At 37.9% G+C, this 1153433-nt stretch overlaps 9 protein-coding genes and 2 long non-coding RNA genes across 35 annotated transcripts; 4 read left to right on the forward strand and 7 right to left on the reverse strand.

Annotated features, from left to right (window-relative positions):
* Positions 1-1926: 1926 nt before the first annotated feature.
* Positions 1927-12650, reverse strand: LOC116421689. Of its 2 annotated transcripts, XR_004232182.1 has the most exons (5): positions 12563-12650; positions 10447-10636; positions 9066-9251; positions 7293-7335; positions 1927-5128 (listed from the first exon to the last, which is right to left on the reverse strand). It is a non-coding gene; the product is annotated as an uncharacterized LOC116421689 (long non-coding RNA). The 2 variants fall into 2 exon arrangements; XR_004232183.1 differs by lacking the exon at positions 12563-12650 and having other exon boundaries at positions 1927-5008; positions 10447-10555.
* N4BP3 (NEDD4 binding protein 3) lies at positions 9946-14385 on the forward strand. The gene is made up of 4 exons (XM_031953778.1): positions 9946-10311; positions 10544-11086; positions 11334-11576; positions 12592-14385. The coding sequence occupies exons 1-4, from the start codon at positions 9946-9948 to the stop codon at positions 13123-13125; spliced, it is 1686 nt and encodes a 561-aa protein (XP_031809638.1). The 3' UTR covers positions 13126-14385.
* Positions 14386-21789: 7404 nt separating this feature from the next.
* Positions 21790-32508, forward strand: RMND5B (required for meiotic nuclear division 5 homolog B). Of its 4 annotated transcripts, none has more exons than XM_031953780.1 (10): positions 21790-21809; positions 25620-25773; positions 28117-28262; positions 28485-28625; positions 28893-28993; positions 29581-29747; positions 30210-30375; positions 30888-30990; positions 31072-31226; positions 31786-32508. In XM_031953780.1, the coding sequence occupies exons 2-10, from the start codon at positions 25635-25637 to the stop codon at positions 31847-31849; spliced, it is 1182 nt and encodes a 393-aa protein (XP_031809640.1). In that variant the 5' UTR covers positions 21790-21809; positions 25620-25634; the 3' UTR covers positions 31850-32508. The 4 variants fall into 4 exon arrangements, with proteins under 4 accessions (XP_031809640.1, XP_031809639.1, XP_031809641.1 ...); XM_031953779.1 differs by lacking the exon at positions 21790-21809 and adding an exon at positions 23166-23402; XM_031953781.1 differs by lacking the exon at positions 21790-21809 and adding an exon at positions 23455-23473.
* A 688-nt stretch (positions 32509-33196) lies between these two features.
* Positions 33197-36115, reverse strand: NHP2 (NHP2 ribonucleoprotein). Its single transcript, XM_003756882.4, has 4 exons — positions 35637-36115; positions 35394-35463; positions 33814-33919; positions 33197-33569 (listed from the first exon to the last, which is right to left on the reverse strand). The coding sequence occupies exons 1-4, from the start codon at positions 35797-35799 to the stop codon at positions 33444-33446; spliced, it is 465 nt and encodes a 154-aa protein (XP_003756930.1). The 5' UTR covers positions 35800-36115; the 3' UTR covers positions 33197-33443.
* Positions 36116-36650: 535 nt separating this feature from the next.
* LOC116421690 lies at positions 36651-48658 on the forward strand. The gene is made up of 2 exons (XR_004232184.1): positions 36651-37308; positions 48490-48658. It is a non-coding gene; the product is annotated as an uncharacterized LOC116421690 (long non-coding RNA).
* Positions 48659-112571: 63913 nt separating this feature from the next.
* On the forward strand, positions 112572-124012 carry HNRNPAB (heterogeneous nuclear ribonucleoprotein A/B). Of its 2 annotated transcripts, XM_031953784.1 has the most exons (8): positions 112572-112756; positions 112890-113174; positions 114809-114977; positions 116794-116952; positions 118027-118158; positions 120375-120528; positions 122668-122820; positions 122904-123542. In XM_031953784.1, the coding sequence occupies exons 2-8, from the start codon at positions 112921-112923 to the stop codon at positions 122975-122977; spliced, it is 1095 nt and encodes a 364-aa protein (XP_031809644.1). In that variant the 5' UTR covers positions 112572-112756; positions 112890-112920; the 3' UTR covers positions 122978-123542. The 2 variants fall into 2 exon arrangements, with proteins under 2 accessions (XP_031809644.1, XP_031809645.1); XM_031953785.1 differs by lacking the exons at positions 112572-112756; positions 122668-122820 and having other exon boundaries at positions 122904-124012.
* On the reverse strand, positions 123442-148372 carry PHYKPL (5-phosphohydroxy-L-lysine phospho-lyase). The gene is made up of 13 exons (XM_003756883.4): positions 148175-148372; positions 142289-142407; positions 141443-141602; positions 138121-138195; positions 137422-137509; positions 137006-137122; positions 136723-136805; positions 135494-135719; positions 129019-129173; positions 128341-128430; positions 126128-126258; positions 125093-125173; positions 123442-124235 (listed from the first exon to the last, which is right to left on the reverse strand). The coding sequence occupies exons 1-12, from the start codon at positions 148345-148347 to the stop codon at positions 125124-125126; spliced, it is 1467 nt and encodes a 488-aa protein (XP_003756931.2). The 5' UTR covers positions 148348-148372; the 3' UTR covers positions 123442-124235; positions 125093-125123.
* Positions 148373-155989: 7617 nt separating this feature from the next.
* Positions 155990-623466, reverse strand: COL23A1 (collagen type XXIII alpha 1 chain). 2 transcript variants are annotated; one of them, XM_031953787.1, is made up of 29 exons: positions 622560-623464; positions 598828-598894; positions 269333-269377; positions 257604-257611; positions 255281-255307; positions 200099-200125; positions 196909-196935; positions 195581-195607; positions 185604-185720; positions 184995-185030; positions 184193-184219; positions 181439-181465; positions 180367-180420; positions 178938-179000; positions 178199-178243; positions 177240-177317; positions 174290-174343; positions 171883-171927; positions 171452-171541; positions 170946-171008; positions 169653-169709; positions 168348-168374; positions 167749-167811; positions 167590-167643; positions 166213-166239; positions 165417-165470; positions 165189-165275; positions 158754-158792; positions 155990-158155 (listed from the first exon to the last, which is right to left on the reverse strand). In XM_031953787.1, the coding sequence occupies exons 1-29, from the start codon at positions 622851-622853 to the stop codon at positions 158153-158155; spliced, it is 1632 nt and encodes a 543-aa protein (XP_031809647.1). In that variant the 5' UTR covers positions 622854-623464; the 3' UTR covers positions 155990-158152. The 2 variants fall into 2 exon arrangements, with proteins under 2 accessions (XP_031809647.1, XP_031809646.1); XM_031953786.1 differs by lacking the exons at positions 155990-158155; positions 158754-158792; positions 165189-165275; positions 165417-165470; positions 255281-255307 and having other exon boundaries at positions 165872-166239; positions 622560-623466.
* Positions 623467-632461: 8995 nt separating this feature from the next.
* CLK4 (CDC like kinase 4) lies at positions 632462-669599 on the reverse strand. Of its 10 annotated transcripts, none has more exons than XM_031953791.1 (13): positions 669515-669599; positions 645221-645381; positions 642728-642950; positions 641453-641543; positions 640987-641053; positions 639666-639782; positions 639407-639573; positions 639226-639320; positions 639010-639139; positions 637804-637886; positions 636133-636212; positions 632707-632797; positions 632462-632628 (listed from the first exon to the last, which is right to left on the reverse strand). In XM_031953791.1, the coding sequence occupies exons 2-13, from the start codon at positions 645379-645381 to the stop codon at positions 632488-632490; spliced, it is 1446 nt and encodes a 481-aa protein (XP_031809651.1). In that variant the 5' UTR covers positions 669515-669599; the 3' UTR covers positions 632462-632487. The 10 variants fall into 10 exon arrangements, with proteins under 10 accessions (XP_031809651.1, XP_031809649.1, XP_031809652.1 ...); XM_031953789.1 differs by lacking the exon at positions 669515-669599 and adding an exon at positions 658091-658335; XM_031953792.1 differs by lacking the exon at positions 669515-669599 and adding an exon at positions 651510-651534.
* Positions 669600-690800: 21201 nt separating this feature from the next.
* RASGEF1C (RasGEF domain family member 1C) lies at positions 690801-877753 on the reverse strand. Of its 8 annotated transcripts, XM_031953801.1 has the most exons (16): positions 877696-877753; positions 824975-825120; positions 823160-823307; positions 767389-767565; positions 765459-765581; positions 763123-763260; positions 728062-728277; positions 722416-722490; positions 716907-717002; positions 716470-716572; positions 716288-716367; positions 716053-716148; positions 705764-705859; positions 702088-702211; positions 694699-694771; positions 690801-693898 (listed from the first exon to the last, which is right to left on the reverse strand). In XM_031953801.1, the coding sequence occupies exons 4-16, from the start codon at positions 767557-767559 to the stop codon at positions 693784-693786; spliced, it is 1506 nt and encodes a 501-aa protein (XP_031809661.1). In that variant the 5' UTR covers positions 767560-767565; positions 823160-823307; positions 824975-825120; positions 877696-877753; the 3' UTR covers positions 690801-693783. The 8 variants fall into 8 exon arrangements, with proteins under 8 accessions (XP_031809661.1, XP_031809665.1, XP_031809660.1 ...); XM_031953805.1 differs by lacking the exon at positions 823160-823307 and having other exon boundaries at positions 690801-692452; XM_031953800.1 differs by lacking the exon at positions 823160-823307.
* Positions 877754-926932: 49179 nt separating this feature from the next.
* On the reverse strand, positions 926933-975562 carry CNOT6 (CCR4-NOT transcription complex subunit 6). 3 transcript variants are annotated; one of them, XM_031953810.1, is made up of 12 exons: positions 975429-975562; positions 952142-952255; positions 949620-949806; positions 947696-947781; positions 942403-942492; positions 942235-942303; positions 941118-941275; positions 939158-939312; positions 938203-938357; positions 937449-937679; positions 935495-935697; positions 926933-931001 (listed from the first exon to the last, which is right to left on the reverse strand). In XM_031953810.1, the coding sequence occupies exons 2-12, from the start codon at positions 952251-952253 to the stop codon at positions 930789-930791; spliced, it is 1659 nt and encodes a 552-aa protein (XP_031809670.1). In that variant the 5' UTR covers positions 952254-952255; positions 975429-975562; the 3' UTR covers positions 926933-930788. The 3 variants fall into 3 exon arrangements, with proteins under 3 accessions (XP_031809670.1, XP_031809668.1, XP_031809669.1); XM_031953808.1 differs by having other exon boundaries at positions 942388-942492; XM_031953809.1 differs by lacking the exon at positions 975429-975562 and adding an exon at positions 967204-967228 and having other exon boundaries at positions 942388-942492.
* Positions 975563-1153433: the final 177871 nt, after the last annotated feature.

A 1153433-nucleotide genomic window follows, 5' to 3' on the forward strand; every position in this document is an offset into this window, starting at 1 on the left:
AAGCTGGAATTTGTTAACTATGGTGCTTGGGGCCTGCACAGGACAGAAAACCTCAGTTTACTGCAAGGTTCTAATTAGAATAATTTCCTCCAGCCCCTCACTCTGAGCTGGAGCTTCCTTCTCCACTGACATTATATAGTGCAAGAAGAGGAAGATTATTTGTTTGACAAGAAACTAATCAACTCTTATAAATCATTGACAAATATTTCCTCAGTTTTTACTTTATACGGACCACTGTGTTTAGTGCTAGCTTTCCTTTACTTTAGTAAAGTTTACTTTAGAGAAGAGGAAGGCTTTTTTCCATGCTACCTATATGGCATAGCTCCCTGGACCAGGTAGCATCAATCCACTGCAGTTGAAAGTCAGTCCTGAGAGAAGACAGTAACCAATATGGGACCTTGGGAGCAGCCACCTGGAACTATCAACCATTCGGGTAATATTCTCCATAAAGAGAGTGGAAATCATGCTACCCTTAGATGTCAGGGCAAGGACAAAGCCTGAACAGGCTTCTCCCTTGCTTATATTGTTCATTCTACTTGGAATGTTTTCCAATTCCAATTTTCAAAGCCAAGCTCAGGTACTACCTCTGACATGTAGCTGTCTCTGATCCTCCACACTATATTGGACTGCTTTTATTTTATTTTTTTTTTTATTATTCTGTGTTTTCCTCTGCCTTATAATCTCTAACTCTATTCTTCATTCTCATTGTGATTCCCAATCCTTCCATCCCTTAGGTATTTCCCAGGCTATTACTCCAGCACTTGCTATATTCTTAGTCCTTTTCTATTTTCATGATGGTGAACTGGTTCAACTCTATGCCATTCTCTGCCCTTGTCCCTTTATTTATCCTTTCATTAATAAAGCCTTGCCAAATCCCAACCTAGGGTTACTCTAACCACCCACTTCCTTTTCAGGTATTGCTGGAGAACAAAACTGGAAAAAAGTATGAAATCATGTTAACTAAAAAAACTACAAATATTACATAATCTTACCTGGCCTCCCATTTGATAATGCAATCCTCCCTAATCAGATCATTCTCCCATTTACCACAGTGGCCAATTTCTTTTATCCTTTCCTAAGACTCCCTCCCACAATCATCTCAGCTGAGGACTGTGCCATGTATTTTCTTCCCTCCTCCTCATCTTACATCACTCAAATATCTTTCTCTACTATCTCCTCTTTCACCTGTTTCACATAAAGAGGTGGCCTTTGTCCTTGTCAAGATAAATACTTTTATAAATATTCTTAATCCTATTTCACCTAGTCTTCTTCAGGAGATATTCCCTCAGCCTCTCACTAATCTTCAATCTCTCCCTGCCTACTGATTGTGTCTCTGCTGCTTACAAATGTGCCCATGTGTCTGCCAGCTTTAAAAAACAGAATAAAACACACAAAAAAAATCTCTGCCACACTGGAGACAGGTGATGAATTGGATAGAGTGCTGGGCATTGAGTCAAGAAGACCTGAGTTAAAATCTGGTTTTAATTACTTATTATTTCTGTGACTTTGGGCAAGTGACTTAACCTCTGTTTGCCTCAGTTTCCTTGACCTTTTGAGCTATGTACTATTATTATCCCCATTTCATGTGGAAAAAGATCCAGAGGCCTATCTTGCTGGGTTATAAAAATCAAAGGAGATAGTATTTTTAAAGCACTTAGCACACTGCCTAGCCTCTATGGAGACTTGGGTTCTCAAATCTACTAAGCCCCTACTCAGATCTTTGGTTCTAGAACTCAGACACTAGAAGGTGGGAATACTCTCTGGTTCACAGCTTTCCCACAAGAAGTGTGATGGTGCTGCTGGACTTCAATTATCCAGGACCTCTTATCCAGCCTTAACCTTTTTCTTGACTTCTATCATCTGTTGATCATCTCAAATTGGATGTCCCATAGACATCTCAAAGTCAACACATCCAAAATTGAATTTTCTTCTTTTTTTTCTTCCCTGATCATCCCCTACTTTCATTTTTATCTTCACAGCATCTCTGGTTTCCTCCTCTCCTATCACCACCCTTGAACAGATCCTCATCACCAGGAATACTGAAATAGTCATCTGGTAGGTCTCATCATCTCAAGCCTCTCTCAGATCCATCCCATTCTCCACCCAGTTGTCAAAGGGACAACTGAGGTTGTGCAGGTCTGAGGACTCTATAAAATTCCCAATAGCAATCTATTACCTTCAAGATCAAATATAAAATCCCTTTTGGCGTTTATAACCCGGCCCCTTCCCAACATTGCATTCTTACACCTTGTTTACTTCCAAGTATTTTATAGAGAAGCTATCCTGTCCCACTTGGAAGTGCTTATACGTAAAACACTCCATCTCCAGTAAGTACAATCTGAAGTGACTTTTGAACTCAGGTCTTTCTGAGATTTGAGGTCCAGAGCTCTATCCATTGTCTCTTCTAGCTTCCTGACTGTGCATAAATTTGGAAAGATATGCACTGGCTTTAGACTTAGAATTCGCCGTCTCAGAGAACCCGGGTCTGGAGTTACCATTCTGACATCTATTTGTCGAGTGACTATAGCTTAGGTAAAATACAACACCAGCTGTTGTTGTTGGGTTTTGTTTTTTTTTTCCCATTTCTAGAACGGGGAGAAGATTATTGGCACTAGCTACCTCACAATGTTAGAAAGCAATTGTGATCCTTAAAACGCTATTAAAATGTAACGTAGTATTAGATGAACTGCCCATCCCCGAGTCAGAAAGACTTGGGTTCAGGTTCCTTCTCTGACCGGCGCTGACCAGGAGAGGGCTTAGACGAGACAGCCTTAGGCTCTGCAAGAAGGGGGCCCCGAATCTGCCTCGGGGGGCATTGGCGCTGTGAGCCACCAGTGCGGGATGCTCCAAGGGCCGGCTCAGAGACCGCTCCAGCAAAGCGGACGCCAGATGCACCCATACGTGTAAGCATACGTGCACACACACCTATCATGCATGGGTGTGAGACGGCTCTTTTTTGAGCGTGTTCGCCTGCGGGGCTCTTTTCATAATCTCAGAGAAAATGATCTTTGTTTTGTGCGCGGTGCTCCTGGGTGGAAGAGACGAGAAGAAGGCATAAAGAGGTAGGCGGAGAAGCGCCGGGAGATTCACACTCCCCAGCGCGGGCCCTGTGGCCGCCACCTCCCGCAGCCGGCTCAGAAGGAGGGGTGTGCCCAGGGCGCGCCGAGGGGGCAGCAGGACGGGGCAGGAGCACTCGGGGAGGAGGGGTGAGGGAGATGCTTCTAGGAATCTGCCTCAGCCCGGAGCGTGGGGGGCGGGGGCACCGTGGCCCACACTTTCCCGACCAGAAGGGCGGCGTGCTGCGGGACTTCCATTTCTCCATTCTCGCTTTTCTGGGCTGGCCGGCTGGCCGCCTCTCCTGGGGCCGGGCCGGGGCTCGAATTCTGGGACTGAGTCAGGCCGGGTTTTCCCTCCGCCTCTGGGTGCAGGGCGAACTGCTTGAATCGCCGACTCTGGCTCCGGTTCCTGGATCTGACCGCGTTTTCTCTGCGTCCCTGCGGCAGAGCCGGTGGCCGGGCTTTCAGTGCCTTCCCGAGCCGGGAGCCCGAGCAAAGCGGGTTCGAATCTCGGAGAGGGCGGAGGCTGCCGAGCGATCGGGGCGCTGGGACGCCGGCGGGCTGCGAGGAGCGAGAGCCGGCGCCAACATGGTGAGCGTACCTGGGCGCGCTCCCGGACCGTGGGGCAGGGGTCAAGGGGAGGGAGGGTGACCCGGGCGCAGCAGCGCATCTCGCCGGGACCCCTCAGGAGGAGCCCCCTGTGTGACCTTGGGCCCGTAGCCCCTTCTCTGCGGGGCTCAGTTTCCCCCTCTGTAAGATGGGGTTAGCGGGGAAGGGGAAGGCTAGACTTAAGAAGTCTCCGAGTGCCCTTTCAGAATTCTTGCTTATTGAGGGTTCTCCGGGGCCCGGTTCGGAGACGCCGGTTTGGGATTCTGGGCTTCAGGGCTCTGTTGGGGTTCTCCTTTGCTGCCGGGTCCCAGCCCCCAGCCCCCGGCCGTGCTTGGCTTCTCAGAGCTCGGACCGGGAGCCGACTCAGTCTGGCCGGCCAGCCTCGGGACTCAGAGGCCGGCGCCCCTGCCTCCCCTCCCCAGCTCCGGCCCTAGCTCGGTCCTTGGGACCGCGAAAGGTGGGAGGGGCGGGGAAGAGCTCCGTTCTGCCCCGGGCCCGTTCAGAGAGAGCAGCTGCTCCAGGAAGGCGGGCTGGTGATCGGGGTGGCCCCGCTCATCTGCCTGGCACTCGGTCAAGTCTGTTTGCACCCCGTGAGGCAGCTTTGAGGGGAGCCCCACGTCCGACCTCGCCTGTGCTTCTCCGTCCCTGCTCCCTCCTCCCTCCCCAGTCCCCAGCCCTGAGGGGGAGGGAAGACACCCCCTACCCAGGCATAGTTGCTAAGAACCCCGCAGAGAACTAGGCGACCCAGCCCTAGTTCCAGGGGGGTCACCTTCACCGACACCTGGGTGGAAGCAGGAACGTAAGACTGGGTGGGCCGGGACAGGTGGCCTGGCACGGGGACGGAAATCTGCCTGGAGCCGTGGCTTCCAGTGTGGGAAGGTCTGTGAGGTTGTCCCGGGCTAGGCGCCTCCTAGACAGGCGCAGACATGGGTGGGGACGTTTCCTCCCCTGCCTCTTGGGCTGGCCGCTTGGCTAGGTTACCTGCTGGGGACTGGACTTGCCTGCTGAGCCACCCCGTCCTTCTGGCTGGCCGAGAAGGGGAGTGGAGGCCGGAAGGAGCAGAGATTTCCTGGTGCGTGCATGTATAGGAGTATGTAATGTTCACGTATATAGGGGCAGGTACATATACACATACATGCACACACGTGTGTATGTGTACACACACCCATGCATTCCTGGCTGGTGTTACACATGCCCATATATATGCACACGTATCATATTGAACATGTATGTATGTATGTATGCATAAACATTTATTCCTTCCAGAAGCTGTTTTCCCCTTCCTTCAAGGTAGTCCAGGATTTCACAGCTGAGGCTCTCTGCTTTTGTCTGGTGACTCTGGCCTGTGAGGGAGGTATTTGGACTTTCAGGGTCAGAGTCTGTCCACTACAGGAACCCAGCTAGAGCTCTCAGAGCCAGGAAATTGTATTGATCCCGTTGCTCAAATGGGGAAAGTTAAAATCCTGAGTTATGGGACAGGTAGAAGGCAGAATTAGAATTCTGGGAGTTTCCTTCCTCCTCCCCTCTCCCTATTCTGCAGCTAATGATCCCAAGGACTAGAATTCTCCCAGGACATTTTTCCATTTCTCTCCTGGGACTCAGCCTTCCCTGGCTGAGAAATGGATAAAATGCATCATCTTTTCTTGAGTTCAGAAGGCTTTGGCTGGGTGCCTAAAGAATACAAAAAGCCCATAGCCAGCCCAGGTCCTGGAATCTTTGTCTAGCTTGTCTGTGATCCATAGAAGCATCTTGGAAGGGATCTTGATATTTAATCGGTCGTCCTTTCACCCTTCTCCAGGGACACCAAGATTCACACTCTCTTTATCAAAAGGGCATCTCAAGCCCCCAGAATACTAGGGTTTCTTCTCTTTGCCTTCATCCCCATCTTGACTAAAGATGGGGAGGGCTCCTATTTCCTCCAGTACTGGCCTCAGCTTCAAAGTCTGATGTGGGGCTGTATATAGTATAAGGGAGATCAGGCAGCTGGCTTTTGGGATCAGTGTTTCTTTGAAGGGGCCCTGCCCCCTCCAAAGCCCCAGCCTCATATCTGGAGCCACAGTGACTTTCTGGGCCCCTGCCCAACCCCATTCCTCTGGAGAGTTACATTCCCAGTTTCTCCTCTCAGCTTCACCCTCGGGCTCTGAGGCCCAAACTGTTGTTGCAAAAACAATCTCTCCAGCAGGTGGTGGGGCCCTTCCCTGGCTGAGACCCCCCAGTTGTTAAGGAGCTTGCCCCCTTCTAACCCATCCCCCTAGCCCAACTTAGTCTCCCTGCTAAGCCAAACCTAGCCAGGAATTGCAGAGGGGTGAGAAGACTAACTACTGACTGGTCTGTGATGGTCAAGAGCTGGGTATGACTAGTCTTCTAGTTTGGAAGCCCCTGGAGTAGACATCCATGCCCCGCCCCCCCCCCCCCCCCCCCAGTGAGTGTGTTCTGTCCGTCAACTTTTATCTCTCAGCCCATAGAAAGATGTTGGCAGTGGGCACGAAGGGGGGCTTTGATATTGTGTCTACCTCTCTGAGGGACCTGTCCTGTACAGAATCCATATAATGGTAGCATGTCAGAGCTGGAAGAAATCCTGGGGACCATTAAGTCCTTTCCTTTTGCAGAAGAGGAAACTAAGGACTAAGATGGACTCAGCCTCAATAATAAAGGCAATGAATGGTAGAATCTAGTCTGGGTTGGATAGAGGAGAGAGATTAGATTTGCCTTACTCCAAAGAAGCCCTCTCTGGCTGCCTGTGGGAACCATGAGCAGGCCTTGATTCACCTCCAAGGCTCCAGTTTACTCATCCTAATCCCAGGAGCTGGTCAGGAAGCTCCGTTCTTCCCTTCTTTCCTCCCTGCCCCCCTGGGTGGTTAGTCCCAGGTTATTTCCCTTCCTGCCCTACCCTGAGTTCTTAGCTGTAATGTGTCTAGGCAACGGCCTGGAATGTGGAGGGGAGGGGGGAGCTTTAGGGGGTGGAAGGTGGACCTCAAAAAGCAGCTGAAGCCTTGGGGGAGGGGCTGAGGATATGAAATCCTTTTAAATGGAGGGATTAAATCGGCCCCCAGAGCTAGGCATTCCTTGGAGTTCCCTCTGTCCCAGGGCCAGTCCCAAAACCTTGACCACTTCCTGAGCAGGCCCAGAGGGGGCGCTAGGAAAGACTGAGACTAGAGAATGGGCCTAAGGCTGGTTCTCCCCATCTCCAGCCCAGCTCAGTTCAAATCTCCAAATCTTTACAGAATTCCTGGTGCAGTGAAATGGGGGTGGGAGCTGCAGTTAGAGGACCTAAGACCTTAATCCAGCTCTGCCACTTGGGCTACCTGTATGACCTTGTCACTCAGCATCTCTAGTTCTTAATGATCTTATCTCTAAAATGAAGGGATAGGATAGATGGTCTCTGAGTTTCCTTTCAGCTCTGTTCACTGTGACTATAGCAGACCCAAGTCCTATGTGTTAAGAAAGCCTGTTTTCTTCCGGCTCTAGCCCCTGGGGGTGTGTGTGTGTGTGTGTGGTGTTTGTCTGTCTTTCTGTGTATGAATGTGCACTCATGTTACTCTAGGTATGTATATGGTGTCAGTCAAAGGACCCTTCCCACCCTCCCCTACCCCCCTACCCATCCCACTCCTTGGACCCGTGTTCTACCTCTTGCTTCCAAGCTCTGAGACTCCTGAATTGAGACCTCGACCTAGAAAAAACAGTCTGGGTTGTCAGAATTAGAATCAAGATTATGTGTTTTCCCTTTTTATCTTCCCCCCCCTACAATAATCTCTCCCTAGAAATTCAAGGTGAGGAGGAATACCAGCACATAGTGCTTCTCTTTTAGTTGGATGCCAGAACAGAGAAAATGGCCTTTAGTAGAGGGAGTCTAGCCCTCGTGGCCAGAGTCCCAAAGGATGACAAACTGTCCCCTTTCCTTTTGGATGTTGTCCAGCTCTGAATGGGAAACAAAGGTGGATAGGATCTTGGACTTGGGAGTCAGGAAAATCTGAATTCAGATCCTGTCTCAGACCCCTGCTAGCTGAGTGAGCAAGCCCCTTGATTTTTCTGTGCCTCAGTTTACCCATAAAAGGAGTGACTTAATTACCTTAATTAGGCTTAATGACCACTAAGATCCTTTCCAGCCCTACTTCTGTGAACCCATGATCTATGCTCCTGTGGTTGTGGGAAGAGAAACAAAGGCACAGAAAAGGTCGAGGCTTCTCAGAAGACAATAGAGAACGGAAATGAAGAATTCTTTGATTCCTGCTTCTGGCATGCCTTTGAACAGAGTCACCTGGGGCTTCCCCAGGCCCTGCCTCACCCTCTCTCTGTTCCTCCCTTCAGCCCCACTCTCCAGTTGAAACTTCTCCCCACCCCCACCCTGGGCACCCTAGGTGGCTGGGGGTTGTACTGGCAGGGGCAGGAATGTGCCTGAGGGTGAGCGGGTGAATGATGCCCCGGTCATCGCTGCCCAGGAGGTGGGGCTGGCCCGTGTGGGTGCCTGTGTGTGCATGTGTGCACTTCCGAGAGAGAGTCGACTCCAAGGAGAGCACAGTGGCTAACACAGCCGGCTTCTAATTAAGAAACGCTCGCTGGAGTGAATGAAGAGGGAGTTGGAGGAAAGCACTGATTTGGAGTCAGAACTTGGACTCAAATCACTTGGCTCTTTGCTGTGTGAACTTGGTCAAGTTACCTTCTCTCTCTGTTTCCTTTTCTTTAGAATTAGAGGTTCAGAGAAGGTGATTTCCAAGATCCCCTCTAGCTTTAGTCTCTATGACCCAAACCAGGAGAGAGGACTCCTAGGTTGTTGTTCTGTTCACAGGAGATACTTTGTTTCATACACCAGGACCTCCAACCCTTGGCATGGCAGGGTCTCCAAAAATTCCGCCCACACTGAGAAGCCGGAGAATCAGATGGGAAGGCCCAGAAAACAGAGGGGGAGATTGAAGGGGAAACTTCTTTCCCACCCCCTCAATCCCCACCCGACCAAGATTTCTCGTTGTTTTTGTTTTTGTTTTTATGGAACACTGGAAAAAGAGGTGTGGGGGAAGTCCCTTGGGTGGGAGGAAAACCAAACAGGAATCTTTCCCCAAAGTTTGTACCTTTACCCCCCCTCAGTCTTCAAGTCCTTGACTTGCGGGTGGGAGCTCATTGACTCCTAGCTCTCCACATACATACAAAAAAACACAAAAGCTGGAAATGGTTCTGGAGAATGGAGCCTGGGTGGGGTAGGGAGTAGGGGAGCTGGCTTTGCCTAGGGGGAATAGGGAGGAGGGGGGGCGATCCGGAAGTCCATCAAGGGACTAACCTCCCAGGTGCATCCCCTCTGCCCCAGAATAAGTGGGTCTGAAGGTCTGAGTTGCTTAGGGCTCTCTGTTTTCTGTGAAGGTAGCATGAGTAAGCAAGCAGCCTCCTCCACCCCCAACACATACACACCTGCTCCGGATGTCACTGCCCATTGTCCGGCTCCATCCTTCCTCTCTCCAGGCCCTTCCTGTTTGTGTCTCTCCAGCTGTGGAACCCAGGGTCCTAGCCCTTTCCCTATGCTTCCCTTGGGGCATGGATTGGACTGTTTCTGTTTCTCTACTTCCTTCTCCTGCAGACCCTTTTGCCCAGGTTCAACTGGGTCCCAGAAGGAGAAAAAAAGAGAGGGAAGGTCTGCAAGGAGTTTGTCTGAGCTCAGAGAGAGCTCACTGCCACACTCATACCTGCCCCACTGTGTGTGTTTGGACCTCTCCTGTGTATGGGGTGAAAAGCCTTAACCTAGGCTTAGTCATAGTTCTTAAGGGCAGCACCTTTTCCCCATCCCTCTGTGAGTCTGGCAGAGCAGATTCAATCTAGAATATGTCAGGGGAGAAGGAGCACAGGGACGGAGGACCACAGGCCCTGGGAGTCTTGGTTGTGCTGGCTCAGGACACGCTTGCTATAGGGAGTGGGCAGCCCTGGCCAGAGGCCTCCCCCTCCTTTCCCACTGGTGAAGATCTGGATTTGGGAGAGCAAGGAATTTGCGTCCCCAAACCTTGAGACCCTGCTCTGCCTGGTACTGGGCAGAGGATGAGAAGGGGAGAGTGGGTACAGACACCCACTAGCATTGGCTGCTGGATGGAGCTATTCTCTGAAATGTGGGATTGTAGGCCAGGTAGGCCAGACCTTCTTGGGAACAGGGCCAAGAATGGTAATGGGGTTCTTTGGTTCTTACACTAAAGGGGTCTGTACCTATGGGAGATGTCTGCCTTGGGAGGGATGGGGGGAAACACCCTTCTGAGCCTGCCATTGATCTTCCCAGAGCCGGCCCTTTCAGCCCTGCTGAGGCTTCATGGCAACAGTCCAGAGACCTCCGAGATCCAGTGACACTGCCCTCCACGCCATGGGCAGCGTGGGTAGCCTGCTGGAGAGACAGGACTTTTCCCCCGAGGAGCTGCGGGCTGCCCTGGGGGGTGCCCGAGGCTCACGCCAGCCCGATGGACTCCTTCGGAAGGGTTTGAGTCAGCGAGAGCTCCTCAGCTACCTTCACCTGGCCAAGAAGGACTCCAAGACCAACAAACGCTGGCCATCAGGGGGGTCTCACCGGCAGGGGGATGATGACCATCATAGCAACTATTCTGGTCTCTACTACCGGGAGCACCCCCGGGGGGCTGACTTCACCAAGACCTCCCTGCCTGAGCGGGGCCGCTTTGACAAGGTGAGAGTTATGACAACTGGACCCTGTGATGAGAGCAGGGGAAGGGGGCTTCTTCTCTGCTGTGGTTTGGGAAATTTCACCAATAGGGAGGGGAGCTCAGGGCATGATGTTGAGGCAGGGAAACAGGAGGCTTACCTTCTGGGGGGGTCCCCTCCAAGCAGCTGGGTGGGGAACCTCTGAGATTGGGCAGGGGAAGCCTCACATCCTCTTTCCCCTTTCTTTCTCCATCTAGTGCCGCATCCGCCCCTCAGTCTTCAAACCAACGGTAGGTACAGGGAAGAGCTTCCTGTCCATGCAGAGCCTGGCAGCCCACAAGGGCCAGAAGCTGTGGAAGAGCAATGGAAGCCTCCATACACTTGTGTGCAACCCCCCCCTGAGCCCTGGTCCCCAGGCCAGCCGTGCTCGGGCCCAGCTGCTGCAGGCCCTCAGTCTGGATGAAGGCGGCCCCGACCCTGGCCTGTCTGACTCCTCCAGCGGTGGCAGTGGTGGCCCTGGCCCCTTCAGTGCCTCTGTGGGACATGTCAACCACCTTGGGGGCTCCCTGGATCGAGCTGCCCGTAACCCTAAAGAGCAGGCCTTGGTGACTGCAGGTGAAATGGGGCCTTTGGCGGCTCTGGGCTGCCTGCCTGAGCCCCCACCGCCCTATGACTTCACCTACACTGCTCAGATGGCCCAGGACTCGATGGCCCTGCGGCAGGGCCAGCCTGGGGTTGGGGGTCTACCAGAACTGAAGGGAGGCCTCGGTGACGAGGATGGTCCCAGTCCATTTGCACAGGTGAGGGCTGGTCTCCCCAGTATCACCCCCACAACCTGTCCTCCTCCATCTCTCCTGCCATCCGGGCTCTGTCCTTATGTTCTTTCTTCTCTCCATCTGTTCCTCTCCCAATCCTCCCCCATCTTGTTCCCTGGGATATTTGGGGACTTCTGGAAGAGCCTGCCCTCAGCAGGGTTTGTGTTCATGTCCAGGGAGGGAGGTTTGTGTCTCTGGGTCAGTCTCCCCTGAGGTCCTGCTCTCTCCCTAGGAACTGGAGGATAGGCAGCAGCTGTGGCTGGCTGAGCTGAAGCATCTCTATGACGAGAAGCTGCAGGAGATAGCCCAGAAGGCCGAACGGAACGAACGGAGCCTCCAGCTGCAGCTCTTCATGGCTCAGCAGGAGCAGCGGAGGCTGCGGAAGGAACTCAATGCTCTCCAGGGCCTGGCCAAGGAGCCCCTGCACTCCCCGGACCGCACCAGTCCTAGTCTGGAGGAGGAGGCCAAGTGGGAGGTAAGGGGGAGCTGGCATCCAGCCCAGAGCAACCCCTGACCCGGAGCTGGAAGACTGTGACGAAGATTCAGTGAAACCTTCTGCTAGAAGATGTGGCTTTGCTCTGAGAATAGCAATTCTAAGTCTGATGACGAGTTCAAACCAACTTTTCCCTATTACCTGTGTGTCTTTGGACAAATTACGTAGGCTTCTGAGCCTCAGTTTCCTCATCTGGAAAGCAAGGGGGCTGGACTGGATGGCCTAAGAGATCTTTTACAACCCTAAATCTGTGGTCTTTAATTTGGTGACCTCTAAGTTTCCTTTTAGCTCTAATTTGCTTAGTCAATGAGCTGTCACTTTTTGCTTGGTCCCCATTTCTTCTCTGAAAAGGAAGGGGGTGGATTAGAGCAATAATTCCCATCTTAATCTGTATGTCTATATGTACCTCAGGATGTTACAAGAAGCTTGTCAAGGGGACATGGGGAATATTGGGTAGTTATATTATCCCATTGAAATCAACATATTTTATTTCTTATGTACATATGCATGAGGAACTCCTGAATCTGCTTCTTTGTATATTATCTTGGGAATACAAGAAGATTAACTGAAAGCCAATGGGTATGGTGCCTAAAAAATTGGGGAAATCCATGTTCTATATGATCTTTATGGTTCCTTTCAACTTTTAATTACCGCTGATTTGATTCTTCACCCTATGGGGAGGAAGGAGCTGGGCTGAGGGAACCATGGACCTGGGGTTAAGGGAAAAGGGCAGGAGTAGCTCCCCGAAGATAAAAACACTACTACAAAAGGTGCAGGCTAGAGAAAGAACAGTTCCCACTTCTGGGGCAGTTTATAAATCGTTATCTATAACAATTCTGAGAGAGCTGTATCATCTTCTCCCACAAAGAACCTGAGGCCCAGAGAAAGGAAGGCCCCTCCAGTCCCAAATCAGAGGGAGCGCTAGAGACCTTTCCTCGCCTCCCCCCGCTCCTACCACCCTGACCCACCTTCCCTAATGCTTCTCCCTTTCTCCTAGGTGGGCCAGAAAACTTCAGAAATCTCTCTCTTGAAGCAGCAGCTGCGGGAGGCCCAAGCAGAGCTGGCCCAAAAGCTCGCAGAGATCTTTAGCCTGAAGACCAAACTCCGAAGCAGCCGGGCCCAGGCCGAGGCCAAGGACAGTGAGCTGGCCCGGCTCCGGGACACCCTCTGCCACCAGAGCCCCCCGGAGGGGCCAGGCCCGGGGGAACTGCCTGACGGGGGTTGTGAAACGGATGATTCCAAGAGCCAGGGCCTTCGAGGGGAGGCGGGCAGCAGTGGGGCAGAGAGACTGTGGAGCGAGCTGCAACGGGAGCGCCAGCAGGGGAGGGAGCAGGCCCTGCTCTTTGAGCAGGAGCGGAGGACGTGGCAGGAGGAGAAGAACAGGGTCCTGCGGTACCAGCGGGAGATCCAGGTGAGCTACATGGAGATGTACCACCGCAATCAGACCCTGGAGCAGGAGCTGAGGGAGCTGAGGGAGCTTCGAGCCCCCCAGGCGCCGTGGAGCCCGAGGCTTGAGTCCTCCAAAATCTGAGTGCTGCTGGAGCCGAGTAGGTGGCTGTCACAGGACCCCACAGGGAGAGTCCTTGGGAAAAGTTGGGAGGGAAAAGCCCCCTTCTCTCTCTCCCCATTCCTCTGTAGGGTTGTAGGCCCTGAGAAGAGAGAGATGGGAGATCTCCATGGGGGGCTAGGCCAGGCCGGGGAGGAGGGCTCCCATTGTGGGCACTGCCCTCGTTTGGTGCTTGGAAGCAGAAGCTCAGGGGGTGTTTTCCCCCCTTTATCATTTGTCCAAGTGTGTCCCGATGCCTAACCACTCCCTGGATTGATTATGTGATCTGCATCCCAGATCCAGTGAAAAGGCTGGGAGGGTTAGAGTAGGATCCCCCATGACAGAGTGGTGGGGGAAAGGGCTGGAACAGGAGCGGGAGCCTGGAGACCGTGAGCCCCTATGTCATGTCCCCGACTCCTTGCGGGCCAGTGTGGGGAGACACAGGTGCCCCGCTCCTCAAAGAATAAAGCCATGCTGTTGTGGTGTTGTTTTTTAAACTGGAGACTCTGCTCGCTTTGTTGAAGCCTGCTTCTGTCAGATGTTGTCCCAGAGGAGTGTGTTTGGGAAAGGCGAAGGAGAGCCTTGCAAAGACTTGACCCAGGTGAGGGGGTTGCAGCCCGGCTTTTAGATCCCTTTCCTGTCAGGGTCTGGACTCTCTGAATCCAATTCCATCGGGTTACAGGAAGGAAGGCATTTCCCCTGGGCTTTGCAGGGGTAGGAGAGGGTCTTCTGAGCTTCACTGAGTGATTCTCCCACCTTTCAGATTTAGGGGAGGAACAAAGCCTACTTCCAAAATCCTACTGAGAGGACTTTACAAGGGACCTAAAGGAGGGGCTCTAGGGGAAGCACGAAGCAAAAGGAGATAGGAGTCTGTGATCAAGTTTGCAAAGGCTCAAAGTCATCCTATTCTTTGGTGGTAGCCGATATTTCCCCATTTTCCCCTCCCTACACTGGCAGGATTCAGATGCATCCTGGGGCACCTGGACGATCCCAGCTTGAATCAATGTCCATTGGGACTTGATTTACACCTTCCCAATGATGGTGGGCTGCTTTTCTACAGCATCATGAGAATTCCTAAGCTTTGACATTGGTCATTATCTTTGGGACCTTTGGGCCCTCTCAGCTCTGTAGCTGAGCTTTCCTACAGTGGCTTCTTGTCCACTCAGGGTGACCTTCTGGAGGGCAAAGGGGTGGGGCTGCTGCTTTTTATCTTTGTAGCCCACATAATAAAAACTTTTTCTTTCATTAAGATTTGTAAAGCTTTTAGAAAACCCATTATTTCCCTTGCTCTTTGAAGGAGTATTGTCCCTATTGTATCTATAAAGAAACTCAGCTTCAGGAGGTTCAATACTTCCATGACCATCTATCTTTTCATAATATAATAGCTTCTCTGACCTTGTCTTAGTGGAAGAAGGAATTTAGACCCTTATCTGGACCAGAAAGGCATTTCCTATCAAACAGACAACTCAATTCAGTTCAATCATCATTTATCACCCACCTATTGTGTGCAAGGCAGCCTGTCTTAGATAGAATGCTGAGTTTGGAAACGAGGAAACCTAGTTTCAAATTCAGCCTCTTACACTGAGACTGGGCCAGTTCCTTAATAATAATAACTGCTAGTATTTAGGGTTTGCTTACTCTGATAGGCCTGTATCCAACACCATCGAGTTACAGGAAGGAAGACACTTTCTCTGGGCTTTGTGGGGATGAGATGGTCTTCTGAGCTTCACTGATTGATTTTCCCACCTTTCCGGTTTAGGTGAGGAACAAAATCTCTCTTTCCAAAATCCTATTGAGAAATCCTCCAAACCCCAACACTTTACTGGGGACCTAAGAGAGGAGCTTTGGGAGAACTAAGCAAAAGGAGATAGAAAAGAGTCAAAAGGCTTGTGAAATTGCCTTACAAATATTGCCCCAACCTTGGAGGTAGATATTATTATTATCCCCGGTTTACAAATGAGGAAATTGAGGTTAAAATTTGCCTAGGTTTCCTGTCACTTGCCTAGGCTCACATGGCTAAGTGTCTGCGGCTGGATTCAAACTCATTCTTTCTGATTCCAGATCCCAAAGACTCTGTCCACTTCACTGCCATCTGTGTCTAGGGGAATTAGGGAACTCCCCAGGAACTCTCCATTGGGATATAGACTATGAAGTTCTTCCAAAGGAAGCTCCCTAAACTGAGGAAATCACAGCTCTCTTACCTTATGCCAGGCTTTGAAACAGAAGGACAAAAGCAGAAAAACAAAAACAGCTGCCTTCGAGAAGCTTCTATTCAATGAAAGGCATCATGATGTCCTGGACAGTATGAGCCAGCTGGGAGTTGTATGACTCTAAGCACATCATTTAACCCCTCTGGTTCTTGCTTTTCTCATCTGTAAAATGGGGGTAGCAGTTTGTGATGGGGCTCAAATAAGCTCATGAATGAGGCATTTTGGAAACCTCAAAGTGCTCTGTAAATATCTGCTAGTATTTTTGTGCCTGGGGCAGGATAAAAAAGACTGACATCAGCCCTTGCCCCGTAGAACTGGGTTTGGGTCTATTTGTAAGAAAATTCAGTTAAGAAAACATGTATTCTGCAGAGGCCTGGAGGTCCTTTGGGCTTGTTCTTTCCCTTCCAACTAGCCGAGGTTTTTACCAATGGTAACAGCGGCAGGATTTGGTTTGGCCAATCCTGGCGAGATACCCAGGGCCAGATGGTGGAGAGGGTTGAGATGGCTTTGTTAAAAGGAAAAGGATAAGAGTGTCTAGGGGGTGGAGGGGAGGGAAGGGTGGGGAAGAGGGAGGCCTCTGTAATGGGAGCTATATACATAGGGGGAGGTGGGAGTGGGCTATATAAAAGGGAAAGTCAGTGGGTGTAAATGCAATAAGGAAGTGTGTGGGGGCCCGGCATCCGTGTACAAAGCTGGGTGTGAGTACACACGCAGGGCGGAGTCCAGCCTTTTGGACATATGCTTTCCTCTGGGGGAAAGGACAGCTTGACCTTGCTTTGGGGGATAGAGAGTAGAGCAGGGGGACGGGGGTCTCTCTGGAAGAGGGAAGCCAGGCTTGATGGGGCTGTTTGTGAGCACTGAGCTTCTCGGGGATTTCAGCGAGTCTCTGGAAACTATCAGGAAGGCTCCAAGATTGGCAGGGCCCAGGGCCTTTTGTTGGTCAGTCCTGGGTTTCCACCTTGAGTCTTCTCGATGCCAGGAATATGAGGGGTTTTAGCCGGCCCAGCCGGAGCGGAAGCACAGGGCCGTGGGGGGCTCAGGGTCAGAGGGAACGGCGGGGCAGGAGGGGCTCTGCGGGGCCGCCCGTCCTTGGCCAGCGCAGCACCGGCTCCCTTTTCAGGGTGGTGGCTGGCTCAAGCTCCCGGGCTCAGCACCTCGGCGGGGGCCCAGGCCTCTTCCCAGCTTCGGAGTATCCACAGCGGCTCCCCACCCAGCAATTAGTGTGCCGGGGAGTCGGGAGAGGGCCCACGGAGGGAGGCGGCACCAAAACTTGGCAGCGGCGCCAGAAACCAGGCTCCCGCCCGGCCCAGATGTTCGGGGGTGGGGCCCCGGAGGTGGGGCCGAGAGGAACCGCGGGTCTGTGGGGAACTCGGCGGCTGCTCCACACTAGCTCCCTCCCTGCCCGAAGCCGAATCAGCCGGAGAGGTGGTGATGGCCTGGGACAGTGGCGGTCCCGGACCGGACCCTCAGACCAGCGGGGGTAGCCGCCCCCCTCTCCCAAGCGCCTGGGCTTCCCCAGGTGACCCTCCCCTGCTTCCATCTCACACAGACGTCCCCAAACACCGGCTGTTTTCCGGAGGCAGGGCTGCTTTGGCCAAGGACTGTGTCTTATCTTTGAATCTCTCCCAGCACTGAGCACTATGCTTAGAAGTTAGTTGGTAAATGTTTGTTGAATGAATAAAGGCTTGGCCTTGGGCCTGGTTAGAATAATAAGAGTTCATTTGTTTATAGTGCTTCAAGGTTTGTAAAGCACTGTACATATATTATCTCATTTTATTTTCACAATAAACTTATGAGGTAGGTGCTGTTAGTATGTTCATAGTGACCCTGGGCTAGTCATTTAACCTGCCTATCTGCCTCAGTTTCCTTAGCTGTAAAATGGAGCTAATAAAGGTACCCACCTCTTCTTGTTTTTGTGAAATTCAAATGACATTATATTTGTAAAGTACTTGGCAAACTTTAAAGTGCTATATAAATGCCAGCTTTTACTACTTTACAGATAAAGAAGATGAATCTTAGGGAAGTTAAGTGACTTGCCCATGATTAGGCTATATGACCTAGGAATTAAAGTCCAGGTCTTCCTACCTCCAAATCTAGAGCACTCTCTACCGTGCAATACGGCCTCTCTTGTCTTATCTCCTTTCTTTTCCTTAAATTAAATTGTATTAAATTAAATTTTAATGCATCAATTTAATTTGAAAAAAATACATTTTATTATTAGCTTTTATTTGTGTACTACCAAGATTTCTCCCAATAAGGGTGCAAAAGAAAACACAAAAAGCTAATGAGAAGAATGCCTTAAAAAGCAAAATTGGTCAAATGGGAAAGGAGGTACAAATGCTCACTGAGGAAAATAACTCCTTAAAGATTAGAATTGAGCAAATGGAAGCTAATGACTTTATGAGAAATCAAGATACAATTAAGCAAAACTAAAAAAAATAAAATAAAATAAAATATCTCATTGGAAAAAAATTGACCTGGAAAATTAGATCCAGGAGAGATAACTTAAAAATTGTTGATCTATCTAAAAATCACAATCAAAAATAAGAGCCTGGACATCATCTTTCAAGAGATTCCCAATATGACTGTAGAGTCATCCCATATAACAAGTAATATTTTTAAAGGAAAGGAAGCAGTTAGTGTCATAGTGGATAGAATACTGAGTCTAGAATTAAGAAGACATGAGTTTAAATTTGAGTTCAGATACTTACTAGCTGTGTGATCTCAGGCAGGTCATTTAACCTCTGGTATCCTCAGTTTCCTAAAATGTATATGGGGAAAAAATAATTCCTATCTCACAAGACTCTTATGAGGATCGAATAAGATAATAATTGGAAAGTGCTTGGCACAGTGCCAGTCAGAATATGATACATATGTTCTAGTTATTATTAGTCTGAGGCATGCCTGGCAACATATGGGAGCCCTGGTAGTCCCAAACTAGCCCAATTAAGAGTAGTGCTTCGAGAGGAATGATTTACAGGTATGGGTGAAAAAGAGGAAGAGAAAAAACAAGAATAACCAATACATTGAAAAAGTTTGAAAATATATGTAATTTAACATATTCACATAAATATCACAAAGATTTGGGGTAGGATGTGTGTTCTCCTGTCTCTGAAGCCATGCTTATTCTTTGTACGTTGCATCATCCTCTTGTTTTGTGGCTGTTGTTCTTTGTGTTTACATTGTAGTCATTATGTATAAAGTCTTCTGGGCTCTGTTTGCTTTTCTCTGCTATTAATTCATGTCAATGTTCCCATGCTTCTCCATACTCATTCATCATTTCTCATAGCAATTACATTCATGTACCACAGTTTGTTTAGTCATTCTTGGGTGATTAGGCATCAATTCAATTGTAGCTAACATTTTAAAATTTTTAATATTTTAGCTTTTCCCCGATTACATGTAAAAATGATTTTGACATGAAAATAATTTTCAAATTTTGAGTTCCAAATTCCCTCCCTTTCTATACTCCTTTCTTTCCCACCCCCGCTGAAAAGACAAGCAATTTGACATGGATTATATTTGCATAGTTATGCAAAATATATTTCCATGTAAATTATGCTGTGAAAGAAAACACAGATCCCCTCTGTCCCTAAAAGCCCTCCCCCCCAAAACCCCAAGAAAAATAAAGAAAAAGTATCCTTGATCTGCATTCAGGCTTCACCAGTTCTTTCTCTGGAGACGAACAACACCCTTCATTATAAATAAGTTTTTCAGAATTGTCTTGGATCACTGTATTGCTTAAAATTGCTAAGTTATTCACAAATGATCATTGTACAACGCTGCTATTATTATGTAGAATGTTCTAGGGTTCTGTTCATTTCACTTTGCATCAGATCTTGTCTTTCCAGATTTATTTGAAAGTATCTTTCAGCAAGCATTTATTAAGTACCTACTGCATATAATTGATTGTCTTTGATGCTGGCAATACAAAGATAAAAGATAAAACTGAGGTCCCTGACCTCAGGGAATTCACATTCTGTTCCAGAAATAAGGCCCCAATTAAATTAGCCTGGCTTATAATGTGCTTCCCAGAAAGTTGACAGTTTGGTGACATGTGAGACAGTCCCACATTAAAGCTGTTCCTTGAGAGACTCCCTTACTCTATTTTCTAGTTAACTTTGCTACAGCCTTCACTCACTCTAGAAGCAATGCCATAAGAGCCCTGAGAACTGAAAGGATTTCAGAAGTCCTTTACAGATGAGGACACTGGGGCCCAGAGAATCGCTGTCAATGGCAGAGCTGGGATTTTCAATCTAGTCCTCTTTTGTACTTTATTTACCTCTCTAGGTCTCAGTTTATTCACTTGTGAAAATGAAGGGTTTGAACCAGCTGAAACTCCAGGTTTTCTTCCTGCCTTAAATTTCTTAATCACATACTACAAGTAAGGCTCTGTCCTGGGTATTAGCAGAAATACAAAGATTAAAAAAAGCCCTCTTTCTGCCCTGAGGGATTCACAGTTTTGCTGCTGGATCCAGATCTTTCTTGGGTGTCTATTGTCAGGCAGGACCAGTTTACCATTCCCCCCTCCACAGAAAGAAACCGGAGCAAGGGATGTTTTGAAAAAGCTGATGAGGTCATCGTTGCTCCCCTGGCTTTTCCGGTCTGCCTCCTGCATCTTTGTTCATCAGTCTAGCCCGTGTTCAGGGCCTGGGCCCCTGGGGTAGTGATTCCTTCAGCTTTGGGACCTTCTGGGTTCACACACCCCCACTAATGAGTCATGGTCTCAAAGCACTGCTCCTGCTTGGCTGGCCTGGGACCACCCAGGCTTCCATACAGCTCTCCAGATGTTGACAGATATGCCTCAGGTATTTATTGCATTGTTTCAGAATAAATCTTTGATTCTTGGGATGAAAGGAAGACCTGGATTCCTGTGCCCTCAGCTTTAGGTATCTTAAGATACTGATTGGACTGGGAGGCCTAAGACTTTACCTCCGTAGTCCTTGCTCCACAGCACCCACTCAGCCCTGAGCCAGCCAGTGAGTGAACGACTCCACGGGAGAGACAGACTCTGAGTGGGAGAAAATTATCATTCACTTTCTCAGTCTTCCACTGCTTGCATCCTGGTGAAGAAAGAACACTGCCCCCGGATTTGCTCTGTTAGGCGCACATGTACTGCCCACACCATGAGGAAGTGTGGGGGAGTCAGGGAGGGAAGGAGGCATCCAGGCATCTCTGGAGTGCCTACAAAGTCTGAGGTACACTTTCAAGCCTTCCTTGGAATCCCATCCTGGTCCTTTTCATCCTGGCATTCAACGCCCTGCTGGATAGATACATTACTCTCTAGTTGCCGAACCTTATCTCACACTATTCCTTTTCATGTATTCTATGTGCTCCCTAAACTGGATAACTCTATAGCTCCTATGTTCCTTTAAAAATATTTTTAAAGATTTTATGGTTTGGGGTTTTTATTTTGCACCAGTCACACAACCTACAAATGTACCCTTTCTTATGACAACATAAACCCTCGCTAATTAAAACTCACAGCCCCTTCTCAAAAAAGGCTTATTTATGACAGCATATGCAAAATCCCATATTCTACCTTTTTAGAGACAGGAGAGAAAAGTGTTTATATAATACTTTCCAGGAATGGAGGGAGAGATGAAATGTCAAATTTATAGGAACAAATAGGCCAGTTTTACAGGAATAAAGAGTGTATAAATCAGGCGGTAATGTACAGTTTCTGGAAGATAGAATAGAGTCAGATTGTGGAGGGCTGATATAAAGATAACAACATTACAAGTCTAGAGTTGAAAAGGATGTCAGAGACTTCCCATTGCCATCTCCTCATTTTACAGATGAGAATTACAAGGTCTAGAGAAGTGAATTCTTTGTTTCAAAATCATAACAAACTGAGGAGTTTGCATTTTATTCTCAAGAAGCAATAGGAAGTTAGTGAAGATTTTAAAAATAGATTTTTAAAAACTTGGAGCAGATAGCTATGAGATCCCAAAGAGAAGAAAGTGAGGAAAGAAGAAAAAAGGGTCTAGGACACAGCCTTGGGAAAACTTACAGGATACAGAAGATACTCTAGCTTGCTTTTACATAATAATTGGTAGCATTTATATAGCTAGAGCACTTAAGTTTTGCAAAGAACTTTTCATGTGTTATCTCATATGATCTTACAAGGACACTGTAAATGTAGATGCTATTTTTTTTTTTTTTTTAGATAAACTGAGATGATAGAAGTTAAATGTCACGGAGTTAATAAATATCTAAGTTCAGGATTGGAATTGAGAGCGTCTCTGAATTGAAGGCAGATGCTCTCTATCCACTATACTACCTAGGTGCATCATATTATCCTTCAACTCCTATCCTTATCTCCTGCCTAAAATGGATTTCACTCTCCTTTTTTCAGATCTTGTTGAAATTTCTTCCTTCCTCCAAAACCCAATTAAGAAATCACCTCTAACGCTACCAGCCCCTCGCCCTCTGTTCTCTGGAATATCTGCTCCACAGGTAACAAACTCATTTTCACCTTAAAATCTTTTCCCTCATTTATTTCATTATTTGCTGGCTCTCACTGAGACCTGGCTCAATGCTTCAAGTCTCTCCCTACACCAGTCCATCCTTCACTCAGTGGTCAAGTTGATCTTTCTAAAACGCAGGTCTGAGCATTGTGGTTGGTGTTTAATCATTTTTTTTTTATATAACTTTTTATTGACAGAGCCCATGCCTGGGTAATTTTTTACAACATTATCCCTTGCACTCACTTCTGTTCCGACTTTTCCCCTCCTTCCCTCCACCCCCTCCTCCAGATGGCAAGCAGTCCTGTACATGTTAAATATGTCACAGTACATCCTAGATACAATATATGTGTGCATAACTGAACAGTTCTCTTGTTGCACAGGAAGAATTGGATTTAGAAGGTAAAAATAACCCAGGAAGAAGAACAAAAATGCAAACAGTTTACATTCATTTCCCAGTGTTCTTTCTTTGGGTGTAGCTGCTTCTGTCCATCATTGATCAACTGAAACTGAGTTAGAGCTTCTCTTTGTCGAAGAAATCCACTTCCATCAGAATACATCCTCATACAGAATCGTTGTTGAAGTATATAATGATCTCCTGGTCCTGCTCATTTCACTCAGCATCAGTTTATGCAAGTCTCTCCAGGCCTTTCTGAAATCATCCTGCTGGTCATTTCTTACACAACAATAATATTCCATAACATTCATATACCACAATTTATTCAGCCATTCTCCAACTGATGGGCATCCACTCACTTTCCAGTTTCTGGCCACTACAAACAGGGCTGCCACAAACATTCGTGCACATAAGGGTCCCTTTCCCTTCTTTAGTATCTCCTTGGGGCACAAACCTACGGGGCTGTTTTCAAAGAGGGGAGCACAGAGAAAGAAAATTCGGGATTAGGAACAGTGAGAGAGAGGGTGAATTCAGAGGGAACGCGATTACGAATAGGAAACCACTGGCACGGGATGTCAGTGGAGGGAGTGGCCTTTGGGAAAAAGGCTTGGGGACAGAGCACCGGTTGTGGAACAGAAGACTTGGGTTGGGGCAGAGGAGCCAGAGGAGCAGAGGAAAACAGGTGAGGATGGGCAGCGTGCCTGGAGGAAGACCGGTGACTGCTTATGGAAATGCAAAATGTGGACTGGGATGGAGGAGAGCGCACGCGCGAAGCTTCCCCCCGCCCCGCCCCGCCCCGCCCCGCCCCGCCCAATCCTGCCTTTTCTCCGCCCCAAGGGCGAAGCCGGCAGCTCCTCCCCGGTTACCATGGCTACACGAGGGCGAGACCCGTCCTTCCTCTGGAGTGGCTCATTTTCCCGGTTTCCTGTCCCCCCCGCGGCGGATTAGAGTGGTTTAGTCTTGCTTTCCGGAGCGGTCTCCACTTCTCAGACCCGCGAAGGGGCCGGCTAGCTGGCGTTGGGAAGGATCCCCGCCCAGCTTGCGGTGGAAGCTTCCTATGTAGCACCGCCTGCCCCCCTGCGGAAGCCGGCGCAGTGGACGAGTCCGAGGCCCTCCTGCAACCGCCTCTGCTTCCGGTTCTGAGCTGACGGCGGCGCCGGAATCGGGCCGGGGCCGAGGTGGGCCCAGGTGAGCGCCCGCCCCCACCCCCGAGGCCGACGGGCCGGCCCGGGAGGCGAGGCGGACCGCCGGGGGCCGGGGTAGGGGGAGCCGCCTTGTCCCAGAAGGCCGGAGCCTTCCTGACCCGGGAGCGGGACCGGGGCCTGGGGGTGGGGTGGGGGCAGGGAGCCCGCGCCCGGGGCGAGGGAGGGGCCGGGCGAGGCGTCGGATAATCCTCGGCCCTGGCGGCGGCCGCCCGGACCCCTGGGTGCGGTGTCGGAGGACTCCTGGTCGGGGTGGGGGAGGGCTCCTGCCTTCGCACCCCCTTCCGCCAGTTCTGTGGAAAAAGAGCTTCGGCTCAACCCCTACATTCTATAGTTGAGGAAACGGGTCTGGAGAAGGACTGAAATCACACGTTAAAGTGCCCGGCCTCCTTTAGATAGCTTTTAGGAAGGCTCCGCCTCTTTCCTCCGGCTTGGAACCTCTCCCTCTCCAGGTCACTCTCACCCCTGCTCAGCCGTGGCATTTTAGATGAGTCCAGTTATTAGCCGAACGGATTCACAGCCGTTTGAAAGAACCAGAAACCAAGCTCCCCATAATGTCCTCAGTGTGAAGTGTGGGAGTTGGTTAGGCCCAAATAGGGTAGGATGGAGACCTGGCCCGTCAGGAACACAGTGTGAGCAAGGCCAGGGTCTGGGTGTTTTAGAGACAGAAAGCCCCCAAACGGAATTCTCCAAGTCCTAGGGTAAAACATGAATGGAAGAAAAAGCATTTAGGTTCTTACTCAGTGCTAAGTAACGCTGAGAAGAAATGAATGGAAAGGCGTTTCAAGTATTTACCATGTGCTAAATGACAGAAAAAAGGTGTGAAAAAGCATTTAAGTACTTACTATGTGCTAAGTGACACAGAGAAGAAATGAATGAAAAGGCGTTTCAAGTATTTACCATGTGCTAAATGACAGAAAAAAGGTGTGAAACAGCATTTAAGTACTAAGTGCTAAGTAACACAGAGAAGAAATGAATGAAAAGGCGTTTCAAGTATTTACTATGTGCTAAATGACAGAAAAAAGGTGTGAAAAAGCATTTAAGTACTAAGTGCTAAGTAACACAGAGAAGAAATGAATGAAAAGGCTTTTTAAGTATTTACTATGTGCTAAATAACAGAAAAAAGGTATGAAAAAATTTAAGTACTTACTATGTGTTAAGTAACACTGAGAAGAAATGAATGAAAAGGCTTTTTAAGTATTTACTATGTGCTAAATAACAGAAAAGTATGAAAAAGCATTTAAGTACTAAGTGCTAAATAACACTGAGAGAAGAAATGTATGAGTGAAAAAAACATTTAAATAATATACACTGAGACAAGTAATGAATGAGTGAAAAAACATTTTAACACTATGCTAAAAATATATTGAGTGAGAATTGTGAAGGGAGTAACAGTATTAACAAAATCATAGGATTTTAGCGTTAAAGAAGACTGGAAATTTGGCCAAATTCCTCTATTTTAAATATCCAAAATTGAGGGGAAGAAATTACCCAAAGTCACAGGTGGAATGAGAGGCTGACCTAGGACTAAAACTTGGATCTTCTGGATGTCAGTCCAGGACTTTTATGTAATTGGGGTTAGGAAGTGAAGGATCAAATTCTGGGAGTTAATTTATAAAGGGCCCGAAATTGAAGTGGTCTAGGGATTATGTAAAGACATGGAAATGTTTATTCTATGACTAGAGGGAAGAATGTTGGAGATCTGGGCTTGAAACCTAAATCCAGCAATTAATAGATTTGTGATCAGATACTTGACCTGTTTGAGTTGCCCTTTCCTCAGTTGTAAAATAGTACTAATTGCACTTGTAACATGTTATTTATGGGGTAGTTGTGAATAAATTGTTAGGCAAACTTTAAAGGGCTAAAGTTATTTATTCAGAAACATTTGTTATATGCCCATTATAGTGCCTTAGACAGTGTTTAATAAATGGTTGTATTGTATTGAAGGGGTTCCTCATAATGGAAGCTGAGGAGTTCATGTTTGGGTAAAAGGTTTTTGAGGGTCATGTTACAAGTGACTGGAGAGTTTAGAGCCTAGTACTGAAATTTTCAAAGACCAAATGGGAATGATGGACACTGTTGAAAAAAAATGAGAAGAAAAGGCAAAGAGAATGTCAAAGATCCTTGAGGCTGGGAACTGGATTCTTTTTTATTCTCAGCTCCCAGTATAGTGTATATCCTTTATAAATGTTGAATTCTTTAGGTTGTGGGCACAGAAATGGAGCAGTGTGCATGTGTGGAGCGAGAACTTGACAAAGTTCTACAGAAATTCCTAAGTTATGGACAACATTGTGAGAAGAGCTTAGAAGAGCTGCTGCACTATGTGAGCCAACTGCGGGAGGAGCTTACCAGTGCAGGTAATCACTTTCATTGCCTTTAACCTCTAAAATGTAAGCTTTCAGTAAGTACTTATTAGTTGATTGAGATTGTCAATATTGTGGGCCAGGGCCAGTGAAGACTTTGTTTTCCTGAGATCTAGTAGTTATGTGTCAAAAGGTATTTGCCAAGTCTAAATGATCTATTTCTATATTGTCAGAGCCTTCAAAGAAAGTAATATGTCAGTATGTCTAATTTGGGAATCATGTAGGAGTCAAAAGGGAATGTAGTAGTTGTGAAGGATTGGCCACATGGATCAATGTAATTTCACATTTATGTTTCTCCTCCTTCAGTAATGAGTTCATCTGTTTATAACCCTGATTTCAGTCCTCATCTTTCTTCTTATTATAATGACTCATTTATATAATATTTAAAGGTTTATAAAAACTATATTCTTTCCAACTTTTTACAAAAATTTGCCACTTAAGATGTCTAGAACTGGTTTTATCTTCTTAATTCCTACTTTTCTTTTGACTTTACTGCTTTTGTCAGCGGCATCTCTTCACTATTTCTCTATATTTTCAAAATTAATTAATTTTTAATGCATATTGCTTTATGAATCATGTTGGGAGAAAAAAATCAGAACAAAAGGGAAGAACCATGGGAGAGGAAAAAAAACACAGAAAAAAGAAGTGAACATAGCATGTGTTGATTTACATTCAATTTCTATAGTTCTTTTTCTGGATGCAGATGACATTTTCTATACAAAATCTGTTGAGATTGCCTTGGATTCTCTAATGCTTTTCATCATAAGAGGGTATTTTTGGCTCTTTCCTTTTGCTTATTTCTCATGACCAATTAGTTACTGGCTTTGTTGATTCTGTCTTCACAACATCACTTGTATTTCCTCTCGTATAGGCCTATTACCTCTATTTACTTGGATTATTGTGATCTCCTAACAGATCTTCCCCCTTCCAATCTCCTTCATTAAGACGCCAGAATAATCTTTCTTATACATAGATATGATTGTACTGGGCCTCTACTCAGAGCTCTTTAAGGGTTCCCATGGCTTACCAAGTAAAGTTTATATTTTTCTTCCTTCCTCAAGACCTTTCACATTTTAGGAACACCTTTTCCAGCCTTAGATCATACTCCTTTCACAAACGCTAAGCCTTATTTGAATTTTTCTCTGTCCACCCAACTATATCCTAACACTTTTCTACTTCTTCACCTTTGCTCACACTGTTCCCTGTGTCTTCAGTGGTCTACCTCTTGTTTGCTTGTTGAATTTCTGTTCATCTCTTAAAGCCTAACTCAAATGCAGCCTTCTCTAGGAAGTCTTCCCTGTTTTTCCTGCCTTCCACCCAATGTAACACTTTGTTTTATACCTCTCTAATGCACTGACTGTATATTATTATGAATTGTAGTTAGATCAGGAAGCCATCTCTCTGCTTCATAAAGATCTAGAATCTAGGGTGAATCACAGTTCACTTTGTGATTTTTTTCTCCTACATCTGTTTTATGATACTTTCCCAGTATTGTGTAGAAAGACCTGCCTTGTCTTTCTGGCTATGTTGGAAGTCCTTCACAGCTACTGTATGAAAATAACATCAGTAACTCATTGTGAAGCTCTTAAGGTTTATATAGGGATCATAAAATCCACAGATATAGAGCTGGAGAGAACTTTTTTGTGTTATTCAGTCCAACTTCCTCATTTTACAGGTGAAAAACTGAGACCAAGAAATTTTTGCCCCCAAGAGAGGTTAAGTGAATTGTCCAAGTTGATATAGGTAATGAGAAGCAGAGGAATGATGCTTTCCACTATCCTGTACTCTGACGATTTTTGTTACCGTATAGGCGGTGCAGGTCTTATATCTGTTTTACAGGTAAGATAATGGATATAGAGAAATTAAATGACTTGCTTATAGTAGCTGTCAGCCACAGGCTTTGAATCAGATCTTCCAGTTCCAAATCCATTGTTTTTTTACTACACTGTTAACACTTTCCTCTGTTTTCTGTTCTGGGTCTTATGAGATTCATTGCTTGGCATCAGGCCCTACGTATAGCAAATGCTCAGTGAATGGTGGTTGGTAGGAATGAAACGGCAGCTTTGTCCAGTATATTCCATTCCTTTGAAAATTTTTCAAAATTTCAAAAGGTTACTAGCATTAGACCATTCGTTGTATGCATTACTTCCCCCTCCCCCCCCCTTGTATCACGAAGGGATCTCAGCTTACTCACAGGCAGACAGATAGGGCAACTTCTTTAGGTAGGGAAGGAGAAAAATAACCTGTCTCAGAGCAGGTTTCTGATTGGGCCTCTTGGTGACTCTGAGCATTCTTTCTGGAGCGAAAGCCTGACTAAATCCTTGCTTTGCCTTGTAGCTCTTCAGGGGACACCTCTCTCAGCTACACTTTCTGTAGTGATGTCCCAGTGTTGCCGGAAAATCAAGGATACAGTGCAGAAGCTTGCATCAGACCATAAGGACATTCACAGCAGTGTTTCCCGAGTGGGAAAAGCAATTGACAGGGTAAGAAGTACTTTTGCATTGAAGCCTAATGTCTAGACCATCCTTTTCTTTAGTGGACTCTAATTACTTTTCCTGCATATACTTTGGATTGAGGGTTTTGGAAGTCATAGACAAAATTGTGAGAGCGTGAGAGGAAATGAAAGAGTTATTGGAACTGTTAGTGAAAGGGAAATGCACATGACTGAGAAGATTCAGTAGGTTCTCTCCTCTCTTTGATATCAGAACTTTGATGCTGAGATTTGTGGTGTGGTCTCTGATACTGTATGGGACTCTAGAGAGAAGCAGCAGCAGATTTTGCAGATGGCAATTGTGGAGCACCTATACCAGCAAGGCATGCTGAATGTTGCTGAGGAATTGTGTCAGGTACTGAAGGCTTCTTAAATTACCTTCCAGCTAATTTGGATTGGAGCAGATCTGAGGGTATAGATAAAAGGGGAACAACACACACACACACACAGATTCAGTCCTTAGGCAATTGGTAGAGTCTCACTGGAACTCTACAGTGAGACTCACTGGAACCAAAGCTTTAAGTGTCCTCCCCTCCAGACTTAGTCCCATCTCTAATAGCATCTAAAATACAAAATGCATGGAAGATTATATATGTCCCTGATATGTTCTATTTCTCTCCAGGAATCAACTTTAAATGTGGACCTGGATTTTAAGCAACCTTTTCTAGAGCTAAATCGAATCCTGGAGGCTTTGCATGAACAAGACCTTCGACCAGCATTAGAGTATGGAGGCGGGGAAGGTTGCTATGTGGGACTTGTGGGCTCCTGGTTGGCGTTTGTAGCTCTAAGACACTTTAGAAAAAGCCCTGGCTTTGCAGTTGGAGGACCATAAAGTAGGTTTGAGTCCCAACTCTTAGAAAGCCAACTCTCTAGCTCTATAATTCTGGGCTTGTCACCTAATCTTTCTAAGCCTGTATTACCTGAAGAAAGTATGTAAATCTCTTCCTGCCTTTGCTGTTCAGTTTCCAGACCCCTGGTATTGAAAGCAGATGATATGCCAGTTACTTTTATTTTAGCATTTCACCATGACATTTTTAATCACAAGTTCCTTTCTTCTTTGGGTGATATGCTAATTTGTCAAAGGCCTCATCTTGTTACTTATTTTTTCCTGAATTACAGCTACCATCTCGGTGGTGTTATGGAGTTCAGGGTATTTCCTTTAGGATACAGCTTCTTTAATAGGCTGATTCTACACCTAGCCAGTATGGCTTCAGAATGGGCTGAGGAACAGTTGATAAGGTTTTTATTGCCTGACAACTTAAGGAGAAGTTGTTAGTGGAGTATTGAGGTAACCTATCTCTCCTTCCCAGCTGGGCCATTTCAAACCGCCAGCGTCTGCTAGAGCTAAATAGTTCCCTGGAGTTTAAGTTGCACCGACTGCACTTCATCCGTCTCCTGGCAGGGGGCCCTGAGAAACAGCTGGAAGCCCTGAACTATGCCCGGCATTTCCAGCCCTTTGCACGGCTGCATCAACGGGGTGAGAATGCTAGGGATCTAGGGTACTGAGAACCCTACATGGAGTTAACTGATGGTCAGAATTCCTCTGGAAATTAGCTCCTATTTTTCTCAATAGAATTTAGAGTTATAGGAATGCCAATTACCACCAAAGACTCATTCCATTTCATTGTCTACTCGATTAAAATAATTAGGACCCACCTCTATCCAGGGATCTGTTGCTGTATGGTGGTGTGGAAATAATGCTGCATTTGGAATCAGAGGACCTGGGTTCGATTACTACCTTTGCCACTTACTACCTGTATGACCTTGGGAAAGTCACATCTTGGGGTTGAAAAATAAGGGAGAAGGATTCCCTTCCAGCTCTAAATTCTGTGGTTCCAGGACTTGGTGTAAAGAAAAAGCTATTGTATATAGGTTTGGTGGTGTTCAAGTTCCCACCATACCTAGCCACTTCCTGAGCTGCCTGTGTATTGCTTTGCAGAGATCCAGGTGATGATGGGAAGCCTTGTATATCTCCGCTTGGGCATTGAGAAGTCTCCCTACTGTCACCTCTTGGACAATAGTCACTGGGCAGAGATCTGTGAGACCTTTACTCGAGATGCCTGTGCTCTTCTTGGACTATCCGTGGAGTCCCCCCTCAGTGTCAGGTATAGCTCAGTCCCTTGGGCACAAGTGAGAGAAGAGTCCCAGCTTTTTGGGTAGTAATAGGACCTGGGCTTCCCTGTCTGAAGATAACAGAGGACCATAGGTTTACATAGAATTTAGAGCTGGAATGGATCTCATTTAAATTTTTATTGATGTTTTTTGTTTTTATTTTCCAAATTAAATTCTACCATGTGGCAAAAACATCTCATGCAATAATTGCATTGGACATTGTAAATATTTTGTTCTGATAGTCCTTGATCTTGATGCTGTGGAAGGTAGTATATTTTTAAAATTCCAGTGATTTTTCAGGTATTGTTTGGCTTCCTTGTAGAAATCTTTTTGTTATACTGTTGTCATTGTGTGTATTGTTCTTTTGTCAATTCCCTCATTTTAGAGGAAAGTGAGGTTCAGAGGGAAAGTGACTTGCCCAAGATCACCCAGCCAGTAGGTGGCAAAGCTTGAATTCAAACCTAGGTTTTGTGTCTCAGGGCACTAAGCTTTTTCCTTTCTGCAGTTTTGCTTCTGGGTGTGTGGCATTGCCCGTGTTAATGAACATCAAAGCGGTGATTGAGCAGAGACAGTGCACGGGAGTCTGGAGCCATAAGGATGAATTGCCTGTAAGTCCTGGCTGGACATGATAGGGTGGCATCTAGAGGGAGCAGAGGGGGATGGAGCTCAGTACAGCTTTTTCTCAACAGATTGAGATTGAACTGGGCATGAAGTGTTGGTACCATTCTGTGTTTGCCTGCCCCATCCTTCGCCAGCAGACTTCAGATTCCAATCCACCTATCAAACTCATCTGTGGTCATGTCATCTCTAGGGATGCCCTCAACAAGCTCATTAATGGAGGAAAGTAAGTTTTACTTTGCCTCCTCTGAGAACATGAACTTATGGTCATCTATGTGTTAGAAAGCAAGTATGGTATAAATTCACTTCAAAAATTGATTAACTATCTACTGTAGTATGCAAGTTCTATGCCAGACAGTGAGGATTGAATGTGACTTAGGCTCTGCCCTGAAAATGTTTTATGATATGAAATGAAAAGTACCCCAACCACTCTTCTATAAAAGAGGATGAGATATCCACACAGAATGTTATGAGAAATTCAAGGAGGTTCCTTTCATTTGGGTTTCAGAAGGAATATTTATCCCACAGAATGTGTAAAATAGTATGAGGCAAAGCTAAAAGAGAAGCTTATAATCAGATCATGGAAGGACTTAAGTGACATGATTATATTTTTATTTTGTAAGCTTTGTAGGTTTTTGAGTAAAGGCATAACATCAGAACAATATGTTAGGAAGACTAACTGTTGAGACTGGATCGGAGATGGGATACCCTAGGGGCAGAAAGCTCTAATATAGTATTGACAAATATACTGTTTCTGATCCTTTGCCGTTTTCTTCTCTCCTCAGACTGAAATGCCCTTACTGCCCCATGGAGCAAAACCCAGCTGATGGCAAACGTATCATATTCTGATAACAAGAAAGTCAGCTTATTTGGTGGAGGAGACTTTCCCATATGCCTTGGCTGGTCTTTTGTGGGGTAGACAAGACCCTGGGATGAACATGTGATAATCCCTTCTGTGTTGTTTGAAAAGCTGGCTATTAACAGCACTACGTAGGAATTTTTTTGGGGGGGTGGGGTGGGCAAGGTCTTTTTGTTAGCCCCAAAACATCTGTGTCACAAAGGAAGATCTGTGGTTTGGAAGTTTCTTCATTCTTTGACTGTTATCTGATAAACAGAACTGAAATCTGGTGGATGGCTGCAGGTTGGGCACAGACACTATCCCTGCTCCAGCACCTGATGTCTTTCCTCTTTCTGTTCTGCCTTCCCAAGGCTATATGTCTTATATGCACTCCTGTGCCAGTTGTTTTGCTTAGTGTCTGTTTAAAGTAGCAACATATGACATCAATATATTTCTACCTTCTTTCTCCTTCTTCTTCTGTCATCTTGCACTGCAGTTTGTGTATCTAGATCTAGCTCTACAACCTTAGGCCAGCCAATGTGTGGTGCCAGCCACTTATTATTGTACAGTGTTTCAATTGTATTTACCAGTTTTACAATGTAAATAGCCTAGAGTTGGATGCAACTGTTTTATAACTTTGAACAAATAAAATCACTTGCCTTCTCTGTAACTGTTCTATCTTTGTTTTTCACTTAATACAAAAAGATCGGGGGGTTGCATGGGTAAGAAGACTAGCTGCTGGTCCACTGACTGCCTTATATCTGACTTAAGAAAACCCAAATCTATCAGTAAGGCTAAAAGAAAGCAAAAGCTGTTTTAGCAAGAATCTATCAGTAGCAAGACTTCTGTTTTATGGGACAGAAAGCTACCTCTTATAAACCTTTTGTTCCTTGGAAGGCACTTTACATTAGCTGTGTGACGCTATCAAGTGATCTGATTTTTAGAAGGTGCTATGATGCTTCCAACAATGGTTATATTTTGGCATGGGTCTGAAAACTTATTTCAAGCTGTGTGGGTAAGTGTCCTGATCTCAATGCTGGGTAGAATTATTTTGGATCCCTGTGGCAAGGAGAAAAATGGAATGGGGGTGGAGATGTGTGTTAGGTTCCAGTAAGACTTTGGAAGTCAAAGCTCTCACTGTTATGAGTGGGAGTTGAATGGAGGCAGAGGCCTTGCTCTGTGGCTTGTTCATTTTAGAAGTAGGTGGTGAGGAAGTCAAGGATTCCATCAGCCTTTCATAATGGCATGTTAGCAATTTTTCCTCTTGGAAACCAGTGTTCCATTTGTTATAATACTTAAAAAAGAAAGAAAGAAAGAAACCAGAGCCCTCTTACCAACCCCCCAAAACTACTAGAAGCTATTTTTCAAAATTTTATTTTACTGCTTAGTAAGAAATAGCCTTGACAATTATTATATTGGCTGAAGTTACTGTTTAAGCTATCATTAAAAAAAACAAAAACAAAAACAAAAAAAACACCTCTGGGAATGCTGGTGGGGAGATGATGGACATCTGTCCTTTGGAGACACAATAAAACAGTTTGTACCATTGTCTTTTGCAATCAAGAAAGATCTCTTAAATAATCATGAATATCACACTACTTTTCTTTACAAGGGGACTGGAAGAGATTCTACTTCTTCTAGGCAGTCATCATATGTTGCCTGGTAGTCCTCATGTGGCTTAATCATAATTACACAAGTTGGGCGCTTAGAGCCAGCAGCTGCTCCCAGATCCTGTAAAGTAGGAATAAAAGAAAGGGCTAGTTTTTCTTCAAATCTTTTAAAAAATTTTAAGATTATCATATGCCAAATAACTTCAAATATGTCTTTTCAGGAATTCAGAAATAAACCTACCAGAATTGAGCCAGAAGATATAGTATCAACTTTACTCTATTTCTGCCTCTAAAACCTTATTTTCAAATGCATTTATACTATTGGAATAGGCAACACTGTAGACAGCAGCTACAAGAGTTCTTACCGTTTTCGAGGGAACGTAGGCATATGGCATACTCAGTTCCTCACACATAATAGGGAGATGGCAATATACCTCGATAGGCAATGTGTCCCCAGCCAAAACCATAATCCTGTAATGAATTAAGTCATTTGTTTTCATCTGTTAGAATAAAAATCTTAATCTGGAGTGTCTCTAGTTAGGTGGTTTTTCTTAAGGGTAGGGATAGAAGGTGGTTAAGGCATAAATGATTCTTGGGTATTATGCGTGTGAAAAGCAGTGCAGTGGAAAGAGCACTGGAGTCAGCAGAAGATCCAAAAATGGTTCTAGCTTTGGCTTTGACTTCTGGGTCTTTGAAAGAATTAATTTTCCTTTTTAGTTCTCAGTTTTTTCTGTTCTGAAACATAGGGGTTGGGCTAAATGCTAAAAGGATTCTCCAGCTACAATGATACAGACTATCTTGGATGTTGAAACCTGAATGTGTGGGGTTTGTTTCTCTCACCATTCCCCTCCCATTGAAGAACACCACCCTTGTCATGAGCATGCAGAGTCTGGCAAACCAAATTCCCACATTAGCTATGCCCCAAAACGTATCACCCCTCTGCATTTTTAGCTCTTTTGTAGGAAGTGAATGATATATTTTGTCAAGTTTCTAGAGTTACAATTTATCATTACATTGACCAGAGTTCTAAAGTTTTTCAAAGTTGTTTTTCTCGGCAATCTTATTCTCAACTAAATTTTTTTAGTTTTGCTCAATTAGATAAAATATTTGCTTGATAATTATCAGGGATTAAGGTTTTATAAAATAAGATGATATATTCTTATAGTGACTGATTTCTGTGTTGACCCATTTTTCCTATTAGACTGGGGAGGGAAGAATAATACATTTAGATATCTGAGGCCAACCCTTCCTTCCCTCCTCATTTTATGATAAATGTTTTTGGTTTTTTTTTTCTTTTGCTGAGGCATTTGGGGTTAAGTACCAGGGGTCACACAGCTGGGAAGTGTTAAGTGTCTGAGGCCATATTTGAACTCAGGTCCTCTTGACTTAAGGGCTGGTGCTCTTATCCACTGTACCACCGAGCTGCCCCGCCCCCTCCCCATTTTAAAGATGAGGAAAGTGATACTTTTTCAGTGACAAGCTATTAAGTGTTAAGATAGGATATGAAAGCAAATCTTCGCGATGGATACAGTTCTGACAACTTTAAAGCATCTCAATGGCTTACTCATCTATATATTTCACGTAGTAGAAACTGACAAAATAAGGGCAAAACGGCTACAAGACCTAAAGGCTGAGGGTTTTAATTTGCACTCTTACTTATATAGCCTTATTTTTGGAGGAAAGGCCTTAGAGAAAGGCTGGGCAATGACGACGATAGGCAGGGTAGAGGATGGAAGGCTAGACTCGCAGTCAAAATGACTTGCATGCAAATCCTGCCCCAGCTGCTAGCTGTGAGACCCTAAGCAAGTGATTTAATTTTGGAGACAATAACTACCTCATAGAACTGTACCAAAGTTCAAACGAAATGACCTCAAAATGCAATACTAAAGTTAGCTTTTATCTCTATTACGAAGTGGGTCGCGAATCCCACGATCTCAGCTCTTACCCCTTTTCTCCTTTGTTAAGGAACTTCTGAACTTCCTTCACGCCTCGCCGGATCTGCTTCTGCTTCACGGCTGGAAGAATAGGAGGAGTCGGTTCTAGGCCCGAGGCTCCAGGCCGGCCTCCCCTTCTCGCTCTCCCTACCACCACCCCATTCTTGACCGCCCCTCCCCCGCTTTCTCCCATTTCTCCTCAGTCCCCCTCGGCCTCCCTTCCTCTCCCGCACCCGCAAGCTTCCCCGGGCCACCTTTCTTGATGCACTTGTACAGCTTCCGAGTCAGGCGTCGGGACGCCAGGGGCTGCGCAATGGGGTTCAGATTCAACAGCATCTCCTCGTACGTGCGCTCTGGACCCCCGGAACTCTCCGGCGCCGCCTCCGATTCCTCCACCTCCTTCTTTACTTTGGTCATCTTTGCAGCACTTCAGGCTCTCAAGACCTTAAGCTTCAGAGTCTCCAGAAGCGTGAGGCAGCCAACACGCGAACGACTTCCGGGTTAAGTGGCCGCGCCCCGAGCGAATTCGGCGAGGTCACGGTCTCTAGGCAATCAGAAGCGAGGCACCGGGAAGTTCCCGCCTCCTTCCCCTTCTCATCCAATTGTGGTGGCGTCTGGATCTCGCGGCTGTGGCAGTGGGGCGGAGCTCGAAGGCAAGATGGGAAGGAGGGCAAGCTCAGAAGTTCCGGGAGCTCGGAGGCGGGGTCTGGGGATGGAGGAGGGGCCAGAGGTTTGAATTAGAGGAGGAGCCCATTGTAGAGGGAGAGGGGAGGAAGGAATGAGATGAAGTGAGGAATGAATCTCGGGAAGAGGTTCGAATTGTGTAGAGGAGAAAGTGCTGGAGAATAGTGCGGGGCAGTGCTTGAGACGTAGGCAGCAAGGAAACTCCTGTCATGGAGAGGAAAGGCGTTCCGGGACCCGGAAAGGAGAGGGGCGGAGCTCTCGGTCTTGAAGGGGCGTGGGTTCTGTGACTATTTAGGAATGTAGCCGTGAGGCGGTGCGGATCTTTTTTCCAGTTACCAGCGGAGAGCAGAAGGTGCCGGGAGGATTTGGGGCCCTAGAAGCATGGAGGGGGCGTTATCACGGTGTCCGAGGGGGGGAGTTCAGAACGAGGGGAGCCTTCAGGAGGCGCCTCGGGAAGGGATAAAGCCTGAGGCAGTAGGGGGCGGGGTCACTGGAGGGGTGGGGCCTGCAAGAGATCTGGGGAAAGGGATAGGACCCTGAGGCAACAGGGGCGGGGTCACAATGGGGGCGTGTCCTTTAGAGATATTTAGAGAGTGATTGGGTCTTGAGGCAATGGGGCGGGTCCTGAAGTCAATGACAGGGGAGGGATTGGGCCCGGTGGCAGTAGGGGGTGGAGCTACGAGAGGGCAGGGATCAGTTTGAGTGTTAGGCTCATCACCAGCTGAGCTCAGGCTGTCTGATGTCCCTGGGTCCTGTGGCTAACTTCTACCTGCCTCGGCCTTGCGGGGCCGGGTCTCTGGGAGATGGCAACTCTTCCCTCCCGTGCGTGCTTCTTGGCCTCTTTCTACCCGCACCGTCTGCTCTTGGAGCAGGATGAGGTGTTCTGTCTAGAAGTGCCTCCGGCGCCTCTGCGACCTGCTGGGCTGGACTTGCCTGGCGTGTCTGGAGCCCTGAGAGCATCTTCCCTTCCCGGCCAAAGCCCGGAGGCTACTGGACTGCCTGGGATTGGCTGAGAATCTGGCCCCATCCCAGTTCTCCTCCATCTATGTCCCGCGGCTTCAGTATGGGTTTGTGCCCCCAAAACCCGAAAGGAAATTTTCCCCGATTCATTTGGCTTTTCGTGGTTTCCCGATCCCCAAGGAAGACGCATCAGTTGTTTGTTTCTTCCCTCCCTGGAAGGAGCTGTGTCTCCGGATCAAGACTGATTAAAAATGATCACCATATGTCTTTTCACCTCATTGGGTAAGTCATGTTGCTTCAATCTCCGCTTTGCCGTTTCTTGTTTCAGATTTAACAGTTTTGTGCCTCAGTTTACTCATCTGTAAAATCAGAGTTTGATACGATGGCCTCTGAAGGACCCGTCTATAACTAGGCCGTAATGCTCACTAATGATGAATATAAAATGAACTGCTTCTGGAAGTACTGAGTTGTCAGTTACTTATTAGACTTAAAAGGTTATGAGGTTGGATGATATCCCTCCCCCTCGATGGGGATATGTGGAGAGATAATGCCTCTGGATTGGAGACAGTCTGATCATCTAGAGCCTTTCCAGCTCTGTATAATGCTATAAAATCATTGTACTTGGGATGCCTCTTCATTTTTCTTCCCTAAACTAGGGTAACAACTAACTAGTTCAGAGATACGTATTAAAAAGGATTGTAAAACATTTAAGTAAATTTTAATGATCAGAAACATAAAGGTGGGATAAACTTGCTGTATATGGGAAAGCTGAGCTGTATTCACATATTCAGCAAGGCATCTTCAAGGATGAGGTAGTGGTACCACATAATAGCTACTGCAATAATAATGAGACCTGAACTGAGTATATAGAAGTTGAAAGGGTCAGTCCACTTTGACTTGGTTTTAGTAAAGACAATTATGAACTGATTGTTAAATATGCATAAAAACTTGAGGTCTTAAAAGTTGTGAAGTTTCATAAGAGAAAAAAAGAGGGAAAGCAAATAAATGAAGGTTGAGGAGAAAAGACTGACATTTTAAAATTTTCCTGCTGTTAACTTCATTGTGGTACTTTAAAAAAAATTTTTACTTATCTCTTTAATTTATCCACATATAGCTACATGAATCAATATTCAGACAAAGGAATTCCTTAATTTGTAAAAACAAGTTTTAGGATGCTTTTATAGGAGTTTGCTATGGAAATTTGCCATTCTTTGGTATCAGAATATCTTTGGGAAGCAGGGAGAAAAAGAGGGGAAGAACCTAATACCGTTATACTGCCTAGAAAGTACCTTTCCTGGGAATTAATGAAAAGCAAAGCAAATGAAGGTCACCTAGTTGTACCAGATCTAAAACTATATTATAAAGCATCAGTTATCAAAATCATTTGGTATTGGCTAAGAAATAGAGCAGTTGATCAGTGGAATAGATTAGGTAAACAGAAAAAAAATAGTCAACAACTATAGTAATCTGGTGTTTGACAAACCCAAAGACTTTTGGGATAAGAATTCACTATTTGACAAAAACTGCTAGAAAAATTGGAAATTAGTATGGCAGAAACTAGGCATTGACCCACAGGTAACACCTTATAACAAGAAAAGGGTGAAATGGGTTCATGATCTAGACATAAAGAATAATATAAACAAATTAGAAGAATATATAGGATAGTTTCTCTTTCAGACCTGTGGAGGAGGAAGGAATTTGCATCCACAGAAGAACTAGAGATCATTATTGATCACAAAATAGATAATTTTGGTTATATTAAGTTAAAAAGTTTTTGTACAAACAAAACTAATGCAGACAAAAATTAGAAGGGAAGCAATAAACTGGGAAAACATTTTTACATTCAAAGGTTCTGATAAATGTCTTATCTCTAAAAATATAGAGAACTGACTCAAATTTATAATATTTCAAGCCTTTCTCCAATTGATAAATGGCCAAAGGATATGAACAGACAATTTTCAGATGAAGAAAATGAAACTATTTGTAATCTTATGAAAAGGTGCTCCAAATCACTATTGATCAGAGAAATGCAAATTAAGACAACTCTGAGATATCACTACACACCTCTCAGATTGGCTAAGATGACAGGAAATGAAAATGACCAATGTTGGAGGGAATGTGGGAAAACTGGGACACTGATACCTTGTTGGTGGAACTGTGAATGGATCCAAGCATTCTGGAGAGCAATTTGGAACTATTCTCAAAAAGTTATCAAACTGTGCATACCCTTTGATCCAGTAGTCTTTCTACTGGGTTTATATCCCAAAGAGATCTTAAAGGAAGGAAAGGAACTCACAAAATTTGTGTAAAATTTTGTGGCAGGCTTTGTTGTAGTGGCAAGAACGTGGAAACTGAGTGAATGCCCATCAATTGGAGAATGAATAAATTATGGTATATGAATATTATGGAATGTTATTGTTCTGTATTAAACGACCATCAGGATGATTTAGAGAGGCCTGGAGAGATTTACATGAATTGATGCTAAGTGAAATAAGCAGAAACAGGAGATCATTGTACATAGCAACAACAAGACTATATGATAATCAATTCTGATGGATGTGGATGAGATGATTCAAACCAGTGCCACTTGTTCAGTGACGAAGAGAGCCATCTACACCCAGAGGACTTGGGAATTGAGTTGTGGACCACAACATAGCATTCTCACTTTCTCTGTTTGCTTACATTTTGTTTTCCTTCTCACTTTTTTTTTCTTCCTTCTTGATCTTATTTTTCTTGTGTAGCAATATAACTGTATAAATATGTATACATATATTGGATTTAACATATATTTTAACATATTTAACATGTATTGGACTACCTGCCAGCTAGGTGAGGAGGAGGGGTAGGAGGAGGAAGGAGGGGAAAATTTGGAACAAAAGAGTCAATGTTGAAAAATTACCCATCAATATGTCTTGTAAATAAAAAGCTTTAATAAAAAAAAAGTACTTTGCTGGAGAATTTTGAGAACGGTGATAAAATGTTTGTACTTCAATAATTCAAATATCTGGGACCTTATGGATATATAAGTCACGTCAAACTCTTTGTGAGATTCTATTTGTGGCTTTCTTGGCAGAGATACTGAAGTGGTTTGTCATTTCTCCAACTCATTTTATAGATGAAGAAACTGAGGCAAACTGGGTTAAGTGACTTGCCCAGGGTTGCAAGCCAGTTAATGTCTGAAGCCAGATTTGAAACTCAGGTCGTCTTGAATCCAGGCTTGGGGCCTGCATAGATTTGACTATTTCTACTAGTAGAGATCAAGATCCCCAGGAACCTTGGAAAATCTGAGTGTACTGATATTGCTAAAAAAATTCATTCATATAGTAGTCATTCACTAATAGTGGGTTGGTCAACACACTGGCTTTGAGTTTCTCTATAATTAGCTTTGAGGATTGACAGAATCATTTTTTCCTTCATTTTTGAAGAGGGCCATGCTCTCAGGGAGGTGATGCCATGATATTCAAGTTTACTGGATTTAAGGCTGTGCAATGTCACCTGCCTCACTTTCCCCTTCAGAGCCATCTGGGTCCAGTGGCAGATATAGATTAGGGCAACTGGAAATAGTCCTGGATGCCATGGAAGACTTGGGCCTTTTTAAGCTAAGGTCTTCAACAGTTTGACTGAGGCCACACCTAGTCAGTGATGAAGGCTAGCTAGCAATCCAAGGCAAAGAATCTCCTCTTTCAGTTAGTTAAAAAAAAAAATCTATAAATGAGTGAAATCGGGAAGGGAAGATTGCTATTTATAATTAATCTGAGTCAATCAGGACCCAAACAAATATTCAAATAGGGCTTGGCTTGGGACTTAATGATGGCCAATCAATGAGAATCAGAGTGGTTTGGGTTTAAGGAATGATCCTTATAAAAGAAATCTAACCAGTAAACTCCTTCCTTCCTTCCTTCCTTCCTTCCTTCCTTCCTTCCTTCCTTCCTTCCTTCCTTCCTTCCTTCCTTCCTTCCTTCCTTCCTTCCTTCCCCTTTTCCTTCCTTCCCCTTTTCCTCCCTTCCCCTTTTCCTCCCTTCCCCTTTTCCTCCCTTCCCCTTTTCCTCCCTTCCCCTTTTCCTCCCTTCCCCTTTTCCTTCCTTCCCCTTTTCCTTCCTTCCCCTTTTCCTTCCTTCCCCTTTTCCTTCCTACATATCTACAGATCCTCTTAAAAGCTGCTTTTTTTTTCTTTTGGCAGACAGATATACTTTGATATGACATACCAGAGACTTGAGCTCTATTGGAATATAGTTTAGAAGAACCTAGGATTATCTTCTCTGATCCCTTATTATGACACAATGGACTTTGGTGAGAGTGAGAGGAAAGTGTTGATAAGGTGATGACAAGATTAAGATTGATTTGTATCATTTATTTATTGCTCCTATTTGCAATTAGCCATAACTATTTTTTGTCCATAATTGTTTGTCATTGTTTTTTTTAAATCTCTGAACACATTCAGAATTCAGCTGGCCTTAAATTGATTAAATTTAGAAATCCAGCTCTCTAGTTAATCACTAATCTATTCTTGCCTCAAGGAATTTAGCTAACTTTGGGGATGCTTGCAAACATGAGGGAGTTCCTCCTAATATTTTTACACCACCAAACTATCCTTTAAAGCATGTCTGGTTTGTTATTTTGTACTTGGACTTGGGAGGGAAGGAATAGGGTTGTTGCTTGCCCTCATTACTAAACTACTAATTGTGTTGTCCCCTGTGTCTCAGCTCTGTAACCAATCATTTGTCGTCAACCATATGATGTTACCTACTCTGTTCTGTTCTTTGTTCTATATTCCCCAAAACCTATAAAAAGTGAAATGTCCTTTTGCTCCAGGTCTTTGGCATAAATGAAGGCAATCTATTAACTACTTTAAATTTTAATAGCTTTTTATTTTCAAAATACATGCAAAGATAGTTTTCAACGTTTACTCTTGCATAACCTTTGTTCCAAATTTTTCTCCCTCCCTTCCTCTCACTTTCTTCCCCTAGACAGCAAATAACCCAATATAGATTAAATACGTTCAATTCTTCAAAATGTATTTCCACATTTATCATGCTGTACAAGAAAAATCTGATCAAAAAGGGGGAAAATGATTAAAAAAAAAAAAGCAAGCAAATGACAAAAAAAGGTGATCCACCTTCAATCCCCATAATCTTTTTTCTGGATGCAGATGGCTCTCTGCATTACAGGTCTATTGGAATTGGCTTGAACCACCTCATTGTTGAAAAGAACCAAGTCTACTGCTGACCTATTTGCCCTATTAATAAATTTTATCTTACTTAGAGAAATTATCTTACTTAGAGAATTGCCTCACTTTGGTTAAATTTTAATCAAGACAATGGTAATTGCTGGAGTGTACAGTTTTTGTTTACAAAATATTTCACATATGTTCTTATTTAATCTTCACAACAAAATTGTGAGGCAAGATAGTAGCTTCAAATAAGGAAGATGAAAGACTCACCTACTAAGTGGCAAAACTGTCACTCAAACTGAGGTCTGAGGTCTTTTGGCTCATACCATATTCTTGAGAATTAGATAACTAATTTCATCAGGTTATTGAATTCTTGTCTGTCTTGGGGTCAAGAGATGGACTTGATAGTTGTACCAAGGAACTTTCCATATCATTTTATTGCAGAAATCAAAACAGACATGAGAGGGAATTAGAGAACTGGAAAGTATCTGATTTATCTGATTTTATATATATATATATATATATATATATATATATATATATATATATATTGTGTGTGTGTGTGTGTGTGTGTGTGTATAATTTGATAAGGAAGCCATGTTAATTTTCCCTCCCCCCTCTTTTCTGGTTTTCCTCCTCAATAATGTATCTTTTATTTATTTGAATATGATTGCATTTAAATTAATTTAGATTCAATAATTAAAAAAAAAAAAACTTTGCAGAGTCCACCAGCTTATTGTGGATAAAAATACCCCAAAGTGTTTGTTGCCAAATGAAAACATTGAAATCAGAGAACCCACAAAAGACTTGGCACATGTCTAGTGTTCAGGGAGGAGTGGAGAGGCAATCTGCTTTCTTGAATCCCTTCCCCTCTACCCAGCCCAATATTTAGGAGGGAGCTTTGTTTCCTGAGGAGAAGTAATCATTCTCTTTCCCATCCCAATGCCAACATTACACACACACACACACACACGATAAATTGAAATTAAACACAATGGGATTGGAAAAAGTTTCATCTATAGTTTCTAAAAATAAGAGATAAGTTCATATATTCCAGGCATGCATGGAGGATGATGTGGAAAGTCATATTTTTGTGAGGGTAAGAAGATGGAGAGAGTATAGAATGATTTGGAGTTTATTAAAAGTGAGCTAGGGATGCTAAAGAAGGGTAAGGAATAGGGAACTGGGAGAGATGGGGTGTGTGTGTATGGGCGAGAAGATAAGGCAGAGTTTAAGGATTTTTTTGTTCAAACCTGTGATTTCATTGGAAACTCCTGATACAGATTGGCCACTCATTTATAATTTAGGGATCATATTTTTAAAGTCAGAACTTAAAAGTTTGAGAGTTGCCAAGGGCATTGAGATAATTTGCCTGTGGTTTTACAATGAAGACTATCAGATACTGGACATAAATGCAAATAATTTCATAAATTTTAGGACATAAATGCCAATTTTTAATCTTAATTTTTCATGGGATAGGGAGGAAGGTAGCACAGGAGTTTCCACTTTTGCAGACTGATGCTGAATGATTAGGATAAGAGTATATGGAAAAGATTTTGCCATTCAGAGGAAGGTAATAGGTATTGAGGGGAGATACAGCTTCTAGGAGAAATGTGGCAGTAACTCTGAGGTCCCTTGGACCTTGGAAGTGCTGTAGTTCCACAGATAATGCTGGCTGTGAGACACCAATCTTTTGGGCTGTGATAACAGGGTTTCTCAAGACAAATGGTGAAGTACTCTTTCGTTTCTATCTCTAAACCATAAAATTTGAGAGACATAATAAAATTAGCAAATCAGTGACATGAAGCACCAGATCTTTCTGTCCTTTTCCTATAAATTTATCTTCTTGCTTCTGGTTCTTTGCTAATCCATTTTAGAATTTAAGTGGCTGTTGCCAGCATAATAAATCTTTGTCCCTTAACTTGGAGACAAACTGAATTTGCGAATTCTTTCTTCATACTTGTGACACCGACTTGGGGTACCCTAATCTTGTTGAGATGTCTTTCACCCTCAACAGTATGGAGAAGCATTTTATAGACCAAATCAACCAAAGTTTCTAATTTGAATTCTGTTTTGAAAATGCTTTTGTTAATGATGTCTCCTAGATAGAATACCCTTCATTGTACTAAACAAGTACCAAAAGGGCTGATGGTAATGGAAACTGGAAGGGTTGTGTGATGAAAGGGGTTTATAATGTGAGGCTGTAGGAGCTAGGAGCAGACATTTCACTCTCATACCTACTATCATTTCTCACACACCACTACCCTCACCCATTGATCCCAAATATTTACTTTTTGAAAAGCTACTAGGAATAGCTAGAAAACACAGTGGCCTTGAAGTCAGGAGGACCTGAATTCAAATGGGACCTCATACCCTTGACAGTGAGATCAGGGACAAGTCATTTAACCTTGGTTGGAAAGAAAAAAGCAAAGAAAAAAAGTTATTCACTATTTTTTGAGGTGTGAGGTATGGGTAAGGAAAGATATTCATTAATACAGTAGTTTCTAAACTTTAAATTTTGCATATTCCTATCCATTTAAAAAATTGAGCATGCACTTCAAAAGATACATGCGTTTTCCTCTTATTGATGATTATATAATTATAAAACTTACATAAAAATAGGGAGACATTGAATTTCAATAGAGAAGTGATATGATTCAATCTATGCTTTAGGAAAATTACTTTGTGTGGAACATGGAGAAGGAGACCAGAGAGACATGAGGCGCAGGGGTGCCCATTAGGCAGCTATTGTAGGAGTCTAGGGCACTGGTGCTCAAAGTATAATAGTGGGGCAGTTAGGTGGCTCAGTGGAGAGAGCACCAGCCCTGAAGTTAGGAGACCTGAGTTCAAATCTGGTCTCAGACACTTAACACTTGCTTAGCTGTGTGACCCTGGGCAAGTCACTTAACCCCAATTGCCTTAGTAAAAAGAAAAAAAAAAAAAAAAGGAAGCAAAGTATAATAATTTGTGGACTCTTGAGGGTCCCTGAGACTCTTTCAGGAGGGTTCTTGGATCAAAATTATTTTCATAATTAAAATACTCCTTCCATTCACACATCTTTATGTAATTACATATGTGATGTTACAAAATTAATATCATAGCCAGATTTTCTTTGTATAGTACAACCAAAACAACACATTGTAATAGTCTGAATACAGAAGCAAATATGAGAATACCACTTTTTTTTTGTCAGATATTGAAGAAACTTATTTTTAAAATGTGAAATAATGCCACTCGTCTTACTAAATTGTTTTGGGAAAAAATCCAGTTATTTTTTCAAAAAAAAATATGTTTTTTATGTTAACATCTGCTGGGTTTATTATTTTTAAATGCATTAACAAATGTTTTTAAAATTTGTCAATTTTAATTTCTAATGTGGCATAATTATCAAGATATAAGCAAAAATTATTTGGGGTCTTAAATAATTTTTAAGAGTGTAAAAGATCCTGAGACCAAAAGTAGGAGAACTTCTGGTCTAGGAAAGAGATAAATAAAGGCCTATATCAGGAAAGGTATCTATGTGAAGAAGGGTACAGTTGCAGTTGTTAGTAATTAATAAGATTTAGCAACTGTGGTTGGATGTGAGAAGGGGGAAATAGTGAGGTTCTCAGTGTGATAGATATATTTTCACTCTGGGTAAGCAGAAAAAATAGTAGTGCTTTGAATAGAAATACAGCAGTTTGGAAGAAGAGTAGATTTTGGGGGAAAGATTATGGAATGATATATGGGATGAATGCAATCTATTCGTGCCAGCCCATCCCTACCAAAACAAAAGGGGAAACTTGACTTTTATAGACCATGCCCCAGAATTCAGAGTCTGACATACCTTCTTCCCAGAGAAGCCTGCCACTGTTGCAAGATAATCTGGGGGCCTCATATTTATGTAGAGGGTACTAGAATTTTACTTGCATGGTCGCTGGTCCCTGTGCCTAGGGTTCAAGTTCTAAGGGGCCAATGCTCAGTGTTGAAAGAAGTTGGAGTTTGCACAACCACTGGTAGCCAGTTGTGCACTTTTAAGGCGTGATGTAACTGCTGAAAACAAGCCCAAGGACTAATGATTTTGGAGAGGGTGAAATGTTGCTCATCTGTCTTCTGGTTGGTTGATCATGTACTCCTTTGGGGGCTATACCATGTCACCTAACTTTGGAGACCACTGGACCAGAAGACTGTTGTCAGTTTACACATTTTCTGATTATGAATTGACAGGGCAATCCTGTTGTAGGCATTTTTTTCCCTCCTAAAAAGCTGATTTTTCCACCTTTTCTTTTTTTTTTTTTTTAATTTTATTCTATTTGAAAAAACAGTAAGAAAAAAAGAAAAACAGAAAAATACAAAACAAAAGAGAACATTGTTGTGTGCCCAGCTAAACATCAGGGAGGATTCAAAATACATAACAAGTTACCAGATCAAAAAAGTATATATATATATATATATATATTTTTTTTTTTATGTATATATATATATGTATTAGTAGAAGAAATTATATTCATGAATGTCCATTTTTTCTTTACTTTCTTATAAATTGATTTTTGGTTCTCCACTGCACCTGCCTTATTTACTTTATTCTTTTTTTCCCTCTTTCATTCCCCACACTCCTAAGCAAACTTCAGTTAAGACAAGATATATTTATATATACATATATATGTATACATACATACATATACTCACATGCCCACACATCACACACATCTTTCCTATCCCTGCTGCCTCTTTAATTAAATTATGCTCCATAATTTTTCTTGCTATTACTAGTCTTCCCTGACATAAGGATCCCTCCCTTGTCTTCTTCCCTCACCCTTCACTTCCTCCCTTCCCCCTTATTTCTTTATAGATTTTCGAGGGTGCTATACTTTTCATGGCATATATGTAGTGTTGCCTATATAATCCCATTCCCAATATGAATAGGTTTTCAGAGTTTTAATGCCTCTGTGTCTATTCTTTCTCTTCACTTTTATTTGTGTATAACCTGATTACTATTTTTCCTCGACTCTGCTAATCTTTCTTTTGAGCTGCCCTATTGTTGAAGTGAATCTTAAACATACAGTATATATTTTCTCATGTTAAGAAAGCATTAACAAAAGTTTCTCTGTTAAGTTCCTTAAAATTGATTTTTTGTATCAGCTCTTATATGTTAAATTTTATGTTACATTTGGGTTTGGTTGATAGAAAGTCCTGAAAATTTGCAGGTTCGTTAAATGTTCATTTATTTTTCTCATTCAAAATTATAGATAATTTTGCTGGTGATATTTTTGGCCACAGATCTAATTCTTTTGCTTGGCAGTAGATGTGATTGCAGGACTTGTGTTTTTTTTTTTTTTTTTTTTTTTGTTATTTTATTTTATTGTGGCTGCTAAGTCCTTTACAATTCTAATTGCAGCATATTTGAATTATTTTTTCTTGTTTCTTACAAAATTTTCTCTTTGATCTGGGTGTTTCAAAATTTGGCAATTATATTCCTATGTGTTTTCCACAAAGGATCTTTTTGAGATGGTGATTGGTGAATTTTTTCTATTCCTACTTTCCCCTCATATTCCATCACTCCAGGACAATTTTCTTGGATTATTTTTTGCATTATTGTGTCAAGATTCTTTTTTCGGTCACAACTTTCAGGCAGTCCAATATTCTTATATTTACTCTTCTTAATCTGTTCTCCAGATCTATCATTTTTCTTATAAAATGTTCCACATTCTATCTTTTCATTCTTTACAATCTGTTTTATTATTTCTTGGTCTCTCATAGCTTTACTGGCTTTCCCTTGCCCAATTCTAATTTTCAAAGATTTATTTTCGTCTTTGAGACTACTCTGTACCTCCTTTTCTAGTTAGTTAACTTTTTTTTTTAATACGCTCCTTATTTTTCTTGAATGACTTTATTTAGTTTTTCCTCAATGTTTCTCATTTGATTTTTAAATTTTTTTAAGTTCATCTATAAAATCTCTCTGGACAGGGAGCCATTTCATGTTGCCCTTTGGGTTAGAAGCTTTTTTTTTTTTTTTTTTACTTCAGTGTCCTCTTTTGAAGACGAACCCTGGTCTTCCCTGTTTCCATAACATGCTTCTATTGTGTGGTTCTTTGTTCTTTGCTGGTTCATTATTTTTTTTAATAAGCAGTATTAGTGTAAGCACCTCTAATCATGGGGTGGGGAGATGGTACCTCAAGCTTTCCTTCAGCTCTCCACTCTGACCAGCAATGCCAAACCAAGAACTTCACCCTCTTGTAAGTGCCCACAGCCAGCAGAATCTCTGCCCCAAAGTTACCTTTGTACTCACAGGATGCTGACTTCTTCTTGTCCAGGGTCCTGTCTCAGCAGCACTTCTGGAGTTCCTAATCAGCGGAGGTTTACAGTCTTTGGGACAAACTCCAACTGGACAAACTATCCAGGAGGTGAAAGTCTTTGTGGTTTCTGCTGAGGCTTCAGACACATCCAGCTAGCCTGAGGGATCTCCACTTGACTTTGCAGAGGTATCCTGGAGATGTCTGCACTTTTGATAGATTAATCCCAAGCCCGGAATCTTTCTGCTGATCTTCTAGGATTGTATCTGGGGGACCCCTGTCCTGCTTGATTTTCACCAGTTTATGTTCGCCCTGAGGGGCAAATTTGTTCTATTTGTGAGGGAAATATGGAAAGTTTGAAATTTACCAACCTATGCCACCATTTTCCCAGAATCTTCCCTACCTTTTCTTTCTTTTAAGAAATAAAAAAAAAAATTCTGTACTTACAAAATCCCCAAAACGCAAAACATATCCATATACAAAATAGGAAGGAAAAAGAGGTTTAAATGTGAAATCATGTATATCTATTTTACATGTGATTTATTTTTAATTTATGGAATAAAAAGCATAATAAAAAGATGATTGTACTTAAAACTGCAAAGCTGTTATGCACAACTTTCTATTCTTTTAAAAAAATTATTAATAGTATTTTATTTTTCCAAATACATGCAAAATGACTTTTCTTCCTTTTTGTTCCTTTGTTCCTTCCCACAAAACAGCAAGCAATCTGATATAGGCTATATGTGTGCAATTCTTCTAAACATATTTCTGTATTTGTCATGCTGCACAAGAAAAATTAGCTCAAAAAGGGGAAAAAAGAGAGAGAAAAAACTAGCAAACAAAAAAAGCACAATGATAACAAAGAGATGAAAATCCTATGTTTTGATCCACATTCAGTCTCCACAGTTCTCTTTCTAGATGTGGATGGCACTTTCCATCACAAGTCTTTTGAATTGTCTTGAATCATCTAATTGTTGAAAAAAGCCAAGTCCATTACAGTCGATCATCATATAATCGTATTGTTGCTATGTTCTCTTGGTTCTACCCACTTTGTTGGTTTACATCAGTTCATGTAAATATTTCCAGACTTTTCTGCAATCAGCCTGCTTATCATTTCTTTTAGGACAATAATATTCCATCACATTTCATATATATGGTCAGTTTTCTTTAAAAGTATATAATGCATTTCACATGTTACTTCAGAGTTGTACTGCTTCCATGGCTCCTTTTGAACTCTTTAGTGCTTTTAAAAAATGCCAGTACTGAATCCTTTATGTTTTAAGTCCCTGTAAAAATGACAAAGCAATATGTTAGACTCATGAAGATTTGAACCTAATGTACTTATATGTTATGCATAAACCCCTGGGTCCTTAATAAATGTAGAGAATCAGCAATGCTAAATAATTAATATCCTATTAGCCTTAGTGTGAAAATTGAATCCTCTCTTCTAATTTAATTTAAAGTGTTTCATATGTACAATTATGTATTATTTTATTGATTCTGTAGGTATATCTATTCAGTGCCCTATTAAATGTGACAAGCTGTGTGAGAATTGGGAAACATGGCCTTGTGGTGAAGGTAAAATGAAATATTTGTCTGGCCAGGTAATCTCTGGGATATTAAAGTTCAGAATAACCTGAGACTTGTGATAAAAACTAAGGATAATAGAAATGATTTGCCAAGAGTATTTCAGAGCAGAATAATCCTTAACTGCTCCTTGCCATGAAAGAAATCTATCACTTTAACACCACATAAAATAAACTGTTCTCCTGTGAAACAGTTAGAGAGTACAGTGGATAGAGAACTGGGTTGAGAACCAGAAAGACTTGTTGTCCTGAATTTAAATCTGGCTTTACTAGCTGTGTGACCCTGGACAAGTCACTTAGCTCTACTTGCCTAAGTTCTTCATCTATAAAATGAGCTGGAGAAGGAAATAGTAAACTATTCCAGTATTTTTGCTGAGAAAACCCTAAATGTGGTTATGGAAAGTCAGATGTGACTGAAATGACTAAACAACAAAATACTTTACTGATGATGATCCTGTAGATATGCAAATTTAGTATCCCCATGAGCACTGAAAAATTAAAACTGAAGGGTAGTGGAAAGATCTGGAGTTGATATCCTCATATTGCAGGATACATGATTTACATCAGATTATGATAAATGCAGTAATCAAGTACATTTGACTAGAAAAGACAAAGGGCTAGTCATGTTAAGATTGTGGGCTAACAAATTCATAAACCATATGCTGTACTGATTGTATTATATGCAATCTTTTTCAAATAGACATATTATAGCTTTTGATAGGAATCAAAACTCTTAGTTAATCTGGCTGCTGAAATACAATTATGGGAATCTTGAGGAGAAACTAACTAAGAGGATACTTAATTTTAGAGTTTGGGGTAGAGAGGAGGAAGCTGGGCAGAGTCAGATACAGTGGATCTCGGAGGAACAGACTTAAAGAGTTTTAGAGGTAGGATCCCCATGGGGAACCTAGGAATCCAGAGGTTCTTCAAAGTAAATTTATCCAAGAAAGATAAGAACCTGCATGAAATCTGTTGGCACAAAAATAGTGAAGAAGTGAAGGAAATGAAGAAGAAAAGGAAAATTGTCTAAAGAGACTAAGGATATGCAGGAGAAATATTGATCATCTTAGATCTCAAAAAGATGCATATAGAAATTGGAAAACAAGGGTAAGGAACTTAAGGTGAATAAAAATGCATTGTCTTATGAGAAATGCCAGGAGTTCTAAAACTTAGAATGAACTAAGAATCGTGATTTTTGGTAAAGGTAACAACGAAGGATTAAAAAAAAAAACAAACTTTTAAAGGATTTATTAAAGAAGTATGTAATTCCTAAAATAGTTGTCTTTCTGTTTAATTCTGGGCACAACTTGCTGGAGGCAAGAGGAATATCAAAGAAAGAACTGTTGCTTGAGGTTGATAGGATGATAATGACAAGATTGAATTACCCAATTTATATATTGTTTTTGTTTCTTTTGTAAGGAAAATAATCTTTGGCCTGAGAAGAATAGAATAAAAAATTATTTGCAGGGAATAGAAAACCAAGATAAGTGAGGCTTACTGTCAGTACTGCTTTCAAGTTGGCCATCAAGTCTGAATGCATGATATTCTAAGTTAATGAAAGAACTGGTGAGTATGATTTTGTTGGGTCACTATCATTGATCTTTGCAAGTCATGAAGCACAGGATAGGTACTTGCAGGACTGGAAGCATGTAAATTTTCACATTTATGGGAAAATAGGTATATGGGGCTATAGTTGTTAATATTCTCTCAGGTGTACTTTTTTGATAATAATATGCACATTTTTTTGCATGCCTATGATAATCTTCTCTTCCTTCAGTCTTATGAATCATGCCTTTTCAACTGTGTCACTTCTAGCATAGAACTCCTCTATTAGGTATACTTAATCTAATCCAGCCGCTTTTCCTGATTTTGTTCTTTTTATTATTTATTAATTTTTCCCTCTCCTTTAGGCATATCCAGGATTGTGATATTAGACATCAAGTGCAGTGATTCCTATTACTGATCTTGGTAGTGGCAAAAAGTTTTATCATAAAAATATTTACAAATATTTTCCATTTTTCTTTGTCTTGTTGCTCTCCTTCCATTTTTATCTTTAAAGTAATCTTAGAATAGCTTTGCTTAGTTGGGTTTCTTGGTGAACTTGCACAGTTTCCTAGAAAAGATCAGTAGGTACACAAAGTTTAGCCTAAGCTTCCACAGAGGGAAAAAAATGGGAAGATGAAAAGTGCCTTTTTAGAGGAACAACTTATAGAGATCTATAAATAGCTTTATTTATCATGAACAAATGGACAGTGAATTAGGCCTTAGACTTAAATAAGATGAAGAGAATTGGAGTGCTTTGGGAAAATTGCACAAAAACAAATGCTTATCTTTTTAATACAAGTTTTCTACCAGTGTTATATGACTGAAAATCATATGCTACAATGTGAAGAATTAAAAATGAGCATTCCAATGGGCATCTACTAGATGGAGTAGATATGAGAAGTCTGCAACATAAAAAATATAAAGAAATTAAAAGAACTGGAATAAAAAAAAGTCAATACAGAAAAGTATGAACATCAAGGAAGATGGTATAATCGAGTGGTCAGAGCAAGGTCTAACACCTGGACAGTTCAGATGTATCATCTGGGGAAATCCAGCAAGGTCCCCAACACACTGGTTGAACCATCACCTCCACTCTCCTTGAACTGGGGGAAATGGACAAGCCACATACAGAATAAAGGAGACAGGGAAAGATTGTACATTAATATAGGGAAGGGTACCCACACTAATGAAAATATGCCTATTCAACTGGGAACAATTTAGGAAAAAAAAAAAAAAGATCACTAAGACCTAGAATGGCTTCACTAAGAACAAGTTAAACCAGATTAATCTAGCTTCTCCTCCCCCTTCCCCTTTTTTTACATAAGTATTATATTGGTAGGTAAAGGAAATGACATAGACATTCAAGTTTCTCAAAGACAGGGACCATTTCTAATTTGTCTATTTAACCTCTTATATTCGATTTATTAACTATCAAAGAGATCTGGTTCTCCTTATATAGTGTATCCCCAGCAATCCTTTCTAGTACAAGCTGTGCCTTTTCTTATACACTTGGTCACACTGATCCTCTAGTGATGGGTCAGAATATTCCTTGCTTCCTCTTAGTATGTCCAGATTTTTCTTATACCTTCTTCACTCAGTAGTCCTTCCTTTTTTGAAATCCATACAATCAAATAGCTCCTATCTAATCAGAATGTGGATCCTTTGATACACCCATCTCTGGTCATACTCTTCTTCAAGGAGTTTAACTCCTGGCTCATCCATCTTCCTCTCTTCCTCAGCTCCTGCCCTTAAGGGGATTTTACTGTTCATGTACATGTTCCCTTAAATTCCCTAACCTCCCATATGTCCCATGACCACCTTTTTTACTCTACTTCAGTCATATATAGGGGGATGGTCACACACTAGATCTTACCATTACCCACAAGTGTTCCCATTCTTCCAACTGCCATAATAATGAGAATGTTCAAGTATCATTCTCCCATGTAGGAATGTAAACAGCTACACTTTATTTAGTGCCTTATGATATCACTTTCCTGATTATCTCCTTATGCTTTTCCAGAGTTCTGTATTTGAAAATCAAATTTTCCATTCAGCTCTGATCTTTTCATCATGACTGCTTGAAAATCCTCTCTTTCTTTGAATGACATCTTTTCCTTTGAAGAATTATGCTCAGTTTTGCTCGGTAGGTAATTCTTGATTACAATCCTAGCTCCATTGCTCTCTAGAATATTATAGTTCCAGCCCTTTTGTCCTTTAATGTAGAAACTGTTAAATCTTATGTTATCCTGACTGTGGCTCCACTATACTTAAATTGTTTCTTTCTGAATGCTTGCAATTTTTTACCTTGTTCTGGGAGTTCTGGAATGTGGCTATGATATTCCTGGGAGTTTTTGTTTTAGGATCTCTTTCAGGAGGTGACTGGTGGATTCTTTCAATTTCCATTTTACCCTCTGGTTTTAGATAGGAGAGTTTTCCTTGATAATTTGAATGAAAGATAATGTACAGGCTCTTTTTTTTTTGGTCATGACTTTCAGGTAGACCCACTACCTGGATCTCTTTTCTAGGTCAGTTGTTTTTCCAATGAGATATTTCACATTTTTTCTTTTTTTTCATTTTTTTGGTTTTGCTTTATTGTATCTTGATTTCTCATTAAGAAGTTATAAGCTTCCATTGCTCAATTCTATTTTTTAAGGAATTATTTTCCTCAGTGAGCTTTTGTACCTTCTTTCCAATTGGCCAATTCTGCCTTTTAAGGCATTCTCCTCATTAGCTTTTTGTATTTTATTTTACACCTTTCTCAATTCTTTTCCTAATTTTTCCTCTGTCCCTCTTACTTGATTTTCAAAGTCCCTTTTGAGCTATTCCAAGACCTGAGCCCAATTCTTATTTTTCTTGGAGGCTTTGGATGTAGGAGCTTTGACTTTGCAATCTTCTGAGTGTGTGTTTTGATCCTTCTGTCACCATAATAACTTTCAATGGTCAGAAATTTTTTGTTTTCTGCTCATTTTCCTAGCCTATTACTCTGCTTTTAACTCTTTGTTAAAATAGGGTTCTGTTTCCAGGGTGGAGAGTACATTGTCTCAAGCTTCAGGGGTTTTGTATTTTCTTTTTAGAATCTGACCACAAACACTCTTTTCTGCTCTGGAGCTGTTAGGAGGGTCTCCGCTCCTCTGTAGGTATAAGATCTAGTGTTCAGGCTGGGACTGGGGCTCTGCTGACCCCGGCTGTGCTGGGACTGCACACCAGATTCCCACTCCATTGCCACAGATCTTCACTGATCTTCCAAGTCCCCTCTGGTGTCCCTGGACTGAGAGCTCCAGAAGCTTCCAGCATTGCTACCTCATTGAAGCTGGGGTTCTGGGCTGGAGCTGGGGCTGAGGCCAGGCTTGAGATAGGATTGTCTGCAAAGATTGAATTTTATATCCTCACTAACTCTTTTGATTTCTTTAATTTATTTTTCTTTTCTTATTGCTAAAGCCAACATTTTTAGCACAATATTGAATAATAATGATGATAATGGGCATCCTTATTTCACTCCTGATCTTAATGGGAATGCTTCTAGCTTCTCCCCATTACAAATAATGCTTGCTGATGGTTTTAGACAGATGTTGTTTATCATTTTAAGGAAAACTTCATTCATCCCTAGGTTTTTAATAGGAACGGATGCTGAATTTTGTCAAGAGCTTTTTCTGCATCTATTGAAATTATCATATGATTTCTGTTAGTTTTGTTATTGATATTGGTATTGTTATTGACCAATAATTTTCCTTATATTGAACAAGCCCTGCATTCCTGGTATTAATCCCACTTAGTCATAATGTATTATCCTGCTGACAAATTGTTGTAATCCCTTTGCCAAATATTTTATTTAAAAGTTTTGAATCAATATTCATTAGGGAGTTGGGTCTATAATTTTCTTTCTTTGTTTTGGCTCTTCCTGATTTAGATATCAGTACTATATTTGTGTCATAGAAGGAATTTGGCAAGCTTCTTTACCTATTTTTCCAAATAGTTTATATAGTATTGGAATTAATTCTTCTTTAAATGTTTGGTAGAATTCATTTGTAAATTCATCTGGCCCTGGAGACTTTTTTCTTAGGGTGTTCATTGATGACTTCTTCAATTTCTTCTTCTAAAATGGGACCATTTAAGTAATTTATTTGCTCTTTTCTTCATCTGGGAAATTTATATTTTTGTAAATATTCAAACATCCAATTCAATCCATTCAAATCATTGTCAAATTTGTTGGCATACAATTGGGAAAAATTGTTCCTAATTTTTGCTTTCATTTCTTTTTCTTTGGTGGCAAGTTCACCATTTTCATTTTTTGTGCTGGTAATTTGATTTTTTTCTTTTCTTTTTCTAATCAAATTAATCAAAAGCTTATCTTATTTTGTTGGTTTGTTCTATAAAACCAACGTTTAGTTTTATTAATTAATTCATTAGGTTTTTTTTTTTAGTTTCAGTTTTGTTAATCTCTCCTTTGATTTTCAGAATTTCTAATTTGGTAATTTAATTGGTTTTAATTTTTCTTCCTCTAGCTTTTTTAGTTGCATGCCTAATTCACTGATCTTCTCTTTTATTCATGTAACTATTAAGAGATATAAAATTTCTTTTAAGAATTGCTTTGGCTACGCATCATAGGTTTTGGTACCTTGTCTTATTATTGTCATGCTTTTGGATGAAATTGATTGCTTCTATGATTTGTTGTTTGACTCATTCATGCTTTAAAGTTAAATTATTTAATATCCAAGTGGTTTTTAGTCTATCTTTCCCTGGCCCTCTAGTGAATGTAATTTTTATTACAAATTTTCCTAATTTGAAAAGGATGCATTTACTCTATTTGCCTTTCTGCATTTGATTATGAAGTTTTTGTGACCAAATGCATGGTCAATTTTTATGTAGATGTCATGTATTGCTGAAGAAAGGATATATTCCTTTCTATTCTTATTCAGTTTTCTCCAGAAGTCTATCATATCTCAGTTTTCTAAGATTCTATTAACTTCCCTAGTTTTTTTCTATTATAGTTTGTGATTTTGTTGATACTTGAATTTTTTTTCTGGCAGCTTGCAGTATTGCAGTATTTCCTTTGAGAATTATAGTTCTAAGAGGTTTGGCAATTGTTAATGCTGTAAAGTTACCCATGTATAAATCCTGTAAATAAAAGGCTATTAAATTAAAAAAAAAAAAAGAGAATTATAGTTCTGAAATTTTGCAACAATGTTTCTTAGGGTTTTTCTTGTGGGATCTCTTTCTGGAGGTGACCAATGGATTGTTTTAATGACTTATTTCACCCTCTGATTCTAGTATATTAAAGCAGTTTTCCTTGAAATGATCTCTTGAAGAATGATATTTAGGCTCTTTTTTGATCATGGCCTTTAGGTGACCTATAATTTTGAAATTGTCTCTTTGGATCCAGGTCAGCTGTTTTTTCCAATGAGGTATATCACCTTTTCTTACATTGTTCACTCTTTTTAGTTGGACTGATTCTTGATATATTTCATAGTCTTTAGCTTCCATTTACCCAGTTCCAGTTTTTAATGTGTGATTTTCTTCAGTTAGCTTTTTTAACCTCTTTTTCCATTTGATTAATTCTACTTTTCAAGGTATTTTTTCAATGGATTCTTTTTGTAGTGGCTCAGTTGTGTTTTTCAAGGAACTGTTTTAATTCAGTGGATTTTTGTTTATTTTTTTTTTTTTTTTGCATTTACTCAATTGTATTTCTTAGGGAATTATTTTCCATTTTCAAGCTGTTAAACTCTCTTGTTTCTTTTTCCAATTTTTCTTCTACCCCTCTTAATTGCCTTTTGAAATCTTTATGAGCACTTCCAGGAAGTCTTTTTGGGCTTGAGACCAATTCATATCACTCTTTGAGATTTCCTATGTGGACATTTTGTCCTCATCTGAATTGGTGTTTTGGTCTTCTCTGTCACTATTATAGCTTTTCTGTTCTGTTATAGTTCTTTTCTGTTTCTTGCTCATTTTCTTTCTTTTTCTCCCTCTTCCCCTTCCATTTTGTGATTTTTTTTATGGTTGAGCTCTGCTCTTGTGATGCAGGAGTCAATGTCCCAAACTTCTTGTACAGTTGTGGACCTTGATTTTGAGAACAGGGGCCCCTTGTTTTTGATGTCTTGTTCACAGCAGTTAGAGCTGTCCAAAAATGGAATGAGTTCCCTCAGGATGGTAGTAAGGCTCTCTCTTATTAGTGGTAAATCTAGTAGAGATTGGATCCCATTTGTTGGGAATACTGAGTGTAGGCCTTATTGTTCAGGATTGTCCTAGAGAGTTATAGTAGTTAGTTTTGAAGGGCCTTTCTATTCAGAAATCTTATGATTCTGTAGATATTAAGGTTGATAGGGGACCTTATATAGGGGGATAGGGGAATATATAGGATAGATAGGGGAAATTATATAAAAGATCATTTAAAAGAATTTGGTATTTTTAATTTGGAGAAGAAAAGGCCTAGGGTGAGTTTCTATTTATTTAAGGCATTTAAGTTGAGGCTGAATGACTAATAATCAGGAATGTTGTAGAGGGATTGCTGTTCAGTACAGTTTTGACTAGAACCTTCTGAAGTTCTTTTCAGTTCTTAAGATTCTGTGATTTTTAAGACCTGGCATTCAAGTGGAAGGAAATTTTTTCTTTGTATTAGAAATAAACATTTATTCTTTTGGATTCTTGTTGTTTTAGGGATTAGTTGTGAAGACTGACAGAAAGTTAAATTAGAGTCTAATTTGCTTGATTATATTAGGAGAGGGACAGCTTAAAACCTTTTTAAAGCTCTAGTGAGAAAATTGCCAACATTCTGAGGGCATGCCTAAGGAAAATGAACAAACACATAATTATGTCAGATTGGGAATTATGACCAGATTTAAAACTCCAAAAGAATGAATGATGATGTACGAGTAGCTAGATGTTGTGATGGATCATCAGCCTTGCAGTCAGAAGGATACCTGAGTTTTAAATACAATTTCAGACTATTACTAGCTGTATGATCACTTAACCCCAGTTGCTTCCAATCCCCAAACCCCCCAACCCTTCTGACCCCCAAAATCCTCCAGAACAAATGGTAGTGATTTCAGCTTTACTGTTCTGTGTTCATCTAACAATGTTGTAACTTATATTTGCAATATTTTTATGCTTCTTGTGATCCCTCTTTTAATTCTAGTGCCTTTCCTCTGTGGATTGCTTCCAATTTTTCCTGTAAATATCTTTATTATCTATAGTTATTTTCAAATTCTTTGCTCCATGATATTGTATGATTCTCAAGAACTATGTTTAATCTTTTTTTTTTTTTATGTATCCCTAGCTCTTAGTATAGTGCCTGACATACAATAGGAGCTTAATAAACTTTTATCAACTGATTGACTTAGCATATCCAACAGCCCCCCATCTGGTACTACAAAAATATGGCTTTTTATTTCCAACCCCTTTTTTGGCCCTGGAATTTGATTTAGCCTCATGGGAGAGAAAATATCTTTGAAATCTTCTAGTCCAACTTCATTTTACAGGTGAAGATACCAGGGATTGAAAAATGATTTGCCCAAAATAAAGCAAGTTGTGGAGGTAACGAGATTTTCTAATTTTTTGAAAGCTTTATGGGTAGAACTGAGTATGATGTGATTCTAAAAAGCAAAATCATATAGGGAAAGGTAAAAAGAGTGATTATATTATATGAATGAGGTGTGAGAACCTCATTTTTATGAGGAAGAACTGATAACAGAGAAATTAGATGAAGGGAGAAGATCCAGTAAGAACCCTACTCTTATTAGGAGTATGTTATAGAGGGAACAATACATATTATGCTAGAAGGATATAAAAATCTTTTTTTAATTATAGCTATAAAAACAAAACATATGCATGGGTAATTTTTCAACACTGACCCTTGTAAAAACTTATGTTTCAACTTTTCCCCTCCTTCCCTCTACCCCCTCCCCCTAGATGGCAGGTAGTCCCATACAAGTTAAATATATGTTAAATACAATATTTTTATATATATTTATACAGTTATCTTGTTACACAAGAAAGATCGGATTTAGAAAGAAGGTAAAAATAACCTGAGAAGAAAAAAACAAAAATGTAAGTAAACAAAAACAGAAAAGAAAAGAAAGAAAGATAAACACAGTGGAAATGTTATGTTGTGGTCCATACTCATTTCCCAGTGTTCTTTCTCTGGGTGTAGTTGGTTCTGTTCATTACAGATCAATAAGAACTGATGTGGATCCTCTCATTATTGAAGAGAGCCACCTCCATCAGAATTGATCATCATGTAGTATTGTTGTTGTATAATGATCTCATGGTTCTACTCATTGCCTCTCTGTATTCATTCTACTGGTCATTTCTTATAGAAAAACAATATTCCATAACATTCGTATACCACAATTTATTCAGCCATTCTCCAATTGATGGGCATCTCTTCAGTTTCCAGTTTCTAGCCACTACAAAAAGGGCTGTCACAAACATTGTTGCACATATGGGTCCCTTTTTCCCTTCTTTAAGCCCAGTAGTAACACTGCTGGATCAAAAGGCATGCACAGTTTGAAAACTTTTTAAGTATAGTTTCAAATTGCTCTCTAGAATGGTTGTATCCATTCACAACTCCACCAACAATGCATCAGTGTCCCAGTTTTCCCACATCCCCTCCAACATTCTTCATTATCTTTTCCTGTCATCTTAGCCAATCTGACAGGTGTGTAGCGGTATCTCTTAATTTACATTTCTCTGATCAACATGATTTGGAACACCTTTTCATATGATTAAAAATAGTTTCAATTTCTTCATCTGAAAATTATCTGTTCATATCCTTTGACCATTTATCAATTGGAAAATTGCTTAATTTCTTATAAATTAAAGTCAATTATATATTTTGGAGATGAGGCCTTTATCAGAACTTTCAGCTGTAAAAAAGCTTTCCCAGTTTATTGCTTCCCCTTCTAATAAAGGATATAAAAATCTTCTAAATTTAATAGAAAATAAATGAGGGAGGAAACAAGATAAAGAGAAGTGAAAAGGTTGTATAAATGAATGGGAGTAGGATATAGAAGGGAAAGGTTGAAGGGAAAAGACAAGAGGGATCCTTGGAAAGGAAAATAGATTATGTTGTAGCAAGGCAAGGTAGAGCTGGTAGAAGTAAAGCAGAGGAGTTAGCAGGTTTAGAAAATAAAAGATATAGACAAACATATTCAGGATTAAAATTTATCAGAAAAAAGCCGGAATAGTAATCATTCATCTCAGTCAAAATTAAAGCTAAAATATTTAACCAAAGAGGAAAAATAGGGAAATTATATTATATATCAGCTATATTAATATTGTTTTAGACTATTTAAAATAAGTAGGCAGTGTACAATTGGAATATTGCTGTAGTGTAGGGAATGATGGGTTGATTTTTAAAAATATGAAAAGACTTAGATTTATGTTATCCACCTTCAGAAAAACAGAGGAGAAACAAGTATAGTACAGCCTTACATAGATGCATATGAATGTATACATATGTATGTATGATATATCATCTATATATATTTATATATGTATATATACATTTCTACATATATATATATACATACAAACACAAATACATGTACATAAATATATCTGTGTTTAATTGTAGCCTTCTTGGGAGGGAGGGGCAAAGGAGGAAAGGGAGAAAAAAGAATAAAGTAAAAAAGTGAATAGCAGAGAACAAAAGAAAACCTATGGGTAAGCAGAGAAAAGATACACAGCTTTAAATACCATGTGTTATATTATATTTCTTAATCTTTTTTTTCCTTAAGGCAATTGGGGTTAAGTGACTGGCCCATGGTCACACAGTTAGGAAATGTCGTGTCTGAGGTCAGATTTGAACTCAGGTCCTTTTGATTAAAGGGCTAGTGTTCTATCCAATGTGCCACCTAACTGCCCAATATTATATTTCTTGAAATGAAAATCTATTATTACATATTTTGAAACTTCTCATGTTTTTCTGTGCACATGGCTGTTATGGACCAGAACTCTGAACTTCGAAACAGAGGATTCTTACAAGGTAAGAATTTTAGTATTCAGTAGTAAGAAACTTAGTAAGTCAGTGGAATTGATAGAGACAATAGTTATCTAATTTAGCATGGTTCAGTATGATTGATTTAATCCTACAAGGAGACTTTATGGGCCAGAACTTGAAACAAGGTACTGACTGGAATTGACGAGACAGTGGTTAAATCTAGTTTAGCAATGATTTAACCCTACAACAAATAATGGTTTCCTAGTGATAAAATAATTGGTTTGTACTCAGTGTGGAGCATATAAGCTAAAAGCCTCAGCCAGGGAGATTCAGAGACATTTGGAGAGAAGGCAAAGGATTGGCCGCAGGAGCTTAAGTTCTCTGAACTAAGGAGAGAGATAGGCCTCTAAGAAAGGTAACCAGGCCCCAGGAAAGGAGAGAAGACTTTGAAAGAGACAATAAAGGATTTGACTTTAACACCTGGCTGCATTTGTGGTGATTACTGAACTGAAAGGAAGGCTGCCTCCAGAGACCCCAAGAAAACCTCAACAGAGAACATTACATTTTAAAGAGAATATTACACATAGTAATGTTTTTTTTTTCTTTTTCTATTTTCTATTTAAATTTTAAATAAATAAATTTACAACAAAGAGAACTTTTGTGGTACCTTTCAATCTGTTGCTTGCTTGTGTCCAGTTGTTGTTGCTGTTTATAATTGGTTTTGATTTTAAATGTTATAGAATTGTATTTGCAAAAAATGTTGTCTCTACCAGATTGTTAGCTAGACTCCACAGAAAATGCCTATAAAAGATTTTTTCCTGTTCTAGTACTTAGGAATCAGTTTAGTATACTATCTTCTATTACACCCATGCCTCCCAACTTTATATTAAGTTAAGGCACTTCTCTTTGGCTTCATGACAGGACTGGCTTCCCCTAGAAAGCAAAGGAATTCTTAAGTTAGAGCCATAGTTTGTGGTTGAAGACACTTCTCTTTGGCTTCATGACAGGACTGGCTTCCCCTAGAAAGTAAAGGAATTCTTAAGTTAGAGCCATAGTTTGTGGTTGAAGACCAACAAAGAATGTTCCAAAATGCTGACAGCCTGTCCATTGGAGAGGCTGGTAGATTTGCTGGCAACTGATCCTTTTCATAGTTGGCAAATAGTTGAATCTGTTGAACACTGTGTCCTCATCATAGTGTGTTTTCTTCCTGCTTTCCTGAAAACGAATGGTGATGGCTCTCATTCATCAATTTAACTGCTATAGTGACTGTTTAATATTACATTTGGCATTAATAACATGTAGTTGGAATTAGCAATTATGCATAGTACTTTATGGTTTATTAAAAGTGAATAGGACATGCTAGATAGACTAACCACATCTCCTTTTTAAATAGGCTTACTAAACTTATCAGATCAGGGGAATGCTGGAAACATTGTTTACAAGATATCAGCAAAGCTTTACAATGTCATTCCATGGAGATGTTGATATGAATTACATGATAATGTAGTGAGAACAATCCTGAGTTTGAATATTGTCTTGGATATATACTTGCTGTTCCACCCTGAACAAGCCACTTAACCTTCTCAGTGATTGTAGGCCTACTGTAGAAGACTAAATTGTAGTGAAGATGTTAACCAGTCTTGCTAGAGAGTATTTCCTCACTAGGATTTCCCTACATCATTGAATCATGGGTTTATATGTATAATTCTTTAATCCCTTTCCTCAGATGAAGGCGGTGGATAATATGCTTATTAAAGTGATTTGAATCTGAGAGGGATAACTAGAATTTGGGATGATTGAGTCAGGATTCAAAAAGATCTTGACAAGTTAAAACGTTAGGATGAATCTACTAGGATGAAAGTTAATAGACATAAATGCAAGTCCTACAGATACGACTTGGTAGCATGGAAGGGAGGGAGGAGGAAGGGTTGACATCTGGGCAGTAATTTCTATGAAAAAAAACAAACAAAAAACCAGGGTTCTAGTGAACTATATAAGATCAGCATGAATCAGGAATGTAATATGGTAGTGAAAGATGCTAAAGTGAGTGATTTTAGATGTTTGTGCCTACAATGCTTTGTTGGTACTGAATTCTGCATTTTAGCAAAAATACTGGTGATCTGAATTGTGTCTAAAGGAGGTAACCAGAATAGTGAGGGGATTAGAGTATGGCATATGAGGTTCAAAGAACTAATGATATTTAGCCTTCAGATATTTGAAAGATTACTCTATGAGAGAGGGATTAGATTTATTCAGTTTGGCCTTGGGAGGAATGGATTACAGTTGGAGAGAGGCCATTTTTTTTCTGAATACAAAGAAAATTTCCTTGAAATGGACTGTCTTTGAGGGAGTGTGTTCTGAACCATTGGGAATCTTCTAGCAAAGACTAGATGATTTATCAGGGATTTTGGCAAAGGAGACTCCTATTCAGGTACAGATTGAACAGGTACTGATATCCTCTGTAATCTTTCTGAGATTCTGTGATTTTCTAACAACAACTGTAGGATTTGATTAGGTTATACATTGTTATCACTGTTTTCTGAGAAAGCAGGATCATCCCAAAAGATAAAATAATTGTCCATAATTCAATGATAAGCAAATGGCAGAGTGTGGGCTCATAGGCAAGTCTTCTAATGCTGACTCTAATGCTTCCCTTCTCCCCATTCCCCTTACAACTACACTGTTCTTTCATTTTATTTTTTCAGTTGCCAAAAAAAAAAAAAAAGTCTTCAACCACGATTTGGGGATATATTAGTGAGGGTCTATTGCAAGAAGTCAGAGTATTTCCTTAATATTTGGAGGGATCTCATTGGGCTACACTCCCACCATGTGGTTCTGTTTGGGATTACTGGAATGCTATAGTACTTTACTCATATTGATTTTTTTACTTTGTCTCAGAAAGGTAACCAAGGGTGGTAAGATTTCTTCCTCACTCCTCATTCCAACTATTGGCCTTTGACTTATATCTGACTAGGAACTTGTGTATTAGAGGAAAAACGGTGTATATATAATCTTATTACTATCAAATGGCCAAAGCCTTTGAGAGAGTGAAAGTTATTGATTTCAGAGATGTAATAATACTTGAATCTCAATACTGGGGATTCTTTTTTGAACTGTGCTATTGAAGCATACAAAGGTGAGGAACAGCTTTTCATTCAGGGATCTTTAATTAAAAACTAGATTCTGGAAAATCAATAAGATAAATCTATAATTTTGTCATACGTAATTTTTTTGTCAACATAAATATTCCCTTTACTGAAAGAGTCTCACTACTCTGAAAAAGTAGTCCATAAGTAAATATAAAATAGATATAATCTTATCTTCTAAGCTTCATTCTCTTGTCTTCCAATTTATCATTACTCATTAATCCTCCTTCAACTTAGAGCCTTAGAGAGTTGCCTAGAATCTTGAGAGGCTAATTTATTTAGAATAACAAAACCAGCATGTGTGTCAGAAGCAAGCTTTGAACTTTGTTATTTTGGTTTTTGGTATTCACTCTTTCTTTCTCTCATGCTCCATTGCTGTTCACTAAAAGCTTACATTCTAAAACTATGCTTCTTTCAGCACATCTTTTGAATGTTCTATGTAAGTGTTCTGCACACTGTGGGAGAACCAAAGAAGAGTAAAATCTGGTACCTAGCCTAGAAAGAAAAATATAGACAAATAATTATCAATTACAGTAGAAAATGAAAAAAGATACAAAATCAAAAATTCTTCGTGTACTCAAGGTAGGGAGACAACTTCTGGGTAATGGATCAGGGAAGGTTTTATTAAAGAGGTATTTGAAAAAAGGTAGGAATGAGACAGGGACTATTAGGTGACACCATAGTGCACAGAGCTTTAAATCAGGAAGGCTCATCTCCCAAAATTCAGATCTGGTCTCAGACACTTAACTAGCTACTAGCAGAGTGACTGTGGGCAAGTCATTTTTTAAAAATAACTTTTTATTGACAGTACATATGTGTGGGTAATTTTTTACATTATTCCTTGTCCCTTGAACTCACTTCTGTTCCGACTTTTCCTTTCCCTCCTTCCACCCCCTCCCCTAGATGGCAGGCAATCTTATACATGTTAAATATGTTATAGTATATCCTAGATACAATAAATGTGTGCAGAACCTAACAGTTCTCTTGTTGCACAGGAAGAATTGGATTCAGAAGGTAAAAATAAGCTGATAAGAAAAACAAAAATGCAAACAGTTCACATTCATTTCCCAGTATTCCTTCTCTGGCTGTAGCTGATTCTGTCCATCATTGATCATTTGGAACTGAATTAGATTTTCACTTTGTCGAAGAAATCTACTTCCATCAGAATACATCCTCATACAGTATTGTTGTTGAAGTGTATAATGATCTCCTGGTTCTGCTCATTTCACTCAGCATCAGTTCATATAAGTCTCTCTGAGTTTCTCTGTATTCATCCTGTTGGTCATTTCTTACAGAACAATAATATTCCATAACATTGATATACCACAATTTACCCAACCATTCTCCAATTGATGCACATCCATTCATTTTCCAGTTTCTAGCCATGTGGGCAAGTCATTTAACCCTGTTTGTGTTAGTTTATAAATTATAAAATGAGTTAGAATAATGGTAAACCACTCTAGTCTCTTTGCTAAGAAAACTCCAAATGGGGTCACAAAGAGCTTGACATGACTGAAATGATGAACAATAAGGAATGAAACAACTGGAGCCTGGGGAGACATTACAAGCAAAGGTGCTAAAGTGCATTGTGTTCTGGGAGAGGGTAGTTTTCAGTTTAGTTAGGCTGTAAAATATATATAGGGAAACTAAGAACAATATATCTGCAGGGGCTAGCCGGAAGCTGTCTACAAGGGTCCTTGAATGTCAGGGTAAGGAATTTGGACTTTATTCTATAAACCATAAGGAACTATTGAAGATTTTTAAGTTTAGGAAAGACAAGAAAGCCTTAGGGAAGAGGAGATAGCCAAGCAGGGGAAGAGGTAGCCAAATCAGCCAATGATCAAATGTTAGAATCCTGTGATTGGGATACAAAGAGAAATGAGATGTAATCCCTGTTCTCAAGGAGTTTTATATTTTAGTTGGGGAGATAAGACATTTAGATACAAAAGGTCAGGTAAAAATGATATATATACATTTAGGTGTCAAAGGAAAGGAATAATCATTAAGTGCTTTAACAATTTAGAGGAAGGAGTTACTATCTCAGTATGGACTAAAATAGATTAAGAAGGCTTTAAGAGACTAATATCAGAACTGAAAAGATGAATTTGGATAAGTGGAGAGAGCAGAGTATTGGAAATAACAAAGGCACAGTGGGGAGAATGAGTAGAGCATTGGGGAAGGAGCAGTGAGTAGACTAAGACAATGAAACAGAAGAGAAAGAAGTAATAAGAAATATATTTGAAAAAGTAAGCATGGGCCATTTTGTTGAAGGCCTTAAATGCTTGCCCATGGAGGCCCAGAGTGTCATTATAGATTTTTAAGTAGGGGGAGATAGTTGATAAAAGTTGTGTTTTAAGAGGATTGATGCAATACTGACAGATTTTAAGGATTAGGATGAAAATAGAAGTGGAGAGATGGAATATACAAGGTAAGAGGAAATCTGGGAAGAACCCAAATCCAAAATACTTCTCAAGGTAGGCATGAAGTTGGAAGGGACTCTAGAGGGCTGGATCCAGCCTGATTAGTGTGATGCACTCAAGTTTAGACAGGTATTGACAGACCTGGGATTTGTTTTGTGTTTTTGTTTTTTTTTTTAGAGTAAAGAAAAATTGTAAAGGAATACAAAAAAGCTTTTACTAAATAAAGCAAAGCTTTGTTGTGTGCTCCGCAGAACATCAAGGAGGATTCAAAATATATAACAAAAAATTAGCAGCATATAGACACATACCACTCCCCCCCCCCCATCTTTCCTATCCCTGCTGAGTCTTTGTTTTAATTCTGCTCCTTAGCTTGTCTTGCTCTTATTTAAACACCCCCCATCCAAGGATCCTTCCTTTGTCTTTTTTCCTCATCCTAGCTTCCGTATCTACCCATTCCTTCCTCCCTTTTTTTAAAAATAGATTTTGGAGGGTGCTATACCCTTCATAGTATATATGTAATATTATCTATTTAACCTATTCCCGAAGTAGGTTTTCAGTACTATAAGCCCTCCTCCCTGTTCTAATGCCGCTGTCTGTTATTCCTCTGTACTTTATTTGTATAACATAATTACAATTTTTACTCTAATTCTGCCCCAATCTTTCAACCTATTATTGATGTCAGTCTTAAATATATGGTATACATTTCTCATGTAAAAAAAAACCACATAAACAATTTGTCCATATTGAATTCCTTGAAATTGATCTTTGATATTGGATTGGCTCTTCTATATTAAATTTTTTATTAAGTTTGGATTTGATTGATAGAAAGTTCTGAAAAAATCTGCAAGTTCATTGAATGTCCATTTTTTCTTATAATATTATAGATAATTTTGTTGTATATGATATTTTTGGCCACAGGTCTAGTTCTTTTGATTGTCAATAGATAAGATTCCAGGACCTGTGATTTTTTTTTTATTGTGGCTGCTGCTAAATCCTTTACAATTCTAATTGTAGTTCCAGCATAGTTGAATGGTTTTTTCCCTTGTTTTTTGCAATTTTTTTCTTTGATCTGGGTTTTTGTAAATTTGGCGATAATATTCCTGTGTGTTTTCCACAAAGGATCTTTTTGAGATGTTGACTGATGGATTTTTTTTCTATTTCTTCTTTCCCCTCATGTTCCATCACCCCAGGACAATTTTCTTGCATTATTTCTTACATTATTGTGTCAAGGTTCTGTTTTTGGTCACAACCTTCAGGCAGTCCAATTATTCTTATATTTTCTCTTCTTAATTTGTTTTCCAGATCTCATTTTTCTTATAAGATGTTTCACATTCTGTTCTATTTTTACCATCTTGTTTTGTAATTTCTTGGTGTCTCATAGCTTCATTGGCTTCCCCTTGCCCTATTTTAATTTTCAAAGCATTATTCTATTTTTTTTTTAATTTAATAGCCTTTTATTTACAGGATATATACATGGGTAACTTTACAGCATTAACAATTGCCAAACCTCTTGTTCCAATTTTTCACCTCTTATCCCCCCACCCCCTCCCCTAAATGGCAGGATGACCAGTAGATGTTAAATATATTAAAATATAACTTAGATACATAATAAGTATACATGACCAAAACATTATTTTGCTGTACAAAAAGAATCAGTCTCTGAATTATTGTACAATTAGCTTGTGAAGGAAATCAAAAATGCAGGTGTGCATAAATATAGGGATTGGGAATTCAATGTAATGGGTTTTAGTCATCTCCCAGAGTTCTTTTTCTGGGTATAGCTGGTTCAGTTCATTACTGCTCCATTAGAAATGATTTGGTTGATCTTGTTGCTGAGGATGGCCTGATCCATCAGAACTGGTCATCATCTAGTATTGTTGTTGAAGTATATAATGATCTCCTGGTCCTGCTCATTTCACTCAGCATCAGTTCGTGTAAGTCTCTCCAGGCCTTTCTGAAATCATCCTGTTGGTCATTTCTTACAGAACAGTAATATTCCATAATTTTCATATACCACAATTTATTCAGCCATTCTCCAACTGATGGACATCCATTCAGTTCCAGTTTCTAGCCACTACAAAAAGGGCTGCCACAAACATTCGTGCACATACAGGTCCCTTTCCCTTCTTTATAATCTCTTTGGGATATAAGCCCAGTAGTAACACTGCTGGATCAAAGGGTATGCACAGTTTGATAACTTTTTGAGCATAGTTCCAAACTACTCTCCAAAATGGTTGGATTCGTTCACAACTCCACCAACAATGAATCAATGTCCCAGTTTTTCCACATCCCCTCCAACAATCATCATTATTTTTTCCTGTCATCTTAGCCAATCTGACAGGTGTGTAGTGGTATCTTAGAGTTGTCTTAATTTGCATTTCTCTGATTAATAATGACTTGGAGCATCTTTTCATATGACTAGAAATAGTTTCAATTTCTTCATCTGAGAATTGTCTGTTCATATCCTTTGACCATTTTTCAATTGGAGAATGGCTTGATTTTTTATAAATTAGAGTTAATTCTCTATATATTTTGGAAATGAGGCCTTTATCAGAACCTTTGACTGTAAAAATATTTTCCCAGTTTATTGCTTCCCTTCTAATCTTGTCTGCATTAGTTTTGTTTGTACAAAAACTTTTCAGTTTGGTATAATCAAAATTTTCTATTTTGTGATCAGTAATGATCTCTAGTTCCAAAGCATTATTCTAATCTTTGAGACTCTGTACTTCCTTTTCTAGTTGGTTAGCATTTTTTTTTTCATAATCTTGTTTTTCTTGGGTGGTTTTTATTTTTTTAAAGTTTTTTCTCAATGTCTCTCATATGATTTAAAAAATTTTTTTTTGAGTTCTTTTATACATTCTTTGGGCAGGTAGCCATTTCATGTTATTCTTTGGGATAGAAGCTTTTTTTACTTCAGTGTCCTCCTCTGAAGATGAACCTTGATCTTCCCTTAGCCCATGTTGCTTTTTGTTTGTTTTTTTTTTTTTGAGGGGGCAATTAGGTTTAGGTGATTTGCCCAGGGTCACACAATTAGTAAGTGTTAAGTGTCGGAGAGAGCATTTGAATTCAGCTCCTCCTGACTGATTTGTCTGATATAGCTGAGGGGATGAAACAGTTTCAGTTTCTTTCCTTTATTTCAGTCTGTCACGTTATGTTGATGTATTCAAGAAATAGATTTCTTACCCATTGTTCTACGCTGTTGTTTAGGCTGAGTGTCTCTAAGCAAATCAACCTTTTTAGGAATTTTATTTTGTATATTTTTGTATACTTTTCATCTGCCACAAGCATTCTCCTTTTCTATTCCAGAACCCCTGTATTTTCTTTTGGTCCTCCATGTGTGAAGTAAGCCTCCTGTAGCCCTGAGCTGGTTAGTAAAACAATAAATGGCTGCTGTTATACCTGAGTTCAGTATGTCAATCAACCCTCTGTCTATATCATAAGCTCCAACTACCTCCCAGGATACTTTCTGATTGTACATCATCACAGGTTGATGGAACCCCTGGAAACTGGGGCTGATATGTCTCCTGAAGGAAGACCTGAAGGAAGAAAGAAACCTGAAGGGTTTTCCAAAATCTTGTCTCTAGGCTTTAATCACACAAAAATAATTCCAACATGTGTCTTAGGTAAAGCAAACAAAATCCCTGGGGGGAAAAAAGAGGATCATCTTCAGGTGCATTTAGATGTTACATGTGTTCTAAGACTGGAGGTTTTGGTTTACACAAGACCAGGTTCAATCTTGAAAACCTTTCCCACATTTTATTTTAACTCATTCTTCCACCTAGTGTTTCCTTTGAGAATATCTGGATGTTTTTTGCTTTTATTTTTTTTAAATTTTATTACTTTTTATTTTCAAAATACATGCAAAGATAGTTTTCAACATTTACCATTCACTATTATAAATTTCACTCATTTTTCTATATATTTGAAAGATGAGATCTTTATTGGAGAAACTTATTTCAAAAGATTTTTCACAGTTGCTCACACACAATATAGTGTGTGATAGCACACTATAGCACAATTGCTCACTATATTTCCCTCTCTTATTTCTTCCATTTAGTCTATTCTCTCTCACCCTCCTTAAAAGATTTTTGCTTCTGATAAATGCATCCCCCAATCTACCCTTTAATCTAAATTCACTTCTATAAGCATACCCCTCCCTTTTCTTTTATCCTCCTTCCCCAGTTTCTATTTTTCTGTAGATTTCTATACCTAACCGAGTATGGATGTTATTCCCCTTTTTGAACCAACTGTGATAGGAGTAAGGTTCAAGTGTTGCCTGCCATTATCTCCCCCCCATTTTCCCCTCTACTATAAAAGCTCTTCCTCTTTCACGTTTTTTTAATGAGCTAATTTACTCCATTCTACCTAGCCTTTCCCCTTTCTCCTAATGCATTCCTCTTTTTCACCCATTAATTTTCTTTAAATATTATGCTATCATACTTATGCCTGTGCCCTCTGTCTATATATATTCTTCCTAACTGACTTTGACAAAATTCTTAGGAGCTACAAGTATCATCTTTCCATGTAGGAAATATAAATAGTTTGACCTCATTATGTCCTCAATTCTCAGGTAATTACTGTAAATAGAGGATCCTATAAGTGGCTGAGAAGGTGGGCCTCACTAGAAGAAGGGAATGCTCTTGTACCGCTTGAGTGTTATCTCTGCCAAGGCACTCACCCTCAGGGTAGGACTATATAAGTCGCTAAGGGAAATAGAGCTCTCCAAGAGAGGGAAGGAGAGGGATGACAGCATAACTCTTTGTTCTGTGATTTCTTTTGTCATGAAGATCTTGATATTTTTATGCTTCTCTTGAGAATTTGAAAGTCAAAATTTCCTATTCAACTCTGGCCTTTTCATCAAAAAGTCTTTAAAGTTTAATATTTCATTAAATATCCATTTTTTCCCTGAAGGATTATACTCAGTTATACTAGGTAGGTGTTTCTTGGTTGCAATCCTACCTCCTTTGCCCTCTGGAATATCACATTCCAAGCATCAGATCCTTTAATGTAGAAGCTGTTAAATCTTGTGTTATCCTGACTGCAGTACCACAATACTTGCATTATTCTTTCCTGGCTGCTTGCAATATTTTTTCCTGGATCTGGAAGCTCTAGAATTTAGCTATGATATTCCTGGAAGTTTTCATTCTGAGATTTTTTTTTCAGGAGGTAATCAGTGGATTCCTTCTTTGCCTGTTTTATCCTCCAGTTCTAAGCAATTAGGACAATTTTCCTTAATTTCTTGGAAGATAATGTCTAGTCTTTTTTTTTTTTTTTTTTTGTAATCATGGCTTTCAGGAAGAGTTTTTCCCTCTTTGAATCAAATCTGATGAGAGTAAGGTTCAACCAATACTCACTCCTCTCCCTTCTTTCCTGCAACTGTAGTAGGTCTTTTATGCCTCTTCATGTGATATAATTAAGTCTATTCTGCTTCTCCCATTCCTCTTCCTGGTACAATCCTTTTTTTACCCCCTTAGTTTTTTTATGTTATCACTTCACACTCTTATAGCCACACACCCTCTGTCTATATCTAACTGCCCTAATAAGAGACAGAGTTCTTGAGAGTTACAGGTATCATTTTCCCATGTGGGAATGTAAACAGTGTAATCTTTTTAAATAATGTGTTTTTTCCTTTTTCCTGCTTATCTTTTTATACTTCTCTTGAGTCTTTTATTTGAAGATTGAATTTTCTGTCCAACTCTGGTCTTTTCATTAATAAAAGTCTACTTTTTTCCCTGAAAGATTATGCTCAATTTTGCTGGGTGGGTATTTCTTGGTTGTACCCTAAGGTCCTTTGCCTTCCACAGAATATCATATTCCAAGTCCTCCGATTCTTTAATGTATACGCTTCTAAATCCTGTGTAATCCTAACTTATGACTCCTTGATATTTGAATGTTTTCTTTCTAGTTGCTTGCAGTATTTTCTCCTTGACATGATAATTCTGGGATCTGGTTAAATATTCCCTGGAGCTTTTATTTAGGAATATCTTTCAGGAAGTGATCAGTGGATTCTTTCAATGACTATTTTACCTTTCATTTTTCCAATGAGTTATTTTACATTTTCTTCTATTTTTTCCATCATTTTGATTTTGTTTGACTAGTTCTTGATGTCTCATAAAGTCATTAGTTTGCACTTACCCAATTCTAATTTTTGAGGAATTATTTTCTTTTCTTTTTTTTTAATAACTTTTTATTGACAAAACCCATGCCAGGGTAATTTTTTACAACATTATCCTTTGCACTCACTTCTGTTCCGATTTTTCCCTTCCCTCCCTCCACCCCCTTCCCCAGATGGCAAGTAGTCCTATATATGTTAAATAAGTTACAGTAGATCTTGGATACAATATATGTGTACAGAACCAAACAGTTCTCTTGTTGCTCAAGGAGAATTGGATTTAGAAGGTATAAATAACCCAGGAAGAAGAACAAAAATGCAAGCAGTTTACATTCATTTCCTAGTGTTCTTTCTTTGGGTGTAGCTGCTTCTGTCCATCCTTGATCAGTTGAAACTAAGTTAGATCTTCTCTTTGTCGAAGACATCCACTTCCATCAGAATACATCCTCATACAGTATTGTTGTTGAGGTAGAACGATCTCCTGGTTCTGCTCATTTCACTCAGCATCAGTTCATGTAAGTCTTGCCAAGCCTCTCTGTATTCATCCTGCTGGTCGTTTCTTATAGAATAATAATAGGAATTATTTTCTTCACTTAGTTTTTGGATCTCCTTCTCCATTGGCCAATTCTACTTTTTAAGGAGTTGTTTTTTTTCAGTCAATTTTTGTGTTTCCCTTTTCAAGCTGTTGACAGGTAAACTACCTTGCTTTCCTAATTTGCTTATGATCTAAATCATGTACCTTTTTCAACCATATCTTGATATGAGATACTGGTTTATGCCTAATTTCTGCTATACTATTTTCCAGTTTTCCCAGCAGTTTTCATCAGATAATGAGTTTTTATCCTAGAAGCTGGTGTTTTGGGGTTTAGCAAACAATAGGTTACTATAGTCATTTACTACTGTGTCTAATCTATTCCACTGATCCACCCCTCCAAATAGTTTTGATGTTTTCTGCTTTATAATATAGTTTTAGATCTGACTAGGCTATCTTCCAAGAAATAATTTAACTTACAGATAAATGAAGAAGGGAAGAATTTATGACCAAACAAGAACAGTATGAAATGGATCATTTTGATTATATTAAATTAAAAAATTTTGCACCAGCAAAACCAATGCAATCAAAATTATAAGGAAAACAGAGAAAGTATTTCTGATAAAGGCCTCATTTCTGAAAATATATAGAATAGAAAAGTGAGTCAAATTTACAGGAATATAAGGCATTCCCCAATTGATAAATGGGCAAAAAATATGAACACTTTTCAAATGAAGAAATCTATCTATAGTCATATTTTTTAAATGCCCTAAAAATCACTATTGATTACAAAAATGCAAATTAAAACAATTTGAGATTCCACCTCACATCATGTCAGATTGGTTAATATGACAAAAAGGGAAAATAATGTTGGAGAAAATATGGGAAAACTGGAACACTAATGCATTGTTGGTAGAGTGGTGAACTGATCCAGTCATTGTGGAAAGCAATGTGGAACAGTGCCTAAATGGCTATAAACTGTGCATATCCTTTGATCCAGCAATACCACTACTAGGTCTGTTTCCCAAAGAAATCATAAAAAAAGGGAAAATGTTTGTAGCAGCTCTTTTTGTAGTGGCAAGGAATTGAAAATTGAGTGGGTGCCCATCAGTTGGGGAATGGCAGAATAAGTCATAGTATCTGAATGTAATGGAATACTAATCTAGAAGAAATAACGAACAGAATGATTTCAGAAAAGTCTGGAAAGACTTATAGGAACTGATGCTGAGTGAAGTGAGCACAACCAGGAAAACATTATACACAGTAATAGCAAGATTATGTGATGATCATCTATGACAGACCTAGCTCTTCTCAGCAATACACTGATCTCCAAGACAGTTTCAATGGACTTGTGATAGAAAATGCCATTTATATCCAGAGAAAGAACTGTAGAGATTGAATGCAGATTGAAGCATATTATTTTTACCTTTGTTGTTGTTGTTTTGGTTTTTCTTTCTCAGCATTTTTCCCTTTTGTTCTGACTTTTCTTTCCCAAAATGAGTGTTATGGAAATGTTAAAAATTGATTGTATGTGTAAAACCTTAAAAAAAAAAAAAAAAGAAAGAAAGAAAGAAAAGGAAAGGAAAGGAAATGAGCAGATTCATTTCAAAAAAGTCTTGAAAGATTTATATGAACTGATGCTGAGTGAAGTAGACAGAACCAAGAAAACTGTACACAGTATCAAGAAGATTATTAAGCTCTTCTCAACAATACAATGATCCAAGAAAATTCCTAAGGACTCAAAATGGAAGATGTGATACCCATCCAGAGAAGGAATTATGGAGTCTGAATGCATATAAAACATACTATTTTCACTTTTTGGGTGTTGTTTTGGTTTTTCTTTCTCATGATTTTCCCTTTTGTTCTAATTCTTCTTTTACAATATGACTAATGTGAAAATATATTTAACATGGCTGTACATGTATAACCTGTATCAGATTGTCTTGATCACTGTCTTGAAAGGGGGAAGGAAGGAGAAAAATTTTCAAAATCACAAAAAATGTTGAAAATTATCTTTATACAAAATTGAAAAAAAATAAATGTTGAAAACTATCTTTACATGTAATTGATCGTTGGTTCCACCCATCTGCAAATTCAAGGAAAAAAGACGTATTAATAAGCCTAATAATCTTTGCCAGACCATATACCCTGATCTGGAGTATGTAAACTATATTTAGTGAAACTATGGTTCCCAGATTCTTCAAGAAATTACTAGAAGCTTTCTCTACAAACAGGTCTGTCTTCTATACCCTACATTACCATCTAGATTCTTAGACCTATCTTCTCCACCTAAGCACAAGACAAACATATCCAACTTTATGTCTTGCCTTGTCTTGTTCTCCTCTCTGTTTTGGGGCCGTCAGGTGCTTATCTTATTTTCTGATATTTTTGACATTATTTGAATTAATAGGGTTTTAGTACCACACATATGGAAACTGAGGCCCAGAAAAGGTGACAGAAAGTAAGCAGTAGAGCCAAAATTAAAATTTAGATACTCAAGATGCTAAAACAAGGGCTCTTTCCATAAGCCACCATATGTGTATGACTGTATCACTTGACAATTTAGAAAGCATTTTGCATGTCACCTCATGTGATATCCTCACAAGTATAAGATAAAGTGAAGCTGAGAGAGATTATATTAATGGCAGAGTCAGAACTGACTTCAGATCTTATGACTTCATAGTGAGTGTTTTTTCAACAATTTAACATTTTCTGACTCCTTATTAACAAGATAAGGAACAAACTGCTACTTTTGCCAAAGGAATATCAGAGGATAGTTTTAGCATTAAGATGTTAGAAAACTCTGGACTGAAGGCAGGAAATATTCACTGGCAGTAACTTAATCAGTCTTTAATGTGGTATCAGTGTTGTGATCTAGCACCCACCACATGCCTCAGATGTACCTGCCTTACTATGCATACTAATTAGTCAAGTGATGATCACATAAAGAGTAAACCTGAATCACTGCTAGAATCTAGACACACACACACACATTCTCTCTCTGTATGCATATAGATATTGTGTACATGTGTGTATGTGTCTATATGTGTGTGTATACATGTGTATATATATATATATATGCATATACATACATACACACACACATATGTAGGTGTGTTTCCCTGGATCAAGACTTTAAAAGTGAGACCTGATACAAAAAGAAACTGGTGGAACACAAAGCATCTAGTTCCTTGCAGGCAATGTATCCCCTCTTAGTTAACTACATGCAAAGGGAATATCATGGAGGTAGAAGAAAGCAAATAATTCTCAGGCCAGGTCACAAGTTGGCAGTAGGGCAGGACAATAATAGCAAGGTGATGGAGGCTGTTTATATTTCCTACATGGAAAGATGATACTTGTAGCTCCTAAGAATTTTGTCAAAGTCAGTTAGGAAGAATATATATAGACAGAGGGCACAGGCATAAGTATGATAGCATAATATTTAAAGAAAATTAATGGGTGAAAAAGAGGAATGCATTAGGAGAAAGGGGAAAGGCTAGGTAGAATGGAGTAAATTAGCTCATTAAAAAAACGTGAAAGAGGAAGAGCTTTTATAGTAGAGGGGAAAATGGGGGGGGAGATAATGGCAGGCAACACTTGAACCTTACTCCTATCACAGTTGGTTCAAAAAGGGGAATAACATCCATACTCGGTTAGGTATAGAAATCTACAGAAAAATAGAAACTGGGGAAGGAGGATAAAAGAAAAGGGAGGGGTATGCTTATAGAAGTGAATTTAGATTAAAGGGTAGATTGGGGAATGCATTTATCAGAAGCAAAAATCTTTTAAGGAGGGTGAGAGAGAATAGACTAAATGGAAGAAATAAGAGAGGGAAATATAGTGAGCAATAATAACTGTGAAAAATCTTTTGAAATAAGTTTCTCCAATAAAGATCTCATCTTCCAAATATATAGAAAAATGAGTGAAATTTATAAAAATAAGAACTATTCTTCAGTTGATAAATGATCAAAAAATATGAATAACCATTTTTCAAGCAAATTAATCAAGGCTATCTATAGCCACATGGAAAAAATTTCTCTTAAATTACTATTAGAAAATAAAATTAAAACTTCTGAAGTGTACTACTTCACATTTATTAGATTGACTAAAATGATAGAAAGGAAAAATGACAAATGATGGAGGGGGAAAATTAAAATACTAATGCATTGTTGATGAAGTTGTGAACTTATTCAACCATTATATGGAACAATTTGGAACTATGCTCAAAGGCCTCTCAAATTCTTTGATTTAGCAATCTAGTAAATCTGAGATTTATTTATTTAGATTTTTTTTGACTAGGTAAAAGAGGACACTCTTTGCCTCAATTGTTACCTAGAGTTAATCACTGAATGGATGTGGACTCGGTTAAATTAAGACCTGTTGAAGACCTTAACTTGGTCTCCTTTTGCATCCAGGACCATCTTCTATCTTCCTAATCTGTATCTGACCACTGGATCCAGATGGCTCTTTGTGGGAGAGAGAAGTAGGACAGACAACAGTCCTCTTACTTAAATCTAAAATTCACTTGTCTATCATGCTATTACCTCTTCGAGAATGAAGGACAAACAGCAGCAGCAGCAGCAGCAATACCACTACTAGATCTGTATCCCAAAAGAGATAAAAATGAAAAGGACCTATATGTACAAAAATATTTGTAACAGCTCTGGTATGGTGACAAAGAATTAGAAATGATGATGTTACTCATCAATTGGGGAATTGCTGAACAAATAGTGATATATTAATGCTCTCAGAAAAATCTGTAAAGACTTAACATTAACTGATGCAAAGTGAAATGAGTATAGCCAGGAAAACTATTGTATACAGTAGCAACAGTATTGTAAGATCACTTGTGAATAACTTGGCTATTCTCAGCAGCAATACAGTGATCCAAGAAGGTTCTGAAGAATTTATGATGAAAAAAAAAATGCTATCTATCCCCAGAGAAAGAATTGATGGAGTCTGAATACAGATGGAAGCATATTTTTTAAACTTTCTTTTTTTTTGCATTTTTATTTTGGTCTGTATTTTCTTTTACAATATGATTAATAGGGAAATGTTTTTTCATGAATACATATGTATAAACACATAAAATTGCTTGTTTTTTTCAATGAGTGGGGTGGGGAAGGAGAGAGAAAATTTGGAATTTAATTTTAAAAATGAATATTGAAGATTTTTTTACTTGTTATTGAAAAAAATAAAATACTAAAAAAATTTATTATAAAAAAAAAGTAAAGTTGAAACTGCCAGCGAAAATCTGGCATCAGATATATGATTGCAGGAAAAAAATATCTCCCCTCAGAAACATTAACATCTTTTTGGAGCTATTCTTTTTTGATTTCTTCTTTCTTTTTCTCTTCTCCCATTTAACAACCTAATCATCCTTTAGGGTGGGCCTTACAGTAGGTTCTCCCTTGTCTTGTCATCTGATTAATGATGCATGAAATTCTTTTAATAGAGATGAAACCATTCTGTTCAGAGAAGCAGAGAGAGTGATCGACTACTCTGGACAGATGTTTCTTGTCTGTTTTTTAATTGGCTCTAATGACTGTTGGGGCAAACTAGGTCATCAGTCACCAAAGCTGAACAAAGTAGCCAATCAATGCCTGTTGACTGATCATATCTGAGATTAGTTGGGCTTAAAGCCCACAGTTTTTATAGAACCCAATCTCCTATGTCTAGCTTAACTGGAAACCTAGATGAAACATTAAGTTAAAGTTTCATATTCCATATGAACTTATTCCTCTATAAGAATCCAAGTGTTTACTTCATTGATAATAAGCTTTACTTTAAAATGACATGATTTTTGTGAAGTAGATGTTTCCTCTAGCAATGCAAATAGCATCACCTCCATACCTCAATAGAATTGTTTTGAGAGTTGTGGTCAAAAAGTACATTATTTGGGCAACCTATTTTTGATCAGTATCTTTGTACCCAGTTAAAGCACTTGATCACTTAGCTATCTATCATGGGCTTCATTCTACAATTTTTTTCTAATTTGGTATGGTCATTTTCCTGCAGGCATGAGGTATTTGAAGAATATTTTATTGATGGGTCAGAATCTTAGTTCCTGGCAGTGACTGCTCAGCTTCATAGCTGTCATGACCTCTACTATTTTAACTATGATATGTCTTAGAAGGAAACAGGAGCACTTAGACCATTCAAATAAATCTTACTACTGTAACCATGTTGACACCAAAGGTAGTACAGCTGAGCTAATAACAAAACTTGTGTTAAAAGCAGCAAGATTGGTTCATAGCACCATTCAATTAACATTTATTAAGCACCTTTGTTTTGAGTTGAATAGGGAAAGCTTAAAGAGAGTAAAGGAAGAAGAAAAAACAATAATAGTGGTTCACTATTGCATTGTTAACCAATAGTCAACAATGGTTTAAAAAAAAAAAAAAAAACTCTCGCATTTATTTGCTGCCTCTTCCCATCCACCTGACCATTACCCTAATTCAAGTCTTAATCACCTCTTGATAGCCTTCTAATTGGTCTCTTTTACTCTTAGGTTCTCTCCTTCCCAATCCATTTCCTATATAAGTACTAAAATATCTCTTTGGGATAGTTCTGATCTTGTAATTCCTGGGTTTTGAAACTTTAACAACTAGGACAGAGATTCTTAACTGCTTGTGTGTGTGTGTGAGATCATCTTTTTTGACAGTTTGATGAAGTTTTAAAATGTATTAGAATAAAATACATAGAATTAGATAGGAAAAAATATCAAAATGCAGTTATTAAAATTCTTTTTTTTTTTAAAGTCCAGACTCAATTTCCTCATTTGCATTTTCTTTTATGTTCAGAAATTTTCTCACCTGGTTATTTCTTAACCTAATAATAATTCTATGAGTAATGTGGAACTTTGCTATATGATTGGCTGTCAAATATAACTTTTTAAACAGAACTAAGAAAGTTTCTTTCTTTTTATATGGTTTATGTTCTGAAGGGGACAGCCTTGATATTATCCTCATAACTCTGTCCCTACCTTTTCTTTTCATAGCCAACTTCTATAATCAGAGCAGGTAAACAATGCAAGTTTCTGTCATTACAATACTAAGTATTAAATATTAATGTAAAAACATCTGAGTTGCTATAATATGATGCAAATATGAAAGATCTTACTGTTGTTATTCTCTATTTGTGGTCAATTCCACATCTTATGTTACTTGATAAATTAATTATTAGCTTTGCCATCCACTTTCTCTTAGTTATATATTCATGTATGAAGTCAGAAAACTGAGTTAAGAGAATTTATATTAGCTTACACCAAAGTCAAACCCCTTTCCTGGGTATATACATCCACCTATAGCAGTTCATAGACAATACTCTCTTTTGGGATCATATGATATTTCCCCTTGAAAGGTAGATTATTGACTTTATGACAATTCAGATGATCATATGTCAATTATAATCCCATGAGATTTTACCTCAAATAACAAAATGTCATGAATTACAGCTTAGGGCTAGATTCTTCTTCTCAAGTGACAACACCAATTAATGAGCAATGGAATGATATTTCATTTATTCTTCATTTATGAATCAAGAATAACCACAAAATAGTTTTTATACACAGTGAATATACCTCATAGTTGACTAAAACTACCACCAAAATTCTGAATATAGTAAAACCTCCAAATTATGTTTCTATTAACATGGTAAGATTGAAATCTTTGAATCTAAGGTCTATTGTTACAAAATTGGCTCATATATAATTTTAATACATAATACAATTTCATAATTCTATAAGCGACAACCAAATAGTCTTTCAGATACAACTCACTCTTTACTATAAACAAACCTTTCCATTTCCCCCACTTTGGCTGATAGAGGTCTTAGTTTCTCAAACTTTAGGACTTCAGAATATAACAACATGTCATCAGCCGAACTGATGAGATCTTATGACCCTGCCTAAGTAACCTCACAAAGAAGGATAACTTTAGGAGAATTTTGCTACTTTTCTTCCAACAATAAGTCAGCATTATTATTATTATCTACTTTTTTTCTTTCCTTTCTTTTTTTGAGAGGCAATTGGGGTCAAGTGACATGACCAGGGCCATACAGTATTATCCACTTTTTAAAACAAAATATGCTCCATCAAATATTTAAATTTTCAAACATTTTACCCCCTTTTTTCAAATGTAGTTTTTATTTAATTTTTAACATTTTTTTAATTTTTAAATTTTGAGTTCCAAATTTTTTTCTTCCCTCTCCCTCCCTGTGTCATCCACTGAGAAGGCAAATGATACATCAGTTTTACATGTGAAATCATGTGAAACATATTTCCATATTTTAAAAACAAACAAACAAAACTGAGGAAATTATATTTTATTTTGAACTCAGAATTATTCATTAGAAGTAGATAGCATTTTTTTCCTCCATGGGGTAGATAGCTTTTTTTTTCAACATGAGTATTTTGGAATTGTTTTGGATTATTGTATTAATCAGAGTAGCCAAGTCTTTCACAATTGGTCATCATATTACAATATTGCTGTTAACTGTGTACAATAGTATCAGTTTTTCTTACTTTGCATCAGTTCATATAGGTCTTGCTATGTTTTTCTGAAACTATTATTCTCATCATTTTCCATAGCCATCTTCCAATTGATTATCATCTCCTGAATTTTTGATTCTTAGCCACTACAAAGAGAGTCAATAGTGATAAATATTTTTTATCCCCTTTTTCTCTGATCTTTCTGGGATACAGATCTTCTAATAATATTGTTGTGCCAAAGGGTATAATATTCTGTTTTACAGCCCTTTGGGCTAAATTCCAAATTGTTCTCCAATGTGGTTGGACCAGTTTACTACCCTGCTACCAATTAATTAATGTACTTATATTTCTTCACCCTCTACCATTTGTTGTTTCTGGTATGAGGTTTGAGTACCTTAGAGTTTTAATTTTATTTTGCCTTTCTCTAATCAGTAATGATCTAGAGCATTTTTTCTTGTGACTATGAATAACTTCGTGGTCTCTTCTGAAAATTGCCTGTTCATATCCTTTGATCATTTATCAATTGGAGAATGGCTCTTATTTTTGTGAATTTGACTCAGTTCTATTCTATTTGAATATATACTATATATTTGAAAAATGAACTTCTATAAATTTTGATATTATCTCATAGTCTTTTAACTAAATGTAGTTTCCCTGATTATTCCCTCTTGATTAGGCCTGTTTTTGTTTCTGTCTGACATCATAGGCCTGTTTTTGCTTCTTTGTCTGACATCATGATTGTTAACTCTGCCTTTTTTTTTTTCAGGTGCATCATAGTAGATTCTTATCCAGCCCTTTATTTTAACTGTTTCCATTCAAGTGTGCCTCTTGTAAAAAATATATTATTGGATTCTGGATTCTAATCCATTCTTTTATCTGCTTTCATCTTATGGATGAACTCATCCCATTCACACTCATAGTTATGATTACTAACTATGTATTTCCCTCTTATCATATTTTCTTTTGTTTGTTCTCTTTATCTTTTTATCTTATATTCTCCTCAAAAGTCTTTTACTTCTAACCACACTTTTCTTAATGTGTCTTCCCTTTTATTACCATACTCCAACCCCCTTTTCTCTTATTCCTTTACCTTCCTATTTCTCTATTATGTAAGTTAAACACTTCATACACAACTCTGTGTGTGTGTGTGTGTGTGTGTGTTTATGTGTGTGTGTGTATGCATGTATTCTTCCCCCTTTGAAGCAATTCTGATGTGAGGTTCAAGCATCGCCTACCACCGGCTCATTTCTTCTTTCACTCTAAAAACTCTTGTAGATCATTCCAACATAATTAACCTCACATCCATGTCCTCTGTCTATGTAGACTCCTTTTAACTGCCCTAATAATAATAAAGTTCTCATGAATTACATGTATCATTCTACCTTATAGGAATGTAAGCAGTTTAACTGTACTGGGATCCTTATGATTACTCTTTCAAACTTAACTTTTTCTGTTTTCTTGAGTCTTGTGTTTGAATATCAGATTTTCTGTTTAGCTCTAGTCTTTTCATCAGAAATGCTTGAAAGTCCTCTATTTAATTAAATACCCATTTAATCCCCAAAGGATTATGCACAGTCTTGCCAAGTATTATTTTCTTCAGTATTTTTTTATGCCCCTTTCCCCAAACTGTTAATTCTCTCTTCGTAATTTTCTCATATTGCTCTCATTTCCTCCAATTTTTCTTCTACAACTCTTGTTTCTTTCTTTAATACTTCTAGGAATTTTTTGTCAAGCTTAGGTTCAATAAACATTTTTCTTTGAGACTTTTTTGGTAGCTGTTTTCACATTATTGTAATCTTCTGAGTTTATGTCTTGGTGTTCCTAGCTACTGTAGTAGCTTTTTATGATAAGATTCTTTTTCTGCTGTTTTCTATTTTTCCAGCTTATTTCTTTTCTTTCTTTTTTATTAAAGCTTTTTATTTTCAAAACATATGCATGGATAACTTTTCAACATTAACCCTTGCAAAATCTTGTGTTCCAATTTCCCCCCATTCTCCCACCTTCTCCCCTACATGGCAAGTAATCCAATATATGTTAAACATGGTAAAATATGTGTTAAATCCAATATATGTATACATATTTATATAATTATCTTGTCCTGCCTATTTCTTGACATTGAACCTTATGTTAAAATTGGCTTTGCTCATCTAGGTGTGGGAAGCACCTACCTAAGATTTTTCGTGCTGTTGTTTTTAGAGGTAATTTTGTGAGTCTGCAAGTTTTTTGTGCTTTTAGTGTGGTGTGATCCTGGGAGAAGTATGGTCATTGCTCTGATAATCTGCACTCTGGTCCTTTGCAGCTATAAGCCCTAGCATTCTTTTTGTCTTGGAACTGCAATCAGACCCCCTCTTCTCTTGTGAGAGATCCCTAGCACTCCTCTTTCTCCTGGAACTATGACCTAGAACTGCATTTTGGGCAATAGTTGTTTTTTTTTAATAATTATAATTTTTTATTGATAGAACCCATGCCAGGGTAATTTTTTACAACATTACCCCTTGCACTCACTTCTGTTCCAATTTTTCCCCTCTCTTCCTCCACCCCCTCCCCCAGATGGCAAGTAGTCCTATACATGTTAAATATGTCACAATGTATCCTAGATACAATATATGTGTGCAGAACTGAACAGTTCTCTTGTTGCACAGGGAGAAATGAATTCAGAAGGTAAAAATAACCTGGGAAGAAAAAATGCAAACAGTTTATATTCATTTCCCAGTGTTCTTTCTTTGGGTGTAGCTGCTTCTGTCCATCATTGATCAATTGAAAATGAGTTAGATCTTCTCTTTGTCAAAGAAATCCACTTCCATCAGAATACATCCTCATACCGTATCGTTGCTGAAGTATATAATGATCTCTTGGTTCAGGCAATAGAATTTTCAGTCAGTTCCATCTCCATTCAGTGCCAGCAAAGAGCCCCCTGTAATCTTTTTCTAACCCTTTACCTTTTTTGGGTTGAGAGTTCCTCAAAGTGCTGCTGTGGCTTTTGTTGCAGAAAACTTTCTCACTCTAACTTTTTGTTGGTTCTTCTACTCCAAAATTTTATTCAAGGCATTATTTTAAAATTATTTGGAGAGGAAGGTTCATCTTCTAATGATGATTCTAATCTGCCACCTTGATAAGGTTTTTACCACATTCTTTTAATAGTTTAATTCACAGTCTAACAGCATCTGGATTAAAAGAGAAGTTACTTTTCTTATAACATTTTGATACCATTTCCCAAAATAAGAAAATTTAGAAACATAATAGTAAACATATATGATAATCATGTATTTAAAACATGAAACAAAACATACTACCAGTCAGGTGACATCAATTCAGTTGAATGCATTTCCAAATAAACTTACATAGAAAATCATTTGTTTATTCACTTTTGATATTTTATGTTGATTGCATTCAAGACTAATATAGAATACTTAAATTTATTAGCATTTATATAGTGCTTGTCATGTGCTAAGCACTGTTCAATCAGGTGTCTCATACTAACCCTGACAGGTAGATGCCATCATTATCCCATTTTTCACACAAGAAAATTGAGACAAACAGGTGAAGTTACTTGCTAAAGATTACACAGCTAATAAATTTCTGAGGGTCAGATTTTACCTCAGGTTTCCTTATCCATGTAGTTTTCTGAGTATGTCTCCTTACTGTCAATATCAAATGTATATTGCATTGAATTCTAATTTGCCACAGCTATCTTGGTAGGAGAACAGATGTTATTGTAAAATGAGACCACATTATGATTGATTTACTAACAGAGCAAATTTTGACCAAATCAAATCTTGATTGATAATATCTAATAGTCACACTTAAATTCTCGATTTTTTCAAGGCCCACTGTTTTCAGCTAACTCATTAAAAAAATTCATGGTAGCACTCCTATCTTCTCCTAACTTTTTAAACTTTAAAATTTCTTTCTAAGTTGTCCCAAAAGCCAAGTCAATTCCTTTTGTTTTATCAGCCTAACCTAAGTCTACCTTTCCCCAAGAAATCTTCTATTTTCAGCACTTTTAACTCCAGGAAACCCTCACCCTCCAATTCTCTCTCTCTGCTTTAGAACCCAGTAGATCCCAAATATTGGGATATGGCCTTTGAATGGTCATTCTAGGGCAGAGTATCAGTCTGACACTTAAATAATTTCATGCTTCAAATTTATGTCTAAAACCTTCCAATTGGTAAATGCTATAATGTGATAGAATATTGTCTATCTGAAAATACTAACAGGTATTTCTTTAAAAATGTTAATCAAATTTTTATTTCAAAGAGGTAAAAAATTCTTTCCAAAATTTTATGTTACTAAATAATTAGAAATTGGGGAGGAGGATGCCCCTTAGTTGGGGAATGACTGAATAAGTTGTGGTATATGAATGGAATGGAATTCCATTGTTCTTTAAGAAATGATGAGCAGATGGATTTCAGAAAAACCTGGAAAGAGTTACATGAACTGATTCTGAGTGAATTGAGCAGAACCAGGAGAACATTGTACACAATAACAGCAAGAGTGCAACATTTTTTCCAAATCAAAAAGAGTGTATCTTCTCATTTTTTGACCTGAAGAGTCAAGCTCTTCAATCACAGGGTATGCATTTATAAAATCAGATACATCCTGTACTTCATTTTTTGCCTTGACCACTGCTTTTTGTAATCTTGTCATAGGCTGATTAATAAGTGATTTTGTTTGTGTCACTGCTTCTTCCCCTCCTCCTTCTCCCTGCACCCATGAAGGGTTAATTGAGGGAGTAGGTCAGGAGATTGGGAATGATCTAATTTCTCCTGCTGTGAATTCTTACCTGATTCTTCATCCTTTTCACCTAGTTTAGTTGGCACCTCCCCCTCCTGCTCTTTCTTATTTTTCCTTATTCTAACACTTATATAATTTCTTAAAGCTAGTTGTATTAAATTGTATGTATAAAGTGTATTTTTGAAAATTGAGTTTGGATTGGAATTGTAGTATTCACCTAGTTGCTTTCCTACTAATTTCCACTTGTCTAGATCTAAATCTTTTCCCTTAGAGAACCAAGGAGATGTGTACTGTACAGTTTCTAAAAGTTCAGTGATCTGTTCCTAAATTATAAACAAAGCTTGGTTTTTCATAAGTCTGACAATGCTTTCTAAACATTTTCCTTGAAGAGGAAAAGCAGGCTGTTTTCTAAATATCTGTCCCATTTCAGCTGAAATACTATTTTAGCCCTTTAACAAAGTTTCCTTGTTGTACGCACCCTAATTTCTTGGTCAAGAAGACTTTGCTACTGGATCAGGATTTTGTCTACCACACATTGGGCGCCAAAATGTAATATTCTTTTCTCTAAAATATAATCTCTGTGAGCAGGTTTCTTGCGGGGCTTCTGGAGGCAACCTTATTTTCAGTTCAGTGTAATAATCACCTCAAATGTAACCAGCTGTTAAAATCTATATCCTTTATTGTCTCCTTCAAAATAGCCAAGTTAACTTTCTTAGAGGCCTATCTCTGTCCTTGGTTCCAAGAGCCCTTGCTGCTAGTCCTTTGTCTCTTCCAGCTTCAGCCTCTAGCTCCCTCCGAATCCAAAGCCTCTGGTCAGCAAAAAGGTGGAAATTGGAATGAATTTAGAAGGTGGGATTGTGAGCTTCTGACTTGTGAATCTCCTGGACTCCTCCTTATATATGTTCTCTTAAAGGTGTGAACTCTGTGTGAACCAATGTGTGAACTCTCTCAAAGGTGTGAACTCCAAAAGGTGTGAACCTAGTACATAAACATTGTCTCTCAATTCCAGTGACTTAGCACCTTGTTTCAAGTTCTGGCCCATAACATACATGAACTGTTACAGCTAAGTGAAGTGAATAGAACAAGAGAACTTTACACACAGCAACAAATCAACTGTGATGGACTTGACTCTTTTCAACAGTGAAGTAATTCAGGCCAATTCTGATAGACTTCTGATGGAGAAAGAACTATCTGTATCCAGAAAGAGTACTATGAAGACTGAATATGAATCAAAGCATAGTTTTTTTCATTTTGTTGTTGTTGTTGTTAACATTTGCTTGCTTGTTTTTTTCTTTTTCGCTTTTTTCCCTTTTTGATCTATTTGTGTGTGTGTATGTGCAGCATGAGAAATGTGGAAATGTTTAGAAGAATCGCACACATTTAACTTATACTGGTTTGTTTGCAATCTGGAGGAAGAGGAAGGGAGGAAAAAATTTGGAACACAAATTTTTGCAAGGGTGAATGTTGAAAACTATTTTTGCATATATTTTTAAAAATATTTATTTTATTTATTATTATTAATAAAAATATTTAAAAAGAAAGAAAAAAAGAATGCTATAGTCTTCTCTGTCTTTCTGTCTCTACCTTTTACATTATGCTTCTCTCTGAGGCCTTCTTAAAGGCTCTATCCATAGTCATCCTCTTTTGAATGGAAAACTTTCTCTGTCCTCAGTCCTATAAGAACTTCCTTAAAGGGGTCTCTATCCCTTGTCAGTGAATAATTACTTTTAAGGAGGTACTGTCTAATTAAGCTTCTGAAGAACATGGAAGTTCAGGAATTGTCAGTCTTTGAGGAAGTCCATTAGGAGAAATTTTGCAAGAGCAAAATCAGATGTTCTTTTGACAAAGGTTCAGCTGTCATTATTTGAAATCACAATCTCTTCATGGTTACCATAACTGCTATCATGGTTACATCCAGCCATTGATTTGCAGAGCATACAGTTACAGAAACAAATTAGGTCCAAGACTCTTGTTTTCTGTATAGGGAATATGCAATTCTTCTGTTCTCTTATATAAAATGTTTATTGATACTCTTCTCTCTTTTCCTTTTTTTTTTTTTTTTTGAATATCACTATCTCTAGCTCTCTTTTGACAAAAAACAAAACAAAACAAAAAAACAGTGATCTTGTAACAAGTAAGCATAATCATTCAAAAGAAACCCACTGATTTGCTGGTCTAATTCTGTACCTCTAAGCCATGCTTTTTGTCTCAAATCATGGGGAAATCTTGGTTTCTGGATGGATAGTTTTTTGAGGTGGCTCATTTATAGTGACTCATTTATATTGTTTTTCCAAAAACAAATGCATTGTTTGCAAATGTTTTGCTAATTACAACAAAGCTGCTTAACCCCTTTTGTGCCATCTTTTTGATAGTTCAGTGAAACCTATGTTTTCCTCAATAATATTTTTAAATTATTGGAGAAAATGCTAAATATCAGTTATAGTTCAGTGAAAATAAAGATGTAATTTTTTCCTTCATCCATCTTCATGGACCTTCTGATATTTAAAGGGTTCATAGATCCTAGATTAAGAATTCCTGGCTTATACCCTTTGATCCAGAAGTGTTACTACTGGGCTTATATCCCAAAGAGATCTTAAAAAAGGGAGAGGGACCCCTACAAAAATGTTTGTGGCAGCCCTTTTGTAGTGACTAGAATTTTTGTAGTGTCTAGAAACTGGAAATTGAATGGATGCCCATCAATTGGAGAATGGCTGAATAAATTGTGATATATGAATATTATGGAATATTATTGTTCTGTAAGAAATGACCAGCAGGATGATTTCAGAGAGGCCTGGAGAGACTTACATGAACTGATGCTAAGTAAAATGAACAGAACCAGGAGATCATTATATACTTCAACAACAATACTATACGATGACCAATTCTGATGGATGTGACTCTCTTCAACAGTGAGATGATTCAAACCAGTTCCATTTGTTCGGTAATGAAGAGAATCAGCTACACCCAGAAAGAGAACTATGGGAAATGAGTATGGATCACGACATAGAATTTCTACTCTTTTTTTTATTGTTTGCTTGCATTTTTATTTTCCTTCTCAGGTTTTTTTTTTTTTTACCTTCTTTCTAGATCTGATTTCTCTTGTGCAGCATAAATATGTATACATATATTGTATTTAACATATTTAACATGTATCAGACTACCTGCCATCTAGGGGAGGGGGAGGGGAGGAGGCAGGAGAGGAAAAGTGGGAACAGATGGTTTTGCAAGGGTCAGTGTTGAAAAATTACCTATGCATATGTCTTGTAAATAAAAAGCTATAATAATAATAATAATAATAAAAGAATCCCTGCCTTATGAAGGAATACCCATCAACTGAGAAATGGCTGAACAAGCTTGGCATGTGATTGTGAATGGAATACAATTGGGCTGTATGAAATGATGAGTAGGATAGTTCAGAAAAACCTAGGAAGACTCATATGAAGATGCAAATTGAAATTGAACCAGGATAAAATGGACAGCAATATTGTTTGATGATCAACTCTGAATAACTTGTGTTCTCACCAATACAATGACCCAGGACAATTCCAAAGAATTTAAGATGAAATATGCTCTCTACTTTCAGAGAAAGAACTGATGAAATATGAATACAGATTAAAGCATGTTTATTTTACTTTAATTTTTACATCATGGCTAATATAGAAATATGTTTTACATGATTTCACATGTATAATTGATATCACATTTTTTGCCTTCTCAATGGGAAAGGGTGGAGAAGGGAGAAATTCAAAATTTTTTAAAATGCTAAAAATAGATCTTTTTAAAAAATAATTAAAAAAAAAAGAAATCATAAAGGGGATGGCTGAGAAAAATCTAGCAACTTAAATGAATTGGTGCAAAGTGAAGTAAACAGAACCAGAACATTATACACAATAAAAGAAATATTATTATGAAAATCAACTTGGAATGTTAGCTACTCTGATCAATACATGACAATTCCTAGAACTCGTGATTAAAAAACACTATTCACCTAGAGAGAGAACTGATGAACTCTTGAGGGTAGATTGAAGCATATTTTTTCATTTTATTTTTCTTGCTTTCCCTCCACCCCTTGCAATATAAGTAATGTGGAAAAATGTTTTAGATGACTTCATATGACATCCAGCCATTCTGGATAACAATTTGGAGCTATGCTCCAAAAGTTATCAAACTGTGCATACCCTTTGATCCAGCAATGTTACTACTAGGTTTATATCCCAAAGAGATTTTAAAGAAGGGAAAGGGTCCTGTATGTGCAAGAATGTTTGTGGTAGCCCTTTTTGTAGTGGCCAGAAATTGGAAACTGAGTGGATGCCCATCAATTGGAGAATGACTGAATAAATTGTGGTGTATGAATATTATGGAATATTATTGTTCAGTAAGAAATGACCAACAGGATGATTTCAGAAAGGCCTGGAAAGACTTACATGAATTGATGCTGAGGGAAATGAGCAGGACCAGGAGATCATTATATACTTCAACAACAATACTATGTGATGATCAATTCTGATGGACCTGGCCATCTTCAGCAATGAGATGAACTAAATCAGTTCCAATGGAGCAGGAATGAATTGAACCAGCTACACTCAGCGAAAGAACTCTGGGAGATGACTAAGAACCATTACATAGAATTTCTAATCCCTCTATTTTTGTCCACCTACATTTTTTATTTCCTTCACAGGCTAATTGTACACTTTCAAAGTTCAATTCTTTTTGTATAGCAAAATAACTGTTTGGACATGTATACTTATTTTCTATTTAATTTATACTTTAACATATTTAACATGTATTGGTCAACCTGCTATCTTGGGGAGGAGGTGGGGGGGGGAAGGAGGGGAAAAATTGGAACAAAAGGTTTGGCAATTGTCAATGCTATAAAATTACCCATGAATATAACTTCTAAATAAAAAGCTATTTAAAAAAAAAGATGACTTCATATGTATAATAGGTATCATACTTTTTGCCACCTTTTTGAAAAGGTGGAAGGGTAGAGGGAAGAAGATAATTTGGACTGAAAATAAAAATTAAAAGAAAAAATAGGGAGGCAAGGGGGGAAGATTATCTGCCTTACGGCATGTTTCATTATTAATATTGGATATAAATCCATATTATAAATTTAAATTTTTGGATTGTTCTCTCAGATCTGATTAGATCAGAATTTTTTCCTTACCTTGTTAAATGTGGTTAATGAACAATTCATACTGAGTTAGGCAAGCCTCAGCTTTGCCATTTTCTTGTATATTTATACTTAGTTATTTTATGAAGGTTAATTTAACTAAAAGCTAGGTAACATTCATAAACCATCTTAATTGGGCCTATAAGAACTGCATATATCAAAATATACAGAAAGTGCTTGAATAAGTGACAACATCACTGTTAACTTAACCCCTGTTCTGTTTTGTGGTACTCTCAGTCTTTCATAAACATCATGGCATTTGATTGTTTGACATAAGAGCACAAGTGTCAATTCACAATAAAAGTGAGAGCTGTTTTAATTTTTTCTTTCAACACCTTGATGGATTTTTTGTTTGCCCTCAGGGGGTACACATTCCTTTTTAAGAGAGTACTAATTGAATTTTCTCATTTCAGTTTTTTCTACATGATTACTTCAATTTACTTAAAGGTTCAGCTCAGGTTCTCTTTCTTGTAAAACTTTTTATCTCATCAGTTTCTAATATTCTCTACCTTATGTCATCTTTATTTTAAAAAGTTTTTATTGATATCTTTTGTTTTTAATAGAAACTACATTTACCTCAGTATCCACTCATATTTCCGTTCCTTATGAGATTTTTTTTTAAAGTAGAAGAGACAAAAATTCAGCAAAAGCAATCAGCTCATTGAAATAAGTGAAAGAGGTGGAGCCAAGATAGTGAAGGAAAGGCAGGAACTCCCCCTGAACTCTCCAAAATATCTTTAAATAATGATTCCACACAAATTCTAGAGCAGCAGAATTTACAAAAAGAGAAACAATTTTCCAGCCCAAGACAATTTAGATGGTCAGAAGGAAAGGTCTGTTGTACCAAGTTTGAGAGAAGAGCACAGACCTAGTCCCAGCAAACCCAGGGTAGGCCTTAGGTGACTAAATCTGTAGCAGCAATGATGGTTTCCTTATCTCTCAGTTTACATACAGTAAGGGAAATAGGCAGTGGGTTAGAAGGAGATTTACAAGGGTCCATTTGCTGGCACCAGGCATAGGACTCTGTTGCATTGCCTAATCTTGGATATCATTGTCCTAGGTCTAGTCCCAGTGCAAGGAGAAGCCACTAGCACAGCAAAGCTTGCTGCATGCTGGGAAGCAAGGATATCCTGGTCACAGTTCCAGAGTTGAAAAAGTTTGTAGGTACTTACAAATCAGTAAATAACAGGAGGTAGTCACCTCTCCTTAGATCATACCTAATTGGAAGAGCCAAAAACTTAAATGTCCCCCAAAATACCTCTCAAAACAGCTATGCAAAAAACCTGAAGCGTGGGGACAGTGTTTTCTCCATTTGGGAAGCAGAACCTCACTTTAGTATAAAGTTAAAAGTCAAGAAATAGACTGGAAAATAAGCAAACAAAAAAATTTTGACCATAGAAAGTTATAGAAAGTGACAAGAAGATCAAAATTCACACTCAGAAGAAAAAAATGTCAAAATTCATGCATCCAAAACCTCAAAGAAAAATATGAATTGGTCTCAGGTTATAGAAAATTTCCAAAAATATTTTTAAAATCCAGTAAAAAGAGAGGAAAAATTGGGAAGAGAAATGAGACTGGTGCAAGAAAATCATGAAAAAAAGAATCAATATCTTGATAAAGGAAGCACAAGAAAATATTGAAGAATATAGACTAAATGATATGAAAAAGGCATAAAAATCTAATGAGAATACCTTGAAAAATAGACTTTGGTCAAATGGAAAAGATATACAAAAAATCACTGTAGAAAATTTTTAAAAAGTAGAATTGTCCATATAAGTAAAGAGAGGTATAAAAGCTCACTGAAGAAAATAATTCCTTAAAAGTTAGATTTGAGCAAGTGAAAGCTAATGACTTTATGAGACATCAAGAAACAAAAGCAAAAGAATGAAAAAATAGAAGAAAATGTGAAATATCTCAGTAGAAAAACAACTTGGTATTCCAAATCACTATTGATCAGAGAAATGCAAATTAAGACAACTCTGCGATACCACTACACACCTGTCAGATTGGCTAAGATGACAGGAAAAGATAATGACGAATGTTGGAGGGGATGCAGGAAAACTGGGACACTGATGCATTGTTGGTGGAGTTGTGAACGGATCCAACCATTCTGGAAAACAATTTGGAACTATGCTCAAAACGTTATCAAATTGTGCATAGCATTTGATCCAGCAGTATTGCTATTGGGCTTATATCCCAAAGAGATATTAAAGAAAGGAAAGGGACCCAAATGTGCCAAAATGTTTGTGGCAGCCCTTTTTGTAGTGGCTAGAAACTAGAAATTGAATGGATGTCCATCTATTGGAGAATGGTTGGGTAAAATGTGGCATATGAATGTTATGGAATATTATTGTTCTGTAAGAAATGACCAGCAGGATGAATACAGATGAATTGGGAGACTTACATGAACTGATGCTAAGTGAAATATGCAGAACCAGGAGGTTATTATACACTTCAGCAATGATACTATATGAGGATATATTCTCATGGAAGAGGAAATTTTCAACAATGAGAAGATCCAATTCAGTTCCAATTGATCAATGATGGACAGAATCAGCTACACCCAGAGAAAGAACACTGGGAAATGAATGTGAACTACTTGCATTTTTGCTTTTATTCCCAGGTTATTTTTACCTTTCTGAATCTGATTTTTCTTGTGCAACAAGAAAACTGTACAAATCTGTACACATATATTGTATTTAAGATATATTTTAACATGTTTAATGTGTATGAGACTGCCTGCCATCAAGGGGAGAGGGGATGGAGGGAGGGAAGGGAAAAGTTGGAACAGAAGTGACTGCAAGGACTAATGTTGAAAAATTACCCATGCATATGTTCTGTCAATAGAAAGCTATAGTAATAATAATAAAAGAAATTATCAGTAGGATGATTTCAAAGAGGCCTGGAGCAACTTGTATGAACTAATGCTAAGTGAAATGAGCAGAACCAGGAGAACATTGTACATAGCAACAACAAGATTATACAATTATCAATTCTGATGGATGTGGCTCTCTTTAACAATGAGATGCTTTAGACTAGTTCCAATGGTCTTGTGATGAAGCAAACCATCTACACCCAGAGAAAGGACGTGGGATATGAGTGTGGTTCACAACATAGCATTTTCACTCTTTTTGGTATTTATTTGCATTTTATTTTCTTTCTCATTTTTTTCTGGTTTGATTTGACTTTTCTTGTGCAACAAGATAGTTGTTATAGTTATGCATATATTGGATTTAACATATTTCTACCATATTTAACATATATTGGACTACTTGCCATCTGGGGGAGGAGGTTGGGTAAGGGGGGAAATTGAAACACAAGGTTCTGCAAGAGTTAATGTTGAAGAATTATCTGTGCATATGTTTTGAAAAAATAAAAAGCTTTAATAAAGAAAAAAAAAAGAAAAACAACCTGGAAAATAGTTTCATGAGACAGAATTTAAGAATTATTGAACTACCTGAAAATCAAGATCAAAATAAAAGCATAGAAATCATGTTTCAAGAAAGTATCAAGGAAACCTGTCCTGATATTCTAGGTTAGAATAGAATAGAATAGAAATGGAAAGAATCTACTGATCACCGCCTGAAAGAGATCCCAAAATAAAAACTCCAAGGAATTGGAGCATTCCAGAGCACTCAGATCAAGGAAAAATATTGCAAGCAGCCAAGCAGCCAGAAAGAAAACAAATCAAATATAATGAAATTACAGTCAGGATTACACAAGATTTAGCAGCAACATTAAAGAATGAAAGAAAAAAAATTTAAAAAAAATTAAAAAAAAAAAAAAGAATGAAAGAGCTTGGAATATGAGTAGAACAAAAGATATAGGATTACAATCAAGAATCATCATCTCAAGGAGGAGGGAGACAGGAGTGATGAAGAGAATTTAGAACTTGAAATTTTGGGGGGAAATGTTAAAATTGTTTTTATATGTAATTGGGAAAAAATGAAATATTAAATAAGAGGAAAAAAAGAAAAAAGTCTGATTATTTATACAGTATGGCCCACCTGTAGACCTTTATTTTTGCAAAGGGTAGAGGAAGAAAGAGGTGTTTTCTTGTATATTTTCTTAGGGGACTTGATATTTTCCCCAAATTCAATTTTTTTTGTTTTGTGGTGATTTTTTTCAATTTACATTATTATATTCATTGTATTGTTTTTCTGGCTCTGCTTCACTTTATAATCAGTTCATATAAATCTGTAGTCATCATATTTGTTATTTCTTATAGCACAGTAATATTGCGTAACATTCATGTACCATAATTTGTTTAGTCATTTCCCAATCAAATGACATCTACTTTGTACCTGCAGGTTTTCTGAGTAAGTTTTTAAGTGCATCTTGCTTTCCAAAAAATATTTGTTCTTGAAAGCCTTCTGTGCACTTTGAATTGCATGAGAGAGTTCTTATTTATAGAATATCTAGGAGTAAAGAAAGCTTTGAGACTCCTGTTCCTACTTGAAAAGGTTTCATCGTGAATTTTTTTTTTTTGATAAAAGTTGCTATATACATGAGTGGCAGTTTTGCATAATAGTATGAGCAGTGGATTTGAGTCAAGTTGTTCAGATCCAATTCACTAAAAATATAGAGTTCTTAGCAAGTCATTTCACATTTCTGGCTCTCAATTTCCTCATCTGTAAAATGGGTAATAATGATATCTGTACCTTACAGGTCTTTGTTTTGTTGTTTGTTTTTGACGATCATTTTGATGATCTTTAAAGCGATATAAAAGCATGTTTTCTAAGTGTGCATTTTGCAAATATGTATTTTGTATAAATGAAAAATTTCCTTGAATTCTTAAAGGGACTTTGTAGCCTAAATATAATGTTTACAGTGATTTAAAATTTGAAACTCTAGTAGGATCCAGTTTTAATAGCCTTAATTTTTTTCAATTTAATTTTTGTTTCTGACTTTAACAAATATCATGAATATTTTCATATTATAGAAGAAATGAGGATTATGTCTGAAGCTTTAAATATTGATTATAAGCAGTGCTTGATTTTCTTTTGAAATATGTAATAATTTAAACATAACTTTCAAAACTATCCTGCTTATTTGATTCTTTCTGATCTTTCTTCTATTCATTCTTTTTTGGAAAGGGAGTTGGGGAACTCTTATTTTTACCTCTTCTCCATCTCGTCCCTCCCCAAATTGAAAAAAAAAAAAAAGAAAAACAAAATCTTGTATTCCTTTTTTCTTTTCTTTTCTTTTTTTTTTTTTTTTTAAGATTATCAAAATATAACAAAATCATTCCCAGGTCCTCTGTCTAAATTTAACTCTATTAGATGCTCAAGTGTGTTTACAATTTTATTTTTCTGACTCCTTTGTTTGCATTTTAAAGTTTCTACACTGCTTTATTCTTTGTTTTACTAATGCTTAGAATTCCTCTATTTCATTAAAGATTCATTTTTCTCCTTTAGCATTATACTGTTTTGCCAAGGAAGTTATTTTTGGTTGTAAGCCATATATCTTGCCTTTTGGAATATCATATTCTAAGTTCCCCTCTCCTTTATGATTAAAGCTGCCAAATTTTGTATAATCATGATTCAGTGCTTAACTCTTTGTTTCTGGAGGCTTACACTAGTCTTTTTTTTTTTTTTTTTTGACCTTGAAACTCTGGATTTTGACTAAGATGTTTCTGGGCATTTTTATTTGGGGATTGCATTAAAAAGTGTTTGGTGGATTCTTTCTGCTTTTACTTTGGTCTCTAGTCTGGAAATTCATTCATGATTTCTTGAAACATCATATGCTGGATCTTTTTTTGACCTTACCTTTCATAGTTCTGTGATTCTTATTTATTTTTTCCCCTTAACATTTTTCCTAGGTCAGTGACTTTTTATTTTTATATATTTTTTAATATTTTATTTTATATTTTCTTCTTTTCCCCCCTTCAGTCTTGATTCTGTTATCATATTTCTTGTTGTCTCATAGAGTCATTGATTTCTGTCTAGTCTGTTCTGATTTTTAGGGAGTCTGTTACTTAGGTAAGATTTTGTGTATCTCTTGAATGAGCCAAGCTATTAATTCTCCTCCCAACTCTTTCTATGGCTCTCATTTAATTTGTAGTATCATTTTTTAAACTCTTGATCCATTCCTATCAGGAATTCTAGATAAATTTGTGGTCAAACCATGGTTTGGTTGAGGCTTTCTTTATAGATGTTGTAGAGTTAATATTCATTTTCCTGGTCTTGTGTTTGGATGTCCCTGGCTCTTTCAAAATTATTTATTATCTCTTGTCTTTTTTTTTTTTTTTTTTTTTTTTTTTTACTTATTTTTCAGCTTTACTTCCTGATTTGTATGTGGTTTTTGAACTACACTTTGCACATTTCTGGAGAGAATATTGGAGATTTGTTTGATCTGGATTTGTATTAGCTTAGGTGTGGTCTTTTCTTGAGTATTGAATGCTCTATTCTTTAGTGTGTAACTCAGGATAGGGAGATGCAAACTTGTGCATGTTCTAAGTAGTGTGCTCCAGGGCATGAGCTGATCATTGCTTTTTCTCTTTGAGCTTTGCAAGCTATGGAAACTAGTGTAAGTTAGTGAGACACAATTGTAGGCTTACTTTTTGTTGTAACTTCAGGAGACAGTTGTTGGCCCTGACACCTGTCAGCTAATTGGAAGGCTCTGTATGTTAGGAGCAACAGAATTGCAGGCTCATACTTGGTCTCAGTTCCCTGTCCTGGTTACTTAACTGCAGGCATCAGAATGGTCTGTGGGCTTAATCTGTGATAGTGCTCCAAAATGAGAGTGACAGAACTACAGACTGTGTTCTCCTAGCCCTGGCAAATAGTTGTAAGACCCAGCCTTTGTCTTTTCTCAACCCTACTTCAGAGTTAGAGCAACACAGACATGCCCATGCCCACTCGTCATTGTACTCTTTTTCTTCTTATACAACTACAGATACCAGATCCTATTCCTAGCCCATCTGTATACATAAGTTTTCCTTGCTGAACTCTCTCCCCAGGGCCTTCTAGCTATCGATCCACTGTTTAGATCATTGTTAAGAGTAGTTTTATGAAATACTTGGTTAACATTACTACTACTTATTCTATCATCTTTGCTGGTCTCCCTTCTTTTAATATTAAAACTGGGGCAGCTAGCTGGTGTAGTGGATAGAGCACCAGCCCTGAAGTCAGGACGACCTGAGTTCAAATCCACCTCAGACACTTACCACTTCTTAGCTGTGTGACTCTGGGCAAAAATCACTTAACCCCATTGCCTCAACCCCCCCCCCAAAAATTACAAACGATAGGAACTGGGACTGTTGTACAAAAGTGTCATTTCTGTTGGTTCCAAATTAGTAATGCCTGAGACAGTAAATACTGATATACTCTTCTACTTAACTGTATTCAATGCACTAATTGTTTACTATATTGTTCCCTATTATTGTTCACTATGTTGTTCACTATGTGTTAGGCACTATGCCTAGTGAGGCATTCACTAGGGGATTCAAAGATTAAGAAATCCTTGAGGACTGGGACTTTGTCATTTTATATGGAAAGATTTTGTTTTAGTTAGAACATTGATTTTCAAAGACCCCAAGTTTTCCCTGAAATAATAACCCTAAATTTTTAATACTAGTAATTTCCCAGTAATTCTACATGACAGTTATGGAGTATCACAGTCTCCAGAAAATCAAATTTGCAGGTCATCTAGAATATGGTAAGTGTAAAATAGGCTTCAACATATCAACAAAAAATAAATGCATATAAAAGTATGTAAAAGGTGTCTTTATAAAAACTATGTGCTTGGAAATATAGGTAGGGCCATCCACGATGTAGTAAAAGTGAGGAATGATGAATGGTCAGCTTGTGTACTCAATTATAATTTACATAATGTAAAGAAGCCTGGAGTACATTGAGTAGATTGCCTGTGAAGGATTTATGGGAAGATAGAGAAAATAATTGTGAGGGATGAAGAAGCCTCTATGGGTTTCAGACTGCATTGTTCTAAAGTAAAGTATACCCACATCAGTAGAATCAGATCTATGAAAGTGGAGCAATTCTTGGTCATATATAGATTGGGTTTTTTTTTTTTATACTAACTTTTAATTGATAAAACCCATGCCAGGGTAACTTTTTTTTTTACAACATTATCCCTTGCACTCACTTCTGTTCCGATTTTTCCCTCCTACCCTCCACCCCCTCTCCTAGATGGCAAGCAGTCCTATATAGGTCATATATAGATTGTACTGGATGGCCCCACAAGCCCTTTCCAATTAACATTTTGTGATTCAGATTATATAACATAAGCACAATAAATATATTACAAGTTTGAATGTCATAAGATAAAAAAGAGAGAGAACGTGTTATAAGAAAAATCTGAGGGAGATACCACTTTTTGCTAGGAAATTCAGGAGGCAGAGTCACTGGAGCTGGGCTGTAAGGGAGAGAAGGTTTTTTAGCAGGTCTACATGGGGTGTTTTACAGGCATGAATGAAAGCCTACAGGAAGGCACAGAGGTGTGAGGAGATCTAGGAAGTGCTGGCAGGCTAATTTGACTGGAATGTAACACACAGGAAAAGAAATAATGTAAAATGTGCTGGAAAAATAGATTGAAGCAAGACGGTAGAGAGTCTCAAGTCCTTGTAGGGGACAATTAAAAGTTTACATTAAAAAAATTAATGCCTTTGTTCTTATATCACATTTACTTTCAAATATCTCTTCCCCAATAATATCCAGAATCTTCTCTTGTAAAAAGATTAAAAAAGGAAAACAGAAACAATTCAGCAAAATCAAACCAACATGTCAACTGTTTATAACAATATTTGCTATATTTGTTACTTGTATTCTTATACTTCATCAATAAAAGGAAAGAATTATGTTTTTTCATCTCTTTTCTTGTTGCTATAATTATGCAGCATTCAGCCAATGAAGGTTTTTGAATGGGCTAGTGACATGATTTAGACCTATGCATTAAGAAGATTAATTTGACTGTTGAATGATGGAGGAAAGAAAATGGAGACTGGAATCAGGGAGATTAGTTAAGAATGAATGAGAGTATAGTCCAGAAAGGATGGGATGAGGCCCTGAATTAGGGTGGTTTGCTTCTGTGAGTGAAAAGAAGGAACAGAATACTTAAAAAGATATTATGGAAGTTGAATTTATATCATTTAACTTCTGTTTGTACGGAGAGATGAGGGAAAAAGTAAGATGCCAGTCTTGAGATTTTTAGCCTGGGTGATTGAGATGTTAGTTGTCATCAGTAGAAATGGAGAGGTTTGGGGGAGGGGCAGACTTACACACATGTGTGGGGGAAGGGTAGAGATTAGTTCTGCTTTGAACACATTTAATCTGGGAGAACAATGATGCAGAGAAAGAGAAGGACAAGGAAAACCAGAGATCAGTAAATATTGTAGAAAATAAGACTAGAGACAATATCAAAGAGTCAGTGATTAATAGGGGTAGGTGCTATCTAGTAGATCAAGGAGCATGAAGTTTGAGAAAAATTCCATTGAATTTAGCAGTTTAGAGAATATGAGTTGTTCATATGGAGAGCACTTTCAGTGGAGTTTAGGATAAATAGGATCTTTACCAAAAGTTCTATGGAGGAAGTAGTCAGTTCAAGCGAGAAAGAAAGTTTTCAAGATGAAATTGTGAAGACACAAGAAGGTCTGATTCCAATAAGGAAAAAGAGGAGTCACCTAAAGAAATAAATGTTATATATATGTATGTATGTATATATATATATATATATATATTTTTTTTTTTTTGCCGAGGCAATGAAATAAATGTTATATATTTGTGTGTGTGTGTGTGTGTATATAAATATAAATATATATATATTTTTTTGCTGAGGCAATTGGGATTGGCTTGCCCAGGGTCACATAACTAGGAAGTGTTAAGTGTCTGAGACCAGATTTAAACTCAGGTCCTCCTGACTTTAGAGCAAGTGCTCTATCCACTGTGCCATCTAGCTGTCCCATATTAATTCATTTTTAAAAGACATGTATAGTAGAAAAAGGAGAGGACAGGTGTTGGAATCTTTACAAATTGTTAAGTCATTAGAGTTGATAGAGACAATAATTATCTAATTTAGCATGGTTCAGTGTGATTGATCTGATCCTTGAGGAGATGTTATAGGTCAGAACTTGAAACAAGGTACTAAGTACAACTGATAGAAACAATGCTTGTGTGCACACCTTTAGAGAGCTTTCTGAGAGAATGGGATTATGGGTTTCTCCCAGAATGCTCTCTGGCCTTAAGAGCTTCAAGGGAGATGTGAATTCAGATATTTCATACTAAACCCTGAAATCTCCCAAACGTGTGAACTCCAATGAGTATTTAAATACTCTTGCTTATAAGAGCTCTCTTAAGGTGTGAATAAGCATTGTATCAATTCCATTGAGTTAACACCAGGATTCTGACATCTCCTTTGAGTTTTCACCTTGTTTCAAGTTTAGTTGACGCTAGGATTCCAACAGGCAGGTTATCAAGATGAATTCAAAAGTATGATAGAGTGTTAAGAAAGTGTCAGAGTGTTAAGAATAGTGTCAGAATGAGCTTACAAGGTGAGGAAAGCTATAGAAACAAAAGTGGTGTTAATTTAAAGCTGTTTTGGGGGAGATAATAAAAAGGGGGGCAGAATTACTACTTAGCACAGGATAATTGTAATGGAAAGAAGATGGAGCTATTGAACTCTTGTTTTTGTTCCAAGGAGAGGTTGAAACCCAATGCAAATAGGGAGATGATGAGAGCACCTCTAGTTAAACTTGAATTTGTTAGTTGTGATTGTTGGATCATAGTATCAAAAAGATTGAGAAGAATGAAAAAAGTGTCAAAGGATTGGAGAGAGACAGATTTCTTATTTTCAAAAAGGTAACAATAGAATTAGGAAATAACAGTGTGATACAGGAGTCAAAAAAAGCTAGTGTGAAATCAGCCTGGTTTAAGAGAGGAATAGAATCCAGTACTAAGGAGGTGATAATCCTATTGTAACCTTGCTCTGGTCAGACCACATCTATGGTCCTGGGGACCATGAGTTAGGACATTGAAGATGTTCAGAGAAGGCTGTACAGAATGAGAAAGGAGTTTGAAGTCATGTCTCATAATATTTGATTGAAAACATTGGGAATATTTAATTTGGAGAACAAATGATTCAGATGGGAACATGTATCATGTGCCTAACTATTAGGTTTGATATTTCTGAGAGGGAGGGAGTAGGTCTATTTTGCTTGACTCAAAAAGGCAAAATTAGTAAAAATAGAAGTTTCAGGAAGGCAATTTAAGTTTGATTTAAGGACAATTTCTTTTTTTATTTTATTTTATTTTAATTAATTTATTTTTTAAAATAACCTTTTATTTACAGGTTATATGCATGGGTAACTTTACAGCATTAACAATTGCCAAACCTCTTGTTCCAATTTTTCACTTCTTACCCCCACCCCCTCCCCCAGATGGCAGGATGACCACTAGATATTAAATATATTAAAATATAAATTAGATACACAATAAGTATACATGACCAAACCGTTATTTTGCTGTACAAAAAGAATCAGACTCTGAAATATTGTACAATTAGCTTGTGAAGGAAATCAAAAATGCAGGTGGGCATAAATATAGGGATTGGGAATTCATTGTAATGGTTTTTAGTCATCTCCCAGAGTTCTTTCTCTGGGCGTAGCTGGGTTCAGTTCATTATTGCTCCATTGGAAATGATTTGGTTGATCTCATTGCTGAGGATGGCCAGGTCCATCAGAACTGGTCATCATATAGTATTGTTGTTGAAGTATATAATGATCTCCTGGTCCTGCTCATTTCACTCAGCATCAGTTCGTGTAAGTCTCTCCAGGCCTTTCTGAAATCATCCTGTTGGTCATTTCTTACAGAACAATAATATTCCATAATATTCATATACCACAATTTATTCAGCCATTCTCCAACTGATGGGCATCCATTCAGTTTCCAGTTTCTACACTACACTACAAAAAGGGCTGCCACAAACATTCGTGTACATACAGGTCCCTTTCCCTTCTTTATAATCTCTTTGGGATATAAGTCCAGTAGTAACACTGCTGGATCAAAGGGTATGCACAGTTTGATAACTTTTTGAGCATAGTTCCAAACTACTCTCCAGAATGGTTGGATTCGTTCACAACTCCACCAACAATGGATCAATGTCCCAGTTTTCCCGCATCCCCTCCAACAATCATCATTATTTTTTCCTGTCATCTTAGCCAATCTGACAGGTATGTAGTGGTATCTTAGAGTTGTCTTAATTTGCATTTCTCTGATTAATAATGACTTGGAGCATCTTTTCATATGACTAGAAATAGTTTCAATTTCTTCATCTGAGAATTGTCTGTTCATATCCTTTGACCATTTTTCAATTGGAGAATGGCTTGATTTTTTATAAATTAGAGTTAATTCTCTATATATTTTGGAAATAAGGCCTTTATCAGAACCTTTGACTGTAAAAATATTTTCCCAGTTTATTGCTTCCCTTCTAATCTTAGGACAATTTCTTTATATTTTTATATCTAGAGCTGTCCAAAAGTGGAACAAATTAAATTGTCTTTGGTAGTTACTGACTTAGATCTTCAAGAAAATGCTAGCTGACCATTTATATCTTTTAGAGAAGGTTTTGGTTCAGATACAGGTTGGACTATCAACTTATTACTGAGGTCCCTTTTAATGCCTAGATCATATTGAATCAAAAGTCTTACTCCATGTTCAATCCCTTTAATATTATACTGTGCTTATTAATTTAGGCAACATTTTCTCATCTGCGACTTTTGAGTAAAGGCATATTTGTTAAAATTTTGTCTTATTTCATAGCTGAGGGGAATAGTATAAATAAATACTGAGTTCTGAAAAGCTCTCACTAGATTAAAACAATATGTTGAACCTAATAAAATGAAATTTTATAGAGATAAGAACAAAGTTTTGTTTGCTTACGTTTGAAAAAATGAAATGAATAAATCTAAAAATAGGAAATGTGTGCAGAGTTGGTGTTTTTTAAAACAAAATCTAGGGATGTTAGTGGACTGCAAGCTTATTACTAATTTGATAGTTGGCAGACAAAACAACCTATAGGCTATATTAACAGAATTAACAGAACAGAATTAATTAAGAAAATGATGGAGATTATATTCCTATTGCAACTTACCCTGTCATACTGCTGCTGGAATATTGTTTTTCAGTGCTAGAGACCCAAAGGGACGTGTAGCTGGATTGTACCCTAAGAAGGGTGATTCGGATAGAGAGGAGTCCTAAAGTCAGGTCATATGAGATGGTTTAAAAAACCTAGTGATGTAGGGCAGCTAGATGGTGCAGTGGATAGAGTGCCCTGAAGTCAGGAGGATCTGAGTTCAAATGTGGCTTCAGACGCTTAATACTACTTAGCTGTGTGACCCTGGACAAGTCACTTAATCCCAGTTGCCCCAGGGGGAAAACAAAACAACCTCATGATGCCTTTATTTTCTAGAAAGGAAAATACTTGAAGATATAGTGTTTTAAGCTATTCTTTAGAGCTGTCATATGGAAAAGAACCACAGATTCACAGAGATGGAATGTCTTCTCAGTGGTCTCTACTTACTTCTCTGAAAGAGAATTCTCTCTATCACATACCTGATCAATGTTCATACACAGCCTTAACTTGAAGACCTCCAACTATGCCTCTCCAATGTTAGGTTGTAGTCTATTATACTATTGAATAGTTCTAATTATTAGGAAGTTTTTCCTTATATCAAGCCCAAATTTGCCTCTGCAATATGACCCATTGCTCCCATATCTATTCTCTGTGACCAAATGAAATAAGCCTATGCTTTCTTCCATGTATCAGCCTTTCAAGAACTTGAACGTGGTTATCATGCCCCACTGAGTTTTCTCCAGACTGAATAGCCTTAATTTCTTCAGCTACTCTTCATGTGCCATTGATTTAAGACCCTACCATCCTGTTCTCTCTCTCTTGGACACTCTTCAGGGGATATTACTGAAATGTGGGCTCTGCTTGCTTCAGGGGCACATACAGGTACTGAAATATAATGTCCAGAACTAAACACAATATCATGGATGTGGTATTATAAGAGTAAAGCAGTTTCCTACGGTCTTACAACTACAGATTAAAAGCTAGAAGAGACCTTAGAGACTAAGGAGAAAAAAGAGTGTGGTGTTTTTGATTGTTTATTTTTTAAAGAAAAAACTATTATGGAAATTTAAATTTGTGTATTTCTCAAAGTTGACCATCTTAAAAATCCAATATCGCCCAAATGAAGCTAAGTAATAGATCAAAAAAAAAAAAAGTAAAGCAGAACTATTACCTCCTCATTCTTGGATGTTGGCCTTCTTTTAACTTAGATCACATTAAGCTCTTTGTCCCATCATATTGTTAACTTAGGATGAACTTTGACATGTATTAAAAGCCCAAGATTTTTTCAGAAGAATTGATATGTAGTCACTCCTTCCCCATCTTGTGTTTAAGAAATCAAACTTTTTGTGCTCTAGACTGACAAGATCTTTTTGAATTGAGATTCTGTCATCTACTATTATGGTTTTGAGCCATCTCCAAGTTTTATAATAAACATGCCATCTATGCTTTTATTCAAGCTATTGATAAAAATGTTCAGTGGCACAAAGCTAAGAACAGGTCCCTGGGGCATTTCACTGGAGACCTTCCAAGTTGACATTGAATAATTAATGGTAATTTTTTGGTTCCAATCATTCAGTCAGTTCCAAATCCAGCTATACATAGTCTCATCTAGTTCACATTTCTCCAAGTTTTTTTTTTTTTTAAATAAAAATAGCATGTCCTATGCTAAACTACAAGTGGATATCATCTACAGTATTCCTTGATCTGCCATTCTAGTAACGATCAGAAAGGAAAAAAAATAGTGAAAATAATATGCTTTGATCTGTATTACTATCCCATAGTTCTTTCTCTGGATGTAGACAGCACTGTCCATCATGAGTCATTTGGATTTGTCTTGAATCATTGTATTGCTGAGAAGAGCTAAGTCTATCATAGTTGATCAAATGCAATGTTACTGTTACTCTGTACAATGTTCTCCTAGTTCTGTTCACTTCACTCAAGTAGTTTTCCCAAGCTTTTCTGAAGTCAGCCTACTCCTCATTTCTTAATAGGACAATAGTAATTTCCATTATATTCATATACCATAACTTATCAGCCATTCAATGTCCAATTATTTGGAAAAGAGATGCTATAAATATAAGCAGTTGTTTTTTTTAAGCGCAAAACCCAGGTGTTTTAGTGGACTTCAAGCTTACCAATTGATAGTAGACAGAATAATCCATAGGCTGTATTAACAGAATGATGTAATTAATAAAGTGATAGAGATTATATATTCCTATTGCAACCACAAAAAGAGAATCTATAAATATTTTTGTATATGTAGGTCCTTTTCTCTTTTTTATGGTGTCTTTGGGATACAGACTTAGTAGTGATATAGCTGATCAAAGAGTAGGCACAGTTTCATAGACTGGCTTTTGGATTCTTATAAATTTGACTTAGTTCTCTCTATATATGAGAAATGAGACTTTTATTAGAGACATTTGCTGTAAAGATTTTCTATCTTTCTGCTTTCCTTCTAATCTTCGTTGTATTGGTTTTGTTTGTACAAAGTTTTTTTTAAATATAATTATCTATTTTATATTTTGTAATGCCTATAACTCACTTAACTTCTTTAAGAATTTGGATGCTATGTTATTTGATGCATAAATGTTTAATATTGACATTGCTTCATTTTCTATGGTACCTTTTAGCAAAAAATAGATTCATTCTTTATCTTGTTGTAGATCTATTTTTGCTTTTAATTTGTCTTAGATCAGGATTACTGTTCCTGCTTTTTTATTACACCTAAAGCATAATAGATTCTGCTCCAGCCCCTTAACATTATTCTGTGTATATCTCTCTACTTTCAAGTGTGTTTTTTGTAAATGATATATTATAGAATTCTGGTATTTGATCCACTTTGCTATCTGCTTGTGTTTTATGGGAGAGTTCTTCCCATTCACATGCATAATAGTGATTATTAACTCTGTATTTCCCTCCATCCTATGGTTATTTATTTCGGCTCCCAGAATTCTAGTAGTCATGTCTTTTAGTACCCAAGGATGTGGTGGCACACTTTGGGCAAAGAACTTGCATTGATCAAGAGAGCCCTGCTCACTGCTTACGTCTTATTCCACTTCTTTTGTATATTCACTTCCTTATAGCTACCATTGTTCTGGCCTTTCTTCTCTAAAGATCTTTTTTCTTGGCAAAGAAATAAAGGCAAAATGAGAACTGAAGAAATCAACTTTCTGTCATCAGTTATCATTGTCTCATCTATCCAGTGGTGAAGTTGGATAGAATACTGGGCCTGGAGTTCAGAAGATCTGAGTTCAAATTTGGTCTCTGACACTTACTAACAGTGTGACTCTAAGCATTCAACTTAACCTCTGCCTCAGTTTCCTCATCTGTAAAATAAGTATATTAATATCCCCTAACTCCCAGGGCTATTGTGGTGATCAAATGAGATATTTGTAAAGTACTTAGCTAGCAGCATATCATAAGTGCTACATAAATGTTAGCTATTATTACCCTAAGTAGCATTTTTCTTCCTTATTTTAGTTTCCTCTTTTCTCCAATGTAGCTTAAGAACCTCACATTTGTTGTCCTTGGCTTATCTCTCTAGCTTCATTTTATTCTGAATTGTATAATTCCTAGGTCTATTCTTTAAAAATGATGCAAAAAGTTTGTTTCACCCTCTGGCCCTTGTTTTCCTTTCATACATCTCTTTTAAAAAAAACTGAGTTCCATGCGCATTCACATTGATTTCTTTAGACAACTTCCCCATTTTCCCCTTATTGACATTTTCTTGATATTTTAAGTATTTAATTTTATAAAATTTTGTATTTATATCATTGCTAGTTTCCCTCCCCAAAACTCTTCTTCCCAAATAAAAAATAGTCTTTTTTTTTAAACGAGTTTAGTTAAGCAAAATAAATCTTTACATTTTCTGTGTCCAAAAATGTATGTCTCATTCTACATTTGAGTCCACTACTCCTGTCAGAAAGTGAGTAGCATGCTTCATCATATTCATCTTCTAGAGCAGGAGTCAAACCCACAGCCTCTAACACTCAGTGATGCTTGAATCAGATTAACATATAATATGTTAACAAAATTTAACAAAAACCATAAAAATGCAGTAGAACATAGAAAATATTACTCTGTGGTTTTCTAAACCAATATGTGATCCATAGAGATCTGTGTGGATGGTTTAGTGACTGTTTCTATTTGATTTTAAATCACTGCTCTAGAGTCAATGTTGGTCACTGCTTCTATAAGACTTTTGTTTTTCTTTAAAATGTTTATATAAAATGTTAATGTTTAAATTGTTCTGGTGTTGCTCAAGGTATCTATTCACTTAAGTCTTCCCAGGTTTCTCTTAAGTCAATCCCTTTCTTCATTTTTATAGTACAATATTTCGGTACATTCATCATAATTTGTCCAACTATTGACAATTTATAGGCACATCCCATCTGTTTAAAGATCTAATAGTAGTATTCCTAGGTCATGATTTAATGACTTTGGGGCATAGTTCCAAATTATTTTCCACAATGGTTAGATCATTTCACAGTTCTATCAAATGGAGCTAATAATAGGTCTGTTTTCTCAAAAGTCCCTTTATTTGTCATTTTCCCTTTTTTGTCATCTTCTGCCAGTCTCATAGGTATGAGGATGAACCTCAGAGTTGTTTGTATTAGAGAAATGTACATTTCTTTAGATATTAGTGATTTGGAACATTTGTTTTAAGAACATTAAGAACATCTTTTGATCTATTGGTGGATTGTATCATTTTTGCTCACTTAAGAGTTAGTTTCCTATATATCTTGGCTGTCAAATCAGGATTTAATGACTTGAGAGCTTCTTAACCTTCTTGGACTTACTTCTCTGTACAATTTCAGTCTATTACATACTGGTTGGTCTTCCTTTGAACTCCCTGAAAACTCTTCTCCAACAATCCAGATTACATATCACATAGTTTCTAATTTTCCTCTCCTCGCTAACTAATTCCAAGGAATGGTGACTATACCCAAGCTTCCTTCTTGTTGATAAAAATCAGATATGGAATAGCATTTTTGCACATTGGCTTCTCCCATCTTTTGAGGGATGAAAACTGTGTTCAGGCAAATCCAGAAATGATTAGTTGTTGTTCTTTTTTTGGCCAAGAGAGAATTCCAGGACTTATCTGCTTAAGTGAAGTCCACCACTACTTTGCTAGATCTGTGTTCCAGGCTTACAATATGCCTTCCAAAATTTTCTTTATCTGATACCTTATCTTCAGGTATCATTCTCCAATATCAAAATCACTTGTGTTTCTGTCTCAATGATCTTTATTCAAATCTGTCCATTATGCTTCTATTCTCTGCATTTTAGATTTTGTTACATGAATATAACTTCTTTACATATAGTACAAATTCTCCTTGCCTTTCATCTTTTCTATATTCTGTAACATTTTAAGAGTCATATTCCAGTCATGAATCTCATCCCACCAAGTCTCCAAAAAAATACCTCCTAAGTAAAATTTGTGCCTTGCATTAGGGTCTCCAATTTATCTTGCTTATTAAACATTGCACATGTATGCATACACAACTAAGAGTGAATTTTACTTTCTTTACTACCATTTGAACTTTTGGGTGTCACAATTGCTATTTTTCTTACATTGTAGCTATTATCATAGCTAGATTGATGGATGTACATAGTTTTTTTTCTTCTCCCTTTTCAGTTTAAAGGTTTATTTGTTTTTAAGGTTGGAGGAGATGGGGCTTGTTTGTAGGTAGAGAAAAAGTCAATTGAATAAAGAGAGACTTAAAATTAGGGAGTCTTCTTTACAAGGGTTACTGTGGGATAATGTAATATTTCATATTATTTGTTTGTCTCACTTGATATATTGGTGAGTTTTGCTGAACTGCTTTTTATTTCTTTTTTTATAGTTCCAACGAATGACTCCCTGGGTAAGGGAGAAAGGAGGCATATATTCACAAATGAAGGTGACATAAAAACAAACTATATCAATAAAATACAAAAAGAAAAAAGGAAGGTGATTGAAAGGAAAAGCTCTTGGAGGAGACAGGAGGGATGAGGTAAAAGGAACATAGGTCTTGGGTGTTGAAAAGGAGAGGGGCATTTTATGCATTATTAAATGACTAGAGAGAATAGCAGCATAGGTTGAGATAACCGGGAGTGTGGAATTGGGGAAAGGGAACTCAGTTGGATGGCCTCAGTTTTTTCATTGAGAATATGAATCCTCTCTGAGAGGGAACGAGGAAATAAGTGAACACAAGTTTTTGGAAGATTGTTTATTGTTTGCTTGACAAAATTGATTCTATCTATCCACACTTCTAGTCTCTTTTTGCATTGACCCCTTAATGTACAGTCCTGATAGACACCACCATTGGATCCGCATTTATTTCTAACTAGAAAAAAAACAGCTGCTTCTCCCTTAGATTATCTAGTCACTTTCTCTTCATGGACATAATCACTGTATGCCTTGTCCTGAGGAGGAGGGATTAGATTTGTTCTCCTCATTAGATTGCAAATTTGGTAAGCACAAAGATGAGACCTGTGAGGGGGACACTCCATTTCTCTGAATCCAGTGCTCTCTGCATAAAGGGACTGCATCTGTGAGTTAATTGCTTTGGGGAATCTCTTGGTAAGGCAACTCCTTCAACCCAGACAGGTAAGCAGCACCTCTGTCATGTAAGTCTCCTGAGTGTCCTGGCTTATGGAAAAGGACCCGGAGTCACCCGGAAAGGACTTGATCCTAACTTCTTGGCTTTGTGGCTAGCTCATTGTCTACTGCCTCTCACTCAGCATAAAAGAGATGCTGACTAGAGGTTTGTTACAGTAACATTTGTTGCTTGACCCCAATAGTAGAGCCAGAAACTCCAGCTATGAGTTGCAGTCTTAAGACTTTAAGACTCTTAAACAGCAAAGTCTAAATTCCTTGTCATTGTAAACTTTCAAGCAGAGTCTGGATTATTTCTTCTTGGGAATACTTTTTTTCCAGGTAGGTGTTGCACCATCCTCTCAGGAAGATTTTGCTATTATGAGTTATAGGTACTGAAATGCATTCCAACAGTTACGGCATTAGAGCGGCTCTGGGTGACCTATCTTAAGCAGAAGCACTTGGGTCTGCACCCGTAGCTTTACTGCAGCCCCTGGGCTAAAAGACCGGCCCGTCGCTGACCCCCACTCCCGAGCTGCAGGATAGGGAAAGCAGACAAGAGCAGAGGAGGAGGCCGCGAACGCGCGGCCTAAGCCACGGGCGTGCGTCTAAGGTGAGGGACAAAGCCCAGCCCTGGGCCGAGACCGCGCTGCGCAAGCTTGGCCAATGAGAGGCCGGGAAGTGGGTGAATGGCAGGGGCTTAGAACCAGTGAACGGGCGTCTTGTTGCGAGGTGGCCCGGGGCTCCGGTATTATAAAGGGCGCCACGAGTTGGCATTGTCAGGCGGCCGAACAGCACAGGGGCCGGGTGGAGGAGGGTGGGAGGAGTGGGACTTCTGCGCCGCCGCCTGCCGGGGATCGGATCGAAGGGCCGGCGTCTGCGCCGCGGCGGAGCCCGAGGCCGCATTCCCCGGATCGGCCCGAGGCCCGTAACGTCACTGGGCGGCGAGGTGAGTCGCGGGCGGGGATCCGGCCGGGCCGCGCTGGGGGGAGGGGGTGCGGGGCGCCATCACCGCCGCGCCCCGGCCCGCGTCTCTCAAAACCGGGCCTGACTGAGCTCATTGTCATCCTTGCACTTTGCAGGCCTTTCCCCGCCGCCGCTGCCGGGGCCACCATGTCTGAAGCGGCGGAGGAGCAGCAGCTGATGGAAACGGCCGCTACTGAGAACGGCCATGAAGCCGCCCCTGATGGGGAACCTCCAAGCGAGGCCTCGAGCGGGACCGGGACTGGAACCGGAACCGGGAGCGGGAGCGGGAGCGGGTCCGGAGCGGCGGCTCCGGTAGCGGCGCCTCCTGCGGCCCCAGCCGGGAGCCAGAATGGGGCCGAGGGAGACCAGATCAACGCCAGCAAGAACGAGGAGGATGCAGGGTAAGGACAGTCGCGGCTGCTCCTTTTTCTCTCCCCCCCCCCCATCTTCTCTACTCGCCTGACCCCTCCCCCACTTTGTCCGCTCCCCCTCCCCCCACCCGCTCTGGGGGGGGGGGGTCCTTGCGGCCCCGACCCGGCTTGGGGTGGGGGGGGGAGGCGTGGGCGCGCGGGCGGGGCGGACAATGCGCGGGCCGGGCCGGCCCCTCGGTGGCTGCGGCTCCTCCTTTGTTCTGGGGCTGCCTTTTGTTGGCGCCATGTGGTTGGGGGGAGGGGCGGGAGATCTAATTTGTGCCAAAGGAAAAGGCCCCTCTCTCTTCCTGCCCGGTCTTGCCGCCCGATTGCTTCTGACGTTCCTCCGTACCTGGAGGCCGAAGCCCCCCATCGTGGTGGGGCTGCTGTGGTGGCCAGAGCTGGATCCTTAGGAGCTGGTCCTTGGCACTTAAGGGCTTGGCGGGAGCCTGCAGTCACTGCCTTCAGTTAGAAAAACTTTAACTTTGCTAGCCTCCCAAATTTGCTCGGCCGAGATTGCTTTGGTTACTTGGAGGCCTCATTAACACTTAAAATGAATATTGGAGATAGTCCGACGTCTCTTTGTGAGAATTTCCTCTTTTGGTTGGCAGAGAATGGGAAGGAAGACTTAGTTGTCTCGTTTGTCTGGCCTACATATTGTGTTGGACCAGACTGGACCAGACTTTCCAAGGTTTATAATGGAAGGATCGGGGCTGAACATGTAGTATGAATGGTGTAATTCGGAGTGATTGAATGGAAAAGTAATTACTATGTGCCAGGCACTGTTAAAAGCAATGCCTTGAAGTAGTTTTGGGATTTTTTAAGAGTTAATTTGTCCCCTATGATACCTCTCTTTGTTATAACTGTTTTTGTACCATATTAGGACTACAAATTTGCATGGATGAAAACAGGCCTTGTAGTTTGTTTTAAAATGTTTGTTAAACTGAATAAAACAGTAGAGAGTGACATCGCTCCTTCTGATTGACCTTGAGTATACTTTAAACAATTTCAGGGTCTAGTACTGCTTTTCACTGTGAAAACATGCTGGAACAAGCACTATGAGTTTTTCAGTGATCTAAAGGGGGGGGGGAGTGTTTTGTGGGCTTTGCCTTTTTAAAAAGTTGATCATTTTAAATAGATTATCTGGGGCCAGGGATCTAATATCAAGATGACAGAAAAGTGATGACTTTAGTGATTATTTTTATAGTTTTTCTAGTTACGATTACATTCAGCTCTGAATTCTTCCTGTTAATTAATTTAGAGGAAGCTTATAAAATCTTTTTCCTTCCTACTCTGATTTTTTTTTTTTTTTTTTTTGCTTATTTCTCTATTCAAACCCCTGGAAATATTAAATTAAAAGAGAAGGGAAAAGAGGTATTGGTTTATATTCTGAAAGTTTGAGAGGTTTAATAGTACAATTTCAAGAAGAGAGTATTGACTTGGTTTCTTTTCCATGAAATGGGTAGTTATTTTTAGTCAATGAAGGTTTCTATAGTCTACTAACAGCCATTTCTGGTTTGGAGTATCATTTAGACTCCAAACTGAATTTGGAGCTTATCTCATTTTCATTTCTCTAGGTCAGATGGGTCTATTCTAATACTTTTTCCTCCCTCATACAATTTCAGGAAAATGTTTGTAGGTGGCCTCAGTTGGGACACAAGCAAAAAGGACTTGAAAGACTATTTCACCAAGTTTGGTGAAGTGGTTGATTGCACGATAAAGATGGATCCTAACACAGGAAGATCAAGAGGTTTTGGTTTTATCCTCTTCAAAGAATCTGCAAGTGTTGATAAGGTAAGAAATATATGTAAAAAGATAATACAGAATATATGTAATTAGAAACCTCTCATTCAAACATTAAACACTGGTTTGTTAGTCATTGTTAACTGTTGCTTTGGGAGTTACAAAGAGGCTTCAGACATTGTCCTCTGCCCTTGAGGTCACTATTCAGCTGGCAGCAAACATGTACGTATATAAAGAGGTGTGAGAGTAAGAGCCCAAAAGACACGAAATGCCATAGGAATTTAAGGGAAGAGTCTGGTACAACATAGTACAGCGCTTGAAAAAGCATTGATAAACAGCTAAACATTAGAAAAGATGCTCAGAGTAACTTTTTAAGCGGTAGGTCTCTTTGCTATGTAAACACTTTAGTTCTGATTTCTATTATCGTTATTGGGTACTTGGTTCATCTTTCCTGTTTAGATTATGGCCTTATTTGGGCAAGAATACAGGTTTGTATTTTTTGCAAATTTGTAGTTGAACAAATAAGACTGAAAAGAGAAAGTACTGAAAAATATTTATTTTGAGGTAGTGGCTGAAATGAAAAGCTTTTACTGAAGCAAATGCTGCTGAATATGGCTAGAAAGGAACTATGGTAGGGGTCAGATTATGGAAAACTTTGAATGTTAGAATGTAGGAAGTTAATGCTTTTCCGTTGCTTAGAGAATAAAGCCTAGTTATAGAAGCAAAAATGACAGAAGAGGATTCAAAAAGATCATCTTTTGACTTCATTTCCCTTTCTCCTCATTCCATATGAGGAAAGTTGGCTGGAGGTGAGGACAGACACTTGCTTGAGATAACCACAGGTATCTGGGACCAGAACTGATTGCCAAGCCATTTCCATACACACACACTCAATTGAACTCGGCACATAGTTGGACACCTACCTACTCTATGCAAACCACTTGGAGGGGGAGGGCAGATGGGAGTTGAGAGCAGAGTGCAAAGACAAAAAAGTGCCTGTTCTGAATTAGCTACCATACTTGGAAATACAGCATGTACAAAGATATATGTTCTTTGTTTTAAATCTTCATATATGGCCACCTGTTCTCATTCATAAGGAAAGGAAATTCAGTCCTTGCCCTCAAGGAGTTTATAATCTAATGGAAGTCAAGTACTTAGGAAAAGTACTTCTGGGCACCTGATGATTTGGTTCCATTAAATAAGAATTATTAAGCACTACATATGCCAGGCAGTAGGCTAGGAGCATTGAATTTTTTTAAGTCCTTCCCTACAATGAGTTTATATCCTATGTAGAGGTAATAATTAAAACCATGGGAGTAGGTGAGAATGGCTCTGAAGAGAGAAGGGGAGGGGGATTTCAAATGTTACGATCTTGAAGAAGCTAGAGAAATAGGAAGACTGAGAAGAGAATTTAATCTCAGACAGTAAGCAGTTTCAGTAAAGTTCTTAGGGACAAGTTAGATGACAGGATTGGGGGGGTGGAAGTGGAAGCAAAAACTGACAGTGTTCTTACTTGGGAAATACTCAGAACATTGGAATTTAAGGGTCTTCAATAGAAGGAAAAGGATCAAGGGCACAGATAGAGAGCTAGTTTGGACTAGAAGAACTGGTCATCTTATCTTCTGAGATGTTTTTAGATGTGAAGGTGCTTAATATAGTTCTTAATCTTAGTAAAATGGGTATCAAGGTTTCCTGTTGATAAATTGGGATCTTGAAGTGATAGGTTTTTGTCTGGATTTCCTCATTCATCTCTAGTCTGCTTATCATCTTATACTTGATTATGTAAGGTGGGTGACTGTGGGTTTGGGCTTCTGAGGGAAGTAGATGTGGACCTTCCAGGAACTTAAATGTTCTTAACTGTTTTCAGGTTTTGGATCAGAAAGAACACAGATTAGATGGACGGGTAATTGATCCCAAAAAGGCTATGGCCATGAAGAAAGATCCTGTGAAGAAGATCTTTGTTGGAGGACTTAATCCAGAAGCTACAGAAGATAAAATTCGGGAATACTTTGGAGACTTTGGAGAGGTATGCATCTATGTAACAACATAAATACACTTAAATATCCAGGTAGGAGGAAAGGGACCTTCATTCTCAGTCTGAAGTCTAGTTCAACTGGTTATCTGTTAGGAAACATTTCAGAAATGGCCTCATACAATAGCTTTTGCTTGAACTTTAGTGATGGAAAATTGATTACATAACAGGCAGCCCATTCATTATACTTTTGGATAATTTTTTTTAATTGCTAGAAGCATTAAAATGTAATGGAAAGATTTCTATACTTGAAGCTATGTGACCAAGTGGTGTACCTTCTGAGACCAGTTTTTTCTCATCTACAAAATAGGGCTATGCAATCAAGTTAAAAGGGCTTTGCCAACTATAAAATTGTGTGCTGAAATTTGCTTCTGCAGTTCCACCAATTGTTATGGAAGCAAAGAAGACCAAATATAAAGTCCTTTTTGAAATGACAGCCTTTTTGTCCTCCTTGGAAGACAACTTTATTCTCTTTCCACCTTTGCAGTCCTTATCCTATCCCCTTTCTCAGAGTTCATATAAAAAGATCCTCAGTTCTTTCGTTGTTGTTCAGCATATTGCTCATTCTTCCCTGGATGTGATAAGCACTTAAACTTAATGAAAATATCGTTCCTAAAATATGTTCTGAGCAATATAATCTTAAGTGTGGGCTGAGTCAGAGAAGAGGACAATAGTCTAAAACATTAAATATGTTTTTATTCACAAAATAGGCACTCTTTCACATGCACTATTGCCTAGCCAAATCTTTCCCATTGTTTACTTTAAAATCAATTGCATATTACTATTTCTGTCATTATAGTATATTTTCTCTCTCTCTGGATCATAGCTATATTTGGTGTACTTTCCAATTCTTTAACATCCAAGTCACTTACAAACATGTTGAACAAAACAAAGCCAATTAAACACATTGTTCTTTGTAAAACCAAATGTATTATAGAAATTTTTTTTTAATATTATGGGTATTTTTGGTACATACGACCTCAAATTTAAGTAATTTGCTAAGTGTTGGGATCAAATGTTATTACATGTAAGGAATTCATTTTGAATTCTTATGTCCCATATTTCCAGATTGAATCTATTGAACTTCCAATGGATCCAAAGACAAACAAAAGAAGAGGATTTGTATTCATCACCTTTAAAGAAGAAGACCCTGTTAAGAAGATTTTAGAAAAGAAATTTCATAATGTTGGCGGAAGTAAAGTAAGAAATCAGATTTATAATTAGAGGATTATTTCTTTTTCTCCTAGGGAGCTACCACAATTCTACACTTGGCTCAATCTAGTCATTAATATTTGCCTTTATACTTAAAAAAAGATTCTGACATTCTGTCCAATTACTGGGGATAGATTCTCCACTTTTCACGAGGCTTTCAAAATCTAAGGAATAGCAATAGGTGAAGATACATGAGCATTTTCTGAGCTCCTTCTATGTGCCAAGGTTTGTGTTAGGTGGTATGTCAAAGATGAAAATTTAGTCCATAAAGCATTTGTCTTCTCATGACTTTTCAAGCAGCTTTTAAAGTCATTTTGGGGAGAGAAGATAGAAAATATGTTACAAAATGTCCCATTTTCCTTCCATTCCCAAACCTCTTTTCCCCTTGCACACCCACCCCCTACCCACCCACTCCCCTCCAAAAAAGGGAGGGAAAAGCACAGTTTAAGCTAAAGAGGTTTATAATGGTGGGCTTTGAATTGATATTAGGAAAGAGGGTATTCTGTATATTGGTAATCATCTGAATCAGTGGCTAGAGAGGCAAGAATTAAATGTTGACACCTTGGGGGGAGGGGAGGGGTTGGTAATAAGAGAGCTAGGACATAAGACGGGAGTGAATGGTGAATCTTGAAGCACTGGCAGGCTAGGATGAATCCAGGAATCCTTAAATGGGTATTTTTAATGTTAGATGTTAGGTATGCAGTAAAGAGAATGATAGGGGCAATCATGAAGATATTTAGTTGAGGGTCTGGATTAGATGTGGTCAATGACTTTTTCTTGTTATTAAATGATTGTCACTAAGTAGTCTGACCATTATAGAATTTTAGAGCAGAAAGAAACCTGGGAAGTCATTCTGACTGGGGTCCCAGAATAGTATATTGAGATGTTTCATTCTGCCCCATTACCCAGGACACTTGTTAGGAACCTCAAGAAGAGGAGCCTCTTGGTGTTATTAAACTCCAGATTCAACTGTATCGAGTAACTTTGAATGAAGGAAAAGGAAAATAGCTCCCCTGACAGTTTTGGGGGGAGCAGAAAGATCTTTTGAGCTAATCTGAGCCCTTCATTTTACAGTTGAGAAATTTGAATCTCAGAGGAAGAGATTACTCATTTAGGTCCCAGAATGAGTTAGTGGCAGAGTTCAGCTTTGAGTTCTTTAACCTGAATTAGGTGAGTCTTTTGGATCTGGAGTTCTACTATGTCCAGTAGAAACTTGAGGCTTAATGGTTCATATCTTATTTTGGAAGACATTGGATTTCAAGACCTGGATGCCTAAATAGATTGTTACAGCTAGAGAACCATCAGTTGATGGCTTCTGACTGTATAACTTCTATGCACCTTTTCCCCTAATAAAGGGAGAAAGAGGTTTCTTGCCATTAGTCATCTAAAGTTATTTAATCTGAAGTCTTGAGTATGTGTTATTTCTTTCCATTTATGTTATTGTAATTGTATGTATTCCTATTTGCTCTGTATCATTTCACACTACACCATGTTACTTTTTGAATTTCTCATTAATTTCTTAAGGAATAGTAATTACATTAACATACCAAAAAAGTTGCTATGAGTAATTGGTATGTGTAGCCCAGTGTGCTTTTTGTCATATATCAAAGGTGATGTCAACTCTGAACTCTGCAGAAGGCACTTGACTGCCTTTGCCAGGTGTGTTAATACATGAGTCTTAACTAGGCTCTGTAGATAAGGAATCCCTCAGGTTCCTTAGCTTCCTGATTCAATTGGTGCAAATCTCTGGAGTCTGCTTCTTAGCACTAAAATCGAAAACCCTCCTTCTGGGGAAGCCTACCCTAATAACTGCAGCCCTCTGACAAGGAGCTGTTCCTTCTCTTGGATACCTATGTTTTTTTGTACAGATAAGAAACATCCATTACATAGTTGCAACCCTTCGGAAAAACAATAGCTTTTTTTTTCTATGTAGGTGGTGGTAGTAGGGTTCTTTCTAGTTCTCTAAGGTTCTGCTACACTGAGGTAGTTTGACCTTGCATATATGACCTGGCCCTTATTGCAGAGATTCTGAAAGGTCTTCAGATTGCTCTGGCTGCAGGTAAATCACATTTTGATAGGCTTCTGACCATATCCATGGGACTATCAATAGACCTTCACCATCAGGAATAATTCATTTGGTGGTAGAAAAAGTGCAGGTGCATACTATTTTGGACCTTGATGGGTGTTTTCCATTTTCCTTTCAGTGTGAGATCAAGGTGGCCCAGCCTAAAGAAGTGTACCAGCAGCAGCAATACAGCTCTGGGGGCAGCCGAGGAGGCCGGAGCCGAGGGAATCGAGGATCAGGAGGTGGCGGAGGAGGCAGTGGGAGTGGTGGCAGCGGAGGCAGTGGAGGGGGAGGTGAGTGAGACATGGATGCCACTCAGACTTCCTACCAAGGCAGCTTTCTCTGGAGTTTCCGTTAGAGCTGTAGCTGAGGCCGTAGCAGTATCCTGGAATAAGATGATGGTCCTCCCTGCCTCTGGTTTTCAGTTTTGGGCATGAGGCTTTTGTAGTTCATGGTGATGACCTCAACTTCTGAATTTTTGCCCTATTTTATGAAAGATAAGAGCCATGAAACTTTTGGAGGGAGGGGGGGTTGCTGCCAGGTCAGCTATATGTCCAGTCTGATTATGGGGCCATTGTACTGGACCCACAATAAGGATTCAGTCGTTGAGGTTTAGGGAAAGGGGGAAGAAAAGGGAAAAGAACAGAACGTACTCAAAAAAATTAGAAAGGGGGCCCTTAAATGCTGCAATTCCTGTAAGATAATATGCCACTTATGGGAAGCATCTACCATGGACTACCAAGCATCTACCACTGCAGGGATACCTGGAAAAAGGATCTTCAAGATGATTCGGTCTGGCCCCTTATGATGACAGTTTGAGTTTGATAGGTCCAGAGCAGAAAGTGATTTTCCCAGGATCATGCAGGCATAGCCAGGCTAGGGGATCTGTTTCCTGTTGGTGTCTCAGGGCTTCTCTTACATTCTCACTGGTGCACAGGCACTGACTAAAATGGCCTTTCCATTGGCCTGACTCCTATCCATCTTTCACAAAGGAGATGGGACTTCAAGCCATAGTTGCTGTTTGTTTTACAGCTCCACTGGGGACAGTTGGTCAGCATCCTTTTTTATTTGAAGATTAAGTGGACATACAGCTTTTTTGTTTCTCTTAAATTGGTTTCCTGTGATACAATTTTATGAAACGTGGGCCTATGCTAAATTGCAGGGGCAGTAGCCAGTGTCAGCTACTTTCCTTGATTTTGGCTTTGACGTCATTAATGCCGCTTTGTTAACCTATGGCTTCCTGACTCTGGGTTAAGTTTGTCCTCTCCTGATTAACCTCATAAATACACTATGGTACAGGTGAAAACTGGATCCTTTCAAAAATGTAAGGAATAAAGAAAACTGTCAGTTGTAGGTAATTGCCCCTTCTCAAAAGCAAGGAAATTCGTATAGTATGGGGACTGGAATTCCCCATATGGTTCAAGAGCCATATTAAAGTAGATTTCAAATCAAGATAGGGATTTTAGACCATGGGTAAGTCCCTTTCCCTCTTTTGAAACCTGCTTCCTTTTTTAATGAGGGAACTCTATTAGATCAACTCTTAAGTTTCTGGTGTTTCTAGCTCTGTTCCCAACCCCATTTACACTTCCATTTAAAAAAAAATCCCTTCATGCCTCATCATGGTGTTCGGGGTGAATCTCTGGATTCTTTGGGGTGATGCCAGAAAAGTTTGGTCTGGCATCTTTGACTAAGCTATTAAATGGCTTTAGTTTTAGAGCCAGCCATGTGTACTATGTTTGTCTGAGGACCAGTACAGCTACGAATGGAGTCTATTCATTGGTTAGGTTGGCCTTTGGGGGAATGAGTGAAATTCTTGGTTATAGTAATTCTTGAAGACCAGTTAGAGAGGTTTGTGGTCTGTTTTGATGGTGAGATTGCACTGGCAGGTCAGATTCTTGAGGTAGACATTGTAGCTTTCTTCATCCCTATTAGGCTTTAATCTGGATATGGCAATCTAATCCGACCCTCCTTGTTTCATAGATGATGGGAAGGGACTTATGCAAGATGGCATAGCACATTATTGCAGGCCTGGGACTCAAACTTATGCCACTATTCTTTCAAACATACCATGATTCCTTCATTCTTTAGGATCTGATGTGTTAAGACTTCCTAAATTGATAATTAATTCTACTGTGCTGGGGACAATGTCCACATTATTACATTACTGATGTTTAGGGTTAATTACCCGTTTGGACAGTCTTATGCACACACATCTTCATTGTTACTGATTCTTAAGCAGCATTGGTGTGAACTCTTAATGCAAGTGCAGTTTTGGGTTGAAAAAACCTGTATGAAGAGGTTGCAGGAACCTTTCTCTTGGGCAAACTTGGTCAGAGGCATGGTGCTGCAGGCAGGTTGGTATGCCTTGGTCCCTTTTTAGCTTCCCTCTTTACATGGGCTAAACAGAACCCTGGGCCTTGCTTCCTCTGCAGCTCAAAGTCAAAATTGGAATCAAGGTTATGGCAACTATTGGAATCAGGGATATGGCAACCAGGGCTATGGCTATCAGCAAGGCTATGGCGGTTACGGCGGCTACGACTACTCCCCTTATGGCTATTACGGCTATGGACCAGGCTACGACTATAGTAAGTAAAGACCAGTGTGGGGTAGAGCAAGCAAGTGTCCTGTGCCGGGCTTCTTTAATCAATCTGTAATGTTTTCTTTGTAGGTCAGGGCAGTACAAATTATGGAAAGACTCCAAGGCGTGGTGGTGGTCATCAGAATAACTATAAGCCATATTGAGGCAGTCCTGTGCGGTATGCAGCGGCATGCTCAGTGTTCAGAGGGACTGCACACGTTTTATACGGAAATGCTCTAGGTGGACATTAAAATTATGTACCAAATTTAACTTTGCAAACTTTCTATGGCCTGTTCAATGTGCATCTTATTTAAAATTCCCCCTTGGAAAATGTCTTTCATGTTGAATATTTACAGATCTCTAGTTGTCTTAGACAGTGTGTGGTGTGTAAATGCCAGTCTTAAGCAAGATATTAATGAATGAATTTATTAATAGGTTAAACAGCAATGATTTTGAGGGTCTGCTTAAAGCCCAGCTCAGCCTCTTGGCTTGAGCATGGCCTGCAATGCTCTGGTTGTACAGATGAAAAATGCCTCCTTTTTTTCACCTTTTTATTTTATATTGTTTGTGTCATACATTTCCGGCAATGGAAGTGTTAATTTTACTGTACTTTTTGGTACCTTTTGGGAATCTAATGTATTGTAAGGTATTTTACATGTGTCCTGATTACCATGACATGGATATTGAAGCTATCCTAGCTTTTGAAATAAAAAATTAACAAAAAACACACCCCAAACCAGCTAGTGTGCCATTTCTTAATCTTCCAGTTATTGAAAGAATATAGATAGATCTCCCTGACATCTGACCACACCCCTGCCTGCTCATCCTGGGGGCATTTGGGAAGCTATTTCAGGGACTAGGATAGCCACTATAGCCAACTGTCCTTAAGGCTTAAGGCTTAAAAGAGTTAGTGGTAGAATAAAAGGTTAAAAGGCATTTTATAGTAGTTATTGAAGCAAATTTGGACAGGCATTTTCAAGACATTCCATTGAATTCCATAGGCTTATAGTAAGATCCAGACCAGAGCACAGTTGAGTCATTTACCTTAAGGCAGGCAAATGCATTGTTATATTTAGGAATTAATCTTCCCTCTCTCATTTTTACTGACCTTAATATGGAACATTTGCTAACCACTTTGATGATCCAGAGTCTGCCTTTAATAACAGCAGTGGTTAAGTTAAAAAAAAAAAAAAACTGTATATACACATACACCAACCTAAAAATGTTTAGGGGGTGTCGGGTGGGATTCATAAGTCTCACTAGCTTTCTAGTGTGTGGCAACAAACACTTTTGTTGGTTTTAACAGGTCCAGTCCATGTTACAAGGTAAATTGTGAGTGGGTTGAGTTGAAATTTCTTGTTATCTTGGAATGGATTGGCAGGGCCTCCCCCTCCTTCGCCTTCCAGAATATTCTTTTTGAACCTAAAAACAAAAAAAGGGACAGGCAGAGCAAAGAGTAGCTTTCAAATAATTGACCAGTAATTAGGACTTCACTTGTTTCCTTTACTTGGACTAGTGAATTTTTTATCGCTCTACTGGGCAAGTTCATTCTACACCTACAGTTTTCATCGTAAATTTTAATGAAAACAGTACATCTCAGCTCCTTAAGTCCCTTGAATAGCTTTTTAGGTTGGAGGATAAATGTAACTTGGCTATACACAATGATATATGTGATCTAGAGCTGAAAGCAAAACTTTGCCAATAATATTTTAGGGAGAGTTCTAGAGAATTCAGTGTTGTCACCTATAAAATTAGGGGGTTGGACTAGATGATGTTAGTCCTTTTCTATGTTTGTGAAAAAACAATAGAAATAATACTGCTTGGTTGGAACAAAGTCTCAGGTTCACTGACTGACCACAGGGGCACAGGGTCTTTACTTAGTCAATAACACACTGATATAACACACCCTGCTCAGTGTTAGCCTAAGCTTTAGATGAAGCTCATTGGAATCCTAACCTTCTAGTGTTCCATTCTTATATGAAAAAACACCCAGCTCAAGTAATCAGTTTGTGGGAAAACAGTGAGGTCTAAATTCATAGCAAGTAGTAGGATGATGTTCAGACTTAGTCCTTCAAGAAAGTTTAAAAACTTTGAATGACAGAGCTTGTTAGCTAAGAAACTTCCCAGTGGGTGTGGAACACATAGATCCCTCCAAACTCCAAAGGGGTTACACAAAATAGCCTTTGGTGTGGGCTAGACTCTTTAGAAATATGAAAGAAAAGTGAGATATGCCAGTATGAAAACCACAGAATTGAGTCTAGGAAAATAGCTACACTTACCTGCTGTTCCCAGGGAAGCTCTAATCTGGGGTCACAGGGTATGTTGAAGGGTTTCGCAGCTTCTCATTGTCTTTTCCATTTCTAGGGGTGCAGAACAAGGTCAGTCAACATGCAAAACTTTGAAGTTCTAAGTGGTAGTGGCTGGTGGGGAGGTAAAATGAAAGGGGGTGTGGTCATTGAGTAAGTGAACCCATATTAGCAGTAGGTTAGGTCCCTCACATCAGTGTGAGATGACCCAGGAAATGGGTCCACCTGACCACGTAATTATACTTGGCCAATAGTAGACTCTGTCTTGGGATGTTTTCCACTTGATCCTAGTGGCTTCTAGCCCACTAATCCACTTGCCAGTGGCATAATCATAACCACTAGCATTTAAACAGGGTTTTAAAGTTTGCAAAATACTTAGAAATACCTCATTTGATCATAGGATGGTAGGTGCTATTAACCCCATTTTACAGACGAAGTAATTGAGGTAAAGTGACTTGTCCCTTGGTCACACAGCTAATGTCAGGCTGTAGCTGATGTGGGCTTTCCAACTATGATGTGAGCTCACTCCATTGAACTCCATTGCAATTTGATATCTCATGATAGGGGCATAAAAGATAAACTAAATTTTGGATGGAATTAAATCACTTGGGGAAAGAACAAGATGTTCTTCAGAGATGCAAAGCTGTCTTGATAAATCTAGGTCTTCCACTAGAGATTTCAGAGCCAGACACAATGGTTTGTTTTTTTTAACCCTCTTAGTAATTCAGAAGTGATATTAGACCCAAAGTTCAGAGACTCGTATATATAGTCCTCCCCACCTTACACACTTTTCAGGGGTCTAGCCTGTCCCCTGAGATCTCCACCATCATGTCATATAATAGGTTATATGGTGAGTTTCAGGGATGAGGATACTACTGCCAGAATAGTTTGTCTAGAAATCAAGTCATCTGCAAGATAAAAGGTATGTTTCCAGTTCCACAATTTCATCAATACTGAGTAATCACAAAATGTGGCGACTTAGAAATAACTATCAGTAACCAATCTCACCTGTTAAAATTGTGTCAAGTTTGTTCACAACTAGTTTGGCATTGTCCTTGTTGAAGCACATTGGAGGCTTAAATTTTAGGACATTTCTTCCAGGTCCGTCAGTGCTCAACAAAATACAGGCGTCTTTTAACCTGTTAGAACAACAAATATCTGAGAAGGCAATCTGTTGAAGTTCAGTCACTTCACAACAACCTGAAATTAGGGCAAAGGCTACAAGAGAACTAAGATTTCGTACATCAGCTTCCATATGGTCTATTCTGAACCCATGCCAGAGCTAGGCAAAGTAGTATTGTCTTCTGTTTTTCTATTCCCTTGCCTAGTAGGGAGGATGGAAAAGGGAGAAATGACTTTGCACAGCTCAGATCCCAACAATGGGTATTCCTCTGGAGAGGAAGCTCCAGAGATCATGTCCAAATCTGAGGACACCTCACTGACAGCTTGGCTACGGGCTTATTTGCAAGAGTAGATCACAGTGGCACAACTTAGGTTTTAAATGGCCAGACTTCATTCCCTGGGATGAGGTTTTGAGATATGGCTCACATGGCCCACATGGCCATGTGGGAGCTCTACCTAGTTTAGTCAAGGGCAAATGTGTGCAGGACAAGAAAGATCTTGATTAACTCGGGTAGAGTTGTATTTCTAGCTCCTACATATAGGAGTCTATTTATAGGATTATAGCTAAAGCTGGAAGGGACCTCTAGTCTAACCTTTTCATTTTCAGTTGAAGAGACTCCAGCCCAGGGAGCTAAAGTGAACAACACAGGTAATAAGTTAGGATTTGAATCCAGATCATCTTATTCCAAGATTACTCCTCTGTATCGTGCTATTTCCTAAAACTGAGAAAGGCCCCCAATGGAAATTGAACTAAAGCAGGATGGTGCAGTTGATACAACCAGCCTTGGAGTCAGCAAAACCTGGGTTTGAGGCCCATTTCCAAAACATCCTGGCTTCATAACCCTAAATAAGTCATTTAAACCTCTGTTCCCCAGGTATCTCTTGTGAAGTTAAAGAGAAAGTGGGTGATCTTCAGTGGGAGCTATCAGCATCAATAAAATCGCAAATCTGACAATATCCTGCACTCCCCACCCCCCAACCTTTTTTTGTCTTCAAGGCTGAAAATGTTTACCAGATGCTTTGGGGTCTGAGTGAAGTAGGTTTCTGAGAATAGAGCAGCCCTTTCATAGCATGGGGTTCTAAATCAATAGTGCTACAAGTTATTACCAGTGAATCTGTCCATTCCACGCTCCTGGGGCCAGAGTATTTTTGGAGAATGGGAGTTAGTTTTAGGAACACTGAGAGAGGGTTGCTTACCTAGTTTTAGGAGCACTGAGAGTTGCTTCCCTTTTGTTTATATTCTGTATATTCTTATTTATGTATATGTAATCTCTCCCATTAGAATGTAAGCTCCTTGAGGGCAGGGTCTGTTTCTTCTTTGTCTTTGTATGCCCAGAATCTAGCTATAGTAGGTACCTAATAAATGCTTGCCGATTGATCAGTTAATTTCGAACATTCAGTTGGATCCCAGTTCAGGTGTGTAATGAAAAACTACTTCCCATTGAAAACCCATCAGCTCCAGTCCCAGCCTCTAAGCTCTCTGGAACAGTAGTTCCTAGTGCCTCTTAGGTTCCGGCCCGATTTGCTTTTCTTCATGGGTCCGGCCCGATTTGCTTTTCTTCATGGGGCCTACTTTAATGTTCTAGACCATAGTCATAGATACACTGAATTTTTCTCTGGTCTTCAGAAAACTTTTATTTATGCCTTTTTCTTTTTAAACATCAGATTCTTAATACATGCTTCCTTCCCTTCAGACTCTTTCCTTTATGTCTTGCAGAGACAAACAGGCAACAGGTTAGAAGCCAAGGAGAGAGAAGGGCCCATCCCAATCATGGCCCTTCTTAGCATTGACAAGGGCCCCCATGAGTGCTGGGTTGGGTAGGTATAGGAAAATAGGTATTTTTAAAATTTTTACTTAAGCTTTTATACCATCTCATTTCCAAGTCATTCCCTACCCAGAGAATACAAAAGAGGAAAAATTTTAGGAAACCTAGCTGGCTGATCAAATGAATGCGTGCATAATGTCGTCTAATCCTTCTTTGCAGAAGTGAAGGGAGTCCATCTTTTCCCTTTTGAGGGACAAGCTGGCTTGTAATTACACAGATTGCAGATGCACGAAGACATTTTAGAGGAGGAGGGGGAAAAAACCACCCATGTACCTGGAAACCAAATAGTCAGCTTCTTCTGTTGCTGGCATCCTTGTTGTCAAATCTTTGATTAGGTCCACACCAATGAACAATCCAACACCCCTGGAAAAAAACAGCATTTTTTTCTGATAGAATGCCTGCCCTCTTCCCAATTGGAAGATGGGAGTATGGAATTGAGTTCTGAAAAGTATTGAATGAATTCTTTTAAGCCTTGCGATACATGGGATCATAGACCTAGAGTTGGGGAAGATCTAGACCAACTCCCTTCATTTTACAGGTGAGGAAATTGAAGTTCAAGAAGGTTGTGACCTGCCCAAAGTAACATGTCAGAGGCAGAATTTGAACCCACATCCTTTAAATTCCAGAACACTGCAATAATGACTCCCATCTGAAGGAGCAAGAAGGCTCCACTGGCTTGCCCAGGTCTGCCCCCTTACCCCAAGAAATAAGGGAAGCTCATAATGATAATGGTTATAATGTCTAACTTCAGGCTCAGTGGCATTGAACCAAGAACCTTTCATCATCCACATCTCTTAGGTTGTAGAAAGGGACAGGATGGCACTTCCTTGATAGGAAGATTAGGTAACTAGGTGACTCAGCCTTTTTGTGTTCTGCTTGGGGGTCAGAGCTGGGAAGAAGGACCTGCCTGTTTCCCAAAGGAGTGGCCAAGACCCAAACCATCGAACTGACCTGACATCTCCAATGATGGGATGCTTGGCCTTCTGCTGGTTCAGCAACCCCACAAAGAACTCTCCCACATGGGCAGCATGGGCCTGGAGCTGCTCCTTTTCTAGGACGTCCAAGACAGCCAAACCCACTGCACAGGAAACAGGACTTCCCCCAAACTGAGTCCAAGAAATGAGGGACAGCAATCAGGATAAACAATCAAGGAGTTAAAGAAGTGGTGAGAGGAAGACGGGGGACAGAGAACAACTTGAAGAGGAGGGGTTTAGTGTCAAGGAGTGTGTAAGGTATTTAGAAAAAATTTGATTAAATAAATAAAATCTGATTAAATAGGGTTTAGTAAGGGAAGGTAATGGCAGAAATCACTTACCCAGTAGGTATTTCAAACTAGATGTCCCAGAGATAACTCCAGTTCAGCATATCCAAAACAAAACTCAGTATGGGTTTCCCCCTCCTCCCAACTCTTACTTCCAGACTTCCCTTTCTAAGGCACCATCATCCTTCCAATGTCTGGGATTTGTAACCTTGGCATGAGCCTTGATGTCCTGCCCTTCCCTCATCTTTATAAAAGCAGGTTTTCCAGTCTTTGACATTGTTGTGACTTCTCTGAATCTGATTCTTCTTCACTTAAGTAGCTATCACTTTAGTGCAGATCTTCATCCCCTCTTACTTAGATAACCTCTTACACATGACTGCTTAAGTGAGAACAGTGATTCAGTGTAACTCAAATTACCTCCAGTGGCTTCCTCTTGCTTTTGGAATTTTATATATATATATATGTTTTTCTCTTTAGCCTTTAAGTCCTCTTTGTAGCCTGGTCCCCTCCTATCTGTCCAGCTTCATTGAACATCAAATACCTTCCTGCTCTTCCTCAAACATGATCCTCCATTCCTATCTCCATGCCTTTGCCCTGGCCAACCCATATGCCTGTAATTAACTTCTCATCTCTACTTTTCATGTCAACTCAAAACACCACCACCTGCAAGAAGCCTTTATTCATTCCCCAACCCTCCCTCCTAAGCTCTCTTATAACAATTTTGTATTTATTTGTATTCACTTTGTGTTTATGCTGCATATATTTATATATGTATTTGTCTCCCCTTTAGAGTGGAAGCTCCTTGTGGAGTAGAGACTTAATATTCTTTATACTTGTATTCCCCAGAGCTCAGCATAGCACCTGGCATATAGTAGGCGCTTAATAAATATTTGTTGGTTGATTGATTGAGTGAAAGGTAGGTTGGTCTGTTCAGTCTGTCAAGAAGACCTGCTATTTTGTTGTCTGGAATCCATCCTAACGCCTCCATTCTTATTTCTGATCCAAGCCCTCCCCCTCACAGCTACATGACCCATGGCCTCCCAACTGGTTGAGTGGGCCAGACTCATCATCCCCAAACACCACCTTGGAATAGAATGGATGCAGTTGGTTAGAGTGCTGGACCCAGAATAATTAACAAGATGAGTCCAACTACCACCCCAGACATTATTGGCTATTTAACCCTGGGTAGCCTCAGTTTTCTCAGCTATAAACCAGGGATAACCTATCTCTCAGTGATGGTTGTGAAGATATAAACTTGAAAAAAATAAACAAGTTGCTTTATATACCTTATATAAACTTTGGCACTATGTAAGTGAGTTGTTTTGATGCTTATCAAATGTCACAGTTCCCATTCGACTACCAGAGCTGCTCTACTGTACGTCCTGGAGAACTTGGTCTCTCCTGACCCTCTTACAGCCACTCCTTACAGGGAACTTGGTCTGTGCCTTGAACTCCGATTTAAACCCATGTGACCTTTTGCAAACTGCTGAAATTTCTGTGACTGTTTTCTCATTTGTAGAATGAGAAATGGATCATCTCAACATTCCTTTGGGTGGAATCCAAATTCCATGATTCTCTGTACCTTTCCATGTGCTACTTGCTATTGGTCCTCTCCCCTCTCCTTCCCATCCACCTAAGCTCACTAGGCCCTAAATATTCACCTGTACCCTGACTCGGCTGCTAGATTCTAGTCCATTTGATCCTTGATGAGATTTCTTGACATTTTTTTAGATTAGGGTCAATACTACGTCAGTTGGGGGGGGGGGGGGCACACTTAATCATTCTCTGGTTGCAGATTATGAGGCAGTCTGATCTAACCCCAGTCTCCACGAAGTCTCCATAAAGGCAGGGGGGGACTCTTTTTTAAGTTCTCTACAAAGCTTGATTCAATGCTGGGCACAGAATAGGGGCTCAATTACATAATCTCTGTCACTTGTCCTAGGAAAGGCAGGGGACACAACATGGATTATTTTCTTTTAAACTAAAAATAAAAGATAGCTGTCACCAAATAGCTCCTTCTTCCTCTCCCCACACAGAACACCTTCACCCAACAAAAAAGTATGACTGAACCAAACTAAGGCACTGGCCATGTCTATTGTATGCCTCATTCTGCATTGTGGTCCATGCCCCCTCTGCTAGGAAGAAGGAGGCGCAGTACGAGAAATCCCAGTTAGTCCTGTCATCCATCAGAACCTTGATGCCTTTGGAGGCTGGTTTCCTTTGCATTGTTGTGGCTAAAAGGTAAATCTTACCTAGTTTTGCTCACTTTTTGCTTTGCATCAGTTCATACAAGGTTTCCCACAATTCTCCCTCTTCCTTATGGTCATAGTTTCTTAATACCCAATAATATTCTGGCTATTTATCACAATTCAGTTATTTAAATGGGTCATTTTCCAAACTTGAGCTACACCAAGCTTTCACTTATATGAGGCTGTTCATGGTAAATGCCATACATAAAGGCAGCTGAGGTGTACTCTGAAGTGGATTAAATCTGAATGGAAGAAGGGTGGACTTTGACTTTGCTGCCTTAGGCAAAAAAAACCCACCCCCATTCTTTGGCATCAGTTTTTTTCACCTGCTACCCTTAAGTAGGTTACTTAGCTCCTCAGGCCTTTGTTTCCTTAACTGTTAAATGAGGAGATTGGCTTATATGGTATTTGAAGACCACCTGCTTATGATCTTTGCCTCAGGAATCCTACCTATTGTTCCATCCTTGGAGAGCTCATCCAATCTATCCATAGCCTCTGAGTCCACATGGGAGGGATAATTTATGTATATATCTGACCCTGATCTCTAAACTAGAAAACATTAAGACTGAGCTAATCTTGCCTAGAAAACCAACTCTTCTAACCCTCCCCATTCTTGCTTTCTGTTATCCTTTGTAAACAAGCTCAGAACTTCAGGATTTCCATATCCAGTTACCCACCACTGATTGGTTTTTCACACTATATCAATAATCTATTTTTCATGTCTGAGAAAGCACTGAAAAGCATTTCAGCAGAAACTAAACCGACATCTTAAATTGTTTTTCATAAGTTCAAAATGTATATATGAGCCAAATTGTAAACATCATTGAAAGAAGAGCAGTTCACATTCCTTTCATAGCAGTGACCCAGATTTGATTTCTTAAAGAATAAAAATAGTATTTACGTTAACTCATTTCATTTTATGTGAATTTGAAAAAAAATTTTGCATGAATAAAATTGTTTTTAGGATGAGAGGCAAACAACTGAGGGGAAATCTATATTGTCTGTTTAGTAAGTGTTTGATATTCAAGATAGCAGCAACTAACATGTCATTGTCAAAGGATAAAAACTGGTCTTTTAAAAAAATGCTATTTGGAACATAAGGACTTGCAAAGGTGAATGTTGAAAACGATCTTGCATGTATTTGGAAAAATAAAATACTATTTTAAAAATGCTATTAGTAGTCATAGGAAAGAATGTTTTCCACTCACCAGTAATAAAGGAAATACAAATCCAAAAAAAATCTATTCTTTCCTCTCCATCACTATGATCACCAACTATCCAAGTAGCCTCCTGATTCCAATCTTCCTCCTTCCAGTTGCAAACACCGCCTAATTAATCTTCCTTAAAAAACTGCTGTGAGATCTCATGGGACAGATAGTGGGCAGAGAGGGATTCTGGAGGTCTGAGTTGTAATTTGTGGGCTCTGCTACGAATTAAAAATATGGTTTTAGGTAAGTCATGTAACACAGATGGGGCCCAACATGGGAGGGTGAAGCCCATCTACTTCTTCAGTTTGAGGAGAGGCAGCATGGATAGCATTGTGGAGAAAACACTGCACTTGGCAGTCAAAAAAAATTCAGGTTCAGAGGCTACCTCTGACATTTACAGGCTGTGTGAGCACAGGTAAGTCACCCATCTCCAAACCTCAATTTTCCTCAGCTGCAAAATGAAGGGTTTGTAGTTCCACAGATTCTTCTCACTTTGATTCTGTGATCCTCAGCAGTGCAGTGTTCAAGGGCTGGTGAACTATAGCCCTATCTACCAGCCCCATATGAGCTAAGAGTGGTTCTTATCTTTTAAAATATTTATTGTATTTTAAACTATAAAAACCACTCAGCTTCAGGTCATACAAAAGCAGGCTGCTGTCAGGCAGGCCAGATTCTGGTGAGCCAATCCCTAGACTAGCTCATTCAGCTCTAAAGTGTTATTGCTCTTTTTCCTGGCCCTCTATAGAGTCTACACCCCTTAGCCAAAGATTCAAAGTCCTCTTAGAATAAGATGGCCCTTAATTTCTTTTTCAACTTGACTTTTAACACCTCATGGAGACACAGTCTCTACATATCTGGTTCCTTTTTGTCATCCTGTTGTCTGGGGTTATGTCTGACTTGTAGTGAGCCCGAGAACTGTGGCATGCCAGTACTGTGCATGGGGTTTTCTTGGCAAGGATGAACTTGGAGTGGGTTTCCCTTTCTTTCTCCAGTGGATTAAGGCAAATGGGTTAAGTGACTTGCCCAGGGTCACACAGCAGCTAAGAAGTGTCTGAGGCTCCTTAGTACACCTGAAATATTACAAGTTTTCTAACCTCCAGCTTTCTGCTGGGACATGCCCTTAACTCTAAATTCTAAATTGGGAGAACTTTAAGGCACAGGTCACTGCCTTCCCTTTGGAAAACTTTCCCAAATTGCACACTCTCCTGTGCCAAGGACGTCCTAGTGGTCTGGGAGAGATGCAGAGACAGAAAGGACGCGGGTGCTACCCTCAGCTTTGAGGACATGAGAGAAGATAAGATAAATGCAGGAATAACTACAGTATAAGCCAGAACATGATATGCACAGGACAAAGTATTCCCACAGTGACTACTGCTCCTTCCCCTGAACTGTAGCTTTTATTGTCTGGCCCAGGCATTTGGACTGTTAATCCCATATGGCCTGGTGAAACCTACTTCTTTCAGTTGTTCCTTATCTCACTCTTTGTTAACTCTTCATGGACTAGTGACTGATGTCTTGTTTCCTCAGGTGAACTTAAAAGCAAGAGCCCTGCCTCATAGAACTACTCACCTTTCCCAAAGTGCTGTATACAGGCCTGAACAGCTCCCACTAAACTTGGGTACTGGGCGTTTGCTGGCTGGATCCCAGGCTCACAGTGCTAAGGCTGGACTGGGACCTCAGGGACCATTTAGACCAAACCCCTCATTTTACAGAAGAATAAACCAGTGCCCAGGGAGGTGTGGAACCTCACATAGGTAGTAATCATCAGAGGTGGGGTTTCGGAAGCTGGGTAGTTCTTTCCCTAGACCAGACAGAGCTCTGTCCCAGCCAAGTTCAGGTATCCTACATGCAGGCCACCCACGGGGCCCACCCGACGCCAGGATGTGACTGGCATTTATTGTAGCAGAGATTGCTTTTATCTGACGAGCTAGCACACATTAACTGTCAAAGGTAACCAGGGACCAGTCTTCTGCTACTCCTAGTGAAGTGACTGCCTCCAGACTTCCTGCTAGCAGATTTGCAAAGGCGTGATACAATAGAAGAGTGCAGACTTTGAGGTCAGCAAATGCCTACATTCAAATTCCACCTCAATCTTACTATATGAGCAAAGCCAGCCCCTCTTGGGGCCTTGATTCCTTCATCTATTTTTTTTTAACCAGAGCTGCAATTTCAAAATTGGAGGGAACTTCTAGTGAAGAAACCTCTTTTACTTGTAGGTCAGCATTTACTTAGCTTGATAAATTAGTTCTAATTGAGAGGTTAAGGGATTTGCCTGGGGTCACAGAACTGCTCAGGACATGTCAAAATTTAGGATCTGAACACTTCCTGACTGCAAGGCCAGCTCTCTCTAGTCTACCCTCTTTCTCATCTGTAAAATGTAAATAGTCAGACCTGCATTGCCTATCACTAAGATTTAAGAGAAAAGCATTTTGTAAACATTAAAGTGCTCTAGAGATGGAGGTTATTATCAGGCATGGTAAAAATTATCAAGAATTGCTGAAGCCCACCCATAGATGACCTGCTGGTCATATGTCCTATTACTGGGGGGGAGGGAGGGAGAATTTCTGGTTCCTATACACTAGGAAATGGTCTTGGAGCTGAGCCACACGTGTCCTCCCAGGTGAACCTGGGCTTGGTGTGAATAGAGCACTCAGAAGAGTGGAACTGGAGCCTAGAGGAGGAGCATGGACCCCCTATTCTTTCCTTACCGTATTGAAATACTCAACACCAGTGCCTGCAAATGCTCCAGCGATGTCCCGAGTCGTGGCCACACAGGCGATGGGGTGGCCATTGCCAATGGGCTTGCCCATGGTGACAATGTCGGGGACAAAGTCCTCCCCCTGTAGCTGGAAGGCCCAGAAGTGCTTGCCTACTCGGCCAAAACCAACTTGGATCTCGTCAGCCACAAAAACACCACCAGCCCTTCGGATGTGTCTGCAGAAAAGCAAGATTGGGGGTGATTTTTACTTCCCCTCTGCCCAGACAGGGAATGTGGTAGTGTGAGAACCTTGGGAAAAGACTATTTTAGTCCTCTGGGCCATGGAAATGCTATGGGACTCAAATCATCACTCCTCCCAGGGAGTCACTGTCACATTAGAAAGGTGTTCAGATTTGGAGTGTCCAGAGGACCATGGGTTTAGCAGATTTATGAAGGCCCCAGATCATCTTGTCTAAATATCTTACTTTACAGATGAGGAAACTGAGATCTAGGAAGCAAAGTGAATTGTTCTAAGCACCAGAGGTCAAATTCAAAATAAGATTATATCTGGAAAGGTTTCTACTCCACCATATTGCCTCGTAAAGCATCAAAGGATGCTGGTTCAAATTTTGGCTCTGCTATTTTGCTACCCATGTGCCCTTGGAGAAGCTGCTTCTTCCAGAGCCTCACTTTGTTCAACTGTTAAATGGCAGAAATTAGGCTAGATAAGGCCCTTTCTTCCACCCAATCCTGTGATCTCTCATGTCCTTAGTTTTTTCATCTGCAAATGGAAGAGGGCCAGAGCTGGTAAATTTCTAAGATTTCTTCCATTTCTGGAGATAAAAATTTTTTAAATAGTTTTTATCTAAATGTTTTATGAGTAACTTTGTTATCCATAAAGCACGGCTATGCTCCTACTTCCCTTCCCCCCACCTCTCTCCACCTCTAGAATTGCCTCTTCCAAAACAGATCAGTGGTCAAGTCAAAAAAGTACAGCCACTGGCCGTGTCTGACAAACTAGATGACCTTTTGCTCCCATAATATGCTACTTCTTCCTGAGAGGTGGGAGCTGTGTTTTTGGAACTAAAGATCTACTTGGGAGTTTTTGACAGAGTCCTATCTTAGGCTGGTTTTCAAGACTAGGGACTGAGGGACTAAGACCTCTCACATTTGATACCCTCAGTAAGGCACAGATGCTCTCACCCGCCTTCCACTGTAAATCTGCAGTGACCTACTTACTGCGCTGCCTTCTGGAAATAGCCAACTGGGGGAATGATCTGGCCTCCCACGCTGGGCAAAGACTCGATAAAAAAGGCCGCTATCTGTGGACAGAGAGAGCAATGCTAGTCTGTGGCTGTGTTAACAGCCAAGATACACAGTCAGAACTTTCCCTCGAAGGAGCTTGGAGGGCATAGGCTCGTGGGAGGACAAGTCCCACTGGGCTGGGATCTCCTCTTGGGGCTGTGTCCTGGCAATCTCCCCACCGCCCCTTTCTACACAGCCCCGGTCCCAAGGCCATTACCTTCCTACCCTTCTCCTGGGCACTGTCAGTCACCCGCTTCACCTCTGCTGCGTATGCGCTGGCTGGGTCTGGGTGGTCTTCCCGGTAGGGGCCTCGGAAGGTGTCTGGGAGAGGGACCTACGTATGGACATAATGTAAAGTACTTTGTAAGCCTTAAAGGTAAGAACTTTGGAGTGGAGGGAAAGACAGGTCTAGCTTCCTTAGTGTAGGGAATTCCAGTGGGGAAATTCCTTCTCCTGGTGCAAGCTGGCACCAAATCTATGTCTTAGCGGCTCTGAGGCACTGGGGAGTTACAGGAACACACACCCAGGATGTGCTAGAGCACAACCCTGGACCCTGAGCTTTCCAAGAGTCTCCCTCTGGCACAGCTCCGATTGGTCACCAATATCATGAGGACCAGGCTCAGGAATACGTACCACGTGCACCCATTCTGGCTGTCCTTCCAGGCTCCGGAACTTATAAGGGCTGATGGCAATCAGGGAGCTCAGATGCCCATGGTAAGCGCTGCAGAGAAGAGGAGTAATCGGTCCTTCCCCATAGGCCCAACTCGGCCCCAGGGGGCCTCCCTCTACCTGAGCCCTGCAGACCACTCAAGCCCCGATACAGCTACCCCTTCTCACTCCCAAGGTTGGTTGCTCCCTCCTACACTTGACTCAGGAAGAAGCCCAAATTTTAGGAGAACTGGAGAGAGTCTGGAGGGGAGTCCAGACTCTGAGACCTGCTGAGCTGGAGGACTCCTAACCCTCCTCTCTTCTCTCATTTAGACTTTCCTGGTCTAAAGCATTTGAAACGAAAGCAAACCTGTCACTACCTTTAGCCCCATCCCACTCCGTGCCTTTCTTCCACAATAGTAATGATTTATTTCCATTGCACTTAAGGTCATATCTATAGTCCAGAGTTGGAAAGGGTTTTTTTTTTTTTTTTAAGTAGTCCCCTAAATTTAAGTTCTACCTCATTTTGTAAATGAGGAAATAGGCCCTGAGAGTGACTAAGGATACACAGGTAAATGGCCCTGGGAGGCAGGATTTGTTTGTAATTATCCCCATTTTACTGATGGGGAAACCAAGGCTCACAGAACTTCCTAGGAGACATTTTTAGAAGCATCCAGCACTTACTGGTCTACCACCACCACATCTTGATGTCCAGTATACTGGCGAGCCAGCCTCAGGGCCAGGTCATTAGCTTCAGACCTGCAACAGATGGTGAGGATCACTCAGATTGCTGACTGGCAGCTAGGTTTCAACTCATGGCTGGGCTTCCGATCCACGGTATGCATTTATTATGTGCCAGGCACTGTACTAAATGCTGGAGATGCACAAAAATGATCCTAACCTCAAGGAGCTTACACTGTAACGGAGACGTGAAACAAGCCATATGCAGGAAATAATTGAGAGGGAGGCACTGGAAATAAGAGGGGCTAGCTTCACATAGAAGCTGTCCCCCGCTGGGGTTTCATTTGTTAGTCTAGGTTCTCTTCTGCAGCCCCCAGGGTTAGGGTGGGAGAAGGGAGACCCCAAACACAAAGGTACACGGGCAGCTTGCCCTTCCTCCAGCCCTTGAGAAGTACTCTTAACCAGTTGCTGCCTCCAAGCTGGCTTCAATTTAACTCAACAAAAATTTAGTAAGCATTTGCAGTGAGACTAGTATTACACTAGTCCCATAGCCGTATATATAAGACTCAAGTCCTTGCCTTCAGGGAACTTTCATGGAGGTAAGAGATAAACAAAGATGATTAGAGTGATAATAATTGATAAGTATGTCAGAGAACTTTTAAAAAGTTGTATCAGATCATTTCATCTGCTGGGCACAATGTGTCCCTTGTTAAAAGGCTGTGTAGGGGCCAAGATGGGACTTCCGGAACACGGGGAATCTATCACTTTCTGCTATCATCTTGTAGCCAGTCTCCTTAGAAGATCTCAGGCTGGTGTCCTAAGGAAAAGCTGCTAGGAACTGCGTTGGGCATCTCCCACCTGTCCCAAGCAACCATGCTAGGCCAAGGCAACTTCTGTCTCCTTGCTGCCAGCCCGATTTCCCAAATGGGATGTGGAGACCCTCAATTACAAAGAGCCCTTCTCCCTCTGACTTTGGTGTCCCATCTTCCGTTGTGCTTGTCCTTTGAGGGTAGAGGACCTGTATCCTCCCTTTCACATCCCAGTGACTCTGAACTCTAGGTTATCATCCACATCCACTCTCCACCTCTTACCACCAGATTCCCATCTACCACAGATCCTCCCACCTTAACGTTTCAGTCTAATGCCAGGCCTTCCTCTTTGCCTTCTGGAATGCTGGTTCTATAGGCAACAAACTTCCCTTCATTTTGAATCTTTTCCTTTTCCATTCTTTCTATCCACTAGCTTTTATTGAAATCTGACTCTTCTTCATGACATCCCTTTTCATTACTGACTGCGTCTCCACTTGTTCTCCCTGACTCTCTTGTTGAGACCTTTCTATTGACATTTCCAGTTTCCCCCCTTCCTCCATCACTCAGTAATTTCTCTTTCTTTAAGGTTCATAGTACTCACATCTACCTCCCAATCAAAATCCTGGTAACTTGTCTATAGACCCTCCCCAACTCCTTCCTTAGTGAGTTCAGTAACTGGCTCACAACTTTTCTCTACTCTCCAACTTTGGTCCTCATACTAAGGGATTTCCACATACGTATATTTATTTTCCTTCAAATACCCTAAGCCACAGTTCCTCAACTTACTCATCTCTCATGAGCTACTAACTTCTCTACCCTACCTGAGCCACACACATAGTCACCCTTCCACCACACACACACACACACACACACACACTCTCACATACCACCTCCATGTTCAAGAATTCTAAAATCCTCACCTGGCCATAATTGGCTTTTCACCTATTCTTCTTCCATTGCAAAATCTTACCTTTTATCTGCACCATGAATCTCTTGACCCCTCAGTCCTCTCCCAAACCATCTCCCCAATACCAGACCATCTGCTCTGTTCCTCATCTTTATTCCTCACTTTGTTTCCTCACTTTAATCTATCCTCCATTTAGTCACTAAAAGAATTTTCCTAAAATGCAAGCTTGACTTCTCTCCCCTCCATATCTCTCTCTCTCTCACACACATACACACACACACACACACACACACACACACACACCTCTCAATAAACTCCAGGAGTAAATACAAAATGCTCCATTTGGCCAGCGCCCTCCTCTTCAGTCCAGATTCATTGGCCTCCAAGCTGTTCTACAAATAAGAATCTCCTTGGCTGTCCCCTGTTGTTGGAATGCTCTGTCTCCACCCTGACCTTCCATTAAAATCCCACCTTCTACAGGAATCCTTCCCCAGCCCCACTTAATTCCAGTGCCTTCCCTCCTTAAATACCTTCTATATATCCCTAATGTAGCTTACTATGTATATATTTATCTACTTGTTAACTCCACCACAAGAAAGTATGCTCCTTGAGGGCAGGAGATGTCCTTAGTCGCTGTATCCCCAAACACATAATAAATGTATGTTGATTGGTAACAAACAAGGGAAAGTTCAATCCAACAATTTAGTTCATCAGTTCTATATTAAGCATGACCCTCCTAGCTAGGAAGACAAGCTTGGCAGAGGCCCAAGAGACCAGAGCTCACTTCTGACACACCCTGGGGGTGTGATTCTGGATGGCTCAGGGCTGCTCTTGCAAATCAAGTTGTAGAGCTGTTGCAATTTGCCTGTGAGTTCCTCCACTGACAAAACTCCCAGGTCCAGATTTTTTAAAAAAGTGTGTCCAGCATCATGTTATGTGCTGCAGAAGCAAAGACAAAACTGAAGCTGTCTGCCTTCCTAAAGGCTCTGGGGACTGTGGTAAAAGTGATGCTGAATGTGGGAATTCAAAAGTCGGGGGCTGGTGGGGGTGGGAAGGAGATTATTTTAAGGACAGGTGGGCCAAGGCAGGGACCAGAAAGCACAGGGATTGTTCAGGGATCAGACAGAGTGCACAGAGGGCAGTAGTGTCAAGTAAGGCCAGAAAGACAAGGTGGAATCACATTGGAGGGAGTCTCATATTGTTCAGTTGTATGGGACTCTCCGTGACCCATTTGGGGGTTTTCTTGGCAAAGATACTGGAGTGGTTTGCTATTCCTTTCTCCAGCTCATTTTATAGATGAGAACCTGAGGCAGACAGTTAAGAGACTTGTCCAGGATCACACAGCCAATAAGTGTCTGAGGCTACATTTGAACTTGGGTTTTTGTGAATTTAGCCTTAGCTTGATTACAGAATGTGTGCCCTAGCTGCTTGCTTCCCACAGTGCAGAGCCTCAAATCAATCAACGAGCATTTATTAAGTGCCTCCTGTTTCCAAGATCTGTGCTAGACACTGGGGATACCAATTCCAAAAAAAAAACCACAACAGTCTTAGACTCACACTCCACTAGGGGCAGGAGGGGGAGGACACTTCTGGAGGCTCAGAAACTCACCCCGAATTCAGGAAGTAAAACACACAGAGCTCCTTGGGCAGCGTTCGGGACAGCCTCTGAGCATAATCCACTATGTTGTCATGCAGGAAGCGGCTGTTGGTGTTTAGCACTTGGTTTTGTTCGTGCGCAGCTTGGACTACATGAGGGTGGCAATGTCCAACTGAAAGGGAGCAGAGGATAGAACACCCGGCCCCCCTCTGTCAGATAGGAAGGGTTATCTGTCCCATCCCTTCCCATCCATGTGGAGAAAGAAGCAAAGCTAGGGAGAAGAAGCCTGGCTGCCCTTTATCCCAGAAGGGAAGGTTGAGTCTCCAAGGGGAAAAGGTGCAGAGGGCTAGGGAGAAAAAGCCTGGCTGCCCTTGATCCCAGAAGGGAAGAATGAGTCTCCAAGGGGAAAAGGTGCAGGGGGCTAGGGAGAAGAAGCCTGGCTGCCCTTGATCCCAGAAGGGAAGGATGATTCTCCAAGGGGAAAAGGTGCAGGGGGCTAGGGAGAAGAAGCCTGGCTGTCCTTGATCCCAGAAGGGAAGGTTATGAGTCTCCAAAGGGAAAAGACACTTAACAAAAGAGGGGAGTCAGTGGCAAAATGCACAGAGCACTGCCCTCAAAAATCCTAACAAATCCTGACTCTCACTTTAGAGAAGTCAGCTAAACCTCTCAGGACATCAACTTTCTCATCTGGAAAGGGAAAAGGATTGAACTAGAAGGCTGTAGGTCTATAATGACAAGTCAAATGAGGGGCTACAAAGGGTCCTCAGCAGGAGAGGAGACAAACAGGTACCACCACTTCCCCTGCAGCACCTCCGTGGTCCTGGAAGCCTCGGTGTGAGCTGCTCTCCTGGTACCTACCATGAGCCACATTGTTGATGCAGTCAATATATTCCACTCCCTTCTCATCATACATGTACTGGCCTTGGGCCCGGACCATCTTCACAGGGTCCTCCGGGAAAAAAAGCCTGCAGGAAGAGCTGCAAAGAGATAGCCCAGAGGGAACAGCCCCTTAGCCACTGCCAAAATGCCCCTCACCCGAGGATTTCCAGTTTGCCTTACTTATCCCTTTGAGTATTTGTATGTAGGCTAGTCCTCTTGGCCACTATCTCCTGGGAATAACCAGTCTTCCCTTCTGCTCCTCCTCCCCTGTGCTGCATGTGCTGCCGTTTGGCGTACCTCACTTCTGGTCAAAGAGGGTAGTTTTCTCTCTCCTCTTCCCTTTTCTGTCTAGAGTTCTCAATTAGAGGTATAAGTACTCCAGGCAAATAAAGATTTTTATCAGCCCTGGTTAAAGCACACTTCACTTCTTGTCAAGAACCCATCATTCTTGTGTTTTCAGCTGTAATCCATAAACTGCCTCTATGGTAGTGGATAGAGCACTGGGTCTGGAGTCAGGAAGAACCATCTTCCCGAGTTCAAATCTGGCCTAAGACACTTCCTAGCTGTGGAAACCTGGGCAAGTCCGCCACAGTTATTCATCGATAAAATTGGCTGGAGAAGGAAATAGCAAAGCATTTCTTGGTATCTTGGCCAAGAAAACCCCAAATGGGGTCATGAAGAGTTGAACATGACTGAAATGAATAACAATCACACAGGGATTATCATTTACAAGTTTAGTTTGATAAAAATCAAGCCTTCCAGGATGGAAGGGGTCAGACTCTTGAACTAAATGGAGCTGCTGATATGAGGATTGAGTCTGAGGAGTCAGCCAGCCTCTATGCAAACTCTTTCTCAAGTCTGAAGTGTCCTTGGGGGAATGGGGAAAAAGCTGGGCTATATCTCAAAGAATGAGGCCCCTTCTTCTCTCTATACCTGTTTCTTCATCTGAAATAGTCACTGTCCGGTAGGCGAGGGGCACCCTCCCCAAGGATACAGTGTAGAGTAGAAGAAGGCTGGCTCTGGAGTCATATTGCAATGACACAAGTTATAGGATACCAGAGATAAAATGGGTATAATCACATCTGTGCTACCCACCTCATAGGGCCAGTTGTGAAGAAAGCATTGGGTAAATCTTAGGGAGCTACAGAAAGGTGGGGGTTTTGGTCCCTGGAGGAAGGGGATCATCCAGAGTCAGAGGATATGGGTTCAAGACCTAACTGAAAGGAGAGGGGGGGGGGGGGCTCTGAGGTTCCTTCCAGCTCTAGATCTATGTAGATCTGACCATAGTGTCCAGTGATTGACTGTTCAGCCTCCCAACTCTCTGAGGATCAACTAATCAGAGCACATTTATTAAGCACCTACTGAAAGTCAGGCACTCAAAATACAAATATAAAAGACAATTCTGGCCAGTTTCAAGGAGCTTACATTCTCCAGGACAAATACAACACATTGATAGGTAAGTAAATACAGGATATGTTTAAAAACAAAAAAAAAAAAGCCGAAGCATTTATTCAGCATCAATGAATGCCAGGTACTCATAAAACAGAACAGTTCCTGGCTTCAAGGAGCTTGTATTCTCCAAGGACTATACAACATGTTGATAGGTAAGTAAATACAGTATATATTTAAAAACAAAAAACAAGCATTTACTCAGCACTAAGTGAATGCCAGGCATTTATAATAGAAAACAGTTCCTAACTTCAAGGAGCTTATATTCTCTAGGGACAATACAATACTTTGACAGGTAAGTAAATATAGGAGATGTTTAAAAAAAAAAAAAACACCCAACATTTATTAAGTACCAAGTGAATGCCAGGCATTCATAATACAAGACATCCCTGGCTTCAAGGAGTTTATATTCTGCAGGGGGGTTACAGCATATTCACAGATAAGTAAATGTAGGAGATTTTTTTTTTAAAAAGAAAGTGTTGGGGAGAGAGGAGGTGGTGGGAGGATAGGAGCTAGCACTTAGAGAAAAGGCTTTATGAGAGGTGTGGCAATTAAGATATTCATAGACTGGAGCTGTCCAGGAAAGCCCTAGCTGAGTTCTCCCCAGGGGACTAGATGGGGACAATTTTCTTCCTGGTGGTATTTTTGTGAGTGTGTAGGGAGGAGTTTTTCAAGAGAAGCTTTTCCCAGTCAGATCTCTGGCGTCTAGATTGTCCCCAAACCCTATCAATGTGTCCTCATCCAATAGTTCTTCCCCTCTCACAGGTGGTGTGATCACCATCCTTCCCAGTTATCGAGGAGCCTCCTAAAAATTCCTCTTTCCTGTACCTTTGGCCCTGTGTTTCCTTCGTTCTTACAGACAGAATAAAAGTGCTGATAGCAGGGCAAAGTAGCTGCTTCAGGATGGAAGGGAGGAGAGAAAAAGGAAGGGCAGACGGTGCCCCAGTTCAAAAGCCCCAGCAATCCTGCTTCTTTTGGGAAGGAAGAAGGCTTTATAAATTAAGACAAAGGATTCCAACCTGCTGCTCCTCCAAGCAGCCACCTAGGGAAAGGTAGTAAGTAGGGGAGCTTCACTCTGGCAAGGTCAGGATGGGGTATGGAAGTCAGGGGAAGAGCTGAAAGGAAGAGGACCGAGGGTAGGCAGTCAGCTTGGTTCTGGGCCAGAGCGGGTGATGCTGAGGGCCAAGTATACGGGACTAGGAGGGTCTGGGCATGAGGGCCAGCAGTGAGTTTAGGGAAGGGGGAGAAGTCCTGGCAGGGCAGCAGAAAAGAGATATGAGTCTAAGGGGCAAATTTAAGCAGTGGGGAAGCATGGAATGGGCTGGGGGTGGTTAGTGCCTCCACAAATTATTAGGATTTGGAAAGGATGGTATGGGGAGGTTCTCACAGATTCGAGTTGGGGCAGTGCAGGAAATGGGAGCTGGGAAGACTGTGAAGGAAACTGGAGGAAGGGGTTGGATGGGGGAGAGTGTTCGAGGGTGATTTGGATAGAGAAGTAATTGGTGGGTGACTGGGTGTGAATTCTGGTACACAGAATAGAGTAGTTTGCTTGGGAGTGGGATACCGTGCCTATAAATGGTAGAGTAGGGTTGTGTGAGAGTATTTGGGATAGAGGGCAAATGAGGGGCTACCATGTCTGGAGTTTGAAGGAAAGGTTACAATGGTTTTGGAGAAAGGGCTATGTGTGTGTGTGGGGAGTGAGAGATGTGGGGAGGTGAAGAAGATGGGACTAGGGAGGAGAAAGCTGAGGTTTGGGCATGGGGGGAAGCTGGGAGACATACAGGGTAGGACATATGGGGTAAAGGTTTGGGCATGGGGGGAAGCTGGAAGACATACAGGGTAGGACATATGGGGTAAAGTAGGAGAAGCTAAAGGGAAAGTGAGTATGAGAGTTTGTGACAAACTGAAAGGTCCAAGAAGCAGATAGTACATGGGGAATATGTGATAAATATTTGGGGGACTGGAAGGGACATATAAATGTCTAGGGGAATGAGAGGAGATAGGGTAAATAAAAAGAATCAAGGCAAAGTTGTGAGAGGTCTAGGTTCAGAGGGAGTGGATGAATGGATTGTGGACAGAGGGATACCACCTTTAGGAAGGGCATTGATAAAGCTCTTGTTAATTGTTCTTCATTCTGGAAGAAGACTATAGTCTTTCTTTGGAAGTAATGCCATGACATACAAGTGAGTTGAATTTAGGTGAGGGAGAGTCACCAGTCTCACTTTCTCCTCTGGAGGGTCCAGTGGAAAGACATAGCTCAGGATGATTGAAAATGGTCCTGAATTCAGTGGGAGACCTTGACCTTTTTAAGCTAAGGTCTTTCCCATATGACTGAAGCAAAGCCCAATCAGTAGTTAAGGATAGGTAAAAACTGAAGCAAAGAATGTCCTCTTTTACCTAGTCAAAAAATGGGAGGAAAAGACTCTAGTTTCTGGTCTAAACAGAAATAATTGCTATTTACATTCACTCTGAGTCAATCAGAGCCCAAACTATGACCCAGTGAGGCTTGTCACAGGACCTATTGTTGGCCAATCAATGAGATTGAGTGATTTGATTTTAAGGCATGGTCCTTAAGAAAGAAACCTAGCTGGTAAAGCCCAAGATTTCTTGAGGAGTTTGAGTGATCAAAAAAACCAAAAAAGCAGATAGCTAAAGAAAGGGAAAACTAGATAGTGAAGTGTCTTGAGTTTATAGCATAGATAGTAGAATATTCAGCCAGACAATAACAATCTTTCCAAAAGCTGCCTTTTGTCCTCCCCACCCACTTTAACAGTAAACATTTATTTATGTAGTGACTTAAAAATCTGCCAAGTACTTTATACATATTATCTCATTAAATGGGGGTGAGAAGTGGATCTTAGATATGCTCTGCCAGGTTCAGTGAACTAGGAGCCATGGGTAGAAATGGCAAAGAAACAAGTTTACACTCGATGTGAGGAAAAACTAACATTTCCTGTAAACAGCTCAAATTCATCATGTTCAAAACTGACCTCATTGTCTTTCTCCCCTAACCTTCCCCCTTTCCAAGCTTCTATTTCTGTTGAGGGTGCCATCTTCTCGATCTCCCAACTCAAATATTATTTTTAATTCCTCACTATCTCTCAACTTCCATATCTTACCTCTTGCCAAAGCCTGTGAATTTCACCTTTGTAATGTATGCCCGCCTTCTCTTCCATGACTGTCGCCACCCTAGTTCAGCCCCTCATTACCTCAAGGGGGGGGTATTTTGATTGCCCACTGGTGGATCTTCTTCCCATGCCAGTCCATCCTTCTCAGCCACCAAAGTGAGTTTACTAAAGCACAAGCCTGATTTCCTCCTCTCCCTGCCTCCCCTCCATTGCTCCTGGAATGTTCTCCTCATCAGCACCAGTGCCAGTGAAAATTTCACCACCTTTAGGAAGCCTTCCCTGATCTCTCTCAGTTCTCTGTTGATTATTTCCAATTTATTCTACATGTGGCTGGTTTGTACATAGCTGTGTATGCGTCTCCCCCATTAGATTGTGGACTTCTTGACAGCGGGTCTTTTGCCTATTTGTCTATATCACTAGTCCTTAGCACAGTGTCTCCTGGGTGGGCGATTAATGTTTGACTGACTGACAAGCGGAGCTACCCTAAGCAGTCAGCTTCCCCTCACCGAGTTCTGCCCGGTCAGCTCCATGACCCGATCATGTTAGGGACTAGACCAGAAACTCTGAAGGCTGCCCCAGTTCTGAGGTTCCTGGATCCCGAGTCAGGAGCCGACTTGCTTAAGGCGGAGATTCTTAACCCTCTTGCTGTCAAGGATTCCCTGGTATTTCTAGCGATGCCTATGGCCTTTCTCAGAATAAAACAGGATACATGGGATTACAAAGGAAAGTAGTTATATTAATACATCTATTAGATATATTTTTAAAAGTTCAGCGATTCCAGGATAAGCGCCCCTGAACTGCAGTTTTCTCGGTGCCAGCTGGTTCCCCTTCCCTGATGCCTTCAAATATATGAAGAGCTGCCCCTCAGACTGGAGAAACTGGGCTTGTTCCGCCCGGATCCCAGAGAGAACCAGGAGGAAAGTGTAGGAGTTGGAAAGAGGCAAAACTGACTACGATGTCAAGGAGAGCCTTCCTCACAATTACAGCTGTCCAAGAATAGGAATGAGTTGTCACGGGGAGTAGTAGGGAGCTCCCCATCCCTGGAAGCGTCCAAATACCGCCAGACGCCCCCGGACGGACATCCCGGCTCACGCTCCGGGGGAGGCTTGGGGGGGCGGTGGGCTGGGGCCGGAGTCTGGGAGCCGAGGGCGCCCTTCGGGCTAGGGGCTAGAGTCCGCCGTCCCTGACCACGTGGCACCTTGGCCCGGCGCGACCGGACCCCCCCGGCCCAGCTCGAGCCCCCACGAGGCCAAGTCCCGGGGCCCCGGTTCCCTCCGTGCCTTCCTACCCGATGAGCTGCCTGCGCAGCGACAGGGTCTCCTCCTTGCTGTGTCCCTCCGAGGCCATGGCGTCCGGGAAGGTCCCCGCAGGGCACCGGGAGCTCGGCCGAGGCGGACTCCTTTGGCCCCGCTCCCAGTCCTGGCCCCACCCCCGGGGAGGGCCCGCCCACCATGACTTCATCTCCTCCCATCCCAGGCTTAGCTTGCCTCTTGCGCCACCTCTCCTCCGGTCCGCAGCCTGGGCCCTTCCTACAGCCGGCCCCATCTATCTCAGTCCTGCCCCGGCCCCGGCCTGGCCCCGCCCGGCCCCGGCCCGGCCCCGCCCGCCCCCGGCCCGGCCCCGCCCGCCCCCGGCCCGGCCCCGCTTCTAGTTCCACCTCCGGCCCACGCTGGGCTTGGCCCCTCCCTACATCAGTTCCCGCCCGCCTCGGTGCAACCTTGGCCCCACCCATTTTAGTTCCAGGGCAGTTTTTGCCCCGTCAGCCCCCCCTCCGCGTCCCTCCTCTGCGCTCTGGCCGCATTGCTAGTTCTTTCTCTGCTCGCGACCTTTCCCCGGCCCCCTCCCTGAGGATGGGTCCGTGCGCGCGCCGCCTCAGCAGAATTCCGCCTCCTCCCCGGCGCTTTCCATCCTTTCGTTCCGTGGCCTGGGTAGCGGGGGGATGCGGAACCGCGCTGCCTCCCCCCTCCCAGGCCGCTGGGAAGGGACGCGGCTTTATTTCTGTTACGGACAAAACGCGCCCCCAAAGAACACTCCGCGCCCACTGCCCAGCCCAGGACCGTCTCCCTGCTCATCCCTAGCTCTAGAGCAGCACTAAGGCAGCGGGGACACCTTCCCGGAGAGCTTGCCTGGGTCCCCGTCCTTTGGAGTCTCTCTCCTCCAATCTGGAAAAAACCGAGCTCGCTGTCTCCCTCCCTCCCTCCCCCAAACCCTCTCCTGTTCCTAACTCTGCTGGGCGCTGGAGCATCTGCGAGCGCATTATTCCTGTCCCGTGCAAGGCAAGAACTCCCTGGCAATTATAACTGGCCCAAAGCGGGAAAAGCAGCCTAGGGAGATACAAGTCCCAAGAAATCTTCAACAGAATTACTTGTTCACGTAGGTCAGGGATCCTGAGAAGGGTCTACCTGTTCAGGCAGAAACTCGCAGTAAGCACTCGAGGTTCCGTCTGACTCAGTTGATGGGAAGAAATTTGTGGAATGACCTCTGGACTTGAGTCAAGAAATTTGGTTTTTGTTTCGATACTTACTGTGTGGACAAGGGCAAGATAATTTCCTCTTTTTCAGTCTAATTTCACCTTTTTAAAAGTGAAAATATTAATACCTGTCCTGTCTTCCTCAAAAGCAGTTGTGAGGAAAGCACTTTAAAAACCTTAAAATTTCTACAGAAATGGAATCGTTATTATTTTAATTAAGAGTTATGTGTCCCAGCTCCAATAGAGCAGTCATGAGTTGAACCAGCTACAGCTACACCCAGCAAAAGAACTCTGGGAGATGACTATAAATCACTACATAGAATTCCCAATCTCTCTATTTTTGTCCGCCTGTATTTTTGATTTCCTTCACAGGCTAATTGTACAATTAGTACGGTTCTTCTTGTGCAGCAAAATAACTATATGGACATGGATACTTATATTGTATTTGACTTATACTTTAACATATTTAATATGTATTGGTCTACCTGCCATCTTGGGGAGAGGGTGGGGGGAAGGAGGGGAAAAATTGGAACAAAAGATTTTGCAGCTGTCAATGCTGAAAAATTACCCATGCATATGTTTTGTAAGTAAAAAGCTATAATAATAATAAAAAAGAACTGTGTATTTAGAAAGATGGAGCACAGCTCCAGAACTTTTGAGCAAATGCACCTAGATTTCTTTTTTGAAGAGATGGGGGATTAGAAAATTTAATTTACTGTCTGAAGCAGTTTTGTTCAATTTGTTTTTTCCTCTTCCTTTTGAAATGCTAATTACGAGGAATACCTTGAAGTAGGCAAAGAAAGAGGGATCTATTCAGAATTGGGAATGATGTATAAGCTGGAAAAAAAGAGCTAAGTATTATTTCTCTAAAACATATTTGGAAAAAAGCAAGCAAATCTGGAATCTCGACCTTAGCTCTGCATTCTAACTGCACAGCCAGATCCTTGTCTGCCTACTTAGGAGACTAAACACAAACTCCCTTGTGGTTATTTCTCTGGAGTCTGACTCATAGCAACATTCCTGGCAGGTGACAAATTTGTGGGCTTGGGCACTCTGAACTGTGGGTTTGGGACCGCTGGCCGATGAAATTCAGGGATCTGAATAAGACTCAAAGTCACCCAGGTTCCAATCTTGGTGACATCCTCGACTTCTCACCTTCATTCATTCATTATATTAAACTAGTTGCCAAATCTTGTTGTTCCTACCTCCATAACATCTCTCAAATCAATCTGCTTCTCTACACACATAGGAAGCTGGTGATTCCCTCAACAATAGAGAAGTTAAGAAAAGGAGAGGGTTGGGGGAGAAGATAGTAAGTTCTTTTGGGGGCATGTTTAAGATGACTTTAGGTCATCCAGTTTAAAACTGCAATAGTTTGTTGGAGCTCTGAGAGGGATTAGGCTGGGTATCTGGATCTGAGCCAGTAACATTCCATTTTTGTTCTACATGTTTTTGCACTGGCAGTTATCCATACTTGGCTCACTTTCTTTCCTTACCTTCACTTCTTAAAATCCCTTGCTATGGATTTATGGATTCAGTGCAAAGGCCCCTTTTGGCAAGAGTCCTTTCCAAGGCTTCTCAGCTTTTTAGTACCTTTGCCTCTCAGGTGACTGTTCCCTGTATGTATCTTTTATGTACCCATATTATCTTTCCTTTTAGAACAGGGATTCTCAACCTGGTGCCTGAACTATAGTTCATCATAATTAATTTCCTGTGTATTCTTATGTATTTAAAAATACTATTCCTAGAAGAAGTCCATAGACTTTACCAGTGGATCTCTGCCGTCAAAAAGATTAAGAAATGCTGTATTAGAGTATAACTTCCTTGAGAATATATAATGATCTTGATCGATTTTCTTATTATTTTTGAAGGTCGAAAGGCCCAGAGAGATTATCTTTGGTTGTACAATCCAGGAAGGCGACAAGTTTTATTCAAAGTCACAACAGCAAGTAAATGGTAGAAACCTGAAGCCAAGTTCTATTGAAAATCAAGCCAGAAGAAACTTCTTGAGCATGGTGGATCTAGAGAAAAGATGCACTGGAGCCCCAAATGCTGGGGACGGCAATATAACAACTAATGTTTATATGGCACTTATGTTCCAGGCACTGTGCTAAGTTCTGGGGATGCAAAGAAGAAAGAGATGGTCTCTGTCTTCAGGGAGCACCTCATCTAACAGCATCTGATACCTTGGGAGACCATGTGCTACACAGATGTTAGGAGAATTCTGACAAACGTTAGCCTTTAAACAGTCCCCAAATTCCGACCGTAACTAACCATTGGCCCCAGGGAAATAAGGCAATAAGCGATTGAGGGCTGAAGCACTAGATGGCGGCAGCTGTCCAATAATTATGGTGCCCATTATAGCTATAAGGAATTGTAAGGGAGTTAGCCATTGCCTATTTCAACCCTTTCAATCCCAGGGAGGCAAAGAATACTGCAGAACCCAGATTAGGATCATAGACTTAGATCTGGGAGAATACTGTAAAGAATACTTCTTTACAGATGAGGAAACTGAGGCACAGGGAAGGGAAGTAGTAATTACCAGAGCCAGGATTTGAACCTCCTATCTCCCTCCCCCTCTATCTTCCACTACACCATACCAGCCTTTGTAAATTGGAGATGGTAACCTTGGAAGTTCAATCAACCTTACTAGGCTGTTAGGAGGACTCCAGGAGAAAACTATAATCAAGTGCTTTGCAAACCACATTGTACAATGCACATTTTTGGAAGCTGGAATCAAGGTCTCCTGCCTTCAATTCAGGGTTCTTTCCAGCTCCATTGGCTGCTAGTTCATGTACTCCCCAAAGCTTCTATCATGAATTTAAAATGCTTTTTACTAACAAGAGAGCACACAAATGAACTGAAACCCTGAAGGGCAGCAGATGTAGAAGCAGCTATTTTGGAAGCTGCAGATGTGATTTGAGCTGTCTTCTGAAAACTGCAGCAGTCAGCAGTTTTATGGCTCACCCCCTGGGTTGGAATGAAGACTCTTCGCTGGGGTCCCTAACTGACCGAGGAAAACATTCTCTGGCTTTAATCAGAGAATCCTGGTCTAATCCTAGGAGGGACTGCAAAGGCCATTTAGGCCAATCTCCTCCTCCTTCTCTCCCTGCTTCCCCTCAACCCCCAACATTTTACAACATTTTGGGCTCAGATGGAAAATACTTTATTTCTGGAATAAACTATCCACCCAGTGTCATTACTTTATTATTCAGACTGGAAAAGTCAGACTCAAAAGACTGCTGAGAATTTTTTTTTTTTTTTTTGGCCAGCGTCATACAGCTAGTGTCAAATGTCCAAGGTCGCATTTGAACCCGGGGCCGGCACTCTTTTCACAGCACTCTCTAAATCAGTGGTTCTCAAAGTCTGGTCCAGAGCATCCTGGGAATCTCTGAAATCCTTTCAGAGAGTCTACAAATTCACAATTAGTTTTTATTTTTAATGTGATCAATATCTATAACTATAAACCACATAAATAAAAACTCTTTGGACAGATCCTCAATCATTTTTAATAGGATAAAAATATTGAGAACAAAAGTTTGAGGACCATTGCTCTAGATGCTCCATGCTGAGCAACTTTGGAAAGAGTATATTCTGAGGCTGAGAAGCCCTCTACTTTGAGGGCTACCTCTACTTTGAACTCAGTATGTAATGATGGACATTTTTCTCCTGTCGAATTCGGCATCCCCATTGGCAAAGTGAAAAGATTAGACTTTATCTCCTTTTTACCCTTTAACATTTTAAAAAATTGAGATTGTAGAAGCAGATCACCCCTTTATTTCCCCCTTTAGGGGATCAATCTGAAGGGAGGAATACTTATCATTTTAGCAGCCTTTTTTTTTCTAATTTGGAAACCACTCTAGCTCTTAACTCTCCAGATTAACTACAAAGATTTCTCCCTTGAAGTAATCAGGACAACTAACTAGACCTGGGCCAGAGTTAGGAACTCTTGATTGATCCATCTGAAGGTATTAGAGTAATGACTCAACTAAGAGCAATACCGTTTATCCATTTCCTGAAGGGATTGGGTTATTGATTTAGGACTTCAGGTCATTAGCGACTAGATGGGGGAAAGGCCCTTGAACAGAATGATCTAAGAGAGATTGAGTGGTTTTATTAGGATGATTCTCCAGGGACATCCTGAAAGATTAAGGGACTATTGTATTATTCTGGGGAAATAGAACATTAATCTAAAACTGTGTAGGTATGTTTTATCTTATTAGAACATTTTGCCTTGCTCATGAAGACTATCAATCTTACTTCAAATATTTTGTTAGAAGGATGTCTTAGGACATGAGGACATTATGTTAGTTTATACATTTATCCCTCAAGCAGAATAGTTCTTGAATTTACAATATTAACAAAAATTGGTTTGGATACATTGGTGCCTAAAACACGTAGTACAGCATCATTATTTTTTCTTCAATGACTTTTTTTTTTTAACTTTTATATCACCTTCATTTCCCAAAATTTCCTTCCTCTATCCAGTGATCTATCCTTGTTACAAGGAATAAAAAAGGGGAAAAAGGAATTTAGCAAAATCAAGTATCTGAGGGTATATGCAATAATTCATATCTACAAAGAATGGCAAGGAATACTTTGAAAAACTATTCTCTGGGGACAAATAGTTACATATTGGTTAGTTTTGTTTTATTCTCTCTGGAGGGTTGTGAACTAAATGATTTCTAGTTTTCCCCAAATCTAAAACTTTGATTTTATAAATGTAATACTTACAGCCTACATTTCCATCTCTTTAAGATTGAACAAGTATTCTCTTTAGGGTATTATTGCTCCATTTCATAAATGAGAAAACTGAGGTTCAGAGAGGGGAAATCACAGCTACTGAGTTTGAACTCAGATCTTCTGATTTTGAGTCCAGGATTTTTCCCGGAAGAATCTTTGGTTTAGTCAGTATTCCTTCTGTGGTTTTGGAATTGCTTGAGGTGCATTATTTTTAGCCTTACTTGCTTTGCTTCTCAATTTATTCACCTAAAGTTAGAAGATAAATCCTGTCTCCCTGCTTTCCTTATAAGGAGATTAATGAGAGAAATTAATTATAGTAAGTTTTGAAATTGCATTCTACTCTATGCCTTAGAAGCACAGAAAATTAGGGAGGGACCTTAAGAGAATTTTCTTGAGATTCTTTGTATAAACATTTATAAATCTCCCATTTACTTACTAAACTGGTTTTATTGGGGTGAGTGTGGGGATGAGGAGAGATGTTGGTCACATCCTCTAGATTTAAAAAAATTGATTTAAAACATGTGTTCTATGGAATACCAAAATGCTACCTTGGGCTCTGAAGAGAGGCAGCTCATACAGTTGAGAAAAATTTAGTTTTTTATTCCGGAAAGGGGAAAGTTTGGGAATTATAGCTTGCTATGTTGCATCCCTGTAATGGGGCAGCTCGATGGCACAGTGGATGGAATACAGGCCCTGAGTTCAAATCGTTCAAATCTAGCTTCAGACATTTGACACTTACTAGCGTGTGACTCTGAGCAAATCAATTAACCCTAATTGCCTCACAAAAAAAAAAAAAAAAAAAAAAAAAAAAAAAGCCAGCTGATGGTGGAATAGAGCTCTGAATGTCCAGGGAAATTTGAGTTCAAATGTGACCTTAGACATTTACTATCTGTGCAATCGTGGGTAAGTCACTTAACTTTGATGCCTTAGTTTCCTTGCCTGCAAAATGAATTGGAGAAGTAAATAACAAACCATTCCAGTATCTTTGCCAAGAAAACCTCCAGTGGGATTTGACTGAAAAGAGTTAGATACAACTGAATAACAAAAATTTTCACAATGACAGATGTGTTCATTTCTAGGTGATGGGAAAATTAAATTAGTTAGAACATGCAATTGACTCCACTGGGATGTAATTATTTTAGGAGACTAAAAAATTGTTTTTATCTGTCTTTCCCTTGCCCTTCAACATAATGTTGCACTTAAGTAAAAAGGATTTTTTTGACCTTTTTTTTTTTTTTTTTTAAAAAAAAAACAAAAACTATGTCTTGATGGGGCTGACTGTGGTTTTCTAGGGACAATTCTGATTTTCCAACCCTCCCAGTCCTTTGCAATACTTTGTAGCACTAAACTAAACTAAAAAAGACAAAAAGTTAGTGTCCATTTTCTCTGAGTATAAGTGCAAGTGGTGTGTGTGTGTGTGTGTGTGTGTGTGTGTGTGTGTGTGTGTGTGTGTGTGTGTGTGTGTGTTGAAGGTCTTGGGAGAAAAAAGTAGATCTAGGTTCTAGTCTCGACTATAATTTTCTATTTTATCTTGAGCAAGTTATTTTATCTGTCTGTGTATCCATTTCCTTCTCTGTAAAATAGGTAATTTGGTAGTAACATCTCATAAGGACTCTTCCAGTTCTGAGTAGTATAGAATGATAAAATTCTAAATTTGAAAATTCATCTAATCCACGGCATTCCCCTCAAGGATTATCCTATCTCTGCTTGAGCCCCACTTGATCTGTTATCACAGACTTAATCCCTGATTCCTATGTTTGCATGGCAAGGGAAACCTTCTGGAGAACAAGCTAGGATGCAGCTATTTGGGCTAAGGGTCATATGACAGGGAAATGAAAGGACTTATGGGTGATGTGGACACGCAGCTTATAAATATTTCACATCCAGAAATACCATTATAGTTTATTACATCCTTAGACTTTAATTTACAAAAGAAAAGGAAAACAATTAGTAGTAAATGAAGCCAGTAGCTGTGTACTTTTGTTAGATGAGGGACGCCTTATTTTCCTCGTCTAAATAAAAATCCTCCATGACTCAAGTCCCTTCTAATTTTGGTTGAAGAATCTATTCTTTTAGTTCTGAAAAACCGTAAGTGTCATCAGGAGAAACGCTTCACCAGTACAGATTCATGGTCCTGAGGGACGGACATAAAGGCCAGGACTTCAGGCTGGAAGAACATGGTAGTATAATCGGGGAGCCAAGGCAACTGACCTTTCAGGGAAGGGAAGCAGTTGCTAATGGCAAGAGCCTTTAGAAAGGTATCAACTTCATTCCTGTTGTGAGACCCACTCCAGCCAACTTGTGAAAGCAGGGAAGCCTAGGCCCCTGTAATGATGGGTTGGGTTTTTGGTGTCTGTTTTCTTTTGGTTTGTTTTTTAATCCTCACCCTTAGCTGAGATTGTTGCCAAGAGGAGGAGCAATAGAGGCTGGGAAAGTATCACTGCGATAGAATTGGAAGCTCCGAGGAGCTTGACTACCTGTGCCACCTTATGCTTGTGTTTATGTGCTTCTGCGTTGTGTGTATATTCTTTTGGATGTCCCCTGTGCACTGGGCTTTGCAGCGAGTGATTTGAGCTCAGAGTACCCCAAAAGGCTGGGCCAGAATGACTCGGTCACAGGGGGTCAGCAATAGTCGCATCCATGAAAACCTTTCAAGTTCTCCTTAGTCTTCTGAGAATGCTTAGATCAGCAACTAGGGGACTATGGTGGTTCATAGAACCCTGATGTACATCAAATTGCACCCCAAACTCAAACAACGTCTGCAAAGGAGCATGGGATTCTCACCTGCAGCCATGAGCCACTGGATTTTCAGTGGTCCTAAGTAAAGAAACCTCTGTATAGTACACACAATAGAGCATGCATTTGCGTTTTCCTTACAAGAGTTAGTTCCCGCCTCATTCCCTGCTTGCACTCCTGATGTCTAGCGTGCCCCGAAAATGGAAATGCACTCTGACCCCAATTCAAGCTGGAATTGTGAGAGGATGGGGAAGGTTCCAGGCATCTGCCAGGCTCTTCACATGGGTGGATGAAATAAATCTTGGGGGCAGACCCCAGCACCCAACACAGTGGATGGCACTGAAAAGGAAGTTAATAAAAGTTTGGTGATTGATGGATGGCTTTGCGCCAGAACTCCCTGCAGAGAAGGGAGAATGGACAAGGTCTGGGGCCCAAGCTTGGCCACTGAAGGAAGGCAGGGGGAACAATGGTCAGCAAACTTCAGTCTTAAGCCAGCATGTCAAGCTTTCCCAGGCAGGCTGGGATGGAGGGTTCTGGGGAAGCCATAACAACACAGGGGAGCTGGGGAGGATGCGACTCGGAGGAGTGGGGAGTGGAAGAAGAAGGCAACAAGGGCACCCAGAGAATGGAGGGGCTTGTTGTCTCCCAGCACTTCAGGAAAGGTAGGATCAGAAAGAGCAGCCCCAAGGTTGAGTGCTTGCCGATTATTCCCCTCTGACACAATCCCAGCATCTCCAGGAGCCATCTTAAAAGATGTGGATGTCTCTGGTGCCATATTCTCTGCATTCGGCTTTGGGGCGAAGGCACACAAAGGATGAAGCCATGGGTTGGATTTGGGGAGGAATAGTTAGAAGTCTTATTTTCTTCTTCTTTTTTTCCAATGGAAGGTGAACAAATGTGCCCAAACCCAGCCGTTTCTGTGGTCTCCCAGCTCGAGTACTTCTGACCCCCATATTTGAATTGCTTTCCTTTGCTTTATGGAGAAGCGGGTTATAGTTCCCAAGAGTCTTTCCTTCCACAAAGATAGCCCAAAGGTCCATTGCTTCTCCTTAGCTGGAGTCCTTTAACTGAGGAAGAGGCTGAGATTCCATGCCAGTCCAAGCTCAGGCCACTCTGAGCCAAGAGTATGAAAGTCACTTCTCAGCCATTCTGGAAACTTAAAAAAATTCTTTTAATCCATAAATGGCAACATCCAGCAAAAAAATAAAAATCAATATATTACTGTTTGTTTGTTTTGTTTTTTGTTTTTTACAAAAAATAAGGAGAGCAAAGTATATCACATGAATATGTACAAGCTTCAGGTGGGAAGAGCAGGGATCACTGGAAAAGAACAGAAAGATATGGAGTTGGTTAAGAGGTTGTTCTGAGAAACCTAGAAATCTTTCCTAACTCTTCGTAAGTTTTAAATTAGAGAAGGTTTTCTAGATACCTCAGCCAGTATCATCCAGACCAAATCCCACTCTTCTCTGTCTCTTAAGTCAAACCAGTTTGGGGTGTGTGTGTGTATGTATGTGTGTGTGTGTGTGTGTGTGTGTGTGTGTGTGTGTGTGTTGGTGGGGGTGGGCAGTCTCCAAAAATATATCTAAAAGTTTTCCTTTAAGAAAACAAGTGGTTTCCAAACTTTTTCCTCCCTTTTCCTCCCCCATCTCTCCCAGATATAGCGATTTGTTGGGTTTCTTGGCTAGCTTCCCCATAGAAGGGAAATTGAGATTTTGGGAGTGTCTGAAAGAGAAGAAAGAAGGGAGTAGGTGGGCTTCCTCCTTGGAGTACAGTAGGGAGGATCCTGGTTTATGTGTGGCTGATTTATTCACTTCTGGACAACCCATCACTTACAAAGTAATCTAGCCCTGGTTGGAGTGGAAGTCATGAGGACTGGACTGTCGTCCAATCAGAAAGCCTTAGATGTTTATTACCTTACCTTGTGCCAGCAGCCTGGCACAGGTAGTCCATCAGCTCCCTGGAAAAGAGAGAAGAAAACTTCAGTCTCTTAAAATGCCAGAAGCCTCCTTGGGGGACATCTGGCACCGAGGGTAGATGAGATGGGGAAAAGGCAGGGGAATTCAAACAAAGACCACACACTCAAATTGGGAAGTACTAATCTGCTTTCCAGAAACCTTGCCATTTTCCCAGGGAGGGAGGCCTCTAGTGAGACTTTCCTTGCCCTCCCTCAAAAGTTCCCCACTTCCATCATTCAATATTTATTAATTTCATATTATTTGTCAGGCACTGTACTAAAAGAGACATGAGGCAGTCCCTGCCCTCAAGGAGCTTACAATCTAATGGGGAAGACAACATGTAAAACAAATACATACAAAGCCAGTATATGCAGGATAATAATTAGGAAATCATTCAAAGAGTGAAATCACTTAAGATGGATTAGGGAAGATTTTCTGTGGGAGGTAGAATTTTAGTGGGTACTTTAAGAAAGCCAGAGAAGGTCATTATTCCCAGAGTGAAGAATAGCTAGAGAAAATGTCCGGGGCTGAGTAAGGGAGCAACTTGTTTGTTGGAACAGCTAAAAGATTAGTGTATTAGACCAACGAGTAAGGTATAGGAAGACAGGAAAGCTAGGAGGAGGCTAGGCTGTCAATAACTTTGAAAGCCACGCAGCATTTTGTGTTTGCTCTTGGTAGCAATAGGGAGCCATGAGAGTTTATTGAGTAGGTGGTGACACGATTGGACCTTCGTTTTAGGAAAATCAGTTTAGTGACTGAATGAAGGATGAATTAGAATAGGGAGAGACTTACTTCAAGGCTGAGCTATTTCCACTTCCTCAATGAAGCCTTCCTTGAAACATCCCCTAGACAAAAGTAATCTATTCCTCCTCACATCTTCAATTAAATCCAATTTGATATGAATTTATTAAGCACTAATAATGTGCTAAACACCATCGTTACAATAAGGGAGAATGTGCCTGTGGTGGGATAGAAGAGGGTATATTGCTTGTACCAATCCTCACTGGGAAACCACAAAGAACAGGAGGGGGTGTAGGTGACAGGGATAGAGGGATATGGTTTGTCTCTCTAAGAGGGGCTTTGGCCCTCCTTGCGGGGACCCCAATTAGAGGTGCTTGTTTGTAGCTAAGGGCCTTCCCAGGCATAGTATGTGCAAAGGCTCCTGGGATGGGATGGCAGGATCAGATATGAGGGGAAGTTATGTTCAAGTCTTTGGGGAAGGGGGTCGGGCTTTGTGTGAAATTTGATCTTTGTATCCGGTTCCAATAAATCACTGGTCTTCCTTTGCTTGGCTGTGATACCAGAGGGGAAGAATTTGGCCTGAGGGGATTTGTGGGGGGAATAGTTTTTGTGGGTTAAATAAGGGGGGGCAGAGGAAGTAAGCCCCATCTGACCTAAATCCTGACGTCGCTTCACATAGCCCCGGGTTTTTCCCAGCAAGAGATCTTGTTTACGTGTCTTAGTCAAACTCTGTGACTTTGCGTAGGATCCATAGACATCAGACTAGGAAGCCAAATTCAGGAAGGGGAAATGTGGGGCAGGGGTGAGGGGGTAGGAGGGAGGGAACATCGCCTGTCCTGATCCTTCTGCCAGGTTTCCCTCACACCTACTGACCCTGAATCCATCTCTTAGTGAGGGATTATGCTATTGCCAGGCAGTACTTTATATGAAGAGGGGAAGGATGGTAAATTGATTTACTAGGTAGAATTCTTGCTGGGGATAGAAATCTTTCCTTCTTTACTCAAAGTACCTCTAAGAACATAACCCCCACAAATTTCAAATAAATGGAACAAAAGCTTGTTGATGTAGGATTAACATCTCATTCCTTCACAACTAAGTACATTAATAGTACTTAATTGCTAAGGGGAAATAGATTCCCCTATATCTGCTCAACACCTACAGTATTGTCTTGACCTCAGGGCCCAGGAAAAGTGGGCAGACTATCAATGGCATCTTTTCCTGAGAGTGGCTACTGTACCACTCCCTGTCTGGCAGGAGTCCTTTGATGGCTTAATTCCTTCATTTTTATTTTGAATATTGGACTGTGTTCCATAGACTTTCTAGGACTAGCTGAAATTTTTTTCCAAGAATATTTCTAGGACTATTTGATGTGGCCTTACCCACAAGCTGCTAGAAATCCTTTGTAATGGGATCTGCCCTGCAGAAGTCAAAAGCTTGGATTCAATTAGGATAAATATTGGGTTGTTTGAGCTCCCCCACCCCCGTACTGCTGTCCCTAGCTAGTATTTTCAAAAACTTGGGACCTGGACCCTAGCCCAGAAAGAGGACATGCATTCTCCAGTTTGAATAGCATGTTTGCCACGCTAGGAGTGCAAGGATGGCTGACAGGGAACACAGGTGCATGTATATATATGGGTCTATGTGTCTTGGGAACAGATTTCTGTGTAAGAGAAAGGAAAAGTCTCAGGGTTGGTAACATTTCATTCAGATCTGGGAATAAGGAAGAAGGGCATTGCAAACCCAAGCAAGTCAGCAACAAGTCTCATGCAAGGAAGGGAAGGGAGGAGAAATGCAATGGACAGAAAGATATAGGGAAGGGAAAGCAAGGGAGGAAAGGACAGAAAAGAATAGGAAAGCAGATACTATACCACAGGACAGGGAGTCTTGGCCTTGTCCAGGCCCAGGGAGCCTGATGCTCCTTTCATTCCTTTGTAATTTGTATTTGCCTGTTTTGAAGATAACAGTTTGTTCATATAGATAGAACCCAGGAACCTGAGCTGGGGGAACTAAACAGGGCTGGGAGGCCATATTACTCAGTGACACAGAAAGAAGGTAAATTATATATTACATTTCTTAATACACACACACAAATGTGTGTGCATGCACACATGCATAATACAGAGGTGGAACAGCCAGTGGACAAAGAGCTGGCCTTGGAATTGGGAAGAACTGGAAAAGGTTGTGGGACGGTCCACTTTATTTGACATCTCAGTGGTCTGGAAAAGGGCCTCCTAAAGTATTTCAACTTGAGACTCTCTCCTGAGAAATTTTTACATGGACCTAGGTATATATAAAATAATCCAAATCAAACATTTACTGATAACAAATCATAATTTTGCCCCCTCAGCATTCAGTTAAGACCCTCTATGATGTTGTAAACCACAGTTTAAGAAAATGGGGTCTAGGGGTCTCTCTAAGACTAGATGCTGAAGAGAAGGTGGTGATCTGTTTGGGTAGACAGAGTTCCCCTACTTGGGAGTTCTCTACATCACTGAAATAACATAACAGATCCAGTCCTTATCCCCATCCCTTAAAACAACAAATTGCAGTTACCGAAGCTCATAGTTTCTTATATAATAAGCCTCTTATTTTTTATTTTTCTGTGTACTAAAACATGTGTATGCATGTGGAGTGGGATATCTGGAATGGGCCCTAGGAAGCACTTATGCTGACAAAATTATACTGCGTCTGTTTTACTTTCCCTTTTGTTGCTGTTGTTAAGTTGTTTTAGCTGTGTCCAATTCTTCATGATATCATTTGGGATTTTCTTGGCAGAGATACTGGACTGGTTTGCCATTTCCTTCTCCAGCTCATTTTACAGATGGAGAAACCAAGGCAAACAGGGTAAAGTGACTTGCCTAGGGTCACACAGCTAGCAAATGTCTGAGGTCAGAATCTTCCTGATTCCAGACCTAGCACTCATACCATGTAGCTGCCTCCAATATTGCTTTTAAGAAGTCTTTTTATCTTTCATATATCTTGCCAAATCTAGCCTGTTCTGGAATTCAGACGTTTTCACAGCGTTTCTTCCAGAATCAGGCTCTTTGGAAATCCTTCATGCTTAGGAGCTTTTGTTTCTATCTTCTGAATGTCTTTTAAAAATCTGCTTCTGTTGATGAATTAGTTCATTTTTCTTTCTCATTGGGATCTTTTGTGTTTGGGTCATAAAAATTTAATTTCCCCCCTGTTTTTTTCCTTTTTTTGGAATCTGGCTTTCTTTATTCCCCTCAGTCTGGTAGCTGATCCCACTATTTTTTTTTTTTTTTTTTTTTTGGCTGAAGCAATTGGGATTAAGTGACTTCCTCAGGGTCATACAGCCAGGAAGTGTTCCGTGTCTGAGATCAGATTTGAACTCAGGTCCTCCTGACTTCAGGGCTGGTGCTCTACCACTGCACCACCTAGCTGCCCCTGATCCCACTATTGATTGGTTGGCATACAAGCTTTGACTTGCTCTGTCTGCATCTTGACTGGTTTACCCTCCTTAGACATCCTGGATGTCCTCTTGTTTAGTAGGGACTCACCATGCTGATGCTGAGTCTGGTGTGGACAAATGATCTGCAAACAACTGCTGCTCAGAACTTCTGAGCTTAAGGGATCTATTAGCCCCTGAGAGCAGGGATTCCAGGCATGTGACAGAGCCAGAGTATCATCCTTGACTGCCTTCCCTATGAGACGACTTCTAGCTTATTCTGTCTGTATGTTGATTGTATACAATTGTTTGCATGTTGTCTCCTTGTTAGACTGTGAGTTTCTTGAGGGGAGGGACTGCTTATTGCTTTTTTTTTTTTATATCCTCACTGCTTAACACAGTTCCTGGAACACAGTAGGTGCTTAATAAATGCTTGTTGACTGACTGATTCCTGGGTCAACTTCCCTTCTGGAAATTCCATCTAAAAATAAAAGGCTATGGGATTCTATTCATTCTCTTTCTTGATTCTTTGAAAACCCATTCTCTTATCTGTCAAAATATGTTTGTCTTTTCTCTTCTTATCTGAAATGACTTTCAGGTCATTAACTCTAAGAGAGTATGGTCTCATCCTCCAGTGGTTCCTGTTCTTTCTACTAGATTTGAGTCTAACATCTCCCCTCATTGCCTCACCCATCTGTTGAAGAACGAATTGACATTCAAGGATGCATCCATTCTGATTTTAGCAAAGGAGGAGTTCAGCAGGTGGTCAGTAGTTGGGGCTCCCCATTTCTACCACACAGCACCTCCGTCCCAACTATGTGGTCTCTTTCTCAAGTTCAGCATCTTCCTGCATCTGGCTGAAGAATTGGTAGCACACTCCCACTGCAACACTACTCTGACATGCTTCTTACACCTCTCCCTTATTCTAAGATTTTCTCACAAAGATTTTTCTTTCTTCCCCCCCCCCAAGATTTCTTGACAAATAATGCTGCTTTGCTATTTTTTAAAAATCAAATCCGTTGCCTCAGAATATGACATAAATTCTTAAAGTCAAGGGAGATTCAAATCCTGTTTCTGGTGTTTACTGACTGTAAGATTACTATATATATTTGAGTTCAACTTTCTGATCTATAAAATTGGGATGACGATACCTCACCTGCCTCACAGGGTTTTGGGAAGAGTGAAATGAGATAATGTATATGAAGTATTTTGTAATCCTTAAAGAAATATTTATGAAGTAAAACATTGTACACAATAACAAAAAGATTGTGTGATGATCAACTATGATAGACTTGATTCTTCTCAGTGATCATAAACTTTGAATGGAAAACATCATCTATATCTAGAGAGATATCCTATGGACACTGAGTGTGGGTCAACATATACTATTTTCATTTTTTTCTTTTTTTTTTTCTCATGTTTTTTCCATTTTGTTCTGATTTTTCTCTCCCAACCTGACTCACAGAAATATCTGGCAAATAAATGTACATGTATAACCTAAAAAAGTTAAAATTAAGTGAAAAAAAAAAGAAATATTTGTGCTACTATTATTGTTATTGCATGGATGCTCGAAGGAATTGTAGGGAACTGTGTGGCAACTCCCTCTACCAATAGGATAAAAACCAGTTTATGACTTGGATAGATAAATCCTGGAAAGTTGCCTGAGGTGCCTTTCCATGTTAAGTTACTCCTCCAAGGCCATACTACTAGTAAGAGTCAGAATTTGAACTCAGGTCTTCCAGCACTATACCCCAAGAATAATGATTATGATTATCTTATTTCAGTTTTGAGTCATATTACATGAAGCCTCAGTGATACCTGTGAGGTCTAATAGACTTCTTTGCCTTAATTCCCTTTGGCCTGGGTCACAAGGGGCACATCTTCAGTAACACTTGAGGAACTTGCTAAGAACCTAAGTAAGACTCATGGTAACCATGGTGCGACCTGGAGGAACATAATTTGCTTTCTAAGTGACTGCCGAATGCCAGGAATGAATAATGATCAGTGCACCATGTCTAGGGAAAGTCTTTCAGCCCTGGCTCCTTTCTAACAATCAGGCACATCTTAGCTGACCAGTAGGAAGGACCATATAGGGTTCCTATGGCCTAGACCCAAATCTTCTACGATAAAGATGGGAAACCCACCAGAGAGAATCTGTTTTTACTGTCACAGTTCAGGGCCGGACAGGACGAGCACAGAGCCTCAGCTCCCCCCATCTCCTTGCTCCCTATAGGCAGGAAACACATACCACTGGACACGGCTGATCCAATCCAGGGGGCCCAGGCTCTCCCTTCTGCCCCTTCGCTCCTTTTCTGCCAGGAACCCCTCGATCCCCCTGTGGGTAGAAAATAATCTGGTTTAGGAATGACTCTTCTGAGAGGCCCTGCTCTGGGCCTGCTTGGTCCCAGCTCAGGAGGTCCCTGCTATTCCGAGGGGAATCCCATTTTCCAGAGGGGAATTGGGGCCCAGCTCTGACCTTCTCTCCTTGCTTGCTCCTCTCTCCCTTCTCTCCTCGGGGTCCTGGGAAGCCCTAAGAAAAAAACAGAAGAGCAAATGGGATGTGAGAAAGGTGACCCTGCCTCCCTTTCAAGCAGAATTAGGACATGATACCCTGAGTACTGGAAAACATGCACAAATGTCACATAGATGGAGACACGTGGGTTTTAGTGGAGTCAGGAAATGATCATCCTTTTTTCAAACAGAAACATCATACATGTCTTTGGGGAAAGCCCTGAGGCGGAGATGTGAACAATGTGCTTTCTGTTAAATCATGGCTCTTCCCAGACAACTCTGGGCTCCAGGAGGAAGGGTGGGGCTGAAGGAGCTGTTTAGTTTAGAGGCTGGGTAATTCTTGGAAGTTCATTTGAACTTCCACTTTTGGCTCAAGTCTTTCCTCTTGCTCCAGGTCAGACTTTTTGCCTCTGCCCAATCTCATCTCCCAGGGAGGAAGAAAAGGCCCTGGATGTCCCCATTCACTCTGCTGATGGTCAGTTATGAACTGATTTCTCCGGAGGACTAAGCCAGTCTTAGAGGCTCAGTAGCTCCATCATTCATGAACACTCTGACTAGAGACAATGCTGATTTGATTCAGCAGGGCTATCTACCATCCATCAGGAAGCAGATTACTTATATATACCAAGGTGAAAACTTCTGGTACCCTCCCCTTCTCCCCTCTCCCAAAAGGGACCATGTGACAGGGGCATGTTTTGGAACGTTCCAGGGGATGTTATTGATAACTCCCAGTTTGGGTGAGGAAGCAGTAGGAAACTTACATCCAATCCTGGCTCACCAGGTCTGCCCTGAAATAAAAAGGAAAGGATGAGAACAAATCACTTTAGAAGGCTTTGCTCAGCTTTTATAGGATCATCTATCTAGAGCTAGAAGAGACCTCTTTTAACCCTCTCGTTTTACAGGGAAGGAAACTGAGGACCACAGAGGTAGTGACTTGTCCAGACTCACACAGGTATTAAGGACAGCAATGCTATATGATGCAGACATGTAATATTTGCATGTTAGACGGCATCCATTTAAGGTACCTTTTCAGTGAGGGTTTCTATCTTTTTAGGAGGCTGCTTTTATTTTCCTAAAAATAAATTCTTATTCCTATATTGTACCTTTATATCACCTACAATCCCCTCTCCCTTTTTTCTTTCAGAAAGACATTCTTACAATAACAAGAGGAAAAATAACAGTTCAACAAAACCAACACAACAAAAAATGACAGTCTTTCTATGATTCAGTTTTCTCATTTGTTAAAAGAGGGAGATTGAATTAAATGATTTCTAAGGTCCTTTTCTATCCTGATAATCTATGCTTCTATGTTCCTAAAGGAGATTGAGAATATCCAGTTTTGCCAGGTATTGGCTGTCTGACTTTGAGCAGGATGCTTCACTCCTCTAATTCTTGGTCTTACCACCTGTAAATGGGATAAAGATAATGATACTTGTACTAATTTTTTCATAAGCTGTTGTGATGATCAGATGAATTACAGAATTTGAGAATTGGAAGAGAAATTGGTGCCCAACTAATCCAACCCATACATGAAAGGAGTATGTATCTTACTAAAATACCCTTCAAGTGGTTGCCTGCTTTCTGCCTGAAGGCCCCCAAGGAGGGGGAACCTTTTCCACTTTGGGTCTGATTGTAAGAAGTTTTCCCTAAGATCCGGTTTAAACTGGTCTCTGCAAACTTTCTCATTGCCCCTGTTTCTCTTAGGGACCAAATAGAACATGGCCAAAACCTCAGCCACATGAAAATAATAGTCATAATAGTTATAACTGATTTGCATGGAACTTTGCAAATCAGGTTTGCAAAGGTTTGCAAAATGCTTTACAAGTATCATCTCATTTGATGCTTGAAACTCCCCTGGGACGTTGGTGCTATTATTATCCCCATTTTACAGATGAAGAAACTGAGATAGATAGGGCTAAGAAGTTTTTGAGACTGGATTTGAATTCAGGTCTTCCTGACTTTGGGTCCAGTGCTCTGTGCACTATGTTGCCAGTAGTAATTCCGCCCCACAGTGGAATTACTACGTTCCTAATAGAGCCTCGCCTAGGACCCTGTACCAGCAGGTTCCAGTAAATGTCTTTAAATGAATGAATGAATGAATGAAAGCCTGTAGGGCTGATAGACACAGGAATTTTTACCTTTTCTCCTTTTGTTCCAGGTAATCCGATTAGGCCAGGTGGGCCAGCTGGTCCCTAGACAGAAAAGGACAGGCAGAATTAGGAGACCTTTGGGAACATGGGATTGGAACACACAAGAAAAAAAGTGAATGTCTGAATTTGCATTGATAGTCAACTCACGAGCAGCCCATTGGAGCCTTTCTCTCCGGTAGCACCCTTCTCCCCCTTTGCACCATCCAATCCCTGGAAAAAGAGAAGGTACTGTGCTTGGTGCTAGAAGCCCCATGAGAAGCCTTTAAAACCATCAGGGCACAAGAAGTTTGGAAACAAATCATTCTTGGTGCTCTGAGAAACCATTTATGTGCTATTATTTTTAACCTTTTATTACAATTTTTTTATATCTATAAGTGAGACACTTATCAGCTGAGAACTGCTCTCATAGCCTCGGAGAGTTGGTGGGCCACTGACCCGTTAAGTGACTTGTCCAGCATCTCATAGACAGCATGGAGTACTTGAATTCTAATCTGAGGCCAGTTCGCGATGTTATTCTGCCTGTTATCTGCTAGCATCATCAAATGTAAAAGCTTACATTTGAAATAAAGTTGTTTTTTCCCCTGATGCCAGTCTGGGGATTTTGCCCTAAGCAATGGGTCAGCTCAGGCTATTAACCACTCAACCCCGTTCTAAGGGAAAGCTCTGGGCTGATGGTCAATCCATTCATTCCTTTATAAAACTCTCCCTCTTCCTTTAAAAAGATTTAACCAAATTTACTTACTGACCTTGGGACCTTGGATCCCCTGAAGACCCTTTGAGGGAGAAAAGGAAAAGCCATTAAATTCATCTGAGAAGGCAGAATTTCAAGGCAAAAGAAATGAATAAGAGTCTCCTGCCTTCTCCTTGCCTGCCACATTGTTACCTGTCTCGGGGACTTCTTTCCTGGATCATCATTTTAGGAAGAGCTTCAGCCAGATTTCATCTCACTCTTCTCTTGCTACACTCCCCTGCTCCCAGGCACCCTTCCTATCTCCCCTCCCCCATTCACTTTCTTTTCACAAATTCTAGTTTTCCATTAGAATGTAAGCTCTTTGAGGATAGAGACTGTCTCGGTTACTTCCATATTTGTATCTTGAGCACTGGATCCAGCACACTGGAAATGCTCTTGCTCTTCCCCTATGTCTTCCTTTTTCTCTCTCTCTCTTCTCCTTCTCTGACAACCTGGGGAGCCCCTAGACAAATACTTAGAGAATATATTGATTAATCCAGCTAGGCTTTCCATTTCGCTTCCTTAGTTCCTCCTTCAGAGCTCGGTCAGCTCGGCTAATTCTTCCTTCTCTTCTTCCCCTCTCCCTCCATGGAACCAAATGAGTTTTTCCCCTTTTTTGCAGAACCACAGGATTCAGGGTTGGAATCTAGCTGATTGTAGGATCAAATATCCAGAGCTAGGCAGGACATGAGAGACCTTCTAGTCTAATCCCCTCATTATAAAGATGAGGAAATGGGGAGGGGGCAGGCAGAGAGGCAATCATTGTCAGAGACAGGATTATAATTATTTCTTCTGACTCCAGCTTCAGTGTTCTTCCATAGGATCACCTTGCCAAACCCTACCATTTTACAGAAGGGAAGGCTGAGGCCCAGAAAGGTGAAATGTTTAAATCAAAGTCACACAGAAAGTAAATGTCAGGACTGGAGTTGAACTTAAGGCTTCGGCCTCCAAATCCCGCTCTCTTTAAGCTGTACCAAGCAGCCTTCCCTTGGACCTTTTCCTCCTTCCCTCCTTCCAGTAAAGGGAGGATTCCCTCCCTCAGGAGGAGTGTGTGTATAGGTACACAGAACAGATGTCATCCCCTTGCCCATCCTAGTACTTCCCCGTTAGGACTTAGAGCTGGAAATGGTGTTAAAGACCATCTCTCCTAACCTTTTGTCTTACAGATGAGCCAACTGAGGCCCAGAGTGAAAAGCCTGTTGCCCCACTCATACATGTAGTGAGTGACTGAGGTGGCATTCAAACCTGGGCCATCCAGAGCCTCACACCATGCTGTTCTCAAGTTACCCCACATCAAAAGTTTGTAGCCAAGAGCTCTTACCATCGGACCTGGAGGGCCAGGTAAGCCAGGTGGCCCCGGTTCTGCCAGAATCTGGGCCTGGGAGATGGAGACCAAAGGCAAACCAGTCAGAATTCAAAAGCAAAATTGTATGTGTGTGTGTGTGTGTGTGTGTATGTGCACATGCCTACAGAACCCCAGGTAGAAAAAATACACTCACTTCCTGAGGTTGGCAAGGTAGTTTTGAATCTTTAACCACATTCTCTCCTTTCACAGAATGCTCTGATGAATTAACAAGTAAGGACTCGGGAATTTCTCTCCTCTCTGGCTCTTTTCACCATTCCTACATTGGAGGTCCATGGGAAGAGGTGGGACTGGGACTCTCTTCTGGAAAATGGTGTTTAGGGACCATCTGGAGGTCACTGGAGATCCGTAGTCCCAGATTCAGTGCTCTGGGGATAGGATTCAGGCCTGACACACACACCAGAAGGGAAGGGCCTAGCCTGAATAGAAATCTCGCTGGCCTACAGTGTAACCCAGCTTCAGTCAGTGCTAAGGGCCACAAAGACCCAAAAGAGGGAAAGGGACCCACATGTGCACAACTGTTTGTGGCAGCCCTTTTTGTATCCAGAAACTGGAAACTGAGTAGATGCCCATCAGTTGGAGAATGGCTGAATAAATTGTGGTATATGAATATTATGGAATATTACTGTTCTGTAAGAAATGACCAACAGGATGATTTCAGAAAGGCCTGGAGAGACTTGCATGAACTAAGGCTGAGTGAAGTGAGCAGAATCAAAAGAATATTGTACATAGTAACAATAAGACAATCAACTGTGATGAACGTGGCCCTTTTCAACAATGAGGTGATTCAAGGCAATAGACTTGTGATGGAGAGAGACACCCACATCTAGAGAGAAGACTATGGGGGTTGAATATGGATCAAAGCATAGTATTTTCACCTTTTGTTGTTGTTGTATGTTTGCTTTTTTCTTTCTCTTGTTCTTTTTTCCCCTTTTGATCTGATTTTTCTTGCATAGCATGACAAATAGGGAAATATGTTTAGAAGAATTGCATATATTTAACCTATGTCAGATTGCTTGCCATCTTGAGGTGGAAAGAAGGGAGGAGAGGGAGAAAAATTTGGAATGCAAGGTTTTGCAAAGATGAATGTTAAAAGCTATCTTTGCATGTAATTGGAAAAGTAAAATATTGTTAAGAAAACAAGGTTACAATCTGGGGCATAAATTCTAGGGATAGTTAATGGGTAATTGTGTATGAACCCGGATGGAGGGGAAGCACAGTGGGGAAATGTCTGCTTCTCAGGCTTCTTACCAGGCTCTCCTGAAGACTTGCAGATCCTGATTCTCCCTTCTCACCTTTGGGGCCATCAACACCCTGTATGAGAATTATATTTAGGTCTTTTTCAGTTGAGTAATAAGAATAACCATAATCAAAAATCACAAATCATATTTGTTAAGTACTTCAAGGTTGCTTACAAGGTGCTTCATATGCATTATTTTATTGGAACCTCATGATACGTCTGGAAAGGAGGCGGGGCAGGGATTATTATCCCCATTTTACAGATAATGAAACTAAGGCCCAGAGAAATTAAGTGATTTGCCCAGGATTACATAGGCAGGCAGAAGAGTTAGGATTTGAATTTGAATCCTCGGACTCCACATTCAGCCTCTTTGCACAGGACCATGTTATCCTGAGGACCTAGGAGTTGGGCTTCTAAACTGACTCAAGAAATTTTTACAGAGCTCAGCCCCACTCAAATGAGAGTACAGTCACCTGGTGTCCAATGCCCAAAGTCCAACCATAATCTGTCTACATACCGGGGGGCCAGACAAGCCCATTTCTCCAATTTCTCCTTTCGGTCCCATCAGTCCCGGCTGTCCCTGGTCTCCTTTAGAGCCCTTTGGCCCCTGAAATACACAAAAGTGAAGAGCTCAGGCTTGGAACACAAACCCTGAAAAAGGCATCGGCTGTAGCTTTGACAACTGCACCCCAACAGTCCTAGAATCCAACCCCTGACAGTCCACAGATGTATGTGTCTTATAATTTAGAGGCACCTCTCCTGGGAAAGAGATTTCTGGGACAGGGAACCATTTGATGAGTGAATTTAGATATAAAATTCACAGTAGAAAGTGGCTTTAAATTATAATCAGGTCCCAGCTCTCACACTGCTCCACCTCTATTCCATTCCCCAGTCCAGCAAAGACCATTTCTTCAAATGTTACATCATCCAGAAAAAAAGAGACAAGACCTTTTCTCCATCAACGCCAGGAGGACCGGGCAATCCGAGCTCTCCCTAAAGTCACAAAAAATAGAGATGAGAAGAATAGGAATTCCTCATATGTATCTAGTGCTTTTTTCATTCTTTCACCTTCATAAACTTATCCAGTCATTTCTCAATGTGCTTTTTTTTTTTTTTAAATCCATTTTATCCTATGAACCTTATATAATTCCTGGTGGGGAGTGAGGGAAAAGAGAGCGAGAGGGCAGGAATTCTTGTTTGATTGATAGACAGGAAACTGATGATTAGGAAGGGGAATGTGCCCTGTCTATGATCTCACAGTGATTAGTGTGCAACCAGAACCAGACAACCAGCTCAGGCTCTCTTTATTGCTCCATAGACAATTCTATTAAAAATGTCTTATGATTCCTTTTTTAAAATCATCTCTGTTTCTTTCCAATGATTCCCTCCCCTTATCAGATATGGCTAACATGATGGATTTATTTAACTATATTTTTTCTATATAGGGGAGGATCCTGATGCATGTGAGCATAAGCATCATTCCACTCCCATAGTTCTCCTTTTCTCTGATGAGAGGTAGGAAGGATGTATGATTTACCTCTGACCCTCACAATGCCAATTCCTGAAGACAGATGTGAATGAGTCTTCCAGTGAGGAATCAATGCACTGGGGGATAGGGGTTGAGTCCCTCCTCCCTGCCATTCTCCCTGGTTATCTGTTAGGGTCGTTTGGAAGCCACATGATTCCAGAAGACCATGTGAGAGAGAGTTCTTTTCTGGCCACTAAAGGGGTGACTCAGTGATGATCAGAGAAACTATAAGGTCTCAAGAGAGGAAAAACTCTTAGAGGTGTCAAACTGCCCACAAAATTCCTATGTGAGTCTGAATCAGAGTAAAATGTAATTGGGAGATATTTAACAAAATAAAAAATAATATATTTTTGATAATGTAGCTTTCTAAGTTCTAATGATTTTGTAAGTTAATATGCAATTTTTAGGGATCAGTTTCTATTTAAGATTAAAACCACTGATCTAGAATAATTTCTGCTCAGTATTCAATTCTGAGATCAGAATTATATGATTTAAAGTTAGTCTCATTCATTCATTTTAAAACATAAGGAAGATAGTAGTTTAGTAGATTCTCTCACACAGGTCCCAACCCTCTGCCAATAAACTGTGGCCACCTTGAGGGCAGGAATGGTTTCTTTTTTGTCTTTGTATGCCCAGTGTCTAGTATATGGTAGGTATTTAATCAACAGTTGTTTAGTCAGAAAACAGAAACCAGTCTATAGAAGATACTTATATCAGAAGGTTGATCATGCAGTGTCTAGCATATAGCAGGTGCTTAATCGGTAGTTGTTTATTAATCAGAAAACAGAAACCAGTCCATAGAAGACATCTATATCAGGAGGCTGACATAATTTTCTTTTCTTTTCCTCTTCTTCCCAACAGAAGTTGGGGGATGGGGAGGCATGGAGAAGAAGCATTTTGGGAAATATTTATTAAAATTAAACTTCTAGAAAATCACTATGATATTAAGGCATTAAACAATTTCCAGGGGTTTGGGAATGCTACAACAGCCCTAAGACAATTTTTGCTTGAATATATCCAATGACAAGGAGCTCACTACTTCTAGAAGCAACCTCTAATTATTAGGAAATTTTTCATTATATTGAACTCAACACTGTTTCTGTACAACTTCTGTCCCAGTTCTGATCTTTGGTGCCAATGAAAATAAAGCTAATTACACTCCCAAATGACTATCCTTCAAATGTCTTAAACTGATTATATTTCCTGTCTTCTTGCCTCTTCTTCAAACTAATAATTTGCAGGTCTTTTGATTGATTTTTGTACATTATGATTTCCAGCTCCTTCCCAATTCTGTAATTCCCAATTACTTTCTTCTGGGTGATCAACTTGTCAATATCTTTCCTAAAACATGATACCTCAACCTGGATCCTATACTGCAATTGTGGTCTGACTAGAACAAAGGGCAGTGAGACCGCTACCTCCTTTTTTCTGGACACTAGACTTCTATTAATGCAAATCTAAGACTATGTTAATTATTCTTCTCCCCATAGAGCAGCTGGTTTAATTGAACTTGCAGACTACTAAGACCCCAAGGTCTTTTTCACACAACTTCTATGAAAGTTTCATGGTATTTTACTGACCTCAAGGAGTCACCATGGCTTTATCATGTGTCTAATCTCTAACTAGGAAGTATCTGAGGCATATACTGCCTCTCCTGCCTTCCTCCCTTTAGTTTTTCTTTTTTGGAAAGCTAAAGAGTTCATCTGGCTCTTAAACCTAAGGGTTGGATCCTTTCTCCAAAGGCCTATCTGTCTAGTTTTGAATTAGGACATATATGACTGAGATAGTCAAAAGGTATTAATAATCAATAATAATAGTTAAACCAACCTTTGCTCCAGGGTTTCCTGGAGGACCAGGTGGGCCTTGAGGTCCTGGAGGACCCTGTGTGGAAAAAAGTCAAAGCAGTGTTAATGTTGACAAGAATCTCAGTTGCCACCCACAATGTGCCCCCACCCATCCACCCCTCCCCCCACACACACTCCATGCATCCTTGCTACCACTTCTGCTGAGAGTTGCTTTGAGAGTTAGATGGTGGAAGGATTATCATCACTGCCTCCATTTTATAAAAGGACCAGCTGAGGCAATGGGCAGTTAGTAACTATCTGTGTGACCAGCATGTAAGAACCAGGATTAGAAGAACTTTCTCAGAGTTCCCCAGCCCACTAGGAAAGTCCCTCTAGATCTCTTTCACCAGTGACTTGGGGGAGTGAAGAAAATATATAAGACACAGTGACTCACCAGGGCTCATAAGTTTTGGGGTTTCAAAAATTAAAATAAAAATAGCTAGCATTTACATAGCATCTATTATGTGATAGGTACCAGGCTAAGTACTTTACAAATACTGTCTCATTTGATCCTCACAACAGCCCTGCGAAGTTGGTGCCATTATTAGCTCCATTTTACAGTTGAAGAAACTGAGGTAGACAGCACTTAAGTGACTTTCCCAGGGTCATACAACCAGTTAAGGGCAATGAGACCGCTATCTCTTTTGTTCTGGACACCAGACTTCTATAACTAATGTTATTCTAGTCCCCACATAACAGCTGGTTCATATTGAGCTTGCAGATCACTAAGACCCCGAGGTCTTTTTCAAATGAACCACATCTCATGAGAAAGTTTTATGATAGTTTACTGGCCTCAAGGAGTCTGAGGTTACATTTAAACTCAGGTCTTCTTGATTGCGCTATCCATCCATTTAGCTATTGACTAAAAAGAAAATCCCAGCGCCCAAGAAATGGACTCAGGATGAGCCATCTTTTCTCATGACATCCCCATTCTACCTCCTTAAAAATGTATTTTTCCCCGTAGAGAGGCAAGTATGATATAGTAGAGACCACAATGGCCTTGGATTTAGAAAGTGCCATCATTTCTATTCATCATTTTATAAGGGAAAGAAGATATGGATTCCTGCCATTCCTGATGGCCCAATTGAGACACTGGGAAGCCTGCTCAGTTACTAGCATGGAAGAGCCAGAATTAGAACTCATGGCCCCTTGAGTTCCCTGGGAATAATCCTATCAGAACCTTTGACTGTAAAAATATTTTCCCAGTTTATTGCTTCCCTTCTAATCTTGTCTGCATTAGTTTTGTTTGTACAAAAACTTTTCAGTTTGGTATAATCGAAATTTTCTATTTGGAATAATCCTATCAGAAGTAGGATTATACCTCTGAAACTTACTAGCTGGGTGATCATAGACAATTCATTCACCTTTTCTGAGTCTGTTTCCCCATTTGCAAAGTGAATATCATGATCCCCATCTTACAAGGTTGTTGTAAAGCTCGAAGGAGATCATGTGTGTGAAGCACTATATAAATATCAATTGTTTTTATCTGTAGACCCACAGAGTACCAGAGCTAGCCTGGGAGACCACCTAATTCGAGGTCCTCTCTGTTTGCAGAAGGAGAAATTGAGGTACAGAGAATGAAAGAAAAATGAGCAGGGTCCCAGGGAGGGAATGATCAGGCCCGCACCCCTCCCAATACACAACAAGCCCCCCACCTCACAGCACACTGCACACATGCAGACAAGCGCATTTACCATCAGTTTGTACTTCTCGGAGGCCTATGTAAAATAATTGGAGAGTAAACCATGGATGTGAGCGAATGTTTGCTTTCGTTCTGGCTAATTGAGTTTTTTGGCTCCCTGACTGTTTCCAGTGACTTAGAGCTACCGTCCTTCTTGCAACCTGGGACACCTGGGCACTGCAGTTTGGGCCCATGGGATGGGGATGTACACTGAGGGCATCTAGGTCCAGAGCTACGAGGCCTTCCAAGGCTACCTAGTCCAGCTTCATTCTACAGAGACACCTCAGGCAGGATGGAGTCTGCAGACTCCAGGATGGACCACTATTTCTCCATAATGATCCTGACTCCCTCCCAAAGAGCCTGCTCTATGAGCAGAGGCAGAGCTGAGCCAGGGATAGCCAAATATATAATAATGGGTTATAGGTAATTAATATAACATAATATATAACATAACATAATATAGTATAATATAATGATATATATTACATGATTATGTAACATTATCATCATCATCATCCTAGGGAGATGTTACTGGAAGGACTAGTGGCCCTCCCTCTCTCCCTTTCTCTTCCTCTCTCTTTTCTCTTTTTGGGGGGGTAACTGAGGCTAAGTGACTTGTCCAGGGTCACCCAGCTAAAATGTGTCAAATTTGAACTCAGGGGTTCTAGAGATTGTGCTCTATCCACTAGAAAATCTCAATATGCAAGAAATGGACTCAGAATGAGCCATTCTTTCTCATGCAATCTCCATTCTACCTTTTTTAAAATGTAATTTTTTTTCCTTCAGAGAGGCAGTATGATATAGTAGAGACCATAATGGCCTTGGAATTAGAAAGTACATCATTTCTATTCATCACTGCTTTTAGTTTATAAAGGAAAGAAGATTTGGATTCCTGCTTCCATTTTACTGGTGGCCCAACCAAGGCACTGGGCAGCCAGCTCAGTTACTAGCACTACACTTAGTTGCCCCATTTAATAGAATCAGAGGGCCATAGATTTAGAGTGGGAAGGTGCCTTAGGAATCAAGACTAGACCTGAAAGAGACCCCAGAGTCTGTCTAATTTAACCTATGTATTTTACAGTTGAGGAAATGGAGGCCCAAGGAAGTCACACAGATAAGTGGCAAAGTTAGGATTTGAATTCAGTTCTTCTGACACCTAATCCAGTTCTTTTTCTAATGTACCACACTGTCTAACCAGGGACCTAGCCATGAGGGTCTGATAAAAATAAAGAAACAAAAATACCCAATTTACCTTGAGAGCATCCAGAATTCTGCCATCATAGTCAATCACCACTGTGTCTCCTTGCTCACCTTTCAGGCCAGGTGGACCCTGAGAAAAGAGAAAAAGCCAACATTTTAGAGGCCCTTGGACCACACCCTGGGGCTCCTTTCCAGACCTTACTCAACACTTCTGGGTTTTTCTAATGCATGTACATAATGAGAACCTGGCCCTCCACTTTCCATTGATTGCAATGCTGAGCTTAATTTTTTTCCAAATCTAAGAAGGCTGCTTGTTTGTTTCTTAAGGCAAATCCAACAGTAGACTATGCAATCCCAAAGTGGCTTTGTGTAGACCAGTAGATCTCAAAGCAGGACTTAAAATATGATTGGGGATCCTTGAGATCCTTTTGGGGGATATCCATGAAGTTTAAAGCTATTTTCATATTTCTAATGTTAATAGTTAGATAGAAAAGCTCTTTGGGGTATCCTCAATAATTTTAAGAGTGTGAAGGGATCCTGAGACCAAAAAGTTGGCTTAGGCCAATATCTGCTTTCCTGGTTCCCAGTGAGTAATAGAATCGCTTTGGCCATCAGCCATTCTTAGGATCTCAGGCCTGAGAATCCTAAGGGATTTCAATAGATACTGAAGGCCTGAGAACCAAGCTACCTCTTACCAGGGATCAGGCTTGAATTAACTTGTTAGACACTGTAACCTCATCCCCAGCCCTCCCTTCCCAGCACCCAAACTCAGGGAGAAGACCATGTTGCCCTTGTTCTGGTTCTCCCGTGCAAAGGAATCTCATTCTCCCTTCCATCATCCCCAAAAGATTGCTCAGCAAGGTTGGCTGCATGGTGGTTCAACTCCCACAAGCTCCTTCACTTGTAAAGACCCATCTCAATAGCCAGGTATGTCCAACTCAAGAGCCTTAGCCCCGCTGCCTCGTGGCCTGAAGCAAAAGCGGAAGAGGTCACCATATTATGTCTGCATACCCTGGGTCCAAGGAAGCCGTCAGATCCTCTCTCACCAGGCTCCCCCTGGGAAAACAAATTCTGATGATTAGTTCTTCATGGCTCCCAAGCATCCTCTTCCATCCTCCCCACCTCCTCTCCAGAGGAATCCTGGAGTGCTTTCATCTCATCTTGATCCAGCCAGGCATTTACCTCATTTCCTAGACACAAATTTCAAACCAAACTGCCTTCTCTGTGCTGTCCTCCAACCATATTCATGGGTCTTTTTTATATGTTGTCTTCCCCCATTAGAAGGTAAATTCTTTGGAGTCAAAGACTGTCTTGCTTGCTTGTATTTGTAATTCCATTGTTTAGCATACAATAAACACTTAATAAATATTCCATCTTCTCTTTTCTTTCTTTCCTTCCTTCTCTCCCTCCTTCCTTCTTCCCCACCCTCCTTCCCTCTGTCCGTTCCTATCATCTGTCTCATTATACCATCTGACTTCCATTCCTTCCCTTTCATCTCTCTTTCTTTTTCTTCTCTTCCTTTTCTCCCCTTCTGCCCTTTCCCTTCTCCATCTCTTTCATCTTTTCCTCTTCCTTTCTCTTCATCTCTCTCCCTCAAGTTCATTCCCCCTTTCCCCAATCACCTTCAAGTTCCCAGCTAAGAGTCCTCTTTTAAGAAGAGCAGAGGTTATATTGATTCTTCTATTAACTCATAAATAGGCATTGGCCCATCTGGAAAGGTCACACATGGAGACAGTAGATCATAAATTACCTTGGTTCCTGGTGATCCATCAGTTCCATTCTTTCCCTGAGGCCCTGGGCTTCCTTCTTCTCCCTGGAAAGCAAAGGATACAGAATGACCCTGGTTTTCAGGCTAAGCACTATTCCAGGATCTGGCAGGGGCAAAAAAACTTGAAGGATCTGTCAAAGATCACAATACAGTATGGGGCAAAGAGTTTGGCTCAGTCCCTCTGTCCCCCCAGCAGCAGGTTGCGCAAAACCAGAGCTCCAAAGACCATTGTTACCAAGGCTCAGTGTATCATCAGCACTTACTTGTTAAACGGCTGGAATGAATGATGCAGTTGTAAGCCAACCACCATGTTAGCTCACTGCTACTATCTAGGATAGGAGAGAAGGTGCTTTCCATTCTCTGAACTTCCCCTAGGGATGTAATGGTAAGTAGCCTTTCTAGATCAGGAATCTGAGCAGTATCTATTGAAATCCCACATTAGTGTCAGTGTGGATAGAGGTGAGCCAGGATTCACCCAGACAATGATGGGGGAAGGAGGGCATGGGTTGTTCTAGATGCTATCGCTATCAAAGAGGAATCATGTAGGAGCCTAGTGATGGGCTAGAGTAAGTTATTACTCTAGGAATAGCTTGGCAAAAGTTCCACAAGCTCATCATTCGGGGTTTTCTTGGCAAAAGTCAACTGGAGTGGTTTGCCATTTCCTTCTCCAGCTCATTTTACAGATGAAGAAATGGAGGCAAACAGGATTAAGTGACTTACTCAGGATCACACAATTATTAAGTGTCCAAGACTGGATTTGAACTCAGGAACATGAGTATTCCTGATTCCAAGCCAGTGCTTTATTCCCTACATAATCTTCCCAAGTAACTTGTCCAATGTTATGTAGACAAATGTCTGAGATAGGATTTGAACTTGGGTCTTCCTGGCTTCAAGTCCAACACTCTTACTACTACATCACAGCTTGCCTTTTCTGATAGGCTTTAAGGTATAAAAATAATGAAAAACAGCTAGAAGGAACCCAAGATGCCATCTAGCCTAATTCATTTAACAGATGAGGAAATTGAAACTCAGAATGGAAAAGGGATTTGGCCACAGTCTTTGTTTTTCATTTCCCCCCCCTTCCTTTCCTTTCCTTTTCTCTCCTTCCTTCCTTCCTTCCTTCCTTCAGATGATAGAGGGATATGTACATGGCTAATGAAAGGAGTGCTGTCAACCCCTAGGTTCTGAGTAATACAATAGAGAGAGAGATACCTGGAGGTGGGGCAGAGATCTGCTTAGTTTTGAAGAATGACACTACAACCAGTATAGGTCTAAGCCAAGTGCCTCTTAGCCTGGGGGGAAAGGATTGTGAAAAAGGGGAATCGCTTTATAGTTTTCCTCAGATGCCTAGGAGCTTGGAAAGAAGATGGACAGGGGGAAGTAGATATTTCAGGGAAAAGAGGAGGTGTACCTTTGGCCCAACAGATCCCTGGAGTCCCGGTTGTCCTGGTAAGCCATCATCTCCCTGAAGAAACAAGAGCTTCAGTGGACAGTCTGGCCTGAGGCAGCCTCCCTGCTTCCTCTCCCCACCCCAGCTTCCACCATGGTCCAATCTGAGATATTTCTATTTCTCAGAAGACACCTTGAGAATAGCTTTGTTGATTCACCTTGAGACAAGGCTATGTACCAAGATGATCTCTCTGAGATCTTCTTTTGAGTCCTGAGTTTGCTCATTTCAAGTAGAGGGAGAAGCCATTCTGGACCATGGGGTGAGCATGTAACAATTTTCTATGAATAATCCTCAAATTTTGAATGACTTTTAAAAAAATGTTACTAAGTTATTCCAGACTCATCCATAGGGTTTTCTTGGTAAAGATTTAGGAGAGTTGGCCATTTCCTTCTCCATTGTGCCCCCATTTTACAGATGAGGAACTGACTTGTCCAGAGTTACGCAGGTAGTATCTGAGGTCATATTTGAACTCCAGGTATGGTGCTCTATCCACTCTGTCATCTAGGTACCCTTAGTAGTATACTAATAATATCTCACTTGAGCCTCACAAATATCTGATGTAGCTAGCACCTACTTCATTATTATTCCTATCATTATTATGGGTATTATTAACAGTACAGAAGTTTTTATTTCTATTTTATAAATCAGGAAATTGAGGCCCAGAACAATGTAGCAGTCATAAGGTTAAGCATCTAATAAGTAGGAGAACCAAGATTAGGACCCAGTTCCCAGCCTCTAAATCAATCCTTTTTTCTACTCCATTACCCTGCTAGTCCTATTCAATCTGGACTCTGAGGCCCAAGACTTTAGCTCTTGTCACAAGCAAGAAAGGCCAGTTTGATGAAGAACCAAGAAGTCCTTGGATCCTTCTCTCTCTGTTTCCCCCTTACTCCCACCCCCAATTCACGACAGTGGATTCATTCTTAAAATTTAGTTGAAAGAGAAGGGGCCCAGAGGGGCCCTCTTGGCTGATTAGATTTTCATAGAGGGACTCCACGTGACATTCATGCTCTGAGATTAACCCTTTGCTTACCTTTCTTCCTGGCATACCAGGTTCGCCCTTAGACAGAGAAAAGAGGAAAAGGGAACATTAGGGATCAAAGCGGAATCAGAATATTTTTATCCAATTAAAACATCTCAAACTTTGATCCCATCTTCATCTCTTCTATCTTTATTTCCTCTTCAAGTCCCCAGTACTTCAGCCCAACTGAATAACTTGCTGACATTCAAACATGACAAGAACTTTTTGCCTCCCCTTTTTTTAGTCCCCACACTCATGATGATAAGTGCCCAAAGTCCAATATACAGACTTCTAAAGCCATAGAAATGAGCACCTTTCCCTTTGAGACCAAATAATTAATGAGTTCATTTATTCATTCAAAGTTTCTTAAACTTTTTCCAATCACAATCCCTTTTTTTTTCTGAGTAATTTTTACACGACCCCGGCATGAAGGTATATAAAATAGATATACAAGTCAAACATTTACTGATAATAAATCATAATTTGAGACCCCCCCTCACATGATTCAGTCACATGATTTCACATGGAGTTGTGATCCATAGTGTAAGAAGTTGGGCATTAGATTGTGAGCTTCTCAAAGTCAGAGACTGTTCTTGTTTGTTTGGTTTTTGGTCTTTCTTTGCAATCTAACACATATCAATGCTTATTGACTTGGCTCGAGCCAACAGTGTGAGAAGTCAACCAATCTCCCAAATTAGTGCCATTTTAGGTGAAATTGAGAGGTATGATATTCAAAGCACTGGAAGTGATTGTGCTGTGCAAATTGGTTGGATTGTGAAGTATAATATTGCATCTTATTCTGAGAGCCCTGTTTTAGGAAGGGCTTCAACCAATTGGGGGCTCCCAGAGGAGTGTCACCAGATGAATGGAGATCTTATCATTTGAATCAGATAAAAGCCCAGGGGAGGTTTAGTGAAGAGGAGCGAAACTTAGGATGGTACAGAATCATTGCTTTCATTTATCTAAAGGGTGTTCAGGTGGAAGAAGGATTTAGTTTGTTCTATAGAAGTAACTGGAAACCATGGCTAGAAATTGTTCAAAGGCAGATTTTGGTTTGTTTTAAGGAAAAACTTCCTAACAATATGAACTATCCAAAAGTAGAATGAGCTACCTTGATATTTCCTGGAATCCTGGAAAACCTGGGTTTATCTCATAGACTTAAAACTAGATAGGATCTTAGATGCCATCCAATCCCTTCCCCACATTTTACATATGAAGAAAATGAGGGCTAAGAAATAAGTGATTTGTTTAAAGGCACCTAGGGGATGGCTGACAGAGACAGGAATTATATTTAAGTCCTTTGACCAGATGCCTTTCTTTTGTACTTGATCCTTAAGTGAAAGTTGGCTTTCCTTTTGTAAGAGATGCAGCAAATGAGGGTATTCAGAATCATAGGCAGAGACTGCATTGCCAGTCTTTTTCAAAGTCTGAGATATTGTGATTCTGGGAAATCTTATGTGTGTGTCTTTCTTTCTTTCTTTCTTTCTTTCTTTCTTTCTTTCTTTCTTTCTTTCTTTCTTTCTTTCTTTCTTTCTTTCTTTTTGCAATTGGGGTTAAGTGACTTGCCCAAGGTCACACAGCTAGGAAGTGTTAAGTGTCTAAGGCTAGATTTGAACTCAGGTCCTCCTGACTTCAGGGCTGGTGCTCTATCCACTGCATCACCTAGCTGCTCCTCTATGTGTCTTTCAAAGCCTAACTCAAATGTTACCTCCATCAACCATCCCTAGGAAGCTAAAAATAGCTCTCCTCTTTGGATGCCCACAGTACTGCTCATATCTCCCCCTGTATTTAATACACTCAAGTTTGCATCATTGCTATTTATGGCCATGTCATAGTAATCAAATTACTATCATTTATTTAACTCCTATTTTGTGCTAGGGAAAGTATGATGCTGGGATATTTGGAGGGCAGGAGTTGTAGTTCCTTCATTCTTTGTCTCCCTCTCAGTTGTTGAGCTTTGGACTTTATATAATTATTAATAATAGCATTTATATAGAGCTTTAAGGTTCATAAAACACTTTGCAAATATCTCTTTTTATCCTTAAAACAACGTTGGGAAGTGGGTGCTATTATTATTTCCATTTTAAGATGAGGAGACTGAGTTAAAGAGCAGTTAAGTTAGGTATCCAGCATCATACAACCAGTAAGTGTTTGAGGCCAAATTTGAATTCGAGTGTTTATGACTCCTGGTCCATCACTCTATCTATTGTATCATCTGGCTGCCACTATGTAGTACATACAAGTGCATCCATGTTTGCTAAATTAATGAATGATGTCCCTTTGTACTCATTTCCACAGTGAACCATGGCTTATACAACTAAATTAAAATGAATACAAATAGGAAGCAAATTGATTTAGGAAAGAAATAGATATTTTTACCAGATAGTAGTATTTCAAACTGAAAACCCTACAACCAAGGAGGTTTAGAATAGGGCTTCTTAAACATTTTTTCTGTCAAAAAGTCTTTTGACAATCTAGGAAAGCCTATGTACTCCTCAGAATTTGTGTGTGTATATAAACACACAAATACTTACATATATATCGCATATGTATTTATAATTCTATACATACATGTACATAGATTCAGAATTAAGTATATAATTCATAATGGAAGGAAATGCTAACTTTCAGTTAGAGGTTAGTTATAAATAAAGATTTTTTCACATCCAAGTCCATAGGGATACAGTTTAAGAATGCTTTGTTCAGATGGAAACATGACTTTGATTTGTAACAGCAAGACTGACTAGTGAGTAATTTAACTCTTACCTTGAGCCCTGGTGGTCCTTTTGGGCCCTGTAATAGGAAAAAAGTGACAGTAGTTTAGGTCAGTCCTGCTAGGAAGGCATTTTGGGGGACAGAAGCAGGGGGGCATCTCCCAGTAGGTCTGTCAGTGCTGGTGGGCAGAAGGTGCACAAGGGCACTGGCAGAGTCTTATTTAACAGGAGGGTAAGTGGAAGTCAGGAGGGCTAAGATGTGCACTGCCAACATTTCTGAGATACTAGCTAGCACTGGGGTGGGATTTTCTGAATATGGGAAAATAAATAAAGATGAAAGGATGGGCATCTGCAGGCAGTGGGGAAGTCAGAGATATACACTGTGGGGTCCCAGGGAGCCATAGCACATCCGGTGCTGGTCCCAGTGGCAGGTACATGTGTAGAGCTGGGGAAGCTGGGGAGCAATGCCCATTTGAGAGGAGAGTCCTTGTGGTGGCAAGGTGGAAATAGGGGTGTCCAGAACAGGTGTCCAGCCCCAAGAAGGGGGTTGGGGGAAGTATTCCTCTTAGACATTTGGGATGGTTTAGAAAATTATCTGGGTACTGATACCCAAGGTCAGTTGGGCATGTATCAGGCAGGATGCTCAGGGGGGCCCTGGAAACCTTTGCTATCAGTCACTCTCATGTGTCTCCACACCACACACACACACACACACACACACACACACACACTCCAGGATGCTGCTCTCTGACCATTGAAGTCTCTCTTAGCCAGCGTGCACAATCTTTTGCTTTCAGTTTTGAGTCACAAAACATGGGCAAAGCCCCCTGAAGTGCCAGATCCTCGGTACTGACCATCACACCTCCTGGTCCTGGCTCTCCTTTTAGACCCTGAGGAGACACAAGGTTTACAAAATACGTTAACCTGCCAATGTTCCTGGCCCACTGACAGCGTTAGAACAGAGCAACTCTCCCCCTGCTCAGGACAGAAGACATCAAGCTAATCCCTCAAGCTCTTCCCCCCAACTCCTTGTATTTAATCAGGGGGAGCCCTACCGAGCTCGCTGCAGAGGTGGGGGGTGCCAGAAGGAGTCTCTAAGGCAAATGTTAGAATCAGAACTTTGCTAGCAATAACTGATTCTAGGCTGATTCACACGATGGGGGAGGAGCTCATTGGGGAGGCAGCCACAAAGGGCAGCAATTTTCTGGCCCCTTCGTACCAGAGTCTTGCTCATCAGCTGCTGGGTTCAGTTGTTTCTACACTATTGAAGGGTTGCAGGTGCAGGATTGGGACTGGGGCAAAATTAAGTTTGGGAATAGGTATTGGATTTAATATTAGGGTTAAAGTTCGGAATAGTTCAGATTAGGGAGAAGGTTAGATTTAGGGATTGAATATAGGTTAGATTTCAGGTTAGGGGTGAGATTGTGAATTGAATTCCAGTTATGTTTCAGGTTTTCTCTTACATCCAGCCCTTGGGGACCTCGAGGACCATCCTTTCCTGTGTCTCCAGGGGGCCCTCTGGCTCCCGGGGGACCTGGGGGCCCAGGGGGACCAGCAGCTCCATCTTGACCTCGATCTCCCTGCAAGACATTCATATTTCTCATTACAAGTGTGTAGAGGTGCATTGAGAGGACAGCATCGAGCACATATGTCAGGTCCAGTTGGGAATGTGGGCACTCATCCATCATCCATCTGGAGCATCCACCTACATTGGAGGGGGCTCAGGAGTGCCTTGGAGATTGATTGGGGGGAGGAGAGGAGGCTTCCTTCCAAAGGAAGGAGGTTTTTGGACATGGAGGCACAAGAGCAAATGATGCAGGGGATTTTCTGAATCCTTTCCATCTGGATGAAGGAACCTTAGGGAAGAAGAGGCAATGGCCCCCTTTCTCCCAGACTTTTCTGTTGAAATAAAACCACTCACAAGACAGCACAGTTTGCCAGGACAGGAGTCCCTGACTAGGAGATTCTGAGAGGATCCTTAGAATCTCCAATGACATTAAGGTATTGGGACAAAAGTATCAGGGACATGCAAAGGAAGGCACAGGAAGCAAAAATCAGGTCAAGAGGAAAATGTTCTGAGAGAACTGCCAGGCTCAATGGAGGAATAAAAGGGCTTTGGGGAAACAAGAGATAATTGCTGTATAACATTAGCTAGAACTTAATCACATGAATAGATCATAGAATCATAAAGCTAGAAAAGATCTCAGAGGCTGTATGATCTAACTATATCATTTTATAGACGAGGAAACTGAAGTCCAGAGAGGTCCAGGGAAAATCATGATTTTCTAAGGTCACAAAAGTAGGCAGAGATGCAGGATTTGAACTTAGGACCATTAATTCAAAGTCAGTGCTTTTCTTTCACTTTTTGTGTTGCCCCTAATATCTTGTTTCCAGGTCTTCTAAAAGAAGCCTTATAAAAGAGCTTTTCAGTCCCTAGCCTCCTGATGGTCTCCTGGGAGTCAACAGCACTGTTAGATATTCCATCCGCTTTGTCTGAGGAAGGGAACACTCTGCTGGCTCCCTCTGCCTTCCAGAAGGAAGGCCCATTGCTGGGCAATAAGGCATTTCCTAGGTGGAGACTGCAATTCAGATCTTCCTAACGGAGAGTCCTGGCAGGTATCTGGCTGATAATGCTACAATTTGCAGAATGAGTCTGACATCCAGGGCAATAAAAATAGATAAGGCCCATCAGATCTTGGAGAGGGCTTGACCAGCACAGAGTCACACCCTTGGGCCTTTCAGACAGATAGGTGACAGTGTAGGTATCATTTTCCTTCATGGCTTAGCACTGGATAGCCTGGGATGATGGCTATGGGCAGAGCCCTCTGGAGGCTTGTGTGAAATGGGGGCTTCTGCTATTACCATCTGATCATCAAGTGATCTGCCCCTGAATGATGCTGCAGTAAAATTAAATGTGTTTAAAACTGGACAGTTCTCAGTCTGTGCCCTGCTGTTTGGTCCTCACCATGGGGACTCATTGACAAATCTTGCCATTTTTTCCAGGTGGTGCGAGGATGGGAAGGGTTCCTTTCTCATGCAACAGGCAGAGTGCAAGACCCAGTGTGGCAGCCAAACTTCAATTAACCAGAACCTGACTGAGCACAACTCTTGGTTCTCTGAGCGGCTCCATCTTTTCCTTGTCCCTCTCTGATCTCACCCCAAGGACTGTGCTGTTAGGAGGAAGGGGGAACTATAAGAAAGGGTACTGAAGTCAGTGACTTTCTCAGTCCTTAGAGAACCACAGGACTAGAAGTGTCAAGGGAGCTTTAAGAGTGTCATCTTAACTGCACATGATTACTTGCTGTCTTGGGGACATGGAGGGAGCAGAGATGGAGAGGAGAAGAGGGAGAAAAATCTGGAACATAAGATTTTGCAAAGGTGAATGTTGAAAACTATCTTTGTATTTGGAAAAACAAAATATTATTGATAAAAAAGAGTCTCCTCTTACCTCTTTATTTAATAAATAGGAAAACTAAGTTGGGGGGGAATCCCTTGCCTGGAATCACAGAAGGAATAAATGGTAAAGCCAGGACTCAAACCCACATTTCCCGAGTGCCAGTCATGTGGTCTTTCCTTTACACTGGGATTTCTAGGTTTACAAATGTAGAGCTATGTGAAAGTATGGGTCCATTGATATTAGAACTGGAAGACAGCATAGCTTCTCTCTCTGTTGCAGCTCTTCGTTTTGCAAGAGAGAACACTGAAGCTGAGAGAGGAGACAGGACTAAGGGCTATCCTTGCATCCAACGTGTTCCTTCCAATGTTCCATCCCCACAGAGTATGGGATTTGTAGTCCAAGGGCCTTGTTAGAATTATGGATGTTTATTATTTATTTTTTGAACTTGCCTAAAGTTCCTTCTCTCTGTGTCTTGTTTCCTTTCTCTAAAATAAGCAAAGGGGATTGAACTCACTTTTATATTCCATTCCAGTTCCAGGGTCAGTGACATTACATATAATCTGGTTCTATAGGGCCAGACAAGGATAACAAAAAGTGCCTGACTTGGGAGACAAGAGCATGCTTGGCTTTTCCAGTTACGAGAGATAAATGACCCCAGGCAAGACTCATCCTTTCTCTGTGCCTCAATTCCCTCCTCTGTAAAATGTGATTATGCTGTCTACCTTACAACTGCAGGGTTGTAAGAAAAATGCTTTAGTTCTATAGTTATATGAATAATTTTTTTCCCCAGATCCTTGAACATAAGAACCAAAATGCTTGTGGAATTGATTTAAATGGAATGGGGTGATAAATTCAAGATGATAAAAGAACTTGGTTATCTGAGACTGATTCCATTATACTACCCAAGCTTTATTCCTTTTGAGACACAGAGTTATAGTGGACAAAGAGCTATTCTCAAGCCAGGAAGACCTGGGTTCAAGTCACATCTCTTACTCATATGTGACTCTGGACAAGTCTTCTCAGACAAATTTCTCAGACCCTAAGTTGTAGAAAAAGTTCTTCCCTGCATAGAGGAGAATTCTTCACGAAGGAAGTTGCTAAACTGATGAAATCACAGATCCAATGTTATAATCTTCTTAGTAAATGGCTTTCTAAGACATTTCTAGAATTAGATTGAGGAAAGAAGGCTTAAGCGAAAAGGGGTTTTCATTTTTCCCTGTAACCCCCAGAACACCCCATTCCTTAAGCTCTCTGGTTAATGGAGGTTTGGCTGAGTTAGGGGAGGCAATTAGAAAGACAGGAACAGCAAACGAGAGGCAGCAGTTTCCCCACACTCACTCCACAGCTACCTTGAGGACACGGCGATTAAACACGTTCTGCTCTCTAGAGAGAAATCCGTGACCGAGGTGGGGAAAGACCATCTGGTCAGAAGAACAGGGTGGACAGTCAGAAAGGTCAGGGAGTCCGGAGTACAGGAGAGTAATTTATAAAACCAAAGAGTTATTTCATGGGTCACAGAGCAGGAAGTGAAGAGAAATAGGGAGGAATCCAAGAACAGCAGTTACATACATTTAGCTCCCAGGATTTAGATTTAAGGCTAAGTGGTGGGTGAAGCTGGAACAGGCTTCTCCAGGAGATATCTTTTGTTTAGTGTAACACAGGAAGGGGTCCTAGAAGGTCCCCCACTTGGAAGATCAATTCTTTGGATCCACTAGAAAGCAAATAAATGAATTTTTCCTTCACTGTAGAAGTGAAAACAAACAAAGTCTCTCCTCTGGCCTCTGAGAAATCCCACCAGCTTGGTTGTGGAATGAACCTTGGCTCAGATGACTGACATTCAGTATGCCCAGAAAAAACCTTGTTTACTCAGAAACCAAGGTGGGGCCCTTTCCTCTCCTATGTTTGTTGGGGGAAAACCTCATTGCATTTGTCCTGGCACAGCTGTGTCCCCCTAGGGGGACACTGGGATAGATGGGGCCTTCAGAAGGGAAGCAGGACTGTTTGGGTCTTTGCTTTGCCAAGAAGGACCCAGAGGGGGTTTCATAAAACATTTATGTCCACATAGAAAGAAGACCTTTATTTCTTAACTAAAAATGCCACTCACTGCCCAGGGCCCTCAGCAAGTACTCTGGGGAGAGACTGGTATTCTGTACCAGAGGATCTGCCCAGATTATCAAGTAATCAGTCAATCAACAATCATTTATTAAGTGCTTACTCTGTGTAAGACAATTTGCTAGGTGTTGGAGATAGGAAGAAATGAAAATGTTCCTGACCTCAAGAAAATTTCAATCTACTTGGAATAGTGAAGTTCAGCAGGTCCAAAGTTGAGAAAGACTCAGGGTGAGGTATGAGGGAGGAGCTGGTGGGGAATTCAGGCAAGGTTCTTACAGATGCTTTTTTATAGGTATATATTAGAGGATAGGGGTACAAAGAATCTCCAGAAATTCTTGGTGTAACTAAATTGTGACCTGAATATTGCCTCCTGTTAGGGGCCTATGATCTTAGTTCTGACCTTCAGGCAAGTACCTGCTGGCATTAGCATGTGTGGGGAAGGGATCTTTAGGTACTGTTCTGTGAAATATGAAGAAGGATGAAAGCAGAAGACAAAGATGCTTCAGAGGCAGCATAAAATAAGAAAAAAAAGAGATGCAGTTGTAATTAGGCCTAGCTTTGACACTTCTTAGCTATAGTGTCTCCAGAAAAATCTGACACTTCTTAGCTATAATGTCTCTGGAAAAATCATAATTTCTTTGAGTCTCATTTTTCTCATCTGTAAAATGGAGATAATGCTCCTCTGCTTCTCTGTCTCTTTTGATGGGTAATCATCTCTATCATGTCTTCTAATCAGAGGTGTACCCCCAAGATTCTGTCCTGGGTCGCATTCTCTTCTGTCTCTATACTCTTTCACTTGATGACTTTGTCAGTCCCCTTGGTTTTGAAGATCAGCTCTGTGCAGATTGTCCCCAAATTTGCTTATCCAGCCTTAATGTCTCTCTTGAGCTCTAGGCCTTCATAACCAGATACTTATTGGACAATTCAAACCGGATGTTCTATAGCAAAACTCTGTCCAAAATAGAACTTATTACCTTTCTCTACAAACTCACCCTTCTTTAGAATTTTCCTACTTCTATTGAGGGAATTACCACCCTTTCAGGCACTCAGATTTATACCCTTGATGTGATCCTCACTATCACAAAATACCCCATATTCAATCAGTTAAAAGATCTTTTCAATTCTACCTCTCCAACATCTCTCATATACATCCCTTTTGGCATTCCTAAGTCACCACTCTGGTTCAGGTCCTTATCACCTCTTTTCTAGACTAGAGAAATTGCTTCCTAATTGGTCTCTACTCCAACTTATCTTCTCCACATCAGCTAACGTCATTTTTCCTTATTTTGTTATATGGTATAAGGTGTTGATCTATATCTAGTTTCTGTTATATTGTTTTCCAGTTTTCCTAGCAGTAAAGTGATTTTTCTTATCTTGTTATATGCTGTAGGATGTTGGTCTACACCTAATTTCCGCCATACTCTTTTCCCTGCAGTAAACTGATTTGCCTAAAGCACAGATCTGATCACTGTTATTTCTTATTCAATGAACTCCAATGATTCCCTGTTGTCTTTAATATCAAATGTAAACTTATCTATTTGACTTTTAAAGTTCTTTTCATCCCCAATTGGTCTGCTCACTATTTTTATACATTACTCCCTTTCCATACTTTAATCTAGCCTTCTTTCTCACACATTTCTTCATTTTTTATTTCTGTGTCTTTTCATTGACTGTATTATTTTCCACCTCCTTATCCTGCCTGGAATGATCCCTCACCTCACGTCTGCTTATACTCCATCATTTGTTTCTTTAAAAATTCAGTTCAAAATTCAAATTCACACATATGTGTGTGTATATATGTATATGTGTAATTTTTCTTGATTTCAGGACCAGTGTTCTAGCCATTGAATCTCTTAACTGTCCCAAGGCAAGAATATATTGTTTGCAAGTCCTGTCATTTCTACTTTTACATTATCCTTTGTTTCTCTTCCTTTAAATTTCCACTGCCAGTTAATTCTCTTTACATTTCCTTTCCCTTTTATCAATCTGTCCATTATGTAACTACTGTAGTAATTCTCCTAATATCCTAACACTTTTCAAAAATCTTTGGTGCCTCCCTAATGCTTTTGAATCAAGTATAAAGTCTCATCCTGACATTCAGTATTCTGCAGAGTATGGTTCCCATCTGCCTTTTGGACTTTATCTTACAATTTTGTTATTGTTCAGTGGTATTTGACTTTTCATGACCCCATTTGAGGTTCTCTTGGCAGAGATACTGGAGCAAATGATTTGCCTTTTCTTTCTCCAGTTTACTTTACAGATGAGGTAACTGAGGCAAACTGAGTTAAATGACTTGCTCAGGGTCACACAGCTAGGAAGTGTCTGAGGGCAGATTTGAGCTCAAGAAAAGAGTGAGTCTTTCTAATGCCAGCCCTTTAGACTATATTAATAGAAAGTTTGGTTAGTATTCAGATCTATAAATAAGAGATAGAATAGAATAGTGGATAGGAGGCTGGCTATGGACCCAGGTTGATCCAAATTCAAATCCTGCCTCTGATATATCCTGACTGTGTGACCTTGGCAAAGTGTCTTCTCAGTGTCCTGGGCAACTTCCTAAGTTGAAGAGAAGGTTCCAACCTGCATTAGTAGAGAAAGTTCCCACACCTGAAGGTCTCTATCTGAATGAAAATAAAGTTCTATCCCTAGCCAATGTTCAGACCAGAATGAGGAAGGAGGCTATCTCATTAATCTATGTTCTGACCATAATCCACCTCTGTCCACTTTGGGTCACCACATTTTTAGAAGGACAAACTGAGACCTGCTGGAAGAGGGTGACTGGAATGGACACTTGAAAGCATGTCATGTAACAAGCATTTATGAAACATAGCGGAAGCTGCTCCTGCCCTCAAGGTTTACTTTTTAATTGGGGGAGAATATGAGAGATACAGAGTAAATGGAATAGAGCCAAGAAGGGGAAGGTCTGGCAGCTAGGAATACTTAGCCTGGACAAAAGAAGTGGAGAAAAGAATATTTTTGATCACTGCTTTTAACTCTCTGAAGGACTGTCCTGGAGGTGAATGATTAGGCTAGTTCTGCTCAGTCTCGTTGGGCAATAATAGGAGTCAGGCAGATATTAGCTCACAATATAAGGAAAGTTTCCTAACTCTCAAAGCTGTCCGGAAGGGTGAGACCCTTTGTTCTCTATCTCTAGAAGTCTTTAAGCAGAAGCTGGGGACTGACCACTTATTGGGATAGCTGAGCTTGGGGCTGGCCTAAATAACCTTAACTTTTTCTTCCAGCTCTGATATCCTTTGACTCTAGATCTGACTGTAGCTATGAAAACCGCAAGAATGAGAAGCCCCTGGCAGGACCCTCCCGGCACTGCACACATCCTGTGCAATTGTGGCCCAGCTGACCCCATGGGCACAGGGTCATGAGGCCAGAGGGCACAGGCACTGGCCCCCAGAGTTTGGAAGACAGCAGGGGGCTGAGCATTGAAAGAAGCTTTTATATGCTGTTGTTTTGGAAAAGAGAAAGGAAACTAAGCAGTTTAATTCAAATGCAGACTCTCTTTGTTCTTTCCATATGTTTTTGCTCATGTGCTGTCTATTTGCAGGGGTCACTTTAAGACCTATCAACAAAGGCTAATCTAGCTCTACCATTGGCTGGGAAGACTCAAATCTGGAACTCAGTATCTCTATCTTTCCAGTTTCAGTGGGAACTGAAGCTTGGTGTTATTATTTACCATTATGATATATGAATTCCAGAAATGCTTGCCACTCACAAATCTTTGGCTTCAAGGATACAGTGGGATCTGATGATTGCTAGTGTTTAAGAACAAACAACAGGGAAGAACCCTTCTGATGAAAGTGGGTGTGTCAAAGTCAGGATGACAGGCTGGTTATGTAAGATCTAGTTATAATTCATTCCTCTACAAATTTCCAAAATTTATGGGTTAATCTAGTCTTGGATGCATTAGGAGATTCAATCAGAAGGCAGAATAATAAACAGAAAGTAGCACATTCACTATACTCACTGTATTTCTATTTTGAGGAGTCAGAGATTGAACATATATTCCTGCCAGTAATTAAGGACAAAAAAATGGGACCTAAAGACAAAACTCTCTTAGGGGAAAAAGGATATGGTCAAAATCACAAGGACACTGAAAATATAAATAAAAAAGCAAGTGAGGCAAATCAGAGTTTCACTGAAATCGAAGATAGGAAATGGAGTTGGTAGGAGCAGTTCTAAGGCTGCATATCAGTATGGAGTATGTTGGGGAGATTGAGGACAAACTATAAAGGAGATCCTGGATATCCTATATAGTATTTTTTAAAATGTTGTTGCTAACAATTAGAGTTATCAATTTTCTAGCTTAGGACTTATTTGAAGAAAATGCACAGCAGTAAAGTGGTTAAACAAATGATTAAAGCAATTAAACAAGTGGTTAAAAAAGTGGTGAACAAATATAACACCATTATGTCCCAATCTGCCTTTTCTGGGTGGAAACCACATAGACAGCCACCCAGAACTGGGCATCCTCATCTGAGCAAATGTGGAAAGCCTGGTTTCCTGTTACCCATTCTAACATAGCTGCTGTCCAATTATAAACATGTGTCTTATGAAAATCATTGAACTCTCTTTCCTGGAGAAAACTTCATGCACAGATTAGAAAACAGATCAGGAGAAGCATTTATTCATTGCTTGGAAATGAATCTGCATTTTTTCTATTTAAATAGACTTAAAAAAAACCTATGTGATTACCAACTACTCTCTGTAAAAGGAAAGGAGATAAATCTCAAAAGAGATAGTTGGATACAAAGCACCTTGAAACTCTTAGAGCAGAATAGAAATGTGAAGTGTTGTAGTAGTAGTCAGGCTATGGAACATATTCAAAGTGGCCATTTCTGGTTCAAGTCATTTTCATGGGAGCTTTGGGGACTACTTCTGATCATAAGATAACTTAGTGTTGAAAGGACTTTGTCTTGGTATGTTAAGATAAACTTTGACCCTTTCTCTGGAGTGTGACAGTGGAGGGTTGGGGTGGTAGTGCTGAATCAGTTAAAAGAAACAGCTTCTGGCTCTCTTGCCTTAGATCTTGGAGTGACATTATTTTACTTGGAGACTTTTCAGTAAATGTGGAATTCCATTAGATTATAGGCTCCTTGAGGGCAGGGACTATCTTTTGTTTCTTTTTTATATTCCTAGAGCTTAGTACCGTGCCTGGTGTATAGTAGGTATTTAATAAATACTTATTGATTGATTGAATATATGGCTTTATCCATTTCAGAATCTTGGAAACTTCATTGGGGTGGCTATTAGTGCAGGGACTTTTTGAGCTTGTGCCTGTCTGGTTCCTGATACCTTTGTTTTTTTGTATGATTTTTCCTCCTGATCTTAAGAGAATGGTTATTGACTCCTCAATAGATGTATCTGGACTTGGAGGTAGCCTTGTAAGGACCCTGGGTCTCACTGAGTCAAATCTAAATGATGGAAGGGGAGAAGACCATTCCTCCTCCCTCCCTACCCCTGCCAGCAATTATTTTAGCTCTTTTGAACATGATGACTCTTTACAGTAGCTAATGTCCCCACAATTTTTTGCTTACTCATATGTGTATATGTTTTCCCTGAGAAAATGTAAATTCCTTAAGTATAGGGAATATTTTTTGTCTTTGAAGCCCTAAAATTGAGCATAATACTTGGCACAGTATAGGCCCTTACTAAGTGTCCATTGACTGATTAATTGATCACATCAAAATCCACAAGGTGGGTGGGTTCTACTTATTAGCTGCCTGTCTCTCTCAGTAAAAGAGAATTCTGAGATAATGAGTACAAAGTGCTTTGGAAAACTTTAAAGTATTTTTGGAAATGTCTACAACTGTTATCACTGGTTGTGATGATGGTATCATCTGGCCACTTAAGCTTAGCCTATAAAGGAGGCATCTGTTCCAGAGTTCCAGACATGCAAGAGATCATTTAAAAGAGGCTTACCCGTGGGCCGAAGTCACCTGGTTCTCCCTGTGGATCACAAAACAATGAAAAGTCAGTATTCAGCCATGGTAGGAGAGTTTCCATTAGCCACATTTCCTAGCAGGATCACAGGATCTGGAGCAGGAAGAGACCTTAGACAGCCCATAGTCTAGAAGTATCAAATTTGTAGCCTGTAAAACATCTGAGTGTTGCTTGAAGTAGACAGAAATGTAATTGGCAAATGTTTAACAAAATAAAGAAAAATACAGTACAATATTATGTTTATTTGTGATTTTCTATGTCAATATGTAGCCACAAGAGTTGTTTCTATTTGAGCCTGACACTACTGCTTCTGTCAAACCCCTTTATTTTACTGATGGTGAAACTGAGGTTCAGATGGGGAAACTGATTTGCTTAAGATCATACAATTAATGATAGGAGAACAAGAAAGGTAATCTAGACTTCTGGCTTTAAATCTGGTCCTCTTTCTTCAACATCATGTCAAGTCTAACCCAGAGATTCTTCCCCCAGGAGTTGGGAAAATTCTTCAAATTCAATTCAGTAAACATGAGTTGGGTCCCTACTTTGTGGAGCTGGGCATTGGAGGAGATATACAATTTATATCATTTTCTGCCTTCATGAAGTTTTGTTATTTCAGTTATGTCTGACTCTTTGTGACTCCATTTAGAGTTTTCTTGGTAAAGACATTAAACTAGTTTGCCATTTCCTTCTCCAGCTCATTTTACAGATGAGAAAAATGAGGCAAATAAAGTTAAATGAGTTGCCAAGGGTCACACTGCAAGTAAGTATCTAAGGCTTGATTTGAACTCAGGTTCTTCTGACTCCAGACTTGGCTCTCAAACTATCCCTTCATGAATTTAGAGACTAAATAATTTCTAAGACCTCTCATTCCTCAAACCCTATGACTTTTATCAAACTATACAAGATGTTGTGTCATCTGATGCTACAATGTATCATGTCCTATATCAGGATTGTTTCATCTGAACAGATCTTTTAAAATATCTGCTTCTGAGAACTACACAGTAGGAAGCAGTTTAATATAAGCTATGTTTTATGCCAGAAGGAGCCTTGGACTAAATTATGAGAAGATCTATATCGTGGTGACAAAGCAGCTGTGTGACCCTGGGCAAGATTTTTCCCTTTACCATACCATGGCTGGAAAAATGAAGGTGCTTAACTGCATAGTCTGAGGGTCCTTCTAGCTCCAATGGCTTAGGTCCTAGGAAGTTCTAAGAGGGTATCTAGGGGATCTTTCCTCTCTCTCTACTTTTCTTTCCCCCCTATATTTGCTTATTTCAACAGATTCTTCTGTTCCTGTGACAACTTACCTTTTCACCTTTGGGACCCGGCAATCCCTAAAGAAACAGAGAGAACAAGTCAGTGGCTTGTTAGTTGTGAGGATGGCAGAACACACATTTGTCCCTTCAGCTTTCTGTCTGCATTTTTAATTTTTTTTGGCTGTCTGGTTTGGGGATTCATGAGTTTAGAGGGTAGGTTCCTTGGAGGCCAAACAGAGCCGGTACAAGGCTTAGCAACTAATTAACAAGCAGTCCACATGCTCAGAACAAGAGCAGCCTCGATCCCAGGCACAGAAGCAAATCTCCTCCTCCTCTGCTTGCTCGTACATGATGGACAGCCAGGGATCTAAGCATCTGGTCACCCCTGGAAGCCCCAGAAATGGAGCATGGTGGTGGATCCCTGGCAAGAACACACCTGTTTCCTTTCTCTATCCAACAGAGTGCCCCCAAACTGAAGATGGAGAGGAAAAAGAGCATTTTTCCAATTACAGCATCATGTGCTGTGAACTTCATTTAGGCTCTTTGCAAAGGGAAAGAGTAAACTATCTCTAAGTGCACATGCTCAGCAGGGACTTGGTTTGAGCATGTTTTACTCAATTAGCCATCTGTTTGAAATAATTCAGATGGATGGGCAGTTTTTTTTTCCAAGTCTGGTGCTTTGAGTTCATGTCTACTGAAGGGGATCACTAAGGGCAGATGCAGAGAGACTAAAGGGAGTCCCAAAGTGAGTCCTGACTTTGATGTGCTCCAGATTCCATCTTCAGGCCCCAAGGAACCTCTTTCTTTCCATTCAGTGTGAAGGCCAGGATTTCCTCAGCAGACTTCAGGAGGAAGTGAGGTGAGAAGGTGGCTACATGTGGGACCACACAAGGGCACATAGTCCTCATGGTCATCCTGTTTCTATGGACATGGACTCTAGCATGTTCTTTGTTCTCCTGGCTAATGATCAGATTTGGAATGGCTCAAATGAGGCAATGTACTCAGAGGGCTTTGTAACCCTCTGAAGTGCTATAGAAATGTAGGCTATTATTATTATTAACAGTAATATCATCAAAACCACAAAAGAAAATTAGTGGAAGAGCCACTTGTCCCAGGATTATTTTTAGCTGAGATCAATCAAATAGAAAGAAGAGAAGATTAGAATAATAATGGATTGGCAGGGAGCTTCCTATCACTGGAAGTCATAGTATCTTAAAAGTCAGGGTTGGAGACCATTCTGGAGAGCAATCTGGAATTATGCCCAAAAAGTTATCAAACTGTGCATACCCTTTGATCCAGCAGTGTTTCTACTGGGCTTATACTCCAAGGAGATACTAAAGAAGGGAAAGGGACCAGTATGTGCCAAAATGTTTGTGGCAGCCCTGTTTGTAGTGGCTAGAAGCTGGAAACTGAGTGGATGCCCATTAATTGGAGAATGGTTGGGTAAATTGTGGTATATGAATATTATGGAATATTATTGTTCTGTAAGAAATGACCAGCAAGATGAATACAGAGAAGCTTGGAGAGAATTACATGAACTGATGCTAAGTGAAATAAGCAGAACCAAGAGATGATTATATACGTCAACAACGATACTGTTGAAGATGTAATCTGATGGAAGTGGATTTCTTTGACAAAGAGACCTAATTCAGTTTCAATTGATCAATGGTGGACAGAAGCAGCTACACCCAAAGAAAAAACACTGGGAAATGAATGTAAACTGTTTGCATTTTTGTTTTTCTTCCCGGGTTATTTTTACCTTCTGAATCCAATTCTCCCTGTGCAACAAGAAAACTGTTTGGATCTGCACACATACATTGTATCTAGGACATATTCAACATATATAGGACTGCTTGCCATCTAGGGGAGGGGGTGGAGGGTGGGAGGGAAAAATCGGAACAGAAGTGAGTGCAAGGGATAATGTTGTAAAAAAATTACCCTGGCATGGATTCTGTCAATAAAAAGTTACTATAATAAAAAAAAAATTAAAAAAAAAAGTCAGGGTTGGAGGAGATTAAAAAACTATTCCCCCCAACTCTCTTACTAAAGAGATGGAAATAAAGGTCTAGAAACTGGTCCTGTCCAAAGTCACTCAAATGGTAAAGAGAAGTATGATCAGGTCCTCTAAACACTATATCCAGGTCAGGGATATAATATAGGGAACTCATATATTGGGCAGGTTGTATTAGACCCCCAAACATTCCTTCCACTTTGGATATAATTTAATTTTTTTCCCCATATCATTTTGTTTATTAGGTAGAGTGAGTCTCATATGCTTTTTTTTCAGGGGGGGAGGTATGATAATTTGAATCTCTATTATATATTTTTTTCCCAAGAAAACATTATGTTTAACATGATAATAGCAAGATTGTCCTGAATTTCCTTCTAATTTCTTCTGTGTATATATTTTTTAATATTCAAGAGTTTCTTCTTTATTTCTCTCTGTGTAGCAAGTCAAATGTGAAAAACAAAAACATCATTTTGGATAATTTTTGGTGTGTGTTTCCAGGTTTAAAATTTTTCTTCTTCCTTCTTAAAAAATTATTTTCCCTTAGTTACATGTAAATTTTTAACATTAAAGATTGAGTTCTAAATTTTCCCTCTCCCTCCCTCAGTCTCATATTTTTACAAGAGTCTTTAAAATACAAATTACTAATTAATCCCAACTCAGGAAAGTAGGTTCTGATAATAGGCTGATCTTAGGGGAAGCAGGGTCAGCTGGCTTCACTTAGACAGCACTTTGACCAGTTTAGAGGGGGTGTTAATGCTCAATATGGAAGAAGGAAGAGCAGAAGAAGGACATCAACCAAAAATTGGCAGCGGTTTCTGGACAAAGTCTTCATTGCAAGGCTCCTTTAGTTATATGGGATTTCCTAGAAAATCAGACACCTCCCACATTCTAAAGTGACCATAAAAAACAAATCCTATTGCTAAACACAACAGATTTGTAGTGTTAACTCCAGTTTTGGAATATCTGGAGCTTGCCTTTCTTATCTGCATAATGGAAAATTAATTATTAGTCAAATAATTAATAAAACAATGATGACTTTGTTCATTCTGACTTTGCACTGGTGGCAGAAACTCTTTTAACCCATCATCATCTCTGAGGCGGGACACAGCCTAGCAGAGAATGTCCAGTTCACTGTTTCAAGTTCATCTTAGTGAGGTCAGTGACAGATCTGTGGAAGCTTCCATCATGAATCTGTCTCTGTCTTTTAGAATCTGTCTCTGCCATACTTACCGGCTTGCCATCCAAACCCAGTGGCCCCTGGAAAACAACAGAAAATTCAGAGGTTACTAAGAGTGGAAAAAGTTTGGATTCACTTGATTTTGGATGATTTCTTTAAATAAAGAAACAAAAGCTTGACCCTATTGCTTTATGCTTTGGGAGTGTGTTTCATAGGATTTTTTTTTTGTTATCTTCCTTGCCATGGACTGTGCCAGGGAACGATAGAGCAGGGAAGATACCAAATAACACAAGATATAGATCCCTAAGAAAGGGAGAAGGCTCCCTTGGGAGATCTTGGCAGTTCCCCAAGAAGGCATGGAGATTGAGTCTCTCTGACCCCAAGACTGCCTTTGGGGTGTTCCCTGGCACTTAAGCTCTGGTTTAAGGGATTTTGGAAGCTATCCAAATACAGTCCCTCCACAGTGTGACTATGCTAACCATGAGATCTGACTGGATGACATTTCTATCATCATTCCCTTTTATTCAAATGAATTATGGATTTTAATACCCTCTCCCTAAGTCTTCCCAGCAACATGTCCACACACAGCCTGACCTTTGAATCAGGGGTCATCACTTCACTGGAAGCAGGAGATTTAAGTTCAAGTTCTGGTTCGGTCACTTATTAACTGTGACCTTGGGGGAGAGCTTAGAGCCATCTCACAGGTGGCTACGAAGAAATTGCTTTGTAAAAATTGAAATGATATAAAAGTGCCAGCTCTCATGAGTGTGAAAAGTCACTTTTCCCTTTGAGCCTCAATTTCCTTATTTATAAAAATAAGCCCTATTTTACCTCCCTTTAAAGATTTTTGCAAGATTGAAATGAGATAATGGGTGAAAAAGAAATTTTATTTGGAAATAATTGTAAAGCAGCATGTACATAAACAGTCAGGAATAGCTTTTATTTCTTGGGGTCCTCCTCTGCTGTGTTTTGCTCAGCTCAGCAAGTACAGCATGGGATAGGTGGCTGGCTCCCCATCCCCAAAGTCTGGTGGCTCCTGTGATAATCCTCACCAGGCCGACTGGGAGTGGCCTTCCTGTAGGGTCAAGTGGTAAATAGCTGGTTTCCTTGGCTCAGTCTTTTAGGCTCTCTCAAGCGATGGAGCGGAGACGGCCAATTTGCCCAATTACATCAAATGATGTGTGACCATTCCGGAGGTGGCTCCATGCCCCCAGGAACTTAATGCAGGAAATCTATGCAATTTTGAAAATTGGTCATTTAGGGAGCCTATTAAGTACTTTCGGCTGGTCTGAAGAGGGACACAGCTGCAATTTCACCGTCTGCGGGATATTTAGAGGAGACAACCATCCCTTGGGAGAGCCCAAGAACTCTTCTGCCTGGGTCACTTCATGATAGCTACATACCATTTCAGAGACAGGAGTGGACTTGAGAGGTCACCAGGTTCACTGACACTGTCATTCTCGGCTTCCTTTTCTCTTGATCAATTCACAATAGATTTGGCAAAACCCTTTGTCTTGTCTATCATATTGCCTCCACTTCCCCTTCCCATAATTGTTCGGCAACCTTTTGCTTCCTGATGTCTGTCCCTATCACAGGATTAGGGTTGCTCTCTCCCAGGTCATAATATTCTCCTAATGACCAAATCCAATGCCCTTTCCCAAGTCCTCCTCCACCTTGACCTCTGTGCCATATTGGATACTATTTACAACCCTTTCCTCCTGGGTGCCTTCTCCTTCCTTGGCTGCTGCTAGTGACATTATTCCCTCCTAGTTCTTCAGACTTTTCATTGCTCATTCTCAGTCACCTTCTTTGGATTATCTTCCCAGCTTCCTGCTCCATAAATTTACTGATTCAAGGCTTAGTCCTCGGGCTTTTCTTCTTTCTTTGCCTGGCAAGCTCATCCACAGCCCTAGATTTTTACTATTATCTCTGGGTAGAAAAGTCACTCTCAAATCTGTTTCAAACTCTGACCTCTTTCATTAGTTCAAACCTCATATTTCCAGATTTCTATGGGACATCTACACCTGTTTATGGGGATGTACTACTGGCATCTCCAGCCTATCTCAAACTGAATATATCTTCACCTGCAAACCAGTGGTCCATTTGGATTTCCCTATGGAGCAGGATAGGACAGAGGACACCCTTCAAGAAGGGTGTTGCACCTACACAAACCAGCTCTTATATAAATTCACTTTTGCTAACATATCCCCTGTATAAGTAGGATGTGAGTTCCAAGACTGCTAACTTCTATTCATTGTTCTTATTTTTATGGAAGGACCTGGTTTTTCATATCATTCTTTAAGCTGGATGGCTAGAACTGGAGTCAAGAAGATCTGAGTTTAAATTTGGCCTTAGGCATTTACTGGCTAGCTGGGTCACTGCGGACAAATCACTTAGCCACTGTCCCTTGTTTTCCTCAATTGTTAAAAAAAAAAAATAAACCCAGTGTGTGTGTGTGTGTGTGTGTGTGTGTGTGTGTGTGTGGTAATATTAGCACCTATCTCCCAGAGGTGTCGTGAGGATCAAATTAGATAATATTTGTAAAGTGTTTAACACATTGCCTGGTACGCAGTAGGAGCTGAATAAACCCTCATTTCCTTCCTTTCCCTTTTAGTTACTATGGTTTGAAATTTTGGGAATAATCTTGATTCTTTTCTCCCTCTCCCACATTCAGTTTATGACCAAGCAAACTGGATACTCCCTTTCCCAGGTCTCCCATATCTGTCCTTTCCTCTAGAATAGGACTTTATATTTCATGTCTAGACTATTGCAATAATGCTATTAATTTGTAAGCTTTATGATCATAGACATCCTTAAAAATTATCTTTATGTTTTCCCAAAACTTAGCACATACTAGACATGCAGAAAATAGTTGTTGAATGAATGAATCACACATAAATAGTATCAAAGAATATAATAGTATAAAAGTATAAAAAAGACCATACATTGGTCTCTTTCCCTCTACCCCTCCCACAGTCTACAGGTAACTTCCTAAAACACCTATTTGTATCTATCATTCTCCTGATCAAATCCTTCAGTGGCTCCCCATTGCCTAGAGGATAAAGCCCCAAATCCTTAACTTATCGTTCAAAGCTCTGCAATCTGGCCCCAACATCCTCAACCTATCTTACCTCCCAGTGCTCTCTTAATTTTAGGTTCCAAGTAGGATATTAAAGTACAGATCAGAGTTGAATAAAAAACATTTGCTGTCTGTTCCATTCATTGGCACTCAGCTATTTGGTCTACATTGTCAGGCATTTTTTAAAGTCTGAATTCTGACTCTCCATCTCTCCTGAGGGAAGGGGTCTGGATCATCAATCTGTCCATCAACAAACATTCTCCCACTGTTAGTCCCTAATAATCACATGGTTGGGATCAGCCATGTGACCCTGGACAGTTTCTTTCTCTGTAAAATGAGGATTATAATCCTTTTCTAATTTCCCTCTCTGGCTGTTGTGAGAGGCAAGGAAGAAATTGATGGGGAAGTTTTTCATAAATCAAACTGTGAAGTAACAATGCATGATATTAAGTGTCAGAGGAAGAAAAGCAGTCTTGGCAATAAATGGCTGCTTAGATAGACCCACTGAAGGCAGAAATCTCTAATTGTAAGAGATGGTGTAGGAAGAGGAAAAATTCTGTCTAGCTCCTCAGGCATCCCAGGGGCCTGCACCAATCTTCCCTTTAAGTGTCCCTTTGACTTTCCTTCTTTTTCTCCCCCTCCTTCCCCCTCCAGCCCACTCTATGCTCAGGCCTTTGAGAAAGAACACCTTTAATTAATTAAGTCACTCAGTCCCAGCTGAGAGCAGTCATTTCCATCTGGGGCAAAGTGATTTATCTGTGGGGCCTGCTCAGCCCATTCAGACTATTCAGACTGCTCAGCCCAGGCCGTCATGTCACAGAGGAAAGAAAGGTCCTCATTCAGCTTTAACTCTACTTTAATCTCTTTTTAATCTTTGTTTGAATCATGGGTTTTAAAAAAACCCACCCAGATTTATAGATTGAAGTTTTTCCTCTATGATTTCCCAGCACTGTGAGCACATGCATGTGTCACAGGCCCAGCCAAGGACAGTTTGCACTCTAAAGGGAGCATCCTGCCTAGGGCACATGGGAGAGCAATGTGACCAGGACACATGAGGGGCACTGGTCTCGGGATGCATACAGAGAGCGCATGATGCTTGGGACTTGCTGGAGTGCAGCGTACTGTAATGGGAGATATGGTGGGCATCATGTCTGTTGGAGAGGGTGTAGGATTTCAAAATGCTTAGGATGCATGGAGGGCACTCTGTCCAGAACATACAGAAGGCATGATGTCCAGGACAAATGAAAAAGGGTGTTTCTGGGCCACGTGAGCCCATCTGAGGAGCATGATGCTCTCATGACATAGAAGTCTGCCCAGCACTATGCCCAGAATACACTGGAAGGTAATATACCTGGCATAGGGAGGAATGTCTGCAATACACGAAAGGCCATCATACCTGGAACAGGCAGCTTCTTGGGAGGCATTTTTCACAGAGCCTGTGGAAAGTCAGTGTGCCCATGACCCATGGAAGACATTGTACTTGGAGGGTACCATGCTCGGGGAACCCCGAGGGCAGGAATAATACCCTGAGGCGGCATCTTGGATTCTGGATAATATGAAACGATGACCTCAGAGGAATAAAGTTTGACGCCTGATACATAAAGGTAGGAGAGGCAGAAGGGAGCTCATGGGGCTGATAGAGCCTGTTACAAGGAGGCCCAGAGCTGGAATCCATTCTTTCTAGTAGTTGGGGGGGAAAAATCAAACAGGAATTTAAAGACAGTGCTTTCATTTTTGTTCGGCTACATCTGGCTTTGATCACTGATTGGTACCAAGACACCAAGTAGCATCTCAGGAAGAACAGGAGGGGGGTGCTGCCTGGGGCCTGAGAAAGGCAGGGCCATCAGACCTTTGACCCTTGCCCTCAGTAGTACATTGGATTCCTATTCTGTTGTTCAGTTTGTTAGCGATCTCTTCAGCTTCTGTCACATAAAGATGTCACATATGCCATCGTCCAACTTACTGATGAAAGTACATAACAGAAAAGGGCCAAGGATGGAGACCTAAGGTCATCACCAGAAAGAGACCTCCCTCTGGGCTGGCATAAGATTCTTTGAGAAGAAAAAAAAATCTCCATTTCATTTTAAAGCCAAAGTTAAAACTCCACAGTAAATTTAAAATTCCTTTTCAATGAAATTTTGCCTTCTTAAACCTTAGCAGTGAATCCATTTTATACCTTCCCTCAAACCCACATGCCAAGGGTTTTAAGCAAAAACAGGCCTGGATTAGGTGCCCAACAAAAAGCTGGCATGAAAACCTAGGTCCTTCCATAAAAATAAGAACAATGAATAGAAGTCTTGGAACTCACATCCTATTTATACAGGGGATATTTTAGCAAGAGTGAATTTATATAAGAGCTGGTTCTTGAAGGCTGTCCTCTGTCCTATCCTGCTCCATTCAGAGAAATAAGCTGCAAACTAGAAATCTGACCTAACAGTACTTCTTAGGAATAATCTTAAAGTCATCTCTCCCAGAAGTGTCTGCCTCATTGAGCCTGGTCTCTTGTGACATTTATTCAGCATTTGTTAAGTGTCCATTATGTGCAAAGCCCTATATTTGATGCTGGGGATAAAGAGATGAAGAAAAATAAATGATACAGATCCTGCCTTCAAGAAAATGACAATCTAGTAGAAGAAATGTGGTGTGAACTTCTGTAAGTACAATCTAAGGAGGGGATACAAAATGAAGACCCAAAAATCCATACAAAAGGCCCCAGGAAAATATGAAAACCTACTTTTAATTGGGTACTAAGGGAAGGATTTTGGAGGTGGTGATGGGAGAAGATAGCACCTGAGTTGTGCCTCACTATATACAGACCTGTTTTGATTAAAATGATACTTTTTACACATCCAAATGTCAGCATAAATATCAGAAACCTGCTCTTCTCTTGGGGCGACCCAGCCTATTTGTGGAGGCCCCAGCCCTTGGCTTACAGACCTTGGGGTTTAGAAAAACTGAATGACTATTATAGCCTCCCAACAATGACAGAGTGTGCAGTTATGAATAGAGCCCTTGGAAATTCCAGCCTGAGATTCATAGGAAAAACCATTTTCAATTCCCTGAGAAGCCCGAACTTGGATCTGTGTGTGGTTTAATCTGATGCAGAACAGACGTCCTGAGCCCAGCACGAGAAATGCCAAATATAAATATTTACACAGTAGAAGATGCCGCCTGGGACAGGCCTTTGGAATACATTAAACCAAAGCCTCAGCTCTTGGTTCAAAAAGGATGCTGTCCGCTCATCCCAGATGGTGTTGCTCTGACAACAAGCACCTTCCTAGTGGGCAAGCAGGATGAGCCTACAAATGTGAGATACAGCTTCACTGTGCAACTCATTTTCCCTGATGCATGGGAGATGAACTGAAATGATTCTGGTTCTTGTGAGTGTAGTGGAAAAAGCCCTAAACTGGGGTAAAAGCCTGGAGTCTAGACACTCTGGCACTAAAACACCATGTAACCTCCTTTCTCTGAGCCTCACTCTACTCTTCTATAAGATGAGGATGGTGGACAAGGTGCTTCCTAGGGTTTCTCCTAGCTCCCATGTTCTAAGATGTCAGTTTCTGGTTAGATACTAAGTTCCCATGAACAAGCCAGAAAAGGGTTTAGACTTTCTTTTGGAATTAACATATGATCAGTTAAAGGACCTAGGAATAGTCAGACTAGAGAAGAGCTATCATGTAGATTTCTATACTCAGAGCTGGAAGGGAACCTCAGAAGATATCTAGTTAGATAATTATTCTGTTATCTGTGGCTTAGTACTGCTGCTTTGGACTCACTAAGAATGTTCCTTGAAGACGTCCTACTTTTAATTCCATTCTCCAGGTTTAGGTCTGAGAAAAATCCGAATTTGTTTCTAGCTCTCTATTGGAAGAAATCTTCAATTCCCTTTGCAAGCATTAGGCTAGCAATCATTTAAACACAGAACAGGTTTATTAAAAGGCACATTAAAGGACTCACATCTGAACCTGGTTAGCAAATTACAGTCCACCTTCTATGGATGTTGTTTCTTTTTCTCTCACTCCATAAACTAATATATAAATCCCAATAGCATGAATGTGGTTGGGGACGCCAGTCAAAAGCAAGAATGTAGATTCCTCCACCTGCTTACTTCTCTCTGGGATCTGTTCATGCCTTTGCTCCAGTGTTCCCTGCCATGTCTCTGTCGTCATTGCCACCATCATCTCTTAGGTCACTTCCAAGTTGTCCCAGTCACTGTGGCCCCAAGTTATTTCAGCAACTTTCTAATGCTTATCCACAAGCCTCAGTCTCCACCACTGCTGATTTCTGTTCCCTCATAGTTGTCTCCTGCTCATGTGCCATTCCTCCAAACATTATAAAAAATAACTGTGAAGCCTTCTGTGGCTATTTGGTTTATTTCAGCCTTATATTCCATTCTAGGAAAGGTCTGCCCAAATCCTTTTATAGCAGGTCTGCTAGAATTTCAAGATGCTATAAAGACATGGAATCAATCTATGATCTGAAAAGGAGTTAGGCTACTCTTGAAGTGAGGATGCAGAAGAACTGTAAGTCCAAGGAAATATGAAGTAAACCAGAGGACATCCTCTAGCAGAGATGTCAAATTCATGGCTCACAAAATTGCAGATGAAGAATAAAAATATTAAAATGTAATTGGGAAATACTTAAGAGAATGAGTAAAAATATTAAGTAAAAATACAATACAACATATATAGGTGATGTTAAATTGTGGTTTTCTAAGTCAGTATGTGGCCCACAGGGATCCGTTTCTATTCTATTCTATTTTTTTTTTTGCCCAGAACATTAGGCAGATCTGCAATGAAAGATTTACCAAAATATAGAGGCAAGAATTAGACAAGATCAGAAAGTGCAGATGGATCTTAATCTATACCAGCAGATGGCAGGTCCACATTAATTAAATCATTGATGTAGAGCCTTAGATTCATAGTTAGGAAGAACCTTGGAGCTCATTTAATCTATTCCATCCTTGATCACAAATGCCCTCTACAACATCTCTGGCAAATAGCTACCCAAGTTATTTTTAGATACATCCAGTCACAGGGAACTTATTACCTACTGAGGTGGTCCATTTAATTTTTGGACAGTTCTGAGTTCTTACATTGAACCAAAATATGCCTAACGACTCTCTGCTTCTATTCCTGTTTTTGTGAACCAAGCACAAGACTGGTCAGGGTGGTCTAATAGAGAGAACACTGACTCTTGAATCAGAGCACTTGGGTTTGAGACCTGCAAGTTTGCATTTGGACAAATCACTGAATTTCAGGCCTCAGTTTTTTATATGTGAAATGAACAGATTGGGTTAGATGGCCTCCAAGTTTTCTTCCAGTCCCAAATCTACAAAGCTATGTTTATTCTAATAGGTTTAATTCTAATTCTAATAGGATGATATTTTGGAGAATTTTGCTTGGAGCTTACTTTTCCTGCAAAACAGAAATAAATGTCATAAAAACCATGAAGTTGCATATGTATCTGGAGGAGAAAATGTCCATGGGTTAAGATCAGGTTTCCCAAGACTAGGTTTCTATCTGTCAATTGTTCTGAATTTACTAAACCTCCTCTGTCCTGATCTTTCCCAGACTCCTTTCTCACATACAAATAGCAAGAAAACACAAATCCAAGGTTGACTCTTAAGCAAGAATTTCTCTGGAGCATCTTGTAGGTCCCAGCCCAGCTATCCCTTTAGAGCACTGGGATTGGTAGTGGTGGAATGGACTCCACTTTGTCCACATGCTCCAAGCATCCTCGGGGTGTTGTCCTGACAGCTGACCCTTCAGGGAGAATGTCTGATGGCCCCCAGCTGTTGCTTGGGGTGGGGAAATAGTTCTATGTACCCTTGCCTATTGGAAGCTCTGGGAATGGTCCAAGGTTGTCAGCACTTGCTGTCTGTCTGCCGGCTTTCTTTTAGCTTTAAATAACTTCTTTCAACCATGATGAGCCACAAATCTCAGCAATATTCTGGGACATGAGGGGATATGGGCAAGTCCTCTATGGCATCTGAATTACAGATGGGGAGTACAGATGCCATCTTGAATTTCTTCTTGGAAAGCAGGGACTCGCCATGGTTCCTTCTCCCCACCCCCTTATGTAGAACTTATATTTCTCATGGGAGAAATTCAAGATGATTCTGGGCATCGATCCATGCCAGTCACATGATGATCGAGTTATGTCAAGTCTCAAGGCTCTTTGAAATCCAAACTTACCCACCCACCCAACTTTTTTTTAGGATTGTGCCCTCTTCCTCCCAAATCACCTTCAATGCATCTGGGCAGTCTCTGCCCAATACTCTGTGCTTGGTCCTAATTCTGAGGTTCTCCTTCAAAATCACAGGAAGGGGTCAGGGCTTTAGAAATCACAGAGTAACAAGAAGAACTTCTTTTCCCCCTTCCTTGGATTTCTTCAGAAGACTTAAGTGCAAAGTTCTCTCCTCTATTATTGACTGTATGGGTTTAGGTGAATCATTGACTCTCTAGGCTTTGGGGTTCCCTTGCATTGCATGTGTCAGAGGAGAATTAGCCTTTCATTTTATAAATGGCACAAGCCTTTCATTTTACAAATGAAGAAATGGAGACTCGGAGAAGTGACTTGGCCAAGAGCAAGGGGCTGAGTAGGGACTCAAAACCAAGTGCTTTATCTCCCAATATTGGACTCTTTTATGTTCATTTACAGTCAGCCAGTCAATAAGCACTTATTAAGCACATATTATGTGGTACATAAGCAATTAGTGCTACAGTGAATAGAGAAGCTAGGTCTGAAGTCAGGAAAACTCATCTTTTTAGCTGTGTGATCCTGGGCAAGACATTTAACCTTGTTTGCCTCAGTTTCCTCATCTGTAAAAGTGAACTGGAGAAGGAAAGGGCCAACCACTGCAATACCTCTGCCAAGAAAAGCCCAAATGGGGTCAAGAAGAGTTTGACATGGCTGAACAACAATTGAAAAACGTCTCAGGCACTATGCTAAATGCTGGGATACAAAGAAAAGTAAAAGACAGTTATTTTTCTTGAGGACCTCCCATTCTAATAGTTTACAAGGAGCTTCTCTTTTAACAATCTTGTGAGACAGCTAGCACAAGCTTTTTTCTCCATCTTCTAGCTAAGGAAATGAATTTTATAGAGGTGACTTATCTAAGCATTTTATATTTATTTTACATTTACACACACACACACATATATATATATATATATATATATATATATATATATAAATGTTTCTTCAATAGACACTTAAGATTTTTGAGAGGAGTAAATGATTCATTTATTTGTCTCTGTATTCACAGCACTTAGCTCAATACATGGTACATAGTGGTCACTTAGTATATCACTTAATATATGTTTGTTGATTGAGCCATTGATTCATTAAACATTGGGTTCATGCATCTAGAAAACAGAAGGCCTTAGGATCACACCGTAGTACCAAAGATTTCCATGAAGGGACTAGGAGGATCTTTTCTTCACTCTGCATTTCCAGACATGTTACAATAATGCAAGGGGTGGAAGAGGAGGAGATTTCTACATGGAATTAAAATTTGGAACTCTTGCCACTACACATTCCTCCCCTACCCAGTTCCACAGGAAGATGGCTTCCAATCCTCTTTGCTTGTGCAGGTGAGGGATGGAACTGAGTACTAAGGGAGAATACAAAGAGTTTGAAAAGCCTTGGAATGAAATGGAGCTAAGAGACCAGTTAGTCTAGCCTCCTCATTTTACAGATGAGAGAACTGAGAACAAGGTCACCCAGCTAGTAAATGGCAGAGCAGAGTTTAGAATTCATGTGCCATCTACTTCATTTCCCTCCTTCCTGTCCATTTAGATTTTTATCATATCTATCCTTTGAAGACCTACTTTTTAAAATGAGGCAATTGGATTAAATGGGGTTAAATGACTTGCCCAAGGTCTCACAGCTAGAGTATATTAAGTGTTTGAAGCCAAATTTGAACTTGGGTCCTTCTGACTCCAGGGCTAATACTTTATCCACTGTGTCATCTAGCTACTTTAAATCCATGCTGATTCCTTCAGTAGAACTGGAGATTTCATCTTCTGAATTGGCCTTGAAATCCCATACCTCCTCACTTCTGTTCATGTTAGTGCCTCTGACAAGAATGCCCTTCTTCACCTGTTAAATTTCTACCCATTTGTTAAAGCTCAACTCAAAAGTTATTTCCTCCAGAAAGCTTTTCCTGATCCTCTTCTCAGTAATGATCTCTATCTCCCTCCCCAAACCTCATATAGCATTTGTTAAAAACAAAACAAAACAAAACAAAAAAACCCCAAACAACAAATCTCTTTAATGCTTTTGTTATATAATACTACATATTATTATTTTCTGTGTACATGAGATTTTTTTTATCTCCATAGATTCAATTTAATGAACATTTTTTTTTTTTAAAAAAAGATCTACTTGTATACAAAGTCCTGTGTGAAATGCTAGGGGATACTGAGACAAAAAAATGACAAGTAGTTCCTGCTCTCACATTGCTTATATTCTAATGGAGTGGGAGTTATAACATAGAAAAGTAAGTAGAAGGCAATTTAAGGGAGGGGTAGACGGAAGAAGGAAAGGGGTGGGTAGAAAAAGAGGGAGAGAGAGAGAGAAAGAGAAAAAGAGAGAGACAGGCAGAGACAGAGACAGAGCCACAGACAGAGAGAACTAACAATTGAGATTATCAGAAAAAACTTTGATTGGGAAGGGTTATTTGAGCTGAGATTTGATAGAAGCCGAGGGAGATATGAAGACAGAAAACATCCCAGATATAGGAGACAGATCTTGCAAAAACAAGAAGCATAATTATGATTCCAAAGAACAGTAAAGAGAACAGGTAGAATGTTGAAGGTATGAAGTGAAATCAAATGGGAAAAATAGGCTGGAATCTGATTGCTTTAAATGTTAAGTTTGGAGGTTTATATTTTATTCCAGAGGCAACAGGAAGTCATTGAATATTCTTGGGTAGGGAAATAACATAATTGGACATGTGCTTAAGAAGATAATTTTGACAATTGTATGGAGAATGGATTATAGAGAAGAAAGACTAGAAGTATGGAGACCAATGAGGAGAGTATACCAATAATCTTGTTGTGACATAAAATAATATAAAAGATAAATAGAGAGGGCCCAAGATAAAGCCTTGAAGATTAGGGATTGAAACCTGATGATGATCTAGCCAAAGAGACTGAGAAGGAAGGCGTTTAAGAAAAGAATCAGGACAAAGTAATATCAGGAAAACTCAGGCTCAATTTGATGAAGCCTGGGGAAAAGATCTAGGATTTCATAATGAAGATACCACTAATTTACATAACTATGGAGACTCTGAGCTTCTGCAAGGTCAGGGAATGTGTCTTATTAAACTTCTCATCTTTTCTTAGAACATAGCATGACATTTTGTAAAAACGCAGGTGCTGAATGTTTGTTGCATCCAATCTCAGCCTTCTAAATCCTTCTTTTCTAGTCTCTACCATGGGATGGAGTCTGAATATGTATTTCATTCTCTTGCTGACTGGTCGATCCCATTTAGAACTTTATTATATAATTTATGGTCCTTAGAGTTTGTATTTGCTTCATCTGTGTTAGATATTTCAAGGAAGAAAACTTATTAATTAAGTTTAGGCTGGCCTTTCAATTCCTGGGAGAGCTGGGATATAGCCTATGGGGAGGAAAGCACTCCACCTTCTTCAATGAAAGGCTGATAGGATATCTTCGCTGAGTTGAGGTAGGGTCACCCAAGTCATCCAATCTATGGGACCAACAGTCTTGCATCCCCTAGTCAACTTCAGAAAGAATAACATTTTCAAGGAGAAACCAAGGTCTAGTTCTCAACTAGTTCTGTAGATAGAGAATCCTAGCTGGGAAGGTGTTGAATAACAGATTTTTAAAGATGGTGGTGGAATGAGTCAGGGAAATTTCTGGGAGTTTTGAGTTGGACTTTAAAGGGTAGGCAGCAATTCAATAATCAAAGAAAGAGAAGAGCATTCCTGTCATAGGTAACGGTATGAGCAAAGGCATAAAGGTACAACATAGAAGACAAAATGTTCCAACTTAGCTGGAGGAATCAGTGGGAGTTTAAGTGAGATCTTAAAGATTGGATATATTTAAATAAGTAAGAAGAAAGGAAAAGGAATACAGATGGTAATGAGCAGAACAATGGATTAGAATCAGAGGATACAGATATCTGAGTGACATTAGCATCACTTCTCTCATTTCTAAAATGGAAAGACAGGATTTGCTGGTCAGCTCGGTCCCTTTCATTCCACATTTTTTTTGTATTCTGCCTTAGAACTCGGTCCATTTTGTGGAATGAGGAACAGAAGGAGAATCCTAAATTGTAATTTAAAATAGAAATTGCACCCCTCCATTCCCATCCCATGACCCCTCTAACAAAGAAGCATCTTTAGATTCCTGAGAGCGGCTCCCGACAGTAGAACACTCATGGACATTCCAAGAGAGATAAAGAACAGAGGCCCTTGTCTGGTTCACACCAGCAGAGGGCAGTGCAGGCTGCAGGAGTCCCTGATTAGCATTGGAAATGACTTGGGGTACCCTGAAATAAGAGGGTGCTGGGAATACTGTGATCACACGGTATTACCCATTTAGTGATTTTAAAAGGCTGCTCTGTAAGTGGGAGGGCACAGGACTCTCTCAGAACCGTGTGCAGACCCCCGACTATGATTATCCATAATGGCCAACTTCTGTGGGGTGCTTTCTGGGTCACAAAGTGCTTCCATGGACATTATTTCACCGTTCATGATTTCCTGTCCTTTCCCCAGTAAGCGAGGTCCTTCTCGCTACATAGCACAATACTGGGCACAAATAGGCTTCAGAGCTGGAAGAGACCTGAGAGATATTCTTCCCTAACTCCCTCATTTTGTAGATGAGAAATCGAGGCCCTGAGACTTGCCCATATTTGAACCCGAAGATTCTGTTCCGAATCCTGAGCACTTTTCCTTCTGTGTACAGTCTGTGTGAGTCCCAGGACATTGCCTGAGGAACACTGAAGTTAAATGACTTCTGGCTCACACAGCTGGAAATCATCTATGGGCTGGCTGGAGTAAGCATCTAACACAAAATTTGAACCCAGGTCTCCCCTGTTCTGTCCACTCTGTTACAACCCCAAACTTAAATTATGTCCAAAGTAAGGAATGGTCGCTTTTATTTTTCTTAAGGTCGAGAAATCTGACGATGCATGAAGGGCCACTGACCCCTAGATGGCAATAAACATCAAGGAAATAGGAGTGGGCCAGGAGCTCAAACCCTCCCCACTTCCACCAGGGAGGCAAACCTGGTCAGCCTTGGGCAGCATCTGCTGGTTTGGAGCTTGGTAGTTTATGATGCTTACCGAGTGTTGATGGACGTCTTATTTCACCTTAGGAAGGCTGATCCCTTCCTAAGACACAAGAGAGCTAGACTGAAGGAGGAGGGGAGGGGAGGAGCGGTAGAGGAGGACTCATTGACTGAAACCTAGAGAGGTTATGAATGATCATTCCCTTAAGACAGGAATGTTTCTTGGCACTACCCACGTGGAGTTTATTTATAAAAGAAACCTTAGCAGCTTTTCTCCCAGGGCCAAGCCCTGAACGGGGACCAATGATTGCAATGATTTCAGTCAGCTTATCCACAAGCATTTATTAAGTGCTTGCTCTGTGCCAGGAATTATGCTAAGGGCTGGGGCTACAAAGAGCTGCCCTTATGCGGGAGACAACATGAATATATATAAATATGTACAAATAATATATGTAAAATGGATACCTAGGAGGTAGCTTTAGGAGGATTAGGTAGCTGGGAGAATTAGGTAAGACTTTATGTAATAGGTAGCACTTGAGTTGAGTCTTATCCCGGGATGCCAAGAAGTGTAGAAGGAAGGTGTTCCAGGAGTGGGAACCAACCAGGGCAAAGACATGGAGATGGGAGATAGACTATCTGATTGAAGAATACAAAGTAAGTTAGCATGAGTGGATCTCAGAATGTGAGGAGGTGAATAATATATAAGAAGACCAGAGAAGTAGGGAGTGGCCAGAGTATGAAGAGATTTATTGTTAATGGCCTCTTTAGGATTCCTGGGTTCAAATCCACTATTTGTGTGATTTTGGGAACATCATCTCACCCTCTGTGCAAGCTGAATTAGATGATCATTAAGGTTCCTTCATTTCTAAGGTTTTTATAAACTTCCCAGTCTCACCTCTATAGGCTAAGAGGATTTGAAGCTATAATCCTATGGAAGTGGTTGTAAGAAAGGGGTAGATTTCAGGATTGTAAAATCTAAAATCCTGCGCCTATAGCAGAAATCTTACAGTCAAGTCTCAGGCCCCAGAAATGTCATCAAAAGGATGGGAGAGGAAGAACCTCACTGTCCTTTGATGGAGATTTTCTCTCTGTTGCTACGTCTTAAAGGACTTTTGTTAACCACACTGGCAGATCACTGTCATTACTTTGCTGCTCATTTCCTCAGCTGGAAGATGGGGTTAACAATGCCTGCTCTATTTCACAGGGGATTTTGTGAGGGAAGTGCTTTGTAAACCTTCTAGTGAGTGCTCTAGAAACCTGAGAATTCTTATGATTAGTGGCTTAAAGTACAATGTAATGGGAATTTGGAGTATAGCCGCCTGGGTGTGAATGCTTAGCAATCTAATAGAAATCATCACGTCTCTGGGCCCTAGACACAGAAGTCCTTTCTTGGATTGAACTGCCAAGCATTCAAATTCTACTGCAGAGAGTACAACTGGATGGACTGGTCACGTGGTTTGAATGCCCAAAGTATGTTTGCACTAAAGATTATTTTACTAAGAAATCATGCAAGGTAAGTGCTCACAGGGAAGTCAGAAGAAGCAGTACAAGGACACTTTTAAAGTTTCTCTGAAGAACTTTGGAATTTATTGTGAGCCATGGAAGACACTGGCAAAGGACTGCCCAGCATGGAATACCCACTTTAAAGATGGCACTATACTCAATGAACAAAGCAGAATTGCAGTAGTTCAAAAGAAACATGAGATGCACAACTTTAGAGACATCTCTACTCCAAATGTTCCTGTGCTACAATCTGTGATACAGCCTTCTGAACTCATACTGGTTTGAACAGCCACAGTTGGACACACTGTACAATGACCCAGACACAGGTGACATAGTGACATGAAGGACATAGAGGACATTTTGATTCTCTTTGAGCACAAAGGACAACAACCAACCAATTCCTCTGTGACTTCAGGAAGTTGGTCTGGATTATAGTATCTAGTCTCATCCAGCTTTCTCATTTTACAAAGGAAGAAGTTGAGAGACACACAAAAACCTTGTGCAAAGACATAAAAGTATCAAGTAGCAGAACTAGGTTTCTCCTTGTCTTCTTTTTTAAAAGTTCAAGTACTTTAGATCATTAAGCATAAGAATTTCTGACTTCTATAGAATATTCACCATAAGGTTTACAAAGAACTTTTCTCACAAAAGCCCCTATGAAATAGGTAGATCAGGCATTATTCTCACCATCTTCAAGATGAGGAAATGAGCAGCAAAGCAGTGATAGTGAATGGCCCATACAGTTACCAAGAAATAGTGAGAGAAAATCTCTATTAAAGAACAGTGAGATTTTCGCCTCCCCCTCCCCACTTAGTAACATTTCTGAATCCAGAGACTTGGCTCTGGTAGGATTTCTGCTATGGGTGCATATTATGGGATCCTGAAACCCATCCCTCTCTTATACCAAGAACCATTAAAGGTTCTTTTGGTTCTAAATCTACGACCCTTTGACTTTATAAAACTATAGGGATAAGATTCTGGAAACCCATTTCCTTTGTTTCCAGGCATCTGAACCAGTTATCTGAGAACATCTGGGGAAGTAGGTAGGGAACCAGAAGGGCTAAGCGGACCACCCACATGTCAGGGAAGGGTGTCCTAAAGCCTAGGGGAATGAATCCTTGGGGACAGGTCAGAAACACTACCTTCCTTTTCAAGAATGGGACAGTCTCTGACAGGACCAGGATAACGATATAGCAATATATCAATAGATTAATGCATAGTAAGGTAGATGATAAAATATTTAGTTAACACTATGTGCCAGATACTGTGCTAATTGAGACTACAATTATAACCAAGCAAGAATAAGCATTCTAAGGAATTTATATTCTAAGGAAAATAGAGAACATTTAAGTGAAACCAATCAGGAAAGATGATAGTATCAATAGTATGGAATGATCTGGGAATATGATGCAGCTGTGAAGTTGGGCAAGAAGAGGTCATGGCTGGCTTAGGGTGATTTAAAGTGGGACATCCAAGTTCTGTTGGGGAGGAGGTAGAAATGATGGCTAAGTGTAGAGGTGTCTGGGAAGTAGAAGTAAGCCTGGTCTGGTCTCAGAGGGACCACCAGAGTTGCCTGTATTCAGATCATCCTGAGAAGTAGACCCTGGCAGGACTGCAGATCACACAGACTTGGGAGCAGACGCAGAGCCCTGTAAACTGTCCCATTCAAGTTAATCTTTGGCTATGTGTGACAAAAACCTGGTCATTGTCAGCTTATTCCTGTTTACTTTTTTTTTTTTTTTGTATTTGTGTGTTTCCCTTGGTTTCTTAACAGAAAAATTCCAACCTTGTCTGGGCAAAGCTAAGAGACCATTCACACTCGTGTCAGGCCAGGTGAGGAGATGGAAATCAGTACATCTGGAGTACAGGGGGAGGGAATAGTTCTGGAACAGAAAAGAACCTGGTGGAGCTGGGCCAGAGAGAGAAGGCGGAGCTGGGAAGGAGAGAGAAAGCCAAGGTCAGCTGGCATTTTTGATTCCTAGATGGAAATCCTGGCTTTGCTACTTTTTTCCTGGGTCATCTTGGGCTAATTGCTTCTCTGTGGGTCTCCATTTCCTCTTAGGGAAGAAGAGAGAATTGTGACTGAGGAAGAGCTCAATAAATTCTGTAAGACTATAGATCTAGGCCACTGCAGTGGAACAGTAGGAAAAGTGCAGCCTAGAGTCAAAGGGCCTTGATTTCCATCCCACTTCAAGACTTCTTCACTTCTGTAAAATGAGGGTTTGGGCCCCTTTCAGCCCCAGATCTATGATTCTATGAAAAATTTCCAGAAGAGGTGATGGCTTTCATTGGCAGAGAGTTTCCTCACTGAGATTTCTCAATGCCCAGGAATCCACAGATCCAGAATGGGTGGTAGAGTGTGGAAGGTCGAAGAAAAAACACTCAAAAGAAATTAACATAAAGATAATAAAACATATGGGAAGATGGATGTGAAGAAAGCAGAAGTAGGAGTATATACATGGACTATAATTATGTTTTTAAAAATGAGTTATCTTTTCTGCAAAACAGAGGGAGTTGATAGTTCCTTGACTTCTGGGTACCACATTTTAGGAAGCAGATTGATAAAATTGAGACAGGTCATGATCTAGAAAAATAACAACAAAATTCATATGGAAGAACAAAAGGTCGAGAATCTCAAGGGAATTAATGAAAAAAAAATCAAATGAAGGTGGCCTAGCTGTACCTGATCTAAAACTATATTATAAAGCAGTGGGTTTTTTTATTTGGTATTGGCTAAGAAATAGATTAGTGGATCAATGGAATAGGTTAGGTTCACAAGACAAAATAGTCAACTATAGCAATCTAGTGTTTGACAAACCCAAAGATCCTAACTTTTTGGATAAGAATTCATTATTTGACAAAAACTGCTGGGAAAATTGGAAATTAGTATAGCAGAAATTAGGCATGGACCCACATTTAACACTGTATACCAAGATAAGATCAAAATGGATCCATGATTTAGGCATAAAGAATGAGATTATAAATACATTAGAGGAACATAGGATAGTTTACCTCTCAGACTTGTGGAGGAGGCAGAAATTTCCGATCAAAGATGAACTAGAGATCATTATTGATCACAAAATAGAAAATTTTGATTATATCAAATTAAAAAGCCTTTGTACAAACAAAACTAATGCAAACAAGATTAGAAGGGAAGCAACAAACTGGGAAAACATTTTCACAGTTAAAGGTTCTGATAAAGGCCTCATTTCTAAAATATATGGAGAATTGACTCTTAAAAGAAATCAAGCCATTCTCCAATTGATAAATGGTCAAAGGATATGAAGACAATTTTCAGATGATGAAATTGAAACTATTTCCACTCATATTAAAGAGTGTTCCAAATCACTATTGATCAGAGAAATGCAAATTAAGACAGCTCTGAAGTACCACTACACACCTGTTAGATTGGTTAAGATGACAGGAAAAAATAATGATAAATGTTGTAGGGGATGCAGGAAAACTGGGACACTGATGCATTGTTGGTGGAGTTGTGAACGAATCCAACCATTCTGGAGAGCAATCTGGAATTATGCCCAAAAAGTTATCAAACTGTGCATACCCTTTGATCCAGCAGTGCTACTACTGGGCTTATACCCCAAAAGAGATACTAAAGAAGGAAAAGGGACCTGTATGTGCCAAAATGTTTGTGGCAGACCTGTTTGTAGTGGCTAGAAACTGAAAAATGAATGGATGCCCATCAATTGGAGAATGGCTGAATAAATTGTGGTATATGAAGGTTATGGAATATTATTGTTCTGTAAGAAATGACCAGCAGGATGAATACAGAGAGGCTTGGAGAAACTTACATGAACTGATGCTGAGTGAAATGAGCAGAACCAGGAGATCATTATATACTTCAACAACGATACTGTATGAGGATGTATTCTGATGGAAGTGGATTTCTTCAACAAAGAGATCTAACTCAGTTTCAGTTGATCAGTGATGGACAGAAACAGCTACACCCAGAGAAAGAACACTGGGAAATGAATGTAAACTGTTTGCATTTTGGTTTTTCTTCCCGGGTTATTTTTACCTTCGGAATCCAATTCTTCCTGTGCAACAAGAGAACTGTTCGGTTCTGCACACATATATTGTATCTAGGATATACTGTGACATATTTAACATGTATAGGACTGCTTGCCATCTGGGGCAGGGGGTGGAGGGAGGAAGGGGAAAAGTCGGAACAGAAGTGAGTACAAGGGATAATGTAAAAAATTACCCAGGCATGGGTTCTGTCAATAAAAAGTTATAATTATTAAAAAAAAAACCTAAAAAAAAATTGAGACAGGTCCAGGAAAAGAATAATGAGGCTAGTGATAGGCTTAGAGAGTATGTGATATTAGGATTATTTGAAGGAACTGAAACTATTTATCAGGTGGGTAGTCTAACCTACTAATTTTACAGATGAGGGATCTAAGGCTCAGAGAATGGAAGTGACATGTCCAAGGGCACACAGCTAGTGGATTGGAATCCAGACCCTGTGAGTACAAAGTCATTGTTTTTTCCACTGAATCACAGTGGTTCTTGGGGTGGCCTTGGAAGAGTGGCTGCTAAGTTTTCTTATCCAAGTAATATCTACTTGAGTAGAACCATAGAAGATAAGGGTAGTCCATGATCACTGTCCTGAAGTATTTGAAGATCTGGCAGATGGAAGAAGGATAAAATTTGTTCTGATTGAACCCAGAGAAGCAGATTGGATGGGAGAAGGGGAGGGACATTACAGAGTAGTTTTTGACTCTTTGTAAGGAAAGTCTCTCTAACAATTAGAGCTATCCAAAGGTGGAATGGACTGTGTTGGGAGATTGTAGGTTTCTTTTCACTGGAGGTTTTTTTGTGGACTAGACCAGTGGTTCTCAAGCTTTTGTTCTCAGTATCTTTATACTATTAAAATTATTATGGATCTGTTTAAAGAATTTTTATGCGGATTATATTTATAGATATTTACCATTAGGAACAAAAAATAATTTTGAATTAGTAGATCCTCTTAAAGAGTTTGAGAGAACCCAGAATTCTCTTGACCATCCTCATTGGACTAGACTGACCATTGTTAAAGGTATTATAAAAAGTCATATCTAGTCAGGTGTGATTTAGACTAGATGGACTGAAACCCCTCTTAACTTTGGGATTCTATAATTTTGGGGTCATTAGGAAGTTTTTCAGTATAATGAAAAATTATAAAGTTGTTTAGGGTTAGAAAAATTCCTTTCAAATCTGTTAAGAATGGGTGGCCATCTGATCTTGGCAGACCAGACATTCCCATAGAATCCCTCATAGACTAGTCAGCTACCGCAGGGTCTTACTTCACCAGCAAAGGAGTTTCCAGTGGGTTTGGTCAGTGGCTTAAGGTCTTCATTTCTGGACTTCAGATGCACAGTAAAGAAATGAGTTATTGCTGTGCTGAACAATCCTTTTGTGCTCAGATTTCTCGTCCTATGAAGTAGGGATGAGGAAGTGGGAAGGTGTGTTTGGGGATTCCAGTGAGTTGTGAAGTCCAAGGTCGGCTCCAATTCATGACCTCACCAAGGCACAGGATTTCTGCATTAGTGTGATTAGGTTAGGAAGCGGCTGGGTTTGGATAGGATGGTGCGGTAAGCATGTCTCTAGAAACATAAGCCACATTCCAACTTTAGAAAAATAAATAAGCCAGTCAATCCATAAGCCAGACAGTCTTTTGGGGGATAGAGAATGGGGAATACTTTGAGTGAAGGTAATGTTTGCATTAAAGGCAATTATACTTATGCCTGGATTATGTATTATTATATTTTCTGGTTATAAAAAGTTATATTTCTAGTATTGTGTTTTGGAACATTCCCTTTCCCCAATTATACTGATTCAAGTAAATCATTTAACGGTAATTTATGGAGAATAACTAGTTGTGTGGCCTTGGGCAAGTCACTTGATTCTGCTTGCCTTAGTTTCCTCATCTGTAAAATGAGCTGGAGAAAAAAATTGCAAACTACTCCACTATCTTTGCCAAGATAACCACAAAGGTGGTCATGAAGAATTGGACATGACTGAAAATGAATGATCTGAACTCCAAAAATTTAAGACACAATGTTAAGATTAATCTGCATTATTAATACTTTCTGAAATCTAGAAATCATCAAAATGACAGCTCAGGCCCTGATATATAGCATTTGCTGATCTCTAGGTATAAATGCTCACACTGATAATTTAACTGGTTCCAGCACACCCATGCACACACTATTTATATCTCCCATCTCCTCCTACTCTCCTGATTTTTAAAAAAGTTATCCTATGATTTCAATCATACAGGAAACTTTCATTACCAATGCATCTTGGAACCTTCTCTGAAATCTATATAGTTTACTCCACTAAGCTGATCCAGAGCCAAAAGGCCCGTCTGGCTTAAGGAAAGTTGGTGATGTTAAGGTCATTCTCTTGCAGAACAAAGACAAAGAGAGTTGTTTGGGTAAGCACTGAGTATTAAATGACTTAGTTATTTGAACCTCCCTAAATCCAAGGCCAACTGTGCATCCAATATACTATATTGTCTCTTATTTACATTTATTGACCAAACTAAACTTAATACTTTATAACATCCTTCCACTGTTTCTACTCCTGTTTTCTGGGGTCAGGCAGAATATTACCAGTTCCTTTTCTTGAATGACAGTCTTTAAATATGGAAAGACAGCTATCATGTCTCCTTGAGGCTTCTCTTCTCCAGGTTTGGCATGTAAAGTTCTTTCTACCAACCCTTATGTTACAGGTAAGCTGGCAGTATAGAACAAGAAAAAAGGGAGAGATTCCAATTAGCTGGAGCCATTATGAAAGACTTCTTAATGTGAGACTTACTTGAGCTGGATAACTAGGACTTGGGCAGGCAGAAAGGAATAAGGAGAGAAGAAAAAAACCAAACTCCATCATTTCTCTCTCATTCACCAAGGGCAGGAGACTATTAAGCACTGAAATGTTAATAATCTCCATACCACATGATGGGAGCAATTTCTTTCACAAACAGGGATAACAGGTTAACAGTCCATTGTCTCCAGCAGAGGACAGGCTATAACCTTCCCATCTGGGGTGAAGAAGAAGATGGGATCCAGCCTGATGACTTAAAAGGGCCTTTTTTTCTTGGCAGAGTTTTCTAGGGTAGGAAGGATAGGGAACAAAACCAATTCTCTGGGATTGGATGAACCAGTTTGACCGAGAGCCAAGAGGCCAGGCTGGCTTAAAGAATCTTGGTTATATTAAGATTATTCTGTTTTAGAATGAAGACAAACATGAAACTCATCTTTTATGGAATTTCCTTCTTCTATTTCCCCATCAAATGTATTTTAAAACTTCTCATCCTCTGGGTATGGGCCAAAGTGAATGGTTTCCACTCACTGGTGTCGGAGGAGGTGGTGAGGAAATCCTCTCCGGCTTGAGGTGCAGGAGGAAATGGAAGCAATCTGTCCATCACCAAGCTCTTATATTAAGTGCTTATTATTGTGCCAGATCCTATGCCAAGTATGGAGATACAGAGACAAAAGTTAAACAATCCTTTCCTTCAGGATGGGGAGCAAGTGCTAGTGAATAATCTTTCAAGAATTCTCCTGTGATTTCTAAGGTAATTTGTAAGATAATCCTAGAAATCCCGAGGGGATAGTGAACTGACCATCACTGGAAATATATTTAAAGAGAGGCTGGGCAATCTTAAGGCAATAGAGGTTAGGTGCCATATATAACATTTTATCTCCTATTATCTGAGAATAAATGAAAACAAAGAAGCCTCAGTCATCTAATAACACATAATCCAGACCATATCATGGGCCATTTTTCAGGATGAAGGGTGCCTGGTCAAGGAGAGGAAATGACATAATTTTGTAGGGTTGACCCCTGTCACAGACAAGCTGGCTAACTTTCTCCTGTGATTGATTCTTCTACCTGAAAGTAGCTTACAAAATTCCAGACTTTCTTGTTAGAAGGGGTCTCAATAAGTCACCTGGTATAACCCTTTTATGAGCAGATATGCTCTGCAATTTCTTTGATAAATAGTCATTCAGCCTTCATTTGAATCTCTCCAGGGAGAGGAACTCCTGGCCTCTGCAGAGAGCCCATTGCACATTTGGATAGTTCCACTGGTTTTGATGTCTTTCCTTACAGTGAGCCTGACTTTTGACTTTCTGCTTTCTCTTTTGTTCCTAGAGCTGCTCCATAGGACTAAACATGGCTCTTGCACACAAAAGCCCTCCAAGTACTTGAAGGCAACTCTTATGTTTCCTTTAAGTCTTCTTTTCTTCAGGCTGGACAATCTCCAATGCCTTCAATCACAGGAGAACCTGGTCAGCTTATCAACATCCTTCCTAATAATTTGGTGCCTAGAGCTGAACACTGGAGAAGGGAATGGCAAACCACGCGAGGATCTTTGACAAGAAAACCCCAAATGGGGATATAAAGAGTCAGACATGACTGAAATGATGGAACAACAACAGCAATAGAACTGGACACAATGTTCTAGTTGTGGTATGAGTAGGGATCTTTCACCTCCTCTGTGTGGGTACTGCATTGTACTTGATCCCTCCTGTCTCCAAAGTGGGCTTGGGGCTGTGATCAGTAAGTCAAGTCATGACAAAGACCATGACATTGGCTGAAGCCTTCTTGGTGATGAGACTGGGGAGAAATACTGTAATCAGGAAATTCTTGCACATATAGGGGCCAAACTGTTTGTTTAAAAAAGCTAATGTTTGTAAAAGGATGCAGATTACATGATTAAGATAGAAATGCATTTTGCATGACTTCATATGTATATAGCAAAGTACTTGTCTTCTCAAGGTGGGGAAAGGGAGGAAGGAAGAGAATTTGGAACTTAAAAATTAAAAAAAAAACAAATGTCAGAAATTATTTTTATGTTTAATTGAGGAAAATAAAAATTCTTTAAAAAAGAATGCAGGTTATAGAGTTGAAGAGGCAAGGGGGCAGAAAACAGTCTGTAGAGTGAAAGAGAAATCACTAGGTCAATAGATCTATAGAGTAAGTGAGTTTGAATGAGAAGCAAGACAATAATGCAGCAACAGTGGCTCTCTTCAGAAGCCCTGGGTTCAATTTCTACCTCTGACATTGACTATACATGTGATTTGAGTAAATCACTTAACTTCCATGAATCTTACTTTCCTCATCTGTTAAATGAAGGTGTTGGAATAAATTCTCAGTTTCCACATCTGTTAAATGAAGGGGTTGGAGTGAATGGTCTCTGAGGTCCCTTCTAGATCTAGAATCCTAAACCTTTATCAGAACATCTAAAGCAAAACAGCCAGGGTTCAATACTGAGGTACTTTCTCTCATCTTGAGGCATTTAACCTGGCAACAGTTATCTCTAAGAGGAGGCAGATACAACCTAGTTAACTTCTTTGGTACAACACACAATGTAATGACTCATGATGAACTTTCAGTCCACTAAGACTATTCACTTCTTCCACAGGTCTTTTTAATATGAATGACTTCTAGCCCTAGCTTTCCTGTCTTGAGCCTGTATAGCTAATCTTGGGAACCTAAATGTAACTGCAGTCTGGCTGTGCTCCTAGGTGGATAATTTATCAGTCAGAATGCATTTCTCCCATAGGAAACTTTGCATGCATTAAAGGTCAGGGCCCAGGCTGATTAGCCTCCCTCAGAGGGCTAGCCAAAGTGCAGACTAGCCTGGTGTGTTGGCATCTGGTCTTTATTTTCCTTCATGCAGATCCAGCTGTCTACAAGGTTAATAGAGTAACAGACAATACCACCTTATGGCCTCTTAGAACCACTTTGTATACTTGTTTCACTTTTATGAGAATGGTTACGCAGTGGCAAACCGACACAGTCAGTGGTGTTGCTATTTGGCGCTCCTGGGGTTTGTCTGCAGTATAGTGCTTCTGGAGAAACTCTGAACTGTGGAGATCTGAGTATGTTCAAACATGATCCCAGCCATCCAGCATAAGTCATTCACCCCTAGTACCACTAGTAATGTCCTTCTCCTGTATCTCCTGGTAGTAGGAAGGTGATCCTAGGCGCTAGAAGAATATGCTGGCTAAGCACAAATTCTGACTTGTAAGTATGGAGATACAGAGACCAAGATGGAAAGGCTTCAGGTGAAAGTAGTGGCTTCTAAATCTAGAAGTGGAAGTAACCTGAAAGACTATTTAGTGCAACTCCATTTTACAAATGAATAAACTGAGGCATATAAGGGAGTTTAATCCAATATCACCTGGTGATGGATTTTGGCTGTATCTTTTATTTAAGGATCAGATTAATCTATGTGTGGAGAGGCAAATCACTAGAATGACAATTGATATTTGTAAAACGCTTTAAAAAATATATATATATTTGAGAAGGACTTTATAATGACTAGAGCCCCAGTAAAACCCTTTGATGTAGTTGTTACATGCATTATTCCCACTTTACAGATGATGAAATTGAGGCTCAGATAAAGTTAACTGACTTGCTAAGGGTCATATAGTAAGTAGCAAAAGTGAGATTCAAATCCATGAATCTATCTTGAGTCCAGGTTTAATTAAGCTAGTATATATGCAAAGCTGCATGTAATGTTAAACTATTAATCTGATAAGGGACATCAATGTAATATAGATGTGGGGCATAGGGGCATAGGGATAACTGCATAGAAAATAACTGCACTGATCTTTGGGCAAGTGAATGCACGTTTAGCTACCAGAATTGTTCTTTCAAAGGTTGCTAAGTGATTTCTGAATGAACAAATTCAATCTTCTCAAGTCTCATCATCTTTGCTCTTATTGTAACATTTGCTTTTGTTTATAACTTCTAGGATCCTCCTTTGACTTTTATGATATTGTTTATTCCAAATTTCTTCCTATCTGTCTAATTGCTCCTTCTTGGTTCCCTCCCTCCCTCCCTTCCTTCCTTCCATTTTTCTACTTGGTATTCATAGAGCCTAGCCCAGAATTGTGTATACTTAATAAATGTGGAACTGAACTGAATTGAGAAAGATGAATGGTTAATATTGTCAATTGCTATAAGGCAGGCCAGAATCCTGTTGCCTATGATGAGAGTTGGCTCATCAGCAGAGAGATGATCTAACTCAAATAAGTCTCTGAGGCTCAGGGATGGCCACAACTGTTGTTATATGGGGATCCTAGGGAATGCAGGGAGGAAAATGACATTTTCTGTGTGCTCCATTGGGTTCAATGATTCTCAAGCAAAAGCATTATATGTATCTCTCTTCCCAGGTGTCTTATGATCCATAACTGGGCTTGATAGCTTCTTGGATCAAGCAAGGGAACAATTTATCAGGTATGACTATGATGATCTGTTAATTTTGATTCAGTCCAGGCTAATTCTCTGATAGGGTAATTGTTTAGGGTCTCCACCTCATCATTTTACTAGTATGTTTGAGAATAACTTGGGAATAATGAAGAAACCTGGATACTCAATGATTGTTTTCAGCCATAGAAAATCCTATTTATTTCATGCAGGGTCTGGGATCTCTGTGTGTGGGAGGGAATAGTCACAACGAGGACATCAGGAATCCTTGAGTACCAGTAGCCAATTGATTCCATGTTATTGTGCTTCAGGGAAGCCAAAAAACATTGTGGAGAACAAGACCACTGAACGGAACAAACCCCAGGTGCAGAATTAATTTGTGTTATTTAGGCTTTGAATGAAAGGCTATGAGAGAGGTAGCAGGAGCCGAGTGAGTTCACACAATTGGAATCATAGCTGAAGGAGCTCTGACTGGAGGCATAGTCACCTAAGGAATTCAGTTATTACTGTATATATCTATGTTGCTTCTGGGTAAATGATGGATCAAGGCAGACCCAGAGGACTTTCAGGAGAGCTTTCCACAGAGCTTACCAGCTACTTCAGGAAACTTATAATGATAATATCAGAAGAAGAAAATCATTAACAACATTAAGAATTATAAAAGACTCAGGAAAAGCATCAGAGCTGGAAAAGGGCCAGAATGGTAGATTTGGAATCAAAGGGTCTGGGTTCAAGTCAGGCTCTGCTATTGAGTTGTTGGGTGACTGATCAGGGACATTTCTCTTCATTTGTCTGATCCTTAGTTCCCACATTATTTTACAGTTGAAAGGCTTAGGCTAAATTATTTCTAAGGTCTAAGAATAATCTAAAGAAGATCTCTTACTGCTCTGAATCTAGTCCAACAACTTCATTTTAAAAATGCGAGAATTAAGACTCTGACAGGAGACAGGACTTTGCCAGAAATTATATATTGATACAATGAGTGAGCTGGGACTGGAACCCAGGTCTCCTAGGTTAGTACTATTTCTACAACACAACACTGACTCTCAGAAACACCCAATTTCTCTAGGGGTCTCTGAGCCTCAGTACCCTCATCTGTCAAATACAAAGACTAGACTCCATGACCTCTGAGTGCTCTATTCTAGCTCCTTAGCTCTTTTAAATTAATCTCAGTCAGTTAATTTATCATATTAACATATAGTATTTGTTATATTAAATTGCCATCTTTTGGCAAATGGGAGCAGCAGTCTTGGCTCTGTTGCTCACACCCTTTTCATCCACGTCAGTCTAACAGGCACTGTGAATGATATATTGGGAACATTCTGCAAGGCCAGAGCCAGGGAGATAGGGCCAGCCAGGAGAAATGACTTTTGTTGCATTTCAGTGAATTTGTTTTTTCTAGGGGTGATAGAACTGGAAGCCAATGTAGCCAGAGCTGGAGCTTCAGGTTCTGTCTAAAATAACATACTGCTGAGTAAAGTAAAACTGTTTCTAGTACCTTATTCTAGGAAGAGGATGGCAGATTTGTTGAGTCTAGGAATCCTGAGCTATAGTGGTTAAATCAATTGGGTGCCTATCTTAAGTCTGACATTAATATGAGGAACTCCTGCATGGGTGAATGGGACAATGAGGTTACTTAAGGAGGGGAGAACCAGATCAGGTTGGAATGGAGCAGACGGCTTGCTGATCAAAGTAGAATTGAGTCTGTGAGTAGCTCCTATACTTCTAGCTTGGTGGAGATGGGATATTCAGTCTTAAAAAACAAAATGAAAAAACAAACAGTTGAATCAGGTTCCATTCTCTCAAATAATCTGTATTCTCAAGTTTATATCTGTAGTTAGAGTTTGAATCTAGAAGAAGGGCTCAAATTCCTCATGTGATATATTGGAGGCCCATGCTGACTGAATTGTGTTCAATAATGTTTTTGTTGTTGTTAAATCATTTTTCTAGTCATATCTGACTCTCATTTGGGGTTTTCTTGGCTGAGACACTGGAACATTTTGCCATTTTCTTCTCCAGCTTATTTTACAGTTAAGGAAACTAAGCCAAACAGAATTGCCCAGGGTCAGACAGCTAGTAAGTGTCTGAGGCTGGATTTGAACTCAAGCAGATTAGTTTAGTTCTATAATGGCAGTGGTCTTTCACCTTTAGTGCCTGTTTTAAAGCTATTATGAAAATCAAATGGAACAATGAATTATTGTAATCTGTGGCTCAAGGTTCCTCCAGCACTAAAGGTGAAACCACTGTCATTTATAGATAGAGAAACTCAGTCTTATAGCGCTTAAGTCACTTGTTTGTAGCAGGTCATAGTAGCAGATAAGATTTGAATCTGGTTCTCTTCTGACTTTGTCTAGACTCTTTATTGTACCGTATTGTCTTCCTATCATACTATCTTTGTGAGCAAGTTGCTTAATTTCTCAGTGGCCCAGAGTCTTTAAGATTCTGGGATCAGCAATTTATTCCCTCCATATTTTAGGGTCCAATCACTGCTCTAAGTTGACAACAGAAATGCTTATTTGAATCGATAGCTCCTTATCAGGATCTCAGAACACCAGTGAAATCAAATCAGTGAATCACCAGATATGAATCAAAAAAAATTTTAAATATCATTTCTCTATTAGTTAACAATTTATGAAATAATTTCCCACCCTCCATTTTACAGATGGATGAAACTAAGGCTCTGAAGAGAAGCTTCTCACCCATGGTTACGCTGCTACTAAATGGTAGTATTTGAACCAAGGTCTTCTGACTTTTAAATCCAGGATTATCTTCGATTGAACAAACATGGAGTTTGAATAAAAAGAAGGGATACAACTTGAATAAAAAGAAAAACAAATATTTTAAAATAGGAGAACTAGAAATGACAATGTAGCTTTTCATAGTCCTACCCAGAGCAATAGTCTAAGGCAGTGGTGACTTTAGCAGAAGGCTAAGGAGAAATGGGGGCCATTAATCCATATATCAAGAATCCTGTGACTGCTCTTTGACTACCTTTTAAAATGTGATAATGTTTATGTTTTATCATATTTTTTATCTATTTGTTAATTAAGTCCCAATTATATTTTAGTCAGCTTCAGCCACACTTGAAATGTAGCTTCCATGGTGAGCCTCATGTTTCACACCTCTGCTCAAGAGCACTATAGTATAATGATGATGATGACAATTAATAACAATATCAATATGTTATTTTACATTTACATATATTACCTCTTTTTATCTTCACAAATCCCTGTTAAGTAAGAATGGTTATTATCCCCATTTTTTAGATGAGAAAACTAAGGCAGACACAGAGATTTGTTGCCAAGCATCATACAACAAATCTAAGCCTCAGTTTGAATGTAGGCTTTCCTTCTAAATCTTGCCTGTGCTATTTAATGCCATCTTCAGCAGTCATTTCCTTTCCCTGAATCTTGGTTTCTCTACCTGTAAGAAGTGGTTGGACTGCATGAGCTCTTTACGATTCTAAAGAGAACTTGGTTGTAGCATAATTGGAGAGCCTAGGGAGCAGACTAAGAAACTCCCTTGAAAAGTTTTACAGGGCCTGTAGACACACTGGCATTTCCCCTGCCCTAATGTGTGGCCCCTATAATTTGACTACATAAACATTAGCATCTCACCTCACTTCTCAACAAACACTTCACAGCAAGGTCTTGAGAACAGTCTCGTGTTACCAACACTTCATCACAGCTTATAAATGCTACCCTACCAGCTGCCTTACATACATGCCTGCCCACCTGCCTGCCCTGGAAAGCAAGAATCAAGGATGGGACAGCAGGCATCAAAGACACCCCACTACTGTGAAGATTTAGGGATAGCTCTGTTTGGATCCCTTTCTTTTTCTCTCATCTGTGAAAGCAACCTCTTCTCAGGAGAGCTCTCCATTAAGAGAGAGAAAGAAGGAAGTGAGAAGGAGGGCATCAGGAAAAATGTAAACCAGCTTAGCACTGTAGCAGCAGATATAAAGTATGGGTTGAAAAAACAAAAACAACCTAACAAACAGATACTTAGACAGACAGTTAAATAAAAGCTCAGGGTGATACTTTGGACATTCATAGATTGATAATCACTAGAGGGAGCTTTGGAATTGCCAGAGATTGTTTTCCATAGAGAAAATGCCTAATTTCTGCCATGGGGGGAAGGTGGATGTCAAAAACTGAGGTAAAGTATCTACACTTACCATTATGATCTCAGTGATGTGGACTCACAAAAAAAAATCCCTTTACTATCCCATGATTCTTTGTAAGTTCCCTTGACTTGCTGAACCACAGATTGTGCTAGGAGCATTTTTTGGTGAATCAAATCAAATCAAGTATTTGTTAAACATCTGCTATATACCAGGCAGTGTGTAAAGTGATAGAGATACCAAAAAGGATATCCTTCCTCTTCCTTTCCCTGCATAAAATACTGAAAAAACTAGCCCCTGTTTTCAAAGAGATCACAAATTAATGCGAGAAACCTCAAACAAATAACTATATACAACTAAGAGGTGTATGTGTGTGTATGTATATACACATATCTATCTCTGTATTATATGCTAATATATAATACATAATCTACATCAATATCTATATTATACACATCTATTTATCTATGGGTGTGCATATATACACACATGTATGAATATAATATATATCATTATACATATATATGTATACACACACAATTTATATGCATACATACCTACAAATTCACACACACACACACACACACACACACACACACACCTTAACTAAGACTTGAAAGAAACTAGGAAAGCCATGAGGCAGAAATGAGAAGAAAGAAAATTCCTGGCATGGAGTACAATCAATGAAAATATGGAGTCCAGTGGTGGAGTGTCTTGTTCCAAGTGCGGTTCTTTAGAAAACCAGTACAACTGAATCTAAGAGTATATGCATGGGAGTAGGTGTTATGAAGACTAAGGAGGTAGAAAGGGACCAATTATGAAGGCCTTTAGAAGCCAAATAAAGGATTTACTATTTGATCTTGGAGGCAATAGGGAGCCACTGGAGTTTATTGAGTAGAGAGGGTAACGTCATCAGACTTTCAATTTAAGAAGATCCCTTTGACAGAAAAGAGATTGAGGAGATGCTTAAGTTAGGGAGACCAAGCAGCTGCCCATGGCAATAGTCCTGGCATGAGATACCAAGGTGGTGGCCATGTCAGAAAAGAGAAGGAGCAGTATTTGAGAGATGTTACGAAGGTATAACTGGGAAGCCTTGACAACAGATTAAACATGAGGGTGAGAGACAGTGGAAAGTTGATGATAACACTTCTTTTACAAGCCTGGGGACTCGGTTGATGGTATCCTCAACAGTAGTAAGGAAATTAGGAAGAGGGTAGGATCTAGAAGAAAGACAATAAGCTTAGTTTTGGACATGTTGAGTTTTAAGTTCTCTTTGAGACATCCATTTCAAGATGTCTAAATATGAGACTACAGATCAAATGAGAGGTTGGGGCTAGAAAAAAGAGGCCTCCATAGAGATGACAATTGAATCCATGGGAGTTGATGAAGCCACCAATTTAAATAGCATAGTAGGAAAAGAAAAGAGAGTCCAGGACAGAGAGTTGGGTGATGCTAGGCAATGAGATAACAGACAGGAAAGAACCTAAAGAGAGCAATGTCACAAAAATCTAGAGAGAAAAGAATATCAAGAAGAAGAGTGTGAATGACAGTGTCAAAGGTTGCAGAGAGGTCAAGAAAGGTGAAGATCAAGGAAAAGTAATAATTTGACTATTTTGAGATGATTGGTAATTTTGGAAAGTGCCATTTCATCTGAACAATGAGGTTGGAAGCTGGATTGCAGAGAGAAAAGGAAGTCATCATTTCCTTTGATTGATCACGTTAATCACTTCTCAAGGAAATTTGATTGTTGTCAAGGACCAAAGAGAACCAAAATGACTATGTTAGAATCAAGTTATAATGTGTCTAACTATGGCTGATTAGACCAATATGAGCTCAAAATGCTCTACCACAGATGGAGCACAAATCGTCCATATTCATAAGATGGAGAAATGATTTGGAGACAATAGCTAGTGGAATGCATAAATCAAGTAAGAGGGCTTTTTTGTTGTTGTTTTTAGAATAGGGCAGATATGAACATGTTTTAGTCAGTAGGGAAGGAAGTCATTAGAGAGGGGGAGATTGAAGACTAGTGAGAAAGGCAGAGGGAGAAGTGAGATGACTACAGATTATGATCAGACCAAAGAATTTTAGAGTTCATGAACAAGGAAGCTGAACATTGGTAAGTAGTTGTAAAATCAAAAGTATGACTTCCTCTGTGAACAGCCAAGATAGAGTGAAGAATTGGATCATGGGAAATGAGTAAGTTAAGGAACTGGGAGACTAGATTATTTGAGGAAGTATCAATATGTATATTGAAGTACGCTAGAATGATGGGAAGAGGAGAAAAAAAAAACCAGTGAGCTAGATATTAAACTCATCAAAGAAGGACACTGTCCTGGAGGTCTGTAGATGATGGCTATCTGAATCTTGATTGGATGCTATCTATATCTATATATAGAGATTTAACAAATTTTCAAAGGAGGAAAGGTTATTGAGTAATTGTGGAAGTGGCAATGGGAGACAAAAAATATTCCAACTCCCTCCACTGGGACCAATAAACTTACAACCAGTAACTGGGGAAGCTACATCATTAGGAGGGAATCAGGTCTCAGTGAATAAAAGAAGATGGAAAGAAAGGATGAAAGATGAAAGTAAATTTGTTATTTATGGAACAGGCATTTCAGAAAGAAGAGTGAAAGGAGAGGAGAGTTTCTGAGTGGGACTTTGGAGGGATAAATTGAAAGAGATAAGAATAAGGGAGAGAGGAACACAGGGTGTCAGCAATGGGGCAAGACACCTGCTGAGGACATAGAGGTAGCTGGAGAAGATACCTGGAATTCTATGGAATGGCTGCTCAGGAAGGACAGGAAAACTTCCCAGGATGCCACAGAAAAGGCAGCTGCTGAGGGAGATATAGGTGACCAAAGAGGGTGCTCCAAGCATGATAGAATGGCTCCTCTGGGAGAACAGAAAGCCCTTGTAGGAGGGGTGTGGTGGGACAAACAAAACAACTGCATGATGAGGTCATCTGTGACAAGATTTAGCGTCTATCTTCCAGAGTTCATCAGGACTAATGGGAGGAGTTCAGGTCATTGCTTACAGAAGTTTTCAAAGATCATAGAATTTAGAGCTATTAGGGATCTCAACAACCTCTAATCCAATTTTTTTGTTGTTTTATAGATGAGGAAACTGAGGATTAGACTTTAAATGACTTGCCCAAGCATTTTGTTTCTCTTTCTGAGAATTTTAAAACACTTCAGAGCCAATACTTATATTGAAATGTATCCCATAAATGCTGTACAGATACAATAACAATGTACTTTTGCTACTTTCTAGATAATTCATTTTGTAACACGTTACTGTACAATTGTAAATAACTTATGTATTGTAATATCACTTTCAATTATGGGTAAAGAAATAAATTAATTAACTAAAACAAACAAACAAATAAATGTCTTGCCCAGGATCTCACAGGCAGTATGCTACAGAGCTAGGCTTTGAATTTGGGTTCTCTGATTCCAAATCCAACCTTTCTTTTGTACTATGTTGGAAGGGTGGCCATTGCAGATCCAATGGGGTTTTAAAAGCAGTAACTGGTTCCTCTAGACTTTGAAAACAGACTTTTCAAAAAGCCTGTGGGGTTAGTGAAACAGAGAGACTAAAAAATATTGGATCTGAGAAGTTTCCAGGGGATGCTCCAGTCTTGAAGCCAAACCTGGTAGTGGGGGGTGGGCAATGGCAGGAGATCAGAAGGGGAGGAAACTGCAGCAATGGGACCTGTCCCTAGACAGGACCATGCTTGAACTTCCCAAAGATTCCAATCTGGGGGCCATTAACAGGAAGACTCCAAAGTTTGCTTTTATCTCCATTCCCAATTCCACTAGGAATTTGGAAGTTGGGAAGTTGCACTGCAGGGGTCGGATGAAAATGAGATGTCAGATTTTTAAATCTCAAAACAGATGAATTTGGGATATTATAATGAATCATTTGACTAATTATGTTTCTATAATCAAAGATGTTTTTGAACTATTAAGAGCCCAAGAAAACCCATGAATGTGTGGTGAGCAGTTCTCCCTTTTTTTCTATTTGGCTAATTCCAAACAGTTGAACCAAATTGGTCCCAGGCTGAAACCCTGTCTCATGGACCACATTTTAATCTGAAGTCAATTTCAATGGCTCAGAGAGTGCCCCTTAGCAAATGCTGGCAAATCTTGCCTATGTCCAGTTGGCTGGGTGTATCTAACATATGATAGGATGAATTGGGAACTCTTTGGTGTAGAGGCTCAACTCAGTAACTCAGTATTGGTTGTCTGTTCTATGCAAGACCCTAAGATTTTCAGGAAGAACTGCTTAGTTTGGGGTGGGAAGTAAAATAACTGCAGGACCCTGATTGTATTATTTTTGCCCAGACCTCCTTACATGTAGTACATTCTAACTCACTAGCTTGATGGGAGCCAATAACTTTTCAGGTCTGTCTTGTTGTTAGCTAGGGAAGAAAGATACTTCTCCCAACTTTTCAGTTGTGAGGAGGAGATTCTGGGAAATGAGTAAGATTCTGAAAGTACAGTACTTTAAGCAGTACTTAGAAATTCAGGAATAGAACTGGTAGACCCTGTGTCTAACTATAGAGTCTGAAATTGCTATGATAGCTCCTGTTTTCTAGGACTTTACATTCTACAGGGTGACAGAGTAGAAACATATGACCTGGACACAAATAAGGCAAACAAGTGATAAGACTTTTATGTGTATGTCTGAATCTGCTCTCATGTACCTCTTAGCTGTGAGACTTCTCTGTTCAGACTAAGCAGAGGAAAAAAGACACCGAAAATTACCTGGGATCTGATACTACAAATCTCTTACATGTGCAGAAGTTCTATAGTTTGAAAAGCATTTTTTGAACACAGGACTTCTTCTCCTGAGAGCAGCCCTATAAGGCAAGCTGGATTATTATTATCTCTACTACAGGAGAAGAAACTGAAGTCCAGGGAAATATAGCAATTTCCTGGTTATGGCCAAACATCTAGAAATGTTTGGGTGCATCTGGGACTCAAAGCCAGTCAAGTTCAGTAATTTTTTGAATGTCAGATACTAACAGGATTGACCTACAAAGGCCCTCAGGGCTGAGCTGAAGAGACTGCGCAGCTAATGACTATTTCATGGATTCACACTGAAGAGGGCTTCTAGTCCAACCTACACCCACACAGAACTCCTCCCCACAACATCCCCAGTCATATCTAGCTTCCACTCTAAGACATCCAGTGACAAGGGACCACTCTCCCCTGAGGTAGGTCATTTCATTATTGGACAGCTCTGACTAGTGATGTTTTTCCTTACTTTCAGATTAAATCTGTGTCTTCATGTTCATCTATGGTTTCTAGTTCTGTCCCCTGTGGGGTAATGTGGGGCTGGTAGAGGGGGTAGACAAGAAAGACAGTTAATGGTTTCCATCCTTCCACTAAAGGAGAGGGTAGAATGGCCAACAATTTTCATGGGCTTTAAATTTTCTGCATTTGTTTGCAAAGTAATTCCAGAGAATGGAAACCTCAGCTTGAGAATTGAGGCAACCAGTCTATACATTTACCTCAAGACTGTGATCATTACAACTACTAAAGGCACCCTAGATGATATGGGTAGAATATCCAGCACTAAGGACTCAGCAGTACTGGCTGTCCTTACAAGGTGGCAGGGGAACTTTTGTTGAGATGCCATTTCCAAGTGAAATCCAAGATAAAAATTCTTCAAGTCATATACCAGTGGGAAGACAACTTTAAAGACCATTTAATTCAACTCCATCATTTTGAAGATGGAGGAAACTGAGGCCAGAGAAGGGAAATGACTTAACATTATGAAATTTTAGGATGAGAAGAGAGCTGAAAAGCCAAACTAAAGCTAAGAATGAGATTCATCCATAGCACCCCTGTCAAGCAGCCTTCAAACTTCTATTCAAAGTATTCTACTATGATAGACTAGATAGACTGCTGGGCCTAGACTTAGGAAACCCAAGGTTTAAATTCTGTCCTGGATACTTACCAGCTGTGTGACCTAACAAGTCAATTCAACTGTCTACCTCAGTTTCCCATTTGTAAAATGAGATAATGTATAATGGCACCTATCTCCCAGAGTTGTGAGACTAAATTGAGATAATATTTCTGAAGTGCTTTGCAAACCTTAAAGTAGTATACACGTGCTAGCTGCTATTATTATTACCTCCTGAATCATTCCTTTTGAACAGTTCTAGTGAACAGGACATTTTCCCTTATACTGAGCTAAAATCATCTCTGACACTTCCAAGCACTGCTAATAGTTTTTCTCCTTTCCGAGGCCAAGCGGAACAAATCTAATTCTTGCCTTAAGCCTCCCCCTATCACTTTTCATCCCTCTACACCACTACAAAGTGATTTTCCTAAAGCCAGGGATGATTGTGACATCCCTTTGTACAGCAAACTCCTGGGCTTCCCCTGTTGCTTCCAAGGTTAAATATAAATGCCCCTATTTGATATTTGAACCTCTTGGTTCTCTTCAAGATTCATCTTAAGTGCTACCTTTCCTGCCTTTCCTGCTCCTCCAGGCTGCTAGTATTCTTTCTCCTAAAACATCTTGAGTACATTTTGTATACATAAACAAATAATGTATACATTAGTGCATATATGTTGTTGTTTTGCTGAAAATGTGTCTGACTTTTTGCAATCCCATTTGGGGTTTTGTTGACAAAGATATTAGAGTGCTTTGCCCTTTTGTACTTCTAGCTCATTTTGTGATGAGGAAACTGAAGCCAACAGAATTATGTAACTTGACAGGGTCACACAGCTAGACTGGATTTGAACTCTGAGGATGAGTCTTCCTAATTCCAAGCTCAGCACTCTATCTACCGCATGACCTATCCTGCCCATTGTATATACATTATAAACCACTTTCCATTATATATTTATAATACTTGCAACACATATAAATATATATGTATGTATAAAATATATTCTCTCTATATTTGAGTATATATGTATCTCTCTCCCTCATTAGAATATAAACTTCTTGAGGGCAGGGGCTTCTACTTTTATCTTTATATCTCCAGTACCTCGGACAGTGCCTGCCATATAGTAAACCTTAATAAATGCTTGTTGATTGATTAGTTGATTCTGAATCAATTAATTGGTTAGTTAATTCTCTCCAGTCTTTTTAGTACTAGAAGATTGTGGTGAATCCATGGTAGAAATGTTTTCTTTATTTTCTCCAGGCTAAACATTCACAGTTCCTTTGGCTAAAAATGCACAATGAGTTGGTGATAGAAGTAGAAGCAGAATTTCGGTTTTTTATTTCTCCTCCAGGCCAGGGATCTTTTTATGGCATCCCACTTCGCCTCCTTCCTTGCAGTTGCCTCTGAGCTAATCCATCCATAGTTACTAATTGTTGATCTGGGATTTTTATTTAGGTCCAATCTATATTGGACTATATGGCTGTTGAAGTCAATCAACAAGCATTTATAAACCTCCTATCATGGGCCAGGCACTATGCTAGGAGTAGGCACATGCTCCTCAAAAAGTTTTCCTTCTCAAGATCCCATCTAACTCTGAGCTTCTGTGACTCAGAGTGAAGAAGAGTGAAAGAGAGGCAGTGTGACACAGTACACAGGATGGTGGTAAGGAAGTCAGGTTCAAATTCTACCTTTGATACTTACTAGCTGTGTGACCCTGAACAAGTTACTACTTTTGTATGTGACTCAAGTTTATTCATCTACAGAATGAGGGGTACTGAATTTCATGGCTCCCAAAGTTCCTTTCAGCTTGATCTTATTTTATAAGCACATGAACAGCCTCAAGTTAGTGGTCTTTTTAAAATTTTATTTTTAAAAGCAGGTCACCATCCATTCATCCAGCATTCATTTAGGTCCAGCTCCATGATCAGAATGGAGGGGCAAAACCAAAAAAAGCAACAGACCCATGCCCCAGTCCTTAAGGGACCAAGAGTTCATCTGGGAAGATGATAGACATATATCAGACAGCCTGGTGCTGGCTGCCAGGAGAAGTGAGGTCTAGTCCCAGCTCAGCTACTAACTCCCTTTAAAAAGAGTTCATATTTTATATGGAACTTTAATGTTTGCAAACAAGTATATCAAATTGCTTACTGTCTCAGGGAGGTGGGAAGGAATGTAGAGAAGGAGAGAATTTAGAACTCAAAATTTAAAAAAAGAATGTTGAAATTGTTTTTATATGTAATTTGGAATAAAATAAAATATTATTCAAAAAAAGTTTGGAACAGCACAATGGATAGAGCTGGGTGAGTCACTTAACCCTGATTGTCTCAAAAAAAGTTTTCAAAACACTTTACATATACTCATTTAAGCCATAAGCAATACTGTGAGGTAAGTGCTATTATTATCTTTATTTTGCATAGAGTCACATAGCTATTAAGTATCTGAGGCCAGATTCAAATTCAGCCCTCTTCATTGGAATTGATATAGTGAGTTAACTTTTGCAAAGCACAGTTTATTCACCTCATTTCATCTCTACAATAATCTTAAGGAAGATGCTATTATATTCTTTGATTCTGATGTATGATTAAATTGAGGCTTAAAGACTTAAGTGATGTTCATGATCCCACAGGCAGTATTCAAACTCAAGTTTTCCTGCTTCTAAGGCCAGCAGCTTGGGGCAGCTTTTTGGGGCACCAATTGGTATGGTAGGTAGAGCACTGGTCCTGGACTTAGGAAGACCTAAGTTCAAATCTGGCCTCAACCATTTATTAGCTGTGTCATCCTGGGCAAATCACTTAATCCTGATTGCCTCCAAAAATTAAAAAAAAATCACTCCTCCCTTCAGTTTCAGTTTTGTCCTCTGTCAGATGGAGATAATAAACTCTTCCCTGTTTTTCTTCCAGAGCTGTTATGAGGATCAAATGAGATAATAGATGCAAAGAAAGTGTTTTGCAAACTGTACAATCCTGCACATATGTGAAAAATTGGTCAATTATATGGTTTCTATTAGCAAGCGAATGGAGTTCTGAGGAGCAGAACATAATCTTCCATCCCCTCAGCATGGGGAATAGCATTTTCTCCTTGAGCAGCTTCCAATATCCGTGGGCAGAAAGCTGGCAGCCAATTATGCCATTTCCTAGATAGAGATGTGAAGGAAAGCATTGCTACAGGGGTTGGGGAAAAGATCTGTCTCCATGGGAATTTTCAAGGGATTACCATCATCCTGGCCAAGTCTGGAGGCAGGGGACAACGGGAAGGGTTATGTTCAGGTAAGACTTTGAGGATGTCTCTTTTTGGGGTTTCTGCCCACCACATCCCTGAAGCTAGAAATGAAACAGACCATGGAGGAAACCAGAAACTAGTAGATACTGAAATATTATTCAAAGAAAACTAGCCAACCTAGGAATTTCATGGTGTTTGCAATTTTTCTTCCTCATTCCTAAGAGGAAAAGTGATCTTAATCAATTTGTTCCTATGAACTCAGAAAAATGAAACTTAGGGGGGAGTTTCCTTTTCTTACACTTAAGAGAAGAGAAAGTGGTAAAATATTTTATGGATTTGATAAGAACATTTTAGGTCAAAGTATCTGAGCTGGCACTGGATTTTAACCTGGGAGAAATTGATACAGGGTCAAGGCCAGATTGTGGTAAGGAGGAAGAACAGAACATGGAGAACTTGGGTAGAGGAGAGAAACCCTAAGACCTCCTGACCCAATTAACTCCACCTCACCTGCCCCAATTTTTGACCCTGGTCACTGTAATTAAAACAGTTCTCCTCTGGGCCAAGCCCATCTGAAGCCAGTGCTTCATGGACCTGACAGAAGATCTCTGGGTGTCTCAGATGAATACTAACATGAGAAGAAGTCAAGGAGAATCTTGTTTTTTACTCAGCAGGACCTAGAGTAGATATTCGGAGATAGGCTCTGGAGGCACTTGGTGAAGCAGCCCCTGTCTATCAGGGGCAGGTAGCTATTTCCATAAATTCAGAGCCCACAGTGAACACTTTCTGCCTTTCTCTTTTCCAACCATCCTGAAAAGTTCAATAGTTTCCTATTTTAAATCCAAAGATGTAAACTTCACACCCAGTGATTTGTTGCCAATATCCTGTCTTGACAGCCAAAGGCGTTGTTAATGAGTCCACCCTCATTAGCTGACAGCAAATGGCACTAACGGCACAATGGGGATTATTTTAAAAATACTTTAACTAAATATAGAAACTCTTTAATCAATTTTAAATTGGATGAGGGAGAAAAGAAAAAATAATCACATACCCCTCACCCTCACCAGTCTTCCTTCTGTTATAATTTAATGCTCTGTTTTGGCCCAGGTTTAAGTAATTGCTTCTTCTTAGGGCCATTTCGTGCCTCAGAGCTCTTTAAAGCATAACAGCTCACAGAATTCTACAAAGCCAGAACTAGAAAGGATCTTCTAGTCCAGCTCTCTGGTTTTAAAGATGGGGAAATTGAGGCTAGAAAGGAGAAAGAGCTTGATCAGGTTACCTAGCAAATCGGTGGCAGAAATGGGGCCAGAATCTAAGACTGACCAGTTTGTCAGGAAGTGAGAAAGTTTTTTGTTTTTTTTGACAACCCAGTGCCATACTTAGAACAGAGAAGACCCGCTTTTAACACTGATTAACTGTGCATCTGTGGGTAAATTTCTTGAGTTTCAGATTTGACAACTATAAAATGGCCATGATATGTATTCCACAAGGTTCTTGTGAGGCTCAAATTATGCGTGTATGTGTGTGAAGCATAAAGTGTTATACTTTAAAAACTTTGAGGTACTAACTAAAAGTCAGTTATTATTATTAATAAAACCGTCCACTTTTGGAGAATCAGTGTTACTTACTTGCTTATTGCTATTGTTTGTCCTTCATTCTCAAAGAGGAACATGACCTCAAGGAGGTGATCCCATGACACAAAGAAGTGAATTGGATTTGAGGGAGGGAGGGCTGGGTAAGGTCACCCTCTCACTTTCTTTTCCAAAGCCATCTGGGTCCAGTGGCAAGATATAAATCAAGACAACTAGAAAGGAAGACATTGGCCTTTTGAATTGATATTGTCTTAATATAAACTGAAACATACTATTTTCCCCTTTCTTCTTTCCTTTTTTTCCTATTTCTATATTCTTCTGGCCTAAATAATGGCCAAGAATTGCCCTCATCATTTCTGAAGTACTAATAACTTTTAGTTTGTTATTTGATGAATTCAGTTACAAATTTACTTACACAAGATACATATTTGAAGGTAGCAAGTAGCATGGTGTAGATCAGGGGTCCTCAAACTTTTTAAATAGGGGGCCAGTTCACTGTCCCTCAGACTGTTGGAGGGCCGGACTATAGTAAAAACAAAAACTTTGTTTTGTGGGCCTTTAAATAAAGAAACTTCATAGCCCTGCGTGAGGGGATAATCGTCCTCAGCTGCTGCATCTGGCCCGTGGGCCGTAGTTTGAGGACCCCTGTAAGATGATAGGGTATAAGACTTAAACTCTGCCACTTAATGACTATAGGACCCTGGAAAATTAACTTAAGACAAATCTCTGTTGTCTCACCTGCAAAATTTAGATAGTACTGGATAATATTGCAGAATCTACCTTTTAGACATGTTGTGAGACTCAGACAAGGTAATATACTTTGCAAATTTTAAAGTAAGTGTCTATTAGTACCACCAACAGCACCACATCATCACTACTACTATTACTACTTCGTTTGGAATGGAAAGGCTTAGTTTTTAAAACTAACTCATTGTCTTACAATCACAAAATATGATTTGTTCATTTTTGATCTTAAAAGGACATAACACAAACAGGGAAAGTAAGAATGTCATGGCTATGAATGGGATCAGGGAAACGAAAGTTTTCAATGTGCCCTTGCACAAAATATTTGAGATACATATGATCAATTTCAGTTCAAGATCAAAGTAATCAGTGTATTATTGATATGAATCATCATTTGGGTGGATAAAATGAGATGAAACAAATATGCTTTAGTTACGAATCTCTTACTGCTCAGATGACTTTATTAACATAATATATAGTGAGAGGCAGTGTCAAGATGGCAGAAGAGCAGGAAGAGGTATAGCTTAAGTCCCCTGGCAAACCTTCTTCACAAAGGCCGAAAAAACATAGCAAATTGAATTTTTATTGGGAAATCCAAGAAAAAGTCTCAGTGTAGTAGTGCAAGTTTAGAGAGACAGAGAGGTCTGCAGATACGTGGGAAAGGATTTGGCAAGGAGTACACCATGACACATGAGGACCGAAAGAAACCATTCCCTGTTGCCTTATTTCTAACCTCATTTTAATCATTAAGTGGATATGGGCTCAGTCAAACTGAGATCTGTTAAAGGCACTTGCTTAAAAAGTCTAAGGTCTCCCACTGCATCCAGAGCTATCTCCTGGTATCTTGATCTATATCTGGCCACCAGACCCAGATGGCCCTGGAGGGGAAAGTGAGGCTGGTCAGCACAACTGTCCCTCTCTTAAATCCAATTCACCCTGTCATGGAACTCTTCGATAATGAAAGACAAACAACAGGGTGCAGATATAGATATAGACAGGAAAATTCTTATTACAGGCAACAAAATAGTCCAAATCATCAAGGCACACTTCTCAGAGAAGTTGAATATCTCTCTCTAATAATAAAGTTGCTACCAAATGACGATTAGGCAGTGTAGCTTTTTAAATAGGCAATAGTAAAGGCAGTTAGATGGTGCAGTGAGTAGAGCACCAGTCCAGTAGTCAGGAGGACCTGAGTTCAAATCCAGCCCCAGAGATCCTGAGCAAGTCACTTAACTTCAATTGCCTCATCCAAAAAGCCAAACCAAAACAAAAGGCATGGTTTAATGAGATTCAACTAAATTAGTAAGTATTCCTATTTGAATCTGTTTTTTCTTATAAAGCAGATTAGAAAAATTAAAACAATAAAGAATTATTTCTAATATGAAGAATAAATGCAGAAATAAGCAGAAAATTTAAAAGAAACAGAAATTCCAGGCACAATGGAGTACCTTTCTTTACTCTTAAATGCTATTAATCTAGTTCAATGTTAATTTTGTTTGATTTAGTTCAATCTAAACCTTTTATAATTAGAAATTGCTTTGAACATTCTTTTGAGATAAGAAGGTATATGCTTTGTTCAGGACTTTGAAAAAGCAGCTACTTAAAACTGTGCCAGTTAGAATTTATCCTAACCACCATCATTAGATTTCTAGATGTATTCATTTCTCTACTCTTCTCACTCATGTGAAGCAGCCAACAGTATCCAAGCCTTTTCATTCTCTCTCTTTTTGGCTCTAATTGCAGAAAAATTTAGTTCCAAAGAAAATATGTCTAACAGGGTACGTGAAAATCTACATTTTCTAGCCTCGCAACGATTTCCTCTCTATCTCTTGATTTTATCTCCCTTTTCGAGTCAATGCATTTTTTTTTTTTTTAAGCACAGGGAAGCTCTCTCTCTGCAGTAGGCAGTGGGGTATCTTAAGCTGCTGTTGTCAGAGCATTGCTCTTACATGGAGTGCCCTTAAAGAAAGTCAAGCTATTTGCTTTTGTGAATATGGTAAACAAGTTTAAACACAACAGAATCATTTTTAACCAGCATTTTCTCATATTGATCTTCATATTGGGAACAGTACATCATATTTACAAAGTGACACTCAATGAGAAGGCAGCCAACACCAAACCTCACTTTCTTCTCAAGAATAAATATTTGCTATCTTTCTATGAAATATCAGGTAAGCAGGAATTTCTCCTCAGATCCAGATCTACATATGGTATCTTGTGGAAAATTTGGGGCAAGCTGTCCTGCTTATGATATTGCTCCCTAACACAGGAAATCTGCCCAGAAAAGGCAGCTGAATGCCTACCACTCGAACCCAAAGTACTTGAAAGCAAACAGCTGAGAAGGTCTCAATGACAATGTTTCCCACTTATGGGATAAATTCAGCAAAGGGCATCTTAGCCCAAGGAAGATTGCTTAAATCTGTGTGTAGGGAAGCTGGAGTTTGCATGCAAGCCACCACAAAGCTTGCCTGTTGGTTTCTGAATATAACAAGGCAGCTAGCTCCTTTGGTTTTGTTGTAAGCCATGAATGGGCAACTAGTGTTCCTACAGCTCAGTGAGTGGCTAGAAGTCTTTAATCTCAGGAATGCTTAGATTCAGCAAGCTCGGATCCCAGTGGCTTGGATCAAGTGGAATGAAGTGACTCTTTCTATGGGAGCACGCTAGTGGAACAAGAGTTTGAGTATAGCCTAGGGTTGCTATTAAATCATAAGCCACTTTCCTCTCCTCAATATGTTCTAACAGGCAAAATCTGCACCTTCATTTCTAGCAAACATATCTCTGTTTGTCCCGAGTCCTAACCTCGTTAGGTTAGCTAAGAGCAGACCCTGAAAGGGGCTATGACTGGACACCAATAGAGCCTCTCCTAGGCTGGGATCAAGGCTAAGCTGAAAGGGTTCTGTGTTCTCACTCCCCAGCCAGCAACTTGGCTTGTCTTGAGCTCACAGTTAGGATTTCAAGCTGCTTTTGATTTCAAATGGAGTGAGTTCATTTATTAAATGTGCTTGGGTGGCAGAAAGGACGATTTTGTGAAATTTATCAAAGAGATCTGGTTCTCCTTCCTGCCGTATCTAGCTCAGCTTGGCCACTGGCCAGGCCCCTCCAGGAAGTAGTGTGCTTTATGCCCATGGCTCCTGCTTGTAAGCTGCCTGAAAAATGAGCATACTCAGCAGATCCAAGCTGGGGACTTCATAGAGATTTTTTTTATTCTGTATGGGGCAGTGATGGACAGAGGCAATGGGAAGTTCTTGGTCTATTTCTCTGTTGTGTGTTGGGGTAAGGAAGGACTTCACCTGATCCTCATCCTAGGCCCATCAAATTGTATTTGTCCCTCTTTTCTTTGAGTATTACATCCCAGTTCTCATCAATAAGCAGGAAACAGCCAGGACTTTGAGGATAAGGATCTCTTTAGCTGAGCCCTGTGTTTAGATTTATGTCACTCTTCTGCTCCAAAATCTTGAGTGGGGAGTATTAGTTTTCTGAAAGAAACTTCAGAATTCTTTGCCTGGTTTTCAAAGATCTCCACAACTTAGAACTACCCTCCTTCTCCTGTCTATTATTACTTTTCTCTATGTCCCTGACAACCTGAATCACTGTCTGCTACTGAATGCACTTCCCCTGTACTTTCTTTAGTGCTTTTGCACCTGACCATGAGCATTTGTAAGACAGTTAGAAGGTAAATTCCTTGAGAACATCCAATACCTGGAGGAATAGGAATGCCTTATATTTGAAAAAAAAAGTCGAACAAACCACAGATGAGTATTCTAAGGAAAAAAGTCTCACAACCAGATGTTGATTGACAAACCAATTACACCAAACATTTAAAGAACAATTAATTTCAATACTACCTAAACAGATAAGGAATCCTACTGGATGCCTTCTACAACACAAATGTGGTCTTTTTTACTTAAACCAGGGAGAGTCAAAACAGAAAAAAATATTCTAGACTAATTTTTCTAATAAATATTGATACAAAAATTTAAATAAAGTAGAGATTACAGCAATATATCACTAGCAAAGAGATTATAACAATATATCACAAAGATTATACACTATAATTAAATTGGATCTATACCTAGAATACAGAATTGGTTCAATATTAGGAAAACTAAGCATTAATGACCACATCAATAACAAAAACAACAGAAATCTTGTGATTATTTCAATAAATGCAGAAATTTTTTTGGACAAAATACAACACTAATTCCTGTTAAAAAATTAGAAAGCATAGAAATAAGTAAAATGAAGAGCAGCATTATCTGTAATAGCTAGAAATAGCTAGAAATCTCTCCCTTAAGATGAGGGGTAAAGAAGTCTATTATTATCATTACTATTCAATATTGTACTAGAAATGCTAGGTAATATAAAGGATAGAGCAATGGACCTGGAGTTGGGAAGATGAATTGAAATACAGCTTCAGATATTAACTATATCACCCTGGGGTATCACTTCACCTCTGCTTGACTCAGTTTCTCAACTGTAAAATGTGGATAACAACAGAACCTATTTCACAGAGTTGCTGTGAGGATCAAATGAAATAATATTTAAAAATACTTGGCACAGTGCCTGGCACACAGTAGGTTCTATACAAATGCTTTCCTTTTTGCCTTTCCTCTTCTCAATAAAAACAAGAAAAAATGGAAAGAATAAAATTCAGTAATGAGAAAACAAAACTATTACTCTTTGCAAATGATATAATGACTTACATAGAGAATTCTAAAAACCAACTAAAAAACTAATCAAAACAATTAACAACTTCAGTATACTTGTAAGATAAGTATGTAAACCCATACAAATCATCAGCATCTATGTCTATTACCAACAAAATTCAGCAGGAAGAGATAGAGAAATTCCATTAAAAATAACTACAAACAGTTTTAAAAACTACATGGGAACTATATGCAAACAATTACAAAACACTCTTTATAAAATAAAGACATTCAAATAATTGAAGAAATATTAATTACTCCTGGGGAGAGTAAATATATATTATTCTCCTGGTTCTGCTCATTTTGTTTTGCATCCCTTCATTCAGTTCTTCCCAGGTTTTTCTGAAGCTACCTTCATCATTTCTATAATGAATACAATAGTATTTCATTACATTCATGTAACTTAACTTGGTCAACCATTCCCTAATTGATGGGTCTCTATTCAGTTTCCAATTCTTTGCCACCACAAAAAGAATTGCTATATAACCTTTATGTAAAAAAACCTGACAACATGACCTAAATCAATTTGCTTATTGTCATGCCAATCAAACTACCAAAGAATTACTTTATAGTGTGAGAAAAAATAACATTCATCTGGAGGAATGAAAGGTCAAGAGTATCAAGTGAGTCAATCAATGGAAAAAAATTGAGAAGGAAGGAACTAACAGAATCAGATCTTAAACTATCTTCACAAATTTATAATCATCAAAACAATTTGGTGTTGAGTAGAAAGATTGAAACACTAGTGTAAGAGATTAGGTACATGCTATATGAGAAACAAATGAGTTTCTGTATCAAATCAAAAGATCCCAAGTACTGAGGGCAAGAACTCATTATTTGATAAAAATTCTTCAGAAAACTAGAAAGTCTGGTAAAAACTAGGCATAGACCAGCATCTCATACTGTACATGAAGATAAGCTCAAAATGGGTACTTAAACATAAAGGATGATATAAGCAAATTAATAGAACAGGAAGAAATTACTGTCAGAGCTCTGAATAGGTGAAATGTTCATTACCAAACAAGAGATAAGAGAGATTCATAGGAGGTAAAATGAATAATTTTGATCATATAAAATTAAAAAGTTTTTGTGTAGGAGAAACCAATACATGGAAAATCAGAGGAAAAAAGCAGAGGAAGAAATCTTTCTGAAAGTTTCTCATTTCTCAGTTATATGGGGAACTGAGCCAAATGTATAAGGATGAAAGACATTATCCAATTCATAAATGTTCAAAGGATATAACAAACAATTTTTAGAGGAAGAAATCAAAATGATCAATAGTCATATGAAAACAGTCTAAATCACTAGTAGTCAGAGAAATGCAAATTAAAACAGCTCTCAGGTATCACTTCATATCCATCAGGTTAGTTAAGATGACAAAAAAGTAAAATAAATGTTAGAGGGGATGTAGGAAAACAGCTACACAAATATAGCAGAATGTGGTGGAACTGAACTGTGAACTAGATCAAGCATTCTGGAAAGCAATTTGGAACTATATTCCCAAAGCTATTAAATTTTATGTACTCTTTGGCCCAGCAATATCACTACTAAATTTGTACCCCAAAGAGATCAAAAGAAAAGGAAAAGGACCCATATGTACAAAAATATTTATAGCAATTCTTTTTGTGGTGGCAAAGAATTGGAAACTGAATAGAGACCCATCAATTAGGGAATGGTTGACCAAGTTAAGTTATATGAATATAATGAAATACTATTGTATTCATTATAGAAATGATGAAGGTAGCTTCAGAAAAACCTGGGAAGAACTGAATGAAGGGATGCAAAACAAAATGAGCAGAACCAGGAGAATAATTTCTCCTGGTAAAAGCAATTTTGTAAAGAGAATCTGTTCTGAAAGATGTAGTTCAGTAAACACAATGACCAACCACAGTTCCAAAGGACTTGTGGTAAAAAAATCTTACCCACGTCCAGATAAAAAACTGATGGACTCAGAGTAGAGATGAAAGCTTAGTTTTTGTCTTTTTTTGGACATGGCTAATATGGAAATTTGTTTTTCATGAGTATATATATTTGCAATGGCTTTTGTTTTTCTTGAGGCAACAAGGTGGCACAGGGGATAGAGTGTTGGGTCTGGAGTGAGGAAGACTTATCTTTATTTTAAATCTGGCTTCAGGCATTTACTATGTGTGATCCTGGGCAAGTCACTTCACCCCATTTGTCATGGTTCTTCAACTGGAAAATGAACTGGAAAAAGGAAATGGCCAGTATCTCTGCCAAAAAAAATTCCAAATGGGGTCACAGAGAGTTGAATATGATTAAAAAATGACAATCCAAAAAATGTTTTTCTTTCCTTTGGAATTAAATGTTTTTTTTTAAATTTGTGCTTAACCAGATAAAATGATAAAATTTAAATTTAAAAAACTTTTTAAAAAAGCATTTAAGGGAAGACATAATCATAATTGCCCAGGATTAGAAGGTGTAATGGGTTGCATTTTGCATTGTAAATAATGTTACCAATACTAATATCATCACAAATCCATTAAAGCATGTTTATGTGTTTATCCTTCCACTAGACTATAAACTCTATGAAGGAGGCACAGAGCTTTAGATAAATTTTCTATTTCCTTTAGTCGTTACTTCAGGACTTTTCATATAATGGGTACCACGTGAATGCTCCTCCTTGTTGGGTTCTGGAATATGAATGGCAATACTAAGGGCTGCTCAGCCTCAAAGATTCTAGAGGCTAAAAGCTCAGAAGTCTGAGGAGCTACTATCACCTGCTCAAGAGCCCCTACCAGAGAATGGAGTTGAAAGAGGACTAGAAGGTCTGGTAGACCAATCTTCTCGTTCTACAGATGAAGAAACTGAGAACCAGGTGGGAGACATGGTTTGCAGGAGGCCCAACAGTTTTTAAGGATTAGAGCCTAGATTTAACCCAGGCCTTTTGACTCAAAACAGAAATTGCCTTTTCCAAGAGGAATCCAGATGTTGGAGGAATGAGAAGGCATGAAAGTTTGAGAGCTCATGCCATAGTCAAGGGTTAAAAGGTTTTGGTTCTCATTTGGTCATTCCGAGAAATTTTCTTATAAACTATAGTAATGTCAATCAAATTAAATTGTGTCATAGAATCTTGGACTATTGGAGCTGTAGGGGGCCTTTGATCCATCTAACCCCAATCTCCTCAATCAACAAATGAGGAAAGAAAGACCTAGAAAGGACATATTCTTTATTCAAGGTTACAAACTAGCATTAGAGCCTGGATTGGAATCCAAGCATTCTCCTTCCAAATACAGTGTTTTTCTAATATTCCTCTTACCCGTTTTATAGATGTTTTTGTTATTCAATCATGTCTGACTCTTTGTGACCCTATTTGGGGTTTTGCTGGCAAAAATACTGGAGTATCAAGTGTTATGGATGCCAAGTCCAACACTCTGTATTACCATTAGAAGTTCTTCTGTTATTTATTTTTTAATATAACAATTATAATAACTTAATATATCAATTATAATAATTTAATATAATAATTATAATTTAATATAAATATTATAATAAATAATAATTTTATTGATATCTTCTGTTTCTTACATCATGGTTATCCTTGGTATTTTTTCCTCTCTCCTGCCATTGTTATTTATATGTATACCACAAACCATCTAGGAGATTATAAGTCCCTAAAGGTCACAGGCCATGCTGATTGTTTTTTCATCTTTTATCTCCAGGACTGACTCCAGACCTCTGTACACAGTAGAAGCATAATAAATCTTTATTGAATTGCATTAGTTTTTTTTAAGACCTTCTATAGAAGGTCAATTCTAATGGACTTGGGATGGAAAATGCCAATCACAATCAGAGAAAGAATCATGGAGACTGTATGTGGATTGAAGCATAATTTTTTCATCTTTTTTTTCTTTGTATTCTTTCTTGTGTTTTTTTTCCTTTTGGTCTAATTTTTCTTGCAAAACATGTTTAAAAATATATTTATTTAACCCATTTCAGCTTGCTTGCTGTCTTTGGAGAGGGAGGAGATGGGGAAGAGAAGGAGAAAAATTAGGAAAACAAAGTTTTACAAAAATGAATGTTGAAAATTATCTTTACATGTATTGGAAAAATAAAATACTATTTTAGAAAAATATTATTTAGAAAAATAAAATAAAATACTATTTTAGAGCTTCTGAGTAAGTGATACCTTGGGGAGAAAAAACAAAAAGACTTCCCCTTTTTCTTTTTTCCTTCTAGTCTTTTTGGTGTGGGGACCCTCTAAGATCATACTCAGGAATCATGGGACTCTTGGGAGAGCAAAACTCTAGTAGGAATGATACCCAATTTCCATGCTACCTTGGAGTCATAAGAATGAATATTTAAGGATAATTTTACTTGTTGCAAAATATCGCATATCTCTCGGTTCACATAGCTATCACTCCAATTATGGCTCTTATCATTTCTCATTTGGACTATTACAACAGCTTCCTCATTGGTCTCTGTTTCCAGTTTCTCTCTTCTCCAATTCAACCTTTATAGAGTTGCCAAAATAACCTTCATAAAGCACAGGTATTGACTCTTTTGGTCAATTCTCTTGCAACTCTGGAATAAAATATAAACTCTTCAGTTTGATATCCTAAAGCTTGTGACATTTCACATTCTGTCCTTTCACATACTCTTAGGTTCCATACTACTGACCTCCCTGCTGTTTCAGGCTTTTTTACTTTATTTTTCACAGAGCAACCTTCAGGCCTGGAGTACTCTTCCTCTTAGTTTTCTTTAAGACTCAGGCAGGTCTTCTCTCATACAAAGTCTTCCCCATCAGACTCTGAGCTCCCTCAGGATAAGGACCTCTGCCTCCTTAGTTTTCTTTAAGACTCAGGCAGGTCTTCTCTCATACAAAGTCTTCCCCATCAGACTCTGAGCTCCCTCAGGATAAGGACTGTGTTTTAGCTTTTCCTTGTATCCTCAGTACTTTACACAGTGATGGTAGATAGTAAGCATTCAATAAATGATTGTTGTTGTTGATGATGATGTTTAGTCTTTTTTTTGTCCTTGAATTTTCTTGTATTTGTGCATTTATGTATCTCCCTTAAGACTACAAACTCCTCTGTGGGTAGGGACTAGTTCATTTTTGTCCTGTATCCCCAGACCTTAGATCAACGCCTGGCACATAGTAGGAGATTAATCAAATCTTGTTGGATTGGTTAGAAGGCCAAAGCCAACACCTTCTCAGAACTCCTGAATGTCTAGCACCAGATTTTAGGAACCTGAGAATAACAGAGCACTAAGACATGGTTACTGAAAATATGCCCACAGCACCTTGAGAAATCCCTGACTGGCTTGAGAAATCCCTGACTGGCTACTGGTCATCTATCTACCTATTCCCTTAATCTGGTCTATGAAGGCCAAAAATAATCTGTGAACATAAAGTCTTATATAGCCTATATATAGTCTATAGAAACTATATATGACTTTAGACTATGTTCACAGATTATTTTTGAATTTGAATTTTTGTAAATTAACCTCATTACAGCTGATCAGGAAAAAAGCCCAAATCTCAAACCCAGAGTAAAGACCTTTTTACATGGCCTTTGCTAACTCTCAGAAGCATCAACAAGGGCTAGCACAAGAATGCCAACAAGGGAGGGACTCCCATCTGTGCTGTAAGTGGTTTGTCCTTTTCCTCTCCTCAGGAGGCAGGAGTCTGCAGGCTGTGTTAAGTCTTATGTCTCCAGCAGCAGCTTTGCTGGCCTGCCAGGACAATGAGCCAGGCTGTGCTGTGTGCACTGAGCCCAAAGCTACACTGAATGAGATGCCATATTATTATTAGAAGTCAATGGTTCCAAGGAAAAAAGCAGTAGTTCCATTGTCATTGACCCTTGGCAGGCCATTTAATATCTAATAAAAATAGATTTTTAAAGTTTGCAAAGCACTTTAAAAATAATGTCATTTGATTTCCAAGACAACCCTGCGAGGTAGGGACTATTGTTTCTATTTTACAGATGAAGACACTGAGGTTAAAAGAAAAACAGTGATTTGACTAGGATCAAACAGCTACTAAGAATCAAAGGCAGACTCTGAACCCAGGTTTTCCTGACAAGACCTCTATTTTAGTTTGGGACATCATGTTTCAAGTTTGTCATCACACTGACAAACTGGAGCTTTTTTAGAGGAGGGCAAACAGAATGGGAAGGGGACTGGAAATCGTATCACAAATCATTTGAAGAAACTGAGAATGATCCTGGAGAAAAAAAAGCTATTATCTGTAAGCATATTATAGACCTGTCCCTATCCCCATTAGCAGAATGCAAACATTCTATCTTTGCATCACAGTGGCTAGTGCTGTGTCTTGTACCTAGTAGGTGCTTACAGGATAGTTTGCATTGAGTTTAGGGGCTTCATAACTGTTGACTTCAAGTGAAGACCTCTCACTGGGGAAAGAGATTATACTATTTAAGATGGTTTCAAAGGGCAGAACTAACAGCAATGAATGAAACTTAAGAGTACAGCAGATTTTGGCTCAACAGAGAGAAGAACTTTCTAACAATTAGAGCTAGCTAACCACCGATAGGGGAGGGGTGAGCTTCTTATCATGGGAGTCTTTGGATGGATACTCGTCAGGGTAATGCAGAGAGATTTCCTGATCATATATGACTTGGATGAGATGTTCTCTGAGATCTGAGATTCTATAAATAAAGCCCCCACTCCCTCCCTCCAATCATCTAGTTTCCTGGTACCCAAAAGAGGAAGCTTCTGATCACTAGTCTCCATGGAAAACTAAGGTACACAATTAATTAGCAGCCTCACAATTGCCCCTAAGACATGAACAGCCGAATATTAGGTTTTCTAACTGGCCTTTCTTACTATTGCTCAAATCCCAGAAGCATATGGTGACCAGAACTGAACAGAGAACATCATATGTGGTCTGACCAGAGCAGAAGACAGTGAAATCATCACTGCCCCCTTTTCTAGACTCTGACTTCCATGGATGTAACATGATTCTAATGTAGTTTTTATTTTTAACTTCCATGTTAGGTTGCTAACTCGTACTGAGCTTGTGGTCCACTTAATCCCCAGGTCCTTTTTGTATGAACTATCATAATCACATGGTCTCCCCTATTCTGTATTTGAACTGCTGATTTTTTTGAAGTTAATAGTTGGACTTTATATATTTCCCTTAAACAGTGGATTTTTGAAACCCAAATTCAGGACTTAGCATTATATCTTATTATTTTTATTTTATTTCTACTGAGTTGCTAAGGAGGTATTGCTCAACAAATTGGACTCCCATTCTCTAGCTCTTGGCTATGGAAGTTAACTTTATATACTAGCTTTGGAGAAGGGAGTAAGTGAAGAAAATAATAGAAAAGTCCTTTTTTTTTTTTTTTTGCTAGTGACCCTTTTAGATTCATTTTATATTTAGTTATATTTAGACTAGAAAAGTAACCAGGCTGTATGTGGACAGAATTTGTGCCCAATGAATCTGTTTTTCCCCCAAGGGGTGAAAGATGGTATTGTGATTGAAAATGAATATCTATATAGACAAGTGAAGATCCAGAGAGTGGAATGGATAGCTTCAAACTGTGGGTTTGTTCAAGGAAGAGAAGTTTTAAAAATTAAAAGGGCAAATGTGTTCACATTTCCTTTGGTTCTTTCCCTTTTTTTGCTCTAGAAAATATAGTCATGGGCAGCCCCTTCAGCTGGCATGAGTCTACAGGGTCAGTGCCTCAGAAGAAGTACAATATCTCCATTCTTTACTGATTATGAAAAGTTCATTCCATTCCCTTGCCCTTCCCCCTCCCTTCAAACCGAGAATAGGGCTATTTCAGAGTAGAAAAAAAGCCAGAGAAAGATGACAAGAAAGGATATAAGGAAGGCCATAGGTTGAAAGTATAAAGGCTAAGAAGTTTTAAAAAAATATATGTTAAATTACCGGATAACCGTCTCGTCCTGCTTGCCCCTGTGGTAATTAATAAGTATTTAATAATCAGACTTTCAGCACAACATATGGCCATATTTATAATTTAATTAGGAGCTTAGCCAATCCAGCAGAAACTTGTAAATGATAATGCTTTACACAGGGGGAAAAAGCACTTTGAAACAGCTGGGCTGAAATATGCTTTTTGGGAAGAAGCTCCCCTTTGGGGAGAAGGAAACTAGCTGAAAAGCTCTGGGAATGGTAGGTGGGTGACTAGTAACGGGTGCTCCTGTTAAGAAGAACTTTAATTAAGCCTCCAGTTTTTACTTTTGATTCATTGAGCCTCTATGAGGCTTAGGAGCCATCTATAGGCCCAAACTATAGAATCTGATTTACTTTAACTTAACCAAGCCCCAAGTCTGAAGGCACCTGCATGGGCAGATGGCTTCTCCTGGGCATGTTTTTACCCTGGTCTCAGTTAGCTGAAATTGTGTTTAGAAGGAAAAAGTCAGAATTCTGAAGTATTTCTATTATTACCAGATGTTTCCTGACTGTGAGTGGTTAGTCAATCCCTCAGCTAGTGTAAAGGCCAGGAGAAGATAGCAGAAAAAATCTCCCACTCAGCCTTATCATGACTCGCAAAGGATTTTGTGTAAGGGTCATGCAGTTACTTTTTGAAACAGAAAATGACAAATCTCCTCTTGAGTCTCATGGGATACACCTTGATGAATTAACACAAGCAGCTTGTCTGTGGAAGTTAAAAACCAAGGATGGGTATATAATTGCTGATCCCCAGTTGGGCTACAAATGTCTTTGGGGCTTAACATGGTATTTCATGTTCATTTAGGAGCTTGGCAATTCCTAATGGTAGATATTGAGAGATGAATCATCTCCAGTGGAAGTTTAAAAAAATAACAAAACTCAAGCTCATCTGGAAAGAATTCCAATTGAGGTTAATTTTGGCTAAAGCCAGAATTTGGTGTGCTCTTTGGATTGATTCATCAGGCTTTATCAGGCTTTAAATATTGACAGGTGGAATCAATGCCAGACATCTCATATTTTGGGAGAGGAGGGGAATGAATGAGATTCCAGGGAAGCTGAGAATATTCCCTTAAATATTGCCCCTGGAGCCAGGGAAAATATATTCAGGAGTCCCCCCTCTTTTCTCTCTCTCTCTTCTCCCTTCTCCATAAGAAAGCAGGAGAAGATTCCTTAAAATCCAGGATTAGGGACACATTAAATGTATATCCTGATCAAAATTCAATCATTTGCAATGTTCAGCAGGAAAAACTTCATATACCTTTTGCCCGCCTTTAACAGAGAGGTGGTAGGCTGTAGTCATTGAATGAAACATATATTTTCAGACATAGCCAGTCTCTTGATTTGTTTGAATGAGTTATAGGTTTTTTTGTGGATTTTTCTTACTTTTTGTGTGGCCAAAAAACAATGTGTTGATTGTGAGATGTGAATGTGAATGTGAAATTATTAATTCTCTCTATAGAGGGCATAGGAGTCATTATGAAGTGACAATTGTATTTTAAAATAGATTATCAAAAAATTATTTTTTAAAATCCCAAACAGTTTGAAGGATTTTACTTTCCAATTTGGAGAGTAACATTTTTACTAGAGTTAAAATTAAATTTTCAAATGGGAGGCCTGACAGGGAGATCCTGCATGAGTCTCTGTATTTGGTTTGGAAATGTTTGGAATACGACATGAAAGTAACATTTTAAAGGACCATGAAGTCAATAGATTGCTTGGCTTCCAACAAATCACTATGACTGCCTTGAGGGAGCATAGTCATATTTCATTTAAATCAAAGACTTAATTAGTTCTATGAGATTCTTACTGTGGACACTCTGGAGTGTGTGTATGTTTTTGTGCGATTGCGAGCGTGTGGTGGGGGAGGAGCTGTCACTCAATGGACTAATCTCCCATCCCTTAATTAACATGGGCTTTTTTGATTAGCCAACTTGGGGCAGCCCAGCAATGTTTCAAAGTACCAACTGCAAGGACCCATCTTTAATGTTTCTTGATGGTACCATTTGTATGTCCCACAATTGATTGGCAGGAGATAAGCAAGGGAACTCTAAATATCTATGAGTTTTCCAAGGATCACAAACTTTTGGGGGATGGGGGGAACAGTTAAACATTTTTATAGCCTCTTTTTACTATGTGTCTACAATCAGAAAAATGTAGCCACATCTGGTACTAATTTTCCTTCCAGACACACCTACTCCTCTATCCCCCAAAACGTCGTTTCAAGGAAATGGTGTAGAAACAGAATAACAGTCCTTATCTTTGGGGATCTTTGGTGAGTGAAATCCATGATACTTACTGCAGGCCCTGCAATACAAAAATAGAAAAACCACAATTAGAATTGAGTCCAAAGAAAGAACCCCTAGTCTAGCATCCTATATAGCTTGTTGGACAACAAGGTCTCATGTTCACTTAGCATCCTCTAGTTGACTGTGATAGCTTTCTCCGATGGCTCCCTCTTCTGCCTGGCTTTATTTTGGATGGGAGAGGAGGGAGGCAATCAGGGTTAAGTGACTTTCCCAGAGTCACACAGCTAATAAATGTTTAAGGTTAGATTTTAACTCAGGTCCTCCTGATGCCCGGCCAGTTGTCTATCCACTGTGCCACCTATTTCCGGCTGGGTTAAATGTTTATAAGCTACTTTCCTCACTATAAAAGAACTATGAGATCTGTTTCAACTCTTCACTTCAGTCACTGACTTTGCTCCCCTGGGAATCCCTTGGATCTGGTTGGTCCAGTCATACCAATAAGTCACTACTAGCTAGCCCAGAGTAACAAGCAAGAGAAGAAGGGCAGAAAGGGTACTGGATTTGGGGTTAGAAGTCCTGGGTTCCAATTGTGGTTTTCCTACTTATTATCTGTGTGATTAAATCAAAGTAGCCTTAAAAATATGGCAGCCTGATAGTGTGGTTTATGACCAAGGAACCCAAGGCCTGGATTTAAGTTTTGAATCTCCTTTTATTAGCTGTGTGACTTCATCTGGGTCTTTGCATTCTCTTATGGAAAATGAGGCAAGTTGGACTGGGTCAGTTCTTAAGTTCTCTGTATTCAGAACATGCATTTATCCAAAGAAGTGGGTTGTCCTCTTTATCCACTGTGGAATGACAACAACAGCCCTATGAACAAAGTCACTATGTTCTCTAGTCACACATACACATACTGTGGGAAACCCTGGGTGACTAAAGGACCTTTGGCCAGAACTGGAATAAGAAAAATAAATCTTTTTTTAAAAAAAACCTTGAGTTAATTCATGCTGGAAGACATGCTTTGGTGGTGATGACTAGGGGCGGGTGGTAGGTAAAGTGAAAATTATTAGGACCAATCCAATCCATATACATCCTCACTAGTCCCATTACTTTTTTCTTAATATCTCAGACCAAAGAGACAAGAATGATACCATTACTTTCAGAAATTCATGTTGGATAAACAAAACTGTTCATTGAAGAATCCAGAAAAATAGATTGTATGACTAGCCTGTAAAAATATAGGTCACTTATTCTGATCTTTATTAATCAAAGTATACAATGGGTAAACAATATTTCTAGCATCATTACAATGAAAAATATTAGATAAGAGTAAACATTATATATAATTTTTTTAAAGTTCTTAAAGAACTTTTCATATGTACTCAGTTGATCTTCATAATAACTTCAGGATAACTCTGTGAATAGAAAGTGCCCTCAGTGTTTCAGCTAATAATGATGATTTTTATCTGTATTAATGTTTATCCGTATTAGTAGGAATTTCCTATACTCATGAAGTGTATGTGTGTGTATATGTGAGTTTATATGTATATCTATATACAATGTGTATAGATATACATATATATTTACACACAAGAAGCTATATATGTATGTGTATACACACACATCTCAAATCCAAAGCCTATGAAAGGAGAGCTCATACTGTCCTGTAAGAGAGAGAAAAGAAGACTTCTTGAGCTTTCTGATTCAAGGGACAATGACACATGATAACAGCAGCTCACATTTCTAAACTTCTTTAAGATTTAGCATTGTTTGTGCTATGGTCTTTCCAATGAGGGAAGAGGAATGTGTACCCTCAGGTTATTCTCATTGAGGAAACTGAGGCTCCTAGAGAGTAAAGCAACTTGCTCTTGTATACATAGTTAGCAAGTGTCAAAGCTTGGGATTTGAACTCAGTTTAAAAAAATACTTCAAATCAAGTAGTAATCCAAGTAATCACCGAACATGCATTTATTATACATCTACTATATGCATGCAAAATGACAATCCAAGTTCTTAAAGAAGGAGATGGGGGAAGGGTGTGTGTGTGTGTGTGTGTGTGTGTGTGTGTGTGTATGTAACAGAGAGAAGAGACAGAAATAAGCAAAAGGAGGGAGGGAGAGAGAGACAGAGGGAGAGATAGAGACAAAACCAGAGACACACAGAGAGAGAGACAGGCACAGAGAACAGAAAGACAGAGACAAGCAATGACAGAATAAGAGACAAAGGAAAGACAGAGAAATACATAGAGATAAATACAGACAGAAAGGTAGAGAGAGTGAGAGACAGAGAGACAAAGAACAAAAGAGTTGAGACTGAATTTGCTGCCAGGGAAATCTCTGCTTGCTCACTGACTATGTTCTGGCTTCCATGATGCTCAAACAGGAGATAACTAGAGACTTTGGATGATCACAGAATCATGGATTTAGAGCTGGAAGAAAACTCGAAGCTCATCTAGTCCAATCCCCTTATTTTATAAGTGAGGAAATTGAGTTTTAGAGACTTGTGATGACTTGTTCAAAGTTCTGGTGAGAGTCAGGGACAGAGCTCCTAGTCTCCTGACTCCCAGTTCTGGCCTTCTATGTTATATTGCAAACCTAATGATCTCTTCCTCTGTAACTCCTTTAACGATTTATGACACCCCTGAGTCATTGGATTTTTACCCTTTTGGAGAGAAATGAGGAGAATCCTAATCACCTGCCCTTACCCACTCCTCACAAATGTGCCCAACTCAGAGGAGCCTTACACTGCTTACTGTGTTTGTACTTTATGCATGACCACGCATTTTACTTATCTGGGTTTGTATTTTGCCTTCTTAATAGACTTTGAGCTTGGTAAGGGTAAAGGGTCCTCTTAAATGAATCTGTATCTCTTCCAGCACAGTCAGCATTTAGGATCATAGATTTAGAATCAGAAGGGACAATAAAGATCATTTGGTTCAGGTCCCTCAATTTACAAATAAGGAAATGGAGGTACACACACTTGTCTATGGTCTCACAGACAGTAAATGGCAGAAGTGAAATCACACAATGGATCAAAATAATAGGATTTAAAGCTAGAAGGAGCCTTGGAAACCATTTAACACCTCCTCCCTCATTTTATAGATGCAGTATCAAGATCACAATGGTAGGAAAAGTAGCAGAGTTAAAATTTGAATCCAGGTTCTCTGTCTCCAAGTTTAATATTCTTTCCCCTGTATTATTCTGCTCAATTAGAAGTTGTTGAAAAGAAGCTCCAAATGCTTAACAAAAGAACGATAAATAAAAGAATGCTAGATAGAGTACCAGCCATAAAGTCAGGAGGACTGAGTTCAAATATAGCCTCAGACACTTCCTCTCTGTGTGACCCTGGAAAAAAAATCACTTAACCCTGTTTGCCTCAGTTTCTTCATCTATAAAATGAATTGGTGAAGGAAATGGCAAATTGCTTCAGTACTTTAGCCAAGAAAACCTTAAATGGGGTCACAAAGAGTCAGACATGATTGAAAAGACTAAACAGAAAAAAAACCAAGCTGAATGGGGTTCCCCAGGAGGGTTCCTCCCAGCTCTGCAGGCAGCCTCAGCCAGGTAAAATCTGGCTTCTGAAGGAGCATACCAACTTATTAATCTGCTGGCCAGAATTATTTTCACTATTCTGTAAAGGGTCTCAGACATGTGAAAATTGTTTTTACCAATAAAAATTGGAAACATATTCTAGAAGCATCCAGACTAAACGATTTTCAGGGCATGATTCAGGAATGAAATCTAGAAGCTCATGGGAACAGAGGCAGAACAGCAGTCGATAACTCCATCTCTGGAAACCTGCCAGTCTGGTTCTTTCCTCCCAATACCTTGTTAGTTCAGTTTGAAGCCTCAAAGCTACAGAATGTGGAGCTAATGGAGGAGTATGAGGGGCCATAACAGAGCCTGGAAAGAAGAAGCACGTCTTGGGAGATGAGCATTGCTTGTACTGATCTTGCCTTTGTCTCATCTGACCCTCCTCTCACCTTTTGTCCAATGTGGAATGTTAGTCCAACATTAATAAATCCACTCTGGCTGTTTGACAACCCGAGCCATCACCTGGTTCCCAGGGTTATTCTGGATCTTCTAGGAATTGGAGTCCTTTTTCCTGAGCCCCACTCAATGGATCTGTTCTCACTGACTCCAAGCAGATGCCCTCCATGCTGCTTGCCCATGTGGCTTCTAAGAGACTAAGTTCTTCTAAGAGACAGTATGGTATAGTAAAGAGAACTCTGACTGGTGACAAAATACCTGGATTTGAATCCTGCCTCTGCCCATTTAACATCCATGTAACCTTGTTTCTCTCTGGACCTCAGTCTTTTTATCTGTAAATGAGGGATTTGACCACAGAACTGCTAAGGTTCCTTCCAGGTCTAATATTTTATGTTCTAAGGTCCTTTTTACCTCTGACAGAGAGCAGAAGCACCATGGTATAATAGTGAGAGTACTGTACTTAGAACTGGGAAATTCAAGGTTTAGATCAAAGCTTCTTAAACTGTGGGTCACAACTCCAAATGGGGTCATGTAACTGAATGTGGAGGTTATGGAAAATTTGTCAACAGCAAAACATAGCATATATTTCACCAACATTTAATTCTTTATGCAAAAATAAACAAGCACAACCAACTCATTAGTATACAAATTTATTTTGGCAAAAAATAAATTTCCTTATGATTTATTATCAATAAATGTTTGATTTGAGTTCAGCCATAGCAATTTTGTTATTCTTAATAGACTGATTGGGCTGGTTAGTAACCAATTTCTATATTTCCAGCCTAGTCAAGTTAGGGAGTCCTAATCTTATTACATCCCCATCTTCCCTACCCTTATAGGTATAGATCTGTACTTATATTTATATATACCCTGTTGGTATAAATTTGTACTTATAGTTATATGTCTATACTATGTCTACAATTTTAAAATACTAATCTGAGAAGGAACTTGTAGGTCTCACCACTTCTAAAGTGATCCACAACACAAAAAAGTAAAGTACATTTGCTCTAGAAGGGGTATATAATGAAATGATACATTCAGGTGGTCTTAGTAGAATACAAGCTTGATATGAGCCAACGGTGTGACAGGGAAGCTCCAAACATTGCTACCTTCAGCTTGTTTGGAGCTTGGTATCCAGAGTGAAGGTGGTAACAGCCCTATCATCCTCTGTCCCTGTCAGATCCCAACTAGAGAGCTGTGTTTGGCTCTGGATGCCACATTTCAGGCGCCACACTGACACACTCAAGTGCATTCTAAAGAAGATGGTGAAGGGACCCAAGACAAGGCTTGGGATAGTAGGTGGGAGGTGATGAATATTTAGTCTAGAGAAGAGAAGAGTTATGGAAGATATGATAGCTTTTTGAAGGGGTCTGAAATATTATCAAATAAAGGAGAGAAGACTTGTTCTTTCTACTTTAGAGCACAGAAAGGTGGGAATCGCAGGGAGCAAGAATTCGGCTCAACATTAGCAAGTTTCCTAAAAATCAGACTTATGCTGACAATGGTGAGAGGAGGCCTCAAAAAGTAATGAGCTCACCACTAACCAAGGCTGAATGACTAATAATCTTGGGATGCTATCTGGGTGATTCTTATGTTGGATAGGAGGCTGAGCCAGAAGACTTTTAATGAATGTCTCTTCCCAACATCTGGCTTGGAGATTCTGTCATTCTTTGATACTTCCAGTGGAATGGGGAGAGGGAGGGGGAGGTGATGACAAAGCTAGAAGTTAGCTTTATTTATGACTCTGGAGGTGAGGCTGAAAGGGTGAGCTTACAGAAGACAGAGTAGTGTGGTCTTGTGTGCACTGTTACTTCTGGGAACACCTGTGTGCAGAGAGCTATGCTAAGAGAAGGTTCTGTGGTAACAATTTCCCAACAGGACTGCCTGGAGCAGGGACAAAGTCACTTAACTTCTGTATCAGGTATGTAGCGGCATGTACATGATTGAGGAAATCTCTCCATTGACTTATGCACCCATTTTGCAGATAGATAAAATGAGTCAAAGAGTTTGATAAAACTAGGTCCTATGATGAGTTAGTAGGGAAGCAGGAACCAAACTTGTGTTTGGGTCACAAAGCACACTTCAGTACTGAAGGAACATAAATCGTACTTAAAACAAAATTGTACCCATGGCTTTAAGACCTGAGTTCAAATCTGAATTAACTAGGTGTATGACTGATAAAATTACTTGACCTCTGTCTGCTTCAGTTTCCTCATCTGTAAAATGGGGATAATAACAACACCTAATTCAAAGAATAATTCTGGTGGAAGTAGATGTGGAGGTCTTTTCAAAAATGTATGTTGAATGACTAAGATGATGAATTAAGAAAAATAGCTCCACAAAGGGGAAAGAAACAGGTAGCTATGGTATTTATTTAAAAGTGGCTGTTGTGGAGATCCAGTGAAACCCTCTGTTCAATTCTGTGTATTTATAAATTGTCTATAACTCTCAGTCTTAGTTTCTTAATCTGTCAAATGAGGGCATTAGACTAATGGGCCTTCAGATCTAAATCTGTGAGCCTATGATTCTACATTGGAATTTACTTATTTTTATATTTAATATTTTTATTGTCCCAATTGCCTGAAAATTATTTTTTACATTTGTTTTTAAAACTTTGAATTTCAGATTCTCTCCAGTCCTCCCTACCCCCTTTATAAATCACATGTAAAGTCATGCACAACATTTCCATAAAACTCATGTTGTCTACAATGGAATCTTAAGATAGTATTTATAGGGGGCAGTGAGGTGATACAATGGAGACAGTATCAGACCTGGAGTCAGAATATAGCTGTATGACACTGGGCAAGTCACTTAACCCTGTTGCTTCAGTTTCCTCATCTGTAAAATGAGCTGGAGAAGGAAATGACAAACCACTCCAGTATCTTGCCAAGAAAACCCAAATTGGAGTCATGAAGAGTTGGCCATGACTAGAGTGGCTAAACACAATAGCAGTATATACAGTGGATAAAACATTGGCTTTAGAATCAGGTAGACCTAAATTCAAATCCTATTTCAGACATAAGACTGGGGGAATCTGAATGAGTCACTTAACTTCTCTGTATCAGAATTCCCTCATCTGCAAAATAAAAGGGTTGGATTTGATGGTATCTAACTTTTGATTTTTAAATATGTGACTTTATGATCCATTGGAATCTAATAGATTGGTGTTTTGACCTATATCCCTCCTTTCTCTCCTCAGGCTTCCACCCAAGATGGTAGAAGACTTTAGGGAGCCAGGGCTGAGAACAAGGTCTTTGGATGTGTATGTCAAATCTCAATGAGGGAGAAGGAGATTAAATTATGTCTATTTATATAGAAAGAAGGGATTAAGTACCTACTTTGTGCCAGGTATTGTGCTAAATGCTTTACAAATATTATCCCATTTAACTCTTGAACAGATCCTGGGAGGGAGATGCTATTGTTCTATTTTACAATTAAAATGTAGGCAAACAGGATTATAAAATGAGGCAAAAGGATTAAGTAATTTTTCCAGGGTAATGCAGCTAGTAAGTATCTGAGATTGGATTTGAACACATTTTTCTGATTTTAGGTAGAGTACTCCATCCACTGTACTACCTAGCTGCCTCTGAAATTTATCAACCTCCTTCTCCCCTCCCATGACCCACACATTTACACAAATTTTCCAGGAGAAAGTTCCCTTCCCAGGGTTCAGGCTAGAGCTTTGCTTCCTGACACAGAGAGAGTCTCATATTTGGCCTCTGGGAAGCTTTGGACACAGGTTTCTCAGGCTGTCTCTATCATACCAACTAAACAAAAGTGTATTCATCTGCATAGGTCTGGGTCAGAAAAAGGACCTGGGTGAAGTGTGGCGAGACTGAAACCAATGTATCAGTATCTGTGCAAACACATCCACATGGGGAAGGAAGTTTGTTTTTGATTTGGTGAAGGAAATGAGGATGTTTAACTTAGAGAAGAAAAGAGTTGAGTGAGGATGGGGGTCAGGTTAAGGACATGATCCCTCTCTTCAAGAATTGGAAGGGCTGCCACATGGAAGAGAGATTAGATTTGTGCTTTATGTTAGAGGCAGATTGAGAAGCAATATGTCAAAGTTGCAGATAGGCAGGTTTTTGGCTCTACATAAGGAAAAACCTTCTAATGATCAGAGCATCTTCTGAAGGGAAATGGGCTGTTTTAGGTTACACTGGGCTCCTCATCACTAAAGAGGCTTGCAGAGACCGAGTGGCCACTTGTGGGGGTGATGCAGAAGGGATTTTTCCTTGGCGGGTAGGACGTGATGTTCCTCTCAACCTTAAGGTTCTGTAATGCCAAGATGGACACAACTCTAAAGTACCTGTCACTCCCCTTAACAAGTGTGACTGCCCTACATTTGTCACTGGTGAGTTGCTCATGGCATGGACTCAACACGTGGGGGTTTGTCATTAGTAGAGTCACTTAGAGGTGATCAGTGATACAACTTGAACCATGGAGCGCATCTACAGCAACTGGTTTGACTGGGTCCACTACAAATTACAGAACTTCGACTGGGCCTTCACTACTTCGAGGCAATCATTTTACATCCCCCTAAACAATCCACTCTTTCCTATACCACTTTCATACAATGGCTTTTTCATAACTTTTAATCCCTCCTCAAATATTTCCAAAGCTCTCTTCCCCCTGTACCCTACTTCAGCTAAAGACTGTGCTCCATATTTCACTAAAAAATTAGACCATCTTTCTTTCTATTCTGGTCTCTTCCTCATCTCAAATCCCACTCTCTCTTCCTTCATCATTGCTTCCCATGAAGAGGTGGTCCTTGTCTCTGCCTAGGCAAACCCTTCTATATATCCACCAGATTCTATTTCTTACTATCTTTTCTAGCAAATTGCAACCTCTATCATCTCTATTCTCTCTTATTTTTGATAACCTCCCTATTTACTGATTACTTCCCTGCTGCCTACAAACATGTCCCTATTTCCCCTTTCCTAAAAAAATCCTCAACTTGATCCATCCATCCATCCATCCATCCTTCCATCCATCCCCACTACCTGTCTTCACATAGCTCTCATTTTGTGGATAGTTCATTGAGAAGGTTATCTATGATTAGTAACTCTGTTTCTCTTAATTCTCAACAGTATGACTTCTGACCCCCTCATTCAGTGAAAATGATTCTCTCTAAAGTTACTACAATTTCTTAATTGACAAAGATGAAGGATTTTCCCCAGTCTTCATCCTTCTTGCTTTTATCTTTAGCCTGAGACACTGGTGATCATCCCCTTCATTCTCTTCTCTCTAGGTTTTTATGCTATTGATCCCTTCTGGTTCTTCTCATCCTTCCTATCTGATGGTCCTTTCTCAGTCTCCTTTGATGGATGTTGGCTAATTATAAACATTACCTAAGTCTTTGTCCTGGGCTGTTCTCTTCTCTTTCAACTATTTCACTCGGTGATCTCATCAGCTCTCATTGTTTCTATGATTATTTCTATGGAGATGATTCTCAGATCTGTTTGTCCAGCTCTACCCTGTCTCCTGACCTGCATTCTAACCTCTCTGATTACTTATCAGACATCTTTCAGGGGAAACAATATCTACACACATAAGTACAAATCATACGTATTCAAAAAGAAATAAATGTAAATTTCATGAGTATTTAGTATGTGATTGTTCGATTGTATTGAATCACAGAATTTCTGAGTTGGATGGAATTTCAGGAGCCATCTTGTCCAACCTCTCATTTATAATCCATGCTTGAATCAAAACTCTCTTCACAACATTCCCCAATTAGATGTCATTTAGACCCTACTGGAAGATTTCATGAAAAAGCCCAATTCCACCATATAATAGGACTAATTATCAATAAGTAGTAGCTTTTTATAGGCAGTCAAATCTGTATCTAACTATGCCTTCAAAGGCCTAGAAGATGACACCCCCCCCTTTTTTTTAACTAAAGACAGACTTTCAAATGCTTGAAGACTGGCCAATTTCCATTAAATTTTCCCTCCTCTCCCAAGTTAAACATCCCCAGTTCCTTCAGCTGCTCATAATGGGGACAAATTCTCTATTTTTTTTTTTTTACCATTCTAGTCATAAGTCTCCTAGACTATCTTCAGGTAGTCACTATTTCCTCAAATGTGGTACCCAGAAGTTAACACAGCACTCCAGTCTTCCCTATTCCCATAGCAACGTTCTATGATTGGGTTCACTCTTCTTTCTCTGCTAATATTTTAAAAAATAAGAACTTGTAATCACCCCCAATGCTGGAATAGAGAGAGATGCTAGGATAGAGCAGAGTAGACCTCTACCTCCTATGTTCTAAGTATGGTATTCTGTTGACACAGTCTAAGATCACATAAGGAAGGTTAGAGAGCAGCAGTCTGAAAAAGATTTGAGTGTATTAATGGCCTGCAAGTTCAATATAAGTCAACAGTGGAATATGGTTTGCAAGAAGTTAATGTTAACCTAGGGCTGTATTCAGAATTCAGGAACTGAAGGCTGCCAAATCCAGCCCTGATCAGACTACACCTGAAAAATTGTGTAGTTCTGGACATTACAATTAGGAAGGACATGGTTAAGCTGGAAAGCATTCAGAAGGGCATCCTGAATGAGGAAGGGTCTTGAATTCATGTAACATGAGCATCAGGTGAAGGAATTGGGCAGTTAGTCTGAAGGAGAGTAGGCTGTGTTGGAGAAAGGACTATGTAAGTTATTGTCAAATATTTGAAGGATTATCATATGAGGGGAAAAAAGAGATCATTAGATCTCTTGTTAGGCTCCAGAGAGCAGAACCAGAAAGGGTCATGAGAGAATAAGAATGTTCATATGGGATGGTCACCAAGATCTCTTTTTTTTCCCCCTCATATTTTGCAATTTTATGATGCTATAGGTCACCAAAAAGTAAACTTAGGCTCAATATAAGGAAAAACTTCCTAACTTTAGAGTCATCCCAAGCTGAGGAATTTGTACTTTTTCTTAGAGTCATCAGCATTTCTTGAGCTGGAGAGTAACAGTGTGAACTTGTACTTTAGGATAGTGATTAATTTTCCCTCTATCACCCATCCCAGTTTGGAGAGACTTAGGTGGAAGGTGTGACTTCCTGTGAGGCAATTCCACTACCCCTGCACTGCTGAACTCTACAATTGAGACTATCATATCTCTGATATGATAAACTCACATTTTTTTTTCTGGTTTTGGTGACATCACTGCTCTCAAAGGATTTGGAGCATGAAAGGGACCTTAGAATCATTCATCATCTCTATGCTACAGATGGGGAAACAGGTTTAGAGAGATGAAGTCAATCAGTCAACAGATATTTATTAAGTGTATACTAGGAGACAACAAGCAAACAACTATTTACGCACAAGAGACAGACAATGGAACTGGAAAGTGGTCTAAGTGAAAGGACAAAGAAAGTCACAGCCTTGTGAGTGGAAAAGGCAAAATTTTAACTTAGGACATAAGGCTCTAATTTCATGTTATTTTTACCATGCTTAAAATTTTATGTGAGTTTCTTCTTGGAAGATGAAAAAAAAAGCACCCAACAACAACAATGAGAGGAAACAAAGATCTGGGTCAGTGAGTGGAAAGGGAAAAGGCCAGTGACATGGAAGAGGAACAGGAGAAAGGTTTCCCAAAGAGCAGTGTGAAAAATCACCCCCACAATTAGTGAGAACCTCAGCTCTCTCAAGATGACTCTCTGGGTCTGGAAGTGGGAGTTAAGTGTCTCAGATAAGGATTCCAGCCTTCTCTGATAATCTGGTTTTACTATGTGACTTTCTGTTTACTGTAGTTTCCTCTAGGGAGGAATTTCAGGAACAGAGTGAAACAGGGAGGCTTACCGGTATCTCCTCTTCTTCCAGGTTTTCCACGCCTCCCTGGGGGTCCTGTGATAGAGAAGGAGGGATGTTTAGTTGTGAAACAAAGTTCACACTTGAGTCAACCTTGACCTGCCCTCCCTCCCCAATCCCATATTCCCTCTGGTTTAGGCTTTTCCCCTCTACAAACCAGTTGGGAAAAGGCTTCTGGCTAGAACTTCCCAAAGCCTAAAGCCTGGTTTCCCTCTGGGAAGGAGGAGAAATATGCCTCTTTTCCAGCTCACTGTTTGGAAACTTTTCCTTCTTGTTCATACCCCTTCGCCTGTAGTCCAGCTCCCAGACATACACTGATATGTATTTACGGAGCCTTTAATTCCAATCTCCTTTTCCCCTCCCCCCAAATTGTCTAGACATTGGGAGGGGATGTGATATCAAGGACCTTTAAAATTATTTACTCTCTCTCTCTCTCTCTCATTCTCTCTCTCTCTTTAAATGGTATTTTTTCCAATTATATGTAGACAATTTTAAACATTAATTTTTGCAAAATTTTGAGTTCCAAATTATTTTTCCTTCCCTCCTCTAATCTGAAAACAGTAAATAATTTGATATAAGATTTTTTTATGTGCAGTCATATAAAACATATTTCCACATTGGTCATGTTGTAAAAGAAGAAATAGCTCAAAAAGAAAGAAAACACAATAAAATTCAATAAAGTGAAAATAGTATGCTTTGATCTGCCTTCAGATTCCAACAGTTCTTTCTCTAGAGATGGACAGAATTTCCATGAGTCCTTTGAAATTGGCTTGGATTGTTTTCCTGAGAGGAGCTAAAATATTCATAGCTAATCATCACACAATGCTGCTATTACACTATACAAAGCTTTACTGGTTCTGTTCATTTCACTTTGCATCAGTTCACATAGATCTTTCCAAGTATTTCTGAAATCTGAAATTATAGCACAGAAGTATTCCATTACAATCATATACAGCAATTTGTTCGGCCATTTCCAAATTGATGAGCATCCCCTCAATTTCCAATTTTTGGCACCCTAAAAAAGAACTGCTATAAATATTTTTGTCCACGAGGGTCCTTTTTCCTTTTTTAGATCATCTATTCTTTTGCTATCCTTTTATAGAGGAGGAAAATATATAGGGCTAAAAGAAAGACAGTGTTTGCTCAGCTTCAACCAGGAAGCAACAGGTAGAGGAAAAATTCTGATTCCAGAATCCATGTATTTTCAGAGATACTGTCTTGCCCTGACAATCTGGAATCTAATTCTGTCAGTATCCCTCTTTTCTGGGATGAATTTCTTGGTTCCATTCTTTACTTCTGTATGGAAGTTATGCCATGTTCCTCTGAATTTAAGGGGCTGGTTGGGATAAGGAAAACTTCTAATAATCACAAAGGAAAGCTGTCAGTAACCAGCAGAAACTTGAGGGCAGGGGCTGCTTTTTGTCTCTTTTTGTATCCTTAGAGATTAGCACAGTGCTTGGTATATAGTAGTTGCTTAATAAATGCCTATTGATTGATTGATTATATTCCCAGCATTTGGCATATGGTAGTTTCTTCAGTCATAGTGAGGGAGCTTTACTAGATGGTTTCTGAGGTCTCTCCCAGCTCTAGATCTATGAACTATTCTGTCACTCATAATGATAGAATTTCCTAAGGACACTGAAAGGTTAAACGACTTTTTTTGTTGTTCAGTTGTTTTCAGTCATGTCCAATTCTTTGTGATTCTATTTTGGGGTTTTCTTGGCAAAGACTTCTCTGGCTCACTTTATAGATGAAGAAACTGAGGCAAACAGGGTTAAGTGACTTATTCAGGATCATATAGCTAGTAAGTGTTTGAAGCTGGATTTGAACTCAACTCTTCCTGATTCTGAACCTAGTGTTCTATGCACTATGGCATTACCTAACTGTCCCAATTAATTCATATCAGAGGCAGAACCTGAATATAGGTTTTTCTTACTTCCACTCATAATGCCTCTCATAGTGCTTTATGGTTTACAAAAGAACTTTCCTCATGAAAATCCTATGAGGGAGGAAGTAGGTGGGTATCCTCATTTTACAGAAAGGCAAACTGAGGCTTGGAGGAGTAAAGTGATTCATCACACAACTAGGAGGTGTTACAACCAGATTTCAAAGTTAGGTCCTCAGGCTCCTAGTTTAGTGCTCTTCCATTATATCCAGGATAATAAAACATAAGTTCCCTGAGGGCAGGGATTTTTATTTTTGTCCCCGAACTTTCAGCCAGGAGGACCAGCAGCACAGAACTCCCCCCACCCTTTGTTCTTTGCCCAGGAAATGTGTCCCTGAGGTTTCAACTCGGCCCCTCTGCTTTTCCTCTGATTGATGTGTCTGAAGAGGAGGGAAGAGAAGCTGGTGAATCTGAGCAAGGAGGAGAATGGGGCTCAGCATCAAAGTTGCCAGCTCGCCTGGCGCAGCAAGTGGCCCCCTAAGCCCAGCTGCTACTGACCTTTTAACTCAATCCAGATGGAAAAAATCCTGCTTCCGGGAGGGGCTGAACTAATGGATTTGTTAGGTCTCCTCTCCTTTGGTGGCACATTTTACCTAGGAAAAGTCTGAACTGAGGAGAAAGGGCTCCCTCTAAAACCCCGAACCTCCCCTTCCCCTTCCCTCTGCCTCCTCACTCCCGTCCTAAACAAGATAACAGTCAAGGAAATCTGAACAGGACCCACAGAGCAACAGGGAGCTGACCAAGGTGTCTCAGCCCAAGACAGAGTCTGGGCCAAAGCTACCTCTCGTCCACGCCCCTGAGCAGCAGTGCCTCTTGGCAAGACTAGGAGAATATATCCCTGGCTGGCTGTTTTCATGGTGGTTTTGCAAGGCTTCAGATCATTCTGAGTGTTTCTGTCTTGATGGTCTGCTTATAAAAGCAATAACTTGTGTTTACATTTATCTGTTTTAAACTTGGCAAAGTCCTTTAGACATTATATACATTTAATCCTTATAAACACATTGCCAGGAATGTGATATTATCATTCCCATCCTCCAGAAGGAGTAACAGAGGCTCAGAAAGGTTATGTGATTTGCTTCCTTTCTAGAGTTTCCCAAGGTATATTATATAGCAAATACTATATATTTTGCTATTCACAGATAGCAACATATCTTGAGGTGGGATCAGGATTTGAACCCAGGTTTTTTGGATGCCAAATCCAATATTCTATTGCTTCTTTTAGCTCAGTGCATTCTTAAAAGCATATTGCTTTTATTAGTGTCAGTACTCATAGAATGGGCCATCCAGGTTTAGAGCTAGGAAAAGGGGAGCTGAAATTGTGCAGAAAAGGTCTTGTTTTCCATTTCTGAGCAGAATAGAGGCACAAGAAGGAGCCAAAAGCCAGGCTGTTCACTGGCACTTGGAATGTGTTTGAGTCCTTGACTGAGCCAAAGTGACCATCTTCTGTTGGTGACAGCTGAGCAAGGTAGTCATCTGGCCCAGGTAGCAGACAGCATGCACCCTCTATCCCCTAGTTCTCTTCCTTTCAACTGAGTCGATGGGAAGGGAGCTTAATTCTACCCTCAATTAATCAATAAGCATTTATTAAGTACCTACGGTATACTATGCATTGTGCTAGATAAATGGAATGATTCCTAGCTTGAGGAGCTTACATTCAGAGTGAGCCACATTTCCAAGTGGATAACCCAAAGGCATCTCAAATCCAGAATTCTCCAAAGAGAACAAACTTTCCACACAAACCTACCCTTCCCCTCCCTGTTAACAGTAGCACCATTCTCCCAGTTTCCAAAATTGTCAAGCTCAATGTCCTTCTTACTCACCCTCCCATTTAGTCAGTTGAAGGCAGTGGATAGACCACCAGCCCTGAAGTCAGAAGGACCTGAGTTCAAATTCAGCCTCACACTTAACCCTTCCTAGCCAGGTGATCCTGGGCAAGTCACTTAATCCAAATTGCTTCACCAAAAAAAAGTATGTAACATCATTTAGTCAGTTGACAGATTTTGTTTCTGTGGCTATACCATGTCTCATAGCTGTCTTTTTCCTTCTGTTTTTGCAGCCACCACCCTTGTTTGAGGCTTTCTTAACTCTCCATTGAATTACTGCAAAAACCTCCTCATTGGGAACCTTTCTTCAAATTTCTCCTTGTCCATTTAGCTGCTAAAGTGATGATATTCCTATTCAATAAACTATGTCTATGACCTTTAGATTAAATATAAATTCCTCTGTTGGCCATTTAAATCTCTTTCCAACCAGATATCTTGCATGTGATCCTCCCCTCATATTCTGGGATCTAACCACACTGACTTAGCGGCAGTTCTGTGGACATGATACTATAGTTCCCATCTCCAGGCCTTTGCATTCGCTATCCCCCTTTTTTATCTTCACCTTTTTTAATACCTGGTTTCCTTCAAGGTTCAGCTCAAGTGTCCCTTTCTACAAGAAGCCTTTCCTGTCCTTTGTTGTGGTTGCATACTCCTTCCTAAAACTTAACTTTTAATACATTAATACATATCTGCATGTGGTTTCTTCCATTAGGATGTAAACTTCTTTAGGGCAGGTAGTATTTCACTTTTATCTTTGTAGCTCCAGCACTTTGTACAGTCCCTGCGCATCAATACATACATAGTAAATACTTTATGAATGCATACTGATTGATGGACTGAATGATTGATGTTGTACAGTTGTTGTTCGTCGTGTCCAACTCTTCATAACCCATTTGGGATTTTCTTGACAAATGTTCTAGAATACTTTTGTCACTTCCTTCTTCAGCCATTTTACAAATGAGGAAACTGAGGCAAAGAGGGTTAAGTGACTTGCCCAGGCTCACATAACTAGTATCTGAGATCATATTAGAACTCAGGTTTTATTGACTCCAGGTCACTGTGCCATCTAGCTGCCCAATGGATACAAGCATCCAAATACAATTATCCCTTCTATATAGTGGATTAGTAATGATGGTGGTGGGGGGAAAGATTGCCAGATAGGGGACAGAGTACCCTGTGATCTAGAAAATCTGCATAAAAGTTTTTGGCCCTTCCTTTGTACCAGAGAACAAGTCTGAATTATTATGGTATTAAAGCATAAAATACGTTGAGAGGAAAGGAAGAGAGAGAAACATATATGCATATGTATTTTATGCTTTTCTAAATTTCTAAACTTTTTCTGTGTCATTGGTTGGCCTTGGCATGTCATCTGCAGCCTCTGCAAAACTCCCTCAGAATTCTCACTTAATTTCTTATGCTGATTTGTGACATATTGAAACTGTGATGGGGAAGGAAAGTCATGATGTGGAAGGGAAAACTGTAAATACAAAATATTTACAAAGTAATTTGGGGGAAGATACTAGCATCTGCAGGGATCAGGGAAGGCCGATTGAAGTAGGTGGTATTTGAATTGAATCTTGAAGGAAATTAAGAATTTACAAGGGGAACTGAGGAGAAAAGATTGCATTTCAGATATGCGGAGACACAATGCCATTTGTGAGGAACAATAAGGCCAGGTTTACTGAGACAGACTTGCTGAAAAGAGAGGCTTTAGCTCTCACTAAACCATACTATATAGGTGTCCAGTCAGCTCACTCTCTGTGTGATTAGCACAAGTCTAGGACCAAGCTGTTAATCCAGAAATCAAAATCCAACCAGGTTTTTTGAGTCCTTATTCTGTGCTTTTCCCACAAAAAGACTACATAGTGAAAGGGGATTTAGGTCTCTCTGGGATCTTGTCTTAGCCCTTCTACTCCGATAGACTGGCTGTAAGACCTTGGACAGATACCTTTCTTTCCCTGGGTTTCAGATAATTCTTTTCTTAAATATTTAAAAATTTCTTAATTTTTTTTCTTAAATTAAAAAATTTAAAATTTTTGGAATAAAACAAGAATTTTCATATGTTATGATGAAAGATTACACATGAAATTGCAAATCTATTATGTATAACTTGATATTCCTTTTAAACATATAATAAAGTGATCATGTATATTTCTTTTTTTTTTTCTTCCCTCCCTTTCACCCTAGAGATGGCTATCATTAGACACAAATATGTGTATGTACATATGTGTGTATGTGAGAGAGAGAGGGAGAATAGGAAAGAGGAATAGGAAGAGGAAAAGATGGAGGAAGGGAAGGAGGAGGAGAAGAGGGAGGGAGGAAAGGGAGGAAGGAAGGAGAGAGAGGAAATGGAGAAGAAGGGGAAAATGGAGGATAGGAAGAAGGAAAGAAAGGGGGAAAAGGGGAATGGGGAGAGGAAAAGGGGAAGGAGAGTAGAGAGGGAAGAAAGGAAGGAGGGAGGGAGACAGAGGGAGAGGGAAAGGGAGGAAAAGAGAAAGAGAAGAAGAGACAGAGAAGTGAAATCATTGATCTATAAAGTGATGCAAGTGGACAGTGTCTGACAGAGTAGGTACTTAATAAATAGGTGGATGATGTTGTGGGAGAGGTTGGGGCTCAGGTAGTACTGGAATAGACTACAAGTTCTTCATATTTCTAGTGTTATGGACCCCTTTAGCAGTCTGACAAAGTCTATGGATCCCTTCTCAGGAAAACATTTTAAAATGAATAAAACAAAATTGATAGGATTGAAAAGGAAATCAATTATAACTCAACACACATGAAATACATGGATAAAGAGGATATCATATGGGATATTACATATTTTGAAAGTGGGGTTTGGAATAATTAACAATGCCTTCAATACAGACTGGACCAAAGAATAAATATGTGAATACTGCTGATGGTTTAGGTGAAATTGTGGGCCACTTATTATTTAAAACAAAATAAAAAATTGTGCCCCATCTTCTCAAGATTATCCCCAAATATTTTTCTTTAAATATAGGCTAATCAGCTACTTTTGCCTTCTGACCCACTCATCTAAAAATCAAAATATGTTAAAAAATTCACATTCTAGGTTAAGAATAATAGCTTCTTCCATCTAGTTCAACTAGAGATTCTATTATTCTGTTTAACCAACTCCCTTCCCTTCCCTCCCTATCCTGACATCTATCACTGGGCCATGCTTGGGTGGGGAGTAGGGGACTAATAAATAATCCTAGTGATGAGCCAGGATACTTTTGGAGAATTTAGTACTAGAAAGAAGAGAGAGACAGTGACAGAGGGAAGAAAGAGAGGAAGGAAGGCAAAGACAGAGACTGAGAGGGACACACAGAGAGGAACATAACGTTTGGACTCTGCTGGCTAGGCCAGTCTGGGCTAGGGGCAGGCACAGCACACTTTCCCCACTTCATTACAAATCAGTCAACAGTGTTTATCAAAACCTAAGAGCCTCTGGGCCTTGTGCCAGGTGATGAAATGGCTTCTTCAGCATGAAGGATATATTAACTGTGAATTACTTCTATGGGATACATCCCTGATGGATTCTGTGAAACCACAGACTTAGACAAAGCCTTAAAGATGGTTTGTTTAATTCAACCAATCTACTCACTTCATAAGAGAGAAACCTGAGGTATAATAATAATTAATAATAACAATAAATAATAAGGCAGCTGGGTGGTTCAGTAGTTAGAGTGTTAGTTCTCGAACAGGAGTCAAGAACACCAGAATATAAAATACCCCTCAGACATTTATTAGCTCTGTGATTTTGGGCAAGTTAATTATCCTCTCTCCACCTCAGTTTCTTCATCTATAAAATGAGGATAATAATAGTACCTACCTTCTAGGGTTCTTGTGAGCATCATATGAGATAGATAACATACAAAAAGTGTTTTGCAAATCTTGAAGCACTATGTAAATGTTAGCTGCAATTAACGATTTTTAAAGTTTAATAAAAATAAGATTTTGTTGTTGTTCAGTTATTTTTTGCTTGTGTATGACTTTTCATTACCCCATTTGGGGTTTTCTTGCCAAAGATACTGGAGGGGTTTGTCATTTTCTTCTCCAGTTCATTTTACAGATGAGAAAACTGAGGCAAAAAGGGTTAAGTGACCTGTCCAGGGTCACACAGATAGTAAGAGTCTGAGAAAAGATTTGAATTCAAGAATATAAATCTTCCTGAATCCAAGCCTGGCTCACTATCGACTCCACTACCTAGCTGCCCTGAAATAAGAATAACTATATACCATTAAATATTATTCTACATTATTTGATATTAATAATATTTATTAACAACAGCTAACATTTATATATAGTACTATAATGTTTGTAAAACTCTTTATGTTTGTTATATCTCTTATTTGATACTCATAATAAGTCTATGAATAGCTATTATTATTATCCCCTTTTTACAGATGAAGAAACTGAGGCTGAGAGTGACTTTTTCAGGGCTAAACAGATAGTAAATATCAGATTCTGGATTTGAAGTTGGGTCTTCCTGACTCCAAATTCAGGACTTTAACCCCTATATAAAACTGCCTCAGAAGTCTGGAGAGAGGGAATACTACTTGCCCCAAATCATATCAGCAGCTAGAGGCTGGGTTTTTCTCAAAAGTTGTGGTATATCTGGGTGGCCCAAAAGTTGATCCATGAGAAATTTTTTTCTTCCCTATTTGCGTTTACTCACTTTACAGAGCCCCGGAAAACACTGAGACCTCTGTGCCAGTGGTTCCTTGGCTCTGACCTAATCAGCACGACATCTGGCCCTGATTTTATGAAGGAGCAAGTCATGTAGCCCAAGGCATCATTCACAGACCAGACGGGACACATCTGGGCTTTAGCCTTTCCAAGGGATGTGGCCTTTTCCAAGCTATCAGTCAAAAGGTGATTATGAGAGGCGGGTCCCCACTGACCCATTTTCCCCCATCATGCCCCTAGTGCAGTTCTTTCCCTTCTGGGGATGCACCTGGGGATGCTCTGGGAGTTTGTCTACTCTGACCAGACATAGGGATAAAGAAGGGGAAGGAGGGTCATATCATTAAGGCTAAAAGGAACCTCAGAGGTCATGTGGCACAACTCCTTCATTCCACAGGAAAGGAATTATAGGACTTGAGAGATAAAATGATTTATCCAAGGCCATACTGGGAGCGAGGGGCAGAGCTGGGATTCACAAGGAAAGTTTTAAAAAAAAGTCTGATTTATCTGGACTAATCATATGAAACCACTATGGTTATATAACTTGGGTTTTCCTTTGTTTTACCTCCAATGAAAAAACCTAGAGTAGTGACGCTCATCTTTACAGATTGTATCTTAGAAAACCAAAAATTAACATTATCTTTGTGATACTGTATTTTTATTTATTTTATTAAATGTTTCCCAATTTTATTTTAATCTGGTTCAGGCCACACTCAAATGTCTGACACTTTTGATCATCAACATTCTTCTCTGTGTTTTACCTTTAACTTTTGTGGACTGCTCTATAGCATTATCTTTACCTATGTGATCTCACTGGAGGCTTACAATAATCCTGAGATTATGAAAAAGACATTGCAGGTATTATTAATCCCATTTTACAGATAAAAAAATTGAGACCCTCAAATTGAGAGGAGAAGTAAGGTGTCCATGGTCATATGGCTAGTTTGGTGTAAGAGGCAGGATGTGAACACAGAACAACACTTTATTCACTGTGACAGTATACCATATTCAGATGCCATCTCCACCTCAAAAGCCTCCCCTAATCTTTTTTCTACAATGATTTCTTCCCAGTTTTTTTTTCTGAGATTATTTTGTTTGGCTCTTTCTTTTTTCCCTATCATATCTTAAATTATAGTACATACTTTTGTGTACATGTCTTATCTTTCTCCCCAGACTTATTCCTACTTGATTACAAGCTCTTTCAGGGCAGGGACTATATAATCTTTCATCTTTAGGCATTCCCACTACCCAGAATGTTCTTGCTTTTCAGTCATTTTAAGTCGTGTCTGACTTTTCATGACTCCAATTGGGGTTTTCTTGGCAAATATACTGGAATAGTTTGCCATTTCCTTCTCTAGATCATTTTACAGATGAGGAAACTGAGGCAAACAGGGTTAAATGACTTGGGCAGGGTCACACAGATTTTAAGTGTCTGAGGCCAGATTTGAACTCAGGAAGTTGAACCTTCCTGATTCCAGCCTTTGCCCTCTGTCCATTGTACTGCCCTGTATAGCATATAACAGACACTTAATAAATGATATCAGATAAGAAAATACTCTTTCTTCTTTCAGAGAGAATAGATTTGACTGAATCTTATGGAGGATAAGGGAGAAAGGATAATTGCCTTCCAACCCTTCTTAAGCATTTTCTTGGAGATGTGGGACATTTAAGGAAAATATTTCCAAAAGTTCTGAAAATACATAAGCTACAGGCTCTAGAAGACGAGGAAAGGCCATTTATAAAAGCCATGAGTTGGCTGTTTGTGGCCAAACTAGATGATTAATCCTAAAATTTTACTTTGGTGATTACATATATTGTACGGTTGGGAAATAGGATTTTTAAAAAATAAAATACTCTGAATAGAAAATGGTACATTGAGAAGAAATCTGGACTTGAAGAAGGAACATGTGGGTATGAGTCTTTGGGTTCAAACCTTTGAGTGAATCATTTTAAATCTATAGGACTCAATTTTTCCATCTATAAAATGGAGATATTATGTAAGACCAACAATGACTACTTCAGAGAGGTGTTGTATGGATCAAACAGAAAAAAATCGCCCTTTATGTGCTTTGTAACCATAAACCTCTATAGAAATGTGATTAATTAGGTGATTAGTAATAACTTGCTGAGATGTGGAAAATTAGAGGCTTACAGGAGTGCTCGAGGATTGAAATCACCTTTGGGAAGTATTGCAGCTGCAATAAATACAATCTAATCTTTATGTTGTCTTTTGCTGTTCTCCTTATACATATTTCTGGTTTTCACATTTCATTATTTCTATGTACTCCAAATGTTAGTTAATCTAGACTTTCAGATCTGTGTTCCTAACTTGGCCCACATGTTATGACTAAATGTGCTTTGTGTGAAGGCAGGATGAAGACCAAGAAAAGTGGGTAAGACTTTATCATGGCAGAACAATACTACTCAAGTAGCATTCTCATTTTTGTCTTTGTGTTCTTTTGTATTAGGTGAACCTGGGAAAAATTTTTTTGCACTGGGCTTGATAGCTTGCTACTTGACATCTTGGGCACAGAGAATACCAAATAGCTGGGCAAACTGTGTTTGAATGACAAGGTTAGCAACAGTCGTATCCTTGATACAACTTCTGATCCTTTGTCTATTTTCTAGGGTGATTCACAAGTCACAAGACCCTAGCAGTTGAGAATCCCTAATGAATAGCACCAGGGAAAAGGCAGAAATTTCCAAAGACTCTATTCTCACACAGTGGAACCTTGGCATTTTTACCAAATGACCAAAATGTAGTTGCCACTATTCGAGAAAATTTATTTAAGCATCTATTAAACACCTACTATTTCATGCAGATGCTGTGCTAAATACTATAAATATTATTTCATTTGATCTTCACAGTAAATCTGGGAGATACCTACCATGATTCCATTCATTATATAGTGAAGAAACTAAGGCAGACAGGGTTAAATGAATTGTCCAGAGTCACCCAGCTAGTAAGTATTTGAGGTTGGACCTGAATTCAAATCTTCCTGACTCCAGACCTAGAGATCTATCTAATGTGCCATCTTGTTGCCTTAGCTTCAAAAGAGGAGCAGAATCATGGAGAGCTCTCCATCATGGCTCTAAGAGAAGGCTCTCACAACTGCTGAGGTCCCTGGTAGGGTTGGAGAAAGAAAGGCTAGGTCTTAGGTCCTGACCAAGCTTCCTTCAGAGAAAGGATTGGTCAGTTTGAAGAGGGAGAGGGTTGTTTGGAGATGGTATATTTCCTGCTCCCTGCAAAACCTCCTTCCAGGAAAAAAGGAAAGCTCTGACCTGATAGGGCTAGAACCAGACACACAGGACAAGGCAGGACCATGGCTTAACCAGGATGAATGTAACATCAATCTTCATTATAGGAACTCAAATAAAACCACATCACTCCTCTATGATATAGGAAAAATACCTTACAGATTTGTAATCCTTGGTACTTATCTTCAAGAATACTCCCAAAGCTTTCTCCTGCATGCAGATTTTAAGCTAAAGAAGCAGCCAAAAAGGGATTACATTCAAAGCCAGAGAAGAGGAATGTACTTAAATCCAGATCTGACCCCTGCTACTCATATCAAGCTGAAAAAGATGGCCATTATTCTTGTCCTGTATGACAGGGGGGCTGCTTTCTATGCTATAAAATAAACTTAAATCACATCTCTTATGAAGTACCAGCCCCTGGGTATTGTGCTACATTTGCTATCTCTCATGCCTGGGACATGTGCAGAGTCACAGCTGCCTCTTGGAACCTTCTAATGGAGGGCACAACCAGTCCTAGAGACAGGATGTTTGCTATGGTAGGATCTGTGCTCCAGTAACAATAATTCGTTTTACCCAGAACTGGAATTATGAATTCTGGTGCCTGGAACAAGTTTAGAGGAAGCACAAAGGAAAGTCCATCTGGGTGGAGCACATCCCAAAGAGAGAGGAGAGGAAGTTATAGGGTTAGTTCTGGGGGGGGGGGAGGGGAAGAGGACATTCTCTGGTCAGATTCAGTCTTAGCAGTTAGTCCTTCTTTCCTCCCCGGAACAGTCCAGTTGGGCATTTGCCAGAGGGAAGTCCAGGGGAGTGGGAGTCAGCATGTTGGAGATGGGAGGAGAGGGCCAGTTCCTTCCTACTGATGCATTGCATAGGTTATAGAAAACCATGAAATGCTGGATTAGCAGGCAGAGGACTGCTGTGGGAATAAAACTGAATCTTGAATGTTGTCACTTTGGGAAAAAGTCCTGATTGCTCCAACCAAGTTATAGCTCTGTATCCACATAGCCATATAGCTAAGGGGATAAGGTCTTAAATGCAAAGCTTGTAAGACATGATTGTCCTTGAAGAGTTCATGGCTAGGCAGGCATGATTAACTTACAGGAAACAATTAAAAACAATTAAGCTAAACCATGTTGTACTATGACCATGAGAGTATTTGTTGCTATTTAGTCATTTGTCAGTCATGTTTGACTCTTTGTGACCCTTTTTTGGGGGATTTTTTGGCAAAGATACTGGAGTAGTTTGCCATTTCCTGCTCTCGGTCATTTTGCAGATAAGGAAACTGAGGCAAACAGAGTTAAGTGACTTCTTCAGGGTCACACAGACAGTAAGTGTTTGAAATCAAATTTGAACTCAGGTCCTCCTGACTCCAGGCCCAGTGCTCTATTTTCTCTGCCACTTAACTGCCCTAATATAATTTAGTAGAAAATAGTTAAGACTAAATCCTAGGCCCTTAAATCTATCTGGCCATCAGAATGATCTCAAGAAAGGTATTAACTTCTCTGTACTTCAGTTTCCTTATCTGTGAAATAAGATTAATAGTGTAATGTATATAATAACTGAATCTCTTTAAGTATGTTTTCTAGCAATGGTCATGAGTAGATGCTTCCAGTCCAGCTTTAGCAAACTTTAGGAAATCAGGCAGATGGGCTGGTACAAACTCAGGGGAGAAAATGAAAGATTAAGAAGAGTCAAAGGAAAGCTGCCATGTTAGGGGCATTTTAGGAGTCACCTCCCAGCTGATCATGATCTTGTAGCTATGGATGCTTTTCCATTCCTCAAGGTCAGATCCATGCATTTTTTTATTCTTGCTTCTGTGTGGCTGTAGGTCCCAGAGTGACCTCACCCAACTAATGGTAGGAAACACATTTGATATTATCATTGAGGTATAATCCTCATCTAATGGCTAAGTATTACTCTCTCATGGTACCTAGAAAGGGAGAATATCTCTAGTAGAATCACTCACCCAGACAAGGAGGATCTGTAAGTTAGAAACTTTAGAATAGTAATTACCAGTTATATTTTGTCTTTACATTTTATGTAGTTACATGCCTTTTGTTTTTATGCATGTATCATACACATATCAATATGTTGTCTTTATGTATATATTGTGTGTATATTTACATGTCTTATGTATTTATGTCTTTTGCATGCATTATATATGTATGTGTCTTATTGTCTTAGGTAGTTATGTCGTTATGTGTATATTTATGTTTTGCATCTTTATACAAGTATAATGCATATATTTATCATGTCTTATGTATGCCTTATATATTTATGTCTTATTGTCTTTATGTACACATCATGTATGTATTTGTGTGTTATGTCTAGAAGAATGTATTTTTTTATATCTTATGCCTGCCATATGTATTTATATCTTTTGTATGTATTAAATGTCTTATTGTTTTTTGTGTTTATATGTATCATGCATATTTTATGTCATGTTTTTATGTGTCTTTTGTCTTTTTGTATGTGGTATATGTGCTTATAAGTCATATATTTATGCTTTTGTTGTTTTGTTTGTATTATATATTTATATGTCAATCTTCATGTTTCAATATGTCTTTTGTCATTTATTTCAAAGCACAATTTGAGTTAGTGCTACAGCTAGGACTCCTTCACTCAGATAAGACAAAACCAGGCTGCATAATTTGCTGTTCCTCAGACATGTTTAACTCTCCATGACATCATTTGGTGCTTTCTTGACAAAGACACTAAAATGATTTGCTATTCCTTCACTGGCTCATTTTATAGATGAGGAAATGAGGCAAACAGAGTTAAGTGACTTGCCCAGGTCATACAGCTACTAAGTGCCTAAAGCTGAATCTGAATTTATGAAAATGAATATTCTTTACTCAAAGTATGGTGTTTTTTTCCACTTTGCTTTGTTGTGGTTACTTTGTGTTAGATTTTTCATTTTCATTTTTTAAAAATATTTCAAATAGTGAGAGGTAGCACAGCACATGGTGAATCCAAGGCAGGATAAACTGGGTTCAAGTTCTACTCTTCACACATAGTGGTGGTGGTGGTGCTCATGGTCTCAGTACCTTGGGCTACTGTGTAAAACTATAAATTACAAAGCAGGTGCTAATTTGCATTTTTAGAGGATATTTCCTCTCGATTGATAGAAGTACTGAATTTGTCTAAAACAAACAAAAACTCCATGTGGTAACATTTCTGTCTTGAGATGATGGGGACAGGAAGTTGACCAAATCAGGAATTTTGTTGACATGGAGAATATGTCCAGATGTTGGCAGAGGACGTATGGCATAGTAAGACTATGAAGCAAGAGTAAGGAGAACTGAGTTTTAGTCCTGGCTTTGCTATAAACCCACTGTATGATCTATGGCAAGCCCTTTGTTCTTTCTAATACCTCAGTTTCCTCATCCTTAAGATTCCTAAGATTTAGGCTTGAGGGATATCTTAGAAATCATCTCATTTAATCTTTTTTTTTGTTTGTTTGTTTTATATATGGGGAAACTGAAGCTGAAGAAGTCACATAACTTGTCCAAAATCATAACTACTAAGTGGCAAGCCAAGATTTAAATATAGATTTTTTGATTTCCTCTCTAGCTCTTTCTACTACATTGAAGTTACATTCTTTTCTTCTTTGAAGAAGAACAAATAGAAGAGGAAATGAGGAAATAAGTTAGCGTGTGAAGAGAGAAGAATCCAGAGCAAAATCATTCAGGACCTGAGCTATGAGTAAGGCTGGGTGATCAGGGCTTTGCTCCAGAACACTAAATTTAGAGCAAATTGTTTGCACCTACAGGTTTTTTTTTTTAAGTGACATACAAACAGCAGTGCCTAGCAAGAATTAGCACATTAGCAAGAATAAGTTGCTAAAATAGGAAGCCACCACATGCAATGCTAGGGCAAGCCCTAGTTTTTGTCAAGCTTTTGTCAAGCCCTCCTCACCCTCTTACCCCTTTTTCTAAAAGTCTGAAGGCAGACTTTGTACAGCTTCCGAATGTGGTTTGTGTCTTAGGCACAGAAATTCTTAATTGTAGTTCATCCTAGGATCACATGTTTCAGAGCCATGATAGATGAATTCTTACGGGAGCCAAAGTTTTCATTAACCAAGAATGAGAGAATTTGTTTATGTCGTGCCCTCAGCACAATGTCTGGCACACAGTAGGTCCTTTGAAATGTTTGTTGACTGATAGATTTAATGAAAAAGAGTCTGGAAAGTTTAGAAAGGAATCCCTCAAATAGATTATAAAGTTTCAGATGATAGTTCCACTGTAATTATCAATAGGTACTTCAGCCTTTCTTAGAGAAGCCAGGAACTGTATCCCTCCCTTCCCATTATTTTCTGCCTAGGTCCCAAACTGCAACAATTAACATTAAAGTTAAGGGATGATCTCAGGATTATGGAGAAGTTCAGATGACCTAATGTATATAAAAATGTTGCAAACTTTAAAGTTCTAGGTAAAGTCATCTATTACTATTATCTGTGATTAAAAACAATACAGAGGAAGAGAATCAAGGCAGAACACGAGAGCTCTCCACACATATTTTAAAAAGATAACTTTTGTTGCTTATATAACACATAAGTTTTCCAAAGGTTATCAGTTTTCAAAAGTTTTTCAAATGTTAAGGTGATACAATGTATAGAGTGCTGGGGCTGGAATTAGGAAGATTCATCTTCGTGAGTTTAAATCTAACCTTAGACACTTAACAGTTATTGTGACTCTGGGCAAGTCACTTAACACTGTTTGCCTCAGTTTCCTCATTTGTAAAGTGAGCTAGAGAAGGAAATGGCAAACTGCTCCAGTATCTCTACCAAGAAAACTTCCCAAAAGGGGTCACAAAGAGTTGGAAATGACTAACAACAATCACATGAAAGAGGGATTGGATTTGTTCTGCCTGCCCTTAAAGGGCAGAACAAAGAGCATGGGGGAGATTTTGGAAGAGGCAAATTCAAGTTTGGGGTAAGGAAAAACTTAACAAAATTTAGCCAAACTATAAACCAGATACCCTTGGAGGGAGCTCCTCCTCATTACAACTATTCAAGAAGGGACTGGATAACCACTTATCCTGGCTGTTGAAGGAGGAATTCTATTTTAGGAATGGGATGGACTGGATGGACATTAAATTCTCTTCCAATTCTGAAATTCTGGCTTTGTGTCATCATGAAAGTAAGAATTTCTTGTTCAACTAATACAGATAATTCCAAAATTGTTTTGGAATGTCCTTTCCTTCACGAACTTCAGTGATATCCTATGGCAGCATTTATTTTATGAATGTCTAGTAATTAGGCAAAATAGAGATCCAAGGAGCAGCCTGTACTGTGCAATAGGTCTTCCTCTTCCTTCTGCCTCCTTCTTCCTTCCATCCTAGTCTCCCAGACCTCCTTGGTCATTGCATCTGGTGTCTATACACAGAAGTTTAGATAAAAGTTGCATGTGTCTTTGGAGCCAGAAGCCAAGCTCAAAAACAAGAATTTGTTGTTCTGTTGTGTCTGGCTCTTTGTGACCCAATTTGGGGTTTTCTTGGCAAAGATATTGGACTAGTTTGATATTTTACAGATGAGGAAAACTGAGAAAAACAGGATTAAATGACTTTCCCAGGATCACACAGCTACAAGTGTCTGAAGACAGATTTGACTCCAGATTATCCTGACTCCAGACCATGATACTTTATCCATGGAATCATATAGCCCCTCTGAAACAAAAATTACTCTGGCAATATTTAAGTCCTTTTCTTTGCTGGACAAACTGCTAATGATTCACCAAGTTTTACTCTTCTCCACCCTAGTTCAAGTTTTTATGTAGTGTTTATTTTTCTAAAAAAAATTTCGATCATCATAAAATCTCTTAGCAGATTGATTCTTGATTTGTGTCTGTCTTTTGGTTTCATTTAGGCATTGTTTCATTCATATTTGAAAAACACATGAAAGAATTCAGTAGTAGTTTTCTTATAACAGAACAGCCCCACACTCACTACCCAAGCTAAGAGAGGTGACATGATTTGCTGATAGACCCACAGCTAATGTCATCTGAAATGCTGAGCTTGGAGTCAGAGAGAATCATCTTTCTGGGTTCAAATCCAGCCTTAGACACTTACCAGCTGTGTGAGCCTGGGCAAGTCATTTTACCTGGTTGTCTCAGTTTCCTCATCTGTAAAATGAGCTAGAGAAGGAAATGGCAAACTACTCCATTACCTTTGCTAAGAAAATTCCAAGTGGGGTCATGAAAGTTGGACATCACTAAAAAACAACTGAACAACAATGATAACACATAGCTACTAAGCGTAATAGGTATGATTCAAAACCTCAGTTTCTCATTTCAAGTCCAGGCCCTGGCTATGCTTCCCCTAAAGTCAGGATCTGGCTTAACTGGATCTCACAATTTACTTTTAAAAATTCCTTTTTTAAAAAAAGTTTTTTTATTAGTATATTTTAGATCGCTTAAATATACAGACCTAACTCCTCCTCTACTTCTCATTATAAGCCTTCTCTTATAATGAAGAATTTTTTAAAAGGGGAAGAAAAATAATTCAGCAAAACCAATGAATATGTCCCCCAAATATGACGTTCTACATGATGTTCCCCACTTGTGGATCTCTCACTTCTGTAAAAGAGTACAGGGAAACCAAGCCAAGTTGTCTGCAGGCTGATTTTCTCCTCAACTGCTTTTCTCTGTTTTATGAGACAGTCCTGCTTGTCAATTTCTTCTGTGGTGTTTTGTAAGATATATGTGGAGAAGGGGGCCGAGCCAGATCACATCTGGGGAAGTTATGCCTTCAATGATCCCAAACTGCTCCCTGATGTAAGGGCCCATCTCTTTGACTGGAACCATAATTATGCATTTTTGTGCCCAGAGCAATTACTACAAATCCTGCTGAGGGCAAGCAGCTCAGTTGAGCAGGGAGGGGGTGCTGAACACCATTTTTTAGGAAAGAGGAGACACAGAGGGAGGATATTGGCACAAGGCCCCTGCAGGGCAGACCTCCACCAGGTGAGGAGGAGCTCAGCCCAGCTTACCACTTGGTAGCTTTCCAGTTAAACTAAAAATCTTTCCTAAGTGCTAAGTTCTGCTTTTTCTATAATGCCAAGAAACTGCAAGAGCCTGGGACAAATTCCCAATCACCTTGCCCTCATTATATTCCTGCCTTGTATCATCAATATTGATTTTCTCCTGGTGATGCTATGTCTGCAAATAAGATAGCATCATGCTCTTGCAAGTATCAAAATTACGAGATCCAAGGGCAGTAGAAAGATTTACAGTGGGCACAGTCACAGTAGGTGATTTGTATAGGAGAATGATATAAAAGCACCCATGTCCTCCGAATGGTACCTTCCCTTTGAGATTATCTCCAATTTAACCTGTATATATCTTATACATAGTTGTTGGCTTTTTTTCCCTCTCCCATTAGAATGTAAACTCCTTGAGGGCAGGTGCAAGGTTTTTACTTTTTTTGTACACTCTGCCCCAAGGACAATAATGGGCACATGGTAGGTACTTAATAAATAATGAGTGACTGGACATCAAGGGAAGGAAGACCAGAAAAGGAGGTGGGTCACTCATGTATTGACAGTGAGGATCATAGATGACCTGAGTGCTATGTATGTGCCCTAGAGATACTAAAAGAACCAGCAGGAAGACTTTAGTTATGTTGGGGATCTTCTATGGAATACTGAAGGGAAACGGGCAAAAACGGGCAGAGTAAGAAGCCATTATGGTATCATCATGTGCATTAGGAAAGCAGCAGTATCTGTATGGGGTGATGATGGATATATGAATGGATATATCAAAACAAGAACAACATTTGTAGAAATGAGGGGACAGAGCATCAAGAGCAGAAAGAATTACAGAGAATAATACCAGCATTGGAAATGACCCTATCATCACTTGTTTCAACCCCATCATTTTATTTATTTATTTTTAAACCCCATCATTTTATTTATTTATTTTTAAACCCCATCATTTTATAGAGAAGGAAAATGAAACCCCAAAAGAGAAAGTAGACTCTGGCCACTGGCCCAGTCAGACTAGATTTGGGTTACTGTGGCCACCCTCTGGGCACCATATTTTAGGAGACAAACTGACAAACTGGAGCATATTCAGAAGAGGGGAGTCAGAATGGGGAAAGGGCTGCAGACCAAATCACATAAGCACTGCTGGATAATTTAGATTTGGAGGAGGAAAGACACAGAAAGTAAAGTTTAGTCTGGTGGAAAGAAGGCTTAGGAGAATATGATTAAAGTTTTCAAACATTAGAAAGAGGGACTTGTTCTGCTTCGGCCCAAAGGGCAGGATTAGAAACAATGATTGGAAATTATAGGGAGTCCAAATTTGGCTCAAGATAAGGAAAGGCAGCTAGATGGTATAGTGGAGAAAACTCTGGGCTGGAGTCAGAAAGACCTGAATTAAAATCTGGTCTTGGATATTTATTAGTTGTGTGTCTGTTTGCCTCTGAAAAACAAGCTGGAGAAGGAAATGGCAAATCAATTTAGTATCTTTGATAAGAAAACCCCAAATGGGGCCACAAAGAATTGGACATGACTGAAACAAATGAACAACAATAAGGAAAAAAATTGTCTAATAAAGATATATATGAACTGATGTTAAGTAAAGTGAGTAGAACTAAGCGAACATTGTACACAGCAACAATAAGATTATACAATGATCAATTCTGATGGATTTGGCTTGTTTTCAACAATGAGATGACTCAGGCCAGTCCCAATGGTCTTGTGATGAAGAGAACCATGTACACCCAGAAAGAGGACTGTGGGGATTGAGTGTGAATCACCACATAATATTTTCACCTTTTTGTTGTTGTTAACTTGCATTTTGTTTTCTTTCCATTTTTCCCCCTTTTTGATCTGATTTTTCTTGTGAAGCATGATTACTGTGGAAATATATACAGAAGAATTGCACATGTTTTAACATATCAAATTACTTGCCATCTAGGGGAGAGGGGAGAGGGAAGGGAAAGAAGAAAAAATCTGGAACACAAGGTTTTACATGGGTATTAAAAAAAAAAGCACCAGACTACAAGTAAAAAAAAATTATAATGATATCTAATAAAGCAAATGAGCTTCCTTAGGCATCAACAGGCTCCCTGCCACTACAACTCTTCATGTGGAAGCTATGAGTCTTATTGTCAGGGAGGCTGCTGAAGGTGTTCCTGTTCAGGTAAGGTTGACCAAATGACTACAAAACCTCCTTCCACATCTGCTTCGAAGGTCCCACAGACTCAGGACTAGAAACCATTTTCTTGGCTCACAAGCTACAGTGCGCCTTGCCATTTCAGTCACTAGGCCGTTGTTTAGATTAGAATCGAAGAATGTTGAGTTGAAAGGGACCCTAAGGTCATCTAGTCTACCAGGCTTTTGCCTTAACATAATCTTTCAGTGTGTGAAGTCTCAAAGACCACTCTGGAGAAGCTTGAAGGCCTGGAGGCAGTCATGCATTCCTATGTTGCGTCATTCCCTGCCCTTTCCTAACAGCCAACACTCAGTTTATCCATGAAGACTTGCTGATAAAGAGTATAATATTTTATCAGAAGTACTCAGGAAAAGGGGACCTGGAACAAAGCCACAGCTATACTTAGTTTAAAAAAATACAAAACCCCATGGATTTTTTCCCAGTTGTTCTTTTCAACCTGTTGTTTCACCCTGTCTCAGTTTGGCTGATGGTGATGAAAACACAGTCTGGAAGATGAATGTATTTTTTTCCTTTCTTTCTCTCTTCTCTCTGTCTCTGTCTCTCTCTCTCTCTTTCTTTCTCTCTTTCTTCTTCCTTCCTTCCTTTCTCCCTCCCTCCCCCCTCTCTGTCTCTGTCTCTCCCTTCTTTTCTTTCTCTTTATCTCTTTTCCTTTTCTTCTTCTCCCCCTCCCTCCTCCTCTCTCTTCCTTCCTCTTCTTTTTTCCTTTTCCCCTCTCCTTTTTTCTTTTTCCTTCCTTCCTTCCTTTTTCTTCATCCTTTTCCCTTTTCTTCCTCTTCTCTCCCCTCTTCCTTTCTCTTTTTCTTTATCTCATTCCCTTCCCTTCCCTATTTTCCTTCTTTCCTTCCTTCCTCTTTTCCCCCCTCCCCTCCTTCCATTTTCTTTTTATATATCTTTCCCTTTTCTCCTCCTCCTCCTCTCTCTCTTTCTTCCATCCTTTCTTTTTTCTTTCCTTTTCCCTCCTTCTTCTTCTCTTCCTTTTTCTTTCTCTTTCCCTTTTCTTCCTCTCCTCTCCTTCCCCTTCTTTCTTACTTCCTTTTTCTTTTTTCTCTTTCCCCCTTCCCTCTCTCTCCCTCCTTTCTTCTTGTCCTTCTTTCTTTTTCCTCTCCCTTTCTTCCTTTCTTGTTCTTTTTCTTTATTTCTTTTCCTTCCACCATTTTTACTCCTTCCCCTCTCTATAACTTCCCTCCCTCCCCTTTTCTCTCCCCTTTATCCCCAGGTTGGAAGTGTCTGGGCTACTCATGTGTTTAATCTCATTCTGATCAGCATGGGAGCTCTGACTTTCTCTGTTTCTGACCTGGGCCAGTTTTCTCCTTCTTAGGAAACTTATGGCCCCTTGCTTCTAACACTTCATCATATTAATGCCAAACTTAGTGCAGATACCCAAAAGACTTAGCCCACTATAGCTCAGAAGCCTTAAATTCAAGAGATCCTTCAGGCTGAAAACTAGGCTAAACTTTCTATTTGTTTGTCTTCCTCATGAAGTTCTTTTAAGGCTGTGATTGTCAGTTCCTTAATGTAGACCCCAAGTATAGCCTTCAGTTACTCATTACAGTTGCTTAACAAATACTTAGGAATCTTTTGGAATTAGAGGTTATTAGTAGTCATGTATTATATGAATACACACACTAGTGGTCTATGAGTTAGAGGTACATGGTTTGGTGGTTTGGGGGCTAGTGGTCCATGGGTTTGTCAGCTTTTCATTTAGTAATATATATTATTGGTTTGTGGGCTAGTGGCATGTAGGTCAGTGATATAATTAAGGAAAACAGTTGATATTTTTCAGCTTTTGGTTTACAAAGCTCTTGATATCCATGCTGTCATTTGCTTTCACCACAGCCATATGAAATAAGGAGGACAAGTAGGGTCCTTCCTATTTTACAGTTTTTTTTTTTAAAGGCCAAAGATTTGCCCAAGCTCCCACAGTCAGTCATCCTCAGAAGCAAAACCAGAATCTGGATCTTCTGACTACAGGAACCATATCCTTCTTATTGTACCGTAGCTGTTTGGTTAGGGGGCTGGTAGGCTAGTAAGACAAAGATTGGTGGCATATAGAATGGTGACAGACACTAATCCAGTTCCCAGTTCTGCACAGCATTATCTCATGGACCTAGTGTTCCCTGCGGGAAAACAGGCACTGGGAAGAGGGCAAAAGCATGACCTCAAAAATCCACATAAACAAGCAAAACCCGAAAAAGGCAAAGACTGAAATGATCAATTCACCCTGGGCCTTAATCGCTCACACATGGCTTCAGTCTAGGTTCCAAATGTAACAAAAGGCAGGACTGAATGCTCTGAGAGATGAGAAGTATTTGCTTTTATCCTTGAAAAGGTCCTATGTGCGTGCTTTGATCTGTATTCAGAGCTACAATAAATAGAGCAATAGATCTGGGTGAGAAGGCCTGGGTTCAAGATGCAGTGGCTCAGGCCCTATTAGCACAATTCTGGGCAAGGCTCTTCCTTTCTCTGGGCCCCAATTTCCTTCTTTCCAAAATGAGAAAACGATTGGATGATCTCTAAAATTCCCTATCTAGGAACAAAGTTTTTCTCAAACGAATAGAAACAACAACAACAAAATAACACCAACCCTGCGAGATAGACAGTGGAAGGACACACATCTCCTGCATCCCTATACATCCCATTGTATAGAGGAGGAAACAGAGGGCTGCAATGGGAAAGTGATTTGTCCAAGGTGTAAGACATACTCTTGGATCTCCTGACTCTTAGTTCAGTTTTTCTATTACAATATATTATTCCTTATAACCCAATAAATATGGCCTTACCTTACACTGATTATTTAATTGCCCTTACCTATGTCCTTGGTGCATGTTTTCCTTGTACCTCATGAGAGCAAATGGAAGAAAAATTGGGGTGTGTGTGTGGGTTCTGGGCATATAAGGTTTGGGTTCTTGAGAAAGACTATCAGGGTTAGGGGAAGATGTAGGCCACTTTGAATATGGATCAATGACAAATCTAAGCTCCAGCTTCTAGGCATCTGGGTAAAACAATGGATATAGTGCAAATCTTAGAGTCAAGAAGATCTGAGTTACTAGCTTTGTGATCCTGGCAAAGTCATTTATCCTCTTTGTATATCAGTTTCCTCATCTGTAAAATGGAGATATTTATAGCACCTACCTCTCTGGGTTGTTGAGAGGATCAAATGAGTAAGCATATGGAAAACATTTTGCCCACTTAATTCATTACATAAACTATTATTATTGTTATAATTTAAAGGAAAACTTCCTATCAGTGTTGTCCAAAAGTATAATGGGCTGCCTGAGGAGCAGTGAGTTAGCTACCCTGGAAGGTTTTAAGCCAGTTCAGCTGACCATAAGTCAGTCATTCCATAGAGAGGATACCTTTTTCAGGCGTGGTTTGCTCCAGATGGTCTTTGAGTATCCTCCCTACTTTGAGATTCATCATATAATTTTCCATCCAACCTCATTGAAGTTTGGATATCAGATAGATGAGGATAAGGAAGAAAAAAAAAAGAATATCTAGTATTTTGGCTTTTTATGACAAAAGAGAGTTTCAGAAATAGAAGATAAAATAAATAACTATGACACAAGAAATAGCAAAGATGACGAATTCAGGGAAATTTGGAAAGATTTCCACAAATTGGTACAGCAAAATGAGCAGAACTAGAACAATTTACACATTAACCACAGTGATGGAAAGGAAAATAACTTTGGGAAATATTAGCACCTTGTTCATACAGGGCCCAATTGTTACTTCAGCACTGAAAATGAAGAAAAAATTCTTTTCTCTGTTCGGCTGAGAGGTGGTAAACCATGGATGAAGAATAAGACATGCTTTGTTAGATAATGACTAAAGTATGGGTTTAGTTATGCTCCTATATTGTGACAGAAGATTCTGTTTGTAGTGGGGAATCACTGGGAAGTGATAGAGAGAGAATAAAAGAAAATCAGAAAAGTATTTATTTAATATCTTCTCAAAAGACCCAACAGGTATCTTTTAAATTTCTAAGCAATAGATAGTGCTTGCTTTCTTCATTACTTTGAACTCTGGAATGTCACAGAGTTGAATAAGACTGTAGGATGATACATAAAGGAAATAACCCAAGGGAAGGCGGAAGCATTTGACTAAAAGAGCTGGTGGCTGCCAGGAAATTTCTACCACAAATTTAAATTGGGTGCAGAAACTCTTACTCCTGTTCCCAGGCTTGGTAACTAAATGGCTTCTTGGATTTAAACCTCCCACAAGCCATGAACTATGAACTCAAACCTGCAGCCCAGGGACTTATTAGTTGTGGATTGTACAGGTTCAGTCAGGAAATGAGCCACACTAATTCTATGAGACACATTTGGAAGCCTCTTGGTGAGACTTTGCTAGTATAACTCATAGCTCTGCTCAGGCTGGCTGAGGGAAGGCCTTGGATAAGTTGAATAATTCAGAGATTTTATCTTTAGGTATCAGTTCCCTCCTTTTCTCTGAGAGTGAATTCTAAAGAAGCCATTTGCCATTTGTGGATACATAATTTTGCAATATGACTGAGATTAATCTCTTCAGTTACTTAATTCATTCAGCAAATTCCTTTGCCTCAGTTATTATCTAGCCTTAATCACTGAAGGGATGTGGCCTCAGTCAAACTGAGACCTGCTGAATACCTTAGCTTAAAAGGTTTCCCATTGCATTTGGGGCCATCTCCATTCTTCCTCATGTATATCTGAAGCTGGAGGGGAATGAGGCAGATGAACTTGCACAGCCATCACTCACGTAAATCTAATTTACTTGCATGTCATGGCATTACTTCCTTGATATCATGGTCCTTTTGGAGAATGGAGGACAAACAGCAATAGCAATGAGCACATAGAGTATGGAGCTCAGTATTCAGTCGGGAGGAAGGGAGACTTGAGAATGAGGGGAGAAGTTACAAAGAGATAAGATATTGATGGGTCCTCAAAGAACTCATAATGTAGTAGTGGGAAAACATTGCTTCTATGTGAGGTTCAAGGAGGAAAACTCACTGGAAAGATTAGGGAAGACTTAATGAAAAATGTGTTTGTGTGGGTTTTGAAAGGATGGATAGGAATTCACAGGCAAAGGGGAAGGGAGGGTATTCCAGGAGCAGGAACAGAATGAGCAAAGATATATAATTTGGAGAGTAGAAAGTTTGTTTGGAGAGACAGTAACATAAGTTGATTGTAGCACAAACTATGGATTAAAATAATCTAGTATCTATGAGTTTGGAAAAGGTAGGCTTAGAGGACTCTGAATGTCAGGAAAATAAATCTGAGTTTTATTGGAGAGGCATAGTAAATAATGGGACCATTACTGATACTCACTTTCCTCCAACCAAACCCTTAAGATCATATCATCTGATGTTCCATTGTTTTCCTTAGTTATATCACTCCAACTATTCTTACATTATAGATCTCATTTTGGGTCCTATAGCTTTTCTTGGAAGATTGAAAATGTATTAATAAAGGCCTATTGCTCTTATTGCTATGTGTGCTGCCCTTTTTCTGAAAATATAAATTCCAAAGTAGCTACATGAGATTAAGAAGGAGCTCTCGGATATCTTTGTGCAAAGATACGTTAAGAAAAGGCCTTGGAATAAGAAATGATTCTGGCAGAGGTATGGAAAATACTGATTACCAAGTGGAGATAGGAAGGTGGTAAGGACTTGTAAAGTGATTACTTCAGAAGGTAAGGTGGGTGTAAAGAGGGTTTTAGTTAGGAAGACAGCAGTGGGAATAGAGATGAAGGGCTGAATTTGAAAGAAGCTGCTGAGATAACAGTAGCAGGACTCTGTAATTAAGTTGGTATGAAAGGTGAGGAAAAAGGGTAGAGTTAAAGATAACTATGGGAAACTGAATAGTAGCACTAGCAGAAATAGTAATGTCAGAGCAGGTACAAATTTTGGGGAAATGCCCAGATATATTTAACGTGTGACATCCATACCATAATGCTCACTGGAGATTTTCTTTGTTCAAATGAACAAATCTTCCCATTTTCTTTACTTCCTCTCTCTCTCTCCCTTTTCCCTCCCTCTCTTCTTCCCTCTTTCTCCCTCCCTCATTTCCTTCCTTCCTTCCTATTATTAAGTATTTACATTTATGCATTTTACAATTTTTTATTTTTAAGCAAACACAGTTTTATGTGCTTCACAATTGGTACCAGATAATTCCCTCTGGCTTTATGAACAATAGAATTAAAAAAATAACTTAAGGGTCATAAACTGCAGTGATCCAGTATGTGAAACTATATGATGTTGCCAAGATTTGGGATTTAAGTTTATCAACAAATCTTTCTTCATCACCATTTTGAATGCAAGGCATTGTGTTTGGCATTAAGCAGGCTATTAAGAAATGCATAAAACTCAGCTCACAATCTGGTAAGCAGAATAAATCCTAGAAACTAATAAATTAATAACTAGTCAAGGAAGGATGTAGTAAGTACAAAGGAGAAATATAAGCAAAATGCTATGAGGTACAGAGGTAGAAAAGAACACATTTGGATTCATGGGAAATTGTCCGAGAAAGTTTCTTAGAAGGGACATTTAGCTAGACCTTAGATATATATGACTGATAAGACAAAAATTGGGGGAAGTGATGGTAGTAGAGGTCTGAGGAATAACAAGCAGAGAGAACAGACTGAGTAAAGACAAGAAGGAAGGAAAAGTCATGTTTCAAGAATGGTAAAATGATAAAAGCAGAAGGTTCATGAAGGGAAATAATGGTAGATAAAGTTAGGAAGATAGGTTGTGGCCAGATTAAGAAAGACCTTAAATGTGAAACTCAAGAGTTTAGACTTTATTCTTTATGGAAAAGGAAACATTGAAAGTTATTGTATTTCTCAGTAGAAGGAAAATAATATTCTTGCACAGAAAGTTTGGTGTAGAAAAACGATTTAAAAGCCTCTGTATAAACCATGAGGATTAAATAACCAACTTGTATACTGCCAATCTAGAGATGGACTTTCCAAGAGGAAATTTTGGTGTTATAATATTTTATGAAATGAGAGTCAGCTATAACAGGGCACATTTGGGTCAGTAAATGCCCTTCTGGACAGCTCAGCTGTAATAGCACAAAGTCACAAGCCCCGATCTGAGCTTGCTGAGACTATGCTGTCTAAATGAAAGTTCATTACATAAGTATTATATAAGTATTATATAAGCTTTGAGAAACAATGACTCTTCCATGTTAGATTCTCACTAAGTAACAGTCTTGAGGCTTCCAATTTTATAAACTCCATATGAAGATGGAATGAAGTACATGATGGGCACTTTCTATCTCTCACTAGGTAAAGTATGAATCTGTTCGAGTATAGGAAGCCAGATGGAATTCTTCACAAAACTAATACATAGGCACTTCTGATATTTCTGTCACAGAGCCAGGACCACAATAGCAGGGGGTTTCAGGTTTCTTTCAGGAATGGGACCTCACGAATCTAGGAAATAAATAGCAAAGTACTTTCTGATGAGGTTATTCCCTTTACCCAAATGCCCCTCCTTCTCCTTCTCTGGCTCACACCTTACAATCTATGAAACCCCAAATTCCACAGAAACTAATTTCTTCCAGGTGCCTCGTAACATCTACTTCTAAGCTCCTTTTAACTTAAATTTTTTTTCTGTCTTTATGTCTTCTATAACTTTTAAGCTATTTCAAATTCTCTTTGGAAACAGGTGGGATATATTTCTTTAATTTTTTATTAAAGCTTTTTATTTACAAAGCATATGCATAGGTAATTTTTCCAACATTGACCCTTGTATAACCTTTTGTTGCAAATTTTCCCCTCCTTCCCCCTATCCCCTCCCCTAGCTGGCAGGTCCAATACATGTTAAATATGTTGAAATACATGTTAGATGAAACAGGTGGGATATTAACCTAAGATGAATGAATAATAAAAAAATTTGGGAAGAGTTTTACAAATGTTGTCATTCTGGTTATGGTAATCAAATAGAACTGTAACTAAGTTAGAATATGAGGATTCTCTCCATGGTATTAATTTAGAAGATGTAGCAAGCACTTGAAGTGATCTTTGCCCTGGAGTTTTGGCTGGAGAGAGAGATGGGGGACAGAAAATCATCATAAACTTCTGTGACACCTGCGCTATAGTATTTAGGAGTTGTTCAGGCTGTAGGGTCTTAGGCTGGTAAAGTTACTAAACTATGTATCCCAAAGTCCCAGGTCAGATGGTTTGTATATCAGAGTTCAAAATCCTTATCTTACCTCAACCCAGTGCTTTTATCTATGTGAAATATCACCCACCCATCATCTCTCCTTCTCTGTGCTAATAGTGTTTGATGCCTAGATCTAAAGAGGGAATGGCATATAGCCAGGACTCTCATAATTATTTAATGTGCATTTTTATTAAGTACTGATTATGACCCAAACTTTGTACAAAGGATACAAAGACAAAAACTAAACAATTCCTTTCCTCAAAGAGCTTATATTCTAGAGCAGGGGAGGGGCTAAATGTGGAGGACAGCAAGTATACAGATACATAAGTACAAAACATACATAAATTAACTTTTTTAGGTGGGGGAGAATCTGGAAAGAGGAGAAGGTAGATTCTGAACTGAGCATAGAAGACAGTTAGAGATACCCAATCACAGGTGAGAACGGGAAAACATTCTAGGCTTTGGGGAAGCTTGTACAAAGACAATTGAGAATGAGAGGGAGGAACAGCTAAGTGGAACAATGGATAGAACATTGAGCCTGGAATCAGGAAAAGTTGAGTTTAGATGTGATCTCAGACAATTACTAGCTCTGTGACTCTGGGCAACTCATTTAATGAGATACACCACACACACACACACACACACACACACACACAGAGACAGAGAGAGAGAGAGACAGAGAGACAGAGAAAGAACAAGAGACAAAGACAGGCATATATATATATATATATATATATATATACATAAAGAGAGACACAAAGGAGGTGTCCTGTAAGAAGAAATGCAGATTAGCCATTTGGCCAATGCATGTAAAATTAATGAGAAAGAGTGATGTGGAAATCATCCTAGAAAGGTAGATTGGAGTCAGCTTGTAAAGAGCTTTAAAAGTCAAACAGAGGAGTCTGTATTTTATCCTATAGACAAGAAGAAGCCATGGGATCTTTTTGAACACTTGTGATAGGGGAAGATGAACTGAAGGGGAGATACTAAGATACTAGAGTCAAAGAAGCTGATTAGGAGGCTATTGCAATCATTTAGACCAAAGATGATGAGGGTCTGAACTGGGATCATTATAGGAATGAAGAGAATGACGTGGATGAGAGAGATATTATAGAAGTTGATTTACAAGAATTGGCAAATTGACTAGTGGATAATTAGATGTGAGAAAAAGAAGAATGGATGGATAACTCAGAGTTGGGAGCCCAAGTGACTGGAAGGATAGTCTTCAACAAAAATAGGAAAGTTAGGAAGAAGAAAGGATTTTGGGGAGAAAACAACAACCTCTATTCTAAATACATTGAGTTTGAGATGTTCATGGGAAATTCGGCTGGAAATGTCCAATAGGTAGTTGGTGATATGTGACTTTAGCTCAGGAGAGAGAATAGGGTAGATATATAGAACTGGGAGTCATCTACAAAGAGATCACATTTGAATTCAGGATTGAAGAGATTGCCAAGAGAGTATAAAAAGAAAAATTAGGGACCAGGTCAGGACCTTGGGAAAACACTCTCAATTATGGGTCTGGAAGTAGAGGATAATTTAGGAAAGAAGATTAAGAAAGAATGGAAGAGGATAGATGGGAGAATAAAGGAGAGCACTACATTGTGAAAGCCCAGGGAAGGGAGCGTATGTAGGCAGGTAGTCAACTACATCAGACCTGTCTTACCAAACTCAAAAAAGAAAGGGGGCACAGAAGAATCCTTTGAAAAACCACTTATTGACATTATGTTCTGTAGTGTTTTTATTTATTTTGTTAAATATTTCCCATTTTACATTTTAATCTGGTTTAGCTTCAGTTGGGAATGTTATTGGTTCCAATGTGTGTGAATCCTCTGCTGTAGAGAAGTCAAGGAGAATCAGAATTGACATAAGGTCACAAGAATGGGAAATAAAGGTATCACTGGTGACATTGGAGGGAGCATTTTCCATGGAATGGTGAGGTTAGAACCCAGAGATCTAAAGGAGTTGGGAAATGAATGAGAGTGGAGGATATGGAGAATAATAATAATATAACAACAATGCTCACAACAAATAATAAAAATCACTAGTCCTTAAGTAGTACCTTGAAGTTTTTTTAAGTACTTTATGCAATTCATTTAATCAGCTTTTTCTAGGATTCTGGTTATAAAATATGGGAAGATAGTTTAGGGCAGTCTAGGATCAAGATCAAGTTTTCTAAGGATGAGAGAGGCAAGGACAAGTTTTCAGGCAGCAAGGAAAGAGCCAGATTATAGGGAGAGATTGGTCTTCTCTCTAGTTGGGAAAGATGAGGGAACAGGTACTTACAATAACATTGTGGACTCAGGCAAAGGAGTTGGTTTCTCTGGCTGATGTGAAATTTGAGGGCTACCTCAAGGTAGCTTATTTAGGTCATGCTTATTTTAAAATCTATGAGTTAATCAATGTTTATTGGTTTAGTACGGACTGACCCCAGTAGACTTGGGTGTTCCCCAAAGGCCAGCTCCACTTCCTTTCCTTTCTTTACCTTCCTTTGTACTCCCAACCTACAGTATGGAGAAGGGAAGACTATTGGATTCCATTAAACTAGCTGGCTTAAGTGGGCAGCTGTCTCCTGGAAGCCAAAGACCTTATACATTGGGGTCTTTAGAGTTTCTAGAGAATTAAGAACAGTTTGTTTTGGGGTAAAATGTGATCTGGTAAGTTTAGAAACAAGTGTCCTGAAATATGGGGCTGAGTCAGCCAGATGGGCTCTTGGCAGCTTTTGCCTCTGCTCTAATGGGAATGGACTTGTTACATTGGGTGTGGGGTGGCAAGCAAAAAGACCATCAAGCCAGAATCCAGATTATTTTTGTCCCCTGAACAAATGTTTGAACGAGATGAAAGGAAATTCTGGAAAATCAGAACTTGGGTCCAGTTTCAGCATTCACTGAGTCACCACTATTTTCTGGCAACTAGAAATATTTTTCACCAGTAGGGCCACAAGAGTTCTTTCTCAGATTGCTCCCCTACAGCTTTTTATGATTCCTTGTCTTCTTGGCTGCTTCTGAAGTACATGGCTTCTCAACCCATAACCATATCAAGCCTCTTTCTTTGACTCCTGACATATCTAAGTATCTTCTTGGGTGGTTTTCCCACTGCATCATAACCTGTTGTTACTATTCCAGGAAAGTCTGTCATCCTGATTGAGTACATAAGGCTTGGAGGTAAGTAGGCTAGAAGGCCATTTCTGAATCATTCCTGAGGCCAGTGAATTTGTTTCTGGAACAGGCAATCTTTACTTCTTTCTAGTCTACTTCCCTCAGAGAGAGCAATATACCCTCAACCAGGATAAATAGAATTAACTCAGTTCAATTTTGTCCTTAATAACTAGATGTAATTAATATATTCAGGTAGGAATTTGTAATATTAGATGTAGAAGGATATTTAAATATCTCAAAGTCTAATCTTTTTAAGTATAGTGTAGATATTTAGTTGAGACATTTAGAAGATATGGGTAGTTTGAAATTTATATGAAAAGGAACTGAGAATCTTAGTGGATTGCAAGCTTAATGTAAGGTGAAGCAATTAGAAATATTCAAAAGTGGGATAGGCTACTTAGGAATTCTAGGATTCTACCTCATGAGAAGCCATCAAGGAAAGACTAGATGACTATTTTTCAGGTATGATCTAGAGAGGATTTTTGTCCACATCTCTCTCTTTTTTGTTTCAGTCATTATTCAGTTGTATCTGACCATTTGTGACTCCACTTGAGATTTTCCTTGCAATAATTGCAATTTCCTTGTAATTTTCCTTGCTATTCATGTAAAGGATAGCATGTCCTCTATGGGAGCATGAAGGGAAGGGAGCTTGAACTCCATGACTTCTAGAATCTTTAATAATTCAAAGATTCCATGATTTCTGATCTTCAGGTCAAGGAGATCAGCATCATCAAAATCTTGGGGTGATTACAGAGTAGAAGTAAGGAAAGTCCCTTAGTAAAGGAACAGGGAAGAGGCACAGTAGAGGCCTAAGGGCTGGAATTTAGATTATTCCAATCAATCTAGTAAACTACAATAACAGCAGAATACAATGATAAGCAATTAAAGCTATGCTACAACAGAATGACCCTAAGAAGATTCATAGGGAAAGTCTAGGGAAAGAAAGACAGAATCAAAGTGAAAAAATCCCCAAAGAGAGAAGAAAGTGGCAAGTCAAACATGATAGAGAAACACAGTAAAGCAGAGTAAAGGGGTTGGAGTTAGGAAGACAGGGACCAAATCCTGCCTCAAATAGTTCCTAGCTGTATGAATCTGGCCACATCATTTCTCTTTCTCTGAGCCTTTGTTTCTCCATCTGTAAAATGGAGATAATGATAGTGCCTCCCTCTCATGGTTACTGTGTGACTCAAGTGAGATAATATATGTAAGATACTTTGAAAATCTTAAAATGCTATAATGATACAAGCTATAATTACAATTCCTTCCTGGTGCTGTGACCTCAAATTCTCCTTTGACTAAGAGCCTGCCACTTCTATAACTGTTCAGAGCAGAGTTAAGTTTAATGACAAAAAAAGATTCTCAGGAAGATGTTTATACAGTAAAGACATGGTGGGGTGTGTGTGTTAGTATTTGTGGGGAGGACTAGGGATAGAATCAGAATTTAGAACTGAAAGGGATCTTAGAGATTCTCTAATCCACTAATCTCATTTTATAGATGAGGAAGCTGAGGCAAACAGGGTGAAGTGACTTGCCTAGGATCACACAGCTAGTTAAGTGCCTGAAACTAGATTTGTACTCATGAAGATGAGTCTTCCTGATTCCAAGCCTACTGCTTTATCCCATTTTAGGGTTTATGAAGTAGAGAGCTCAGTCTGGCCGTGTTCCCTGCTCTTGACGAGCCATGTGGGCTCACTGATTGTTCTGTAGCCTCCAAGCCAGAGTCAGGTCCTCCATGTCATGGGAGTCATGAAGTGGCAGATTGGCAACACTAGATCTTCATTTCACAAGAATGCTCATACCATACAGGATATAACCTTGGCGTCTGTTCTGGTCCTAAAATGGCATCTACATCAAAGCTCTGATACTTGGAATAGAATCAGCAATAGGAACTATATCTGACAACTGTAACCAATCCCAAACGAATCAAGACTCCTCCCCTCCCTCCTAACAATTATGTTTTAAGTTTCTGGGGTTCTTGCCCATCTGGGCTTTGTTACTAAGATATTGAAATCACAATCACTTCAGATTAGAAAAATGTAGATGGAGTAATACCCATAATTCTGAAAAATTATATCCAATAAGAAAGGGACTGAGGGTAGAAGGCAGAAAGCTGCAACTGAAGTTGGGGACTTGAGTTCAATGTCTGCCTCTACCACTTATTAACCATAGGTAAGCCATTTGACATCTCTGGGATCCATTTTTTTCATCTATACTGGACTAGATCATTTCTAATATCCCTTCTTGCTCTAAGATCTATGATTGGAGAGAGAGAAAATGTCCTGATTTTCAAAAAGGGGAAAAAGTAAACTCTTTAAATTATAGGCAACTAATTTTGATTCTTAGTAGATTCTAGAATTCATTATTAAATGGGTAGTTAAGCACAGATTCTTTGGTCACTCCACTAGAGAAACTCTTCCAAGATGGCATCTGATCAAAATTGATAAGCTCCTCGAAAAAACTTTCTACAATCTTTGGATTCATTTCCTTACAGCCTACCTCATCTCTCCATATAAATGGCTTCGTACAAAATCACTGAACTGAAACTGAACTCTTATTTCCATGGCTATCAATAATCTCTTGATTGCTAACCCAGTGGTCTTTTCTGAGTTCTCATCCTTCTTGATTTCCATAAAGCATTTAACACTATTGATCACTTCTCTTCAATGGGTTTTAATGACACCTCTCACTCTTGGTTTCTCTTCAACTTGTATACCTGCTTCTTCCCAGTCTCTTTCACATTCCATGATCCAACTCATTTGTGTGCATACAACCCAGGGCTCTATCTTTGCTGTTCTTTCTCTTGTTAATCTCACTTGTTCTAATGGTTGCCTCTATGGATATAATAAATATATAGACTTTGTCTTAGCCATAGTCTTCATGAGCTTCAGTCCTATGTCACTATCTGCCTCTTAAGACATTTCCCACTAGATGTCCTGAAGACATCTCAAATTCATTCAGTACAAAACAAAAGTCATAATCCCTTTGGTCAAGCTCAACTCTCTATTTCTGTCAAAGGCAACATCATTTTTCTAGTCACCCAGATTTGTAACCTATGTCTTCATTCCCTCTTACTTCCCCCATCTAATTACTTAGCAAATAATGAAAATTCTATCTCTATAACATTTCTTGTTCTTCCTTTTCTATCTACTCATATGGCCACAATCTTAGCTTGTGCTCTCATAATTTCTTGCTAGAATACAGTAAGAGTCTTTTAATTCACCTCCCTGTCTTTAGTCTCTTCCCTCTCCATCCATTCCCTGTACTGTGTCAAATTGATATTCCCAAAGCAAAGACTAATTGTGTCACTCCCCTGTTCAAAAAGCCTCAGGGGCACCCTATTATCTACAGGATAAAATATGAACAACTCTCTGTGGTATTTAAAACTTTTTCCAAAAGTAATATGTCAGAAATTCAGCAGAGACCTACATCTCACACCCCATACCAAAATAAGGTCAAAATGGGGACATGATTTAGGTATAAAAGGTGATACTATAAGCAAATTAGAAGATCAAGAGATCATTTGCCTATCAGATCTTTGGAGAAAGGAGAAATTTATGGCCAAAGAAGAACTAGAGAATATTATGAAATGCAAAATGGATTACAATAAATTAAAAAGGTTTTATGCAAACAAAGCTAATGTAGCCATGATTAGAAGAGAAGTATGAAGCTGGGAAAAAATTTTTATGGCCAGTGTTTCTGATAAAGGTTTCATTTCTAAAATGCATAAACCATGATGTCAAATTTATAAGAATACAAGTTATTCCTCAATTGATAAATGGTCAAAGGATATGAACAATTTTCAGAAGAAGAAATTAAAACCAATTATAGTCATATGAAAAAATCTTCTAAATCACTATTGATTAGAAAAATGCAAATTAAAACAACTCTGAGATAGCATCTCACACCTTTCAGATTGACTAAGATGACAGGAAAAAATAATGATAAATGATGGAGGATGTGGGAAAACAGACACTAAAGCATTGTTGGTGGAGTTGTAAACTGATCCAACGCATCTTGGAGAGCAATTTGGAATTATGCCCAAGGGACTATAAAATTGTGCATTCTTTCTGATACAGCAGTGCCACTACTGGGTCTGTATCTCAAAAAATCATAAAGGAGGAAAAAGGACCCACATGTACAAAAATGTTTATAGCAGCTCTTTTTGTGGTAGCAAAGAATTGAAAAATGAGTAGATGCCCAACCATTGAGAAATGACTGAATGAGTTGTGGTATATGAAAATAATGGAATATTATTGTTCTATAAAAATGATGAGCAAACCGATTTTAGAAAGGCCTGGAAAGATTTGCATGAACTGATGTGAAGCAAAAGAAGCGGAACCAGGAAAACATTGCTTCCCAACAGCAAGATTATGCAATGATCAACTCTGATAGACTTGGTTCTTCTCAGTGGTTTGGTGATCGAAGGCAATCCCAATAATCTTTGGATAGAAAACACCATCCCTATCCACAGAGAGAACCATGGAGACTGAGCATAAATCAACATGTGCTATGTTCACTTTTTTCCATTTGTCTTTTTTTTTCTCTTGTGGTTTTTCTGTTTTATTCTGATTTTTCTCTCCTAACATAATTCATAAGGAAATATGTTTTTTTAAAAATAAATGTACATGTATAATAAACTATTTTAATTTACTTTTTAATTTATTGTAATCCATTTTGCATTTCATAATATTCTCTAGTTCTTCTTTGGCCATAAATTTCTCCTTTCTCCAAAGATCTGATAGGCAAATGATCTCTTGATCTTCTAATTTGCTTATAGTATCACCTTTTATACCTAAATCATGTCCCCATTTTGACCTTATTTTGGTATGGGGTGTGAGATGTAGGTCTCTGCTGAATTTCTGACATATTACTTTTGGAAAGAGTTTTAAATACCACAGAGAGTTGTTCATATTTTATCCAGTAACAACTGGAGAAAATAAATAACAAAACAAAACTCTTTCTTTTTCTCCAGCAATTGGAGTTAAGTGACTTACCTAGAGTCATACAGCTAAGAAGTATTAAGTGTCTGAGGCCACTCAGGTCCTCCTGACTTCAGGGCTGGTGCTCTATCCACTGTACCACCTAGTTGCCCCAACAAAACTTTTCAATCTGGCTCCAACATCCCTATACTGTTTCCTCTCACATACTCTATGTACCAGTCAAACTAGCTGATAAGTCATTTCCTATGCACAACATTCCATCCTCCACTTTTAGATGTGCAGTTCCCAATGCCAGCACTTTCTGTCCCCTCACTTCTGCCTCTGGTAATCCCTACTTTCCTTCCATATTCAACTTCTCCTCCTACCCAAAGTATCTCCTAATCCCCACAGTTGTTAGTGTTCCCAAATTATTTTTTTCTAAAATAGTACTTTATTTTTCCTAATTACATGTCAAGCCAATTTTTAGCATTCATTTTTACAAGATTTTGAGTTCTATATTTTCTCCCTCTCCTTTCTGTTTCATAAAATGGTAGGCAATTTGATATAAATTATGCATGTATAATTATATTTCCATACCAGACACAGTTGTGAAAAAAGAAACAGATCAAAAACACAAAAAATTAAGTGAAAAAAGGTATACTTTGATTTATATTCAGAATCCATCAGTTCTTTAACTGGATGAGGCTAACATTTTCCATCATGAGTCCTTTGTATTTGTCTTAGATCATTATGTTGCTGAGAAGAGCTAAGGCATTCATAGTTGACCATCATACACTGTTGCTGATACTATATACAGTGTTATCTTGGTTCTGCTCATTTCATAGGAGTCTTTACAGATTTTTCTGAAATCTGCCCTCTGCTCATTTCTTATTGCACAATAGTATTCCATCAAAATTACTTTGTATTTCATATATATTTTAAATGTACTCATCTATGTTCATGCTATTTCCTTCCTCCCCTCTCCCCATCCTGTTATAATGTAAACACTGTGAGGGCAAGGACTCTTTCCTTTTTGTTTTTTCATAGTTAGAACCTGGTACATAGTTGAGGCTCAATAAATTCTTGTTCAATTAAACTGAATCAAATTGAATAGATTAGTTGGTGAGCTGTAGAAAAGGAAGGGTGATCACTCAGAGCCAGAATGTGTTCATTAAAAACAAATAATGCAAGGACTGTCACTTTCTCTTTTGATAAGCCTTGAAAATTAGAGGGAAAACCTGGCATGGTAAATGGAGAGCTGGCTTTATCATCAGGAAGATGTAGATTCAAATCTTGCCTCTGTTACATATTAGCTATGTAAGTCTGGAAATATCACAGTCTCTGGGTACTAAAGGCAACTCTCTAAAGTCATCAGGTTTCAGAGAAGGTGCTGCCTGGCAATGGTAGAGGAAACTCTTTGCTGGTTGCTCCCTGTACTAAGGAAATCACAGACTGGATCCCTAACTCTCTGCCAACTTATAGTGGTCCTGTTTCAGTGTGCAGCTGACCGCTAAGCCAGTAGAGTGTAAGGCCTGGTAGGTCCTAACTAGGCTTGGGATACAGAATAGGATTTGGGAGGGGAAAGAGGGGCTTTTAGGAAAGGATTAAGGAAGAACCATTGCCTGTTTCTGTGCTCCTTTCTGTCAGGTAGAGCAGAGGAGAATGGGCTGCTGGGAAGGACATAAAGTGCCTCTGCTCCCAGTGAAGACCAGGAGACCTGGGGAGAGGGCAATGGCTCTGCCAGGTGCCATGCTTCCTCCACTGGCCCCAGTCACATTGTGTACCTTCTACAACACAGAGTGCTGGCACAGAATGAAAGTACAGAAATGTAGTAAATCCAGGGGGGATAATCCAATATGACCATGGCAGAGTTCTTCTGTTTTTATGCTGATGACTTAGAGGGACCAGAATAGAAACCCCAGCTTGTTTCCCAGGGCATGCAAGAGAGCGCTTGTGGTTTCAAGAGAGTGGTCACTGGAAAATTTGAGCTCTGGGCAATGTGGGCATTAGGGGCTGGGCTACAGCGCCTGACTGACTGGCTGGACTGGCCCTAATGGGCCAGAGAAAATGATGGGCAAGGAAGGGGTGCCTCTGAAGAAGATGGGGCCTAAATGAGTTGAAGGGAGCGGAAGCATATGCTACTTCCTTCCCATCCCGCTGAGAAGTCTGAGTATCAGGTCTGGCCATGAGAGACTTCCCTCATCTAGGGTAATCTCTCCCTCCCTTTCTGGATATTGTTCTTTTGGGGGGCTTCCCATTCTAAAAGGAATGATGACTCACCCACTGAGAGAGGTAGGGGGAGAGTGGGAGCAAGGGAGCAAGGATTTAACAGGAGTTCAGATCAAAAGGCTTCTGAGGAGCCATGATAAGGTAAAATGACAGATTTATGAGCTCATAATCAAGTGCCTGCCCATCTCTCCAGGCCCAGAGATGTTCCCCAGGGGCCCTTTGGGCTCCCATCCATTTGTGAATTAACAAATTGCCTCCTGATTCGGTTTATAATATTTACTTGCTTTGCTCTCTAGATCTCTTGTGATTAATAGCTTGTTGGAGTTGGCTGCCAGAGCTTAAGCTATTGAGTGATGGAATCCCCTTGGAAAGGATTTCAATAGTTATGAGAAAGGTACTGGCTTTCTCTCTACTAGCTCCAAGACCGCCAGAATGCGTGGACAATGTGGTTCAAAGGAAAGAAAAAAGACATTCTTGAGTCAGAGGACCTAACTTCAAATTCTAACTCTGATACTTATTACTTGTGTGAGATCATTCTTTTCTCAGGGTCTCAGTTTCCTCATCTGTAAAATAAAGAGGCTGGCTAGATGGCATCTGGCCATGAGCCTGTGTACTAGGTAGGAGCACTGTTAGAGACATCTAGTCCCTTTTTACAGCTAATGAAGCCAGGAAGCAACATGGCACGGGGGTTATTACCCATTGACTCTGGAGTCAGTAGTTCAAACTTCATTTCCACCACTTGGGGTAGGAGTGGGGAACTTTTTTTTCTATCAAGGACCATTTGGATATTTATAATATCATTCAGGGGCCATAAAAATTATCAGTTATAGAACTCAAGCAGTGGCAGGTTATTGTACTTAGCTTTCAATTAAATATTGCTTACAGTTGCCTTGGCAAATGATTTTGTGAGCCTTACACAGCCTGAGACTCAGATGTTCCCCACCCCAACCTAAAGAATGTGGGTGAATGGCTGGAATTGGACCAGGGCTATGTGACCTGTGGGAGACCTCTCTGGGTCACCATTTCCTTACCTATCAAATGAGGGTTTGGATCAGCTGACCTCTAAGGCCTCCTCCAGCTCTATAATCCAGAGTGGGCCAATATCTCAGTTGGACCAAATGACAGAAATCTAGAGAAGAATATGCTGTTCCCCAACTATTTCACTTGTCTTTAAAGCCAAGTGAACTTAGGCTTTCGCAGAGGAGGGAGGATTTTCACTTTTCTCAAAGCTTCTTGGGATGGCAGATTGGCTGACCTGGCAGGAAATGTACCAGTTCAATCAGGCTCCTGGGAGCCCTGCTTTGGGGCTCACCAATCCTGGCAGACACTCCAGTTGAATGGACAGTGACCTAATTTCTAAGGTGGCCATCCAGAAGGTAAAACCTGAAAGGCTCCGGATGGGATAATACCTTGGCGGATAGCACAGAACAGCTATTTATATCCTCTGATGTTTCCCTATTCTTCTGCACTTGCTGGCCACTCGGTCCTTTGAGTTAGAACATTTCAATTCAACCCAATCCAATCAAAAGCATTTCTTAAGTATCTACTAAATGCCAGGTATTGTACAAGGTCCCTTAGGTAGCTAGAAGGTGCACTGGATGAAGAGTAGGGCCTGGAGTAAGAAAGAACTTAAATTCAAACCTAGTCTCAGACACTTACTAGATGGCTTAACCTGTCTCTCAATTTCCACAACTACAAAATGGGGACAACAGTACTCACCTCCAAGGACTGTTTTGAGGCTCACATGATATAATCTTTGGAAAGCACTTAGCATAATGCCTGGCATATAGCAAGGGGTAGAAACATGCTTATTCTCTTCTCTTTCCTCCACCAGGGATAAAGAAGCAAAAAAAACCCCAAAAAACAAAAACAAAAGGCCCTTAAAAATTCACTTTCTCCTGAAGGGAAACAACATATATGTTGTTACTGTTGTTCAGTTGTGTCCAACCCTTCATGAGCCCATAGATCATACGTCCAAGGGGTTTTCTTGGCAAAGATACCACAGTAGTTTGCCATTTCCTGCATTTGACAGATGAGGAAACTGAGGAAGAGTTAAGTGACTTGTCCAGGGTCACATAACTAGTAAGTATCTGAGGCTGGATTTGAACTCCAATTTTTCTAACTCTATGTATGGCACTCTATCTGCTGTACAAGCTAGATGCCCTCTGAAAGAAAAGGAGTTGGACCAAATGAGTTCTAGTGATCCTTCTTGCTTTATCTCTATGACTCTGTGGTCCTACATACAAAGTAATCCAATGTACCATTAATTGATCCATTGTAACATTCCTTTCTCTAGAGCCTCTCTTCCCAACCAAGCAGGGGCACTCACAACCACCTTGACTCTCCACAGGCCTTCTTAATTCTACTTTTTCCTTTCTCTCTTCCATCTTTCATCACGTTACCAGGCTGATCTCCCTTCTGGACAAAATCGGGTTATATCCCTGCTAAGTAATGTTCAGATTCCTTTACTTGGCATCCAAGGCCATACAATATGATGTCAATCACATATTAGCAGAAAACTCTCCATTCCTTATGCTTGTCTGTTGCTTTCCCATCTCTGTGCCGTTGCTCATACTATTACTAAGATCTGGAATTTCCTTTGTCTTTCCTTAACAGGACTTTCTTGATCTTTCCTCTCCCTTCTCCAACAGTTATCAATAGTGTCTCACTCTCGAAATTGCTTTGTACACACTTTGCATTTCCTTAGTTTGTACATGTAGTGTGCTCCCCATAATGTCTTAAGGGCAGAGACTTGCTTTTTGTTCTTGTATTCCTTTGCTGTTCAATTGTTCCAGGCGCATAGGACTCTCCATGGAGGGTTTTCTTGGCAGAGATACTGTAGTGCTTTGCCATTTCCTTCTCCAGTGGATTAAGGCAAATAGGGTTAAACAACTTGCCAGATTTGACCTTGCCTTTTCCTGACTGCAGGCTCAATGCTCTATGCACTGAGCCACCTAGCCTATCCTTTATTACCCAATCCAATTGACACGTGCCTCACAAACTCCTTCCTCCTTCTCTCACACTCTACCACACCAGAAGGCAAAGTGATTTTCTTGAGGTACAAATCTGTGTAGTCAACTCTCCCCCTCTCGATAAACTCGTGACTCCCTCAGAATCAAATATAAAATGCTTGGAGTTTGGCCCCTTTCTACCTTCTTACCTTACATTTTGTTCCCCTCTATGCATTCTACAATCTACTGATACTGGTCCCCTTGTGGATTCTCACCCAGGACATGTTATTTCACTTACTGTCATTTTCCTTTTGGTCCCTCCTGTCCTGAGTGTGACCTTCATTATCTTCCTTCCTCCCTTCCCTGATTTCCATCAAGACTCAACTTGATCCCTATTCAGATCTCCTTCGGTCCCCATTCTTGAGACTAAACTCTGTTTATACCTTCTATATACTCAGTAAAGTGAGCTCCTCTGGGAGTAGGAGCCTTCTTTTTCCTTTCTCTGAATTCCCAATGTTTACTACAATCCTCTGAGTCCTGAATTTGGTCCTAGTACATGGTAAACACTTAATAAATGCTAGCTAACTGACTAAATGACTTTATGGTCCAATGAGACCACATGTGAAAATAACATTTTATAATTCCCTCCTCCCTTTTTTTGTTAAAGTACTTTTCCCTTTGAGGACTGGCTGCAAGATGCTGAGTGTGAGGGCAGTTCTGTAATGGGTCCAGAGATGCTCTAGCTTCAGCAGAGGCCCTGCCTTGAATCCTTCACACTGAGATTAAATTCACTCCTTCCTATGAAAAAAAGCCCCATTGCTGCCTCTGGGTCACTGAAAACCATGATTTTAAATGCACTTTATTGGGGGAGGGGGACTAGTTGAACTAAGTAGCACTCCCATGTGTGCTGGCTGCAAGAATAGGGAGTCCAGCCAATGAGTTGGCTACTGTGAACTGGGGGTGTCAGCAAGCACAGCATGGCCATTTTCAATTTCAGATCTCATTCCTCTTTGGAGATTTCTAAAAACCGTTGTGTGTTTTTGTATTAAAATTACTGAAGTTAATGAGTAGAGGAGAAAAATAACTTACTCTTTTGTTCCCTTTTGGGGACTTGGAAAACTGTTTTTTCTCCTAGTGTAACTGGAGGGACTGGCTTCCTGTCTTGGCATTCCTTGGCATGTCCCCTTTGAGATTCTTATAGTTCTTGGCAGGAAAACCTTGGTAAGAGAATGCATTGAACAATAGAGGACCAGCCTTTTCTTGGGGGGGGGGTGAGGAGGAGCCTCCATTCCCACCTCCTTCAAGCCATTTGCCTTTGCTGGGATTAGCATACTATGCCTGAGAGTGTGTGTTGGGAGGGAAGGAGGCTGGCACTTACAGGAGGAACAGCTAAGTGATAGGACTTTTATTGCTTGTTTAAGTCAAAAGAGAGAGATACTCATAAAGTCACCCTGAGCTATAGATCATCAGGACTGGAAAGGAACTCAGTTGTCATCAAGTCTCTATTTCTAGTCTTTATACCCTTCTCTAATCCATCTTTCACACAGCTGCTGAAATAATCCCCTACGGCACAGTTTTTGGAACTCTGTGGCTCAAAAACATTCAATGGCTCCCAGTTTCCGTTGGAATAAAACATTAACTCCTCAGCCCAACCTAGAATTTTCAGTCTCTTCCCATCTCTTTCAAGCTTTATGTGTCATTGCGCGACTTCATACACTCCAAATCCAGGACTTTGTTTCCTACCTCATGCTGTTATTTTCCTGACTATCTCAGGTAGGACATATAAGTTTGTTACTGTCTCAGGAAAGAAGTGAGCACAGAAAAAGCTATGGCCCGGGAAATCAGGAGAACTGGCTTTCAATGGGACATGATTAATTTTGTAACCTCAAGCAAGCCACTTATCTAGGTATGGCTCTACTACTAACTCTCCCCATGTGAACCTGAGCAAACCACTGTCCAAGTTTCCTTCCAAAATGCTGTGAAAACATCTGAATGGTCACCTTTGGTCAACTGCAGAAGACTGGAATCCAAAGCTTCCAGCCTGCTTCTTTTCCATTTCTTGTGTATGAGGGCTGATAATCACTGAGTAATTAAAAGCAGGTAGCAACTTGGCCTTTTTTCTTCTATCCTTGTTTTCTCGGTTGCCAGGCCAGTCAGTCCCTGCTCAGCCCATGCAAATGAGAGTAATCTAATTTACTCTACTTGGGAGTGAAGCCCCTCGGTCTTCTCAGTACACAATACACCAGGTCTTAGAACCCAGTCCTCCCAACTCCCCTGGGAAAGTTCAGATCCAAAGATAATTGGCTGCATCTGGGAAGGAGACAAGGCTGCTCTCCCCTCTTCCCCCCACCTCCCACCCCCCTTAGGATTTATGAGAAGAAGGAATATTCTTATTGACCTCTATTGCAGGAAAGGCCCCTTTCTGGAACACTTACTGCATATTATATCAACAATAAAGCACACATGTTATCCTGCAGCCCAAGCCGACATCATCCTATTGGTCATATGGTTCTTGTCTCAAACGCATTTTAACACTAGCTTGGGGGATGACATATATTTCTTAAAGCTCTTGAAGAACGCTTCTCATAAAACGCTTATAATTCACTCTTCATGAAGGTTCTCGCTTTGCTTTCCAAACACACTTGGGAAGAGATTCAAAGTTTATTTAGAAAACTTTTTCTTAGTGGCAAGAGAATGGCCTGGGTCACAGTATCCTTTTATCCCCAGTTGTGCTCTTATCTTGCTGAGACCCTAGGGATATCCCTTTAACTGGTTGTGCCTGAATGACCCAAAGCAGAGTCTGAGGCATTAAGTATGGAGAAGGGGTAATGTGAGTCAGGAGCTTACACTTGTAAAATTCAGTAGAATGAAGGCTTCTTCAGGGCAGGAGCTCTTTTTCCTTTATACCTCTAGGACCTAGCACAAAGCCTTGTACACGGAAGGTACATAATAAACGGTTGTTCAATTTGAAATGGATTATAGAACGTTAGGTCTAGAAGCAACTTTGGAATCTAGCACAGCATCTTATATACAGAAAATGTATAATAGATATTTGTTTAATTATATTGGATTACAAAACAAATCTTGAATCGATCTTGGAGACTATTAAATCTTTTAATTTTTCAGAGGCCTAGAAGGGGGGGAGGCACTCATAGGTAGTAAGTAACACAGCCAGAATTTGACTCCAGTGCCAATGCTGAATGCCTTGAAATGGGGGTATTTTTTGGGGGGCGGTATTTGAAGGATTCGGTACCCACTAGCATAACCATGACGCATGTCCTTGGTCTCACTATGGTTTCCCTTAGAAAATATGATTTCCTTCATTTGGGGGGAGGTGGGGTTTGGTTTTGAATGGCTGCCACAAAGTTAAGACTCTGTGTGGGAAAAAAACAAAACAAAACCCAACAACATTAGATTTGGAGTCAGAGGATCTGGTTCAAATTGTGACTCTGCTACTTGTGAGCTGTATGATCTTAGGCAAATTATTTCTTTGGGCAAGAGTTTTCTCATTTATAAGATGAGAGGGATGACTTTCAAGATCCTTCTAGCACTAAATAAACTTAAGTTTCCATGGTCCTAATGATTTTCCAGCGTATTAAATTTAGGTGGCCTAAGTCTGAGAGAGTAGCCCTCTCTGCCAAGGAATGCAACAGGTCAGATCTATGAATTCAAGAGGTATTATTAAATGCCTACCATGTGCAAGGCACTGTAGAAGGCTCTGGGGACATGATGAGAGAGAATGCCCTTTCTGCTAAAGAGAAGGCCTGTAACAGTGGGTCAGATCTATGCATTCAAGAAGTATTTATTAAATACCAAGCCCTAGGATAGACTCTGGGGACATGATGACAGAGATCAAAAACATTCTCTGCTTTCAAGTAGCTTATATTCTATTGGGGAAAACTATATTTTAATTGATACAAAATATACATGATGTAAGTATGGTTATCGCTTCCGTATCTTGGGGCTAAGGAGAAGAGTACCTTCATGATCTGAAAAATCCTTGTAAAATTTCTTTTGCCCTTCCTTTGTATCAAAGAAGAAGTTAGAATTATTTTATGGGGTGTTTACAGAACTTTAGTGTAAAATGTGGACTAAGTAATTGGTACATAGGCTCCTTTGTAGTCTGCAGCTTCTATAAAAATTTCTCCAAAGTTCCCATTTAATTTCTAATGCTGCCTCACAATATATCAAAATTGTAAGGGGGAAAATCACAATGTGGAAAGAATATTGAATAAATAATTTGTTGGTTGTGTTTTTTTGGGAGGGGCAAAGAGCTATGGCTAGCAACTGTAGAGTTCAGATAAGCCTCTTGTAGGACATATGATAGAATATATCCTGTATGAAGGATATAGATTAAAGGAAGCTAGGGACTCTAAGAAGGCATAAGATCAGGGATGGGTTGTCCTATAGAAGGAATGGCAAGTAGGCCAAATTGATTAGCACTTATAGCATGAGAGAGGAAAAAGGTGTAACAAGCTTAGAGAGGCAGGCTGGAGCCAAATTTTCACAATTTAAATGTCAAAAAAACATTTTTAAAAAATGCTGCAATAAGGAATCCTCATCAGGCTTCTTAATTCAGTCCATCCAGTCTAGGCAAGAGGCTTCTCATCCAAGGGTTTAGAACATAAGACATTGATAAAGAGCCCCAGATGCCCCATTCCTCCTGTGCTTAGAGTTCTAGAGAAAGGTCTCACAATACATCCAGGATGAGGGATTTTAGGAAGATTACACTGGAGAAACAGGATTTTTCAGAATTTTGAAACAAGTTGAGTGCTGAAATAAAAACATTTTTTCTCCTGTTGAACTTTCTCACCCTCCTGCTGGGGCAGCTACAGACATTTTAGAGTTTGCAGCTAAGGTGTCAAGATGGCAGATGTTTCAAAGCCTTGAATGACCACACTTGGTGGTAAATCATGTTAAAGTGCAGCCACAATCCTAGATTTACTCAGAGTAGGTAGGAAGGGCAACTCAGGCCTCACTGCATAGAGAGAAGGACATTTTCCTAGTTTTGCCCATTGCCTTTCACCCTCCTAAGGACACTGAGAGACACCTTCCCCAACAAGATGCCATTAATTGGAAGACTGTTGATAGACTTGCAAGGGATGAGCTAACCAAGGCTGTTGGTGCCTTCCAGCAGTTCTTGGAGAAGATGGCTTATTTCTTGCCCTTCCCTTCCTCCTTATGCCCATTGCTGGGGATCAATGCTGGATGGTAAGGACAGATTGTTCACAGGCAGGGTTTTCACAGCAGAGAAGGGAGGTACACAAAGCATCTAGAAGTAGATCCTGTTTCCAGTTTATATCCCTCTAAGCCCCAGAAGGCAAAGTAGACTTTTCTCCAATGTGTGAAAAACATGTGAATTAAGAGACCAGGATTTTAGTTCTGGTGTCTGGATTAACTTCCCTCAGCATTCTTAGGGCACATCTCTTCCTATTTTGGGGTCTTAAATTTCTTCTGTAAAGTAAGAGGAGGGTTTAGATAAGGTCTAAGGCCCTTCCAGCTTTATTATTCTTTGTTTATAGAATCTTAGACAAAGTTGGAAGGTATATTAGAGGCCATTGAACTCAATCCCTTCATTTTACAGATGAGTAAAGTATGGCAGAGAGATGTCAAGTGTTTTCTCCAGTCACACAGAAAATAAGTCTCTGTTGTGAAATTTGAACCCACATCTCTTGTGCATTTCATTATATGATGGTTTCTTCCAGGTCTATAATTTTTTTCAGCATTCTAAGATAATCATGAATCCCACTTCCAACATCAAAAGTCCCAAAGAACTTCTTCCAAAGGAGTGGCTACTGAAATTCAATGGGTCCAGGAGTTTCATAAGGCGTGAATATCTGCTCCAAAGGATTGACAGGAGCCCCTACGGATTGGGGGAGACACAGAGACCATCAGACAGGAGATTCTAAGAGATTTTCAGCAGCCCTCACTTCCTTGGGAATGTCTTAGATTCTAGAATCTTGGATTAGTAAGAGATCAAAAAGAACTTGAAGATCATTTATTTCCTATTCTTCACTGGATCTGAGATATCCTGACTTCCCTCTGCGATGCAGAGTACAACCTTCTCCATACCTTTGCAGCCTGAATCATTTTTTTGGGGGGGAGGTGAGACAGTTGGGGTTAAGTGACTTGTCCAAAGTCACAAAGCTAGAAAGTGATAGGAGTCTAGGTTCATATTTGAATTCAGGTTCTCCCTACTCCAGGGCTAGTGTTCAATCTACTGTGTCAGCTAGCTGTCCCTGCCTGACTCACTCTTGTTCATATTTTTCATCTCTCTGATTGAAGGGTGAAGCCATGAATGCCAAAATCTCCATTTACTGAGGAAGCTCAACTCAGACATCTGCTCATTACATTGCACCATACAGAAATGTCTTTGATTTCTTCATTGTACCCCCATTGTACTCTCACAACAATCTTAAAAGGGAGGATAAAGATTATGATCCTATAGAGCTTTCAGTGGCTCCCTATTACTTTTATCTTTAAGGTAAAATGGAAATTCTTTAACCTGGTATTGAAAGCCCTTCATAGTCCAGTTCTAGGCTGTTTCCAGACTTATTGCATTTAACTCCTATTCATGAAATCTGTTCCAACCATACAGCCTTCCTTCTTTTAGCTTCCTTTTGTGTGTTGTCTCTCCCCATTAGATTGCAAACTCTTTGAAGGCAGACAATTCCTTCCTTCCTTCCTTCCTTCCTTCCTTCCTTCCTTCCTTCCTTCCTTCCTTCCTTCCTTCCTTCCTTCCCTTCCTCCCTTCCTTCTTTCCTTCCTCCTTCCCTTTCTCCCTTCCTCCCTTCCTTCCTCCCTTCCTTCCTTCCCTCCTTCCTTCCTTCCTTCCTTCCTTTCTCCTTCCTCCCTTCCTTCCTTCCTCCCTCCTTCCTTCCCTTTCTCCCTTCCTTCCTTCCTTCCTTCCCTCCTTCCCTTTCTCCCTTCCTCCTTCCTTCCTCCTCCCTCCCTTCCTCCCTCCTTCCTTCCTTCCTTCCTTCCTTCCTTCCTTCCTTCCTTCCTTCCCTTTCTCCCTTCCTCCCTTCCTCCCTCCCTTTCTCCCTTCCTCCCTTCCTTCCTTCCTTCCTTCCTTCCTTCCTTCCTTCCTTCCTTCCCTTTCTCCTTCCTCCCTTCCTTCCTTCCCTCCTTCCCTTTCTCCCTTCCTCCCTCCCTTCCTTCCTTCCTTCCTTCCTTCCCTTTTTCCCTTCCTTCCCTTCCTCCCTTCCTTCCTTCCTTCCTTCCCTTCCTCCCGTCCTTCTTTCCTTTCCTTTCCTTCCTTCCTTCCTTCCTTCCTTCCTTCCTTCCTTCCTTCCTTCCTTCCTTCCTTCCTTCCTTCCTTCCCTTCCTCCCTTCCTTCTTTCCTTCCTTTCTTTCTTTGTTTCTTTCTCTTTTCCTTCCTTCCTTTCTTTTTGTTTTTTTTTTGTATTCCCTCCTCCTTAGCATGAGTACCTAGCACAAAGACCTTTAATCAGTGTTTATTGACTTCTTGATTATAAAGATTCCTTGGGAAAGATCCACCTAATATGCTGGAGGCTGATCTCTAGATCCCAGGACATGGAGCTTATAGACTCTTCATCTTTCTCACCTGCTACATGAATAGTGTACTTCCTTTTAATACCTCTCTAATGATAAACATCATCACCTCTGTTAGTCTATATGTCAAAGTTTAAAATGTAGATTGCAATCCCATATGGGAGTCATTAAATAATGATTTATTATCAGTCAATGTTTGATCTGTATAACTATTATATGTACCTATATATCTGGGATTGCATAAAAATTTCTCAGGTGAAAAGGGGATATAAGTGAAAAAAGTTTAAGAAACTCTTATGTTATGGGCCTCCTCACAGCCATCAAGCCCTTTGGATGACACTCAACTTTCATTCTTCTGAGACAGTGGTATGTAAGCTATTCCTCTGGAGGCTGTCAAATTGCTGTCCAAAAGTGAAACGGACTGTGTTGAGTGTTAGCAACCTCTCATCAGTGGAAATCTAAATTGACATGAACCAGTGAATTTCAGAGTTGGACCTCATCAATTCAATCCAGTCGTTTTACAAGTTACAAGATAGTTTTGAAGATTTTGCCAATAGAGGATAGTCAAGGCAGCATAGCCACATTTATACCAAATTAAATTCTAATTGGGAAATATTTAATAAAATAAAAAATATAATAGAACATAATGTAAATATGTGGTTTCTTAAGCCAAAATGTGGCCTATAGGGATCTTTATATATGGCTTGGTGGTCCCCATTTCTATTTGAGTTTGTTATAACTGATGTGGTAGAGTTCTGCCTTTGGAGTCAGGAAAATCTGGTTTCAAGCCCTGCCTTAGAATTTTACCAGTTGTGACACTGGAAAAACCACTTAACCTCTCGAAGCCTAAACTATTTCCTAAACTGTAAACTGAGGGAGAAGGTTGGACTTGATGGCCTCTGACTTCTCTTCAAGTTCTATGATTCTATAAAATTTGGTAATGTGAGAATGGATTGAAGGAAATGAGGCTGGCAAAGAGAGGATTTTAGAGAAAGGGGCATAACTGACTTCAAATATTTGAAGAGTTTTCTTGAGCAGGTAAGAGAAAAAGAGGGACATTTTTTACATATGATTTGCTCTTTACCATTAGAAAGATATTTTCACATATAGTCTCATTTAATCTCCATAATAGCCCCAGAAGGGAGGGCAAAGATATTGATTCTACAGAACCTTCAGTGTCTTCTTATTGCCTTGAAGATGAAATGAAAAATCTTTAACCTGGTATTGACAGCTCTCCCTAGTCTGGCTCCAGGCCGTTTCCACCTTTACTGTACTTGCCTTCCATCCATAACCCTAATTTATTTTTTATTGTTGCTGAAAAAAGGCACTGGCAATGGATAGAGCAAGGTCAGGAAGATTTGAATTCAAATCTGTGTGAGCCACTTTCCTCAGTTTCCTTAACTGTCAAATAGGGACAACAATAGCACCTATTTCTAAAGCTTATAAAAGTAAATGTTGAAAACTAAGAAGGAAGGAAGGAAGGAAGGAAGGAAAAAAGAAAAGAAAAGAAAAAAGGAAGGAAAGAAGAAAAGGAATGAAGAAAAGAAAGAGAAAAAAAAAGAAAAGAAAAAAAATCTAATAGTACTTACCTTGCAGGGATTTTATAAGATAGAATGAGACAATATTTGTAAAACATTAAGCACATTGCCTGGCACATAGGAGATGTTATATAGATTCTTCTTCCCTTTCCCCTTTCCATTTTACAGATCATAGGATCATAACTCTAAGGCTGGAATGGACCTCTTTTGATGGTGACTCTTCATGACCCTATTTGGGGTTTTCTTGGCAAAGATACCAAAGTGGTTTGCCATATCGCCTTCTTCACATCATTTGATAGATGAGGAAACTGGGGCAAATTGGGTTAGGTGACTTGCCCAGGGTCACACAGTAATAAGTGTCTGAGGATAGATTGGAATTCAGGTCCTCATGACTCCAAGGTCAGTGCTCTAGCTATGGTACCCCCTAGCTGCCAATCTCAGATGTCATTTAATCCAGTCCTTTCATTTTACAGATGAGAGAAATGAGAATCATGGAGGTTAAGTGAATTGCTATAGTTTAACAAGAAATAAATATTTTTGGCTTTTATTTGAACCCAGGATCTCAAATTGCAGAACTGCAATATTGCTTTGGTATGGGTAACTGAGAAGCAGAAAAAGGATAGTTGGTTGTAGAGCCTAAGCCTCCTAGTTCTTGGCTTACTGTTTTTTCCTCTGCAGACAATACTAATAGCAGATAACATTTATTTATTTATATAAAAGTTATTTATATAACTTTGAAGGTTGCAAAGTACTTTACCTCCAGTAAAGACATGATTGCATCTGAAAATATCTAAAGAGTATAAAAGATGGGATTATATTTATTTTATGTGGCTCTGAAGGGAAGAACTAAGACCACTGGGTAAAAATTACAGAGAGAAAGATTCTGATCTAATGCAAGGAAGATATTTCTAAGAATCAGAGGTATCCCACAATGGGCCAGGCTGGGTTGTTTTATGAGGTAGTGAGCTTCTTATCACAAAAGGTGCTCCAAGGAAGATGACTCTACTATAAGGGCTTCTTATCTCTATGGTCTTTTTTTTCCCTTAAAAATATTTATTTCTAATAACACAAATTCATTTTCTTGCTCTTCTATCTCTTCCTCTTCTCTATTAGAAAAGAAAAAAAACAAAACCTTTATAACAAATATGTATAGTCAAGAAAAACTGGTATTGGCTTCTAAAGTCCTTTCCATTTTTGAGGTTTTGTGTTCTTAAGACAATTTTATTTGGGTCGTCCCCTGGCTACAGCTCATTTGGGCTGAGTAGAATTGACAAACAACTCACACTGGATGGGGTTGTCAGAACATGTCAGGCAGAAGGAGACAAAGTTACCTCCAGTAACAAAGTACACATATTATTTTTTTGCTCTGTGTCAGGCTGTCACATTACTCTGCAGGTTCTTGGTTAGTCATAGGCCATTGATGGGGCCAGGAAGCTGCAATCCAACCAGTCTTGAATTTTCTCAAACATGTTGTAATGAAGCAAGACTGATTTACTTGGGGCCCTGGAAATCTAATTAAACCCCTTTCAGGCTCAAGTTGGGTTTTCTGTCACAATGGGCTGCGGATGCACACAGCAAAGACAATGTAGTTATCTTTGGCTGAACCAGTTGGGCAAGCCCATTCTTCCAACATTGCTATAGCATAATTCCCATTTCCAGCCAGTTCTATGTATATGTAAACCTCCCAAGGAGGTTTTCAAAAGAACCTTTCAAACACATTTGGAATCATTTAAATTCCTCACAAAAGAAAAAGGGAAGTTCTTTTAATAAAGAGAATTGGAGCCAAATTGCAGAAAATGAAGATCAGCCCAGAAAATGAGAGACATGCTCTAATTTCCCAAGATAGAAGATCCTGACAAGAAAGTTCAAGGGGAGGGTGACTAAAGAATCAGAATTTTAGAAGCTGAATTAGAAAGAAGCTTCATGAAACTCAGGGGTTCTTAACTTGTGGCGTGTGTGTGTGTGTGTGTGTGTGTGTGTGTGTGTGTGAATTTGTTTTAAAAATATTTTGATTATTATATTTCAGTATAATTGATTTCCTTTGTAATTGAATACTTTTTTATTTATTAAAAACCTCATTCTGAGAAAGGGTCCAGAAGCTTCACCAGATTGCCAGAGGGGTCCATTATACAAAAAAGATTAGGAATGCCTGATCTGACTTCCATCTCAACTATGAACCCGAGAAGAATACTCATTCAGCCTTTGCTTAAAGCCCTCCAGTAACAAAGAATTCACCATATCAAGAGGTGTCCCATTCCAGTCCCAGATAGCTCAGTTCTTAGAAAATTCTTCCTTATGTTGACTCTACCACCTTGGTCTACCCTCCAGGGCCAAGCAAGCTCAATCTAGTCTTCTTACCTGGTAAGGTAGATGTTTAGTCTGGGGAGAAGAGAAGACTAGAGAAGGGAGAGCCAGAGACATGATTGCATCTGAAAATATCTAAAGAGTATAAAAGATGGGATTATATTTGTTTTATGTGGCTCTGAAGGGAAGAACTAAGACCACTGGGTAAAAATTACAGAGAGAAAGATTCTGATCTAATGCAAGGAAGATATTTCTAAGAATCAGAGGTATCCCACAATGGGCCAGGCTGGGTTGTTTTATGAGGTAGTGAGCTTCTTATCACAAAAGGTGCTCCAAGGAAGATGACTCTACTATAAGGGCTTCTTATCTCTATGGTCCTTTTTTCCCTTAAAAATATTTATTTCTAATAACACAAATTCATTTTCTTGCTCTTCTATCTCTTCCTCTTCTCTATTGGAAAAGAAAAAAAACAAAACCTTTATAACAAATATGTATAGTCAAGAAAAACTTCTGGTATTGGCTTCTAAAGTCCTTTCCATTTTTGAGGTTTTGTGTTCTTAAGACAATTTTATTTGGGTCGTCCCCTGGCTACAGCTCATTTGGGCTGAGTAGAATTGACAAACAACTCACACTGGATGGGGTTGTCAGAACATGTCAGGCAGAAGAGGAACTCTGGTACTTAATGCTACCATATCAGGCTTCACATTCCTTCATCCAACAGGGATCATTCTCCCCCCTGCTCTCAAAGCTCTTTTGTCAGGTTTCAAACATTGGCTGGCCTTCTGGCCTGCTGTCCATACGCCTTGCTTTTCTGGCACCCATTTCACAAACCTTTCTGCCAACTCATTCCCCAAATTTGGTGAAACAAATCCATTCCCAGGTGAAAACTTATATATCCAATTTCTGCCTAGATTTTTGCAGTCAGAACAAAAGACCTTAAAAAAACCCCTTCATTTAACTTTGGACTCCTGATGGAAACACATCCTGAAGTTGTTTTCAGTTTCCAGATTAAATTGACCCATGCAAACTGTCTTTCTAAGCTCTGGGTGATTGATGTAAATCCCCACTGGTCACCCTTGGCCCTGCCTCTCTAGTCACAAGAGAAGTCAGCCTTCCCAGGATGTGATCCCACTGAGACATCCAAGTGTCTCATTCAGCATCTCCTTTTGGGCTCAGCCCTAGGGCCTGCCAAGCTTCTCTTACCCAGCCTAAAACACAAACATCTGGAAAGGCCTCCCTGAGGAGAGACCCACATGGTTCCTTAGCATAACCAAGAGTTATCAATGCATGCAAACAAGATCTGACCCTTTCTTTCCTGGACCACACTCACCCCACCCTTGGGCTAAAGAAATAATACTTCAATAATCCTACCAGCTGTTGTGTCAGCCCATTCCTGGCTGAAATCTGACCCAATGTTACTTCAAAGTTAAAAAGAGTTAGGAGACTAGGTGACTTCCTAGGTTGAGCTGGTCCCTGGGACAATGTGAATTGTTTAAAGCAGAAACGTTTGAAGGATTTAAAAAACAAACAAACTACTAACTACTAACCGGATCTGTAATTTCGTTGATCTAGGGAACTCTCAGTGAGGAAACTTCCTCTACTCACATTGATTGGCAAATATGCTGCATCTTATTGTTTTAGAGTTAACCTAAGCTCCCAGAAGCTAAGAAGTTTGCCCAAGGCCAGGGTCATACAGTTTGTATTTGCCAGAGGAGAAACTTGAATGCGGGTCTTCCTATACCCCCTACATCAGCTGCCTCTCTAGAAGGAAGGATTAAACGTCAAGTGTTATGTTAGGATTTCCAGAACCACATTTGAGGTGCAGTTATGAGAATTCAAATTCTCACTCCTTATTTTAAAATTTCATGCAAGTAAAGCAACTTATGAGTTTAAGCATTTCAATCCCCTTCTGATACAAAGGATTAAAAAAGAAGAGGCTTGTACAACCTACAAGAATAATTTGTAGTGCAATAAAAAATGATCTGGGAGTTAGGGACTTGACATCAACTATGTAATGTGGGGAAAATCACCTCCTCACTCTGGGCCCCAGTTTTCCTAAATGAAGGAGTTGGGATAACTATTCCTTAAGGGCCTTCCCAGTCTAACATTCTATGATCTAAGGTTCCTTCTCATTCTGATATTCTAAAATCTATATTCTAAGGTTCCCTTATAACCGTGACATTCTATACTCTCTCTTCTAAGGTCCAAATTCTAATAGACAAAGGGGCCCTTCTAGTTATGAAATTCTATTATAAAGTCCTTTCTAACTTGGATATTCTATGTTGCAAGATCCCTTTTAGCTCCACCACTTTAACAATTCCATAGAAAGTCCACCTTTTATGTGATAGTGCAGCCTTGCTATAAAGTTGTCCTGAAAAATCACACCATTTGCTCATCTTTAGTAAAACTGCTTTAAAATGAGGTTGATGGTTAAATGGATTCAGGATAGAACCTTCCTTCCCCCCATCACTCTCTCCCCTTCTATGTTTCTCTCTCTCTCTCTCTCTCTCTCTCTCTCTCTCTCTTACAATGCCTATACAATTCTGGGTTAATGGTGCTACAATGAAGGGACCATAAATTCATGCTGATAATGATATTCTAAGACTGCTGCCCTTATAGAACTCACAGATTCAAAATCCAACTGTAAAAGCAAAGAAAAGGTTTTCCCCCTCTTTTAATTCAAGAAAACAGGAAAAAGTTATAGACTCAAATCATTTTTAAAGATTGTAGTTTTGAGGAAGATATTGTTTTCATCTTTATAAAGGTAGAATAAGAAATGAAAAAAGGAGGTAACCATCTGGAATCATGAGTGGTCCACAGATGGAGTCCATCTCTAATAAGTATTGATTAAGTATTTACTCTATACCAGACACTGTGCTAAGCACAGAAAAGCAAAAAACATTCCTGTCCCCAAGGACTTCACATTCTCATGGCAGGGAGTACATGTAAACAACCATGTGTACATACAAGACACAAGAGCAAGGACCAACTAGAAGGGAGAGGAGGGAAAGACACAGAAGGGACTAGGGAGTAAAGTCTATGAGAAAGAGCCAAAGAAGGTAAGGCTGCTGGCTCAGATTCTCTTGGTCAGAAATGCTTGGCCTTCCTTTCGCTTCTAGGAGATAACATACAGAGTACTGATGTGCGCTTCACAAAACCCAAGCTCTAGAACCAAGAATTTGCCACTAGTTTAGGGCTGTGACCTCAATTCATCTTGTTTGAGTCTCATTTTACTTATCTATAAATTGTAGATCATTATCACCACTCCATCGAACTCAAAGAACTCTTGGGAAATCAAATAAGAGGTCTGTGAAAACACTTTGATACTATATATTCATTTAAGAGGTATTATTAATAATATTATTATTATTCATCTTGTTCTCATCACTCTTTGATGGAGTTAAATAAAAATAGCCCATCTGGTTCCAAGTATCTATGGTGTCTGTTCTTAGTGTCTAACCTCTATTTCTCAGGTTTATTTCTCACTCTAATTTACTTCACATATTCAATCAGTTGTCCAGTCTCATAGTTTGCATCTCCATATCTTGTGTCATATATGTCCCTTCTCTTCTGTCTCACAGCTATCACCCTAGCCCTTTCATTCCCAGTCCTTTACTGCCTCTTTACCAAGCTATTGCAACATCTTCTAATTTGATCTCCTCAACTCACATCTCTCTGATTCCCAATCCATCTTCCACATGGCCATCAGAGTGCTTTCCCTAAAGCACATATCGATAATTGTCACTTTCCTTGTCAATAAATTTCAATCATTTCTCATTACATTTGGGATCAGAAATAAACTCCTTTATGTGGCATTTAAGCTCTTTACCCCATGCTCTTTCTTGCTTTCCTGGTCTTCTTACACATTATTCTCTGATTCAGCCATACTAGCCTTCTTACTATGTTTCATAAGCCACTGTCACTGTGTCTTTGCAGGGGCTGTTCCTCAACTCTGAATTGCTCTTCCTCCTCCTCTCTGCCTCTTGGAATGCCTGGCTTTCTGCAAGAGTCAGCTCAGTCCCACAGTTATTAGAGCTTTTCTCTCCAAAGGTTACTTGTATCTGCTTTGTTTGTATCTTATATATGTGTATCTTATCTGTTAGAATGTAAGCTCCTTGAAGGCAAGGACTGTTTAACTTTTGTCTTTGCATTCCTAGTTTTCAGAATAGTATCTCATACACAGTAGGCACTTAATCAATGCTTACTGACTAAATTGATTAAAAATACTCTCCCACTTTTATAGTTAATATTCTTTAAGCTACTGCATAATAAAATAGCTTTCTGTAACTGAATTGAATTGAGATGTAAAGAGCAGGTGGGTATACAGTGGATAGAGAACCAGGTCTGGAGTCAGGAATACTCATCTTTCTGAGTTCAAAAATGGCCTCAAACACTAGCTGTGTGATCCTGGGCAAAGCGCTTAATTCTGTTTGCCTCAGTTTCCTCATCTGTAAAATAAATGGAGAAGGAAATGGCAAATCATTCTAATATCTTTGCTGGGAAACCCCAAATGAAGTCATAATGAATCAGACATAACAAAAAACAATTGAACAACACTATCATTGTTTTAATCCATATCTTTTTTTCATCTTTTCCCATAGAGATTGGGTAGAAATGATCCTATTATTATACTATTATGCTATTATATTTGTTATTGCTATTGTCACTGCTAACTCTAGCCTATGGGATGTGGATGTCCATTAGGAAAGATAAGGGCTCCCCAGAGAGAGGAGTTTAAGTAGTCTTGCAGAATTGGGAATGCCTCGTCAGTTAACTGCTTGCCTTGGTTCACCTTTCCCTGACCAAAGACAGCTAAATGAAAGAACCTGAAGAAGTGGTTCTCAAAGTATGGTCTAGAGACTCCTGGGGATCTCTGAAACCCTTTTAGAGGGTCTACAAATTCAAAAATAGTTTTTATTTCCAATATGGTAAATGTTTATAAATATAATCCAGATAAATAAAAACGTTTTGGAGAGATCCTCAATAATTTTTGATAGGATAAAGATACTGAAAACAAAAGTTTGAGAACCACTGCCTGGAGTTTATGAGTAGCATACAACCTATCTGCTGACCAACGGCAAGAAGCCAAGAAGACCAACTCTAGCTTACAACCTATCTGGGTTTTTTTTCAGTGTTCCCCCCCCTTTTTCCCTTACAACTACATCTAAGAAGAAAATTCATCTTTTTCAAATAAAAAAACATTCAAGCAGGACACTGTTTATACAGTTGCAACTAGCAGACCATGCTGAGTCAATCTCTAGCGTCAAAGCCTCAAGTTATTTTCATTGTTCCCAGTTGCAAAGGGAGGGATCAGATTTGATAAGGCAGCTTCTCTACAGTAACTCCACATTTCAATATTTCAGGGTTAGAGTTGGTCTTTGACTCATGATGGACAATAACAACAAAGCCTCGGCCATCTGAAGTTTCTACACATGGCTGTAATCTCTGTCTGAGCCGATGAAAACAATGGCTTCTTGCCACTGGCTTCACCCAGCCCTTGTGTTCAACATTAATTCTAGTATGGAATTAAGGTCTTCCCAGTTCCTAAAACTACTCATGTGTTTTCCCCAAATTACCTTGTATTTAATTATTTAGTAGACAGGCTGTAACTTAGTAGTTAGGCTGTAACACTCTCCTATTAAAATAGAAACTCCCTTGAAAGTGGGGATTGTTTCATGCTGTGTATCTGAATAACCATGATACCATGAATAGTTTATAGCAGGTACTTAATAAATCTGTGTTGGCTGATGGATTGATTATCTATACAGTTCCCAAAAGTACTGTACTGTATTGTACTGTATATCAGTAAAAGTATAGATACCTGATGTTAGCTGCCTCAAACTCCTGGAGGGGCTACATTTTGATCAGATAATAGATGGGAGGAATTAAGCTCCATCTGACACAAATAGAGTCAGCCTTTGGTCCAGAGTAAATAAATCAAGAGTAATTTTTTTTTATGACAAACCCTGTATTTTATGGGACCTTCTTCAAAGACATAGGAAAGCTACTAGATTGGGAGTAGGGAGACCTTAGATTGAGTCCCAGATCTTCTACCCAGATGTATGGCCTCTAACTCTCTTGAGCTTCAGTTTACCCCATAGAGAATACAGCTATTATCTCTGCCTTGTCCTACCGGCCTCACAGAGATCTTGGAATAGCCAAATGATCTCATAGAACTATAGATTTATAGCTCAAAGGGATTCACAAGGTCTAATCTAACCTCATTTTTAAGATGAGGAAACCAAGTCCTGGAGAAGTTAGGTGACCATGGTCATACACCTGATGTAATTGCAGAATTGAAATTGAACTCATCCTAATTGACTCCAGATCCAGAATGCTTTTTACTACCACAAGGGATCATATAAATAAAAGTGCTTGGAAATGTTAATGATCTCTACATCACCACACTAATAGAACTCTCTTATTAAAAAATACTTCTGAAAGAGGAAAACAGAGAATAAAATGTGGCTAGGAGGTATAGTGGATAGCATGCCTGGCCTGGAGTCAGGAAGATCTGAGTTCAACTCTACCCTCAGACACTTCCTAGCTGTGTGACTCTGGACAAATCACTTAACTCTGTTTGCCTCAGTTTCCTCATCTGTAAAATAAACTGGAGAAAGAAATGGCAAATCATTCTAGTAATAATTGGGCAAATCATTTAACTTCTTCTTGCTTCAGTTAAATGGGAATAATGACAGTACCTACCTCCCAAAATTGTTGTGAGGATCAAATGAGATAATATTTTCAAAATCCTTAGCACTATTCCTGGCACACAGCAAGTACTACATAAATGTTAGCTACTAGAATGCCATGTGAAACATACACTGATGTGTACATTGTTTTTTTTCTTTCTCTTTTAAAAAAATCTTTTGTTATAATACAAGAAATGACTTTCTGAGTAGGGGAGTAGGGAGAGATACAGTTAATGCTCAGCTTTCACATGGGGTAACATTTCTAGAAAATGGAGTAAAAGTTAAAAGTGCAAATGTTTATACATTAAACTGATTGAAAATATGGAGTTAGGTTCCTGTGATCATGAAAAACTAATTTTTCACTAGAAATTGCTGAAAACACACTTTTCTGTATTTAATTCTCTTTAAATAGCTCTTAATTTTTTCCAAATATATGTAAAGATAGTTTTCAACATTCATCTCAGCAAAACCTTGTGTTCCAAATTTTTTTCCCTCTCTCCTCCCCATAGACTATAAGCAATCCAATATAGATTAACCATACCTGCATATAATTCTTTATACCAAAATATTGATTCTGATAATATGTACTTCTCCTAATACAGTTACCATGAAATTACTCATAAAATGCAATACACAAATTGGTGAATGCAAAATAATTTTTCTCATTAATAATTCTCTAGAATTGATTTCAAATAATATTTATATTTCATAATATACAAAATCCACATACCATAAATACTATACAGCAAATAAAATTCTTAATACTAAATTTTTTTATTCTGAATCTTACTTTTTTACTGTCTTAGATAGCAGTGTGAGGACAATGAACTCTGTAATATGCTGTAGACCTCTCTAGCTTGGCCACTCTGAAAATCAAGGAAGTGGTTGTTGGGACTTTAGTCACTGCTTTTGGAAGATGCTAATGTTGGAAAAGTCTTATTATCACCTTAAAGTCCAAATGACTTGAACGACTTTTTGAGGATATAATTGCAACACAAAACTTGAGTTTTAAAGGCAAACAATGAAAACACGCAATGAACACATGGGAACTTATTGCAATGCTAGGGTAAACAAGACCAGTGAAGTGCATAGTAGGATACCATAATTAGGACACAAATTTGTGTGCATCACGCCTCTCATTTTAGTTGCCAACACAAAAGTGAAAATGAAGTTGCTAATAAAATCATATGAATGCCTAAAGTTGTGAGAATTAAATGCCCAAATGTTTAGGATTGATTGTACATTGAGTTGGGCTTATTATTATGCCATTAGAACATATGCTCCCAGAAGGGAGAGATTACTTTAAAGCTTCTTTGGATCCTCAGCATTTTGCAGTGCTGAGAACATAACAAGCCCTTAAATGCTTTTTGATCAATTAATGCTGATTGACAGACTTCCATTTATTATTACCTCAGGCACTGTGCTAAGTTCTGGAGGTACAACAAAAGACAAAAACAGTACTTGCCTTTGAGAAGCTAACATTCTAACAGAGAAGACAATAAGTAAATAATTATACCAACACAAGATCTAGATAAGAGAAGACAGAAGAAAGTTTCAGAGGAAAAGGTACTAAGGGTGAGTGAGAGACTAAGAAAAGACTTCCTAGAAGATGGGACTTGAGTTGAGTCTTAAAAAAACAGGGAAAGTGAAGTGTAGGAAGCACTCTTTATAAGGAATATGCAGAAATGAAAATTAAAACAAAAGATATTGAGAAAATGAAAACAAACGAGATTGTCAAAGTCATCATCAAGATTGGACAAAGGAAAGATGGTAATTTTGATAAAACACTTCAGGGAAATGTCCTGGGTCAATGTTAAGGTCAGGAGAGTAGGCAATGTTTTCTGGCAGTGAAGAGAGGCTTGGGAACTGGGGGGGGACTAACAGGAAGTCATAGGGTATAACCTTCTGCTGCCTTGCCAGGAATTCAGGGCCTCAGGTATCATTAAAACCGATCAGGGTGAGACTCACAAACATCAGGAGTGCCAGGCATCTGGGAACACGGAATTAGACCTTCAGTTTACAAAAGCAGACGGAACATCTGCATCCTGATTCATTCTTTAATCCCATATGTTATCAGCTGTGGGAAAAGAACTAAACGGAGCCCCCAAGTTGGCATACCGTCCATTCTACATTCCAGTAAAGCAAAAGAATGATTTGGAAACACAGCTACAGCTGCTCTGGTCCCAGAAATGCTGGGAATGATGCTGGAAGGCCAGTGATGAAGCATTCATCACAGGGAAGAACTCTGAATTTGGAGCCACAGGACCCAGCTCTGATTCCAAACCTGTTCCTTATGACCAAAGGCAAGTCTGCTTTCCCAGACATTAAGTGAGGATTTGACCATAGTTCTCTGGTTCTAAATTATCCCATAACTATCACTCTCTGGATATGCCTTAGGCAAGTCTCTGCTATGCTAGAATCTAAGTCTAGAAGACCTAGTTCAAATTTCACCTATGACTCTTACTTATCAGGTGTAAGACTGTGGACAAGTCCCTTAACTCCTGAGCCTCAGTTTTCTCATCTCGAAAATGGGGATGATAATTGCATTACCTATTTTTTGAAAGGATCAAATGGGATGAAATATTTAAAGTAGTATTCGAACTTCATAGTATAGTAACTAGGCAATTAAATTGTGTGATGCCTTTTTTTTTCTTTTTCCTTACTTCCTCCTTCTTCCCTTCCTCCTTTCTTCTCTTCTTTTTTCTCTTATTCTTTCTCCTTCCTTCTGTCTTGCCTCTCCTTTCTCTCTCTTTCCCTTCTCTTTTCTTTTTCTTTTTCCTCTTCTTTTCCCTTTCTTCTCTTTATTTCACTTTCCCTTTTTCATTCTTCTCTTCACCACTCATTCACTTTTCTTCCCTTTCTCCTCTTTTCCTTCCTCTTTTCCCTTTTCTTTCCTTCCTTTTCTTTGTTCTCTTTATTTCTCTCCTCTTCTTCTTATTTCTCCAGATTCTTTGCTATGGAAATATAGCTTCTTCAGGAAATAGGAAAAACATGGAAACATGGTACTGAGCCAGCATTTGGAATGATTCCTCATTAGAGCTAGAGCTCAGTGTTGAGAGAAACAGATTTGAAGTGGAAAGTTATCCTATCCTACAAGAAAGAAGCTTCAGGATCAAGCTCTGGCTCTTTCACAAGCTTTGTGTGATTTTGAACAAGTTATGTCCCCTCTCTGGGTCTCATTCAGGAAATTATGATATTTTATCAAAGGGCTGCATGATTTCTGAGGTCCCTTCCAGTGCTGATGTTCTATGTTCTATGATTATGGCCATATATATTATATGGGATCACTCATGTCTATCCTGGAGCATTGAATGTCTCCAAAAAGCTAGAGGCAGCTGTCTTCAGTGTGGAGAGAAGAAAGGGTCTTGGGACTGGTTTCTTCTTTGCTGAGGTGATGGTTTGGGATTGATAAGCCTCAAACTAAGAGGGTAACAGAGCACACATTCTTCTTTAGGATCATAAATTAAAGCTAGAAGGTACCTTCTTGGCTAATCCTCCCATTGTACAAATGAGGAAATTGAAGACTCAAGAGTGACTTGCTTAAAGCCCCCCATAAGGTATAAGATTCAAGGAGGACATGGACCAATGTCTTCGGACTCCAAATCCAAGGCCCTTTCCATTACACTTTCCATTCCTCCAACATCAGTGGCCCAGAAGGAGCCCAAAGAAGGGAAGATATGACCTTGTGTAGATGGATGGACTCTCCCCTCCTTTTTCCTCTCCTCTCCTCTCCTCTCCTCTCCTCTCCTCTCCTCTCCTCTCCTCTCCTCTCCTCTCTCTGTCTCCTCCAGGACATTATGGATTCTCCTGGTGAAGACAAATTCTGGAGAAGTTTTAATTTTTCCATATGTCCCTTTGCTCTGATTGTATTCTGACTGTGCCAATTACCCACCTCCAGAGGAAACATCAGCGGGGCCTTGACAGTAGGTGCTAACAATGGCGTCTTTTAGTTTGTATTTGCAGTGAATGAGCCAAGAGCCAGAACTGACATAGAACCTATGGATAAGTCCCTTTCCCTTTTGCACCGCTCATTAATTTCCTGTTAGACCAGAAAGGTCATCAGTATTCCCAGGCTAATAGGGGCCAGGTGCCCAGGAAGGGAGGGCTACTTTTAGTAGGCTCAGGTAGAGTGAAGGGGAAACATGGTCTTTTTCCAAAGGAAACATTTGAGACCTTGGGAACAAATTGTGATAATGTCAGGTACTGGACAGCATCTTATTGCCTCCTACTCCCAAATTCAGATGAATTATTGGGAACATTTTACTGTTAACACTTCAAAGGCGAATCCATCTTGGTTATTACTGTTTGCATATGTGAAAGTTTCCATCTGGCAGAAAGTATTAAAGCAATATCCACAGTTTGGAATTTTTCAGTGTTCTACATGACATTTCTTGGGGAGGGGAAAGTAGAACAGAGGAGTTAAGAAACAAATATAATTGCACACATTTATAAAATGCTTGTAAAACACTTATTTCATTGGAACTTTACAACAACTCTGAGATGTGGATACTGTTATCAGTTGTATAGATGCCTAGTTTACAGATGAATAAACTTAGGTTCAAATTGATTTATATAGAATCATTCAATTAGTGGGCAGGCAAGTGGCATAGTGAATGAAATTCTGGACCTAGAGACAGGAAGACTCATCTTCCTGAATTCAAATCTGGCTTCAGACACTGGCTATGTGACCCTGGGCAAGTCACTTAATCCTGTTTGCCTCAGTTTCCTCATCTGTAAAATGAGCTGGAGAAGGAAATGACAAAACAGTATCTTTGCTAAGAAAACTCCAAATAATGTCACAAAGAGTTGGATACAACTGAAATAATTAAACAATAACAACAGACCAGATTCCTAGGGAGAGATTCAAACACAAGCCTTCTTGACAGCTTTAGGGGACTTCTAACTGGATTGAGAAGAATAACAAGACTTTTTTTTCATGAACAAAACAGAAAAGTTTTAAGTGCTACTGGGGAAACAGAGCAGATGAGCAGAATGAACCCTGAGTTGTGGAAGAAGCACTTCACTTGGGTCACTCCCTTAACTCTGTCATGAAACTGCTTTGTGACAAGTAAGCAATGCCCTTTTTCTTGGCCTCAGTTTCCTCATTTATGAAATAAGGGAACTGGATTTCAATGGACATAATGATTGACCAAATTAATAAAACAACAATAATAAAAATAATAACTCATTCATATTGAGTTTTAAGGTCTGAATAGGGTTTTTCTTGGAACATGTGAAGCAGAAGACAATGCAAATATTATTCCCATTTAACAGATAATGAAACTAAACTCTAAGTTCAAAGATTTGCTTATAATCCTATAGCTAGTATCTAAAACAAAATTTAAACCCAGCACTCTACATAAAATATTCTATCTTTAATGCCCAGCAAAATACCTTCCTGACATATAATAGGTATTTAAATAAAAGCTTATTATTTGGAGCTATGCCTAAAGGGCTATCAAACTGCACACAAACAGCAGTGTCTCTATTGAGTCTGTATTCCAAAGAGGTCATAAAAAAGGAGAAAGGATCCACATGTGCAGGACCTTCTTATAGTGGCAAGGAACTGGAAACTGAGTGGATGCCCATCAGTTGGAGAATGGCTGAATAAGTCATGGTATATGAATGTTATGGAATGTTATTGTTCTATAAGAAACCATCAGCAGGATGATTTCCGAAAAATCTGGAGAAACTTACATGAACTGATTTTAAGTGAAGAGAGTAGAACCAGGAGATTATTATACACAGCAACAACAAAATTATGTGATCAACACTGATGGACATGGCTCTTTTCAACAGTGAGGTGATTCAGGCCCATCTTATGACGGAGAGCACCACTGCACCCAGAGAAAGAACTATGTGGACTGATTGTGAATCACTACATAGTATTTTCACCTTTTTTGTTGTTGTTTGCTTACTTTTTTTCCTTTCTCATTTCCACCCCTTTTTGATCTGATTTTTCTTGTGCAGCATTATAAATGTGGAAATATGTTTAGAAGAATTGTACATAGGGCGGCTAGATGGCACAGTGGATAGAGCAGCAGCCTTGAAGTCAGGAGGACCTAAGTTCAAATCTGGCCTCAGACACTTAACACTTCCTAGCTGTGTGACCGTGGGCAAGTCACTTACCCCCAATTGCCTCAGCAAGAAGAAGAATTGCACATATTTTAACATATATTGGGTTATTTGATGTCTACGGGAGGAAGAAGAGGAAAGGGAAGGAAAAAAATTGAAACACAAGGTTTTGCAAGGGTGAATGTTGAAAACAATCTTTGCTTATACTTTGAAAATAAAAAGCTATTACTTAAAAATAATTAAATGCTAATTGAATAGAGTTGATTTGAAATTGTTCAAAGACCAAAATGTAGATTTTGTAAACTTCATGCATTTTTCTGAGATCAGAGTGTATTTCTGTTTGCTATGATATGCATGGCATGTGCCATAGCAATAACCAAATGGGAATTTCATCAGTGCTTTAGTTGGAGAAAGAGTTAGTCTAGGTTTAGGCTTGCATAGGTCAGCATAGGCAGATGCAAGTCTTTGACCAATCAGCTCAAACCTGATTGGCTGGGAAATCAAAGGAGGTAACTGGGTAAGACAAATGGAATTGAATCTCCACAGCTTTTATTACTCAGAAACAAATTCAATTTTATGCCAGTTGCATCCAGAGAGAGAACTATGGAGACTGAATGTGGATCGAAGTACAGTATTTTCAGCTTTTGGTTTGTTTCTTTGTTTTGTTTCCCATGTTTTTTTTCCTCTTTTGGTCTGATCTTTCTTGCACAATATGACAAATACGGAAATGTTTAAAAAGATTGCACATATTTAACCTTTATCAGATTGCTTGCTGTTTGGAGAAGGGAAGAGAGAAAAATGAAAAACACAAAGTTTTACAGAAATGAATGTAAAAAACTATCTTTACATGTATTTGGAAAAATAAAATAGTATTTTAAAAAATTAAAATCAATATTTAAAAAATTCTATTTTAAAAATTAAGTTCCTGCCACGCATGAGACATTGATCTGGGCATCACTGACGCAAAGATAAAAGTAAACCAATCTTGCCCTCAAAGAACTTATATTCTACCAAAGGTAGAAAACAGATACACAGGTAAGTAAATACAAAGCAATTTGGGGAAGAGAATACATACAAACCACCAAAGGTAAGATGGAGGAAGATCAGAGAAACCTACCATTGAGGGACCTAAACTGAGCTGGAATATATTATAGACAATGTATTATAGATAAACTGAGAATACATTATAGATTTGGGGGACCTTGTGTGAAGGCAAATAAATGAAAAATGGACTACCAAGGTCAGAAAAGAGCTAGTAGGTCAGTCTAGCTGGAATAGGGAATTCATGAAAGGGAATAATATAAAATAAGTATGGAAAGGAGAAAGGGAATCATATTATGAAAGACATAATTAATGGGGAACCATCAAAGGTTTTCAAGCAGGGTTGGTGGAGGATGGCATGTTCAGATAGGAAGACAATTTTGGAAATTTTGTGGAGGACTTTCAGTCACGACATCCTTGAGGACTTGTTTAGGAGAGTGACCGTGTTGAATGGAGACAAGAGCATGAGTATAAGAGATGCTGCAGAAGGAAAACACAAAAATAAAACTTGGCAACTAATTGGATGTCAGGGATGAGGGAACATGAAAAGTCCAGGATAACTCTGACCTTATCCACTTATCTAGATGACATAAGCAGGAGATCTAGCCCTAATCTCTCCTAAACTTCCTTCCTACACCAAATGTGTATTAGACATTTCCAAATGCATATCCCTTTAGCATCTTATGTCCAAAATGAAACTCATTATATTACCCCCTAAATCCATGCATTTTCCCAAACTTCTAATAGGTCATTGTCATCCAGGTTTACAGTTCCAAAGTCATCCTAAATTCTAGAATCCAATTTCTATATATGGCTCTGGCTCCCTGGAAGACTGTTACAAGAAGGATGATGAATTCATTGGTTGTATATCCTGATCCAATATTGATGTAATAAACCCTAATTTTTGATATAGGCAGAAATCCTGCATTCAAGTCCAGAATTCAAAGTACCACCTTTATGACTTTGGGCAAGGTGCTTTTGCTCTTTGGGCCTCATAAATAAAATGCAAATGTTGGACAAGATAACTTCTATCACTTCTTCTATCTTTGATATTTATGATTCTAGACCAACTAATTCAATGTATGACTTTGGACTTCCCCTCTATAGGTGATATAGTTTCTAAGGTATAACCTAGCTTTAATAGTCTTTCCTCATAGGATTCCTCCATTAAAGCCATTGACCCTGCCCCCATTAAAAATTATATAAGAATCAAAATCTGGCACAAAAGGTTTTTTTTATCTTTTACTTGGGGGTGGGGAAGTATGAAATCAGGAGAGGAAAAAGCTTTAATTGGATTTTTAAAAAAGGAATCAAAATCTAGGAATTGGAATATTTTTTGTTCTCCTGGGCTTCTAAAATTGCTAATGATTGTATAACCATTTTAAAAAAAACAACAACAAAAAACCTTTTCCAAACTTAACAACTTATTTAAATAAATTAAATTGAATCCTCTCTCCCCCAAAAACAGCATTTCAGAAATAATCAAGCATTTATTAAGCACCTATAGAGTTAGGTACTATGTATAAGGGACATGTCCCAGATATTTCTAGAGAAAACTCTAGTCCCCATACCAAGGACAGATGTGCTGGCACAACCAGTTTAACCTGTGGCCCTGAGCCAGAGTTGCCTCTGGACATGTGTTTTCTTTACAAATCTTTCTCCATGGAATTGCCAGGAAATCATTGCAGTGTTCCTTATCCCCAGGACTCTTGATTATGAGCCCCCAAATATGCAGAGATCTCAAAATAGTTATTCATAATGGTAATGAACAAGCCTGCTCTAAGAGAAAGTGTACTAGATTGGGAGTCAGCAAAATTTGGTATGAATCATGACTGAACCTGACTGATTAGCTGTCCAGCTTTGGACCAGGCTGCCTCCACTCCCTGCTTTTTTAAACTATAAAACAAGTGAGTTGGATTCAATGTCCAAGGGCCCTTCCAGCTCTCTATTTTATGATCCTACAATTATGGAAATAAATACCACATACAATCCCATCTGGTATACACCCCTTTCGTTTTCCAGGGCTAATCAATTATTCCTAATGTTCTTCATCTGTGACAGGAACGTCCCACCCACTTGGGATGAGGGCTTTAAAATGTGGTTATTTGAGGCTCAGATAGAGCTGGTTTGGGGAGAAGTTTGAGCTGGGATTCACAGATGGGTACATCTACTGCATGGTTCTATGACATTTATAACAATCCAAAATGAGATTCCTCTATTCTTCCTCTCCCCTCCACCTTTCCCCTTCCCACTTCAAAGAAACTTAGTTACTTATAAGTAGTAATCATACCAATAATAGTAATAGTAACAATAGGCCCTCATATGGGTGCATAATTTTCCATTTATAAATTATTTTCAAAATACGTATCTTGTTTGATCCTCATATTAGTCTGATGAAGGAGGCAAGGGCAGAAACTATTCTCCCCATTTAACTGTCAATCAGTCAACAAGCATTTATTATGTGCCAGGAACTCTGCTAAGGCTCCATGTATAAAGAAAAGCAAATATATAGTCCTTGGTGAAGAACAGAAAAGTAATTTACCAAGGAACCATAATGATTTACTGGCAGAGCTGGGTTTAAAATCAGTTCTCTAATCCAACTGAATCCAATCCAGTAAACCCTTACTGTTTACTATATACTAAAAGTTGGAGATGCAAAGACAAAATGAAAAAGTCCCTCACCTCAGGGAACTTACATTTTATTCCATGCTGTTGGCAGTTGAATTTATTAAGTGCTTACTATGTGTCATGTACAGTGCTAAGGCTGGAGATGCAAAGAATGGTATCAGACAGTCCTTTCTCTTAAGGAGCTCACTCTCTAATGACACATCATTTAAAATAGTTTAAACTTGTCAGTCTGGCATTCTTTCTACTGTGGTGGTTTCTGCATATTATAGGTGTGGGGGAGGTATGAGGGTGGGTAGCATCCATCTGGAAAAAAAGTCATGATTCACCCAAACTGGATTAGAATCTTTGCAGTGGTTACTGGTTCAACTTTTAAGGAGAATGACATCCCTATTGCAAATCCCAGGGCTTGATCCTTCCAAAAGAGTTTCTCTTCCTACTCTGTTCCTAGGACTGATAGAAATCTCCTGTGAGATCTCTAGGAATTTCATCTTCCTCAGTTTTTTTTTTTTTGATGGTATCCATGCACATAGCAGTGCCCCCCACAGAACAAAAGTCTCTAGTCTGGTCTGGGAGAGCTGGTTAACCCATACCTGGAACTTCCATCTTATTCTTGTCCGGCATGTAAAGTCCAAAGCTAAGCTCCCCAGAGGGTCAGCATGTGTCTTCCATGAAAATGTAGAGATCATTTCAGTAAATGATCAAGACACATTTCCAAAGCTCAGTATAAGTGTAGAATAGAGGAGGGCAGATTAAATCACAAATGACCTGGGGTTTGAATGGACTGAAAAAGTGGCAAAAGTGTGATCGGGGCACCAAAAAAAGCTAACAGGAACTCCATCTGTGGTAATAATAAAGGAAGATTGTATACAGTGAAAAAGACAATAGTCCTGCTATCTTCTGACCCATTATGCTGTTCTAGGTTCTGGGAATCACATTTTAGGGAGGATATAACTAAGCCAAACTAGCTGGGAGTGAAAGAGAGTTGGAAGGGGGATTTGAAGTCACATCATGTGAAAATGGGATAGTAAATCTTGGGAAAAGATGGCTTTGGGGAAATGCCGGAGCTGTTTGAAAAGTACATGCAGTGCAGAAAATGGATTAGGTTTGTTCCTGGCCCAAGAGAACAGAATGAGGATTGTTACACTGAAATAACAGTTTTAATGAAGTAACATTAGTTTGAAGTTACAGTTATAGATTCAGACCACAGGATCACAGGAATTAGAACTAGCTCTAGGTGTTTTCAACTTTGGTCATGGACCTTTGAGGCAGTCTGGTGAAGACCATGGGTTCTTTCTTAGAATAATGCTTTTAAACTAAATACTATAAAATGCATAGAGTTCCAAAGGAAACTGATCATATTGAAATATAGTTATAAAAATAAAAAAAAAACATAAATTCACAGATCCTAGGCTAAGAACTACAGATAAAATTCAATCCTTTTACTCAAAAATAACAGAACTAAAATTCAGAGAAAATAAAAAGTTGAGTCAGAATTTGAATTCAGATTTTGTTCCACATTTGGTGCTCTTTCCATTAAGTGTATCCTGCTAGATTTTGGCTAAATATAAAGAATTTCTGCTCCCAATAATAACAGCTATGCAGAACTAGAATGCTGTATTAGCCTACATATTAGGGCAGTGAATTTCCCATCCCTGGACATCTTCAAGCAGAGACTATATGACCATTTGTCAGGGATAGTATAAACTAGATGGGTTTATACTAATTGACCTTCTGTTGGCAATGAGACTGTGATTTCATGATTAGATTACTTCTGACTGCACTGGACCTCTCCTCCTTGACAGTTGCTGCCCAAAGGAACAGAAGTAGAGGAAGAGGGAATGTCAAAGTTAGGGACTACTGATCCCTTACAGAGGCCAAACAAGGAACAGGAAGACTTTGTCATAAGGGAAGTTGACATGACTAACATGAGACTTCCCAGCTCAACCTCAAAGACATGTTTCCCTGAGAACATCCTCTCTACCTTGGACAATGGGAGAAGGATCTTGTGTGAATAATCTGGGCCTCTGCCAAACTATTCAATTCTAATCAGATTAAAGACTAGTGACTTCAGAAGTTGGGGTATATCTATCATTAGCATTAGCTACATTAACACAAGGTTGGCTGGGTTATGGATTCAAGCTAAGATAATTTTCCTGTTTCATTTTAACTGATCACATCTATGTATAAAAATATAAAGAGTATTCTTTTGTTAATTCCCTGGACCTAGGAAGCAATAAAGTAAGAGGTAGAAGGTCAACTCATTCAAGAGAAACTTCCTGAAAATCTTTCCCAGCAGCTACTTGAAATTATATTTAATGTTTCAACTCAATCCAATGCAATAAAATTCAACTTCTTCCCAAGTGGAGACAGAATCCCAGAGTATATAGACTCTAGGCTTTTTCCCATTGGGAAATTTAATGTTGCCCAGAAGAGATTCTCCAATTCTTTAATGGAAGTTCTCTCTTATTTGAGTTATTTCTTCTTTGCTAGTCCCTCTGCCAGGCATTAGGCAAACATGAGAACAAAAATTTAACTATTGGAAAACCAAGAATCTTAGAAGAAATTTAGTCATCTTTGGGCTCCTACCCACATATTATAATAATTATAAAAATGACAATGATTTTTAATTTTAATTTTAATATAGCATTTTAAAGTTTACAAAGGAGATGGATGCTGTTATCCTTGTTTTACAAATGAGGATGAATGGATGTTAAAGATAAGGATGAGTGAGATCAAGTGGCTAGTGAATGTCTGAGGCAGAATTTAATCCATGACTTTCTGACTCCAGATTCAGAATTCTAGCCCCTGAGCCAGCCTCAAAAAAAAAAAAAAAAAAAAAAAAAAAAAACTGTTTAATGAGAAAGATAATTACACAAAAAATCTATTTCCTCCCTGAGCATTCACAGCATTCTATTATGATGTTCTACTATCATATTGTCATCTAGTCTACTGACTAAATCTTATAGGTGAAAAAATTAAAAGCAATGGACTGAATCTGATAAACTTCAATAGAGATAAGTAGAAATTAATATACTTACACAAAGAAAATTAATTACATAAAGATAAGATGGGAGAGGTATGGTTAGACAGCAAGAATTCTGAAAAAGAATTGAGGATTTCAGTGGATTATAAGGTCAACATGAGTTAGCAATGGAATATACCCGCTAAAAAAGCCACTGTTAGGGGGCAGCTAGGTGGTGCAGTGGATAGAGCACCAGCCCTGAAATCAGGAGGACCCGAGTTCAAATTTGATCTCAGATACTTAATGCTTCCTATCTCTGTGACTCTGGGCAAGTCACTTAACCCCAATTGCCTCAGGGGAAAAAAAGCTACTGTTATCTTGGGCTGTTTGTTTCTAGGAGTCAATTGGTGACAATCCCACTGTTCTCTGATTTTTGTAAGCCTCACTTAGAGTAGAATACTGTGTTCAATTTCAGATACTATGGTTTACATATCAACAACTGATAAATTGGAGAATTTCCAGCAGAAGGCAATCAGAAAAATGAAGGATCTTGATGTCATAGAGGGATTAGATGAAGGAACAAGACGTGTTTAGCTTAGAGAAAAGAAAGCTCAAGACTGATTTCAGAAAAGCCTGGAAAGACTTACATCAGTGGTCCTCAAACTTTTGTTCTCAATATCTTTATCCTATTAAAAATGATTGAGGATCTGTCCAAAGAATTTTTGTTTATGTGGTTTATAGTTATAGATATTGATCACATTAAAAATAAAAACTAATAATTAACTTGTAGACTCTCTGAAAGGATTTCAGAGATTCCCAGAATGCTCTGGACCAGACTCTGAGAACCACTGACTTACATGAACTGATGCTGAGTGAAGTGAGTAGAACCAAGAGAGCATTGTACGTAGCAACAACAAGATTATGTGATGATCAATTGTGATGGACTTGGCTTTTTTCAACAATGAGATGATTCAGGCCAATTCCAATAGACTTCTGATGGAGAGAGCCTTCTGTGTCCAGAAAAAGGACTATGGGGCTCAATATGGATCACAGCATAGTATTTTCATCTTTTTTGTTGTGTTTGTTTACTTGTTTTTTCTTATTTTTTCCCTTTTTGATCTGATTTTTCTTGCACAACATGATATATATGGAAATATTTTTAGAAGAATTGCAAATGTTTAACCTATGTTGTACTGTTTGCTCTCTGGGAGTGGAGGAGGGAAGGAAGGGACAAAAATTTGGAACACAAAGTTTTGTAGGGGTGAATGATGAAAACTATTTTTGCATGTATTTTGAAAGATAAAAAATTATTATTATAAAAAAGAAACAAAAACTCAGAGAGAACATGATAGAATTCTTCAAATATTTAAAAGACCCTCATGTACAGGAGTGATTAAATTTGTCTTGTTTGGCCCCAAAGAACAAGACCAGGAGTAGTGGATAGAAGTCACAGAGAGGTCAATTTAGGCTTGACATTTGGAAAAAAACTTCCTGACATTTAAAGCTGGCCAAGAAGTGAAATGGACTACTAGAGAGGTGGTGGGTTCTCTCTTTTTGGAGATCTTTAAGCACATATTGGACAGCCACTACTAGGATTATTAGACTGGAAATTCTTTTTGTATATGGTTTGGATCATGTGGCTGCTAAAGTTCCTTTGAAATCTCAAATTCTATGAAACTAAGGCCCAAACAAAGGGAAGAGATATGTTCAAAGTCACACATCATTCTTGAGATGTCATTGGTCTTCTTCGAGAACAAATTCCATGGACCCCTTCTCAGAATAGTGTTGTTAAATATATAATATACATAGCATTACAGATGTAATTTTTTCCTCCTGTCCAAGGGCATGGACCCTCTGATATCATATCCACTGGCCATGGACCCTAGATTAAGATGCCCTCTATTAGAAGAGAGAAGAAACCTATATAAAAGATAATTTGAGGACTGGGGTAGTAGGGGTGTCGGATCAGGAAAGGTCCCCTTCCCTCTAGAACCTAGTAGCCAAGCCAAACTTTAAAGGAAGCCAGGAATTCTAAAAAGTGGAAGAGAAGAAAGAACCTTCCATGTATGGGAGATAGTCTGTAAAAAGGACATTTTTATTTATGGAGTACTCAGTATGTTATCAATCAACAAGTACTTATTAAACACCTGCTATATATCTGGGGAAAGAAAGAACCTGGTGTGGTACCAGATCTCAAGTTTATCATCTATTAGGATAATGGGACAAAGAAACAAATAATTATAACAAAAGCAGAATATGCTGATTTATAATGAAGGTATAAAGTGTTGCAAAAGGAAAGAAGAGGCAAAATAGTTCTTTTGTCAGGGAAAATCCAGGAAAATGGCATTTGGCCTCTTGGGTGGGATCTAGACTAAACTCCAGCCAATCTTTAAACAGATTCTATCTGAACCACCCTCTTCTCTTTGGTAATAGAAAAGTCCCAAAACAAGTTGAATTTGAGAATGAAATGCATTAATCTAGTATTAAGAATTAGGGCACTGGCTGTGTGACCCTAGGCAAGTCACTTAACCCCAACTGCCTCAATAACAACAGCAACAACAAAAAGAACTAGGGCAAAGAAGTTAATGAAATAGAAAAGGCCACTGGCTGGAATTGATGTCAGAGGCAGAAAATGGGTCCAAACTAGATTTCACAACAATGTTCAAGATGGATCTAGTAGAGGCAGAATGTGGCTTTCAGGTATGGTATTGGGAACATTGGAATGGGGTCAGCATGGATTCAGAGCTGGATCTTTCTCATCAGATAGTCCACAGAACATAACTGTGGCCCATCAGCTGGGGTATCCCCATGTTATGTCCTCTTTATGGCATCCTTGGAATATATGGATCTATGGACAGATTTCAACAGGCAGAGATGGAAAGGAAGGAAAGAAGTTCATAGGTTTCAGATATCATTCAATTCAACTTCTCGATTTTTCAAAGTAATGAATTGAGTTTCAGACAGATGAAGTGATTAACCTACAAACAGTTAGAACGAGCACTCTGGGATTCAAGCCAAGGGCTCCTAACTCCAGACTCACCCATTGCTCATTCCAGTAGCCCTGCACAGCTGCCTTTCCTACCCAGGTGGAAAGAAGCGTAGGGTGAGGGGAGGGAGGAGAAACCAATATTTAGTGATCGAGAAACTTTAGCCTTTCCATCGCCTGTTTCAAAGGCCTGGTCTTTTTTTCTGTTTGTTTTTAAACAAAGGGTACTCTTAAGTTATAAAGAAAAATACCAAGATTATGGTCATGGATAGAGAAGTAGAGGAACATGGATCCTACAACTGGGTTTGTCCACTAAGTATCACTATTTCCAGTGCAATCTCAAACTGTGGGCAAGTTCGGGGTGTGACAGGCATTCCTCTAGCAAAAGCCTCCCCAAATTATGCTAAAAACATGACACGAAGGGCAGCTAGGTGATGCAGTATGTTATCACCAGCCCTGGAATCAGGAGGACCTGAGAATCCAGCCTCAGATACATGACACTAGCTGTAAGAACCTGTAAATCATTTAGTCATGATTGCCTTACCAATAGATAGACAGATAAAAAAATGATATGTCTCCCTCACTTATCACCTGGTCTTTTTTTCTTTTTTTTAACTTTTTATAAAAAATGAAATAGCTACACAGTTACTGTAGGGGTAACTGCTGCCTTTTATTCAAACTTCAGATAAAGGCAAAGTGGACTAAGTGGGCAAAGCTATAAATCAGGGCTCAGGAAGCCCCGTTGCTCTATCAATGACCATCTGTGAGCCTCTTTGGATAAATCACAACATATCTTTGGGACTTAGTGACTGCCTAAGAATGTGAGATTCTGAGAGGATGGAATGTTAGAGTTACCTAGGGAAACCTCTCATTTTTTTTTATAACAGTATGTCATGATGGCAAGGAAGTTGGGAAGCCCAGAATTCAAATCTTGCCTCTGATATTTACTAACTGGATTTTTGTGGGCAAGTTAATGAACCTCTCTGAGCCTCAGTTTCTTCATCTGTAAAATGAGCGGATAATGCTTATAGCATCTACCTCACAATTATGAGGCTCAAATAAGGCATATTAAATATTCTGAGATATTTGAAAAGATTCATCAGTGCTGGCTATTTATTATCATACAGAAAACTGAAACCCACAGAGAGATCAGATGATTTCTTCAAGATACCAACCTAAGGACATTTGAAATTTGATAAAGCTGTGTAATTCCAGCTAATTTTCCTAATTCCAAATTCAATTTTCTTTTTGCTACATCACAGCAACTTCTGCTATTTGAATTCCAGGTGGAATAAAAGCCAAGTGATTTACAAAACACAAAGAAAGTGAGATGACATGGCCAAAGTCAATTGTTTTTGTGGTGGTTCAGTCATCAATTTTGTCCAACTCCTTATGACCCCATTTGAGGCTTTCTTGGCAAAGATACTGAAGCAGTTTGTCATTTCTTTCTCCAGACCGAAGAGGAAACTGAGGCAAACAGGGTTAAAGTGATTTGCCCAGGATCACACAGTTATGTGTCTGAGGCTAGATCTCAGGAAGATGAGTTTTTCTGACTTACACTTGGTATCCTACCTGCTCTACTACCTAGCTGTCGCCAAATTGTTGTTCAGTAGTAATTGACAGAGCTGGGAATCAAACCCAAGCCCTTTAAAACCAGATCCAGTGGGGTGAAGAGACTGAGTTAGAGCTAGTCTTGTTGATCCTGAAGATCCCTTTCGATTCTAATCTTCTAAAACTGACAAATGATTGAGTTTATTTTTTAAAGGCTCAATTCTGCCAGTGAGTTTATAATGCATAATGTATAAGTCATAATGAAATCACATCTGATTTCCCTTTTAATTCTTTCAATTTTCCTGCCATGACAATAATTTCCTTAAGCTCAGGACTCACACAACAGTTTGAGAGGGTATTTTCACCAGAGTTTATGCCTTTGATAGGAAAAAAAATGCTTCACAGACGTTTTTGGTTTGAAGTCAGGGACTAATGATATATATGGCAAAGTCCAAACACTGCCCTGCCCTGTTTTCAAAATGAAAGCCATGAAGCGGAGTAAAATCAGACACACAGAGTACCCAAGGTCAGCTTCAGCCTACCCATTCTCCTCTTTCTCATTCAATCACACTTTCCCATTTGGTGGCCAGCTGGACGATTGGCTGTCTGGACTAGGTGCTGCCAAGCGAATGTGGGACAGAGAGACAAAGAAGAATAAATTGTGATGTTGGAAGGTAGCCACACATCATTGAAACCAACTTCCCTATATGAAGGGAAATCTCATTGAATTACAAAATTTCAGACTTAGGGTAGACTTTAGTGGCCCTCTACTCAGAGCCCTGTCTAAAAAAGAACCTCATTTATAATGCACTCATTCCATGACGGGTCATCCAGGCTTTGCTTGCAGACCACAATGAAGGAGAGCCCATGCTCCATGAAGCAGCCTTTTGGAACACTTTGGGACAATTATCATTGTGAGGAAGACTTTCCTGATGTCAGTACTAAATTATCTCTTTGCTACTAGTTTTGCCCTCTGGGACCAAAAAAAGGCCAAATCCTCTTGCAGAAAGAGTCCTCCACATACTTAAAGACAGAAATCATAATACTCAGAAATCATAAGTCTACCTTTCTCCAGGCTAAACAATTTTCATAAGGTGTGAGTCCATGGCCCCTTACCATCTTAAAGCAACCTTTAGATGGTTTCCAGCTTGTCAATGTCCCTACAAAATATGATGCCGTGAGCTCAGTGTAGAGGAGCCACTGACTCATTCCTAAAAACTATGCTTCCCTTAATGCCTCCTAAGATTGCATTCATTTTTTTGGCTGCTGCCTCACACTAACAACTCACTTGAGGTTGCAGACCACAAAAATCCCAAGATCTTGTTCAGTCTTAACAACGTGAGTCAAATGTTCACATCTAGTCTCCTCCTGAATACCTGTAAAGGTGGGGATTCACTTTCTCCTAAGAAAACCCATTTTAGTTTTGTTAGTAAGGAAGTGTTTCCTTCTGGAAGCTGACATCTTGCCTTCTGAAGTAAATCCACAGTTGCCTAATTAATAATAATAGCCAGATCAATGATACTCTTTGTAGCTCTTTATTTTCCCATAGCAATTTCCCATCTATTCTTCCATCTTATTTTCATAATAGCCTCATGGAGCACAAAGGGTAGGGATAATTCTTCACATTTTACAGAGAAGGGAATTGAGGCTTGGAGAATGAATTGACTTGCTGAAGGTGATATAGCAAGTTAGTGACAAAGCTGGGTTAATTTCGTCCATATATAGATTAGAACCTAAAGCTCAAGAGAAGGAGAATGATTTAATATCCTAGAATTTTGAGCTAGGGAGAACCTAAAATATCATTACACAAACTGCTTCCCAATTGAGAACCAGAGTGATGAAACTTTTTTCCCCCAAGTTTAAGTAACAGGAATTATTAGCACCTAATATGTGCAAAGCCCTGGGGATACAAAGAAAGGCAAAAGATAATTAAAGAACTAATTGAGAAGACAACATGCCAATTTGATGTATAATCATCTTTTTTTTTTCTATTCTATGTTATGGAAATGCTTGTTTTATTTCTTCAGTTGGAAATAAAAGAAATAAAATTTTTTAAAAAGAGAGAATACAACATGCAAACAACTATGTACAAGAAAGATAAAGACAGGTTAAATTAGGGGGGCAGATTCAAAACCTGTAAATCCCTCACTGTTCCTTCTTTTATACCATATTTAAGATCACATAACTATTTGGGAAAAAATAGTTGGGGGATAGTAAGAAAACTGAATTGTCAGAGATTAAAAGATATATATGAGGAAAAAGTAGAAGTTGAAACTGAGTTGTAAGAAATGGAAATTATGAATCAAAAGTAAAGGAACCCTGGAAAAAGAGGGTTATAAGTTAATGTCAAATGTATGTTTGCTCCTGCCAGGTCAGTCTTTGTCTTGCTTATTTGATATTTTCTCCTCCATTGGACTCTAAGCTCTATGTGGACAAAGGACCATCTTTTATCCCTCTGCCAAAGCATTCATTATTTATTTATTTATAAATAATAGCTTTCTATTTTAAAAATATATGCAAAGATAATTTTCAACATTCACCCTTGCAAAACCTTGTGCTCCAAAGTTTTCTCCCTCTCTTCCTCCTACCCTAGACAGCAAGTAATCCAATATATATTAAACATGTGCAATTTTCTATAGTTATTTCCACAATTATCAGGCTGCATAAGAAAAATCAGATCAAAAAGGGAAAAAAAATGAGAAAGAAAACAAAAAGCAAGCAAAACACCAAAAAAGGTAAAAATACTACATAGTGATCCATATACAACCCCCACAGACCTCTCTCTGAATGCAGATGGATCTCTTCATCACAAATCTATTGGAATTCACCTGAATCAACTCATTGTTAAAAACAGCCATGCCCATCAGAATTGATAATCATATAATTTTGTTGTTGCTGTGTACGATGATCTTTAGTTCTATTTCCTTCATTTAGCATCAGTTCATGTAAAACCAGGCCTTTCTGAAACCATCCTGCTGATCATTTCTTGCACAACAATAATATTCCATCACATTCATATACCATAACTTATTCAGCCATTCCCCAACTGATGGGCATCAAGTCAGTTTCCACTTTCTTGCTGCTACAGAAAGGGCTGCTACAAACATTTTTGCACATTTGAGTCCTTTTCCCTTTTTTAAGACCTCTTTGGGATACAGGCCCACTAAATACAATATTGGATCAAAGAGTATGCACAATTTGATAGCCCTTTGGGCATAGTTCCAAATAAGCATTCTATATTTTAAAGGCATTTTATATTTAAAATATTTTATTTCTCTTGACTTTGGACATTTTCCCTGGATGTCTCCCATATTTAGAATTCTCTTCCTCTTCATCTCTGCATCCCATCTGAGAAAGTTCAGGGAAGTTCTCCACTGTTCAAAGCTCAGTTCTCTTCAGGGTATTATGTGTCTCAGAGATGGGATCTTCTCCAAGGAGCCTTTCCTGATCTCCCTACCATTTATCCTGTCTTTTTCTTGTTCACAGTTGTTTGCATGTTGTCTTTTCAATTAGCTCCTTGAGGATTATCTTTTGCTTTTCTTTGCATGCCCCCTATTTAGCGCAGTCCCTGGCACAGAGTAGGTGTTTAATGAATGTATCCTGATTTGATTTACCATCTCCCACAGTTTGTTGCTCATGGTTTTTGTTCCTTTGCCTCAAATGTTAGCCAATCGTTGCCAGTCCAAATCTCAAAAGTCAGAGCATATATAAAGGTTGATAATGAGGAGAGGAAGCAATTTGAAATTGTCCAAGAAAAGAACTCAATGTGCTTATTCTAGAGAATAGAAGATTTAGTGGGTAATAATCCGTCTTTCAGTATTCTTTAAATGCTTTCATGAAGGAGAGGGATTACTTTGATTCTGTTGGATTCGGGACAGGATTAGAGAAGGCTTGGCAGTCCTTCTAATAGTAAGTAGCTCCCATTTCCATAGTCCATTTAAGTTGGTAAAGCACTTTACAAATATAATTCTTTTTGACTCTTATGATATCCCTGGGAGGTGGCTGCTGTTATTATACCCATTTAATAGATGAGGAAACTGAGGCAGACAGAAGTTAAATGACTTGCCTAGGTTCACACATATCTGAGGCCAGATATAAACCAAGGTCTACTTGAATCTAGACTCAAAGTTCTACCTGCTAGGCCCTGCCTTCTCAAGTGGAAGTGGCAGAGAGGCAGATTTTTAGCTTGAAAGAAAGAAAAAACTTTCCAACAATTAACAAGGCAGAATTAAGTTCCTGCTTTCAAGGATCTCATACTTAATGAGGAGAGAACACATGTAACAGATTTCAACTGCAAATTTAAGGAAAAAGTCCAGAAGACCTGAAGAAATAGGAGTGCAACCAATGGACCTTTTAAAATCTCATTTCCACTGATAAAAAATCAGATCAAAAAGGGGAAATATCAAACAATTTGATGGTGGCAAGGAATTTGATGTTGAGAAGTTCCTCTTCTATGCCTTCAATAGCGATAGCTGAAGAGATTGGGACTGCAGAACTTGCAGGGGTAGTTGAGAGGTCACACATTTCCACAATTTCAAGCAGTCCTGATTGGTGGGTGGATGTAAGCTCCCCTAACTCACTACATGTGCAGCTGGCTCCAGACCATTCCTTACATGCCATTCAGATATTCATCACATATTGGGCATCTTGTTAATATACCTCCAGCCTCCCCACCCCTCTTTCCCTTTTCACATTTTATTGCTCTACAAACAAAAAATCAAATTCAGGGCCATTGTTACCAGAAAAGGCAGAATAATCTAACCTACTACCCTGTGTCTCTACTCACAAGCCTCCTGACTATCTGGAACAAAATTTCTCTTTGGCTATCACTCCCCCATAAATGTCTTTTTCTTTATTAAAATGTAAATTCTAAGGGGGGCAGGGACTGTTTCACTTCTTATTTATATCACGTGGTCTAGTACTCAGTAGACTTAATGCTAGTTGCCTGAATGACTGATTGGATCACAGTGTCAGTAATGGGCAGACAGACTGAGAAAGGAGACATCTGAAGGGGCCTGACTCCAAGGAGCCTGGGATATGGACAGTGAGTGGGGTGTGTTGATTGGCTCTGGAGAAAGTTCAGGGAAGTTCTCCAGGCTGTTCAAAGCTCAGTTCTCTTCAGGGTATTATGTGTCTCAGAGATGGGAAAGGCTGGAAGCCAGGATCCATTTTAAAACTTTGGAGGACATCACAGAAAAATGTTATCGTGTAAGTAGAACCAAAAACTTCCTACAAGGCAGTGTGTTGGAACATGCTCTGCCTGACTCTTGGTGAATTTCCAGGGCTGAATCTTGTCGAGTGCAGTCCGGGCTCAGCTCTTCTTTATAAAAAAAACAAAAAAAACCCTCCCTCTGATGCTATTGTCTCTCTCAGCTGTGAAAGCTGGTCCTCTGATCCAAGTTCAGAAAGAATGGTTTTTCTCCAACACATTTCTCTTTAAATCCAAAACTCCAGCCAACTTTTCCTTCATGTCCTGAATTCCCCAGGTGCCTCTGATGATGACTAAGACATAACTCATGTTTATAAGATTTGTAATGGGCTTTTTCTACAATTTGGAAAAGGATGTAGTACAATAGTAGTGTCCCTATTTTATATATGAGTAAACCAAAGCCCAATGAAGTGAATTGATCACACAGCAGCATCACAGAATGGATGAGTGGAAAGAGATCCCAAAAGTTGATTTGCTAACCCATTCCTAAAAGAGGGTCCCATAGATGAGTAGTCATTCCCCCCTGTAGTAAGGGGGAATCCCTTACTTCCCAAGGAAAGCCCATTCTATTTTTGGCCAGTTCTGATTATTGGATAAATGAATGAAAATGCATATATTAAATGCTTAGTGTACCAAAATCCAGAGAAGTTTAAAACCCAACAAAGAATGTTCTAGTTTCAAAGACAACAAAAGCCTAGACTAGAACCACAGATCCAAAAAATGTTAGAGTTTGAAGGAACCTTAAGGCTCCCTCAATTCAGTTTGACAAATCCTTATTAAGCAACTATTACAACTGAGACATACAAAAATAAAAATAAATCAATTGCCACTATGCTGTCTCCCTAAGTATTCTCTGTTCTAGTTTATCAGTATCCTTGATCCTTCTATAACATGGTCTTCTCCATCAAGATTGTCCTCTCTTGAACACTCTCCAATATATCCCTTTCTCACCTAAAATGAGGCACCCACACTAGACAAATACAGCTGTGTGTGGATTGACAAGAGCAGAGAGTATGAGGATTAAACCCTCCCCCTTTTTGGCGGCTGTATCTCCTCTCATGTTGCTTACAATCTTATTGGCTTTCTTTGAGTTGCCGTGCCATGTTTCATAATGAACTATATACCCCCAAGATCTTTTCCTGACATAAGAATATAACTACAACTCCCTCATCTTCTATTGTGAAATTGATCTTTTGAACCCCCAAAAGACTTTACATTTATTCTTATTAATTTTCAGAGATTTGACCTCATATTTGAACATCTTCCCTTGGTGCTTAGCAGTGGGACTTCAGCCTCAGAGTGAAAGAGCACAAAAGAAAAAGGCAACTTTTCTAGATCAGTGCCTCTAGTTCTTCTTTAACAAACAATGCATATTATTTCATTTGTCTGCATGCTATTAATTCATTTTAATTGAAAACAATTGTAGCTAATGTTGAGCAGCCTGCAAATGATGACCAGCCTGCTACAGTCACGGCAGAGTTCCCGGTTCTATTTTCTGGGATAGATGCTGGTGATAAGATGTCTCTTTCAGAGCCAGTAGAAAATAAAGTGGTGATGTGAGACATGGGGTCAGGGAGGCTTGTCTGCTCTTCTGTGGGTGGGTAGGAGAAGTGCAAAGATTACTGAAAATATTCACAGTCTCTCTCTAGATGTCGGCCTCCAGAATGGCCTCCCTCAAATACCTTTATTTCCCAACATTTGCTTTCCCTAGTTATTCCACTTTTGCCCTCATTTCCTTATAAAATTACAAGACATTTTTAAGTTTTATTTTCAATCTGAATTCCTTGATCTGATATGAAGCAAGAACATCCACAATCCAGACAACGACCAGGGCAAAGACTCGGTTTTGGAACAGCCTGCATCAATATAGGTGAAGGGGCCAAAAGTTCAGGAAGTCAAAAAAGGACAACATGACTTCTTTATTCAGGGAAGATGAAATTTCTCATTGGTCACTGCATACTCAATGACTCAATGGCAGTATTATAGCTGGTGGATCAATGATGGTCCCATGTCTAGTAGCCTACGGGTGACACTATCTTTAGTGGGAGGCTCATTGATGGCATTATTACTGGCACTGAACATCATACCAAAAAGGCAGGGGCCACAAGAACTAGAAAGCAATATTCCTCATTAGTGATATCTTGTTAATTCCAATATTCCCTTCTCCTGTCCCCAGGTCAGGGCATTTTTTCTAATTGCAAGCAAAGTGAGTGTCCAAATGAATGACCTTTTTACAGAACTTTGGGATCAAGTGCACTTATCCTTGAAAATCCCTTTATACTCCCTATTGATAGGTTTATGTGCTAGGATAAAAATCAATGATTTAAACTGCTAGTCCAAGACAGGAAGTGTTCTAAGTTAGCAGCTCAAAATGAGATGTCAGCCAGGAATGGTTTTCATTAGGCAGCCAGGTACAATATCTAGAAAGAGCCAACCTAAGACTACTAATGAAAAGGTCATCTGACTTTTTAACTATGATTGGGTTTAATTTTTATTTTAAAAATGGAGGTCAGTAAATATGAAAGGAAAATCTATCATGGATCCCACTAATAAAGCAGCTTTGAAAACAAGAACCAAACATTATTCGGTCTATAAATTAGCATTAACTCTCTTCCAATTCAATAAGCCTTTATTAAGCATCTACTGTGAGCCAGAGACTTGGGATCCTAAGACCACAAAAATGAAACAGAACCTGCCTTCTATTAGGATGTATATAGATCATAAAATCAAAGCCACAAGTAGCCTTTATAACTTACATGAAATAAATAGAATTCTCCCATCAGATAATACTCTATTCAAGAATGCACCACTTAAAAATCATTTAAAATCAGCCTTGTTTTTAGGATAACTTTTAAATGCATATACATGTGCAGAATCAAGGTGCTAGACTAAAAATTGTGAACCAGTTGTTGAGATCTTATTGAAAAGTTTATCAAAGACATTAGCAAAAGTTCAAGTTCATACAAATAGAAGAATTAAAAGCTTCCAGCTCCAGGTGTCATCTTGTATTTCAATAAACTTTCTCCCTTACAAAATTGATAAGCACATGCAAGTCTTTGTTTCATTGTTGAAAGTATTCTTATGTACACAAAAATACTGATGTTGTGCCAAGAGTAGGCAGGATGGAAAATTTAGAAAGCAAATGAAGGAATTCTGTTCTGCCTTTTACAAGAAGTCAGTTTAATTCAGAAGTCAAAATTCTTCATCTCAGTGGTCTTTCTAGTACCTGAGGTATCAGGTACCTGAGCAGGGGATTATAGGATCATAGATTTAGAGATAGAAAGTGACCTTAGAAATCATGGAGTTACCTCATTTTACAGGGGAAGGAAGCGAAGGCATTATACACAGTTAGTAGGTATTTTAAATGGAATTTAAAAATCAAGACTTCTGACCTAAAACGTTCAGCATTGTATTTATTGCACCATGGTTCTGTGATTCAGTCATTCTTTTAGTCATGTTTAACTCTTTGTGACCCAATTTGGGATTTTCTTGGCAAAGATACTGGAGTGGTTTGCTATCCTTGTCCAGCTCATTTTACAGATGAGAAAACTGAGGCAAACAGGTTAAATGACTTGTCCAGGATTACATAGCTAATGGTCTAAGGCCAGAAGTGAGTTTAGAAAGATGAAGTTTCCTAACTCCAGTTCTAGTGCCCTTGTCTAATTTGCCACTCAGCAGCCTACCTGATACGTAGTAGGTGTTTAATAAATGCTAGTTTATTGACAGAATATACTTGGTCAACACCTGTTTATGATCTTTTCAAGAGGAGGAGGAGTCCAGGATAAAGTTCTATCCTTGGGACAAAAGCTAACAAGGACAGGCAGTAAAACCTGATCCTGGGATGGCTCAGCTTTGAAACAGTTCAGGGTCATCTCTTTAGTGTTGCTAACAACCGCTCTGTTTCCCCCATCTTCCATCTTCCTACTCTCTCTGCCATCCTTTCCACTCCCCATCCTCATTTGGAGCTCAAGTAACACTTTAGTTTGCCTGTCTCTAATTGACTTATCTCATAACGTTGGGTATTACACGTATTAGAAAGCAGGCAATGTGGCTCAGCTGAATGATGGGTATAGAACTCCTCATATAGAAAGCACTTAATAAATGTTAATTTGAATTGGGTGTAATAGAGATTATAGCCAACATCCCAGGAATACAAAAGCAGATATTTTAGGAAGATAACTCTGGTCTCTTGTGCAGGATACACTGGAGGGGAGTGAGAATGGCGATCCAGAAACTAGCTGGGGAGATTGCAAGTGGATAGTTGAAAGAAGATATGAGTTTAAACTAAGGATGAGGTCATGCAAATGGAGAAGAGAATGTTTTTTGAATAATCTATTCTATTTTTATTTCCTTATTCAGTCATATTTACTTCTCTTGTTGGGTTGTTAACCCATTCATATTTAAAGTTATGATAGACTAATGTTTTCCTCTGTTTATTTCTTCTGTATTTATTTTCTCTTTTCAGAGAGGACATAGATGAATTATAGTCATTTCAAAGGACGAAATGACCAGACTTACCTGGTTTGCAAACCTGGCAATTTACCAAAAAAAGTGATGGCATCATAATAGAAAGGGGGTTGTGGGGGATGAGTGAGCTCATCTCTGACATCAGCTCTGCCCTGTCCTCCCTTCCCAGATAATGAGAAGTTTTGCAATGAATATAACTACCCAATTATTTTTACAATCCATTTTATAAATTGTCCTGTGCTCCTGCCAAATGGAGCTTCTTCCCCCTGCCCCTGTGCATGCATTTTCAAACCCAGGAGCAATTAAAATTCCTCCCTGGCCCAACTCAAGTACTACAGAAAGAATGATGATCTTGCATGGAGAATTCCCAATAGCAATATCCTCAACTCCTTGCCAGATGCAGTCTAGACCAAGAACAGCATCATCCTTCTTGGGAAGTCCCTCTGTAGGAAGAGGGCTACCAGGAGCTTCCTCAGGCCCCCAGCCCTATATGAACAGCAGTGACATTTCCATTTCTCTGTGAAGTCCTATTTGGGACAAATTCAGTGAGTCACAAGGATGCACAGATTGGAGTCTCTAGAAACATAATCAGCCCAGCTTTTTAAGTTGAAAGCTGGCTTTCATATATTACCACTTGGGTAACTTGGGAGCATGTGTAATGTAAACATCAGGGCCTGCCAAAATGGGGACCAATGCTATTAACTTTAGAAATTTACATGTGTGCCCCACCATTTCCCCCAGTATATAAATATATGTATCTTGTATATATACAAATATGCTGGCTTTAGAGTCAGGAAACATGGACCCAATTCCTGACCCTGCTATGGACTAGTTACACGAGGTGGGTCTAATTCTTTCCTTACTCTGGGACTTAGTTTCCTCATCTGTAAAGCAAAGGAATTAAATTAAATGATCTGCAAGGTCTGGAATTTAAGAACTCTGTGATATGGTATCAAATGTGCCTGTATCAGTCTGTGAGGACACAAGTATGTGAGAATGTGCATGTCTGTGAACACAAGTGTATGTGTGAGCATGACTATACTCATGGGAGCCTTTTATTTTCAGTTCCTCTCCAGGGCAGAGGCACCTCAATTTTTGGGTTCCCTGAGAATTCCCTCAGATTCTCCACAAAACATTCCAATGTTGTCACCAATTCGACCTTCTCCAAGATGCCAATTAAAAAAAACACCAAAGAAGGATTGAAACCAAGCCAAAAGACAGTTCCCAGAGCACCTTCTGCTAAGAACAGCTCATTCCAATTGCAACCCAAAGAGATTTCAGTTTCCCTCGCATACACCTGCTATCTAATGCCAGTGATTCCTGGGCTTCCTGGGAACATCAGGGCCTTCCCTGCCCAATATTTTGACCACATTTCTCCATTCTCATTGCCCTGCCATTAAATCCAAACCAGAGCCTTGCTTTTGCTTGCTTTAATTCAGGTCCCACTTTGAGGGAGTGATTGATAGTTCTGACTCCTTTGAAACAATTTTATAGGAGGGGAAGGTTTAAAATAAAGAAGAAACAAGACATTTGGAAGAAGCAATGATGCACATATCAAGAATGAATTATACACATTATCTATCATTGAATGTTAATTCCTTTTCTCTTTCCATGAAGTCATCATTATAAGAAGTCTTCCCATGAATACATCACTTCACAGTTGAAAAATAGCACCTCAAACTTATTTGATCTAAAACAATTGTATCTCTTTAGATTATTTTCCTGCTTATCATGGGATAATAGATCCAGAGATGGAAGGGAACCATTCTCACTTAAAAAAAAATTTTTTTACTTTAAAAAAAAAATTTAAGTTTTTTCATGTACAAAAATCTATTTTCTCTTCTTTTCAATTCTACCTTTCTATTAAAAAACAAAAGAGAAAATAAAACCCTCACAATAAACATACATTGTCAAACAAAACAAATTCCTCCATTGGCCAAGTTTATAAATACATGTCTTGCTCTGTATCCTGAGTCCATTGCCTCTCTGTCAAAAGATGAGGGGCACATTTGATCACTGGAACTCTGGAATCATGTTTGGTCATTACCTTGGGCAGAATTCTTAAGTCTTTTGAAATGCTCAGGTCTCCTCTTACAAAGAGAAGAAACTAAGATTCAGGGAAATCAAATCCCTTATCCAAGGTCACATAACAACCCCCCTAATCATCCAAATTTAAGACTTTTTCTTGGATTCTTCCCTCTCCTTTGCCCCCAGCTTCTTATTACTTACCAAAGACTATCAGTTCTGAAATATAACATTTACCTTCTATTGTTCCATTTATCCTAACCCTGTACCATTTAGTCCTTGATTTTCTCTCCTTTGAACTATTGTTCCAACCTCCAGAATTCTTTCCCTGCCTCCAATCTTTCCCCCGTTAAGCCGTCATAGATATATGTCAACTCTCAAACACACAACTCTGATTATATCATTCCTCTACAAAGATTTTTTCTATGGCTTCCCATTGCCATCAAATTTAAGTCCTAACTCAGTCTAGTATTAAAGGCTTCACACAATCTGATATCAACCTGTTATTCTACTCCAGAGATCAAACTGTGATTTGTTTTGGTTTTGTTTTTAATTTTTACTATTATTTATTTTCAAAATACATGCAAAGATAGTTTTCAACATTTACCCTTACAAAACCTTGTGTTCTAAATTTTTTTTCTTTGCTTCACCCCACCCCTCCCCTAGAAGGCAAGTAATCCAATATAGGTTAAACATGTGCAATTCTTCTAAACATGCAGATGCAGATGGCTCTCTCCATCACAAGTCTATTGAAATTGGCCTGAGTCACCTCATTACAGCCTATGATTTGTGAATAGATTACAAGGGATTTGTGAACTTGAATGGAAAAAAAATTTATTTTATTGTCACTGACTTGTAATTGAACATAATTTCCAAAGTATAAATAAAAAAGCCCTACATTGCTCTAAAAATGGTGCATGGGTACTAACAGACACACACAAAAGTTTAGGACCCTCTGTTCCAACTCTGTCTCCTATTACTCTTCTTTACACATCCTTTGCCCCTGCCAAGCTTGACAGCTTGTTTTCCCTTGAACACATGGTTTCTTTCCTCTGAACTTTTACTCAAAACAGTTTTCTATGACTTGCATGTCTTTTTCTTTTCTTTTTTAAGGCTAAATATATGCAATCCTTTTAAACTTATTTCTACATTTGTCATGTGCAAGAAAAATCAGAACAAAAGGGAAAAAAAAACATGAGAAAGAAAGAAGCAAACCAAAAACGTGACAACACTATGCTTCAATCTACATTTATTCTCCATAGTTCTCTCTCTGGTTGTAGAAGGCATTTTCCATTGGAAAATTGGAATTACCTTGAATCACTTCATTGTTGAAAAGAGCCAAGTCCATCACAGGTGATCATCACATAATCTTGTTGTTACTATGTATAATGTTCTCCTGGTTCTGCTTACTTCACTCATCATCAGTTCATATAAGTCTTCCCAGGCTTTTCTGAAATAAGTCTGTTCATCATTTCTTACAGCACAATAATATTCCATTACCTTCATATGCCATAACTTATTTATCTATCCCCCAACTAATGGCCATCCATTCAATTTCTAGTTCTTTGCCATTACAAAAAGAATTGCTACAAACATTTTTGTACGTGTTAATCCTTTTCCGTCTTTTATGAACGATTTGGGATATCCAATAGTGACACTGCTGGATCAAAGAGTATACACAGTTTTATAGCCTTTTGGGAATAGTTCCAAATTTGCATGCCCTTTTCTTATGACTACTCTTAAAATTCTACCCACACTTGCTTCCAAGTTCAAATGTTCTCATCTTCTTTATTCTGATCCTTTCAATTTTCCCAAACTCACAGAACACTTTTTACCATTCTTTTATTCTTCTCATGTTCTACTTTGTAGTATAGTTCTTTTTGTATTCATGGAGTCAAAGGATTTGGAAGCTAGAAGGGAATTTAGGGGACCAAATATCTAACCCCCTCATTTAATACATAAGGGAAGAGAAGCTCAGAGAGGGAGAGGGAGTTGCCCCAGATCAACTAGCTAGTGATTAGTAGAGCTGGGATTTCATCACACGTCTTCTGACAGTCCTAGTGCTCAATTCTGTCTTACCTCACCTTACCAAGACTGTAAGCTTTTTGAAGGCAGGACCACTTATCTATTACTTTCTCTCCCTCAGGGAGAATACACAAGGGTCCTATCGATTCAGCAAATGTCTATTGAACTGAATTAAATTCCAACAAAATGGAATCAAATTCAACAAAGTTTATTAGGCACTTATTGCATGCAAGATACTGGCTAGGAGCCAGGAAGACACAAAATTTGGTTAAGTCTCTTGAAATCCAAAGAATCCAGCAGCAGGGGCCATAGTATGAGGGGAGGCAGGGATATGGCACAAATATAGATGAATGTTTGTCATATACAATATTACATGATAAATGTATAAGAAAAGGGGAAAAATGAAATGGATTAGGGCTTAAAGTCCTAGTTTTGAACTAGATAGCTCAAATACCTTCTCAGACATTTCGTATGTGACCTTAGGCATGTCATTTTGCCTTCTCTGCCTCACTTTCCCTCAAATGTAAAATGAGTGGGTTGAAGTTGATGAATTATAAGGTACCTTTTCATTTGGATTCGATGATTCTATGATTTAGGGAGACTCCTGTTATGGGTGGTGAAAGTGGCATCAGTACTAAAATGAGTTAAGCTATCAGTGGTGTGTGTAGGATGGAGACAGGAATGGAGCCATTTAGACTTTTTTATGTAGAAAAAAGTGACTAGAAAAAAAGTGACATTTTTATTGTGCTCTGTATGGAAACATCTAAACAAAATTTCAGCTCTCTCTTCCCAGCCCTGAGTACATCTTAAATACATCAGCTGCTTTGAGATGAGATGCTTTCTGGGTAACTTTGTCTACATTGATTGAGGATAATTATGAATTGGAAGAAGACGTGAAATCCATTTTTCTGTACTCAGAGGCTACTATAAAGAGAATAAAAAAAGAACTGATGATTTCCAAAAGTGATGGAAGGGATTGGATAGCTAAAAACAACTCATAAGAAATCAATTACCCAAACATTAGCAAACCTAGATTGGATCCTTAAAGTAATTAGCACATGATGGAAGATAATGCTAGGAAATTCCAGAAATCCAGAATGGCTCAGGTTCAAGAGGATGGATTGTTATATTTTCAAGATTGGATAACAAATACAGGTCAGAAGAACTGGCTACTTTGGGCCCTGCCCAGAAAAGGAAGAGGGAAGGAAGAAATTGACCTGGAGGTTTGGCTAGGGAACTCCCTCCTAAGTTCAATTTAGCAGGCATGGAAGTAGACAGCCATAGGAAAATGAGGTGACTTCACAAACATGTAAGTCAGGTCATGTCAAATTTCTTTGACTCCTGGTAGCCAGTTTGGGGTGTGTATGTGTGTGTGTGTGTGTGTGTGTGTGTGTGTGTGTGTGTGTAATAGAAACACAAGAATGAAGAGACAGGAACTGGTACATCTAACAATACTTGAAAACTTCCATCGTGGTAAGGTAAAGCAAAACAGCTTGTGAACTGCAACCATGTTGGATTGGGAGGTGAATCTTGGATCTTCGGTCTTCACTTTACCCCTGTGGACCTCAGCTTCCTCCTCTGTAAAATGGGAAATGCTTTATATTCTGTGACGCTAAGAAAGTCCATTTTGCCCAAATTCATAGGACAGTCATTCATTCAACCAATGTTTAGTAACTAGGAGCAAAGCCCTAGGTAGGTCCATTAGCAGAGTGAAGAACCACTATAGATATAAACTGATGGATGAATCTTAACATATATAAATCTGGTTGACGAAGACATTTGGCCAGAATAGGCTCCTGAGAGAGCAGTTAGCTCTGCTGTGGTTCACCTTGTATCTGCTTTTATGATCACACAGAATGACGCAGCATTAACGTTCAGAAGCGTAATTAGAGAAGCCCGTAAGTCATCCCTTCCTGGATGAATAATCTGCAGGCAGCAGGGCCCCGTGGGAGAAGAGAGAATGGCAGATGCTACCCTAACCTTGTCCCTACTAACATGGCACACACTCCTTATGTGGTCTCTGAGCCTGTCAACCATAAAGCACAAGATGTTTCAATGGCTTGTAACTTCCTGCCCAAACTGATGTTTGGCAAAAGGTTTTCAATGCACAGCAGGCTTCTCCCCTCCCCCTGTTTCCAATCAACTTGGTATGGTTGTCATCAGAAAAAGAGCCATCAATCAATGCTTGAAGAAGACCCTGGGTGGGTGTGGAGAGTGATTCTCTTGCTGTAACTTCCATTGTTTACTCTGGAAAGGCAACATTTTGCAAAGTTCTTCGGCAGAAGAGCAAATTGTAGGCTGTTCATTCCTTGAGCTTCAGCTGAGAGCCTTTGGGGATAAGGGGACGGGCTCCCTCATAACCTAGCTGAGTGAGAAGAGGGCAGGATTTAGTGGGTGGGCATGGGGCCTGCTCTGGGAAAATGGAAGGAATGTTGTGAGGATCAAGCCAATTTTTCTTTGTGATTCTGTCGCTTTCAGCCGCTTTTCAGCACCAGCATGTTTAACCAAACAGAAAACACAGAAGAACAGCTTACATAACCAGGCTAGAGAGAGATTTCACAAGGCAGGATGAAAGTCTTCGTTGTCTACCTACCCTCCCTTTACAGAAAGCGGGGATGATAAGGACCTAGCCTTGGATGGCTTATGAAATATTCAGTTCCTCAGATGACCAATGAAGTGACTGATGGGGGAAGAACACTGTCACCAGGCTCTTCATCTGGTACCAATTAAGAGAGTTCTACTATTTGCATTTCCCCCCAAGGTAAAAAGTAACAGTAACATGGGGCCCAGAGGACTGAAGATTCTAGGAATCACAGAATCTCTGATTAGGAAGGAACCTCAGAAGTTATCAAGTCTCATCTCTAATTGAACAGCAATTCCCACTACAAAATCCTTGAAAAGTGGGCATCCATCAGAGACCTTCAATGACTGGGAATTCACATCCCCCAGGGAGTCTTTCACTTTGGGATGTTGTTAGGAAGTTTTTCCTGGAATCAAGCCTAAATCTGCCGCTCTGCAATTTGTACTCACCAGTAGTTCTGCTTTCTGGGGCCAAGCAGAGCTAGTCTAATCTTTCTTTCTCATGTCAAGTCTTCAGATACTTAAAAGCAGTTATCATGTCATCTCTCCTCCCACTCTTCTCTTTTCCTAGTAAAACTTTCACAGTTACTTCGGTTGGCCTTTGTATTCCATAGGCTTAGAGCTAGAGGTGGTGTGACTAAAGGTGGGATTTGAACCCTGTCTAGAACACCACATCGCTACTTCCTAGAGTTGCTCACCATTTTGGCTGCTATCCTTTGCACTTGCTCTGGCTTGTCCATCTTATTTCTAAAGTATGATTCTCAGAACTGGAAATACTGTCAATGATATCTGAACAGGACAGAGAATACCAAGATTATCTTCTTCTTTGTTTTGGGTACTCTATATCTATTAAAATAGCCTTTTGTCATTGTCATTCATTCGCTTCATCTATGTTTGAGTCTATGACCCAGCTGGGGTTTTCGTGGCAAAGACACTGAATGATTTGCCATTTCTTTCTCCGGCTCATTTTCCAGTTGAGGAAACTGAGGCAAAAAGGGTAAAGTGACTTGCCCAGGGTCACACAACTAGAAAATATCTGAGGCTGGATTTGAACTCAGCTCTTTCTGGCTCTAGACTTTGTAGTCTATCCATTATATCACTTAATTGCCTCTGGATCATAATAGCAATTTTTTTTGCTAGGGCAGAGGTAGAGGGGGATATTGTTTATTGGTACTGAGGTAGCAGTAGTTACTAAAAATGGTCTGGTTAATAAAGTAACATTGAAGAAGAGGGATCCAAAGACTTGGGATGAAGGCTTTTCTTCCCCTCTCCACTGACACTTGGAAGAAGAAGTCTTGTTAGATGGGGAATACTCCAATTAAAGAGATTGAAACTAATTTGTAAACCTTTTTCTTTATCTTATCAGGGCTTTCTCTAATGGGCTCTCACCTTCACCTCTTTGCTCCTATCTTCAAGGATTCAGGATAGGTCCCAGACTAACCCACAAGTGGTCTTTGTTTAGGCCCTGATTGACTCAGAGTGAATGTGAATAACACTTGTTTTTGTTTTGGCTAAAAATACTGAGGGTCTTCCCCTCTCAGGTTGGATTTTTTTCCACCCCCTAAATTAAAGAAGCCATTCTTTGCCTCAATTCTTACCTAGCCTTAGTTGAATGGACATTGTCTCATCTGAGACCAGTTAAAGACCTTAGCTTTAAAAAGGCCAAAGTCTCAGAGGGCTGAAATTTAAACTTGTTAAAAAAAATTACCAAATGTATTTGAAAACAATCAACTCATTATGCTGCAATTTTCAGCAGTTTTCTGATTTTTCCTTTTTAACCATATTTCTTAAACACATAACAATTGTCAATAATTCCACAGCCTTGGACTTCAAAGTACTTTTTTTACCCATTAATTGTAACTACTGGGATACTACTGGTTTTGTAGTTTTTTTTCCTTTAAGATAACAGTGCATTTATATACAACTACAATTTTGTTGGAACTTTTAAAATATTTATTTTGTTCTAGTTTGATTTACTTTAATTGTTAAAACTCATTTGTTAAGCAGTAGACTAATTTAATTTATGATATATTTCAGCTTAACTAAGGCATGTTATTATATGTGGATGTAAATAAAGATTTAATATTTTGTAGAAAAAAAGGCCAAGTTCTCCCTGGGCATTTCCAGTCATCATGATCTTGTCACTGGACCCAGACAGCTCTAGAAGAGAAAGGGAGACCTAGAATAGCCCTCCATCACTTAAACCCAATTTTCTTGCAAGCCATGGCATCATCTCCCCGTGAAAAGGGATCACTTCTTTGAAAAGGAAAGGGCAAATACCACCACCACCAATAGTAAATCTGAGAGGTAGGTGCTGTTATTATCCTCATTTTACAGAATAGGAAACTGAGCAAACATGGGTTAAGTGGCTTGCCCAGCGTCACTGAACACTAGGAAATATCTGAAGCTGGATTTGAATTCAAGTCTTCTTGATTTCGGGGATCTTCTTGATACCTCTCAAAATTAAAGGGCTTTCCTATCTCTAAGGCCCAAGACATGAGAAAATGTCCAAGCATATCAAGGATTTGTGATCTCATTAATGGGGACATTCTCTTTAAGCATACTACTCATCCTACTTGATTCTCATCTATTCCCATAAGTTTGACTCAGAGTGCTCCACCCAATGTTCTCCTCACATTACAAAGAAAATGTTCATTAGAGCTTAGCAAAGATGTTCTCATTAGAATCTGATGGTCTGGATTAAACTTAGTTTCATGAAAAATATAGATTTTGAGAATGGATCTCAAACAGGATCGTATGTGGGAATTCTGCACCAATGGTATGAACAGCTAAGTGGGACGGTGTATGCATTGAAAGATTCATCTCAAGCTCAAATCTGATCTCGGACACTGGAGATGTGACCCTGGGGAAGTAACTTAGTCCTGTTTGCCTAACTTTCTCATTTACAAAATGAGCTGGAGAAGGAAACGGCAATCCCTGATATTTTTGCCAAGAAAACCCAAAATGGGGTCATGAAAAGTTGGACACATCTGAAAAAAAAAAGACTAAACAGCAACACTCCAAAATTATAAGGGCACTTAGGTGGTACAGCAGATAGAGTGCTGGGCCTAGAGTCAGGGAGACTCATCTTTGTGAGTTCATAAACTTAGCTATTTACTAGCTGTGTGACCTGGACAAGTCACTTCACCCTATTTGCCTCCATTTTCTCTTCTGTAAAATGGATTGTAGGAGGCAATGGCAAATTACTTCAATATCTCTGCCAAGGAAACCCAAATAGGGTCACAACTGAAACAAATGAACAACAATCAATGGTAAGGAAGTTATGTAACCAAAAAATATTAAGTTAACTGGGGTGGCAGGAGGGAGAAAGAGAACTTTCAGGTGAGACTGAGTGGGTTAATGTGCCAAATGGGCCAAAGAACCCAAGCTGACCACTACTGGCACAACTCTCTGCTCAGCTTCCTTCAGTGATGTGCATCCCTGCCCACCATGTATTCCTCTTGTCTGTGATGTCTTGTGACACTCTTATAGGGAGTCAGTGTGCTTGAGGGAGGGCTTTCCCTGCTTTCTCCTTATGTTGGGAGGATACCAGGGAGCACTTGGGCTAGTCCCATGTGACCAGGCCACCCTTTCTGCCATCTTACATTTTCCTGATGACATCTTTTACTCCCATCCTTCTTACAAGGTAATTACTTGTTATCTATTGCTCCCATCTGCCCTATGCCTCTCCATTGTTCTCTATGTGCTTCTCATTTTCAGTTCCTCAGAGATCATAGTCTTCTCTGTCTTGCAACCATATCATAACATGGGTAGAATGTTCAGCTTTAGTTTCAAGGAGAAGGGTAGGGTCATAAATGGAACTTTGTAATTTCCTGGAAGTAATACAATCTACTTTCCTCCTGTTAAATTCAGCGCCCAACCCATAGCCCATTTGTACTGTCTGTCTCAAAGATACGGAAGGAAGGCCAGGAACCATAAATTGTCCATCTTGCTGCATGTAATAATTGAAGCAATAGACATTTTTCACTCACATGGTTTTTCTTCTATAGAGGAGCAGATCAAACTCTTTTGAGTCCTTTGAATTCTTTACCAGAAGGCTCTGCAATGTTCTGGGGCTCATTGCAATTGGCAGATTATTTTTCAAAAACAAGAGCATGGAAAGGACCTTCCATCTACAGAAAGGTGTTCTTCAACCCAAACTCTGTGTTGGCTCTCCTCTGTCACAGTGCAAACACCTTGGACAAGCATTTATCTTCCCCATTTTATGCAGACTGATGTTTCTATTCAGAGAGTAATTGAACAAGGTCATCTCTGTTGTTATAACCTTCAAGAAATCTTGAATGATTTGGATGTATGGATGGGAAGCATCTTGACAGAAGATAGCCTTTAAAGAATGCTTTCTTCTAACAAGCCAAAACATTTTGATAATCAAACAATAAAAGAGTGTGATTTGTGTATTTTTTTAACCTCTTGCTATTGTATTGGTTGTATTAGGGTAAAGATATATGTAGTCGAATTTAGTGTATGACAGTCTGCCTGTTTCCTACTTATACCCTAATCAAAATGCCTTTGATATATGTAAATGATTCTGATAAATTATTAAGACTGGGGAAGCTTATAAGCACACAGCCCAATAGTTATTAATGTTCTCTTGACCATATTTCTGAGTGTTAATAATACCTAAGATTTTTTCCACATTTTTGTTATCTTCCTCTCCCTTCAATAACCCAAGAATACATTCCTTCATGCTTTTCTAATTGTATTGATTTTCTCTTTGTTCATTTGGTCTAATTTGGTTACTTTTTCTTTCTTTTTAGTGCTATTTTTACATTCTTCATCAAAATATATGTGATTGCTATAGTACAATCCAAGCTAAAATCTATTGTTTCTACAATCTTATATTTTATTGATAACATCTTTAACTCCCATCCTTCTTACAAGTTAATTACTTGTTATCTATTGCTCCCATCTGCCACATGCCCCTCCATGACAATTTATTATTAAAAAATATTTGCAGATCTTTTTCATTTTTCTCCAGTTTGTTGTCCTTCCATTTTCTCTTCTCTCCAAAGTGCCTCAGATTTGAGTGCTGCTTTGAATTTCCCCATTGCTGATGAATAAGAATAATTCATGTTTCCATAGCACTTTAAGGTTTCTAAAGCAGTTTCCTCCCAATGACACTGTGAGGTAAGCAGCGCAGATTGTTTTACAGATGAGGAGATTAGTTCAGAGAAAAGGGACTTGCTTGGGATGATACAGCTAGTGGGTGATCTGTGTACCTACATTGCTGCCCTCTAGGTTTTTAGCTTCTCTTTGAGTCTCCTTGGAGTCAAATCTCTCTACCTTGCACTAGTCTGGAGCCTTGAAGGGGACTGGACAACTCTAGGGAAGAATTTTTCAGTAAGTGTCATAGGTGGAATCATCTATATTCTTAGGGTCAGCAAATCTCCTTTCCCTGTTTGCTGACCAAGCAGCATGTGCGTTAGAGGATCCCTAAAAGGTTTGTCTTTCATTAGTCTCTCATGGGTATATGCACGTTTATGAGCCCATAAAAGCCAAATTATTGTTGCTTATAATTCTTATTCTGTTTATACCTCAAGTAAAAGGCCCAAGGCCCAAGTGAATCATAATAGGGGCCTGATCTCCAGCAGCCTAGTCTGTGACTGATTTGGCTTGCGAGGATACTAGTGGAAACGGTTGCCTTAATGAGCTGGCATGGAACCCGCAAAACATTCTTCCACGTTGTTAGCACATCAAGAAACCCCAATTCCATGCAATTGCTCATGATATCCCCAAAGCTCTCTCTGTGTTGGCAGAGAATAATTCTATTTGGAAAGAAATCTGTTCCCTGCTGGAGACTAGTATACTTTGAAAAACTCATATGTCAACTCCTGAAAGGGAGAGGGCTGGAGGCATCCTCAGTCCCCTCGGCCTGTGCCCCCTGGGCACATGAGCACTGAGAAAGTCCTAAGCAAGATGTGGACAGCAAAGTATGGTAATTCTGACTGGGATTTCCTTTGTGACATGGAGGGGGCATCTTGGGAGCAGGAGGTGGTACAGTGGGTAAAACATTAGAACTGGACTCAGGAAGGCCCAAGTTAAAATTTAGCCTTAGACATTTACTTAACTTTTCCTAGATTCAGTTTCCTCATCTATAAAATTGGGATTATAGCACCTTCCTTTTAGGGTTGTTGTGGGTATAAACTGAGATAACATGTATAAAGTTTTATTAACTTTAAAGTGCTACATAAATGCTAATTGTCATCATCATCATCATTAAATAGAGGTTACCTATTTGTTTTGGAGCTACTGACATGCCCATGTTTGTAGGGATCTGGATCCTGGAAGAGGATTAGAAAATCTTGGATCACTCCATGTGACTGACAGCTTCTCCAGGATTGGATTTAGCTTTAAGAAACATCAGTTCTGGTCTTTGTCTCTGATTTTCTGTGTGATCCTGGGCCTCTCTGGGCCTCAATTTCCACCTGCAGAGTAGCGGTCTCTAAAGTCCTTTCCAACTCAAGAAGACTATGATTCTGTAATCATTCTTCACTCTAATAGTATCCTATTTGGACTCCATATTTCTACAGTTCTCTCCCTCTAATACAAACGTCACACACTAATATAAATCTTCCTTACACATCATTTGCTATTTTTGCTTAAAAATCTTACATGACTCCTCACTGCCTATAGGACAAAATCTGAAATCTTTAATTAGCATTTGAGCTCTATATAATTTGCTTGCTCTTCATTTTTCCAAATTAATTTCTCTCTACTCCCTACCTATGTCCCAACCATGCTGGTTGCTTCTGTTCTCCAAACACCTTCCACACTTCCATCATCCCTGCATTAAGGGTCAAGGATCTAAGTTTGTGACTAGCACCTCAGCGGTAACCAAACTCACGCTCTATTTCATAAACTAAGAACTAGAGAGATAAAAATAATTTCTCTAACAAACAGAGTTTGTCAAATAATTAGTATCTTTGCTGTCCTGGTCCATGTGTCCTGCAGGTTATCCTTCATGGCAAAATATAAGACCAAAACATGTCAGGAAATGACGCCAACCCAAAATGGATAATAAAACCTGAACTATGCCTGAAATGGAATTCTGCAGTAAGTGCCATGAATTTTTCCTTCTCCATTTTTTTTATTGTTCAAAAACAAGGAAATTTTGCTGGCCTGTGATAATACCATAATTCATTGTCCTAAAAGCTTCAGCTACAATATAATACCAATAGACTCATTAAAGGACTAAAGATGAGATTCTTTTCCTAGTGATTCTGAGAATCACCATTCCGCTTCTCCATTGGAACCATTTTCTAATCTTAAGTAAACTTGCCTGGTGCTGAGGGAATTCTCACCAGTAAACCAGAGGCTCCTCAGAGAAGCCGAGCCAAACCCTCGGACACTTACTCACACAAGTACTCACACACAAGGCAGTACAAACTCTCCTAGGATGGAAAAAAGGAGGGGCATGTTGTGTCTTCATTTGTCAGCAAACCACTTACTGTGGGCAAAGAACAGAGACCACCAGGATATAATGATGTTTTATTCAATCCAACTCAAAAGCCCCATTTGATAGGAAGTTCCTTCAGGAGCTTGCCTCTTCTCATCTCCCTAGTGCTTAGCACAGTACCTGGCCCACAGGAAGCATTTAACAAATGTTTATTGATTGATGATTAATAAACCCATCCTGAAGTTCAGGAACCCAGAACTGATTCTAGAATGTCATAGGAGAAAGAGAGCAGAAGGTCTAGATCACATACTTAGGAGTTCACAAACTCCCTGGTGCAACAGCAGGTAGTCACGACTCCCGAGTGGAATACCAAGTATCTGGTAGAGTAGAATGAGTGCTAGATTGGGAGTCAAGGATTCATGCTCAGATCTTAGCTCTGAGGCTTCTTAGCTGTGTAACTATGGGATAATCTCACTTTCTTGGACTAGATGACCTGTACAGTTCCTTCCAAGTCTAAACATATGGCCCTATAAGCTTGAGCTGTGGAAGATCACAGGTTGGGGAAAAATTCACTTTCACCTAATCCAGATTCATATAAAATCAGGGAATCACACAAAGAAAAGGTCTCTGCAGCCAGAGACCCAGCTGCATTTCTGTATCGTGACAAAGGAAGTCAAAGAGCATGGTCCTACAGCAGGAACCCAAAGCCACCTGGCTGTGCCTCCTTGCCACAGGATGATGGAATGGGATCTTTCATCTCTTTAGAACCCATCCATACCTGCAGAACAGTGACCCTAGGCTTCCAGCAAAGAATTCCAGCTGTGGTTTGCTGCTGTGGGGGACTGGAAGGGAAGATGTATTCAAACACCAGTAGGAAAGCCCACCCAGCTTCAAACAACCCCTGGAAACAAATCAACCATCCCAGGGGCAAAATTGCCTCATTGAATCTGCCCAGAAATATTTGGTTTCTTCCAGCTGCTGAGGCCCAGAAGCATTTCTAATAGCACATCTACTTGGGATTATGCCTTATTTGTCGAATGTGGGAACAACTAAAAGGGACTCTGGTTACTCTTCCCGGCATGCTGAACACCAAACACTCCCATCCCAAAAGTCATTTTTCCCTTAGCCCAAGATTGTTACTGTCTGGGAATTACAGAAGCATCAGCACACAAGATGAAATGGAAAACAGCTTCAATCTCCAGATAGAACTGGTGAGAAAGTTGGGCTTCCTTCTTAGTGATTCCTTCTATCACTAGTGAGATGTCCTGAGATCTTGAAGGCCCCTGAAGATTGAATCATTTCTCCTCTTTGGGCCTCAGTTTCCTCATTTGTAAAATGAGTCTAGGACCCCTTTTAACTTAAATTACTCTAATGGCTTCTTATCTAGTTTCCAGAATTCTAGGCACTCCCTCTCCTTCCATTTCTATGCCTATAATATGAATGCTTCTTGAACACTGGAGGTTTGTCACTCTTTTATTTACTCTTAAATACTAGATAAATGCCGTTCCTCTGCTCACCAACCTCCAATGGTTCCCCCTGCCTTCAGGAGAAAGTCAGAGCGCCAGAGATTTTCAAAGGTAGAGGGGGATTTAAAGAAACTGATCTGTGGGACAGGAAAACAGCAGCTGTTTTCCTACTAACAAAGGAACCACCTTTTCTTCTCCTCATCTGTAAAATGAGAAAATTAGTTCTCAGTTTCTGATCTTATTGTCCTCTGGAACCATTCTGTAAAATCAGAGATCTAAGACTTCTTGGGCTGGTAATTCAAAGCCAGGTCTTGCAACATAGGGCTTATTATGTGGTCAGGAAGGATAGCAAGACAGCCAGGAAGCTCAGAAAGGGAACAGGGCAGCACCAGGGATACTGGTTACCTGAACAATGAGTCCTGCATTCAATGTGAAGTTGTGGTATAGCACACGCTAAGGACTTTGTGACACAAGGTCAGTGATTACTGAGTTCTTGACAGCTCCATCTGAGACTTCTGTTCTTTCAGGAGAGATAGGTCAAGAATTTGCAGACAGAGATCATGGGTCTTACATATCGTCAATATAGAGCAATAAACTCTTTCACTCTTGTAAATATCTTTTGGAGAACCATTTCCTTTGAAAGACTTGTAAAATAAACTCATTGATCACAGTCCAGGAATATGGAAAATTGTTTCTATCAGGAACTATTGACCCATAAAAAATCAATTGAGGCACTCATAAGTAAAAAGCTTTTTCATTCAGCATTATTTTAAAAAAAACCACAGAGAAATGCTAAATATTTTCATTTAAAATTAAGAATGGCGGCACATAAACTTTTGTTTAAAAAACCAGCATGTGAGAGGTAAAAGAGACCTTAGCAGCCATCTAGTCCAACCCATATCCCCAAAGATTTTTTTTTTTTTTTACTAAACAAAAAGAATTACTTAATAATAAAGAAATAAAAAAAGAACAAGAGAAATTTGGGTCATTGGAACCCCATGGATTTTTAGAGATCATGCAGTTAAACCTGTTCATTTTGCAGACTAAATCAGTTGTATATTGTAGTCATTTAATGAGCAGAAGGAGAGGAAATGGAAGTCAGGATGCCAAAAATCATTTCCTTCATGAAATTTTCTCTAATTTCTTGACATTAATAATTTTCTCTCTTAGATTTCATATGGTAGGGGAGAGGGAAGGAAGGATTTATTAAGCACCTACTATGCACCAGATACTCAACTAAATGCTTTATAAATATCATCTTATTTGATCCTTGCAACACCCCCTGGGAAGTAGTTACAAGTATTATCCCCAATTTGACATTGAGGAAACTAAGGCAGGCAATAGTTAGGTAAGTTTTCCAGAATCCCACAGCTAGAAAGTGTCTGAAGCTGGATTTGAACTCAGGTCTTCCCAATTCCAGACCTAGTGATGCCTAGGACTGCTAAATTTTATTTTCTCCTTCAGCCACAAGCATAGGACTCTAAAGCCAGGATGACAGAAGCTCTAAGTTGGGTGGGATCTTACGACCTGGTTTAACCTCATGTGACAATGAATGGCTCTCTATAAGGTCACTTGTTAGAACCTAGTCTCTGCTTTAAAAGTTTACAATGAGAAACAGCCCCCTTCTTCCCAGAACAGACCATTCTACTTTGGACAAACTTTATTTGTGAAAAGGTATATATAGTCTTTTAGCCAACCTAAGTTGGTCTTTGAATTAAACACAACAGATGCTTGATGAAATTTTGTTCAATGAGCTTAATAAGAAAAGGAAGATGAGAGAGACAGAGATCCAAATCCAAAGGAAGCAAAAATCTAATTATTTCATTATTTTGCTCTCTCTTTTTGAGGGGTTGCAGAGAGAGAACTAATTCTAATTATGTGTTTCCCAAGATGCCTATTTCCTCCTTTGAATTTTGGATACAAACAGGATGAAAATCCTCTCAGAACTCAACAAGATTTTTCTTTCTTTCTTTCTTTTCGGTTACTAATTCAATTTCATTGTTATAGGGAATTCCTATGAGGAAAACTCCCTCTAACAAAGCAAGTCAGTAGCTCCTCTGGGTCTGGAGACCCTGAGGGATTAGGCAATTTGTGTTGGCCACCATGTATAATAGGCAGGACTTGACTTCAAAGCCAACTTTTATTTCCCATGAGATAGGTGGCTGGAGTATGAAAGATCTGGACTCAGAGAAGAATTTGAATCCTGCCTCAAATACCCATCTGACTCCCGATACAAGGCCCGTGACTTCTTTCAGCCTCAGTTTCCTTATCAGTAAAATGGAGAAAACATCTTCATCACAGAGGAACCATGAAACTCAAATGAGATGATATTTGTAAAGTGGCTTCCAAAACCCCGAGATATTCTAGCTGTTATGTCTCACTCTATTTCAAATCAGTAAGATTTATAATAATAATATTAATTTTTTACATATTGATTTTTTTTCTTTTATGAGGCAATTAGGCTTAAGTGATTTGCCCAGGGTATCATAGCTAGCAAGTGTTAAATGTCTGAGATAGGATTTGAATTCAGGTCCTCCTTCAGGACTGGAGCTCTATTCACTGTGCCAAGCAGCTGCCCCAGTAAGATTTATAGAAGTGACTAACACTCCTGTCTCACACTAAACTCCATAGCATATTGAAATAAAAAGAAAAGGCAACATCCAAATGACAGCAACAAGAAAAATCTATAACGATCACCCCAACTAAAAACACTACATTGTCTGGTTTGCTATCTCTGCTTTGCAAGGAAGTTCTGATCACTAGATATTAGAACTTTTTCAAGGCTTATGGATAAATGATCAATAGCATCATCTTAATTCTTTAGATGATTTAGCTATGGATACGAAAGACAATTTCTTTTCTCAGTAGAGTTTAAAAGGAGGTAAAAGATGCTAGAATTCCAAACCTATATCTAATTCTGCAATTCCTATTTTCCTCAAATATCATCCTTCTGGTGACCCCAAATTCTGCGATGGGAAGTGACCTCAGGGCCCGATAGCCAGTATCTGTACTTTGAAGTCCTAGAAGCTTCTCAAACTTCTGGGTGACACCTACTCTTGGACCCTCCTCTTACCACCAGATTTTGACCCCCTCTCCCAGCTCCCATTTGACTTTTGACTCCTAACCTCTTTCACAAGAGAATGTCTTTTCTGTGCTTTGATAAAATGGCCTCAACTTCCCAGCTTCAAATGAACCATTTGTCCTAGAAGAGTGGGGCCAGACTGGTGATCTTGCTCAGTCTGAGTTCTGGTTGCATTTAAAACAAAGCTAGGTCAGGTTGGGTCAGAGGCAATATAGTCAGGAGCTTTGTTGGGAATTAACAGACACTGGAGAATTACTTCCCTTTGAGGTCCTGACTATGGCTTGAGAAAACTCTTTGGTAAGTTCTTAAAAAAAAAGGTATACTTTTGTAGGAATTGTGGGTGACATTCCAAGGACAAACAGAACATCTGTGGGTTAAAGCTTTGGAATGGGTCAAAATCAGACCGAAGAAGATCATGTATAAAGCAAATCCTCTTGCCTCAATTTCAAACTTTTCCCCCATAAGAACACAAATGGAGCAACTGAGCGTGTGACAGTTTCAACGACATTGTCAATACATTTGGGAGAAGGAAGGGCAGGGATGAGAAGGCAAGTGAAATCTTCCCTACACTATAGGACAGGAGAGATGTGAGGGTGGAAGAGTAGAAGGGTAAGTGGAATCTAGTTTGTACAAGAAGAGGCTAATTGCATCAATACTTCTGTCTGAAGCTACCTCACACGGAACTGGTGCACCTTGGTTTAAACCAACCCATGTCATTTTCCTGCTCAGGAGATTTCATCAGCTCTCTGCTGCTTCTAGGTACAAATTCCTCCACGTGTCATTTATTTAGTCTTTTATACTCTAGTTCCAGACTATGCATCCATATTGCTTCATAAACTATATTCTAGCCAAACTGGGTGACTTATTATTTCTCCAAATGGATATTTCTTCTCTAGGCTCCACACTTTTGCATAGACTGACTCAGAGGCTAGGATAACAGTGGCCTAAAGGATCACAGTGTATCGTGCAGGTTCTTTGACAGAAACCTACTTTAAAAAAATTAATAGTATTTTTCCAATTACATATAAATATTAGTTTTCAACATTTACTTTTATAAGATTTTGAGTTCCATATTTTCCCCCTTCCCTTCCTCCTTCCCCAAGCATTCTGATAGGGGTTATATACATGTATATTCATATTATATACATTAAAAACTTTCTTTGACTGGCTGCCTGAAAGTTTAACTCCCCAGACATTTCCTAGTCACATCTCATGGCAAACCAGCTTCTCAGGTTGAAGCTAAATATATCCTGTAATGATCATATCCTATAAAGTCTTTTTTTGGGGGGGGGATTGGGACCCTCAGTCACATTCAGGACCCAGACTCTCTTTGCCTCAAAGCTTCCTGGGACAGGCAGTAGAAAGGGAAAGTACTTGTCTATCCACAGAGAGGTTGTCTCCAGTGTTTTCTGGGACACTCTATTTCCTGACATCCTGACATTCACCTGATGCTTTAGAATGCTTCCTACAGAGCCCAGATCATATGGTATAAACATTTTGTTGAAAGCTATTCATGACTCCCCTCTCTGTATGTGGTCTCTCCCTTCTGAAATTATTCTGTATTTATTTGTACCCTCCTTAGAATGCAACTTCTTTGAGGACACAACTCTTAAATTTGGTCTTTGTGTTTCTAGGGCTTAGCATGGTGACTTGCACATAGTAGGCACTTAAATGTTAACAGCATAGAATTACATTGACTATTGCTTGTACCTTCCCGTACAAGTCTGCTACCAGAACCACACTTAACACAAGCAACAGTCAATGTAATTCAATGCTGTTAACATTTATTAAGTGATCCCTGGGCTTTCTTCCTTGCTATCATGTTCTTGGTTGCCGGTGTGCGTCCAGAGATGAACATCTGTGCTGCTTCAGAGTCCAAAGACAATAACCGTGTGTGTGTGTGTGTGTGTGTGATGAATAATACTAACAATGTGCCCCAGATGCAACCTCTCTGATCATACCTGATGAGTTTTCTCCTCCTTCATCCCTAGGGAGATGCAAAACCATATTTAAGTTCCTATCCAGTAGCATGAATTCTAATAGTGAAGATTAAATCAAAGTCTGATCTATAGTGAGCATTTCCAGAAGAAAAAAGGATTAGCTTTATGATGAGAACAGTAGGAGGGGAACATCTATGGTGCTAGGACTCTTGGCCTTTCTCCAACAGTACATTTGAGGCAGTTCTGCTTCTGGGGGTTCAGAGATGGATGTTCCATTCTCTGAATCCTGTTCCCCACTTCAACCTTGGAACAACCCTGGGTTTTGAGAAGTCAGCCTCATCTTTCTTGCTTTCAGGTCTCCCATAACCTAATATTTCCAGTCCTGTTAATGTATGTACTATCCTCCTTTCCATCTTCCTATTTCTTCTTTCTGTGTTATCTTCCCTGCTTGCTATGTAAGTTTTTGATTTTTAGAAATCCTTTTGCTTAATTTTATTTGTATGCCTTATACTTAGCACAATGCCTAGAACACAGTAAGAACTTATTAAATGCTCTTTCTATCCATTTGTTTATCTGAACTTATTCTGTAATTAAAAAAAAACAACAACAAATCTGTGCATCTTAAGGTAGTTTATTATTATTATTATTATTATTATTATTTTTGCTAAGGCAATTGGGATTAAGTGACTTGCTTAAGGTCACATACTTAGGAAGTGTTAAGTGTCTGAGGCCAGATCTAAACTCATGTCCTCCTGACTTCAGGGCTGGTGCTCTATCCATTGCACCACCTAGCTGCTCCATTTTGAGGTAATTTTTAAAAGAACTGACAGAAACATAAGAATTCCTAAGATGGAAGGTACCTTAGATGACATCTAATAACAATTATTAATTAACCTTCATTCAAAACAATAATTTCAAATGGCTTATATTATGTAGTTCTTTAAGGTTTACAAAGCACTGTTTATGTTGTATTGTTTGAATGTGATAATACCCTTGTGGGCTAGGCACTATTATTAGACCCATTTTTGAGATGAAGAAACTGAAGCTGATAAAATTACAGGGGTCACAACTGCTAGTAAATGAGAGAGGAGGGATTCAAGCCCTAACTTTACTAACTCCAAGTTCCCTGCTCTATCCACTCTACTATTTTATTCCTCAACTTTTTTACCTTAAGAGTGGAAACTGAAACTTGGAGAGAAGGGTCTTGTCAAAGATCTCACAGTGGTGAAAATAAAACTGGAATCTAATCCTACATGTCCTTTTCCTAAGGTTCTTTCCACAATGGTGGGACTACAATGGGAAGCCAAACCATTGTTAGTGAAGTTAGTTGAGAGTGAGGAACAAACTCATCAGGGACAGTTAAGAAAAAGAAATGAAAAGAAAAAGTCTGACTAGAGAGGAAAACTTTAGGAGCATGTTTAGGTAACTTTGAGAAGCAAAAGGCTTACAAAAAGTGGAACTACAGAAAGGTCAATGCACTAGGAATCAAAAGATATGGGATTAAATTATAGTTCTTTTAGTGACATGCTGTGTGATTTTGGGCAAGTGTCTTGCTCTCTCTGAGCCTATATTTTCTTATCTGTAAAGTAAGAGCATTAGATAGAAGAAAGCAAGAAAGGTCTATAATAATTAGTAGGGAAGGACTATAGTATTCTAGGCACAGGGGCACCATCTAGTTGCCCCATCCTGTGTCATGGACAATGGGCAACACTAATATGTCTTTGGGTTTGGGACTCCACGAAACACTAACACTATATATATGTGAGTGTACATCTCTCTTCTTCAATCTATCCTCCACAAAGTGTCAAAACAATATTTCTTTGTTTTTTTGAGACTGAGTTTCCTGATCTTATCTAGACTGGAAGCAGAGAGGACATTCTTAATCCTGATTCCATTGTTGATGGGTCCAAAACTCTTCACCTGATCTGTTTCCAACCTAGGTCCATTTGCCCCTCCTTAGGCAGCCTGGTAGTCCCTCCCAGGGCTCACCATATTGTTACTATAATTAGTATAAATACCTCAAAGGGTTTAATGCTACTGCAATTTACAACTCCAGGGCTCCAGGGATCTATCACTCTTAGCCTCCCTAATAGGAAGGTAGGGGGAGCAGTGTATAGACCATTGACCCTGAAGTTAGGTAAAGTGGAATTCAAATCTGGTTTAGACATTTACTCTGTGATGTTAGTCATGTCTTTTAGCCTCTGTTTGCCTCAGTTTCCTTGACTGTAGAGATAATCTTCCTCACAGATTGTGAGGATCAAATTAGATAATATTTCTAAAACACTTAGCACAGTGCCTAACACATAGACATAACACTATATGAATGCTAGCTAAATAATTTAAGAGTGTTGAGGGCTGTAAACATGTACTACCACACCAGTCAAAATGATATTCCTCGAGCATGGATTTGACCATGTCACTCCCTCACTCAAGAAACTCCTGTTACTCCCTATTGCCTCTAAGATAAAATGTTTAGCAATTAAAACTCTTCACAATCTGATTCCAACCTATCTTTCCAGACATTATATATTAGTCTCCCTTATTCATATTAAGTCCCAACCAAAATGGAATTCCATATCTTGCCCTCATTCTTTTACATAGGCTGTCTGCACATCTTCGTTATATTCCCCCTTCTCACTGTTGCATCTTAAAATCTTTACTTCTTTCAATGTTCAGCTTATACACTATCTCCTAGTTGAAACCTTTTAAAAAAACTGTTTGTTTTTAAAAAAAACATTAATGTTAATCCCTTCTGCTTTCCTCTTCTTCCTACAGTGTAATCTTTCCTTGTAACAAAAAAAGTACAGTTAACCAAAACAGACATAAGAGCCATGTCTAAAAAGATATACCTTATTCCTCACTTGTGGTCCACCACCTCTCTGCCAAAACGTGACATGGTTTGCTAGTCAGTATCTAAAGTCATTCTTGGCCACAACACTGAACAGTGTCCTGAAGTTTTTCCATGTTTTCCTTCATATTAAAGATCTTTGGTTGTTACTGCATTATAACTCCCCAAATTATCATGTATTTACTTATCTTTTTACATTTTATATATATCTCCAGTAGAAAGTAAACTCTTTGAGAGCTGGAACACTTTCTTTTTGTCTTTGCCTCTCCATTGTCTAGTGTCTAGCACTAAACTAATAGAAGGTTATAAATATTTTTTGAATTGTTTTGGAAGTCTCTGGTGCCCCTCCCAGTTTTCTATTATGATCCTATGATCTAAGCCTTATTTTTTTTTTTTTAGCATGAATTGGATTATGGGGGATGTGTGTGTGTGTGTGTGTGTGTGTGTGTGTGTGTGTTGTGTGTGTATGTGAAGTATATAAGCATAGGTCAGGGTGGGAAGGACAATGACCTAGCATATTCTTTAGCAATTTCCCTGCATGGCAACAGATTTAGAGATGGATCAGAGGAGAGGCTAGGACTCCTGATCACTGCTATATAAGGATTGACATTCACAGGAACCAGAGTTTGGGCCAATTCACTCACAACATAAACAAACATCTCCTAAACAAGAATTGCTACAAAGAGTACACAGATTAACCAAGAAAAGAGGAAAAAAACGTGAGTTGACTTTGCTGCTGCTCATTCCCACACTTTCCAGGTCAAGCACTGAGGGTCTTTTACCAAATAAACTACTCCCTTCCTGCCTTCTTTCTTTATATTGGGAAAGATGAACTTTTATTTGCATGCAAGTGAACCACTGTCATGAGTCAGAATTAAAGAAAATGTCTTTAGCATAACTAACCTCTGCTTTTGTCTCTAGATCCTCACTAGTCCAATCTCAAAGTAAGACCTTCTTACCCTTTTCTACACATTCTTTTTCATCTGTCCCATTTTGATTGACAATCTATCCAGATATTAGTGTATAAAGCCATCTTTCCTTTCCCCTTTTCTTTCTCTTTTCCTTTTCCTTCCCTTCTCTTCCTTTCTCCTTTCCTTCCTTTCCTTTTTTCTCCTTTCCTTTCCTTCCTCATTCCCTTCATTCCTTCCTTGTTCCCTCCTTCTCTTCCTTTTTTCCTTCCTTCCTCCCTCCCTTCCTTCTTCTTTTCCTCTCTTGATCATTCCCCTCTCTCCTTGCTTCCCATATTCCTTTCTTGCTTCCCATCTTCCTTCCTTCTCTCTCTCCCTCCCTCTTTCTTTCCTTTCTCCCTTCCTTCCTTCTTTTCCTCCCCCACTTTTCTCTCTTTTCTCCTCTTTTTTTCCTTTTATACATTCACAAAGCAGATCTTATTCTGGGAGTACTCATAGTTATCATAATTATATTATAGCATAATTATAATAGCAGAAATAATTATGTCTGCTATATAGTCTATATAGCTCTGTATGTGGACAAAGTAATTTCCCAGCCATCATTCCATCTTATTTATTTTAATAACAGTCTCATGAAACACAAAGGGCAAGCATGATTTCTCCCATTTTACAGAGAGGAAAACTGGGACTTGGAGAGAATGTAAATGACTTATTCAAGGTGGTACAGAAAATGACTGACAGAGCTAGGTGAAGTTCTTCCTTTTATGATGAAAAACCTAAAACTCAAAGGAGAATGATTTAGAATCCCAGAATTGTAAGTTGGATAGAAATTCATAAATCACCTAATCAAAGTCCCTCTTAACTGATGTCCAGAATAGTTAAGTCTGTAGAGAAGATGTTAACTTGCATTGATAGTGAGTTTCTTTATTTGGGTGTTCTCTCTATCAATAAAATCACAGGTACAAGCCCTAACCTTGCTGTTCCTCAAACAAGACACTCAATCTGGGTGACGGGATATTTTCCCTCAGAATAACAAGATTTCCTTGATTCTGAGGGCTTGGGCTCAGCCATGGAGAAACAGCAGCATGTTTTAGCTGCACATGCTTTCATACACATGGTTTCCAGAGAACAGAACCACATAGACAAATGGTAGGAATTCATGGACCCTTAGATGTAGAGATCCTGAAACCCCAGCTTTCTGGAGAAGTATCAAGAATTCCTAGAAAGATTTCTTTTATGGTCTGGGAGCTGGAGGAGCAACAAGGGACTGGGGTACAATGTGGAGAACCAAAAAAAAAAACCCTGTACTTTGTTCACAACTATAGTGATTACCTCTTTATCAGCCCTAAGTGAGTTTCTCTTCTAAAAGGAACCCAATTCTTTAAGGAGTAAAATAAAACCAGAAGCTTATGCCAGTTTCTGGTACAAAGAAGTGACCCCATTGGAACATGAAGAATTTGCCTTTCTAGCAACTTGACTTCATTTCCTTCAGAGCTTCCCTCAGAAGCTCAAAATACAAGATTGCATAATGAAAATAAAGAATTTATATATATGAGAAGGAAGTAGAAGGAGAGGGGAAAAACTGTAGCAATTGTTTTTAGCCTATTGTGAATCCTTTATATGTTTTGCATGTGCTTTAACTGTTTTATAATGTGACTGGGATAAAATAAAGATTGCATTATACCTTATGTATCTTGCTTCTTAGAGTGTTTTCATGGGAGCCTGGACTTTTTAACCTGTAACTCTGGAGATCTAGATACTATCTACATTCATGAGATTCCCAGAAGAAACTCTGAGTAAAAATTGGATTTTTGAAAAGTTCCCAAGATTGGTCTGTCATATTTGTGTATGTACAGAGTTGATAGTCCATGTTAGTTCAGAGCCTGGCATCCTAGATCCTAGGTTATACATGCATAAAGAGGGAGTTGGACAATTAGCTCAGATCTTATGAGCATATGAACAGCATGCTTGGCAGATGCAATCCTTGAGTTGACTGAGTTGACTTTAGAGCATGTGTAGGAATTCTGTAGCTGGTTCTGGTCTGCTAACCATTCAGTGAAGAGGAGCTTGTTGGATTAACTGTGGATGAAGAATCAGGGCAAATTCAAAAAGGTACTGACCACCCAAAGTCAGTCTTTTGCTGGATTTCATTCCCACCAGCTGTGTTCAAGTGAGGAAGCAAGGATTAAACTCTCAGGGGGAGAGAAACCTCAGCATTATATCCCCACTGGGGCCATGTGGCCCACAAACCCAGAGACCTGCTGCTGCTTTTGTTTTTATGGTAGCCATTCTTTCTTGCTTTTAGGTGGAAGAGTTTGGAGATAGTTATGAACTTGTAAACTAAAAATTTTGGAGAGCAAGCTGTATCAACACTCTAGGATCTAGAGTCCATGATGGAATTTCCTGAAAGTCAGAGATAAAGGAAGTCTCAAGTGATCTACTTAACTCAGCCCACAGTAGCAGAGATGCAGACTCATCAGTCCATCTATCCATCCATCAGCCAACAAATGTTAGGGAGTGAATTTGGTGGGGTGAATGCTATATAAAAGTTGTGTTAAGTCTGAGTCCACCTTTCCCAGGGAGCAAAGTTCCAGAAGAAACCACATCAGAATGGGGGTTTGAAGCAAAGTATTATAGAAAATACATCCCAAATTACTCCTCAAGGGTATCTTTAGAACCTTAGAATATGTAGCCAGTCTTGCTCTAAAAGAGCAAAACTCAGTCTTGCTACATAAGTTCTCTAATATCCCCTTTAAGCTAGAGTGGTTACCAAGAAACACTAATGAAGGAACATTATTAGCAAAGATTTTTACACAACATAGCTGTTTATATATATATATATATATATATATATATATATGAAATATATTTCATAAGTAGTCTACTTATTCTTATACCAAAGGTTTTTTCTTTAACTGCTGAAGTGGATGGATCAGTTGGTAATTAGGGGATTACTTTTCTTTTCATTGTTACCTTGCTCCCTATTTACTTGAACAAAGAAATTATCTGTATATACAACAGGAACTCAAATGTAGTTTAAAAAACATGCTTTGTAATCCTCAAAATAGTACATAAATGTGAATTATAATTGTTATTTTATTATATTACTGCTATTACTGTGATTATTTCAAGTGAAAGAATGTAGGTGGAAGCACTAAAATTACTTACTGACTATATTTTTTGAAAAATTCTCCAAAACTTTCTCATTACTACCTAGACAGCCATCAAAGATTGAAGGTATATGATTCCAAATTTTTTCTCTCTCCAAAATTAGACTCTTTTATGCTATCACACTAGAGTGCATGGTCTGGACTTTCTGAGCTCAAATATGGCCTCAGATACTTAGTAGGCAAGTCACTTTACTCTGTTTGCCTCAGTTTGGTCATCTGTAAAATGAGCTGGAGAAAGAAATGGCAAGCTACTCCAGTATTTTTGCCAAGAAAGTCTTAAATAGGGTCATGAAGAGTTAAACATAACTGAAATGACTGAACAACAACAGAAGCTAATATATTCCTGTTGGACTTTGATATAAACATTTCTGTGCTATGAGCATCCACTATGATCTTTGTATTGGGAGTTGGCAAATACACCTAGAAGATCTATCGCATCCATGTAAGTTGCTTTCTTCTAGAAGTTTTTGTCTTTTTGTCAACAGCATCTATCTGAGTGCCTGGCACATAGCAGGCATTTAATAAATGCTTGTTGAATTAGATTGCAAAAAAAAAAAACAAAAACGGTTCATCTAAAAGCAAGATTCATAGTCATGAGCCTTCTCTTTATGTAAGGCACACTTTAGAGAAAGATTTTGAGTTGTTAAAACTTCCAAATTCTCTAGAATCCTATAATGACAATCTCAGCTCTGTCTTACATAATATTGCTTAAGAAATTTAAGATTATTTGACACATGTGGCCATGTCTCTTAGATGAGTTCTTGTGCTTCACCCCACAGCAGCTGGCTTGGCTCAGATAGCAGGACTGTTCTTTTGAAACTCAAAAGTAGCTGAACTTCGGGCACATTTCTGGATGAACTTCAGCAGGCTGCATTGTCAAGAAAATGTTTTGGATATTAGAGGTTAGAAAAAGGTCTATGTGTAAGAGCTGAATTTCTGTCCACATCCAAAAGATAAGAGCTGACGCTGCATAGGGGAAGTTGATCTCCTCTATTAAGGATGCTCTTCATCCTCCTTTAAATACAAGTCTCAAAAGACTAGCAATGGAATGTCGCTATTAAATAAGTGAAAGCATATAGGCTTAAAAATCTATGGATCTGACAAAGGGCCTTAAACTGAAAATGAAGAAGGGGAAAGGAAGAAGAATTATGGACAAACAAAAATACATAAAAAATAAATCAGAAATAATCAACAGAGGAAAGGTACTAGCTTTAGTAAGGACTGAAAATGTTTTCTTGTGGCAAGTGGGATTTGAATTAGGACTTGATAAGAAACCAGAAGATGAGATGAGGAAGGGAACATTCCAGGAATGGGTGACAGCAAGGGGAAATGTCTCGAGTCAGGAGATGGAGTGACTTGACTGAGTAATAATAAGGGTAGGGACTTTTTCTATAATTTTATTAGTATAAAAAACTTCTGGGTAAAGAAACTCTACCAGTTCAGGTTGGCATCTTCTCTAAAACTTAAATCTAAGTAGCCTTGAGCACAGAGGGCTTAAGAGAAAGTATAAACCTTATTCCAAAGGAACAGATTACATCAAAGAGAGGGAGAAGTTACAAAATACATCTAATCATCTCCAATCTAATGGAAACTATGCTATATACTCCATGACTATTCAAGAGACACTGACCATAGCTCTATCCTCCTATTTGTGTGTCCACTAAGTATTCTGGGGTGCTGTTCATAGATGCCGGGCATTTTGAACTCACCTAGAGTAGCTTCTTCTGTCATCTCCTCACTTGTCTTGCTTTTCAATTTCCTTTGAACCACATTTATTTATTCTAGCTTTTCTAGTTTGAAAAATTCTTCACAGAGAATAAAGTCAATTGTTATTATAGAAACTGAGTAGTGCTGCTTTTTTTCTACCATCTATTCCTTTCTCCCAATCCATCTAAATAAACAGTGGAATCATACCTCCCCTGTTTTATTTTATCCAACAAATTAGGATGAAGGCTGTTATTGTTCTTAGCATCAGCTTTCTGATTGTTAGTCACTATTCTTACAAATCAATGCCATTCTTAGATATTTATCCTTAGTTACCTATCCTTCTTACATTGGAAAACTTTGCATGTATGGAATTTGGCAAGAGCCTGAGGGAATCCTCCTGAAATTCTCTTTTTCTAGGCTGCTACCCTTTCTACTGCCTGTTTGCCCCAAGGAAGAAGGGTGTTTAGGAAATGAATACTGACTGGAAATTCTTAAGGAGACATAGAAGTGGGCGGTGATGAATGAAGGATAGCATTGAGGTAAATATTAACTGGATAAAAGAATTAACAGTTAAACAATGACTCCTTTTGTTACTCAGTATTTCTCAGTCATGCCTCCCTCTTTGTGACCCAATCTGAAGTTTTCTTGGCAAAGATACTGAAATGCTTTGCTATTTCCTTCTCCAGATCCTTTTAAAAGTGAAGAAACTGAGGCAAACTAAGTTACGTGACTTGCCCAGGATCACAAAGCTAATAGGTCCAGATTTGGACTCAGGGAGAGGAGTCTTCCTGACTTCAGGCTAGTGCTTTATCCACTAGTCCCAACAGCCTCCTAAAAGTACCTGATTTAAGGAGTCTTGGGCTCTCATTCTGAAACTGAATACTGAGCAAGAAATCCAAAGAGAATTTTCACTAAGTACCATCTTCAAGCCAAGATAGCCAGAAGCCTGCAAGTTTCTACTACAAAGGAAGCCAACACAGGCAACAGGTACACAAGGCAGCTAGAAATCTGCCAATGCTTATGCCAGAAACACTCCAAGGCTACATGGGAATTTATTCCTTGGGGGTTAGGGAAAAGTCCAGAGTGATTGGGAAGGAAAGCCCAGGAACCTTAAAAATCTGTAGCAATTTGGCATGGATATGGATATGGATATAGAAATAGGAACTTTTAATATTCTAACTGAGATGCTTCTGGCAGCCATACATCTGTAGCAATCTGATCTGTAATGTTACAGAGAGCCTGAAGAAGAAATGAATTCTGAACTTATGTCCAGATCAGGGGAGGTAAGAGAAGGGACTCAAATCTACCAGTAATTGAGTTTAGAACCAGACAAACTGATTATTTTATTCAGCAGTGTGGGTTGGGGATATGACCCTGGCAAAAAGTACTGAATCAGGAACTGAGACTTGAGAGATGAGTAAACAGAAGAAGACACTGAATCTTATAAAGAAATAATATGGGTCAAAAACACTCAAGAAATATAATTTTAAGCAGAGCTTCAAAGGGGAAAATAGTTTGATCATGAGGACTATAAAAGGACCAGGGAGAAAAAAAGCAAGAGGTACAATATAAAATTATAAATGAAATAAGAATCCAGGCAACAAAAACAAAAAGGAAAATAAATAGCTTGAAATAGGAAGTAGAAAATTTTACCAAAATAATGGGCTCCTTCCTGTACGTGCCAAAATGTTTGTGGCAGCCCTGTTTGTAATGGTTAGAAACTGGAAACTGAGTGGATGCCCATCAATTGGAGAATGGTTGGGTAAATTGTGGTATATGAATGTTATGGAATATTATTGTTCTGTAAGAAATGACCAGCAGGATGACTTCAGAATGGCCTGGAGAGACTTACATGAACTGATGCTGAGTGAAATGAGCAGAACCAGGAAATCATTATACACTTCAACAACGATACTATATGAGGATGTATTCTGATGGAAGTGGATTTCTTTGACAAAGAAAAGATCTAACTCAGTTTCAAATGATCAACGATGGACAGAAGCAGCTATACCCAAAGAAAGAACACTGGGAAATGAATGTAAACTGTTTGCATTTTGGTTTTTCTTCCCGGGTTATTTTTGGTTTACATTTTCTATTACAACATGCATCATATAGAATCCAATTCTTCCTGTGCAACAAGAGAACTGTTCAGTTCTGCACACATATATTGTATCTAGGATACACTGTGACATATTTAACATGTATAGGACTGCTTGCCATCTGGGGGAGAGGGTAGAGGGAGGGAGGGGAAAAGTTGGAACAGAAGTGAGTGCAAGGGATAATGTTGTAAAAAATTACCCAGGCATGGGTTCTGTTAATAAAAAGTTATAATTATTTTTAAAAAAAGAAAGAAAGAAAAAGAAAAAGGACACTAAAAAAAAATAATAATGGGCTCCCTGAAAATTAGAACAGAACAAATGGAACACAATGATTTCATGAAATAAAAAGATTTAATTGAACACAATTAAAAGACTGAAAAATTTTAAAAATGTTTATTATGAAAAAAAAATAACTGATCCTTGAAAACAGATCAGGGAGAGATAACATGAGAATCATCAGCCCCACTAAAAACCATAACCAAGCAAAAATCCTGGATAATATATTTCAAAAAATCATTAATGAAAAAAAATAGTGGCATATTAGAAATATAGGGCAAAATGAAAAAGAATCCATCAATCACTTTTCAAAATAAACCCTCAAATGAAAGCTTCTAGGAATGTAATTCAAAATTTAGGACTACTAGGTCAAAGGGAAAAAATACTTCAATAAGCTAGAAAAAGAGAGTTCAATAATATAGAAATATGAAGAGGTTCACACAATACTGGGTAGCTTCTGCTACTATGGAAAACAATGTGAATAGTGGATAGAGAAAAGCTCTCAAAGTCAGGAAAAGTAGAGTTCAAAACTTACCTCTGCTACTTATTGGCCATGGCTGTATGACTCTGGGGAAATCCCTTAAAAATTTCTTAAGTATTTCTTTAAGGCTCTAAGTTGTGGAGAGGGTACTGACATTGGTAGTGAGAATTTCTTTATCTAATAGTCCCTAAAGCAATGACATCATAGGTTTAGTTTTGATATTCCAAAAGGCAAAAGATAAAGGTTTACTATAATCTTACAGATAAAAGTGTGGACTTTTATAGGAAATAAAAGACTTTCAAACATTCCTCATGAAAATACTAGAACTGAGTGGATATTTTGAAATGCAAACACAGGAATCAATAGAAACCTAGAAAAGTAATAAAGCAACTGGGAGGGAACTATACAAGTATGTCATATAGGAAGCCTCTCAGGAGGATGGGAGACATACATGGGATACTATAGTGATATAAGAAACAGAAAATATCAACAAAGTCTATTTTAAAATACTCTAAGTTATGTATTAGTTATATATATCAAATTGCTTGCCTTCTTAATGAGGGTTCAAGAAGATCGAGGGACGGAGAGAATTTGGAACTCAAAAAAAAGTTAAACGTTGTTTTTACATGGAATTGGGGGGAAATGAAATATTAAATGTAAAAAAATCTGAATCTGTGATTCTAATAGAATACTATCAAGGGGCAGCTAGATGATGCTGTAGATAGAGCACTGACCTGGAGTCAGAAGGACTTGAGTTCAAATAAGATCTCTGACACTTAATAGTTCCTAGCTATGTGACCCTGGACAAGTCACTTAATGTCAATTGCCTTACAAAAAAAAAGAATAATATCAAGTTTTCCTCCTTAAATCAACTTTCCTAGAGAATATATATCTATATATATATCTATATATACATATATAAACATATATGTATATATAGCAATGAATTTCAGGTGTTGGACATTCAGTCTAACAGGAGGCTTTAATTGGGGATCCCTGAAATTTAAAAAAGAAAACATTTGATTACTCTATTTAAACATAATTTATTTCCTTTATAATCTTATGTATTTTATTTAATGCACTTAAAAGCATGATTCTGAAAAGAGCTCTGTAGACTTTACCTTCTAGCCTATGAATTTCTCAAAGGCTGGAAGTTTTACTCATTTTTTTTTTCTTTTCTGTCTTCACCATTTATTTTCTACCTGTTGAGTAAGTCATTTCCTTTCCCTGAAACTCAATTTCACCACATGTAAAACAGAACAGTTCTTTCTGGAACTTCCATTTTGAAGAACATACTTCCTGGACCCCTTCCTGACTCTCCATACTCTGCCATCACATTTCTTTGTGTACCTTCTCCCTACACTCCCCATTTCTTCCCCCCTCACTTTTCTGTGCTGTCTTTCCCACTGGAATTTAAGCTCCTTGAGGACAGGGACTGTCCTTTTGCTGGTATTTGTATTCCCAGAACTTAGTACACTAGCTGATCTGTGACTTGTTAACTTGAACAGATAATCCCCAAGGTCCTTTCTAGCTCTAAAATCCCATGATTCTAATACTCTGGATGCCATGACCTTTGGGACCTCAAGAAGTTTTTATTGATGATTCAATGTCACTCCTCACTGGCATCATCACTGAGGAAAAAGCCTGCTCCATTCTCAAATTGTGTTTTGCTGTCTCAGAGTGTGCATGCTATATACTCCTGGGGTTTTTCCACATAAAATATTTTCACAAGACCTCCACTGGGTACATGCGTTAAAGAATTGTTGTTGAAACCATAGTGCTTCTGAGCTGCTCCCTTTCCCCCGCAAACAGTCCAACTATTTGTCTGTGCAATGAGAAGCAGATTCGTCTTGGGTGGTGCCCAGATGCTCTGTCCAGTCAGTCCTCTTTGTGGTTTTATCCAGTGGGCATCAACTTCTGAGGTACCACAGGAGAGACATGCAAGGGTAGGTCTCTGTTCCAGTTTCCTCATTTTCCTATTGCCCCAGGCCCAGGCCTGGCCACTTTCTATCACAATAATGTTCCTGTGGATTTGGGGTGTTTGGAGATTTGGGGGAATTGGACCTTAGATTTCACTGGCATAGAGAATTCCTTGTGTGAACAATTCCTCTACCAATTCAGATGATCAACTGCTCTGTAATTTACATTCCTTTTTCCGTTTAATTTTTTCCCCTCAATTATGTGTAAAATTTAAAAAATTAATATTCATTTTAAAAAATTGGGGCTCTAAATTCTGGCCCTTTCTCTTCTTCCTTTTCCTTGAGAAGGAAAACAATTTGCTATAGATTATACATGTGTTGTCATGTAAAACATTTCTATATGATGCATGTTGTAATAGAAAATGTAAACCAAAAATAATAGGAATAATAAAGTTTTTTGAGAAGTTTCAATATGCATTCAGACTGTATCAGTTCTTCCTCTAGAGGCAGAAACCATTTTTTGTTATAAGTCTTTTAGAATATATAGGATCACTATAGCTAAGCCATTCATAGCTGATTATTATTATAATAATTGCTGTTACTATGTACAATGTTCTCCCAGTTCTGCTCATTTCACTTTACATTACTACATATAAGTCTTTCCAAGTATTTCTGAAGGCATCCTGCTCATCATTTCTTATAACTTATTAGTATTCCATCACTTACCACAATTTGTTCAGCTATTCCCTAATTGGTGGGTATCTATCTCCTCGATTTCCAGTTCTCTGCTACCACAAGAAGACTTAATTATAGATATTTTTGTAGCTGTGGGTCCTTTCCCTTTTCCTTTGATCTCTTGGAATATAGACCTAATAGTAATATTACTGCTGGATCAATGAGTATGCACAGCTTTATAGCTCTTTGGACACAGTGCAACTTATCTTTTAGTAAGTTTTTTGGGAACATTGTGGGATGAAGTGATCTGTTCAGGGTTGCACAGCCACTATATGACAGAGGTAGGAGTTGTATCCAGATCTCTCTGGCTTCAAGGTCACTTTTCTGACCACTATCATGATATCTCTGGCTTCTTGTTACTACCATATAGTTGAGAAACAGCTGATGGAGCCTATTGTCATCTGCTTTATTGGGATTGTCAGATGAGGGGAGAACTATACAGCAGCTGTTTTTAAATCTCACAAGTATTTATGAAACTAGATTTGAAATATTTATATAACCCACCATGTGGGTAATCCAGTGTGAAATGTGCAGATCAGGCCCTAATAAGGCTTGCAATTTCTCCTTAGCCACAGGGGTGGATGCGCAAAGACTGAGTGGTATAATGGAAAGAGACTTGGCCAGAGAATCAGGAAATCTCAGTTTGAGTCCCAAATCAGCTATTAACTAGCTGTGTGATCTTGAAAGTCATCTTTTTTCTTCTTTCTTTTTTCTCCCCTCCCCTCTTTGAATCCCCACATTAAACACAGTGCCTGGTACATAGTAAACATTTAACAAATGCTGATCAACATCCCCTATACTGTACTTCTGAGGTTCTCTTTCCTGTGTGGCCATACTTTTAGTATCTTAAATCCCAGCTTTTTACCTTGTGGGTTGCAATCCCATACAGAGTCTCATAAGTGCATAGAGGGTCATAAAATTATGATTTATTATCAGTAAATGATTGATTTGTATAGCTATTTTAAATACCTATACGTCTGGAGTTATGTAAAAATTCCTCAGGTGAAAAGGGCAACAAATGGAAAAAGTATAAGAAAGCCCTGTTCTAGATGACAGCCTCCAGTTGGACCCCAACAAGAAGATTAAATGACTGTATCATAGCAAGGTAGAATATAGCAGAAACTTCCTTGTAGTCTATCTTGTAACCTAGACGTAAGTTTGATTCAGATTCTAGCCTTAGACCATGGATTGAATTCAAAGATATATGGGACTTAATGGAGTGAGACAAACCCCTGGAATCCTAGACTGATAGGATCTCTCATTTTATAGATGACAAAAATGAAGCTCTTTTTGAAGCTTCAAAAAGAAGAGGTCAAAGTAACCTTGTGGGATAAGGAGAAAGGATGCCTACAGGAGGTCTCTGAGAGATAGAGTAAATTTAAGGATTTCCCCCCTCCCCAATCAATAAATTAAATCCCTATTATGTACAAGGCTCTATGCTAGTTGGTTTTTTTAATTCTCTGTTCAATTCTAGTTCTTTCTTAGAATGATCAAGACTCCAAGGAATCCCAGAACCAGTCTACCTCTCTCTAGCCTCTCAGAGTAGAAAAGTGAGTACATCAGGAAAAGGATAGCTTTCACCCACATGGGCGTCTCCCAGGCTCCAGAGGAGGCTCAGCTGTTCAATTCTCTCCTGGGAGAGGGACCTCAAAGAACCACTGCTGAAGGTCCAGGTGAGAAGGAGGAGTTAACACTGGCCTCCAAACTGCTGCCAATACTCTTGGTAGGGGAGGAAACCTCCCTGGGAGGTGAGGTTAGAGGTGGGAAAGCTTTGGTTCTTCAAGTTTCCAAAGTAAATGTCATTAAAAATGTCAGTCCCTGTAATGGCTGTCCAGTCACCCTTTGGAAAGGAATTGTGTCTGCCTTGTTCCTTGCAATAGCTGGAGTGGATCCACTTTGCAGAAAGTCTTTCTGTCCTGGTGCCACCATTGTGACTTTTGTGCTCCAGCCCTCAGTGTGGGCAGTTCAGTCTGAGTGGGCAATTCAAACATCTGGGGCTACCCACTCTGCTCTTCAGCAAGAGCCTGATTAAATGTCCCCCTGGCAAAAAAAAAAAAACCCTAAGAGAACTTAACTTCTCCCCCCATTGCTACATTCTGAGGGACTTATCCTTGCCTTTCCCTCATCTGACTAAAGAAACCCCACCATCCATCTTCGCCTTCTCTGGTTTCCCTTCTCTTGCCCTCCCCTATCCCCACACAAGCTTTAAAAGTTATTGCTGCTTAATTACAAACAAACGAAAAATAAGCTTTAATTCTCAAATGGCTGTTTGGCTCTGTTCCGTCTGTTTCTCTGTTTTCCCTTTAAAAAAAGTGTTCTTAGTTTGAGTTTAACAAAAGCAACATGTGAGTAGTAAATGCACATTTCAAATGAACTGAAATGTCCCATTCAGTGGATCTCTAAGAGATTGTGGGGAAGCAGAAAATGGAGAGCACCATACTGTGGGGAGGCAGGATGGGGGGGCGGGGAATGAAGAGGGAAAGAAGGGGAAGAGTCTGATCTGTGTTTCAAGCCTTGCTATAGAACTAACTTGTCAAGTGAACTTGGACAAGTCATCTTCCCCTTTGTACCTCCAGTTTTCTTTTCTGCAGAATGAAGTGGCTGAATGAGATGATCCATCTGGTCCCTCCCAGCTCTGATAGTCTGGTTCTAATTCTGAGCATGTCAGGACTGCTTTAGGGAAATGGACAAAGAAAGCCAAGGGAGGAGAAATATCAAGAAGCCCAAAGTAATTGACAGGATCAAAGGTCAGTTTATTCTTGAGCTTTTTCTGTCTTTGAACTAAGGGACATTAGAAAGGCAGCTTGAGATGGAAGACAGAGTTTTGGACTTGGAATCAAATCCCACCCAAAACATGTATTGTATGAGCATCTAGTCTGGTAAATGTAGAACTAAATGTCATCTAGTAAAAGTTCTTTTTACAAGTGAATAAAGTGAGGACCAGGAAGACTGATTGATTAGCCCAACATCAGTAAGCCTGTAAATACCTACTATGAATAGATTGATTTGCCCATTGTCAATCAGTCACCTTTTAAACACCTACTATGTGTCAGGCATTGTGCATTAAAAATACCAAGAATACAAAGAAGGGTAAAAGATAGTCCCTGCCCCAGCTTAGAGAAGTTTATAATCTAATATCACATAGGCAGTAAGCATCAAGGTCAGGATAAGATTCCTTATCCTCTGTCTTCCCAGCAAGTATTCTTTCCACTGTACCAAGCTTTTATGAGCCCTAGTTTCCTCATCTGCAAAATGGAGACAATAAAAGCACCTTGTTCATATGGCTCTTGTGAAGATCAAATGAAATAATGTATGTAAAGTGTTTTGTAAACATTAAAGCTAAGAAAATGATTATTTCTCCATATTAATAGTCAATCATTGAATTAAGAGTAGCATTTTTCCTCAAAAACCTTTAGGTTGTTCAATATCTGAAGGACATTGCTGATTGAATTAACTTTTTCCTCAATCTTATCAGATCCCATCTAACTATCCATCAGTCCATTGTGTTCTACACAGATATGGGTAGGGATAAATGCTTCAATTAGATTGTTCAAGGCTGGGCAATATCAGAAGTAAATGACATAATGATAGTCACACTTCCCCAGTCCCTCATCAGAATAGGTCCACTTCTCACTGTAATATTCCTTCTTTGTCATTAATTGTTAACTAATCAGAGTTGATTGCTACCCTCAGAATACCCCCTCTTCCAAGGGCATATAAACTGTGAGCCCATGACCATCACTGTCTTTGGCATTTGAGAGTGTCACTGACCCATTTTATTATTCATATGTTAGCATTGTTAATAAAATAATTATCAGAAATTATGTCTCTCAAATTATAAAATGTCATAAAGAACTATATATGTCAGTTATTATTGTTATTATTATTGTAAAAGAGGGATACGCATAAAAGTCATGTTAAAAATTCACTTATTTCAATAAGAGTTAAGTGAGCAAAGCATTTTATAGATGTGGAGCCAACAGTTTCCATAGGAGAAGGCAAAGAGATAAACTGAGGCAAAGATCCTAAAGCAACATTCACCACTGAAAATATCATTGTGATTCTGAATACAAAGGACAATGATAAACCAATTAGTATTTCCCAGTCGTTTGGCAGAATGTACAGATATTGCATTAATAGAGAGACCAAAGGAATCCCAGAACATCAGCATTAGAAAGGGCTCTCTGAAGGTTGTCTCTTCCAACCCCCTCACTTCACAGAGAAAGGAAGTGAAGTGTCATGGTACTCCTAGCTCTCCATATCTAAATTCTAGGTCTTCAAGGTCCTGTGACCTGGAAGAAACTTTAATAAGTTTTCCTTCAATGGTTAAAAAAAAAAAGGGAAAAATCATGAGTCTTGGATTCCCTACTGAATAAGGGAGAGGAATCGCTTTCTTTCTTTCCTTTTTCTCTTCTCTTTCTTTTTTTATTCCTTCCCTTTTCTTTCTTTTCTCCTTTTTCTTTTTTTCTCCCTTCTTCCTTCCCTTCCCCTCTCCCTCCTTCCTTCCTTTCTTTTTTCCAGAGGCAATTAGGATTATGTGACTTGCTCAGGGTCATATAGGTAGAAATTGTCTAAGGCAGATTTGAACTCTGGTAGGTCCTCCTAACTCTAGTATTAGTCCTCTATCTATTGAACCACCAATGCCTTTTCTATATGAGGGAGAAAGATAGGAAAATAGAAAGAAAAAAAGAAGGAAATTCAGAAAAGCAGGGATTAGTTCTTGTTCCAAAGAAGAGAATGGAGAAAGGCAAAGAGAAGCATTTTTAAGCATCTGCTATGTGCCAGATACTCTGCTAAGTAGTTTACTAAATATTTCATTTCAAAGGAAGTGCAGAAAACCTGACCATTCTCCTGTTTGGAAATGGCCTTTAAAAAAGCAACCATGCTTTCTAACATGATTGTTATTAAATCAGGAATCTTACATATAAGTAATTCCTTCTCTTTTATTTAACAAAGGGCAGAAAGAAGAAGGAGGAATGGTTGGTTGAAGGCTACACGCTAAGTTATTGACCAACCCAGGAATAGAACTCCCATCTTCTGCCTTTCAGGCAAGATTTCTTTTCCCATTTCTTGTATTGTTAAAGGGGAGAGTTTTGATTCTGAACAATATCAACAGTTGGCTGTATTCCAGTGATTAAGCCAAGCAGCTATGGAAAGCTTAAGAACTATGAACTCAGGATCCAGTGGAGACAAGTATAATTCTAGAGGCTTACCATTTGGTTTAGTTTTTTTTTTTTTTTTTACATTTTTAACCTGATTAACCTTCAAGCACTCAAGGTGTCCTGTGGTTTCCACCCATCCTAATGGATGGGCTATTTTGACAGTGCTTTTTTGACAAACTCTTACTCATTGGTTCTCTCTTCTCTATTCCCAGCCCCAGTATCCTAATCCAGGTTGTTACTGCCTCTATGTGGAATATGGAAATAGCTTCCTGATGGTTTTTCTTAGTAAAGATACTGGAGTGAGTGGATTGCCATTTCCTTCTCTAGAAGATGAAACTGAAGCAAATAAATTCAGTGGCTTGATCAGGGTCACACAGTTAGGAAGTGTCTAAGGCTAGATTTGAACTCATGAAGATGTCTTCCTGACTCCAGTTCTAACACTCTATCACTGTACCATCCAGCTGCTCCGGTAAGGGTTGAGTATTATCTGAGATACACACTATCTCTCTCAGAACAGTCTTCTGGCTACAGTAGACACTTAATCAGAGTTGGTCGAATGAAGGAATGCCTGCTAAAGGAATGTAGAGTTGATCAGATGAATGAATGAATGAATGACAGCTGAAGAAGTATAGAAATGGTCAGATGAATGAAGAACGACTGCTGGAAGAATGCATCACATGATTTCTGGTGGCCCACCTAGCTTTGATGTTTTAAGATTTTCTGCATTTAATGCTGAGCCCCAGGGAATACAATGCTACAAATAGGAAAAGGAATATTCTAGTGTGTTACAGAATCATCACAGAAGCCATGGGGTTCCCTATGCAGTAAAGACTCATACAGGAAAACCCCTGGATAATGGAACTTTCCACACCAATCCTACAACATTTCTTCAGCATCCAAAGACTCCATTACCCCTGTCCTGATAACAGTTCACACTTTCATGTTTCTATGTTTATAAAATAGCAATTGTTTCAAAAATTCTTTTTCCTAAAATTAATCCCAGGCCTAGGGTAGTGAAGAGAACTAAACAGCCACAATTACTTGCTATACCACATAGGGCAAGTCTTGTGCTCCCTGCGACTCCCCTTCCTCATGTGGGAGAGAAAGCTGAACTAGATGGATTTTGTAGAGTAAATAACAAGACCAGAGTCAAGGATAGGGTGTCAAGGATAGGGTTAAGGCCAGAATCAAGTTTAAAATTAAAGGCTAGGTTAATGACAAGGTTAGGATCTAAAAAATAGCCTGGGGCCAGGTTGATATCAGGGCTCCTGTTAGATCAGAGTCAGCCAGGGAGAAGTGAGGGTTAGTTCCCTGTCCACTTAAAAGATGGCCACTGCTGCATTTGGAATACACAATTTGGCCCACTGAACCCTCTTTCTGGCCTTGTGAATCTCCCTCTCTGGGATTTTACTGACTTTATTTAAGTCTAATGAAAGAAGAGAAATTAGATCCATACCTTAATCACAAGAGCATGGAAATTGAAACTAAGAAGTCTTAATCCTACCAGCATCTATTAAAACTGACATTCTTCAGGTCCTTTCCTGGGTGCTTCACAGAAAAATGGCATCTCTCTTTTATGTGTCACAAAGGCTTCCACTTTCAGATGTTTTTAGAATTTTTTTTCAACAATCAGATAAAAATGAACTTGTGGCCAACACATGATTTTCCCAGCAATCAAACTGGGATTTGAGGGCATAACTAAGAATAAATCTGTATTATCTACATCTCTTTGAACCCAACCTGTTGCCCACGTTTTAAGTCCTATTTATGACTATAGATGTCAGAAGTTGTACACATGTCTGGCTTCTACATTAAGACTGCCAGAAGGTTTATAGTTTCAAATGTCACAGATTAAAAAGTAGAAGGGAATTTAGTGGGTCACCTAGTCAAACCCTGTCATTTTACATTTTTGCAAACTGAGTCCCAGAAAGGTTGGTTTGCCCAAGGTGACTTCATGGGAAATAGTGGCTTAGTCTGGGAAAAAACACTTTCCTTCTTTCTATTCCTAATTACATTTTATTGGCAGTTCTGTTTTAATAGAAGTTAATTCCAATTTCCCCTTTCCTCCAGATTGAAACCTCTTTTTAAAATCTGTCTCCCTTTCCAATTCTTTCCCATTCGATGTGGATGCAACTATTCCATTATTTAATCACAAAGGCTGACGTGGTGTCCATTTTTAGGTGTCACCAGGCAAATGAAGAATATGTCCTTGAGCCAACATGTGCTCAGTGGAGGGTGGTACAAGATGATTGGCAAAGGTATCAGGAAGTAAGACAAATACAAATAGATAAAAGAAGTGGTAAAAAGTAGGGCCTATTGACTTTTTACCTTAAAGGGTCTTTGTGTGGGAAGCACTTTGGAAACCCTAAAATGCTACAGAAATGAGTGTCCTAATCATTCTACTCACACACAAAAGACTATTTGCAGTATAGCTTAAAAATGCCTTGCCAATGATTACAACTATTCAGTTAAAGCTTGGGGCCAGAAGAACATTCTTAGAGCCACCCTGTTTCTTCTCAATTTGCCTTCTCAAGCATATCACCTCAGAGCATTTGTTCCCATACATGCAAAGCTTTTCTGTGAACAGGCAAATAGATAGTCAGGGTCACCCAAATGACAAGTATAAAATGCTGGCTAAGGGGAAAGGAGATTCAAGGCTTTATTCCAATCGAACTTTCTTGGATTAGTTCTGGCATGCTTACAGGATCGATGCGTTAGAATTGGAAGGAAATATAGAGACTATCTAATCATAGGATCACAGATTCGGAGAAGGAAAGGACCTGTAGACACAGGCTAATCCAAGCCTCTCATTTCATAGGAGACCAAGTCTCAAAGAGATTAAGTGCTTTGCCCAAGATCACATAGGCAGACCTTGGATTTGAACTCAGGTCTCCTAAGTAAAAAATTCAGCACTCCTTCATTTGTACTATGTTGAGCAACTGGAAGCTGTGATCCTTAAACAGCTCTTACAATACCCATGGGGGAAATGATAAATCAATATACACATGTACTCCTTGAAAGATGCATGTCATGTTCCTTCCCTCTAAAATACTCTTCATGTACCCATTTCAGAAAGGCAAGCGAGGATTCCTAAAGGAGAGGACTGTGTGGCTTGGAGCCCTTGAAAGAGGGTTGAGCAGAAGGTAGGGAGGGGAAGGAGAGAGTGATGTAGCCTCTGACCCAGAAACAAGATGGCAGTTGCCCACTGCTTTGCTTGCCAGAAAACAGAGAAAAGAGCTATACAGCTGAATGAAAGTTTTGAAGGCATTTTTTGTATATCCTTTCCACAGCTAGTGATAAATCTTGGAGGGAGAGTTAATATCTTGGATGATAGGATCTAAAAAGACCTTCATGAATTAGGACAATTGGGCCAAATCTAAGGTATAAATCTGAGATTGCCCCCTTTTAAAGAGATGCATCAGATTTCAGTTAAGAAAGGTCTGCCCCATTAACAACAGAAAACTAACTCTTTAGTTTGATCATATGATAATAACTGGACTTCTGATGGGGATCAATATACTCCAATCCTAGACCTACCAAGTTACTTCCTGGTCAAATGGCCATATTTTTCCCTGTTTTCCAACTCTAGTTCAGGGAACAGTAATCAAATTAATATTATAATTCCTGGAAGGGATATGTGTGTGTTAATCTTTTGCCTCTTGATTCCAATACCATTCCCTCTGCCTTTCCAGTTCAAAACACTTTCCTGATCCTTAATTACTGATATGATGATGACAATAACATATCATGTGCACATTGCCTTAAGATTTGCTTTACACAGGTAATTTCAATTAATCTCACACTAACTCTGTGAGGTAAATACTGTTGTCCTAATTTTATCCCTGTAAGGATTGAACCTAAGAGAGGGTACATGATCCTAGGTATGTAACCTAGGATCTCAGGAAAGGTTTAAACTCACCTTTCCTCAAAATCCAGTGCTCTATCTAGTGCTTTCTCCTATTAGAATATAAGCTTGCTTTTATTGTATTCCCAGAACTTACTTAGCACAGTACCTGACACTTAGTACCTTGTATATATTAACACACTTGATTCTCACAAGTAAGAGGTAGGTATTATTATTTTCATTTTTACAGGTGAGGAAATTGAGATCAAGAAAATTAAATGACTTGTCACATAGCTAAGCTATGGTATTTATGGTGGAATATGATCTTTTATCACCTATTTTCCTAAGACTTTGGAAGAATTAAATATGTTATATGAGGGAAGAGAACACATGGTTATATGCCTCCTTTCAAATAGAAGATAAATGAATCATTACAACATTTCCTAGAATAATTTAGCATTCAGGTTCTTCTTTATAGGAGGGAGGTTCCTTGGAGTGATAAGAGTAGGATTTGAGCCTCCCCAGAGCTCTGGGATCTGGGCAGCTCTGTTTATTCTTTGCTCTGGGCTTGTGCTGTTAGTCATTCTTTCCTTGCGCATTCTTTATTTTCTACTGCTGGGTATTTTTGTTTTTCCTTAGAAACAGTGTGTTGTTCCAGTTCCAGTTCTTAATGAAGAGAAAAGTCAGACCTTGAGAAGTCCTGAGAGTGAACATTTGACATTTTCCTGAAGATGAGGAAAAGTTAAAAGCTGTGCCTCCCATTCCCAGCCTCTCTCAGTTCCCTCCCCAGACCTCCCCATTCCCATCCCCATCCCTATCCCCACTCTGTACCAAGAGAAATTCATGCTTTGGGTTTTCCCTACTTATGGGAAGAACATGAGCCTATGAATGAACTCATGTCAGAAATTGTTATTAATGTGAGAAGGTATGTTTCCTTATACATACAACAAGAATTTAAACCTTTTTCTCCACAAGTCCACATTTTCTCCAGCTAGGTAAAATGTTATATTTAATCAACCTTACAATAAAAAACAAATACCTATGTTTAAACCTCAATGCAAGAGATAAGAACAAAGTACACCACAGAGCCTTATACTCTACTGGGTAGGCAATTAATACATCCTTTTATAATAAGTGAATCTGTAAGCCATGACCTATTTCCAAAACTCTAAGGTCACAAAGACAGAATTTAATGTTGGAGGTCTCTCAATAATCATACTCCGTTTCATGCCCCAAATCCAGAGTTGGAATGAATTGGTTGAACAGTGAATGACTATACGATAATCCATCACTTCTTCTGAACTTTATGAATGAAAAATTATAATTAAACATGACCCCTGACATTAAGGTATAGGTATACAGATGGGGTATGCTAGGTATACCCAGATACATCCTAATGTCTCAAAAACATACTGAATATTTTGTGTCTTGTTTTTAAAGACACAGAATTGAAAATGAAGTATAAGTTTTTTTAAATTAAAATTTCGGTTTCTTTAGTTTTCTGGGTAAAAGCAATATTCTTTATGACTGAAAATTCAACAAATGTCTGTCTTAGAAAATAAAATATAAAATTTCCTGGGTGCAAACCCTTCTCAAATGTGCTACATATATTCATGCATCATAGGATTCTCTGCCTGTCACTCTGCCTAACTCAATCTTGTCTTCTTTCCATTTCTGCACAGTCTTCATGATTATTTCTTTTAGTAGCAATAAACTTCATAACATGAATATCCATAATCAGTCTGGCCATTCTCTGATTTGGAGCATCTGGGAAATTCTCAATTTTTCAAATATTATAAAAACAGCAACTGTAAACAACCTTGCCCAAACAGACCATTGTCTCCTTGTGAATTATTTCCTTAGGATATGTTCCCAAGAGTGGGATAATTGGGTCAAATGGCATGGTTAGTTTGGGGCTCTATAGTCCCAGATGCTGACTTGAAGATCACACCCATGTGCTCAGCATCCAGCTCTGTGGAAGCACAGGGTATAAGAGAGCCTTGGTTCTGTTTGCCCAACTCTGGATCTCAGCTGTCTGCTTGCTTTCTTTTTTGCTAATTTTATAGGTAATAGTGCCTTTGAGATGTTTTATCTGTAAGTCTTTATTAGGGAAAGTGAGCTTTTCCCCAGGTATTTTTTCAATAGGCACGAGTATCTCATGTTACTAAAATACATCAGAAATGTGATTAATGAGTCTCCTTTGCCAAGTTCAATGCTTTAAATGACACCTGCTTAATATATGGTCCTAAAATTAAATAGAAGCAGCTCCCTCTATTGCAGGATTCTTAAAATATCCAATATGAACTAGGGGAGAGGAGCAGTCATTGAATCTAACACTCTCATTCCACAAGGCAAGAGAATGAGATGCAGAGAGGATAGCAAGTCACCCAATGCCACAGAAGGACTAAGTAGGAGAATCACCAAGGCCTTTTCTAAATTAGATATGCATGAAAAACTACCTTGCTTTTTTTTCTTCTATCTACTTATTCATCTTTTCATAATTCCTTTTGAAAGCTGGGGAGCATAGCTGCTCCCCACATAGTTGGAATCTGAAACAACAACAAAGATAGTTCATATACAATAAATAAATGAGTTTCTACCACAACCTATCTCTATTTTGGAGGCTACTACAAGCACAGAGATGGAATTTGCATGCAATGCAAACAATGACAAAGAAACCACTCATTCCTAAACAGTAAAACTGGGGACAGAGTGTGCATATTAGCCCTGAGACTGACTGTCAATGATGATGTTTCAGAGACCCCATCTCTGTCAGTCATGATCCACTTGGACTTTGGATCCAGAACATAAACCTACAAGACAGGCTTTCCAGTGTCTGCTGGTCCCAATGTCATAAATTACCATCTGGCAGAGGTGTGACTTCCTTCAAGTTCTCTGTTTCTTGTTACACATTTTGGGGAAAAGGTTCTTTGGGGACTAAGGGGGCAAGAGCAGCCCCCCAGACTCGTTAAAAAAGGAAAGAATAAAGCCAAGAGGAAATGAAAAAAGGCAAAAAATGCAAATGGATGACAACTGAGTTAAGACTCCAAGGCAAGGCCTGGGATAGTCTTTGCTAAAAACAGAAAATTTTCCCTGGCAGTGGGGAGATGGGGGAGGGTCTGATAGACCATCAGTATGGTTGGCTCCTCCCAGGGGGTGATGAGGAGCTGATACAGCCTGTACTTTCTGAGGCAGTCCTGCTGGTGCCACAGAGGATATCAGTCATTCTCCCTGATTGTTCTTGTAAAGAAATCCTGCTTTTCTGGGAGAGGCACTAGTTTTTAAAAGACATCTGGGGATGCGGACCAAGCCTGAGACACAGCCAATGAGTTGCTACTTTGTATGTTTCCATTCCACAGCCCAACCCTATTATTCCCATCAAGGCTCCTTCTTAAAGTCTCCAGGGACTGTAATCTGCTAGACAGGACACCCCAGGTTACCAGCCCCAGGGCTGCCTCCTGTCTCAGAAGCCTATAGACAAAACCACACTCTTACACAACCTCTAAGCAAACATCTAAATGGTACTGCCCCATCCATGCAAAAATATACAGGCCGAAAGGCAGCCAGATCATTAGTTACCTAGTTATTAAACAAGAAGATAATGCAGCTATGCTATGGGTAAGACTCTCTGCTAGCCTGTAATCCTTCCAGGCTGGAAACTGGCTTCTCTTCAAGCTGAAACCTGGCTCAGCAGTTGATTATATTTTCTAGGATATAGAAGGCAGGTTAACTAGTGGCTGGGCTTACATACTGAAGCTCTGGAAGGAAAAAAAATGGCTTGAATAGAGGAAAGAAGACAAGAATCAAAGTTAATATAGGGATCACTTCACATTCTAGTTTTCAACCAAACTTGAAATACTGCCCTAGGAACCTAGGACTGTAATTATATTCACCAGATTGTCAGACATCTTGGGGCAAAAACCACTGGCACTGGTTGTTGAAACATATTTTAACGAGGCATCAACTTAGGAACTGTGGGAAAAAAAACCATTTCCTCCTGGAAGATACATGCATAGAAGTAGAATTGCTGAACCCCTAGAGTTTACTAGGATGGAGTTTGCAACTGGATTTTCTTAAGGAGCCAAGCAGCTTTAAATACATATTCATACAAATTTAATATGTATTTGCATAAAAATATTAAATATAGATGGTATATTTTAATAAAATGTTTATGCATGATTAAATATATCAATTATATTTATACAAACATATTTTATGGATAGATAATAGATGCTTTTTTAAAATATCACAGTCATTTCTGTATATACTTCACTTTCAACTAAACCCTTCCTCAAAAAAAAAACAAACAGCTAAGGAAAAAAAACAACTGACAGTGACTTCTTCTGACAAAACCTACAAGATTCTGCCTGAATTAATTAGTCCATCCCCCACAAGGGGAAGAGGAAGGGAGTCTTTTATTCTCTATCCTTTGGGACCATTATTGGCTTTTCATTAGTCCTGTTTGATTTCTTTTTAGTGAACTTTTCATTTGCCATATCATGGTCACTGAATATCTGTTTTTTTTTTGGGGGGGGGGTTGTGCTCATTTCATCCAACATTAGCTCATAGGTAACCTTCCCATGTTTTTCTGAAGTCTCTAATTTCACACAGCCTGCTAACATTCCATTCCTTTCATATAGATCCCTTTTGATCAGCTATTCCCTGATTGATGACCACCCACAACCCATCTTATGTCCAGGTTTTTATGGACACAAAAGGCTGACATAAGGGGCTGCTGGAAATACTTTGGTATAAAGTGGACCTTTATTTCTCTTTTAATCAATCAATAAATACTTATGCAGCACCTACAATGAGCTTAAGCATTGTGCTAAAATCTGGGGAATACAAAAAATGTCAAAAGGCAGCCCCTACCCTCATATGTTCCTAAATGGAATCATGGGGACAAAGGGTATGAATAGTCAAATTGTTTTTCTTACACAATTCTAAACTGTTACCCAGAAAGCTCAGAGCCCAAGGACCCTTTTTAAATATTAAAGTACACCCACAAAGAAAAGATATATTCCTTCCTCATCTCCTTTGCAGAGATCAAGGTCAATAGATGTAGAGCAGTGTATATAACATCAGATTTTTTTCAATGTGTTGATCAGTCTCCTTAAAAAATGCTAAAGGGGTCTTAAAACAAACAGACAAGGAGAAAACAAAACTGAATGACAGAGTGTGGGGGTGGGGGAAGGAGTAGGGACCTACCACCGGGATCTATTACTTGATCACATTTTAGCCAGTAGTCACTTAAAAGCAGAAGAGACAAACAATTTTTGGCACAAAAGGCTTGTAGTTGGTGGGAGGCCTAAGTCCTTCTGTAGGAAACTTTCAGTAAAGTAAGTCCTGTTTTGTTTATGACCCCAAGATAAGCACCAGGGAATGAAGAAGAGGCTCTATGAGGCTAAATTAGGACTTCAGAGGAATCTGAACCTAAGAGGAATATCAACAGGCTCCCTATCATTACATCATTAACACAAACATTTGGGCTTTTATCTCCCCCTTTTAAAAATCTATTACTAGCTAAAAGGGTCCCCAGGTCTGCACAGAGAATGCATTGAGTTTTGGTGATAACATCAGCTAATTGGGACATTATAGCCAGTTTAGCCAGTTGAAAATGGCCAAAGGGGAAAATGGCAGCACTATATGAAACCATAAAGAGGAGTAATTGAGGGAAATCAAGGCAAGACTTCTGCAAACTGATAAAAAGCAAAAAAAAAAAAAAAAGTAGAATCAGAAGAGCAATATACACAATGACTAAATCAACGTAAAGGAAAAAGCAGCTGGAAATTTCAATGACTAATCTTGGTTCCAGCAAAGAGATAATGAAACACATCTCCCTTTTAGTAGAGAAGTAGGGAAAATGGGTACAGAATGGTATGCTGCCTGATGTATTTCATGTTGCTTTTTTCTCCCTTTGTTATGGGTTCAATGGATGGAGTATAATGGGAACTTTGATATAAAAAACTAAAGACTTCAATAAAACATTTTTAATGGCTAAGTTCCACATTATATTTTATAGAATAAGACAGGATAGGAAAGAAAGCCAAGCCATCCTATAAACATTTTTTTATGGTAACAAAAACAAGTTGAGTTGTTCATCAAGAAACAAAAACACTATGTGACATTATTCTTATTCTTAAAAATGATTTATCCACTTGGGCTATTTTTAACATAATCAAAACAAATAATATTGCCTCTATGCATCATTTCTGCCAGAGGTATGAAATATGACATTTTCCCCTTTTTCAGCTAGTTAGAGACAGGAATTTCTACCACTTTTTCCTTCTGACAAAGAAGATAACCCACTGCTGTGGCATTTAGAGACAAGATTTTGAATCCCAATGGTTTGGGAGTTAATATACATCAGGCCTCCACCATTATCTTAATCTTGCTAGAAATCCAGTTCAATGACCACAGATTGGGCACCCAGTGAGTGAGGAAAGGTGATATACTCAGAAGAAGATTTCTTTGGAAGTCTAGATTATAGGACTGAGAACTGGAAGGGACCTCAAAGGTTACCTAGTCCAATGCCCCCATTTCACAGATGAGGAAAGTGAGACCTCGAGAAGTAGCTTGCCCAAAATCATACAAGTAGTAAAAAGGCAAAGTCTGAATTTGAACTCAGAACCTCTGGCTCAAAATTCAACATTCTTGACACCATAGCTATTCAAATTATAGGTTGAGACTCCATGTAGGGTCTCCTAACTGAATATGGGAGTTGCAGAATTATGATTTATTATCAATAAATGTTTAATTTGTATACCTTTTTATATACCTATTATACACACACACACACACACACACTTATGCTGTTCTTGCACAACATGACAAATAGCAGAATCACTTAAAATTTTTTCAGGTGAAAAGTGGAAAAAAATTTAAGAAGCCCTGTTTTAGGCTGGTTTCAGAAAAGCCTGGAAATTCTTACATAAACTGAAGCCGAGCAAAGTGAACAGAAGCAGGAGAACATTGTACACAGTATCAGCAAGATTAGGAGATGATCAACTGTGATGGACTTGGCTCTTTTCAACAATGTGGTAATTCAAGGCAATTCCAATAAACTTAGATGGAAAATGCCATTTGCATCTAGAGAGAGAATGATGGAGACTGAATGTGGATAGAAGCATAGTATTTTTACCTTTTTCTGTTTGTTTGCTTTTTCTTTCCTGTGGTTTTCTCTCTTTTGGTCTGATTTTTCTTGCACAACATGACAAATATGGAAATATGTTTAAAAGGATGGCACATATTTAACCTATATCAGCTTGTTTGTTATCTTGGGAAGGATGGAGGTAAGGGAGGGAGGGAAAAAACTTGTAACACAAAGACTTATAAAAATGAATATGAAAATATCTTTACATGTATTTGGAAAAATAAAATAGTACTGAGGGATAAAAAAGAAGCCCTGATTTACACCACCTTAATTAATACATTTTGGGATTAAGGGCAAGTGCCTTATTCACAGTAGGTACCAAAAATTTTGTTGATTAGTTGACAACTTACTAGACTCCTCCCCAGCTCCCACTCTCATCTGCCTTTCACCCAGACCTCTGATCAGGATATAGACAAGCTACTGCTCTACAGTAAGTTTGGTAAAAGCCAATTAGAAACACTGGAAGCTTTAAAAGCAACATTTTCATGCTAATTTCCACAGATCTATGCATTTATATTCCATGTCTCCAAGTAGGAATGCCAGAAAAGGCCAATGACCATAAGAGATAGCTCTTCAGCAGAGAAAGGGGCCTCCTTCAGTTGACTCCTTTTAAACACAGGAACTGCTTCAAAAATACAACATATTAATAACATCACTGTACATTTGTATAAGTTCTGGCTTTCCTACTCATTATGTCATTTGCTTCATTCCAGGTCCCTACTCCTTATATGGGAAGGAAGGGACCTAAGCATTTATATAGTGCCTACTATGTGCTCTCCTTCTGACCTGATGAGGAAACTTAGCAGCCTTCCACTCTTGGAAGCTCATCATATTGCTGCTGGACTTAGTGCATACTTCCAATGACCTTACCCTTATTGCTGCTCATAACCCTGAAATTCAAGTATCCGTAAGTCTTAGCCTGCCCCAAAACAGAGATTAGAGATCTATACCATCAGGCTTGGCCACCAAATCTCTTTTTGAATACTTCCAGCTACCTTCTGAAGCAGCACATTTTTCAATAACTACAATGGGTAGAAAGTACTTTTTTCAATGCTTCCTTGTCAGAGTGATAACTAGCATGGGACTAATAGGGCTTTGCCTCAGGGAACCAAAAAATGTAACACTGTGGGGCAGAAGTGCCTTCTAGCTATTTTCATTTCTGTGGCACCACTATAGTAGTAGCATGCCCTGCAAGAATCTTGCGAGAGAATCTTCCAAGCCCTGCAAGAGAATCAGCTGATACCTACCTGTTCCCTTTGACATGATTATATTCTGCCCCCCTCCCACTCACTTCAACTATTGGTTTTTGCCCCAGGTGAATACAAATTTAATTATTCCTTTGCTCACTGTAGCTTCTTTCCATTGGTCCTAATTCTGCCCCTTCCTTGAAACTAAGCAAAAAGAAATCATTAGAAAAAAAAAGTCCAGTGATTTTGACTGTCTTAGTGGATCCTCAGAATAGGGGCTGAAATTTTGGTAGACAGTTTTCTTTTTTGAATGAGTACTAGTTCCCTTGTTCCTACATTAGTTTTCCTAGAAGGGTGTTTTCTTCATGAAGGAAGCTGAAGAGAGGTTACATTTACTCTGTCAAGATGACACAAAGATACACCCACATGCATGTGGATTTACTAGTTTGCTATGGTATGGAAAGCTTAAGATCACAGTGACCACAGAAGTTAACATTATTGCTATTTCTTATGCAAACTGATTATGGAGAAAGGAGGCCAGATTTCTCTTTCTGGAGCAGAAGCTAGAAGGTTACCTTGAATAAAGAGGAAAATCCAAAGATAAGTTTCGCTTGAAACACCACTATCATCTTTGTGTACTTTCAGAACTTCATTTCTGCTTCCAAACTAACCACTGTCATTTGTATTCTCATTGTTCTTTTTAGATGAATTCTTCTTTGGGTTTGTTATTTAGATATAGAACGCTCATCCTAAAACACATTTCATTATCCTTTGTGAATATATATGCTGTTTATATAGATATGGGATAAGGAAATGGTAAATTCAGTGTCTTTGCCAAGAAAATCCCAAATGGGGTCTCAAAGACTCAGATGCAAATGAAAACAACTGAACAACAATGTGTGTATATGTATGTATGTATGTATGTATATACACACACATATACATACATATATATTTTATATAGTATTTTAAGGTTTGCAAAAATGTTTTATATAGGCTTTCTTATTGATGTGAACATAACTCTTGCATGAATTCTATTATTATTCCCATTTTACAGATGAGGTAATTAAAGCAAGAGGTTAAAGGGACTTGTCCATAATCACAAAGTTTGGGGCAGAATTTGAACTCAGTCCTTCCTAACTCCAAGTCCAGTGCTCTATCTACCATGGCAGCTGGCCTCTAAGCCAGAAAGATCTGAGTTCAAAGATTGCCCTTAATAACTAATGATTATGTGCCCCTGGAGCAGTTATTTTAGGGCTCTAGGAAATTCTATAAAATTATAAATGGCAGGGAAGGTGCCAACTAGCTTTGGCTGAGGGAATTTCCTATCTGGGGAGATCTCTATATTGATAAAATCATGAGTGCATTCCCTATCCCTTGTGTATACCCACACACAATCATAAAGATATCTATATACACACATACATAGTATCAGTATCAGCACATTAAGCATGTTAGTCCACCACAATATGAGTACATCAAGATTCTGGGATTTCAATAGGTCAAAAATACTGGTGCAGATCACAACCCCTCTATAACTTAGTAAATAAATCTTGTGTTTCCAGAGACTAAAAGAACCTAAATGACCACCCCATGTTCACAGAAAGTATGAGCTGGGATCTGAACTCTTTTTTTCTGAACTTTTTTTCTTTTTCCTATTCAATTGGATTTCCTTCCTTCCTTCCTTCCTTCCTTCTTTCCTTCCTTCCTCCCTCCCTCCCTCCCTCCCTTCTTTCCTTCCTTCCTCCCTCCCTCCCTCCCTCCCTCCTTTCTTTCTTTCTTTCTTTCTTTCTTTCTTTCTTTCTTTCTTTCTTTCTTTCTTTCTTTCTTTCTTTCTTTCTTTCTTTCTTTCTTTCTTTCTTTCTTTCTTTCTTTCTTTCTTTCTCCCAGGGTCACACAGCCAGGAAGTATTAAATATCCAAGGCCAGATTTAAACTCAGGTCCTCCTGACTTCAGGGCTGGTGCCCTATCTACTACACCAACTAGCTGCCCCTCAATTGGATTTTCAATTCTGAATTCTTTCCCTCCCATCTCTTCTTCCCTCACCCAATGGGAATGCAAGAAAAACAGAACCTATTACAAAGATGAATAGTCACAAACAAATTCCCACATTATACATCTTCAGAAGACAGAGAAAGAAAGAAGAATTAAAGAGAAAGGCATTAAGACAAAAAGACAGAAGGAAGGAAGGAAGGAAGGAAGGAAGGAAGGAAGGAAGGAAGGAAGGAAGGAAGGAAGGAAGGAAGGAAGGGAGGGAGGGAGGGAGGGAGGAAGGGAGGAAGGGAGGAAGGGAGGGAGGAAGGGAGGAAGGGAGGGAGGAAGGGAGGGACGGAGACAGAGGAATGGAAGAGAAGGGTTACTCAGAGCAACATTGTGATGAGTAAAACTAGCTTTTGCACCTGACTTTGACACTAACCTCCTATATCACCTTGGAAAACAGACCAAACCCTTCTCTTGATTCCCTGTTCTTATTTTCCTGATGAAATCATAACTTTACCATGGGAAGAGAGGGCTCCTTGAGGACTGGGACTATCTGACTTTTGCCTTTCATCCTCAGAGATTAGTGAAGTATTTGGTATATAGTTAATCAATGCTTACTGGTTGATCTCAGATCTTCCATTTAGTCCAAATCCTTCATTTTACAGTTAAGGAAACTGCCAGAGAGGTTGTGACTTGCATAAGGTTATAAGGGGTAAAAATAATAGGCAATAACATAGGTAACAAGGGGCAGAGTTGAAATATGAACCAAGGGCATCTGGTTCTCAGCTCTGCAGCTCTTCTCCTCCCCCAGGTAGGAGGCTGTACCCATCCCCACACTGTGTTCCAAGCAAAGCAATTCATACCATGGAGCTTTCAGTTCTCTTGTGTTCTGCTCTTGGGGCAGCTGCTTCTCTATCAAGGGCCCCTGTTTTTTTTTAGTCCGAGAAAACATCTTTTCTCCATTGCTCTTCTCATTAACCTTCCATTTATTTAACTTCTGCTTATTTTTACAGCTCCCACAAGGTTCCCCCTAACTTGATTGTTTATGTTTTTAGAAGCTTTTTGTGTGTATTGCTTACTTTAATCTTTGGAGTCTCACTTAACTGCACAGAACAGCCTCTCCTTTACCTCCCTCCTCCTCAGTTTTAATAGGACAACTGCATTGTTTACAGCGATTAGGGGAAGTCTCAAACATTTTCAGCCCTTCTATAGCATCCATTAGAAATAGTGATCAGCACAACTCTGTTTCCAGACCACCAATGTACTGTCCTCACAATGATTCTGTAAAAGTGGGGTATTATCAACCAGGATCATAATTCATTTCAATTTGATTCCTTCCATTTAAGAAGCATTTATTAAGCACCTACTATATGCCAGGGCAGCTAGGAGATGTAGTAGAGTTCCCAGGCATAGTTAGGAAGAATTCAAATCCAGTGGCAGACACTTAATAGCTGGGTGACCATGGGCAAGTCATTCAACCCTATTTATCTGTTTCTTAACTATAAAATCTGATAGGGAGAAGGAAATGGCAAATCACGCCTTTAGCTTTGTCAAGAAAAACTCCAAATGGGGTCATGGAGAGTCAAACATAACAGTAAGGACTGAACAACAACAATGTGGTGAGCACTCTACTAGGTGCTAAGGATAAAAAAAAGATCCAGAATGCCAACAGTCCCTGCCCTTTGTGCTTAAAGAATTTATATTCTACTTAGAAGGAAGTAATATTCACAGTTAAGTAAACCAAAAAATGAAAGCACTAACAAATGGGGGACAACAAGAAAGGTAGAAAAAGAAAGAGAAGGTAGACACCTTCTCATAAGTTTTTTTTTTTTTTTTTTTTTTTTTTAATGTGGGAACATTGATCTGATTCCAATTCCACTGTCCTGGGAATATTTTGCTTCTTCGTAGTGTAGGGGAAACAGTAGTAGATTGGTAGTCAAAAGATCTATGTTCAAATCTTGGCCCTATATGACCTTGGGGACAATCACTCAAGGCCTCAGTTTCCAACCTATAAAATAGGGGAAGTATGGACTAGACAACCTCTTAGTTCCCTACCAGCTCCAATTCTGCTGACTCTATGATCCTGCTGCTTTCCAATTTATTAGGATAATCCCTATTCTCATAATATGGCTTTCTAAAATTTTAAAACAAAAAAAGTCCCCTTATCCTTTTCTCTCTTCTGAATTATAAATGGAAATTAAAGTTCTAATTAATCAGAAGCTATTATACTTTAATGCTCTCTTTTTAATTTTTTAAATATTCTCTTATTTCTACCTTGTTCAAAGTAAACTTAGTTGTTTCTATCGAGCGTAGGTGCTGACCAGATGATCCCAAGAATCTCCCGGGCATAACTGAGAGCTCCTTCCTAGATAACTCTCCCCTCTTTTCTCCAAAAAGACTTGATCAGGACAGCCTTTCCTCAAGCTCTTTTTCTTCCTCACCTTTTACATAATTTTACACTATTCTCTTCTAGGTCATAAAAAACAAAAACATTGCATTGCCCTCAATTAGAAAAAAAAATCTGTTGTGGTCTTTTTTTAGGCCTCCCTTTGGAAAAGAAAGGGTCTCACTCCAGCTGCCTCCTGGTAGGTAGGAAGTTGGCCCCTGAGGAAACCACAGGAATTAATTTAGGCTGCCTCTGCTGGGTCATCAAAAATACTAAATTTTTTAAAATCTCTTTTAGTATTACACTCCTCTTTGCCTTGATTTAACTGATCCATTCTGTCTGTTCCTTCCAAAAATTCTTCCCATAGCCAATTCTATGTTTTTTTGTAATTTAGATGTTATCCCTATACTGATTTCTGCTTGGGAATGCGTCCCCTCGATGACTTAATTCCACTCACGTGCTCTCCATGAAACATGTGAGCACTGGATAATTTGCTTTGCAGAGTAATAGATTTATATATATATCAATACTCTTTCTCCTTCTGTATTCCTTATAGGGGAAAAGTTACCCAAACTTTCAAATACCAATTAGTGCAGATGATTCCATCACTTTATAAAATCACTCCAGCATTTGCCAGGAGACCAGCTTGCCTTTGCTTTTTAGCTTGCTGACAAATTGAGGGAATCTTTTCAACTGTCCCCTTTTTGGGTTTTCAAACAGGCTTCAAAACAAAGGAAGTGAATGTCAGAGCTGGGAGAGACTTCAAAATCACCTAGGCTTAGACTAACTATCCCATTTTAGAGAAAGGATAACTGAGGTCCAGATAGGGAATATAACTTGCCCAGTCACAGAATAAGCAAGTGGCTAGGGCTGCTCTTGGATTACCTTTGTCTTGTTAGTAAGAAAACCTGGATTGGACCCCAGTTTCAATACTCACTAGCTCTGTGCCTCTGGGGGCTATACCCTCCCTCTCAAAGTTTCAATTTTCTCTTCCATAAAATGAGAATAATAATAATTACATTCACAAGAACCCTATCAAATAGATGTTGAGAGGAAATGGCTAACAGTTCTATGGGAATGTGAGCTATTATTCTACAGAGTTGTTAGAATAAATCACATCTGCTTCAAGTCCTGGCTGGGTCTGTTACAATTTAAAGTTATCTAATTTCAGATGGACCTTTATTACTGCATGGCAATCATTGTACTCTTCCCAGAATGACTCTCTATTAATCTGGCCCACTCAACCCCCACTTTCTCTCCTTAAACCATCCTGTCTCCTCAGTAAGACCCTCTTATAGAAAATTGGGGCCCCCACAATAAATTTCCTTTTTTCCTGCTATTCCAGAATCCAAAATTCCTCTCCAAAGTCCCCCATTTTCTTCTCTTTTGCTCAGTGCTCTCCTGCATTGTTAAGGTCAATCTACTTTTGGCCTTGACTCTATTCCCTTGTGTCCTTTGAAAGTTTGTTCTTAATGATTTATCTCTCTATGCTGGTCTATCTGTCTGTGTCTGTCTTATAGCTGTCCCCTTGTTTCTTCCATGTTGGCTGACAATAGGCACCAAACTCCCTCATCTGTTAAAAACTCATTTGACCTTTTTATTCATACAAACTATGGTCCTTTTATATCCTTTTTATAACTTTTCTCTTATAAACAGAAAAACTCCTAGAAAGAATCGTCATCGTCTCTACTTCCTCACCTCCCAATAAATTCTCATTCCCTTTTAATTGGGCTTCCTAATCCTGCTGTTCCACTGAAATGGCCCTCTCTAAGGTTACCAAAAATCTCTTTGCTGCTAAATCCAATGGCCTTGTTTTAGCCCACAACCAACTTGATCTCTCTGAAGGCTATTTACATTACTAACTGCCCTTTTTCTGAATGTTCTGTTCTTTAGTTTTTGTGTCACTGATTTCTTTTGGCTTTCTTCTTATGTTTTTGACTATTTCTTTTAAGTATCTTTTATTAGGTCATCATCTATCTCCTGCCTTCCCCTCTCTTCTTTCCTCTGGGTATCTCCCAAAGATTAGTCATGTTCTCTTGTTTCATCTTTCCCCAAGTTCTCCCTCAGTGTTATAATAAGCACTTTTCAGGTCATCTTTAGCAAATGACTGCCAAATCTATATAACTATTCCTAACATTCCTCCTGAAGTCACTTTTTTTTTAGTCAGTTACCTTTTGGAGACTTCCAAGTAGATGGTCCATTGATAAGTCAAACTCAAACTTATTTTTATTATTCTTGAAGTCATCTTTCTGATATAAAGACTAGAAGAAGGGAAAGTATTTAATAAACTTTATAACCAGCTCTTTCATCACATCTCACCAAGCTTGCTTTATCCTAATTTGCTAGGGATCAATATTCTTGTGATTTTCTAGGTATTGGCTAGAGTATCTAGTACCTGAACCCCACTAAATTAAGACACACTTTGCTTGTATATATGAGAGAAGGAAAATACAGAAAAAAGATATTTAAAGAATGAATTTTTTTTATTAAATACTTATCAAGTGCCAAGTACTGTGCCTTATCAAGTACAAAGATACAGGAGAAATTCTTAGTTCAATAATCTAGATAGCATAAAGGAAGAATCTACCAAACGAGCTATTAGGAGAAATAACCAGGCTCAAGAGAAATAACTCTTTTGTTTTATATATATAGGAAATAAAATTATTAACAATACTCATTTTTTTAAAAAAAATCACACAGCTACTTCAAAAAGAAGTATGAAAACATATTACCAATCAATCCTTGTTTATAGGCTCAATGACTGCAATGTAGTCAGTCACCTGAGAAGGGTACCAAGCCAGGAGTATTTCTTGGCCCAACAGAGAAAGAGGTGAAAAGCAGGTCACACACACACACACACACACAAACACACACACACAGAGACAGACAGAGACAGAGAGAGAGACACACACACACAGAGAGAGAGAGAGAGAGAGAGAGAGAGAGAGAGAGAGAGAGAGAGAGAGAGAGAGAGAGATCTGCTCTCTTGATTTTCTGGAAGAGAGTCAGGAATAGAGAAAGCAGAGCCAAAAAAGCTTCTCACTTTCCTGGATGCCAGGAGAAGAAACTGGAGCAGGACCTGTTCTTGTGGCTGGATGCCAGGATAAGAAGCTGCTGTTCTTGTGGCCAATTGGGAAGGAAGACAAAGGGAGAGCAGTAGAGTTTGAGGGAAAAGGCCATAGTCTACACAAAGACCTCAGAAGCTCTAGCTTGAACCTCTGGCTACTGCCTTCACTCTAGGCAAATCACCTGTTCATAGACACTTTCCTTCTTGTTAGGAAACAAGACCCTTCTTCAGCTCCTGTCCTAAGACTGAGATAATTGATAGTTTTGTATGCTCTGAGATAAAGATATCTAGGTTGGGCAGTAGCCTGGAGTTAAGAAGACTCTTCCTGAGTTCAAACCTGATCTCTGACACTGTGTGACCTTCCTCAGTTTCCTCATCTGTAAAATGAATTGTAGAAGGAAATGGCAAACTCCAGTATCTCTGCCAAGAAAACCCCAAATGGGGTCACAGAGAGTTAAACATGATTGAACATGGATGTTTATTTTTTTTTTTTGACAGCTCTGAATGTCCATGGTTTCCCTTTCCCAAGGAAGATATCAGCTTTAAATCAAGGAGATCCTGTCCTTTTCATAAGAGAAATCTGCCTCCATATCTCACACATCCTTATCTTTTCTTCCTTTGCTGCCACCAGGCTCATTTCTCCTGGCTTTCAATCCAGTGTTGGGTTTTTTTTTTGGCCATTTCCCCACAATATAGTAGATGTGAGAAGGAACACTTAGTCCTGATAACAGTTTTTATTAAAGAATTATTAAACAAGGCTTCTCTAAGGTCAGGAAGAAAGCAAAGATTCCCCGAGGAAAAAAGTTTTTAGCGTGCATTCAAAGCTGGCAAGCTCTGTTCCTTGGCACCCTCTGGGCCCCTTAGGAAAACAGGACATGTAAAAAAAAGAGAGCATGCAGGAACCAAGCATGTCAGCTGTGCCTGATGGCTGCCTGGTTCCTGCTCTGGACCCTGGTGCCAAAGGCAGCTGAAGTTGATCCAGCTGGTGAATCTGGCCCCAGCATTCCCATGGATGAACCTGGTGGATCAAAGGCAGATGAGATCATTAGCAGGGCAGCTGCTCCTGCCTCTAAAACTAACCCAACTAAAAGGCCAATTAAGTTACAGGAGCCACATGGTCTTGTTTACCAGGAATATTTAACTTTCTACTCCAGCCTTTCTCTGATGAGCGGATGATTAGTTATCTCATAGTCTCAGTGAATAGGAGGTCACTCTGGGCCTCAGTTTCCACATTTACACAATGAGGGACTGGGACCTTGATGACTAAGGTGCTTTCCAGCTCTTAACATTCTATGATGCTAGGATATGAAACCTCCTTGTGTCTTCCCATGAGAAATGAGGAGAGAGAGGTATTTGATTCTTTCCTCACCAATTCCAGCATCAGCATATGAGGCTCAATGGAATAAGCCTGTTTCCCCAAGAGAAAAAAAGCATTCTAATTGTGTCTGAAGATCACCTCTTCCTAGCTTTCTGCTTCAGTTCTGATGATAGGATTTTCTGAGGCTGTATCTCCAGAAAAGAGGGTGGATTTAACTTCCCTTCAGAAGTAGACCATACTTTTTCCTGGGTTTCTGAGCTCTGGAGAGTAGATTTATGTGGTACTGAATCAAAGGTTTGGGAGTCTTCTGGTAAACTGCAGCAGTGACAGTGTCATTTAAAAAAATCTATATGAAAAGGATTTGGCTTCCATTTATTTTGTCCTCTATAGATTGACCTTTCTTGTTTTATCCATTTTTGGATACTCAGTTTAGAGCTGTGGTATCAAACTCAAATAGGAAAGAGGGCTATTAAAATGTACATAAGGAATCTCATGGGCTCATAATGACTGGAAAACCCATATATTAACATAATCTATTTTATTAGATTTTGTTAAATATTTCCCAATTATATTTTTATTTGGGTCAACAGCAGAGTGTTGTGGGGCCAATGCAGCCTGTAGGGGGCATATTTGGTCATATTTGAAAGCTGAGAGAGAAGGAAGAGGGCCTTCACACAGTAGGTCTGCAGGAAAAGTCTGCTGAATTAGGCTATTGCACTGAGGACCTCTTGGAGATGTGTAGGTGTAAAACAGGGCAGAAAAGGGCTTCTTCTTCCCTGGGGCTGTTAGTTGCAGCAATAAATGGAGTAGGAACAATATTCTAAAGATTTGGTGGGAACAGTTGAAGAGCTAAGACCTCTGCATGAATGCTGATGTCTCTCCTAGAAATAGTGTCACCTATTTGCCAATTTTAATGCTTTCTGCCTGTAATCAAAGGGTTAACTTAAAGAATGGCTGCTGTCTTCACCAAGAGCCATTAGCTCCTCAAAGCAGCCCCTGACAGCATGATATGAACTGAAAAGAGTCCTGTATTTGAAGTCAGAAGGCCTGGGTTCAAATCCCATCTCAGTCATTTACTACCTGTTTTGTTATTGATAATGATAATAAGGATGATGTTGTTGTTGTTGCTGTTGTTGTTCAGTCATATCCAATTCTGGGTGACCCCCATTAGGGGTATATCCCAGATATCAGAATGGTTTGCCATTTCCTTCTCTAATTCATTTTACAGATGAGGAAATGGAAATAACAGGGTAAGTGACTTGTCCAAAATCACACAACTAATGGCCTTCTTGACTCATTCTTTATATTCTCTCCACTTCACTTAACTATCTACTATCCGTGTGATCTTGGGCAAATTGTTTTCTTTTTGTTTTGTTTTGTTTTGTTTTGTTTTGTTTTACCTCTCTGAGTCTCAGTTTCTTCATCTATAAAATTAGAAGGTTGGACTAGATGGCCTCTCAGGTCTTTTCTATTTTGAAAACTATAATATTCTTAAATAAGGAATTGTTTATACTTTTTTTTTTCTCCAAGGCTAACAGTAAGGCTTTTTAAAAGAGTCTTTTTTGCCCTGAGAGGAATTAAATGTATAGACCATTACATTAAAGTCAGGGTAGCTAGATGGTGCCAGAATGCACAGAGCACTAGGCCTGAAACCAGGAAGTCTAATCTTAGACTGTTTGCTTCAGTTTCCTCATCTGTAAAATGAGCTGGAGAAGAAAATAGCAAACTCCTCAAGTATCTCTGCTAAGAAAACCCCAAATGAGGTAACAGAGTTAGACATGACTGAACAATATTAAGGATAAAAAGGCCAACCAAGTCACAATCCACTAATTTGTTGATTATAAAAGAAGAAATACCCCAAAATTAATCACCTGAGGTTGAATTCAAACTGATTACCCAGACAGAGATAAACTCTTGCATCCATTATACATCTCCTTCATCATCTAGTCTATAATGACTGGATTATTTTCTTCATAAAATGTTTTTCACGAGGTATCAACTGCTCCTCAGTGACATAAGCTGAAGCAGAAGGAAATCTCTGTGGTGTTCAGCTGGATAGTAAAAAGCAGCCGGGAGATTTTAAAGGCCCCATTGCTTATATGTGACCTAGTCTAAGCCATATGCCAAGTTCTATAAGAGAAAGATCAGCTATCCATAGCCAACCATTTCCTTGTCTATAGCCCATGTCTTCGAGGCCTTCACATCAGTAAACATGGGGCCTTGGAACCATAGCACAAAAGAGAAATCAACAACCTCAGATGGGCCAGAAGGACTTACAGTGCTCTGAACATAGTGGTGGTTCAATAAGTAAGTACTTGGTGTTTGAGTGGAGGAAGGGATGATATTCTCTGGCACAGGGCCATACCTCCCCCAGGAGCATTTGAAGGCACTACTCCATCTGGAAATGCCAAGCCCCCCAGCAGGGAACCATCCCAGCTACAAGGTGGCAAACGGGATATTAACTAGCAGCCCAAAAGTTCAGGAATATCCTGGATTTCCAGAAGAGCAGTATACAGTTCATCCTTGGGATGCTACCTAAAACTAGTTTCTTATATTAAATCAGTAGAGGTGGAAGAAAAAAAGAAAGATATTACAATGTCATCCATGTCGCTGGCTGACTGAGTTGTCAATCAAGCATCAATATAGTCAGCACTAACATAACCCATTATAAAATGCTGGCTGGCCTGATGCTGACTAGACAGCTCGCCCAACTATTGATTTTAATAGAAAGTGGGAGAAACCATGAGTTTCTTTTCCTACATTTTAATGTGTTCCCCGTTTATTTTCTGGGGGCACATAATGCTCACAAAATCTCTGCCCCTAGCCCTGCCCTAAAGACAAGTATTGCAAATTAATGGAAGCTCCCCAGAGTCACCTCATGCTTCATTCATAAGAAGAAATGCGACCCTGCTCAGCATAAAATGGAAAATTTCAAAATAAAATTTTGGCAACAATTTGTTTTGGGGAGTTTTTCAGGTTAGGTGGGAATGGGAAAAAAACCCCAAGATTCTTTTGGACCAGCACAAATTGAAGTCATGCACCTGATCTAAGTCCTCCCCCTCAAAGAATGACTGTAAGAATAAATATGGCAGTTGGGAAACAGATAGACAAAGAGTTTTTTGATTTTGAAACACTTTTTTGAAAATGTACTACCACCAATGAAATAGTGCTGGAGCTCTTGGGATAGTAGGTGATAGAGACAAGAATCCTAGAAACAAAAAAGGAGGAAGCCTTGAGCAGTTCTGAACATCATGTTTTTCTGTTATGATGAGCTAAGTTGTAGATGACTGGCATTGTTAGTTTTTTTCCCCCATAGTAGGGGCAAGCTGGTAGCACAGTGGGTAGAGTACCTGACCTGAAGTCAGGAAGAAGACAGTTCACATCCATCCTCAAAGAATTGACAGCTGTATGATCCTGGGCAAAATCATTTAACCTTCACTTGCTTTAGTTTCCTCTTCTGTAAAATGGAGATAATAATACACATAACTCAAAAGGTTGTTGTGAAGATCAAATGAAATAGTGTTCGTAAAGAGTTTATCACACTGCCTGGTAAATGCTATTATAAATATCAGCTAGAGTAGCAGCAGTAGCAGTAGTAGCAGTAATAGCAGCAACAGTAGCAGCAGTAACAGTAGCAATAGCAGGAGCAGGAGCAATATCAGTAATAGCATCAGTAGTAGCAGTAACAGTAGCATTAACAGTAGCAGCAGCAGCAGCAGCAGCAGTAGCAATATCAGTAATAGCAGTAGTAGCAGCAGTAACAGTAGCAATAACAGTAATAGTAGCAGTAGCATTAGCAGTAATAGCAGCAATAGTAGTAATAGCAGCATTAACAGTAGCAGTAATAGTCACAGTAATAGCAGCAACATTAGCATCAATAGCAATAGCAGTAGCAGTAATAGCTGCAGTAGCAACAGTAACAACATCAATAGCAGTAATAGCAGCAATAGCATTAATAGCAGCAATAACATTATCAATAGCAGTAATAGTAGCAGTAGCAATAGTAGCAGCAATAGCAATAGCAGTCGCAGTGAAAGCCGTAGTAAGAGTAACAGCAGTAGTAGAAATAGTAGCACTAGCAGTAACAGCAGTAGTAGCAGTAGCAGTAGTAATAGTTAAGGTTATGGGGCCGGGGAGGAGAGCAATCTGAAATAAGCCAGAAGGCTGACATAATGAATATTGTTAATGAGACTGACCAGTAGTATACTAGGAGTCATTATGATACAATGGAAAGAGCCTAGATCTGTAATTCAAAGTCTCGGGTTCAGATTCTGTCTCTGCCATTTGATTACTTATGAGACTTTGGGCAAATCATCTCCCCTTGAGGGGCCTTAGATTCCTCATTTGTAAAATGCTCAAGTAGATGACCTCTAAAGTCATCTTTAAAGCCTAAATTTATAATCCCCTGATTCATCTTCTGGAAAGCACATGGGGAAAAGAATGCTAGATCAAGGGTCAGAAGAATGGGGTTCCAATCTTATATCATCTACTTATTATATGACTTTGGACAAGTCACTTATTCTCTCTGGATCTTAGTTTCCTCAACTGTAAAGTGAGAGGGTTAGACTAGATGATATCTAACGTTCCTTACTGTTATGAGCCAGAAATTGAAACAAGGTGTTAACTCACTGGAATTGATAGAAACAATGCTTAGGTAATTGGTTCACACCTTAGAGCTCACACCTTTAAGAGAGTTTACACATTAGAGCTCACACATTAGAGTTCACAAGTCCCCGAGATTCACAAATTACACCTCCCATAATCCCTCTCTAGGAGGAAGAGTCAACCTTTGAGTTTACACCTCTAAAAGAGCATAAAAAGAGCTGAGTCAGTGGAGGAGTCAGTTGAAAAATTAAGAAACTAGAGACTGCAGTTGGGCAGAACTGGGGATTCAGAAGAGGACAGGCTGAAGCTGGCAGAGGTAGAGGCAAAGAAGTAACAAGAGCTGTCAGAACCAAGGAAAGCTTACCGGTCTATTTTGGAAAAGACAATAAAAGATTTAAACTTTTGATGGCTGGCTGCATTTGGGGTGATTATTATATTGAACTGAAACTAAGGCTGCCTCCAGAAGCCCCCCAAGAAACTTGATCCCAGAGAACTATCATGTTCTAGAAGATAACACTACACCTTACAGCTCTAAATATATAATGCTCTTTACTTGAAGGTGACTCATTTTAAAAAATTAACAAATATTTATTAAGCACCTATTCCCAGTCAGCTAATCCAAAAGTATTAATTAAGTATATACTGGATGGATAGGTGATACCACATAGATAGAGTGCTGGGCCTGGAGTCATGAAGACTCATCTTCCTGAGTTCAAATCTGAACTCAGACATGTACTAACTGGATGACCCTGGACAAGTCATTTCATTCTCTTTGTCTCAGTTTCCTTGTCTGTAAAAGGAGCTGCAGAAGGGAATGGCAAACCACTCCAGTATCTTTGCCAAGAAAACATCAGATGGGATCATGAAGAGTTGGACATGACTGAAAAATACTGAACAGTAACAATACCAATCCAATGAAATTATAGGTCCTGTCCTTATTTCTATCCACCAAAGTGGATATTTGTGAAATAGTCCCTCCTCTCAAGGAGCTTATATTCTAAATAAGGGAGATGATGGGAAGGCAAAAAATAAATGTACCTGCATAACATGTTATGAGGAATAGTAATAACCTCAAAGAAGGAGCCCAAAGAAAGACTCTAACATGCTACAAACTCTTTGAGGAAGGAGAGCTTACTTTTAGAAGATGATGAAGAATTAAAATCCAAAGGACTTGCTATGTAAATGGATACTGTGGGAAGAGGTTCAAGACAAAGATGATCTCCATACAATAAAGCTGGGATACTGGGAAGATGACGGTGTCATTAATAAAGCCAGAGAAATTAGTGGGCAAGTCTCAGAGTATCCATGGGACACCCAAATGAGGCTGTCCTACAGGCAGCTCATCTCTAGAGAGATGAGATGAAACCAGCCCTCTGAGTAGATGTGGGTAGAAATAGAAATTTGGAAATCATTGGCCTGAAGACCATTGCTAAAATCATGGGAGTGGTTGAGCAATCAATGACTTATGTCCTTTCACTTCACTTTATTTTAAGGATCATATAGTAGAGAAGAGGATTCAATTGCAATGTGGTAAAAACAAACAAAATGCATCAAAAAATTTTATTTTGAATGTTCACAAAGAAGAGAAAGCAAAGGACGGAATCTTGGAAAAGACTCATATGTAAAGGTTATAGAAAGAACATTCTGAGGAGTAAAAAGAAGAATCATGTATAGTAATGGGAACCAAGGGAGGGTAAAGAAGATGGGGGTAGTCAGTAATGTGAAAACCAGTGGCTTCAGGATAAAGTAGGTCACTGTTGACCTTGGTGAAGTTACAGATAGAAGCTAAATAGCAAGGGACTAAGAAAGGTATGGGCTGTGAAGAAGTTGGGGTAGTAAGTATCTCTAAATGTGTTGTTTGTTGTTCAATTATTCCACATAATCCCATTTGGAACTTTCTTGGCAAAGGTATTCGAATAGTTTGCCATTCCTTCTACAACTCATTTTACAGATGAGGAAATTGAAGTAAACAGGGTTCAGGGATGTACCCAGCTAGTAAATGTCTGAAGCCAGATTTGAACTCATACAAATGAGTTTTCCTAACTCCAGGTCCAGCGCCTCTCTATCCACCATGTCACCTAAGTGCCCTAGTGAGTGTAAATTAATTTTTCCATATATCTGGTCTTAAAGGGAAAAAGAGACATATAATATCTTGAGACCAAAACCAAGTGTGGCCAAGTAAATTAATTTTTTTCTTTTCCTTCCTTCCTCCTTCTTTCTTCTTTCTTAACCTTCCTTCCTTCCTTCTTCTCTTCCTTCCTTCCTTTTTCCTTCTCTCCCTCTTTCCTTTGCTTCCTTCCTTCCTTCTTTCTTCCCTCCCTCATTCTCTTCCTTCTTCCTTCCTTCCTTTCTTCTTCTCTTTCTTTTTTCTCTTAGGACAGGGGAGACCTGAACATATTTATGTAAGGAATCAGAAGAGAGGAAGAGATTAAAGATATATAAAACAAAGAGGGGTTAATAGATCAAGACAAGAGGAGTGTTAACAAGGAAGAGGGTCAACTCAGTCTCTGTGGGACATAGAACTAGATGCAACATTGTGGGGCTTTCAGGGATAGAAAAGGGATGCTGAGAGAATTCATATGATTGGTGTTCTCTTGTAAATGTCTTACAAATCTGTGATTTTCTCTGAGTCCAATTTGACCAAACAGGATAGCAATATGATTCAGGCCATTGTAATCCTTTATTTCATGTTTATGCTAACCTGAGCTTGAATGTTGAAGTGATTTAGGAAATACTTAATCCAATATGGTCTGCCCCCCCCCCCCCCCCCGGGCCTTAGGCAGGCTCTCTCACACACAAAGCAAATGCATCTGCTTGTAAAATGGGGATTATAGGGATCAGAAATATCCTGTTTTGGCTGACAAGATTTTCCAGAGAAGTGTTCAAACCACTTTAGTCTCAACTGCATAGAATTTTTCTTTCCTAATTGATAATTTTTTTATTAGAACACAACAAACAAACCAAAAGCAGAGTAGATACCTTTAAAATGATTAAGCAAAACAACACAGAAGAAATGGACTGAAAGTCCATTCATTACCATTTTGTAATTTACCATTTGTTAAAAGAAAGGAAAGCTACCTTTAAAAAACCATGACAAGATAAAACAAACCTCCATTGTGTTTAGCCTAGTTTTGCATTCAATCTTTCACTAGTTTTCTTCAAATTCATAGTTTGTTATAAAATGAAACTATTAAAACAATTTTTGCATAAGTTAAGAATTCCCATTGTGGAAGCTCACTCTATCTATACAGAATTGAAGCAGGAGACAGGGAACCAAGATGGAAAAAAGCATGAAATTCAAAAATTTTCAATCTGGTGCTTTATAGAATCTTGCTTTGCTCCCAGTCTACTGTATAACTTTTAGGGAAATCACCTCCTTCTCAGTCTCAATGGGGTTGGCCTAAATCAGTGGTTCTCAAAGTGTGATCCAGAGAATATTGGGTGTCTCTGAAACCTTTTCAGAGGGTCTACAAATTCAAAACAAGTTTTTATTTCTAATGGTAAATATCTATAAACATGACTCACATTAACAAAAACTCTAGACAGATCATCAATAATTTTTAATAATATAAAGGGATTCTAAGAACAAAAGTTTGAGAACCACTGAACCAAATGATTAATTGAACAGAATTTCAGAGCTGGAAGGGATTTCGGATATCATCTTTTTGACTCTTCATATAGACTTGGCTAGAACATTCTCAGTGATGAGAAATTCACTACTGTATAAACTAAGCAATTACAGTTGTTATTGTTACTCTTTCATAAATTTAAACTGAAATCTGCCTCCTTGCAACTTTTACCCACTGGTCAGAATTCTGTACTTTGAAGCCAAGACAAATAAATCTAATCTCTTTTTTACATGACAGCCTTGAAGTATGTCTTCATGTCCTTGTAGACAAGATGGGAGTTTTTCCTCATTTGTAAAATGAGACAATCTGACTAGCTGATCTTTAAGAACCTTTCCAGCTCAAAATAAATTTTCCTGTGATTTCAAGGCATGAGTTAGTAATACAGATGTAAAACTTCAAAGCTACTTAATAGATGGGTCTACAAAGTGGCAACTAAGGATTCATTGTCAACCTTTGGAAAGACCTCCAATGGTGTATCCATCCTTGGGATTCATCCTTGTTCTGTTCCATTCCAAGATTTTTATTAATGACTGATGAAAGCCTAGATGATACATTTATCAAAATTGCGATGATATGAAGCTGAGAGAGAAAATTGACACACTGGATAGCATAATTGGGATCCAAAAAGATCTCTACCAGCTAGCTAAGATGAAGGACCCAATCTAATAAGATGAAATTTAATAGAATGTAAATGTCCTACATTCAGGTTTTTTAAAAACCAACTGTATAAATACAGAATAAGGGAGAAACTGGTAGAGGACAACAGAAACTTGGAACTTTTAGTGGACTGGAATGTAAGTATGAGCTACCTGTGTAACATGGCAGCCCATAATGATGTATTTTTAATCTCTCATTACACTGTCCTGTAAGTCCCCTAAAGTTATGTCTGGATCAAAATGCCTTGACTTTCTTCTGCATGTAGGTATAAAACCCCATATATACCATAGCCCAAACTATATATATAATAGCATTTGTATAGAAACAGCTGAAGTATAAACCTCCTGCTAGCAAATTTTAAAGATAAATGCTTTTAAATTACCAAAAAATTTTAGTGCTGTTTCCTTATGCTGCTTCCTTTAATTCCCCTCTGCAGTTAGAAATTTGACAGTTGGAGCTGCCTAATGCTTTAATATATTTCCACACATACATTTCTCCTTTATAATCAAATACATAAAACAGATATGAGACCTGAAGTTTCTTCCAATGATGCAGAGAGAGTTGGTGTAGCAATGGGAGTGTGAATTGGGGGATTGGAGTGAGAATTGCACCAGTTTTATTACTCAATTCTAAGTGTGGCAGCCTGAGAATGTTCAGTGGGGAAGAAAGTCCTCCTTCTATGCCTCAATGTTCTGGGCCAAAGCCCCAGTCATCCTAACCAAATTAAGTTTTACTGAACACCTTATATGGCTTCAGAATCTCTTTGGAACTCAACCTTCCCTGTATCAAATGAAGCACCTGCGGCCTGATTAACTTCCTACTTGGGAACACTGCCTTAGGTTGAAACCATGAAAAGAAAGGATCTAGGATTATTCCCAATCCTCACTTTTGGGAATTCCTGTGAATCTCCCAGCTCCAATTTAGAACTACTTGGTTCTCCCATGACTCAGTCCATGCTTTTTTTCCCATAAAGGGCTTTTCTTCTTGAGACTACATGGATTGCTCTTAATTATTAGACCTTCCTAGGCTGTGTTTAGACCCTGGAGAAATGAGCTGATGAACACTCATCATACTCTGTGAAGGTCATAAATTGTGAAGGTTTAGAAAGTGTTTTACAGTGATCTCCAAGCTCTATCTTCTTCCCCATGAGACTCACAAACATTTCCCAAATACTACCAGACTCTTTCCTGACAAGTATTTCATTTAACAGCTCAGTGTTTCACAAGAGAGAATGTTTTAACTAATTTCGAATGCCAGATTTCTATTCCATGACAAAAGCATTTGCTCATACTGGATGCCCAAATTCATTTGCACAATGGAATTGAGTCTCTTTGTCCTCTGTGGTCCAGCCTCCTATAACACAACAGATGTAGAGGAAACCACGGACTTCCTAATCAAGTATATAGATATACATATACAAATAACTAAATGGTTGAACATTGCAGTCAGATTGCTTCAGGGATGGGGCATGAGAATCTCTATGTCTTATTAGTATACTGATATTTGAGAAAATTAGGATATATATTTTTTCTTTTTTGACTGTGTTTTCCATAAAAGGAAATATTAACAGGGGCATATGCCCAAACTGACAAGTTTGTATCTTAGTAAAAGCCTAATACAACTGAGGAAATCCATTCAAACATTCTAAATATTCACAGCTTAAACACAAGGATATCAAAATTATCTTCAAAATGACAAGTATGAAATAAAGACTACAAGTTTAAAAGAATTACCATCAACATATCATAAATACTATGTCATCTACCTGGGAATGTCCATCAAGGGACAGTCACTTCTTTATAAGAGGAGAAGGTAAATTAATCAGAGGTAAGGAGTCCTCATGGTCTCATAAGTCTAGTCTCTCTTGAAGCTAAAAGTGTATGTAAAAGATTACTGGTCAAAAGCTCAGGGGCCTGAGCTAGGGATTGAACCCAAGGCCCTGGCCCCATCAATTTAGTATCTAAACCACTGGTAATCTTCTTATGTATACAGAAAAAGAATTACAAGAACTACATCTCCAGTTCTCTCTTAAGAACTTTAGAATCAATTGTATAACATGGGAGACACTGGCACAGGATTGTGAAGCATGGTGTACCCTCACCAGAGAAGGTGCTGTGCTCCATGAACAAAGCAGAATTGAATTAGCTCAGAAGAAACATGAAATGCCGTTATAGAAGCCATCCCAAATGTTCATATGGACTATTTGTGTTCAAGCTGTGACAGAGCATTCCGAGCTCATATTGGTCTGATCAGTCACAGTTGGACACACTGTAACTTGACTCTAATATAGTGATGTCATTTTGGTACTCTTTGAGAATGAAGGACAACAACCAACCAACATGAAATGAGACTTTCCAGCTCCATAGCCTAATATCATTCTCAGAAGGAGCCCTTCTGTTTCCTTTCTTGTTCTGGCTAAGGTGACTGTTTATGACAGCCATACATTGTAGCTTCCAGAGTATTTCATTGAAATATGATGAATTGATTAGTTTGATAAGCAAACTAGGAAGTGAAACTTGAAAAAAAAAATGTAAATCATTACCTGAAGGTTGAAGGTTCATTGGAAAATGTCATTTTAGCAGAAGAGTTCCAGAAGCCAGGAAAAAAAAATCAGGATGCATCCATAGAAAAAGAAAAAGAAAAATATTAATAATGCTATAATAATAATAACAAATTATACTCACAGGTTATGAGAGGCAACCTCAAAGCCAAGAAACATGCAACTTCAAATCTCACCTTGGATACATTTTGCCTCTCTGACCCTGGGCTATAGTCTAAGCCAGAGGTGTGAAACATTGAGGCCCACATATGCCTGGAACATTCCTGAGAGCAGCTGAACCAGATTAAATTGTAATTGGGCAATATTTAATTAATTAAATGAGAATACAATAAAACATAGTTAATATTTTTGTTGATGATGATCAATCATTTCAGCTAAATCCAACTCTTTATGACCCTATTTTTCATTTTTTTTTTTGACAGAGACACTGGAATGGTTTGCCATTTCCTTCTCCAGCTCCTTTTATAGATGAAGAACTAAGGCAAACAGGATTAAATGATTGGCCCAGGATCATACAGTAGTAAGTGTCTAAGGCCAGAATTGAATTCAGGAAGCTATATTTTTGACTTCAGGCCTGGCATTCTATCCATCGTACCATTTATAATACCATTGCATTTTACACAGATAATATTACTTTTTTTTTGCAAATAAGCTAATATATAGGCAACAGGAATTCTTATGTAGGTATAGTGGGCACATTTCTATTAGGTGATGCAAAGAATAGAATGCCAGGTTTGGAGTCAGAAAGACTTATCTTCCTGAATTCAAATTAGCCTCAGAAACTTACCAGCTCTGTGATCCTAGCCAAGTCACTTAATCCTGTTCCCTAAATTTCTTTTAGCTAGAATTTAACTGGAGAAAGAAATGGCAACCCCCTCCAATATTTTTGCCAAGAAAACCCCAAATCGGGTTGTGAACAATAACAATGGGATCCATTTCTATTTAAATTTGACATCAATGCTCTAGGAGACTCTCTAAGATTATAAATTTCAGAGAAGGTGCCAAGCTGAAATGAAAAAGGCAATTCCCTTACCTAGTTATTTCCTATATTAATGAAATTATAGGTCTGATCCTATGTCTACTCAAAGGTACGACCATACTTGCTAAACACTTAACCTACATTATGAAAAAACATACATTTTACCATTTGTTCCACATTTGCAGCAGTGGTTCGCTTATTCTTAGGTTATTTCTTAAGACACTCCCATAGAAACATCAGAACATTCCATCCTGTATCCTCACCATCTCCACTCCACACTTTTATTTCCCCAGACACTTTTTTTGTAATTGGATGCTAAAATGCCTCATTGGATTTCTATAAAGCCTCACTGCTTTATCTTATTCAATGCTCAAGAAGAATAATATAGGATAAAAAGAAGTATTGATTTCAAATTGAAATGTACCTCAAAGCATTTCAGTCCAACCACTGTATCTTTTTCTTCAGAGTGAGATTTTTAAAATTTTTTTTTATTTAATAACTTTTTATTGACAGAACCCATGCCAGAGTAATTTCAACCATTGTATCTTACAGATGAGAAGACTGAGGCCCACAGAAGCTAAGTAATTTAAGATTAAACCGGGAGAAATTAGAAGCGGTGAGTTTTAAACACAGGTCTTCTGCTTTTAGAACCTCTCTCCCCACTATACCACATTCTACCAGACATTTATAGTTAATTAAGTATAGAGAACATGATCATGCCTATGAAATATACAGAAGGTCTTTGATGTTAGAGATCCTGGTTGGATTAGTACCCAACCAAACCTGGCTTTGATGACATCTCTCTAAGGTGAGCCGAGGGTCATCAATAAAAAGGGACTTTTATACACAGAAACCTAGCATCCACCCTAACATAGTGGCACAAGATTAGTGGTGGTGGTGGGGTTTGAATAAAGCTGCCATAAAAAAACTGAATTTTGGGGGAGGCAGATAAACAATCAACTCCATGACATTCTCAGTATCTTGACCCCTTAACTGCTCCTGACTTCTTAACCTGAAGTTCTATCCCTGGAATCATTCCCCTGCCTCTTCCTCCCCTTGATTTTTGATTTTTCAAAATAAACTCAAGATTAGCCTCACTTTTTACTTGATACTTGGATCCTGATTCAGAAAATGCTCATTCTTTCTAGGAGGGGAGTCTTATTCCAATCACAGACACATCTGACTTTCTCCTAGTTAATTCCAATTGCTGTTCATTATTATTTTACCTAGAATTCATCACACTAATTTACTCTTCACTTAAGTCCAACCCAGTTCCCCAGTATTTCTTTCCTTTGGACCTTTGCCTTTTGAACTTGTCAAGGAGAACATCCTTCATAAAGATCCTAGAGCTAGGTAGGTTGTGCAGTGAACAAGAACAATAGGCATGGCCAGAGTCAGGAAGACCCTAGATACAGCCTCAGACACTAGCCATGTGATCCTGGACAAGTCTCTTAATCCCTGCTTGCTTCAGTTTCCTTATCTATAAAATCGAGATAATATTAGTGCCTATCTTCCAGGGTTATTGTGAGGATCAAATAAGATAATAATGTAAAGCACTTAGCACAGTGACTGGCATATAGTAAGAGCTATATAAATGTTATCATTATTATTATGTCACTTCTTCCCAATTAGGAATACAATTATCTTTTATAACATCATTTTAATGAGAATTTGTATTTCAGTATGTGGCACCTTTTCTAGGGAGATAATGCACTGTATACTTAGGTTAGTCTATATATAAAATATAATTATGGGCCAAGTATTTAAATACCCAAAACACTAATAACCATGTTTCACAAACCCCAGCTCCAATACAGGCTGTTATGTTCCAGAACAAGTCACTTACACTAGGCCAGAGGTCCATAAACAATTAATTTCAAATGGCTTTTACATTTTAAAATAAAATTTTGTTGCATTAAAAAATGTAAAAAAAATTCTTAGCTAGAAGGTCATACAAACACAGGCATAAGATGTGGCCCTTGGGCAAAAACTTATTGCGTCTCCAGACAACCCTCCAAGACAGTAAATTCAGAGAAGATACTACCTTGAATTGATAGAGGAGTTTCCTCATCTGGGAGTCATCTATACTAATGAAATCACAGATCTAATCCTTAATCTTATTTGTAATCTCCTCTTTCACCTAATCAAAATAAATAAATAAATAAATAAATAAATCTGGGAGGAGAAGACCCTCAGGATTTCTGGCCAAAGCAGAAGTGATTGCTATTTATATTCAGAGTCAATAAGGACCCAAACAATGATCAAATGGAACTTAACCTGAGACCTATTGATGGTCAATCAATGAGAATCAGATTGGTTTGGTTTAAGGAATGGTCCTTAAGAAAGAAATCTAACCACTAAACCCCAAAATATCTTAGGAGGGTTCAGAAATCCAAAAGAAAAAGGGAAAGAATGCTTTAAAGAGCATCTTTAGGTAAGGATATGATACCCTATATGGACAGAGAGAGGGAAGTGAAGGAGGGAAGGAAAGGAGGGAGCAAGGAGATTCTTTGCCTCAATTGCTACCTAGCCTTAATCACTTAATGTATGCAGCCTAAGTCAAATTGAAATCTGTTGAAGACCTTAGCTTAAAAAGGCCAAAGTTTTCCATTGCATCCAGGACCATCTCATCATCCTGATCTATATATATCTGGCCAATGAACTCAGCTGGGCCAGAGGGGAAAGTGAGGCAGGTTACTTTGCAAGCCATTCCTCACTTAGCTCCAATTCACTTGCATGTCATGGCATCACTTCCCTGATGTCATGATCCTCTTCGAGAATGAAGAACAAACAACATGAAACAAGAATTCGTAAGCTTGCAAAGTGAAAATGACACAAAATAATTCACAGAATCTTAGATTTGTAGAATCATCAAAATTTCACATTTCTAACTAATTCTTAAATGTCTGACAAAGCTTTTCAGAAAGCAAAAGTTCTATGTTTTTCCCTAAGGCAGTGCTGAGATAATGTATGAAGCTCTTGAGAGAAAAAGGCCATATGTAAAGTTTTATTTGGGAGGCTTCTGACAGACTGAAAAGTTATGTGTGACTAACTTTTCAAAATCCCCTTTGCAAATAGCAACAGAAACACCCAGAAGAAGAAAAACTGCCAGAAATCCTAAGAAAACTAAAAATCACCCCAAACAAGAAACTGAAGAGATCCACTGAAATAATGGAAAATGAAAAATGTAACTAAGTTTTCCAGCCTTATTTACATCTTTTGCTATGTGCCTACATGGGCAGGAGAATTTGGTGTGAGAACTTTGAAGAGGAAAGATATTCTTTATTCTTCTTTGAGACACACATGGTTTCTGACTCTCTTTGGGATTGACTCCAGGAAAAAAGTAAGAAGGCTCCTTTGTACAGGCATAAAAGAAGTGGCTCCTCAAATCATCCTTAATTTCTGGCTTCTTTCCAGAGAGTCTTTTGGGAATTTTCCCTTAGGTGAAAACAGAGATTATCTCTCATTTAAGATGAGATATTTTGCTCTTAGAAAGAATGTTCATTCAATTCTGTTTATTTTCTGGTATGCTATAATGTCTAACTGTTCTGATTTCTGCTTGCTACTTGCTGGGATAAATGGATTTATTCACTAATCATGATCTTTTGTGTAAATTGGGGTGGGTGGAAAGGGGCCAAGGCACAGAGTGTAAGCTACGGGATAGTCATTAAAGAAGGTAGAACTTTTTATTTTGAGCCACTCATGCCTTTAGATTAGCATAATTTAGGAGGTAGATAGAATTCTAGTGTTGTAGTTGTAGTAACAGTAGTAGTAGTAGTAGTAATGGTAGTTGTTTTGTCCTTCATTCTCAAAGAGAACTATCCAATCAGCCAGTATGGACTTAACTATCTTACATGGGCAGCATATACCTTATAGATATATCATAATATAAAACTAGAGGCAAAAATATCAATATTCAGCATTGGCAAAAAAAAAGCAAGAAATTTCTAAAGACAAAATATTCACTTTAGGAATTAAGAGAAGAAATGAAATTTTAAAATGACAAAAAAGAATTAAGAGAGAAACTAGATATTATTAGGGAATCTTATAATAGGATAATTTTCAACAGTTTGGACTTAATGTAAAAATATAAAATAATAGAAAGTGTTAGAGATGGAATCAATATTTTAGAGGACAGAATGGTAGAAAGCACAGTTGAAAAAACAAGTTCATAAAATTACTCCACCAGAAAATTTAAAAAATAAATTTAGGCAGTAATGCTGATGAAAGGGATGGATTAGCAGATGGGGATAGAGAACTTCAGAAATAATATTTTTTTTAATTCTTGTTTCGTTGGAGAAAATAAGCTATCTTTAGGACAGCATAAAGTACTCAGAGTGCCCAGTGGCCCAGTCCAGCCCAGAAACCTTTCTGTTTGTTCTCCAAAGCTCTAGGCTTACTATCTAATCAGGACTTCAAAGAAGTAGGATTCCTAACACTGGGAACTGAACAAGAGACTATGAATGCCAAAGATGTAAAATGTGTCAAAATATGTGGCCACCTGCTCTTGAACTGAAGAGGGTGGCAAGACAGGGATCTCATTCCCAGGTATTGTTACATCTCTGGTTCAGAATGCTTTGTTACCTGAAAGCCTGGACTTGGCTACATGTCTGTTTGTAGCATGGTGCAGAAGAATTCAGGAAAAAGTACAGCGAAGGTCAAACAATAGTGTTCCCCACCATAGACATCACTACAGAGTTGTAGTAAGTGTGCTGCCATAAGAATTCTAAATCAGAGACTCGATAACTTTTTAAAAAAGAAAAGAACAAAGGATGCTAGTACTTGGGTTGTGTAGTGATTGTCATATGTGAACCATGCTGAATAAACATCCAGAGTGCTGAAGGGAAATTCAACAATGGATATTCTTTTCTTTATATCTTTTTTTAATCTAAAAATTGATATTTGTTTTCACATCACTTAATTTCTATAAATATTCTTTTCTTCTCCCCTCCCCCAAAAGCATCCTTTTTTAAAGAAAGACTTTTCAAAAATAAGAAAAAATAAAAGACAGTCCATCAAAAGCCACAACAGCAGTTTTCTCAGTCCTATAGTAAATAATTCATTGCTTGATAGATACCCTGAACTTCACAAAATCTTGACCTGGTCAATGCTTAGAGAAAGCAATTTTGGCCCTCAAGAACCTGGAGTCTTCCCAATGTTTCCCACAAAATGGAAGGAAGACTTCCCCAAATTCTTGACCCAACATAAATTGTTTATGCATTTCTATCTTTGAGAAATCTCTACAACAGCCCTGGTTATCTAGAATAAAATGATGACAATTGCTTCTGTTTCTATCTCCATTGATCTTCACCCAATTGCTCTTCATCCTCTAGTGCCTTTAGATCATGGGATTCTCTTCAATGACTCTCTCATTTCTATATCCAATTTTACTTCATTTTTTATCTGCCCATCCCAATCCTTCTGAATAAAACATGACATTCTAGAGCTATATTCTAGTTATGCTTTTCATTCCATTCTGTGATGCTTCTGAGATCCAGTTTGCCTTCTTTTGAACTCCTCCTTGAATCTCTGGTTTACCTTGTTTGTTGCCTACATGCCTTGTGCATACATTCCATTTTAATGAGCAGAAAGGATGCACAGACAGATCACTGCAGCAGGACCCCTGGCCCCTTCTACTCATGATAACAATTCGGTCCATTTGCCTACTTCTCTATAAGAATTATGGTTTATCTTTCTCTAAATATGGTTTATAAGATGATAAAAATAATAAATAGTTAGCATTTTTCTAGTGTTTTAAGGTTTGTAAAGCAATTTATCCTCAAAAACTTGGGCAGTACGTTCTATCATTATTACCCCTTTTTATAGATGAGGAAACTGAGGTAAGCAGAGGTTAAATGATTTACCCTGGGTCACACATCTAGTGTCTCAGGCTAGATTTGAACTCAGGTTTTGCTGACTCCAGATCCAGTGCTCAATCCACTGTGACACCCAGCTAGGACCATAACTCCAGAATTGGTAGGGACCTCTGATGCCACTTAATTTAAACCTTTCAAAATGATGAGACTTGCTTATGCTGGAAATCAGGAGCTCTTTCTATTTGACTACATTTTCTCCTTGCAATATTTCATTGTGCTCACTCAAAGTACAGCAATTCCTACAGTTCACAACCACCTGGTGGTGTTGAACTTGCCTAAACTGATGCTCAGTGCTCTTAAAGGAGGCATTGGAAAGAAAGCTAGATATGGAGTTGTCCAGAGCAGTTGGGATCTGGGCTTTACCGCTTGTGACCTGTAGAGGGTCACAGTCAGTGGAGAAACTCTGGGTAAGATATAAGATCCTTCAGCCCAGAGTGAAACCTGCTAATAATGGCTCCCCATCTCCCCTAAGGGCTCTCTGTCTTCTGAGAAGTCAGGAGGCGGTGACAACCTGTGCTGAGTGATACCAGGTGGTCCGTACAATAACAAGTTGTTTATGTGATCCCACGTGCATAGAGTTGTTTTGTTACATTATATAAAGGGGAAAGACCTTGAAATAAATGGACTCCATTTTTCCACCATCCTCTGGAGTCCTGCCTCATCACTTCTCCACTAGGAAGGTATATTTTAATCACCCCAGCATGGGGGCTCTAGAAAGCAATGATAGTTTTATCACCCCAGCTTGGGGGCTCTAGAAAGCAGGATATCTTAAATCACCCCAGTGTGAGGGCTCTAGAAAGCAGGATATCTTAAATCACCCCAGTGTGGGGGCTCTAGAAAACAGGATATCTTAAATCACCCCAGTGTGGGGGCTCTAGAAAGCAATGGTATATTTTGTCACCCCAACTTGGGGGCTCGAGAAAGCAGGACATGACAGTAACCTGTGTGACTTTTTGCAAGTGACAAACTCTCTGGGCCTTAATTTCCTTATCTATAAAATAAGAGGACTGGGCCAGATGGCCTGAGAGGTCCCTTCTAGCTCACACTCTAGAGTCATCTGAGTAGCTGAAGCAGCTTTGAGGGCAGAAAGAACATATACCTCAAGGTTTATTAGGAGAGATTGAGTAGCAAGGAGGTATGGCAGGTTTTGCCTGGGACCCAATGGGATATTAGCCCCCAACAGGAAATGTGGCATGAAAACTTTAGCTATAAAAAGGACCTAAAAGTTCAGAGAAGCAGCTTGAACTAGACAAAATGTCAACTCCCTGGCACCTCCTCCCATTTTGGCTTTTTAACATCCAACAGATATCTTAAGCCTTAAATTCTCTGACCAGCAGTAGATTTACTACTCAGTCTTGGCACTCAATACAGAGACTGACTTACCTTGATTGAAATCCTTCCATATCCCCAACTCCTGGCTTCCTCAAGACTCAGATTAAATTCTACCTTTTTCCAAAGTCCTTTCTTTGGCTTTCGCCATCCACACTCCCTATTCAAGTACCTGCATCTATATCTTGTATGTATTTGGTACTTTGCATATTGTCTTCCCAATCAAATGTGAATTCCTTGAGGAAAGTGACTGAGTTTTTGTCTTTTTTGGTATCCCCAATACTTAGTATTGTATCTTTAACACAATAAGCACTTAATAATTCTTGTTAAATAACTGATGTTCTTATAAGTGACTGAGTGAAAAGTCACTTAACCCATGATATTTAGCTGGTCCAAATCATACATGCATCACATCACATTCCTTCATTCATGAGAAAATCAGAGTCTATATAGTGTGAGCACCTTGTCATCTGCCCCATACATGTCCTTTCATTCTACCCCTTTCCTTCTGGGAATAATCGAATCAGTATTACCATTACTACTGGAAAGGGTGTTACCATCTACTGTGATATGGCTTCATTGGAAATCCCTGACTCCCCAGGCTAAAATGCCCTTTCCTGGGCTCCATTCCCTCTATTAGAAAAGAATCTCCCTACAATTTTAACCAATAATGAATTTTTATCCCAAAATCTTAAGTCAAACACAAAGTCATTGTATTTATTCATTGCTGTAAATTGTATGTCTATATTGTTCCATTGATATACCTATTTCTTAGCTAGTACCAAATAGTTTTGATAATTACTACCTTATAATATAATTTCAGATCTATACTGTTAAATCCTTTTCCTTTAAAATTTTCCCATCATTTCCTTTGACATTCTTGACTTGTCTTTTCTTGTTCTTCCAAATTAAATTTTTAAAATTATTTCTTCTAATTCTGTAAAAAAATTTTTTGTTAATTTAATTGGAATGGCCTTAAATATATAAATTATTTTAGGTCAAATTATTATTTTATTATATTGGCCCTATCCACTCAAGAACAATGAATATTTCTTCAATTATTTAAATCTGATTTTATTTGTATAAAACCTTTTTAAATTTTTATTTATGATTTTGTTTATATAGTTCCTGTGTTTGTTTTGGCAGATATACTCCCATGTATTTTATACTGTCTAGATTTATTTTAAATAGGAATAGGGATCACCTCATTTCTCTATCTTTAGCCCCAATGGTTGGCATTTAATAGGCACTTAATAAGTGTTGCTCATTTAGCTATTCAAAGGGAAAAAGACGCTTGTAGGATCTAGGACAGGGACAGAAAGAAGATTTATTTTCTCTCACATAGTCTGAGTAAAGCTGTAGGGGGGAAAAGCCAAATTGAGAGGTATGGGCTCTAGGCTCAATTTTGCTGTTCTCTGTGATTTGGTTCCATATTGTCTCATCTTTAGGATGACAAGTTTGGACTAGAACAAGTGTTCTTAATCTGTGTGATATAGGATGAGGGAAGAAAAAATCTTTACTATCTAAATCATCTTTATTTTCACTAACTTCTACCTAAAATTTAGCATTTCCTTCAGTTATTTAATAAGATTATTCGCAAAATACATAGGTTTTATTGGAATTCCAAAAGGATCTGTGACATAAAAAAGAATCCCTTAAAAGATGTGAAAGGTCCCTTCTAGCTCTTTATTTCTGTGATTCTTTCATTCCCCGACACATTTGTAGCTCTCTTCCCAGATGAAAAGGGGAAAAGTAGGTCATTATTAACTTTCTCAATTGGAAAAAAAAGGGGAGGGGGGAGAAGGTTGAAGAGCAATGATTCTTGCTCTCCAGGTCAGGCCTTAGGGTAAGAAAAACTGTGGCTATTCTGTTCTCTCTGCCAGGGATGCTATTTCCCACACTGTGCTTCTTGACCTCAGCAAATCTCATGTGCGAAGTTAGTCAATTCGGATGGCTACTGAGTAATATAGCCCATGTGTGCCTTACCACACAGCTGGTGCCAGGTCCAGCACTGACCCTTTGTCTTGGCAAGAGGAGTTTCGAGCATAGACCTAGTTCTCCTCTGAACTGGGACCATCCATTTGTCTTTGGGAGGGGACACAGGGGAAGTTTGGCCCCCAGAGTGACCCAGATGTGATGGAAAATATTTGCTTATGTATTCTAATATGTGACTGTTCACCATAATATTCCAATTGCAATTATGATCTGAAAGTCCTTAGCACTTTCAAATGATTTTAATCTAATTGTTATATTCAGCAAGGATTTACTAAGTTCCTTCCTTATACTGGGTACTGGGAATACAAAGACAATGAAATGAAAAGACAATGGAAAATGGCGACTCTTTGCCACCAGGGAACTTATATTCTCTTGGAAGAAAATGGGATAGTATTACAAATCATAGATTTACAGCTATAAAGGATCACAGAGGGTCAAGAAGTGGAAAGGCAGATAATCTAACCCTCTCATTTTACAGATAAGGAAATTGAGGCACAGAACAAGAAAGTGACTTGCTCAGGAATATATGAGTAGTTGATGGGAAAGTCAGAATCTGACAAGAAGTTTTCCAAATAGAATTTAAATGTTCTTTCCACCACACTTCCAAATAAGTACAGAGGAGTAGCATATAAAATATTTCCCCCTCCTTACTTCTACAATTCCTTCATAATAATTCTTTCTTAAAGCACTGTGAAGAGTGGAGAGAACACTTAGAGTCAAATTGAAGATCTGCAATTGAATCTCAGCTCTGCTTACTTATTACCTGTGTCAGTCAATAAATATTAAGTACCTACTATTCAGGCACTGTGTTAATGCAGGGATATAAAAAGGAACAAAAGACAAGTCCCTTCCATTGAGGAGCACACTGTTGAATAGAGGAGACAGCATGTAAGTAATAATGTACAAAGAAGTTCTATTTGAGATAAATAGAAAAGAACTAAGAAAGGGAAGGCACTAGTATTAAAAGAGATTAAGAAGAGCTTCCTGCAGAAAATGACCTTCAGGAAGTCTTTGTCCCTCTCTGTCTCATTCATAAAATGGGAAATTTGTATTGTCAGATTCTTGGGATGATAATTAGCCTTCTTCTAAGCTTTAAATACTTCATTCCAATGTCTTCACCCTAGGCAAGAAAGGCTCTAAAGTTGCAAGTTTGTCTTGCAAGGGCTGAGAAGGGTTCAAGGCAGTTTTGGGGTCCCCAAGTAAAGTCTCAGAATCCTGAGCTTTGCTCTCAAACTTATAATGCTTGAAAGGAGCCTATGCACATATTACTGGCACAGATGAGGGAACCTAATTAAAAACATTGAAAATGGCTTTTCATGAAAAGAAAATAACTGGTTTGAATTGCTGGGATCCTAGTCAACAGCTCTCCTCTGGGCCTTCATCCAGTCCCTTCCTCCGTTCTCTACCCCCTTCTCTCCAGCCTTCTCCACCCTCTTTTTGAGTTTTAAAAACCCCTCTCTCCTGGTGATTGATGGATGTTAACTGGACTGCAGTCACTTAGGACTGGGGGTTGGGGTGTGGAGCCATGCTGATAATATAGTCCAAGCTCATCTCTCCACCCCCATCAACTGCTGTAAGGGAAAAAGAGATGGAGCTGTTCCACACATGTGCACCCCAGGAATTCCATGTGGAACTCAAAGAGGCCTCTTGCTCCTACCAGACTCCTGAGCCCACTTGCCCTCCCCAAAGACAGAAGGATTCAGTGGGCTGAGATATGCATGGATGCTACTCACCCCCAACTCTTCTTTTCTTACCAGCAGAGGTCATTTATTGGCCATTCGCTTAGGCCTCAGAAGAGCTTCTGGGTAAGAAGAAAATAATGCAGATCTTCTGCAAGAGTCAGAAGGGAGAAGGTAGACCAAACTCATACAGCTCTAGGAGCCGTTGAGTTGCAAGGAGTCATGAAAAAAATCATCTGATTTAACATCCTCATTTTCCAACCTGAAAAATGAGGCTTTCACAGAGAAAAAGACTTGACCAAGATTTTACAGGTAACAGATGAACAGAATAGGTCTCATTCCTGCAAATTCATCAGTATCTATTTCTAATGAAGGGAAAGAGCCTTGATGGATGATTATATTGATGTAGGGAATTTCCAGAAGAGAAATCTCCTTCTACCAATGCAGTCCTCACCTTCCTCAGCAATTTAGAGACTTGAGATTTGTTCAGAGTCCTGAGAGATGAAGTTATTTGTCCAGGGTCACAGAGCCAATCTTAATTGGTTTTATGGCTTCAAAGCTGCCTCTCTATTCACTATAACATGGCTTTCCCTCCCTCCTTTGCCTCTTTCTTTTTCATCTTCTTCCTTCCTTTTTCCTTTCTCCCTCCCTTCTCTTTCTTTATTTTTCCTTCCTCCCTCCCTCTCTCCCTCTTTCCATCCCTTCTTCCTTCCTTCCTTCTTTTTCTTTCTTCTTCCTATCTTGATCAAGCTAGAATTTCAGTGACCCTATTTGACAAAAACTGCTGGGAAAATTGGAAACTAGTATGACAGAAACTCAGCATTGACCTACATCTAGCACCATATACCAAGATAAAGTCAAAATGGGTTCATGATTTAGACATAAAGATATTATAAGCAAATTAGAAGAACATAGTATAGTTTACCTTCAGATCTGTGGAAAGGAAGGAATTTGTGACTTAAGAAGAACTGGAACTCATTATTGAACACCAAAGAGATAATTTTGATTATAATAAATTAAAAAGGTTTTGTACAAATAAAACGAATGCAGACAAGATTAAAAGAAGAAGGAAGCAATAACATGAGAAAACATTTTTACATTTAAGAGTTCTGATTAAGGCATCATTACTAAAATATATAGAGAACTGATTCAAATTTATAAGAATTCAAGCCATTCTCCAACTGATAAATGGTCAAAGGATAAGAACAGACAATTTTCATTAAAACTAAACTAAATTAAATTAAATTAAAACCATTTTTAGTCATATGAAAAGTGCTCTAAATCACTACTGATCAGAGAAATGCAAATTAAGACAACTCTGAGATAACACTATACACCTCTCAGATTGGTCAAGATGACAGGAAAAGAGAATGACAAATGTTGAAGGGGAAAACTGGGACACTAATGTGTTGTTGGTGGAATTGTGAATGGATTCAGCCATTCTGGAGAACAATTTGAAACTATGCTTAAAAAATTATCAAATTGTGCATACTCTTTGATCTAGCAGTATTTCTACTGGGCTTATATCCCAAAGAGATCTTAAAAAAAGGAAAGGGACCCACATGTACAAAAATGTTTGTGGCAGCCCTTTTCAAAGTGGCAAGAAATTGGAAACTGAGTGGATTCCCATCAATTGGAGAATGGCTGAATGAGTTATAGTATATGAATGTTATAGAATATTATTGTTCTATAAGAAATGATCAGCAGGATGATTTTAGAGAGGTCTGGAGAGACTTACATGAACTGATACTAAATGAAATGAGCAGAACCAGGAGATCATTGTACACGGCAATAACAATATTATACAATGTTTGATTCTGATGGATATGACTCTTTCCAACAATGAAATGATTGAGACCAGTTTCAATGATCTCATGATGAAGAGAGCCAACTATAACCAAAGAGAGGACTTCGGGAACTGAATGTGGATCATAACCTAACATCCTCGCTCTTTTTGTTGTATACTTGCATTTTGTTTTCTTATTCATTTTCTTTCCTTTTTGATCTGGTCCTTCTTGTGCAGCAAGACAATTGTACAAATATGTTTACATATATTATATACATATATACACACACACACATATATATTGGATTTAACATATTTTAACATATATTCAATTACTTGCCATCCAGGGGAGGGGATGGGGAAAAGGAGGGGAAAATTTGGCACACAAGACTATGCAAGGATCGGTGTTGAAAAATTATCATTGCATATGTTTTCAAAATAAAAAGCTTTAATAATAATAATAATAATAAAGTACAGTAACCACTTAGAGATTCAATTCCATTGCTGACTGGCACCAAAGCTTTAACGTGTTTTCTTTCCAGCCTAGCTCAATTCATTCTTCCTAAGGAAACCAAGTATGTCCCACTCACCCCATCCCTCATATTGACTTAGGGCAGATACTTACTCAGGTTTAATTGTACTAAAGCTTAGAACTTCTGAGCTCAAGTAATCTACTTGCTTTAGTATTTTCCAGAAGCAGGAATTGTAGGCCACCCTGTATGGCTACTATTATTTCTAAAGAAGAGGAATTCAAGTTCTCATATCCCTTACTTCACTATAAATAGTCCCCAAAGCCGATGAGGTGATTGGGGGAGAAATGGGAAGAAAAAGATGAGAATTTGCTGCCCCATTCTTAGGTCCAGAAAAAATTATGAAATGGGAATTTTGTCTTGGGCATACTCTCATTTCTTGAGTCAGCCATATGGTTTTCTCTCTCATTTAAGTCCTTCCTGAACCTTCCAATGTTCTCCTTGACTTTCTAGTCAGTCAATAAACAAGTATTATTAAGTGTTTATATTTGTTATGCAGTATACATACTCACAGAGTGTATACAAAGAAAGGCAAAAATGTGGTCCCTATTCTCAAGAAGCTTACATTCTAATAAGATAGATAATATGCAAATAATTGTACACACATAGATGATATATGCTGAGTAGATGTAAGGTAATCTTAGACAGTGCCTTTTCCTCATTTCCTAGTTCACTCTGATTTCCTTTAACTTCCTACTGCCAACTCAAGATTTCTCTCTCATGCTTCACAATCCTTCATATCTTTTCTCCCAGATCCTTCAAGTTCCAATTCTGAGGCATCTCATTCAGGCCCTACTTCCCAGAATTCGATAAACTTGATCTCACTCTATTCTACTTGTTTAATCAAAACTCTTGTTTCTTTGGTTCAATTGTTTCACAAGTTATCCCATCATTATCAATATTATCATTATCATCATCTTCAACAGCAGCAGCACCAAGCCTCTCCCAAACACTCTTTATTCTAGTCCTTTCCTTCCAAAATTGTTTTCAATTTTTCCTGTGTGCATCATTTATACATAAGAGTTTGTTCTCTTAACCATTTGATTGTGAGTTTCTGGAAGGGAAGAACTTCATCTTTTGCCTTTCTTTATATCACCACTGCTTAGCACAGTATAGATGTTTAATGAATGTTTGTTGTTGTCAGAAAGAAAGTAATGCTCCACCAAGTCTATGATTGTACTGAAAATCCCCAAATCTTTCCCGATATACCTGCCTTTCTAAAAGAAGATGCCCAGTCATTCTCAATGCATCTCTAATTGGCTGGTGTTTAGGTACTGTATGTAATAGTTAAGGGAGAAAGGGAAACAGACAACAATGGAATGAGAATTGATTCTAAAGTCACTTGGACTTGGCTTTAAATCCTGTTTCTGATACTTAATATTTATGTGGTCTTGAGAAAGTCACTCAATTTCCTTGATCTTCAGTTTTCTAATCCCTAATATGAGGGGGTGTACTATATAGCCACTGAAGTTGCACTAAGATTTTGTTTTACGATCTTTAAGTGAAACAAAGAACCTCTACTGACAATATATATGTAAATATATATATAGAGAGGCTGAGTGGTCTGTAGTTCCTATGAATCCATCTGCATTGGATTTAGGCCTAGTCCATTGCATTATTTGGATGAAACTTTAAGATGACTGTAGGGAGGAATAATTGGGAAATATACCTGTTTATCGTTATTTTTCTAATTTTTACAACTTAAGCAAGAGATTTGCATACATTAGGTACTGAAGAAATTATCTGTAAAATTATATTTGTTATAATTGTGATGACTGAGAGCTCCTCTTCCTTACTCTCCCCTAATTCCTCAAACTTCTTAGCATTCATTTCCCTCTCTCTTTTTACTCTCTAGTTGCAGGAGAAGTATCCTTAAACCATCACTAAGGCTAATCCCTCTATTTACATCTTTAATCCTTCTGGCTTCCATAAAACAGAGCTTCAGCAGTCACTTCAAACTTTCACTCTCTACTACTTCCTTCCCACATGCATATATATATTCTCAGGTTTCCCCAATACTAAAAAACAAAAAGTCATCTTTGCCAATCTAAACCATCTCACTCTGTTCCATTCCCTACTTTCTCTTCGATGCCAAACTTAAAAAAGTTAATTGTGTGAAATTCTGGCCCTTCCTCTGTAGCTCCTCTCTTTTTTTGCAATCTGACTTCCACACCTACCACTGGAGTGAGATTGCTCTCTCAAAGCTCACCAGTGACCTCAAATTCACCAAATCTTCTTTTTGTCCTTAACCTCCTTCTGACACTGTAGACTACCATTATCTCCAAGTGGTCACCATCTATTTTTTTGGTTTAGGATTTGTTTATTTTAAAATTATGAACTAATCAGTCAGCAAACATTCTAACATGTAAAGAAAAAGAGACTTGTATATGAAACTTAACTTCTATTACATAGTTTGCTTTTTTTAAAGTGTAAATTAGCAACATAATCACTCCATTTGCTTATGAACTTCCTGTATTTTTTATGCATATTCTTTCCTTGCATTTATTTATTCATTCACTTTTTAAATTTTGTTATCACTATCACTTTGCATTAACTCCCCTCTCCCCTTCTCAATCCTCAAGAATTCCCACTTCTGATACTTACAACCTGTGAGATCTTGGACCTCCTTGGGTCTCAGTAAAGCAGTTAACCTAAATAACTTTTTCAGTATCTTCCAAGTAGGACTCTAAGATTCTCCTTTTGTGCTATTATTGTCACTCCCTGGATTGTTTATTTGTATATCTTATATCATTAGAATATAATTTCCATGAAGGCAAGTTTGGTTGTTTTTTGTTGCTCAAGTTTTGTAACTACTTTAACTTCTCAGCACAGTCCTCTGTACCCTGTGGTGATTAATAAATGTTCACTAAATGAATCTTTAGATTCTTCTTCACTATCTTGTAAATAAAAAGAGATAAGGACCTTCTTCATGGGCCCAGGACATAATCCAAACAAAATAATGGGTATCAAAGCCCCAAGGTGATCATGGCCCCATTACTAAATGGGTAGAAGAGACATGTTTTGACCACAAAAGGCACGACCAGAAAACCAGAGCTATTCGCATTCAAACATTGCCCAGGAAAAAAAGTTCTTTAACACCCAGCATTCAAAAGAGGCATGAAGAAAAGTCTTTTCTTTTTTGGTTATTTCAGGAGAATACTTACTGAAAAATGATCCGAGAAAATATTAAAGGCTTTCAAGACCTCCAGGAGTGTTTGTTTGTCTCAGAGGAAAAACTCAATGACATGATTTTTATCTCAATGATGGGGTACAAAGGCCAGATTGTTTTCATTTTCTTCTCAAACTGTAACCACTAATTATCTCACTTGTCCATCACACCCATCTCAGACAAACCTCTGAAATCCAGTGTTAGCTCTCTATCACATTTCTCTGAAAACTAGATAATAGGATAAGAAATCTGGGCTTTGGGATCCTCAGCTCCATGAGAAGACAGCTTCCCAACGTAGTAAAGTGAGTCTTCATCATCTGGTCCATTAACCAAAACAAAGTGGAGAGGCACATGAATGACACGACCCAAGTGGTTCCCGTAACTCCTCAGTATGATGTCTCATAAATGGGCAGACATTGTTTCCACTGGCTGCCTATGGGGCCAGATGTGCTCAACATCTGCAAAGTTTTGGGAAAAAGACAATACAGGCCCAGAGAAGAGAAAAGAACAAATGATCTTCTTGAAGACACACTAACGTTAGGCTGTTTGTGGGTGCATTTGTGAAACAGCCTCAAAATACAAAGGGCCATGACCACAAACTTGTTCAGTTTCTTACTATTGAAGCATCAAAGCCATTAAGAATTTTCTAATGAAAGACTAATAAATATTTCTCATCTTTCCTTAGAGGAGAAGAAAGTTACAGTATAGGGAAGAAGAAGCTCTTTTATAAGACTTGCCTTTATTATCATTTATACTGCCCTCTCCACATGTCCAAAAATACAGGTTGCTTTTGTCAAATCCCATCTCATACAAGAAGCCTTTTTCAATCCCTTTACTGATATTAGCTTCTCCTCTGAGATTATTTTCCATCTACTCTGTCTATATATTGAATGTGCCTAGTTATTTACATGTTTTTCCCTCCCATTAGAATGCAAAAATCTTTCACACAATTCATGGAACCCCTCTCTGTAACTTGGGACACACCCTCTGGGATTCTTTTTCTGCCAGTGGTCAATCTGCTTTATATGTCCTGTAAGTCCTTTATATGTCCTTGCCCACATTCCACCTTCTCTGCCAATTGATCCATGAGGTAAGGTCTTGGGGTCTACAGTGTGCCTTCATTTTATTGACAGAGAAAGATGAAAATTCCTGTTGCTTCTCTGCTCAAGAGCCATCTGGTCTATTGACTAAAAGGGCATGTGCCAGTAATAATAATGATAATAACGATAATAAATATTTATATGATGCTTATTATATAAACACACACACACACATATATTGGCTTACAATGCTAAGAACTGTTTTAAGTACTTTTTTATTATCTCACAACAACCCTGAGAGGTAGGCACAATTATTATCCCCATCTTACAGATGAGGAAACTGAGACAGTCAGCAATAAAGTGCTTTCCCCAGGATCACAGAGTTGATAAGTATTTGAAGCTACATTTGGATTCATATCTTCCAGATTCCAGCCCAGTACTCCATTTACTATACCATTTCTCTGCCAACATTTTGGCTTTTAATCATCCAGCAACAATATAATGTTTGTGGGTAATGGAGTCTATGCTGGGTAGTGTAAGCTATCTCTCAAAAAAAGAAGATGCCCTTCCTGAAGATTCTGACATCTGCTCAGGGCATCTTCTTCTGTCCCACTTGGGTAGCCTCATCAGACAAGTTACATGATACTTGGAAATCAATTATGCTTAGCAGATCTGTGAAACAAATTCAGATTGGTAGCGTAGAGGCTTCTGGGCCCACTCAGGTGAATTCTGTGCATCAGACTCCAAATTAGCATCAACTTCTAAAAAACATATTTATTGTTTCTTCTAAGAGGTTAGGAGAAAAACCCCCAAAATACAAACCTAACTATGGAGTTCATGGATTATCAGGTCTACAGACCCGATCATGTATATCCAAGGAGACACTAGGAATAATGGTGAATTAACAAACAAATAAGACCAAATAAAGCCCAGATTGGAAGGAACTTGTTCCCACCATTGTTGAAATGTGTGGCCATCTCAGGGGACAGACACAGTTTGAAAAGCAGTTTTGATGGGTAAAGAAACTACAGACAGTGTGGAAGATTTTGACAGTCCTGTGTACTGAGGAATAGTGAAAGAAGCTTGGAGGTCTATCAGGGGGCTATTGTAGGGAGCCGAGTTATTACAGAAGGAATGATACAGGATGCCTGAGTTAGTACAGAGGAAGGACGCAGGGGCATCAAGGTTATCACAGAGAGATGGTATAGAGAACCTGTATTAGTTTAGAGGAATGATCCAAAAGGCCTGGAATAACAAAGAAAAGGTACAAAGGAAGCATTCAGGAGGCCTGGGTTATCTTAGAGAAATGGTCCAGGGGGCTAGGGTTAACACAGAGGAACAGTAAAGGGGCCCTGGATTAGCTCAGAGGGATGATTCAGAGGACCTGTGTTAGGTCAGAGAGATGATCTAGGGGACCTGGGTTAACTCAAAGGGATGGTGCAGGGGGCCTGGGTTAGCTCAAAGAGATGGTCCAGAGGATCTGGGTTAGCTCAAAGGGATGGTACAGGGGGTCTGGGTTAGCAGTTGAGATCCTTTCCACAGCTAGGTGCAAGTTTAATGGAGTCTTCTAGCAGGTCACAGACCCTAGGAATCAGTACAGTGTGCCAAATAGATATTTTGAAAATGTTTGTCTTAGAGAAGCCTTAAAGGTCTTGAAAACTTGAAAGCTTCTTTTTCCAAGTTGCCTAACCCTTCATTGTAGCATGGACTTGGATCTGAGCATTTATGTTAGTAGAAAGTAGTTTTTACAAAGCTGGAAAAACTTTGAATACAGATCTTGGACTGATAGTGTGTCCATCATCTGAAAACCAATCTATCTAAATCAGAAAAGTTCTTGGTCAGATTTGCTGCAAAAGGACAGATTTTTGTAGGCACTTAAAAATTATCAGCCAAGTCTCATAGAGGTTGGTTGTGATCAAGATCAATGGAGGTGGGAGATGGAGGTGGGAAAGACATCCATCCCAATTGAATTACAGGCTATAGAAATATTTAAGAACCGAAGCAATATTTAAATTCAACTACATAGATATCTAATGCTTCAATCATCTCAATGAGGTAGATATGGCAGATTTTCTTTAAGTCCCAGGGCAACTCAGTTTCGAGTGAGGGCTAAATTTCAGAGCCAAAGAGTTTACAGTTAGGTAGAGGTCTCCCAGCTTCTGCTTTTGCCTTCCTTCCAATGAATCTTTCACACCACTGCCAGAATAATTTTCTTTATCTACAGGTATCTTTGTATCATTCTCCTGCTCAAAAATCTTCAATGGTTCCCTAACATCTACCAAGTTCACATTCCTTGACTGGCATCAGCAATTATGCTTCTGTAGGATTTTTTTGTCTTACAAAAATAAGTAATGGCTGTAAAGCTATTCCTTAAATTCTTACTCATCCTCTAAAATCCAATTCATATTCCATCCTTCCATGAAATGTTCCTTGATTCTACTGTCAGTAACATTCTACCCACCCAATCTTTGCTTTCATGTTTCTATTTTATTTATTACATAGTGTGAATTATAGTTATACATATCAATGTATGATGTTTTTATTTGTTTCTTGGACTAGTATGACCAAAAAAAAAAAAAAAATCCATTCCCTTAGAGAAATTCACTTTGTTAAAGATAAGCTCTTCTCTACATATCTTAGTCATGCCTCAGATAATAGACTATCTGTTATCAGTTCCGTACTTGAAATTTTGCCATCTTGATACAACATACCAGAGACTACTTCACTTGCATAACCTCTGAGACCCCAGGGATACTGTCTCACATGACATGGCATCGAAGGGGACCTGATTAGACTTTTCTATCTCCAAAATATGCCTCGTATCTGACCATTTCTTTTTGCTCATGAAAGCACCCATTTGGGCACTCCTCTACTCCATCCAAGATAATCTCAATAGGCTTTGAATTGTTTCTCTGTCTCAAATTTTTTGTTAATCCAAGCCACATTCCACTCAGCTACCTAAGTGATTTTTCTTATTCATAGAGATCTGATCATGTAACCGTTCTATTTAATCAACTCCACTGGCTCAATTATCTCCAGAATCAGCTATATATTCCACTGTTTATCTTTTAAAGGCCTTTACAACTTGGCCTCAATGTATCTTTCCAATCTTGATGTACATTATTACCCCCTTTTTTCAGTTTTCTTTGATCCAATAAAGCTGTCTCTTCCTTCAGTTCCTCACACATGACCTTCCATTTCCTGTCCCTGGATTTTTGTACTAGTTGTCCCTTCTGCCTTGAATGTCCTCCCTCCTCATTTCTAACTCACAGAATTCATGTCTTCCTTCAAGAAGAATCTCAAGCATCATATTCTATGTGAAGTTTTTTTCTGATTTCCACAACTCCTAGAATTTACCTTCTTCAACTACTTTGTACTTATTTTCTTTATATTTATTTTGTATATAAATAATCTTTCTGTACTTGTCTCCTCTATTAGGATGTAAACTTGGTATGAGTAGGAATTATTTTATATTCTCAGAACCTAGGACTGGGCTTGGCATATAGGTGGCACTTAGAAATGCTTGTGTATTGGTAAAAGTAATCTGAAGTATGCCTCCAGGGCATCGGGTGGATCAGGAGAATTAACAGAAACATAAGGGCACACCATCAATCAACCACCCCACAATCATTTATTAAGCACCTACTGTGTGCCATGCATTAGAGATAAAAAAGACCAAAAAAATACTACAAAAGCACAAGTCACAGCCCTCAAGAAGCTTATATTGTAAACGTGCACATACATAGAGATGTACCAAGGAGATATAAAGCAATTTGGGATGGAAGGAGGAACCTGAACTAGGCGGAATCAAGAAAATTCTATTTAGAAAGCAGTACTGGAATTGTTGAAGAGACCCAAGGATTCTAGGAGGTGAAGGGGAGGAAGGCGTGCATTTCAGAAATAGAGAACAGACTAGCACAAAGAAATGGAGGCAGAGAATGAAGCAAGAAAGGTGAAATAACAAGAAGGCAGGTTTGATTGGACCAGAGAGTATAAGAAGGGGCAATGAAGTACAATGAAGCCAGAAAAGTAGTTTGGGGAAAGGATGTGACAGACGCAAAATAGGTCCCTTTCAGGGTTAGATCTATGATCCTGTGATTACCTATCATCTAACAAATGCTTTGCACACAATAGGCACTTAAATCAATGTTTATGGTATCTTTGAATTGAACTGAACAGTTCCTGATGACTTTCATGTATTAAAAAAAAATCCTAGAATATCAGTGGGATTTTAGACAGAACTCTGATATGTAAAGGGAGAAGATATTTTTCTAAAATAACGTGGGTAAGTGAGAAAGCAGGAATCAGAATTCAGGTCTTCTAGCTCCCAGGCCAGGATGTTCTCTCTCTCTCTCTGTCTGTCTCTCTTTCTTTTCTCTCTCTCTTTCCCTTCTTCCTGCCTTTACTCTCTCTTTTGCCACTTCCTGTGTTTCTTTCATAAGGTTTCAAGATAAAATAAAAATCTCCTTAGAAAAAAACATTTTATATTATGATTAAAAGAATGCTGTCTACCTCAGAATGTGAGTTTACATCACCACCATCAATTAGCTCAAAAGACTTCCTCTTCTCTGCTCTCTACTCCTATTCTTCCTTTTTTATAACGCATAGAGTGGAAGGGCAACTAGTTGATGTTGTGGATAAAGCACTGGCCCTGAAGTCAGAAGGACCTGAATTCAAACCTGGTCTCAAACACTTCACACTTTCTGGCTGTGTAATCCCAATTGCCTCAGGAAAAAAAATGCATAGAATGGGCATACCCCTTCTCCTCTGACAATCTCAGCTGTTTCATCTGTAAAATGAAGGCAATCTGCTTTTCACAAAATGATTGTGAAGGAGGTATTTGCATACTGTAAGGAGTTTTTAGAAATGTGAGCTCTTTATGTTTGTGTGAACTATTACTCTTATCTAGAATATCTGGCAAACATAGAATTCCTCTTCCCAGATTCAAAGAATATCAAAATAATGCGATGATCTGCTTTCAGAGGGGTTGGATATAGTCATTATCTTTCTTCACATTCATCAAATTTCAAACATCCAGACTCTTGGAAGTGAGACCAATAGATACCCTATTCAATAAACTCTAATGGTCCCTTGTTACTTCTAGCATCAAATATAAAATTCTGTTTGACTTTAAAGTTTAAGTGCCCATATCAATGAAATCACAGAGCCAGTGTCTTTTCTATCTCAGAACTTCCAAAATAAAAAATGGAATGGATTTCCTTAATATGGTAGTGAGTTCACTGTCACTCATCAGAAATATTCAGGCAATCTGAAAAACCAGGATCTCAGCATCTCAGTAATGCTTTCAGGCAGCATGATGTATTCACATAAATCACTACAAGTAGGAAATAGTCATCAGTCTTGGGAGGCTTTCTATTATGTTCTGGAAAGCAGCAGATTTGTCTACTGCTAATGTCAGGCTGACAAATTGTTGCTGCCTTAGAGATACTCATGACCATAATGATTTGTATTTTCTTCCTCTGGTAATTTTTTAGATGATCTAAGTGATGGCAGCTGTGTATTTGATCATTCTTCCTTGGTCTCAGGCAGCTACATCTTTCTTTCCTCTCTCTTCTTCGTGAGAGCTTCACTCCAAGGGTTCACTGGTCTTTGTCTTCTCTTTCTCCTTTGTCACTTGTCCTTCCATCTTCCAACCTCTTGGAATAGGTCAGGATTCTCTCTCTCTTCAAATCTTGTTTCTTCGTTTTTTTTGACATCAAAACTTTATTCTATTTAGTAATGGAACATTCCCATCTCCCTGGTAACCTGGAGAGCCCAGAGTCACCTTCACTCTCAGGGATGTGGTAGAGGAGATTCCTGCTTTGGGGGAAGAAATGAAACTGGCATGACTTGATTGAAGGCCAGCTTGGTATAGGGAAAAGAAGGCTGGGGTTCAAATTCCACTTTTATATTCATTAACCAACTAATCTTGAATAACCTTTTGGTTGTCCTTCCTGCCTCAAGTCTCTCCCCAGTTCAATCCATTCTCCATTCAGCTAGCAAAGTTATTTTCCTAAAGCATAAATCTGACCACATGACTTTCTTACTCAGTAAACTTCAATGGCTCCCTGTTACTGCCAGGATCAAATATGACATCTTGATACTTTACCATCCCTTTATATCTTTTAAGATAGAAAACCCTGACCTTCTGCTTTCTGTATATATTTTCACTAACTGCTCCAATTTCTTTCCTTCTTCATCTCTACCTATTGACTTTCCTGGTGTCCTTCAAGTCTCAGTTTAAATCTCCTTTTTCCATAAGATTTTTCCTGATTCCTCTCAATACTAGTCTTCCTTCTGAAATAACCTCCAATATACCACATATTCATATATATGTATGTATACATATGTGTATTTGTATATAGAATTATTGTCATGCTATTTCCCTGATTAGTTCCTCAAGGGCCAGGATGGTTTCTGCCTTTTTTGTATCTCTAGCACTCAGCACAGTGCCTGGGCCTTGTGAGAGCTTACTAAGTGCTTGCTGACTTGACTTGATCTTGGGCAAATCATTAATTTTCAATTTCATTTGCCCCATCTGCAAAATACGAATAATATTATCTGTAAACCTTTATTTCACAGAATAATTGTGAGGTTCAAATGAGACAATGTCTATTCTATAATTACTATGATTATGATCTCTAAAGTCATTACCAACTCTCATATTCTATAATCCTAGTGCAACTCCCTCATTTTGGAAATAAATGAATGAATACAAATTCATTAAGTGTATCAAGAACTGTGCTAAGTGCTGAGGATATAATTAGAAAAATAACACAGTCCCTGCTCTCAAAGAGCTCACATTCTAATGAGGGAGATGATGATGAAGAAGAAGATGATGATGATGGTGTCAAAGAAGATGATGAAATGAGGAATCTTGTATGAAATGTTATGTGACTTGTTCATGATCATACACTGACAATTCATTATTTTTTCCAAATTTCTAAGACAAATTGCGAACAATAGCTCTCTCCTATCAGACTTATGAATTTTTTTAAGTCCATGTATAAGACTTTGTTTATTTGACTAAAATTAGCCTAATGCTCTAGTTTCCAAAGATCCTTTAGGTTCCTGACTGTTAATTACTTGTGTTAATCAAACTTTACATCATATACCTTATCCAACTCATTGATAAATATGCTAAATTGCAGAGATGTAAGAGCAGATCCCTGGGTCACTCCACTGGAGACTTCTGATCAAGCTGTGGTTGTGTTTCATTTTTGAGATAAAATAGTGGATGATGGGTGATGTCTTGACTTGCTTACAAATTGGATTTAAGTGAGGCAGAGTTACACAAAATCATTAACCTCATTCTTTCTTCCAGATTCACTGAAGTCCACTGGTAGGACAAAAGTCAAAATGGCTAATGATGGATGGTTCAGGATACAGTGAATGACTTTGGTGTCTTTGGAGTCAAACCAAGCACCAAGTACTCCATATCGCCTGCTTCAGCTGCCTTCATGGCCACTGGAACAAATTGTTTCATCCATCCATTTATCTTTACATGCTTGAAATAGATGTTCTCCTAACTCACCAATGGCTTTGGGATCTATGCATAGGTTACTCTCAACTTGGTTTAGCCCATCTGCCAAAACCATTTTAACAGGGAATGACCACTATCCCTGCTAAAGCTTCTTGGAGCCACAGGTGAGAATTGAGTGGCAGGTGGTAAATTCACCAAAGGTGAATGAGCATCTCTAAAAAGTTCAACAAGCCCTCGTTCCATAAGTGCTAGTCCTCCCTGAATACTACATACCCCTCTGTACTCAGCCATTCAGACAATCCCAAATCTACCTCACTGTACTATCACTTTATCTTTATCTGTTTTCTCAAAAGAATTGTAAGAGATACTTCATCAAGTATTTTACTGAAGTCTAGATAAGCTAAATTTACAGCATTCTTAGTTTATCTGTTTAGTATCCTGTATATATATTTTTAAAAAGGAGGAGAGGGTGTGTGTGTGGGGGGAATCAGGTCAGCATCGTCAGGCCTGTTTTTGGTAAAACTATGTTGGCTCTTTATGATCACAGCTTCCATTTCCAGATATGCTATAGCCATCTGTTTAATGATCCCTTCCAGAATTTCCCTAGAAGTCAAGCACACTTTCTACTGTTTTCAGACTCTATTATTTTCTTTTTATTTGGAAAAATCAGAGCATTGGCACTCCTCCATTCTTGTGGTACCCCTCTCATTTTCCATGATCTCTTAAATATCACTGGAAGTGGCTCAGTGATCAGAACTGCCAGTCCTTTCGCTACATGAGGATCTAGTTCATTTGGACCAGATGACTTGAATTCATCCAGGGCAATGAGGTGTTTGCTTAATATCTCCTTTTATGCCTTAGGCATCAACTCCCTATGTTGTTATTCAATAGTTTTTCAGTTGTATCTGACTCTTTGTGACCTCCATTATGGTTTTCTTGGCAGAAACTCTAGAGTAGTTTGTCATTTACTTGTCCAGCTCATTTGACAAATGAGGAAACTGAGACAAATGGGATTAAGTAACTTGACCAGCGAGTTAGTGTCTGAGGACAGATTTGAATTCTTAAAAATGAGTCTTCCAGATTCTAAGCCCAGTGTGCCCTACCTAGCTATCTCTCCCAGTTATATAAAGTCATGTAAATACAGTCTCCCACTTAATTCAGGAATTCCTTCTACAGCACCCCTGACTGGGGTAGCCTCCCAGTCTCTGCCTGAACACTATCAATAATGAGATAACATTTCTTTTCCAACCTTGCTAATGGTCAGTTCTTCCTTTATTGACCTTTCATTTCCTCTTGCTATCTCCCATCCAACTTCCTGATTATACTCTCTGGAGCCAATCTTCTTTCTTAGGGCATTCCTTGAGCTACTTAAAGAGAGCTATCTAGCACCTCCCCAAAGTCTTCTCTTCTTCAGACTAAACACCCCAACCTCTTTTTATTGCTCCTCAAATTGTTCACTGTCCTATAAAGATACTTTAATTTATCAATACTTTCATCTCCACCTCCTAGCTTCCAAGGTTTTCTTCAAGTCCCGGCTACAGCCTCATCTTCTACAAGAAGATTCCTAGATTTTCTCATTCTTAGTGCCTGTCCTCTGAGATCAACTCCAATCAGATTGTGAGTTCCTAGACAGCAGGGACTATTGATTTTTTTTTTTGGTGGGGGGAGGCAGCAGTGCAAAGAGGGGTTCTTTGAACAATGCCTGGAAAACTTAAGCACTAAAAAACAATGTTTTTAATACTTCATAAATGCCAGTTGACTAATATGTTATACCAAAAGTTGATGTGGCCTGCCAAGACAGATACAGTTTTATTAGGACAGGGGAAAGTGAGACCAACACTTTCCTTTTTTGGACATATGATTTCTAGTCATGAAAGCCAATATTGCATTAAGCTTTTTGAATTGGCCCAGTGCCACTGACTTATATTGAAACTGAGTTTACCTGAAATATTGTTGTCACATCTCTTTTTTTATACAAATGTAAAATGAATTTATTTTATACAAAAGTATTTCATACAAATTTAACTGATTTATTATTATTTTAATATTTTTAGGTTATTTACGTATTTTCATGAGTCATGTTGGAAAAGAAAAAAGTCAGAACAAAAGAGAAAAACCACAAGAAAGAAAAAAAGAAAAAAAAAAGGTGAAGATAGTGTGTGTTGATCCACATTCAGTTTCCCTACTCTCTGGATGAGGATGGTATTTTCTATTCAAACTTTATTGCAATTGCCTTGGATCACTAAATTGCTGAGAAGAACCAAGTCTATCATAGTTGATCATCACACAATTTTCTTGTTCCTATGTACAATATTTTTCTGGTTCTCTTTACTTCGCTCAGCATCAGTTTATCTAAATATTTCCAGGCTTTTCTAAAACCAGCCTGTTCATCATTTTTTATAGAATAATAATTTTCCATTGCTTTCATATACCATAGTTCAGCCATTCCCCAATTGATGGGCATCTACTCATTTTCCAATTCTTTACCACCACAAAAAGAGCTGCTACAAACCCGTTTTTGCACAAATGGATCTTTTTCCTCTTTTATGATTTTTTTGGGATACAGACGGATATGCATAGTTTTATAGCCCTTTGGGCATTGTTCCAAATTGCTTTCCAGAGTAGTTGGATCAATTTACAACTCTGCCATCAATGAAATGCAACTAATTTTTGAACTCAAATAGGACTTTACTTTAAATTACTGTATAAATATGAATTATTATTATTATTTCTTGTCATCTTTCTCATTGAAGTTCAGATTGAAATGATTTAAGACATGTCACTGTCCTCCTATTATTCTTTTATATTCAATGTCTTATAAACTATTGAAAGTTAAAAATTTACTTTCCGTTGTTAATAATGTTAATAATAAAATAGCTAACAGACACAGTAGTACTAAGCACTTTAAAAACATTATCTCATTTTTTCCCTCACAACAACCCTGGGAAGAAGGTAATTTGATTATTTCCATTTTGCTTATGAGGAAACTGAGGCAGACAGAGGTAAAATGACTTCCCCAGGGCCACATGGTTAATAAGTGTCAGAGGTCAAATTTGAACTCAGGTCTTCTGATTCATCATGCAATCTAGCTGCCTATAAAAGTATTAGAAGGAAAGTTCATTTTCTGTAGGCTTCCTGAAAAGCATCTTTAGTACAACCTAGAAGACAACAAAGCAACAGGGAAGATAGAAATCTTACCCATGAACTTGATCTCCTCAACCAAGTGGGGTCTCTATACCATGGAGCTTAGATGGTTTAAATAACGAGAATAGCAAAATCCATTAAAAAAAAACACTGTCCTTAAGTTTTTATGAATTAGTGGTCTGTCCAGATGATTGTGAGAAATAGTTCTGTTTATGATAATTGTCTAGATTTCATATAATTTAATGGTTGAGTTCTCTAGGCTATTTTGAAGATTGAATATGTAGCATAGGGATTTGACTATTAGTCTAAGAAAAACAGGGAGCTTCTGATGCATAATTTTTGCCACTAGGTCTTGCCTTGCTAAGGACTTGGTAAGAACTAAAATTCAGACTGAGGTGATATGTTGCAGTAATTTCACTCTTTCCTTGTATAATCTACTAATCATGGAGGCTGGACTCATTCCTTCGGGATAATTAGTGCTTCTGCAGTTTCTGGGGATCAGACCTAGTCCGGAATTGCCATCATAAACTCCTCTTTTCACAAACAAATGCTTATAGCTCAGCCATTTGTTTGATATATTTAAAAAAACACTTTATTAGCTAATTTCACATGGGTGTTATTGATCAAGAATCTTTTGATTTCACTTTTAGGTCCTGGTCTTTTTGTAGACTTCTTATCCTTTCCCCCCCTCTCCTCTAGACAATTGTGGGTTAAGTGACTTGTCTAGGATCATAAAGCTAAGAAGTGTTAAGTATCTGAGATCATATTTAAATTCAGATCCTCCTGAACCATTTAGCTGCTCCATTTTCAGACTTCCATTCCCCAGCCTTTTCCTTTGACATCTTTAAGCCTATCTATCTTGTCTGAAGGAAACTAACATATCAATAGGTATCATCTTCATTCACAGGTTCACTGTGCCACCCAGATTCAAACTCAAAATCTATTTAATCTCTATCTTTATTTGGCACAATTAGGAATATTAGGTTTATTGCACCCAGATGACATTCTGATACCACTGAAGAATGGTCACTGAGATAAAGGAACCGCTTAGTTTTTTTTTTTTTTTTTGATAAGCCATAAAAGCTTGATGATTCATAGACATCAAATGGTTGATAAGATATTTTGATTCAACTTCTATAATTTGGAAGCCATAATCAGTTCTATTTAGGTGAGATGATAATAGATTCAAGGTTAGGCAGAACTACCATCAACTTGAACTGCCTTCCTGAAATGCCATATTTTATATGAAATATTTGAATTGTGTGTGGGTAGCATGTTTCTTTATATTTATTTTTGTTACTATAAAGATAATAAGTAATAGCATTTAAATAGCACAATAAACTTAGCAAAGCAATTTATGTTTTGTATCTTTATACTCATTACAAACCTTTACACATTTGCCCATATGTAAATATGCTTTTAAAACAGGTGGCATGTTTTAAATAGAGAATGGTTTTCCATGTGGGTGTCAAATACTCTTACATTTTCACTATTGGTTGTGGTTTAGTTGTGATCCTATTCCTTGTGATCCTATTTGGGTTCTTGGCAAAGATACGGGAGTATTTCCAATTTAGTTTACAAGATGAGGAAAATGAGACACAAAGAAATTTAGTAATTTAGCCTAGATCACACAGTATTAAGTAAGTGAGGCAGACTTTGAACTCTGGTCTTCCTGATTTCAAGTTCAGTGCCTTCCATTACTCTACCTCTCTGAAGCTTTCTACCAAGAAAGGTGGTATCAGGCTTATATCTGGTAATTCATCTATCCCTGTGAAGCATTTGAGATTATATAATTTTTCTCCCAGCACTGCCCCTTCCAATTTTTCAGAAAAGTGAGGATTTCAATGATCTCTTAACATAATTGTTCTATTATTGATTACTGATACACAAGCGCTGTCTAATTTTATCTAATTTACATTTTTATGTTGGACTTCTTGGAATCATAGATACAGAAATTTTCTACAATCTTCTTTCTTGAAAGCTCTCTTTTCCCCTGATTTCCTTATTTCTCTTGCCATTAAACTAAAGTGAAATTGATTTTTGGTTATTCATTTTTTCTGGGCATTGCTTTTTGATAGGCCTGTCTTTTCAAAATCATTAGATACTTCAGTTACTCTCTTTGTCATGTTTCATTAGTAGTTTAATTTTTGGAATTTACATTGAGTAAAAAATTTTAATAACTTGCAGGTCTTTGGCTTTTTTCAAAATTAGTAACTCCTTAATTTCATCTAATCCAGGCTTAGAGATGAAGTTTCTTTTTTGTTTTTAAATTGTTGCTCCACCCTGGTCAACAATATGTTGTTGAGTGATATGGAGTGAGGGCTTCACTGACAAAAACCAGCAGGAAGCTCTGAATAAGAACTGGTGAAATCTGTTTCCAATTTTGTTATGATGTAGCCCTGGCACATAATGAAAGTCTTAATGTCTTCAGTCCATTTTCTTCACATTCAGTGGTTAGACTCTAAGCATTTCTGTCAGGTAGGATATTAATATTTCTGATGTGCTCCAAGGTATCATCATTATTATATCAATTATTAAATTAAATATTCACTAAATAAAATATTAACTAAAAATTACAACAATAATAATATAATAGGTATCATGGTGCAGTGGATAGAGACCTGACTTCAGACTCAGAAAGTCCCAAGTTCAAATCCTGCCTCTGACTTATAATAACGATGTGGGCAAGATACTTAACCCTTCAATGCCTCCATGTAACTTTCTAAGATTTCAAATTACAAAAAAGTGGCTGATCTGATTGAAGTATGATTTTTTCACTTTATTTTTCTTACTTTTTGCTAATATGGCTAAAATGGAAATATATTTTCAGATTTTCACAAACCTAATGGCTATCATATTGCTTGCCTTCTCAATGTGTAGGGAAGGGACTAGATGAATGAATCAGGGAGATAATTTGGAACTCAAAATTTTTAAAAAATGAATGTTGAAATATGTTTTTCATGACTGTACATGTATAATCTATATTAAATTGTTTGCTGTCTCAGAACACTGGGAAATTAGTCACAACATACCATTTCCACTCTTTCTGTTATTTTGCTTGCATTTTTGTTTTTTTCTTCTTAGGTTATTTTTATCTTCTTTCAAAATTCAATCTTTCTTGTGCAACAAGATAACTGTATAAATATGTGTATATACATATATATATATATATATATATATATATATTGTATTTAACATATACTTCAACATATCTAACATGTATGGGACTACCTGCCATTTAGGGGAGGGGGGTAGAGGGAAGGAAGGGAAAAGTTGAAACAGAAGTTTTTGCAAGGGTCAAAAAATGTTGAAAAATTACCCATGCATATGTTTTGTATATAAAAAACTATAATAAAAAATTGCTTGCTTTCTCAGTAGGAAGAGAGGAGAAGAAGAGAGGAAGAGATTTTGGAACCCAAAATTTAAAAAATGTTAAAATTTGTTTTTATCTATAATTAAGGGAAATAAAATGTTAAATTAAAAACTAATGATAAAAATAAATAATTTTTAAATGGCTAATCTGCCTTGGTAGAGGAAATTTCTTCAATGCTAATTTGCCCCCTCTCCAAAATGATTATTTGTCTGAGTTCTTCTAATTGTCCTATCATTCAGCCTATGTTTCTTCTCCATCTTGTCCAAAAGAATATGAGAGGAAAAAACACAAGCTATGATGGAGTTTTTTTTTCAGAATCACAGAATCTCAGAATCAAGGGATTTCAAGAGTTCTCTAGTCCCATATCCATACAAGAATCCCCTTTATAACATTCCCAAGTGGTCATCCACCTTCAATTTGAAGATCTGTAGTGAGAGGAGCCCACTATTTGAAAATGCTATTACTGGCTCAGATGTAAATGCTGGGCAGAGGGAATATGCTGTGTCTGGAATACTTTCTTCTCTCTCTTCTCTGGTGATAAATGTGATACAAACTTTTTAGCTGCCCCGATTGTGAGAGATGATGAAATCTATAGTCAAAAAATAGTACCATCAACTCCTAAAGTCATCAAACTCTGGATGCCCATTGTTTGCTTGGCAAAGTGATGAACAGCTAGTTGAGTTGAACTGACCAGCAACTATTGTATATGATTTCTCTTGTATAAGCAATGGGATTTATAAATGTGACACTGGTAAAGGAGGGAAAAGACAGAGGTCCTAGGCTTAAACTGGGCTCTGTCAGTTCCTATCTTTCGCTTTAGGTAGGTAAGTCATATGACCTCTCTGGACCTCAGTTTCTTCATTTGTAAAATCCAAGGGTATCACCAACTCTAGATTTATGATTTTATATGAAAGATACAGTGTTTGGGGTTGCAATTTGACCAGAGATTTTATAAAGGTCAATTGAGGGAAGAAGGATACAATCCCACAGCGTCTTGGGATCTCATTTTATAAGGTTACTTTTTTCAGCATGTAATTCTATTAGTAAGTTCAATAAAGAAAAAAATTCAAACTATACAAGTTACAGGAAATAGACTAATCTTTTACTACCTACAACAATTGAAAAATTGAATCTTTTAGGCTGACTCTCCAGACTTGAAGGGATTATATTAAGGTTCTTTCTTTCAAGAAAATTCCCACATGGTAGAAAAACATCCCCCATATGAACTATGTGACTTAACATTAGATGACTCAAAAAGTCCCCTCCAGTGCTAAGACACCAAGAGCCAATCTAATTAAAATTTATTAAGCCCTGACTATGAGCAAAGCATGTCTCTATTATCATGCCAAAGCATGAAGAGTTCAGGTAGTAACCTGGAGGTTTCTGGAGGCTCAAGGCCTAATCTTTATAGGGGGTAAGGAAGGGGGAGGGGAGAAGAGGGAAGCCTGCCCACAATTTGGAAAGCATTCTACACTTGGAAGCCCTCACCATTCACTCATTGGAGATGGGAATCAGGTGAATATTGACTTTCACTTACTCTTATGTCTCTGCAATGACTACAATAGTGTTCAAAGAACCCAAGATGCTGACGCATCTTTTGGGAATCAATGGGAACCAAATTACTCAGTACAAGTTCACATTTGACGACAGTAATAAAGTTTTGGTAGTTTTTCTTTGTTTTTTCCCTTGAAAATCTGTGCTTCTGAAGTTTGGCTATGTCCTACTCTTGATAAGGGTTCTTTCTCTTAAACCAGTGGAGAGAGAAAATGAACTTTTAACTGTTTCCTAATTCTTTTCTTTTTTTTAATGATCAATTTTGAAAATAAATATCATATATTATTTTTTCCTTAAATTTCTATTTTCCCAGTTACATGTAAAAACAACTTTTGGGGGATTACATATGTACATTCATACTTTTTTTTTTTTTTTTACATATTTCCTTGTGTTGGGAGAGAAAAACCACAACAAAAGGGAAAAACTATGAAGAAAAAAAAATGAACATAGAATGTGTTGATTTACATTCAGATTTCCATAGTTCTCTCTCTGGATGCAGATGGCATTTTCCAGTCAAAGTATCACTTTTTTTCCAATTTTCTTTTGAGATTCAAACTAAAAGGTTATATATAAATATATGAGTACTAGATTAACAGCTTTCTCCCAAGTGTTTTGTGAGTAGGGAGTTTTTAATCTTCTTTATGACATAGATACTTTTGGCAGTCTAATAAATCCCATGAGCAGCTAAATGGGGTAATGGATAGAGTGCTGGGCCTAGAGTTAGGAAAACCTGTGTTCAAGTGTAGTCTCAGACACTTACTGGTTAAATGAGTCATGTAACCCTATTTGCCTCAGTTTGCTTATTTGTAAAATGAGTTGGAGAAGAAAATAGCAAACAACTCCATTATCTCTATCAGGAAAACCTCAAATGAGGTCAACAAATTGAACATGACTGAAAACAACTAAAAACCAACTACAAATTCTACAGACTCCATCTCAGAAAAATTATTTTAATGTATTATAAAGGAAAACAATTATTCTTAATTATAGTCATTAAAATATACTTTTAAAGCTCACAGACCCCAAGTTAAGGACCCTTACTCAGTCTCTTAAGGTGAAATGATGAATCTAGATCAGGATGCAATATCCTGTGCCATATATCAGCTCTTTATTCATAGGAATACATGGACAATCAGGTCTTCATGGAAAGAGAGATAAATTTTAATAAAAGTTAAGCAATGAGATAAGTGACTTTTGCGATCACTGAATTAGACTATATTTAAGGTTCTTTTCAGCTTGACTTTCTAGATTCAAAAAATTGGGATATATGGATAGAGAAGAGCTCTTGTTATGCCCTCTTTCTCTTCTTTTACTCTCCTCCTTCAGAATCCATTCCATACCTGCTCATAAAACAGAAGTCATATATGCAGAACGCAAATCAGTGTGGCCAAGACTGTTAGAATGCCTCTACTCCAAAAGATCAATGACCTCATCTGCATGGGTGTGGGGTGAGGGGAGAAGCCCCTCTACTGAGGCAGACCCATCCATACCTGTCTATTCTTGGCTACTGTCAACCACAACTTTCCATACTTTCACTACTGAGGGTCTCAACATATCCTCAATTTTCTTGACATCTGAAGGACAGCAATGAAGTGTATAGGCCATCCATCAACATAATTCTCACAATGTGCATTTCTCTGAGACCACAAGAAGAATTGTGGTGTAATAAACTTGTAGTCAGGAAGAAACACCTGTGTTCCAATGCTGCCTGAGATACTCTCTGTGTGATCCCAGGCAAGTATCTGCCCAAGGTCTGTTTGAAATGTCAGAGATTCAGCATCTGGTACAATATATCCCTCAGAGACCTAGGGTTCAAGCAAACAGTCCTCTAACTAAAAACATATTCCAAAACCCCCAGGTAGAAGCAGTCCCCAAGTTAGCTCCATAAAGACAGTTTAAGAAGATAAAAACTGATAAAAGCCTCCCACAAAGAGATAAGAAGCAGTTGGCATGGAGGTTCTCTGACTGAGAAACTGTGCCAAAGTCCTAAAAATTGCCTTTATATTCACCTTGCCCAAATGGAAGCAAAGTTTACCCATAACTGCTCCAATTTTGCACCACATCCTTATTCCACCAGGATCCTGGCCCACATGAGCATCTCTCTGAACCTCAGTTTTTTTCATCTTTAAAACTAGGAGACTGGACACAATGACCTCTAAAGTCATTTCCCATTAGGAATCTATGATTTTATAACATTCTTTTCAATTCTTCAACTTTGTATTTTGTCAAATGCAATGCATGACCACCTGTTCCCACTTACCTCCAATCTTTTGACTGCTCTCCCTGTGAGACTTATTTTATTTTCTTCACAATCCAATAGGTCTTGGGGAAGCTAGGTGGTGCAGTGGATAGAGTACTATTCCTGAAGACAGGAGGACTCGAGTTCAAATCTAGCTGTGTGATCCTGGGCAAGTCACTTAACCCCAATTGCCTCAGTAAAAAAAATAATAATAATAATTTAATAGGTAGCCTACCTGACAGGCTCTGTATTAGACAACAGGAAGAATAAGACAGAGAAAATGAATGTTGTATGGGATGCAAACAGAGTCTACTAGAATTGTGATAGCCAATGGATTCTGCCAAGGACTCCTACAAACAAAGTAGGGGTCTATTTTAATTTCAGACACTATAGGTAAAATTCATTTTCAATACACTATCACTGGTAGTTCTGATTAATGATAAATTCTGAAAAACTTAACCAGAAAAAAGGAGCTTAACCCCATCTTTTCTTCCCTCCCCAAATGTTTCGTTTGCTGCCTGGTCCCTGCTCATTGCCCTGGGGAGCCTGCTGGGCAAAGCAACAAGCCTACTTTATCTGGCCTCTTGGCTTTGTCAACAACTCTGTATTTGACCAGGGCTTTGAAGCTTACTCACCAAGAAACCAATTACAAGGCACAGCAAACAGAGCGGCCCTTTTCTGAAGAGGCCGCCCACACTCTGTACCAGGCATGTCACAGAATCAATTCAGCTGACATAACAGCAGCCTAGGCTACCCCACTGATCCTGCCCTGCCAGGCAGTGTTTGGATTGCAAGTCTATTGGAAACAGATGACAGATGCCATTCCCACCATGGAGGAGACACCTGCAGGACTCAGAGGCTGCCCCCAACCTTCACAAAGTTGATGACTGTCAGAAAAGCTTCAGGGCATATAAGAATGGACAGGAGAAGGTTTCCCAGGCCCAAAAGAGAGGAGAAGTCAGTGTGTCCTTTACAGAGCCTTCCAACTCAATATCTGTGATCTATGATGCCATGGAGATACTGAAGAGGCAGTATTTCTACTTCCCCTAGAGGTATCTGACTGGAAATCACTAAAAGTTTGTAGTAATTAGACACTGGACAATTTGGGGTTTCCAATGTGAATTGTTAGGCCATTCTCTTTAGAATAATTGTGGATCCCAGTGGAGGCCTAAAAATGTTTCAGGGTTTAAAGGATCTGTATGTTCACTCTAATACAAGAATATCTGGAGGACCTCACCATCTCTAAGGAATCTCTCTTCCATTTGGACTTTACACAGGCCATCCTCCATGGCACCAATGGGTATCCCTGGATTTTGCCTCCTTTGGTGTTCGATGCTATATAAATCAACAAATCTGTGAAGTTCACTTAGTCCTATCCTAACAGAATGTGAATTCAGGTCTTCTGAGGCAGGCAATTAACCTGGTAGAACGCAGTTAGATATATTACCCTTTTGTAAATATTCTATTTGTGTTTTGTTCTACTGATAACCTTCCCTGAAGCTCTTTATCTGGTAATAGTTCAATTCCATTAAATAAACATTTATTGAGAGCTTACTATGATCCAGGAACTGTGCTAGGGCTGGGCATACAAAAACAAAGATGTCTCAATCTCAAATGTAATCTTAGAGGTAAAATCCCCCCAAAAGGTGTCTCTAGAGAGCGATGCAGCACAACAAAAAGATCCCTAGATTTGGAGTTGGAGACTTTGGGTCATCTCCTCTCTAGGCCTGTCTTTTATTTTCTATCTTTCTTCCTTTTAAATAATAAGCTTTTTATTTTCTTAATATATGCAAAGATAGTTTTCAGCATTCAACCTTACAAATTCTCATGTTCCAATTTTTTTCTCTCTCCCTCTCCCCCCCCCCCCCCCCCCCCCCCCCCCCCCCAGGCAGCAAGTAATCCAATATATGTTAAACATGTGCAATTCTTCTAAATATATTTCCATATTTATCATGCTGCTCAAGAAAAATCAGATCAAAAAGGGAAAAAAATGAGAAAGAAAGAAAAGCAAGCAAACAATAAAAAAGGTGAAAATATTATGTCATGATCCACATTCGGTTCCCATAGTTCTCTGAGTTGTGTCTGAGACTGTATAGGAGCTCCAGTCTGCCTGATTCTATAGGCCCAGCACTCTTATCACTGCACCACCCAGCTCCCTCTAGATGCATAGGCCAAAGGCAAGTCACTTAAATCTCTTAAATCTCCTGCTATTTCTCTTAGTTTCCTCATCTGCAAAATGGGAATAATAACAGCACCTCCCTCACAGAGTTGTTGTGAAGGCCAAATGAGATAAATTGTCAAGGCTCTTTGCAAACCTCTAAGTACTATTTATATAAATGTATGCTCTCAGAAATATTGCTACTATTTGACTCTGGTAGAGAATACAAAGTTACAATAAACTATAGGCCCTGGATTCTAGTAACTCACAGTTTAATGAGGGATAAGGCCCCAATACAGAGAGCTAGAATACAAAATAATTATTCCCCTTCAACACACACATACCACACACACACTTACTTTCCCTGGTACTTCCCTCACCTTCAGCCCATAGGATTTCCTTCCAGATCCAACTCAAAGGCTACCTTCTTTACAAAGCCTTTCTTGATGTCCCATAGTTATTAGGCACTTCCCCTTCTCTCCAAAATTATCTAGTATCTGTTCTAAGTGATATCTATCAATATAAGTACTAGGGGTTCTCCAACTAGGGGATTAAGTCTCCGTGAATTTCAGGAAACCTTCTTGTTCCCCTATTTGATATGAAAGAAAATAAATTCTATAATACCATGTATAAGCACTCAAGAAATAAGACCAATTAATTTCAGTGAAGTAATATTACCTTGTTGCTTCTAAATAAGTCCTCCTCCAGAAATAGAACTAATGAACTTTGAGGGCAGATGGAACCATATTTTTTTTTTTACATTTTTAGTTTTCTTGCTCTTTCTTTTCTCTTCCTTCCTTCATTTCTTCCTCTTCCCTCCCCTCTTCTCTCTTCTTTCTCTCCACTTTCCATTTTCTTCCTCTTCTTCCTCTCCCCCATCTCTCTCTTTTTCTTTCTTCAACAAATGGAGTAGATTGCACTGGACTCATGTCAATATCTGCCGGGAAGGCACACTTGCTATTTCTCACATACTACTCTCCATTTCCAATCTCCTTTTTATACCGACTTTCCTCATGCCTAGAATGCCTTCCCTTCTCATTTCTTGCTGTTAGCTTCCCTGGATTTCTTCAAGACTCAGTTCAAATCCTACCTTCTTTGCCAATGCCCCCCAGAAGCATCCTCTGAGATTTCCTTCCATTTACCCTAAACATGTTTTGTATGTTCATAGCCACTTGATCGTTTTCTTCTACACTGTAATGTATGCTCCTTGGAGGCAGAGACCATACTTTTGTTCCTTTTTTATATTTCTAGCACTTAGCACAGTGACTGGTAGTTAGTAAGTAATGAACCCATTTGCTGTTCGAATAACTGAAAACGTACTGATATCATCTTTGAGATTTTTGGTTCAGGAGACTTAGGCTCTGGCCACTGATGGAACTTCCTGCAAGTCTAAGTCTAAAGAGTCAGACTCCATGAAGTCAGAAGCTCCTCCATCAGATTTCAGACTGGCAGGCCAAACATGGTCAGCACAGAAGCTGGGAACCTGCAGCCTCCTGAATCTTTGCTGAATAACTTTTCCTTGTTAACAGAAACCTTTGATTGATAGATGGTCTGTGAGTGAGCGAATTTCCTTTTACATCCAAAACTGAAACACCATTTAGATCAACAGCAGATATCAAGGAAATACAAAAAGGTCCAGAAAGTGGCCCATAAGCACTTCTACAGAAGAGTCTGTGGAAAGATATGAATGAAAATAGTGTAGGATTTGGAAATAAGGATGAGCTGTGAGCTACACCACGGAAGGATGGGAAGAAAATAAGAAATCATCCAAATAAATCAGAGTTCAGACAGGTGAATGATTCCATTTCCACCCACTTTGAGTGACCAAGAATCCTATCCCTCATGAGCCCTGGCTTACATCAGTCTGTGGGGAGAAGTCCTAATCTCAAAAGCTGATCTAGTCTCTCCTCTGGGCAGGGAAGGGGGATATCAGTTTTGTCTTCCAACTGTAAAATCTCCCCAAACTAAACCCTACTACAATATAAAGTAATTCCCCCCAAAGACAGATAAGAGGAGAGATACTGGGGGAGGCCCTGCTTTGCCTTGTCCTAAGGGGTTTTTCATATACTGAATCCTTTCTTTTATTTCCTTCCAAATTTATTCCCTCTAAATTCTAAAGTTAGACTATTTTCCCAAGGAAAACAGAAGTCTGATTATCAAGGATATGGAGGGAGGGGAAAGGGAAACTATGGGAGAAAATAGAAAATGCCTCCCCCTCTCCAACCAAAAGTAAAAGACCACAGCTACATCTAGTTTACTTAGTTTAGCATGAATATTCAATATCTGCAATTCAGTATTTGCCAGTTCGAGATTAAAAATAATGGTCTATTATTTCCTTACCTCCCCACCCCCAAATTACACTGTATTTACTTTGTCATGTAATTGGTATTTGCTTATCTCTGTGTGTATGTGTGTGTGGGGTTTCCCTGGTAGAATGTAAACTCTTTGAGAACAGATGTGTTTTCATTTGTCCTGATATTACAAAATTTAGATCTGACCATGGCATACATACCATTTCCTCTCCTTAATAAATTCCAGTGGCTCCCTATTACCTGTAGTTGTTGTCTAGTCACTTTTAAGTCATTACAGCGTTTTGTAATCTTACTTGGGGTTTCCTCAGCAAATATACCAGAGTAGTTTACAATTTCTTTCCCCAGCTCACTTTATAAATGAGGAAACTGAGGCAAACAAGGTTAAATGATTTACCCAGTCACACAGCTAGTCTGAGGCATATTTGAACACAGAAAGATGAGTTCTCCTGACTCCAAGCCCAGTGCTCTAACCACTGTACCACCTGACTACCTTTTTAACTATAGTATCAAATATAAAATCCTCTGCTTGGCTTTAAAATCTTTTCATAACGTAGCAGCTTTCTGCCCTTCCAGTCTTCTTACACTCTACTCCCTTCTATAAAATCCATGCTTGATACTATACTTCTTTCTATTCTTCCCTTTACCCTCCATCTTCTGGATGTCTTAAGGAACCTACATTCTACCAAAGTCAAGATTTCAAATCAGTCATCAGAACTACCTTCCAAGGCAGAACAGAGAAATAAGGAGAACAGAATAGAGAGAGAAAATACAGCAGGATACACAGGGTGAGGAATTAGAAGAAAATCCAGGTTGGGGTGTCCAAAATCATATTAAATCAGACAAATAATTCCTCAGTCCATTTCCCTTAAGACTGGATGACTGGGTTGGCAGGCAGAATGCATACATCTGGGGCATCTTTGGATAACTACTCCTCCCTCATTTCTGTAAGTTCCACAAAGTCTGTGTGTGAGGGCACAGACAGAGCATGGGAGGAATGGTATCATTTTCTCCCAGAGTGTGGGCATCTTCCTACTAAGCTGATCTTCAGGTACTGAGGCTTTAGCACCTAGAGGGATAAGCTGAAATAATAAAATTCCTTTAGAGTAAGCAGAAGTTACTTCCCTGGAAAACACATGCCATGTGCCATGGCCATCTTAAGGGCAAGTAATTGTGGGTCCTGGTCATCAGGAGACATGGCTACATAAGGAACATTTCTAAAATACCAAAGAGAAATGCCATGAAACCATCTGGGCTACTCACATTATATATCAGGATATGATTCTCTAGAGAGATTGTAAAATATATTTAGAGCACCAGACAGAATACATTTTGGAATTCTAGACAATTTGGAGAAATGTCTTCATTTTTTTCTAGAGGGGATTCCCTTCCCATAAAAAAACTTCAGCATTCTCATATACAACACCAAATAAGGAATTTAAGGACAGGATGGGCAGGGAACCCCAACTACTTGGAGTCTGAGACTTGAGAAAGAGCATGTTCAATCAGTTATTTTCTCTATTTTGGCCCAGAGGTAGCAAGGTCTCTTTTCCAGGGGAGTGATCCTTTCTTTTATGGCTCCAACTACAGGGTAGCCGATTTCATTTGTGATTTTTGCCCATATGAATGGTGCTGCTACTATCCCTGGGCATGCCTGAGGAGCTGGCTCACATTAGGATAAAACCACACTGGCTTTTGTCTTTCATCAGATTCACTGCTGGAGCCTGTACAGGCTATGTTTGTAACAAATTGGAGTGTTTGCCCTTCAGGATGATGTGGTCTAATCACAGGTTTAATGTGTTTGATCATTGGTGTGGGGATTGAAAATTCAGGATTTAAAGGCAGGTTTTCCCTCTTATACATTGGATGCAATTCAAGTTGTCTACTATGAAAAGTCATTTTCCAAGGGCTACATGCTAATCTTTTTTTTCAGCTTTTCCTCTGCATCTTTGAGAATGGAATCTCTTTTCAAACAGGCACTAAGCCTTTGAGTTGACTTACAGAGTACTCAGCACACTTAATACCCCTGTTGTAAATGGTGGCAAGACAACAAAGTACTTATTGAAAATAAAGGAGTCTTGAATTTGATTCAACAAACATTCATTGAGTTTATGAGCATAGATCAGTTTCAGAAAAATAGCTTTGAGTCCATGGTAAGGAAAAGCTCCTTCACAACCCCAGCCATTCAATCATGAGATTTATCATTCACTCATCCATCAACTATTTATTGAGTACAATGGACAAACTCCTGTATGTGCTTGGCATTGGGGGAGATATAAGAAATAGTCCTGCCCTTGTGGGAGTTTATGGTATAGGAAGAAGGATAAAACACATAAAATTTTGATTCTAAATCCAACATTTCTTCCACCATCCTCCACACTTCCCTTTGAATTCATATGCAGGAAGAAAGAAAACCTCTAAGGTCATTTCTCGTTGGAATCCTAGTGTCAACTCAACTTGAAACAAGGTGAAAACTCAAGAGAGATGTCAGAATTCTGGTGTTAACTCAATGGAATTGATATAGTGCTTATTGGTTCACACCTTAGAGCAAATCCTTACAAGATGATAAGTCACTAATACTGATAGACAATAATGCTTGTGTTCACATCTTTAGAGAGCTCATATAAGCAAGAAGTATTTAAGTACTCATTGGAGTTCACACGTTTGGGAGATTTCAGGGTTTAGTATGAGATATCCGAATTCACACCTCCCTTAATCCCTGCCTCCAGAAGGCGGAGTCAACCTTTTACACTTAGCATAAATACAGCTTTAGTGGGCCACTGGAGAGAGTTACTTCTGAACATTCCCAGGGTCAGAGAGGAGCACTCTGGGCGATACGGAAGCCCACAAGCCCTCTCTCCGAGGCAAGAGAGATTCATTGCATCTTCCACCTTGGTGCTGGCTGGAGACTAGAGACTATCTGTTTCATGGATTTGTTGTGAAGAAAGTGCCTTGTAAATTATGAAGTACAACAGTTATATATGATATTATTAATGTTGGCATTCTTCACTTAAAAGTTTCTTGCGTTATTCATCTTTGAAGTTTAATTCAGCCCTAGAGCCCAGACCAATTGATAAACTACTGAGTCCAAACTAACCTTTTTAGTCCATTCACCTTAGACACCAAATAGTGCTTCACTTTTCCATCCCTTCCCAGTCAGCCATTCATCTACCAGGGTCATCTCATCATCTTCCTGTTGCTACTGAATGCATTCCCTTTGTGACTCCCCAAATTAAAATTTCAAATTTTAAATGAAATTGCTGGTCTTTTGAGACATCTCAGAACCATATCATCTCGGAGCTAGAAAGGACCTAAAAAGTTCTCTGGTTTAATCTATACCTGATCCAGTATTCCACTCTTCCCCTACAACATTCTAACAAGTGGTCATCTGACTATGGCTTGAAGAGCCCCAGGGAAGGGGACCAAACTACCTCTGGAGATCATTCTATTTTTGGATACTTCAATTTATATGGGCAGCTAAGTAGTGCCTAGAAAGAGTACTGGGCCTGGAGTCAGGAATATTCAGTTTACCACATACTTACTTACTTTAGACAACTGTGTAATCCTAGATAAATCACTTAATCCTGTTTGCCTCAGTTTCCTCATCTGTAAAATGAGCTGGATTAGGAAATAGTAAACCACTCTGATATCTTGCCAAAAAAACAAACAAAAAATTCAGTGTCATGAAGAGCCAGACACAACTGAAAAACAACCGAATAACAAATATCTAGATCAAGAGCTGAAAGGGACTTCAGAGGACATCTAGTCCTCATTGTACAAAGTAGCAAAGCTGAGCTTTAGGGTGAAACTTGCCCAAGATCACACAGATAATAACCATAAGAGGTTGAAAGCAGGTTTTCTGCCTTCAGAGTTGGTGATATCTCCATTACCCCAATTATTAGAAAGGAGGTTTGTTTGTTCTTACATCAAGATTAGCAACTGGCTTTTTGGAACATCTGTCCTATGCTCACATTTCTGCTTTCTGCAAAAAAAACAAAATAAACAGATGCATCATCCACAAGTGGAGCTTTTCCCCTCAACAAGAAAATTGAGATTGACTTGCACAGTCACACTGCTAATAAATATCTGAGGCCAGTTTTGAACCCAAGCCCCCCTCACTCAAGGGTTGTTGGTCTATCCATGCACATAGTCGCCTGATAGTGTTTTTTTTTTTAATTGGAACTATGATTTCACTGATGTAAAATCAACCAGTTAAGGAGTCTCTTTACTGATAAATCAGCAAGTGCTCTACAATTTACAGCATTAGAGAATTCCCATGAAAAGTCAAAGATTTGCCCAGAATCACACAGCCAGTTTCTGTCACCAAGGGAATTTGAATGAAAGTCTTCCTGATTTGAGGCCAGCTCCTTATCAGCTACATCAAGCTGCTTCTCAACTAGCTAACCCTTCAAATACTGATGACAGCTATCGTGTCTTAACTGTCTCACTAAAGACTTCTTTCTTCCTGGTTAAATACTTCCAGTTTCTTCATGTGATCTTCAAAAGGCATGAACTGAAGGCCCTTAAGCCTTCTGGTGCTTGCTCTTCAGCTGATTAACATTTTTCCTCAAATGTTATGAACCATAATGATAATATGATAAACTACAAGTAGGATTTGAATTAAAGTTACAAATCTAGATTGTAGTCTGTTGAATTGTAATCTTAAAAAAAACTTCAACTACTCTTGCTATTTCAAGTCCAGATAAATAGCCAAATGGCTCAGTAAAAAGTAGCTCACAGACCTACATCTGAGACTAAATCAAGTCTCGCTGGGAGGGCAGATGATGGACACTTCAAAGACAAGTCCTTTGAGTGATTTCATTGGTTCTTCCCCTTGGAAAGTATCTCTTTAATGTTTATCCTATCCATGCCTCCCAGAGAAGTAATTGCTTTGCCATTTTTTTGCTTTTGTCTTTTATCCCTAGTGCCCCAACATTGCCTGGAACACAGTAGGAATTTAATAAATGCTTGCTCATTGAATGATTTTAGGCACCCCATAGTCCTTTTTTTTCTTCTTAAATTGGATCTGTGATTTGACTGATGTAGTATCAGCCAGTGAGAGAATCTCTTTGCCCTTATGGATCAGCAACTGCTCTGAAATTTAGAGCATTAGAGAATTGTTATGGAAAATGGCAACTTGGTCCACTTAAGTCAAAATATGTCAACAAGCATTTATCAGACACTTACAATGTGCCAGATACTATTAAATATTGGTTATGCAAAAAAAGTAAGGAAAAAAACCTACTACTCCCTCAAGAAGCTCACAATCTAGTTAGGGAAAAGTTGCATACTATTATATTCAAATAAGAGAGAATTAATAAAAGGTAGCAAAGAAGGAAAGAAGCAAGATTAAAGGAGGTCTGAAAAGACTTTTGCAGAAGGTGGGACTTTAGCTGAATCTTGAAAAAAGCCAAGAGGAGGAAGAAAGTTCCAGGCATGAGAGATGGATAAATGTCTGTAGTGAGAAGATATCTGAGGAACAGCCAGGAAATCAGTGTCACTCACTGGATCTCATGAGCTTGACAATGATTGGCAAATTTTCAGTGTTAGAATTTATACCTCAGAAACTGATAATCTGCTTAATTTACTGTTATGTTGATTTCTACTCTTGATAAACTATTAATAATGCCAAAAACTTAAAATTACAGGTATATATTTTTTCCCAGTTGTTAAACATTTCCTATCAGTCTCTTGGAAAGTCTTACAATATCTTGCCCTAATGAGATCATATAGTATCCATAGCAGGGTGACTAAGATATTTGGAACACTGGTGAATATACCATAGAAGAAATGGATGGAGGGAATTTATTCTGGAGAAAAGAAGATTTGAGGGGTGGGATAATGTGACAACAGCCTTCAAATAGGAGGACAGCCATGTAAGGAAAGAATTGAATTTGTTCTGCTCGACTTAGGGGAATAAGAGAGAAAGACAGAATGGAAGGAAGAAGGGAAAGAAAGAAAGGAGGGAAGAAGGGAAGGGAGGGGGAAGAAAGGAAGGAAGGAAGGAAAGAGGGAGGGAGGGAGGGAAGGAAGGAAGGAAGGAAGGAAGGAAGGAAGGAAGGAAGGAAGGAAGGAAGGCTGGAAGGAAGGAAGGAAGGCTGGAAGGAGGGAAAGAAAGGAAAGAGGGAAGGAGAGAGAAAAGGAGGGAGGGAAAGAAGGAATCATGACAATAATTCAGATATGGCTAAGAAATAGATTAAAAAAAGAAATAAATAAATGGAATAGATTAGATTGATAATATATAGAAGCAAATTAATACAGTAGCCTGGTATTTGATTAAACCCAAAGATCCAACTCCCGGGATTTAATAAAAACCAGTAGGAAAATTGGACAGAAACTCCAAATGGTAATATCATAAATAAATTAGATGGTCAAGAAAGAAATTTCCTTTCAGATCTAGGGATAGAGAAGATCAAAGGAGATAAAATGGGAAATTATTGTATCCCAAGAAATGAGACAGAGAAAAGGGACTTGTTATGTATAAAAATAGGGAAGGTCCTTTTTGTGATGATAAAGAACTAGAAATTAAGATGGGGTATGTGGGGAATCCATCAAATGGAGAATCACTGAATAAGTTGTGGTATATGAATATAATTGAATATTATTATTGTGCTGTAAGATGAATGATAGTTTTGGAGTAACCCACAGAGACTTTTATGACCTGATGAAGAGTAAAGTGAGCAGAACCAGAACAGATTAGATCATAAAAATGTGATCTTGAAGTGAACAGAGCCAGGAGAAAAATTTATAAAATAAAAACATCATAAAGACAAATAACTTTGACAGGTTTAAGAACTCTGGGCAAAGCAATGACCAACCACAGTTCTAGAGGATCGATAGTAAAGAATGCTATCTGCCTCCTGAAAGAGAGGTGTTGGGCTCAGGAGGCAGATGAGATGCAGTTTTGGAACCTGACTACCGTGGACATTTGTTTGGTTTGACTATCCATATTTGTTATAAAGGTTTGGACTTTTCTTTTTTCTTTTTCCCAGTGGGGGAAAAGGGATGGGAGAAGAAAGGCAGTTTTTGTTAACGAAAAAAAATTTTAAAGTAAAGAAAATAAACAGAGTTCTACATCCTTGCTACATGCAATTTTTTTTACACATTTGTTCAAGTGCCAGAGTGACTTTAAAATCCCCTGCAGGTTGAAGGACATGAATCAGCTGGACAATGTTTTGCAAACAGCTTTGCTTCCTGGTATAGTATGGTATGTTTCTGAGCTGTTTTGGGAATTTTGGGGTGATTCTGTTCCCCAGGATATGGAAACCAAAGAGCAAGCCCTTCAGAGACATCCCTTTGATCGAGTTCCCAGTTAATAAATGCACTTTATTTGACACCCTGAGCGAGCAGTAAAAGTGTGCAGAACTACAGCAGAAGAAAGACTGAACATTTCTCCAACTTCTGCACAGAGGGGAAGTGTTGGGATGAGAAGCTTTGCCAATATCTCCCCAAATGAAAGTACTTTGCATACCTCCATTTATTTGGGTGTTCTATAAAAGGCCTAGTTGTTCTCCTTTTTCTTATCTTTTCGAAAAATAATACTCTCAAATTAACCTCAATCTTTTACTTTCTAAGAAATTCATTGTCCTGGAATAGAATACAATCTATACTATGCATCCCTCTTGTGATTGGAAATCTCTGGCAGTAACGAACTCTCCTATCCTTTCCTGGTATGTCCACCAGCTCCAGAGTGAAGATGAAGCAGTAGCTTTCTCCTAGGCAGGCTTAGCTCTAATTGAATGTATGAGATCAATAAAGTCAGGGAAAGAGAGAGGACTGAGGAACTCCAGGGCTGAGTCCATCTGCAGTTTCAAAAGAAAGCAGAGTATACCATCAACATCTGCATCCAATTAAGATCTGATTTTCTATCTATTACATGTTTTTATTTAGAAAGATACTTTGATGTATGACAATCGATAAAATATGGAAAATGAAATGTACTAGAAATATGCTGGAATGGCTAGAAAGTGCCCCTCCCTACAATTTGCCAACAGGTACTATGCTAATCAGAACAATTGTCCCCACAATCTTTCCTCTCCATCCCCCACCTCCAATATACTCAGTCAAGATAAGAACAAGAGGGTAAACTCTCCCTAATTATATTGACTAATCACAAGTCTCTGATTAAATGGTTTAAATTCTCACAGCTAGGTAGTTGCATTCAGGCAATGCTCTCTACAGAGATCTCACAGAAATTTCTGAAGAATGAGCTTAATATTTCCTTTCTTATTGATCAATAAACCCATAGACACAAGGCTGAGGCAATATGAAGAACCAGCCATTACTAAACTTTGTTATACTGTAAGAAATGACAAATATGCATAAATAGGATATCATATACAATATTATATAAAGTGATATGAACAGACCCACAAGTATTTACATGATGACCATAATAATATAAAGGAAAACACCACTGAAAGATTTCAGAACTCTTATTAATACAATGACTCATTACTTTAAAGGATTGATGGTGAAAATAATTTCCCTTTTCTTAGTAGAGAGATGGTGGATCACTGATGGATTCAGAAATCAGAGGCATACACCATGAGACACAGCCAATGAGTTGATTTGTTTTGCATAACTGTACTTTGTGACAAGAAAGGATTTTATCAGGGGTTGGGGGAATAGTTGGGGAGAAAAGTAATATGAGAAAAAAAATACCAATACATTTTAAAAAGAGAATCAGCTACTATTTATTATGTTTTAAAAAGACAATAAACTCAAGATTGAAAAGGGAAATGAGAACATTCACCTCTCATGTAGTCTAATTCATTCCTCAGTGGTGGTAGTAATGAAGAGAAAAGTCCTTTGATACACAACTATCCTTTAGCCACTTGGAGGTATGACTCCCAGGATGCTGCTATCCTAGAGAATAATTTAGCATTATTAAGACCAACCAGATATCAAAATTATGAGGGGTCCCACAGAAAGTTGAAGTTCTTTGAATTCAGGGCTCTGATGTTATGTCCTCTATAAAGCTTTCCTTGATGCTCCTAACTAAAAATGATCTTTTCTCAAATTTCTTATATTGCCCTGTTTGGCTTCATCTATATATTTATCATTTTATTATTTGTATTATAACTACTTCAGTTAAATGGTCAAAGGAAATGAACAATTTTCAGATGAAGAAATTAAAACCACTTTAGTCATATGAAAAGGTGCTCTAAATCACTATTGATCAGAGAAATGCAAATTAAGACAACTCTGAGATACCATTACACACCTCTCAGATTGGCTAAGATAACAGGAAACTATAATGACTAATGTTGGAGGGGATGTGGGAAAACTGGGACACTGATATATTATGGGTGGAATTGTGAACAGATCCAACCATTCTGAAAAGCAATTTGGAACTATGCTCAAAAAGTCATCAAACTGGGCATATCCTTTGATCCAGCAGTGTTTCTACTGGGCTTATATCCCAAAGAGATCTTAAAGGAGGGAAAGGGACCCACATGTGCAAAAATGTTTGTGGCAGCCCTTTTTGTAGTGGCAAGAAACTAGAAACTGAGTAGATGCCCATCAAATAGAGAATGATTGGGTAAATTGTGGTATATGAATGTCATGGAATATTATTGTTCTTTAAGAAACGAACAGCAGAATGGGCTTATATCCCAAAGAGATTTTAAAGAAAGGAAAGGGACCTGTATGTGCAAAAATGTTTGTGGCAGCCCTCTTTGTAGTGGCCAGAAACTGGAAACTGAATGGATGCCCATCAATTGGAGAATGATTGGGTAAATTGTGGTATATGAATGTCATGGAATATTATTGTTCTGTAAGAAATGACCAGCAGGATGATTTCAGAAAGGCCTGGAGAGACTTACATGAACTGATGCTAAGTGAAATGAGCAGGACCAGGAGATCATTATATAGTTCAACAACAATGCTATATGATGATCAATTCTGATGGATGTGACCCTCTTCAACAATGAGATGAACCAAACCAGTTCCAATAGAGCAGTAATGAATTGAACCAGCTACACCCAGTGAAAGAACTCTGGGAGATGACTATGAACCACTACATAGAATTCCCAATCCCTCTATTTTTGTCCGCCTGCATTTTTGATTTCCTTCACAGGCTAATTGTACACCATTTCAAAGTCCGATTCTTTTTGTACAGCAAAATAACTGTTTGGACATATATGCTTTAACATACTTAACATGTATTGGTCAACCTGCCATCTGGGAGAGGGGAAGAGGGGAAGGAGGGGAAAAGTTGGAACAAAAGGTTTTGCAGTTGTCAATGTTGAAAAATTACCCATGCATATATCTTGTAAATAAAAAGCTATTAAAAAATGACCAGCAGGATGATTTCAGAGAGGCTTGGAGAGACTTACATGAACTGATGCTAAGAGAAATGAGCAGAACCAGGAGATCATTGTACACGGCAACAACAATATTATACAATGATCAATTCTGATGGATGTGACTCTTTCCAACAATGAGATAATTGAGGCCAGTTTCTACAAGAAATTCTGTACAAATTGAGAAAAAGAGAATTCTACCAAATTTCCTTTATGAGACATATATAGTCCTAATTTGTAAAGTAGGGAGGGATAAAGAAAAGAAAGAATGACACCACTAAGGAAATCAAAGCAAAATTTTAATAAAATTTAATAAAATGACTACAAAACTACATTTTAAAATGTATTTATTCTCATGAAGTTGGATTTTGATCAGGGATACAAAGAATTCAATGGCAGAAAATAATTAGCATTATTAAATATTTTCAAAACAAAAAATAAGCAAAACTACAGGATCATATCTATATTTGACAAAACATACTTCACCAAAAAGGCAGCGGGGGAGGGGGGGGGAAATCATAAAAATTATAGGCATAGAAGGGCCATTTCTTAATATGATACAAATGTTATATCTGAAATCAAAAGTTAGTATTATTTGCAAAGGAGAAACATTAGAAGCTTTCTCAGCAAAATAAGGGGTAAATCAAGGATGCCCCTGAGATAATTATGTAAATGCTAATGATAGCAAAACTACAAGAAGAAAAAATTAGAAACATAAGCATGGGAAAGAGGAAACACAATTATCCTTAATGTAGATGACATGATCGTTTACTTAGAAGCCTCAGAGATTGATCAGAAAAACTAGTTCAGACAATTTGTAGTTTCAGTAAAGTAACAGGATACAAAATAAAACCATAAGAGTGATTTCATGTCTATCCTTTTTAGTAATCATAGAAACCAGGAAGAAAAATAGAAAGTGAATCTCTTATTTGAAATAACATCAAAGTTTATAAAATATCTGAAAGTTAAACTACCAAGATACATTTTAGATATTTCTAATGCAACAAATTACTATTTTAAAAATTAAGAAAGAAAAATAATTGGGGGGTTATGCAATGTTCATGGCTGGTCAGTGCCTATATAATAAAATGACGATACTGCTTGAAGTACTTTAATGTACTAGTCTAATTACCAACAGGTTACTTTTCAAAATTAGATAAAATGATAATAAAATTTATTTGGAAAAATAAAAGGTCTAGCCCCTAAAGGGAAATAATAAAAACAATTGTAATAAAGGGAGAATAGTACTTCCAGATTTCAAGACACATTATAAAACAGTAACTATAAAAACTATTTGGTACTGAATTTAAAAAACAAAGTAGATAAGTGGAATATACTAGATAAGCAAGAATCAGAAGCAATTAAACTCAATAAACTGTTGTTCAATATACCCAAGAGCATAACCTACTGGAATAATTCAGATTATTTGACAAGAATTTAACTTGTCACTATTTGACAAGAACTGTTGGAAAAAACTTAAAAGCAGCATAACAAAAAAAAGTTTGTACCAACAACTTATATATCACATACCAGAGTAAACTCCAAATGAACACTTAACTTTAATTTTAAAAGGTTATAACAGTAAAAAACAAACAAACAAAAAAGGATTTGGCATAGAGGAGCTCTTTTCATAGTTATGGCAGGGGAAAATTCTTAGTCAACAGATAGAAGTAATCACAAAAGATAAAGCAGAACATTCTGATCACATAAAACTGAAAATCTTTTGCATGAATAAAATCAATGCATCCAGGACAAAATGGAAAACTACAGATTAGAGAAAACCTTTGCATCAATTATCTTTCTTAAAGGTCTAATTGTTAAGATATGTGGGGTATCAAAAGAAATATACAAGAACAGAAATCACTCCTCAAAAGATAAGTAAAGGACAAAACCAAATAGCTTTCCAAGGAAATATAATATTTTAAACAACCATATGAAAGAGTACTCCAAATCACTAACAGCAAAAAGAATTAAAATTAAAAACAATTTTGAGATTTTTATCTTATACCCAGCAAATGTGCAAAAATAACAAAAGATGGAAATAATGTTGAAAGATCTGTAGGAAGACAACCTTATTAATAGAGCTATGAATTCTGGAAAGAGATTTGGAATTATGCTTAAAAAATAATAAAGTATCCACTCTTTTGGCCCAGAGATCCTATTGCTAGGGCTCCTTTAGATCCTGGCTTAAATGTTAAAGAGGTCAAAGACAGATAAGAGTCTGATACATGCCAAAATATTCATAGAAACACCTTTTCCTGCTTAAAAAAAGCAAATAAATAAATAAATGCCCATTTTGTGCTTAGTGTTGTTCTCGGCAATGGACATGACTTGCTGTCCTACACGGCCACTGATTTGTGAATGGCTAAACAGATTAATGTAATGAAATATTATTCTGTAAGCAATGACACATATGAAGAATTCAAACAAGCATGAACATCTCATCTGAACTGAGGCAGAGTAAAATAACTAAAACCAGGATATTCCCTTCCTTCCTTTTGTTGAAAAAAAAATGGGGACCTATAAGTAGGGAATATAGCATATGTCACAAGATATAATTGGTTTTGTTGAACTGTTTTTTTCCTTTTTATTTTTTTCTTTCTGATCTTTGTTACAAAGAAATACATACTAGATAGGGAAGTAGCAGAGGGACAGGTTCAGAAAGGAATATGATTTTAAAGAAAAAAACATCAGATTCTTCTTTTTTGAAGAATTCAGTGGATTTTCACTATTCAGAAGCAGTGAGCCCATTTTTAATCCTAGGAACTCAGAAATGTAGTGAGGCTTGGGTTCTTGGCAGAATGCCTAGGACAAGATTTATAGGAGATGCCGAATTGAGACCCTAGAACCTGAGCTAAACAATCCAGTCTGATCAGCTGGTTCAGGAAAGAACATTAAGTACTTTTGCAGAAAAAAAAACCCTGCAAAAATGCAGTGTGGATTGCACAAAACAGAGGATGGGGTAATTAATGCTAATGATAAAATGAATATGCAAATGAGAATAATCTCAAGGGTGATAAGTCATTACTATAACTCATTTCTATATTGCTGAAGCATCTGAAATAGGATTTCATTTTCTTTGCCTATAAGCTAATATGGGAAATTATAGCAATAAAAACAACTCAACATCTATTTAGATTTTTTTTTTATTTTGAGATTCTCGAACAGCTAGACTTTAAATTAAGCCAATCCTCTCATTTTATAGAAGGAAAAAAATGGACACCTATCCATTTGCCCAGTTACAAAGCTACCTTGTGGCAATGTCAAGACTAAAACCCAAATCTAATGATTCTAGAATTCTTATTGCTTCAACAAATTGCTTTCCTTATGGACCTGTTTTGACTAAATGTAACATCCTTCCAGTCTTGGACCCAGAGAGCTCCTCTTGGTAGAAAAGTAGGGGTGAGGGAAGGAAGACCTGGCAGAGCAGAATATTGTGTAGGTTAGCAGACTTGGATGTTTTATTGATTGGTTTCACTTGACTGTTTTTTCCCCAGTAAGGTTTAAGTCATGAAAAGTCTTTTGTACTTTTTTTTAAGGCATTATTAAAATTTTTAAGTAAAAATTTGAAATTTGAAAAAAAAGAAGCAGTGACTTAGCATTGAAAGAAAAAATATGAAATATGAAGAAGAAATTACCCCCACAGGGCCTCATCTTAATGATAAATAGATATGTGTTAACTGTCTACACATGGGACTGCTGTTTCTTATTAACAGACTTTGCCAGAAAACTATGCTGATTCCTTTTCTTATCATCCCAAGTGACCCAGGCTTACAAAAAAAATGGCATCAGTAGCTTCCCAGGAGGAAAAAAATAAGTGCTTTCAGCTTCATAAACTATTTCCCTCCCAACCACCCTATGAGGCTAGAAGAGCAAGTAGTATCACTTTTTGACAATGAGGAGGCTGGCCCTCAGCAAGCCACTTGCCTATGGTCACACTGGGAGTAATAGCCAAGCAGTGGCTCCACATTTTGTACTTTTCCCCTACTGGTATGTAATGCTGGTAAGAGAATTTCTGAAATTATTGAATCCAGCTATTGATGGGTGAAGTGTTGTTGTAGCTGCCCTCCACAGACTAGCTTTTGAAGCCCCTTGAGCTGATGATAAATATTCAACACTCCTTCTAGGAGCTCCCCAGCCGGCTCCACAAACCTCTAAGTATGTTTTTCATTACTCTCCCAATACTTAATTCAATTAAATAAGAGTAATTACATAGAGTAAGAATCTAAATATCACACCAGAGAGGATCAGGGTGCCTGAACAGGGATTCGGCACACAAAATTTATTCAAAGAGGAAGATGCTACTTTAGTTCAGCAGTTCTTAATCTGGAGTCTATAAACTTCCTCTTCAAAAAAAAAAGATATTTAGATAACTATTTCAATATGATTGGTTTCCTATATTTAATGCATTCAGAAAATTACTGTGAGAAGAGATCCATTAGCTTTACCATATGCCAAAGAGATTCCCAACACACACACAGACGTTAAGAATCCTTATTTTAGCTTCCCATAGCACCCAAAACAAAGACGATTTTTGGTGGAATTATTTCTACCTCAACCAGTTCCTTAGTGGTACCAGCAGCAGGGAGTCACGGCTTCCCCAGTGTGCAAAGTGCATAGTGTTACTAGTAGCTAAGTCCTTCTGACCTTGGTCACCTTGGTGCTCTCTCTGGCCTCCCCCCAGGACACATTCAGCTAAGCGTTTGCTCCCAAGCTTCAGATGAAAACGCCTGGCTACTGACTGATAGGAGAATCCTAAAAGTCACCCTATTGTCCCAGGGCCACGGAATTGAGGAGCAGCTGAAAGTCACCATGGATCCAAGGGGCCCGCTCTCCCTTGGCCCGGCTCTGCACCCGGTGTAACTGGACCCAGTCACCCTCCACACAGAATGCCAGTGGTTTTTGATTGACCTCATTATGTCACTGACTCCATTTTAAGTTACATAGAGGTGGCCAAGTTTGGGGACAGTGTGTCTCTTTCTAATACCACAAAGTGTTAGTGCCATCTTTTCAAACCAATGAATTTTAATGTGTCCGTTTCATTCACAAGTTGGGCCATTTGTCTAGGATTCAACAACCTTTTAATATAAGTGCTTTGAAAATGGATAACGGAGCTTAGTCGCTTGTCACTGAGTATTTGGACAGATGGTTCATAGTTTGAAAGTGTGGAGAAAGTTCTCTGAGCTGGTGCCCAGGAAGTTAACTGATCTCTCCTCTACTCCCTCCCCCCCCTCTTGTCTCCTCTTTCTCTCTCCCCTCTCTCTTCTCCCCTTCTCTCCTCTCCCTTTCTTTTTTTCTCTCCTCTTCTCCCCTTTCTTCTCCTCTCCTCTCTCTTCTTTCTCTCCTCTTTTTTCTTCTCCTCTCCTTTCTTCTTCTCTCCTTCCAATGTCTGAGGCAGGATTTTTTTATTCAGATTCTCCTGACTTCAAGGCCTGGGCTCTATTCACTGTGCCATCTAGCTGCCCCAACATCTACAATCTATAAAAGGGAGAGGGATTCTTAACTTAAAATCTGTGAATTTGCATTATTTTTAATATTTTGATAACCATATTTCAATAGAATTGATTTCCTTTGTAATCTTCTGTATTTAAATGTATACATTTAAAAACATTCTGAGCAGAAGGCCATAGGCTTCATCAGAATGACTACCAAAGGGGTCTAAGGCACAAAGAAAATTTAAGCATCCTTACACTAGATGAACTCTAGGGTCTTTTCCAGTTCTAAATCCATGATCCAAAAATTCTATGGAAATGGAAATGGGGGAACTGGGAACCAGGAAAAGGGCAACTCCCCCAACTCAGACAGAACTCTCATTTTGGAGAGTCACTGATTCTCCATCCTTCTTGGTGCTACCAGCTGATAATATTCTCTTTATTCTAGAATGCTCATACATTCATTTATTCCTGAATCATCTCCTATACTCCTTCATTTCCTCTTAACAGACACCATTCCTGTTCCACACAGCCCCAAGCTAAGGTACTCCCAATGAAACACCTTTCTAGCCGTGAACAAAATGTCCCTTTTGGACACAAGGCTCTCTGGATTGGGATCTATCCCTCTATAGAATATAGGGCATGTCAAGATTCCCTAGTGCTTTAGGGAATGACCTATTCAAGGTAGCAACCCCTTCCAATCATGCCCAGCTTTGCAATACTCTGCTATTGGATCTCAGTGGATTAGGCTAAGTTTATAATAAAAGTAGGTTATCTTTCATTACTTCAATACCATACCATATAAATAAAACCAGAGAAGGAATCCTGGGGGGCTTAAGCTACCACAATGAGGCAGGATTCTGTGAAATTTCATTATCTTGGGATTCAGGGAGAAACTCAAGCTTATTTCAAGGAAAGAAAATCAAGACCACCACATGTAAACTGCAGCCATCCCCCAGGGTCTCAGCAACAACCTTAACCTTCTGCTGTTTCTCCCTCCTGAAGTTTTGCTTTTCTCCAGAGAAATTATTCTGGGATCACAAGGAAATGCTAATGACAGCTAATAAAAGGCTCTCCTTGTTCCTGGAAAAGAACCCTGGGGTCTAGATTTGTCCCTTTTAAAACTCACCAGATGAAGGAGAAAAGAAAGTGCTTGAGTATGAATTTTCAATTGGCTACATTTTGTTTTTATGCCATGGGACACAGAGATTCATAAAAGTGAAGATGGATAACCTTAGAGAGAAGCCGGGCCAAACCAGCAGGCAAGCAGGCACTTACTTCACTAGGCATTGAGGATTTAGAGACAAGACTAACATTTGATACTGGAGGAAACCTGCACATAAAACGATATATGTGAACACAGAAAGCTGAAACAAGGTCACCTGAGATGTGGAAGGAAAGGCCTCATTCAGAAGGTGGTGCTGGAGCTCAGGCCTGGAGGAAATTTGGAATTCTGTAAGTGGAGGCAAGGAAGGAGATCATTCAGGAAATGGGGGGCAGTCAGAGCAAAGGCAAAGAGATGGGAAATGTCACGTGTGAATATGATAAATGGAATCCTAGCAATTAGGCTAGAATTGGCTGGACTGAAGAGATGTAGAAGAGGGCAAGATTTAGGATGATAGCACTGGGAAAAGTTGGAAAGGCCTTAAAATGCCAAATAGAATGTTTGATCTGAGAGGAGTGGGAAGTCACTGAAGTTTATTGAGTAGGAGGATGACATATTCAGCCCATACCCTTCATCTTTCAGAGGAGGAGACAGAAATCCAGTGAGGGGGAGGGATAATCATAGAATGTCTTACTTGGAGCAGCCCTGGCTCAGAAGGAACTAGGGTAGAGCTTTGTCCAGGGTGCTGAGGGAGGGGGTAAAGGGAAGAGTCCTAAGTTTCTTAGGAGTAAAAGGTTATTCTCTTTCCCCTCCAGTGAAGTTGATACCTTCTTTCCCACCCAGCACCTGGGATCCTGTGGCCATTATGCTCCACTTCCAGGGCTGTCTTCCCATGGGGGTAATTGCCTCTGAGATGCTTACTGCCTGAACTGAAGAGCAGTGCTGGGAATATAGGGATCAATAAGGAATTTATATTGGGGAGAGGTAGGAAATATAGCACAGGGTGTTCTTGTCTCCAAGAGCAAATCAAGCTTGGCTCCCTTCAGTCCATAGTCTTTTCTACCCTGTCTTTTCACACCTTTGCAACCTTCCTCTATTGTTAACAAACTCCCCTTCATCCTATCCTTATCTTCATCCTCATACATTCCTCTTGATTATCTGGTTATCTCTGAAAACCCTGCTTCCACCTAACACACCACATGGCCTAACATTCTCTCCAAGGTTGGCTGCTCGTTCCTTTGCACTCACACCCTGAGGAGGCAAGGAGATGCATTCTGCTCCTTACTGTAGCTTTCAGATTTTCCCTTTTGGCACTTCTCTCTTTAAAGTTCACTCCATCCTTCCCCAACCTATGTTACTGTCATCTCTGGAACTCCAAGTTTCTGTCCCTCTGCCCCAGGAAACTGAATAGCTGGCTCACAGCCTCATTCTCCACTACAAGTCTTCATCAGAAAGCCTCCACTTAGTTCTAAACTCTCAACATCTCAAACTGCTGACCTCTGTTTCTAGTCTACATTAATCACGCTTAGAAGAACTCACACTATCTCCCACCATTGCTAAAAACAAAAGGAACTACATTCTTTCTCTCTTTTGCAGAGCCAATCTTAATCATTACAATCCTCCTCCAAAAGGTTTCAGTTTGTTCAGTTGTTTTCAGTCATGACTGACTCTTCATTTGGTCTTTTCTTAGGAAAGAGTGGAGTGTTTTGCTATTTCCTTCTCCAGATCATTTTACATATGAGAAAACTGAGGCAAACGCGATTAAGTGACTTGCCCAGGGTGACACAGCTAATGTCTGAGGTTAGATTTGACCTCATGAAGAAGAGTTTTTCTGGCTTCAGGCTCAGAGCTCCATCCGCTGTGACCCCTATCTCCAAATAGTAGATTATCATCTTTATTTCTTCATAGATTTAAAAGATATCTTTTGGTTTTAGATAGTTTATATTTCCCAATGTATTTGTTGCCTCCCTCTTCTAGAGAGCCATTTTTATAACAAAGAATTTTTTAAAAGGGGAAAAACAGTAAAATGAGTTTATTTTTAAAAGCCTGATATATGCAGCGTTCTACATCCATAATTCTAAAGAAAGGGCAAAGGTGCCTTTTCATATTTCCTCTTTGCAGTCAAGCTTGGTTATTATAATTTTACAACATTCTATTCAATTTATTCTGCAGCTGTTCTTCCTTTTGCATTGCCATAGTCACTTTGTATATTCTTTTCCTGGTTTAGCCTGCTTTTCTCTGCAACAGTCCAAGTATTAGTCTTTCGATCTATTCCAGAGCTTTGCCACTAACTTTGCTTCGATGGAAAAATGCATTCCATATTTTCAACAACTGACTTACAAATGAACTCTTGCAAGATCCCCAGGTAGGCACTGCCTACAATATATCTCCCACCTTCTATTCTATTCCCTAAATACCTATGCCTTAAGCATAGCAGTATGATATTATGAGGTGCTAGGTGAACTTTCACTAGAACCACACACTTGGTACCTTTAAAATAAAGAATGTCAGAGTTAAAGAGACCCTTAGAACACATAACATATAACACTGGAGCTGCCGAAATGAATTGAGTTGAAGGAACTTAAGTATTTAGAAAATATCACAGTTGAAATGGATCTTGAAATATAGGATAACAAAACTAATGGAAGTTTAGAACATAGAACATAGAGACCATAGGCATGGGTTCATGAAGATCTGACATCAAGTCCTGGTTCTTTCATATATTGCCTTCGTCTAGTCCTAGCCTCGGTTTCCTCATCTGTAAAAATAAAATATTAGATTTGATGACTCCTAAGGTCCCTTTTAGCTCTAAAAGATAGTACTAGAAGAACAATTAGAGATGATCAAGCCACAGGTTTCTTTAAAATCTTTTGATAACTCTTTTTCAGTATCATTGGATTCTTTTGCATTCCTACATATTTTATCTTAATTATTTAAAAACATTTTTCTGGGAAAGGGTTCATTAGGCTTAACCAGACTGTCAAAGGACTCTGTGATCCAAAAGGGGTTAAGAACCTCTAGTCTAGTCCAATCCTTTCATTTTATAGAGTTATTACTCTATAACTGAGGTCCAAAGACAGAAAAAGACATGAAGCATGGTCACCCAGCAATTGAGACAAGCTCTTCTACATGCTTTTTTTATAGCTATTCTTCCCACTCTGTCCTCTGATGTCTTTTTTTCCTCACTGAGGAGGATCACAGCCTTGTTTCTACTATCCAATTTTCTTCCCTCTTCTAGTTATGTTAAAAAAAAATATATGCATTTTCTTTCTTTAGCACCCTGGAGGATTATCCCTTGAGGAATTATATAACTTAATTCAAATGACTTCCCTAGCCATCTTGTTAAATTGATGTCCCAAGCATTAGACTGCTACAGAGAATAACCATGATGTGGGAAACAGACTAACAGGAAGGGGGTGCAGAAATTCTCAGAAGATAAATTCAAGCCTGGAGCCATCAATAAGAGCAAGAAACATGATGTAGTAAAAAGCATTCTGGATTTGGGATTAGAGGTCCTGACTCTGACACTTAATTCCTGTATACAAGTCATTTTCCTTTCCTGGGCCTCTCAGTCTCCTCATCTGTAACATATGGGGACTAGACTAAATGATCATTCCAGTTCTAAATCTATAATCCTATTCTCTTATGATTATATTTTTCTCTCTTGCTTTCCTGCCACCTCTTCGAATGTAATCTCTGCTAGACCAGAATGGTAAAGTTTCTTTGAGTCCAGGACTTTATATGAAGGCAAGTCATTAATGAGATCTTATGCAACAATAATAACAAACTTAGATTTCTATAATACCTTAGAGTTCAAAAAGTTATTTCCCTACAATAATGCTGCAAGATGGATGATACAGAAATTATAATCCTCATTTTAAAGAAGTGAAAAGGGTGACAGAGAAAATGACTAAGGCTCCTACAATCAATAGTCAGGAAGATCTGATTTCAAATCCAATCTCAGACATGAATAAACTATATGACACTGGGAAATAAAAAACTCTTTTTTGCCTCAATTTTCTCATCTTTAAAATGTAAAAATAATAACATGTATTCCCCAGGGTTGTTGTGAGGATCAAATGAGATAATATTAGTAAAGCACTTAACATGCCACATAATAGGCAATATGTAAGTGCTTATTCTTTTACCTCTCCATTTGAAGTTTAGACTCCAAGTCCCACAACTTTTTTATCATCCTACATTGTCTCTCTGTTGCTAAGACCCAAGGAATGTTATACTATAGGAATCTGGTTCAACACGAACCAGAAGCTTTTTTTAAAGGGAAGCTGGTTGCCAAGTGTCACTATTTCTGGGTCGCAGCACAATGAGCCCATGAAGCTGAAGGTGTGCTGCTTCTGACAAGAGAAAGAGTTCCTACTCTCACAGGTCACGTCCTGAGAAATCAGCACAAGCTAATACAGAGCTGGCCTTCTCACCTGAGACAGCAGAATCAGGTTTCTCAGGGAGCTCTGAGCCATCCTGGGGCCTGAACGTGGACTAGCTCTTAGCTGATGAATATAGAGCACTTGGGCTCAGACTTCAATGAGTAGGGGGTGGGAAGAGTATTCTGGATTCAGGACCAGGAAGGTCTGAAGATGCCCTGTAGGTATATATACCTCTCTGAGCTTGTTTCCTCATCTATACCTGGGCTTTTTTAACTTTTTCCACTCATGACCTCCTTTTGCCAGAGAATTTTTAGTGTGACCCCAGGTTTATACATATATAGGATAGGTATGCAAATCAAATATTTACTAATAATAAATCATAATTTTGTGGCCCTTACAGTCAGTTAGGAGATCCCACATAAAGTCATGAACTCCATATATTTAAGAAGCTGAGATCTATACAATGAGGCCAGATGATCTTATGTCCCCTTTCAATTCTATATACACTGTAACATCAAGACTCCAAGGCCTATAACACCAGGCAGTTCCTGGTCTGCTGTCAAGGGTAAGGAGCAAGGAGGGGGATACACAGAGAATTCCCAGACATTCCTGCCCTCAGAGAGCTTACATCGTACCAAGTCTTTCTAAACTACTTGAGCTTCGCATTTGTACATCTGTAAAATAAGAGACTTTTATCACATGAAATAGTATCTGCAAATCATAAAGCCAGAGAGGAAATCTGGCATAATGGAACCCAAACTGCCATAGGCCTTCAAGGTTAAGAACACTGGGGTTCAAAACCTGCTTTGAACACAGTTGTGTGGGCAATTCATTCTAACCTTCAGGTGCTCTTCAGGAAACTTACTAGGCTGCAGAAAAATCACAGGTCTGTGATGGTTCACCATAGAGCTGTGGCCCTAGACACCAAGTGGGGAGAAACAGCTGCAAGAAAGCAAGTGCTTTATAAAGGGGAGAAGGGTACATGTGCCACCATCATCACTGCCTAGCGTTTCCATAATTGCCCTGTGATGGCAGTATTCTCATTGCACCCCTGAGAGGGAATTAAATGGTTTTAGTATGTTTGTACTATAATTCTGAGAAAAATATCTGGATATTTTCAGTATTTAAATAAATAAAAAAGTCATAAACTTAGATCTTTGTGCTTGTTTTGATTTAAAAGTTAATTAAAATTAATTTTAAAATGTGTGTATATAATCATTTTTGTCTCACTGGAATATAGAAATATACGCTTTATATAAATTTACCATTTTATGCCTTCTGGGAGCTAGTTACACGAGTAATTTTCATGATGGATTTTTTTTTTACATAAAACATTAAAAAGTAGTTTATTAAGAATGGAAGTTGAAATGGCATGAACCCTTCCAAGAGTAAGTCAAAAGAGTTGCTTCAGGAGGGATCTATTAACCAGGGAGGTCTAACTCTAGTTTTTTTTTTTGTTTTTTTTTTCATGAAGACAGCTAAGAGGCTCAGCAAAATTGAGGTGAGGTGAGACTTGTTCACAGCTTGAGGGGGAAACAACACAGATGACCTAGGCCTCTGCTCTGATGTGTTTCAGGTTGTCAGAGAAAATTATACAGAGGCAGCCCAGTATGCATTTGAGAGTCACAGGATCTGACTTTTAATGCTAAATCTGCCACTTGCTAACTGTACAACCTCAGTTTCTTCATCTATAAAATGGGAACAATAATCCCCAGTTATAACCTAGGGAATGATCAGGTCAGAGCAAAGCAGGGGGCACCATCAAGAAAACTTAATTATTTGGGGGACTAAAAGACCATTTGATTTTACTTGGGGAAAAAAATGTAGCCTGGCTGGGGCCTCCTCCTCAGGTTACCTCTCTGGGAGTCAGGAGGCATTTTCATTTAATGCACAAGAATGTACAAATGCCAAACACCTGGAGCGGTACGCCTCGATGGCCTTTGCTGTGTTTATTTAATTTACTATCTGAAAACGTCTGGCCAGAAAAGGTATAAGGAGGAAGGTGAACTTCCCAGGATGGATGGTGTAGATTCTGGCCCAAGGAGCTGTTTTATGTAGAAGTGCACATTTCATGATGGACATGTGATTTCTATTTATGTTTATATATATTCATGTAGACCCCAGACTACATCACAGACAGCCAATGCATCATGTGTATATGTATGAGCTGATGTTTTCTTGTTGTTTTTTCAAACCCACAGATATCTTTACATTCCTCCAGGTCCCTATTTGTAAATATTTTATGAAAACCAGATGCATCTACTGAACAAACTCATTCATGTCTGTTTTTATTTTTTAGTTTTATGTTTTATGAAAAATGTTTTAGAGGAAAAAAGAAATCTTTAAGCTGAAAGAAAGGGAAGATTTTTTAAAGCCTTCTTTTAAAAGGCAAGAAAGTCAGGAGAAGTTAGGAATTAAAATTTATTCTGCCTAACAATGACAAGTTATGTGTCTTTTTCCTCTGCCAGATGGTGGACTTCATGGGAATAGGAGGTATGTTTTATCTAAATTCTATATCTCTCCCTGTCCCCCCCTCCCCAGCACCTAATGCAGTGTTCTGCACAAACTAAGCTTTTAAGCAATGATAGAAAGATTTCTCTGCTTCTAGACTGTCAATGAGAATGGGACAAAGCCTTTACTTGCAGTGATGATCACAGATCATCACTAGATGAATTCTATGAGGATAAGGCTAATAAAATAAGCCACATACAGTGATGCCTCTTCTATCTCCACATATAGACTATAATGTACATAACAGGAAGTGTCTAATTCATTTCTGCATCCCTCTAACAAGATCTCATTCAGGGTCCAACACAGAACAATTTCTCAGGGTTGGTTGATTGATTATTTTGGGGAGCTGCCTGAGCTGATAATCCTATGGTGTGAGCAAATGTCATCAATACTTATAAAACAGACATTATCTCTGAAAATTTGGCTTGATACAGTGAAAAAAGAACTGGATTTGGAATCAAATTCCAGGTTCAAATCTTGACTGTTACTTATTATTTTTGATATCTTATATAAGTCATAACTTCTCTAGGTCTCATTTTTATCATCTGTAAAAATGAAGAGATTAGATAAACTGACCTTTAAATTCCCTACTAGTTCTAAAATTAAATATTGAACAAGTTTCTTCTGTGTGGTTTAAATTTAAATTTAAGTTTTCATCCACCCAAAGTTATCTGAGGGTACGCCAGGCATTAAGCTGTCACTGGATATGGATGGGGGGGCGGGGAAGAAGAGAGATGTGTAGTAATGATATAGTTGAGTTGTTCCAGTCATTCAACTCTTTATGATCACTTTGGGGATTTTCTTGGTAAAGATACTAAAGTCGTTTGCCATTTCCTTCTCCAGCTCATTTTATAGATGAGGAAATTGGGATAGTCAAGGTTAAGTTGCCCAGGGTCACACAGCTAATGTCTGAGGCTGGATTTGAACTCAGATACTCTTTACTCCAAGGTAGGCATTCTATCCATTGTGCCACCTAGCTGCCCAAGGTGTAGGGTAGTGACTCTAATAAATAAAGTCCTCAAAAGTGGGACAAATTCAATCATTTCTAAAAAAGAGTTCTCAATCTGGGTTTAAAAGACATGGATTCAGATCCAAGTTTTGTTAGTGTGTAATTTTAGGGAAGAAACTTTACCTCTCAGTCTCCTAAACTAGGTGACATCTAAGAGAATTGTTCAATGAGAGCAATCAGAGGCATCTTATCTAAGAACAGTATCAATAGGAGGACAACTTTATTTCTTATTAAAAATTAAAAGAATGACTTTCACTACCATTGGCAAATTGGTTGAATTTTCCCATAGGTTTCATTTAAATTTCACTTGCAACAGGTTTTATAACAATAATCTTTTAAAAATACTCCTCAGAGATGATTGAGGCCAGTTCCAGTAATCTTGCGATGATGAGAGCCATCTATACCCAGAGAGAGGACTGTGGGAACCAAGTATGGACCACATTATAGAATTTTCACTCTTTTTGTTGTTTGCTTGAATTTTGTTTTCTTTCTTATTTTTTCCAATTTTTGATCTGATTTTACTTGTGCAGCATGATAATTGTATAAATATGTATACATATATTGGATTTAATATATTTTTAACATGTTTAACATATCAATATACATTACTTGCCATCTAGAGGAGGTAGAGGGAAGGGAGTGAAAACTCTGCAATACAAGGTTTTGCAAGGGTCAGTGTTGAAAAGTTATCCATGCATATGTTTTGAAAATAAAAAAGCTATAATAAAAAATAAAATAGAAAAAAAAGAAATCAGCAAAAAACTAAAAAAAAATACTCCTCAGAAAAGAAAGGAAACATTTATTAAGTCTATTATTATATTTGCAATTTTCTTTACAAATACTATCTCACAAATTCCTCCTGGGAGAGTGATATTATTATGATTTCCATTTTATAGATGCAGATAAAGGATTAAATCACGTGCCCAAGCTCACACAGTTGGTAAGAGTCTGAGCTATATTTGAACTCAGGATTTGTTGACTCTATGCCCACTGCACTAGCCAGCTAACAGCTAGTTCTAACTACCTAGCTGCCTCTAGGCTCTTCTCAAAAAAAACAGACAGTAGATGTTATGGCACACTTAAAATCAAATTCTCTAACATTCCAGTGGCTCTTTGATCACATCAATGTGGGGAATCTCTACTTAATGATGCAGATCACCTGGTTATCCAAAGACTTTTAATGGATTTTTTCTTTCTCAATTTGGAACACTGGCTTCCTAAGTCCTTCTGAAGAATCTTTAATTAAGCAAATAGAGCCACCAGAATAAAAGCTAATGGGAAAATTGCTCTCTTTGTTTCTAGGTTGATCCCACTGGGTAAAGATGGGCCCATTGAACCAATCATGCTAGAAGAGTGAAGGCTTTGGGAGTGAGGTTATACAGCAGGCAGGACATGAAATTCCAGAAGAAAGGGACGCTGGTGCAAAGTTCTATGATAAAATACCCAAAAGGAAGCCCTGGATGATTCAAGTTAAAAATATAAGATGGAGCCCACATCTAGAATTTACCAACTGGTGAGATTTGTCATTCATAGATAGAGATAGCAAAAAACATTTCACTTCCCACTCCCCTCATTTTCCAGATTAGGAAATTTAGGCCTAACGACTTTCCCAAAGTATACATAATTAGTGACAGAGACAAGATTTTTAATCTAGATTCTCTGACTTCAAATCTAATGCTTGTGTCATCATAGCATCTACCTTTATCCCAATTTTCACTTATTCCCTATTCTACATCTTTTTCTTACTATAACTGAACAACTTGTGCCAGCTTAATGACAGTGAAATCTTTGTATGAAAATCAAATCATGACTAATAGATCCTATTTATAAAGATTACACACCAAAAAAAATTGTAGAGTTCAATATTAAATAAGCTAGATCAGATATCTACATATATAGAAAAACAGAAAAAGCAAAAAATAAATAATTCTCTTAAGTGCACACAGAATAAATTTTTTAAAATATTACTTATTGAGTCACAAATAAGGTCTATAGTTAAGCTCAGAAAAGCAAGTTTTTTAATGCTAGCTGAAGGAATCATAATATAATACATCTATACAAGCAAGCAATGGCACTATCAGTAATATGGAAACTAAAACTAAATTAACAAATTATGCTTGAGTAAAAAAGGAAATGATTTTTAAATAGCAGATTATATGAAAATAGCTACAATACAGATACAATATATCAAAATCCATGGAATGCAGCCAAAAAAGTAGTCAGAGGCACATTTGTAGTGCCAAATGCTTATATTAATAAAAAAGAGAAAGAAAATCTTAACAAGTTAAGTCTGAACAATGAAAACTTAGAAAAGGAACAAAGTAATATAACAAAAAAACAGGAGGAAAAAAGACAGAACCAATATGCAAATTGATTAACAAAATTGAAAATATAAATGGAAATTATTAATAAAACAATTTTTTTAAAAAAGAAAAAATGTTAACAGAATTGATTTCTAATCAAAAAGGAGAGAGAAAACCCAAATTATAAATGAGAAAACAGGACATGGAAGAGAAAGGGAAAAAACTTTCAAAATGTTATTTATAGCTCTACAATAATACATTGGAAAACTTATGAGAAATTGATGAACATTTTTGAAAGTATAAAATACTAAAATGAACAAAATAGAAAGTGTATATGATAACTAATCTTTGGAGAAGAAAACAGACCAAATTATTTGGTAAAAGGGTAACTAAATAAGTCAAAATAATAAATGAAATTCTACCAAACTTGCAAAGAACAAAATTCCTATACACAGACTTTAAAAAAAAAAATGTGAGAGAGAAAACTGTCCAACTCTTTCTATGAAGTATATATGGCTTTACTTATCCCTAATTCTGACAAAAGAAAGACCCTAAAGGGGAAAAAAGACAACATGCTAATACTATTAACAGAAATGAATATAAAATAAATTTAAGATTACTTTATGTTAAACACTAAAATGTATAGGAGAAGAAGTTTTCAAAAGATGAAGCAATAATAAAAACATTTACCCTAAAAATTCAGGTAAACATTTGACCATTGTTAAAACTTTTATTTAAAGTTCAGTCTCAGAAATATTTATTTGCCAAAGGCATGATTGTATATCAGAAAACCTCAGAGAAACAACAAAAACAGTAATAATTTTAACTAAGTAACAGTCAATGTTGTCTTGAAGCTAGCTGTATCTAAGCTGATTGTTAAATTCTCAGTCTGAGCATTACACTTCAGAAATCTGTAGATCAGGGTTTGTTTTATTGTTCTGGAGATTGTATAAACTTAAGAAAGTAAGGAAGAAAATGCTAATAATGCAGATTAAGCTTAAAAATCTTCCACAGTTGAATAAAATACCTCATGGAAAGGGGTTTCTCACATTAGTTTTCAAACTTCATCATAAAATATATATTATAAAAATTGGTATGAGAAAAAAATGAGAAACAGGATGTAAAAAAAAAAACTTAGAAATACAGCCCAATGTATATGAGAGATTAATGTTTAATAAACACTAGTAGAGACTGGAATTTACATCTTAAACTGGTGGGAAGATTAGATAATGAAAAACAGTTTTAGATCTATTCCCCTCACTATTGTCTACAATGAACTCCAACTGCATCAATGATCAAACATTTTTAAAATGACTTAAAAACTGGAAGAAGAGAAGGAATATTTGTCTCATATGGAGGAAAGGAAAATGTTCAGACAAATGGAAGAAGTTATTGGGGATAAAATAAATGGCTTAGATTATACAAAGATAAAAGGGGTTTGTGCACACACACACACACACACACACACAAAACTAAAAAAGAGAGATTGGGGGAAATATTTATGGCAAATATAGCTGATAAAAATCTGACAGCCAGAATTTTAAGGAACTGATACATATCTCTATGAATAATATCTACTCCCTGATGAGAAAATGATTCAAGGATATAAACAGACAACATGAAAAACTGTTCAAATCTCCTCAGGGTCAGAGAAATATAAATCAACTTAACCTTAAGATGCCAAATTATGTCCATGAAATAGGTAAAAGTAACAAAAAGTTGGGTTTTTTTTAATGCAACATTGGAGGGACTGAAAGGAAATAAGTACTTTATAATGGAGTAATTATCACAAAGTTGCACCTACAGACTAGTGCAAACCTTTTGGAGACTAATCTAGCAACATGACTTTGTTATTGTTGTTGAATTGTTCAATTGTATCCAACTCTTTCTTTTCTCATTTGGGGCTTTCTTGGCAAAAATACTGGTTTGCCATTTCCTTCTCCAGCTCATTTTACATAACAGGAAACTGAGGCAAACAGAATTAAGTGACTTGCCCAGGGTTATAAAACTGGTAAGCCAATTTGATCTTAGGAAGATGAGTCTTCTTCACTCCAGGGTCAGAACTCTATCCACTGTGCCACCTAACTACCCAGAGGATGACTTGGGGACAAACAAGTTGCTTCATCAACCTGATAAGCTCTTTATTTGGAGGAAATAAGCCTTTGTTTCCTTCTTTGAAAACTGTGAACATTTGATACATTATCAACTCAATATGTTTGCATTGGGAGTGAAGTGTTTGGCTTGGAATATTATGAAGTGGACCACTATGTACCTCTTTATACTGGACTATAAAAGGAAGTCTTCATTTCAGAATTGACCTTTAACCTTTTTGACTTCTCCAAGTACATATCATACAGTAGAGAATGAACTTTGATCTCCGAGGTATGCCTACATATAATCCCCTGAAGACTTACTAATCATTCCCCACCCAAGTGATAGCAAAAGTCAGGGCAGTAGAAAAGAACTGAGAATTCCTGGACTCAGAGTCCCTGAACTCAGTCCTGGAGATGCATTGGCAACAACATAGATGTACTTGATCCCATAATAACCATGGAGAGCACAACCAGAAGTCCTGAAAGGGCCAAGTTCCTAAACCTCAACTTTTTGGAAGAGTATCAAGAGTTCCTGAGCCCACTGATTTGTGGGTAGGGGGAAGCTCTGTAGTGGCATAATTCCAGGATTCAGTCTTCTACAGAAAAGAAACACAGTAGTCTTGGAGTTTCTTTGTTGGAAACCACAAGTACGAGAGTTCTGGGACCCAGAATTTAGAAAGAGGAGAATTTCTGTACAGGTTTCTAGATCTGGAGTCCCTGAACCTATCCTTGAAGAGGCTGGAGAAAGAATAGAATCATACATATGGAACCTCCCCCACTCTTAACAAGCGGAAGAGGAGCAGGGAAATCTAAGGCAAGAAGGAAGAGGAAAGGCCTGGAGTTTGCTTAACATGATCATCTTGAGTTATTTGAATGGAATAGCTACAATAGAATATGACTTTCTATAGAAATTGCAGGTTTGCTTCCCTTCTGAGGGAGTACTATAAATCCCTCAGAGTACTATAAAATTGGATGTCTTCATGCATCTCTATGGTGAAAGCACGATTCACTAAATTATTGGGGAGCTCCTTTTCTAGCAATTCCAAGTTCATTGCTCTAGAAATGAATCAGGATCAAAGCAGGGTAAATAAGGAATATTGAAAGGAAAAAGCAAGATTCACAAGAGACAAATTATTTCTATCTAATACTTATTACTGACTGTGAGTCTTTTGTGTGTCATTTATATTTTCTATTGGATAGAACAAAGAGTATCTAATACCATATTTATGTACTGTTACCTTGAATGCTTCAAGAGGATCTAGGAACCCTTTTGTGTACATCTGTGGAAAACTAGACACAAGATATCTTTGCCCTATATTTATATTCCAAAATTTTCCCGAGGCCAAAGAAAGAATGGTGGTGACAGGAGATGGGGGGATTTGTTTGTTTGTTTTATTTCTAGCATCTAAGATGTAAACCCAGAGCTGGGATTCTGACTCATGGTTTCCTAGAATGAGATTCACAAAACTAAGCATAGCCTTTGAACTAATCATCCCATTCCTTGGGATTTATCTCAAAAACAAAAAATTTTTAAAAGGAAAAAAAGGAATTCATCAATAAAAAAAAGTCATAAATACTTTCAGGAAGGCTAAGAAGTGAGGTATCTCTGAAATCATGGAAAAGACATAATTCTCATCTTCTATGATTTCTCTGTAGTATCTGATACTGTTGAACACTCATCTTCTGGTTCCTATGATGCTTTCTCCAGGTTTTCCTTCTGTCAATCTGACTACTACCTCTCAGATGTCAATACTGGATCATTGACTATCTCTGAATCTCTAAACCTGAGATTCCTTCTAGGGAAATGCATGGTGTAGGCATTGTAGTAGAGTAGAAATAGCCCTGAGTTTATATTCTCAAGACTTGGTTCAAAATCTAGCTGTCACTTTCTATCCTCATGACCCTGATTGTCATAATCTTTATGGGTCTCAGTTTTCCCATTGTAAAAGGAGAAGTCTGGAACAGATAATCTAAAAGGTCCCTTATAGCTTCAAATTTCTTTTCTTGGAGTGGCATTAGAGGCAGAGTATGTGAATTGGAATTCTAATTCTTTTATTTGCTACCTATATAACTATAGGCATATCATTGATATCTTTGAGCATCAGTTTCCTCCCAGAAGATTGGCGTTGGTGACATCTAGATTCCTTTTCATTCTTAAGTTTTGATCCTATGAGACTAAATCTCAATATAAGGGCCTCTTCTCTTTTCTCTTTATGCCTTCTCTTGATACTCTCATCTGCTCCTATGTTCACTTATCATCTCTGATAGCATTGGGAGTAATAAACTCCCACAATCAACCCTGATTGTTCTCTGGATTCTGGTTCCACATTGCCTTCTGTTTAGTGGGCATTCCATCAAAGACATCATGTTGGCATCTCAAATTCAACATGTTCAAAACTCACTTTTCATCATCACACTCCTTCCCCCATCCACTTCTATTCCCAATTACTTGATTTCTATTAGACATCACCATTATCTTACACACTCAAGCTGTATAACCATGAAGTTATCCCTCATCTTTTGTTTCCCAATCTATAACATACAATCAGGTTCTATGTCCTGTCATTTCTTTTGTTGGTGCTGTGGTTTCATCATTTCAGTCATGTCCAATTCTTTATTGTATTCCTTTTCTGTTTTTCTTATTTTCTTTTTTTTTTAATAATTAAAACATAAAATAAGTATATTTGTAAAAACAAAACAATATACAAAATAAATATAAAATAATTGCAGGGAAGGTTATCAGGTGGAGGCAACAGAAAAAGCCTCAAGTAAGGAGGTGTCACTTGAATTCAGCTTTAAAGGAAACAAAATTTCGAAAAAATGAAGGTACACATTTCAAGCATAGTTCAGATGTAGGTAAAATAGGAAGTGTGTGACAATGGATGCAAGTGTGGATTCTCTTCAGAGTCTTTTTCCTCCATGGTGAGATGGAAGAAGGAGAAAGTAGATGACTCTGCACAAAAGTAAATATGGAAAAAGGGAGATGAAGAAGCTCCAGTCATATTTCCAAAATGTCAGTGAAGTAGAAAGCCAAGCCATCTGCTAAAAATGTGGGTTTGAGGGCCTTAGAAGAAAGAGAAGGAATTCCTTGGGGTTAACGTTCCCAATTTCACTCACGGTCATTAGACAACAGGAGTGGACAATTCACATATGAAAAGCTGGTGAATCTGTGATTCTTGATTTCATACCAAGTGCAGACAGTGGAAAGAATTCTTTATTCTAAGTACAAAGACCATGTCAAATATATTCAAAACTTTCCTTTGGCTGAAATTTTTTTTCACTTGAGAAAGAATCCCAAGATAAGCTCTTATAGGTTTTTACCCACCATAGTAGAGATATACTGGGCAAGAGGAGAACTTGAAGGGCTTCTTCTGATAGGGTGAAGAAGCCCTCAGGGCAAGGGAGAGACAAAGGCATATCATAAATATAAGTTTATTATTTAAAGTTCCATTTTCTGTGGGGTACATGTGGAAAATTGTTTTTGACTTACTTGAACAAATCAGGTTTGTAAACAGTTCAAAAATTACAAAATAAATCCAAACTCTACAGCTTATACTAGCAAAATGTTGTCTTTTTTAATTAGTTAAAATTTATTTTTAAAACTTTTGCCCTTAATATGTCAAAAATAATTCTCTTTTCTTAAAATTCTGTCCTTGGTCAGTATGAAATTATAGAACTGTGTTTCTTACTGAATGAAGCACAGAATGGCAAGGCAGATGGAGGATCAGTCAGACTCAGCATGTCATGTGTTCAAGTCCTGCCTCTGATACATATTTATGTGACTTATGGAAAAGACAATTTCTCAGAGTTTTGTTTGGGCCATTAAGATAATAAATTACAGAAGAATTGGTGGAGGGAGTTTCCACACAAGGAAAGTTCTCTATGTATATATGTGTATATAGATATAGATTCAAATACACACACACATATAAACACTGAGACAGAGCAAGAAATAGATATAGATTGATCAAATTATTGTTCTATCTCACCAAACTGGTTAGAATGGATAGGCTTTACCTGTATTAGTGCTGTGTGGTAGTACTTAAAAACAGTCCTATTTATAAATTCAATTCAACAAGTCAGGACTTACTATCTGTGACACTTTGGACTCCCAAATATGTTCATCTATTTCAATCCACAGCTCATGAGCTCCTACTTCCACTAAATTTATTTTAATCAGGCTAAAACAAATATTGGGACCCCATTGTAAAGCAAAGAATATTTATTTAGAGCAAAATGAAAGGTAAATAAGAAGCAAATCAAGCAGCAAGCACTCTTACATCCCATTTCTTAAGATTACCACTTCCCATAGCTCCAGAAACTAAAACCTATAAATTCCTTCACTATGTATTTTCAATATAGTAGAAGAGGACCAGAAGCAATTACAAGTGCTAGGGAGTAGCATAATGTTTTTGCTTGATCTCAGTCTTGAAAAATCAACTAACATACATCATTACGTACTCTGGCATCAGGGCTGCCAATATCAAGGCTAGGTCTCCTACCTGCCACCCTCTCTTTTTCCTCTTCTCTGGCTCTCTCCAGATTTACCTAAAAACTTCTTCCATTTTCCTAGAACCTTCATTCTGGGATCAGTAGACAAACACAACAAAGCTCAATACTTTGTGATGCTAACTAGCACTAGTATGAGCCAGGCAACACCTCCATTTTCTCCTCCTTTCTCTCTGGCCCTGCCAATGTTATTCCAACTTACATCTTGAGCAGCAAAAATTTCTCATTTCTTAAATTGAATCCCATCTAGCTCTGGTTAGAAACATTTCTTTCTAGACCAATCAATCATTCCCATTCCTGTACCACATTTGGGAATAGTTCCCAAAGCACCCATTTCTTTAACTTTACTTTCCTAGAAGAGGCTGTGAGTCCCAGTATCCCCTTTCAGTACTTCATGACCACCTCCTCATCTGATGGGATGAGAGAATTAGAATCAAACAAAAATGATAATGGAGAGAACAAGAAGATAAATGTAACAAAGTAGAATCAACAGGGATAAACTTAGATATCTAGATTCCAAAAATCAACTGAAAAACATGAGATGGGGGAAATGTCTGGAAAATAATTTTTGGGGAAATGTCTGGAAAATAATTTGGGGAGAAATGTCTAGGTTTTTATGAAGTTCCAAGATGAGGCAGGAATGTGACATGGCCAGCCAGAAAGCCAATCCAACTTCCAATGGCAATGATAGAAGTTCTCCCAAATGAATGAATGAATGAAAAGGAGAAGTACTCCTACTCTCAACCTTAGTCACATTAGATCTGAAATACTGTGTTCAGAATCAGGTGCTATGTTTTAAGAGAACACTGACAAACAAAAGACTGACCCCAATAGTCGGAGAGCCCAGAAGATGGGTCACATGAAGACCTATTCAAAGAAATGAGCATGTTTAGTTAGCAGAAAAGAAGAATGCTATGGAATAAGGGACAAGAAAACTGCCATCGGGCAACTGGCTGGCACAGTAGACATGAAACTAAACTTGGAGTCAGGAAGATTTGAATTCAAATCCAGTCACAGACATTTACTGACTGTGGGAGCCTAAGAAAGATGTTTAACTTCTATCAGCCTCAGTTTCTTTATATGTACAAAGGGGATGCTAATAATAATTATCACCCAGTGCTGTGTAATATCTGTAAAGCATTTTGCAAACCTTAAAGTGCTTTAAAATGCTAGTTGTTATTTAAATCTCCAGAGAATTGCCATGTGGACAAAGAATTGAACTGTTTATTCAGCTTCTGAGGGCTAAATGAGGTCCAGTGGGTAAGATTTCTACAGAGACAGATTTGAAATCAATTCAGAGAACTTTTAATTAATAGATTTAACAATATAACAAACTGTTTTTTTTTCTTACTACTAGAGAACCTTGACAATAAGGTAGTGAACTCAAAGTAGAGAATAAGATATTTTTTATATGGCCAAGAGCAAATTTGTTTTGCTTGACTTGCTGATATTAAATGTTTGACTTTGCTCATATCAAATATGCTTATACATATTTGACAAAAAGGTTTTCTTTTCTTTCTTTTTTGAGGAAGGGGGAGAAGAACGATCAATAAGATTACTAAAACCAAAAAAAAAAAAAAAAAAAAAAAAGGAAACTAAGGAAAGAGGAAAGGAAGGGGAAGGGAAAATTAAATGCCTTCTATGTGCCAGACTCAGTGCTAAATGTTTTTGTTGTTGTTGTTCTAATATTATCTCATTTGAGTTTTACAACTTTGTAATAGGTGATATTATTATTCCCATTTTACAATTGAGAAAACTGAGTCAGACAGTGGTCAAGTGACTGACCCAGTGTCACCATTAGCAAAAATTATTGAATCTTTTTTTTAATGCAGAGAAAAGAAAGAAGGAAGATAAGCAGAAAACACAAAGCAAGAAAAATTTCAAAGTAAAATGTTGAACTGATATACTTGAAAAGAGAAAGAAGCCTGTACAGCTGCAAGCATGAACAGTTTTTCCTGTCCTGTCTTGCATATAAAAATATTCCTCTTATTTGGGGGTTATTAAATTCAGAATGTTTTTAAAAAAGAGGCTAGTTGAACATTTGACACAGATGTTATAGAGGGAAGTCTTGTGTTTAAACTAAAATTTGGACTTGAGGGTTTTGAGATCCTTTCTTTCCAACTTTAAGATTCTAAATTTGCCATTCTCATCTCTGATGTCAGTAAATGTTGACTTTGAAAATCTGGTAAAACACAAACATTAAAAACATGATATACAAGTTTTTTTTTTTAAAAACATCCTCCAAATAGAATATTTTGCAATGTTTTCCCTACAGCATTCATGGGGAATTCTGAACACTATTTATTCCAGCTACTGATCATAAACTTCCATTCAAACAGATTCAGGGGTTTTTTTGCCAGAAAAGTTTATTCAAATCTTCTATGAAGAGGGAATGTGTTCATGGAACATAGGAGCTGCTAACTGTTCTAATAACAACTTAATGCAACTACAGTTTCATTGTGACCCTTGCCTCTTCTTGAACAGAGGAGTCATCAAAGACTTATCTTCTATATGAAAAGGTAGAGGCAAAATCTTGATTCTAGCCAAGGAAACACCCTTTCCAGGGTAATAAGGTTGGTTTGCTTTATTTTTGTTTGCAGCCAGAGGGTATTTGTTTTTAAGAAAGGTGAATGGCTCCCAAAAATATTTTTGCGGACAGGGTCAGGGTTTGTTTCCTTCAGAAATGTACCTATGGGAAAGTTTCAATGTTCTTCTCAATGGGGTCCCCAATAAACATGAATTATCTGATTTAACTGATAGTACTTGGACAGAGAGCCTCTCTGACCAAGATGGAAACTTGAGATTTCTGACCACAGACTACTTTGGGCCAAAGAGCAAAAAGGTGTTTTCATGAAAACCAGAGTGAATAGAGCCCTTTTCCCCCACTGAAATGAAAGAGTTTTGAGAAAGGTGGATTTAGAGTCAGAGGTTGTGGTTGCTGTTGAATTATTTCAGTTGTGTCCAACTCTTTGTGAATCTATTTGAGGTTTTCTTGGCAGAGATACCAGAAGGGTTTGCCATTTCCCACTCCAGTTCATTTTACAGATGAGGAAACTAAGACAAACAGGGTTAAGTGACTTGCCCAGGTTCACATAGCTAGTTAAGTGTCTGAGGTCAGATTTGAACTCAGGAAGATGAATCTTCCCGATTCCAACCAAGCTAGTGCTCTGTGCACTATGGCGCCACCTAGCTGCCGAGGCAGAGTTGGCTTAACACAAACAAGGTTTGCCATTTATAACAATGATCCCCCTCTTTCTGCCTAACATTTTCTTCATCAGAGAAAGGTCAGAGAGACAGGAACCCTTTGGCCACTGGATCGAACGCAGCTGCTCTTCAGATCATATTCCGTGGGCAGCACGTTCTCTTTCCCACACGATTCTGAGGTGAGAGAAATATGATCTGCTGTTTCCTGAGCTGTGAAATGAGGATAATAATAGCATCTACCTCAAAGTGGGGTTGTGAGTCTTAAATGATATAATGTACATAAAACTTTTTCCAAACTATACAATGTATAATGACAGTGATACTTGTTATCTCCCTCTCTTTTTCAATGAGACTCAGAAGGAAATGGCTCTGGAACAAGTCATCATCTTGACATTATTCTTTTATATTTAATGTTCTATTGCACAGGTAGATAAAATTATTGCTGTTTTGGAGTTGAGTTTCAGGTGCAAGCTCAGTCTTCAAGAGTAATACCACAGCTCCATATCAGACAGGATTAAGGGGATATGAGTGCCACTCTTTGTCCATATGAGTCTGATTTCCCTGCTAGGTCTCTGTGTTTTTAAAGCTTTTCATTACATATATACCAGAAAGCATAAAGTATGGAGACATTTCTGGAAAAAAAGTCATTCCTAAGCTTTTATGGAACCATGTTACATCAGGGAAATCGTGAGCAACAGCAACTGAGTTTGTAATAACTCTCTGGTACTAATAAGTATGGTGTGGGTTTGTTTTTGTTTTTTTGGTTGAGTTCTGTGGGATATTTCAAGGACAGTATTTTTAGTATGAGAATTTGTTGTCTGTTGGGCTGTGAAATATGATAACAAGTTTGTCCTATAGAATTCTGGTCATCAGACTGGGTCTTGGTGAGTATGCACAAGGTATTCATTTTTATAGTCTTTGGTGATCTGATACAGTTTTCTACCATTTTCTTGCATTACTGACAGTGATTTCCATGTCTGGGTTCCTTTAGGATAATCTTTATGTAATTTCTTTTGGCAATAACCTGTTCCCAAATTGCTATCATAAACTCCATTTCCATAAGCAATTGTGCTTGAATTAGTCATTTGATCAATTCTTTTCGGTTGGCAAACTAAGTTCATGTAGATGTTGCATATAGAGGAGCCTTTGATTCCATTTTTAGGTATTATCCATTTCAAAGAAACCATGCAGGAATAAAGTACTTTTAGCTCTATATTTTTCATTACACATGATGTATATCTATATAGAGGTAATTCCTCAATGAAGAAATGTCTGCTTGTTCCAAAAGTACTGCTTTAAAATGAATCATTTTTCTCCTTTCCTCCAATTAAATGCATACTTTCTATAGCTACCTTAAGGTGATAAATCATGTGTTTTATTAATAATGTAATTATTTGTTAAGATGCTTTTCAAGTCTGTTATAATTCATTTTATAGTTCTAAAAGTATACATTAAGACTGGTAATACATAGGTGCTCAATGCTTTTAGTACATTCTACCCATTCAGTTTTGATTTTAGGATGCCTATGAATCTCAACATATTCAGCCATAGCCTTTTTTTTTTTTTAAATATATATCTTTGTGTTTGATGTGTCTTCTCTGGAGAAGAACAAGTTATATGTGAGTTTCACTTTTATCTATTGGTTCTCTGTACCCTCCAGATTCAAAGTCAAAGCCTTTAATCTCTCTCTTTCTCCTTGAAAAAGGTTACTAATATACTTCTACAAATGGCATTTTATCTTGCTTCATAAAGATGTCACAAAATGAAGAAGATATTTAATGTGTTTCTTGGTAAAGCCATTCAGTATGATTTCATCCACATCCCTCAAATGATTAATAAGATGTTTTGGTTTGATGCATTTAATTTAGAAAACATATTTAAGTATATTTAAGGGAAAAAATGATGGGTTTAAGGCCAAGCAGAACTATTACAAATTTAAACTGTGTCTCTGGAAGATGTCACTTTTTAATTAATTATTTTTTGCATTATTACATTGGTGGTGGAAGGAAATATATCTATTTAATAAAATTAATTTAGGTTAGCTTCCTAAAGAATTATGGGGAGAAATGAAATAAAATGGAAAGAAAAAAAAAAGACTTTATTAAATGGATACCTTATACAGCTAAAAGTTGTCTTTAGGAATAGAAATGATATGTGCCTCAGATAGACTAGGTGAAAATAAATATTACTAAAGGTCCAAATAAATCTATGGTCACTATTCTCTGACTAAATCCCATGTACTTAAAAATATTCATGAAGTCTCAAGCATCATATGGCTAAAAGGGTGAGTAGATGAGAGGGAAAAATAGAAAAACAACATTGAAAATACTATTTCAACTAGGAACCCTGGGTTTAAATCTTTACTCCTCCATTTACTAGTTGTATTAGCTTAGGAAATTGACTTCTCTCTCTAAGACAAAGAAATACTCATATATGCACTATCTCTTAGATTTGCAGATGATAGTTGAATGGTATCACCTTCATACATCAAAAAGAAAAGATTATTAATGATCTAGTCTAATGAGAAGAAACATTACAATGGAAAAGCATTAGCTCTAGAGCAGGCATGCTAAAGTTTGTTTTGTATCAAGGCTCTTTTAGCAGTCTGATAGAGACTATGGACTCAGAACAATGTGTTTAAATACTGAAAAGAAATGTTAAATTTTAATTAGTGGTTAGCAAAAATAAAGATGCAGTTTTTCCCTATTCCCCTAAATCAATGATCCCCTGAAACTGTGCACTGGAATTAGAGATCCTGGGTTCAAATCTTAATCAAATGACTATTATGTATACTTGGGCAAATCACTTAATCTGTGTAGGCTTGAATTTAGTCTCTGAGATCTCTCCAAATCAATATCTAGAAGCCTAGTGTAGGTATATATAGTCAGCCAGTTCTGGGCAGAATATACCTTCTTGGGGCTTCCTTGCTATGAATGAACATAGTTCAAATAAACTTTCTTTTGATACCATGCTATCAGGAAATAAATTGACATTATATTTTAGCAATCCTCTTTTTGAGGCAATTAGGGTTAAATGACAATTAGGGTTAAATGACCAAGGTCACATAGCTAGTCAGTGTTAGGTGTCTGAGGCTGCATTTGAACTCAGGTCCTCATGACTCCAGGGCCGGTTTTCTATTATGCCATCTAGCTATCCCTTTTGTTTCTTATAGTAGGACAGGTGTGTTATATATTTTTTCTTCTCGTCATTGTCTATTATCATTCTTTTTTTTTAATTATAGCTTTTATTTACAAGATATATGCATGGGTAATTTTTCAGCATTGACAATTGCAAAACCTTTTGTTCCAATTTTCCCTTCCTTTCCCCTACCCTCTCCCCAAGATGGCAGGTAGACCCATACATGTTAATATGTTAAAGTATATGTTAAATACAATATATGTTTACATATCCATACAGTTATTTTGCTGCACAAGAAGAATCAGACTTTGAAATACTATACAATTAACCTGTGAAGGAAATCAAAAATGCAGGTGGACAAAAACAGAGGGATTGGAAATGCTATGTAGTGGTTTATACTCATTTCCCACAGTTCTTTTGCTGGGTATAGCTGGTTCTATTCATTATTGAAAAAATGGAACTGATTTGGTCCATTTTATTGTTGAAGAAAGCCACGTTCATCAGAATTGATCATCATATAGTATTGTTGTGGAAGTATATAATGATCTCCTGGTCCTGCTCATTTCACTCAGCATCAGTTCATGTAAGACTCTCCAGGCCTTTCTGAAATCATCCTGCTGGCCATTTCTTACAGAACAATAATATTCCATAATATTCATATACCACAATTTATTCAATCATTCTCCAATTGATGGGCATCCACTCAATGTCCAGTTTCTAGTCGCTACAAAGAGGGCTACCACAAACATTTTTGCACATATGGGTCCCTTTCCTTTCTTTAAGATCTCTTTGGGATATAAACCCAGTAGTAATACTGCTGGATCAAAGGGTATGCACAGTTTGATAATTTTTTGAGCATAGCTCCGAAGTGCTCTCCAGAATGGCTGGATGTATTCACAATTCCACCAATCATGTATCAGTGTCCCAGTTTTCCCACATCCCCTCAAACATTTATCATTATCTTTTCCTATGATCTTAGTCAATCTGACAGGTGTGTAGTGGTATCTCAGAGTTGTCTTAATTTGCATTTCTCTGATTAATAATGACTTGGAGCATCTTTTCATATGGCTAGAAATGGTTTCAATTTTTTCATCTGAGAATTGTCTATTCATATCCTTTGACCATTTGTCAATTGGAGAATGATTTGATTTCTTATAAATTAGATTCAATTCTCTATACATTTTGGAAATGAGGCCTTTATCAAAACCTTTGACTGTAAAAATGTTTTCCCAGTTTATTGTTTCCCTTCTAATCTTGTCTGAATTAGTTTTGTTTGTACAAAAACTTTTCAATTTGTTATAATCAAAATTTTTCTATTTTATGATCAATAATGATCTCTAGTTCTTCTTTGGTCACAAATTCCTTTGTCCTCCACAGGTCTGAGAGGTAAATTATCCTATGTTCTTCTAATTTATTTATAATCTCATTCTTTATGCCTAGATCATGAACCTATTTTGACCTTATCTTGGTGTATGGTGTTAAGTATGGGTCAATGCCTAGTTTCTGCCAATATATGTTATATTTAAGACAAAACATTTCTAAATTTTCTAGTTAAATACTGCATCTCCTGGAAGAAGAAAAAGTGATTGCAGAAGCCAATGGAAAAATTTTTAACTCCATGACAATAACAGGTTAACCATTTTGCCTGCTGCTACAATGCTGCTGACACAAAGTGAGAAAGCAGGAAAAAAAACAGATTACAGAATTTCATTTTGACCAGATGTCTTTAAAATAGGGAATCAGGAGATTAGTAAACTCAGCTGGAATGATTCATATAGGCAGCTCTGGAATAAGAAAAAACATACATAGTTTATTACTTACAATTCAAATTCTCCTTTATTTCATATACAGGCTCTGGAGTAGCCTTCACCAAAACCATGGACACATACAACTGACACAGATATCTGTGAACTATCCCCTCCTCAAAATGATATATGGAAAGAAAGATCTAGGAGTTTCAACACCATAAACAGACATACCCTTTCCTACAGCCTCAGGCATACCCTTCCTTAATTCGTGCTCTCATCTAGTTCTATTCATCATTGCAGGTAGAATAATCTGATCGGAGACCCTCAAGTTCTTATTTTATCATTTCCTAAAATCTTGATGCTAACATCACTCAAACCAAAGACTCTTAAACCATTTGTGTGTGTGTGTGTGTGTGTGTGTGTGTGTGTGTGTGTGTGTGTTAGAGAAAGAAATAGAGAGAGAGACAGAGAGACAGAGACAGAAAGAGAGAAATACACACACACACACAAAGACAGAGAGAGACAGAGACAGAGACAGAGAGAGAAGGACGAGAAGAGAGGCAGAGAGAGGCAGAAAGACAGAGATAGAGACAAAGAGAAGTGGGGCAAGGGCACAGAGACATAAAGAGAAAGACACACACACACACAGAGATAAAAATAGACATACAGAGAAAGACAGACAGACAGACAGGCACAGAGAGATCCCTTTGGCAATCTGGAGATTTTAATCATTGAAAGATGCTAAATTTCAATAAGAAGTTAGGGAAAATTAAGATGTAATTTTTTCCCTCTCCAAGTTCACATATCCCCTGAAATCTATCCCTGAGATCTAGGTTAAGAATTCTTACCCTGTAAATTATCTGACATAAAAGAAGTCCAAAAGAGATTATACAGTGGAGGGAAAGATGGGGGAAGGAGAGGGGAATGCATGAACCTTAGTCTCATTAGAATTGGCTCAAAGAGGGAATAAAATACACACTCAGTTGGGTGTAGAAATATATCTTATCCTACAGGAAAGTAGGAGGAGAAAGAAAAAAAGAAGGGGGACTGATAGATGGGAGGGTAGATTGGGGGAGGTAAAAGTCAGGAGCAAAACACTTTTGAGAATGAACAGGGTAAAAAGAGAGAATGGGATAAATGAGGGAAATAGAATGGAGGAAAATATACAGTTAGTAAGCATTACTGTGAAAAATAATTTACAACAAGTTTCTTTGACAAAGGCCTCATTTCTAAAATATATAGAAAACCGAGTCAAGTTTATGGAAATGAAAGCCTTTCCTTGGTTGATAAATGGTGAAAGGATATGAACAGGCAGTTTTCAGACAAAGTAATCAAAGCTTTAGTCAATAATTTTAAAATGCTCTAAATCACTATTGATTACAGAAACACAAATTGAAGCAATTCTGTTCTATCACCCATATCACAATGGTTATTATGACAAAAGGAAAATGACAAATGTTGGAGGGGATGTGGGAAAATTAAAATACTAATGCACTGTTGGTGAAGTTGTTTACTGACAACCATTCTGGAGAGCAATTTGGAACTCTGCCTAAAGGGCTATAAAACCCTTTAACCAAGCAATACTATTATTAGTTCTTTATCCCAGAGAGATTAAAAAAAAACAAAAAGTAAAAGTACCTATATATACAAAAATATCTATAATGCTCTTTTAGTGATGGCAAAGCATTGGAAATTGAGGGGATATCTCACTTAGGGAATAAATGTTGCATGTGATTGTGATAGAATATTATTGTGCTAAATATAAGAAATGATGAATAGAATGTTCTCAGAAAAACCTGTAAAGACTTATGTGAACTGATACAAAGTGAAATAAGCAGAACCAGGATAATATATTGTACACTGCTATTGTCCTGTACTAGCAATATTATGTGATGATCTACTATGAATAATTTAGCTATGCTCAGCAATACAATGATCCAAGACAATTCTGAAGGATTTATGAAGGTACAGTCCATCTTCAGAGAAAAAACTGGTGGAACTTGAATGCAAATTGAAGATACTTTTTCTTTTACTTTCTTTATTTTTCTTTTTTAGTCTGTTTTCTTTCACATCATGAGTTATTTGATAAAAAATCAAGCCATTCTCCAATTGAAAAATGGTCAAAGGATATGAACAGACAATTCTCAGATGAAGAAATTGAAACTATTTCTAGTCATATGAAAAGATGCTCCAAGTCATTATTAATCAGAGAAATGCAAATTAAGACAACTCTAAGATACCACTACACACCTGTCAGATTGGCTAAGATGACAGGAAAAAATAATGATGATTGTTGGAGGGGATGTGGGAAAACTGGGACATTGATTCATTGTTGGTGGAGTTGTGAACGAATCCAACCATTTTGGAGAGTAGTTTGGATCTATGCTCAAAAAGTTATCAAACTGTGCATACCCTTTGATCCAGCAGTGTTACTACTGGGATTATATCCCAAAGAGATTATAAAGAAGGGAAAGGGACCTGTATGTGCACGAATGTTTGTGGCAGCCCTTTTTGTAGTGGCTAGAAACTGGAAACTGAATGGATGTCCATCAGTTGGAGAATGGCTGAATAAATTGTGGTATATGAAAATTATGGAACATTACTGTTCTGTAAGAAATGACCAACAGGATGATTTCAAAAAGGCCTGGAGAGACTTACACGAACTGATGCTGAGTGAAATGAGCAGGACCAGGAGATCATTATATACTTCTACAACAATACTAGATGATGACCAGTTCTGATGGATCAGGCCATCCTCAGCAACGAGATCAACCAAATCATTTCTAATGGAGCAGTAATGAACTGAACTAGCTATGCCCAGAAAAAGAACTCTGGGAGATGACTAAAAACCATTACATTGAATTCCCAATCCCTATAGTTATGCACGCCTGCATTTTTGATTTCCTTCACAAGCTAATTGTACAATAATTCAGAGTCTGATTCTTTTTGTACAGCAAAATAGTGTTTTGGTCATGTATACTTATTGTGTATCTAAGTTATATTTTAATATATTTTAACATCTACTGGTCATCCTGACATTTAGGGGAGGGGGTGGGGGGGGTAAGAGGTGAAAAATTGGAACAAGAGGTTTGGCAATTGTTAATGCTGTAAAGTTACCTATGTATATATCCTGTAAATAAAAGGCTATTAAATAAAAAAAATTTAAAAAAAAATGAGTTATTTGGAACTGTGTTTTGCATGTATAACCCATGTCAAACTGCTTGCCTTCTCAATGAGGAAAAATGGGAAAGAGGGAGAGAATTTGGATCTCAAAATCTAAAAAAAGAATGTTAAAATTGTTTTTACAGGTAACTGGGGAAAAAATAAAATACTAATTTAAAAAAAACAAGATCCTTACCCTGAATACTCTGGCAAAACCATGTACACAATTACCCTCTACTTACTTAGTTCAGTTGTTTTCCAAAGGATTAATGTTAGAATATCATGGATATAGAATTAGACTTGTCAAGAAGACCTGGGTCCAATTCCCATCTCTTTCACTCATTAGCTGTTTTACCAAGTTATTTAACCCCTCTGAATCATGGGTTTTTCATTTCTAAAATGGGGATATCAATGCATGATAGTGCCTACCTCTCAGTATTGTTGCAAGGTTCAAATGATAGTGTATTATACAACATTTTTCAAACTCTGAAGTGTTAAATGCCAGTTATTATCATCATCTGAGCCTTCTTCATTGCCCTGTCATGCCCTATTTTCCATATAATACCACTTCGATTTATAAATGATTACAAAATGTTGCTGCTCATAGCACAATGGACAATTTTTTCATTGTTTTCCAGGGTAGGAATAGAATCTGGCCCACTGGTTTCTCTCTTGTTATCTGGCAAACACCCTATCCAGAAGAACATTAGATATCTAAGGCTGACATCTCCTTGCAACAATCCAGTGACAGCCATGGACAACCAAGTGGCCCCCTCTAAACTCAAAGCCAGGAAAAGTGATTGGATCTCCTATGGTCATACAAACTATTCTTCAAAGACATCATATTCATAGACATCATGAAAGATGACAAGACCTCCTGAATTCAGACTTATTAAGGGAAAGTCCAATTATATTTTATTCAAAAAATAAAAAGCCTAAATTAGACCATTTATTCATTCAACACATTTATTAAGAGGACTTTATTATGGAAAACAATATATAATATGATTATGATCTGTAAATGAACATAATGATAAAAAGAAAGCTGAATATTTTATTAGTATAATAGCTAATTTTCATCCCAGAAAATGAACGAGGAAATGTACCTCTCTCTTTTTGCTGAGGAGATAGGGAACTATTGGTGGAGAATGTTGAATATTTGGACCAATGTAGTCCCTGTGCCAGTTGGTTTTGCTTAACTGTTCTTCTTTGTTACAAGGATAAAGAGGGACAGGCCTGTTGGGAAATGACTGACATAAAAACAAAACACATCAAGAGAAATTTTTAAAAAATAAAGAAGAATGGCCAATGGGGGAAAAAAACAAACAATTTTCTATTATTATCTAAGCTGTTCCCTTTCTGGACCATCCTTCCCACAGTCATGTCTCTCAAACATATCTCCACTGGCTCCTTTCCCCATATGGATACCTCATCTTGAAAACATTTTTGATTGAATTGCTTTCCTCTTCTTACTATCTTATCCTTCTTTTTCCTTTCATAGCCAAACTGGATTATAGAATCTTAGATAGTAAAGAGGACCTTTGTCAACCCTACTGAAAGTATGGATCTGTTTCCCAGCAAGGGATCATCTAGCATGCCATACAATGTCTCTGGGGATAAGATAGCTTATTTTATAAGATGAAGCACTGCCTATCTGTCTTTCAAGGGGCCTTCAAACACTACCCCCATCATGAAGCCTTCTCCTGGCCAATTAATTTTATTTGAGCCAAATCTAAGGTTAGGATGTAGAGCTGAAAGTAACTGTAGGAATCACTGAATCCAATCCATTTATTTTCTAAGTGAGACAATGGAAATAAGTCAAAAGTCACACAAATAGTGGGGGAGATTTAAACCCAGTTCTTGTATCTCTTAATCCAATGTTCTTTGCCTTATACTACAATTTTCACAAACACTAATCCTATCCTAATTGGTATTATATTTATTTGTAAACATTTTACCATCTTACAAAACAATAAACTTTGTGAGAGTGGGACCATGTCTTATTTCTCTTTATAGATTCCCTCAAACCTAGCACATAAACCGGCATGCACAATGTACTCACACAATAAATATTTGATGAATGAGTTCTATTTTTGGACCCCATAAATTGTTAGTGAGTTCTTCCCTACATAGAGACCAAATCTACCTCCTCATAATTGTGATCCATCCTCAGGAGTTGAAGAACAATTGTTAAACTGAATTTTCTTTGAAGTGCCCTTTTGTTTTCATCTAGTACTCTATGCTTTCCTTGCCATTTCCAGCAGGTACCAAGAATGTTGAGCAATATTTGGAAACAAAGATTTAAGAGGAGAGAAGGAAGATTGGTAGAGTGAGGAGGAAAGGGAAGGGGGGAATGGAAGAAGTGCAAAGAGGGAAGGAAACAGGGGAAGGAAGAGGGAAGAATAGAAATAGAGAGAGGGAGAAAACAAGAACAAGAAAAAGGGAAAGAGAAGGAGAAGGAGGGAGAGAGAGGGAAAAGGGGAAAAAGCAAGAAAGAAAGGGAGAGGGAAGGGATGGAAGTGAAGAAGGAAGAAGAGTTAGGGGCATTGATATTTGCAAAGTTGTTTCTTTTCTTAAAGAACATGAATTACATGCAATGACTGGATCAGTGAGCTTTGTCCCCCAAACTCTGAGTTTCCCCTTCTGTTCAGTCCCTACTTCTAAGATCAAACTATCAGACCACTGATTAGACTACATCACACTGAAGGGCAAACACTCCATTTTGTTACTAATATATCTTGGACAGATTCTAGCAGTGATCCCAGGGAAAAAAGTAACAGTAATTTCATTCTAATTTGGGTCAACTCCCCAGACAAGTTCAGGACTTGATTACAAATGAAAGCTGATATATTATAGTTGGAGCTATAAAGAAAGAGGGGATTGTTCCTCAAGAAAAAAGATCTTGCAATAGGCAAAAATAGTGACAATGGCTGTGTCAGATGCTTCCTTTGTCAAGGACTCTGAAACAAGGTGCCTCGGCCCATATCAGGGCTTCTGGTGCCTATGGCTAGTGCTGAATAATCCAAGAACCATAAAATCTCAGAGCTAGAAGATCATCTAGTCCAACCAATTCTTCGATCCAAAAGTCTTGGGAAAAGTATACATAGGAAGATGTAGGAAGAGTAGGGAGGAACTTTCTCCCAAGGGGAAAAAAGAAAAGAAAATTAGGGTAGGAAATAGAAACCATATGTAATAATTAGCCTCTGATTATTATTGTTTTTAGTATCTTTTATGTATGTACAGTTGCTTTGTTAGTTTGCAGACATAAAAATATATAGTCCATAACTCAAATTTGCCCATAAAATGATCAGGCCTGGTACAGTAAATATAAAAGTGTCTTGTTCAAACAATAATTACCATTTTGTACCCCAAACTTCACTTTGAAATTTTTCCTCCTTTTTTTTTTTTAAACAAATGAAGTCGACAGCTGCTAAACTGCTGAATCAAGCATCTTTATGTTGGTCTATTTATGTAACTAAAGCCAAAACTCAAGACCATCAGTATTACAGTAAAACAAAGGAAGTTATGCTTTCTGGATTTAGTCAGAAACGTCAAGTAGGTACAGAGAGGCCTCCCATTGAGAAAAGGCACTGGGGCCATAAAGATGTCATCATTTACATGTTAGGTAAGGGAGAGAAGGAGGGAGAGGGAGACTGAATACCTTGCTACCAGTTTTCAGGAAGGACAAGATACTTGGATGGTACCCAAGATATTACTTTAGGGCCACATACCTGATGAGGCAATGAAATCTTTGTAAGACATTGACCAACCCAAGTCCTGAGAGTGTGTCTGTTCCCTCCTCCCACAAAAATCTTCCTAATACATAGATTTTGCTAGAACAATCAGAGACATAGGGAACTGGAAAGCCAACTAAAGCTGAAAGCATTAATGAGAGTACCAGGCATTTTCCTACTCTGGGGCTACCTATGGGCAATCATAAAAGCAAGGAAAAGGAAGAACACTTAAAGTCACAAGAAGTTTATTCCAGATGTTAACTCTGGTTAGAATGTATCTGTCCATCCTCACTTGTCAGTCTAATAAGAAGAGAGTGATTGGGATGTGCAGGGGTAAGAAGGCACAGGTAATGTCTTTCACAGTGCCAGAAATTCCTCTAAGATGTCCCCATTGAATCACAAAATCCTAGAGTTGGGACCACAGGAACCATCCAATCCAAAGGATTACTGCTGCTTTTACAAGGAGGATTCCTTCCAAAGTCTGTGGTCATAAAAAGTTGTCTTGAAGCACTCCAGTAAGGCTAAACTCACTACCTACTCAGATGGTTCATTCCATTTGTGACCAGCTCTAATTGTTAAGGAGCTTTTCCTTTCTTTTAGCAACTTCCACTAATGGCTTTCAGTTCTATCAAATTGTGTCAACCCTTCAGAAACTTGAAGAAAATTATCATATTCTCCATGTCTTTTGTTCTTCGATCCACATTCTGTCCTCATATTCTATGAGACATAAACCTTTTGTAATGCTTATAGTGTGAAGCTTAGGGTGGGCAAGACCTATATTCAAAGGCCATCTCTGAGGCTTACAAGCTGCATGATCAGGCGCAAGTCAATTAGCCAATTCTGACCCTAAGTGGGGATAACAATGCCTGCAACACCTGGTTGAGAAGCCTATCATGAGATTTAAATGAGAGAAGTCAAGTGCTTTGAAAACTCTAAAGCATACTGAAAATGCCTGTGGTGATGATGGAGAAAATTATGTCGGTAATGATGATAATCAGATGGGCTCACACCATCCCATTTGGCTCCTCTGGACATCTTACAGCTTGTCAATGTTCTTCCTAAAGTGTGTTTCTACTGCTGAAGTTTCAGGGACACTAGAAGGGAGCAAGTGGGAAGCTGCTTTACAGGCAATTTGAGGGAAAAAGAGGGCACAATTACCATTTTATACAGGTATCATTTAATTAGAGGATAAAAAAAGGCAAAGCAATTTCTATTGCTGGTAGATAAAGCACTAAATTACACTGAGGTACTGGCTAAGGTGACAAACAAGGAAAATGATCACTCCTGAAGAGTATGGGGGAAAATAGAAACATTTATACCTTGTTGATGGGGCTGTCAATGGTTTGAACACTGGAAAACAATTTGGAACTATGCACCCAAACCAATGAAACTGTGCATACCCTTTGATCCAATTATTCTATAACTAAGTTTATATCAAAGATATCAGAAAAGACCCATATGCTTAAAAAAAGTTTATAGACACTCTTTTTGGAGTGGCAAAGAATTAGAAACTGAAAGGATCATCGTGAAATAGGGAATAGCTGAACAAGTTACAGTATGTGAATGTGATGGAATTATACAGTGCTGTAGGAAACAATAAAGCTGATGGTCTCAGAAAATTTTGAGATTTGTATGAGCTAATGCAGAGTAAAGTGAGCAGAAGTAGGAGAAGAATTTATACAATAATAACAATATTATGAAGATAATGAACTTTGAAAGACATGACTCTCCTCGATATATTGACCAATAATGATTCTAGGTGACTCAAAATATTATTCACCTCCAGAAAGACAACTGATGATCTCAGAGTGAAAATTGAAGTATCCCTTCCTCTTCCTTTCCTTATCCTTTGACATAGCTCATATGGGAATTTCTTTGCCTTGACTATACATATTTGTAATGAATGATGTTATTCTTGCCTTCTTAGTGAATGGGGAAGAGGGAGGTGGAAGGGAGAGATTTCAAAACTGAAAATGTTGTAAAAATGGAATTTAAAAAGTATCAATGAAAGAGGTACTAATTCAGGTAAGGCTTAATTAAGTACAGAAGGACACAACTAGGACTTTACCTTTTGGAAAATTTCAGTGTACCATTTTCCCTTCTCCATCCATCATGGATATGTTTGGTACATTCCTCAAGATTGGGGGCCAATTCACCAGAAGAAGTTCATGATGACACCATAATTAGTATTCAGTATGGGCTACATATCAAAGTGAACAGAGGTATTGCCTAACCTCTCTAGGGACATATTATCTCTAGAAATAATGCAGGATGAAACAAGCACCTACCACTGTTGTGCACTATTAAATGAAGCTATTTGGAAAATATGCTCTTGCTCATTTCCATGCTGATTGTACAGATACAAGAGAGCTCTCTGCCACCCCTACATTAACTTCTTATAATTGAATAGCTGTTTCATATCCTATGTTACACTAAATAGCATTGGTGGTGCTCTCAAATGCAAAGTTATTATTAACAGTCCTCACCAAACCATCACTAGAATCCCCAGATAAGAAGGAATAAGAGAACAGCTATTAAAGACCAAGAATGTTAATTCTTTTTTGCTTTATGTTGACAGTTTTCTTATCTGTCTATTCTGTGATTACAGAAAAACCTGGAAACATTTACATGAATGGATACAAATTGAAATGAGCAGAACCAGAAGAACACTGTAAATTGTAGCAGCAATATTGTACAATGCAGAATTGTTAATGGCTTAACAATTCTCAGTAATACAATGATCCCAGATCATCTCAATCTATAGATCCCCTTGAGAACATCCTTGACAAGAGGTCATCTAGACATGTTCTGCTAGATTCAATATAAAAACATCTCTATGGATCAAATATGCTTCAGAAATCTCAAATCTACATTCTCCTGGATGTAGACTTTATTATTTTCACATGAGTGAAGAAAATAAATTCTAAGTGATGATGAGGATTGCCACAGGTATAATACATATGAAAAGAATGCTTACTTTCTGCCAGTTGTTTACCAGTAATATACTTACTAACTTGACAGTGTTTATGTCATGCATTTGAGATTTAATAAAGAAGCAAGCTAAATGGGGGAGGGGAGGTGTTTCCTGCCTCCAGAAAAAGAACTAATATTGTCTAAATACAGATTAAAGCATACCATTTTCTTTCTTTTTGAGTCTTCTTGCACAAAATGACTAATATGGAAAATGTTTTACATGATTGCTCATGTATGACCTATATGAGATTGCTTACTATCTCGGGGGGCAGGGAAGAAAGGGAGGGATGGAATTTTGAAGTCAAAACTTTAGAAAGAAATCAGTGAAAGTTATTTTAAGTGTAATTGGGGAAAATAAAATATTTTTTTTAAAATTATGACTAAAAATAATCTACCTATCCTGTTTTAAACTCTCTGTTGAAGCCCAATTTCACATCTCCAATTGCCTTTCAGATAACTCAAAATGGGTATCTATTGAACATTTTTTAACTCAATATACCTAAACCTGAATTCATTCTCTTTACCCTAAGTCCTTCCCCCTCATTTAATATGGTGTCAAAACCTGTAAATTTGACCTTTGTCAAATTTGTCCCTCAAATATGCCACCTTCTTCTCTCTTCATAAAGCCATTTTGTAGTACAGATCCTCATTACCTCACACTTGATTATTACAATAGGCTGCTAGTGGATCTGCCTGCTTCAAATCTCTCCCCACTCTAATCCATCTCCTATTCTGTCACAAAAGTGATTTTCCTAAGTCACAAGTTTGACCATGCCATCCACCACAACCCCACATTCCCTCCAATAAACTCTAGTGACTCCTATTGACCTAGAGTTAAATACAAAATTCTCTGACAAGCATTCAAAGCCATTCATAAACTACCCCTCTCCTTTCCCATTCTTCTTATATCTTATTTCCTGCCATGTATTCTTCCATGCAATGACACCAGCCTCCTGGCAATTCTACAAACAAGATACTCCCTCTCTCAGCTCCAACATTTTCTCTGGCTTTCCTCAATGCCTGGAATGCTCGCTCTTCTCATTTCTACTTAAAGGCTTCCTCAAAGTCCTAACTAAAATCCCATCTTTTACAGGAAATCTTCCCTACCTCCTCTTAATTCTAGTGCCTTTCCACTCAATTATTTCCTTTTTTGGCTTGTATGTATCTTGTTTGTATACAATTGTTTATTGTTTCTCTCATTAGACTGAAAGCTTCTCGAGGTCAGGGACTGACTTTGCCTTTCTTTGTATCTCCAGCACCTAGCACACTTCCTGCTAACAGAGCAGGTCTTTGAGAGATGTTTATTGACTGTCTCATTGATCATTTGAAAGATCTGAGTTCAGACTTGACTGGCATATTGCCTCTCCATGACACTGGGCAAATCACTTAAACTTTTAGTTCCTTAAGTAATTTTCTAAGACAATAAATTACAGAGAAGATCTTTATACTAATGAAATTATACATTCTAACCAAATAAAAAATTTTTAAACAATAAAATAATTATATTTAAGTACAGGCTACAGGAAAAGGCATCATGCTTTAGGATGGGATTCAAAAGAGGGCAAAGGAGGAGTACTTAAGAGAAGAAATAGGTTCACAAAATCTAGTATACAATGATCAGGTGCTTTACTATAGGAGATTCTGTTGAAGCATAATCCCAAAGTAGTCTGATGCCTCCTTGTGGCATGGAGGTTATGGAGGTTATCCCAAGCTCTCCAACAAATGTCCAAAGAGTAAAAACTCTAGAGGATCTTTCCAAGAAAGAAGGACTTTGAGTTCTGGCCAGGAAATAGGTGGTCTGTCTATTGTCCAAGGATCAATCAAGTTCAGATAAGCTGAAGCTCATTACCAAAGAGTTAGCCACTGGGTAGTCAATTGTTTTGTACATCTTGCAGTATAGAAAACTGGCATCAGCTTCTGTGGTAGGAATGACAACAGTAATAAAATCACAGGGTTTTTTGAGGTACTAAATAAAAATAGCTGACATTTATATGAGACTTTAAGATTTGTATAAGACTTTAACACAATTCCTCACAATTCTGATAGGTAGGTAGTATCAATTGTTCTGATCCTCAAACTCATCTCTCCTTCTCTTGAAATAATGGCACATTGATCTGTGCAAAATCTCAAGAGAGAGAGTTGTGCTAGGAAATGTATAAAAATTATAACATGGACAGAGAGGAGTTCCTCTGAATGCAAAGGAGGCCATAGTCTCCCATACACTAACAACCACCTACTGTTCCACCAATTCCCCAGCTCAGCTTTGATCCCTCCTTATCTGGTACTTAATCTGATTTTTTAAACAATGAGTATCCTTGCTTATCATCTGTCCATTCATCCATCCATCCATTCAACAAACATTTATTAAGTCTTTGCTATTTGCAAGGCATTGTACTGGGCAACAATGATACAAAGATCTATGTAACACATACTGTTATCAGAGAGCTTACAAACTCTTAGACAAAGGCACCATTTCACACCTTTTTTTTCTTCCTGCCTCCCTCCTTCTTATTCTTTCCCTCCCCCCTTTTTTCTGTAAATCTGATTTCAATACTACAAAGCCATTAGTCCCAAAGGTAAGATGTCAGGTCTGCTGTGAGTTATACAGATGGAGCTGACTTTGTCAATTCAAAGCTGAGAACTTCAGAGATCTATTAACCAACTCATGAAGCTTGGAAAGAATGGAATCTTTACTTAACTTATCCTTAACTATCCATAACCTCTGCCTCCCTCTTCAGCAAAAGGCACAGGACCCTTCCCATCAAAGGTGCTCACTAAATGTAAGTTGAACAGAATAAATTGGTGTTAGAGTATCTCCTTTTCTTCATCTCTGTCCCCTCTCAGAAGATCCTATGTAGGTGTTCAATAAACATCTACAGAATGAACCAGTCTTTTTTACAATTTACAAAGCTGGATATACATTAAAAGTCTCATTCTCTTTTTTATAATAATATTTTATTATTCCAAATACAAACATAGATAGTTTTTTTTAACATTCATCTTTACAAAACTTTGTGTTACAAATTTTCCTCCTTCTCTCTCTCCTTCCTCCCCAAGACAGCAAACAATCTGATAGAGGTTAAAAATACGAAATTCTTCTACACAAATTTCTATACTCAAGAAAAATCAGACAAAAGGGAAAAAACATGAGAATGAAAAAAAAAATCAAGCAAACAACAACAACAACCAAGACGGAAATACTATGCTTTAATCCATATTCAGTCACCATAGTTCTCTCTCTGAATATGATTGGCATTTTCCATCCAAAGACTTGAATGGACTTGCTTTGAATCACTTCATTATTCAAAAGAGTCAAGTCCGTCACTGTTGATCATCACATAATCTTGTTTTTACTGTGTACAATGTCCTCTTGGCTCATCATTTCTTACAGAACAATAGTATTCCATTATTTTCATATGCCATAATTTATTCAGACATTCCCCAACCAATAGGCATCCTCTCAATTTTCAGTTCCTTGCTACTACAAAAAGAGCTGCTACAAACATTTTTGCACATATGGGTCCTTTTCTCTCCTCTATGATTTTTTTGGGAGATACAGTCCCAATGGCATTGCTGGATCAAAAGGTATGCACACTGCCCAGTTTTATAGCCCTTTGGGCCTAATTCCAAATTGTTCTCCAGAATGGTTGGATCATTTCACAACTCCACCAACAATGCATTAGTGTCCCAGTTTTCTCACATCCCCTTCAACATGTATCATAATCTTTTCCTGTCATCTAAGTCAATTTGAGAAGTGTGAGGTGATACCTGAGAGTTGTCTTAATTTGCATTTCTCTAATCAATAGCAATTTAGAGCATTTTTTTTCATATCATTAGAAATGGCTTTAATTTCTTCTTCTGAAAATTGTTAGTTCATATTGAAAGTCTGATTATTAAATCATTAAGCTCTTAGATAAAGATGCAGCCTTCACTCAAATTCCCAAGATTTAACACCAGATAATGATATCTATTTGTTTCTCATTTTTCCTAATCCCAAAGAGTTGTTGGATGATAAAAAATGGAAAGAACCTTAGAAAGAAACTGAGACCCAGAAAAGTTAAGTGACCTGCCTAAGATTATATAACTAGCAAGGAGAGGAACCTGGCATAGAATCTTTGAATGATTAAAAAGAAGTACATTTGGAATCTAAGGATCTGGGTTCAAATCCTGACTCTACCATTTACTACCTGTATGATCGTGGGCAAGTGAAGGAGCTGGACTTGACCTTGAAGATCCTTTCTGGATTTAAAGCTATGATACTCTTTTCCATTTTCCATTTTTCCATTTCATTGTGTTTCCTTGATCCTTTATAGTTTTATTGGGTTTAATGGTGACCATGGGAGAGAAAGTGACCATTGCAAGTAAAGGAAGGAAAGAGGTAGGCAGCTCTTATAATTTATAGGAAGAATGGTGCAAAATAGACTAGATTTTGCAAATGTGGGCCACATGCACCTTCATACCAGCACTGGGAGAAGGACAGAGCCTTCAAAGCCTTTTTCCCAAGTCCACAGTTAGGACCAATTTCACGCCTCATTGCACAGTTAAATAAATAGGATTTTTTCTTTTAGTATAATTGGCTTCTAACAGGGATGGCCTATTTGCACCCAGATCCTGCTCAGTCTATTCAAGCTCATTTAATGGGGTCCATCCTAAAGGAGCAGCTAAAACTAACTTTGCATAGCATACCATGCAACACAGATCTGAAATAAAGGGTTTCTTTTACATTGTTGGAGAGAAAACCAAACATTTCTGAGCATTAGATGTTGATGCATCTGGGAAAGCTCTGGTTTGAGTTAGGATCCCCGAAATTTGTTTATAGTTTGGGAAAGTCTCAGAAGTGTATATATTTTATTTTTTCCCACTAAGCAGGGGAGTGATATGAATTAGGTAAAATTGCTTAAAACTGTCTTTGGAAAGGAAATCCGATGCATCCATCAGAGGCCCACTTCCAATGCCACCTCTTCTATGAATCCATTTTCCTCTCACAAGCTGAAAGTGATCTCTCCACACTGAGACCCCAGGATATTGCAATTTTCTCCTCTCATGACTTTTATAGCATCCTGCCTTGCATTATAGAGGCAACAAGCTCTCATTTCTATGGTGTTTTGAAGCTTACAAAATACTTACCTTCAAATGACCCTATTAAGTGGTAAATATTTCCATTTCATAGTTGTGAAAACTAATTAAACCCATCTCATGTGCCTCCAATTCTAGTGTTCCTTTCATGATACCAGATGAGAGATTCATGTTCTATTTCCCATATTGGATGGTGAACTACAAGAGTGTAGAAGCTGGCTTGGGATCATAGGACCATAAATTTAAGATTAAAAGGGACTTCAGAGGCAATTGAATGAAACATAGGGTTTCATAGTTGAGGGACCTGAGGCCCTGAGAGACTGGGTGATTTAACCAAGCTCACAAAAGTAGAAAACATGGGGATGAGGGTAGAGATTTGAATTCAGGTCTTCTGACTTAATGCACTTTTCACAATATTACATTGCTTTTTATTTTTTCCCCCACCTTTGCTTTCATAGCAACACAGGTAGTGAGGAAGCAGTTGTTGAAATTGAAAAGAACAGAACAGAACAACAGAATAGTCAAAAGGAAAAGGGCAGGAAATTGATGAGTTCCTCAAAACATCTTCTCCATCTGTAATTCTGCAATGTGTAAACATCAGGAGGCCCACCCCATCCCCATGATCCAGTAAACACAGGAGGGTTCTCTGGGAACCGACAGTTAATTTATAAACAAGGAATAGAGCATCTGGCCTACACTCTGCCTGGAAGCTTTAGTAGAAAGGTATAAACTCTTCTGGCCCATTCACAGAAACCCATTCCAGGGGAACATTAGAAATACTATGAGACCTGATTTTTCTTATTAATATCCAAATGGTTATGACTCTCAGTTTTATAGTACACCAAAGGGAGAACATTCAGGGGAAAAAGCAGCTACTCCATTCCCAATGGTGCTAAAAGAGTGAGCCCAATACTATTTAGCAATAGGCTATACATCTAATCACAGTCCAAGTAGGGAGCATCAGTTAAGAAATAATAACGTATTCTTATTAGAAATGATGGGCATTTTTATCCCCAATATGTATCTGCGTTGGCATGAAGAATTTACCTACTATGGAAATTTCCTCTTGGAAATTATTCTTATAATTTGGCCTTTTAAATCCCAGTGACTCCCTATTGCCTCTGGGCTAGAAGAGAAACTCCTCTGTTTAACTTTAAAAGCTTTTCTCTACCTAGTCTCAACCTACCTTTACAACATTTCCCATTCCTGCTCTCTATGAGCAAACTGCCCCAGTTTGCTCCAGAACAAAATAGTCAAACTTACCAGCTGGCTTGTCTCCTTGTGTCCAAGGTTTAGCAAAGTGCCTAGCACATAATAAGGGCTTAATCTATGCTTGTTGCCTGTCTGTTTCTCACATATGCAAAACCACATCCCATCTCTGTATCTTTGCACTATCTATCCCCAAAGTAAAAGAAAAAAATACTCTCATGTCCCCTTTTCCCTATATAGAATCACTTACTTCCTTCATAATTCAGCTCAATCTCTTAGGAAGACTTTCTTGATCTCTTCCATTGCTGATTCTCTTCTTCCCCCAACTACTTTGTCTTTACTTAGTATTTATTCTGTATGGACTTTTACACTTGTCTCCTTCAATAGGGTATAAATTGTGGCAAAATTCGGCAACATAGCTGGTGCTTGTGAAATTCATTGAACTTATCTGTATTATGAGGGGGTGGATGGAAATGATTTCTTGAGTTCCCTTTATATTCTGCTATTTAATAAGTATATAACTTTCTATAAAGCTGCCCCATCTTATATGTAAGTCTGGATCTCAGAATTTATTTCCCCATAAATGCTTCAATACTGAAAACTTCCATGGTTCCACTACTGAGGGCACCTAGAAAGCAGTATGATAAAAACTGGGCATAGGCCATTATCTTATACAATTTACCAAAATAAGGTAAAAATGAATACATGACTTGGCTACAGAGAGAACTTTTACAAGAAAATTAAAAGAACTTGGAATAAATTACATATCAGACTTATGGTCAGGCAAGCAATTTATAAATAAACAAGAAATAGCAAATTCAGGTATAAGATGGATAGTTTCAATTACATTAAATTTAAAAAGATTTTGTACAAGTAAAACAAATGTAGTCAAGATCAGAAGAAAAGCAGAAAACTGGGGGGAAATATTATAGTTTCTCAGATAAGGATATCATATGTCAAATATATAAACAAGTTTGTCATCTATAAGAATACTAGTCATTCCCTAATTGACAAATGGTCAAAAGATGTATATGAACAAGTAGTTATCCACTGAAGAAATTAAAATAATTTATAAACATATGAAAAAATACTCTAAATTATTATTGATTAGAGAAATACAATTAAGTAGTATAACTGAAACTAGAACTCTACAGCAACTGACTATAAAATCTAAAAACCGAGTGGTTTACACATCTGATAGTAAATAGTTCAGTGTGTAAACAGGCATTTATTCAGCATTGAATGTTGTAGGTACTGGGGAAACAAAGAAAGACCAAAATATGGTCCTTACCCTAAAGAAGTTCCCATTCTAATGAGGGAGACAATATTCAAGAGATACAAACAAGAATAACAGAAAATAGATGCAAGTGAATCTCCACAGGAAAGCACTTAGTTGTGAGGGAAGTGGGGTACTAGGAACCATCTACTGCAGAAGATGGTTTTGAGCTTTATTTCAAAGGGAGATTAGCAGGCAGAAAGTAAGGAGGAAGAGCATTTCAAGCTAGGTGTCCAGGTACAGAATGAAGAGATGGAGTGTTGTATACGAGGAGGAGCGAGAAGAACTGTTCATCTGCATTCCCTCCACACAGGTCAAAAACTGGGGTGAGCCTTTAAAAGCATTCCTCACACAGCTGGAGATAACCTTGATGACACTGGCCAACCTGGTATGTTCCATGTTTAGCCTGCTTGCCTGTTTCATGACCGAACCCACCACACTGCTGTGCCAGGTTTGATAGAATACAGTTTCAAAGGCCAAACATTGTGTAGACCCAAGGTCCTGGCCGATGAGTCTTAGAAAACCAGATGGAATAACCTCTGCTGATCTATTAGCATGATGTCAAGAGCACTCTCTTTTAGAGAGGCTCTTTGGCCCTTTTTGTGAGTTTTATCTATGCAGACAGTTAATAGGAAGATCCTCAATTAGGAGAGTTATCATGAGGAAGGAACAGTGGAAAAGAGAAATTAAGAAAGAAAAAAGGGAGGAAGGAGAAATATAGATTGAGTAGAGAAAAGGAAGAGAAACAGAGTTGAGGAATCCAGTTATCTATCCCTTCCACATTGAAGGGATTAGGGATGTGGCATCCCATGATCTGGAAAATGCATGTAAAATTATTTTGCTTCTCCTTTTGTACTAGAGAAAAAGTCTGAATTTTTTTTTCTTTTTCTCTTATGGGGTATATACAATAAAATTTGGGTTCATATGATACATTATTGTTTCTGATATTACACAATAGGTATCATACTTAGATATCATTGATGTTATATATTGGATATTATACATGCATTTTATGCATTTCTGAGCTTCCAAATTTTTTCTGTGTCATTTACTGGCTGGCCTTTAGGGGTCATCTATGGTTTCTGCAAAACTTCCAAAAAGTTTCACTTAATTTCTTATGCTAATCCATGATATATTAGGACCACAATGGGGAAAATTATAATGTGAAAGGGACAACTATATAATGGGGCATCTAAAGAAGAGAAAAACCAGGGCTATATCTAGGAGATTAGGAGGTCTGGAGAATCCCAACTTTACTATTACCTGCTTCTACAATCTTGGCTAAACCTTTAAACCACTCTGAAGTAATCTCCTTATTTAGAAAAAGAAGATACTGGACCAGATGACTTCCAACTTCTCTTCAAGCTTCAATTCTTACGTATTATATTTTATGCATGTAATACCAGAAATCAAAGAAATCCAATCTTGCAATAATCCAAGAAAGCATCCCTTGTCTTTACTAGACTTCCAAGGGTTCCATGACCCAAGCACAAAAATATTAAGAGCCTAAATTTTAAACACTCAGAACTTCCTGAATCCAAAAACAGCAAATTCTTTATCTTCATGCCCATATGAAAAAAAATCTTCTTTCTCCACCCCCATCTCCACTGACTTTCATTTGGATAATGTCTTTGCTCACTGCATCTTCACTGCTAGCGGTTAAGATTCCTGAAAGTCTTTTTGAAAATGTCAGAAAATACCCTGGCCAGTCACATAGCAGTGTGTGCCATCACTCCCACAGATCTATTGCCCCCACGTAAAAGGCTATGCAGAGAGAAGACTATGTAAAGGTATGGCATGCCAGGAAGAATAAGCTGGCCAACATGTTCGGATGGCAGAAATTACAAGACAGAGAGAGAACATGGGAGCTCCTGACAAGTTTTTCTACTGAAACACCTGTCACCTTAGAAAACCTGTGGATTCAAAAATGCATGTCTAACTGATACATTGTTGGTGGAATTGTGAATACATCCAGCCATTCTGGAGAGCAATTTGGAACTATGCTCAAAAAGTTATCAAACTGTGCATACCCTTTGATGCAGCAGGATTATATCACAAAGAGACTTTAAAGAAGGGAAAGGGACCTGTATGTGCAAGAATGTTTGTGACAGCCCTGTGTGTAGTGGCCAGAAACTGGAAACTGAGAGGATGCCCATCAATTGGAGAATGGCTGAATAAATTGTGGTATATGAATGTTATGGAATATTATTGTTCGGTAAGAAATGACCAGCAGGGTGATTTCAGAAAGGCCTGGAGAGACTTACATGAACTGATGCTGAGTGAAATGAGCAGGACCAGGAGATCATTATACACAGCAACAACAAGACTATATGATGATCAATTCTGATGTATGTGGCCATCTTCAACAATGAGATGAACCAAATCAGTTCCAATGGAGCAGTAATGAACTGAACCAGCTACACCCAGTGAAAGAACCCTGGGAGATGACTATGAACCACTACATAGAATTCCCAATCCCTCTATTTTTGTCCACCTGCATTTTTGATTTCCTTCATAGACTAATTGTCCCATATTTCAGAGTCCGACTCTTTTTATACAACATAATAACTGTTTGGACATGTATACTTTTAACATGCATTGGTCAACCTGCCATCTAGGGTAAGGGATGGGGGGAAGGAAGAAAAAAGTTGGAACAAAAGGATTTGCAACTGTCAATGCTGAAAAATAACCTATGCATATATCTTGTAAATAAAAAGCTGTAACAAAAAAAAAACTCATGTCTAATTCTTCATTTTGAATCCATCATCACTTCTCTGTCATGAGATGGGAAACATCTGGAATCCTACTTGGTCATTGTGTCAAATGGTTTTCTTAAGTTCAGAGAAGTATATTATTTGTACAATGCTGTTGTTACAATATAAATTGTCCTGCAGTTCTGCACATTTTACTCAGCATCAGTTAACACAAGTCTTTCCAGTTTTCTCTGAAACTCTCCCTTCCTAATTTCTTATATTGCAATAGTACCCTAAAACATTCATAGTCTATAATTTGTTCAACCATTCCCCAATGGTTTCCATTTCTTTGCCTCCTCCAAAAAGGAGGTGCTATTAATGCATCTGTAATCTAAATCTGACAAGGGAGCCCCCCAAAACTGTAAAACTCCTTGAAGGACAGATTCTCCTTGAATCCTGCTTGTTTAAAGACCCTGTAAAGACCCTGCCTGAGGACAAACAGCTTCATTCTGTTATCTAGGGGGGGGTAGATGAATCCAGAGTTAGAGATTCTAACCCCATTGAATTGGAGAAATACCCATTCAATTCCAAGATTTTCTATTCAATTCCTGCTCAAGGTCCACCCACCAGTTCTCATTGGGAGCGGGTCTCAGCTTATAGCCAAAGGCTTCTATTATAAAAAAGCCAATTTTAAACCCAATCCTCAAAGAGGACCTAACATGCCATACCATGCTATGACAAGGAACCCTCTGCCCGCTGGAATTACGTTCTCTTTCAGTGCTACCCTCTTTTTATCTTTCTCACCCATTTCCCTAACAAAACTTTATACCTCTCTGTCAGGATTTCTCTACTAGAAACTTTACTCCCCTGCCAGGATCTTGCCACTAAGGAATTCAGTTTTTCTATTCATGCATAGCAAAGGCTGGCTTCCCAGTGCCAATAATAAACCTCTTTTTAGGTTTTTGGGTTCATAAATTCCTTTACAAAGGATCTCTGCGCCACCAGAAGGGGGTTCCCACAACTCCTTACCTTGCACCAATCCCAAAGGGGATTTAGGGGAGCCAAACCTCTTCATATGGTTCCCTGAATCCCAAACCTACCACTAATCTCATCATTTAACTTCCTGACCACAAGAAACCCTAATCTCACCATTTCCTTTCCTTCTTTCTGTGATTTCTTTGAGATACAGGTGGGCATCATTGAGTCAAAGGGTAATGTACACTGCAGTTAGATTAAGCTGTCCCTTACTTCCAAACTGAGTTTAAGATGGGGCCTCTTCGTGGCAATAAGCACTTACCTTCTAATAATATCTGAGCCTTTCCTATTCCCCAACAAGCGCCCTTCCCTTCAAACCACTCTACCTTTATTCCATATTTTTAAAAAACACCTTTTTATACGTACATATTGTCTTCCTCAATACATCCTGGCTGAAGCGTTTTGGAAAACTAGATAAAATAACCTCTGCCAATCTATTAACATGATATCAAGACCACTCTGTTTCAGAGAGGCTCTTTGGCCCTTTTTTGCTCTCAATGTGAATTTTATCTTGGTTCCTTGAGAGCAGGGGCTGCTTCATTTTGTCTTTGTAATCCCAGTCCCAGGAAGCTCTGGGTTCAAACCCCTCCCCACAACACATACTTACTGTGTGATTCTGGGCAAAGCCTTTAACTTCTCAGTGTTCTAGGCAATTCTCTTAAACTATAAATTACAGAGATTTGTATTTCTCAGCTGGAAGTTCCCTACAATAATAAAAACACAGATTCATTCCCTGTCCCCAGCACCTAGTACAGTTCCTACAATGTTCTGGATGCTTGATAAATGCTTGTTGATTCACTGATTGATTAGCCAAATATTTTGGGGCGAATAATAGGGCAAATTATCCTCTCAATGATCTTAATTAGAACTGGCTAACATAACAAAATGTAACTGATCTTTATAGGGAACAGAGAGCCGTGGGAGACATTAGCCCATTAATAAGTACTTACTAAAACCTTTCTATATTCCAGGAACTCTGCTAAGCCCTGGGGATACAAAAGCAAAAAGGAAACAAAAATTACTTAAACAAAAGTAATCTAAACTTTGTAAAAACAAATACATACACAAGCAAAAACTAATAGTTCCTGAAGTAACAGGGTAAAAGAGGAAACTGGAACTGCAAAGGACCCAAGAAACCATATGGTTCAACTCCCTCATAAAAGATGAGAAAATTGAAGCCTGAGGAGGTCACATAGCTGGAGGAAAGGGCTAAAGTCTTAATTTCTGGTTCTGAGCTTCTCCTATTGCCATGAAGTTAACGTAGTTCTTTCCAGATCTAAGATTTACTTCAGGCTGAGGCAAGGAATTTAATTTAATTTGACATAGTTAATTAGGTGCCTGCCATGGACAGAGCACTGTGCTAGGCACTGGAGGAGTGAAAAAGATTTTTAAATCTAATCACACCCTGCTTCCAATCTAACAAGAGGACACAACACATGCATAATCATCAGAATAACACATAAGCACATCAGAGAAACACATGCAATGAGGGGGCCAGAGCAGGAAAAGGTCACCAATGATTGAAAGGACCAGGAAAGGCACCCCTGAAGGCTGGAGAATGTAGAAGTGAATTAGAATAGCTGGATATGTTTGATCATTAAAGTGGGGAAAGAATAAAAGATTCAGAAATGGAGACCAGCATGAATAAAGAGATAGAGATGAGGAGTTACATGTGTGAATATCTGTGTTCGGAAAGTTAATGCTCTGGAATCACAATTTGGAACAGAAGCAATGGTGACATGGAATAGTGTGAGCTGAGGGCTAAAAGGTGCAAGGGCACCAGACTGTAGTGGCCTTGGTTACAAAGAAAAGCATCTGCATTCTATTTGGGAGTCAATGGAGAATCACTGGAAGATGTAAGAGTGGCAGAAGGACACAGTCCCAGAAAAGACAGCCTCTCCTGAGGTGGTAGCCATGAGAATGGAGAAGAGGAAACAGATGTGAAATGTTGTAGAAGTGGGAACGACAAAATCTGGTGGATGGACCATGCATGAGAGCAGAGGGAGAAAAGAACCGGGAACCAGCTAGGTTCAAAGGTGATAGGGGACCACGGACGGTGGTGGACGGTGATGACATATCAGGAATAATACAGCCAGAAAGAGCAATGGAGAGAGTAGAATAGACATTAAGTTCAGCTTGGAACGAGTTGAGTTAAAGGAGCCGGAAGGACCCATTGAGGCCCAGAAAACTCCGATTCCTCCATCTCTTCCATCTTTATGAAATCAGGAAGCTACATTATAAAACTTCTTAGGTTCAAACTCTAAAACATAGGGTTCTTACAATTCTATTAAGGATGTAAATGGGCCTGGAGCTCACAAGAAGGGCAGGTCAGGATGTATGTGGAAATGGCTTGGGTTTGGAAAGTGGTTCGAATTCCTACTCTAACATGTAAAATCTTTGTATAAGCCATAACCTCTGTCTCAGTTTCCTGATCTGCAAAATGAAGAAATTGAGTTGGATGTTCCTATGATCCCTTCCAGATCTATATTTATAATCCTATGTTAGGAGACAAAGATGAAGGAATCATAATAATATATGTAATATATATTTTGTTATATTTTATAGACAATAAATAATAGTAATTGTTATAACTAATATTTATATAGAACTTACTGTTATCAAGCGTAGGGTTTAGGTCATTACATTTATTTTCTCATTTATTATTTATCTCACAACAACACTATTATTATCTCCATTTTATAAGTAAGCAACTGAGGAAAACAAAGGTTAATTGGTTTGTCCAAGGTTGCACAACTAGTAAGTTTCTGAAGTTATATTTGAACTTAGGTCTCCTTGACTCAGGGCAACCAGATGGTACAGTCGGTAGAGTGCTGGCCTTACAGTCAGAAGGACCTGAGTTCAAATCCAGCCTCAGACACTTGCTAATTGTGTGAGCCTGGACAAGTCATTTAACCCAGTCTGCCTCAATTTCCTCATCTGTAAAATGAGATGGAGAAGCTCCAGCATCTTTGGTAAGAAAACCCCAAATGTGATCATGAAGCATCAGAACTCAACAAAAAGGACTCAACACAACAATTTCCTGACTCCAGGCTCAGAATTCTATCCACTGTACCATCTAGCAGCCTTTATTCAGTCATCTACATAAAGGGGGAAGCTAAGGTAGGGAATAAGATTGTAAAGGAAGATAGTGTAGAGAGGAATGGGAAGAGAGCTAAGGGCAGAGCCCTGGGGACCTGGAGACAGAGGCAGACTCAGAGAAGGGGCCACTGAAGAGATCAAAAGAGAATCGGGATTTGTAATAAGGCCTTTTGTTGCTCTTTGCTTTTCTTTTCTTTTTAATAGAGGCCAGGGAAGGATGTGATGGTGGTGGAGATGGGGTAAGAGGGAGAGAGATTTTTGTTTACTGAAAAAAAAATTAAGTTAAATTTTTTAAAACAGAGAGAACCAAGAAAATGTGATTTGGGGGGAAACAAGTCAGCTATCAGCAGAGTCCCAGGATGTTTATAATTGAGCAAGAGAATAGTCAAGGCAAGGACAAAACAGATTTTTTGGGAGAAAATCAAGCCCAGGAGCCTACAAGTGGAAAAGAAAAAGAACTTTCAAAGGCCATACATGGACTGTGTTTGGAGGGGAGAGAAATCACCAAACAAGGAGTCATTCGGTGAGTAGGGGACAAGTTCTAGGGAAAAGATATGAAGACAAGTTTCATTTTCTTATACAGAATTAAATATTACTTGATTTTCATCATAAAGTGGTGTTTTTAGAATAAACTTGGTCCAGATTCTCCTAATCTGTTGTTGAGGGCAATAACATTAATTTTCCCCATCTGTAATGTCAGCAGGGGCAGGGTGGATACAGGAAGGGTATAGTGCAGATGAGTTCACAGGGGCTAGGGCTGGGGTCAGAAGCACTTTTTAAAGAATTTGGACCCACTGCACATAGTCTGTCACATACTCTGTCTGACACACATAACAGCGTGCCCATCTCTTCTCCTACTGAATCTTAATCTTCTATCTGTAAAATAGGAATTTGGGGCTACATGATTTCTCAGGTCCCTTCTAACTCTGACACTCTATAGTTCCATGAACAAATAGCTAAGATTCACACGGTGTTGCTTTTAAAGCTTCTTTTTCACTCATTCTTTGACTCAACCAATCTTCTTGGAGCACCTACTGTCAGGAGAGCACCAAAGCAAACTGTGAGAGATACAGAAAGAAAGGTACAGTTCCTGCCTTACAATCTAGAGGAGGGGTTCTTAATCTGGGGATCTGTGTAGTTAAAAAAAAATTGTGATAACTGTGTTTCAATATGATGGTTTCCTCCATATTTTATTTTATTAGTTTAAAAATATTGGCTTTAAAAGTCTGCCAAAGGGGTCCACGGCGAAAAAAGATCAAATGACATCAAGAAATTGAGAAGCATGTTCTAGGTAGGCACTGTATAAAGTGCTTTACATATATTATCGACATATATTACCTCCCAATAACCTTCATTATGTGCCAGGGATGACACTAATGTCTTTATAACTATTCTGATAGCAAGCCTGGAAGGTAAGGGCTGCTATTATCCCCATTTTATAGATGAGGAAACTGAGACAAGCAGAAGTTGAATGACTGAAGCAGAATCCAAATGTCTAAATCCAATGAAAATGATTCAGGAGAAAACAGACACAGATAAATACAAGTGAGGTAGGTGGTAATTGGCTTCCTGAGAGGATTGAAGGCTGAAGGCTAAACACCCAACAGATCAAAACAGAAACAAATCTAATAACAATAATAGTATTTATATTAGTGCTTTAAGATTTGTGCAGTGTTTTATATGTTCTTTTCCTAACTCCAAGTCTCATCGCCTACGCTATGATCCTGCAACTGTATTTGGTCTGCACCTTTCCTAGCCTATTCTGTTTTGCGGATAATTATTTAGTGCCGTTTCCTATTAGATTGCAGGTTTGTTGAAGGTAGAAACATCTTTGCCTCCTTTCCTCCCTATTCCCCCCCCACAAATCTAGTAGACGATTCTCAAATAACAAATATTTATTGAATTGAATCAGAAGGCTTTTTCATATTAAACAGAGAATGACTAACAGTTCCACTTTAAACATGTACTCATCTGTTTAAAGTTGGGGCCCCAAGGAAAATCCCTAAGAAGGGCCTCTATTACTCTTGGTTAATTGTACCATAAACAAACACAGAGGCTAGAGCGGCCCCTTTCTTTCATCAGCCCCCTGCTGCCCAGGGTTTGCTCTGGCACAGGATATGGATGTCCACCCTCAGAAATGCTCCTCTCCAAGAGCACAAAGACTCTTGTGAAAGAAAATACAGGGGATGTCCTTAGAGAAGTCTCTTCTCTGCAATTTATATAATGAGGAAAACCTGCCTATTTGGCCGGTGAGTTATGACAGAACAAATCTTAGGAGGGTGTGGGTGCACAACACCATTCCCTGTTTAACCAGTCTGTGGTCCAGGAAATACCGGGGGTGCAGCTGTTACCTGCACTGACGTATCATGAGCAATGGCTCTCATATCTGTTGACATTTCTAAAAACAAAGCACCAGCCTGAACAGAGAACTTCGACCATCTGCTGGTCCTTATCACAACCTCCAAACCCCTGTGACAGCAGAGAAATTCATCTGACCATAACCAGGACTTGGTCCTGGCAGGGTAGGAGCAGAAGGGGTTACTGAAGTGTGATTTTGTTTTTATTCTTTCTAAAAGCCTCCCCAGACTGGCCCTCCTTCTGTCATGTATCACTCAGGCTCCTGTGACTAATTACAGGCACATCATTTATGAATAATTACATTTCCATTTGGCTAACAGTCTATAGTCATGGCAAGGAGCTCAGAGAAGGTCCCTTTAAAAATCCAACCTGGAAATTTCAAACGTTGTTCCTACTTAGTCCGGTAACTGAGGTGGACAACATCCCAACATGTGTCTGACAAATACTGTACAGCTGTTATACCAAACTTGTAAATTAATGATAAGTTCTGGTTAAGAACATCTGGTTCAACTTAGTTCTCAAGGTACACTTCTCAAGATTCAATTTTCCAATTAAGCTAACAAACATTTATTAAAAACCTACTGTGTACAAAGCATGGAAAAAAATTTAAAAATCTTCGACATAGATGGAGGGTCTGTAGTTTATAAGACAGACAGAAAAGGGGTAATATGATATAGTGGAAAAAATATTAGATATGGAATAAAAAAAACCTGGGCTTGAACTCCTACTTGTTGAGTTTTGGACATATTATTTAACTTCTTTGAGTCTTGGTTTCCCCATCTATTAAATGAAGTTGAACTAAATGACCTTTAAGGTACCTTCCAGCTCTAGAGTTTTCAACTTAAACCAGAGATATTGAATTAGAAGTTACCTGCATCAGAGGGTATGATGGAAGCTGTGGGAACGAATGAAATTGTTAAGACTTCTGGAGGAGATGACATCAAAATTGGGAATAAGGAATTTAACAAATAGAGTATTCTGAGTATGAGAATTAGTATGAGCAAAGGCATGGAAGTGGGAGAGCACAAGACTTTTTTGAGCATAAGAGTATTTCATTATGGCTGGAGTAGAAGATTTGTGGGGTACCTAAATATGAGATGAGGGCTGGAAAGATATCAGACTGTGGCAGGTCTCATACATCAGTGAGATCAAAGAAAGAAAAGGAAAAGGACTACATGTACAAAGATATTTATAGCAACTCCTTTTGTTGTACTAGGAACTGGGAACTGTTGTTTGTCCTTCTTTCTGGAAGAGGACCATGACATCAGGGAGGTGATGCTATGACATATTAATGAATTGGATTGAAGTGAGGGAGGGCTGTGCAAAGTCACCAGCCTCACTTTCTCCCCCAGAGGTTTCTGGGTTCAGTGGCAAGATACAGATCAGGATGACTGGAGATGGCCCTGGATGAAATGGAAGACCTTGGCCTTTTTAAGCTAAGATCTTCAACAGTTTCCATTTGACTGGAGCAACACTCAATCAGTGATTAAGGCTAGGTAAGAAATGAGGCAGAAAATGATCTCTCTTACCTAGTTAGAAAAAATCAAAATATTTTATATATATATATATATATGTGTGTGTGTGTGTGTGTGTGTGTGTGTGTATCCACATGAACACACACACACATATAAATTTATGTGCTTCTATACATACATAGACAGATAGATAGATACATAGATAGATAAGATCAATCTGGGAGAGGAAGACCCTTAGAGTTTCTGACCAAAACAGAAACAACTGCTATTTACATTCACTCAGCCAATCAAAGCCAACAATGAATAAATGGGGATTTGTGGAACCTTTTGTTAGTCAATTAATGAGAGCCAGAGTGATTTAGATTTAAGGTATGGTCTGTAAGAAAGAAATTTAGAAGCTAAATGATCAATATTTATATTACTTTGAGCAGAGTACCTGGCAGGTAAGAATATGATACACTGTAAGAAACTAAGGGAATGCCCAGCAATTGAGGAATGGTTGAACAAATTGTGCTATGTAAATGAAATAGTATAGTCTTGTGCCCTAGGAAATGATGAAAGAGATAGCTTCAGAGAACCCTAGAAAGATCAGTTTGTAGGAACTGATTCAAAAGGAAGTGAGTAGAACCAGAACAATTTATACAATTATAACAATATTGAAAAGACAAAGAACTTGAAACTCAATTCCTATCAATGAAATGACCATAATGCTAGAGAAACTATGATGAAATATCTAACCCATTTCTTTTTTTAATAGCTTTTTATTTACAAAACATATGGATGGGTAATTTTTCAACATTGACCCCTGCAAAACCCAAATCCACTTCTTGACAGAAAAGGTGATGAACTCAAAATACAGAATAAGACATATATTCTCAGACAATCCACTGAGAATTTCTTTTGTCCACAGTGCATTATCTGTTACAAGGGTTTTGTTCTGTTTTTCATTGGGGGTGGGGGATGATGTGGAAAGAAAGGAAGAATTGGGAAAGGGTTTCCAAAAAAGAGAAAGAAAAGAAAGCCACTGAAGCATTTTAATTCATAAAAGAAAAAAGAAGAATGAAAGACAGAAAAAATCACAGACAAACGACATTTCTGAAAGTTAAATTCTGAATTTGTTATATACAGAAAAAGAAGATTAAGCTGTACATAATAGAAATCTGAAGTATCATGCAATCCTCTTTAACACTTCTACCACACATATGAAAACATTCATTTTATTTAGTGTTTGTTAAGCTCAGAATAAAAAGGAAAAACAATTTCCAAGATTACAGCAGACCTTAGATACCAAGAAAAGGGATCTGAATTTCACTCAGTACACAAAAAAAGCTTAAGAATGTTTGCAGAGTCACATGATCAGGTCTATGTAAAAGATAAATTTGACAGTGGGATGGAACATGGCTTGGAAAAGAAAGGGAACAGGTACATAGATTCCCAAGATCCTAGTGTCTCAAGGTGACTTCAGAGACCATGATGACCAACTTGAACTTGAATATCTTTTACAATCAGTTCAACAAGAGGTCATCAAAAATGTTCAGAAATTTTCTGTGAGGGAATAACATACTATCTTGTGAGATGGTCTATTCCATTTTTGTTGTTTTTTCTTACACCAAGTCAAAAATCTGTCTCTCCATAATTTCCATTCTTGCTGCAAATTCTACAGTGCCCTCTCTTATCTACTGAGTGATAATGATGAGGTTTGCATCCCCTCCATTCCCGGTGGTAATGAGGTTAGTGACAATGAGAGAGTTGTTAAAAATCCCCTCTGGTCGGCCTGTAGGTTCAAAGTGAAAGAATTCACTTATCCCAAAATATTAATTACAAAAATGAAAGTTTTTTGTTGGATAGAAACCAGTTTGCTAAGAGACTGACTTTATAAGTGGCAAAGTCCTATTAGGGAAATGGAGTCTGGCACTGAGAAGAGAATGTCTTCTCAGTGGGCAGAGGGTCCTAGCAGCTGAGCAAGCTACTTTAGGCTTTCTGCAAGGAGTGTGTTTAAGGAAACCTGTTATATAGGATAGCTCTTGGTGGGGGTCTGGGACAGCCTGAGCTGATCAGACCAGGATTTCTCAGTTGAATGAGAATTTAGAATTTCAAAAAGATCAATGAGAATTGATTTACCCTTGAATAGTGTTGCTTCTCTTATCCTGGGACTCCTGGAAGCCTGTGAAATCCTGATCTCTCAGATCAAAAAGGGGACACAATTTTAATTTTAAAGGGAACAGTTTCAGTAAAGGGAACCCAGTTTCAGATAATCTTAAATCTTAAAGATAATCTTAAAGAAAACCTGGCTTCAATAAAGGGAACAGTTTCCCTCCCACTTCAATAACTCTTCAAATATGTGAGACGATGTTCACCCCAAAGTCTTCTCTTCCCCAAGCTAAGCTTGTCTAGCTCCATTAACAGATCCTCAGATTAATCTCTAGTCTTCACTAAAGGAGCCAAAGGACTCGAGTTCAAATTCTATTGACTCTTGCTAGATGTGGCACTTAATTCACTTAACCTCCCTAGGTTTCCTTTTCCTTATGTCTAAAATGACAATCCTGGGCAAGATGGCCTCTGAGTTTCTTTCCATTTTAACATACTGCAATCCAGTGATCTCAGTTGCCCTCCTCCAGACTATCTCCCAGTGACCAATGCTCTTCCTAAAATGTGGTACCCCAAACTGAATAAAATACAAGATCCCCAATTCTGTCCAGGGCAAAATTGTTGTACAATCATTTTCAGCCATTTCTAAATGAATCTGGGATTTCTTTGGCAATGATATTGGAATGATTTACCATTTCCTTCTCCAGCTCATTTTAGATGAGGAAACTGAGACAAACATGGGTAAGGAACTTGCCCAGGGTCACACAGCTAGTAAATGTCTGAGGCTGGATTTGAACTCAGGAAAATGATTCTTTCTGACATTAGATCCAGTGCTCTGTGCACTATGGTGTCACCTTGTTACCAGGGAAGGATCCCAACAGTCTAAAAAAACAGGAGTTTTTGTTGTTGTTATTGTTGTTGGCCACAACACACTGTTGATTCTTGTTGAACTTACAATTTACTACAATCCCCAGAGGGGTTTTTTCCCCAAAACTATTGCTTAGCTATTCCCACTCCATCTTGTACTTGCAAGCTAATTTTTTGAAACTGAATAGATTTTATATTTATACCTTTTAAATTCCATCTTATTAGATTCAACCCAGGATTTTAAGTCTGTCAAGATCCTTTTGTCTGATGGCCCTGTCATCTATCTGCAAGTTAGGTTTTCCTCCTAGATTTGTGTCATTTGCAAAGCTGATCAGCATGTCAGCTGTGCTTTTACTTAATTCATTGATTTTTAAAATGCCCAATGCAAGCACAAGCTGACAGAACCATTAGGAGTCCTATTGTCCAGCACACATCTTTTCATTTTGTCCACAACAATAGGAGGAGAGATTTTGTTAAATGAATTGTTTAAACCTAGGTAAACTGAATCTCTTTCAACTCCCAGATCAGCAATCTAGCAACCCTGAGAGGTGTTAACAGTCTCTGCAAGTGGTTAAACAAAGATGCTGCCAGCAAAAAGGGAGAGGATGGGTGGATGCAAGAGATATTGTAGAAGCAGAATCAATAGGGTTTGCTAATTGATGACAAGTGAGGTAGAAAAAAGAGCCCAAAGCAACTCCAAGGTCTAAGCATAGGAGCCTGGATAAATTGCATTGCCATAGAGGACTCTTGCTAGATGTGGCAATGATTCTATACATGCAGAATGCCAATGAGACATCTAGATTCTTATTCATTCTATGAGAGCCAATTTTGGGTCTTTCTTCTTCCACTTAGATTAGTTAGAATCTTTGCCTTTGGTCCCCAACATGAATGCACAGACTGACCTCATTAGCCAACTGAGTTTCAGGGTTTGTTTCAAATAGAACTTTGGATCTAGAGTTGGAAGGAATCTCCAAGGACATTTAGTCTAACCCTTTCAGTTTACAAATCAAAAAACTCAGGCCCAAGGAAGGCAAATGGCTTGTCCTGATCCTCTGTCTCTAGAATCAGTGCTCTGTGCCACATTGCATTTCCAGGTTGTCTAGAACAGAAGAGCATTAAATGAGTGGATAAGTTTCCAAACCCAGTGTCCTTTTCTCAATCCTTATCCTTCTTGACTTCTCCACAGCCTTTAATATCTTCAATAAAGTCCAGTCCTCTCCCTTTACAGATAAGGAAACTGAGGCTCAGGAAAGCTAAGTGGTTTACCCAAGATCACATGGGCAGCAAGCATAGGAGGTAGAATTTGAGAGTCCATAACCAGTGCTCTTTCCAGCATACCAATGTCACTCTTGACTGGTCCCATTGCCTCATTTTTTCCAAAGTCTTTAGAGGACAGTGAATTTTTGCAACATCCTTTGTTAAACCACAAGGCAAGATCTTCTCCAACATTAATTACCTTTGTTTTCTCTGCCATATTTGGCTACTTTCTTACACAACAGAGACAAAGCTTTGGTTGGGATTTAATTTGCCAAAAAGCATCAAAAGCTATCAATAGACTACATGCAACCCTATAAAAACCAGAACATTTCAATCCCATAAGCATTTATTAAAAGCCTACTACATATGCTATTTTAAATAGAAAGTCAAGTGTATTAAGAAAAATATAGGAAAGCAGACTAGAAAGACAGATTTGAGTCTGGTAAAATAGGCTTTAAATGACAAAAAGTTATTGTGAATAAATCATATTAAGGAGTATATTAAAATAATTTAAATGTAAGAGCTTACCATATCTTAGGCACTAAAGGTATAAAAACTGAATAGCATAGTTTCATGGGAGAGAATATAAAAATTTGGAACCAGATGTCTTGACTATAATACCTGTTCCATTAGGCTTCTCTAGGTAAGACCAGGGGGCAGGTCACATCAATTCTCTGGTCTAGGACTCCTCATCTATAAAAGAAATAGGCTGGACTAACTGACCTATGCAATCCCTTCCAGATCTAAAATGATTACTAATCATCTCTACCCTCCATATGCTTAAATAACATTAGAGATACTCATTCCTTCAATTTACTCTGCATTTATTTCACTTGAGGGGTAGAGTTTCTAGGCTGATTTTCCCCCTTTGAGTTAGCATTTTTGAGTGATTGGAATGAAAACAAAATATTCCTTTTCAATGAAAACCAATGTAAACTGAAACCAATATATGCTATTTTTAATTTCACACTGAAACTCAAGCCAGGAGGCTCTCCCTGCCTAGCTCCTTCACCATGTTATCTTTCTATGAATCCAGAAAATATTAATTCTACTGGAAGAGGTATACTACCCCTAAATATGACAGAGCCCAGACCTTTAAGGTCATCTCACCCAAATCCCCCTGCCTGATACACAAAACTTCTCCAAAACATTTCTGGCACATAATCATTCAGCTTCTACTTGAATATTTTCACTGACAGGGAATTTGCCATCTCACACTTTGACTAATTGGAAAATAGTTGTTGTTTTTTTTTTCAAATGTGACTCCTTTTAACTTTTTTGGTATGTCAACTCAAAAAAATTTAAATAACTACATAATATAAATGAAGGGCATATAAAACACAGAGAGATATATTCCCAGGGTCAGGAAGACTTATCCTTGAAATATATAAACTAGGTATCTTACTTAATTTCTTAGTGTCCTAAACAGTTTCCTAAGACTAAGTTGTGAAACAGGTGTCAATCTGCATTGGTAGAGGGAGTTTCCTTTCCGGGAAGTCCCCTACAATAATGAAATCAAGCCAAAACAAACAAAAATATATCAGGGGCATTATTCTGGGAGCTGGGAGCAAGGAAAGCAAGCACCATTATAGCTATGTACTATTATAAGTAAACATTTTCAGTTAAAAACTATTCAAGCCATTTCTAATTTCTCCAAAGAACCTTCAAGAACTTTTCAAATGTCCTCACCCCATGGGCTATGTACTGTGCACACTTATGAAACACTCCAAGCTCTGTGGTTTTTAGTTGGGAATAGACACGGCTGGCACCTAACAGGAAACCAGGAAAGTCCCTCGTCTGGGGACAGTCTTGCTTGTATGGTCTGTTTCCCATTAAACAAACCATTTATTCTTAAGAATTATGAATTGTTGAATTATTATAGTGACAACATTTTCGGAAATTCTTTGGTGACACTCAAAAGCTTCTGCTCACAAATACTTCTAGGCCCAGAGAGGGAGAGTTTACTGGTCTATTAAACCATATCATCTCTGCTTTGGAACCCATAGACAGAGTGGAATACAGTGCCTCAAACATTGTAAATGCTTGATTAATGCTTGTTGACTCACTATCTGAATGAATACTGCAGATCTGTGCTCTACGATATATGCTTATCTGAATAGGCAAGGACTCTTATTCTAGGGGAAATTTACTACTCAATGTTATTTTCTTTAAATCAACCGATTGCTAAAATAATAATAATAATAATAATAATAAACACAAGCATATGGGACATCAATGCCCCAAATTCTGGCATAACATCCTGAGTTATAGAAGTGAGCAAACCATACATTTCCTTCTTACCTACTCAGAGGTAGCTGAAGCATCTCTGCTCTTCCCTCAACCACCTGTACCTTCAAATCTATTTCCCTTCTAAATCCCGGGTCTGATCATATTACTTCCCTGCTCTATAAGCTTTAATGACTTTCTACTGTTTCTAGGAAAAAATGCAAACTTCTCTGATTGGCAAATAAAACCCAGCACAATCTAACTCTGATCTTTCTTTCAAGACTTATCATGTCCTCCTCTTTTTCATTCTAAGTCCTGGTCAAACCCATCTACTTGGTGATCACTGGACACAATAAGGTTGATGGGGCTGCTGAGCCCTCATCTGAGCTCTGTTAAGGGACATTCAGCAAGAGAACTAGGAAAGAAGTGAACTCCAGTCAGAAGCTTCAGAATGTTGCTCAAAACAGTTGGCACCCCACATAAAACTTCCAGTGATTGAGGCATATACAAATAAACTAGAATTATTGTGAACAAATAGGAACAATTCTTCCTCTGGGCTGTACTTCTATCTCAGAAAGCAACCAAGCACCTAACTCAAAACATAATCAAAGCTATTTTTATATAATTTGCATGTTATCCATGTGTTATCTAAACCTAGAGAAATACTCCACTTCTGGTCCTTTTTTACATTAAAGTCTTCTGATCTCCATCACTTAACCTGGATTGCTTCCAGTACAACCAATTAGAATTCCTCAGTCTTAGCATCAAACTAAGCTCTGCCTGACTATTCTTAGGTTGTGAGAAATGAGAGCAATATTTCAAATAAACCCCTGAAAAACACTTTTTTTAAAAGTGCACATCTGAGACAGGCTTAGAGTTTGTTAACTTCAGCCTCTCACCAAAAAAAATAATTAACTCAAACTTCTTCAGAATTAGCAAAGACTCAATTCTACTCAGGTCTTTTGAGGAAAAAAGTGATGAAGAAGGAAGGCTGAGCCACTGAGTAAGGATCCCCAGAACTTAACATATTTCTGTGTGGGTTGCAATAGAATCTAGGGTTCTTTGACAAGATTTCCTCGCTTGACTATAATTCATGGTAAGCAAACGTCTTGGATTTCCTTCAAGATGAGGAAAACTGTAGGAGTCACTCTGATAAAGCATCAGCAACTGTAGTCCAGTGAAAAAGTATCATCCTAGAAAACATCCCAGTTTGTGAACATTAAAAAAGGGAAGCATCAAGAATAAATCCTGGCAGATTAATTATTTAATTTTCCCTTAGGGTTACTAAGCTGGGATAACTAGATTTCAGCAAGGTATTTGACAAAGACTCTCAAGGTGTCCTTGAGAGGAAAGCCAGAGATGTTAGCTAGAGAACAGTTGGGTTCAGTGGATTCCAAACTGGTTTACAAGATTGAAATAAGAGTAGTGGTTAATAAAATCAGGGTCCAATTGGACCTATGCAGTTCAAATATTTTATCACTGACTAGGATGAAAGCATAAATAGCATACTGATTAAATATACAAATAATGCAAAATTGGAAAGATAAGTAACTTCTTGAATGGTGAAATATAGGTTCTAAAACTGTCTTAAAAACCTGAAATGATTGATCAATTTTAATAATGTAAAATTTAGAGACAATATCAAGTCTTGGACCTAAATTCAAAGATCAAAGAATATAAGATGGGGGTAGGGAGAAACCTGGCTAAATAATGATTTATGGGAGGAAAAGAGTTGGAGGTTTCAGTGGATTTCAGGCTTGATAAGAGGAGACAATGAGATATGGCAAATAAACAAAAAAGATAAGGTAAAATTAGGCTATGTTAAAGGGGACAATGTCAAGAATGAGGTAGAGAACAGACCTGCAAGCCACTGTATTGATCAGCCTACAATTGGTACACCATGTTTGATTCTGGTTACTAAATTTTAAGTTTGACATAGACAAAGTAAAGATGATCCAGAAAATTGCAACCTGAATGGTAAAGAGATTTGAAACCATACTGTTGAGGATGGATTGAAGGAACAGAGACTATTAAACTTGGAGAAGACAAAGCTTAGGAATATATATCACCATTGTTTTCAAGTTTTAAAAAGATGGTCATATTTTTAACTGGCTCTAGAGGGAAAAATCCAGAATCATAGATAGAAGATACAGATAAATCAGCTTTCAGTTTGATAGAATGAAAAACTTTCTAGCAATAAGACTGTCCAAAATACATGGGCTGCCATGATGCAGTGGGCAGTGATTTCCTCTCCCTGAAGATATTAGAGTTGTGTCTGGGTGACTCATCACAAATGCCATGAAAGATAAACTTGCTCAGACAGGGAATGGACAGGTGGTCTTTTCCAACTCTGAGATTCTGTGATTTCTCCAGTTGTAAGCAACTTGTAAGAACAAGGCTGAACATGTTTTTAGCCTCTGGCTTTGCACAAGCCTGTACTTCATACTGTGTTCTTAGCATAAATATAGGCACTGACCTCTGTGTCCACTAAAGAGCAGAGAGCTCCCAGAGCAAACTTCACAGAAGAAATTTTCAAGATAAATAAAGGTCTAATTGTTGCAATTAATATCCTGCTATCTACTCAATCTGGATTTTATAGCAAAACATGAAAACCCATGTAAATCTGTCAGAAGGATTGTGGAGATGTTCACAAACATTTGGAAAAACCACCATTAGGTTAGTAAACAAAAAGGTCACTGAGAGTCATTTTGGGGCCGTGTGTAGATGGGCAAAGGAGGAGTGTTGAGCTGGATAGAGAAACAGAAGGACCAAATTTGGGCCCCCAAGTCAGATCCTACTTGAACCTCAACTTTGGGGGAAAATGCTCCCCAAGAACAAGACTTCTCATGGGACCAGCACTTCCTGCCTCTGTCAGGTCAGGTTAGATCATCCCTTCAAAACTTGGGAAGAGGTACTTAAGATAGTACAAAAAGAATAAACTTCACCTCATTTGAGTATAGATTTAAATTTCAATCGGACTCCCCTTGCCTTTCCCCAAATGGGAATATCACAGATCTACCTTTTCCTTACATTGAATATGATAAGTCTACAGCAACAGAGGTAGAAAGTATGGTGCACAAAGGCGTAGAATAAGGACAGATTCCCAAGGAAGATGATCACGACACAATAGAAATTGGGCTGAAATTTCCCATGAAAGCATACCCTCTGACTCCTGAAATAGAACTCAAATCTGCTTACATCATGATATGGTATGATAAAGAGGACAGAACATTGAACTTGGAAGCATGAAGATTCTCCCTCTGACTCTTAACTAGCTGAGTAACCTCTGTTCTTCAGATTCTCCAACTGTAATATGAGGCCCCTGGGCTTGATGCTCTCTGAGATCCTTTTCCTCTCTCAACCTATGACCCTATGATTACTTCCTTTATCCCCAAACTGAAAGTAATGAAGACCACCCATAATACGATGTCTTCTTTTCTTACAAAGTCAACAAAAGGCATTGTACATTTTTGTTCATTTTGTTTAAAAGGAGTTTTATACCCCTATCCAGGGTCAACTGAGGCCACAGTTTTTAGAGAAAAGTAGGCAAGTAGCCATACTGGAGTAGAGTGAGCCAAGAATTAAAGGTTAGGAGACAAATGTTCTACAAGTCCTGCTGCTCCTCTGTTGTAAGTTTAGGCAAGTCTCTTCCCATTATTGGGCCTTAGTTTTCCTATCTATAAAAAAAGAGGCTTAGATCTGTAGGGTCCCTTCTGCTCTGATGGTCTGTATTACAGGATCAAAGATTTAAAGTTTCAAAGATTTGTAACTTGAAGAAAGCTTTTAGGCTCTCTCATCTAATTTCTTCACTTTACAGTTAAGGATCCTGAGACCCACAAAGCCAGCCACCTAGATTCTAAGTGGCAGCCCCAGGATTTGAACCCTGGTTCAAACCAACCTCTGACTAAAATCTATCTGTCTTTCCATTATGAACTACACTATGCTGAGGGCCCTTCCAATTCTGACATGCTGTGAAACTAGAAAACAGCTTTGAAACCTGAAAGGCATGGTTAATGACAGCATTTTTATGTATTTCTTTTCTTCTGCAGCACAACACTGGAACACTTAGAGTTGATGTTCAGGTTTGTGTTTTGGGAAGAATTCTGATGCCAAAGCTAGGAAAAAACAAAATTTTACTCCTCATTTTGTTAATTTAATAATGCTTGGTTTTTCTGTCCCAATTTCTGAGACGTTGCATAACCCTAAATACATTTGCACTTAGATTTTGTCTTCAGAGGCTCTAAAAAGAGGGGGAAATGTCAGGTTCTGCACCTCCAGATCTTGAGCTGGGAGAGCCTTTAAAAATCACTAATGTAGGGGTCCTCAAACTACGGCCCGAGGGCTAGATGCGGCAGCTGAGGACAATTATCCTCCTCACCCAGGGCTATGAAGTTTCTTTATTTAAAGGCCCACAAAACAAAGTTTTTGTTTTTACAATAGTCCAGCCCTCCAACAGTCTGAGGGACAGTGAACTGGCCCACTATTTAACAAGTTTGAGGACCCCTGCACTAATGTAACTTCTTCATTTTACAAATGAAAACAAAACGCAAACAATTGACTTGCCCAAAGTCACACAGATTTTGGATAATACAGCTAGGAATATGAATCCTCTGATTCCAAATCCATTGTTTTCCCACATTACATTGCAAATCTATTAGACTGTGAGGGTCCTGGCACAAAGTATGCCTTAAATAAATGTTAATTGTTGTTGTTACATGTTGCGAGCTCTGTGCCAAGAGCTTTACAAATATTATCTCATTTGAACCTCACAATAACCCTTCAAGGTAAGGTCTATCATTATTTCCCTTTTATAGTTGAGAAACTGAGGCAAACAGAATTAGTGCCTTGCCCATGGTCACAGAACTATTAATTTTCTGTGACTAGATTGGAACTCAGGTCTTCTTGACTCCTAGTCCAAAGTTCTATACACTGCACCATCAAGCTATCTTAAAAGGGAAAGGGAGTGCATTCTGGGAATTTGGAATGGCTTGTACAAAGGCATGGAGGCAGGAAACAAGAATATTGAGTTCAGAGAATGAAGAGGTGATGAAGTGACTGGAATATAGAGTCCCGAAAGAGAAACAGTATGAAATAAGACTGGAAAGGTTCTTACTTGCAAGCTAAGGAGTTTGCTGTTCACTCCAGAGGCAATGAGGAACCAATGAATGTTTTTGACCAGGGGAATAACATAGACCAGTGCATAAGGGACAAAGAATATGACAAATGCTCTTTTGCCTAAGGCAGCATGTTTCAACAGAAAGTGATAATGGATCCATACCTGAGGCTCAGCTCTGCCACTTAACTAGTTGCACAAATCATGGAAAGGACCTAGGAGGTCAATTAATTTAACGCCCCCATTTCACAGATGAGGAAACTGAGGCCCAGAGAGGATAAGTGGCTTCCTCAAGTGTTATGATTTTACAAGGTGCTAAGTTAGTGGAATTGATAGATAAAATGGTTGTTTAGAAGGGTGCTTAACAGTTCTCTAAATGTACTTAGTACTTCCACAAGATTCACACCTTTAAAAGAGCATATATAAACTAGGAGCCTCAATCAAGATTGACTCCAGGAGATTCACAAGTCAGGATTTAGTCAAGAAGATTCACAAGCCAGAAACAGCAGAACAAAGGAAGACAGAGAAGAGGGGGCAGGCTGTCCTGTGGAGAACACTGAAACCAAGATCCGGAAAGCCTCCAGAAAAGCTAGCTGAACCCCAAGTGAAGGAAAGAGAAAATAAAGGATTTGGACTTTAACTCCTGGCTGCCTTTGAGGTGATTATTACACTGAACTGAAAGGAAGGCTGACTCCAGAAGCCCCCCAGGAAACCTGCACTGGGAGAATATTATATTTTTGAGAAGAGAATATTATACCCAAGGTCACATGGCTAGTAAGTAGCAGACCTGAGATTTGAACCAAAGGTTCCTGATTGCAAATCCAGTATTCCTCTCATTGCACCACGTAAATGGGAAGTATTTGGAAGAAATAGTTAAGGGACTCACAGGAAGCTTGAATAATTTTTTTCCAAAACACCTCATTTCCAATGATAAATATAAATGTCAAAGGCCAAGTTTTCAAAACAACTTTTCAAGGCTCCTGGCTGTTTTAGGAAAAGACAAGTGTTTCTCCAAATGAAAATATCATCCCAAGATGGAATAGGGAGAAGTTGAAAGTGCCAGAGGTCAAGTAAAGACTATAAATTAAGCCATTGAAAAATAATTTAGGGAGTATTCTAGGACTTGGTATATAGGAATAAGATATTTGTTGTAGGAAGGGAAAGGAAAAGAAGGAAAGAAAGGGGAAAGGGAAGGAAAAGGGGGGAAAAGAAAAGGGAAAAGAAAGGAAAGGGAACAGAGAATGAAAAAAATCAGGGGGAATAGAAAGAGGAAAAGAAATTGGGAAAGGAAAGGGGAAGGGAGAATAAGAAAAAAGGGAAAAGGGAGAGTAGATCAGAGGAAAAGGAAAAAGGAAGAGGAAAGAAGGAAAAGGGAAAGAAAAGGACAAAGAAAGGGAAAGGGAAAAGGAAAGGAAGGGGAAAGGGAAATGACAAAGAGAAAAAAAGAAAGATTAAAAGTGAGAAGGATAAAGAGGAGAGGAAAGAGAAAAAGGATGAAGGAGGACAAGAAAAAAGGGAAGAAGAAGGAGGGAGAAAGAGAAAAGGAAAGTGAGGAGGAATAGAGAAAAAAGGAAGAGGAAAAGGGAGAGAGACTGAAACACATAAGGAGAGAGAAAGAGAAAACTAGAGACAAACATAAAGAGAGGAGAGAAGAGAGAAGAAGACAAACAGACAGACATAGAAACACAAAGTGGGAAAGACAAAGACAGACGGGGTAGAAGGGAAGAGGGAGAGAGACACAGAGACAGAGACAGAGATAGAGAGGGAAAAGAGAGGGAGAGAAGAGAAGACAGAGAAGAGACAGAAAGAGAGAGGTGGAAGGAGATAAAAAGGAAGGGGGAGAGAGAAAACAAGAACAGGTGAGAGAAAGATAAAAAGAAAAGTCAAGTTAGGAGGAGTTAGATTGCTGACTATATAATCATGACAGGAATGAATTAGTCAACAAATCTTGAAATTCCAGAGACAGCTCTGAAACTTGGAAAGGGGATTCTTTCCCAAGATATAGCCAAATAAAAGGGGATTCTTCTTTACACTAAGAAATAGGATGGTTCAGCAAATAGAGGGATGACCTTGGAGTCAGAATGCCCTGGGTTCAAATCCTGTCTCTGTCATATACTATTTGGCAACCAAGGGCAAGTTACTGAACTTCTCATTTCCCCATTCAGTAAGGCTACAAGTTATAAATGGGTTACTGATCTGCTTTGGTGAAGGGTGCTTTTATACTACAAGTTCTCTCCAGATCCAGTTCTTTCCCCCCATCCCCAAGGAAATCCTATTTTCCAGATAGTATATGCTAAGAATTCATTCTTAAGAGGCAATGAAGAATGAGAAAATAAATGAAAAAAATGTTTAGACAAATTCATAAAAACAGATTTCTAATGTTAATTGTCGATCAATTACCATTTAGTTTCCTAACCAAAGATAAAATGTTGGACCATAGCAATAATAATAGCTAATAACTAACATCTGCAGAGTTTGAAGTTTGCATAAATAAATAGCTTTATTTTGCAGTCTTTTTTTTTTTTTGTAAACTTGAGATTCTAAGAAAAAACATGAAAGTAGGTGCTGTTACCAGGAAACTGAGGCTGAAAGATTTTGATTTGAGGTTCATAGATAATAAGTGTGTTTGAGCAATCAAGCTCAAGTACTCTGGGCTGATCCAAGAGAACAATCTTCACACTCTTTTGGTCAGTATGGACATTTCCATTTTCTAAAGGATAAATTAAAAAATCATTGAATTAATTCTTTAGAAGTCATAGATCCCAATGGAATCATTCTTATTATAGAAAAATGGCCAAAGCTGAACTATTTCCCTTATCAGATACCTGGTTCTGCTAAATTTTATCTTCATAAATTTGGACAAATTACTTGATATTTCTGAGATTCATTTATCTTATGTGTAAAAAAGAGGATTTGGATTAGATCATCTCTGAAAACTCTTCCAACTCTAAATTTCAGACGAAGAATCAATTTTGTCCTTATGGTTTGGGTTGTTGTTGTTGTTGTTGTTTTTTCATTTATTATCCAATAGCCAGGAAGGAGAAAAATCATTGAGTCAAAAGAACTAGATTCAGCTCCTGGTTCTTCAGCTTTATACTTGTGTGATCATGGCCAAATCCTTTCAACTCAATGGATTTGCAGTTTGGGGATGGGAAGAGGGAAGACAACTAGATCTGTTATACTTCCTTCCCAGGAACGTTGGGAGTATGATGAGAAATCAAGTAGAAGTGCCATTCAATCTCTATGTCAATATCAAAATGCAGATATGAATTCCTATGCTAAATTCCTCCAATCTATCTGCAGAGCTTTTATAACAGCTTTCATCTGTTTTGTTATTTTACTTCTATAAAAGAACAATGTAATTATTTTAATCTCTACCTTTTATTCTCATACCTCAAAGCATAACCTCAAAGCTGTAAGAATTAAATGCAAATCTGGTTCCAGACACTCTCTTTTCACATTGTGGGATACTCCTAGTGAAAGAGTGGCTGGGATTCTGTCAACCATATCAACAAGAGAGAGAGACTGTACCTAGGGGGATTTCCAGGGACTCAATCCTCAGCACTGTGTGCCCCACCAATCCAAACAAAAGGAGGGCACAGAAAAAGGACAGATAAAAAAGCTCCCATTGTGACTGGTTAGAATCAGGGAAGGCATGGGGCATGCCTTGCTCAGTGCCTCAGTGGGCCAATTCAGTGGAATCTGCAAAGACCCTTTCCAGACCAATGAAGCACTTTGGGGGGCTCCACAGAAGATGATGTTCCTTTCCCTTAATGACTTAAACACAAGAATTCTAAACTGTGGGCAAAACCAAATTCCAGGGGCTGAAGCCAAAATATTCATTCCTTCCTGCCCAGGCAACAAGTCAATTCCAGTAGAGAATTTCACTCCTTGCACAAATCCCACAACAGCCTTTTATTAGGTATGAGTGAGTAGTGTGAAGTTCCATCGCCGCTACTTTAAGAATCACAATCTGCCTCTTTCTCTCTGCAGGGAATATTTGCTTTGGCAGTCTGGTCTGTTTCTGATACACCCATCAGGAAAACCACAGCTGGCCAGAGGTGAAAGGTACTCACAGCAGAGTGTCAATCACCGATTCCCAGCTTTCAGTTTTGCAACAATCCAGAGTGTCTCCAATTATCTCAAGGGGTGTTCCAAAAATCTCAGAAACATCCAAAATACATTAATTTAAATTTATGAGAATAAAATGAACACTATCAAATTCCTGCTATAAGACAAATGTGGTTCTAATGCCTCCCAAATTGAAGGATAAAGTGGAGAAAGGGAATCACTATTACTAATGAACACTGCTACATATTGGTATTAAATAAAATGCTGGCAATGAAACAAAAGAAACAGATATATAAGGGGAAAATATTCATTATGACCAACTTGAATTTATACCAGAAATGCAAAGATGGCTCAATGCTAAGAAAACAATTAGCATAATAAACAATATTGATATGCTTAGAAACATACTGAGAAGCTATGTACATGGCACAACAGAAAAAAGTCTGGACTTGGGTCAGAGGTCTTAGAATCCCTGCTCTGCTATTTACTACTTAAGTGAACTTGGATAAATTGCTCACTGTCTCTGGACCTCAGTTTTCTCATCTGTAAAGAAGTGTAGAATAGAGAACTGGATTTAAGAGCTATGAAGACCTGAATTCAAAACTTGGCTTAGACTTGCTTTACTAACTGTATGTCACTTAATAAAACAGGAAATACTTTGTTTCCTCATTTGTAAAATGAGAGAAGAGGACTTAAAAGTCTCTGAGACTCCTAATCTATTATCCCAGAAAAAACAACATATAAACTAAAATGGCATGACTGTATTAACAAAAGCCTTTAAAAAGCCAAAACTCATTTAACTTATAAACACTAAAAGGCACTTAAATAACTTTTAAAATGTTTTAAAATATCTATAGAAAATCAAGAGGTAACTGCATTATATGTAGTAGAAAAACACTAGAAGTTTTCCAACTAAAATTAGAGATAAAACAAGAATACTAATGCACATAATTGTGATTTAACCCAGTAATAGAAATCCTAGCTAAAACAATAAAATAAGAAAAAGAAACTCAAAGAAAAATCATGGGTAAAGAGGAAAGAAAAATAGCAACTTGAGGATGATATGGCACCTTAAGTGGAAAAGCCAAATCAATAATCAAAATAAACTAAGTCACAGTACAAAGAATAAAGCAATAATAAAAAAAAATTACCAGTGTTTCTATTACTATCAACAAAAAGGGGGGAGGGAAGGAATGTAGAGCAACTTTTCTCCAACCTCTGCTTTTGGTCCAAGGATTGTAAAGGAGAAGGGATTAACTAAACGACCATCAAAAGAGGAAAATTGAAGAATCAGGGAAGAAAATGATGTAGTTTTCAATTGCCATGTGAACCAGGTCAGAGGAAGGAAAAAAAGGATGAAAGAATAAAGAAGGCAAGCAAATGGAGAGACCAAGCAAGATATCAGTTTATCTTGTTGAACCTAAGGTGGCAAGATTATGTCTGTGAGCAAAGCAAGCAAAGAGAGAAGAGACCAAGAAAATGGATGAGAGTGGTGGAGCTAGTATCAGAATACAATGGTTATATCCAGATTATGGTCCTTGCTCTTGAGTTCATTTATCTAATACAAAAAAATGAGCTAAATCTTCCTAAAGCACAAATCTCCCCAAGCCAACTACAATCTTCCTAAAAGTTGTGAGTGTGTAAAAATGTTTACTTGTTCCTAGTAGGAACAGCCAGTAGAAGGCTAAATTAGCTCAGCATCTAAACTGTGTTTCACTAAACTCTTTCAGTTTGGAACATCCTTAAAGAGTAGTTATAAGGAGCAGCTATGTAGTGCAGTGGGATAGAGTCCCAGCTCTGAAGTCAGGAGGACCTGAGTTCAAATGTGGCCTCAGACACTTAACACTTCCTGGCTGTGTGACCCTGGGCAAGTCACTTTACCCCAACTGTCTCAGAAAAAAAAAGTAGTATATTAAGCCATGCCAATATAGTGCAGGAAATGACATTCATCCACAAATTTAATGCAGGAGCAACCAAATTATTGTTCAGACACATTATTGAATTAGACAAGATAATAAAATTTATATGGAATAATAAAAAATTTTAAATCTTGCAAAATCAAAAAATTGCAGTTCTTTAAAGAACCTTTAGAAAACATCTAGTCCGACCTCTACCTGATTGAGAAGAATTCTACAACATAGGTGATAAGCAATCATCCCTTCTTTACTTAAAGATCTTTAGTTACTAGGAAACCCTTGCTCTCCAATGAAAGGCTGCTAAGTGATGCAATGGATAGAGCACTAGGTGTAAAATCAAGAGGACCTAATTTCAAATCTGAACTCAGAGACTTACTAGCTTTGTGATCCTGGGCAAATCACTTAACAATATTTACCTCAGTTTCTTCATCTGTAAAATGAATTAGAGAAGGAAATGGCAAACTACTCTAGTATCTTTGCCAAGAAAGCCTCAAATGGGATCACAATAGAAATGACTGAACAACAAAATATGCCTCAAATCAAAGCCTCCCAGGTCAATGCCTCCTCTTAACTTTTAAAAGTCAAGATGCCTCTTTTTGTTAGCAAGCCATAGTCCCCAAACAATTATCTGAAATATGATTTTGTCACTTAACAATCTTCAAAACTCTTAAAACCATCATATGCAGATGAACTTTTGGATCACAATGACTAGTAGTCATCATTCCTTTAGCCTTCAAATAGGTGCTGTCAGTGCATTTCATTTGAGAGTGGTTCTCTATCCAGATTTCAGAAAATCATGACTTTCCTCAACATTTTATCTGAAAGACTATTTCTTCAAAAATGATTTTTAATATTTTCCCTTACACAAATGTTGTTTTTATTCTTCTTTCAGCAACCAAATTAATCACATACAAAAGGGACATAAGAATAAAATGCTATGCTATGATTCTTGCTAAGTGGGTGCTAAGTTCTGTTGGGTCTATGCTGCTGGAGTTACTTAAGTGTTGTCATCAACCACTAAATTCACAGCCCTTTAAAGTTGGCACCCTGGGTCAAAGTCCCAACATTCTGCCTTGGTTATAGCTCTGCTTCCAGATGTCAAAGGGGAGATGAAAATGGTCTTTACAAAGTTCTCCTGGAGAAACATACAGAGCAGTGAGCAGCATGATAATTTTATACTTCTTCCCACGTTCCCAGTGCTCACCATAGACTGGGCACACAGATAACTCAATAAATATTTACTGATTTGATTAAATGAACTTATTTAAACTTTACTTGAAATTTATTTTTCTTTGCATTCCAAAATACTTCCTTTCCCTGGATTGTACTCCCCTATATGTGTTGATTCTCTAATTGGAGATCTCCTTAAAGATTCCATTTATACTAGCTGTTCATGCATAACCTATATCTGATTGCTTACCATCTCAGGAAGGGGGAGGGAAAAGGAAGGCAGGAGAACTCAAAATTAAAACTCAAAATTTTAAATAAAAATGTTTAAAGTCTTTTTTTAAAAAAAAAAAGATCCACATAATTATGCCCAAAAAGTTATCAAACTGTGCATACCCTTTGATCCAGCAGTGATCCCTAAGAGATACTACAGAAGGGATGTATATGCCAAAATGTTTGTGGCAGCCCTGTTTGTAGTGGCTAGAAAATGGAAAATGAATGGATGCCTATCAATTGGAGAATGGCTGAATAAATTGTGGTATATGAATGTTATGGAATATTATTGTTCTGTAAGAAATGACCAGCAGGATGAATACAGAGAGGCTTGGAGAGACTTACATGAACTGGTGCTGAGTGAAATGAACAGAACCAGGAGATCATTATATACCTCAACAACAATACTGTATGAGGATGTATTCTGATGGAAGTGGATTTCTTCGACAAAGAGAAGATCTAATTCAGTTCCAATTGATCAATGATGGACAGAATCAGCTACACCCAGAGAACTGTTCTTGGGAAATGAGTGTGAACTGTTTGCATTTTCGTTTTTCTTCCCAGGTTATTTTTACCTTCTGAATCCAATTCTCCTTGTGCAACAAGAGAACTGTTTGGTTCTGCACACATATATTGTATCTAAGATATACTATAATATATTTAACATGTGTAAGACTGCCTGCCATCTAGAGAGGGGGGTGGAGGGAGAGAAGGGAAAAGTCGGAACAGAAGTGAGTGCAAGGGATAATGTTGTAAAAAATTACCCAGGCATATGTTCTGTCAATAAAAGTTATAATTAAAAAAAAGGGATCCACATGTAAAAAATTATTTAAAGCTGCTCTTTTTTATAGTGGCAAAGAACCAGAAACCAAGGTGGTAGCTATCTATTTGAGAATGGCTGGACAAGTGAGAGTATATGAACATAAGAAAATGTAATTGTTCCATGAGAAATGCTGAAAAAAAGTTTCAAAGAAACTTGGAGAAAATTGCATGAAATGATGCAAAGTGAACTAAGCAGATCAGGAGAACAATTTATACAGTAACAAAAACATTATTAAAAAATTAACTTGGGAAGAAAAATTTCAGAACTTAGATCAATATAAAGATGAGCTCCAATTCTAGAGGACTGATAACAGAGCATGCTATCCATCTCTTGAAAGAGGATGTTGGACTCAATATACATAATAGCCAGTGTGCTTAACTTTGCATGTTTGTTAGAAAGAGTTTCTACATAAATTTGGAAGGGGGAATGATAAGGCAAGGAATACACAAACACACAGATACAGACACACACACACTTTTCTATCAGCAAATTGACAAAGATGAGAAAAGATTAAAATAGTTCAGGTTGTAGAGGTTGTGGAAAGATAGATGTACTGATTCATTAATGATAGCTATAAAATAGTGCAACAATTCTGGAAAGCAATTGAAATGGAGATAAAAATTTTAAATATAAATAAAATAAAACCAATTACAGTGCAAATAAAGTAGTTTAAATGTCCATATTCTTTGACCTAAAGATGCTATTGGTAGACGTATACCCCAAAGATTTCACTGACAAAAACAAAAACTCCTTATCTACCAAAAATATTAATATCAACACTCTGAAGAGTAGAAGGAAACTGAAAACAATCCACCCCATATGCTACCTTTTCCAGGAAACCATTCCCATCAACTGGGAAACAATTAAACAAAATGTAATATGTCAATGTAATGGAATATGACTGTGATGAAAATGATGAACATGATTAATACAGAAAAGGACAGAAAAACTTACCAGAAGTGATGCAAAATGAAGTAAACAAGAAAAAAAAATCTACATAATGACTTAAAAAAAGTAAATGAAAAACACAACCACACACAAACAATCTAAATTGACTGTTGCAAAAGAACAAACTTCACCTCCCTCAAAAGCTATAAGAAGATACCTTCCCCAGCTACCCTGCAGAAATGGACAGCTCGTTAATGTGAAAGCCTGCAAATAAAATCAAGTTTTTTTTTTTTAGTGTATTGATCAATTTTACTGATTTTTTTCTTTCTCCTTCCTCTTTATTCTTTCTTTTTAAAAAATCTGGAAATTAAAGGGAGAAGGACATAGTAGGGAAAGGAATCTAGGTATCATAAAATTGCCAAATAAATAAAAATTGCCAACTAAAAAAAATCTATTTTTAATAAAAAAGAAATCACCCACTGCAGTGCCTTCACTTTATACAGGAGAAAACATAGCTCCAAAAAGGAGAGGGACTCTCACCCAAGGTCAGACAGCAAATGGAGCAACAGGGACTAGAACCCCAATTTCACGCTCCCCAGTCCTCCATACCATGCATGTTCAATTTCATCAAATTAGCCCAGACATTGTCAGGTCACAGGTGGCAGTTCTGTCACTTACCCAGAAAATGACATTAAATGCAAGTCAACTTGAAGTTCTGGAGAATAATCAGGTGGAAACATATGTCATTTGGATACATCTGGCAACATCTGTTTATCACCAGAGGCGTGTAAGTAGCATGACCAGTAAGTAGTCTTACCCTTAACATTCTTGTCAGTGATTTTGCCACGTCTATGATCATCCCATGGGCGTCCCCATCACATGGCTCATTAGGGCTAATGAATCACCCACATTATCGAAGTCAGAAAATCAGGTTTTGTTAACATGCAAAAGGAAGTCTAGCCCTCTGCCCCAGCAATGAGATGAAATGCAGACTCTGAGGACAGAGCAGCAATCCCAAAGCCTAAGGCCACAGAAGACTGGAGGCTCTCTAACCCTGGCCAAACACAGCATCTCATTGCTAAGATGAAAAAACATGAAGAAAAAAAAGGTGCCTGGAGTTTCACAAACATGAGAATAATACTTGCCAAAAATAAATAAAAATAGAGTTTGCAAGTATAAATGAACGAGAACCACATGGACAGAATTTTTCATAAAATATAATTAAATTTTAAAATCAAGGGGGAAAGTAAAACAAAGCATATTGGATTTTTTTTTATCAGATCCAAGATCTTTAGTACAAAGGAAAGCAGAGTCACAATATGACTTTTTTGATATCTGGGACTCTAATCAAGAATTAATAATTTCCCTCTCTGGGTCTCTTCTCACCCTGGCTTCCCCTTGGCAAGAGCTCTCTTGCCTCCATCTTTTCTGCACTACCATATTTCATTGAGTAGATTGCTTTGTGTCCCTTCTTTACTCAGAAACCTGTAGGAACTTCCCATTGGTTCCTGTATCAAACTCAAATACCTTTGTTTGGTGTTCAAGATCCTCCACTATCTGGCACCTCATTACATTTCCGGTCTTATCTTAGCCTGTTCCCAGACTTGAATTCTGCGTTCCAGCCAAGAGGGATTTTACTCTCTGTTATCAAACATGCCTTTAAGTCTTTCACCTCTCTATCTTTGCTCGTACTCTTCCCTTTTCCCAGAATGTCCTCTCTCCTGTTCTTTGCTATTAAATTTGTATTCATTCTCTAAAACTGCCTCAAATGCTCCTTCTTCCAGGGAGCCTCCAGACAGCAAACGCTTTCTCTTCTCAGACCTCCTTTTGGTTTGTATCTCTCATTGTAAGCATCATGAGGGCAGAGACCAGTGCTTATTTTGTGATTTCCTCAGCTCTGCTCTGCTCAGAATAGGCATATTATACAGATGAGGAAACTGAGATCGATAGCTGTTAAGTAACTGTCCATGGTCACAGAGTTAGTGTCTTAAATTAGATTTGAGTTCAGATCTTCCTGACTATCCACTGCACCATTTAACTATTAATGCAGATATTGACTTGCAATGAGAAAGAACATTTACTCCTCAAGTAGTTCCCTAGAACAATGAAATCTCAGGTCCTGTCCTTACCCTACCTTATCTTCTTCACATGATAACAGAGAATCTCAGATTTGGAACAGATCTCAGTCAATGTTCATCAAGACCAACCTGTAGTATTGGACTACCTGCCATCTAGGGGGAAGGGTGGAGGGAAGGAGGCAAAAAGTTGGAACAGAAGATTTTGCAAGGGTCGATGTTGAAAAATTACCCATGCATATGTTTTATAAATAAAAAGCTATAATAATAATTTTTAAAAAGACCAACATGTATATGATTGAGAATCTCTGCTATACAATTCCTAATAAGCAGCCTCTTCTGTAAAGCTTTCAACGAAGAGGAGTCCAGCCCCTTTGGAGACAGCCCAGTCTACCTTGGGGCTGTTCTGTTAGGAAGGGTTTCCTTACATCAAGCCAAATCTGTCACTTCTAACCATCTTTCTGTCTTCTTGGGCAGAGCAGAAAAAAATTCTTAATCCCTCTTTCCCAGTTCTTTAACTACTTAAATATCATAGTTTCCAATTCCTTCTCAAATCTTTTATTCTTCAGGTTAAACAATTCTAGTGCTTTCAGTTGGTCCTCAGATAATAATAATCAATACTGACTGACTGATTTTTGAGACCTTCACCTCACTTCTTTGGACTTTTTCCAGCCTGTGTATGTGCTTATTATTATAAAGTTGCCTGCCTCCTTCCCCTCAAAAAAAAACCTCAAATATAATTCTGCTGGGATCTATGGCTCAGGGTCCTGTAAAGAACAAATATTCAAAATTTATCCAGAGAAATTTTTTAGACTCCAAATGATGTCTGACCAAGGTAAAAGATCTATCATTTCTCTGAACTCTCTTAAACATGGTCTAAGGTGGCCTTACCTCTTGAACCACTAATTAAGCTTACTCCATTCAAATACATAATTCTTTTTTTAGGGAAACTGCTCCATACCTTCCCCATCTTGTACTTTTTGAAGTTGATTGTTCTTCTTAACCTAAGTGTAGCTTAGAATTTCTCTCTGTTAAATCTTATATAACCAGATTTGGCTCACTGTTTTAGTTTGCCAAGAAATTTGGGAATTCTAATTCTGTCTCCTAAAGGGTTAGCTATTTCACCGTATTTTGTTTCATTCTTTGACTCTGGTATCCATGACCAGAACTAAACAAAGTTAGGTATCCTACACTGTGGAGAAAGCAAGTGTTTTACTCTAGGAAATGCTGAGTTTGAATCCTTCCTCATGTCCATGTTCTTAGACAGGTCACTTAATTGAATTCAAAAACATTCATTCAGGCATGTAGATGGTGCAATGGATAAAGCTAAGGATAATTGGCTAAGCACTGCCTATACAAAAAGGGACAAAAAAGTGACCCTGCCCTCAAGGAGCTTACAATTTAATGGGGGAGAAAACATATAAACAATACAAGCAGAGCAAGCTTTGTATAGGATGTCAGAAATAATTAAAACAGGGAAAGCATAGGAGTTAAGTGAGACTGGAGAAGGCTTTAGTTGGGACTTAAAGGAAGCCGGGAAGCTCAAGATTTAGAACAGAGGAGGGAGAACATTCCAGGAATGGATCTCAGTTTCCTCATTTCTATAATGAAGATGTTAAACTAGATAGCTTCTGTGGTCCTTTCTAACTCCAAGTCTGCATTTCTGTCATCCCTAATTTGGTGACATTTTCTACCATATTGCCTTATTTTAAAAGGATGGTAATTTACTGTCAAAGTCACTAACTACTTAGACAGCATGGTTTGAAGGGCAGCATGTTAGACTTGAAGCTAGGAAGACCAGGATTCAAAACCTACCTCTAGATACTTAGAAGCTGGTAAACCTGGGTAAATCATTTAACTTGTTTTAGTCTCTGTATCCTCTCTTTGTATCCCAATGTTCAGCACAGCGCCTGCCTGGCACAAAGTCATAGTTTGTATTTCTTTATCTCCAAGAAGATCATGATATCAGAGAGATGATGCTGTGACATGCAGTAAATTGGATTTTAGCGAGATAAGGTTGTGCAAGACACATAGTAGAAACTTAATTTTATTCAATGTTTATTTAATGTTTATTCAATGGAAATATGATTAAAAGAATTACATATGATTAACCTATATCAGATTGCTTGCTATCTGGGGAAAGGGAGGGAAAAATTTCAGAACACAAGGTTTTGCAAAGGTGAATGTTGGAAACTATCTTTGCATCTATTTGGAAAAATAATAATAAAAAAATAAATTCTTATTCATTAAAAAAAATAATGATAATAGAACTTACATCATAAGATTGTTGGGAATATCCAGAGAGATATAAAGGGACTTCACAAAGCCAAAAGCACTATATAAATAATAGCTATCATTACTTTCTTCTATACCACCTCTAAACTAGGTGATATAATGGATAGAGTGCTGGGGTTGGAGTTAGGATGACCCAATTTCAAATTTTGCTTTAGACATTATTAGCTGTGTGATTCTACATCAGTCTCCTGCCTTGTTTCCCTCTGTTTCCACATCTATAAAATGAGGGGTTGATCTCAATGGCATCTTTTTTTTAAAAAAAATAATAGCTCCTTATTTTCAAAATATATACAAAGATAGTTCTCAACATTCACCCTTGCAAAACCTTGTGTTCCAAATTTTTCTCCCTCCCTTTCCTCTATCCCTCCCCTAGACAACAAGCAATCCAATATATGCCAAACATGTACAATTCTTCTATACATATTTCTCCATTTACCGCGCTTACATAAAAACCTCAATGGCTTCTTAAGGCCCCTTTTGTGACTCTAAAGCATTAAAAAAAACCAAAACCCTGAGTTCTAATAACCACAGACAATCCACCTTTCTTCTGTTCCTCTAGTTCCCTATTCCTGACAAGGGTAAAATAATTTCTGACCCACAGAGAATAAATCAGATAACATCCATGAAATCCTTGGGGGAAACAAATTAAAGCCTCTTCATTTGTTTGCTAGCATAAATCATTCCATGAACTCATACATGCCCAACAGGCTACAGAAATTCTGAGGAGAGGTCAACAGTATGGAAAAGGGCAATCAGAGAAAGCAAGGGAAGATGAGAAGGGGACTTGGGAGAACAAGGTTTGAAAAGAAGCAGCAAAAGGGTGAACTCAAAGGCAAAAGAGCTAAGTCAGATCATAGAGTATGTTTTGCCAAGGAAGCAGAAAATTGTTTGGAAAGTGCCATGACTCTGGAATGTTTCTTGTTCTTTTCTACGTCACCTACCTCATCCTTCCACTTAAAAGAGAGCAAAGGCAAAAAGTAGATTGGGATCACTGGCCAGGGGGCCTCTCTGCTCTCTGTTTCTGAGCCCATACCAACATGAGGCAGTTTCTGTGCCTGAAGCAAGCAGAGTCAGCCATGGACCAAAACGACATAGGGCAAGACCTAGACTAGGATTTTTGCCAGAAAGTATGAAAGCAACAGAATGAGCTGGAAGCAAATTGTGAATCTCCCAGATTCTGTATCATGGCAACTAGCTCATATCAGAACACGGAGAGTCATCTGATTTTTCAGGAAATGACATCAAATATCGTTCCCCTTTTCAGGGGGAAAGGCAACTGCCCCACTAAACCAACTCTCTCATCAGGTACTGCCATAATAACTAGAAATGGCAGTATATGAGGCAAATTGAAGAAAGGCAGGGGAGGGTCAAGGAAGAAGAGCAATGCAAAAGATACTCTTGACTGGGAGGGAGGAACAGAGTTTGGCCCTTTGCTCCTACAAGGGCCATGAAGGAAAACAGGCCCAGAAAAAATGTGCCTTGGCAAAAGAAATGGGGAAGTAATGATGGTTGTGATATGCACATGCCAGTCTTTAGAAAACTACAGGGGGAAGCAAAAAAAAAATGGCAGAAAGGAAACACAAATTTCCACTCTACCTCCACTGTGTCTATTCCTAGGCCAAAGTCCTAATCACCCCAATCTAGTTACTACTCTACAACCAGGGAAGCTCTAAGTCATCCTCCTTCCCATCCTCCTACTTCTCATCAGTTTTTTTTTCCTTTTCTGAGCAACCAATCTAAGGGTAAGGTATTTGTGATTTCTAACAGAGAAATACTCATATGCCAGAGTCTCAAATATATATATATATATATATATATATATATATGATTTGGAAGTGAATTTGAATTCAAGAGTTTATACTCCAAGGGAGGGGAAGTCTTCAAAGAGCTTTTGAGAAGAATCATCCAAAATTGGGGCAAGCCAAGGAGACAAAGGATATCTTTATTGGTATAGATTTCAAAAATATTAGGGCTCTAGTCCCATTTTTTATACAGACAAATGGAACCTTCACATTTCTGGCATTGATAGAAAAGAAGAAATCTGACTGGTGCTTCTGGATTTGGGGAAAATTTAGGAATGCACCTCTGAACAGACTTGGCTCTTAATCACCAAAGACATCTCCAGAATTTGACTAGAAATTACTTAGGGGCAGGCACACCCAGGAAGCAACTAACCACAGACTGCTGAGGGAAAGAACTTGTTTAATTAATAAAGGTGTCAGTTTCCCTCATCTCAAATTTCAAGTTTTTGGTTTTTTTTTTTTTTTTTTTTTGGGGGGGGGCTATCTATTGTTTTTTAAATGAACAAAAGATAGCAGGACCAACTCACTGTAAGTTTTAATCACATGCTACCTGGCTGTCATTTAATTGTTTCCTGTCATTAGGTAAGTGTATTCCTCAGTGTATGTATATAGTCATTTGTTCATACAACATAGTTTGTACAGAACGCAACAGACAACACTAAAAAAAATTAGTAGATTTCATTAAGTGTCGCATTAAGAAAGGATTGCTGCTTCTTGGGTTTGTAGACTACCAAGGGGCAAGTACAGATAACCATAAACTACAATCAAGATTGCACAGTTTGTACAACAGAGAGGTAAAAAGCACAACAGGTGGGGTCTGAGCAATAAGATAGTTATTTATCAGGGAGGATCCAAGAACCTGTGAAGAAGATGGCAACCTGTGGGAAGCTTTAAAAGCCAGGCAGAAGGCAAAGAGAGGGAGGGAGGGTAGTCTAGGCACAGGGGACTGTGTGAGCTGAGCTGGAAGAGGCTGGGGAAGGGTGGGGATGGGGAGAGGCATGTAAAAAGTAGACTAGCTCAGCTAGAGGGCAGAGTGTAGAGAGGAGAGAAATATGAGATCAGGCTAAAATGTTCACATGGCACCAGATTGTGTGTACACACATACACATGTCATATACATACATGTGTGTATTAGAGAGGGTATGTAGTGTATACGTGTGTGCATATGCATGCAATATGTGTGGTGTGGTTCATAGATTGCACATATATGTACATATGCATGTGTATCAAAAGGGTATTCAATGTGTACATATACAGACATGTATTTATATGTGTACTGTACATGTACTTATTGAAGGAGGTATATAATATAAATGTGTATACACACACACATATATATGTACATATGCATGTGTATCAAAGGGGTATTTAATGTACACACATACATACATATATGTACTATGCATGTACTTATTGAAGGAGGTATGTAATATAAATGGGTTATGTACACACATGTATGTATGTACATATGCATGTGTATCAAAGGGGTATTTAATGTGCATATATATATACACATATATATGTGTTGTATATATTCTTATTGAAGGAGGTATATAATATAAATGTATATATACATACACATATATGTATGTACATATACATATGTCTACTAAAAAAAATGTCATACTAAAATACGTATATTTGTATATATACAACAGGGTAGAAAATACCAGAATATCAAATCTAAACTCGGGTTCTCTGACATCCACGCCAGTTCTCTTTCTGCTTTCCCACTCTGCCTCCCAATTCTGAGCCTACCATAATAATCTTCTTCAGTTTTGAATAATTGGTCTGTCTTCGAAATATGAAGCATTTTAAAGTTTATGCATAAGCTTTAGAGCTGAAAGGTCCCTCAGAGGTCATCTAGTCTGACCTTCTACCCTACACAGGAATTTCCTCTGTAGCCTCTTGACAAGAGGAGCTTTGCCAGTTTCTGCTCAGACATTCCCAGTGGGGTGCTCAGTAAAGAATTTCTTACCAACATAAATTCTTAATGGAAGAACCTATGCAGGTGCACTTCATTTTAAGGGAACTTGATATTTGAACATCTGGATTTACAAAACTGATAACCAAGGGGATTCTTTACAGGAGTCATAAATAAACTTACCACAAAGATTACTAACCATCTACTTTGTTGAGAGCTCATACGTACCTATCCCTTTTCATGTGTCTGTCTCCCCCATTAGAATGTAAACTCCTCAAAGGCAGTTTTGCCTTTTTCGTTGTACCCCCAGTGCTTAGCATAATGCATAGCATGCAATAAGTGCACAAGAAATATTTACTGACTAAGAGGGTGGCCTTGAGTTGGGCTTTAGAGAATGAAAGAAGATGGATGACAAAACGTACCTCCCACCGCTTGGCAGAAGAGCAGAATGCATGGGTGTTCTGATCTGAGCTCTACATCTGGTACCATGGACCAAACCTAAGGGTGAAGATATTTAATTCTTCTAATACAACCATTCAGTGACTCCCAGGTAAAAGTAGTCCACAAGACCATAAAAAGAGATAAAAGCAGCCTTCAAGAAAATAAAAGCAGTTCATAAGGAAGTTCTCTAGGGTCTTAGGGGCTTTCCAGCAGAGTCTAGAACTGTCTTTATAAATGCCTTGTTTGGAGGGCTCACGTAGCTGGGTCCCAGAAAAATTCTTTTTAGGGAAAAGTTAAGTCAAATTATAAGAGTCATTCCCCAATTGATAAAGTAATCAAAAGATACAAATAGGCAGTTTTCAGCGAAAGAAACTCAAACTATTAATATCTATGTAAAAATTACTCTAAATCACTTATATTAGAGAAATGCAAATTAGAACTCTGATGTTTTACCTCACACCTATCACATTGGGAAAATTAACCAAAAAATGAAAATGGCAAATGCTGAAAAGACTACAGGAAAAGAGGCAGATTGATGTCCTCTTATTGGGACTATGAACTGGTCCAGCCATTCTAGAAAGTATTTTGGAACCCCAAAGTCACAAAATCATGACCCATCAATACTACTACTACACTGATAAATATTACAATGGGATCAAAGAGAAAGGGAAAGAACCCAGAAGGACAAAAATATGGGTACCAGCTCTTTTTGTAGTAACAAAGAACTGAAAACTAAGGAGGTTCCCATCAATTAGGGAATGGTTGAACAAATTAGGGGATATGAATGCAGTGGGATATTATTGTGCCACATTTAAGAAATTGTGAAAGGGAAGATTTCAGTGAAAACTGCAAAGATTTGTGTGAACTGCTACTATGTAAAGTGAGCAGAACCAAGAGAACAATTTGTACTATAACAAGGACATCATAAAAACGGACATTCAAAAGACAGAAGAACTCTAATCAGCACAATGATCAACCATGATTCCAGATGACCTCTGATGAAGCATACTACCCACCTCTTGATTCAGGATAGAAAATGAGACATTTTTTGGACCTGGCCAGTACAAGAACTTGTTTACTTGACTGTGTTTATTTGTTACGAGGGATTTTGTTTTATTTTTTTCCCCAATGGGTCAAGGAGAGATAGGAGGGACAGAAAATAGATGTTTTGTTCAGTGAGGAAATAATTATAAACATAAAAACAAAGTTAATTCAAATTGCCCCTTTTCCACCAGAGTTCTGGCCAACAATAATGAATACAAGTCAAATTTTCTTTCAATGTTTTGCCATGAATTGAAAGTGATCCTGGATCCTACTCATTGAGAAAAGTTTTATTAGGAATCTATTGGTAAACTTTGTGCCATCAGAAGAGAATTTTTTTTTTACCATAGTAGCTTTCATAAGACCATTGATTTCATGCAGAAACACCGGAAGGATCAAAGATTTCACATTTAGCTCAATCCTCTAATTTTTTTGGACACCCTTGGACCTTATCCAAGGTTACACGGGAAATAAATGACCAAGACGGGATTTTAATTCAAGTCTTCTGGTTCTAAAACCAAGGGCTCTTTATTCAACACATTCATTTTATACATGAGAGAAGTGAGGCCTATTCATTAAACAAGTTATTTGTGAATATAATCTTTAATATGAATATTCAATATTGGAGTATAGGTATTATGAATACTTATAATTTTCAACCTATGATACGTGCTCTATTGAATTTTTTAAAGGGGTAGAATGGAGTGACATAGGGAACCAATAAACTCCCTGCATCCAAAAAGGTTAACTAAATGGTGAGCCCACCTAGCCACATGTAACATGTAAAAATAATCAAACAAAAGAATGTTCATTCATTCACTGAGCAGTCACCATGATATCCTATGGTTAAGTCCAAAATTAATTCTGCAGGCTCCCAATGTTCATAGGAATTCAGAAAGATAGCTTGAATTGGGGTGGTTAGGGAAGACTCTGAGGAAAGATGTGGGCCCTAAACTGAATAAAGAGTGGGAACATAAAAGGCAGAAATTAGAAGGATTATCATACCACACATCAACTTCAAGGCTAGAAATACAAATCTAAAGATCTTATTACTAGAATTCTGCTCACTTTGAGTTTGCTGTCTCAGATGGTTTATGAGTTTATTACTGGGGACTATGTAGCTTGCCTGCTGTCAACTACTGACTTCTAGATCACATTGCCAACTTTCTCAATGACTTTACCACGTGGTTCTTGTATTCTTTTCTTCCCAGTCCCTTCAGGACCTTCAATATTCACCCAATTTCTTATCCTCCTCATTAATTGGAATCATTATCTTCTGCCTTCTATTTTAGTCACACATCAGCATATTCACACTCTAGATCTCACCAGCCCACAGAATTGTACCACATGCAAGATTTAAGTTCATTCTCTGATCATCTTCCTTTATCTTTCTATCTCACTCATTCTAAGCTAACTCCATCAATCTTTCCATTTCATTCCATGATCCTATGTCCAAAACATAACTTATTATTATCTTTCTCCATAAATTTGCTCCTTTTCTGACTTCACATTTTCTGCCATTAGCACTATCCTACATTCAGTCTCCTATGTTTGAAACTTTTTTGGTGTCATAGATCACTTGGGGCATTTTGATACAACCTCTAGTTGCCTTCTCAAAATGATGCTTTTAAATGCATAAAATAAAGTACATAGGATTATGTAATCCAACAATATTGAAATAAAGATATCAAAATATTATAAAAACAAGTTCATGGACCCCATGTTAAAATCCTTGATTTTATCTTTGAACTTGCCTTCTTTCATCTCATATCCAACTGCTTGCCAAGTCTTGAAAATTCTGCCTGTTAAAACTAGGCATTGATCCATACCTAACACCATATACCAAGATAAGGTCAAAATGGGTTCATGATTTAGACATAAAGAGTGATATTATAAACAAATTAGAATAACATAGAATAGTTTACCTCTCAGATCTGTGGAGAAGGAAGAAATTTGTGACCAAAGAAGAACTAGAACTCATAATTGAATACCAAATAGATAATTTTGATTATATTAAGCTAAAAAGTTTTTGTAAAAACAAAACTAATGTAGACAAGATTAGAAGGGAAGCAATAAATTGGGAAAACATTCTTACATTTAAGTCTTCTGATAAAGGCCTCATTTCTAAAATATATAGCGAATTGACTCAAATTTATAAGAATTCAAGCCATGCTCTGAAATTGAAAATGGTCAAAGGATATGAACAGACAATTTTCAGATGAAGAAATTAAAACCATTTCTAGTCATATGAAAAGGTGCTCTAAATCACTATTGATCAGAGAAATGCAAATTAAGACAACTCTGAGATGCCATTATACACCTCTCAGATTGGCTAAGATGAGAGGAAAAGATAATGACAAATGTTGGAAGGTATATGGGAAAACTGGGAAACTAATACATCCAACCATTCTGGAGAGCAATCTGGAACTATGCTCAAAAAGTTATCAAACTGTGCATACCCTTTGATCCAGCAGTGTTACTACTGGGCTTATATCCCAAAGAGACCTTAAAAGAGGGAAAGGGACCCACATATGCAAAAATATTTGTGGCAACCCTTTTTATAGTGGCAAGAAACTGGAAACTGAGTGGATGTCCAACAATTGGAGAATGGCTAAACAAGTTATGGTATATAAATGTTATGGAATATTATTGTTCTGTAAGAAATGACCAGCAGGATTTTAGAGAGACCTGGAGAGACTTACATGAACGGATACTGAGTGAAGTGAGCAGAACTAGGAGATCATTGTACACGACAACAACAAAATTATACGACCACCAATTCTGATCGATGTGACTCTTTCCAACAATGAAATGATTGAGGCCAGTTTCAATAATCTCATGATGAGAGCCATCTACCCCCAGAGAAACCTAACATCCTCACTCTTTTGGTTATTGTTCATTTGCATTTTGTTTTCTTATTCATTTTCTTTCCTTTTTGATCTGATCTTTCTTGTGCAGCAAGATAATTGTACAAATATGTTTACATGTATTGGATTTAACATATATTTTAGCATATATAACATATATTTGATACTTGCCATCTAGGGGAGGGAGTGGGAAGGAGGGGAAAATTTGGAACACAAGACTATGTAAGGATCAGTGTTGAAAAATTATCCATGTATATGTTTTCAAAATAAAAAGTTTTAATTAAAAAAAAGAAAAAAAAAAAGAAAATTCTGCCTGTCATCATTTTCATACTTATCCCTTCCTCAATAATCAAACACATTTTTCTTGCTACTACCCAAAGAAAGTTTCTCATTATTTGTCCATGTGTTATTGTAGAAACTGCTTAATAGATTTTCCCTTCTCTATTCTTATACTCATTGACTTTGTACTTCTTTTTGCTACCTGCTTCATAATTTTATTTCATTGCTCCCCAAAAGGGATCATCTATCCCCCCAAACCATCCTGCACTTTCCATCCTTGATACTTCTCATGTCTTCTCTGCTTGGAATATGTCTCCTCCCTAACTCTTCCTTGGTTAAATTACTAGCAATGTCAGTCCTATCCTGATTTATCTCAGGCCAGTCTTTTTTAATTCTTTAAAAGAAAACACTCCAGAAATCACCAGGCCCAACATCAAACCATGGAATCAGCCTGTGGGCTTGCGCTTTTATTCTGAAAGGAAAATATCCTGATCTCTCAACTTTCTCTTTGTTTTCAACCCATTTTTCTCTTTTTTCCCCCCTTCTCTCTGATAGCTAATATGTTCTTCTTTCCCTCCGATTTAGCTTTGAATTTCCTTGGTCTCTCACAAAAGATGGGCTCTAAGACCTAATTGCTAAATAGAGGTATTTGTTAGGCAGTGAGTGTCTTGGGTAAATTTCTACTGTTCCATTCTAGGGAATCAAGTTTTCTCCCAGAATACACTGTGGGTCCCACAACCTCCTTCTGTGGAATCTTTCCCTACCCCACCCCTTGATCCTCTAAAGATGGTCCCTCATACTCACAGACACTCAGAGCAGTATTTCTCAACCCAAATGATACTGCCTGCAATAAAACCCTAACATCAAATAATTTTGAAAGACTTCAGAACTCTGATCAACAACAATGACCAAATATTATCCCAGGGGCCTATTCTTGAGTCACAGCACCTCCTGAGACAAAGGGCTATTGGACCCAAGATGCAAAACATATGTTAGAAGGTACAACCCCAAAATTTTGTTTTGCTTGAATATGCATATTTATTAAGGAAATTTGTTTTTTTTTTCAAATGTTGGTAGGGAAAGGGAGAAAGGGAGAGAAAATAGATTTGTTTATTAAGTAAAAATTTTTTTAAAGTAAAAAATATAAAAATTAGAAATAAGTCTTTAAAAAAGTCAATTAGCAATTATTATGGGCTTACTCTGTACCAGGCTCTATGTTAAATACTGGGGATATAAAGAAATGCATAGACAAGGTATTTGACTTCAAAGAACTTATATTCTAAAGTGGGGAGATGATATGCAAAAAATAAAACATACAAGATACCTTTGTGTAAATAAAAGTGAGTCTTAGAGGGAAGGAAGGAAAAGGAAATGTCTCTTGCAGAAAGAAGAAAGGTTTTGAGCAGAGTCTTGAAGGAAACCAGAAAAGCCTGGAGGTGAAAGGAAGAAAGGAAAGCATCCCAAGCAGGATGGACAGCCAACTAAAAGTCAGAGTTAGGAATGGAGTGTCCTATTTGAAACCAACAAGGATATCAGAGTCACTCAATGTTTCAGTATGGAGAGCAGAGTAAAGCAAAAGAAGACTGCAAAGATAGAAAGAGACCAGATTGTCAAGGCTCTTAAAAGCTAAACAGAAGTTAAGGTGTAAAGTCAAGTTTTCTAAACTGTGGGTCATCCCCATATGGGATGGTGCAACTGAATGTGACAGTTGAGAAAAATTTGGGAACAGTAAAAAGTTTCTGAATGCTCTATATCCTGCAATATTGAATACTCTGCCAAGATTTAATTCTTTATGTAAAAATAAACAATCACATACATCTCATTAGTATGCAAACTTATTTTTATCTTTAATAAATGGTAAAATTGTATCTATGGCTAAAAATTGTTTTAACATAAATTTCTTTATGATTTATTATCAGTAAATGTTTGATTTGTTTACCTATTTTATATACCTATATATCCCCTAGTCATGGAAAAATTTCTAGGTGAAAAGGAGTGGCCAATGGAAAAAGTTTAAGAAGTCCTGCTGTAGAGGATAAAGTAGCAAATCTTAGATCAGAAAGACCTAGCTCTTATCAGTTGAGCAAACATGGTAAACAGTTTCACCTCTCTAAGCCTCAATTTCCTTATCTGTAAACTGGGAATAATAATACTTGTACCCATCTGGGGTCATAGATTTAAAACTAAGGGAGATCTTAGAAGTTACCTACTTTAATCCCTTCATTTAAAAGATGAGGAAATTGAGGCAAACAGGGGTTAAGTAACCTGCCCAAAGTCACACAGCTAATAAGTGTCTGAGACAATTTTTAAACCCAAATCTTCCTGACACCCAGGTTCAATCTAATAAACCACGCTGCCTCCATATGCTTTACAAGGCTGTCATGAGAATAGATAAAAGAATGTATGCAGAGTGTTTTGTAATCTTAAAATGCAGCACAAATTCTATTTCTATTCTCCTCCCTTTCTTTAGCATCATTATTGTAGCATTTGCCAAATCACCAGCCAGCAGAAGTATCAAGTTTCAGGGAGAAGGAAAAACCCATTGGTTTTTAAATCCATATGTTTTTTAGGATCTTAGATTTTGAGTGTAAAAGGACATCAAAGGCTATCTAATCCAGATCCCTTCATTAAAAAAAAAAAAAAAAAAAAAAAAAAAAAACCCGAAGCCCAGCGAAATGAAGCTATTTGTCCAGGATCACACAGCTAGGAAGCAGCAAGGTCAAGATTCAGACCTAAGTCTATGGCCTTACAAATATAGCCCCCTTTCTACTGGATCACGTACCTTCAAGGGTTAAAGTTTTGAGGACTGGTTAAACTTTCCCGGTCCAGAGATTGGGAACACTGGGTTAGGGCCCCACAAAGAACTTCATTCTTGGGCTACAATTCTGTTACAAGTGTATCATTACAAATCAAGGCTCATTATGCTGGCTTGGCACAGGATAATACATATGCCCAGCTTTTATAGTTGCCTCTGGTCAGAGTCCTAACTAGGAATTTGTTTTTGTGCAGGACAACTCAACTCACCACAGACTCTATGGAGTAAACAGCAGAAAGTGACCTGTCAGGTAAAGTTGAATGGGGCAGAATTTTGCAGAAGAGAGAAGGGGGGTTAGGATATGTTGCCCTGAGGAGTAAAGATGGAGATACCCTGAGGATACCAACACAAAGTACCAGAATTCAGTAAATAGGATAAGTAGGACAGGTTTGCTCCAGCCCACCATCTGATAGCTTCTTATTTTAATTAATTATACCTATTAACTAGTTGTTAAGCCCTAGGGTTTTGTTTTTTCTGCTCCTGGTTATTTAGTCATTTTTCAGTCACGTCCAGACTCTATGTGACCCCTTTGGGGATTTTCTTGGCAGAGAAACTGGAGTAGTTTGCCATTTCCTTCTCCACCTCATTTTTGCAGATGAAGAACTGAGGCAGAGTTAAGTGACTTACTTGCCAAGGGTCATACAGTTAGTATCTGAGACCAAATTTAAACTCAGGTCCCCTTGAGGGCCTGGTGCTCTATCCACTGCACCATCTAGCTGCCCTGCCTTTCCCTTCTTGCTAAAGGACCACAAATGCCAGTGCCCTAGGCCAACACTCGAATCATTTCACCTTAACTCTTTGTCTCTCAAGTCACCTTTGACTCTACTTCTATATTTTAGTTCACTTTACCTCTATTTCTCCCCTCCCTCCACCCACGGCCTATTTCCAGATAGCAATCCCAGATCCCTCAGGAGAAAAGAGTCCTTTTTGTCCTATGTCCCTGGCCCCATCAATGAATTTTCTCAGCTCTGCTCCCAGAATTCCACTAAATCAGACTCCCCCTTTCCTGGGCTGAGTCCTCCATTCAGCCCTTTCTGCTCCTACCATCAGTTTTTGATGATCTTGCTTTCATAAGCAAGTAGTTATCATGTGATAGAAATTAGAAATCAGAGGCTTCGGGTTCAAAACCCAACTCGGGAATCTGTCTAACTTTGGGCCTTAATTTCTCTGGGACTCAGTTTCATTATCTATAAACGGAGGAGACTAAACAAACTGTACATTGAGGTCACTTCTAGCTATAGATTTTATGGTCCTGTTCATCAATCAACAAATATTCATCAAACATCAAGTACCATGAGGCACACAGGGAAGAGAAGGGCAGCTGGGTGGCACAGTGAATAGAGCACCAGGCTTGGAGACAGGAAGATCTGAATTCAAACTTGGCTCAAACCCTTACTAACTCTGTGACCCTGGATAAGTTACTTTAAACCCTATTTGCCTCAGTTCCTCATCTGTAAAATGGAGACACTTGAGAGAAGAAAATCGTAAGCCACTCCAATATCTTTGCCAAGAAAACTACATGGGTAAAATCCATCATATAAAGTCAGACAAAGCTCAATAATAACAACATGTGACAGAGTTGAGCTTGGAGATAAGAAGACTTAAGTTCAAGCTATGCTTCTGACATAGCTACCTCTATGATCCCAGGCAAATCACTTAACATCTCAGTGCTACTACCATTTGCAAAGAAAGTGCTAACCTACCTAACAGAGGTAAAGAGGTTTCTTACAAGAGAATCCCTTTTCCTACTACAAAGTGGAAGGTCTTGTGAATATAAATCAATCAATAAGCTTTTATTAAGCATCTATCATGTGCAAGATAAAAATCGATAATTATTGTTAAGCACTTACCATGCATATATGGCAGTGGGGTCAAAATCAATCAGTAAGCATTTATTAAGCCCCTACTACATCCCAAGCACTAAACATACCAACCAATCAATAAGTATTTATTAAGCACTTAATATGTATCAGTCAATGTATAAAAAATACAAATATAAAAATGAAATAGACCCTGTCTTCAAAGAGCTTACATTCTTTTGTAGGAATTTAACCAGATACTCCTCTGTTGAAAAATTTCATTCAATGGGGTCCTTGGTTTACTCAAGAAGGAGTTAGAGCTGAAGAAAGAAACTCGGAATCCTGATTTGAGGTCTACTGAACATTCGTACTCTAATATTTAACCATCTTTGGCCTCTGTGGTGGAAAAGATGTTTACAGTTTTCCAAAAAAGATTCTGGTAACCATTACAAGTGTACTTTACAAGTCTTTCTTCTTGGGAAGCATTAGCCTAGGAAAAAGTGAGCTCTCTGCCTCCAGGCTACTTCACTAAGAATGTTGATTCCATGTGGTCCCTGGCTCCTGCAGATTTTTTCTGAAGGTATTTCTGAGATAGGAGACTTTTCCCCTCCCTTTTTTGGATGAGCAGTAACCTTGCAGCTTTGGTAAAGATTTGCTAGTAGAGATCTCACACAATCAGGTGAGATAATAATTGTAAAATGCTTAGTACAGTGCCTGCTACATAGTAGGTATTATATGAAGTATCTTTATTTCCTCCTTTTCTTCCCTCCTCCTTCTGGACCATTTATACTATGTGATTGTAGCCTGTGTCCTTCCATAAATTCTCCTCAAAAGAGCTGTTCAACATACTGCTGGCATATTCTGTGGTGTAGTGGATAGAATGCTGGACCTGAGTCAGGAAAACCTGAATTCATATCCAGCCTGTAGCTGTGTGACCCTGGCAAGCCACTTAAACCTGCTGTTTGACTCAGTTTCCTCAATTGTAAAAGAGGAATAATAATGGCATCTTCCTATCTTCCAAGATTGTTGTGAAGATCAAATTTGTACATGGCACATCATAGATACTGAATAAGTGTTTGTTCCTTTCCCTTACTTTCTACTGCCTTTGATGTTATATGAAATTTTTGGTTCCTCTATAATGCTAGCTTACCCCTAATGCTGCAAACCCTGTAGAATAAAGACAGTCTCATGTTTTTCATGAACTTTATTCCTTAGATTAGGACAGATTATCCACAGAGAGGGTACTCCATAAATAATAGTTTTAATCAAGAGACACTTAAACAGAGAATCTTACAAGGCCTTATGCTAGGACTGAGGAGTAGAGAAGGTATCATACAGTTCTTGCCTGCAGGGAGCTTACTCCCTGGTTTTTAAAACACTTTCCTGTCAAGAAAAACTAACAGTAATAGACCCCACATTAACCATTAAGGAAACAGTCTAGACAATAAGCATTAAATAAACAATCTAGACTCTTAACAATAATAAACATTAATCGCCTAGATTATGGTCAACTTTAAGTAAACAGTTTAAACAATAAATATAGAGATTGTCCCGGAAAGGTTTCTGGAGTCAAGAATAAAATTTGTTCATAGAAAGATAAGCTAAACCTGACTTGCTTGGCTCCAGAAGGCAGAAATGGGAGCAAGGAATGGGAGTTGGAGAGGCAAAGTTTGGCTCACTATAAAGAACTTTCCATTTTGACTCTTTGTGACTTAACTTGGGGTTTTCTTGACAGAAATACTGGAGTGGTTTACCACTTCCTTCTCCAGCTCATTTTACAGATAAGGATACTAAGGCAAACAGGGTTAAGTAATTTATCCAGGGTCACACAGTGACCAAGGCCAGATTTAAACTCATGCAGATGAGTCTTCCTGATTCCAGGCACGGCACATTATCCATTGTACCAACCAGCTGCAAAGCTCCCAAGTGAGCTTCAATGGGTGATCTAGGTGACACTGCAAGTTCCTGACCCCTAAAGGTCTTTAAGCAGAAGTTTTCCAATAATTGTGGGCACAGAGGATTATATTTTCCCCCTAGACACACTAGAGATGAACTCTAGGGTGCCACTGCATGTGGATCAGAGAAGGCACAGCATTAAAAGGTGAGCACTGCTCGCTCAATGCTATACCTATCTTTTGCAGTGTCATTGTACAGACAATGGGACGGGTGAGAGGGCACAGCCGGGTTCCGGGATCTAGGTCTGCTGTTCTTTCCCAAGTTGCTCTTGTTTGTTTCGTGTGCCCTGGCTGCTAACCCTCTGGGATTGGCAGAAGGGAGCTCCTGTGGTATGGCTACATTCCTGTGTTTGCGTGTTAGCCTGGGGTCCCACGCTATCCTACTACAAATCCAAGATTGAAGCACATCAAAGAAAGGATCTGAGAGATGGCGACAAGTTCTGGGGATTTGGCACAGGGCCTGGTAACTTGGGCTTTGGGACTAAGTCCAACCATCCGTCCCTGGAAGGGATGCCCAGTGGTAGGCACTGTGAGATGGCAAACACATTAGCCCTGACAGAGTTGTCGCTCTGGCCCATTGTTACAAGAGGATGACCAGGCTCAGCAGAGCAATTTCAGAGGTTTCAGGCAGGGCCTGCCTATGTCAGACTTAGCAAAAGGGACTCAGTAGAAATGAAATGGAAAGCCCCTCCTTTCTTTCTCACAAAGGAGGTAAGGGCTCCAGCGCCCGTTACAATATTCTTACCAAGTCTTTAGGATCAGAGAATCAGATGTAGTGCAAGAAGGGGTCTTAGTAGCTGCCTAGTCCACCCCTCTGATTTGACATATGAGGCAACCCAGGACCAAAGAAAATGACTTGTCCAAATCCCACAGGCAGTAAGTGTGTAGAAGCCCTCATATTCCAAAGCCAGCACACTTCCCACTGTACCATTCTACCCCTCAATTCATCAAGTACCCTTATTAATAGGCATCCTACGCTTGAAGAAATTTTCTGAAAAGATGCAGGATTTTCCTACTGGAATAACTATGGTCTGGTTTCAATAAAGTTTTCCCAAGAGCTCATCTTAAAGCAAATTAGATATATTTTTAAATTTAAAAAAACAATATTTTCATTAGACTATTAATTCAATGAAGACAGAGATATTTTCCTTTTTTCTTTGTATACTTATCACAGTCTATCTTTGAATATTTCCTCATGAGACTAAAGATGTATTTATGGCAAGTGTCTCAAGAACATGTCTGCATGGGGATCTTTAAAATTAAGTCTATAACTCACCTGCCATTCCTGACACCCATAGTGCTTAATAATTGCTTATTGATTGATTAAGGAATGGCTTGATTTTTCTAGTGTTGTCATGGGGTTTCAAGCCATAGAACACTTCTCTAAAGAACTGAAACTAAGGAATGCCAAAAAGGCACTGGGGCAGCGTGTGCTTAGGCAGATTTACAGATAAGGAATGGTGCAAAAGAAGCCATATATAGGATGTCGTGCACATGCAAAAAAAATCAGCTGGTCTTCTGCAGAGAGCAAAGGAAAACTGATGTACATTTAATGTGTTCTGCTTCTAATCCTAGAAACATCAAGAGAAGGAAAGAAAGGTTCTCATCATGGTGGGTGGACACCCTCTGGAAGATTAACTGGGAGAAAACACAAGTGTTACAGAGGATGGGCAGGAAGGAAAAAGTCAAAATCTGCATAATTTGAAGGAATGTTCTATTACTGGGATCACAGATCCATTTGAGTATATTCTGTTAATATATAAGAAATATAAAAAATATAATATATCACATTATTATATAAGAAACTGAGGTTTAGATGAGAAGCCATCATGAAATCAGAGTACTTTATGTGGGGACTTGAGAAGGAAAGGACAGAAGGGGAAATGATAAATCTATCTAATTAAAAAGAGATGAAACAGTTACCAAATATTTTTGTTTTGAAAAATTAGCCAAGAATTACCTTTGAACTCTCTGGAGATCTACTCAACTTTTCATCCCTAAGGATGGAAGATGAGCTATTGGCTGCACCACACATTACCAATCATCAGTGTTTTGGGGAGCATGTGCCATTAACACATATTCTGCCTCAGTTGGAGAGAAGTCATCTGATAAGCATGGGTTTCACCATGATAGGTACAGGGCTAACTGAGTTAACAGCATTCATTTGTTGTAATTCTACCAGAAGAAAAGTCTATACAGTGATGTGGGTTTGCACAAAAGAGCTTTTTAAAATTCCCTAAAGTGATAATCTTCTATATCATCATGTTGAGCCACAGACTCTGAGGCTCCATTTCAGATATCATCTAATTCTGGACAAGCATTTTAAAAAACAAAGAAACAGAAGCCAAAAGCAAACTAGAAATCAGAAGAGTCTGGGGTTCTAGTACTGTCTTTGCTGCTAACTTTTTTGTTGCATAACTTTGGACAAGCCATTCCCTTGTTTAGTTTCCGCCTGACTTTAGTTTCCTCCTCTGCAAAAATTTCTCTTTATTTTATTTCACTTGAAATAGATCACTACTAAGCTTCCCTAAATCTTTGGCAATCTGTGATCGATGTGAAGAGCTCAAGGTCACACCAGAACTTAAATCTCCTAACCTTCTGGGGGGCAAGTACAAGGTAAGTGGGGTGGTGTAATGGAGACAGCTCTACTTGTGCGTTCCCAAGGTCTAGGTTTGAGCCTTTCCTCTGTTCCTTAATATCAACAGCATCTTGTGCAAATAACTCCTTCTCTATGCCACTCAGTTTCCACATTTGTAAAATAAGAATAACAATCCTACAGTACAGCTATTGTAAGAATCAAATAAGATCATGGATGTAGTAGTAAAAGCATTTATACATAAGACCATAAAGATTAGAAAAATATCATTTGGAGATGACAGAGTTGTGACACAGTTCTCTCAGGGACACAAGATTTCTGCACAAATTCACATTAGTAGAAAGAGCACTGGACCAAGAATCAGCAATTCCTATATTCAAATCTTGTCTTGTTTTACTAACCATAAAACAACATATAGGTCTCAATTTTCTCATCTGGAAAAGTGAACTTGGCCATTTCTAAGGTCCATTCCAGTTCTAAATCTATATGATCCCATAATTCTGTGCAATCAATATAAGGAATTAGTTTTCTTACTTAGTGAACTGTCACCAGTTAAAATTTCCATTAGCATTGAAGGACAAAAGTTTCATTTGACTCATTCAACGACCTTTTGCTAAGAGCTTATTGTATCTACAGCATAATCCTTATGAGAGTTACAAACTTTAGATAAGACAGCTTTTCCTCTCCCAAAGTCTCTCTCTCTATATATGCATGTGTGTGTATACACACACACACACATATATATACATATATACTAGAATATACATATATATTCTAGTGAAGAGGTAACAGCTAATTATAATACACAATGTAATATGGTAAGTGCCTTAGAAAGACACAAATTACTATTTGAGGTTTTGAAGGATCATTATTGAAAAGGTGAAGAGGAATGGAGGAGAAGAGAGGAGGAAAGAGGGTCAGGGAAGGCTTCCTGAAGAAAGATGCATTTAAATTAGACTTTAAATAATGAACAGAATCATTCTTTCAATTTAGAAGACTGGTGATGAATAATGGCAGAAAAGTAACTGAGTAGAGTTATAGAAGAAGAAATATATTTTCAGATTTATTTGTTAAAAGGGAGAATGTAAATGAGTGGGTAGTGATAGAAACATAAAAAGTATTAATAAAATATTTTTAAATACACATAGAAGAATAACATAAACCAAAACAAAAAAAGATTGGAATAGGACACAACCCAGACAAGTTAGTCACTACCTTATTCAATTTAATACATATTATAAAAAAACTGGACAAAAGCAAAATTCACAGATTGATAGGGGGAAGTAATATACTAAAACATTTAAGTTCATAATTAAAAGAAAATCTATTATCAGGAATAAAAAATTGGAACAGGTTCAACAAACAAAGCGGGGACAAAACCATTTGAGATATAGGGAAGCATATAAGCAAAGTCACAGATAAGGGAAAGTACAGGGAGTGAACATTTCGGGGGATCAAGTAGTACAGTCACGCTTGAGTGCACAGCCTATGCCTTGTAGAAGGGAGAAAGCCAGCAACAAAGACAGGTGTAACATTGGAGCTGACCTTAGATCACAGATCAGAGAACTAGAACTGAAAGATCCTCAGCCATATAGTTCAGCACCCTTATTTGGCAGGCAAGCCAAGGACTCAAATCTTATTTGATAAGCATTTGAAAGCCACTGAAAGTGTTTGAACAGATCTATGCATAAAGATGAACAGTCCAGGAGTTATAGGAAAGTTGAATTGGGGAAAGGGGGGAGGAATAGGCAGGTGGAGACAGGCAGGAGGCAACTTCAGTAATGAGGGCCTGTTCCAAGGTGATTGGTAAAGGGAACAGAGTGTAAGGGAAATGTAAAATGAGGCGGGGGGAGGGGAGGAGGGAGAGGTTGGAGGGAGAGAGGAATTTGATGGGCCCTAAGATCTCTTCTAGCTTTAAATCTATGATCCTAAGAAAGAATCAAAGATCCCCAAGGTTTCCATTATAAGAGACGGGTTAAAGGACTATATAAGCTTATCATTAGCCATTTCTCATGCAAAATATTATTTTGAGTAATGGAGTGTACAAATATAAGGAAGATGAAGATATAGTCCTTGCCTTTGTAACCCAGAGCTCAACTCTGGCTATAGTATCAGATTATCATTAAAGAATTAATCAACTTTAACAAGTAACTAGAACGAGAGAAAAAGAAGTGAATTCCAGGAACAGGCAACATGGAAACAGGACAATGCATGTTATTTTATAGGGAATGTCAAATCAGACTGGAGTACATAATAAATGTAAGTGGTGGGGGAGTATTATAAGATTGGAAATGAAGGGAGACATCAGGATATAGAGGGCTACAGAAGTCAGGTTCAGGAGTGTGTATTTTATTTTATAGATAATGGGAGGCAATTAAAGGTTTTGAGCATGGCAGGGATATCTCAGTCTAGGAATATTCTGTTTCTCTCTCTATCAATCTATCTTTCTGTGTCTCTGTCTATTTCTCTGTTTTTCTCTGTGTATCTCTCTGTCTCTGGACTGTTTCTTTCTCTGTGTGTTTCTCTATCTCTGGAATGTACCTTTCTCTCTGTCTCTGTCTCTGTGTGTCTCTAGACTCTCTAGACTGTCTCTTTCTCTGTCTCTCTGTCTCTGGGCTGTCCCTTTCTTTCTGTCTCCCTGTCTGTCTCTGTCTATTTCTTTCTCTCCTTTTCTCTTTCTTCCTTCTTTCCTTCTCTTCGTTTTTCTCTACCTGATCAGCACCAACATCTTGATTAAGACTGGCCCAGACGCAAATCTCAATCCCTGCCCCCTCAGAATAAAACCTCACTCCCTGTTCACTTACCTACTACTTCTCAGGCAGATAAGAGAAATAACAAAGTTCAGTTGCTTTTTTTCCAGTATATCACTTATTCACCAAATGTTCCTCAGAAAGTAGACAAAATTCACGTATCTGGTGTGAATCTCTAGTGTACTTTCAGTGTTACAGAACACTTCTCACAAACACCCTGTGAGTTAGCAAGAACAAAGATTATGATCAGCTTTCTTTTATAGTTGAGGAAACTGATGCTGTGTGTGTGTTATGATGATGATGACATCTTGTCTGAATTCTCACTGTTCAATGTAATGTACAGACCTGTAAGCTTGAATCCAGTTTCTTCTTCTATTTCAATCTTGGTTTTCCCATGTATAAAATGATAGATTTAGATTAAATCTCTGAAATATCCCCTCTCTCTAATCTTCCATAAGTCAGGTATCCAGCAAAGTATACAGAGACATCTGAAGACCAGCTGGACAAAGGATAGAAAGTTGGAACTAGATCTAATTAGATAATTGGATTTATGCTACTGCATCAGTTCAGGTAGTTATAAGATTTAGATGAAAGAAGTACCCAGCAAAAAGAAGGTAAAGGTCAGAGGACACTGCTTCAAGCAAGGATGGAGAAAGTCAAAGAGATATAAAAATCAATCAAATAACATTTATCATCAAGTGTCTACTATGTACTGCATAATACTGCACTCAGCACTGTTAATCAGTCAATAAACAATAAACATTTATTTAGCACCCACTATATGCCAGGCACTTTGATAGGTGCTGGAAATACAAATACAAAAAAAAAAAAAAAAGAATAGAAAAACTAGTTCCTGCCCTTACAATCTTACAATGTTTATAATCTAATGGGGGAAGACTATATGTACACAAAAAGGAAGGTGAAAAATCTGGGTAGGAGATAGTAGAGAGAAAGAGAAGGTACCCAATGTGGAGACATAATAGAGAAGTCAGAAAGAGAAGCTCCAAAATAGTGCAGCCAGGTGAGAAATGAGATGCCTGAGTCGTTTTCTCCTTACATAGAGGATTGACTTTCATGGCCCTACCTTTCAGTCCTAGGGACAAAGGGCAATGATGAGATGGAGTACCAAGGCTGCTGAGACCTTGCAGGATGATGAGGTAGGATCTTCTGACAAACGGACACAGAGAATGAAACAACTATCTTTTTTGGAGTTTACATCCAAATTAATGCCTCTCCATATTGTCAAGGAAAATGAAATATTCTTTGAAATATCTGAAAGCAGAACTTTAAAAAGAAGAGAAGTGTGAAAAGGCAGAAGGAAATCCTGTGTCAAGAGGTTGTAGGATTGAAGAGGTTCAGGAGTCATTCCCCCCTCACCAGTCTTATCAAGAACATTAAATTTAAGGGGAAAGGAGGAAAGATGTAGGAGAAAAAAGAATAAAAGTCACCAAAATATCTTAGAGCAAAGCTACCAAAGTAACTTGGTACCCTAGGGAAAAAAAAAGTATTGGATGAAAAGCAGTATTGGTTCGATGTTCATATTCGATAAGACATTTAAACTTTAAACTTCAGCTTCAAAAAAACAAACATAAAGATCCCCCCCCCCCAAAAAAAAAAAACAAAATAAACTTCAGCTTCCCTACTTGTTTAAATAGGCTGAATACCACTCACATTTCTCCTAAGAGGGTCATGACACTAAGCTAAGCAATGCATAGGAAAGTTTTTTGTGGACTATTTAAACTATAGATAAGACAGGCTGTTAAAATCACTGCCAGGGACCTAGGTTTTGGTTTTTGGTTTTGTTTTGTTTAGGAGGCAATGGGGTCATGTGACTTGCCCAAAGTCATACAGCTAGTAAGTGTCTGAATCCAGGTTTGAAACTGGGTCCTCCTAACTTCAGGGCCAGTGCTTTATCTACTGCACCACCAATTGCCTCTGGCCTACGTTTCAATGTAATTCATTAATTGACATTTTTTTTTATACAAACAGAATCTCAGGGTTGGTAGGGACTTCTGAGACCATGCAATCCAAAGCTTCTTAAACTATAGGTTGTGATTCCATATGGGATCAGATAAGTGAATGTGAGGATCACAAAAAAAAAATTTACAATAGTAAAAGATTTCTGAACCAACAACCAAAAACTAATTCAAAATAAAAAATGTAATGAATCTGAAGTGTTTCTGGCAGTGCTCGCCTACCCATGTTTCATCACATTGTTCTGAACATACAACATGGGCACTTTGTATTGTGCATGCACAAATGCTATCAGAAACACCTCCACTCAGATTCAAAAAGGGGTCATGTAAAAATTTCTGCAGCAAAAGGAATTGAGTGGAAGAAGTTTAAGAAACCTTGGTTGTAATCTGCCTGTCCTCAGGCCCAAAATACCCTTTCTTAGCAGCCTTTTACCTTTCCCCCAAAGAGCCCTGGTGGGCATTCCATTTTGTTTTGGGATAGTTTTAGCAATTCCAGCTATCTGTCCTTACATCAAATCTAAATTTGTCTCTGAAACTTCAGTCCACGACTTCTAGTTCTGACTAAAGGAGGAAGCAAAACAAGTCTATTCTATCTTCCCTTAAAATAGTTGTTATTCCCGGCCCCTACTTCCCACCAGATCCAAACCATGTCACTTCTCCACCCCTAGAAGGAATCGCCCCAGGCTCTAGAAGAAAGCTATCTCTTACCTTTCCATGTCCAGAACCAGGCTTCTACCTCCACTCTCTAAACCACATCCCTCCAGTTTTTCTTTATGTGTCCTCTGATCTTGGAATGGAAGCTCATTGAGGGTAGGGGCTGGGGAACAGCTGTCTTGTTTGCTTATGTATGTGTTCTAGCACATAGAAAGTGCTTGAGAAATGCTCTGCTGTTCTATATCCCCCCTTCTCTTTAGGTTTTTTCCAAGCTAATTATCCCCAGATTCTTCCCCCGGTTTTCATATGGCATGAACTCTAAGCTTTACATCATTCTGATCTCCCTGCTGCATCTTATCAATGTCCTTCTTCAAATGTAGTATCCAAAACCAAACACAATTTTCCAGATGTGGCCCATGAAGAACAGAGGACAGTTGGGATTATCACCTTTGTCACCCATACCCCTCTTAATGAAGCCTGATCTGCATTACTCTTAAAGCAAAGCTGTATTGTAGAAAATGCAGTGAACTTAAGCCCCATGCAATTTTAGCTTCTTTAGCTAAGATAACATACTCTTTGATGGAATTCATAGCTAAAGAATGGAAAACAGCTAGACAGGGCAGCTAGGTGGGGTAGTAGATAGAGCAATGGGGTTGGAATTAGGAAGATTTATCTTCCTAAATTGAAAATCTGGGTTCAAACACTTATAACTGTGTAATCTTGATCAAATCACTTTACCCTGTTTGTCTCAGTTTCCTCATCTTTAAAATAAGCTGGGGAAATGGCAAACCATTCCAGGATCTTTACCAAGAAAATCTCAAAGTGGGGTCACAGAAAGTTGGACACAAATGAAATGACTGAACAAACACAGATATAAATTAATAATAGATTAACAACCAGAGCTGTCAATAATAATTTTCATACACTAGACAAGCAGCATAAGATGTCTTGCATCTAACATTACAAAATGTGCCATCAAATCAACTTTTTAAGAATAATTCACGTGAAAGTTAGGGTAGTAGTAAGATTCTCCAGGGCATGCCTTTGTGGGAATAAACAAATTCCTAGATATCTGCCTGGGAAACTGCTAAGAAAGAAGAGAAGCAGGGCAGGACAGAACAGAGCCAGAGAGGAACTTACTTGGAGTTTGAGTGCTGGGGCAAGAGGGACAAGGGAAAGAAATGATCAAATAGGATTATTTTATAATAATAATATATATGTGTTATATGTGATAATATATACACATGTACATACACACATATATACATATACATATATACACATATGAATACACATGCTACAGTCTCTGCAAACCTTAAAACACTACATAAATCTATTAGTTATCTAGTAGCTCCCTATTTTACTAAGTGTTCTATCTAATTATATAATAAAGTATACTGCTAAAAGGTTGTCAGCTTTCTAAACACCCTTTTAATGTAGTTGCCCTGGGGCAAAGCCCTAGGTTCCCTGCCCTGGTTATGGCACTGCTAATAACTCACAGAACCAATGCCAAATTTCTTCATTAAGAGCTATCCTTTCCTTGAAGAAACTTTTTAAAGTTTGCAGAATATCCACATGCAAGTAACAACGTTTGGGTCTGATTAAAGTTTGTTATGGGTTCATCTTGATGCAAACTTGAAAATTCATTTGGTTTGGAATTTAAAAGCTTTCCAGTAAATGTTTTCCAATCAAATTTTTTTTTCCCTTTGCCATTCTCAATACATTTCTATAGAATTCAAGAAATATTATGAGCTCCCTCTAGTGGTGAAAAGGTTTTTGGGTTCACATACTCCATAGTGAAACTACTCATTTTTCATGTTCAAGTGCATAGTAAAGTTCAAAATTAGTTAAATCTACTGTTTTTTGATGAAAGCAAATGAGCAAAAGCAAAATTTCCTCTTCCAATCAATTCATTTCACAAATTAATACAGGTCACATGAGGCATGTAACTGAGTCAATTAGCCAGAAAATTCAAAAACAAGAAGCATGTTTAGGTAATTGCTATTAAACAGGTACTGTACAAAGTGCTGCATAATACAAAGACAACAATGATACAGCCTGACCTAAAAGACACTGGGATAAAATAACATGTACGTAGAACATAGAATTCAAAATTATTTTCTGGGGAGGGCATTAGCAACTGAGAGGATCAGTAGAGGCTTCCTGTAGGGAGTGGTACTGGAGTCAAGTTTTGAAGAAAGCTAGAGATTCTACAAAGAGGGAGGGCATTCCAGGTATAGGGTAAGCAAAGGCACAGACGTGGAAGATGAAGAGATATGTTGGGCAGAGGGAAGAAGTTGACCATTGTGGCTGGAGCACAGAGTGTGCAAAGGAGACTAATATGTAAACAACCATAGGAAGGTTGGCTGGAAATACTGTGAAGACTTTGAAAAATCAAACAAGAGAGGTTGCTATGTGATCTTCAAAGAAATAGGGAGCCAGTGAAACTTAGAGCAGGGGAGTGATATATTCAGACTATTTTAGGAATATCAGCTGAGCAGCTGTGTAGAAGATGGTTTGGGGAAGGATAATACTGGAAGGTAGGAGATCCACAAGGTGAAAGCTACAGTAGTCCAAGGGAAAAGTGATAAGGCACTGAACTAGGATGGTAGCTATATGCACAGGTAGAGAGAATGGGATGAAGAAGAAATATTTTGCAGAGGTAAAATCAGAAAGACACAGCAATTTATTAGATGTGAGGAACAGGGAGAAAGGAAGAGTTAAGGCTGGTTCTCAAGGTTCTGAATCTGAAGGGACCAGGAATGTATTGGTGCTTTCAATAGGAAGAGGAATATTAGGAAACCAGGGGAACTGAGAGATGAGAAAGAGATTTATTTCTGTTTTGGACATGTTAAGTTTGAGGTGCCTTTGGGATCTCTGCCTAGAGATGGTTAGTAGACAGTTGGTAACAGACTGGAGTTCAGGAGAGAGATAGGTTGAATACATAGATCTTAAAGTCTTCTGGCTAAAGGTGATACCTGAACCCACAGATCTGATGTAAGGAATATGGTGCTAACTGGAAAAGTAACCAAGATTTGAGAAACTACAAACAAATAGTGCAGATATAGGTTGTCCTAAATGTCTGGCTCAGATCAAAAGGTTAAAGGGCCAAAATTATATCATTTAATTATTGGTATTGACTAAAATACCAGAATAACTACTCATCCTTTAACTACATTTACCCCAAAAGCAATATGGCAGCCTGAGGCTCCAGCATCCAAAGCAGGCCCCTTGTGAAACTGAGAGATAAAACAAACAACTTCTCTGGATATCATCTCCATCAATCTATTCCAGGGCATAGCATTATCCCCAAAATTCTCAGTGACATTTGTGAGGTGCTCAGTCACTTCTACATCACATTTTTTCCCATGCAACACTGAAATTCACTTTTCACTTAGACTTCAAACATCTTCAGAAGCATCAAGTTTCATTTACAGATGAATTTATTTTCTTACGACCTCACCCTCTACCTACCTCCTTCCACATGTCCAAACATAGCGCCAATCATTTATTTATTTATCTTTTAATATTTTTTCTCAGGTACATTCAAAACAAAATTTTGTTTTTTATAGTTGTTTCTAAAATTGTTAAGTTCTAGGTTCTCTTTCCTTATCCCCATCCACAATTAAGAAACTTGTGAAGTTATGCAAAACATTTCCATAAAAGTCAAGTTGTGGGGAGGAAAACATAGATCTCCCACTCTATTGAAAATAAAAACTCTCAAGAAAAATTAAGTTGAGAGAAAGAGAAATACTTCAGTTTGCATTTAGACACAATAAGTTTCTTCTCTTAGTGTGGATAGGATTTTTCATCTTAAGTCCTTCAGAGCAGTCATGGATGATTGTATTACTGAGAATAGCAAAGTCATTCATAGCTGGTCATCCCAGAACATTGCTATTACAGTATATTTTGTATATAGTACATTTCACTTTGCTTGAGTTCATGGATGACTTTCCAAATTTTTCCTTTCTGAGAGTATCTTGTTCATTATTTCTCATAGAACAATAATATTCCATCATAAGCCCAAACCAGAATGCATTAAGCCATTCTCCAATTGATAGGCATCCCCTTATTTTCCCATTTTTTTGCCCTGAAAAGAGAGCTGCTATGAATATTTTTTTAGTACATATAGGTAATTTTCCTTTTTTTTCTGAATCTCTTTTGGTATTTATGCCTAGGAGTGGTGTTGTTAGGTCAGAAGATGTGCATGATTTTATAGCCCTTTGGGCACAGTTCATATCTTTTGATCATTTATCAATTGGGGCATGGCTCTTAGTTTTTTACAAAATTTGACTCAGTTCCCTCTAAGAAATGAGGACTTAGTGAAACTTACTTTGAAATTCTTTTTACAATAACTATTGCTGTGTCTCTCTTCCCCTTTCCCCATTTATTCTCTCCTTTCATCCTGTTCCTCCTCAAAAGTGTTTTGATACTAGAACTCTGGGAGATGACTAAAAACCATTACATTGAATTCCCAATCCCTATATTTATGCACACCTGCATTTTTGATTTCCTTCACAAGCTAATTGTACAATATTTCAGAGTCTGATTCTTTTTGTACAGCAAAATAACATTTTGGTCATGTATACTTATTGTGTATCTAATTTATATTTTAATATATTTAACATCTACTGGTCATCCTGCCATCTAGGGGAGGGGGTGGGGGGTAAGAGGTGAAAAATTGGAACAAGAGGTTTGGCAATTGTTAATGCTGTAAAGTTACCCATGTATATATCCTGTAAATAAAAAGCTATTAAAAAAAATAAAATTCCTAGGGGATGGGTTGTATTCCCAAATTTTCCAATAAAAAAAAAAAGTGTTTTGATACTGACCACTCCCTTCCTCAATATGCCCTCTCTTTTATTGCTTCTCCCTTCATATATTTCATTTCCCTCCTATTTTCCTGCAAGATAAGATAGATTTCTATACTCCTATTGAGTATATATGTTATTTCCTATTTGCTTAGCAGTATGTAAGGTTTTTTGAAGTGTCCTCTAAACTAACAGGCTCGCCACCTCTCTAAATAGGGTCTTATAATTTCTGGCATGTGTCAAATAAAATTGGAACAAAGCTGAATTGTGAGCAAAGATGTGATGTCTAAATTTATATTCCCTTGAGGCTTCCATCTTTCTCCAAGGGTTGTTGTGATGATAAAATGAAGTAATACATGTAAAGTGTTTAACATGCACTAAGCACTATATAAATGTTAGCGCTTATTATTTTTATTATTACTTGTGAAGTGCAATGAATAGAGAGTTAGCCTCATAATCTGGAAGACCTGGGTTGAATTTCAATCTCTGACACATATGGCTATGTTGCCACTGTTGTTGTTCAGCCATATGTGATTCCATGGACATTGTCCCTAGGGTGTTTTTTTTTTTTTTTGGCAAAGAACAATGATTTCCTATTTCCTTTTCCAGGATGTTCCCATGTTATAGATGAGGAAACAGGTGAACAGTTAAGTGATTTATCCAGAGTCATATAGCTACTAAGTGCCTAAGGCTGGATTTGAACTAAAGTTTACATTAAGTTTAACTAAAACCCCATGGGTTGTAAGTTTTAACTTTATTGTACTTTATCTTTACAAGATAGTTACTTTATAAGAAGTGAAAAAATGGATGCATCAGAAATGTTTGCTTTTATTCACTTCACTTCAAGGCTCTGAGAGTCCCTGGGTCTTTCCAGTTATGTATAATACCAATAGTATTAATAGTAATAATCAATAGTTAAGTATAATACCAATTATGCATATCCAATAAGGCACTTATCTGGATGAAACAAGGATTCAGCCTTTCTCTAGGTTAGGAATACTGGGTCCTAATAATCTTCAGATACTAAAAGATCAGAGAACACATCAAATCTAGATGTGTTTATCACCACCAAAACTCAGAAGGAAGGCTTCTCAATGGAAGGTAGAACCTTCTCTTCCCTCTCTGCAGGGAGGGTCGCTCTGTCATTCTATGTTAGAGTAAAAGACCTTCCATGTAATACAGGAACATTAATTCCTAGATGCCAAATGACAAGAGACAAAAAAAAGCAGGTTCTGGAGCAAATGAAGGAATGTCTTTTTAAAATCCCTTGTCTATAATATGACTCCAAGCCCCTTTGAGCCAGAGATGCTTGCCTGCCAAAGCCCTTTTACCCTTCAGTGCAAGGAGCTTTTCTCAATTTCTTACAGATGTTCCCCCCTCCTCTGGACAGAGTGAATTACAAGCATGGAACTGTCATCAACACCTTCGTTCACAATCACAACTCATGCAGCACACACATCTGGGGGACACATCTGGTCCATGTTGGTAGCAGGTTCAGTTTTAGGTGTTTCAATTCCCTTCTGAGTCATTGTAGACATAGAATCACAGAAAACCATCCACTAGAAGGGACTTCGGAAAACAGAATATGGATTCCCTAACTGATAAGGCCAAAGAGTATGAATATGTGATGTTTAGAGGCAGAAATCCAAGTTATTGATGAATAATTAAATTATATAATTTAATTATAATCATAAAAATAATTAAAGAAATGCAAATGAAAGCGACTCCAACATTCTCTCACACCCATCAAGAATGACAAAACAGGAAAACAGCAAATGTTGGTGGGACTGCAGGAAAATAGGCACATTGTTATACCATTTGTGGTGTTATTTGGAGCTACACCCAGTAGTCACTAATCTGCATATGTCCTTTAACCCACTGATGCCATTGAGAATCCCGCACCCTAATGAGATCAAATAAGAGGAAAAGGACCCAGAGGTACAAAAATATCTGTAGGCATCTCTTTTTGTAGTAACAAAGAACCAGAAATTAAGAATATACTTATCTATTGGTAACCCTTCTAACCCACATAGGTAACAACCCCTCCATATCTCTATAGAATTGTTATAGCTGAGGAGAAAATCATCATCCAGGAATCAACACCAGTATAGTCCTCTCTGCACTTAGAGAGGATGAGCCTTGGGAACCAACATATAATCCATCACAGGTTCATACTCAGAACCTTCCCATCTGAATAAGAGCAAGAAAGAGCTCACACTAGCAATTATAGGCATCAGGCCTGGAATCAGGAAGATCTGCATTCAAATCTGGCCACTTTGGATTAGTCATTTAACCCTGTTTGCCTCAGTTTCCTTCTCTGGAAAATGAGCTGGCAAAGGAAATGACAAAGCAAACCAGTATCTTTGCTAAGAAAATCCCAAATAGAGTCACAAAGAGTCAGACAGCACTTGAATAGCAACCACAAGGTTCTCAGCAATTAGATTTTTTAAAAGACAAATATATAATACAAACGGCTTTTTTGGAAAATCTGAATCTTGGCTTTCTTTATATAATAGCTATGCCTTCTAATTTCTGGATTTGATAATATTCAATAATGTAAAATGTTCTCTTCATTTCTGTCTTATAGAAAAATAACCAAGGATGGGGTGATTAGAGCTTTCATGGGGGTCGGTGTTTCAAGAACAGGTCTTGTTCCCATAGGGTGGTAACGTCATCCCTCTCCCTCCATGAGGAGGTATTCTGAGGTCAACCTGCCCAACCATCACTATGGTTGAACTAAAAGTATGTCTAGTGCTACTTGTTGCATGCATCAGAGCCTGCTCTCTGCCTATTCAAATCCTACTTATTGTTCAAGGAAGGTCCAGCCAAGTGTTCCCCTTCCCATGAGACCTTCTGGGACTATTCAGATCAATGCTGATGTCTCTCTTCCTATTGTACCTAAAGTATGTTCTCCACAATTTTATGTTAAAGCATATGCTATGCTTTATTCTTCACTCAGTGTATCTTAGCCTTCTCTCCACAAAAACAGAGCCCTACCTGTCATAGCATCATAGATTTAGAGCAAGAAAACATGGAAGAGACCAAACATACAGTTGAACTCAACTCCTTCATTTTCTACATGGGGAACTGAGGAACAAAGCAGCTGGGTGACTTGCAATACCATTCGTTCCACTTTGTGGCAGTTCTGATACTCAAGTTCTACTTTACATTTAGCCTAAATCTTTCCCTTGGCAACTTCCACTTCTACAGCTTCTAATTTTGCTTGCTCTGAGCGAGATAAAGACCATCCCTCTTCCATAAGACAGCCTTTCAGGTACCTGGGTAAGGAGGGACATCGCAAAGCGCCTCCCAGAGTTTCTCTTCCTGGTTCCAGCTGACCAAACATGCTGGCTCAGCAAGTAGACTTCTGACCAGCTCAGTGCTCAAAGATAAAGGTACTTTGAAATGACAAGGAGACTGTCACCCTTGGCTACAGAACTAGACAAGGTGATGAATGGCTCAGTGGACTTTAAAGAAGAGACAGTTTCCAGCCTAGTCTCTTCCTTCAATTTTCCTGTGTGACAAGTAATGTGCTGTTTCTAGACCAGCCATGAAGGTGGTGAGTTCTACTCTTTACCTCTACTTCATCACTCATCCATCACAGGGAATGCATCCATCCATAGCAGACACAATCACATATCTATAGATACACACACATACATGCATGAAAACATTTGAACAGGGCAAAAATGAGATGAAATGTGAAGTACCTAATCAACAATTCCACAAACTGCCTTATGTTCTGATAACAATAATAAAAGCTAACATTTTATATATTGTTTACTATGTGCTAAGCACTTTACAATTATTATCTCATTTGACCCTCTCAAGAATCCTGGGAGGGAGGGAGGTGCTATTTGGGTTTTGTTTGTTTGTTTTGCTATTTTATAAATGAGGAAACTGAGACAGACTGTGATTAAGTGACTTGTCCAGATCCACACATTTAATAAATGTCTGAGGCTGGATCTGGCCTGGCACTCTATCCATTATGGTTCCTGAGAGAGTATAATAGTAGTTATCAATTAAGTGAGTGAATAATGTTTTAAGTCATTCTGTCAATGAATGTTGCAAGTCTTTTATATCCATTAACATGGCTTTTGTGTATGGGAAATAAATATCCTATAACTGCTTTACATTGTATATTGATTACCTGTCTACTCTTCCTTTTGGGAGACCCAGACATGAGCCTATACCTAAGCTTTAAATAATTGATCCCCGGGGTACAAGGGTGAGAATGAGAAAGATGGGGGGTTATAAATCTGAAGAGTATAAGAAAAGGAGTATTACCCCATTTTTTCATTAGAGCCTAGACTCTCCCAGAATTAAACTTGATAAAGACCACATATCTGGGTCTGGAACAGAAAGACCCTTTACTGAGGAAGGAAATAGGTTCAATGCATCAGTCCCTTGGGTCCAGTAGCATTTCTACTCTTATACTTGGAAACAGCAGATCACGGCCTCCTTAAGTCTTTTCTTCTCCAGAGTGAATATCTGTGTTTCTTGCTCAAGTCCTAGAGGAATGTTCTATAATCCCAGCACCCAAGACACAAACAGAAGATTCAAAAAACAATCCCAGCGCAACTAACACAGTAACGAGGACTGCACCACGGTTTTTGCCCCACATTATTTCAGAAGTTCGGGAGTGAGTTGTTGCAGAAATTTTGTTTTGAATTTATGGTAGAAAGCTTCTTTTCAAAGATATTACCCCTCCCAGAATGCGTCAGACCCAGGACTTTGAATGAGAGGCTCTTTGCTCTCATAGACTTAACAAAGAACCCAGAAGGTATCCCAAGGTCAGCTCTTAGATTCAAAGCCTAAACTGAGCTCACAGATAAACACTTTGGGGGAAGGAAGAATTGACTCTCCATCAAGTAGATAGGATTCATTTTCCCCTTTAAAAGACCTAATTTCCTTTGAGGCAATCACAGAAAATTACAGAGATCCCCAAACTCTAGCACCTATCGCTCTGTCACAACCCAACCAGAGATGCTCATTAGCAGGCAAATTAGTTTTCCCCAGTCTGCACAACTAACTTTAAAAAGAGGAGCCATTTTTCTAACTAGAGAAAGTGCCAAGGACCTGCAAAGAGGAAGAAAGATCAAAGTAAGGATTGATCAATTTTGATTATGTGCCTCAGTGCCAAAAGATTTCTAGTCTGACCTGTTTAGAAAACCCAAAAATGCCACTTTTCTACTAATATATAACCCTGCTGTGCATTTCATAAGATAATTCAGACCCCAAAAGAAGTCCTGCTTACAGACAATTTAAGTTTTCTCAACCAGACGTGAAAGAGAAGTTTATATTTGGCCTTTGTGCAAAAAGTACTGGCTCTGAAGATGCCTCAGGATTTGAAATCTCACTAAATTATCTTGGTTGGACAAACAACTTAAACTGTCTGGGTCCCAGTTTCTTCAACTGTAAAATCAGAGGCTAGAATGGCCTTTAAGGTTCCAGTTTGAGCCACAAGCTGGCCCATAGTAAACAAGCTTTTCTAGCACAGTGAAGAGTCTGAATTTGAACCACACAGATGAAAAGTCAAGATAGCTTGGTGTTTCTATACAGCGAGCACTGCCTGAGTATTTGGCCTACACTAACAAAAATTAGAAGTGAATTATTTCATCATTTTAACAATAGATTCTGATTAATCACTAATTAATGCACTTACTATGTGTAAGACACTGAAAAAACACACATGCTCTATGCAAGACTATACATAAAAATCAATGATGGGGTGGTACATTTAGAGCTGGGAGGGGCCTTAGAAGTCATCTAGCCTAACCTCTTCACATTTACACATGAGAAAACTGAGATCCAGAGAGATGAAATGATTTGCCCACCATCACAGATGGCAAAACTGTCTTTTGAACTTCAAATTACAAATCTAAAATCCTTCTGCAGCTATACACCCTGTTCTCAAGGAGATTTATAATTTAATGTAAGGTGAAGAGGAGAGTCAGTAACTATAAGATCAGAGCAAAGGAGAATCCAGAACAGTTCTGAGAGACATCTAAGTAAAAATGACTTTCACCCAATAGAAAGGGAAGGTTTCCTAGATAAAGAATAAGTACCTGAGTTGGACCATTTGATCTTTCATGGAGTAGAGTAGACTTCCCCTCCAAAATTTACCTTTTACCATAAATTGGCTGATAGGGACTGGATGTTCCATGGATCAGTGTTCAAGGCAGTCACTAACCTTACCTACCATCTGCCCCTCACCAAAATGAAACACTTGGCCCTAACTTTCCCTTGTCCTCCATCCTCTCTTGCTCTAACATTTCTACCTCCCCAATATCTTAATTACTTGCTCTCTTAACTTTCCAACTTTATGTGTAGAATAGACTCTGTGCCTAGTTTTCCCATCCCAGAATGAGGACAGGATTTTCCCCCTTTTTGCAGAAAAGGCCTTCTGAAGCTTTTTCAGAGAATCTGTTGGAGTTTCTGAATTTCTCAAAGAGAAAGCCTTCACAAACACCCTTTGCCAACTAAATCATAGTCTTAATTCACTTTATCAGGACACCTCAAATACAGCAGGCTTTGAGGCTTCTGGCAGAAATGGACTTGAATTGCACCAGGTCTTGAAGGCACGGCAATTTTCCTGCCACTTGACCTTCCTTCTTACCCCCATCCCCCCACAGACTCACATTTAGTCCAACTCTCAGCAGATATCACAGCATGGGATCTGACTTAATTCTACCACAATTAGAGAATGGGATTAGATACTCCAGAAAAGGTCATCCAAAAAGACTTTCACATACCTGGGGGACAGAGACACTCAGTTAAAACTTCTCGAGCTTTCCGTTGCTTGGCTAGTCCTTCCAACTTCTGAATGGTGAAGAAATAGAAAAGACAAAAGGGAAAAAAATGAGTGAGTTCTTCAGACGAAATAGCAAACAAACTGACTTAGCCAAAGGTTTAGGGGTTTCTCTTAACAAAATGTTTAAAAGTTTATTAAATTCCATGGGGAAATCTAGAGTTGGGCACAGAGACAACATATCATTACTAGTCAGTCACCGAATAGGACTCAACATGTTTGCACTTGGTTTCAACATTTTCACATACCGCACCACTGCTAAAAATAATATTGTAAATCAGGAAAGACGAACATGGGTCTGGACCAGGCTGGCCAGAGCTACTTAACAAGGAAGGGGTTGAGATATGAAGCCCCAATGAACAGAAGGGAAAGAGGCAGGTCACAGAGTCAGAGAGGCTTTTACTTTGGCAAATCATTAAGCTTGCTCTCCATCATTTGTTTTGCCTCTTAGGACTTCAGTTTCCCATTCTGTAAAATGGGAATAGCCCCGTTTTACTACCTAGCCACAAGGCTAAAGTATTGGAGGAATCTGAGTAGCACAATACTCAAATTCCAGCTTTTTAACTTCCTATGTAACCTTGAACTCAGCTTCCTGAGGCCTCAGTTTTCTCATCTGTCAAATTTAGCAGTTGGACTAGATCATTTCAGAGGTCCTTTCTAAAATTATGATCCTTATGTTTGTATATCTACACACAGGTATAGACAAATACTTTCTTCATTGATGAGAGTATTCACAGAGCATCACTACTAGATACTATAACATCTGTGGAAAATCCATTTGCAGGGAACACACGGGAGGCTATTATGATCATTCCTGTGCTATCACTCCTCAGGTAGTTTGGAAATGGAGATCATTGGAGTTGAGAAACCTGAGGGTAGCTTATTTGTAGTAGGATAGGACAGATTTGTTTAAAGAAATAGGAGCTGAGTGGTAATGGTAGGAGAGGGAAGATAGCACCAGGGAACAGGAAACAAGCCCCTACTTCCTCCTGGCCCCCTTTGTCAGGGGTATGACAGAAGTCAATCTTGGAGAGAGGGCCAAGATATCTATTATCTTCAGGAGTAAGGGAGGCTTTTAGTGAGAACCATATGAGATGAAAAAAATGTGAGAGGAAGAGATCTAAAGTCATAAGATCACAAATCTAGAAGGGACCTTAGGTATTAGGGGAGGCTGACTTCATTTGACAGAAGAAGAAACTGAAGTTATAAAGGTGGCTATTCCTAAGGTCCCACAGGCAGTAAGTTAAAGATCCAGGATTGAAACCTTAAATCCAGATATATTACTACTATATAGAGGAAGGTTGTCAGAGGATCCAGTGGAGAGGCAGGTATAGGAGGATAGTGACAAGGAAAGGCAAGGACCAAGTTTACTACTGGTATGAGAAGGAGGTCCAGGAGGCTGAGACTGTTTAACATTGATCTTTGATCAATGTCTTTGACAATGATCTATCCCAGTTAATTTCTGAAAGGGCAGGTCCCTAAACCAGCCAACTTAAGGTAGGAAGTAGACATGAAGGGAGTCCATTCTACTCCATGAAAAGTTATCAGTGAAAATGTGGCCCTTTTCAACAATGAAGTGATTCAAAACAATTCCAATAGACTTGTAATGGGGAGAGCCATCTGCATCCAGAGAAAGGGCCATGGGGACTAAATGTGGATCACAACATAGTATTTTCACCTTTTTTATTGTTTACTTGCTTTTTGTTTTCTTTCTCATTTTTCCCTTTTTGATCTGATTTTTCTTGTGCAGCATGATACATGTAGAAATGTATATAGAAAAACTGTACTTGTTTAACATATATTGGATTACTTGTTATCCAGAGGAGGGGTGGGGGAAGGAATGGAGAAAAATTTGGAACACAAGGTTTTGCAAAAGTGAATGTTGAAAACTATCTTTGCATATATTTTGAAAATAAAAAGCTATTATTGGTATTGGTATATTATTGGTAGGTGTAATACCAAAATTTCAAAAAAAAGTTATCAGTGGAGGAAAAAGGACCCAATGGCCTCTGGGCCAAGGAGGAAGGCTATAGATAGCAACCTCAGCTTCTGACAATAGAGTATGTCTCCTTGTTCTGGGAAACAAATATGATCACTGTTATTAATAATAATATAATGTTTATAATATATTAATAATAATAGTAACACAATTTATGTAACACTCTAAGGTTTGTAAAACACTTTACAAAAGTTACTTCATTGGGAGCAGCTAGATGGCTCACTGTCCCTGGAGTCAAGAGGACCTGAGTTCAAATGCAGCCTCAGACACTTAACATTGTGTGATCCTGGACAAGTCACTTAATCCCAATTGCCTTTTAAAGGAGGTGCTATTGTCATCCTCATTTTACTGAAGCATACAAAGTTTAAGTGATTTGCACGTAGTTAAATGACTTGCCTTTTTAGTACAGAGACTTAGTAAGTATCTGTAGCAGAATTTGAACTCAGGTCTTCCTGAAATAGATTCAGGGTTTTATTCATCTATTCTCTCTATTCACTACACTACTCATCCCTTTGGGAAGTTAGCCTATGAGGCACAGTCCCAGCACTGCCATGCTAGTTACTACTCTGGGTAATTCCTCCATTGATAGAGATTGCAACCTGTCCATGTTCTCCTATCTTACATGTCCCCTATAAGTCTTCCACAGTAGGTCTCTACATACTACATATGTATACTTATGTACATCTGCATATCTGCCCACATGCTACAGTTACCACCAACTGAAACAGATTCTGTTAAATCAGAAAACATCTGCTGAGCCACTGCCTAGAACTTAATAGGATCCTAGTACAAAAAAAAAAAAAAAAAAAAAAAAAAAAAAAAAAAAAAAATCTATCCAAAAAGAATCTGAGAACCATAGGATCTCAGAGCTGGAAGAGGACTCGGATAATCACTAATCCAACCCATTCATGGATTCCTTCTTCATCAATGGAACCCCACTGCTTACCAAATAAAATATAAACTCCTTAACCCAGTCTTCATGCCCCTCCACAATCAGTCTCCCACCTTCTTTTCAAGCTTTATCACATACTACTTCAAACACTACTGGCTACTGGCTGTCATTAGGCTCCTTCTTTCTCTTCCCATCTCTCTGCTTTTGCCCAGGCCAGTCCCCCATGCTGAGAATGATGTTTCACATCTCTTTCCCGATGAAGCTCTTTTCTACAATGCTACCTCCTCTATGAAATCGCTATTAGAGATTTATGGAATCTATTACCCAATTTGGACTTCTACGCACTTATCAAAGTTTACATGATAGTTATTCCTACTATTTATCTCATCTATCACACATACCTCAAAAGCTAGAACAATGGGACAAATCTAATCAGATGAAATTTAACAGAGATAAAATGTAAAGTCTACACTTGGGCTTAGGGCAACTGGAGTCAGGAAGACTCATCTTCCTGAGTTCAAATGTAGCCTCAGATACTTTCTAGCTATGTTATTCTTGGCAAGTCACTTCACCCTGTTTGCCTCAATTTCCTCATATGAAAAATGAACTGGAGAACGACATGACAAACCACTCTAGTATTTCTGTCAAGAAAACCCCAAGGGGATCTTGAAGAGTTAGATGTGTATGAAACAATTAAACACACTTGGGTTTTTAAAAAAATCACCTTTGCATGTAAAGATGGAAGAGGTAACATGGTTTGGGGGGAAGTAAGGTGTTTTATAATGGACTGTGTGCTCAATATGTGTCAGTAGCAAGACAAGGTGCTGACAAAGATAATGGGGGACTTCCCCCTCTTCAGTAATGATAGCAAACCTGGTACAGAGAAGAGGAAAGGTGTGAATTCTTCTGACTCCTGTGGTGATCAGAGCACCTCAGGAGGAGCATCATCCCTGGTTCTGGTCACACCAATTTAGGAAAAGCATAGACAAGCCATGGTGCATCTAGAGAGGGGTAATTAGGATGATGATGGTCTGAGAAGCCCTGTCATCAGAGGATTCTTTGAAGGAAGTAGGAATGTTTAGCTTAGGAAAGATTAGACTCAGAGGGGCCATGACAGCTGTCTTCAACAATTTGTTTTGTTTGGCCCCAAAAGGCAAAACTTGGACCAAAGGATAGGAGATGCAAAGAGGTCAGCCTTGACTAGCTGGCTGGAAGAAAGAGCTTACTAACAATTCAAATTATCCCAAATTAGAAAGAGCTACTGTATGAGATAGTAGATTTCTTATCACTAAAGGTTTTCATCAAAGGCTGGATGAACCCTTATCAGGTCAGGTTGGACCTTCTTACTCTAGGGTGCAATGATTCCATGAGTTTAGGCTTTCTGACATTTGGTCATAACTTATTCGTTTTCCTATGCACAGAATCTAAAACAGTGTATTATATACAATACCCACTTAATAAATGTTTGCGTAAAAAACAAAATATTAAATTGGATTGAATTATAGTCTTCAAGATGAGGCAGATAAATGAGATAACTGATCTCGCCACTCTTTCAGCACTAAAGAAATGTTAGCTATGTTACTATTATCGTTATCACACCTCCCTATTTCCATTTTATTATCTTGTCTCCCCTACTCCCATCACCACCATAACACCTAGAGCTCTTTCCTGGAAACACAAGTGCACAGTAAACAGTTGTCATGTGCTTGAGTAGATAGGATTTATCTGTATTTCAAGGCTTAGCTACAATTCCAGGAAGCTTTATTTGACACATAAATGACCTGTACCTAATCTGACTCATTCCTTGTCTCTTATTTTATAACGATCATATGTTTCTTGGCATATTTAATTGGGAGAGTTTTGTCTCCCAAACTAGACTATGAATTTCATGGTGGCAAGAATGTTTCTCTTAATTTATGGTGTTCTATTATGAACTTTATACCTTTTCCCCATCTCAGCCACCTTTTCCTTCCCTTTACCTGTTTATCTCATCCAAAATTCAACACTTCTTAAACATATTGGATGGAATTATGTTTTGTGTGACTTCATAGGTATAATGGATATATTTCTTACCATAGGCCCTATGATGGATGGAAGGGAGTCAAGCTAGGCTCCCTAGAGGAGTTAGTGTTAGAGCTAGGCCCAAAGGCCAGGGGATTTCAATAATTTCAGACTAAATTTAGGAAGCAAGTAAGCTTCATCAGTCTCCGAGCTCCCCACAAACTCATTGGCCTGCAGTCTTCTGGGCATAAACTCTTAGTACCAGCTGAGTTGGGCCTCAGACCCCATCTAGGAAATAATCCATCATATTACATCATTAAACACCTTCTATGTGCCAGGCACTTTGCTAAGAGCTGGGGATACAAAAAAAGAGTTTCTGCTCTCAAGAACATATACCCATTCAGCATTCAGAGCCCTTAGAATTAAGCCCCTCTTAACCTTGCCAGTCTTCTAACATCTTACTCCCCAACACAGACTTAGAGCTAGTGAACTGGTCTCTCCTGGCTATTCCTCAAACAAGACACTCCATCCCTCTGCTCCAAGCATTTCTTCTGGCTATCCGCCCTGCCTGAAACACTCTCTGCTCTGCTTTCACTACTGACTTCCCTGATTGCCTTTAAATTCAAACTAAAACCCACCTCTCTCTCTTAATCCCAGTGTTCTACCTCTTTCACGTATTTTCTATCCTGTATATAGTTTGCTTAGTATCTATTTGTTTGTAGGTTTTCACCCCCACTATATTGTACACTATTTGAGGGACTATCTTTTCCCTCTTTTTGAATCCTTATTGCTTAGTCCAGTGCCTGGTAAGTAGTAGGCATGGATGGTACAGTGGACAGAGCACCTGGCCTAGAATCAAAGAACCTCTGAATTCAAATTCAGCCTCAAAAACTAGCTGTGTCTCTCCGGGCAAATAACCCTGTTTGCCTCAGTTTCCTCACCTGTAAAATGAGCTGGAGAAGGAAATGGGAATCCACATTAGTAACTTTGTCAAGAATACCTCAGAAATCAAACTACAATGACTGAAAACAAAAATTCACTGATTAAATCACATTTGCCAGGCCATTAGTCTCATCTTGACCTCAGCCCTACTTTGAATGGAAGCAGACCTTCCTCACCAAAACTCCTCCTCCAAAATCCACATTCCCAAACCTGCAACCAAAAGCTTCTAAGTGAATTCTTGGGTTGGTCCCAGAGAAATCCTTCATTCATACTAAGCCATAATGGGACTTAACTGGAGATTAACCAGAGATGTTGAAAAGATGCATAACTCACTTTTTTTTCTATTGTGTTCCCAGATTCTAAAACAGATTTTATGTATCTTTTTAAAAAAATAATAATCATTTAGCTTTATCATTTGAGGTTACACAATTCCTTTTGGAAGGAAGTGCTCCACATTACAAGGACTGAGTAAACGATTTCTTATTAACCAAAGAATTTGCTGCTAAAGAAATGAATGGTGTTTAGCCATCACTATCACATCTGGGCTACTCTGTTAGGAAAGGGCTTTATCAGGACTGATAGGGAACATAAGCTTCCTGACTTACCTTTCAATTAAAAAATGTTTTGTTGCTACTTAAGCAGTCTTTAACAGAGGTATCATCACCCAATTTAATGTGTTTTGTTTCTATTCATATTCTCTTTGATACACATGCTTATTAGCAAAACTTAGAAGACATTTAAATCAGAAACTCAATCCCACAATCTGTGTAGTTTTTTGGGTTTTTTCTTGTAAACATGATTGGAAAAAAGCTTCCTCTGATGAAACATCTCCTGACAGAGAGATGATGGATTAATCTGGGGGGATGGAACACCTAGTTGGGGTCATCACCATTCTGGGAATTAGCTTTGCCTAATTACCTTATTTGTTACCAGGGGTCTGTTTTACTTTTGGGAGGGAGAGGGAGAAAAATGCTTGATAAGTGAGGAAAATATATAAGAAACATTTCCTCTCTTTTCCATACATCTATCCAAAGATCTGGCCCTGTTCCTTCCAGCTGCAAACAATGTGTCCCTAAATTTCCATATGCAAACAAGACAGTATTTCCCAAGAGAAAATACAGGCGGAACCTCTGAGAAAACATCTAAAATTCTGGAAAAGATCCTTCCCTAAAGTTTTTTAGAAGTAGAGCAGTGAGGGCCACACGCTTGAGCTTTCCTGGTGGGATCATTTCAGAATAAAAGAGAGATGGGTCAAGAAGAGATGGAAAAGATTACTTTTTTTAAAAACGATACTTTTAACTTAAAAACTTCTCAAAGACTTGAAAGCAGTTGGGTCTGTAGCAGAAGTGGCTGGCATAATGTTATTATCTCTGGCTAAGACAAAACCCATACATAAAAGATTTTATCCTAACCAGGTTGCTGAATAGAATTGCCCTCTTAAAGGGATCTAATCTAGCTGAAGCTTCCTTTTTATACCTGAGTCCCAGAAAGGCCAACTGATTTGACCACAATGCCAAGGGTAAAAAAAAAAATTAGCAGAATCATGGCCTCTGCCTCTATAACCAGTGCTTCTGTCAGTAAAGCACACTACCTTGGCTTTCCCTTTCTGGCTTCAATGTCTTTATCTTGTTGGAAGAAGCCCCCTCTTTCTAGGGAGTTATGCTCCCCTAAGACTGGACAGAAGTAGCAATGGCTTCAAGAGGCATCTGAGCACAGTTAAGAGCCTTCAAGCCACAATCACTTGGACTAAATGAAGAAGCTACAACCAGATCTTTGATTCAAATAATTCACATCATGAAGAAACTGAAAACCAGCCAGCAACCTCTCTTTTTGTCTGTTTATTCATCTATCCATTCTTCTCTGGGGAGAAGGAACTCTGAGATTTAAAAATAAAAATATCACTGATTAAAAAGCCAGGAGAAAAGTGGCAGGTATAGAAACCAAGAAGTTTTCCCTACCAAATGCACTTTGGGGGGTTGAATTTCTAGCTCCAACCAATTTTCCCAACTAAATTCCACATAAAATTATTCAATTAGGTTCCACCAGCCAACCTACTAATCATACCAAATTTACTAGCTGGTTCCCTCTGGTTCTACCTTCATACACCACCAACTATGTCCCAATCCCTAGAAAAGATTCTCTTTCCATATTTCTCTGTCTGTTAGAAATTTTCACTTCTTGCCTACACCCGAATTGGTAGTCCTCCTCATTCCATGAAAACTGCACTGACATGTTCCCTTAACCCAGATCCTATTTTCCAATCTCATTCCATGATACAGATTGACCAAATTCTAATTCATAATCTTATACACCTGTTAGTCATGGGTTTGATTATAAACTTCAAGAGGGCAGAGTTTGCATTATTTTTTCATAGCTGTAGCATTGATATAGCATTCATAGCATTGAGTTGCATGATCTCAGAACCTCAGAGTTGGAAGGATCCTCAGAGACTAATAGAAACTATTAATGAGCAGTAATACCATCCACAATTTCCCCAAGGAAGTATCATTTAGTCACTCTTCAGTGACTGAAGAAGGGAGAAGACAACATTCCACTTCAAAAGTGGGGAAGATAGAGTGGGCAGATAACCCTGAGAAAAAAAAAACCTGAAGGGCCCGAAGGCTACATTAGCACTTTCCTCGGGGTTTTTCCTAAACCCTAAAATTTTCCCTGAGAAGATTAAGAGTGAAGGTGATGCTACTGCAGTAATAATAATCTCTCTGATTTTCCTAGTGCTTTCTAAAAGCATTTCTCTTACACATCATGCCATGAGGCAAGGAGTTTCAAGGTTCAAAAAAACCAAATTATTTGCTCAGTCACTCCAGGGGTGCACAGTGGAATGAAATGAATAGATGTGGTATCAAAGGACTTGGGTTAGAAGACTCCTTCTTTTACTTACCCTTTAACAGTGGAGGATAAATCAGGAATGGTGGAATCTAAGTGAATTGTGTTCTCAAATAGAAATATTTTCCTTGTTTAGTAATTTTCTTGCACTGTGGAAACTGCTTCACCATTCTATGCACTTTTAATGATGGCAGGGCTTACCAATGATTAAAGGTTCCACATCGTGCAGAATGGCCTTCCAGCTGCTACATGGGAATGAATATTTTCCAGGGACCTTGAAGGATAAGAAGTACTGGTGGATTGTGGAAGCCAGCTCCCCTGAGTCTTGGGCAGATCACAGAGGGTTTCTGCTGGTCAGCTCTCTTACCGGGAAAGTCTAACTTCATTCAAAAGCCTAGAGCACCTTTTCCTTCTACATATCCCCAAGCCATTATACACCCCACCACTACTTCCAATCCCAAGGCGAATAAATCTCGCTATATTTGTGAAAGGTACTCCCCAGTGAGGTCGAGACTTTCTGAAAAATCAAAAGAAAACTTTTTCCCCCTTCCTTTTCTTTGTTGAATTTTGGAAGCTAGGGAGAGAGGAGAGAAAAGAGAGTGTGCCAAGCGGTAATTGGAAGGAAATTTTTTTTGGATTTAGAGCCAGGAAATAAGGGAGTGTGGGGAGTGAGGGAGAGAGGGGAGAGAAGAAGGAGGGGTAAGGGGGAACGCCGCTATTATTTATACTTCAGCTCACGCTGTGGCTTGGGCTTCAGAAATAGACGTCTTTATTAAAATGTATACAGTAGAGTAGTTCTGACAGATGACAAACTGCTGGGGATGGGGAGCCCAGTTACACTCAGCTCAAAGTTATACTTTGTTTGAATATATATAGGCGGGGGGTAGCGAAGGGAGACATCTGTACTTTACCCTGCTCTCCCAAAGAGTATTTTCTGCTCCTCAGGATGATTAGTCTGGACAATGAAAGGCTAAGAGGCAACAATCGATCCATTGTCAAGGGGAGAATGTCCAGCTCTGTATGTAACAACTAAATATTGCTTTAATCCGCACATTAAAATTTTTACTACAGTACGAAAATTACGCGCTGCGGCTGCCGCTGAGGAGTGCCCCCTTTGTTCCCGCCTCGCCTCCCTCCAGGTACTAGTGCAGAAAAGCCTGTCAGGGCCAGACAGCATCAGAGCCTCCCTTGTGGTTTCTTTCTTTCTTTCTTTTTAAAACAGTTCGGGGAGGGTTTTTGTTTTTGTTTATTTTCGGTACAGATCCGTGATGCCTTTAAGGCAAACTGCTTCCTCCTGGCAATGCAAATTGAAGCCCCCGAGAGAACAGTCATTTATACAGAGTTGCCTAATTTTAAACGACAAGTCCAGAGTCATACAGCCTGTATGTGTCAGGGGCAGGAATTCAATCAAAGGCTTCTTAACTCTGAGGCTGACTCTACCTACCTCTCACGAAATGCGACCTCCCTTATAATTTCTGTTCATCCAGTGTTTAGCACAGTGTCTGGATCAGAGTAAGCATTTAGTAAATATTTATTGACTGAATGACCGTTTCAATTTGCCCATCTTCCTACAGCCACTGAGAGACGGGGTGATGGAGAGGAATCCAAGATATCAGGCAGTTCCTTAAGGGATCAAAAGATTATAGCTAGGATTTAAGGGCTGGAAGAGACATAAAACATCCAACCTCTCCATCCTTCATTTTTACAGATGAGGAAATTGAGGCCCAAACATGAAGTTTCCTGCTGTGGTTACACAAGTCATTTCTTTGAAGAGCTGGAATGGAAATCCAAATTTTCTCTTGGCTGAATCTCAGCTGTGCTAGCATGGATTTCTATGGAGAAATACCCAATGAATCCAGGCTGAGGACCTTAAAGTAGGTTAGGGACGGCACACAGAAAAGGGTGAATATAACTTTTCAGTGCAGCAGAAAGACAGCTTGTTATTGTTGAGTCATTTTCAGCATTGCTCTTTGTGACCCCATTTGGGATTTTCTTGGCAAAGACATGGGAGCAATTTGTTGTTTCCTTCTCCAACTTATTAAAGATAAGGAAATTGAGGCAAACAGGGTTAAGTGATTTACTTAGGATCAAAAAGCTAGTAAGGATTTGAATCTGGATTTGAATGCAGGTCTTCCTAACTCCAGACCTGATTTTCTACAACTATATGACCTACCTGCCCCTTTTGAAACAATCTAATTCAATAAGTATTTATTAAGCACCTACAATGTGCTGGTTCTGCCACACATTGCAGTGTGACTTCAGAAAGGTAACAACTTTTCACAGTCTCTATAAAATATTTGTCTAGTTGAACTTTCAGGTCCCTTCCTAGCCTCTACAAAAATTAAATCAAATAGAACATTTTTACCAAGTTGCAATAGAGAAGGAGGAGAACTCATATTAACTTTAGCTACTACCACTTGACCTCTGAGTGACCTTGGACAAATCATCTAACTCATCAGAGTCTCAGTTTCCTTACCTATGAAATGGGGAGGGTAGAAAAATTGTGTAGAAATTGTGGTATATGAATTGAATATTACCATACCATAAGAATTTACAACTAGGAAGAATACAGAGAAACACTAGAAAATATCTGAACTTATACAAAGCAAAATAAGCAGAATCAGGAAAGTAATATATGCCCAATGAGCACAACAATGTAAATGGAAAGAATATCTATAAAGCCTTAAAGTTATGTAACTGGGCTAGTTTGTTCCTCCTCACTCTCCAAGAGAGATGAGAAAATTTACCTTTCTCTCTCTTCTTTTGAAAAAGTGGAGGACTAGGAGTATAGAGCATTTCATATACTGTCAGAATCAGTTGACATGCTGATTAACTCTGCTGAACTGTGGTTCCCAATGCCCTCTTTTTTTTTTTTTTTTATCCTTTGTTAGGAAAAAAAAGCCTCTTTGATAAGGAGAAGTATATATTTGGAAATGGAAGAATTTATAAAAACAAAAGAACAATGACATTTTAATTTTTTAAAGTATTATATTAGATAATCTCTCCATCTCCAAATCTCTGATTCTATAACTAAAACATTAAATTGGAGAGGGAATAGACAAGGATTTCTTTTTTGAAAAAAAAAGTAGAATCTTTTTTAAAATGTTGACATCTCACAAAAATAATAACCAGAAGCCTTACCTTCCAGTTGGAGGGAAATAGGGGTATGTACATTGTGATAACCTGTCTATCTAGCAAAGCCAGAGTTTGTGTCTATGCTGACCAGAAACTGCTTCTAGAATTCCACCTTCATTATAAACCAGTGTTATAAACAAAAAATCAGAACTGACAAAAATTATGTTATCCAGATTCCTCTTTCCTCTGTTGCACAAAGTTTAAAGGTACAGCCCTTTACATCCATTCATATTAAATGCCTCGACAAGTCTTTCCATCTGTTTGGAACTCAATTACTTGGTCTCCTTATATTGGCGGCTTCCCTCAGTCAACATCTGAACAGTCACAATAGCAACTTCCCACACTCCACTAACCCCAGCACGGGGCTTTTGAGCTTCAGTCCCAAGACTGTGTACATTTCCCATCAAAAGGCATTCACTAAAGAATAGACAGTAAGAGAACTAACTGCCATTCTGAGTAACCAGTCTCCTGCCCATTGGAATATACCCAAAGAGTGAGCCATTCAACCATAAGCTCCATCATTGCCTTAAGTATCCAGCCTGGAGGCCCCCAGGACCATCCTGTTTTAAGGACTAAAAAGTCTCCTTCTTAGAACTCTTGTGGGGCTAAACATGATCCCCAAGTATGTTGCCAACTTACAAGTGGAATATAAAGATCACATTATTATTACCATTAGTCTTCTCATCTTGTTCAGTAGAGTTCTAAGAGAAACAATCTTGGAACAGATCACTATCTCTGTCTTTTGTAATTAGTGTTTTATGGACTATTGCACAAGTGGGTTGGTTTGTTTGGCAGTTGAGTGATAGAATGTGTAAACTTGAGAAAAGGGACTGTTTTGTTTTGTCTTTGTATCTCCTGCATCTAGCTTTATGTTTGGCATATAATAGGTACTTAATAAATGCTGCTTTTTAATTGATTGAATAAAGCACTAAAATGGGAGCTCATTTTCTGTAGGATTATTGAAAGCATCTTCAGTATAACTCCAGTAACAGAGAGTATGAGAATGATTGATCTTTTTCCTCATCCTCTTCCTATGATTTTGATTTCTTCAACTAAACATCTATATTTTGAGAGTTTTCATCCTATGCAAATCAGAGATGACAAGTGTTTTGCTAGTAGTCATCAAAATGTTATTCAAAAGTTTTTTTTTAATTAATCAGCACTTTATCTGGAAAATTGTAGGCAACAAAAGCTTAGTCTGTGATAATGCTCTGGTCCTGGGACAGTTTAAGAATTGAGCTCTCTGGGGTTATTTTGACCCATATTTGTAGGGTGGGGATTTGATTGTCAATCCAGGAAAGACATCATGTTTCTGATGTATGATTCTAGTCTCTAAATCATATCTTGCTGTATTTGGTAGGTGTGAAATTATTTTATTAATGATATTATTTTTTGTCACAGAATCATTTCAGTCATGTCCAACTGTGGCAGAAAATTTTCCTAGCATGGTTTGCCATTTCCTTCTCTAGCTCATTTTACAAATAAGGAAACTGAGGCTGACAGAGTTAAGTAACTTGGCCAGGGTCATACAGTTAGTAAGAGTCGGAGGCCAAATTTAAATTCAGGACTTTCTGGCTCTAGGACCTGCATTCTATCCAATGAGCCACTTGAGTTGCATCTAATACTATTATTATGTTATTATTACTACTACTATAATTATTGTTATTAGTATTTGACTGCCAGAGCTTTGGCCAAAACTCTCAATTCAATTTGGCTAGCATTTAATATATATCTATAGTATCCAAGGCCCTGGTCTAGTGAAATAAAGGGAGGAAAAAAGATACAATCTCTGTCCTGAAAGACCTTACATTCTGCTAGACCATTGGATAAACAGTGACAAACAAAAGAACACTGATTTGGGAATCAGACCCACCATGCCTGGGTCGCAATTTTTCCCAGGTATTTGCTCCCTGTATGGCCTTGGACCATTATCTATTCCTGGGTCTCAGTTTCCTTATCTGCAACAAAAAAAAAAAAGAATTGGCCTAGGTGACCTCTGAGATGCTGTCCACCTCTGAATTTTTGACCTTCCAGCCTCAGAATTTGAGGTCTCATGTGAGTGGCTGTGTTGACTGGTTTTTCTTACCTAAAATAGAATGCTAGACTTGGTACCAGGGAGAGCAAGGTTCAGATACTGTCCTTAACATGACTAGTTATGTGACCCATCTTTAATATAGCTGCATAGCACCTATTTCAGGATTCTTATGAGACTCAAATGAAGTCAGATGTTTTGCAAACCTTTAAATATGATGTCAGTCACTATTGTTATTATTTGTTACAATGGGGAGCAGGGTAAATCATGAAACTGATATATAAATAAAACTAAAAAAATAAAATATATGTCTCTAACAATCTTTTTTCTCTACTTTTTTATCAGGAATCAGAAGGGAAAACGTGCAGCAGGAATACTGGGGCTTCTAACTTAGAAGAATTAGGTTCAAATTCTGATTAGTCCACTTTCTATATGCATGAATTCAGGCAAGTGTCTGCCTTTTTTGGGCCTCAGTTTCCTTTTCTATAAAATGAGGTTAGCCCAGATGGTCATAAGGGCTTTTTCAGCTCTGGCATTCTGTATTTCTCTTGTTCATGGAAAACCTATCTTTGAACTATGGAGACTAAATGTGGATCAAAATATAATATTTTCTTCTTGTTTTGTTTGTTTGCTTTTTTTTTCTCATGCTTGTTTCCCCTTTTGGTCTGATTTTTCTTGTACAACATGACAAGCATGGAAATATATTTTAAAGGATTTAACTTAATATCAGATTGCTTGCTTTCTTAGGAAAGGGGGAAGTAAAGGAAGAAGGGAGAAAAATTTGGAAAAAACAAAAAACTATTGAGGAAAAAAAAAAGAAAATCTACCTCTAGTTAGCATTAACAGCTTTCTAGGCTGAAAAGGCCCTAAAAGTGTTCCCAATAAGAGCAGGCTTAGGGAAGGAAGGGTTGAAAGAACAACAAAGAAGTCCTTCCAGCCCTAGTAATAGGCTCTTCAAAGTCAGAATGAAGAGTATCAAAAATGTGTTGGCTAAATACTTTTTCACTGCCCAAACACCATTTCTGGCCTCTATCCCTAGTATAATTCTGACTTTTAGAACATCTGTTGAACTGAATTAAATTGTTGCTTTTTAACTCATATTATTCAAAAGTAAATAATTTTTCAATAAAAGAGAACAGATTTGAGAATATAATAGCTAGAGACAGACTTTAAACTTGGGGAAGATCAATTTCCATCATCATAATTATTGCTATTTACATTTGTATCATGCTTTTAAAAATGCAAAATGCTATCCTCACAATACTCCAGGGAGGTCAGTATCATTGACCTCATTCTATAGATGAAGAAATTGAGGCTTGGAGAGATTAAGTGACTTATTAAGGGTTGCATTGGTAATGTCATGGCTCTATGATCTCACTGATGTGTGTCCTCCCTCTAGAGGTTACTGGAACGGAGATTTCTGACTCCAAAACCTTGCTTTTACACTCCACTATCCCGCCTTGTGGCTATTAGAGGATCAAGAAATGATTTTTGAATGAATAGATAGATGAATGAATGAGTGAGGATATAGTGGGCTGAAGCTCCAGTTGATGCACTAAGGTCCCAAACACATGAGGCTAAATAGTAATTAGACCATACTCTATTAATATATATGCTTCTTGATTTTTGACAAAGATGCACTGGCTCCACCAGACAGGTTTTATAACCCACCAGAAGGGCAGTGTCCAGGGCGAGCAGCTCCACTCTCTTTAGATAATTGCCAGGTGATGTGGAAAGACCCAGAAAGTGGTGAATGGAAGGGACCAGATAGGGTAATTGCTTGGGGGAGAGGGTTTGCTTGTATCTCTACAGGTGGAGAAGGAATCAGATGGGTGCCAACGAGCCGTATTCACCTTGTCCATCACAGAGAGACAGAGCAGACCCTTGAAACAAAGGAGAAGACCCAAGAAATATCGAGTGGTTCTGTTGCTGATTGTGCTCACCATTGAAAGAGCATGGCAGTTATGGCGTCTGACTCATGGACATCAAAAATTGTTGGACTTCAAAACCCTCAGGAATCATTGCATTCTTTGAGACATGATAAGATTGTTGTAGGACTTGAAAATCCTCAGGAATCATTGGATTCTCTGAGAAATGATAAGACTGTAACAGGACTTCAAAATCTGCTGGAATCATTGGATTCCCTAACATATAAAAAGACTTTTGCAGGACTTCAAAAACTTAGGGGGATCATTGGATTCCCTGGCATGTGAAGCAATGGACAATAGATTGGTTTTGGACTATCTCTTGGCTGCTGAAGAATGCGTATATGTGACTGTTGTTTACATACCCTCCTTCTAGGACTTCTGGTGATCTTTTCCAACACCATGTGGATTTATATTGTTTGTTATTCCACTACTTGTGTGTACAATTCATGTTTGTTACACCACATCGAGCCTGCATTGACTGAGGGGAGGGTCATCCCTAATATCCTCTGCATTATTGATATGTACTTGTGTAATACCTCCCATGCTGATGAGTTTGTGTATAATAAGACCCTTCAGCCCAGAAACCCACAAGCAACCCCCACTTCCCTTTGGTGCTTTTTATCTCCCTTCCTAAGATGTCAGGGAGGGCATGATCATCTGCTTTTTAGTGCTTTCACCTCCCTTCCTGAGAAGTCAGGGGGGTCGTGATCACCTCCTTTTCAGTGCTTTTACCTCCTTTCCTGAGAAGTCAGGGAGGGTGTGATCACCTCCCCTTGGGGGCTCTGGCCTCCCTGAGGAATCAGGGATGACATGACCACCTGTGTTCTAAAACAAAAGAAAGCGGGAGATGTAATGGGATGAAGCTCAAGTTGATGCACTGAGGTCCCAAGCACGTGAGGCTAAATAGTAATTGGACCATACTCTATTAATATATATGCTTGGAGAAAGAATGGCCCCTGTGCACTCTTTGTGCAAGTCCTGATATGTTGTATAGGAAATGATGATTTTGGTGAGTGGAGGCAGAGGGGCAGGAAGAGAGGTGGGGAAAGAAGGCTGGCTGGCTTCTGGTCTGGTCTGGGGGCTTCTGGTCTCGTGGCTTCTAGTCTGGCTGGCTTCTGGTCTGGCTGGCTTCTTGACAGAGCTGCTGACATTGCTAATACCCCTTCATCTCTGATCCCCTTTCACCTCCGACCCTTCTTCACCTCTACTGAGAATAAAGATTGAAGATTTTCCCTTAACCTGAATTCCTGACTCCAGCTGATTTTAAAATACGTAGTCATCACATGAGTTGAATCAAGTTTAAAAGCTATCTAGAACTTTTGATCAGTTCTAAAACTTTGTCCTGCTAGCATTTTTAACTGTCTAAAGAGACACTACAAGCAATTATAAAATCTTCAGGTAGACCATTTACAATAAATGCAAAAGATGAATCTATACAGCTAATAGGCTGTAAGAAATGATGAGTTAGCTGGTTTTAGAAAAGCATGGAAAGAGTTGTGTGAAATAATGAAGAGAGAAATGAACAGAACCAAGAAAATGTTAGATATATAGTAAAAGCAATATTATTTAAAGAGTAACTGTGAATAATTAAGCTTTTTCTGAGTCATATGAATATTCAAATTAATTAAGAAGGATTTAAGAAAGATGCTATCTACCTCCAGAGAAAAAATTGAAATGAAGTATATATTGTATGGTTCTACATATATATCTGTATCAAATGTTGGCCATCTCTATCTAATGTGAAGTTGGGAGGGAGAGAGAAAGAGACAATTAGGAATTCAAAATGTAATGTAACAACAACAAAAATTCTTGAAGACATGGGGAAAATTGCTTCAGAGTGAATGCAATGACTGAGGTCAAGAACAGATTCGAACATACTGAAACATAAGATCAGGCATGAAAAGCAAGTGGAGAGATGGTTTCTCTTCTTTCTTCAAACTAAAACTGGCCATGGCCAAGCCAAATTCAGCAATACATTAAGTAATGCCAGCCCTGACTTCTCTGGTCATGAGATAGCAGTGTAATATGGCATGCAAAAAAGCACTCAGTCTTCACAAAATCGTGAAATTGTCAAACTAGAAGTCAAAAGTCTATCCAGCCCAACCTATAAGAATGGCATAGCTTCCAGGAATGGGGAGGTACCAAGTTCTACCATATTCCACCCAATTTTATCTGGAATATTATGTTCATTTATGAGAGCCACAGTTTAAAATGATTAACATAAATCAGAGAGGATCCTAGGAGGGATAACCAAGTGAAGAATGAAAGATCTTAGATCAAAGGGTCAGCTGAAGGAACTAGATGTGATTAGGCTAGAGAAGAGGAGAGACCCTGGACAAAGCTTAAACCCATCTTCAAGAATTTTTGTTGTTGTTATTACATTTTGAGTTCCTTGTTGTCTCTCTCCCCTTCCATGGGGAGATGATATTATTAGAGAATGTCATTCTCTAATTGACATTAGAGAATTATTATTATTCTCATTAGAGAAAGCTAACATTTGAAAAGATACATATGTGGATTTATACAATACATATTTCCATCTATCAATTTGTTTTCTGGAGTAAGTCCTTCATAATTAATTTGAATATCCACCTTACACAGAATAACTTAGTCACTCAGTTACTCTTTGAACAATATTGTTGTTACCAGAGTTCTCTTGGTTCTGCTCATTCCATTCTTCATTATTTTATGCAGGTCTCCATTTTTTCTAAAATCATGGAACTCTTCATTTCATATATAGAAAAGTAGTATTCCATTATGATGACATACCACAACTTGTCCATACCAATGGACATCCCTTCAATTTCCAGTTCCTTGCCATTCCACAAAGAGAGCTGCTCAAATATCTTAGAATACATAAGCTCTTTTCCTTTTTCCTTAATCACTTTGGGAAACAGACCTAATAATGGTATTATTCAAAGAGTATGTACAGTTGTAAAACTTCTAAGAACTATCATGTGAAGGAAGGATTATACTTCCCCATTCTCTCTTACCTTCCCTCAGTTAACTATTTCCTATTTATCTTGTTAATAACTTGCCTTGTATATATCTGTCTGCATATTATCTCCCTCATTAGAATATAAGCTCCTCAAGGGTAAAGACTGGCTTTTGCTTCTTTTTGAATCTCTAGTACTTAACCCAGTGCCTGGCATATAGTGTTTGATAAATGTTTATTGATCAATTGTTCAACCAGAAAGGGCAGAACTGAGAGCAACTTAGGAAAGTTGCAAAGGGATCAATTCAGTCTAGATGTTAAGAAAAGATTCTGAAAAAAAAATCAACCTATTCATAAAAGGCATGGATTGTTTGTTTCCCTCTTCCTGGAGGCCTTCAAGCAGAAGATGGATGGCCATCTTGTCTGCTGTGTTGTACAGGGGATTAGCAGTGTGACTGAACAAATCACTTAATCCCTCAATCTTGGTTGCCTCATCTATAAAATGGGGTTATCAATATTGATCTCCCAGGAGTATTGAAAAGATAGTACCTTGTATTTCCAGGAAGAATTGGATTAAAAGACTAAGGTCCTTTCCAACTCTCACATTTGGTGTTTCCTGTAACTGGTCTCAGTTTTAGTAGCCCTGCATCTTCCCCCTCATCCTTGATCCACTGTATCTCTTACAGACTAAGAATACATACTTTTTAGAAATCATCTTGCAAATCATTGTTTGAAATTGGTTAAAAAATAAATACTACTAATAATTCCCCATTTCTGTAGGACCTTTTGCTTTACCAAGTATTCTTTTTATAATACCCCTCTGAATTAGGTAGGACAAGAATTATAAACTCTATATCACAGATGAGATTTAAAAAGGTGAGTTCAGTGTCCACTAATTAGTATTTGAGCTTAGAGTTCACACTCCATTTACTATTTCCACTATACCTCACTGTGACTCTTACATGATTACCACATCTATTTCCAAAATGCTTTGGAAAATAACATGTAACTGCATATGGTCCATGGCAGAACATGTATCTGGGGCTGAGCAGACTAGACAGGAACTCTGAAAACTAGACCCAATTTGGATAGATTATTCAACCTTAATTTATGTATGTTCTTAGCACTCAATTAGATGTTACATTAATGTAAAGTTACGTTTATGTAACATTATTAAAATGTATCTTTCTGACCTGGAGTCAGAAGATATGAGTTCAAATTCTGATGAGCCCAAATGTATGGATTTTAAGAGAGGAAGAAATACAGAAGAGTAGCAATGTTGACTGAGGGGCTTGATTCTGCTGCTAATTATTTATCTATAGAATGAGAGGGCTTGAATAAAATTCAGCCAATTAATTACCAATTATGTGCCAGACACTGAGGATAAAGGGACAATAAGACAACCCTTTTCCTCAAGGAGATAATATTCTAGAAGATGGAAGTTCTCTATAAATACTCTTGCCTCTATGTCTATAACAGGCTTTTGAGATCAGAAATTTCTCCAAAACAGGGTCCAAGGATTCAGTCTTTTCTCCATCTCTACATAACTCTGGTTTAGCCCAGATGCATCTCCAACCATAATTCCTAGCTGGCTTTTCAAAAATAATCTTGATCATCTCTCAGGATAAAGATCACCCTTTACATGCCTAGACCTTTTCATCCAGAAATTCTACTGCTAGTGATATACCCCAAGGAGAGCAAAAACAGTAAGAAAGGATTTATCTACTCAAAAATATGTAAAACAGCACTTTTGTGGTATGAAAGAGCAAGAAATAATATAGAGAACTATTAACTGGAGGATGAACTAATTATAGCACATGAATGTAAACAGAATATTACTGTACCATAAGAAATTATGAATATGAAAAATTTAGAAATACATTGGATCACATATAAACTGATTCAATATGAAGAAAGAAGGAACGCTGAAAACAGTATCTGTAATGACAACAATGCTACTAGAACTATTTTTTAAAACTACCCCAAACCTGAATGCTATTTAATTTTAATGGCCAAAGTTGGCTTTGAAAAGAGACATGAAAACATACTTCTGTCTCTTCTTTGCAGAGGTGGGAGTTTAGGGAGTGTGGAAAATTGTATACAATGTCAGACTGTTGGTTAGTTTTACTCAATCTTTCCCCTCCACTTTCTTTTTTATTCTGTTACAAGGAATGGCAAGGGAAAAGGATATAATTGGAAATGGAAGTGATATGAAAACAAAATATATCTATAAAAATTTCAACAAATTTTTAAAAAAAAGTTAAATTTCATCCATTCTTCAGTTATTGCTTCTCATACTTCTAGAAACCTAAGAGTGTTCTGGAAGGAAGAGCTTTGGCCTCTGACCTCCATTTCTACCTTCACTATTCCAAGGAGGTCACTCTCAGACCCTGATGCCAATTGAAGGATTCCTCATTTTTATTTGTATCTTCAGGGTTTGATCCTGAGCTTAGCAAATTCTCCTATATCATTCTAACCTCCTTTCCTTTCTCTTCTCCCAGTACTTCCCGCCTAAGCTTGAGCTTTGTACTTTTCACTCATTCTTTTCATCTTCCCACTTCATTACCCTTGTTTTAGCTTCCCATATTACCTTATAAAAGAACAAGGGAACACCTCCTACCCTTCAATCTCTTTCTACCTTGTCTTTCCAAGATTTCTCCCTTGTATTAACATAGAACCCTGGCTAACTCCTACAATCTGCCTTCTCTATTTCTGTTCCCAAACTGCCACACTCTGCTAAAGGAAGTCACAAAATGGCTTTGACCAGGTCCAGGCAAATTTCTGTCATCTAACATGAGCTGGGCCCTCACTGCTACAGTGCAATCTATCTCTGATTGACACCATAGGATACTCACTCCAGCAGCTGTTTCAAACTATTTCTTCTCTCCTCAAGAGCCCAGCTGTACACTTCTTCCCAAAGATACCATCCCAACAATTATGCCTTTGATCCCATGTCTTCTCTTAACTGCAGGACTTCTCATCCCCAATCCTTCTATTCTCTACTAGTTCCTTTCTTTCTCTCTATAAATATGCTTAGGTTAGAAAAATTGTTTTTTAATTTATAAAAAGTCAGCTACTGAGGATTCAAGTTCTAATCCTGGCTCTGACTCTTCAGAAAATTATGCAATCTCTCCAGGCTTCAGTTTCTTCATCTGTAAAATGAGAATGTTAAACTAGCTGGTCTCTAAGGAAAGCCCCAATATATGAAATCCAGTAGTCATAGGATACCATCCTTCATACAACTACCCAAGTAATCTTCACAATGAACATATTTCTGCTCAGACTCAATTTACTCCTCTGAAAGTCAAGACCTTCAGGATCTCTCTGCTCTCCGTAGGATAAAAAAATAAAATTCTCAGCTTATCATTTAAATCCTTCTATACTGTCTTCAATCTGCTTTTACAGTCTTTGTTATTGGGTTCATAATTCCATTTCGGGGTTTTCTTGGCAAAGTACTAAAGTGGTTTGCCATTTCCTTCTCCAGTACATTTTACTGATGAGGAAACTGAGGCAAGCAGGTGTGACTTGCCCAGGGTCACCTAATGTCTTAATAAGTGTCCTAGGCCAGATCTGAAATAAAAAAGATGAGTCTTTCCAACATTCGACCCTCAAAGCCTTGTATTCTATCCACTGGGCCATCTCACTGCCTGATTTATTTAGCTTCCCATATTACCTTATAAAAGAACAAGGGAACACCTTCTACCCTTCAATCTCTTTCTACCTTGTCCTTCCAAGATTTCTCCCTTGTCCTATCACATTAACTCTCACCTTTTCTGTGTTCCCACTTAACAGACTTTTGGCCTACCTTCTACCCAAAAGAGTGCCCAACTCTCCTTCTACATGCCCAGCTACAGAAAGCTTTCTGTTCCTTTCAGCTTTTCCCAACTCATTTGTCACTTCCTCCAGGAAACACTTTGTGATACTGCCTGTCCAGCTTTGGTCTTATTAAATACTGATTCTAAACAAACCTAAACTCTTTGCCCCTATACACCTGGTGTTTTCTTGGCCTTGAACCTTAGTTCTCTATGACTAGAATGTCCTTTCTACTCTTCTTTGCCAGCTGATTTCTTATACATCCTTTATAGCCCAATCAAAATAAAACCTCTTTTAGGAAATCTTCCTTAATCTCTCGGAGATACCTTTTAAAAAAAAATAGCACATTGTTTTACACCTCTCTAACATACCAAACATGAGATATAGTATATACAGCTATCTATGTCTAAGTCTTTTCCCCTAATAAACTGAAAGATCCAGGTGAGTGGAAACCCTTTTACCTGAACTATCTAAACTATAAAATTCTAGTGCAGGCCTAGTCTAGTGCTCTGAACACCATTAATGGTCAATACTTGCTTATTATACTATTTTTTAAAAATCTGTCTGTTGAAGCCTAGCACAGTATCTTTCTTAGGACATAGGTCTTGAATTCCCCAGTACTTCTCTCCTAATAGCTCCTAGTTCTTCACACTCGTGAAGGTTTTCTCCTTCCTCTGAAAAGATGCTGCTTCTGGAAAAGGTCAAGGCTATTTCCACGCTAAGAAGGAGGGGTGGGGGTAGTCCTCGCTTCCCTCTCACTGCGAGTGGGGGCAGACTCCGATACTAGACCCCAGGCTTCTCACTTCCTCATTGCCCCACAAAGATCCGTGAAACCTGTCCGGGCAATGAGGAAGCTGACAGAAAGCACAGCTGCAACACCTAGGTTCTAGTCCAAATTCCCTGTATGCCTCTGGATAAGTCAGTTTCCCCATTTATAAAATGCCACCCCCCAGACGATAACAAAGACCCCATCCAGCTCTAAGATACCCTGGCTTCCAGAGTCTAGATCCCCATTCCGGGGCAGCCACAGGATGCTAGACTCCTTCTCCCGCCTCTAGTAACGACCCCGCTGGGGAAGCCCGTGTCTACCACTCGCTACCTCCCAAACTTCCAGAGAAGGAGCTCCTGGTCCTCCTTCGGCCAAGCGGGACTCACCTCCTTCAGGAGCCTCTCCAGGTAGGGCTCGGCCCAGGAGATGAGGGCGCCGGATGCCTCGGGGGGCCCCCAACCTACATGCTGCTGCCGCTGCTGCTCCTCTTCGAGCGCGGACACCCTGCCCTGCAGCTCGGACGCCTGGGCGCTCAGTAGCAGGCAGGCGGCCACCGAGCCCAGGGACAGCAGCAGGCAGAGCGCGCTCAGCACCAGCGCCGCCGCGCCGCCGCCCCACGCGGGACACGCGGGAGCCCCCGCGGGGCTAGCTCTCCGGGACCCCGGCTCCCACGCGCCCATCGAGCTGGGGGGACCCGGGAGACGGCACTCAGGAGCTGGCAAAAGGGCAGCGGACGGGCAGCGGGAGGGCGCGGGGCAGCGTTACTTTGTGTTGGCTCTGCTCCGGTGGGGCTCGCTGAGGGGACGCCCTAGGCGGTGGGAATGGTATTGGGGGTTGAGGGTTCGCCCTGGAGCGTTCCCCAAGTGCTGAAGCTTTCTGCGATCACTGCCCAGACCTCCGGGAGCCCAGGACAGAGCAGGGACCCATCCGCTATCAGGGTGAAGAGCCACTGGGCTTTACAAGGGGATTCGCTACGCCCTCCTACCCAACTACTCAGCGGCCACTTTCGGCAGTTTCCTCTATGCAAATAAACCCTGCCCGAAAAGGAGCCCGGAACCACCCAGGGGAGGGGCGGCCGGGGCCGGGCCGTTGCGGGAAGGCTGGGTTGGCTCAGAACGCGCTCCCCTCTTTACTACCCTCTGCTCCCCACCCTTATGTCTCTCTCCCCACTGCTCGCCAAAGAATGGGGTGCCTGGATCTGAAAGCTAAGAGCGTAAGGGCTCGTCGCCTTCTCTCGGGCTTCAGAGTTGAAAGAAAAGGCTGGGAACTGACTGCCCTGAGCTTCGGTGATGGAGAAAATATTGGGTAGTTAAGTAGTGAGACCCTTCTCACCCCAATTTCAAACCCCGTGGAAGACTGAGGGTGTGTTTAGTCCAATATAGACATGTGTAAAGTCAAATCAGGTCTATCATTTAAGGACTCCTTCTCTGCCTCTTTTCAAGCTGTCTGATTAAACTTTCTTTGTAAATGCAAAATTGTTTGCAATCACCTACTCCCCTCAAACTTTAGTCGAAAACGCAGAAGATAGAGGGCTTTCGCGCCCCCTTGTGGTGATGGAACTGTGACCCAGAAGATGGAACTAACGACAAGAAACGCTACGAACACCTTTACAAGTAATAAATGGCAGGTCACCCTTATAGGATGCTTTATCTCTCTTTTTGAAATTGATATTTCAGGTATTATGACCCCTGTTTTATTTATTTTTAATCAAAGCTTTTTATTTTCAAAATATATACATGGTTAATTTTCAGCATTCACCCTTACAAAATCTTGTGCTCTAAATTTTTCCCTCCCTTCCCCTCACCCCCTTCCCCTAAACAGCAAGTAATCTGTTAAACATGGGCAGTTCTTCTATACTGTCTTCGCAAATCTATGATGCTTTATTTTTACAAAGTGGCTTGAGAACATTATCATTTTTGGTCCTCTCAGCAATCATGAAAGCAGATACTGCAAATATCACAATTTTACAAGCGAGGAAATTACAAGTGAGGGCTAAAAATTCTAAATGACTTTCAGAATTTGTGAGTAATTTAACTTATGCCTTCTACCTGAAAATTCAGGGCTCTTCTCATTGTGTATAGATCATGGATAGCCAATGAACTACAGTCCTTATGGACAAGAATTTATCTCCCAAATTAAGATCGAGTTTGTTGTTAGTGAAAATGATAATCTAATCATTACATAGGTCTGATGTATAATGTTGCAATTAATATTCTAAGATTTCAGAGCTGGAAGTTACCTTGAGATCATCTGTTCAACCTACTCATTTTACAAAATTAGAGGCCCAGAGAAGGGAAGTGATTTACCATGACTTACCAAAGGTCAGGTTGATTGGATTAAGTATCCAGGTCTCCTGACTTCCTGCATTCTTTCCATTTGGTTCCAAATTTTTTAAATTGTTAACTTAAAATTATTCCATATTTAATCTCTTTTCTGTAACTCAGACCAGCCAACTTTAATTATTGAGTAGCCTTCATGTTTAAAAAACATATACTCAACTAACATGTAACATTAAGCTTTATATGAACTACTTTTTTTTACAGCAAATATAAAATATGTAGTATAAGCATAATTTATCAACTTAGAAAACTAAAGCTCAGAGATCAGAATACTAATTTGTCCAAGGTTACAACAGCTGGGTGGCACAGTGGATAGAGTCCCAAGTCTGGAGTCAGGAAGACATCCTCCTGAGTTCAATTCTGGCTTCAGATATTCACTAGTTGTGGAACTCTGGGCAAGTCACTTAACCCTGTTTGTCTCAGTTTCTTCATCTGTAAAATGAGCTGGAGAAGAAAATGGCAAACCATTCCACTACTTCTGCCAAGAAAATCCTAAACGAGGTCATTAAAAAATCAGATAAGATTGAACAAATAAGGTAGGAAACATGTTAACTTTTACAGAGGGATTTCCAGAAGGCACAATGGAAGAAAACAGAATAGAGTTGAAGTGAATTGGTATGGGAGAGGGAAGATAGAGGGGAATATAGTTAGGACTCATGGGAATCAAGGGAATGAGGGAATTATCTGAGATCTTACTTCTAGAAGTCATTAACACTAAGAAGCCTAATGCTTAGGTCCTCTGGTTTCAGTTGTTTCTTGTATGATACAGTGAAGCAGAGCAAAGCAGGTAGGGACTGTGTAGTATCCCAGAAGTCCTCAGGCTGTCTTATCTAGTCCTGTGCAAGTGGTAATAAGAAAGGGCTGCAATCTTGTTAGGGTCTTAGGATAGAGTAGTTACAGTCTAAGGACAATCAGATCCTTATAGATAGGAGACTCCAAACCCAGTATTTAAGCAAAGCCAGAGTTGGAGCATTCACTTTCAACCATCAAATAACTGTACTGGCTTCTGCTGGGGGCGTAATTGACTTTGTAGAGTTAATGGCAGGAAATAAACCTTATAGGTACCCAAATTTCTTTTATTTGAAGAATGACTAAAATGTTCCAAGTGGTATGGTTGTGAGTGTATAAAATTCTACTTTTGATAGATAGGGATTAGGACAGAGATATGAAGGCAGTTCGTGGAATGATTCAGGAAAGAAAAAACAAAAGGAAACCAGGATCATCTACAGTAGTTAGAAAAAGATTCATGAAAGAGATTAATTATCAAGAGGGAAGTCTAGGTAAGCTCTACCTGGATGGGCATAACCCATATAGGTCATCATGGAATGGGAAGAAGTGGGTAATAAATCAAGATAGTCATACACATAGCCTTGAAAAACAGGCAATGTAGTGGCTAGAAGCTGGAAACTGAGTGGATGCCCATCAATTGGAGAATGGTTGGGTAAATTGTGGTATATGAATGTTCTCTATATGAATGTTATGGAATATTATTGTTCTATAAGAAATAACCAGCAAGATGAATACAGAGAAGCTTGGAGAGAATTACATGAACTGATGCTAAGTGAAATGAGCAGAACCAAGAGATCATTATATACGTCAACAACGATACTGTATGAAGATGTAATCTGATGGAAGTGGATTTCTTTGACAAAGAGACCTAATTCAGTTTCAGTTATCAATGATGGACAGAAGCAGCTACACCCAAAGAAAAAACACTGGGAAATGAATGTAAACTGTTTGCATTTTTGCTTTTCTTCCCGGGTTATTTCTACCTTCTGAATCCAATTCTCCCTGTGCAACAGGGAGTTTAAAAAATTATGTATCCAGCAATAAAATTTAATCTCCTTTACTATTCCTTAAGATAACCAAAGGAAGACATCAATTCATGTCATCTTTTATGAGTAGGCTAAGCAATTAAATCAAGATAGCATGGCTCAGGAGTATTTTATCCTATGAAAACTTTTCCATTGATTGAAATACTCTAGGCAATCATTTATCTAAACAATCTCATAATAAAATGGTTATTTGACCATATCCTATTCACAAACCTATTATCTTCTTGATTGTGTTTTTCTAAGGATTCCTCCAACTATACATATGATAGTAACTACACTCACATAAGGAAGGCTTCAGCATTTAATCCTGTAGAACTTGAGGTGACAAGGCATATCAAACTCTCACCTATCCTTCCATTTGATGAAAATGACTAACACAGGAACTATATGTCCTAGTGGCCCAAGGGAAAATTTCAAGGAAACATTTTGCATACGGAATTATTGGGGAAGGAAATGGAACCACTGCCACAGAATACAGAGATTGGACCTACCAGTTAGATAATTAAATCAACTTATAAACTATTCAATACTGCTGAGCTAGGTACCTGAGACTGCCTGTCATATTACTGAATCAAATTACTTGAAAAATCCTAATTTTCTATTATTGTTCTGTAAGAAATGACCAACAGGATGATTTCAGAAAGGCCTGGAGAGACTTACACGAACTGATGCTGAGTGAAATGAGCAGGACCAGGAGATCATTATATACTTCAACAACAATACTAGATGATGACCAGTTCTGATGGACCTGGCCATCCTCAGCAATGAGATCAACCAAATCATTTCCAATGGAGCAGTAATGAACTGAACCAGCTACGCCCAGAGAAAGAACTCTGGGAGATGACTAAAAACCATTACATTGAATTCCCAATCCCTATATTTATGCACACATGCATTTTTGATATCCTTCACAAGCTAATTGTACAATAATTCAGAGTCTGATTCTTTTTGTACAGCAAAATAATGTTTTGGTCATGTATACTTATTGTGTATCTAAGTTATATTTTAATATATTTAACATCTACTGGTCATCCTGCCATTTAGGGGAGGGGGTGGGGGGGGTAAGAGGTGAAAAATTGGAACAAGAGGTTTGGCAATTGTTAATGCTGTAAAGTTACCCATGTATATATCCTGTAAATAAAAGGCTATTAAATTTAAAAAAAAAAAAAAATCCTAATTTTCAGTTTTTAGGTCCAAGCAACAATTTCAAAATACCTAAATGTTTACAAATAGAAAAACCATATTTCAAGTAATTTGTAAGGAGGGAAATAAAAGCATTCTCCCTTTTACTACCATTTCCTCATTTTAGACTTACCATTGAGCATTTTACTTTATAGGATCCATCTATAATAATCCTTTGAATAAACACTGTGGCTCTCTTATAAATGCTTTGGAAAATTTTTATACCCCCAACTTTCTTACAATCTTTTTAAGAGGAAGTACTTTTTGTTTCTATTAACTTCCACATCCTTCCATCTATTCCATACTCAATTACAGGGTATGAGTAATAAAATTATATGTTCCATATGCTAGGAACTCTAATACTAAATTATAATAGAAATTGTATAGATTTAATAGCAAATAAAATGTATCAAGCTATAGTCAATAAGTCTGCAACCATGAGGAAACAATATTCAAATTTAGAAAGATCATTAAAATAAATTTTCATGAAAAACATAGGTTACCATCTGGTATTCCATGTATCTTATTCAGGTTCATTCTTAAATGCTTTTTTAAAAAAGTTTCTGGTTAATAGCTATACTTTGTGATCTTCTGATCAAGGCTCATAAACAACCCTTAGCCATTTTCTTCTGAATATCTGCAGTGTTTTCAGAGCCGAGATTGAGTTCCCCAATGATTCTCCTCACATGACTGGTAGGTTTTTCTTTTGAGACTTGGTCTCAGTAGTCTACTCAATTTTCTGTGCATCACTACTGCTCACACTGAAAATGCTTCAATTAGTATGAGTTTTTTTTTGTTTTGTTTTAAGAAAAACATGATAGAGAAAACTTGGAAACTTTCTTGAGACAAATCCACACACCTTCCTTTCTCCACATTACTAAGGTTTGCACCAAGAAGTTAAAACAGATACCTTGAAGATGCCTGGCAAAATTAACAGGTCTATTGCTAAAACTGATGACTGTTCATGAATAATGAAAATTTTAAATTTGCAAAAAAGGGAAATTGCAATTAACTGGTATTTTTGTTAAAAAGGCAGGGGAATTCAAGCTTATCTGTGCTCAGAATCAGGAAGGAAACACAAATAGCTAAACAGTCTAAATAACCAAAGTCTACTAGTAAAGTCCACATAAATGCCTTCAGTTTATTTGTTCCTCCTTTACACGTGTTGTTTTCCAGTCTATAGCAAAGTAGAAACAGCTAATTGGAGTCATGGGAGAGAGTCGGGTCTGAGAGAAATGGTGTGGTGAGGTATAGAGCAAAAAGTGACATCCGACAGTAAAGATACAAAAAAAAAAAAAAAAAAAAAAAAAACCCAAAAAACAAAAACAACTAGATAGCAAATATCAAAATAGCTTATCTGTCTACATAATAGGAATACTATTGAGGTCTTCTCCTGTCATAATGGCATAAAGAGAAAATTGAATAATGATAGTATAGATCAATATTTTTTATAGGCTAACTTACCATCAATTCCTTAAAACCCTTCCTACTCATTTTACTATTTGTGAAAAAAGGATGACTTCTCTGCCGAGTAGTTTAAAAGCATCCTTATAATATAGAAAACTTATATTTGTAAATAGTAAAATTCTTTAATTAATTTGATCTAAAAAAATTCAAACAAAACCCCAACATCTACATACGGTCTTTAATTCAACTCATCGTACTTAAATATTACTCCATGCAAGTGCTGTTAATTACATCTGAAATAACTAGGCCCACAGGGCTTCAGCTTCAATGTTCGAAGTTTTGTGGGTTTAAAGTTAGACCACGATTCTTAGCCTAGTTTCAGCCCTTTAATTATCTATGATTTTTTTCCATAATTGCAACATTTAAAACCAAACAAAAAATCTAGGAAAAGGGACTGTTAGGAAAACAAATAAAAATATCTATACAGTAGACATTTTGATAGTCAAAACTGAGTTTCTATAGAAAATTCATTTCTTTCCCAACATAAACATTACAAAGAGCCTTATTCTGAATTTAAATGTTAAAAAATCAGTTCTCAGTACCTTCATACACTATACTTAACAAAAGAATGTTTAATTTCCTAAAGAATGTAATGTTGTAGGTGGGTACCTGCTTCAACTAGTGTGCAAGTAATATGCACTTAAGAGAAAATTTTAAAAAAGGGAATTAGCAAATGAGAAATTGCTTTTAAATAAGACCATTTCAAAAAACAAAGTGATTCAAATTGCTGTCTATATATTTTCAAGATTTCCTGACTTCTGGGGCTCAGGTCATTCTTAAACTATGCTTAGACTAAAAAAACATTAATATGCAGCATGTGAAATCCTAGCATTAACTTGTTGGTTAAAATAATCTCTCTCCTCTTATAATTAAAAGGAAAAAAGTTCAATTATAGCTTGAGCACTTAATCTTATCTGAAAAGAACAGTGATCAGAATGCCAAAAAATTTTCCCTCCCCCCAGGACTCAGTAAATAAGACCAATTATAGATCCCAATACCCCATTGAATTGTTGAATTTTCATATGGCAAACTTTGCCAGCCTACAAAGAACCCTCCTAATAATCACTAGTGAAGCAGGTGTTCCAAGTAATATTCCCATTTTTAAGATGAGGAAGATGAAACTTCCAGAGATTGTGCATAACATGACAGACCATGGACTTAAAGTCACGTTTCGTAACTCCCAACTACATTGTTCTTTTTTCCTACTGCACTACCCTGGCATACCAAGTAAATGTTGTAAATTTTCAATGAGCTATTCTAATTGTAGGGGCATTTCAACTCCAGTTTTATATTTGACAGTTTCTTTAATGAATCTAAAGTTTTAATTTTCACTAACTTTGATATACTTCCAAAAGAAAATTATAATATGTTTGTTTTGGTCCATATCTAGAAACAAAAAGGCAGCTAATAGTTTCCCATGGAGAAATTCTGCAATTTTTAATAAAGATGAAATTTGGTTATGGATGTCTTAAAGCCTATATTTTACCAAATATCTACTTCAGGAATAAGGATAATGCCAATGAAAATCCAGATAATGCAGTCGGCTTATTCTAGCCAATAATTCCCCCTCCCCAACTTCAAAATAAACACACACTAAAAACTTCTTCCTAAAACTGTTAAAAAAGAATAAAAACTAAAAACTAATCACTTAATTGCAAAACCTGAGAGGCTGAAAAAAAGAGCTTTGATTAATAATTTAAATTTTTTTTTGTCTGAGACATTTTAATAGGACAGTCAAATTCTGTTTGGCAGTTTGGTGTAATTTATAGAAGCAGTAAGGTAAGCTGTTCTACATTAAAAAATAGGTTTTTAATATAGGAAGAGCTGCAACTTTGGAAAATTATCCAGTTTTTACTATTTCTTATCATTCTAAAAAACTTCACATAGCATACATCTAAAGTTTATTGGAAATATATAAGGAGATATGAAAAAAATTCAGTTTTAATGTCAATGTAGAACAACTTCCACAATTTAGCAAAGCATTTAAGTTGCGCGCGCATACACACAAAAATCACCCAACCAAAATAGCACAAACTTGTTTCTAAAAGGGCAATTATAAAACTTTTTATGCTTTCCTAAAACAAATTCCTGTTAGATGAAGTAATTTATTTATATGTATGTGTGTGTGTGTGTGTGTGTGTGTGTGTGTTAAATGTATTTGATCAAGGATATCCAATTGATTTAAGATTTTAGTGGCCTTTAAATATATCAAATTTTATTTTTAACAAAATATCTAACAATCATTTCAACTCTTAAGTTTTATTGGGGTGCCTAAATTGTTAAATGTTTCTAATTAGGATTTTTAATTTTCAGAAAATTTTAGTATATCTTATTAAATAACATTAGCTACCTTAAGTAAGATTCTTGGGTCAAAAATAAGCTCCTGAGGTATTTATGGTCTTTCATTTTACAGACATGAAGACAGAAGTGAAAATATCAGGACTATAAAGGAATTACTTAGCTGAATACCAGAATCCTTATCCCTGTGAACTACACCTTACATATCATAATTTCTAATGGAAATTTTTTTCCCTGTTGGCACAAGCATGTTACAATGTTTTATACATTGATTTCTTCTGGAAGTCCAACTGAAAAGTGCTAAAATTATCTACATTTTCTTTCACCTCCATTTTTGTATCCTAATAAAGGGGTAAATAAATTATCATGTTATATAGGTAGGGCCCGTGTACGTACGTACACACACACACACACACACACACACACACTCTCTCTCTCCCTCCCCATCCCTTCCCCTCCCTCCACACACACACACTCACACTCACACTCACACTCACTCTCTCTTCTCTCTCTCTCTTCCCTGGTAAAATGAATAGTGAAAAAAATTGAAATTGAAATCCTACTTCCTGCAAGAATTTCACCATGGCCAGTGTTTTACCAGAAACAAAAATTACAACTTAATAAAATGACAACTGTAAACATGTCCTAACTATATAAAGGAAAATATTTCCTAAGAATTAGAAACCATTGGCATATTAAATTGCAAAAATCTAGCTACATAAAAGTAATACTTATCTACTTATTATAGAAAAGTACTAAAGGTTTTTTAAAAAAAAGTTCACAATCCAAATTTTTGATAAAGAATATTCATTTTAAAAATAAAGTAGAGTCAAGAGTCACCCTTTGGCTCAGAAACATCACCTGAAAGAGTCAACCTCCATTTACAGAGAAAACTAGATCAGCATTTACACTGGACAAATGTTACCATGCCAAAGCCCTCTAAAAATGGTAACTAATTTTTTAAAAAAATGAAAATCAACTTTAATTTTTTTTTACATTAACATTCGTTTATCAAGACCATACTTGCTTAACAAGATAAATATGGCATTGATATAAAACATACAGTATTTACATACTTAAGCTGTACAAAATAATTTAATGTTTACAAAAATATTAGAATGTTTAGTTGACTGACACAGTCTTATGTAATCTCCTCTAGAGAAGTTATATAGTAAGACCACTGATTGTACATTTTATTTCTTTTTTAATAAGTCAAAGAAAGGATGTTGTAATGCTTCATCCAAGGTAATTCTTTTAGCTGGATCATACTCTAACATCCTTCGAACCAGGTCAAATAAATTTTCATGTTCTGCATCATGACAAAGCATGAACTCCTGAAAGAAAAAAAATATATATTTAAGAGAAGGATGAGCTTAAGGAGTCAAAAAATAAAAAATGTTTCTCTATTTTACCTTTAATGGTTTGCAACGTCTCCTAACGTATCTACCAGCAGAACTATGTTCGTCCCAATCCAACTGATTGTGGTGAAAATATTTGCGTTTCCTAAAAGAAAAAAGTTCAGATTTTTAACAAAAATAATTTATGGATCATAACAAAAATTTTCATTCTGACAACTATGTAAAAACATGCCTTTAAGAAAAGCTCACTCCATTACAAAAAACATTTTCAGTTCACCTTAACCCTATTAAGTAAACCTAATTTTAAAGTTTTAACTTGGGTAGTATGGACATAAATACACAGACCTATACACATAACCCTACAAGATGCAACTGCAATCTATCACTAGCACAAGAGCTCAAGTGCCTACAATCCTTGGACCAAAGATTTTAGATCTACACCATTGTTAAATATTAACTGTATAGAAGATTCAGCACTGTTAATTCTACACCAGCCATTCCTGAGTTTATATAAACTTTTAAAGTATCACTACTTACCCCCTTCTTTGAGGTCAAAGAATAACAATGTATACTTGCTACTTACTAAGATTATACTCACTTTTGACTCTATGTTTCTTCTTTAGGATAAGACCTCACTTTAAGAATTACCAGCAATACCACAATCACTCTTGACCCACCACACATCTCCAATCTACCAAGGTTGAGACATTTAATTAAGTCTTTCACATTATAAAATATCATTCTTCAACTTTTTTCTGCTACCTACACTGTTCTTTCCCTTCTCTAAGTGCTCAACATCTCAAAAGACTATCTACACCTGATGCTTCCTACTTCTTTATTACCCAGTTATTCAAACCACAGAAACCTCATTTTTGCTTCTGTCATTCTACCAAGCTTTTCTCAAAGAGCATTCTTAAGTCACTAAATCATAAAATAATAGTTGGAGAGAATCTTTCAAGGATGAAGAACTGAAGTTAAATGTGAATTCCAAAGGCCTCTACCCTACTTCTGTCCCTCATATTCCTTAACATCTATCTTTATAGCATTTTTTTTTGCCCAATTTTATTTTCAATTCCCACTTTCACTTTTTGAGATTAAGAAAGACAAAACCTCACTACAAATATGTATAGCCATGCAAAATAAATCTCCATGTTAGCTAAGGTCCTTGTCACCCCCCCCTCCCCCAAATCCCCAATACTTCCCCTCAAAGAACATCTGTCTCAATCTGAACTCTAGTTCATTAACTATCTGGAGTTGTATTATGTTTCATCATGAGAACTGTGGTTGGTCATTGTGTTGATCAGGGTTGCTAAGTCTAAGAGTTGATTGTCCTTATAGTACAATTATTATTATATACATTGTTCTCCAGATTTTCTTCATTCCAATTTTATTGCATTTAACACTGAACATTCTCTTGGTTTCAAATAGCACTTTTCCCTGGTTCTCCTAACTACTCCTATTTTCATCTTCCCAATTAAAATTAATACTCCTGGCTTTCTTTTCTCCACATAGTTTCTCTCTAGGAAATTTCGGTCGGTCATTGCCCATTCTCTGTGTAGTTAACTCCCAACTCTACACCTTTAGTCCTGATCTCTTCTCAGCTCCAGACCCAGGTGTCTTCCCAAAGGGCATTTCACCTACCTATCCCACAAACACTTCCAACTAAACATTCCTAAAGTGATGAGGCTGAAAAGGTAAGGTGGTACTTTAAAGGCCTTTTCTCAAAAGTCTAAATCAAAGCCCACCTCCCTCTATATAATCTTTCTTCATCACTACTCTGTTACTAGTAACTTTCCCCATTTCTCACATAAGTACTTTCTTTTGCACTTTTCTAATGTATCTGTGAATAACTGATGATTTGTGTAATAAGCATTATATCCTCCAAATTTAAGTTCAAGGCATACCTCTCCTAACACTTAGCACAGTACTTGGCATAACAGGAAGCAATTTAATTAAATATTTAAATGAATTTTACATATTCATTTTTTTGTGTGCATCTGTGCTTTCTTGCATTGTAGCCTGATCTATACAGAAATAATCACTTTCTTACTACTCAATTTCCCTTCTGTTGACTATCTTTACTTTTTTCCACAGATATTTCTTCAACTTCCAGCCTTGACCTCCTGCTTTTATAATCACACAATTCCATTCAAGAACCAAAAATGGTAAACAGTAAGGTATTTTGCACATATGCTTTTCCTCAATTTATTTTGCTCAAATTAGATTAAAACATAAAGGGGTTGGGTAGCATTATGCAAATTAATGAAATAAAAAAAAAAAACACAGCTGTGGGGAAAAAAGCCTACTGCTTACCATTTATCTAATATAACCCATTGCTCTGAGTTATAGGTCTGATACTAATTATCAAAATAAATTACATAAACATCCAAGTTTTTTCCTAAGTTCCATAAGATATAGCATAAAAATCCAAATTTTTTTGTCAATCTACATCATCATTTTAAAATATTCCATTTAAGAAATAGGCCTGGATCTTATAACCCTCTATACTAATTATTTCTCTGCCAGAGCCTAAATAGGAAAGTAGCTCTAAAAAAGTAATTAAGAAAGAACACAGTCCACACTATACCTAAAGGAGAGGCCCAAGGGGAAGACAGATTTCTTGAGAATTTGGCACCAAATTACCAGCTTAAGCTACTTTCAAACTAATAGCTCTGGTGGCTCAGAAACTTAATTGCTAAAGATATCCAGGGTCTATTCCTGGGTAAAAGTCTTATTGCTCCAATATTCTATTCTATAAGTAAATAACCATGGAGTCCTAAAAGCCTATGACAGCATAACACAGTTCTAATGCAGGGGTTTCAAACCATGGCCCGCGGGCTAGATGTGGCAGCTGAAGACCATTATCCCCCTCACCTAGGGCTATGAAGTTCCTTTATTTAAAGGCCCACAAAACAAAGTTTTTGTTTTTACCATAGTTCGGCCCTCCAACAGTCTGAGGAAGAGTGAACTGGCCCCCTATTTAAAAAGTTTGAGGACCCCTGTTCTAATGGGTCCAACATCAAGGTGGAAAGGTTTTTCAGAAAGATCAGGCAATAAATCATACATCATCTCTTAGCCTCACTAATTAAGAGTGAAACATCACCAGGATGGTCCAAGTTAACTAACTAATTTTTAGTCATAGCAATTTTCAGAGAGTCTACCACTGGAAAGAGCCAGAACCAAAGCTTATCACAGATAAAGAAGAAAAGCAATCTTTCTACCGAAGGTCATTACTTTTCTTGGAAACAGAGGAAATGAGCCTGCCTGCCAATTCCACAGGTAGCATTCCATTTCCCACTACTGTGCATTTGCAGATATACAACTCCTCTTTCATCCTTTTCCAATGTTTGGCACTGAAACCATACTAAAGAGAGCTCTCAATCTGACACTAGATCCTACTCTTAACAAAACAATCTTATCTCTAAATCTACTCCTAACTTTATGTACCCAATAACAGTGCCACTCTTGAATCATATTTACCTTGTTTTCTGGATCATGTGTGTTGGTATAGGTCCTAATATCCGTTCCATCATTGCTAAATGTTCTTTACTATCATGTGTCTATAAAAACAAAAGAAAAAATAAAAATAAAAGTTATCCTACTTCTGGTTATACACATACACTTAAAATAGCCATCACTAAATCTACAGAAAATATCAAATGTTAGATAGAGGGCTGAATTAGCTGCAAACCAAAAATTCAAAATCATGTAATTCATTTCCATGAGCCACACTGTTTGGCTCTTACTACCCTCCCCCCCCCCCCCCACCCCCCCTCTCACCCCCACACACAAAGGATCTTAACCCTGTTATGGTTTAGTAATTCTGAAGTAGAGAATGAAATCCTAGTGGCAATAGAAAGTACAGACTTTTAAAAATATTTAAAAAAAATATATTAAAATCAATTATACTGTCACAAGTTAAAAATCATTCACAGCAGAATTATAATTTTTTTAAATTTCTGAAATCAGAAATGAAATGTAGATAATCATTTCTAATCACTCAGAATGTTAGCAACTAGGTTGGCTTAGCCCCTCTCATCACTGTTAGACATGAACTACTACAATACCTTTCTGATTAGTCTACTTTTCCCCTCCACCAAACAGCTGTGAAATCAATATTTTTAAAACTCAGATCTGATTACATCACTCTCCTGGCTCAAGGAAGGTAAAGAGGGTTCTAATGCCTGCAGGATAAAATACAACCTCAGCTGACTGGCATTTAAAGCTAAAAGATCTGGCTCCAAGCCTATTTTTCCAGGCTAATTATGTATTATTTTTCCCCCCCCATGCACTCTAAAACTGGTTTTAAAAAGAACCATAATTAAGTAGATTCTGCTTTCAATCTATTTGTATCATGAGACCATTTTTCTCCTATACATTAAAAACAACCTCTTACCAATATTTTGTTGCATGGTCCCCATGAAGAACCAAGTTGGAGAAAGACCTTGTATAATAATACCTAGATAAGTACTCAAATATTAGCCACTAATGATCACCTTCCCCCTTTAACTGAAGTTTTAAGTAACTTGTTCAAGGTCAGATACAATCAAAACTAGACTCCAAGTCTAATACTCTAACCAGATTAAGGTCTATATAAATTCAGAAGATTTTTTTTTTTTTTTAAACCAAAAGCATATGGAAATTAATTTTTTCAACTTTAAACATGACATATAATTGTTTGAATATTGTGTTATAAGAAGGAAATGGTTACCATTTTACGTGGATTAAATAAAAAAGGCAATTTGGTCAGCTCTTAAAGTAGGGTTAGAGTGCTGCTGTTGATACAGACCAACACATGATTACGGGCAAGCCATTTAATCTCTTCATTCCCTATATAATTCCAAAATTATGAAGTATTGATGATCTGCCAAGCAGAGCTGGTAGACAGAAGTTCCCTTTGTGAAATAAACCATAGGATTCCCAAAGGATCAAGCATAAAAACTATATGAAATTACTAACTACTAATCTAGTATGTAATACTATAATTTTATGTACTTACCTCATAGATGTGTCATGGAATGAAATGAGTGTGTAAACAGAGTGCTTTGCAAAAGGACCATGAAGTGTTTTAAATGTCACCTAATATATAACTTTTGCCTTTCTGTCAACATATTGATTTAAAAAATTATATTCTCTGTATTAAATACTTACTTGAAATACTGTGAAACCAAGATAATATTCAATAAGAATGCAGCCTATGCTCCAAACATCACAGGGCTGAGACCATCCCAGTGCTAGTGTAAGAAAGAAAAAGTTACTTTATTTTTTAAACATCTTTTCCAAAAACCAACATTTATAATCCAAGTTCATCTGCTGCATAATTTAATTAAATGTATATATGTGTATACAAATGCATAGATTCATCAACGGTTATTAATGTCATTAACAATCTAATAGAATGATCACAACCTAGCTTTCCCAAATCTATGTTTTGCTAGAATAAAATTCAGCTAACTGCACAAATTAAAATGACTATCAACAATATGAATAAGTCAAGAGTCAATGATTATAAAACTTAAAAGACATGGCTTAGTAATGTCAGAATTTTAGAGCTAGAAAGGACTTTAAGACATTATTCAGTTCCAACTTTCCCATTTCATAGAGGATGAAACACACACAAAACGGTTGAGTGATTTAACCAAATTTACAGAGATTCAGATCTATAACTCTGGTTTCTTGATAGCCAACTGAGTACTTTCTACTACCCCTTCAAAGTAGACCCATTGCAAAACACTATTAAGAAAAAAAAAAAATGGCTCTGATAGAAGAGCAAAGGCAAATATGAAAACTGAGAAAACACTGAAAATAAAAAGGATGGTTTCATAAGCCATGAATTCCCATTTTTTTTTTTTTTTAAATAACTACCTGAAGGGATGAGAAAAGAAAAAAAGAATGGATATGTGTCGTACAGGCTGATACTCTGTAATCAAGGAAATCAAGCTTCACAATTTACCAGAAGTCCTAATGCATCCAGCAGAGCATCTTATGAAAGTGGCAATCTTATGTGTTCTGGTAACATTATAGAAAGTAATACTTCTAAACAAGGATTTTCTGAAACTTATTCATCTGGTAATGTCACACAATGACAAAAAAAAAAAAAAAAAAAAAAAAAAGAGTACACTTCTATTAAGTCCATAAACCAGGTATGTATATACTCTTGAAATATAACCATCTGCTACTTATACTGTTAACATGGATTATACTTTACTTCACAATCACCCTAAAATACAGGTGCATATACACCAAATATCAACAACATGTTCAGTTTATACAAGTACTTAAGGATTTTTCCTATATCCACATATAACAGAAAACTAATCAATCATAATGAAACTAAGACTCCCAATGTCTACTAACCTAAAATGACTTCTGGAGCTCTGTAGTGTCGTGTAGATACTAAAGTGCTGTGATGTTCATCATCATATGTTGCACTTCCAAAGTCAACAACTTTGATATCTGTATTTTTCAATGTGCGTTCATCACGTTTCTGAAAGAGACAACAAGTTAACTGTACATGAAAGAGGTTAAGAAAAGTTAAAAACATCATACTATATTCATAAAAAAGCAGCATACCATTTTAGAGTTGTACTTGACCACATAGTCAGACTTAACAAACAAAATATTTTCAGGTTTCAGATCTGTATGAGTTAACTTATTATGATGCAAAACTGCAAGAAAACAGAAACACGTTCATTAATTTTTATTCTTTAATTTTGTCTTCAAATTTCAGAAAATTAATATTAAACATACTTACAATTTATGGACTGACAGATCTGATAAGCCATCTGCCTGATATGGTCAAGTTGAAATGGCAAAAAACTATTTTCTTTAATAAAATCATAAGTACTGAGTCCCAGCAGTTCAAACACAATGCAAACATGACCATGATGATCAAACCATTCCAGCATTTGAACACATCGGCTGAAAACACATAGCAAAATAAAGAATTTTTAGATCACAGGATCAGCTTCCTCCATAAAGCATGACAATTCATATTTCAAATGCCTACTTACAACACACTATTGGGATCAGTACTGTTTAAATGCTCCAATACTTGTATTTCTGAACGGGCAGCTTCGCGGTATCTACCAACATTTTTTACAATTTTCACTGCAACATGTGTATCATCCCTAAAAACAAAAACCAAATATTCATTTGTTTATTAAATTCTATTTAACAATCAAGCTATATGACCACTACAACACAGCTGGCACTAGCAATCCAAAGCTTCACTTTAAAATCATGTTATTTTTTTAATAACAGAAGATGTAAGGGAAATTTATCTTGACATATTTACTTTAAAAAAAAAAAAAAAAAGAAAGAAAAAGAAAGAAAACTAAACTGGCAGGAAGGTTAGTGTAAACCCTGACAAATATTTGCTATTTCAATTATTCCTCTGAATTTTCATAGCAATCCATTTCCCTCACTTAAAAGCATTTCTCCATTGAAATCCTACTCTAATACCTCATCATGGTATGGAGAACACTCATTCTACCAGTAGAATCCAAGTTTTGGTGAATCTAAATTAAGCTGAAAAGACCCCAATCATGAATCAAGAAACAGACTACCTAAATTTATTGACGCTCATCACTAGGTTGGTTGTAGGGTGATTACATTTTTAGGGAGAGAGAAGAGGAAAAGCATGAAGTATATAAGACCATCAAATTAGGGGTTACAATTTGCATTTAAGGAAGGGGTTGCAATTTGCATTTACCAACAAAATCACAGACGCTTGAGGTCTGAAGTACAACACTATATAAATTCATTCTCCAAAAGCTAGCTGGCTTAGGCGAGTCATTTTTATATTTAATAAATTTCATATTTAGCAATTTTTGAAATACTTAAAATTTCCTACAATGGCGAAAGATACAAATCAAAAAAAGGGAAACTAAAAATTTAGCTTGGCACAGTGTTTGCAATCTACATAAATATCTTTCACTCCCTCTTCCCCCAACATACAACTGGTCACCCAACACTTCTCACTTCCCTGCCAAATACCAAATGGATCCAAGAATAGGCAGTGAAATAGTTCTACACTTCTCTTAGAATAAGGGTACTAAAGACAAGAAAACACTTATCCCCAAATTGCCAGTGATTTAGAAACCTGCTTTTAATTTCATAGAATCCCATCTGCTTCAGTATATCTAGTCACAATCAGATCTATTCAACCAACAAAACAATTAGCAAAAAGCTTTTATTTATTTTATTTGGTATCCCCGGGAAACAAAAAGAGCAACACCCCAATTATCACTCTCACAAGTAAATAATTGTTCCCATTTAAAATAATGGTCCCTGGTTTTCATACAAATGCTTAAAAATAAATGAAAAACTTACATGTCACGATCAATGCACTCTACTACTTTGCCAAAAGCTCCTTCACCCAAAGTAGCAACAATTTCATCTAAAGTAAAGAAAAAAAAAAAAGGCTTTAAGTTTCAGAGCAACTGATTATCAATTTATTCAAACAATAAATGCTATCAGTATAGATTATTTTCAAATGTCACTATTAATGTATAACTAATATCTCAGCACTCAAATTAGTTATTTTATTGTCAGCTGCTACAAAAACAATTAGATACAACTATCTTTCTTGCTCTAAGCTCAAATTCCATCATCTATTTTGAAACTTTAGAATAGGAATATTTAAATTCTACAGAAAAGAAGAAATGCAAAACAAACAAACCCACAAAAAACAAAACAAAAAAGCAATGAAGAGTTTTTTTAGCCCCCCGCTGACATACTATTCTTAACAGATTATTCTGTCTGCAAAGTTAAAAAAGTGTTGAAAAATATTCTATACATCTTGCTCTTAGTACGTCTCCACTTTGACAGATCAGGTGACCCTCCTCATCATCCTCTATACTCCTGGATCTTTTCCTTCGGTGACTCTTCTGGAACGGCAAGTGGGCAGCACCAAGATCGTCCAGCCAATCAATATATCAGAGTGAATTCAGGGCAGAATACGCAATTCATTCAGCGGGGAGATATTCAGGCATTCAGATACGCACCAGGCCACGAACAGTTGGCAGGAGCAATTTCAAATTCAGTCCCCAGAAATTCACAGGGCACAGTTTATGTTACAGAAGAAAAACATGGCAAGGAACAGATTTTCAGATAAGATACTTCAAGTGGCAATAGAAAAAAAAACAACACAATTGTTTCTTTAAACACTGATATAACTGAAGTCTGAAATTTAAAGAATGCAACGTCATGATTTACTAATCTCTTGCTACCAGGTTTATTTAAAAGCTTATGTGTTGAGAGTTGAGTTCTTTAGTTGTCAAAAAAATTTTTAAATGCCAAGATTATTTGAAAGTAGCTCTTATCAAGCAATATTTTAAAACATATCAATAAAATAAAAGGGGAAAAAATAAAAGCTATTTAATTGCAACGTTCAACGTAATAATTATGCTGTGCTACTGAATACCAGTTGGGAAGAAAATAAATTTTAAATTGTCATGTGAAATAGTTGAAGATGTTAAAAGTAGGAAACACTTTCAGATCACAAATTATACAATCAGCACCCATTTTCAGAAACTCATTAGACCGGCTGCAGATACTGAAGCACTAGCACTGTTCTGTGGAACTATGTATCTTCACATTAACAGGTTTTAGTTATCCACCAGTGCAGTTTTTCATATTTCTTTCTGAAATTTCAGGAAACAAATGCATGTCTTTAACTTTTGAGTTCTATGAAGGTTTCAGATTTATAGGAAAGAAGGGTACTTTACTTGATTATAATACAGTTTATGCTGACGGATTACATGATAAATACAAAACTGAAATATCTTCTGGCATTAGTTGAAAATAAGTGGAAATTCAACTACACCAAACCTAAGATTTGGCCTGTTGAAAATGAACAAGTGCAGATAAATGAGTGTTAGTTAATAGGGATAACTTAATGGAAATCAAAACAGAAAATTTCATTTAGGGATCCATATAATGTATAAATACAGCTGTAACATATTTTCAATTAAAAATTACATATATAATGAAGCTTTCCCAAACTCTGGTGCTCATAAAGAGCTCTTACAAGAATCTAGCCAAAATAAAAAAAAAAAAAAATCAATCATACCGAATGTGATTGATGGCTTGAACAATGTCTATTACGCTTCCTTTTTGGACTACTTCTCCTGCTTCGGCCTGAAGATTTACTGCAGTGGTTGTGATAACTGCTTTCATAGTCTCTATGATAATGTCTATGATCATATCCTTCACAGTAGTCATTTCTGTATTCATCAACATATCTCCGCTCACGATAATCTCTCTCATTTAAGGATCTTACTTCCAAATAATGACTGAAAACACATTTAAAGTACATGCTAATCATTCTTTTGCTTTTACATACAGCAGTTCTAACATAAGAAGTTATACCAAGAGCTTCTGGTGTCACAAAGCTACTTTCTTTGCCAAGGGAAGAACTAGCAAATTAATTTAAGTTTACATTTCTCCCAAAGGTAATTGCTAAAGAGAAGAATGTTTCTAAATCACAGCCAGATTACTAAAAGAAAAACATGCTTGAGTTTCACAAATACTTGTGGATTTTTTTATTGTCTTACATTTCACAAGGAAGAAACAAATTTATTTTAAAATCTGGACAACTATATTACATAATTTTCAGATCCCATAATAAAAGGAAAAAACACGACTAAGGCAGACTAAAAAGTAATCTGTTCTACAGCTAATAGTCCTTTTTAAACTGTGGGATTATTAACCATTCATTAAAGAGAAATATTAGGGTTAAGTTACTAAAAACAATTAAAAACTGCACAAGGCATATCATTAAAATCAAGTACCACAAAAAAACTTTTCTGTTAGTGGCACTGTGAAAAAATTATTGGGCTAGATATAAACTAAATATGAAATGCTTAATTTTGGAATGCATATAATCTCATCCCTTTTACATTTACAAATATAAACATGTTCAATGGAACATATAGGAGAATTCTGCAAACAACAATAATTAAGAATCCCAAAAGACTCTCCCATTGTTCAAACTTTTACACTAGAGACTATTTTTCATTTATTAGTCATTAGTCTGATGGAGGAACACCAAAGCAGCATTAGCACTGGAATCCAACATAATACACAAGTTAGAGTGACATACGGAAAAAAGAGAACTAGACATGGAATTTTAAGATCTGGGTTCAATTCCTAAATTAGACACTAACTAGTGGTACATAAGGTACTTCATCTCTCTGATCTTCAGTTTCTTCCTTAACAAAATGTGGATAATACTTTAAATAGTTGTAAGAAAAACATTTTATAAGCCTTTAAATAAAGGTCTATATAAATTTGAGCTATCATTACTATTTAAAATTCCATTACAAAGGTAAGCCTTATGAACCATAATTTGCAGTTTCTTGGAACAAGCCTAAGAACAGGCTCAATGTTCTATAACGCAAGTCTGCTTAAGAGAAAAGAGAAAAAAATCATATTGCTCTCTATAGTAACCCCTACTGGCTAATTTAAAAGACTACCTCTAATTCCCCAAAGGTTCTCCCCATTCAAAGCAAAACAAAATAGATATGAGAAAAAGTAATCTCTGAAGACAGAATTAAACATCGACCCTTGAAAAACTGGTGCTTAATTATTTAAGAATTACTCCTCATAATATTTATTGAGAAAATCTCACTTGATTAACTCATTGCCAAAATTCTACATATCAGTAAGGATGACATAAAATAAGTTGTAAGACTTTTGAAATTTTATAAAAAACCAAAATATGCATATGTGTATACATAACTTCCCCCCCAACACACACATGCCTAGTGAGTTCACTTATATTTAATAAAAAATGTTCTCTGAAGGAATTTCCTCTTCTATGAATGAATGCAAATTAGCACCAGCTTTAAATGTTAAAGTTTCCTGAAGGTTAAGTGACTTGCCCAGGGTCATAAAAGCCAATACAAATCAGAAAGTTTTCCTGATTTAGAGGTCAGTTCTAAATCCAATACAGGCCATTTTTTCCCCTAAATCATTGGCTTACAATCTCAGAGAGGTCTGCTTATATATCTTTCATTCAAACCAAGTAATGCATTAGACACAAAAAAAAAACCAGAACACAGTCTCTACCCTCAAGACTAGCATATTGGAAGATAGTAAAATACAAGGTAATTTGAGGAATGGGGCTGGAGAGATTTGGGAACCCCTCCCACACACAGCCTTCAGTGGGTGAGTTAAACCTTGAAAGAACATTTGGATAGTGATCTTTCAATAATTCTAAACACTATGGAATCCATTCTCTCCATTCTATTCTATCATTTCAATTTCAATTTCCTTCCACAAAATTTCTCCTTCCTATTTCTTTTCACCCTTTTCTAGCACTTATCATCTGTACTACTCATTTAGCACTTATAAACATTGCTTTACACTATTAGTTATCTTTTTATGCATGCTTTATTTTATTTTAATTCTTGGGATTACTCCACAACATTTGGCACAGGTGCCTTACACAGATCAACATATGCTCAATAAATATTTTTGACAATAAACTGAAAAGATAAAAGCTGAAAAGCTGCAATTTATATTAACAAGTATCACAAGTTTATTAATTCAAATCATTTACCAATCTGCTTCTTTAAACTGTAGATGTGGTTTACAGTGCCTGTTCTCTTGTGTACTACTGTGGGATCTTTTCTTGCGTTTGTGACTGCTACTGTAGCTTTCATGACCCCAGCTTTCTCTACCATCCCAATCAGGACAGTGAGTTCGTTTTGAATGCCGCATCTGTAAACAAAACACAGAGAAGGGGAAAGGAGGGATAAAGATTACATTCTAGGTTTAAATGATCACACTTAGCAAAAAGGAGAATAAATGTTATCATTTCATAACTATAAACACTTTTCAACATGATGCTTTTACTTCCTTGAATTATCAGCTAGCTGTTATGGGAAAACCAGTATCAAAAGCAAATGTTGCTACCTCTGTCCTCCAATTATTTGCATTATGCTATCCAGATTAAAGTCATTTCAAAAGACTGCTAAATTAAATAATTAAATAAGAAAAATTATGAAGTTATTTACCATTCTCACATAGGGGGAATTTAAAGCCTTAATATCCTTTAAGGACATATGTATTATAAGACTGACCAAAAGGTAAAAAGCTGTTGAAGAAATCTTTCTGCAAAGAATTTTAGTAAAATATTGACACCCAATCACGCTCATGTTATGTTTGAGACATCTTATCCACATCCAATCAGAGAGAGAATATATTCATCTCCCACCATCTCTGTCAAAATGAAGCATTCTACCACCCAATTTAGGTGCCAAGTTTTGTTGATTCCACTGCCACAGCTCTACAAGGTGTTTCCTATTTACTCAAAAGGCCAGCATTATCCTAGTCAGACCCTTATCATTTCTCCCCTTGAACAATTATAATGATCTAAATGTTTTTCCTATCTCAAGTATTTCCCTTTTCCAATCTATTATTCTCAAAAAGATCCCAAACTGATATTCTTCAGTCACAGGTCTGACCATGTATTTACTCATCTAATCAATTCCTATGGTCCTCTCATTATATCTAAATGCCAACTTCTCTAGCACTTTAAAAACCTTCACAGCTTTTCTCCAACATCTTTCCAACTTTATATGTTCTTTTCCAATATTTTTTCCTGCAAAATTGGCCTTTCTTGCTATTACTCATAAAACATTTTACATTCCATCTCTGTGCTTTTGTATAGAATGCACAATGCACTACTCCCTTCCTTATTGCCATCCCTTAGAATCCTTCAAAAAAAGATTAAGTACTCTTCATTCTACATAGGCATTTTCTGATCACTCCAGTTTTTAGAAATCTGTCTATTCCATTACCTAGTATTAATTCTGTACATATTTTGCATATACTTACATAGTCCTAATCTCACAGAAGATAATTACCTAAAGGGCAAAGTCTTTTAAATATTAGTCTCTGCGTAGCAGTTTAGGCATTAAGTAAACCCTACACTATATTTGCTTCACTACTCTTCCTATCTTCTGCCGAATTTCCCCTTAGTTCAGTCCTTAGGCTCAAACCAACTTTCTCCTCTTCACTAGAATTAATCTAGGATAATGAAATAACAAATATTGTAATTCTTATGTGGTTAAACCAAGCATGCTCAGAAACCAAAGGTCATTAGATTATAAATAATCTGCATAAAAAGGGAAGGAAACATTTCACTATTTACCAGAAAGAGAAGGAAGGTATTATGCAAACTTTTCATCAAATCAATTTTAACTAATCCAAGCCAAGAGCAAACAAATTCAAGGATCTGAAATTAATTTCAAATTCTTTAGAAAAACCATCCAATTGAGACAATTCCATTTTTGACTTGGGGTGTGATCCCTATGGACACTCAGGATCATGGATGGTCTGACTTTCCTCATATACGATGCGGTTGGACTATATGACCCCTAAAGGGATGTTCCAGATCTAAATCCCATGGCACAGGTATTTCTCTTCTCCCATTACATTCTAAGAGATTTTTTTTTAATGAGTTTATGAGTTATAGCTATACTTATGACATGAATCAAATAATGCTACCTTATAAAATAAATGTACTTTGAATTTTAAAAAGCCAACTATCAATCGTTAAAGCAACCAAGTTCATTTCTCAAAAAAGTCTACAATTAATATTTATTTTAACAAATCTCTGCCAGAAATCCTTTGTAAAATAACTTTTTTACACTTCCTTGCCTTTTTACAAGGGAAATTTGTATAATTTTCTTGATTTAAAAGTTGTTTGTGCTGTTTCAATACACTGCAGATCCTATAGCTGCTTGCCTGTGTCTAACAGTCTCTTAGTTTACTACTTCTAACCTATTGTGGGGAAGGTAGGAATCATAAAATTCATAATACAATTGCTTTATAAACTAAAAAGAGTCTTGACTCTTTAAGAAAGTGTATGACTTTAGTGCTCAGGCTTTATTTCAAATATTCAAGCCTTTTTCATTTGAAGGTTTGAGGCCTTCAAGCCTTTCCTTAGGACAGACTGGGTATTACACCATGCTATTTAATTTTATTTAGAATTTCTAATTATTATAATTAGCAAAGGTAAACAACTCTCAAATTTTCAGACATATCAAGTAAACCTAAACACCCACATACGTATAATTTAATAAATTAGATTGTATCTTTGTAAGAAAGCTACATCTGATGGATTAGAAAAAATTTTATGCAAGAGTTTATTTCTGCAGAGCAGCGAACTAACAATACTAGGTGTCTGGCCTTGCCTAAATCAGCTGACTTCTCAGATAATAACAAAGATCCCACCATTAAGGAAGTCACTGCACCAATCCACTAAAAAGTCTGGTTCACTGTCGCAGTACCAAGTTCTAACAATTAAATCCGTGCAAATAACAGACCGACTAAGCGGAAGAGACCGGAGCTGTTTGGGGCTACAGGCGATCGTGGTGAGGCCTCTGAACACAGGGTATCAATTACCAACGTTTCCCCACCCCCCAAAAAGCACATCATCTACTAGCTCACATACTTTGGGGAATTGGGGAGATCTTTTGACAAAAACAAAATGAAAACCTCTGGTCGCACGTGAAGCCCAAAGAAAAGAAAATGCCTAAGACGCAGCAAAGAGGACCGAGAGCGTCAGGCTTCCTCAATACCACAGTTCACCGGGCAGCCCGCACAGGGCTGGAGCGCTGCCACGCCAGGCGCACACGGGCGTGGGGAGAGGAGGGAGCCCGGGGGGTTACACAGCAATTTCAGCATCGCCCCGGTCTAAGGACCCCAGCCGGAGGATCTAGCCCCGCCCCTCCCATTGTAAGCCCCGCCACCGGCGCCAGCCAGAGTGGGAACGCTACTTTCAATGGTCCCCCTACCCACTCACCGCCCCCAGGACTCCGGCCGGCGGGCTCCGACCCACGGGCTACCCAGGCCTTGCAATCCCACCGCGGCCGCGCCTGGCGCGGGACTAGGAGTGCTTGCATTATTTCTCCGAGCCCGAGGATCTGGGTTCGAATCCTACTTTGACACTTAGCACCCGTGTTCTCTCGGCTAACTCGCATCCGCACCGAGCCTCAGTCTCCCCGTTTGTACTTGGAAGGAGCCGGGAGCCCGATGACCTCCAAGGTCGCAACCCCGCCCGGGGTCCCGTCCGCTCTGGGGTCTCAGCGGGCAGCCCCCGGGCCCAACCGCCGCCAGCCGTGGGTCGGGTGGGCCGTCACTTACGTGGCTCGCGGCTGCACCCATGAACCCAGGCAGCTCCGCAGGGCCCCGGCCCGGCGCCCTTCACTCCGGCCCCGGAACCCTCGGCGCGGCAGCCCGACCCCCCTCCCCCCCCGGGTCCCCGTGAGGCCTGGAGCACCCAGCCGCGCCCGCCCGAGGCACCCTTCCCCTGCCCGCCCGCCGGCCCGGGAATTACCTCGGTGCAACCCAAGGGCCCTCCGGACGACCGACACAGCTCAGCCTCCGCCTCCCCGTCCCGAGCCGCAGCTACGAGCCCTAGACAAAATGGCGGCCGCGCTATCTCCCCGGGCCCTCCAGGAAGCCGCGGACGCCTCCGCCGCCGCCCACGCCGCGCGAACGCGCCTGCGTGACAGAGCCCTCCAGCCGGGCGACGCGACGGAGCCGGGCCGCGCACCGCGGCGGGAACGCGCCTGGCGGGGGCTGCCGTAGGCGCGTTCCCGAGCCAAGGCGCGGGAGCGAGCGCGGAACACTGGCAGAAGCCGCTCAGTTCCTCGGGCCCCTCCTACGCTCTCCTCCTTCCTCTAGTAAACAGCCGGCAGCCAACACTCGGGACCGGGAAGAAGAGCCGCACTCTGGCCACGCCCAGGGGTGGGGCCGAAACCAGCCCCGAATGGTCCAACAAATAGCCCAGTCAGGACTTCCCGGGGAGGGACCGACTGGAGGGGTGAGGAGCGCGTCAGAGGCGGGCACTCCCCCTCCCCACGCCGTGCGCCAGCGCTCTTTTTTTTTGGGGGGGGGGGGGCGACAGACGCCCGAGACCCTTTCCCCCAGGAGCCTGTACTGGCTGCAAACGCTCCCCCGTTCTACAAAATTTGGCATTACCTCATATATTTGTACATTTAAAAAAAATTTAACTAAAGTTGTTAGAATAAAGGATTTTGAACTTAGAAGTTATCTAGTCCAACCCCCGTCCTTTTACAGACAGGGAAACTTTTTGCCCAAGATTACACAGCTATTGAATGTCAAAAGTGCGATTGGAACACATGTATGTGATGCAAAGAATAAAGTGCAGGATTCGGAATCTGGGAGACCCGAGTTCCATTCCTCAGATACTTACAAACTACATTGTCCCAAGCAAGCCATTTAAAAAAATCTGCTTGCCTTCCTTTCCTCATTTGTAAACTGGGGATAGCATCTATCTTCCCATAATTATTGTGAAATGATATTTTCGAAGCATTTTATAAACCTTTAAATGATATATTAATCCTAGTTATCATCATCACTAATTAGTATTCCCTACTCCAGATAGAACAAACGTTCTAAGCTTCGCTGGTACTGCATCCCTTCGATGGAATGGGAGTTTTTTTGAGAGCAGGAACAGGGTTTGGGATTAGTGGTGGGATTGTCTTTGTGTCCCTGAAGTTTAACCAAACAGGAATTGGTACATCCTATGTGTTTAACTGCATTGAATGGCAAGTAAATTAGTGAATGAGGTGTGAATCCACTAGCATGGTCTTTCAGATTAGAGGCCCTTTGGGAAGGAAGTGGCCATTAGGTTCAGTTTCAACATGGGTCAAATCTGCAAAAGCATTGATTGTCAGGGGAGCATCCTCTGTGACAAGCTGCACAGCATTTACTTCCTCAGCAGTCATAACTATGAAAGGTCCAGAAAGAAAGGTCTGGACACTGTCAAATAGATCAATATCAGAAAATGATAAGGTTATGGTTGTTGCAACTGCACTCCAAGGTCACAGACTTTTTTTTCCACCTGTCCTACAGCTGAATGTTAATGAGTTCCTTGAGAACAGGGACTGTCTTGACTTTTCTATTTGTGCCCTTTTGAAGACAGAGCATATAATAGACATAAGCATTTAATCAATGCTCTTTCATGCTTATTTATTTTGTCATAAATTAATTTGTTATAAATTTCTTATTTCATTCCTTATTTATATTTTGCATTTACTTATCGAAGTTTTGTCTTCACTCTGCAGCGTCTGGCCCAATGCCAGACACAGGGTATAGGTCCTTAATATTTGTGGAAGTGACCAGAAAGGTCTAAAAATCAAAGTGCTTTGTGAAGGGTTTGAGGAAAGCTAAGGACATTAGGTGCCAGAGGGAGCAGAATAGACTTGTTGGAAGAGGTAACATTTGAGCTGAGCTTTAAAGGATGGGTAGAAATTTAGCAGGCAAAATGAGGAGGTAGAGTGGTCCAATGACAGCCTCAGCAAAGTTAGGGAAGTATGAAAGTGAAGAATATGTTCAAGGATTAGGGAGTTGTCCAGGGTCATAGAAACAAATAATAGGAAAAGTAAAATGGTGACATGCCAGTTATATGAGGCTTTGAAAGTCAAATGGAAGAGTCTGAAACCTCTAGAGGCCCCAGTTTCTACATCTATAAAATGATGAGATTAGATTTAATCATTAACATTCATTGAAGCTTTAAACCCTAAAACCAAAACAATTTGAGTCATAAAACTTTCACTCTGGAAATAGTCATATCTTGAACAATCAGGTAAATGAAGATTTGACCTAGTTATCTCTCTGTAACTAGATATATCAGTGTGGTTTAGAGAATTTTAAGTTCTTAAGCATAATTGGAGTCAAGGCAACCTTTTGCTAATGTTTCCATGCCAAACGAAAACCCCCTCAGCCCTTCATTCTTGCCCCCTAATGTCTAAATACTTTGGTATGTGTATCCTTGGCCACCTGGGCACCCCTTAAGACTACTATTTCCTTACCTCCTTTTCCTTCTAGTTAGATGTGCTTCCTTTAGGCTCCAGCTGATCTTCAATTGATAGTCAACACTGACCTGAGACTTAAGCACCTACTAGCAACTGCTGGGTGGGTGCTCAAGCTCAACATCCTTTGAGTGCAATTTCTAAGAAATGGACACCACTACCCAATCTCAGCAGAAAGCAATTTCAGAAAAAAGACATCTATGTCCCACACGCCCAAAAGATTTTTGATCCCATTTATTTGAGGAGAAAAATGATAAGGTCCTAGGTAACTTGTTGGGCATAGAGATAGAGTCTAAATTATTGTAAAAAATCCAAAAGCCTACAGGTAGGATTATAAGTGGACCTTTTCTATTTTGATTAGGCCTTGTGTTCAAGAGGACCTTTATTTCAACCCTGGAGGTTGCCTCTAGTAGAATTCTTAGCTAAATTCTTTGTATAGACAAAACCATCAAAACTCCATGGTTACTGTATCCAATCAGAAAGCGGTTATGATGTGAAACCCCCAAGATAATATTTCCCTTATAAAAGACCTATTCTACTGTAATTTACTTGCTAATCTTTTCAGTACTAACTTCTTTTTAGGGTTAGCCTGCTTTTTGGGGTTAGTCCATGCCTACTAGGATCCTAATTCCTTTTTAGGGTTAGCCCACAGAAGTCCAAGGCATAATCCCCATTTACTATGCCTTAATGACTTCTTCCTGGTTAATTGTGAATTCTACTCATCTGTTTCCTTGCTAAAAAAAACAAACAAACAAACAAACAAAAAAAAAAACTCAAGGATTTAGCCTGCTCTTAGCAGCCCCTTAGGAAAAAAAAAAAAAAAAAAAAAAAAAAAACAACCCAAAGCACTAGACATCTAAGAGATTGGCAACCCTTATTGTTGACATAAAGACCTTTTACAGAGTTTTGAGTGGAATCAAATGATGAAAGCAGTGTTTTGGGACAAATTATTCCTGTGCAAATATGATGATTGCATATGTCCTATACATTCATTGTGAAATCATAATGGGTTTTGAGTGAGCACTTCTCCAGGGAGGGTGGGGAAGAAAAGAGAGATAAGCCATGACTCCATGGGGTACCCTCAAGGGTCTTCCTTTAGCCTTGTGATATTCATCAATTTTTACCATTGGCATGCATGACAGGTATGCTTTTCTTTTGCAGATGAAATCAAGTTAGTAGGGAAAGGTAATATATTGGGTGGCTGATAATCCAAAAAGATCTGGGCAGGATGGACCAATGGGCTGAATGGTTAAAAAGAAAATTATCATTAGAGAAATATAAAGTCCTATACTTGGATCCAAATTTTGCCAGTATAGCATAAGAAAAACAAAATTAGATAATAAATTCATGTGAAAAATATCTAGGGACTTTTGCAAATAGTACTCTCTTTGTGGAGTACCATTGGGACATGATGAAAATTAGACTTCATCAATAAAAGTCCTGTGTCTGAAATGAAGTTGATAGTCTTGAGTTGAATATTGCAGTTAGATTTGAGTAAGAAAGATACTGAAACTGAAAGAGGTCCTTTCAACCTTCACTTTCACCTTCACAAAAGGTGAAGAACAGATTGAAGACCATACCAATGGAAGATTCATTTAATAAATAGGGGATGGGATGTTTATAAAGCCTGGAAAAGAGAAGATTTATGGAGGATATAACTGTTTTTGATTATTTTGAAGAATATCATGTGGAATAGAGATGATATTTGTTCTTAGCTCTAGAGGGCAGCATGAAAAAGTAATGGGTAAAAATGGTAGGGAGGCATATTTCAGCTCAATATATATTTCTTAATACTTTTGAATTGTTCCAAGTGGAATGGATTATCTTAGACAATAGAGAATTTCCCATTACTCTAATGGAAGTTGGAATATTATAAGGAAAATTCCTTTTTGGACTCCATTTGGATTTGTGAATATCTTATGTCTGTCCCAGCTAGCTTCATTAGTTAGTACCTTATTTCTACTGCTGTAATAACCCCCACAGTGGAGGTGATGATGTCACAGCAGTATTTGTACCTATAGAAAGTGAAGCCAGATGAAACAAGCTATTATCATTCTTAATTACATGTTATAATTATTGTTGTACAAGCAAGTGCAACTTTCATTTAAACTGAAGAAATATTTAAATGTGACTTATTGCTTCCCTTTTTGTTTGTAAGTTGAGTTAATGGTTTTGTTTGAAGCATGGTAGCTTGTAACCTCATAGTTTTGCACGCTAAAAGTTTGACAGGGTTTTTTTTTTTTCTTTCCTTATAAGTTATATTAAAAAGCTTCTATCTCAACTCCAAGATAAATGTGATTTTTTCCAATGTCATTTTCAGGGTAATTACTAATACTTGAATTGGGTAGTGTGCCTATCTTGAAGTAACAGCTGCTGCTCAAGCACTGGTTGTCTGTCATCCTTAGCCTAATTTTGAAAACATAACTACCACAGACTCCTTCCTGTCCCCAGATAATAACCACTGGAGGTTTTGATTGTGTGCCAGGATTGAAATTGTCCAAAAGACCAATCATGAATTCAGAAGAGACTGTCTATGAACTCATTAATGTGTACCCTGACCAATCAGCCCTCCCAAATCTTCAAGACCTTAGGCAAAAAGAGACTTAATGATAAACCAACTCAGAAGCAGACATTTTCTTTCCAAGAGAAAACAAAATCATTCTAGCCTCCCATCACATTATTGCTCTAGGTTCCTTCTGCAACCCTCAGGGATGCTGGTACTTGTATTTGCATATTGAAGGCTAGTTAGAGGAATAGGAACTACATAGGTCTGAAAGAGTATGTCTGTCAACTTTAAGTACCCTAGTGAGATCCTGGTAGTTTTCACATTCCATCCACCTAATTTACCATGCTCAAACACTGGATGAATTTTGCGTTAGATTTCTTTACCTTTTAATAGAATGGAGTTAACATTTACCACATTAAGTCTGTTTGAGAGCATGTATTGCTAAAAGTTGGGGAATGGGAAGGAAAGCCTAATCATCTCTCCAAATCTTGGGATTAGTCCCACAAACCCAGAACAAGGTCCCTGCATTTAAATTCTGAGATAATGATTATTCAGGTATGCAAGTGCACAGTGCACTGTGAGATGTTTAATTGGAGGCAACAAGTGTCAGTCTGGCTTAGCCTCACAAATGATTAACATGAAGTACACTGGTTATAGAAGGACAGAAGTTAGTGAGACAGCCCAAAGGTTAACTAGCTCTGAAATTGAAAGGGACCTAGGCTTTGGGATTGAAGTTAAGAGTAGGGAGCATAATGTAGGTTCAGAGGCAGCAAGGTGACTGCTCACACCTGGAAAACTAAGGCCAGAAATGAATTAGTTAAGAATAAAAGCTAATTAGTTCCAGGAAGTTGATCCAGCTCTTCAATCATGTTGTAATATCAAAAATTATCAAAAGAAAAAGGTTTAAATTTTACACCAAGGTAATTTAATTATTTTGTACTGGTTAAGTTTACTTTATTTTTCCTTCTTCCCTTTAGTTGTTAAGTAAATACTTTTTTGAAAAACCCAACTTCTACCTTGGCTGAATTTTTATACAGGAAAGGAAGGAGTCTTTTGTGGGAAGACCAAAAGAAGCAGTGGGAAAATTAGAAGTCCCCAGATGCTAAGCAAAGACTAATAACAATGTTAGAGACAGAATGCTAGTAGTCCCAAAGCATCTCTCAGGTGTAGATGTGGTAGCTAGAAACTATAAAGTATAAAGGAAAAAAAAACTCCAACATTATTTTTCACATGGATAGACAGAGCCCAGCTTCTTAAACTGTGGATTGTGATCTCATATGGAGTCTCAAAACTGATGTGGAGGTTGTGAAATTGTGATTTATTATCAATAAATGTTTGATTTGTATACCTATTTTATTTACCTGTATTATCCAGAGTTAGATAAAAATTTCTTGGGTGAAAAGGGATTGCAACTAGAAAAAGTTTAAGAATCCCTGGTGTAGAAGAATGGGAGAAAGTGAAGGAAAAACTAGTTATATTGGTCTAAAAACTAGTTAGAAGGTGATAACAATAGTTCAGGTAAACTGATTCAGGTCAGAACTGCAGTTAGAGCAGTAAAAACCAAAAAAGAAGGATGAATGGATATTGTTACAAAGGAAGGACTGACCATAAACTTAGTGACTGGTTCTAGATGGGAGGTAAAATTTTGAGAGGAAGAAATCAGAAATGATGCCAAAGTTTCAAACTTTGGTGATCAAGTGATTAGACCATTGAAAAAGATAGAGAAATAGGAAGAGAAACAGCCTTGGGAGAATAAGTAAATTTATTTACATTTTTAGATTTGTTGACTTTGAGGTAGAGTATATCTGAATTTAAATATCCATTAGGCAAGTTGTGCTATTTACTAAGAATGGCCTATTAGTCTTCTCAAATTGGTATGCTTGGCTCCATCAAAGTACTCTAACCCTCTGCCCAACTTAATCATCAGATTGTGGATCTTAAATATTTCAATATTTAACTGAAGGAGCCACATACACATGAGAATGGGGAGAGCAATAATATTAGAAATCCACAATATTCAGAAGGTCTGATCTAAGATCAGAGTTATAGGGGACATCTAGAGTTCATCTAGTCCAACCTTTCTTCTTCAGATGAGAAAATAGGCCCAAGGATAGGAAGGTATTTGACTAAAGTCATACAATTATTGAGTGGTAAGAACCAAGACTCAAAGCCAGGTTCCCAAGACTCCAGGTCCAATATTTTGCCTACTTTATGTCACTTCTAATCAGATTCATCCTGTTTATCAAAATTTCTCTCTGTGCCAGTTAATGGAGAATGATTTTGGCTTCTAATAAAGATAAGGCAGGAAAAAAATAAAGAGCAAAAGAAATAAGGTTTAAAGTGTAAGATAGTTGGGTATTTTGCCTGGTGCTTTAAAGAATAGCATATACAGTATCGTAACCATTCCTATTGTAGCCTTCTTAATTTTGCCTGACACTATAGGAACTTGCCAGTAACTGATAGTAGATGAATTTAAATGTTTGCCTGGGCCTCACCAAAAAGTTCTGTTCTGGGAAGTGAAAATAAGGAATTTAGGAGAAATATAGATGATAGAAATCTGGGTTCAGACACAGTATTCTCCTGACCCATCTTCCTAATTCCCAAAGCCCACACAGCCCTTTCTCTGTTCTGCCTAATCCACTGCCATTCTTCAAGATTACACAATTTAAAGGCCAGCTTCTTCATGAAACTCCCCAATTTACTATTCCAGCCCTCACTGATTTCCCTCTTCTCTGAATTCCTAGCAACCTTATAGTCAGTACCACAAAATTTAGCATTTCTTTATATACAGAAGCATATTACTGTTTAGTATACTAACCTTCATTCTTTAGACACAAATATGTATTAATTGTCTATCCTACAATGTATAATATACAATATTGGACTTAAATGAGGAAAAAGAGAGAGGGGGGAAAGAGGGGGGAGAGAAAGGGAAGAGAGAGAGACAGACAGAGAGGTGGGGAGGGAGAGGGAAAGAGACAGGAGGGAAAGAGAGGGGAAGAGAAAGAAAGAGGGAGGAAGGAAGGGAAAGAGAGAGAGAGGTGGAAGAGGAGAGAGAGAAAGGGAGAGAGGTAAGAGAGAGGGAGGCAGGGAGGAGACAGAGGGAGGGAGGGAGGAGACAAAGAGAGGAAGGGAGGAGACAGAGAGGGAGGAGACAAAGAGGGAGGGAGGAGACAGAGAGGGAGGGAGGAGAGGGAGAGAGATAGAGGGGGAGGGAGGAGACAGAGAGAAAAAGGGAGGGAGGAGACAGAAAGAGAGGGAGGGAGGAAGGGGACAGAGCAGGAGGGAGGGAGGGAGAGGAGAGGGAGAGAAGGAGAGGAGAAAGAGAGAGGGAGGGAGGATAAGGGAGGAGAGAGAGAGAGAGAGAGAGAGAGAGAGAGAGAGAGAGAGAGAGAGAGAGAGAGAACGAGAACACAAGTGACAAAGGCCCTGAATTCAAGGTATTTATATTAATTGAGATAAAATGTGAATATATTACTAAAATATGAAGAACATAATATCAAATAGGAGAGATCACAAAAAGACAATAAAAGTTTTGACGAAAGGATATAGTGCTTACAGACATTTTCTGTGGATCAGTTTTAATCACTTCAGAAACAAAACAAAATTGTATCCCTACCCCTGGACAAGATTCTTTCAAAAGTTTCTTTTAACTCTAAAGTCTATGGTTTCTTAAACATTCCAGCAACAGCCTTTCTTTACGCAAAAGGAAACAGAGAATTCCTTTGATAACAAAATTCATACTTTTCCCAGCCTATCATATTATGAATATCTATCACAACAATATGTTTATCAAATACATAAAAGAAACACATTCTATATATCATATTATAATCAGTGAGCACATAAAGCACCAATTTATGAATTCCTTTATAATTCCAATGAGAGAACTAAACTTTATGAACAGGCTTTAACATGAGCCAGTTGGTAACTAAAGTCCTAAAAATCACCTGAAAAGTCAACAAAAATATACAAATGCCCTTGACAAATGTTAGTTTTTTTCAATTTTTAAGTACTATTCTTCATTTCATTAGAACTTCCATAAATCTGAATGCCAGTGCCAATGATTACTTACATTCCTTAGTCATTAGCAATCGATGCTGAATTCATCTTTCTGTGAGAGGAGTGTCTTTCAAATTGCTAGTTCCTGAGGCAACAGCTACATCAGTGTCCATCATGATAATAGGACAATGGGTCAATTTATCTTCCCACCATCTTATATCATTACATGTCACAATATGTCTAACTTGATAATGAGCAATGAGTCACAAAAAGACCTGAAGATATCCTGCATCACTGCTATCCATTATTAGGATGTTTCTTGATTACAATTAATACATAACATAACAACTAAGAAGGATTCTGTTCCTGAATCTCAGAACTGGGAAGGTATTGAATTCAGCTTCTACCTAAACAGAAATCCCTTTGATAAGATTTGTGACAAGTGATCAGTCAGTCTCCATTCAAAGACTCTTAAGTAATAGGGAACCAGCTAGGTTCTAGTGAAAGTCCTTCTACTTTTGGACAACTCTATTGGGAAATCTACCAAGCTGAAATTCGTCTCTGCAATTTTTCTTAACATTGCTCCTAGTTTTGCTCTCTGGGGTCAACAGGACAAGTCTATGTGAATTATGTGTTTGATCATGCATGAATAAGTAGTTTGAACCAGTGGCATAGGATATAAATTTTCATGGACAACTTTGGGTTTTATGTGAAACATCAAAAATCTTTTGTTGTATCATCTCTAAGCTATCTCTAACTCCTATTCATAAGTTAAATTCCTTTGGGGATAACTACTCCAGGCCAAAGTACTCTGTGGGTCTGTACTTCTAAAACTAGAATTCACAAGTCCCCACATATATATACATACATATATATATATATATATACACATATACATATATACATATATATACACATATACATATATACATACACACACACATACTTTCTCTGGGTATAATTTAGACCCAGTATTAAAACTGATCAAATTTGATAGCTGCATTTGAGCAGTATAAATTTAAGCAATATTAAAACAATTTAAACTAATGTTGTTCCCCTTTTGAAGCCTTGACCTTTAGATAGATAAATTCCATGATTATTTCTAGCAATGTGTGTTGTCTATGCATATTCAGTACCAGCAGTTTCTTTCAAATGGACTAAACTGAATTTCTCAAATTTCCTTTGTAACTTTTATTTTTATAAAACTTTTCCCAAAGGAGAACATATTTACACAGACCACTAGATGTGACATTATCTTCTACTAGCAGGGAATTTTGTTGGAAATTCCTTCCTTCCATTTCAAAAAAAGATAGTAAGAAAGGGGCAATGGTATGAGTATATTTAGTAAATGGCTCTTAGATGATCTTTTATTATGGATTCTGAATGTCATGATTCTTTGTTTCATTAGTGTAGATAATTGGATATGTAATGTAGCCCTATCTTTTTCTTTAGTTTCCAAAATGTTACTGATTTATAGCACCAACAGTTGGGGTTTTTCTTAATTTTCTAATGTCTAATACTTTTTTGTTTTATAGGTCACCTTGCTCATATTGAAATTATTACATTTGAGAGGTCTTCATTTTATTCCTCAGGTGATGTATTTTCCACTGAATCTATTTAATACATGATTTTTATCTGGATTTCAATATTTGTCTGTGTCATCTACTGAATTAACATCATAAGCTTGAGAATCATACTGAAGAATTGGCTGGAAAACATTTTGACAGATTATTTCCTTTTACACAAAGGAGTCATTGCTTCAATTAAGCTTATAAGGATTAATTTCTTATTCAAGTTGGTAAGTTATAGCCCCATGAGCCTAGTCCCATAATCAATAAAACCTATTAATTATGTTCAATCATTAGAGGTGATATTAGAATAGTAAAGAGATTGCTGGTTTTAGAGCATAAAAACTTGTGGTTGGATCACATTTCTAATACTTGTCACCCATTTTTGACCATTCATAATTCATTAAACTTCTCTTGGTCTCAGTTTCCTTATATGTAAATAAAGGGGTTATATTAGATGATTTCTAAAGTCCCTCTTTCCTCTTTACATAATCCCAAGGCTAAATAGAAGTGTTAAAATAAAAGTAAATATACTTAAGTCCAAAAGAAAAAAAAAAAACCTCTATATCACCTCTCTGGTGGAAGTGTAAATTAAACAATCATTAAAATATGCATTATGCTATTTCTCATAATAAAAAAAGAATGCTTAAATAATTATCATAGCTAAAATTATGACTGACTAAGGTTTACAAAACATTATACCCTATGAATATTATGGAATATTATTGTTCTGTAAGAAATGATTAACAGGATGATTTCAGAAAGGACTGGAGAGAATTACATGAACTGATGCTGAGTGAAATGAACAGAACCAGGAGATCATTATATACTTCAACAACAATACTATATGATGACCAGTTCTGATGGACCTGGTCATCCTCAGCAATGAGATCAACCAAATCATTTCCAATGGAGCAGTAATGATCTGAACCAGCTACGTCCAGAGAAAGAACTCTGGGTGATAACTAAAAACCATTACATTGAATTCCCAATCCCTATATTTATGCCCACCTGCATTTTTGATTTCCTTCACAAGCTAATTGTACAATATTTCAGTCTGATTCTTTTTGTACAGCAAAATAACATTTTGGTCATGTATACTTATTGTGTATCTAATTTATATTTTAATATATTTAACATCTACTGGTCATCCTGCCATCTGGGTGAGGGGTAAGAGGTGAAAAATTGGAACAAGAGGTTTGGCAATTGTTAATGCCGTAAAGTTACCCATACATATAACCTGTAAATAAAAGGCTATTAAATAAAAAAAAATTATACCCATATTATCTCTTTAGGTTCTCACAATATCCCTTTGATGTAAATGTTAAAAACAACCTACAATATGATCATTCTTCATAATGGGCTACAATCTTGCTATTAATTCCAGATCCCTTCAGGTTCTGTTGTGGTTATTTTAGTTTTGACTATAACTGTTTTCAAATATCAGAAAGACCATTATCTAGAAAAGGAATTCATTTTATACTGGGTAAGTTCAGAGGGAATATCTAGTAGCAATGGTTAGAAATAACAGGAAGCCTCACTTTAGTTTAATATAAGGAAGAACTTTTTAATAATTAAATTACTTCCCCCAAAAAATGTTCTACCTCTTCAGTTATTGAGTTGGATGGGAGTATTAAAAAAAGGCAGGGTGGTTTGGTAGAAAAAACACTAGATCGTATCCTCTGACAGTTTAATACCTGAAGAGGCCTGTATTGGGATTTGTACAGTATTTTGCCTATAATTGGTATTTAATAACGTTTGTTAATGCTGATCAATCACAGAGTCAGATTTGGAAGAGATCTTGTCATCTTGACTTGCCTTCCACCAAAGCATTTGCTCTATACTACTTCTAATAACAATATGGTCACCCAATCATCCAATCTATAAAAGCATTCTATGATTACTAGTCTAGTATAGGTGGAGACAAATAAAATGGACTAAAATTTCTGCTTTAACACTCTTAGTCACAGGGAACTCACCATTTTTGCAGGGAGCACATTGTATTGCTGGACAGTTCCAATTATCTTTCTATTCCTTCATTCCTTTGTAGCCAAATCTATTACAATAGTTATGTCTTCTGAAGCCCACATGAGATAAGTTGAATTTCTTCAAATACTTGAAGGATAATGATAAGCCTTCACTATTAAAGTACTCTTATGTGATGGTACAAGAATATAATCATAATTTAACACACAGAAAAAAGAACTTGATAACATCTCTGAACACTTGAACATTTTCAGGGAACCCTTTCACTTTTGGATAGCTCGGATTTTTAGAAAGTTAACGCAGTTTCTTTATGTTATAGAATTTCTATACTTTGTGCTTTGTGGCTTCAGTTTTCTCACCTGCCAAAGGAGGGGGTTGGATTAGATAAACTGAATTTCCTTCTGTGAAACTATGTACTTGTCAGAAGGCAGAACAAAAAAAACTTTTGTTAAGAGAAAGGACAAAGTTGCTATTCCTTTTCAGTACTATCTACCTAGCTCAGCACTGAGATTTACATAGAACAAGAGGTGCCATAATTGGCTAAGGTAATGGGGTTAACGGAATCTTCCCCATAACAATTTCACCCAGTTAGAGGTGGCAGCAGAAGTATAGGATTTTCAAAAGAATATACAAGTTATCCCAGTACTTTTTATTAGTTTTTGCAAGTGAGTGGGATGACTTATGATTATTCACAAACTTATAATTATTCACAAAAATGCTATGCCCCTTGCCAGGGAAAATCTCTCACTCCTGGACTACAGAAGATAAGTAGAAAAATATAGTAGATGACCCTGAAGAGGTTGAATATCTCAAGCCTAGTGAAGAGTGCCCTAATGACATTAGTAGCACAATAACATTGGAGGTGTTAATTGCCATCTCCCTGGTTACTGGGTCTGGTTGCCTTTGCATAAATGTTCCCTGGCTAGACATTCTCTAGGCATGTAATCTTCATGCATTTTCCTTGTTTATGTGTGTAGCCTTATATCTATGGCATCTCCTGCCATATAGTATCCTGCAGGCATAATCCATATATGATTTGTGGAATTTTTTGATATTCAATTTGAAATATCTTTTTAAAAAACCTAATGTATCTTCAGGCTATACATCCTCAAGAACACATGGGCCATGTGGCTTTGAGATTATGCTGATTCACAGAGTGCCTTAAATCTTTTGTTGCTGAGTCATTAAAACTCATCATGGCCCCATAAGTTTATTTTACTGACAAAGATACTAGAATTGTTGGCCATTTTTTTCCTCCAGTTCATTTTACAGATGAGGACCTGAGGCAAATAGAGTTAAATGGGTCATATAAACAGTAAGTATCTGAAGCCAGATTTGAACTGAGAAAGATGGATCTTCATGACTCTAGGCCTGGCTCTCTATTCACTTTACCACTTAGCTGCCCTTACCTTAAACCAGTGGTCCTCAAAGTGTAGTCCAAAGAATTGTTGGGGTCTCTGAAACCCTTTCAGAGGGTCTACAAATTCAAAATTATTTTTTATTTCTAATATAGTAAATAGCTATAAATATAACCCATGTAAACAAAAATTCTTTGAACAGATCCTCGATAGTTTTTTTTTTTTTTTTTTTTTTTAACAACATGAAGATACTGAGAACAAAAGTTCGAGAACCACTGCTAGTGCAGACCATACCTGAGATAAGGTTTAGAAATTAAATTGATAGAGAAACTTAGAGCTAGGTAAGTGATCCTGGAAGCATAAAGTTTGGTTACTATCTCCATTTAAGGGAAAACTTTTAGCAAAGCTAACAACTTTATTACTTTTATGTTTTTGAGGTAATTGGGGTTAAATGACTTGCCCAAGGTCACACAAAACTAGTAAATATCTGAGGCTGGACTTTAAATCGGGTTCTCCTGATTCCAGAGCCAGTATTCTGCTATTGTGTCATCTTGATGCCCCACCAGCATAATCTTTTTAAAAGGTTAGTAAAACAAAAGTGAGAACTGTGTGAGAGGAAAAAAAAAAAGCACAAATGATGAATAAAGAGAAAAACAATGACAGTACTAAAATGCCTGAAAATAGTTAACTTTTTTAAACTTTTTTTAATTTGTGAATTTTCCCAAATTTTATTTTATTTTTTTCTGATCCTGACTAGTTAAATAAAACAATGATCATGTCAAAAATGTGTGTCCTATTCTATATCTTGCATCTATAACTTCTCTACTAGTGGATAACAAACGTCATCTTCAGTCTTCTGGAGTCATTGATGAGAGCACTAATGTCTTTCAAAGTTGTTTTTCTTTATGATATTATCATTGTAAAAAGTGTTCTCATTCGAATAATCCCATTCTGGGTCAGTTCATATAGATCTTTTCAATTTCCTCTGAAATTGTCCATTTCATTATACTTTATGGCACAAAATAAATCTTATTACATTCATAAACTATAATTGTTTATTAATTTTACTAGAGATGTACATTCCGTTTAGTTTCTAGTTTTTTCCCTAATCTGAAAAGTGGCTATAAATAAATATATGGTTCCTTTCCTCTTTTCTTTGATATCTCTGGTCTATCTGCATAATAATGGTATTACTCTTTCTAAGGGTTTGCACACTTTAATGACTTTAGGGACATAATTCCAAAATGGCTAGACTAATTCCCAGTTACACTAACAATGTAATTTTCCTCAAATCCCTCCAACAGTTTTCATTTCCTTTTCTGTCATTTGTCAGTATGATGAATATGAGTATTCTTTCTTTGGTTTCTTTTTTTCCATCCTTCCTTCCTCCCTCCCTCTCTTTCTTTTCTTCCTTCCTTCCTCCCTCTTTCTTTTTCTTTCCTTCCTTCCTTCTCACTCACTGCTGTTCTTTTCATGAGAAATACTTGGAAAGCTTCTATTTCATTAAGAATTCTTTCCCCTACTCCTTAGAGAAAGTTAGTTTTGCCAGATTTATTTTTTTTCCCCTCTTGGATTTAAGCTTTTATTGGAGTAACATAGCATATTCCAAAGTCTCTTTTTTCTGTAAAGGGGTAGTTGTAATGTTTTGTGTGATCTTCACTGTGCCTTGTTGATACCTGAACCTTCTTTTTGGCTGCCTGAAGAAATTTTCTTTGCTCTGTAAATTCTAAATTTTAGCTTGGTGTTGCTGGAAGTTTTATTTTGGAATTTCAGGAAGTAACTGGTGGATGGTTTTGTATTTTATTTTGCCCTCCAGTTCTAAGAGATGTGGATAATCTTCATTTACAAATTTTTGAAATATAGTATTGATAGGGGTGTGAAATTATATTCCCTTTAATCTATAAAATTATCCTGATCTGATCAGCTCAAACTGCCCCAGCCCCACTGCCAAAATCTGCTCCTGTTTACTCATTTCTTTGCAGAATGTTCAAAGCAGGACTATGCCTTGTCCCTTGGTATAGCTGCCAGGACCCTGCCTGCTGAGAAGACATTCTCTTTTCAGTGTCAGTCTCCATTTCTTTAATAGAACTTTGCCACTAAAGAAGTCAGTCTCTTAGCAAAGCTGACTTCTCATCCAATAATAAACTTCCATTTTTGCCACCTAAATCTCTTCAGGTTCATGAATTCTTTCTCTGTGCCTCTGACCAAAAGGGGATTTCCACAACTCTCTGCACTGCCACTAACCTCATCAGTATCAGTATGAGTTTTGGGGGATTATGATTTCTAGGCATTTTAATAATTATTAGATTATCTTTTATCGACCAGTTTTCTAGGTCATTCTCATAATATATTCCTTACATTTTCTAATACATTTTTATTATAACATTTCTTATTGTTTTATTGAGTTATTTTTTCTTTTTTCCATTCTAATTTTCACAGCATACAATTCTTGAGCAAAATTTCCTACCACCTGTTCTGTTATCAGTTTTCCTTGTCAATTTTTCTTCTGTAGTTATCCCATTTTTTATTTCATTTCATTTCTTCCAGATATTCTTGTATAATCTTGTAGCCAGGATTATTTTTCCCCTTGAAGTTTTACTTGGATTTATTGTGCTGTTGTTTTCTTATTCAAGGTTAATCCCTTGGGATTCTCTCAATCCAAAATGCTTCTACATAGTATTTGGTCTCTTCTTTGATTCGGCTTATATCACCTCAAGATGTCTTAGGGTGTAGTGTGTAGCTGTTACTTGGTTCAAATTTCCTGCCTATGGTCCTGGATCATTTTGCCAGCTCTTGCACGGTCCTGAGTGGTGTGGCTGACTCGGCACCAATTTCTGTTTGGCTTTGTGTCTTACCATATTTCAGGCCTAGATGCCTGGACACCAGAGGGGGGCAATTCTGTCTAGATGCTGATTAAGTTCTTTCTTCTTATTTTGTCAGGGCTCAGGGCTACTCCGATGCTCAGGTCTTCTGAGAAGATTTTTTCTATTACTGTCATAGGCCAGAATTAGCCTCTCTTTCCCCCTCTCTTTTCCCAGAGCTATCTAAGCACCTTCCTCACAAGGCTCTGCCTGGAACTTTTTTCCAGTTTAAAACTCCACAATTCCCCAATACTGACTCTTCCATAGTTTTGAGGACCGCTTTGTGATTCATGTACCTTCTACCTGACTTATCTAAATTCCCAGCTTCTAATAAATTTTATTTTATGCAATCTTGGATGGAGGAATTTATAGCTGAGTATGTGTATGTGTGTATGTGTGTGTATTTCCTGGCATTTAGAACTTTTCCTGGATGTTTCCCAGGGATCTATATTTCTCTAATATCATACTTGCTATTTTCCCCACACTTCTCTTTTTTACTCTCAAATAGGTTAAACAACTCTTTACAGTCATGCTTGCATTTTAAATTTGCATAGTAAACTATTTTTTTTTTAGTAAGAAAAGTGTATGTTTAAACTCTTTACAAGTTCAATTTTGCTAAATTATAAAATTTTGTTGTTTGTTTTTCAGTCATTTTTTAGTAGTGTCTGACTCTTCATGACTTTATTCTGGGGTATTCATAGATACTGGAGTGGTTTGCCATATTCCTCACCATTTCATTTTATAGTTGAGGAAACTTAGACAAATAAGGCTAGATGATACAAGAAAGTGCCAGGATAGTTTTGAACTCAGGAAAAGGTCATTCTGATTCCAGGATCAGCATTGTATGCTAACTGCCTTAAATTATAAAACAGTGAAGGCTAAATAAATGAGACTATACCGTACAACTCAGCTGGATAAGGATTTTGATAAACTTTCTTCTTAGAAATTATATTTTTTCTTTAAGTAAAAATAAATGATTATCAAATTTTAGAAATAAAATTTTAATTAAATTCAAGCATTCCTTCCCTTTCTCTACAGCAGATGGTGCTAGGAGTATGAGAGTTGGATCTGTTAATAACTCTTTTTATCAGGATCTGATAAAATGCTAGTGAGCCATCTAATGGGCTTATTTCTGTTTACTTTTTGTCCATTTATGCAGGAGACATAATAGGATGTAAAAACCCATGATTGATATGTAATTTATTAATTGTGCTAGATTAAGGCTTCTTAAACTTTTTCTACTCATGACCCTTTTTCACCCAAGAAATTTTTTATTTGATACCAGATTTGTAGATATATAAAACAGGTATACAAATCAAACATTTACTGATCAAATCATAATTTCATGGTTCCCACATTCCCTTATGAGACTCTACATGGAGTCTTGATCCATAGTTTAAGAAATTGAGCTCTAAGCTATTTTCTAAGACTATAAATTGCATATCCACACCGAGCAAGGGAATTTCCTCACCTGGGAGGATTTTATACAGATGAAATCACAGGCTTAGTTCCTATACCTAATAAAAGTATAATTTTTCTTGGTTGAAAGCATAGAAGTACAAAGTACAAAATTTTAGTTCTTGCAAAATTTAATATATTCTCTAGCTGACAACCAGTTCTTCTGCATTTTTCATAACTGCGGATTTTCCATTCATCCTATGACCCCAGATAGCTATCGTTTACCTATCTAATTATACTTCAAAATGGCTTTTGAAACTTTTTTCTTTTGTCTTAAGATTCCAGGCAAGCGATTTTTTAGTGCAAATCTTTGGTTCTCTTTGGTCCCCTTTGGTTCTTCCTATTTAGGGGTTCATGACTAGTTTAAGGGATCAAGTAGTTTGAATATTGCTTAATTACTGTCATCTAATAAATTAGTAAACATCCAATAAATGAGCCAACTTTACTAAGTGTACATTGTGCTGTGTACTGACAACAGTCCTTGCCCTCAAGGAGTTTACAATCCATTTTCATGATAAGATATTCTCGGAACATTTAATGAAATTTTCCCCCATAAGTTGTTTGTAGTTGAATTATTCCTTTTTTCTCTTTTAAATTGTATTTTATTTTTCCAATTACACATAAAGACAATTTTTAACATTCATTTTAAAATAAAATCTTGAGTTACAAATTTTCTCATTCACCTCCTTTAGACAGTGAACAGTTTGATATAGGTTATGTATATTCAGTTGAATTATTTCAGTGAGTAGTCAGTTTTGCTAGAATTGTCACAAAATATGTATCTAATACTTGTCTTAAACAATATATTGTATTAATACATCACACACACCTCTTAGCTCAAGTAGATAGGTTTTAGTATTGGGTTCTCCTTAGTACTGTCTCCCACAATCATTAGCCAGTGAACTCCTTGAGAATAAACACTGCTTGGACCAGGAGATCATTATATACTTCAACAACAATACTATATGATGACCAGTTCTGATGGACCAGGCCATCCTCAGCAACAAGATCAACCAAATCATTTCCAATGCAACAGTAATGAACTGAACCAGCTATGCCCAGAAAAAGAACTCTGGGAGATGACTAAAAACCATTACATTGAATTCCCAATCCCTATATTTATGCACACCTGCATTTTTGATTTCCTTCACAAGCTAATTGTACAATATTTCAGAGTCTGATTCTTTTTGTACAGCAAAATAACGTTTTGGTCATGTATACTTATTGTGTATCTAATTTATATTTTAATATATTTAACATCTACTGGTCATCCTGCCGTCTTAGGGGAGGGGGTGGGGGGGTAAGAGGTGAAAAATTGGAACAAGAGGTTTGGCAATTGTTAATGCTGTAAAGTTACCCATGTATATATCCTGTAAATAAAAGGCTATTAAATTAAAAAAAAAAAAAGAGAATAAACACTGCTTTTTGATTTTCTTTTTATCCCCAATATTCTATGCATAGTGTGTGCAATACAGTAGGCACTTAATAAATGCTTTGTTGACTATTATACCTTAGGAAATCCTTTTGTTCCGAATCCCTGAATTAAAAAGTTTGGAACTAGTTACTCAGAGATAGAAGATCTTCACAACAGTGTTTCTTCCAGAAGACCACAATATGTATCATCCTGTAACAGTAAGCCTGAGGCCATGAGATGAATAACCAAGAGATGAGTCTTAATCTTCCATGAATATTTTGTGTCTGAGCTCAGACAGTGCTGGCCTGAAGTGAATGAGAAATATTTGTTCACTCTTCCCACAAAGGAGCTTTACTTTTTGGGACAATATACTGAATATACCAAATAAATGAACGCATTGTTTCCTATTTTTGTTCATGCAGACCCGAGTCCTTTACATTTTATGTACATTCTGGATTAGGGAAAAATAAAAAGCTTTTTCTTACTTCAAACTCATAGTGTACATTAAATATTTTCGAAGGAAAGGGGTCTTATTTTCTGCATATGGAGAAACCTCAGACATGCCATCCCTAAGCTTTGTTTTAGAGTTTTCCTCCAGGTGGGGGCATCAATGAGCCAGAAAGAGTCACCACCATCCCTTTAGGGATAGGTTTAAATGTGAGAAGGGAGTAGGGGCCCCTATTTAGGTTAAAGATTGTAGCATATCAGTAGAATGTAAGCTCTTTGAGGATAGGGACGTTTTGGTTTTCTTTGCATTTTTCAGAGCCTAGCACAGTGCCTTATGCATACTTATTAATAAATAAATGAATGAATGATACAGAGCAGGAAGAAACAACAGAGATAGTTTCTTACCTGAAAATAAGATGATATTAAGTCACAAGGACTTCTAGGTCACACAGAGAGTGGGTAGACCGCAGAAGAGCTGATGTTTGAATTTAAGCTTCTCCAACTACAAGACTCTGCTGAAGCAGGAGAACAAATCAGGTGATTCTCTTGGTTTTTAGGGTTAATTCTAATACTTCTCAGGTGACTGTTCTCCTCTGGAGTGCCAAAGAAAATTTTACCATTCCTTCCTCAAAGTAACTAATAATATCCTAAGTGAACTTGATCCCTAAGGGCCTCATATGCAAATAAAATTACAGGAATTGCTCTGGAGCTGAATGTGCAAAATAAATTCAACTAATGGCCTTGGGTTATATATATATACATATATCAATATTTATATGGAATTAATTATACTGAATTTTAATGTGCAGAAATTTGCTATTGCTAAATGCATGAATGGAGACCTGATTCACCTTCTATTACTTTAAGACCACTAGATTTTTCTCTCCCCTCAACCATGAATTTCCACAACCTCAATCCTTTTTTCTTTCATTTACTATAATGTGTTCCAACAAATGTACTTTCTGCTTATTTAAGAACCTTTGTATTCCTTGATCAGCTTCTTTCTTCAAGCCAGAACAACATATTGGTTGACAAAGACCAGTAGCCTCCAAAAAGTTTGGGGGAAGTATATGCCCTGGTTTCAAATTCCTAATAGTTCCTCCACATGTAGCCGTTCTAGGCTCTGGATTTACTCTCATAATTCCATTCCCCTGGAAGTTTAAATCCCCAGAGCAAGACTTTTCCCCTTCAGGATTTGAAGTATAGACAGCCTAAGGCAGGGGTCCTCAAACTACGGCAGCAGGCCAGTTGTGGCAGCTGAGGACAATTATCCCCTTCACCCAAGGCTATGAAGATTCTTTATTTAAAGGCCCACAAAACAAAGTTTTTGTTTTTACTATAGTCTGGCCCTCCAACAGTCTGAGGGACAGTGAACTGGCCCCCTATTTAAAAAGTTTGAGGACCTCTGGAAGGAATTAAGGCTGTCTTCCCCTAGTGCTACTGCCCCAATATCATTTTAGACAGTTAGTATTGTTCCAATATCAGTTAACTCCATTGTTATTTCATTAATATCATCTAAACAGAGATTAGTCCTTCAATTGGAGGCAGCCAGGAGTTGTGGTAGATAGAGATTAACAAATCTGGAGTTAGAAAAACCCAAGTTGAAATCTGCACCCTGATATTAGCTTTAAGGCCCTAGACAAATCACTTAAACTCTACTTGCTTCACTTTCACCTATAAAATGGGGATATTTACACCTTACAGAGTTGTTGTGAGAATTAAATCAGATAATATTTGTAAAAAGCACTTATCCCAGAGATGAGGTCTAGATATGGGGTAACTAAATGAAATTAGGGTTTAATTGAGGTCTAGTTCCCCTGCAACCGCTTTGGATTCGGTGCAAGGATACAGAGTTAAATGAGGTCAAGTGGCGAGTGAGTTCCCTGCAAAGGAATTTACAGGCCTGAAAAGCTAGATTGATAAAAGAGATTTATTGTGGGGTTTGGAAGTAAGGTTAAAGTCTAGTTAAGGAGATGTTATGCCAAAGTTCCCTTTTAATGTGGTGACCCAGTTTCTCCAATTATCCTATTTAGTTATTCTGCCTTAGGTTATAACCTTTTCCTCTTAATGTTTGAGATAAAGGTTTTATAGACATTCCTTAACGTTTGGCAAGATAAAGGTTTATCCATTTGAGATGTCATTAGAATATCAGTAAACTCCCTCCTTTAGGTTATCCCCACCTAGGTCCCTCCATTCTGTCATTGTTCTTGTTATTCCATAAAAAGCTCGCTGCCCCAATACTCGGGGCTAGACTCTTTGAGATGATAGTCTTGTCTAGCCCTGGGATCAACATGGATCCATTGGTCCCAGTATTTCTCTCCATTTAATAAACTATTGAATTGGTCTCTAATCTCTTGTCTTTCTCAGTTTCTTCGGCATTACAGAAATAAGTGAAGGTAGAGATAAAAGGACACTGGAAACAAGATTCCAGTGGGCAGAGGGTCCTTGGGGTGCAGCATGTTTCGACTCTCTGTAAAGAGAAGGTTCCAACTTAACTCTTTTATAATAAGAGATTTAGCTAGAGGGGTCTGTGGGTAGAGCCCCAAAGTTGGCTCAGATTCATGTGGGGCTGGGACAGGCCCTGATCTTCTATTGGAATTCAAAGGAACCAGGATTTGTGAATCAAAAGGTCTGGGATTGATAATTACATCAACTAGGAGGGATTGGGAATCAGAAAGAAAGGAATAATCAATTCTTAAAAGGACCACACCCGCATCAAGAGCATCTGACACATAGTAAGTAATATATCAGTGCTTATTTCCTTCCCAATTAACACCAATTAGCTTTAAAAATGGATATTAACTTTTAAGGTATAGCAAGATCCAAAATATAAAACCCTCTAAAATTAGGAACTAACTTGATATTTACCACCTGAGTCCTTGGGGAGAGTGAGTTCATACTTAAAGTGGTAGCTACAAATATTCCTTCTACCATCTTTACTTCTGGGTGTGTCCAGCTTTTTGTTGCTTTCTTTCTTGCAAGTTGTACACTCTCTGGTTGCTTTCTGGGTTAGTTTTTTGTTGGACTAGGTCACACTGATTGATTCTCAGGGCTTGTTTCTGCCTAGGTTCAGTTGTTGTTTTCTGTCAGACCACCACTATCATCTCCACAACTGGATCTTTTGTGGCTCTTCTGACTTCTAAAACTCATTAGGTTATATTCTTGTTCATTCCTTCTCTGATACCCATTTATCCAACATCAGGAAAGATTAAACACAACAAACACAGAAAATCAATCATGCCATGTGCTCCTTAATGGAGTGGTGAACTGAGCTAACTATTCTGGAGAGCAATTTAGAACTATGCTTAAAGGGCTATCAAACTGTGCATACCCCCTTTGACTCAGCAATTCCATTACTGGGTCTGTATCCCAAGTAAATTATAAAGGAGGGGAAAGGACCCATATGTGCAAAAATGTTTATAGCAGCTCTTTTTGTGGTAGCAAAGAACTGGAGAATGAATATATGCCCATCAGTTGGAGAATGAACAAATTGTGACATATGAAGGTAATGGAATATTATTGTTCTATAAAAATGATTAACAAACTAATTTTTAGAAAGGCCTGGAAAAATTTATGTGAACTGATGCTGAAGAAACAAATAGAACCAGGAATACATTGTACACAATAATAGCAAGAATGTGTGATGATCAACTTGAAAGTGGTTCAGTGATCCAAAGCAATACCAATAGACTTTGGACAGAAAATGCCATCTGCATCCAGAAAAAGAACTAAGGAGACTGAATGTAAATTAACATATGCTATGTTCACTTCTTTTTTCTGTTTTTTCATCTCTCCCATGGTTTTTCCCTTTTGCTCCGATTTTTCTTCCCCAACATTATTCATAAAACAGTGTGTATTAAAAATAAATAAATTTATTAAAAACAAAATCCTTTTTCACAATCATATGGCATACAGGTGTGATAGAGATCTGAAACTCCTTCCCTACTTGGAGTTTTATAGTTGTTCTTCCTCTTGACTCAAAAGTTGTCAGGGAAGAGAGAATCATTTTTCAGGTTAATGCTTTCTGTATGCACATTTACTTCTGGCTCAACAACCAACTAGATGAAATTTTATCACCATGCATATGCCAATAAGAAACAGGCAAGTAAAAATTACACAGGCAAGTAAAAAATCCCTGGCCTTGAATAGGGCCAGGGATCCTCCATTACTTACCATCATACATTTGCAGAAGCTCACTAAATCTCTGCAGCAAGAAGAGCATATTAAGTATGCAGAAAGGCTTGAGTCCTTACTGTGACACTAGGAAACAGGGTTAGCATTAGAAAACTAAGTTGAGTTATCCTGCTGTAGAACTCTGGCGATAAGACTCAAAATGATGCTTCTTTTCAGGATTTTATTGCCATTGCTGCTTTTTCTTTAAATTTCATATCACAAAAAGCTATTATAATACACAGTTAAGTTACAATAGTTACTTCCTTTACTCATTTTATTATTTTAGGAGTATTATTTTGACAGAAAACCATCATTTTTCTTGTGTATGTGTGTGTGTGTGTGCGTGTGTGTGTGTGTAAATGTGATTCACACTGTGTGGTTCATAAGTGGTGAGGGGTCACCATTTAATAAAAAAAGCTGGAGAGATCTCTAGAAGCAAAGCAAAGTTTATTTTACATTCTAGAGAGAATGTTTCTGCCTCGGTTCAGTTGTTTTCCTCTTGAATTCTTCTAGAAGGAAAAGTGGGCATTTTTTAAGAACTGAAGATAGAACCTGATGAAAATCAAGTCAACAAAATCTCATTCAACTATTATCTCAACTTCAGACAATTGCAAATGTGACACATCAAACAGAGATGACCACTGTAAAATTATGCCACCAATAGTCACTCAAATTTCTGCTTCATAATTGTCATTACAACACTCCATCTTAGAGTTAGGGTTGGTCAAAAGTTGCTGATTTAATAAAAGTTTCCAGGAAATCCACTGACTTAAAGAGTAAGACATTTTTATTTAATTTAATAAATTTCTTTTTTTCTATTTTTAACAGATATGTAAATATCTTTCCTTTTTTCTAGGCTATATTATTTTATTTTAAAATCTTTTTTATCTTATTTAATGATGTGAGTGGGGTCCCTTTAAGAACTGACTTATTCCTTTCTTTCTGATTCCCAACCCCTCCTAGTTGATGTAATTACCAATCAAGGAACTTGGGGCTACACCCACAGGCCCCTCTAGCTAAATCTCCCATTATAAAAGGGCCAGCCTGGGACCTTCTCTTTGCAGTGGTCCCAAACATGCCAGCCTTATGCCTGGCATGTCAGGACCCTCTGTCCACCGGAATCCTATTTCTGTTGCCCTTCTTATCTCTACCTTTGCCTCTTTCCTTAATTATACTTTAACTTTACTTCCAAACCCCATTATAAACCTCTTTTATCAATCTAGCTTTTCAGGCCAATAAATGCTTATATTGGGGACTCGCACTGCCACTAGACTTCATTTAACTCTGGATCCTTGCGCCAAAATACAATGGAGTTGCAGGGGAGCTCCATTTAACTCCTTGTACCCCAAACCTGCCACTAGACTTCAATTAAACCCTAATTTCATTTAGGTACCCCATATCTATACCTCATCATTTAATATTTTGTTTTTCTCAATTACATCTAAAACTATTTAAATATTCTTTTTTTTTTTCAAGTTTTGAGTTCCAAATTCTCTCTTCCTCCTTTCCCCACATGGAGAAAGCAAGCATTTTGACATAGGTAATGCATATGTAGTCAGTAGCATACAATATTTTAAAAACAAGTTAATAAGCTTTGTTTAGGGGAAGAGAGAAACACATGTAAATTCTTTTGCATATCTCTATATCTTTGTATCCTACGTTTGGAGGCTCTCAATTCACATTTTCATAGTAATTTCGCAAAGCACAGGGTTTGTTTTTTTCCTCCTTTATAAGTGTGCAAACATTTCTACTTATTTAAAATATTCCAAAGAATATACTCCCTCCTCTCCTCCAGAAAATAATTCATTGAAAGCTAGCCAAAGAGTAAAGTGGTTTAAGAGGTAGTCGGGATATATTTCCATTAAATTATTATTGTTTGTTAGGGATAAAGCTAACTCTTACATATTATCTAGAAACTTGCATCCAAATGCAAATCTACAATAGTTAGTTTTCTGGTTTACAAAAGACCAAAGCAACCTTAGATAATGGAGGCAAAACTTAATCCAGACTTTAGTTATTTTAGGGCATTCTGGGTGGGTTTCAAATTGTGTCATCCTACTCTTTTATGTTTTAACCATGTGTTGTATTCTTTTCATTAAATAGTTTTATTGTCATTGTCATGTCTTCCACTGTAAAATATGGAAAATAACAGATAATTGGTGAAATTTAACTGGCGTTCAGGAGAGTCTAAGGCTAGATACGTAGCTTCAGCTTCATTGCATAGAGATGATAATTGAAGCCATGGGAGCTGATGTCACTAAATGAACAGGGAGAAGGAAAGGGACAAAGGAAAGAGGTATACCCATGGACATTTTTGAGTTAATTCTTACCAGTTCAAGAGAATTAACTGTTAAAAATTTTCAGTGTGAGCATTTATACCTTAGAAACTGGCAAAAACTACAAATATGGCTTGATGTTTGTTGTGTTGATTACCTAGATTTAGGAAACTGATGGGTAAAATGTTAATGATACACATTAACCTGTTAAGTATATTGTATTTATATTTCCCCCCCCCACTGGAAAACTGGTTATTAAACATTTATCAGCATATCTATGAATATACTCAGAGTTAGTGGGAATGACATAGATGATAATGGAGATCCAATAATAAAGATTGAGAAAGAAGAGTTAGATAGGTAAGAGGAGAACCCAGAAAGAACAGTGTCATAAAAATCTAGAAAGACAAGAATATCCAGGAAAAGATATTCACTAGTGTTATCATGCTTCTGAGAAGTCAAGATGGCTATGACTTGAAACATTTAATAATTAAAAGATCATTCACTTATAATTTTGGAGAGAACAATTTCAGTTGAATGATGACTTTGGAAATCATATTTTAAAGAGTTAAGGGAATAAGAGGTGAATAAATGGAGGTACCAATTTAAAAAATGCTGAATGAATAAGTTATTCCAAAGTTCAAAATCTTGGAAGAGGAAAAAGTTTCAAATGAAATCAAGGAAGTTGAGAAGACTGAGAATCTAAAGTCAAAGGGTTCTCTAAAGAATGGAGTAGAGAGGAACACTATGAATCATAATTTAAAAGCATTGAGAGAAGATGGGAAAATTGTCAGAACTTCTGTTCCATGTATCTGTGGATACTTCATCAAGTTGGACATGTTAATGATTGTCATCATGTAATATATTCACATAAAATCAAGGAATAATTCATTGTGGTATTCACAATTATTTGAATTGCAAAGCTTGTAGCTTGAATTGTTGTTTGTTAGGTTGGATATGGTTTGATAGCATAATATTCCCCATTATTGGTAGAACTTTAGTATATGCAGAAAAACATCAGGGAAATTGGCCAAATATAAATCTCACTGCAAACAAAGAAAATTTTATTTGGAAAAGCATGTAAATGGCCCTAGATCTATTTGTTAAAAAGTGAATTTAGAGAGAGGATTCTGGAAAGATGACATAGTAGGTTGGTAAATTTCAAGTTCTCAAGATTTCCTCCACGAATAGAACAAATTTGCATCTCAGGGCAAACAGACTGGTGAAAAATTAAGATTTGGGGCAGAATAGGGGTCCTCCTGGTACAACCCAACAAAATCTGAAGAAAGACAGTAGGCTAGGATTAACCCTTGTGAAGTGCAAACACCTCTGGGCTAGCTCCTCAGAAACACCAAGTGGGGAGCCTTGGGTCTAGCGGGGTGTGGCTGGAGCATCCACAAGAATCAGAGACTGTTTGTGGAGTTTGGAGGTCTGAATCTGGGAAGATTGAGGGAACCTTGGCAGATCAGACATACCAGGCCCACCTGTGCTGCAGAGATGCAGCCCTGTGCAAGAAGGAATCAGCATCAGATAAGTGAAAAAGCAGGGGGGTAGGGATGCTGTTGGCTGTGGGCATTTGCAGGTGGGTAGAGCTCTTAGTAGGAACCAGGAACCTTGGTCAGAAGGGAGAGCTCAAGTGAAGCTAGAAGCACCCAAAATAAGAAGTGCTTATACTAATACTTATTTAAAAAAAATAGTGAACCAGCAAAGAGGAAAGTACCCCACCTTAGAAACTTACCATGGAAACAGGGAAGATTGGGATTCATCTTCAGAAGAAGACACTGAACTAAATAAAGTTTCTACCCCAAAGAATAACATGAAATGGCTTCTTCCCCAGACAGAATTTATAGAAGAATTCAAAAAAGAATTTAAAAATCAAATGAGAGACATTGAGGACAAATTAAAATAAATAGATAAATAAAAACCATCCAAGAAAAACAAGAAGATTATGAAAAAAAGGTTAACCAACTAGAAAAGGAGATAGAGTCTCAAAGATGAAAATAAATTCTTTGAAAATTAGAATTGGGCAAGGGGAAGTCAGTGAAGCTATGAGAGACCAAGAAGTTAAAAAAAAAAGACTATAAAGCCCGAAAAAAACAGAACAAAATGTGAAACATTTTATAAGAAAAATTACAGATTTGGAGAACAGATCAGAAAAAGTATAAGAATAATTGGACCTCCTAAAAGTTGTGATAAAAAAAAAAGCATAGCCTTGATACAATAGTGCAGCAAATAATCTAAGAAAATTGTCCTGGAGTGATAGAACATGAGGGGAAAGTAGAAATAGAAAAAATCCACCAATCACCACCTCAAAGAGATCCTTTATAGAAAACACACAGGAATATTGTTGTCAAACTTTGAAACTCCCAGATCAAAGTGAAAATTTTTCAAGAAACAAACACAATTCAAATATGTTAGATTGTACAAGATTTAACAACAACTACAATAAAAGATTGCAGGTCCTGGAATCATATATATCAACAATCAAAAGAATAGGCCTTCAGCCAAAAAACATATCCAACAAAATTATCCATAATATTAAACAAGAAAAAATGACCATTGAATGAACAGATTTTCAGGACTTTTTATTAACCAAATCTGAACTTAAAAATAGAAAATTTAACATATAAAAGCCAGTATCAAGGGTCATTTTCAAGGAACTCAACATGGACAAATGGCTTATGGGTTTTTTTTTTAACATGGGAAATATATACTAGATGTTTAGCATTCACATCAACATCTTTGAATTCTGCTGGGCACCTGTCAATGCTCTTTTTCTTTTGTTTTGTATTCCTTTTCTGTTTTTCTTTCCTTTTTTTTAAAATTTGGTTTATTTTTTAAAATAAAATAAATTTTAAAAATTTTAAAGTGAATTTAGTGCAGAACAAGGAAGGAAAAAACCTTTCAAAGTTAAATACATCATTCCCTTTTTCATTTGCCCATGTAATTAAAAGCAGGAAAGTAATTAACCTCTCTGAGCCTCAATTTCCTCTTCTGTAAAAGGACAACATTTGTACTTATACCTCACACGGTTGTAATATCGGGCTAGCTTTTTGGAGGTCCTTTAGCAGGGCCTTGGTCTCAGCAGGATAGTCATCACGAGGATGGATAAGAATAGAGTCCAAAGTCTTTATTGTCTCCTTCACAGTTTTTGTCTGTCATAGTCTGAACCAGTCTTGATCTGAGCCAGTCTCCTCAAGCAGTCTGACAGTCTGACAGTCTTCCAGTCTTAACCAGTCTCCATCCCAGTCTGACTTTGTCCCCAGTTCTTAAATACTCTATTACAATTACAGCATTACAGTATACTGAGTATAAGTCAATCTAAAGTGATTATATCATTATATCAAACTAGAGTGATTATATCATTATATCATACTAGATATATGTGAACTAGAGAACCATTCTCATCAATTCCATTGAGTTAACACCTTGTTTCAAGTATACTTCTCCAAAGTTCCACCCTCTACACATGGTTGTGAAGAAAGCACCCTGCAAATCCTATAAAAAGGTACATAAAAAAGTAAGTTATTATTTTCCTCACTTTGTCTTCAGATGATTAATAAATCAAAACAGAAACAAGATTTTTCTTTTGCACTTCACTGTTTTGCTCTCCTGAAGATATTTATGATTTCCATCAGGATACCTGTTGAATAAAACTTTGGAGGAAGCTTGAATTTAAGTTTTTTTTTTTAAAGCATTGGGGAGAAATTACCTAGAGGACTGGTAATTTTCATCCCAAGGAAGAATCTCTTTGTCAGGACTATAATCTTTTGTCAAAAGGACAAAAAGATATATCTGTACAAAAATATTCATAGCTGTTTTATTTACTAATAAAATTGTTACTACCTTGTTATTACAATGAAAAGCTACACATAAACTCTATGTCCAACAATTTTGAAACAAACCAAAAGAGACTTAGCAAAAACTCAGTTACTAGAGCAGTAAATTCTTGATCAGACCTGTTGAAAAGATTTGAGGATTGGAAAAAAAGTGTTTAAGGTTGAAAAGTCATGGTCAATTTCACAAGATCATGGTCACATTTTTATTTTTACCAGAGATTCATTTAAAAAATTAGCAAATTTTTATGTGGGCAATTTCAATTTATCTCAAAAAAGGTTCTTTTATTTCTTTTAATGATATCAAAACCTCTGGTCATTAGAATTCAAAAGGGATTTTAAGAGTAGTGGTTCTTAATCTGGGGTCCCTGACCCACTAAGGACCTATGAATTTGAATGGGAAAAATGTCTTTATTTTTGCTAATTTCAAACCAAAACTTAGTATTTTCTCAATTATGAATGTAGGCAATACACTTATCAGTAGAAACCATATATATTTTTTTCTATTATATTATTGCTAAAAATTTCCTAGATGTTCAATATGACATACATGTTGCCTCAACAAAAGACATCTTGTTGTTTAATACTCTTATTTAAGGTAAACAACAGCCTTGCCTACCTACAGATATATCTTTAAAAAAAAATAAACTTTAACTTGCATGTATTTTAGCTTTATGTTTTTATTTAACATATAAATCAAGGAGCACACATATTACACACATATTACTTTTTCATAAATTTGGTTTTAAAAAAATTTTTGATAATTGAGTTCAATACAATTAGTCTAATTCCTCATCCCATATATTTTTGATGCATTAACAATATGATTCTCAGAAGGGTCAATAGGCTTCACCAGACTGTCCAAGGGGTCCATGACATCAAGAGGTTAAGAACATCTGATTAACATAAAGGTAATTGAGGTAGCATATGGTGTAGTGGAAAAAGTATTAGAATTGGAATCATGGTCACTTGGGTTTAAGTCTTATGTTATGACTCTAGACAAGTCATTTAACTCTCCAGAGCTTCAGTTTCCTAAGAAACTAAAGCCTGTGATTTCAGAAAAGCCTGGAAAGACCTACATGAATCAATGCTGAGTGAAATGAGCAGGACCAGGAAAATATTGTATACAGTCACAGAAAGATTACATGGTGATCAACTGTATTAGAGTTCTTAGCAAATACAGTGATCCAAAACAATTCTAATAGAATTGATATGGAAAGTATCTGCATCCAGAGAAAGGACTGTGGAGACTGAGTTCAGATTGAAGCAATGCTATTTTCATCATTTTTTGTTTGCTTTTTTTCTTATTTTTTTTCCCTTTTTCTGTTTTTTTGTTCTGATTTTTCTTCATCACATGACTAATAATATGTTTAACATGACTGTAGCATCTATATCAGATCGCTTGCTGTCTTGGGGAGGGAGGGAGAAAAAAATTGAAGCTCAAAATCTTGCAAAAATGAATGTTGGAACTATTTTTAAATGTAATTAGAAAAAGAATATACTATTGAAATGTTTCTTAAATAAAAAAAAAGAAACTAAAGTCTGGAGACGTAAAATATTGTGTCCAAGATCCTATAAGTAGTAAATAGAAGACTTGGGCCTGCATTGTAGAAAATACTTAGATAAAATCTAGCTTGAAAAATCACATTCATTCCTTTTTTACTTAAGATTTTAAGCTGTAATCTTAATTACATTTGGATATTAGTTTACTTTTTCCTGTTGGTTTTATTGCTGGTCCACATGTGAACTATAAACATTATTAAATGAAATTTGCTATGAGAGATGGAAAGAAAATATTTCCCTTGCATTTTCCCTGAAAATGGATGCCTGCATGTTTTCCTAAAATAGTTAGTAGGTCAAACTCTACTACAAACTACCTGGGCATCTGCATTAATTTTGTAGATATGAATAAAAATAGAAAAGTGGCTTGAGGCCAGACTGTGAAGTTTGTGGAGTCACACTGACAGGGTGTAGTAGTGTTCAGCAGTGTAGAGAAAATAGGAGAGGATGAAGGAGAGGTGGGGTGGGGAGTTAAGGGCTAGGCAGAATTCGCTTAACTCTCCCTAAGGATCCAGAGACTGGTACAACAGATGCTTTCTCTCAAATGAAAACAGTAATCTCATGATCAGACTGGTAGTGAATGGGAACTCATTTTATAAATAATAATTGATCCATTTCAACAAGGATTGTCAGTGCTTTACATTACATCCCATTACTTTTAATGGGATGATAGAGCCTTTCTCCTTTCCTTTTATAGACTACTCCATTAGGTGGCTCTTCCTGGTTCAATTACTAATCATCCTTGACACTTCTTCCCTCACCCCCCAACACACAGACACTCCCCGCCCCCCCCCCCCAATAAAGGATTAATGTATCATCTCAAAGTACAAATCCTTTGGCATTGAGATAGAGCACATAGAGCTAGTATTCTAATCCTGATCACTTCCATTTTATATACTTTTAGAGAGGTGCTTCTGGATACTATGGTGGCTACTTTTGAATACCATTACCTAATAAAATCACAGGAGACTCAGACTCATCAGTTGTACTTTAACCAGTCAACAGACTGAAAACACAACATGTAAATTAGGTGTTAAATTTTTTTTCCTACTATTCAATCAAAATGAGTGAATAGTCTTTAATTATTTAAAGGGGATTAAAGGGCACCAAGTTTCCCAAAGATTCCTGAACCTAAATTCTCTAGTCCTCACCTGTTAAGGGCTACCAGTTGAGGGTGAGGTGGTGAGGTGTCAAGAATGATTAGCAACTGAATCAGGAAGAGATACCTAATGAGTAGTCTATAAAAGAAGAAAGCCTCCATCATTCCATTACACATAATAGGATGTAATGCAATTTGAAATAAATATATGTGCATTTGTGTGTGTGTGTGTGTTTAACAAACTCTTTAAGGCTCAGGAAACTAATCTGCTTTCTTTATATTCTTTTTCAAATGCCCTGAGTAGGGTTTAATAACTATTTATTTACTTGCTTTCATTGTTATTACAAACAATATTAGTTGGATAAGTTTTGGAAGCTGGAAGGAGAATCAATTAATCAAAAAAAGTGAGTATTTATTGCTTAAAGTGGTATACACTGTGCTAAGGTGGGTCAGGGAATACAAACACAAAAGTGATAGTCTTTAATGATAGTCTTTAACCTCAAGGAACTTATGTTCTAATGGAGGAGACAACATGTATATATATATTTGTACATATCTCTATATAAGTATATATGCATATTGATATATGAGTCAGTCAACCCACCCCTCAGCCCTGATTTTATCAGTCAAGAACACATCTCAATCATTTGGAGTTTTGAATTAGGTGTGAAAAGACCTAAACCTGTGTTGACTCAATCAAATCAACCAGTGTTATCAATTGAATTGAAAAGGAAGTCTGTCTGTTCAGAGTGGCTGAGGGACTTGGTCAAGCCTCTGGAGCTAGTATAAAATTATCAAATTAGTTTGAAAGTAGAGATTTGATTATGTGGCAGCTTAGTAGTGAAACTTTTCTAGTCAAACTTCTAAAAAGAAATCATTTGGATGGGGATAAGTCAGAAGAGGATCTCTTGCTCAGAGGAACTTGATCTGAAGGAACTTATGAACTTTAGAGATGAAAGACTTGGGAACTTCCAGTTCAGTGTCCTAGTTCTAGCAGCACCCTGAGAACAATTGATGACACAGTGTCTGCATTAGGAATCAAGGGCAAATTAGATAGAGGAAGACTCTTCAAGGAACTCAAAAGAGAAGTTACATCATGACTAAAGGGAAGTTCATGAGTAGTCCATGAAGAGGGGGAAAGCATTTCCAACAACTAGGGCTTCTGCTACATCTCTGCCACATCATGTATTCTTCTCTAAACTTGAGTCCACTTTTTCCTGGATTCTGTATTTTCTGGTGGCAGAATTTTGTAAACTTTTTTTTGAAGTGGGGTGAGATGGTGACATGAGTGAACTCTGAAACTGTTTCCCCTGTAATCTGTAAAATAATCACTCTAAAACTGTGTCCCTTTTGATCTGTAAAAGAAGTGAGATTGGGCTATCCCAGACTCCAGAGGGTCTGGGAGGGGGCATATTTCCAGACAAGCCTTTTTCTAGGATAAGCAGCATCATTCAATTGGAAATCTTGGGCAAATTACCTCCCCTCCCTTAATCTTTTGAGGTAGCCAGATCCTCATTCAGGAAATTCCAAATTCTGAAAAAAAGATTTCAAAGTGATTTCATTCAATTGGGAGATCTTGGTCTGATAATCAGCTCAAACTGCCCCCAGCCCCCAAGATCTGCTCATAAAATAGGTTTCTGTTAACACATTCTTTGCAAATTTCCTTAAGAGATTTGTCTGCTAAGAGAGAGTTTCTTAGTGAAAAATAAACCTTTTTGCCACTGATTTCAGGGTTTGTGAATTCTTTCACATTTGGATCTACATCTCTGAACAGAGGGGATTTCTCCCCCTTCCCACATCTTATCAGTGGTAAGGCTTTTTCATTTCTACTATTCTTATTATACTACCTTAGTGAATATTCCATTCTTAAAGCCAGTTAAATTTGGATGACTCATTGATATCAACTAATAATTATTAGGTAGAGGTGTACTATGGGGGCTTCTGAGCTATAGCATTATGAAAATACCACTCAGAGTTAACCTTAAGATCTGAGGATCTTGATTGAAAGTACAAGTTGATTGAAAGTAAGTCCAGAGTCTGTGTGATGTATATTGATATATAAGGAATCAATACAAAATGAATACAATAAATTTTGTGAGGAAAGATCTTAATAGCTGAGGTGATCAGGAAAAGCTTCATGAAGACTATGGTACTGGAATAGGATTATAAAGGAAACTATTCCAACAGACAGAGTTGGATCTGAACATGGAGTCCATCAACACAAAGGAGTAGAGAGAGAAGATAAAGCATCATATGTGAAAAATGTGATTGTGTATGGCTGAACCACTGAGTGCAAGGAAAGAAGGAAAAAAATTTGAGAAAAGGATAGGAAAAATAGAAGAAACCAGGCTGTAAAGATCTTTAAAAGATGAACATTTTACAATAGACAATAGGCTATAACTGGTGTAATGGAAACAATACAATGGACTGTATCATGCAGGGCTCTGTATTTTTGAATTGTTTGGGAGAAAAGTTTGGCACATCTGGATGTTATAAGGAGAGTTTAGACTTCAGGGACATTTGAAAAACAACAGCAATATAAAAAAAGTCCCTGAGGTATCTTCTTTGGAAAATTCTAGCCAACTATTCAATTTATTTTAATTAGGGGTTTGCACTTTTCTTTATGAACATATTTTTGTAATATCAGTAGCAGGTAGTCTGATCATGAGATGAATCTTTTTATATGTATTTTGGATTACAACAGAAGGATTAGATACTTATGCTTCATAAGTAGTAGAAATGAAAATAGAAATTTAATGTTTGTTTACTAATTCATTAGAACATATCTTTGTGTACAGTTAAATAAAGCACAAATTTGAATTCAGAAGACCTAGCTTTAAATCACTATTGTATCAATTACTCACTAGCCAAGGTGAATTTGAGTGAATGAATCACTTAATCTCTCGGTTTACTCATCTACAAAATGGGGATAATATCTTCACTACTTAATTCATAGGGTAAATGTGAGGATCTAGTTGGAATGTATATAAGCCAATCATAAGCACCACACAAATGTCAGCTGTTATTACTTTGAAAAGATGATTAATATGTTGAGGCCTTTGTTTTTGTTTTGTTTTTCAAGACAGGGTCAGCTATAGTTAGCCTCATTTGTAATTCCTTGCATGTTCATTTTCTTCATATGGAGGCTCAGTTGATGTGTATCAGAGAAAGGAGTCTGTCCCCTGTCTTTTCTTCTATGTCAAAGTTATGAATAAATTCCACTCAATTATAAGACATTTCAAACAAGGAAGTAAGCAACACCCACACGGTTTCAATGCTTTTTATTTGACGAACACATTACAAAATTTAGAAACAGAGACAGCTCAGGCAAACTGTTAAAACACAGTATGAATTAATTTTTTAAATATACAAATTATGTATACATAGATAAATTAGTTTGACATGACTGCAGAAAAAATTCTATGATCATTTAACCAAGGTTGTAGGAAAGGCATCAGAATGGTGTAGATATTCCAATGATGGTTGAAAGTTAGACATTTTTTTTTTACCACAGATTAAAAATGTACCATTGACTTTACTATTATTGCTGGGTTAACAAAGAATAGAGGAGGCTTATCACTATTGGAGACTGTTAAGAGCTATATACAACCATAAAATTAGCCACTTTCAAAATAACTTCACTGCCACCTGGATACACAATAAATTAAGTGTCAGTTATCATGTGAGACAATGAACACTATTACACAATGACTTAGAATTGAACTGAAAATGGGTAATGATATGAAACTAAAATGACATATTTAAAAAAAAAAAAGACTGAGTATCTCTATTTTGGCCAAGCAAGAAGTATCAGGGACTGTTCACGAACCCATTCCCACTATTGATCAGCAGGAGAACTCTGACCTGTTCTATTTCTGATCTGGACTCCTTAGGGCATCTGGTGGACCCTTGCTCTTGATGGCTCACCATATTAATACTGAACTTAGTGTGGACACTCGATTGGCACAGCTCACCACAGTTCAGAACTACTTAACCCAAGAGATTCACCAGCCCCAGTCTCCTAGATAGCCACAGCTACAGGAATGTATCGCTACCTTTCATTAAAGAAAAGTTTTAAAACAGATTTTTTTGTGTGTTTAGGAAACACTGAAAACCTTTACTATTCAGGTTTGATTGTTTTGTACATAGTTTCATCCATATGAGTACTCATCATCAACTGCAGATCACTATCCTTCTTCAGTAAAGAATCAGTTTAATGAGTTACTATGGCCAAAAACAACAACAAAAAATCATTACCTGGTGGCTATCCATCTGTTGAGGAGTTGGGTTTTTTTTAAAACATTTAACTATCCTGGTCCCGCAATGATCAACACAATATGTCTCTCTATATTCAAAATCTGTTTTAAAGACACTGACTACAACATTTAAATTTTTCTAGTGAAACTGTAGACAAACTATAGGAAAGGTGCTAAAACAAACACTTAGAGACTTGGCAAATATAAATGTAGTCTTTCAGAATGTTACTTAAGTTCTAATATGAAACATAGAATTAGATACTATGTTAAGCTGTTATGAGTTACATAGATACTATGTTAAGCTGTTATGAGTTGATCAAATATTGCTTAAAACAGGTTTCTTTACTGGATGACTGGAGTTCTCACATCATCTGAATCATTATTTTATTGGAATGCTCTAGTGTACCCACTTTGTAAGAATCAAGGCCTACTTCTCAGAATTCTGCAAGAGAAAATCCAAAATTTTCCCCCTCCTAACTTTAAAAGATGTCAGCACACTTTCAGATAACATTTCACAGCTGAGTAAGTAGGCTGAACTTGAGAAATAATAGTCGTGGATATAACATGACTGCTTTTGGTCTATGCCTTGACTGAATCTTGGGGTTATGAATTTATAGTAATGGAAAATCTTCAAGAATTTCTCTAAATGAAAATAGGTCCAACCCTTCAGGACACCTAGGAACAGATTTGAAAACTTGTTCAAATTCTTCTCTCTTTGGCTTCTTATTTATCCTACTTGAAGTCAATAGAAGCTCTGAGAGTCCAGTAGGTTCAAGGGAATAAGATGGCCTGAAGAAGTCTCTATTATGTTCTAGACTGATAATACATTTTCAAATAATAAAAAGATCCAGGCTTTTACATTGCATTTTACCTTGATTGTCTTTATAGGAAAGGCTAATTACATGTGTATTCAGGGGAGCAATGGTGGGTCCCGACTGTCGATTTAAAAACAAAGTTTAGGATTATAGGATCCCTGTTCTAAAATTGGAAGGGACCTCTGAGGTCAAGACAATCCAACCCCCTCATTTTACAGATGAAGCAACTGAGGCCCAGGGAACTAATTATCAAGGAACACATTCCTTACCTAAACTTTTTATTATGTTGACAAAACACTATCAACAAAGTACTATGGTACTTTGGTACTTATGGTACTTTTAGAGTACTCTCTTTGAGTAAAGACTAGAATTTTTCTTTCACATACCTAGAGCCTGTTCCACATTGAATGTTATAGGAATAAAACAACCTTATAAAGAGAATACCAGTTGACATTTTTGTAATACATTACAATTACAGAGCACTTTCACATTCATTATCTCAATTGATCCCCACAACAACTCTGTGAGATAGGCGGTGAAAGAATTATTATGTTCACTTTACATTTAAGGAAACTGAGACTCAGACCGTATGGTTACAAGGACAGGAAGTGGCAGCTTCTCAAACTCAGGCCTTCTGATTTCAAATGTTGCCCTCTCTTAAATATAGCATACTGTCTGCTGTCAGCAGGGCTTAAGAGGGGCACACTTGCTGCTTTAGAAAAAGAGTCAGTAAGGGGCAGTTAGATGGCTCAGTGGAAAGAATACCAACTTTGGAGTCAGGAGGACCTGAGTTCAAATCTGCCCTCAGACACTTAATACATATTGGGCAAATCACTTAACCCCAATTGCCTAGTCAAAAAATAAGAGGAAAAAAGAAAAAGATAAGAAATATAGTCAGTCAAAATATTAGATAAAAATTGGGTAGTCAACATAGAGGAGATGGCTTTGGAATATCTAGAAACCTATCTGCCAAGACACAGTTGTAAAACATCTCATAGGAATTCAGTTCAACAAACTGAATTTGTGCAAAAGCATCAAAAAAGAAATGAATGACCAAAACAAAAATTACATAGATGTAAGAAAAAATCAAAAGGGCACAAACAGGACACTTAAAAGTTATTTTCTTAGTGTTGATTTTTTTTATTAGACTTGTGGTTTCATCTAAGAAAGAAACTTTTAGTTTAGATATGTTTTCTAACTTTACAAATGGCCAACTTTGTGACTTAGTCTGGGGCACTAAGAAAAAAAGTGATTTGTTTGGGATCCCATAACTATCATGTATCAGACACAAGACTTGAACTCAAACCTTCTGGATTCCAAGGCTGGCCTTCTGTCCCTTATGCCATACTACCTCTTCTATATAACAGGTTCTATATAGAACCTAAGTGCAGAAGCAAAGTTGGTGGCTCAGTGGGCAGAATGCTAAGCCTGGAATCAGGAAGTCCTGAGTTCAAATTTGGCCTTAGATACTTAGTAGCTGTGTGATCTTGAACAAGTCACTTAACTCTGTTTGCCCAGTCTTCTCATCTGTAAAATGAACTGGAGAAGGAAATGGCAAACTACCCTAGTATCTTTGTCAAGAAAACCCCAAATGAGTCGAGCATAACTGAAACTACTCAACAATAACACCACAGAAACACTCTGTAATCCCGGACTTCCGGCTAGCAGCAGGATAGGCAGAAGGTTCCCATCAGGATTCTGGCTAAGATCTTCCTTGATTTGTTCTTGACAGTGAAGATTGATGGCTTTACCCAAATGTAAGCAACCCTCAATGTCTTAGTGTTTTGCTCTGATTTTACAGCTCAAAGGCCAAAGGAACTTGGGAAGGACCACAGAATTGTAGTTGTCTGGCTAGCAGGGACCTTAAGAGTCATCTAATTCAATCTGTTTAATAAAGGCACTAGCTTGCCTCTGGACAGCAAATCTAGGTGACCTCTTCTCACAGGAAGATGTCCCAATATTATTGTTCTGTAAGAAATAATCAGCAGGATGATTTCAGAGAGGCCTGGAGAGACTTACATAAAGTGATGCTGAGTGAAATGAGCAGAACCAAGAGAACATTGTACACAGCAACAGCAAGGTTATACGATGATCAATTCTGATGGATGTGGCTCTTTTCAACAATGAGGCGATTCAGGCCAGTCCCAATTGTCTTGTGATGGAGAGAGCCATCTGTACCCAGAGAGAGGACTGTGGGGACTGAGAGTAGATCATCACCTGTTTTCTCCTTTTTTCTTGTTGTTTGCTTGCATTTTTGTTTTCTTTCTCATTTTTTTTTCCTTTTTGATCTGATTTTTCTTGTGCAGTATGATCAATGTGGAAATACGTATAGAAGAACTGCACATGTTTAACATATATTGGATTACTTGCTGTCTAGGGAAGGGAGTGGTGAGAAAGGAAGGAGAAAGAAAAATTGGAATACAAGGTTTTGCAAGGGAGAATTTTGAAAACTATGCATGTTTTAAAAATAAAAAAGCTTTTTCTCTTTTTTTAAAGGAAAATTCCAATAGGAGACTGATTACCTAGAAACGGGTGCAGATTTTCGTTGAACATACCTTGTACAAAGGTGGTTTTCTTCATTTCTGATAGTGAAGGGTATTTGTCTGAAGGGAAAACATCACTGCAAAGAGTGGCTTATATCTGGGACGTAGCAAAATGTAGTGGAAACAATTGTGGATTAGGAATAGGACCCCTGGCTTCTAGTCCTGATTCTTCTCTATCATTTCCTTTGCAACACTTAATTTCTTATGTCAAATAAAAGGATTTAACTAGATGAAATCTAAAATCCTTTCCAATTCTAAAATTCTGTGATGCTACTCATCACTGACAGGATTAAGCAAAAGCTGAAAAAGATTTCTTAAATTCAAAAATGATTTTCATTCCATACTTTGCATTAACTTGGCCTACGCATGAGCCCTTGATATTTTTCCAATTGATTAGATCTGACTTTGTATGGAAAATATTTTATAACTGTGTTCATATAGTTCCTGACTTTGCTTTGACAGATAGATGCCCAAATATTTTATATTATCTACAGTTATTTTAAATGGAATTTCTCTTTGTATCTCTTGCTGTAAGACTTTGATGTTAATACATAAAAATGCTGATGATTTATGTGGATTTATTTTGTACCCTGCCATTTTGCTAAAGTTGTGAATTTTTTCTAGTTTTTTAGTTGATTCTCTAGGATTTCCTAAGTATACCATCATGGCATCTGCAAAGAGTGATAATTTGGTTTTCTCTTTACCTATTCTAATTCCTTTAATCTCTTTTTCTTTTTTTATTGTCAAAGCTAACATTTCCAATACGATATTGAATTGTAATGGTGATAGTGGGCAACCTTGTTTCACCCCTGATCTTATTGGGAATAATTCTAGTTTGTCCCCATTACATATGATGCTTGCTGATGATTTTAAATAAATGTTACTGATCATTTTAAGGAAAACTCCATTTATTCCTATACTTTCTAGTGTTTTTAATAGGAATGGGTGTTGGATTTTGTCAAATACTTTTTCTGTATCTCATTCTATGTTCTGAAACCTAGAGAAACTTAAAGTAGAAAGTTCTTTTCTTTTCTCTCAAAACTATTTGGGCTATCTGAACCCAGACAGACTATGAGGACTGAATATATATCACACATAGTATTTTCACCTTTGTTGTTGTTGTTGTTTGCTGGCTTAATAATCATGAACAAACAAGCATTTGTGTTTTAATATATATATATATATATATATATATATATATATGTATATATATATATATTAAAACAACCTATTTACAACAAAATCCTGTTAAAAATAGGTAAATGTTAACAAAGTCCTGAATCCTTTTCTAAAGTAAAATAATCTTATTGTTAATCCCTTTCTTTTGGCATCTTACAGAAAGGGAGAAAAGGAACCCTGTATATTATCCTCATATTCAGTGAATATATATACAGGCAGAATGGGTGCAGAACCATCTTTCTGTGCTTGGAGCTAAGCCATTGATCACCTGGAGCCATTATTCAAAGTTCAGCAGCCACCTGTGGAATCTGTGTTCTTTGTAGAAAGTGTCTTACTTTTGCTGGAAGGCAAGATATGGGCATCGAGGAGCCACAAAACTGCTTTTCGTTCCCTCTGAAGATGGGCAGGGCTCTTGGCATTTTTCCCAGAGAGAAGCCTCGAAGGCTCATTTTATCATACTCACTTTGCAGCCTGGACTGTGAAAAACATGTGAATAATTCATGCTATGGGTTCAGGAAAGATCTTGCTTTCCCCCGAGCTCCAGGATGCATACCACTGAGCTGCATATGCCTAGATTCTCTTTGTTCTGGAAGATAGGTTCAGTATTAGATGTTTTTTACAGGCAAAACCCCTCAATAATATACATCCACTGGTTCTGGTGACCGTGATTGAGTGTGGAATATGTGTTTTGCCAAAGCAGGATAGGAAATATGAATAACTAGCCATTTAATTTGCATATGAATGGTATTTAGTTATCAACAACTATAGTTTGATACTATACCAGAATAAGGAACCAGAAAATTGGGCACGGATCTTCCAAAACTACACATAGAATGGCAAAATTGTTCTTTACCAAATTTAGATTGGTACAATAGAAGAAAAAGTGTTAATAAAGCAGGGAAATTAATGACTTTGATTAACATCTAAAGTTGTTTCTGCATAGATCTTCTGGGGTAGACTTGGGGATTTTAGTGTAAATGCAGAAAGCTCACTGTTCTCAGTGGCTAAAGTTTCTTGTTTATATAGTCAATGTAATGTATTGTGATATATCATTTCCCATGTTGCCAGAAGGGGAGAGGAGATATGTTTATCATTCTGTACAAGACAGGATTCCAATAAAGTCTTCCAATTATAAGAACATTTGATAGTTTTGCCCAGCTTATCTAGGCCCCACAAAGAATATCTGGGGAGCTCAGCCTTATGAAGGGGTAGATTGACCTAATAATACCATATATACCTGGTTAAGGGACTCCTATAATGAACAGACTGTTATAAATGCAATAATCATTCATTATCTTGGAATGTATTCCCTTTTAGGAACTGTGATGAATCTTTGTCTACCTATCAGGGGCTATTCCCATGGTGAGCTTAAATTAAACTCTCAACATCAGTAGAAGCATATGGTAGGGTGACAATCTGATATACAAAAAATAGGATCTGTGCTAGAAAAACTATAGACCCAGGGACAAGTGGTAACTAAGTATTGTCAATTGGCACTGCCCTCGTAGAGATTCTGTTATTCCCAAAGGCTTGAGATGGCAGGTATTCCTAGGGATGAGCCTTTTGTGGATATTACAGGAGTTAGGTCACAGGCCCAGGTCAGTTCCTGAAGAAAGACAAATAGGTTACATCTAAAGGCTCTGAAATCTCAGTTTTATATTGGAGAAATAAAAGATTATGATTGAACATTGGCTTTTGTGACATGTCTTATATGGACAAGGAACTCCCCAGACCTAGCACTGCTGACTGCCTAGGGAGTCTTCAAACAGGGTTTATTTCAGATCAGACTGACCAGGATGCTACCAGGAAACTGATTCCCTCAAACTGCCAATGTGTTTGTCTGGGCCCAAACACAGCCTCTGAACATGGCTCTTTCTAATGGACTAGACGTCATCATGGCCAATTCTGCTCAATGAAGCAATCCTTATTGATCATTAAAATGGTCAAAGTGATTGGTTCAGTTCTTCTGTGGGCTGTTCATTTCCCCAGGTACAGAACTATGCACTATATTCTAAGGAACAAAACCAACATGAACATGGGTAATTAGTGTAGCATATGAGTGAATGTGGCAGATACGTTAATTACATTGCAGGATGGTACTCCATTTATTTCTTCTAAGTGAATGATTGTTTTGCGCTTGTTATAATCTATATGACATAAACCCTTATGGAGAAGAAATGGCAAGCACACTCTATCTCCAAACAGTGACTGTCTAGGAGCCCTGAGATACTAGACTCTTTATTCTAATTTGATGATATTATGGGTATTTAGACCAAGTTCTCTTGGATTAAGGGATAAATATATATATGTGTGTATGTATGTATGTGTATCTATACACACACACACACACACACACACACATACACACATATATATTTTAACAACAGATATCACATCAGAATTATACTCCACTAATTTTAAACTATGAGTTACCCACTAAGTGAAATCAATTTTGGCCCACTGACCTCTTTCACACAGTTATATTTCATCATATGACACAGAAGAGATTTCTTAGCATCAGCAGAACCAGGGAATGACCCACATGCCTTAATTAGAGGTAAACCCATCTCTCAGAGCAATGTGCTTCATCAGCAGAAGCTGAAGGTACAATTGATGCAGCCAGTACTGTTTCATGCTTAACTGCTGCTCTGATTTGAGTCCAGAAAGAGAAGCAATGATTAAGGAAGGAAGTCATGAATGGACAGTTCCTGCGGTGTTATTTGTGATATCAAGGCTCCCCAGGCTCCTTGTCCTGGTAATTGGTGCATTTGATTGCAATGCACTCATTATCCAACTAGTCTGATTATCTCTGTTGGAGGACAAAGTTTTTATTTAAGATTGGACAGAGTTAGACACAATGACATTTCATGGTCCTGGGAACACACTTAGAGGCTGCTTCTTGAAGCACCTGCTGAAGGCTTTTTTGTTTCCATTTGATCATGTTAGCTTCACAAAGATTTGGGGTAGCACCGTGGCTTGACTCTCTGCCTGCAGAGGCAAGGGAACCATTAACCCAGGCAGTCTTGATGCCTCTGGATGTGAGTGACAGCCACTGTCATTTTCAGGATATAAGCATTTAGAAAAGGAGAATTGTGCAGAATGCCATCAATTTCAGCAGAGAATGCAGTTCCATCATGTTTTGTGGTTCATCAAAAAAAAGAGAGAGAAAGAAAGAAATTGACACCTAAATCCCCAATAGGCATCTTTGGAATCAGTAGTGCAAAGTATTTTTGCTGTTTTTTCTTTTCCTATTTTGTCAATTTCTTGTTCAAGTCTTTCCTAAAATAGTAGACCTGCAATTTGAAACATTTATAGACAAAGATGAAACAAAATCTTTACAGTTATTTAATTGGATTTTTAAAAAGAAATTTCTTTGAATTCATGGTTTTAGACTGAATCCTTTCATTATGTTCTGGACTGTGCACTTGTAAATGTTCTTCCCCCATTTTGTATTTAAGCTTACAAATGAATAGAAACAATAAAAATTAAAAATTTCTTTGAATTCATGGCTTTATATTGAATCCTTTATATTGTGTTGTGCACATGGAAATGTTTCCCCCTCCCATTTTGTATTTAAGCTTAAAATGAAGAAAAAAAATAATAAAAATAAAACATTCTTTTGGTATTTAGTTTTTTTATTATGGTGATTTTACTTGTATGTAGTATTAAAACAATGCTATTATTTGCTCAAAAGAGACTCTGTAGAGAAGTATTTTGAATAATTCTCATTACGCATTGTGAAATATTTCTGACATATAGAATCATAGTACTGAAGATAAATTAAAATAATTTGAGTATTAGATTTTTGTAGATGTGAGCATTAGTGAAAGGGGTGAGAAAAGAAATGTTTACCTTAAAGACTTCCACCTCTCTTTTTCTACTTGGTTCTCTGGGCTTTCACTTTCATAAGAAGCCAGATAAAGACCTAGACAGAAAGGGATTTGTAATTAGATCCCTGAAATCTTTTTGTGCATATGTGTGTGTGTGTGTTCCATTTCCACATTTAAATGATTTGTTATCAGTTATTTGGTCAACAGTATTTCATTTGGTTTTATGCTAAAAAAAAAAAGTGTCTATAATATCAAAATGCTAATTATAAAGGAAGAAAAGTCAAAGGAAGACAATTGATAGATTTATCTGTTTAATTAGAGATCACTGAGTTTTAGAACTGGAAGGATACATAGAGGTTGCCTAATCCAATCTCCTCAATTTACAAAGGAGGGACCCTCATGAGATCCAGGGACTTGAGCAAGGGGGAAGAGTCAGTATTATAGTCTCTTCAATTCAGTCCATAATACTGCTTTCAGAATGCATTTAAGAAAGAATTTCATTTTTTCCCACACAAATAGACAAGCTTATAGACAAATAGGAAATCAGTTTATTAAGAAGATAGCATTTAAACAGCAGGGCAACTGGTGGTACTGGGCTTGGGATTAGGATGAGTACAAATATGGCCTCAGACACTTAGTAGCTGTGTGATCCTAGACAAGTCACTTAATTCAGTTTCCTCATCTATAAAATGATCTGGACAAGGAAATGCAAACTACTCTAGTACCTTTGCTAAGAAAACCCTTAAAATGGGGTCACAAAGAGTCAGACATGACTGAAAAACTGAAATTTAAACAGCAATTTGCAGTTCACAAAGGATTTATCCTGGATAGCAAGTAGTTCAAGTTACACTCTCTGCCCTCCTGTCCTCCATTTTACAGATGAGGAAACATAGATTCAGAAAGGTTGAATAACCTCCATACAAATGAAGATTCACCAGGTAACAAATGTCTGTGAGAAGAGCCATGATGAGAATCCTGTCAAATGAAGCAGGAGAGCATACGAGATGATGGCGCCCCTCCCTATACAGATGAAAAGAAAAGAAATAGTTTCTGCGAATATGATCATCAGGCCTATCTAGTGCTCAGGGAGTTTTGACCATTAGAAAAAAAATGAGTCAAATAAGATACTGGGATAAGGAAGAGGTTTCAGCCTTTTTCTGGGCCCAGCTGGACCTTCAACAGTCCAAAGGATAGATGCTACATCACTAGATATAAGCACAGGCCCCCTCAGAAGCTTGAAAGACTCTCTCATGGAGAAGCTGCTTTAGGAAGCTGAATTCTAACCCAGATAAAGGCTATTTAAGTAATCTCTGCTGGGGATCATCCCCAGTGCTACCTAAGCCATAGACCTCAGCTTCCAGTTTTTCTGGCTCTGATAACCACCTTGCTGACCATATTTGCCTGCTTATTCACCCCAGGGGTTCTGTTTTCTCCATGCCCATGACCCTGCTTGTGTTGGTGTCGAGTCCCAGTCCTACCTGTGAATTGCTACTTTTGACACATGATTATTCCACCAATTTCATTTGCAATGGAAATCCCACAGCCTAGATTCCAGCCACCTCTATTACCTCCTTCCTATTTTTGGCCCTGCTAACCAATGCCTCTATGCTGAAACCCTTTGAAATAGGAGCAAAAAAGAACAAAAGCAAAAAAATGTGGTACTTTGAATGACCTCTTTTGTTTTTGGTGTGGGCAAATATGTTAAGCATAAATAAATCTACAGTATTGAGAGTAACAATAATAGTAAGAGCTCAGATCCATCCTTCTCTTCTGAGTAGTTAAAGTATCCTCAAATACCCTGAGACTCTTCACTCATCCTTCCACCTGTCCTTTGTAAAGACCATGAAAATTGGAAGATTGTAGCAAATGGGGCCCAGAAGGGGATTTCCTTTGCAGGTAGAGCCTAGTTCCTGGTACTTTTTATGAACTTGACAATGAAGCATTTGGTTCAGGATCATCATGAAAGCTAGCTTTGTGCTGTATCTTGCCACCCACATCTGCATACAGCTGGCTTCTTCAATTACATGAATATGTGACATAGCCTTTAACAATTATCTAATTACCAAAATTAAATATCGTTCTCGTCCTACATGTGCTTGGTTCAGGAGCGTGACTACGTAGCTTTTGCCAAATAGTAGCACTACTTCCCCATCCCCATCAATTTAATGACACCTGAATGATATACACCCAGAATACATCAATAGCCAATTCCTAATGCTGTCAGGAAGAGCTCTCCATGGAGAGAAACATGTGTGTTTCTGGCAGGTGTTTCCTCCTCTCCATGTGTCAAGCAGCCTATGGCTAAAGGGTGTGTGTGTGTGTGTGTGTGTGTTGTGTGTGTGTGTGTATGTGTATGTGTATACATGTGGGGGGCTGAAGGTAGGATTTACCCTTAAATTTAACTTAATTAAATTAGAATATGGTGCTCTGAAAAGAAAACTAGTCTGGGGACTTGAGAAACTTGGGATCATCTCCTACTTCTGACACTATCTAGCTATGTGATCTTTCACAAGTTCCTTTCCTGTGCTTTGCACAATTGCACATCTATGTTTATAGAAAAATGCTTGCTGTCTCAGGGAGGAGGCAGTGGAGGAAGGAAGGAGAGAATTTAGAACTCAAAATTTTAAAAATTAATTTTAATAACTGTTTTAACATGTAATTGGAAAAATATTATTTAAAAAGAACAAGAAGAAGAAGTCCCTTTCTGTCACCGAGTCTTAGATTTTAGGTATATACAGAGAATGAGGGATTGGACCAGATGGTCTATAAAAGGCCCTTCCCACTCTGAGCACATGCTTTGTCCAAGGGCATACAGTATCATTAAGAGCACAAATAGTCCATGTGGCTGCATCTTGGGGATGGAAAGGAAAGACCAGAAAAGGGTAAGGCTTGATCCTGGTGTTGGTATGTTCATTGCCACCTTCCTCCCCCTTTTCCACTGCTGGTATTTAATTAATTGCTGCCAAAGTGATGTGTCCTCAAATGGCCCACAATGCACTGGGAACAGATAGTGACTATCTTTTCAGACCTAGTATTGAGCCTCTGCCATACACATATGGTTTTCTGCATTAAGCTGGCTCTCCTTATTCTGGGCTCCACAAAAGCTTTTTCATTAAAGTCAAAATGTAATAGCCAAAAAAGATAACCCAGTGTAATAATTTTCTTGCAGGTAGACATGATTTTAATGTTTAATGAGTGTTAGTTTATTTATTTGCTAGGCAAATGTGGTTAAGTGACTTCTCCAGGTGGCACAGCTAGTAAGTGTCAAGTATTTGAGGTCAGTTTTCAACTCAGGTCCTTCTGACTCCTGGACTAATATCTATACACTGTGTTAGGATTCTTACAAGGTGCCAAGTCACTGGAATTGATAGAGACAATGATTAAATTTAGCATGTGCTTAGCAGTTCTCTAGTTCAGTACGTGTACTTAGTACTTACTACAGTTCCACAAGATTCACACCTTTAAGAGAGCATATATAAGCTAGGAGCCTCAACCAGGATTGACTCCAGGAGATTCAGAAGCCTTAGAAGGCAGCTTAAGCTCTCAGAACCAAGAGAGAGATAAGCCTCTAAGAAAGCTAACCAGGCCCCAGGAAAGGAGACAAGACTTGGAAAAGACCATAAAGGATTTGGACTTTAACTCCTGGCTGCATTCAGGGTGATTACAATGAACTGAAACAAAGGCTGCTCAAAATAATGTTTTGGTCATGTACACTTATTGTGTATCTAAGTTATATTTTAATATATTTAACATCTACTGGTCATCCTGGCATTTAGGGGAGGGGGTGGGGGGGTAAGAGGTGAAAAATTGGAACAAGAGGTTTGGCAATTGTTAATGCTGTAAAGTTACCCATGTATATATCCTGTAAATAAAAGGCTATTAAATTAAAAAAAAAAAAAAGAAACAAAGGCTGCTCCCAGAAGCCCCCCAAGAAACATTATATTTTAGAGAAGAACATTACACCACTGTGTCTCCTAGCTGCCCCTTAATGAGTGTTTTATAGATATGCTCATCCCCCCCATTAGTATTATTTTCTAATGGCTTTCCTACTCTCCAGTCTCACAGTAGAACATAATGAAATATAATTAATGAAATTAATCAATGTTCATTGGCCACCTATGACAATGTATATCTCATTCTATACTGCTACACTTCCACTCTTCTGCTAAGAAAGTGGAAGTTTTGTGTTTCAGCATCCCCCCTCTTAACTCATGGTTATTCAGTTTCGAAATATATTAATGCCATTTTCCTTTGCAGTGACCATTGTCTTATTTCCTTCTGGAGGCAGGATAAATGTTGGAATATGAATCCCAAGGGTGTGATCTAGGTCTGGGTGATGGGAACTAAAGATGTCAGATGGTAGGTATTCAGTGAAAAATTCAGGCAAATGGAAACCCAACTCCCCCATCCAGTTTTCTTTCACGTACCTTAACCCCTACTTTTCTTCATCTTTTCCACCACTAAGTTCTTCAGTTTTTGGTCTCTTTATCCCTTTTCCCTTTTTAAACTATGGCTAGATGCTGTATGACAGGGAAGAGTCATCTTCATGTTTCTTTCTTGTCATTTACAACATAATACTTCCCTTCATAGACCTGATGTTCAATGATAATTTTGTTCCTAAGCTAGTTTCTATTTGTATAATAAACCCTGAGGCAGCTGCATGGTTTAATGGTTAGAGCACTGGACCCAAAGTTGAACCTGAATTCAAATCCTGAAAAAGACTTACAGAAGTGATGGGAGGTAGTTAGAAATCACAGGGGACAGAGCACCGTACTTAGCATCAAGGAAACCTGAGTTCAAATTTGGCCTCAAACACTTACTGACTGTATGACCCTGCACAAGTCACTTAACCTGTCTGTCTTATCTGGAAATGGAGATTGTACTACCTACCTCCCAGGGTTTATCTGAATTTCCTCATCTATAGAATCATCTATAAAATAAGGTGGAGAAGGAAATGGCAAACCACTCAAGTATCTTTGCCAAAAAGACTCCAAATGAGGTCACAAAGAGTAAGACACGACTGAAATAACTGAACAAAGATACTTCCCAGGGTTCTTGTAAGGATAAAATGAGATAAAATTTGTAAAGTATTTTGCAAATGTTAAAGCACTTTATAAATGTAAACTACTAAAATTATTGTTATTATGTAGTAAAAATGCTGATCATGTATAACTATTGTTTTCTATTATTTTTCATTGCAAGTGAAGTTTTTTTCAGTTATAATGGGAGCTTTCATTTACATGGAAGAGGAATTTTATTTCAGTTTTAAGAGATGGTTTGAGTATTGGAGCTAGAAGACTCTAGGAACCAAAGCATTATTTAACGCATTAATTTTATTGTTAAGAGTCTGCCAATCTGTCAGCCAAGGGACAAATAAACTTTTAGGAATATCTCAATTGTAAATTACATTCTTTCTATGTAGGTATGTACCGATTTTTAAGAAAACCCTGCTATGTAAGAATTTAAGTTTACAAAATAGATACATCTAAGGGTTATAATTTCCATTAAACAATGGTGAAGAAAAGTGTAAAAAAAACCCAACATATATATTGGTTACAACCAGGTAACTACATACATATGAATGAGTAACCTAGAAGACTGAAAGGGGATAAATAAGAAGAAACCATAATTAGTTATCATTTGCATATCACAGTATTCTAAAATGATAAAATATAAATATTTTTAACCCATAAGGCCAGAGATTCTAAGCTAGAAGGGAATTCAGGGATCATTTAATCCACCTCACCCCTCATTTTAGAGAAAAGGAAACAGAGGATCAGTGAGGTTAATTGACCTATATAAGGTCACTCAGACCTCACACAAAGATGCAATTTTTAACGAGGTCTTTTGAATCCGAATCCAACACATTTGTTTAATAAGGAAAAATACTTTTTTAAATTGTTAGAAAAAAAACCAAGTAGCTTAGTGAATTTAAAAGAATTTTATTTTTTATCTTAAAAAAAGATTTTTAAAAACCAAACATTAGAATTGCCCTTGACTTGCCTAAAACAAAAACAAAGTACACCTGTATATTTCTCATAACCGAACAGCTATGCACTCTGTGGTTCCTTCTGGTCTATAAATATGTATTTCCTCACATGACCCTTACTATTCCTTCCTCTTCATTATGGAATACATTCTGCCATTTTTTTTTCCTCTGTGGGTTTATAATCGGATCAGCCCTAGCTTTCCCTCTCCTTCATCATCTTCCTGCATTTCAGCCTTAGTGGAGGTGCAGGTCAAATGTCCTACTGACTTAAAATGTGGCCCTCTCCTTGAAGCTAATTTGAACCGGCCTTGTAATAGGAGAAAAGGGAGTGTAAGTAATGAAGGCCAGAGAGGTTAGTTCCTATATCCCTGCCTGGTAACCTTTGAAGGCTAGCGGGAGTTAGCCATGTCTTCCACCTACCTACCCTCAGGATACTAAGCCTGGCTGCAGTCAGCCTGGCCTGTCCCACTCCCTTTAATCATGTTAATGACTGCTTTTAGGCAATCTGCTGAGCCTAATTTTCCTTGCTATGTTGTGACTTTCATGCTTTCTGGGAAGGCACAGATGCCTACCCTGATTAATTTGGATGGACCCAAAAAAACTTCAAAAGGAAAGAGAATCATCAATGTTGCTCTGATGGGAGAAACTATACCAAAGTGAAACCATCAGGATTTTGACAGCTGGAGTCAGTAGACCTGGCCCCATTACAACCATCTCTGTGATTCAGAAGTCACTTCAACATACTAGCCCCTCATCAAGGGGATGGTATTATGAAATCTTATAGTGAAGACTTTCTATATTCTACTTTAGAGTTCCTTCTGGTTGTTGTGTTCTATGGTCAAGACCAGCTCTGGCACTATGTCTTAGAGGGTCCCTTCCGGTTTTCACTTTCTAAGTTTTTAAGACCCCTTTTAGCTCTGCCAATCTAGGTCTTGGATCTAGGAAAAGGTTAGAATTTAGTTCATCACCTTATTCCAAACAGAAGGCCTCAAAGCATGTCTTGTAAAACTCATCTTAAAAGGGAAAAATTCATTCCAAGGGGGTTAGAGGGGACAGCATCAATTAAGATTTCTATACCAAAGAACAGTTGAATCTATGAAGCATGACTACAAGAGTGACTGCTGGGACTAAGGAAGTCAGGACTATCACTAGAGAAGGAATATTTCCTTCTCTATTTAGGACAAGGCTGGATAGTTTATGTAATTGTTGAGAGAAAAAGGACAAGGATAGTGGTATAATAATAATAATAAATAATAATAATAATAATAACAGGAGGAGGAGGGGGAGGAGAAGGAAAAGGAGGAGAAGAAGGGGATCAAGAAAAATTCAGAAAAGAAGGAGAAGGAGGAGGAGGAAGAGGAGAAAACTGAGACAAAGGCAGAGTCATATGCCAGATATAAAAGGACAAAATGGACTTCTTACCATCTTCAGTGAAGATAGGAGCTGTGTGTAAATAGTGAGTGATGTTGGGATCTTGTTCAAATGGGCATTCCACTTGTTTCCATGTTATAAATTCCCCAACTTGTTTAGCCAGCTCCAAAAATTTCTAGGAGGGATGAAAAATAAAGTTGAAAGGATGAAAATATAAATTTCTTGGTTTAGCATTTAAAGTCCTTCATATTTGGACTCCAAATTACCTTTCCAGATTTATTTTGTGTTATTCTCCTTTGTAGAGTCTATAGTCTGGCCAACCTGTTCTTCTTGCTGAAATTCCATCTCCTGTCTTATACCTTTGTCTATAAAAGATCTTTTCCCATGCTTGGCATGTATTCCTTCCTTGACTCAAACACTGCCTCTTAGGACTCCTAGTTTCCGCCAAAGTTTAGCTTAATAACTATATCCTATATGACATCTTTGTTGATGCTCCCATATAACAGTCTCTGTCTCTACACCCATTATTTTGTGTGTGTATATGTGTATATACTATATGTGTGTATTTTCCCTGGTAGAACATATATTTGTTAAAAGGACGAACTAATTCATTTTTTAATTTACATCTCTAGTACAGTACTTAACACACAGTAGGTGCTTAACAAATCTTTGCTGATTAACTACTAAATTCTAAATCTTTTACAACTAGTCCAGCAAAAACTGAAAATTCACACCAGACTGAATAATATTCAAAAAAACCAAATAATGAAAAGTAAGAACAAGTAGAGCGGCTTACCCCAACCAGAAGTATAGCTAGGGGGAGAGAGGGAAGGGAAAAGGAAGAAGGTAGAGCTTGTCTCTGGTATAAAGCTCCAAATCAGAAACTAAATATGGAGAAATTAGTAAGCTAAAGGAGACAATGACCAAACTTAAAAAATTATAAATCGAGATACCCCAAAAGGGGAGAGAATACCTCTGCAATAACTGCAGGCAGTGACTTATAGGGGAAAAAAAACCAACTAAATTTCTATAAAGACTATGTGAATACTTAGAAGAAATGAGGCTAGGAGATAATAAAATAAACAGTCCCCTGGAAAGAATAAGAACAAATAGCTTAGAAGACAAAGTGGTAAACCTAAAACCAAGCAATGGACTCTGAGAAAACCAAAATAGACCAAACAAATCAATGATTCTATGAGATAGCAAGAAATACTAGGACAAAATTAAAAGACTGAAAAAAAAGATTGATAAAAAATGTAACCCTTCTAATATCAAAAACAACTGATCTAGAAAACAGATCAGGAAGAGAGAACTTAATAATGATCAGATTCCCAGAAAACATATTTTAAGAAATCCTGGAATAAGAAATCACCAATAAAAATTGTCCAAATCTAATAGAATCTGAAGATTCTAAATAAAGAGAGAAAGAACCCACTGAGTACCTGAAAGAAAACACGAAAAATTCCAGAAATGGCATTACACAAATTCATATTGAGAATTTTTTTGTCAAAGGAAAAATATTATTAGGTAGTCAGAAAAAAATGGTTCAAGTACCAAGGAACCATAGAAATAAATCATACAAGATATGTAGTAACTTCTAAAAAAAATAAAAATTAAAAGAGGAGAAACTGGAATTTAGTATTCCAAAAAGGGAAAATAAATAGGCTTATAACCACAAATAACTTACCCTGCAAAGCTGAGTATAATTCTATAAGGAGGGAAAAAGGATCCATAATGGAATAGAATATTTTCAAGTATTTCTTAGGAAAAAAAAAGACCCAAGCCAGATATAAATTTTGAAATGAAAACAAGTCAAGAGATATCTAGAAAAGTAAATTTATTTGTGCAATTAGAAGGGATTGTATGAGGTTGTGGTGCTAATATTCTAATGGGGGAGAAGAAACACATATCCTTTCAGATCCTCAATATCTTCAAAAGATACTGAAGGAATTAAACAAGAAAAATATAGAATCTGGGGATAGATTGGTTTGGTTCTGAGGGTCTGAAGAAGAAAAAGAATATACAATAATGAAGAAAAAAGGAAAAAAAGGATAGAACTTAATATTTCTCATAACAGGAAAGTACAAAAAAAGAGTCTACAAAAACAGATGGGGATTGGGCATCAGATGAACCTCTTGGGTTAAACAAAGAGATATTGAATATATTCACATGCACAAACATATATATATATATATATATATATATATATATATATACACACACACACACACTATACACACATACATACGTGTACATGCACAGAGTTTGGTGTTGAAATCAAATTAATAGGGAAGCAAGGGTGGGGTTGGTAATGTTAAAAGGGGAGATATATTAGGGAAGAAATAGTCACAAGAAAAACAATTTTTTGATCCTGAAATGGAGCAAGAGGAGGGATCAAAAGAAGGGAAAAAAGACAGGAATCTAATGGATTGCCAATTAATTAGGGAATGACTGAACAAATTGTATATGAATGTAACGGAATATTAGTATGCTGTAAGAAATAACAAAAGACACTTTTTTTTAAAGCAAATCCTGGGTAGTATGAACTAATGTAGAGTAAAGCACAAAGAACTGGGAGAACAATTCATGACAACTAATATTTACATAGTACTTACTATATGCTATACACTGTGCTAAGTGTTTTACATTATTATCTTATGATCTCATTTGATTCTCACAACAATAGGTAGATGTTATTATCCTCATTTTACAGATGGGGAAATGGAGGTAAAAAGAAATGGAGTGGCTAGCTTAGAGTTACCCAGCTAGTAAATATCTAGGGTTGAATTTGAACTAAATTGCAAAGAAAAATAACATTGAAAAATTTAAGAATTCTGATCAATGCAATGACTGAGCATGTCTCCAGAGAACTTGTGGTGATTCATATTATCTGATTTGTAACAAAGAGATGAAGGATTTAAGGCACAGGAACAGACACATATTTTTAGACATGGACACTATGGAATCATTTGTTTGCCTATGCTTCTTTGTTATAAGGGATTTTTTTATTTTCTTTGGAGGGGTTTTTAAATTGGGGGAAGGTTTATTGGGAGAAGATAAGTAGCAATAGTAAAGTTGGGCATAAAGAAGAGGGCATAAAACATTTTTAAGTGTATAGAAGAAAACAAAACAAAGCTTGAAGAAAGTCTAAATAAGATAGTTTTGAAAGTACTTTGTGCTATTTCTTATACATTCTCTTTTTTAAAAAATGAAGCAGCATATAAGGTGATCTTTGATTTATATAAAATTCCTTTTTATGTTCTATTATGCATATAAAAAGGTTCTTTTGGGGGTATTTAAGTTCAATATAAAATTATCAAACTCCTGATGAACTGTATGTGATTACCAAAGTTCATTTTCTAATACGGACTGGCTTCCCCTTACCTAGCTGTATATTCTCAGTAGCTAAACTGATTTGGAATAAATAATTTAATATCTTTGAGTCTGTTTTCTCATAAAAATTTGAATGACCTTGCACTAATATGTATTGATTTTCTTCCTATTCAGTATACACTTATGCAGGTACTTATTGTTTCCCTTGATAGAATGGAAGCTTCTTGAGAGCACAGAATCATTCTTTGTAGTTGTAGCCCACAGTGCCAGGTATACAGTAGGCACTTAACAAATGTTGGTGACTTGATTGCTTTGTGGAATTGATGGAAACTGAGATGTTGAGCACTGGGTAGAGTGCCATAGACAGAGAGGTAGGAGAAGTTTTCAATCTTACTTCAAAATTGACGTGTCCATTTGGAAGGCGATTGGCACATCCTTCATTCAAAAAGTATATGTCTTTGATTAGCAGACTGAAGAAAGGAATGACTATCTGCAAAGCAAAGGACAAAGGAGTTAGTTTTACTTGGAATTTTCCATAAGAAGGAGAGTCAGCTAAGAGAAAAAAAGTTATTGAAACTTTTCTATCTCTTGAAACAGAAGTAAAATAAGCAGCTGTCAAAGTTCATTTGCTCTTACAAATGCTGCAACAATGATAATCATGCCTTGTGTATAGCACTTCAGAATTTATAAATCACCTTCCATCCATCATCTCAGTAGCTCCTCATAGTGACCTTAGCTTAAGAACTACTACAAACCTTTTAGAGCCTGAAAAAATACAGGAAAGTCAACCAAGGACTAGTTCCAAAGAACCCCCCCAAAAATCTTAAAGAAAATGTTATCTTTAGTTCCAGATCCTTTCTTCCCTCCCATCTTCCCCACCTAATGAGAAGGCAAAAAGTGGAATACCTATCGTACATATGAAATCATGCAAAACATTTCCACATTAGTCATGTTGTAGGGGAGAAAAGAAAGAAAAATAAAGAGGAAAAAGTATGCTTCAGTTTGTACTAAGTTCCCTCTCTGGAGGTAGATGGCATTTTTTCCTTTGGAATTGTACCAATCAGAATTGCTAAGTTTTCCCACAATTGATTATCATTACAATATTGTTGCTACTGTGTGTAATTTTCTCCTGGTTCTGCTCATTTCACTTTGTATTAATTTATATAAATCTAATAGGTTTTTCTCACACTATTCTACTCATCATTTCTTGTAATATAATAGTATTCCATCATAATCATATACCACCATTTGTTCAGCCATTCTCCACTGGTAGGCATCCCCTTAGTTTCCAATTCTTTACCACTACAAAAAAGAACTGCTATAAATATTTAAATCTACTTTTTATGAAAATTCAGTTGGTATGAGGGAAAGAGAGACCCAGAGATCAAGTGGGCCCACTTTACTATGTAGGAGAACTCATCTGGAGCATGGTAATAGGTGGGCAATGTTTTGATTTATATCTGGAAGTTTTCTACTGTAACAATTATTCCTACTAAGTATATGCTAAGCTTAGCTGTTTCTGTGCTGCTGAATGAGCAGAAGTGGTATCAACGCCCTCTTAATTTTGCTCCCCTCTAGCAAAGGTCCAGTTACCCAACCCTAGTTACAGTTCTATCCAGATTACCATCTTTATCTGACTGTGAAGAAACCGAATCTTAGAGAAGGGAAACTGATAAATTTTATACAGTTTAGTTAGTGACGAAGCTAGCACTTGGAAAAAAGTTTCAGGGGGAAAAATACCCCTGAGGCAACTGGGGTTAAGTGACTTGCCCATACAGCTAGGACCTGTTAAGTATCTGAGATCAAATTTGAACTCAGGTCCTCCTGACTTCAGGGCTGGTGGTGCTCTATCCACTACCCTACCTAGCTGCCCCAAGGTTTTCTGAGTCTTAATGAATGAATTGTCAACAATGACAAAATTTCTGGGAGTTTCTTCCACCTTATCACTGGTTCTAGGGAATATGTTCAAGAAATAAGCAAAAAAGTTACATAATTTCAATGCAGTGTTTGTGAATTCATTTATCTTTAGTCCACATCCTCTGAATAGGAATTTGCTCAGGGAATTTTGTCCTGGGTATTCAGGGACCCAACATTTAAAATTTGAAGGGATCACAGAGATCATCTAATTCAACTCTTTCATTTCTATCAATGGCCTGGAGTAGTAGAATGGATGAATTTTGTTGCTGAGTTATTTCATTCATGAACTATTCATGATCCTATTTGGAGTTTTCTTAGCAGAAATACTGCAGCATTTCAGAAATACTATAGTATAATGCTTCTTCAGCTCATTTTACAGGTAAGGAAACTGAGGCAAAAGGGTTAAGTGACTTGCTCAGGATCACACAGCTAGTAGTTGAAGCTAGATTTGAATTCAGGAAGATGAGACTTTATCCACTGAGCCACTAGCTGCCCAATGATATTAATCATTTATTATGTGTAGAAAAATAAGACAGATATCAGTCTTAGGGAGCCCACATTCTAACGAGTGAGACAATCCATCTGGAAAGTTTCAGCTGTAAGTTAGAAGGAAAAATTCTATGGTCCTTAGTGTACAGGGGCAAAATAGATGCTAATATCTCATTTTTGACTGCATTATTTAAAGTCACTGTTGCCAGGGCTCTTGGGGACTTGTTAAATGACTTGGCTAAGATGGATCACACGGGAAGTAAGTGACTGGGATTTTTACACAGATCCTCTGACCTTTAATCCAGTATACTTGTCACTATAAGAACCCAGCACTCCATACAGTCTCCCTAACTCAAGTCAGCTGGAGTATCTACTTACAGCTGGTACTAGATCATCCTCTGGGACTGCAGCACAAGTCAAATTCTGCAAGCTAGAGAAGGCCCAGGCAGGTCTGCACTGCTGCCCACAATAAATGGGGAATTGCATATCTACCTTCTAGCCTACTATAGTGAGAATAGCTCAATGTATGTATCAGCAGGGAGAATAAAATGCACCTCTGTAGACTCAGGTAAGAGTGCACTGGAGATTCTGGAGGCCAGAAGGAGAGGCGGCCATCACAGATTGGCAATCAAGATTTGTAGAACCCAGACTGAGTGTGTACAAGCTCTGGAGTCAGACATTGTTGTTCTTGAATCATTTCTTGAGTCATGTCCGACTTTTCATGATCCCATTTGGGATTTTCTTGGCAAAGCCACTGGAGTGGTGGTTTGCCATTTGCTTTTCCAGCTCATTTTACAGATGAGGAAACTGAGGCAAACAGGATTAAGTGATTTGTCCAGGGTCACACAGTTAGAATCTAGGTCAGATTTGAACTCAGGAAGTCACGTGAGTCTTTCTGACTTTAAGCCCTACAGTCTATCCATTGTGTCACCTAGTTGCTCTTAGATTCAAATATTGCCTCCTTAGGTAATCACTTGTGTAACTTTGGGCATAACATCTAATTTCCCTGGGCCTTACTTTTCTCAAGTGTAAATTGATGGTGATAAAGTTTTTATATAGTATTTTTTTAGTTTGATAAGCACTTCACATATATTATCACAATGCTGTGACATAGGTACTAATATTATTACCATTTTACAGATGAGGAAACTAAGGCTGAGAGAGATTAATTTCCTCTTTTTACAGATAAGGATGGAGGCCCCAAATAGAGAAAGGGAATATTTACGTTCAAACAGAGGCTTGTTTGGAGGGGCCAGGAAATGCAGAGAAGAGAGAGAATCAATGAATGATATTGGGTCAGACAAGAAAGATTTGCCATTTGCCAGCACATCATAAATTGGAAATTATGCTGGGATTTAAGAGAGACGGTTGGATTTCTAGGCAGAAGCAGGAAGCAGCTAGGTGGCACAGTAGTTAGAGCCTCAGGCCTGGAGTCACAAAAACTTATCTTCTGGAGTTCAAATCTGGCCTCAGACCCTTCCTAGCTGTGTGACCCTGGCCAAGTCACTTATCTCTGTTTGCCTTAGTTTCTGTAAAATGAGCTGAAGAAGGAAATAACAAATCACTCCAGGATCTTTGTCAAGAAAAATCCCAAATGGGTTTGTGAAGATTAGGACATGACTGAGCCATAACAGCAACGGCAAAAGATTTCAAAGATCTGGTTTTGAATCCTAATTCTGCCATCCTGCATGATCTCAGAGAAGTCACCTGACCTCTTTGGATCTCAGTTTTTTTAAGTGTAAAAGGGTAGGGTTAGACTAGATGACCTTTAAGCTCCTTCTCAGACCTATATCTATGATCCTAAGATCTTGCTCTAATCCTTAGTTTCCAAATCTAGATGTCTTGGTGACCTTGTACCTCTAATAATCTACAATCTGACTGCAGGCAGGCTTAATGAATAGTCAGTTAGAAGAAGTACTCAGCATGTTGCCATAGTAAGAGGGTCATTCGACACTTGAATGGTTCCAATTAAACTCCCACATTAGGAAACAGTGGCTGGGCCCCTGCACTTGAACTTGGAGAATGAAGTGATATCTATAGCAGCCTCTACCCAGACTTATTCTTCCCCTGACAGCCTCCTTCTAAACCATGTTTTAAAATTCGGTGCATGTTTAGGGCCCTTGCTAGTCTGCTCATGTGCTCCTTTAAAAGCATGGCCCATCCGCATGTCAAATTAACTAATCAATTAGAGTCTTAAGTTATTCATCTCACAGGTTCTGCTCTGAAAAGCTACCCTGGGCTTTATCTCAATCTTTTGTGTGAAGCTCTTTAAAAAAAAAAAAAATCATTCAAATCCCAAATTCAACAGGCTGAGTAATTTAAAGCTGCATTTATTCAGGGATCTCAATAGCTATAAAAATTATCATTCTGAGATGTATACATTTGTTTGGTGGAGCTGAACTGTTAGAATTAGCATTTTCTTGAAATTCTAATTCAAAAGTCTGGTGATCTCTAAAGTAAATGATAAATGATGGGAAATTTCTCCCTCCCTCAAAACAAACAAACAAATGAAAACCAAATTTCTCTGGGGTCAAGCATGGTCTTTATAATTTCACAAGGTGTAGTTTAGATTTTGTGATGGTTGTTCTTTGTTGTATATTGTTCACATTATTGTAGTTATCTTCTATATTATGTTCTTGATTCTGCTTCCTTCACTTTGAATCAGTCCATATAAGTCTTTCCAAACTTCTCTGTGATAAGGTTTAGATTTGAGGTACCCAAATGAAATTCGAGTTTCTGGTGGTCAGGGAGTTAAATAAGGTCTAGTGGCAGGTTTGGGGTACAGGGTAAGTTTGGCTCCCCTACAACTTCTCAGGATCGGTGCAAGGGTAGGGAGTTCTGGGAACTCCCTTCTGGCGGCACAAGATCCTCTGTAAAGGAATTTACAGACTCGAAAACCTAGATTGATAAAGAGGGGATTAAAAATAAGGTTAAAATCTGGTTAAGGAAATAGGTGAGGGTAAAGAGAAGAAGGCACTGGAAAAGAGTATTCCAGTGGGCAGAAGCTCCTTGGAGTGCCAAGCATGGTGCTGGCATGTTTGGAACCTCTACAAAGAGAGGATTTTAGTTTGGCTCTTTTTTATAAAGAGATTTAGCTAAAGGGGGCCCGTGGGTGGAGTCCCAAGTTGGCTCAGATCCGGTGGGGGCTGGGACAAGCCCGCATCTCCTATTGGAATTCAAAGGGATGCTTTTGACCAGTATTTGTGAATCAAAGGTGCAGGCTTCCTGAACTGATAATGCATCTGCCAGGAGGGGCTGGGAGTAATCTGAATCACAAATCAATCTGAAAGGATCACAAAGCAGTTTCTCAAAGGGAACACAAGCCTTTCTGCAGTCATCATATATGTGGTTTCTTATAGCACAATAAGGTCACAAAGGTGGGGTAATGGACAGAATTCCTGGGCCTAAAGTCAGGAAGCCTCATTTTCTATGTTCCAATCTGTCCTCAGACATTTCCTAGTTGTGTGACTCTGGGCAAGTTACTTTTTGCAGAATCTCTGCATCAAAATACATAGACATTTTAGTTATTTTATATGATTAATTCCAAAATGCATTTTAAATGGTTGAATTGATTCACAACTTCACTGACAATATACCATCATACTTTCCTTCTTACAAGTCCTCCAACACTGACTACTCCCACCTTCATCTACATTTATATACAATGGGACAAAAGAGAAATACCAACACAAACAATTTAGCTCTACACTCTGTCCCTCTAGTGGAACATATTACCAAGTCTTTATCATTCTTTTAATGACTCAGATAACTGTACTTGCCTTAGACAGAATCACAGAATCATAGGGGATCACAGAAGCCTTCTAGTTCAATTCATTCCAATTATAGATCCCCTCCCAGGATAATACACCAAATAGGATTTATACAAGAAATGCAGGGCTGGTTCAATATTTAAAAAAACCTATTAGCATAGTTTACTATGTCAATAACCAAATTAACAAAAATCATATGATTATTTCAATAGATGCAGAAAAAACATTCGACAAAATCCAACATCCATTCCTATTAAAAACACTAGAGATTATCAGAATAAATGGAGTTGTTCTTAAAATGATCAACAGCATCTATTTAAAACCATCAGCAAGCATCAGATGTAATGGAGATAAACTAGAACCATTCCCAATAAGATCGGGGTGAAGCAAGGTTGCCCATTGTCACCATTACTATTCAATACTGTATTAGAAATGTTAGCTTTGGCAGTAAGAGAAGAAAAAGAAATTAAAGGAATTAGAATAGGTAAGGAGAAAACCAAATTATCACTCTTTGCAGATGATATGACTGTATACTTAGAGAATCCTAGAGAATCAACTAAAAAACTATTAGGAGCAATTCATAACTTTAGCAAAGTTGCAGGATACAAAATAAATCCACATATATCATCAGCATTTTTATATATTACCAACAAAGTCCAACAGCAAGAGAAACAAAGAGAAATTCCATTTAAAATAACTGCTGATAATAGAAAATATTTGGGAATCTATCTGCCAAGGGAAAGTTAGGAACTATATGAGCATATACAAAACACTTTCCACATAAATAAAGTCAGATCTAACCAATTGGAAAAATATTAAGTGCTCTTGGACAGGTCAAGTGGATATAATAAAGATGACAATACTACCTAAACTAATCTATTTATTTAGTGCTATATCAATCAGACTTCCAAAAAACTATTTTAATGACCTAGAAAAAATAACAACAAAATTCATCTGGAAGAACAAAAGGTCAAGATTTTCAAGGGAACTAATGAAAAAAAAAAATCAAATGAAGGTGGCCTCACCTCGCTGTATCAGATTTAAAACTATATTATAAAGCAGTGGTTACCAAAACCATTTGGTATTGGTTAAGAAATACACTAGTTGATTAGTGGAATAGGTTAGGTTCACAGGTCAAAATGGTCAATAATTATAATAATCTAGTGTTTGACAAAACTAAAGTCCCCAGCTTTTGGGATAAGAACTCACTGTTTGACAAAAACGGCTGGGAAAATTGGAAATTTGTATGGCAGAAACTAGGCATTTACCCACACTTAACACCATACACCAAGATAAGGTCAAAATGATTCATGATCTAGGCATAAAGAATGAAATTATAAATAAATTAGAAGAATATAGGATAGTTTACCTCTCAGACCTGTGGAGGAGGAAGGAATTTGTGACCAAAGAAGAACTAGAGATCATTATTGATCACAAAATAGAAAATTTTGATTATATCAAGTTGAAAAGTTTTTGTACAAACAAAACTAATGCAGACAAGATTAGAAGGAAAGCAATAAACCAGGAAAGTATTTTTACAGTCAAAGGTTCTGATAAAGGCCTCATTTCCAAAATATATAGAGAATTGACTCTAATTTATAAGAAATCAAGGTTATTTTTATAGGTTATTTTTACTTTATTTCTAAATCCAATTTTTCTTGTGCAGCAAAATAATATTTATACATATATATTTAACATATACTTTAACATATTTAAATGTATTAGTCTACCTGTCATATAGTGTAGGGGGTGGGGGGAAGGAGGGGAAAAGTTGGAACAGAAGGTTTTGCAAGGGTCAATGCTGAAAAATTGCTTATGCATATGTCTTATAAATAAAAAGCTATAATAACAAAAAAAAACTGTAGATAACATAAAATATTTGGGAGTCTACCTGCCAAAGCAAAGTCAAGAACTATATGAACACAATTACAAAACACTTTCCACACAAATAAAGTCAGATCTAATCTCTTGGAAAAATATCAAGTGCTCATAGGTAGGCCAAGCTAATATAATAAAAATGACAATACTACCTAAATTAATCTATTTATTATTTTTGTTGTTGTTCAGCCGAATTAGGGGGCAGCTAGGTGGTGCCACAGTGCCTAAAGTCAGAAAAACTACTCTTCCTCAGAAAAACTACTCTTTCTGAGTTCAAATCCAGCCCTAGTCACTTACTAATTGTGTGACCCTATGCTAGTCACTTAACGCTGTTTGACTCAATTACCTCATCTGTAAAGTGAGATGGAGAAGGAAATGGCAAGCCATTTTAGGATCTATTTTTCTATATTTTAAAAATATCAAGTACAGCATGCAGTGTCATATAAGGGGGTCACAAAGAATCAGATACAACTGAACAACAACTGAGATTAGAGAAAAGAAACATTTATTGTGTGTCAGGAACTATGCTAAGCGCTTTATAATTATTATTTCATTTGAACTTCACAACAATCCTAGGGGGTAGATGCTATTGTGATCCCTGTTTTATAATTGAGTGTAATTTTATAATTTAGGAAACTAATCCGGACAAAGGTTAACTAAATTTTAAGGTTGCACAAATTTCAGAGGCTGGAATTTGAACTCAGGTTTTTCTGATCCCAGAACTCTACTGTGCTATACAGCTACTTCCATGCTATGTATGAGTTTCTGTCTAACTGAGAAATTTGGTTAAAAAATATGTGACTGTTTTCCTGAGTCAGGGTGACTTACTCCTAAGTCATGTAATTTTGTGGTATATTGGTATATATCCTGAGTCAAGTAATGTTGTGATATATTGGAAAACACCCTGGAATCAGTCAGGACAATGGGACCTAGGACTGGCTTCTCTAAGCTGGACAAACTATTGGGTCTCAGTTTCCCCATCTGCAAAATGAGATAGAGAAGGTTCCTTTCATCCCTAAATCAACAGTCACATCAAGTAGAACTTACTGTCTCCTGGGATGTCTCATTCTATTTGGGGGGCAGCTGTAAGCATCAGGAAGTTTTTCTCAACATTGAGCCAAATTTTTCTTTTTCTCCCACTTCTTCATGTGGCCCTCTATGGTAATCTAGGACATTTCTCACTTTTCTTCCTCTAGAGAGCCCTTCAAACACTTGAAAAAAATTGTGAAATCTCTCCTTCCCCTAAGTCTTCTCTTTTCCAAGTTAAACTGCCCCATTCTCAATACTTAACTGACATGGCTTCAAGTGACTCTGAGGAGAGCAAAGGGATGGAAAAGAAGGCCTTTCAGAACCTCCAGCCCAGCAGCCTCTGCTCCTAGACTGTTAGGATCAGCCATGGCTGCTCCAGGTGTCTGGGGGGAGGAAGAGATGCATGTTTTCAGAAAAAAGTGGGTCACAGGGTAGACAAGTGAAGCCCATTCGTGAACCACTCAAGAGGAAAAATTGAAATTCTGGCCCCAGATCACTTCTGACAGTTAAAGACCAGCTGGTACTAAACGAGGCTGTAAACAAATTTGCTGAGCGAGGAGACTCCTAACTCACTGGGTATGAGGTCGCCTGAAGCGGAGGTTCAGAATTTCCACAGGGGTTTTGTCCTATTATCTTTTCAAGGGGGAGAAATGAGACCACACACTTCACTGCAGATTTTCTTCTGCCATGATAGGTATCAAATGGGAAAGTGACAAACATCCCTAGAAGCATGGTGTTACGCAAAGGGAAGGACTCTGCTACATAGAGACAGAATCAGTTTAAAATGGGAGGAAATCACACTAAGTTCCAATTCCTCTCTACTCCTTCTGCCTCAGTGAGACCACGAGGGGAAACTGAGAAGGCAAATCCAATAAATCATCTGCAGGTAGTATCAGTCAATTTAGCCTCAGTCTCAGACTTATAGCTTCTCTGGAGGGACTAAGCTAGAATTGTCAATTCTGGTGACTTGATCCGGATTAATTAGAGTTCATGTAGAAGGATCATAGATTTAAAGCTAGATCTTAAAGGTGGAGTCATACTCCTGCCACACTACTAGTAAATGTCAGGGGCAGGATGCAAACCTGTTTTTTCCCTGATTCAAGTAATGACTCTACACATATTGTCATTAAGATTTACAGAGCACTTTCTTTAGAACAATTCTCTTAAATAGGTTCTGCGGGTCTGAGTCTCCTGATTTTTCAATATGGGAAACTGATGCTGAGAAAAGTGAAGTGAGAATGTTTCTGTGGATTTGATGGGAGAGCTTGGTTTGACTCAAGGCTTGGCCATGTATTACTCTCTGACTCTAGGCAAGCGATTTTCTCTTCCCTTGGGCCTCAGTTTCCTAATCTGTAGGTGAGGAGATGGGACTAGATAATCTCTAAAGTTTCCTTCAAATGTAAGTTCTGTGATTCTATAGGCTTTCTCAGTCACCCAGATAGTAAGTGTCAGAACTGAGAATCAAAGACAGGTCTCCGAATTCCAAAACCAGGGCTGTCCCCATTTTCCTTTACATGGAAATCCAGCTGCCCAGCACTTGCCACAGATCTTTATTTGCTTCAGGGCCCATGGATACAGTTCAGTCCTCCTTCACACTTACCTTCTCTCTGTTACTGTGGGCAGTGAGAGATCGATGGGCTGCCCCTCTCAGTGCTGTCCGGTAGTTATAGAAATTGCCTGTGGGATCCATCTGGTGCTGGAAAAGAAACCAAAAAACACCCCATTTACTCCAGAAACATGCCTGAGTGGCTGGGTTTGCTGATAGTGTAAAAAGGTATTCCTGAAAGTATATTCTTTAAAGTATAATCAGGAAGCAGTGGTTCCTTTCTGTTTACCTCAAGGATGAAAAACTTGGCTGTTTTCACTTTGGACCATGTCTTCTTTAGTCTGGAGACAGGGCTCATGTTCATGCCCGCTGGAAGAGAGACATGAGGGGGAGAAGAAAGGATGGCTCAGTTGCCTGCCTCCTCTTCCTCACCCCCCAGGGCAAGTGCCAAGTTTAGAGGCAGCTACTCACAGATGATTGCCATCAGTGAATTGAAATTCCCAATGTTGAAGCACTCCCGAGCCACATCGATGAAAAACTCAATCACTTGTGCCCTCTGCTTCTTTTTGGCTGGCTGAGGAGAAGCAAAGACAGGAGCATCTACTATTCAGCCTCTCTGGTCCTATTTTCTTATTTGTAAAGCAAGGAGATGGAGCTCTAAAGTCTTTTCAATGAATCTGGGACTCCTATGGATCTTAACTGAGATAATGGTTCATTGAACACTGTCAGGCAGAGCTGGCGGATTCTGTATGCCTTCTGCTATGGTCACATTAGGCTTCTGGGGGCTGTTTGCTTACTGATGCAAAACCTGGTTTCTGGGTTTGCTTATTCCTGGACCCTCAGGGGCTAAGTGGGACAGGGGTGAGGGTGGGGTGGGTTTCCTCCAGTGGTAGGGACAATTTGCTCACCATGCAGATTTCCGTGGCCACAAGGTAACATAGACGGTTGAACCATTTCACATAAGCTTCGAGGTTATTTGTTTTGTTCTGTTCACTGAAACAAGACTAGAAAGAAGATGTATGTATTATTTTGAAATGCTGGCATTGCTTAAAAAAGAGACAGCAAGAAATATAATAATAGTTCAATTAGATTTAATTTTGAAGGTGTGATGAGGGGGCCCACTGCAGAGAAGAGTTTTGATGTAGGTAAAATGAGTTGGAAGTGGGGAAGGAGGAGGAGGAGGAAGAGGATGAGGAAGAGATGCAGGAACTGAGAAGTTGATTGGGCTACAGTAAGCATTCATTCATTCAATAAGCTTTTACTAAGCACCTGTTTTCCCCTGGGCTAGACACTGGATATAAGACAAAAAAACAAAACAAAACAAAACAAAAAAAACCTGAAACAGCCCTTGATGAGAAAGTTTATGTTTAATTACAGCACAACAGAAGTATTTCTAATTTTATGCTCATTCCTGTTAAATCTAAGCCACCATGAAGGCTTGATTGCATGAATCTAAATTCAATCTTAACCCAAACCTCCCAACTCCATTTTCTCTCCTCTTCTCTCCTAGTTTCTTTTTTTTTTTCAATGTAAATATAGGACTTCATTCTACTACTAGGACTTTCATCTTTCCCTTAAACCTATTTGGGTCTTTAAACTAGAATTGTTCTGCTTAACCTAAGAAGGCCAAAGAAGCAGCAAAAGATGGAAAATGCAGAGGAGGCAAATGTCTGAATATCAGAGGAAAAACAACAAAACCACCACACCACAACAATAATGTCTTCCTTTGCAAACTACTTAAAGATAGAATGGGCTGCCTTGGTAGAGGTGGGGTTCCCTCACTGGAGATCATAGTCTGGATGATCACTTGTTGGGATGCTTGTTTAGAAATAGGTTGGACTTAATTACTATCAAGATTCTCTCTAACTGATTTTATTATTTCACTTTATCCTTCCAAGTCTTTGACTTGGCAGAAACTTTGCTTCCCTTAGGGAATGACACATTCTTGTCCTGTGGAGACCACACCTTCTCTCAAGTACCCTGACTCTGTTTTACCTCCCCTACATCTCTTGCATCCAACTCTTTCTTTTTACCCACATAACTACTACTCAGTTCAGCCCTTTTACTCTAGACTATCAAAACCCCCTCCTACTGCTGCCAAATTTAATTTTCCACAAACACAGATTTGACTATCTCTACTCAATCAACTCTGGTGGCTCCCTACTACCTTTAGGACAAAATATAAACCACTTTGTTTAGCTTTTAACATATACAACCTAGCTCCAAATTATCTTTTTAGCCTCAATGGATGCTGCTCTCCCTCTTATACTCTGGAATCCATCTGAAAGAGTTTTTTCTCTGTTCCTTATATATAAATCATTTCTCATTTCTGTGCCTTTTCACTAGCCATCCCACGTGCCCATAATTTATTCCTTCCTTACCCCGGCTTCATAAAGACCATCTCTTCCTTTAAGACACACTTCAAACATCAATATTAAACTTTTTCTGATTTCCCCAAATGCTAGTGCCACCCAAATGACTTTGTATTTAATGATTTTGTATTTATTCATTTTACATTTATTTAGCATAAACTCATATATATAGTTTATTTAGCATATACTCATATATAGTTATATTTATTGATTATATACTCATATACAAATATAGTTATATTTATTTGGTATATACTCATATCTTATATTTGCATTTGCCTATTGTCTCTTCCATTAGAATGCAAGTTCTTTGACATTTTCCTTGTTTTTTTTTTTTCTTTTGCTCTTAATATTTGTATCCCCACCACTTAGGCACAGTGCCTTGGCAGAAATTAATAATACTTGTTGATTGACTGGTTGTCTATACATGAAATTACCTCCCTCATCATTCCTTACCTCTGAGAACTTTAGTTTTGGCTTTGATCATTTTCTGACTATAGTTTCTTCTCACCTGCTACCTCTCACATTTTTGTTCCACCAAATACTACTGTTTTTTTCTTTGCTGCATCTATAGGACTGATTGCTTCTTGGCCATTTCTACTGTCCTGCTATTCTTGTCTATGAGTTTTACTCTTTACTCGAGTTACTGAAAGTAACTGCTCTCCCTGTGTCCAGTCTTTCCTCCTTCAGTAATGTCAGCATGTTCCTGTCAAGTTACTTTTTGTCTAAAATGCCATGTTGTTCAAATCCTTGCTTTATTTGATGACTAATTCACTGAAAAAACATTTACTGGGTACCTAACTCCCTGCAAGGCTTTGTGTTACTGGATAAGAAGAATACTCTGATAATAAAGATAGAATGTTTACACTTTAAAAATTTATAATTAAAAAGGGGAGATAAGAAAAGAATACAAATAGATAATAAGTCCTATTATGATAATCACATCAGAGAGAAACCTCTATGCCAGTCATTTTTTCTTAAAGCTTTAAAATTCAGGATCCTTTTAGACTCCTAAAAATTATTGAAGACTTCAAAGAGCTTTTGTCTATTTCAGTTAATAGCTATTGAAATTTGTCATATCAGAAAATTTCATTTAAAAAATTTTAATTCATTAAAATAGTAAACCTATTATATTGGATAAATAACATTTTAATGAAAATAACTACATTTTTTAAAACAAAAAAATTAATAAGATAAAAAGTATTGTGTTTACCTGTTTTTGTAAATCTTTTTAATGTTGACTTAGGTTCAACAAGAATAGTATAAAGTCAGAGATACTTCTGTACTAGAAGTTAACCAGATTCTCCTATTTCCTACATTAAATCTGTTGCAATACATTGTTTAAATTGAAGTCTATGAAGAAAATCCAGTCTCACACAGATAATGTTGTCGGAAAGGGGAGGAATATTTTAATAAACAAAGAATATCTTAAAGTATTTTTGACCTTGAGGATCCTCTGAAAGGGTCTCAGGAACTCCTAGGAGTCCACGAACCAAACTTTGAGAACATGGAGACAGGGGAATAGAAAAATGATAGGAAGGAGGCAATAGAATGCATCGGATATCTTCAAAACTGTCAAATTATCCACTTTGATTGAAACAGTTCAGTGAATGAGGAAAAGTAATGAAAAATAAGACCTGAAAGGTAGGTTAAGGCTATACTGTAGAGGACTCCCAGGTGAAGGGGTTTTGAACTTTCTAGGATATAAAATAATGAGCCATTGAAGGTTATGATACTCTGCAACATAGCAAATCTATAACCAATCTGTATTTATACATTGAATGAAGAAAAAGATAGGAGAATCTGCTTGTCTTCTAGTACAGAAGTATCTCTGACTTTATACTCATTCCTGTTATATCAAGCCAACATAAAAAAGAGTTGCAAAAATAGTAAAACAATGTTACTTAGCTAAGTATTTTTATTTGGGGAAATATGGTCATTTTTCATAAAAATATGTTATATAGGCAAAATAATGGGTTTTAATGATTTTAATGAATTAATTAAATTTTCAAATGAGCATTTTAAATTTCAAATGTGGCACAGTGGTAAAGATTAGTTAAAATCTGACTTCAGATACTTAATAGCCAATGTGACACTGGGCAAATTACTTAACTTCTGCTGCCTCAGTGGTGAGGATAAAATGAGATATTATTTGTTAAAGCGTACTTCAAACCTTAAAGCAGTGTACAAATACTAGTTATTACTATTAGTACTATTAGTAGTAGTATTTTTATTCTCAGGTGGTGAGCTCCATAAGGTCACAAAGATCACCATGATTTAGTCATCTTTGTATCACTCCCTGGTGACCAACACAGGGTCCTGGATGTAATAAGAACTTAGGAAACATTTCCTGAGTGAATGAACAGATGAATTCATTTTAATGTCTAAGGCTTTTAGTAGGCCTTCATCCTTTTTTATATTTATATGTATTTTAAAGTAGCCACTAGAGGGCAATCGTGTATATAAACTATTCCATTTAAAGTGAAATAGATTTTCTTTTTCAAGAATATCAGGGTTAAGGGCAGCTTGGGGGAATTGCAGGATCAATGAGATAAAAGCCTAAAAGGTCTTAAAAATCATCTGGTCCAACCTCAACATTTCATCGATGAGGAAACTGAGACCCACTTTCAGCAGTCTCTGTTATACCACAGAACACTGGTCTGGAAGGGCTCCCAGAGGATCTAATGTAAGCCTCTCAGTTGGGAAACTGAGGCCCAAAGTGAGGAGAGGACTGGTCCAAAGTCCCACATCCAGGTGTCAGGGAGGGTATGGAGAACTAGACCTGGAGAAAGGAAGATCTGGGTTTGAATCGTATGGGCAGGAAGAGCCAGGTTGCCTATAATTGTGCCTGAAGGTCTTTATGCATTGACATGAAGCTTCTGCTCTGATTCTATCTCCACTTCCTCGTCCTACCCCAAACAATCCACTTGTCTGTGGGTCAGAAACTCAGCCGGACTTTTAGCTAGCATAGTATTTATATTATGCTTTGAGATTTGCAAAGGACTTTGCTACCTTATCACATTTGATTCTCACAACTCCAGAGGTAGGTGCTTTGATAATCCCCATTTCACAGATGAGAAAAATAAGACTAAGAGAGAGTAACCGACTTATCTATGGCTCCACAGCAAGCATATGTTTAATATGGAATTCAAACTTAGGGCTTCTGACTCTTAAGTCCAATGCCCTAACCTCAGAACTCCCTTGCTGCCTACGAGATAGAGTATCAGAGCTGGAAAGGCCCTCGTAAATTACCTACTATATCACTCCTTTGTTTTACAGCTCTGAAAATTGAGACAAATTTTCTCAAAGTGCATTTAAGACAAAGGGCATACAATAATGAAATGCAGACTAAAATCCAGGTGTCTTAATGCCTAGATAGTCTGAGGCTATTTTCATTGCAACATACCTGAAATATAGAACCTTGGACACATAGACATGGAGGTCATTGGCCCTAGGATGCCATGCTTTTAAGGAATAAGTTGAAGTGATGGTTCCAAAGTTCTTTTCTTAGAACGGGATTTATTAAACTTTTTTATATCACGGAACCTTTGGCATAAACTTATGGTTCTCTTCTCAGATCAATATTATTAAGTGCCTAAAACAAACTTCATGGGATTACAAAAGAAACCAAACAAAATAAAGCATAATGATAATAATAATAATTAGCATTTATATAGCCTATACTATGTGCCAGGAACTTTGCAAATATTATTCCATTTGATCTTCTCAATAGGCCCTGGAAGCAGGTGCTATCTCATTTCCATATTACAAATGATGAAACTAAGGCAGTTAAGTGACACAGCTAGTTAGTATTTATAGCCAGATTTGAACTCAGATTTTCCTGAATCTGGACCCAGTGCTCTATCTACTGATTCATCAAGATCGTTATCGAAATATTAAAAAAAGATAAATTTTATAAACACCAAGTTTAAAACCCCTTGTTTTAAAAACTGCCTTGTACACAATGCAGATACTACATGTCAGTTTATCTGTCTCTCTCTGGGGCGGGAGAGGAGAAACAGGAAGGAAGGAATGCCCTCCTTACCTTTGTACTGTCCAAAGAATCTTTATGCACAAAAGCTTGGACAAATTCTTCAGGTCCAATGTGACTCAGTCTTTCCTGAAAAGAAAGGGAGAAAAAGAGAAGTCTCAGGACTTATACAGCCAAGGGAATTGATACTGACGCCACTGTCTGACTCAGAAACCTGTGTGGAGGCCACATGTCCCCATCAGCATCCTTTCAACTTCCTGTGTCCAGTCCATCAGTCTGGAAACAGGAGATAAAGAAAGCCTCTCATTGATCTTCCTGGATTGGCCCAAGTCTCATTTACCATAGACTGGGGGTGGGGTAGGGTGGGAAGGAGCAGCTTCTGTTCCCAAGCAGCTGCCTGACCACATTTGCATCACCCTTCTACCCAAACAGACACAGACAGGTTTCTGAGTTGACCAAGGCAGTCATCACTTTAGCAAACCTGTTACTTCATCATCACCATTAACAAAAACCACAGACATTTATAGAATACTTCCATATTTAGGCCATCTCATACTGGAGTGGAGGTTGAATGAACTAGGGGAGGAGAATAGCAGAGGTTGAGTTGACCTATACCAGAAATGCAACCACAAGACTTCTAAGTGTGGCCAAAAAAAGTAAAAATATAATTGGGAACTATTTTTTTTCTTTTTTTTTTTTATTAAATAACTTTTTATTGACAGAACCCATGCCAGGGTAATTTTTTACATTATCCCTTGCACTCACTTCTGTTCCGATTTTTCCCCTCCCTCCCCTCCACCCTCTCCCCAAGATGGCAAGCAGTCCTATACATGTTAAATAGATTACAGTAGATCTTGGATACAATATATGTGTGCAGAACTGAACAGTTTTCTTGTTGCTCAGGGAAAATTGGATTTAGAAAGTATAAATAACCTGGGAAGAAGAACAAAAATGCAAGCAGTTTACATTTATTTCCTAGTGTTCTTTCTTTGGGTGTAGCTGCTTCTGTCCATCCTTGATCAATTGAAACTAAGTTAGATCTTGTCTTTGTTGAAGAAATCCACTTCCTTCAGAATACATCCTCATATAGTATCGTTGTTGAGGTATATAATGATTTCCTGGTTCTGCTCATTTCGCTCAGCATCAGTTCATGTAAGTCTTGCCAATCCTCTCTGTATTCGTCCTACTGGTCATTTCTTACAGAACAATAATATTCCATAACATTCATATACCACAATTTACTCAACCATTCTCCAATTGATGGGCATCCATTCATTTTCCAGCTTCTGGCCACTACAAACAGGGCTGCCACAAACATTTTGGCACATACAGGTCCCTTTCCCTTTTTTAGTATCTCTTTGGGGTATAAGCCCAGTAGAGACACTGCTGGATCAAAGGATATGTACAGTTTGATAACTTTTTGGGCATAGTTCCAAATTGCTCTCCAGAATTTAATCCAGAATCCAGAATGGATGTATTCACAATTCCACCAACAATGTATCAGTGTCCCTGTTTTCCCACATCCCCTCCAACATTCTGCATTATCTTTCCCTGTCATTTTGGCCAATCTGACAGGTGTATAGTGGTATCTCAGAGTTGTCTTAATTTGCATTTCTCCGATCAATAGTGATTTGGAACACTCTTTCATATGAGTAGTAATAGTTTTTAATTTCATCATCTGAAAATTGTCTGTTCATATCCTTTGACCATTTATCAATTGGAGAATGGCTTGATTTCTTATAAATTAGAGTCAATTCTCTATATATTTTGGAAATGAGTCCTTTATCAGAATCTTTGACTATAAAAATGTTTAATTGGGAACTATTTTAGCAAAATAAATTTAAAAACACAATGAAACATAAGTAATATTACAGTTTAAAATTAAGTCACTGTGTAACCAACAGAGATCCTTATGTACAGATTTGTGACTGCTTTTCTATTTGCGTTTTGATACCACTGGCCTAGAGGGGACCTCTCTGGGATGAGCCAATTAGACCAGCTCAACCTCCATGACACATGCTATCTCATTTGAGTCTCATAGAACTCTTGTGTGGTAGGTCCCCTTTGGGGTAACAATGGTATTATTATCCCCATTTTACAGATTAAGATTAGACTCGTTCATTTCAATCAATGAACATTTACTTATTGTTGATGTTCAATCATGTCCAAGTCTTTGTGATCCCATTTGGCGTTTTCTTGGAAAAGATACTATATTGGGTTTTGCCCTTTCCTTCTCCAGCTCATTTTACAGATGAGGAAATTGAGGCAAACAGGATTAAAAGACTTTGCTCAGAGTCACTCTGCTGGTAGGTATCTGAGGCAAGATTTGAATTTAAGTTTTCCTGACTACAGGCCTGACACTCTATCCACTGTGCCATCTAACTGCCCTGAAATATTTGTTAAGCACCTACTATACGCCAGGTACCATGTTAAGTTCTGGAGGTTCAAACAGAGGCACAAGATGTCATTGCCTTCAAGAAGCTTTAAATCTAACGGGAAAGACAACCTGCAAACAAATAATACAAAGCAAGCTGTCTAAAAGATAAATAGGAAATAATTAAAATAGGGAAGGCACTGGATTTTCTGTAGAAGGTAGGATTTTAGTTGGGACCTAGAGGAAGCCAGAGAGATCAGAGTGGAGGAAGGAGAGCATTCTAGGTATGCGGAACAATCAACGAGAGTGTCTAGAACCAAGAGATAGAACATAAGAAGCCATTGTGACTGGATCCTTTGTGAATGTCAAGGAGGTACAAGGAGGCTGGCAAGGGAGGAGCGAACTAAGAAAGGCTTTGAATGCCAAACAGAGCATTCTGTATTTGCTTCTGGAGGTGATAGAAAGCCTACTACATAAAGCAGAATGAGGTTAAGGGGCTTGCCTATGGTCACCCAACTGATATCAGAGGATATGTTCAAATTCCAAGTTTGACTCCTATTCAGTCCTATATGCTGCCTCTTCTTTGCCTATATAGATCTATACCTCATCATATACACCTAAAATTTACTTTATGGGTCTTCTGCAGTAGATGCAGCATTTAAATTGGTCGGTGTAATGAAGGGCCTTTGAGGTAATAACCCCTCACATTTTACTCTGCTGTCAAATAACATAAAGATCACCAAATGCTCTGCAACAGCCAAATACTTGAGAAGGTGAATCAGTGTCACAGAGGCCCCCTGAGAAGGCTATGCTCTGGGAAGGACACCTGTCAACGTGCTGGTCAGCCCTGAATAAAAATGGCCTTTAACAACTCTCTTTATCAAACTGCACTGGTCCATCTTTGGAGGGTGTGTACACATAAGGAAGCATATGTGTGAGTAAGCGTGTGTTTGAGAGAGAGATAGAGGGACAAAGAGAGAGAAGGAAGAGAGAGAGAGAGAGAGAGAGAGAGAGAGAGAGAGAGAGAGAGAGACAGAAAGAGGGGGAGAAAGAGAGAGACAGAGATGGAGAAAGAGACAGAGAGAAGGGGGGAGAAAGAAGAGGGAAAGGGAGAAAAAGGGAGAGAAGGGGAAAAAGGAAGAGAGTAGGGAAGAGAGGAACACAGAGAAAGGGAAAAAGACAGAAAGACAGAGACATAGAGGTGTGTGTGTGTGTGTGTGTGTGTGTGTGTGTGTGTGTGAGAGAGAGAAAGAGAAAGAAGGCGGAAAAGAGGAAGGGAGAGAGACAGAAGATAATTCCTTTGTACAGACAACTGGGCAGGCACATAAAATAGTGACTAGAAGGTGAGATTTGGAATTGGGGAAATCTGCATTCAAACCTGGCCTCTGACACCTGGCCTGTGACTATGAGCAAATTACACTCCCCTTCCCCAACCAGTTTTGGTTTCCTCATCTATAAAATGGAGACAATAGTATCTTTAGTATCCGCCTCACAAGGTTGTTTTGAAGTTCAAATAACATAGTGTATGTAAAACATGTCGTCAAGTTTAAATTCCTTTATACATGACAGTTCTCCCTCTCATTATTAATATATCTTGACTCCTAACTTTGGGGAAGAGTGGGGGGCTGATACTGGATGGTGTAACTGAATGGTTTTTCTAGCATGTTTTTGGCAGGTTCCCAGATGTATCTAGGAAGAGGAGCATCTCAGCTAGTGTGATTCTGGGCTTCCAGAAGCCTCTGCTCGGGGTTGTGCACATGGGTAGAGCTCCAGACCCCACAGAAGCTGAGCTCTGGAACAGTTACTACCTATGGGGAAGGAGCCTCAGGAGGAAATACTTTCTTCTCCCCTCTCATAGTAACAGAATTTACAGAAGTGCTGGGTGGGAGCTCAAAAAATATCAGAATTTAAAACTTGAGACTGAACATAAGCTATAAGTCTGGTCAAGGTCCTAGATTCTGCTGAATTCATGCTGTTGGTCTCCAAATGAATAGAAGAGTCTGCTATGAATGATATCTCCTCTGAAAGAATCTGCTATCCATTCCATTCCCCTCTTCTACACCAAGGGAAAGGTTTTTAAATCTTAAGGGTTCAAATGAGATAACATATCTATAGCTCTTTTTATTTTTTGTTTGAATATACATTATATATTTTTTATTTTTCTAGTTACATGTTAAACAATTGCAGTTATGTATAAAACAATTTTTTACATTTGTTTTTAAAACTTTGAGCTCCTGATTTTCTTCCTTCCTCTCTACCACATACATGTTGAAAAAGCACAAATGAAGTTATGCAAAACATTTCCATAAAAGTCATCTTGTGGGGGAAAAACATAGATTTCCCCCCCCAAAAAAAAACCTTAAGAAAAATAAAGTTTAAAAAGTATGTTTCAACCTATTTTCAATCTATATTTAGACATAATCAGTTCTTTCTCTGGATATGGGGAGCATTTTTCATCATAAATCCTTCAGAATAGTCTTGGATCATTATATTATGGAGAATACCAAAGTTATTCACAGCTGATCATCCTACAACACTACTATTACTTTGTACATATTCATTGTTTTTTTTTAATCTTAAAGAGCGTCTTAAATGCTAGTTATTATCATTTAGTCCAACTCTCATTTTATAGAGGAGGAAACTGAGCAGGGAAGGGGTTTATTCAAGTTCACATACCTAAAAATGGCAGAATTGGGATTAGAAACCTTAATGCTTGGAGACTGAATGAGCTTTTTTTGTATCTCTGGTTAAAAATGGATCAAAGGTTAAATTTCTAGAATTGCTATATGAAAAAATGACGTGGGACCTATAGCATCACTTCCAACTCTCTGAAATGAAAATTAGGCTTTGAAAACAATTCTATTACCTATTGGTAGGTTCAGATTTATTATTATTATTTTTAATGCTTAGCATTTAAATAGTACCTTGAGGTTTGCCAAATACTTTTCATATTATTTCATTTAATCCTCACAGGAATCCTGAGGTAGATTCTATCTTTATCCTGATTTTGTGGATAAGGTTACTTGCCCAGCGTCACATCTGAAGTCAGGTTTTCTGATTCTACTGCTCTATCAACTAGACCTCCTAGCTGCACCCCTAACTACATTTATTCACATTTATTTTCCTGATTCTGCTCCTAGAGGCCCAGCACCATGGATTATAGATCTTTGTATCCCCAGCACCTTATCATTCTGTCATTCCACAGAAACTGAAAAGAACAATGATTCAATACCCAAGTTCAGAAAGGGTAGCTATCTCCCCATCCAGAGAGAAAATAATTCCTGGAGCTTGTGGAAAACCCCTAATGAGCCAGGCATTCCACTTACCAGTTCTACATGGGTCAGTTGCTGAGCTAGAGTGTAAGGATCACTGCAGACACTCAGGATCTCTCGCTGAATTGAGGGGGGAGGCTTCGTCTTAAAAGAGACAAGCTTGTCTGAGACGGTAGGACTGATTTTGACTAGACCTTCCTGTCCATGGCTAAGAGTGGCAAGCTTCTGATTCAGTGCCTGCAGGAGCTGATTCATCCTTTTCCAGTAAGCCTGAGGGAAGGGAAAAGAAAAAAGAAAAAGAAAGAAGGAAAAGAGAATATTAAGGGGATTAGGGAGAGGGGGAGAAAGGGAAGGGGCAGGAAGAAGAAGGGGACAGAAAGAATGAGAAAGAGAGGAGGAAGAGAAGGAAGGGGCAGAGAGGAGAAAGGGGAGAGATGAAGAAAACAGGATTACATAGCAATCATAGGATTACAGACTTTTAAAACTGTAAGGAACTTCTGGGATGATCAGACATTTGAGACAATTTTCTAGCCCTTGAACATTTCTAATTTAGCTGAGTCTATAACAAAATTCTGGCACAGTAGAAAACACATGATATTTATTGTCCAAAGACCTGAGTACCAAGCCTAGCCACACCACTTATTATATTAAAAGAGGAAACAGGAAAAAATGCCTCTTGGAAATGGGTGAAAAGAATTGGTTAATTCAGAACATCCTTGAACAAAAATCTCTTAAGGAAGAAAGGAGATGATTTTCATCCTAGTGAAATTAAAAGCTCTAAGTGTTTTTTATTAAAAAAGAAAGAAAAGAAATCCAAATATTAAGTCCAAACTCCAATAGTGCTCTCCTAAAAATCTAAACATTGTTATTTGTCTTTTAATGTCTAAGGCAGAGGTGTCAAGCCCATGGCCCCAAGTCACATATAGTCTTCAATATTCCTGAGTGAGAGGCCCCTAATCAGATTAAAATGTAATGGGAAAATATTTAACAAAATAAATAAAAATAAAAGATAACCTAACATTATCCATCCATCTATCTTTCTTTCTTTCTATCTATCTATCTATCTATCTATCTATCTATCTATCTAAGTTAATATGCAGTCATGGTCCTTCCTTTCTGTTTGAGTTTGACAACACTGATCTAAATCACCTGTTTTTCTCATCTCTGTTTGTTGGGTTTTGGTTTTTTTAGAATGACACTATGGACAGCTGGGATTTCATAGGCAACAAGTCTTGAGTAAGAATCTGCATGTCCTGCATCCTCCTCTTCCTGTTAGCCCCATGTTGCCAGGCAGTTAATCAGTCACTGAAACTGGATAAATGCCTCCCCCAAGCAGTTCTTTGGAGTTTCCATGGAAGCTTGCAATTCTCCCATAAAAGAGGCAAAAAGGGGATATTGAGGAATCCAGAAGACCTGTAAGCCTTTTTTATTCACTGTTACTAATGTCACCAGGGAGTGGCAGAGTGCTGGAAACAGTTTATCTTCATCAGACAGCTGCCTGCCCCTAAGCTCCTAAAATACTCCAGAGCAAGACCAGGATTCATTCATTCATTCATTCATTTCTTAGATACTTCCTGGTCACCTGCTCTGGGCAGGACCCTGTGACGGACTGAACTATAGAGAACATTGAAAGAAGAAACTCATAGACCAGTGAGGAAAAAATAGTCCCTTATTCAACCCAGCAAACACAAAAGAGCCAGTGTAAGGTGTTGGGGATGCAAAAATTTATAAGACATAGTACTGTTAATTTATGATTCATAAATAACATTATATATACTATACTGCATCAGGAAGATGTTCAAATTTTACCTTGGAATTAGCTGTGTGACCTTGGCCAAGTCATTTCACCCTGTTTGCCTGAAGCCACTGGAGAAGAAAATGACTATCCCCTGCAGTATCTTTGCCAAGAAAATCCCCTGGATAGCATCGATATGCTATTGTCTATAGGGTCAGGAAGAGTTGGACATGACTGAACAACCAAACAACAGCAGATTTATTTTTATAAATATTTCCCAGTAACATTTTAATTTGATTTGGGATGCATTGGGGAGTTTTGTGGGCTTCTGGTCTAGGCCATTGATCTGAAAGACCGTTTTGGGATTTATAAAGTTTGCTATCTTCACTGCTTTGTGTAGGAAGTGATTTTCATAGCTGATGGCATTTGGCTGGAAGTCAGGAAACCTTGACAAAGGAAGGGTTACTTGAGCTGGACTGTGAAGGCCTGAAAGGGTGAAAAAGAGGTTGTTTTATCAAAGTGTAGGGCGCAGCATAAACAAAATTATGGAGGTAGGTGAAAAGGAGAAAAGAATTTAGAGTGTTTAGATAGAGCAAACTGTAGGAAGTAGGGAAGACTTGAAATATTATGTGAAAGAAGATGTGAAAGATCTAAGTGCTGGGAATGCAAATACAAGCAAAATAAAATAGTCCCTTCTATCAAAGAACTTACAATCTAATGTGAAGGAAATACATAAAAGGAGATTAAAAGGGAGAACCTGGTGGAAATGAAGAGGTAGCTAGTGAGAAGACCCTCTTTAAATGGAAGTTCTGGTAAGAACTATCACATAACAGAAAGTAAAGGAGGATCCTGGAGGCAGAAGATACTTCAATTTTGTGAGGTCCAAGGCTGAAGTGATATAGGATGGAGAGACTGTGGTACTAAATTGTGAGTGTCTTTGAATGTCCAGAGCCTGAGGAATTTGGTCTTTATTCACAAGGCAATAAGGAACCATTCAATGTTTTTGAGCAGGAAAGTGAAATTTCCCAGCCTGGTCAAGTTAGTACATGAAAAGTGACTAAAATGTCCATGATCCAGAAATGCCAGGACTAAGTTCATACTCCAATGACATCTGATTAGGAGAAAGTCCCCATTTACACCAAAGTATTTATAACAACAATTTTGGGGGGATAGCAAGAATTGGAAACAAAGTAGTTGCCCATTGATTGGGAATGACTAAACAAATTGTGTTACATAAAAGGTAATGGAATATGACTGTGCATGACAAATACAGAGAAAGATGCAAAGAGCTACCTGAAATGATGCAGAGTGAAGTAGGAAGTGCCAAAACACCACACACACACACACACTGATTATACCAATGTAAATGGAAAAAAAAAGCACACACACAAAAATCTAAGTGAATTAACTGAAAAGTAAAAAAAATTTGCATGGCTTGAAAGAAGAGAGAAAAGACATTTAACACTCCAACCCTTTGTGTAGGTGGGAGGACCATGAATGCAGACTTTTTCTATGTATTACTTTGCTGATTACTATTGTTGGTTTTCAAAAGCACTTCTTTTTCTTTTCTTTCAAAAAATTATTTGTTATTTGGGATGGCTCTCTGAAAGGGGAAAAGGAAGATATACTAGAGAAAATTATGGCAAAATGAAATCAAGAGAACAATAAATACCTTTTTTTAGTAATAGCAATAAGGCAGAGATAGAAAACTACAAGCAAGGTGCTATGGGGGTCTCAGAGGAAGATTTCTTTGAACTGAGAGGGTCAGGAAGGAATTTAATGGCCCAGACTGAGAATTTCAGTCAGCACTTTATAACAACCCATATTTATACCAGTACAGAGACATCACCAGTACAGAGACATCACCAGAACAAGGTGTTTTGGGTTTTACCCATGATTGTTGAAATGGATGTAGGCTAAATGGATCCTCCCTCCCAGTAGTGACCACTGCCCTCAGGCCTTGCCTTGTCTCATAACCCTCTGCTAAATAATGCCATATGCTATCCTCCTAGGACACATTTTACCTACCAGTTGCCACAAGGGCATGGACCAGAGTCTTTGGGGAACAGACCACTTCCATCTCTGTCCTTTTTATCATTATGGCTATACCACCATAACCCACCTCCTCTCCCCTTCCTAACCAAATCTGCTCCATGAACAATAATTTCCTGGTGATGACTTTATACCAAAGATGGTGTTGTGTATTGGTTAGTTTGACTGAACTATTTATCTCCTTTTTAAAAAACTGATTAGGAATGACTGTCTGTCTGGAAGGCTGAGTAGGGAGGGAGACAGTGGGAAAAGTGGGCAATGTAAAACAAAAAATATCAATAACATTTTTTTGATAACTTTTTGAGTATCATTCCAAATTACTCTCCAGAATGATTGGATCCGTTCACAATTCCACCAACAATGCATCAGTTTTCCCACATCCCCTCCAACATTCATCCTTCTCTTTTCCTGTCATCTTAGCCAACGTGAGAGGTGTGTAGTGGTACCTCAGAATTGTCTTAATTTGCATTTCTCTGATCAATAGTGATTTGGAACACCTTTTCATATGGCTAGACATAGTTTCAATTTCTTCATCTGAGAATTGTCTGTTCATATCCTTTGACCATTTATCAATTGGAGAATGGCTTGATTTCTTCTTATAAATTAGAGTCAATTCTCTATATGTTTTGGAAATGAGGCCTTTATCAGAACATTTACCTGCAAAAATGTTTTCCCAGTTTATTTCAATGACATTTTTTAAAAAGAGGTCAGCCAACAGGTCTGGGAAAGGCCAATGATGCTCCTCCTCACCTGTGATGAGGGCACGAGAGCTGCTTTGAGTCCTGACTTCATCCTGTTCTTGCTCCCTCCACCTCTTTCTAGAGAGATGATGTTTTTCACAGATGAACACACTGCTGAGAGGGAACTGCTTAAATTGGCACTGTTTTAATTACAGTAAACGCAAATGACTGTAAATCACACACACACACACACACACACACACACACACACACACACACACAACTATAGCGGCTTAACAACACCCACTATGTCGCTTTAATTATCTTTCCGGCTCTCTAAAGAAGGGAATGGGGCCCTGCCTATAATTACTCAGAATTCCGTAAGAGGCAGCTGTGGCTTGTGGAGAATTCCAAAGCAGCAGCCCTTGGAGCAGGGAGAAGGCAAGGAGGAGGCAGGGAGGAGGCAGGGAGGAGGCAGGGAGGAAGGGAGATCAGTTTGCTCTTCCTGCACTGTCACATTTCTCAGGCTGCTCTCTCTCTTCTCCCCCAAGGTCTGGGGGAGAAATAGTGTGTCTGAGTGTTCCAGGTCTCCTGCTGATTCTGCCTTCTGTCAAAGGTTCCCAGCTCCCAGCTAAGCCACAGTAGTCCCTGGGATGTCCTTCATCTTGAAGCTTGAATCCCACAGGCACAGGTGGCTAGGCCGGCAGGTCTTCAGAAGCACTGAAGACTGGCAGCCACTCTGAAAATAGCATCTCACAGCAAATGTGCTGATGGCCTCGTGGGACTGGTTAGGACAGGCTCAAGCTGCACCTGAGCTCACTGCAGTACTGAGCTGAGACTTAGGCTGAGAATCTTGGAGCTGGAAACTTGGAGAGTTCCTTTTTACATAAGAAGAAACTAAGACCTAATCAATGAGCCTGGTACAATGGATAAAGTACCAGGCCTAGAATCAAAAAGATCTGAGTTCATATGTGACCTTGGGCACTTAATAGCGGTGTGATCTGGGGCAAATATTTAACTCTTATTTGCCTCATCTGTAAAATGGGGACATAGTGGAGAAGGAAATAGCAAGTCACTCCAATTGATGGGATCACAAAAAATCGCACATGACTGAATAAATAAACAACAAATGTTCTAGGCAAATTCCCAGAGAGAAGAACTCATACAGTGCATTTCTTAGAACCTGGGTTTTTCTGACTCCCAGTCTAGGCTCTATAAGTTGCCTTATTTATATTGCTTGCAAGTATAGGGCTGGGGATCACTGAGAGTAGATATAGAAGCTAAATCTCTTTCCTCTCCAAATCACCTTCCACACAGCTGCTAAAATGATTTTCCTAAAGCATGGGTCTGATCATGTCACTGCCCAGCTTAGTAAACTCCACTCCTCCTACATGAAAAAAATAACTCTTTTTGCTTGGCTTTTGGAGCCTTTCACATTTTCTAGCCTTCTTAAATATGTGTCTGGAGAAGGGCTCATCATGACACTTAAGACTTCTTTCATAGGGACACAAGACCATATTTCTCCAAAAAGTTGACCATTGAAGATATGGAAGAAGCTACATAGAAGGACTGGAAGCACCATTTGAATAGAGTGTGGTACCCCCTCATTACTGACATCACGCATCAAAACACAGAGCATTCTCGGACTGCCCAGAGTGTCAACCAAAACCAGGTCTATAGTTCCCTCAACCTCTCCTGCCCTCTTCCCAGCAAGCTTAATTTCACCATCACTTGAATTCCAGGAGACCACGAGCTCTGGGCTGATAATGTCGTGTATAAATGCAAAGTTAATCACTTGCAAATCTCCCAAAAGGCTCTTCCATAGACAGATTCTGCCGTAAACAGTCCACATCATATCTGGCCCACTAATAGTGGACATAAAATGTCTTCTAAACCCAGTTATTTCAATTTTGTAAAGACAAACAATTTTGAAAGATTTAGGGACTCTGATAAACATAATGATCAACCAGAATTCCAGAAAGCTCATGCTTCTCACCTCCTGAAACAGAGGGGATAGTCTCAGGGACTGAAGCATTTATTTTCTGGAAATGACTAATGTGGGAATTTGTTTTTCTTGATTATAAAAGATTTGTAATGGGTTTTTGTTCTTGCTCTATTAATGGGAGTGGGGTTGAAGAGAGGAGAAAAGTAAAAGGCAGAGAATTTAAGAATAAAAAAAAATGAGTTTTAAAATTAAGCCTAGCTATTTGCCTTATGAAACCTGATTCCCACACTAGGAGAAAGGTCAGTATACCACATATTTTCATTTTTCTCTTTGTGCTTATCTATTTTCCTGGTAAGGTTTGATAAGCAGTATTTCTTCTGCTCTACAGCAGCTCAGCACACAGTGAATGTTTCTATCTCAAAATGTTACATGGTCACCAGGGACCCTTTGAAGGCCACACATGGGGCATAACATCTGCTGGTAGGACCAGTCTTGTAAGGTACATGCCTTGGCTTTGAACCTGGTGGGCAGCAAGTAGGTCTGATGCAAACATGCAGACTTGTCTTTATCCCAGGTCAAGGCCCTGTCCCTGCAGTAGGACATGATAGAGCCTTTCAGGTGGCTTGCTTCCTCTCTTGTGCTGGATCTCTCACCTGCCAGGGCCACCCACTCACCCTGACATTTTTTCTAATTTTGTTGCCTCTCCTATCACATTACTACCAGTTGAAGCCCCCAGCTTCTTACTATTTTTCAATTGTATATTTCTGATCCTTTAGGTAAAGAAAGAGTCACCTTTTCATAGTGTCACCTTCAGTGTGACAGATGGATGAACCAGAGCACTACCATTTCAGATGCTATAATTTGTCATCAAGAAGGCAGGTTGCCCTATGGTCTCTGGCAGCATTCATTACAACAGTGTAGCTCACTTAGCCATTTAGAACATGCCCTTTCACATGAACTTTATATTCTCTTCTTAGTTTTTTTCTTTTAATCATCCTGAATATATCACTGTTCCCATGGCCAGTGACTACCTGGATGAATGACTACCAATGCTTTGTAGGGGAGACCAAAGCAGCGTGTATATAAGATTGATCATCATCCCATCCCTAGAATGCTTTTTGGCACAGGAGGCTAGGTCTGGCTATCCTTCTATACATAACCCATCAACTAATTTACTTTCTCTGAAACTGGCAGAGAGAATGATAAACTCTTTCTCTGACTCACAGGTGGTAGACTCTGGGACACATCTATCAGCTACAATTACTCTCTACCCTGAGTTCTATTAGACAAGACTTATTTGGACTCCAGGTCATATCCATCCAATTCATGCCTAGTCATAGTAAATTTGAATAAAAGCAATCCAGGAAATCCTAATTCACCCAAGGGATGGGGTTTTCTCTAAGTATCTGGTAGATTGGCCATGGCAACTAGGTGGAACAGAGGTCAAAAACTGGACATGGAGCCAAGAAGAGCCTGAGTTCAAATCTAACTGCAGACACTTACCAGCAATATGACTCTGGGCAAGGCACACTCTCTGTTGACTCAGTTCCCTCATCTAGAAAATATGTATAATGATAACATCCAAGGGTTGTTGTGACAACAAAATGAGATAATATTTGTAAAGCTTTCTGTAAACTTTAAAGTTTACATTAATGCTATTGTTGTTACTAATTTCTCAGGCCCCTCTGACTGACCTTCATCATAGTCATGAGCTAACCCTGTCATGCCAGTGGTCAGTTCTTTCAGGCATCCTCCTTTAAAGTGGTTTCTAGGTTCCTCAGCATTATGGTCATCATTTTTAAAATGCATTTCATGGACTTCCCAAAATATGGTGTCTAAAATTGTCTTTTATTTTTAGTTTTCATTGATCTCTTTTGTTTTTCCATCATCCTAATTTCTAAACAAATCCTTCTGGACTCTCTTATTCAGAGAGCCATTTCTTAAAACAAAGAATAAAAATGAGAGAGGAGAAAAGTTTAGCAAAAACCAATCAACACATGAGCCAAGTCTGAATGTATGCAATGTTCCAACACACACACACACACACATACACACACACACACACACACACACACACACACACACACACATCACCTCTGCAAAAATGGGGAGGAGGTGCATTTTCTCCTTTTTTCTTTAGAGCCAAGCTTGATCAATACAGCAGACTCGCATTTAAAGAGTCTCTTCTCCCTTTTACTTTTCTCATACCACTCCTCTTTCTTCCACCACTTTCTCGTCCTTCACCCCTGTTTCACATGATGAAACCTTTACTCTTTACCAGAGCCAATTTTTCTGCTCATTAAAGTGATCCCATTCTATCTCATTTCCACCAACAGACTGCCCTATCTATCATCCCCTGTCTAAAATCTTTCTTCAATCTCCCTTAGTACCTACGCCTTAATACAATCTCCCTAGTACCTACAAAGATATCCATGTCTTCCCCATGCTTAAAAACCTTCCATCCATGTTAATTCTTGTCCTATATTTCCTCTGCCCTTTGTGGCTAAATTTCTTGAGAAGCCCATCTACAATTAAGTACCTCCACTTTTTTCCCCCCAGGGTTAAAATGTTTATTGTATCAAGCTTTTAATTATAAGCCTATCTATAATAGCTAAACAAATACAATCCACATAAAAGCCAATGCTGCTGTAGGCCATGCTTAACTGATTTTTATTCTTTTTCTTTTTTTGTGTGTGTGTGGCAATAGGAGTTAAGGGACTTGTTCAGGGTTACACAGTTCATAATTATCAAGTTTGGATTTGAACTCACACCCCCTTGACTCCAAGGCCAATGCGCTATCCACTGTGCTATCCTAACTGCCCATGGCATCTCCATTTTGACTTCTCTTACTCTCTTCTCAGCCCCTTACAATCCAGATTCCAACCTCATCATTCCACCCAAATTGCTCTCTCCAAAGTGGCCAATGCTCTTAGTTGCCAAAAATAATTGCCTTTCCTCAATCTTTGACAGTATTGGTTACTCTCTTCTCCTTAATACTCTCTCCTCTCAAGGTTTTTATGATACCATTTTCTCCTGCTTTTCCTCCTACCTACCTGACAGTTCCTTCTCTTTCTCCTTTGCTGGAGCCTCTTCCAGATTATACTTTCTACCCATGGGTGTCTTTTGGGGCTCTGTCTTAGGACCTCTTCTCTTCTTTCTCTATACTGCTTGGTGATCTCAGCAGCTTCCATGAATTTAATGACCATTTCTATGCTGTTGACTCATATCTACCTAGCCTGTTCCAATCTTTCTGCTGACTTCCAATATCGTATCTAACTGCCTTTCAAATATCTTGAACTGGTTGTCCAGCAGACACCTTAAACTCCAGTAGGACAGGGATTCTTTTGATTCTTTTTGTATTCTAGTACTTAGCACAGGGTCTGGCACACAGCACATAATGAATATGCATTGACTATTGACCTGAATGGATTCTTACTATCATTCATGAAGCAAACACTTGACTTGATAAACACAAATTTCTATCACATCCAGGGCTTTTTGCCATCTTTTCACGTTTTCTTGGACTACCATTCCTTCTAGGATATCCTAGATTATGTACTTCTCATGTATTCTCAGTGACTAAAAAGGAAAAAAGGCTCAAATACATAGTAGACACATGGAGATTCAGTTAAGGGACTTGTCCAGAATCACATAGCTAGTTAGTGTCTAAGACAGGATTTGAATCCAGATAGTCCTGATTTCAAGTGTAGTGCCTTATTCACTCTTTCACATTATGCTTTCTGGTTCTCCAAGACAAGACTCCTACCTGGAGAAGGCAGAGGGGAAATATGAGTAAGGGGTGATGCTTCTCAAATTTGACCTCAGACACTTAACACTTCCTACCTATGTGACCCTGAAAGTTACTTAATCCCAATTGCCTCAGCAAAAAAAAAAAAAAAAGTATTCCCTTAGAAAAGGATCCACATGTACAAGAATGTTTGTAGCAGCTCTTTTTGTAATAGTAAGAAACCTAGAAATAGCTGAATAAGTTGTACTACATAAAGGTAATGGAATATTATTTTTCTTTAAGAAATGAAGAGGCTGATAAAAGAATAGCCTGGAAAGACTTACATGAACTGATGCTGAGTGAAGTGGACAGAACCAAGAGAACACTATACATAGCAACAAGATTACATGATGATCAACTGTGACGAACTTGGACTCTTCTTAGCAATGAGATGCCAATTACAATAGACTTGGGATGGAAAAAGTTATCCATATCTAAAAGAGAGAACTATGGAGACTGAATGTGGATCAAAGAATAGTCTTTTTCACCTTTATTGTGTTTTGATTTTTCTTTCTTATGGTTTTTCCCTTTTGGTCTGATTTTTCTTGTACAGCATGACAAATGTGGAAATATGTTTTTAAAAAATTGCACATTATTTAACCTATGTTAGATGCTTGCTGATTTGGGAAGAGAGAGGGAAGGAAGGGAGAGAAAAAAATTGGAACACAAAGTCTTACAAAAATGAATGCTGAAAAATATATTTATATGTATTTGGAAAAATAAAATACTATTGAGAAAAAAATATTCCTTTATATTAAGCTTAAGTCATTCTTTCTCTTTGGGACTTTAATTTGCTGCTTCTTATTCACTTCTCTTAGACCAAGAGCCTCTTTTTCCTCAAGACAGACTTTTACTTTTTTTTTTTTTTTGCTGAGGCAATTGGGGTTAAGTGACTTGTCCAGGGTCACACAACTAGTAAATCTGAGATTAGATTTGAACTCAGGTCTTCCTGACTCCAGGGCCAGTGTTTTATTTCAAAGATAGACTTTTAAATACTTGAATCCAGTAACTATGTTCCCTCTAAGTTTTTTTCTTCTCCATGTTAAGTTGCTTTCCACAATTCTCATAATATCATGGGATCATAGACAGGGGAAACTGAGGCACACAAAGGTTAAGCTGCTAGTTCAGGATCACACAGTTGTTATCTGAGGCAGAATTTGAGCCCAAGCTTCTCACCTTCAAGTCCAATGACCTTTTTACTATGCCATGCCGCCTTTCCCACCATTCTGGCAGTTTTCCTTTGTCCATAATCTGCATTGTCTATATTTTTGCTAACACCTAATATTCTATGTTTTGGCCAGGACAGATAGCAGCCAGTCTGTCAACACCCCGTCCTTTTTCGGATACCATAAATTATTAATGTAGTCTAAAGTTTTTTTGCTGCCAAGGTTAATTCCCATCAAACTTGTGGTCCACTAAAACCCCTAGATTCTTTTAATACATACTGTTGTTTTCTCATACTTCCCTCCTGAACCCTGTTCTAATCAAACTTTTTATCAATGATTTGACTGAAACTAGCAAATTTGCAGATGATGCAACTTTTTTTTGACTAAAGCTTTTTATTTTCAAAACATATGCATAAATAATTTTCAACATTCTCCCTTGCAAAACCTTGTGTTTCAATTTTTTTCTCTCTCCTTTCTGTCCACTCCCTTCCCTAGCCAGCAAATAATCTAATACATATTAAACATGTGCAATTCTTCTATACATATTTCCACAGTAATTATGTTACACAAGAAAAATCAGATCCAAAAGGGAAAAAATGAGAAAGAAAACAAAATGCAAGCAAACAACAACAAAAAAGGTGAAAATAGTATATTGTGGCTAAAGCTCAGTTCCCACAGTCCTTTCTCTGGGTGCAGAGGGCTCTCTTCATCACAAGACCATTGGAACTGGCCTGAATCACCTCACTGTAGAAAAGAGCCACGTCCATCAGGATTGATCATTGTAAATGTTGCTGTTGCCATGTATAATGATCTCTTGGTTCTGCTCATTTCACCCAGCACCAGTTCATGTAGGTCTTTCCAATCCGCCCTGAAATCACCCTGCTTGTTGTTTCTTATTCTATAACATTCCATACATTCCATAACATTCATACATCATAACTTGTTCAGTCATTCCCCAACCAATGGACATCCACTCAGTTTCCAGGTTCTTGCCACTACAAAAAGGGCTGCCACAAACATTCTTGCACACATAGGGATGACACAACTTTTAGAAGGACAACTAACACATCGAACAATAGATGATGGATCCAAAGAAATCTTGATAAGCTAGAATGATGAACTGAATCTAATAACACAAAATTTAATAAGGATGCACACAAGGTCCTCCACTTGGAACAATAATTTCTTGCCTATCCTTCCAAGAAATGCTTTCTAGGATCCTACTGGCAACATCATTTATCTGTATGTGATTTAGTAGAAATGGGTGATGTTTATCAAGTTTCCTGAATCCCAAGAGTCTTTCTGTCATTTCTTGAATATTCAGCCTGGGAGGAAAGCATTCTCCTCTCTTTTCCTCTCCTCTCCCTTCCTCTTCTCTCCTCTCCTAGGTGACATGAACAAGATACTCCATTTCTTTGCTCCAGCAATTTCTTTTACTGTCCCGATGTCTGGAATGCTTCCTCCTCACTTCTGCTGGACTTTCCTTTAAGGTCCAAGAAAACTCTTATGCTGTACAGAAAGCCTTTCCTAACCTCTCTTAATTCTAATGCCTTTTCTCTTTTCTTTACTTCCTGTGTCTCTTGTATTTGGCTTGCTTATCCATTTTTGTTTGCTTGTTGTATTAGATTTTGAGCACCTCAAGGATATGCACTATTTTTGGTCTTTTTTTTGTATCCTTTGTGCTTAGCACACAGCAGATTCTTAATAAGTATTTATTGACTGATTGACTGGCACCAGATAGATAGACGATGATCCCAGAAATCCTCAAAGCAGGGAAACACCAGCTACCACTCCTGCCTGTTTCCTCTGACCAATGTTGAAGAATCTATTATTGGTACCTGTGGACCCATGGCTATCATTCATGTTGGGAGGGCTGTCACTGGGTGGGGAAGATAGTTGTTGTTGTTCAGTCATTTATCAGTTGTGGTCTACCTCTTTATGATTCCATTTGGGCTTTTTTTTTTTTTTTTTAGCAGTGATACTGCAATAGTTTGCTATTTCCTTTTCCAGCTCATTTTACAGAGGAGAAAATTGAGGCAAATATGATTAAGTGACTTGTATTTCTGGATGGGGAATAAAAAGTATGTAAAAAGATGGTACTGCATTTCCATAAGAAAGGAATGCTCTTTCTCACCAGATAATTATTTAGGAAAAAATATTCCCTGGAGGAATGGAAGGTGTATTTGGCTCTTTCTTAAGATGCTGTTTCCACCTTGCCTTCTCTGTGGGAAAAAGCATTACTGTATTTATAATAGAACTCCAAACATATTCCTCCTTTTCTTTCTTGTGCCACTTTCTCCCATCCTCTAAAATTCTGTCTTTTTAGGTTTCCTTCTCCTTTGAAACGCCTCCTCCCATTCCAATAAGGAATATTTTATTTGCTTCAATAACCTGGAGAGAAAGAAACATTGTTTTCTTTTGGAAATGTATTAATAATTTTTTGTTTTGTTATTCTTTTTTAATGCTATCTTCATCCCTTTCTGGGTTGCACTACTGACTAATCTCCACATAGAATCTTCTTCATCTTTGCAAGTTCATTCCACCCTTGACTTCTTACACAGGAAATGTCCTTTGCTCCTATAACTTCACTTTCTGGTGGTTGGTTTCACCCAGAACTTCCAATTTAAGGAGGTTGTCCAAGACAAAGAGTTTTCAGTCTTCTCCAGGAGCACAAGATTTTCTCTACTTTCTCACCATTCCATCTCTTAGTCCTTCTCCTTTTTTCAGCTTCCCTTTTATATGTTGCCTTCCCTCAGCAAAATATAAGCTTCTTGAGTTCCTATGAACTGATTTCTCAGGATAACATTGATAAATTCATGAGAATTTTTAAAAAGCATAGAATTATAAAGGAAAGCAATTATAGTGAAAATAAAAACGTGATTTCCCCACCCCTCCCTCTGAGTTAACAGAACCTCTAAAAAGGGATGCCAGGTTAAGAGTCCCCGATCTAGAATAAGGGATGGAATGCAACAGATGGAGATTGGGTAGGATGGAGGAGGGGAACTCATTTTACATAAGATCTGTGAAGTCTATTCCTCCCAGACAACAGCTGAGGGCATGGGGAATGTTGTCAGCAAAGGGACAGAGACAGAAGAGACAGCAGGGGAAAACAGAGTAGCCTACTTTGCCTGGAAACATTCAGCTGTTTTGTGTGAAAAAGACTGATGGAGAAATCCAACTTCTTACCAATCTTCCTCACCTCTTCTCTTTGCTTCTCTGCTTTCATGTTGTATAGGATTTCAGATACCATCTGGGTACATCCTTCCTCTTTGCAATCTCTAGGTCTCCCCTGCTTTTTCTCATGGAGTTGTTCTCAGTTGTTACCGCAAAGAAGGCATGAATTAGGTAGCATTTTCTCTTTAATTTCAATTACTCAGGTTTACATCAACAGAATTTTATCTTTCAGCTCTTTTTTATTCCTTATGAGAAGATATTCCTTTTGAAGTCTCTGGCTCTGTGATCCTACCAACCCTTTTTTGAACTTGAAAAAAAATCAGCTCACTAACCATTCCCAATCTTCATAAACTCAAAGATGACACGGTCACTTTCACTCAAGATTTCTGTTCCCTTTAAATTACTGTCTAGCTTTTCCTTATTGGTAAAAATAAAGGCTAGAGGAAGAGGTGCCCTGATTGTTCCCCTAATTTTTTTAGATATGGAATGACAATAACAAGAACAATATTAGAAGCTTGTAGTGATTTAAGGTTTTCAAAGCAATTTATGTGTATTATCTCATGTGATCCTCATGAGTATGTGAGATAGATGCTATTATTATATCCATTTTACAGATGAGGAAACTAAGGGTGAGAGAAATGATTTGACCAAGATCATACTACCAATATGTATTTGAAGCAAGATACAAACTTGGATCTTCTTACTTCAATTGCAGGACTCTAACGGGGTTAATTTGGTACAATGAAACTGCTAGAAGATCCTGAGTAGATGAAGTCCCACCTAACTGCCATCTCATATCCTCATACCATCTCATATATTAAGGGGCTCAAAGAATGTTTCATAATGGATTTCAATTCAAGTTACATGAGATATGTTTCTGTTCCAGACACACAAATGAAAAACAATACCATCCCTGTTTTCTGCGGGCTTACGAAAAGAACAAATAAATACAGTGTAGGGTAGAATGTGACAAGGGCAAAGGGGAGATCCAGAAGAAATAGAGTAAGAAGCCTGAGGACAAAGATAGAACTTTTAAGTGATAATAGGGACAACAGGAACTTGTCATAGTGATAAGCAACTGAGTTGAGTTCCAAAGAAAAATTTCACCAGAATTGGAGAGGGAATGTGCTCCAAGATGAGAGGACAAGTAGCAAGGAGTCCAATTTGGCTAGAAAGCCAGGTTGGATGAAGATTATGGAGGGCTTCTGAAATCCAGAATCAGGGATCTAGCCTTTATTTAGCAAATGAAGAATTATGTGATAAGATTTCTCCAAAGGGAGATGATTATGGTTACATGAATGAACTTCAATGTGATTCAGATGGATAAGATGAAAAGAGGCGGGCAGGAAGATGATACTGTAAGAGGGATGAACATTGGGTGAATTACCAGGTGCCAAAAGTTATCATTAATGGTATGTCAGCTAGTGAGACTTTCCTGTGAAGATTCCCAAGATCTGTACTGGACTCTGGGTTGTTACATTTATATCCATGACTTGGTAAAGACCCAGACAGAATATTGATCTGATTCTCAGGGGACACCAACATGGGAAGGATAGCAAACACCTTAGATGGCAGTGACAGACTGAAAAAAAGAGCCTGATGAATGTTGCGCTGAATCTAATGAGATGATATTTAATAGGGATAAGCATCAAGTCTTGTAGTCTCAATATCATAAGTACAAGATGAAAGAAACATAAGTAAAGAATAGTTTATCTGAAAAAAAGGTCTGGGGTTTTTTATAGATCACAAACTCATTCTGAATGATTCACATGGTAACCCAAAAAGCTAATGTGGTATCTTGGGCTATATTCAGAGACGCTTGCAGGAATAAGGAGGCAATAAATAATATGAGTGGATTTTGTCTAAGTCACAACACATCTACAGTATTGCACTGAGCTCTAGATAATTTTTTTTTCAAAAAATAAAGTTTTTTTGATAATATCTGATAGGCAGTCAGGTGGATAAGATTCTGGACCTGAAGTCATAAGATCTGAATTCAAATCCAGCCTCAGACACTTACTTCACTTTGCCTCAGTTTTCTTATCTATAAAATGGGGATAGAGGCAGCTAAGTGGTGCAGTGAATAGAGTGCTAGCCTTAGAGTCAGGAAGTTTCTGAGTTCAAATCCATCCTCAGACACTAGCTAAGGGACCCTGAGCATGAAACCTAATGCTGTTTGCCTCAGTTTCCTCATCTATAAAATGAGCCAGAGAAGGAAATGATAAACTGCTCCAGTATCTCTGTCAAGAAAAACCCAAATGGAGTCATGAAGAGTTAAATATGATTAAAATGACTAAACAACAACAGCATCCTCTCAGGATTTTTGTGAAAATAAACATGATAATATTTGTAAAGTTACTTTCCAAGTATTAAAGTGTAGTATACATGCTAGCACTTTTATTTTCATTTTATATTATCTGTAATTCCCATTATATATCCCTAACCCCATTCCCTCTCAGAGAGCCCAGCCTTATAACAAAAAAAGAAAAGGAAGATATAAAAATTCACTAAAATGAACATCTTATAATAATAGTCTAATGTCATATTCAGTGTTCTATATTGTTTTCTCCCCCTCTGCAAAAAAGCAGGGGGGAGGTATCTTCTCATATCTTTTCTTTGGGGTCAAGATAGCTCATTTTAATTTTGCTTTGTGACTATTATTTTCATTTATATACTCTTATAGTCATTGTGTATATCGTTTTCCTGGTTCTGTTGACTTTACTCTGCATTAATTTATATAAGTCTTCCCATGCTTTACTGTATTTATCTTAGTTATCATTTCTTAAAGCACAGAAATATTCTGTTGCACTCATGTGCCACAGCTTGTTTAGCCATTCCCCAATCGATGCATATCTACTTTGTTTCCTTTTTTTTTTCTATCACAGAAAATGCTGCTTATAAACATTTTAGTCTCTATGGAGTTTTTCATTTTGTCACTAATCTCCTTAGGGCATATGCCTAGAAGTAGAATCATTGGGTCAAAGAATATGGATAGTTAGTCACTTTATATAGTTCCAGACTGTTAACAAAATGATTGGGAACCAGATTTTAAGGACATCAGTAAGCTACAGGAAGATGGGGAAGAGTTTTGAGTGAAAACTTTAAAGGACTAGTTGAAGAAATTAGGAGAATTTTCCCTGAAGAGAATATTTAGGAAAAATAATAGCTTTTTTTTCAGACTTCTGAAGGTCAGTCTTTGTTTTTCTTGGTCCCCAAGGGGAAGAATGAGAAAAAAAATAAGTAAAAGTGTTGTTATGGTGGTAGTAATTGTTGTTGCTTTTTATTGTGGCTGGTGGTTGCTGTTGTTTTTGTGATGATGAACCCTGACTCTTCATGTCCCCATTTAGGGTTTTCTTGGCAGAGATACTGGAGTGGTTTGCTGTTTCCTTCTCCAGCTCATTTTACAGATGAGGAAACTGAGGCAAACAGGGTTAAATGACTTGCTCAAGATCATACAGCTGGTAAGTGTTTGAGGCTAGATTTGAACTAAGAGCCTCCTGACTCTAGGCCTGGAAAATTCAGGGATAATATTGGGAGGGGGAGAATCATAATAATTAGAAATATTCCAAAGCAGAATGGGCCACTGTCTTGGGAGGTGGTAAGTTTCCTCTGACTGGAGGTCTGTCTTTAAGCAGAGGCTCATCTCATGTGTTGAGGTAGGAATTCTTTTTGAAGTAAAGGTTAGACTGAAGTCCTTGCCAACTCTGAAATTTTCTGGTTCCATGACAGAAGGCAGGCAACAATCACTGCCAATAGTCCTGACCTCTCTGTCACAAGGTGACTCTAGAATTGATAATAATGATGAGGAAGGAGAGCAAGTTAGCCCAGATGGGAGTTCTTCTTGGTAGAAAGTAGAAAATGTTGTTTTCCGTCCCAGGGAATTCAGTCACAGGAATGAGTGGCTTTGCTGGTGCATTTCAGGAACCTGAGTTCTTAAGTTCTTAAACACCCTGTCAGTGGTTATGGAGCCAGGACCGAAATGGTTTCTGCATTTCCCATTATATAATTGCTTATGGCAACACTAACATTAGAATTGAGTCTTTCTCTGGAACCTAGCCTTCCTTGTCTCCTCCTCTGCCTTTCTTATCACAGAACTAAATAATGTTCTGAATGAAAAAAGGCCTTGGACATCTGTTAGTCAGACAGCCAATCAGCAAGCTTTTAGTTCTACTACATCCAGGCCCATCTTCAGTCATTTGGATCTACATCTGGCCATTGAACCCAGATGGCTCTGGAGGGGAAAGTGAGGCCTTTCACAGCCCTCCCTCACTTAAATCCAACTCCCTTGCATGTCATGGTCCTCCTCATGAACAAAAAACAAAGACAAAATAATTTTCTACCAGACCACAAAGCTTCCTTTTAAGAGATATTCCCTGCTCCAGTCCCAGCCCCCACCCAATTTCCTTTAGAAGCAATAAAACACTGAATGTAAAGATTCTGCCATCTCTATGCTAGTTTTCTTAAAGGTCAATCTAACCTCTGGTTAGAGAATGAAATCAGCACCATGAAACAAGAGTAAGGGAGTTCAGGGAGGCTCAACTTGCCTCTAGTTATCATGTCTCTCAAACAGATGTGCTCTGCAAAACCCCTCAAACAGATGTGTTCCATAGAATCTGTCACTCAAACAGATGTGCCCAGCAGAACCTTGGTCCCTGAATCAAAGGTGCTCTGAAGCACACGCTTTGGGACCGGCCATTGTCTTGCTGACAAAAGGAGATAAGGGGAAACTCTTTGTCCTAGAATATTTTCTTCTGAAAATCATGAAAACAATGTTGTCACCATCACTATCTTGACAGTCCATTCAGTTTGCTCTATATTTCATTCTGCCATCCTTCAGTAAGAAAAAGCTTTGCCAGCACATACCTGGAATTACAAAGAGGAGATGGCAGCAGTCTTTGGAGCTGAGGAAATGGTGAATGTTTCTAAGATTTGGGATGGAACTGAGAGGGAACTAACACCAATTTCAGCTCTGGTCCTTTTTTTGTTTGTTTGTTTTAAGTAAGGAAGGAGCTGAGAATTATCTCTTTGGCCAATCTGAAAGGACAGGAGCAAAGGCTTGTGAGATCACAGGCCAAGTCTTGTGACAAAGCGCTTATGTTTGGTCTGTTAAGCATCAATCACAGAATTAAAAAGTAAAACTTTCACAGACCAACTTTCACATGATGTTATGTCATGATAACTCATCGGTTACAAAGCTTGTTTCTGGCTTGGATTTTAGTGGATGGGTGACCTTGGATAGATAGCTGAAAGACTTAAAACTTGGAAACTACTGAGTCCAATTCCCTTTTTTTTTTTTTTTTTTTGCAAATGAGGAAACTGAGACATGAGAAGATAGATTAAAGTTTCACAGGTGGCAAGCTGCAGATGCAAACCAAAGGTTTCTGGCTCCAGATCCAATATTCTTTCTAGCTTACCATGAAGTGTGAAAATAGCTTGGTCTTCTCCCTTACAAAAGAGATAGTTATATTTGCTCTTCCTAGAACACAGGATATTTTGAGAGTCAAAAGAGATAATGCATGTGAAAGCTGTAAAGTACTTCTTTTCTTACATGTAAAGCACAATTAACTGCTGTTATCAAGTTTAAAGGAAAATAAAGGCCAATTAGATGAAAAAATATGCTTTTCAGTTTATGTCTGTCTTGTAATTTATAAAAATTCTGCAGAGGATTATTAAGGAGGAAGAACTAGAAGGAATGAACTTTATCACCAATAATGTTTCCTTTATGACCCGAACTCATTTCTCTTTTCTAGGCTTAAGTTTTCCAATCTGTAAAATGAAAAGCCCCTTCAAGATGTAGTTCTCAGCAAGTCTCTGAGTTGCTTTTGATTCTGGAAACCTAATGTGCCCACCCTTTTTGAATACTGTGATCTCAACCTGAACTGCTAGAAACAAGGTGTATGACTTAGTCAGGCTGTATCAAGCTGGATGCTTTCTCCTCAGCTGACTCTCCTGCTCCTGTGGATAACAGGATGTGCTATTGGCACTAAGGTTTCCATAGTAACTGCTGGGCATCAAAGCAGAGGGAGAAACCCATCAGATGATGACTTGAGAAAAAAGGGTCAAATGTGATCTTAGTGGTGCTATTAGGGTGGGATGGGGAAGGGGTGACCAATGTGAAACTGGCATCTTCCCTCTCTTCCCTCACACTCAAACAGCTTCCCTTGGTCATGCTCCAGAGCAGCTGATGTAGCTTGCTGCTACTCCATTCCCCAGACCACCCCTTTTGGAGTCTCTCCTAGGTGGCCAGCCCAGAACCAGGTGTCCTACTAACTCCATCCGTGCATGAACTGGGTCATCCTCTGCACAGTTACTTCTCCTTTCCCATTTCTTGTGGCTGGCCAAATGGCTGGGTGGGGACATTTTTACTTCCTTTATTCCACTAAGATCAAAAGTATTTTCTGACTATATTACTCCTCTCACTGGCCACAAGACCAGGCTGTCTTTCCACACCTGACCAATGGAGAGAGATACATTTGCATTATATTCCAAACCAGAGTAATTTTATGGTAACCCAAACTGCCAGTCCATTGCCCTATAACTCACTTTTTTGGTTGTTGTTGTTGTTTTACAGAATTACAACTTTTTTCTCTATTAAAGCCTCTTATTTTCAAAATATATGCATAGATAATTTTCAACATTCACTCTTGCAAAACCTTGTGTTTCAAATTTTTTTTCTCCCTCCCTTTCTCTCCACCCCCTCTCATAGACGGAAAGTAATCTGTGGCAAGTAATATGCTAAACATGTTTAATTCTTCTATACGTATTTCCACAATTATCATGCTGCATATGAAAAATCAGATAAAAAAAGGAAGAAAAATGAGAAAAATGCAAGCAAGCTAAACAAAAAGAGTGAAAATACTATGTTGTGATTCACACTCAGTCCTCTCTCTGAGTGTGGATGGCTCTCTTCATCACAAGAAGACCATTGGAACTGGCCTGAATCAGCCTGCTGCTATAACTCACTTTCTGAAGATTCTTTATGGTCTTGCAATGATAAAATGTTCATTGTCTTTGATCCAGAGATCCTACTTCAAGACATGTAATATATCCCAATATATTTACAGCAGCACTTTTTGTAGTGAAGTGAAAACCTTTGTTTTCTCCTTGATTGGGGCATCTGTTCTTCAATATGTGCCACATAGGAATATAATGTAATGTCATTATGTTATATGAAATGAAAAATATGAAGACTACAAAGAAGCATGGGAAAATTTATATGACCTGATGCAAAGTGATATGAGCAGATCCAAAAAACAATATATACAGTGACAACAATGTAAATAGAAAGAACAAAACCAAAACAAAACTTACTTCTGGGTCACTATAACAACCAAATTTAGTTCCAACAAACTTAGAAAATGTTATCTTCCTTCTTTGAAGAGATGGAAGATTTGGATATCAAATATTGCTCATACTGTCAAACTCAGCTGATAATGTTGCTTTTTTTGTTTATTTGTTTTTCCCCTCTCTTATTCTTTATTGCAGAATAAGGCTTTTTGGGAGGGGAGAGGGGACATAAGTGATATAAAAGTCAAAGATATCAATAAAATATTAGAATATTTTTCCTCATTGAAGAAATCAGAAAAAGGCTCATCTTTCTGAACTCAGATTTGGCCTCAGACACTATCTGGGTGTCTCTGGCTGAGTCATTTAACCCTATTTGTCTCTGTTTTCTCATCTGTAAAATGAACTAGATAAGAAAATGACCAACCACTTCAATATCTTTGCCAAGAAAAACCCAAATGGGGTCACAAGGAGACAGACACAACTGAAAATGACTGAACAACAATACTATGGTGGTGTGGGAGATATGAAGACAAAACAAAAGATTGTCTATCTTCAAAAAGCTTACTCTCTACTGGGGAAATACCCAGAGGAGTAGTTTAAGGAGGAAGAAAACATTTCTATCCTTGGGAAGGTTCTAATAGATGGTCTCTAAGGTCCCTTCCATCTCTCTAGTTCTATAAGTTTACATGGACATAAGGCTTCTTATGTCTGTACATATTTGGGGGCAGCTCACAGAATGTGGACAAATGAGCATGTCCAAAGAAAGTACCCAGGATGGTGAAAGGCCTTCAGTTCATATCACATAAGGATAAATTCAAGGATAGGAGGATTTTTAACATGTGGAAAAGATTTTAACTTTCCAGTTCTAAAAATTCTATGCTTTTCTCCATGGTGCCCTTGTATCTGTGATTGTAGCCATAGATACACTAAGAAGTAAAGATAACAGTGGAAGACACTGCCCCTCCCCCAATACTTAGCTCTCTTCCCATGTCATTTATCCTTTACTCCTATAATTCTTTCTTCCTCTCCCTCTCCCTCCTTCCCTCCCTTCCTTTCTCCCTCCCTTATTCTCTCTCTGACTCTGTCTGTCTCTATCTCTGTCTCTCTGTCTGTCTGTCTCTGTGTCTCTCGTTCTCTCTCCCTCTCGCTGACTCTGTTTCTGTTTCCATCTCTGTGTCTGTCTCTGTCTATCTGTCGGTCTCTGTCTCTCTGTCTCCATCTCCATGCCTCTCTGTGTCTCTGTCTCCATCTGTCTGTCTCTCTGTCTTTCTGTCTGTCTGTCTGACCCTGTTTCTGTCTGTTTGTCTCTGTCTCTGTTGTTCTCTCTCCCTCTCTGACTCTGTTTCTGTCTCTCTGTCTCTGTCTGTCTCGTCTCTGTTGTTCCATTTCTGTATCTCTCCCTCCTCCCTCTCTCTTTCCCTGATCCTTAAATAACCTCATGGATGATAAAAAAAGGCACATTTAGAGTGGGTAGATGTAGGGCATAAAAGAGGGGGAGAGAAAATATAGATATACTTTACCAAAGAGGTGCAAAATGATCATCTTAGCTTAATTCTGGGTTTGCTTCCTGTGGGTGAGTAATAAGGAAGTTTTATTCTATTAAGTTTATGGAGAGGGTAAGGAAGCAGAAAGAATGGGAACAGTCTAACCCAAAATAGAGGAACAGAATTCACCTTCCAGAGCATTAAATTTCCCCTTTCCCCATTAAATAACAGCCTCCCTAATATTTGGTTCCCAGGGCCTCACATGGAAACTTACACATTTCTTTGTCTTATTCATTTTTCTTTGTCTTATTCATTCATTCAGCAAGGATTCCTTGACAATTACTGAGCTATATTGCTTGTTTGCTAAGTGAATAGGGAAAGGATATTTGGGAGAGAACTTGAAATTCAAAATTTATTAAAAAATAATGTTAAAAATAAATACATTTATTATTTTAAAAATAAATTATCAAACTAAAAAAAAAAAGACAAAGACTGAATCCAGTCCTGGATAGGGGTAGATGAAATGGATATATGTCACCCTATACCTAAGCCTGTAGGGGTTTGGGGCATTTTCTTACTGGGCATACCCTTTCCTCTCTTTGACCTTCAGTTTCCTCTTCTGTAAAATGATAAGGTTGGGACTATAGGGATGATATCTAAGGATTCTAGCTCTGATTCTTTGGCAATGTAAGTAAGTGTCTATTGATAGGACCCAACAGTCAGTGCTGAATAAGTTTAAAGGAGGAAGAAAATCCTGTGAGCTATAGTTTAAGGCAGATGGGAGAGGGAGACCTTCAGAATGGGGCTACGTTTTGAAGTATGGGTAGGATTTAGATAGAAAGAAGTAAGGACACAAGAAAGCTGGAATAAGTAAATACTTTGCATGGTAAATAAGCACATTATGTTATCCCTCTTCTCAAAAGTTGTAAACTTGAGGGTCCCTTTCCTTGGAACTCTGGGCAAGGGCTTGCTTTACATATTGTCTCTTCCATTTAGAATATAAGCTCTAATGGATAATGATTGCCTGAATTCATATCTCCAGTGTCTAGCACAGTGCTTAGCACTTAGTATATAACTAATACACTCTTCATTCATTCATTGGAATTGAAAACAGCCCGGATTGAATGAGCAAGGTATTTGTGGAGGGAAGGAGTCAACATGTGGCCAGAACATGGAGGCCACAAATGATGGAAAAAAGCTTTTTTATTTTATTCTATGGGTAACAAAGAGTCACTGAAAATTTGTGAAAGTGATGTTTTCTTAATATTGAAATACATTTCACAAGATTTTACGTGTATAACCTATAAGCAAATTGCTTGCCTTCTCAATGGGAAGGGGGGGGATGGAGATAAAAAGTTTGTAACTCAAAATTTTAAAAAACAAATGCACCAAAATGACACCACTATCCTGAGATAAAATTCACTAGTAGACTCATAATAAAAGCAGCCTGGCAGAGAAGATAAGAGGAGTTCAGGAGTTATAATAAAGACCTGGGCTGTGGTCTTTGACATAAACTAGATGTATGACCCTAAGAACATCACTTAATTTTTCAGGGCCCTAGATAGTACTATTCTAAGCATATGATTTTTTCCCTCTTATGTATTTTTTGTGTTTATTTTATTAAACTATTAGCTTTTTATTCTCAAAAAACATGTGAAGACAGTTTTCGATATTCACCTCTGCAAAACCTTCTGTTCCAAATTTTTCTTCCTCCCTTCCCTCCAATCCCCTCTCCTAGACAGCAAGCAATCCAATATAGGTTAAACTTGCAATTCCTCTATTCATATTTCCACATTTATCATGTTCTAAGCAGAAAAATAACATAACAATTGCCAATCTCAATTCAATCAAAACTTAAAACCTATTTTTATGTGAGGTACTATGCTAGGGATTAAGGATACAGAGATAAAAATGGAAAAATCCCTGATCTTGAAAAACTAAAATTCTTTCAGATGAAGGATTTCCTCATTGAGAATTCCTTATCCCAATAAAATTACAAGTTCAGTAAAAACAAAGCAAAAAAGAAATCTATAGCATGTCAGAGCTAAAAGGAACCTTAAAAGTCATGGAGTCTCACCCCCTAATTTGACAAGATGAAGAAACAGAATCCCTGGAGCTACCTAGTAACATATAAACAATAAAGGACCAAACAAGAATTTGAATCCACATTTTCTTCCTAATTCTGCATTTTTGGCCAACAACACACTACAAGGTTGTTTGTTTTTTTCCTTTGCTGCTCATGGAATCTTGTGGACAAAATTCCTACCTCAGGATTTCTATTCATTTCGATATTGTAAGATCTGCATTACATCCAGCCTGGAAGTATTCTAATCACTAGGCTATTATTATTGGTTATCTTAAATTGGTTATTTCAAACACTATAGGATGTAAGTAATATTCTCTCATGGGTCAACATGGGGAACTTCAGTATTGATGGGGAATTTTGCCAAAATGTCATCAAATAGGATGTGGAGCACAGATTTAAAGTATTTGAGGATCCATCAGAATAAAAGCCACAGTGAATGTAAATATCAATTATTAATAATCTTGAATTTCTTGAATTCACTTGAGTATCTATTTTATCCCTTGAAATTCTAGGCAGCAAGAAAGAAGGCTCATCAACAAGAGATAGAATTTCTGATGGGTGCTGATTTTTCTATTATCTGTTGAATTTTTAAAATAAATCCATTCATTTAGTTACCCAATAAGCCCCCATATGGAGCTTACTGCATAAAGCACTGGGGTCAGGAGACGTAGGGATGACGGCTGGGAGAAGAGGAACTTTTAATTGAAGATATTATCAAATTAGAGCTACAGAGTGTGGAATCTGGAAGAGATTTCAAGGGACATTTATGTCAGCCCTCTCACTTTACAAGACAGGCAAACTTAGACCCAGAAAGAAGTGATTTGCCTAAGATAATTCAGCAAGTCAACCACAGAGTCAGGATTAGAACAGAAATTTAGAGTCACCTTAATTCCAGCCCAAAATTCTTTGCACTAGTTCACATCAGTTTCAGCAACTTTAATTCCCTTTCTCCTTTTAATATTTTTACTGCTATTTTTTTTTAGATCACTTATATTTGTCCTATATTCCTCCCCTTCCCTGAAAGCCATCCCTTAAAATAAATACAAAAATAATAATGATAATAGCTAACATTTATAAAACATTTAGTATGTTCCAGGCACTGTGCTAGATGCATTACAATTATTAACCCTCACAACAACCTTGGGGGATAATTGTTTTTATTATCCCCATTTTACAGATGAAGAAACTGAGGCAAACAGAATTTTAAAATGCTGAGAAAAAAACTAATCAAGTCAAAAAAAAGTATGACATTATTTAATATTTCATACCTATGGACTTCCTCTTCCAAGAAGTAAAGTAAGGGGGTGTGTTTCTTCATTTTTTTCCTTTGGAATCAAGCTTGGTTGCTATAATTTTGCAGCTTTCAGTTTTGATTGTTTTATTGCTGTACTTTATATTTATATTATTTTGTATATGCTGTTTTCTGGTTTCTGCTTTCCTTATTTTGCACCAGTTGTTTTAAGTATTTCCATGGAGCAAAGCTGGAGGATTAGGGAACGCTGCTTAGCTGAATCTCCCAACATTCCTCTCCAAATAATTTTAAAATAACCAAATCAAATCTTGGAGTCTCAGATCCAACAGAATGTCAGGGTGAGCCATTTTTCCATTTTTAAAAACTTAGGAGATAAGCAAGAGAAATCTATATCCATCAAGGTGGACATTCGTATGGTGCTTACATACACAGTAGCTGTTTCTGCTGTTTCAGGAGCTTTTAGCCCAGAGATGATAAAGGGGTCAGACAACAACTCAGAGATTCTAAGCAACTCTTTGCTGGCACTAGATACAGCTGGTGCTAATTAGCAACTCCATTACCCACATGCAGTTCTGAATTGAAGTTGTAGGGTAGAGAGGAGAACTGGTGGTCTGTCACAAGGGAGAAGGGCCCTAGTCACAGTTCCAAAGCAAAGAAGCTCTTGTGGCTTCTGGGGAGAAGCAGCACTTTTTAGGTAAAGACTAGAGTACAGACCGGAAGAGAGATGACCACACCTTTCCCAGGATCATACCACCTTGGAAGCACCAAAAAACTTGCATTCTCAGAACTAACTCTGAAAGCAACAGCATGAAAAAGCTTGAAGCTTGGGACAGTACCTTCCCAGCCCAAGATGACCTAAGTCCTACTTTAATGTAAAGTTCAAAGTGAAGGGCAAACAACAACAACAAATTTGAATATAAATGGCACTATACTATAAATAAGGGAAAATTAAAACATAAACTCAAAAGAAGACAGCAATGTGAAAACTTCCCAAAAAAAGCCTCAAAGGAAAATGCTTGGAAAACCCACTAAGAATTCCTGAAAAAGTTAAAGAGAGAGATAAGAAGAGTAGAGGAAAAATTGGAAAAAGAAATGAAATTGATTCAAAAAAGTATGAAAAGAGAATTAATAGCTTGGTAAAAGAGGCACACACAAAATAATTGAAGAAAATAACACTTTAAAAACCAGAATTGGCCAAATGGTACAAAAAGTCACTGAAGAAAAGAATTCCTTAAAAAGTCAAATTGATCAAATGGAAAAAGATACAAAATCTCATTGAAAAAAATAATTCCTTAAAAATCAGAATTTGGGCAGGTAGAAGCTAACAAATCCATGAGTCATCAAAAATAGAAAAAATATGAAATAACTCATTGGAAAAATTGACCTGGGAAATAAATCAAGGAGAAATAATTTAAGAGTTATTGGACTAATTGAAAGCCATGATCAAAAAAAGAACCTAGACATCATATTTCAAGAAATCATCAAGGAAAATTCCCTTGATATCTTAGATCCAAAGGGTAAAATAGAAATTGAGTCTACTGATCTCCTGAAAAAGAACCCAAAATGAAAACTCCCAGGATTATTATGACTAAATTCCAGAGTTCCCAGGTCAAAAGGAAAGTACTTCAAGCAGCCAGAAAGAAACAACTCAAATATGATGGCACTATTGTCAGAGTCATACAAGACTTAGTGGTTTCTACATTAAAGAAGCAGAAGGCTTGGAATAGGCTATTTCAGAAAGCAAAGGAATGGGTTATGACCAAGAATAAACTACCCAGAAAAAAATAAGTATAATTCTTTTTTTTAAATTAAAGCTTTTTATTTTTCAAAACATGTGCGTGGACATTAGCCCTTGCAAAATTTTGAGTTCCAATTTTCCCCCTTCACCTTCCTCTCCTTTAGATGGCAAGTATTATGTTAAACATGGTAGAAATATATGTTAAATCCAACAAATGTGTGCATATTTATACAATTATCATGCCACTAAGTATAATCCTTTAGGGGGAAATGGATATTTAATAAAACACAGGACTTTCAAACATGCCTAAAGAAAAGACCAAAGCTAAATAGAAAATTTAAGATTCAGACATAAGAGTCAAGAGAGGCATAAAAAGGTAAACATGAAAAGTAATCATAAGGGACTCAATAAAGTTAAAATGTTTATAATCTTGTATTGGAAGATGATACGTGTAACTTCTTTTTACATAGACAGAGAGCATGAATATGAGTTGATTAAATTGAACTTTCTCTCTTTCCCCCTGCCCCCCTGCAAATAAAGAATGGGTAAGAAAAAGGAATGGATTGGAAAAAGGGGGAATGAAGAAGTAGAATGAGGAAAATTTTCTCACTTTAAAGAGGTGGACAAGGAAGAGCTTTTATAATGAAAGGACAAAGAAGGAGGGTGGTGGGCAATGCTTGCACCCCACTATTCATGGGAACTGGTTAAAAGCCAGAAGACTATATATATACACTCAGCATATGTAGAAATGTAATTTATCCAATTTTAAAAAAACAGGAAGAGAAAGGAATAAGAGAAAGGAGGAGGGAAGATAAAAGGGAGAGTCAGGGAAGCAGTGGTTAGAAGCAAAACAGACTTTTAAGGAAGGACAGGTTAAGGCAAAAGAGTAGGGAAGGAGAGGAGAAAAAGAAGAAACTGAGATGGCAGGGAAATATACATAATCACAATTGTGATTATGAATGGATTGAGTTCACCCATAAAACTGAAATAGACTGGAGTAGAAACCCTGATCCAACAATATGTTGTTTACAAGAAACACCCTTGAAACAGAAAAAAAGGACTGGAGCAGAATATATTTTGCTGTAATTGAAGTAAAAAAAAGGCAGGGGTAGCAATCATGATCTCAGATAAAGAAAAAGCAAAAATAGACCTAATTAAAAATTATAATCATGGAAAGTACATTTTGCTAAAAGGTACCACAGAAAATGAAGTAATAACAAAAGTTTTACAGCAAGTTTCTTTGATAAAGACCTTATTTCTCAAATATATCCTGATTGTAGAACTGAATCAAATTTATAAAAATAAGATCTGATAATCAAAGGATAGAAATACACAGTTTTCAGAGGAAATCAAAGCTATTTATAATTATCTAAAAAATACTCTAAATCACTATTGATTTGAGAAGTAAAACAACTCTGAAGTACCACCTTAATCCTATCTGAAATGACAAATGATGTAGCAAATGAAGTAAAAATTAGATATATTAATGAGTTGCTGGTAGAGTGGTGAATTGGTCCAACCATTCTGGAAAACAATTTGGAACTAGACTCAAAGAGCTATAAAGTTATGCATACCCTATGATCCAACAGTAACACTGTGATATCTGCATCCCAAAGAGATCAAAGGAGAAGGTTCTATATGTACAACAATATTTATAGCAATTCTTTTTACATGGCAAATAATTAGAAATTTAGAAGATGTTCATCAATTGGGAAATAGCTAAACAAATTGTGGCATATGATTGTGCTATAAGAAAAGACAAGGGGGATAGTTTCAAGAAAAACATGGCTACAACTATGCGAACTGACACAAAGTGAAGTGAGAAGAACCAGGAGATTATTGTACACAGTATCAGCAATATTGTAATCTTGACCAATTGCAAAAAACTTGGCTACTCTGATCAATAAAATGATCCAAGACAATTTCAAAAGAATCATGATGAAATAATGCTATCTACTGCAAAAGACAGAACTAGTGAACTCAGTATAAGCTAAAGCATAATTTTCTCACTTTCCTTAATTTTTTTTGCTCTTTAAAAATATGGCTAATATAGAAATATAATTTGCTTGATTTCCCATGTATAATTGATATGATATGCTTTCCTTCTCAATGAGTATGGGAAAGAATGGGAAAGAGAGAGATAATTTGGAACTCAAAATTTAAAAAGAAAAGAATATCAAAAATAAATTAATTAAAATATTCAAAAATAGTTATCTACATATATTTTTACATTGTAATAATATCCCATTACATTCATATACCATGATTGGTTTAGTCATTCTAAATAGGCAGCTATTGCCAGTACCCATTATGAGTAGCTAGCCATGATGTAGTTTTCTGTGTTTAAGAACCATCAGCTCTTGCTTCTGAATCAGTGACAGCTACATGGAAATCTCTTTACTGAAGAACATACTTTCCCATAGCAAACTCAATTTTGTTACTTGGAAGCTTCCTCTTAGTTAGAAATGGCAGTTGAGGAGGGTGTGATAAAAGGAAAACTCTTCAAAAGCTGCCCGCCAGTCCCCAACAGTTTCATGTTCATCCTTGATGTTTATAATCTGAATTTAATGGGACACAAAATGAGCACATGTTCCAGCTCATTGATCCTGTGGCCTTCAATAGGAATCACCCTGGCATCAGTCAAACCAGGACAAAAATGTATCATGTTCTACATCTGGTCTATTTCTGGATCCCAATGACATGGTATTAATCAAGGTAGGGATAAAATGAGTACCAGTCTCTGGAGCACAGGAAGGCCCAGCAATATTTTGTGTGTGTGTATGACCTGAGTAGAACTGTCTACAAGAAAGTTTGATGAAGAAGAGAAAGAATACAAAGTGATGGCAAGATGATAAAGACATAAAGTCTGAGAAGACAGAATTAGCAGAGAGAGAAAGAGAGAGAGGAGGAAGGGAGATGGCTGCCAGTATGGATTTTTAAGCTTCTGTCTACATCCATCAACATGTCTTCAAGATGAAAGGTAACAACATGGCATGAGGTAGCTAAACCATAAATCCAAATTTTTATTTATCCCTGGAAAATTCATGTGGAGAGTATTAAGCTCTCTTGTGTCCCGAAGATGTCTACCATTGTGCAATCTGCCTCAGTGAAAAGGGATTGATCTCAGAAGTCATGGAAGGTCAGACATGCATCTAAGCTCTCAGAATGACTTTGTGGATATGTATGTCATTATTACTTAAATATTCTTTTACATATGCTCTGTGGCCTGTCTCCAGGGCTGCCCTGTGCCTAATCTAGGACATCACTAAATAGCTGGGAAAAGGTAGATGCTATAAGAGGTACAGTAGTCACATTCATTTATACACCAACCTGAAGATGGAGGGTAGAACCCTTTACTTTTCATAAGCAGCCAGAAGTTAATTAGAGCCTTATTTGCCCTTCAGTTCTCCAATCTTCTACATCCTGGGGAACGGGAACAAGCATTTATTAAGCACCTACTGTGTGACAGTCACTGTAGTATGTGCTTTATTAAAATAATCTTATTTGTCTATTAGAAAAGATAGGCTAGTTTGGCCAGGACACACTAACACTGAAAGGAAAGAAAAGCTGGCTGAAATACATTTCTTTCCTAAACCAGGTTTGGTGGCTCAATTAGATTTCTTTCATCTCACAATTGTGGTTGACAATGTGGTTTTATGGAACCAACCCAATGCGTCCCTCTGGGATAAGAAGCATTTTCTTCTGTACCTTTCCCAATATTCACAATGGTATAGCAGCAATGGGAACTGGAAGATGTTTTGTTTTCAACTCTCATAGTTCAGCCACAGCCATATACCCAACTTTAAATCCCATTTATATCCCCCTATAATTCTCAAACTGTCCCATCATATATGGAGTTCCCTGTCTTTGGCCCAGTAACCAGGTCCCTTGAGAAGCAGAATAACACTGCTCCATCTGTATTTTATGGAAAGTAATCAAGGTTGAGTGTTAGGCTGATCTTTTCATTTAGCAAAGTACAGGCCAATCTTCTTGACCAAGTCAGTGAGGAAACTATGTTAATCTCACATGGAAATCCTTAAAATTTTTTCATCTTCATTTTTTTTTCTTTTTAAAAATATATTTTTTTTCAATTCCAAATTCTCTCCCTCCAGCCTCTCCCGCAGCTATTGAGAAATCTAGTAAGACAAGACCCATCATTCATCATAATCCCCTATTCTTCCCAGGTGTCCCCAAATTAGAAATGTGTGGATTGTAGAGCCAGAGGCCTTGAGCAGGTCTAATCCACAGAGGTTACTGTCAGCTGTTCTACCCTGTGTTTTTGTCCTGACCACATGTCTGGGAAGGGGATAGGAAATGACAAACTCCACTGTGGAGACAGACCTCAGACCAGCATTCCAACTCTAAAGAGGCCTCCAACACCTTCTTTCCTCTTGTCCAAAGCTCAGCTGAATATCAAAGAGAACAAATGCACTTTGCCTTTTGGATACTCATCCTTTTGCTATTCTCAAGCAGTTTTCTGGGAAATTCAACTCAATAAGCATTTATTAAGTATATGCTGGCAGCTAGGTGGTAAGTTAGGAAGACATTTTCTGAGTTCAATCTGGCCTCAGCTACTTCCTAGCTGTGTGACCCTGGGCAAGTCACTTAACCCCGAGTGCCTCAGTTTCCCCATCTGTAAATTGAGCTGGAGAAGGAAATAACAAACCACTTCAGTGTCTCTACCAAGAAAATCCTCAATGGGATCATAAACATGATTGGAAAATGGCAACAACAATGTGCGAGGCACTGTGGATAAAAACACAAAGACAAAACTAGTCTCTACCCTCAAGTAGCTTATGTTCTACTGTAGGAAAAGAATGTATACACTGACTCTTCATGCAGGAAAAGAATGTATACACTGACTCTTCATGCATCCCATTTGAAGTTTTTTTGGCAAAGATACTAGAGTGTTTTGCCATTTTCTCCTCAGATTTTCCTGACCCCAGATCTGGTGCTCTATCCTGTTTACATGAATACAAAATATATACAGAATATCTAAGAGACTGAGGAGTCCTAAAAACTAGCCCCAGTATGTAGAAGACTGGAGAAGTAAAGAGCAGGTAAGGCTCAAATTAACCTCTGGCTACTTAGCAAAAGTAGAAGACTCTACCCCATTCCCATCTTCAGTTTTGTTGTGTTTGTAAATATGGGTGCTGTACCTACAAGAAAGGCAGTCACAAACTAGACATGTTAAAAAGGAAGCCTTGATTTGAATCTTGGAGGAAGCTACAAATTCCAAAAGATAATGGCAAATGGTGGGAATAGGTTTTGCAAAGACATGGAAGCAAGAGACCTAATATTCTGTACCAAAGCAAATAGGCTGGCATGAGATGGATAATCTGTGATCACTCTGGAAAGAGAAGTTGGAGCCAGGTTGGGAAGGGCTTAGTCAAACAGTGGAATTTTATTTCATCTTAGAAGCAATAGGGAGTGGTGGGAGCTTCTTGAGCAGGGAAGTAACATGCTCAGATCTGTGTTTTAGGAATATCCTTTTGGCAGCTGAACAGAAGACAGCCTATGCAGTGGAAATATTGGATTATGGGAAGACCAACTATAGTAGAAAGGTGATATATGCCCTGGATTAGGGTTTCAGTTGTATGAATGGAGAGAGGGGAATGGATGGCAAAGAAATTGTGGAGTTAGAAGGGCAAGACCCGGCAACTCATTGGCTATGAGCATGTAAGGGAGAGTGAAGAGCTGAGAGTGACTCCAAGGTGAACCTGAGTGATTAGAAGGATGGTAGAATCTTCAGCAGAAATAGGGAAGTTAAGAAAAAGGTTTAAACGGAAAGATAAGGAGTTCCAGTTTTAACACATTGATTTGAGAATGTCATAGAGCATTCAGGTGGAGCTGACCACCAAATAGTTATTAGATTTGAGGAAAGCTGAAAATCTGACCCCAAAGGAAGGAAAGAAGGGTAAAGGAAGCATGGAAAATGGTAATGAGAGCCGTGTGATATAGGACTAATAGAGGCAACAGATTTGTTATATGCCAACTCAAATGCCATCTCTTTCATGAAACTTTGTCTGGTTTCCATCCTCCAAACCAGAAGCGGCCTTATTGGCCTTGAGCTTCACCTCACAAATTGGTCTATATCTCTCCCATGCACTGCACATTTTATCTTATTCCTTTTCCAGACTGTAAGCCAAGGAAAGGAAATGCAGTTTTATCTAAACCTCAAATCTCTTGTAGCATTTAATTCAACATCTCTCCTTCAGAGGAAGTGTGGTATAGTGGCAAGAATTCTGGATTTAGAATCAGAAAGAAACCTGGATTTGAGTACTAATTCCAAGGTCTAATAACCTTTAGAGAGACCTCAGGGAAGTCACATCTCTCAGAGTCTTAATTTCTTCATCTTTGAAATGGGGTTAGAGAGAAATTTTCCACAGCAAACAAAGATGACCTTGGAATAAACAGGTCTGGGTTCAAGTTTAGTCTCTGACATATTTTAGCTCTGGATAAATAATAGATAACTCTCAGATGGGATGTTACAGAACACTGATCATGTATGTTAGACGCTATTTCCCCAGCATAAGTTCCTTGTACTAATAAAATCATGAGTCAATTCCCCAGCTTTTCCTCTTGCAATATGATGGTACACAACTGAGCTGAAACAGTTTTTTAAAGAACAGACTATGGGAATGAAGTAAATCATATCTGGTGGAGGTAGGGATAGGAATGACAAAATCAAGAAGGAAGAAGCATGAAGTCAGTTCCCAACTCCCTCACCTCATCACAGGGTGCAATTCGGCGAATCATGTCCTTCAGGTGACCAACCATCTTCTCCTCCTGAAAGTCATAAGGGAATGTTTCTGTCCACTCTGCTAATAACTGCAGGAGCTTGGGACCAAATTTTCGGACACGGGCCTAAAACATAAACATGAGGGGGTAGGCAGGAATAAAAACTTCCCTATTATGCAAAGAAACTGGTCATAGTTATTTATTTCACAGTCTCCTTCCATTTCTCCCCCAAGCCCCAAACCCCAATGAAGATGAAAGTGCCTCTGTGAATACTGCTTACAAACAGCATCCAGTGGACTCAGTAAAGAGCCCAGATGCTGCTGTGGGTAAAAGTACCTATTGTTCTAAGTGATAGGAGGCAGTTGGAAGGATTCATACCTTGTGTATCTGAAAGCTTAAATCCTTGTGTACTAGACAATGGCAATATGGAAATGGAAGCCCTGAGCCTGGGCAGGTGGTGCCCCAGTCCAGACATGATTTCATTGACAATAGGGAATTCCCACTATGGAAACTGCTTCTGCCAATATTCTGTAGAAAATTACTAAGAGTATTGACAAGTCTAATGCTTGAATGGTCCCCCATCACACGTGGCAGAGGCAGGCTCCCATCTAGCTCTTCCTGACGCCAAAGCCAGCATTCAAACCAAGGCCTTCTGACTTCAAATACGGGCTGCTGGTACTTCAGTATCGGTCAATGTGCCCCCTTCTCTACATGCACAGCCATAACACGTGAGTGAACGGGGCACAGGCTCAAGTCACGCTGCTGCTGCCCCCGTGCTGCTGGGGCTGCTCCTGGTGTGCTCTGATCTCACCTACTAAATAACTCTCTAATTAGCTCCTTGGAGAGCCCAAGTGACCTTTTCAAAGCCAGTCCAGGGCTTCAAAGAAGATGCAACAGCAGGTAGTGAAGCATGTGTCTTAGCATCTTGGAAATGAGATGCATGTAGGGTTTAGCTGGGACTTCTGCAGCTTTCACACATATCAAGGATTAAGGGACAAGGGAAGAAAAATGTTGGGCAAATACTCTTATGGTCAAATGCTTAGGACTCACTATGAAATTACAGAATCTCAGGATTAAGAAGGACCTCTGAGGTCATTAAGTCCAACCCATCTCTGAGTGAAATTAAAAAAAAAAAAAAACTCAACAAGGGTGAGGGGGCAGCAGTTTGTCTGAAAAATCGGAGGGTTTTAGTGTACTTCATGCTCAATAAAGGCAATAGTGTGGGCAGCCAAAACATGGCTTGCAGTGAAACAAGGAGTTTCTGCATGTAAAAATGTGATAGCCTCTGCTCTGTCTTGTTTTCACTGTATTAAATTAAATCATTAATTATTAAAGATCTGTGTTCAGTTTTGGGGGGTGACACTTTAAAAAGAAAACCAAAAGCATTAAGAGGAACCAGGAAGTTATGGGCCTTATATTAGGATCATCTGAAGAAATTGGGGACATTTAGGCTGGAGAGAGGAAGTCTCAGAGCAGACTTGATAATACTTCTTCATGAGTGTGGCAGCTAGTTATGTGAAAGCATGATTAGACTGCTTCTGCATGGCCCTAGTAGAGAAGCAGAAGGTTGCAGTGACAAAAAGGAGAAATAGAGACTTGGTGTTGGAGTAAAAAACAAGCCCTCTCCCATTTGGAAAGGGAGCTGTGGGCTCCCCATTACTGCAGGTCTGGCTTCAAGGCATGGCTCGAGAGCCACTTCGTGGGGGTGTTGCTGAGGTTTTTTAATAAGGTAGGAATTGGACAGGTAGCTAAGGGGGTCCCTTCAAGCTAAAAAATTCTAGGATTCTATGATCCCCAACAAGTGACCATCCATCCCGTTTATAAGTAATCATTCTTTCCTGACAGCGCCTATTCTACTTTTGTCTAGCTCTAATTGTTAGGAAATCCTCCCTTTTATTGAAATGATATCTGCTTCTCTGGCCCTTCCATCAACTGTTCCCAGTCCTGCCCTTTGGGTCAAGTAGAGTGAGCCTAGGATGTCACCTACATGAAAACCCGCTTAGAGAAGAAGGAGGGAAAGGGAGCATTAACTATCTCCTGGAGGTCAACATACTTCTTTCTGGGCTGGGAGAGCCCCTTCCTTAGGAATGAAAGCATCTGGAGCCAGAAGGAAGGATCTTCATATGTTTTATGGGATGAACCAGAGGGCCACTAAGTCCCGTCCAATTGCCCAATTTTGTGGATTTGTGATCAATACCACTCACAAGAGGGAATAAATTAGAGGCATCCTGATGACACAACTGATGAGTAGTAGAGGCTTTCAGGCTAGCTTCAAGAGCTTCCCAAGTCTGCTTAGAGCCCAGGCTAGCTCTAGACCAGCTCACCTTGTCCAGCACAGGTTCATCCAGTCTCTGCTGTTCAATGCATTGGTGACAGACTCGGGCCAAGAGCTCATGGGGCTCGATGAAGAGTCTGGAACTCAGCAGAAAGGTGAAGATGTAGGCTTTCTGAGAAGGAGTAGAAAGACACAGTTACAAACAGGTCTCTCACTTGGGAAGGGGAAAATTTGTTTCCTTTTTTATGCTCTGATTCCTTTTATTTTTTTTCTATTCTTATAAATTTACTTATTTTAATACACATTGCTTTATGAATCATGTTAGAAAAGAAAAATCAGAGCAACAGGGAAAAACCATGGGAGAGATTTTTTTTAAAAAACAAAAAAGAAGTGAACATAGCATGTGTTGATTTACATACAGTATTCTTAGTTCCTTTTCTGGATGAAGATGGCATTTTCAGTCCAAATTCTATTGGAATTGCTTTGGATCACTGAACTACTGAAAACCAAGTTTTTCATAGTTGATTATGGTACATTTTAACTGTTATTGTGTACAATGTATTCCTAGTTCTGCTTGTTTCGCTCGGTATCAGTTTATGTAAATCGGGAAGATTTATTTCCCATTTTTACTTCTCCCTCCTCTTGATTCCCCTTCTTTCTCTGATTCTACTCCCTTTCCTCCACAGAGGACCAGAGTGAGGGATGGCTAAACTCTCTCTCCCCCCACCATGGTCAAGTTGCCCAAGCGACTCCACTTCTTCCTTTTTCTTCCCTGCAAAGCTAAGCACCACAACCCTACAGGATTTCCACAATGTAGTACAGAGGAGAGAGAACCAGTTTGGCAATCAGATGAACTGGTTCTCCTCCCATTTACTATGTGACCCAAGATAAATCACTTAAAAGGCAGCAGGATACTGTGGAATGAGAACTGAATAACTGAACCCAGAGTACTTGAGTTCAAATCTTGGCTTTGCCACTCACTACCTGTATAACCAGAAGCAGGTAATTTAATCTGTCTGACAAAGCACTAGCTTTGTCATCTTTAAAATGAAGAGGGTGGGCTAGCTAATGTGAGGCCCTTTCCAGGGCCTTGCTTTCCATAGATTCCTTTAAGTTCTTAGCTAAAACCTCACCTTACATAGAAGGCATTTCCTGGTTCCCCTCCCTGCTAGTGTCTTCCCCTGTGAAATCACCTCCCATCTACTTGGTCTGTATATATCATGTTTTTATACATTGTCCCCTCTTCTATTACAGTGTGAGGTCTTTTGAGGACAGATACTATTCTTTGCATCCCCAGAACTTAGTATAGAGCTTGGCACATAGTAAGTGCTAAGTAAATGCTTTTTGGTTAACTGAATTTGTACTTCTCCTTTTTAAGCCCCTCAGTTTCCCCATCTGCACAATAGAGATAAACAACATCTGTTCTAGCGTGATCTTTTTGGTGATCTTTTTGAACCAGCTAGTTCACAGGTATTAAATCCCAACTCTTCAACATACACATGTAAATATGTACACACACACACACCCAACTTCTGGAGAAACATAATATTTATAAGAATGAAGTTGTCTTGGTGTTTGTCCAGCCTTATTACTGCATGATCAAGAGCAAATCACTTCAGCTCCTTGTAATTCAGTTTCTTCATCTATTAAAAAGAGGCAGTTGAGCTAGTTGTTCTTTAAGGTCCTTTCCAGTTCTAAACATATGCTATTTGATCCTATCATCCAGATGTCCCATATACAATAATCCTACGGTTCACTGCTTTAGGACATAAATGCTCCCTTTGTGTTCCACACAAAAAATTAGTCCCCACAATGGGTCAAATGAGAGGAGTCTGTTTGCCACTGACTACTCTCCTTGTTCTCTGACTCTGCTACAGTAAATGCAAAGTCTCTTCCCCACTTCCTCAAAACTTGCTGGGATTCGTGAGTATGTGTGTACAGGTGTCCATCATCCCACTCCCCACCAGATGATCACTCACTTCTGGATAGTAATCTGTGGTAGGGATGAGGTGCTGGATCAGAGCATCGAGCGATGCGGAGCTCAGGTTTCCATCCTGAAAGATCAGTCCTCCTTGCTCCCCAGATGAATGAAGGTGGGGGCTGAAGCCACAGGGAGTCACCATGCTTGTGGCACTCAGCGTCTGGGGCATGCCTTCCTGAAACGCCAAGGGAGATGAGTTAGAAGGTGGGCTGTGAAACAATAACATCAACAACAATAATCGTCCATATTAATATATCATTTTAAGGTTTGTGCAGTAGAGTGCCAGGCCTGGGGTCAGTAAGATTCATTTTCTGAGTTCAAATTTGGCCTCAGACACTTTACTAGCTGAACCCTGGGCAAGTCAGTTAATCTTGTCTGCCTCAGTTTCCTCATCTATAAAACAGAATGGAGAAGGAAATGGCAAATCACTCCTGTAGTATTTTTGTCAAGAAAATTCCAAGTGGGGTCATGAAGAGGACATGACTAAAAAAAATCACAAGCCTCTTTAAGGAGGCTTTTTTCCTAAGGTTTGCAAAGCATATCACACTGAAATCATTTTATCTTCAAATAAACCTGTAAGGAAGGTGCTATTATTATCCCCATTTTACAGAGAAGGAAACTGAGGTTGAAAGGAGTTAAGTGACTCACCAGAGGTCACACAACTCATAAGCATCTGAGGAAAGGAGTCAAACACTTTTGCACCTGCACATCCATCTATTCAATACATTATATATCATGTTATCTCCCATAGGGCAGTATTGGCCAAAAACATATTTGAAAGGGAGAATATGATAGGTTTGGGAAACCTATCCTCCAAGTAAGGGAATGATACACTATTATTGTCTCAAAAGGTAACATGCTTTCAGCTTTGAACCTACTCCTGCAAACATAGATCTAGGATGAACCACAGACATTTCCCATATAGTGATTGCAGAGGAAAAATTTAAGAAAATAAGATTGAACGAATGTGCTTATAGGAACTCACCTAATAATTTTTTCTTTTAAATAGTATTTCATTTTTTCCAGTTACATGTAAAAACATTTAAAGATTGATTTAAAAAAATAAAATTCTGAGTTCTAATTTTTCCCCTCCTCTCTAAGACATTGAGCAATTTGATGTGTCACCTGATGATCTGAAACATTATCTCAAGAAAGAAGTTTTGTGGGAATGCTTCCTTGCCCTGACACAAGCTAGTTATGTGAAGAATTTCATACCTGTCTTCTCCAACTAGTCTAGCCCATATTGATCCTGACCTTGGCTAAACTCTACCTTCTCTACTCTGATAATGTCCCCTGCTCCCATGGCTCAAAACCCTCCCTCTCTTTCCATCCTGCCCAACACACACGCAGAGTTTCACAATCCAAATTCTGCTCGGCATTCAAAGTCATCCACATCCCACATACCTCCAAGATATCTAGCCAGTCTTCTGTCCTTACATGCCCTCCTCCCCCTTCACTAACCAGTGAAAACTGACCACCATTCACATATAATCGTCTGTGAATCAGCTCTCTATTTGATTTACCAGATCCCTTGCCCCGCAAATGAAAAAGAAGTGGCCCTTAGCATCAAATTCTAAGTCCAAGATTATCTATCTGTCTGTCTATCTATCTTATCAGTTTATCTATCGATCTATCTTCCTTCCTCCCTTCCCTGCTTCCTTCCTTTCTTCTCTCTGAATCTCTGAACTGAGCCAGTTTTAACACAGAGCAGATTGTTGCCTGTTGCTATTTCCTAGAATGAAGAGGACACGAAAGCAACATCTCAAGAGACCCTCTCTGTTTCTCTCTATTTCTGTATCTCCTTTCTGTGTCTCTTTATTTCTCCCTCTCCCTCAAGAGACACTCTCTGTTTCTGTTTCTATTTCTGTATCTTTCTCTCTGTCTCTTTGTTCCTTCTCCTCCTTCCTCCCTCTCCCCCCCGTCTCCCCTCTCCTCTCTTTTCTCTGTTTCTCTGTCTCTTTCTCTCTCCCTCTCTCTGTCTCTGTCTCTCTCTCCCATCTCTCCCTTTCCTTCTCTCCCTCTTTTCCTCCTTCCCTTTCCCTCCTGTCTCCCTCCCTCTCTCTCTCCCCACCCCACCCCTCTCCTTTCTCTCTGTCCATCTCCTCCTTCTTCTCCCTCAACTCTAATATAAGCTCTAACAAAAAATAAATATCTGCTCTACAATGACTCACATTCCCACATGGCAGGGTTCCTCAGCTGGTCGATCACCATTGATTAGTCCACTGGAAGCAATACCTAGATGATCTCTCTATGCTGGTTACAGCCTTTGTGTTCTCTCCCCAGAGCTTACAAGGTCTAGTTCCACTCACCTCCCTCCCCTGCACCAAGGGCTGGTACCACTAGGACCTTGAGGATGGGAATTGCATTCGTTTTAGTCTCTGTACCTCCTTGTCCAGCACACTACCTGGCACACAGGAGGAATTTAACTGGATCCTCTGCTGTTAAGAGGAATTACCTTCCCTTATCTACCTCTACATTAGATCAGATCCCTTCTTCCTCTGAAGCCCCTAGAGAGCATTCTGCATCTTTAGTCACATTCTGACTTGTACTTGTGCCCATGTTTAACCCCCCACACACACACACATAACCTTTCATTTAGACTCAGCTTCTAGAAGAGAAAGCCAATGTCTCATGCATCTATCTCTCCCAGAGCACGCAGGAGAGGGCTCTGCACAGGTGGGGTGCTTCCACATCTACTGAACAAACAGACGAATGAATAAGCAAAAGAAAAGGTTGGAGATGGTTCCCACAAATAATGATTTGGAATCTTTCTCTGCATTCTTAAAGAGTCACATTTGGTCATTTTTGCACCAGGGCATATTCAGATTCCTTCCCTATTCACTGCTTGGTTGTCATCTTTGGGAGGATTATCTCCATGGTAACAAGATGCAAAACTGAAGCCTAGAAGGAACAAGTAGGAAGGGGTGGTGGTCCTTTATTTCCCAGGCAGCATCCCAGCCGCCCCTGAATGCAGCAATTACTCACTATGGGGACCCCATTGGTGAATGCATCTGCACAATTTGGACTGGATGCCAGCACTGGCTCTTATTGAGAGTTACACCGTTGGTATAACTCTTAATTAGATACCATTATCAACAATTCTGCTTGCATCCCTCAACAGTTTGTTTTTTCCCCATAATTAAGGAAAGGTTTGGGGTTTTTTTTTGGGGGGGTGGTAAATAAATGTCTCCAGTAATTCAAAGCATAGCCATCCCTGAACTGAGCCAGTTTTTATACAGACTAGGTAGTTGCCTGTTGTTGTTTCCTAGATTGAAAAGCACATGAAAGCAACAGCTCATCTCTCTTTTGGCCAGCCAACCTATGGAACCTTTAAAATTCTCCCAAGGAAGACAGAGCCTTCTCTTTTCCGAGATCTGCCCTGTGGGATGCTCTGCCCTGAAAGCCAAGGATGTCAACAGCACACCAACCGTGTCTGCACACATGAAAGTGTGCCAGGAGGGAGGGATGAGTTAGCTGGCTCCTGCTCCGCTTGAGACTCCCCCCCACACACACTACAAACAGCAAAGGCAAACAAGAATCTGACTGGAAGAACTGGGCTTTGGGATGCCAGACACCCCACCTCTAACATGTTTAGGGTCATACCAAGAGAACAGCCGGTTGAAGAGGAAGGAATATGGAATGGAAAAGATATAGAAAGAGCACAGCAGCTGGCTACAAAGCAGAACTAGAGAAATGTTTTCCTATCAGAGCCAATAAGGTACATCAACAGCCAGTTGTTGCTCTCACAATAATAAATACACTTCAGTTCAAGGAAGGTGTGGACTTCATTTATTACCTTGGAGATCTCCATCTCCAGTCCCAATCATTTTGTTAAGCTACAATCCCACATTTTCAATTCCCTGCTGGACAATTCTATATGAATGTACCGATTAATCCACAAGCAATGATTAAGCACTTACTGTGTACCAAGCACTGTTTTAAATGCTGGGGATACAAAGAAAAAGTAAGAACAGAATCTGCCCATAAGAGGCTTACATTCTCATGGAGTACTCCTTCTTCTGAGGGGTGATAGCCAGCTGGGACCCAAGTTATAGGCATTTCTTTACCTCTTGTGAGGAGCAGTCTTTGGATGAGACCAAACTGTGCCTAATTTGGGAGTTCAGTGGGTATCACAGGTCTTTTGGGAGAAAGGACACACAGATTGGGTAGCCTAAAATCTTTGATCAGAAAGATGAAAGGGAGCTTAGCAGGACTCTGTCCAATCTATTTCAAACACAATTATATTTGTCCTGAAGACACAGATTCAGCAGACAGGGTATAAGAATGTAGAATTATATATAGCCTACAAAGACTGTAGAAGAGTTGAAGAAAAGAAATAAAAATTTATGGGAAACTGCTAAAAGTGAGATTCTAAAAATCCTAATGAGTCTAAAGATTAGCCCCTGTCCTTGTGTTCCCTGTATAGCTAAGTTCAAAGCCTTGTAAATTATCAAGATTAAAACAGTAACTCTTTCCTAAGGGGAAAACACACAGATATACACACTCACACACAAATGGAGGAGACAATATATACATAAATAGGTTTACACAAATATATAGAGAGTAGATGTAATATCACCTCAAATGGAAAGTTCCTTTCAAAAGATTTTTCTTTTGTTTTTATATCACAGTAGTTTTCAGGTGTATAATTTGCCACCTTCTTTACAAGCACACACCCACTTGTCTTATATTAAAGAAAAAATATTGAACAACACTGACACAGTGGATATTTCTAATAATATATGCTCCATTCGGTATCTGTGGTCCCCTAACAATTGACCAAAAGAAAAGAGAATCCACTAATAGCTAAACATAACAGAATCCAGACAAGAGGTGATAAGGATCTGAATTTAAATGAATGGCTATTTTTTGTGTAGTGGAGGAGACAGATGTGAACCTGTGAAAGTGAAATTTGTCATGTTAAAGTGAATACTGCCCTACCTTTGAGGACCTTTGAGGACTACCTTGAAAACCCCAATGGACTAATTGTTCTAAACTTACTTTGAGGGTCCTCTTGAAAGCTCCAAAGGACCAATTGTTCTGCAGTGGGAAGCTGAGGCTTATTTTCCCTTTTCAGAGATGGGGATGGGGAAGGAGAGGGTTTTGAGGTGGGGTGACTGCCAATCTCAAGCTGATGACTCAGGAATCAAGCAGCTCTGGGGTCTCAATGAAGAAACAGCAGCACTTCTACCCAAGCAGGTCAGGTTGCCAAAAAATGCTCAGCTCACAATGAGCCTTTTTTTTGATAATGCAGCCTGTTTAAAAGCCTGTAATTTGTGCCAAGGCTTTATACCCGTTCATATGCCATCCTTGGCATGGTGATCCATCACAAGCAAAAGATGAGAACAAGTCTCCATGCACCTGGCAGGGGACAGATCCAGAGAGAAATAACACATCTGGCTTCAAACACCAAGGTTTGTAGCCCAGAGATCCAAGCAGTGAGTGTATGTGTATCACCATCCCTCACTTGATATGGTACCAAACTGATCCAGGGTTCAAGGGGCACAAGACTCAGCCCTGGATGATACTTCTCCTCACATCCTAAAGTACAGATAGTGCCAGTGGCAGTGACTTGGGAAACTACTCAAAGCAGCAGCAGCAGCAAGGTGTCTGTAAACCTTGAGGGCTATTTACATAAAAGTAGCTTTTTAAAATAACCAATTTTTATAGGGATCAATAGAAACTGGAAAACAAGCCCTGAGAGTCAGCAAGCTCAGCTGCCAGTAATAAGAGCCTAGAAGCATAGATTTAGAGCTGGAAATGACCTTAGAGTCATTGAGTCCAACTCCCTCTTTTTACAGATAAAGAAACAAAGATCCAGAAAAATTACATGATTTTCTCAGGATTACAAAGTCAATAAGTGTTTGAGGCAGAATTTGAATCCAATTCCTCCAAGTCTTGTGCTCTATCACTCTGTTAATGAATTGTTCTATGACTTAGGAACTTCTCATTCTAGCTCATTCATAGGAGAGCACAGAAGGAAAGATGTTTTGCAATAATTATAGCCAATAAATAGGTGGTACAGTGGATAGAGACCAGGTCTAAAGTCAGGAAAACTTCTATCTCTTCTTGAATTCAAATCTGGTCTTATACATTTACTAGCTGTGCCATCCTAAGCAAGTCACTTAATCTTCTTTGCCTCAGTTTCCTCACTGGTAAAATGAGCTGGAGAAGAAAATAGCAAATCATCCCAGTATCTTTGTCAAGAAGACCATAAATGGGATCATGAAGAGTCAGTTATGACTGGAATAATGATTCAATAATATGCTTGCAGATCATTCAAGGTCTTCAAAGTGCTTTATGAGCATAATTTCATTTGCTCCTATCACCCACTCTGAAGGGCGAGGATTCTTACCCACTTCAAAAGTACAGATATAGAAACTGAGGCTTAGAATGTTTGAGGCCCCACGGCCCACATATGAGGTGGGATTCAAATCTGTCTTCCTAACTCCAAGCCCATTTCTTTAACTATTAACATATCATTCTCTCACCAGCTATCCTCAGAGGATTGTAAAGGCAGTATAAATCTAATTGTGGTCCCTCTGGAATGCTGGCTCAACATTCTGACATTCTGGCTTTTGACAGCCTCCTGTCAGAAACCCCAGTAGTGACATGTGTTTCACAGTCTACAAAAAATGCAACCTGGAACACTCTTTTAGCACAAACATTCTCCACTTCTGGGCCTCCACTTTCTTCTTGAGGCCCTCCTTTGGCTTTGGGATATTATATGATTTCTTGCGAGGACCTCAGAGTCTCTTGCTCTGGGAAGCCTGTTATATACCCTGATGGGCATTTTGTACGAAGGAGAAGAAACCATGGTTCAGGGACAGTGTGTTTGGTCCTGGGGATGGGATCCCTGATTTCCAGGTCCAGTCAGTTCTGCCTGACACTTGCTGTAGGATCTTGGCCAAGTCACTTAACATCTCATGTTCACAAAGAACTTTCCTCTTAATCACTTCAGTGCAAGTTTCATCATCTCCACTGTACAGATAAATACATTACAGGCTCAGTGGGTGTGACTTGCCCAACATCACACGGCTAACATGTCAGAGTTGGGGTTTGAAGCCAGGTCACCTGAATATAAGTTCAATACTTACTACTATACTATTCTTCTTTCCACCTGTGGAGGGATCCAGAAAGATCCTTTTTTGTACCTCCATTTTCTCATCTACACCATGAGAAGGTTGAACTGTATGAGTTGTAATATTCTCAGCTACTTAGGGTATTCTCATTGAATTTTATCACATGAGGTTCCTTTAAAACTGCTGACATTCCTAGCCAAAATAAGTTTCTTGTTTAAGTCCACTGAAAAGCAGCATGGGACAGGAGATAAACCACTGAAATTAAAGTTAGAAAAACTTGAGTCTGAATCCCAATTTAGATGCTTACTAGCTGTAAGACCCCGGCAAATTACTGAAACTCTCTGGGTCTCAGTTAGGTTTGGATGGTTCTGAGGTCCTGTCCTAAACTAAATTCAGAGTCCTAGGCTCTTAAAGGAATGAGTGATCTTGGATCTGCAGCATTTTTGTGTTGGAAGAGGGATGAGGATGGGGAGGGCAGGCCTGCAGGTTAGCATTGATACAAAGGTGTTCTGGGGATAGGAGAAAGAGCACTGAGGAGGAGGATGGGAAAGAGGAGGAGGGAGAATATGGAGAAGTATGAATGGAAAAAATGGAGGAGGAGGAGGAAAAGGAGGAGGAGGAGGAAGAAGAGGAAGCGAAATGAGAAGGATGGAGATGGGTGGAGAGAGGGAGAAGGAAGAGATGGCGAAGAATGGAAGAAGAGAGGAGGAGGAAGAAGATGGAGGAAGAAGAGGTGGCAGCTGGTTGGCTCAGAAATGAGAAGCAGCTGTCCCTGAGCTCTGACTTTGCTAAATAGCACAAAATGGTGCTTTTTCAGCAGCAGGAGCCCCAGGCTAGACCCCCACATCCCTTGTGCCCCAGTCATAAATGTTTCCCAATTGATTTGTCTTTTTGAACTTGGTTTTTGTCTTCTGAGCTATATGTGTATCATAGCAGCATCTCAACCCTTCGGGTTTTTCTACATAGCTGCATTTAGTAGATTAGGGATGAGGAACTAGGAAGGAAAAGATGAAGAAGGGAGAGGCACAAACCCAATGCAGCAAGATTTTGAATTTGCTCAAATAGTTTTTGCAGAGCTGGATTTGTAAACAGTCACTGCCTAAGCTTGCTGGGTACCCGACAGTGGGACAATAGAGATGGAAGGGATTAGAGGAAAACCTTACAGAATTGATACCTGCTCTTTTCTTTCTTTCATTAATTTTAGAATATAACTAAAATAAAGAGTAAGAAACCAAAAACAACAAATGTTTTCGGGGCTGACATAAGTGTCACCACATCAAGATTCTGCATTTTCACAAACCAAATGTTAGCACCCCAGACTCACTAAACCTCCACCCCAGAGCAAGCAATAGTGACAATCCATTTGTATGCTCAAGGGCCTCCCCCAGCACAAAATTAGAGACTCAGAGACCTCAGCCTCTTCTTTCTGCCTAAAAGAAATCAGTTCGGAGGGGCTGTGATCTGCTTCAGTGAACCACACAGGGAAACAATGGCACAGCTAGAGTTCCTAGAATTCAGGGTTCCATACACTGCCACCCAGTCCACCAAGAGTGCTAGAAGATGTATATTTATTCCAGCTGGACTGGATAATGGGCTGGACCCAGGAAGACCACTTGTAAATTCAGGTCTGCCTTGAAGGCCTCTAGCCCAGTATCTAAAAAAGCACCACTAATTTCCCAATGATCTGCTCTTATTACCCAATAGAGCCCCCTCTTGCCACAAAATACAATTTAAAACTGAACCAAAAAATGTGTGCCTCATTATGCATCTGTCTAAAATGCTCCATTCCTTTGCCCTCAGAAGGGAAGTCCACTTCAGAGCAGTCAGTATGTTTGATATCTTTCAATGCTGCTCCTATGATTATGATTGTATAAATTGTGTTCTACATTTTGCTCCCTTTGCAGTGCATCACACAAGTCTTAATCACAAACTTATACTTTATGTGACTGTCTTATCTCCCCTTCTACACAGTAAGCCCCCAAAGGCTTCTACTAACATTATTGAGATTCATTGTCCCCAGAAAATTAATTTCTATATATTTTATGTTTATTTACCTGTGTTCATGTTATTTTCCTCTCACAGAATATGAGTTTTAGAAAGTAGGGGCTATTTTGTTTTGTCTTTGTACCTTCAGAATTTTAAATGTCTAGTTCTCAACAGGCACTTAATGAGTAAATGGAATTAATGGAAGTCATTTATTTCCTGCTCCTCCCATCTCAGTGATCAGAACAGGGGCCCACACATAGCTGGTACTTAAGAAGATTGATTGCTTGACTGATTGGCAGTCAGGGCCATATTTTTTTTCCCTTGGGCCATAAGCTTCTTTAAGGTATATACAGGGTGTCCCAAAAGTCTTAGTGAAAAATTATCCTGTTAACTAAACTGTTAAAATTCTGGGGACATAAAAATAAAACAAAATAGCCCCTGCCTTTTAGGAGCTTATATTCTATTTAAGTTTTAATAGCTTAAAACTACACTAAGATTTTTAGGACATCCTGTATTTATGTTCTAACCCACTACACTTCTGAGGGATGAATTTCACCCAAATTAGGCTGAAAAGGAACTAATTAATAAGGATTAAAAGCAAGATTTCTTTTTCTGTTTTCTTTTATTGCTGGCAGGAGGAACAGAGGGTTGATGGGAAAGTGGGGAATGAAAGTAGGTCGTGAATGAAAGTTGTTCATTTGTGAAATAGCAACCTGAAAGAAGTGGGAGGAGAAGCAGTAAGTGGGAGACTGGAGATACTTTCTTCCTAATAGGTGCCAGAGTTAGAGCTAGCTTGTTAGTTCTCTCAGCCTTTAAAACTTTAAGGCATTCCTACTACAGGCATCTATCTTGGACACGAGAACTTAACATGCCTGTCCTGGGAATGATGTCTAACAATAAAAGGGAATAATGAATTCCCCAAATGGAGAATATCGTTATACTAGACAGGGTAAAGGTCACAGGACCACAGGAGGTTTAGCACTCGAAGGAACAACCTGCAGGTTCAACTAACACAGGGGTTTTTAACCTGGAAACTGTGAACTTTTTAATGTTAATTTATGGTTTTCTTGTCTTGTCTTTATTTTCAGTTCCAAATTCTCTTTCTCCAGCCTGGTGGATAATTAATAATAACTGAGGAAACAATCGGAGCTATACAATTAATTAGCAAAACAGGTAAGATAAATGGGTCAATGGACTTTCCAGTCAGTGCAAAGACCCCGAATACAGAGTGAAACAGATTTTTAGGTATTAAAAACAATTAATCAAATAAGGCCAATTAATTAAAAAGAAACCAATTAACTAGGATACAGAATTAGGTAATCTGATTTCTAATTGGAGAAGATTAGGGACTTTCCAAATTGAGAGGGGGAGAGTACATAGGTACAATTCTCTGAAATAAAAAAAAAGGTGTCCCACTCCCCTCAAGTGATTGTGTTCAGCCAAATGAACACTGAAAAAAATAATTGATTGACCAGTATGGAGCCAGTTTTCAAATATAACATACAAATCGTATAAGATGAATAATTGTGAGAAAACTCCTCGCATCAATCTTCAGGTCCGACTTGGTTTCTGGTCAGTATAACAGGTTCTTAGATAAAGGTCTCTAAGCAACAGATAGAGATTGTCCAGCCATACAGGATGGGTTCAAACAATGCAATAAAGCTTCCTCACAATTATCATAATTGAATAAAGTGTTCTCACAAGACAGAAGTTGGACACAACCCATAATGAATAGAAAGGGGACTGAACTAGATTCAGAATTGAGCAGGACTCACTGTAATTTATGCAATTACCTCACAGCCCCACCCCCACCCATTGAGAAGGCAAGAAGTATATGATGATACCTATTATACATGAAAAACATATTTCCACATTAGGCAAGTTGCAAAAAAAAAAAAGAAAGAAAGAAAGAAAGAAAATATATGATTGAATCTGCAATTCTCTATCTGAAGATGGATATCAATTTTTATCATGAAATTGTTATGAAACATTACATTGTTGATCATTGCACATTCTTGCTATTATTGTATACAATATTCTCCTGTTACTCATTTTACTTTGCATCAGTTCATATCAGTCTTTCCAAATTTTCCTGAAATTATCTCCTTTGTCACTGATGAATATCTCGTTAGTTTTCAATGCTTTGCTACTACAAGATGAATATTTTTGTACATGTAGATCTTTTTCCTTTTCTTTTGGTCTCTTTGAGATACAGATCTAGAAGTGGTATTGCTGGGTCAAAGGGTATGCACAATTCTATAACCTATTGGGTGATGTTCCAAATGAAAACAGAATGATTAGACCACTTTGGTCTATGAACTTTAAAGAAAAAAACTGATAACTATTTCAATTTAATTGATTTCCTTTGTAATCTTATGTATTTTTCATCAAATTAAGAAATTTATGTTGGCTAATGTCCTTATTTTAAAGATGAGGAAACAGATGAGATATTAACAGATTTGCCAAAGTACACACAAGTAAATGGCACAGTTAGCATTCGCAACAAAATCTTCTCACTCCAGATTTGTTATGTCCTATATTATAGTACAGTCCAGGAAAGAGCGCAGTGTATACCATTAGAGCAAAAGAGAAGCCTGGTATGGACAAAAGTATTCATTTTGTCATTGGACAGATAAGGAAACAAAGTTGATGTCCATCTCTTGGGGGAACAGCTCAACAAATTATAGTATATGAATATAATGAAATATTATTGTATCATAAGAAATGATAAACATGAGAAATTCAAAGAAGCATGGGAAGACTATGAACTGATGATGCAAGATGATCTAAGTAAAACCAGAGAAGTTATATACACCAAGATCTGAACAATATCAAAGAAAAGAACAAAATAAAACTGAATATCATATAATCATAATATAGGAGGAGAAAGGAAAAGCACTTCTAATTCTTTCCTTGGAAAGAGAGGGGCCTATGGATATGAGGTGTTATATATGCCATATTCTTTTTTTATTCTTTATTTATTAGGTAAGGAAGGGTGAGAGGGCTAGATTCAGAAATGAACATGATATAGAGAATAAAAGTCAGTAATAAAGCAAAACAAATTTAAAAAATTTTAAGTTCATAGAGCTCTAAATTACTACTAATTAGAGGAATGCAAATAAAAACAAAACCTATATTGGATAACATGATAGAAAAGGAAAATGATAAATGTTGGAGAAGATGTAAGAAAATTGGAACACTAATACATTGTTAGTGGGGTTGTGAATTGATCCAGTCATTTTGAAGAGCAATTTGGAACTATACCCAAAGAGCTATAAAACTGTGCATACCTTTTGATCTAGCAATCTCACTATTGGGTCTGTATCCCAGAGATCATAAAATAGGAAAAATATTTATAGAAGTTCTTGTTGTGGTAGCAAAGAACTGGAAATTGAGGGGATGCTCATCCATCAGGGAGTGATAGAAAATGCTGACCACAGTCAGAGAAAGAACTATGGAGTCTGAATATAGATCTAAGCATACTATTTCCCCCCCCCCTTTTTTTTTTTGCTGAGGCAATTGTGGTTAAGTGACTTGCCTAGGGTTGCATAGCTAGGACATGTTAAGTATCTGAGACCAAATTTGAACTCAGGTCCTCCTGACTTCAGGACTGATGCTGTATCCACTGCACTACTTAGTTGCCCCTTATTTTCACTTTTTTTTTCTTTCCTGTGGTTTTTCCCTTTTGTTCTGAATCTTCTTTCACAACACAACTAATATGGAAATATTTTTTAACGTGATTGTACATGTATAACCTATATCAGATTGCTCACTGTCTTGGGGAGGGAGGAGATAAATTCAAAGCTCAAAATCTTACAAAGATGAATGCTGAAAGCTATTTTTACAGGTAATTGGAAAAAATAAAATACTATTAAATTTTTTTAAGTACATGAAGCTGGAAGAAAGGAAGGAAGGAAGATAAGGAGAAAGGGAAGAAGGAAAGAAGGAAGGAGAAGGAGAAGGAGGGAGGGAGGAAAGGAGGAAGAGAAGGAAAAAGGAGGGAGAGAAGAAGGAAGGTAGAAAGAAAGGAAGGAAGAAAGGAAGGATACTTCATTATATGCACATTTCTACATTAGCCAAATTGGAGAGGGAGGGAGGGAGGGAGGGAGGGAAAGAGGGAGAGAGAGAGAGAAAGAGAGAGAGAGAGAGAGAGAGAGAGAGAGAGAGAGAGAGAGAGAGAGAGAGGAGAAAGTAGGGATAGAGGGGGAAAAGGAGGGAGGGAAGAAGAAAAGAAGGAAGGATACTTATTATACATGGAAAACATTTCCATATTGCAGAGAGAGAAAGAGAGAGAGGGAGAGGAGACAGAGAAAAGAAGAAGAAGAAAAAGGAGGAGGAAGAGAAGGGGGAGAAAGGAAAAGAGGAGAAGGAAGAGGAGGAGGAAAAGGAGGGAGGGAGGGAGGAAAGAAGGAAGGGAGGGAAAGAGGGAAGGAGAGAAGAAGGAAGGAAAAAAGGGAAGGAGGGAGGAAGGGAGGAAGGAAGGAAGGGAGGAAGGGAGAAAGGAAGGAAGGAAGGAAGGAAGGAAGGAAGGAAGGAAGGAAGGAAGGAAGGAAGGAAGGAAGGAAGAAAGGAAGGAAGGGTAAAATATTTCTGATCTAATAATCTTTGCTTCCAGAAAGGTTCCTTCCTTCCTCCCCAATCTCACACTAAGCATTATCCGAGAGTTCTCATTTAGAGGCTTTTTTCATTATGAGCCCAGTTCAATTTTCTAAAACAAGATTCAACAGCACTGATAGAAATGACTTCTGTAACCTCAGTCAGTGAATGAAGAGCAAGTCCAATTTACCTGCAACACTGGAGGAAACACAAAACAGAGAAATCTACTGAGAGACCCTTGGGCCAGGCCTCTCTGCCAAATGACATTGTCTATCAGCAGGAACCACTGAGCTACCATCTCTCAACCTGACAAGTGGATGATCTGGATAAAAAATAAAAGTTTCTCTAGGGAAATGTTCCCACAGCAGGCCATAATAGGAAAGAAGGAAGCCACATGCTTTCAAGAAACATGAAGTAATAACAAGAGGGTTGGACTTGAATCAGCATACCTGGGTTCAAAATCTGAGCTCCAATACTTCCAGCTGGATTCAATTTATTTTAAACATTAATTAAGTGCATATTATTTACAAGATATACTCATTAAGAAATGAAAATAGGCTGTTTCTCCAGTGAATTTACATTAAACTAAGGGAGCAGCATGGCAGAGCAGGGAGAACAGCACCTCAAGGTGGAGTCCAACAATCTATGTTCAGATCTTGCTTCTGATATTGTGTCATTTGTATGATGTTGAATAGGTCATTTAATCTCAGAGGGACTTGATTTCCTCATTTATAAGATAAAGACAAGTGGAGAAATTGAACTAGATACTTTCTGAGTTATCCTCCAGTTCTAGAACTCTGCTAATATGAACATATACACAGGTAAGTAAATATAAGGAAATTTGAGGGAAGAAAGATATTGAGTGGGAGGTGGTCAGGGAAGGCTTTACAGAGAAAGAGATATCTAAGCTGAGCCTTGAAGGAAGATAAGGATTCTGAGAGGAAGTTAAGAAGGGGGAGTGGATTCTAGACACAAGGGACACCTTATACAAATGAATGGAGCTAGAGATAATGTCAAGCTTGAGAAATATCTAAAAGTCCATCATGGCTAAACTGTAGAATGCATGAAGGAAAGTCATATGAAACTGAGTCAGAAAAGGAAATTGGAACCAGAGCAGAAAGGCCTTTTAGCAATGTTTACTTCTCACTTCACAAGATCATTTGGAAGTAACTATTTTTAAACTTTAGAGCAGTATAGAAATGAGCATTTTTTTTTACCATGATCATTAGGGTAATCACCTAACCCCAATTCCCCAGGTATTTTTCTAAGATTATTAGTTACGAACCAAATGCTTACTTGCACTAATGGAGTGTTTCCACATTGAAAGTTTCCCACACCAATGAAACCATAATTCTCATGCATGTGTAATGACATAAACACTAGTGATTCATTGGTGATGCTAGGTGAAGTCCACAGCAATGACTTCTCATTCACAGATCTTTCTGATGCAACCAGAGATTTTCTATCAGACTGAATGATAGCCTAGACCATCACCCCCTTTCTAAGGTATTCCCTGACAAGCAGGGTGTTTTTGTGGGGGATGGAAGAGTGAGGAAATTATATTTCCACTTGAGGAAGGAAGTCCATGGTCACTCCTTAGAATTCTGGAATAGTCAATACCGAAAAATTCATTCAGAATCACAGCATTTCAAAGTTAAAAGAGACCTCAGAAGAGATTAAGTACACAGTCCAAGTCCACTCATCTAGAAAGCGGTGTATACAATGGAAAGTATGCTGAATTTAGAGTCAGAAGACCTAGATTCAAATTCTGGCTCCCTCTCTCAATACTTAAATAATCTTGGAGAAGTCTTTACTTCTCTAGACTGAAGTTTTCTCAGAGGGGTTAGACTAGAGCAGAAATGTCAAACTCAATTAGAAAATGGGGCCACTAAATCATACACAAGGATCTATGCATATTGACTTAGAAAACCACATATTAACATTACCCGTGTCTTACTGAATTTTAATTTTTTCTTTTATATGTATTTCCCAATTACATTTAAAAATGGTTTGTGGATATTTCCACCAGCTAAAGGATCTTTATAGTCTCCTCCAGGCCATGTTTCATTCTTGAATAGGAAAACCTTACTTTTCCCAACATACCCAAAGAGGGATCACAAAGCCTTTGCTTGGTGCCTAACATACTTTCTGATGACTTTAATGGTTAGGAAATATTTCCTCATATCAAGCCTAAACTTACATCTTCGCGACTTATACCAATTACTAATTAATTTTGCCTATTGGGGCCCAAAGAAACAAACTCAATTTCTTTTCTCCAAGACAACTTTTCAAATACTTAAATATAACTATCACATACCTGCCCTTCCACTCAAGTCTTTTCTTTTCATGGCTAAGCATCCCCAGGTCCTTTAATCAGTCTTCAGATATCATGAACTGAAAGCTCTCTTCAGAAGGTTTTTTATTTATCAGTGTCTTTAGTGAAATGCAGTACCCAGATATCTGAATGTAATATTCTAGATTTAGTCTGATTAGGACAAGGATATTATTATCACCCTAGTTCTAGACACTTGGTTTAATTACCTTTCTTGGTTCAGATATCACAATCCTGACTTGTATTGAACTGGTAGTCCATTAAACTTTAAGATCTTTTCTGAAAATTCTGACTGATGAGGCAGCTAGGTGGATAGAATGCTTAGAGCACCAGCCCTGAAGTCAGGAAGACCTGAGTTCAAGTTTGGTCTCAGACACTTAACACTTTTTAGTTATGTGACTCTGGGCAAGTCACTTAACCCCAATTCCTCAGCAAGAAAAAAGAAAGAAAGAAAAAGAAAAGAAAAATTCTGGCTGATTTAAGAAAAGTCTGGAAAGACTTATATGAACAATGCTGAGTAAAGTGAGCAGAACCAAGAGAACACTGTACATAGTAACAGCAGGATTGTGTGATGATTAATTGTGAACAAAGTACTGCCTGGCCATGTCTCTCTGTCATTCTATATTTAGAATGATTTTTTTAAAAATCTAAGTGAAAGATTTTATTGTTCAGTCATTTTTCAATTATGTCCGACTCTTTGTAACCCCATTTGGGGTTTTCTTGGAAGAGATAGTGTAGTTTGCCATTTCATTCTCCAGCTCATCTTACAGATAAGGAAACTAAGACAAACAGGATTTTTTTAATTAAAGTTTTTACTTACAAAACAAATGCATGGGTAATTTCCAACATTGACCCTTAGAAAATCTTTTGTTCCAAATTTTCTCCTCTTTCTCCCCACCCCTTCCCCTAGCTGGCAGGTAGTCCAATACATGTTAAATATGTTAAAATACATGTTAGATCCAATATATGTAAACAGATAGGCTGCACAAGAAAAATCAGATCAAGAAGGAAGGAAAAAAAACTGAGAAAGAAAACAAAAGGCAAGCAAATTAACAACAGAGAGAGTGAGAATGCTATGTTGTGTTCTACACTCTGTTTCCACGGTTCTCTCTCTGGGTACAGATGGCTCTCTTTATCACTGAACAAGTGGAATTGGTTTGAATCATTTCATTGTTGGAGAGCTACATCCATTAGAACTGATCATCATATAGTCTTGTTGTTGCTGTGTACAATGATCTCCTGGCTCTGCTCATTTCACTCAACATCAGCTCATGTAGGTCTCTCCAACCCTCTCTGAAATCATCCTGCTGGACATTTCTTACAGAACAATAATATTCCATAACATTCATATACCACAATTTACTCAACCATTCTCCAACTGATGGGCATCCATTCAGTTTCCAGTTTCTTGCCACTACAAACAGGGCTGCCACAAACATTCTTGCACATACAGATCCCTTTCCCTCCTTTAAGATATCTTTGGGATATAAGCCCAGTAGAAACACTGCTTGATCACAGGGTATGCACAGTTTGATAACTTTTTGAGCATAGTTCCAAATTGCTCTCCAGAATGTTTGGATCCGTTCACAACTCCACCAACAATGCATCAGTGTCCCAATTTTCCCACATCCCCTCCAACATTGGTCATTATCTTTTCCTGTCATCTTAGCCAATCTGACAGGTGTGTAGTGGTATCTCAGAGTTGTCTTAATTTGCATTTCTCTGATCAATAGTGATTTGAAACACCTTTTCATGTGACTACAAATAGTTTCAATTTCTTCATTTGAAAATTATCTGTTGATATCCTTTGACTGTTTATCAATTGGGGAAGGGCTTGAACTATTATACATTCTTTATATATTTTGGAAATGAGGCCTTTATCAGATCCTTTGGATGTAAAAATGTTTTCCCAGTTTATTGCTTTCCTTCTAATTTTGTCTGCATTATTATTTGTACAAAAACCTTTTAACTTAATATAATCAAAATTATCTATTTTGTGATCAATAATGATCTCTACTTCTTCTTTGGTCACAAATTCCTTCTTCCTCTACAAATCTGAGAGATAAGCTATCCTATGTTCTTCTTTGTTTATAATATCATTCTTTATGTCTAGATCATGAACCCATTTTGACTTGATCTTGATGTACGGTGTTAGGTGTGGGTCTATGCCCACTTTCTGCCATACTGGTTTCCAATTTTCCCAGAAGTTTTTGTCAAATAGTGAATTCTTATCCCAAAAGTTGGGGTCTTTGGGTTTGTTGAGTACTAGATTGCTATAGTCATTGACTATTTTGTTCTATGAACCTAACCTATTCCACTGATCAACTTCTCTATTTCTTACCCAGTACCAAATGGTTTTGATGACCTCTGCTTTATAATATAATTTTAGATCTGGTGCAACTAGGCCATCTTTATAGGATTAAGTGATTTGCCCAGAGTCACAGAGTTTGCAAATGTCTGAGACCAAATTTCAACTCGGGAAGATAGGAAGAGAAGTCTTTCTGACTCCAGGTGTAGTATTTCTATACACTGTGCTACCTAGCTATCTGTAAGACTTTATATCTAACCATATTAAATTTGGCCTGATACTCTAGCCTCTCAAGAATTCTGATTCCATCTTTCACTGAGTTAGCCATCCCGTCAATTAATTAATCTATTAACTACTAGATACCACTGGACTATACCACTGGGAATAAAAGCAAAGAGAATGAAACTATTTTCAGAAATAATGAGTTTTCATTCTAATGGTGGAAACAATAATTATGTACATCTAAAATACATACAGCACACATATAGTGTGTATGTGTGTGTGATGCTATATACACAAAGCAGTTAAATACCAGGTAGTTTGGGAGGGAAGGCACTAGTGTTTGAGGGAATCAGGAAAGGTTGTGCCTGAGTATCATCTGAAAAAAAGGGGACTCTTGGAGGCAGCGGTAAAAAGGAAATAAATTCTAAGTGAAGGGGTTGGCCATGTATCATCTACAAATTTGATAAGCCTACCATGGATTTCTTTATCCAAGGGAGTTTATAACAGGATTTCAGATATGTTAAATCTTGTATAGTAGGAAGGGACAATGGAAAGATTAAGTCTCAACTCCTCATGTTCCCCACAACTCAACAGAAAAATGATGAACTTAAAGATACAGAATGAGACACAAATTGTTTTTGACAAAGCCAACAGAGGAATTTGTTTTGATTGACTATGTATACTTCTTAGAAAAGACTTACATTTCTTTTATTTGGAGGAGAGGAATAGGAAGGGAAGAAAAATATTTTTTCATTGAAAAAGAAATTTAACAACCCATCATATTTTCTTCATAAAGCTTCCCTTGATTCTCTCCAACTAGAAGTGGTTCCTCTTTCCTTTGAATTTATAGAGCACTATCTGTGCCCATATCACAGAATTTATTATTCTCTGTTTTCCATTACATACAATGCAGCAAACATTTATAAAATACCACTGTGAGATACAGGTACTCTATGCAAGGCAGGGATACATAAATGAAAACTTATGCCCTCAAGAAGCTTACAATCCAATGTGGGAGAGTAGAAATAAGTATAATACCAGGTAGAGTATGGGGAGGCTAAAACAGAGATATCAAGACAATACTCTATTGTGATTCTAGAAAGGGAGAGAGAATCTTCAGCTGGGAAAATCAGGGAAGGCACTTCAGAAAGGAAATTATTCCCGAGTTGGCTCAGAAGGAGGAAAAGGAGGTCAGTAAATGGATACATGAAGGGAGATTATGAAGATACAAGGGTAATAATAACAAAAAAGATCAGCAACAGTTAGGAGTCCAAATTGGTTGAAATGTAGAAGAACCTTTGCCATATTCCACCTTGCAAAGTAAGGCATCCATCAAGGAAATAGCTCCCTATTTGAAAATGTTATCAGGATGGCTTGAGGAGCTCAAAGAACTTTCTGACACCTTCACTTAAAAACAAAGTCTCAAAAACGTTCAGTATTTTGTCTTAACATGTCATTATCTGCTCCTCCATCCTCAAATATCTTTTTGTAACAAAGCCAATTAAACAAAAGCATATCAGACAGACTGTGCAGGATACATGTACCCAGTATTTCCTCTCTAGTATTTCTTCTAGTATTTCCCCAACTCTAATATGAGGAGGGAGAAATATTTCATTTTATCATTTCTGAGGCCATTGATGGTTTTTCTATGACTCAAAGTCCAGCTTCTTTTTTAGTGACATATTCATTTCCAGTGCTATAGTCATTTTTTATATGATTCACATGATTCTGTGAAGCCTTTTCTGACTTTTCTCTGCATTTCATATTTGGATTTTCTTGTTGCCTAATCATATTCCAGCTAGGTGGCTCAGTGGATAGAGTGCCTGGTCTGGAGTCAGGGAGTCACCTGGTCTCAGACACTTACTGGCTGTGTGACCCTGGACAAGTCACTTATCCTTATTTTCCTCAGTTTCCTCATCTGTCAAATGAGCTGGAGAAGGAAATGACAAACCACTCCAGTATGTTTGCCAAGAAGACCCCAAATGGAGACAGTCTGAGATGACTGAACAGCAAAAAGGGATATTTCATTACTTTCATATGTCAGGATTCTTTGTTGCTCTTCAGTAGGGAAGCTTCTACTTTGCTTACAATTCTTTCCTGCCAGAGTAGCTACTACTGATATTTTGGCATAGATTGGCCCTTTGTTTTTGTCTCCTATTTCCTTGGCACATGTATTTGGAAGTAGGATTACAAGGTCAAAGACTATGTATGGTTCAGTCCCTTTTACATAAAGCCAAAGTGAAAACTAGAACAGTTGGGCCATTTCAGTTTCACTGATGATCTGTCAATATCTTCTGGGATGGCCTCTTTTCATCCAAAATTTCCTCCCACCATATTTACCAGCTCACAGTGTAGGGTGAAATAATTTTGAGTAAGTGGGTCTTAGCCAAGCTATGTAGGGCCTTAAATGGCAGTGTGACAAATTTGTATTTGTCCCTCTAGCCAAGAAGGATTCACTGAAGATTTTTCAGCAGAAAGGTAACATGGACAGATGTAGACTTTGGAGAGATCATTTTGGCAGTTTCCTAAAGATTGAATTGAAGAGGGATGGTGGGTTATGGTTTCTTGAATTTTATCTTCAATACTAGATCTTGAATTCCTTGAGGTGAGGGATTGCATTTTATTCAATTGTCTACCCCAGATGCCTAACACAGTGCTCCCTAACACAATAAATATCAAAAAATACATCATTAATTTGAGTGACCTATTAAAATGTCACCTAATGGGATGACCTATTAAGAATGAAAAGGAATTTTTTTCTTGTCCTGGGATGATTGTGGATTCAGGATATGGGGAGACTTAAGAAGACTGAGTGAAGAAGATTTTTACTGTCACATCAGGTCCCTGGGGAGAAATGCTCTTTTTCATATTTTTTGAGAAGATCCCTGGACTAGTGGTTCAGAGAGTGTTAATCACAACATGTCAGAAATATTCCACAGACAAAACACTGCAAGTGGGGGAGGAAGACATGCCTCCTTTGCCCAGGATCTAATAGCCTGCCCATAAGCACACTATCGATAAAGGCCTGATTTATAGCATATTTCCAAGTGGAGTCAATTTCCAAGCAACTCCTTACAGCAGCAAGGTCACCTTGCCTGAGGAGCATCTCTGTTTACATGCATGTTTTTGAATTTCAGCTGACGGGAAAACACGAGGTCAGGATTAGCAGGGATTTGGTGGCCAGTGAGGAATAGCCCATCAGGAGGTGACTGCAAATCACTAGTGCTAAGATTTATGAGCAATTACACTGAACTCCAATCCAAACCCCATCTCAGCCACAGGCCCCGAGGGGCTTCCATAGGCCCCCAGGGCTTTCATGCCACATTTTTAATAACTTCCATTTTCACCGACGTCGGCAATAATAGAAGCACTTCAGTAACAACCAGTGGGGAAAATATGTGATTTATCTTCATAGGTCATCATGGGCAGGGGCTCTGGGGAGCTGGAGCTGAGCAGGGAGACCTGACAGGACTGCAGAGGAGTTGGCAGGTGGACACACTGGGCATTCTTAAGGACTTGGGGATGGGTAGTCAGAACATCAATGTCACGACAGTAAAGAGAACCTTGAGAAATACTACCTGGCTTTTGGGGGGGATTGGGGAGATGAGGGGTTCTGTGAAGCTGGTAGCATAAATAAAACTGAATGTTTAAAGGACAAAGAATAAAGGTGTTGCTGGAGTTTGTCACCATATTTTCACACTCCCCGCAAAGCACCCCCAGGACTATGGAAACAGAAACAACTTTCTCCCTCTCTCCCCCCTGCTACTCTTTCTCTCTCTGTCTCTGTCTCTTTCTGACTATCTCTCTCTGTCTCTGTCTGTCTGCCTCTGTCAGTCTCTCTATGAGCCTCTCTGTCTCTATCTCTTTGTCTGACTCTTTCTATGTGTGTGTATTAATTTGCAATTTACAAAGCATTTCCATTATTTTATAGGAACCTCTCCATGATCCTGTAAGGCAGCCAGTTCAGGGGTTATTATCTCCATTTCATAGATGAGGAGGAAGCTGAGCCTCAGACACGTTAAGGAGTTTGCCTCCAGTCGCAGTTAGTAGGAGACACTAGAACTCAGCTTTCCTCACTACCATCCAGTGTTCTTTCCCCCATACCATCCTGATTCTCTAATCAAATGAACAGCTCAATTAATTTAGCCAGCATCAATCAGATGCTTCCTAGTACTTGAGATAGCTGCACTGTTTGCCATCAAGAAGAAATGAATCGATTTTTTTAGTTTTAAATTCTTTTCAGTTCCAGATTCTCCTCCCCACCTTCTCCTACTCACTGAGATGGCAAGAAACAGGATACTCACTATATACATATGCAGTTCTGCAAAACATTTCCACAACAAGACCTGCACTGAAATCCAGCCTAAGACACTTCCTAGCTATGTGATCCTAGACAAGTCACATTATCTCTGCTTATCTCAGTTTCTTCATCTGTGAAATAATAGCACCCACCTCCCAGGGAGGTGGTGAGGACCAAGTGAAACGGTATACATAAAGCTGTTAGCATGGTGCTTGGCACATAGTAGGAGCATAATAAATGTTATTTCTTTTTATTCTCTCCTACCTACTATATCAAAGAGATAACCAACACAAGGCTTTGCAAGGGTAAATACTGAAACTATTTATGCATATGTTTTGAAAATAAAAAGCTTAAATGATTTAGGTAATGATTATATGATTATAGGTAATTCTCTCAACTGATCACAAGAAAGTTTGTGAGGCAGGTATAATAGCCATTACAAGAGGCAGGTAGAATAGCCATTACAAGAGACAATACTGTGGGCAATAAGTTGCCTGAGTTCGAAACTCTGAAGCTTCCTACTTGTCTGATCTTTATGAAGTAATTCCACCATCCTTTCCTCACCTGTAAAGTCACAGGATTTAACCAGATGACCTCTGAAGTCTCTTCTAGTGCAAAATCCAAAATCTTCTGATTTCCCCAATTTTGCTGATAAGCAACCTGAGGCTAAGGGACCAAAGCCCCATGCCAGTAGTGGCATAACTGTTTGTTGTTGTTATTTGTCCTTCATCCTCCAAGAGGACCATGACAATTGAAGAAGTAATGCTAGGACATACAAGTGAATTGGATTTAAGTGAGGGAGGGCTATGCCAAGTCACCTGCCTTACTTTTCTCTCCAGAGCCTCTGGGTCTAGTAGCCAGATACAGACCAGGACAACTGGAGGTGGCCCTGGATGCACTGGGAAACCTTGACCTTCTTAAACTAAGATCTTTATCAGGTCTCCATTTGACTGAAACTGCACCCATTCATTGATTAAAGTGAAGTAGCAATTGAAGCAAAGAATCTCCTCTTTCATCTAGTCCAAAAAAATCTAAATAAATAAATCTGGGAATGATTGCTATTTATATTCAATAACTGTTGAGTATCAGTGGCAGGATTTGGGCAGATTTTGATTCTAAGCAGCTGGATGGTTTAGTGGATAGAACTCTGGGCCTGTAGTCAAGAAGACCAGAGTTCAAATGTGGCTTCAGAAAACTTAGTAGCTGTATGACCCTGGGGTAAGTCACTTAACCCTATTTATCTTAATTCACTAGAGAAGGAAATGGTGAATCATAGCAGTATCTTTGCCAGAAAAAAACACCTCATGGACAGTGTTGTCTTGCTATGGTTCTGAGGGTCATGAAGAGTTGGAATTACTAAACAACTCTTTTGATTTTAAATCCAGCATTCTTTTTCCTATACTAGTCTGTCTCTCAAATGTAATAGGATATCATGGTTAAAGCTGTCTTTTTGCAGTGGTGGTTGTTTTGTTTTTGTCTTAAAAATAGCAGAGACTTGCCCAAGTTTGTAGGAGGAAAGGAGGAAAGAATCTAGTAGACAAGGAACTGATGATGAGAAAAATGGAATAATCAATGAAGCAAGGTCCCAGAGAGGTCAGAAGGGATGGGATCAAGGATATAAATAAAGCAGTTAGCCTTGGCAAAGGAAAAAATCCTCATTCTCTGAGATTGGAGAGAGAAGCAGACATGGTGGGGAATGATGACATACAGAGGCTTTGATTGGTAGAGGAAAAATAAGAGAGCCCATGAGGGATACCTTCCATCTTCTCAGGAAAATGCAAGGTCATTGCTGAGAGAGTGAATTGAGGGCTTATAGAGAAGGTTGAGAACAGCTTCCACAGGGAATGTGATGAAAAGTCAATTAGAGATAAATAAATGATTTTCATCCATTAGACTGTGCCCAGTTGATGTTAGACAGCATGAATTTTAACGGACCCCATCAGCATGATTTATGACTTTCCTCAGCTAACAATTCAGGAATGTAAGAAGAGAGAAGGAAGATAGTGGGGGTGGTTCAGGGACTGAGGATTAGCTAGTAGAAACAGCTTAAGGAGGAGAAAGGCAGAGAAGGTTGGAGGACAGTGCCTTGTCATGGCGTGAAATAAGAGTGAATCCAGTCAGCAATGTGTCATGACTTGCTTCACAAATGTTTTAGTATAGATACTTCTTTGGGTTTGACCACATCACTGTCTATAGGTGGTTGCACTGGATCAGATAGTATGCCCATCTATTGGAACACCCACCTGAGCCCATTGACAGACCTTTCTGACAACCAGTCATCTGCTTAAACTGCTACTTGTTGTCCTGTTTGGATTTCCAAATATTGTCTGCTTGCCTCAATTGCCCACATCATTCATTAGGATTAGTCTGATCTCTGATTCCTGGTTATTTCTAGAAGAAAGCAGCTAGAGGATAGAGTACTGAACCTAGAGCTAGGAAGATCTAAGTTTAACTATGACTTCAGAAACTTCCTAGCTGTGTGATAAATCACTCATCTGCTTCAGTTTACTCATTGATAAAATGGGGATAATAATAGTATCTACCTCCCAGGGTTGTTTTGACAATAAAATAAAATAATATTTGAAAAATGCTTCATATACCTTAAATTGTCATAGAAATATCAGCCTTTATAATTTATTATTATCATATCTGGGCTGATCCATACTGCCCTCAAATGAGTCCCAGATCCAATAAGTTAAGGCTAACCAGGGGTTTCTAACCTTTCTGCTTTTGCCAGATCCCTTCTGTCACCTCAGTTTTTCCAGATAGTAAGTGTGACAGAGATGGAAGCATGAAATCTTGTAATCAAAAAAGTAAATTGTTCCAACCTTCTTTTAAGACCTCAAGGACATCTCAAATGGAGCAGTTCCAAATAAAAATGAGACCTGTGGTGTAGCCATTTTGGTGGATTACTAAAATGGAGGGGGTATGGGGATAGGATAGTAAACATGGAGGTAGTGAGCTTTTTGTCCCAGAATATTTAAGCAGAAGTTAGATGCTAGGAAGAAGGATTCCTGCTCTGACTGAGAACAGAGCTGGATGAAGTGGAACATGGAATGTTGGATGCTATGAAGGAAGATTCCTGCTCTGATCGAGAGCAAGGATGGATGAGCTGACTTCAGCTCTGAGATTCTCTGATTGAGACAAGCTTACCAATCTTGGGAGGTTACCTACCCTCAGAACCTCTGTCTTCACTGAAGAAATCACCTAAGGGTATTTGTAATTAGAACACTGGCTTTAAAAAGCAACAGATTTCCTGGCTAGAAACCACAGGCATCTCTTCTGGGGAAAGCAGGGGTGACGGCAATATTTCAGTTTCAAAATCCAGAGGCTGGCTTTACTTACCCTACCTTTGTACTCTCTAGATGCAGCTCTCTGCAGGTCTCCCTGGTTATCTGGAGGATGGAACTGTTGTTTGGAATACTAAGCATGTGCTATGGTATTTAAAACAGAGACACAGACAGCAATGTTTGCTGTTTCTAAAAATGTATCCTAGCCCAATGCCTGACTTTTGACTCCACACTAAAGAAGCTTGAGGATGAACCCTGCTGCTGCTATTACTAACTCTTTAAAGTGCTCCCAGAAAACACCAAATGAATTTCAAAGACTTCTGAAGCATGATTTTATTGATCCCCTTAAAGTCTATTTTCCTATCGTTCTTAAGTCTGTATTTTACAATCTGTATTAGGACTCTGGATGGTCTTCTCTTCCTTGTGCACACTGCAGGATGTAAGGAGGAGGAGGAGAAGATCTAATAATGAAGGAGTCTTTATATATCACCCTCCTACTTCACCCCCAAATCTGCTTGTGAAATTCTCCCCATCTTTCAAGCTCTGGAACAGGTGTCTCCTCCTCCCTGAAACCTGCTCTAATTTCTCAAGCTGGAAGTAAGCTCTACTTCATAGGATGCCTCATGATCCATTTTAGGCATTTATATCCCACATATCACAATTATTTTTTAAAATAAGTTTTTATTGATGACTTCTCTGTTTCACCATAATTATCCCATTTGTCCTTCACTCTCCCATCCCAGAGTGCCATCCTATGTGACAAATAGTATTTTCAGAAAGGAAAAAAATGAGCAAAACTGATCAATACATTGAAGGTCTGAAAATGTGCAATTTGTAAGACCTATGGATTTCCTACCTCCAAGGAGAAGTGAGTGGGGTGTCCTCTCATATTTCTTCATTTGAGTCCTGATTTCTGGGGTTTTGTTCTATTCACTTTTGATCTTTTGGTATATAATTAGTCTTTAGAAAAGACACTTGGGCATCAACTTTGTTTCTAATTCTTCACTATTACAAATTTTGGTGTCTATAGAAACTCTCTTCTTAAACCGAGCTTCTTCGAGTTATAAACCTAGTAACTGAATCTCAGATTCAAAAAGTATGGGCATTTTAGGCACTATATTTGCATAATTCTAAATTGCTTCTCCAAATTTCCCAGGTCCACCAACAATATATAAGTGTATTTATCATTCTACCCATTCAACATTGAAGATTGCCTATTTTGGTCATTTTTAACACATTGCAGGGTTGTTTTTTGATTTGTGCTTCTCTTATGAGTAGTAATTTATAGCATTCTTTTAAGTGGTTGTGAATATTTTACAATTCTTTTGAGAACTGTTTGTTCATTCTTTGGCCACTTATATATTTATTGTTTATAGATCTTAGATACCAAAATCATTATTAGAGAAATTTAATACAAGGATGTACTTTTCCCATTCAAGCCTTTCCCTTGTTATCCTAGATGCATTAATGTTGTCCATGCAGAAGCTTTTCAATTTCATGTAATCTATCTTTTCTAAAAACCTTTATCTTTTGTTTGGTTAAAAATACATCTCATAACCACAGCTGTGAGATGTATGTGATCTGTTTATCTTCTAGGTTTTTTTTTCTAGCATGATCTTTAATATTAAGATTAAGTGTATCATCGGGTTTAGAATGTATCATAGGAAAGCCTAATTTCTGCCAGGCTCTTTTCCAGTTTTCCCAGCATTTTTATCAAATAAAGAGGTTTTTTTCCCTAGCTAATTTAAATTTTATACTACATCAAACACTGAATTATTGAGTTCTATTCCTTCTGAATATCTCTTGTCTGCTCTATTCCATTCACCTATTCTTTACCAATATCAGATGGTTTTGAAGACTTCTATTTTATAATATAATCTGAGGTCTGGAAGTGTTATTCCTCTTTTTATCCCTACTTCTTTCCATCATTTCCCTCAATTTTTTTAGATCTTTTGTATTTCCAAATGAATTTTGTTTATTTTATCAAGTTCTATAAAGCATCCCCTTGATGATTTGATTAGCATAGCATTAAAATCATAAATTAATATTTGTGGTTTTACTTATTTTTTATTACCTTGGCACAGCCTAGCCATGAGCACTGAATATTCTCCAGTTATTTATGTTGCTTTTTATTACTTGAAGGGACACGTTGTAATTAAGTCTATATGAGAATTTCTCTCATTCTCTTCATTATCTATCCTCTGTCTACTCTAGACCTTCATTATCTGGTTCATGCTCCTATAATTATCTAGTTTTTTGCTAGTCTCTGTATAACTCAAGCAATTAAAACTTACAAAATATCTATTTTAGGCTCTTTCCTTCAGGTAGTTTATGCTACTGCCTTATAGAACTTGCTCTGTGGAGTCTCCTTTTTCATTGCGTCTCACTCCCCAGAACAATGCCAAAGAAGTCTTAGACTTCTCCATGATAGATCCCCTACCCAATACATTGCTGATTATGCAGCCCACCTCTCATCCACACCTTCCCCCATTAAGTCTTTTTTTTTTGCTGAGGCAATTAGGGTTAAGTGACTTTGAATTCGGGTCCTCCTGACTTTAGGGCTGGTGCTCTATCCACTGCACAACCTAGCTGTCCCCCTCTTAAGTCTTTTATCCCCATTCGTGTGTTCCATGCCCTCCCACTACCTCTGGTGCCAGTTGTCTTTGGGAGTTTCAACTTCTTCCCCTCCTAACACCAACAAAATAGGATGAATAGATTTTTAAGCATGAAATCTCCCAGACCACACCCAATCTCTCTTCACAGCATCTCACTTTTCATCTACTGGAGCATTCATCAGTCGAACTCCTTCTCCCACCACAACAAAGCCTATTTCCTTTCTTCCCCTTTTCAATACTCCCCCTCCACCAGCCTCTCCCTCTCTCCCTTCCTTCCCTCCTCTCCCCATTACCAATCCTCCCTCTCCTGCCCTGTAGGCTCCTTTCTTCCCCTCATTGCTAGTCCTTTTTTTGATCTGGACAAATCACAAATTCCTCTCTATCCTTCTGTTCCCCTCTCCTGCCCCTTTCATGTACCTGCTCATGTTGCATTGGAATCCCATCAAAAATTTTGATTCACCTATAGGCAAGGTACCATCAGGTCTTTTCCATAAAGCCCCCATGCCAGTTCTGTCTCTTTACTTTGATCACCACCAGAGTTCTGCCTTTATCCCTGTCTCCTTATGTATGTTTAGAAAGAAGTCTTTTATTGATCTTTCTGGTGCTAGTCTGTTCAGATAGCATCTTTTGACTATTGTGCCCCTTACATTTTTATCATCTAGATGTTTGAGAAGCAAATAATATCTTAAATTTTGATTTTCTTTTAAAAAGGCTTCAGACAACTTTATTCATCTTCTCTCATTTATAAGTAAGGTCAGATTTTTCAGGCAGGCCATCCTGGTTTGCATCTTGTGCATTCGTGCTTTTTGGAATGTATTATTCCATTCCCTTCTACATTTTCTGGTAAATGCAGAATAAGCTTGTGTTATTTGAATTTTGTTTCTTTCATGTTTGAAAGTCTTTCTTCTGATTATTCATGAACTTGTTTCTGAACTAAATTGTTACATTTAACCATGTGTCTAATAGTTTGCAGCCTTCGGGTTTTTTATTTTGTTTTGTTTTTTCTAGAGGCAATCTATGAATTCTTTCAATTGGCATTTCACTATTTGTGTTCAGAATTCTGGGAAGTTTCTTTGTGTTGTTTCTGGCATTACAGTATTCAGCTTTTTTTGTCTTGCTGTATTTTTATGAGAAATCTACAATCCTTAAATTATCTCTAGCCATCCTGTCTTCAAGTCCTATAACTTTTACTGCAGAGTGAACATATTTCCTTTTAATGTTCTTGTTTCTTTGCTTTTCTTCTTCTATGTTATTTTTTTTTACTTCTCTATATTTGCATTCATAATCTATTGTTCTATTTTTTGCTTCTTTGGTGAGGCTTGCTATTGTAAATTCTAGTTTTTTCTATTCTCTCCATTATTTTTGTTGTGTAGGACATAAACTTTGCTTTCATAATTCTCATTTCTTTTAAGCCATTCCAAAATAGCATGTTGTAGTACCAGGTTCTCATCAAGTATTGGGTTTCCCTTTTGTTTTTCAGTATTTATTCATAGAACTCAACTTAGTTTAATAGATCTGGGGGCCATGTTTTTTTCTGTTTTTCTTGTTGATCTATCTGCTTGTGTTCAAGGTCTTTTGAGTTTTCTTCTTCCTGAGATCTTTGACAATTTCAGTTTCTATCCCCCCCCCCTTCCCTTATTTTCACTCTCCCTTCTTTTGATGATTTCTTTGGGAGTCAGTTCTCAAAATGACTAAGCCTTCTCTCATGCTGAGCAATCCATGGTTCACCAGCCTAATTCTCTGTCCCAATTAACTTTTGGATGGTCACAGTTAGCCTCAGTTGAATACAAAGTATATTCCTTGAAATTTAGTGGAGTGCTGAACTGACGCCACACTCTCCCCAACACACACACACACACACACACAGCTTTAACCTCTCTTGAGCTTCAGACACACATCCCTAACTGCATTTTAGACATTTGGAATTAAATGCCCCATAAGCAAATCAAACTCAAAATGTTCAAAATAGAACTCATTATCTTTTCCCTAAACTCTCCTCTCTTCTATACTTCCCTGTTATTCTTGAGGATCCCCTCATCTTCCATTTGTTCTCACTTGTTCTCACTCTACATATCCAATCTGTTGCCAAGTCTTGTCATCTTTACCTTCACAATATCTCTCATGTATATCTCTTTCTCTCCACATAGCCATCACTCTAGTGAAGGTTTTCATCATCTCTTGCCTAGATAACTGCAATAACATCTCAATGGTAAGGCTACCTCAAGTCTCTTCCTACTCCAATGCATCTTCAACTAAATATCCAAATTTTCCTAAAGTGAAAGTTTGACCATGTCAGTCTTTCCTATTCAATAAATTCAAGAGGTTCTCTAATACTTCAGGATCAAAAAAAAAAAAAATGCAAGGAACCCCTGGCATTTAAAGCCCTTCACAACCTGATTTCTTCTTATTTTTTGTCTTATTATCTGTCTCTGTGTGGTCTGTGACCCAACAATATAGGCTTCCCAAGTTTGCTTCAAAAGTCAGCTGAGATTTCAATGTTATTAGGAAGCTTTTCCTATCTTTCTCGCTCTCTCCCCCTTTTCTCAGCTAATGTATATTATCTTCTCTGCCTCTCTGGCTCTTTCTCTTTCTCTCTTTTTCTCTTTTCCCTCCCTCCCTTCCTCCTTCCCTCTGCCTCTCTGTCTCTGTCTCTGTCTCTGTCTCTGTCTCTGTCTCTCTCACTTTTTCTCCAGATACATACTCATGCATACATATATACATGTATATATACAAATATGGGCAGCACCATGTCTGATAACAGGAAAACTCATCTTCCTGATTTCAGATCTGACACTTATTAGCTGTGTGATCCTGGGCAAATCATTTAATCTTATTTGCCTTGGTTTCTTTATTTGTAAAATGAACTGGAGAAAATGAAAAGCTCTTCCAGTGTCTTTGCCAAGAAAACCCCAAATGGGACATGGAGAGTTGGACATGACTGACATGACTAAATAAAAATATGCATATATAGCTTCTCTGTGCTTAGTTATTTTACATCCTGTATGTGCACACACACATCTCTCTTCCATATATTTAGTTATTTACATGTCTCCCTCAGAATGCATGTTCCTTGAGGGCATGGACTATCTTCTTTGTCTTTCTTTTCCTAGATTTTAGCTCACTGCCTAGAACAAAGTAGGTGCTTATTAAATGTTTATTGACTACCTATTTCAGGCTGCCTTCCTGCCTAAAAGTCTTTAACAAATGCTTGTAGATTAAGTGATGGATTCTGCCATCACCCTCAGCCTAGCTAAGTACAGACCCCTAAAACTGGACGAATGCTTATGGAATGACTGAGTAGTTGTAATTGTCACCTTTTTTGTCCTGCAGATGGTCATTTTCCCATCAGTGTCTGGTGAGAGGGACGAAGGAGAAGGGTGTGTTATACCTTTAATGTTTCTTCCCTTGCCTTACCTCTCTTTAAATCCCCCACTCCTAGTGATGAAATACATTTCCTGAAACTATTAATGATGAAATAGGTCTCACAAATCCCCAATAAATCAAAAGTTGTCAGACTTAAGTAAGATCCTAGGAGGATCTGGTCTGCCTCCAGCCCTAGCTGGTTGTACTTGGGTTGGAGTGACAACAGCAACCTTTGTATGTGATCCTCTTTTCTCCCCTGCTGTCAGAATTTTCCAAAGGCCAGGGCCAGTCTGGCCCACTTAGTGCCCATCTGTGACCAGCAGTCACCCATGCCAGTAACTTTCTGCTCCTCAACAGCTGGAAGGACAAAGGCTACATATGTAATGAAAGACAGCCCTTTCCTAATATGACACTGTGGTCTCAGCTTGGGCTCATCTTATTTCCAGACAGCCGTTTAGCTCACAGCTCAGATCTGAAAAGGGAGCTCAACTTTAAGGGAACCATTCATTCCCTGAGGCACAGATCCATCAGGGCCTGGCAAAACACGGCAGGCCTTGATTCCTGATCTGAATAGGAAGGGTTTTATTCATATTCTTTTTGAAAAGAGAGAGGCTAATTGAATGATATTTTTCTCTTCTCCCCACTAAAGGATTTGCTAACTGCTCTTGACGCCAAGAGGGAAAAAAAAATCAAGGTTATTGGGATTGAAACATAGTTCAGGGATCATTTCATCCAATCCCCACATTTATTAAATGAGGAAATTGAGGTTCTAAGTTAAGTGACTAGCAAGCACACATTAGCAGAGAGTGTTGAAGGAAGGCTCTTTGATTGACTGATTACTCCACCAAAGTAAAATAGTCTGCCTCATGGCTTCCCATGAGACTAGGACAGAGGTCTTCTGATTGGCAATGGAGTGCTCTTTTCACTACCCTAAATAGTCTTGGGCAAGTGTCATAACCTCCCTGGGTCTCAATTTCCTCCTTTGTAAAATAAAAGGGTTTGGGACTCTGGATCTCTGATTCCATGATTTTAATTACTGCTCTTTCTGTTTTCAGGAGCCCTGAAGGTCAGTCCTTATACAGGGTGGACAACTCCTGTGTACATAAACATCAGTCAAGGAAGTTCTTTGTGTTCAAGGTCTCTAATAAAAGGGGAACTATCATCTTCCTCCCAACTAAAGCCATTCTATTTTATGAAAAATCTAATTGTTGATAAATCTATCCCTTATATCAAGCTGAAATCTGCCTCTTTACAATTTCTAACCATTCCTCTTATCTCTGCCCTCCGGGGCTAAACAGAACAGATTTCATCCCTCTTCTAAATGATCATTTTAGACATTCTGAAAACAGAGACAACACTGTTTCAATTCTTTTTGCCAGGAGAAACAATCTCAATCTACTCACAAGATCACAGAAGCAATGTTCCCTGTTCAGCTTGATTCCTATTCCTCAAATCTGATTGGGATGAGGATAGTGAGGTAGTCCCCTTCCTTCCCCTAGATACCATGGACCTCAACATTATTTAAGATTATTTTAGTTTTTTTCACTCCCATATCATGTTGCTGGTTCATCTCATACTTGAAGGCCACTGAGAGTTCTCAGATCTTTTTTGCATGAATTGTCTTTCTTCTTACATCCTGGATTTTTGATATTTTTTGGGGGGGAAGACCTCAAGTTCGGAGGCTTTTTGTCAGTCTAGACCTGTGATTTCATTGGTGTAGACTTCTCATGGTAAGGAAACTCAGTTCACCAAAATAAATCAGTACCTGCTTTTGCAATTTAAAACCAGAGGACTGCATGGTTAATAAGTCAGTCAGTCAACAAAGATTTATTAAGTGTTTACTATTTAGAAGATTTTTTCTCTTTGAAAAGAGAAAAGTCATTTAATAGCATTCTGCAACACCTGTCAGTGCTAGCCACTATGCTAAGCATGAAGAGTACAGAGAAAGGTAAAAATACAATCCCTGCTCCCAAGGAGCTCACATTTTAACAGGAGAAACAACCTGTAAACAACTGCATACTTTCAAGACTTATACAATGTAAATGAAAGGTGATCTGAGAGAGAAATAACTAGAGTAAAGGAGGAGAACCAGAAAAGCCTCCTTCAGAAGGTAAGACTTGAGATGAATCTTGAAGAAAGCTAGGAGGTAGAGGTGAGGATGAAAAGTATTGGGAGACAAGGGCAGTCAATAAAAGATGAAGAAATGCAACAGAACCCTGCTTCCATTTATTGGTCCCGATAAAGACCCTTTCCTATAATCTCCTTCTGATTAGTTATCTGACCCTCTTACTGCCTATGGACTGAGAGCTCTGAAAGCTATCGCTGTCAACACTGATTCAATCACCCCCAAAGTCCATTACTGGTTTGTGAAGGTGCTGCCTGTGCTGGACTGCATTCCACTCTCATCCTGTAGCAATAGACCTTTCCTGCCAATCTTTTTAGTGTCTTGGACTGGAAAATTGCTTCACCCCATCTTTTTATGAGTTCTGCCACTCCAGAATTTGTTTTGAGGCATTATTTAAAGTTATTTAGAGGATTTGGGGAGAGAGTTCAGGTAAGCCTCTGCCTTTTCCCCACTTTCTTGGCTCTGCCCTCAAAAGGCAAAGAAATGGGTAGTCCTACTAATATATTTTGGTAGAGTTGTGAATTGAACCATTCTGGAGAGCAATTTAGAACTATGCCCAAAGGGCTATCAAACTGTGCATACCCTTTGATCCAGCAATGTCTCTACTGGTCTGTACCCCAGTGAAATCATAAAAGGGGGCAAAGGACCCACATGTGCAAAAATGTTTGTAGCAACCTTTTTTGTAGTGGCAAGGAACTGAAAACTGAGTGGATGCTCATTAATTGGGGAAATGGCTGAATAAATTATGGTATGTGAATGTAATGGAATATTATTGTTCTATAAGAAATGATGAGCAGGCTGATTTTAGAAAAACCTGGAAAAACTTACTAAGTAAGCAGAATCAAGACAATATTGTACAGTAACAGCAAGATTATGTGATGATCAACTGTGATGGACTTCCTTCTTTTCAACAATGAGGTCATTTAAGGCAATTCCAATAGACTTTTGATATAAAGCACCAATTACATCCAAAGAGAAGATTATGGAGACTGAATGTCGATCATGATATAGTATTTTCACCTTTATTGTTAGTTTTTTTTGCTTTTTTTCTTTCTCATTTTTCCCCTTTTCATCTGATTTTTCTTGTGCAGCATGATAAATAGATATAGATATATGGAAATATGTTTAGAAGAATTGCACATATGTAACCTATACTGATTACTTACTGTCTATGGGAAGGGAGAAATGGAGAGGAAAGGAGAAAATTTGGAACCCAAGGTTTTGCAAGGGTGGATGCTGAAAACTATCTTTGAATATATTTTGAAAAATAAAAAGCTATGATTATAAAACAAAATGTAACAAAATAATGGGGAGTCCTGTTTGAAGAATAGTATATAGGCCAAGGTAGATAGATTGAAGGATATAAGGAAAGGAAAAAAGTGTAAGACTAGGAAAGTAGAAAGAAGCCAAGTTGTAAAGGGCATTGAATGCCAAAGGAGTTTCTGTTTGATCCTGGGGATAATAGGGAGCAATTGGAGTTTTTGAAGTAGAGGAGAAATATGGTGATATGGTTGGATCTTTACCTTAGGAAAATTACTTTAGCAGCTGAATGAAGGATATATTAGAGAGGGAGACTGACCAAGCAGCAGACTACTGCAATGGACCAGGAGTGAAGCAATAAGGTCCTTTCCCAGGGTTGTCATTGTGTGAATGATGAGAAGACACATATGAGATGTTGTGAACATAGAAACAAGACTTAGAAACTATATTTGTGGGGTGACAGTGACCCTTGACAGTAACATTAAACTGGGAAAGAGGAGAATTTGGGGAGAAAATGAGAAATTATTTTTTGGACATGATGTGTTTGAGTTGGCTGCAAAACATCCAGTTAGCATCTGGAACGAAGCCATAGTTTTATCCTTTTTTCTTTTTCTTCCTTCCTTCCCTTCCTCCCATTTTCCCTTCACTTTCCTCCTTCCTTCCCTTCCTCCCTCCTTCTTCCTTCCTTCATCCTAAATCTCTCTCTCTCTGATATTCCAACTTGGCTTTTAAAAAGATAATTTTGTTGCCCCTCGCCACAAATTATCAGTCTTGGTTCATTCTGGCTTCTGATAATATTTCTCCAGGACCATAATACCCCTGTTGTATTTATCCCCCATCTCTTGCCCTTGTTTCCATCTTCTATACATTTTTTAAGAATCTAGGTTGGATGCAATAATCTCATCTCTTTAGCTTTTTCTCTAGCTACACTGGTCTTTTTTTTGTGGGGGGGGGAATTCCCTCTTTTTTCCATTACCAAAATTATTTGCATTTATATCTTCAGAATTTCCTTTTTTGGCATCTATAAATCTGTCCCTATAGAACAAAGAATTCCACTTATCTTTTTTCTCATTTTCTTGCATCTTACACTCTCAAGATCTAGGGACTATGTGAGATAACATTAAGTCTCCTCTCCTTTAGCAGGGGGTGAGGTGGCTCAGTTGATAGAGAGCTAGCCCTGAGTCAGGAAGACAACTTCCTGAATTCAAATCTAGTCATGGACACTAGCTGTGTGACCCTGAGCAAGTCATTTCACCCTGTTTGTCTGTTTCCTCATTTGTAAAATGAACTGGAGAAGGAAATGACAAACCACTCTAGTATTTTTGCCGAGAAAACCCATGACGAGTTGGATGTAACTGAAAATTGGCTAAACAAAATCATGAATTCTAAATTAAAGTGGTATTTTCCCCCCATAAGATCATTTCTTTTCTAATTCTATAACTCAATTATCTTTGTTGACCATAATCAAGCATGGAATAACAGTCCTCCCCCTCCCCATTTTCTTCATCTTTTGAAAAATGACATTATTATGAAAGCAAGTCAAAAGTTTTGAGTAGCTTCCTTTTTTTGTTTTGTTTTATTTTTTTATTGTAGCTTTTTATTGACAAAACATATGCATGGGTAATTTTTCATCATTGACCCTTGCAAAACCTTCTGTTCCAACTTTTCCCCTCCTTCCCCTCACCCCCTCCCCTAGATGGCAGGTAGTTTTTAAAGTATATGTTAAATACAATATATGTACACCTATTTATGCAGTTGTCTTGCTACATAAGAAAAATCAGATTTAGAAAGAAGGTAAAAATAACGTAGGAAGAAAAACAAAAATGCAAACAATAACAGAAAGAGTGTAAATGCTATGTTGTGGAAGCTACACTGAGTAGCTTCCTTTTTGACAGAGATGAAGCGCCAACTTATATTTAGGTAACTAAAGCCTTATATCACTAATATGTCATTCCTTTTGAACCAAGGAGTGTTGACTCCAAATTCAGCACTTTCCACTATATCTTCTCCATAATAATAATAACAATAATAACAGCTAGTATTTATGTGGCACTTTAATTAATCTAAATTCCAACTGTTTCCTATTTTTTCATGATAAAATATGAAATTTGCAAAGTACTCTACAAATATTATCTCATTTGATCCTCACAACTCTGGAATATAGGTTTAATTATTAACCTCATGTAACATATAAGGAAACTGAAGCACAATTAAGCAGCTTGCCCAGGATCCCATAGCTAATAAATGTCTGAGGTTGGACTTGAACTCAGTTCTGAGTCCAAATTCAGTGCTTCATTCACTGCTCCGTTTTGCTGGCACATTAATAATAATTTACATTTATGTAGACCTCGGTTTAAAAGCACTTTAAATATAATATCTCATTTGTTGCTTACAACAACCTCATAAAGAAGCGCCCAGGGAGAAGGCAATATAACTTAGTGGACAGGACTTGGAAGACCTGAGTTTGAATCCTGAGACCCTTACTAGCTGTGTGACTGACTCTAGGCAAATCACTTCTGAGTGACTTGAGTTAATAATTTTCTCATTTGTAAATAAGAGGGTAAAAATAAAAATGAACTCTACATATCATGATTCCACATCAGATTTGTGATTTTCTTCCTGGATTCATATGACCAAGTAGTCTAATATTACTGATTCTTATTATTGATTCTTCTTCTCCTTCCACTGACTCTCACCAAATGTTTTCTATCATCTGGTGAAATGGCATGATTACAAAGAATTGTATCTAAAATTGACCCATTTATGTCACCCAGATTTGGTAAGATAGGACACACAATTGGAATATGGCTCTGGAAGAAATATACCATATTCAAAAGGAACCCAATAGATGAAAGAGAAGTGGAATCATCTTGTATGTCAAGAAGAACTCTGAGTTACCTGTTGATTAGCATTTCCACCTGAGTCCATAATATTGAGTAGTGTATGTTTCTTGCCCATTCTTTTCTGAGCACTCATACAAAGCTAAATCCAGAGTGGAACAGTAAAAAAGAGCATGTGATTTAAGAATCTGAGTACATGGAAATGAATCTTGGCTTTTCTATATATTACCTAGCTACTTTTGGAAAAGTAATTTTATTTCTGTAGATCTCACTCTTTATCCATAAAATGAAGGGGTATAGGACAGAAGAGGGATTGGATAGATGGCATCTGAAGTCCTATGATTCTAAGACTTATCCATGCTGCCAAATATGGAACAAATAGGGTCTACAGAATGCTCAAGGTAACCAGTTCAGTGAACCTAATGGTGTATAACAGCATCAGAGCTATGTATGAAAGGAAGAGAATGAAGGGATTGTACAGAGTGAAAGATGGACTAACCTACTGAAGTCCAGGACACTGGGGGTGGGTGGGTGGGAACATTATCAGCAGTTTAGGGGGACGAGACATCTAAGGAGGATGACATAGGAAGGTGATAAAATGATTTTAGTATATTTCATAAATGTTTATTGAATTGAATTTCCCATCCCATTTTTCCAGCACACATTTATCACAAGGAGAAACTCCGCATCTCATTTTCTCCTGTGGGTATGGATGGGTGGGGAGGGAGGGAGTGCCTTCAAGATCCTAATGCACACTCTCTTTTGCTAAGAACTGGCAGTCTGATACCTACATCATCCTAGGCAGCACCTGGGTTTCCTCTGATGACCTTCATGCGTGCTCCATTATAGTTTCAAAGAGACAGATATAGAAGGAACATCCTCTGGCTCATCTGGATTACCTCTGTAATCTTGGCAATATCCTCCTTTTTCCAGTTCATCTCATACTATCTCTTTTCTGGACTTTATGTTCCAGCCCAACTGGACTATTCACCCTCCCTTCCCTAAACATGGTCCATATTCTCTTGTCCTTCTATACTGACTCGTGCTTTTCCTAGCCCTGGAATGTCAGCTTTAGGCCAGAGGCCAAGTTGAGTTTCTTAAGCCTTTTGTGCAGTCCTACTGAACTCAACTCAGAACAATATGTTGAAAAGGATACTAGGTTTGGAGTCAGAAAGAATGTGCTTGAATCTTGGTTGTGCTACTTAATACCTGGTGACCTTGATCAGGTCACTTCATGCCTAAAATAAAGATAGAAGAAATGTCCAGAGAGTGGTCCCAGTAGCAGCAGCCCTGTCATCTCCAGACACCACAGACCAACTGCCCCTGGGCACTCACTTTCCCTTACAAGCAGCTGGAGACAAACAGAACTAAAACAGGATAAGAAAATTACCCCAAGCTTACTCAAGCACTGATTAAGGAGGAAAATGTTTTCCACTTCACAAATTGACTAAGAAGACAGCAAGATAAGGATAAATGTTGGAAGGGATGTGGGAAAACTGGAACACTAATGCATTGTTGGTGGAATTGTGAACTGATCCAACCATTCTGGAGAGCAATTTGCAATTATGCCCAAAGGGCTATCAAACTGCGCATACCCTTTGATTCAGCAGTGTCACTACTGGGTTTGTATCCCAAAGAGATCTTTGAGGGATCCATATGTGTAAAAATGTTTGTAGCAGCCCTTTTAGTGGTGACAAGGAACTGATGATTAAGTGGATGCCCATCAGTTGGGGAATGGCTGAATAAGTTAGTATGTGAATGTAATGGAATATTATGGTTCTATAAGAAATGATGAACAGGCTGATTTCAGAAAAGTCTGGAAAGACTTAGATGATTTGGTACTGAGTGAAGTGAGCAGAATCAAGAGAACATTGTACACAGTAACAGCAAGATTATGTGGTGATCAATTGTGATGGCCCTGGTTCTTCTCGAAATACAATGATCAACAACCAAATCATTTCCAATGGAGCAGTAATGAACTGAACCAGCTACGCCCAGAGAAAGAACTCTGGGAGATGACTAAAAACCATTACATTGAATTCCCAATCCCTATATCTATGCCCACCTGCATTTTTGATTTCCTTCACAAGCTAATTGTACAATATTTCAGAGTCTGATTCTTTTTGTACAGCAAAATAACGTTTTGGTCATGTATACTTATTGTGTATCTAATTTATATTTTAATATATTTAACATCTACTGGTCATCCTGCCATCTGGGGGAGGGGGTGGGGGGTAAGAGGTGAAAAATTGGAACAAGAGGTTTGGCAATTGTTAATGCTGTAAAGTTACCCATGCATATAACCTGTAAATAAAAGGCTATTAAATTAAAAAAAAAAGAAATACAATGATCAAATTCAATTTCAATCATCTTGAAATGGAAAATGTCATCCATATTCAGAAGAAGAAATACAGAAACTAAATGCAGATTGAAGCATACTATTTTTACTTTTTTGTTTGCTTTTTCTTTCCCATGTTTTTTCCTTTTATTCTAATTTTTTCTTGCACAATATGACTAATGTGGAAATGTGTTTAAAATGACTTTACATGTTTAACCTATATCTGATTGCTTTCTATCTTGGGAGGGAGTAGGTAAGAGAGAGAAGGAGAAAAAATTTGAAATTCAAAATCTTACAAAAATGAATGGTAAAACACTATCTTTACATGTATTGGAAAAATAAAATACTATTGAGAAAAAAAAAGTTTTCTCCATCAAAATGTGTAGGCTTTTCTTAGCTTGAATTCCTTATCCAGGCCCACAAATCCCACTCATCAGCCTGGTATAAAGAGAGGCTCCCGGTAACTCTCTGTGTGGTACTTTACTCAGACCAAACTAGCTGATGCCTTTGAAAGCAACTGTCCAGATCTGCCAAAAAAATCCTCACCTCTCCTCTACTTCTTCAGGGCCTCCAATGGGTAAACCTCCTATTTACTATCACATCCACTTTCATTTACATTACCCCTTCCCAATTGAGTTATATCAATCAATAATAAATCAATAAATATTTGTTAAATTCAGGGCCCTATCAAATGCCAAGGATACAAAAAGAGGTCATAAATACCCAGTAAAGAATTGTAAGCACTTTTTAAAAAAGAGCTATAATGGTGTGATGATTCTCTTTTGAAAAAACAAGTCTTAAACCAAAAATATTGAAGACAACTTATTTTTCTGTCTCCATTTCCTTATCTGTAAATGGATAGTAATTTATTAAATTCTAAGATTACATTCAGTTTTAATCCACATTGCCTTTAAATTATAGGAAAAATGAATTCCTGTCTCCCTTAGTGCACTGAAATTCTCCCCAATGTCCAACACAAATGCCATCTTCTTCAAAAGGTCTTCCCTAATTCCCCAATAATTAATAAGCTTTTGTCCCTTGGACTTGAGTATTTTGTTTGTGCTCCTCTCATATATTTACCTGTTTATTTTGATATTAGTTATTTGCTCATGTAATATAGCCCTATACTAGACTTCAAGCTCCATAATATGGGCCCATGTTTAACCAAACTTTATTAAATGTGAGTGGAATTGAATTGAATCTAATCCAACAGGAATCTGCTTTACAATATTCTTGGCAAGTGCTTACTAAGACTTGACCCAGCAATCAGCCAAAAGATGCCACTGAAACTAATCCAGGCTACTCTATATCTTCTGGGGATATACTCTCCTTCCACTGTATGTGTGGGGGGCAGTGGCATTCAGCCCAGCCTGGGTGCCAGGAGAAATTACTGTACCAGAAAACCTTACTCTCCCAATCCTACCTTTTGGATAAGCAAATTGAAATTCTCTGCACCACTAGCTTGGCATTTGGTATAAATTATTATGGGTTTTTTCTTCTCTATCTCTTCCTCTCTTCCATTCAGTAACACACAGTGATAAGATATGAGTTTTATTCAAGTTTTTGATTAATTGACTTCAGAGGCTTATATTATCTGAGTTAGATCTGGCTTTCTTCTACTCCTTCATAAAGACTTCCTTTAAAGCAGAGGAATGGTTAGGGGAAAGAGGGTGCAAGTCAGAACTATTTTCTAATGCTCAATTCAATTTTCCACTGAAGCTTTCCAGTTTAAATCTGAGAAAATTTTAGTGTGGTATAATAGGAAAAGCATCAAAGTGAATTGATTTCTATCTCAGCTACTTACTTTATGCATGACTTTGGCCAAGTCATTTAAACTCTCTTGATTTCAGTTCTTCATCTCAAAATTTGGGGGTTGGATTCTGGAAAGCAATTTGGAACTATGCCCAAAGGGCTATCAAACTGTGCTTACCTTTAGATCCAGCAGTTTCACTATTGGATCTATATGTTAAAAAGACCATGAAAAAGAGAAAATGATGCACATGTGCAAAAATGTTTGAAGCAGTTCTTTTGTGGTGGCAAGGAACTGGAAACTGAGTAGATGCCCATCAGTTGGGGAATGACTGAATTAGTTATGGTATATGAATATAATGGAATATTATTGTTCTATAAGTAATGATGAGCAGGTTGATTTCAGAAAAGCCTGGAAAGACTTACATGAACTGAAGCTGAGTGAAGTGAATAGAACTAAGAAAACATTGTATACAGCAACCACAAAATTATGTGATGATTGATTGTGATAGACTTGGCTCTTTTCAACAATGAGATGATTCAAGACAATTACAATAGACTTGGAAAGGGAAATGCCATTTGCATCCAGAAAGAGAACCAAAGAGATTGAATGTGGATTAAAGCATAATATTTTCATCTTTTATTGTTGTTGTTTGTTTGGTTGGTATTTTTTTCTCTCCCGTGGTTTTTTTTCCTTCTCATATTTTTTCCCCCTTTTGATCTGATTTTTCTTGCATCGCATGATAAATATGGAAATATGTTTAGAAGAGTTGCACATGTTTAACTTATAACAGATTGCTTGCTGTTTTGGTGGGGGCAGGGAGGGAGGGAGAAAAATTTGAAATCCAAAGTTTTGCAAAGGTAAATATTGAAAACTATCTTTCCATGTGTTTGGGAAAATAAAAAATATTATTAAAAATAAGGTGGTTGGGCTATGTGGTCTCTGAGGTCCTTTTCTAGTTTTAAATCTATGGTCCTATAATCTACCATAAATCCTCAGCAGTGAAATTTATTCAGGATTCTACAGTTTAAAACTCATAAGCTATCTGACCTGAAAGGGACCCTTAGAGATAATCAAGTCAGTGTCTCTTACTTTTTGTCACTGCGGTTTAGTCATTGCAATTGTAAGTGATTCTTTTGGGATATTTTTTGAAAAAAGATACTAAAATAGTTTGCTATAGCTCATTTTACAGATAAGGAAAGTGAGGCAAATGGAGGTAAGTGACTTAATGAGGGTCACATGTCTAAGGCTGATTTGAATTCAGATCTTCTAGACCCAGCACTTTATCTAATGCACCGCCTGGAAGTACATCTTTTACTTTAGAAATGAGCAAATAAAAGCCCACAGATAAGAAGCCTCTTGCCCATGTCTACAAAATTAGTGTCAGATATGGCTTTAGAACCTTGGTTCATTCGGTCCATGTCTTTCTCTGCTACATGGTCCTGCCTCTTCTGAAATATAGTTTCTGGCAATCTCTAAGTCTGATATTGAAAATAACCAAAGGAAAACAAAAGATCAGAAATTCGAGATTAAAAATGAAATTCACCCAACAGTGAGTGAATTTAATTTCCTTTTGGCATCTTTCTGAGAGGGGGAAGCATTGCCCAGGTGCAATGAAAATATTTCAGGGAGTCAGGGGGCCAACACCTACCAAACAGGAGTTTGGCGCTAGTTACACAAGCTTCTTATATTAGAAAGAAAATGGAAAAATGGGGTCACTTCTTTTTTGTCCTTCCCCAAAGTCTCTCTGGCTGCCACCTTTATATACAGCTAGGATTCTTCCCAAGAAAATCACAAAGGTCAACTTTAAACACAGCTCAGTCCTAATTATCCTGGGATGCAGAGGGGAGATATGAATTTTAATCAAGCATTTGCTTCATCTGGTTGACTTCTAAGGGCTACAGGAGCTATTGTCAGGTTTATTTAAGCTTCGACAGTGTCATCAGCAAGTTGTAACAAATAAAGTCAGATCTATTCCCTGTGACTGCAGAAAATCACAGATGAAAATTCTCCTTTTGTAATAAATAAATGTCTAGAAAAAGAAAATCTTTCTGCGGTAATCTGCAAATAGGCCTATGGCTCCAGAAAGGTGCTTGGTCATTCTTTAGTTTCAGCATTCCTTAGAAGAGGTCAGGTAGGCTAATAAATGATTCAAAATCCCCCCCCCTCCAAACTTATGTCAGCACCAGTTTCTGGGGACCATTACCATGCAGAATGTTCATCCTATAGAAGAAGAAGTGTGTTACAGTTAAAATGATGCATTTGGAACCAAAGGTCCTGAATCCAATTCTCAGCTCTGTTGTGTATCATTCATGTGACTTTGAGCAAGTAATTTTCCTTCTCACCTTTTAAATGAGAGAATTGGACTAGAGGACTTCTTATGTTGTTTCCAGTTTTAAACCTATGATTCTATGATCTGATTCAGTGTTACATGATTTTAGAAAAACTCACAGGATTAGTAATGTAGAAATGGGAAAGCCATGAGATGTTGTCTAGTCCACCCCCTCTCCCAGCATTTTACAGATTACAATGTCAAACTGTTATAACGAAGGACACTACCTACAAGAACCCAGGCTTGGCCTTCAATTGCACTGACAGATATTCCAAGGCTATTTGACAATCACGTCAGCATGCATGGTGTGGGGGTTGTGGGGTGACATAAATATTTGGTCTTTCCCTCCGATAATCATCATTTCATGTGGCTGATTGAATGGAACTCCCCAGGGGCCATAAACAATGGCTCGCTGCCACAGTGCGTTTGGATAAAGAACCACGGGTGCTCTGAGCAAACATGCATTCCATATTTCATTTTTAACTCAATTTCCATATTATCTCCAGAGGATACTTCTTACCGGCACATATTAGTTTTGTCTCTGAAAAAAAATAACACCCGTTCTTTTAGATAAGCAACCTCAGCAGTGTAACACTCTTGTTGTTGATATGTATAGGTTTAAGGATGCCTTTTAAAAGCCTTCAAAGTTAACAAATGTGAAATTAATATTCTAGGCAGTAACATGGGCTGAAATAGGAAAGAGAATTATCCATGATGGTCACAAAGATTTCACACCATCAAAAATATACACAGCTTAAAAGCGTGCCCATAAAACAATATGGCTCCACTACTGGGTATTAATAAAACATTCTTGCAGACAGCTTAAACCACTTTCATCTGCTATGATGAATTTATTTCCATAAGTGTTGATAATATGATATAATCTTTGGGTAGTTGGGGGTGAGTGGGCAAAATGCCCAAAATCAGTAGACAGGCAAATGTTTCAACAGTTAAAACTAGATTTTACCCAGCTTAGGTTTGATTCTTGTTAAATTTCTAGAATGGATTATTAATTAAATGGTCTATGAATCTTTAGAAGAGAAAGAGATAATCACCAGGAATCAGCCTTAGTTCACTAAGAATGAATTATACCACTGTCTCTGTCTCTGTATTTTTCTCTTGGCAGGCATACAGTTTGGTAAGTCAGAGGACCTACAGGAATTCTTGTCTCTTCAAGGAATCATATAATGAAAGCAGAAAGGGTCTGTGAAGCAGTCATGTGGTCCAACCCATACTCAAAAGAGATGCTCCATCAAGTGGTCATCCAGCCTCTGGTTACAAATATACGTCTGGTGTGAAGGGATCCATTCCACTTTGGGTCAGTTATTCCTTGCTGTAGGATTTCCCTGGCATTCAGCCTCAATATACCTCTTCAACTTCTACCCATTGCTCTTTTTGCTTTCTGTGTCCAAGTAGAACAAGTCTAGTCCCTCTCTTTCTATCACCTTCAATACCATCCTCTTCACTAGCTTTTCCCCACAAGACTACAAACATACTTAAGTCTCCTCAGTGATCAAGCAAAAATTAAAACCACCTTTCCTTGATCTCTTGGTCTTCCCAGCTACTACCTTCTGTCTCCTCTCTTTAATGGCTCAATGTTTTAAAGTTTTCTATAATCTATATAGCTCTGAGACTATCACCACTCAATTTTTCTCCAACCCCTTGCAATACAGTTTTCAATACCACAATTTCGTTGATATTGCTCTATTAAAGATCCTAACCATTTCTCAATGACCAAACCTCTTTTTGTTCTCTTTGAACCTTGGTAGAATGTCAATGGTCCAGAGGAAAGAATATCATACATGAAGCAAGAAGACTTGGATTCAAGTTCCAAGTTTTGATAACTCACTACACTATGCATCTATGAGGAAGAAACTTACTTTCTCTAGTTTAAAAAAAAACAGCAAAAATAATACTCAAATTACTTATTTCATAGATTTATTGTGAATAAAGTGCTTTGCAGACTTTAAAGTATTTTTATTTTTAACTGTCTCTTCCTTCTGGATATTCTGTCTTTTCTTGGTTTCAGAGACACAAATTCATCTAAGCCTCTTCCTATTTTCTGTTTCTTTTTCTCAGCTCCTCATCCTCTTTCTGGCTTCTTAAGAGTCTATTCTTGACCTTTCACTTTACTTTTTGTGCTTTCTTCTTTTTCCAATTTCATTTGCTCTTCAAGTACTCTTCTACACAGATGACTCAGATCCGTATTTCTAATCTTAATCAGGTTTCTGAGCCACAGATTCACATCTTTATCTCCAGGACATTTCTACTGCAACATTCCAATTTACACCTTAAATTCAACACACACAAAACAAGACTTTTTAGCTCTCTCCCTTAACCTGCTCCTTCCTCCTACTTGACTATTTCTGTCTTTGGTGCCACTGTTCAACATCTCCCATGTTCAAAACATGGTTATTTTTCATTTTTCTCCTTTTTTCACCTCTCATTCAATTAGTTACCAAGACCTGCTGATTGCTTCCTTTACATACTTCTTAAATCTGTTTCCTTCAGTCATTCACCCAACAAGTATTTGTTAAGTACTTATTACAATGCTAGGTATGGGAATACAAAGAGAAAATGAAACATTTCTGACTTCAAGTAGCTTGTGTTCTATTGAAGGAGAACAGCATAAATAATGAGGATTTCTTCATTAGTTTTCTAGTAATGAGATCATACACAACATCTGATGTATGTCTGTGTTCCCTCTCTACCACTAGCTCACTTTGTGATGTGGGGGTCATTTGTGGGATGGTATTATTGGCCAGCTTCAGAGTCAAGAAGATCTGAGTTCAAGTACTATCTCTCACTCATATTAAATGTATGGCTCTGGCCAAATTATTCCACCTCTTAGTGTTATTGAGTCATTTCTCAGTTGTGTCCAGCTCTTTGTAATACCATTTGGGATTTTCTTGGCAAAAATATTGGAGCAATCTGCCATTTTTTTCTTCAGCTCATTTTATAGTTGCAAATTGGATTAAGTGACGTGTCCAGGCTCACACAACTTAGTAAAGTGTCTGAGATCAGATTTTAACTCAGGAAGATGAGTCTTCCTGACTCCAGACCTAATACTCTATCCACTGTGCCATCTAGCTGCTCGATATATCTCAGTATTCTAGGCAATTTTCTGAGACCAAAGAATTGCTGATATGTCTGGTGAATCTAGGGACCTATTCTTAGAATAATGTTTTTAAATGCATAAAATGAAATATATAGGATTCTAAGGGACAACTATCACAGTGAATTAGAATTATCTTTAAAAAAAATTAAGTTCAGAGCTGTCTCTGGTTCAGAAATAGATATATTAATGAAAAGAGTTCCCGCTTGGACTTTTTAGAAAGGCCAAGATCACCTCATTCCTATCATGTAAATATAGTGCTCACTAAATCCAATTCCATATTGTTTCTCAACTAACAAAAGATTTCTGGTGTGGCACATGTATTACTTATGTCTCATTTGTGCCTCTGCCTGGAGAGGTCCCTCTCTGGGAGCTGATCATGCACTGGCCTATTTATTCTACACAGATCACCCATCATTGCTGATAACTGCCATGCTCCATGGCCTGACTCACAGCAACAGTCAACAGGGTTCCTTTGGGTCAAAGACAGACATGAAGCCTTAATGCATTAATAGGGTGGGGGTCCTGAAGGGACATACAGGAGGTGCCTGAAAAGCTCCAGCTCCAGCTTTTCCAGATTCTGAGGCAGTAACAGCAACAGACAGAGAATTAATAGATGTTATGTGCCCCTACCACTTCACGGACCAAGGATATGTCAGGGTAGCGAAGGAGTCAATTAAGAAATATGATCTGTTGCTTCCTCATAATGTGCATGGAGAGTTCCCATTAATGTTAATAAGAATAATGCAGGAAAGAGTGTGCTAACAAAAATCCCCTACATAAAAATCATTTATAGCCTGCTCTCACTGTCCCTTCTACCTTAGGCATAGCTACTTGTGGGAAGCTCAGGCAAGGAGAAAACAAGGTAGTAGAGGCAGTAAAATGACTCCTCCTCCAAGCTATGAGAATGCCAGGAAAACTCTTGGCTCTCCCACATCTCCTATAACAAGCCTGGAGAAACTGAACAGCCCATTCATTTGGTGATGGTGGAAACTGGGTGGGAGCTATGCTAAGCTTCTACACTTATGGAAGACAATGATATGGGCAGGTGCCACCTTGCCTGGATGCTTGGGGAAAAGAATATTTGACTGTAAAATTCACTCTGATTCAAGGAGGGACAGAGGCCTGCTAAGGAAGAGATTAGTGGGGTATTCCTGGTCACTGCGAGTTTCCATAAGCCAGAGAGTGGCATGAACTGTAGCATAAGGGAGATGCCCAGAGCAGGGGCATTTAACATAAATATGTTAAAGTATATGTTAAATCCAATATATGTATACATATTTATACAGTTTTCTTGCTGCACAAGAAAAATCGCATTTAGAAAGAAGGTAAAAATAACCTGAGAAGAAAAAACAAAAATGCAACCGGACAAAAACAGAGGGAATAGAAATGTTATGTTGTAATCCATACTCATTTCCCAGAGTTCTTTCTCTGGGTGTAGCTGGTTCTGTTAATTACTGATCAAGTGGAACTGATTTGGATCCTCTCATTGTTGAAGAGGGCTGCGTCCATCAGAATTGATCATCATATATTATTGTTGTTGAAGTGTATAATGATCGAGGAGGTAACTATTTCAAAAAATAAGAAATCTTCTAAGAGATAGAAAAGTCCTTTGTGCCAGGGGAAAGTTTCCGATATGAGTTTACAGAAGTTTGTGGCTACATTTGAGTAATACAATCCCTGGGCATTATGGACAGGCATGGAGATACCTGGGTGGTTTCCAAAGCAGTTGACTGCTTTCTAATCTTTATTTAAACAGCTAAAATAAAAATTATATCAGCATAATGGGGAAATTGACAAGCCTTCTTTGGCTTGTTTCCTCCTCTAAAATATAAGAGGTAGTTAGTTCAACCTCTAAGGTCCTCCCCAAACTCTGCTAAATCTGCAGCTCCCAGCCTTCATTCTGAAAGGCCATCAAAAGCACATAGTAAATCTGTGTGATCCCAGTCCGGGGCCACATTTCCTATGAAAACTAAAGTCCCAGTTTACAAAACCTTCTCCTAGATGCACACTGCTTGCATCCTCCCAAAGTTATTTATTCCATAAATTCTACTTCTAAACTTTCCATGCCTCAGAAATTAAAATGGGAAATTAGCCAGAAACTGCTTTATTGTTGGATGCAGACCAGAAGGGGAAATGATCTTCTCAGTCATTATTTTTTTTTATTTAATAGCCTTTTATTTACAGGATATGAACATGGGTAACTTTACAGCATTAACAATTGCCAAACCTCTTGTTCCAATTTTTCACCTCTTACCCCCCCACCCCCTCCCCTAGATGGCAGGATGACCAGTAGATGTTAAATATATTAAAATATAAATTAGATACACAATAAGTATACCTGACCAAAACGTTATTTTGCTGTAGAAAAAGAATCAGACTCTGAAATATTGTACAATTAGCTTGTGAAGGAAATCAAAAATGCAGGTGTGCCTAAATATAGGGATTGGGAATTCAATGTAATGGTTTTTAGTCATCTCCCAGAGTTCTTTTTCTGGGCATAGCTAGTTCAATTCATTACTGCTCCATTAGAAATGATTTGGTTGATCTCGTTGCTGAGGATGGCCTGATCCATCAGAACTGGTCAGTCATTATTTTCTACAAGGAGACTTGTTTTCCTATATTTCGCTTTTCTCCTCTCCCTCTTCTCAATGAAGCCTCAGTCAGGCCTCCCACTTTCTAAATTAATTCCAAGTCCCTATCAGATCTCTGTCCAGGAGAGAATCTGAAACAAACCCTGCCACTATCTATCTGCCTGATGGAACTCAAGGATCATGGGACTTAGAATTGACAATGCCCTTAGATTTGTCAGAACTCAATAAGGAACTGATAACCTCAAAAAAACTTATCTGTTTGAATATGGCCATTGAAACATGATTTATAACAGTGAAAAGCCAGAAATAAATTACGCTCCTAATGACTGGGGCCAATATTGGCTGAACATGCTATGATATCTGCAAGTCTCTTACAAAGCCATAAAGGATGATGATAAAAAATTCAAAGAGGTTTAGGAAGACATGTGGGAAGACTTGGGACAGTGTGATACAGTAGACAGAGGACCAAGGTACATGTGATCAAAGGTTCAGAAGCTGAAGGAGACCTTAGAAGTCATCAAGTCCAACCCTTTCATGTTACAAATGGGGAAACTAAAGCCCAGAATGGATAAGTGAGATCAGTATCACACAGTGTCTGAGGCAAAATTTGCACTCAAGTCTTCTTATAGAGACAGGTGACAGTAAGAAAGGATGTTAGACCAGGAATTAGGAAAACATGAATTTGAAATAATAGCTTAAGTTTTGCAAAAAAAAAAAAAAAAACTTTACAAATGTTATTGGATCCTTACAGCAATCCTGAGAGAGAGATGCTATTATTATTCCCATTTTATGACTAAGAAAACTAAGGCAGACAAGTCACTTATCTCCACCTATCTCAGTTTCTTCATCTGTAAAATGTGAATAATGCTAATTCCCAAGGTTGTTATGAGGATCAGATGGATAGTATTTGTAAAATGCTTTTCAAACTTTTTAAACCACTATATAAATGCTAGCTATTATTCTTGATTCCAAGTTCAGGATTCCAAAATCAACAAGGTAGAACCAAAAGAATAACATATGTGGTCATTCAAAATGCACTACATCCATAGCACCAAAACTCAAAACAAACATATTGGACAATGTTTATAATAATTTCTAAAGCATCATTTGATCTTTCTTTTTTTAACAAACAGAAAAACTACTGTTGTATCATATCTATGTCAAACACTCATTGGATCCTGCAATATGCCAGGCACTAGCAAGACAAAGACAGAACTGATCCCTTCCCTCCTCCAAAAAGTCTTTGTCTCACTCTTTATGATCACACTTGGGATTTTCTTGACAGAAATGTTGGAATGGTTTCTCATTTTACAGATGAGCAAACTGAGGCAAACAGTTAAGTGACTTGCCTAGAGTCACATACAGCTAATGAGTATCTGAGGCTGGATTTGAACTCAGAAAGATGAGCCTTCCTAACTCTAGACACTCTATCCACTGTGCTACCTAGCTGGTATTTGAGGGATGCTAACAACTAGAAAGAAACAAGGAAGGATTCCTATAGAAGGTGGCCTCTTCCCTAAGCCTTAGAGAAAACCAAGAATCCTCAGAAGCAGAGGAGTGCTAGCAATTACTCCCTTTCTCTTTTATTCATCTATTATTTGATTATCTTTTAGGAATTATAGCCACTAATTGTGTGTTGGGATTTTGTAGAATGTATCAAAACAAAATTTATCTGTAAAAAAAGAGAAAATAAATCATCAGAAAGAGGTTGGTATCATAGACTGACTGAGATTGTCAGGATGAGGTGATCTAGAAACTCCCTTCTGGCTGTAACAATCTCAATCTACCAAAATGGTGGTTCTGGAGGGGGAGAGAGGGTAGGAGTTTTTCCCAAAGGTCCCTTCTGGCACTAACTCCCTGGATCTATACCTCTAGTTGCATAGACTTTGTTTTTTCCTAATCACCTTTTTACACACATTTAGAACACATAATCCTTTCTGGGTCAACTTGTTCCTTTAAAAACGGCATTGAGCAGAAGGCATGAAGGCTGCCTTTCTGGATGTCTCTGGGTAACCTAGAAGATTTAACTTCAAAGTTCCTTCTGTTTATCTGTTAGAAGCTCATTTTACAGACAGATTAAGGAGGCTTTCCATTAGTCTTCTGAGAAATGGGCAGTGATTAGTTGCATGAAATGGTGAAATCCAGGCTTCTGTTTAAGCTTTATCAGCTGAGGAGATGAGAGGGAGGAGGATAGAAGTAGGGGAAAAGCTTAGAAAATTCTTTTTTTTTCTAAGAAGCACCTGTCACAGCTTCAGAAGCGGAGAATGGACTCAAGGCTATGACTCTGCAACCTGCTCCACTGGAATCTGAAAGGAGGTGATTTCTGCTTGTCTCAGATTAGGGAAAATACCAGTCAGTCTGTTTCAAAGGGAAACCTGTCACTGAAATACTCAGGTCTTCCTTTGGAGAGGCAAAAACAATTAGGAGAAGGGAGAATTGTAAGAAAAGGGTGGTCAACCATGGTAAATACATTAGAGAGATTGAAAAATGTGAAAATTGAGAAGAGACTGGAGGATAAGTCAATGGGAATTAGTTAATGGGGTCACTACAAGATTAGAAAGGGCAGTTTCAATAGAATAGGTAGGCATGGAACCCAAAGTACAGTGATGAGGTTACACTGAGTGTGTGATGAGGGAACAGAGAAAGCAAGTACAGTTGATTACATCTTTTGGCACTTCATTGATGAAAAGGAAAAGAGAAATAAGATGGCAGCTAAAAGGAGTGAGTAAAACAAAGGCAAGCCAAGTTGAAGATAAGAAAAAACCTAAATATGTCAGTGGCCTGAAAGGGAAGAGCCAATGCTGAGAAGGAGAGAGAGAAGATTCAGGGCAGAATGCCAATGGATTCTCTGATGTTATACTTCTCTATTTACCTTCAGCTTTCCTTGCCAATCCTGTGATATTCCAAACTTTATACTTGTCATAGTTATTATGGGACCATGCCACCCTTCAATATTCATCCTCTGTTACATGTCCTTGCCTTTAATTGGGGCTTCTAAAAATCTTAACTGGCTTCAGGAGGATCTATATCAGTCTCTAGATAACTTCTTCCTCAGAATTGTTCTTTGTCTTAAGCATTTTCAAGGCTTCTGTCTCTCTCTACCCCAGGTCCCAGAGGGAGAAGGCAGGAATGTGATAGTATAGAATATTGTATTCAACCATCAGACAAGCTTTCTCTATCTGATATTTTTACTTAATTGTTTTTCCTTTTCATATAACAATTTTCAATCCAAACCGGAGGTTAAGAATGACTGCAATATGAAGGCAAAAGCCCTCAGCAAAGCATTTGTTTATTTGTTTTATATTAAGCAAGAGGTAAGGAGCACTTGAGTGAAGTAAGCAGAACAAGTGAACATTGTACACAGTAACAGCAACATTATGTGATGATCAGATGTGATAGACTTGGCTCTTGTCATCAAGATAGTGATTCAAGACAATTCCAATAGCCTTGGGATAGAAAATGCTATGCACATCTAGAGAAAGAACAATGGAGACTGAATATAGATCAAAGCACAATATTTTCACCTTTAAAAAATTTGTTTGCTTTTTCTTTCTTGTGGTTTTTCCCCCCTTGGGTCTGATTTTTCTTGTACAACATGACAAATAAGGAAATAGGTTTAAAAGTACTATTTATGTTTAACCTATATCATATAGCTTGCTCTCTCAGGGAGAGAGAAAGTAAAGAGGGAGAAAAATTTGAAACCCCAAATCTTATAAAAATGAATATTGGAAACTGTCTTTATATATATTTGGAAAAAATAAAATACTATTGAGGAAATAAATAAATAAGGTAATTTATAACCAAAAAAAGAGCTAAGGAGCAGAGAGGAGAGACAGCTGGGGTAGCCCAGGGATTAGCAAGGAGAGAACAGCTGACCTTAAAGGGGATCAGAGTTCCTAGAGTGGTAAGAATCACATCACTAATTTAAATGACTGACCATGGAAAAGAAAATGCCAACATGCTTTTTGGCAGAGATGTCTTCCCATTCATCAGACCCAGGGAAAGAAAAAATGTAAATATGATGCTATATGTCCCCAAAGCACAGAGGTAGGAGGGGGGAAAATCAAAATAAGACAATAAGCTTCTCAGATCCCTTATATACAACCTAGCAGGACTGTGCAAGCAACAAGACAACTGGTTACTTCCTTTTTAAATGCAAAGTGAAAAGAGCAGAGATCAGGTTCAAACTTTGCTGCATGCTTTGGGTATGACCCCTCTTTGCCCAAGAAATTTTTATATTACCCCAGGTATAGATCTATATGAAACAGGTATACAAATCCAACATTTACTGATAATAAATCATAATTTTGTGACTCATATTCAGTTATGAGACCCCATATGGAGTTGCAACCCACAGTTTAAGAAGCTAGAGATCAGATGACCTTTAAGATCCTTTCTAGTTCTGACATTCTGTGATTCTGTGGGGGTTTATACTGTATTTCTTCTTTGTCTGCCAGGATTTCACTTTCCTCAGTGGAAAACATATTCTACTGATAGAGACTAGCAGCTCTTCTGTAACTCATAAAAATCACAAGATCATAGATCTAGATTGGAAAGAGACTGTAGGGGCCATGGAGTCCAATGTCTTCATTTCATAGTTGGAAAAATCAATCTTGAGTCACTAAATGAATTGTCCAGAAGTGTCAGAGGTAGGATTTGAATCCAGGTCTCCTAATTTTACAGGCAGGGTCCTCTTCACTATACTAAACTGCATCTGTAATGGACCTAGAGAGTCATCTTTACCACTGAGAGGTAAAATGACTTCCCTAGAATCACAGAGGCAGCTGAGTGGCATAGTGAATGGAGTGCCAGGCCAGTGGTCAGGAAGAACTGAATTCAAATACAATCTCAGACACTTCCTAGCTGAGTGACCCTGGGCAAGCCACTTAACCCCGATTGCCTCAGTCTCCTCATCGTAAAATAAACTGGAGAAGAAAATTGCAAACCTTTCCAATATCTTTACCAAGAAAATCCAAACTGGGGTCACCTAGAGCCCCAAACGACTTGACAACAACAACAGGGTCACAGAATCCAAGTGCATCAGAAGACAACTGCAGCCAGATACTCCTGCTAGTGGATGTTTATATCCACTAACCTGTCACCTCTCCCACACTATTTTTCATAGGAGGATGTAGCTAAGTGGGGGAGACCCTAGAGGGACCCTCTCAATGTCTCTAACAGCTCCCTAGGCCAAGCTTCAGACAGCAGCTCAGAAATTGCGTGAATGGGATGCCAGGAGGAGGCAGGGCTCCTCCTGGGCCTGGAGTGCCAATGTTAGTTTTTCCTCTGGAGGACTAGCTTTGGAAAGCCCCAAGTCTGACCTGGAAACTGCTCTGCAGCTGGGCCACGTTGTACTTGTGAATGGCTCCTTCTGTGTGAGGAGGCTGGGAGGGTGTTTAGCATGCACTCCTGCATTCCGGGGGGTGGAGACGGGTGCTATGGGATACTCCCAGGAGGCAGCTTCAGGCACTGTGACAGAGAGAAGGCAAGTGACCTGGAAATGCCAAACAAGGAGAGGAGACTGCCTGAAGAGAGCTGGGCTGCTGGCTGCCGTTTGATACTGCATCAGGCAGTGGCTGGAACCCCGTGTCTGGGTTAGCATTCAGCACGCTGCAGGCTTATCCTGGTGTGGGCTGCAGTCGCAAGATTGACAGAGTGGAGATTAATCTCCCCTGCCTCTGGGATTGGAGGCCGGAGCAAAGAAACGAGCTGCTTGGGTTTTCTATCACGTCCCATGTTACCTCAAATGGCTGGAACGTCAAGACCCTGACCCGATGCTGCCTCTTCAGCAGGACGCCCTGATAATACCAGGCAGCCTAAACTGTAATCCTTCAAGAGTGGTTTCAGCCTTCAACAAAGCAAGGGGAAAGATCCTCAACTTCCATTTTCTGCTCGACTCCTGCTCCTTTACCCAGGGGCCTAACCCTTTAGACCAATCACAAAATGACAGAGTGTCAGAACTGGAGGAGAGTCCAAACCCCTCACTTCTGAGGACAAAATGGTCCTTGCTGACTTGTACCATAAGTCACTGGGTAATATTGCAAGGGATCAGCAAGTACCAATCCACAAGCATTTATTTGCATCTATTTTGTGCCCGGAACCATGCCAGGGATACAGAATATGATAAATTAAACAGTCCCTGACCTCCAGGAGCTTATATTCTATCAGGGGAAACAGCACATACACAAATACATGTAGAACACAAAGATACATGCATAATTTATATATACAATATCATATACGGAATAATACAAAGTAATTCTGGAGGAAAGGGGCCTAACAGCTGGGGAGAGAGTGTTGCAGCTGGGGAGTACTGCAACTGTGTCACAAAGGAAGCTAGAGAGAGGGAGAGGTAGCACAATGGGAAGAACAACAGACTTGGAGTCAGAGGATGTGAATTCAAATTCTATAATTTATACTTGTGTGATCTTGAGCAAAGTCCTTAGCCTTCCTAGACTTCAGTTATTCATCTATAAAATGTAGGGATTAATCTAGATGATCTCTAAGATCTGTTCCAGCTTTAAATTTATAATCAGATAACTATATATAAAGGGCTGTGGGGAGAGGAAGGAGTTCATTTTAGGTATGTTGGAACAGCTCAAGCAGAGCCATAGAGATGGAAAATAGAATGTCCTAGGAAGGCTCTATGATTTCCCAATCTCTGGCTGATCACAACCCATCCATGACAATATGCAAGTCCTCTTTGTCTCTATGGAGCTATTACTTGCCCAGGCTCTTCAGTTTTAAAGGCAGGATTTGAACCCAGTTTTTTCCTGACTCCAAGTCTGGGACTCTATCCACTATACCATGATGCTTCTATTCTATGAATAGAATACCCTGTAAGTAATAAAGCACATGTGAACTGCTGCTAACGCATGACATGTTAATTTATTAAAATTTCATCTAAGCCCTCCCAAGCCACAGACTCTAAGGCACCATATGCTAGCCTTGGTGGAACACAAAGTTTCTTCTGTCCAAATCCCAAGTATTCCAGGATGCGCTCAGAGCCTGCTCTAATTCTGGCTGCTGAAAACCTCACACTTAAAAAAAAAATCTATCACACCAGCATTGATAGTGTGACAGAAGTGTGTGAAAATAGCCCCAAAGTACAGAAGGAGAAAAAGCATTCTACTTACCACAGTCTGTGCATGACGTGCTCACACCTTATGACAGGCGCCTCTCAAGGGCGGGGAGCCCCCAAAGGAAACCAACTTCTTTCTTTCTTCCACTTCCAAAGGGGTCATGCCAGTCACTCTTGAGATGTACAGAACTTGAGCCATCCCTGCAACCAGGAAGCAGCATGAATTCTGAGGAACCCAGAACCCAGCTTATAAGTGCTCTTTGAGGCTTTCTGACCCCACATCCAGGACTCTCACCACCTCGCTAAACCCACAAGATTGTTTTATCTCCTAGACCAGTGCGTCTTAAACTTTTCCTATTCATGACTCTTTTTTGCCCAAGAAATTTTTATGTGAAAATTTTATATCTATATGCCAGGTATATAGGTATGCAAATCAAACATTTAGTGATAAATTACAATTATGTGATTCCTACATTAGGTATGAGACCCTGTATAGGGTATCAACCCACAGTTTAAGAAGCTAAGTCCTAGACCATATCTTGCCATCTCAGCCATGAGGTAACATGGAGAGATTCCCACCAAATAGCTTGCTGAAATCCATATACACTACATGGCATCTCCTTAATTTACCAGTCTGGTACTCTCATTAAAACAAATAAGCCAGTGAATGAATGAATGAAAACAGAAAGCTAAGTAATACTCTGGCTTGATGAATCTACTTATGAGGACCATAGTAATGGTAATCTTTAGTAATCTCCCTTTCTTTTCTAAGTTTTCAAGAACCATACTTGTAACAATATATGTTTTACAGCATGGCAGGAATCCAATTCATTGCTCTATCTCTTCTGAATTTACCTTCTTTTCAATTTGAAAATCAGAATGGCATTTATCCAGCTCCAGTCTTTTAGAATAAATCCCAATCTCTACAACTTTGCAGTTTGTTAACAGCATCACCATCATCACAACTGTCCATTCTTTTAGAAGCCTGGAATGTCCATTCAGCCAGCTGACTTGAATTCAAAGAGGGTGGGTAAGTGCTCCCTTATCATCTCACTTTGGATTGTTTGGTACCTGTTGATCAGTTCAGTTTTAGCTTCCTATTTTATTCCTGAACTATGAATCCAATCAGAAGTCTTTGCTGCCTAAACACTGCCCAATGTCTGTGATTCTTATTTCCCAACTTAAGCTAAATATGGCCCCCCATCAAAGAGTTTAAAAAATATACTTAGAGTTAACAGTCCTACCTCCTATCAGGCACCAATTTAATTCAAGAAATATTTGTTGAGCATTTGCTAAGTATACAGTTCTATACTGGATACTGGGGATACAAAAATAGATAATTTTCAGACCTTGTTTTCATATACTTAAAATCCAATATGGGATAAGACCAATCCAAAAGGAACTGGTTCCTTTCTAGATTTAGGATCTATAAAGGGTTAGGGAAGGTTCAAGGGAGGAGATGACCTTATCTAGGGCTTAAAGGGAGGGAATTTAATGAAGGAGTGAAGTGGATAGAGTACCAGTCCAGGAGTTAGAAAGACTCCTCTGAATTCAGTTTCAGCCTTAGATAATTACTAGCTGGGCAAGTCACTCAACTCTTTTTGCCTCATTTCCTCATCTATGAAATGAGCTGAAAAATGCATGACTTCCAGTACCACTGCTAAGGAAACGCCAAATGGAGTCACAAAGAACTGAACACAACTGAAAATAATTGAACAACAAAATAGAAGATACTATAATAGCAACTTCTTTTCTGATAAAGGCCTCATTTCCAAAATATATAGAGAATTGACTAAAATTTATAAGATATCATGTCATGCTCCAATTGATAAATGGTCAAAGGATATGAATAGACAATTTTCAGATGATAAAATTGAAACTATTTCTACCCATATGAAAAGGTGCTCCAAATCATTATTGATCAGAGAAATGTAAATTAAGACAAATGTAAATTAAGACAACTCTGAGATCCTACTATACACCTCTCAGATTGGCTAAGATGATAGGAAAAGATAATGACGAATGTTGGAGGGGATGTGGGGAAACTGGAACACTGCATTGTTGGTGGAGTTGTGAATAGATTCATCTGTTCTGAAAAACATTTTGGAACTATGCTCAAAAAGTCGTCAAACTGTGCATACCCTTTGACCCAGCAGTGTTACTACTGGGCTTATATCCCAAAGAGATATTAAAGAAGGGAAAGGGCCCTGTATGCGCCAAAATGTTTGTGGAAGCCTTCTTTGTAGAGTGGCAAGAAACTGGAAATTGAATGGATGCCCATCAATTGGAGAATGGCTGGGTAAATTGTGGTATATGAAGGTTATGGAATATTATTGTTCTGTAAGAAATGATCAGCAGGATGAATACAGGGATGCCTCGAGAGACTTACATGAACTGATAGTAAGTGAAATGAGCAGAACCAGAAGATCATTATATACTTCAACAACAATACTATATGAGGATCAATTCTGATGGACGTGGCTCTCTTCAACATTGAGAGGATCCAAATCAGTTCCAATTGATCAGATCCAACAGAACCAACTACACCCAGTGAAAGAACAATGGGAAATGAGTGTGAATCACAACATAACATTTACACTCTTTCTGTTATTGTTTGCTTGTATTTTTGTTTTTCTTCCCAGGTTATTTTTTACCTTCTTTCTAAATCCGATTTTTCTTGTGTAGCAAGACAACTGTATAAATATATAAATATACATATATTGTATTTAACATATACTTTAACATATTTAACATGTATGGGACTACCTGCCATTTTGGGGACGGCTGGAGGGAAGGAAGGGAAAAGTTGGAACAGAAGTTTTTGCAAGGGTCAATGCTGAAAAATTACCATACATATGTTTTGTCATTAAAAAACTATAATAAAAAATAATAATAACTTCTAAGCCAATGCTGTCCTAGAACATGAAAAATGGCAGTCATCCTACACTGAGGCTACAGAAGAGTTAACAGTAACATTGGAGCTATTATGTCAACCCTGCACACGCAAAGGAGTCTTCACAGATTCATGAAAACTAATACAGAGGAAAGAAAACAGAATCAGGAAAACGCACAACTACCAAAAAAATAAAAGTTAAAAGGCCACTAAAACAAAGCTTGGACATTCTCAAATTATGATGCCCAACTTTGCCCAAGAAGAGATGAGAAAACAATGTGTTCTCCTTTCCTTAAAAGAGGGTGGAGAGTTATGGGTGCAGAATGCTGCATACACTATTAAGTATATCCATAAATAAATTACTAAATCTAGAGCTGGAAGAGATCTCAGAGTCTACCTAGTTGAAACAGATAAGAAGAACAGAGCACAAGGAACTGAAATAATTTGTTCAAAATCACACATATAAAAGTCAGAGGCAGATCTGAACCCAAGTCCATCATCTCCAATACCAATGCTACTGTCAAATGGTTCAACAACAAAAATTGATATTTTGTTGGTGAAAATGACATTTTAAAAAGCCATCTGCTTTGCTACTGCCCTTTATGGATCACAGGACCTTTAAATCTAATTTGTATTGTCTCCCCCATTAGAAAGTGGGCTCCTTGAGATGTGGAACTGTCTTACTTTTATATTTTTATCTCTAGCACAAAGCATTTAATAAATGTTTTATTCATTTATTTGTTTATTAATTCAATAAAAAAGTAGGTTTCCTGCTTCCTTCTCCTTTCCTTAACTATATTGTAAACCTATGCTAAAACAATTCTGTCCATTTCTATGCTTCCCATAGCTTCTAAAATCCATAGGAAAAAGTCTATCTTTTAAAAGGTACAAACAATCAGTTTTCTGGGATATTCAAGATCTTTGCCCTTATTATTAGCTTCAGTTTCTTCTCTGAAGAGGTAGACCAGAAAGCATCTCTTCTCAAAAGAGGTAGCCTTTCTGGGTATAGCTCACTAAAATCTTGGCCTTTTTCCTACACTTCTCCCTTCCACCTAGACCCTTATTATCAGAAAACCCAGGCCTGTTCAGGTGCCACCTAAATAGGATATAATCAGCAGAGTGGCAAGAAAAATTCCTGGGCTAATCCTTTCCACCCTCCCCCCAAAGGAACATATTCTCTTCCTCTTCTCTTAACTTACCAGGCCTTTCATTTGGACTTCTCAGTCTCCCTTGTCTCAGGATGATTTGTACATTTGTCCTTCTCTCTTTAAGTACTATTCTAAGAGTCAGATACGTTTGAATCATGGGACTACAAAGAAAGGCAAAAAGCAATCCCTGCCTCAAAGAGCTCACTGTCTAATTCAAGAGACAATCAGCTGTGTAAAAATAAGATTTATGCATCATACATTGGAAATAATCAACAGAGGAAAGGCATTAGAATTAAGTATCAAATATTATAAAATAAAATATTAAATGATAATATTTAATATACTAAATATATCTAACATATGCTGTATAACATATTAAATGTTCATATAAAATTCCTTGAGAGGAAGATTAGTGCTACAGAAGAGAAGTCAGGTGGGGGGCAGGGCACTACAAATGTCTCCAAGTACAAGAAAAGATTAGACTTTTCTAAGGCTCTAAAAGGCAGAACTAGAGCAATGGGTGGAGAAATCTGCAGAGAAGCCAATTTAAGCTTCAAGTCAACAAGTCAAATTAACAAGCATATATCAAGTGCTTACAATGTGGCAGGCATAGTGATAAGCACTGGGAATACAAAGAAAAGTAAGAACGGTTGATGTCGGGGAAATTTCCTAATGACAGAGCAGAAAAGAGTCGTCTTGAGAGGGGGGCTCCCCCCATCAAAAAATGGTCTTCAAAGAGAGATGGATGGATGGGAATAGATGGACAAAGGCTCGAAAGGATGGATAGATGGACAGGGAAGCAGGGAAATTATAATTTAGGCCTTGCTAAGTTACAAATCCACTATGTGACCTTTGACAAGTAACTTCTCTCTAGGTATAAGTTTTCCCACCTATAAAATAGATATGGTTGTGGAGGTGGGGGAAGGTGAACTAGAGCCTTCAGATCCCTCCTAACTGACTTTTCGTGGCTGCTGGTTTATGCTTGCTTATGATACATGACCTGATGAGGAATGGCAAACTTTGCATATATTAGAGAAGGCAAACAGATGGCCATGCTTCAGGACAGCCTGATTCTCTGCCAAACAAGCCTCAGGAAAAGAGCCAAATCCTTGCCCCAAATCCCTTCTGATTCAAAATTCTTCAATAATAACAATAATTATAGTTAGCAATTATAAAGTATTATAAAGTGTGCAACATTTTATCTCATTTATTCTCATGACCACCTTGTGAAAAGTATTATTTCCCCAGTTTACAGATGAGGAAACTGAGGTCAAGTGACTTGCTTAGTGTCACACAGCTGAGAAATGTCTGAGGCAAGATCTTAACTCAGGAGCACCTGACTCCAGATCCAACATTTTGGCACCTAGCTGCCTACAGGGAAGAGAAACTGAGTGGTAAGAAGTCTTATTCCTTGGAGGGAAAAGAGAAAAAGGGGATTAACTCACTGCCCCCATGGGAGATATGGCTGCCTCTTTCTGTACAGCTGCTGAGGAAAAAAAGGAAAGGGGAGCTAACCCACTGGCTACCCACAAGAGAGGATGATTAACTGTCTCTGCTGGGGATCTTCCCAGAGAAGAAAAGAAGGCCTCAAAGAATTATCCAGAGCTACAACCTGAGCTGAAGCTATTTTCACCTCCCAAAATGTCAGCTTCAGCCCCAGGTCAGTAAATCCCATGTCCAGCAGGAGCATTGTTTCCTGCATAAATCAGAATAAATCTGGCCTCCGAGTGCTACCTGATCTTGAATTTTCAAAATCACTTTATACATTAATTTACTACATCAATAATTTCCATACCAGGATGTTGTCAAGTAAGAAATACGGGGTGTGCTGACAGAGGCAGAGCTGCTGGGGATGATAAAAGGCCTGGCTTCCAGGAGAGACATAAAAACACTCAAACCACAACAGAAGATGCTGAAGAAATAATTACACTGAGTGGTGCCAACTGTTGAGTGACTGGAAGAGCCCCAACCTGGGAATGTGATTCACACAACCAGCAATTAATACCTTTGCCACTCCGGACCTTTTACTGAGAGAGTGCTCAAGCCCAGTTGCAGCGGGCCAAGCTGCTCTGCTGGCGTCCTAGGAGCCACCACCTGCCTGGCCTGGGCTGAAGAATACCATTTTCTCGATGGGAAGTTCCCCAAGATAGTTAGCAATTCTCCAATGTGGTCTTGTCCAGAGAAGCATTAATCATAAAGCTTGGCTGCTCTCTCGGTGGAAGGAAGGGTAAGGAGAAAAAAAAGGCTGTAGAAAATTTCAGGAACTGGGAGGCATTGTAGGGATAGTCCAACATTCTCTTGGGGAAACTGAGGCCCGAAAGGTCAATGGACTTGTTAAGATCACAGAGCTCCTAAGTATCTCCTCCAATCTCTCAACAAGCCAGGAATTCAACCTACTGGGCAAGAGGGTAAGGCAAGCAGCCAGATTGAAATTGCTTTGGGGAAATAAAATCCTAAATTCAGGTTGACAGGTCATTATGGAAGATTGTTATTTTATAATGAAACTTACAAAATGCATGACAGAAGATTCTAGCCATTTACACGTTGAGCCTGAGCACAGGCAGCTTCATTGGCCATGACCACTCTGCCCAGATCTCAGGCAGGACAGGACAAGATGCTGGAGGGTAGAGATGGGACTTTGTGCCTGATCTTGCCCACCTAAAGTCCAATGTACTCCTGGCCTTGTTCCAAAGTCATTTCTCCACCGGGGAAGGTCTAAGCAATTAAATTATCCCAGGAGCAAAAACCTGGAGGGCTCATATTGAAAGTCAGGAGGCTGGACGGGTCAGCAGATTCCCTGATAAATTCTGAGCTGCTCTATTAGCATTGACATCTGCAACCGTTCAAAACCATTTCTCTTCTACATAAACCAAATTCTGGTCTTAGTGATAAAGGAAAAAACCAGGAATTATTTTTTTTTTAATTCAGAATCACAAAAATGTTAGAACTGGAAAGGACAATGGAGATCATTGAATCAATGGGTATTTCTTAAGCACCTACTGTACAATAAGAAGGTAGTTAGGTGGTAAAGTGGATGGAGTGCTAGACCTGGATTTGGGAAACCCTGAGTTCAAATGTATCCTGAAATACTAGTAGCTATGTGACCTTGGGCAAGTGACTTAATTCTTTTTCTAACCTCAGTTTCCTCATCTGTAAATGAGTGAAATGGAGAAGAAAAGGGCAAACAACTCCAGTATCTTTGCCAAGAAAACCCCAAAAGGGAACACAAAGAGTTGAACATAACTGAAAAACAACTAAACCTACAAAAACAATGAGGATATACTGGAGATATAAATACAATGAATGAAATAATTCCTATTCATAAGAAGCTCACCTTTTCTTGAGGGAGGAACAGATATAAGTGCACAAAGAATATATAGAAAGAAGATAATTACAAATAAATACAAAGTAACTTAAGAAGGAGGGGTTAGCATTTGGGAGCTCCAGAAATCAAGAAGCAGGAGAGGATGCTTGAATTTCATCTTAAGAGAGGAAAGGAATTCTATGAGATAGAGGTGAGGAGGAAGGGCATGAGGAACAGCCAGTTCAAAAGCACAGAGATGCTATCTGCCAAGGTAAAGTCAGAAACTATATGAGCAAAACTATAAAACACTTTCCACACAAATAAGGTCAGATCTAAACAACTAGAAAATTATCAAGTGCTCTTGGATAGGCTGAGTGAATTAATAAAGATGACAATACTATCTAAACCAATCTATTTAGTGCTATACCAATCAAACTCCCAAGAAGCTATTTTACTGACCTAGAAAAAATAACAACAAAATTCATCTGGAAGAACAAAAAGTCAAGAATTTCAAGGCAATTAATGAAAAAAACTACAAATGAAGGTGGCCTAGCTGTACCAGATCTAAAACTATATTATAAAGCAGCGGTCACCAAAACCATTTGGTACTAGCTAAGAAATAGAATAGTCAATCAATGGAATAGGTTAGGTTCACAGGACAAAATAGTCAATAACTGTGAAGATCCCGTATTTTAAATCAGCAGGAGTCAGGAATTCAGGTTAGGGGAAAATTGTCAGTCTTTATTCTCAGTGAAGAAGGATCGCAGGTGGAAGAGAATCAGCGATAGCAATGTGTGCAGCTGAGTCAAGAAGCTAGCTAGACCAGCAGCCACACGACCAGCAGCCAGGAGTATCGAACCCAGGCCCAATCTCTCCCAGCTTCTCTTCCTGTCTCTCTCTGCCTCCACCCACCAAAATCGTCATTTCCTATACAACACATCAGGACTTGCACGGAGAGTGGGCAGGGACCATTCTTTATCCAATCATGTATATTAATAGAGTATATCCCAATTACTATTTAGCCTCACATACTTGGGACCTCAGTGCATCAACTCAAACCTCAGCCCATTACAAATAACTATAGCAATGTAGTGTTTGATAAACCCAAAGACCCCAGATTTTGGGATAAGAATTCATTATTTGACAAAAACTGATGGAAAAATTGAAAACTAGTATGGTAGAAACTAGGCATTGACCCACACCTAACATCAAATACCAAGACAGGGTCGAAATGGATTCATCATCTAGACATAAAGAATGATATTATAAACAAAGTAGAAGAATATAAGATAGCTTACCTCTTAGATCTGTGGAGAAGGAAGGAATTTGTGATAAAAGAAGAACTGGACATCATTATTGTCACAAAATAGATAATTTTGATTATATTAAGTTAAAAAGTTTTTGTACAAACAAAATTAATACAGAAAAGATCAGAGGGGAAGCAATAAATTGGGGAAACATTTTTACATTCAAAGTTTCTGATAAAGGCCTCATTTCTAAAATATATAGAGAACTGACTCAAATTTATAAGAATGCAAGCCATTCTCCAATTGTAAGTGGTCAAAAAATATGAACAATTTTCAGATGAAGAAATTAAACAATTCTAGAAGAAATTCTAGTCATGTGAAAAAGTGCTCTAAATCACTACTGATCACAGAAATGGAAATTAATTGTACCTAAGCCAAATTGGCTCAGATTAGCTAAGATGACAGGAAAAGATAATGATGTCTGTTGGAGAGGATGTGGGAAAAATGGAACACTAATACATTGTTAGTGGAACTGTGAATGGATCCAACTATTCTGAGCAATTTAGAACTATGCTCAAAAAGTTATCAAACTGTCTATACCCTTTGATCCAGCAGTGTTTCTACTGGGTTATATCTCAAAAAGATCTGAAAGGAGGGAAAGGGATCCACATGTGCAAAAATGTTTGTGGCAGCCTTTTTGTAGTGGCAAGAAACTGGAAACTCAATGGATCTCATCAGTTAGAGAATGGCCGAATAAATTATGGTATATGAATGCTATGGAATATTATTGTTCTGTAAGAAACGACCAACAGGATGATTTCAGAAAGGCCTGGAGAGACTTACATGAACTTATGCTAAGTAAAATGAGTAGAACCAGGAGATCATTATATACGGCAACAACAAGATTATACAATGATCAATTCTGATGAACATGGCTCTCTTCAACAATGAGATGATTCAAACCAGTTCTAAATGTTCAGTGACAAAGAGAGCCATCTACACCCAGAGAGAGAACTGTGGGAACTGAATATGGTTCATAACATAGCATTTTCATTGTTGTTTGCTTGCACTTTATTTTGCTTCTCTTTTTTTCTTGTGTGGCATGATAATTGTATAAATTGTATAAATTTGTATACATATATTGGATTTAATATATATTTCCACCATTTTTAACATAAAAAAGCACAGAGATGGGAAATCATGGGAGTGTCAGTAATAAGAAAGAGTTAAGAACATTTGGTTGGAATATTGAGTGTGTGAAGTAGAACAGTATTTACTAAGGCTAGAAATGTAAGTTGGAGTTAGGTAGTAAAGAGCTTTAAATGCTATTAAGTGGCATCCTAGAGCAAAAGTTTTTAAGCTGAGTTCCACTAAATTCCAAGAAAATTGTAAATAGTTTTCAGGGTGTCTGTGAATTTAGATGGGAAAAAATTAAATCATTATTTTCACTAACCTCTGACTGACATTTAGTATTTCCTTCCAGTTATTAAAAGTGTTATTCAGAGAAGTGATCAATAGGTTTCACCAGACTACCAAAGGGGACCAGGACACAAAAAGGTTAAAAAAAAATCTGTCCTATGGGTAACAGTAAGCCATTTGAGTTTATTAAGTAGGGAAGGGAAGTGCTTAAGCGTGTACTTAAGGAATATCCTCCAGGTAGATATGTACAGGATAGTCTGCAGTATGGAGAAACTTAATAGGAAGACTGCATTTAAGAAAGCCTCAAAAGATGAAACAACATTTTCAATTGACATGCTTCGTATTTTTTGATTAAGGCAGGGAGATCAATTAAGAGGTCACAATAACTCAAGCCCAGATTGCTCATTTTACAGAAGTCAAGTAAGTTGTCCAAAGTCACAAAGTTGCTAAATTGAAAGGCCAGAACTCAGAATCTGGATTTCCACCTCCAAGAGCTCAGTGTTCTTTCTACTATATCATCTAGTCCCAGAATAGTCCCAGAAACAGGCACTCATAGCAATGTTCCTTCAGCCACATTTTGTATTTTTGCATGATCCCCCATGATACACTCTGGTCATCTTCATGCTTTATTGATGACTGCACTAGTTCCCCAACTTCCACACACACACACACACACACACACACACACACACCTTCCATTTCTGAACAATGACAAAATCAACAAAATTGCTAGAAAGGATGTGCTGACAGTTGCCATCTCTCTGACTTCCCTCACCAAAATACCAATTTCTGATTAGCACAATGCAAGCTCCTGGATGACAGACCCTATCCTTTTTTTCTTTTTTCTCTCTGCATCTTTGGCACTTAGTAGAGGGCCTGGCACATTATAGGTGCTTAAAAATTCCAATTTCATGGTTAATATGATAATATATTTCACATGATTTCACATGTATAATTGATGTCATGTTGCTTGCTTTCTCAATAGGTGGAGGAGGGATTGAAAGGAAGGAGAGAATTTGGAAGTGGAAAAAAAAAGTTTAGATGAATGTTGTGAACATACAAATAAAATTTTAAAACGTTTCATTTTATCCATCCTGAAAAGGATAGCTTGGTCGTTGGTATTTCAGCTGGAGTCATAACCAAGCCTTATAACCAAGCAACAAGATGCTTAAGCATTTTCTGGGCATTTACTATCTGCAGGATACCAGCTAAAGCAGTACCATGGAGAGAGGCACTTCCAGGGACCTATTCTAGGAAGGTAAAAGTGGAGGTAATGGGGATTCATAGACTGGAGAATTCAGACCCTCCCTTCTTTGCACAAGCCTCTCAATCTGTTTTCATTCATTCAGGAAATATCTGCTTGGCCAGGTAGTATGTTTAAGTGGCTTAGCTCTTTGCCTCAATTTTCTTAACACAAAGCTGGTGAGAAATTTTCTCAACACAAAGAGGTAGACACCCTATGAGTCCTGGCTCTACTGCTCACTCATCGTATGACCTTGAATAAGTGACTTCTTTCTGAGCCTTGTTTTCCTCCTTTGTAAAATGAATGATTAACTAGACTGTCCCTGCATTTCCCTCTTGAAGGGACCATGCTTTTATTCAACAAATACTCAACAAATATTTCCTGATATAGATTATGGGTAGTCCCTTTTCGGTACCATGAGGGAGGGGGATGCAGAGATCATTAAGACATGGTTCTTGTCTACACAGAACTTACAGTTTCTAATAAAAACATCCCCCATGCCATTCAAGGAGATTCAATGGCTGCTAGCAATATCCCTCAAGAAGTACAATGCCCAAATAGTCTTAACTTCTGACTCGGCAAAGAATTGTAAACAAATTAGATAACTGGATAAATAAATTATCCGATGGCCAATTTGGGGGGATAGATGTAACAGAATATTTACCTTGCCATAAGAAATTATGAATCTGAAGTACTTAGAGGAGCATGAGAAGAAGTGAACCAAGGCAGAGTAAAGCAGGCAAAACCAAGACAATGAAATACACAGTGATTATAGCATATGCAGGCAGAGGCAGCTGGGTGACATAATAGATAGGATTTAATTCAAATCTGTTTTCAAATGTTGTAATTCTCAGACACTGTAATCCTGGTCAGTCTTTTTTTTAAAAAAAGGGAAAGAAAATGAATAAGAAAAATGCAAGCAAACAACAACAACAAAAAGAGTGAGAATGTTATGTTATGATCTATACTCAGTTCCCACAGTTCTCTCTCTGAGTGTAGATGGCTCTCCTCTTCACAAGATCATTGAAACTGGCCTCAATCATCTCATTATTGGAAAGAGTCACGTCCATCAAAATTGATAGTGTTATAATAATGATGTTGACATGTACAATAATCTCCTGGTCCTGCTCATTTCACTTACCATCAATTCATGTAAGTCTCTCCAGTCCTCTCTAAAATTATCCTGCTCATCATTTCTTATAGAACAATAATGTTCCATAATATTCATATCTAGTCAGTCATTTAATCTACCTACCTCAGTTTCCTTGAATGTAAAATAAGAATCATATTAGTGCCCACCTCTCTGAGCTATTGTGAGGATTAAATGAGATACAATTGTAAAGCATCCAGCACATAGAAATTACTTAGTAAATGCTTATTTCCTTTCTCTTTCCTAAACAGAAATAAACAGTGATAAAAAATGAAACTGAACACTGGGTAATTATAATGAACAAACTCAACCCTATAGAAGAGGTGAGAAAATGTGTTTGAAATATTGCATATACTATTAGAGTTATTTGATATATTGATTAGTTTTGTTGAATGGATTTTTTCTCTTCCATTTTTTGTTCTTTTTAATAATCAGCTAGGTGGTACAATGAATAGAGCACTGGGCAGGGAGTCAGGGAGACTTAAAATTTGAGCTCAGATATTACTAGCTATGTGATCCCGGGCAAGTCATTTAACCTCTGCCACAATTTTCTCATCTATAAAATGGGTTTCATAATAGTACCTACATCCCAAGATTATAATAATTATAAAGAGCTTGGCACAGTGTCTGGCACAGAGTAGGTACTATATAAATGTCAGTTATTATAATCAATAACTTGACAGAGAGGGAAGAAGAGACAGATATTTGGAATACATATTATATATGTATAAATAATTATATATAGAATATATTTTTATAATTTGGAAATATATAAGTATATATTTGGAAATAAAGATTATGTAGAAACAAAAGATTAATTTTTTAAAAAGGAAGCTGCAAAAATTTTTCTGTTTGGCATTTAAAGCATCTCATAACTTGGATGTGGCCCATTCTTCTAGACCTATTTACATTAATACCCTTTCCTATGCATGCACACAGATACACACACACATTACATTCTTGTTAAAGTAGCCTACATACCGTAGTATGCATAGCTCACTGCCAGCTGAGATGCAGCTCAAAGACTATAGCTGCCAGTCCAGTGGATCCAATAGTATATTCAGAAGCATGTTTAAGTGGCCTTTCTGTTTCCACTGAGGTTGCATAATACAAGTGATCCAGACTAACCTCTACACTGCTCTCTGAGTCCCATTTCTCACCCAACATTCTCAGGAAAAAGACTAGGTATCAAAAAAGTTCTTTTCAGGTACCCAGATGAGTTATAGTGCACTAAAAGGGAAGTGCTGATAAAATCAGATTGCAAAAAGTCCATTCTCTATAATCCTCTCTACCCCCAGCCCAGAAAGGCCCTGGATGAAGAAATCCCTGGTCCATCCTAAGAAGTGGATCTGAGGGCAACTGATAAGAAGACATTTCCTCCAAGCCACTGTCCCATCACAGCCTGGACCATTTTCAGGGAGTCTTCAGATGTTGTTGTTGCTGCTGCTTCTCCAGTACAGATCTTTTACAAAACCTCTAGACTGCACTTCAATTGATTTCCTGGCTCTCCGTCTTTCATTTATTTTCTGTGTTAAAAGCCTGGTAAGACTTTCTTAAACATTAATCAGACTGAGTTCATTGAGCTTTTTATGCTTTTACATACACACACACACACACACACACACACACACACACATACACCAGCTTAGTGTAGTAAGATGAATGAATTTTTAGTGATTTAATTTTTAAATATCACTTCAAATGATGGGAGAGTCACATCTCAGGTCCTTTGATATCTATTGTTGTGTTTTCTTTTTAAATATTCACTTAAAATTTTCAGATTGAACAGCAATACCAACAACTAAATGTTCTTAGTCAATACTTATTTTAGTTATGAGAGAATCACAGAGCTAGAGTTAGAAGGATCAAGCTAGTCCAAATTTACAAATTAGGAAAAATGAGGCACATGAGGGTTAAGTAACTTTTTCAAGGTCACAAAGACAGTAAGCATCAAGGATAGAATTTGAGTCTGGATCCTCTGCCTCAAAAGTCAGTCCTCAAGGGATCTGTATGTACCAAAATGTTTGTGGCATCCCTGTTTGTAGTGGCTAGAAGGTGGAAAATGAATGGATGCCCAGCAATTGGAGAATGGTTGGGTAAATTGTGGTATATGAATGTTATGGAATATTATTGTTCTGTAAGAAATGACCAGCAGGATGAATACAGAGAGACTTGGGAAGACACATGAACTGATGCTGAGTGAAATGAGCAGAACCAGGAGATCATTATATACCTCAACAATGATACTGTATGAGGATGTATTCTGATGGAAGTGGATTATCGTTGACAAAGTGAAGATCTAACTTAGTTCCAATTGATCAGTGGTGGACAGAAGCAGCTATCCCCTGAGAAGAAACACTGGGAAATGAGTGTAAACTGTTTGCATTTCTATTTTTCTTCCCAGGTATTTTTAACCTTCTGAATCCTATTGTCCCTGTGCAACAAGAGAACTATTTGGTTCTGCACAAATATATTGTATCTAGGATTTACTATAACATATTTAACATGAATAAGACTGCTTGTCATCTAGACAGGGATGGAGGGAGGGAAGGGAAAAGTCGGAACAGAAGTGAGTGCAAGGGATAATGTTGTAAAAAATTACCCAGGTATATGTTCTGTCAATAAAAAGTTATAATAAAAATTAAAAATAAGTCAGTCCTCTTTCCATTGACTCATGCTGTCAAATAAAATAGAATACTATTTGGATCCCTCCAACCTCCCATAAGGATTGTCCCATAAGGATTCTTTGTACATCTATACTCATTTACTTTTTCTCATATGATCTGATCATCATCACTGTGTGCATCTTTACTCTAAATTCTGCCTTTTAAAAAATCGCATCATTTCAAAATTCTTCCCTGATTTCTTTGTGTTCTTTATAATTGTTTATCTTAATTGCATTGTAATATTCCATTATCTTAATGTGTTATCCAATTTCCAGACTGTAAGCTCTATGAGGGCAAGGGACAAGGTTTACCTAATTCTGCATCTCCTCCCACGAAGAATTGTCTCTTAAGAATTGGAAATGAAATAAATTATGCTATGTGTTTGTGATGGAATATTGTTGTTCTGTGGGAAATGATGAACAGGATGCTCTTAGGAAAAAAAACTTGGAAAGTCCTTCATGAACTCAAAGTGAAATGTACCGTATACAAAGTAATAGCAATGTTCTGGGATGATCAGTTGTAAATGACTTTGCTATTCTCAGTCATCTATGACTACTCTGAAGGATTTATGATGAAAAATCTTATCGATATCCAGAGAAGAACACTGATTATGTCTGAATACAGATCGAAGCATTCACAAAAAAAGAACTGAAAATGAATAGGTCAAGAGAGAAGTGCAAGATGGGTGTGTTCAGACTGCAACATAACCAACAAATAGCTCTATAAGAATAAAAGATGCCATCAGGAACATATAGGATAGGAAGAGAACACTATGTAATGAGGTGAGGTGATAAGATGACCAGTACCTGAGAGCACTATTGGCCCCTTGAAAAGTCAGGACAAATTGAGGAAGGTCTCCAGCATGCCTACTGAGTTTCTAGGACTACAGGGGATACAGAAATGATTATATACATAGTATTTATTAAGCATCAACTATACACAGGCACACTGTTTTCAGTTATGAAGAAAATACAAAATTCAAATGAAGACCCAAACCTAGGGGAGGAGAACTAGGAAAAGGAGAAGGAAAATATATGATAGCTCCTCCTGCTAAGTCTGGCAGTAATAGCATTCTGTCCTCCCCTCCTCCATGCGGTGATTTTGTGTTTACCCAGTGGTTCTTGTTATCTCTTTTAAATACCAAATAGGTAGACAGCTGCAGGCATTGCTTTCTACTGATCCCAGAACTAAAAGAGCTAAAATAACCATTTCTAACAATGTTTGTACATTTAAGGAAAGGGACACTTTACAACTGTTAAAAAAAATCTCTTTCACATTCATGATCTCACTTGACCTTCATGACAGCTCAGCGAAGTAAATAAGGCATGAGTTATTAGCTCCATTTTTAAAAAATAACTTTGTGCTAACAAGTATCAGAACTCAAATAAGGACCAGAACTTGAGTTCTTGTTCAGCATTCTCTCCACTATACCCAATAGCTTCTGCCTTTGGGAATCTATCCTAAAAAAGTATAGACCAAACTCTCTGCTTTGGAATACAATTAGGGTTGACTTTGTTACTATGGCCACAGAACCCAGAATTTCAATTTGTGAATTTGTCTCTACCACAATAGACATCTGTGAATTACCAAATTGCTGTCCAATTCTCTCTGTTTATGACTCCACAAATCCTGGGAGCCAGGTCACTAGGGTGCCCAGCAATTTCATCTTGGACTTAGGGTTTTCAATGCTATTTGTCCCAGAACTAAGCTATTTTCTTTCAGATCACATTTTGCTATCACAATAAGGCAACTAGAAGATGGCAAAACACAAGCTATCACAGCCTGTAGGCAGACATCTTGGAATAACTCCCCTGGGGTTATTCCAACTACCAACACTCAGGCCCATCCGTTATTCATTCCCAAAGAGAAGGAAAAGGAAGAGAAGGAACCACAACAATTCCTTTTTCCACTTAGTATGTGGCTCAGGGAACAGTGGTCGTATGGGCTCAGCTCCCTGCCTCTCTGAGACTTTGGGGGGAAAGAACTGATACTCATTCCAGTTTTAAGTTGAAGTTAGAATTTGGTGGACTATAGAAAAAAAAACCATCTGGTTAACTAAACTTAGGGGCTGGTTCTTTGATCCAAGGCACATCTGTCCAGCTCTGCCATTTGGTTTTGGAAATTGCAATGAATTTAAAGCCAGTTTCAAAAACTGCTATTAATCTACTAGAGCACAGATGGCTGCACCCTCCTCTGCATGTGAGTTGGCAGGAGAGCTCTGGGAGGCTGAAAGGCTCAGGTAAAGCCAGCCTATTTTGTATAGCCTAGGCAGTCTAACCTCTCAGGAAGTAATGGACTTTAGGTAGAAGGCTTTGAACTAAAAAAAACTCTTTACATTCTTAATGGAGCCAAATTGATAACAAAGATCAGCCACAGGGTCTCTGGAAAATAAAGAGAAACTCTCTACAACTGCAATGGATCACAACTGGGAGGCACTGAGGTTGCCTTGTGGATAAATGCCCTGAATGTGATATCAAAAAGATCTGAATTCAAATTCCTCATCAGGATAGTAGCAGCTGTGTGACCTTGGGCAAGGAACAACCAATCTGTCATGGTTCCCTCATCTATAAAATATAGACATTGATAGCATATATTTCACAGGGTTGTTCTTGTTGTTATTCAGTTGTTTTAGTTGTGTATAGCTCTTTGTGACCCCCTTTTAGGGAGTGTTCTTGGCTGAGATACTGGAGTGATTTGCTATTTCCTTCTCCAGTTCATTTTACATATGAGGAACTGAGGCAAACAGGGTTAAGTGACTTGCCCAGAGTCACAAGTTAATAAGCCTGATTTGAACTCAGGAAGATGAGTCATCCTGATTCCAAGTCCAGTGCTCTATCCACTGTAGGCAAAGGTGTTTTCAAACATTACAATGCTATTGTTAATAGTAATTCAATAAGTATTAAATTTCCTCTAGCTTACTGGAGGCTAGTAGTAGGTACTAAGCCCTGTCCTTGGTTCTGAAGAGGTACTGGAAGAATAATGGCAGTCACTCTGGCTTCAAGAAACTTACATTCTGAGCAAGATGATTTCAGAAAGGCCTGAAGAGACTTACATAAACTGATTCTAAGTGAAGTGAGCAGAACCAAGAGAATATTGTATACAGCAACAACAAGATTATATGATGATCAATTCAAATGGACATGGCTCTTTTCAACAATGAGATGATTCAGGCCAATTTCAGTAGACATGTGATGCAGCAAGCCATCTATCTCCAGAAAGTGGAGTGTGGGGACTGAGTGTGGATCATGAGATAATATTTTTACCTTTTTGTTGTTGTTTGCTTGGGCTTTTTTTTGTTTTTTTTTCTCATTTTTCCCCTTTTGGCTCTGATTTTTCTTGTGCAGCATGATAATTGTGGAAATATGGATAGAAGAATTGCACATGTTGAACATATATTGAATTACTTGCTAAGAGAGGGGTAAGGGAAGGGAAAGAGAAAAATTCAGAACACAAGGTTTTTACTGGGTAAATGTTGAAAACTATGCATATATTTTGAAAATAAAAAGCTAAAATAAATAACAAAAAATTCAAATAAATAAAAAGGGAAAAACTTACATTACAAGAGGAGAGAGAGGACAAGAACACAACTAAGTATGGAACCAGATTGTGGCAGGGGCAAAGGAAAGGTCTGGCCAAAATGCTACAGAAAATTTTAAAAAGAGGGTGCTCACTTTCTGATCAGGGGGATCAGCAAATATTTCAGTGGATAACCAACTTATATATATATTTTTCAATGTCCAATTTGAAAAGACATGTATTATAGATGGAAGCATGAATAGATAAGGAAGATGAAAATAAATGTGGCAATCTTTTATAAAAATAATGTTAAGAACACTAAAGTTCAGAAAGTACAGGCTGGCAATAAATACTACAGTCAACAAAAAAGGGGCGGGATGGTTAATTATGTTGGGAAAAAGAGGAAAATTACTAAACGGGAAAGATTGCTACTTATAGTAAATAAGATAACAACAATGGATTACTCAGAGAGGGCAGAACTACTCCATTCCTATTTCCCTTTGCTTTCTCTGCCTCAAAAAATCCCCAGTCTTTGGACAGGAAGGGATAAAACAAAAATGACTGAGGAGTCAGAACCCAAGATAAATAGGGAGAGAGTAAGAGAATAACTGCCCATGAGTGATTTCAAGTAATTAGGCCTGGAAAATTTACCACAGCATTATTTGGGACAGGCATAACTTTTTCTGTGTCATAGATCCCCTGTCAATCTCATAAAGCCCATGGACCGCCTTTCAGATGTTTTTAAATAAATGCTAAATATCAGTTAGGTTAATAAAAAACAAAGATGTATTTTTTTTATTACCATCCAAGTTTATAGACCACCACCAAATATATCCACAGACCTTTTGGGTATCCATAGACTCTAGATAAAAGAGCATTGTTTTAGAATCTTATGCAAATTCCACTCAATGGCATTTCAATCCCTTCACAAGGTGACTCCAGCCTCTGTAGATTACCATACTTTTTTCCTCTTTACATTCCTCTTTACCTACTCTTATGTTTCAGCTAAATGGCCTGGTTACTATTCTTCAAAAGTGATACTTCATCTCCCATCCCTGTGCCCAGATTCTGTTAGGCACCCAAACCTGAAAAGCACTTCCTCTTTACCTCCTCGTTTAAAACAAAACTGAACATGACAAATGTGGAAATATGTATAGAATTGCACAAGTTTAACACATATTGAATAATTTCCTATCAAGGGGAGGGAGATGGGAGAAGGGAGGGAGAAAAAATTTGAAACACAATGTTTTGCAAAGGTGAATGTTTAAAACTATCTTTGCATGTATTTTGAAAATAAAAAGCTATTATTAAAAAAGAAAAGAAAAAACAAAACTAAATATGGAAATACATTTTACATGACTATACATGTATAACCTATATAAAACTGCTTATCTTCTAAATGAGAGATGAGAGGCAGGAAAAAGGGAAAAAATTTAGAACTCAAATTTTTTTTTAAATGCATGTTGAAAATTGTTTTACATGTAATCAAAAAAATAAAGTATTTAAAACAAAGTTCAAATACCTCTTTCCACATAAAACCTTTTTTTGATCCCCCAACTGCTAGTGTCCTCTCTCCCAAACTACCTTGTGTTTAACTTTCTATTGATTTTAACTGTCTATTTCTATTTATTCTATTCTCATTATATGCATTATATATGGTGTATATATATATATATATATATATATATGCATACATGCAGATTTTTTTCTTTTTTCTTTCTTTCTTTTTTTTTTTTTTTTTTTTTTTTTTTTTGCTGAGGCAATTGAGGTTAAGTGATTTGCCTAGGATCACACAGATAGGCAGTATTAAGTGTTAAGATCACATTTAAACTCAGATCCTCCCGACTTCAGGGCTGGTGCTCTATCCACTGCACCACCTAGCTGCCCCCCACACAGACTTTTACAGGATGTCCCAGAAGTGTTAGTGCAGTTTTAAACCTTTTTATAGCTTATTGAAGAAGAAATAATGGGAACCCGAGAAGGAATCAACTATCCCACCTTTGATCTCATGTTAGAGAAGGAGAAAAAGAAAAGGAGAGAACAAATTTTAAAGGGTCCTGTTATTGGGATTTTTATGTTGTTGAATTGTTTATAACTAGTGTCTGATACTTCATGACCCTCATTTGGGTTTTCATGACAAAGATACTGGAGTAATTTGCCATTCCTTTCTCCAGCTCACTTACAAATGAAGAAACTGAGGCAAACAGAGTTAAGGAATTTGCCCAGGGTCACATAGCCTAGTGTCTGATGCATTTTTAAGTATCTTTTGACTGATGTCCAATGTCCTTTCAAGCTCTATTTGTGTGTGTGTGTGTGTGTGTGTGTGTGTGTGATTCTGATTCTAGAAAACTCATGGCTGAGTATTATTAGTCTCACCAAGATCAGATATGGTTTCAACAGACCAGAGATGGTGCCTGCTGGCAGGTGCCTGAGAATCCCACATTAAGAATTCCTGATCAAAAAATAACTATATGTGATTGCTAGGCCACTGTCAATGATCTTAGATATGCTTCAGGATGAAATAAGAACAAAATGCATATGGATTTCCAAAAATAAAAATAAGGAATCTAGTGCTAGAGAAAGTACACTGGCTTACATAAAAATATTTATAGCTGCATTTTTAACGGCAACAAAGAATGAAACAAAATAGGTGCTCCTCAGTGGGAGAATGGCTTGGCAAAGTGCAGTTCTAAAGGTAAAGGAATATTATGGGCCTGTACAAAACTGAGAGGTATCACAGATACAGAGAAACATGGAAAGATTTCTATGGACTACTGCAACATGAATAAAGTCAAGCCAGGAAAACAATAGGCACAATAATCATAATAATGCAAAAGAAATTAATAATCACTACAAAACAACTAAAACAGAATGTTGTGAGATTTAAAAGAAATTTGACTTCAAGATAAAGAAAGGACACTTCCTCTTCTCTCCTCCCTTCTCTACTTTACAGAGGCTGGGGGCCATAGATGCATATATACTGCATATAATTTCACCTTTGTTTCAATATATTAAGAGGCTTTGCTGAATTTTTTCTTTTAAAAAATTATTAGTTTTAAGTAGTCTTTCTGCAAGGGAAAAAAGGAAATATTGGCAATGTAAAAAAACAGGGTATCAATGATAAGGGTTTTTTTAAGTAAATTGAAATTAAAGGAGGGAAGGAGAGAGAGAGAGAGAGAGAGAGAGAGAGAGAGAGAGAGAGAAAGAAAGAAAGAAACAGAGAGAGACAGAGACAGAGACAGAGACAGCTAGTTTTAGAGTCAGAGGACCTAATCCTCAAGCCTGCCTCTCACACTGTATGACAATCTTGGGCCAGGTATTTAGATCTTAGTTTCTTCATTTTTAAAATGAAGAGGTTGAACCAGATGGCTTGGGAGTCTCTTTCTAGAAACAGCAACCTATGAATTTTTTTTTAAATGTGCTATGCCAAAAACTTTGACTTTGATTCCTGGCAACAGTCTGGGACATATTATGAAAGGGATAGTTAATATCTAGGGAAAAAAGCAATGATCAAAAAAAGAACAAGTTTGGCTCCAACAAGAACGGGTCATGCCAGATTAACTTTATATCTTTTTTGGACAGAGTGATTGTCAGGAGAAATGAGGTTAGTGCCACAGAAAATTTGCCTTGATTTTAAAGAACCATCTGAAAAAATATCTCAAGCTATTCTTTGAAAACAACAGAGAAATGTGGGCTGGACAGTCTTGTAAGTAGGTAGATTCAGAGCTTTTTGAATGTTCTAATCAGTCACTGATGGTTCAATATCAACTTGAAAAGAGGTCTCTAAGCCCATTTTCTCCAAAACTTTTTTTTTGAGGAGGGGTGCTTTGTGCTAACAATTTATAAGTAATTTTAATAAAATCATGAGTGGCATGCTACAACAAATTTGTAGATTATGTAAGGCTTAAGAGGGATAGGTAATAGAAAACATGTCAATTAGGAGACAAAAGTGTCTCAATCAGTTATACCATTGACCTGAATATAGTAACACAAAATTTAATACAGATAAATTTAAAGACTTTTGCTCAGGTTCATAAAATCAACTAGTTTAAGGGGAGGAATTATGGCTTGCAAGCAGTTCTTCTGACAAATATAATGCAAGGGTTAATAGACAGTAAGCTCAAAATGAGGGAATGATATTACATGGCAGTCAAAAGAACCAATGTGATGTTAGACATCATTGAAAGGCACAGGATTCAGATCTAGGGAATTGAAAGTTCCATTGTACTTCATTCTGATTGAACCATATCCAGAGTATTGTGTTGACATTTTAGGAAGGATGCTGATAAATTGAAAACATCAAGTACAGAAAAAAAGAGAAGGGTTTTGAGATCATTCCATATAAGGACCAGCAGAAAGAAATGTGAATGTTTAGTCTGAAACTGAAAAAATTTAAGGGGACATGATAGCTGGCTTAAAATATATTCAAAAAAAATATATTCAAAAAGTGTTATGTGAAAGATGATTAGGCTTGGTTTGAGGTGGGAGGTTTGTTCTGAGAGGGCAATAAGGTTGATTAGAGCCGTCTAATCTAAGAGGGAAATCTTAGATACTTCAAAAGAAATCCTCAAAGTCTGGATGATTATTTGTTAGGAATGTTTTCAGGCTGGTCTACAAGTCTTCTGAGATCCCTTCAAACAGAGATTCTGAGATTACAAAGTGTTCATTTTATGCCATAAGCACTGAGGAGCCACTGATGGCTTTACATCAGAAAAGCAATATGATCAAATTGAATGCATTAGGAAGATTGTTTTTGTAATTGAATGATGGACATTGGCAGTAGCAAGATGGCCATCAAAATACTGGGATCTTTCATTGGATCAGAGTGGATAGGTCTTGGGCTCTTTCTTTTCTCACAAGTGCCATCCTTCCTATTAACTTTGCTGTAACTTATTAGCAAATTGCTCCACAAAGCAATAAAAGTATTCTTCTTTGCTGCCAGTGACTTGCTTAGCCGGGGGATGTGACAGGGCCCAAATCAAGTGCAAGCTAATTTTAGTTTCTAAAAGCAACAATAACTGCTCTTTGTCAAATTGGATGGATGGTGCTTCTTGGTTAGGCCATCTGCCATTTACTAACTCAGCATGATCTGGAAGGCAATGTTCTTACTTGGAAATGGACACACCTTTCTTTTAAACCGGATCTTGGCACAAGGAACTCTATGAGTCAAAGCATAACCAGGTGCCCACAGAATCATTCTGACCGCAGAGAAATTTTTTGTTTGTGTGTGTGTGTGTGTATTTTGTTATCTGTGTGAGAAATGGGGAGTGTTGTTGTTTTTATTTTTTAAGCTCCGCTATGAGGAATATGTCCCAAGGAAGGCAAGTATAAAAATAAAAGCATTACATATACCAAAATATTCAAAGGAATACTTTCTTTGGTAACAAAAAACTGGAAACAAAATTAGTACTTATCAAGTGGAAAGGTTTGAAAAAATGGTAGCTCCTGGATGTTATGGGATATTATCATGCCATAAAAAAGAAAAATATGAGGAATTCTGAGAAGCACAGAAAGATTTATATGAACTGATGCGGTAAAGTAGAAAGAAAAGAATAAAATTTACAAAAATTACAATATTGTAAATTTTAATAACTAGTTAAAAAGATGGGAATAGTCAATGTTGGACAGTCTATGGAAATAAAGTCACTCTAATTGCTGATGGAGATTTGACTCAGAAAAACAATTTTGACAATGCTAAGATGTCTCTAACCTCTGACCTAAAATTCTCAGTGTCAAGACTTTAGAAATAAGTAACAGAAAGGTTCCAAATAAAACACACATTTTGTAGGAGCAAAAGAATTACAACCAAAGCAGACACCCATAAGTTGAGAAGTGGCTAAAATAAATTGTGGTACATATTTAAATAGAATATTATCATGCTATAAGAGATGATGAATGGGAATGTCAAGGGGTGGGGTCAATGGGAGACTAGACAGTAGGCCCAGTCCTTATGAACATGTGAAATATTTACTCTGCTTATGCAATCCTTATATAAATTTCTGAGTATCCAATCTGTTTATCGTAGGAAGAAGAGGAACCTTTGATTGGAAGTTAAACCTGAACTGGGAATCCTTACAAAAGGCACTAACCAGATGATCTGATCCTCTCTAATCCCACTGGTTCTAATGAGGAGAGTATGCAAAACTCTGGGTGGGAAGAGTCCTGGTCCCTCACCATCCAGGTCAACATAGGGTCTGTGAACACAGACAATTATCTGTTCCTTTCTTCTGTGGATTTGTTCTATTTTAACTCTTAGGTGGACTACCAGATTAGACTTCAACCCTGTAAACCTCAAAAGATCTAGAGACTGAGCTTTGGGAGGTCCAGGAGCTATAGTCCAAGCATTTATATGAAGTGCTAAGCCCAGTAAAGAACAAAGTCCCTAGCAATCGGTTTGACACAGCCAAGCATGTATTGAAGGCAGCCAAGAGAAAAATATAGCAACTTATCCATCAGCTATGCCACATGCAGAAGTAAACATAGTAGAGGCAAATGCTTTGTAGCATCTGCTTTAATATTGTAACCATTCTCCTGGGAGACAGAGGTGATACAACTCTAAGTGTGGAGGGAATGGTTTGTTGCTTCTCTTCTTGCTATATGTCTCATTAAATATCCCTTGGAAAATATCAGTTTATATCAATTCATTAAAGGATACTGGGTCCCTAATTAATGAAGGATACCAATGACATAAGGGACATGCTAACTATAAATGGAGATTGATATTGGGCAAAAGATACTGCAATGGAAGCTCAAATAAATGGCACTAGAGAAAGAAAACATCAGACCTTCAGAGGTACCTATAGAACTTAAGGAGGGTATGTAACTCACATGATTCTGAGAATCCAACATCAATGTGAGCTTTGGGATAAGGACCCCTAGAATTTATAAAAACTTACATGACGGATATGGTGCAATGTTGGAAGACAGATGAACTAATGTAGAATAAAATATGTTGAATAAAAAAAGTAATAAATAGCATTTACATAGTCCTTTACCAGGAAGCTGGGTAGTACAATGGATAGAGGGCAGGTGTGGAGTCAGGAAAACCCATCTTCCTGAGTTCAAATCTAGTCTCAGTCACTAGGTGTATAACTTTGGGCAAGTCAGTTAACCCTGTTTGTCTCAGTTTCCTTCTCTATAAAATGAGCTGGAGAAGAAAATGGCAAGCCACACCAGTATCTGCCAAGAAAACCCCCAAGTGGGATCACAAAAAATCAGACATGATTTTAACAGCAGAGACTTTTAAGGTTAGCAAATCTATTTGCACTTATATACATACATATATATAAATATAATTTGATTTAAAACTATGTGTATACACACATATACACATGTGTGTATGTATGCACACAAACACACACACACACACATACATCACCAAAACCATGTAAATGGTGGGGGGGAACAAAAGTTATGCAATAATAATGACTAGCTTGGTGAAAGGAGAGGAGAAAATGAGAGAATACACTCTTCTTGGAAACGTTACCAGTATCTCAGATCTCAATTGATATGTTGCTTGATTTTGCTGAACTCTTCCCTCCTCCCCACCCCTTTCTTTTTTTGTTTGGGTTTTTTCCCTTAAGTTTTTTGTTATAAAATACAATGCACATGGAAAAGAATGTGGCAAATTGGTCAATCAACACAGCCCTCCTTGGTGGGGAGGGAGAGGGGAGAGAAGAGGGAGAGGAAGCCTTTCAGATTAGTCCTACACGGCTGTAAGTGATCGCTCCACATGGTCCATACAGAGCACAGAGTCTGATACAAAATAAATACTTAAACGCATGTTGGCTGATTGATTCTGGGCAACTACTTGGTGCAGTAGGTTGAGCACTGGATTTGGAAGCAGGAGGAATTGAGTTCATATTCTTCTTTAGACACTTACTAGCTGTGTGTTCTTGGGCAAATCACTCTCTATAGCCTATCATTTGTAAATATTTGTAAAAGGGTTGTCATGAACATCAAAGATGACATATGTAGAGCACTGAAAATCTTAAAACGTTTTATAAAAGGTAGCTATTATTATTATTATTACTGATCTCAGGCCCACAAAGCTCATGATACTTTTCAGTATGTCCAACAGGACACATAAGACAGTCATGAGGATGCAGCCATACTATATACAATTTGAGGGTAGGTCTACATGGACCAGGCAAACTTGGGGGATGGGGCGGGGACATATGGGGAAGGACTATGCAATTATCTAGGTAAATTAGGCAAAATAAAACACTGAGTGGGGGTATGTGTGGAAAGACCACAGGTAACCCAGGCAAGAACAAGGCTTGGCCAGAATTACTGGATAATGTTCAGCTCATTTTGGCAATCTGTGGTCAGAAGTGGGTGTATAATTTAGGGTCAGCACATAATTAAAAATAATAAGACCTTGCAAAGCACACATGCATTATTGCCCGTTGTCCCACTCTGCCAATTCAGGCTACAAACCACTTAGTGGCTTCCTGCTGAGGTGGCTGTGGACATTAGTGTGCTAACCAAGTTAGATTCCTTTCTGGCTTAGAAAAGTCAGGGTAAGTTTAATAGCCACTCAGCTTGCTTGAGTGAGGGTGTTCAGGTTTGCCTGAAGGAGTGATGGCCATTGTCTTCTATCATCCAACCCTCAGAGGGATCATCTCTCAGAGCCCAGGGATCTCTATGGATATATACACCCCTAGGGTATTAGAGAATCACAAAATTTGGACTTGGAAAAGATCTCAATAGCCACCTAGTCCAACCTACCAGGAAACCACCCCCCCCCCCGCCTCGCCCCCAATTCAAAATCCAGTCTCTGAGGTCTGACAGTTACGGAAAGAGGGATCCATCACTTCCCACATCCCATTCTACTTTGGGCCAGCTAGCACTGATATAACTCTTTAAAGGTTTGTAAAACTCTCTATATCCATTTTCTCATTTTTATCTTCTCAACAACTTTTTGTGATAGGTTTGATTCTATCACCATTTTACAGATGAAAAAATTTGAGGCCGAGAGGTTAAACAACTTGCTAAGAGTCGCATATTGAACTGAGCTATTCCAGATGCTAAATCTAAACCTACCCATTATACCAACTAGCTGCAACTCCCCCCCCCACTGCCTTCTGAGATCACCTTCCATGTATGTAAGTATGTATGTATATATAGAGATGTATGTGAATGAGTATGTACATATAAACACACACAAACCCAAATGTATACACACCCAGTTGTACATGCAAAGTAATTTGAATGTCTTCCCAATTAGAATGTGAACTTCCTGAGAGCAAGAACTATATTTCCTTTTTTTTTTTTTTTTGCCTTCCCAGCACACAGTAAACACTTAATAAATAAATAAAAATACTAAATAAATAGGTTGATTACAGAAATCTTGACTCGAAGTTTTTCCTGAAATCAAGAGTCTTTCTAACTCACTGCTCCTGATTCTGCCCTTTGGGGTAAAATGAAACATGTCCTCCACATAACAACTTTTCAAATATTCAATCACCGCTCTCCAAGTACCATATCCTGGGCACCATGGGTGGGGTTTTGGCATGCTGAATCTTTAGCAGAATTGACAGTGTTGGAGTAGCTAGGTGGTACACTGGTCCTGAAGTCAGGACGACCTGAATTCAAATCTGACCTCAGATACTTAACACTTACTAGCTGTGTGATCTTGGCCAAGTCACTTAACCCCAATTGCCTTGCAAGGAAAAAAAATCAAGATTGATAGTATTCCAGGAATAATTTCCTTTTTTTTTAAAGGATCTCAAGATTCTTCATATTATGAGATTATAGAATCATGAAATATTAAGCAACCTCTTTTGTTAGACAGATTAAGAAATGGAGGGAGGGGAAATACCCTGCCTAAAGTCCTGCAGGAGGCAGACAGAGGACACATAGGGGAATTCTCTGAGCCTTTTTTTTTTTTTTTTTTTTTTTTTTTGCATTATTATCTCTTTTGCATTTGGATCAGCAGCAGCTGGGCTGGTCATACTCTTGAAACAAAATTGATAAATGCCCTCTCCTATTCAGCCAAGTCTGCCAAAGAAATACAATATAGGGAGGTCAGCTGACTTCTGTCTCTTTTTATACTTTCACCACTTACAAAGCAAATGGTTATTTTCCCCTGGAAATATTTCAGAAGCACAACATGAAGATGCTTATAGGGCTTTTATCATCTGAAGTGCTACATTTAGGAGGAAACATCTGTCACCAGAGCCTAACTCTTTGTATCTCACAATCCATATCCCATCAGCAGCTGAGTTGTCACTCCCGCCTGAAATCTACAACCATTTAAGCCCCTGGTGCATCCCTCTGTGTGCCCATTTGCAGAGGCCACTTAGGCAGAAATATGTTATTCTTATGGAACTTTGTCCAATCGTAAGTCATAGCTCTGGGGACAGAGCCTCTTCCTGAAAACTACACACACACACACACACACACACACACACACACACAAAACTTAAGCTATAAAACATGATCAGGAGATGAAATGGACTGTAAAAGTAAATTTCCCTGATAAGCGAAGTGCTGGAACATTATTTTAATTGGTTTTGATGGGAACTGCTCTAAAATATATTACATACTTTCCTGCCTTAGTAAACAGAGGAAACTGACTGCAATGGGTATTTTCCTTGGACCCTCAGTTTTATCTGTATGTGCCCATTTTCCCAAGAGGCTGCATGAAAGGGTGAAGGAAGTTGTGCCCTTGAGTCACAGAGGATAAAAGTGCTACTTGTCCTTGCCTGGAATGGCCTCACTCTGCCAGCTGGCCTTTGCAGCTGATGTTTCCAGCATGCCCTCCCTTGCTGTCGGGCAATCTAACAGAAGCTATTCCACCCTCTAGAAAACTTTATTCCCAAAACCCTTCAACCCTGACCTAATTTATTTTCTATCTATTGTAATTCCTAGAAAGAAGTTATGAGGATCTTATTTCTAGAGTTGGAAGGGAGCCTCAAAAGCCATAGAATTCAATGCTTTCACTTTACACATGAGGAAATTAAAGTGGAAGTGATCTGCCCAAGGGTCAAAAAGGTAGTAAACACTATAGGTGGGACTTGAACCCAGGTCCTTTGACTGAAGTAACGAGGTGGTGCAGTGATGCAGAGCACCAGGCTTGAAGTCAGGAGGACTCATTTCACTGAATTTAAATCTGGCCTTATATTTACTTATTGATTTTATGATCCTGAGCAAGTCACTTAATCCCGTTTGCCTCAGTTTCCTCATCTGAAAAATGAGCTGGAGAAGGAAATGACAAATTCCTGTATCTTTGCCAAGAAAACAACAAATGGGGTCATGAATAGTTAGGAACACCTGGGAAAAAAGTAATTGACAATAACTTCTGATTCTGGAACTGATGTTCTTTCCAGAGATTCGTGGAGGTAAAAACCAGAGTACAAATTAATCCATAAGTTTACAGATTCATAGAATTTAGTTAGAAGAGACTTCAAAGACTAATTCAACTTGTTCATTTTATGACTAAGGAAACTGAGGCCCAGAAAAGAGAAATTTCTTATTCAAGTTCTTAGAAATGCTAAGGAAAAAGGAAGTACTTGAATCCAGATCTCTTGACTCTTTTTCCCAGTATTCTTTATATGCTCCAAAAGTTTCATATATATAATATTATCCACCATTCATTCAATGAAACTTTCTATTTCTATCAATGGTTCTAATGAATTTTTAATTACCCACATCCCAGCAGGATCTGAGAGAGCTTTCTTTTAGAGGTAGCAACTGTCTGACTGCTTCTGGAGACAGATGATCATCTCCTGCATGAGTGGGAATGTCCCTCCCAGCATAGCTCCAACTGTTGTTGTGGCCCCATGTGGGGAGTTGAAAATAAAGGGGTGGAGAGTGGGGGTTTCTTTAGGTTCTACGTAGCAAATGATACTAACTAATATTGCCTGGGTCTGGGAGAAGGCCTTTGAAGAGGACCATATACAATACTGTCAGATCCTTAGAGTGGAACCTGATACAATATCTTTTCTAATTAAAAAAAAAAAAGGTAGGTTCTGCAGGGGATAGACCAATGCTTTGGTCAACTCAGTAGACAGGGTCTCTCAAAACATGAAAATCAAAGAGGTTGAGGCAGAAATGGAAAGATCATGGTGAGGGGTGCTGAAGCAGAGAACTTTTAAACTAGAGAGGTATGCATGGACCAAAAGGCATAATTTCAAGTATCAGTAAAATTATTACCTCCTTGATATAATCTGGCAAAAACTAGAGACCGGGTCAAGTCATGAACAAGAATTTGTTAGGACAGCAAAATCTAGCTACACTTTAACTGCATGGAATAGTGTGTGCACTATTCCACACCTATAGGCCCTCCCCCAATAAAGTAAGGGATGAGCATCTAGATTCAAGCTTAGTTATTTTCATTATACTACATTTAGTCTTGTTTTATTTTTCTTTCAGCTTATATTTTCAAGCTATTTTGTCCACATTTTATACATTAATATTAATAATTAACCACAAATAAATAATTGGTCCTGCATTGATTAAATAATTAATGAAATCACTGGTTACTGATTAATAATATGTAATATCATTTCTGTTTTATGTTTACATTTATGTATATATACACATTTTTTCTTGCTAACTTCCTTCTGCATCAGTTCATCTGTCTTCCTGTATTTTTCTGAATTCTTTGTTATTTTTTTTTAGGTCACAGTAAAATTCCATTACATTCACTACTGCAATTTGTTTAGCTAGTCCCCAACTCACAGGCATCCACTTGTTTCCAGCTCTCTGGTTTCAAAGAACATATATATGTTGATATATATCATTCTGCTTTTTTTCCCTTTAAATTAAGGCTTGCTAGGAAGGCTGTGAATTCAGATGCCCAAGGTAGGAATCTCAATAACCTTTGACTCTTTTTTCACCTTCATTCTATCCATCTCACTACATGCTATCTTATCAATTCTACCTGAGAAAAATTCTTTGCAACATTTTTTCCTCTGAACTATTCTTCATATTCTATCATAGCCACCATTCTAATCCAAGCTGTCATCAACTATCAGTCCTATTATTTCCATTCCCTCTAAATCAGGGGTTCCTAACCTGGGTTAGTAGACTCCCAAAGCGTCTATCAATATACTTCAGAGGGGGCCTTATGAATTTAGATGGGGGAAAAATCATATCTTTATTTGCACTAACTTCTGAAATTTAGCATTTTGTTGAACTATATAAAAACATTATTCTAAGGAGTCCATAGGCTTTATCACACTGCAATGGATTTTGTGTCCTAAAAGGTTTAATTGTCCCCAATACCTTTCTTTTTCCAACCTCTACCTGTGTAATCTTCTTATGGTAACATTCCAGTATATTTATATCTCTACTCAAAAACCCTTAGTGGTTTCCTTTGTTTGACTCCTCATGATCCCATTTGGGGTTTTATTAGCAAAGATACTAGAGCATTTTTCAGTTGATTTTACAGGTGAGGAAACTGAAGCAAAGTAATTAAGTGACTTGCTCAGAATCACACAGCTCCTAAGTGTCTGAGGCCAGATTTGAACTCATGAAGATGAGTCATTGTGATTTCCAGCCAAGTGCTCTATCCATACCACCAAGTGGTTCTCTAGTGCCTCAGATAAAGAATCAGCTCATTATCCTGATATTCAAAATATTCCACAATGTGTCTGTAACTATGTTTCCTCTCTTTCTATTTCTAGCCTCATCACCTACAATTACTCTTCATGTACTCTGTTCTTGCCAAACTGAACTATTTACTCACTGAATTTCATTCTCATCTTAACTTTTCCCATCTCCTTGCTATGCCTTAGTCTGGATGACTTTCCTCTTTGCTACCATCCCATTTATTCCCCATCTCCTCATTAAAATTCTTCTCTTCAATGAATGCCCAACTCTCTGTGTCTCCCTTCCCATGAAATCTTCCCAGATTTACCACATCTGGAAGTATTCCCTTTCTCTTCATAGTTCTTATCACACACTGTTACCAAGATGACCAATCACCACTAGGTAATCTTCCTGCAGTGATAAGGATTGGGTTCAGTGGCAAAAGATAAGAGATGTGGTTCATCACTTTGTATGTTCTTTCTTGCATGTACTCTGGTTCCTAAGGCTCCCAAGCATCTTAAGACTCAACTGTAGACTCTACATGATCACTTCTTTTCTTTTTTTCTTTTTCTTATATTCATGCTTTTCTTTTTACATCACTTTCACTACCTAGTGATTCTCTGGCTCCATAAAAGAAGTACAGTTAAGCAAAACAAATTGACACATTAGCCATGGACATGGTGTGCCTCATTCCACACTTGCAACCAACCAGTTAATGCAAATTTTCCCAAGTTTCTTTCAATATTGTATAGTCATCATTTTTTATAGCATAACAATAGTCTACTGCATGCATATCCTGCAAGTATTTGACCATTCTATAACCATTAGGCACCCATTTTTTCTTACAGCATCACTTATTCCAATCATGCCTTTTGATCCTATCTCCAAAGTTGCCTTCTGAAGCCCAAATACTTTTGTATTTCATAAAAAATTTAGTCAAATCAGGAGCCTCCTGAGGAAGTGAGTTTAATTGTTTCTCACCCATAGCCAAGTAGAAATATTTAAACAAGATATAAATTAGTTCTTACTCTGATACACCATAAAGCTTCAGCAGGACTTGAACACTGCCCTCAAGAACATGGGATCTCTGGGTTATAATGATCTTCATTGTAATCTGTTAAAGGCAATATTTCAGAGATGTGGCAGTTGCCCAGGGTTGAAAACTGAAAGATAAATCTCAGAGATGGGTTCTGCCCAACACAAGGGACCTTTGACCAATTATGGGCATGGACTCAATAACTCAGGACTAGGCACCAGAGCAATGCTTCATTGTACAAAACTGATTTGGCTAAAGTCTGCATGCCTAGAAGGATGGAGGCCCTTTAGTTCCCTGGTAAGCATTAGTCAGGGCCTTTGGCCCTACAGTTGAATCAGGTAACATACAAAATAAGTCAGCTAAGTAGTGCCATGGATAGAGTTCAAATCTGGCATCAGACACTTACTAGTTCACTTCAAGTCACTGAATACTTTGCCTCAATTTCTTTATCTATAAAATAAGCTAGAGAAGGAAATGTCAAACGATTCCAGAAGCTTTGCCAAGAAGACTCCAAATAGGATACCCAGTTACCAAGAGTAAGATACAATTAATTGAAAGAAGAAGGGGGAAGAGGAAGAAGAGAAGGAGGAGAATGAGGAGAAAGAGGAGGAAACGAAGAAGGAGGAGGAGGAGGAGAAAGAGGAGGAGGAGGAGAAGGAAGAGGAAGAAGAGGAGAAGGAGGAGCAGAAGAAGGAGAAGGAGGAGGAGGAGAAGGAGAAAAAAGAGGAGAAGGAGAAGGAGGAGGAGGAGGAGGAGGAGGAGGAGGGATTTCTTCTCTGTTCAGAGCAGCCCAAATCTTAAGAAATGGATATCAGGTAAGGCTCTCAGTAGACAGTTTTCAGCAGCTGGGCTATGGCACAAAAGGAGGAGCATCCCTTTCTTTCTTCCTAGAGGCTTTTATATATGGCCCTGACAGTATTACCTCTGAGAAGGCTTTTAGGTTTTGTCTGAGTCACAGATAGGCTCTTATGCTACTGTAGAGCCAGGACAGAATATATCCAAAAAGAAATTGAGTAGTGAAGATTCCCTATGGATTAAGCTCAGTCGGAGCCAGGAACCTGATCTTTCAAAACTGATCTTAATCCCAGGGGTATCCCTAGGAGAAATTTTTGTAACCTACTGATATGCTCTTCATAGTACACATTGCCTGAGCCTCTCCTTTGTGCCCATTATTCCTCCTTGTATCACAACTATTTTTGTAAACACCATGTCCTTCTCTTAAACTACAAACTCCCTGAGGACAACGACTGTGTCATTTTTAATCTTTGAAACCATAGATTCAATTCTTTGCACATGGTAGGTGCTTAATACATGTTCACGTGAAATGATTTGAGTTGAACTGACAATTACTATACAAAGAGAGACATAATATGAAGAGAAACAAATGAATAAGTCACAGCCTCTGTCATCAGAGTCTAGTAACTGGAAATGGGGGTGGGTGGGTAATGTTGTCTAGACAAGGACCTGAGTAACCTCAATACAAATGCAAGACATGATAGGCTCCGACAGTAACTCTAAAGCTTGAGCTAGAGCCTGAGGCTGGTCCCAGAAAACCAGTGACATGTCACTATAGAGAAGCTAAAAATACCCAGAGCTGATGCCATGCATCAAATTCCTCCTGCTGCGCGGGTAACAAAAAAAGACATCCTATAATCAGGCAGGCTCGGCACAATGATCTCCAATTGCTCAAGGAAGCCTTGATTACCAGCCATTGCCAAGGAGGTCAGTGCAGATGAGCCCTGCACAGAATAGGTGCTAGGTGCATGTTGGGAAAAAAAAGATTACAAGATGATAATTGATAGAGTTGGAAAGGCTGTCAGAGACCATGGAACCAAACCTCCTGATCTTATTTATTTATTGTTTATCTATCTATTTATTTATTTTAAAGGTCTTTGGACTCTTTTTGGGGGGGGAGAGGGAGGCAATTGGGGTTAAGTGAGTTGCCCAAATCACACACCTAGTAACTCCTGATTTTAGAGGAAGGAACTGAAACTCCTGGACTTGTGTAACTTGTCCAAACTCAGAATTTGAACCCAGCTATTTGGCCTCAAATTTCAATGCTCTTTTCATATCTGCTATCTATATCAACTAATGTTGTTAGTCAAAAAAACATTTTTAAAAGTGTTACTATGTCCCTGGATCTGTGCTAAGTATGGGAATACATAGAAAACCATCAAGGAATTCACCATCCTATGGGAAGGGGGGGAATAACATGCAAACAACTATATTAAAATGAGCTAAATACAAGACAAATTTGCTGTTTAAATAGATGGGCACATTTAGAGTAGGAAGGAATCTTAGAAGTAATTTAGTCCAACTTCTCACTTTACATAATAGAAAATGAGGCTCAATTTCAAGCACTCTGCTCACAGTTACATGGAGATGAGAATGGAAGCCAGGCCATCTTACACTGTCCAGTCCGACATACCTTCTCCTAAACAATATGGCTTTGGCTGAACCAGTTCAACAGGATCTTCCTCTAGCTCATCAGCATATCCCAAAATCTATCTGGGGGCAGCTCAGAAGTTTCCTTAACATTACTAAGTCCACTGACACATTACATTTGGACTTGCTCTCAGTACCGATGCTTTTTTAGCTATCTGGCCTGCTAAGAGAGCATGGGATCTGCTACTACCGGCACTCTAACAGATCTGCCTGCTGACCCACTGGTCACTTTAGAGATTTGTGATGGAAGACCTTTTAGGGACTCCATCCTACTAGTGTGGAATTAGTTCCTTCTGACCCCATCTCCTCCTAGAGACACTGTGCTCTCTCCTCTCTCATCTCTGGCTCATAGATTTATTGTTAGAAGTTACCTATTCCTACCCCCTCATTTTAAAGATGAAGAAAGAGGCCCAGAAAAGTGAATAAAATTACCTAATATCACACAGGAAGTAAGCAACAGAGCCTGGATTTTAACTAAAGTCTTCTGATTACAAACCTATTTTTCCCCATTTTCTGTGCTAATAATGCCCAGCTCAGGTGCTACTCTTCTTCTATTGAGGCTACTCTAATCCCAATTCCTTAATCCAGCTCACCAACCAGAGCCAGAAATGATGTCCCTGAGACTCCTTCATTGTACTTAACCACTCCCTCTCACCCACCCTGCCTAGCCCCTGCAATAGATGGGGAGCTCCTTAAGAGCAGGGATGACAACACTATTCATCTTTGTAAGTCACATCTCTGAACCTTGCACACAATAGACATTTATTAAACCTTTGTTGAATTAAATATACACAGACAAGCTGAAACTACAGATAGGTTCAAGAAGTGTTCAGATGAATTCATTCCACAGTGGTATGCAAGATCCTTTACCAGGTGCTAATCTAGGAAATGGAGATGTACAAAAGGTATCCTTGACCTCATGAAGCTCATGATCCCACTGACCAGTGGGAAGGGAGGATGGAGGAACACTGACATAAATAACCAAAATACAAAGTAGCATTAATAAGTACCCAAGGTCAATGCAAAAAATGGCTAGGAGAGTTCAAAGGAAGGACAACCATTTCTGAAAGTAGGGTCGGAAATGGGCTTTGAAAAATCAAAGATTCCAATGTGGAAGAGATCAGGGAGGGAGTACGTTATAGAGAACAGTATGTCCACTCAAAATCCTGGGAAGTGGGATGAGCTTTGGATTTAAAGATTGGGGATCCAGGTTCCAATCCCAGACCTGCTATTTGCTATTTGTATAAGCTGGACCAAGATTCACTTTCCTCATTTGAAAATAGACTAAATGATCTCAAAGACCCATTTAAGTTCTAGTTCCTATAACTTTCTGTCCAGGAAATATTTATTGGGTAATTCAGGTTAGTCAGAGGAGAAATGACAAGAAGCAATGACACTGTCAAGATAATTTGAGAACAAAGTAGAGAGGGCATTGAATGACAGATCGCAGAGTTTGGATTTCATCCTATAAATGTCAGAACTATGACAGATTTTTGAACAGGGGACTGATGGGTCAAGGCTTTACACTACAGAGATAACTCTGACAGCAGGGAACATGTGTGGCTGTCCTCACCCTGTCTCTTCCCAGTTCCCTAGGTCACAGAGACAGTCGGGGGAACAGAAGATAGATCTGGGCCATCTTTTTCTTTTTGCTTTAAGTAAATTTGTATTTTATTAATAACAATAAATTATGTAATTTGAAAATAGTAACATATGCAAGACTGCTAACAGAAGGTATGTTTGCCTATTTATTATACTGAGTCACACTGCATATATAGTTGGAGTTAAATAGAAATGAAAAAAATGACAATACCTGGTATACATACAAATTCATGGACCCTTCATAATGACTTTCCAGCTCTGCCATCCCCGGGAGTTCATCAACCTCTAGGCTGGAAACCTATTCTATTTATTGATTTCTGTAGAAGATGCATGTCACTGTAATCTCATCTCATCCAATCTCATACCTTTGGTGCAAAAGAAAGCCTATACTACGTTCCCCAAGCCCTCATCCCTATTTTAATCATCCATGATCCTCTCCAAACCAATTCACCCATTGCCCAGTCCAGTTAAAAGTGTCCTTCAATACTCAAATTCTATTGTCAAATAACCTACCCCCAGCCTCCAACTTTTCAACCCACATTTCTTCTGATTTGATTTACTCTAAACCTGATTTCTTCTAAGGCTATCACACTCTTCTCAATCTTATTCACTAATGGCCATTCCCTATATTCCCTCTTAAAGAGCCAGAAAAGTATTAGCCATATTCTTTGCTCTTGCTATTGCTTCCTAGCCATTCCTATATCAGCATTACTCAATTATCTTGGCATTTCTACTGTTTTTATGATGCAGAAAAATGGAGAAATATTTCTAAATCTCTGCATTCAATAGTACACAATGTCTAATTCTGCTTACATAATACCTAATCATTTATCACACAACACCTATTATCACTTATGTGTTTATTTTTAATTTTTTTTAAAAATTACTTCTTATTGACACATCACCTCTATTTTCAAATATATTTTTCCCCTTCCAGAGGGCCATTCCTTATAACAAAGAATAAAATAGGAAGAAAAAATAGCAACTCAAGGAAAATAACCACAACATCACCAGAATCAGACATCATTTTTGATGTTCTTTACTCACATATCACTACTTCTGAAGAAAGAAGAGAAGTACTTTTTCTCCTATCTCTTGAGAGCTCAAAATTTAACATAGTCATATAGCATTTAGTTTCTTCATTTCATTGCTTTGATAGTCACACAAATACATATCCAAGATCAAGTATATGTATAGGTGCTTGAGGAAGAATATTGAGAAAAACAAGGTACAGCCCTGTTCTAGTGGAAGTCATGCTCTAGTAGGAGAATTGCACACATACACAAATTTAACAGAGCATAGAATGAGACCAAGTGAATAAGAGTAATAAGGAACACCATTAGCTAGCTGGAATCTTAGGAGAGAAAGACCCTGTGGTTGGACACAAATGTTGGAAATCTAAGATCTCATCACTCCTCTGCTTGGTGGGAGGAGGTAGAGACTGGGGTTCCTCAGATCAGTAATGACTTCTCAAGCCAGTAAATATTTCTGTGTGCTCTTGAGTACTATTTAGCAAAATCCTGGTTCCTGACCTCATAGAGTCAGGCAAACCAGGTTAAGTGACTAGATAAACAATAATGCAAAGTCCATAGAAGGAATTCATATGAAATAAGACCAGAACGGTAGACTACTGCCAGATTATAGGAGGGCCTTGACTGTCAAGAAAAGAAGTTTCAATTTTATTTGGTAAGCAATACTGAAGAATGTTAGTTAGAAAAGGTGATTGGATCTAAATATTAGGAAGATAAGTCAGACAGCGTGTAAAGGTGCCTATTCAATCAGCATCTGTGAAATGAATCAACTTTCCACCTTGTTCAAATCTGAGTCCCCAGAGAGTTTTGTTTGAAAGCAGACAACTGGTTACAACTTGGATGTGATATAGCACAAATATATATATTTTTGAGTCAAGGGCACATTTTACCATAATCCCCAAAGGCATGCTTTGGAAAGGGTTGGCTTGCTTGAAAAGAAGATTGAGACTTGTCTCTGATCAGGTCTGAGTTTCAGAAGAAAAGCTGCTCTTTAAAACTCCAGAAGTGACAGGAGAGACATTCTGCAATCTCTTTTTTTTAAAGGAAGGTGATGGTGGCACGTTTTGTAACTTTCAAAGGCTTGTGGTAGCTTTAATTCTACCTCCTTCCTAAGTATGACTGACATTTTGTACTTAGCTAAAGCCTCATTCATTTAAAACACAAGGGACCAAAGGAGAATTTAGAATTAACTGGATTTTGATAATCAGGAAGTTGAATTAACAAAAAAAAAATAGAACAAGTAGATGGGGAATCCTGGTTACTGTGATTTACCTTAAGTTCTGAACAGAGAGGAAGAAAGACAGATTTACTGTGTACGGGATGCACTGCTAGAGGTAGATAAAAGTGGTTATCATTGCCCCCATTTGATAAGTGAAGAAACAATGATTAAAACAACTTGCCTATTTGGGAAGACTTTGGAGTACAATGGAAAGAGTATAGGTTCTAGGGTCAGAGGATCCAGGTTCAAATACCACCTCTGACATTTAATACTTGTGTCACCATGGACAAGTCATTTCATTTCTCTGAGCCTCAGTTTCCTCATTTGTAAAATAAAGGGATTGGAATAAAATGGCCTCAGAGATCTAGATCTATGCTCCTTGCTAATTGTAAGCTGACAACCAAGGCAGGTCTGCTGAAAATGAGGATAGTGAGCTCTGACTGCCAGGTGACTTTTTCAAGATGAAGAAAGAAGCTTAAATCTCAATCTTGCAACCATTCTGCAAAAAGAAATTATTAGGGCAGGAAAATCTCATTAGGCACCAATCAAATAATGAGGCAGCCTCGGAGCTCCCTGGAAACATCATCATGTATGAGTTACCCACGATGGTTAATCAGGAAATGAGAAAGAGGTTGAGAGACACCGAGACCGAGCCAATAATCTCTTTTATAGCTAAAGCAACATCTCTGGAACCTTGCAGGTAGAACCTTTTAAATGGGTCACAGTGCTGTAAGCACACGTGCTGACTGTGCAGCCCCCCCCTCCCAACCCCCCATGAACACACGGCTTCCTCGCCAGGAGGTGGGAACCTGATCAGAATTGTTCTGCACTGTTTAAGATGCTTCATGAATCTCAATTGCTTTGGTACTTAATGAGTAACAGAATCCATTTGGGTAACCCTTTTGTTGCTCACTCACTTATTTAACAAATCTTTCCTGGGTCCCTGTGTCAGTCCCAAGCTAATGGCAAACAGAGCGATGAAGACAACATGACAGGGCCTCTATGTACACACTTGAGGGCTTACAGCTTTGCAAATGAACTTGGAGAAAAGCTTTTCTATGAAACCAAGGATCTGAATTAAATCCAAACTTCATTCTCCTTTGTTGTCGATGTTCAGTCATTTTTCAGTTGTGCCCTACTCTTGATGAACCCATGTGGGATTTTCTTAGCAGAGATGCTGGAATGACTTGCCGTTTCTTTCTCCAGCTCATTTTACAGATGAGGAAACTGAGGCAAACCAGGTTAAGTGACTGGCCCAAGGTCACACAGCTATAAGTGTCTGAGGCCAGATTTGAATGCAGGAAAGTGCATCTTCTTGACTCTCTATGCCACCTAGTAATTTACCTATAGAAACTCTATTGGATTCCTCTCTGTTAAGGGTCTTGCTGCTTATACTGCTGCCATCTCTCTTCCCTCTCCCACCACCCTCTCTATAAGGCACAGGAGACAAGAGGGCTAGATTGACAGACCAATCACTTGGGTCAGAGTTCCTCTCCAGTCCATTCTAGCTTTAGCATGTCTGCAAAATAAGCAAGTTGCATTGGATCACCTCCAAGGCCCTTCTATAATCCAAATATGTGGGCCTGTGCGACCTTGAAAACTCCACTCATTTCTCCAGACTTCCTCAGCTTGCACATTTATCAAATAAAGAAGTTGTCTCAGAGGGCTCCAGGCTCTAGGGTCTAGGACAGTGGTTCTCAAACTTTTGTTTTCAGTATCTTTATCCTATTAAAAATTATTGAGGATCTCTCCAAAGCATTTTTGTTTATCTGGATTATATTTATAGACATTTACCATATTGGAAATAAAAACTATTTTTTAATTTGTAGACTCTCTAAAGGGGTTTCAGAGATCCCCAGGATTTTCTAGACCATACTTTGAGAGCCACTGGTCTAGGATCTTTCATAGCACCAAAGTTATGCTCAGGGGTAGGACAGGGCTTCCCAGACAACTGGCTATATTGCTTGAATATGGAGGAGCATTTATTAAGCAACTACTATTTGTCAGGCACTAGAGATACAAAAACAAAACCAACATTTGAAATTCTGATACTCCATTAAAGGGAAACAACTTTAGTCAGATAAGCAGACACAAAATACATGCAAAGTTAGTACAATGTAATTTTAAGGGCAGAAAGCAGGACCTTCCAAAGGGTTAGGAGAGAACTCTTGTAGGAGAAGGTACTTGAACTCGACCTTGAAGGAAACCAGGGGCTCTAAGAGATAAAAACAAGAGGCTTCTAAAATTGGGGAATAGCCTGTGCCAAGGTACAGATATAGGAGATAGAGTACTGTAAACTGGAAAACAGCCAATAGGACAATGAGTCTGGAATCTGAAATGTGATGTGCTAGCAGCCTGGAAAGAGAGGTCAGAGCCAGATTATAAAGGGTTCCCCAAAGTCAAGATTAGAAGTATGTGTTTTATCCTGGAAGCCATAGTTAATCAATCAACAAACATTTATTAAGTACATACTATGTGTAAGGCACTGTGTTAAAGAGCTGGAGATACAAGTATAATGATTGAAACAATCACTACTTGCAAGGAGGGGGGAGAGGGGGAGAGGAAAAATATATATATATATATATATATGTACAAGTATAGATAAGATAAATATAAAAAAATTCAAAGTAATTAAAAGCAAGGTAGTTTGGGAAAGATGGCACTAGCAGTTATGAGGTTAGACATGTGCATTAGCAATGTCGATTTGACAGCTATGTGGAAGATAGATTGAAGAAAGAAGGCTAGATGAAACTGAAAAACTTGTATAAGCAAAACTAATGCCCCCAAGATGAAAAGATAAACAATGGATTGGAGTAGGAGAAACTTTATAACAAATTTCTTTGATAAAGATTTAATATTATGTGTGTGTGTGTGTATATGCATACATATATACATACATGAACATATATATGTATACATTTACACATATATAAATAATAGATACATGACAAACATTCTCTAACAGATAAGCAGTGAAATAATATTAACAAAATTCTCAAAAAAAAGAATTGCACCCTACTAACAAACACATGAATGAATGCTCCAAATTACTAATAATAAGAGAATGTGAGTAAAAACAACACTTCACACCCACAAATAGGAATGAACAATGTTGGAAAGGTTTTGGAAAGTTTGACACACTAGTGCATTGTTGGTGGAGTTGTGAATTTGTACAATCATTGTGGAAAGCAACTTAGAATTGGTCAAATAAAATAACTAAAATGTCTAAAACTATTCATATCTTTTGACCCAGAGATTTCTTTACTAGGTTCATAACCACAAGGAGACCATTGATAAAAAGAACATTCTACTATATACCAAAATATAGCTGGACTTTTTTTGTGACAGCAAAGAACTGGAAACGAAGGAGTTGCCCATAAATTGGGGAATGACTAAACAAATTGTGATACATGAATAGAATGGAACATGATTATGTTGTAAAAAATAACAATGAAGAATGTAATAAAAACAAATAAACATGGAGTGATCTATATAAGAACTACTGCAGAGTGAAGTAGAGGCAAAAAAAAATTATAGACACAACAACTACAATGGTGTGAGTGGAAAGAAAAATCACAGAAAAGAGTCAAAAGGGAATATTACAAAAAAATTAAAGAACCGCATTGATTGAAAGAAGGTATGGGAAACCCCACCACCTTATTCTTTGGCAGAGGGGGTGAGATTCACAAGTGTTGTAATTATACATATTTTCAGACTTTTTTTGATGTATTGCTCACTTGTACTGATTCTTCTTCCCGTTCCCTTCCTCTCTCTCTTCCTCCATCCTTTAGCAATACTATTTGTTATATAGGATGACTCTCTGGGAGGAATTACATAAAGGTATACCAGAGAAAAATGACATTATTAAAAAGTTGTTATTGTTGTTGTTTTAAAGAGAAGTATACCAGATGACAGTAGGTTACAGACTTAATGAATAAGCAGACTGAAAGTAATGAGTGGATTGATGTCATCCTAGAGAGTGTTCAAGTGGATCACCCCAGAGTTCTGTCCCTGATCATATTCTGTTAAGTAGGGTTTTTTTTTATTACTGTCTTAGATCAAGGCAGAGATAACATATTCATCAAAATTTCAGATGACACAGAGCCTCAGAGGCTATCTAACACAAGAGATGAGAGAATCATTGTCTAAGAATATCCTGACAGGCTAGAATAAACGGCCACATCTAATATGATGAAATATAAGTGTGATCTCCACTTAGAATCCTTGTGATTCTGAGTCACTAGCTGCCCAGGCTGAAAATTCCTTCTATCCCCGCATGTCAGCCTCATTTCTCTTGCATCCCTATTCTACCCTTCCATTGTTCCTCCTAGAATCTTGGATTCACTGCTAGCAAACTACTCATCATAACTGTCCTAGCCTCTCTTCCCAGAAATTATGATACATATATATATATATATGTATAATTCAATTTTCTATGTACATGCCATTTCCCTCAACAGAATGTAAGCTCCTTGTTTAATTTTTGTCTAAATATCAAAGAGAATTAGCATAGCCCCTGGAATATTTTTTGGATCAGGTATATGTTATAGAAATTTCTGTCAATCCCATTCCATCTTATCTCCTCTAGCAGGATGCCTCTTCTAGCATTCCCACTCATTCATTTACCTTCCACCTCTTCCTCCTATTGGCTGCTTCTTTACTTTGTCAACATGATCGTGTTTCCCCATTCTCTAAAACCCTCATTTGATCCTGATATCATCTTTCCACCCTTTAGTGGTTAAATTCCTTAAAAAGGCCATCTACAGCTAATGTCTTGATTTCCTCTCCTAACTCTCTACAATCCAGTATCTGACCTTACCACCTGAAACTGTCCTCTCAAAAGTTTCTAACAATTTCAAATATAATGGCCTTTTTTTTAAAAAAAAATCATCCCTTTTTACCTCTCTGAAGTTTTTTACACTATTAATCACCATTTTCTCCTTAATACTCTTTTATTTGATATTATCCTATCTTGGTTCTCCCCCTACTTATCTAACCATTTCTTTTCAGTCATTTTTGCTAGATCCTTATCCAGATCATGTCCTCTATCTATGGATGTCTTCAAAGGTTCTGTCTTAGGTTCTCTTCTCCTTTCATATTATTTTATTTGATATCTTTAGAAACCATGGATTCAATTACCATCTCTATACTAATAGTATATTATTATTTATCCAGCTCTAACTTTTGTGTTGACCTCCAGTACTGTGTCTCCAACTAATGAACATCTTAAACTAGATGTCCTGTAGACACCTAAAACTCAACATGTTCAAAAATGAACTTTTCTCCCTCAAAAACTCTCATCTCTTCTTAATTTACCTCATACCATTGAGGGTTCTATCTTTCCAGTCCCCTAGGCTCTCTCATCCACTCCTCATGCTCTTTCATCACATCCAAACTGTTTCCAAGGGCTGTCAGATAGCTTGGATACACTCTCTTCTCTCCTCCAACACTGCCAGTCTTGATGCAGTTGTTCATCACTTCACATCTGTTGGTTGATCTCTCTGCACAAGTCACCTACCATTCCATTCTATCTTCTACTCAGCTATCAAAGTAATTTTTCTAAAATGTAGGTTTGTCCATGTCACATACCCCTACTCAACCAGCTACGGTGGCTCTCTATTACCTCCACAATTAAACATAAAACCTTGTGTTTGACATTCAAAGATCTTCATAATCTGTGCCTCTTCTCCTAAACCCCACCTTTCCCATTTTCTTACATCTTATATTTCCTCACATTTTTGGATTTAATAACATTGACTTACTTGCTTTTGTTAGGATAAGATACTTTGCCTTCCTACTCTGTGCATTTTCATTGACTTCTTTCATGCCTGAAATGTTCTTCCTCCTCATCCCTACACCTGGCTTCCTTAACTTCAAGTCCTAGGCAAAATACCATCTTCCACAGGAAACCTTTTTAATCCCCCTCTTTTCTAGTACCTGCCATCTGTTACTATCTCTAATTTATCCTGAATATAACTTGTTTGTACATAGTTGCTTGTATCATTTGTTTGCATAGACATTTTCATCTTTCCCTTGATGTGATCAATCCTTGATCTGTGAGATCCTTGAAAGCAGAAACTGTCTTTGGGGCGGGGTGCAAAGAAGATGCTTAAGAAGTGTTTACCAACTGTTTTGTGAAGAAACCTCATTCATAGATGCAAATCAGTATCTGTTCTAAAGAGTTTCTCGGTATATAGTTGGTGTTTAATAAATGTTTGAGATGAATTGAACTAGGTGAACTGGGTAGATGTTGTAGAGAAGCAAACAGGCTTGATATAAAAAAAGATAATTTTCAAATAATTTAATGTCTAAAAATGGGAGAAATTATCTAAATAGAAAGTTAGTTTCTTATTACTCAGGGTCTTCCAGAGAAGGTTTTGCATCATTTATAGTGCTGGAGAAGAAATTTTCATTCATGTATGAATTGGACCAGGTGACTTTTGATGTCCCAACACTGAGATTCTGCATAAAGTCCTATGGTTCTCCAAGAATGGCCCAAGCCTCCTTAGATTAGGAAAGGCTTAGACTATGGGGAAAATTTTGAGCTTATTCAGATTGTAAAGAAATACAATTCAATACCATTTAACTATTCAGTGATGAAGATGAGGGAGGATAATTATTGATTTAACAAGAAGAGGTGAGGGCAGGGGATTGTGGGCAGGGGGAAGAGTGTGAACAAAAGCAGAGGCAGGAAAATAAAAGGCACATATATGGAAAATAAGTAATTACTTTTTCTGCTAAGAATCATGGTTTTAGAGCTGGAAATGTGTCTTAGACATCATCTAGTCCAATACCTCCCATTTTTACAGATGAAGAAACTGAGGCCCAAAGAGTTTCTCCAAGATCAAACAGGTAATAATAAATGTCAGAGCTGGGTCCTCTGACTCTAAAATCCAGCTTTAAAAGTTCAAAGTGACTTTTTCTGCTTCCTGGGGTGGCAAATAAGAGGTTTGGAAATCAATTCAATTTGACTAGAATTATTTTGTAATTCAGTTTGACTAGAATATAGATTACGTGAAGAGGAACAGTACCATAAATTGGATTATTTGCCATCTAGGAGAGGAGGTAGGGGGAAGAAGGGGAAAATAGAACACAGGGTTTTGCAAGGGTCAATGGTGAAAAATTATCCTTGCATATGTTTTGAAAATAAAAAGCTTCAATTAAAAAAAAGAGGAAGAGTGTAAATAAAATAAGACCATATAGATAGGATAACATCGGGTGATTGAGAGTCTTAAGTACTAGACTAAAAAATCTGAACCTTCCTCAGGAGGCAATTTGGGATCATTAAAAAATTTTGAGAGAGAAATTATCATTTATAATACTATTAAAATATTTTACATTTATAAAACATATATTGATTGAAAAATAAGAATAGTAACTATTTTATAAGATGTTATACTAAGCTCTGGTACTATATCCTCCATAAGTAAGGCATGGCTTGATAACACCAGTATCATTTCCCCCAGCTTTATTTTATATTTTACTTTGCATTTATATGTTATGTCCCTGAATGGAATATAAGTTCCTTCAGAACCAGAATTATGTCTATTTTGTCTTTGTATTTCTATATGCTAGTTCATAGTAAGCTTAATAAATACTTCAATAAACATTTTCCTCATAACCCCTCATGAAGAGTATAAGTATAATTATCCTAAGGAAAATATGAGACAATAGATATTCAAGCAAATTAAATGATTTGCCCACAGTCATAAACTTCATAAGTGTCAGAGCCAAGACTAGAAGCTATCTTCTGTATGCCTCCAAATGCAATGATTTTTTCCATGACCCTATATCTCTTATCTCTACTTTAAAAAAATGAAGCAATTTGAAAATATTTTATGAGCACTTAAGGAAACTCTAAAACTAGGATGGCACAGTGGATAGAGTATTGGTCCAAAAGTCAAGGAGACTCATCTTCCTGGCTTCAGACACTTATAGCTGTGTGAGCCTGAACAAGTCACTTAATCCAGTTTCCTCATCTGTAAAATGAGCTGGAGAAGAAAACCACTCTGATATATTTGACCATAAAGACCCCAAACAGGGCCACAAAGAGTTGGGCATGGCTGAACAGCAACATAAAGAAAAATAAAAAACCTAGGGTAAATGCAAAAGTTTATACTTGGACTCAAAAAAATCACTAAATAAATGAAAATAAATTTAACTTTAAAGCAACCATTACCAGTATGAAATGGAGAAAGCATAGCTAGATAAGTTTGTATGAAAAAAGCCCAAGGTTTTAATGGATCACAAGCTCAATATGAGTAAGGAGTACATTACAGCCACCTAAAAGAGCTAAGATGACTTCTTTGTTCTACATTAATAAAACAATATGCAGAGTGAAAAAAGTGATAGTCCCCTTTGTCCTTCTTCTGGTCAGAGCACATTTGACATATCTTATGCAGTTCTGTGAGCCAAATTTTCAAAATGATATCAACAAACTGAAGTTCTTTCAGAGAAGGTCAATTAAAGAAGACAAGAACTATGTCATACAAATATTTGAAGGAACTGCAGGGTGTGTGTGTGTGTGTGTGTGTGAAGAGGAGATTTGAGTAGACATAAGATCCGCCTACAAGTATCTGAAGGGTTATCTGAAGGATTGTCATTAAGGAAGAAAGAATAGACTGATTCTTCTTGGCCCTGTAGAGGGAAAGTGGGGTGAGACTGGAGAAAGCAGATTTTGACTTGACATAAGGAAAAATTTTCTAACAATCAGAACTATGCAAAAATGGAAATGGTCATATCAGGAAGTAGTGAGCCTCATTACTTAAGGTCTTCAAACATAGGCTAGATGATCACTTATGGAGGGAATTCTTCCATAGGCAGTAGGATCAGATGACCTCAAAGGCAATTTTTGCTCTCTGACTCTGAAAATATTTTTTTTATTATCAATGCATTCAAAAGTACTAACTTGGAAATTGGGGGTGGGAAGAGTAGACTTTAAACATTACAGATGCTCTCCTAATGCTTCCAATCCCAGTTACTTCCACTAAAGCAAACCTACAGGTCCAGCCAAAGTTCAGCCCAAACCCTCCCTTCATAAAAAGAAGATGCTTCTTATCCTCTCCATCAGACAGCAAGGTCATTTACTTCTGCAAGACTGATATGGGGATAATTAAATCTGTCTCTCATTGGGATCTTTGTTGCTGGTCAGAATATGCCTAAATATAAAGACTCTGGATCAGTGTGTCCCCTTTGTGATCCAATGCTAGAGAAACTCTTGTTTAAGAAGCAGACTCAGAAAATTGACCAAGGTCAACATCAGTTCATTAACTGGGGATGTTTGGATACCCAACATGCAGAGGAATGGATTAAGCAAAGCTAAATCTCTGTAAAAAATAGATACATGGCTATCGTGGAATAGCTCCCAAGCAACTCATAGATTTAGAGCTGGAAGGGACCGTAGAGATCACTATACCTACCTAAGAGTTTGCTAAACCAATGACATCCCAGGTCTAGAATCTTATCTATTATTTTGGATATATCTTTTGTTTACTTATCCATTTACATGTTCTTTTTCTCATACCTAAGAACCTTCTCTTCTAAAGATGGACCTCTGAGTTTAGAGAAAAATGAGAGCAAGTGGTTTGAGAAACCGTGTTTGATTTCCAACCCTCTTATTTGCAACCTCAGGAAGCAGAAAAAGTCACTTTGAACTTTTAAAGCTGGATTCAGAGTCAGAGGACCCAGCTCTGACATTTATTATTACCTGTTTGATCTTGGAGAAACTCTTTGGGCCTCAGTTTCTTCATCTGCAAAAATGGGAGGTATTGGACTAGATGCTGTCTAAGACACTTTTCCAGCTCTAAAACCATGATTCTTACCAGAAAAAGGTATCCACACATTTTCATAGTGAAAGAATTCCCTCCCTGTACTTTGACAAGTACAAAACCCTGTACTTGTCTAATATAAGTGGCTGGCTTAGACTAACCAAGACTAGCTAAGTTCAAGGACAAAACATTCTCCTTGTTCCTGTTTTCTTCTATGACAGTGGGTTATTAATCTGGCCCCTTGGAAACACCTTTCTCTGGGCCTCTCTTGGCACATATCTCATAGCCAGAATAACCAAAATTTAACTATCAATAGCTGAAATTGATCATAGAAGCCAGCCATGGTTACTACTAAGAAATATATTCTGACCTCCATAGCCACTGACTGATGGTATCCACTATAAGTGACCCAATAATGATAGAAACATTCAGACCTATTCATGGAGACTTTTAGTCTTCTCAAGGAAGTACCAAAGTATAGATTTAGAGGATGAGTCCTACCTCATTTTACACAGAAGAAGTTTTACATAATGAAATTATTTTCCCAAGGTCACATAGAAACTATGCCATTTATATACATTCATATATACATTTTCATCATGGACCAGGCATTTCACTGAATCCATTTCCCAATCATTGGGCATTAGTTTGGCAACCTGATAAATGACCATCTCAGCTCTCTAGAAGGGTGTGGCTTCTTAGCAGTTTTGTCTTGAAGGTACTCTAGAGTATGGAATAGTAGAAAAGGCTAGATCTGGAGACAAATGATCTGGATTCGGGTCCCACCTCTGAAATCTGCTGGCTGTGTGAGCTTGGGCAAATCATTTAAACTCTTTTTACTTCCATTCCCCCAACTGTAAAATGAAGGAATTGAATTCAATGACCTTTAAAAGTCCCTTCACTTTTAAACTGACTATGTATTTAGGATCTATTATAATATTCTATAGTGCATCTAGGTAGTAATCTGGCTTCAGATACTTATTAGCTCTGTGATCCTGGGCAAGCCACTAACCCCTGTTTGCCTCAGTATCCTCCTCTGTAAAATGAGCTGGAAAAGAAGATGATAAACTCCAGTATCTCTGCCAAGAAAAACCCAAATGAGGTCACAAAAAGTTGAAAATGACTGAAAGATGACCAAACAACACAATATTCCACAATACTAGTATTTTTCAGATTTTTTAAAATACCAGACTTGTGATTTTGAAGGTATACTCCTTCCACCAGAGAAAACCAATACCAGCTCTGCAACTTTTAGTCTTAGCAGACTTAGAGAGAAAAGTTAATTGTCAAAGGTCACACAGTCAAAGTCTTCTAAAGTCAATCACTACACCAAGCTCTCTCTTCTAATAATGAGACTTAGATACAAGGCTCACAGCAAACCTACCATAAGGGAAGCTCGTGGCACTATGTAAAAGTGTTTATTATTATTACAAGCTTTAAAAAGTATTTTTTAAAAGTAGGGGGTGCTGGAGAGGAGAGTTATTTTTGGTAAACTTGAGCAAGAAAATACCTTTCTGTTCTGAGTTTCTCAACAAGCCCTACGTTTGTGTGAATCAAATTTATTTCAGAATAAATGCAGGAATTGACACTGGAAATTCCCACTTCAGCTGAAGACAAATGTCAGAGGGTGAATTATTTATCTGTCCCCTCTTGGATGGGGTTTTAGGCAGAATCTTCCTGCTGAGAGCAGAGCTGTCTCTGGCAAAGATGGAGCGTGCACAGGTGCCGTGATGCAGCTGCTGCTCACACACACAGAGAGAAGGATCGACTCCTTCGCCTCCCTTGTTCCCCAACTCCCCAGCATGGCTGGGTCTCTGTGACATCTGTCTTGCTTTGTAGATGGAAAGTTGGAGGATCACAATTATACCGAAGATCTCTTCTCTCTCTGAGAAAGTTGGGGCTGGGGGGGAATCTGAGACAGAGCAGATATTTTCCTATCACTAGCAAGTTGTGTGACCTTGAAGAAGCCAGAGGGTCTCAATTTCTTTACTGATAAAATGACCGATAAAAGAGGCTGAATTATGTTACCTTTGAGATCCCTCTGAGCTCTGATATCCTAGAATTCCATACTTGCAATGAAAGGTAACATCACACTTAGCTGGTCATTTTCCCTCTGGAATGTCAGTAGCACTGGAGCCTCGGGATTATTTTATGAAAATGTGAGCACTGGCAAGGGCAATGTATGTCAAAGAATCTGAGTTTAGATTTCCATTTGCATTCATGACCTTGAGCACTTAACTCTCTGGGCCTCAGTTTCCTTATCGGGAAAATGAGGGTGCTGGTTTATGTGAGCCTTAAAATCTCTCTTGGCTCAGACGTTCTCTTCAATCTAGCAACATCTAAATAACCCTGAAAGGCAACAACAACGGCCCTAACTAGACCGGCAAGTCCCCTCTGGAATCTCAGGACCATGGAAGTGGGGAAAAAGCTTTGTAAAAATCCAACCCACAAAGACCGTCCCCAAAAATCCGGATCCCAAAGTGTGAATTGTCCACAGCAAGTTATCAGTGTTACAGGACCTCCCCCTACTCTCCCCACTTCCAACTTGCTCCTGCACCTGCTCTGCCTGGAAAAGCACCGGCTTGGACAGCAGAAGTCGTGCCCTGCTTCTTCTGCCTATCCTACTCTGCCTCTTTCTCTTCCGCCCTCAAGGCGAGAGGTGAGCTGGGGGAGAGGTCTTTCAGACTCTCCCCTCTCCCAAACAGACCGCGTCTTCAAAGCTCACCTAAAAGAGGAAAGCGACGTTGGAGAGCATGAGGCGAAAGACGCCTTTCCCAAAGGAGCGAAACCGAAGCTAGGAGAGGGAGCTATCCAAGGTCACACAGCGACCGTGCGTGAGCCGGGCTCACTTCCCCACTTCCGTGCCAGCTGAACGGAGCCCCTGGCCTCGAGGCTCATTCAGGGGCCCAGGTGTGAGCCTACCCCTTACGCCCCACTGGGGAGCGCAGCCCCGCTCGCACGCGGCAGTGCTCCTGGGTGTTCTGTGGGACCTCTTCGCCTTTCCCAGCCGGAGAGCGGCGAGTCTTTCCCAGGAAATGGGGGACAGAAGCAGCGCTCTGGAGGCACACACACCCCCCCAGAAAACACAGGGCGCACCGACACTCACGGGGGTGAGAAGCACCTTAGGGACACGGAGCTAGGGAAGCGCAGGGATCTGTCCAGAACTCACAAAGCGGCACGCAGGTGCCCGCCGACCCCCGGAGGGCCCCATACGGACACGTCCGTCTGTCTGTCTCTCACACACGCGCGCGCACAGGCGCAGGCACATCCAGGCAAGGGGACTCGCGCGGACCTGGGGACACACACCCGGAGAGGCCGGGGAGGCGCCCGGCACCGTTTCACCGCCGGTTCCCGGCTTCCGAGGGAAGAAGCCCGGCGGGCGGGCGGGAGCGAGGGACGGGGCTTCAGGACCAGCGCGCTCAGCGCCCGGACGTCCCCGCGGCGGGCACCCGGAGCGCAAACACACAATGCACACACGCCCCCCAGTCGCGCCCCCCAAACGCGGCCCCGCCCCGTCCCGCTCCTGCCGCAGCTTCCAGCCGGCCACTTACCCGCGGCTAGGCGCGCCGGCTCCCCCTGCCCCCGCCGGCGGGCACAGCCGTGCCCGCGGGTGCCTGCCCGGCCGCAGCCGGCCCCGCGGGGAGCGAGCCTCGCTGCGCGGGGGGCGCGCAGGTCGCCAGCGCTGAGGGCCGATGCGCGACGGCTCCGACGGGCGGGGCGCACGCGGCCGAAGCCCGGCTCTCACTGCGGCTCCTGCCTCCGCAGCCGCCGGCTAAAGAGCCGCCGCCGCCCCTCCCAGTCCGCCCCGAGTCAGGCTACGCGCTCAGCAGACGCCGGGCGCCGCCTCGCGGCCGCCGAGAACACTGAAAATGGGGGGGGGGGGCACAGAACGCGAGCGGGGTCGGGGGCACAGGCGGTGTCCTTCTAATGCCGAGCCCCTCCCAACCTGGCAACGCCCTGTCCAGCGCGATTCTCTCTCTGACTCCCTTGCAGGAACCCAGCACCCGCCCCCCGGGGTGTTGTGCCCCCCACCGCCGCCCATCCTCTCTGGCCAGCCTTCCCGGGCTCTAGAGCATCCTCCCGTCCTTTCCCGCCCAGTTCCTTCCTAACCCGGGCGCCGGGCTGGGCCCGCTGCCTTTCCCGGCGCAGCCCTCACCGCCTTCCCCGCGTCCTTAGGTGCAATCTTGCCTGTTACAGTTACTGGTGCACCGGGTACCCTATCTCCCCTGGCAAACTAAATAAAGGCGGCAAGGTTTTATTTAAATGCTCTCTTGCCCTCGGCTCCCAGGGAATGTTCTGGAGACGGCGGTCACTTGATGTTGGTGGAGAAGAGCTCCCCAGACTAAGGGGAGGGGGAAGGGCTGGACCTGGGGTTCCCCTCAGTTGTTGCCCTTCCACCGAGCTCCAACATCCGGGTTCTTGCAGTTCTATTTCCCAGACTTTTCCTGTCCCCTTCCCTTTCTCTCCTTCCCCGCCCCCCAGCCCAGCCCAAGGAGTTAGTCCCAGCTTGGAAAGGCTCGGACCAGGAATGGGGCTAAAGGGGGAGGGAGCAGCGGGGCGCTATAAGATCTCAAAATATTCTCAGAGGCTGCTGAATAAAAAGAGGCAGGTAGGGAAAGCCAAGAATCCGCGGCAGGGCAGAGCACAGACGCGAAGATGCCCATTAATTCCTCGGTTCTCTGAGAAAATGAAGCTCCGCGTGCTGAGCTCAGGCTAACCGACCTGACCAAAGCGGTCTGCCTGGAAGTAGAACAAGTTGCCCGATAGCAGGTAGAACCCCGCTTATGCTCTGCTGTTTTACTGATCCAGGACCACATGCCGCAGGAGAGAGAAGGGTCCGTGTAACCAGTCTATCACGTAACTCTGCTAGGAAATCACGCCAAATCCGTGGGAGGAGGAGTTAAGGTGGGACAAAATGTGCCCAAAGCAAAACGTGCCTCAAGTGAAGGAGCAGCAGAGCATCACCATGTGACCTGAAGTAGAAGTCCTGTGCCATGGGAAAGAGTAAGAGAGAGGGACAAGAGAGGAATTTATCCCATGGCTCCATCAGGCATTTCCCCTAATTATCCTTGCTAATGAGGCCCTAAGCTCTGTTGCTTTCATACAACTGTTGCAACAAGTGCCATCAGCATCCACTAAATTTAGTGGTCCCTAAATTCATCACCCTAGGACAAAGACCTGAGTCTTCCCACCCTAGTTACACGTTTGCACTTCATCGATGAGGGGAACACACTTGGCCAAGAGAGAGGAGATGCCCTTAGCTATTTGTAGGAGACAGGAAGTATATTTCCTTTCTACAAGGCACATCAATATCCCTTCCTGGAAGTTAGGGAAAGGCCAAAGGGGGCTCTTTTCTGCCCTAAGTCACACTTGGGACAGGACTGGTTATGTCCTCAGCCTAGGCCAATATGGAAAGCCCAGGGTGTAATCAAGGAAAAATGGATTGTAAGCCTAGATCTACCACTAACTAGCTGAGCGAGCCTAAGCAATTAATTTTTTTCTCTCAATATCTTCTGAATTTTGAGGGAAATTGGACCAGATAGAATTTTAGATCTGAACACAGAAAACTATAATATAAAAATAGGAAAGAAGAGCTTGGATGAGTTACAAAAGAGAAGCTAGAGCAAATTAGTGAAAGAAAAGATCCTTCCAATTGGGAGGGATCAAGGAAAGTTTCAGGAAAGAGGAAGAACCCAATGTGAGCCTAAAATGATTTCAACTTAGCAAGTAGGGAGCCTTTTAGAGGATTTACTACCTGGCCTTAACTTTCTCTGTCACCAATTATCACTGAATAATTGTTTAGGAAGTCATTCTGAACATAACCAATTGACCAATCCCTATAGCCCCAGATTCCCAACAGACCCAACAATCTGCCCTGACAACAGAGATAACCCAACCTCCTAAAGGTCTTTCTGCAAGGTCTTCAAATATTTATCTCTGTTTCAAGGGGCCATTATCACATGAAAATGAAATTATTTTCTAGCCCAATGGAAACATTTCTTTTCCTTCAGTTATTTACCAGTATGATCTGAGTTCTTTTGCTAACTGACTGGCACTATTCCCAAATCAAGGATTATTTCATAGGACAATGAATGCAAGTAAAAATGAACATGTCCTTTCATTAATACCTAAACAAGAAATGGAAAGATCACCACCACCACAAAAAAAAATTTGAATGCTGGGTGATGATAGTATCAAGCTTGGCCTTGAGAAAAAAAGAAGCAAAAGGATAATACTCTCCCTTTTTGCAGAGGTGGGAGACCATGGGTATTGAACATTATATCCCATTAGACTTGATTGATATGTTAGTTAGCTGTGCTGAATTGCTTTTTTCCCCTCTTTTTTTCAGCATTTTAAGTGATGGCTCATTGAGTAATAGGGATATATTCAGAGATGAAGGTATTATTAAAAACAGAAATGTCAAACTTTTTTTTTTTTGCTGAGGCAATTGGGGCTAAGTGACTTACCCAGGATCAAGTGTTAAGTGTTTGCAGATTTGAACTCAGGATCTCCTGACTTCAGGGCTGGTGCTCTATCCACTGTACCACCTCGCTGCCCCTCAAATGTTTTTAAATTCAAAAAATAAAAACCACTGGGGCACCAGAAGAAGGTCAAAAAAGAGGCAGAAGTTCCTAGTTCTGGTACAAACTTTCTGTGATCTTGGGAAAGTCACTGTCTATTCCTGGAGCTTTAGTTTTCCTTTTCAATCTCTATGAATATGTTTGAACTACTCATCTCAGTGGATTTTCTCACTCTTCCTGCTTGTACATAACTGTTTCACATTTTCTTTTTTTCCATTTTTTGAAAGCAAGGACTCTATTGATCAGAGAAATGCAAATTAAGACAATCCTGAGGTACCACTACATACCTCTCAGATTGGCTAAGATGACAGAAAAAGACAGTGATAAATGTTGGAGCGGATATGGGAAAACTGGGACATTAACACATTGTTGGTGTTGTGAATTAATCCAACCATTCTGGAGAGCAATATGGATCGATATTCCAAAGAGCTATCAAACTGTGTATACCTTTTGATCCAGCAGTGTTTTTACTGGGCCTGTATCCCAAGAGATCATAAAAAAGGGAAAAGGACCCCCACATGTGTAAAAATACTTATTGCAGCCCTTTTTGTAGTGGCAAGGAACTAGAAATTGAGTAGATGGGGGCATCAGTTCATGAATGGCTGAATAATGTATGAATTATGGTATGTGAATTAAAGGAATATTATTGTTCTATAAAAAATGACGAGCAGGATGATTTCAGAAAGGCCTGGAGAGACTTCCATGAACTGATGCTAAGTGAAGTGAGTAGAACCAAGAGAACATTGTACACAGCAACAAGATTATGTGATGATCAACTGTGATGGATGTGACTTTTTTATATTACAGATTTTTATACAAAACATATACATGGGTAATTTTTCAACACTGATCCTTGAAAAAACTGTTTCGCCTTTTTTCACCTCCTTCCCCCTACCCCTCCCCTAGATGGCAGCTAGTCCCATACATGTTGAATATGTTAAAGTATATGTTAAATATAATATATGTATACATATTTATACAATTATCTTGCTGCACAAAAAAGATCAGATTTAGAAAGAAGGTAAAAATAACCTGAGAAGAAAAAACAAAAATGCAAACAATAACAGAAAGAGTGAAAATGCTATATTGTGGTCCACACTCATTTCCCAGTGTTCTTTCTCTGGGTGTAGCTGGTTCTGTTCATTACAGATCAATTGGAACTGATTTGGATCCTCTCATTGTTGAAGAGAGCCAATATGACTTTTTTAACAATGAGGTGATTCAGGCCTATTCTAATAGACTTGTGATGGAGAGAGTCTTCTGTATCCAGAAAAAAAGGACTATACTGAATGGATAACAACATAGTAATTTCACCTTTTTTTGTTGTTGTTTGCTTGCTTTTTGTTCTTTCTTATTTTTTTTCCTTTTTGATCTGATTTTTCTTGTACATAATGATAAATGTGGAAATATGTTTAGAAGAATTGCACATATTTTACCTACATTGGATTGGTTGCTGTCCAGGGGAGGGGAAGAAGGGAGAAAGTTTTGGAATATAGGGTTTTGCAGGGAGGAGGAATGTTGAAAATTATGTGGCATGTATTTTTAAAATAAAAAGCTATTATTAAAGAATAAAGCAAGGACTCTCTTTGCTTTTCTTTGTATCTCCAGCTCTTAGTACTGTGCCTAGCAAATAGTAGGCACTTAATAAATGCTTATTGATTTGACTCCTAGAGAATTGTGTGGGAAAGAGCCAGCCGTACATTTCTGGGACAGCCTGTGTGTCCGTGCTGTCTTGCACATTAACAGAGCCAAGAACAAGCAAGGAATTATGACCTCCCTGTCCCTTCTCTACCATCATCCCCCACTCCAGCCCCAGGATGAGTGCAGAATACTAACGCTGTGCCTTGGAGCTCACTCAGAGAAAGCATGAAGTTACTGAGGACAAGATCAAAAGCTTGAAACCTGAAGAGTACAGCTGGATTTGTTCAAAGGAAGGACAGTCCTTGGCATGGCTCCAAGATGGATACTGCTGGTCACAAAGGAGATAGTGTTAGGAAAGTAATTGGTTCAGCACAACACTTCTGAACAATCTGGGAGAGGGGGCTGACTAAGTGCGGTGGAAAGAGCCTTGGCTGTAGCATCAGAGGACCTAGATTTGAATCCCTAGCTCCTTCCTGCCAGGTGACCTTGACTTAGACATTTACCTCTATGATCTCATTTTTCTCATCTGTAAAGTGAGGGGGTTGAATTCTAAGGATCCTTCCAGCTTTAAATCTTTGATCCTATATTGGCAACAATAACCTTAGGATAATGGCATCTCTGGGAGCGGCCAGTGTCAGGATTGCATCAAGTGTCTGCTGTATGGACACCAGCACTAAGATCTTATAGAGGCCAGAGTAGCTAAGGGCACCTGGGGCTGCCAAAGCTTCCCCAAGATCTGCAGCACCCACACAAATCTATCCAAGGTCGGGGGAGCAGAAGCCATCAATGCAGCTGTTGAGATGTCCAAGGAGTCCCACCCCCAACCCCAGAACTGCCTCTGCTTTGGAAATAGAAATCCAAAGAAAGAAGTGAATTCAGCCACCCATCAATCAGATATGCAGTGAGACCTCTGCCCCAAAAGCTCTCATCATTACTCACTCCATACAAGTACACTGTGTTCTCCAAGTGTCCAGAGCAGGGATGCTTAATTTTGTTTTGAGTCATGGATCCCTTTGGCAGAATCTGTGATGAAACCTGTGGACCTCTTCTCAGAAAGCCATATAGATAGATATGTGTGTATATTTGCACACACACATATACATAAAGATATAAATAGATAGATATATATGCATATATACCCTATCCCCATATATATAACATAAATATATATAATATAGGAATATATATCAATATATTATAATATAAAATACTATATATAACATATAATACAGAAATATTATTAATCAAATATAAATGCACATATAAATGAATATGTATGCACATACCTAGAAACAGGAGAACCTGAGTTGAAATCTGACCTCAAACACTTACTTGCTGCGTGATTCTGGGCAAGTCACTTAATCTGGTTACCTCAGTTACGTTATCTGTAAAATGAACCCGAGCAGGAAATGGCAAACCACTCCAGTAATTCTGCTAAGAAAACCCCAAATTGGATTATAAAGAGTTGGATATGACTAATTGACAAAACAATAATAACAAAAATAGATGACATATAGGCATAGAAATGGATATAGAGATGTAGTACTTTTTGGAAAATGCACTTTCCTATCTTCCCCAGGCTGGACATACATGAGCTACTCATAGGTCTGATCCTAATACTGATTGTCGTGTAAGGAAGATTCAGCCCACTCCATTTTTTCCTGTGTGGGCTGATTTAGCCCCTTCCTAGGCAACCTCTTTAGATCACCTGATAGACTTGACTTTTCCTTCACTTCCAGGGGCTCACCATATTGGTGCCATACTTTTTTTGGACATTCTATCAACTTTAGCCTTACTGTAACCTAGAACTCCAGAATTCAAGGGATCCCTCCATAGCTGAATTATGGGCCCACAATAGCACACCCAGCTTAGAATATTTTTAAATGCATAAAGCAAAATACAAAGAAGATTATGTTGAAATGTAATTATCAAAATATTTAATTAAAAATAAAGTTCTCAGACTCCAGATTAAGTACCTCATTCTTGATGTTCACAACATGAATTCCACACAAAGGAAGCAAGCCCCTGTGGTTCTGAGGAAGCAAGCCCCAAACTTGTCTGCATTTCTCCCTCTTGTGCTGCAACTGGGACAGTGATTAGGACTTTCTACTACTATATTCTCTTCTAAGTCACATTCTGCTCTCCTGCCAAAATGTACTTCATAGCATCCAGACTAGGTTTTAGATAACTTAATGCATCAGGCATTGGCCCTCTAGTCCTATTTCCCTGTAAATTACAGCCTTGCCCCTTTGAAACTACCCCTGTAACAACCAGAGCTGGGGAGTAGTCATGCTAGCAAATCTCATCCCCTATAAGATCCATACTGGTGTTCCATTCCTATGTTGCCTACTAATATAAATCCTGTTTGGTTTTGATGTGCCATTAAGACTTCACTAAGCATGAAACTGACTGATGGAAAAATTTTTTTGGAAGCTTGCAATAGAAGCTACTCAATCAAGAGAAAAATAATCAGTTAGAAAGGATCTATGGTTAAGGACCAACGTTCCATTAATTTAGGATATTCAGTTCAAGACCAGACTATTAAAACCTGCCTGGTGACTTCCTAAAAAGCTAGGGAATCTTGGTCTGCAAGACCCTACTTCCACACCTCTTCGATTGGTGGAGAGGAAATGGCAGAAGGATTAGGAGGTTGGTTCCCAGTTCCTTTGAAATGACTTAGCCAAGAGCTCTGGATTGATTCCAATCTCCCCACAGCTACCAAAATAATCTTACTAATGTACTATGAGCTGTTCCCTTTTACCAACAGGATAAAACGAACTCTTCTTAGATTGGCATATAAGACCATCAACAATTAGCCTACATCCTACCTTTCCAGCCATATTTCATATTATTCCTCTTTGTGCCTGACTAATGGTCCAACCAAACTGAACAGTACTAGCTGTTTTTTTTTCATCTCCTGCCTCTGGGCAGAGGCATAGGTACAGCCTGTCCCCCCATGCCAGAATTATACTGTCTTGTTCTCAGCCTGTGGAAATTCTTGTGTTCCTTCAAGGCTCAGCTCAGGCAGCTCCTGATTCCCTGGTTGCCATGGTTGAAAGTGCTCTCTTCTTCCTCAAATTGTCTTATGGTACTTCATCCAAATCTCTCCTTTGTTCCTATTACAATCACCTTTGTACACAAAGAACATACTCAAATGGAATTTTGACCCCACCAGTGTAGATGGTCCCTGCAGTAATTCAAGTCGCATCCCATCCATGCCTGACCATCCAGTGCCTCTTGTGTCCTTGGTCTGCCAAAAGTTCAACACAGATACCACCTGATATGCTGAGGGGCATCCTTGATTTTTCCTCACATATCCAGGATGCTAGTGAAACCCAAAGCTATTCCTTGCTCTTATCTCGGGACTAGCTCTTCTTGGACATATATTTCTTCAATGACATTATTTACTCCATTGTAATCATTTACAGGACAGCCACATAGCACCATAATGCACAGAATGCCAGCCTGGAATCAGGCAGACATGAATTTAAATCTGGCCTCAGAAACTTACTAGCTGTGTGATCCTGGGTAAGTCACTTATGCCCATTTGCCTCAGTTTCTTCATCTGTAAAATGAACTGGAGAAGGAAATAGCAAAGTACTCCAGAATATCTGCCAAAAAAATCCCAAGGTCACAAAGGGTCAGACAGGACCAAAAAACAACTGGACAACAAACAGCACAAGTTCTTCATTTGCAGTCTATTTGTTCACATTTGCTAACCACCTTTCCATTGACTTCTACATAATATTCCTTTAATTCCTTGGACACTAGCATTTCTTGGCTATGACTCAAAACTATATAAAACCTGTAAAAAATTTGTGTCAAAAGATGAGAATTTATTCTGAGAGAAATCTGGTGTTATTAAAAAGAATCTTGCATTCACAATTTTCTCTTTTCTCACTGCTTAGCTCTATACTCATTGTTCATTTGCAGAGTTTGTCAAAGATAAATGTTTGGATCCATCTAACTGCCCATCATAATCTAGACAATAAGTATTCTTCATTTACTTGGTTTTTCCTGTATGGATGGCTGCACCAAACTCTATGGAGTAGTTATAGCTCTTTTTACAGATCTTTCCCCATACCCACAATGTTCTGGGGCTTGATACAGCTAACATGATGTTATCTGCCAGTAGTATCACCTAGAGGACTTCACACAATGTAAGGATTCTTCTTCAATGTTAACTCTGTGCTTGCTCTCCATGACAGTGGAGATGATATGCAAACATATGCTTTCTTATTGTATGCCTTGCCTGACATTAATGATCAGAGGGTCATTGAAAAAAGTTATTTCTGTTACTGGGAGCAGACGAGAATATTTAAGTTGTCATTTTACTCTGCACAGTAAGATCTTGTTTTTTTTTACATCTTTTAATAAAGTATAAGATGGTAAGGATGTAGTATGGAATGGTACTTATAAAAGAATGGGGGATTTATTCAAAGAAAACTTTAATGTTTAATGTAAATTGCAATATAGGCATAAATATTTGCAGTTGTTAATCATTTTTCAAGTTTTTTTCTGTTTGTTTTCTAGTCTTCTGGTGTGTTCTTTTCTTTCAAATGCCATGTGAATCAATCTCGCAAGATCATCACAAATTTCTCACCTCCTGTAAATCTGTCTTCTATGTACACCTGGTCCAATGAATTTGCTTTTCCCACCTTGTTTACCCCAGTACTACTTCTACCTTTTCTACAAGCTCATGTGAAACTGTGATATGAGTCTTAGTATGGTGGCTTCACTATCCTGAAGTTGGACAAAGTTTGTTTGAAAATCTTTGCAGATCTTTTGTATTTTTCTTTTTATTTTCCTCTGTGAATTTATATCCTTTAATGTCTTTAATATGAATTTATTTAGTTGGTTTTCTCAATAAATTTTCTTTAAACTGGTTTTGTCCTTCATTATTTCTTTCTATTTTACAGGCTTAATACTACTCATAATCTTCCCTGGTCCTTCTCCATGAGATTTTACAAATAAATTTGAATGCCAAGTAATCTCCTCACTGTAACTTTACTCTCTGATCCTCTCTCTAGCCCATGAGAAACTAGAACTATACTCTTGGAGTCCCCCAGCTCAGAGATTTTGAGCTTTCATCTTATCTTACCAGATCCTGGACTTCCATGACATTTTCTAGACATCTCATCATGTCTCTCCTCCTTGTGCAGGTATGATCTTCTCCCTACTCTCCATATTTGTATTCTAGGTCCTCTTTAGGTATTGTTTACCCCCTTAGAATGTAAGTTCCTTTAAAGCAAGAACTATCTTGTTGCTTTTATTCATATCCCCAGGGCTTAGCACAATGCGTGGAATATAAAAAGTACTCGATAAATGCTCTATCTATCATCTTCTAAATTGTGTTAAGTGTGGCTCCCACATCTCTCTGTTTGACAAGTAAGTCAAGTGTTTGCTGACTAAAGCTCTTTTGTTTTTCCTGTTATAGCAACTGATTTATATCCTTTATTGTGATTATAAAATTATTGGAGCTTGTTTATATAGCCTTTCTTCTGCATATGTTCCATTTTTCAGCATGAATAACTTGAATGAAGCAATTAGGATAGAATTTTTTAATGGATGTTATATATTTTTATATTTTTATTGTTTTTTAAATTTAATTTTAAAAAATTTAGCTTTGTACTAATTTTGATCTTTGATTTGAACAAATCAGTGATCTGACTATACCCAGACAGCAGATTTGGAAATGACTATTGCAGCAGAACTGAACTATTAAAATATAATCAATGTGATTTTGTTTTGCCTTTTTATTCGGTGCTAATCATGTTCAGTACCTTCTGATCTTTCCTCCAAGAAAGTATTCATGATAAACAAGTTACAAGGCTTCTGTGTAGTCTATAAATCTTTGGCCTCTTGTTCCTTACCCATATTTCTAACATATTTCTCATCTTCCTCATATATTCTTTCTTTTGCATTGAAGACATTAAATATTGAATCATATATTGATTTAATTTGGTGTTTATTGAGCTTTCTATAGAATTTCTTTGCCTCTTCAACTTTTGTAACAAGTGTTGGCACATGAGTCTTGACTTATTATACCTGATTTATATCTGATTTATATATCCCTCCCTCCATCTATAGGAAGCTTTTCCTGAAACCCTTTAATTCTAGTGCCTTTTTTCTGTTAATAATTTTCAGCTTATGATATATATTATATATACATGTATGTATGTGTGTGTATACATATAAACATATGTACACATATTTATGCATAGTTGTTTTTATAGTGACACTCATTAAATTGTGAGTTCCTTAAAAGAAAGGATTTTCTTTTGCCTTTCTTTTTATTACCAGTATTTAACCCAGCACATGGCACATAGTAGACACCTATAAATATTTATTGGGTGACTGTTAATTGTTTTTGCAAATAATTAACATGACCCCTGAGATATGAGATGACCAAATATCACAAGAGATTGTTTCATATTGTTTTGGGTAATTTTACAAAATTGACTCTACCAATTGCCTTACTACTTTTAAGGAGAAACCATGAGCCATTATTCTATGAACCTACAACATTCTGCTTAATTCTGGCTTCATTTATAACGAGACTATCAAGATATATATAATTCCATTCCTTCAGGATTACAACCACTTGTTCAAGGATTGATATTCACATTTAGAGTTCTAGTAGTTAAGCCAAAAATTTATAGATGGTTTAAAAGGCATATGATTCTTAGCAAACCCTACCCCCGCCCTGCCTTTGCCCCAATCTTTTTTTTTTTGGGGGGGGGGCTCTCTCTTTAAAAAAAAATTATTGTTGCTATTGGTTTTGTTGTCATTGAGCGGCACCAGATCTTGAACTATATTATAAGGCAGTAATTATCAAAATTATTTGCTACTGCATAAGAAGTAGAAAGGCAGGTCAATGGACTTTATTAAATTTACAGCAGCAAATAAACATTATAAACTTTATATGAAAAATGTGAAGACATATGATTTGGGATAAAAATTCATTATTTGGTAATAAAAATTCTTGGGAAAATTTTAAAGCAGTATGGCAGAAACTGGGCATAAACTAATATCTTGTATCATTTACCAACATAAGGCCAAAATGGGGATACATGACCTACATATAAAGAAAGATTTTGCAAGAAAATAAGGACATAGAACATATTACTTAGCAGACACAGACATGTGAACAATTTATAAATAAACAAGAGATGGAGCAAAGCTAACTGAAAATGGGTAACTTCGTTTATTTTAAATTATAAAGAGTTTGTACAAATAAAACAAATGTAGCCAAGACAGAAGGAAAGCAGAAAGTTGGGGAGAATTGTAAAGGGTTGAAATCCAGGGTGCTAATACGGTCATCACAGAGAATTGTGGACAGTTTCTCAGATAAAGGTCTCACATTTTAAATATCTAAAGAACTTTGTCAAATCTATAAGAATATGAATCATTCCTTGATTAATAACTGATCAAAGGCTATGAAAGGGCAGTTTTCCAAAGCAGAAATCAAAATAATTTAGTCATATAAAAATGCTCTAAATCATTATTCATTAGAGAAATTAAAATTAAAATAACCATGAGATATAATTTTATACCCACCAGATTGGGTAAAACAATTGAAAGAGAAAGAAAAAAATGTTGGACAGACCGTGGGAAAATTGGGACACTCATTCAATGTTGGTGGAATTATGAACTGATCCAAACATTTTGAAGAACACTCAAATTATGATCAAAAAATTATTAAACTGCCTATACCCTCTGACTCAACAATACTACTACTAGGGTTATTTCCAAAGATCATTAGGGAAAAGGCAATAGCACTTATATATTCTAAAATATTCTTTTTGTGGTAGCAAAGAACTGGAAGTGTGAGGATGCCTATCAGATGAGGAATGGCTGAACAAATTGTGGTATGTGATTGTGAAGGAATGTACTGTACTATAAGAAATAATGAGTTCAATGATCTTAGAAATACATGGAAAGACTTGTACAAAATAATGAAGAGTGGAGTAAGCAAGACCAAGAGAACATTGTGTACAATAACAGCAGAATTGTTCTAAAACTTTGAGTAAATAAGTCATTTTTGCTATTATAAATATCCAAATTAGCTATAAAGGCCATATGAAGAAAGACACCACCTGTATCAAGAGAAAGAACTGATAAATAGAATTATGTATAGAATAATTTTACATATGTGTGTGTATTCATACATATATATGTATATATTTGTATCTAACAGTGGCCATGGAGGAGAGGGGAAGAAAAAAAAGAAAAAAAGAAACTTACATAATAACTGTGTTGTATATTTAAAAGGAGTTGCAAGTTATATTGGGTAAATCTGAAGTTTCAGATGCAATCCTCTGCTTGTTTCATCCCATAAATTAAAAATAAAATAAACATTAAAAAATAAAAAAAATTTTGTTTTCTTATTGTATTTTTTACATTGATACCTCTCATTGATTTCCCCATCTTCATTCTAATAGAATTCTCCTTTGTAATAGATATTACAAACATTATATTATATTATTTTATTAATATAATTATATATAACACATAATGTATATTATATATTACATATAATTAATATATTATAAACAAAACAAATCCAAGTATGAATGATGTCTGAAAATGTATGCCTCACTCCATACCTTCCATTGACATTATTTATACCATATGTGTGTATGTGTATAAATATATATATATATATATTTTTATTTAATAGCCTTTTATTTACAGGTTATATGTATGGGTAACTTTACAGCATTAACAATTGCCAAACCTCTTGTTCCAATTTTTCACCTCTTACCCCCCACCCCCTACCCCAGATGGCAGGATGGCCAGTAGATGTTAAATACATTAAAATATAAATTAGATTGTGTATAAATATAAATACATATATCCCCTATATATATATTTATTTATATGTCATCTCCCCTATTAGTTTGTAACTTCATTGAAAACAAGGATTTTATCACCTTTCTTTTTTATCCCCATTACTTAGCACAGTGCCTGGCCCACAGTAAGCATTTAATAAATATGTGTTGACTGAGTAACTGACTATAGTCCTCTACTCTTTTGCCAAGAGTCAGAAGACACATAACCTCAACTTTATCCTCAGCTCCTCACTCTCCCTCATACCACGTATCCAATCAATTGCCAGACCTCTTATTTCCCACTTCCAGAACATCTGACTTTATTTTCTCTCTGCTCCCATACCTCCTACTTTAGTTCAGGTATTCATTACCTCTCACTTAGATTATAGCCACAGCCTCTGACTAGTTTCCCTGCCCCCAAGTACATCATGACTCTAGTTCATCAGTCATATTTCTGTCAAAGTAATTTCACTTGAGTGAGATCAGTTCAAGTGGCTTTCCATTGGCTCTAGGACAAAAATATAAACTCCTCTATTTCATTTTTAAAGCCATTCACAAATGCCCCCAAATCATCTTTCCACTGTTGTTGTATATTACTTCCTCTTCCCTCACCTAAGAAATAGGTAAAATGGCCTTTTTTTTATTCCTCACAAGGGACTATTCATTTCCCATCTCTGTGCCTTTGCACTGGCTCTCCCTCATGCCTGAGATGCTCTTCCTCCTTACCTCTTTCATATCATAGAGTCTCCCTCTTTCTTAAAGATGTAACTTAATTTGCAGGAAGCTTTTCCTAGTCACTCCAATTTCTCATGTTTTTTTTTCTCCCAAACTACTCGATATTTCCAATACAATACAATAAACATTTATTAAATGCCTGCTAGGTGCTAGACACTGGGAATACAGTTAATTAAAAAACAGTTTTTTCCTTCAAAGAGCTTACAATTTATTGGAGAGAGACAGCATTCAAAAGGAGGCAGGAAAGTGAGAGCTGGGAGAATAGGACACCAAAAGGGTATTCAGTGAGAAGGCATCTTGTTCAGTGGAGTTGAAACTGGGCAGAGAAGAATGGAGTGAGTGGAAATGTCCAGTTTCTACCCCCTAGAAGGAGGAGTTCAGTATGTTCTGCTCCAATCAGACAACATACCAATTCCCATCTCTGAGCCTTTGAACTACCAATCCCTTGTATTTCCTTCCTTACCTCTTCAAATCCCTGATTTCCTTCAAAACTCAGTTTACATGTGATATTATGCAGGAGGCCTTTCCTGATCTCCCTTTCCCCTTTCCTCACCTCTCATGACCTTTTCCCGCAGTGTTGTCTCCTACCTATTGTAAAGCTTTTCTATATCCATACATATATACGAATTGTTTCCACAGTTAAAATTTAAATTCCCTACTGTTACAAGGGTTTGATGTTTCTTTTCTTTTTTTTCCAGTAAGAAAAAAGTGATAAAAGGAAAAATATATTTTGTTAATTTACAATTTTTCACTAAAAATTTAAAAGTAACAGGTTTTTCACTTTGCTCTTGATATTCCTAGTGCCTCCTACAATGCCCAGCACAGTATTAGAGATTACTAATTGACTGGATTCTGTAGTCATGGCCCACAAGAAAGTGTAGGACTTTGAAGTGAAATAACCTGGGTCCAAATACCTGTCTTGCTACTTAATGCCTGTGTGACCTTAGCCAATCACCTCTCTTCTCTGTGCCTCATTCCCTCTTCAGTAAGATCAGTTGAACTAGCTGAACTCTACACTCCCTCCCAGATCTCAAGTGATGCTCCACCTATTCTCTGGATTTGCTTTAAAAAAGTCACTCTTAACACTTCGTTTCTCCCCCAAAATAGGATCCAGCAAGAGAATTTATCACAGAGTATTAATCAGGTGCCAAGTGTGAAGCTTTATGGAGTTGGCAGTTTCTGAGTTATTTTGGGAAGGCAAAAAAAGTCAAATGAAGCAACTAGGAGATATATTGCTTTCCTTGTCTCTATAACTCAAGCTTTGTTTAACAGAGTTCGATTTTCCAACAAAGTTCACCTTTGTATTGAGCTAAGGGAGAAAAGGCAGCTTCAGGCCGACTGGGGAATTGCTAAAATCATTAATGAAACAAAGAAGCTGATGGTGGAAGCAGCAAGAGAAATTTCAGCCACAGGCAAAGAAATGACTCTGTTGGTCTGTAGCCATCAGCCTGTATCCTTCCATCAATCTTCCCATTTGCTATAACCTTAATGTAGACATAAACCTATATGGCAAAGTGGATGGAATGCTGAACCAGGAGTCAAGAAGGCCTGAATTCAAGTGCAGCCTTAGATATTAACTAGCTGTGTGAACCTGGAAAAGTCATTTAATCTGTCTCAGTTTCTTCATCTACAAAATAATAATGAATGATACCATCTACTCCTTGTGATTGTTGTGAGGATCAAAAGAGATTATATTTGTAAAGCACTTTGCAAATCCTTAAGTGCTAGTTATTCTTACGCACATAAAACTATTTAATTTTCAACACTACAATGTTGTAGTTGGTTCTTAAGGGTCTTTGGCATTGTTATAAGGTCTGCACAAAAGGCTAACAATTTCCAGCTAAAGTGTGGGTGCTTATAAAAGGTAGGATGAGGATGGTTATTCTTGGGATGGATTGGCCTTGTTGGAAAGCAAAATGGGAACTGGAAAAAACTAAAGAAAGCTAAAAAAAAAAAGGAAGCAATTTGGAAAATGGGTAAACTGAGGCCCAGGGAGATTAAGTGATTTGCCCAGGATAAGTTGTTAAAAATGAGATTTAAACTCAGGGCTTCTGACTATAGAATCAGGGGTCTTTCCACTGTGCTCCTCCTTCACTAAGGTTACCCAACCAACACTTCTTTCCAGTTGCTGACCCCTGAAGGAACCAGGGAAGTGTGAGATCATTCAACTAGAGAATATTCTTAATTGTCCAAGAGAAGCAGACCCTAGACATGTCTTCTGTATTATAACTGGTATAACTGATAATTTTGAGTGCTTTCAGTTCCAAAGACATTCACAGCCATTATTTCACTTGATCTCTACCATAGTCCTCTGGAATGGGTAATGCAAGCATCAGCACCTCCATTTTATAGATAAATAAACTGAAGCTCAAAGGTTAAGAATTTTTCCAAGGTCATACCTCAGTTATTAAGTTGTAGAATAATAGACTCTCAGAGTGAAAAGGGACCTCAAGGTTCATTTATTAAGAATCCTCTCTGTAACATCCTATCCAGACCAGGAAAATGCAATGCCTACTTTTGGGAAACTCAATACTTTCCAAAACATCCAGTTAGTTTCACTTTTAGAAAGCATTTTATTGCAAAAAAAAAAAAAAGCCCAAACCAAAAACCAAAAACAAAACATTTTTTTCTTAGATCAAGCAGCAAACTGCCCCTTTGAAATTTCCACTTATTTTTTCCTAGTTTTGCCCTCAGGAACCAAGCAAATAAGTGTAATCTTTCTTCCATGTAAGATTTATCATGTGTTTCCCTCTATCCAAGTCTTCTCTGCTTTGGGCTAAATTTATAGATTAGACCAGCAGCTCTCAAAGTAGCAATAGGAGATGTTTTAAAAACATACACAACAGGACCTAGTACCTGATTGAATTTGAAAGATGAGTGAAGGAAAGAATCAAGTAGAAGACACTGCTTTTGAACATGGCTATTCAAGTAAAATTGGTCAAGAATTCTCTCCATTCCTTTAGTCTGGCTTTTAAGATCTTCCCACTTCTAACCCTATCTTATCTGTCCTGCTCTTCCTTCTGTTTCCACCACTGCTGTTTATGTCATCCTAAAATTCACTTTGGTCAGCCATGAGTTGAGCTGGGGCTTGTTCTTGACTCTTCTTCACTGACTTTGGATGGTGAGTAGGCTTCCTTAGAGCTTTTTCAGGGAGTCCCTGAGACAAAAACTATCTTCATAATTTTAAGACATTTTAATTCCTAATATGATACATATAGGTAGATATAACTAAGCAAAAGTTCTTTAGGTAGCAGTCCTTAATAATTTTTTGAAGCAATCTGAGCTAAGTGACTTGCCCATGTTCACACAGCTAGTGTCTGAAGCCCCTTATTTGAACTCAGGTCCTCCTGACTCCAGTGCTTTGCTCTATGTATACATTAAACTACTTAACTGTTCCAGCTTCAATTGTTTTTAAAGGTGCAAAGGGATGCTGAGACGAGAAAGGGATGCTGAGAACCTCTGGATAACAAATCTAGAGTCCAGAGGTATCTAGTCCAATCCTTTCATTTTACACAAGAGAAAACTGAATCTCAAAGTAGTAAATTGGTTTTCACAAGTTCACCTAACTAGTAAGTAGCAGAGTCAAGATCTGAACTTGGATTCTCAGATTTTAAATAGAATTCTTTTTCACTATACTACATTTTCCCTAGTTCTTTCAATCGATCCTATGTATATTAAAGTTAGGCCAGTCCCTGCACCATACTGGTCACTCTCTCCTAATCATCTCAGTTTTGTTAATACCCTTTCCAACACATGGCACCTGAACCTGATTATGAGGGTCCCCAAAGTCAGAGGAAACAATCAGATCTTTCTGTCTTTCTTTGCCACATCAACTGGAGAGTGTAAAGGCCAGCCCACATTTTCTCTCTAGTAACTTAGTCTGCCATTAAGGCCTCCCAATTCCAACACCAATCAATCTGTCCTGGTCCTCCTTCTGCCTCTACCATTGCTACCTATGGCGACCCAATTCATCTTGATCAGCCTTGTACATAAGCTAGTTTTGTACTTGACTTTCCATCACTTACCTTTCAAATCTCATCAGGTATCAGGTCCTGTTGAGTATGTGTTTCTAAACCATATTCCATTGCCACTCCCCTCGTAGAGGTCCTCATTGCCACCCATTTCAAAACTATCTCAATAATCCTCTAAGAATTTCCCCTCCTGAGGAGGGAAGGGCAGGAAGAAGAAAAAATTGGAAGACAAAGTTTTAGAAAAATAAATGTTGAAAACTATAATTACATGCATTTGGAAAAATTGAAAATTAAAAAACAATTTCCCTTCCCTTTGCTCTCTATCCCCTCCAGACCATTCTTCATAATATCCATATGTGCTGGAATAACCAATTATTCCTCTTCTCAAAAGTCTTCATGGTTCTGTACTGCCTTGTAAGGGTAGTTCCAAGTCTTTTGCCTCTCATTCGAGGTTCTCCAAAACCTGGCAGCCAACTTTTCTAATCTTATAGCTTTTTAAAAAATTGTGTTTATTTTTTAAATTTGTCTTTCTTCTTTGGTCCACACCTGTGATTTCACTGGAACAGGAAACTCCCGTGAGGACACTCCCTTTGCCAACTCAGACCAGCATCTGTTGCAATTGATAGTCTTAGAAAATTGCCTGGAGCATTGAGAAGGGCACTGATTTGCAAAGGGTTACAGAGACAATGGGTGACAGAAGACGGACTTGAATACAAACTCAGACTCTGGTACTGGCTCTTCCTACTATGACATGCTGCCTCTGTCAAGTTTTATTTCATATTCATTTTCTTTGCTCCCCAAATACCCAGTATGCTCTCAGTTCTACAAGACTTTGCTCAGACTGTTTCCAATACTCATCAAAGTCTCCTTTTCCTCTCCCCAACCTTAAATGTAGGGTTTGTTTTTTTTTTTTTACTTAAGGTCCGTAAACTTAAATTTTGTAAAAAAAAAAAAAAAAAGTTTTGAAAACTATTTCAATTCACTTTATTGTCTCCCTTGGTAAGTCTATATACTTTATTTTATGCACTTAAAAACATTATTCTGAGGCGGGGTCCTGTTGAAGGAGTCTCAAAACAAGTCAAGAACTCTGGTTTTAAAGTTGACTCAAATGGATATGAATGCTGCATCTGGAAATTGGAAAACCTGTGTTCCATTCATGTCTCAGATGCTTACTAGGGAGATGAGATCATGAGCAAGTCAATTAATCTTTCTCTGTCTTAGTTTTATCAACTGCAAAATGGGAATAATAATAGTACCTACCTTCCAGAGTTATTGTGAAGATTAAATGGGATATTTGTGTAGTGCTTAGCATAGTACCTGGCACATAGTCACCACTCCAGTATCTCTGCCAAGGAAATGGATCATGGAGAGTCAGAAGTGAACAAAACAATGAACAATAACAATGTTAGATAGCTATAATCTCTAGGATACTAAAAAAAAGAAATTTGCTTGATAACTTTATTACATATTTAAAGGGAACAGCAAGTTATACATTACAGATGTGCAGTTGCATGTAAAGTCATTTTTTATTGTACTTTGTCATGGAAACTCTTGTTTTATGCCATAAATTAAAAATTAAATTTATATATTAAATATATATTATATTATTATTAAATATATATTATATATAAATATAGATTATGGATTTTTAAAAATACTTAGTCTAACTGAAAAGTTATAGTATATCTGAAAAGCAGTCTTTCAACTTTTGTTGAATGACTTCCAGTAAGAGAGAACCTGCATTTACTAAAGTGTCCCCTTCCATTTTTGGTCACTTCTATCTTAAAGGGGTTTCCTTAAATCAAGCCTAAATTTGTTTCTGTATGATTTCCACTCATAATCCAAGTTCTGCCCTCTAGGACCAATATACATGGAGTCCTTTGGATATGTGAAAAAAGTAATCATGAAGACCTTTCAACTTCTTTTCTCTAGGGCATTTATGATGAATACTTTTCAGACTGCAAATAATACAATTCATGAATTCATAAAATCACAGATCTAGAGAAAAAAGGGTTTCCAGAAATCTTCTAGTATAGTTCAGGAAAATGAAAGCTTCCTTTAACCAATTCTCAGATAGCTAGCATTTATACAGTACTTTAAAATTTGCAAAGCACTTTAAGAATATTATCTCGTTTTATCCCCACAAACAACTCTGTAAAGTAGTTGCTATTCCTCCCATTTTACTGAGCAGAGAAAGGTTAAGTGACTTGCTCAGAATCATGTAGCTAGTAAGTATATGAAGCTGAATTTGAATTCGGGTCTTCTTGGCCAGGCCCAGTGTTCTATCTATTATGCAACCTAATTGAACTTAAATTCTCATGTAAACTTCAAAATTTTTGCCAGCCTGGTTGACATCCTCTGGGCATTTCCCCAGGTTTTCAATGACTTTTCTCCTTTACTATCATGCCCCAAATTGAATCTGATCCTCCAGAAACAGCCTGATAAGGTGCAATATGGCAATACTATGTCCCTACTCCCAGAAATCCTGCTTCTCTCATACTTAAGACATCATTAGCTTTACTGGCTACCAAGTCACTTGCAATACTCAATCCTTCAGACAAACTGTGGTCTGGCCAACATCCTGCATCCTATGCTGGTGAAGGTAATTGAAACCAAGTGTAGGCTTTATATTTGTCTCTATTAAATAGTGTCTGATTGGTTCGAGCTACTATTACAGCCTCTCAAGATCTTTTTCAATACTGACTTACTCAGTATGTTAGTTATCCATCTAAGCTTTGTGTCACATTATTATGTCATAAGCATGCTGTGTATGATGAAAATATGAGTCAGCATAGATCTCTGGGATTCTTCACAAGAGACATCATTCTAAAGTGATATTGCTTACAATAAAGGGACAATCATTTTTTTTGATCTAGTCAATCAACTAGCTCTAAATCCATCCAACTATTATTGAACAGTCCTTACTGCTCCATCTTTTCCATATTAATAACAGGAAAACCTTCTAAATAACTCCAACATTTACTATTTCTGTCTTTCTTCATTTGTGCCAATTCTACAAATACTTTTTATTTAAGTATTTAGATGCACTATCATTTGAAGCATGTATGTTTAGTATTGATATTAGTTTACTCTTTATGATATCTTGCAGCAAAATGTAGTTTCCCTGTTTATCTCTTAATTAAATCTATTTTTGCTATTGCTTTGTCCAAAATCATGATTTTTACCCATCTTGTTAACTTCAGCTGAAGCATAAAACATTTTGCTCAAGTTCTTTATTTTAATTCTTGATGCATCTTCCTGTTTCAGTGTGTTTCTTGTAAACAACATATTATTGGATTTTGTTTTCTAATTTATTCCGCTATTCTCTGCCACTTGTAATTGTGTTCATCCTATTCACATTTGTGATTGTAAATTATGTATTTCCCTTCATTCAATTTTCTTGTACTTTTTCCTCTCATTGTTTCCTGTCATTTCTTTATTAGTTAGAGTCAATCAACTTTTATGAAGCACCTACCATATGACACATACAAGTACTGAGGATACAAAGAAAGATATGGTAGTCCCTGTCCTCAAAGAGCTTATAGTCTTATAGAGAACAATATAATTAAAAAACCAGAATGATGAGGAAAGAGAAGGGTTTTGGTACAGGGACATGATGAAATCCAATAGCCAGGATGAAAAATGATCTGAGGAGGTATGAATTATCGAATTGGTTTTATCTTGCAGGATGATGAGTTTCTAGAGATCATGAGATCCAGGAGATCACTCAGATGGGAAATGATGAGGTGAAAGCAGTAGGTACCTTCCTTAAATATGAAGAATTTGGGAGGACCTCTCCAATATCTACCCTGCACCCTCTCAAAACAGTGGCAGGCGCTGATGAAGGAGTATGAGTTTATAATGTTTAGAAAAAAGCAGGTGATGAGAGACCAGGAGTGAACTCAACATCAATTCTCTAAATTTGATATAATCTCCTTCTGCCCTGACCCCCTTTTCTTTTCTTCATCTAAATAATTGATTCTTATAATTTTTTTCTTTTCTTTTAAATCCTTCAAAATCTACCCTCTTTAGTTTGTTTTGTTTAAGATTCTCCCTTAGTTTACCTTTCTTCCTGTTACCTCCTTTCTCTTTTCCTCTGTTGTCCTCTGAGTGAAATACATTTGTATCCTTTTTTGTGTATGTATATTATTATCTCCTTTGACCAATCCATATGAGAGTGAAATTCAAGTTGCTTAATCCCCGATCCCTTCCTTGTTTACATAAACTTTTATTTAGATACCCTAATTACCCTTTCCCTCTTCTTCATCTCCACCCCAATAAACCTTTTCTATTTCCTTTCCATTCTTTTTAGAACATATCAGAAACATTCGCAGACCCTCTAATTAGATTCCTTCTATAACTCCTGATGATGATGACTTTATCAGTTGTCTCTATTAGAAAGTAAACAGTTTATCCTTGTTTTTTTTTTCCTTTTGATTGTTTGCTCATGTTTCCTTTTCATATTTCTCTTGTCTTCTTTATTTGTATTTTTAACATTTCTATGAAGGTCTGGGCTTTTCACCAGGAATGCTTGGAAGTCCTTTGTTTCATTAAAGATCCATTTTTCAATTTGTTGGATTATACTCATTTTTGCTGAGTAGGTTATTTGCTGAATAAGTCTACATCCTTTATCTTCTGGATTATCAAATTTAGCCTCTCTCTTTTGATATAAGGGTGGCAAGTAAATCATGTGTGATCCTATATATACATATACATACATATATCTATATATGTGTGTGTGTGTGTGTGTTTCTTGTCTCATGGAATCATTAACTTCTATTTGGTCCATTTAAATTTTCAGGTAATTTGATGCTTGCATGAGATTTTGTTATTGTTTTTTATTTTATTTTGCCAAATATACATAAAGATAGTTTTCAATATTCATATTTGTAAGATTTTATATTCCAAATTTTTCTTCCTTCCTCTCTTTTTTCCTCTCTCCAAGACAGTAAGCAATCTGATAGAGGTTATACAAGTACAACACTTGTAAACATATTTCTATTCTTGTCATGTTGTGCAAGAAAAATCAGACCCAAAGGGGAAAAAGCCATAAGAAAGAAAAAGCACATAAACAAACAAGGTGAAAATAATATGCTTCAAATCATATTCAGGGTCCATGGTTCTCTCTCTGGAAGTGGAAGTATTTTCCATCCCAAGTCCATTGGAATTGTCTTGGATTTATACATTGCTGAGAAGAGCAAAATCTAACATCACATAATTTTACTGTTACCATATACAATGTTCTCCTGGTTCTGCTCATTTCACTTGGCATCAATTCATGTAAGTCTTTCCAAGCTTTTCTTAAATCAATCTGTTCATCATTTCTTATAGAACAATTATATTCCATTATATTCATATACCACAACTTATTTAGCCATTCCCCAATTAATGGGTATCCATAAAATTTCCAGTTCCTTTGCATGAAGTTTATACCTCTTATGGTAAACTTTTAATTTTCTAATTCTTTCTTCCATAGTTCTATTTTTCTTTTTCCCCCCTTAGAATATTCATTTGACTTTTAGAATTATCTTAACAGAAAATTATCCACAGGATAATACACTATGACCAAATAGGATTTATGCCAGGAATGCAGGGCTGGTTCAATATTAGGAAAACTATTAGCATAATTGACTATATCAATAATCAAATTAACAAAAACCATATATTCATCTCAATAGATGCAGAAAAAGCATTTGATAAAATCCAACATCCATTCCTAATAAAAACACTTGAGAGGATAGGAATCAATGGATTTTCCTTAAAATAGTCAGGAGCATATATTTAAAACCATCAGTAAGCATCATATGTAATGGGGATAAACTGGAACCATTCCCAGTAAGATCAGGAGTGAAACAAGGTTGCTCACTATCACCATTATTATTCAATATTGTATTAGAAATGTTACCCTCAGCAATAAGAATTGAGAAAGAGATTAAAGGGATTAGAGTAGGTAATGAGGAAACCAAATTATCACTCTTTGCACATGATATGATGGTATACTTAGAGAACCCCAGAGATTCTACTAAAAAGCTATTAGAAATAATTCACAACTTTAGCAAAGTTGCAGGATACAAAATAAATCCACATAAATCCTCAGCATTTTTATACATCACCAACAAAATCCAACAGCAAGAGATACAAAGAGAAATTCCATTCAAAATAACTGTCAATAGCATAAAATATTTGGGAATCTGTCTACCAAAGGAAAGTCAGGAATTACATGAGCAAAATTGCAAAACACTTTCCACACAATAAAATCAGATTTAAATATTTGGAAAAATAGTAAGTGCTCTTGGATAGGCTGAGCGAATATAATAAAGATGACAATACTCCCTAAACTAATCTATTTATTTAGTGCTATACCAATCAGACTCCCAAGAAACTATTTTAATGACCTAGAAAAATAACAACAAAATTCATATGGAAGAACAAAAAGTCAAGAATTTCAAGGGAATTAATGAAAAAAAAAATCTAATGAAGGTGGCCTAGTTGTACCTGATCTAAAACTATATTATAAAGCAGCAGTCATCAAAACCATTTGGTATTGGCTAAGAAATAGATTAGTTGATCAGTGGAATAGGTTAGGTTCACAGGACAAAATAGTCAATAAATATAACAATCTAGTGTTTGACAAACCCAAAGATCCCAATTTTTGGGATAAGAATTCACTATTTGACAAAAACTGCTGGGAAAACTGGAAACTAGGCATGGACCCACACTTAACACCACACACCAGGATAATATCAAAATGGGTCCATGATTTAGGGATAAAGAACAAGGTTATAAATAAATTAGAGGAACATAGGATAGTTTACCTCTCAGACTTGTGGAGGAGGAAGAAATTTGTGACCAAAGAAGAACTAGAGATAATTATTGATCACAAAACAGAAAATTTTTGTTACATCAAATTAAAAAGCCTTTGTACAAACAAAACTAATGCAAACAAGATTAGAAGGGAAGTAAAAAACTGGGAAAACATTTTTATAAGTAAAGGTTCTGATAAAGGTCTCATTTCCAAAATATATAGAGAACTGACTCTAATTTATAAGAAATCTAGCCATTCTCCCATTGATAAATGGTCAAAGGATATGAACAGATAATTTTCAGATGATGAAATTAAAACTATTTCTACTTATATGAAAGAGTGTTCCAAATCACTATTGATCGAGAAATGCAAATTAAGACAACTCTGAGATACCACTACACACCTGTCTGATTGGCTAAGATGACAGGAAAAAATAATGATGAATGTTGGAGGGGATGTGGGAAACCTGGGACACTGATGCATTGTTGGTGGAGTTGTAAAGGAATCCAACTATTATGGAGAGCAATCTGGAATTATGCCCCAAAAGTTATCAAACTGTGCATACCCTTTGATCCAGCAATGTTACTACTGGGCTTATATCCCAAAGAGATTTTAAAGGAGGGAAAGGGACCTATATGTGCCAAAATGTTTGTGGCAGCCCTTTTTGTAGTGGCTAGAAACTGGAAAATGAATAGATGCCCATCAATTGGAGAATGGTTGGGTAAATTGTGGTATATGAATGTTATGGAATATTATTGCTCTATAAGAAATGACCGGCAGGATGAGTACAGAGAGGCTTGGAGAGAATTACATGAATTGATGCTGAGTGAAATGAGCAGAACCAGGAGATCATTATACACTTCAACAACAATACTGTACGAGGATGTATTTTGATGGAAGTGGATATCTTCGACAAAGAGAAGATCTAATTCAGTTCCAATGGATCAATGATGGACAGAATCAGTCACACCCAGAGAAGGAACACTGGGAAATGAATGTGGACTACTTGCATTTTTGTCTTTCTTCCCAGATTATTTTTACCTTCTAAATCCAATTCTTCTTGTGCAACAAGAGAACTGTTCAGTTCTGCACACATATATTGTATCTAGGATATACTATAACATATTTGACATGTATAGGACTGCCTGCCATCTAGGGGAGGGGGTAAAGGGTGAGAAGGAAAAAATAGGAACAGAAGTGAGTGCAAGGGATAATGTTGTAAAAAATTACCCATGCATATGTTCTGTCAATAAAAAGTTATAATCAAAAAAAGATTTAATAAAAAAAATTTTTAAAGAATTATCTTTAGCTTTTCACTTAAGCTCCTACTTCATATCTTTCAAGAACTTTGCACTTGTATTTTTCTTAGAGGTTTTGATTGTAGATGTTTTGGATTTATTCTTTTCTTCTGTGTTTACATCTTAAACCCCTCCTATCACCAAACCAGCTATCATGGGATAGATTCTCTTTTATTTGCTCAGTATTCAACTTTTTTCTTGACTTCAGACTATATATACTAGGGCCAACTTTTCCACTCCTAAGGAGAATGGGCTGAGCTTGTATCCTGTTGGATTTTTTCACTACTTTCTTGGAGTATTGAGAATTATGTTAATTCAGGATTTCAGAGACAAATCAGGTTAAGAGCCTATAAATTTTCAGTACTCCTAAATTAATCCAATAGGGGAAAAGTTTGATCACTGACCTTCTGGTTTGAACACAGCAAGTTTCTGATTCAGGTTTGAGTCTGGTTTTGCCACTGGTTTGCCCCTGGTTTGAGTTACAGTAGATTATTAAGTGGATTCAGCCAATTTTAGCTAACTGGAAAGTTTTACAATTTCAGTGGGAGAGGACTTCAGGATTCCCTTTGGTAGGAGATTCTTATCCTAATTATTCTAGTTCAGGCATCAGAATTGGCTGGCAATTAAAAATGAGACTCAATTCTGCTCCTTGGGTCAGAGCCACACAACTATTGTTTGTTTCTGATCTTTATCCTCATTCAGTAAACAAACAAGGACTGATGTGTGTTCTCACCCTGGAATATCACCCCTAGGTACAGTTTCCCTTCTTTAGTCAGCTCTGGATTTGTGATCCAGAACTGAGTGGTGAATGACAGAATTTCAATTTTCCCATATGCTTCCCAATTTTAGGTCTGGGACCTCTTTTCTCTGGCACATATCCTTGATTCTCTTTCAGTACCTTCACATTGTGATGTTTTACTTGGCCCAGTGGTATGTGAATAGCTAGACCTCACCTCCAGGTTTTATTCTTGTTTTTGTAAATTTTTCTATCTTTATGCTTACTTGGTTTTGAAATATGACTGATGAATTTTCTTGGATTTTCTGATCAGGGTTCAGTCTGGCTTATTTTCAAGATCTATGGAGAAGTTGTGTGGGAGATCTAGACTATACTTCTTCATGCTACATCACCATTTGAATTTGCCTCTTATTCTTCCCTTTCTCAAGAATTCAGTACCTGACTCACAAGTTTCCTTTCTCTCCATCCCAACCTTCTATCAGAAAACTTCAGGATATACACTGTATTGCTGTCCCCTCAAACACTCAAGTCTTCAATCTCCTCAAATCCCCATGCCCTATTTTTTTGGCCTACCCTAGCCATATGAAGAGGTGGTCACACTTTTGCTTTGGCCATTACCCACAAACATTCTACATTTATAATCAAGAATTCTGAAATGTTTCCATCTGACTCTAACCTTTTGACATTCTCTCTGTTTCTGTTTCTCTGTGTCTTTCTCAGTATCTCTGTGTCTCTCCTCTCTCTCAATTTATTCTTCATCTTCACAGTGACCTCCAATCCCTTTGTCCCTAAGTACTTTCCCAAACCATCACCAGGTCCTCTGCTCTGCCTTTACTTTCTTCCCTTCCAAATCTTAAGTTCACAAATATTTAGTTCAACATGACATTGTTCTCTTAATCTCAAATTGCCTTCTCCTCTGTCCTGCCACTGTTCATGTTTGTCAAATCTTAATCCTGAACTACCCCTTCCACTAACTTCACTGCTTCTCCTTATAACATGATGCTGGATAATGCTGCAGGAAGTCATGCAACTATGTTGACTTGGTCCTCTATAAATGAATGTTATCTCATCACTATTAGATCCCAATACAAGGAAATCCTTTTATTTTTCTCTATTTTACTTTATCACAGAACCTATACAAGTTATTTTAAACCTTTCCTTCTTTTCCCAAGCCTCTGACCATATTCTTTTCCATATTCTTGGTAGATAATCTTGCCTCATAGTTTATTTAGAGAACAGAGATCATTTGTATTGAACTTCCTCTTCACTATTTTATTCAGCAACCCCTTAAAGTCATTCTTCCATTCTCCTACTATCCTTCCCTCCATTGCTTGTCATCTGCCAACAAAGACAACTGTTCTACTTGTTCCTATCCTTTCTGTTTTGTTTCCTATGGGTCATCTGTTGAGTCACTGGAACCTTTGATTTAATGGTCAATAAAGAACTTGCAACATCACCTCAAAGCACAAGTTTCCTCAGGTGGTCCCTATTGGCCCATTTCCTTGTCATGTGCCATGGAGGTGTATCCAAATTCAGTCCCAATTTCAAAAGCATTTCATATTTTCTTATATGTGTACATGTTCTCTCTAATAGAAGTCATCTCCCTGAGGGCAACAACTGTTTCATTTTTGTCTTTATTGTCACAGTACTGAGTTTCTGGGTCATAGAAGGGTCTTCATTAATAATGATTGATTAACTGACACAAGAGCTTTCCTCATTCCCATAGGTAAGAGTTCTTTTCATTTTGAAATGACTTTGTACTTAATTTATATGCATGTTGCATCTTCCCAATAGAGTGTAATCTTGAGAACAGAGGCTTTTTTTTCTTTTGGTATTTTCATCATCTATCAAAGTGCTTTGCATAGAATAGGCACTTAATAAATGCTTGTAGAATTGTATTTGTTGATGATAATCCCCCAAATGTCCCCAACTTCATATTATCAGGAGGAATTCCCTTCCCCTTCACACATACTCATATACACACACCATTATAATCACCATGTTAGGCAGCTGTCCCTAGCCTAGAGATTATAAATATAATATCTAGTATATAATATCATCCAAGGGATTTGGGAATAATGTTCTCTTTCCTCTGGTCTGGGAAGGTATAGAGAATAATCCTAGAATCTTAGAAACTCAGAACTAGAAGGGAATCCTGATATCATCCTGTCCAACTCATACCTGAGCATGAGTTTCCTTCAAAAATTCAGTCTCAACTTGAACACCTCCAGTGAAAGTGAATTTAACACCTGATCAGGCAGTCCACTCTATTTTTAGAAATAATGTGATTGTTAAGTTCTTCTATATTTTGAGTTAGGGAGCCTAAAGAAACATGGAGCTTAGTAAATTTTCAGGATCGATATAGAACAAATCTGCTGGATTCAAGATAGCCATGAAGAATCTTTGGGACAACAAGCTGTTTTCTCCACTACCCAGAGAAAGGACTCTCCTTATCTGAAGGGATCTCAGCTCTACAGATTTGTCCCTGTGCCCCTTCTCTCCATGCTTAGACAATGAAGTAGTTGAGAAGAGGGAAAACAAGAAATCCTTCATTTGCAGTCCTGGAACAAAAGCCACTACTTGAAGCCAGCAAGCTTGTAGTAAGTCCAGGGCCCCAGGGGGCAGGGGTCCTATTTCCAGAAAGGAGGAAGCCCAGAGAATGGTCTCTATGGAAAGAATCCATGACATCAGGGGCCCCTGGAATCCTGTGCTTATGGCTCTGGCCAACTGAAGGAACTGTTTGAGTAGGAACACTGTGTCCATCCAGTTGAACAGTGTTCCTGATGTAGAGACATTGAGAGACTCAAAACAAGGATTGTTTGCATGCATTTGGGAAAGGCTCCAAAAAGAGGCAGAGGAAATCACACTGGGCTGGGAGTCAGGAGAAGTAAGTTCTGATCTTAGCTCTATCATTAACTCATTTTGTCAAAGTGAGCAGATCACTTCTCCTCTCTGGGCCTCAGTTTTCCCAGTAAAATTTAACAGTTGTGCTATATTATAGTCTCTCTAGTTCTGGTTTTCTATGGTTCCATTCATCAGCATGGGCTTCCCAGGGCCTGTCTTGTATATGGAAAGATTGTTGGCAAACAGTTAAGTTAGTTAGTTAATAGTTCACATTCTTTGAAAATCACAAAACTGCATTTTTAAATGAATATACTTTCCTTCATAATGGATATTTATTTGACCCAGCCTTCTTTAATCGATTGTAATTAACAAAGATGGATTATGGCTATGCTGTAAAGTTTCAGTCTCAATTTACCTGAGAATGGGAATGGCCCTGATACCCTGTCCAACAATCAAAAAATATGAGATCTAGAAGAAGCCTCAGAGGTCATCAGTACCTGAGCTCAAGTCCTGTCAACAATGTGCCACAATAGAGGCATTATATCCAACCTCCAGTAATAGAGAAGTTCATTATCTCTAGGGGGAGTTCATTATCTCTTGTGAAAGCCTAATTCCATTTATATGGCTCTAATTATTCTTATTTTTAATTTACGGAATAAAGCAAGCATTTATATAATAGCATAATAATAAAATATGATAATACATGCAAGTGCAAATCTATTATGTACAATTTGATATTCCTTTTAAATGTGTAATAAAGTTATTGTATAAATTTATTTTTTATTTCCTCCCACACTCTGGAGATGGATATCATTAAACACAAATATGTGTATATGTAAGTAATTTTATATATTAGTTATTTCTCTGAATACAGATAGCATCTTCATATGTCCTTTGTAGTTATTTGGGCACTTATAATAGTTAAAATGACTTATTCACTCAAAGTTGTTCTTAAAAATAATATTGCTGTTACTGTGTACAAGCTTGATTCTACAAATTTTGCTCTTCATTATTTCATGCAAGTCTTTCTATGTTTTTCCAAGATCATCAAGCCCAGTAGTATTCCAACACAATCCTATACTACAGTTTATTCAGCCATTCCCCAATTGTTGGGTATCCCTGAAATTCTAGTTCTTTGCCACCACAAAGAGAACTGCTAGAAATATTTTAGAATATATTGGCTTTTTCTTTTCCCTTAATCATCCTTGGAATAGAACTAGTAGTGGTATAGCTGGATCAAAAAGTATAGACAGTTTAATAACTCTTTGAGCATAATTCTAGATTGCTCTCCAAAATAGATGGATTAGTTCACACTTGCATCAACAATGAATGTCCCAATTTTTCCACATCCCTTCTGATATCTGTCACTCTCCCCTTCAATCATTTTAGCCAATATAATAGGTATAAAATATCTCAAGATTTTTTAAATTTGCATTTCTTTTATCAATAATGAGTTAGAATATTTTTCATATGGCTATAAATTGTTTTATTTCTTCATTGGAAAACTGCCTGTTCATATCTTTTGACTATCATCAGTTTGGGGAATGACTCACATTCTTATAGATTTGACAATAATTGACAATATTTGAGAAACTCTATAATTTTTTTCCCAAATTTTCTTTTTTCTTTCTGATCTTGGTTACATTTGTACAAAACCTTTTTTAACTTGTATAATAAGTTTATATCTTATTTTGCTCTATTTATTCCCAATTTTTTTCTTTTACCAAATAATGAATTCTTATTCCCAAATCACAAGTTTTTACCCTTGTCAAATACAAGATTACTATGTTTATTTGTGGCTGTAAATTGTATGTCTACTTTGTTCCATTGATCTACCTTCCTATTTCCTAGACAGTACCAGATAGTTTTGATAATTATAATATAGTTTAAGATTTGGTATTGGTAACCTCCTTCTTTTGGTTTTAATTGGGATTGCATTAGATATATAAATTAGTTTGGATAAAATTGTTATTTTTATTATACTGGCCCTGCCTACTCATGAACAATCAATTTTTCTTGAATTATTTAATTCTGATTTTATTTGTATAAAAGTTTTTTTTAATAATTTTGTTCATATAGTTCCTGGATTTGTCTTGGCAGGTTTTTTATATGATTCTAATTATTTAAAAATTATTCCTTGTTGGGGCAGGTAGGTGTCAGAGTGGATAGAGCACCAGCCCTGAAGTCAGGAGGACCTGAGTTCAAATGTGGTCTCAGACATTTAACACTTCCTAAGCTGTGTGACCCTGGGCAAGTCACTTAGCCCCAATTGCCTGAGCAATATATATACATACATACAGATATATATTTATATTTATATTCCTTGTATCAGGCTGAAACTTGTATTTCTTCAGTATCATTCATCATTTCTATTTCTTTCCTCTGGAATTAGATAAAATAAAACTAGTCCTTCTTCCCTATGAACAATGTCCAAAGATATCAAAATGACTATAAGGTATTTCATTCAATTTGGTGGTTGAGGAAACTACAGCCCAGAAAGAGTAAAAGTCTTGTCTTGGGTAACATAATTAGCAAGTGGAAGAACTAGTTTTAGAATCCAGGGCCAAATTAAATGCTCTTTCTACCACATCCTATTGTCTCTCAAGTATTGCCCTTACCTACATACCCCTACCTAGCATACCTAAAGGAATATGTTTCTCCTAAGTCATTTCTTCTTAAGGCTAAATATCTTCAATTCTTTTCATGTATCCTCGTATATCCTGACCTATCTTTTCATATCACAATAATTTATGCTTGGAATAATTTCTGCTCTTCAAGTTTTAGTACAGAGAAGTCTCCAGCAATTATCCAAGTAACTGAAGTTCCTCATCCCTCCTATTATCTCATTTCTGTGCCCATTTTGTCATTTGTTTCATGTGTTGCCCATGGCACGTTAAATGTTTGGAACTATATATGAATTATAGGTCTAAACTCCAGGTCTGGTGCTCACCTAAATGCCCCCTTATTATCTGTATTCTATGCAATATCAATGTCTAAAGCCATAGAAATTGTTACTTCACCTCTTCCTAAATTTCTCTACTATACTTTTGAAGCCTGTCCTTTGATGTTCCTTTTTCTATATCATAATACTATTTGGCTTAGCAGCTGGCAGCTTAGTGTATTTATATGAGTAGTTTCTCTCTCTCTCTCTCCCTCTCTCTGTCCGTCTGTCTGTCTGTCTGTCTCTTGTCTGTCTCTCTCTCTCTCTCTCTCTCTCTCTCTCTCTCTCTCTCTCTCTCTCTCTCTGTCTCTCTGTCTCTCTCTCTTGCTTTTCAGTTTAATGTCTTCTCCCTCCTTGGAAGAATGAAGCTGTGGTCAGAAGAATCTGAAAATATCCTAGAGGTTACCCTAAGTTAAGGCATTTTCAAGAATCAAAGACCAAGTTTACAAAACTGAATTATCTTTTCAAAGATCATTCCCCCCAAAATGCTTAAATTCTACCAAAACACTTAGGGAGAAATGAGGATTCCCTCGGTTATCCCGCACCTTAAGGTCAGCAGAGAGGAAGTAAAAGGCACCTTGGCAGGAAGGTTTTATATAAAATTAGAAAGTAGCCATTGACTTGAATTGATTTTATGTTCTACAAATTATTTAAGCCTATCTGGGGTGTATAGACCCATTTAGGTAAGCAACCTTGAAAAATCCTGTTAAAGTAGGCAAATAGAGGAAAGTCCAATTACTCTCCAGGGCAACAAAAGGATAAGGTCAGAGCACAGAACACTGATGACAGCTAGTTTATCCGGAGCTTAGACAGTGGCTGATGGTAAAACCCAGGAGATCCAAGGTAAGGGAAGGACATAGATCCAGTTCGAGACAGAAAAGCATGGGACCAGACTTTTCACTGGTAATGATGACTGAGGAAGGAGTCAGGAATACAAGCGCATGGTCAGCAAGTAAAAATCTGTATCAGATCAGTAGCATGACAATAAACTCAGCTCTAATGCTGATCACTGGCTCTAAAATTATCACACATGAATTATCATGGAGGGTTGTTGTCCCGTGGTGATATCTTGAATTGTTCGCAAATTGGATTTGTTTGACAGTTACACAAAGTTGTGTTATGCCACAGTTCTCTTTTATTGTCCTGACTCAGTTTCCCCAATTATCCTGACTCAGTTTCCCTAAATTGTCCTGCCTCGGTTTCCCTAATTGTTTGCTCAATCCTGCAAAACCACCCCTCCCACTTAATCAGAATATTTAATAAGGATAAAAGATCTTATATTTTAGAATATCAGAATGCCTCTCCCCATCCCAAGCTATTAGAATATAAGATACTGTCTTATCAAGATACCTCTCCCTACCTCCAGGGTGCCTCATCTCCATCTGCGGTGGCTCACCGCACCATCAGAGTCCAGTTCCCACTCTCATCATCCTGACTCTGCCCCTGCCTCAGTGTACTCTGAGTCTGAGCCACGTGTATATATGTCATTGTTTGCTGGATTCTTAGAAACAATAGTTTCATTCAGCCCTGGGACCAAACCATGGATCCATTTGGTCCCAGTAAATCTCTCCCTTTTAAATAAATTATTAAATACTCTCTAATCACTATCTTGCCTCAGTTTCTCCAGCATTACAGTTATGAGTCTCACGACCTATGATTTCATTTGATTTTGAGAACTCCCAAGTGAAGACATTCCTTTTATTAGTGCAAATTAGAAACTTCTCTACTACTTCAGTCTTACTTCATCGTGGAGGAAGGGTGTGCTTGCTGACAGATTTTCTGGAAAGAATGATTTATCTGAATAACCAAGTAGCACTAATATGGCTGTTTGACACCCCTCCTTCAAATGAACTCCTCCATCTACCCAATGAGGATTAGGGCTCTCTAGTGATGATATACTTGAATATGGATTTTTTTTCCCTACAAATGAAGATAACTACAAATGCATCTTGAAGCAGTCCCCAAAAAACTTTTGCTTAGAACATCTTTCTTAGCAAATAGTTTTGAGTTAAAGTGGTAGAAGTGAAAGCAGATCTTCCCATGGAAATTGCAGCTGGTTCATGCTAGGATCCTGCCCGCTGAGAAAATTCTCAGTGCCAAATTCCATTTCCCTAATAGGTCTTTGCCACTATAGAAGTCAGTCCTTTAGCAAATTGGTTTCTGTCCAATAATAAACTTTCATTTTGCAATTAATAATTCGGGAGTAAGTGAATTCTTTCACTTTAAAACCTGCAGCCGATTAAAAGGGGATTTTAACAACTCTTATTGCCACTAACCTCATCACCACCAGGAATTGAAGGGATTCAAACCTCATTAGATGAAAAGTAGTCAGAAGCTCAGGGAGAAGATATTTTGAATCTCCTTTGACTTACTTCTCAGGCTTTTGAAGCTCAGATGCCCATGGGGTCTCCATTCTCTCCAGGGCATAGATTGATTGGAGTTCCAAGAGCCCAGCTCTCCAAAGGGAGCATGTTGCTTTCCTGAGACTCCAAGAAAAGATTTCATCCCCCTAATAGTTCTTTTTATGCTGCATCTCCTTTCTAGGACTCATGTTACAATCCCAGAAAGAGCCTGGATAATCATTTAAGTCTACCCCTACCCCATTTTGCACTTGAGGAAAGTGAGACTTGGAAAGGCTAAATGTCCTGTTTCAGCTAGTAAGTACCAGTAAGGGTCATCCTGCCATCTGGGGGAGGGGGTGGGTGGTAAGAGGTAAAAAAAAATGGAACAAGAGGTTTGGCAATTGTTAATGCTGTAAAGTTACCCATACATATAACCTGTAAATAAAAGGCTATTAAATTAAAAAAAAAAGTACCAGTAAGAGTTTGGAACCCAAATTGTCTTCTTCCAAATCTAGTATTCTTTCTGTCCAATCATCTCATGCCTCCCAAGGGGAAAAAAAAAAAAGCTTTTGCCCTTGATTGTCCTCTCCTCCTATCTATAAAATCCCTGTCTAGGATTCTTAACCTATCATACACTTCTTTTTCCAGGGTAGGGCATGATTGGGGAAATAAGCATCTGGTAGTCAATTTCCATGATTTCCTCCCTTTTTTCAGGAGGGATAATTACAGGTGGAAGGCTAAAAGGCAAGGTTAGATTTCTGGCCAGGGTGGTGTAAACTATATTCATTAAATTTTAGGATCATAGATTTAGAACTATGGAAGGAACCTTAGAGACCATTAAATTAAACCTCTTCAGTTCACAGATAAGAAAATTGAGTTCCAGAAAGGTTAATCAAATTGTTCAGGATCATATAGTCATATATTCAGTATCCAAGGAAGGATTTGAATTTGGGTCTTGCTGATTCTTACAAGTCCAATACTTTTCCCTCTCTGCCATCCAGCCATTCCTTAAGGGCAGGGACCACTGTATATTTATTTTTTCATTCCCAGCGCCAACAGAATATTTTGTATAGAGTAGGTGCTTAATAGATGTTTGCTGAGTAAGGTTAATTTTAATTAAATTGAACCTGTGCCCTGTTCCAGGAATGGAGCTAAATAAATGACCAGGATAAAAACTGAAGCTGCATGGCAAAGATTTCTTTTTCCTTCTCATGGTGTGATAATGTGTCATAATTGAAGTCCAAATGATTACAACTGACAGGGATTGTATCAACTGTAAACAACACAGGATGTCCCTGAAAACTCTGGGTGGAATATCTAACCCAGTCCTATTACCTCTCCTCCTCCTTGTCTCCTATCCCTCCACTGAAACCCACTGAAGACTAGGAGCAGAGAAAAACCTTAACCTTTTGAATTTTGCTTTCTGCTTACAGAGGATGGCTCTGGACCTCAAAGGTAACCCTTTCCCTTGAACAGGATGAACTGGCTATCGTGGACCCCCTAGCACCTGTCAGTCACACATCAATGGCTGGGCACCTAGTGACCTTCTGAGTATGATCAACAGTCTGTCACCTGTCCTGTCAACTGTTGGGGACAGCTGGAACAGCCCTTCCCCCCATTCAGTGAACCAGCTGTGCTGGGCTTATGTTCATATGTAGTGAGAACTCTTGGCAGGCCTGGCTTTGTGGGGGTTGGGAAAGGGCAAGAATAAGGGTGCTGCTGTTGGCAAGAGCACTGTTTTGAACTTACAAGTTGTGGGTTAGAGTTTTGCCTCTGTTCACACAGCTATCACATTAGTTCAGACTCTCATCATCTCAGTCAAAGCATCAGAGACCCCAAAGCAGAGAAGAGGATAATACTTACAGCATATTTTGTTCTTCGTCTTCAATTGACTGAGGATTGTCCTCTATGCTAGCTTGCAACATTTCCCCAGGGGAAGAAAAGTGGGAGGAAAGAGACCAGGCTTTCTCTGTTCTGTTCCTGAATCCTTGGCTAGTCAGTTCAATTAAACGAAAGTTTCCTAAGTGCAAAGTCATGTCCTAGGTGTCGAAGAGGAAGACAGCACTGAGACCAAGCTCCGTCTCTCAGGAAATGTACAGCCTAATGAGGAAGATAGGACATAAGCACAGGGCATACTTAGGGCCCAAAGAAAAAGTACAAAGTAGTTTTTTTTAAGGAAACACTGGGCTTACAATCAAAAGAGACCTGCGTTCAGTTTCCTCAGATCCTTACTCAGCCCCTTACATGGGGCCTTGGGCAAGTTATTTGAAATCCATGATTCTTGGTTCCCCCATATGTAAAATGCACAATAATATTCAAACTTCCTACTCCAAAGTTGCTGTGAGAAAAGAGCTTTGTAAACTTTAAAGTTCTTTTTAGACAAGTTAACTGTTATTATTATTGAAGGCATTCACAGGATGGAGAAGCTGGAAAAGACAAAATATTACATTTTTCTCAGATGTGCCCCCAGACGGTTTCCTAGCAATGGTTCTCTGAGCCCCAGGTATATTATTTCAACTGGCATATTACTGATAGCCATTTGTCAGTAAGATCCACCTACTGCCCAGTCTTCATAAGGTTTCAAAGTCAGCACCAAGGAGACATGAAAGTATAGATTCAGGTTTTCTTGGGATTTATCTGGGTGCTCTTCAGGTTTTATCATGAATCCCAGAAACTTCTCTTTCTTCAGAAACTTCCAAGCATCTGAAAGCCAAGTGGGTGAGCAAAGGACTTCTTTCCAACCATTCCCAGGTGAAGATTTTCATTTAAACCTTTATCCTCCAATAGGAATCCAGAGACATGTTATAAGGGCAAATGGGAGGCAGAGGAAGCTGTGGAGGAAAGGATCTCAGATCTCCATGATAATGCAAGAAGAAGGGTTAAATGCATAGGGGGAAGGAATTTGGGGGCAGAGATGGGAGAGGAAAGAGGAAAAAGTTTGAAACCACCACTATGGGGAATATGAGGGAATCAAAGAAATGTTGAGCAGTATCAAGAGCCCAGCTAAAGTTAAAATGGGATTTCTCCGTGATAAGGTAGGAATAAGAATACTTACATGCAAATAACCATTTTCAATAATCCCACATGACAGAGAACCCAACTTCTGAAGAATCTACTTTGCAAATCTGCTTTGCATCATCCAGAGGATGATGGAGAGGCACATGAGGGGCATTGTTAATGGACTGCAATATATTAAGGGAGAGGCATCTATTGCAGTAGAAAAAATGCTGAATTCAGAGTCAGCGGCCCTAGGTTCAAATCCCAGCTTTCCCATTTAACTCTATAACATTTAATGTTATTTACTCTTTTTTGACTTTATCTATTAAGGGGTTGAAATAAATAACCTTTGGGTTCCTTCCAAATGTAAATACATGATTCTTTAAGAAGTGATGAAAAAGATATACAAAAATGTATCAATTAAGCAAAGCTAGTGTACCAGTCATATAGAGTAATGGATGGCACATCAGTCCCAATGGAATGTCAGAAGAAGCAGAAGAAGGCTTCCACCATATTGTCTGGGTCATACATCTGTGGAGGATTAGTGGGAGGACATGGACAAAAATCATCCACAATAAGAGGTCATGAACTATTAAAGAGCTATATTCTTGCAGAAGATGTTCAGATCAATAAGATTACTGATTCAGCACGTGAGCTCTTAGGATTTCTTTGTACACCACCTTTGTCTCTGAGCTGGTCTGCGCACTTTGAGGCCTTTCCACGAAGCACTTTTTCAGAGATCTGCATCCATCTTATGGCTAGGGAATCTGGAAAGAATTTATTTGTGGGAGAAGCAATTGGATCTGCTGAAAAACCCAACCAATCAGGCTGGATATCAACATCATGTCTCCATTTGTAGTAACCTGGCAGGAATAAAGAGAACTCCGCAAAGTGAGAGGCTCCTTCTAGTGATGCAGTTGTGTGGAAGTCAATATTTTCTACCTAAGTTTGAATGTGGCTAGAAGAGAAGACTTCAATCACTTTTTAAGAGTTTGTCAGTCAATTAATAAAATGCATCATAATCTTTGGAAAGGAATCCTTAGACTGAGAGCCCAAAGAGCTGAGTTGTAGAATCCATTGATTATGTGATCTTGGGCAAATCACTCATTTCTGAGCTTGTTTCTTTATCTGTAAAATGAAAAGTATTCTCATAGGTTCCTCACAGCTCTGACATTTTATGATTCTAATATTTGGAACACTGATCATGTGTCCAGCCTTACAAACAAGGCAGGAGCAGGGGGAGTGAAAGAAAATATGACTTATTTCTTGCCTTCCAGAAGCTCTTGACTAGCTAGGGAGAAAAGTTACATTCATCCATCAAAATTTCATACACATACACATACGCACACACATACAAACACACACATATACAGAAAGAATTGGGTAGTATTAACATATACACATGAGATTATAGAAGGAGAGGAGACAGACAGAGACATACACAGAGAGACAGAGACAGAGAACATGTTTGTTTCCTTCTTCCTTCATCCCTCATGTGTTAGTGTGATATCCCACCAAAATGTTTTGTATTGTCTGACATAATGTGCAGAGATACCATAGCTACCTCAGTGGATATGAAAGCTTCTTGAGAGCAGACTGTTTTACAGTGCTTGGTAATCTGATTAGTACAGTGCCAGAAGCTATCGCCAATAAGGGGAACCAAGGAAAGCCTTTTATCATTGAAACTTTAACTCCTTTTGGCTTTGGGTAGCATCTCTGCCTATAAGAAAAGGACTGTGGTCAATATCTGACAATGTTCATCTTGGCTAAAAGGAAATTTATACAGGCATTTGTATTAAGTGGCATCCTGACAAGATTAGCACTAGGATTTTAGAGAGCTTCACTTTCACCTCCTAGACCAAGCCCTGGCTTAGTCAGGAGGTTCTGAGATAGTTCCAAACCATTTCTAGGGTCTTTTATATTTTCAGATCAGGTTTTTGGAGGCAAGAAAATAGTTACTCTGTTCCTAACAATTACAGCTGTCTGACATTAAATAGGGTGCTTTGTGAGGTAGAAATCACTAGGGAGGTCTTCAAACAGAAAGCGGATGACTACTTGGGATTCCACAAAGGGTAGTTTTACTGATGCTCTTCCAGGTCAGATAGGAGTCCATAGAAAAGAGAGATGTTTGGAGAACAGGGACCTAGATGGAAGATAAGGTTGGCATAAATCAAGATAAGAAATACAAGGTTAGCTTTAACTAAATGCTTAGAATTTCTAGGGCTTGGGAAGATAGAATAATGGAGAGGGGTGGGGACTTTGTATTTTGTCCCTGAGAGCAAGGCTTGAAATTCAGGGTACAGCTGGGAGCACCTGAGGTACTCTCTTAGAGAGTTGGGGAGGAGGACAATAGAGGGAACTTAGGCTCTGACATTTCCTGGAATAGGTCAATTCTCTGTCCCCTGGGACAAGCCAGGGGTGACAAATAGATGGCTCAATGAATAAAGCACCAGACCTGGAGTCAGGAAGACTATCTTCCTGAGTTCAAATCTGGCCTCAGACATTAACTAGCTGTGAGATGCTGGGTAAATCACTTAACCCTGTTTGTCTCAGTTTCCTCATCCATAAAATGAGCTGGAGAAGGAAATGGCAAACCATTTTAGTATCTGTCCAAAAAACCAAAAATCCTTAAATGGGATCATGAAGAGTCAGACATGCTGAAACAATTGAAGCAATAGCAACAGAGGTGACTTTTGTGGATTGGAGGAGCTGAATGTACTAGGTAGAACAGGAACTTTTGGGGGGAGGATGGAAAAAAGGGGAGAGTGGGAGGGATCAGAAAAAGATATCTTTTCTTGATTCCAGTATCTTTGCTTTTGAATAGACTGACACCTAGTGGCTGCAAGGAAGACAAACCCCTTAGTTACATCTGCAATTCCCTCTGGTGTTTGCAGTCAGTTTCCTGAATATTCATGCATATTAACATCACAGAATATCAGAGATGGAAGAGACCTCAGAGGCCATGTAGTCAAATTCATACCTGAACAAGAATCCCCTCTACAACATACTTGACAAGCTGTCATCCTCCGCTTAAAGAATCTATAACCTCCCAAGGCAGCTCATTCTACCTTTAGATAACTAATTGTAAGGACTTTTTTTTTTCTTGACATTAAACCAAAATCTGCTTCTTTACAACTTCTACTTATAGCTCATGGTTCTCTTCTTAGAATGTAAGAGCTTTAAGTAGAGATTTTTGTTTGTTTCCTCTCTATTCCCAGTTCTGTAGAAATTCTCAGTACCTGTAGGAATCCCCCACATACAGTAGGCACTCAATAAGTGTCTGATTTATTCTCCCCAACAACTCTTCAAATACAGATATACTGAAAGTCATCTTTTCTCTATCCCTGACTTCCTTCTACAGCTAGGTGGATAGAGCACCAGGCTTGGAGTCAGGAAGACCCAAGTTCAAATCTGGCATCAGACTCTATTAGCTATGTGACCCTGGACAAGTCACTTATCCTTGTTTGCCTCAGTTTCCTTGTTTGTAAAATGAACTGGAGAAGGAAATGGCAAACTATTCCAGTATCTTTGCCAAGAAAACCCCAGATGGGATTACAAAGAATTGGACATGACTAAAACAAATGAATAACAAGAAGTTAGTTCGACCAATTCTCATACAAAATGACTTTGAGATCCTTTACCACCCTGTTTGCTTTCTGGACACACTAGTTTATCAATATTCTCCCTAAAATGTGATACACAGAACTTAGCACACTACTTTAGAAGTGGTCTAAATAAGACAAAGATATTGGCCGCTGTGTCTCTCAATGCAGCCTAAAATTACACCAGTTTTTTTTGGTCACCATTAGTTCTTGTTAAACTGCTGCTACTGAACTTGTTAGCCATTAAAAGACTGGATCTTTTTCAGAGAAATTGTTTAGTCATACTTCCCATTTAGTTCTCTATCAATATTAAGTTCCATTTTTCTAGATTTATCTCAATGTTTATAGGATCTTTTTGGATCCTTGACATGTTCATAAGCTCTCCTAGCTTTGCATCTGAAAGTCTGATGAGCATGTCATCTATGCTTTATCCAAGTCACTGCTAAAATAAGATAAAATGAAGTGGGCCAAAACCAAATAGAAGCAAAATCAAGGGAAATGATTTAACAAAAACTACAGGAGCCTTGTTAATACAGTGAACAAAATATGCCAGGTTATGGAGACATAGCCCTTTAGGATGGTGGACAACAATACTATTTGCAAAATCCCTTATTATAGATGATAATCTAGATGAAAAGTATATAAAACTTTCCAGATAACAAATTTGACCAGTACTGAAGGACACTATAGAGTTTTAAAGGGAAAATGGACAATCTAGTTTAGGGAAAATAGCTTGATCCTCTTCTATATACCTTTGCACACTTTATGGATCTCTTCTCCTCTCCTCTCCTTCCAGCCAAACAACTTAAATTCTACCATTGGTGAACAGTGTCCCACAAGTCTTCCTGAATCCCCAAAACACTTACGACTACATTAAGACTTTTGAGTCACTGTTTTTTAGTACTAGAGTTTAAAACTGCATTAGATTTTGAGGATACCACATCTATCACTGATGACACCTCATAGGATTGTTACAAAAACTTTAAATTGCTTCAGAAATGCGAAGTATTAACAGATGGAATTACCTGATATTTGGCCAACTTTTCCTTTATAACTACTATATGGTATCTTTGTAACAGCTACTATGAAAAGCTTTCGCTCTCTTCAACAGTCTTAATAATCTCAGTCATTTATTCCCTGGGAACTTTCCCTTCAAAATAAGGGGCAATACTTTTTATTTTTAAATAGTACATTTAGGAACATCTAGGAACATTTCTGTCACTTGTCAGTGATGAGATGTGTATCTCAAATGACTTCACATCAAGGGAATTGCATTTGCTTAATTTAAGGTTTCCTGCTTTTCACAAAGCTAGAAAGACATAGACATCCCTCAAAAGATGTAGGAAGCAACATAATATAAGGGGAATTCAAACATCTATTAAAGCCTTACTATATTTTAGGGTCCTGAGAACAACAAAATTGCAATGGTATGGACCCTATTTTTAGGAAAATTAAATTTAATAAGGAAAAAGGACACACACTTTAATAACTAAGATAAAATAGAAACAGAGAACAAAGGTTCAATATCATAGAAGAAATTGGAGGTGAGAAAGTATCTTCAACAGATGGTTAGGAAGAACGATGGAGGTAGTAGAAGAGATGGAAACAGGAATGGGGAGGTGAGTCCAATTTAGGCATGAAAACATAGTCTGAGCTAAGGCCAGGAGAGAGGAAACGGCAGGAAGAGATGAGAAATAAGAGAATAACAAATTTTTTCTACTAAAGAGGATTAATGAGGCAAGACCCCAAATGTTTGGAGCTAGATTGTGGGAGCCTTGAACATCAGGATCAATTATTTATATTTTTTTCAAGAGATGATGAAAATAGAACAGACTTCTTGAGTTTCATGATTAGAATGTGCATTAGGAAGTATTCTGGGAAAGGTATGAAAGAGGAAACTGAAAAGCCAATTAGAAGTTTTTTGCAATTGTCTAGACTAGTGGTTTCCAAAGTGGGACCCTGGTCTGATTTTTAGGGGATTTGTAATCAAACAATTGGATGGTGGGGAAATGAGTCTCATCCACCTTCCTCACTAAAACAGTGGTCTGATATTATCACACCTAACCACCTTCAACCCTCCTTTCCCCACCAACTCCATTCATTCTTCAGGCTGCACTAATTTCCATCCTCCAAACTCTAAGAACAGTAGTGGCTTAGCTGCCATGGGGAAAATTAAAAACTGACACCCAGAGAAATAATTGAGGAATGAGAGCTCTCCCTTATTCTTTTTCATTTGGGATGAGAGTGGTACAAGATGGGTAGGAATGGATAGATCACAACAAATCTCATCCTATTACCTTTACCCCTAAACATAACCAGCTTTAACGCTATTCTTTTTCATTCCACATAGCCAATCAATTAGCTACTCTTGTCATTTCTATTTTCATAGATCTACAATCTATCCCCTTTTTTCTATTCACAAAGTCACCATTCTTATTCAGACCCTCATTTCCTCTCACCTGGACTACTGCAATAGCCTAATTGGACTCTGTTTCAAGTTGTCTCACTTCTCCCCCTCGCCCCCCAGTTCTTTGTCCACACAGCTGATTTTCCTATAGCTTAAGTGACCAGGTCACTCCAGGGATTCTCTACTGACTCTAGGATCAAATATTATTTCATATTTATCTTATCCTTTTAAAATGTCCATTTTTGTGTTTTACAGTGTGGTTACATAATTTATAAGTATATGCATATATGTATATAAGTGCTAAGAGCTTTTTTTTTTTCTTTTAACCTATAGAATCCTATGCATGACCACTGGTCTAGGAGAGGAATCTGAATCCAGATTATACCCAGAGTAGAAAGGAAATGGATGCAAGAGATATTTTCAAGGTGGAAATCAACAGAACTTGGCAATTTATTGAATTGGGAGGGAGAATTATGAAGGAAAGAAACAATTTACGTAGAGATGCCCAAGTTAATTATCCTGCATAACCACAAGCATGGTGGTATTATACACTGAAATAGAGAAGTTAAGGGGAAGAAGAGATGTTGTAAGGAAGATAAAAAGTTTTGTTTTGGACGTGCAGAGTTTAAGATGACAATGGAACATCCTGGTAGCGATTTCCATATATAGATAGATACATTTCTACAAATACATAGGCAATAAGTAGATCAGGGAGATTTCAAGTAGGGTGTTGAGGGTGTAGATATAGACTCGGGAGCTAGTTGAATACTTGTCCATAAAAGGAAAAAGAATATGCTTATCAAAGTCAAAGGGAGATTAGAAAATACTACTTTAGCACAGCTAAAATATAAAGATGTGATATTTTTGCTCATAGCAGTTATTATTCCTTGCCGTAAAGAAATGTAGCATATTCCTATCTCATGAACATGTAATTGCATATGTAAATTCTATTATAATTCATGGCACACCTGGATAGAATTTACTATGCACCCAGGCATACACGCTGATAACTACTGGCATAGAATGGATATGGAGAATAGTGAATAGAATTTGAATTAGAAAGGTAATTTGTAAACTGAGGATGGAGAGCCATAAATATCATGCTTTAGCATTTGACTACTAAATAACTACTAAATCTTTGAAAAACGTGAAGGAGAAGCCACAAAACAATTGTCTTTGTAGGGGCACTTCTCAAATGTCCAAATAGAATCTTTGCCACTGGCTTGACAACAGTATTTTCGGACAAGAATCATATGTCATGGATGCAGAACTGGAAAATCCTCAGGAGTTCACATCTAGTCAACACTCTCATTTTACAGATGTCAAAACAGGTTAATATTATTTCAAATCTTACACAGATGCTACAGAAATTACACTGAAAAAAGTTTGAAACAGATAATGAATTTATTGGTTGGCTATAAATAGAACATAATCAGTGGTAAAGAAACAAAGATCCTGTGTTAGCAAGATCATATGGGCAAAGATGGAAGAAAATAGCACAAATAAGATTTTTGTATAAAATGCAGATCCATTTCCAACTTATTATCTTAAATATTTTTAGAGATTCTAATATACTTCTCTTTATATTGACTACACTATCTTTTAGGTCTGACTGAACAGATTTAAAAAGAGCAGTTAGTTTAAGCCCTGGAGATCCACCACAATGAGAATTCACAAAGAATATACTTAAGAACTCTGTGAAACAGGAAGATAGACTTGTGACATTTAAGTATTTTAATGAATTCTCAGTATTTCCTACACCATTTAATCTCCTTTTCCTCTTCTTTAGATATTTTAATAGGATATTTTGAAAGATTTTCTATATTAAGAACTAAATGTATGTTCTTGTAAATAGCTGGTTTTCTTTTAAATGGCTGTTTTTCAGCCATTTTCTATTAAAACCTTGTGATACAAGGTTAAACAGATGGAGGTACAAGCACCTACTAGCTTAGTACACCAATCCTCCCTCCAAATCACAGCTGACTTCTGACTATTGAAACCACTCTATTAGCTACTTACTTATTTCTCCAGATATTCTAAATCCACACCAAAAATGATAAGCCAAGGAATATCTCTACATTCATACACATTAAGGGAAGGCACTATAATGAATACTAAAAATGAACTTTAACATGATGGCTTTAAAACAACATGATGGTGCTGTAGGATAAAAGTTAGAATATATAAAAATACAAGCTATGTAGCAGTTCAGTTGACCAAGTGCTCAAACACTGATGTTTCTTGATATCAAAGATTTAGAAAACTTCTGTATGGTCAACTGGCCTATTTCCCTTTCCTAAACCACTTTCTGAAACCCTTGCTAGAGACAAACCAATGAAATTTGGATTTAACAACAATGCAACTCAATATACTATTCTAAGTGGCTGTAAGTATCAATAGAAATGCTCAAAGACCTTCCCACCTAAACTTTGCATGTTCCCCAATACTAAGCATGGCATTCTAATCTCAAAAGACATTTAAATGAATATTTGTATTTTACTATACATGTCAGCCTCTTGCACCGAAATAGGTTACTCCTAGATTTCTGGTCTTGCCAGCAAGTGCTGGGTGAGCTGCTGGATAAGCTTTCAGATCTCTTTATTTTTATCTTGTAATCAGACAGCAGCATTGAGTCAGCAGTATAGCAAGGTAGTTTACTTTTACTAGCTGGATTGTAAAGCTGGGCTGAAGAGCAAGACCTAAGAACTTCTAAGTATTACTTTAGGTTACTCATTTTTAAAAAATGCAGTATCCTCAATTGACAGGTGTTTGAAAGAGTAGTAGGTTTGAATGATTTAAGAGATTTGCATTGATTCTGAACTGTTTCAAATTCTAAAAAAGGGCTATTTAGCAGACATTTATTTCTAAATAATAAATAGGTACATGGAAGGATTGATTTATCAGTTTAGGGGTAATTTCTCTCCCGAACTACAAAAGATTGAAAAACAAAATATCGCAAAATTGTTCATTATGTCCCACTCTAAGAAGACATAGGAGAAAGAACTAGATTCAATCAGATCTGAGTTCAAATCCTAGTCCTACCATTTCTCCAGTGTGATTTCAAACAAGTGACAAGTAAAAGAGAGAGAGACAGACAGGCATGTCTGGACATGAAGAGACAAAGAAACAGAAAGACAGAGAAAGAGAATCAGTAGCTAGGAAGAAGCTTCTAATACCACTTCTAATACCTGCCTTGTAAAATTGTAGGGAAGCAATCACTGCCTATCTCACAGGATTACTATGAAGAAAGTACTTATAAGGGCTATATCATTCTAAGTTATTGAAATTATTGTTTATGACTTCCCATTATTTGATTTTCTACATTTATCTATCTGAATGCTTAACTTACAATTATATTTGTAAAATTCAGATATCGATTTGGAATTTTAGAATATAAGAGCTGTTGGAGATAATAAAGCCAAACTTTTACAATTTCACGGATGAGGGTCAGAAAGGTAAAGTGATTTGCCTAAGCCACCTCTTGAGTTAGTGACAGAGGAAAAACTAGAACTCAAGAATGAAAATCTTTAATTAATGAACTACACTGTGTGTGTGTATTTTAACTTTAATAAAATGGATCCAATCCTCCTAAAATTTGTGAAACTAATTTTTCAGTCAGTAAATTGAGTCTACAACTAAGGTGAACTTATGAATGTTTAAATTTTTAAATGTCGCCAACTCATTATCATGAAACTGAATATTGTGAATATTCATAATATGAACATATGTAAAAAACATGTACATTATGAACAAATCATGTCCACAAAAATCATATCTCCAAAAACTGGAAATTTACCTTAAGTCCATGACTCTCTCATTCAATCACACTACCAAAATTTTGGTTTTATTAGCACAGCACATAATAGCATATTGAATTCAACAACCTTCTTACGAAAACTTGGTGTCAAATATATAGATGAAAACAAAACAAGAAAAGATACAAATACCTGGAAAAAAAAAGACATCAATGGCTTAATCAATATTTATGCTCATGCTTCCTCAAATATTGAAGCAGAAAAGACAACTTTTCCCATGCATAAAAAATGCTTTGGCAAACATTTAATAAAGTATTATTTGAATTGTCTCCTAATAATCCTAGTAAACATTTTATTTATAAATGGCTATTTTAAAAAAGCACATAAAAGCAGGTCTATTAAAAAAAAAAAAAACACCCAGATACACTATTTTCATTATTAGAAGCAGGCAGGAAAGTAAATTTTTTGTCTCCCTCCAAATGACTGTGATTTGAGTAGGAACAAACATGTTCAAAATCTTTTTTTCACAAGACAAAATGTTACATCAATGTTTGCGGAAGAATCTATACCCACTGTATTTCCATTATGTCCGAGAGCAAATACTAATTGCACACCTTTTGTTACCTTCAATCCTGCTGCAACAGTGTAAATGAATGACTAAGGACAACCATACTAAATATGTAATGACTACATTCTTCCCAGTTGGATGACTTGAGCTGCTATTTGCTTTGTAAGAGATGAAATAAAACTCATGTCTTAAAGTTCTGTTCTCTAAAATTCTCTCAGAGTTACAAGGTATAATCTAACCTCATTTAGTACCTAAAGCAAGAATTCCTTCTAAAATACTGACCCGTCATCGTCTAGTCCAAAGGGCCTGAAGACCTCCATTGTTCTCCAGGGATGGGGCAATGAATATTGGTAAAGATACCAGTATTATACCTAGTGACTAAGCATATTCTGAAATTTTATATATATATATATATATATATATATATATATATATATATATATATATATATATATATATATATAATGCCCCCAGGCCTTCTTTTGTATACGCTCACTTTATCAAATGGCTTCATGTTCATTAAATACCTCTGAAATTAAGAGCTGGATCTTGTGTTAGGGATTACAAGATTTGAGACTCATTCTTTAGATCATAAGGTCTTAGAAATTCAGAGCTGGAAAAGCTCTGGCATCCAGTCCAACCCTTTTATTTTATATATGAAGATGCTAAAGTACACCAATATTTATTGCTGATACTTGTTATACAGTTGCTATAGAAATTACACATAAAAATAGTTTGAAACAGATAATGAATTTATTGGTCAGCTATGAGTAGGAAAATACATTGGTAAAGAAAAAAGACCCTGTATATAAATATAATACTAGCTAGTTACAATTTGACCAAGAAAAAGTTCCACTGAAGAGAACAGTAAAAGCCCTTGTTTACCATCAGACCGTATTCAGTTTCCCAATAATCTTATTAAAGAGCTGCCTAGACAAATGCAACATTCTTTGAGCTTAGTGCTGATAATGTGCTGGTTTGTATTACATGAATGGTAAACAAGAGATAGTCCAGTGCATCACACATTATACAGAAGTACTGTGAAGAAAGACTAGATATTCTATTTTAGACACTACTTGAACATACCAAGACATCTATGTGTTATTAAAACATATGTAGCCAAAAAAAATTGCAAAGTTAACATATACTAAAATACTGTTTTAGGCTGGGTAAGAAATGCCTATAGGAGCAGTTGCTTGAATATTAACAAGTTACACAGTTTGGTGGAATGCTTTAAAAAGAAATCTCAGAATTCTTTTGCCTTAGGTGGTTTATTTCCTTATAAAAGGTAGAGCTCTAATGTAGTGAGACTGATTTTATGTAGCTTATAAGATATTCAACCTCATTACTTTAGAGTTATACCATACATAGCTAAAAGAAAAAAAAAAGGAATACTGAAAATTATCTGTTGAGAATTTGCATCTTAGAAAAAAAAATTGAATTTGAATTTAAAATCCAACATTCAGGAGAATAATTCCCCTAGATTTAAAAGCATTAGGCCAAACTAAGGCTTACTGGATGTCACTGAGTTACACAAAATTAACAAATTTTCTAGTGGTCTTCTTTGCCTAATTAATGCTATTTGTTTTTTAAAGTTTCAATTAGTTCATATTTCCACAGCTTTAGTTTAAATTGTGCCACAATCTAATTTAGATGAACATTATTTTCTCAAAGGATAAATAATCTCCATAAATACTGCAAACTGTCTTGAGCTTCAAGACACTTTACAGAATGGAATTTAATGGCTCCAAAATACCTGTTTTCCTATAAGAGAGAAAACTAAACTCTTTTCCCACCTCCCACCCCCAACCCCACTTTAAGAACATTTGTATGATGTGCTTACAAAAACACTGAAGGCCTGTTATGGCAACACCAAAATTGCATTTAATTAATATTTGTTATAGGGCTTTAGAAGAAAAAAATCTGCACTGTGAAAACATATGAATTTTATTGCATCTTTTTGGGGTACGGCTTGTTGGAAATGATGCTGAAAATTAGATTCATGACACAGGAAAATATTTTAACACAAAACTTGCTTGACAAAAGCATCTCAGTTCAGTTTGGGTATAACTGTTATTCCCCTTTAGATTCAAAATATTTCTCCTTTGAAATTATAGCTGTAAACCATTAGTAGATTCTCACAATTCAATTTATCACTATCTAAAAGGTGGAAAAGCAGTCTAAACTGACACAAAGATTGCAATGTGTCTGGTCTAGGCAAGAACAAGTATCTTCAAGACACAATAGGTCATAATATTTACTCTGCTGCCATAAATTCAAATCTATTTGAGACAGTAACAAATACAGGTGAAACATAATGAGTAAAGCTCAAACCTTTAAGAATCTAACAAGTGCACTCCAGCTCCAGCATCTATTAAAGTAAAATATCCCCTACTAACAAATACAAAATGAATAAGTGCTTCCCCCAAACCTGCCATAAAGCTTTCTGGACTTATTATTACATAATCCAGATCATCAAAAAAATAGTTTACTCAATTTGATGAGCTCAATTAGCTCATCTTCACTGGAAATTGTCATGATGCACATTACCAACACATTGTTAAGGAAACATGAGTAAACACCTTTTATTCACACTTTACAAAAAAATAAACCAAAAAAGAACATAAAAGTTATGCATTGACTCTACTACATCAATTCTACCTGCATTTCAATGTACTGATTATAAACTGGACATGTCTGATGTCTGCACAACTTTAAAAAACCAAAACCAAACAAAAAAACACCTCAAACAAAAACCAGGTCCCAGACAAGAATTCAAGATCAAGACTTTAGAAATTTAAAGTGAAAATATTAGACTTTATACACTATGTCATTTTATCTTAAAATGGTTAAGCACATTTAAGTGCCAAGATTTTATAATAAAATTTTAAGTCATATTGGCAATGACATCTACTGTGGTAAAAAAAAAAATGCTCACAGCATTCAGCAATTTTTACTTTAATGTTCATACAGTGCCCTTTTGCTTCCCTGCCTGCAGTTGAAACAAAAGCAGTTAGACCAAGTTCTTTTGGAATTCATTTAATTGATTTTTGAAAGATGAGAGAATGGGGAGAGAAAATATAAGTTAATTTTTCAAGATAAAAGTTGGCGTTACATCTCTAAGCTACTAATGGCACTATGAGCAACAAACACAGGATATGATATAACTTTAGTCTTGCTTGACACACTAAAATAAGACTTGGTCACTTTAAAATGATCTGAAGAATTGTCTTGGTAACCTGTTCTGAATATACAATACTGAATCTAATTACACTGCTTCATAAATGAGAAAACATTACTTTTTTTTCCAAGAAATGATATTCTCTTTTTTGGAGACAGGAACACATTGAAACTGAAAAGAATTCACATGATAGTAGTATTTTGAGTGACAGGCAGCACTGTGCAATTGACTCTGTGAGCAGTGCTTGGGTTTGGTGAGCTAGGAATTGGGGACCCACATTCTGAACAAGTTCAAATATGTGATATTCAATGCTTCACAAAAGGAAAAAATGCCACAGCTTCTACAAAAGCATCTTCATAAAATTTTCACAAATGTTAACAGTATTTTAAAAATATAAAAGAGGATGCACAGATTCTCTCTGCATGCACAGGCAGTGCTTGTTGAGAACAAATAAGAGCAGGCACAGTGGAGATAGGACAAGTAGTATTTTAAACAGAAGTTAAGAAGCTGTACATAAGCATCCCTAATTTTTCTTAACTTAAAAAAAAGTTAAAGATTTAAAAATATTAGAATCTACACACATTAGCCCATAGAAGTCTACTGATTATTGACTGCTTAGCTTATCTGTCCTGGGAGTCATATGTTTTTTCATACAATTCACAAATACATGGATAAATTATCTCTGGTTAGAGTTAATGTCTTAAGCTTTAAACAGATTTTGATTTAGAAAGCAATGTTCTCAATTTAAAAATAAAGTAGTTCAAGAGGGCTAACACAACCCTAACAGTGCAAATCCTTAGCAGAGAAAGCCTGTGGCAGCTTCTTTTACTTACAAGCTGGCCTAACACATGAAACCAATAAAAATTTAGCCTTAGTTTACAATACAATCATTTCCAAATCTGATTTTTTTAAAGTACAAAATCTCATAAATCAGGTCTTCTGTAGTTCATATACAAGCATAAAGGCTAAATTCAAATTCTATATTTTACAAATAAGTCTGAAAAAGGAGGAAGTGAAGTACAGAAGAATGGTCTCTAGATGTTACTACTGGCCTTAGAAAGTAGTGCTACAGATTTCTGTGCAAAGAGAATATGCTCTATAAACATTTCCCTATTTCAAGGCATGAAAATATTATGCTGGATAGGAGAAATAGGAAGATTACTTGTAACAAATTAAAGACAGGTGCAAATGCACCAATCCCTGTCTAACAGTACACAAAGCAGACTGGGCTCAGAATTTTGTCTCTGTTGATAGCACCTGGCTTTTACTATGTCTTTACCAAATAATCAAGATTTAAAATTCGGATCGTTAAGAAAAAAAATCCCTGTTGGCCATACCTCACTCCTCTATATTCAGATTTTACAATTTTACAAATCAGATTGAGGTTGCCCTCTCAATGTACTTGACTACCTCCTGCCAGGAAGGTGGATACCATTGACTGGGGGCAGGAAGGGTAGTAAAAGCTCCAGTTGTGCAAAAAGTGAGAAGTGGTCAGAAGGGATGAGTGGGTGAGGACAGCCGCTTATATTGTTCTCTATTAGCCAATGGTGATCCAGAGGTCCAAGAATGCCTAGGATGTTCAGCTGAGGTTTAGAGTAGAAGATGTAGTCAATTATACCCTGGAAAACAAACAAAAACAAAACCCAAAAGATGTTACTGAAACATCAAGGGCTTTCTCTGGGGAACACAGTTTTACAGTTTTATCACTTGTAATTATCATTATACGACCATCATAAACCAAATCATTCAAACAACTTCAGTCAAAGAAAACAATGAGAACATAAATCAATATGAAGGATATGAGTCAAGTCAATAATACAAAGCAAAAGGGGCATAAAAGTAGCTTCCAGATTACGCTATTTAGCTTTCGAATGAAATCAACATAAATCCTGCCTCCTGAGACCTGTTCTGATTTAGCCCTGCCACTTAATCTAGTACCCAGCAGAATATGAAATGGTAGGAAGGAAATACCTGGTTCCACTAGAGATAAAAGTTGACTAGCTGAAAGGCATGGAGCTAATTAGTTCCAATGAGCAGTAAAAACTGTACAAATTAAAATGTTAAATGACCTAATTTGGGGGGATGGGATAGGAGGATGGCTACAGTCATGACAACTAGAACATATCTCTATGAGGAAATAATAAACCATAGGAACACTAAACTGAAAACACTCTTTTTTTGAATATAAGCACACTTTTTCCTTCTTCCACCATCAAGTCCTATTAAGACATCTCATGAGGGGATGAACATAGGTTCTCAAAGACTATGCTTGCTGAGTTTAAGCATAGATTGTAGACTGTGTATGTCTCATCTGAACACTAACCTATTTAAATGTAGAGGAACTCATAAACAGTAAGCTGGCCACTATACCAGATAATGAAATTTTTTTGGCTACATAAATTTACAAAGAACTGTGCAAGATGTGGAGGAGCTACAATCAGCACTGAGATTTATACTGATGACTCTTGAAATAAAGTGGTAGAAAAGACAAGGCAAACATTCTTTTGGAAGATTTAAGGTGTAAAAAATAAAAGAGAGTCTGAATAATTTATAATTCATACATAAATGACATGCAGATAAATAATCCATAGAATTCTATCTCTAAAAAGGAAGGATGGACCATTCTCTGACAGGCCCATCCATACACAAAGGCAATGCTTTCAGAAAGACAGATTTCAGTGAAATATTTTTACTTTTATAAATGAAATCAGCTGCCTTGGTAAGTAGTTACAGTATCTGTCTTCTTCTCCTTCACTGCTGCAACTAAGTACATAGAGAAGTGTTGGGATTATTCTTAGTAATAACTGACATTTAAATAGCACTTTAAAATGTGTAAAGTGCTTTATATACATTCACTTATTTATCTTTAACCTGTAAGATAGGTTCTTTTGGTATCACCTCACTATCTGCCTTGTCTCCCATCCCCAAGATCAGTGCATGGGGCCTTTTGTTATATAATCAATAGAAACATTGAAAGGAGGATTAACCCAATGTCCTTACTAAAAATATGAATCTGGAAAAGCTACTGCGAGCAGTTTTGACTGATGTTTTAAAATTTTTAATATTTTATTTTCCCCAATTATATGTAAAAGCAATTTTAACTTTTTCTCTCCAAATTTTGAGTTCCAAATTCTCTCCCTTCCCCCATACCCTGTAAAAAAGGCAAAACAATTTTGTATCGATTATATATGTAGTTAGGCAAAACACATTTTCATGTATTTGACTAATATTTTTAAGGAGTAAAAAGAATGCAAGCAGGGAAATTAAGATCAGGACAGCAAGCTAGGGTGAAGAAACAAATGAAGACAGTGAATTCAGCACAAGAAAAGAATATGAAAGATATTGTAGAAAGGAAAAAAATAAAATAAAATAAAAAATAAAAAGCAAGTACCAACACCATTATAAATTAAATTTATCTTTAGTTTCTTTTCTGGCTTCAGGTTTAATATATAATGAATCAGATGCCGTTTGCACTTGTTTCCCAACAACTTTTTATTTCCCCCCAACATTCAGAAAAGTCTTTTTTTTCTTTTTTTTTTAAAAGCTACAAAATCCAAGGCTTTAAAGGATACTTTGCTGTTGCCTTGACAGTTGTATCAATAAATCCTCCCATTTGAGCAATATGGCAGACACAGTCATGTTAACCAGGTTAATGGAAAGCTGGGGGATGAGGAGGGGAGTAGGCATCCTTCAGAAGACAACATTTTCTAAAGTACCTAATACATATAATACAAGGCACTGTGCTAAATGATCTACCAACATTATCTCATGTAATCCTCACAACAATCCAGGGAGCATGATATTTTTATTCCTCTTTCACAATTGAGGAAACTGGGGCAGAAGTTAAATGAGTGACACAGCTAGTTTGAGGATAAAATGGACTTCAGAGTCAGTGTTCTATTAACTATGCTACCTATGTAAAGTAATAATTCCTCTATAGATTTTCTCCACAGGCAACAAGTTGAATAAAACTAATCTTGGGGTCAGCAGTGCACTCTGATGTTTGTCTAATGCAAACACAATAAATTACAACTAATGTAAGGTTACTATAACTTTATCAAAGCATGATCAAGAAATGAGATGTATCAGTTAAATATTTTGATTAATAAAAACTACAGTCTATGCAGAATAATAATCAATTTAAAAATTAGAACATATATTATACAATACCTAATTTCTGAAAGGATATCATGGTATCTCAAGAATGGCACTATAAAAATCATCTTCTAGACATCACAGTTTATGAAGGCAGACCTCCTTACTTTAGGTTTCACACAGAAATTAAGTGTTATTACATCACCAATTTACAATGGAAGATGAGTTCTTTCCCCTTAGGATTATACATTTTTATCATTCTATAATTTTATGACAAATTTTATCCAAATAAGGACCTTTTGAGTAAATGTGAAGATGTCTTTTTCTAATCTAAAATCAATCCATTTCCTATTCTTACTCCTATAATTTTTAAAGCTACAGGGAGATATTTAGGTAAGGGAGAGAATGCCTTTTTTTTGTTTTTGTTTTTTCCCAAGACTGTGAATATAAAAAAAGAGCAATATTTAGTATAAAGAACACTGGAATGGGAGGACAAAGTTTGAGTGCCAGCTAAGCTAGAATTCACCTGTTTTACCAGCTTCTTCAATTGTAAAATGGGGATTTGGGGGTAGACTGGATAAGCTTTATAGCCCCCTTTAAGCTCCAGTACTCTAAGACTCTATAAACCTAGAGTTTGCTGCAACTAAAAGGAACTAAAAGGCACCACCATACTTCACATCTATTTTTCTGCTGTTAGATGAAGGCAAATAACTAATGGAAATTTAAGATTTGCGAGATAAGTTGGCATAAAAATTGAGAATACATTCTTTTTCAAGCTATCACCTCATTCAACAAATTTATTTTAGCAGTTCACAAATTAATTCAATGAAGAAACATGCTACACCTTGTTCATAAGAACCATTCTTCAACTTATACTCTCAAGCTGCATCATCTCAACAAGAAAATCAGGAGTGATAATAAAATTTCCCCATAATTTAATGTTTTAAAGTGAATTGAACTTTATTTAATTCTGATAGTAAAACCAAAGATATCTCAGTTAAACAATTTGAATGAGAACATTCCTCAAAAGACAAACCCTGCTTCAGGGTTTATTTACTCTTATTTTAGATGTGTACCTCATGAGTTTGGTAATCTGTTTAGCAGTAATTTGCTGATAGACTGGGGTGGGGAGAATTATTAGAAGATATATGAATAGTAGCTAGAGCAATAGAGTAAAAAGAGAGAAATAGTGTGGAAAACAAAAATAACTTTAAAAATATAGCATAGTACAAGGATACAGTCTTAGAAACTTCAACAATTTCAACACTTTATACAGGATATATTCATGTCATGATCTTGAATCATTAAGAATAGGCCAAGTTAAGCATATTTTTATCCCTTGAAACATGAAAAGGGCTTTGGATTCCAAAATTTAAATCAGATGAGCACAAAACTAACTGATTCTACCAGGGTGGAGAAGTTCTTGACCATACACTTGGTGATAAATTATATCTGGTCCAAAGGCTAATAACTAAATTCAGAGATGCTCATCCCTCCCTGAGATGGTGAGTTGTCAAAAGAGTACCAGATGATAATTTTCAGCAATAATTGTCACAAAAATTGTCTAAATTATAAAGGAGTTATGTCTTAAATCATAGATCAATGAAATACTGAAATATAAATATACTATGTTTAAGACAAAGAAATATATAAAACTTTATCAGAAAAAGATGGTGATTTAAAACATTCATTACTATGAATTCCTCAATTTCCAACAAGAAAATGAGGGATTAGTATAACACAAATGAAGGTGAAATTTCCCCTTTAACTGATAGTTATATATATATATATATATATATATATATATATATATATAATGCTAGAAATATGAAGGACATATTACATGAACTTTATCAAAGGATTTGCCAATGCTCAGTGTTTTAGAAGAACAGTATGAGTGTTTTTATCCACACTTAAAAAAACTGTCCATGTTTTAAAGATGTGTATTTTATTATTTTGACTGAAAAAGCTACATGATTTTCTAATAGAATACATGTTTTCAAGTCCAAATTCTCACCTTGAAGTCAAATGTGTAATTTGTATAAGGCATTAGGCCATTCTCATAGGCACTCTTTAACTTGAAACCATGTGTAATCCTTCCATTTGTCGTTCCATTTTTCCCATTACAGCTGAAGTTAGTAAGACTTTCATTGTATCTTAGTTCTTTGAAATCCTTATGATTTGTTTCTACTCCACCAGTACTCAAGTATTCTACGACACCTAAAATAAACCAAAAAAACCCTTAATAGTTAAATTAAAATTTAAAAGCTAAAATTGCCAGGCTTATTACAGAGTTGCTTTATGCCAATATATAAGTAAATGCTCCAAAAATATTTACAAAAGCATGTTAAAACTTATTTTTACTTAACATTACATTTCCACAATTTTCAGATACTTTATGTGGTGATATTTCTAGAATAATCCTCAATTCTAATTAGTAGAAATAATTCTCTGAACACTTTATGAGACCAGCTGTGGAGATAAAAACAATTGATGTAAAAAGCTCACTATTCTACCTGCCCTTACAATTTAATAAGCAAATTACTTAATATTGTGTTTATTCTACCAAATCAAAGAATATTCTTGAACTATATTGAGATTTATGGAGGAAGAAGGTGTAAATATAGAGGAGAAATGTAAACAAATATAGTGTCTTCCAGTTTGATAACACAAGCTTTACAATTTAATAGGATCAAAGGAGGACAGATTTAGAAACAGAAATAATCTAAGAGGTCTTCATTTCAACCCTTTCATTTTACAAGACAAGGAAACTGAGGCCCAAGAAATAAAAGGTAAAAAGCAAAGCCAGAATTTGAATCTGGCTTCTCTGATTCAAAACTCAACATTCTTTCCACTTTATCACATAACAGTTGCATTACATACCAAGCAGTATTTCAAACAGAGCTTGAGTCATTTACCTAACTTGGCTGAAGTTAATTTCCTTAAATTTTGTAAATAAAAAAATAAAACCAGTTTAGCCTATGGCAATAAAATATATCATATCTGAAATTCTATGAAAGGATGGCTGGAACCCAAAAGAAGCATTGTTAACAAGCTTCTCAGAATGTGGGATATGCCAAATAGCTGAGAATACATAGATTATTATTTATATATATGTTACATATAGTATATATTATTATAGAGAATACAATATATAAGAGATAAAAACAACTATCCATTTTTATCAAGGTAAGCAAACTTTAATAGTATACATTTCAAATAAAAGAAAGACATGAAGAGAATTATAAATGACTAATTCTTTTAACTATCATTATAATCATATATTAGGTGCAGAATATAATTCTGGGAGAGATACAAAAATAATTAAAATGAGATCCTTACCCCTCAAGGAACTAAAATAGATACATCATTTTTGCCTTTTAAAAACCCAAGAGGAACATATTTTAACATTAAAGTACTATAATGAATTAAGATAGGAAATCTTAACCTGGGGGGGAGGGGGTCTATGAACTTATTTACCATTTTAATATCTTTTTTTAAAAATACCTTTAAATTTTTCCAAATACATGCAAAGATAGTTTTTAAACTTCAAATATAATTTCCTTTGTAATCTTATGAATTTTATTTCATATATTTAAAAACATTATTTTGAAGACTAAATCTAGAGGTGCCACTAGACTGCCTATGGTATCCATGATCCAAAAAAGATTAGGAATCCCTGATTTAAGAGCACTAAATCAAAAACCTAAATTCTAATTAGGTCATTTCTCTATTAAAACTATGTGTTTTAACAGCCAAGAGGAGCAAGTTTTAACATTTTAGTATTAATTAATAGTATTAATTGTATTTTCATTATACTATTTCATTTTTAAAATATACAAAATCATTTCATGGCATGTATCTGAAGTCGGTCTTTTCGAATACTAAATCTAATCAACAATATCTTCAGTGACTAATGCATTTACATTAAAAAATATATTATTCTTCAAAATAAACATTGTTGTTCTTACCAGAGTCTGGCAAAGAATTGAGATCTGCACAAAGAACAAGTGGAATGGTTCCAAGTTCTCCCAGTACATTAGACTTGAGACTCCGAGAGGCTTTGTCAATAATGTTCTTTACTTCAGAGAGGAACATCATAGTCTGTACCAATTTCACATCAGAATATTCAGGATCCCAATGCATATGTGCATTAGCAACAAGAATAAGCTGCTTTTCTGTCCCAAGATGTGGCTTTCCAGCTAAAATTAAAGGACAAAGGGAAACCAAACATTTCATTTCATACAATCTTATTATTAAAAGTAAATGATTTTAAATGGCTCAGCTCATTTAAAAATGTCCTTTGTATCTAAATAGTCTCAAGATCCTTAAAAAAAAAAAACTAAAAAGAGGGAGACTACTTCCAATCTACCTTTGCTGCCAAAAATTGAGGAAAGTGTTCAAGTTCAATGTATGAATAGCTATTCCATTTCATCTTTACCTCTCTATTTCTTTCAAATCAAAACTGCCTACAAGCAAATAATGAAGGCTTTTTTTTTTCTTTTTGCTTTTCACTCATTCTTTATAAGACTTTCTCAGGAAATAGCTCTTATCTCAAATATTGTAGGTAGAAGAAATGATTTGACATATTGGAAAAAACTTTTCTATTTTTTCTGAGGTAATAATCAATTAAGATATGATCAGCTACTTTCTACTCTTTTCAAAGCTGTCAAGAAAACACATTTGTATTTTAGATCCCAATTTCATCAGAAATTAGTCACTTACATGACATTTCAATCAATTCCTTTCGAAGTTCTAGTAGCACTGCAACTCCAATGTTATCTTTTGTCATAACTCTGTTCAGCATAGCTTCAGACCCTTCTGAATTTGCCATTGCTAGTTGATTGAATTCAACAGTGTGTTTCTGAACCAATGTGAATCTAAATATTGAAAAAAAAAAAAAAAAAAAAACAGTTGAGAAAATGCTTTCTCAAGGGAGGCAGCATGGTATAAAGGAAAGAGCCTGGGACCAAGAGACAGAAGGCCGAGCCTTAAGTCCCCAATCTAACACATGACTTTGGTAAGGTACATTTTCTCTGAGACTTTGTTTTTCAATCTGAAAAAAACATCTGGCTAATCTCTTTACTTCCAAAATTCTAGAATTTGAAAACTGAGGGATATAACACATAAAAAAATATTTCTAATCTTACATTTATCTGATGGAGGTAAGATCACTCAAAGACAAATTCTCCACATTTAATGGCAACTTTCCAGAATTAATTTTAAATTATTTTCAGGTGGCATTAATCTACACAAGGCTTTAGAGTTCTGCACAGGTAATATGGAGGTTTTTTCCTCTGAACTTAAATTTGACTTAACCACAACACACAATCTCTTCTCATAGTTCTTATATCACACTTTCCCAAGGATCAGGTTGAAGACAGACAAATTAAGAAGTTCTTTGAAAATATTCAGTAGAGGGCATAGTACTTCCACTGATATGAATTAAACCTCAACAAAAAATATGTGTGTGTGTGTGTGTGTGTGTGTGTTTATACAGAGAATTCAAATTGAAATTTCCCTTCAATTCTTTGAGAAAAACATTATGACAGTAGCTTTATTTTCATTAATAGTTCAGTTTCTTTAACTCATTCAATTAACAAACTGGTTAATATTTCCTTAAAAATCCACACTGAATACAAAGGCATATATATATTTGCAAAGAAAACAGCTTACTTACTTTTCTGTCTTGAAGAATATTGCACAGCCATCAACATGTTTTCTTTCCTGTTCTGACATTGTCCTAGCTCTAGATTTTGGACTAAAGAATCCATTATAGCCGCGTTCCTTTAGCTCTACCAGAAAAAAACTGTAATACTGTTCAGTTTCAACCTCCTGAAAATCACAAACAGCACAGCATTTCAGTTCCCTAAAAACAAATTCATTACAACACACCAACTACTATAAGTATGCCCTTTCTAACATAATTAATTTTGTTATATTAAAACATGATGTTAGGTGAAAAGGGGCAGTCAGTATCAAAAGAACACTACTGTTAATGGATGATCATATTATGGCTGACTTTAGTTATAATATATTAACCTTTCATTGCAAAAAGGCATTGATCAGGGCAATCACCCACATGTTATTTGTAGAGGTGTTGCATTTTAATTATAGAGGTAAGAATTGCAAAAGCCCATCCCCTTTTTTCAATACATTTTCTCACCTGTTTGTTTTTCATTTTACAAGTACAAACTGCCCATATCAATTCTTTTGGTACCCAGGAACACAGAAAAAACCTAAGATGTAAAGATGTTGTTTTACCCAGCCAATTTTTAAGTAGTTAATTATAATGTTACTACAGAGATTGGTATGTAAGCACCATACATATAAATTTTTCCTATATAAAATCAATATGTCCTAATCAAGATGGTGCTAAAAGAAAAAAAAGAAAAATCCCATATACATAACTCCATTTTCCCAGCTACTTCAGACTAGAGTACATTACAACAGTCAGGACAATGCTGGAAAGACTCGGCTATCATTAAAGATTAAAATTAATTCATCAGGACAGGAAAAAATAATGATGATTGTTGGAGGGGATGCGGGAAAACTGGGACATTGCATTGTTGGTGGAGTTGTGAACGAATCCAACCATTTTGGAGAGTAGTTTGGAATTATGCTCAAAAAGTTATCAAACTGTGCATACCCTTTGATCCAGCAGTGTTACTACTGGGCTTATATCCCAAAGAGATTATAAAGAAGGGAAAGGGACCTGTATGTGCACGAATGTTTGTGGCAGCCCTTTTTGTAATGGCTAGAAACTGGAAACTGAATGGATGTCCATCAGTTGGAGAATGGCTGAATAAATTGTGGTATATGAATATTATGGAATATTACTGTTCTATAAGAAATGACCAACAGGATGATTTCAGAAAGGCCTGGAGAGACTTATATGAATTGATGCTGAGTGAAATGAGCAGGACCAGGAGATCATTATATACTTCAACAACAATACTATATGATGACCAGTTCTGATGGACCTGGCCATCCTCAGCAACAAGATCAACCAAATCATTTCCAATGGAGCAGTAATGAACTGAACCAGCTATGCCCAGAAAAAGAACTCTGGGAGATGACTAAAAACCATTACATTGAATTCCCAATCCCTATATTTATGCACACCTGCATTTTTGATTTCCTTCACAAGCTAATTGTACAATATTTCAGAGTCTGATTCTTTTTGTACAGCAAAATAACGTTTTGGTCATGTATACTTATTGTGTATCTAATTTATATTTTAATATATTTAACATCTACTGGTCATCCTGCCATCTGGGGGAGGGGGTGGGGGGAGAGGTGAAAAATTGGAACAAGAGGTTTGGCAATTGTTAATGCTGTAAAGTTACCCATGCATATATCCTGTAAATAAAAGGCTATTAAAAAAAAAAAAATTTAAAAAAAATTTAATTCATCAGGGCAATACAGGGTTGCAGTGGGAAGCTGAGAATTTGCCCACCAGGTCTAAAACCCAAGGGATTAAAACTAAAGCTGGATTATAGGAAATTTATAAATATAGGAACTCAAAACTTGTTAACTAAGAGATGCCAATTAATGTATACTTTATTTATTCCTGACTTTGGCAATTGTGAAAGATGGGATTTTGTACATTTAAACAAAAGTTTTTCATCATAAATTACCTGAAGACTTATGATGTCAGCATTGCAGCTCAAGATTTCCTGCATAATGGCTTTTTTTCTATACTCCCAAGTAAGTGCCCATGATGGACAATAGCCATATAACTGGCGGGTTGCATACTTGTCACAAAGAACATTGTAGCACATGACAGAAAACAAAGCTGTAGGGGAAAAAAAAACATACACACAAAAAACCAACTTATTCATATAAATTCCAATAAAAGATTTTTACATTGTTAGATGCTAAAATTTTATTTAAGGTGCTTCAATTTAGAGGTAAACACAATATTAAGGAAATAAAACAGTTCAGACTTGGCTTTTAGACATTCACTGTGTTAGAATCTAAAATGCAGATTTCTGAAGCTCTCCAATTTCTTCCCATTCTTATCCCCACCACCCTGAAACTACATTCAGGAGAAATATGTAAAATTGATACAAAGCTATATTAAAAACCAAGTCTGGTTCACTTCTGCAAAACTATATAGTTAAGCAAAAACACAAGTAAAATCCTGTTATAACTAATTATAAAATAATATAAAAATTATTTTCATCAAATTTAGAATTTCAAAGGGCATCAAAGTCAACTGGGAAACTTCTTACTCAACTAAGAATTCTGTTGTCCCGAATGACTACGAATCAAACACTACTCAATATAGTTGGGACATTACCCAGGTCTTATAAGATTTTGACTTACTATCTATGAAATAATGTCAGCAATAAGAGGACCTCAGATATCATGTAAAATGACAGACAAGAAAAGTGAGGCCTAGCCCAAAGTAAGAAAACTAGAGCTAGAACTAAAACCTACCAAATTCCGAGCTAGTCCTCCTTCCATTACATCATGCAAATGCCCTTTTACTCTAACTACATTTGACAATACTTTACAAGGCACATACTCTGCACCATATAGAGCCTGGGAATACCTATATTGAGAAGTTTAGTTTTCAAAAGTATGATTACTAGTATTTTCCAAATTAAATGCATTATAGATAAATTTATTACATAGATTACTTTATGGATGAAAAAAATAACCGCTATGCTATGACTTTAATTAATAATAATTTAATAATAATAACTAGTAGAAAAAAAAAAAAAAAAAAAAAAAAACAATGCTACCAACCAGTTGGCCTTGTTCTGTCTGGTTCTTGTAACATAATCCAAGATCTTGGAGGTGGTTGTTCTGTTGCCACTAGTGGAATATTTAACACAAAATGAAATGACAATATTTCTATTTGTCTTCCCCAAAAAGTAATCTAAACTAATTACCACTTACTTGTTTTTCCAGTACCTGCCAAATTATCAAGCAAATAGTTCAGTAGCCTTCTTGTCCCATCCGGTTCCTGATAGAGGTTCAATATATCTTGTGTAAGTGGATTTCCTTTAAGTATTAAAAAAAAAAAAAAAAAAAAAAAAAAGTAAAATAAGACCTAATTTATGAGCATCTAATTTAGAGATATCAAAAATTCTAGATATTAATTAGACTTTGATATTTTATCAAATGACTTAGCCTAAGTTATTTTAAATAAAATTTTAATTTAAAAAATTGATAAACAACAAAATTTAGAAATCAAATTCATTTTCTTTGTTCTCTTTGGATTTTAATCAGATTAAGTGAAAAGATAAAAGTAATTCATTCATGAAACATGACTGCTTCTCAAGCTACAGTATTCTTTCAGATAGTGGGTAAAATAGTTAACAAAGATTAATGAATCTCAGCTTAATAAAGAATGAAGAACCTAGAACCAAAGGATCTGGCTTAATCCAATGGTTCTCACACTTACTTAATTGGTGATTGGCAAGTTAAAACCTTTCTGACCCTTATTTTCTCCATCTAGAGATAATACATACCTAGCTGTGGCAAAAAAAAAAAAAAAATCTTTGGAAAAAACTACATTATATGAAAGAGTGAACTTTTATTATTATTACCATGACTATCAGTGACTTGGAAGACCTAGTCACAATCTTTATTAACTTCAAAAAGGCATAAAAGTGGAAGGTACAGTTCTTATACTAGAACAATATCTAAATATCTAAATCAATATCTAAAAAAGATTTTGGCAACTGGAAAGACAGGCCCAGAACAAGAAGAAATTTAACATGATAAATGCAATTTTTACTAATTATTTATTGAAGTTAGTATATATAAAGTTGTATAGTTTTTTAAAATGTTAAGTATAGAACAGCAACATGGTAAAAAAAAAAAAAGAACATTTCATTCACATATCAAACAATATACCATAATTCCCAATATATTAATGATCCAGTTTTTTTTTTTAAGATTTAAAATATGAATTATGGGAAACAATATTGTGGTTGTATAGAAAATGAATATTCTTATTTAGTCATGAGGCAAAATAGATTTTTAATAAAAATTAAAATTGTCTGATGCCCAAAAACAATAAAAAGAAAAGACACTAGGGAAAGAAAACAAACTTTGCCTTAAATAGTTCTAATGAAAATCCAAAATTAGAAGATTCATTCTTCAATAAAAAAGGGCTCAGAAGACAAATTATCAAAAAAAATCTGAAAGATTGTTTAAACATTCTAGTATTCAAAGTGTCAATGCAACTCTTTTAACCTCATATCCATTAAATTAGTAAAGGTAGTTTAAAGAAATAAAATTCAAAGTTACAAGGATATGGTAAAACAAATACATTATTACACAACTGCCGGAGTTCTGAATTGGTACAATCTTTTTGAAAAGAAAAATGGCAATAAGAATAATAATTTACAATTACCCCAAACTTTTGACCTAGTGATCTCAACACTATCTTAGGGATATTAGTAATGGGGGAATAATACCCTTCTATACAAAAATATTTTTCTAGCTACATTATTCATAATAGTAAAAAAAAATTAAAAAGAAACCATGTGGTCAATAATTAGGTGATCTATTATACAAATGGAATATTCCTATCTACAAAAACAGCATATCTAAAGAGTAGAAATGTAAGAAGATATATTGCAATAGTGCAAAATAAAGAAAGCTGAATCATAACAATATACATACCCTGACTACATAAATTAACTTCTGCCATGACAAAACTCTGAAAAATACACTGAAGGAAAAAATAATTTTAAAAGTTGGACACAAAACCAAAGAAAAGATTCTTTTGGATCTTTAAAAAATAATCATTTATTTTTTGTTTTCACACATTTTTATTTCCAAATATATCATTTCCCCTCCCCTATTCAAGTTAGCCCTTGTAAAAAAAAAAAAAAAAATGAAAAAAAATTATTCAAAATCAACACATCATCCTATGATATCTGACAGTACATGCAATAGTCCGCACTCATCATCTCCATCCTTTTGTTACCCCTGGGGGTAGGGGAGAATTGATGATATTTTCTCATCTTTTCTTTGGAATCAAGTTTGGTCATTACAGCTACATTGTGTTCAGTTTGGGACTTTTGTTTTTCTTGATTGTTTATCTTCCACTTACACTGCAATGCTGTAGTCATAGTCACTGAGTACATTGTTCTCCTGCTTTCCCAAGTCTAGAATGAAACTCATATCAAATAGGATCATTTCATTCTTTGTACTTATATTTCTAGGATCTGGCACAGTGCCTGGCACATAATACATACTATTTATCATTTGATATTTTTGAGGACAGTAATTCTATTACATTCTTGTACCACAATTTATATAGCTATTCAACAATTGATGAATTTGTTTCCAGTTCTTTGCCACCAGAGAAAAAGTTGCTGTAAATATTTTGGCATATATTGGACCTTTCTAGTTTTGATCTTCATGATATATATATATATATATATATATATATATATATATATATATATTTGATTGTGAGATATCTGGGTCAAATTATATGGACATTTTTAGTCACATTTTTAAGTATAATTCTGAAGTGAATTGGAACAATTCATAGGTGTATCACAGTAGTGTGTCTGTCTTCAGCCCTTTTAATGTTTATTATTTCCATCTTTTACAGTCGTCTTTGCCAAACTGCAAGTATAAATTGAAACTATTTTGGTTATTATTGGTAATTTAGATCAATCTTAAATGGTAGTTAATAGTTTGAAATTTTTTTATGTCATTTTTTTTTCATTTTATTAAATTGTTCAATTCATTCACATTTAAAATTATGATTTAGATTTATGTTTACTTTTCTTTCTCTAGATTGTCCTTAACTTTTGTATTTGCATTTCCAATCTATTTTTCTCTCTCTTATTTTTTTGGATTTACTTGCACTTGCAACTTCCAGTTTTTCTATTCTGCCCATGGTTTTGAAGTAAAGACCTTTTCATTTTTCTTTTTTTCCTCAAAAGTACTTTATTTTTCAAGATACATGTAAAGATAATTTTCAACATTCATTTTTTATAAAAGCGTTTCATTTTCTCAAATACATGCAAAGATAATTTTCATTTTTTCAAATACATGCAAAGATAATTTTCATCATTCACCTTTGCAAAATCTTGTGCTCTAAATTTTTCTCCCTTCCTTTTCCCTTCCCCTAGACAACAAGAAATCCAATACATGTTAAACATGTGCAATTCTTCTAAAATGTTTCCATATTTGTAATGGTATCAAAAATCAAATAAAAAGGGGGAAAAATGAAAAAAGAAAAAAGACACAAGCAAACAAACAATAATATAAGGGAAAATACTATCCCTTTGATCCACATTCGGTCTTCATAGTTTTCTCTTTGGATGTAGATGGCACTTTCCATCAAAAGTCTATTGGAATTGCCTTGAATCACCTCATTGTTGAAAAGAGGCAAGCCCATCACAGTTGATCATTATAATAGTCTTGTTTCAACATTCATTTTTGTAAGAATTTGTGTAGCAAATTTTTCTTCCTCCCCAATAATCTGATATAGGTGAAAAATGTGCAATCCTTTAAATATATTTTCTATATTTGTCATGTTGTGCAAAAAAAATTAGATCCAAGGGGGGAAAAAAACAAGACAAAATATAGTTTGCAATTCTTTTGAGAACTTTTTGTTCACATTTTTGACCTCTTAATTGTTTTTGTTAATTGCCTACATATTTTGGAAAGCAGACTCTTATCAGATATGTATAATGAAAATATCACACACACCCCTCATGTTGCCTTGTTATTTTACTGGCACTGATTTTGTTTGTGTGCAAAAGTACAATGAAAATTATTCTATTATCTTCTAAAACAGGATACTTAAAAGTTACTATCTTGTTAAAGTTATTATATACACTGAAAAAAACTCTACTGATATAAAAAACTTGGAGGGAGGAAACTCTTGCTACCAATACAGAATGCCATTTTCTCTGCACCTTGTATTGCCTAAAGCACTGAGAAGTCACATGATTTGTCCAGGTTCACAGACCCAGTAGAATGTGATCTCAGGCTTCATAGCTCCAAATCTGGTTTTCTATCCACTAAATTATGTTTTGGATAGATTGATAGATAATATGAAAAAGATAGAAATTTTATTATAACCTTCAAGTTAACCAACAATGTAACCAGACTGCCCCAAAAAATTTATGGCAATCTTTGGCAACATTAAAAGAAGTACAGTATTTAGCAGTCAGAACAAATAAGGGGGAAAACATAGTCATAGAGTTATACAGTGCTAAGAAAACATTTGGAATATTTTTTCAAATCTGAGTAATAAATTTTAAAGGAGTCACTGACAGAGTTAAAAGTTTCTCCAGAGAAAGGCAACTAGGGATGACTGGTCTGGAAATCACCTAAAATAGGAAATGTTAATGTTCCATAAAAAGGAACTGGACATAGTTAGCCTGGATAAAAGAAGATTCATGAAGGACGTGAAAGCTGTCTTTAAATATCTAAAGGGCAGCTGTGGAAGAAGAAAGAATTATTCTGCATAGTTACCAGAAGGAAAAAAAAATTGTACTGATGAATGAACATTACATGAAAGAATATTTGGGTTCAATGTGAAGATCTTTTTTCATAATTAAGATCTGTTAAAAGAAAAAAAATGTATTGCTTTATTAGATAATTTATTTCTTGTCGCACTATAAGTACTCAAAGAAAAGCTGGATCTTTTTCAGGCATTTTGTAGAAGGGACTCCTGCATGTGGTATGAAGTTCTAAGTAACATCTCATGTTATTTCAACTGTTAAGATTATATTAGCCATTCTTAATTTTTGAAGGCTTTTCATGTTGTGAGAAAAAGTAGCTACAATCCATGTGACAAAATGATCAAAGTTTGAAATCAAAAAGTGTAAGAAAGTTTTACAAGAAAAAAAAAGATTGAAGGAGAAAGATGGGAGGTAGACTGGATCAAGAATTAAGATAAGTGAAAAAGGAAATTAGAACAATGATGATCAAGAAGAAAAAGATACCAGATAGAACTGATCAATTCAAAACTTTGCAGAGTTAAATGGAATTGAGATAGGAATGTTCAACAAGGACTAATTGTACCCTTCAAGTAAAAAAATTTTGGCTTTTTTTAGGTGATGAAAAACTTGAACATTTTTTCCTTTTCCTTAAATGAATTTTTTTCAAATTTTTCTAAACATACTATTTAATTTCAAAATTGTCAACTATTTCTCAATTTTTACCCACTGAGACAACAGAACAAATTGAAAAAAAAAAATAAATTTTTAAAAAAGCATACCTTTTAGACCTAAAGTCTGCAACTGAAACAGTTTTCCCAGCTCAAAAGGTAGAACTCGTAACAGGTTGTTATTTAAATGGAGTTCCCTGTTGGAAAAATAAAAGTTTCAGGCAGAAGTTAACATTAGGTTTCATTAAAGGTTTTTAATTTATTCTTTGAGAAATAAACTGGGCAAATAACTTATTTTAAAAAATACATTCTAATCTGAATTTAGTTTAGCACACAGGGTACAAAACAGATTAAGTAATGATGATGCAGCTAAGCATTTATAGTTTAAAAATGTAGAATCTAAAAAAGGTTTATATGATCTTGCAGTAACATTCAATGGAATGTTTAGATTATCAATCTATGGTAAATTATTCTTTGAATTTACTTTATATTCATTTTGCACAGACTGTTTTACAGTGTTAAAAACATTCACAATTTAATGTTGGATAGACCAAATATAACTGTAGGAATATCAGTTTATAATAAAGGCAGTACAGCATTACTCTTGGCAGGTATTCATAAAGATTGTTCCTATAATCCTTGGTACTTTCATTTATATTTAAAATTACCTATTTGCTACTAAGTAAAACTAAAGGATTCTACTAAAAAGAGGTCAGGAGAAACAAGATTTTGAATAATGTCAATAAAAATATTTATTATCTCTTGGGCCATAAGCATATTTGATTTGACTTCCTTTCCTGGCCAAAAACTAAAACTATGATAACACAGAACTCTTTTTTTTTTTTTTTTTAAATCAAGACAATTGGGGTTAAATGACATGTCCAGGGTCACACAGCTAAAAAGTGTTAAGTGTCTGAGGCCGGATTTGAATTCAGGTCCTCCTAACTCCAAAGCCAGTACTCTATTCATTGTGCCCTCTAGTTGCTCTCAACACAGAACTCTTTAAGAATTTTAATTTTCCATTTGGGTATTTTTCTTGGAACTTGTCTTCTATTACACAAATGTAGAGCCTAATCCATTAGAGCCAGAATAGAGCCAATCAAGCTTTGCTCCTTTCCTTTAAATGGACCAAGATAGGAAACAAATAAAATGGAATTGCAGGAAGTAAGTACTGAGTCAATCAATAGCTATTTTCTTGCACATACTATATGCAAAGCAATGTCGTAGGCGGTAACAGAGATACAAAGATAAAGACATAATCCCTACTCTCATGGTTATAATCTTTCAGGGAAACCAGACACACAAAAAATGAATATGCAATACTATTAAATATTTATACATAACCATGGTAAAATATAAGAAATAAACAAAGTGACAAGAAGCACAGTCATTTCTAGTTTGGAACAGGGGCTGCGGAGAAAAGTATAAGTTTAAGCTAAGCTTGACCATGACTTGCAAAAATGCAGAGCAGAGAGAGGTGCTAGAGGAATGAGAAATGGGCCTTCTAAACAAATGGTTGTACACAGACTCTTAATTGGTTTAAAAAAAAAACACAGACTCTTAATTGGTTTAAAAAAAAAACAACAACAACAATGTAAGGGCTAAGTAAATATGGTAGACCAAGGTCCATTCATCTTTTGGAGACCATATACAAAACTTAGATTTACAAGGTGAACATAACTGGACATACTCTGTACACAGAAGTTATTCCCAAATTTAAACTTAGTCTAGAAATTAAAGAGCTTATAGCTGAAATTTTTAATCTAATATTCAACCAAATTTTAGAAACACATTTGGTTCAAATATTCCACAAAATGTAAGTTTTTTCTATAACATAAAGGGACTGCTACATAATTTCAAAAAATGTTATCAACTTGTTGCCAAAAATGCTATAAAAATCTACAAAGAACAATACTTTAAAAATATTCAACATAAAAAAGTACTAATAAATGCATTTTAATTATTTTCAAGATTAATCATGCTATAATAACATGTCTGAGGGAGCCTACTTTTATATTTAGTCAAATGTATTTACCTGAGTGACACCATGTTTCCGAGTTCTGCTGGTAAACTACGGATTTTATTAGAGGACATGTCCAGATAAACCAAATTTTGAAGCTTGGCAATGTCGGAAGGAATGCGGGATAAAGAATTGTCACTGAGATGCAAAGCTGTCAAGTGGGTCAGTGACCATAAAGATGAGCTTAAGCTTCTTACTTTTCCTATAAAAGAAAGACAATAAAAGTAATCTAAAGTTGTCATTATTTCCCCCCCTCAACATCTAGTTCCAAAATGAAACAAAAATTAGGGTGTAACAAATCACTTTAAAATAAAATAGCTGTACAATGTGCACGCAAAAAAATTACAACTGGCTTCAAATCATCTTTTTGTTTAGTTACAAATTGATAAAAGCATACTAAAATTTTTAAAGATACTGTCCTTTACAGAGTAAAACAGGATGTAATTTGTCATTTAAATGACCTGAGATTAGTCGGTATTTTAAGTAGAAATAAATTAATCATTTATATCTATAATAAAGGGGCAGGTGGGTGGCACAATGGATAGAGCATCTGGCTTGAAATTAAAACATTTACTAGTTGTGTGTCTCTGAGCATGTCACTTAAACCTGTTTGCCTTGATTTTCTCATCTGTAAAATGAGTCAGAATACGAAATCACAAGCTACTCTACTATCTTTTCCAAGAAAACACCAAATAGGGTTCATGAAGAGACAAAAAAGACAGAACAACAAATCTATAATAAACTCCATCATACCTGAACACACCTTTCAACTTAGATTCATACCAAGAAATAGCTTGAGTTAATTAACTAAGCTGTGCTGGGCATATTCCCTCATTGAAAAAAAGAAAAAAAAAAAAAAAAAACCAAGCAACTCATCATAATAGTGATACTCCTAACTTGATTAGTAGATCCAATTTGCCAAGACCAATTAAGTTGCACCTGCATCCACAACACATTAAGAATCTTAACTGGAACCTTATATAGTTAAGATGAACAACAATGCCAGAAACAAGTAGCTTTCAGAGAACAGTGGTTATCTTTGTTAAAAAACAGTTAAGGAATCAAGTTAAAGTACTGCAGGCCAGATAATGGAATCAAATAAATGATAATGCTGCTAGAGAGTATTAAGCCTGATTTCTGGCCCAATATGAATGCAATCTACTTCTAGTTTCCATAATCTATTTAAAATCTACCCCACTAATGGTCACTGCTGGGTGAGAAAAACTCTTAAAATCTCATGAAAAATGCTATAACTGATTTTCTAAAACTTCAAAACTATCTCAAACCTGGAAGTTATATTCTCTATTATGCAATATTTAAACAGAGGTACCACAGTAATATATGTTTTGTCAGGTAAAGCATGTATTCTGATAAGTAGTTTTATATTTGGCTGTTTTCCAAGTGAAGGTCAATGAGAAAGTTGAAGATGTATAACTGGGAAGTAACTGACATGTAAAAAAAATTATCCACAAAACTTTTAAGAACTGCATTTTAGGGGTTTTATTCATTCAACAAAACAACAAAAACATTTGTGAGCATTTCCTGAGTACTAGGTGCTGTAGGGAAAACAAATTGGCATAAAAATGGATGGATACCTTCTCTCATGGAACTGATAATCATTCGGGAGGAGGGGGGGGGGAGTCAAATACTTGAATTAACAGCAGTCAATATGATAGAAAAAAGCATCCTTTCCAAGAACACCTGAGAACTATGACAAACTGAAAAAGGAAGTTTTCAGTAGGACTTAAAAAATGATTTTGGATTATGTAAGGATTTAAGAAATGTTACTGTGGTAACTTAATGTTTTCTCTTATGAAATAAATCACCTGCAAAAAAAAAGGCTTCAAAGATAATATTAGTAACTGATTAGTAACTGCTGTTACTAATTTAGAAAGCTTCACTGAACAGTTTAATTATACTAAAACAGCATGATAACATTCAAGAGCAAAGTAAACTGTACAAGAGTGTAAATGTGACCTGGTTGGATAGGTCATGCGAAAAGGATATGGGGATTTTAGCTGGCTAAAAGCTTACTATCAACAGACACTGAAATATAGTTGCTGGGGAAAAAAAAATCAATGTGTTAAGTTTATCTGAAATGTTTTTCTTCTTTGTTAAAAAGGATAGCCTGGGGCAGGAGTGAGATGGTGAGATGGGGAAGAAAGAGAAGGACATTCTTGAAGATGAAAGTGTACAAAAACAAAATATATATAATTTCAAAACTAAAGAGTCTAAATAAGAATGTTCCTGTGAAGGTTATTACCCAAACAGAGAATTGGAGGGTCAGGGGAAAGAGATGGGACAAAAACATTTATTACATACCATTCCTATACTAAAATGCTTTTATGCTACTCAACTGGGATTCTATTTCCTGCTACTCTATCTATCGGCTTACACTATTCTTTAATCACACAAAATGATCTCACTAACCAATGATCCTACATTTACATATTTGAACACATATTCATGATAAAAATAATCTATCTTAAGCTTTATACATTTCATTAATTTTCATAACTCATTTCACCATGGCTTACCACTTATTTCAAGCTCTGCCCAGTGTGACTTTTTCCCATTGGCTGCTTCCTCTGAGGACATAATTGTGTACATCCTCCGGGGGTCAGGTGGATCGTACTTTTCTTTGGGCATGCCTGTTGAATGAATAGAAAAAAATATGTACATTTATATATCTATATTTGTATATGCCTTTATATATTAAAATACCCCACCAAATTGTAATGGGTCTCACTTATACTTAAAGATGATTAAAATCATGTCCTAAATTTTAAATACTTTTCAAATAAAACCATAAAATTTAAGTAAGCTGAAATATAAACCCTCTAAAATTATCCTTCAAAACACAATTAATACCTTAAAAACTTTTTATAAGCTTTAAAAGTCTTAAGATTTAAAGACTATGACTTCTGGAACTGTATATCAGAAACCACTGAAAAATTAATAGGGAGTAACCAATGGTTACTAATGCATTTTTCTTGTTTGGGGGAAAAAACTCTAAAACAAAATAATGTTATCTTATACGCATTTATAATATTCTTGACTTTATCCATTAGATACTTATTGAAAAGAAGATTCATAAAGAAAGGAGGGAATAACTTAAAGGATTTGTGCACTAATGAAAACATTTACTTATTTGCTGGTTTGTTTTTATTTAATTACCTTTGGGGCCCCTTTGTAATATTTTTGTTTAAATCCAAGACTAATTATATTAAATGGGGAAAATTACTTTGACATGATTCATCACTCACTATTCTAAAGTACTATCATTCTTTGCTATCAGACCCCTAATTTTCTCTCTGTGTGTGTGTGTGTGTGTGTGTGTGTGTGTAAAAGTAATTTTTTTTTGCCTTTCAAGAGCATTTGGGGGTTATAGCTAAGGTGCTCCCAAGCCCATGAAGAAAAAGAAGATAAAATAAAGAGTATTAGGACTCTTGAGAAGAATAGCAGAAGTGGTATCACTGCCAGTTACAATGTATTCTCTATCAGTAACTTTGGGGAAAACTTTAGGGGGAAGTAGTGTGGTGTATAATGTGGCAGCAGTTAAGTTGGCTTATAAAGTATAGGATAGGCTATACTAAATTAAAAATTCTCACAAGTAAAATTCTACAATATCTACCTGTAAACATCTATATAATCACTGGGGACTTCCAGTTAAAAGTTTTAAGTCTCTTAACTTAACTGTCTCTTCTATTATATATTATTGCCATAATTAGGAATCCCTGTTCCAGGGGGCAGCAGTGCATCCTAAACTGCATAAAATAAAATAACCTGGTTCTTGGGTTTTAAGATCACAAATTTCAGTAAAATGCACACAGAATTTCACCCAAATATTCTACCCAAAGGAAATTACTGATAGACATCAAAAGAATATTTTCTCTCATTTCATAAAATGCCTCTAGGATATTTGACTATCAAAATTACATCTTTTTAAAGTATACCAAAATAATCTTACAAAGAATAAAATGAGAATGATAACTTTCACTCAAATGAAATATATAGAAATTTCCCAAATGATCCTAAGTAGCTAATGCTACCACTGCTAGAATATTACTGGCCATGAATTGAGAATATATTAATATAGAAGTCATACAGAAACCTTCAAATGGGACTCTTACAAAATAAAATTAATAAAAATAAGGTAAAGGAAACCTGGGGAATAATAAAATACATTCTTTTATAGAAAGTTCTAAAAGATGAAATTCCTACAATATAAATTATTGCACATAGAAAGAAAAAAGTGAAGAATTTAAAGAAAGTATATAAAATATTATATAAGTATTTTAAAATGGCACAAAATTTTAAACATCAGAAAGGCAAAAAGCTCATGATATGCCAAAGTAGAAGGGGAGATCTAAAAATATATAAAAGGCATTTTTAGCCATGTTTAAAAAAAAAACAAAACAGAATAGAAACAAGGAATAGGCAGTATTGTTCAAGTAAGAAGACAAAAAAGAAAACTCCTAAATTGTTTCTCTCTTTTCTGACAAGGAAAGGATCTTCAAATTGGAAGTTGTTCATCACAAAGAAAGCTTTACAATCTAAAAGCTCCCTATTCATATTTTCTTAACACCTCAGCAGCAATTACATTCTACATTATACTTATTTAATTAAACATGTCTTATCTTTCCTGTTAAACTATTAATTCCTTCAAAAGAGAAACCATGATTCAGATTAGTCATTTCTATATGGCCCTCATTACAAATAATAGTATTCTGCCTCATTTGGCAGGCATTCAAATACATTAAACTAAAAATAGTATTTACTATTTCCTCTGGTTACCAATTAATTTCAAAAACTCAAATCCCAAAACAGTCAATAACCTTAATGCTCTAGTGTTTGACAAACCCAAAGACCCCAGTTTTGGGGATAAGAATGCATCATTTGACAAAAATTGCTGGGAAAATTGGAAACTAGTATGGCAGAAACTAGGCATTGACTCACACTTAACACCATACACCAAGATAAGGTCAAAATGGGTTCATGACCTAGGCATAAAGAATGAGATTATAAATAAATTAGAGGAATACAGGATAGTTTAGCTCTCAGACCTGTGGAAGAGGAAGGAATTTATGACCAAAGAAGAACTAGAGGTCATTACTGATCACAAAATAGAAAACTTTCATTATATCAAATTGAAAAGTTTTTGTACAAACAAAACTAATGCAGACAAGATTAGAAGGGAAGCAATAAACTGGGAAAACATGTTTATAGTCAAAGGTCTGATAAAGGCCTCATTTCCAAAATATATAGAGAACTGACTCTAATTTATAAGAAATCAAGCCATTATCCAATTGATAAATGGGCAAAGAATATGAACAGACAATTCTCAAAGAAACTGAAACCATTTCTAGCCATATGAAAAGATGCTCCAAGTCATTATTAATCAGAGAAATGCAAATTAAGACAACTTGAGATACCACTACACACCTGTCAAACTGGCTAGAATGACAGGGAAAGATAATGCGGAATGTTGGAGGGGATATGGGAAAACAGGGACATTAACAAATTGTTGGTGGAATTGTGAATACATCCAGCTCTGCATATATGCAAAAGAAATAGTATTCAATCGTTGGGGACAAGTAAACATTGCCTTGACTCAGAACCTAACAGTTTGCAAAGCAATTTGGAACTATGCTCAAAAAGTTATCAAACTGTGCATATCCTTTGACCCAGCAGTGTTACTACTGGGCTTATATCCCAAAGAGATCTTAAAGAAGAGAAAGGGACCTGTATGTGCAGAAATGTTTGTGGCAGCCCATTTGTAGTAGCCAGAAACTGGAAACTGAGTAGATATCCATCAATTGGAGAATGGCTAAATAAATTGTGGTATATGAATATTATGGAATATTATTGTTTGGTAAGAAATGACCAACAGGATGATTTCAGAAAGGCCTAGAGAGACTTATATGAATTGATGCCGAGTGAAATGAGCAGAACCAGATCATTATATACTTCAACAATAATACTATATGATAATCAATTCTGATGGACTTGGCCATCTTCAGCAATGAGATGAACCAAATCAGTTCCAATGGAGCAGTAATGAACTGAACCAGCTACACCCAGTGAAAGAACTCTGGGAGATGACTAAGAGCCATTACATTGAATTCCCAATCCCTATATTTTTACCCGCCTGCATTTTTTATTTCCTTCACAGGCTAATTATACAATATTTCAGAGTCCGATTCTTTTTGTACAGCAAAATAATGGTTTGGACATGTGTACTTATTTTGTATTTAATTTATACTTTAACATATTTAACATGTATTGGTCATCCTGCCATCTAGGGGAAGGGGAAGGGGAAAGGAGGGGAAAAACTGGAACAAAAGGTTTGGCAATTGTCAATGCTGTAAAATTATCCATGCATATAACTTGTAAATAAAAAGCTATTAAAAATTAAAAAAAAAACCCTCATCCCTATGTCCAGAAGAATTATATTCCAAAGTGCTAAAGAAATATATGACCTCAGAGCCATAAGGAATCATGACAAATGAAAGATATTTAAAAATGGAGATGACAAAAGATCCCAATTTTCAAATGAAGGGGAAAAAAAATCAATTTAAAAAAATATGGGCAAATATGACACCAAGTGCCTGAGAAAGTTTTAGAACAGATAATAAAAAGCTGACTTATGGCCCCTTAAGGAAGTATAAGAAGCCAGCATGTGTTTATACACATCAAAGGGCCCTCAAAATTTGGGCTATCAAGATATCATAAGTTTCCTAATGAATTCACAGGTGGCAAAGCAATAAATAGCTGGCATCTACTGATTAGAGAAATGTATATTAAAACAACTCTGAGGTAGCACCTCACACCCATCAGACTGGCTAAGATGACAGGAAAAGATAACAATAAATGTTGGAAGGAATGTGGGAAAATGGAGATACTTGCATTGCATTGTAACACATGCATTACTGGTGGAATTGTAATTACTCTGGAGAGTAATTTGGAATTAGAGCTATAAAACTGTGATCCTTTGATCCAGCAATACTACTACTACTAGGTCTATATTCCAAAGAGATCATAAAAGAAGGAAAAAGATCCTGTTTGTAGCAGCTCTTTTTGTATTGGCAAATAATCAGAAATTGAATGGATGCCCATTGATTGGGAAATGGCTGAATAAATTATGCTATATGAATGCAATGGATTGTTATTGATTAGCATAAAATTGATGAGCAGGCTGATTTCAGAAAGGCTTGGAAGAAACCCTGAATGAAGTAAGAAAGACTTACATGAATTAATGCTGAGTAAAGTGAACAGAACCAAGAAAAAATTCTACATAGTTAAAAACAAGAGTATGTGATGGTTAATTGTAATGGACTTGGCTCTTCTCAGCAATGCAGTGATCCAAGATAATTCCAATAGATTTGGGATAGAAAATGCCATCTGAATCTAGAGAGAGAATTATGGAAACACTATGCGGATGGAAATATAATTTTCACCTCTTTTTGCTTTGTTTTGTTTTCTTTCTTGTGGTTTTCCCCTTTTGTTCTGATTTTTCTTTCCCATCATGACTCATATGAAAATGTTAAAAAGAATGTATATGCAAAAATAACTAAATAAATATAAAAAAGAAAGAAAAAAAGAAATGAAAATGAAAAGAGGAAAAAAGAACAGCTAGCATATATTGTAGGAAAACAAAAATTCAAAAATCTAGCTAGGTTAAAACAAATGATGAAAAAATGATTATATTTAGTTATGAAATAGGACTAAAGCTATGATTTAATTAGTACAGAAAACTCTTAGATGAGAAACCTAACTGCCTCTAACTAATACAGTTTGGTACCTTCTTTGCAAAGATAACATTAATATTGTACTTTTATTTCATAGAACCACTTTGCAGGAATGATTCTCTAGCATCAAAGCTATATTCAAATGTATCAGGGAATACTATTTGCTTTAATATGAGGTACATGATATTTATCAATCTAAATAGGAAATGTGTTAAATACTTAGCTACAAATGATACCCTTAAACAAATTAAACAATTGTTAAAAATATGACCTTAAATCACTTGTGGTTTGTAACATATATGTGTGTATATGTGACTAATAATCTTATTGTTTTATATTAATTTTGTATAAAGGGGCCTTAAGCTAAAATATACTCAAATTGTCTTTAATTGAATTCAGATAATTTAAAATGTTCAAAACATCTCACATATACTTTATTTAATTTTATTTATTTATTTATTTGTTTGTTTTGCTAAATGAATTGACTACAGTCTCTGGTTACATTTCCACAACCACAGACTAATTTAAGATGATGACTAAATTAAGATTAGTTGAGGGGATTTTTCTTTATGTGAAAAAGGGTTTATGAAATAAAATAAAAATCCAACCTTATCAAAAAATCTTAATGACAAAAATTCAAATAAAGGAATTTATCAGTTCAGTAGTAAATTCATAAAAACCCAAGCCAAATACTGTATATAAAAATTGAGTATAAAATAATTTTAAGTTGTTTTATTTGTAACAATCTTACTCAAGACTTTAAATAAAAATATTCTAATAGATAAAACACCCCAAATCTTCCTCTTATTTTCCTAGTATTTTGGCGAACTATCTTTGAGAATTATTAGATTTAAACTCAATTTCAGCTCAGTAAAGAAAATGTCATTTTTAAGACAAAACACTTCTTCATTTCTTTATAGTCATCATTTTCTTTTTTTCTACAATATTTGCATTTGATTTAGCTCCAGCTAGGACTCTTGATGGTGCTCTGCATATATGCAAAAGAAATTCGTTGGGGACAAGTAAACATTGCCTTGACCCAGAACCTAACAAATTGCAAAGAGTCTGGAAGTGTCAAAGCCAACACCTGTTAAACACTCACCAGGATCACCTTTCCATTAAGAAACTTCAAGGGTTTGTAGGAATCTGTGTTTCCACAAAGTAGTTTGAAAACTATAACTATGAGGGAATTTTTAAAAGTGGATTTTTGAAAATTTGGTATTTCACACAATTCCCATGAACTTAATTAACAATCAATTATCAATCATTTATTCACCAGGTAATATGCTGGATCCTGAAGATACAAGGAAAAAAAAAATGTCCTCAAGAGTTTCTATTCCATGGGGTAAGCCAAATAAAGTGCATAACAAAATAGATTTAAAGAAGACATAAGGTAATCGAACCACCTTTAACAGGTAAAAGTGAGGAGTGAATGGATTCTAGGCATGACGGACAATCAATATACAAGCATAAAGATGGGAGATATAGTGTTATGTATAATTTTCAGTAGTAGGGTAAGTTTGGCTGAACCACAGTGCCTCAAGGGAAGCAATGTGTATAAATAGGCTGAAAAAGTAAGTTGGGATCAGGCTATGAAAAGCTTTGAATGGACAAAATGAGGAATTTAAATTTAACCTTGGAAATAAAAAGGATCCATAGAGTGGAGAATGACAGGAAAACACTGAACTAAGAATGGACTAGAATGGGGATATACTTGAAGCAAGGAGACCAATTAGAAGGCTAGTGCATCCCAGGCCTGACAGTGGTTGTAAGGAGTGAAGGGGATGGATGTGAGAATTGCTGTAGAACTATAAACTTATGGATCTGGCAATACAAGTTAGGTAAGGGACAGGAAAGAATAGAGGATGACACAAAGGCAGTGAACTGTAAAGTATGGTGGGCATCTCAAAGTTTGAAAAGGGAGAGCTTGGAAAGACATGGGCTTGGGGGAAAAGTTCTAAGATCCACTTTGGACATGTTAAATCTGAGATGCCTATGAGATATATAGTTCAAAATGTTGATGGTATTGGACTTTTGCTCAGGACAGAGACGAGAAAGAACATATAAATACAAATTATAGCTGCATCGAGATCATCAAACCCATGAGGTTACCCACGAGTAAGTGCAGAGAGAGAGAAGCATCCAAAACAGAACTTTAGCATAGAACCAAACCATGCTTTGCTCCCTAACTGTAGGCATACTACAGTTATGGGACAAACTATGGATGATGATCTGGCAAAGGAGATGGGATAGGAGAGATCAGGTATGTAAGAAAAAGAATTAAGAGAAAGCAGTATCAACAGAGTATCCAGGAAGAAAAGGTTGTGTGCAGATGAAAAAAATTAAGGATTGAGGAAAAAGCCATTAAATTTAGCTGTTGACATCAGTGATGTCTTTTGAAGAAAGATTCTTCTAAGTAATGAGGCTACAATTTAAACTGCAAAAGGCTGAGAAGATAACAAGAAGTGGAGGTTACAAAGCATACACACTTTTTAAAAGTTTGACATTGAAAGGGAAGAGAGAGTGTGTTAGGGTCTGATAGGGCCAAGTAAGGGATTGTAGAAGTAGGGAAGGAACTGCTTGGGAAATGGCAGAGAAGTTGAGATAAAGGAAAGGGATAGGATCAAGATACATCTTAAAGGGTTAGCTTTAATGACAAAGGCCACCTCTTCAAAGAGCAAAGGAAGAAAGAATAGGACACAGATTAGAGTATCAAATAGTTTCAACCTTAAAAGATAAGGGGAAAAAATCACTAAATTTAAAGACAAGAATAGAAACTGGTTTCTTAAGAAGCATCTGGCAAAAAAAAAAAAAAAAAAAATTAAGATTATAAACAGTTCATAGCATAAATGCAAAATGCCAATAGAATTTGTATTCTTCTCTCTTGTAAACTTGCCATTTGAAGTAAAAGTCTTATAAAAAGTGATCTGAAACCCAATTCTCAAACTGAGATGATTCCACCATTTTAAATGGCTAATAGAATTAGGATGTTAACTGTAAAAAATGCCATTTTAAAAATACACTACCTTTTAAAAGTATTTTTTAAATTGAAACTCAAGTGCTAATCTAGATTAGGAGCTGAGAAATTGAGAGTTTATGTGAAAGGAAAAAATAAAGTATATTTTTATAGATGATTAGCAAAAGGAGGCGAATTTGGAACCTGCTTACTTTCATTGCTGTCTTCTATTCCAAACTGAGTTCTAGCAAGAAGATAGGGAACAAAATCTGAGCCCTCATTCTAAAGAAGTCAAGAGTATATGGGGTGCATACTGTTCAAAAGTGACATAACACTGTTTTTGGTACTGTGATATATTTGAAAACTGAAAGCATTGCCCTTTTTTTGATCATCTAACCACCATCCCCCTAACGCAACTAAGCGGAAAGCTTGTCATCCTCAGCTCCTATTCTCACACTCTTCACTCACATATCTTACCATTCACCAAGTCCTGTTTTTCCACCTTTTTAGCAACTTTTGTGTATGCCTCTTTCTTCTGGTGGGGACATCATCCTAATAAAGGTCTTTACACCTGGACTAGTACTTTAATAGCTTGTTGGCTACTCTCTACCTCAAGTCTCTCCCTACTTCTGAAGTTCATCTCTACACTCAGCTGTCAAATTACTCTTGCTAAGATACAGATCTGACTATCTTGTACCCTACTTTCCCTCCCTCATTATATATTCCAATGGCTCCCTGTCACTTCTAGGTTCAAATATACAAATCCAGTTTGGTGTTCAAAGCTCTTCACAATCTGGTGCTCTCCTACCTTTATACTCTTCTTATACCTTACTCCTCCTGCCCTGAATTCTGCAATTTAGTAATATTGGCCTCCTTGTTGTTCCTCATACCTGATACTCCATTTCCTAACTGAGCATATTTACTAGTTATCCCTCATATCTGGAATTTTCTCCTTCCTCATCTCATGTTGGCTTTCCTGAAATCCAGTGAAAATCCTATCTTCTTCAAGAAGCCTTTCTTGATGCTCTTTAATGCCACCCCTTGCCTTCTGCCGAGTATTCAACTTACCTTGAATAGATCTTATTTGTACAGAGTAATTTGCATGTGTTGCCCCCATTAGACAGTAAGCTCCCTTTTGCCTTTATTTCCCCAGTACTTAGTACAGTGCCAGGCACATAACAAGAACTTAAAAAATGCTTATTAACAAATTATTTTAAAATTTCAGAAGGCTATTAAGACATATAAAGCAGTTTTAGAAATTCCATGTTAAATTAATTATATTCCCCCCAAAAAAACCATATATAATAAAAATTCATTTTCACATGCTGTTTTCTGTTCTTTGCATAAAGAAGCACTCATGTTTTACAAGTTCATAAAAAGGAAAATGTTTTAAAATACACTATAACTTGCCTAAAGCTTTTTTTCTTTGCTTTTCAGCCAACAATTATTCCTTAATGCATCATTTTACGTTTGTTCCTACTAATTTCACTCAGTAAAAGTTCCTAATCATTTCTGTTTTTTCAGAGACAATTTAGAGAATTTAAAACTATTCTTCAATGTGCAATTACTCTCCCCACTTGTTCTTAATCTGCCAATTCAATCACTACTCTACTTCATTATCAGGATTACAAATAAAATTCTTCCTAAAGTTTTGCTATCCTTTAACATAATCTATAAATTGTAATTCCAGATTTTCTCACCTAACTCTACAAACAAAAAAAAAGTCACACCACTTATCTGCAATGTGTACAATTTTGATGTTCTTTGTGGTAGTTTATCATATGACTGCAGGCTAATTTTGGGGGGAAGGGCTATTGGCAAAGTCAAATTAAAATAATTTAGCAATCAAAATATATTTTCTAAGCAATTACCATGGGGAGGTAAACATGGTAAGAACTGTGGGATCTTTATGGTAGGAAGATCTGATCCTTGTTCTCAAGGAATGCACAATTTAAGGTACAACGGAAGTTGTATAATCTGATCTTCAGTGCCTACCAAAGAACATTAATGATATTAATAAACATAGTCAAAGTTTAGCCATCTCAAAATCTTGGTATTCGGACACTCAAAGAATTTCTGTTTTGAATAATTTAAATAGCTAAATGTTGACCCTTACAAGTATCTTTTTATTTTATTTTAACTAAAATGGATGGGAATTTTCTTCAAAAATAGTATTTACATTCTTATTTTTCTAAACAGAATATACTTTTTCTTAATGTCTTATATTCTAGTAATGCTCAAAAATGGCTAAAGGCATGCAATAAGTCAATAGGCAAAATACAAAAGAGAAAATGGCCTTTTCTTCAAGTATCTGTGATTTCATCATAATGAACATCATTATTGATTTAATCAATGCGGTAACTTCCCCACATCACCTTATAGCTAAGCAGAGAGTCTTCCAAAATTGCTGTAGCAAAAAAAAAAAAAAAATCTTGCAAGTACCCTGATAATGAGCTTCTTGTTAGTGGTAGGCTAATAGACATAACAATGGGCACAAGGTGGGAAGCTGGATAGAGTACTAGACCTGGAATCAGACTCATCTTCTTAAGTTCATCTCTGGCCTCAGATACTTACTAGCTGTGTGATCTTGCTTAGGCACTTAACCCTACTTGCCTCAGTTTCCTCATCTGTAAAATGAGCTGGAGAAAGAAATGGCAAACTATTCCATTATGTGTGACAAGAAAATTAAAAAAAAAAAAAACAAAAAAAACTTCCAAAGGGGTCATAAAGAGTCAGGCAAGATTGAAAAACAACTGAACAACAACTGATACCGTCTAGATCCAAACTAAGTTTCCAGGTTGGGAGAAGCTGCCAAACACTGTGCTCCACCAGCATTGTCGTCAGGAATCCTCAAGGTCTATTAGGTGTGTATATTCCCAAAAAAGTCAAAGATAAGAAAAGAGACCTATACCAATATTCCAAAGCAGCACTTTTTGTAGTAATAAAGACCTGGAAACAAAGTAGAAGCCCATGAACTGAGAATAGCTGGCACTGTAGTACATGAATAGAATATTATTCTATTATAATAAAAAAATTAATATTAGGAATTCAGAAGCAAGGGAAGGCTTATGTGAATGGATACATGGTTTAAAAAAAAAGACCTTAGAAAAACAATATATAACAAAACTATAAAATGCAAAGAATAGTTCAAAGAACCTGAATGCTATATATAATTATAATGACTAAATTTGGCTCCAGAAATAAGAAAAAGCATTTCTCTCTATTCTTTGCAAAGGGGGAGAGGTATGGTTGTGGAACATTGTATATAATTTTCACCTGATGTTTTGATTAGCTTTGCTGAGCTAATTTTTTTTCTCTTAAAAAAATTTGTTAAAAAGGAAGACTAACAAGATAAAATGTATATGTGAGAAAGGGAGTTATTAGAAAATAAAGGTGACAGAAATTAAAGATATCTAAAAAATGTTTTTTTAAGGGAAAAATGAACTGTTTTAAGGGCATCTAAGTTCTATGAGGTATCAAAAGATTTTAGTAGAAGTAAGATTCAAACCCAGATCTTCTGTCTCTGAATTCAGGAGCAAAGACGAATAAGGCAAAACAAACAAAACAAAATATAAAAATTAATGTTCTTTACGTAGTAAGAAAGTATGATGAGTTGCAAATTTTTGTAATTATAGTGAATGGGAGGGCCACAAAAATAAGACCTTCCCTTCATTCAGGAAAAATCTAGACAGAAGATAAGACAAATAAAGCAATAGAATATGGAAACTAATAACTGTCGGAAGTTTTTTTTTTTTTTTTTTAACTCTTTTTTTGCCTTGCAAAAGTCAGGGACTTTGAGTATGAAATACTGAATTTTTTTTTTTGTGTGTGTGTGTGTTTGTATCTTTCTCTCATGGGGAGGGCAATTAGAGTAAGTAACTTGCCCAGAGTTACAGAGCTGGGCAGTGTTGAGAGTCTGAGCCAGCTTTGACCTCAGGTCCTCCTGACTCTGTAGCTGATACTCTATCTACTGTGCCAACTAGTTGCCCCTTGAATTTATTCTCAAACTCAACATAGTAGATGATTTTGTACAAGCTTTTCCCCATTTTAAAAAAATCTGTGTTACAAGGGGTAGCTTACCAGAGAAAGGTATATTTGGAAATGAATGTAACACAAAAAACCAAAAGGCATTAATTTAAAAACTACTTAAAAAAAAAAAAAAAGAAATAGGAGAATGGGAAAAAGCTAAATTAGAGGCTAATTTGAATGACTATCAATATATATTTATTAAGCACAGTATAAAGCACTATGCTAGGCATGGAAGATACAAGGAAAAATTGAAGTCAATGACCTTGAAGAGTTAAACATTCCAATAAAAGAGGTAACATGTATATGTCAATCAACCTATCAATAAATAAACATTAAGCCCCTACTATATGCCAGGCACTAGGCTAAGCACTGAGAATAGGAAAAAAGTAAATGACAGTCACTATTCACAATGAATTCACAATATGAGATAACATGCAAATAAATATATACAAACAAGCTTTAAACAGGACAAATAGTTAACAGAGAGGATAGAAGGAGAGGATAGAAGGATGAAGAGTTTGGAAAGGCAGTAAAAGATGGGATTTTGTATTCATAGCAGCTCTTCTCAGAACAAAAAACCTGTAAATTGAGGGGATGCCCATCAATTGAGGAATGGCTCAATAAAGTATGGTATGTTTTTGTGATGGAATATTATCATTCTCTAGAAAATGATAAGCAGCATGCTCTCAGAAAAAACAAAAAACAAAAAACCTGGAAAGTCCTCCAGGAACAAATTGAAATGTAATGTATACAAAGTAATAGCAATGATCTGGGACAACCAAATGTAAATAACTTTGCTGTTCTCAGTAGCACAATCATCCACCACTATTCTAAAAAAAATCCTAACCATACCCAGAGAACCGATTATGTCTGATATAGATTTAAACATTCTCTCTTTCATTTTAACTTAATTTTTCTTGATGGCTTTTATTTTCATGGGTGGGACCTCTGTTTTCTTTCACAACTTTACTTTTATGAAAATGTTTTGTAAAACTTCACATGCGGTTTCTTAATTGTGGGTGGGTGGGGATAAGGAAGAGAACTAGAACTCAAAAAATCTTAAGAATATTAAAAAAAATTCTGAATGTAACTGGAGAAAAATATTAAGTAAATTTAATTTTTTAAAACAGAATTTTAATTAGGACTGCAAATCAGAAGGCAAATTTGAAGAAGAGCATTCTAGACTTGAGAAAGGATCAGAGAAAAATGCCTGGGGGTATTAAGGGAAGGGGGAGAATACAGTTAGCAACAGTAACTGAAAAGAATTTTGAAGCAAGTTTCTATGAAGACCAAATTTCTCAAATATATATAGAAGTGAGTCAAATTTATTAAAAAAAAAAAAAAAGCCATCCTACAGTTGATAAATGAGCAAAGGATATGAAGTTTTCGGATAAACTAATCAAGATATTTATAGTCATATAAAAAACATTCCAACTCACTATTTATTGGAAAAATTAAAATTAAAACAATTCTAAGGTATTACCTCAAACCTACTAGATTGGCTAATGGGTCAGAAAAGGAAAATGACAAATGCTGGAAGGAATGTGGGGAAAATGAGACATTAAACATTGATAGTGGAATTGAGAACTGATCCAATCATTCCATAGAGCAATTTGAAACCATGCTCAAAAAATTATATCAAGTTTTATCATGCTGATCTAACAATATCACTAGACTCATTACCTTGCATTTATTTTGCGTAAAATTTAAACATGTTTTGTATTGTCTCTCCAGATAGAATATAAGTTCCTTTGGGATAAAAATTGCTTCATTTTTTTATCTCCTAGCTACGTTTGGCACATTTTAAGTGACCAATTGAGATTTTTCAGAAGACCTGACTTAATTAAGCAAAAACACAGAAAGCACATTTCCTAACCAAATTGCTTGGAGGAGTATTTTCACATGTGCTTTGACACTCCAAGCTCTAAAGGTATTCCTCAATCTAAAAGGTAAAATTATTTAATATATCAAGAAATCAAAATCATTTTCTTTTATTCCTGGCAAGGGGAAAGAAGACTTTCAAGTATTCTTATAACTTTAAGTTTACTGGAATTTAATCAGTAACATTTTTCTTGCCAATATTTTCTTAAACATAATGTATTTTTTTTCTTTTAAAAAATGCCATATTAAATTCCATTTGTATTTAAATTAAAATGAGCAATTCTGGTATCACAGGCTCCTAAATTTATGCTGGTTCTCCAAACCACTTTAAATTATTCTCCCTAAAACTCCTTCTCACTTTGTTGAAGATAACAATTAGATACACATTTAAATCTGTATTGTTTAAAGTTATTTCTATTTTTATGATTCTCTAAAATGACTTGATGCCTGAAGCCACCCCCAAACCTCTCTAAAATCTTGGAGAAAGCATTATAATGCAGATTTGTTGCCATTTTAGGTATTTATTAGTTGGTAATGTGAAAATTATCTATTAGAATTACAAAGGTCATTCTAAAACTATAACAAAACTCAACAGATGTATAATCCTGAATCTAACCTCAAATAAAATAAAGCCCAATATGCATGGGCTTTATTTACATATAAATGAACTTCCTTCAGTGAAATAAAATGTTATAATTATAAGTGCTAGACATAAGAGATTAATTTTGGTGAAAGTTGATAATCTTCATCATCAAAAACAGGGTGGGGAAATCAGATGTAGAAATAAATATTTATTAAGAGCCTTGGTGACAGGGACTGAGAATGAAACAATCCCAATTTACAAGAAACTTAATTAACTAATAAAAATGACTTGGACCATTTTAGGTCAAGACCATTAATTTCATTAGTTTAAAGAATTTGAGGAGTCTGTCTACTAATGCAGATCAAGAACTGCTCTGCAACTTAAAAATCTTAAAGTTACCTGGGGGTACTGAGAGATTAAGTGATTTGCCCAGGGCCAGACTGTATGTATCAGAGATGGGACTTGAACCAGGTCTTCCTGACTCCAAGGCTGGTCCTCTATCCACTATGTCATGCTAATCTGAAATGCATAAAAACATCAAATATGGAAAACAGGTCGGGTTCCTAATATCACAGTTATGGATTTTGGATGTTATGGGATAAAATTAAAGCCAAATAAGAAATAAGATACTCATTATTTATAATGGTAAAATACAAAGAGTAAAATCCTTGCAGGTTTCCCAGATTTCCTTTATCCTCCCTTTGCTTTTTTTATAATCCTCATTCCCTCTTCTCTAGATAGCCATATCAAATCATCTTTGATCTATATGTTTTCATAGTTGTCTAGTTCCACAGATCAAACAAATAACAAAATTGACTAATACTTAATAAGCATTTAATAAGCACCTATCCCATGTACCAGAAACTGTACATATTATTTTCATATCTGCTAAAATAATTGGAATATGGGCTCATTCCATCTACTCAAATCCATAACATAAGTGCCTCGAGGGCAGGAATTTGTTTTTGGTTTTTGTCTTTGAATCCTCAGAACCTAAGCAGTCCAGCATATTGAAGGCACCTATATATCTATTAATTGACTGATTTGTGGATTTGGTTAGAAAGTCCTACTAGTTGTCAGTCATCCTTGTTACATAGGTTTATGGTCAGGAACACCTGAATTTAAATCCTGCCTCAGACACCTATTAAGTCTGTGGGAGATTCAATTTACTTGACTGTAATATGGAGATGAGTACCAACTTCCCAGGATACACCTCGAGGATCAAATAAGATATCTGTAAAGCACTGCCTGGCACATAGTAATTAATAAATGCATTATTTCCTTGGGGGGGGAGGGGGAAGAAAGGTAGGTGACTTGCCCAAGAGCACACAGCTAGGCAGTGTTAAGTGTCTGAGACCAAATTTGAACTCAGGTCCTCCTGACTTCAGGGTGGTGTTCTATCCACTGCACCATCTAGCTACCCCAAATGCATTATTTCTTTTCCCATCAATAAGCAAAGTTCTACAAGTAGATTTTTTTTTTAAATCATATGAACAGAAAAACTGATTACGATCAATAAGATACACACAAGCACATTATATGGCAGTCATGGTTTGACAATATTATTTATAAATAAGATTTGGGTGCTTTTGTGCCCTGTAAACTAAATGCTAGTTAGGGAGAGGCAGATTTTGGCCAATATGTGGAAAAACTTGCTACAGATTAGTATTAACTAAAACAATGGGCTGCTTCATTCCTAAAAGTCTTTAATTGTAAATCAGATTATTACTTAAGGATGAGATCTTGAAAAAGAGAACAATATTTGAGTACAAGTTAGTCTAAGAGATTTCTAAAGTTCCTTCAAACAGATTCTGTGAAGTGAAAATATTCAGTCTGAAAAAGGGACATTAGAGGATATATGACCATTGTCTTCAAATATCTGAGGGGTATGAAGTGAAAAATACTGAGCCTCCCAAAAGTCTTTGTGCAGTTTTAGGCTATTAAAGGTTCAAACTGCCCTAAAACTTTTGGACTAACAAAATTGCAAAAACCATTTCATAATAACTGCAAATCTAAAAACCCAGTATGGTATAAAAGAAGGAAGATTGGATTTAATTAGAAAACTTGAGCTCAAATCCCAAAGTTGCATAAAGGAAGAAATTAATGAACAAAAAAGTTATAGCTAAATTATCTCTAAGGTTCCTTCTAGCTTTAAATTCTATGATCATGTATTATGGCTAGGGGATGTTATTTAGCCTGGGAGATAGAAAGCTGGGTCTCAAAGTTGGAAAACAAGGATTCAAATTTCATTTTTAATATATCCTTGAAAATTGAAATCTCTCAATGATCATCAATGACAAAAGAAATTCCTTCTCTCCCCCCTCAATAAATTTCCTATATCAGTGGTATCAAATTCAAATAAAGGGATATCTGAGTACAATATATTGGTTTAGAAAATCACAAATTAGCATCATCTATGTTATTGTGTTTTTATTTATTTTGTTAAAAATTTCCCAATTACATATTAATGTTATTGTAGGAGAAGGCAACGTTTAAAATCTTTTGCTTAGATGGAAATAATAATAATAAAAATGTATTGTTACCTAATTTTGTAATTACAGTGCTAAGCAGGGTTATCTTTTTTTTTTTTTTTTTTTTTTGTAATAAGTCACTAATAAATATCAGCAGAACATGGCCAGATAAAGAATACTGTGGATACTACTAAAGAAACTTTCTTCACAGATGGTAATTAATCAACAGTCTCTGCAGAATTATTCAACCAATTATGAAACTACTTAAATGGATCATAGAATGAGAACTGGAAGGCTCCTTCATCCATGGCCACATTCTTTAACCCTTACATGTTTTTTTTTTTCAAATTATGCATATTTTTATGGAGGACAAGAAAACTGTCACTTGTACACTCAATGCTAACTATTAATAGCACTTAAGTTGATTTAAAAAAAAAACTTCCTTTCATATCAATGAAAGGAGTCCATCACAAATCAACTCATGAATCTATAAGTGTGTATCCAGATTCCATTAGTGGTAACAGTCCAGAAGCTCAGCATTCTCTTAAATATGTAAATCAGTTTGCATAACAGAAGATTCCTGACTAATGAAATTATTTCAGAATGGTCTTCCTCCATTAATGATGCTTTTTTTCCTTACTTTTTAAATCACATAGAATTTAATAAAAATGTCAAATGACATAAAATAACTAATTTATTGATCCTATGTCTAATTAGTATTTCTGGACCTCTCAGGAAGAAAAAAAGTTTTAATATGGAAAAAATGATTTAAGAAAAAAAGTTACAAAGAACAGAAAATCAAGCTTTATAGATGGCAAGGGAACAGGTGCTGCAAATGTTTTGAGTCACAAATTCTATTTTATGCTCCAATCTGTATTAATGAATTTGTATTTAATCTAAAAACCATGAGCACAGATTATAAGTATTAAAAACTATTTATGCTCCAACTATAATTCTTGAGAGATGGAATTTTATTAGTATAGTAGAGCAGATGCTCCTTCAGCCTACTTAGACTAACATGTATACAGCACAATATATGTTTTTTGTATTGCTATAGCCAAAAAAACCAAACAAACAAACATCTACTGGCTAATGCTAATTTTCTGTAAATAAACCTTTTCACATTTAAGCTAGGATAATTCTTGTATGATAGATACAAAGTTAACTGCCAAACTGTACTTGAACCATAAACAGCCTGTGCTACAGCTTCCATTCTGCTGACAAAGTGTTTGAGAATTCAGAGTCATACATCTATACCAGAAAAGGAGTTTAGTTCTGATATCTATGAAAAGGCAGAATAATTTAAAGGGGAAAAGTTTTCTATGTATATTTAATACCATATTTATTTGCCTTCTCAAGGAGTAGAGGAATAGATGGGAAGGAGAATTTGGAAATCAATTTTTAAAAAAATATTTTGAAATGTGTGTGTAATTGAGAAATATATAAATAAAAATGCATTAAAAAAGAAAAACAATTCAAATGAACATTTCAATCTGGCCAATATTTAAGTGCTTACTATGTATAAAGCACCAAGACAACTGTTAGAGGTACATAAAGTAAAAAGTCCCTGTACTCGAGGAGCTTATAATCATCAGATTAAAATGTTATTAATTCATTCACAAAAAAGAAAAACCAGTCCCACCTAAAGTTTGAAAAAAAAAATTCTGACCACAGGGATTAAATATATTGGCTCCCTTGAATTCAAAGCTTGACTGTTTTAAAAGTATACCTTTAAATAGGTTTCAGATTTTGTTATAGCTAAACCTTTTCCAAGTATAATATCAATTCATTTTATTTCAAATAATCCCTTAATGATATATATTTGGACAGAATTGTTAGGTATTCCCAATAAAATTAAAATTCAGGAAACAATACATGTACTTTAATACATCTTCAGAATATTTAATACCTATGTTAACAATCTAACAATGATATAGATGATTTTATATACTAAGCAGGATTTCTTACTCTTTCCATGAAATGTCACTGGTTTACCAAGAAAAATGAAATAGTGGTACAAGTATACTACTATAAAACCACAGAATTGAAGTCAGCAATAAAATTCATCTTAAGTACCAATCTTATACCCAAATCACATTTCTACTTTTGTAATACAAATTCAACATTAACTGCAAATCAAATTTATATAGTGCTTTAAGGTTTACAAAACATTTTTCTGAAACAATTCTGTGAGATGGTTGGTACAAATATTATAGCTGTTGTCTCCATTTTTCAAATGATGAAAGTGGAGGCCAAAGAAATGAAATGATTTGTCCAAGGTAATACATGTAAATTAAGTGTTGAAAATGGATTCAAAATCAAGGGTCAGCTAATTTTTTCCAGTTATCATGCTACCTTCTTGATCTCTATGACATTCTGTAATTAGTTAAAAAATCTAAAGTAATTTGATTATAATATACCCTACTATAAACCAAAACACATGGATTATAAGTAAAAATCAAAAGGCATTTAAAATCTTAAAAGATTTTTAAAATTAATCAGTCAACAAGCATTTCTTAAATGCCTACTATATGCCAACTATTCTTCAAAGCATTCAGGATACAGAGAGAAGCAATAAAAATAAACAAAAACCAGTCCTGATCTCAAGGGGCTAATCCGTTTCTTCCCTTTTCTAGGTTTCATATAATTTTTTTTTTTCCAAACAGATCTTGTGGGTCTATGAAATTTATCTCCACTGACAATCTCTTAACAGTTGATTCAAATCATTCAATCCTTTTTTATCCTATGTAACTTATGTTCATGTTTTTTCATAAATCAGTCTTAAGGGGAAAAGAGATGAAGAAACAGAATGATGTGCATCTTTCTTAGGGGGCTACCTTCTTTTCAGGTCTTGTAACATTATGTAAGTGCATATATAGCTTGAATTATCACTCAGTCTCATTATATGACTAGCCTACTCCCTTTTCCCATCATGGCAACCTTTACAAATTTAAACTATTTTTGAAGAAAAAAATTAAGAAATGTGTCAGTATTAATGACTTTACTTGGCAACTAAAAGTCTGGAGCTACAATTGCAGCTTTTGTAACAACTAAGCTTTACTCACAAAAAAACCCTTTAAAATATACTTACCCAGAAATCCCAAAAGTATTGTCATTAAAACTTACAGCGCTAAATGGCCCCTACTAAAATGTTTTTTTCCCCTTTCTTCCAGTGTTGTATGTAAGATATATGTCTCTATAATCCTGTAAGTTCATAAATACAAGGATATCTATATTATGTATGTGTGTGTGTATATATATATATATATATGTTTATCTACAAATCTCAATGTATCAATACAATAAGTTTATGCTTTTAAAAATCATATACATAACAGGAAATAATGAATTATTCTATATTAGGCATATGATTTGAGGGGTTTTCCAACAAATGCAATCTCACTTTAGATTTGGAAATTTTCCTAACCAACTTTGCTTGATCAATTGAATTATGCCCAGTAACTTCTGAAATATTTTAACTAATACAGAAAATGAATAAAAATGTAATTATATTGAGCACTAATCAGATACATTGGAAGATATAATCTAATAAAGCTTAAGCACATTTGGTATTACTATATGAACTTGTTAGATATATATGATCTTGGTGTTTTATACTCATACCTCTGAATAAAAAACAGAATTACCCAGTTGATTTACCTACCTTATCCACCAGATTCAGTGACTCAAAAGACTTTTGGCTGTTTTCAGAAAATAACTTGACCCTCCCTCCCTCCCAAAAAATAGAAAGAATACTGAACTGGCAGTCAAAGAACGTGGTTTAAGTTCAAGTTCTTTTACTAATGTGACAATAGCTAAGTAACAATTACTTTGGGCCTCATCTGCAAAATAAGTGAGTTAAATTATATACTCTTAGGCACGTTAAAGCTCTTTAAAAAAAAAAAAAAAAAAAAGCCCTACTTTGAAATTTTAACTCAATAACTAAAAGTTGCCAAGACTTGAATATGGATGTAAAATCAAGATAAACCCTAGAGATAATCTAGAAAATGTTTATAGAACAGAATTGTAACTAAAGTAAATATAGAATTTCCCAAACTACTCTTTAAGAGACAAAACTTGTCATTTTCTCTATATAAGTTCTATTACTTTTGTTTTTAAAATGTTTTAAAGTTTTAGTCATATTTAAAGTTTTAGTCATAATTTAGTCATGTTTAATTTCTTTACAATCACCTTAATTCCTTTTAAAAACTGTTTCAAGAATCCAAAAAGAAAACAAGTTTTATTGAATCTATAAAACCAAGTAGAACGTAAATAACATTACTGCAAATTTAAACATATTCATTTAAACACATTTGTTTCTCAATACAAATCCCAGAATATCAAGATGACCACTGGAAATATGTCTAATTCTTCTGAATTCATTTTCTAAAGTCCAGTCTTGATTCCAGGTCCAATTCCAAAACAGTGGGAAAATGTATTCAAAGAAACATAATAATAGTTATGGTTTAGAACTTAATCGTTGCACTACTAGAAAGGCAAATTACCACAACACACAGAACCGATGAACTCACAACCCAGGAGGACCTAGACTCAAACTCCACCTGAGACACTATTAGCTGTGTAACCTTGGCAAGCAATTTACTCTTTTTGTCTCAGTTTCCTCAAGTGAGAAAGAGATAATAGCCTCATTTCTCATATAACTGTAGTGAAGAAAAAAAAAGTCAACTTAAGTACTCAACAAACCATACAGCACTATATATTTCATCTATGAAAAAAAAGTCAACTTTAAGTACTCAACAAACCATACAGCACTATATATTTCATCTATGCTATAAATTAATAATGCAAAACTTACATTCAAAAGTCTGAATTAGAACACTGAACTTGTAGTCAGAAGATCTGGGTCTACCACTAATTCTTTATATGACCTTGAATTTCCTCATGTATAAAATAAGGGGGTTTGGACTATAGCATCTTTTAGGTCTTTCAAGTTCCAATATGCTAGGATATATAAAAACATTCTACAAAGTTATTGTTATTGTTCCAGTTAATAGTTCTTTTTTAATCTGCTCCTATGAATTATTAGATACAATATTCATATAAATTCATATAAAACATGCATAAGTCCATCTGCACATAAAGCCAAAGCAAATACAATTCCCTCCCCTAAAATCAAAGTTACACAAATTATCCAAGTAGTTATTTCATCTTTGTTACAAACGTAATCTATTGCCTCGTTTCTCCTACTAGCTGGATACAAAATTACTCACTCTGAGTTTCAAAAAAACATCTCCAAGTAGCAGGCATATTCTTGGAGTTATCCCAAAGAAAAAAATTGGAAGCAATTTTCTACTTTGATTCTTTGCATGTGTAAGCTACATAGTCTCAGTCACTTACCTGCTAGTCATCTTAAATCCCACCCACTTTCCTTCGGTTTCCCTGAGCTTTGTGTCAATCAAAGCTCTAACTCTCTTTCCTGCTAGCTGCCGTGGTGGCTTTTTTTTAGTGCCAACTAGGCCTCAGCATCCCGACCTGCAGCGGCAGCAGCAACAGCAGTTGCAGATTCTTATCAAAACAACCGACAGCCCTGCTTGAAGAAGCAGCTAGGTGGTGCGGTGTTTTGTTTTGTTTCTCTCCCTTTCACGGGACAAAAAAAAAAAAAAAAAAAGAAAAAGAAAAAAAAAAAGTTGTGGTTTTGTTGTTGTTGTTGTTATTAAAAGTGTAGCTGCTTCCGTGCTTGTTGGGGGGCTGGAGGGAAAGGAAGAGGCAGAGAAATCGCACCTAAGGCTGAGATGAATGAAAGGAAAAGGAACTCGAGGTAGAGAGGGCACTAAGAGAGGTGGCAGCAGCGAAGACGGAGGTGGCAGCGGCGTCATCCTAAGTCCCCATCCCGGGGGAGAGGGCGTGTGTGCGCCCCTCGACCCGAGTGGGTCAAGGATGGGAAGTTTCGGGGGAAGATAACTTCTCCCGGGTGAACGGCTGCTCTTGGAGGAGCAATGGGGGGAGGGGCAAGAAGAGGAGCCCCAGTGCCCGGGAGCCCCGCGAGGGGAGCCCAGCCCCGGGCTCCCACCCGCCCCGGCTCCCCTCCCCCTCCACCCCTATCCCCCGCCTGCCCTCCTCCTCCGGCCCCGGCCCTTCCTCAGCCCCTTCCCCGCCCGGGCTGCCTGAGGGGTCCCGCTCCCAAGCGCTTACCTCTCGGGGTTCGCTTCCTTCCTCCGCCTCCTCCTCCTCCCTGTGAGTGCAGCGGGGTCTGACCTCTGGAACCACCATACCAGTCCCCCCAGCTGCCGCCGCGCCGCCGCCGCTGCCGCCGTCGCCGCTCCCGCCTCAGCCGCCGCCGCCTCAGCCTCAGCCTCCCGCTGCTCTTTGTTCCCTCCGAGGGCCCCGAGGCCGCCCGCCCTGAGCCCGGCCTCCGCCGCTACTCCCTCCACCAGCACCTCCCCTCCGCCGCCGCTTCTTCTTCGCCACCGCCCTCTTCGCCTTCCCCACCGCCGTCTCCTCCTCGCCGCCGCCGCCGCCGCCGCCGCCACCGCCGCCTCCTCCTCCTTGCCCCCCTCGTTTTCATTGAAAGCAAACAAGCATCATGGCGGCGGCCGCCGTCCCCAGCCAGCGAGAGCCCACACAGCGGCCCCGGCTCTCAACATCCCCGCCGCCCATTGGCCGCGGGCTCTGGACGCGACCATTTGAGGCCCAGCTTGGGGAGCAACACAACAAACGCCTCTGCTTCCCCTCCTCCCCCCGCCAAAGGACTACAGTTGAGCTAGCCTGCCCCGTTTGCTCTCTCCCTTTCTTCTCTTCCCCATGTTTTCTTGCTCTCTTTCCCTTTCCTCCCTTTCTCTTCTTCCCTCTTTCCTTATCCTCCTCTCTTTTCTTCTCTCCCTCTCTTCTTTATCTCTGACTCTATACGCTCTTGACTGTGGTCTGTTTTTGACTTTCTTCTCTTTTCTCTTCTCTCTTCTCTTGTCTTCTCTCTTCTTGTCTCTTCTCTTGTCTTCTCTCTTCTCTTTTCTCTTCTCTTCTCTTCTCTCTTCTCTTCTCTCTTCTCTTGTCTTCTCTCTTGTCTTGTCTTGTCTTGTCTTCTCTTTTCTCTTCTCTTCTCTTCTCTTTTCTCTCTTGTCTTCTCTTTTCTCTTCTCTTCTCTTCTCTTCTCTTCTCTTCTCTTCTCTTCTCTTCTCTTCTCTTCTCTTCTCTTCCCTTCCCTTCCCTTCTCTACCCTTCCTTTCTTTTCCTTTCCCTTCCTTTCCTTTCCCTTCCTTTCCTTTCCCTTCCTTTCCTTTCCCTTCCTTTCCTTTCCCTTCCTTTCCTTTCCTTTCCTTTCCTTTCCTTTCCTTTCTTTCCTTTCTTTTCTCTTTTCTCTTCTTTTCTCTCCTGTCCTCTTCTTTCTGTCTTCTTCTCTTCTGCCCTCCAAGCCTTTTTTTCTCTTTTTTTTCTTCTCCTTTTTCTCTTATCACTTCCCACCCCTCTTGCTATTTCCCAGCCCTCATACTCTTATATGGCAGAAAGAATAGGAATCAAGAAAGGAATGTGACTCCACTCTCATAGGGATAATAATTTTCACTACCTACTTTATTGTGTAGCCCGACTTAGTAGGTACTAAATAAATGTTAATTAACTACTGATGACTGGAGAAAATACTTTGTAAAACTGAAAGCTGTATATAAATGTTAATTATTGTTGTTACTTCCCTTTATCACCATATTCAGATAATTTGTAGTACTCTATAGGCCCCAAAGTCACTCCTTTTCCTTTATCTAAAGGGACTTCACAAATTTCCTTTCTTTGGGTATTCCTGCCTTGATCTTTGGGTCTCTTATATACATCGTTATTCTCTTACATACCGGAACCGTCTACTTTACAATTTTTACTCTAAGAACTATAATTTTTCTTTATCTAAAGCTGTACAAAAAAAAAAAAAAAAACAAAAAAAAAACATAAACTTGCTCTCATCTCCCAAAACCTTACCAACTTTATGATTTAGAACTCTGAAATTCCTCTTTCCACCATAACTTCCTATCCTTCTATTCCTAATGAATGTCACTGCAAAAACTATCTGTATCATCTCCACCTTTCTTTCTCTGGCTTTCCTCATCAGTGTAGTGAACTACTCCTTTCCAATTCACCAAATTAATTATACTCTTTCTCTACCCTTGTTTCTTTTGCTTTATCCCTACTCACTCCTTAAACAAACCCAAAACCTGGGCTGCCCCCACCTTTTTTATTCCCATTCAAATGATGCTAAATAGAAAGATCCTCTACTAATTCATGTTATATAACCTCTATTGAGCATTGTAGGATAATTCTTTTATTATTTTCTGACTTACTTTCTATCATACTCTTCACAGCAGTTATTTCAAATCTTCTCTTTAAACCTCCCATACTCTCCTTTACCATCTCCACTGAAAACAATGCCTCTGACTTTATTTTAAAAAAAAAAAAAAAGAGGTGTCCATGGAGAATCCCCCTTTTTTTTCCTTTTCTATATACAAAAACTGATCTATGTCATCACCCATTTACTATTCTTTTGCTGATGCCCTTGACAGAGATACCTCTTCTCCACGGCCAATTCTTTTCTCAGTACCTTTGATCTTATATCCTTCCTTCAGTCATTTTCTTTATCTAATCTTCAGTCTATCTTTACTTCTTTCTTCAGAAGCATGCCCTGTTCTCCCTAATGTTAAGAAAAAGGGAAAAAACGTTCACTTCAAGCTATCTATATCTTTTTTCTGTTTCAAAGTTTAACTTCTAGAAATAGCTGATAGCTTCTACCACCTTCCACCCACTCATTTCTCAACCCTTAGCAATCTGGCTTCCAACCCTACATACAGAAACTGCTTTTTTCTAGGGTCAAATGGCCATTTGTTATTCCCATTCTTCTTGACCTCTCTGCTATTTATTTATTTGTTTTTTACATTACTGGCCATTTCATGATTTTGTATTTTAAGTCCTGCCTCAACTTTTATGACAAGTTCTTTCTTATTCTCCTCATCTGACCATTCTTTTTCATTTTGTTGTGAGTTTCCAGGACTGATATCTTAACCATAGGTATCCCTTTAGATGCTGTCCTGGACTTTCTCATCAGTTCCCCTTGATTCAGTTATCATAGCAATGCAATTGATTTTCAAATCTGTAAAATAAAGCTCTAATTTCTTTTTGAGCTCCAATCCATCACTAATTGCAACCTCAATTTGCAACTTAAATTCATTCCTGACTCCTCATCTTTCCCCTCCCCCATAGCCAATCAATTGTCAAATCTAGTTGATTCTATTCTATATTATCTCTCATAACTATCTTCATTCACAGGACCTAAAAATGTACATCCTAATTCAGTTCCTCATCATCTTTCACCTGGACTTTTGCAATAACCTAACTGGTCTTTCTGCATCTACTTTTAACCTCTCTACAATTCATTCTCCATATATAACTACCAAACCAATCATCTTGAATCACACTAGTGATCATGTCACTAACCTACTTAAGAATCTGCAGTGTCTCCCTGTTGCCTTTAAAATAAACTCAGCTTGATATTTAGAGCCCTTCACAGTCAGATTCTACCCCATCTTTCCAGTCTTATTTGTCATTATTCTTCTTCATGTACTTTACATTCTAGTCAAGCCAGTTTATTTATTTTCCCGAACTCAATACTTCATCTTTTACTTCTATAGGCTGATTTCCATTCTTGGAATGCCTTCTGACCCTCATCAACTCTCCTCTTAGTATCTTTAACTTCCTTCAAAGCTTAGTTCAGGTGCCTTTCCTAATCCCCTGACTTGGCAGCCTGGTGACAGATCTAGGCTCAGACTAAGTAATTAGACCCTGGGAAAGTTACTTATCCTTTATCTTAATTTCCTCAACTGATGAGAATGATAAAAGCACCTACCTTATAAGGTGCTTGTGAGGATCAAATGTAATATTATTTGTAAAGCGCTTAGCATAGTGATTGGCACATAGTAGATGCTTGATAATGCATGTTTCCTTCCTTTCTCATTAATGCTTACTTTCCTCAGATGATCTTGTATTTATTTATCTGTAAACAGATTGTAACCTCCCCTACTAGAATTCAAGGGGGAAATTTCATTTCAACAATATTTTATTATCCATCGAATACTGCTGGATATTTTGCTAAAATCACAATTTTGAGGACAGGGACTCTTTTTTTTCCTTTAATCTTTCTATCTTTAATATCTAACATCTAGTACATCACCTCTTTCTCTTCAGAATCAGAAAGTCAAGCCTGGTAATCAAAGCTTTATGCTGATAGCATTTCTCTGCTATTGAAGAAGAAACTGAGGTTGGCAGATCTCTTGAGCACCACAATTCTACCTAGTAGTGGGTTAAGCTAATTGGGTATCCACATTAAGTTTGACATTAATATGGTGAGCTGCTGAGAGTGAAGGCTGCCTAAAAAGGACAGAATAAATTTAGGTCAGAAACTGAGGTCAAGGTTCTCATACCAATTAGCAATATATCTGGGGTAGTCAGTGGCATCTTCTTTTCCAGCCTGGTTCAAGATAGAAACACCTATTCTTAAAGAAAAAAAAAATCAAAGTTCAATTTCATATGTATTTAATAAAAGCTTATTGAGCTGAATTGAATTTTCTTCTCTCTTTTCTTCTCAAAGTTTCTTCATTCCTTTTTTCCTCTCTTCTCTACTCTTCCCTTTTCTTCTCCTCTACTCATTTCCTCTTTCCTTACCACTTCTTTCCCCCTTCAACTTTCTATCTTTCCACTTTCCTCATTTCCTCCTTCACTTCTGCCTCTTTAAGTTCCTAGTTTTCTGTACTTTCAAGCATATTCGTGCCCTACATGAGTCACTAACACCTTTTTCCTGTTCCCTGGATTTACTGCAATGTGCTGATAAGGCAGCTTGGAAAAAAGTGTAAAGGAGCAGGCTATTACACTCTGAGACTGGAGGCATGGGAGGTGAGCAAGAAATGGATGATAGAATACTTATTTTAATTCCTTGTTAATTAGTTTGTAATTTACTCCAAATGAATATTCCTTCTCCTATGTTTTATGTTCCCTTTATGTCTAATTCTGTGAGTGAGTGTCAGTTCTAAAGGATAAAGGTCTATAAGATTAAGGATCAAATTCAGCTTAGGTGTCCCTGAATTCTTTCTTATTCCACAATTTACTATAATCTCTCCTTCCAAAAATTAGCTCATTTATTTTTGTGTGATTACACATGTATACATTATCTCTCCAAGTAGAATGTAAACTCCTAGAGGGCAAGAACTGCTTTTCTTTTGTCTCATTATGTCCAAAAAAAGAACCCCTTATCTTTTCCCTAAATCCTCCCATATTCCCAAATTACTGTCCTTGCAGTTACCTAACCTTGCAACCTCAAGGTTTTCCTCTCATTTGTTTTCATCTAACTTATCCTTTCTATTGTCAGATCTTGTCACTTTAACCTTCAAAACATCTTTTAAGTATGTTCCCTTCTCTGTATCATATAGTCACACCCTTGTAGAGGGTCTCACCTAGACTATTTCCATAGCCTTCTAATTGGTCTCCCTGCTTCAAGTCTCTCCCTACTCAAATTCATCATCCTCTTCAGGAAAAAAGGGATCTTGCTAAAAGAGTCTTCCCATCCCTTCCCACTAATCAATAATGTCCAGTAATTCTGTATTGTCTCCAGAATCAAATATAAACTCATGTTATTTAATGCCCTTCCCAAACCATCTCCTTCCTTCCTACCTTTCCAGGCTTCTTATATTTTATTTCCCTCTATATAATGTATTCCATGATCCAGTTATATTGGCCTACTTTTATGTTTCTAACACACAACATTTTCCAACTCTATGCATTTGCACTGGCTATCCCTTAAACCTGGCATTCTCTGCCTCTTCACTTCTACCTCCTAGTTTCTTTGAATTCCTTTAGGATTCAGCTTCTACCTCTTATAGGAGGTCTTCCTCACTATCTTCTTTCTCATCCCTCTTTCAGTCCCTTCCCTCTAAAATTAACCTCAGTTTGCACTGTATAAGCTTCTAGGTGCTTAGTTATTTGCATGTCATCTCCCATTATAATGTGAATTTGTTCAAAGGTCCTTGAGCTTCATGTGTCACTTGTTGTTTGTCCTTTGTTCTCGAAGAGGACCATAACATCAGGGAGATGACCCCATGACATGCAAGTGAGTTGGATTTAAGTGAAGGAGGGATGTGTGAGGTCACCTGCCTCACTTTTCCCTCCAGAACCTCTTGGATCCAGTGGCCAGATATAGATCAGGACCACTAGAGATGGCCCTGGATGCAATGGGGAGATTTTGGTCTTTTTAATCTAAAGTCTTCAACAATTTGACTGAGGCCATACCCAGTCAGTGATGAAGTAAGAATTGAGGCAAAAAAAAAAAAAAAAAAAAAAAAGACAGAGAGAGAGAGAGAGAAAGGAAGAAACAAACAAAGAAAAAGAAAAAAAGGAAGGAAGGAAAGAAGCAAAACAAACAAACCTAAATAAATAAATCTGGGAGGGGAACATGCTCAGGGGTTTCTGCCCAAAACAGAAATTATTGTGATTTACATTAAATCTGGGTCAATCGCGACCAAAACAATGACCAAATGAGGCTTGCCTCGTGATCTATTGGTGGCCAATCAATGAGAATCAAAGGGTTAAGGCATGATTTGGGATCTAACTAAAGAGACCTGATTTATCACTGGTGTAAGCACAAAGTAACCACTTAATAAATGCTGATTGTCTGACATAAGTAGGTTTTTAATAAATGCTTGTCAATGATTTAACAACTACTATAGTATTGCTACTAATTAAAATGGTAGAAATAAGTATATTAAATGTTAAAAAGAGCCAGTAAGATAGTAAATGGGAGTAATTGGTTATAAGGCCAAAATGTCATATATTAGGTTCATACCTGAAATTATATCATTTTACCATTTCTTTGAGGGAAATATCTATTGGAACCTAAGCTTTCTTAATGCCACATGTGCCCTGAACCTTAAAATAAAGGCATATTTTATCCCAGGGAGGCCCATGATGGGGGTGTCCTTACTTATATCTGTCTCCTACCTATATCTGGAAACAATACCCTCGCAAGCACCAATACTTCAACATTCATGGTAACTCACCAACACCCCTTTCCTATTCCCTGGCTTATTGCATTGTGCTGATCAGGCAGCTTGGAGGAGTTGGGTACAAGCAGGATATTACCCCCTGGGACTGGAGGCATGGGAGGTGATACTTTTAAGAAATGGTTGATAAAATGTTTGCTTATTTTAATTATTTGTTATTTAGTTTCCAATGTTTCCAAAGTGAAGGTCACTTCTCCTTACTGTGTTGTCAGACTTGTCTAAGTCTCTGTGGGTAAGAGTTAATTCAAACGAAAATAAAGATTTGAAAACAGTGGTTCTGAACAGATTGTAGACCCAAATAGGTTCTAATGTGCAGAATGTATCATCTATGCTACAATCCTTTTTTTTTTTAAAAACTTTTCTTCACTTAAATCAGACAAACTAGGATAGAACATTATGATGTACTACCACTTCCCTTGAGCTGGACTGGAACTACAGCTCCTGTTGGACCTCCATTTACTAATAATTATATTGATATGGGCAGAAGGTAGACTCGTTTAAGTGTTGGCTGAACAATGAGATGAACCAAATCATTTCCAATGGAGCAGTAATGAACTGAACCAGCTACGCCCAGCGAAAGAACTCTGGGAGATGACTAAAAACCATTACATGGAATTCCCAATCCCTATATTTATGCCCACCTGCATTTTTTATTTCCTTCACAAGCTAATTATACAATATTTCAGAGTCTGATTCTATTAACGGTTTGGTCATGTGTACTTATTGTGTATCTAATTTATATTTTAATATATTTAACATTTAGTGGTCATCCTGCCATCTGGGGGAGGGGGTGGGGGGTAAGAGGGGAAAAAGTGGAACAAGAGGTTTGGCAATTGTCAATGCTGTAAAGTTACCCATACATATAACCTGTAAATAAAAGGCTATTAAATTTTTTTAAAAAAAGTGTTGGCTGAAGCTCTCCTGAATTTGCATTGCCATTACCAGGAAGATATGACAATTGAACTATAAAGTTAAAGAACTAGCAATTGTTAGTCAATTAACTTTGGTTAAATGACTACAGGGGTGTATGGGGTATTCAGGGAGGATAGTATTTCTGGGGAGAAGGCTTAAGGAACCCTTTTCAGGGTTGCTTATTTATCTTTAGAATCTATCTGCCATTCAGCTCTCACCTGAGGATCCACATGCATTTGTAATAATCTTCTTTAAAGTAATGTCCATTTAACCAGTCATCCACTGCGTCCTGGGTCAAAACCATGTCTTAACTTTGATTACTATGGAAGGGATAGTGAGGCTGACAACTTTGTGCAATTCTGTCTTACTTAAATCCAATTCATAATCAAGTCAAGATATTGCCCTGGAATATCACTGGTTCTCATCAAAACAAAGGATGAAACAAGTGTTTGTTATCGGTTGGGCAATGTGCTAAGGACTGAGGATACCAAAAAAAAAAAAGAAGAAGAAGAAAAAAAATCAAATAGTATCTGCTCTCAAGGAACTCACAGTCTATTAGGAGAGATAACATGCAAATAACTATATACAGACAAGAAATATACAGAATAAATTGAGAATAATTTCAGAGGAAAGCACTAAAATTAAAGGGGAATGCTTCTTGAAAAAAGCGAGACTTCAGAGATTTGAGATTTGAATGTCAAAAAAAAAAAAAAAAAAAAAAAAAACAAACCAGAAAATAGAGATGAGGAGGAAGAGCATTCAAATCAATCTCTAAACATTTATTAACTGCTTACTATGTGTCAGACCCTGTGCTAAGGGCCAGAGATACACAAAGAGGCAAAAGACAGTCCCTACCCTTAAGAAGTCTATTTAGGAAATGCCTGTAAAAAATGTTCACAGTACTGGGAGACACAGAGTTATGTGTGAGGGACAGCAAGGAGACCCAGTACTATTGGATTGTAGAGTGTGTGGATCAGAATTGGATATAAGCAGACTAGAAAAGTGGGAAGGAGCAAGATTGTGAAGGGTTTTAAGAAGCAACAAAGGATTTTATATTTGATCCAAGAGCTAATAAACACTGCTGTTGTAGGGGTGCAGAAGTAGTTGAGGGGTACTCTGAAAAGCAGCTTAAGGATACTTGTATTCAGTAGATAAGAAGGTGGAGAAAAGAGAGTTTATGGGTTCTGTTGAATTTGGCCTAATATGCATTAGCTGTACCAAAAAAAAAAATACCTTGGAAAAGGAGGAAGGAAAGCATGTTTATGTCAGGTAAGACTTTTCTCAAAGGAGAGCATGTGAAAACCCAGAGGGTCCATTATTATCCCTTTGTAGCTTTCCTAATTTTAATATTTATTCCTTTGCCCAGAGTGGCCCAGCATATTACATGCTGGAATATGCTATGAGCTGCCTGTGGTCTTTGGTGGAGGGAACATGTAGTGTTGGGCCATGATGACAAGGTCCAATGATAGCTGATTTTGATATCACCTTCAGAGAGTGTCTCTGTTTTTTGAGGAGGCATGCTTATGTTCGAAGTTCAGAGACCTTGTAGTCAGAAGTCATATGATTATGATATGATTTTTGCCCTGATTAGATGGCACAGGCCATAGATTCCTTGACCTGGAGTCAGAACACTTACTATATGTGACCTTTGGCAAATTACTTAAGATTATTTGCCTCAGTTTCCTCATCTGTAAAATGAACTGGAGAAGGAAATAACAAATCATTTCAGTATCTTTGCCAAGAATATCCCAAATAGGGTCACAAAGAGTTGGACGTGACTGAAATAACTCAAAAATTACAACCTAGTAAAATCTTTCTTTTTTGTGTAAATAAATTAAGGGTTTTTTTGTAAATACAATAGCTTAAACAGTTATTTTTGTAAGATTTTTGAGTTCCAAAATTTTGAGTTCCCTTCCATCTCTTTCCTCCCCTCTACTGAAAATGGCAAGCAATCTGATACAGGCTATATATGTGCAATTACGTAAAATATATTTCCATATTAGTCATGTTCTGAAAGGAGAAACAGGACAAAAGGGGAAAAGCCATGAAAAAAACACACAAAGAAAGTGAAAATAGTATGTTTTGATCTGCATTAAGGCCCCATAGTTCTTTCTCTGGATGTGAATAGCATATTCCATCATGAGTCTTATAGAATTTTTATGGATCATTGTATTGCAAAGAAATCTGTGGTAGTTGATCATTGTACTGTATAACTGTGCTACAAAATGTAACAGTATAACTGTTACTACATAAAATGTTCTCCTGGTTCTCACTTCACTCAGCATCATTTCGTATCTTAACATGTTTTTCTGAAATATTTTCTTATAGGACAGTAGTAACTTGTTCAGTCATTTCCCAATTGATGGACTTTCCCTTTATTTCCAATTCTTTGTCCTGGTAAACATTTTAAGGAATGTAATGCAATCTTACTTGAAAGCCACTAGGTGGTGCTATTGTCTGGTCCTTCTAATAGAGGCAACTAATTGGTATTCAGAAAAACAAAACATAAATGATCAATTTGGGACTGAGGTAGCAAGAGGGAGCCAAATTTTCTGGGTCTCCTCACCCTGATAGGGCCTCCATGTACCACCAAGGCAATCAGTCATTCCTACCTTATCTCAATTCACCATTTTAAAAGGAGAAAAATAAAAAACAGAATTTCAGGCATCCCCTAAAATAAGTCTCCCCCATTCTTTTTACAGTTAAAGAAACTGAGGCCAAAAGAGAAGAAAGAGGCTTGCTTGGCTAAGTACCACAACAAATCAGAAGCCAAAGAAAGGACTAAATTCCAGAGTTTCTGACTCCCAGTTCCCATAGGAAACTTTCTAGATTCTCCCATTTGTTGCGTATCATGAAACTAAAGTAATTTCAAGGACAGAATAGAAGTCACGTATATTCAGTTTTCTTTCTCCCTTTTTAAAAAATGGGAACATCAACTAGTTACTTTGCCGAACAATTCAATAAATATTGGTTAATGCGCATGGTCCCATACTCCTATGTATTGTGTCTGAAGAGCTCTTTTGTTGGAGGAAGCAGTGAAATCCTGTGTGTTTAGGTTTTACCAATTCAGTCTGTCAATATCTTGAGTTCCAGATTTTCATTCTGTCAACCTTCCTTTGAGACATGAGTCCCTGAGGAGATTCAAGGTCTTCGTGTTCTATCTCCCAAAAAATGTGTGACTGTGCCAGCTTCCCAGATTTGGCTTGAAGTGCTATGTCAGCAGTGTCTGAAGGATGCAAACTAAAGCAAGTTAGATATTTAAAACATAAAGAGCTTTTATAGTGCATCAGCTAATATAGAATTTGGGAAAATGCATACAAAGCATATAACATTTTTTCCTCTAAAAATATTTTGGAAACGCATTTTGCTTTACCATAATCATCCCAACCCCTTCTCAATACACACAGATCATCTTTTTTTTAATTTTTAAAAACGTTAACACCCCATGACACATTACTACTCCCCACATGACACATTATTGCTCCCCAAGATCAGAAGTTACTTTGGTGGAAATGCAGCAAGCAAAGTTAATATTTGTAAGCCAAGCCAAGAACTACAAGCTTTGGGTTTACATGTATTTAGGAGATTTATCATTAATTTGTTTTTGTCTTGTGCCCTTACCTAAGGTTTTCCCCTGGAAATATTAGGATGTAGTTCATGTTCTCAGATTATAGAATGTATTCTCAGTTCTCAGTCTCTGTATATGATAAAAGAGTCACACAAGCTATCAAGCTATCAGAATCTACTAGATACCCAGGATAATCTATTGGCTTCTGGGGATCACCTGAAATCTTATCATCATGCTGATTGACTCACTTTTTGATGATCAGTTGCCCTTTCCCTTCTGATTGGGATGCTAAAGGTTAAAGCAATAAACTCTTGCCAAAGCCTTCCTTTATAGAATACTTAGTTCAGAACTTTCCAGATAACTCCATTTTCCATCAGCAATTCTGCTTAGATTCAATTCCATGGAACATCATGCTCTCATGCTAGGTACCCCCTCGTTGTTGTTACTATTGTTCAGTTGTGTCCAACTCTTTGTGACCCTTTTGGGCTCTCCTTGGCAAAGAGACTATAATAATTTGTCATTTCATTCCCCAGATCATTTTTACAGATGAGGAAACTAAGGCAAAAAGGATTTAATCAAGCTCACACAAATAGTAATGAGGTTGGATTTAAACTCAGGAAGATAAATCTTCCTGATTCCAAACACAGTGTTCTATCCACTGTATCACCTATCCTTCCTTTGGTATCCTCCTTCCCTTTTTTGGCTTCCTTTTTATGTGTTGTATTCTTCTATTAGATTGTGAGCTCCTTGAGGATAAGGCCCTCCTTTCTTTTCCTTATTTATATCCCCACCAGTTAGCACAGTGCTTGGCAAGTAGTAATTGTTTAATAAATATTTATTGAATTGAATTGAAAAGCAGCTTTTATTTAATCCCATAGGAAAAATGTAAAAAAGATAAACAGGGACTCATAAACAGTCAAAATCAATTTTTCTCCCTCTCCAGTGAGTCTTACCTTCCCCAAAGACCCATACATATTGTTCTTTCCTTTTCTTGAATAGGGATTTAGCCTTGATAAAAAAAACTTGGAGTTTTCCAAGAAATTCTCCTCTCCTCTTCCAGCAGTTTAACTCCAAGAATTCTCATCATTCTATCACTGCCCCTAGATTCTGACACCTCTTATGTCACATGGTTCCCCTCTCCAAGAACTCTTTGGCATCAATGCCACTATTTTCCATAGCTTCCATCTCTGTGGCTAAGGGGTTTCCTGGGAGATTGTTCAGGCTTCACATCTCAGAGACTCAGGACTGTTCTGTATTGTGTCTGTGTGTGTGTGTGTGTGTGTGTGTGTGTGTGTGTGCGCGCATGTGATTTCTGATATTAGTAGAATATTAGCTACATTGCTCTGACTTTATTATATGCCTCCCAGCTGACATATTCTGTCTGCTCCTTTTTATAACCCTAACCCAAGGGTCTAGTTCAGATCTTTGATGACCATGGATTTCAATATATTATATAGGAATGTCCACCCCTTCCACAGGAAGATGTGTCAAAGGCAAAGGAAAAACCTCAACTTTTTAACCAATTCCTGTTGAGCAAGATTCTCATTCACACCTCATTAAGGAAATATCATCACTCATCTCAGTGGGCATGTCCCCACCAATATGGGGATATGTCTTTAGACTATTCCTGATTACATCCTCTATAATGATTTTTTTTAAATTGCCATTTATAAGTTTCCTCATTTGTATAACAAAGGGGCTTGAACAATGGATGACTTTTGAGGTTCCTTCCAAGTTCAGATTTATGAACCTGTGCTTTATGATTTGTAAAGTATTTTTATATGTAAGCTGAGCTTCCCTGGGGATGCTCAATTTTAATATCACAATACCCTTGAGAGACTTCTTTTGAACCTATCTAGTTTGACTAATATGAAGCCTGTGTCCTCTGAATTCCCTACCACATGGATGGGGTAGTCTCCTTTGTTTGGCTGCCTGAATTTTTAAACAAGATGGAATCCTCATTCTTTTCTGCCATCTTTTCTGCTGCATTCTTTGTCCAATAAGGACGCCATAAACTGAATTGGTGAAAAGGAAAGAAACATTCTTCTCTTTTACTTGCCATGGAGAAAACAGGCTTTGGGGGTGTTTGTTTCTGTTCTTTGTCTTCAATTTCCGGTGCTGAGGATTATCTCTTTGGGATCAGAAATTCAGGCCATGGCAGCTTTAGAACTAGGATTGTAGGAGATGTTGGAGCTCTGGGTTACATATACATTAATTTATTTCATGAATAAATGCCCACAAAAGTATATGTAACTATGAGGAATTGCTGCTGAATCAACACTGGAGCTTTGGTACTCTCTCTTTGTTCTTCTTCTGCACTCAGGCATGGAGTTGAACCAAGTAAGTTCTGAAGAGTGTAGCTTCTAATGGGGAGCAAGGTTCTCTTTTCTCATATTAAATTTATTAAACTCCTTTCTGGAACCTCCAAGGTTAATTTTTATTTGTGGTTTATATCTAGAACTTTCTGAAAAAGGAGGAAGTAAAAACTGTGTTCAATATACATCATGAGTCAGGTACAGGGACAGATCATTTATTCCTATACACAAAAGGAATGACAAACACAGGATTCTCACAAGAGCACATAAAAACAGACTAAAAGCAAGATTCAGCAAATTCTCTGGTGCAATCTTCTGGGAGGATAATACTTAAACATCAAAACATAAAGTCATGTGTGAGATCACTGATTAGGCATTTCACATTTTACCTTGGCTCTATATACTTGTTTCATTGCAAATCTGAACCTTCTCTAAACTTTGTGCTCAGCTAGTTCTGTATTTCCTATTTTGATGAAAACAAACACTTCTTGATAGACCCAGGAACTTTAAATCTTTCAGAATCACAAGTTTATCTTTAAGTCTAAATACAGGAAAACTAGAGACTCTTTCAATTTGAGATAAAAAGAAAGCCTTCCTATATGAAATCTTTCCTGGACTCCATCTCAAGAATTATGTTTGATCTACTCAAGAAAAGAAACAGAAAATGAAAAAGACAACTAGGTCCCTGGACCTTAGGATTCTACAATCCATAATCCTGTCTCTAGGCAGGACCTCCTGGTTGGATGCATTGTCCAGTAGTCAAATACAATTCTGCCATCATAACCACCATCATGCAGTTGTTTTACAGAGAAAGTTGTTTACAGAGAGAAGAAGAAAGAGAGAGGAGGGAAAAGAGAGAGAGGATGGAGGGGGAAAGAAAGAGAGAAAGAGGGAGGGGGACAAAGAGAAAGAGAGAAAGAAACAGAGACAGAGAGAGACACAGAGAGAGATAGAGACAGGGGGAAGAAAGGGAAGGAGGGACAGAGGAAGAGAGGGAGAGAGAAGGAGGGAAGGAGGGAGACAGAGAGGAGGGAGACAGAGTCAGAGAGAAGGGAGGGAACAAGAGAAGAAGGAAAAGGAGAAAGAGGAAGAGAAGAAGGAGGAGGAAGAGGAGGAGAAAAAGGAGGAAAAGGAGGAGAAGGAAAAGAAGAAGGAGAAGGAGGAGAAGGAGAAGGAGGAGAAGGAGAAGGAGGAGGAGGAGTAGGTAGGGGAAGGAGGAAAGGGAAGGGGAAGAGGTAAGGGGAAAGAGAAGGGGAAGGAGGAAAAAAGAAGAGATGGAGAGACCCTCTTCTTACCCTACTGACCTGGCTTCATGACCTCACATTTCTTTCCAAAGTATGGTGCCACACCCATAATGCTAAGGCCTGTCTGGATTAGGCCTATTTTCCATATAGAACATTCTGTCTTCTGCCTCTGCCTTTGTACATATGGTCTGGGATCCACTATCTTAAGCAGAAAATCCCTAGATTTCTTCAAAACATAGTTAAGTGCCATTTCCTATAAGAACCTTTCCCCACAACGCACAATCCTCTCTCCTTGAAATTATTCTTTTGCACACTTTGTATTTATTTACTATGTACATGTTGCACCCCCTAGTAAAATATAAGTTCCTTGAAGACAGAGACAATTTGGTTTTGGTTTTTGTATTCCCTGTGCTTATCACAGTATATAATAGATGATATATAATAGGTGTTTAGTAGATGTTATGATAGAGATTATATAGAAATGTTAAAGTACATGTTTAATCAATATTTACTGAATTGAATTTCATTCTTTATTCAATATCCATAAGTGGCTTTTCATTGATATAGGATAAAGTCCAAACCTGATTTTCTTTCCTTAACCCTCACTGCTTTTTATACCAAGGGTTACTCTTCTCTAATCAGAGCTTTCAATTTCCTATCTTCCTGTCTTTCCTCCACCACTCTCTACTCCTAAAATATCCTTTCTCTCAGCTCATTTCCTTCCTATAATTGAGCGTTTAACTCCTTTACTCAGCCTTCCAGACTCAGGTTGAGTCTTTGATAGTAGCTTCTATCCATATGATACAATATATAACTTTTTTGTTAGAGACCAAAGGACATAAAGGGTTCATAGAGACTTTGAATTTTGGGGGGAAAAGGTTTCATTTCTTTAGTTTATAGCCTTTGTCTAGGAAACCTAGGGAAATTCTTAACCAATACCAACTAGTACACAGAGAGCAATTTGGTTTGCATACACACAATTCACAATATTTGGGAAGTTCTGAGTTCAAATCCTGCTTTCAACAGTTGCTGCAAGCTATATGGACAAGTGAATATTATTGAAATGAGAAGAAAAACAAATCAGAACCCTTAGAAACTCAGGAGAAACATTCCCAATAAACAGGACTTTCCAGAAGATGTGAGTAAAACCCCATTACTTACAGTCCTAAATAGGTTAGCTCCTGTCTCATTATATTTCCAAGTGAGGGACATTTCCAGTCGTCCTGGTCTACACATTGCCACAAGACCCAAATGGTTCTGAAGGAGAAAATGAGGTTGGTGATAATGAACATTCTTCCCAATTTACTTGTATATCATGGCATCATGTCATAATCCTATTCAAGAATGAAGGACAAACAACATTTCTAAGTACAACTGATTTTGTTTTTGTTTGTTTGGTTTATTTTTTTTTTCTGAGGCAATTGAGGTTAAGTGATTTGCCCAGGGTCACACAGCTAGGAAGTGTTAAGTGTCTGAGAGCAGATTTGAACTTGGCTCCTCCTGACTTCAGGGCTGGTTCTCTATCCACTTCACCACCTAGCTGCCCCATACAACTATTTTTTAAAGAGACATTCTTCTTCTTCTTCGTCGTCATATTATTATTATAGCTTTTTGTTGAGAAACCATATGCATGGGTAATTTTTCAACATTGACCCCTGCAAAAACTTCTGTTCCAACTTTCTTCTTCTTCCCTCCATCCCCTCCCTTAGATGGCAGGCAGTCCCATATATATGTTAAACTTGTTAAAGTATATATTAAATACAATATATGTATACATATTTATAAAGTTATCTTGTTGCAGAAGAAAGATCGGATTTAGAAAGAAGGTAAAAATAACCTGGGAAGAAAAACAAAAATGAAAGCAAACAACAACAGAAAGAGTACAAATGCTGTGTTGTGGTCCACATGCATTTCCCAGTGTTCCTTTGCTGGGTGTAGCTGGTTCTGTTCATCACTGATCAATTGGAACTGATTTGGATCCTCTCATTGCCAAAGATAGCAACTTCCATCAGAATTGATCTTCATGTAGTATTGTTATTAAAGTGTATAATGATCTCCTGCTTCTGCTCATTTCATTTAGCATCACTTCATGTAAGTCTCTCCAAAACTCTCTGTATTCATCCTGCTGGTCATTTCTTACAGAACAATAATATTCCATAACATTCATATACCATAATTTATTCAGCCATTCTCCAATTGATGGGTATCCACTCAGTTTCCAGTTTCTAGTCACTACAAAAAGGGCTGCCACAAACATTTTGACGCATACAGGTCCCTTTCCCTTCTTTAAGATCCCTTTGTGATATAAGCCCAGTAGCACCACTATTGGATCAAAGGATATGAAAAGTTTGATAACTTTTTGAGCATAGTTCCAAATTACTCTCCAGAATGGTTGGATCCATTCACAACCCCACCAACAATGCATAAATGTCCCAGTTTTCCCACATCTTCTCCAACATTTGTCATTATCTTTTCTTGTCATCTTAGCCAATCTGACAGGTGTGTAGTGGTATCTCAGAGTTGTCTTAATTTGCATTTCTCTGATCAATAATGATTTGGAACACCTTTTCAAATGAGTAGAAATAGTTTCAATTTCATCATTTGAAAATTGTCTGTTCATATCCTTTGACCATTTATCAATTGGAGAATGGCTTGATTTTTTATAGAGTCAATTCTCTACATATTTTGGAAATGAGACCTTTATCAGAACCTTTAACTGTAAAAATGTTTTCCCAATTTATTACTTCCCTTCTAATCTTGTTTGGATTAGTTTTGTTTGTACTTGATATAATCAAAATTTTCTATTTTGTGATCAATAATGATCTTAGTTCTTCTTTGGTCACAAATTCCTTCCTCCTCCACAGGTCTGAAAGGTAAACTATCCTATGTCCTTCTAATTTATTTATAATCTCATTCTTTATGCCTAAATTATGAACCCATTTTGATCTTATCTTAGTGTATTGTATTAAGTGTGGGTCAATGCCTAGTTTCTGCCATACTAATTTCTAATTTTCCCAGCAGTTTTTGTCAAATAGTGAATACTTATCCCAAAAGTTGGGGTCTTTGGGTTTGTCAAACACTAAATTACTATAGTTATTGACTATTTTGTCCTGTGAACCTAACCTATTCCACTGATCATCTAGTCTATTTCTTAGCCAATACCAAATGGTTTTGGTGACCATTGCTTTTTAATATGGTTTTAGATCAAGTAAACTAGGCCACCTTCCTTTGATTTATTTTTCATTAGTTTCCTTGAAATTCTTGACCTTTTGTTCTTCCAGATGAATTTTGTTGTTATTTTTCTAGGTTATTAAAATAGTTTCTTGGGAGTCTGATTGATATAGCACTAAATAAATAGATTAGTTTAGGTAGTATTGTCATCTTTATTATATTTGCTCGACCTATCCAAGAGCACTTAATATTTTCCAATTGTTTATATCTGACTTTATTGGCGTGGAAAGTGTTTTGTAGTTCCTGACTTTGCCTTGGCAGATAAATTCCCAAATATTTCATACTATCAACAGCTATTTTAAATGAATTTCTCTTTGTATCTTTTGCTGTTGGATTTTGTTAGTGATGTGTAAAAATAATGAGGATTTATGTGGATTTATTTTGTATTCTGCAACGTTGCTAAAGTTGTAAATTATTTCTAATAGCTTTTTAGTAGAATCTCTGGGATTCTCTAAGTATACTATCATATCATCTGCAAAGAGTGATAATTTGGTTTCCTCATTACCTACTCTAATTCTTTTAATCTCTTTTTCATCTCTTATTGCCACAGCTAGCATTTCCAATACAATATTGAATAATAATGGTAATAGTGGGCAACCTTGTTTCACTTCTGATTTTATTGGGAATGGTTCCAGTTTATTGTGATAAACATATGATGCTTACTGATGGTTTTAAATAGATGCTACTGACTATTTTAAGGAGAAGTCCATTTATTCCTATACTCTTTAGTGTTTTTAATAGGAATTGAAGTTGGATTTTATCAAATGCTTTCTGCATCTATTGAGATGATCATATGGTTTTTGTTAATTTGGTTATTGACATAGTCAATTATGTTAATAGTTTTCCTAATATTGAACCAGCCCTGCATTCCTGGTATAAATCCTACTTGGTTGTGGTGTATTATTCTAGAGATGATTTTCTGTAATCTTTTTGCTAATATTTTATTTAAGATTTTTGCATTGATGTTTATTAGGGAGATTGGTCTATAATTTTCTTTCTCTGTTTTCGTCCTACCTGGTTTAGGCATCAGTACCATGTCTGTGTCGTAAAAGGAATTTCGTAGGACTCCTTCAATTCCTATTTTTTCAAATAGTTTATATAGCATTGGAGTTAATTGTTCTTTAAATGTTTGGTAGAATTCACATGTAAATTCATCTGGTCCTGGGGATTTTTTCTTAGGGAGTTGATTAATAGCTTGTTCTATTTGTTTTTCTAAAATGGGACTGTTTAACCAATTTACTTCTTCCTCTTAATCTGGGCAACTTATATTTTTGAAGGAATTCATCCATTTCATTTAAGGTAACAAATTTATTGGCATAAAATTGGGCAAAGTAACTCCTAATTATTGCTCTAATTTCCTCTTCATTAGTGGCAAGTTCTCCCTTTTCATTTTTAAGACTAACAATTTGATTTTCCTCTTTCCTTTTTCTAATCAAATTTACCAAGGGTTTTTTTTTTGTTGTTGTTGGTTTTTTCATAGAACCAACTGTTTTATTAATTCAATACTTTTTTACTTTCAATTTTATTAATCTTTCCTTTTATTTTTAGAATTTCAAATTTAGTGTTTGATTGAGGTTTTTTAATTTGCTCTTTTCCTAACTTTTTTAGTTGCAAGCCTAATTCATTGATTTTTTTTCTTTCTCTATTTTATGCAAGTAGGCTTTTTTTTAGAAACATTCTTAAATGCTTTTTCTTGTCTACCTATTTCCCTCTGTTGGTGGAATGACTCAGTTCCCTTAGTTTGCTCTGCAGGCCTATAATCCTGGTAGGTGCTTTGCTCTGTTACCTTAAGGTGTTCCTAAGTATGAACTACTTTTTTTCAGCTAGAACATTTTCTTCTGACCAGTCAAGATCCAAAGCTCTTCTCTACAGATAATAATGCACGCCACATTTTCTTGATTTTTGCCACCAAGGGAAAAAGCATTGAAAATTCTCATGGTCCAATAGGAGCACTATTCTTTTTCCTGGCAGAATAATATGGCAGCTCTAATGAGATGGGACCAGACTAAAGACTTCAGAGAATCTCACAGCTGGGAGAGATGTCAGCCAGTGGTCCAATATCTCTCTGAACAAGAATCCATATTAAAATATGGTCTCATCTTTGTTATCTTTTAAATCCAGTAATTCTTGACAGATAGGGTTGTTAGAGAACAGAAAATTCACTTAGTAAAAAAATTTTAAACTCCTGTATGTGCAGAGTACTATGTTCAACAGTGCCTTGAAATGAAAAGTCTGATATTACCCAAACTCTACTCTTGGGGAGCTCATCATTTTACCAAGGGAAGAACAACTACAAAAATGTATACCTTGGAGATCATCTAATACAGAGTAGACAAGAAATAGTTCAAGAGATATTGATGAAGCTGTTCTTTACATTTTATATTTAAGACATAAGAAGGGTCTTTATATTTTATATTTAGATACAATACCCCTAATCTAGTACAACCTTCTTGATTTACAAAAAAGGAAACTGAGGCCCATAGAGGGCTATTGGTTTGCCTAAGGTCACAATATTCTATTATGGATTGAGAAACAACATAGGATAGTAGAACAGGTGCTGCCTTTGTAGTCTGGAGAAACTTGGTATCAAATCCTGACTCTGACATACTAATTATATGATCAAGGACAAATTTCTCTGAAATTTTTTTGATTGCAGTTTCCTCTTCTAGAAAATCAGGATAATAATTATAATATTTATTTTATAGAGATAATGTAGTATAGGGGATATAAAGCTGTTTGACATTTTTTTGTTCAGATACTTATTAACTATATGACCCTGAATGAGTCACACAAACTTTTGGTTACCCCCCTTTCCTCATCTATAAAATGGAAGAAATAATTTAGCCACCTGCTGACTAGATTTTCATGCTAATGAATGTATCCTGCAACATAGTTCCTAATCTTTCTGAGTAGGTGTCTCCCAAATCCACTGGAGGGGCTCAGAAGCAAGGCTCAAGATAGCATTTGGTGAGAATCCATGGAGGACAAACAACAGAGAAAGAGACCAGCTGATCAGAGGAGATAATCAAGAATGAGGCTGAGCCAAAGGCTACTTTTATTTTATTTATTTATTTAATTATTTATTGAAGCAGTTGGGGTTAAGTGACTTGCCTAGGGTCACACAGCTAGGAAGTATTAAAATGTCTGAGGCAGATTTGAATTTAGGTCCTCCTGACTTCAGGGCTGATACTGTATCCACTGTGCCATCTAGCTATCTCCAAAGGCCACTTTCAAATAAAGAGATAATCACTTTGTATCTAATTTATATTTTAATATATTTAACATCTACTGGTCATCCTGCCATCTGGGGGAGGGGATGGGGGGAAGGAGGGGAAAAATTGGAACAAGAGGTTTGGCAATTGTCAATGCTGTAAAGTTACCCATACATATAATCTGTAAATAAAAGGCTATTAAAAAAAAGAGAGAGAGAGATAATCACTTCGATTCATAAACTAATAGTATCATATTCTGAGATGGATTATTTCCCCCTAACCAAATTCCATGCTTCAAACAAATGTTCATCACTAATGCCTTATTGGTGGAATTGTGAACTGGTCCAAATATTCTGTAGAGCAATTTGGAACTATGACCACTGGGCTATAAAAATATACTTACCCTTTGATCCAGCAATATCACTATTAAGTCTATATCCCAAAGAGATCATAAAAAAGGGGAAAGGATCCACATATAAAAAGGGTAGCAGCCCTTTTTGTAGTGGCAAGGAACTGAAAATTGAATGGATGCCCAATAGTTGGGAAATGGCTGAACAAATTGTGGTATATAAATTTAATGGAATACTATTGTTCTATAAGAATTAATGAGCAGGCAGATTTCAGAAAAACCTGGAAAGACTTACATGAACTGATGATGAGTGAAGTGTGTGGAACCAGGAGAACATGTACATGATTAACAACAATATTGTATGAAAATCAACTTTGATAAACTTTGCAATGCAAATGATCTAAGACAATTCCAAAAACTCAATTTATGATGAAAAATGCTATCCATGATGAAGTCTGAATGCAGATTTTCACTTTTTTTTAGTTGTTTTTTCTTTCTCATGGTTTTTCCTTTTTGCTATAATTCTTCTTTCATAACATGACTAATGTAGAATTATGTATAATGTGTTTGTACATATATAACCTATGTCAGATTGTTTGCCATCTTGGAGAGGGGGAAGGGAGAAAATTGGAAATCTAAATCTTATAAAAGTGAATGTTGAAAAGTATATTTACATGTAATTTGGGAAAAATAAAATATTGTTAAGTGGAAAACTCTCTCTTTCTATATATATATATATATATATGTATATATATATATATATATATATATATATACACACATACATACATATAATGCAAATAATGACTGGAGTCTGAATGTAGACTGAAGCATGCTTTTTTCTTTATTTTTCTTGGTTGCTTTTTTTGGCCTGTGTTTCCTTTTACAGCATATCTAATATGGAGACATGTTTTGCATGACTGCTCATGTATCATCTACATCAAATTATTTGGCTTCTCAATGAGGGATAAGGATGGTAGAGAGGGAAGGAAAGAATTTAGAACTCAATTTTTAAAAAAATCAATGTTAAAGATTTTTAAAATAATTTTTTAAAATTATATATTTTATATTTATATTTATAATTTCCCCCCAGGTCTAGATACTCATCTTAGAGTTTCAGTCACTCAATATGAGGCCCAGATCTCCCAATAGAATTTGAATGGGGATCGGCTATTAATGTTGGGGTAATTTGCCTTAGAAAGGACATTAAAATTTTTTTTAATTTTTTAAAAATTATTTTTACATGTAATTGAAAAATAAAATATTAAATAAATAGAAGACAAATGCTCATTCTGAAAGACTAAAAAGTTTAGATCAATGCAGTGACAGACCACTCTTCTACTGGCAGAAAAATTTTGGAAAGAGAAAGGGGAGAGGGATGGAGAGACTTAGAGAAGAAACAAGGTACAGGCTTTGAATGGCTAATGGAAGCTCCCTCAAGCTATATGTTTGTGAAGAAACAGCCACCTAACACACCCTTTGATTCTCAGGGCCTGCAACACCAGAGACTAAAAGCAGTTTTCCTAGGTTAGATCATGTCTCTTTGATTGAACTAAGGTTTTAAGTTGATCCTGAATTGCAAAATCCCCATCTCTTGTATATTCAATTATCTAATCTAATATTTTAATTCCTCCAATTATGGTTTTATTACTTGCTTTGATAAACATGTTTGTTCTTTATCCATGATTAACTTTTGTGTAATAAATGACTTGGGAAGAAGCTAAGCTGGTTGTGAGGAAACTGTCCCATTGGAGCAACTAGGGAAAATGACTTATGTCCTGAAATTCTCTCAAAGAACATGGTACCCTTAGAGTACAAATATTTCACATGTAAAAGAGATAATTCCGGTCCAATACACCTCTTAGAGATGAGAGTGGAGGAATAAACATCTAATTACAACCTTGCTCTTGCTCCATATCAAGGTAGAAATAACTATCTTCCTAGAGATGGAACGGGTTTAATTCCAGATCCTATTTCTCTTCCTAAACTCCTATTATAATATCTTCTTGGGCATTGAAGCTGTTAAGACCCTAGGTGAGTGAGAGCTCACAGCCCTTTAGGCTTTCAGTTCCCACTGATTGGAAATCTTTATTACCATTCAAAGAATAACACTAGGAGAAGAATGAATCCCTCCAACTCCAATTACGCCCAGAGCTTCAAGTTTTTATTAATAATGTAGTGCGTTCTGTGTCTGATGGTAGGCAACCTGGCTTTGAACCCCTGCCTCTGGTTCTCATTGGCTAGATCACCTTAGGACAAATCACTTTATCTCTCTGCTTTTGTTCCCTCTTCTATAAAACAGGGGAATGAAGATTTTCCACTCTGCTCTCAGCGATGTTGCAGAGATTTGAAAATCTAGGAACACCTGAAAAAGAGGAGTTAGTATTAGTTTTGTCAATACCATTTATTGTCTGCCATGGATTAAGCTTCTAACTAAAGCCATATTTCACTGCTTTGAGGATCTGTGGTTTCAGGGGCGCCCCTCCTCAGGTGCAGAATGGGCCCTCTCCCTTTCTTCACAGATCAGAAGATGACAGATATAACCTGGAACTCACTCATTTTTTAAATGAGGATCCTGAATACCAGAAAGGTTGTGACAAGCCCACACAAGCTGGGACATGTCTGAGGCAGGATTTGAATCCAGGTCTTCCTGAATCCAGATCCAGCACGAGGCCACTCAGATTCTCATAAAGAAATTGTGGCCTTTCCTCTGGTAATGAAAACCCTTTGTCCATTTAGTTAGGCTAGCAAACACATGGCCCATCATGGGCCTGGACAGGAAGTCTCCCTAAGCTTACTGAGTGAAGAAGACGGGTTACGTTTTCTCAAATCTACAAGACTAGGCCTAAGTCATGTGATCCCTATTCCCAGAAGTCTGCCGAGCAGGAAGATGAAGTCTGAGCCCAGGATGCGCAAGTCACATGATCTCTAGGCCTAGAGGTCTCTAAAGCCCAAGCCCCTAGGTCAGTGACAAGAAGTAACGAGAACCACAGGAAGCGGACAACACTGGTGACCGTTGGTCAATGATGGTTACTTCCTTTTAGTCTATCCAGTGAAAAGACTCGGTTCTTTTGCTATTTAACCAGCTTTACTGCTTTCTGCTTGTTAGGTCAAGGAGCACATATTGATTGCTGAGATGTCTCCCAGGAGTGCTTGGGGCTCTTCCTTCAGGAACTAAATAAATGCTTTCTCTTTGTACCTGAAGATGTCTCTGATTAGTTAATTTGGGAAAGGGGGTCTAGCACCCAAACCACACATTACCAAGGCTGGACACCCCTGGCAAAGCCTAAAAGAGCCCAGGATCATCCTATGCCATGAAAGACAAGTCAAGAAGCTAAGTGAGGCCTTTATAGGGTGAGGTGCCCTGGGAGCCTGAAAAAGAAAGAGAAAGGAAAAAACCCCTAATATTTTACATATTCTAGAACTTTAAAGTTTTTAAAGCATTTGAATTTCCTAAAGGGCAGGTCCAGTGAGATCACCATCTTTCCATCACCACTCAACATAACTCCAGTGCTCTCTAATATCTCCAAGATCTGATGTGGATAAATTCTGTTAAAAAAATTGTCCCCTTTTGATTTGTAAAATTGTCACTCTGAAATTGTGTCCCCTTTTGATCTGTTAAAGAAGGGAGATTTCTGGTCTCCCAGGCTTCATAGAGTTTATGAGAGAACATATTTCTTAGGCTGAGCCTTTCTAAGGCAAATTACCCCCACATTGATAGCCGATCCCCATTCAAATTCTGTTGGGAGATCTGGGCTTAATATTGAGTGACTGAAACTCCAAGATGAGTATCTAGGCCTGGGGGGACATTGGCTTTCTTTTCAACCTGAAACCTGAGCCTCAGATTTCTATAAAGGATATTTCTAAACTCCTGATTCTTGCAGAAGTCTAGAGTAGGGCGTAGCTGCCTGCCAGGACTTCTGTCCGCTGTTATTTCTCTGCCACTGAGAAAGTCAGTCTCCTAGCAAAGCTGACTTCTCATCCTACAATAAACGTCCCTGTTTGCCACTTAAACCTTTCGGGTTCATGAATTCTATCATAAAGGACCTGCACCAACCAGAAGGGGATTCCTACAACTCTCTAAACTGCCACTAATCTCATCAGATCAACTACAAAAGGCTCTATTTGCCACTCAAAAGTCTCTTACCTTTCCAATCTTCTTACACTTTACTCCTCAAAATGTACTCTTCTATCAAGTGACATTGGCCTCCTGGGTTTGCCATGAACAAGACAGTTTATCTCTTGGCTCTGGATATTTTCTCTGGTGTTCCTCTATGCCTCTGCCTCCTCTGCTTTGCCTAGAGATGACTCTGACTTCTACAAGAAGCTTTACCCAACTCTTCTTAATTCTAAGGCCATCCCTCTATCGATTATTTCATTTACCCTGTTTGCCTCCATTTCCTGATCTGTAAATTGAACTGGAGAAGGAAAACAACTCCAGTCAGAAGGACTAGGAACTATGTATTTTGCAAGGACATATTAGCATGAAAATTTAGCCAGCAGGTGGTGGTGTGAGAACATAACTCTGTAAGAATTTGGCTCTTTAATCCTTTGTCATATTACCCTGATCCCCACTTAGTTTCTCTTCTAAGAGAATTCTACTTTAATCAAGTAGAATTACTTAATCAGAAAAGTGACCACAATAAGAACTTTTTATCCCATACCCTTTCCTGATGCCTGCTGCACAGCCCTTCCTCCCTTGTTTCTTTAGAAACAGAAAAAAACATTGAAACATTAGAGAAAATGGTCAGTCAAGAAGCACTTAATCAAGCATTTATTAAGTGCTAAGATGGAGATATGAAGAAAGTAAAAACAGCCCTCACTATCAAGAATTTTATATTCTAAACAAAGTATAACTAGGCACTGGTAGAAACAAGGGTGAAGGAAAATTAAACATTCTGAGCAAAGGTGAGGGAAGTACGTGTGGACTTTCTTCATGCCAGGTTATACTTAGGAAATAGATGTAATGTATTGCCAGTGCCATACTCAAAACCATCCAGCATGATAGAATGTGTCCAAGATCATGCCTCTTCGGTATAACTTTTGAGAACCCAGGGTTTCCTTATACACTACTGAAACTTTCTAGAGCATAAGGCTAAACAATATATTGGAAATAAGGAAGGCTGATGTCGTGAAGTTGTTAGTGATCAGGGCTCCAAGTCAGAAAGATATAGTTTCAAATCTTCCCTGTGACATAATACAGTTTATATGACCCTGGTGGGTCACTTATAGTCTCCAAGCTACAGAATAGTTTCCGTTAGGCATTGGTAAAAAGAATTTCCTTAGGTGTGGGAAAAGTGAAAGACCCCTTTCCCAAATTAACTAATCAGAGACATCTTCAGGTACATCTTCAGAAAGCATTTATTTAATCCCTGCAGGGAGAGACTCAGACACATATGGGAGCCATCTCAGCTCTTGCCATGTGCTTCTGGACCCTGGCCAGCTTCCACCTTGTCCAGGACTTAAAAGCAAAAGACCCAGGGTTTCTCATTGGATAGACTAAAAGGATGTAGCCATCTCTGACCAATGGTCACCAATGTTGTCTGCCTCCCACAGGTCACATCACTTTCTGCAACTTCACTAATTTCCTGCATCCCAGGATTCAAGATTCATCCCTCCAGAGATGATGTGACTTAGGCCTAGCCCCAGAAACTTGAGAAAACTTCATACATTCACTTACAAGGAAATTCCCCTGTAATTCCCCAAGGGAATTAAAGAAATCATAGATATGTACTTGTAAGAAAGCTAGAAGTGTAAATTGAGGTTGGGGGCAGCTAGGTGGACAGAATGCCAGACCTTAATAAAATGAACAGGTGTTACCTCAGACAAACTGAGACCTAGGAAAAACCTTAAAAACCAAGATCTCCCACTGGATCCTGGGCTATCTCCAATCATCCTGATGGGGTGCTAGTGGCAGTCAGAGAGTTGTGGAAATTCCCTTTTGGTCAGAGGCACAGATTCTTCATGAAAGAATTCACAAACTCAAAGAGTTTTAAGGGACAAAAATGGAAGTTTATTGTTGGATAGGAAGCCAGCTTTGCTAAGAGACTGACTTTATAGTGGCAAAGTCCTATTAGGGAAATGGAGGCTGGCACTGAGAAGAGAATGTCTTCTCAGCAGGCAAGGTCCTGGCAGCTATACCAAGGGACGAAGCATAGTCCTGCTTTGGACCTTCTGCAAAGAAGTGAGTTTAGAAATATCCTTTAATAGGGAATCTTGAGGCTCCAGTTTCAGGTTGAAAAGAAAGCCAAAGTCCCCAGACCTAGATCTCCAATTGAATGGAAATCCCTTTTTGAAAGCTTCTGGAATTTGGAATTTCCTGAAAAGGATCTGCATCCCCAAAGATCAACCATCCTGAGAAACACAGACTCCACAGAGCCTGAGAGACCCTGATCTCTCAGATCAAAAGGGGACCCAGTTTCAGAGTGATAATTTTACAGATTAAAGGGAACACAATTTCACACCCCCATCAATCCTGATTTATATCTTGCTGCTGAACCCAGATAACTCTGGAGGAGAGAATGAGGTTGGTTCCTTGGTATGGCCTTCCCTCACTTAAAACCACTTCACTTGCAAGTCAAGACATTACCTTCTTGATGTCACTGATGCTCTCTGAGAACAAAGGACAAACAACAATCTGTTCTTGCCTGAAGGTAGCCAGGCAGAAGAACAGAGTTGGGGACTGAGAAGTGAGGTAAAGTATTCCAGAGGTTCTGCCTTCATCTTACACCAGAGTTATAGTATCAAACGACTGAGGGACTCCAGAGAAACTGGTGGACTGGGTTGTCTTGATACAGAACCACAAAGAAACAGGAAGTTAAAAAAAAAAGTGGGGGTGGGGGAAGGAGTAAGAGAGAGAAACAGAGACAGAATTTGAGATAGAGATAGAAAGGAGAGGTATATAGACAACTAGGAGCACAGAGGCGGGCAGAGAGTACCCCTTGAGGCAGGAATTGGGGGTGGTGGGGTTCTACAAAAGAAGCCCTCATGTTGATAAAGACCATAAATGGGTGATTATATATAACAAATACATGGATTTAAGATTCCCACCTTTTAGGTGAAATAGGGATCAAAAGTAGGCCTATAAAATTTCTATAGGTAAAGAATATTGGAGAAATAAGGGAGTTTTATCCTGGAGTTGCATTTTACAAGAGGATATCCTGCAAGCAGGTTTGAAGAGAAGAGTTCAAGTGTCTATTTTGTTTCCTTCTTAAGAGCAAACCCAAAAACAAAACACCAAAAAGTTCATTTTCTAATACTGTGAATTGTGGGCACTCAAACAGAGAATTAGTCTTTACATACTGGAGTGGGAGTTGATACATAAATACATATATTTTTCTAGTATTCTTGGATGGAAGTTCTTCTACAAAAGTGTATCAGAAACCTTTCCATCCCTAGATGGATGCAAAGGAAAGTAAGTAAATGTTAATTTCTAAGGTTATTTCTATTTCTAGAAATTGGGATGTGCACAGAAATATGTGGTGAGTTTTTTTAATGTTTTTTTGTTGTTGTTGTGGACTTAATTTCTAATAAACACAAACATTCAACACACAGAGAAAATATGAAAGAGGGAAGAGAGTAAAGAAGTAGGGAGAACCCAAATGAATGTCTCATTAAAAAATGTGAAAACTTTGAAGCTTTGTAGCACCCCAACCACCACTAAACCAGTTAATTAACCAGTCAATTTAGAAGCATTTATTAAATGCTTGTTATGTGCTAGGTGCTGTGCTGTGCTAAGTTTACAGAACACAAAGTCAAAAAATGAAATAATCCTTACTTTCAGAGAGCTTGAATTCTTTTGAAGGAAGCAACCAATATATACTTATATATGTATATATTTGTTGCATATATATATATATATATATATATATATATATATATATATGGTATATATAGATGGGATTGACAGACAGAGCCTGAAATACAGATAAGATTACTCCCTGAGGGAAACAAGGAAGGGCACTAATGGGAATCAATTCAACCTTATAGTCCCATCCTCTATGGAGGTCATAGATAGTGCCACCTTGCTGTGTCCTGTCAGAAATTCAAATTATATCAAACTCTTGAGGTCACATTTCCCTATACATCTGCCTATGGCCTACACTATCTTTGCTGAATCCTGTTTGGGTTAGCCTGCCTTGGGAGAGGCATTCTGCCTCATGGTGTCTTTCTCCTTGTAGATAACTAACTCTTTAAATCCCTCTATGGATTTAGCCTGCCAGTCAATGGTATGCTGCCATCTTATAGAGTAGTTCCTTTCTCCTGGTTAATTATGAGTTCCACTAGGGAATTTGTCTTTTCCACTGTTTACTGTTAAACCCACTTTCCTGTCTAACTATATGCTCTCCCAAATCTATTTCATATTCACCATTTCTGGTGTCTATTGCATCTCTTATTTTTATCTCTAATCTCTTCTCCTAAATAAACCTACCTTTTGCCAGAGAATGGCCATTGTGAAATTTCCACATGACTAAATGCCAACATTTGGTACCTGAATATCAATCTCATCATTTGGTGCTAAACCCAAACACAACATACATAGGTATTCAAAAGGCTTCCTAATCTTCTTCATGGAATTATAAGAGTTGACCTTTATTAGAAAGGGATACTTTCCATGGAGTTAGATATGCACCCTAGAATTCAAAAGAAACTCCTCTGATTTACCAGGGTCTGGGACTACATCATAATGATTGGTTAAAGCCTGAGAGGACAGACTCTTTTAAGGAGAATCCTTTCCTTCTCTACTACCCTCACCCTTTCCCCAAATCATAGCATATAAAAGTGAACTATGAAAATAACTCTAACTTCTTTATTTTTTATTGAAGCTTTTTATTTTCAAAACATATACAAGGATAATTTTTCACCATTGATCCTTGCAAAACCTTGTGTTCCAATTTCCCTCCTTTCCCCCACTTCCTCCCCATATGGCAAGTAATCCAATATATGTTAAACATGCTAAAATATATGTAAATTCAATATAGGCATATGTATTTATACAATTATCTTGCTGCACAAGAAGAATCAGATCAAAAATGGAAAAATGAGAAAGAAAATAAAATTCAAGCAAACAACAACAAAAGAAGTGAAAATGCTATTTTGTGATCCACACTCAGTTCCCACAATCCTTTCTCTGGGTATAGATGGCTCTCATAGCAAGATCATTGGAACTGGCCTGAATCATCTCATTGTCGAGAAGAGCTATATCCATCAGAACTGATCATCGTATAATCTTGCTGAAATAAGTTCAATTTTAAGTTTGATAAAGTCAGAGTGATGAGATTCAGGAGAGCAATTTATGCCAAATGTTGGGGTTCAGTCACGTAATGAATTCACAATGGTCTTTCTCTTTGCCAAAAGTTATTTTTCTGAGAAGAGATTACAGACAAAATAAAGAGGTAAAATAGGCATTAGGAGGGGCAAATATGAAATAGATTTGAGAGAGTATATAATTAGCAAGGAAAGTGGTTTTAATAATTAATGATAGAAAAAATAAGTTCCCTAGTGGAACTCACAATTAACCAGATAAAAAGGAAATACTCTGTGAAGTGGGAGTATACTATTGATTGGCAGGCTAAATCCATAGAGTTTAGCAGACTAACCAGAGTTAGCTATAGCAAGGAGAAAGACACCATTAAAGGAAAGACACTATGAGGGGACAGAGACGGAGACAGAATCTCATAGCAGACTTAGTCCTGAAAAACTAACAAAGGAAGTCTGGGAAACCCTGGGTTCCCATCACAGGTATCTTAAAGATGCTAAGCAAGGCAGTCTGTGTACATTATAAATTGTTTTAACTACAGTAATAAGACAGTCTGGAAAATGAAGTTCCTAAGATGAACATTTTAGCATTTCCTGAAAAAAGGAAGAGAATGAGCTGATTTCAGATTTCACATCATGTCCTCTCCTTTAGACATCTAGTAAGGGGGAGATATTTCTTCTCCATTCCAATGGTCACAGCATTAATAGACATTTTCAGCAGAAGAAGCACAAGGCAGGGGAAACCATGAGCTTGCTAGAGACTGACGTTTCTTATAATTCTTATTTCTAATAGCTTTTTTCAATACTTTTCTTCTTTGTCTCTCTAACTCTCTCTCTGACTGTGTGTGTGTGTGTGTGTGTGTATGTGTGTCTGTCTGTCTGTGTCTGTGTGTCTGTCTGTGTCTGTGTGTCTGTATGCAGGACAGGGACTAGCAAATTTTAGGGCAATATCATTTTGAGTAGTCTCTTCAGATATGTCATCATTTCTCACCCTGCTGTGTTCATTTTGGACTTCTTTTTGTTTCTCCACCATATTTTCTCAGACATTTCCCCACCCATTTTTAGCTTTCTTTTGTATATTGTCTTGCCCCTTTAGTTTTTAAGATCTTTGAAGGCAGGGACTGTCTTTATTTTCTTCCTTTCTTCTTCCTTCCCTCTCCCCCCCTCTCTCCCCCTTCTTCTCTTCCTTCATTCCTCCCTCTCTCCCTCCCTCTCTCTCTCTGTCTGTCTCTCTGTCTCTGTCTCTATCTCTCTCTGTCTCTCTCTCTGTGTCTTTCTTTCTTGATTTTATATTCCCAGTGCTTAGTCTGACACATAGTAGGTGATTAATAAAAGTTTATTGACTGACTAATTGTCATTTTGACTATTTTATATCCTCTATATTTATTCATGTATGTCTATGCATGCTATACAGTTTTGGGGATGGAAGAAATAAAAACTCATACTCTTATACCTTTGGGAGTAGAGACTGTCACCAAACCCTAGACATGAGCCATACCTAAGGTTTGTTTTTGAGATTTCCCCACTTTTACTCTGGGGTTGGGACAGAATCAAAGAGTGGAAGTGACCCCTCTGATGACTGGTCCCTCCAAAATAAATCATGTGAACCTAGAATTCCCCTGTGGCGGACCCTGAGCCACAAGGTAGTTTCTTATGGAATAACTACTAGCACTTGAGAGAGGTGGAAAGAAAATAGATAAAGCCACATATAAAAATTAGAATTTTTTATTTTAATAGTATTTTTCCAAATACATACAAAGATAGTTTTCAACATTCACTTTTGCAAAACCTTGTGTTACAAATTGTTTTCCCTCTCCTCTCCCTTACCCCCTCAAGGAAGTGGTATTTAAACTAATAGTAAGTACATAGGTAAAAAACGGTAAATCTGGGAATTGAACCCAGGTCATCTATCTTCAAAATTTTCAGGGCTTTCCCTACTGTAACAAAATGAATTTGGAAAAGGGCATGTGTGAAGAGTCTCAGAGATAAGGTTGGGAGGAGATAGGGAGAGGCTCTAACAGTATCTAACAGTACTAGGATGATTGTATAGGAAGTAGGATAACCTCTTGGAGTTCCCCAGAATTTCCATAACCTGAAGTATAGGGGAAAGAGAGGAAGAAGGGAGGGAATGAGGGGGAAGAGGAAAGAAGTAAAAAGACAAGGAAGGATAGGACAAAGGCAGGAGAAGAGGAAGAAGAAAAGGAAAATGAGAAAGAAGAAGAGGAGGAGGAAGTAAAGGAAAAGGAGAAAGAAGAAGAGGAAAAATAAGAGGAGGAGAAGGAGGAGGAGGAGGAGAAGGAACAGGAGAGCACATTCTGAATGCAAGGAGGTAAAATCAGTGCTGAAAGATAATCTTGGTTGGGAAATCCCAGGACCAACTGTTTTTGAAATTGTCAGGAAAACAGAGGTGGAGGAGGAATGACTCAAAGGGAGGGATGTGCCAGGAGAAGATGTACTATAGAGAAAGAGACAAATACTGAAGCAGAGATAAAAATTCTTAGGAGTGGGAGAGAGGGAATGGGAAAGAAAGGCTTCTGGATATCTTCAGATCTAAATGCTGTCTACCAGACAGACTGCAGTGTGTCTTCCTTATCAGAGAAATGGGAAGGCAATAAATCTAGGCCTGGAAACCAGCCTGGCGATTGTCCCAACATATAACCTAGGAACTATCATCCCTGGTCAATAGGGTCAGACAGGCCAGGTTATCTTACTCCTGGGGAGACGAATCTGGTCCTTTGTGTACATTTGGAGTGCAGCCAAGTGATTACAGCCATAGACTCATCTCTAGGATTGGAAGGATGTGAGTAAAGGTTTACCCTATGTGTGTGTGCAGCCCCTGGAGGATAAAATTTAAAAAAAAAAATAGAGATGACCTCAATCACTCAACCAGAATCAATGTCTCTCTTTCAGAGCCCCACGGCACTTTGTGCTTTTCTTAACAATACAACTCACATATGTAGCTTTTTTCTAACAGCTCTGGATTTACCCACCTTGTTCATAGTCATTTCTCCTTTTGACTTTAACTTTCCAGGGGTTCAATATTCTTGCTATCTGGATATTTTCCTCCTAGAATCCCTGAGACAAGGCTAGGATTATTCAAAAGGAAATTTTCTATGATATAAAGAGGAAAATAAAGTTTAAAAAAAATTAAATGTTATAAAAGCTTAAAAATATGTTTTCAGATCCTAGAGATCTTGTTTAGTGGTTCTATTTCATAGGTTTAGAGCTGGAAAGGATCTTAGAGAGCATAAATTCTGATGTCCTCTTTGAAGAAATAAGAGGCACAGAAGGTTAGTTTATTTGCTCAGTTACACTAGTAGAAAGCAGAATAATGTGTGTGTGTGTGTGTGAGGGAGGAAATCAAACTCAGGTACTGCAACTCCCAATCCATTACTCTTATGTACTGTACCACATTGTTCACCAAAGTCTTGTCACATACTAGCTTGAATAATTAGTTTATTATTCATCTATTGATTCATGGACTTTTAAAACTGGGAGCCACTTTAAAGAAAATTTTTCATAGAAAAGGAAATTGATGATCAGAGTAAGAGAAATGACTTACCCAGAGTGATATAGCTCATAGTTATGTTATATGAGACTGAACTAGAATTTATTATGTCTCCTGTATTCTAAGCCCAGTGTTCCTGATAGTAAGTGTGTATAACATTTTCTATTTCTATAACACTGCTCTAAAGCTTCATTTGAATCTTTAGGCATTCCCCTCTTTCTTCTCTCTGATGTTACCTACCCCCTTACAGAGGAATTAATAAAACATCATGTCTAATAAGACAATAATATTTTGACACTTTGATCAATCAAAAAATCAATTAACATTTATTAATTATCTAGCATGTGCCAGAAACTGTGCTATATGTTAGAGATATAAAAAAAAAGCGAAGAAGTAGTGGTTCTCAAGGAGTTTCATGCTACTGGAGGAAACAATTTATACATATATAAGCATGTGCAAATATATACAAAATAAATAAAAGTGGGTAGATCTATTATCTTGTGAATATAGATATTCCATCTGCCATAAAGACTGTAATACATCCCCACCTTTGCATTCTGTTCCATTCTTGTTTACATCTTTGAATAAACTCTCTGAAGAAATGATTCCCAAAGTCAATACCCAATGGAAGTCTTCCTTTGATTCTTTTAAAACTTTGTATTTACAAGTGCAGTGCACAGTCTATCCATCTATTTTTGTTCACTTTCATCATTTGATTGGCTAGATCATTTTCTCACCATATTAACATAACAATAATAATGTTACCTTATAAAACAAATATTTCATAGAAAACTGGCTAGTAAGATGATATAATTTGGCTCTCCTAAGTCAAATACTTTTTCATAATTATCAAATTTTAACTATGATGGAATCTTATTTATTAAATTGTAAAGATGATCTCTTGTTGAAATATTACTTGCAAAAGTCTATTTGTTCCCTACTAATATTCTCAACAAGGAAGCTCTCTTCTGTTTCTTCCTGTTCAGTTGTTTCCATTGCAACTGACTCTTTGTGATCCCATTTGGTGTTTTCTTGGCAAAGACACTGGTGGTTTGCCATTTCCTTCTCCAGCTCATTTTACAGATAAGGAAACTGAAGCAAATAGAGTAAGGTGATTTACCTAGAATCACACACCTAATAAATGCCTAATGCTGGATTTGAATTCAGATTTTCTGACTCCTCGTCTGATGGGCTATGCCATTTAGCTGCTGTATAATCTGAATTCCAGTATAAATAATTTTCACCTATGCCCAAAAGTCTCTAAAACTGTGCATACCCTTTGACCCAACAGTGCCACTATTGGGGCTGTATCCCAAGGAAATCATAAAGGAGGGAAAAGGACCCGCATATGCAAAAATGTTTGTAACAGCTCTTTTTGTGGTGGCAAAGAATTGGAAAACGAGTAGATACACATCATTTGGTAAATAAATGAATAAGTTATGTTATATGAAAGTAATGGATTATTATTATTATATTAAAAATGATGAGAAAGCTGATTTTGGAAATATTTACATGAATTGATGCTGGATGAAACAAGCTAGAACCAGGAATACATTGTATATAGTAACAGCAAGATTGTACAATGATCAACTGTGAAAGACTTGATTCTTCTCAATGCTTCAGTGAGCCAAGACAATACCAAAAAACTTTGGATAGAAAACACCATCTCCATCCAGAAAGAGAACTTATGGAGATTGAATGTAAATCAACACACTTCTTTTTTATGTTTTTTTTTCCTTTCTTGAGTTTTTCCTTTTTGTTCTGATTTTCTTCCAACATGATTCAAAAAGAAATTTGTATTTTAAAAGTTAAAATATATTTAGAACCCAAAAAATTTATTTTGAATCCTGAATTAAAATAAACAAATAAATAACTTTCACAAAAATTTTTGCATAGAAAGTGAGCATAGGTAATGACTAATATGTACACATACATATACATACTTATTTGTATGTATGTATGCATGTGTATGTATACATATATGTTTGTTGTATATGTGTGTGGACCCAGAAATATATTTTACTTTTCAAACTTTAAAGTGTTATGTAATGCAATTACTACTATTATTATTAGTTATTGATGATCTCTCCATTACCTTTTTAAAGTATTAATAAGGAAATTCTGAGTTATTTTTTTTCTTGCAAATTTCCTGAGACATCCCACTCTGGAGTATGAACGCTTAGTGGAAAAGAACAAAGAATTCCATTTCCCACAAAGTTATGTATACATAGAGCAGGGTACTGGAAAAAAGACTTTTAGAGATTCATGTAGGATTTCTATTTCCAATAGATAAAGATTAATGAGATGTCTTCTGAGTATAATAGCAACTGGTAGTGATACTTATTTTCTAAGGTGAGCAAGTTGGAAGTTTCATGAAGAAAGGGAGTAAGAAAGAGGGTTACAGCTACTGCCAGGGACATTTTTCAAGCAGAGAAATCAAGTCTATTATATTAAAGATTCTAATTTCCTCATTCTGTCTACTTTCCCCACGGGACTTATGAATCTTTTGCAGAAAAATTACTTTGGGGAGAATGCACATATGATATATGGCTAAGGTAATTTTCTATTGGTTTACTATTCATTTCTATCCTGATTAAACTTATTTATTTTACCATTTCAATGCTTTTTTTTTGCCTGGGTCTGTCTACATAATGAGCAACTGAAAAGTGTTAACTTCAAATATTTCTAGAATTTGAAAAGAGTGAGTGAGGCAAAAGCAAGCCAGACAATTCTAGTGATTTGAACCTAAGAATGTAGTTCTAGAACTGATTGGATCATAAGTTAAATTAAACATGCATAATGCTTTATAATTACCAAATATTTTCACTTCCATTCTCTTCTTTAATCCTCACAAGGGACTCTATGTCAATTTAATTAAATTCAGATGGTATTTATTAAATGTCAACTAAATGGCAGCCCTGTGCTAGACTTTGGAGATACAAAGTCAAAACAAAATGATTTCTGACCTCAAGGAGCTTACTTTCAAATGGGAGAAAATCACACACATAAAGTATTTTCATGGGATGGTGAGGAGAGCTAATACCTTGAATTGATAATTTATGAAATTATAAATTTATGAAATGGGGGTAGGATTCCTGAGTTTTGGGGTGCTCATTGGGGAAAAAACCACAATTGTCAAGTAGGAAAAGGGGCAGCAATCACATTTTAATAAGGTACAGAGACAAGTGATAAACAGTGGGAAAGGATATTGAGGCAGATGGTAGTATGGGAACAGAGAATGGGATGGTGAAGGGTGACAGCATGGTGAAAAGGATAAAGAGGAGTGGCAGAGAACATCACTCATATAATCACGGATTAGAGTTGGGAACATTAGGCAACATGGTCCCAATGGGAAAAGACTGGGAGGCAGGAGTTTGGGGCTTCATTTTTATGAGGTTTTTTTTATCTGTGCCATCTTGGGGTTACTTTATTAACACATGCAGATCATCTCAAAGTTATCAGTAAAACTTCACAGTCATCATCCCAAAGCTATCAGCATCTTTTTGATGTTCTGCTGTGCTGGAATGGAGGAGTTCTGGATTTTGTCTGGAATTTACATTTCATAAGACTAGAAATCTTGACAAGCAGTGTCTAGATGATTCTTCCTAATTCAGCACAAATTACTAAGATGTGAATTTAAGTCAATATATGAAACAATTTGTAAATTATACTTCTTTAATTTTGGGGATGTTTTATTAAACACATATAGGACTGCTTGCCATCTAGGGGAGGGGGTGGAGGGAGAGAGGGGAAAAATCAGAACGGAAGTGAGTGCAAGGGATAATGTTGTAAAAAATTATCCTGGCATGGGTTCTGTCAATAAAAAGTTATTATAATAAATAAAATTAAATTAAATTAAAAAAATTTGGAGGATGTTTGTATTTGACTTACAGGTTTTCCTTTGCAATCAAATTTCCTACTAAAATTTACTGATTAAAAGAAGAGGGGATGGTTAGGAGGACCAGAAGAAGATAAAATTTTAACACATACTTGGAAAGTCAGGCAAGGTCTTATTAGGAAGGTGGCACTTGAATTGAATATCATTATTTGATATTGATCAATATTATTCATATTAGTATTATTATCACCCCCATTTTACATAAAGGAAAATAGTTTTTCCACTGAACCTTTCATTTGGTGGCTAATGGTTTAATGAGATATTACTAATCCAAAATGTTCCTTTATGAAGATAATAATAATAGTATTCTCAGACTTTACTAGCACTGTCATTTCCACTCCTTGCAAAAATAAAGTTTTTTTTAGTCACAGGAGTAAACTCATGGAACTCTGTGTCATAAGAGATCATGTGTTGTTGTTGTAGTGATGGTGATGGTGATAGTGGTAGTGGTTGAAAGGTCCAAATGATTTGATCTGGTCACATAGCTAGTAAATTCCTGAGAATATATATAATAAACTTAAGTCTTTCTAATTCCAGATCTAACATTCTATCTACTTTATAACCCTTAAAAGTATCCTTTGATATTTGATGGAGTCATCATTGCTTCAAAGTGAGAAGCTTTTCCCTCTGTGTGAACCATAGTTCTTCCATTCCTTCTTATTTAGTATTATTCCTCTTTATTTTTTTCATAAAGCCCCTATAGAAGATCCTCCCAATATGTTGAAAGCTTCTTTTTATTCTCTTAGTATTTCAAGGAAACTATTTGAATTATGTGTCCATTATCACTCATTCCTATTCTATGACTAGGTCACTTCCTTTTCCATTCATTCATGTCCCACATAATGGCTTCTATGCCACTTTTCTTATAGAAGTTATCTTTGGCAATATATTATACAGCCAGATTTTACTAACCATACATTTTCTATGTCCCTTTGAGTTTTCTGTAATTTTAATTTTTCTGAAATCATGCTATTCTACATTTCACAACTATATACATATATATTTGAGAAAATTGATGTTAAAGAGGTAGGTTTTTGTCAAAGCAAGCAGCTTCAAATTATTGAAATATTGTACCATTTCATAAGTGTGATCCAGCCTGATCTCCTAACTTACTAAGTTCAGGACACAGTTCATTATCCATCTACAGCTTCTGTCTAGGATTGTACATATTGATGAATCAATGTGACAGCTGTTCAATCACATGTAACGATCTGGGCAATATGCTTTTTCATCTATTTTGTTACTTAATCGTTTAATGCATCAGACAAATCCTTAAGACAATAAATTAAAGATGAGTTCATCTATATAGGGAGTATTCATAACAGAAGTTCCACATATTAGTGAAATAGGTCCAGACCTAAAAACAAATAAAAAAATATCCATGAATCTCTTTCCTTTTACTATAGATTTCACTGTGAGGATATTATATAATTTGATTGAGACGGGAAAAATTTTATGTAATTAGCATAATTACATAATTATGTAAGTCAATTGTTCTGAAAAAAATATACAAGCTAGAAATGTAAGTAGATTCATGGAGGTTCAGAAAAATTCCCAGATAACTGACCCAGAGTAGGTTCTCAGTAGAAACAAGGACTTTGGTGGGAGGGGAGGGAAAGTTGGGTATCCTTAATGCTACTACTTTTAGCTAAAGGCTGTTAAGATGTTCAGAAATGTTTGAGGGTGATGTTCCAAATAGGACAACCTTGGCCCACTTCTACCCCTCCCCCAGCCCAATTCCCCCTGGGCCCTGTCAGAGCTGGATGATTGGGGCAAATACAGGAGTTTGTTACTTGTTATTTGGGTTCTGACAGAAAAAGTAAGATCAGATACCTTCAAATTCCCAAAGCATTTACTAGAAGGTCAAAAAGAGTTATAGCTTTGTGTGGTTTTGCTCTCCCTCAGTTCCCCATCTCACTGCTAATATTCAAGTAAGAAGACTAGATAGAGTTGAAAGCCATCTGGATCTTAATGCATCTTACACAAATATTGTGAACATACTTAAAATCATGTGGTTTACTTCTTACAGATCAGCAAAGAACATTTTGCAATATATCATTAGGAAATACCTCAGAGAGGGAAAACTGATAAGAGATACAAGACTATTTATCCTCCTAAAGATATCTTTGACAAGATCCTCTTACATATTCGTGACAGATTCAGAACAGATCTGAAACAAATACATACATGGCAGCAGTTTTTTTAAATTATAGCTTTTTATTGACATAACATATGCATGGGTAATTTTTCAACATTGTCCCTTGCAATCACTTCTGTTCCAATTTTTCCCTTCCTTCCGTCCACGCCCTTCCCTAGATGGCAGGCAGTCTCATATATGTTAAACATGTTAAAGTATATCTTAAATACAATATATGTGTACATATTTGTACAGTTCTCTTGTTGCACAAGAAAAATCAGATTCAGAAAGGTAAAAATAACCTGGGAAGAAAAGCAAAAATGCAAGTAGTCCACATTCATTACTCAGTGTTCTTTCTCTGGGTGTAGTTGGTTCTGTTCATCATTGATCAATTGGAACTGAATTGGATCTTCTTATTGCCAAAGCTATCCACTTTCATAAGAATTTATCCTCATATAGTATTGTTATTAAAGTATATAATGATCTCCTGGTCCTGCTCATTTCACTTAACAACAGTTCATGTAAGTCTCTCCAAGCCTCTCTGTTTTCATCCTGACGGTCATTTCTTACAGAACAATAATATTCCATAACATTCATATACCACAATTTACCCAACCATTCTCCAATTGATGGGCATCCATTCAATTTCCAGTTTATAGCCACTACAAAAAGGATGGCAGCAGTTTTAAAAAGCATTCGCAGTCTGCTGCTTCAAGCAGGAGAAATGGGGAATGAAAAATCACCATTGGCTTCCCCTCCATCCACTTCCACATCAGGAAATGGATAATGCATGTGAGCAGGACAGGTAACATTTGAATGAGTCTCTGCCCTCCTAACAAAGCACCAGAAAAAAGTCAATGCAAGGGAGCCTCTAGCTCCTCACTGCCTTTGTCAGCTCAATCTAACTGGAATGACAAAGTGCAGTATATAGATTCCATGTGACGGTCAGGATACTTCTTTGCTTTTAATCTCAGCCATTCTCCCACCTGTCCACCAAGTCACAGTATATTCCATTCTGATTATTTCTCTGTTTTTTATTTGCTTGACTTTTTTCTTTTTCTTTTTTGTCTCCAGCCCCCTTCAAAATTAAGATCAGACCAAAAAAATCACTAAGTAATATGATATCAGGGAAAATCTAAAATACATCAGAACTTAGAAAATGCTGGGAAAGGACTGGCCAACCCACAGATTGCTCTGTCTCCCTCCTCATTTTGTTATATAGCAAATCTTTTTTGAGGAGCTCCATAAAGATCAGTTTTATATACATATATAATGCATATATACACACATATATGTACACAGGTTTACATACATTCTGGTCCCAATCTCTTAGGGTGAGACAAGCTGCATCCTTAGGATTCCAGTATATACTGAGGAATTTATGGATATCTCTTTTCTCAATAGTTTGAGCCCCATAAGCTGTTTCTTACATTGTTAGGAACCTATGACTAGCATTCAGAACTATTTAATCACTTAACAGCAGGCAGCTTTTGCAAAGGGATAGATATTTTACAAATATTTTCTACAAAATCTCAAGGACATCCTATCTCCCATGTCCCTTTGGTTTCTGGGGATTAAGCTCAAAACTTAGATCAGTTTCTACATAGCAGTGTTCCCACTAAATCCATGTCCAAATGTAGCATAACAACCAGAGAAATCCGTTGCATTGTAGTGATCCCAAAGGCCACTCCTGAAGATCTCTCCTTGTACTTCGGGGCATTCATGCTCAGTTGGCTGCAATACCATGAATGAATTCTGACTCTCAGATTACTTTGGCTCCTGCTCCTGACTAAGATCATAAACCCATTCTTCTGACACCTAGAATGAAAAACAAGAAATGATAAGTCTTGGGAGGACCTATTTCTAGTGGACTACTTTGCCTTGGGGATAGGAGAGGGAAGAAGTCTCTTTCCCCTTACAGTATAGTCTTTCACATGGCACTGTCACATCACCAGAGTGCAGCTGAAGAAAGTGGGCAGAAAACAAGTAACTGAAGCATAAACATTTTTTGGAATGTTCCCAAAACGAACAATCAAAGAGCCTTCCTTTTAAACTATGGTTAGTTCACTGGAACCAGTTCCAGATTGTCTGCTTAGTCTCTAGTGTCTCCAAAGTACTTCTCTGACTTATTGTCAATATTCTCCCAGAAGGAGGTTCTTTTCCACACATGGAGAGATGCAACCCCAGGAGTTCTGCTGATGTGCTAGTCCATCAATCAAACAATAAACATTTATTAAGCACTTACGATTTACCAGGGTCCCTCATTATATACACACAAATAACTTATGTGTTGATATTAATTTGGTAAATGGGTTAAGCATTCCCTACTTCCTTCTCACTCTTACCTGCTCATAAATAAGGATCTATTGGAAGGGAACAGAAATCAAGGGACATATTCTAATATGAAAATCAATTACACATATATAGTGCTCAGGAAGAAAAAGAATAGATTTTTGAAGGGATAGAGAGTAAAGATATTCTCCAGTCCTCAAGTGGGATGGGGATCTAAGGTTTAGGACTCATAAAGCTTATTATAAATCTGCCAGTGAAATTTGGCTTTGGCCTCTGTGTGAAGAATATTGGAAAACTGTCAACAAAATGAAGAAACTATTCAGGTAGTATCATAAAGTTTGGTCTTCTCACAACTAGGTTGTTGGTTTTTCAGATAGCCCTCATTTGGTATTCCAGTATAGTCAATCCAAGCTTTAGTTTATATCTCTCCAAATTGGCTAAATTGCAAAGTCAGATATCACACTATCCAACAGCCAATGAGCTTCATTGGGCTCATGCAGAGCTGAATTTCATAACTTTCCTTGTGATTATAGCAATACTCAAATGCGTGTTTTAAAACATTTTTGTTCAGTTTTTTTTAGTCAGGTCCAATTCTTCGTCACCTTATTTGGGGCTTTCTTGATAGAGATGCAGTAGTAGTTTGCCATTTTCTTCTCTAGGTCACTCTACATATGAGGAAACTAAAGCTGACAGTCATGAAATTGCCTAGGGTCACACATCCAGGTAAGTACCAGAGGCTAGATTTGACCTCATGAAAATGAGTATTGCTGACTCCAAGACCACTGCTCTCTCCACTGCACTGCCAAGCTGCCTGTTTTTAAGCATTACACATCACCAATTTTTTGGCATAGTTCATGTCATACTTATAAAATATCCTAAGTAAGATAACGATCCTCATTTAGTTAAATGATTCTCCAGAGACAGACCCTGGCCAATGGGGTGTTGAAGCAGGGCTGTGGAGAGGTGGCTAATGCTTTCCTCATTTGCCAAGTTAAATATATTTGGATGTTACAAGCACAGAAATCCCAGAATGTCTGTGATAAAGACTGAACATTTGATTCTAGCAACTATTCACTAAGGACCATATTATGTGCAAGACACCCTGCTAGGAAATAGAGTGACAAAGACAAAAATGAAAAACCTCAAGGAGCTTACACTCTTTTGGGAGATTCACTATATAAACAGATTAACAAATGTAAAACCTATACAAAGCAAGCATAAGGGCAGGCGACACACATTCCACAATTCCACAAGCATTTATTAAATGCCAGGCAAAATGCTAAATGCTAAGGATACAAAGACTATAAACAGACAAGCACGAACAAGATATTTTAAAGAGGAAGAGAACACTAAGTGTAGGAATCAGGAAAGGGATCACATAGTATGGATGAGCTTTGAAAGCTAAAAAAAAGTTCTAAGAGTTGGAGGTAAGGCAGGGAAACATTTTAGGCACAGCCTGTGCAAAATTGAAGAGATAGGAAATGACATATTGAATTTGAGAAACAACAAATGGATGAGTTTGGCTGGAAGGAGGAATGCATGAAGTTAAATGATGAAAAGTTTTTCTTATAGAGGTTGGCTGTAGTCAGGTTATAAAGGGCTTTAAATGCTAGGCTGAGGAGTTTGTATATTATCCCAGAGGCAGTAGGGAACAACTACAGATTCTTGAGTAGAAAAGTGACATAGTCAGACAAGTGCTTTAGGAAATTTATTTTGACTGTGAAATGGAGGATTGGAGGATTGATTGGAGAGTGGAGAAACTAAGTATGGAGGGAGAGTAATTAGGAACCTACTTCAATAGTCTGTAAGAGCTGAACTAATAATGACAATAACAATAAAGAGCTAACATTTACATGACATTTTTAAGTTTGCAAAACACTTTGCATTTGTAAATCTCATTTTGCATATGCAAATCTCAAATTCTGTGAACTATTTGTTATTATTATTCCCATTTTATAGATGAGGGTTCCAATGCAGAAAGAAGTTTCTAGGCATCCACAGCTGGTAAGTGTCTTAGGCAGGATTAGAGCTTTTCTGACTCCTGGTCCATTTTCCATCTATTGCACTGTCTAGCTACCTGGTTACTATATTTGTGGAGATAGATGTAATAGGATTTAGCAATTGATTGGATGAGGCATATGAGAAAGAATAGAAAGACAAAAATGACTCCATGGTCACAAACTTGAGTTCCCAGACACTTCATCAGAGCATATATCACAAATTAGTAGTTTTACATGACAATTACAAATAAACATATCTCCTTATGAGGAACTTCTTTCTAGAGATGGTGTGAGGAGACCTCAAGTAGGTAGTTTATTCAGGCAAGAATGTTGCTCCAAGAGCAATCCAAGAGGTGGTACAAGCATACTATGGGATGTGTTTCCTGATCTTTTCAGTCTCTGCCCTTATATCTGGTTGTTGTTACTGGACATTTCCCAAGGACCAAGTGGGAGGAGGACCATAGAGGCAGTAAAAATCAGCAGGTTGTCTGGACTGTCCCTCCTGCCCACACCCTCACTGACCACAAGGGTATTATGCTCAGGAAAGTTTGCTAACCTTGCATCCCTGGATAAAGGAAGTTTGCTAAACTGATTAAGACCATAATCTTAATCCCCCACCTAACTATGGCTAATTAACCCACCATTGGGTATACAGGAACTTCTCAGTATATAGGTGGGTCAATCACTGGTCACACATGGAATCACTCTCTTCTGTCATCCAGGTCTTAGAAATATGCCAATTGTCATAGATGGGAATGAGAGGGTCTGTACTGGAATGCTCAGTTTTGAATGGCTTTGTTTCTGAAATTTCTGGGACCCACAGCTCCTGGTCTTTGAACAAAACTGACCATTTGTGCTGTTGAGGAGAGGAGTGATGTTGGAGGAAAAAAAATCACAGAATATTGCAATTAGAAGGGGTTTTAGCTCCTGTAGCTGTCCTAATTCAACCTATACCTGGGCAAGAAAGAATCTCAATCCTAGCTTTCTCTTAACATGGGCATTGAATACCTCCAGAGAGTGGGAGTCCATCCTCTAAAGACTGCTTATTCCACTTTTGGATAGCTCCAGTCACTTCAAAGTTTTTCCTTACTTCAGACCAAAGTCTATTTCTTTATAATTTTCTTCTGCTGCTTCTAGGGAGGGACCTGCCTGTTCAGGACTAGGGAATGAGCCATTTGGAAAGGAGGCGGGCTATTTCTGCTGTCTTGATCAATGATTCTTCTACTTTTATCTGAAGCAATGATAAAGAAGGTGAGTCTAAGTTGTTTGGAGTTAGGTGAGCAGACACGTGGCATAATGTCCCATGGAAATTACATAGTATGAGGTCATATATATGACACATAGAATAACGTCATGTATATGGGTACAACAGCATAAGGTCACATGTGCAAAACGTATGGCAAAAATTTTCTGGGAACAGTTGAAGCTTGTCCATAAACACCCAATTCACTTAACTGCTTTGTTTTCTGAAGAGTGATATTTCTGGCATCTTCTCCAGGGTGGGTCAGCCTGGGCAGCCCAGGGGACTGCTCCAGCCAGGGAGATGGGAGGTGGAGGCTTCACCCCAAATGACGAAGATAATTGAGGCAGAAAACACCCCACACTAACTTATTAATCTCTGCTGTCAGTGGGTGTGCCGGGGAGTTTCCCAGGATGTCAGAGATTGGAAAACAACAAGTTGTGGAAAAGTCCCAGGCAAAGGAAGGTTGGTGGCAAAAGGAAGAACATGTGAAGGCTCCCAGTATTTCCTCTTTATATCTGACCAAGGACACCATGTAATGGCCAAACAATCTATTGAAAGTGTACCGTTGTGTCAAAATGGCTTCTTCAGGCTTTACTTCTTCGAGTCACTGCTGCTTGTATTCTTTCTGATTGCAGAAAAGGCATGTGTCCTTCATTCCTCAGTTTCCTTTTTTCCTAGTGATCTGTTTGACCATAAAAGTCATAGAATAGAACCTTGAGGAAGAAAGGAAGGAAGGAAGGAAGGAAGGAAGGAAGGAAGGAAGGAAGGAAGGAAGGAAGGAAGGAAGGAAGGAAGGAAGGAAAGGAAGGAAGGAAGGAAGGAAGGAGGAAGGAAGGGGGGGTTAACCCAAGAAAATGTCTAGTCTAGTGCCTTCCAACCCCACCCCAAAGTTTACAGAGGAAAAAACTGAGTTTGTGATACAATAGGAAGAGCACTAGATTTGGAGTCAAGAGGTACAGATTTGAATTATGGTTTTGCTACTACTTCTATGGACCTGGACAAGTCACTTCCTCTAAACCTCATTTTACCCACGTACAAAATGGTTTAGCTTTAGGGTTCCTTCCAATGTTTAATTCTTTGGTCCTTAGGGATTTGCTAAAAGGTCTCAGATTGAATTAATTATAAATCTGAAATCTGAATCCAAATCTTACTTCCAGTCTAATATCTTTCGCTCCTTCCCTCTCTCTCTCTTTCTCTCTCCCTCTTCCCTCCCTTTCTCTCTCTCTCCCATCTCTCTGGCTTTGTCTGTTTGTCTATCTGTCTCTGTCTCTCTCTGTCTCTCTCTCTCTCTACACACACACACACACACACACACACACACACACACACACAATTCCCAACTTTTTTTTTTTTTTCCCTCTCTCATTTTGAGAAAACAAACCAGTGAACCAATGTATAGCAGAATAAACATATCTTCTGGGGTAGAGGAAGGTTGGGAAACCTATGCCATGAATAAATAGCTGTTCTATGATAGGAGCACATGGGAGTTACATGTAGGAATTATTTGTCCATAGCTGCTAAGCGCAAGTCAGAAATTATAAAGTTTTTGAGAGCAGATTTTCCCAGATAATTATATAACAACTAGCACATTTATAGAGTTCCTGCAGAAAAAGAATATGTTCCCATTAAGCCCAAGTTTAAGAGTTTCCAAGTTCAGGTTAAAGGATCAGACCTAGATTAAGAAGGGGATTTCCTGATGTAGAGTGTTCTCTGGAGAAAGAAGAGAATTGTTCACTTAATTCCTGAGGAGCATGTTACTTGAGAGAAAAGCTAATGAGCTAACTTATTAGTTACCCAAGCAGTGACATCCAACAAGAAGGGACTAATGGCTTGTTCAGAAATATAAAGTAAGTTTACTGTCTGGAGGAAGTCACAACCGTAAAGTGGTACCATGAGTCCTGGGAGGATTATTCAGGAGGACTTTGTTGTAGACATCCCATTGGAATGACTAAGCTTGCCCTTCCAAGTTCCCTTTCCTTTCTGGGGAGTTGATAAGCTGAGTGCTTTATATTTTTCTCTATCATAGACTCCTGTGGATACTGTGAGTTTTCTAAGACGTCCAATATCCAATTTGCATGTACTACCTCAAATACTTATATAGGAATTGGGGGCCCATTTACACACATTTACCATAAATTCTAACAGCTTTATTTTGAACATTTCATTGAGTAATCTAGGCAAGAGATACTAGCCAAAGAAAGATAATTATCTTCTTGTATTAGATGGTGGGTTCCATGTGAGCTCAGAGTCTGGGATTTAGAAGAGGTATCCTGGCCCATGTGCTACATAATGCTTATTTTATTGATGTTCTTTTTTATATATCACTTCTCAATGACTTCTCCATCACTGCAACAAAGAACAGCTAAACAACCAAAGTAAACATGTCTAACAATGAATATACTTCATTCCACACCTAGAGTTCATGCTCTCTCTACTGAATATTCTGCCAATAGTTTTCCTGAAGTTATGATCATTTACTGCAGTAATCAATGCAAGACTCATAGGCAGCAGGCCCAGGAGAAATAAAGAGAATATTAGTGGTCCTGGAGGTTAAGAAACCTGGATTGCCTCTCCATTGTTTATCTAAGCCTGTGCCATAGTCTGGGCAATATTATTCCTTTTGTTTTTCCTCTTGTGGATGGCTAAAATGACCTATGAGATAGAAAAAAACTATAAGACTCCCACTGAGGCATGTACAATACAAAAGAGAATATATGTATGTATAAACCACAAATAAAGTATTATTAGAAGAAATAAAGATCATTTTTTATTAATGATTGTTGAGGCAGGAATTGATAGGAATAAGTAGGATATTCAAGGCAGTAAGAGTGACACCACAACGATTAGAAGAGGGAAAGAAAGCACAGGCGGTTTCAGGAAATCATACCATAGGCTTCCAGAGCTATTTTGTGTAAGGCAATAGTGGGAAATAACTCTGGAACAATATATTATGACCTGATTGTATAGGATAATCTATAACAGACTAAGAAGTTTAGATTTCTTATTCTATATTTTATTTTATTTTATTTTTGAATTATATTCTATAAGCCAAGACACTGAAAATATTAGAATGGCAAAAATGACATCAGCAATCCACCAAAGTCTTCTGATCTATCAACATGGTGGTAAATGATCCGAGAATCTCATAGGTTCTGCCAATAAAACACACATAATCTGAAAAGTTTTCAGGCATAGACTGAATAAAGGAAAGCCTAAACTTAACTGAGAGAGACTTATTAAAAGATATATAGGAAGAGACAGAGCTCACACTGATGAAATCCTGTCTCTTGACATTTGATGATGCTGTAAAATAAAAGATTGTGATTGTATTTGCTACCTTGTTCTTGAGATTAATTAAAAAGAAGAGCCTTTATTTTCTGAGCCAAGAGAACTGAATGGGAAAAATAACCTTCAATTAGGTAATACAAGAGAGAATAGGAATGATTGGTGGAGGAAAGTCCCAAAGGAAACTAAGGAAATTGGAATGGAGTCCATAGTGGAAACTCTGAGAAAAGAGTTTCCCTTTAAAATCCCTTTAAATTTAAAATTCCCTTTTAAAAATCAAAGGGAAGGAAAAGAGAGAGGATGGGTAAAGAGATTTTGAAATGTGGAAGAGGGAAACAGGAGGAGCTCTCAGATATTGCAGAGGTCAAGCCAAATGATATTCTGAGTAAGAAACCAAGAGAGAGTGTGATGGATGGAAGTAGAGCCAGTAGATTGAGGAGAGAGCAGAGTTTGGAATAGTCACTAGGAGGAATGCAATAGGAAAAGAGCAAAATAAAAGGATTGTTGAATAGCCTTTCCGCTGAGAACTTGAGAATCCAAGCAGCACCCATGCATATGTTTTGTAAATAAAAAGCTTTAAAAAAAAAAAAAAAAAAAAAAGAATACAATCAACACAAACCTGTGGTGACTTAGGATGGACAGGAGAGGGTGCCATGAGCCCAGGCGCCCAGAGTATGAAAAACCTCTCTGTCCCAAACTTGAACCAGTCTCAATGCATCTTTTGCCCGTGAATCTGGTCTCCAAAAGCAAAGCCACAATCAAACACTCCCTTCATCCCACCCATCCCAAATTATAAACAGAAGCTGACAAGGGGCTCTCAGTCCTAGGCAGCTTTTCAGTTTGCTTCTCATATGGCTGTCCCTAATGACAGTTTAGGAGATGAAATTCAAAGAGTCAGTCACATAAGAAGCTAACCAATAGTTTATCTATCAATCGGTCAATCAACAAGTTTTTATTAAGTCCCTACTATGTGCCAGGCACTGAACTTGGCACTAGAAATATAACTTAAAAAAATAAAACAACCCCTATTTGAAAGGAATTTATATTCTAATGGAGGAGACAAGAACATATACAATACACACACATATAAAAATCCAGCATAAAAATAAAAATAATGAACATGTGATATATGCATATACATGTATATATTACATATATTAATTGTATGACTATATTAAATCCTCATATATTGCACATATTCATTTATTTTATATTTATGCTACATATATTTCTATATATGTATATGATGTATACACATATACATACATAGATAATTTGAATACAAAATAGTTTGGGAGAGAGACCACTACCAGTTGAGTGATGCTTTACCCAGAAGGTTCTTCTTCTTTTTTGATTTCTTCCTTCCTTCCTTCCTTCTTTTCTTTCTTTCTTTCTTTCTTTCTTTCTTTCTTTCTTTCTTTCTTTCTTTCTTTCTTTCTTTCTTTCTTTCTTTCTTTCTTTCTTCTTTCTTTCTTTCTTTCTTTCTTTCTTTCTTTCTTTCTTTCTTTCTTTCTTTCTTACTTTCTTTCTTTCTTTCTTCTCCTGCTTCTCTCCTTCTCCTCTTCCTTCCCCTCTTCTTCTTCCTCCTTCTTCTTTTCCTTCTCCTTCTCCTCCTTCTCCTTCTCCTTCTCCTTCTCCTCTTTCTTTTCCTTCTCCTCTTCCTTCTCTTTCTCCTTCTCCTTCTTCTGTCTAAATTTGTCATTTAAAATTTTTTTTAATAATACCCTTTTATTTTCCAAATACAAGCAAAGAAAGTTTTCAACATTTGCCCCTCCAAAATCTTATGTTCCAAAATTTTCTTCCTCCCTCCTTCTCATAGACAGTAAACAATCCACTATGGGTCAAATATGTGCAACTCTTCTTGGTTTTTTAATAACTAGGAATATTTTTATTATTTCAAATTAAAAATCAACCAACAAGCATTTATTAAGCACCATAATGTGTCAATCACTATGCTATGCACTAGAGACAAAAATTGTTCATCCTTTATTTTCTTATGTGTGATTTTTCTAAACATATTTTCATATTCATGTTGTGTAAGAAAAATCAGATCAAAAGAGGAAAAAAACACTTGTAAATTAATAACAATACCACCCCAAAGAAAGCTGAAAATATTATGCTTTGATCCACATTCAGTCTCCATAGTTCTTTTTTTGGATGTGAATGGCATTTTCTATCCCAAGTCTATTGGAATAATCACCTCATTGCTGAAAAGAGCCAAGTTAGATTGCTTCTTTAAGAAAAACAAGTACTCTTTAAGATGGAGGGCTTGGCAAATGAGGAAGGCAGATGAGTGAGGATGACACATAAGATTTTAGCTTGGTGACAGCCTTGACAATATTAAGCTGCCTTGTTCTTCCAGTGACTCCATACTGTTTTTTCAGGCTTGACATGCCTTTCCTCCTCCTTACCTCTCCCCCTCCCACCCCATCCCAAGTAAGCAGTTTGGGAGAATAAAAAGAATGTTAGGTCTGGAGTAAGAATATCCTATTTAAAATGTCTACTTTGCTACTTGCTACCTGTGTGATCTTGGGCAGGTTATAAAGCTTCAGCTCCCTCAATTATAAATTGAAGAGATTGGACTAAATGACCTCTGAAATCCCTTCCAGCTTTAAATCTTTGATCCTATCCTATGATTTTTCTTCATATCTCTTAGGTATTCATTCAGCTATATGGCCATATTGGTTCTAACCGCCAAATTTCTAGATTTAGTATGCTCTCCTACATATTCCTTTAGCTACTCATCCAGCTCCTTCCTAAATATTTTTCTAATGCCATATTCTAATTGCAAATGATTCTTAGTTGGCAGAATGTGTCTATCTACGTTATCAAAATTCATTTGTTGTAAAAGCAGGAAAACAAATGAGCCAAATATGTGATGAAAATGAGGGCTAATAAAAGTCCAAATGTTCCATTTGCATGTACAAAATATAGAAATATGTATAGGAAAGTCTCCCATGAACTCAGTCTATCTTTGGTGAAGAATATATAACTTATAATCCATAGAATGATAGATAAGACATGGGTGGGTTGCAGTCTTCATCAGTGGGAAATATTCTTATCATAGAGATCACAAATCCACTGGAGCATTGAAATGTATCTTATATTATGCTTTATATGTACCATGTATTATATTCCTTGTTGGGGGGTCTCCACATATCTAATATGTAATAGGGAGGTTCCCCCCCCAAAATCCAGAAACTCTACCATTGATTGTTCTCCACAAAAAATATCTCTTTTCCACCAAAAAGACTGGCATTGTCATAAATGTTTTTTTTTAAGTAAATAATTTCTCCTCAAAAACAGAAGACTAGCAATGCTGCAACCATTTTAAGTGCTGATGAAACTGTCCTAAGATACCCAGACTTTTGTTGTACCCCATAATCTGTGACTATGCCTTTCTAATTTCTGTTCTCACATAGTCTGTGAACATTGTTCATTGAGATTATCCACTAGGCTTTGGGGGATGAAGATAGAGTCCAAGTATTGGTGGTACTGTCAGGGTCCCACTACTGACATCGTTCAAGGTACTATGACCACAGGGACATGTAAAAAAAAAAAAAGGAAAGAATTCAGGTGATGTTGTCAATGTGGTCTGAGCTAGGACTAACTCAGTGGTAGATTAATCAGGCAGTTAGATGATAAACATTAAATGCCTACTCTGTGCTAGACACTGTTCTAAGTGCTGAGGATACAAAGAAAAATAAAAGAGTCTCTTATCTCAAGGAATTCACAGTCTAATATTTATAACAAGCAAACAACTATGTACAAGTAAGCAAAATATAGGACAAATAGGAACTAAGTGATAAAGAGAAAGCACTAGAACTAAGGGGGATTAGGAAAACTTTTCCCTGAAATATAAGATTTTAGCTGGACTTGAATGAAGCCAAGAAAACCAAAAGATGGAGATGAGGGGCAGGAGGGACAGCCAGGAAAAATGCCTGGAGACTGGAAATAGAGCATCTTATCCTAGGACCAAGAAGGAAACTAGTGTCACTGTATCACAGAGTACATTGTGGGATGTAATGTGTAGGAAGACAGGAAGGGTAAAGGTAGGACAGGTTATGACAGCCTTTGAAAAACAAATAGGAGTTTATAATTTGGTCCCTGATAGGTTGTTGGCAGGATTTACTGGCGGCAGGTGATATGGTCAGAAGATCACTTTGATAACTAAGGATGAATTGTAATGGAGAGAGACTTTGAGCAAGTTATTGGGATAGACAAGGCATGCTATGAAGAAGATCTACACCAGTGGCGGTAGTAGTATGAGAAAAGAGAAGGAAGAATATTTGAGAGGTGTTACAAAGGTAAAACTGAAAGGTCTTGGAAACAAATTGGATATGGGAGGGTCAGAGATAGTGATGAGTCCAACATGGCTCCTGGGTTGCAAAACTTGATTGGGATTGATCCCTGACAACAATAAGAAAGTTAGGAAGAGGGAAGCATTTGAGAGGAAGGATAATGAGTTCAGTCTGGGAGGTTGTGAACTTAAGATATCCATGGAACACTTGTTCAAGATGTCTAATACTTGGAGGTATGACATTCAAAGTCATGAGGGAATTTAAGGCTGAATAAATAGATTTGAGAAGCATCAGCATCAAAATGATATTGAAATGAAATGAAACATTTGTAGAGTACCTGATACTTAACAAAATTAAAAGAAGAATAAATAAAAGGTACTCCCCAAAGACACAGTGATGGTTTAGACAAGACACAACTCTCCTCTTGTGTTCATGTGGAATTGCATCTGTTCTGAAGAGTGAGTTACCTCTCATAGCAGTAGAATATGTCAAGTTTCAAGAGTTCCATGGGCTGATCTTTTTATTCCCTGAGTGACCAGAAGAACCTTAGCCTTGTACCTTTTAATCCTGTCTCTACTGGGTCTGTATTCCAAAGAAATCATAAAAGAGGGAAAAGGACCCACATATGCAAAAAAAAAAAAATGTTTGTAACAGGTTTTTTTGTAGTGGCAAGGAACTGGAAACAGAGTGGATACCCATCAGTTGAGAAATGGCTGAATAAGTCATGGTATATGAATGTTAGGGAATATTATTGTTTTATAAGAAATGATCATTAGGCTGATTTCAGAAAGTCCCAGAGAGACTTACACGAACTGATGATAAGTGAAGTGAGTAGAATCAGGAAAACATTGTACACAGTAACAAGATTATACAATAATCAATTCTGATAGCCATGGCTCTTTTCCATAGAGGTTATTTGGACCACTTCCAATAGACTTTTGATGGAGTGAGTCATCTTCATCCAAAGAGAGGACTATAGGGACTGAGTGTAGATCACAACATAATATTTTCACCTTTTTTTTCTTGTTTGCTTGCATTTTGTTTTCTTTCTCATTTTTCCTTTTTTGATCTGATTTTTCTTATACAAAAAAAGATGGGGATGGGGGAATGAGGAAGAAAACAATTTGAAACACAAGGTTTTTCAAGGATGAATGTTGAAAATTATCTCTGTATGTGTTTTGAAAATGAAAAGCTATAATTTAAAAAAAAAAAAAAAAGAACCTTAGCTTCCTGGACCAATCAAGTGTCAGGGACATCTTCCTTGCCTTTTAGGGGAAAACTAGCCTGGTGTAAAGTGGCAGGGACCTTAATTGATACTGCTCTTTCCATACAATAATTTTTCCATCCGTGACCTTGTGACAGAGTCATCATCATCTAACCTTTTGATGTTTTCTTTAACCAAGATTTCAGGAAACTTACCACAAAGCACAGCGTAGCAGATATTCCCAGGGAGACATATGACAGAGAAACACAAACAGAGACATACAAGGAAAATCATCAAAGCAGAGGCTATTCAAAGCCATATTGCTCTGTCCCAAAGAGACAGATAGATATCTGTTATCTTTTTTGAGTTCTCTCTTGTCAACACACTTATTTCTATGGTCACAATATAAAATCCAATCTAAGAAGCAAATTGCAAGAGATCCAGGCAAACTGCCTGCTGGTAGTCTGGTGAGAGTAGGAGAGATATGCCACATGAAAACTGCTTTTTTAATGAGTAGATGTCTATCAACTGAGGAATAGCTGAATAAGTTATGGTGCATGAAAGTAATGGAATATTATTGTTCTATTAAAAAATGATGAAAAAGCTGATTTTAGAATGGCCTGGAGAGATTTACACAAACTGATGTGTAACTAGTGAAACAAGCAGAACCAGGAATATATTGTACACAGTAACACAATAACAATCTTTTTTCAAGATTGTTCAAGGATCAACTATAAAAGACTTGGTTCTTCTCAGCAGTTCGGTGATCCAAGGAAATCCCAATAAACTTTGAATAGAAAACTCCATCTGCATCCAGAAAGAGAACTATGGAGACTAAATGTAAACCAAATATGCTATGTTCACTCTTTTTTCTTTTTCTTCTTTTTTTTTCTCTTGTGGTTTTTCCCTTTTGTTCTGATTTTTCTCTCCAAACATGATTCATAAAAAATGTGTAAAAAATTAATGTACATGTATAATCAGAAAAAAACAATTAAGAAGGAAAAAAAAAGAAAACTGCTTTCCTGCTTCCACAGCTTTAGTACTCTGTCTCTCTGGTCACAGAAACTAAGCCCAAAGTCCTTTCCACTATACAACTCTCAGTACTAATAAATGCTAGCATTTATACTCATAAATTAAATACTTAAAATTTGCAGAGCATTTTACAAATATCTTGTTTTATCCTTACAACAATCTTGGGAGACAGGAGTATTATTATTCCCATTATACAGATGAGGAAACTGAAACAGGCAGAAATTAAATGATTTGCCCAGGCTCAGGGCTAGTAAGTGTTACTTTTAACTACAGTTAAAATCCATACCTTCCTGGCTCCAGGTACAGTATTCTATTCACTGTATTACCTAGCTACCTCACTCAACACCTACAAATGGAAGCCAGTCACTTCTTGGAGAAAAACTATAGAGAAGATTCCTATTCATCTATATATAGGAGCAGGTCCCTAAAAGGTCTCTTCTACCTTTGGTGTTCTGTGATTTAATAATCTCAGTTAATGTCTTTAAATATCTTTTGAGATGAAGCTTTGCTTTTTAGTGGAGCACAGTGTGTACATATGTGTATAACCTATGTATTAACTGAGGAGAGATGGAGAAAATTTAAACTTAGAAATATAGCCATAATGGCATCTTTATGTGGCTTGCTTACCTTCACCCAAAGAGTCTCTGTCTATCTTTTTGGAAGCCTCTAAATTTAGCTCATTTCAGATTAATTAAGCCAAGGACATAGTTCAGAAGGTATAAACAGCATAGTAGAAGGGTGTAGAGGGTGGGTGGCTAGCTCACCTGCTAGAAACCAACATACCCACTAGGTATATTTGAACATAAACATTTAATACAAAAATAGATATAAGAGAGACCTTTGTTCACCATTAACCTTTGAGAGGCAGACTCATGTCTGGATAGACAAGGACTCTCTTTGGAATAAAGATGCTAGAAAACTTCAGAATAAAGAGGATGTTCTCTGGGAAAGGCTCCTGGCTGTGACTTCCCAGAAGTTCTGTGCATGAGGTATGCACGGTAGAAACGTCTCTCTGGCAACATTTAAAGAGCCAGATAAAAAAAGAGGCAGAAGAGAAGGGAACTGTTGAAATGTGGAGGAGGGGAAGAAACAGACATTCCAAGACTTTTCCTTTCACCTACCACTTTATAGATGATGAAGTATTTTTCTATAGCAAAGAATCCCTATTTATTTCTGATAAAAGTAATATGGAACAGAATAACATAATCAGCTGTGAAACTTCACTATATTTTTCCTCAATAGTATTTTATTTTTCCAAATACACATAAAGATAGTTTCCAACATTCATTTTTGCTATTTTCAGAACTTCTTTCTTTTTTAATAATAGCTTTTTATTTTCAAAATATTTGTAAAGATAGTTTCACCCCTGCAAAACCTCATGCTCCAAATTTTTCTCCCTCCCTTTCCCCTCCCTCTCCCCTAGATAGCAAGCACTCCAATATATGTTAAACACCGAAATTCATTTTTGTAAAATTTTGTGTTCCAAATTTTTCTCCCTCCCCCCAAGATAGCAAGCAATTTGATATAGGTTTAAAATGTATAATCCTTTTTTTATATACAATAGTTTCATATATAATCCTTTTAAAAGTATTTCCATATTTGTCATATCGAGCAAGAAAAATTAGACCAAAAGGGAAAAAACCATAAGAAAACAAAAGCAAGCAAAGAAAAAAAGAAGATGAAAATTCTGTGCTTGGATCCACATTTACTTTCTATACTTCTCTATCCACTGTGCCAACTAACTGCTCTCCTTCAAAAACTTTGAGATAGCTATTATGTGTGTTCCCTTTCCCCTCTTTCCTCCAGCCTTAACATACACAGTAACTCCAGAGAGAGCCTCACATGTCATGGACTAGGGCTGGGGTCAGGAAAGATCTAAGTGCAAATCTAGCTTTACACATTTTCTAGCTGTATGACCCCTAAGAAAGTTACTTAACTTGTGGCTGCCTAACTTTTCTCATCTGTAAAATGGGGGTCAGTAATACGACTTATCTCTCAGGGTTGTTGTGAGGATCAAATGAGATAATATTTGTAAAGTATTTTGCAAACCTTAAAGCCTGATATAAATACTAGCTTTGCTTCTGCTGCTGCTGCTGGAAACTCATGATCACATTGAAATCTTTCTTAAGACTTACACGAACTGATGCTGAGTGAAACGAGCAGGACCAGGAGATCATTATATATTTCAACAACAATACTATATGATGACCAGTTCTGATGGACCTGGCCATCCTCAGCAACGAGATCAACTAAATCATTTCCAATGGAGCAGTAATGAACTGAACCAGCTATGCCCAGAGAAAGAACTCTGGGAGATGACTAAAAACCATTACATTGAATTCCCAATCCCTATATTATGCCCACCTGCATTTTTGATTTCCTTCACAAGCTAATTGTACAATATTTCAGAGTCTGATTCTTTTTGTACAGCAAAATAACAGTTTGGTCATGTATACTTTTTGTGTATCTAATTTATATTTTAATGTATTTAACATCTACTGGTCATCCTGCCATCTGGGGGAGGGGGTGGGGGGTAAGAGGTGAAAAATTGGAACAAGAGGTTTGGCAATTGTTAATGCTGTAAAGTTACCCATACATATAACCTGTAAATAAAAAGCTATTAAAAAAAAAAAAGAAAGAAAGAAATCTTTCTTAAACTGGGACAACCGAAACTGGATACATTAATTCAGAGTTATGAGAACAGATCACAAGAGATCTATCACCTCCCTATTCCTAGAAGCTATGTTAATTAACTCTGTTGATTTATTCTGAATTTGTACTTCATTTAAAAAAATAGATTTTTTTCCGAATTCTGTCTAAGGTGTATCTCTCTCATTTTATGCTTGTGAAACTGATCCATCCAATCCAATGTTCTAAGCTACCATGATCATTTTGGATACTTACTCAATTATTTAATGTGCTATCAATCCTCCCAGCTTTTTGTCATATGCAAAAATATATGTGAGCTTGCCTTTTCTGTGTTTATCCAAGTCATTAATAAAAATAAAAATTAGTCACGGGGCCAAATACAAATCTTGGGATATTCTCCACTAGAGACTTTTTACCATATTGATTCCAAAACATAATAATTACCCTTGGAGCCTAGTCACACATCTAGTTCTGAACCTATCAGATTATCTAATCTGTATCTTATCATCTTCACAACAGGAGTATGAAATACTTTGCTAAAATCTGTCCATAGCATTTCTTTTATATACAAAGTTAGTAGTCCTGTCAAAAAGAAAAGAGAGGTTAATCTGGTATGATCTGTTCTTAAAGAAGCCATGCCAACTACTCGCAAAGCACCTTTTTCTTTTTTAGACATTTAACAATCATCTCTCTTTAAGATCTATTCTAGAATTTTCCACAAGAATTAAATTTAAAAGGGGCAGCTAGGTGGTGTAGTGGATAGAGCACCAGCCCTGAAGTCAGAGGACCTGAGTTCAAATATGAGCAAGTCACTTGATCCCAATTGCCTCAGCAAAAAAATAAATAAATAAATTTTAATTTTAATTTAAAAAAAGAATTAAATTTAAAGTCACTATTTTGGCAGAATTACATTTGCTTTTCTCCAGTTTTGTGGTTCCTCTCCTGTTTTCTACACTCTCAAAAGTCATTCAAAGTTGTTTAGCAAACACTTGGATAAACATATAGAAGGCAAGCTCATATACATTTTTGCATATGACAAAAAGCTGGGAGGATAGATAGCACATTAAATAATTGAATAATACATTAAAGAATTGAAGCAGGTGACTTGCGGGAGAGGAGAAAACTTAGGGCTCGTGAACATTAACCAGAACATATTGAACTCAAAATAGGCTATGGAAGATTGGAAGGAGGTAAGGATAAATGTATAGGCAAGGACGTAAATGAGGCTGAGTTCAATATTAAGGTACATTCTCACAATATAAATAATGAAACCTCTGATTGGCAGTGAAGTAGAAACATCTTTAGACCTCTTACTCTGTACCTATCAGCCCCTGCTCATGTGCAGAATTCAGTCAGGTTTCCATAATTCCTCCAGTTCTCATCTTTGCATAAGAAGTCTCAGTCACTAGGCTGACATTCAGTGCCTCTGACTCTCTTATTCTCATCATTTCATTATTTTACCTAGTTTAAGGATAGGGCTTCATTGATTATCCCCACTCCACTTAAAAGTAATTACATTTTTTAGTTAAGAATACTTCTCTTAAAAATCATTTATTACTTTTATCTTTTAAATTACAAGCGTTTTTAAAAATTAATCTATCCCTTCTATTTTAGATTGAGCAAAACAGAAGCAAAGTCTTCCATACAAATTCCTAATTAGCCATGTCCAAAATGGTATGTCTCTCTGTATTTTAATTTCATCTTCGTTCTTTTGACCTCACAGTTTACTATTATGCTGACAAGAAATTCTAGTCTTGCAAAATAATTTTTCTCTATAATGTTGTTTCTGTTGTGTAATTTGTTTTCATATTTATGCTCATTAGTTTTTTCTTCATTTTTTTTCTTTTTAATAGATAAGGCATTTGAACAAACTGTAATTTATCAGTTTAAGCACACGTTTATGTATATACATATTTTTTAATTAAAGCTTTTTATTTACAAAGTATATGCATGGGTAATTTTTTCCAACATTGATCCTCGAAAAATCTTTTGTTCCAAATTTTCCCCTCCTTTCCCCCATCCCCTCCCTTAGCTAGCAGGTAGTCCAATATATGTTAAATATGTTGAAATACATGTTTCAATATATATATATATATATATATATATATACATATTTATACTGTTATCTTGTTGCACAAGAAAAATCAGATCAAGAAGAAAGAAAAAGAAAAACTGAGAAAGAAAACATAATGCAAACAAATAACAACAGAAAGAATGAGAATGTTATGTTGTGGTCCACACTCAGTTCCCTCTCTGGATGTAGCTGATTCTCTTCATCACTGAACAAGTGGAACTGGTTTGAATCATCTCATTATTGAAGAGAGCCATCTCCGTCAGAATTGACTGTTGTATATTCTTGTTGTTGCTGATCTAATGATCTCCTGGTTCTGCTCATTTCACTCAACATCAGTTCATGTAAATCTCTCCAGGCCTTTCTGAAATCATCCTGCTGGTCATTTCTTACAGAACAATAATATTCCATAACATTCATATGCCACAATTTATTCAGCCATTCTCCAACTGATGGGCATCCACTCAGTTTCTAGTTCCTTGCCACTATGTGAGTCCCTTTCCCTCCTTTAAGATCTTTTGGGATATAAGCCCAGTAGAAACACTGCTGGATCAAAGGGTATGCATAGTTTGATAATTTTTAATGCTCATTAGTTCTTAAAGATTCCTCTGGAAGTATCTAGATCATCATTTATTATCATAAAATAAATAATATTGCATTATATTCACAGACCACAACTTCTTTAATTATTCTCCAAAAAAAAAAAAAGAATGTTTCTTAATTTCCAAATTTTGGGCTAATCTGGGGGGAAGAGAAAGCTTTATTTTTGTACCTTTGGATATGTTAACTCTTTCTTTGATTTCTGCTCAGTACGGTCCAGTAATGTTATAATAGGGAAGGGTATGATGGTTTGCTAATGTTCTGGGCAAATGTTCCAAATTGTTTTTCAGGTGGACCAATTCACAACTTCATTAAGAGTGTACCTGTTTTCCCACAGCACTTCCAACATTTGTCATTTTCCACCTTTGTCACCTTTTCCAATCTGATAGGTTCATGAGATAGAATTGTAAAGTTGCTTTAATCTACATATCATCTACATCTCATTTATTAGCAAGGAAGTATTATTGTGTGATTTTTAATAGCTTGATTTCTCTCTTTGAAAGTTGTTATTTCATATTCTTTGACTATTTTTTTATTGAGGAATGGGTCTTATAAATCTGATAGTCATATATATATATGGGATATAAGATCTTTATCAGAGACTTGTTGCAAAGATATTTTCCCTTTTCCCTTCAAATTTTTAATGTATGTGTGTGTATGCAGTATTTGTTTGTTTAAAAACTTCTAAATTATATATATTCAAAACTGTTCATTTTATCTTATGTGATACTTTCCATCACTTGCTTAGTCTTCCCTTAGCCAAGAGCCTGAAAGATGATTTCTTCTCAAAGAAAACTTGATTTTAGAATTGTGTATAAACAGAACCTGTATTTCATCTTGAATCAATCATAGTCAATTTGTGAGGGAGTTTGTCTTATTCTGGGAACTTGTATAAAAAGATGATGCTAACTCAGAATTAAAAAGGGACTATAAAAGACTAAAAGAAAAGAAAAAAAGAATAGAGCCATATAGAGCTGAGCCAGAAAGAAACAGCAACCCAAGAGTAACCAATGAGGGGGAGAGGGAAGGTGGACTCAGTGGCAGAGAAAGGCTAAATGGAGGAGGGATATTGATCCTGCAGGTGTCTTCAGAACAGAAAATTTGGGTCAATACCATTGTTATATCCACCTACTCAAAGACCAAGGGATGTTCAAAAAAAGTTCGACTCTTTCTCCAACTTTCACCTTCAGTACCCATCTATTCATAGCCACTGTATTTTGCCACTTCATTACCTAATGTGCCTGTCAACCTGAATTTTGTCTCAAGCACAAAAGAGTCAGGGATCTCTGTCTCTCTGCCTGTCAGTTTTTCTTTTTATATAGATACACACACATGCATACATGTACATATGTATATGTACACACACACACATATATATATATATATGTTATTATGTCTATATTAACTTGGAAGATCAGACCAAGGTTGGTTAATAATCCAGTCTACTCTCTTAAGTTATATGACATCAATAATATTGTCTCCAGCACTATCTTAAACAAGAGGATGTATATATGTGTATGTATGTAGGTATGCACATGTATGTGTATATATAATATATACATATATAATTTTTATGTATGTATAAATTAAGTTAAAGAGCCAAATCTTTTTTCTAAATATTAGAAATTTTTTCTAGCTGGGAGTTCAGAGCAATTGGGATTATACATTTAAATTTAAAATTCGTTTATAATTCCCTAGAACCACATAGATTAGGGACCATTGTATTGCCCCTAGGCTTAAACCAATCAATTATTGTAATGCCAATTTATACTAGATATCTTTTCCCCATCCCTCTTCTTCTTCACAATTGACCTCTCCTTCAATCAGCACCAGCACACTAACCACAGCAATACAGGAAATAAAGTCTTTGCTGTATTTTAATCAATGTATTCATCTTTTTTTCTTGAAGACTTGGTGGGGGGAAAAGGAGTATATTGCATGAAGTAATGAGTTTGGAATTTTAGCAACTTATTCATCCCTATTGCCTCACTAACTTCCTATCTGTTAATTTATCTATAAAATTATAGGGTTAGATAAAAAAGGAGCTTTTTACTTTTTTTTTTTCTAAGTTAAAGGATAATTTAGGTATTCTGGCAAAGGATAATATTTAATCCTGAGGATGCCTATTCCTTCATCTAGGATGCTGGCCCTTCCCACATTTCTTCTTAAATCCTTATCTATCTAGGGTCTGGATTTAGGCTTGACTCTTTTTTGAAGTTTCCCTCAGTTCTTTCTATCTCTTCTGAGCCCAGGTTCAAAGAAAGCTGGCATCAGTGGGAGTAGGGAATACTTCTCAGAGGAGATGGACCTGAAGTTAAGCCCTGAAAGGATGGGAGAGGACCCAGGACAGAGTTTTGGAGAAGGTCGGCATTCTAGGTGGAGTAGAAAATAGCCTATAGCTCTATAAGTGTCCTGTTTAGACTAATCTTGGAGACATTGTCCTCAAGATGAGCTGGCCTAAGAGAGTTAGCATGGATATTAACTAGTTTTGGTTTGGTTTCAGATTATGAAGGATTAAGCATAGAGAGGATTCATGGTCATGGTCAGTCATTTATTAGGAAGGAAACTACAGAGGATTCATGGTCAGACAATTTGATCATGGTCAGTTACAAGAAAACCAAGAAATAGGGACTGGCACATGGATGTGGAGGCTAGCTGGAATATAAGCTTTAAGTTAAAGGTCCCACAGGAACATTATTTTCTGAGTGAGTTTCTTAGAAAGGTTGAATTTGTCATAACTCACAAATTAAGGAATATTCTGATATAGTCCAAGGACACATAAGAAGAGGTGATTCTGGTCTGAACACCATCACTGAACAGTCTGGAAGTCCAGTGAGTTAGCAGTTACAGGAAATTGCTCATCTGGATTCAATCATGTCTCTCCCACACCCTCAGAGCTACTATGATCTCCTGTAGCCTGTGCTGCTTCAAGAGCAGCTTCAACTCTAAGCTTCCTGTTTAGGCAATTTGAGTGTTAAATACACAAACATTGTACCCGCTGATCCCCAGCAAGCCACCAATGGCCCTCTAGGTATAGGTGAGACCTGAAAAACTCTATCTTCCCTCATGTATCATTCCCTTGTACAATATGAGTGCTCAGAGTCTTCACAGAATCATGTTATTTCCAATCAGGAAAGACCCTTAACCAAATCAGGACCCAAAGAAGTATGTCCTCTTCCAGATGTAGCCATCTTGCTTCTTCTCCAAGATCTCCAGTAATAGAGAACATCTCACCTTCCAAAGTAATCCTTTCCATGTTTGGATAGCTCTAATCATTTGAAAGATTTTCCTTATGTTAAGCCAAAGTCTTACCTTTACAACCTTTCACCTCTTGTTTCTAGTTCTGCCCTTTGGGGCCAAACAAAACACATCAAACTCCTCTACTCCATGGCAACCCTTAAAATACTTATAGAGAAACATCGTGTCTCTCCTTAGTTTTCCTCTGACTCCCTCTGGCTAAAGAACTTTATCCCTCAATATTCCTCATAGAACAGATTTTTTTTTAATAGAACAGGGACTGGCACAAGTCCAGAATGCATCAGCACGCTCCCTGGTGCAAATTCACAAGCTGGAGAAGCTTAAGAACCTGATTCCAAGGAGTCCTGATGACGTGCAATGGAAATGCCTTGGAGAGACTTGAGTGTGTATCAAGTACACGTTCTGTAACTGGTTTCCATCTGTTTATCATATGTTCTAAGAAACTTTTTCAATCATCTGTGTAACTGGAACTAGGAGTGTCTTCAGAAAGTCATTAAAAAGTGGGTAAAACTAGCTATGGGGGAAAAGTCTATTCAAGAGACTATCTTAAGATATAGCAACTGGGCTGATGATATTTGTATAGCTACACTTGGTGTCCAAATTATGTGCTATATCCGTAATTACTTAATCATTCGGCAGTATTTGGTTCTCTTTAGATGGCAGATGCCAAAGAACAACCTAGGTGTAGGATGACATACCACACAAACACCTGGTACCTACTACCCATGCTATTTCTTTGCTATGTATGCATCAGCATAACTTCCCAGAAACTGAAAAGAGATATTTTCCATTGCTATAACTCAAGTAAAGGCAATTAAGTGGTGTAGTGAATAGAGCACCAGATCTGGAATAAGGAGGATCTGAGTTCAAATCCAGCTTTAACCCTATTTGTCTCAGTTTCCTCATCTGTCAAATGAGCTAGAGAAAGGAATGGTAAGTTACTTCAGTATCTTTTCCAAGAAAATCCTAAATAAAGAGACTGAGTCAGTCAGGACTAATATGATTGAACAACAAGAATATCCCAAGTGAAACTTCACTTGGGAAGTTCTTCCACCTTATAACTTCTCACTCTGAATCAATCCTTTGTTTTTTTGACTCTCATCATGGCAGGGTTCCCTTAAACTCTGACCTATGTCCCTCCAAATTTTTCCCCTTGCCACTGAGAATGAGTAGGAAGAAAACATTGTCTAAGGTATCCTAAGCTGGGCCAGACTCCATACTTAGTAAACTGGCAAGGGCACAGAATGTCAGAATGGAAGCCCACAAATAGTACATGTACCTCAGAACTGGGAGAGTCACTGTTATTCCACCAAGTCATGATCTCCATATCCATGGAGGATTCTATGAGGAATGATGATTGCTAAACTCATGGCTTTATCAGCAAGCCTCATAAGTACAGAAACCAAAAGTCCCAGTCCATGACCATATCAGATCAGGGCAGGGAGGTGAATGAATATTCTATTGCTTTGAGGCTGAAGATCTTGTCAGATGGTTATTTCATTAGCACATATACTAGGCTGCTCCGATCCTTGGGTTGAACTCTGCAGCCTAATTGCTGGAATGTCTTTGTTTTTTTCTTACTCCTTTGAATACTAACATTCTAAGAAACTTTGGCTCTTGATCCAACCCAGCCTATGATTTATGCTTATTTATTTTGAATTCTATTTTGGACCCTACCCTTCTTCTTCCCTGGAAGAGGCTTTCCCTCAGCCCTAGTTTTACCTAATCACTAGTATGTGTTGGCTTTTTTATGTAAAAGAACAATAATGAAGATCTTGGACTGGACAGATAGGTAGATAGGTTATTGATTATGCCTTTAGCATGTGAGAAAAAGTCTCTAAAGTCTCTTTTAGTTTTATGTTCTATGTCCAGAAATTATTATAGGAGAGATGAAATATGCCAGGGTGAAAAGGAACTACAAACAACAACAACAACAACAACAACAACAAAACAAAAACAAAAAAAAAAAAACATGCTTTCTTGGTTGAAGGCCAAGGAGATGGTGAAAGGCAAAAGCATCAGTGCTGACTCTTCCCAAGCCAACATACCTGAGGTCCCGACAAAAAATAGATTTTCTCTTCCAGAGAACAGAAGGGGATCTAAGAAGATAGTTGCCCAAGGTGGGAAACAATCCAGTGGGAAACTCTCCACTACTGCACACTGCTTTGTGAGAGGAATGTCCTTAAATTCCTATCTCCTTTCAACATCCCTGGTGGTAGCAAGCCAATGAGACAACAAGTCAGATGTAGAGAACAAAGAGAACTCCTAGACAGCGAGAGCTTTAGCTCCTGTGTGGTCATGGTCACTAAAGGATGAGGTCAGGGACAGGGATAACCCACAATTTCAAACAATTGAAAAGATTTCATGATTTTTCTCTTCAGAAGAATTAGATTCCTGGTTCTGACTGATAAGGATATGAATCCCTCTCAGTAGAGGAGACAAGGAATCAGTTTAGGATCATTATTCCTAATGATTTGCATTCTGCATCCCTCCCCCCCCCCCCCCCCCCACCAAAAAAAGGAAGATCTCTTGGATGGCTGAATGGAGGCTGAACTAGACACTTCCTAGAGCTGCAAGGGACCCAAGATATCATCTAATCCAGCCTCCACATTTTCCCAATGATAAATATGAACTCCAAGGAGTTTAAGTGACTTCTTCAATGTTACACAGGTAGTAAACCTGAAGGGTTCAAAGAGTGGGAAGGAGAATAGGTCTTAGAAAAAAAACAGAAAAAATTACCCAGAATAAGTATGGTCCCAGGTGATAGGTTGACATTAGTGTAATATTTCATATATTTTTAGACCTTTAAAAATATATTGATCAGTTTTTCCTATTTTTCTCTCCTTTCTCTTTTTCTTTCAAAAAAATTCTTGATCCCATGGAATGATTCTGAGATAAGAGAAAGAAATGTAGAGGGAAGTAATGTAAAAAAACAAATGATATAAATACATTTTTAAAAAGCATAGCTACTTGAAGTTAGGAACTATCTTGCTTTTGTATTTGTCTACTTAGGGCTTATTTCAGTCCATGACACATTGTAACTACTTATTTTATTTTCTTTAAAAGAAAAGGGCACAGACATGAACTTTCTTTTCATTCTGTAGTCAATCAGAACCCAAACAATGACCAAATGGGGTTTGGCATGGGACCTATTGGTGACCAGTCAATGAGAATTAGATTGGTTTTGGTTTAAGGCATGATCCCTATAAAGGAGGAAAGATTTATCTATTTATTTAGATTTTTTGATGAGGTGAAAGAGGAGATTCTTTGTTTCATTTGCAGTAACCTTAACCACTGAATGGGCATGGCCTCAGTCAAATTGAGACTTGTTGAAGACCTTTGCTTAAAAAGGCCAAGGTTTCCCATTTCATCCAGGGCTATCTCCAGTCACACAGGATGGCTCCGGAGGGGAAAGCAAGGCAGATGACCTCCCATAGCCCTCCTTCACTTAAATCCAATTCACTTGCATGTCATGATATCACCTCCCTGATGTCATGGTCCTCTTCTAGAATAAAGGACAAACAATAACAACCATTTCAAAAAGCAATTTGCAATTATGCTAAGAAAATGACCAAGACAGATGCATCATTCAACCCAGAGGTCTGAATGTTAACATTTACCCTGAAAACATCAAAAACAGAAAGAAAGGTTCCACATACATCAAAATATTTATGGTTAACACTTTTTTTATAGTGGCAAAGACTTGTAAACAAAGTAAATGCCTTTGGATTGGGGAATGACCAAAGAAACTTGTGCATTACATGAATGTAATGGAATATTATTAAGCTATTAGAAAGGATGAATGTGAAGAATACAGAGAAGGAAGGGAAGATGTGTGTGAATTGCTGCAGAACCAAGACAATAAAATGTATCTCAGTTAAAACAACCTAACTGCAAAGAATAGCAACAAAACAAGGCTTAATTTTGTGTGATCATAATGACCACGAGATGAGAAAACATCCCTCTTTCTCTTTTTTGTAAGAGTGGGGGATTATGGGCATAAAACATTGCATATGTTGATGCATTGTTTAATTTTGATGAGATGCTTTTCTCCTCTCTTTTTTTCATTCATTGCTGGAGAGGGATGGCTCTTTGACTATCAAAACATAATTGAAAATGAAATAATATAAAAACCAAAGATACCAATAATTTTTAATAAGATATTAAAAACAAATGGACAACTAGGTGGCACAGTAAAAAAAAAGTGCTGAGCTTGGAGTCGGGAAGATTCAAATGTGGCCTCAGACATGTACTAGCTGTGTGACCCTAGGCAAGTCACTTAACTCTATTTGCCTCAGTTTTCCTCATCTGTAAAATGAGCTAGAGAAGGAAAATAGCAAAGCACTCCGGTATCTTTGCCAAAAAAAACCCCAAATGGGATCATGAAGAGTCAGACATGACTGAAACAAATGAATGATAACTAAGAAAATAAGAGTATCTACCTGGGAAGGAGTTGATCATGACAACATGGAGAGGCTTTAAACAAGGAATGCCATGAAGTTCTTAGGATCATAGATTTAGAAATGGAAGAAACCCTAGAGGTCACTATGTCCAACTCCTTCATTTTTCAATAAGGAAAATGTAGCTCAGGTTAGTTGTGACTTATTTAGGATCATACAGACACTAAGAGAATGAAAAAGGATATAAAGACACACAGGTTACAAAGGCAACAAACAAGAGAAAATAAGCTTAAATTAAATTAAAATCTTGCAGTAGGATTTTGGCCTCAGAAGGTACAATTAAGACCAAGATAAGGAGGGGAAAGAGAAGCAAGGGGAGGATTTATAAGGATTTAATTTCTTAACAACTGAGTCGGCTGAAAGTGGAATTGGTTACTGGGCTGCCCTGGGAGCCTGAAAGTCCTGGAAGTGTTTGAAGCTGCCTGCCCTGCTTTGGGATGATGTAGAGATGATCCCTGCACTGAATGGGAGATTTAGCTGTACTTCTATCTATGCACAAACATGTGTGGATCTCTCTGTTTAAATGTGTACAGACCATGCCAGACTTAGCTAGGGAAGCCCTAGTGGGGACTGACAGAATAGAGCAAACCTCTATTTCAGCCTTCTTGACTGGCTGAAGCAAAGCATCCTCAAATCCTTTCTCATTTAGCCGCCTGTTCTTCAGTTTCCTGTCCCCTCATCCTGTTCACGTAGCCTGTAGCTCTCGGCCACTGCTCTTGCACCCACACACACACAGCCTTTCCCTGTGGGGATGCCCAGGTACAGGGTGTCTCCTAGAGAGGGGAGGAAAGAAGAAAGATAGATTCCCAGCTGCCCATTTGTCCAGGGGCGGGGGCGTTGCTGATGGGAGGCTGTAAGAGCTCAGAAAAAGAAGATGGCCTTCCAGGGGGTGATACTGGAAACAGAAACAAAATGTTCTGAAAGAGGAGTAGTTCTCCATGGACTTGGAAACCTAATGGGCCACAGATGCCAGGAGCATCCTCTAAGCAAGGAGTAGCTGCTAATCAATATCTTTCTTCTGAGGCTTCTTACTCAGATCTCCTCCCTGGTTTCCTTGCCTCCAGGTTCCCTCCACCCCGACCCCACCCCCAAAAGTCACCCAACACTCCATCCTAGTTATTCCTATCAAATCATTCCCTTCACTCTGTCACCTCCCTTACCTGCCCTTCAGCTGAAGAAACTACAGTGTGTTCTTTAAGGTCCAGACTATTTTGTACAATGGAAAGCGTGTAGCTCTGGAGTCAAAAGACCTGGATTCAAGTCCTACGTCTGAGACTTAGTACCTGTGTGACTTTGAGCTAGTCACCTAATCTTATTGGGCCTTTGTTTCCTCATCTGTTAAACAAGCAGGTTGGACTAAATGGCCTAGGAGGTATCTCCTATATAGTAATGGTTTCCTGCCTCCAGCCTTGTGCCCTAAGCTACCAGACCAGTTTCTTAGCCATCCACTAAATCATTAAGGAAGGGGGCGGATTTATCTTCCTTATCAGCACCAATGACAGCTGCTGACCAATTGCCACCAACAATCAAATAGGCTCAGGAGCCCTGAGAATGACAGTGCTTTTCCTCTCTGCTGATCCTGTCCCTCCACAGACCACTTATGCTGCTTCCAGCCCAGTGTTTGTACCTATTCATCATCTGAGGAAACAACTGAGGAGAGTCCAGCTAATCATAGGTAGGGTAGGGCAAAGCAGTCTAGTTGAAGTAGGAGTAGGAGAAGTAAGGGAGATGGACAAGTCAAAGGACCACATCCATCTTGACCACCATCTCCTTTCAGAGCTTGGTGGAGACAGTCCAAGAGCCTGAATTCAAATAAGAGTTTTGCAAATAGCAATACACCTGGCTTGGTGCCCTCAGTCATCATCCTGGAAAGCAAATTCTAAGAAGATGCTGCCTACAACTGCTCCATAGATGCTACAGCCACAGCTACTAAAGACCAAGAAAAAAAAAAATTCTTATCCCCAAAGTCCTTGTCACTCTCTAATAGTTCAACATCAGAAAATGATGCTTTATCTGTGGAAATAATATTAAATAAGAAGCATTAACATCTGCATTGTTGTTGTACCTTAAAGACCATGAGATTTTCCCATCTGATTTACAGGTGAAACCTTGCCTATATGTTCACTGTCCCCTTCCCTATTAGAAAAGTTGTTCTCTATTGTACACAGCAACAATAAGATTGTGTGATGATAAACTGTGATGAGCTTGGCTCTTCTCAAAAATGAAGTGATTCAAGGCAATTCCAATAAACTTGTGATGGAAAGAGCCATCTGCATCCAGAGAAAGAACTATGAATGAGGATCAAAGCATAGTATTTTCACCTTTTTGTTGTTGTTTACTTCTTCTTGTTTTTTTCTCTCATGTTTTTTCTTTTGATCTGATTTTTCTTGCACAGTATAATGAATATGGAAATATGTTTAGAAGAACTGCACATGTTTAACCTATATCTGATTGCTTGCTGTGTAGGGGAGAAATGAGGGGAGAAAAGAAGGAGAAAAAAATTGGAACACAAGGTTTTGCAAAAGTGAATGTTGAAAACTATCTTTGCATGATTTGGAAAAATAAAATACTATTTTAAAAAAAAGAAAAGAAAATTTGTTCTCATTCACTAAATCTGGATGAATGAGCAACCAGGAAAATCTTTCTTTCCTCTTTCCTCTCCTCTCTGGAAGACACTGCCCCTGGGTATCCCTCTAGTGAGGAACGATGGAGAAGGACAAGGAAACTAGTTCTAGAGTGACATTGTTGGGGCAGTGACAGGGAGCCATTGAAAATAGAAACTGTCATACTTTTTCTATGTATATTCCCAGATCTTAGCACAGTGCTTTGCACATAGTAAGCATTTACTAAATACTTCATTCATTCATTCATGATCTATAGGATATATGATTTATAGTATTAGTAATATCAGAGTACTCTTTAAATACCCCTATAGGCTTGTTTTTGCTTATTTTCTTCATTTTCTCCTCACTTCCTCCTATACTTGCCAACCTCATTCCTCCAGCTAAGCTTTTGTGGGTGGGAGACTAAGGATAAGGTTCCCAGTTACCTCTTTTTCCCAATTCCAAGGCCATCCCTTTGAGCTCATTATGTAAGAATGTGGGGTAGGTGCTCCCTCAAAGGCACTGGTTGGTAATGAATGCATAGTTTTAATGGCCAAGGAGTTAGTTTTACCTTTTCTGTTTCTGTGAACATCTTTACATTGAAAGACACTGAAAATCAATTTAATGAGCCCATCTAATAATCAAGAATCTCCCCTACAAAATTTCCAATAAGTGGCTATATAACCCCAACTTGAACATCTCTGGAGAGAGGGAATTCAATCCCTTCTAGGGCATCCTATTCCACTTTTGGATAGATTTAATGGAAAATTTAGAACTCTGTGTTGAGCCAAAATCTGTTGCCATGACCACCATTCATCAGTGTTCATTATATCCTCCAGGGTCAAGCAAAAAGAATAAAATTCCATTTCCATGTGACAACACTGCATATACTTGAAAAGAGTGATCTCTTCTCACCTAACACTTCTATTCCCCAGCCTAAACACAACCAGTTCCCTAATTTTCTGTATGACATGGTTTCAAATGCCTCTTGCTGATATGGTCATCCTTTTCTGGACACTATTGAGTTCAACAGTGTCCTTCACAAAATATAATGGCTTGCACATATATATATATATATATATATATATATATGCATATATATATATGTATATAACGCATTTAAAAGTCTTACTTTTTAGGGAGGGACAAAAGGAGAAGAGGAAGAAAATTTGGAGCTCAAAAAAATTTCAATGACTGTTAAATTGTCTTTACGTGTAATTGAAAAAATACTATTTAAAATAAAATATCATACTTAGAAATGAGGACAGCATTTCAGATGAGTAGAACTAGAAGCAGAATATAATGGAACCATTATCTCCTTTATTCGGGGTTCAATGTTTGCTTTTATTAATTTAGTCTAAAATTATATTTCATCTTCTAATTCCTCATTGTCACATTGACGCATACTGAATCATACTGAGTTTTCAGTCTATTAATACCTCCAGGTCTTTCCCACACAAATTGTTATTTAGATATACTCTTTCTTATGTTATACTAACTCCATTTTTGTTTTTTGAACCTAAGTATGTGCCTTTACATTTGATAATTAGGTATATCTGAGAATCTGTTACTTCTTTGAATGGAAAGATGGATAGGGTGTTTGGGGAGATTTGCACCTTTAGGATGATAGTTTGCCAAGATCTTTTCAAGGGTGTTCATCCACGTTTGGTGTTCACCTTCACCCAACTCTCAACTGTGGTACCAAGAAGCTGTACATGTACAGTGATCACACCCTGTAAAACTGCCTGGACAAATGGACTAAACCCATCTGAGGATGACTGAGGATGCCTCAAATCCACTGGTGAGTTAAAGGGATGTTTACCCAAGCATGAGAAGTCTCCTTTCCTGGAATAATAGGTGAATAAGAACACCTTGTCCAATAGGCATGAAGGCAGCTAAAGCAGGTTCTGTGGAGTGCTTAGAGCTTGGTCAGACATGGAAGATGATCATACACTGCATCTTGGGCTATGGCTAGTCTTTGTGACTTTCATCCTGCTTCCATGACTTGGAGAGAGCGAGGCTGACAGCTTTGCACAATTTTGCATCATTTAAATCCAACTCACTCAAAAATCAAAGCATCATGATGCTGTCATTGCTCCTCTTTGAAAAGGACAAACAACAATAACTTCCTTCAGTGGTTCAGATCACAATCCTTTCACTTCTCATCCTGTGCTGTTCTCATCCATTTTTCCCATGAATATTTTAATAAAATCAACATAGAAACTACGTAACTTTCCTTTGCTTCTTTTAATATCTCAATTCAATTTGGCAATAAGTTTAAGCCACCAGCCCCCTATAAACTACATTGCAGGATACCGAAAGCTGATGCTTATGACCAAGGATCTATTTTCAGTGAGCTTCTGTGAAAGTCCCTTAACTTCATTAAGCTTCAGTTCCTTCATTTGCATGAAGAGGGAAAGGAGAAAAAGGGGAGGCTAGAAAACCTTTAAGATTCTCTGCAGTTCTAAGTTTATGATCCTATGACTCTATGGTCTAGGGTCAATGTAACACTTGGGTAACCATTTGTCATCTTTCCTTCATACTTCTTGACCTACCCATCTCTTGATATCATTCTTGCCAGTTTGGAAATGTAAGTAACTGTTGTAGGTCACTTACATCTTTCCACTGCTCTTTGGGCTATCCACAATCGAGGAATTCTGTAGTGCAATTGAAAGATCAATAGATTTGGAGAAAGAGGACTTGCATTCAAATCTTGTTTCTTCTACTTACCACCTGTGTGACCCTGGGCATCACTTAACTTCTCTGGGTCTTAGTTTTCTCACCTATAAAATGAACTGATTGAACTAGATGACCGCTGAGTTATCTTCCAACTTTAAATCTATGATCCTGTGATTATATGATTCCTCTGAGATAATGCTATTCCACCATGATATTTAACCACATAAAATCATTGGGACAATAGTGTGCATGTATTTACAACCTAACTATGCATTATTCTCAGGTGTTTTGCACCTATTGCATCTCTCACCACCCTGCCAAGTCTTTTGAGAAGTGTATACAAATTTATAATCTTTCATTTTTTAAAAAAACTTAAAACCATCTTTCCTTTTTTCTACATTAAAGTTATCAAGTCTCAAGTTAAAGGTTGTTTTAGAGAATGTTGTCAGATTCTTCATAATCTGTGTTAGAGTCTGTGAATGAACTGAAATTATTTTCGTCTTTATCTCTCTACACTCACTGTGAGCATTGCAAGGCAAGATGACCAATGAAATAATGATATTCTTGCTTGCCTTTATTGCCTCTCTGAAGGCAGCAATGTATATGCAATCTCACTAATTCTTTATGTCTTCTGGTTTCATTTATACCAAGAATGTGACTATGGATATGGCTTAGTTCCTTGAGTATTGTGCCAACTCTTTGATTGTTGTCCAAAGACCATATGTGAAGAATATCAACAGTTAATTTTGTAGGAGGTTTGGGTTCATCAGGGGAACACTAATCAATGGATTTTTCCCCAGCTTATTTGACAAAATTACAGGATGTTAGAGGCAAGTAACCAAAATAATAAGATACTAAGGTTTTTTTCCCCCTTTCAGATTTTGAGTAACTACATTAACATCTTGAAAAGAACATAAAACTGGGAGTGGCCTATTTTCACTTTGTAAATGGTTCACCTCGTTTAAATTTTGGTGGGCCAGGGTAAAAAAAGCATATTCCTTCTCTAATTTCATAGGAAGTGTGAAGAAATTTCTTAATCATTCTGAAGGAATTCCTAAATACCCTAAATATTCTATAATACTCTATACTAGTGTACTCTATGTGTGTACACTGGCACTGTGTATATTTACGTAAGGAAAGTAATAACTACTATTTATGCTATGCCATTTTAGTACTTTGAGTTATTTGTCTCCTTCTATTGACAAGAATAAAAATAAACTCACCATTGGGAACTTGTGAAATCTCGTTTTAGAAGTGAAAACCCATAATGTGTCTTGAATCTGGAATATTTGTCCCCTGGGAGACTCAGTCTACAACTCTGAAGACCAGAAGACTAGATCATATAATCATAGATTTAAGGATGGAAGGTACCTTAGAGGTCATCTCATCTAACATTCCAGGTTATACAGATAATTTTTCATCATGTTGAACTGAAACCCGTCTTGGCAACTTCCACTCACAGCTTTTCTAGGGCCAATTAGAGCAAGCTTTATCCCTCTTCAAAATGACAACTCTTCAGATAGTTGAAGATAGTCCTCATGTCTCAAAAATGTTCTCTTTTGTTAGGAGAAAAATCTTCTCCATTTCCTTCAATAGATTCTCTCATGGCCTGGTCCCTAGTCTTCTTACTAGTCTTATTGCCCTCCTATGAACACTCTTTAATTTGTCAATTTTTTTTCCAAAATATGGCACCCCAAACTGAATATGAACTTTAGATATATTCTGATCAGGACAGAAAACTGGCTTTACACCATCAGTGAAAAGCCTAAGGTTTGGACAGAGAGTCTGGGGCATCTGCTTCCTCTGAGAATTTGGGAGAGCCAAGTGACCCTGAATCATCTTGGTGAGTAGCTATTCTCTTTATTAGGAGATCTCTCTGGCTGTTCATGATGGTGCAAGAATGAGTAAGTCCAAACCACAACTGTTGTATTTAAATCTTCCATCTCAGAAATGGGTGCATTTGCTTTCCCAAGATGAGGACATGATCTTTATGGTTTGTTATTCTGTTTCTTTTTGCTCCTGTCCTTAAAAGACATGTTTATATTCTTAAATTGATTTAATTGCTTTACAGAGGACTATCAATGAATAGATATATCTCCACTTAAAGATCAGACTTTGAGGGACACCTCTTGCCGAGATGTACAGATTGACCTTCATGGGCCTGGTCTCTTACATCTTTGAGTCTTGGCAGCTGGGATTCTAGCTCTGCGCTTCCTGTGTGGTTCACATCTGAAAAATCACTTCATCTCCTTGGACTTCAATTTTTGGTCTCAGGATCCCTTTACTCTCTTAAAAATTATTAAGACTCTCACAGAGTTTTTGTTTATGTGAGTTATATCTTGGGGTATACTGGAGTCAGTTCTTACTGGTGGTTGTGATTGTTAAATTTTCAGAGAAAATCCCAAGACATAAACCTTGGAATTAAGGCTTGATTTATTGTCCTGTTGATTATCTAGACTTAAGAAAGTGATGAAGAAAATGTTAACTATATATATGAAGTATGTTCCAAGGAACAGCTAGGTGGTGCAGTGGATAGAACAACAACCCTGAAGGAGTTGAGGACCTGAGTTCAAATCTAGTCTCAGACACTTAACACTCCCTAGTTGTGTGACTCTGGGCAAGTCACTTAACACCAATTGCCTTGGGGGGGGGAAGGTAAATTTTATGTATATTCTGTTTTTTTTAGGAAATGTTTAAACATTAAACATTGGCTATATCTATTGACATTTAGCATATTAGAAATTAAAATATTTTAACATTATTAAGAATAATTTTAGACTCCCTGAAAGTGTCTCAGGATGCCCTCCTTCCCCACCCAGGAACCTCTGGGCCACACTTTTTAAATTTAATAGTTTTTATTTTTCCAATTACACACAAAGACAATTTTCAACTGGCCCACATACTTATTTTTTAAATTTATTTCTCCCAGTTATTCTAACTTGCATTAAAAAAAAATTTGAGTTCCAAATTCTCTCCTCTTCCTTCTTCCCTCAATGAGAAGGCAAGCAATTTTGTATAAGTTACACATATTCAGTCATGCAAAACATAATCAGAATCAGGGCTCTTTCCACTGAAAGATTTCATGGAACCTCACTGTATCTCCATATTAGTCATGTTTTGAAAGAAAACACAGACCAAAAAAGAAAGAAAAATAAAGCTTTAAAAAAAAACCAACATGCTTTGATCTGTCTTCAGACTCCATCGCTTCTTTCTGTGGAGGTGAATAGCATTTTTTCATCAAAAGCTTGGATCACACTTTGAGAATTCCTCTTCTATTATAACCATTGTATTAAGGCTTTCTCCTGGCATGAAAAGCCCAAGTACACTTGGGAGAACCATTATGAAAGAGAGAATTCTATAGAACAATATGGAACTATGCCCAAAGGACTATCAAACTGTGCATACTCTTTGATCCAGCAGTGTCTCTTAATGGGTCTGTATCCCAAAGAGATTATAAAAAAGGGAAAAGGACCTACATGTGAAAAATTTTTTATAACAGCCTTTTTTGTAGTGGCAAGGAACTCGAGTGGATGCCCATCAGTTGGAAAATGGCTGAATAAGCCATGGTATATGAATGTAATGGAATATTACTACTCTTTAAGAAACAATCAGCAGGATGATTTCAGAGAGGTCTGGAGAGACTTACATGAACTGATGCTGAATGAAGTAAATAGAACCAAAGGAACATTGTACATAGTAACAAGAAGACTATGTGATGATCACCTGTAATGGATTTTTCTCTTTTCAACAATGAGGTGATCTGGGTCAATTCCAACAGACTTGTGATAGAGAGAACCATTTGCATCCAGAAAGAGGACTATAGGGATTGAATGTAAATCACAACATAGTGTTTTCATATTTTGTTGTTGTTGTTTGCTTGCTTTTTTCTCATTTTTTTTCCTTTTTGATCTGATATTTTTGTGCAGCATGATAAATACGGAAATATGTTTTTAAAAATATGAAATGGTGAGAAACTTAAAGTTAAAAATATCTAACTTAAAGGGCTGTCGTTATTGATTGATTTTTGTAAATAGTAAGATGCTATAGAAATGGGGAATGGTTTAATTGTCAATTATGTCTTTTCTCCAGAATCTAATATTCCACTTGTACCCAAGAATGATCACACTCCAAGAGAACCTTATTCTTTCTTTGTCTCCTTATAGATCTGTTATCCTCGTGATTTTACAGAGGACCAGGGAAGTTTAGAATCCTTCTGCCAGTCCATTTCTGTAAGAATTGTCCTCCTAAAGGGATCTATGTCCTTTATTTTGGTGTTGGTCTAGAACAGGCCTGATCAAATCTGGTAACAGACAATGAAAGCTATTAACTGATCTTTTCAAGTGGTATCATTTTGCATATAGGGCATTCAACTTGGAGGCAAGGGTCAGGAGACCTGGATTCAAATCCCACTTCTCTGAGCCTTGGTTCTACCACATCTAAGAGGTGTGTTGGAGCCAGCTCAAACTGTCTTCCAGAGCCAAGTGCTAGATTTTCAATATGAGCATTTACAGCTGGGAAATCAACAAATCAGGACTTCATTTATTGTTTTGTTGATGGTGTAGACATAAGAAAGTGATGGAGAAATGTTATTTATACAGATTAAACTTTAAAGTGGGTCATAGGTATACTTTTTCAAACTTGCCCCTAGAGCTTGTTGTTAAACATTTGCCAGCACACGTGAGTAAAATATGGGTGATAATATTTGTTCAATAAAGTAAGGAAAACACATTGTAAGCCATGATGCTTTATATAAATTTGAGCCTTTGTCAATTCTGAGAAGATGGGACTGTAATCTCATGCACACTTCATGAATCATACTCCAAACAGCCATGGCCACAAAATGAACAAGGTTTATTATAATGTGACTAAAGGGTGATTCCACACTTCCTCCAAAGCACACCCAGTGGCAAAGGGAGCAATCACAATCCCTGTGGTTTCCTACCCTCAGCACCTGTCATTCCTTGTCCCAGATTCTGTCAGAAACACCATAGAAAAATTGTCCTCATTGAAACTCCCAGAATTAGGGTTAGATACCTTAGAATAGAAGCTGAGGAGGAAGAGATATTCACCAATAATAAGTGTAGCCCAGTGTCCTGGACTGGTCCAATCTAGATAGAATCAAAATCTTAGCCAAACATGCTCATAGTTCTCGTAGCTTTGACTATTAAGCTGACTTTAAACTACTGGTGTGATCGTTTCATAATATCATGACGCAGCCCAAGATCCTAGCTCTGAGACATTTATTCGGGCACAGCATCAGGCCTGGGAGACATTACCTCATGACTACCCATGACCATAATGAAGGAATTCTTTTAGCCTATGTGAGTGGCCTTAGAGAATTTATCAGATTCAGTGAAAAGGGTGTTGGAGTTGTGTGCGCCAAGATTTGCACATATGAACTCATGGGTCACAGAGGGTGCTTTACTAATCTCTAATTGCTATCAGTCAATTCTTAAGCTAGCTTTGGATTTTCCCCAACAAAATTTAAGTAGAGTCCTCCTTTCTAACTTTTTCTGAACCTTATGTTTGGAATTAAAAACCCTCTGGATATATATGTAGCTCTGGGCTTCTTGCCAGTTTAGCATCAAAGGCCCTTGTAACTTTAATCTGAAGTTATAGGAACTTTCAAGCTTAGGCAATCATAGGCTATCTTCTATGGGCTGCTGTTGAAGTAAATGTACACAAATGTTAGCTCCTTTTTCTTCAGAGTTCTTCTTTTCCCTTAAACACAGGAACTGGGAGAAATTATAGACATATATATATATATATATATATATATATATATATATATATATAGTACAGCTCCCAGCATATAATATGTGCTTGTAGATAGTAGGCCCTTAAGAGATGTTGTTGAGTCAAATTGAATTGAAGCACTGGTTGTCCTTTTCTAATAAGAGAGAAATAATTTTTCCTCTTCTTAAAATTAATTATCCTGGAGCAATTTGGAACTATGCCCAATGTGCTATCAAACTGTGCATATCCTTTGATCCAGCAGTATCTCTACTGGGCCTGTATCCCAAAGAGATCATAAAAAAGGGAAAAGGACTCACATGTGCAAAAATGTTTGTAGCAGCTTCTTTTTGTAGTAGAAAGAAATTAGAAACTGAGTGGATGCCCATAGTTGGGGAATGGCTGAATAAATTATGGTATATGAATGTTATAGAATATTATTGTTCTATAAGAAATGATCAGCAGGATGATTTCAGAAGGGCCTGGAGAGACTTAAAGGAACTGATTTTGAGTGAAGTGTTAGAACCAAAAGAACATTGTAAACAACAACAAGATTGTGTGATCATCAATTCTGATGGCAGTGGCTCTTTTCAACAATGAGGTGATTCAGGGCAATTCTGATAGACTTGTGATGGAGAGAGCCATCTGCACCCAGAGAGAGGACTGTGGGAATTGAATATAGATCTCAACATAGTATTTTCACCTTTTTGTTGTTGTTTGCTTGCTCTTTGTTTTCTTTCTCATTTTCTTTCCCTTTTGATCTGACTTTTCTTGTGCAGCATGATAGTTGTGGAAATACGTATAGAAGAATCACATATGTTTAACATATTGGATTACTTTCAAACTAAGGGAGGAGGTAGGGGAAAGGAAAGGAGAAAAAATTTGGAACACAAAGTTTTGCAAGGGTGAATGCTGAAAACTATCTATGCCTAAATTTTGAAAATAAAAAGCTAAAAAAAAAAGAACAATCCTGAAAAAAACAGAGCTTAGATTATTCCTAGTTTATATAGAATGGTCATGTTATAGGACAGAAAACAAAACCAAAAGAAAAAACACTTGTTGTTGAAGGCATTCACTTTTCCCCTTTCAAAAAGCAATCTATGCCCTCATCATCTTCCCTCCTCCTTTTTGCCACTCACTCCCTTTTGTCCTATTCCTATCCTAGAACTTCCATAGCTGCAATCTTCTATATTTATGACCTTGTAATGCCCAGTTTTCTGGCTAATTGGCATCTCCTTGCATGGCAAGTCAGAAACCAGTAAATTTATCAGAAACCAGTCAGAAACCTGAGCAAAATCCCCACCAAAAATCTGAATTTCCCTGATTTCTGAGTTGTTTATATGCACATTATGAAAATGGATTCAGGTGTCTCATGCATGGAATGGGTGCTTATGACTTGGTGACATCTTAGTATAATCATGTATCAAGTAGCTGGAAATAGCTTCTCCAAAGGCCAACCTGAATTTACTGCTCCTGCAATGGTCTGGTGATAACTCTAACTGTATTCCCTCTCTGCTCTTCCCCATACAGTTTTGAAGGCATAGGTCTTAAACACAGTTGGGGATAGAAGGGCTATTTAATTTTTTATAAAACATTTTTGGGGCTGCTTAATTTTAGGGGTCAGCTTCTACCTCGACATGAAGAGAGTGGACGATGCTGTGATATTTTCCTTGATTTTCTTACCCCTTTTCTATCCTAACCTCATTTATGTTCTTTTGCTTACCTCCAGTAAAGTCAATGACATTAAGTGTGCCTTCCTTTAAATAGACCATGTCAAAACACGTCAATTGTTTTCAGGACTGGCTGACTTAGTATCATAGAATCATAGATGTAGAACTGGAAGATCATTAAATCCAAACCTTTGAATTTTAAAGCTGAGGAAACTAAGGTCATAGAAATTAAATGATTTGCTCAGGATCACATAGCTAGAAAGTATATGAAGTAGACTTTGAACCTAAGTATCTCTAAATCCAAGTTTGTCATGCTTCTTGGTTTGTGATCCAGGTTTTGTAATTGAACGCGGTGGTTGCAAAATTATGATTACCAGTAAACGTTTGATTTGTCCACCAATTTTACATACCTGTCTACTCAGAGTCGTGTAAAAATTTGTCAGGTGAAAAGGGATCATGAGGAGAAAAAGTTTAAGAATCCCTGCTCTATACCATTACTTTATATGACTTCTGTCAGGCTCTATTTTCTCAGTTATGGACCCTAAGAGTTTCCTTAGCAACATCACACTCATAGAATGAGTTATAAAACTGCTTTTTGAAGAAATGGTGCCCCATTCAATGTGAATCATGATGTCACATAGCAACATCTATATACATCAGTGCTTCTGCGTTTCCTACTAGTCCCAGGCAACTAGAGTTTGGGGAAGAGATGGGCTTGATTTTTGCCTCTGCCCCATTGCTATGACTCACCTTCAGGGATTTTCAGAGGGTGATTACTGTTTCTTCCTCTCCCCTCCACTACCCCAACCCCGCTCAGGCACATTACAAACTTTTTCCCTTTGCTTCCATAGCTGTCTACTGTGAAGAATCCAGAGCACCTTAGACCCATTCAGCTTATCCCCAGTGTAACAACATAACTTCAGCATGAGGAAATGTCTTCGGCTGATAACAGTAAAACAAAAGGCTGAGTTACCTCCCAAAAAGCCTCTACGAGGCAATCTACGTGCCCAAGGAGGGGATTTTCATCCAGACTGGAACCCAATGCAGATCAGCAACTGCTCTGCAACTTGTAATCCTCGAGACACTTAAAGATTAAATGACTGGCCTAGGATTATATATGTGTCAGGTGGACCTTAATCCCAGTTATTGAGATTCCTACATTGCCTTGATGCCTCCCTAGATCAGTGTACACATTATTTCTTCCCAATAGAAGGGAGGAAACATCTTTTTTTTTTACTGGTATAGATTGTTTTTGGTTTTGTCTTTGTACTTGTTTGTATTTAATAAAAAGTTTTGTTGAATAAATGAACGCTATGATTTGGGGTGTCATTTCATTTCTCTGGGCTTCAATTTCCCCATCAGTAAAATGAAAGAACTGTGCTAGATGACCTCGAAGGTCTGTTTGAGTTCTTTCCATTCAATGGAGTTGGGCATGGGGGAAATGTTGACACTTTTAGGTCATCTTGATCATATCTTTCTCAAAGACATTCCCTATATGGTTTCTTACAGTTAGGTTTTTCTTAAAATATGTTTTCCTAGTATCCACAAGTATTAAAAGAACCAGGGAAAGGACTCTAGCACAGTAGAGTCATCCTTTATGGAAGATTTCTGCAAAGATTTAACAGAGATTGCCCAAGATTAGAAGTCAGAGAAGTTGGGTTATATAAGTACACTAGGAATCCCTTGAGGTCTTGACATATAGAGGGTGAGCAGTAGGAGAAAGGACAATCTTAATGTAGTGATTCCCTAACTATGTCTCCCATCCACTCCATAGCATCAGCCACCTAACAAACTTCCACAGTTTATCTAATCCTGGTATGAAGAGCTACATGGCTATCCTGTGACAGTGATACTAGGCTCTGGTTAAATACAAATTTGGGGTTTTTCTGCTTATCTGTCCAGTTTCTGTGAACTCTATTTCCCTGCCCAGTGTGAGGGGTAGCCGATTCCATTGCAGTAGGTCCCCAAGCCTAGTCCCTTGGTGAGCTAATTTCAATAGTACTGCTCCCCTTCCTACCCTGCTCCCTGCTTAGAGCCTAGGTTAGGAGTGTTTGTGCTTCATTCCCTCCCACTGTTCCAAGTGCATGAAGGTTATTCTGATCTTAGTCCAACAATCTTTGAGCCCCTCCCCCCCAGACTCCCCTATATTTGTCTGAGATTACGCCTTTGGTGACCTACTGAAGTCATCTCCCCGTCAGCTCCATACCCTCTCCACCTTCTTGCCTCAGCCCAGCCATGTGGTTCTGATTAGAGGCTGAAGCTGCAGCCAGCACTGACTCCCTCTGTCTCTGATGTTTCCCATTAAGGGTGGGACAAGAGAAATGCTCTCATCCAGCAATGAACTTAAATCTGATTGAGAAATAAGAGCTTTCTGTTCCATGTACTCAAACATTCATTAAACAAACATAGGTCATAGGTAGAGAACACCTGAAACCTAATGGGAACAGCTATTCAGAGTATGGCATATAGTAAGTATATAGTGCCTTAGACAAAGAAAGCTGAAGAGCTGAGTTCTTGTCTTTGCTGTGACTTACCAGCTTCAGGTCTCCCCACTCTTCAATCCATTCATCTTAGAATTGTCAAATTAATATTTCTAAAGACCTGGTCTGACTCTGTCATCTACTCAAGAAACTCTGTTGAGTCCCTCTTGCCAGTAGGACAAAGTATAGTCTTCTCTGTTTGGCATGTAAAATCCTCACACTCTGACTCTGGGCGACCCTTCCACACTTATTAAATTGTATTCTTCTTCCTATTTTCTACACTCTAATCAAACTGCCCTGCGTGCTATAACCCAGAGGAGACAATCCATTAGGTAAATGCTATCTCCTGCTCAAGAGCTTTCCTATCACCATCATAAACAAATTTCCTATCATCCCACCACTGCTGCCATTTTAAAGCTACTTCCTCATCCTCAATTTTGTATAATTGACTTTTTCATAGACATGTTATGTTCCCAGAATAGAATTTAAGTTCCTTTAGGCAGAAACTATTTTCATCTTTGTATTCCCAGTGTCCTAACACATCATCTCAGACTGGAATCCAGACATGGCTACTCATCAGTGTAGAGAAAGCCACTGAAGAACTTTCTCTACCCATACAGATCAGCACTTTCTCTGAAACTTAACTGCCTTAGAGCTTCCAGAACCGAAAAGTTCAATCACTCGCCAGTGTTAAATAACCACTATGTAACTATCAAAGGTTAGTTTTGAACCCAGGTCTTCTGATTTTAGTGCTATTTCTCTAGCCATAATGAGCCACAATGACTCATATACAAGCATACTTTTGAGATATCTAAAGTCTAGTTCTCAAAATAAAACAAAAATTAAGTTTGCCATTTTTATTGATCCTTTTTTTCACTTGGATAGAGGCCATTATAGAATTATTAATTGGCCTAATTTCAATATTTTTGAGTTTCAAGGAACAGGGACACCCAAGAAAAAAGCAAATGGAGTGGCCAGTTGGTGGAGCAGTTAAAACACACACAATATTTATCAATTAAGTTCACTGTCTTGTATGGGAACAGTTTGTGAGACCCCAAAAATCATTCATAGTAACAGTGAAGATCTCTGATCATAGATTACATCAGATGTAACAGTCATGAAAACATTTGAATCACCAATTGTGACAGACACAATGTGAATGCATGCTGGTGGAAAAATAATGAGAAAGACTAGTTTGACAAGTCTATGTCACGTAGGGTTGCCACAAACCTTCAATTTGTTATTTAAAAAAAAAAAAAAGCATTATCTTTAATGTGCAATAAGGTGAAAAGCAATAAAACAAAGTATGCCAGTAACTCAGAGTAGTCACTTAACAAATATAGATAAATACTAAGAAATGTAGGGAGAAGACTGTTAAAACTTTGACACATATTTGACATATATTATAAAGATAAGCAATGTGACTAGGTAGTCTTTCTGGTAAGTGCTGAGTTCAGATGCCAGACTGATATCTACCAGATGAAAACTTCATAATTGTAATTGTAAAGATGATGGTGACAGTGATGGAATTGCTCTCATGATAAGTTTAGAAGATTTATTATATATGTTATCCTGACTTAGGTCCATAAGTTTGGATACTGATTTTCAGTACATGACAATACATATTCTAATTTGGAACTATCTATGAAAAAAATCCTGAAAATTAACTGAACACATTTGAAAATATCCCAGCATCCCCAGTGACACTTCACTTTTCACTTCATTTCCCCTGTGGATTTGTCTCTGCTAGCAATGATTCTTTTAGTCATATGTACAGAACTTTCTAATCATTTTATTTATTTTGTTCCAGAGTCAATTTTGGGGGGAGAGAAGGGAGGAAACTGGGACTTGCCCAGGATCATACAGCTAATAAGTATTAAGTGTCTGAGGCCAGGTTTGAACTCAGATTCTCCTGTCTCCAGAGTAGGTGCTCTTTTCACTGTGCTGTCCAGATGCCCCTCCATAATCAATTCTCAATAAATCCTTCCCCCCGCCACAAGAACCCATCTCTGTAACAAAGAAAATCAGTTCAGCAAACTAAAGTAATACAACAATGTTACTTAACATATATGCAGAAATTCATCTTCAGAGTCCACCACTCTTCTATAAAGAGGAGGGCAGTGTGTTTGGTAATCAGTCCAGAACTTGCTATTTGAAAAATACTTTTCCACCCTAAGATCCTACAAGCTTCATTTTGCAGAGGAGAATACTGAGGTCCAGAGAAGTTAGGTATTAAAGAAAATTCTAACTAGATTGTCCAATGACAGATCAAGCTGTCTAGTGAGTTTGAGAACCCTATGTTGCTTAGAATGTTCATCCAGAGGATATGTGATTCCCTTGTGAGAGAAGCTGTGGGGGAGATTCCTGAGTAATGGGAAAAATAAAGAGGATCACCTCCAAGCTCCCTTCCTACTCAAGAATTCCTATAATTCCAAGATCATGGGGACTAGGAGAAACTGTGGAGATCCCCTAATTCAATCCCCTCATTTTGTACATGGGAAAATTATATCTACAGGAATTAAGTGATTTGCTAAAGCTCCTTTCTTGTGTTATTTAATGGCTTCTTCCTTTGCATAAGGACTAACTTGACCAGTCCATTCCATTCACTACCACTATACAGTTGGTAGATCTGGATAAGAGTCCCACTGAATCAGGACTGGAACTCATAGTCTCTAATTCCAAACTCAGTGCTCTTTCCTCTATTCCAAGCTGTTTTCTTCTCTGACTTCATAATTCTAAGTTTTTATGATTCTGTGCCTGAAATTTTATTACATCAACCATGTTGCAGTCTGATGTAGACATAGTCCTGACACAATGAGGCCAGAACTGAATGTTGTGCTCCTGAGAATAATGAAGATTCCAAAATTGAGCCTCTAAGCTCCAGATAGCTCAGATTGTTCAATGACAGGCCCCTCTGAAAATGCTGAATAAACACAAGAACTTCTTGTTATTGTGATTGTGAATCACAAGAGTTAGACCTTCAAGAAGCTTAGGGATCACCTAGTCTAACCCTGATACTTTATAGAGAAAGAAATAAGGTCAAAAGGATTAAGTAATTTAATCCAGGTCATACAGGTGAGTTGGAATTTAAAATCATGCCTTTTTCCTGCAAGTCCACTACCTTTTGTACTTTGCCATACTGATTTTCTTTGGGGCTTCAGTGTATAGGTTGATAACTTCTATGCGGTTCTATCACTGTTTCCCATCCTATAGCTCCACAGCATCCCAGGGGATCTGCAAGGGCAGTAAATTTCAGGTCACAAGTCATAAATGAAATTTTGAAATTGTTGTAGGATTGTAGGATGACCAATGAATTAAGGTGGCAGGACTTAGCTCCCTGAAGAAGGGCAATTTGACACTGGAGTCACTGGGTTTAAGCAAGAGTGCCTGGGTACAATAGTTTCTAGGGAGAGGAATTTGGATCAATGAGAACTTATTTTTCCTGCTACAGTTTGGCTTCTTTCTTTGCATTTCACCAACTTAGCCAGCCTATCCATTTGGATAAGAGGCAGAACTCTTGTAAAGGAAGAGGTTGTTGGAGAGAAGGTTGGAAGAAGGTAGAGGTGTTAGTTAGTTAGCCTTTCAAAGAGAAGAGGCAACTTGAACTTTGAAAAATAGGCATGGAAGTTGAAGTTGAAGACAATTTTCAGGCCAAGAAATTAAAGCCATTTCTAATTACATGGGGGAAAAAAGCTCTTTATCACTGTTGATCAGAGAAATGCAAATTAAGACAGCTCTCAGGCACCACTTCTTATCTCTCAGAATGACTAAGATGACAAGAAAAAATAATAATAAATGTTAGAGAGTTTGTGGGAAAATGGAACAAGAATATATTGTTGGTGGAGTTGTGAACTGAAGCTATCATTCTGGAGAGCAATTTGAAACTATGCACAAAGGGTTATGAAATTGTGCATATCCTTTGATCCAGCAGTGTCTCTACTTGTCTGTATCCCAAAGACATCATAAAATCAGGAAAAAACCCACCTGTTTATAACAGCCCTTTTTGTAGTGGCAAGGAACTGGAAATTGAGTGACTACCCATCAGCTGGATAAGGGCTGAATAAGTTATGGTATATGAATAATGGAATATTATTGTTCTATAAGAAATAATGAGCAATATTACTTCAGAAAGGCCTGGAAAGACTTACATGAACTGATGCTAAGTGAAGTGAGCAGAACCAAGAAAACATTGTATGCAGTAACAAGATTATGTGATGATCAACTGTGATGGACTTGGCTTTTTTCAACAATGAAGTTATTCAAGACAATTCCAATAGATTTGGGGTGGAAAGTGCCATCTGCATCCAGAGAGAGAACAATGGAGACTGAATGTGGATCAAAACATAGTATTTTCACCTTTTTAACAAAAAAAAAATGTTGCTATTTGTTTGCTTGTTTTTTCTTTTTTTATATTTTTCCCTTTTGATCTAATTTTTTTTTTGCTTTGTGACAAATATGGAATTATGTTTAGAAGAATTGTGCATGTTTAATCTATGTTGATTGCTATCTTAGGGAGAAAGGAGAGAGGAGAAGAGGGAGAAAAATTTGGAACACGAGATTTTGTGAAGATGAATGTTGAAAACTATCTTTGCATGTGTTTGGAAAAATAAAATACCATTAAAAGTGAAAAAAAAAATGTGTTTGTTCATGGTGTTTAAAACTTAATTCATCTTAACTAGAGGTTGTAGAAACCCCAAATTCTTGTAGATTTATCACTTTAGTTTTCCCAACACGCTAACTTTTTTGGACTCCAGGGTTAAAGTTGTTTTGCAGTGACTTGTGGCAATGAATTTCAGGGAAACACTTGGGCGTTAGTTCTAGTGATCCTCCCTACAGCTGCCTGACCATACATAGTTTCTGGCTGTAGACTCCAGGGAGGAGGACTGAATGAAGAACCCTCCTCCCCACCCCTGGGGATCCACGAGCTTCAGGAGCAACTCACCACACCCTGGCTGAGCTTTTCCAAAGTGGGTGAGAGAACTTCTCAGGACTCCCTCCCAAATTTTATTTTAAAACCTTGCAGCTTTGGGTAGCATAGAGTTATCAGATAATGGGGGCCAAATGATCATATTGAAGAAGGGCACCATGGATTCTCATGTGAGAATAGACTCATGTGAGAGTAGACTGTGAGGAAAGAGATGAGTCCTACTCCTGGTTCTGCCACTGGCTCCCTGTGAGACCATGGGCACTTAATTTTCCCCAGATGTCTCATCTGCAAAATAGGGATGATGACTCTTGATGATTCCTCCTCTGCCCTTTCCATAGGAGTGTTAGAAGAATGGATGTAATAGAACTCTCAGTTCTGTATAGCATTAATGGCATCCCCATTTATAGTTAAATGTCTATAGAATGTATCTCAGGTTTAAGGTACTATAAAGGGCTACTTCCACTCATAAACTATAGTTTTTAGCTCCCTCTGGTGTGTTTTTACAAGCCAGCCAGAGAAAAGAATCAATTCAAAGCAAAGGTCTTTAGTGAAATGCATAAAAAATTGCCTTCCATAATCTGACACACTTTTCCATAAATATGTATATCATCAAATGAATGAAAAAAACCATTTATTAAATGCTTACTATGTGCCAGGTATTATGCTAAGTTGGGGGATCCAAATACAAAAGGAAAGATAGTCCCTGCAAACAAAGAACTTATATAGTCTAAGAGAATGAGATAATATATACAGGAGAGTGAGGAGGTATAGAGGGCCTGAAAGTTACAAGGGCAGATAAGTGATACTTTAGGGAATAAATTGACACAAATATGTTAAGGAGTGCATAAATAGGAAGTATGGGTGATTAGAGCACACAGGTGAAGGGGCAACCTCAGTTTTCAGTGCTAAAAAATTTCCAGTAGCTCTTGATAGTGTCATTATATTACTTCTGTTAATCATGCTCCCCCCTGGTCTTGAATAGAAAATAGTCTCTGCTAGGTAGGGATCTAGTGGTTTATGTCAGGAGAATCTCTACTAGGCTCATAGTTACAGAACTTTTCTGCTGCCAGTTTCTGGTTTCAGTTAGGGTCTTCATCTAAAAAATTGCAATTTTCTCATAAGAGTAATAATGAGCTCTTTTAGTTTAAAACTCAGTCTCTTTTTAGGGAAGAAGTCTCTTCAAGCAGTAGTTTTCTTTGCATACTTCCCTTGTCTCAGACTGGAAATTCCCAAGCAACATTTTGTTTCATAAAGAAAATGAGATCTGTCATCCGCAAACCTGGGGTGCCATCAACTTTTGCTCACTTAAGAAGAGTTTTGGTTTGGGTTTTGGTTTTGTGCAAGCAGCTAGTTTGATGCTTAGAATCCATAGACATTCAATCTGTCTTTAAACTTCATTTTCTGCTGAAGTAAGCTTTTAAACTTTTTTCAAAGGGGTTTTGCCAAAGTATTCCCACAGGATTATATGAATCTCCAGTAGCTTGATTTTTCCTCAGATCTAGTTGATTGAGGTCTCTATTGCAAATGAAAAAAGAAAAAGATAGAAAACAAGGAACAAAGCCCCATAAGTGGATCCAAGTTAAAGCATTGCCATTCACCTAAATCTTTTCTATCAAATTATGTGATTGTGATTGACAATAAACTCCCGCCTCTGAGAATCTAAAATCTAAAACATCTAAAAACTCTTAACAGGGATGCTGGAGCTATCTCCATCTGGTTTCGGAGAAGTGATTGTTAATTTTTCATCGTGAGCATATTAACTTTAGAGATTGACAAATGCCACAAATCAAAACTTATTTATTCTATTGATTTTTAGTTTTAAGGGGCAGCAAGGTGATGCTAGGCAGAGAGAGCACCAGCCCTGGTGTCAGGAGGACCTGAGTGGCTTCAGATACAGTAGCTAAGTGACTCTGGGCAAGTCATTTAACTATCAATCCTTCCCCCCGCCTCCCAAAAGAAGGTTTCTAGACTTAAGAAAATGATGAAGAAAATGTTAACAATGAAGAGACAAAACTTAAAGCTAAACTATTTTTTCTAATTGTTCAACATTTGCCAGAACATTTTTGACTATAAAGCACTACATACATGAGGGAAATAGATTTCGGACCAAAGTGGCACAGGGATTTTTGGAGTCAGAGGACTTGTATTAAAATCTTGCCTCAATACTACCTGTATGACCTCAGCACGTCACTTAACTTCTTAACTGGAAAATGAGGGAGTTAAGCAAGACGACTGCAGTAGACTCTTCTTACTCTAAATCTATAATCCTAGCATGCTGTAGCAAAAGAGAATAATGTGTTTATGCACTATGTGATTGTGTATAAGGGTTTCCTCCTCAAGTAGGCAGTGGATAAGAAATCTCAACTTCCTTCCAACTGAGACTGTGAGTCTAAGTGCTGGAACTATTTCAGCTGGCTCTATGTGTACTAGGAAATATGTGTAGTTGAGAAATCCTTGATGAGCAGGATGGCCAATAATAGGGACATTATTAACCCCTACTAACACTTTCTGAGCTCATCTTGGACTCCATGTATACTACTGAACTCAGTGGTCAGTTTGGTTGTTACGGTCTTTAGTTTACCACTAGTGCATTTCATTCAGTCATTCAAATGAGGATTTCTAAGTATTTACTAAACTGCATAGGACCATCCAAGGAGCTATATTCTATTGGAGGACACAATATTTACACAAATAAGTAAATGTATGTAAAGCAAATTATTCCCTAAAAGAGAAGAGCGATTACCCTTTCTCAATTTAGACATCTGGAAAAAAAAAAAGTCAAAGTCAGTAACTGTTATATATGTGTCCTACATTCACAGGGATTGTAGAGGGATGAGGAAGATGTCACTAATATTTTGTAGGGTTTTTTTAATAGTAAGATATTTTTCTAATAATGTAGAATAATAAATTCTAGTTTAGATCCTCATCATCTCTCACTTGGATCACTGTAATAGCCTCCAAATTAGTCTCACAACCTCCAGTTCTTCCTTTACACAATCCATTCCCCAGGTCAAATCCTAGTCAAAAATTAACCCCTAAGCACAATCAGCCTTCACACATACATACTGGGGCATTTGGTGAGAAAGCAGAAATAAGTTTTTTAAAAAGCTTCAACATATATATATATATTCCTGAAGAGAAGCAATGTGGCAGAAAGGACAGGTCTTTATTTTTTTATTTTTTTTGCTGAGGCAATTGGAGTTAAGTGACTTGCTCAGGGTCACACAGCTAGGAAGTGTTAAGTGTCTGAGGTCAGATTTGAACTCAGGTCCTCTATCCTGTGCTCTACCATCAAAGACAGGTCTTTAAATAAGAAAAACCTAGCTTGATTTCCATTTCTAACATATTCCATCTATGCGGCCATTAGCAAATTACATAACCTCTTAGCATCTCTGAACAATGGCCTGCAGACCTACATTGGTTCAATGAGTTTCTATACTTGGAATTCTCTAGAGTAGAAGAGAAGCATTTATACAATAACAATAATTCTAAGGGCTTCATTTCTAAAATACATAGAGAGTTGATTACAATTTTTAAGAATACAAGCCATTCTCCAACTGATAAATGGTCAAAGGATATGAACAATTTTAGATGAAGAAATTGAGACTATTTCTAATCATATAAAAAGGTGCTCTAAATCACTATTGATAAGAGAAATGCAAATTAAGATACCACTGAGATACCACTACCCACCTCTCAGATTGGCTAGAATGACAGGGAAAGATAATGCGGAATGTTGGAGGGGTTGTGGGGAAACTGGGACACTGACACATTGTTGGTGGAATTGTGAACACATCCAGCCATTCTGGAGAGCAATTTGGAACTATGCTCAAAAAGTCATCAAACTGTGCATACCCTTTGATCCAGCAGTGTCTCTACTGGGCTTATACCCCAAAGAGATACTAAAGGAAGGAAAGGGACCCACATGTGCAAAAATGTTTGTGGCAGCCCTGTTTGTAGTGGCAAAAAAACCCTCTAAACTGAGTGGATTCCCATCATTTGGAGAATAGTTGAATAAATTATGGTATATGAATATTATGGAATATTATTGTTCTGTAAGAAATGACCAGCAGGATGATTCTAGAGAGGGTTGGAGAGACTTACATGAATTGATGCTAAACGAAATGAGCAGGACCAGGAGATCATTATACATGGCCACAAGATTATACAATGATCAATTCTGATGGACGTGGCTCTCTTCAACAATGAGATGATTCAAACCAATTCCAATTGTTCAGTGATGAAGAGAGCTATCTGCACCCAAAGAGAGGCCTGTGGGAACTGAATGTGGACCACAACATAGCATTTTCACTCTTTTTGTTGTTGTTTGCTTGCACTTTATTTTGCTTCTCTTTTTTTCTTGTGCGGCATGATAATTGTATAAATATGTATGTATATGTTGAATGTACATATATTTCTACTATGTTTAACATATATTTGACTACTAGGGGAGGGTGTAGAGGAAGGGGGGAAATTGGAACACAGGGTTTTGAAAGGGCTAATGTTGAAGTGTTGTCCACACATATGTTTTGAAAAATAAAAAGCTTTAATAAATAATAATAGTAATAATTCTAAGGGCTTTGAAGTCAGAATACCTAAGTTATTATTCTCTCTTCATCAGTTACCTATGTAATCTTGTATAAGTTATTTGACCTCTCTGGATTTTCATTTCATCATCTGAAAAAAAGGGTTTGAACTAGATAGCCTCCAAGTTATCTTTCAGCTCTAATCTATGATCTTATGATCCTATGTGGATGAAATCATAGGTCCAAACAAACCAAAAACAAAAAACCAAGAAAGTAAATTATGTTGGAAAATAGGATGAGATACAAGAGAGTCGGGAAGACCCTACTCTTTAACTTATGTGGTCATTTATTTGATGTACTGTGTATGATCTCAAAAGCTACATGCTCTAAGATTCACCCTTTGCACATGTCCCGTGCATGTGCGTAGAGCCAAGTGGGCAGATAGCTGAGTGACGCTTGGATCTCCAAGGATTGTGACCAAGCAGAAATAAGAATTTGAAAAACAAGTGAGAGTTGATGGTGTGTAGTTTTTGAGCAGCCGTTTTTGCTTCATCAGGACAAAAAATCTAATTCACGTGGACAGACAGGGTTCAGATGGCCTCTCTCTGCTGGCAATAGATCACAAAATGGGGTATGAAGTCATTTAAAAATTGGTCCTTTGGGTCCTCGGCTCTGTCTCTGGCCTGTGATGGATGAATGGACTGGGCCAAGTGTTCAACCAAATAATTGTATCTAATTATTATTATTAACAAGATACAGAACAGTTTGTCCAAGGGAAACCTTCAGGAAACTCCACCCAGTCTATGGGTCATTCCATACTGATCAAAAAGCTACTAGTCACAGGGTGGACATCCTAGGAAGACTTAATATCCATAGATTAATGAGGAAAGTCAATCCTGGATTGGAAGATTTTATCACACTTCTTTCTGATAATATTGTATGAGATAGAAATAGATGCTAACAGTATGAACATCCTATTAAATTGTCTCATTTGATCCCAACAACAGCTCTACAGGTATGTAGTACATGTATTATTATATTTCATGGTTAAAGAAACAGGCTCCCAGAGTTGAAGTGATTTATTCAACACCCATTCACAGCTGCTGGAAGGAGGCAGAAAAAGATTCTTTCCCAACCTGGCATGAAGAGGAGAGAGGGAAGGAGAGAACAGGATCTATTTTTAAAAATGATAAATGTGCCTTATCAGGAAATTTTATGTTATCCTTTCTTGATAATTGATCCAATCATTTTTGATCCAATCATTGATCCAAAACTTTTCTCAGGAATCTCATTTGCTAGGCATTTATTCCTCAAGGAGGTTAAAGACAAAAAGAAAGGTCCTACATTCACCAAATAATGAAAATCTTTACTATAAAGTATGACTTACTGGAAAGAGAAAAGAGGTAAATATTTGAAAATAAGTGTAATGTAAAAAATTTTTTAAAAAGACAAAAGAAAATCTGTTCAGATATCCTAACATAATTATGTAATTTTGAATAGGGAGACATGTAAATTTCTTTCGATTTCGAGAGATGGAATATGGGAAAGAGCAGATTTAGAGTCCAATTAATAAAATTTTATTATGGGTGACAATTCAGTTATTAAAAAAGATCAGCTTATTCACATTTATATAGAATTATTGTTGAAAATGTGTACATTAGTTCCATCCATCCCTTTTAACCATTCATTCATCTATCCATCTAACATATATTCATACTCACAACTATCTTTTCAGCAAATAAAACTTTATTAAATGGTTATTATATACAAGACTCTGTACCAAGTATTGAAAGGGATAATAACAACATCAATAATTAGCATTTATATAGCATTTTAATGTTGGCAAATTTTAATGTTTGCAAAATGCTTTACAGATATCTCATCTTATCAACCTAATAGCTCTGGAAGGTAAGTGCTATTATTACCCCCTTTTTAAGATGAGGAAACAGATAGATGGAGGCTTAATGACTTACATAGGATCAGATAATTGGCAAATTTCTGAGGAAGAGGACAGAGAAATGACTATCTCATTTCTGTCTTCAAGGAGTTCAGAAGTGGAGATACAATATAGACACATGTCTCTGTAAGGTGAAGTGGAGATGCAATACACACACATGTCTCTGTAAGGTGTGAGAGATGTACAAAATGCAATAAGGGTACAAAGGAGGAAGAAATAAATTCCATTTGGGAGGACCAATAAAAGCTTTTTGGAGAAGGTGACCTAGAAATGGGCTTTGAAGGATGTTATAGATTTGAATGGCCTCTTTAGGCTATTTTAAGTGAAGAGAAAAACATAAATGTAGGTGTGGAAGTGGGAAATTTTGTGAGTATTTTAAAATGACAAATAGGCCAGTTACACTAGATTATGAAATAAAGCTAGAACAGTAAGTTGGGACCAAATATGAGATAAGAGGTTCTTGAATGCCAGGATAAAGAATGTGGGCTTCATTTTGTCAGTGGGTTTTTGAATAGAAAAAATGATGTGATCAGAGACTCCTGAAAAAGGAATATAATTCTGGAAACCTGTGCAGGATGCACTGAAGTGACAAAGACCAAAGAAAGTCAAGGAGACTAATTAGGAGGCTATTATAGTAGTATAAGAAAAAAGGGATGAATTCTGAAATAAGATTATGGCATTGTGGATAAATACGTACTATGACCTTAGACACATTCATTTTTTTGGCAAGGCAATTGGGGTTAAGGTGGATGCTATTATTATCCCCATTTTATGGATGAGGAAATGGACATAGAGTTTAAACAGATTACTAATAAATATAACCTCATCTGAGCCAGATGATTTTTCCCTTATGCTCATATTCCAAACATAGAACTAACTACAAGGACCCTCATTTGAGATTCTTCCTTCTTTTCATGTTGTCCTCTACTCACTCTGAGTATATACAATTATACTGACATATTATATTCTCTCCTTCTCTCTTCCCCCCCTTTCCATCATTCATTTAATAAGGACTACTTGCTTCTGTTGCATACATTCCCAGGTTCACTCATTTATTCAATAATTCAGCTCAATTCAGTTCAGCAAACCTATGTACCATTTATTATATAAGGGGTTAGGAAAATGAACATAAAGCTAACCTGTTTAGTTTACATTCTACTAAGGTTGGGGAGAATGTGGCACTTTTAATACAAGTAGTATAATACAAGACGATATGAAGTAGAAGAGATCATTAACAACCAGCAGATCAAGGAAGACTTCATGGAGAAGGTCGCACCTGAACTGAGTCTTGAAGGATGATAAAGATCATGAGAGGTAGACATAAAGAGTGAGAGCATCCCAAACTTAGAGGATGACCTAAGCAAATGCACTAGCCCAGATATGAAGTGTGTATGTTGGGAAATATTTAGAAGTGCAGCTTGGCTAGAATAAAGAATTCTAGTCTTTTAGGCTTAAAATTGTACTAAAAGTTTTGGGATGCTCTATATAGATTTGGAAGTTTTATGCATTTAGGTAATATTTGGACACATTATAGTAGATAGTCTCACCAAGGGAGAGAGTATAAAGAATAATGAAGTGTTAAAATTGTATCTTATTTTGTTCACCTTGACTGCAGCTCCTTCTAGTTAGTATAGTAAACACATTTATACACACACACACACACACACACACTCTCTCTTATTTATTTATTTATTTTCCCCCATTATAGGTAAAATAATTTTTTACTTTGTTTTCAAAAGTTTGAGTTCCAGATGCTCCCCTTCTTCTCTATACCCCCCAACTCTCAGAAGGTTCATGTGAAGTTGTGCAAAACATTTCCACAAAAGTCATGTTGCAACCCCCCCCAAAACTCTCATGAAAAAAAGAAAGTAAATAAAAAGTATGCTTCAATCTGTATTTAGACACATTTCTCTGGATATGGAGAGCATTTTTCATTATAAGTCCCCTGGAATAGTCTTGGATCATTGATTGCTGAGAATAGCAAAATTATTCACAGCTAATCATCCTACAACTTCGTTATTACTATGTACAAAATACATTTCACTTTGCTTGAGCTCATGGAGGACTTTCCAGGATTTTTCTCGATATCATCCTGCTCATCATTTTTTTAGAACAATAATATTTAATAAGCAAATTTCTAAGTAGTCAGTATTAAGTAATAATATCAAGAAATAAGATTGCTCAGAGGAACCTAGAAGTGACTTGCCAACTATTCCATAGATCAAAAAAAGCATAATGGTTACTTGTCAGATCTTACCATAAATTAACTTGAAAAAATTATCCTGAGACTATGTATTAAATCAAGGCTTTGCTGTCAGGGTCTTTTAGATCTATTCATCCATGATTTGTAAACCTCAGATAAGCTTCAGACATCTGCAATAAGACCAAGCAGAACACCAAATATTGCTGGTAAGTCTGAGATTATATGTTAATAAACAAACATTAAAGTACTACTGTTAACTTTAAGATGATCTTTTAATGAAGTAACTCCCAGATGTCATGGATAAGAGCTAAAATGTCCCCCACCAAAACCCTATAAAAATGAAACCCCAAATTTCTTTCCCTTGAGTACTCGTCCACATCCTAAGGTTCTGTGCTGCCAGTGCTCCCAACTCTAATCTATGGTTGTGACTCTCTGATTTTTCTCTCCCAACAGGTTTCATAAAGCAATGTGTATTAAAAATTAATTTTTTTTCAAAAAATCGCTGTCTTCAGAGCTAATTTTGGGAGTTTGAAAGTTTTCAAGTACTTCCAAGGTGGTATGATCCAGGGAGAGATATTTTCAATGCTCTCCTGGCTTGTTTTCTGGTCTTTATTCAGGAAGAGCCCTTGATCCATTTTAGCTACAAGTGTTGCTGCTCCTCAGGCCTCTGGTTTCCTTGAAACTGGGTTCCTGGAGCTCCCACTCCCTTCTGAGTACAAACATTCTTCTCTGTCCTGGAACTGCGACACAGAAATGAGTGTAAGCAATGAATTTGCCAAACAAAACTCAGTCCTGCATCCAGTATTAACTCAGAGATCCCCTTTAATTCCTTTCTGATTAGTTGTCTGAGCTCCTTACCATCTCTGGCTTTAAAGTTTCCAAAACTGTTTCTGCTGCTGTTACAACCTCCAACACCCACAGAGGTGTTGCTACAATGTGGGCTCTGGACTGGTTCTCACTCTGCCCCCATTGTCACAGACCTCTTTTTCCAACCTTGTAAATTATCTTTTGCTGGAAAAAAAAGTCCCATTCTGTTTTATTGATTCTGTCACTTCATATTTGGATCTGAGGCATTATTTTGAAGTTGTTTGATGGAGAATGTTGGGAGACTGTGCTGTGGTACTTTCTATATTCTGCCATCTTGGCTCTGCCCCCCAGTCTCAGTAACTTCTGAATGAATATGAACCACTTCCATCTTGTGCATTCTCTTTACCAGCATTTGTTAAGAGTAGAATATTAGCTCCTTTTAGGGCAGAGACTATTTCATTTTTGTTTTTATATCCCTAGGAAAGGATATCATATAAAAGCTCCTATTTGTGAATATTGTATCAATTGTAACTGATCCTGACATACAATAGTTCCTTGGCATTCAAAAGAGATCACTTTAACTATAGTTTTTCAAATAAAGGTCTCATATCTCAAATATATAAAGATTTTTGCCAAATCTGTAAGGATATGAGTTATTCCTCAATTGATAAATGGTTCAAAGATATGAATAGCCAGTTTTCCAATGAAAAAATAAAAACAATTTATATCAGATAATAAAAATGCTTTAAATCACTATTGATTAGAGAAATGCAAATTAAAAACAATTTTGATGAATCATTTTACACTTATCAAATTGGTTAAAATGGCTGAAAAGGGAAAATAAATATTGGAGAATATGTAAAAAAAACTGGGATATTAATAATTGTGAACTAATCCCAACCATTTTGGAGGTCAGTCTTGAATTATGCTCAATGAGTTATTAAACTGTTTATACTTGCTGACTCAGCAATACACTACTAGATTTATCCAAAGATGATTAGGGGAAAAGGAAAATAGACTATATGTTCTAAAATGTTGATAGTGGCTCTCTTTATGCTAGTAAAGAAATGGAAATTGTAGACATGCCCATCAATTGGAGAATGACTGAACAAGTTGTAGTACATGACTGTGAATACTACTGTGCTATAAGAAATTATGAGTTCAATGATCGTAGAAAAACATGGAAGGACTTGCATGAAATAATGAAGAGTAAAATGAGCAGAACCAACAGATCATTACATATAGTAACCACAATGTTGTTTTAAGAACTTTGAATAGATAAGTCATTTTGACTATTACAAATATTCAAGCTAACTGTAAAAGACATATGAGGAAAAAAAAACTATCTGCATTTAAGAGAAAGAACTGATAAATAGAAATATGTATAGAATAATTTAACATATACACCTATTCTGTCTATGGTAGCCAACTCTTGGGTGGAAGGAAGGAAGAAAAAATTTTAAAAAGGAGAAAAATAAATTTACATGACAACTTTATTATATATTTAAAAGCAATAACAAGATGTACACAATAAATTTGTAGTTTCATGTGCAATCATCTTTTAACTATATTATGATATGGAAATGCTTGTTTCACTCCATAAATTAAAAATAAAATAAATAAATGTGAAAAAAAAAAGAAAAAAATAGAAGAAATTCCATCTTGATGTGAAGAGCCTGGGGTAAATTTTGAGGACCACTTATTTCTCTGGCTTGTTCTCCCACCCAGAAGGAAAATGGAAATTTCATTCTCAGGTAAAGGTAATTTCTAGTCTTCCCCTCCACCACCACCCTACCTCCTGCAAAACTCTCAGGGTCACCAGACTTCAAATTAGAATAGTTTTTTTTAAAGTCTTCCTACCAAGATGAACCTAAAAATTATACAACTCCATCTACAAAACAAACTTTTTGGTAATGACATCTAAATAATTGGAGAAATTTGAATTGTTCATGGGTAGATTAAGTTGATACAACAAAATATTAATACTAATTAAAATAATTAGTAAATTAAGTTATTTTACTTGTTCAGGACCACAGTGATGAAACTACCAAAGGATTACTTGTAGAACTAGAAAAAATAATAACAAACTTTATCTAGAGGGAATAATAGTTCAAGAATATCAAGGGAAATAAGGGAAAGGAGGGGAGAGAAAGAGGTGAAGCAGCACATCTCAAATTATTGTATAAAACAGTAATCATCAAAAGAATTTGATAGTAGTTTTAAAATAGGAGGTTATTCAATAAAACAGATTAAGGACACAACATAAAACAGCAAACAGAAATATTAGCTTAGTGATAATAAACCAAAAATTCATAGTTACTAGTGTAAAGAATCACAATTTGACACACCCCCCCAAAAAAAAACAACTCCTGAGAAACATGGAGAGAAATTTGGTGATAAGCTTCAAATGGATACATTACATAGATGTAAAAGATCACAAAACAAATAAATTAGAGGAGCAAAAAAGAAATTATTTTTAGGATCTACAAATAAGGTAAGTATTGATAGGTAAACAAGGAGTAGATAGGATCATGGAAGAGAAAGAAAATTCTGATTACATAAAATTTAAAGGTTTTTTTGCACAAAGAAACCCTAACTGCTGCTCAGATTATAGTGGTAATAGCCAATTAAAACAACAACAAAAAAAAACGTTGCTTCAAGTTTCCTTAATAAGGGGATCTTTATTTTATATACATATACAGACACATATATTTCTATATGTATGTATGTTATCTTTCCAAGATACATAAGGAGCATATTCACATGTATAAAAACAAGAACCATTCTCTAATTAATAAATGGTCAAAAGATATAAACAGGCAATTCTCAGAGGAAGAAATCTAAATTATCTGTAGCTATATGAAAAAACATGCTACAAATCACTAATGACAAGAGACATACAATTAAAGCAATTCCAAGTTTCTACTTCATACCCATTGAATTGGCAACCTTGATTCCCCCCCCCAAAAAACAATAGAAAATGATAAATGATAGAGGAGGGAGCAAGAAAACAGACACAGTGATGCATTGTTGGTGAAACTATGGTTTAGTACAAGCATTCCATAAAGCAGTTTGGAACTAGATTTCAGAAGCTAGGTCCAGGTGTCAGGCTGCCCCCCACGGCTCCCGCTATGACGAGTGACCCAGTGCCAGCCCTGCTCTGGGCCCAGGAAGTGGGCCAGATGGTGGTGGGTTGAGCCGGCAAGCTCTTGCTTTGGTTTGGAGTGGCATTCTGCACCATCCTCCTCCTCCTCTGGGTGTCTGTCTTCCTTTATGCCTCCTTCTACTATTCCTACATGCCAACAGTCAACCACCTCAGCCCAATCCATGTTTCCTACAGGACAGACTGCGTTTCTGCTGGACCTGTTCTCTGCTCCTCTCCACACTTTCTTCTTTTTCATTTTAACACTTAAATAACTTCTTATAGCTAGTTGTATTAAATTATATGTATTAAGTATGTCTTTAGAAATTGAGTTAGGGTCATTTTTATTATAGAATTGACAAAGACCTCTCCTACTAATTTCCATTCATCTAGATCTAATTCTTTCTCCAGAGAGAAACAAGGACATATGTTCTTAACAGTTTGTAAAGATTCCAACATCTCCCCTTTTCTTTTGATTTAGAACATAGGTGGTCATAACCTCCTTGGCTTCTCTAGGAGGTGAGAACCCCAAAAAGTGATCACACCTTCCCTGACTGCTCAAAAAGGAGTGAAAACACCATAAAAAGAAGGTGGTCAGCCCTCTCTGACATCTCAGGAAGGGAGATGAAAGCACCAAAGGAAATAGAAAATCAAATCAGATTAGCGGGTTTCTAGAGGAGCTCCCTTGAAACAAGTATAAAACAAGGTGTACATAAATCCATCAATATGGGAGGCATTACACATAGTTATATAAGCATATAGCAATATAACACAGGCTAGTAGTAATGTAACAAATAACATGAATAAACATGAGAATTTACACATTTACACATTGTCCATTAGTTCATGTGCCAGGAATTCAATAATTCCTATAAGCTTTGAAGTAAATAATTTTTCATAACATGAATCAACATACAGAATTGTACATGTCCATAAGTCCTAAAAATAGTCCAAAAGGAATCCATTATCCATTAGTTCATGTGCCAGGAATTCAATAATTCCTGTAAGCTCTGGAGTATTGCAATAGTCTCATCAACAATTTTTTACCTCAAGGAAATCCAATGATTCTTGCTGGTTTTCAAGAACTGAAAGAGTCTCATCTTGTGTTAGGAAATCCAATGATTCATGAAGATTTTAAAGTTATTTTAACAGTCTCATTACCAGCCATGCTCTTTCAATGTCAGATGTTTCTTGAATCTTCTCCTTTGTTTTGAAGAACTTGAAACAGTCTCTTCTTGTGTTAGAAATCCAATGATTCCTGAAGATTTTAAAGTTATTTTAACAGTCTCATTGTCAGCCATGCCCCTTCAGTGTGTTTCTTAAATCTTCTCCTTTGTTTTGAGGTTTTTCTGCTTTTTCTGTTTCTCTCTGATGGACAAGGCGAATACGGCTTGTTAACACCTATCTGATTCCTTCTCCTCCTGTGGCGATACAAGCAAACCCTCTTCCCCAAGCAGTTAACCTATCTGGTCCCTTCTATTTACCACTTTTGGGATTTCTCCTCATCATCTGGTAATTATATTGGAGCTGTTTGCACTGAATACTGCCCTGTTTGGTTAAAAGGCCTGTTTTCTCCCCAACTGTAATCCTGATTGCTTTTCTGTTAGTTGATGACATTAGAGTCCTAAATTTCTAAAGACTCTCTGGGTGTAAATTCAGCTGCCATCATGACCCACCTGTCCTTTGATTGATACTTAGGAGCTGGGCCCTGCCTCTCACTTCTCTGAGTCAATCTACATTCTGAGGCCCAGTGAAAGCCTCAGTTGCATTTTGGACATGAACTTTTGGATTTTCTCTCATCCTGTCTTCTCACTCTATCTCCATATCTACAATGAGTTCTCAAATGTCCAACTTTTCCACATTGAAAGCATCTATGTGTTTCTCTAGAAGTCCCTTGCCAAGAGGGACCCTGTCTTTCCATGTTCATCATAGTTTGCGTAAAATAAGCATTTGTGCCCACTGTGGCACAGCGTCTTATGATCTCCTCTAAAGGAGCATCTTTGTCTAGTCCCCATATAATTCTTTTGCAAACCTCATTGGCATTTTCCTTAGCCAGATGTCTGGTCATTATTTCTTTTGTAGCATTATCTCCAATGGTTCTTATTACAGCTGTTTGCAAACGTCCCACAAAATCTGCAAAAGATTCATTGGGACCTTGCTCTATTTTTGTGAAAGCTTTACTTCCATCCTTTTGTCCAGGGAGAGAATTCCAAGCTTTTATTGCAGCCGTAGAGATCTGCTCATACACTGTTATGGGATAATAAATCTGTTCTGAATTCTCTGCATACTGACCTTCACCAGCTAGTTGGTCAAAAGTGATTTGTCCAATAGCTCCTGTTTGCCTATTGTGTTGGGCTTGAATCCTACATAATTCATGAAACTCCGAAAGCCACAACAAATTTTGTCCAGGTTCTAAACATGTCTTTGCTATGGATTTCCAATCACTCGGGGTTAAGATTTCATAAGACAAATTATCTAGTAACATCTTCACATAAGAGGATGTAGCTCCATAAAGAGTGCAACCCTTTTTCAAATCTTTAAGTTTTTCCAAATTAAAAGGATTGTATTTTCTCTCTTTTTGACCTGATGAGTCAAGCTTCTCAATCACAGGATATGCATGTATAAAATCAGATATATCTTCTCCTTCATTTTTTGCCTTAATTAATGCCTCTTCTAATGTTGTCATATTCTGCTTTACAGGAAAAGCTGACTGTGTTTCTGCTTCGCTCCCTCCCCCTTCTTCCTCCACTCATGAGGGGGGAGGGTCATGAGATGAGGAATGATCTAATTCCTCCTGCTGTGAAGTATCACACTCAGAATTGTACTTAACTCCATTCTTATCTGAATTTTCCTGCTTATCACCTAGTTTAGTTGGCACTTTCTTCCTTTTTCTTATTTTAACACTTATAAGATTCCCTAAAACCAGTTGTATTAAATTATATGTATTAAGTATGTCTTTAGAAATTGAGTTAGGGCCATTTTTATTATAGAATTGACAAAGATCCTCTCCTACTAATTTCCATTCATCTAGATCTAATTCTTTCTCCAGAGAGAAACAAGGACATATGTTCTTAACAGTTTGTAAAAATTCAGTGATCTGCTCCAAAATTATAATCAAACCTTGGCTTTCCATAACTTTGACAATGCTCTCTAAACATTTTCCTTGTACAGAAACAGAAGCCTGTTTTCTAAACATCTGTCCCATCTTAGCTGAAATTCTACTTTAACTCTTTTAACAAAATTTCTTTGAATACTCACCCTAATTTCTGGGTCAAGAGTCTTTTCCACTGGATCAGGATTACAGGCTTTTCCACTGAATCAGGATCAGAGCTTTCCACTGAAATCCACTCCTGCAGGGAGTCCCGGAGGGGCATGTCAGCCCCACGTTGGGCGCCAAAATGTGGTGTTCTTTTTCCAAAACACAGCCAGGTGATAAAAGTTCAGATCTTTTATTGTGTCCTTCAATATAGCCATGTTAGCTCAGAGGCTTATCTCTCTGCTTGGTTCCAAGAGCTCCCTCTGAATGTCTCCAAATCCAAAAGTTTGTCCTTCCGACTCCAGTCAGCACCAAGGCAGAAGATGCAATGAATCTCTCTTGTCTCAGACAGAGGGTGTGTGGGTTTCCTCACAGAGTGCTCCTCTCCGACCCCTGGGAATGTTCCCAAATAACTCCTCCCACCTCTAAGAGCTTCCTGTATATATATGATCTCCCAAAGTTTAACTCCTCCTTCTGGAGAGAGAGGGATTCTGGGTTATCTCCCAGAGTGCTCTCTGGCCCTAAGAACTTCAAGGGAGGTGTGAATTCGGATATCTCATACTAATCCCTGAAATCTCCCAAACATGTGAACTCCATTGAGTACTTAGATACTTATGAGCTCTCTAAAGGTGTGAACACAAACATCGTTTCTATCAGTTGTATTTAGTACCTTGTTTCAAGTTCTGGTCCAAAATATCTCTTCTAAGATCAAATTAATCATATTGAACCATGCCAAATCAGATAATTATTGTCTCTATCAACTCCAATGGCTTAACAGTTTGTAAAGATTCCAACAGAGGAGGGAGCAAGAAAACAGACACCGTGATGCATTGTTGGTGAAACTATGGTTTGGTACAAACATTCCATAAAGCAGTTTGGAACTAGATTTCAGAAGCTACTAAATTGTGCAACCCTTTGAAAAGCCTATAAACCTCTATTGTACCTATATTCCAAAGAGATCAAATAAAAGCAAAATATCATATATTTGTGAAAATATTTATAAAATCTCTATTTGTGGTAGCTGACAGACTAAAGGAAGGACTAAACAATTGGGAAGTGTTTGAACAAATTAATGGCATATTAGTATAAAGGAATATTATCTTGCCATATAAAACAATAGAAATAAATGGAAGAGAAAGATTTCAAAGAGACTTGGGAAGATTTGTATGAATTGATGCAAAGTGCAATGAGTAGAATTAGAAGAACAATTTATAATATAAGAATATTGCTTTTATAAATCAAGCAATCTTGAAAGAATTATGACATCTTATTGATTCCAGAGGAATGAAAATGAAAAATACTGCTCAGCTTCTGACCAAGAGGTGATGGACTAAATAGATGATATTAGGGGCAGATAGGTGACACAGTGGATAAAGCACCAGCCCTGAAGTCAGGAGGACCCAAGTTCAAATCTGTCCTCAGACACTTAATACTTTCTAGCTGCAAGGAGGGTTGCAGCCCACAGAAGCCTTCTGAAGGGCTGTGACCACAGTGCCTGTTAAGACTTCAGCAGATTTCCATAGCCTGAAACCAGAAGCTCAAGTCACTTAACCCTAACTTCCTCAGGGGGAAAATATATGATATTAGACACATAGTTTTAGACATGGCCTATGTGGGAACTTGTTTTATTATCATTTTTGTATTTTTAATCTGGGCAAGAAGAGGGAGGAGTAGTTAAATGAACAAAAAACAAATGTTTTTAAATGAAAAGTGATTTTTAAAAAAAAAAGAACAATTTTATATGACTATAGTGGGGGTGATTGGCTTATGAGAAATAATCTTTAAAGTGTGTGCTTCATTCCTAGTTTAGTTTCAGTCCAAGAAAACATGTAGATGATTCAGGGATTTTTACTATGTTATGACCAAAAAAAAAAAAAAAAAAAAGTCTTTTAATTGACTGCAGAACTGGAAGAATTGATGACTCATGAATTTCTGAGCCAGAATTGAGCATGCACACAAAATGAGACAACCTTCTCATCTCTAAATCTTTTTAATTTGTAATTCTAAGGCGGTAGAAGTACTGCAGAGTTAAGTGGTGATAAAAGCAGCTTCTCTGTCTTCCATCTAGCCATGGTAGCTAAGAGTATGTCTAGACTAGGCAAATGTGCAAGTAGGATGAAACTCTTTTCTTTTGTGTTTTCTTACTTGGGTAGATGACTAAAAAACATTCATTCTTAAGACAGATCTGTTCAAGCCAAAATTGTGAGAAATCACAAAAGTAGACGAAGATGGCATCAGTGGTCAACAAAGCTAGTGCCTGGCAACAATAGAAGTAGCTTCAGACTGTCACAGAAAAAAAAATCATTCAAGGATGATGGCTTCAGAGAATGAGTCTTGAAGAGTTAAGTGCTGACCTTGATCCTTAAAAAGGCATCTCATGTGGCTCTCTACAATAATGAGATGATTCAAACCAGTTCCAATTGTTCAGGAAAAAAGAGAACCAGCTACACCCAGAGAGAGAAGTATGGGAAATGAGTGTGGACCACAACATGTTTTTCTACTCTTTCTGTTATTGTTTACTTGAATTTTTGTTTTCCTTCTCAGGTTTTTTTCTTTCTTTCTAGATCTGATTTTTCTTGTGCAGCAAGATAACTGTATAAATATATATACATATATTGGATTTAACATATACTTTAACATATTTAACATGTATTGTACTATCAGCCATCTAGGGGAGGGAGTGGGGGGGGGGAGAGAGGGGAAAAGTTGGAACAGAAGGTATTGCAAGGGTCAATGTTGAAAAATTACCCATGCACATGTTTTGTAAATAAAAAGCTATAATAATAAAATAATTTTTTTAAAAAGGTATCTCAGCAGAGAGTTGCAATAAAGGGAATCTTTATCAGGATGCTGTGAAAAGAGAAAACTTTTAGAGCCAGGTATCGCAAGTTTTCCTTTTCTACATACATTCTCTACATAAGTGTCTCACTAAAGTTATACTTCTAAGTTTGAATTTTCTATTCCCAAGATCCTTATATGCAAGGAGAGATTAGAATGTTTTATGTTGACTGTTTTTTCTATACTTTCTCAGTAAATCTTATTTCTAAAATCAGAGGCATCTATGAATAAATAGCAACATGTTGCTGTTTTGTATTCCCCTCAGATTCCACAGCATCTTCTGGGTCACACAATGTTAGATTATTTCCCTTTATTTTATAGTATTTATTTATAGATTTCTGAACTAGTTTACCCGATCTACAACCTCTATTTCCTTCTGTTCTCAGTGTTGTTTGTTGTTGTTGTTATTGCTGGTTTATTTGTTTCTGTTCAAAGTTTTTGAGTTTTTTCCTGAAATTTTTGGTAATTTCATTCTCTTGCCCGTTTATTTTCCTTACTTCTTATGTTCTGACTTCTTCCCCTGTGGTTGTGGTTTCCTTAGGAGTTAGATATTAAAGTATCTCAACCTCCTCCTACACTGAACAATTTGTGGTTTACCAGCTTAGATCTATGTCCCAAAAGACTTTTGCATGTCAGAACTGGCCACATCTGGGTGCTATAGTCTTTCCCCCATATTTGGTGGAATGCTGCACAAACTTCTTCCACCCTCCCCTCCCCTCCACACATTCAGGTGTCCTGTCCTGGTGACCTCTTCCACTACTTCTGTTGCTCTGTTTTTTCATTCAGCACTGATAATTCAGTGCTTTGCAGCTCTGGTACATCTGGGTTGCAGCCCACAGAAGCCTTCGAAGGGCTGTGACCACAGTGCCTGTTAAGACCTCAGCAGATTTCCATAGCCTGAAACCAGAAGCTCAATGCTTTCTTCTCAATACCGGGGGGGGGGGGGGGGGGGGGGGAGAAGCGGGGGGAACCAGGGTGTAGGAGTAGGTTTTTGATGTTAAGTCTGTGTCTTTTCCTTATATCTGGTAGTGTAGGCTGCCTGCCAATAATGTGGGAGATGGGGAGAGGGCGCTGAGTGAGTTCAGAGTCATTTCTTTTGATACTTCTCTTGAGGGTCTCTTTTCTTTCTTGGATACTAGCCCTAGAAAGACAATAGATTTCTCAAGTGTTATTATTGGGTAGATAAATGAATGCCTTGGTACTCCTGAGCCACCAACTACCATTAATCTTTGCATTTTCCTCTAATTCCTACTGATCTCTCATCAGATTGTTTCTTAAGTTTTACTTTGTTATTCCTTGAAAAGCAAGCAAATGTATCTCCCTCTCCTAAGAAGAGTTTCAAGTTTATCTTTTTTAAAAACTATATATAATTCACAACTATGAACTGTTGTCCTAATCTGCTTCTGTGTTATATTCTCTTACTTTCCAGCATTTTGACAAGGATCAAATTTCCTTCCTACCACTTCAGAACTTTTTTCCCCATTAAAGTTATGCTTCTTTTTTCATATTTTTGGGGGGAGAAATATATCAATTACTTTGATAGTCTTGAGTGCTGAGGAGTGCTCTTTGAATCCTAGATTTTCCAGAAGGAAGAATAGGCTATCCATGGAACATTTGTAGCAATCATTTAGCTGTGGCAAAAATAAAAACATTGAACAGTCAATGCAAGTGACTAAAAATTCATTGATCTCCATGCTGATTAAGAATTTGTCTTAAAAAAAAAAAAAAAAGAATTTCAGTCTTTTTGGGGAGGAGGTAGCACACTTTTAGCTTAAACCCAAGCACTTCCTTAAAATCTTTATAGGTTATACCTTTTTGGAACAGCCATTCCAAACTTCATTTCCTTAATCTCAACAGTTCCACAGTTCCATTTACCTGTCTTCCCCTATACATCAATCTCCTATTTGTTTCACCCACTTGTACCAAGCGTCAGTTCACTTTGCTAGTTTGCTTTACTAGTTTACTAGTTTATTCCATTTGCTCTTTCTCATCTTTCCTTGTCAACTACTTTCTTCTTTTGTGTTTCTCTTGAGATTTTCATTCCTAAATTCTATTCTTTTCTCACAGAAGCAGGGAGTCGAATCTAGACTTGAAGATGTTTTCTTCTACATATTATTCATATCTCATCACCAAATTTGATTTCTGGCCTTTATAAATCTAGACCCTTCTAGTTTACCTACATCATTCTATTCCTTTTATTTACTCATTATCTTTTCTTCCTTTCCTTTTCTGATAGACTTCTTCTATAAAAGATTCATAATCTCTGACCAGATGTCAAGAGATTCTACTTTACCCCATAGTTTCTCCTTTCCCTTAGTGATCTGTATATTTTCCATAATTCACAGTAATCATTTGGGTGGAGCTCCAGCAAAGAGAGAGTGAGGAGGGGAGGAAGGGGTGGGTGCCCATCATGCTGAAAGTCTAGAGGACCGACCATTGTGTTGAACTTTTCATGTCTGTGAAACCTGATCTGCATAACAGAACCATGCCAGGAAACTGAATCACTTCCATCTGAATTTTCTGAGGAAGATTCTTAAGAGCACCTAACAAACTAAGGGACTGGACACTGAGGTCTTCTCTTGAGCTGAACTACCAGGTGTTCATACTCTAGTACAGAGAGCACAACTTCAATGGGCTGGCCACATGGTTTAAATGCCAAATGTATATTTGCCTAAAAGATTATTTTACAGAGAATTCACATAAGGCAAGTGATCATATAGAGACCAGAAGAAGTACAAGGACAGTCTCAAGGTCTCTCTGAAGAACTCTGTAATCAATTGTGAGGTATGGGAGACACTGCCATAGGACTGCATCAAAGAAGGTGCTATGTTTTATGAGCATTTTCACAAATTTAGAGACATCTCCGCTCCAAATATTCACACAGACTATGTGTGCCTGACCAGTGGTAGAACCTTCCAAGCTCGAATTGGTCTGATCAGTCACAGTTGGACACACTGTACCTTGACCCTAACATAGTGATGTCATTTTGTCCTCTTGGAGAAGAAATGATGACAAACGTTACTTTTTACTCCCAATAGTTACATCTACTCCTGGTTGTTATGGCTTTTTCTTAATGTTGTCATTTTTTCATTATGTTTGTTTCTGCTGTTTGGCTTTCCTCTACAAAAAGTTCTGGTTACTTTTTTCTCCAGGGGCCAGCTCTCAGGCATCTGACTTGAGGTTCCTCTGTTAAAAGTATTGTAGCTCTTTTAGACCACAGACATTGAAAATCTCTGGCTTAAGTCTTTTCTCTAATAGAATATAAACTTTTTGAAATAGGGACTGTTTTACTTTTTGTTTTCATGTTTAAGCTGCCTAGCAATGATAGCCATTTAGTAAATGTTTTTTAAAATAATGGAATGGTTGACTTTTTTGTTTTACACTCAGACCCCAGAACCTCACTCTCCTCCTAAAGAGCATCTTTCAGAGGTGCTGGCCACACTTCTTTTATCTATAATTGAGGCAAATAGTCAATGATGGCCAAAGCATTTCTGTTTCACAACTAACCAGGTTACAACTTTGTGAACTTTGAAAGTTCAAAAGAATCAGTAGCTATCCCAGTGGCAACCAGAACCAGAAGCAAAGTCTACCAAAACCAGTAGGAACAGTTGACTATAGAGTTGGATATGGAAAGCTAGTCACCTAAGAAAGGTAAAAGATAAAAAGGTATGACTCTTAAAGAGAAAAGGGATGGCTGCAGACTCAAAAAAGGGACTGAAACTTAGAATCTATCAGAGGGGTACACTTAAATGGATGATCAGGAGACTCCCCAAGGGGAAAAAGGACTCCCAGGAAGAGAAATTTTGAGATATTCCTCAATTTCATGTATATTACTATCTTTGTATTTTAACTTTGAGTTCACTATCTCTAGGTATTTAGAATGTACAAGGAGAGAATTTATTGTGTTCTGGATCAGAGATGGAGAGTGGTTTTACAACAATTTTATCTTGGTCTTAGAGCTGATAGAATAATGAATGGCTCTGGAGAGCAATTTGGAACTATGCTCAAAAAGTTATTAAATTGTAAATACCCTTTGATCTGGCAGTGTTACTATTGGGCTTACATACCAAAGAGACTTTAAAGAAGGGAAAGGGACCTGTATGAGCAAGAATGTTTGTGGCAGCCCTCTTTGTAGTGACCAGAAACTGTAAACTGTGTGGATGCTCATCAGTTGGAGAATGGCTGAATAAGTTATAGTACATGAATGTTATGGAATATTATTGTTCAGTAAGAAACGATCAGCAGGATGAAAGGTCTGGAGAGACTTATATGAAGTGATGCGGAGTGAAATGAGCAGAACTAGGAGATCATTATATATGGCAACAACAAGACTATACGAGGATCAATTCTGATGGACGTGACTCTCTTTAACAATGAGATGATTCAAATCACTTCCAATTGTTCAGTGATGAAGAAAGCCATCTACACCCAGAAAGAGGCCTGTGGGAACTGAGTATGGACCACAACATAGGTTTTTCATACTTTCTGTTGATGTTTGCTTGCATTTTGTTTTCTTTCTCAAGTTTTTTTTCTTTCTAGATCCAATTTTTCTTGTGCAGCAAGATAAATATGTATACATATATTGGATTTAACATATATTTTAACATATTTAACATGTATTGGACTACCTGCCATATAGGGTAGGGGGTAGAGGGGAAGAAGGAAAAAATTTTGACTGTTGGAAAATTACCCATGCATGTGTTTTGTAAAATAAAAAACTTAAAAAAAAATAAACTTCACACCTATTAAAAAAAAAAAAAAAAAGAATGAATGGCTACTCACTGTCCAGAATTTCAGAGACTATATGGGAACATTCAGATCAATATAAAGAAATATGGAAACAGGACATCACAAGAGCATAGATTTAAAGCTGGAGGTTAATTTAGATGATATTTAGTCCAATCATCTCCTTTGTAAATTGTCCAAGGTCACACAGATAGTAAATGATAGAGAGAATTTAAATGTAAGTTCTCTGGCTCTAAAGCTAGCATTCTTTCCACTGTATCACACTGCATGTTATGTATCCATTGACAGGCCAAGGTTTTATTCTGGTCCTTCTGGTGGCCCCAAATATTGCCCTGGAGAGAACTACTAGTCAGTGGAGTTCTTCTCACTTGCTCCCAGATTCCTCAACTACCACAAGGGAAAGAACCCAGCTGAAAACATACTGAATGGGTGGTCAGGACATTGGATTCTCTAGAACTATTTCTAATTACATCTATGTGAAACCTTGGTAGATCACTTAATCTTTTTGGACTTTGGTTTTATAAGATGTTCTTTTCATTCACAACTGGTTTCTCTAGTCCAAAACATTTATTTTACAGATGAGGAAATAAGTTGTGACTTGTTCTGGCTAGAGAGCCCTAGTGGTTTCTAATACATTGTGGAAGAGGAATCTCCTGTGATTTCAGAAAGGCCTGGAGAGACTTACACGAACTGATGCTGAGTGAAATGAGCAGGACCAGGAGATCATTATATACTTCAACAACAATACTATATGATGACCAGTTCTGATGGACCAGGCCATCCTCAGCAACGAGATCAACCAAATCATTTCCAAAGGAGCAGTAATGAACTGAACCAGCTACGCCCAGAGAAAGAACTCTGGGAGATGACTAAAAACCATTACATTGAATTCCCAATCCCTATATTTATGCACACCTGCATTTTTGATTTTCTTCACAAGCTAATTGTACAATATTTCAGAGTCTGATTCTTTTTGTACAGCAAAATAACGTTTTGGTCATGTATACTTATTGTGTATCTAATTTATATTTTAATATATTTAACATCTACTGGTCATCCCTGCCATCTAGGGGAGGGGGTGGGGGGGTAAGAGGTGAAAAATTGGAACAAGAGGTTTGGCAATTGTTAATGCTGTAAAGTTACCCATGCATATATCCTGTAAATAAAAGGCTATTAAAAAAAAAGAAGAAGAAGAGGAATCTCCTGGAGGGAAAGGAGAAAGCTTGGTTTCTGCCCCCTCCCCATCCCCATCCCATGACTTTGGGAGGACTTGACAGCTTTAAAGAATCTGGAAAATGTTAGACCCCATTGGTGTCATAGAATCATACCCTTCAGAACAGCATCAAATCCCCTATTACCATCTGTATCCTAAACAGTGTTTCTGGACCAATGGGCAGCATCAGGAGTCTCAGAAAGGCTGGACTTATAACTCTGTGTAAGAATCCAGCAAGAAAATCATACCATGCCTAAGGGGAAACTTCTTGAATCTTGCCCCAAATGAGAAAAGAGAACTTTCAGTAACCAGAACTGAATTATTTCCATGTGCTCACTAAGCATAATCTCACTTTCTATTGAACTTTGTATGTACTCTTAAGAAAATATTTCACACATCTTTGGGGACATGTTTTATATCAATTGTTTTTATTGTACCACCTTAGTAAATATCCCTTTCTAAAACCTACTTGTGGCATTAAGGATCTCAACTTAAGCTTGGGGAGACACACACTGGTGAGGACTCTATTCAATAGCATTATAATGACACTCTTGACCACTTATAGGTACCCTAAGGACTCTCAGGAGAAAATGTAGTTTGCAAAGTCCTGGAGAATGAGAGATGAGATCATGATAATCTAGTTCATACATGGGTTACAAAAGGATAGTATTCAAAATGAGAAAAATAATAGTCCTGCTATCCTTTCCTTGGTTATACTACATCTCCAGTATTATGTTCGATACTACATGTTAAAAAGAATGTTGACAAGCTGGAGAATGAGTAGAGAAGAGTGACTGGGAGGGTAATAGGATTAGGAACTAAGCCATAAGATCCATTGAAGGATTGGTGATGATTGTCTCCTAAACAGAGTTGTTTAGTATTAATGGAATTGCTGTTCAGCCTTTTTTTTTTTTCAGTCAAGTACAACAGTTCATGACTCCTTCTGGAGGGGTTTCTTGGTAAAGATACTGAAATAGTTTGGCATTTCCTTCTCCAACTCATTTTACAGATGAGGAAACTGAGACAAACAGGGTTAAATGACTTGACCAGAGTCACACAGCTAGTAAGTGTCTGAGTTCAAAGGTCTTCCTGACTCCAGTCCAGCATCTTACCTACTGTACCACCTAGGTACCCTATAATTGAATGCACTGTTTTACAAAGTAAATGCAAATTTTTTTATTTTAAAAATAATTTTTTAAAAAGTGGGTTCCCTTCACTGAATCAGTGATCCAAGTTTTTCATGCCCCTATGTTAATGCCAAACACCATGTTAGAAGGAAAGGATACAAAGAAAAGAAGTAGTTCCTGACTCCAAGAGGCTTACACTCAAAATAGGGCTGAATAATCAGCAATTATAAAGATTTCATATTTAAAAAAAAAAGATTTCATGCTTTCAAGTAGAAATTGTACTAAGCAACCTCTAACATTCCTCCCAGCTGTAGTGTTCTGGGAGTTGATGAATATTATTCACACAAAGTTAATTTCTGTTTTAAATTTTGCTACACACACACACACACACACACACACACACACACACACACTTCTCTCTCCAAAAGACATTAAAATATAAGCTGCTCAGTACAGAATTGTACAAACACAAAATTGCGTCCATATTTCCCCTCTCTCCCCTTCATCCAGCTGGGCTCACTTGTTGACAACATTCCTTCAGGATCCAGCTGTGATTACAGACCAGAAGTCTGGAATTCATTAGTGGAAAACTTGCAGCCTTCTTTTTCTGACTGGCCGGGTTACAGTCCGGCAAAGCAAACAGAGATGAAATCTCCCAGGGAGGGATGGAGAAGAGGAGAGGGGAGGGGAAGTAAAAAGCAGGAAGGAGGTTCCTAACTCCCCTTCGCAAGACCCCCATGAGATAAAAGAAACAGCTCCAGCTTCCTTTTATTTTGTTGTTGTTGGGAGGAGGTTCCAGGGAGATTGGGTCTGGGTAGAAGGCTTGCCCATTTTTTTCAACCTTTTCTAGACTCAGGAGAGATGAGACCTTTAACAAAAAAGAACTCACAGAAAATGACTGTAGTTCTTTCCCAATTCCACCAAGCCATCTAGCTGCAGAAATATTATTGACATGGTTGCAGAACCTATTTAAAAGTTGGAACTTTTCCTTTCCATGTGGTTTAGTTAGTTTGCTGAAAAGGGACCGCCCAGACTTTTTCATTGACCAGGCTTATATTCTTGGGCAAATAACTGAAAGAGAGAGGCCATTGAACTGGAGAATAAACTGAAGGAATACTGTTTTCTCTAGTTTAAGATAGTTAAGGTCCCTGTTGGTAATCATAGGAGAATGGGGTCATCCTAGCTGATTTGGGAAGATCCCTTGACTTTGAAATCTTCTATGCTCCCTGAGGCACTGAGAACTTTTACTATTAGTTTTTCCTTCCCTTTCTCAAACCACTTTCCTGGGCCTTCAGACCCTGACATCCCCCCCAGTGCCATCCTATTGGAACTCATAAAGCACAGGATGTAGGATGAAGGCAAAGAGAACCAGGTGGGTGAACTTGGCTGAACATAGTGTGTCGGTTTCTTTCTTTTTTCTATATCAGAGGAGGAATGAAATTTCAAACCCTCTCCTTAGTGAAGTGGAATGAAGACATTTGATCCAATTTTGAACATTTCCAATCTTATGGATTCCATGATCAGAGCTTCAAACTCCAACCTGTGGGGGTTCATTCTTTTTCTCTTGGATAAGAAAGTCCTTGTTTGTGGAATCTGAGCTTCTATATAAGTCACAAAGAAAGTTCAAAAGAACCCTGGGAGGTTTCCCATGGTTTTGGAAAGACCACTTTGATGAGATATGTACAAAAGAATCAGAAATTCACAAATTGTATTTCCTTTTAAATCGGCCAGTTTAAAAACAGAAGGGGGAAAAAGTACCAAGTAAAACCATTTCAGTTTGTTGTTGTTGTTGTTTTAAGAGAATATTAATAGACCATTTGTATTAGCCAGAACATACAAGTAGGTATTTTCTTACTCTAGCCCTAACCTAAAATAAACAAAGGGAAGAATAAGAGCTACCTAGCAGCAGATCAATGTGTGTCCTGTTAAAGATTCATGCCGGCCAATTGCCACAGTGGGAAAGAAGATAAGAGTTTCTGTTTATATTTCTACCTCCACAGCTGGTTGGTTGTTGAAACAAGAGGTTCTTTTGCCTTCTTTCAGGCCTTAGTAAATGAAAGTTGTTTCTATTTCAAACCAGCTTTGTTACATTAGTCACTCAATAAATGTTTAATTGAATTATATTGAGGCAGAAGACCTTTATTAAACAAAGAATTAGCCTTAAGACCCAATGAGTCTTTAGACAGAAATTGCTTTCTGACTTTCTGATTAGTTTCCCGTTGCTTATGTCTTATTTGTCTTTCTCCACATCCAGTTCTTTTAAGTCTGCAATAAATTTTAGCGTCTTGGATCCTAAAGGAACTTCAGAAACTACCCAGCCTAATCTCAAATCCATTCTCCCTTCTCCAGCCTCTCTAATATCACATAATCCCTGCTTAAACACTCTTGGTGGTTTACATCTACAAGAGGAAAAGTACTTCGTTGTTGGATAGTGCTAATTAATCATTAGAAAGTCCTTCCTTACAATGAATCAAAACCTCCTTGTAATTTCCATTTTGTTGTCCTAGATCTTGCCTGGATGATTTCTCTGTTCTGCATTACTGTCCCTTATGCCTAGAATTCACCTCTTCTTTTTTACCTTCTCCTCTTTCTCTTCCTCCTCCTTATAGAATTTCTCTCTTTCAAATGAGATGTTTGTATATCACTTATCATGGTCTCTGACAAATAGTGAAATGCTTGATAAATTCTTGTATCCTTGCCCTTTCCCTCTTTCCATTAAAAAGCTGTTCAAATGCCATTTTCTTTTTTTAAAATTTTTTTTCAAATGCCATTTTCTGCAGGAAGTCTTTCCTCCCAACTGCTGCTGCCCATCTTCCCAAACTACCTGTATTTAAAGACTTTGAATTATATTTACATATATACATTTATACTGCATACATTTTTCTATGAATTAGTTCACCACCACCCCTATTAAGTAAGCTCTCTGAGAGTAGAGATTATTTCATTCTTTGTATTTATACCCTCATCACTTAGAAAAGCATCTGGCACATAATGGGTATTTCATAAATAATAATGCATTGACCATTATATCAGCCCTTCAGTTATATAAAAAGAACAGATAATATCCCTCCTAAATCTTTTTTTTCCTATGGAACTGAAATTTGTAATTTTTCCCACTGGTTTTCTTATGGTCAATAGGAGTTCACCACGACCTACAAGAAGTATTTTGTTTTTTAGGGGCAGGGTCCATTCCTGGTTGCCTCAGTGTAGTGCCTCACAAGCCATCTTAGCTGTCAATATGGAAGAAAATGATGGGTTGAGCTCTTCTACTAAAGAGAATTTAGGCATTAGAATGTGGGGCTCATTGCATATACAGCTGGCATACAAACAAAAATATGCACATAGAAAGATCAGGTAAGTGTGGCAATATTATAACTATGACATCACATACCTTTTATCCCCTAATCTAAGAAGCATTTAATTAATAACTTACTACATGCCCATCTAGAAGTAGTATGGAATATTTGATTGGAGGGCTGTTTTCAAGTCAGGAAGGCCTTCGTTCAAGCTATGTAGACAAGTACTTAATGTTTCAGGGTTCCAGACAGACTCTGACTTATACATGCTTTGGTCATCTGTATCAGCAACAGTCAAGAGTTTCGACCCCAAATGTATTCCACACTGATGAAATCACAGGTCTGGACCTAAATAAATAAATATGTGAAATTGGGGTATTTACAAAGAGAAAACAGTCCCTATCCTCAAGGAGCTTACATTCTACTGCCTTGTATTAAACGATTGCAGCCTAAACCCTGCCACTAACTCCCTGCTGATCCTACCTAGAATCTTATTATTCCCGATTTAGACCATACCTATACTTTACTTACCCCTTCCTTTCTCTGCTCCACTCTACTTTTAATTTGGGTTTCAGACCCTCAACCATATAGGCATTTGTGGTCTGCAATTGTCCCCTCACCTGACTCCCACATCAATGAGGGTTCAATAGGCAGCCAAATCCTATTCATTGACAGCCTGTGACTCCACCCTAGGTTATGACTGCTCTGGTGACTGGGTTGGAAACCCTTCAGCAGTAGCTCTCACAATACTGCACCAGAATAACCAGGATAGCCACTGTATATGAAAAGAATGCTTATTAGTGAATATTGTTGAATACTTAGAGTGGGGGGTGGCACAGAATAGAGCAATTCTATGGATTCCCCAAGAAATTTTCTAGTCAAGCAACAGGTCTTCCTGGATCAACTGCCCAGCAGAGCTTAATGGGTGAACAAGTCTGGTAAACTTTAAGGGAATCTTGCAAGGATACCACAAGTTTTCCAAACACTGATTATTTTTCAGTCTTCCAACAAAGACATCTACTAGCTCCAGCAAAGGAGTATCTCCAAAATGGAGAATTCCAGTTTCTGCTGAGTCCTGGCCCAGGATTTTCATGGAAACAGTTAGCCCTGGATGGACCAATTTCAGTAAGTCAGCCAATATTTATCAAACATTAACACTGGGTACTGTGTTAATTCATACAGGCTTTATTCATTCCATCAAGGATGAAGAGAATAGAGCCAATGGGGACCCTAAATCTCATCAAACACTACTCCATAATAGATAAACACCTTCCAACTACATCTCAGAAAAAAAAAAGATTTTTCATGAGCTCTATTTAATTTCACTTTAAACCTGTACATCCTGAGAAACATTCTAGAAAAGCCCATGTAGCATTGCAGGGAAGAAAGGATAATGGAGAAAGAGAGTGTAAAACCCAAATGACACTTTCCAGCACCCATTAAGCCTTTCTTGGTCCCTCTAGTTGGTCATAATTTCCCATCCAAAATCGGCTGGTATCAATCGGTATTTTCTTCTCTCCACCTCCTTTACTCCACGTGATTCCCTCTAAGTGTACTGGCCAGACTGCTCTCTTCCCTAATTTCCCAGACACACTAATGCTGGATCCCAACTAGCTCACTCTCCTATACAATAGTGCGTGTCATAGTCTCCTCAGTGAATCCCAGTATACTTTGTGTATAGCTCTTTCATTTCATCCAACGGTTTCTATCCTTCTTAACTTGACTAAGTTATTTCCATCTAGTTTAATGCCTTTGGTTAACTGATTATGGCAATCTATGCCTTGTTCAGCAGCAGCTAGATGGCACAGTGGATAGAATCCTGCACTTGGATTCGGGATGTCTCATTTTCATGAGTTCAAATTTGACCTCGGACTAGGTACGTGACCCTAGACAAGTGATTTAACCCTGTTTTACTCAGTTTCTTCATTTGTAAAATGAACTGGAGAAAGAAATGGCAAACCCCACCAATATCCAAAATGAGATCACAAAAAATGAGGACTGAACAACAACAATGCCTTGGTCATACTGGCTAGGATTTACTATGTGGTAAACGTGGGTTTGGTGAGTCATTAATAGTTATCATGCAAGAAGCTTACTAGTAATTTATACTTCTGATTAATTCAATAGAGAAACTCTAGCCCTCTACTATAATTGTTAGAATGCCCCCTTGTACTATGATATGATGCAAAGTTGGAGAAGGAAAATCATGGAAATGAAGTACAAACCAACTATTATATAATCATATGATGAAAATTCAATGAGAAGCAGGAAAAAAAAGTCCTGATGGGAACTTGAAGGGAGTAACTGGAAAAGTATTTTACATGTTGAAATTAATTTAAATGCATAAACCATTATGAAGCAAGCTTAGCTTATGTCAGTGCACAATTTTAAGTTTCTAAATTTTCTGACCTCATAAAATATGCATAATGGATTCCCTCATCTTTCTATCTCCCTTCAGAATCTCTGTGCCATTCATGAAAAAAAAAGAACAGGAAGTTGAAGTGCTTGATGTGAATATCAAATCCGTAACACTAATATAAGATGGAGTCATTGCCCTCTATTCCAACTCTCTGCCAGCCCAGTTGCATAAATTTATTCTCTCACTAAGCTGGATTTGGGGAGAGTCTGTAACTGTGTTTTGATCGAAGATCAGTGGGGGATAGCACTTCAGACTAGACAGTCTAAGTACAGAATTATGCTTTGGGGCTCTGCATGCCTCTGGTGGCTTCCCAGAACTTTATAAATTCAATCTTGAAGTATATTCTGAATCAGGATAGTTTACATGATCATATCTTAGGCCAGCTTAGTGAAAAAGGACTAGATATTGTTGGTGCAATAGTAAGGGACCAGGAAGAGGATAGTATATGGTCCTGCTTACTGCCAAGTTCCCTTACAGCATAATGATACACTCCTCCATGTGGAATACTCCATTCTATTCAAACGATGCAGTGTGGGTGTGTGTTGTATGTGTGTGTGTTTGCTCTTTCTCTCCCTTTACTCACCTCTGTACTATTTTCAGTAGGTAACTAGCTGAGAGTGTTGCAGGCTATTTTTAAGAAATCTTAAAAGCCACAAAGAGGCCTATAAAGGGCAAAGAAATTGGTGCAGTAAGCAATAGTGATGGGGAAAAAACATGATGGTGAAGTATGTCTCCCACCTCTTTTCAAAGAGGTGGTAAATAATCATTACAGAGTGAGGTATTCCTTCTCAGATATGGCCAATGTGTTAATTTGTTCTTATTGTTGCAGTTTTTGGGGTGGGGGGAGGGAATAAGGAGTCATTGGGAAATGACAGTAATATGAAAAAAAGAACAATAATAAGATATTTTTAAAAGAAAAAAAAGGAAGGCTTGCCCCCTTCCTATGGTTATAAAGTAGATGAGTTGGAAAGAAAAGCTGTTCAAATAACAGATTTATAATTTTGGGTGCAATTCTATTTTTTTAAATTCTACTCTTATTTTATGCTTATTTTATTTCATAAGTTTAAATAGTTAAATGAAATTTAAAAATAATAATAAATAAATTGAATTGAATTAAGAAAAAGAAAGAAAAGGGAAGGGGATAGGTGGGAAGTAGTATTAAGTGGATGCAAGTTTGAAACTAGTATAATAAGGGGGACTCAACAAGGAAAGCCCAGTCCTCAGAGCACATACAGTATCATAAAATGTGCAGCAAATCCTTAAGTAGGTTTGGTGAGCCTGCTTTCATAAACATATAATGGAAGGTCCCAATTCCTCTTCAATTCTGGAAAAACACTAGCATTCTGTTTCTTGTTGTTTTACTGTGTAGGTGACTAAAAGGCTTTTAGCTGGATGCTGACCCAGAAATGAGTGAGCATGCATAAAGTTCTTTCAAATCCCTGATAAGAAACAAAACAAGAATTATGGTGGTCTTCTGGGTGAGAGAAAGAGACCTTGGGGTTTTTCCTTGGCCACCATATGGCCATGAAGGCATGGCACCCCTGTTTCTTCTGTTTGTATCATGTTTCTTCTTTCCTATTGTAAAATGACTGATCATCTCACTATCTTGGTAGTTAATGGTGCAATAGTGCGGGACTCTTGTTAATGAACTCTGGATTTTTTTTTTTTTAACTAGAACCATGATTTCATTGATGTAGAGAGTATTTGGTGAAAAATTCCATCTACCATGCAGACTGACATTACTCTGCAATTTATAGTCTTAAAGAGTTGCCTGGGCCAATAAGATTTTGAATAACTTTTTCAAAGTCTGAAGAGCCCAGGTTAATTATATATATATATATATATATATATATATAGAGAGAGAGAGAGAGAGAGAGAGAGAGAGAGAGAGAGAGTTTTACAAACCTTAAAGAGCTATATGGATGTTACCTATTATAAATGACTCTTTCCAGGTGGTCAGATTATTATGAATCCACCTGAGTGTTTTATCATCTAGCTCACATCTTCCCATTCTACCTATAATAATATTTTTTATTATTATTTAGTCATTTTTCAGTAGTCTGACTTTTTGTGACCCCCCAATTGGGAATTTTTTGGTAATATCATTGGATGGTTTTGCCTTTGCCTTTTCCAGTTCATTTTATAGATGAGGAAACTGAAATAAACAGGGTTAAGTGACTTGCCCAGGCTCTCAAAATTAGTGAGTGTTTGAAGCCAGATTTTCTCTCAGGAACAGGAATCTATCTTCTTGTCTCCTGGCTTGATGCTCTATCCACTGCGCCATCTGCTGCACATAATAATAATAATAGCTGGCATTATAATATTTAGTTGAGGAAACTCAATTTAACACTTAATATTTAAGTGTCTTATCTAGAGATTATCTAAGGCAGGATTCCAATGCAAGTCTTATTGTCTTAAAGTCCAAAACCCAAACTACAGCATAATAATGCTTTAAATAAGCATTAGTGATTTTAAACTATCCCTTAAAGGTCTGAAAAAACCATCTTCCTTTCCTCTCCCTATTGGATCTAGTTTAGTGAACAGGATGATCTGATGCAACTTGTCCAACATAATGAGGGCAGATTCTATTGGTATCATACTTTAAGTGCTATTACCCTATTGGAGTTCAGCATTTTAGCTAGCTCCTGCTCCTGCTCACAGTTCATTAGTGCATGTGGGCATTTGTCAGATAAAATGAGACCCTGAAAGGCAACATCAAAGTACTGTGTCAAAGTGGTTACATACATATGCTCAGAGCAAAGAGGCCAAAGAACAAGCTTGGTTGGACCATTGTTCCAAAACTCAGGAAGTTTTGGAGCCCATATCAGGAATTTCTTGGAACTCTCCCTGAGCTGCTTACTACTTCCATGAAAATATGAAGAAAAACAGGGGAAAGAATGCTGGGCTTGGAGTTAGAGAGTAGAGTTTAAATCCCAACTATGCATGACCTTAAGTTACTTAACTTCTCTAGACCTTAGTTTCCTCATTTGTACAGTGAGAAGGACGGCTGGATAGCCCCTTAAGTCCCTTCCAGCTCAGCATCTATTATGCTATGTATGATTTAGTTGAGTACACATAGGAAGGCATTCAATTCATGCAAAGTCATTGCTCTTCTTGAAATATTAGGCCCTCCACGGTTCACTGGGATCACTAGTTCCATGGTAGCAAGATTTTCCTAGAGGGCAATAAGATTGAACTGATCAATCCAGTGCCATCTCTAGGAGGTTCTGTGATGCAGTCCTGAGATGACCTTGACTAGCCAGAAGAGCAATGGATTTTGAGTCAGCAGACAGGATACAAATCCTACTGCTAATTGCATAACATTGAGCAAGTAAATTTTTTTTGGAGGCTGTCAGAATTAAGTAATTTGCCCACAATCACATAGCTAGTAAATAAATGTCTGAGGGCAGATATGAACCCTAATCCTCTTGACTGCAGTATCAGTGCTTTATCTACTGTGCTACCTTGTTGCCCTCCGATCAAGCATTTTAATCTCTCAGAGCCTCACTTTCCTCACCTGTAAGATGAGAAATTTGGATTAGGTTGCCTCTGAGAGTGTTTTTAATTCTACATCTATTCTCATATGAGAAATCCCAACACAGATGTTCAGGGTTGTGGTATGTATTAGTCTAATGGACTAGCCAGCCATCAAAGCTTGAGTTTCAACTACATAATGATTGAAATTAATATATTGGAAAGACTAAGAGTTCTAAGCCTAGAGGTATTTATTGAAGGATCCTTGGGATCAAGTAGAAATCATCAGATGTGTCACCCTACAGAAGGAGTCCTAATCCATATAGCCATCCCTAAGACTCAACTTTTTGCATGCTAAGATATGTCATCACACATGTATGCAGCTATGAGAAATCCTGCCTTAAACAAAGCTGACTTGAATCCTTTTACTGCTTATACCTCTTACAGACTCACCAGAGGAAGAAGGATCTAAATATTTTTGCTAGATCAGCAAACTTGTTGCAGAAACCCCTATGCTAAGTACAAGGAACCCATGAAGACCTGATAAATCATCTATTTGTTATGTGTAATGGTCCCTAGGACAATGATGTAAGGTTGTTTCTCCTTCTTTACTTTGTTCTATGTGGTCAGCGGGAACATAAATCAATAGATTTTTTTAAATAAAGCTTTTTATTTTCAAAACATATGCAGAGATAATTTGACAACACTGACCCCTGCAAAGCCTTGTGTTTCAGATTTTCTCCTTCTTTCTCCCAACCATTTCCCTAAATAGCAAGCAATTCAATATATATTAAACATGTTAAAATATATGTTAAATCCAATATGTATAAACATATTTATACAATTCTCTTGCTGCACAAGAGAAATCATATTTTTTTTAAAAAAGAAAGTAAATGAGTAAGAAAACAAAATGCAAGCGAACAACAGCAAAAAGAGTGAGAATATTATGTTGTAATCCACAATCAGTTCCTACAGTCCTCTCTCTGGATGTAGATGGCTCTATTCATCACAAGATCATTGGAACTGGCAAAAATCATCTCAATGTTGGAAAGACTCACATTCATCAGAATTGATTGTTGTATAATATTGATATTGTCATGTACAATAATCTTCTGGTTCTGCTCATTTCACTTAGCATCAGTTCATGTAACTCTCTACAAGCCTCTCTGAAATCATCCTGCTGATCATTTCTTATAGAATAATAATATTCCATAACATTCATAAGGCATAATTTATTCAACCATTCTCCAACTGATGGACATACACTTCCTTTCTAGTTTCTTGCCACTACGAAGAGGGCTGCCACAAACATTTTTGCACTTCTAGGTCCTTTTCCCTCCTTCAAGATCTCTTTGGAATAGAGGCTCAATAGAAACACTGCTGGAACAAAGAGTATTCACAGTTTGATAACTTTTTGAACACAGTTCAAATTGCTCTCCAGAATGTATCTGTTCACAACTCCACCAACAATGTATTAGTGTACCAGTTTTCCCGCATCCCCTCCAACATTCATCCTTGTCTTTTCCTGTCATCTTAGCTAATCTGAGATGTATGTAGTGGTGTCTCAGAATTGTCTTAATTTGCATTTCTCTGGTAAATAGAGATTTGGAACACCCTTTCATATGAATAGAAATAATTCATCATCTGAAAATTGTTCATATCCTTTGACCATTTATCAATTGGAAAATGGCTTAGATTCTTAAAAATTTGAGTCAATTCTCTATATATTTTAGAAATGAGGCCTTTATCAGAACCCTTAAATGTAAAAATGATTTTCCAATTTATTGCTTCCCTCCTGATCTTGTTTGTATTAGTTTTGTTTGTACAAAAACTTTTTATTTATCTGGGGCTCAATTATGAGTTCCAGCTCTTCTTTGGACACAGATTTCTTCCTTTTCCACAGATCTGAGAGGTAAACTATCCTATGTTCCTCTAATTTGCTTATAATATCACTCTTTATGTCTAAATCAAGAACCCATTTATTTCTTATCTTGGTATGTGATGTTAGGTGTGGGTTGAGTTCTAAGTTTCTTCCATACTAGTTTCCAATTTTCCCAGAAGTATTTGTCAAATAGTGAGTTCTTATCCCAAAACCTGGGGTCTTTGGGTTCATCAAACACAAGATTGCTGTAGTTATTGCCTATTTTGCCCTGTGATCCTAACCTATTCCACTGTAAATCAATAGATTTTGCTATTACTAATTAATAAGAAGTGAACCCTATCTAAAAAGATTACATATATATGTGTGTATGTGTATGTATGTGTGTGTGTGTGTGTGTGTGTGTGTGTGTGTGTTCTTCTGTCCCAAGAAAACAAAGAGTACAGAATTGTGGGAACTAATTAATCTATTTCCAGGCCCAGCCCATGATTTAGTCTTTTCTGTTATGACCTTGTATAGAGTATCTTGAGAATGGTAGCAGAGCTAAAAGCTGTAGATATGGGCCATATCTTTCTAAATGGAAAAAGAAATGGAGAAACTTAAGTCCTGAGAAGCCAGGGCTTAAGCAGAAAAGCAAAGTTTGAAGCATGAGTACTTGCTTGTGACAGGTATCTACAATGTACAATCTCACTCAGAAGCCTAGAGGACCCCAAAGTTATGATAGAAGGAAACAAATTAGTGAGACACTCATAATTGGTCACACTTGGATATGGGTGCACAAATTTCTAGTGTTTGACTTTCTCTTCTTTTGAACATTTTCAAATGTATAGTAGTGGCAAGAAACTGGAAACTGAAAAGATGCCATCATTTGGAGAATAGCTGAATAAATTATGGTTTTTGAATGTTATGGAATATTATTGTTGTATAAGAAATGATCAGCAGGATGATTTTAGAGAGTCTTGGAGAAACTTGCATGAACTGAGGCAAAGTGAAATGAACAGAACCAGGAGATCATTGTACATGACAACAACAAAATTATATGATGATCAATTCTGATGGATGTGGCTCTTTTCAACAGTGAGGTGATTCAAGCCAGTTCCAATGGTCTTGGATGAAGAGAGCTATTTGCACTCAGAGAAGACTGTGGGGACTGAGTGTGAATCACAACATAGTATTTTCACTCTTTTGTTGTTTGCATTTTGTTTTCTTTATCATTTTTTTTCTTTTTGATATGATTTTTCTTGTGCAACATAATTGTGGAAATATATATAGAAAAATTGCACATGTTTAACATATATTGGATTATTTGCCATCTAGGGGAGAGGGGTGGAAAAAGAGAGGGAAAAATTTGGAACATAAGGTGTTGCAAGGGTGAATGTTGAAAATTATCTATTCATATGCTTTGAAAATAAAAAGCTTTAATAAAAAAAAAGAAAAAGAAAATTACTTTCTATAAGTCGGGAATGAAGAACTTAGCAATGGATGGACAAAGGTGTCTGCCTGCCATGTGGTACAGTGACAATTGAATACTCTGGGAATTGGACTCTGAGTCCCTGTAATAGATAGACTTCCTGTGGTCAATTAAGCTCAGTGTGTAGAAAGAGCAACTGCAGTTGACTAGAAACTCCATTCTTATCAGATGGAAACATAAAAGGGGACTCAAAGAGTCAGACTCCTAAGTTTTCAGCTCCTATGCACCCCACCTGCTATGACTGGAACCAGTAGCAGGAGGGCTAAAATTAAACCAAAGGAAGAAGCACTGATAGAAACCTCTACTTGTGATAATTAGGACCAGTGCTGGAACCAGAGAGGAGAGACTGATCTCTCCCTCTCCATGGTGCTCCTGATTTCTTATTCAAGTCCCAAAGTTCAGATTTAGAACTTCAGACATAGACATAACTTACCTCTAACTCTCTTTCCACAGATGGTAGATGTCACTGCTTTGAGACTTTCCCCGTGTTTACTAAAATAGAAGGGGAGTTAGGAGAATTTTGGAAAAATAATTGGGTGGAGTAGTCTTTGGGGGAACACAACCAATTTTTTTAAATCTTCAAAACATCTTGTCAATTAAATGATTACAAGTGCTGATTATAAATGTTTTAAGAATGGCAGATCCAAAGGATATAAGGCAAGGAGAAAATATTGCAAGTAGCCAAAAGGAAAAAAATTGTAATATCATAGAGTCAGAATTACATGGGATCTACTGGCTTCTATATTAAAGAACTGGAAAGGAGTTATGATGACAACCAAGAATCATCTACATGGCAAAACTGAGTTTAATCCTTCAGGGAGGAAACTAGATATTTAATGAAATAACTTTCAAGCATTCTTAATTAAAAGACCAGACCTAAATTTTAAAAATGATCTTTTAATAGGGAAATATAAAAAGATAAAAGAAACAAGAAAAACATAACAGATTTAATAAGGTTAAATTGTTTATATTTCTATATGCAAGACAATATTTGCAACTCATAAGAACTTTATTACCTAAGAGCTTTTAGAAAAAGTATATATAGAGAGTGTAGATATAAGGTGACTTTGATGAGATGATACCCACCCACCCCCAAAAAAAAAAAAACAAAAGAAAGAAAGAAGAAAGAAGAAAAGAAGAAAAGGAAGGGAAGAAACAGAATAGGATAAATTATATCTCACAAAATATTCATGAAATAACTTCATTATATTAAAGGAGGAAATGAGGGAAGAGCTGAAGATAAGAATAAGAGAAAGTTGAGGAACTGAAAGAAGGAAGGTTGGATTGGGGGAGACAGTGTTCTCTTCTTGAGACCTCTGGTCTCAGACACTTACCAGCTTTGTGACCCTAGGCAAGTCACTTAACCCTATTTGCCACAGTTTTCTTATCTATAAAATGAGCTGGAGAAGAAAATGAAAAACCATTTCAATATCTTTGCCAAGAAAACCCCAAATGAAGTCATGAAGAATCTGACATGACTGAAGAACTACCAAACTTTGAAGCAAAACATTACTTTAAAGCCTATCCTCCAAAATGATTTCTTTTATACATATTCCATGAAAGATTTAACAAAAGACATCTTGCTTGAAAATCCTTTGATAATTAATATCAGGTAAGACAAAGAGAGATGTATCAATTCCAAAGGTATTTGCCACTTTGATGGTGGAAGATTCAGCCCTAAATTCAAGTCAAAGAGGAATTTTCCTTTTTTTTTATTAAAGCTTTTTATTTTCAAAATATATGCATTGATAATTTTTCAACATTAACCCTTGCAAAACCTTATGTTCCAATTTTACCCACCTCCGCCCCTGAATTGTAAGTAATCCAATATATGTTAAACATGGAAAAATATATGTTAACTCCAATATATGCATACATATTTATACAATTATCTTGCTGCACAAGAAAAATCAGAACAAAAAGGGAAAAAATGAGAAAGGAAATAAAATGCAAACAAAAAAAGTGTTAAAAAAAAATATAGACCTCTCTATCTTGTGTCTATCCACCTACCTCTCTATCAAGAGATAAGTAACATAGGTCCTCTAGAAACATAATCAGTCATTGAATTGATTAACATTTTTTCATCTTTCAAAGCTCTTTTTCTTTAAAATGTTGTTGTTCTTATATAAATTATATTTCTAATTCTGTTCACTTCATTTTGTATCAGTTCATAGTAGCCAGGATTCTCTGAAATTACCTTTTTCCTCATTTTTTATGACATACTGCTGAGTTATGGGACCCTGCCAAGAGGGAGTACCGAGGCCACCTCAACCTTTGGTGCACAGTAAGTTTTCTGCCATGTTGCAGAAATGCCCTTGTTGAGCAAGGAGCAGTGATTTGTGATCATGGGAACAAGTGTTGAGCCGGAGGGTCACAGCCAGTGGCTACATAAGCAGGGATGCCTGAACAGGGGCTCTTGCCTATGAGCCAGTTTCTGAATTGCTGGATTGGCTCTCCTCCAATTGGAAGATACCATGCATACACAAAGTCCACAAGCTGCTTCTCTGAATGGTAAATCTACTGTTCATGTGCTGATCATGCTTGCAAAAATGTGTATCAACAAGGCTGGCTGGCATAGTAAACTGGAGCTCTTTTCACACTCTATGAGTCTCCTGCCTAATTCATCTTGCCTCTGAAATCAAAGAGTTCATATGCTTTGAGCTCTTAAAGACAGTTGCAACAACTGGTGCCTGGGAACGGGAACAGAAGGTGCCAGAGCGACTACTTCACAGTCAAGCACTGCTCCATGGTCAACACAAACTCTATGAGTTCAGAGGGAGAGCCTGCCGAGCTTCTCTGTTTCCTGACCAGGCAGAGTGTGGCAGAAACAGTTAAGTAACCTAATGGATAAGAAAATAGGCACCCTACTCCCTTCAGACAGGGAAGCATATGACAGAATTATATATCAATGTATAAGAGAGCAGGGGTGCACAGTTCAAGTAGGAGACATTAGGAAATTCCTGGACATTGCTTACAAAGTTTCTTCATGGTTACCTGAGGAAGGCTGTTATAATTGTGAGAGATGGGTTGTTTTCTGTGAACCGCTCACTGCTTATGATAAGCAATGCCCAGGAGAAATGCAAAAAAAAAAAGTCATTTTACTATATATAATCTCATTAAACAAAGTCTGAAATCAGAACTAGAAAAGGAGGTCAGTTGGAGCATAGACAGGCCCATCTCTTAGCAGCAGATGTCCTTCTCCTGAGCCTGAGCAGGATGATAATGAATGGCATCCCTACCATCACCACCTTCAGTCCCAACTTATTTTTGTGTCTATTCGGACCTACAGCCTTTCAAAGACTCTCCTAATGTAAAAAATGAAATAATAATTGAGGAAAAGTAGGATCAGAAATATAAAACAAAGACCTCAGCAACACTTAGCAGACAAAAAGCAAAAGGTAATCAGTTATATTCTTTATCTTCACTTCAAAAAGTTTTGCAGGCTAGAGATCAAGGAGAAGACACAGAGGGGTGGGAAGTATTATATCTGTTATAGAAGAGGATGACGTTTTAATCCAGGGCAGAGAAAATGCAGACATGAACCATTCCCTTTAAAATTCTAATCCAGCTTAAGGACTTAATTCATAAATATGGGCCCATAGCACCTTTTGTTATGTTACAACTTGAAACAATGTCATGGGCAATTTTATGCCCCAATGATTGGAAAGCACTCACATGGGCAGTGTTAATACAGGCTAGGTAGTGTTCTGGATGACAGAATTTTTAGAACAGACTCAGTTGACTGCCACTCAGGTTGTTCCAGGAGCAAGCCAGAATTATCTAATTAGAATATTTTGAGCAACTTAGCGGCCCTGGGGCTCATACAGACACTGGAGATCAAATTCATTTTACTGAAGAGACATATCTCCAAATATCCCAATGTGCCAGAACAGCATGGAGTAGGATTCCTGTAGAAAAGGGTGAAAAGGAAAACTTTATCCAAATAAGACAAAAAACTGGAGAGCCCTTCACTGATTTTGTTGCTCGATTACAGGATGTTGTAGCTAAGGCCATGGGAAATGTAGGAGTTGTAGATAAGATATTAAAGGCTTTGTTACAGAGAACTGTACTTCAGATTGTTGCATAGTGATGATTACCACCTACTCCCTCATGCTGTTTGTGAAGTGCTCATTCAAAGGTATCAAAGAGGAAAACAACTAAAAATCCTTGTTATGAATCTTCCACTACCCCAGTATTCATTAGCTATCTCTGTCATACAAATATATGAGGAAGTGCTTCTGTCTGTAACTGTGATTAACACTGACAATATTAAAATGTATCTTAACAAGGGACAATATATAGCTCAAGGAATAGTCATTCTATCTGAACTTTCAGTTAAAACAGAAGATAATAATTGTGAATTAAACCCCCAGATGGGTCCAAATTCAGAGGTCATTGTACAAACATATTTTGCAAAGGCTATCATACTCACTTGGCCGATACTGACCCTTACTTTGAATAACCAACAGTTTGAAGGATTAATAGACACTGTGGTGGCTGTTTCTCAGTGGTCCCATTGGTGGCCTATGACTTCAGCTAACAATAGAGTAGTAGGGATAGAAGGTAGAAAGTAACTTATGGGATAGGGATATATTATATCAATTAGGGATGAAAATCACCACAGATTTTTAGGAGGGGTCATTGTTGCTACAGCTTCCACTGTTCCAAAAATGACTTGGTTTACCAACACACCAGTATGGATGGAGCAATGGCCCTGACCAAAGAAAAAACAGCCACTTCATATCAGTTAGTAGAAGAACAATTAGAATTAGAACAGATTGAGGAAACAAATAGCCCATGAAATTCCCCTGTATTTGTTATAAAGAAAACACATGACAGATGAAATAGCAAGGAAAATATTGCTCAGAATTATCCAATTAGAATTTAACAACATGCATTTCAATATATTTAACATGTATTAGACTACCTGCCAGCTAGGGGAAGGAGTTGGGGGAAGGAGGGGAAAATTTGGAACAAAAGGTTTTGCAAGGGTCAATGTTGGAACAATTACCTATGCATATGCTTTGAAAATAAATCAATTAATTAATTTTTTAAAAGAATTATTCAATTAACAGGAGAAATGGGAATTATATGGATTAACATAGACAAGGATAGATTAGATTGCTTAATAGCTCCTCAGGGAATCTTGGCCATTTTGTTAGGGTTAGGAGAAGTAAGAGCAGGAAAAATCCCGACCCAGTTGCCATTTGAACTGTGGCAATGAATATTTCCCAAACAAAAATACATCTACTTAAAGGCACTAATATGTTCATTTGATGCCACCAAGCAAAATAAAGCAGCCATATATTCCCCACAATTGGGCATCTCTAATGTATTTACTACACCTTATGCTTCAACATAGCAAAATGAGTCGTATGCTATTATACAAATATTGAAAATAGACAAAGCCATCAATATCATTTCAGATAGTCACTATGCAGTTGGGGTGATCTAAAGCAGGAATCCTCAAACTTTTTAAATAGGGGGCCAGTTCACTGTCCCTCAGACTGCTGGAGAGCCAGACTATAGTAAAAACAAAAACGTTGTTTTGTGGATCTTTAAATAAAGAAACTTCATAGCCCTGGGTGAGGGAGATAAACGTCCTCAGCTGCCACATCTGGCCCACGGGCCGTAGTTTGAGGACCCCGATCCAAAGATTAGAGACAGCATATATAAAGCCTTAATAAAGCCTTAAACAGGACCTATCGTCTCATTGTTTCAGGAGGTACAAGAAGTGATTATAATGAGAGTCCACCCTTTTTTATATCATCCGCTTTCATACAGAAGGGCTGGGACCTATATTTGAAGGGAACAGAATAGTGGATGGTCTGCTTACACAATGTATTTTTCTCTGCCCTCTAGAGCAAGCAATAAAAGCTCTTGAACATTTGCAGCTGCCTCCCAGATCTCTCCGGAGATTATATGGGGTGTCCCAGCAAGAAGCAGCAAGCATAGTAAAATGATGTGTAACTTGTGTACCCTATTCTCAAAGACCTATAGAGCTGGAGACTAACCCCAGAGGTGACAGGGTAAATGATATATGGCAAATGGATGTTACACATATGGGGAAAACATGTATTCATGTTACAGTTGACAAATATTCAGGCTTTGTATCTGCATCCTCTCAATGAGGGGAAGCTGCTTCACATGTAATAAATTACCTATTTCACTGGACCTTCATATACCTCAAATATATTAAAATAGTTGTTACAGGAATTTTCCCTACATCATATTTTTGGGATTCCTTACAACCCTATAGGACAGGCCATTGAAGAAGGAACTAATCAGACCCTCAAGAGATTTATCAGGAAACAAAAAGAGGGAGATGGAGGTAGGGTCACTCAGAAAGATATGGAGAAAGCCGTGTACAGAATAAATTACTTAAAATTTGATTCAAATGATTTAAGTACAACTATGAAATACTCTCTGGTGAACATAGAGAATCACTCAAAGATAATATCCCATCTTCATTAAGAAGGCCCCCAAAAAACAAGACTATGGTAATGAAAAAAGGGTCCTCAAGAATGGGAGGGACCCTATAGAGTTCTAATGTGGGGCCAGGATATGCTTGTATCTATCTCCACAGGAGAAAACCTTCAGCAGTGGATTCCCACCAGATATTTCAAAGTTGTCCATAGAGCAGAAAAGGAAAAGAAGGAAGAAGAGATGACTCCAAAAAGAGAAGACGTGCCCCCAAGACCACTAGCAAGATGTTTTCTATATATATGGCTTTGTGTTACACACAATCAGGACTGGCAACAGAGGCCAAAAGGTGGGCTCTCCTGATGGACCCACCATGGCCTAGGGTTGTCTCATGAGAGGTGGGGTATCATGTGACAAATGCTGGGCATGCAGGGGACACCCTGTCATAGTGACACCCTCGTCCCTGCAGGAGGGTTGCAGCAGGGTTTCTCTATAAAGGATCATCAGGTTGGCCCTTTATAAAGCACAAGCCTCCATGGGACACATTCTTGTCACTCAAGAATTGAGCCAACAGTTTGGCACATGGAAAAACATCTTGGGCCCTGGTTCTTGGACAAATGGTATGAGAATCGGATTCCAGTTCTATACTAAAGCCTGTCTGGAAGGGGAAATATGCATTTATGTGGGGAAACTCTGTAACTGTTACCAAAGAAACATTAGATTTTTACAGTTATTTGTTGGAATTGTACAGTTATTGATTGCTTGGATACTAAAATTGAAAATCCCACTGTATTTGTGATCACTAGAACTCATGGATCAATGCTTCCTGTCAAAAGTGAGAAATGGTATCATACTAAGTAAGACTGATCATATGTTCAATACCATAATAGAAAAACAAGGAAACAGATCTTAGTCCCATTAGAAAAAAGAGATGAAATAGTTGTGTCATGCTAGGTATCACTATGTTTGTTTCACTTATAGTTTCATCAGTCTCTCTTGCAATGTCCATATCAAATGTACAAAACAGTGTAGTACAAGCTAGATTTATAGAGGAACTCGCTAGGAATGTCTCAGCGGGTTTTGCCCAACAAGCTAAGATAGATGAACAATTGTATCAGATGATAAAAGATTTAAGAGAAGCATCATTGGAAATAGGAGCAGAAATAGAGTTATTGAAACTCCAGGCCTAATTGCAATGTGATTACAGATATACAAAGGTTTGTAATTCCTTTGTTATATAATCATAAAGGTCAAGATTATGATTGGCACAGTATTACGAGACATTTGAATGGTTATTTCTCAGTAACACAACTGAAGGTGACAAAGAAAGTTTATATAAATTATCATCTGATATAGAGAAAGCTTCTCATGAAGATTTGAATCCAGATAAAACTGCTGAAAAAATCATACATTGGTTTGATAATACCTCTTCATGATGGTTAAAATTAGAATCATGGATTGCCCTGTGTGTTGTTATGTTGTTACTGCTTTGTTGTTGCCCTGTAATATTAGGATGATTTTATAGATCTTTCTCCACCATCCTTTCAGAGGTTGCAGCTCAAGAAAGGACTTTTTATCTAAAGGGGGGAATTGCTGAGTTATGGGACCCTACCTAGAGAGAGTACCGAAGCCACCTTGACCTTTGGTGCACAATAAGTTTTCTGGCACGCTGCAGAAATGCCCTTGTTGAGCAAGGAGCAATGATTTGTGATCATGGGAATGAGTGTTGAGCCAGAGGGTCACATCCAATGCCTACATAACCAGGGATGCCTGAACAGGGGCTCTCACCTGTGAGCAAGCTGCTGAATTACTGGATTGGCTCTCCTCTCATTGGTAGATATCATGTATATGCAAAGCCCTCAAGCTGCTTCTCTAAATGGTGATTGGGAATTGCCTACTGTTCGGGTGCTGATCATGCTTACAAAAATGTATATCAACAAGGCTGTATGGCATAATAAATTGGATCTCTTTTCATACTCTATGAGTCTCCTGCTTCATTCATCTTACCTTTGAGATCAAAGAGCTCATATGCTTTGAGTTCTTAAAGACAGACACAGCAACATACTAATGTTGTTTTATAGCCATATATCACAATTTGTTCAGCCATTCCTGAGTGTCTAAGAGGCAAATTAAGATACCTATTAGATTCTAGTTCTTTCCTTATCCTTTCTTTCCCCCTTTTACTCCTTCTTCAGAACCAGGAAGTTTCTTTTTATTACCTATTCTCTCCCTGTTATTAGTCTCTCTCTTAGACTACTTCCTAATTCTACTTTTTACCCTTTTGAGTCTAATTTATTTTTATACTGTGATATCTTTAAAAGTTTGAAAGGTATGATTTCTGGATAATTTGATTATTTTATTAATAAAACCAGCATTTTAACAAAGTAGTGATTTGGCCTTTTCTCTCTTAGACCAAAAATAATAATGGCAACAAGTCCATGATTATATGCCCTTTTAGAAGATGAGTGTTCCTGAAGATGATAATCAACCCTATTTGGCTAACAATGAATGAGAAATAGACTTTACAAAGAGAAGTGAGCTCACTGCAATGAGGGGCTGAGAGTGACATCATGTCACTCTTGAACAGGCACTATCCATATCCCTATACTTCTCCAGCCTTGGGAAATTTAAACAAAGAATCTATATTCCCCACCCAAGCCTGAGCTAGCTGGGTAAAGTAGCAATGTCCAGAATGAGGAGAATGTTAACCAGATCTTCCATTATCCCACTCCTTGAGAGATTAGGCAAAGAAATAGTACAGGGGAGAAAGAGGAAGCTTGGGTTTTCCTAGTTTTAATAACTGACTATTAATATGAGAAAGAAATAATCATTTCTCTCAACATTACACTCTTTGGGCATGTGTTGAACTCTTCTTTGTCATTTCAGATGAAGTTTATCTAATATTCATCTCCCTGCTTCTTCCCCTATGTTTTTTTAATAACATTTTATTGACAGTACATATACATGGGTAATTTTTTACAACATTATCCCTTGCACTCACTTCTGTTCCAACTTTTCCCTTCCTTCCTTCCACCCCCTCCCCCAGATGGCAAGCAGTCTTATACATATTAAATGTTATAGTATATCCTAAATACAATATATGTGTGGAGAACTGAACAGTTCTCTTGTTACACAGGAAGAATTGGATTCAGAAGGTAAAAATAACCTGAGAAGAAAAACAAAAATGCAAACAGTTCACACTCATTTCCCAGTGTTCCTTCTCTGGATGTAGCTGCTTCTGTCCATCATTGATCAGTTGGAACTGAATTAGATCTTCTCTTTGTTGAAGATATCCACTTCTATCAGAGTACATCCTCATATAGTATAGTTGTTGAAGTGTATAATGATCTCCTGGTTCTGCTCATTTCACTCAACATCAGTTCATGTAAGTCTCTCCAAGCCTCTCTGTCTTCATCCTGCTGGTCATTTCTTACAGAACAATAATATTCCATAACATTGATATACCACAATTTACCCAACCATTCTCCATTTGATGGGCATCCATTCAATTTCCAGTTTCTGGCAACAACGAAAAGGGCTGCCACAAACATTTTGGCACATACAGGTCCCTTTCCCTTCTTTAGTATTTTTTTGGGATATGAGCCCAGTAGTGACACTGCTGGATCAAAGGATATGCACAGATTGATAACTTTTGGGAATAATTCCATATTGTTCTCCAGAATGGTTGGAGTTGTTCACAACTCCACCAACAATGCATCAGTGTCCCAGTTTTCCCGCATCCCCTGCAACATTCATTATTATTTTTTCCTGTCATCTTAGCCAATCTGAAAGGTGTGTAGTGGTATCTCAGAGTTGTCTTAATTTGCATTTCTCTGATCAATAGTGATTTGGAACACTCTTTCATATGCGTGGAAATAGTTTCAATTTCATCATCTGAAAATTGTCTGTTCATATCCTTTGATATGAAAAATATAAAAAAATTTGATAAATGATCAATTGGAGAATGGCTTGATTTCTTATAAATTACAGTCAATTCTCTATATATTTTGGAAATGAGGCCTTTATCAGAACCTTTAACTGTAAAAATGTTTTCCCAGTTTGTTGCTTCCCTTCTATCTTGTTTGCATTAATTTTGTTAGGAAGGGACCCAAAGGCTTTTTAATTTGATATAATCAAAATTTTCTATTTTGTGATCAATAATGATCTCTAGTTCATCTTTGGTCACAAATTCCTTCCTCCTCCACAAGTCTGAGAGGTAAACTATCCTATGGTCCTCTAATTTATTTATAATCTTGTTCTTTATGCTTAAATCATGGACCCATTTTGATCTTATCTTGGTGTATGGTATTAAGTGTGGGATCATGCCTAATTTCTGCCATACTAGTTTCCAGTTTTCCCTTCAGTTTTTGTCAAATAATGAATTCTTATCCCAAAAGTTGGGATCTTTGGGTTTATCAAACACTAGATTGCTATAGTTATTGACTATTTTTTCCTGTGAACCTAATTTATTCCACTGATCAACTAATCTATTTCTTAGCCAATACCAAATGGTTTTGGTGACCACTGCTTTATAATATAGTTTTAGATCAGCTACAATTAGGCCACCTTCATTTGTTGTTTTTTTTTTTTTTTTTCATTAATTCCCTTGAAATTCTCGACCTTTTGTTCTTCCATATGAATTTTGTTGTTATTTTTTCTAGGTCATTAAAATAGTTTCTTGGGAGTCTGATTGGTATAGCACTAAATAAATACATTCTTTTAGGTAGTATTGTCTCTTTACTATATTCATTCAGCCTATCCAAGAGCACTTAATATTTTTCCAATTATTTAAATCTGACTTTATTTGTGTGCAAAGTATTTTGTAATTTTGCTCATATAATTCCTGACTTTCCTTTGGTAGATAGATTCCCAAATATTTTATGCTATTGACAGTTATTTTGAATGGAATTTCTCTTGGTATCTCTTGCTGTTGGATTTTGTTGGTGATGTATAAAAATGCTGAGGATTTATGTGGATTTATTTTGTATCCTACAACTTTGCTAAAGTTGTGAATTATTTCTAATAGCTTTTTAATAGAATCTCTGGGGTTCTCTAAGTATACCATCATATCATCTGTAAAGAGTAACAATTTGATTTCCTCTTTACCTACTCTAATTCCTTTTATCTCTTTCTCAACTCTTATTGCTGAGGCTAGCATTTCTAAAACAATATTGAATAATAATGGTGATAGTGGGCAACCTTGTTTCACTCCTGATGTTACTAGGAATGGTTCCAGTTTATCCCCACACAAGGATCTCCATTTAACTTTTCTAGCATTCTATTTACCTCTTTGACTTCTTTCTTATTTATTTTGTGGTTTGATTTAACTAATTTTGAGAGTGCAAGGTTGAGATCTCCCACTATTATAGTTTTGCTGTCTATTTCTTCTTGCAGCTCTCTTAATTTCTCTTTTAAGAATTTAGATGCTACACCATTCTTCCCCTATGTTTATAATTTCTTCTTTATATGTACCCCAACTATGAGAAATAGCAAGTTCCACTCCCTTCTTCTTCTTCTTTTTTTCTTATTTAACTTCTTTAATTCCCTTTGGAGATATTAAAGTTCTAAAGGGACACAGTTCTTCTCTCTCATTAGGCTGTTCACACCATATCATCATGTATTTCCTTCCTTCTGTATTTCAGAGTTCATTCATAGTTCTGGAAAAGTCTTTTTCACTTCTTCCCTTTGAGTCTTTCACTATAGTTACTGCAGTTACTCTCACCTTCTTTAGCAGGGATCTTTAAATTTACCATTTTTATATGGGTCAGTATTTTCTTTGATTCCAAGTCAAATTGTTGAGGTTAGGAAGGGACCCTAAAAAGTTGGGTCCATAGACTGGTGTCATAAGGTGTCTTGAGATGTCTCAAAAGAATTTGCAGGTTTGAAACTGTATCCAAGTCAAGGGGCAAAGTTTATTGTAATTTAAAGCCAATTGAAGTGGGCTAAAATCCAGAATATTTAGCAAAGAAACAGAAGCAAAGAGACACATTTATCAACTTCTTCATGTTATAGATATGCTAATTTTATGGCCTAGGAGTAGAACCAAGGAGTGGTCTCAAGAATTTGGTTATCACTGACCAACAGACAGTATTATAATTATAGGACTATTCTAAGGCTGGAAGACTTGAAATCATTGACAGAACAATACTCTTCTTAGATTAGAGGGCCTCAGATCATAGATTCCAAAGCCAGATTTAGAATCACTAACAGATTGTTAGAACAGAAGCTCCCCAAGGTCAGAGGATCTTAAAATTATTGTTGTCTCCCCTAGAAGCTATATTACATCAAAAACAGCAAACATTTATTAAGCATCTACTATGTGCCTGTAACTGTTCTAAGTACTGAGAATATAAAAACAAAAAAAGCAGCAAAGAGTTCTCAGTCTAATGGGAGAGACAACATTTAAACAACTATATTCAAACAGGATATGTATACGATAAATTGTAGATAATTTCAGAGGAAAAGAGGATTATGAGAAGCTATTTGCAGATGGTAAGACTTTAACTAAAGGAATTTGAAGGAATCCAGGACACAGAGATGAGGAGAGAACAGAAAATGTCTCAAGTTGGAAGATAAAGTATACTATTTGAGAACTAGCAAGGAAGCCAATGTTAATGATTGTAATGTTGAGTGCAGCCATCAGAGGAGCTACTTGACCCTCAGCCCATGGAAGACACCCAAGGCAATTGGGACTGGTCTTATGAAACTCCCCATTGCTACACCTGAATCCCATTGTTCTGACTAAATGTCACCCCAGTCTCCTTAGCCCAGCCCTCTCTAAGTGCTTTCCCTTGTTATGCAAAATAATTTACATAATAGCTTTAGAGGTTGTGACTTCCATAAAGCTTTCTCATTGTTGAAATGAATTTAAACTGTAGCCCAACTGTCCCTGTTGGGAATTCCCTTACTTTTCTGTTGTATGAAGCAATTCTCTTGCTTCAATTAAAGACCCTAGTTTTTGCTACACTGGTAATTTTCTTTATTTTAGGGTGACAGTAGATACATGGAAGAAATTACTGTGTAAGAAGACTAGGAAGGTAAGAAAGAATCAGATTATTAAAGATGTTGAATGCTAATGTACCCAAGAGTCTAGTGATCTGCAACCAAGTTATAATTAAGCCTTGTGCCTTGATCAACTTAAGCATGCTTTCTATAGTGCTCCCCAGGGGTAGGGGTGGGTATGGGGCTGGGGCTAGGACTGGGGGAGAATCTTTTCCCAATATCTGCCCCATTTCAGCTAGAAAAGGTTACTAGTTTAGCCCTTAACAAAGCAAGTTCCCTGTTTGTCTATTAAAATACCGTATTTCCTGGTCACCAGAGAGTTCTTCAGTGAAATTAGGGTCCTTGGTCCACACGTTGGGCACCAAATGTGATGACCATGTTAGCACCCTGGATACCTTAGAATCAGCCGGAGTCAGGATAAGCTAAAGTCCTTGGTCTTTATTCTTAGTCTTAGGGGTAAGATTGAATTGGATGGAAGCAGAATCTCCACAACCTTCTTCCTTGTCTACTGCCAAAGTGACCCTGGTTAGTCTTACTCTACCCCTGGTCCCTCCTACAATTCTCTTTATACACCAATTATCAAGCCAGCACAGAATAGTGGGAAGGGCCTTTTTCCTAGCATATACTCATAGAGTATTGTCCAATTGGTAATTAGCCTTAAGTGCTCGCTTGTCTGACCTCAGTGCATGAACTGAAGAGTTTCAGACCTCTACATCTTTCAGTGCGAATTTCACTCTTTTCAGTGTTATGGAAACCCTGGAATTTGTTCTGGGCTTGATAGCTAATTCAAGCATAGGCCTTTAGGAGCAAATGCCTACAGGAGTCCTCAAACTTTTTAAATAGGGGGCCAGTTCACTGTCCCTCAGACTGTTGGAGGGCCAGACTATAATAAAAACAAAAACTTTGTTTTGTGGGCCTTTACATAAAGAAACTTCATAGCCCTGGGTGAGGAGGATAATCGTCCTCAGCTGCCGCATCTGGCCTGTGGGCCGTAGTTTGAGGACCCTTGGACTAGGAGCTACAGCTAGGAAGCACCACTGCTACAAAATTCTGAACAGTCAGTGCTGAGGAAAACAGGTTTTGAATTGCCTGTGCTGGTCCAGAGAACTAGAGGGCATAAGGATTGGATCAGGTCACCAGAACAGGCCATGGATGTGGGAGGTTGTGCAGCACTATATTAAATCTGAGGGAAAGAACACAATATCCATTTGGATATTAGAATTAATTGGGGCAGAGACGTAAGCTGATGAACCATGAACTGCCCAGTGTGGGAAGAGGCTGAGACTTTTGGAGATCTAGCTCCCAAGGAAACCACAGTCAGAGGGGAGGGAGTCAGGAACTGAGTGATAAGGCAAAAGATCAGGGGAAAGGGAGAGAGAAAAGACTAAAAGTACCAGAGATTTCAGGAAAAAGAAAACTTAAAGACCTTGAACATAAACAGATAAATCAATAGAAAAAACTATAACAATAGAAGGAAACCTGGCCTCTAGAACTAGTAAACAAGTTCAAACATCTGTGAATAAATACTGAAAAATAAAGGAAACTTGTCCAATACTTGGTGAGACAAATGATGTTGTAGAATTTCAGAACATGGAATAACAACATGCTGCTTCTGAGTGGTTTGAAAGAGAATAAGAATTATGTGAGCAGAATTTATGTCTTGCACATTAAAAACAATGAGCAGAATGGAGAAACTTGAATCAGCAGTGACAAACTTCATCAAAAAAACAAACAGAACAATAGATTGGGAATACAAATACACAGAAGTGAAGGACATTCCAGAAGAAGAAAAACAAAAAATAATAATATTTGTGTGTGGGTATGTGTAGAGGTCTGTACTCACTATGCAATCCAAACATACTGAATTCAAGAGCAGGATATACATATTTATTCTAAGGGTATCTTCTGGAAAAACATGATAGGACAAAAAATATTAACACTATAAGGAAGGAAATATGAAAAAGAACTGCCCAGAACTTCTTAACAAATAAAATTAAATTCCAATAAAAAGAATTCATAGATAATCTTCAGGGGGAAAAAAAATCAAGACTGCAAACAAAGCAGTGGTTAAATTTAAAATTCAATTCAGAAACAAGTTCTGCAGTTCATCAGGAGGAACACTTTCAAATAGTAAGGAAAGAGATTTGAATAATGCAAGGTGATTTCACATCCATTTTTTTTTTTTTAATGGAGAATAGAATAAAGCGTTTAAAGAGCAATGGAGCTAAGGATACAGCCCAAACAGAAGGGAGGGTGCTATCCTACAAATATAAGTTTGGTCTTACAAGACTAAAGATTGATTTTCAACAACAAAGAAGAGTTTAAACATTTGTAAGGGGGGAAAAAAACAGAACTGGAGAAATTATTAGCATTTTGAACACCTCCAAACAACAGAATTGCAAGACAAATGAATAAAAGAAGAGGTAAGGACAATAACAGCAGTACAATGACAACAGAATAAGGGACTCTTTCTAAATGTACACAAGTCTTGGAGAAAGGGAGGATAGTGAAGGCAAAAATGTATTGGAGGTAGCATGGAGGAGAATGACAGGGAGTATTATGGACAGAACCCTGTGAAACCTCATCTGCACATGAATTCTTCTTTTGTGGGACTACCTTATAAATTGAGAATCTGAGAGGTGGGGGTGAAGATCAGAGGGACAGATAGGCATGAGGGAGGTGTCAATGATAATGTACAGGGGTACAGTAGCACTGAACCCTCCAAAATATAGGGAGGTTTCAGGACTCTCCTATACAGTCCACTGAATGTTAGGAAATAGGGATTGGACCAAAAAAAAAATACATTGGGGTTTCAGGCCAGTATCATGAGGTATCTCAAAAGAATTTGTAGTATCAGACCTTCTCCAAATCAAAAAGGAAAGATTTTTTTACACTGCTGATGGGCTAATTTCTAAAAGAGATTTTTAGCCATTAACAAGGAGAAAGACCATGAAAGGCAACACTTTAAGGGGAAGATGACATCAGATGGTGCAAGTTCCTAATGAACTAGTTACAAGGAGAAAGATGCCATAAGGTAGGCAGTTCCCCACAAAGAAATGGGGGGTCCAGTAGATTCTTTTATAGGAGAAAAATATCCTCAGGGGTTGAGATCATAGATTTGCCTTCTAATTGGATACTGTAACTGTGAAGTCTTGATAATTTTATCAATGCAAGGAATTCAACAAGAATTCAACCAGCAGTTAATGCAACAAAGGCCTACTTAGTATAACAAAAGGTCCACTTACCCACTTCAAGACCCAGATAAGCCTGTCTATCTTCCTCCCAGATTGCCTAAAGGAGTAGCATAGACTGTGAAATTCAGGTGCTCTCCTATTATTACCCCTTCCTAGGGCTTATAAAGCTACCAAGGTACTGGGGTCTTATTCACCCCATCATAATAAATGAAATGTAATGTCTCTGATCTCAGAAGAAGAATCTAAAGGGGAATTGGACTGGAATGAGATTGAGAAAGGAGAAGAAAGGAAGGCTCATTTTGGAGGTTGATAAGGGGTTCCACTAATGAATATTACTATGAGTGAAGAGAGATATTCAAAGAAAAGAGATGAGAAGCTAACACTGAATGAGAACTAAAGGAATTGCAAAGTCTGCTTCTCCTACAAATTCTCCTAGAGGATTCTTGGAGGCAATAGGCACCTGGAAGAATGGGAAAGCATGTGAAGTGGATTGTAGTCCCTTTAAGATACTGTATTTCCTATTGAACTGTGATTCCTTTCAGATTCCCATCCCCTCCTGGTTGAGTCATATCCTCCCCAGTCCAGGATGCCAGACATTCAATTACAAATCCTGGCCAAAAAGTATCCCTTTGAATTCCATAGGAGATCCGGACTCTCCCAGCCCTCACTGGTTCTGATCTGCTCCGGTTATCCCAACCCCCATTCTGATTTGCTTAGGCTGACCAGCTCAGGCTTCCCAACCCCCACTAAGATAACCAATATAATAAGTGTCCATCAACTAAAATCTTTGCAGATGGACCTCGGGCAGCTCACTCAGCTGCCAGAACTTTCTATCCGTTGACAACTGCATTTTCAGTGCAAAAACTCTATTTTCCATAGATCTGCCACTATAGAAGTCAGTCTCTTGGTAAACTGATTTCTATCTAACAATAAACTTCCATTTTGAAACTAATATTCGGGAATGAGTGAATTCTTTCACTCCTAGAACCTGTGGCCGATTTGATGGGCATTCTTGATAACTCTCTCATAGCCACTAACCTCTTGATCACTAGGAATCTAGACTATTCAAATAGCAATATGGACATAAGGAGGAGATTTCTAAGCAAATGAAAAAAAAAAAAAAAAAAAAAGAGGTCTACAAGAAAGGCTACAGCTCAATGGAGAGTTGCATAATCAAAGACATCTTGACAAGGGGACCTACCATGGGACAGTGGCTTCTTTGACTCCTGCAATAATTCCCATTCTTCTGAAAATGAGGCACAATGGAAAAGAATATATGAGGCAAGTCCTAATGGAAGAGATAGAAAGCACTTAAAGGGAAGAAGCCTATAGAATGGATACCTTAGAAACTTTGTGTGAAGAGTATAGAGAATAGAGATCTGGAATAAACAAAAAGAAAAGATGGATAACCTGCATTTTTTATTTCCTTCACAGGTTAATAATTGTACACTATTTCAAAGTCCGATTCTTTCTGTGCAGCAAAATAGCTGCATGGACATGTATACATATATTGAATTTAACATATACTTTAATATATTTAATATGTATTGGACAACCTGACATTTGGGGGAGGGGGTGGGGGGAAGGAGGGGAAAAATTGGAACAAAAGGTTTTGTAATTATCAATGCTGAAAAAGTACCCATATATCTTGTAAATAAAAAGCTATAATAAAAAAAAAAAGAAAAGAAAAGATGGATAATGAAAAAAACAAGAGAAAATGTTAAATGAAGTTAAAAACTAAGGAACAAGACTAGCTAATGGGGAAAAGATGAAAAAAGTATCAATGAAAAGAGGGGATCAGAAGTGAGGGGAAGAGAACTAGTGGGAATGGAGAATCTTGAAAAAAATTAAAGTAACTGAAGGAACATAATACTATTAACAACATAGACTTGTGTTTGAAACTGAAATGCTTCTTGCTGCACAAATAGCATTCATCTAGGATAAAAAGGGAAGTAGTTGAACAGGGGAAAAATTTGTATCAAACTTCTCTGATAAGAGTTTGGTATCCAAAAATTATAAGCAATTTACATAGTATAATATTTATATGTGTGAATGTGTGTGTTTGTATGTATGTATTAGCCATTCCCTAATGGCAAAATGGTCAGAGTATAGGAACAAATAGTGCTTCTGCTCAAGGGGAGATCCTTCTGACTCAGTTTCCCCGTTCTGCTTTTTTATTTCCCACCTGATCGTTCCTGAGTCTGATAAAGTAAAAATCTAAACTAAGGAAGCTTTATTTTGTCATGTGTATGCTCCCAGGCTGAGGCTTGAAGATGACATTGTTATACCCCCATATTTTCCTTCTATGACAAATTCCTATTGAATGGGACTGATTGGATGAAGTGTTTCTCAATGTTGAGTCACACTGGAAGCAGGCACATGATGGGGGTTGGGATGGCTCCCAGGTGTGTGTCTGGGCCTCTACCTGCAGGGATTAAATAAATGTTTTCTCTTTGTACTTGATGATGTCTCCAATTAGTTAATTGGATTGGGAAGGGGGTCTTGCACCCCACCCGTTCCATACACTATGATTAACAGCAAATGGTCAACACAAATTCAAATATGTAATATCTTGTTATTTTCAATCTGAAAATATGTAGTCATTACATCCTAAATAAGTTGGTGAATGAGTATTTGGCCTAATCATCTATTTGTTATATATATATAAATGTTTGGTGAAATAAATTCTTTATAGGTTTCCAAAATAATGTAAGAGCAATTAACATGATTGTCCATAAGCACAAACTGTTATTTTATTATTCATTTGAAACTAAAACTGAAACATCTTTAAAATTTGTACGGACTATATATCCAGTGACACAAATATATTTCATTACCTGAAAAATTGCTGCTCAATCTACATTGCCTCTCTACATTTTATAGAAGTCCTTGTAGTCTTTTCTTTTTATCTCAGAGCATCCTAATCTCTATTTGTTAGATTTGTTTTGTATTCTAGATTTTGATCAGTTATAGCTACATTGGCCAACTTCAAGGAACTAAATCAACCAGTAGATACTTCAATCAGCTTCAGCTTGCCACACACCCCTCATAAAAAGATGGGATCCTGCAAGTGACTCAAATCTATCCCCATTCTCAGTGGAAGCAGTTCCAGAATATGAGATCATCTCCCTTGTTCCCAGAGGACTTTGAGCCCCATTTGTTTAAAGAGGGGGAACTGGAATTGATTGTTGAATTGACCCCCAAATTATACAGATGGGTCTCCTGTTACAATGTATTTGGGACTTAGAATGGCACAAATTTTACATCTTAGATATGGGATTCCATGATGTTTTCAAGCCCCTCAGAGATATATTTTACAGCATGTTTAAAAATAATCACGGATATTTCTAACTGCAGATACTGTTTTAAGGAATGGCACTAGAATCCAAATCATGAATGCGTTAGAAAGATATATTGTAAAATGTTATGATTGTGTTTTATCCCAATGTCTTACTTCCATTCAAATGTTTTCAAATTCACTACCCATGGTTGTTTTATGCAACATCCATCCTATGTGATAATATCTAATAAGATTAATCACAATTGGTACAGATCTGTATGTAAACAGGTTTGAGACAAGAAAAATTAGAAAATAGTAATAGAAAAAAGAGATTTGTTGAATTACTCACTGTTGGAATTCTAGCAGATATATCAATTATTATACACTTGCTGTTTCAACTACAGCTCTTACAAAAGCTGTTCAGTGTGAAGACCGAGTATTTTAAAATCAGCCGGAGTCAGGAATTCAGGTTAGGGGAAAATCGTCAGCCTTTATTCTCAGTGAAGAAAGGATCGGAGGTGGAAGGAATGGGCAAAGCAATGTTTAGGGTCAAGAGCTAGACCAGCAGCCACACAACCAGCTAAGGGTATGGAACCCAGCCAATCTCTCCCTGCTTCTCTTCCTGTCTCTCTCTCTTCCCTCCACCACCAAAATCCGTCATTTCCTATTCAACACATCAGGACTTGCACAGAGGGTGGTAGGGGGCCATTCTTTATCCAATCATGTATATTAATAAGTGTAGTCCAATTACTAAACCTCACATCTTGGACCTCATCATCAACTCAAACCTCAGCCCAATTACATCTCCCCTTTTTTTGTTTTAGAACACAGGTGGTTCCATCCCTGACTCCTCAGGGATAGAGCCCCAAGGGGAAGGTGATCACAGCCTCCCTAACTTCTCCAGGGAAGGAGGTGAAAGCATAAAAAGGAGATGATCCGCCCTCCCTGACATCTCAGGAAGGGAGATGAAAACACCAAAGGGAAGTGGGGGGTTGTAGCGGGTTTCTGGGCTTAAAGGGTTTATTATGCAGAACCCCATCAGCATAGGAGGTATTACACAAACACATAGCAAACATGAGGCTTGGGATGACTCTCCCCCACAGTCAGTCAGGCTCGATTGGGTGTAACAAACATAATTTACATGCAAGTAAGCGGAAAGCAAACAATATAAATCAACATGGTGTTGGAAAAAAGATCACAGAAGTCCAGAAGGAGGGTATTAAACAACAGTCCACAACACATTTTAAAAAGAGATAGTCAAAACCAATCTATTGTCCACTTTCCATGTCAGAATCCAATGATCCCCTGAGTTTTTGAAAGTCCTGCAAAAATCTTTTTATTTTGGGGAATCAATATTCCAATTTTAAGTCCTGTAACAGTCTTATCATTTTCAGAAATCCAAGCTCTAGAGTTTTCAAGTCCTATTCTCAGAGGAATCCACTGATTCCTAGGGTTTTTCAAAATCTAAACAATCTTATCATGTCTCAGAGAATCCAATGATTCCTGAGGGTTTTAAAATCAACAATCTTTGATGTCCATGAGTCAAACGGCATAACTCACCCCTTTTCAATGGTGAGCACAATCAGCAACAGAACTACCAATATTTCTTGTCTTTCTCCTTGTTTCAAGGGCCTGTTTCTCTCTGCAATGGACAAGGAGAATATGGCTCGTTGCACCCACCTGATTCCTTCTCCACCTGTAGAGATACAAGCAAACCCTCTCCCCAAAGCAGTTAGCCTATCTGGTCCTTTCCATTCACCACTTTCTGGGTCTCTCCACATCACCTGGCGATTATCTAAAGAGAGTGGAGCTGCTCGCCCTGGACACTGCCCTTCCGGTGGGTTATAAAACCTGTCTGGTGGAGCCAGTGCATCTTTGTCAAAAATCAAGAAGTTAATAGTATAAAGGGTTAGATTTAGAAGTTCACTAGGATTACCTGTGGCTCCCCCTTTCTTTTGTTTTTGGAGGAGTGTCTTAATATCTCTGTTTCTTCTCTCCACTATTGCCTGTCCTTGAGGATTAAAAGGTATGCCCATAGTGTGTAAAATCTTATACTGTGCACAAAAGTGTGCAAAATGTTTCGAAGTATAAGCAGGACCATTATCTGTTTTTATTGCTTGTGGCATACCCATAATGGCAAATGCTTGTATGAGGAATTCAATGACTATATCCCCACAGGGCATGGAGACTTAAGTGAGCAAGGGTGTGGTGACTTTCCACCTCAGGAGGCAGCTTCAGCCCCACGTTGGGCGCCAAATGTGAAGACCGAAAATCAGCCGGAGTCAGGAATTCAGGTTAGGGAAAAATCATCAGTCTTTATTCTCAGTGAAGAAAGATCGGAGGTGGAAGAGAATGGGCAATAGCAATGTGTGTAGCTGAGTCAAGAAGCTAGCTAGACCAGCAGCCACACAACCAGCAGCTAGGAGTATGGAACCCAGGCCAATCTCTCTCAGCTTCTCTTCCTGTCTCTCTCTCCCTCCCCCACCCAAAATCATCATTTCCTATACAACACATCAGGACTTGCACAGAGAGTGGGCAGGGGCCATTCTTTATCCAATCATGTATATTAATAGAGTGTAATCCAATTACTATTTAGCCTCAGTACTTGGGACCTCAGTGCATCAACTCAAACCTCAGCCCATTACAATTCAAACCGCTTAATTTGCAGATAAATTAGCAAAAAAAAAAAAAAAAAAAAAAAAAAAAAAACATGTTTTTAAGAACAAATTAATATAGATAATGAGTTAAAACAAGAATTAAATTTAGTGGATTAATCATTAATATGGTTAGGGAATTATGTAAACAATTTGGAATCTTGATTACAGCTAACTTTTAGCAGAAAACATGGCAAGAAGCAGTGTACATGGAACTATTTTGCAAATGTCTTAAACTCTTCCCTCTGGATTCCCAAGACTTCTCTATGGACTTTCAACTGTTGTTCAAAACAACTTACCCTGTGAAACTTAGAATAGCTTCAATGTCTTTACATCTGCAGTCCCTCTCTCTTTGCCCAAAATACTTTATAAAAACCCAACTTCCAGTTCCCAGTTTGGGTTCCCCTGCAATTGCAGCACCTTCGCCCAAATAAAGGTCATAATTTTTGCCATATTGGCTGTCTTCTCATTAATTCAGGTTAATCCTTTATAATAACAATTTGTTTTTTTCTATGTTTAATTATTAATTTAGTATTTTTTCCTCCAATTACATGTACATGTACATATACAATTTTTAACATTGGCTTTTAAAATTTTGAGTTTAAAATTCTCTCCCTCCCTTCTTACTCCCTCATGAGAAGAAATTTAATATAAGTTATATGTGTGTAGTCATGCAAAACACATTTCCATATTAGTTATGTTTTAAAACATAGACCAAAAAAAAAAAAAACCAAGGAAAATAAAGTTGATCTTTTTTTTTTTTTAAGTGCTTCAATCTGCACTCAGACACCATCAGTTTTCTCTAGGGATAGAAAGTATGTTTCATCATGAGTTCGTCAGAATGGTCTTGGATCATAATATTGCCTAGAATAGCTAAGTCATTCATAGTTGATCATCTTACAATATTACTATTACTATGTTCAACATTCTCCTAGTTTTACTCATTTCACTTTGCTCATGTAAGTCTTTCCAGATTTCTCTGAGAACATCCTGCTCATCATTGCTTTTTTTCTTTTCTCAATAGTATTTTATTTTTCTAATTACATGTAAAAATAGTTTTCACTGTTCGTTTTTGTAAGATTTTGAGTTCCAAATTTTTTCTCCCTTCTTTCCTTACCTGCCCCCTCCCTAAGACAGCAAGCAATCTAATATAGATTATACATGTACAATCATTTTAAGCATATTTCCATATTAGTCATACTATGTAAGAAAAATCAGAACAAAAGGGGGAAAAAACTACAAAAAAGAAAAATCAAACAAAAAAAGTAAAAATACTATGTTTTAATCCACATTCAGTTTCCATATTTCTCTCCCTGGAGGGAGATGGCATTTTCTATCCCAAGTCTATTGGAATTGTCTTGGATAACTGTAATGCTGAACAAAATTAAGTCTATCATAGTTGATTATCACACAATCTTGCTATTACAATATACAATGTTATCCTGGTTCTGCTCACTTCCCTCAGCATCAGTCATGTAAGTCTTTCCAGGCCTTTCTGAAATAAACCTACTCATCATTTTTTACATAAGAATCATATAACACAACTTGTTCATCTATTGTCAATTGATGGGTAGCTCTTCAATTTCCAATTCTTTGCCACCAGAAAAAAAAAAAAAAGCAGTTACAAATATTTTTGTACTTTTGCTATATTGTTTTCATTTTTTAAACTCTCTTTAGAGATACAGACCTTGTAGTTGTACTACTAAGTCAAAAGATATACATGGTATTATAGATATCTGGGCATAATTCTAAATTCTACATAATGGTTGAATCAGTTCACAATTCTATCAAAAATGCATTAGTATCCCAATTTTCCCACTTTTCCTCCAACATTTATCATTTTCCTCAGAATTGTTTTAATTCTAATTTCTCCAATCAATAGTGATTTAGAGCATTTTTTTTATATGGCTATGAATAACTCTGCTTATTTCATCTGAAAACTGACTTGATATCTCTTGAGTCTTGTATTTGAATGTCAATTTTTTTATTCAGCTCTGATCTCTTCATCAGGAATGCTTGAAAGTCCTCTATTTTATTGAATATCAGAGTTTTTTTCCTGAAGGATTATATTCAGTTTTGCTCAGTAGATGATTCTTGATTATAATGCTAGCTTCTTTGCCCTCCAGAATATTATCTTCCAAGTCCTCCATTTCTTTAATGTAGGAGATGCTAAGTCTTGTATTATACTGACTATGGTTCTACAATGCTTGAAATGTTTCTCACTTATATTTTCTCCTTGACATGGAAATTCTGGAATTTAGTTATAAAATTCCTGAGAATTTTCATCTGGGGAATCTTTTTCAGGATAATCAATGGATTCTTTCCATGACTATTTTACCCTCTGGTTCTAGAATATGATGCTGTTTTCCTTGATAATTTCTTGAAAGATGATGTCTAAGCTGAGATTTTTTTATATAGTGGTTTTTAGAAAGTTTAATAATTTTTAAATTATCTCTCCTGAATTTTTTTTGCAGGTCAGTTTTTAGCCCAATATGATATTTCACATTGTCTTCTATTTTTCCATTTTTAAAAATTTTGTTTTATCATTTCTTGATGTGTTATGGAATCATTAGCTTCCACTTACTCAATTCTAATTTTAAAAAAATTTCTTCAGTCAGCTTTTGTACCTCCTTTTCATTTGGCCAATTCTAAGCCAAATCAAGGAGTTTTTTTTTTTTCCTCAGTAAATTTTTGTATACCCTTTTTCACTTGGCTTATTTTGTTTTGTTTTGTTGTGTTGTGTTGTGTTATTTTTCTACAGCATTTTTGTACTTTCCTTACCAAGTTGTTGACTTATTTTTCATGATTTTCTTGCATCGCATTTCTCTTCCCAATTTTTCCTCTGCTTCACTTACTTGATTTTTTAAAATTCTTTTTGAGTTCTTCCATGGCTTTAAATTAATTCATATTTTTCTCATAAGCTTTAGATGCAGAAGTTTTGACTTTATTCTCTTTTTCTGATTATGTTTTAATTTTTCTTGTCATGATAGTAACTTTCTTTAGTCAGAATCTTTCCTGTTGTTTTTCTCATTTTCCAGTCTGTTTCTTGACTTCTAACTCTTTGCTAAAGTGAGACTGCTTCCAAGGTGAAGGATGCATTGTCTCAAGCTTCAGGAATTTTGTGCAGCTCTTTTCAGAGATACTTCTAGGGAATCTGTAAGTTTTTAGCTCTTCCAAGATAGTATGATCCAAGGAGAAGTGTATTTGCTATTTTTCTGGCCTGTGACATGGTCCGTGAGCAACCACAAGCACTTTTTTCTGTTCTGGAATTGCAATGAGGGCCTCCACTCCAATATGACTTCAGGCTCTAGTGCACTACTCCTCCTCCTTATCCTGGGACTGCCACCCAAGATTGTAATCCAGATCTAAGCATGGGCAAAACAACAAAGTCCTACCCCCCAGTGTCAGTAAAGATACCCCCAATAATCTTCTTCTGACCAATTGTTTGATTTCTTTATCATCTGTGAGGTGAAAGCTCTGGGAGCTGCTGCTGCTGCTGCTGAGCATGATTCAATCACTTCCAGAGCCTGTTCCTGGTTTGGCTGGCCCTAATTTGTACTGATATGACCCTACAAGGGGAATCTCACTGTTCTTGTCATACCTTGGTATGACAGACCTTTCCTGCCATCCTTTAAGATGTTTTGGGCTGAAAAATTGTTTCATCTCATCCTTTTGTGGGTTCTACTGTTCCAGAATTTTTGAGATATTGCTTAAAGTTGGTTTGAGAGCTTTGGGGAAGAACTCAATCTCTGACTTTCCTCTGCCACTTTGGCTCTCCCAACCCCCCTCCCCAATAATAACAATTTAAAGAAAAAAGAAAGAAGTGTTTCAATAAAAACCCACAAATACATTGATCTCATCTGATATTATATGCAACACTGTACATTCACAGTTACTTGTCTTAACCAACAAAAGGAGAGAGATACTTTACCCTGTAGTCTCAGACATTTTAATTACTTTTGTTCAGTTTTGCTCTTTTATTCTTTTACTTCCCATGTTCCTCAGAATTCTTCCTGTTTATCATTTCTTTTGACTCAATTATATAAGTGTATCCTGATTTGTTGACTCATTCCTGAATTTATGGCATCCAAGTTATTTCCATCTCTTTGCTATCACACACACAAAAAAAATCTTGCTATGAATAATTTGGCACATATGGGATTGTCCTTTCTGACTTTCACCTCTTGAGAGTTTCTGCCTAGGATCTCTGGACGAAAAGGTATGGACAATTTAGTAATTTTTGCCTAAATTGCTTTTTACAATGTTAAGATCAAGTCATAACTCCACCAACAATGTATTAGTATGTATGTGTACCCACAACCATCACTATTTCTATGTCTTTAACTATTTCCTGTTTTACTTTGTTTTTCTCTCATTAGTGATTCAGAGCAATTTAAGTATCTAGTATGTACAAGGAACTGTGCTAAATGTTGGGTTTTTGATACAAAGTTGTTCTTTGTTTTCCTTGGCCAACAATTTACCTTCTTATAATAGCTATATTTATTTTAATTATGTGAAAAGCTTTTTAATCTCATGTCAAGCAGAAGTTGAGGGTTTGAAGGTGTTTGGCTGAAAGGAAAACTATTTCCTTTTGGGTAGTCCTTTTGTAGGTGGTGCCACATTTTCCCATTTCCTCCCTTCCAGTATGATTTTCTTCTCCACCCCAAGGGGAGAAGAGAGATGTACTTGAATCTACAGTAAGAAATGAAACCAGAAGGAGATTTATCTCAGTTCTCTAAGGCAACTTTTGCCTTTGAAGGAAACTTTTGTTCCCTATTCATCAAGGAGCTTTCCCTCTAATATCAGCATTAGTTCATTCTTTGCTCAGATAAATATCTGAATTAATTTTTATCTCTGCTTTCAAGGAATTTAATAGATTTTTAATAAAAATCTTTTTAATTCATTTGAGCACCCAGGAAGACAACCGACCTCCATCCTCTTTTCTTTCTTTCTATCTCTCTATACTCTTCTCTTTTCTTTTCCTCTATTTTCCCTTCTTTTGCCCCCTTTGTTTTTCCTTTATCTCTTTTAAGTTATAGACTCTTGTTTGAAAAAATAATTGATAAATGTCAGATATAACAAGCAACAAATAACATTTTAAATGACCTAAATTATATTTTTATCAAGAGGAAAAGATTTGCTATTGATGTAAGAATCATTCTTGAATCAGGTGTCTGTGTACATTAAGATTATGAACTTGTTAGAGGCAAAATCAGAACTAATAAAAGTCAGGAAGAAAATAATAATGAGGACAAAATATGCAAACAATTGAAAAAACTCAGTGCTGAACTATTTAAACATAATTTAGTCAGTCAACAAGTATTTACTAAGACTTACTCTATGTTAGGCACTGAAATAAACCGTGGAAATATATAGAAATGCAAAAAAAAAAAATTAAGTATCTCTTCAAGAAACCTGGGTTCTAAAACTAATGCAGACAAGATTAGAAGGGAAGCAAATAAACTGGGAAAACCTTTTTACATTCATAGGATCTGATAGAGGCCTCATTTCCAAGATATATAGAGAACTGACTCAAATTTATAATAGTTCAAGCCATTTTCCAATTGATTAATAGTCAAAGGATATGAACAGACAATTTTCAAATGAAGAAATTGAAACTGTAGCCACATGAAAAGATGCTCCAAATCACTATTGATCAGAAAAATGCAAATTAAGACAACTCTGAGATATCACTACACACCTATTAGATTGGCTAAGATGACAGGAAAAGATAATGATGAATGCTGAAGGGGATATGGGAAAACTGGGACACTGATACATTATTGGTGGATCTGTGAATGAATCTAATCATTCTGAAGAGCAATTTGGAATTATGCTCTAAAAGTTATAAAACTGTGCATGCCCTTTGATCCAGCAGTATTTCTACTGGGATTATATTCCAAAGAGATACTAAAGGAGGAAAGGGACCCACATGTGCAAAAATGTTTGTGGCAGCCCTCTTTGTAGTGGCAAGAAACTGGAAACTTAGTGGATGCCCATCAATTGGAGAATGGCTAAATAAATTATGGTATATGAATGCTATGGAATACTATTGTTCTGTAAGAAATGACCAGCAGGATGATTTCAGAGAGAGTTGGAGAGACTTACATGAACTGATGCTAAGTGAAATGAGAAGAACCAGTAGATCATTATACACAGCAACAACAAGAATATACAACAATCAATTCTGACAGACACGGCTCTCTTCAACATTGAGATGATTCAAACCAGTTCCACTTGTGTAGTGATGAAGAGAGCATCCACACCCAGAGAGAGAATCATGGGAATAAAGTATGGAACATAACATAGCATTCTCACTTTCTCTATTGCTATTTGCTTGCATTTTGTTTTCTTTCTCAGTTTTTCTTTTTCTTTCTTCTTGATCTGATTTTTCTTGTGCAACAAGATAACTGTATAAATATGTATACATATTTTGGATCTAATGTGTATTTCAACATATTTAACATATTGGACTACCTGCCAGCTAGGGGAGGGGATGGGGAGAAGGAGGAGAAAATTTGGAACAAAAGATTATGCAAGGGTCAATGTTGGAAAAATTACCCATGCATATGCTTTGTAAATAAAAAGTTTTAATTAAAAAAAGAAAGAAAGAAACCTGGGTTCTAGTGAAGAAGACAAAATATAAATAAATAATATACATATAGAAACAATGTAAAGTAACCTTTAAGGGGGAAGATTCCAGCAGCTAGGGAGATTTAGAATGGTTTCCTTTTTAAAAAGTGGCATTTTGTTTAGCTCAGTCTTGGAGGAAACCAAAGATTCTTAGAGTCAGAGGTGAAGTGGAAGAGCATACTAGGAATGGAGGATAGTCAGGCACAAAAAAAAAAAAAAAAAAAAAAAAAGGGGGACATGTAGGGGTAAAAACAGCATGTAGACCTTGCTTTAAAGAGGAAAGTAAAGTATAAAATAATGGAAAGATAGAAGCAGATCAAGTTGTAAACAATTTTAAATGCCAAACACAAGCTTTATTTTTGATCCTGGAGATAATAGGTAGCTAATGGAATTTACTAAGATTATTAACATGGTCAGATCTCTACTAAAAGAAAATCACTTTGGAGCTGAGTGGAGGTTACAGTAGAGTGGGGAGAAAGTTGAGACAGAGACATCAATTAGAAAGCTATTACAATGGTCCAGGCAAGAAGTTATGAGGACCTGAACTACTAAGGTGGTGGTTGTTGAGTATAAAGAAAGGAACATAGATGAGAACTGTCAAGAGGTAATATATATGTATGTATATATATATATATATATATATATATATATATATATATATATATATATATATATATATATATAATGGGTACCTTAGTAATAGGGAAATGTCAAAAAGGTGAGGGTTTTTGGTGAAAGACTGTGAAACTGAGATGTCTATAGGGCATCTGGTTCCAGATGTACAATGATGGGGGCAGCTTGATGGAGTAGTAGATAGAGCATCAGTTCTGGAATCAGGAGGATCTGAGTTCAAATGTGGTCTCAGACACTTAATAATTCCTAATTGTGTGACCCTGGACAAGTCATTGCCTTACTAAAGGCAAGCCAATAACCTTACTAAAACAAAGATCTGCAGAGGTGATGTGGGACTATAGCTCAGAGAAGAAACTAGGACCTGATATACAATGTCATCTTCATAAAGACGATTATTGAACAGTAGGAACTGATGAAATCACCAAATGTGAGAACATTTGGAGGAGCTTAAACAGTGCCTTGGAGGATTCTCAGACATAGAGTAAAATTCAGCAAAGGAGCTGGAGAAGGAACTTAAATGAGCAAGAGGAATGACATCAACAAGGATTATAAAAATTTTATGCAGAAATTTAACCAATATGAATTAATTACCAGAGTCCCAAAGAGGCTATAAAGTGTCCTAATCAGAAAAAATCTACATTATTTGCCAAAAAAGAGAAAGATAAATGCCAAACTCAGAATGTGCAAAAAACTCACTTATAGAATCTTACAAAGAAGCACGATTTCTGTCTCATAAATCAGAGAGAAGCAGTGGAGGGTAAAACCAACTGAAAGAAAGCTTTGGCAAGACTTTGTTGAATTAAGTTAAGTAAATTCAAGTTAACAAGCATTTATTAAATATCTAATACTATGTGCCATAATATTGCTCAATACCAAAGGGACAAATATAGGCAAAAATATAGTTTCAGCTCTCAAGGAGCTGAAAGTCTGCTGGGGGAAAAAGATGTAAACAATTATGTACAAACAAAATATAGTAAATTAAGATAATCTCAGAGGGAAAAGACTAAGAAGGACTAGGACTGGGTAGGATGGAGTCAATATGATAGAGAGCAACCTAACTAAACTCAACATTCCCCTTCAAACAATTTTAAAATAACTCTTCAAATCAAATTTTGGAATGGCAGAGCCAGCAAGAGGTCAGAGTGAGATAGTTCTCTTAAATAAGGCAACTTACAAGGTCAGCAGAAGAGATCTATGATGGAATGGAAGCCACCTGAAAGCAGGACCAATCATGGGTCTTGAGGGAAGCTGCAATAGTGGAAGCAGTAGCAAAAGCAGAGACCTTACCCTAGAGATGGTAATTGAGGTCAGAAAGGAATTAAAGGAAACCTTTTTGGTGATATTGGGTTCAGCTGGCACTAGTTGCAACTGTATGTCCATAAGCAGTACTGTGTTGTAATTCCAAAATGAAGAGGAGCACTTCTTGTGGATCCCAAGGGAAGAGGGGCTCTGATTGCATTCCAGGGTCAAGAGGAGCACTAACACTTGTAGTTGCAGAAGAACAGGGGAATTGGTCACAGCTCTAGGGCCAAGTTATCTGCTAGTATTTGCAACTGCAGGGGAGGAGGGGCCCTTTCTAAATAAAGACCAGAAAGCAGACCTAGAAAACAGTAACCATGTCTCTCCATCATACCACTTTGGAAGCAATGAAAACTTCCAAACCTCCAAAATTAGCTTTAAAGCCTCAAGTTTGGTACAGTGCTTCCCCAACCCCAGGGAAAGGGAGAGGTGTAATAGGAAAATTTCTCTCCTATACAAGAGACATGTAAAGAAGAATTTTTATAGTGAAGGGGGAAATGGATGGAGGGAAAGGTAATAGGCAGTGTTTGAAGTTCAGTCTACTAGAATTGGTTCAAAAAGGAAAGGGTGTGTGTGTGTGTGTGTGTGTGTGTGTGTGTGTGTGTGTGTGTGGTGTATACACTCAGTTAGATATAGAAATTCAGCTTAAAAATAGGGAAATAAGATAAGAAGATAAGAGATGTGGTAGGGGAGGGGAATGATAAAAGGAAGGCAGATTGAGAGAGGCAATAAAGTCAGAAGTAAAACCAGATATTAGAGGAGGGATGGGATAGGAGAGAGAGAGAAGGATAAACAGGAAAAAACAAGATGGAGAGAAATATACTCTTAATAATCACAATTATTAATGTAAATGGGAGGAGCACACCCATGAAATGAAAGGAGATAGCAAAATGGATTAGAAATTGGAATCCAACAATATGTTATTTACAAGAGACACAATTGAAATGGAAAAAAAAGTTCAAATAAAAGGCTGAAAAAGAGTCTATTATGCTTCAGCTGAAGAAAAAAGGCAAGGATAGTAATCATTATCTCAGAAAAAGAAAAAAGAAAACATAAAAGAGATAATTAGGGAAACTACATTTTGGTAAAAGGTAAACATAGATAAGGATGCAATATCAAAAAAAATTTATAGCTAGTTTCTCTGATAAAGACCTCTTTCCCCAAATATATAGAAAATTAAGTCAGATTTATAAGAATACAAATCATTCCCCAACTGATAAATGATCAAAAGATGTGAAAAAGCAGTTTTCAGAAAAAGAAATTAAAGCTACCTATAGTCATATGAAAAATGCTCTAAATCACTATTGATAAGGGAAATACAGATTAAAACAACTCTGAGGTACTACCTTACACCAAACAAAAATGACAAATGCTATAGGGAATAAGAGAAAATAAATACACTAATGAATTATTGGTATAGTTAGGAACAGGTCCAAACATTCTGGAGAACAATTTGTAACTATGTCATACCCTTTTATCAAGCAATACCGCTATTGTGTATATTCCCCAAAGAGATCAAATAAACAGGAAAAGAACCTATTTGTACAAAAATATTTTGGGGTGGCAAAGAATCCAAAATCAGGGGGATGCTCATTAATTGGGGAATGGCTGAACAAATAGCATATTGTTGTGATAAAATATTACTATTCTGTAATAAGTGAGAAGGGGAAAGGTAGTTTCAAAAACAAACAAACAATATAAGACCTACATGAACAGGTGCAAAGTGATGTGAGAAGAACCAGGCGATCATTGTGCATAGTAACACAATATTGTGATGATGACCAATTGTAAAAGACTTAGTTACTCTGATTGATTCCATGATCTAAGACAATTCCAGAGGATGAATGGGTCATCTTGTAGCCCCATACCTCATAGCACAATTGACAGCTCTCAATTTCTCAAGTTGCTTCCCTTTCCCCCAGCAATAGGGGAAGGCATGGCACTTAGCATTATTATCATAGGATATATTAAAAAGATGTGGCAGACATAGCAGACACCATGCTAGTAGCCTTGAGAGAGATACCACACCACTATAGGTGGAGCCCAAGTCACTGTACAGAAGAAAAGATAAATATATATATATAGATAAATATATATATATATAATTTTCTGAAATAAATTCAAATAGAACAGAGGAGAAAGGAAGGAACAATATTATTAAAGGTATACAGAGCAGATGTTAAAGTGGATCAGAAAGAAGCCCAGCCCAAATCACACAAAAGACAGAAAAAGACAGAATTATAACTAACAACTTTTGTGCCTAGGTCAAGTGGCTAGAGGCTGAAAAGTTGTGAATCTGGGAAAATCACCATGAGACCAACACAGCAAGGGGACAAGGCAGAACGGGCAGGAGAAAGGCCCACAAATCATGTCTTTTGAATTTCCCCTACCTTTATTGTGTCTATAATGGGAAACAGAAGAATAATTACTTCCAAGATTTGGCTGTTTGCACAATTGAATGCCAGGAGATAAATTGTGACTGCTGATTTGAGAAGGAAGTGATACCCATCTAAATTTGGGCACTGTTGCTGTATGACTGTGGAGCAGCCCTGAATATTTATTTACTGTTAAAAATCATTACTAGCTTTTTATATTGCTTTCATTTTTAAAATATCCCTCTTCTTCCTGCTGCTTCAGAACCATATCTCATGACAACAACCAAAAAATAAAAAAAAATAAAAAATAAAGAGGAAAAAAACAGTTCATCAAAACTAACCAACATATCAATCAAATCTGTCAGTTTATTCTCCTGTCTCTGTAGAGAAGGTAGGGAGATGTGTTCTCTTATTGCTTCTCTTAGGTATGGATTGATTATTATAATCACATAGTTTTCTATCTTGATTGTTGTTATTCTTTCCATTTACATTTGTAATGGGTATCTGGCACATATACAGACCCCATCAGCGTGCTCAGCTGATGTAATTGCTCATGTAAAGGACGCTAGAGAGCGACTTCTGGGAAAACCGGGATGATTTGTAAAGGAAATGCCTTAGAGAGACTTTGGATAACCATTTTTTTCTGGTTAACCATATGATTGAGAGGAGCCTTTTTTGATTGACTTTGGAATCAGAACTGCCAATATCTTCAACAAGTCTTTTCAGCTTCAGTTACTGCCTCTGTCCTATTTGCTTCTGAGAGTACTCAGTAACTCCTTCATATCATCTAGTGAAAAATTATAGGTAAAGGGAATGACTTCGGGGCTTTATCTCTACTACCACCACCAACAACAACAATCACCACAATTACCACTATCCCCAGTCCATGGTCATTTCACTAAATTCTATTGTAAGGACTTGGATGAGAGGGCAAGACAAAGAAATCTGGGAGTTAGAATCCAGATCTGGCATTGCAGGGAATCCAGCACTGATGAGCCAATTAATAAGGAGCTTTAGAAATGACTTTCTGGGCTCTATTCTAGTGATAAGACTCATATGGCAGTCTTGACACATCTGGACATGAACGAACTTGGTGATACCAATGCTATATAGGAACTAAGCTAAGTTTTGAGCCTTCTTCCCCAGAGATTAAGTTGGCATAGGGGAAAGTGAGTTCCAGATATATTGGGGAAAGTTTTTATATTTGGTCTTACTATGCCTTTGAAATAAATATATCTTTGTAAATGCTACCTCATGTTAAGTGATTAAATGGGTCTAGGCTGCTGGTCATAAATCCCTAATCATTAGAAAGAACACAATTTGTGTGGGCTCAATGGCAATAGAGAAAAAACATGCCAAAAACCCTTTAGAGTACCTTAATACGCTAAGGAAAAGATGTCACAAGTTTGGCCTTTGGAAGAAAAGCACATACATGTTACATGTTCTTGTTGTTCTAACTGTATCAATTATTTTCCTGGTTCTGCTTATCTCACTTTTTAACACTACAAATAAATCATCCTATGCATCTCCATATTTTTCCTATTCATTATTTTTATAACAGTAATATTCTACTACATTCATTTGCCATAATTAATTTAGTTATTCCCCCTTAATAGAAGTAATACTAGGTAGTAAGAAAATATACTTAGTGAGGAAATCATTCTGGAAAGTATTTGGGTAAGCATCAATGGAAGGAGAAACAGAAGCAATGTATTTATGAAACTACACTACAAACCATGTGGACTGAAGAAACTAAATTTAGGAGTGTAGGAAACAAATTGCAAATCTGGCACTAAGACCTAATGTCATGGTGATGGGAATTTAAACTATTTGGACAGCTGATAGATTTCTTCTGCCAAAAAAACCCAAAAACCAAAACATTATAACTGATGAATTCCTATAATGGCAATTTCATTCTTTAACAGATGGAGGTAGTTATAAGGGGATTTAATATTCTAGACCTGATTCTGACTAACAAAGAGGGAAATAATCATAGAAGTAATAATGACAGTAACTTTGGGAGCAGTGAACACTCAGTTTTCAAATTCATGATAAAGTAGAGGGGGAAAAGCAGGGCATAACCTGATGTGTACCATAATTTTAGGTTAAGTAGATTTTCAAGGGTTTAAGATCTGAAGACTTTACAGGATAAGTCAAACCAAGAGTAATGGAAAACTTTCTAGAAATTCTAAAAACGCAAATGGAAATAATTTCCATGAGGAGAAAAGGGAGCGTTATCTAAAGAGATTCACATGTCTCCATGAGTTCAAAGATTAACTCAGAGATGTATATAAAATATAGAAGCAAGAATCATTCAGTGAAGATGCATATGATAAAATGAATAACAATAATGAATGATAAAAACAACACAAAAAACTTTTAATGTTATATGTGGGACAAAGAAAAGATTGAGGAAAGGCTAGTGCTACTCCTTGGGGTGAGTGGGAGAATGACAATGATGTATGATAAGATAGAACTATTGTTTGGTTTTCAGTCTTGTCTGATTTTTTGTGACCTCATTTGGGGCTTTCTTCTAAAGATATTAGAGTGATTTGCCATTTTCTTCTCCAGCTCATTTGATGCATGAGAAAACTGAGGCAAACAGGGTTAAGTACTTGCCCAAGGTTTCCCAGCTAGTAAGTATCTAAGAATAGATTTGAATTCAGGAAGATGAGTCCTCCTGATTCCAGGTCAGGCAATTCTATTCAATGTAGTATTTAGCTGTCCCAAATTAGAACTACTCAACTCTTACTTTGCATCTTTGAAACTATAAGAAAGGGCCAGTAGATTGATAAATCAGGAGAATGTATATATGCACACATGTGTATACATCTACACATGTGTTCGTACATATATGTATATCTATATATCTACATAAGTATATATAAATGCATATGCACATGTGCATTCATATACATTGAGGTTCTATTGCTTGTCTTCTTAACTAAGGAAAATTTTCTCTGAACTGGGAAAGATGGGGAAATGGCAATCATAGAAAAGTAAGAGGTAATAAAGATACCTAGCTATCCTCAGTACATTAAAGTCAGCAAGTCCTGACAGACCACAATCTAGATTACTAAAAGAACAAGCAAATGAATTCCTGGAACAGCTATCCTGAACATTGTAAGATTGTGAAAAAAAAAAAAAAAGGTGGAATTGCAGACGATATAGAAAGGCAAATGCTATTCAGATTTTCTGAAAAATGAAAGAGTGCAATGGATGACAACTACAGACCAATAATGGCAAAATTACATCATTACAGGAATTATACAAATAATTTATAAATATTTAAAAATGGAAACTGTGATCACATGGCATCTTTATTCAGGACAAGTTATGCCAAATTAGTGTCATTTCTTTTTCGAAAGGTTTATTTGACTGATAAATCAGGGGAATGTTATATATACCTGTGTATATATGTGTACAATCTATATATATATATATATGTGTGTGTGTGTACATGTATATAAGTATATATATGTATGTTTATGTGTATACACACACACACACACACACACAAACACTGAGGTTTTAGCCAAACATTACACAAAGTCTTGTATGTTCTCTTTATCGATGGCACTGGTTATCTCTCATACTTTCCTTTCTCAGAAGCTTGTTGCTCTACTTCTTATGGCACTGAGTACCTTCTTCTGTATAGGAGTTATCTATATACTTGTCCTAGCCTCTAAACAAGTCTGTAAATTCAATTTCCAGTTTCTAGCCACTACAAAAAGAGCTGCCACAAACATTTTTTGCTCTTAAGTCTTAAAGGAAACCAGGCATTCCAAAGAGTGCCCATTAATTGGAGAATGGTTGGGTAAATTGTGGTATATGAATGTTATGGAATATTATTGTTCTGTAAGAAATGACCAGCATGATGAATACAGGCTTAGAGAGACTTAGATGAATTGATGCTAAGTGAAGTGAGCAGAACCAGGAGATCATTATACACTTCAACAACAATACTAGATGAGGATCAGTTCTGATGGACGTGGCTCTCTTCAAAAATGTGAGGATCCAAATCAGTTCCACTTGAGCAGTGATGAACAGAACCAGCTACACCAAGCAAAAGAACACTGGGAAATGAGTGTGGTCCACAACATATCATTTGTACTCTTCCTGTTGTTGTTTGCTTGCATTTTTGTTTTTCTTCCCAGGTTATTTTTACCTTCTTTCTAAATCCAATTTTTCGTGTGTAATAAGACAACTGTATAAATATGTATACATATATTGTATTTAACATATACTTTAACATATTTAACATGTATGGGACTACCTGCCATCTAAGAGAGAGGGTGGAGGAAAGGAGGGGAAAAGTTGGAACTGAAGTTTTTGCAAGGGTCAATGTTGAAAAATTACCATGCATATATTTTGTCAATAAAAAGCTATTAAAAAAAAAGACTTAAGAGCAACCTTGTTGATTCAGACTAGTTCCAATGTTCTTGTGATGAAGAAAACCACATGCATCCAGAGAGAAGACTGTGGGGACTGAATGGGGATCACAACATAGTATTTTCACTCTTGTTGTTTATTTGCATTTTGTTTTCTTTCTTGTTTTATTTTTCCTTTTTCATCTGATTTTTCTTGGGCAGCATGGTATTTGTGGAAATATGAATACAGGAATTGCACATGTTTAACATGTTTGCACATTAGATCACTTGCCAACTGGGGGAGGGGTGGAGAAAGGGGGAGAAAAATTAGAACACAGGGTTTTGTAGGGGTGAATGTCGAAAATTATCCATGTATATATATTGAAAATAAAAAGTTTTAATTAAAAAAAAAAAAAAGAGCAACCTCGTGAAGCCTTTCTTAATGCTGTCCCTGCCACCAGTTTCTGGTTCACTCCCTACTTTAAATTAACTTGTTTATATTGTGAATATACTTACATATGCACATGGTGTCCAGTTCACTAGAATGTAAAAAGACAGGCATTGTTTAATTTTTATTTGTGTATCCTAAATGCCTTACAAAGTGTATGAAAACTTTAATTCATTAGGTTTTTTGTTCAGTCGCTCAGTTGTGTCTACATGACCCCATGGATTTTTGCCTCTGGGATTTTCTTGGCAAAGATACTGAAATGGTTTGCCATTTCCTTCTCCAATGTGTTCCATTGAATTCCAAAGAGGAACTGAGGCAAATAAGTATTAACTGACTTGCTCAGGGTCACATAGCTATTAAGTATCTGAATCTGGATTTGAACATAGATTTTCCTTACATCAAACCCTATGTTCTATCCATTATACCACCTCTCTGAACCCATATAAAGAATTACTGGTATGCAAATTTCTGCCATTGAGGCATATTGTCAGGATATCTATAGTTTGTAATCTTAGCTATTTAGGAAACTGAGAGGTTAAATGACTTACCTCTGTTCACACAGCTCCTGTATTTCAGAAGAAGGATTTGAATCCAGATATTCCTGACTTGAAGGCCAGCCCTTTAACCCACCATACCACATTGCTTTTTGGCTGGTACATAGTAAATGTTTAATAAATTCTTGTTTATGGCTAATATGGAAATGTGTTTTGTATAACTTCATATGTATATTTGCTTGTCTTCTCAATAGGTAGGGGAAAGGATGGAGGTAGGAAGAGAATTTGGAACTGAAAATTAAAATGTTTTAAATACTTATTGAATTGGATAAATTAGCATGGTAGTCACAGTGCCCGGTATATAGTAAGCTTTTAATGAATGCTTGTTGATAAATTAGTTGATTTGTTCACATCTTAAACATGTTCCTTTTCTTTAGGAAGGTTATTCTCTGGAACTTTGTATTATTAATCCTAATCAGAAGCAAATTGTTGACCTTAATCAGAAGCAAACAAAATAGGGTATATTTTTCCCCCTAGGGCTGAGATTTCTGAAATAAATCAGAGAAAGTGATAATCAGGTTTTGTTGTGAGGTCTCTGAACAGAGTAAAATGACAAATTACATTCCTTCCTCCCCAGTGGGACAAAAACCTTTGTCTCCTCTCCTTCCTGCTATCCCCTCTTACCAAACAACCCAATTTCTTCACTTTATCAAGACTATTCCCTGGGTTCCAAGACTCCTAAAATCTATCTCCCTTTGAACTTCAATATGGTAAGATTCCTCTCTTGCATTAATATAGCTAGGTAGCATGTAGTACTAGTAATTAATTCCTTGATTAGACAGATGTAGTTGAATTAGCATAATTAGAAAGTTATAGTTATGTAAAATATAATAATTAATTTCAGCCCAATGGAAATATACAATGAGAATTTGAATCATGCCATCACAACCTAACTACATTTCTCCTCATTAGAGGTTTCCTAATTGGAGTTCAATACTCCATTATCCGATATGTTCGAGTAGGAATTATTTTTGGTTTGGTTTAGACTAAGTGGCTGCTGAAATCTTTCTCAACTTTAAAATTCTATGTTTCTGAATCACAAGGGCAAGAAAGGCAGGGGTGAAATAAAAAGTCTGAAAGCAAAGAGACAGAGCATTGGAATTAATGTAGGAAACTGAATAACTTACTCTTAAGTTGCTGAAATCACTTGCTTGGCTGAAGAAATGCTAGAGTGAAAATGTTTTTCTCATTAGCAGTGCTTGAATCCTCAGATCATGTTCAAATATGTTAAACTGAGAATAATGGGGCTGAGTTCTCTGTCATTAATTCACTAAGTGACCTTGGTCAAGTCACCACCTTAGTTTATTCAAGGGATAAGGGGTTGGACTAAATAATTGCTAAAATCTCTTCCAACCTCAGCGTTCTATTCTATATTAGACCAGCTTAGAGAACTGAAGGTACTTCCAAGTGACTCTGATTAACACTGGACTCATTTCTCTGAAAACTGCCCAGACCCAGCCATATGGGGTTAGGCTGAGGAAATGTCTACGTGAGGCACTGAGGAATATCTAATTAGTCACTAAGTCCTGGCAATTTTGCCTACAAAATAAGTCACCCCCTCCTTTTCATCCCCACAACTACCAACTTAGTCCAGGTCCTCATCATCCTTCAGGAGAATATTCCTGAGGGGAATCCAAAGATCCCATGCTAAGTGACAGAGTCAGGACTCCAAATCAGGCTTGCTGATTCCAAGTACACAGTGTTCCTTCTTCATCATGGTCTATCCCACAGTATTCCCCTTCATAGAGCTCATGTTCTTGCCTCCCTGGATACCTCTCTATCCCCCAAATATATCTATATTTTTCTTACTCAGATTCTTTGTTCACCCTCTTCTACTATGGTCCTGAATGTCTTCTTCCTTATTTCTGCTTATTATCTTCTAAGACAGTTCAAGGCTACTTCCTCTAGGAAGACTTCCCTCATTTCTGTTCCCCAAATGGAAGAGGTCTTTCCTTTCTCAGAAGCTTGTTGCTCTAATTCTTATGGCACTGAGTACCTTCTTCTGTATAGGAGTTATCTATATACTTGTCCTAGCCTCTAAACAAGTCTAAACAGGAACTGAGACCTACGGTTATCACAATATGAAGTAGCAGACAAACAAGACAAGCAGGCCAGAGATAAGTTCTTTTCCCAGCTCCACCACTAATTTTTTGTGTGATTTTGTATTAGTCATTGTTTTACTTCTTTTATCACTTGATTCTTTCTTTCCTTTCCCCCTCGCATCCCTCCCTTCCTCCCATTTTTCCTTCCCTCCCTCCCACCTTTCCTTCCTTCCCTCTTTCCTTCCTTCTTTCCTTCCTTCTTCCTTCCTTCTTTCTTCCTTCTTTCTTTCTTCTTTTTTTTCTCTTTCTCTCTCTCTCTCCCTTTCTTCTTTCCTTTCTTTCTTTCTTTCTTTCTTTCTTTCTTTCTTTCTTTCTTTCTTTCTTTCTTTCTTTCTTTCTTTCTTCCTTCCTTCCTTCCTTCCTTCCTTCCTTCCTTCCTTCCTCATTTGCTTCCTTTTTAGTGCATGTGTATGGCAAATCCAGGGGTTCTACCTGATTAGATTAGATCACCTCTAGTATTTGTAAATTTTCAAAGCTGTGGTTTTTGTCTCTCTCTGAGCACCCAACTTAGGGTTGGACATAAAGTAGATACCACTAAATTATTCCAAATGAACAAAGAAAGGAAAGGTCTATGGGGACAGAGTCTAGGGCTACAGAAGAATATAATCTTTTCCTAAGGCAGGAAGATAAGATGTATGTGAGTCTGTCCACAAAAAAATCTGAACTGAAAATTAGAAGTTGTACTGTTTGTTAAAAAAAAAATCTACTCAGACACCTTAGTGAGGTTTGCCCAGGATAAGAAAGTCCAGGAAAATTAGTTCTAAATTGTTGTCATGGTTTCCATTTGCAAAATGAAATTGAATGTTTCTGAATTTGCTCAAACCCTGTAGGATTACAAAGAGCTTCTGTGTGAGGAGAATGTGAGAGCAATATTTTTTCAAAGGAAGAGATGACTTTAAATGCAATTATCCAGCTTTTCTACTCCAGAAAGAATGAGACCAACCTTTCCTTCATGAAGATCCAGGGCCTTTACTCAGATGCCTCATGATTATAAATAAGTAATGACAGTTGGGACTAGAAGATACTTTTGGTTTATAATATGCTGCATTGATTCCATTGGAAAAGCCTATACAAGTGGATAGAGACACACAAACACACATTGTGAGCAAGGAGTTGTTGGCTGAGAGCTGTGAATTTTAATATTCATTTGGTTTGGATATTCAATACCATTTAGCCAAGACTTCAGGAAATGTAATTCCTCCCCCCACCCTCACCCTCCAAAGAGAATAGATTTACTGAAAAGAAAAATCTTTCTGATATTTTCAGTCAAAGTAGTGAGGATGGAGGTGGAAGGTAACAGCAGCCAAAAAGCTAGTGTTATCTCAGTCTCCATTAACAGTTAGAAATGAGGAAAGTGATATTTCTGCTGTTCTCTACACTAGCCAGACCCATCTGGAAGGACACTGATCAGCCGGGGCATGTGTATCCAGGATGGGGAAAGGATGCAAACTCAAGTCATTTTCAACAATTAGATACAAAACACATCTACTAAATGTGTAAGGAGTCAGAGTACCAAGGAAGGTATCCTCAATGGACACAAAAAAACAAACAGACAGTCTTTGGAGATTATTTTCTACAAAATTACAGTCACACAGACTGTGACATCCATTGTTTATTGATTTTCAAAAAGCATTTGACTGAATAGAATAACATGAAGCTCTATGGGCTCTTCTCAGATAAGATGATGCTACCACATTTGTTAAAATTATGCTAGTTCCTATGAGGGTGGATGGAATAAGCATTTTTAAACGCCTACTGCATATCACGCACTGTGGTAAGTATTTTACCAATATTATCTCATTTGATTTTCACAACAACCCTGTGAGGAAGGTGCCATCATTAGTCTCATTTTGTAGCTGAGGAAACTGAAACAAACAGTACTTAAGTAACTCATCCAGGGTCACATGGGTAGTAAATGTCTCAAGGCAAATTTGAACTCAGGCTTTCCTGATCTCAGGTCTAGTGTTCTATCCACTGTGTCACTTAGACACTGTGGTTCAGTGATTCTAAGATTTTGGCATCAAGACAGATTATAAAACAGGTAGACATATGCTCACCTAAGTATTCTTCAGTGTCACAGCAGATGTCATATGAAGAGTTCAGACAGGATTCCCTTTAATGGCTACACTCTCCATGTATTCCTAATCACAAATTACAACGTATTAACTGCACTGAGTTCTAGAATACTACAAAGCCTCCTTAGTAAAAATCCATAGTAATGAGAATGAGTGTAACCATTCAGAGTGGAAAAGTAAAATGGATCTAAAATGCATTTTTATCACACTATAACAAGTGACTAAAGGATAGCCTATATCTCTCTTTCTCTCATCCTCTTCCTTTCCCTCTTTCAATCTCCCGGTTCTCTTCCTTTGATCTCATTCCCTCTCTTTATCTTTCATCTCTTGACTATCTCCCTCTTCACCTCTATACAAATATATTCTGCTTAGAATCAAACCATGGGGATTCCTGGTGAGCCTGCTCATGAAATGCATGATGCGATAGAGGAATCTTCACTGATTCAGAGCATTCACAGGTAGTATTTGACTATTTCCTGTTAGTTTATTGCATGGGGCTAAAAAACTTTTTAATTGGTAGCTGAACTTGAACTGAATATGAACTTGAACTTTTATATAAAAGTCTCCAAAGGACAAAATCTCTCTCTCTCCCCCACCTCACATCCCCTTTAGCTTCTCCCTCCCCATCTCTCTCTCCTTTTTCCTCTTCCCCACTCCTGCTTCAATTCTTACAGGAGGAAGATGCAAAACTGCAACCCTCCAGTGGTGAAAGAGATAGAGGTATTGACACTGGATGCATTATTTCCTTACCCAACCTATCATGTGCTTTGAAATCTATGATCTTGTGAGTTTAAAAAGGTCAAAAGAACCACCAGGAATCCAGCAGCTGGAATCAATAGCAAAGTCTACCAACATTCATAGCAGCTGGGGCTGGTGAGGAAACAGGTCTGAGGAGTAACCTACTTGACCCAAACCAGTAGCAGAGACATTGTTCCTATAAGAAAAGGAGGAATTGGCCCACTGGCTAGGATTTAATCATAAGTGCACTTGCAGTGGGGGAAGGGGGGAAAGGGGGAAAGAGAGAGAAGCAGGAGAGAGAGGAAAGGAGAGGAGAGGAGGAGAGATGTTAATAGACAGTACCTTGTTTGATTCTATCCTCCCCAGAATTCAAAATAGTAATGGAGACTGGGCTCTTAGCTTCATAGCATTGAGGTATTACTTTATCTTCTTACCTTTGTAAAAGCTAATTGATGTTAATAATTGATTGCTGATAAGAAGAGAGATCAATTGGTCAAAATTATATTAGAATAATAATCATATATGTTATTGGGAAAATATTAATTGATAAAGATATTTGGAGGGAAGAATACACTAAAAAGGAACTTGTGGGGTATAAAACTAGACAACCAAGTCCTTGGAGCTACCTTTGGAGTTCTTAGGGGAAAATAAGTCAAAGTTGGAAATCATCTTACCATTGTAGAAGTGGAGAGAAAAGGTGAGAATTGGGAGTATGAGCACAGAGTCTATATATGTAATATATGCATGTATGATATATACACAAACATACAGAAATAAATACATATATGTATTTCTTGGCTCAAAGGGAAACAATGTTTGGGCCTCTTTCTTCATTAGTGGAGAATGATTACTCAATTCCTCATGACTATATGAGGGGCCAGTGGAACCAGTGAGAGCTAAAGAGAAGAGATCTTTCTGAGTCCCTCTGACTTCCAGCTTCAAGAGGAAAGATAAAAGACTGAAACCTTTCTTCAGATTACTGAAGAGAGAGAAAAACTCTAGAAAGCTGTTGACATGAGAGGAGCTCACAGCCATCATGTCCCCATCCCCAGCTTGTTACACTTTAGAGAATTTCCTCTCTGGGTGAGATACAGCACACTTTCTTGATTGACTCAAATTATTTTACTCTTAATAGGAAAGTTCCTTCACTTTTCCTGTTTAGTATCTATTCTCTTATGTATACTTTCTCTGATTTCTGTTTGCTATCTACTTGAACAAACATGTTTGCTTTCTATTTACCTATCTTTATTGTGAAAAAAACAATTTGTGGGAAGAGGATCAAGTCTTGAATATAAAACTTAGGCCCTCTTTTCCCATGAATAAATAGTGATAGAAGATTAATTGATTCCAAAATTACCCCTAAACTAACAATATTTAAGGGAACAGAAAGATATAATTCTAGACTGATAATCACTTTCTCTGAAGAGAGAAGAATGGCCAACCTTTGGCTTCAACTTCCTATCTCCAATTTTGGGAGGAATCAAAGTTTCCCTTTAAGAGTAAAGTGGGTGGAAAGAGATACTAGAGTCTATTCTTGCCTCCCTTCAAGCCACTTCTAGAACCACATAGATATACAAAATCTATATGAGCAACAACAAAGCAATACATGCACACATGTAAATAGCTAATGAGGCAGAACCAAAATTAAATAGGAAAGGATCAGGATAGATCACATTTCTTAAATGTGTAAAAAACTGTATATTGTTTTCAATAATCCCAATTGTTTGATACTAAAGTTCTTGAATACAATGTTTTTCTGGTGATGCTCTATGGTTACACATTATAGAATATCATAATCTCAAAAGGATCAAAATTACAATAACAATGCAAAATTATGTGGTGGTTTAAGTAAGCTAAATCATTATTACTAATGATTTCTCATACATATTAAAGACATCAGAGACATATACACTAGAAAAAGGGTTGGTCATATATTGACAATGAGTAATAATAGAAAACCTGATCAGTACATTAATCTGCTCAAGATATTAAAAGAACTAAAAGAAAGACTAAGTTTTCTTTTATGAGAGAAGATTATTGCAAGTGGAGGAATATTAGTTGAACCTTTATATGTAAGATTATCTTATCAGAGAAGAGAGAGGAGCCACATTCTAACATATGAAAGATCAACAGATTATGAACTGCATGTAAGAATGTTGTCCAAGATCTAACATGTAATTCAACATATTTAACATGTATTGGACTACCTGCCAGCTAGGGGAGGGAAGGGAAGGAAGGAGGGGAAAATTTGGAACAAAAGGTTATGCAAGGGCCAGTGTTGGAAAAATTACCCATGCTTATGCTTTGTAAATAAAAAGTTTTAATAATTAAAAAAAATTCTATGTGAAATGATACATAAGGTTAAAAAATAAATTAAAAAAGAATGTTGTCCAAGGACTAGCCTAAATTTGGAGTGGTTCATTGTCATGTTGGCTGCAGGATACTTACATTTTCAGCCAAAACAACTCTAATGGAAACATCTACTTAAGACATAGAGTTCTTTCAACTTGCTTCAGTGGGGAGATGACATATCCACTGGCAACATAACACAGATCCTTGAAGCATTGACATATTCATGTCTTATCCTCCTTAGCAAGGATGGCTACATCAAGAGACAGCAGGGAGATTGTAGGATCTTTGAAGATAGATTCAGTATCTTAATTGTCCATAAGCTGATATTAGACAAAAGGTTTTACACACAAGAAGTATTCGTTTGAATCATGGAATCTCTTGAGTTAAAAAGGAACAGGGTTTGGGATCATATGGGTATAATGAGAGCTAAGCACAGGTAGGGTCAAAAAAAGAAAAACATAGTTCAGGAGTGATATCAGAGAGGAAGAAAACCAAGAGAGTAAAGTGTCATAAAAGCCATGGGAAAGAGAATTTCAAAAAAGAAGAGGTGGTTAGCTATCAAGATTTGAGATTATATATTACATGACTAAGACAAAACTTGGGATGAAGATCACCAATTGAAATTGTTATTTGCATTTCATAATATTTGCCATTCTTACGCCATCTAGACAGTGTAAGAGAAACAGAGATAAATAAGTTACCAATCTAGCCCTATAGGAGTTCATACTCAATTAAGGAGGATAAGACATGAATATGTCAATGCTTCAAGGATCTGTGTTATGTTGCCAGTGGAAATGTCATCTCCCCATTGAAGCAAATTGCATGGACTCTATGTCTTAAGTAGATGTTTCCATTAGAGTTGTTTTGGCTGAAAATGTAAGTATCCTGCAGCCAACATGGCAATGAACCACTCCAAATTTAGACTGGTCTTTGGACAACATTCTTACATGCAGTTCATAATCAGGCCCAAGTCTGAAGCCTTTGCAACTTGGGAGCACCTCTTAGAACTTGTGATTTACTGTCAGAGTCTCAGAAAAGTCAGAGCAATTTTCACTCTGGTGAGGCAATGGGGCAATTTTAGTGAGCTGGAGTGTTGAGGGAGTTCTACTGCAAGACACCATGGCTTATGCAGATGGAGGAGAGAGAAATTCCATCCTACATCTTTGTTTTCTTCTGGTAGAGACTAATGGGCTACATTTCAAAATACTGCTGCCTGTCTAGGCTGATTCAGTACTCTCTTTTAAGGACCACAAGAGACATATGGCCACAATCTCCCTAATCCTATTAAGGAAACATTCATACTTCATAGAGATAACAGAGGGTAGATACATTTTTACACTGCATGTAATACTTTAGCACATCATCTCTCTGTTATCTGCCCCTTACCTTCTGTGATTACATCAACTAAGTTGTACTAACTGGTTCCCTTCCCATCTGCCACCACCACCTACACCAACTTTAGTGGAGACATGCATACATATGTACAGAATGGCCTTGAAGAATGAATTGTTATTCATTCATTACAATCATGTCCAGCTCTTCATGATCCTATTTCATAGTTTTCTTGGCAAAGATATTGCCATTTCCTTCTCCAACTCATTTTACGGATGAGGAAACTGAGGCAAACTGGATTAAGTGATGTGCCAGAGTCACAGAGCTCATAAGTGTCTGAGATTTGAACTTCGGAAAATGAGTCTTCCTGACTTCAAGCTCAGCATTTTATCAACTCTGCCACCTATCTCCCCTTGAAGAAGAAGTAGAATTCATATAACAGGAAAGCAAGAGGAACATCATTCCAATGGACATACAGATAAGTAAATGGAATGGGATTAATGCTTTAAGATCAATACAATAAATCAAAGTCCATTGGACTTCAAAGAATAGAACAATGATACCTAGGTGAATACAGCATCAAGGAAGACAGGACAAATGTTTCTTTTTTTGATTCCATATAGTTTGGCTTTGAACCATGGAATTAGTTGGTATGATTTTATACTTGAAATTGGATGTATAGTAGAAATAGATAAGATAATGAGCATTAATATTAAAGAAAGAAATACATATCTTAGTTTTTACTCTAATGCTTTCTGTGAATGAATCACTTTGGTGTGTTCTGGGTGTGATCAGAAACTGTAACAAAAATGAGATTTCAATTAAATATATAAAGACATGAGCCAAAGTGTACCTACTTAGAGGCCGTTTGCCAAGAGTCTTAGAAGCTACTGTTTGGCTTATTCATTTATTTAAATGATATTTTATGATACTTGTGGAGAAAACATAGATGAGGGAATGAGGTATAGTCGTTTGCCTTCAAATGGTTCCCAGAGTGGAAAAGTCATACAAACAAATAATTATAGGGCAAGGCAGAGTGTGAAAAGGCCATAAATTTGAGTTATGAAGGGGTATCCAAAGTGGTAAAGATCACATCTGACTTCTGAATCTGGAAAAGCTCCTGTTGCTCCTTCTGTTTGGAATGCCATTCCCCTTCTCTCCACCCCCTCCTATGTCATTAAATTAGGGTTAGAGCTGAAATCCTGCCTACCTCTGAAAGATATAGAAAGTGTTGTTAGTCTCCTCAAAAATATTCCTCACAAGATAAGATTCTTTGTTTCCCTGAATCTCTACATAATCTTACAATTACTTTTCTGTACTTTACCATACTTTGCTTTGTAGTATAGTGATGCATGCAGGGCCTCCAGAACTTCAAGCACAACATTTCTCACTGGCAGGCACCAGAAAGATTATTTACAAAACAAGGTCACAGTTGTAAAAAGAAGAACAAACATGGCCCTAATTATCAAACTTAATAATAGGTGCTTTCTGGTTTTGGACATTGACTTGCATTCTGTATTTAATCAATTATGTACAAGTTAAGAGAATTAAAAATGGATTTTGTTTAGAAAAATTAGGCATAGCTCTTGAAATACCTAGAGGCATGCTGGATGTGAGTCACTGACCTCTGGTTTTAATTTGTCATGACCTGATCTTCCTCTGGAAACCTTTATATCTCTCCTGGGCTTTTTTTCCTTTCTTAGCTTCTCTCTACTTAACTCTATTTTCCAGTTTTATTATAGGTTCCATAATCAAGTTCTCCATATAGCACTTTAAGAGGAAAGGCCCAAGTAAGAGACCCAACAAACAAGAAAATAAATGCCTGTGAGTAACAAGAAAAAGGCAATAGACTATAAATTCCTTGAGGACAGGAACTGTATTCTTAGTGTCTAGTACTGCATGGAGCTTTAAAAAATGCTTTTTTGAATCGGGTCATAAAATCATGCTGTGATAAATACTCTATCAAAGAACTATTGCTCTAGAGCTGAAGGGGACCTCAAAGGTCATCATCAAGTCCAATATTCACTTATATGAAAAAAGTGAGGCCCAGGGTGCAAAGTGACTTTCCTGAAGTCTCAGAGGAAGCGTCAAAGATTGGACTGAATTTATGTCCACCTTAGGGGGTCTAATTCATATGTCAACAAGCATTTAGTATATGACAGGCACTGTGCTAAACACTGGGTATACAAATACAAGCAAAAGAAAGGAAGCCCTCGTGGAATTTTCAATCTACTGTGGAAAGACAATGCATAAAAAAAAAAGTGCTGAAAAGGTTGGGGCACTGGGGAACTAACTGCCTATGCCCCTTGTTCTTTCTCTCTGCTCCACTATTACCCACCTCCTTTAACCCCCATCCTTGAAGTTTCTGAACCCTGCTACCTATTTTGTTTTCAAAATCATAAAATCTCAGATTGAAGAGGAACAGTAAAGGTCATTTGGTCCAAACCCCCTCTGTTATAATTCCCTCCACTGCAGCCTTGACAGGTAGTCATGCTGCAGCTGCTGGAACACTTCCAGTGGGGAGAAGGGGACGGGCTTTTAATCTCCCTCTGACAGTCCATTCCATTTGGGGGCCTTCTAATTGTTTGAAAGCTCTTCCTTATGTTGAGCTAAAAATGTACCTCTCTTATTCCTTCTCCCTCCCCCACATCACTCCTAGCTTTATCCTCTAGGACAGAGCAGACTAAATCTAATCCCTCTTCCACTTGAGAGTCCTTCAATCATTGGAAGACAGGGTTCATAGCCTTATGTCTGCTCTTAATGTTCTCTAGGATAAATCTTTCCTGGTTTTCTAGTTTTAAGTGTTATTCTTAAAATACAGCATCTGAAGCTAAGCTTATATTTCTCAGGTTTGATCTGACTGAGGCAGAACACAGCAAGATTTACCTCTCTTCTGTATACAGTTAATGTGAGCACCTAATAGTCCATGAGCATTTTTAGCAGCTCTCTCTTGCTGCTGATTCATAATGAATTTATGTTCATGAAAACCTCCAGGTGGCTGGGGAAACTACTTTAGATTCATTTCTGGAAAAGGTTCTGGATCTCCCATTGAGAAGTATCTGGCCTACATTAAACCCTGAGGGAAATTATTCTTAATAACAATTTTTTGGCACCAAATGATCACATAATTGAAACAGGATTTCCCCTTTATTTCTTTGTGACTCTTCTACCAGTGGGGTAA

Source organism: Sarcophilus harrisii, chromosome 2 (assembly GCF_902635505.1).
Source record: "Sarcophilus harrisii chromosome 2, mSarHar1.11, whole genome shotgun sequence".
NCBI lineage: Eukaryota > Metazoa > Chordata > Mammalia > Dasyuromorphia > Dasyuridae > Sarcophilus > Sarcophilus harrisii.

What these genes read in the sequence shown, in the direction of transcription:
- COL23A1 (XM_031953787.1), bottom strand. Translation starts at nt 622,853, where the DNA reads ATGGGCGCGTGGGAGCCGGGGTCCCGGAGAGCTAGCCCCGCGGGGGCT. An exon ending in CAAGTCTTCAGGAGAGCCTG is followed by an intron (nt 169,710 to 170,945) that starts GTAAGAAGCCTG and finishes TCCATCTCCCAG; the next exon opens with GCCCAGATTCTGGCAGAACC. An exon ending in CTGGTGAGCCAGGATTGGAT is followed by an intron (nt 165,471 to 166,212) that starts GTAAGTTTCCTA and finishes TTTTTTTCTTAG; the next exon opens with GGCTTCCCAGGACCCCGAGG.
- NHP2 (XM_003756882.4), bottom strand. Translation starts at nt 35,799, where the DNA reads ATGACCAAAGTAAAGAAGGAGGTGGAGGAATCGGAGGCGGCGCCGGAG. An exon ending in CTTAACAAAGGAGAAAAGGG is followed by an intron (nt 33,920 to 35,393) that starts GTAAGAGCTGAG and finishes AATTCATTACAG; the next exon opens with GATTATGGTTTTGGCTGGGG. An exon ending in CCTACGTTCCCTCGAAAACG is followed by an intron (nt 33,570 to 33,813) that starts GTAAGAACTCTT and finishes CCTACTTTACAG; the next exon opens with GATCTGGGAGCAGCTGCTGG.
- N4BP3 (XM_031953778.1), top strand. Translation starts at nt 9,946, where the DNA reads ATGGCAACAGTCCAGAGACCTCCGAGATCCAGTGACACTGCCCTCCAC. An exon ending in AGCGGGGCCGCTTTGACAAG is followed by an intron (nt 10,312 to 10,543) that starts GTGAGAGTTATG and finishes TTCTCCATCTAG; the next exon opens with TGCCGCATCCGCCCCTCAGT. An exon ending in AGGAGGAGGCCAAGTGGGAG is followed by an intron (nt 11,577 to 12,591) that starts GTAAGGGGGAGC and finishes CCTTTCTCCTAG; the next exon opens with GTGGGCCAGAAAACTTCAGA.
- CLK4 (XM_031953791.1), bottom strand. Translation starts at nt 645,381, where the DNA reads ATGCGGCATTCAAAACGAACTCACTGTCCTGATTGGGATGGTAGAGAA. An exon ending in GAGTGCATTGATCGTGACAT is followed by an intron (nt 639,783 to 640,986) that starts GTAAGTTTTTCA and finishes TTTTGTTTTTAG; the next exon opens with GGATGATACACATGTTGCAG. An exon ending in TCAAGTACAACTCTAAAATG is followed by an intron (nt 639,140 to 639,225) that starts GTATGCTGCTTT and finishes TGTCTCTTTCAG; the next exon opens with AAACGTGATGAACGCACATT.
- RASGEF1C (XM_031953800.1), bottom strand. Translation starts at nt 767,559, where the DNA reads ATGCCCCAGACGCTGAGTGCCACAAGCATGGTGACTCCCTGTGGCTTC. An exon ending in CCACAGATTACTATCCAGAA is followed by an intron (nt 765,582 to 767,388) that starts GTGAGTGATCAT and finishes ACTCCTTCTCAG; the next exon opens with AAAGCCTACATCTTCACCTT. An exon ending in CCCACAGTAACAGAGAGAAG is followed by an intron (nt 705,860 to 716,052) that starts GTAAGTGTGAAG and finishes TTTGCTTTGCAG; the next exon opens with ATAGTCATTCCTTTCTTCAG.
- RMND5B (XM_031953780.1), top strand. Translation starts at nt 25,635, where the DNA reads ATGGAGCAGTGTGCATGTGTGGAGCGAGAACTTGACAAAGTTCTACAG. An exon ending in TGGGAAAAGCAATTGACAGG is followed by an intron (nt 28,263 to 28,484) that starts GTAAGAAGTACT and finishes CTTTGATATCAG; the next exon opens with AACTTTGATGCTGAGATTTG. An exon ending in AAGCTCATTAATGGAGGAAA is followed by an intron (nt 31,227 to 31,785) that starts GTAAGTTTTACT and finishes TTCTCTCCTCAG; the next exon opens with ACTGAAATGCCCTTACTGCC.
- CNOT6 (XM_031953808.1), bottom strand. Translation starts at nt 952,253, where the DNA reads ATGCCCAAAGAAAAGTACGATCCACCTGACCCCCGGAGGATGTACACA. An exon ending in GGAAACATGGTGTCACTCAG is followed by an intron (nt 947,782 to 949,619) that starts GTAAATACATTT and finishes TTTTTCCAACAG; the next exon opens with GGAACTCCATTTAAATAACA. An exon ending in ATATTCTTCAAGACAGAAAA is followed by an intron (nt 938,358 to 939,157) that starts GTAAGTAAGCTG and finishes TTCAATATTTAG; the next exon opens with ATTCACATTGGTTCAGAAAC.
- PHYKPL (XM_003756883.4), bottom strand. Translation starts at nt 148,347, where the DNA reads ATGAAGTCATGGTGGGCGGGCCCTCCCCGGGGGTGGGGCCAGGACTGG. An exon ending in CTGCGCAGGCAGCTCATCGG is followed by an intron (nt 142,408 to 148,174) that starts GTAGGAAGGCAC and finishes ATCTCTTTGCAG; the next exon opens with CTCTTCCTGCAGGCTTTTTT. An exon ending in GATGTGGTGGTGGTAGACCA is followed by an intron (nt 137,510 to 138,120) that starts GTAAGTGCTGGA and finishes TCTTCTCTGCAG; the next exon opens with CGCTTACCATGGGCATCTGA.
- HNRNPAB (XM_031953784.1), top strand. Translation starts at nt 112,921, where the DNA reads ATGTCTGAAGCGGCGGAGGAGCAGCAGCTGATGGAAACGGCCGCTACT. An exon ending in AAGAACGAGGAGGATGCAGG is followed by an intron (nt 113,175 to 114,808) that starts GTAAGGACAGTC and finishes ATACAATTTCAG; the next exon opens with GAAAATGTTTGTAGGTGGCC. An exon ending in AATCTGCAAGTGTTGATAAG is followed by an intron (nt 114,978 to 116,793) that starts GTAAGAAATATA and finishes AACTGTTTTCAG; the next exon opens with GTTTTGGATCAGAAAGAACA.